Below are 1,086,958 nucleotides of genomic sequence, written 5' to 3'. Positions count from 1 at the left end.
CAACTTCTGGTGCGTTATGACTCCCAGAACTGAACCGACGCAGCAGCTCCAACTGCTCTGCCGAGTCGCCCACTGCCAGTCGTTTCAATGGTTGCGGGAAGGCGCGCCGATTTTCAGAACCTCCTCACCAGTCGACAGCATAAGGCCGAACTGCAGATAAGGCCCCTATTCCTTTCAAGACGAGCAGTTAATGCCCCATATCACGCAGCCGCTGTTCACGTCGCTTACGCTGATGCCGCGATCTGCGTGCTGTCCCTCTAGCACCGGCAGAGAAGTCTCTTCTTGATGCCCCGACTGCCAACTCACTATGAGAGCTCATACAGCCACTTCTTAAACCCACGCGAACAGCCCACTTTCCTTCTTTGCCGCAAGAGGGAGACACGAAGCCTTCAATTGTGACAAAGGAGCCACCGCCAGAAAACGGAGGACGACTGTTTCACGCTACACGCTGCGGCGCACTTTTCAAAGCTAACTTTACTACAGCTCAGATTCATTGTAATTTATTAGGAATTAAATGTGTGTGATATACTGGGATAGGTGTGAAGATCAACTTCTTTCGCAAGATCTTAAAACCATACTTAGTGATGCACTGTAAACAGTATACATAACACTTAGTATACAGAATTTTAACTGAGTCAGTAAAACTGTCCGGAATCTAGCCCTGGATCTTTACCAAACACATAATCACTAACTGAATACACTACCCCTACACCACAGCAAGCTTTACTTCACAGGTGTCAGTTTGTGTACTTATGTTTGTATTTAGCGTAGTTAGTCACGAAGTAATCATTCCTCCACATTTATTGACTCTTAGAAGTTCTTGGTCATGTAAAAAACATTTGTAATTTAATCAAATGCTCCTCTGCTTATTCACGTGTAATTGCAGAATTTGTCTGGTGGTCTTTGTAGTTTGTTTATGAAATTCTCCATGGAGATTCCTCCCTTTGTAAATTTCATGCATAGCATTCCTTTTCGCTTTATTTTCTTAAGTAAACCTAATTCTGTAGCCTTACTGTCCAGCTACAGTACTCCACTGGTTAGGGACACCGTTTTACAGAAACAGCTGCTTGGCTGTAACAAGGGAATGGTCAGACTTGTCATGCCGAAACATGTATTGCTTTTTTTACCACTGTTATTTAACTGTGCAAAAAGTCCGTATGCAAAATTGTAGCTGCTGACCTTAACTGGAAGTTAAAAAAAAACCACGAACATGGCTGTGTTTCCTGCTTGGCGCTTGCAGTGACGGCTGGCCACCCCTGGAAATGGCGAGTTGCGAGCGTTGTGCGCATGGTCGGAAGTGCGGCCGTCCTATCGTGGCATTCACTAAAGAGGAATATCGCTGCACGGTTTTGGTGGAAAGAGGAAACGAATATTCGTTTATGTGGAATGCACGTCCTTTTAATTTCTGATACGTATTTCGAAACATACCGTCCTGAAATTGGTTAGAGATGTGAAAGATGTTCTGTACATGTTCATCTATACTCCGCAAGCCACTTCATGGTGAACATTCAGTCTCCCCTCACAGGTGATGGCGAACCCTGTAAATGTTTTGCTGCTTGCCATGGAGATATACCACAGACGCCAAATGAAGCAATCAACAGAAAACACGTGTGAAGACTACGTGTTGTGCGACATGGTTGTTAAACTAAAATAGAAAGAAACTTCCACATGGGAAAAATATATTAAAAACAAAGATTCCAAGACTTACCAAGCGGGAAAGCGCCGGCAGACAGGCACATGAACAAAACACACAAACACACACACAGAATTACTAGCTTTCGCAACCGATGGTTGCTTCTTCAGGAAGGAGAGGGAAAGACGAAAGGATGTGGGTTTTAAGGGGGAGGGTAAGGAGTCATTCCAATCCCGGGAGCGGAAAGACTTCCCTTAGGGGAAAAAAAGGACAGATGTACACACACATACACACACACACACACACACACACACACACACACACACACACACACACACACACATCCATCCGCACATACACAGACACAAGCAGACATATTTAAAGGCAAAGAGTTAGGGCCCTAACTCTTTGCCTTTAAATATGTCTGCTTGTGTCTGTGTATGTGCGGATGGATATGTGTGTGTGTGTGTGTGTGTGTGTGTGTGTGTGTGTGTGTGTGTGTGTGTGTGTGTACATCTGTCCTTTTTTTCCCCTAAGGGAAGTCTTTCCGCTCCCGGGATTGGAATGACTCCTTACCCTCCCCCTTAAAACCCACATCCTTTCGTCTTTCCCTCTCCTTCCTGAAGAAGCAACCATCGGTTGCGAAAGCTAGTAATTCTGTGTGTGTGTTTGTGTGTTTTGTTCATGTGCCTGTCTGCCGGCGCTTTCCCGCTTGGTAAGTCTTGGAATCTATGGTTGTTAAACTTTTAGACAAGCATGTAAATGGCGCAGACATGTGGCTAGAAACAACTGAAACACTCGATATTGCAGATTGCGAATCTACAGACGGCGAAGACACCGACGGAAGTTGCAGTCATGAAGACTTTTCTAGTGATAGTGCCACGTACCGTCATCAATTATCTCAGAAAGTAACACCAGCAACTACAATAACCTTATCAGACAAAGAAAAAGCGATGACGTATTGGTTGAACGAAAGTGGTAAGAAACGCCTACGTGTCAGTACTGTTCAAAATAAGTATCGCTTTGTCCGTTCTGAATGTGAATTGTATAGATGGGAAAGGAAGCTGCTGGACGACGTAAGAGTCGACTGGAAATTGTGACGGAGATAAATACGCGACTTTTTGAACTATTTACGGATGCCAGACAACAGTCATTTAGTGTCAGCGATACAACTTTGCGTGATTGGGCGTTAGAGATTGCCAACACGATAGGCGCTAAAGAATTTACAGCTTCTCAAAGTTGGATTAGTCGCTTCAAAAGATCACATAAAATTGTGGCAAGAAAAATAAAATTTGTATCGAGAAACAGGTCGGAAAATGAAGTGACAAATCGAAATGATAGAAGCTTTTTTTACGAATGCAAAAAATAAGATCGCTAGTTTTAGTGAATCGTACGTGTTCAATGCAGATCAGTCAGGTTTTCAAAAAGAAATGCGTGCGAAAAGAACACTGTCATTTAAAGGGGAAAAACATAGTGACGTGATTGCACAGTCCACGAGTGCACTCACTATACTGCCCATAATTAGTCTGGATGGTTCATTGCTGCCTAAACTATATATGTGTCTTCAAGAACCAACTGGACATTTTGGACCACGTGTCAAAAGAACAATGTTCTACGCAAACAATCTTGTGGTAGATGCATCGAAGTCTGGATAAATGGGAAATGAAAACGTTACACTTTTCATCCGTCATGCTTTTCTTCCATTCTGTGGGAACAAATCTCTTCTACGTCTAGATTCGTTGTCAGGTCATAAAAGGTCTGATTCATTAAAAGCTGTATTTCGAGCCCACCCTGACAAAAAAGTAGAAATACTTCAGATTCCACCCGGCATGACGAACTAACTCATCCTTTAGACAGAGAATTTTTCTGTCAGTGGAAGGCATTTTACAGCAAACTAACAGAAAATTATTGTGTGCAGATGACTGCAGTTTCCTGTCTATCATCGAGACAATACTCTCAAGCTGCAGTCAGAAGTACATTATCAATTTTTCTGCCCACGGTTTCAGAATTTGATTAAATGTGTGTGGCACTCCTCGAAATACACTGATACTAGGCCTGATTCATTCCTAACAACAGCCCAGTTTTGTCTACGGACATCTAACAATGTCTGTGATTCACTGGGCTGTCATATGTCGTCTTTGCTTGTATGTTCTTGGTGCACAAAAAACCTATGTTTTGAACATTGTATCAATATTTCGCATTTTTGCGGTAATTACAAGAAATAAAATTTGGATGTGTTCTAAACCGTATATTTATTTGTGTGTATTTCATAGCTATATGGAAAGAATGTTGCAGGTAACATATGAGCCATATTTGTCAACGAATGTTTAATTTGTCATACGATCGCTTTCACTGGGGGAATCGGCTCTCTCACTGCTGTGGCACGAGCGCGGCGCGTAGCTAACGCCACCTTGTCCCTAGATGGCGTTGGTATAACGTAGCGAGACAGGTCAGGGTTGTACAAGAGGCAGTTACAAGCGCGGAAACCATGCGACAATAATGTCTTACTTCATAAAATGGTTTACAGACTTCCAGGTCATGTCAGCAGCTAAAATTCTGCACACAGACTTCTTGCAATGTTAACTCACAGTGGTAAAAAAAAGCAAAACAGGTTTCGACATGACAGGTCTGACCATTCCCTTGTAAGCAGCCATCTTGTAGTGCAACATGGTCACTCGCACGCAGCACACCCAAGCTTTTCGCTGAATGCTGCTGCTTGTCACTGGAGTGTCGCATATCCAGAAGTTGCTCGCTTCTGTCACTCACATACGACACGGCCCAACATTTTCATCTTCCAGTGCTGGAGATATCATCAGAAGCTTTAGTGACACAGAAAGCAGTTTCAGTCTCAAGAAAGATCAACAAGCCAAACTTTTCACAGTCCTTGCAATGGTCAGTTCCGGATATCAGACATCTGTCTAAAGCCATGTTTACACTGAGTTAACAACATTGTCTGTAGTACTGGACTACTGATGTGGTTAACACAAAAACAGTGTTCCATGGCTGTGTCAGTAAGTCAAAGATGCATTGTTCATGGGCTGTTACCATTAAATATCATTACACAACACCAGTGTTTGGATTCTATCTCAATTCTTATGTACGTGTTTTCTTTCTGTGTGTTAGATTAAGATGTGGATGAGGTGCAAAGTTCAGAACTTGTCTCAGTATATGAGGCATAGGAGTACCTCTGGAATGTTAGAAGCCAAAATTACAACAAATATTAAATTTAAACAAGACTCATTGAAAAAGAAAATGCTGTGGTGCTTTACACCAGCAGCAGCGATGTTGACAAGAAGATCAAATCTATCATTTCTCAGTACAGACATAAGGACAGCAAACTAGACAAAATTAAGAGATCTGAGAGTGGTGATAATTTGGTTATGAGTCAAAGCAGTTTCCTTTTCGATGTCTACAGTTCCTGCATGATATTAGGAACCAAACAAAACAAGTGACAACTGAAAGGGTAAACAAGGTTTTTTCCTCATGTTTATTTTTATTCAATACTGCATAACAATTTTTAGCTACAATTATTTTGTAATGGGATAACTCCATGTGGGCTTACACAGTAATTTGCAAATTCACAGATTTCTTTATATGTGACTGAAGTTTTCCATGATGTACATTTGAGGGTTCAAAAATAGATTCTGCACTTCTTGGGTTCACTTCACCTATCTACAGGCATTAAGATTTTAAACTTCCTTGTGGGTTTTAATAGCTCCTTGACTTGGCATTTTTCCTTAAAAAATTGTAGCGACATACTGTTTTCATTGTAACTCTGTACCTTCTCCGATTGCAACGAAACTTTTTTTGGGACAAACACTGATGCCATTATTCCACATGTAATTTCCACAACCATCCTTACCTTTGACAGTCGGTATTTAAAAATTCTTCATTTTGAGCCTTATTGTGCCTTCCTAGATATGGTTTCACAATGTTTTCTTGTAGTGGAAAAACATCACGTGCCATGAATGTATGAATATACATGGTAGTGGCTTTGTCCCTCCAGAGCTTGAAAGTTCAGTTTTATTTATTTTTATTAGTTCACTTATAGCATCATTCTTAAAAACAACCCCATCTGAAATTCTTCCTTGGCAGTCAACATCAGCATATAAAAATGATTTATCTGGTGTCAACAACAGCAATCAACACAATGTTAATGACCCTTTGTAACTGCAACATTAACTCCCACTAACAACTGTGTACTGTAAGACAACATGCTTCCCACAATGGGTGAAGTGGAGCACCTGGCTAAACATGCTTTCTTTTGCATGTCACTCATCTTCAGTCATTTGCACCTGAACCAAATAAAATTGACTTCATGTTTGCAAGAGATACCATGAACTGTTAAAAATGTACAAGATAAAGCTACAAACAAAGATGAAGGGGGAAGTATCCCACCTCCACAAAAACGGGCGAAGAGGGGGTTGAAGAAGTGACCCCCCCCCCTTAAACAAGATGACAAATGTTGCAGCAATGACAACAAAAATAACAAGAACAACAACAAACCCTATCAAGTTAGTTTGGACAACTTGTGGACAGCAAACTGCAGGAGTTTCCATCCTACAAAGAGGCATCTGCCACAAAAACATTCATAATACACTATATGAGGTGGAGGTGAGTATTCTTAAGAGGCACAGGAGTATATGTAGAAGTGGCAGGGAGATTGTCAACTTCAGGTTCAGTTTCAGGTTCAGTTTCAGGTTCCCCCCCCCCCCCCCCATTACATTTAGTGAAAGTCTTTCAGACACCAAGCTGAAACAATTATCTTCACTTACAATGATAAAAATCTGAAAATAATAATGTACATCATCAAATACATGGTCAGAGTTACCTGTACATAATCCTGAAATCCTTTACCCAAACTGCAGGAACTATGAGATATGGCTCAGGGTGTCCTCCTCCTCCTCCTCCTCCTCCTCCTCCTCCTCCCCCCCCCCCCCCCCCCCAAAAAAAAAACCTAGCGGCATGAGAAAAAGTTTCGTTCTTATATACTGGTGAAAAAGGCTGTTACCAAACTCTAATAGGCTATTGAGGACAAGAAAGAGAGGTGTTAGGTGTCCTTTGCTAGAGTTTTCATTATTCATTTTCATTGATGGACATAGATGTTCTTGATTTGTGTTTGCTTTATTGCTTGCCACTGGTGGGAATAGTTGAATGGGAAACAGGTGCCAGTTATAACGTAATGTTGCTTACTTATTGCCTAGTGCTGGCCGAGGCCTGTCAGTACTCTGTACCTGCAGCTGCTGTGGTCTCCCACGAGCCTGTGTGCGTTGGTTCATGTGAGCTGCAGTTCTGTAGAGCTGTTGCTGCTGACACAGACACAAGAAGTCAATACCCGCCCCCCCTCTCTTCATGGTGGTGGGTCGCTTGGCTATTTCTATCGCTTCTCTAATCTTCCTCCTGAAGGTAAGAGATTGTTTTGCAATATGTGGGCTTCATGAAGTTTTGCATTTTTGCTACACTTGTCCTAGATTCTGCCACCACTGACTTTTTATTTTTAGTTTGATATGTCTTTGATGTCTAGATACCTGTGAGTGATGGCCACCCTGTCTCACCTACATACACAAGTCAACACTAGCATCCATTTTTTTAAACTCCAACAGCACGTAGCTTGTCAACTGCATCCTTCACTGAGCCAAGAACATCTTTTATTCTGTCGCTATTTCAAAAAGTCAGCTTGATACCTGCTCGGCATACAGTTTTGCCCACACATTCAGTGACCCCTAAGGTAATGTTTTGTGCTTCCTCCTGCACTTCCCTATTGCCTTCATCCTTTGCCATCTTAGTTTTATCTATTATCTTCATCACATAACCACTGGCTCCAAATGTAGACCTGAGATTTTGTAGTTCAGCCTTCAGAAGTTCTGCATCACTGATCCTGCGCACTCTTTTGGTTAAAGTGTGCAGGGGGGATTTCTTCTGCAGTGGGCGACGGTGGGAGATGGCATATGGTGGCGGGGGCCTTGTGTATACTCTACGGCCAAGTATATCATTAGACTTTCAATAAACTTCGCCACTGAAGAAAGGCAGCAAACCATTCTTTTCTATCGCCATAGCAAATTGAATCCTACTGTGCTTCCGATTGAGGTGTTGGTGGAAATTCTGTAGCTCTTCTTCTCCGTGTTACAGATAACTAAGGAGTCATCAACAAATCTGAGCCAAAATTATGGGTGTAACAGTACAGACTGGAGTGCTGTTTCTTCCAATACTTCCATGAAGATGTCGGCTGTGACAGGTGTGAGAAACCCACAGCTACACCATCTATCTGTTCATATAATTTCCCTTTCCCCTGAAATAAGTGGTCATTAAACAGTGACACACTAGCTTCAGACATCGGGTGCCATGCACTCCTCTAACATGTTCATTGTGTTAAGACACTGGTCATTCATGAATAAAGACTTCACATCGAAGCTGACCGTCAGGTCTAGACTCAAGATACACTTATCTTTTAAAAGTACAATAAATTGGGTGGAGTCTTAACATACAAATCTACGTGGCTCACCACATATCAAAGCTCTGGAGGCAGTTCTTTTGCTATGCTGTTCGTTGGTGAATTAATTTCATTCACAATGGGCGATAAAGTAAAAGCCTTTAGGATTTCACCACACCATATATCCTTGGCGCCTGTGGAATTTATGGAATAAATCTTCTGGACATCTCCAAGTTCATTCCAGTTTGCTTTAGCAGTCTTTGCATCGATTTGATTATACTGGCCATCACATCTCCCTTAAGTTTCTTATCAATGGATTCACTCAGAAGATCCTCCATTCTTTTGTTACAATCTGCAGTGTCCAAGGTTTTCCAGATGCTGGGTGAAACTTCTTCAAAGGTTTACATAAAAGTAAATATACTATATGGTCAGAAGTATCAGGACACCCATAAAAACATGTTGCTCATATTAGGTGCATTATGCTGCCATCTACTGCCAGGTATTCCATATCAGCGACCTCAGTAGTGATTAGACATCATAAAATGGAGCACTCAGCGGAACTCGTGGACTTCGAATGTAGTCAGGTGATTGGATATCTGTACAAGAGATTTCCACACTCAACTTCCCAAGGTCCACTGTTTCCATCGTGATAGTCAAGTGGAAAAGTGAAGGGACACGTACAGCACAAAAGCAGACAGGTTGACTTCGTCTGTTGACTGATATATACCACAGACAGTTGACATGGGTTGTAATGTGTAATAGCCACACAATTATGCAGACCATCACACAGGAATTCCAAGCTGCATCAGGATCCACTGCAAGTACTATGACAATTAGGCAGGAAGAGAGAAAACTGATTTCATGGTCAAGCGGCTGATCATAAGCCACACATCACGCTGGTGAATGCCAAACGACACCTCGCTTGGTGTAAGGAGCATAAACATTGGATGATTAAACAGAGGAAAAACATTGTGTGGAATGATGAATTACGGTACACAATGTGGCGATCTCAAGGCAAGGTGTGGGTATGGTGAATGTCTGGTGAATGTCATCTACCAGTGTGTATACTGTCAACAGTAAAATTTGGAGGCGGTGGTGTTACGGTGTGGTCTTGTTATTCATAGAGGGGGCTTGCACCCCTTGTTGTTTTGCATGGCTCTATCACAGCATAGTCCTACATTGATGTTTTAAGCACCTTCTTGCTTCTCACTATTGAAGAGCAATTTGAGGATGGTGATTGCATGTTTCAGCACGATCAAGCATCTGTTCATAATGCATTGCCTGTGGCAGACTGGTTACACAACAATAACATTCATGTAGTGGACTGGCCTGCACAGAGTCCCAACCTGCATCTTACAGAACACCTTTGGGATGTTTTGGAACGCAGACTTTGTGCCAGGCCTCACCTAATGAGATTGATATCTCTCCTCAGTGCAGCACTCTGCGAAGAATGGGCTGCAATTTCCCAAGAAACCTTCCAGCACCTGACTGAATATGCCAGCGAGAGTGGAAGCTGTCATCAAGCCTAAGGGTGGGTCAACACCATATTGAATTCCAACATTACCAATAGATGGTGGTACAAACTGAAGTCATTGTCAGCCAGCTGTCCCGATACTTTTGATCATATAGTGTACATCCCAATACTCTTGTGTCAGGTTAATCAATCTTGATTTTCCATGAGTATTATTAGGGGAACTGTTCTGTTACATCCTTTCTGTATTGACCACCACCACAGTTATACACAAACTGCGGGTACAAAAGTCCACCCACGTAGTCCCAATTGCCTGGGCAAGCTTGCTCTCACAGAGGTACAACACCTGGTAAAGAGGTTGTCTGCAAATTTTATTTATTTAATGTGTCAAGTGAGCCCCAACTTAACCCCCCCCCCCTTTTTTCTCCTTGATGGGTTCAAGTAGTAATCTAGTACTTACGATTATATTACTATGAAAATGGTTATAATATAAACACTACACTAGTATAGCTTGCTAAATCACACACATGATTGTGTACAAAATTACTGTATATAATTAAAATTCTAAGAACAGTTTAATAAGAAACCTTGCATACTTACATAAAATGCAAATCTTGACCCTATAATGTGCAACTATAGTAACAACAATAATAGTGAACAATATATTTCAGTATAATTGGTGTCTCAGTTGATGGAAAATGAGTAATTTACATCTGTTACCCATACCTGCAATCATTGCAACCTTTTTGACTACCACAGTTGATGCTGGATCTTTCCTAAGCACTTTTATGGAAAAGCGGCCATTGCCAAGATACACTAAGCGACCAGACGGTCCACGCACATCAATTGTATCACCTATCTTCATGTCCTCAAGATATTGGCTCATCTTGCCACCTTCAGGAAATTTTGGATGAACATTCCTGAAGTAAACCTAAAACAATGTTAATTAACAATTTAAAAACGTAAGAATGTGGTAATGGGAAGTCCTTGCTAAAACACAGCAAGGAGTATAAAAAACACTGTATGTCTGAGAAATGGAGATGACAGGAACATCATCAAGATGAAGAATGTAGCCAAATCTACACACACACACACACACACACACACACACACACACACACACACACGGCTGAACTGTCCAATTACATCATGCCGACACTACAGCTAGATTGGGGTGACAGGAAAAAGGAAACAGGGAATGGAAATAGTTGCTGACAATTTGAAGGTCACTGTGAAAGGAGGAGAGGCAACCAGAAAGAAATTTTTATGGTCCGGCCACAGGGAAGGGGGAGGGGGGAGGTGTCCTTGGTAGACTTCCACTCTCAATCCTGTCACTGACCCCTTTCCCATCTCAAGTGTTCCTTTCCTAGGAGGTCAAGGTCCATTTTAATAATGAAAGATTTTAGAAGTACTGCCGTAGCTCGACAGCTGACTAACAGAGGACAATTGAACTAGGGATGGGAAACACCGACTTGTAAAACCTAAATCGGTACTTTTAGTTCTGAATACAGTAACAGGTATTTCTCAGTGTTTGTTTGGTCTCAGTTACAACAGGTATTTTTATTTTTTACTGATAACCAGGTACAAAAGCAAGGTATCAATCTTGCCAGTTTGGTAGCAAGTTCTGTGGGTTTTGAATATGAGTATCTTTGAAGGATAAAGTTTCTGGTGATAGAACCAATTTAATATACAACACAATACATAATGACTATTTATGAACAGACTGGACAGTAAAATCTTTGCCAATGGATTAAGTCATTATCTAAATTTTAACTACTACCATGAAATTGTTCCTAGAAGTGTTATATTTTGCCCACTATTTAAATTGTTCATTTGATTATTTCAAATATGCATTTCTTGTTTTGTCTGTAAAAATCAATTTTTTTTAAAGTCCCATTAATAAGTGAAGATACATATTTTACTTAAAAAAAAACCAACAACAAAAAAAAGGCTTTTCATTCAGATTAAAGAAAAAGAATGCTACAACTTTTACACAAAAGCTTATTATTTGTCTGTAATTTCTATGAAATAACAGAAGAGAGAGAGAGAATGTGTTATGGCAACAACAATATATTAAAAAAGTTAACTGATTCATGCTTGACAATAAAAATAAGGAGTAGCTGATCTGCTGAGAGTGTTTACATAATATGCTGTTATCTGCTTGTAACCCTTGGAAATGGGCAACTTAACACAAGAAATAGTGACCTCCAACCTCAGTTTTCACCCATTAGCACAGACTATTTGTAATGCCAAAATGGTGATGTGGTCCTTGATTACAATATGATTTTGAGCAGAGATTTAAAAAATTAGAATCATTATGAGATTATTGGTGATATTTTTTTGTTTTGTTTTATTCAACACCACAGGGTTTTTCGAGCAAAGCACCAAATTGTTGATGGATTAAGTTTTATCTTGGTTACCTATTTTATTTGATATTTAGATTCTATGTTTCTTAGATGTGATGCAAAAGACTGAGGGAGTTAAAGAATTTTTAAATCTTTGTTCAATGACTGTTTACTGCTGGAAATACTAGCAATAAAAAACAAAAATTGTTTATTTAATGAACTGGTTATTCTTATTTGTTTTAACAGTAAGGTTAAAATAGAGATAAGAGACCATTATAACCGAAGACCATTTGTTACTGAGATAACCGCCATCCTTAAACTGAGTGCAGATGTGTGCTGTCATACGTCCAGCTACATCAGTAAACCTTATTTCATGGTTGGACAACAAGCTTCAATGGTTCCAAAGTCCACACACCATGTGTTACAACTGTATACTTAAAAACTACAACTTATGGGTGCTTACCTTAATGACAAGATCCATATAACCCTTATCTTCATCACTTGAAACTGGTGTGTATGACCTAATAACAATCTGATCATCGATTTTTGCAGAAAGATGTATGTGTTGGCCAATAGGGAGACCTACAGAAGAGTAACAGTCTTTAGTGGAGTGATCTGTTCACAATGGCACATTAAATGGACTTTCAAAGATGAATAATTGAAAAGTATTATCTTAATACCAGTAGATATACTTTATACCATACCCAGAATATGTTGTTCTGATGGAAGACCAAACCGGAACTTCCTAGTATCATGGCTAATAACTTTCTTTTCGATCAGAGGTAAAGCATATTTTACAGTGGGATCTTTTAAAGTAATCAAAGGCTCTTTTGACTTCTTCCGACTAAAATATACTTTTGCCAATATTGCAGTCACAATAACAACACCAACACCCACCACCACAGGAACAGCCTGAAAACAAATTTAGTGGAGTGTTTTAAATTACATGAAAGTCCTACCACCAGTTACATATTTTGACATAGTTTATATATACACATGCAAATATTTGTTATAAACACCATTTGAAACCACTACACAGAATCATCTTTTTGGAAAAATTTCTATATCTCTCTCTTTAAATTCAGCATGCATGAACAATTTATGCGGTACAACTGCAGACACCATGACATGTTATACTAATTCATATCTATAGCATTAACAAGTGATGTGTACTATAATTTTGCGTATTTCCATACAAGCAGGAACAGCTGCCTACATTACAAGGTGCTGTGAGAATTTTTGAGGACTAAAGCAACTAGTTTTTAAGTACATGTGCTGCTACTATCCCTCCCCCAAAAATCAATTTTTATATATATGTTGTTTGCAGAGGAAATTCTGTCTGTCATATTTATAAGTGCAACACTCACCACAGGATACTTTATGTAGGTAATAATAATAATAATAATAATAATAATAATAATAATAATATGGGAGAGGATTGGAAAATCATGCACAATAATTTTTTCTCTCCTAGTGTCGCTGCTGGAATGCTGGAATTTCACAATGATACAGAAAGAAGTTTGCACTACAGCACGTATTTTGTTTTCATGTGCAGCCCTAACAAGGAAAGTGAACTACAGAACAGAAATGGTGCACATGTTATTGTTGTCAACCTGTCATGTGCAGCGAAGTGCAGTTCGATATTTGTGGGCAAAAGGGCATAAACAGTGTGAAATTCATGGTAGCATGCGTAATGTGTATGAGGATGACTGTATGGACTGTAGCAATGTCTCCAGGTGGTGTGCATTCTTCCAACAGGGTAGTGTGAACCTTAGTGATTCCTCACACTCCAGGCAGCAAGTAACAGCTGCAACCCCACAGAATGTCAGAGCCACTAGGGCAGCAATTTTCAATGACTAGCATGTGCAACTGTGAACCTTATCACAGCAGTTCAACATTTTCTACAGTTTAGTGCACGATACTGTTCATGACATATTGAAATTTTGTAATGTTAGTGCTCGCTGGGTGCCTAAGAACCTGACAACCACAAGGGCCAATGAATTATGACAAGCTTGGATCATTTAAAGTGTTACTCCAAAGAAGGGTGTGGCTTTCTGAAAGGAATTGTCACTGGCAATGAGTCACGGGCATACGACTGTAAGCCCATTACTAAGTAGGCCTCTATAGAGTGAAAACACATTGGTTGCCCAGTAAGAAAAAAATTCAAGGACTATCTGCTGGGAAAGTGCTTGTGACAGTATTCTGGAATATACACAGTGTGGCACTGGTTGACTCTACTGAACACAGAACCACTTGGACTGCTGCAACCTACATTAAAACTCTGGCTAAGTTGTGTAGTGCCCTTCGTGACAAACAAAACAACATTAATGCTGATGGTGTCAAACTACATCATGACAATGCTCACCCCCCATGTTGCTGCTATTGTTCATGAGGAAAATTGCAAACTCTGGGTGGGTGGTGCTCCAGCATCCACCATAGCATCCGGACCGTGCGTCACTTGACTTTCATCTGTTTGGTCCCATAACGAAATACCTCAAACACTTTGTGACAGGTGCAGAAGTGGAATCACCAGTCTGCAGATGGCTGCACACCAACCAAACGGACTTCTATGAACAGGGAACTGGTAACTGGTACCATACTGTGAGAAATGTGTAGAGAATGTTGGTGACTATGTAGGAAAGTAGGTAAAAGATTTAAGTTAATTTGTGTTTTTTGTACATATTAAACTTTTTGGTAATAAAATTACTGTCCATTACTTTCCACTTTTCCTTCACATTAGAGTCATCCACCAGCAAACAGGTGTAACGAGTAAAACTTCATATTCCAAGGAGTATTTAAACTGTACTGTTAAAGTTCCGACAGGTGCTATATTTGCAGACAATATTTACTTGTAAAATGTGTGTCTAAATGTTCTGGTTCTATCAGATTGTTATGCTGATATTGCATAATAGACCTATACTTATCACAACTGACGATATTTATGACAAAGAAAACCTGTCCATCACTTTCACTGTCAGCAGAAATTGGTGCGAGATCAGAATTTATTAGTGACAGTAGATGAAAGGTGTGATATGTAAGATAAGGATAACACAGGAACAGATTCAAACCTCCAAGGGATAGACCTCAATGCACTGTTTGTAAGTTCAATGTAGCATCATAGTGTCACGAAGTATTTGTGACTATATATAGTCGAGGGGGGAAAAAATGGACAGTCCAATGATTGCAACACCTGCCATATGTAATTAACATACATGACAAAACGTTAGTTTTATCTTAAGACTGGAATCAATCACTGGCACAAAAAGTATGAGAAAATTTTTTCATATTAGGATTACAGGTTGTATTATCAAAATGAAATAGCAACAATGTTGGGAAGCTCATTACAAACTCAAATACCTCGTATTCCTGTAGCTAAAATGTTACCGGGATGATCCTGCAAAAAAAAAAAAAAAAAAAAAAAAAAAAAAAGCATGCAGTTTTGTGGACGGATTTTGAATATGGCGCATGACAGAGGAACTGCCCTAGCCTAACTTTCTACTCAGACTATTCATGATTCAAGCTAAGTATGTACGTTACTTCACAAAATAACCATTACTGGAGTTCTGGAAAGACTAATACATGACGAACTCTTGCATGAGCAAAACCTTGGAATGTGGTGCACTCTTAGTTGTGAGAGGATAATAGACCATTCCCTTCCAGAAAACAGTTAACAGTGAGGGGTACATGGGAAACATTTTGATGCCTTTTTATGACCAATTGATTGAGAGAAAATATGCTTTCATGAACTTTCAGCAGGACGTTGTGATAGCACATACAAGCAAACATCTCATTACAGAAATTCATTAGATGTTTCAATATAAAATAGAATAAAAGAGAAAGTGTACAAAGCAAATCCACATGCTTTAGATGAACTTCAAAACTATCTTAACAAGAAATGCCAAGAAACTACAAAATGTAATGAGCAGTTTTCTAAGCAGGTGTCAGAAATGTTTGAACAAAGAAGGGAGGCAGTTCCAGCATCTCCTTGCTTGATATACATGAGTAATTTAGTTTTATTTTGAAGTGTATTTAATATACATTAGAAATAACTTACAAAACAAACCATACTACTGTATACGTATGGTGGACCACATGTTACCCGCATTGTGGACATAGCTCTGGCGAGGGAGTGGCCAATGAAGATCAAGGAACCACAAGAGGGTAGGGCATATCGCCCACATGCCAATTTGTGCAACTAGCAGAGGTCGACAACAAGGGAGTAAATACGTCAAGTACTGCAAACGATTGAGACAAAGTAGTGGCAAAAGTTGATATCAGAACTTCGAGGATCGGGGAGTACGATCATTTCCACAATGACACAGTACAGACACGATACATTTTTGTGAACCGGCTAGCTAGTCTCCACAAATAGGGTTGTGAGTACATCGGAAAAACATATCCACAAAGTGCTGAACTTGTGATGCATAGGTGGTGAGAAATAAGTTTCATATCACAGTATCTGACTGATCTCGCTGCTCTTCCCTGGAAGCAAATCCCTCTCAAAAGGGAGGATGAACACACCAGTGTCAAACTTTTGATTGGCAGACTTTAATGTTTATGACGCACAAAGTGGTCTCCCACCTCTTCAAGTGTTTATATAGTTCTTCATCCATTTGTAGTGTTAGGTTCCAATGAAAAATTAATCTCTGTACCAAGCTTAGGCTCTCATACAGTGTTATGGTAACAGGAACTCCAAGTTCTTGATACGAGAATAATTCCGATGACTGGGGTTTCTATCTTAACTAAGATAGAACCACGTCATAATTTGTTATGGGAAGAGAGTTCACCAAATATATTTTCAATATTCTCCAAAAAGAACAGTGGCTTAGTAGAGAGAAAGACCTATCTGTTTGGGTACATGCCAGGAACTGACTGACTGACTAATTGAGAGAGTATGGGACCAAACGGTGAGTTCATCAGTCCCACGATTCCAAAGGAATTACATAAGAAAGAGTGCTAAAAGTGAATGTATTCAATCAGAGGAGTCGAATTATAAAAAAATGAACATTAAACACGTACAGTATAAGCATAAAAGGTGAGACCAAATCTATAAAAACTAGAAAAGGAGGGGGGGGGGGGGGGTCAAGGAGTCACAGACTGAAGACTGCAAAATGAGCCCCAATCACAACCAACCCACCCCTGTTGCAAGACAATAGGAGAACCTTATATCTGGAAATAAAAACCACTTTCATGGAGGAAACCGAGGACCAGGTCTACCATCTGTGGATCATCCACAAAAATTAAATTTGAGGAAGCAGGAAGACTAGACTTAGCACAAATGATCAAAAGAAGGGGACATCCCACCAATATTGTCAGTCTGGTGCCACAACCACATTGTGAGGGTGGGTCGTTACATAGGAGGAAACGATGGGTGAGCCAATGCGAAAACCACATAAAACAGTGGACTCCTTCTGAGAGGGACAGAAAGAAGTGCCCCAACGGCAGTAGACTCCTTGATTGTGCGGAGTTTATTACTATGAGCAGTAGCACTCCAGATGGCATTCCACTGTTGGGCAAAGAGAGATCTGACATATATCCGCAGCTAGAATCTTGAAAGGAAAAGGGGTAAGTATCCGCTTCTCTTGCCAAATGGTCAGCCAATCATTCCCTGGGACTCCCACATGACTCGGGACCCAGAGAAATACTACTGAACAGGTGACATGCTCAAGGGCAGAGAGAAGGTCATGGATGGCAGGGACCAAGGGGTGACAAGAGTAGCATCGACTGATTGTTTGAAGGCTGCTCATGGAGTCTGAACAAATTAAAACACAATGGAGAGAGGCCTGAGAAACAAAAAGGAGGGCCCTTTAAATGGCTAGAAGCTCTGCTGTAAATACACTACATGATTCTGGCAACAAATGGTGCTAAAAGCTGCTAGGAGATGTGAAAGCGTATCCCACCTTATCAGTAGTCTTAGAACCATCAGTGTAAAGGACGGTGGCACCCTGGAACTCTGCAAGGATGGCAGATACAAGGCACCGGTAAACCATAGGAGCAAACCAGAGACCTTAGGACTCTGGAAGAGAGTAGTCCTAATCCGTGGTCTAGGCACCATCCAGGTGGGAAGGGAGGGGTGGTGCTGGAGGGATGGTGGGAGTGCTGGAGGGATGGTGGGAGTGCTGGAGGGATGGTGGGAGTGCTGGAGGGATGGTGGGAGTGCTGGAGGGGGGTGGGAGTGCTGGAGGGGGGTGGGAGTGCTGGAGGGGGGTGGGAGTGCTGGATGGGGGTGGGAGTGCTGGAGGGGGGTGGGAGTGCTGGAGGGGCGGTGCTGGAGGGGCGGTGCTGGAGGGGCGGTGCTGGAGGGGCGGTGCTGGAGGGGCGGTGCTGGAGGGGGGGGAGGGGATTCCGGCAGAGGGTAGTGAGATGCATGCCAACCGACAATCCCACCTGTGGGCGGGTGTTAGGAGGGAGACATCCCTCATTGGTGAAGAGCATACAAGACGGTCAGGGAATTGACGAATGGCGGCTGTGTCAGAAACAAGGAGTCCGCTCCATTGGATGTGTAGAGGGGCAATCCCTGCTTCTGTGAGGAGACTATCAACAGGACTAGTGTGAAAGGCACCAATAGCCAGGCACACCTCACAATGATGGACAGGGTCAAGAAGTTTCAAAGTGGAAGGAGCTGCTGAGTCATAAGCCTGACTACCATAATCGAGCCTGGACAAAACCAGAGTATGGTAAAGATGGAGAAGAGTGGAACGGCCTGCCCGCAAGATGTGTGGGCCAGGAAGCAGATACCATTAAGCTTCCGCAAGCCTGTAGTCTTTAGGTGACTAATGTGGGGCAGCTATGTCAGCTTGTTATCAAAAATAAGGCCCAATAAATGGGACTGTGTTACAACATCAAGGAGCTGGTTGCCTAAATAAAGTTCTGGATCAGAGTGTACTGTGGGTCGACGACAAAAATGCATAACCGTGTAATGGAGGAGGAAAACTGGAAGCCACGGACAGTGGCCCATGTAGAGGACCCGTCAGATGGTGCTCAGCAGATGCCATCGACTGGGAGCTGCACCAGATGCAAAAATCGTAAACATACAACGCCGGGGTAGCCAGAGGTCAAACAGATGTCAGAAGCCCATTTAAGGCGATGAGGAAGAGTATGACACTTAGCACAGAACCCTGTGGGATACCATTCTCTTGAATCCGAGGGGTGCTGAGTTAAGTGCCAACTCGAACCCGGAAGAGCCAGTAAGATAAAAACTCGCATAAAAAAATCTGAAAAGGACCACGGAATCCCCAGTCACGGAGGGTAACTAAAATGTGATGGCACCAAGCCATGTCATACGCCTTATGTAGGTCAAAGAACACTGTGACAAGGTGCCGGTGATGAGTGAAAGCCTGTCAGATGGCTGATTCCAATCTGAGTAAATGGTCAGTTGAATATCACCCTGCCCAGAAGCCACACTGATACGGTGACAAAAGGCCCCGAGATTCGAGTACCCAACATAATCTGGATTTGACCATCCATTCAAGCAGTTTACAAAACACATTCGTAAGGCTAATGGGGCGGTAGCTGTCGAGAGAATGTGTTTTTTCCAGGCTTGAGGACAGGGATAACTATACTGTCTTGCCACTGTGATCCAGATGTGATTGAAGGCCCTGAGGAGCTGCTGCCTCTGGGGAACGTCCAAGCATTAAATCATCTGACTGACTGGGGTCTGGCTCTGTGTGTGTCTTCAGAGCCTGCACCAATTCCCATTAAGTGAAAAGAGCATTGTAGGGCTCAATGTGGTGCAGGATGAAATAGAGGGGCGTCTGTTCAACTCTTGTGTTTTTGCTGCAAAAAGACAGGAAGATAGGAAGCAGATGACGATGCCATCACAAAGTGTGTCTCAAGGTGTTCTAAGAGGACCAATGGATCAGTGCACAGAGCTCCTTAGATATTCAGAACTTGGACAGTTGACTGCTGCTGGCGGCCCAGAACGTTATGGACCTTTGACCAAAACTGTGATAAAGAGGCATATGTCACCAGGTCGGCCGTGGCTGGAGGTTCCGATGCTGTAAGAGGACGAGCAACCACTCCTTGGCATACACGAAGAGGGAACAGCTCAGGTATCAGTAGTGTGAGCTCTGTGTTGTCAAGGGCCTCAGCCACATGGGTACATAACAGGGAGGAAACAGTGCTCTCAGCATTCCTTTTTATTTCACTTAATAATGTAATGAGCCTTAGCATGAATATGGAAGGGACGTCGCTTAAATCGCTGCAGTGCCCGTCAGCAGTTCTGGACAGCGACTGTGACATCCTTGGTCCACCACAGTACCGGCTGATGACAAGGGTGACCAGTGGGTAGGAGAACAACAGTGACAGCAGTATGAAGAAGAGTGGCAGAAATGCCTTGCATGACTACATTAATGGAATTCGAGAGGGAGGTGTCAAAGCGGACAGCAGACATGTATAAAGGCCAACTGGCCCTGCAGAATGCCCAACATGAGGGCATGTCTGCCTGGCAGCAGCAGGGGAAATATAGTGTCACTAGGAAATGGTCACTGCCACAAAGGTCATCATGCGGTGCCCAATGTAGGGAAGCCACGAAGGCAGGGGATGAGATCTCGAGATTAATAGCAGAGAAGGTGCCATGAGTAGCACTGAAGTGAGTTGGGGAACCATCGCTGAGGAGACACAAATTGAAGTCCGTGATAAGTTGGTCGATTAGGATACCCTGAGCCATCGATGTAGCACTCCCCCACAGTGGATTGTGAGCATTGAAATCACCAAAAAGGAGAAACGGGGACAGGAGTTGCTGAAGTAAGGTAGATAGTGCAATATAAGCAAGTGGCCTACCTGGAGGGAGGTAGACATTGCAAATGGTTATTGCCGGAGTCGTTTGCACTCTAACCACTATCACTTCCAAGGTGGTTCGTAGGGGGATCCAGTCACTAAGGACACCACAGAGAACCAAAGTGCAGAGCCCACCAGATGCTATTCCAGGGCCAGCCTGGTTGCGACAGAACGCCCGATAACCAAGTAAAGTGTGAGATTGGTAGTCACGGAAATGTATTTCTTGGAGAACAAGACAGAACGCAGAATAAGAGGAGACAAGATGTTGCATTTCCGGTACATGACGACAGTAGATACCATATGGCATGATCACCAGTGGCAGGAGTCCTGTTGCCCCCCAGATGGGAGGGACCTACTCATTAGCATAAGCAAATAGACTACCAGCTACCACACTGGGTATTGACAACCTTCCAAGCACATTTTGTAAAATAACTTTTAAAGGATGGGGGTCAAATCCATATGTGGGAACCAAATGTTTGTTAACCAAAACATGCGGTGTAAAATAAAGCGAAAATGTGAGTAAAGCTATAAACTAAGTCCTACAAATAAGCTAGGCTGTCAGCTGGGAATTTGTCCCAGAGAAGAAGCCTAGGAAAGATATAATCAAGAGTATAATTGCAGCACAGGCTGGAGATATGGGAAGGGGGGACAGGAATCATGCTCACCATGCACATACTCGCAAAAGAGTTGTGACCCCTGCAGGGGTAACTGCATTCAGTTGTGACCTATGTTCTGTCATGCCACCTCCTTGCCAAAATTACATGACTTATAAAATAAGAAATCTCCTGCCTATTGACATGTATCAAATGATCATATATTGCTATAGATGTTTGCCACATTGATCCAGTTGCTCACTGAAAATTTTTCATTAAATACTTACTCTACCAAAAACCAAAGATTTACTCATCCTTCCAGTAATGCCAGATTTCCTCTTATCTCTCTCATTAAATGGATACTGCAATATTAACTCTAACATCTGTCTCAAACTATTGTTTTTACATTTTTCAAATATAACATTAACTTACAAGATTAAATTAAATACATACAGTGTAAACAATTCCTGTCAAGTACTTACATATTATTCACACAGGAGAAAGTGATTAATTCAAGAATCAAAGCATCTCAAACAGATACTTATCACAAAAAACTTAGCAGCAAAATTGATTGATTAAAACTTGGCCGTCAACAGAACTGCTATTAACACTGTATATGTACACACACACACACACACACACACACACACACACACACACACACACACACGTATTATTGCATCTCTGTGTCACACAATGTTTATTTTTAAGAAAACAAAATTTTACACCACACAGTGTTTGGTGTTAACAGAGGTACATTTCCTCCAACCAGTAATGTCACGGCGGATAGATGCAAGCACATTTTTCAAATTTGTGAGCAGTCGGTGCAAAGCACTACACAGACAACATATACTGCATTCTAATCTCCCACAACCACAGAAAAAAAGACACAAACTGGCTAAACATGATTTACATAGAGAGATTATCACAATCCATACCAGGTATTTGGATGGCATCTTGCAGACTAGAAGAAACTATATTAGTAGTGACTTGTAGTTCACAAGTCAAACCAACTATGCTGAAGTGCGTGCTGATAAAGAAAGAAACAAAACACCTAGTCAGTCAAGTATAAGAGTTTTAAGTAATTGGAATTACACTGCAAGTATAAGAAACAGAACAAAATTACTATTGTTTACCATTTTAAGAACATGATATGCAAACAACCCAACACACTAATTAATTTGTCACATAAATCAGCAATTTCATTGTTTCTTGCATTTTTATCCCACTATCTAATGACAAGAGCTCACTGAGCAGACAACATCCCTCAAGTCAGCTGAGAAGGGTTATAATGTTTCTTTAGTAATGTTTTGTATCCTTCTTTTCAATGCAAATCTACAATTTCTTCCCGATCTATCTTTTGTCTAGTACTGTAAGTTTTAGTCTAATGCTTGAACTGTGAAAAAGCATTGCGTTGCAAGATAAAACCTTCTCACATCAACTAATTTTTCTTTCCGGCCATAAAATCCATAAATTTGACAAAGGTGGAAACAAAACCACAAACATTAATGCAGAAACATAAAAGAAAGGTACTCACCACCTGTATACTGTTGCTATAAACAACAACACTAAGAACATCACACACAATGGACTTTCAGTAATACTTTTTAAAATAGTGGCTAATAAACAACTGGCTATGAGACTTCGTTTGTAAAAAAGGTAACAAACGACATAGCATAAGATGACTGCTGATATAATTAGGTCTTCCATTACTCATGTACTCCTCCATATCCATCCTCACATGAGAAGATCCTTTAATTCTAAAGCAGGAGTACTAAAACTCAAATTAAACTAAAGCAATTTTTTTGAGAAACCACATGATGCAACTTTTAATGATTCGAGAGTTTCTGCGTAAGTTCTGGAACCACTCAGCCCTCTACCATCTCGAACACTTGATACTCTGGATATGAGTGTGGGATGGTAGAATCCTACCTACTGTGCGTCACGTGTGTGTGTGTGTGTGTGTGTGTGTGTGTGTGTGTTGTGGGGGGGGAGTAAAATCAGTTGCGGGAAGAAAGTAGACGTTGCGGTCTGATGGCACCAACAGTACCTGTTGGGCAATCCATAGATGTTTTAGTGAGTGTGTAAAGAAAAACCATGGTGTTTATATGCAGCTCTGTGTTTATTGTGTCACTGACTATTGTTATTAAAACAAGAACAGTTTAAAAAAGGACTCCTGTTGACTCTTGACACAACCTTGTTAAAGGCAAGATTCATTTTATGATTAATGTTAAGAAAGGTCATGGTATGCAAGCCAACTTTCTTTTAACTGTAACTCAATTTGTTTCTAACATACAACAGTATGAGATACTTACAGGAAATTACATGTTCATCTGGAAAGTGAAATTTTTATTGTGTACAGAGGTCAAATACATCATTAGCGGAAATGTAAAGTTGTATGTCTACTTTTGAAATAATTAGAAAGAGTCTAAAAATTCCTGTACCTCGCGTTATTCAACAGAAGAAGTCAAGAGGGTTTCCAGCAGCCGGCTATTCAATAAAGAAGTGTGGCTGCAAATTCCAAGTAAGTCACCTTGTAAAGAAGTGGTAGGTGTTTTGGGGGGAATAAGCCGATATAACCCAGATCCACACGCACACTTAGAAACTACAATTGAAAATATATCCTCCTCTTAAACAGAACAAAAAAAATCTGTCCGAACATTAAATACATAAATGATGAAATGAAGAAGATTCCTTTTGTTTTCAGCCTGTATATGCACGAGTGATAATTGAGTTTCTCAACTTCTAATGAGGAACTTTTCAATCAACATCTACATCTCTTGGAATATGCTAGCTGTATTTCATCTGTGGAATCATAGAATGGAAAGAAATACCAATTATTTTGCATATATATCTATACTGATAGATCGATCTGCATATTTTGTGCAGTGCAACTTTCGTGTACTTGAAAGAAGCAATACATACATGCAATATTATTTTACTTTTTCCACTATTAGTTTCAGTAATACTAACACTCAGACTTCAAGAAGAATATAATAATTCCAATCCCAAAGAAAGCAGGTGCTGACAGATGTGAAAATTACCGAACTATCAGTTTAATAAGTCACAGCTGCAAAATACTAACGCGAATTCTTTACAGACGAATGGAAAAACTGATAGATGCGGACCTCAGGGAGGATCAGTTTGGATTCCGTCGAAATGTTGGAACACATGAGGCAATACTGACCTTACGACTTATCTTAGAAGAAAGATTAAGAAAAGGCAAACCTACGTTTCTAGCATTTGTAGACTTAGAGAAAGCTTTTGACAATGTTGACTGGAATACTCTCTTTCAAATTCTGAAGGTGGCAGGGGTAAAATACAGGGAGCGAAAGGCTATTTACAATTCGTACAGAAACCAGATGCCGGTTATGAGTTGAGAGGCATGAAAGGGAAGCAGTGATTGGGAAGGGAGTGAGACAGGGTTGTAGCCTCTCCCCGATGTTATTCAATCTGTATATTGAGCAAGCAGTAAAGGAAACAACAGAAAAATTTGGAGTAGGTATTAAAATTCGTGGAGAAGAAGTAAAAACTTTGAGGTTCGCCGATGACATTGTAATTCTGTCAGAGATGGCAAAGGACTTAGAAAAGCAGTTGAACAGAATGGACAGTGTCTTGAAAGGAGGATATAAGATGAACATCAACAAAAGCAAAACGAGGATAATGGAATGTAGTCAAATTTAATCGGGCGATGCTGAGAGAATTAGATTAGGAAATGAGACGCTTAAAGTAGTAAATGAGTTTTGCTATTTGGGGAGCAAAATAACTGATGATGGTCGAAGTAGAGAGGGAATAAAATGTGGATTGGCAATGACAAGGAGAGCGTTTCTGAAGAAGAGAAATTTGTTAACATCGAATATAGATTTATGTATGAGGAAGTCGTTTCTGAAAGTATTTGTATGGAGTGTAGCCATGTATGGAAGTGAAACATGGATGATAAATAGTTTGGACAAGAAGAGAATAGAAGCTTTGTAAATGTGGTGCTACAGAAGAAGGCTGAAGATTAGATGGGTAGATCACATAACTAATGAGGAGGTATTGAATAGAATTGGGGAGAAGAGGAGTTTGTGGCACAACTTGACAAAAAGAAGGGACCGGTTGGTAGGACATGTTTTGAGACATCAAGGGATCACAAATTTAGCATTGGAGGGCAGCGTGGAGGATAAAAATCGTAGAGGGAGACCAAGAGATGAATACACTAATCAGATTCAGAAGGATGTAGGTTGCAGTAGGTACTGGGAGATGAAGAATCTTGCACAGGATGGAGTAGCATGGAGAGCTGCATCAAACCAGTCTCAGGACTGAAGACAACAACAACAACAACAACAATACTAACACCATGCGGTGTGGCTTGAAAGGGTCATACTGTGAAGTATCACACACTGTACAAACCTTTAAGAAATTTATCTGTAAAACTTCCATACTCTGATGACAATATATGAGGTTGGTGATCTTTACAACACGCACATACATCACCATATAATATGGATAAATGAATGTCACAGTGTACATTAAATGTATGTTGTTGTTGTGGTCTTCAGTCCAGAGACTGGTTTGATGCATCTCTCCATGCTACCCTATCCAGTGCAAGCTTCTTCATCTCTAAGATCCTTCTGAATCTGCTTAGTGTATTCATCTCTTGGTCTCCCTCTACTTTTTTACCCTCCACACAGCCCTCCAATACTAAATTGGTGATCCCTTGATGCCTCAGAACGTGTCCTACCAACCGATCCCTTCTTCTAGTCAAGTTGTGCCACAAACTTCTCTTCTCCCCAATCCTATTCAATACCTCCTCATTAGTTATGTGATCTACCCATCTAATCTTCAGCATTCTTCTGTAGCACCACATTTTGAAAATTTCTATTCTCTTCTTGTCTAAACTATTTATCGTCCACGTTTCACTTCCATACATGGCTACACTCCATACAAATACTTTCAGAAATGACTTCCAGACACTTAAATCTATACCCAATATTAACAAACTTCTCTTCTTCTGAAACCCATTCCTTACCATTGCCAGTCTACATTTTATATCCTCTACTTCGACCATCATCAGTTATTTTGCTCCCCAAATAGCAGAACTCCTTTACTACTTTAAGTGTCTCATTTCCTAATCTAATTCCCTCAGCACTATCTGATTTAATTCGATTACATTGCATTATCCTCATTGTGCTTTTGCTGATGCCCGTCTTATGTCCTCCTTTCAAGACACTGCCCATTCCGTTCCATTGCTCTTCCATGTCCTTTGCTGTCTCTGACAGAATTACAATGTCACCATAAAACCTCAAAGTTTTTATTTGTTCTCCGTGGATTTTAATTCCTAACCTGAATTTTTCTTTTGTTTCCTTTACTGCTTGCTCAATATACAGATTGATTATCATCGGGGATAGGCTACATCCTTGTGTCACTCCCTTCCCAATCACTGCTTCCCTTTCATGCCTCTCAACTCATAACTGGCATCTGGTTTCTGTACGAATTGTAAATAGCCTTTCGCTCCCTGTCAAAATCTCTCTCTAAGTCTACAAACGCTAGAAAAATAGGTTTGCCTTTTGTTAATCTATTTTCTAAGATAAGTTGTAGGATCAGCAATGCCTCACATGTTCCAACATTTCTACGGAATCCAAACTGATCTTCCCATGTCGGCATCTGCTAGTTTCTCCATTCATCTGTAAAGAATTTGTGTTAGTATTTTGCAGCTGTGACTTATTAAACTGATAGTTTGGTAATTTTCACACCTGTCAACACCTGCTTTCTTTGGGATTGGAATTATTATACTCTTCTTGAAGTCTGAGGGTATTCACCCTGTCTCATACATCTTGCTCACCAGACAGTAGAGTTTTGTCATGGCTGAATCTCCCAAGGCCATCAGTAGTTCTAATGGAATGTCCTCCACTCTCAGGGCCTTGTTTCGACTTAGGTCTTTCAGTGCTCTGTCAAACTCTTCACACAGTATCATATCTCCCATAATATGGCCCCGAAGTACATCGCACATGTATAGACCTTCTATACACTCCTTACACCTTTCTGCTTTCCCTACTTTGCTTGGTACGGGTTTTTATCTGAGCTCTTGATATTCGTAAGTATTTCTCTTTAATTTTCCTGTAGGCAGTATCTATCTAAACCCCTAGTGATATATGACTCTACATCCTTACATTTGTCCTCTAGCCATTTTGCACTTCCTGACGATCTCATTTTTGACACATTTGTATTCCTTTTTTCCTGTTTCATTTACTGCATTTCTAAATTTTCTCCTTGCATCAATCAAATTCAATATCTCTTCTGTTACCTAAGGATTTCAACTAGCCCTCATCTTTTTGCCTACTTGATCCTCTGCTACCTTCACTACTTCATCCCTCAAAGCTACCCATTCTTCTTCTACTGTATTTCTTTCCCCCATTCTCGTCTATTGTTGCCTAACATTCACCCTGAAGCTCTCTAGAACCTCTGGTTCTTTCAGTTTATCTAGGTCCCATCTCCTTAGATTCCCACCTTTTTGCAGTTTCTTCAGTTTTAATATACAGTTCATAACCAATAGATAGTTGTCTAGAGTCCACATCTGCCCCTGGAAACATCTTACAATTTAAAACCTGGTTCCTGAATCACTCTCTTACCATTATATAATTTATCTGACACCTTCCAGTATCTCCAGACTTCTTCCATGTATACAGCCCTCTTTCATGATTCTTGAACCAAGTGTGAGCTATTATTAAGTTATGCTCTGTACAAAATTCCACCAGGCGGCTTCCTCTATCATTCCTTACCCCCATTCCACATTCACCTACTACTTTTCCTCCTCTTCCTTTTCTTACTATCAAATTCCAGTCCCCATAACTATTAATTTTTAGTCTCCCTTCACTGTCTGAATAATTTCTTTTATCTCATCATATGTTTCTTCAATCTCTTTGTTGTCTGCATAGCTAGTTGGCATGTATACTTTTACTACTGTGGTAGGAGGGGGCTTCTTGTCTATCTTGGCTACAATAATGTGTTCACTATGGTGTTCATAGTAGCTTAACCGAGCTATTTTTTATTCATTGCTAAACCTACTCCTGCCTTACCCCTATTTGATTTTGTATTTATAACCATGTATTCACCTGACCAGAAGTGTTGTTCCTCCTGCCACCGAACTTCACTAATTCCCACCATATCTAACTTTAATCTGTCCATTTCCCTTTTTAAAATTTCTAACGTACTTGCCCAATTAAGGAATCTGACATTCCACACTTTGATCCACAGAAGGCTAGTTTTGTTTCTCCTAATAACGACATCCTCCTGAATAGTCGCTGTCCAGAGATCCGAATGGGGGACTATTTTACCTCCGTAATATTTTACCCAAGGAGGATGCCACCATCATTTAACCATATAGTAAAGCTGCATGTCCTCGGGAAAAATTACAGCTGTAGTTTACCCTTGCTATAGCCGTTCGCAGTACCAGCACAGCAAGGCCGTTTTGGTTAATATTGCAAGTCCAGATCAATCAAATCACCCAGACTGTTGCCCCTGCAACTACTGAAAAGGATGCGGCCCCTCTTCAGAAACCACACGTTTATCTGGATTCTCAACAGATACCCCTCAATTGTGGTTGCACCTATGGTACGCATATCAGTATCACTGAGACTTGCGATCCTTGCCACCTACAGCAAGGTCCATAGTTCATGGGGGTGGGGGCATTGATTGTGTCTGTGTATGTGCGGATGGATGTGTGTGTGTGTGTGTGTGTGTGCGCGAGTGTACACCTGTCCTTTTTTTTCCCCTAAGGGAAGTCTTTCCGCTCCCGGGATTGGAATGACTCCTTACCCTCTCCCTTAAAACCCACATCCTTTCATTTTTCCCTCTCCTTCCCTCTTTCCTGACGAAGCAACTGCCAGTTGCGAAAGCTCGTAATTCTGTGTGTGTGTTTGTGTGTTTTGTTCATGTGCCTGTCTGCCGGCGCTTTCCCGCTTGGTAAGTCTTGGAATCTTTGTTTTTAATATATTTTTCCCATGTGGAAGTTTCTTTCTGTTTTATATATAGTATTACCAATAGACACATAGGACAACACACTCAATCCTCATTTCCACCTCTATTAGTTCCTTCCTCAGGGAGGAGAGAGAGAAACTGGGGATGCCTGAACAATAAAAGGAAGGGCAGGTCACACAGAAAGAAAAGAACTCACCTATAGTGAGGATGAGGGCATACAATGATGATTGAATACACATCAGTAAATAAGCCACAGATGGTGCATGGGTAATTGCTGTGCCAGCCTCTAACTACAACAGATACGATCAGAGTGAGAAGAAAAGATAGATTACGAGGAAGAGAGATGAATAGTGGAATTACTAACTGCAGTACACCCTGTACAGTAATGTTAAAGTAGTGATACCTCTGGTGTCACTCTCAGCTTGGCACCCCATGCTGTGGTTCATGTATTTTTGCTTTAAACCAGCCATGCTGGGACAGTGCTTACCAACTGTACTATCTTTTATCTCTCACTCTGACATCTTACCCTTCACTTTATCTTCCCTCATCCTGACATGTGGGTTCCTCTCACCTTCCATTTCCTTTTAACCTTCTCCAACCTGTCACTCCCCTCCCTGAGAAACAGACTAAGTTCCAGAAGCAAAAATCCAGTGTGCAATGTGTCATATAGCAGCTGTTTGGTGGTATCTAACAGGGTATAGTGCAAGATGGAAATAATCCATATAGCACTTACAGCACTGAAAAATATGTTTCTTTGGAAAAAAACACACTAATCTTAATGAAGCTGGTATTATCACAGCTCAAGAACTGGTACTTCTGATGTACTCTAGACATTGTATCCCTGCACTGCAGTTATGAGTATGTAAGGGAGGGAGGGATCCGGTGCTGAGCATCAGCTATGGCAATTTTCCATATCATATTACAACTAATTAATGAGAAAAGTAGCACATTCATTTGGAAAGCCAATCCGTCTGAAGAGCATCCCCATCACTTTAGTGTTATTTGCTGTATTCCAATTTGTCTACACAATGTGGTGATCACAGTTTGGCTTGCAATGAGTGCATATTTATGTACAGCCATGGTTAAGGTGAGGTTAATCTGAAACCTCAAGCTGATGATGAACTAAAGTAGCAGCGAGCTACAATCACTGACATTAAGATAGAATTTTGGGTGTACACAGAAGTAACATTTGGATAAGAAGTCTTGACAGCTTGTAGGCACCTCTAATGCCTTCCTTATATGGAGACTAGATAGAAATATGAAGACACAACAAAATTTAAAGTAGTATGACAATATTTTAGAAAATGTGGAAGCTGTAGAAGATCAATACAATCTCTTAACTCACTGAAGGAGAAACCAGAAAAATGAGTGACATATGAGGTAATCACTGAGAGGAAACCGCAGAGCTAATCAGAAAAAAGTACAGTTAAACTTTTCGCGCAACAATGTACTAATGAGGGTCTGAAATCTAAATTCAGAGTGCCTATTTTACACACTTGCTATGGGGTTCATTACTCTCAAACTATTATTAAATAGCATTCCAATGGCAGACATAACAACATGATATATAGATGCACAGGAGCAGGAGGCTTTTTGTATTCTTCACACACCATGTGGCAAGTTGTCTCTCACCAGCCACAGCAAAAACAGGCTATCACCACTCAAATATGCCTACGACATGCAAAAGTCGCCAATTTTCCAAGGTGGGCTGCATCTAGAACTTCTCACTATGATAAGCTAGCAGTCTTATGCCACACTACAGTAAAAAATTAGAGGATCTTTAACTGTGGAAAAAAACTAGGTCTGTTTGCTCCTTATCACTGCTTCTGCCATATATCCAGTGCCTTTCATACTTTCAATTACCTTAGCAATGGCAAAACAGGTAACATTATGAAATATGAGGTGTAGAAATAACAACATCCTTCATAAAATAAACCAGTGCCTCTTATACTTCTTTATTAAAGTTAAGAGAGACACACCAGTAACAAATTTAAAAATCAATGTTCTCTGTCAACTAATTAAGTCTCTTAATCCTCCACTGTAAGTTGGAGACTGATGAACATTACTCTTGTTGGTCATTCCTCGTCGATAGCACCAATATTAGAAAGTGTTCCCACACTTCCATTTCCAAATGTAATGAGATTTGATGTGAAGGCTGTGCATGGTCTTTGACGGTTATAAACCAAATTTCAGTTCAGTATCTTCAGTGATTGAATTTTTATGGTCTTCTAAAGACAGGCTATTCACCTCCACATCACATACCAAGGTGCAAATGTGCCAAGGTTGCTAAGATGGAAATACGGAAGTGTCCGATCCTGCCCGTCTGCTTTGACCCATGACGTCACAAACATGGCGGAAACAACCATAAACCACGATTCCAATATGGCGCATATAAAGTCGTTACTTACACATTATGAGGACGAAAATACATCGAAAAAAAAAAACACACACACATGTTCCACAAACAGCCTAATGACACTAACAGGACAAGTGTGGGAAATAGGGGGTTTTTGGGTGGGGACGAACTAAATATAAACAAATTTAGACACCCACCTCCATACAAAACCACGCAAAACGGCGAAAAAAACCAACATCACAAAACTCCCCAAATACCACTAAACGCGATATCATCTGGAATCTAACACTTTCCTAAACCTATAGCTCAACAGCACCTCCCGATCTCATAAATTGGGATCCAACACTTCCCTTGACCTATATAGCTCAAAAACATCTCCCAATATCAATAGCCACACATTGGGATCTAACACTTCCCTTGACCTGTTATCCTTACATCTCCACATCCCTGGTCCAAGATGCCGGAACTTTAAGTAAGCCCCATTTCTTCACAACATACTGAACACTTCAAGACTTCATCCAAAAATCCGAATAGTTGAAGATTTTTTTTTTAGAGACAACGCACTGTCCCCCATCGTTGCCGACAACCGAAAACTGTTGATCCTGTCAGTCATAACCATACCTACCAAAGACATAGAAAAAGCAATTTACAAAAATTCACACACGACACCACACTCGCAAACTAAACCAAAAACATCACCTAACACACCACCAGAGAGCACAACCGATCACATCAAAACGACACCTACAAACACGCCACTCACACAAACTAAAATCCGCGCCGTCGTGACGTCACACACCACAACAGCGTTACGTCACGGGTCAAAGCCGACAGATGTTGGGCCCGGCCTCAAATAGCTGGACTACAGAAAGAAATGACTGAAGAATTTACTGTTTCAACTAAACTAGTGAAGAAGGCTAGGAAACTAAAGATGGAAGATGGGACTTGGGCAACATCTGAAGGGTCGACCGAAGCGTCCGATCCCACCCGTCGGCTTTGACCTGTGACGTAAGGCTGTTGTGGTGTGTGACGTAACAACGGCGCGGAATTTAGTGTGCGAGAGTGGCGTGTTTGTAGGTGTCGTTTTGATGTAATCGGTGGTGCTCTCTGGTAGTGTGTTAGGTGATGTTTTTAGTTTAGTTTGCGAGTGTGGCGTCGTCTGTGAATTTTGGTAAATTGCTTTTTTTACGTCTTTGGTAGGTATAGATATGACTGACAGGGTCAACAGTTCTCAGTTGTCGGCTATGTTGGGGGGCAGAGCATTGTCTCTAATAAAATTTCTTCAACTATTCGGATTTTTGGATGAAGTCGTGAAGTGTTCAGTATGCTGTGAAGAAATGAGGTTTACTTAAAGTTCCAGTGTCTCGGACCAGGGACGGCTGTATGTGGAGATATTGTAAGGATAACAACTCAAGGGAAGTGTTCGAGCCCAATGTGTGGCTGTGAATGTTGGTTTTGTGTATCAGATGTTTTTGAGCTATATAGGTCAAGGGAAGTGTCCAATCCCAGATGATATTGTATTGTGTTTAGTGGTATTTGGGGAGTTTTGAGATGTCTGGTTTTTTTTTTTTTTTTTTTTTTGTCGTTTTGTGTGGTTTTGTATGGGGGCGGGTGTCTAAATTTGTCTATATTTAGTTTGTCCCCACCCAAAAAACACCTATCTCCCGCACTTCTCCCGTTAGTAACGACTTTATATGCACCGTATTGGAATCATGGTTTATGGTCGTTTCCGCCATATTTGTGACATCATGGGTCAAAGCAGACGGGCGGGATCGGACGCTTCCATATTTCCCATCTGAAAACTGAAGAGGAAAAAGCTCAATGATGAAGTAAAACAAGAATAACTGAGGAAACGATTCACATACAGTAACGCCTGCTCCTTTGTAACCTGAAACAAAAGTAGATTGCTTATTGTAAACAATTTGGAAATCAAGTGAGCTTCTAAAAATTTTTTGCACTCAGTGAAAATGATTACTTCAGCTGATGTTGGTTTCAGCAACATTCATCCAAGATGACTACAAGGATTTGATGAAAAAAACTGTATGCAATTTGGAATCAAAAGATTGTATGCTGCAACATTGTGAGGAATTTCCAGGAAGAATGCAACTAGAGGCTTTTCTTGAAGACATTTTTAAAGACTACGACCCTGAAGAAACAATGAAATATAAGTAATGGATCCATACTGACAGATACATTTGGAGACATGTCAGAACCATTGAAGATTTCACAGAGGCACTGCTTTTTTAAATTAATGGTTTAAGAAGCCATCATTTTGTATAAAAATACCAAAGTTTATACCTTAAGCATCTAAACGGAAATCTTACAGAAATATATTAATTATATTGACGGATTTTGCCGAGAATTATTCATTTGTTGTTCTAGATGCTGTGCAAGAATTTCTTTGGAAGAATAGACTGGCCACATTACACCTATTTGTTCTCTATTTCGGTGGAATGTTAAATTATTAGCATCTGTATGATCAGAGACTGCCTTGACGTGATATCATTAATGTCCATGCCTTTCAAATAAAGTTAATAGCATATTTAAAGCCACATTTTGAAAATATTAAGAACATTCATTCTTTTAGTGATGGTCCTGCTGCTCAATATAAGAATTTCACAGATTTCATCCATTTATGTCTGCACGAAAAGGATTTTGGCATCACTGCTGAATGGAATATTTTTGGACGAAGCCATGGTAAATAACCTTGTGATGGCACTGGGGGAGCAGCAAAAAGATTAACAACTCGTGCATCTATAGAGGCCCTCCGATAACCAAATATTGACCCCATATAAACAAGTCAGCCTGGTCTAGAAACAAGGTTTTCCTGGGGACATACAATCACTGGAACAAGAGAAAATCATAAATTTAAGCCAATTAATTTTAAGCAGTTCAGAGTCAGCAGAATTTCCAATCATGCTATAGCATTCACAGTTAATGCCTTCAAAACAGATGGAGTTTTAGCAATCATAACTGTAAGTTTACTACAAGGAAATTATGCTGCATGTATGTATGTATGATAATTTCTGGTAGGTTGGAAACGTATGAAGTTTCACATGAACAACAAGATTTCCTAATCGACTTTATGCACCCACACGGTTCTGCTCGTTCGTTCCACTGGCCAACTGCTATAAACACCTGCTTAATTCCTGAGCAACATATTTTCATGACTACAGCATCAACATCATTATCAGAAGCCAATACAGTTATCCACAACTTGTGCTTGACAAAATTAAAAACTGTTTAACCAAAAGTGGAACAGACTGTTTAGTATACCTGTTTTGCAAATGAGTATGTTGGGTATTATGGCATGTGTTAAATTAATGTTTGAAACTGATTTATATACTTGAACAAAAAAAAAGTTAATTACCAGTAGTATCACAAGACTTAATGAGCAAAATATTTCAGTTTTCAATCTTCTCGAAGTGCTTTTGAAAGGTAATATTACGCCTCAAAATGCAGGATGCAGAAGTTAAATGGCATAGCTTTGAAAGCTTAAAGCATGCTCTTTTCAGACATGGCAAGATGATAAAAAAAAAATAATAATAATAATAAAAGGATTAAACAAGACACATTGAGATATTGCACCCCAAAAACGGCATAAAATTTGTGTGTAAGAAATTGTGGCCACAGATGCATATATTTTTGTCTAGCTGCCCAATGTTAATAAAATTTCATCAATATATAGACATCATAGGTTGGAACACCCCTCTGAAGTTCTGGTACGATTGGTGCATATGAAAAGTAGCAGTGGTTGGTGAAACCTTGTCTCTCAGAATTTCTTAGACACTTTAGAGACTACTATCTATATTTAGGTGTGGCTAAATCCCTATTTTTTGCCATGGTGTGATTCAGCCTAAAAAGTAGTCTATGTCTATAGAAGCATGTTGGCCAGAACTTTTCAAAAGGCCTAACAACTTGGCACAGCTGCACTTTCCTACATGATGCAAAGGTGACTATCCTCTCTTCAAAAGCCCACAAAAAGTCAACCTCCAAAGATACCAAATTGAAATTTGGTGAATAACCATCACACCAAATTTCATTAGATTTGGGGATGGCCAAGTGGGAGGCCTTGGTCCCCTTGATGTTGAACGACCCTTCTTGCTAAGGCAAGTCAGCCATCTGATTTAAATCTACTACTGGAAATGATCACTTGAAGGTATTGACTTAATGCAAATTGTGTTTACCCCCCTTTAGCTCAATGCTTCAAAACTTAAAAGTTTCCATTTCAACTGCAAACTATACATCCCTTTGGAAAATTATTACCAAAAATCAAAACGACTTTGTTAACTGTACAAAACTATTGCATTTCACCATTTTACGTGATTTCATTAAACATGTTTTAGGGCACACACAAGATTTTCCTCCCACACAACACAAACGTCAACACTTTTATAACGGTATTACAACGACCGAAAACGCCTCAACAATTAGACTCACGCAAATCTTACATTTTTATATATTTATTTGAACATGGGAGGAGTAACATCAAACACTAATCCATCTTTCTTAGGAAATTATTTATGGGCGGAAAAATGTCAGCAATACCGAAGGGTATAGTGTGAAACTATAGTTTGTGTTTTGCACCATTATCAGGACTCTAGCACAAACACCAAAGAAATTTTCATATCCTACTCAAACCACACAACGGTAAAATAGACCAGTAAGAAAACGTGGTCGAACAGACTTCTCTCTCTGTGTCGGTCATCACCACTTGATGCAGTCGTCGCCATAGGTTAAACAGTTTTAACGCCAGCACTTGCACTTTTCTCGTTAAATAAACATAACCGGGTATTTCTTACGGCAATTAACATATGGACTGCGGCACCACAAAATCCGTCTCAATGAAAATACAATAATATGGTAACATTTTTTTCCGATTAATACGACTACAACAGCGCAATGACAGATAAAGTGACGCCCCCTTGACAATAATACCCATGTGAAAACTTCTGCATACCAACAACTCATCTGGTACATCTGCCATTATTACTACTACTGTAGCTTATTATGCAACTTTAAACCTGGACAGTCACTACCTTACGGCAGACACTGTTTTTATCTCTTAAAAGTGAAACTCACTCCTTCTCTGAAGGTCACTTACACATACGTACTCTACCTTATCTAAGCTGTAATTTACTTTCAAGCGTCTTTTTTGGGGACTTGCGGAGATATGGAGGGGGGTGTGCTTTGCTTTCTTTGGCCAAAGGCTTACGAAGTCAGAGATAAACAGTAGATCTATGCAGAAGTTAAAGGATGCTAACTTCCCACACTGCACTGTAAAATATATGAAACTAGGGGATACACAATTATAACAACATATTTCACTAAAACTTGAAGCTCCACATTATTACTGAATTTTGTTTTTTGTGTATACATACCATTTTCCACCTACTTTTTTAGTTTCCTTCTTCAACAGTAGAGAACATTGTCGACATCTGTCCCACACTCAAGTCCCGTCCACACGCAACAATCTGTGTGCTCAAATGTCTGCGCACATCACATCTGCGCAGACAGATCGTTGCGTGTGGACAGAAGATCTGCACCAACCTGAGGTGTGTGTAAACCTGGAAGTTGGAGTTGGAGGTTTGAGCGAAACCTCTCAAATCTGTGGGTTCAAACCACATCTGCGCAGACAAGTTGAAACATGTGGACAGGAGATCGCAGCAAATCTGGCGCGAAACAGCTGTTTGCACAGTCTAGTGTTTGTATTTGTGCGCACACATTAAAATGGCTGATACTCCTCAGTGTTCTCGAGATTCGTAAGTGAATTCATTGAAATATATAGAAACCACCCATGTTTGTGGAATATTAAAAGTAAAGAAGATAGTGACCGAGACAAAAAGACAGCACCATATAATCCTCTAATTTAAAAACGGCGGGCAGTTGACGTCTCAGCAAACAGAGAAACAGTAATAAAAAATAAATTCGTTGCAAACTGTTTACCGAAAAGAGTTATCCAAAGTTCAGAAATCTAGAAGATCTGGTGTAGGAGTAGATCAAGTATAGCAGCCAACGTTATGGTATTTTGATCTGCTTGGCTTTCTTAGTGATCAAGAAACGCCAAGACCAAGCAGGAGTACAATTGAAGATGAAATTGGAGTGTCAATGTGCAAGGAAATGGAACAATATATTTCACATACGTTTATCAAATGTTATTCAAAAGAATATATTTGTGTGAAAACATAATAGAAAATTATCCGCTGTTATAAAAAGAACTCATCCTTCAAGACGACGGAAATAGCTTCACATGTATTGGGTATTATTTCATTCAACGCTTGTTTCGATATTGCAGTTGAAAATCCCAAATCCTTGTACCTCCTTCCTGTTGCTAGGAATCTTAATGTTACCGCCAGCCGTTCATGAGGAGAAATTGCCCTTCTCATACAAGTAATTTTTCTCATAATATGAGTGGTTACAAGATTTAAGAGATAATTATAAGTTTCGCCAGTCGTTAGGTTCGCCCTCAACACTCGCAGTAAATTTACGTGTGAAAACTACTTTCGCTTTAGCAGCCACTGTCTACACCATTTTGTCCGCTTTCTCTCTGTCCTGCGGTTGGCCTGAATGTTTTTTGCCACACAAGTTGCGAACACAGACTACTACAGAACTTCCTCCATTGCTGTATTTCACAATATCTGAATAAAATTTTTGACGTTTACGGGGAGCGTAGTCGCTTGCCACTGATATTTCTTTTCTACACCGACAGATGGCGGACGAGTAGTAGATTGGGATTTGTGTCGTGTGAACACACGACATTTGGAACGATCTTTTGCATGTACAGACGTCTGCGCAGACAGATCGTGGCGTGTGGACCGGGCTTAAACCACAGTTAATACACCCGTCTCTTAGGCGGGTATAAAATATCTCAATGAAGTGTTGTCAGATGTGCATTGTTACTTGGATCTGATATTACAGCTATGCTACATACGTGAATTGAACTTGCTACTGTGTGGACGTCATTGTTTCATTTCCACTGTAGTATTGTTTTACTAGCACACAAATGCCAGTCACATCGTCTCACAGGCGGAAATTACTGTATAGGTAAGATTTGTACTCCATCTGACAAACGGATATTACTCTAAGGGAGTAAGTATTTTTGTGTTATTGTCGTTACTTTTCAAATATCTCATTACTTGTAGATGGCTACAAGTGGAGGGATACCTTGTGTGTCACAAAAAAGCAAAAGAATGGTGCAGATGGCTTTAGAGCAGTTTGAACAAAGTGATGATGATCATCATTCAGATGATTCTTATGTTCCTGAGGAAGATCATGAGCAGATTCAGATCATGACAGTGATTCTGAAATAGATGTGAATTATACTCTCTGCACGTCCAAGAATGAACAATGTGGTGTTGACTCTTCATCAGAATAGGGGAAATGATGACACCGAAACTGACACAATTTATCATGGCAAGATGAACTGTTTCACTTGGAGTTCCAGAGTGCCTAATTGTGGTACTAACACATCAAATGTAATCAAAATTAGATTGGCATTGTGGTTAGGCCCTGCCAATCACTTAGATAACGAGACCCAAAAGAAATATTGCGTTTATTTTTTAACACTGAGATATTGGACAAGATAGTAGTACATTCCAATTCAAAACTGCAAGTGATAAGGAATATATTACACAATCCCTCGTCTTCTAGTTAGAAAGATACAGACAAAAATCAAATTGAGGCATTGATTGGTTTGATGGTTCTATTTTCCATTTTCAAGTCTAGACGTGAAAACGTGGAATCACTTTTCGCAAATGACTGCACAGGATGCCCCATATTTCGTGCAACCATATCTCTAAAACGATATGAAGTTTTATTGCTGGCTCTCAGATTTGACAATGCATCTACTCGCGAACGAAGGAAAAGAGATGATCCTGCAGCAGCTGTGTCAAATATTTTCAACATCTCTATTTCTAATTGTCAGAAGGTATACTCGATACGTGCTCAAGCATATATTGGTGAGAGCCTAATCACATTTAAAGGCAGATGCCGATTTAAAATATTTATACGCAAGAAACCTGTTAAATATGGCATTAAAAGTCAGGTGTCTCACAGATGCACATTCTTCATATCTGTATAATGTTTACATTTATATGGGGTAAGACAGTGATGGAGTAACACTATATGAGGAAGAGAAAAAGTTCCAAAAGCCTACATAGTCTATGATTCTTTATTCCAAAAGTATATACGGGACAAACATGAATATCACAGCAGACAATTGATTTTCCTCCATTGAATTGTTAAGGAGCTGCTGAAAAACAGGTTGTCATATGTTGGAACTCTAAATCCAACAAAAGAGAAGTTCCAAAAGAATTTATTCCCAACCCAAAGAAAGACGTGGGTTCCAGTATTTATGATTTACTAGCGATCCTACACTATTGTCTTTTGTCCCAAAAAACCTACGGCAGTTTTAAGGCTTTCTTCAACGCACTACACTGTGTATAATGATGAAAGTAGCAACAAACCAGAAATTATCGGTTTCTGTAATGCTACAAAATCTGGTGTAGACACTCTAGACATAATGTGCAGCAACTACTCTGCTAACCAGAGAGCAAAGAGATGGCCACTGGAAGTATTTTACCGTCTAATATCTGTGAGCTGCGCAAATACCTATGTCGTGTATCTTCATAAAGGTACGTTGTCAAAATCTAAGTTCATGAAGAGCATAAGAATGAACTTAATCAGATGTCATATGCAGAGAAAGCTACAGATTCAAACTTATTGGGTGACCTCAGGAAAATTATTTCGGGTGTTTTGGGTGAAAAGCAAAGAGATGGGAATCCAACAAAAAGAAAAATAAACGACAAGCTATAAAAGATAAAAGACTGTCATTATTGTCCCTACTCATTGAACATAACGACAGTATACAAGTGTGTGAAATGTGATATATCCAATTGCTTACAGTGCTCCACAAAATATATAAAATTTATGTAGAAAGTTTGTAATTTTTTCCATTTCTTTGCATGTATATCAAGATACTTGAGAAAACACATGTCAAGTTTATGAACTATTTCATTTGAGACAGTATTATTAAATTTTGTGAATTTTCCAAGGGAATAATATACTTTATAAAGTATTTCATGTAAAAACTACTAATCAGTTTTACAATTTTTTCTTATTGTATTGCAAAATGTGATTGAACGACAATAAAAACATTAATATTAATTTTTCATCAAGCTTTTAAATTGTTATTTATTTACCATATTCACTGCAGTGGAAATTATTTTGAATAATTTCGTCATCTTAGTCTTCCAGATGGATGTTGCCGTAATTGCCAATTTTTCACATGTTACCAACTAAGGGTTAAAGTTTTCACACGAGTCTCTTGGTGAGCATATGCTCAACAGGAAGCCGAGACACAAAGTTAGCTTCAATTAATCTGCTAACTGTATCCCAGATTTTTCTGTCATTACATACACAAACCACTTTCTTGCGTGTCATAGCATCAGACATCAAAGGGAACTCGGAAAATATTTTATTCAGAATCGATTCTGAAGTTAAAGCAATACCACCGCTGTTACTTTTATGTCAATTGTTTAGTGTTAAAATAAACATTGCACTGTGAACGCTGTTCACACATGGGACAAGTATTGCCACAGTCTGTGGTATTGCCTTCCATAAGCGACTAGAAATCGTTCTGACCATGTGCGACAACTTCAGATATTGAAGGACTTGGAAGCCACTTCACCCTGAGCTTCCCACATCATTTGTTTGTCACACTCTGTTTCAGGTACGGTCTAAAAGACTGTTATGTTTAAATAGTCATAAAAGCTGCATTCAGCAGTTTCAATGACAATATTCATTTTTGATGTAAAACGTTAAATTAATAACAAACAAAAGTACATTCAAATAAATTTCCAATTTTATTTTTACGAGAAAACGCTTTTAAACAATAAGCTGCAAAAAAAATGAAAACAATATTATGTGATAATGTTAATACTACGAAAACTCAAAGAATATGCACTGTAAATTTTGCTTTCTGCAATACTTTTATTGCTTACAATATATGCAATAAAATATTTAAAAAATTTTCCTTGTCGGAGGTTTTCTTTGCAATTGCTGCTAAGTTTTGTAGGGAAATCATGCTAGATTTGTTTCTTGGAGCTATGACAAACATAAGATGTCTTTCTCTTCTTTTTTGGGTCACAGGTAGTGCATATTTTGCGTTTTTCCGATCTTTCTACGATGATTTCTACACTCGGGTCTGCTACATGAAAGATGTGGTTAATGGATACACCAAATTGTTGGCTTTCTTTCTATCTGTGGTGTCATCAACGAGTTTGCAAGCTTCTTCACAAAATTAAAGCGACACATCTTTGTCAAAATTCTGAAGGAAAATGGATTCATCCCACTGAAGTCCAACATGCCTTTGGCCATCATTGGAAGAGGCTTCGATGATCAGCGATATTTGTTTCAACTAAATATATTCTTACACAACATATGGCTAAAGTTTCAGTCCCTACAATTCTGTCTTCATCACTTTGATCACTTGTTTCATTCAAAGATTTCACATGTGGGAAAAGAAATTCGTCTTTACTGTCGCACTGTTCCTTTTCTGAATTACTATCTAATCCAACGTCACTTCTGAAACTGTCCTGAAGCCACTTTAAAACACTACCCTCAAAGCCAGGTCTGTAACATGAACAGCAGCTGAAGACTTCGCTACTGAATCCTTAACGCAAACTCCCAGGTTGGTCTAGAGACAGCTACCCCGACAGAAGTGGTAATAATATAGGTTCACGTCACAATTACGTGGCTACTAACAAAATAAATCACAGTGGCTTCCTTGAAGGACAAGCAAATAACGCTACCCATATACGTTAACAACACAGTAACAATAAATGCTAGAGGTCTGTGAGATCGCACCTGGGTTGTTAAGGATAAAGTGTGTGTAGTGCACGAAATGATCAGTCATTCACCAGATATTTATTTATTTATTTATTTGTCCATCAGACTTTGTTGGTACATAGAATGTAAATAAAATTTTGGACATATTTTAATACATTATTGCTCTTATCATTTTAACATCATTAATCTCTTACGGATACACTACTTATTATTGGTACATTATTTGTATTTGTGTACTGGTTGCAATGTTACTGTGGCATTATTATTCATACTGGCACATTATTACTTAAAAATACTCTTTTGAAACTGCAGAAGCAGTGATCAGTTAGATACGACTTTACTGCAGCTTCGAACTCTGCTATGTTGTTTATTGATTGTATGTTATATGGCAGTTTCCTGAATATCTTTCCGCAAGGTGTAGAACTCCATTTTGGCAGAGCTTAGTTCTTGTGTGATGCACATGGAGATTCATTTTTTTATATTTACTGTGTGTTGTGAGTGTGCACATCTTCATTTTTGAGGGAGAGTCTGGGAGTTTCAGTCGCATACTGCTGTATAAATACTATGGTTTCTATTGGAATTTGCACAGCTGAATAAGTATTAAGGAGAAAAAAAGGACATTTTACTAATAACTATATTTGCAGATTCAAGAACAAAATAATTTACAGCGAACACAACAGAATAATTAGCGCACACAAAGAGTGTTAGGCAATGCCAAAGAGAAACCTCTTCAGCATTCCAGAATGAGATTTTCACTCTGCAGCGGAGTGTGCGCTGATATGAAACTTCCTGGCAGATTAAAACTGTGTGCCCGACCGAGACTCGAACTCGGGACGTTTGCCTTTCGTGGGCAAGTGCTCTACCATTTGAGCTACCGAAGCACGACTTACGTCCGGTACTCACAGCTTCACTTCTGCCAGTATTCTGGAAACATCCCCCAGGCTGTGGCTAAGCCATGTCTCCGCAATATCCTTTCTTTCAGGAGTGCTAGTTCTGCAAGTTTCGCAGAAGAGCTTCTGTAAAGTTTGGAAGGTAGGAGACGGATACTGGCAGAAGTGAAGCTGTGAGTACCGGACGTGAGTCGTGCTTCGGTAGCTCAGTTGGTAGAGCACTTGCTCGCGAAAGGCAAAGGTCCCGAGTTCGAGTCTCGGTCGGGCACACAGTTTTAATCTGCCAGGAAGTTTCATATCAGCGCACACTCCGCTGCAGAGTGAAAATCTCATTCTGGAATGCCAAAGAGGTCTATTGTACACAGTGCACTTTGCGCCGTCACACATGAAATATATTGTTCACACAATTCCAACACCCCTCCTTGAACTTATATTTTGTTTGTTGCTTCTACAAGATAAACCAAATAGCCCCACAATCTTCTCAAACTTCTACGTTTCCAAGGGTTTGGTCAGAAGGTCAGCTAACATGTGATCTGTGCGCAGATAGTCCATGGCAATGTTCTGTCGCTCTATGTGGTCCAGAATGAAATGGTGCCGTATATCAATATGCTTTGTCCTAGCACTACTAACATCATTTTTAGCTAGGTTTATGGCTCCCTTATTGTCACAGAAGATGGTTGTAGGTTCTAAAATTAAATTGGGTTCTATTTCACTTATTAATGTTCATAGCCATAATGTTTCCTATGTGGTGTAAGATAGTGCCATATGCTCGGCCTCTAAGGTGCTCAATGCAACAGTTTTTTGCTTTTGACGGGACCATGATGTGAGGCCCCCCATTAATTTAAAACAGCAGCCAGTGGTGGAGTATCTGTCTCCCAACTCACTCCCCCAGTCCGCATCGCTATATACCTCTAGTTTTGGGTTACCATCTCTAAGGTATTTTAACTCATACTTTGAGGTTCCTCTTAGGTATCGGAATATCCTCTTGACACCTTTCCAGTGCTTTTCCTTTGGGTCTCTGCAATATCTGCTCACTGCATTGGTGGCAAAAGCAAAGTCGGGTTGTGACGTTTGAGACAAATATAAAAGACTCCCTACTGCTTCTAAATAAGGAACATCCTTGTCACATTCCACATCAGTCTCATTTACACTTAACTTCACTCCTACTTCCATTGGAGTACTTATGGGTTTGCAATCACTCATGCCAAATTTCTTTAATATTTTTTCTGTGTATGATGATTGGCTTATGCTCAATTCTTGTCTTTCTTCATCCTTAGTAATCTGCATACCTAAATAACGTTTGACTTCTCCTAAATCATGCACCTTAAACTTGGTTTGCAGCTGTTTCTTGAAAATTCTCATTTGGTGTTCACTTTCAGTCAGGATAAAGAAATCGTCCACCCATATCGCCATTATTATTATTTCTTCTTTTCTCCTTTAATAGTAAATGCTGGGATCTGCCTTGGATTGCTTCATATTCATATTTATTAGAGTTTCATGTAGACACCGATTCCAGCAACGTCCACTTTGTTTAAGTCCATAAATACTTTTTCTCAAACGCCAAATCTTTCTACTTTCTGATCTGGTTTTTATGGCTTCCCTTGGTCTAATGACATATATCTCCTTCTCCAATTTCCCATTTAAATATTCCGTTTTAACATCCATATGATGAATTATTAAATTTCGTTTTACTGCCAAGGCTAAAAGATATCTCGTGTGATGCATACTTGACTACAGGTGAAAAAACTTCTTCGTAATCTACCCCTTGTTTTTGTGAATATCCTTTTACCACAAGACTTGCTTTTTATTTTGGTGATGAGCTTTCAGGGTTCTTCAAATTGAATACCCATCTTGCCTGCAGTGGTTTCTTATCTCCTGGCATATCTACCCATTCAAAAGTTTCGTTCTGATATAAAGATTATAATTCCCTCTTCATCGCTTCTTTCCATTCTTGAGAGTTTGGGCCACTCATTGCTTCTTCTGCTGTTCTTGGCCCATCATATACATCTCAAAATCCGGATATTCCTTTGGTTTTGGTACACGAGAAGAACGCCTTACATTGTTTTCTTCATTTTTTCATGCTCTAACTCATTGTCATCATAAATTGTATCCACTTGTCCTTGGTTGTCGTCTTCCTCTTCTTCACTTTCTATTTCCTCACACAAGGTTTCACATTCTGAACTAGGTGCAGTTGACTTAGTGGTTTTGCTCTCTTTAGAGTCCTTTCTATTTTCAAAGAATATTACATCTCTACTTGTGACAATCTTTTTAGTCAATGGATCCATTAATAGGTAGCCCTTTCAATTTTCACAATAGCCTACAAAAATATACTTTTTAGCTTTCCGATCCCATTGTCCTCATAGCTGTTTTGGACTATGTGCCATTGCATCACACCAAAAAACCCTTATATTGCTTAGATCAGGTTTCTTTCCTATCCATATCTCGTAAGGGGTTCTATTCTTTAATGCTTTTGTAGGTGATCTATAGTTCAAATATACAGCTGTAGACACTGCCTCTGCCCAAAACTCCTTGGATAATTCAGCGTCAGTCATCATGCTCCTTGCTTTCTCAACAATGGTCCTATTAGCCCTCTCAGCAACCCCATTTTGAGATGGGCTGTACCTTATGGTAGTTTGATGCCTCATTCCATTTTCTGCCAGAAGTTTCTTCAATTTCTGGTTAATATATTCTCTCCCATTATCAGACCTGATGATCTAGATCTTCTTTCCCCTCCACCTTTCAACCATATTGCAATAATCCTCAAAGATATCACTCACTTTAGAACTAAGAAAATAAACATGAGTATATCGTGAGCAATCATCAATAAACGTAAGAAAATAATTACTCCCACCTATGGATTCACACTCCATCGGGCCACATACATCTGTGTGGATTAACTGTAAGACTTCTGTGGATTTACTCTTACTAGTCTTGAAGGGTAACCTTGCTTGTTTTCCCTTTATACATGTCTCGCAAGGATCCTTGGACACACTAAAATTCTGTATTCCCTTTACCATATCCTTTATTATACACATACTCTTTCTATTTAGATGTCCAAGCCTCCGGTGACTTACAAAACCTTCTGCTGAATATACTGAATCACTAACATTTTTATGTTTCTGTCAATGGTGTCCAACTTAAAAATACCCCTTTCGTTACTTGCTGTAGCTATAACTTCACCACTTTCACTGGTTACTCTTGCACCCTGCATGTCACAAATGACTGTATTTCCTTTCTTGACAATTTCCCCTACAGGCAGCAGGTTAGTTGCCACATTTTTCACATAATGAACATTGTCTGCTGTAAACATATCTGATTCACCATTTACACTTACATGTAGATCTAGTTTCCCAGCCAGGTGACACTGGAGCTTGTTGCCATCAACAGTAGATATTCCCATATGAGTCTTATCTTTGATGTCATAAAGTGATTTATCTTTAACAATATGCACAGATGCACCTGAGTCTAAATTCCATTCCATATCACGATTACTCATCCCACCAAAAGAATAAAAACATGAGAGTGTCTTACCTTTGTTATTGGTCCTTCTATCTGGGCTATCAGTAACATACCTCTTTTGCTGAGTGTCTCTTTGCGTCCTGCAGGATTATCACCTTAACACTGTCACCTGTGATTGGTATACCCGAGCTTTCAAGTCCCATAATCATAGATGCATACCTTTCGGGCAGTCCTGCCAACAGCAATGTTCCTATCCATTCGTCAGCGATCTCGAATCTGATGTTTCTCAGTCGGTTCGACGTGGTTATTATTTTGTTAACGTATTCGTCTACACTCTTACATTTGTCCAGACGAGTGGTAATTAAACTCGCGTAATAATCTTACTTTTCTCGTAAGACCACCATCCTCGAAAGCACTTCGTAAATTGTCCCAGACTTCTTTCGCTGTAGCAGCTTTTTCAATGTGAACATAATTCACCAAATCAATCAGTAATATCAATTTTGATTTTGGTTTCCTATCCTTACTTGAATAATTCTGATCTGTTTATTTCATTGTCCCACCTACCACGTCCCATTGGTCGTCTAAACGTAAATACGCTTCTACTGCAAACTTCCAGGTTGCATAGTTTTCGCGACCTGTAAGACTTTCAGTCTGTGGAATTTGTGCCGCACTTATTCTTAATGGTAACTTGTTTTTTATTGCCGTAAAGAACACCGAAAAATAGTGCGGAAAAAAATTGCGATCGTCTTGTAAGGATAAGTCACACTTCACATAAATTGGAACTTTTCCAATACTTTCTCCCTACTATTTTATTGATATACTTATTCCAAATGCAGTCTGAGCCCATAACCTATTGGAATTGGTGCAGCTGAATAAGTATTAAGGAGAAAAAAGACATTTTACTAATAACTATATTTGCAGATTCAAGAACAAAAAAATTTACAGCGAACACAACAGAATAATTAGCGCACACAAAGAGTGTTAGACAATGCCAAAGAGGTCTATTTTACACAGTGCACTTTGCGCCATCACACACGAAATATATTGTTCACACAATTCCAACAGTTTCATGTATGTCAAGGCATGGAAGTGGGAGGATTTGCAATTTTCTGAACAGTGGCTTGCAAGATTTTCTGTGTTTGGTACTTTCTATGAGTCTCATAATTTCTTTTTCAGGATTCTAAATAGATTGATGGTGTTTGGAGAAGCTCCCCAGAAAACGACCCCATACTTCAGCACTGATTGGACAGTTGCATAGTGTTGAGATTCCGTGTATGTTTAGAACATGATAAACGTGTGCAGATTATATTATTTTACTGTAACAGTTCACATTGGTACACTTTGCTACATGTTAGGTTCCATGTACTCAAGTAAGTAAACTGGGAACGACTGGGAACAGCATGTAGGGACACAGATGTAATACATAGTCAAAGATACATATTCATAGTTAATCACATATCGGTATCATTTAAAAAGGTCTGACAAGCTTGACACCCCACTTTAAAACATTTAAATGATTTTCTTGAAAAATACCTAGCGCCATACAGTCCAAAAAATCATAATGTTTTTTTCTTTTTTCAATCCCTTTGACATTATGTCAGCTGTTTTTAAGTAAGCAGTTTTTGCAACTTTATTGGACATAGATTCCCTTATAAAATGATGTCAAACATCAATATGCTTTAACCTTTTCTGATTGGAAGTATCTACAGATAAGTTCAGTGCACTCTGATTATCATTGAGTAATGTGACATAGCTATTATGGCTTATCAGTTCACATAACAAGTTCCTTAAATAAATAGGCTCCTGATAAGCTTCTGAAAGAGCCATATATTCAGCTTCTGTGTTAGAAAGAACAACAGTTTTTTGCTTAGCACTCTGCCATGACACTACAGAACCACATTGTTTGAAAATAAAACTGGTGTATGATTTTCTGTCTAAAGGACTTTTGGGCCAATCTGCATCTACATAACCACATAATTCTGAATCTCCTTTCCTAATCTTTAGACCATAATTCTTAGTTTCCTTCAGATATTTCAATATTCACTTAGCACATATCAATGTTTTTCAGTATAACAATTATTGAACTGGCTTAAGTAGCTCACACTGAAAGAGATATTAGGTCTTGTAAGTACTGATAAATACATTAAGCTACCAATTAGGGCTCTATAAGGTACATCATTAATTTTAGTTTCTTTTTCAGTTAGAAAATCAAGCTTCGTTTCAACAGGAGTCTATACAGTTTTACAATCTATAATGTTGAACTTTTTCAAAAACTGATCAATATAGTACTCTTGACTTAAATCTAATACGCCATTTGCTTTATCATATTTGATCACCAAATACCAAATATTTTTTAGCCATTCCTTAATCTTTTACTTTGAACTCTGAACTTAAGTTATTTTTCAAAAATTCAGTCTCACTTGAAACATTAAAAAAATATACACGTCATCCACATATAAAGCTACCATAGTAACTAACCAATTATTTTCATGTTTTATAAACAAGCATGGTTCTAAAACAGACCTTTTGGAACCTAGACGGCTTAAGACATCACTTATTCTCTCGTTCAATACTCTGGATAATTGTTTTAAACCATACATAGCCCTTTTTAACTTCAAAAATTTCTTTTATCATTACAAAGATTTAACCCTCAAGTTTGTTGTAAGAAAATATCCTCTTTGAGAATACCATTTAAAACAGCAGATGTGTAATATTCAAATGTAGTTCAACGGAAAAAGCCATTAGAAGTCTATAAGTGTTGAATGTCTTACCACAGGAGAAAAGGTATCACTATAAACAACTCAAGGTTTCTTAGCGAATCCTCTAGCCACTAGTCTAGTGCGATGCTGTACTTTACTTCACTGTTGATTTTTTTTTCTTAAACACCCACTTACACTGCACAACACTTGCACTTTGTGGAACGTTTACTCCTTCTCAGGCACTGTTGTTTTCAAACGCCTGTATCTCTTCATGTAGAGCACGTTTCCATTATTGTGCATCAGATCTGCTAAGATCCTCATGCACAATTGTTGGATTCTTGAGCTGATCTGAAGTTCCAGCAGAAAAATAAACCTCTTAATTATCAAATATTCTACTTGGTTTGTGCTGCCTTTGTGATCTTCTGATATTTTTCACTTTATCCTCTCGCATAACACATTTCTTATCATCAGTTCTTTCTCTGATGTGACTGCTTCTTTTGAGACATCATTTAAGTCCTCTCTTAATACAGTATCAGACATCTCATTTTCTTCATAACCCCCCACTGAAGTGGTGATTACTTCGCAATTCTTTATTTCGGTTTCTGCATCTCTTGCATTTTCCATTACAGTCGAGTCTCGGCTTATCACAATATCATTTGCTTCAGGGTCATAGAATCTATAGCCTTTTGCAGTATTGCTGTATCCCACTAATATCATTTCCTTTGCCTTTTTATCGCGTTTTGATCCCTTGACTTTGGGAATATGCATTATGAGCTTCCTTCCAATTATTCTGAGATGACCAATGTTGAGTTCCTTCCTGGTCCATAGTTCATAGGGTGTTTTATTCCCTACACTTGAACTCGCTGACCTGTTTTGCAAGCATACTGCACTATTAACTGCTTCAGCCCAAAATCTTTTTTCAAGTTTGCCATCAAATGGTAAACTTCTTGCCTTGTCTACAATAGTTCTATTGAACCTTTCTGCCAAACAATTTTGTTCTGGTGTATAGCTGTTTGATAACTGATGTATAATACCATGTTTTTTCAACTAACTATCAAAATTCACTCAACAGAATTCTTTTCCATTATCTGTTCTTACTGTTTTGATTTTCCCTTCTTGCTGATACTCTGCCATTTTGTGAAATTCTTGAAATTTTTCTGAAGACTCATTCTTTGTCTTCAGATAATACACAAATCCCATTCTGGTGCAATCATCTTCCAAAATGAAAAAATACGTTGCACCACCTAATGACATTAACTCCATTGGTCCAACAGGTCTGCATGTACTACTTCAAGTGGTTTAGAGGTTCTAGTGTTTCCAAGTGAAAAAGGCTGTTTTGCTTGTTTGCCTTCTTTGTATACTACACAGTTTTACTTGCTAATGTTGACGTTGATGTCTTCACATTCCATTCCTTCTACAGCACCATTTTTCATTTTAATAAGATCCTTTGCATTTAGGTGACCTAATCTTTTATGCCTGTCAGATGCTGTTATCATCCCCAAAAAATCATTTCTTCTGTCAATGTTTAGGTTGTACACATCATTAATCAGATCAGCAGTTGCAACTAGTTCCTTATGCTTGTTATAAATATTGCCCTGATTACTATTAAATTTAACAAAATTTCCTTGTTTAACAAAATTTCCTTGCTCACAGAGAGCAAATTTGTGATTAGTTCTGGAGCACACATAACATTTCTTACATGATTATCAAAAAAAGTTCTCCCGACCACTGTTGTTAAATCAACTTCTCCAGAGCACAACACTGGGATTTCTGTCTGATTTGCAGCCATTATCTTTTGAATGTTAACATCATTCACTTAATTTTTTATTCATTCTTCATTTTCTGTGAAATCCACACTAGCACCTGAATCAACATACCAGCCATTTCTGTCAAAAGAGCCACTTATAAATACTGCACCGAAAAGATTTGAAGTTTTGTTTTGTCTTGCATCATTTTCACTGTTAGGTTACTTACTTTTAAAATCTCCTGGTTTCTTGCATTTATAGCAAATAATGTCAGTCCTGGTTTGGTTTCCCACTCTATTTCCATTTCAGTGAGAAAACTTTGGTTTACTTCACCAACTTTTGGCCCTAAAAGCACTACCAGTCATGGTGATGTCTTCTTCCATGTTAAGAAGCTTTTGACTGCGTCCATTGTGATTGGAATTCCTGTGTGCTCAGTTGCCATTATCATGGGAGAATATTTTTCTGGCAATCCTGCTAGCAATAACAAACCAATCCAATCATCATTAATAGCAAAACCCGTTCCATAACATTTCTGACCATTATCTACTACACGGTCTCATAGCTCGTCATTGAATCACGTTTTTTCTAGACGTGTTCATATCAGTGTTCTCAATAAATTTGTTCTTCTCGCAAAACCAGAATAATCAATCATTGATTTCAGTTTCTTCCACAAGTCCATTGTCAGTTTTTCTTCTCTGCGCTTTGGCCTTCGAATCTTCTGATGAAACTAATTCTGAGACCCACGGCGCTAATCCTTCGAGAATAAACAGATTTTCGATAGCGAACGCCAATCTCCATATTTCTCTCGTCCTTTTAGCTTCGGCACATTAATTGGATAATTCGTCGCCTTATTTGTCGACGCGAATGGTTCTTCTTTGTGAACAACAGCACACTGGACTTTGAATCACGACACATGGGTTTTAAACAGCAATTCCTGATACTTTCAATGATCAGTTATCTGTGTATCTGGGCCCCATCACCTGTTGAGGTTCCATGGATATTGAAAACATGTAAAACTTGTGCACATTATATAATTTATCGTAACGGTTCACATTGGTACACTTCGCTGCATGTTAGCTTACACATACGCAAGTCAACGAACTGGAAACGACTGGATTAATTACCTAAATAGCGATCATTAATTACAATATTCCACGTGAATATGTTACAGCAAAGGTATCTTAACAATGGAACAATGCAGCACCTCGCATCGAAAACAAAGAAAAAACTGCATAATACACAAAAAAACTCACTTAAAAATTGGAATCAGATCGCGGATAGCGACATATAAAAGTTATCAAAATGAAATCTGAACTGGCAGCAGAAAAAAGTTATTTTCTAAAGTTCCTAACGTCTCTACAGGTGCATACTTTTACCAGCCAATTCTAAATAAAAATATTATTACCTCCTCCAACGAAGTACAATTGCCTGAAATCTTTTAGAGCATCATGGAAGATGGTTTCATACACCTGACACATTTCGTTCACTAGCTAACACGCAACCAAGAACGATACAAGGTCAGTATAGAAATGAAGTGTGAAGAACACAGGCCGGCCGGAGTGGCCATGCGGTTCTAGGCGCTACAGTCTGGAACCGAGGGACCGCTACGGTCGCAGGTTCGAATCCTGCCTCAGGCATGGATGTGTGTGATGTCCTTAGGTTAGTTAGGTTTAATTAGTTCTAAGTTCTAGGTGACTGATGACCTCAGAAGTTAAGTCGCATAGTGCTCAGAGCCATTTGAACCATCTAATCTTTGAAGAACACAGGAGACGCATTTCGCGCTAACTCGATTCGACCACAGATCTTGATCAGTCGACTAGTGTGCAGCGCGTTTACGTATACGCCATTTTAACGTAACTTACGAGTGGTTCTGGACCACAACTTTGTGCATGTTAGGCTACCTGGCCTGGAAACAGCATGTAAGGACAAAGATGTAAAACACAGTCAAGGTTACATACACGAAGTTAACAACATATCGATATTTAAATAGGTTTGACCAGCTTAACACAAGTACACAAATTTTAGGCACTCTTTACTACAGCAGCTTTCAAGGATCCTAATCACATAGCACGATGTGGTCAATTTTTTGCTGAGATTGTCAATATTATGTCCCCACCTGACATTATCCTGAAACCACAGCCCAAGAAATTTTGTCAGATCAACTCTATTTACATTTTTGTTTTACAACTGGATATTGATACACATACCAAAAAAAAGTTTTGTGTCACCGTGGTTCAGAGAGTTCCGAAAACTGTACATAAAATTGGAATAGCATCAACAGAAAAAATCATTTCCACACTTTTTATTGCTCATGAAAACCACTCACTGATGTTGTACTACCAAACAACGAGACATTCAGAGGTGGTGGTCCAGATTGCTGTACACACGAGTACTTCTAATACTCAGTAGCTTGTCCTCTTGCACTGATGCTTGCTTGTATTCGTCATAACATACTATTCACAAATTCCTCAAGCCGCTGTGATTCCAGATCATCCCACTCTCAACGGCGATTCAGTATAAATCCCTTAGGGTGTTTGGTGGGTCACATTGTCCATAAACAGCCCTTTTCAATCCATTCCAGCATGTTCAATAGGGTTCAGGTCTGGAGAACATGCTGCCCCCCTAGTCGATGTGCACAATGGGGGCGCAAATTGTCGTCCATGAAGAATGCCTCGCCAATATGCTGCCGACTTGGTTGCATTATCGATCGAAGGATGGCATTCACATATTGTACTGCCGTTATGGCGCCTTCCATGACCAACAGTGGCGTACATCAGAGCCACGTAATGCCACCCTAAAACAGCAGGAAACCTCCACCTTGCTGCACTCGCTGGACAGTGTGTCTAAGGGGTGCAGCCTGACCGGGTTGCCTTCAAACACATCTCCGCCAATCCCGAGCAGTCCATTTGGCATGTTTTTAGCTCCATCTGTACTGCACTGCATGGTGTCTTGTTTGGTAAGATGAAACTCAACATGGATGTCAGGAGTGAAGTTGCGCATATTGCACCCTGTTGTACACAGTTTGAGTCATAACACGACATCCTGTGGCTGCACGTGGTTGAAGGCATATGCGACACTCATCGATAAAGACAACATGATGCCAGTCCTGTCCTGTCCATTCAGCATGTTGTTAGGCCCATCTGTACTGCGCTGTATAGTGCCATGGTTGCAAAGATGGACACCGTCATGGATGTCGGGAGTGAAGCTGCACATGATGCAGCCTATTGCACACAGTTTCAGTAATAACACTACATGCTGTGGCTGCATGTAAAGTTTTATTCAACATGGTGGCCTTGGTGTCAGGGTTCCTCCGAGTCATAATCCGTAGTAACAATGCAGAGGCGATCAAACCGCGATATTGATCATCCAGGAATGGTTGAACTACAGACGACATGACCTTGTGTGCCTCCTTCCTGGTGGAATGACTGGAACTGATGCCCCCCTCTGTCTAATAGGTGCTGCTCATGCATAGTTTTTTTCATCATTGGGTAGGTTTAGTGTCACCTCTGAACGATCAAAGGGACTGTGACTGTGATACAATGTCCAACGTCAACATCTATCTTCAGGAGTTCTGGGACTCGGATGATGCAAAACCTTTTTTATGTGTGTTGTTCATGGAATCTTTTCCTTGACTTTATGAAAGTTGATTGCTACAGTTTTTCCTTCATCAATGATTAACTTATTGTATGTGAACCATTCTGCTATGCTATCCATTCTCTTTGTTATGTTTTCTTGTAGTAGTTTTTGTGATTTTCCTTTAGTGAGATAGCTTGTGTCATCAGGAAACTGGTAAGCGTTTTGACACTATATGTTTGTTTGTAGCTGATTTACATATAGGAGGAACAGCACTCGTCCCAGTACTGATCCTTGGGGAACACCATATTTCATGTCTTTGCAGTCTGAAATGGTTTGTGATTTTGTTACAGTGAATGTTTGTTTTCATAGTGAACACAATTCAAGTAGTATCCCCACAAATGAATATTGTCTTCTCTATAGGAAGTAAGGGATCTATCACTGGTCATACATTTGATGTGGAGTGCAATGCCAATTTTTTATTTATTTATCTGCGTCCTAAAATCTTTGAAGTACCGGTACATATATTATACCATAGGTGTTGCACATTATTTCATTCATATAACCATTATTACATCAAATATTATTTGTTACAGTCATTCTTATGATGTTCATTTAAGCATTTTTTACCACAGAGAAAATTCTTCACATGTGTATTTTACATAATTTTCGTTTGTTAAGTGGGATATATTTGATTTACAATACAGTGCAGTACAATACACTTGACAATTTTGCAATTTTTAGAATATCTGCATACAAATATTTTCTGGGAGAGAGCTTCTTGGCATTAGATGTGCAGTATGTTTACAAAATTCAGTTTGGAGGATACTGTAATGCTCAGTAAAATCAGTTTTGCAGAACATATAGAACTACTGATTTTACAACAGAGAAAATTCTGAACATGACTATTTTACATAATTTTCTTTTGTGAGGTAAAATCTACATCTACATCTATACTGTGCAAAACCACAGTGAGGTGGATGTCCCATTGCACCAGTTATTAGGTTTCTTCCTGTTCATGATCCCTATGTGGACAATACACAGAGGATTGTAGTATATTCCTAGAGTAATTATTTAAAGCCAGTTCTTGGAACTTTGGTACTAGACTTTCTCGGGACAGTTTACGTCTGTCTTCAGGAATCTGCCATTTCAGTTCCTTCTGTATCTTTGCGACAATCTCCCACAGATTAAACAAACCTGCAACCATTTGTGCTGCCCTTCTCTGTATACGTTCAAAATCACCTCTTAGTCCTACCTGGTGTGGATCTCACATACTTGAGCAATATTTTATAACTGGTTGCACGAGTGATTTGTAAGCAGTCTCCTTTGTAGACTGATTGCACTTCCCCAGTGTTCTACCAATAAACCTAAGGCTACAACCTGCTTTACCCACAACTGAACCTATGTAGTCATTCCATTTCATATCCTTACACCTAGGTATTTGTATGAGTTGGCCAATACTAATAGTGACTCAGTGACATTATAGTCATAGTATACTACTATTTTTTCATTTTGTCAAGTGCAAATGTTACATTTCTGAGCATTTAGAGCAAGTTGCCAAATGATTGTCTTGATCCAAAGCTTTCAGTATGTCATGTCACAAAAGTGTGAGTTAGGTTTCATATGATCATTGTCTTCAAAATCGATGTAGGCTGCAATTGAGGAGCTCATTCTTTTCGGGATACCTCATTATATTTGAGCTCAGACTATGTTCTAAGATTCTATGGCAAATTTATGTTAACGATGTTGGGCAGTAGTTTTGTGGATCACTTGTACTAACCCTTCTTCTAGACAGGTGTGACCTGCGCTTTCTTTCCAACAATTACTTGTCCAAGGAATCTACGACAGGTTATAGTTTGAGGTATAGAATCTGACAGGGATTTCATTGGCCCCTGGAGATTTGTTCAGCAGTTTTTCAATATCACTGGCCTTAATGCTTATTCCATTCATCTTCTCAATAGTACAAGTATTAGGTTGTGGTAATTCTCCTGAGTTTTCCTTTGTAAAGGGACATTTGAAAACAGGGTCAAGCATTTCAGCTTTTGTTTTGCTATCCTCAACTCATTTGTTAGATGTTGAACACCAACTTTGGTGCCAGTTGCAGCCTTTACATGCAACCAGAATTTCTTTGTGTTCTGCAAAAAATCACTTGACAATATTTTTCTACAGTAGTAATTGAAGGCATCACGCACTGCTCTGTTGACAGCCAAATGCATTTCATTCAGCTTCTCCCTGTCTACAGCCCTAAATGTTGTTTTACACTGTGAAATTATTATTAAGAAAGCTTATAATTTTTTAGGATGTACTCATCCATTTGCTTTATATCTGCTGCTGCCACAAGCTCATGATGTTTTATTTATTTATTTATTCTTTGCCCATGAACTCCAGTTGAAATTCCAGCTTATAGTATTGGGTGTGTCATACAATAGGCTATTAACACCAAACTTGATTTCGTTATATATAAATGAAACAAATAATTAAACAGAAATAGTCTATAAGCATACAAAGGCAGTACATGTTTCACATTATATATACACACAAATCCAAACAACATACAGAAATGATAATTTTTAAAGGTACATTTCAGTAATGATATAACATATTTAAACACCATCTTGGTATTCACCGAAACTGTATATACATTTCTCTATGAGATATACTTTTAAATGATTTTTAAAACATTTTAGGTCTGAAACTTCCTGGCAGATTAAAACTGTGTGCTGGACCTAGACTCGATCTCAGGACCTTTGTCTTTTGCGGGCAAGTACTCTACCAACTGAGCTACCCAAGCACGACTCACGCCCTGTACTCACAGCTTTAATTCCACCAGTACCTCGTGTCCTACCTACCAAACTTCACAGAAGCACTCCTGCGAACCTTGCAGAACTCAGTCTGTTTCTTTTTTAATGATTTTGGGGAGTTTATTAAAAAAAATTTTGCCTGCTTGTTCAGGGAGAGTCATAGACAATTTTAGATTTCTGTTTATCATGTAGTAATTTTCGTTTCCTCTTGTACTGTGTTTGTGTACAACTTTATTTAGGAGGTGTTTATCACTTGCCCTTACCGCCATTATGCTTTGGTATATGTACAGCGAATATACTGTCATAATATTATAGTCTACAAAAGCTTGCCTACAGGTCTGTCTTGGTGGTATTTTTGCAATGGATCTCACTGCCCTTTTCTAAATTGTGAATATTGTTTTTAAGTAGCCAGCTTGGGCACTTCCCCATGTATGAACTGAATAAGACAATGGTGGGAAGACAAGTCCATAATACATTGATCTGAGGACTTCATCATCCACAGTCTTAGCTGTTTTATGCATGTTGAAGATCTGTTTGTTTATCTTTTAACACAGTGCTGCTATGAGCTCCCACCATGCCAAATGTTTGTCTATTATAGTTCCTAGAAAGTTTGTGCTTGTTACTTCTTTAATAGTCTTCCCATTTATGTTGACATTTACATTATAATTTCCACTATGCTTGGTCTGAAATACTACATTCATTGTTTTAGAGTGTTTCATAAACGGGTTGTTTTGTGTTGAATATTTATTTGCATTTTCGATATTCAGGAGTGCTTCCTTCTCAAGCTCCTCCTTTGTGTCAGTTGTGCAAATGATTGTTGTCTCATCAGCATGCATTATAAATTTCTGATTTATATATGTAGGGCATTTATTTACACAGAGTATAAATAGTATTGGCCCAAGCACTGACCCTTACGGCACACCGTGTTTGACTGTTTGCAGTTCTGATCTGTAGTTTGTTATATTTATCCCACTAGTATGTCTGATTTCCGTGCATTGCTTCCTATTTGTAATGTATGATTTAAGTATGCCATAGCAATTTCCTCTAGTTCCATACTGATATAATTTCATCATTAATTTTGAGTGGTTCACACAATTAATAGGTCCATAAAGATCCCACAAGTCTTTTGTTGCCTGCCAAGTAAATTAAGAATGTGCTCAATTATATATATGGATGCTGTTTTTGTTGACTTCCCTTCTCTGAAACCATGTTGTCATGAATGCAGTACCCTGTACTTTGTTATAAAACTTACAATTATATTCTTTATTATAATTTCATTGATTTTAGCAAATGTTGAGATCAATGATATTGGCCTGTAATTTCCTAATTCATCCCTGTTCCCTTTCTTAAATATTGGCTGCACTTTACTTACTTTCAGTGAATCTGGAAATATACCTTCTTCTATCGCAGCATTCAGCATGTGTGTCAATGGTTTTAATATACATTCTCTGCATTCCTTTATGTGATGTGATGTGACACCATCCAAGCCAGATGAATGTTTAATTTTAAGTTGTTTTATTAGGTTTGACACTTCTGTACATGTTGTAGGTATGAAAACCATAGTATAATTTGCATGTGGGGGTTTAACAATTTACTTACTGCATTTGTTTTATTTTGTCTTATTAATTCGTCTGCTACAGTAATATAATATCTGTTAAAAGTATTGGCTATTTCTAGACGGTTTGCGTTGCTTTTCCCACTCATCAGTGGGCAGATGTCCTGTGCCCGATTTGTTACTTTTCCTCTCTCTTCATTAATGAAAGACCATAAACTTTTTGAGCAGTTCTTTCCCTTATCTATTGACTTCCTTATGAGTGATGCTTTAGTTTCTCTGATAAAACTACAGTACTGTTTTTCTTTTATTTTACACAGTGTGTTGTAGGCCTCAGTATTTTTTTGTTTGCATTGGTCATAATACACTCTCAAATTATTTCTGGCATTGATTAATTCTCCAGTCACCTAGCTTATCTTTATTTGTTGCTTTTTGACAAGCCTTTTACTAACAGGACATGTAACATCATAATAATGATTGAATAAAGAAAAAAACCTGGTTCCATTTGGTGTTTGCATCTTTAGCTGCATATATTGTTTCCCAGTTTTCTGCCTCTAACATCTTTTTTAGCAGATTTATGTTATGTGAGTAGTTCTGTCTTCTCATCTCCCATATCTTCTGCACTGAATCACTAGTCTTCATATTTATGTCTACCATGATCGTAAAATGGTCTGCTAATGTGGAGTTTATTATTTGTGTGTCACAATAGCATGTAGGAATATTTGTTATTACATGATCAATTATAGTTTCACTATGATTTGTTACTCTGGTTGGTTTATCTATTTTTATTTTTAGATTGTATATGCTCAATAAGTCCAGTAGGGTCTTAGTATTGTCTGTATTATTACTTGTGTCTATGTTCAGATCTCCTATAATGATCACATAAGCATATATTTTTGAGAGGTGTTGCATTATATCTTCCAGCTGTTCAAAGAAGGTTTTAATTACACCATTTGGTGATCGATACAAACCTAATACACAACATAAATTCCCAGCAATTTTAGTTTCCAGTGCTGTAACTTCAAAGCTCAATTCTATAGTATATTTTGTTATATTTATGGCTTTAGTTGAATTATAGTTAGAAAAAATGGCAACCCCACCACCTTTATAGGAAGTACTGCAAAAACTGGCTACTTTTACATAATTCTTCAAGTTGTACATTACTATGTGATTTTTTTTTAGCCCATGTTCTGTAACTACTAGAATGTTTGGTCTATATTCCTGTAATATTACCTCTAGTTCCTTTGTTTTATTGTTTATGCATTGAACATTTTGGTGAAGTATTCTAACAGTTAGCTTTAAATTTAATAGTTCCCCTTCCTGTAATATACTAAACACATCACTTGCTCCCTTTGCTTCTGGTACTATGCAGTAATTTTTTTTCAGTTTGTGTCATTAAACCTGAGTCATATCTTTGTCCTATGTTTATATTCCTCTCACTATTGTCACACTGGCATTTAAGACAGACATTTTTACTTACATCTTTTTCCATGTTCACTACTGCTTACTCGATACCATAAAAAAACCTCACTTAGTGTAGCAGGTCTCCTACTTCTCATGCATCTGTCTTGATTGGAAGCTGCTTCAGCTGTTGATCTCCCAGCCCTCAGGTACCTCTTCTGTGTGGTTCTACATCTGCATCCATAGTCCGCAAGCCACCTGAAGGTGTGTGGCGGAGGGAACCCTGAGTACCTCTATCGGTTCTCCCTTCTATTCCAGTCTCGTATTGTTCGTGGAAAGAAGCTCCTGTGCTCTCCGACTTGATGACTGCCCTTCTTTGTTAGCTGCAGCAGCTAATGACCCTTGTGTGTTTTCCTCACAAGCCTTTTCATTGCCTTAAGATAGTACTATAGGGTCTGCTGTTCTGGATGCTGTTTCTGAAGACGACAGCTCTGTTGATGATTGTGGTGATTCTGATGCTAGTAGTTTATCTGACACTGCTGCTGAGAATACCAGAGCCTTTGTTGCTGCTACTGGTGTTTGTTGTAGTTCTCCTGCAGATAATTATGGTTCCACTGTTACAGAGGACTCTTGTTTTGGTGGAATTGGGATTGGAGACCCTTCCATTACAGATGACTTATTAATAAATTTAAGTGTTTCGGCACTAATAATCTTTTTCCCTTTTACATTCATATGGAGACCATGTCTTGTGAAGTGCTGTTTGTGAACACTGTTTATCTCTACAAAAGTCGTATTCTCAAAACCTCTACATATTTTCTCAAATAGCCTGTTTGCTGTAACAATCTCGATGTTTACACATGAGTTTTCCATCAGATCATGACTCCTGGGGATACTAACAATGTAGAAATGCACTCGAGGCATCCTTTTGATTGTTTCCTTTAGGATTCTCTATGCACGCCAAGTTTCATTACAGTAAATGTCATTTGCGCCTCGTATTATGATGCAGCTGTTACCGGTCGTCAATATGTTGTCACTGTTTTTCAAACTTCCGCATAGTGAGGCGTCTAGTTTGATGATGCCTGATACACTATGATCTGGGTGATTTCTTCTCATAATTTCTATAACTCCTCTCCCATGACTATCTGCAAAAATATGTCTGTTGCTTGTATCCTTGCTTACGCATAACGTGGTCGTTTACTTTTCTTTCTTTACGAATATTTACCTTGAGTTTTTCTCCGTTTAATCCACTTGCATCTTTTTGTGTGGCTAGATTGTTCATATTTTTATCCATAGACGCATTATTAACACTTTCTTTTCTTGCACTTAATTCACTTCTGTCTTTTTGAGTGATCAGTTCGAAGTTACAGTCGTACTGTTTACACTTTGCATATTTGGTTGTGCAGACTTACGAATTTTATGGCTAGCATTGAATTCTTGTTGCCTTGACGATTCAGACAGTTCCCATATGGTCAGTGCCACATTTTCCATTTTCCATTTTATATATATATTTTTTTATAATGTCAAGTTCTTTTTGAAGTTCGTCATATATGCTGTCTTCTAATCCCACACAGCACTTTTCACTCACAATCTCGCAGCCGTTGCACTCTGTGTCACATTTACACTGTATTTCTAAATCTTCCTGAGCAAAGCAGTGTGAATGGCACCATTTATGTTTAAACACGCATATTCTAATTCCATTTAGCACTGTTTCGCCCCATACAATACACTTGATTGAAATAAGTCATCATGTACACTTGCCGCCATCTTGCCAAATCTTTACCGATTGTTGATCGTAACATGGTTTTTACACCATGAATGATAAATACAAACATGTTAATTTAGAACCTTTATTCTAAATCATGTCATAATTATATTGACATGTTTACGACACTGACGTACACCATACTTAAGCAATTACTTGCTTCTTGCAAAATATCTTGTAAGACACTACTCCTCCATGTCAACATGGCTGCCCTTTATATATAAATCCAAACAATCCTTGCTATTGTTATAAATGGTTTTTTAAATAAAATTACAATTAAAGCTGTTGCCTTAAAATTAATGACATATTTCAACAGTTGCACTGGCTCTAATAGAGGAAATACATTTATCGATGTATTTAACATTTTAGGAGTGTGTGAATACTCAAATATGAAATATTAACAATACGTTTACTATTTTTATAAAATGTAAAAAATACGTGGTTCAGGAAATGTACCTACCAGTGAATATGTTTCCAAGTCTCCCATTTAATGTGGCAAATAGGTCTTTTATGTATTATTGATAAAACACTTGAAGAACTAACTTAAATATCACTGACTTAATTTAAAACTGTTTTAACACAAATCCATCTCAGTTTCAAAGAAATGACTCTGACCGCTGTACTCAATCATGTATTCCAGATTTCATCTAATTACGTTAATCCTAAATATTCCTAACAATTACAGGACTTATATACTTCAGGTTTATGTATACCACTGCCTTTTGTTTACACGAGTAATACCTGTTTATTTCAAATTGGATCGAAAAATAGGTGTTTCAAATGGGTTCCATGGACTGTTATGTCTCAACAACCCCCAAAAGGATTTGTGCAACTAAAAGTTGAACAAAATGTTTTGTGGTATGTCCACATAACAGTACTCACCTTTCGATCAGATGGATGGATTGGCAAATTATGTATGATATGAAATCAGATTTCTGCTTAATCTCCAAAATGAAGTGTACACATACATCACAATGAACTTTAAACTATGTTTTCAATTAAATATGTAAGTTATATAAGTTATTTTGTATCAGTTGCAATTGGATCGTACAAAATATTGATTAATAGCACAAAGAATGAACAAGTATATTCACAGAATTGTCTGTAGCTTGTATTTCAGCATGAATAGGAGGTAAATGTATTTCAGCCAGAAAAATTATCTAATGGAAGTTAGCTGAATTGGTCTTGTTTCTGGATAATTATGTCAGTCATTCGAGCCTCCAGGTCCTCGTGAGTGCAATGGAGACACTCGCTTATATAAGTCTTTCTCAATACTGTCGATGCATTGTGGAACAAGCGTTAGAATAGGATACTACTACACTCAAAATCCATATTAGACTGTACTTGACACCCTCCTATTGTAGGCAAGTGCACCAAGTTCTTCTTAGTAATGCACAGCATTAGACCATGATATACCAAAATGCTCAGTCTCCTCCATGTGTAATGAGGAGCACTAAACTGAAGCTCAATATGATTCTCTGCTTGTCAGAAGTTCTTCGTTGCTTTGAAGACAAAACGACTTTCGATTGTTTAAATGAGGAACAGGTATTCGAAAGCTGTTGCATTGAGCTGACTGAATACGGTTTACTAATCATAAGCATATATCATGTCCCAGAATATTGGGCTACTAAGGCATTTCTTGAGAAATTTGAAACTCTGCTACTTAGGTTGCAGGTAGGGAAACCATATAAAAAGATTGTATTTTGTTCTGATTTTAATATAGATATAAGAGACGAAAACAGATTTGTTACTACCCTGAAGGATTTCTTGGCTACAAACAGCTTAACACTAAATTCTGCCACAAGCATTGATAGTATAGTGTGCAGCAAAAATTATGGGATTACAAAAAAACATGTATTAGAATTAGGAATATCTGATCACTCAGCACATTTTTACGTCATTGCCATACATAGACAAAACATATAGGCCTACAGTAAAATTGGTCAGAAATATCAGCCAGCCAAATATAAACATATTTATCTTGAAATTAAAGGAAACCACTGGACCTTCAGCAACCAATGTTCAGTAAACAATAATTACAACACTTTCATATCTGAATTCAAGAACATTTTCAACTAATACTTTCCCCTCATATCAACACGTGATAAATACAATAAAAGTAAGACATGAATTACGGAAGTTATCAGGATTTCTAGTATTAGAAAGAGGAAAATGCATAAGAAGGCGAAATCCAACGATGATGCTGAATTTATTAGGTACAAAATCAAATGCAAAAAAAAATTTGATCGGGTAGGCAAACAAGCAAAACAAATGGCAAACAGTAAATATATAGCTAATGCCTGAAATAAATCAAAAGCAGTATGGCAGGTTGTCAAGAAAGAAACAAAACATTTTACCTATAAACTAGAAATTGGTAGGAATACTGTTACTAACACTCAGCACATCTGTGAAGATTTTAATATGTACTTCATAACCACAAACAAAACTCATAACTTCTTGCTTCCACAAATAAGACCTGACGCAGTACTGCAGGAATGAAGAGAGTTTAAATTTACTGCGGTTTCATGTCATGAAGTAGCTCACAACTTACAATCCTTAAAAAGTTTTAAATCTGTGGGCTGGGGTGAAATTCCAACAAATATCATAAAGGCAGGAAGTGACAGCATTGCACCTCAACTCTGTAAAATAATAAACCAATCATTTGATGAGGGCTGCTTTCCAGACAGTCTGAAATATGCTGAAGTCTGTCCAAACTACAAAAAGGGAAAACAAGATGATTTATTAAATTTCTGCCCAGTGTCTATACTCACAGTTTTCTCTCAAATAGTTGAACGAATAATATTTAATCAATTAGAAAAGTACAATAAGAAAGGTAATATTATTCTCAATAACCGATATGGGTTTAGGAAGGGACGAAACACTTTACAAGCTGCAAATGAGCTAATTTCTAAAGTAAGTAAATGTCTCGACAACAAACAAAGTGTATCTGGTATTTTTTGTGACCTCACAAATGTGTTTGACACAGTAAACCATAAGCTACTGCTCCAAAAATTGGGTACCTACGGCTTCCATAGAAAATCTTTAAGATGGTTTACATCTTATCTCAAAAACAGATACCAAAGGGTGGTGATATATCAAAACGGAGAGAAAACTTGCTCTAGCTGGAAAGAAATTCAAGCAGGCGTGCCCCTGGGCTCGATATTACGGCCACTTCTGTTCTTGTATTACATAAATTACATGTCTAGCAAAGTAAATACAGATACAATACTTTACGCAGATGACTCAACTGCTGTAGTCTGTTGCAAAACACTGATGAATTAGTAAGGACCACGAAAGAAACTCTACAATAACTTGAACAATGGATAAAAGATAATGCTATGAAATTAAATCTTGAAGAAACCCAAATCATACACTTTAGGACCAAACAATCTACTGAATGTATATCACAAATAGAATATTCAGGTAAAGATAGTCGATACTATAAAATTTCTTGGGACAACTTTAAATAAAAACTTGCAATGGATCGACCATGTGGACAGTTTACTGAAGAGATTAAATATTTTAGTTTATGCAATGAGGGTACTACACAAAGTAACGGATTTAACGATGATGAAAACTGTATACCATGTGTATTTCATAACACTTATAAGATATGGAATAATTTTTTGGGGTGCTGAAAAGACAAAGCTCCTTCGAATCTCCCTTCCATCTTCATACACAAAATACTTCTCTTTTAACAGCAAAACTCGCATCTGTTAGAAGGAAATACATTCACACATGCCTATGAAACTAGACATGAATTGAAATACATGCTACCTTGTCACCGACTCACAGTGTATGAAAATACTCCATATTACATGGCTCTGAAGATCAGAAATAAGGTAAGGTCAATATTTGGGGAATCCACATTGGAGACCATTGGTACATACCTAAAAAGCAAATGTTATTATAGTCTAGAAGAATTTCTAAATGAGTAAAAAGCAAATGTTATAGTTTAGAAGATTTTATAAATAGGAATAGGGAGTAAGGATAGAAGTACAAAAGGTATACTTTCGAAGCCATATAGATACAAAGTATACACGTTCACTGTATATTCATGTTTATATATAGATTTATAGTTTGAATGGAGGTTTGTATTCCTTCCAGTACATCCATACTTCATATAGGTGTGTGAAGGCTATGGTAATGATTCGATCAGTTACGAAAAGATTTAAAATATAGTGTTGTATTTTTTTATAATAAGCAATGTATGTATTACGTATTTCCTGTAGTACATAAAATACTGTAACAACTTAGGTTAAAGACTGACGAGTCACCAATGTTCTCAATCGAATGATTGTATAAAAACATGTTATGTGACAATAAAGTATCTTATCTTATCCTGGAATGTGGTTCATATTCCACTCTTTATGACCATCATATATCGTGTAATTGATTCTTTTTTGCAGAATTGTTAAATTCAGCAAAATTCCAACTGATCATATTTAAACACTTCCTATATTCAATCTCATTTTGCAATTTTAACTTGTTATTTGATAACATATCACAAAAAATATATTCTTATTAAGTACATGAAGTAGAATTGTGACTTTGGATTTCAAATCATATAACTAGTACAAAATTCTCTAGTGCCATTGCACTAGTCTCTGCACTTTACACTAATAATCACATATATTACTGAATAATCACACTTCCACAAATTGCCATCGGCGGCTAACTAACAGACAATTCTCCACAGAGTCCACTTGGACTACATGTAGAAATATTAATTAAGTCACAGTACAAAGTTCACAGACTGTTTCATCAGTTTTGTAATATGGTACTACACTTTATGATACAAGAAATTTCTTGAAATTTGGTTCTTCACCACTATGGGTTCCAACACACAACAAAATGAAGCATAAGTGAGTAATATATCAATTATATCAAAAATTATCAGTACATGTGATATCTTTGAAACTATTGTTATACATCTATATGGAATACATGTTTAAATCGTCCTTATCAAAAACCGCCAGTACATCAAGTTGAAAACTGTATACTTGCTCTCAGACTAGAAAAAGAGTATATACATCTATACATAATGACATCTTTGAAAGTATGGTTATTTAATAATGCAGAAACACTCACTTGTTTCCCAGATTCCCCTATACAATAGGGTGTAGTCACAAAGACACAAACTGACATGGCAAACGAGAAAGGTCTCCGCAAGAGAGACATACGCACGTGGACAGAGGGAAGGACAGCTTGGTACTCTGGCGCGAAGTAAGAAATGAAATTGAAGATTTGGAGTGTTGGAGCTGAAGAAGAAAATATGACAGACCCCAAAGACAGGTAATAGTGTATATAGTAGAGGTAAAAGAGTGTGTAAATAAACAGGTGTAAGTTTGAGAATGGGTAGACAATAAATGAGTATTGGAAATTATATTATGTATAACAGTACATCAACAGTTGCCTAAGTTAAATTGGATCATGTTAAACAGATGATGACAGCATGCATCGTATCACTCAAAGGTGGTTGCCAAGCAACATTACATGTAACATTTCATCAACAGCTGCTGAAGTTAAAATGGATCAAGTTAAACAGATGATTACAGTGTGCATCATATCACTCAAAGGTGGTTGCCAAGCAACTTGTATGAGATATTCCTAGTGAAAGAAATTAAACTTGAGGAAAAACAGAGTGCCCCAATATCATGTCCTAACCTACCTAAACATCCATAACATTCATATACACATCATCATCATCATCATCATTATCATCATCATCATCATCATCAAACCAAAATTGCAAATATCAATGTATAATCCACTTCATTGCAAATCTGCTACTACAATGACATCATCATCTCTCAGAGACTTACAGAATTTCAGTAATTTCTACAGTATCGTACATAGTTATCATGCACTTATCTCCATAAGAAAGACATCTCTAGTCGTAATCCATCAGTTCATTTCAAAAATAAATTCCCCTGTCTTACACTTCATAGGCATGTCTTCCAAAATCAGCATAAAATCTTACCATCTCTTACTACAAAAAAATTTTCTTACTCTATTACAGTTTACTGGTACACAGTGGCAAACTACTACATGTTGAATCTTAATAAGAAAAAATGGATATCATTTTTGAAAATACAGGTTACTAAAAAATGAAATTAGTGCTGTTCCCTTTTCCTGCATTGTAGGTATAGCCTTGTGTCTTACATGTTGCACACTGTATACCCTACGATAGTAGAAGAAACCTAACTGCTCTTATTATCAAGATAGGATAGTAGAAGTAGAGTGATTCCAGAAAATAAATATGAAGTCACTGGCTGGGGCAAGGCATCATATGAAACATGGTGTATATATGAAAGTACCTTAGATCCCCTACCTATTAAATTTCACCACAAAATTACTGATAAAATATTTCTGAGAGAATTTTCACCCTCAGATTTTGCCTTGACTATATAGTGCACAGAATGTAGTCTCAACTATTTCAACTCTTCAGATCACTGATTAAATCGTAATTCATGATAGGTATATGAATAAAAAAAAGTTCAAATATTCAGTGATAACAGAGATGAGAATAAATTTCTTTCTATTGGTTATTTCACTTTCACTGGGTTAAAGTACTCACTGTAGGGTTTGCTAAAGTATACAGTATGATCTTGACTGTGTAATGTAAGATGCATATCAAATAAATTTCCGATGGTGTGTCAAATATAAAAGAACAAATATCATGTTGCTAAATGTGTAATTAAGGTTGTCTGTGCAATTTTAGCTGTGTAACATTCCTTCATCCAAATAACCTTGTGGTCTTTGGATATACAAGTCTGTTTGCATTTAGATGTGGGTATTCATCAATTTCAAATGGTCCTGCAAAAATATGAAATAATTTTTAATTTCGTTGTTTACAGCTTTAGATTTGGTGTGTTTGTCATGCCATTTATTTCTTTTTTTGTAATAGTCATTCAAGGTTCTGTTAACGACTTCCTCTCTTTCAGCCGCTGCTATGCTTTTACATGCTGGAAACTCTATAAGTTCTTTAATTAAGTAAAGTGGCTTTTGATTAAACATGATTTCATAAGGAGAGTATCCTGTGGTAATATGTTGTAGGCTGTTCATAATATCTTCAAAATCATTGATATAATTTAACCAATTAGTGTGATCCTTTTGATAGTAAGTTCTACACGATCTTCCAATTTCCCTCATATAACGCTCAGTTGCGTTACAGTTTGGTGGAGAAGGTAAAATTAGGATATGTCTGATATTATATTCTTATACAAACTCCTACTAAAACTCTGAAGTAAACTAACTCCCATTGTCTGATAAAATTGCTTTTGGTTGTTGTTGTTGTTGTCTTCAGTCCTGAGACTGGTTTGATGCAGCTCTCCATGCTACTCTATCCTGTGCAAGCTGCTTCATCTCCCAGTACCTACTGCAACCTACATCCTTCTGAATCTGCTTAGTGTATTCATCTCTTGGTCTTCCACTACAATTTTTACCCTCCACGCTGCCCTCCAATGCTAAATTTGTGATCCCTTGATGCCTCAAAACATGTCCTACCAACCGATCCCTTCTTCTAGTCAAGTTGTGCCACAAACTTCTCTTCTCCCCAATCCTATTCAATACCTCCTCTTTAGTTACGTGATCTACCCATCTAATCTTCAGCATTCTTCTGTAGCACCACATTTCGAAAGCTTGTATTCTCTTCTTGTCCAAACTAGTTATTGTCCATGTTTCACTTCCATACATGGCTACACTACAAACAAATACTTTCATAAACGACTTCCTGATACATAAATCTATATTCGATGTTAACAAATTTCTCTTCTTGAGAAACGCTTTCCTTGCCATTGCCAGTCTACATTTTATATCCTCTCTACTTCGACCATCATCAGTTATTTTACTTCCTAAATAGCAAAACTCCTTTACTACTTTAAGTGTCTCATTTCCTAATCTAATTCCCCCAGCATCACCCGATTTAATTTGACTACATTCCATTATCCTCGTTTTGCTTTTGTTGATGTTCATCTTATATCCTCTTTTCAAGACACTGTCCATTCCGTTCAACTGCTCTTCCAAGTCCTTTGCCGTCTCTGACAGAATTACAATGTCATCGGCGAACCTCAAAGTTTTTATTTCTTCTCCATGAATTTTAATACCTACTCCAAATTTTTCTTTTGTTTCCTTTACTGCTTGCTCAATATACAGATTGAATAACATTGGGGAGAGGCTACAACCCTGTCTCACTCCTTTCCCAACTACTGCTTCCCTTTCATGCCCCTCGACTCTTATGACTGCCATCTGGTTTCTGTACAAATTGTAAATAGTCTTTCGCTCCCTGTATTTTACCCCTGCCACCTTCAGAATTTGACAGAGAGTATTCCAGTCAACATTGTCAAAAGCTTTCTCTAAGTCTACAGATGCTAGAAACATAGGTTTGCCTTTTCTTAATCTTTCTTCTAAGATAAGTCGTAAGGTCAGTATCGCCTCACGTGTTCCAACATTTCGACGGAATCCAAACTGACCCTCCCCGAGGTCCGCATCTACCAGTTTTTCCATTCGTCTGTAAAGAATTCGTGTTAGTATTTTGCAGCTGTGACTTATTAAACTGATAGTTCGGTAATTTTCACATCTGTCAGCACCTGCTTTCTTTGGGATTGGAATTATTATATTCTTCTTGAAGTCTGAGGGTATTTCACCTGTCTCATACATCTTGCTCACCAGGTGGTAGAGTTTTGTCATGACTGGCTCTCCCAAGGCCGTCAGTAGTTCTAATGGAATGTTGTCTACACCGGGGGCCTTGTTTCGACTCAGGTCTTTCAGTGCTCTGTCAAACTCTTCACGCAGTATCTTACCTCCCATTTCGTCTTCATCTACATCCTCTTCCATTTCCATAATATTGTCCTCAAGTACATCACCCTTGTATAAACCTTCTATATACTCCTTCCACCTTTCTGCCTTCCCTTCTTTGCTTAGAACTGGATTGCCATCTGAGCTCTTGATATTCATACACGTGGTTCTCTTCTCTCCAAAGGTCTCTTTAATTTTCCTGTAGGCAGTATCTATCTTACCCCTAGTGAGATAAGCTTCTACATCCTTACATTTGTCCTCTAGCCATCCCTGCTTAGCTATTTTGCACTTCCTGTCAATCTCATTTTTGAGATGTTTGTATTCCTTTTTGCCTGCTTCATTTACTGCATGTTTATATTTTCTCCTTTCATCAATTAAATTCAATATTTCTTCTGTTACCCAAGGATTTCTAGCAACCCTCGTCTTTTTACCTACTTTATCCTCTGCTGCCTTCACTACTTCATCCCTCAGAGCTACCCATTCTTCTTCAACTGTGTTTCTTTCCCCCATTGCTGCCAATTGTTCCCTTATGCTCTCCTTGAAACTCTGTACAACCTCTGGTTCTTTCAGCTTATCCAGATCCCATGTCCTTAAATTCCCACCTTTTTGCAGCTTCTTCAGTTTTAACCTACAGGTCATAACCAATAGATTGTGGTCAGAGTCTACATCTGCCCCTGGAAATGTCCTACAATTTAAAACCTGGTTCCTAAATCTCTGTCTTACCATTATATAATCTATCTGATACCTTTTAGTATCTCCAGGATTCTTCCATGTATACAACCTTCTTTTATGATTCTTGAACCAAGTGTTAGCTATGATTAAGTTATGCTCTGTGCAAAATTCTACCAGGCGGCTTCCTCTTTCATTTCTTTGCCCCAGTCCATATTCACCTAATACGTTTCCTTCTCTCCCTTGTCCTACTGACGAATTCCAGTCACCCATGACTATTAAATTTTCATCTCCCTTCACTACCTGAATAATTTCTTTTATCTCATCATACATTTCTTCAATTTCTTCATCATCTGCAGAGCTAGTTGGCATATAAACTTGTACTACTGTCGTAGGCATGGGCTTTTTGTCTATCTTGGCCACAATAATGCGTTCACTATGCTGTTTGTAGTAGCTTACCTGCATTCCTATTTTCCTATTCATTATTAAACCTACTCCTGCATTACCCCTATTTGATTTTGTATTTATAACCCTGTATTCACCTGACCAAAAGTCTTGTTCCTCCTGCCACCGAACTTCACTAATTCCCACTATATCTAACTTTAACCTATCCATTTCCCTTTTTAAATTTTCTAACCTACCTGCCCGATTAAGGGATCTGACATTCCACGCTCCGATCCATAGAACGCCAGTTTTCTTTCTCCTGATAACGACGTCCTCCTGAGTAGTCCCCGCCCGGAGATCCGAAAGGGGGACTATTTTACCTCCGGAATTTTTTACCCAAGAGGATGTCATCATCATTTAATCGTACAGTAAAGCTGTATGTCCTCGGGATAAATTACAGCTGTAGTTTCCCCTTGCTTTCAGCCGTTCGCAGTACCAGCACAGCTAGGCCGTTTTGGTTAATGTTGCAAGGCCAGATCAGTCAATCATCCAGACTGTTGCCCCTGCAACTACTGAAAAGGCTGCTGCCCCTCTTCAGGAACCACATGTTTGTCTGGCCTCTCAACAGATACCCCTCCGTTGTGGTTGCACCTACGGTACGGCCATCTGTATCGCTGAGGCACGCAAGCCTCCCCACCAACGGCAAGGTCCATGGTTCATGGGGGGCCTTTTGGTATACCCACTTTAATAAAGTAGTGTTTCACAAATTTGGTTGCTATTTTCTTGCTAGTTGCTTTCTTTAAAGGATAAAATTTTACATGTTTTGAAAATAAATCTACAATAACAAAAATATACTGATACCCTCCTTTAGGTCTCGGAAGTTGGATATACAAATTTATTCCCACTAAATACAACTGTTTATGAGGTATCACATTTTGTAAAAGACCTTTGTTGGATTTGTTACTAACTTTTGTTCTTTCACATCAGTCATAACTGGTAAGTAAGGTTCTAACCCTCCTAGACATGTTGTGAATATATATATATATATATATATATATATATATATATATATATATATATATATATATATATATATATATATATATATATTAAAAATAAAGATTCCAAGACTTACCAAGCGGGAAAGCGCCGGCAGACAGGCACATGAACAAAACACACAAACACACACACAGAATTACGAGCTTTCGCAACTGGCAGTTGCTTCGTCAGGAAAGAGGGAGGGAGAGGGAAAAATGAAAGGATGTGGGTTTTAAGGGAGAGGGTAAGGAGTCATTCCAATCCCGGGAGCGGAAAGACTTCCCTTAGGGGAAAAAAAGGACAGGTGTACACTCGCACACACACACACATGTGTCCATCCGCACATACACAGCTGTGTATGTGCGGATGGACATGTGTGTGTGTGTGTGCGAGTGTACACCTGTCCTTTTTTTCCCCTAAGGGAAGTCTTTCCGCTCCCGGGATTGGAATGACTCCTTACCCTCTCCCTTAAAACCCACATCCTTTCATTTCTCCCTCTCCCTCCCTCTTTCCTGACGAAGCAACTGCCAGTTGCGAAAGCTCGTAATTCTGTGTGTGTGTTTGTGTGTTTTGTTCATGTGCCTGTCTGCCGGCGCTTTCCCGCTTGGTAAGTCTTGGAATCTTTATTTTTAATATATTTTTCCCATGTGGAAGTTTCTTTCTGTTTTATATATATATATATATATATATATATATATATATATATATATATATATATATATATATATATATATATATATATTCTTGGATTTTTTTGCATACATTTCAATGTACCACAGTGTCTGAAACCTTCATGTGTGTATTTTATTAAAGTATTGATGTGAGAATCTGGTCAGCAGACTTTCCACACATCACTGTTTGGATTGTGTCTATAAAACAGAATACCTTTGAAGACTTGGTAGTACATTTGTACCTTCTCATGACCTTTCTTTCCTAAATAACTTTTAACAAGCTTCCAATGATCATCACCATTTTGGTACCTTCTCAATTGATTACAGATTTTCCTAATTTCATTTTCTTCTTTCACATCTTTAAAGTACATAATTTTGAAATTCTTTCCTTGACTATCATTTGCAATATAATTTACATTTCTCACTGGAATTCTAGACAGGGCATCAGCAATCACATTTTCTTTTCCTTTTATGAAATGAACTGTATATCTAAACTGCTGCAAGAACATTGAACACCTGTTAATTCCCTCCATGATACAATTTACATTCCTGTATGTAAGTTAATGCTTTATGATATGTATAGACTTTGACTTCATGCCCAAACAAATAATTTTTAATTTTTTTGGATCCCCATACTATTGCCGTAAGTTCCTTTTTGGTAAACATATAGTTTCTCTTATGTTTTTGTTAATTTCTACTTGCAAATGCTACAGAACGATTTTCTATTACCCCATTGATTTCCTTTTCTTGGAACAAATGTACCCCCAAACCATAATCACAATTGTCAGTCATCAAGCAAAATGGTAATGATAACTCAGGCCTAAATGGGATTTCACTTTCTATCAACTCTTTCTTAATTTCCTCAAAAGCTAATTGACATTCATCAGACCAATCCACACTGCATTTTTTGTTAACATGTTATTTAAATATGGTGCATTAAGTGCCTGCATTTTCACATATTTTCAATAAAAGTTCACTGATCCAAAATATGACTTCAAATCTTTTTTATTCCTAGGTTTTGGGAATTTTGCGATGGCCTCAATCTTTTCTCCATCAGGCAAAATCCCTTTTTCATTTATGCAATGTCCAAGAAATTTCACTTGTTTCATTGTAAATTTACATTTGTCTAATTTTAGTGTCATAACCCCCCTCCCAACTCATTTTCCCTCCAATTCCCTTTAAAATTCATATATGCTCTTCCCACTTTCTGCTTGATACTAAAATGTCATCCAAATATATGATTAATTTTTTCAAGAGCTTTTTACCCAAAGCAAAGTCTAGTCCTCTAATGAATTCTGCTACAGATACATTGAAACCAAATGGTACAACACAGTACTGAAAACATAGTGTATTCATAAAAGCATTTTCAACTTCACAAAAGGTCATGCCAGGTTTGATTGTCTGGTTAGCCCACGACAGAGCCTCACCATCTAAGAATTTTTTAATTAATTTAATTTTTAAATTGTCACTCATGCTACTTTCAAAATTGTCTTTAATTTGAAACATAAAGTTGACAGGATGTATATTCCCTTCCCCTGAGAAGGTTTTGATATTGATATTATTTCAAAATTGATTGTAGTTTCTGAAAGTTTTTATAGAAACAGTGTCCTTAATTTTCTGAATTTTTGAATTGAAATTTGAAATTCTCCGTAAACATGTACCTACGTGAAACTTCCTGACAGATTAAAACTGTGTGCCTGACCGAGACTCGAACTCGGGACCTTTGTCTTTCGCGGGCGAGTGCTCTACCATCTGAGCTACCGAAGCACGACTCACGCCCAGTACTCACAGCTTTACTTCTGCCAGTATCCGTCTCCTACCTTCCAAACTTTACAGAAGCTCTCCTGTGAAACTTGCAGAACTAGCACTCCTGAAAGAAAGGATATTGCGGAGACATGGCTTAGCCATAGCCTGGGAGATGTTTCCAGAATGAGATTTTCACTCTGCAGCGGAGTGTGCGCTGATATGAAACTTCCTGACAGATTAAAACTGTGTGCCCGACCGAGACTCGAACTCGGGACCTTTGCCTTTCGCGGGCGAGTGCTCTACCATCTGAGCAAAAAATTTTCAAACAAGTAACAAAAAATGAAATAAAATTTGTACTTACAGTACTTGTCTTCTTCTATACTTTTTTTATTACTTCAGTTTACCTCATTTTTGGCGATTATCATTACGTTCTTTGTATTGTAGTGCTGCTGATTACCATCTCGTTGTTTTCCTCGAGCGACCCTCAAATACAATATAGAATTACAAACTTTTTTTTCTGAAACAAAATATAAGATTAATATACAGAATCATGACATACCCCAGTTCCATTCACAACATGTGAAATTATTATTAACAAAGCTTATTATTTTGTAGGGTGTACTCATCCATTTGCTTTATATCTGCTGCTGCCACAAGCTCATGTTGTTGACTGTAACATGGCTTTTACACCATGAATGATCAGTACAAACATTATGTTTCAGAACAATTATTCTAAATCACGTCATAATTATACTGACATGCTCACAACACTGACGTACATCTTACTTAGGCAATTACATGCTTCTTGCAAAATATCTTGTAAGACACCACTCCTCCATGCCAAAATGGCTGCCCCTTTATATGTAAATCCAAACAATCCTTAGTATTGTTATAAAGGGCTTTTTAATAAAATTACAATTAAAACTGTTGCCTTAAAATTAATGACATATTTAAACAGTTGCACTGGCTCTAATAGAGCAAATACATTTATCGATGTATTTAACATTTTAGGAGTGCGTGAATACTTAAATATGAAATATTAACAATACTTTTACTATTTTTATAATATGTAAAAGATATATGGTTCGAAAAATGTACCTACCAGTGTATATGTTTCCAAGTCTCCAACTGAATGTGCCAAAATAGGTCTTTTACGTATTATTGACAAAACACCTAAAGAACTAACTATGTTTACACACCACTTATAACATTTTCACTAATTACATTTTAATTTTTTAATCACTTTTGATTCTCACAGTTGGTTTTTCATTTAAATACCACAGACTTAATTTAGAAACTGTTTTAACACAAATCAATCTCGGTTTCAAAGAAATGACTTTGACCACTGTACTCGATCATTTATTCCAGATTTCACCTAATTACGTTAATCCTAAATATTGCTACCAATTACAGGACTTATACACATCAGATTTATCTATACCACTGCCTTTTTTTTTTTACATCTGTGATTGCTGTTTATTTCAAATTGGATTTAAAAGTACATGTTTTAAGTGGGTTTCAATGGACTGTTACGTCTCAACACATGTATAGTAATCTCTGTTTCTTTATAAGTTTCTTTACAATGACTGTACACATCTATCCTGTTCATGGTCAAATATTCCTTTAAACTTGAGCCAGAGCTACTCTATATGCTCCTGCTCTGTGCTGAAATTTTCAAGTTCCTCATTGAGATATGACACTATGTCCTGTGTACTTTGGTAATCTTTGTTGCCACAACTAAGTCATGGTCAATGAAACCAGTTTCGATGTTGACATCTTCAAAGACATCAGGTCTGTCCACGAGTGAGGTTTGTTCTAGGTAGTTTTCAGAGAAGCCACTTAGTAATGTTTCACAGGTTGCCTTATCACACCTACTACTAACAAACTGTAATTTTCCCAATTAATTGTTGGATAAGTAAAGTCTCCACTGATGATTACAGTATGATTGGGGAACTTATTTACAAGTGAACTGGGGTTTTCTCTAAAGTTTTTGGTGACACCAGGAGATGAGTCTAGTGGTGGATAGAAGGATCCACTTACCATTTTATCCCCTGATACTCAGTTTTGCCCAAACAATCTCACATGCAGCTTCAATATCTATCTCTCTTGATTTGAGTTCCTTGTCTGCTGTGACAAATACATCACCTACATTTCCCATTTGCCTGTTTTTTCGATATGCACTTAAATTTTCACTAAGAATCTCACTGCTATCAGTTCCAGGTTTCAAACAGTTTTCTGTGCCTAGTATTATGAGAGCTTCACTGCTTTTTAAGAAACTTTGTTGTGAATGCTTTGGCAGTCGACTGTTAGGATTTTAATGCTCTCACCTATGGGAGGCTTTTATTTTGATCCTACTCTGATACTTCTGGGTTTCCTACAGCTGTCATTATCTGTATTGGATGGAGAGGCAGCTGATCTGAAAAACCCTTTTGTGCACCCCACACGCAGTCAGCTACCTGAGTAACAGCCTCTTATGTGATGTGCACACCTGAGCCATTTAGAGGGACTCTACAGTTCTCAACCCTGTGCTGCAAGACCAGTAAGTCACAGCCTAGCCTGTCACAGAACCTTCAAAGTCTCCAGTTCAGTCTTTCTACTCAACTCAGAACAAAAGGGCCATGATCAGCATTGGTGTCATGTTTAACATATAATTCAATGTAGTACAATATACTTGGCACAATGTGGCACTTTTGCACTCTCATTTTTCAATACTTTTATGTTCATTTTTTCCAGAAGGTACCTCCTTTGCATAAGATGTGCGGTAAATTTACAAATTCAGTTTCCAAGATATTGTGGTACTAAGTAAAAACAGTTTTTCAGTAGATGTAAAGTTACATATTTTTTAAAGATATGTGTTTTGTTAATGGCCTTTAAGTGATGTGGCAGCCTATTAAAAAATTGTCAGGGTGGTATAACAATGTCTTCTATGTATAGCATTCATGTAAAGTTTTATTTTGAATAAATACATTTTCCTTTTTTAGTTTGCTCTATATACTTCTCATTGCATGGATCATTTTAGATAGTTTAGAATTTAAGAATGTATGTGGGAATTTCATTTAAGATTGTCTTATAAGTAAATGCCAAGAAATTTTGTTTCAGTGACAATGTTAATTTTTTAAATTTCCTTTAGACATATGTGGTTTTAATTGGTTTTAATTTTGCTGTGTGTGGAATTGTATGGTGACTCTTTTTTGAGGGATTATTAGTAGCTTATTCCTCACAAACCACTCTGACATCTTTTCATTTGTGACTTTAGTGTACAGACTAAGAGCTTTTTCATTTTCACCTTCAGTCAATATGCTGGTGTCATTGGCAAATAGGACTGGTTCAGAGTGTCAAACATGTAGAGGGAAGTCAATTATGAAAACTAAGAAGAGAAAGAGACCTAAAACAGAGCCTTTTGGTATGCCATGGGTTAATGTGGAAGGCTCTGAGTGATAAGCTTGGAATTCATTTCTTTCCATATGTTTAATCCCTGTTACCTGAGAGCCATTATCTAAGTAGGATTTCAGCTTTTCACTTGGAAGACCTCTTACACCATAGCACTCTAATTTTCTTATAAGAATTTTATGATGTATTAGGTCAAAGACCTTGGTTAAATCTAGGAAAATCACTGAAACATTTCTGAAACTATCCACTGCATTTAAAATACAATTTATGAGAGTGAAATTGGCTGTTTCAATACTGCACTGTGGCCTGAAGCCATACTGACACCATGAGATAATATCATTTTTGTTTAAAAAAGTCAGTTAATAGTGACAAAACTAATTTTTCAATGCATTTTGAAAAGCCTAACAGGAGTGATACTGGCTCTTAGTTGACCATCTGCTGCTTATCACCCTTTTTCTAAAGGGGTAAAACTTTTGTAGTTTTTAGCTTCTGCAGAAAGGTACCACTTGACAGAGAAGAACTACAGATATCCAGCAGGGGTCTGAGTATCTGTTCTGTTAATATCTTTTTAATATAGTCAGGCACTTCATCAGCTCCAGCTGAAAATTTATTTTTTATAAAGTAATGGCATCTAACAGTTCTTCACGCCTTATTGGTTGAAGGGACATGGATATGTTGTTTACATCTATTTTAGAAATTTCCTGTAATCTTTTGTTTGATGTTTTTCCATTTGTTCCTTCACTAGCTCACCAGCAATTCATGTTGCTAGTTGCAAAATTGTAGTTCACGCTATTATGTTGTCCAAAGGTTGGCTGCAGCACAGCGTGTGGCATTTGATTGTTGCTGACCACTTGCTACTGCATCGACTGGCTGTTACCACTTACGGGTGGCAGATAACCTTGTACTGGCGGACCGTAGTTCACTTGTTGTTGTAATTGTTCCTGCTGTTCTGATAACCTCGCTTAAATCTTTTGTTCTTCCCATTTCCATTACCACATCCATTCCCTTTTTGTATGTACTGTATCGGATATGGTTGCCATGCTTGTTGTGTAGTAACATTATTATTTACATGTTGGTTTCCAAAGACGGCTTGAAGTGTTTGTTTATCTGCTGCTTTATGTTTCCATAGTGCCTCTTTATAGATCAGGTCAATGGAATCCAAAACTGACAAAAAGTACTCAGTCTCGTGTTCCAGTGTGGTTACTAATTTTTCCCTAACTTGTGACGGAAGTAAGCTTTTTAATATATTCAATACATCCACCTATGATATAAGATTGGTCCAGTATCTGGTCTTATTTAAATACCTTTTGAAATAACCCCACAATCTTTGTAATCTTACCCTCCCACACATCACTATTAAAATACTCTGTCTTTGCACAAATTTTGAAAGCTTTGAGAGGTGTAAAATATACAAAAGAAAAACTTTTTACTTATCTCCATTACCTTGTCATTGTTGTTGGCTCCAAGTCTTGTCTATGGGTGCATTCTTACAGTTGAAATTTTGATTTAATGTTCTGTGTTCCTGAAGATGAAATAACTGATGAAGGTTTGCCTGTTGCAATGAATATCTTTTTATTTTATCCCATTCTTCTAAATCACACCGACTTTACAGTTTTCACTTCTATCACACCACAAGTTACATTGCTGTTAACAAACTTAGAAAAACATCTATGGTACTTCCATTTCGGGCATGCCCACTATTAACTACATTCTGCCACACCCAAACCAAAATATTCCAAAGGGTTTACAAAGCAAAAGAGTCTACAATCTTTCTTGACAAGAAAAGAATCTTTACCATATAATATCCTTATCTTATAAATTAATCCAGAAATAAATTTAATAATTAGTGTTAGATTGTGCAATTAATAATATAAATTTTAAGTATGCCATAAATTTCATAATTTCAAATATTTTTAAAAGAAGAGTGATTGTAACTGTACTTAAATATCGATTGTAAAACATTAATTTCTTTTTATGCATTTCAGCATGAAATATAATATGTTGTGTATGAAATCATATAAAGTTCATTCAGTTAGACAGCTGATATAATGTTCACCTATACAAGAATTTATAGTATACATGGCAACATAATGTTGGAGTAAGGTGACTCATTATAATATCCCCCTCACAAAATTTGGAAACAGAATGTTTACAATATTTTGCGACAGACTATAAGGTCTGCCAAACAATGTACAATATGATGCCCAGGATATCAGATGGATGTATAGAAGTATCTGATATGTAACATAGTACAGAGAACATAAGAAAAATATCTCATATACAAGTCATAATCTATGCATATACTAGGATTTGGCATTCAGATTTTCAGATCTGTCTAACCGCAGTTTGAATGTTTATCTAACAGTAATTGGGTGATGTTAAGTAGTCACTGTAGCAAGTAGATATCTACTAATACCAGTATTGCTGGCCCCTGCTTCGATCACAAGAGAGGTAGTTTATTCCTACACATTGGTCAGGGGCCTGAAGATGGCATAATAAAGCACTGAAACTGGTTGCCTAATAAAATCTTGTTGAAAATTAATGGCTGAAAGGTGTTTAGTTTGACATCCTAGTACGAAGATACTATTCCTAATTTTTGCATTGCAAATTATGGTTATTGTCTCATGTCAAAATTGCAAAAGGATCCACTCACATAGTCTCATGGCATATATGTAACAAATTCTAAAGCACATATCTGTTACAGAATACAACTATATAGTGTATCACAGATTTTACTCTGTCAATAAATAAGACTAAACTTTAATATATTAAAAACAAAGATTCCAAGACTTACCAAGCGGGAAAGCGCCGGCAGACAGGCACATGAACAAAACACACAAACACACACACAGAATTACGAGCTTTCGCAACTGGCAGTTGCTTCGTCAGGAAGGAAGGAAGGAGAGGGAAAAATGAAAGGATGTGGGTTTTAAGGGAGAGGGTAAGGAGTCAGTCCAATCCCGGGAGCGGAAAGACTTCCCTTAGGGGAAAAAAAGGACAGGTGTACACTCGCACACACACACACGAAGTCTTTCCGCTCCCGGGATTGGAATGACTCCTTACCCTCTCCCTTAAAACCCACATCCTTTCATTTTTCCCTCTCCTTCCTTCCTTCCTGACGAAGCAACTGCCAGTTGCGAAAGCTCGTAATTCTGTGTGTGTGTTTTGTTCATGTGCCTGTCTGCCGGCGCTTTCCCGCTTGGTAAGTCTTGGAATCTTTGTTTTTAATATATTTTTCCCATGTGGAAGTTTCTGTCTGTTTTATTTAGACTAAACTTTAAAAATCACATCATTTTACATACTAAATTCCAGAAAAACAAAACACTGTTATCTTGTCTTAAACATACACAGATAGATTTAAACTCAGTCAATGGATAAGATAGAACTCTAGAAACTACATGGTCTTACATACTGCATTCATGGCAAATAAAACACAATTACATAGTCTTATAAATCGATAGACATATAGTGAATATTTTCTTGTAGACTAGGTATAATTATGCATTCATGTTCATATGTCTTGTCCTCTATACTAAATATTAACAATAGATGGCGTCTTACATACTTGCTTTGCTTACTACTAGCTCTTATCTTTGTAAGTGCAATGGACATTTCCATAAAATTCTTACTATACTGGATCTCATTTCTATATTGTTCATATATGTCACAAGTTGGGCTACATGTATCAATCAAAGAGTTCCCTTCCCACTGATCAATCTTAATTTTAATGTAAGGACACCCCAAAACTGAATCATCATCTCCACTATTAAACATTTCATATAAAAGATCACCTTCAGTTTCATCAAGTTCTACATGTACACTATTTTTGGAGGGTTTTATCGACTTTACTGGTATTGGCCACTGATGTTGTCAGGTAAACATTTAACACACTGAATGGATTCCATAGTACAACTAACATTACTTATTACAGAAGAAACACAAAATTAAATTTCCTACTTACAACTTCTTTCACTTCATTTCACCAAATTGGATACAAATTTTTACTAACCATAGCTAACTTAGTCCAGAATTCACATTTATCTATGTTACCATCAACTTGGTCCAAAACAAATTTCAAAAAGTTTTCACTTTTCTTCTCTAAGCTTACCTTTACTGTTTGGATCATTATTCTGCATGATATTAATGAAAAACTGCTTTGACTGGACTGGTATTCCATGACTCTCACTTACATCACCACAAACATCACTTCCCTTACCTGTATTCACAAATAACTCTGAAACTTCATTATTCTTAAACTCCACAAAATCCTGATACTCATCATCATCATTATCTTCATTATCATCCTCTTCCAAAATTACTTCATCAATAGCATTGTTAACAACACAATTCTCATCATTATCAAAGTCACACTCCTCACCTACATTCATTTGCAATAAGCTACCAGCTTACCAACCTGTCATTTCACAGCTCTCATTCACATCTACATCAAAAATAGTAGCTAGTAACTTTATTCATCCGTAGATCTCTTTTTACTAGGATATGGGACATGTCAAAGTATTTACAATAGACATACATTTACAGACTTCTACTTAGAGACAATCATTAGATTTACTCCTGATATACAATACATTTTTTTTACAAATAACATATTAAATTATATAATGCCACACTTGTCACTCGTATCTCACTATCAGTCACTGCACACACTATACACACATTGTTTCATAACACCTCACTCACTACACACACACACACACACACACACACACACACACACACTGGCGAGCTCTGGGCCATTTTCTGTACCACAGCTTCCCATTTGCTACCCTGAAAATCTGAGTCAGCATCCCTCTATAATGAGTGAGATGTTGAGCTCAGAAAGAGGAAGACGTGTTACTATTGTGCTAGGCATAGCTTGGGGGTAAGTTTTTCTAGAAAAGGAAAAAAGAAGGGAAAAAACATAATGTGAAGGTGTTATGGGAAATGTTGGATGTTTTATTATAATAATTAATATTTATTTGTATAACATTTTTTACCAAGCCTCTACTTTGTTTTATCTAAATAATTCTTCAATGTATAAAATGAATTGCATAACAGGTACTTAATAATAATAATAATATTTATTCAACATCGAATAATCAAATACAATCCCTTGAAATAATACAGTTTCAGGACATCATACAGATTACTTTTTAGCTGCCTTTTTAAATAAGTGTATTTTTGCAATTTCTTTAATCTCTTTTGATAAATTATTGTACAGCTTTATTCCTTGGTAGAAAATTGTGTTTTGAGTTTTATGTTTATTGTTTCTTCGTAAATGTAAATTGAGTCTAGCTCTTGTTCCATGGTCATGGACAGAGCTCTTTGTCCAGTAATCTCCCATGTTATTTTTGATGTGTACAACTATCTTGTAAATTATCCACACAGAGCAGTTAAAGTCCCCAATGTCTTGAAGAGATCTATACAATGAGCTCAACAACTATTTTTGGTTATTATTTTATTTATTTATTTACACATCAAGTTCTGTAGGACCAAACTGAGGAGCAAATCTCCAAGGTCATGGAATGTGTCAGTACATGAAATTACAACATAATCGAAATAACACAAAAATAAATGTTTATGAACCCAAAAAATGTTAGTCCACAAATGTAAGTGAATGCAACCAACAATACAATAAGAATCAGCTTAATTTTTCAAGGAACTTCGACAGAATAGAAGGCATGACCCAAAGCACGTGGATTACTTCTAAGATTTTTGAATTTGAGTGGTAGCTTATTGAAAATGGATGAACCAGTATACTGCACACCTTTCTGCACAAGAATTAAGGAAGTCCGATCCAAATGCAGGTTTGATTTATGCCGATTATTAACCGAGTGAAAGCTCCTTATTCTTGGAAATAAGCTAATATTGTTAACAAGAAATGACAGTAAGGAATACATATATTGAGAGGCCAATGTCAAAATACCCAGACTCGTGAACAGGTATCGACAAGTGGTTCATGAACTTACTTCACTTATTGCCCGAACCGCCCGTTTCCGAGCTAAAAAATCCTTTTAGAATAGAAGGAGTTACCCCAAAATACAATACCTTATGACATAAGCGAATGAAAAAAAGCAAAATAGACTAATTTTTGTGTCAAACAATCACTCACTTCTGATACCATTTGAATAGTAAAAATGGCAGTATTAAGTCTTTGAACAAGATCCTGAATGTGGGCTTTCCACGACAGCTTACAATCTATCTGAACACCTATAAATATGAACTGTTTAGTTTCACTAATCATATGCCTGTTCTGTGAAATTAAAGCGTCAGGCTTTATTGAATTGTGTGTTAGAAACTGTAAAACTGAGTCTTTCTATGATTTAGTGGTCGTTTATGTTCTACAAGCCATGAACTTAGGTCATGTACTGCACTATTTGAAACCGAGCCAATGTTCCACACAAAATCCTTTACTAACAAGCTGGTGTCATCAACAAACAAAAATATTTTAGAGTTACCCATAATACTAGAGGGCATATCATTTATATAAATAAGGAACAGGAGTGACCCCAACACTGATTCCTGGGGCACCCCCCACTTGACAGTACCCCACTCAGACCCCACATCACAGCTGTTACCAACATTGTGAATAATGACCGTTTGCTGCCTGTGGCTAAAGTAAGAGGTGAACCAATTATGAGCTACTCCCCATATTCCGTAATGGTAAAACTTCTGGAGTAATATTTTGTGATCAACACAATCAAATGCCTTAGTTAAATCAAAAAATATGCCAAGCATTCAAAACCTTTTGTTTAATCCATCCAGTAACCCCCAGAGAAAAGAAAATATAGCATTTTAAGTTGCTAAATGACTTCTAAAGCTGAACTGCACATATGATAGCAAATCATGTGATATAAAATGATCAATTATCCTTACATACACAGCCTTTTTCAATAACTTTTGCAAATACTGATGGCATAGAAATAGGTCAAAAATTACCTACATTATCCCTTTCTCCCTTTTTATAAAGTGGCTTTACTACTGAGTACTTTAATTGCTCAGGAAACTAATCATTCCTAAAGAAAAAATTACAAATGTGGATAAATACAGGGATAACATGTGCAGCACAGTACTTTAATATTCTGCTAGACACTTCATCATAACCATGAGAGTCCTTAGTCTTCAGTGATTTAATTATTGACTCAATTTCCCTCTTGTCTGTATCACAGAGGAGTATTTCAGACATCAATCTCGAAAAGGCATTTGCCAAGAAAGTTATATGATTTATGGTAGAAACTAAATTTTTATTTAATTCACCAGCATAGCTCAGAAAATCATTGTTAAATACTGTACATATATCTGATTTATCAGTAATAGAAATATTTTTACTGCAAACTGACTTTATATTGTCGACCTTGTGCTGCTGACCAGACACTTCCCTCAGAAGTGACATGGTTTTAATTTTATCCTGTGAATTAGCTGTTCTATTTGCATACCACATACTTTTTGCCTTCCTAATAACATTTTAAGCACCTTACAATAATGTTTGTAATGGGCTACTGTAGCTTGACTGTGACTACTTCTAACATTTTGATATAATTCCCGCTTTGTTCTACACTTACCCCACTAGTCATCCACCCAGGCTACCTTTTACTGCTAGTACCCCATTTACAAAGTTCTAATGGAAAACAACTCTCAAACAGCTTGAGAAATATGTTAAGGAAAGCATTGTATTTATCATCTATGTTATCAGCACTATAAACATCCTGCCACTCTTGTTCCTTGACAAGATTTAAAAAAACTCTCTATTGCTGTTGAATTAACTTACTTACATAGTTTGTAATTAAATATGACATTTGCTTGAGTACAAAAGCCTTTTAGTGTTAACATTTGTACATCATGGTCTGAAAGGCTATTCACCCTTTTACTAACAGAATGTCCATATAGTAATGAAGAATGAATAAAAATATTGTCTATGGCTGTGCACCCTAGTTGGAAAAAACACAGTCTGCACCAGATCATATGAATTTAGGAGATCTACCAACATCCTTTTTCTTGCACCACCATATACAAAATTAATATTGAAGTCACCACATATAACTAATTTCTGGTACTTCCTACAAAGTGGATCAATAACCCTCTCAAGCTTGAGCAGAAATGCTCTGAATTCGGAGTTAGGGGACCTATAAACAACAACAATTAGAGGTTTAGCTTCACTAAATTCAACTGCCTCTGGACAAACCAGGGTATCTGAACTGGGGGGAGGGGGAAAATTCATATTCTTGAGGAAAAAAAACATTGTCTCACAAAGCACCTAGCATCCAGTGCATGTCAGTCTATCGATTCTTCATAAGATTTTGAAACGCACCCCTGCTGGTTTTTGGACATTTTTGAACACATTCTAAGTTGATTTCTGAATGAATTATAAGTTGATATTTGAATGTGTGCATAGTGTACATCATGTCTTTACCAGGGGAATCCTTATCGCATCTATAAATGAACTTTCCCGCAGACAAAACGGGACGGGGCTACATGAGCTGAGCGGAATAAAGCGAAAACTGTGAATTTCAACTGCTGTTTGTTTGTGGGGATGATTTGGTTTGCAAAAGTTCAGCATTGTTATAATTACTAGTGAAATCCATAGATTCAGACTACCAGAGTAGAAATAAAAGACTAACAGGAAAACAGGTAAGAAAGATTATGTATTATCTTTTCGGTGTATCCAAGAAAGTGAAATTCTGACAGAAAATTTTTGGCCAGACCGCTACACTACACATGGCCAGTTGTAGTCCCTGGCAAGCAGCCACTTAAGTTCCATTCTGGGAGCAGCGTGGAAAATGCATTGTACAAACACATAATAACACCTAACTGGAGAATAATCGCCGGATAACTAAACCTATGATTGTGGAAGAGTTAGTAAAGTTAACCAGAGAATGAGTTTTGACAGTGGTAGGAATTGTTACAGAATTAGTGATGACAAGATTGTTTGTTAGAATGAGGAAGGGGAAGAAACGGGGACATCACACAAATTATGGAAGAATATGACAATTCCAAATTTATACAAAAATTTTGTACTACTACTTTTTGGTCTCGTGCATGAGAAACTGGAGGATATGAATGAAATGTGAAACTATTTCCTAACATAAGGCTTTTTGATTGTAGTAGGTCAGATAGATATTTCATACTAGTACTTCATGAATTATATTGTAGTACTAAAAAAATATCATCGTTGCCAAAACAGTCTCGCTTATTTGGTGTGTGTTACAATTGCTGCAATATTAGAAAGGCCTATTTTGTTTTATCCACCACACAGTGACAAAAGAGACATAATCAGATCAAGAAACCACACCAGTCTTGGGTACTATCTGTATTAACAGCTTTTTCAGTATTAGATGAAGACATTTCCATTTATCATGTAGCAAAACGTTTGATGAACTTTGATGAGGTAATAGTTCTTTCACAGAAAGGAAAGCATGCCATGTAAAGCTCTAGCAAGATAAGAGAGAAAAATCGCTAAGACCTAAGGATTGAAGAAATGTGTACTGTCTTGCCTGTCTCTTGTCTTTACTGGTTTTAGGTACCCTATATTTAATTTTGTCACACAAAAGAGCAAGTTATTAGCTAATAGGCAATAAAGAGCCCAGAGTTTCTGTTCTTGTTCTCCTGGTTACAAATAATCCCATCCAGTTTTATTTTTTAAAGTGGGGCTGGATGGCAAACCAGCTGACTGGGAGCAGGAGAGGCACTACAGGACATTTTAATTTCCACTGTCCTGAAATGGTTTGATGGCATCAATTACAAAATATACATGTTTGAGTTCCACAGAGTGAAATACTAAGACGAGCGGTATAAGACTGTTGTTTGAAGAGGTGTGACACTGCAGTTTGGCACACTTAAGGCCAAATAACATGCCTTACATCTCATTGAAGATATATGTTGTGTCTCAGACTCTTCAGGAAGATATGCACTACAAAATGAACTTATTTTTGGAAACTCTTTTTTTTTTTTTAATTTTTTATGTTCTGATGCACATTGCAGTCTGAGGTATGGGGGGGGGTCTCCACATGACCTGTGTTTACATTTAGTGATTTTTGTTTCCTCTTCATTTACTGCTCTCATGTCAAATGAAAACAAGATGGATTTCTGTGGCTGGAAGCTATCAAGTGAATTAAAATACATTCACATAATTACAGAATGTTAAAATATGTTACTAGTTTCAGATTTGATTTTATTTCCACCTTTCTAACAGTCATACACATATGAACATATGGACTTCCTACGTCACCGTAGCTGTGCAAGCATGGTGATGCCTCTTATCACTCTCTGGCAACTGCTGAAATGAATCTATTTCTTATAGGTCGCAGGAAAATTATGCGAACTGTGGTTCGAAAAGCATTATTTTCAAAGTAAATTTCCTTTTAAGCAAGATGAACTATGTGCGAGAATGTACAATGAATTTCTTAAATCACAGAGCATTTGCTCTCATTTAAAAATCAACTCTTTGATGATGAGCCATGTAGAAGAATTTAGAGCACAGAAGATCAGAGATTTATGTTGGTGTTAAAAATTTTACTGGCGTATTTGTGTGATGTATCTTAAAGTGTAACATACGCTAAATAGATCAACATTATAAATGAAAGCTTAGCTTCTCTTGTAGCTTATTAATCTTCAAGACAAATATTATATGCAAAAGCTTTTCTTTTCTTTGAGCAACATTATGTATATTAACTTAAACCATTAACTTTTCCTGTTGGCGGAATTCAAATTTATACCTTCGTAATACAAAAATATGCAGCGTACTTGTTGCTGCACATCAAAGATATTTCCAAAACGTGTTTTTCCCCCTGAGTTTCGTTTTCTAAAGTGCCAAGAAGTTCTACACTGGTGTATACAACCATTTCCATTCAAAGGATTGATAAGTTTAGCATTTCCTATGGAAAGTATACTGTCACTTAACATGGAAAAAGTGAAATTTCACCAGAGAGAAAATGTATTTTTAACCAGGAGATCCAGGAAAAATCTGCGATTTTGTTTTTCCTTGTCCCTGTGCACACCCTGTAATATATTTTTGTGGTTGACTGTGTCAAAGGCCTTAGAAAGATCCAAAATATGCCTGTGACACACTCATCTTTGTCCAGAGCATCAAGTACAACTTTTGTGAATTCTACTATGCCTGACACTGTGTTTTTGCCTCTTCGGAAACCAAACTGTGATTTGCTTAAAAGATTGTATTTATTCAGGTAATTCATTAATCTGTCTTTCATAATTGCTCCTACACACATCGAAAAAAGTTTTGCATGACCTCAGTTCTGAGAGCTCCAGAACCTCGTCAGGAAATTGGAATAGAGATCAACATAAATATCATTTCCACCCTTTTTATTTCTCATGAAAACCACACATTGCATGTTGTACCATCATGCAGCGAGACCTTCAGAGATGGTGGTCCAGATTTCTGTACACACCAGTGCCTCTAATGCCCAGTAACATGTCCTCTTGCATTGATGCATGCCTGTATTCGTCATGGCATACTATCCATAAGATCATCAAGGCACTGTTGGTCCAGATTGTCCATTCCTCAACAGTGATTCAGCATAGATCCCTAAGAGTGGTTGGTAGGTCACGTTGTCCATAAACAGCCCTTTTCAATCTATCCCAGGCATGTTTGATAGGGTTCATATGTCTGGAGAACATGTTGGCCACTCTAGTCGAACAATATCATTATCCTGAAGGAAGTCATCATAATATGTGCATGATGGTGGTGCAAATTGTCATCTATGAAGACAAATGACTCGCCAATATGCTGCTGATGTGGTTGCACTGTCGGTTGAAGGATGGAATCCACATATCGTACAGCCATTACGGCTAGAGTGTACCGGGTAGATGAGTCCGAGACATCGACCAGGTCAGAAATCAAGTCCTCCTGATCATGCAGGTGGGTGATGAGGCACAGAAACCTGGTTGACTCATCGAGTTTGTAATGGTTGAACACTGTGTCCATAATTTTGAACCAGGTTGTTGCTTTGTCGGGATTAAATGGCGGCAGCGTCGGTAAGCATTGTAGAATGTTCGGAAGAACAGGTTGAGTCAAGTTCGTCGTGGCACTGTCTGAATCGAGCTGTTGTTGCTGTAGTATTCTAGGAGAGTGTGCTTCCAGGGGATGTGGCAACAATGGCTGTTCGGGTGGCAGCATGAGGGTGACATGTTGTGGTTGAGCGCGATCCATTGCCACATGGAATGCCAATGCGGGTGAGACACCGTAATGTGTCGATTCCGGTTGTGGAAGTTCAACACGTTGCGGGTGTGTTCGGGTTGACGCGTCACAGAAGACCGACATGGATGAGGGACCGAGATGTGCCCAGAATGGTAGCGAAAGCTCAACTGGAGCCGGCGCGGGGCGACAGGTAAGAAAGAGTTCAAAGTTAAAGAACGCATGTTAGTCTGCGGTATGCGGATAAGGTGAATGTCGTGGCACAAAACACTGAGGCGTAGCAGTGGGACGGAGGTGGAGGTCAGGCACAGATAACAAGTTATTGTTCCTGTTGCAGGCTGAGGTATCTAAGTAGGAAGGCATGTGCTGATGCTAAACCATGGCTGGCGCGGGCGTTGTCAGATGCTGAGGAGGTTGACCTGTGAATAAAGCAGTTCCAGCCACATGACAGGTATCCGCATGGTACGGCACAGATTGTGGCATAGCAAATCATTGTCCTGGCTCTGGTAGGTTGTCCGACGAAGCATTTGCAGAAATTGGCATTGGTCCCACACTTCACGGAGATCCGTAAGAGGTAACTGCACAGTCGATGAGAGAGGGCACATGTGGCGGGAACAAAGGCATTTGATAGCCAGAGTCATGCGCACTCCTAACCTCACTTATTGTTGCAGGCTCGAAAATGTCCAGCGAAATCGGCGGGATTATCGAGTGAGAGGCATCGTGTCACAGTCCTGGCAGGTGTACACCGCCCACAATACGATGCATGTCGATCACAAAATCCAGCGTTAGGCACTGGGCCGAAGTCACTGTTCAAATGCTGTGTCGATGTAACACACATGAAAATAACCAATGCGGAGGTCGAGGACAGAGTAAAATGGTGAAAACGGAAGACGTTACAACTCGTGGTCTCCAGTGAGGAGGATTACCGGGTTGGTTGCACCAATAATCACACCCATTTAACAATAGTTCATTTATTAACCTTAACACATACAAGGATCACAAATAACTGACTTGAACGTGGCATAACAGCCAAAGATAATGCTTAGAGTCCAAAGATGAATGTATATCGATGTTGGTGTCGATTTCATCAGCACCACAGCCTCTTCTAACTCATCTACGTATATTTTGCATTCAGATATTATCTTCTGCACTAATTTAGTACTTTGATCTAAAGTATCTGCTTCTGCTCTTTTGGTTCTATCGTTTAAATTTTTTCCTGTCTGAGTTCTTTATCTTTTGCCAAATTCAGACTCTAATTCCAAGTTTTCTACTCTACTGCCAATGGTAAACCTTCATAGTCCTTGTGTAACTTGTCGACATCAGTGGTCACTTTCTTTGTAGTATTACACATTTGGTTTTTATTTGTTCTTATACTATTATTCATGTCTGATTTTCTTTAATTCATTTTATAAGTGTTCTTGATTGTCACTAGTTGAACCTACCTTTTTGTTCAAAACGTCAATACTTTCTTTCACATCAGAAATAACTTCATGTTTTAATTGTTGTTTCATTTCTTTTAAATTTTCAGATACCTCTGTGTGTAGATTTTCTGTCAGATCATTGATTTTTTGTGTGACATTGTTCTGCAAATCTTCCAACACCTGTTTTTGTTCTGTTTTGAAATCTAAAAACCTTGTGATAAATGATTACACTTTGTGTTCAACTTACTAAGCTGTTATGTAACTGTATTGAATTTTGTGTTCATATCATGGAATTTAGTATTCACAGTTGTCAGTAATTGCTGTAACACTGCATTGGTGCTACTATTATCGTTGTTATCAGCTATACTTTTGATGTTAATATTCAGATTCCCGATAATAATTAGTGTCTGTCATACATTGTCAAAATACATTGCTGTTTCATGTCCTGCTGTTTCATTCAGCAGCGATATATTGCTTTGGGAGATCCGTGAAACAGTCTTATCGATAGTCATCATGGTATCATCATATTTTGTCTGAGTATCTATGCTGTCATTTCTTACATCTGTGGTACCTATTCTGATTTATTTCAGCTTTCTGCTAGCTGCATGGTGGGCTCTTCATTTTCATTTATTTGTTCGTGCAAAAGACCATCATTCTGGCCAATTACACCTTCTGTATTACGATCAACAATGAGTAATTTTTGGTCATCCATTTTGGTCATGCTATCAGTTACCAAAAAATTAATAAAAAATTGAAAATAAATTTTGCATTTCAATAAAATCCTGTCAATTTGTCAAAAACTATTACAACACAAATGATTGAAGTTTTTGCAGTAATTTACACTATACTGATGAGTCAAAGTTTGGCATGATTTTTGAATCCTTTCAGTTAGTAAATTTTCTACTAGGGAAATGATAAGGAGAAAGGAACAAAAGCTAACTATGACAAGAGAGGCACTTTTAAGTGTAATCATGCAAGCTATTGTGCAAATTTTATACCTTCTTTTCGTAGTCAAGCAGCTCACCTACATCTCCCGATGGTGGATACATTGGTCTTTTTAATTCTCTGCTCCTTGTTTTTTATATTATGCTCCTCATTGTCATATAATATGCCTTTTTTGCTCTCATATTCATGCAGTAAGAAAATAGACAAATATTAGTTTTTCTTTTAGACAATAATGACAAAATTTTTGCATATGTTCATTTAACATTCACTATAAAAAAGCCTGTACATCTTTAACTATGACTTTGACCTGAAAAACTGGTCACCATTTGTGTTAGTCTGTTGGTCAGTTTTGGAATAACCATGCTGAGAGACAGTCCAACAGCTAATGCAAAGAGTATGAATTGGTGTGAAATTTACGTAATGAGAGATCATTACTACTTGCAGTACTGGAATTAAAGCATGGATTCTTGCTGAAACTAAATTGGTGCCATGAACAGTCTTCCTCGTAGCATAAGAAAAATACAGTAGAATGTACAAATACTGAAGTCACAAAAATGAATAATGTATATAAGTTTTCTTACTCTGTCCATGGACATTTTTAGAATGTCTGATTTTGCACCAAATTTGGTGCTTAACAAAACGTCAGTTGTTCAATTATTACACATATATATTTAGTTGAAGTCACTATAGGGGTTGCACTGATATCAATAATTTACCTCTAATTTTCTGTGGTTGCCGTTCATGCAGTCCATCCACTAAATCTTGATGATTAGCACATATACATAGATCAAAAAAAAGGTTTTGCATCACCTCGGTTCCTAGAGTTCCAGAGCCTGTACAGAAAATTGGAATAGAGATCAACAAAAACATCATTACCACCCTTTTTATTGCTCATGAAAACCACACATTGAATGTTTTACCACTGCCCTTCAGATGTGGTGGTCTAGATTGCTGTACACACTGGTACCTCTAATACTCAGTAGCGCATCCTCTTGCATTGATGCAGTCCTGCATTCGTCATGGCATACCATCCACAAGTTTATCAATGTGCTGTTGGTCCAGATTGTCCACTCCTCAACAGCAATTTGGTGTAGATCCCTCAGAGTGGTTGGTGGGTCATGTCGTCCACAAATAGCCCTTTTCAATCTACCCAGGCAACTTCAGTACGGTTCATGTCTGGAGAACATGCTGGCCACTCTAGTTGAGCAATGTCATTATCCTGAAGGAAGTCATTCACAAGATGTGCACGATGGGGGCGCGAATTGTCATCCATGAAGATGAATGCCTTGCTAATATGATGCCGTTATGGTCGCACTGTCAGTCAGAGGATGGCATTCATGAATTGTACAGCCAATATGGTGCCTTCCGTGACCATCCGAGCCATACGATGGCCCCATGTAATGCCACCCCAAAACAGCAGGGAACCTCCACCTTGCTGCACTCACTGAACAGCGAGTCTAAGGCATTCAGCCTGACCAGGTTGCCTCCAAATACATCTCTGATGATTGTCTGATTGAAGGCATATGCAACACTCATCGGTGAAGGGAACATGATGCTAATCCTGAGCAGTCCATTCGACATGTTGGTGGTGTTGCTGTCAGCTTTCCTGCTCAAGGTAGTTTTCAGATAAAGCACTTAAAAATATTTCACTGGATTCTTTGTCCCTGCCACCCATTATGAACGTTTGAGTCTCCCAGTCTATATCCGGCAAATTGAAATCTCCACCCAGAACTATAACATGGTAGGGAAATCTACTCGAAATATTTTCCAAATTATTCTTCAGGTGCTGAGCCACAACAGCTGCTGAGCCCGGGGGCCTATAGAGACATCCAATTACCATGTCTGAGCCTGCTTTAACCGTGACCTTCACCCAAGTCATTTCACAATTCGAATCTCCGTCAATTTCCTTTGATACTATTGCACTCCTTATCGCTATAAACATGCCTCCCCCTTCACTGTCCAGCCTGTCTCTGCAGTATACATTCCAATCTGAGTTTAGGATTTCATTACTGTTTACATGTGGTTTCAGCCAACTTTCTGTCCCTAGTACTATATGGGCGTTGTGACCATTTATTAATGAGAGCAGTTCTGGGACCTATCTTTAGACGCTCCTGCAGTTTACTATTAGCACATTAATATTGTTATTCCCTGTTGCATTTTGCCTACTCCTGCCTTGCTGCGTCTTAGGAGGCGTCTTGTCGGGCCTAGGGAGGGAATTCTCTAACCTAAAAAAACCCCATGTGCACTCCACACGTACTCCGCTACCCTCGTAGCCGCTTCTGACGTGTAGTGCATGCCTGACCTATTCAGGGGGACCCTACATTTCTCCACCCGATAGCGGAGGTCGAGAAATTTGCACCCTAGCTCTCCGCAGAATCGTCTGAGCCTCTGGTTTAAGCCTTCCACTTGGCTCCAAACCAGAGGACCGCGATCGGTTCTGGAAACGATACTACAAATAGTTAGTTCTGATACCACCCCATGAGCAAGGCTTTCCGCCTTCACCAACTCCGCCAACCGCCTGTATGAACTGAGGATGACCTCTGAACTCAGACGGCAAGTGTCATTGGTGCCGACATGAGCAACAATTTGCAGTCGGGTGCACCCAGTGCTCTCTATCGCCGCCGGTAGGGCCTCCACATCTCGGATGAGACCCCCCGGCAAGCAGACAGAGTGAACACTGGCCTTCTTCCCTGACCTTTCCGCTATTTGCCTAAGGGGCACCATCACCCGCCTAACGTTGGAGCTCCCAATAACTAATAAACCCCTCCCCCCGTGTGCCTGCTCGGACCTTGCTGAAGGAGCAGCCACATGACCACTCACAGGCAGAGCTGGCAACGCCACACGGCCAGCCTCCACATTGAGCTACCGCCTTGTGCGCCGTGAACGCCACTGAACCCGCCATCCCCCTTGGGGAGAGGGTGGCCCAACCGTGCCCGGTACCCACGAAGACGTCTCGACAGCAGGGACAGTGGGTGAAGCATGTAACACCTGGGGTGTACCTTGCGACGCACCGAGGCAGCAGCCTGAAGACGGCTGACCACGGCCATCAACACGCTTAGCTGTTCGCGAAGAGTGGCCAGCTCCTCCTGCGTCCGTACACAGCAGACACACATCCTATCCATCCTAAGGAATCAATTTACTGAAGAGACTTGATCAACTTTTAACTAGACTGCTAATTCACTAAAGGCGGCTGATTATTGACTAAACTGTGATTGCTAACCACTTCTTGTAGAAAACAATGAAAATAGCACTGCCTGTCTCTGGACTGTATTCAAAACGAACAATAGCACTACTGGCACTAGCACTATGGCTGACTAAAGGGACTCTCTCTGACTGTATTCAAAACAAACACGAAATCTATGGAACACTATTAATAGCACTCGACAATTAAAGCTTCCTAAAAGCAAAAACACACGGAAGAAGAAGTGACAAGTAAGAAAAATACTGTTAATACTTAAATTAAGGTAGCTCGCTGCACAGCAGACGTGAAGCAGACGGCGGTTAGGGCGACACTGACACTACTGGCACTATGGCTGACTAAAGGGACCCTCTCTGACTGTATTTTAAGATGTCTTCCAGTATGGAAGAAATTATTGCCTCTTCTTATGATTGCAGGCAAAAGTCATGCTTATGAACGGCTCTTGGAATATTTTTGGATAATAAATAAAAATATTCTTGTGACTATATATATTTTCTTTCATTTTTATACACACAGCACATTTACTACACACGTTGTTGATGCACAAGTAAAAATTACGCATCCTTTTTATGTGAGATCTTAAACATAAGTACTCTAAAGTGAGATTGAATCAAAAGTTAATTAAAAAAATTGAATATTCTCGAGACATTGCTCTTCTGTTACAAAGATAATTTCAAAAGCCTATCTTTGATGTCTTCTGCAGAAATGTACAAATTTCTTGTTACTAATGAAGAAAAGAAAACATTCATAAAAATTAATAATGAGAAAAAAAAGGTATGATACTGGGAGCTAGTTGTTTAGGTATTACACAGATGCTGTCTCTGCATTGCAGCCACCCACACCTTGCTCAGGGAATCAGCGATGCTCTGTCCCCAAGGGGGCAGGGGGAGGGGGGGGGGGGGGGGGGGGGGGAAGTCTGTAGTGACCCACATAGGCTCCATACCCGAGATCCGGGCACACAATTGTACGGTGCGACACGAAAATTGGCAGATGCTAGAATAGTCAGAGGCTGCCATGCATCCTCTCCCACAGTGCAGTCTACTGGGCAGCAGACAGCTTATAAAGTTGGGTCTGGCTGATAAAGCTCACTGCAGAGAGAATGTGGACGCGCCAGTGAGTGGCAGCCTCTGCAGATTATAGTATCTGCTTACTTCTGTGTTGCGCTGTGCAACTTTGCAACTGAATTAAAGGTACGGGGTCTATGTGGGTCACTGCATACACCACAGTTCTCTTGTAGATACAAGAATTGGATATGATAACACAAATTTCAGATATGTATTTGGTGTGGAAGGGCATGTTAGGCATGTTTTGTGAACAGGGGGAAGCAGACAGAAATGAAAACTATTACCTTAGTAAAGTTAAGTATGATGTGATAAAATGTTGTTGTTGTTGTTGAGGTCTTTCCTCCAGAGACTGGTTTGATGCAGCTCTCCACACTACTCTATACTGGGCAAGCTTCTTCATCTCCCAGTACTTACTGCAACCTACATCCTTGTGAATCTGCTTAGTGTATTCATCTCTTAGTCTCCCTCTATGATTTTTACCCTCCACGCTGCCCTCCAATGCTAAATTGGTGATCCCTTGATGCCTCAGAACATGTCCTACCAATCGATCCCCTCTTCTAGTCAAGTTGTGCCACGAACTTCTCTTCTCCCCAATTCTATTCAATACCTCCTCATTAGTTGTGTGATCTACCCATCTAATCTTCAGCATTCTTCTGTAGCACCACATTTCGAAAGCTTCTATTCTCTTCTTGTCTAAACTATTTATCATCCATGTTTCAAATTCATACATGGCTACTCTCCATACAAATACTTTCAGAAATGACTTCCTGACATTTAAATTTATACTCAATGTTAACAAAATTCTCTTCTTCAGAAACGCTTTACTTGCCATTGCCAGTCTATATTTTATATCCTCTCTACTTCAACCATCATCAGTTATTTTGCTCCCCAAATAGACTCCTTTACTACTTTAAGTGTCTCATTTCCTAATATCATTCCCTCAGCATCACCCTACTTAATTCGACTACATTCCATTATCCTCATTTTATCAGAATTACAATGTCATTGGCGAACCTCAAGGTTTTTATTCCTTCTACATTCCTGCTCCAAATTTTTCTTTTGTTACCTTTACTGCTTGCTCAATATACACACTGAATAACATTGGGGACAGGCTACAACCCTGTCTCACTCCCTTTCCAACCGCTGCTTCCCTTTCATGCCCCTGGACTCTTATAACTGCCACGTGGTTTCTGTACAAATTGTAAATAGCCTTCCGCTCCCTTTACTTTAGCCCTGCCACCTTCAGAATTTGAAAGAGAGCATTCCAGTCAACATTTTCAAAAGCTTTCTCTAAGTCTACAAATTCTAGAAACGTAGGTTTGCCTTTCCTTAACCTATTTTCTAAGATGAGTCGTAGGGTCAGTATTGCCTTACGTGTTCCAACATTTCTACGGAATCCAAACTGATCTTCCCCAATGTCGGCTTCTACCAGTTTTCCCATTCATCTATAAAGAATTCGCATTAGTATTTTGCAGTTGTGACTTATTACACTGATAGTTCAGTCATTTTCACATCTGTTGACACCTGCTTTCTGTGGGATTGGAATTATTATATTATTCTTGAAGTATTTCACATGTCTCATACATCATGTTCACCAGATGATAGAGTTTTGTCAGGACTGGTTCTCCCAAGGCCGTCAGTAGCTCCAATGGAATGTTGTCTACTGCCAGAGCCTTATTTTGACTCAGGTCTTTCAGTGCTCTGTCAAACTCTTCACGCAGTATCGTATCTCCCATTTCATCTTCATCTACATCCTCTTCCATTTCCATAATATTGTCCTCAAGTACATCACCCTTGTATAGACCCTCTGTATACTCCTTCCACCTTTCTGCTTTCCCTTCTTTGCTTAGAACTGGGTTTCCATCTGAGCTCTTGATATTCATACAAGTGGTTCTCTTTTCTCCAAAAGTCTCTTTAATTTTCCTGTAGGAAGTATCTATCTTACCCCTAATGCGATAAGCCTCTACATCCTTGTATTTGTCCTCTAGCCATCCCTGCTTAGCAATTTTGCACTTCCTGTTGATCTCATTTTTGAAACGTTTGTATTCCTTTTTGCCTGCTTCAGTTACTGCGTTTTTATATTTCCTCCTTTCATCAATTAAATTCAATATTTCTTCTGTTACCCAAGGATTTCTACTAGCCCTCGTCTTTTTATCTACTTCACCCTCTGCTGCCTTTACTACTTCATCCCTCAGAGCTACCCATTCCTCTTCTACTGTATTTCTTTCCCCATTGTTGTCAATTGTTCCCTTATGCTCTCCCTGAAACGCTGTACAACCTCTGTTTTAGTCAGTTTATCCACGTCCCATCTCCTTAGATTCCCACCTTTTTGCAGTTTCTTCAGTTTTAATCTACAATTCATAACCAATAGATTGTGGTCAGAGTCCACATCTACCCCTGGAAATGTCTTACAATTTAAAACCTGGTTCCTAAATCTCTGTCTTACCATTATATAATCTATCTGATACCTTATAGTATCTCCAGGATTCTTCCATGTACACAACCTTCTTTTATGATTCTTGAACCAAGTGTTAGCTATGATTAAGTTGTGCTCTGTGCAAAATTCTACCAGACGGCTTCCTCTTTCATTTCTTACCCCCAATCCATATTCACCTGCTATGTTTCCTTCTCTCCCTTTTCCTACTCTCAAATTCCAGTCACGCATGACTATTAAATTTTCGTCTCCGTTCACTACCTGAATAATTTCTTTTATCTCATCATACATTTCATCAATTTCTTAATCTGCAGAGCTAGTTGGCATATAAACTTGTACTACTGTAGTAGGCATGGGCTTTGTGTTTATCCTGGCCACAATAATGCATTCACTATGCTGTTTGTAGTAGCTTACCCACACTCCTATTTTTTTTATTCATTATTAAACCTACTCCTGCATTACCCCTATTTGATTTTGTGTTTATAACCCTGTAGTCACCTGACCAGAAGTCTTGTTCCTCCTGCCACCGAACTTCACTAATTCCCACTATATGTAACTTTAACCTATCCACTTCCCTTTTTAAATTTTCTAATCTACCTGCCCGATTAAGGGATCTGACATTCCACGCTCCGATCCGTAGAACACCAGTTTTCTTTCTCCTGATAACAACATCCTCTTGAGTAGTCCCCTCCCAGAGATCCGAAGGGGGACTATTTTACTTCTGGAATATTTTACCCAAGAGGACACCAACATCATTTAACCATACAGTAAAACTGCATGCCCTCGGGAAAAATTACGGCTGTAGTTTCCCCTTGCTTTCAGCCGTTCACAGTACCAGCACAGCAATGTCGTTTTGGTTAGTGTTACAAGGCCAGATCAGTCAATCATCCAGACTGTTGCCCCTGCAACTACTGAAAAGGCTGCTGCCCCTCTTCAGGAACCACATGTTTGTCTGGCCTCTCAACAGATACCCCTCCGTTGTGGTTGCACCTACGGTAGGGCCATCTGTATCGCTGAGGCATACAAGCCTCCCCACCAACAGTAAGGTGCATGGTTCATGGGGGTAGGGTAATAAAATATTTGCAATTTTTTGTGATAAAATATTTGCAAAAAAAAGCAGTAGTTTGGAGATTCAATTGTTTTGCCACTGTAGCTGAAACTTTTGTTATCTCTTATGAGAAAGCACTAATGTATAAATCATGAAAGAGCTAATCACTCTACTAAGTAGCTTTGTCTTATGAATATTGGAATGAGTAAACAGAGATTAAGAGTAAATATAGAATTATTCTCAATAGAACTTGGGAAGCTACATTTGAAGCAAGTATTTGTCTATGGAAATGGAAAAAAAAGTAGAATTCTCTTCGCTAAACACTTAGTACTGCACTTTTGCATGATTTTTTATATTAGCAGAATGTGACCACTTTGATAATAAAGAATAAAGATGAATTCTATAGTCTCATAGCAGTGAATAGATCCGTGAAGGACAGTCATTAACAACAAGTGTTTATGGGACGGTGAAGATTACTTGGAGAAGTGTGGTTGAATATAGGAGAAATAACATGATAAGATGATTATTATATGATGTAATATATCCAAGCTATGGCATTGCAAAAAACACAGGTAAAAAGGTATAAAAGAAGAAGTCAGGAAACATAAGTTTGGAATAACTAAGTAAACTCAGTCTCTTACAGGAAAAATTTGTCATTAGGATGTATAAAGATAGGCGTCAAAGGCTGCACATATTGGTGAATGTTTAAGATGGGATGCATCCAATTTTAGGTAAGTATTGGAGAGGAGAAGGATAGGCAAACTGGGGAAGGGATGGTCTAATCCTTGGTCAGGTGAAACCATAGATGGAAAGATCTGAACCATTTTGTAAAGGGGGATTCAAAAACAGACACTTGCATTGAAAAGATAAAAAGGTATTACACAGTATCTGTCCATAGGAGAAGGTGAGAGTGTAGTTCTTACAGAGGTAGGAAGCTGTGTACTGATGGTTAGTCGCACTGTTGCAGTGTTCTACAAAATAGTTAAAGGATAAGAGACATACATGGCCACTGTTGATTCTTTGGATTTACATTTCTGCACATGTTTAACTTACCACAGATCTTAGGTTTGAAATCGTGGAAAGAGTTGTTGATTAAACTGTTAGCATGTAACTCCTTATGATAAAGATAAACCTAATGATTTTCTTCCTCAGTAAAGAGAAACTTATGCTGATGTGATTAGTGACATGAAAGCAAAGTTAGTGAGTTAAAAGTAAGATAAAAATGATATTTCTGGATCAAACAGTGCAAACATCTGTCATTTTCTTAGCAAGAAAAAAGGAAATGATATACATATAAAACAGATGGATTATGACATGGAGCAAAATCCCATATAAACAGAGTAATAAAATGTGAAATGGGGAAATAATTTACTAGATTATAGTATGCAGACATACACCAGTATTTGGAGTGAGTGAGTTAAGTGTAATAGCAGGCTATTAAAGAGACACTCCGTCTTTTGTTTATGCAAGCTGAATTACAAGTTAGATATTTTCTAAAATGAAAATGCGCAAGTGAGAGCTAAGCTCTCATAAATGTGATTGTGATTTTCTGTAATATTTACAGATATGTAATTAAAGATAAGGTGGGTGATATGTGTAAAGTTGTCTTGGGAAACCAGTTATCCGTTAATTAAGAAAATGAGACTAGAAGAAAAGAAATGTGTTTATATATGTTTTATTGCTTAAAGAAATAAAAGCAGGTCAGTCCTAAGTAACTTAAAATGCAGATGATAATATAAGAATTGAATGAAAGTTAAAAATGTTGTTATTTGATGAACAATTTTAAATGTTATGAGATGTTTGCATTTAGTCAAGTAAGTTGAGCTTACACTACATCTCTTGCCACAGTATTGGCATCTGTGGTGTAACATGGCAATTCTGTGGAAGAATACTTAGGCTGATGAAAAATGTTAATGGAAACTGGGAATGTTGTTCAGGTAGTTGTTAACATCCCACTGTACATGCTCTGGTTTGCCATATGTGCAGATGGATATAAAATATGGCAGCTCAAAATATTGACAAGGCATGAGAAGTAATTGTCTCTCCCTACTGTGGAATCCACTTATGCATTGGCCTCATGGCCTGGCAGTTCCTTGGAAGCCATGGAGCAAAAGGTGTGGGTGAATATATCTATGTCCGAACAACTGGAGATCAAAAATGAGAAATTGCATTCTGTTCTGAAAGGTCAAATCAGTACATCAACACATGGTGTGATTTGTTTGGAGCTAGTAGTTAAACCAGATTTGTTCACCCACAATTGTAATAGAAGTTGTACACACAAACGTTGTGTGTAAAATATAGAGAAGTTACCACAAAAAGGTTTACGTCATTTAGTAGCCTCAATAGATTGGAACATCCTTACAGCGCCTGTACAACTGCTAAATGTGAAGAAGTAGCACATTGTGGTCCAGTGGCACTGCATAGCAGGTACACTACAGAAAGTAACTACAGGAGCAGTGACCACAAGATAATGTAATGTAAAAGTTGTTTCATATATCAACAGATCATGCACGGAATAGAGCACAGCATAACCTAAAGACACAATACCCATCGTAGTGCAGGATGCATATTAGAGATGCTGAAACATGAGCACTTTAATAATAATGAGAAGAATTTTTAGGAATTTTGAGGAAACTATTGGAAGAAGACATAACGTTGCCCAGACAACCCAAGATTTTAAGTGAGAGTGTATAAGTAGACACATTCAGTAGTGTTTCTGAATTGATCTGAATATTCAAGAAGAAATAAGTTTAATTTAATTGAGGCTGGGGAAGTATTAATTATTACAAAAAGTTGAACAATAGATGTTAGTTGATCACTGCAGTGGGGTCAACAGTGAAGGGTATTTGCTTGCTTAAGTAACCTTTGGCATGTGAGTAGAGAAGAATTTTTTCATTGTCATGAAAGAGTTCTGCACCATGTTTCCAAGACTACAAGTGACTGGTGATCTCCAAAGCTATCCCTGTAACAGCTGGCCAGCAGGACAGCAATGCAGCATCGATTTGCAGTGCAGTGGGCAACAATGCATTGAGCTACAAAGCGGCCCATCACTACGTCACTTTGTCCAGGCATGGTACATAGGTAGAACTGTGCAGCTAGCACTACACTTGTTTAGGTTAAACAACAACAATCTGAATTTTATTTTAGTAATATATTCTGTTAAGAGTTGTAAAGACACAGTTTGCTGGCTTTGAGTAGTTGAACAAAAGTCTAGCAACATTGTTCAAATATGAAAGAGGATACACTTATTGTCATTAAAGTTGTATGCCAAGGCAATCATTATTAAGTAGTAGTGAAATTCAAGGATAAGCATTGTTAGATTTAAAAAGACGAGGGAAGGAGGTAACTATAAAAATTGATAAAATCTCTCATATATAGAAGGTCCCTTATTAAAGTTACCTAAGGTGCGGCAGCTTTAGATAAAAAAGTATGATTTAGTCAGAAAGTAAGTTCAAGAATAGTTTACAGAGGTAACGATAAGATACAACAAACAGAGGAATTTTGAAAGTATACAAAATCAAATCTCAGATATGTGAGCCCAAGTAGGGGCATTCGAACAAAGTAGAGAACATGATGAAATAATTTGTGCCTCAAAAATGTTGATGAGCCTTTGCAAGAGTTAGCTGAATAAAAATTATGAGAGGAAGGTGAATCTACTAACACTACGACCAAATTCTTTGGGTGAGACTGTACAACACCAGAAAGAATTTCAAAGGTTTGTGGAAAAATGAAATTGGGATTACAAATATCAGAGCAATCTTAAGACATTGTGTCAGTTCAATGGAGCCTATTAAAAAGAATTTAGGTGTCTGAGTGAGCTTACTAAAGTTTATGATGATAGGAAATGCATAGGAACATAAGGAAAAGCCCAAACAAGCTATGGAAAAAATTTAAAACCAATGATAATAATTATTAGTGCAGCCACTGTAAGTGCTGATAAAGATATATTTTGCTGCGCCGGAAGGCAGATAACATACGATGAAAAATTCATTCAATTATTTTTTGTTAATAGAGAGACTCTGTCTTTAGTTTTCGAGTGGAGAAGATGTATTTTTGTAAGATGTGTGTGGTAGCCATTTGTGTTGTCTGAATAATAATTATTATTTGTGCAAAACCACAAAAGTTTCCTTTCTTCCATGCATCATCTCAATGTCTGCAGCCTGCATTGGTAGAAGGACAGAATCAAACAAGCAATATTTACACAAGAGTATGCAACAGAATGCAGAAAGACAATATACAACAAAAAGTTAAAATGAGTTACACATTTTTTCGAAGGGCAACGAGTCCTCTTGAGAACACATCCCAAATAGACAAAGATAGGTAAGTTGAACAAAAAATGACAATTACTATACTGAGGTCCCTATAATATTGCAAAAAATACCTTATCCTGGAACGTATAGATTGGTATATGAAAGAACAAAGAGAGACAAAGGTCTCCACCCTCACAAAGACTTAAAAGCTTTTCACGACTAGTGACACAATGTCACAGCTGTTTTCTTGTCATAAAATATATTTATAAGTAATGTCATAGTTTTATAAGTAAGAAATTTTATTATGTGTAGGCCTATTTTTAAATGAAATGTGTATAAACTCAAGTAATTTTCTTGTTTTGTAAGCAAGGACAAACATTTGTTTGGGAGGAAGTGAAAAAAACACAGCTTCACGCAATGCGAAATACTAACTGGAGCAGCGTACGACTCAGCTGTGCGCACTCAATGATACATGTCTGTACTAGGAAAGAGGAAAGCAGGTGTTGACAGATGTGAAAATCACAGAACTATCAGTTTAATAAGTCACAGCTGCAAAATACTAACGCGACTTCTTTACAGACGAATGGAAAAACTGGTAGAAGCTGACCTTGGGGAAGAACAGTTTGGATTCCATAAAAATATTGGAATACGTGAGGCAATACTGACCTTACAACTCCTCTTAGAAGAAAGATTAAGGAAAGGCAAACCTGTGTTTCTAGCATTTGTAGACTTAGAGAAAGCTTTTGACAATGTTGGCTGTAATACTCTCTTTCAAATTCTAAAGTTGGCAGGGGTAAAATACAGGGAGCAAAAGGCTATTTACAATTTGTACAGAAACCAGATGGCAGTTATAAGAGTCGAGGGGCACGAAAGGGAAGCAGTGGTTGGGAAGGGAGTGAGACAGGATTCTAGCCTTTCCCCGATGTTATTCAATCTGTATATTGAGCAAGCAGTAAAGGAAACAAAAGAAAAATTCGGAGTAGGAATTAAAATCCATGGAGAAGAAATAAAAACTTTGATGTTTGCCAATGACATTGTAATTCTGTCAGAGACAGCAAAGGACTTGGAAGAGCAGTTGAACGGAATGGACAGTGTTTTGAAAGGAGGATAGAAGATGATCATCAACAAAAGCAAAATGAGGATAATGGAATCTAGTCAAATTAAGTTGGGTGATGCTGAGGGAATTAGATTAGGAAATGAGACACTTAAAATAGTAAAGGAGTTTTGCTATTTGGGGAGCAAAATAACTGATGATGGTCAAAGTAGAGAGGATATAAAATGTAGACTGGCAATGGCAAGGAAAGCGTTTCTGAAGAACAGAAATTTGTTAACATCGAGTATAAATTTAAGTGTCAGGAAGGCGTTTCTGAAAGTATTTGTGTGGAGTGTAGTCATGTATGGACGTGAAACATGGACGATAAATAGTTTGGACAAGAAGAGAATAGAAGCTTTCGAAATGTGGTGCTACAGAAGAATGCTGAAGATTAGATGGGTAGATCACATAACTAATGAGGAGGTATTGAATAGAATTGGGGAGAAGAGGAGTTTGTGGCACAACTTGACAAGAAGAAGGGACCGGTTGGTAGGACATGTTCTGAGGCATCAAGGGATCACCAATTTAGCATTGGAGGGCAGTGTGGAGGGTAAAAATCGTAGAGCGAGACCAAGAGATGAATACACTAAGCAGATTCAGAAGGATGTAGGTTGCAGTAAGTACTGGGAGATGAAGAAGCTTGCACAGAATAGAGTAGCATGGAGAGCTGCATCAAACCAGTCTCAGGACTTAAGACTACAACAACAACAACAGGGAAGAAACATTGACCTTGCGTAAGCGCAACAGGCTAACTCGCCGCACAATCAAATAGAAGCGCAAAGCTGCACAAGTGTTAAGACCAATTTCAAAATAAATAATAATGCGTAACAACTATATTTACTATCATTGAATGAAGGAATATAATAATACATTTACATCAACATGCGAAGTTGCCTCAATACTAAAATATTTACTTTTTATCTAGGATTAAAAGAAATCATTCCAGCAAAACATACAGGATGTGTTAGCTAACAAAAGGATAAGATACCGTAGGAGTTGTCAAAGTAACTTTCTTTGATGGGGAAATGAATACAATGAACACAAATGCATGTAGATAAATATATAAACAACTAAGAATGAAATATGAAAAATGTCTGCAAACGAATGTGATGACTGAGTATATGCGTGGCCTATGAGCTACGAAAAACAATTAGTTTTTAAGTTAGTTATAAATTTTTTTATATTGCAGCAACCAGTGCATCGATATGGCTTGGAAGAAGAGATTTACGACAGGTCTTATAGGTACCAAATGAAAAAAAAAGGGCTGCACCTCAAAGAAATGATCTCATTATTAGTATGTCTATGTGTATATTTTGGTCATCAAGCAAATGAAGAATAAGAATATACATCGTCGCACTGCAACTACAAAACATTTACCTGTACCTACTGACTACAAAGTGCACATAAACACGGAGGCATGTGAACTCAAATGCGAAAAATCAGTCTGCCAGCTCACAGAAAGGCACAGTAACATCTTATTTCTAAACTCACGAGTAAAACAGAAAAATATGAACTTGGTTCTTTTCATCAAAATGTGCAGTCACTAACTAGTAAAATAAGAGAAATCCAAACCCTCTTAGAAAACAAATTAAAAACTGCCTTATTATTGTGTCTCACAGAACATTGGCTTGATGAGGACAAGTTACATATTGTGTCCCTGCCTAACTTTGTGTGGAAAAATTCTTAAACATGGTGCCAGTTGTGTATTTGTCAGGAATAATATAAACATTGTAAATATAAAATTTCCTGTTGAAATAATGAAGGAAAAAGATATAGAGCTATCGGGAGTTGAGGTTGTGGACACTAAACGAGCCGTTATTTGTTTATACAGAGCTACAACTGGTGACATAAATACTTTCCTAAAAAGTATAGAATATTCAATTAACAGGCTAACACAAGAAACAGGTAAGTTATTCTGTGTGGTGATTTTAATATTGACTTTGCAAAGGACACCAAAGGAAAAGAAATGAATTACTGAATCTCTTACAGACATTTAACATGAAATCCACTGTAGAAACAGCAACTCATAATACAAAGACTTCATGTACTACCATTGATCCAATATTTGTAAATGTAGAAATTAAATGTAAAATAGAAACACTAAACACAGGCTTTGAGGATCACACAGCTCAAAAATTCTCTCTGAGTATAAACACTGAACTGCAATTTAAACACTGCCTAACTACCACCAGTGGAAAATTCAGTAATGAAAATATAAATCACTTTCTCCGCTAGTTAAGCAAAGAAAACTGGAAAGAGATTTATAGCTGCAAACACACGGATGTAAAATATAATAACTTTTTTGGTAATTTTTCCTACTATTTTGAATGGTGCTTCCCTCCAACACAGAGGAAAATATTCACAAGGAAAACAAAAAATAAATGGATCACTTCTGGGTTTCTACTATCATCAAACAAAAAAAGATTGTCTAAACAGCTCACATCACCAGAATTTGATACTTATTACAAAACCTATAAAAAACAAAACTCACAAAACTAATGGTAAAAGACATACACACAAAAAAGTCCACCAATAAGATGAAAGCCATATGGAATATTGTAAGGAAGAAAACTGCAGGAGAACAGGCAGATATCTGTAATATTAACTGCCTAATGGAGAAGTCAGCTGTGATAACTGAACCTACAAAAATTGCAAATGAAGTTAATTCCTACTTTACACAGATAGCTGAACACTTTATAAATCACAATTTACAGTGTGCTCCCAGAAATCAATCCAGATGTACTATAAATAATAAAACTATTTTTCTGTACCCTAGCAATGAAAAGGAAATACTTGTTATAATCAAAGAACTGAAGCCCAAAATATCTGTTGGTACTGACAATATCCCTGATTACAACTTGAAGAAATGGGTTCTTTCATAGCCAGGCCACTTGTTGACATCTGTATCTGTTCTCTACCAGAAGGAGTGCTCCCAGAATAACTGAAGACAGCAAAAGTTAAACCTCTGTTCAAGAAAGGAATAAAAACAGTGTATAGGAACAGATGGAAAAGGCCCAACAAGCTATGACAAAAATTTAAATGTCATCAATCTCATGTTGAGGCAGTAATGCCCATTCTTCCTGCAGAGCCGTTTACAATCTTGGAGAATGGATGTTGTATGCTGACTTGGTGCAAGCCGTCTCTCTAGTGCATCCCAGACATTCTCCATGGGATTCAAAATGGGAGAGTGAGCAGGCCATGCCATGTGTGCAATATCTTCCGTTTCCAAGAAAAATTCAAAACACCCATGCTCTACGAGGTCAAGCATTATCATCCATTAGTACAAAGTCTGAGCCCACAGCACCTCATAACAACAGTAAATGAGGCCCCAAGATCTCATCACGATACCTGACAGCAGTTAAACCTTACCGATTCATGCTTACAATTTCATGAAGAGGGGTTCAAGTGGTAAACATAATCACTGCCCACACTACTACGGATCCTCCTCGATAATCAGCCTCTTTCCATGATGTTTGAATTCTGAAATCGTGTTCCAAGTTACCTCTAGATGCGAATCCATCGCGAATCTCTCCAGACTAAATCAGGACTCATCTGTAAAATTAACATTGGCCTACTCTTCAACCGTTCAGGTGGCTTATTGATGTCTCCACTCTAGACATTCCCTTCTTTGGAGATGTGTCAGAGGTAGACATACAGCAGGTCTCTTGATAATAAAAGCCACCCTACCAAAGCCTTCTGCACCCATTTGCCTCGATACAACATGCCCAGTGGATGCAAGGACACATGATAGTTGCCATGCAGTACTAAGGCAGTACTGTCATGCTTTTAGAGCCAAATAATGGTCCTCTCTTCTGAAGTCACACATGGTCAGCCCTGCCCTGGTCTTCAGGATACAGTTTCGGTCTCTATAAAATGTTGCCACATCTGGGAAACAAGAGAATGTTTCACACTAAGCCATCGGGCCAAATCAGTTTGTGACTGTCTGCTTCGTTTCTTTCTATGGCACTCTGCTGCAGATAGTCAGGTTGGCATGTTCTCGGTGTTATACAGCACTGCCTGTGACTGTGTAGACAGCAATTGTGGTTTTTGGGCTACCTAGTAAACACTATCTCGTTTCATAAGTGCCCTGATGTCACCGTTGGCATGGTTGTCCATTGACCGGAATGGCATCTTTCGTGCAGAACATAATTGTACAGAGATCTGGTTGACAGTTTGTATGATTACATCGTCAATCAGACACATGATTAGGAAATAGCAGTTTGCTACCTTAATTTTGGACACCAGTGTATATGAGCAAAATCACAGTTTAATCTCAGTTTAATAAAATAAACTTAGATTATATGAGCTAAATCACATTTCATTATATCACTCTGTTGTTACCCTACAGTAAAGACCCACTTGAAGTGCTAAACAGTATATTTGCATTAGATCCCTATAACTGCTTATTTGATTACTAATTATCTTGTAGATAACTGCCTCATTGTGAGACTGTGCTGCTAGCTCAGAGTCTGGCTCATTTTATGCATGAATTGCAGGTTTTTTCTCACCTAGCTTGCTGTTCACTAACTAGTGCTCACTTGGATGTATGACAACACAACTTCTTACAGTGTTAAGCTGAAACAACAATGAAGGAATAGGTGTGGACTCGCAATTGTAAAATAACAATGGGACAATACAAGACAATTTTATTGCTAAGTGATGCACTTTATACATAGGGGTGCATGATTGAGGGCTAATAAATAAAATGGTGACTGAGGTGGTTGCAACTGGTTTTGTTAAATAGCTTTTTGTATGCTTCTGTAGGTACATAAATCCTTGTTCATATTAGAGTGGAACACAATGCTTCTTTAACTCCAGCATTAATGAGCATTAGTTGGGATCATACATATGTGTACCCACTTTATTTACTGCTATTTTGGATGGACATTTTACTTGTCACACATTGGTTAGTTTGAGAAAGGGTGTATCCCAAAACTGGTCACCAACAAAATAAACATCCACTTAAGTTGCAACTCTAGCTGTCTCCTTTTGAATCACAATACATTTTATTAACCTTTGATCAGGCACAGAAACCCAACCACTGTGCCTTCCTCTACATATGGTCTTACGTGTTAGAGAAACATGAGGTTAGCACACCCTTCTTCTAATCATTCATGTTGTCTTTTGAATTGGAACCATTACTTTTCATTCTAACAGCTCCTCAGTTGTTCTTCCCAATATAATTGCACACTATTCAAGGCCACCCACGAAGGAAAAGTCCGTAATGTTAGTCAGAATCAAACCAGGATCTTCCATGTGGCAGTCATATGTGCTGATTTCTCAGTGACGACATTGAACTATACTTCCTTCATCCACATTAACATGGCCTTAAAACAAGAGTGGGACCACATTCAGAGAAAATGTGCCACTTTTGTAGAAGAACAGCACTAATGACTGGCTGCCAAAAGAGGAACAACTGGAGACTGGCTAATAATAAAATGGGGGAAACTTCTAGAACAGTTAGTAATTGCTGATGGGATAAAAAAAAAGTGCTGCGTTATGAAAAATAGGAAGGAAAAGGAAAGATACTACTGGCATATTGCAACAGCAAATATGTACTGGAGGATGAGTTCCTATATCTGAAGCCATAAATGGAACAACTTCTTTGTAATAAGAGGGTACAACAAACATCAATGCATGTGAACCATACAAAGGAACTGGATACGGAGTATACATGTATTTTGCAAAAGCAAACTAGCTGTACCTGGGGGTGTGGAGGCAAGGGGAACTGTCTCAAGTACACCATTCTTGAGCATCAAATCCACTGTTTCTTATGGGCTGTAGCATGAATCTGACAACCAAAAAGTTCTCTACACATCTCATTAGCAGCAGTGAAGTAGCACATACACTGTGTGCCACTCTTTTAAAACTGGAACACACCAGTTTGCTGTCTGATATGGAGGGGCTTCACAGTTGGCTTTTGGGAAATGGATAGCTTTTGCTACAAAACTTTATCAATCTTGAACACTGAATTTGTTCGTTTACATCTCTTTTAGTTTATTCAAACCTGACTGTGTATACCTCCATCCCATATTCTGCATCTATTACTGAGCATTTTGGTGCTACTTAAATTCAGTTGTTCTAATCACAATATAGGCATATGAAAATGCGAGTGCAGTGGTGAATTTGGCAATATTTCATGAAGGACTGTGGTTACATGGTTTGCAATATTTATAAAAAAGATTTAGTATCATGTAAAAAAAGTCTCTTGACCTTGGATAATGCATTAAATGAAGATATAGCCACAATTCTCTAGCAAAGACCCTACTCATCAGACTCACTCTTCTCAAGAAGAAGAAAAAGAAAGTGGTAGCATTTCTGATGCAATACTAAAGCCTATAATAAATCCCCTCTAGCATTCTGAATACAGGGTGTGATTGGAAAGTTTTAAGAATGGGTTTGTGATTGTACAATGGTGGTACTGACATGCTACTGTGGTGCATCTCCTTCGAAATAGTCCTCTTCTGACTGAACACACTGACTCCAATGGTGTTTCCACTTTTGGAAACATTCTTGGAAAGTTTTTTCCTGAAGTGTGTTAAGGACGTTCTCTGTATTTGCCTGGATGTCATCAACTTCCCTTTCCGTGAAAATTTCAGTTTAGGAAACAGGCAGAAGTCCACAGGGGCCAAATCAGGGGAATATGGCACTTGTGGTAGCACAGGAATTTTGAATTTGGTCAAAAATTCAACAATGGAGAAGGCATGATGAGTCAAAGCATTGTCATGGTGTAGCACCCAACTCCTGTCTTTCCACAATCCAGGCCTTTCCTTCCACACCTTTTTGTGCAAATGCTCGAGGACACATTTGTAGTATTGCTGGTTAATTGCCTGTTCTCCAGGGATAAATTCATGATGCACAATACTGGTAGAATCGAAAAAAATGACCAACATTATATTCACCTTCGACCAACTTTGCCATTCTTTTTTTGGCCATGGTGAACCTGGCGTCTTCCACTGGGAAGACTGCACTTTGATTTCAGGATCACATCCATATACCCACGATTCGTCACCTGTAATTACTCTATTTGACAAATCTGGGTCATTTTTAGTCCAGTTAATCAGTTCTTGGCACACATCAAGTCAGTATTGTCTCTGGTCACTTGACAACATTTTTGGAATGAATTTTGCGGACACTCGACCCATGTTAAGATCTTCAGTTACAATTGACTTAACTGCATAGAAACTTAAATTAAGTTCATCAGCCATCTCCCTAATTGTAAGTATACGATGAGAGCGCACCAAGTCATGAACTTTCAAAACATTTTCTTTTGTTTTTGAGGTGGAATAATGGCCGGACCGTGGTTCATCTTCAAACAATTCGCGGCCATTTTTAAATCTGTTGAACCAAACAAAAACATTTAACTGGCTCATTCAATTATCTCCAAAAGCTGTTTTTAATAGTCCGTAAGTCTCAGTCTTGTGGCCAAGATAGACACAAAGCTCACATCTACCACATTAGTACAAGTTTATATGTCAACTAGCTCCACAGATGCCGAAGAGATTGATGAAATGTGACAAGAAAAAAGAAATTATTCAGATTGTGAAGGGAGACGAAAATTTAATAGTCGTGGGTGACTGGAATTAGATAGTAGGAAAAGGAAGAGAAGTAAACATAGTAGATGAATTTGGAATGGGGGTAAGAAATGAAAAAGGAAGCCGCCTTGTAGAATTTTTCACAGAGCGTAACTTAATCATAGCTAATACTTGGTTCAAGAATCACGAAAGAAGGTTGTATACATGGAAGAGGCCTGGTTTCAGATAGATTACATTTCAGATAGATTATATAATGGTAAGAGAGAGATTTAGGAACCAGATTTTAAATTGTAAGACATTTCCAGGGACAGATGTGGACTCTGACAACAATCTATTGGTTATGAACTGTAGATTAAAACTGAAGAAACTGCAAAAAGGTGGGAATTTAAGGAGATAGGACCTGGATAAACTGACAGAACCAGGGGTTGTAGAGAGTTTCAGGGAGAGCATTAGGGAAAGATTGACAAGAATGAGAAAAAGAAATACAGTAGAAGAAGAATGGGTAGCTTTGAGAGATGAAATAGTGAAGGCAGCAGAGGATCAAGTACGTAAAAAAGACAAAGGGCTGCTAGAAATCCTTGGATAACAGAATATATATTGAATTTAACTGATGAAAGGAAGAATATAAAAATGTAGTAAATGAAGCAGGCATAAAGGAATACAAACATATCAAAAATGAGATTGACAGGAAGTGAAAAATGGCTAAGCAGGGATGGCTAGAGGACAAATGTGAGGACGTAGAGGCACATCTCACCAGGGATAAGATAGATACTGCCTACAGGAAAATTAAAGAGAAAAACTTTTGAATATCAAGAGCTCAGATAAAAACCAGTACTAAGCAAAGTAGGGAAAGCAGAAAGGAGTATATAGAAGGTCTATACAAGGGCGATGTACTTCGGGGCAATATTATGGAGATAGAAGAAATGGGAGATATGATACTGCGTGAAGAGTTTGACAGAGCACTGAAAGACATAAGTCGAAACAAGGCCCTGGGAGTAGACAACATTTCATTAGAACTACTGATAGCCTTGGGAGAGCCAGCCCTTACGAAACTCTACCATCTGTTGAGCAAGATGTATTGAGACAGGCAAAACACCATAAGAGTTCAAGAATAATATAGTAATTCCAATCCCAAAGAAAGCAGGTGTTGACAGATGTGAAAATTTCCAACCTATCAGTTCAATAAGTCACGGTTGCCAAATACTAACACAAATTCTTTACAGATGAATGGACAAACTGGTAGAAGCCGACCTCGGGGAAGATCAGTTTGGATTCCGTACAAATCTTGGAACATGTGAGGCACTATTGACCCTACGACTTATCTTAGAAGATAGGTTAAGGAAAGACAAACCTACATTTCTAGCACTGGTAGACTTAAGAGGAAGGTTTTGACAATTTTGACAGGAATACTCTCTTTCAAATTATGAAGATGGCAGGGGTAAAATACAGGGAGCAAAAGGCTATTTACAATTTGTACAAAAACCAGAGGGGCATGAAAGGGAAGCAGTGGTTGGGAAGGGAGTGAGACAGCGTTGTAGCCTTTCCCCGATGTTATTCAATCTGTATATTGAGCAAGCAATAAAGGAAACAAAAGAAAAGTTCAGAGTAGGTATTAAAATCCATGGAGAAGAAATAAAAACTTTGAGGTTCGCCGATGACATTGTAATTCTGTTAGAGACAGCAAAGGACCTGGAAGAGCAGCTGAACGGAATGGACAGTGTCTTGAAAGGAGGATATAAGATGAACACCAACAAAAGCAAAATGAGGATAGTGGAATGTAGTCGAATTAAGTTGGGTGATGCTGAGGGAATTAGATTAGGAAATGAGACAATTAAAAGTAGAAGATGAGTTTTGCTATTTTGGGAGAAAAATAACTGATGCTGGTCGAAGTAGAGAGGATGTAAAATGTAGACTGGTAATGGCAAGGAAAGTATTTCTGAAGAAGAGAAATTTGTTAACATCGAGTATAGATGTAAGTGTCAGGAAGTCGTTTCTGGAAGTATTTGTATGGAGTGTAGCAATGTATAAAAGTGAAACATGGACGATAAATAGATTGGACAAGAGGAGAATAGAAGCTTTTGAAATATGGTGCTACAGAATAACGCTGAAGATTAGATGAGTAGGTCACATAATTAATGAGGAGGTATTGAATAAAAATGGAGAGAAGAGAAATTTGTGGCACAACTTGACTAGAAGAATGGATCGGTTGGTAGGACATGTTCTGAGGCATCAAGGGATCACCAATTTAGTATTAGAGGGCAGCGTGGAGGGTAAAAATCGTAGAGGGAGACCAAGAGATGAATCCACTAAGCAGATTCAGAAGGCTGTTGGTTGCAGTAGGGACTGGGAGATGAAACAGCTTGCACAGGATAGAGTAGCATGGAGAGCTGCGTCAAACCAGTCTCTGGACTGAAGACCACAACAACAAGTCTCAGAATCTGATTTCCCAGTTTTAAAACAAAATTTTATACAAACTCATTGCTCTGGGAATTTTCATGCAGACAGAATCCGGCAACAAGCCCTAACGGACCCGCACTCAACCAGCTGCCACAATGAAGTGCGTATAGGAAACAGTTTCCTGCCAGAGTGCATTCAAGGACAAGGCAATGACTGACTCGCCACCCTCTGTGTACCTGCCTGCCAAACCAGTAAGCAGTAGGAGATCCATTCTTAAAAATTTCCAATCACACCTCATATATGCAAGAATGTGTATTAACACAGCAAGATTTCTGGAATCAATAAATCAATAGAAGCTAAATCTAAATCAGAAACTACAGTCAAGCACAGTTCAGAATATCCATATATTTCTCATCAATTTATGTTAGCTGGGTAAAAGCATGGCAGATGTACTATCTGGTACACTGTAAACTCAGATTTTAATACCCCAGAAAACGCTATTTAATAATGACTACAAAACATGAATTCATACTTAAAAGCTCTTGAGTTGTTCCTGCAATTAAAGCAAAAGCTTCAAAACTCAATTTATTTGAGACAATTTATCTTGCTGAAAGAGGCTTCATGTATGCTTTCACATGTTCCTGAATCCTTATTAACACTGCTGTAGCGCAGTACTTATTCATCATATTCGATTCCATGGGAATGTTTGTGCACCACGACCGTGATGTAATTAAGGACAGAAAGAAAGTCAGCATTGGATGTAATGTCATCCACCTTTTTTTACTGTACTGCAGATTTAGATATTAACGGACAGTGCAGTTATCATCAGTGCATTACAAGTAGTCATGTAAACTGAATGTAATTATAATGACACATTTTCCAATGTAAATCGTGTCCAACTAATACTTGTACATGCCTGAGTTAGGGTGGAGAGTGTGTCATTATAATTATGTAAGCCTACACAAATATTTAAAATGCACTGATGATAGTTGCACTATTAGCTGAATCTAAATGTGCAATGCAATAAACAAGACAGATGACATTACGACTAATGCTGACCTTCTTTCTGTCCTGCAGTACTTGTTAATAAAACTCTGATCAGATCCAGGGGCTCACCCACCATTGGTCAACCACTATGTTATCCTCTGCTTATGTCACTTGACATCAGTGTGGGTGTTCAGACTGCAACATTCTCTCACTTAAAGCTGTGAAAAGTGATGCATTGACTTCGAAATTGCTTCATAGATCCCTTCATTAGGTCACTTTGCTTACAACGGTGAAGCACATCGTAACCAGGTTTTTTGAGGCGTACATAGGAACTGCTAACTGCTAACTGCAGAAGGGAACAAGTTTACTTCCACTCATTTCACAGGAGAGAGAAAAAACTGATTTATACAAAAACTCTAAAGCAAAATTATTCTACATTTTTCTACAGGTATGCAGCTGCAAGGTACTTTAGATTATCTAATTTTTATGCACCTTTGTGTTAGCAGCGTAAAAAGATTGTTTTTTGGAACTAGACATGTTCCCTTGTTTACAGTTACCAATGTGAAATATAAATGAAAATCCTTATATTTGTAGAATGCAAGTTTATTATAGATGTTTCCTCACCTTTAACATATTTTAAGCATTATTACATCAAAATAAATATACAGACTTAAAAATTCTCCTCAATTTCATCTCTCTCTGTTGTTGGACATGTCAGAATTTTGTTCCAAAACAGCATCTTTTCTTCCTTAGTCCAAATTAATTTTTTTTAAATATAATCCATTTTTAAGATGTTTGTGCATAGTTTGGCTTTGTAGGCAGGTTCCTTGGGAAGTTCAAAGTTCATCCGAGTATTCCTCAAATAAAACTATCAGTTGGCTGGCTATTGATGTTGATCTTACATTGAGCTACCTGTGGTGTATCTTTGTTGAAACTAAATTCATGATACTTTAATAGGGCTAAATAAATCTTTTGCTCTTATGGAACACCTTTTCCATAAGAATCATTACTAAGGCAACTGTTTTCATAGAATTTTGGCCACCAAGTATTCTTTCTATTTTCGTAAGAACATAAATTTATCTTTCTTCTGTGAAGAATCCAATACAAGGTGTATTCAGTTTTCTCTTGATGGTGCCATGACATGTTCCCTTTTTGCAGTAAGCAGTGAGTTATAGTTGTTGCTAGAGACACTTTAATGACTTTGGATGAGTTTCATATGTGCGGTAAATGACAGGCTTCCCAAGTTGGATATCACAAGAAAATGAATTTTAAAAATTCTGGAGATGTTTACTTTCTGCTGTCAGCAACTCATATACTAACCACAGGAGACAAAATATAAAGGAGACTATAAAGTACATTTAGCACCTGCTGCCATCTGTTATATAAGAACATCCCATTTTTCCATAGTAGCATAACCAAAACCAGTGTCGTCTAGAGTATGTCTCTTTAATTGGTTGAGTATTTTTAAGTGGAATGTTCTAAATGTACAAAATATAAAATATTTCATACCTCCTGCACTGACCAGCTACAAAATACTGATCCACAATAAAACAGCATTGTTACAGTTTCCATCTCCACAGCACAAATATGAGTTTCTCCTGTGAGCAACGTCTCAATTATTCCTAGACTGTTACAGTTTTGCAAGTTCATTTTGGCACCCAAGGTCTAATCAAATTATAAAAATGGTTAACTTTTAAGCAGTCAAGACTTTGACTTGAATTTAGTCTTTCAAGTGGCATAATACTACTACATTCATGTCATTATACATTCAGGACATAAGTATGGGGGAGTTGCCTTTGTGAACATGTAACAGCGAAAACTGGGAAATACGAAGTGTCATGGGATGAAAGGCAATTAAATAATGAAGACTGATTATCAACTGTACAAAAGAGTCCACTTTATTTTTTCATAACTTTCTGTTTTGTTCTAGTTTTGCTGCCAAATACAAGTAAGGTGTAACACAAAAATAGTACAAACAGGTCTCTTACTTTCAGGGCTTGAAATAACAATTTATTTAAAGATACTAAGAGTGAAACAAAATAAAAACCCAAACCAAATAAAAAGCTGCAAATAAAGGAAGGACCCATAAAATATAACACAACACAATCTCACATGCAAAGTAAATAAAATCTGGTAGTACTAACATGCAAGTTCAACTCACAACACAAGAATCAAAAGTTTTAAGACACAAGAGTTACAACAAACTGATGCAGAATTGCATCCTGAAAATCTCTCATGTAGTCATACATGTGACATTGCACTAATACAAATGAAATGCCAATCTTTACTCAGTTTGGTTAGCTACAGCCCACTGGCTCAGAGAGAAAGTCATTTTATTCCAACTGAATACAAATGTATCACCATCAAGGAAACTGCTGTCAAATATTCAAACATATCACAACAATCATTTATATATGGCAACTTAGAAAATTAAAAACTGCTTTGTACAAAATGTGTTTAAAACACTTATTCTTCTAAGCTAAAATAAAATATAAACTATAAAAAAGCTCTCCATGTCTTAACTATAGTCACAGGATACTATGAAAAAGAATATTATTTTACAAAAAACACACTAAACAGAAGAAAATGAAGTTATCAATAGACTATCACATTATTACTCAATGCATTAAAATATTCTGTTCACTTCTACAGGGAATATTTAAAATATAACTGGTCAAGAGTGAAATTACTTTCAAATTAAATAATATCAGTAAGTTAAATTCTATTTCTAAAGTATCCATAAAACATACATTAATTAAGTTTAGAATTAATTTAGTAAAAATTTACATAAAAGCTCTGCTTTTCACATTTCTGTTTCTTAATTACAGTCACATAAATGGCACAGATTATTTTTAAACTGCTGGTATGAGGCAGCAGGGTAAATTATTTGTCATGCACATATGATGAATTGTGTACAGTGAATAGAGATTTTTTGTACAGAAGCCAGGATCTTCAGAACTTATATTTTGCTGTTTTTCCACTATGAACAAATACTGAATTACGCGTTCTATTTTCATGTCATTTTGAGCTTTGATCCCTAGTTCAGAAACCTGCAAACGATAGAAATCAATAAAGGATACAACATGACGACTCCAACAAATCACAAAACTCCTGACAAAATAATTGTGCCAAAATAAATCCTTGTAATATTTTGCAGAGAAAGCATTGGCATAGGTAAAATTCAGTCAACATGAAGAGTACAGAAAAGGCACTTACTCAAGTGCTACACCACAAAGGAATAACTAATCATAGAAATATCTTAATCTTTTTTCACACTGTAAAAGTTTACCATTGTGGCATATAGCATATTCTTCTTATTATACATATATTTATCTCATTAAGTACAAACAAGAAACCTCTACTGTGATATGGCAGTTCCAGATATGGCCAAATCCTTCTGGAAATTCAGTGTTATAAATGTTTTAGCCAAACTGCTGAATAGTTGTTTAGTCTTCTCTTGGCACAAGGAAAACATAGAATTTACTCATCCATGTAAACCTATTTACAGCAATGACTTTTTTTTTTGCTTTCAATTGTATTAGTGAAAGAGTGCCCTACATCTTCACAGAAGATATTTTTAAAATATATATAAATATGTATGTATAGTATCCACATATATACATACATAGTGATGCTGATTTCATTAACAAGCACATGTTTAAATGCCAGATTGTAGTTAAATACATATAAAAGAAAATATTCTATCCACAGTATGTTCCACTTTCATTTTTAAGTAAACGCACAGCTGCCACCGTGTAAAATACTACATAATTTTACTTCTCACCACGAAAATATTTGACTAAAACAGAGATCAAAAATTGCCACTCGATTTAATTTTCATTTACTGTTTAACTTCATTAGACTTCTTTATATTTCAAATGGTGTAGATATTAACACTAGGGATGCCATGTCGATTGTAACTATATACTTGAGTATATAACTTTTCAATCTGAAAGTGTACACGCCAACTGACAAACTCCTTCCAATAACAAATTTAACTCTCATTTGATCACAATAAAAATATAATCTAGTGGTGTAATTCGAGCTTCAATACCAACTTAGTACTATCACAAACATTCTGTCATCTGGCATCCCTGGCACCGCTGACAAGAGTCCAGAACACTTACTGTGGAGGAGCTGTTTGCCCACCCACAAGGGTCACTTATAACAAAAATAATACTTGATGAAACATTAATGTACAGATGTCAGCGGTTCTAGGCACTGTTGGAAAGTGTTTCTTTCATTTATTCAGTCCTTCACCAGCCTATAGATATGGTGTTGAGCACCATGTTCAGAAGTTGACACCTCAAACACATAAGCTGTACACAGGAGAGTTTCTTGGGTTTCACGATTTGTGACCACCTGGAAAAGAAAAATAGCACGTTGTATATATACTGAAAATCTGTAGCACTCATTCATGACAATTTTAAGCTCTATCAGACAATTATATAACTTTCAATTTTTTCTCAGAGTTTGCCTCTTTTAAGAGAAACAATGAAGCAGTTATAATTAAGCTATGTACACTCTATGTCTGTAGGTGGGACTTACCTGTAGGATAGTGAAATTCTCAAGTACACTGTTCATCATGTACTTTTCAGGCAAGTGTTTCAACTTGTGGATGAAGTTGATCATGTATTCACACATTGGTGAGCGATGAATACGGTACACAAACCGTCCATTTTCGAACCTTGCATATTCTGTTTCAACCTTTTCCACTACTTGTTTACCAAATGAACATACCTTCGTAGAACAAGTAATAGTCATATTTTCATTACTTTCATACCTGCAATAAAAATATTTTTTTCTTAGAAATAGCAATTCTTATTATAAATACAGATGAAGTAACAGCTATTGTCAAATATTTTTGATTGTCGAATGCTTGTAGTTTTGTTCACATCATTAGTAAGTCTTGTAAAGAGCATAATAATGTTTTTAGTTAGCATATATATGGGTTGCACAACAAAATTGAAACACCATGAAAAATGGCATGCTTTAAAAGAAATGCAGACACTAGCCAAACCTGTAGGTTCCACTGTTGTATTTGTCTACAAACGGCACATGCACGGCACAGTGTCTTCAACATGTTGTGAGGTGTGAAGGGTCAAAGGAAGAAGTTTTATTTTAGTTGTTATTCTGGTAGTTCCGTAGTCTTAACCTATTAGTGCAGTAGCTGAATTTACAATGATATTGGTTGAATATTCATAATTAATTATTGTAATGCTATTTAATGTGTTTGTTAAAAAATGGTGGAGAGTACCAATGTAGAAATGATGAACTGTATTCATGCTTTGAGTGGCAATGATCATACCTACATTGCTGGTGGACAGCAGTAGCAGATAAAGGTCTTACACTAGCAACAGCCTGGTGCGAGAAAAAGAATCAAAGCCATATGAAATAATGACTCAATTGGTAAAAGTAATGGTATCGCTGTACAACTGTTCATGAAACTGGTTTCAAAAGGGTTTAACATGGGTCTTATGGTTAGTTACAGTGGAGAAGCTGTACTGTACAGTCAAGTTCACACTGCGACACTCTCAGTGCAGGTGACCTGCCAACAATTACAATGAGCCGTAGTACAGGGAGTTACAGTGGTACTGTAGTTGAAGTATTTCAATGTCAGAGTAATTACTGGTTCGTGATAGTTGAATGGTTTAACTCTGCAAGTGTCACAACTGAAATACTGTCTAGTGGTTTCATTGTGTATCACTGGATGGCTAGTTAAAGAGATCTGGTTACATAATGGAAAGAGGGGCTTGATTAGTTTGTTGGATGATAAATATATTTCATGGGGGGGGGGGGGGGGGGGCTGTATGGGATCAAGGGGTAGTTGGAATGCTAAACAGGTCAGGTAATTAGAGGAGAATGAAACAAGCCACTTAAGAGCTCAAAATGATGTAACACATCAGTTAAAAAATTACATTTCTAATAAAGAGATAAGAAAACAGAAAATTTCAGACACTGAAAATCTATTTACAAAAGTATAATTCCCCCCTCCCCCCTCCCTAATTTCTTAAATCTTGACTTTGCAGCTGCCCCATCACACCACTTCTTCACCTATACTTATCTTCGTAGCTATAGTGGCTGGTTGTTGTTTCAAATATTTGAGGTCAATGATCTCTCAGGTTTTCTCAGCATGACTCATTAATAAGGAGCTTCCTAGTGTTCAGTAGAGTTATTGTTTCCATTTTCAGCACAATATTCAACAACCAGTGCATGCTCTGTAAAATTGGGAATTTACCGCTGCTTTAACTAAAGCTCAGCTACAACTAGAGGTGTGAAATCAACAATAGATCACAGTCCAGCTGGTGTCCCAGCAGCAAGTACACAAATAGCAAAACTCAAAGCATCTGAGGAAGATGGGTCAGTCATCAAAATATCGTCCAGAAAATAGACACAACAACTCAGCTGATCACCCAGAAGCTCACTATTATTTGAGGGCTGCCTCAAACATATCCTTTGCTGGAGAGTGGCTGTTCTTTTCATCTTCTTCCCTTTCTTCATCAGCCTCTTGCTCAACATTATACCTCAGCAAAGCAGGATTGATCATCTGATCATATTCAAGTTTTTCATTAGTAACAGCAGCAATATCACCTTCTGCTAGCCATTCCTCAATATCAGCAGGCTGGATATGATTTTCATGAGTTTTCAAATCAGTGACCCACAATGTCTGACTCAATATTTTATGGAAGTTCTTGCTCTTAATTTAGGCTAGGGCAAATTTATTTCCATGATTTTTGTAGACTAGTTCCCTGAAGTTCTCCCAGGCTTGAGTAGTGGTGTAAATTATTATGCTGAATCTTTTTATTGCTTCAAAAAGATCACAACACTTGTCTGTTTTCGTTAACAAAGCACTGATGCATTTCCTCCTGTAATATCATTTTAACTGACACCCTGGTCCACTGGCTGGTTCGTTGAAGTCATGTGGTGGGCTTGTGGCGTTGTCTAACAATACAACTGCATGGGTGGCAGTTTTTTTTATTTCAAGTACTTTAACCATCCAAGCACTAATTTTTACCATCATAAAGAATGGGAAGTGTTGATGTGTGTGTTTTTGAAAGGTCTTGGGTTCTTAATTTGCTGATTACAAAAAACGGCATTTTGGAGTCACCACATGCATTGCTACACATTGGAATAGTCAGCCTATCCTCTGTTAGTCTTCTTCCTGGGACTGTTTCATTGTCAGAGGCAAGGTTTTTTTTGAAGCAGCATTTTCTAATTTGGTCCTGTTTCATCCATGTTGTACAACTGGCTAACTACCAGTTGATTTTCTGAGACTATATTTCAAAATTTTCAACAAATTCCCTACTTGTACTAGTGTCATCAGAACATTTTTCACCTGAAATAGCAACTTGCCTAATGCTGTGACAATTTTTTCAAAGGTGAAGTCAACTTTCACTTGCTTGGAATACGTCATCTTCACCATCCACTTTTTGGTGCAACTGAATTGCTGTTTCTTTTATTATGGGGCCTGATCGTGGGGTCCCCTTATGTCCTTCCCGACAAAACTGAGTCCCCACAGCATCTTACATGAGCTTCAGTTTTGATTTTTTCAATGGTTTTCTAGTTTTTAAGTTTTTGGACAGAAACCACATATTGATCGTACAGTGCTGATAGCCCGTAAACTGTCAAGATCTTTCCTGTAACATTACAAAGCAACCCACTGGAAACAATTATGCAGGTACATCATTACCTTAATTTTTTTAATGACACAAGTGCCCATTAAATTAGTAAACCATAGCGGAATGTGATTTGCCAACGTATTTTCCTGTGAATTTTTTTATCACTGTACTGGGGGATAGAGAATTGCTGGCAACTGCTCACTGCCATCAAATTTAGACAGACATGAAAGAATAAAATAAAGCTTCAGCACATCAACTAAAAATAAAGAAGTTTTGAATATTATTTACAAATTAGTAAATTCTCCCCAAAAGTACATCTACATCTACATTTATACTCCGCAAGCCACCCAATGGTGTGTGGCGGAGGGCACTTTACGTGCCACTGTCATTACCTCCCTTTTCTGTTCGAGTCGCGTATGGTTCGCAGGAAGAACGACTATCTGAAAGCCTCCATGCGTGCTCGAATCTCTCTAATTTTACATTCGTGATCTCCTCGGGAGGTATAAGTAGGGGGAAGCAATATATTTGGTACCACATCCAGAAACGCACCCTCTCGAAACCTGGTGAGCAAGCTACACCGCGATGCAGACCGCCTCTCTTGCAGAGTCTGCCACTTGAGTTTGCTAAACATCTCTATCACGGTTACCAAATAACCCTGTGACAAAACGCGCTGCTCTTTTTTTGGATCTTCTCTATCTCCTCCGTCAACCGGATCTGGTACGGATCCCACACTGATGAGCAATACTCAAGTATAAGTCGAACGAGTGTTTTGTAAGCCATCTCCTTTGTTGATGGACTACATTTTCTAAGGATTCTCCCAATGAATCTCAACCTGGTACCCGCCTTACCAACAATTAATTTTATGTGATCATTCCACTTCAAATCGTTCCGCATGCATACTCCCAGATATTTTACAGAAGTAACTGCTACCAGTGTTTGTTCCGCTATCATATAATCATACAATAAAGGATCCTTCTTTCTATGTATTCGCAGTACATTACATTTGTCTATGTTAAGGGTCAGCTGCCACTCCCTGCACCAAGTGCCTATCCGCTGCAGATCTTCCTGCATTTTGCTACAATTTTCTAATGCTGCAACTTCTCTGTCTACTACAGCATCATCTGCGAAAAGCCACATGGAACTTCCGACACTATCTACTAGATCATTTATATATATTGTGAAAAGCAATGGTCCCATAACACTCCCCTGTGGCACGCCAGAGGTTACCTTAACATCTGTAGACGTCTCTCCATTGATAACAATATGCTGTGTTCTGTTTGCTAAAAACTCTTCAATCCAGCCATACAGCTGGTCTGATATTGCGTAGGCTCTTACTTTGTTTATCAGGCGAAAGTGCGGAACTGTATTGAACACCTTCCGGAAGTCAAGTAAAATAGCATCTACCTGGGAGCCTGTATCTAATATTTTCTGGGTCTCATGAACAAATAAAGCGAGTTGGGTCTCACACGATCGCTGTTTCCGGAATCCATGTTGATTCCTACAGAGTAGATTCTGGGTTTCCAAACACGACATGATACACGAGCAAAAACATGTTCTAATATTCTACAACAGATCGACGTCAGAGATATAGGTCTATAGTTTTGCGCATCTGCTCGAAGACCTTTCTTGAAGATTGGGACTACCTGTGCTCTTTTCCAATCATTTGGAACCTTCCGTTCCTCTAGGGACTTGCGGTACATGGCTGTTAGAAGGGGGCAAGTTCTTTCGCATACTCTGTGTAGAATCGAATTGGTATCCCGTCAGGTCCAGTGGACTTTCCTCTGTTGAGTGATTCCAGTTGCTTTTCTATTCCTTGGACATTTATTTTGATGTCAGCCAGTTTTTCCGTTTGTGCGAGGATTTAGAGAAGGAACTGTAGTGCGGTCTTCCTCTGTGAAACAGCTTTGGAAAAAGGTGTTTAGTATTTCAGCTTTATGCATGTCATCCTCTGTTTCAATGCCATCATCATCCCGGAGTGTCTGGATATGCTGTTTTGAGCCACTTACTGATTTAACGTAAGACCAGAACTTCCTAGGATTTTCTGTCAAGTCGGTACATAGAATTTTACTTTTGAATTCACTGAACGCTTCATGCATAGCCCTCCTTATGCTAACTTTGACATCGTTTAGCTTCTGTTTGTCCGAGAGGTTTTGGCTGCGTTAAACTTGGAGTGAAGCTCTCTTTGCTTTTGCAGTAGTTTCCTAACTTTGTTGTTGAACCACGGTGGGTTTTCTCCGTCCGTCACAGTTTTACACAGCACGTATCTGTCTAAAACGCATTTTACAATTGCCTTGAACTTTTTCCATAAACACTCAACATTGTCAGTGTCGGAACAGAAATTTTCATTTTGATCTGTTAGGTAGTCTGAAATCTGCCTTCTATTACTCTTGCTAAACAGATAAACCTTCCTCCCTTTTTTTATATTCCTATTAACTTCCATATTCAGGGATGCTGCAACGGCCTTATGATCACTGATTTCCTGTTCTGCACTTACAGAGTCGAAAAGTTCGGGTCTGTTTGTTATCAGTAGGTCCAAGATGTTACCTCCACGAGCCGGTTCTCTGTTTAATTGCTCTAGATAATTTTCAGATAGTGCACTCAGTATAATGTCACTCAATGCTCTGTCCCTACCAACCGTCCTAAACATCTGAGTGTCCCAGTCTATATCTGGTAAATTGAAATCTCCACCTAAGACTATAACATGCTGAGAAAATTTGTGTGAAATGTATTCCAAATTTTCTCTCAGTTGTCCTGCCACTGATGCTGCTGAGTCAGGAGGTAACTTTAGTCCCAATAAAAACAAAAGAAACCAGTGATGGAATTAATTTAAAGAGAGAAGACTTTTGGAAGTTTATAAAAGAGATTTAAATACAAAGATTTTATTGATTTGCTACTAGTTACCAGGATGAAAGAAACAAAGTTCTGAGATGCAATAATTTAGCATTACAGCTAGCTTGACAATATTTTCTGAGTAGACTTTCATACAAAATAAAAATAATTAAAGAAGGAAACATTATCCTTACAGGTGATTATCATCTAAAGAACCATTTCATTGCAAAATATCTGAGAAAATAAAATAAATAACAAAAAAATATTTATGTTATACTGAAACAAAAGGGAGATAAATGGTGTCAATACAAATTGCATCACTGACTTAGTGTTCAATTATCTCTCATTTGAAATGGTCAACATTAATTCACAATCTAAGGAAAAGCTGTGTCATTATGTATTATAGTGTATTGTAAGTAAAGGAAATTCCTTAAGCAGCAGGTCTTCTCAGGATTAATTAACTTTGAGAGATGGGTTGTTATCGGATATTATATTTCATTAGAAATATACCCAATTACATTTCATGAGATTGATCAAAGGTAAAGTTATAACTTCTGTTGAATTAATTTTAATCATTTGTTATTTTAAATAAAGCACATAAGCTACATGTTGTTTTTTGTTGTTGAGTAAAACTAGTTTATGGCATGCAGCCAATATATTGTGTTGTATCCTTTTATACCCATACAGATTGCTTACTGCTGTGTGTCATTTTGCAGAATACGAAAGCAGAGGTTCGACAGTACTACGTCGTTCAATAAAACATTTAACTGTAGCGAATGTTGTCTACTCATTATTGAAAAAAGTTAAACTGTGTACTTGCAACTGGCTAATGGCAGCTGGTACTAAGGCAGTTCATATTCAATGTTACACATAATTGCTCGTATTCATAAGAAATTTAAATAAATTAAATAAAAAATAAACTTGTGCAGGATCAGAGTAATATCAAATTTATGAGCAGGCTATAAATACATATTTATATTTCTCCATATACGTGCACATGTCATAAGAGTTGTTTCCTGTGGAGGTTGTGAAGCATCATTCACTACCAATATATAATTCGCGTAAAACAGTACAAGAAGTGTTGACTGCAGCCAAGATTGTATAATTAACCACAGTACAATAAGTGGGGATCCTGAGCTACCAATTCATAAAGAAATGTTTGTTTAAGATGTAATTGCGTAGGTACTCTTCCATCAGAAAAAGTCAAAACACTGTCCTGCAATGTTGAGAGAGTATTGTATCAGAGCTAAGCAAATTTGAATGTGGGAAAATTGTTGGTGCTCATATGGTGTGTGCTTCCATAAACAAGGGAGTCAGAGTGTTTGATATGGTGCCTCTTGAAACACTATAGATGTATACCACATATAGGAAAGTGGAAAATCGTCTGCTAAATCACAACATGAATGAAAGTGTGCAGAGTGATCACAATGGTCAGTCACTGAAGAGTATTGTAATAAAAAACAAGAGGGCAACAGCTAGAAAAGTCACTGTAGAACGGAATGTTGCACTCACGAACCCTGTAAGCACCACAATAATACAAAGGGAGCTCCATAAGCATGGAATGGCAGGGTGAGCTTGTAATTCTACACCAATCATCAGTGATGCAAATGCTCTTAGCAGGAAAACTGGTACAGAAGCCATAAAACATGGACTAAGGAGCTCAGGAAGAATGTCATCTAGTCAGATGAGCCTCGTTTCACCATGTTACCAATTTTAAACGAGTCTACATTCCAGCAGTGAAACATGGTGGGAGTTCGGTGACGATTTGGGTAGTCATATCATGTATTTTTTCGGCCCCACTGTTACTCTACAAGGTCATATAACTGCCAAGGATTATGCGACCATTTTGGCTGATCACATCCATCCCTTAGTACAAAGTTTGTTTTCCATAGTGGTGTTCCTGGGTTCCAAGATGATGGGGCCCCTGTTCACACAGCTTCTACTGCCCAGGACTAGTCGTGTGAGCACCAGGATGAACTGTTGCGTTTCCTTTGCCCACCACAGACACCAAATCTCAATATTGTTGGGCCTTGTGGTTGTCTTTGTAGAGAAGTGTGTGGGATCACTATCCACCTTTGTTATTGATACCAGAACTTGCCACTGTTTTGCTGAAAGAATGGTACAAAGTACCTTTGAAACCCCTACAAGACAAGTAGAAAATGTTTTGAAAGCCAACCATTTTCTCCACACTGTATTAGACATGGTACAGTGTTGCTTTTGTGGTGTTTCAATTTTTTTGTCCATCCCCTGTATATATCCAATAACTATTTCATATGGCTATAATATTTTTGCAACAGAAGTAAATTCATATTTTCAAAACTGCAATTGTAGCTCTCAAAGGAATGTCCCCAAAAGGAAGTAGGACTCACTGGCTTGTAACTCCATAGAAGGCTCCAGCTTCGTCCTGGATGTTAGTGTTCAGATCTGCCCAGAATTTGACAAGGAAAAATGCATTCTGTGGTCCTTTGTCATAAAGCTCTTTCAAGCCACCTTTCTTCTCAGGAAACTTATCATAAATCTGCCGGACATCAACTGCCTGTGGAACCAAGAAGTATGATTAGTAAGGTAATACAATATTAAATTAATAATTTAAAAAAAAGCTTTTGTCTTGAAACAAAATAATATGTCCTGCTATGCACTATGACAAAAAATTGTGTTTTAGGATGTGAACATCAGCTATTTCTAATTCAAGAATTGGACCATCACATGAAATCCTTCATCCCGCCCTGCCTCATTATTTACCACATTAGGAAGTACTAATAATATGGAAACAATAGATTGCTACTCACACACAGGGGCGACATTGAATCACAGACATGCAGAAAGAAAAGGAAGACTAGAAATGTTTAAGCTTCTGGACAAAGTGTTTCCTCAGTTGTAGAACTCTCACAGAATCACACAACAATTCACAAGCAAATGCCTACTGTCTTCTTAGCACCTGGAGAGAATAGTTAGTTTGTGTGTTTGTGTGTGTGTGTGTGTGTGTGTGTGTGTGTGTGTGTGTGGTGTTTTGTTGTTTGAATGTGCAAGAGCTCTACTTCTGAGAAAAGACATTGTACAAAAGCTTTAACATTTTTAGAATTCTTTTTCTTGGTGCCTGTGTGTGTCTCAATGCCTCCTCTACGTAGTGAGTAGCAATCAATCCTTTCCACATTGTTGTTATACCATCCTAGACTTTCCATTGTTTGATTAGTATGTCAGCACACACTATTTGGTTCAATTCTAGTGTCCGATTCCACTCGTCGGCTTAGAGCAATGACATATCCAAGGCAGAGACGCTACATAGAGGCAACGTTTGAAAGCAACGTATCATACTCGTAAACAAACGAATGTAGCATATGATAAAACTACACACACAGTTCACGTGATTAATTACTTAGCCACAAATTATACTGACAAGAATAAAAGGTAATGAAAATAAATAAGAACAGAAAAAAGAAGTATACATGTCTAAAATAAATTATTATTGTAATTTATGCGAGTAAGAAAAGCACAGAGGACCATTAAATCCAGTACAGTATAGCGCATAGTGAAGTCATAATATTATGAATCATCATTAACTTTTAATACTAATTGCTAAATCTAATGGGCGAGTACACAGGTAACAAAAATTGACAAAAAGTGGGGTCTAAAAAATACTGAAATCAGCAACTGAAACTGACCTATAGAGATTAATTCCAGTTACCGATTCCAACCATTCCACACTCCGTTATTCAGATAGTTTTAACAACAACGGTGTGCATTAAATTGTTTCAGGATTTCTACATATGGTATTACTATGTATTAGTATCTTCATTACTTACCACGAAAAAGAGAAAAATTTGGAAGCTATACCTACAGTAGTTGTTAATTTTTCATAGTAGTTCTGAGATGAATAAGAAATTTAGAAATCCTAGAAAAACATAGTCCCCAAATTTACAGCAAAAATGTCCAAAATTATGAACCATCAAAAAGTTGGAATTGGATTCCAGACATTCAATGATTCATTATTTAGATAGTGCTTTCAGCACATGTGTGTAGTAAAATGTAGGTTAATATGATTTCTGCATTCCTAATGGCTATCTGAACTACTGCAAAACAGTTACTGATATTGGAATCAGTAACTAGAATTGACCTATATAGAAGGCCAGTTCTAGTTACCGATTCCAATTTTTGTAATTCACCGCAGTAGCTTTAGAGAGCAATTACAAAGGCAGAAATGGTATTACGTTTCTGTGCATATAACAGCAAAAATAATTTACATATTAATCATGGAGCAGTTGGAATCTGTAACTGGAATTTACCCACATAGGTTAATTCTAGCTATCCGTTACAATATTTTATTTTTTGCAGATATTCATTTGTCATGTAATGGCTTTTCTTTTAGAATTTTAAGTGTCGAGTTTCTCCACATTTTATGCTACTGTTTCATGTTTGTTGTCATTAATTTAATTTTCCTCTTTTTCTGATACATGCACCTCCACTTTCCTGCACTTCTCCCGTTAGATTCAATAATTAATGTAAAATTAACGCTTTTTCATAGCATATGACTTCATCCATGCACTTTATTGTAATGCAATCTAAAGGGTCTCTGTGCTTTTCTAGTCGCAAGAATTACGAGAATATGTCTTACCAAACATGATTTTTTTTTTTAAAATTCTAGTTCTTATTTTCATTATCTTCAGTTCGTTTCGGTATAATTCATAACTAAGTAAATAATTGTGAGAATGTGACTGTAATTTTATCATATGCTACATTTGTTTGTTTATGATTGTGATCCATTGCTTTCATAGATTGCCTATACGTAGCATCTTTGCATTAGGTTTGACGTCATTGCTCAAAGCCGATGAGTGGAATCAGACACAAGAATTTATCCCAGTATTTCCCACAGATAATGTTGAAATGAGTGATCCTCCTTGTGCTGATCAGTTAGATGCATTAGAACCACTTGTTTCTTTGTCTGCTATGCGTTTAACATTATGCGGCCTTATGTTCAATGGCAACCATAATGTTTCTACTAATCTAGTCCTTTTTTTATCATTATATTAATGGGACTTCACACAAATAATGAATGTTATATTATGTAATATTTATTTTGCAGCATCTGATAAGTTCTGCATTTCTCTCTTTCTCTTTTTATGCCCATTTTTATGTTCATCACACACATGATTGCATGCTCAAGCATAATTTTTACCTGTAACCTGTAGTTAATATCCTGTACAAACAAAAAGACACGAAACTTTGTGAACTCTGCGGGCTTTTCATCTTTCCTTCTAATTGATGTTTCCCACTGGCCATCTTTTCCCCTATTTACACAGCTCTGACACTCATGGAACACACAGTACATCACCTGACTCCACAGCTTAATACATTACATACAGCTTGTCTGTTGCAAGCAATTCTATGCACCAGTTCACTTGTTGTCGTGCCCTTACATCACTAAAAACAGGGGCCTTCATAGAAATCCACACCAGAACCACTGCACGTACATTAATCAACTGTCATTCTCTATTTAAATCCTGGGGTCTAATTAACAGATCACCCTTTTGCCAACCAAGCAGCTACCTTCATTTCTTTATTTTCTCAAGTGGTTACCCATGAATTGCCTCCATTCTGAAAACTGATTATTGTTCAAGTAGCACAGCAGTTGCAATTTGTTTTGCTTTTTACCTTCCTTTGTTCATGATGTCATGATCTGCTTCTCACCACCTTTCTCTACTGCCTTTAAAATACGCCTTTCTTATTTCATTGTCCAAATTTTTCTACCCACATGCCCAGAAGAAATTTACATCAGAGATGCAATTTCTCAGGGTTATCTGAGGAATGTAATGCAGCAGTGTATAATTTTTACAGTTTCTGTCAACAGTTGTTTTCAATACTTGCTAGGTATAAAAGATTAAATGCTGCATCAAATCTGAGCAGCAGTGGTACATCCTTTACACTGAAATTATTTTCAACTTCCAAAATAAACAACTATAAAAATATTGTCAGTAATTTAGAACGGATGGGGAAAACACACACACACACACACACACACACACACACACACACAAACAAACAAACAAGGTATTATCTGCCAAGGTTTCATACTCATCACATACGTAGAACAGAAATCAGTTTTTTCTCATATGAACAATCTACTTACCTCTAACAGTGGCACAGAGTAGCTGGCTGATTCACCTATGTGCACAAACAAATGTTTGTGGTACTGAAACAAGGAAAAAAATATTTTTAAATAAAATAACTCCTTAAACATGCAGAAATAACAGTATATTCAAATAGCTTGTTCTGTCAACAATTTTGTAGTACAAAGTTTGTAGTTTGCAGTCATAAAACAGTAACTCTAAAAAAAAAAAAAAAAAAAAAAAAAAAAAAAAAAAAAAAAAAAAAAAAAACAGAAGTAAGGACCATAAATACATAAACCACAACATTTTAATAATTTAAGAAGAGAAAATAACAACAACTCACTGAGCAGTAAAGGCACTTAGTCGTCAAAAGGAACATAAACAAGATTGAAACCTTTATCCTTAAATCATTTACATCCTACTAAGTCTTCTCATTAACATATATACATCACAAAATACTCATAACTACTACCAAGACTATAAAAAAGATTCTCCATTTAAAGACAAGACAAAACACTTGATAGTAAATAAACTACGATAAAAGGTAAAGGCTGGGATACAAGACTGCTGATACAGCGCAACCTTTCTTTCCACTAGGAGACAGAGGGCTGGGACGTTCCTCAGCCCAACCACCCTTTACCCCTGGGAAAGATCCCCAGCACTCATTTTGACATGAGGCTGAGTGGACCTCGAGCCATTCCGGTGCGACTGGGAATGAGGAAAAATTCCTGTCCATATTTGGTTTGAACTCGGGATCTCCAGAGCCAGAGTGTAGTGCTTTAGCCACAAGGCTATTATGGCTCCCAAATAAACTATGAGGAAGGAAAAGTAAGATAGGCATTTGCTTCTCATTCTCTTTGCATTAAAAGTCAATCAATCAATCAAATAATGTTTTATTATTAGTTTCTAAATAACAGGGGAAAATCAGTAGCAACTAATCACTCGAGTTGAAGAAAGCTAAATTTATCTGTACATGAATTTTTTTCTGTATGAAGTTTACTGCCACAGCAACTATGCCAAAAATCTGTTCTGGAGGACTTAATGTCAGTTTCTAATTGCATATATAGAGCAGAGATTTTAGGAGAACTTCAAAAAATAGTGTCGAACTCTGATGCCAGTCTGTCTTCAATCTTCACAGTTTAGGTAAGTAAAATCCCAAACACTGTCAAAAATAACACCAGCATCTCATCACTTTTATTATATTTCCTGCATTCCTATTTACTTTTGCCTTTTAAAAGTATTTGTGGTTCCACTGGTGCATGGGACAGAAGACCAAGCTGTTTGGTCCTATGCTACAATAATATGGCATCCACGGAAGAAAACTGTGCTGAGTAACACATAAACAAACTCAGAAGCATAATTCCCTAAAAGAGAGATGGACCATCTGTGTATCCTCTAACATTACTGAAATCAAGAATTTTAATGTTAAATATCCACATAATTAAATGAAATCTGGTAACTTCCCCATTTCGTCTGAAGAGTAAGTCCCGGTGTGTCTTTCTCGCAGTTTCAGCATGAAGATGCAACAGATGTGTGTTACCAAGAATACAGCAGTATACTCTGAGCTTATCACAAAAACAATAACACAGTAATGAAAAGGTGCATTTTTCTTGGGTAATTATTTACATTCGCTTTCATTGGAAGACTGAGTAATTATGTGAATCTACAAGAACCAGTGCCACTTTCATCATTGATTAATTAAATAAACTGATTATGTATCTTTTATAAACAGACTACTACTTAATGATTGCAGTAAGAACTACATGTGCAAAAACTTACAGTATCGGCATCTTGCTGCTGTTCCATGAAGGCAGAGAATTCAACGAGACGGAGCTTATGCGTTGCAATAGCACGACCTTCCCATGGAGGTGGTGGTGGGGCCTGCAGTGTCATGTCACTGGAGGACACAGCTGTTGCTGGCTTCCCACCATAAGGAGGTTGTGCGAAAGGCTTAACACTGTAAAACAAACAACAATCCCAGCAGTTATATATAGTTTTATTATGATAATAGAACAGTCGAAATGGTCTCTTTAACATAGAAGATATTTGAACTGTATTCAAAATGCAAATTGTAATTAAAAAGAAACAGAAAAATTCTGTACACAGAGAGCAGGCAGATGCAAGCTTACAGGGAAATATTGGGCTAAAAAGAGTAAATGGCTGAAAGGACCCATATTATGGAGGCAGTCATCAAAGTTTGGGACTTTATCCACATTTGTTAAGGCAAGTTAAACAAGAATGTTTGCCCAAGATTATGGCTTTAATTAAAATAACTTACTTCACCCCAGGACAAAGGAGACACAGCCAGACAGACCAATAGAGTATAACAGTTTGGTGAAAGACAGGAAAGAGATAGAAATGATGAGACTAAGCTAGGACTAATTGAAAAAGTATTACAAACTTATACATATGATCATATCAGCTTGATAACTAGAATTTTATTCCCACCTATATTTGACTATAGTACTATAGTTTCCTACATATGAGGTGTGACCAAAAGTAATAGGATTTTTTTTTAATTTCATGTGTTTTACAGATCCTATTTTAATTTTTTTATCTTGTTGGTATATATGTTTCTCATATATGTTTGCATATTCTTGCTGTTTTGAATATTTAGTTTATTGTTGACAGTAAAAAATATTACATGTGTTTTCAAGTGCTCGGCAAATTTTTTTCTTTCGAAAACGGTGGATTTAAGAATCTGCATGAAATTTTGCTTGTGAAATGGAATAAAGTGCAGCATCACATTCAGAATGTTGCCTGTGGCTTTCAGCAAATCTACTATGTCAAAGACAAGAGTTTATGATCGGTATAAAGATGTTGACTGCCCAGGATGCCATAGCACGTAATTACTGACAACAGTGTGGAAGAACTGCTCCCCCAAAAACTGAAAAAGTAAAAACGAAACCTGCACGTTGACTTACTGAAGAACTAAAACAGCTCATAGATCTACATCTACATCTACATAAATACTCCACTAGACACCAAGCAGTGTGTGGTGGAGGACACGACTCACACCAAAGTCATATTCCCCCCTCTGTTCCACTCGCAGATTGCACAGGAAAAACGACTGTCTGAACGCCTCAGTACGAGCTCTAATTTCCCTTATCTTTGAATGGTTATCATTGTGCGATTTGAAAGTTGGTGGTAATAATATATGATCTACATCATCGGCAAAGATCAGATTTTGGAATTTAGCGAGCAGCCCCTTCTGTTTAGCACATCACCTATCTGCAAGTGTTCCCCACTTCACACTTTCTACGAGATTTGTAACACTCTTGTGACGGCTAAATGCACCAGTCATGAATCTTGCCACTCTTCTTTGGACCTTCTCCATTTCTTGAATCAGACCCAACTGGTAAGGGTCCCATAAAGACAAACAATACTCTAGATCTTGGAGACATTACACATTAGGCATATAAAGTACATCCAATGACTGTAAATCATACTGCTTATAAGCAGAAGTGAAACAATCAGTCAAGTTGTGAGAAATGCTAAACTCAGGCAAGCTGATATATTAAATGAAAACAAGAGAGCAGCTGTTCAATGGAAAAATCGGCATGGTCTTGGCATAGGCAAAGTAAAAGCTGCAGTTGATCCTATTGTTTGAGCTGAAGAACTGAACCAATACTTCACATTAACTACAGTCACAATTGCACTGCAAATGAAACAGAGTCTCACTGATTGTTCATGGGAGTAAATGACTGTAGCCACCAAAAATACTTTCCAAGCATGTTACTTGCCATATTGTCAAAAAGATATCATTTATATCAGATCAGTGTCTACTGGACAAGGTGGGATGGCATTTCAAATTATGAAGTATATTACTGACCCACTACTGCCCACTATAACAGCTATCTTCAATCACTCCTTAACCACAAGTGTTTTCCCAGAAGTCTGGAAACAGCAGTTAGTTACATCACTACCTACAACTGACATTGCCACAGACCTCTTTGATTTATGATCTATTTGCATTGTTCTTGCACAGACCAAGGCATAACAATATGTAGTCAACAACCAGCTAACGAACTATGTAATTATAAACAAGCTGGTAGATGAATACCAGACAGGTTTCCATACACAATACAGAACAACATCAGCCTTAATAAAGGTAACATATGACCTGAAGCTTGCTATGGATGACAAGAGATGACTACCATGTGCTTCTTAGTTTCAGCAAAGCCTCTGACATGCTCTACTTTGACATTTTATTTGCCAAATTTAGCAGCCTAAATTTCTTACCAAATACTGTGCAACAGGTTTGCTCACACCTACCACCTTGCTAGCAATGCATAGCACTGTGAAGTTGCAATCGGGACAGGTAGTATCAAGCATCCCCTAGGGTCCGGTATTCTGTACTATACTCTTTCCACTGTATGTCAATGACATGTCATCAGTTTTGTCCTACTACAAACACCACATATATATACTGAGAACCTCCAGTTATACCTCAGTGCAAAACCAATAAACCTGAAGATGGCTACTGTGAATCTCAAAACCGATCTGTGTGCATTGTTAAAATTGGTGCAAACCCATCCCAAACCCAAGAGGTACTGGTTGGTCATTCTAGGCTCATGAGCCCCAAATATTGGGAATCCCTACCAACTGTAATCCTAATGGCACAAAGATCAGCTTCTCTCCCTCAGCAAAGGGTCCAGGAGTAATGACAGATGAAAATTTAAATTGGACTGAGTACATAACTGCAGTGTGCAAGAAAGCATCAGTATCTCTCCACCCCCTACAAAAATATAAAAAGCTCCTACCTCTTGAACCGAAAAAAACTTGTACAAACGTTTATACTTCCAATTACTGATTACAGTGATGTTATCCTGTGAGGTCCTTATCAGGAAATCTTACACAGCTTGGAACTGGTTATGAATGCCTGTGTCTGTTATATTTGTGATGTTCAAATCTTTCATCATATGTTTTTATCATATGCACAGACAGCTATCCTGGCTGCATGCAGATCAGCAAAGAGATTTCTGTACAGTCTGTCTTCTCTACTGTCTTATCAATGTACACTGTCCCTCATATCTCTCCTCAACCTTAACACATTCGCAACAGAACAAAATTCTTTCTGTCCACACCATCATTCCACCACTTTCCCGATGTCAGATCGTCCTCATTTTCTATTATTCTTAGTTGGTGCAGTCCCCTTAAATATCCTTTCCCCAGAACCTGCTGCATCAGGAAACATATTTTGTACACTTATAAATTCTTATCATTAAATTTATTATTGTCATCATCATCGTCTTCATTTATTACTACTATCATTATTAGTGACAGCAACAGCAATATTACAAATACTGCCAGTATTAACTTTATCAGTTCACAGTTAGTATTACTTACTTACATTGCCTCTATAAACACTCAAATAATTTTAATATCATTTTTCATACTGTTATTTCTTACGTAACTATGATGTAAATGAGGTTGTGTTTGTGTGAAACTTTAGTCCAATATAAGACAGCCTGATGACCTGAATTGGATCAGGTTAAATAAATAAATAAATAAAGATAAATAAAAATGTTACGTGCATGCATCTCTGTTTGCTTATATTGCATATTCAAGGATTTTCAATAGCTTCTGATACAATAAATGTGAAATTTTTTCTATTGTTGGTAAAACATAGGAAATTGTCATTGCTCAAGTTTGCGTGAATTCATCTATACAAAGAAAAGCTTACAATTCGACATAAAGCTGATTGTTGGGGGTGTGGGGGGGGAGGGGGGGGGAGTTTGGGTCAGGTCCAGATTGAACAGTTTTATTGGCGAAATATTTGGGGTCTGGACTCATGGCAAAGAACAAATCGACTCCTTGCAACAGTTTTAACTCTTTTTCCCAACTCAAGATTCATCTGGTCCTCCACCAAAAAAAGTTGACCTCCATCTCACTAGGCTTATTTCCACAACATAGTTCAAACAAAAGAAATCAGTAAGTACACCTCCATTTCAACAGCTGTCACCCCTTACACATAAAAAGGTCCCTCCCAAGCAGACATGGCATCCATGGTGAACATATCTGCTCCAACACCCATGTCAGTAGCTTCAAATCTTTCCTCTCCCACATATCTTGTCCACACACAAATCACTCTGGCGGTCTCCCTTCACCCAAAGAGCTACCAACTATCAGTGATCAAATGAAAAATAGGTAGAGTGCTTTGTCTAAGGTGTCTTGATGAGATAGGGATGTGCACCCACACAAAGGTGAAGTGAGTTTAAACAACAAAGATGATAGTCACAAAAGCAGTACTTTATAAATGACAAACGGATCTATGATATGGTGATATGAAATAGGTTTTGAGTTGAAAATTATAATTTTTTTATTATACACTATTGTTGAATATCATTTAAATGAATACAGAATTCCAAATATGCTACTCACTCTTGTGAAGTTCCTGGCTGAAGACCTGGTTGCCAAAACTGTAGTGGGAAAAAAAAATTAAGATCATGTTAGAATGAAGTAACAAAAAAATAAAGGCAGGAAAAATAATTGCTTGGTTCAAAAGTGTAAATTTGTGTGATTAATAACAGAATATAAAAGTACAAAATATAATACTTTCTCATCTATACAGTGTTACCTGAAGAGTTGAAGAGAAAAATAACAAGGTGAAAATTATTCCATTCCATCTTTGTGTGTTGGTACAGCAACCTTAATATTGCTACTGTTTAAAAAACACTAGTAGGTTGCACAATGTTCTTCACTAACTCAAGAACAATGTGTTTCAGCCACACATGGCATTATCAGGTTATGTGAAAATATAAGGGGAGTACTGCATTAATAAATTTGGTGTGGGCCTATCCTGGATTACTATAAAAGCAAAAGAAGTCTCCAACACTGATCTAATAAAATTACATAGATAAACTTATCGTCACTCATCTTAAAAATTCAGAAATTTACTGCCAAAAAGCAGCCCCCAAAGGAGGAGATAAAAAAAATTGTGCAACCTACAACTATTTTTTGAAATAGCAATAACAAGGTAGACACAAATAATTCAGTGTGGTTATCTGAATCTAAAAAGCATTTCAGAACTGAGGGCATTGTGTCTTAGTAAGATTCTGGCCACTTCATAAATAAAACAATCCAGATATTTTCTGCAATTGAAGCATTTCATCATTTATTTGAAAGGGTGGACATTCAATTAACTTTTATTTCTTGTTTTAATTGGCATTTATTCCTTCCTTGGCTCGAGAGGGTGTGAAAGCTTGGCCAATTAATACTTTTCCAGATGCAATTTTGTCAGTATCATTGGGAGGACAATAGATTCTGTGTCATATTAGTACACCAAAACAGGGGATTATATCATTTCTTTTAATAATTTTTATCCATATACATTCCCATTTTCTCTGCCATTTTCACGCGTTTATGACCAGATAGCACACCAATTTTGACAATGTCAACATAAATATTGAAGAGTAAATGAGTCTACAAGTGACATATTATTCATACAAGCAATGAGCCTGTAGGAAGAAACAGTGTCAAGAACTTCATCTGCCAATGCACATGAACTAAATATGTAATATGAGGGTGGTGAGAGAAGTGATCAGTGTTTTGATATTACAAAGGAATTTATTTGTGCATCTGTTGGCCAATTATGTGTAGGATACGTTGTATACCATTGTTTTTATTTTGCCCAGAATTTCTATTATTGTATTAATATATTAAGAATGGTACTCACTGGTGCAGGATAAGACACTGGTGACCCGAGGCCCAGGCTTGCCAAACCAGCAGCTGCTGCCTTGTTATGAATAGCTGTCGCTGACACAATTTGTGCACTGGACATGCTGGACATCGTCTGCAGAGCTTTCTCCTTTGCTGCATGGTCCTGTGTGGGAGACTGTAAGATGTCAGGTACTGCGACTGCACGGTTTATCATAAATAATTCCACTATTCATGTAAAGAAGTTTTATGCAGTTGTTTAGCTTTTAATTTATTGCAAGACTTGGCAATCTTACACGATAAAGAGGGACAACAAATGGTAATACATGAATCCAATAAAAATTAAATAATTCACAGACTTGTTATATAATTAAAAAATAAACCATTAATAACCAACAAGGTAAAGCAAATACAGTTGTCAAAAACACCTTTCCACTATCTGAGATATTTGCCCTGTTGCATGTATTCAAGAGGAGACTTAAAGGATTAACACTTTGTTTAAATAGAATTCATTATACCCCGATGTGATGGAAGTCATGGGATAGTGATTGCATGTACACAAATGGCGATAATATTGCGTACACAAGGTATAAAAGGGCAAAAATTTTAATTGGTGAAGCTGTCATTTGCACTCATCTGATTTATGTGAAAGGGTTTCTGATGTGATCATGGCTGCACGGAGGGGAGTAAGAGACTGCCAACATGGAATAACAGCTGGAGCTACAGACATGGGACATCCTCTTCAGAAATCATTAAGGAATTCAGTATTCCAAGATACACAGTGTCAAGAGTATACCAGCATGCCAAATTCCAGTCATTACCTCTCACCATCAACAATGCACTTTATGACGGAGAGCAGCAGCATTTGTGTACAGTTGTCATTGCTAATAGACAAGCAACACTGTGCAAAATAAGTGCAATCAACATGGGATTACAACAAACATATCCAGTGCAGCAAAATTTAGCATTCATGGGCTTTGGCAGCAGATGATCAATGTGAGTGCCTTTGCGAACAGCACAACAATGCCTGCAGTGCCTCTCCTGGGCTCTTGACCGTATTTGTTGGACCTTAGACAACAGGAAAATCATGGTCTGATCAGATGAGCCCCAATTTTAGTTGGTACGAGTTGATGAAAGGGTTTGAGTGTTGTGCAGACCCCACAAAGCCATGGAACCAAGTTGTCAACAAGGCACAGTGCGAGCTGGCAGTGGTTCTACAGTGGTGTGTGCTGTGTTTACATTGAATGGACTGAATTTTCTGGTCCGACTGAACCAGTCATTGACTGGAAACTGTTATGTACAGCTACTTGGAGACCATTTGCAGCAAACAATGGTGGAATTTTTATGGATGACAATTTACCCTGGCACTGGGGCACAGTTGTTCATGACTGGTTTGAAGAACAATTGGATAATTCAAGCAAATGATCTGCCCATCCAGATTGCCCAACATGAATTCCATTGCACATTTATGGAACATAATCACAAGATCAGTTCATACACAGGATCCTGCACCAGCAACACTTTCAAAGGACGGCTACAGAGGCAGCATGGCTCAATATTTCAGTAGAGGACATCCAATGATTTGGCGAGCCCATGCCACATTGAGTTGCTGCACTGTGCTCGGCAAAACGTCTGGTATGATTTTAGGAGGCATCCCATGAATTTTGTCACCCCAGTGTAGATGCAGCACTATCAAAGTCTGAAAAGAAATCAGCTAAGGCCTTGTTAAGGAATCCATTTCAAGGTTTGCCTTCGGTAATTTAGAAAATCGACATATATATTTTTATACAGATTGTATTGATTGAGATTTGAGCCCTACTACAGCATATCAGGTAGGAGATATATATTCACTGTATGTTAAACAAGCCACAGGCAAGACTTAAATAATTAGGTACAACAGTGTGGTAGTGGGCATGTCATGATTACAGTTCTTCATGCATAATCAACCAGGGTGTAACAAACAACATCACAAACCACAATTAATTATGGTTGATAACCACCTCATTACAATCTTACATCTGTACCACATAATATGCATTATATGGTTTTCAAAATAAGCTAATTTATCTTTTCACTGATTGGTATACAAAGAAAGTATAAACTTGTAATTGTTTAAAACAGGAAATGTTTGGCAGTAATGTGCAATCCACCTCTGTACCAAAGCTGATGGCCAAAATCAATTCAGGTGTATCTGATCATGCATTCATGTTCCCCTCCCAAGATATATCTATTAAAATGGTGGCAGCTAGCAAGAGCATGTTTTTATCTAGTATGCTTAATTTATTGGCATAATTTACAGTACTTACAACTTTTAGTTTTGCTTGAATTTCTCTGAGCTTTCTTCTTGCCAGCACTTGTATATGAGAGCTGACCTGCTTGCGAGTTCTTGTCTTGCCTGTCCGAAGTTTTATGTATCTGGCTATTAGCTCGTTGCGACCTGAAAACCAATAGTACACACACATTAAAAACATAAAAAAAAACAGAAACAGGTGTTCACATTACCTGTACATCTGCAAAAGTAAAAAATAGAAAGAAGTACATAAAATGCAAGGGTTGGGACAAAATGACTTAAAGAGTTCAATTTATTCATCAGTATCATTAAATTTATTTGGAGCAAATAGTTTTGCTGTAAAAAACTGCTGGAAATTATGTATAAAACAGTGTAACTTCTGCAGCCCCATTTCGCCCCTTAATAACTACTTTGTTGTGCTTTTTACTGAGCTTTGGGTCTGTCAAAATTCTTGAAAATTGCTAGGAAATGTTACTTGATTGGTTGCTGCAAGATACAAAATTAAAACAGATGACAAATCAGATTCAGAGTTTCAAATAAAATAAAACTATAACAACACCACTGTGTATCAAAAGAATGAAAGGCTATGGTGAACAAAACGTTTTTCAAAGTCAACTGCTCTAGCAGAAAATAAGAAAAGAACACCTCTAAATTTGTGTACTGTACATGATACTTTCACTGAAGTTGGGTCGTAATTTTGTAGCAACATGTCAATAGCTTTTCTTTTGACCTGTCTGAACATTCACGTAACAAAAACAAATCTAAAATTACTTGTACTAACGCCAGAGAAATAAGACTCTTAGGAGATAATATGTGGTACACACTTAGTTCTCCTCGACAATCCAGTGGTTAAGACAAACCTACATCACATGTAATGCATGACAACCTAATGTTGAGTACAACGTCACCTAACATGCACAGAGATTATGGTCACAGCCTGGTACAGCAGAGTGAATTCCAGCAAATACAAGAAAAAGCTGTCATCGACCAGAACATTGGTTTGACCATCCCAGTGATTTACTAAGCACGGTCCTATTGGTGGTGGTACATTACTGTCAGATTCTGGCTTCTGAACTGAGTTAAACAGTCAGTTATAACTAGGTTTACCGTTTAATGTGGACTCTGGTCCACAGTGTAACTAGCTACCCATCAACAAACATTAACAGAAATAAAAGAAATGATAAGTGACACACAAAAATCCTAGAAGTAATTGGGTATCCAAGCCGAGACCTCTAGATCCATCACGACAATCACCATCATGCTCATTGTTGAGCATCATGACCACACAAATCAAGTGTCTTCATCCTGGATGGGTACCATCTTCTCTTTGAACCTGCTAAGATGTTAGAACAGAGATTATCTTGATTTGATCTATCCACCAGTTCGTTGCTTTTCCCCTCAGTCTCTTGGCCTTGATCTTCCATTCTGTGATTATTTTCTCTAGGTTTTCTCCATCTCTTTTCACAACATGACCAAAGAACTGGAGAATTTTTTGGTTGACCCAAGACGACAAAGGTGCATGTAGATCCTTAGTTGCTCAGTAATGGGCACATTTATTATTCTTTAAGCCCATTTTATGCACAGCATCTTGCACCAGCACCAAAGCTCAAATTTATCAATGCACTGACAACTTCCCTGGCAGATTAAAACTGTGTGCCAGACCAAGACTCAAACTCAGGACCTTTGCCTTTTGCGGGCAAGTGCTCTACCAACTGAGCTACCCAAGCACGACTCACGCCCCGTACTCACAACTTTACTTCTACCAGTACCTCCTCTTCTACCTTCCAAACTTACAGAAGCTCTCCTGCGAACCTTGCAGAACTAGCACTCCTGAAAGAAAGGATATTGCGGAGACATGGCTTAGCCACAGTCTGGGGGATGTTTCCAGAATGAGATTATCACTCTGCAGTGGTCCGTGTGCTGATATGAAACTTCCCTGCCAGATTAAAACTATGTGCCAGCTCGAGACTTGAACTCACGACCATTGTCAGGCAGAAAGCACTTGCCCACGAAAGGCAAAGGTCCTGAGTTTGAGTCTCGGTCTGGCACACAGTTTTAATCTGCCAGGGAAGTTTCACATCAGCGCACAGTCCACTGCAGAGTGAAAATCTCATTCTGGGGACATCAATGTACTGTTTGCCTCTTTGTTTAGGGTACAAATGGCTGACCCCAAGGTAAGTAAAATAATTCATGATATCTAGTTTCTTTAATCGACCTATGAGTTTAACCTGTACTGCTCAATCAATTATCATGAGTTTGGCCTTGCTGAGATTGTGATCCAATCCATTAGATAGACTAATGTCTTTAGATCTGTAGTACGACACTTTACCACCGAGCTACACGGTACCAATTGGCATGTCTGAAGCAAGTCCCAGGATCAACCAGGAAGCAAGTACCAAAACTTCGAAGTTGCCGTCATTACATAAAGACCCTCACCAAAAGCATACTCAGAATTTGAGCTGAAGAAGGATGGAGGCTACTCACGTTAAGTTTTGCTGTGACGGAGGAAATAGTTTTGAGATTTCATAAAATACTCTTCTTGGTACACTTGGTAACAGTAAACATCAATTACAGACTGATACTGAGCTGACATGTTCGTCTACATGGGGAGTGGGGGGGGGGGGGGGGGGGGGGAGGTAGGATGTGATTTCAGTTTGCAAAGATATTTTTTCTGGGGTGGGGGCTACTCTCTCGTACCCCTCACTCTTAGCCCTCTCCGTCCGACTGACCCGTCAACTAGACATCGTAGATCAAATAGGCAACATTTGTGAAATATAGTATTCTCCGAAAAATTCTTGGCTTTATCATGTCAAGACACGTTTGGTGGACTGCTCACATCCGATAACACCTCTGTAGGTACAGAAACGGTAGTCGACGAACATTCGCTGCTGCTCCCAACAAACACAAAGGCTGCGTCGCCAAGCAGACGTGTCTCGAAAGAAAAAAAAAATCCTGTGACTAGCGAGGCGGGCAGAAATGTGTCGGGGTAGCCGGACTAAAAGGCGGATTTTGGCGGGAAGAAAACACTGGGCTCGTTGGTCCGTTGAAGGAAGGGTCTATTAGAAGACAAACGAGGCGCACACGTATGCGGCGACAGCCTTCTGGCGCTGTCCGCTGATGCATGCTGTCGCGAACCGCTCCCCCGATAGCCGGGAAGGAAGCGCCAGCCTCAGCTCCGACATACAGCAACGCGACGGCAACTGGCTGAGTGGGAGAAGTTGGAGGACAAAGGCGAAGCGCGGCGACCAACTGGAGGGTGGGGGTTTAGCCTGCATTGACCGCTTGCACGGAAACGCTCGATTAGCGCCGTAAGCGCAAACCCAGCTGCAGAAATGCCGGTAAGTGCCCTGTTGCCACCAACCTGACGGCTCGCCAACCGATAGTCTCGGCCCGAGATATTCTACAGGCGTGACCGGTAGTCCGAAACATAGCAGCGCCCTCTTGTTGAAGGCCCTACACACGACAGAAGCATCGTAGCGATCTGTCGCATGCTACATCGCCGGCAATCGGTCGCTCGGCTTGACACACCACGCACGAGCGATTTGCCAAGCAATTTCAATCAATACTATGAATGTCACTGTGTTGAGAAGTTCTCCGATGGAAAACGATCAGCTACGTTTAGAATCAGTTGCAGCTGATTCCCGTATCCTCACGTATACTTGCAAAAAATACAAAATTAAATCAAACGTATTTATAATTTATTAAACTTCTTTTGAAACCCTTTCCTAGAGAACGGTTGGTTACTTTGTAGAATATATTACGTTTTTCACTGCTGCCAAATAGGCTGTGTACATATTTTCAGTGTACCAATACTATTCGTTTTAAGCTTATTAGTCCTTAATATCTTTATTTTTCTTTTTAGTCTTATAGTTGAACAGCAGGCATTTACAAAATTTATTCGATGTATCTAGAGAGATGTTTCAGCAGCAGCAGTACTGATCACCGCAACTTTTATTATAAATTGTATTATAGAGAGTTACATTATATGAAATGACAAGGGACTTAAGTATAACTGTATAATAAAGTTGCCATGAACATTTAAATTAAAATGTCCTTTCGACATTACAGTAGGTACGTACGTCATTCTATTTAGAAGTTAAAAACTTTAATAAAGCGTAAGACTTAATTATAAATATAAATATTAATAATAAATACGTTTGATTTAATTTTATATTTTTTGCAGGTATCCTTGAGGATACGGGAATCAGCTGCAACTGATTCTAAACATAGGATGGAGTCCATTTTACTATGAACTTCCTATCAATTCTACTTCGAAGGCACAAGATCCAAAATGTTAATCACTGCAAAATCTGAATATTTCACACACATTCTTCTGTTTGAGTTCAATAGAAGGGTGACAGCAGCGTAGACAGCCACAAACATTTGCGCTGTACGTGGGAATAATGCCACTGGACAGAGCACCGCAAGCAAATGGTCTTCTCTTTATAAGGAGGATTGTTTTGACATTAGTGACTCTCCACGTTCAGGAAGCCATTCGGGATTTGATGAACATCGTTTAATCCACATCAGTGTACCCGAGAACTGGAAAATGTGATGAACTGTGACCATTCCAGATTCGACCATCGTTCGACATTTGCACGCAATGGGCAAGGTTCAAACATCGGGTGTATGGATACCGCATGCTCTAAGACAAAATCACAAAAATCAGCAGGTGGTCATATGTGCATCTCTGCTTGCTCGTCATCAACTGCCTCGTGAACAACACCGACCATTCCTATCCTGTAATGTTGCTGGTGACGTGAAATGGTGTCTTTATGCTAACATAAGGAAAAGAAAGGAATGGAATGGCCGAGCCCAAAAAAATGCTGCAACTCACCGTACTAATGTTATGAATCTGGCGGAACAGCAATGGTGTGGAATATGTACTACGAATTGCTTCCCCAAACACTGCTGACATTCATTGTCAACAACTTAGACGTCCTGCAGACGCAGTCCAAACACAACGACTGCGTAAAGTGATGCTACACCAAGGCACGCCCGCCCGCGTTCTGCTACGCTGAGAAAAAAACGCTGTGCAAGAGTTGGGAAGTCATTCCGCAGCTACCTTATTCGTCTAATATTGCTTCCTCAGATTTTCACCTATTCTGCTTCAAGGAACTTGCTTCCCGGATGAAATTGCACTCCGAACATGGCTGACGAGTTCTTTTGCCTCAAAACCACGTGATTTCTACAGTCGCGGAATCCAAAAGTTACCCCGGCGTTAGCAGACTGTTCTAAATAGAGAGGGAGAATGTATTATTGATGACTGACGTCTCTGTTTTGTGTATCTGTTGTTTATTAACCTTACGGAAAAATGCTACTAACTTATGCACCAATCCAATACAAAGAAATAATATATACGATCTACCAAAGAGAAAATTAGGGGCGGGGCGGGGTGCACTCAAAAATATGAGAGTTGGAGCTTCAAATGGTTCAAATGGCTCTGAGCACTATGGGACTCAACTGCTGTGGTCATTAGTCCCCTAGAACTTAGAACTACTTAAACCTAACTAACCTAAGGACATCACACACATCCATGCCCGAGGCAGGATTCGAATCTGCGACCGTAGCAGTCGCACGGTTCCGGACTGCGCGCCTAGAACCGCGAGACCACCGCGGCCGGCAGTTGGAACTTCAATAGTGGTGTCGTGTAGAACCCGTTGCCAGCCATGTGGAAGGCGTAGTATACCGTTACAGAGCCTGCTCTGTTGGTGGTGCGAATGGAGCTGTCTACTGTCTGCCTGTCGAATCTCTGGAACAGTTATGAAGCGAATGCCACGAAGTGGCTCCTTCATCTTCGGAATCAAATCAAAGTCACAAGGACTTAAGTCCGGGCAGTACGGTGAATCGTACAGTATTTCCCAGTCCCATCGACCGAACAGAGCAGCCACAGCTTGCACTGTATGCGCCCGCGCATTGAGTGCAAAATGATGGCTGGGTCGCGCAGCCGCTTCCTTCGCAAAGCTGGTCGCAGGTGATGCTCCAAAAACGAACAGTAATACTGTGCATTGACGGTCTGCCGTGGAGGAACGTAATGTGTTAGGATAACACCATCTCAGTCGTACACGAGAATCACCATAACTTTAGACCGCTCCATCGCACCATCCACAGAACAGGCTCTGCTAACAGTATAATACGCCTTCCAAATCGCCAACGAGTTCTACACAACGATGGTGACTACTTTGAAGGACAGTAACAGATGCAAACATGTAACTCTTTTATATCGGTTGTGAATAAATAGTTGCTACTATTAAAGTTCCAACCCTCGTATAAGGGCGACCAAAAAGTTTCCGTTCGAAGGCCGTACTGTCCAGAATCGGTTGTCATTCAGGCAAAATCACTGTGAGCATTGAGGCAAATCATCCCACCTAAGTAACGATTGAAGATACGCGTTTGGTAAAACCCCGTGTCCTGCTGCGTCAAAGAGCCCGTAACTGGCTGCTGCACATCTTCGCACCATTCCACAACGGTGGTTTTCGGCAGGTATGTTGCCCCCGTACAATTCTTCATTATCCGATAGATTCTAGTGGTGTTTGTCCCTCGGCAGCTAAGAAAATAATAACAGCACGCTGCCCCTCTTTGGATGCTTTGGTAATAACGCAGCCATAGTTCACGTTTCCGCATTTACCACGCGCGTCGGAAAGACACGAGTGCACCACTAATCTCTTGCCTATATGCCAGTGTTTATACAGGTGGTCAGAAACAGTCCGAGAAGTCTGCAAGGACGTTGTAGGGTAGGTCGCACTGAGAAATAACTATTAAGAAAAAAATTCTATACGCTGCCCTGTTTCCGCTTTAACTAGCATTGAAGTTAGACAGTCAGGTTGTCGTGCGCGCAAATTCCAGCAGCCTACCGGAGACAGTGGCGCCAATTCCGCAAACCGAACAACAAAAAAGCTTTTGCTCACCTAGCTTAAATTTAACACTTCCAAAATAGGCACATTTTTACTGGTAACGTCCATTTGAACAAGTGGTAACTCAAGGTCCCACAAACAGCCATGCATTACCGCATTTTAGCGTGTGCGAATGCTTCAATTTGCGCGCGCAACGACAAGACTGGCTAACGTCGATGCTAATTAAATCGGAAACGGTGCAACGTATCCAACTTTTTTCTCTAGAATTATTTCTTAGTGCAATCTACAGTGCAATACACTTAACAATATCTTCTGACTGTTTCTGACGACCGTGTATACCCGCATCGGACTCGCGCTATGTTGCATACAAGCAGTAGGAACGCCCTCAAACGACGTGATACGTGACGAGCGAAGCAGACTTATTTACATCTACGTGATTACTCTGCTATTCACAATTAAGTGCCTGGCAGAGGGTTCAATGAACCACCTTCAAGCTGTCTCTCTACCGTTCCACTTTCGAGCGGCGAGCGGGAAAAACGAGCACTTGATATTTTTCTGTGCGAGCCGTGATTTCTCTTATTGTATCGTGGTGACCATTTCTCCCTATGTAGGTGGGCGCCAATGGAATCGGAGGAGAAAACTGGTGATTGAAGTTTCATGAGAAGATCCCGTCGCAACGAAAAATGCCTTTGTTTTAATGATTGCCACTGCAATGCACGTATCATGTCTGTGGCACTATCTCCCCTATTTCGCGATAATACAAAACGAGCCGCCCTTCTTTGAACTTTTTCCATGTCATCCGTCAGTCCCACCTGATGCGGATCCCACACCACACAGCAATACTCCAGAATAGGCCGGACAAGCCTAGTGTAAGCAGTCCCTTTAGTAGATCTGTTGCGCCGTCTAAGTGTTCGGCCAATGAATCGCAATCTTTGGTTTGCTCTACCCACAACATTATCTAAATGATCGTTCCAGTTTAGGTTATTTGTAACTGTAATCCCTAAGTATTTAGTTGAATTTACAGCCTTCAGATTTGTGTGCTTGATGCGTAATCGAAATTTAGAGGATTTCTTTTAGTACTCATGTGAATAACTTTACACTTTTCTATATTCAGGGTCAATTGCCACTTTTCGCACCATACAGATATCTCATCTAAATCATTTTGCAATTCGTTCTGGTCATCTGATGACTTCACAAGACGGCAAATGATAGCATCATCAGCAAATGATCCAAGAGGGCTAATCAGATTGTCTCATTTGTCGTCGACAGAGATGAGGAACAATAGAGGGCCTATGACACTTCCTTGGGGAACGCCGGATATTACTTCTGTTTTACTAGGTGACTTTCCGTCTATTACTACGAACTGTGACCTTTCTGACAGGAAACCACGAATCCAGTCTCATAACTGAGGTGATATTCCATAAACACGCTGTTTGGTTAGAAAACGTTTGTGACGAACGATGTCGAAAGCCTTCTGGAAATCTAAAAATATGGAATCAATTTGATATCCCCTGTCGATAGCACTTATTACTTCATGAGTATAAAGAGCTAGTTGTGTTTCACAAGAACGATATTTTCTGAATCCGTGCTGACTGTGTGTCAATAAATCTTTTTCTTCGAGGCAATTCATGATGTTCGAATACAGTATGGGCCTGAAATTCAGCTGATTACTCCCACTTCCCTTTTTGGGTATTGGTGTGACTTGAGCAATTTTCCAGTCTTTAGGTACGGATCTTTCTGTGAGCGAGCGATTGTATATAATTGCTAAATATGGAGCTATTTTATCAGCATACTCTGAGAGGAACCTGACTTGTATACAACCTGGACCGGAGGCCTCGCCTTTATTAAGTGATTTAAGCTGCTTTGCTACACCGAGGATATCTACTTCTATGTTTCTCATCTTGCCAGTTGTTCTTGGTCGGAATTCAGGAATATTTACTTCGTCTTCTTTAGTGAAGGAGTTTCGGAAAACAGTGTTCAATAACTCTGCTTTAGTGGCACTGTCATCAGTGGCTTAACCGTTGTTATCGCGCTTTGAAGGTATTGATTGCGTCTTGCCACTGTCGTGCTTTACATACGACTAGAATCTCTTTGGGTTTTCTGCCAGATTCCGAGACAGAGTTTCGTTGTGGAAATTATTAAAAAGCATCCCACATTGAAGCACGCGCTATATTTCGAACTTCTGCAAAACTTTGCCAATCTTGGAGATTTTGCGTTCTTTTAAATTTAGCATGCTTTTTTCATTGCTTCTGCAACAGCGATTTGACCCGTTTTGTGTGCCATGGGGGATTGGTACTATCACTTATTAATTTATGTGGTATTGTTGAGCACTCCATGAGTGGCCTACCAGGACTATCCGACCGCCGTGTCATCCTCAATGGAGGATGCGGATAGGAGGGGCGTGGGGTCAGCACACCGCTCTCCCGGTCGTTATGATGGTATTCTTGACGGAAGCCGCTACTAATCGGTCGAGTAGCTCCTCAATTGGCAACACGAGGCTGAGTGCACCCCGAAAAATGACAACATGGCACGGCGGCCTGGATGGTCACCCATTCAAGTGCCGACCACGCCCGACAGCGCTTAACTTCGGTGAACTCACGGTGACCGGTGTATGCACTGCGGCAAGGCCGTTGCCATAATTTATGTGGTATATATCTCTCAACAGCCGTCGACACTATCTCTTTGAAATCATTCCACATATTTTCTACGCTTACGTGATCAGTTCAGAAGCAGTGGAGCTAAGAGCATATTCATCAGCTTTTTTAAATAGATGTACTTTGCGTTTCTTTTTAATGGTTGTGGGTGTTACAGTATTCAGCCTAGCAGCAACTGCCTTGTGGTCGCTAATCCCTGTATTCGTCATGATGCTCCCCTATTTGTCCAGGATTATTTGTTGCTAAGAGGTCAAGAATGCTTTCGCAATCATTTACGCTTCTAGTGGGCTCATGAACTAATTGTTCAAAATAATTTTCTGAGAAAGCATTCAGTAGAATTTCGGATAACGTTTTATGCCTGCCGCCGGTTTTAAACGTGTAATTTTTCCGGCGTATCGAGGGTAGATTGAAGTCGCCAATTGTATGAGTGGGGCACCTATTTGAAATGAGACTCATGCTTTCTTTGAATTTTTCAGCAACTATATCTTCTGAGTCGGAAAGGGGGGGGGGGGGCAAAACAATCCAATTAATAGTTGAGTCCGACTGTCAAGTATAACCTCTACCCATACTATTTCGCAGGAACTATCTAATTCAATTTCCCTAAAAGGTAAACACCACCAACTGTATTTAATCTATCCTTTCTGACGCTGGTAGGTTGTTTGAAAAATTTCTTCTTAACTTATTCCCGGCTTTAGCCAGCTTTCCGTACCTACAACTATTTGAGCTTCAGTGCTTTCTATTAGGGCTTGGAGCTCTGGTTCTTTCCCAACGCAGATACGACAATTTACAACCACAATACCGATCGTTTCTACAACTACCTGACTATGCTTTACCCGCACCCTTTTAGACGGACGCCCTTTCAGTGATTTCGTGAGAACCTCTAACCTAAAAAACCGCCCAGTCCCTTCCACACAGCCCCACTACCCGTGTAGCCGCCTCCTGTGTGCAGTGGACTCCTGACCTATTAAGTGGAACCCGGAAACCCACCACCCGATGGAGCAAGTCAAGGAATCTCCAGCCTACACGGTCACAGAACCTCCTGAGCCTCTGATTCAGACCCTCCACTCGGCCTTGCACCAAAGGACCACAGTCGGTTCGGTGGACGATGCTGCAGATGGTGAGTTCTGCCTTCATCTCACAAGCAAGACTGGCAGGCTTTACCATTTCCACTAGCCGCCCAAACCAGAGAGAATCTCCTCTGATCTAAAGCGACACACGTCCTGGGCACCGACACGGGCCACCACCTGCAGTTGGCTGCACCCTGTACTCTTCACGGCATCCAGAAGCACCCTTTCCACATCCGGAATGACTCCCCCCGGTATACACACGGAGTGCACACTGGATTCCTTCCCCTCTTTGGCAGCCAAGTTCCTAAGGGGCCCCATTATGCGCTTAACATTGGAGCTCCCAACTACCAGCAAACCCACCCTCTGTGAATGCCCAGATCTTTGGGGGCCGAGAAGCTTCCTCTGGAACATGGTAGACGACCGCATCCAGCTCAGAGACATCGTCAGCCACGGATAAAGGCAGTTACCTCCTCGTCAAACGAACCGGGGAGGACGTACGATCGGCCCCTCGAAAAGTCTTTCGCTGCCTGCCAGACTTCGGAATGATCTCCCACTCGACTACGGGTGGGAGTCAACCTCAGTGCAGGCAGTACCCGGGACGGCCACAGCAGTGGATCTACCGGGAGACACGTGGGTCGTGCTCGACGTCCCCCTCGCATCCCCGTGTACGACCCCCCCCCCCCTCACCCCCCCCCCCCCCCCCCGTGTCGCCTCTTGGCAGCAGCCTCAAGCTGTGTGTGTGTGTGACGCAAGCCAACACTGCCTGAAGTTGTGAGTAAAGGGTCACCAATACAGCTCGCAACTGTACACTTCAATTTCCTCTGCAACGGCGAATCTTCAGTTTCCTACATAGTGCAGGGTACATCCTACTAATATTATCGATTTTCGTTCCTGCTCCATTCGCTTACTGAGCGAGGGAGAAAAGACTGTCTGCCCTAATTTCTCTTACCTTATTCTCACTACAACTACACGAAATACTATATACAATGGTGGCACTACAATGTTCGCACAGTCTTCCTGGAATACAGTTTATCTAAATTTACCAAACAGGGTTTCGCGAGAGTACCCGCCTTTCTATGCAGAATCCCATATAAACTCCTCGAGCATTTCCGTTACAGTTTCATACTGAAATCTTTCAATATCTGTCATCATGCGTAGTTGATAAAGATTTTTTAAAAAATTAAAAAGATCTTTAAGAATTTTGTATGTTGCCTACCACATTTAAAGATATGAATTTCTGAGTGCAACTGTAATTAAAAAATTAAAGCCAATGAATGAAACAGGAATTTAAAGTTCATCTTGACAATTATGGTTTTTGTAAATTGCTTTTCGGACGCGCAAGTATGTGAATTTAGGCAGCTTTCCGAATATTAAAAGGGACGGCAACAACCCAAACAGTCGTCTTTAGAACGTTAATTAAATTTGCTACAGCATAAAAAGCGCGATGCATGTTCGCCAGAGAAAGGTGACATTTCTGCCACTGGCCTGATGAAAACAAAAGTATCTTAATGAAGGCTCTTAACTGTACAGTTCGACTGAATTAAAATCATTAGTTGAGTTGAGTAATTAACTTGGCTTTGTTATGTTTAGGAAAATTTGATACACGCAATAATTATCGTTGCAGTCCGGAGCCTTTATTAAAAATCAGCACGGCCAGTTACTTCCTTTCAAGCCAGATGGAAAATTCAAGCCCGAAAATAATCACAATGACACGAAATGGACAAGCAAATCCGGGAACACTGTATTTGCGCAGTAAAACTACAATACTCGCAAGAGTTAGGAAACATGACGCTGTGCAGAACACCAAGAACATCAAACACATCCATGCCCGAGGCAGGATTCGAACCTGCGACCGTAGCAGTCGCGCGGTTCCGGACTGAAGCGCCTAGAACCGCTCGGCCACCGCGGCCGGCTTCTATTTATGCTGTTGAAATAAGAATGAGCGAGAAGAAGTTTAACCGTGATAGCGGGTACTATCTGAGCAGTATATGGAAACGAGGCTCGATGCAGAGAAGCAGCAGACATTCCTTCCAAGGTATACATTCTAACCGAAGCGGTGGTGGTGGTGATGATGAAGAAGACGATGATGATGATGATTATGATTGTTTTGTGCGGCGCTCAACTGCGCGGTTATCAGCGCCGGTACAAAATCCCAACCTTTGCTCAGTCCAAACTCGCCACATAAATACAGTCTGCGACAGCAGTACGTAATCCCCGACCAACCTGACGCCGTCCACGGGCTATAAAAGGCCACTTCAGCAGCAGTGAAGACAAGTCAGTTGGTGATGACGATGACGATGGAGACCATCGTGGCAAGCTTGAGATTTTATCCCGAATTGACGCGGCAAGAAAACCGAGAATGTTTTACATATGACTTTGGGGCTCTGCCATACTCCACTGACCGAGCGAGGTGGCGCAGTGGTTAGCACACTGGACTCGCATTCGGGAGGACGACGGTTCAATCCCGTCTCCGGCCATCCTGATTTAGGTTTTCCGTGATTTCCCTAAATCGTTTCAGGCAAATGCCGGGATGTTTCCTTTGAAAGGGCACGGCCGATTTCCTTCCCAATCCTTCCCTAACCCGAGCTTGCGCTCCGTCTCTAATGACCTCGTTGTCGACGGTACGTTAAACACTAACCACCACCACCACCACATACTCCATTGAGCAATAATTTAGGACGGGGTATATTACCAAATTTTACCTTTTATCTTTCACAGACTTAAGTACCCAAGAAAACGTCATAAATAAAAAGAACTGAAATGTCGAAAAATAGTAACAATTATTCATCCCGTCATCCTGGGTGGTTTTTATCGTGTATGCCCTCCGCAAACGTTTATCTCTGTCTGACACCTTCGTGACATGCTCCGTGTAAGTCTAGGGAGGTCACCCTGTGATATCCCTTCCCACTCGAAACGAGAGCTCATAAGAGTCCTTGAAGAGTATGTGGTGGAACAAAAAGACCACGAACACGTCTGTCAAGAATGTCCCACACATTCACGAATTCAGGGCCATCAACGCAAGCGGCAGCCACCACATGGGCCAGCAGAATCTATTCGATGTAATGCCTGGCAGTGAGGCGACAGTGGACCACAAGATGGCTGTCAACAATGAAGCCTCCCCACATCGCAGAATCGTGGAAATCTATGGATTTCCTGGACAAAATCTGGCTGGTCTCCATACAACCCCGAGCACGGCCATCACCTTCCGTCAGAGGATATCTGCACTCGTCTCGAATAATACGTTTCACCAATGACGAAGTTACCAGTTGGCATGGGAACAGCAGAACTGAAGGCGAGCTACAACATTTTTTCGTGTCAAGAGGGATACTCAAACAGGACGTCTGGGTCGTAAGGTTCTTTCTCGTATGCTGTTCATTACAGTATAATCGGACACAGCGGTTCCAGTGGCCCTTCTGAAATCGTCTTGCAGTGCTCTGGCGATATCTGTACGATACAGCAACGCAAAAATGGCGACCCTGTCCAAATCGCACTGTGTACTGACCTGCCACCCTGTAGCGTGTCGACAACCTATGGATGACACATGGACAGGCTTTGGCACCTGCAGCAACGCGACCGAAAGTCCATTCTTTTTGGAACAAACAGATCTTCCTTGCTACTTACACTGTATTAAGATGTGCCACTGCTTGTGCTTGGTTGAATACTACAAATGGCAACTGCCAAGTCTGTACCTCACTAGAAAACACTGGGACACCCGTAGTCACTTCTCCTCACTTCTTTCTGAGGTGCTGCCTGACACTGTAATGCATGACACAGCCAACAGATGGGAAATGATTTTAATTGTTGCCTACATTCAAAGCGAAAATCTCAAGTCATGCGATAAGACTACAGGGACTGCCTGTATCAAAATAGATCTAACATATCGGACGTTGAAATCCATGTTCCCATAATTCTTCCGAACATCGTATTATTTATTGGAAAATTATATATGTAATTCCTGAAAAGGCATGCTGACTTTAGTAACATTAAGCCAGTATTACCACCACTTTCACCGAGATGAAATAGAACGTATGAATTTATTGAGTACACAGGAAATGCTATCTGTCGTCTGTGCTCCTTTTAAACGGATCATTTATTTCATGCGCTCGTCCGCATATAAAACCACTTTCATTCATTTTCTAAATGACAACATGGTTTCCTAAGTGAATATTTGTAACCTTCATTTATGTTACTGCAGTTTCGGCTATTAAGCAATTTTCATACGCTTGAAGCCAAATTCCGTCAATGCACAGGTCTGTAAAATTACGAAGTCAGTATTATGTTGCTACCGTAAATGTCTTTGGAAAAAAAAGTTACTTGATTACTCCTTCGAAAGTCATCGTTTCTCATAGTGACTGTGTTTTTGTTTTTATTCATTTATTTATTTTGACGTTGTTTAATTCGTACAAGCCTGTGTGTCAACGAAACTTCCTTTATAATAAACGAAAAGCATTATATTGCTTTTGTTCTCCAGAATTAATTTATTCAGCTTAACCGGTTTTCGGCTTACAAGTCTATCATAAAACTTCAATCCTGAATAAACTAATCCTGTAGAACATAAGCAATATAGTGCTTGCTTCTCATTTATTATTATGTTGTCCTATCAAGAAGCAACTGAAGAATCCGTTAACACGAAATTTGCTTCACTTCAAGCGTTTTAAACGGTCTATCAGCCGAAGCTGCAGGAACGCAAATTAAGGTTACAAATTTAGCCAACCATCTGGATAACTGCGAAAATGGAACTTGGAAAAAAGAAGAAGAAAAGGAGACGTGTCACGATACAGAAAAAAAATCACAGATTAGCACTGGGAAACTGCGACTGTCAGTAAATCATTCAAGATATAGCGAAATTTAGAACTCTCATTCACAAACACGAATTTGCCGAGAAGCCTACGCGACAAAATTCGAAATGGACAGCAGAACGTAAAAATAAACGCAATGGGTGAATATATTGGGATGACAAGAAAAAAGGTGCTAAATAGTTTCAAACAATATGCTCCTAAGTTGGGCACATCGAATAATAATAATAATAATATAAAAAAAGAATGTGTATCATGGGGAAAGTATCTTAGAAGATTAGTACTCTCTGGTACAAGCCTACGAACATTATTTTCTGAAAAAATTAGACTGCCCTTTTTTGTAGGTGCAAATTAAACAATTTTAGCAGCAATTCTCCCGCGATGTGCTTTGTATCATTGTATTATCGAGTCCGACGATAGCAAAGACTATTACAGTTACATGAATGAAAACGGCTCCTTTCGTACGTGATATTTCGCAATTGTAGACAGGCATGCTCCCAGTCACAGTTGTTGTGCCGATTTTGGAAAATTAAAATGGCGAAATACATTTAGTTATCAAAACTATTAATACTACATGACCAACCGCTCCACCAAGTTTAATCATTTCAATTTAACATTGATTTACACAATTGGCTGAATAATTACACATGGCGCGTTTGGACGCGGAGACCGCTGTGCTTTAAAAACGATGTGTTCCATTGTGTTAATTAACTAATGATAGCGGATAACTGGATAAAGGCGCGTTCCGATTCGCTGTACGCCAACTGACATCTAACAAACAAAGTAATTACAAAAACGGATCGCATATCGAAATCTCACGCTTCGCTAATTCCAGGCCTCCCGACCCTGAATTCGTTTCTGAAATTTAAACAAACTCTCGGTGTTGCGTAACAGTTACGTAAAAAACTGAAGTGACCAACAAACTGTCATCTATTGTATGTTCAGGACTACAAGTAGGATTGCACTTGCTTATCTTTCTTTGTATAATTTGCTTAATGGTTGTACTCAAAAAGATTTCTGAACTCAATGTTAAGCGGAAGAAACTTCGCAAGAAGACAGAAGTTTTAACGCGATCAATTTAACTCGTCTGTGAGAGCAACACCACAAATTAAACTTCACATTTTATACTAAGACATCAGTTGGACATAAACAGAAGCTATTTAATATAAGTGACGAAGAAACAGCTTTTAACGAAGCAGTAAAGTTGTAGTTAATTGTTAATACACGGTACAGGTACACGTTCTAAGAGCACCTCACTCTTGTTAATGAATGCCTTTACTCGTTCCACCCCTCTGGAAGTGTTTGCAGATGGGATCTGCACAGCATAAATAATGACAAAATAAATACGTATAAACCCATTTGAATTCATTAGGCTGACTAGCAAGCATTGAGACATTAATTCGCCAAGGGAGGTATTAATCCTTTTTGGTTTAGATAAGACTTATGATTCTGGTGCTTAACTCTCCTTTCAATTCCAGGCACACGAACATTACTTTGCATTTCTTGGGTTTTGGATTATCTAGGGATGTGAACGGTAGCGTTTACCGTCGGGAAAGACTACTGAAAAGAATAAAAAATGAAAAGAAGACCTGATGTCACTGAAATCCGAGAAATTACAATTAAAAAAATAAGGCAAGTTCCATTGCTAGATGGTTGTGAAATGATTTAAATAAGCGCCACATTTACTTCTTAAATGAAAACTGAAATTAGTGGTACGGTCTTATGGGACTAAACTGCTGAGGCCATCGGTTCCTAACCTTACGCACTACTTAATCTAACGTACGCTGAGGACAAAACACACACACACACACACACACACACACACACACACACACACAACACACACAAAACCATCGTTCGAATGATCCTTTAATAATATTGCTTGTCAGTAATGAATCTGCACTGACAGGATTGATGGCAGGAACAGAGAAGATTCAACTAAGAGCAGCGCGTTTCGTTATAGTTCCATTTGTATATAGTAAGCAAGAAAGCGTCGCAGAGATGATCAAAAAAACTCGAATGACAGACGATGGAGGATAGTCGCGTTCTGCATCACTGGTTTACTGTTAAAAGTTCCGAGAAAGTCAACATACCTACGCATACCTCGCGAAAATGTCATGAAGATAAAATCAGAGAGATCTGAGCAGACACGCAGGCTTACCGACAATCGTTCTTGCGTGAACCATTCGTGACGAACAGAAACGGGGAAAGTGACGGCGGTACACAAAGTACCCTCCGCAACATAGCTTGCGGAGTATGGACGTAGACGTAGACGACACATGATGACGACAACAACAACAATTAAGACGAATGTGGTGACGACGACTTGAACTATCAAATTTGACGCAATTGGATCGTGGCACATAAACCCTTCAGGTGGGCGGGAAGGGACAGTGGTCTTCAAAGACCACAGTACGCATCCCACCGCCACGGGTTGTTATTCACGTATTAGCAGCAGTAATGAAATAATAGAAATAGGAGGAGAGACACGTCTTGTACTTGACGCAAGAACATTCACTGATGGAGCCGCTGCATGCGCTACTTATGTTTTCCACGTCTTATAGCATTCAGTAGCGATTACAGACGCCAGTTCACGGTTGCTGAGCTAGACGAAACAAAATTTATCGCGGTTATTCGAAAAGGTTTCACGCACTTTCCCGAGAGCACTACAGCAGTCCAAGCAAGGTCCCAATCAGTGGTAGTCGTTTCACGGGCGTTGATTCATGCGTTGCTTGCACATTTCGGCAGATCGAAGAAAGACGAGCACCAATTAACGAGAAGACAATTGGAAACAGTGCGTCTGTAGCGTCTTCAGTAAGACGAGATATGAGGACTTCTAACTTCTCAAGACTTACAAAACATGAAACAAACTTTAATACAAATAAATAATATCAGTATTTTGGGAATGCTTTCTTCGAAATGATATTTTTAAATTTCATTGCGGTTTACTGAAGCCAGGTAGAAATTAACTCCCAGAATTAAGTGCTTATGATTTAAAGCAAGCATGCTCGAACTTTGGTGGCTCGCGGGCCTGAATTTTCTTCCGTTCTACCCTACGACGATATTGCAATTCGCCTCCCATGACCGTTATCGGAAACGCGCGGTGATATTACAATGAACAAAAACCACGCCAATTTATTTGGACTGCCGTATACGCCGTGGAAGTCTGAATGGCTTCAACAGCAAGTTTCCTGGCCGTTAGAGCAGCAGAGCACATTCTGGTCGGCTTCAGGCGCACAGGTGCATTAATATTGTGCTCAACTAATGCAGTACTTATTTCAGCTCGGAGGCCGCCTTGGTATGTGAAGCGACAACAGTGCTCCTAGCGGGACAACGCATACATAGAAATTGCACTCCTTTCCCAATATGTCACGGCAGCAAATTATGCCTTAATATAAAAGTTTTTGAAAGTTTATTCATTTTATGTTCATCCCATCTTCAGATGTTTACATTTACTTACTCGTCGTGAACAGTTTCTTGACTTACGACGTTTTACGATAGACGTCTTAAAAAATTTCCTTTGCAAATTCTGCAGCATCTCCTCCTCCTCTCACGCACGGATTTCTTCCACAACGTGGACTTAAACCAATGGCGAGGCATATCAAGCCCGCGGGCCGCTGGTTGCCCACCCAGGTTGAAACTACTGTGTCACAGAGCAGGGCCGACCAAACAGGGCTCCTGAATGAGATTTTCACTCTGCAGCGGAGTGTGCTCTGATATGAAACTTCCTGGCAGATTAAAACTGGGTAGCTCGGTTGGTAGAGCACTTGCCCGCGAAAGGCAAAAGTCCCGAGTGCGAGTCTTGGTCAGGCACACAGTTTTAATCAGACATAATTTTTCGTTTAATATATCACACTTGTACCCCTAACCTGATAAGAGACATTCTGTACTAACCTGCTATGGACATGGATAGATAAATTAAAAAATAAAATGAAGTTAATACAATAATTGGGTTTCAAACAGGGGCACAAAAGTTACCATTGTGTCACCATTTCAGCCCGCTAAAAGGCATCTAAATTACGTCTATAACTCCGACTATCGTTTCCTCAGACACGGTCGAGTATCTAAGGATAAGTCGTGACACGTGTGCACTTTCACTGACAGATGTATCTGGGAAAAAGGGTTATGGCCCTTGCCCTGTTCTCCTCGTTAGTTAACCGTTAGCACGGTGGTCACAAAATGTTTTATAGTTGAAATCACCAGTTATTTGAATTCATTTAGTGTATGAATGCAAGAGGAGAATCATCTGGTAACAGATACGGCGGACAAGACTGGTGCTATTTATATAAAAAGAAAAGGGGGAGTGGAGTAATACTCTGGAAAAATCACTTCAAGTTCATCACATGGAACGTTTCCCATAAATCAAGTCAGTCATTCTGGACCAGACTTGGCTGACAACGTTCCAATATCTGAAATGTTGCATTATCGGTTCCCAAAGAGAGACAAGGGCATTGCATGACTAAATACCGATTTCAATTTGTTTGTCAGACTGCTCCCAATTTTGACTGTTGATGTACTTCATTCCTTCCAACTTAAGCTGAGAGATGCACAGGCCAGCACCCAGCTCAGCGAACTGCGTGTCCAATACAGCACTTTACAAGGCCTTTATAAAACGTTACCCCCAAGAGCTATATCTCCGATTCCACAGACAAGCAGCTACAGTTGGTTCAATAATGGTTCAACACAGTTACGGAAAAGTTTTTTTCTGTTAGGAAATTGTCGAAGACCCGCCAACGTTTTGGTTTAACAAATTTTAGCCTGGACAGCTCCAGGTGATTGACTCTTCGTGAATTATAGTTCCAGATATACAGTATGTACCAAAAAGAATCATCCGATGTGGCACCTCTGATTTCTGAACCTAATAAATATATACATTGAATTTTGTTTTTTGGTGAACGGGGAATTCAAAAAGATGTTTTTCATATCTTTTCGTAGGTGAGCAATATACCTCACCTTGAGACTTCCGGCATATGTCCAGGTGACATTCAAATTGTTCCCACACTGCAGCGAGCATGTCTTGAGTTACAGCTTCCACAGCAGCTGTTAAGCGATGTCCCAGTTCATTCATTTTTGCTGGTAACGGATGCAAAAACAGAGTCTTTTATAAACCCTTCCAAGAAATGATCACATACCGTCAGGTCCGGTGACCTCGGAGTCATGAAATATAAGGCTGAATCATTTGTTCCAGTACGACCGATCCCTCGTTTAGTAATCCTTTGACTGGCACTTCCAGATGCCAGTGCGGTGGTGCCTCATCCTGTTGGTAAATGAAGTCGTCCGAATCAGTCCCCAACTGTGGGAAAAAGTTCTCATACGTCTCGAGATATGTGCTTCTTCTAACAGTGTTCGTTCTCGGCAAGGAAAAATGGACCACTCACCTTTTACCATGAAACTGCACAAAACACATTAAATTTTGGAGAGTCCCTCATGTTGTACAACTTCGTATGGTTGTTCCGTAGCCCACGTTCTCACATTATGACGGTTCACTTTACCATTTAAATGGAATGTTGCTCGTCACTAAACACTAAGCGTGGAAGAAAACTGTCATGCTCCATGTTGCCAAGAAACAAGTTATAGAACTCCACACGTTGTTGTCTGATACCTTCACAAAGAGCTTGCAGTAGCTGAACTTCGTGTGGTTTCATGTGTGAACATCGACGCAACAAACGCCAGATGGACATTGGAGGAATATTGAGCTGTCAAGCTGCACGGCGAACGGATACCTGCGGACTCCTTGTAAAACTATGGCGGATGCGCTCGACGTCTGTCAGAAACTCGGCGTCGGCCCGCTGATTTGCCTTTACACAAATAACCTGTTTCTCGGAATTGTGCAAGCCATCTTCTGATGCTCTGTGCTGTAGGATGATACACACCATGCCACGCTGAACACCCAGAACACAAAACGTTTTCTGTTGTTCCGACACCATTTTTACTAGAACTGAAGTGGGCGCACACTGCTGCTACCTAGCAGGAATCGTGTAAAACTCGAGAGTTTGCTCTTTCCAACCGTACGTTGTTCACGCACTTGTCTCAAATAAAATAATATTTGTAATTTTTGTAAATCGAATGATTCTTTTTGATTCACCGTGTATTAAATTTTCTAAAAGCGAAATGTATGAAAACAATTGCAACCTTAGGTTCAATATCGGTTTGAAAATTTTTTGTACACTACTGGCCATTAAAATTGCTACACCAAGAAGAAATACAGATGATAAACGGGTATTCATTGGAGAAATATATTATACTAGAACTGACGTGTGATAACATTTTCACGCAATTTGGGTGCATAGATCTTGAGAAATCAGTACCAAGAAAAACCACCTCTGGCCGTAATAACGGCCTTGATACGCCTGGGCATTGAGTCAAACAGAGCTTGGAGGCCGTGGACGGATCACCAACAGCACATACAACCCCTCACGCCATGAGACACAACGCTTTGTAATTTAAGAAACGACTTTGCCGCAAAGCGCGGTGGTCAGGTGCTTGACATCACAACCCCTCCTACCTCTCCTATTGCCCAAGCCGAACACTAGCGACAAAGATTTCTTCCTCTACCAGGATTTGAAGCCAATATCTCCGGGACGATCCCCGTACGCCCTCTGCCACAGGGAAGGTACTGAACAGGGTATAGTTTACATTCCGTACTTTCATATTAGTTTATTTTTGATTCGCAATGTGTCATTCTTTCGCCAAGAGCAGCAAGCAAAGCAATTTTTATGTTTTTCTTATTTTCAATGTGAAAATGTCTACTTTTCGCCCAAGACATGACAGTAACTGGAGAAAACAAACACAGTCAAAAGTGACACAATCCTGCTGGAAGAGTGTTTGTTAGCATCTGCGGTTGTTTACATGCATCTTGAGAAATTAGAAGAATGTCAATCTCTTCCGTTCACCTCTACGAAACAGAATTAAGGTAGCGACTCATAAAGTTACAAATATTGATACACAATGTGGACGGAGTTAATGAGAACGTACGTTTAGGAGAGTATTCGCTCACTCTGGTGAGACACGGACTGCAGACACTTTGCTAGAAAGGCGGTCCACTCTACTCGGCATTCGGCGAGGTATGAAACAAGCCCCGTGCAACTGACGAGTTTTGTTTTATCAGCGAACACCGACGTACAAGAAAAGACTTCACAGTTTCCTTCAGGCGACTAACGCAATTAAAAAAACCGCTGGAAATCAAAAGAATTTTGAGAAAATTGTGTTCTCACTGTTCCTTGTCGTATGCTTGAAAAAATTTCTCTGACAATATTAACGGAGAGAAATATTCAATAGTCTCGGGCGCACTCCAGTTGAGTCCTATAGAAGCACAACTGTTCGCACTGTATATAAGTTACTAAGTGGATAACGCTGGAAGCTTCATGAAGCTGATGATGTTCTGTACAGAACGCCAGAAACTTGTCGGGAATTGCGTGCAAATATGCGGAGGTTCGAAGTTTGGTGCTGCGATTGGTAGTTGACCATCAACAACGGTAAATGGAACGTAATGGGCATAATCAGGCGTAAAGACTTGGTACTGTTTGGTTACCCATGGGGCGGAAAATCACTGAAATCAGTCAGGTCGATTAAATATTTAACAGCACGCGTACGGAGCGATTTAAAATCGAAAGACCACATAAAACTACTAGCACCAAAGACAGATGCCAGACTGAGATTCTTTGATAGACTTCTCACAAAGTATAGTTCACGCACGAAACAGATATATGAATATATGTGTGGTGACTGTACTTCCAGACACGTTCGAAAGGACAGACACCATTTTTTGCTCCAGCAGAAATTATGAATAAATACACATAGGAATTACAAACCTTGATTGCGAGCGGTCATTTATTGAATTGAAAATTTGTGCCGGACAGGGAGTGAACCCGGGTCTTTTGCTTACGAGGCACATGTTCCGACCACTGAGCCCTTCAGACGCAGTGGTCATTGCAATTGCACGGACTACTCTCGCTCGCCTCCCGTCAGACTCAAATTCTCAACTTAACCCGCCGCTCTAGAAATGTCAGAACATCTGCGAAATGCAACTAATAATGATGATAATGGAGAACGAGCACTACATTTGTAGTGTGTGGATAAGCTGAGAATTTAGGTGTGACCAGAGGCGTGCTAGGGTAGTCCGTGTAGTGTCTGGACGGAACAGTGGTCAGAGCATCTGCCTAGTAAGCAGGGGACCCGGGTTCAAATCGCGGTCTGGCACAAATTTTCAACCTTCCCCATTGATTTCAATCAATTTCCGCTTGCAGCCATTGTCTGTAATTCCTTTGTGTATTAGGTATATGAGCGTATAATTCAGCGGCCAAGGGCTCTTTCATTATTCTTCTGTGTATAAGACCGCGTCATGATATGAAAAAACTACCGTCTTTTCGGCTGCTATTACATTCAGCCTTTATCAATGTGACCACCAGAAGAATCTTATTGATAAAGAGAACTTAGTTTGCAAAAACCTCTTTCGACCAATGCTTGGTTACGTTCCCGAGTGTGGAACCCTTAATGGATGCAATTGATAAAGCTTATAGAGAAGCTCCAAAGAAAAGCAGCGCGTTTCGTCACGTGTTCACTAAGCGCAAAGCGTCCAGAGATGTTCATCCAACTCCAGTGGTAGACGCTACAGGTTGTGCACCGCGATGTGGTGTACTGTTAGAATTCCGAGAGCGTACGTTTCTGAAACAGTCAACCAACATCTTACACCCTGTACCCTCCACCACAAAATGTTATGTGATTTGCGGAATATGGACGTAGATACAATAAGAGGTACGTAAGCAAGAAGGTGTGCAGAGAAAAAACACGCCACAAGAAAAAGGAAGGGTCAGAAGCAAGAAGCGCCTCGTCTCTCCGCGGAAGAACTGTAACGGGCAATAAAGACCTCACGGCACTGGATTATTGCCCGGGGAATGGGCCGAGGAAAGCGGCGAGGAAAAGGGTAGGGAGGAGGGGGCGAGCGGAATCCGACCAGACTCCCCTCACCGGCGCGGCTACCGGATACCTCGGGCGACTGGCACGCCTCTCCCAACAGTTTCAACGACCTGTCAGCGAGAGCAGCTCAGGAGGGACGGCGTATTAACCCTCCGCAACTGTTTACGTCGCAACTGCTTCAGGTGGTGCACTGCACCGGCCGCGGCGAAATATACAGCTGGAGGTTGGCGTGGTAAGCGACGGCGGGAGGCGGGCGAGAAGCTCTGGGCGGGGCGGGGCCTCCCTCAATTTCCGAGGGGAGAGCTGGATCCTCGCCTCGCCTCAGGCTCTGGCTCGGCTCGGCTCTCTTCTTTGTGTGCCGCCGCTACTGCAGTCCTTAGCTCTCCCCCTCCCGCCAGTCTCCACTCCTCCACCTCCCCGCCCATCCTGCACCTCAGTAAAGGCCGACCCTCCTGCCCCGCTTCCTTCTTTCATTTTCTTCCGTGCGCTCACTAATTGCACATTCTTCGCATAGTTTCTGTTCAATGCGTATCACCCTACCGCCGGCGCCAGGGGGGAGGGGTTGAGGTGGGGACGGAATGGCAGGGAGAGTGGGAGAAACTTGGGAGCGCGCGCGCGCCGAGGGGTAGGAGAAGCCCACGGGGCACGGGAGAGGGGGGGTGGGGGGGGGGGGGCGCCACGCTAAGGCGAGGGAGCCCAGCTGCAGTATTAGCGGGACAAGGGGAAGGACGCAGACGGGGCCGTGGGCGTGGGCGTGCCAGCCAGCACGGACAGGACAGCGGAGGAGTGGCGAGGAGGGGGAGCGGTGGAGAGAGGGAACGGAGGCAAAGCGCGGCCAAGGATGGCGGTCGAATGGGGCACGGCGGCGTGGACGCGGCCGCCCTGTCCGTCGTCGCCGCCGACGCCGCCCCTGCAGCGCAGCAGGCGACTTATTTTCGCGAGATCGGACACGCGAGCGGAGAGAGGAAGCGCCGGCCGAGTCGAGTCGAGGTGGTCGCTCGACCGGCAAAGTGGACGCCGCCGCCAATTTAAAGGCCGGCCGCCTAACTTCGCTCCGGCCCGATCTTGCTCGTCTGCCCATCCTTCCTTCGCTCTCCCTCTGTTACCGCCGCCGCGCAGCACCCGGCTGTCCGCTGGGCGCCAGTTACGCGAAGAACGGAAGGCCGGCCGACGCAAGCGCGCGCCATACACACACACACACACACACACACACACACACACACGGGGCAGGTGGAAGGCACGATGGAGGCGCCCACCCTGACAATATATGAGGTAATCTCGCCTATTTGATGGAATAATATTGAAGCAGAGGCGAGGGGAACGCCCCCCCCCCCCTTCTCCCACCCCACTCCGTCGCCAGCGCAGGCAGTAAACTCGGCAGCTATACGGAATCAATGAAGCGGCAAAGCACCGGCGGGACCTCCTTTAATCCTGCTGGCGCGGCGCGGACCGGCGGAGCACGCGAGGACGGGTACTACTTCTGCGCCTCCTCTTTTGGACCGGCAGCCAGCGCAAAGTGATGTCTGCAATTTATTCCCGCGAGCCGCCCTCGTACCAACGGCAGAACTACCTCGGCGAAATGGTCAGCGAGATATTTCGTTATTCGTTTGCTGGAGCTGTGTTGCGGCTTGTACTGTCCACAGATAAAACGATCCAGGCGGCAGATCCAAGGGGGGTGGGATCATGACTCCCTCCCCAAACAGCATTATACTTGCTACCACTCATATGGTACTACATACGACGGCTATTCGGAAAGTAAGGAATGATCGGTCATGAAATGGAAACCACAGAGAAAATTTGATGAAGCTTTGCACAGACGGATAGGACAGTGTCTCTAGTATGCCTGTGATAGCGTCACGTCGCTCTTCCCATTTCCGAGCGCACAGTGAGGGCGTAAAATGTCTCCAAGTGATGTCTCCCGCGAAAGAACGGGTGCCTGCGGTGAGATTTCGCCTGCTTTCATACAACCCCACAAACTTCACAGTCACACATTTACTTCGTGATAGTTCTCGGGTGTGCGTCGCAGGGACAATGAGGAGGCTCCTTCAGCGTTTTCGGTGGCAAAGTGTTTGATCACCCACCATACTGCCCTGTCTTGGCTCCCTCTCATTTTCATCCCTCTTCAAATGAACTGCTGGCTATGAAGATAACATTTTGGCACACACAAGGAGATACAGAGGAGGCTGCCTGCTATGACAAAGGTATTAGGAAGTTACCAATGTCTTAGTCGGATCGGCGACTATGCCGAGAAGTAGCTGGAAGGTGTAGCTAACTGTTGCAGTTCTGATTTTCGCTGTGGTTCCACTTCGTTACTTTAAGTTTTCTTTTGTTGCAAACTGGAGGTGGCCACCAGTCTTAATTTGGAAGAGACACGGAAGATAACAGCTTGAATGGAAGTGTTTAAGTCACCTCCGACAGCAAGGAAAAACAATTCAACAATGGTTTCATAAGGATCCTCCAAGTGGTGTAACTTTGTCTACTGCAGGAGAAATGTCTGCGTACAGGGTATGTGACCAATGGTTGCAAAGGAAACAGTGAACGTCCAAAAAGAGTTCGCATGGAAGATACCATCATAAATGTTCAAGACACAGTGCTTAGGAGTTCTGTAAACTCATGTACGAGATTAGTAACTGAAAACTGGAATCTTGTGGACAAGTGTCTTACGAATTTTCAAACTCGATGTGGGACAGAAGCCGCACCACATTGGAATACAGGCCCCCATCTGACGCTGATAAAATTGCTAGTGTACGAGCTCCCAAAGTGTTATTAGAAATGACGCAACGACCCTAATGTTGAGTTCTTCATGTCGGATGAAACCGGATTTCACGTTAGCGGCAACGTGAATAAGCACAATGCTTTATTTGCGAGCGCAGGCAATTCCCGGCAAACTAAGAGAGCGTAACTCGATCCTCCCGAAAGTTAACTAATTGTGGGGTGTTTCGGAAGTTAGAGTACCTGATTTTGTGTTTTAATGATCAGACTGTTAGGGGAGATTCATACCTAGATATGTTCCAGAATTTATTTGTGATAACCTTCCCTTACGTCTTGTAACATCAGGTTACTTCCAGAAAGATGGTGCACCACCACATTATTCCATTACCTGTACGAAACATTTGCTACACGCTGGATTGGAAGAAGCAGATCTTTGGCGTGGCCACCACAGTCGCCCGATTTGACTCCGTATGTTTCTGTTCTGGCTGTGGGCAATGGTGAAAGAAAGCGTATATGTTACGAGACCTGCTCACATTGATGACTTTACAGAACGCGTAACACAATCTGCCTGCACTATACCTAAGGAGTATTTGAACAAGCTACAGCTACCTTCATTTGGAATTGTATACGTAGTGTGCGTTTTTATATCAAAGTAAATAAAATCACAAAAAATAATAAAATGAAAATCAATCTCGTGTAAGTGTAACACCTTTTCGGACAACCTGAACTACATACGTTTATATTTTCATATATACCAATTTTCAGGTTTTCCACATGACATTCCAAAAATAAAGTCGCATAAAACTAGATGTCTCGAAAACAGCTGAGAATTCTAGAAAATAATTAATGGGCTACATTTTAGTACAAGTTACTTTTCAGCTGTTCGCCCGAGACCTAGCCCACATGGATGTGCTTGCTGTAGAGCATTCCTGTCACGAAAAAAAGCCCGCCGCGTGGTTCGAGACGCCATATCACGGATTGCGCGGCCGTTCCCGCCGAAGCTACGAGTCCTTCCTCGGGCGTGTGTGTGTGTGTGTGTGTGTGTGTGTGTGTGTGTGTGTGTGTGTTTTGTTGTTCTTCTTCTTAGCATAAGTTAGTTTATGTAGTGTGTAAGCCTAAGGGCCGATGGCTTCAGCCGTTTGGTCTCTTAGGAATTCACACACATTTGAACATTTGAAAAAGCGCCCGTTCAGAGACTGATCTCACCTGCTGCCAATCACAAATCCGATTCTGTTCCTGGACCCACAGGTACAAACAACAAACACCAGAAAGTAAGACAGACAGAAAAGATACTTTCTTGAACGGAGGTGGAAAAGATTGAAAGAAACAGCATTCACTCCAGTCACACGCTCACATAGCAAAAAAAAAAAAAAAAAAAAAAGAGGCTCTGAGCACTATGGGACTCAACTGCTGTGGTTATCAGTCCCTTAGAACTACTTAAACCTAACTAACCTAAGGACATCACACACATCCATGCCCGAGGCAGGATTCGAACCTGCGACCGTAGCAGTCGCACGGTTCCGGACTGCGCGCCTAGAACCGCGAGACCACCGCGGCCGGCGCTCACATAGCCATATTCTGCAGATTTGTGTTCAATATCTTAGCGCGAAGGGATACACTGAGAAAGTTGTGTGCACATTTCTATTTTACACTTCGTTTTTAAATGAATCACAAGACGCAAGAACTACTCGAATTTTCGAGAAAATGCTTCATTCTTCTTATCTGCAATTTCTTGCAAAGTAATACAAAGCGATGTACTATGCATTGACGTACACAAACAGTTGTTCCATGGAAACTTTATGTATTTCCTCGTTAGTAGTATTAAAATACTTGGCATACTTAAAAGCAGTGACGGTGAATTCACGACGTATCTTCCTAGTACTCCCGTGTTCATCGAACGTACCACTAAAAAATCTAGCAGCACATATCTGAATTGCTTCAGTGCTTCCTTTATATCTCATCTGGTTGGGATTTCAAACACACTACTAGTACATAAGAATGGATCGCATTAATGTACTGTAAGCGGTCTCCTTCGCGGATCAGCTACACATTTCTAGAATTCTCGAAAAAATAACGCGCAAATATTTAATTGCCGTGATTGTGTCACGCACCACTGTATTTGAACATTATATGATTGTTTCTTCAATTCATCTGCATAACTTGCGTTTTTCTAGATTTAGAGCAAGCTGCGATTCGTCACACCGAAGAGAAATCACGTACCCTGCTACAGTGACACAATGGGGGCGCTTTCCCTTACACTACAGTGTCAGTCGAAGAGTGCTGCACACCTTATGTCAGAACGTCTATGTATACAGATAACAACAGCGGTGCTATCACAGTGTGAAAAACACAAAGTTTGGTGCACACAAATACTGTTTTCCGGTGGCGCATTTACACTGATAAGCCAAGAGATTGTGACCACTGCCCACCGCAATGTTGAATGCCGCCTGGTGGCCTTGCGGGCACGTGAATCGGCAACAAAAGTATGTAAGCAGAGGAGAGACGGACGGGGGATCACGCTAGAGAAGATAGGACTGCAAATGGGGAAGTTCATCAAGATAACAGACTTTGAACATGGTAGATTATTATTATTATTATTATTATTATTATTATTATTACGCAGAGCCTGTGAATGAGTATCTCGAAAACGGTGAAACTGGTCGAATGCTCACGTGCTACTGCCTCGAACGTCGACGGAAAGAAGTAGGAGGACAGTGAAACTACAACTAGGCGCTAAATGGTTGGAAGTCCACGACTGTTAACAGAATGAGGGGTTCGGAACCTTGTCTACTCTGTAAAGCTGGTCGGTTAGTTGGTTGGTTGATTTGCGGGAAGGAACCAAACAGTGAGGTCATCGGTCCCATTGGATTAGGGATGGATGGGGAAGAAAGTTGGCCGTGCTCTTTCAAAGGAACCATCCCGGCATTTGGTTGAAGCGATTTAGGGAAATCACGGAAAACCTAAATCTGGATGGCTGGACGCGCGTCTGACTCGTGATCCTCCCGAATGAGAGTCCAGTGTGCTAACGACTGCGTCACCTGTTTCAGTGCTCTGTAAAGTTAGACGGATGGTAACCTGTGGCATCTCTGCCGCTAAAGCACTATGCTCAATGTCTTCCCCGATGGCGATGTCATCTTTCAACAGTACAATTGTACGTGGCTCGGAGCCAGAATCGTGCCACAGTGGTTCGAGGAGCATTATTGTGAATTCACGTTGCTGTCTCGCCTGATGTAAATTCTATGGAAACTATCTGCGTCGCTATCGGGCACCAATACCGAGCACGCAAATCAGCGGCCCGTTATTTACGCGAATTGTTACACAACTGCGTTGACATCTAATGCCACACACGCCCCCCCCCCCCCCCCCCCCCGAACCGCGCAATCAGTGATGTATTCCGCTCCAAAGACGGACACAAAAGCTGTTAACCAATTGGTCGTAGTGTTTTGGATGATCAGTGTATTATGTAAAGTGAAGATGGATTGGCGGAAAGAAAAGGGAAGGGAAGGGAAGGGAAGGGAAGGGAAGGGAAGGGAAGGGAAGGGAAGGGAAGGGAAAGAATTAATGATGTCAGCTGCACTGGGAATTTATGCGCAATCAGCGGCGACGAATGAAAATGTGTGCCGGACCGAGTTTCGAATCCTGTATCTCCTACTTACTGGGCAGTTGCGGTAACCACTGCGCCTCCCGAGCTCACTGTTAACCGGGATTGCGTAGACTATCTCAATACGTTCCTACCTAGCGCCACCCATTTGCACGGAATGGATTCAATGTCCATCGAGGAATATCAATTACATGAATGCGTAGTGTGCGTTATGCAGCGGGAATTTAAAATTAGGAGCATGGAGGACATGGACGCAGACTGTGGACAGGTGGTACGAGGTGGGGATGGGAGACAGCTTGGGTGCGTACCGAGATAATCGCAATTGCGCGGACTAACTCTGTGTATCGTTGTCGCAGGTGTTAACACAATTGCCTACTAAGCAGGAGATCCCGGATTCGAAACCCTATCCGGCACACATTTTCGCTCGCCGCCGCGGGTGCCGCATAATGTCCCGATGCAGCTGACATTCCGTTTTTTTCTCCTCACTCCCACGTTCACTTTATATATTATCATTACCTTTTGTGATTTCTGCTCTCGAGGAAGCATGCGCTCCCGTTCATTAACTGACACTGAAACTGTCCCCGGCAGATTTCAAGTCTTATTAAGTGGAAGGTGGATACATCCCCAATCAAGTTAGTAACATACCTGCCAACTTTCAAAAACCAAAAGTCGGGAAAATCAGTTTTTAATATTGGGAGGCATGAGTGACCGAAAACCGCGGCTCATTTTCGGTAAATATATCCTGGAGACAACTGATGTGTCTTTCCCTATTAAGTCACAAAGCCGTTTAACGGCTCTAAAAATGCGAACTCTAAAACCATCCAAAACGTAAGGGAAGGGCAACCACTTACCTATACAATAACGAACTGGTACTTCGTGCACAGAAACACGTAATAGAAAACAATTACTCTAACATTTATTTTCATTGTAACACTTCGTCCTCAAATTTTCATCATCTTATTTTCAGCTTTAACTTGGTGCAACGGCCGTACTAAAACTCCCTGTTTTCGGGCGGCTACCCCGTTTCGAACACTTAATTCCATTAATTTTCACATTTTCTCCACTACCCACTCATGCTGCTTAACTTTAGTGTTTGACTATCACCTATGTTTATTTACGACCGCATTGTACGATCGCGCATGTTTCAGACTGTCGCGCCTGTCAATTTGTGAGCGAACGTATCGATTTACGAGCGCTTCTATTATCTCCTGCTTCCTTAAAAAAATTTGCTGACCTCTCTATAACTTCCTACTTACCTCCCCATACAGTACCCACCATTTATTTGCGTTATAACACTTCGATCACAAGTTTAATTTCTCACTTTCAACATTTTTTAACTTGTGCTGTTTTCTATTACAGGTTTCTGTGTGTCACGCTTTAGGTATCATTTTACATATATTTCCATCCAGGAATTTCCATAACCCTTATCTTTAGCCTTTCATGGATTCAGATAAAAAAATAGTAAAAATAATTATCTTAACCGCTCACTCTGAGGATTTATAACGCTTCTAACAACGTCGAATAATAAGTGACTTCCATTAAAGCACAACGACAACACACAAACAACAGTCCAAACATAGCACAACACTGAGCAATACGATTATACATCCTACAAAATGCGAGTACGAAGAAAAACAACAATCGATATACATGTCGCGCGCGACTTCCTCTTTGTATGAACATAGAAATGTGTAATGATTGAAAACGACTATTGAGCGAAGGAATTCCGATCACTGGCCAAAATAATTGAAATGGTGGACCCTCAAAACGAATGCATTAAGCTGCGGCCGCACTGCCAATGGAAACAAGTTTCAGTCGGACACATTGTATCCTGTAGTGTTTCGCACCTGTTTTCAACTTTGTTTCTTGTCTGTCACCCTTTCTGTCCACAATGGCAGCAAACGTGTCTCAGTATATTCGGATCGTCTGCCACGCTATTTTTAGTATTGTTTTTATATGTCCGCTATGCCATGTCGACAGAGTAGGAAACCTAATATGTTCTGCTGCATTATTAATACTCGAAGGTTCACTCAAACAATATGAAAGACTGTCGTCGTTTTTTCTTTCCTCCTTCCTTCCTTCCTTTCTTTCTTTCTTTATTTTTTGGCCTGAAGGCCATACTGCCATCTCTCAGTGTTTTCTACTTTTACAGAAGAAGGTTGTGTGTATCAAACAATTTCATAATTAGTTATTTCGATGACGTTAAGTTGGTGAAGTAGTTAGTGAAGGATTATGAATCGGATTAGTTGCTACACAGTATGAAATCGATTTGCTGGTGAAGGAAAAGATACTGCAGAACTGGTGGGAATAAATGGCTACGGGAACCAAATATGTAATACAGCTCTGGTTTCCATGGTTTCAATTGCATATCATCAACCGATTTTGAACTTCAAGCCAAGATACAAATTTCAGGAAAGCAATTAGGCCTACATGTTAGTCATAGTTTTTTTTTTCTTTTTCTTCAAAGGGATATTCACTTCACAGTCTCAGTATTTATTTCAGATTTCGAAGCAAACTACGAAAAATGGCGTGATTTTCTTTTCTACGCAGTTGTCGGTATTCTAACAGCAGTTCCCTGCAGAGCGTTTGTGTTTTATTGCTATTCTAGTGCTGCTTGCTTCATATGTTCCACAGGCAGCTCTCAGTTTGATATAACAATAACAAATCAAAAGTATGTTGCCTCGTCTACGCCATTATTTCTTTTTCGGTAAAACATAATACAGCAAGGGAAAACAAAAAGAAAACAAAAACAAAAAACAAAACTGACGACTCTACACAACATATGACACAATGCGAAATATAAATATACACTAGCGCCGTGCGGCGGTGACATGTGGTGACTGGTGTTAAATTTTGTTTTCTTTCATCTGTACCGACACTGCTTCAAATAGAAGAATCCGTATTTCGTAACAAGTTTCCAAACGGCGTCCACATCAAGGTGCCGCAAATCTATTTCAAACTCAGTATATACGCGGCTTTAGGTTTGACGATAATTCGCTAAAAAATATGGAGGCGAGTGAAAAAGTGGAAAATCAGTAGTCTCCTGCCTAAATAGGGAGAGCTGGTACGTGTTTAATAATAAATGTCCAAAAAATACTTTTGATAGTCTTCAAGTTACGGGCACTTATGAGCGTTTAAGTGTGACTGGTATTCCTGGTGTTTCCGACAAAGCCACCTTTGATAGTGTGGTGTGGTGAACAGACATAACGATCGCGTCGGAGACAAAATATATCTGCAGAGAGTAAGGAAACAATGCATAATGGTGTGTAATGGATGACAGCAGCCAGCCAGAGTGGCCGAGCGCTTCTAGGCGCTACAGTCTGGAACCGCGCGACCGCGTACGGTCGCAGGTTCGAATCCTGCCTCGGGAATGGATACGTGTGATGTCCTCAGGGTAGTTAGGTTTGAGTATTTCTAAGTTTTGGCGACTGATGATGACGAGAGAAGTTAAGTCCGATAGTGCTCAGAGCCATTTTTTTATGACAACATTGTTAAATTTTTTTTTAAAATAAATGTTTCGACTACCCTGAATTATTGCAGTTTTATGGCGTAAGCCAATAGTCGCTTTTCACCAAGATAGTGCACCATTTTTTGTGCCGAGTCTTCGAGAGATATCCGGTACCAGGCGTTTCAAGAACGTGGGGATGATATAACAGACTCGATCGCTTGGTCTCTTCGAAGTTAACACACAATTCCATTCTTGTACTTTTTCTCAGATTATCGTCAAATATTACGTTTTTCAACTGCCTGTTAAAATAAAACGGCTGGTTGACGCTGTACTCTATATCCTTGTAATTGCGCTAATCTTTCCATGTATGCGAGATTGCAACATACAGATCTCCAAGTTCTATATTCAAGACCTTCGCTACCATTGAAATTTTGCCTTGAAATTATTCCTTTGTACAAAGGTAACTGTTCCTAGATGCCTAAGCACGAGCCTGATTAATCTTTCCTTCTTTCACTTAAACGAGTTTCTCTTTTCACCAAGTTTCCTGTCCACCGAATGCAGCACGTTGCAAGTTTTACTTCCAAAACTGCTGTACGTATGATGTTAATCTCTTCATATCACACTTGGATGGGCTCTAGTAAGTTGTATTCTTTCCTAAATACAATTCCATCTATAAATGCGTATTCCTCAATTTATAAGTTCTTCACGTACGTCTACATGTGTACCCTGAATTTCAAACTCAAGTTTTTGAAAGAGTTTCACAGAACCACTATCAGATAAGACTGGAGTCCAGTTCGTTCGGAGTGGCTATGGTTATCGAGTAGTGAGTGAGCTGGTCGTGCCAGTCCGGCTGGAAAATGACGTTTAAGTCTAATGAGCCACCAAGACGCGCTATTCGGCCACGAGACTCAGAAAACCATAGACACGGGTTCCCAGGTAGATGCCGTGTTTCTTGACTTCCGCAAGGCGTTTGACACAGTTCCCCACAGTCGTTTAATGAACAAAGTAAGAGCATACGGACTATCAGACCAATTGTGTGATTGGATTGAAGAGTTCCTAGGTAATAGAACGCAGCATGTCATTCACAATGGAGAGAAGTCTTCCGAAGTAAGAGTGATTTCAGGTGTGCCGCAGGGGAGTGTCGGAGGACCGTTGCTATTCACAATATACATAAATGACCTGGTGGATGACATCGGAAGTTCACTGAGGCTTTTTGCGGACGATGCTGTGGTATATCGAGAGGTTGTAACAATGGAAAATTTTACCGAACTGCAGGAGGATCTGCAACGAATTGACGCATGGTGCAGGGAGCAGGGATTGGCAACTGAATCTCAATGTAGACAAGTGTAATGTAATGCGAATACATAGAAAGAAAGATCCTTTTATCATTTAGCTACAAAGTAGCAGGTCAGCAACTCGAAGCAGTTAATTCCATAAATTATCTGGGAGTAGGCATTAGGAGTGATTTAAAATGGAATGATCATATAAAGTTGATCGTCAGTAAAGCAGATGCCGGACTGAGATTCATTGAAAGAATCCTAAGGAAATACAATACGAAAACAAAGAAAGTAGGTTACAGTACACTTGTTCGCCCACTGTTTGAATATTGCTCACCAGTGTGGGATCCGTACCAGAGAGGGTTGATAAAAGAGATAGAGAAGATCCAACGGAGAGCAGCGCGCTTCGTTATAGAATCATTTAGTAATCGCGAAAGCGTTACGGAGATGATGGACGAACTCCAGTGGAAGACTTTGCAGGAGAGACGCTCAGTAGCTCGGTACGGGCTTCTGTTGAAGTTTACAGAACATACCTTCACTGAGGAGTCAAGCAGTATATTGCTCCCTCCTACGTATATCTCGCGAAGACACCACGAGGATAAAATAAGAGAGATTAGAGACCACACAGAGGCATACTGAGAATCCTTCTTTCCACGAACAATACGAGACTGGAATAGAAGGGAGAACCCATAGAGGTACTCAAGGTACCCTCCGCCACACACCGTCAGGTGGCTTGCGGAGCATGGACGTAGATGTAGACTCGCCGAATTATTACTCACGAAACGTCAGTGCCGAACGTGTAGCGTCATTTAGCAGCAATACCGCTCCTCCAAAAAGCGTCCACAGCCGCGTTTCAGCAAGTACTCGGCGAGTATAGGTCTACAAAAAGGGAGTGTCGCGACGGGCGGGGACTGCTCGCAGGTGGTCCAGCGGGCGCCTCGTCCAGCGTCGCGGCAGAGCAGGGGCGGGGGACGAACGTGGCAAGGCGGCGGCCGCTAAGGACGGGACGGAGGAAGGAAGCGAGGAGCGTCGTCAATACGGCAGCCGCTGCGCCGCCCGCCGCCGGCCAGGGTCCGGCTATCGACCGTGTCCGCCGGACCCTGCCCACCCCGGCCCGCTCTGCCGGACATTCGGCGCAAGGCGCCGCCCAAGACACTGCGCCACGTGCGCCAGCGCGCCGATGTTCCACTACACCGGTGTCGAGCTGCCGTCATTGTCTCTCGACAACTGCCTTCTGCCGTGGCTTAATATTAGTGGGAAGCGATGGGGGGAGGGGGAAGGGGGGGGGGTTTCACTAAACAGGCGCCAGAACAATGATGGTAGGTTCATAAGCGCGCTGCACACCTCCCCGACAAACAACACGCTAACAATGTGTAACACCGTCTTAATCATTCATTAATCAGTTCAACGAGGAAGTGTGTCCATAAGTTTCTTTGATTTAGCCATTCATTGATGATTAGGCCTATGTTCTGTAGAGCTAATAAATTGCACTTGTGTGACCCATACTTGAATACTGCTCGACTGTGTGGGCTCCGCACCAGGTCGGATTAAAGGAAGAGATCGAAGCAATGCAGAGGCGGTAGGTTCGATCAGCAAGCAGGTATTACGAAGATGCTTCGTGAACTCAAATGGGAATAAGTAAATTGAAGATGAACGGGAGGGGGAGGGGAGGCGCGGGATTAGCCGAGCGGTCTTAGACGCTGCAGTCATGGACTGTACGGCTGGTCCCGGCGGAGGTTCGAGTCCTCCCCCAGGCGTGCGTGCGTGCGTGCGTGCGTGCGTGCGTGCGTGCGTGTGTGTGTGTGTGTGTGTGTGTTTGTTCTTAGGATAATTTAGGTTAAGTAGTGTGTAACATTAGGGACTGATCACCTTAGCAGTTAAGTCCCATAAGATTACACAAACATTTGAGCATTTTTTAAGGGGGAAGGGAGGGAGGGGGAGAGGGAGGTAGAGGGAGAGAGAGGGGAGAGAGGGAGAGAGAGGGGAGAGAGAGAGAGAGAGAGAATGGAGAGGAACTAATGATATCAGCTACATCAGGACTTTCTGCAGAATCAGGGACCAGTGAAAATGCCTGACCGATACGGACTCGAACCCAGGATCTCCACATTACTATAATGTAGCGTTAACCACAGCGCGCCAACCAGGCACATTGTTTATCACAAATGTGCAGACTATCCGCAGACTCGCTCTCTGGCTGATCCACACTCTTGCCTTGTACTTCACACTGGGGGTCGAATGTGAATATGCATCCGCACTAAAGGTTGTGGATTATTGCCCATAGAGGCGAATCAGTTGTATGTGAATGCGTGCTGTCTTATCTTTCGGGCAGGTCCGAATTAACAGACAATTTGCATTTGTAAAAGAGGTTCATTGCCTGAGGCACTGTTGAAAAAAATTAGAGAATCGGCGTTAGATGCTGACTGCAGAACGATTGTACCACAGCCAACGTACATTTCGTGTAACGACCACTAAGATGAAGCAAAGTAGAGCTCATACGGAAGCCTATAGACAGTAGTTCTTACCTCTCTCTCCATTTGTGAGCGGAATATGAGAGGAAACTACTAGTAGTGGTGCAAAGTGTCCTCCGCCATGTACCATGCGTTGAGTTGTGGAGTATTTACTAGTATGTGTGTAGCTGTAGCTATAGATGTAGAGGCTGAATGCTGCGTTTCCCCTGACGTTGGAAAGAGGCCCAGACATTTTATATGGGACTAAAATCGGAGTACGTAGCGGGCCAGTCGAGCTGCGATGGGCTGCCCGAGTGTTCGTCAAACCAGGCACGTGAGCGCAGCCGGCCGCTGTGACCGAGCGGTGCTAGGCGTTTCAGTCCGGAACCGCGCTACTGCTACGGTCGCAGGTTCGAATCCTGCCTCAGGCATGGATGTGTGTGCTGTCCTTAGGTTAGTTAGGTTTAAGTAGTTCTAAGTCTAGGGGACTGATGACCTCAGATGTTAAGTCCCATAGTAAGCGCGGTCACTGCTGTCTTGAAAGCCGAAAGCGTCCACAGCACCCTCAGAAGAAAGGCCAACATCTGCTAACCGACAATGCTGAAATGAACGTCCTGGTTTATGAACACGCTGACCTGCGTGAGTGGACCCAAGTCAGGGCACTGAAAACACCCCAGAAACGTCACAGAACATCATCTGGGCTGAACTACAGGCATCGCGACTGGTCATATCCACACTACACGCCTCCTGTCAGCTTGTGTCCAGTTTCGGAGGACGTGCAGCTTTGTCTACCGCTCTGGCTAGTGGCCTTTTGCGACGTACTCGGCTGCAGATGCCCATTGTATGCAGTTCCCTTCACAATGTTAGCTCGGAGACGTTGCGATGATTTGATCGGTTGCTCTTTCCTCCGACGGAACACTTTGAGAATCCTGGTAATTTGATACAACGCCTTGTTTATTTTGAAGGCTAATAAAATTTTTAAAATGAGATAAGACATGTTTTATTCATATGATTTATATTTTAAATCATAACTAGTAATACAACTTCGTTTGAAGACCCAATCTATGGAAATGCAATTGTAGACTATGGTCACCGTCTTCAATTCAAAGTTGTTATTTCCACTACTAATATGGAAGGCCCAGGAAGACAGACTGCTCAGCAATGTTCGCCTCTGAGTTTACGTCAGTGATGGAGCGAAGTCGTGTCTAAATATATAATTATGTGCGTAGCTGCCCATATTTTTTCCCAGAATATTGTCACGGCTTCTGTAGACCAACGAATAGGAATGGGAGACCGGATTCTCTCTATCTCCAAGGTGAAATTGATTTTCAGATGAAGTCATTTAAGAAATGGATCCTGTGAAGCTGCTCTTCACTGTGTGAATATATCACAAATGTGTCAGGGGCTGTCGACCAAAATGCTCCCTCAAAGTGGCGACAATGGGGAACCAAAAGCAAAACCTTCTGATTGTCCTTAAAATCCTCCTTTATTTTTGAAAAATCTCATCGCAAACAAAATTCTATTAGGCCACATCCAGAGCAACGTTACTCACAATGATCTCCATATTATAGAAGTATGCTACCCGGATTTTTGTAAGTAAAGATTTCGCGTCCAAGTTCATCAGACTGTCAGTCGTGGATATCTTTACCGTGTGTAATATTTCTAAAACGGTCTTGAATCGTACAGAAAAATGATCAGATTAATGATCAGATTATCGACCAAATGCTTCAGTCTCTCAAGTAAATGACTTAGTAAAAAGCACGTTGGAGAGTTAACCACGTTCACTTTTACCATTAGTGGTTATCACACTGTCGAATCGCTAGTGACGGACTACTTGAAATAAAAACCAGACGCCGTTTTTTGCTACCGGTTAGTATGAAGAGAGTACACTGATGTGGCAAAAGTCATGGGATACCTCCAATATCGTGTCGGATCTTCTTTTGCCCGGCGTTGTGCAGCGGTTGGACACGGCATGGGCTCAACAAGACGTTGGAAGCCGCCTGCAGAAATATTAGACCATATTGCCCCTATAGCCCTACATAATTGCGAAAGTGTTGCAAGTCGAGGATTTGAGCACGAAGTGCGTCTCGATTATGCCCCACAAATGTTCGGAGGGATTTATGTTAGGCGATCTGGTTGGCCAAATCATTCGGTGGAATTCTCCAGACTGTTCTTCAAACCAATCGCTAACAATTTGGGCCCGATGATATGACATCGTTTTTTGGGAACAGGAAGTCCATGAATGGTTGCAAATGGTTTCCAAGTAGCCGGAAATCCAGAGGAACCCGTTCATTCCATGTAAACACAGCCCACACCATAATGGAGCCGCTATCGGCTTGCACAATGCCTTGATGACAACTTGGATCAATTGCTTCGTGGGTTCTGCGCCACAATCAAACCTTAACATCAGCTCTTATCAACTGAAATCGGGACTAATCTGATCAAGTCACGGTATTGATGTTTTCTAGGATCCACCCTGTATAGTCACAAGCACAGGAGAGGCGCTGCAGAGTTGTCGTGCTGTTAGCCCATATTTCACCGCACTATCCTAATGGATACGTTCGACGTACGTTCCACACTGATTTCTGCGCAATTTTTTCAAACATTGTTGCTTGTCTGTTAGCACTAAGAACTCTACTCAAACTCCATTGCTCTTGTTCGTTAAGTGAAACCCGTCGGCCACTGTGTTGTCCGTTGTGAAAGGGAAAATCTGAAATTTGGTATTTTCGACAAACTCTTGACACTGCGGATTTCTGAATATGGAATTCCCTAACAATTTCGGAAATGGAGTGCCCCAGACATCTAGCTTAGACTACTATTCTGCGTTCAGTGTCTGTTAATTCCCGACGTGCGGCCGTAATCACGTTGGAAACATTTTTACACGAATCACCAGAGTGCAAATGAAGGGCCGCCAATGCACTGCTGTTTTATACTTTGCGTACGCGATACTGCCGCCATCCGTACACGTACATATCGCTACCCCATGACTTTCGTCACTTCGATGTACATGACTTGGTGGAAACGAGTCGACACAAAGCGTGACTGGAATGAATTTCCGCTGGCGACTGGCATCGATTGTTCTGCGACCAGCGAGCACGTCGGCCTTGTAACGATGTGTCGTGGCTGACCTCTCTAACTTGCCTCGTTAACTACCTCGTCTCGGCGCTGCTCTCCGCGCTGTCCCATTTTGTGAGAATATTCTTTTCTCACTCCAAAATTGTTTCTTCCAGACGGTAAACGCATTATGTTTGTTCCCGCGGCTTCAAATTCTTACCGGCGTTCTGTATTAACAGTGTCATCTTAGTATCTTTTATGCTTCTCAGGCTTTTCAGAAGTTGGGTTGGGTTGTTTGGGGGAAGAGACCAAACAGCGAGGTCATCGGTCTCATTCGATTAGGGAAGGAAGTCAGCCGTGTCCTTTCAAAGGAACCATCCCAGCATTTGACTGGAGCGATTTAGGGAAATCACGGAAAACCTAAATCAGGATGGCCGGACGCGGGGTTGAACCGTCGTCCTCCCGAATGCGAGTCCAGTGTGCTACCACTGCGCCACCTCGCTCGGTTTTTCAGAAGTAATCAATCGTACATTCACAGACATTTGTTCAAGATCAAATTAGATGTGCATTTCTGCCTCCGACAACGAATAATTTTCTCACACTTTTCTATGGTGACAGTCTATTCATTCATATAAGAGATTAACACTGCATGTTTCAAATTATTATCCTTTTTATTTTAAAAATCATGAGGCACAATTGTGAAACCCACTAGTACCGGCTGCCAAATTGTATAGTATTCAATGCCTAATCGCTCTGCGCATGCAGTTTTTGACTGCCTATTCTTCGTTAGGATCAGCACGAGGGTTGACTGAAAAGTAATGCTTCCACCTTCGTAACTCTTCAACAGTTGGCAGCATTGGTATGCGGCAGTTACTGGCTTATTCTGTAGCCTCTTCTCTACAGCTCCAGTTCGCGGGAAGCCTTAGCACTGAACGGTTGTGTTGTTATAGTGTGAAGTATGGGACCCTGTGCATACGGTTGGTCAATGCGATTTAAGCAAAGTGCAGTCATTGAATTCTTGACAGCAGAAGGAGTCACCTCAAAGGATATGCTTCAGAGAATGAAAGCAGTTTATAGTGATTTTGTGGATATGAGTACTGTGCTTCGATGGGCAAGTAAATTTAAAGATGTTGAGGCGGGAACATCTTACCTGCGTGACAAACAAAGAGTTGGAAGTCCTGTGACTGCAACCACCGAGTTTCACAAGCAAAATATTGACAGACTGATTCAGGACGGTCGTCGCATCACTCAGAGAGAAACTGCAAGCACAATCGGCATTTCACAAGAACGTGTGGGTCACAGTATTGCTTTGCTTGGCTATCGGAAGATCTGTGCACGATGGGTACCCTGGATGCTGACTCCTGAAATGAAAGCGTGACGCATTTCTCCATTCAGGAGACGAAACGTGGGTACACCATTACGACCTTGAGACGAAATGTTAGTCTATGGAATATCGACAAAGACTCGCCCCAGAAAAAGAAATTCAAAACGCAGCCCTCAGCTGGAAAAATCATGGCCACAGTGTTCTGGGACGCAGATGGTGTTATCCATGTTGATTTCCTTGATCGTGGAACAACAATAAACTTGGAGCGTTACATCACAACGCTGTGAATTCTGAAACGACGGCTAACAAGGGTCCGAAAGGGAAAGGGAAACGTTTTCCTGCAGCATGACAATGCCAAACCACACACTTCACGTGCCACCACAGCAGAACGTCAGAGACTGAACTTCACCACCGTACGGCATCCTCCCATTCAGTTCAGATTTAGCACCGTCTGACTTCTATCTGTTCCCGATAATGAAAGATGATCTACGGGGACATCATTATGCTTCTGATGAAGACGTTGAGAGAACTGTGAGACTGTGGATGCGGAAACAGTGTCGACTTCTTCCGTGAAGGCTTCAGAAAACTTATTCATCGTTGGCAGAAATGTATCCAATTGGCTGCTGATTATGCGGAAAAGTAAATATTGGTAATTAAACATCACATTCAAAATAGTAGAGTATGCTGTGTTGGTACTTAACGAGATTTCATTTGGTGTGATTTTTAGATGTATTTTAGCAATTATATTTCAGGAGGAAGTCGAGCAAATATTACAACATAAAAACTATTAGTAGTTTATTAAAACTTTTAACATGGCAAATACTTAGCTTTAGAACCAATGTTTGAATGAAATTGATGCTGTCTGTGACACTCAAAACATCTAGCGCTTCATTACATAATGGTAGTTTCACATCAGAGTCTAATTGCCTTTGACATGACATAATGCTAAGTAGAGTTCTAGTCAGACGCACTATGGCGATACTATCGTCGTAAGCGATGAATAGAACTTATCGCTGACAGCTCAAAGAAAAACTTGGGACGTGTCTACGCCGACGTCTCAGATCTATTGCTGCCTTTCAAAATGGTTCAGATGGCTCTGAGCACTATGAGACTCAACATCATAGATCATCAGTCCCCTAGAACTTAGAACTACTTAAACATAACTAACCTAAGGACATCACACACATCCATGCCCGAGGCAGGAATCTAACCTGCGACCGCAGCGATGACGCGCTTCCAGACTGAACGCGCCTAGAACCGCACGGCGACACCGGCAGGCCTTGCTGCCTTTGGCAGCGACTGTCTTTACTTATGGTGCGCTCTTGAGGTACCAATTTTTGCATGAGGCCTCGTTCTGCATACCACACAACACCTGACAAATGGTAGTAAGGAGAGAACGAATGGCACTGAGGCATCTTGCGCGATTTTTGTATACTTGCTGACATCTTGCACTTTGCATTTGTTGTCTGAGCAAACCTTTTTACTGGTGGTCTGAACACGTTGTCAGCAGGAATGCAAAAGTATCCTTAAAGTATACGCTGAACACAAAGCCTCTGGAGAAAATGATGTTCATGTCGGAAGTGGAGGACTGTCATAAATGATTTATTCATTTCAGAATTCTATTTCTGCAAAGTATTACATGTACAAATATGACTGACGAATGAATACGTAAACTCACCGAATTTGCATTGTGCCCACCAGTTGGCATTAAGATTGCTGTGCCTTGACCAAATGGCGTTTTTGTGTGTTCGAATATCCAAGATGTTTATCTGTTACATCAGTGCAGTGTGAATTGGGAAGTAATCATGGAAAAGAAGCGCTATGTAAACAGAGAATTTTCGTTTTACACCGACAACTGGGGACGCTAGTTGTCTAGGTAAACAGAAAAGTTAGTACCGATCGACCAGGTGTACCAGATGCAACCGTGAATAGGGTAAGAAGATTATGACGAGTACCTCTTACCTTGATATGTTGCAATTGTAGTTGCTTCCACGACGTACTGCTGATTCCCAGAATTTCTATGTTTGAAGATCGACATATCTGACAATCATCATAAAAATTTTACCCCTGTCAGACACTGTCGTTTGTCGTATATGTGCATAGGATGCAAGTAATCTTTTTCTACTTGAGCCTATACAAAGTGCTTCTTTGTTATAGACATAGGAACGCATACATTTGTTGCTTCCTTTCTATATGAAATGGCACTGCTGAATGCTCGATTATCGGTCTCGCAAAAAAATATTTCTGTTTAGCTCATGATATACAACTTGATACTTTTATCAAAATAGTTCAATGATGTTAAGTGTTCCACGAATTTGCGACTCCCAGAGGTAAGGTTAGTAGCCACCACACCTCAGGGAAGCTGAGCGAGTGAATTGGCGCGCAACTCGCTATTCGGACAGGCGACGTTTCTACAATCTGCAATTACCTCCTCGCTGGACGGTGGGAGCAGCGCGCTTGGTGCTTAACGACCCGTTACAGGACACGGAACACTTACTGAGGAAGTGGCAGAATAAATGGACCGCATCCTACGACGACAATGAAATATACGTCCGCAATCATTTCCTGGAACTTCGGAATCACCACCTTCTCTCCTGTCTCACTGCGAACGTAGTTCTCAGGTATTGCAAGTGTTTCAACTTACCTCCCTTCAGGACAGCGCCAATGAGTTAAAACGACACTCTTGTCTTACCAATCTCAGTTCTCTTAGATTAGTCTTTATGACAGCTTAAGAAGAGCATGGGAAGGGAAGTCTACTGGAGGACTCCTAAATAGGGAATCACTGCCGTTCCTCGGAGCCACGAGCACCTCCTGAATGACAAAGCGTTTTCACATACGAATGTTTTACCTCCCGCCAAACGTTTTTAATTGCACAGTGTAAATTCCCCACCCTTCAATTCGACACCCATGTTCTCATTTACGAAAGAACAATGACATATACTACACACTATGACCACCGACCTATTATCAATATAGACCAGTCCAGGCGATAACAGCGTCACCTGGCGAGGAGTGACTGCTACACACACACACACACACACACACACACACACACACACACACACTCGGTGCATGAAGTATCAGTGACCATACTCATTTTACTAAGGTTTGAAGCTCCTCTTGATGTTCTTGCGTGTTTGCGATCTAACATTGGGTTGTTTTGAAAATCAACCTTATGCAAACATAATTTGTTTATTTTTTTCTAACCAGACATGATTCTACACCTTTGTGTGTCACATTTTTATTTCTTAAAATTACATCGCTAAATGAACTGTATTATTATACAATGGTTTTGTGCTCTTTTCCGTCGTTTTTTTTTCCCCCGCCTTGTTGCGTGTCTGGTTGGCGTCTCGATCAATGGCTATGCAATGTATTGTTTCCACACATTTTTTCACACAATTTGCGCTCAGTAGTTCACTTCACATTCTCTTACAAAAAATGTGGCAAAATGTGATCTGAGCAGACACTTCTGACACGTTCTTGGAAGAGCGTAACACCAGTGTACGCGTGCTACGGCTTCTGACCAATCACCGTGTTTGCGCTGTTTTACATCATGTGATCAAGCGATAAACAGAGTATAGACGACCCCCAGCGATATACGCAAACACAAGAAAAGCTACCAGAGGGTGCGGAAGAAGGAATGCAAACATACGAGATCTATGAACGAACACACACACACACACACACACACACACACACACACACACACACACACGAAATAGCCGCTAGGAGCGACATGTTTGGAGTGTGGTCTATTAACGGGAATCGTCAATTCACACCATGTGGGCGATATTGGGCTTACACTTGTTTTTACGAACTTGTTTTAGTGTGGGTGTTCGCCGTGTATTTTTGCCTCATTTGTCTTAATACTAGTACATAAGCACACCGAACAAAAAAATTGCCACGCCTGGAGACATCACGTTAATACCGTGGAACACCGCCATTCGCCTTCATAATGGCTTCAATTTAGCCAGGAAGGGAGTACTCAAGTTTCTTCAGGTATGTCTATCCAGCTAAAGCGATTAACTTATGAACCAATCAGTCAAATTGAGCGGATGTTGACTCCACTATTCCAACTGGGCCCCAACATATTCTACAAGATTAATATCGGTAGATTTAACACGCCAGTCGAGGTGTGATAGGATGTTTGAGGTGCCTTCAAATCAGGAACGTATACAAACATGGCTGTTGTCGTCTTTTAAGACGGATACTCATCATGAAGGTTTAGAAGGAAGGTTAATACTTGGTTGGAATAACCATTCTGGTCCATGAACATGGTGGCCTAGTGAGTAGGCCGGAGTCGTGGTACGAAAAATACCCCCACCATTCCTGAACCACATCCGGCCTGAAATATGCCCTACAAACACCGTGGATTAACATCATAATCGGCCATCGGTGAATTCGACACTTGCATGACATGGCTCGAATAGCGGAAAACGAGTGAGTGGTCGGACCACACTACACGCCTCTAGTCAGATACTGTCCATTTTGCGCGATGTTTGGTCCATTAAAGACGTGCGGCTTTAGATGCAATGGCCGTTTATGGGGTAACCGACTCCAAATATCCATTGCATTCAGGTCCCTTCGCAGTGTTCGCGCGGAAACAGGTTGAGATGAACCTACACTCACTTACAGGAGCAGTTGGGTTTGAAAATGATTCTAATTTACACGGCCTGACACTCGTCTCCAGTCCCTATTGGTGAAGATCGTTTTACGGCCGCCGTGATACATGGCTGCAAAGTGCACTCTATTTAGGGTGTAAAAAGAACCACGTAAACACACTATTAGAGTATTCAGATGAGATAAAAAGAAACACTTTTTCTATGACAATTTCACAAGTGCACCGTTTCCTCGCCAGAGGTCCACGAACGTTTTACCGATAGGGATGTACAGAGACGGTGTTCAAACTGCCATTTTTAGGGGCGTTGTTGAAAATGTCGTCCGTTTACGTTGATGCACATCTGCCCCCCCCCCCCCCCCCCCCCCATGGTAATGATTGTCTTAACGTGCTAAAAAGAACCATGTCTTTCACGGGAATCCAGCTCTTCTGGAGTGGCTGTTATGAGGTGTTTACCCTATCGGTTAGGAACATTATGCAGAAACTGTTCTGAAGCCGTGTCACACAGCTGCGAATGGTATACTATTCCGTGTAGCCACGTTAGACAGTCCGCAGTGATACACCAACAAATTGGGCAAGATCATTCACGGTGTGGGCATGAGCGCATCATTCTGTCAAGTCTCTACGTCGACCCATATTACTGTGCAACAGACTGGCACAAACACACCACTTCAGTGCAATGACCTGAATCAGCGTCGACCGGGCACATGCCCGCCTAGTGCGAGTTCTACGCCATCTACAGCACCACAGAGACCAGTGTGCTCTTTCAAGGGGGGGCTGACATTTTGTAGGATGAGCTTATACTGTTCTTCTGTGTGTTGCTGACACAAAATAAATAAATCAGATATGGGTAAAAAGGAGGACTGGGTCCAGAGAAGGCCTCTGACTACAAGAAAAATTTAATACATACGAGGAGCGTTCAGGAAGTAAAGCAACACCTTTTTCTCATGGTTCCATCGCACTATATTATATATTACCCACTATTTTGGCACATAACCCTATTTTTCAACATTATCTCCTTTCAATGCGTCGGACATATGCCACTATATTATTGGGAGCGCCTGTATACCCGCATGGTACCACGCTACCGGTTGCGCCGGAGCAAACGTCTTGCTGCATCTGAAACTTCCTGGCAGATTAAAACTGTGTACCGGACCGAGACTCGAACTCGGGACCTTTGCCTTTCGCGGGCAAGAGCTCTACCAACTCAGCTACACATGCACGAGTCACGACTGGTCCTCACAGCTTTACTTCCGCCAGTACCCCGTCTCCTACTTTCCAATCTTCACAGAAGCTCTCCTGTGAACCTTGCAGAACTAGCACTCCTGGAAGAAAGGATATTGCCGAGACATGGCTTAGCCACAGCCTGGGGAATGTTTCCAGAATGAGATTTTCACTCTACAGCGGAGTGTACGGTGATACGAAACTTCCTGGCAGATTAAAACTGTATGCCGGACCGAGACTCGAACTTGGGACCTTTGCATTTCGCGGGCAAGTGCTCTACCAACTGAGCTACCCAAGCACAACTCACGCCCCATCCTCACAGCTATACTGGGCGAAAGGCAAAGGTTCCGAGTTCGAGTCTCGGTGCGGCACACAGTTTTAATCTGCCAGGAAGTTTCATATCAACACACACTTCGCTGCAGAGTGAACATCTCATTCTGGTCTTGGTGCATCAATAACCTCCCCATCATTTATGTACTGCTTCCGCGACGTGCATCCTTCATTGGGCCAATCAGCTGGAAGTCTTGAAGTTTTGTGAGCTCCTCTAGAAAGCGCCGACTTGTGTGATTCCTTGCGTTGTCATGAAGAAGTTCGTTTGTGTTTTTGTGACGACGAACTACGGTGAAAAAGCTTCTTTAATTTCCTGAGGGTAGCACAACACACTTCAGAGCTGATCGTTGCACCATCAGGGGGACATCAAACAGAATAACCCGCCCAGAATACCAGAAGACTGGCGCCATAAGTATCAGCTGAGGGTGCGGTTTTAAACTTTTTCTTCGGAGGAGAGATGGTGTGGCGCCATTCCACGGATTGCCGTTTCGTTTTTGATTCGATGTGATGAACCCATCTTTCACCGCCTGTGGCTATGTTCGACAAAAAATTGTCACAATCAGCATCGTATCGCGCAACCAATTCCACACAGACGGGCCTTTGATGCTGTTTATGGTCTTCTGTTGGGCAACGAGGAACCCAATGTGCACAGACGTTTGTGCACTTCAACAGGTGGACGAGTGTGTCACTGCTACCAACAGAGTCGTCCAGTTTAGCAGTGAGATGTTTGATTACGACACGCCGATCGCCTGGAATGAGCGTGCCCGCACGTTCCAACATTGCAGGAGTCACAGCTGTGTGCGGCTGCCTGCATGCGGGAGATCCTACAGGTCTGAGCGACCCTTTCTAGATGATGGCAGACGACTCGTCGAAACGACTCATCGTGGTGAACGTAGGCATTCGGCAAGGGCCTGTGAATATCTGTGATTCTCTTGGTTTTCCGCTCTCTGCTGACCTCCGTTATAGAAACCGTTTTGTAAGCTACAATAGCACACCGCCACTTATCGGATCTGAGCTGAAGCGGAATGTCCGACAGCAAATTCCGCATTTTTTCAATCGAAACTAGCCGAGGAAAAAATGTGTCTCATTACTTATTGGACGGCTCTCGCACAAAGGGTTTGTCTAAAACGGTGGCACTATGGGCTGTAAGTTGAAGAAAATAAGGACAAGTGATAGGATGCGAGCAAAAGCAGGCGGTAGACTGCGACATACCGTACATCTTGCCCTCGTCGGAGAGGATGATTTTGCGGCGTCCGCAGGGCGGGTAGATGGCGAGCGCCTCCTGGAAGCTCTGCTCGATGTCGGGGCTCCAGACGCCCTCCGCGTCCGCCGCCGACAGGTCCTTGTCATCCTGCAACACCGGCAGCTCGTCACCCGCGGCACACAGCTGCAACGCTCGCAAGGACGCGCCTGCGCGGCGTTCTGTACATAGTGCGAACACTTACCGCAGTAGCGACGGACATCTTCGTGGCCACCAGCCTAATGCCACATGCAAGAAATGTGTTCACGAGTGTGTTGACCAGGAGAATATATGCAAAAAAGGTACCTTTCAGATTAACAATACGATTTTAGAACAGGACCAAGAGAAGCGAAGATTCAAAGCATTATTAAGATCAAGAGCAGATAAGTTCACGCTTTCTATGTTCGCTTAAAAAAAGCGTCCCATCGAGTACAATTTTAGCTAGAGAGAAAGGAGGCTAATTATGAACCTACACAAGGAGCAGAGAGTCAAGGTACAAATTGGAAAAAGAGATCATGAGTGAAAGCATAGTAAGCGGACGAATCCTGTCTCTTATTTTGTTTAGAATAGGGTGATGAGCCACCACATTCTGTCCACCTATTTAACAGTGTGTTGGTCCACCAGCGACTGACTATGCGTGGCATCATTTCCACCAGTCATGAGTAGGTTTCCGGAGGTATGGCGGCATCAGCTGTCTAAGTACATCTTGCGACGGAGCACAATGTTAGTGAAAACAAGAGTTTCAGAGTACACTGTTGAACACGGGGCTGCTTAACAGATGATCCCTAAGTGCTCCGATTTTGATTCGACGACATCGTCATTTAAGACTGCATTGAAGGCGGGATCATCGAGGCTGGATCGTGGATCAATTGAAATGCGTCGCCTGGTCAGATGAAACACGTTGTCACACCACGTCGATGGTCATGTGTGGATACGTCATCATCCAGGCAGGCGAAAGACTGCTTGAGACATGTCAGAGACAAGCCGGTGCGGGCAGTATGTGCTATGGGAGACATTTCACCTAGCCTTCCACGAGACCTGTGGTAGTAACTGAAGGTACCGCGACGGCTGTGGACTCTGTGGACATTATTGCACACAACCTGTATCCCTTCGTGCTTGCGAAGTCTTCTCAGATCGAGATCGTATCTTCTAGCACGATAGCTGCCCAAGGCCAGACTATTGCTAAGTGATCTGAAGAGCCTGAGAGTAAGTCATATTGATGTGTCGATCACCAAATTCATATGATATGGAATACAACTGGGACGCGAACAGGTGCCAGCAACGAGCACACATACCAATGGCAAGCGTTTCCTTTTAATCTCATAATGTTCTTACTTTGTTATTGATGTTCGTAGTGACCTATTTTAAAAGGTGTGTACAGTACCAATAAATATATCTGATAAAATGTTTTGCAATATCTCTTTATATTCGATGAATTATTCTGATACAATTCTACCCTTGAATGACGTTTACAAAATTTCTATCTTCATACTCGCAGAATCCATGCGCAAAATAGTTTCATACAATAGCTATGCCATGAGCGCATAATTATTCTTTGTAGTACTCTCTCTGGTGGTTGTTAGGAAAAAAAAAAAAAAACTTCCGAGATTGTCTTCGTGCCGATTAGCCTCGGCTTTGTTTGAAGAACTCTAATCTGATTATTGAGATTTATGACGGAAGATAACTGATACGAAATTGTATGATTAAAAGAAATATACATTCCTGGAAATTGAAATAAGAACACCGTCAATTCATTGTCCCAGGAAGGGGAAACTCTATTGACACATTCCTGGGGTCAGATACATCACATGATCACACTGACAGAACCACAGGCACATAGCACAGGCAACAGAGCATGCACAATGTTGGCACTAGTACAGTGTATATCCACCTTTCGCAGCAATGCAGGCTGCTATTCTCCCATGGAGACGATCGTAGAGATGCTGGATGTAGTCCTGTGGAACGGCTTGCCATGCCATTTCCACCTGGCGCCTCAGTTGGACCAGCGTTCGTGCTGGACGTGCAGACCGCGTGAGACGACGCTTCATCCAGTCCCAAACATGCTCAATGCGGGACAGATCCGGAGATCTTGCTGGCCAGGGTAGTTGACTTACACCTTCTAGAGCACGTTGGGTGGCACGGGATACATGCGGACGTGCATTGTCCTGTTGGAACAGCAAGTTCCCTTGCCGGTCTAGGAATGGTAGAACGATGGGTTCGATGACGGTTTGGATGTACCGTGCACTATTCAGTGTCCCCTCGACGATCACCAGAGGTGTACGGCCAGTGTAGGAGATCGCTCCCCACACCATGATGCCGGGTGTTGGCCCTGTGTGCCTCGGTCGTATGCAGTCCTGATTGTGGCGCTCACCTGCACGGCGCCAAACACGCATACGACCATCATTGGCACCAAGGCAGAAGCGACTCTCCTCGCTGAAGACGACACGTCTCCATTCGTCCCTCCACTCACGCCTGTCGCGACACCACTGGAGGCGGGCTGCACGATGTTGGGGCGTGAGCGGAAGACGGCCTAACGGTGTGAGGGATCGTAGCCCAGCTTCATGGAGACGGTTGCAAATGGTCCTCGCCCAGGAGCAACAGTGTCCCTAATTTGCTGGGAAGTGGCGGTGCGGTCCCCTACGGCACTGCGTAGGATCCTACGGTCTTGGCGTGCATCCGTGCGTCGCTGCGGTCCGGTCCCAGGTCGACGGGCACGTGCACCTTCCGCCGACCACTGGCGACAACATCGATGTACTGTGGAGACCTCACGCCCCACGTCTTGAGCAATTCGGCGGTACGTCCACCCGGCCTCCCGCATGCCCACTATACGCCCTCGCTCAAAGTCCGTCAACTGCACATACGATTCATGTCCACGCTGTCGCGGCATGCTACCAGTGTTAAAGACTGCGATGCAGCTCCGTATGCCACGGCAAACTGGCTGACACTGACGGCGGCGGTGCACAAATGCTGCGCAGCTAGCGCCATTCGGCGGCCAACACCGCGGTTCCTGGTGTGTCCGCTGTGCCGTGCGTGTGATCATTGCTTGTACAGCCCTCTCGCAGTGTCCGGAGCAAGTATGGTGGGTCTGACACACCGGTGTCAATGTGTTCTTTTTTCCATTTCCAGGAGTGTATATATATATATTGCTCCTTCACACAAAGGTGTGTATTTAACATTTGATAATTAATGATATTCATCGATGTATTGCATAGTTGTTAATCAGAAGGGAACTTCCGAGAGACTGGATACGAACCTGCATTTAATAATCCAAGAGCTCCATTACTTCTTCGGAAGGTTAAACTTCGTCTAAGCCAAATATCCGCTTGATCTGAGGTTTCCCGACTGATTACACAACGCTCCCAAAATTACGAGGCATTTTATTTGTACAGATTAGCAGACTGCCGCAAAGCACGAGCCTGCAGAGAAGAAGAATCATCGCCTGATTTCATTCTAACAAGTAAAATTTCTGAATCATTTTGAATGACTGAGCTATGACTGTGTTTCTTATCATGAAAGACTGATTGCTCGAACGAATTGAGAACTATATAGATAGGAGGAAAAATTACAGTTTCATCGCCTCTAAACCAGTGAACACTTTCGGAAAGTGACGCCGAGCAGCCTGCTCACTGGCCTGATGCATCCAATTAAAGAAAACGTACTGATGTGGATTCCACTAAGATAATGTCCGAGTTAAAGCAAGAAAACTTTCGATGGTCTGCACTGCATGGTGCTATCTAAAGAGATTGCCTCCATGTTAGGTCTGTTGAGTTATGGAAAATTACATCTCTTGTTAGCCACTAATTAATGTGGTCCCTACGAGAAACCTTCCCAGTGAATATCTCATTGATAGACAGAAGGCAACGCCATAACAGGGCAGTAATTTGCGGGGAATTCCATGGTCTACGCGTAGACATCTGGTGTCGCATATTTCTAGCAACCTACTAACAAGCGCTTGTCGATTTCATGCCACACAGGATTGCTTTGTACTGCGTTGACGCTTGGAGCAATACGCTATTAAGTTTTGGTTCATTCGTTAGACACTTGACATCCGCCGTTGGATAAAAGCCTTTTCCGTGAATTACTGTTTTCAGCTACATGTATCCCAGTTGCTCCTGCACGTTTTCTAATAGCATTTACACACGATCCATCGGGTCGTCACCTTGGTATTTTGTTACCTCTTGAAATCCGACAAAGAAATTCCTTGGTCCATCCAATATTAATTCCTGAGGTGAACGTCCCAACCTCCCCCATTTAATTTTCATTACAGTCATCATTACATACGTCTTCCGCTAAGAAAGACCTGTCGACTATGACTTCATTACAGACGGAGAATATAAGCAGATGGGGAGAAAAATTAGCTGTGTCCTTTGAAAATGAACTACCCTGACTTTTTCGTTAAGACAATTAGGCAATCCACCGAAATTCTACATCTGAATGGGCGTTTGAACCAGCGACCTCCCGAATGTACACTTATCTGCAGTCCTGTCTCTCTTAGCAATTGCCAACTTGTCACATCAAAATAGTCCCACATTCAGGTAATAAGCGTAGGGGCAGGGGCAGACGCAATACGCCTGCATCGCCGTTCTAGGCTACATTCTAGTGGACGTAGTTTGTTCTTGCCTTCCTCAGACATGTTGTGAAGTTTCGAGAGTACCTTTCTCGTGCGGCTGACCTGCCCTCACTTCATGACATAATGCGGAGAGATTTGGAATTTAATCCAGAACAATGGCGCAAAATTTAGGTGATCAAGAACCTCACGTCACCACCTCTTTTCTCCTTGTCGGCCAAATACTGGCAGTCAAAATTTTCCACAACCAGAATTCGAACAGGCTTGCCTCCGAGTCGAGCGCCACCGCACAGTCTCCGAACTTGCAAGTCTACTTAATTTATCAAAAACACTCCATGCCATTTTTACCCTTTCGTTTCTTTCGTTCGCCGTCCGTCGTGTTGGGTCTTCAACTGACATTAAAACTCGTCAACGGTTTCACTTCGTTATCGATTTATACTATTTTCTTTTCGATATGTTGGCTATAAATTATTTAAGTCTTATTGTAATCGATTTTTAGAGCTACTCTCAAACTTCGTCTATCAAGTTCTTTGACCTGTTGTTGAAGCTTTCTAAAGACAAAACCAAATTGGTTCACCCAATAAACAGTACCTTTACTTTCTCCGGTACGACTATTTGGAACAGATTGTGGGCAAACAAGTAATCGAAGTCGTGTCCAATTGAAAGAGTTACGCCGAGCCTTTGAGCCAAAATAAATTATTATTATTATTATTATTATTATTATTATTATTATTATGTTCCAATAAAACGTACTACTCCTTCGCTATCCAATATTAAGATTCTGAAAACTGTCTGTAGAACTGTTAAGAAATACTTACTGTTAATTATAACCAACTGGAGCCTCTTCCATTTCTTCATTCCTGATTTCTAAATGAACCTCTCTAAACGTTCACTTATTAATGAATTACTTAACGCACATCACTGCATCGTTACCGGCTGTACAAGCTGCCTTCAATGGTGAACACAGGGCGTTCAAAGCTAAACTGATAACTACAACTGAAACGCGGTTAAGCATCCACGTCCAAGTCCGAGTAGAGGACGCAAAAATTATGGTATTCCTCCTCTTCTTTTGTGAGAACTGCGGTAGAGGAGGGGATTGCGGTACGCCTTTAAATGAATATCGGAGATTAAAAATCAATCTTCCATTAATTTAATGGAATTTCAGATACTCACGCTTCAAAAAGTGTACCATAAAAGAACACCGTACTCTGGGACAGTGTGAAGTTTCTAAACACTTCATCCAATACTTGCTGTACCTGTGGTGTCGATAGAGATTCTATAGAATTTCTTTTTTGTTTATTCATGAACTGTTTTTAAAAATAAGTGAAGACTGAGCATTCCTTCAACTATTAGTTGATATCACGTATCTCACACGCAGGTCGTACAGATCTAGTAATTTATAGCACAAAATGCGCACTGTTTGGGACCCTGTCGTATCTAGAACCGAAGAGCAATCCCGTGAACTGCGATTGATCTTACCTGAATCATATGATTTCTTTACTATATGGGAAGCATCGGAAGAACTGCTTTTGCAAACGATTTTGATACATAAAATGTCTGAGTATTAATAACAATATGTTCAGCTTCCGAAAGACATGAGAATCTTCAAGACGCAATAATGTTCCCATTTTGTTTAAAAACAGGCACCAATACGAAGAATCAGTTTGACAATGATGGTGGTAAAGGGCTCGGAGGATCAGTTAGGCCATCCTAACATGGGATGAGAAAACATTCGTGGACGAAGGAGCTGGTAGCTGTGTGGCTTCACAGCATGGGTTTTCAGGTTCGGCACCATTCTGTAGCGTGACAGGTGGAATAACAGACGTCCAGTTTTTGCTACATGGAGAGGAGTGTGATCAATCAGATGAAAGGTCATGTTCTATGTCACAATGGAAAAGTCATTCTGGATTTCGTCGTTTTTAGGTTTTTAGGTGAAGCCCATATTTCATGGGTTTTCTATTGTAACATGCGTCCTACGAATATACGCTATTTCAAAGCTCCAGCACATTGATGACCTCTAGAAAACATGCAGTTTTTGGAATGATTTATTACAATAAAATTATTGGAAACGTCATATTGATTGTTAAAGAATTTTTGTATTTGTTTTCATGTCTAACTCGCATATTACAAAAATATGTTGTTTTAAGGCAGCAGGGCATTGAAGATTTATCACAAATGCGTCACTCTTGGTACGATCAGTTGTTATTAAATGCCAGTTAACGACCTATCAGCATTTAAAGCTTTTAGGGCGTCGTCACATAAAAGATATAGCCATATTATTTTTCTGATGGGACCATTGCATGCACTTAAGTCGGTGATGGCAGTTTTTATTTAGTATTTTTTAATGTCTGTATACATTTGTTTATTAATGTATTTTGTTTCTTACTTAGAATATACGTTATACAATCAATACAATTAATTATAGACCACATTGGAATGCAATGTTTGTGAGTTTTGGGCTATGCTCGAAAATAACTATATACAATGAAAAAGACTATGGTGAAAATGATATTTTGTAACATTAACTCTTATTTTTAAAGTGCAATCAGAAAGACTAAAATCCCAATTTTCTCGATGGTTCAAATGGCTCTGAGCACTATGGGACTTAACATCTGAGGTCATCAGTCCTCTAGCACTTAGAACTACTTAAACCTAACCAACCAAAGGATATCACATGCATCCCTGCCCGAGACAGGGTTTCGAATCTGCCATCGAAGCGGTCGGGAGGTTCCAGACTGAAGCGCCTAGAACCAGTCTGCCAATTTTCTCGATAATTGTAATCAATTCTACATTGGAAAAACGCACAGGAACTCCAACGTTAGGTTCAAACAACAACTCGAAATTATGAAAGTAATTGATCTAAATTTTTCATGCACTTACACAACCAAAACCTCGAAGCAGAACGAAAAGAAAAAACAGTTAAAATTTTACATCATCTATGCAAACTAAGGACATATCTATTAAAGTCGATAAAGAGTATATTTTCACTTCCTACTCTTAACGCCATCACTGCCCCAATAACAAAGGAAGTTCGATATTTTACAAAGGAAACAATTTCACCAGTAAGTGTCATCAGTGAAAGTACAGCCTAGAACAACTGGCATAACCATTATATGAAAAATGCTTATTAAAACTCGTATATTTATATTCTAAGAATCTTCATTATTAAAAAGGAGATATATTGCAAAGATTCTAGAATTCGTTCGATGTCTGCTACCACGTCTACCCGATAAAGACTCGACAGGTTGTAGCAATACATTAGAACCGTTGTGGGCAAAAAGCGACCCGCTAACGGTTTTTGTGCGGCCAGCCAAGACAGAATTTTAACGCAACAATTTATACCTTTATTGAAATGCAAAACTAATTAATGCATGCAGTCATTTTAAAAGTTGCGGACCTCCGCTAACCTCTGCTTCCACAAAGTGGTCCCCGAACCAAATTATTACCCGCCCTTGCTCTAGAATTTGTTGCACATGCCATGTCCTTTACGAGGTACACTGCACTCTCCCAGAACACTTCAGACAGTTACGATATTTTCCACCTGTTTTCCACTGCCACATGTAACTTTCTCATGAATTTCCGATATCATCCTTAGTAAATACAGGCTGAACCCGAACTGCGTCAACAAAATGTCGTAGAATGTTCTGGGATATTTTCTGAGTACTTTCCTATAGCAGACCAGTGATCGACGATAGCTTGTTACTTGGTAATAATGTAATTATGATACTCGATTTGTTATCCCAATTAAATTCCGTTCCTCTGAAAATACCTACACAACAGTCAAAAAACCGAAACATCACTAAAACATACACCACAAAACACAAGAGTATTACAACACCGTCATCTGTAAAAGTACTGTGATTTGCCTCCTGTCGCTTGCAGAAGCAGCTCAGCATAGTGTCTCTTTCATTCCGTTCAGTAAACCTACCAATGTAGTGCATATCGGCCAATTCAATGGGAGGTTGAGGGTGAAGAGTAAGGTGGACATTACCAAGAGCGTACCTACGACCGGAAATGGGGAGGAAGAGGGCCACTTTCTTCGAGCTGATGCTGTACCGCTACATCTGCCGGTCTGGCAGGGCAGTATGACATCCTGGTTTGTGAAAATATTTTTTCTATACTTTTTGTATGCCATGGGTATTAACGTTGTTAACTCTTCCATTCGGACCCGTAATAGCTTTTACATATTTCCACAGTATCCACGAAAGCCTAATGGTTCCTACATGACACCATTGCGTTCTAGTTTGTAAACTAGATCACTAAAAGGCAGCACCAACAGGTCCGTATGGACATATTAAAAAATGTTCCCTAATTAACAAAGTATTTGAAGTCATGCTTAATGTGTTGCTAGAAGAAAGTAAAAAATAATATTGTTTTATAACATAACATTTAGGCTGTAAAGAGTGAACAGCAAATGCTATGAGTGAACAGAACAAGTTTATTCCCAAACAAGGCACACAACAGATACCAACATTAGTACTGGATATTTTCAGTGTAATACGGGTACAAAGATAAATGGGGACAAGAAATCAAATTAAATGCAGTTTCTTTGTACGAGCTGCTGGAGACTAGGGTGTCTTATACCAAAAACACAGTGTCGGGGAAAAAATGCAACACCCTAAAGTAATGTTCAGTGACACCACGGTTTAATATGTGCATACTGAAAATTTATAGTGTTTGTGATTCATTTCTCACGGTCATCGGCGATGAGATAACGCTCAGGACACCTGTCTGTGCACCCTCTGTTTAGACTCTGCACGCAGCAACTGTGCTGAGTTGGGAGGAGGTGAACAGTTTTTGCAACAACAACAGAACTAAGATCACTCGTTACTCTGACCAGACTACCACTGACATCACATCTCTTGTCGTGAGAGAGTCGACTGCAGAGTGGAACGGCGCTCTCTTGTTTTCAGTTACGAGGGAACGTTCTCTCTGCATGCGAGTGATGGACGCGCACGTGTACGGTGTAAACCTTGTGAGCGGCCTATTCCAGAACGCAGTCGCCACGATACACGGGCTTTATGGCGTGGGGTGGCAATCAGTTCCAGTGCGCGGTTACATTTAGTGTTTCTGCAGGGTAAAGTAACCGGTGCTCACCACACTGTACAGGTTGTTATCCTTGTGTTACTGCCATTTCTACGACTGAAAGGTGAAGCGATTTTTCTGCAGGACCTTTTCGTCCATATACGGTTGCTGCGACGGATCGTGCTCTTCGCGGTGCACAACAGCTCTGGCCAGCAAGATCACCAAATCTCTTGCCAACTGAACACATGAGAGACGCGGTGAAGCACGAACTTACTCGTTCTCCACGGCCGGCAAGAACAATTGCCGGACTGCAACAAAAGGCCCAAGATGCTCGCGACAGTGCATCGCAGGATGCTATTCGTCACCTTTATGATCGTTTACATGCGGGAACACACTGATGCGTTGCCGCCAGAACGTGTCACGATTCGACTGTTTGGGTTATCTTTGCTCTGACATATGTGTTTCACTTAGTCTGAATTTGTTATCATATACTCCTACAGTGATGAACTACCAGTCACATCACTTGTCAATGAAATGACTTTGTCCTTGGAGATGTCGCATTTACTTTTTTTTTTCTCAGTGTTCGGGATATCCCTGAACAACAAACTCCGAAATTTTGTAGGTGAAGTTCGGTTCACTCTGTACGTAAACAGACTTGCAACGCTACAGGGTAACGCACTTCGACAGCACGCGGCGCACAGCAGCTCGCAGGAATATCAAACGAGGCGCTTGAGAGGGCGCAGCATGAAACACGGCAGGTGACGAGGGCCCGCGCTGTGAGTCAGCGCTCACCTTGGGACGCTTATAGCAGCTCGCGGCACACCGACACCACAATCAGTCTTGCGCAAAGTGCCGGAAGACGCCGTGCCGTGTAACATTAACCTCTGTTGCTCCCCGGAACCTTCGCAGAGCGCTGCTGCACAGAATACGTATCTAGAACTACCCTGCGAGATGGTCAGCACCAAAACCCGCACAATAACAACGTAATGTCGAGCACCATCAAGAAAATTGGGTGGTAGCTCTCTGGAAATGTGGATAAATGTAAGATAACGCTCACAAAAATGTAAAAGAACTCTATAGCATCTGATTACAAGATTTGCAGTGAACACCATGATAACGTCACATCGTGTAAGTATATAGCGGTAATACTAAGAATCAATATGAAATGCAGCCAGAATGAAATTTTCTCTCTGCAACGGAGTGTGCGCTGATTTTGAAACTTGCTGGCAAATTAAAATCGTGTGCCGGACCGAGACTCGAACTCGGGACCTTTGCCTTTTGCGGGCAAGTGCTCTACCAACTGAGCTAACCAAGTACGACTCACGACCCGTCCTCACAATTTTACTTCCGCCAGTACCTCGTCTCCTACCTTCCAAACTTCACAGAATTCTCCTGCGAACCTTGCAGGACATGTCTCCGCAATATCCTTTCCTCCGGTAGTGCTAGTCCTGCAAGGTTCGCAGGAGAATTCTGTGAATTTTAGAAGGCAGGAGACGAGGTACTGAAGGAAGTAAAATTGAGGACGGGCCGTGCGTCGTGCTAGGGTAGCTCAGTTGTTAGAGCACTTGCCCGCGAAAGGCAAAGGTCCCGAGTTCGAGTCTCGGTCCGGCACACAGTTTCAATCTGCCAGGAAGTTTCAATATGAAATGGAACCATCACGTAAAATCACTATTAGGAAGGCGTGTGGGAGCCTTTGACTTGCTCGATGGGATCTGAGGAAAGACAATGTACCTGGAAAGGATATCGCATAAGGCACCAGCGCGATCAACTCTACAGTAATTTGCCAGTGTTTACAGTCCTTACGAAGTCGGCACGACAACAAAGCCTCGAACGAATTCGGAGATCTGCTGGTAGTATCGTAACAGGTCGGTAGAGCGCACACGGTAGTGTAGCAGAAATTCAGAAGGATCGTAAATCTGAGTCTCCGGAAGAAAGGCGACGGTGTTCTCGCGAAACACTGTTAGGTAATTTTTGAGAAGCTGTATTTAAAGAAGACTCTGCGGTCATTTTATTGGAACCACTTATCTCGTGTGGGGATCATGAGGAGAAGATAAGAGAGTTTAGGACGCATACATGGACATATAGGCAGTCATTTTGCTCTCACTCAGTACGTGAATGGAATAGCAGAGAAAGTCCGTAATACTGATACGAAAGACTTACGGATTATACTAGGTGTCCCTCCTAAGAGTCGTCAAGTGCACTTTCACCGATGCTTCGGCAGATAATTGGAATATCGTTTTTGAAATGTGTAGTTGAGTCCGCTCATATAAATACTGCTCGTCACCTTTCTCATGCGAGGCTTAGCTTCGACGAAAAGCGTCGACTTGTACCCCGTTACTAACAAAATTATTTTTAAAGGGGCATTTTACGTGTCCATTGGATAGAGCGGTCCCAAATGAGTCTAGTGCGATACTGGCTTGGCCGATTTGTTTTAACTGGAACATCAGAACACGATGAACAGCAGCGTCTCGGGCGTCGCTCACTACTCAATAGAACAACATTGGCTTTCTTCCTCATCGACGGGGAAAGGCAGCTGAAATTTTGAGCAACAGAAGACAAAAGGCGTTTCCGCCGTGTTACGTTACTCCTGCTGAGCGATAAACCATACCATATTTTGCTCAGTAACTCAGCAGGCACGTGCTAGCCTACACATCCAATTTTCCATTGCTTGTCGTTTCTTTCATCTTGGGGAATGATTTGCAAATGAGAAAAATTCCTAGTTGAGCAAAGGTCGAGGTTACGTTGCTGTGAGTCCCCCTATTACTGGCTTAGAAAACCAACTCAAAAGTTGGAGGAAAGGAACGGCATATCTCCTCCAATAGGATCGCGCTTTGTAGACGAATGTGGAGTTCGAGTAATCCTTCGTGTTTATGAAAGCTTCAGCTGTTGACAAAAAATTGAAAAAGATAGACGGTTTTCGAATCCAGACGGACTACTTGAATAGCATCTGCTACCCTTCAAACCGGTATCCGCAGCCGTAAGATACTCCGCAGAACACCGAGGGTGAGAAAGTCGGTCGCGGCTTCTGTGAGACGTAAAAGAATAACAGCAGTGGTAATAAATCCTGCGTGTACTATGAATAACTTACAGAAGACTTCAGAAAACAAGTTTCCATGTTTTTATTTGATTCAACGAAGTGAGGGAAGTACGGCGGACGTGAATTTTAAGCTACTGTATTTTTAGCTTAACATGGAGCTTGAGTGAAGTTTGCGCTGTCACTCTCGTATCTTCCGTATTGGAGGTGAAAGTAGACGCAGAACTCCAAGTCAGTTACATTCCACCTACCATAGTGGAAACTTACGATACTAGAGCATGCCTGACCTATTGCCAAATTGGTAGATTCTCGCGGAGTCACGCCGTTACAGCTGCACACACCCATGCCTGAGAATGTAAGAGTGCAGCCGCCTCAAAATAGCGTCCCCACTTCTCTGATTGGCATAATGCCTTCGTCTGAAGCGAACCAGTCGACCGCTGTCCACAGTATCGATGTTGTATGTCACATGGACAGTTTCATTTCTGTGAAGGTACTCTGGTCCGTGGTTTACATGTTTCACAAATGAAAGAGGGAAGACGAACTCATTAACGACGGAACAGAAGCTCGGACGGGAAAAAGAATGCGATTTACGGAAATTACAGGAAACCTATATACAGACTTTATAAAATCGTTACAGAAAAGTAACCGCCGGCCAGTGTGGACGAGCGGTTCTAGGCGCTTTAGTCTGGAACGGCGCGACCGCATCGGTCGCAAGTTCGAATCCTGCCTCGGGCATGGATGTGTGTGATGTCCTAAGGTTAGTTAGGTTTAAGTAGTTCTACGTTATAGGGGGCTGATGACCTCAGATGTTAAGTCCCATAGCGCTCAGAGCCATTTGAACCATTTTTAACAAAAGTAACCTTTAATTGTGAAAAAGGTAAATAACTTACAGAAATGATATTTTCACTCTGCAGCGGAGTGTGCGCTGATATGAAACTTCCTGGCAGATTAAAACCGTGTGCCGGACAGAGACTCAAACTTCCGAGTTAGAGTCTCGGTCCCGCATACAGTTTTAATCTGCCAGGAAGTTTCAACTTACAGAAATGTTTGATAGAGCACTGAATGCAGTATATCTTCAAGTTTTATTTATAGATGTTCAATTTGGCTACCGTTTGTATAACGACAAATGTCCTACATGTAATCAATTTCCTGTCAAATACTATATTAAACAAGTCTTGATGAAGGTGACAACTGCTTGTTTTCTCCGTTGTAGCTGCTCCTAGACGTTTCCCAAAAGCAGAGGAACGAACTCTGTCTTTAATGTATCCCCATGCACAGACGTCCACTGGGGTTAAGTAAGATGACTGTGGTGGCCAGGATATTCTTCCATCAGGTCCAATTCAAATCGGCACGTTTCTTCGGAGATACGCGACAACTTCACTATGATAATGTGCTGCCGCGCCTGTTTCCTGTAAAATAAATTCTGTGCTCTTATCCTGGTGTGACGGGGGCATTACCATGTCCAGGTACCATGGGGCAGTTACAATTGACTCGGCAACCTTGTTATAGCTTATAGCGCAAAACGCATTTACCTTACGCGAGTCCCGCACATGTTCGTTACGTGACGTGGCTTCTGCTCAACCCATACCCGAACATCATGCCGATTCACTTTACCGCAGGTATGGAGGGTGGCTTTGTCACTGAACACAATTTCATTAAGAAAATGATCTTCAATCTGCGTTTTATTAAACATTTCCACGCATAACTCAGCTCGGTTTTCCGTGTCACTTTTTCTTAAAGTCTGTAACAGTTCCAATTTGTGGGGTTTGAATTACAGGCATTTTCCTAATAACTTTCACAATGTAACACCTGACATATTAAATTGTGTTTATTTATCCATTTATTTATTAACATTACAGAGTGATCCACGGTCTTGGTAACAATGATGGGTCGCTTGCTACTAAAATTTAGTAAGAAATTGCATAGACAAACCCTTCAACCTTTTCTACAACCTCTCTCAGTCCTGTTTACTTGTCTTTTACATAATTACATTGTTAATTAAAAACATGTGATACATAAAATACTTATTGGAAATGGAAAACAAATTTTACTGCATTCAGCTCTAAGCCGGTATGTCTCGTTGAGTTACCCGGACTACGAATGTAAGACTGCCGAACTTGTTCAATTGTTGCGACAGAGACTGCTGGCCGACGGTGACCCCGCCGGTTCTATGAAACGATTGTACCAATTCCCAACAGTTTGTCTTTTAGGTGGCGGCTTGCGATATTTTGTCCTGATTGTCTGTGAACTGTAGTAGTGGATTTGGATTCATGAAACCAAAAGCAACACTGTGCAGGCTCTGCACAGTTATACAACTCCATCATGACTGTTGGAATAACTCATTCGCGCACGCAACCTAGAGGGAACGTCGGGAGCTAACAGTGTTAGGAGAGAATAAAACTTGGAAGACATACCGCTTTTCAGTGCTGTACGAAACATTTCTGTAAGCTGTTTACTCCTTTCACAATTAAAGGTTCCTTTCACATAGCTAATTTATAAACACCCTGTATAACTGTATAGCCGGACGGAGACTGAAACCAGCGTCCTCCCCTAACAAAGGAAAGTGCTTCTATTTTCGCTTTGCCGACAATAGTTTATCGAACAAAATTTCGGAGGTTATTCAGAGATATTCACCAAGTATTTATGGAATAAAGAACCCCTGACCTCCAATGGTTCGTTACAAGTAATAACATTATTATGATTTAATCAGTTTGTTACACAACTACAAATGTTCTTGTGCGAAAATATCATCATGACAGGGAAAACGGCGTTAATATGCAATAACCAAACCACACACACCATAAAAAACAGAGTACTGCAAACGGAACCGACTGCATTACGTTCTTTATCAACTTTTTTTCTTTACTTCTTCAAGGCGAAAATCAAACATTTTTTACCGTTCCTTTTGTTCACAGTGCCTGAAATTTTAAAGGCAGTAATCTAATTTTCAACACATTCACGTATATTTACAGTGATGTTTTTAAGTTATTAATTACAAAAAACGGTTCAAATGGCTCTAAGCACTTAATTAACATCTGAGGTTATCAGTCGTCTAGACTTAGAACTACTTAAACCTAACTAAACATGCCCGAGGTAGGATTCGAACTTGCGACCGAAGCAACAGCGCGGTTCCGGACAGAAGCGCCTAGAACCGCTCGGCCACAGCGGCCGCCTATTAATTACAATATCAGTGTGCTGGTTTAATGAGTTTCAAACGAAAGTGCTAGGGAAAACAGTGCAGTTGATGTAACGATTCATCATCATTCCAAACACTTCCTAATCTAAAAGTAGCTTACATGTATTACAGAACACTTTGTTGCGTAACAAGGGCTCGGCCGATGTGACAAATATTATGAGTGAGTTAGTATCCGTTTTCTCCTGTTAGCTGTTTTCCCCGGTGTAATACGGTCGCCCCAAGCAACATTTAAAAACAGATGCAGCACGGCGTTCAAACACGCAGCCCATATTACAGCAAACAAGATTTTTCGCGTTTATTAACTAAGAGTCGATAATACGAAGTAAAAAAAAAAAGGTATATACAACGGAAGAAGACGGATACTAGACTGCTCACAATATTTGTCAGATCGGCCAAGTCCTTGTACGCAAAAAATTCTTCAACACCACATGTAAGCTACTGTCTTTTGTGATGAGGAAGTACGCTGTTACATTCAAATGCCTACGGTCGCTTCAGCGCCTTGTCTGGTATAAACGCCATGAATATGAGCGTTACAGCTAATTATTAGGCGTTTCTCGACGTTGCCGCTTTCAGAAATGAAGTGAGTGAGTGTGTGTGTGTGTGTGTGTGTGTGTGTGTGCGCACACACACACACACACACACACACACACACGAGGGCGCGCGCGCGCGAGAGAGAGAGAGAGAGAGAGAGTACGCTTGTGCGTTTTAGAAAGTTGTTCCACGGTGCAGATAAAAATAGTCACAAACAAACACGCGGGCAATATACTGTTAACAGCTTCGCCAATAAAAACCTGCGACTAATTACTTCCAAGTACAGGCGGCGCTGTTCTAAACCACTCGTACTCTTCATTTCTCACTAATGATCTGATACATTCTTCGTTACATTTACCTAAACTGAAGACAATGCAAAGATAATTGTCATTCGTTTTATCAAATGAGTCTGTTTTATTGAAGCCACATTCCAAGTTACGTCTCGAACTACATGAGGATACTAATTTAAGCTTTTACATTTGCTATTCCCAGTCCACAATTATGTGGAGAATGAGACTGAACTCCAAGTTGCGGACAACTTTCTTTATAAAATTTGCCTACTTCATATTGCACTGATGATAAAAATACTGAACTACATAAATTATATTATTATCATTATTATTATTATTATTATTATTATTTGTTACTTTTTCACTTGCTAAATCACCATTACTGAAGAAAATATTTTCCTAATTACACAGATAGAAAACTGGGCGGTAGACAAAAAAGGTTGACTACTTCTATTGTTGACGATAACAAAGACAACTAAACAGTGGAAAGGGAAGTCCGCTACAAAAGCTTTCTTCCGTGGGTTTTCAGATTTTGTAAGGCTGTTTCCTAATACGTTTTTTTGTGGACGAAGCTTTTTCCTTGATACGAGACTTTTGTGAATTTGACGCAGCTTGAGACGTGCCCCGTTGGAAACATCGGAGGACGGTTGGCAGACGCGTGCAGCGCAGCATCGCTCGCTTCCTGGTCTCGCCATCGCTGCAGACATTAACCAGATCGCGCACTCAAAACGGGTTCCAGCAGCCTATTAACAGTGTACTCGAACCCACACGTGGAGCCTGTTAGGCTGACAACAGACTTCTCAGCAATATGCGTGCTATCGGACGTTGCTGTCAAAATTCCTACCACTGACGTTTTCCGAGTGTGGGTCAATTATAGCCACCACAAGGAACCCATTAACACAAATCGAATATACTGCAACATATTGGAAAAGTCTCTGTAAGGCCATCTTTACACAGGGTTGATGCCGGACCTCGGCTGCTCAGTGTAGCGTCAAATCACAACACCTTCAGTCGTCAATACTTCCAATTATATTTTATTTTATTTTTGCTACTAGTTTCGGCGTTACAGTACGCCATCTTCAGGTCCCCTGAACGACATGTAGGAAGAATGGAATCCCACCTGTCGTACAATCAAAATAAGGGCCAGCATACCGTCACTGGTATCCGTAGACTCAATGCCGTCGATCATCGCTGTAGCTCCGAACACCATGAGATGATCGAAGGAATCGCGTTGGTTAAAAAAGAAGTCTACGGATACCAGGGACTGTATGCTGCTCCTATTTCGATTGTACAACAGGTGGGATTCTTCCTACATGTCTGTCCGGAGGCCTGCAGATGGTGTAGTGTAACGACGAAACTGGTAGCAAATATAAAATAATCTTGGGAACATATATGGCTGAAGGTGTTTTGATTTTGCATTTAAACTAGAGAAAGGCTGTAACATGACATCGGCCTTCCAATCGACTATCTACCATTAGCAATCACCCTGAAAATAATGCAGATCTGAGCAGTGAGATGCTATTCTACAAGTGGAATCCAAAAAGTGAGTTATACGAAATTATGGCAGGCCAAGTAACTTCTACTGAATGCTACACTACACTTCATAGTGACACATACAGAGCACACTATTTCTCAACATACTCATTAAGTCACTGTAAACTACGGTCGGAATGCCCTACCAATCGCTGAATTTCTCGGAAACAGGAATCCGCTCCTTACTCAGGGGGCCATTCGAGAACCGCTGTGTGAACATCAGCTCACCGAAGTCTGGAAATGGCATGGTGCAAGGTCTAGACTTCCTTATCAGCATCGCCCAATCTATTCGGCCTTTTTCAAATTGTTGGTGCCATTTCACTACAGGTGGTTATGACACTGCATTTGGTTCCTAAACCGCCACAATTTCACGGTAAATCTGTGTTCAATTTAGACGTTTTGCTCACAAGATCGTACTGTCTCGCGTACTTCTACTCTGGAGTGCGGTTCGAGTTGCCGCACCATTTAAACAGCATACTATGATGCGCCCTATTATTCGTACCGCAACAGAACTGTGTCAGCAGGAAACCCGGAACAAGTGATCTCTTCTGACAACACGCCACTCATGCTGGGCAATGGTCCTAGCGTGTACCTTACTTTCTGAACTCTCTAGGTAGCAATGTGAAATTATCTTAGCTAATAGAAACACTGCAGACATCACAATCTTTACTGAAAGTAAACAAATTTTGCCTAAACAAAGGAAATAAATAAGTAAAAATAAAATGCCAGTGACACTGTCCGAACATTCGAATTAACAAATTGAAGTTGAAAAAGAAAGTATTAAACTGGTTATTCGTTTTATAGTAACTCAATAGGTGGTTTCTCATATTAGCGAGCGTAAAAAAGTATTATTTATTCCTATATTGAGTTTTTTGGTAGGTGATCAGCGTGGATTGTGATGTACACATTTATCCACAGTGACCGCAAGAAAATATAAAAGGATCTAATGGTGGTGTTTCTCAAGACGCGAAAGTAGCAAAGGTATATTTATCACTGCGATAACTGTTCTCGTGGAATACTGCTCGACGAAAGAATCCCGCCTCTGGAATGAAAGTTTTGAAATCACGACTGCATTAATTTAAATTAAGATAGTTGGCAGAGTGTGAATCGTAAAGTTAATCAAAAAATTTTATCACCAAGGGCTTCTTCACAATCCAATAAAGGGTGTACATCAAGTCTGGGAATACTTTCAACTATTTATTGCACAAGAACCAAACATCGTACAGATATCATACATATGTCATTTTGAAGAGAGATCCTGAAAGTCGCCCCCTGTATACCGCCACTGCGTAGTTTGGTAATTTGCCGATATGCAGCGCTAGTCCCAAACATGGCGAGTTCAGGTGCGGAGCGAGCTTTCTGTGTGTTGGCGTTCGACAAAAACAAGTGTGCTACAGCTGCTCAACGGATGTTTACAACAAAGTATGGTAAGAAGCGACCAACAAGGAAGGCCATTTACCACTGGCACAACAAATTCGTTACGACGGGTTGCTTGTGCCCGGCAATGAGAAGCGGACATCTCAATGTGAGTGAAGAGAATGTGGAGCGCATACGACAGACATTCAAAAGGAGTCCAAAGAAACCGGTGCGTCGTGCATTCCGTGAGCTCGAAATGGGTCCAGTGACAGTGTGGAAAGTGCTGCGACAGAAGCTGTTTATGAAACCACTGAAATTGGAGCTAGTGCAGAAGCTCAATGACGGCGACAAAGACAAACGTTTTGAGTTCTGTTCGCAGTTGCAGCAATTGAATTAGGATGGGGATGGCAATGTTGATCGCTTAATTTTTAGTAACGAAGTCACTTTTCACACTAATGGGAAAGTAAACAGGCATAATTGTCAAATCTGGGGTAGAAAGCATCCACAAGAATGTACTGAATTTGAGCGTGCTTCCCCAAAGGTAAATGTCTTTTGTGTCTAGTCACGTCGAAAACTGTACGGGCCATTCTTCTTCGCCGAGAGCACTGTCACTGAATATTCCTACTTGGACATGTTGTAGCAGTGGCTGATGCCTCAAATGCAATCGGACTCTCCGTTCATCTTTCAGCAGGGTGGGGCTCCGCCCCATTTCCATCGTGAAGTTCGTGTGTAGCTGAACACGGAGCTGCCGCATCGATGGATCGGCCATGCTAAAGAAGGGGACAGCTGTTTCATGAAATGGCCTCCCCGGACTGTTTTCTGTGGGGACACATTAAAGATCTGGTGTATGTACCGCCTCTACCACGTGATGTGGAAGAGCTCCGGGAGAGAATACGGGAAGCGACTGCCACAGTCGACAGTGCCATGGTGTCACGGGTATGGCAATAATTCCATTACCGTATTGACGTCTGCCGGGTCAATCATGTTTCGCAAATCGAATGTTTGTAAGAAAAAAATACTTTCAGAGTTTCTCTCCAAAATGCAATATGTATGACATCTGTACAATCTTTAGTTCTTGTGCAATAAATAATTGAAAGTGTTATCGGACTTTATATGTGCACCCTGTATTTTAATGCCTAATAATTTCTTGGCGGAAAACCTGCTAGAAAGGAAACAAAATACGTGCACCAATCTCTCTTTCCCAATACCGCTTTCGGATTTCCAGTACCTAGCGACACTGTCGTTTTAGGTGCGTAAGGAAATATTGACCCTACTGATACCATCCGTCTGCCTTAACTCGTAATGTCATAAAAACGACTGACACAAACCACTCAACCAAAATCCAATATGCGTAAAACGCAGACCATAACAAGAACTACCGTTATTATTATGGCGTCACATTCGGTGAATAACTAAACTGACACCTAAACAACCAAAACTGGAGCACGTGCTTTGCTACGGTTCATCAGGTACCCACAATTAAGATTCTGTCCTCATATTCGTTGGCTTCGGCGCCTTACAAATGACTAAATTGACACCTGGCCAACCTAACCTATACATGGTGCCCCAGGAGGAATGGTCAATATTCAGGGATATGACAGAAACGTTTAGTGGAACCACAAAAGTCTATTATACAAGGGTTCTAAAACGCAACCTTAAGAGCTATGAGCACTACTTCATCTTCGATAGCGTAGAACAAAATTCTTCTATTGTAAGCTCTTTGCTTTCCATATTTTGGGAAGAGGTAGTAAGGGGAAAAACAAGATAAAAACAGCCCGATAAAAATGGCTCTAAAATGCATACCTTAAGAGCTAATGAGCACTTGTTCAGCAGAAGAGATGTTCTCACAGTAGGGAAGGGGAACAAGTGATCGTGTGTCTTAAGTCATGCATTTCAGATCCCATGTTAATTAGACTTTTGTTGTTTCGAATTATCATTTCTGTCATATACTTCAATATTGACCGTTCCTCCTGGGACATCTTGTATATCGTTTATACTTTTTTTTTTAAAGTGAAGTGGACTCAAATCGGGAAGACGGCGGTTAAAATCTCCGTGCACCCAGATTTAGATTGTTGTTTCCTCAAATGACGAGACGCTTCACTGATAACATGCAGCCGATTTCCTTCCTCAATTCCCATTTGGGCCCCGTTTCCAATGACCTCACTGTCGCCGAGACATTAAACGTAAATCTTCCTTCCTTTTCCAAAAATTAATACAGACGAAGAATGAATATTTCCAGTGTTCTGTTATCTCTCTGCGCCGGCGTATTATGTCACACGGCACAACACCATTACGTCACGCTGCAAATCCGAAGTTCGGCATCGGAAGGTTCAAACGATCACACTTACGCGCAGTGAACGTAATCATTGCTGATGTAAAGAAATGCGCACGAACGGAACTAACAGGAAGACATTCAGGACGAATCCTCACGCAGTACCAGTGAACTGTGCCTACCTGTGACAGCGTGAGTTAGGGAAGGCAGAGTCGACCAAATTTCCATCTCGACAGTGGAGGACTTATACAGATGCTAGTCAACTGCGGCTCGCGGCCCAGCGGGCGAGTCCGCAGCGGCGGGAAGTGCTCGACCGCGGCCGGCAGCACGCACCTTGCACAGGATGCTGTCGAAGACGTCGCCGAATTCGTCCAGGCTGAAGTCGTACATGGCGCGGCCGGGCGCCGAGTGCCGCAGCTCGCGGCGAAGCGCAGCGGGGCCCGTGCGCCGCGATAACGCGCAGCGCGCCCGCAAATAAGATAACATTCTTGCGAGGGTCGCGGGGCTCCGCGAGGCCGCACCGCCTCCGCCGAAATCTCAAACATCGCGTTTACACGTGGCGCAACCGACCCGACAGCAAATTCCGACACCCAGATTTTTGCTATGTTTAGATGTCAGGCGTGAAGCGAACTCGTTAGACCGATCGAATATCGATTTTCCGAGCGTCAGCTTCTTTGCACGAATGGAGCCTGTAAATCATCTGTTGTCAGCAAGATGAAGCGAGGTTATCACAACCTTCGCAACTTATTTTTAATTTTTTTTTTTTTAATAAGTAAGGTACGATTTTAGATGTCAGCGAACTCGTGCAGAGAAAGAGGAGGAGGAGGAGAAGGCAGCAATCGCACCACGGGGTTCTATTTTGGGTTCCTGTGTCTGATATACGTAAACGATCTTATTACACTTACGTTGGCAGTAGGTGCAAATGTTGTCATTTTTGCAGGTGATACAAGTACTAGGTATAGACATGTACTTTTTATTATCACGCCGAAAAAAGGTTATGTACACTACTGGCCATTAAAAGTGCTCCGCCACAAAGATGACGTGCTACAGACGCGAAATTTAACCGACAGGAAGAAGATGCTGCGATATGCAAATGATTAGCTTTTCAGAGGATTCACCCAAGGTAGGCGCCGGTGGCGATACCTACAACGTGCTGGCTTGAGGAAAGTTTCCAACCGATTTCTCATACACAAACAGCAGTTGACCGGCATTTCCTGGTGAAACGTTTGTAGTCATGCCTCGTGTAAGGAGGAGAAATGCGTACCATCACGTTTCCGACTTCGATAAACATGGGATTGTAGCCTATCGGGATTGCGGTTTATCGTACCGTGACATTGCTGCTAGCGTTGATCGAGATCTAATGACTGTTACCAGAATATGGAATCGGTGGGTTCAGGAGGGTAATATGGAACGACATGTTGGATCCCAACGACCTCGTGTCACTAGCAGTCGAGATGACAGGCATCTTATCCGCATGGCTGTAACGGATCGTGCAGCCACGTCTCGATCCCTGAGTCAACAGATGGGGACGTTTGCAGGACAACAACCATCTGCAGGAACACTTCGACGATGTTTGCACCAGCAGGGACTATAAGCTCGGAGACCATGGCTGCGGTTACCGTCGACGCTGCATCACAGGCAGGAGCGCCTGCAACGAACCTGGGTGCACGAATGGCAAAACGTCATTTCTTCGGATGAATCCAGGTTCTGTTTACAGCATCATGATGGTCGCATCCGTGTTTGGCGACATCGCGGTGAACGCACATTGGAAGCGTGTATTCGTCATCCCCATACTGGCGTATCACCCGTCATGATAGTATGGGGTACCATCGGTTACACGTCTCGGTCACCTCTTGTTCGCATTGACGGCACTTTGAACGGTGTCACGACCCGTAGCTCTACCCTTCATTCGATCCCTGCGAAACCCTACATTTCAGCAGGATAATGCACGACCGCATGTTGCAGGTCCTGGAGGGGCCTTTCTGGATACAGAAAATGTTCGACTGCTGCACTGGCCAGCACATTCTCCAGATCTCTCACCATTTGAAAACGTGTGGTCAATGGCGGCTGAGCAACTGGCTCGTCACAATACGTCAGTCACTACTCTTGATGAACTGTGGTATCGTGTTGAAGCTGCATGGGTAGCTGTACCTGTACACGCCATCCAAGCTCTGTTTGACTCAATGCCCATGCGTATCGAGGCCGTTATTACGGCCAGAGACGGTTGTTCTGAGTACTGATTTCTCAGGATCTATGCACACAAATTGCGTGAAAATGTAATCAAATGTCAGTTCTAGTATAATATATTTGTCCAATGAATACTCATTTATCATCTGCATTTCTTCTTGGTGTAGCAATTTTAATGGCCAGTGGTGTAATTACTTTTTTCTTTGTGCGTGAACATATGTCTGCAGCGCTCGTACATATAGAAATTCCCACGCCAAAATGAAACGGCGCAGGCGATTGTTATAGTTCAGTTACTTGAGGCAACGCATTTTCGACGGCACCAGAAATCCTGCAATCGTTTTCGCCCAATCTAGATGACTTGATCGATAAGTTTACATTTGAAGTAAACTTGAAGACGCGAAATAATTAAAGACATTAGCTGCCAGTGGGTACTGATTATATCAATGGGACAAGCGACCGGGGCTCGAACCGTAGTCTCTTGCCTTCTGGCAACCAATGTCTTCATTTCCTTTGCGTCTTGATTACTACCGGATCAAAATGGTGTCTGTTCTATCGGCCATCTCCGAAAGAACATACACCACATATATAAAGTGCAAAAAAATGTTCAAGTGTGTGTGAAATCTTATGGGACTTAACTGCTAAGGTCATCAGTCCCTAAGCTTACACACTACTTAACCTAAATTATCCTAAGGACAAACACACACACCCATGCCCGAGGGAGGACTCGAACCTCGGGACCAGCCGCACAGTCCTTGACTGCAGAGCCCGTGACCGCTCGGCTAATCCCGCGCGGCTAAAGTGCATTTACGTTAACTAGGACAATACTTCATACTGAAGTCAGTGGAGCCACGTAAACACTTATTCGTAATTATCTCCCAAATAGCTAGTTTGCGGACCCAAGTTTACTGGAACGTTTTTGTTTGTATTATCATACAAACCTTTACCCCTGTGCCAGTTTTCACAATTACTTATGTTGTACGCCGTAGCGTAGCAATAAAAGTACAAGTGAACACCATTCAAAGAATAGCCCACAGGCCTGTTCCGACTCGCTGACTGCTACCTAGAAACGGCTCCTTATGTGGCCTAACATGGCTGAGTTGACTCCGTTACAGGCCTACTTATCTGACGAAAAATATAAGCAGGTACCGAAAATCGAATCCGGGTCTTTCCACACTGAATATAGCGAGCCTAACCATTCGGTTACAGATGCAGGCTATTCAGTAAATATACATTACTTTATCTATCTCCTTGCACTAAATAAGCTAAGTTTCTACTCAGTCATATTGGAGATGTTGAACTTCCTGGACACCCCAATAATTCTGTTTCCTCCTTCAGTACACACAAAATCACAATGTTTGTAGCAGTGTTCACGAAAAAAGGAGATTTTGGAACCCATGCAAAGGTGGCGTCAGCCACACTACTAGGAACTTTGGCAGTCCAACGGGTAACTGCCAACTCCTAAAGAAAGTGAATATTAGTTCTCGCGGTACCTCAATTACCTTTTGTACGAAACAACGCATCAAACATGGTGGCGTAAGTGCCAGACTGTAACACACCATGGCTGTCTTCCTCCAAGCACTGTGCCGATTTCTACACTGTTTATAGCTGTATTTCTTTACTTTATTAATAACTGAGCAGGAACAGAAATACATTCTAGTGTGCGCGATGTACATTACAGTAATACAGTTTGAACAAATTTTCGCAACATATTTTAGCTTCCAAGCAATATCAACGAAGGCGTGCTGAAAAGTACTGCCTCCAAATTAATGTAAAACTCTAAAAGCTTTTTAAATAATTTTATTCTTCGTATCTACATATTTATTTCTCAACACGGTCATCCTGGTGACGAACACATTTCTCCCAACGAAAGATCAGTTTGTTGATATCGTTACTGTAGAATTTTTGACTTTGTTAACGGGGCCACAACCTTTCCTCTGCTCGCACAACTTCATCACTATCAAAGCGAGATCTTTCGTAGGCACTAAGTATTGGAAATAGATGAAAGTCGGATGGGGGCCAAGTTGGAACTGTGTGGAGAACGATCGACGACAGTGAACCGAAGGCGTTTGATTGTTGCGGATATCGCAGGGCTCATGTGTAGTCTGCAATTGGCATGCTGAAGCAGAGGGTGTTCCATGTGTCGACGAACTCTTCGAATTCGAACTTGGATCACAGCGCGTTGTTTCTCAAGCACCGGAAAGTTGCGTTACACACCGACATGTCACAGCCACAATTCGTAGCCTACTAGTGGCAGAGGACTGCAAATATGAGACACGAAGAATAAAGTTGCAGAATGTTAACGTGTCGTAACTCTGTGGGCGTTGACAGGTATAAACGAATTGTTCTCTGTTCTTGAGATTAGTCACGCCAGTGGTAACTAATTTAAAACTCCTGTATCTCTCACTGAATGGTGGGAAGAACAACTGTTTGGAAGAGGTTTCAAACCACAGATTTTCTGACGTGCAATACTTGTTTCATTTAATTAAGGAGCTTCTCGGTAAATTGCTTTTTCTTTTTTTCTCACTTTCCTAAAAAGCACAGTCATATTGACAAAAGTAGCTGTTATTGGTGAAGGTGAAGAGTATCTAGAATGCGCAGATGAAGTTTCCCCTTGTTTCACGTTACTACGCTGCATATAGAGGAAGGTGGGGCAATTTTCCTAGGACGGGAAAAACACCATTTGCGTATGTTTTCCTCTTAACAGTGCTGTTGCTTGCCGAGAAGTGGTCAAATTCGTTCTAATATACGCCATCATTGATGTCCGTGTCTGACAGAGCAAGTCTGTTCCGTTATTTTTCAATTAAAGCCTTCCTGATTTTCTGCGCAATCAAAAACTGCTTTTGCTCAATCAGAAACTGTTAAGCAATATTTTAAGGATCATTTCAACGACAGCAGCGTCAAATATAGTGACAATTTTTCCCACGACTTCAGAATGGTACTGCACAAAACAACAGCGTAATCTATAACTATTGGTTCAAATGGTTCTGAGCACTATGGGACTTAACATCTGAGGTCATCAGTCCCCTAGAACTTAGAACTACTTAAACCTAACTAACCTAAGGACGTCACACACATCCATGCCCGAGGCAGGATTCGAACCTGCGATCGTAGCGGTCGCGCGGTTCCAGACTGTAGCGCCTAGAACCGCTCGGAATCTGTGGCCGGCATATAACTATTATAACGCCTCTAGTTAGCTATTTATATATCCAGCTATTTAATCAACACGCCGGAAAACGAAATCCTGCGTTCTAAATGATATAAGGTAAGACATTTATAATATTCTTGTTACCCCGCTTTTACGTGGTGTAATACCTTTTTTACCTTACCAATGTTTCAACAACGTCTTTCGCCCTATAAACGTAGTTCCTTGTCGTTTCTTTCGGTCTGGCAGTTTCATGTCTGCACCACTGATGTCGACTTGGTGTTCTAACGGGAGAACTGGCCACGCTACTAGTCGGAAAAATTGGCCAACCTGTTTACCCCAATAATAGCTACTTCCAATATCACGCATAATACTGAAGATCAGATTGACTTCCATACAGTATATATGCAAAGCTACACGGTCCAGTTCCATTAATGTGACCACCGTTTAAGTTCGACATCGGCGTGCAATAGCCACTCACAGACGGCGAATGGCAGCATTAGCAGTCTCTCTTCCTGTGCCGGCTGCTGTGACCGAGTGGTTCTAGGTGCTTCACTGCGGAACCGCGCGACCGCTACGGTCGCAGGTTCGAATCCTGCCTCGGGCATGGATGTGTGTGATGGCCTTATGTTAGTTAGGTTTACGTAGTTCTAAGTTCTAGGGAACTGATGACCTCAGATGTTAAGTCCCATAGTGCTCAGGCCCATTTGAACCACCTCTTCCTGTACGCCTTGAGTTGCAGAAGATGGTTATTCAGGCTTTTGACAGGTGGTCATATTGATGTGACTGGAAAGTCCCTTAGTCCAGAAGTTTCAACTTAAGTAAACAGTGGCCATGAAAGCCTACTTTGTATTTGTAATAGTCCAAATGTTCAAATGCGTGTGAAATTTTATGGGACTTAACTGCTAAGGTCATCAGTCCCTAAGCTTACACACTACGTAACCTAAATTAGCCTAAGGACAAACACACATACACACACCCATGCCCGAGGGAGGCCTCGAACCTCCGCCGGGGCCAGCCGCACAGTCTATGACTGCAGCGCCATAGACCGCTCGACTAATTCCGTGCGGCTATTTGTAATAGTAGTCTGTTCAACGTCTATGTAAGAGCAACAAACAATCATTTTCTTTTTGTAAAGCCACATAATGAAAACGACAAAATGTCAATTTTTCTTGGTGCCCAAGGGGTGGAGATCCGTCTCGTAAGCCCCTTACGTCTGGCTGGGGCATTCTGGCTGCAAGAAGCTTTTTCGGAATTTCTTGCATATTAACGGCAGGTGGCGCGACTCGGCTGATAACACGCTAGTCGCGGAAGCCGCAGAGCTGCGTTGTGTAACGACGAACCTGCATTCCTGGGACGCTCTCCTCTTCTCAGAATCCTGAAACTAGTTTGCACTCCGCATTAGGTGCTGCATTTCACTGTGAAGGTTTGCCAACGTCACACATTCCACCTACGCGGCGCTCGAAGACGTACATCGGATTCCCAAGAGTTTGCCCCTACGAGATACTTGTTACCATGATTAGAAAATGGCGAGTAAATGAACTGTAATGCGATAGCAGGAACGTCCGAGTAACTTGGGTACGGTCGACAAAATAAAAACAAGCACAGAAGCAGACCTCGCATAGAAACTGTATGAGAGCCTACTTCAAGTTCTCAACTCTCCACAACCAAGAGCCCTTACCAAACTATATACGTTTCTAGGACAGATTAGTTTCAAATTCATTCATCGACACACCACCAAAAAGAAAAGAGAAAAAACACAAATTCACGCTCACGTCTCTAGAGTGACATATCTGTAACACAGCTAACTTCTCTCACCCTAAGGAAGGAAACAGATCAAGGACATAATCTAATTTCTCTAAACAGATGCTACTCTATAGTTTTAAAAAAAAAGGGGTGATGGTTTTCAAGACTTTCGGAAGAGTATTTACCATCTTGCAAGACTTTCGGAAGAGCATTTACCATCTTGCAAGACTTTAGGTAGAGCATTTACCAACATCTTCAGAATGATTATCAATCTGCAGTGGTAATTCCGCTGATCTGAAAGTCCCTGGCAGATTCAAACTGTGTGTCGGACTGGGAATCGAAACCAGAACCAGGAAACAATCCCCTGTGGTGTGGCTAAGCCATTTCTCTGAACAATCTCTTCTGCCAAGTTTAGAAAGTAGGACCGTGGTACAAGAATACGCAAAACTGCGAGGGCAGTTCAAAGGTCGTGCCTGGATAGCTCAGTCGGTAGAACATGTCCTCGCGAAAGGCAAAAGCTTCGGATTCTAGTCCCAGTCTGCCAGGGTGTGTACTTCAAAGCGGTAAGTCTTGTTCCTGCAACTGGGCGGTCATACCGCCACATTTTCAGCAGTGTCAAAGTGAAGTGGAACTACACTGAGCTGAAAAAAGTCACAGGATACCTCCTAATATCGTGTCGGCCCTCCATTTAAGCGGCGTTCTGCAAGTACTCCACATGGCATAGACTCAACAAATCGTTGGAAGTCCCCTGTACAAATACTCATCCATGTTGCCTCTATAGGTGCCCATAATCGCGAAATGTTGCCGGTGTGAGATTTTGTTCGCGAACTGATCTCCCGACTATGTCCCATACATGTTCACTGGAATTCACGTCGGGCATCTGGGGAGCCTAATTGAATTGTCCAGAATGTTGTTCTAATCAATCGCGAGCAACTGTGGCCCAGTGACACGGTGCACTGTCATCCATAAATTTCCATCTTTGCTTGAGAACATGAAGCCCATGAGTGGCTGCAGTCTCCAAGTACACCAACATAACCGTTTCCAGTCAATGACCCACTCGATTCCATGTAAACATAGACCACACCACTATGGAGCCACCGCTTGACAATTTGGGTCCATGGCTATATGAGGTCTGGCCCCCCACTCCAATCCTACCGTCAGCTCTTGCAGATGGAAATTGGGACTCAACTGACCGGGGCACCGTTTTCAATTCGTCTGGGGTCCAACCGATATGGTCACGAGCCCAGAAAAGGCGCTGCAGGCGATGTCGTGCTGTTAGCAAAGTCACTCGCGTCGGCCATCTGCTGCCACGCCCCAGTAATGGCAAATTACGTCAGACTGCCCAAACGGATACGTTCATCGTACGTCTCACTCTCATTTCTGTGGTTATTTCAAGCAGTGATGCTTTTATGTTATCACTGATAACTCTACGCAAATGCCGCTGCTCTCGGTCGTTAAGTGAAGGCCATCGACCACTGCAGTGGCCCTGGTGACAGGTAACGCCTGAAGTTTGGTATCAGCGTTCAGTGTCCGTTAACTCCCGTCGTGCGGCTGTAATAACGTTGGAAACCTTTTCACATGATCACCTGAGTAGAAATAATAGCTCCGCTAATGCACTTCCCCTTGGTGCCTTGAGCATGTGATACTACCGCCATCTGCGTATGTGCATATCGCTTTCCCATGACTTTCGTCATGTCAGTGTACAGTTAGCGTAATGAATTCACACGACAGGACTGCAACAGCCTTTAGGTACATGCCTCCTCTCAGTAAATAATCGTTTCTTGATTACATCCACGACGCTGATGAACATACTGTGGCCGCGAAGCTGCCGATATAGCAGTGGAACTATCAAAAATGATTACTAGCACTGCATTTCGATGCCAAAGTAATAACATCTGTAATGGAAGTAAGTGCGTAACGTAAGGCTGCGTCTGCGAGAAGAAACCTTGTCTTCGCAAATCGGGCTGTTTGAGCAAAATGTCAATAAAACACATGACCAGTACACGAGTCTCTGCTACTTCTTTGATCAGTCAAAAACTCTTTCGGAATATTTTAGGATCATCAACAGCAGCAGCAGCATCAAATGTAGGAACAATTTTTTCCCCGACTTCCACGACTTCAGAAGGGTACTGCACAAAACAATAGCGTAATATAAGTTACTATTATGCATCTACTTAGCTATTTATACATGCAGCTACATAATCAACAAGTCGGAAAACGAAATGCAGAACTCTAAATGCGCAGAATGAAAGATAAAAAAAAAAATTCAAATTACATCTCGTGGGGATTGTTTTAATATGATGCTTCGAAAACAAGCTACTGAAAAAACTGCACATTATTTAAAAAGTTGCGAATAGATTGGTAGGAGGTGGACCATGACTTCTTTCTTCGTGTGGATTTACGCAGAAGCTTCGAGCCGCGTATGTAGCACGAGTTCATGAGACCAAAGCACTTTCAGCACGTCACTATCCCACGGTGACCAACCGTATAATTTACAATGAACAACATATAACTTCCCGGTTCAGTCGGTTTTTCTCTTCATTAGTATTTCCCTTTGGCGGTCTTTTTTGCCTTTTTTCTGTTTCCTTCCTTTTGTTACCCCTCTTTTCCCTATAGTTTCAATTTTTTCGGTAGAATTTAACCACATGAATATTCACACACCAAAAAAAGTTTTGCATTACCTCGATTCCGAGAGTTCCGGAACCAATACAAGAAACTGGAATACAGAGAAACATTAACATCATTTCCGCCCTTTTTATTGCTCATGAAAACCACACATTGCATGTTGGGCCACCAAACAGCGAGACCTTCAGAGGTGGTGGTCCAGATTGCTGTACACACCGGTACCTCTAATACCCAGTAGCACATTCTCTTGCACTGATGCATACCTATATTCGTCGTGGCATACTATTCACAAGTATTCAAGGCACGGTTGGTCCACATTGTCCCACTCCTCAACGGCGATTCGGCGTAGATCCCCCAGTGGTTGGTGGGTCATGTCGTCCATAAACAGCCGTTTTCAATCCATCCCAGGCGTGTTCGATACGGTTCGTGACTTGAGAACATGCTGGTCACTCTAGTCGAGCGATGTCGTTATCCTGCAGGAAGTCATTCACAAGATGTGCACGATGGGGGCACGAATTGTCCATGAAAACGAATGCCTCGACAATATGCTGCCGATATGGTTGTACTATCGGTCGGAGGATGACATTCACGTATCGTACAGCCGTTACAGCGCCTTCCATGACCACCAGCGGCGTACGTAGGCCGCACATAATGCCACCCCAAAAGAGCAGAGAACCTCCACCTTGCTGCACTCTCTGGACAGTCTGTCTAAGGCGTTCATCCTGACCGGGTTGCCTCCAAACACGTCTCCGACGATTCTCTGGTTGAAGGCATATGCGAAACTCATCGGTGAAGAGAACGTGATGCCAATCTTGAGAGGTCCATTCGGCATGTTGTTGGCCCCATCTGTACCGCGCCGCATGGTGTCGTGGTTGCAAAGACGGACCTCGCCATGGACGTCGGGAGTAAAGTTGCGCATATCATGCAGCATATTGAGCACAGTTTGAGTCGTAACACGACGTCCAGTGGCTGCACGAAAAGCGTTATTCAACATGGTGGGGTTGCTATCAGGGTTCCTCCGAGCCATAATCCGTAGATAGTGGTCATCCACTGCATTAGTAGACCTTGGGCGGCCTGAGCGAGGCATGTCATCGTCAGTTCCTGTCTCTCTGTATCTCCTCCATGTCCGAACAACATCGCTTTGGTTCACTCCGAGACGCTTGGACACTTACCTTGTTGAGAGCCCTTCCTGGCACAAAGTAACAATGCGGACGCTACCGAACCGCGCTATTGACCGTCTAGGCATGGTTGAACTGCAGACAACACGAGCCGTGTACCTCCTTCCTGGTGGAATGACTGCATCTGATCGGCTGTCGGACCCCCTCCGTCAAACAGGCGCTTCTCACGCATGGTTGTTTACATCTTTGGGTTGGTTTAGTGACATTTCGGAACAGTCAAAGGGACTGTGCTGTGATACAATATCCACAGTCAACGTCTGTCATCAGGAGTTTTGGGAACAGGGGTGACGCAAAACTTTTTTGATGTGTGTAGTTGCTGCTTTCCTCTTCAAATTCATGGTTTTATCAATGGAAGGGACAGCTGATATTTCTTCGAAACGTTTTGTCTCTCTTGCCTTAGGAGTCGTCAGTTTTGAGATGGTGGGGCTAGAAATTGCAACTTTGGTTCGACTGGAGTCCCAAGTTGTAACGTTGAAGTAATCTGACTTGTGCAGATAACTCTGCTGATGTGCCTGTAATCGGCAGGATTTTTGATGTGCTCTGAAGTGGTACGTTGGCCTGTGTGTGAGATTCTGCTCTTTCATTTCTTGGCACAGGCATATCTTCCGCCAAATAAGCATAATCTGAGACTGCGTTTATCTTCATTGAGATTAGTCCATACACCTTGAAGCTACATTTAATTGTGCTCCATTCCTTTCACATTAAGACAAGTGGTACATCTCTCCCGACCGTCTGGAAGAAAGAAGTCAGTGGTCCGTCTCTTCCAGTGGTCCAATTCTACCGGAATTACCCTATATGAGTTGCAGTTCGCCTGTATATATGACTTATAGCAAACAGGTTTCAACAGTGCAGTCTGAGATGATGTAAGTATTTTGCAGATTTTCCGAGCAGCTCTAAATGTAATGACAATACGGTAGTTACATGAATAAAATCTTGTGAGCGAATGGAGTAGAAAGGAGATGAAGCCACTTATATTTCACTTGGAGTGTAAACTTTCCTCACAGTCTTTGAGATATCGTATGAATGAAGTACACTGATGTTCTTAATCGAAATTTAAGTTTTATTTATCTGGTACGCTTGAATCAAAGGGTCGCTCAAATATCGTATGTCCTACTGTACACGTCCCAATATACAAAAAGTGTATCGCTTGTATTCAGGCTTAATAACCTGTATAAAAGAAATGGGAAGATTTATGTTAGTGCTCTCTCGAGTGTTTAGTATTCACTGGCAGGAATTCTGTTCCACAGATGCTTACAAATTTCGAGAGCTGTTGCACGAACGTCGCAAGTCTTTAAGCCCAGCAGCTGTGCCAGACCGATGCCATTAATTTGGTGGCCCGTTTTCTCCATCTGAAATAAAATCTTCCAAGAATAGCCGTCTGGCGGGGCGGAAGTGACGTAAGGAGGTCTCGAGTCGTGGGGTGTCAGGTTTCACCGCGACAGCCTCCACTCTCCTCCCTGCAGTATCAGCTCTCGTCGCTGGAGACGCTCTGTCTCCACTGAACGCGTCTCCTTACTTGTACACCTGCAGCTAATGATAAGCCAGTGCGCGAATAACGCCAGGACTCTTTCTGTTCCTCTCTTCCTCCCTTCGTGGACTAGGTTTTTAAGCCGGTTCCGTCTTCACACATTTCTTCCACCTCGTTTTGCTCTTCCGAATGTTTTTGAATCAACACGGAGTAAGCTTCTTACTGTCCGTGCTTTTGCATGTGTTCATACCAGTTATTGCAGTATGGGAAAATGCCCGATTATCGACTATAGTTTTTAAATTGAAGATTAACAGAAAATTACAAGGCTAATCCCAAAAGTAAGGTTTCCTATTTTTTTTGTAAGTGCATAGACCTGTTTATTTCTACAATAGTTTTACATCAGTTTACAGCTTGAACATTTGGCTATTTTTCGACCCAATCACCATTTCTGTCGATGCATTTTTGTAGACGCTGTGGCAGTTTTTGTATGCCCATGTCATACCAGCTCGCTGCCATGCAGTTCAGAAAGTTATGAACCTCTTCTTCCACCTCGCCGTCGGAGCTGAATCGCTGGAACCACAATTAACGCTGATAGGTACTGTGAGACTCTGAAAAAACTCAAACGGGCAATTCAGAACCGGAGAAGAGGAATGTTGTGCAAGGGCGTACACATTCTCCATGACAACGCTCGCCCACACATCGCATCGGAAAACCGTTGCTCTCCTGCAACAGTCTCAGTGGAACATAATTACCCACCCACCGTATAGTCCTGACTTGGTGCCCAGCGACTATCACCTGTTCACTAGGTTAAAAGAACATTTGGCCAGAAAGCACTTCAGCTCTGATGACGAGGTGAAAGAAGGGGGTTCATAACTTTCTGAACACCATGGCGGCGAGCTGGCATGTCATTGGCATACAAAAACTGCCACAGCGTCTACAAAAATGCATCGACAGAATGGTGATTATGTCGAAAAATAGCTAAATGTTCAAGCTGTAAACTGATGAAAACCATTGTAGAAATAAACAGGTCTACGTACTTTAAACAAAAATAGGAGACCTTACTTTTGGGATTACCCTCGTAGCTATCTTTTAACCATGGAAAATGTGCTACTGGAGAATCTTTAAATACGACCCTTGCAAAAACTCTTTCAAATATTTTCTCATTCTGTAATAGCAGGACAGTGAACTAAAACGTGTAATTTTTACCTCCGGACAAGAGGTTTCCTAATTAGGAGTTTAAATAAATGCTAAAGTGTGATGAATTAGTAACATAGCCTTTATTCGTTCCATATGTTTGTTTCAGAAGTATGAAGTCCTGCTTAACTGACTGTTACTCTGCCGACCTACCAGCCGTAACAAGAAAAATGTTCAGTCTCTGTGCTTTTTGATACGGAAGTCAGATTTCAAATCTTCCGAAGAGTGGGAGGAAGATTGCGTTTAACGTCTCGTCTACATGGAGGTCATCAGAGACGGAGCGCAAGATCAGATTGTGTCACGGATGCTGATGAAATCGGCCCAGCTCTTTCAAAGGAACCATACCGGCATTTGTTCGTCCTTCCGAAAGTGAGTCCAGTGTGATAAACACTGCGCCGCGTCGCTCGGTAAAACTTTCGAGGTACCCTCGTCGACACCTGCACAATGTCGGAACACCCGCGAAAGCATCCGATGCACTTAATACAGGTCTCTTTAGAGATGTCAGTTGACCACAGTTGCTCTCAGTAAATGCACTCCTCGTCTTCTTCATATTCATATGGTGTGTCTTTCAACATGTTTTCATCAATCCTAGAATCGGAGTTTTCCTCACTATGACCGTGCTGCTTCCTGACACTCTGGTTCTTTCTTAACATGAGCTATCTTTTGTTAGCTCCATATATGAAAGGTCTATCATATGCATCACTTGAAAGTTCTAGACTTGGCTTTGGTATCCTTCCTGCAGTCCTCGTACTTGCTTCCTTCTTCCATTTAGCCAAGGACTGCCCCAAAGGCTTCTTTCAAGGCGACGACATCAATACTGCAGCTTTACCTGGTTTTGATAAGTAACTTACTTTCTAAAGTACCTTCGTATTAAGACATCGTCTGCATATAGCGAAATATTTGAGTTTTTCATTCTGATATTTCGATATCTATGCGATTTAATTGCTTCAGTTGTGGATGGCGACATTTACATAATAATGAAAAGAGTAAATGATTCTGGGCACCTTTAACATTCATCTTTGTGTATTAAAATTTCATCTGTTTTTTATTCTTCCTTGCTCTAAAATGATTCTCATTCGCTACCATATATTTAATTTATCAAACTTGTGATGTCCGGAATTAAAAAAAAAAAGGGAGGTGGTAATTTTTTTTTGTTTTCGTTTTGTTGAAAGGAAAGAAAGAAAAAAGGGTGAATAAAGGTGAAGGGAAGTGGTTCTATTTTTACTGGAATGAACTTATTGATGGACATCACAAAAATTTATTTTACCTATATTTTTTTTTTTACTCATCGAAGAAGACAACACAACACATATAAACGAAATCATCACACTAATATTATCCACAGAATGATCGTTTCACAAGACACTTTCTAGCTCGACTGACTCTTAAGACTGAACAAGACTCGACTGACTCTACTCTCTCTCTGGACCACAGAATCTTCACGTCCCTCTGGACCAGAGATTTCAACTGTGATTAGCACGCCGATTATTTAATTAATCGTACAGCCGCTGGGCGCGCGCTTGGCGCGTCATTTAAATGGGGTTAAACGCACACCGCGAGAGGCGTGGGCTAGCGGTGTCTTACAGGTATCGCCACAAACTCCAACAATCCTTACCATTGCGCATTAGGAACACTACAGCATACAGTTAAACCACAGGGCTTTTAATTCGCCTCCGCAGCAGAAGTCTAACGCCTGGTGACTGACACAGTGGTGCTCGATATGAGGGTAGTGGATTCGAATCCTAATACAGACACATTCGTAATGAAAATTTGGAAGGAAGCCAGTATGACTAACCGTATGTGTGGTGTCACCGCCAGACACCACACCTGCTAGGTGGTAGCCTTTAAATCGGCCACGGTCCAGTAGTATACGTCGGACCCGCGTGTCGCCGCTATCAGTGATTGCAGACCGAGTGTCGCCAGACGGCAGGTCTACAGAGACTTCCTAGCACTCGCCCAGTTGTACAGCCGACTTTGCTAGTGATTGTTCACTGACTTCTACGCTCTCATTTGCCCAGACGATAGTTAGCATAGCCTTCAGCCACGTTATTTGCTACGACCTAACAAGGCGCCAGTATCCGTACTATTGATATTGTGAATCATGTACGATAAAGAGCGACGTTCTCCATTAATGGATTAAAGTTAAGTATTCCACCAGATACGTCCGTTTTTCTCAATTCTAATTCCCTTGTCATGTTCCAGACCTCACTCCAGCCTGCGTGAGCTAAAACGCGTGCATTTCGGCCTCCTTTAGCAATACGGTGTTGCCTCTCCTGCCAACCACAACAGTATGTACATAGCTTTGTCGAGAATCAGTAATAAACGTCTTTACGTTATAATGAAATATACTGACAGATTTAAGCTGTACCGATTCCACAAACAGTTTCAATATGTTGATATATATAGCGTGCACTGTATTGCAAAGTGTAAGAAACATTACGTATGCTTACGATAGTCAAGCAAGGAATTGCTACACCTTTCCTTTGAAACAAACAACTAGGCGGTCAACAAATGTTGAAGGTGAACTTTCGATCTGGTAAGAGGACTGCTGCACATGCCATTATTGCAATGTTTTGGAGATGGACAGCGTTGTTACCCGTGGCCTCATGATGTGAGGAGCCATCGGGTATAGCTTCAGGCCATGGTTGGTAGTGGCACAACGGTATGTCACCGACATCCTGCGCCCTCGTGGATTACCTCTTAGGCGAGAGTACCGCGGTGCCATTTTTCAACAGGAGAACATCCGTCCGCGATAAAATCTTTGTGGAATCAGTTAGGACGTCAACCAGTGTGCAGGATATCAAAGACCAGTTACAACAGTTGCGGGCCACTTGCATTGGGATAGAATACAACAGCTTTACGACACCCTTCTCTGCATCTAGGTCAGCGGTGGGTGCGCTTGTTCTGCCAGAATCTTGGTAAACTTCACTTGATTTTGTTAGTACTGAATTAAAATCACTTATCTTTTACTGAATTAACATCACATATCCTCTCAATCGGCGAAGTTTCATGTCGTTTCCCCCTCCCCTTCTGAGCGCTTACGGAATAGTCAGGCATGTATGTAGAAGCAAACGATAACATCAAAAACATTTATGTGAAGTTGATAATATCTTAACAGCAGCCAGGTAAGGCATTTTCTCCTAGTGTAAATATCCACTAAAACGTAATAAAGATCATTGTACGGCCGCCGTCGCTAAAGAGAAAAGATAGGATACTGCTAAACCGTACGCGGCAAAAAAGAGATATGGAAGTGTTACATCTTGTAACTTTTATTATTAGATCGTGAATGTATGAACAGTATTTGTTAAAAGCAAGAGCATGCAAGTCACTATATAATGGATCAGTTTATAAGACTATACTCACAATTTAGGGAATTACAACACAGTAATAAAATAACTCAGGAATCAAAACACAATAATAAAATAACACAACAATTTATTTATGTACTTAATAGGGCACAATATATGCATATATTCCATTTATTTCCAACAGCTCAACAGTCCCATAAACTGCAGTAGTTGCACCCTGTTCAAAATGTGACGAACATGTAAATACCAATAATCTAAAAATGAGCCTCAGTGACTCGGAGCTAATTAATGGAACAATAATTAAAAAACGCAGGACAGAGAGAGACTGGTTACCGTATTAATTCAAAGCATCCACTAGGGCATGGTCTCTATTCTGTTACATACGTCACTTTTGTACTTCACGCGAACGAAATCCATGAACTTCCCTCAACAAACTTCTCACATATTTTCACAAACTTCCTAGATATTTTCTTTAATGTCGTTGGTTGTTAGCAATATTAGCCTATTCCCAAGAGTTAGCAGCTTTCACTCAGTTAATACTAGGCAGAAATCCAATCTGCATGTGGAATGCACTTCCTTGACTCTTGTGCAGAAAGGAGTGCAGTATTCTGCTGCATCCATTTTCAATAAGCTACCACAAGAACTCAAAAATCTTAGCAGTAGTCCAAACTCTTTTAAGTCCAAACTGAAGAGTTTCCTCGTGGCTCACTCCTTCTATTCTGTCGAGGAGCTCCTGGAAGAGCTAAAAAATTAAGCAAATTCCAGTGCTACATTGTTGATTTTCTTTATTTAAACTTACGACTTGTCACCTGAATGGTTTTTTTTTTTATATTTCATTTTATCTGTTTCTACTATCGTGTTATAATTTCATGTATTGACTCGTTCCACGGCCATGGAGACTTCTCCTTAATTTGGTCCCACGGAACAATAAATAAATAAATAAAATAAAATATCTATAGAGGCTGTGACCGGCATTCATTGCAAAGCCTCTCCTTCATTGTAAATAGGTAAACAGACACAAAGCAGACGCATATGTGACATATCTTTAACATACTTCACATATATCTGTACAAATGTTTCATCCGTATCTCTAACGAAATTATATCAGATTTGTAATTGTGCCAGTAACTGATTGACGTTTTGAGGAGGAGGTCCGTTGCTGGCACCATGAGACTCTATAGAAGTCGTTAAATTCATCTGTGCTATTGAGCCGCCTGGCATGATCTTTGGCCCCAGAAAACGATGTAGTCGACGGACTGAACAACGCATATGAGAGACAAGTAACATCATATAATTACAGAAAAGAAATACCAAAAGGTCGTTTCGTGCGTTTCTCAATGCCACCTCTTCTCACAACCACCCCCCCCCCCCCGCCCCACCCCACACGTAGTGGTAGTAGGGGTATCTCACTCCCACAGCATTTCTATGCAAATAATGTGCATACAAAATACACAACTGGAAATTGAAATAAGAACACCGTGAATTCATTGTCCCAGGAAGGGGAAACTTTATTGACACATTCCTGGGGTCAGATACATCACATGATCACACTGACAGAACCACAGGCACATAGACACAGGCAACAGAGCATGCACAATGTCGGCACTAGTACAGTGTATATCCACCTTTCGCAGCAATGCAGGCTGCTATTCTCCCATGGAGACGATCATAGAGATGCTGGATGTAGTCCTGTGGAACGGCTTGCCATGCCATTTCCACCTGGCGCCTCAGTTGGACCAGCGTTCGTGCTGGACGTGCAGACCGCGTGAGACGACGCTTCATCCAGTCCCAAACACGCTCAATGGGGGACAGATCCAGAGATCTTTCTGGCCAGGGTAGTTGACTTACACCTTCTAGAGCACGTTGGGTGGCACGGGATACATGAGGACGTGCATTGTCCTGTTGGAACAGCAAGTTCCCTTGCCGGTCTAGGAATAGTAGAACGATGGGTTCGATGACGGTTTGGATGTACCGTGCACTATTCAGTGTCCCCTCGACGATCACCAGAGGTGTACGGCCAGTGTAGGAGATCGCTCCCCACACCATGATGCCGGGTGTTGGCCCTGTGTGCCTCGGTCGTATGCAGTCCTGATCGTGGCGCTCACCTGCACGGCGCCAAACACGCATACGACCATCATTGGCACCAAGGCAGAAGCGACTCTCATCGCTGAAGACGACACGTCTTCATTCGTCCCTCCATTCACGCCTGTCGCGACACCACTGGAGGCGGGCTGCACGATGTTGTGGCGTGAGCGGAAGACGGCCTAACTCTGTGGGGGACCGTAGCCTAGCTTCATGGAGACGGTTGTGAATGGTCCTCGCCGATACCCCAGGAGCAACAGTGTCCCTAATTTGCTGGGAAGCGGCGGTGCGGTCGCCTACGGCACTGCGTAGGATCCTACGGTCTTGGCGTGCATCCGTGCGTCGCTGCGGTGCGGTCCCAGGTCGACGGGCACGTGCACATTCCGCCGTCCACTGGCGACAACATCGATGTACTGTGGAGACCTCACGCCCCACGTGTTGAGCAATTCGGCGGTACGTCCACCCGGCCTCCCGCATGCCCACTATACGCCCTCGCTCAAAGTCCGTCAACTGCACATACGGTTCACGTCCACGCTGTCGTGGCATGCTACCAGTGTTCAAGACTGCGATGGAGCTCCGTATGCCACGGCAAACTGGCTGACACTGACGGCGGCGGTGCACAAGTGCTGCGCAGCTAGCGCCATTCGACGGCCAACACCGCGGTTCCTGGTGTGTCCGCTGTGCCGTGCGTGTGATCATTGCTTGTACAGCCCTCTCGCAGTGTCCGGAGCAAGTATGGTGGGTCTGACACACCGGTGTTAATGTGTTCTTTTTTCTATTTCCAGGAGTGTACATTGAAATTTTTGCAGAAATTCTTCAGTTAAGCTTCTGTGTCACTCCTTTTCACCAACCCCTACAGGTGGTAGATGATTCTTACCCCCACGGAAACTTTCGCGACCTTAAGCAGAATAACTCACCAAGGTTTCATCGTAATCGGATGAATGGTAAGGAACGCATAGAAGACAATCAAAACGAACGCACAAATATTAATTTTTACATTATCGATACAGCAGTAAGTGTATTAACCCAGAGAAAGAGACTCAAATTTCCTGAGTCGCTCAAGACGAAAGCCAGCACTGGTCCTCCGACTAACGCCAGTTTCTCTTCCTACCACCTTCAAACCAATATCGATATTTGTGTCGTATGTAAAACAACCTCAATGTTTCTATCGTATGTAAAAAAAATACTGGTAGTAGGCCGTCTAATCAGAAAAAACGCACGAGACTCCGCCGATGCGTCAATGTCTACTGTGACATGTACTGGATTATCTAAAAATTGGCAGGCTGCTAGAATCCATCGCTTCGTTCACTCTGACAATGTATCGGAAGTAACAGCCTGAACCATATGACTGGAGTGCCCACTGCTATGATATATGTAATCCTTGTAAGACGTAGTATGAGCTAGCCTTGCACAGACCTTTGAAATGAGTCACATGGCCGGTAATAGCGGAACCTACAGTTTAATGTGAACTCCGAACATAAGTGTAACTTACAATTACTCATACGTACAATTCATTTCCAGATGAGAAGAAGCGACACAGTGATTACAAATTTGTGTGCATCATGATGTTTTATTATTCCCAAATTACGACCATACAATTTAAACGCCAATATCATCGCCGGTTGCTACTTACAATGTGTAGCTAACGTGTTCCGTGTAACAGGGCTGCTGTGTACTTCGCCTGCACGGCCGACGGACCCGCATTACCGCTGCGTCGAGTGTTCAGGCTATGACCACGATAGGAAGGCGGTTACCAGCCAGTTTGTTCCGCACCCACTAGTTAATAAGCGCAAAATTTCAAACCATTCCCACCCTTTGGGAGCTTAGTATTGTCACAACAGATCCCATTTTCATTTTATCTGGCCAAGCCTGTCGTTTTACATCAATTCATGTTTTATGGTGTACCTCTATCCTGTTCGTAACGCTGTGGCCGTCGCCTCTTAAATAGGTATTCTGAAACATCGCGGGGAAAATACATCAACACTAATATTCAATTTGGAAGGACAGAGATGAGGCACCGTACAGTTTAGGATCATCAAAATTTACTAACGAATTGGATTAAATTTTAAAGCTCTTCACTGCGTCCCGTGAAATGAGGATGTAAAATTGTTAATGGAATTCTGTCCGTCAAATGGCATATTAAACTCGGCGGCCTCCTAGGTGCTGTTCGAGAGTAGAGGCCTATGTGCCGGCATCGGGTTTCGCCCTCTCCCATGCCTTCATCGGTCCGTAGCTCGTGGTCTTGCGGTAGCGTTCTCGCTTCCTGCGTACGGGGCCCCGGGTTCGATTCCCGGCGGCGTCAGGGATTTTCCCTGCCTCGAGGTGACTGGCTGTTGTTGTGTTGTCTTCATCATCATCATTCATCCCCATTACGGTCGGAGGAATGCAACGGCAAACCACCTCCGATACGACCTTGTCTAGTCGGCGGCGCGGGTCTCCCGCATCGTTCCCTATGCTCATGATCATCATCATCATCATCATCATCATTATCATCATTATTCCTTCATCAATGGCGATATAAACTGTCGACAGGCCTTCATCCAGAACGTCACACAGATACACTTGACGCTTAGGTAAAAGGTTGGTAGAAGGCAACAGCAAACTACTTCCACGGTGATCTTGTCCAGGCCGGCAATGTGCAATCAATGCAACTGACCACAACGTTAGTTTCGTGAGTAAGAGACTGATTTTCCTTTGAATGCATAAATAATATACAGATAGTCCACGAGGTTTCAGAATTGCAGTGGATGTCGGCGACATCTTACCATATAGAGATGAGTTCTACGCAAGAGATTGCTTGTGCACTTTACCGGCTTTATACCTAAAATTGGTGCACAGGTGCATGCGAACAGCGATACTGCACGCGCGCCCTCTGTCGAATTGTGGGACCGCAGAGTTAAAATTCAGTGACTATGATAGTAGACTTAATTGTCGTTAGACCTGTCATTTGGGGTAAAATGTTGCCTGTGAAGATATTAGAGAAATCGTCGGGATCCGCACTTCCAAGTTGAAAGCCGTCATCATGACTAATAACATCTTCTGCCAAACGTACTTCCACGGTTGGTTACTTCAGTTCCAGAAAGATCTCGATATGACCAAGATTTCCGTGGCACAATAATCCAAATTAAGTCCTTTGGGGATACAATGCTCAGCTATCGGTAACTTACTGGGATGTGAAAGGTGAGCGTGACGATAATGTTCAATGCACTTTTCATGTCTGTACTGTGCATGTAGAATGGACAATGGACGCTTTGCCACACTGGCGAGCTATTCTGTATACACATAGTATCGAACAGGCTTGTCTTCCTCTAACAGAAGTAACAAGCTGCACACTGTAGCAAAACACAGGAGAGAGGTTCAAATCGGCACACGGCAATCGAAAGTTAGGTATTCTGTCGTTTCACTAAACTCATATAGCTAAATTTTGCAATGGTAGTTTCTTGAAGACCATGGTTAACTTCTTTCCGATTTTGTGTCGGACTCGTAAAGGCGCATCATTTCTAATGACAACTCCAACTCTGAGAGAGTTGCCAGGTGACATCATTTCACCATTTGAAAGACTGCCAATTGCCATATCACAAACATAGATTGGTCCCGGCTGTCAGTCGTCTTCTGGCGAGAATGACTCTCAACCTAAACAAATGTAACATGACCCACAACATAAACAAATATAACACACTGTGCATGAAGAAGTGGATGGGCACATTATCGTATAATCACATACTCATTGGAAGCAATCAAATCAATTGAGTATCCTAGTATGTTTACGGAGTGGATCGAACACATAAAACGAATCACAGGACAGATAGATAAGTAGACCACTCATGAGAGTAGTAGTTTACAACACCCTCACTTGACCGATACTGGAATATTTCTCGTCAGTCTGCCATTCTTACCAAATCGGACCTTATAGAGGGAATAGAGAAGGTCCAAAGAAAAGCAGTGTGTTTCCTCACACTGTCGTTTGGTAAGCGCGAAAGCGTCATGAAGATGCTCATCAAGCTCCAGTCGCAGACTGTACTAGAGGCGTTGTGCATCACGGTGTGGTTTATTCTTAAATATCCTGGAACGTGTGTTGTTAGAAGAGTTAACAAATTCATTGCTTCGCATTTCGTAAATCTCGCGAAAAGACCAAAAAATGTGCACTTCTCCTGGAGTGAATCTCTTAAGTACACTGATGAGCCGAAGAAACTGGTACACGCCCCCGTGAGCACACAGAAGTGCCGCAACACGGCGCTGAATGGACTCGACTAATGTCTGAAGTAGTGCTGGAGGGAACTGACATCATGAATCCTCCACGGCTGTCCATAAATCAGCAAGAGCTACAGGGTGTGGAAATCTTTTCTCAACAGCAAGTTGCAAGACATTCGAGTTCTGCTGAATAATGTTCATGTCTCTGGAGGCGGTGGACACCGGAAGTGTTTAAACTCCGAAAAGCGTTGCTGGAGCCACTCTGTAGCTATTCTGGACGTTTGCGGTGTCGTATTGTCCTGCTGGAATTGCCCAGGTCCGTCGGAATGCACAATGGACATGAATGGATGCAGGTGATCAGACAGGATGCTTACGTACGTGTCATCAGCCAGAGTCGAATCTAGACGTATGAGGGGTCCCATATAACTACGGCTGCACATGCCCCACACCAATACAGAGCCTCCACCAGCTCGAACAGTCCCCTGCTGACATGCAGGATCCATACCCGTGCACGTCCGTCCGCTCGATACAATTTGAAGCGAGACTCGTCTGACCAGGCAACATGTTTACTGTCATCAACAATCCAATGTCGGTGTTGACGGGCCCAGGCGAGGCGTAAAGCTTTGTGTCGTCCTGTCTTCAACGATACACGAGTGGACCTTCGACTCCGAAAGCCCGTATCGATGAGGTTCCATTGAATGGCTCGCACGTAGACGCTTGTCGATGGTCCAGCACTGAAATCTACAGCAATTTGCGGATGCGTTGCACTTCTGTAACGTTGAACGATTCTCTTCAGTCGTCGTTGGTCCTGTTCTTGCAGTATCTTTTTCCGGCCGCAGCGGTGTCGGAGATTTGATGTTTCACTGGATTCCCGATATTCACGGTTCACTCGTGAAATAGTCGTACGGAAAAATTCCCACTTCATCGCTACCTCGGAGATGCTGTGTTCCAGCGCACGTGCGCAGTGTTTAACTACTCGTTCAAACTCACTTAAATCTCGAAACCTGCCATTGTAGCAGCAGTAAACGATCTAACAATTGCGCCAGACACTTTTAGTCACATATAGGTTTGCCAAACGCAGCGCCGTATTCTACCTCTTTACATATCTCTGTATTTAAATACGCATGTCTATACCAGTTTCTAGACCATCGCATGATGCGGTTTGGCAGCTTTTAGAACACAGATGGCTACGCGAAAAACTCCGGGGATATTAGACAATCTAGTCTGGAGGATGGTCGTGTTGGCGAGACACAAGCTACGATGTGAAATAGAGGTGCGTTATGCACCTGCATGCCGTCCAGGAGTGGGCAGTGAGGATGGGAAGCGCTCGGGCCGACCGACATTCCAGGCGGGGCGCTATCTGGAGCCAGCTGAGAGCCGGATAACGCTGAGAAACGCGGCAGTGAGCGATGCGGCGGCAGCTTCAGACGCTGCACCGGTACCCGCGCTAATGGGCCCGGTCCGGCCGGTCGCCTCCCTGCCCTGGCCTGCCCCGGCCAAAGCAAAAAAACAAAACAAAACCACGACACAGCACACATCCCGCCGCCGGCGGCTGCTGCTGGAGCTACCTGCCGACACGCCTGCCAGCCAAAAACAGACGATGCTCACAGACCGCGATGCGCTACTTTGTTCTGACACACATTGTAATGGGCCTTGCCTCCTACCAACTTGCGTATGTTAATCGAAATGTCCGATTCCGTATCAATTGGAGCCTGACCTTGGTTGTTTTCGTAATTCATCTGAAGGTATCTCTGAACGTATCTGATTACAAAAACTATTTTTCTGATAATATATTTGTATCATTCATATCGATCCATTTCGTAAAATCGATCTTGTACCACGAAAATTAGTAATCATGATTCAAAACTCAAATTATATAGAAACAAATTCAAAGTAAATTTAATATTGTTAGGCATCAGTTTTCATGCAGACAAAATTTCTGTTCATTTATAATTTTTCGAATTTCATCGTCAATACTGAAACCGATTTTATAAAATAACAGGAAGCTTCTATTTCTCATATTGTGAAAATCTGTACCGCTTGTTATTAATCATTAGGGCAATGAATCTTCACGTAAATAATACTTTTCAGAAAATAGTATAAAAATTAAACCTGAAAAAATTTCAATTAAGACAGTCAAGCTAATACTAATTGGGACTATATCCTGCTCTAGAAGGTACTAGAAGCTATGGAGTAAGTTTCACGGAAAAAATACCAGTCACGCGTATCAGAAGCGCACCCTGGCCCTTTGAAGAGCTGTACATGGCACATAACTGATACCAGCCTGTCATGTGCCTCTCCACCAGGAAATCATTGCAGCGAATTACTGAATATGCGTCAGCTGCTAGTAAAACGCCACTTTTTTTCCCCCTTGGGGCACACTCCTACATGTGATCTTTTTTCCTGGATGCAAAAAAGGAAACAAATGAAGCACAAACAATACTTTTTTAAATTATGGAACGGCGATGGGAAACAGCTCTTGGGTAGGAACATCTGAACATAAACATAAGCCATGCAATAAGAGAAACGTATCACTCTTAAGCGGGAACATAAAAATTTCGCGACACACCTGACATGTTTTCGCGACACACCAATGTGCAGCGACAAAGAGGCGTGGAGTGCACCGAAGGACTAATGAGGCGTTTTCAAGCAAGACGTGGTTCTGTAACTTTTTGGAGGTGTTCTTCTTACTATGAGCTGGATTTACTCTTTAGGTTACCCTAAACACGAACCAGGAAGTTTATTTCGCCATTGCGAAATGGATTCACATTTTGTGAATCTGGATTTACGTCAACGTTCGCGACTTACGAAAATTCGTGCCGGGCTGGGATTCTACCTCGGAGCACGCCTCCAGGACCGATCGAAACTTCTACGTGTCACAAAGTCTGCGAACATTATGTTCGCACATCTCGTGATTCCTGCACAGAGAGAGAGAAACATTTTATCGTCATCTTCGAGTGTCGAGACATGGATACATCACTGATGGTTACAATGTCTCTGTCTGTATCTTCACATTACAATGCTCTTCGGACACACACACACGTACTGTGAAGATATAGGCAACGTATAAGTACACACATTGTATTCATTAATACTGTATCCATGCCTAGGGGAACTAAAATGACGATAACATATTCGTATCTGCCTCTGCAGGAATCTTGAAATGTGCAAGCGTAAGGATAATTAACTCTGTGACATACGGAGGTTTTGATCACTCCAGGAGGCGTGCCCGGATAGCCGTAGTTATCAAGGGGAATGCTAGCGATAAGCCGGAAATGCGAGTTCTAGTCCCTGCGCGGCACAAATTTTCAGGTGTCGCAAACAGCTGACATCAATCCAGATTCGGTAAACGCGAATCCGTTTCACAATATTTACCACAGGTAAAAAAGCCAGAACAGTGTTATGTCAAGATACAAACAACGTATAAACACCGGCACTGAAACCATCAATAACGTATGTCAACATTGTCGATGATCATGTGTTGCCCTTTCTTGTATATTTCCAAGATGAGTCTGCTGTGAATTCTCCTGTCTTCCATAATTGTCGAGAACCATGCATATTCCGCTGCTTCATGAAATAAATATCGATATTCAAAACAAGATCAAACGAATCTGCATTTCTCTTTCTTCATCCTTATCGTATTCCAGTTACTGCTACCTTTGTAGGGTCCTGATCGTCGATGGGACGTTAACGCCTTATCTTCCTTCCTTGAATAAGAATACGGGAGTAAAAATGTATATTCTGGTTTTAGAAGAAGAACTGCAACCCAGTAGAAAGACGGGTTCGGGGGCTGGGATGTAAAACAGCTGTGAGAACACAAAAACACACGTTGCGGCGCGGCAACAAACGCGTATCTGTTACAGCGGAGCGGCGCTTCATCGCCACGGTCGGGCGGTGTCACCTGCTGAGGAGTGCCAGCTCGTGTCTGGCACGGAGAAGCTATCGACTGCCGGCCGCCGCATAGTGGCTGCGAATCGACCACACTGCCTCACCAGGTAGTATCGCGCAACGGAGAAGCCGCTAACAAATTTTCTTCCCATATGCTGGGGACAGCTAGCAGAGGATATTAACACATTGCTGACTGCAGAATAGAGAGGAATAGCAAATCATTCTATGATGATAAGAGCTTCAAACGGGGAAATCCACCAACATAAGCGACTTATACAAACGACAGATAGTTATGGCCCGCTGTCGGCAACGAGTATCTCCGAATAATGAGGATGATCGGCTGGTAGCGTGTTTCTGACGAGGGCACCTACGGACAGTGAATTAAGGATGGCGAATCCACGAGTAGCCAAAGCCGACAGTGTGTTGGACGTGAACGGCCCATCACGAAATGTCTAGACCGGAGGCTTGCCTACTAGGTAAATCAGTATAGGCCGTGACTGTGGCAGATTTGAAGACAGAATACAATGCTGATCAGGTACAAGTGTTTCGGTGTGCGTCGTTCATCGCACACTGTCAAACATAGGATAGCGGAGCAGACACATTCCCGTTTTGACCCAACAACATCGTCAATTACGACTGCAATGGGCATAGGATGATCGAAATTGATCTGTGAATCCACGCAAACGTATATTCTGGTGGTGTGAATGGGTTTACATGGGGCCTGTGGTAGTAATCGAAGGCATCGCCACCAGCTCTGGGACACTGTGCACATTACTGCGGACGACCTGTATCCCTTAATGCTTCACCTCCCCGCCCCCAATAGTGATGCTGTTTTCCAGCACGATAGCCGTCAGTGTCACAAGACCAGAATGAATGAATTCACGTTGACAGCGGGACGGCCACGAATTCGGCACTCTCGCTTGCCTGCAAAGTTCCCTCACCACGCCATGCCCAATGCGTGTGACAAGGGGAAAGATGGAGCAACGGTGAATATGCCGCATTTACGAGTGGCACTGCTCAGGACATGGTTTTCGTATTTCAGAATTGTCAACAACACAGGACACAAAACAATTTTTTTTTTCTTCTACAACCTGTCGGCATACAGACAGACTTAGACAATTTCACAGATTTTCGCACTTAGGTTGCCACTTAACCGTAACTTACACTGATAATCCGAAACATGATGACCACTGCCCACCGCCACAATGAATGCCGCCCGGTGGCATTGTGGGTACATTTCGCAGTATGTAAGCGGAGCAGACACGGACGGGGAACACTCTAGCGAAGACTTGGGTTGCAAATGGAAAAATCGATTGAGATAAGCGACTTTGACAAAGGGTACATTATTATTATTATTATTATTATTTCTTTCTTATGTCAGACATTATGTCTGGTCAGAAGTAGAAAGTGACGCGGACCTTGATCAAGCGTGACTTCCTTTTAACTGTACGGTATATGTTATATTGCATTTAGGAACTTTCGGGTAATTGAACATGTATCAATAATTACGGATTTCTGTAGTTGTATATATAAGTTTGGATGTAGCTGTATTGCATTGATGTACTGGTGGATATTGTGTGGTATGACTCCTGTAGTTGACAGTATAATTGGTATAATGTCAACTTTATCCTGATGCCACATATCCTTGACTTCCTCAGCCAGTTGGATGTATTTTTCAATTTTTTCTCCTGTTTTCTTTTGTATATTTGTTGTATTGGGTATGGATATTTCGATCAGTTGTGTTAATTTCTTCTTTTTATTGTTGAGTATGATGTCAGGTTTGTTATGTGGTGTTGTTTTATCTGTTATAATGGTTCTGTTCCAGTATAATTTCTATTCATCATTCTCCAGTACATTTTGTGGTGCATACTTGTATGTGGGAACGTATTGTTTTATAGGTTTATGTTGTGAGGCAAGCTGTTGATGTATTATTTTTGCTACATTGTCATGTCTTCTGGGGTATTCTGTATTTGCTAGTATTGTACATCCGCTTGTGATGTGATCTACTGTTTCTATTTGTTGTTTGCTAAGTCTGCATTTATCTGTTGTGGTATTGGGATCTTTAATAATATGCTTGCTGTAATATCTGGTGTTTATTGTTTGATCCTGTATTTCATAATAATAACAATAACAATTATTATTATTATTATTATTACGCACAGCCTATAAACTTGCTTCTCTAGAGTGGCGAAGCTGGTCAGATTTTCACGTGCTACTGTCGTGAACATCTACGGAAAGAGGTAGGAAGACAGTGAAACTACCACTGGAGCTGAATTGTTGGACGTCCACTACTCTTCACAGAGCGTGGTATTCGGACGCTTGGCCGCTCTGTAAAATAGGATAAATGTTGATCTGCGACATCTCTTCCAAAAGAGCACAATGCTGGTGCACGCATACGTGCTTCGTAGCACAATGTTCGGCATACATCATTGAACAGGGAGCTTAGCCGCAGACAACACCTACTTGGTCATATGTTCACTCATCGACATCGTCTGTTGCGATTGCAGTGGGCATGGGACCATCGCAATTCCACCGTCGTTTAAGTGGAAAGTGACGGCTCTTCGGTGAACTACATTTTGGCTACACTAGGTCCATGGACGTCTCCATAAACGCCGTCTTAGAGGTAAACGGCGGTTCTAAACGTGCATTGCGCCACGCACGCAAGCTGATGGGAGCAGTATTATACTATGGAAAACATTCTCCTGCGCTTGCAAGGGACCTGTGGTAGTAACCGAAGACACGCTGACAGCTGTGAACCACCTGCATCCCTTCACGCTCGGTGTCTTCCCTGACGGCGATGTTATCTTTCGGCAGAGAATCGTGCTACAGTTGTTTCAGGAGGATTACAGTGAACTCACGTTGATGTCGCGACTACCATATCCGCCTGATGTGAATCCTATGGAACTCATCTGGGTCGCTATTGGGCGCCATCACAGCGTACGCAAACCAGCGACCCACTGACCTGTCAGTCGACAGCTAATGCCAAATACCTCCACCAACATACCAAAAAAAGCTGTCGAATCGCTGATACGCAGAATCATTGATGTATTTCGTTCCAAAGACAGGCAAAGAAGCTATTAAAGAGGTGGTCAGAATGTTTTGGCTCATCAGCGCATTTACCTTCACTAACGAAAAAAGCCTTTCACATTTATATGTTGATCGAAATATTTTATTGAGCTTGCTACCTCATTACGGAGACGTGGAAACACTTCTGGAGGAAAACAATGTAGACCTCCTGGACAGTTTTAACTTAAAATAATTTGTATTTGAAACGGAAATTTTATTGCAGATCAGACATTTTCAGCGCACTTGCACAGGGGCACTTTCAACAGCAACGGCAAACGGTCTCGAAAACAAATGTCGTCAGAACGCTTAAAAAACTATCCTTTTTATTCCTTCTAGGCCTCAATCACTTCTTACATCCAACTTCGCGTTATCTTTAACGGTAGAGAGCTTAGGGACATGGACGGTGTGTTGTCAGAGTTTGTCCCTTACACAATGTCACTTTCTTTTTAAATGCATCCAAAACCAATCATAAATAAGTTGCTATTCGCTTTGAAATGTCTCACTTTGAGCAGTATGCAATCGAACGGGAGGCAGGTCCGGGTGACGCGACCTGACCCCATCTCGCCGTGTTCTACGGCCTTCCGTCAACCACTCTGCACACATCTGTTGCACGACCGAAACACTTCGTCCCACACGAGCAGCAATTTCCCGGATGAATGCATCACATACTCTGAGGCCAATCATGCGTCCTCTTTCAAACTCACTGATTTGACGATACGGTTCGCGCGTGCGTCTGCGAGGCATCCTGCACGTCTGCTAAGTCATACTATCCATTACCTTCTGTTTATAGCGGCAACGAGAGCCGCAGGCACATTTTACCGGTATGCGGTGTTGCTCCGCGATATCGATGTTGACCTTGAACCAGCGGGCCGATATCGTTCACATGCAAAGCATTTCTGGAAACCATACTGATGTACATGCCCTGCGAATATGAAAGTCTTGCCTCTAGTCGTTCACTGTGTTCTGTTGTTCCTAAATATGAGCGTACTTTGCAGTTTATGTAAAGTCTCCACATACTTTGTACAATTCCATCGACAATTGTTGCAACTGACAGTGCAATAATGCGTGTAACTTCAGAAAATTTACCTTGATTTCATCACGTCCTCTATGTCTGCAAATTTAGGACAAATTGCCTTGACAAGTTTTTGCTCTTTATCGCCAACTAAATCTTTAAATTCTTTCTGCACGGTTTTGTGAATCGATCCACAGCAAATTTATGCAACTGTGTACAGCATAATATATACTGAGAACTCCGTTCCTTCTGTTCTGCAATTCCCATTCATTTTTAACGCTTGTGGCTATAGACCGCTAGACTGTCTTTTTGTGCAAGGCAGCCACTGAACCTGTGAACTACTCTTACGCCACGAAGAAACAGCTGAGGGTAAATAGCGCCATTGCCACGGTTCTGCCGAACTCATGAAAAGTCGTGCCAACCGAAAAATACCGCACCGTACTACTAAACGAAATGTCGCCCTGGAGCGAGTACTTTCGACAAGTATCGAGACACGCCGCGTCTCGACCTGCACATGCGGCCTGCGTGTAGTTTGGCACGCCGTGGCTGTCCGTGTTTTAGAACAACTGCAGTTATACTTGTCGAAGGACAAGAAAGGGAAGCAGCCGTTGAGAAGGATTTAGCCTATCCCTGATGAACAGGGTGATTATAATTAAAATTGCACTTCTTGAGACAGTATAGAGTGAAAATACTTACTGTATGCGTACCCAACGTTATAGAAATGATGTTCAATCCGTGTGCTGCAGAATTTGAATTGTTAGTGGCGTTAGCGTCATGACTTGCCGTTAGGCGTCGGTACTGAAACACAAGCACCAGTGCGCACACAGTCAACATGGGTCTGGACAAGGTTAGCAGGCCTTCACTCGTAAGGCTGTTTTATCAAAACAATACCAATAGTGCTCATGCTCTTGGCAAGGATAGGCGCCTTAAAGGAATACGGAAATGTCTTCTTTCCACACTGCGTTTCAAGAACATAATTCGGAAATTCACATTAACTGGTGATTTGGGAATTGCTCCTGGGAAAAGCCGACTGTGCCACAAATTGTTGAAGTTACTGTTGCCATGGCTGAGAATAACGGACGCAATGTGAGATCTTCCAACAGTTCACGAGCTGTGTCGACGATATCTGAACATGGCATGGCATGGCATGGCATGGATGGTCCCCGTTGTTTCGTGCAAAATTGGGCTGTCTTTAGTGCGGTTCCACGCTGTCGCAGACACAGATGGTCGTCACACTGAGCAAAATTTTGAACCTGGAGCGTAAATATGGTACGCAATTAGCAAGTGTTACCCTATCACGGGGATACTAAAATGTGTTTCTTTCAATGGTTTATTCACTAGTTCTTTTCTGCAAGTCCTTCACAATGTTTGCACAAAGTTTCATTGTTCTATGATCACTCGTTTTTAAAGGGGGCCCTCTGAAGTAGCGAAAATTTTGTTTTAAACGCCCTGTAATTCGATCTGTATATTGAGAAGGCCGAAGTAGAGAGGATATACAATGCTGATTGCCAACAGCAATCAAAGGAGTTATGGAAGTTACTTTATTATACATATAAACATTTAAAATTATATTCCATGTTAACAATAACATGGGCGATAAACAGTTAAGACAAAAAAAATAGAAGCTTTTGAAAATCAGTGCTACCTAAGAATGGTGAAGATTAGATGGATAAATCGCATGACTAACGCAGAGATACCGAATCTAATTGAAGAGAAAAGAAATTTTTGGTACGACTTAACTAAAAGAAGAGATAGGGTGACAGGGCACGGTCTGACGTATGAAGGAATCTTAAATTTGATACTGAATGGAAGTGTGGGAGGATAAGAATTAGAGAGGGAGACCTTGGCGTGAATAAAGTAAACAGTTTCAAATGGAAGTAAATTTCAATAGTTATGCAGAAATGAAGAGGCTTGCACAGGACAGATTTGCGAAGAGAGCTGTACCAAGCCAATCTTCGAACTAAGGATTATAACAACATTGCGTCCATCTTTGTTTTCTTTGCCATCTTTCAAGAATTACGACGTTGCCAGATAACATGCTTGTATATTGGATTATGCATATTTCCAACTGATGATGAACGATACTAATATGCATTATAATGAGTGTAATAAATAACGCGATTTATTACAACGAAATGAAAACCCTTCTCTGCTTATAGGCGTTGACATACGTCAATGGGCACAGATGAAAACGTGTGCCCCGGCCGGGACTCGAACCCGGGATCTCCTGCTTATATGGCAGACCATCTGAGCCACAGAGGGCACAGACGATAGTGCGACTGCAGGGATTTAGCTCTGGCACGCCTCCCGCGAAACCCACATTCTCAACGTATTGTCCCGCACTACATTCGTAGTACATAAGTATACATAACGCGACTTATGGTTATCATCTCCAAAGACTTTTTATCGTATGTAGTAATTACTTGATAGTTGGCGCTTCGCGTCTTGGAACTGTCAATCACTACTATCTCAACTTAAGACTGTCCGCTGTTGTCAGTTCAGTTGCAGACTTCGGGTAGTGCAATGCGCACGGCATCCGTTATCTTCGTCAATCCACTTAACTGTCAACGGCCGCAACGGTCACCTGGTTCGCTGATGTCAGAGCCTTATCCGAGACACAGCTGACAGCCAAGGCGGCAACGCTGTATCTCGGCGCGACCAACCTCCTCAAGGGACAAGTACGTAGTTTTATTCACAATGTATGAGCAGCGCCTTTCTCTCAGCCACAGCGCTGCTGTGAGCGAATAACATGACATGCGAGCAGCAGGCTGCAGCGGCAGTGGCGGCGGCGGCGGCGGCGCGCATGCGCAGAGCATCAGCGGGGAGAGCCGGTGGCGGCCAGTCATTACCTCGTCGCTTACCTCGTCGCCCACGTCGAGGTTCTTCGAGTCCGAGCCGGAGCCTGCGGTGTCGGCCGGCGGCCCGGAGCTCGTCGGTGTCCACGGCGACGAAATCTTGCCGGCTACCAGCGGACAACCTGCACATGCAAATACACACATCACTTACACAACCTCAAGACTGGTGTATTAAGCCTTTACTTTACCTTATAAGCACTCTCCGAATGTGGGCACGGTCGCCAATTAAAACAGTGATCCAGGAAGTGCAGAATAAATTTATTTCCTTCAAGGATCACAAAACGTTTGGTTTTATGGTTAAAGAAACAACAAACAAATAGTACACAAGCGCACAGTCGGCCAAGAAACAGTACATACAAAAAAAAAAAAAATTAAAAAAATGGAACCAGTTACTATGCAATTTTACGGCAATATGTGCCAGCAAATAGAGAAATGTTTCAGAAAACCTACAGTCTGACGCGATTTTCAAGTTAACAACACCCTACAACTTCGCGTAAAAAGTTATTTGAGAAGTGCACATGGCAAGTGTGACAGCTGTGGTGTATACAGGATCGAGAGTAATTATCATGGTAAGTATTATATCGGCCAAACCGGCCGCTCTTTTAATGTAAGATTTAAGGAGCATTTACAGCCAAGTAACAAAACTGCCTTTGGGTTACGCTTAACAGAAACCAACCACACTACAGAGAGCATTGAGGAAAATATGCGTATACTCCACAGACCGCAAAAAGGCAGTGCCCTCGATTTACTGGATAAGCTTGAAATTTATGAAGCCATGAAGCCAGCAAAAGTGCTATATGGGCAACGCGATTTTGTATGGAATGCCTACTTTACTTTATTAGATAATATTCTGAACTAATTATTGACTGCCTGTCTCGTGTACACTGATCAGCCAGGGCATTATAAACACCGGTCTACTACCCATACAAATCCGTCCAGGCGATAGCAGCGTCACGTGGTGAGGAATGACTGCTAGGCAGACAGGCGCGCGATGCATGTACTATCAGTGAGCGTGCTGTCCGTGTGTAGAATGGGGAAGGCGCGAGATCTGTATTAAGTCCGACCGAGGACAGATTGTGATGGCCCGAAGACTCGGCACGAGCATTTCGGAAATTCCACGTCTTGGCGGGTGTTCGAGGTTTGCTGTGGCGAGTGTCTTCACCACGTGGCGAAACCAAAGTGAAACCACATCCAGACGTCTTCGTGCTTCAAATTTGATCGTTCTTCTACGCTTATGCGAAGTTTCTAACAATTTAGGCGGATGGCAGAGTCAGAATTAACCATAAAAAATGGCACATACACAAGACACTCGTTACAAGCAACGCGCTGTAATTAAATTCTTCATTGTGCAAACGTTGGTGACCACCCACAAACGTTTGTGTGCAGTGTATGGCGTATAGTGTGCAGTAATGGTGCAGTTGACAGAAGTACTATTGGACGATGTAAAGTGGCATGAAGTGTAGAAACTGAGATCCATGATTTCGCTACGTTTGAGACGTCCTCTCACAGCTACTCCTGACATGGTGAATCGCGCGGATACTATAATTCGTGAGATCGGCGCATCACAACTCGATAACTGGCTCTACAGCTACCGCCAAATGCCTGGGCAATGTTGAACGCTGGCATATTCGGCAGTGTGCTCAAGGTGGGTTCCACGGATGCTCAAAACAGACCACAGGAAAAGCGTTTCATTTGAACTGTTGGAGCAGTTTCAGGCTACTGGTGAGGCCTTTCTATCACGAATCTTTGCAGGTATGGAAACCTGAGCCAGAAACATAAACGCTAACACTGTGTGACACCACTCGCAGTCATCAAAAAAGAAGAAATTGAAGGTAGCTCCCTCTGCTGACAAAGTCATGATGACAGGCTCTTTCGGCAGTGTTCGTGTCACTGTCGTGAATGTGTTGACAAATGGTCAACCCTTAATGCTCTGAACAAACTCAACAACTGCTCTGGTTGTGTTCGAGCTGGCAAGAATCCAAAACGACAAAGCACAGCCACAAAGGTGTCTCAGAACCCACAAAAACAACGCTAAATTGGGTTGGACATCAATGTCTAATCCACCCGATACCCCACACCTGGTGCTCTCGGCCTTCCAATCTGAGTGGGCCAATTGAGAAATCTCTACGTGGGACACCCTTTAATGATGATGAGAGTGTTATTCACGCCGTGAAAACATGACTATGAAAACATGGCACGAACTTTTACCGAAACAGAATATGTGCTCTTACACAAGGCTGACGTAATGCTATAGAAAGTGCTGGAGACTACATAGAAAAATAGTACATATAAAAGAAATATTGATTGATATTGTGGTATCGTCCCGAGATCGCGATGCTACGCCAAAGTCGGTAACGTGAATCGATACTACAACGCATTAGTGAGGGCTCACTGCAATCCTCAACGACATATCGGAGGTACTCCTGAAGATCACAGACCACACACGCAAGAGTTCAGCCCACTTTGCGACCTCATCTTCAGCACTACACATCATCCAGTACGACAGTGTTCGTCGAAGTCTCAGTGGAACATGTAGATGTGTTAATGTTGACACTGGACTTCAAAAGAACATTTTGTGGTTGTATACACTACGTGACGCTTTCATGACCAATGACTGTATGTCCGGCCATCCTGCTTTAGGTTTTCTGTGATTTCCGTACATCGCTTCAGGCAAATGCTGGGATGGTTCCTTTCAAAGGGCACAGCCGACTTCCTTCCCCATTCTTCCCTAATCCGATGGACAAAGAACTGTCTCAAGTTAAGTACATCTTTTTATTCATTCATTCATTCATGTAATAAAGTCAGGCTCTTGTAGTTGAAAATGAACCATCACCCACAGCACTCCAAGAACCCACAGTTGTGGACAATTGTAGTTTCGTCAGGTGACAAGAGATTTTGTTACAAAATTGTAACTCTTAAAAATAGATATGTTCCCAGAAAAAACTGAATTATTTAAAAGCGGCTCTTGTACAATGAAAGAAAAATAAATGTTAAACGTATCAGTAGGTAGCCTGCTCCTCTCGAAAAGTATGAACAGGGCTGCCATGGTTATATGGCTAACATCCCCATTTGACCAACTCGTCAACAATAGACTGATAATCAGAAACTGAATCTCACCATCTCTCCTCCCCCTGGAGGCCAAATGCCAGCAATAACCATTTCCCCCACCACCACGATTCCATCTGGTTACCTCCGAGTCTAGTGCCACAATCACGCATTAGCAATCTTGACTGCAGAAATGGGTAAATTGGTAACTGTACTGCGCCATTTACATTCCACGGGGTAGAATACACAGAGATTCAGTCACATGACTGTAGGAAAATCACAACTATCGACGGAGTTTCAGCCTGAAGACCGAGCGAGTTGGCGCCGTGTTTAGCCCAGTGGAGTATGTCCGGCCATCTTGCTTTAGGTTTTCTGTGATTTCCGTACATCGCTTCTGGCAAATGCTGGGATGGTTCCTTTCAAAGGGCACAGCCGACTTCCTTCCCCATTCTTCCCTAATCCGATGGAACCGATGACCTCGCTGTTTGGACCTCTTCAACCAAATCAATCAGTACCAATCAACCCTAAGGATGCCTCAGGCACCTAAATGTTGCCTGGCTGTAACAACTGTGTATACTTTCTCCGTTGCAAGCAGTGTGTATACAGTAGCAATTACACTTAAAGTAGGTAAACAGTTACTGTACTTATGTATCTTATGCCATACTCCAAAGCATAAGATTTGAGGTATTATATACGCCTAATTCTATGGATGTTGAGGGAAGCCTGGCCCACTTTAAGTGACATTAGGTGCACGACGGCCCAGGTAACTGTACCAAAAAGTAATTGTGCATTCAAAATTCATCTTGTAGACAAATTCTTGTTCTAACTCTCTCATATAAGTGTGTGTGTGTGTGTGTGTGTGTGTGTGTGTGTTTTCCACATCTCCTCATTAATCACTGGATTGGTTTTAGATCAAATTTGCTACAGATACTACTTATTGTCTGCAAAGAACTACTGTTGAGTTAGGTTAGTGTTGTTTAACGTCCCGTCGACAACGAGGTCATTAGAGACGGAACTACTGTTGAGATAAGAACAACCTAGCTCCCATAGGGATTTGGGTGGGATGGGGTGGGGGGAGTTAAAAGGGTTGGTAATGCCTGATATTTAGGCTGCCCTGCAAACTGGCATGTTGTGTAGGTACTACTGGAATGCATTTCATGGGTACAACTGCAGATGGGCACGGATGAGCAGAGTCTCAGGAGAGGAGAAGATGATAGCGGGAGGGGTGAGGATGAGATTGACAAAGAAACTGAGGAGTAAGAGATGGACAAATGGAGAAGTGAAGGAGGAGATGGACAGAGAGATGGGTGAACAAGGAGATGGACACAGAGGCAGGGGCAGGAGGAGATGAAGAGAGACAGGGGAAAGGAGGAAACAGACACAGAGAGAAAAGAAAGGATAAACACCTGGACAATGCCAGGGGTTCAGCTACTAGATAAATAAGTATAATTTGGAACACTGGTTTACGTATTGTGGTTCAGCTTGGTATAGAAAGGCGATGTCCTAGTGGTTCAATGCAAGAGTAAAACACTTTAAAAGTGTAGCATGAAAATGTTAGCTGTGCATGTACAGGTCCCCATAAGTCAGTGGTTCCCAACTTGGGGGTAATTACCCCCTGAGAGGTAAAATGAAATTTTCTAAGGGGAGAAAAACAGTAATTTGATTTTGTTACGAAACTAAGTTTTTTAAAGAGTGTTGTTATTATTATCATCGTCATCAATATTTCGTAAGACTGTAACATTGATTACTAACTTCTCAGTTCTTAACCCTGTTTTTTTCTTTTTTTCACATACGGACATTAACCTGTGACACAATCTGGTTGAGATTAAAACTTATGAAACGAATGTGTGATCATCATGTAACTCGTATAGCCACTTGCTGCACACAAACACTTTACTTTGCGCATGCATCTATGACACGAAAACTGGTTAATATGTATCACGTTTGCTTTGATATCTCATCAAAATTCCTTTTCTGAGTAGTAAGACGTTCCCTCAATGGTCCACAAATTGCTTCATTGCTCACTTGGCAACAGTTAATCCGTCTAATTGACGGCACAACTGAGTGTTGTTGTTATTAGTACCAGTGTTCAGACATAATGCACTGGCAGAATGATGTCTTCCAATTTCTACCAGTTCAGAATTAAGGAGTCCAGCAATGAAGTACGAGGATTACTCCAAAAGATATGCACACTTTTTTTTAATACATCTTTTTTTCTATATGTTTGAATGTTTTACAGTGTGTACATACATCTTTTAGGAACAATATTTTCATTTCTCAACATAATTTAAATCCCTCTCAACTGCCTTACGCCATCTTGGAACCAGCGCCTGTATATCCGTATGGTAAAATTCTGGCCAACCTGTTGGAGCCACTGTTTGGCAGTGTGCACAAGGGAGTCGTCATCTTCAAACCTTGTTCCACGAAGAGAGTCTTTCAGTTACCCACAGAGATGGTAGTCACATGGAGCCAGACCAGGACTGTAAGGAAAGTGTTTCAGTGTTGTTCATCTGAGTTTTGTGATCGCTTCCATGGTTTTTTGACTGACATGTGGCCGTGCATTGTAGTGCAACAGCAAAACATCCTGCTTTTGCCGATATGGTCGAACAAGCCTCAGTCGAACTTGAAGTTTCTTCAGTGTCGCCACATATGCATCAGAATTTATGGTGGTTCCACTTTGCATGATGTCCACAAGCAAGAGTCCTTCGGAATCGAAAAACACCGTAGCCATAACTTTTCCAGCAGAAGGTGTGGATTTGAATTTTTCTTGAGTGAATTTGCATGATGCCACTCCATTGATTGCCTCTTCGTCTCTGGTGCAAAATGATGGAGCCATGTTTTATCACCTGTCACAATTCTTCCAAGAAATTCATCTCCACCATTCTCTCACTGTTTCAAAAGTTCGCTGCATACCGTTTTTCTTGTTTCTTTGTGAGCCACTGTCAATATCCTGGAAACCCACCTGGCACAAACCTTTTTTAACGCCAACACTTTCAGTATTCTGCAAACACTTCCTTCCCCTATCCCAACGTAGCATGCCAATTCGTTCACTGTGATGCGTCTGTCAGCAGTCACCAATTCGTTAACTCTCTGTACATTGTCTGGAGTGTGTGCAGTACGAGGCTTGCCACTGTGAGGACAATCCTCAATATCGCCGTTCCCGCTTTCTTCACGTAACCTGCTTACCCACCGACTAAGTGTACTGCAATAGACAGCAGCATCTCCATACACCTTTTTCAACTTCTTGTGGATGTTTCCCACTGTCTCGTTTTCACAGCACAGGAATTCTATGACAGCACGTTGCTTCTGACAAACGTCAAGTGTAGCAGCCATCTTGAAGATATGCTGTGACGGCGCCACTCACGGGAACAGGTTGAACTAAGTTTGAAAACAAGTGGGAAGGATGTATCTACACACTGTAAAACTTTCACACACGCAGAATGAATACCGTATTTTTACAAAAATAATGTGCATTTCTTTTGGAGTGACCCTCGTAATTTAAAAATGATGGAGCCATGTTTCATCACCTGTCACAATTCTTCCAAGAAATTCATCTCCACCATTCTCGCACTGTTTCAAAAGTTCGCTGCATACCGTTTTTCTTGTTTCTTTGTGAGCCACTGTCAATATCCTGGACACCCAGAGCAGAGAGTCAGGAGAGTTGCTTTTAAATGAGGGCGTAGAGAGTGGCAGAAGCAAGAATCGCTAGGTAGGGGAGTGGGCGCAGAGGAAAATTTTTTTGTAACGATTGTCTATCCTCAATGAGTACAGTTACCTTTCTTTTCTGAGGAGTTACACGTAGTGCTAGCGATGCACTCCTGCGCTTCATTATTCTATAGCGAAATTTTGTTCCAAATAAGCAAAAATATTAGTTCATTATATAAAAGAAGATTTGCAGAAATTATCTTTCGTCATTCCAAATATAAAAGTGATCAGTTAAATTTCTTTTAATTTTAAAAGCTAGTTATGCACTAGATTAGATGGGTAGATCACGTAACTAATGAGGAGGTATTGAATAGGATTGGGGAGAAGTTTGTGGCACAACTTGACTAGAAGAAGGGATCGGTTGGTAGGACATGTTTTGAGGCATCAAGGGATCACCAATTTAGCATTGGAGGGCAGCGTGGAGGGTAAAAATCGTAGAGGGAGACCAAGAGATGAATACACTAAGCAGATTCAGAAGGATGTAGGTTGCAGTAGGTACTGGGAGATGAAGCAGCTTGCACAGGATAGAGTAGCATTGATAGCTGCATCAAACCAGTCTCAGGACTGAAGACAACAACAACAACAACAACAACAACATGCACTAATGTTGACGACACTGGAGGTGGGGAACTATCTAATATGTGACCGCACTCAGGGTAACAGCCTCTGCAAGGTTGGGAGACCCTGTCGTAAGTGAATGCGGCAGGCGCGGTCGGTGGCGCGGCGAACGCTCGCGGCAGCCGCTTGGCGGGCGCGCGCCCAGCGCCGGCCGTGGCGGGGTGGGGGCGGCGCGGGCTCGCAGCTGATTCAGCGGCTGCGCTGCGCGGCGTGGCGCCAGCAACAGGTCCTTCCCGCGCGGAAAAAAAAGTCACCACAGACCGCAGCGCCGTGGGGCGCCGCCTCTCACCTGATCTGTTACACAATACAACTGCACGCCTGCCGCCTCCTATCGCTTTCCGCGACGTCGAAACCCTGGAAGTCTTACATTAATCTCAGAGAAGTAGAGCAAGTCGCGCTCTAACTTCGTTAACCACAGTAAGTTTGAGAAGTCGCCACTGACGAAAATTCGAGTCAGACCTACATCTGAACTCCGAAAGCCACTTCACTGTGTATGGCGGAGGTACTTTGTGCACCACTGCCACTTGTCCCTTTTCCTGTTAGTCACGACTGTTTCGCGGGCGACCAATTGTTTCGATTGCGAGCCTCCGCACGGTTTTCGCGAGGCATGCTTGGGAGGAATCTATGTACTAGGTGACTCTTCAAGGAAGGAACGCTCTCGGAATTTTAACCCGCTGCCCACAAGATGGAGTGGACAACCACCAGCCTGCCGTATTTCCCTTAATGCGCATTTGCAATGTAGCTCAAGTTTTACCGCAGCTAGGGTATCCTTCTGCCCGTCACGCTCATAGCATTGGAGGTCGCTTGTTCCGTGGTACGCACTACCCGGGTGGGATTCCACCCAGTCTTGTTAACGTCACGTTCTTTCAGTCCACCTTGTGGGCAGAGGGTTAACAATAAACCACACAGATCTACAATACCACTCTTGCAGCGTCTGCCACTGCACATGGCTGGGCATATCTGTGACGCTTTAACGCTTACTAAATGAAGGAAGGCAGGCAGGCAGGAAAATTAAGATTTAACGTCCCGTAGAGCCGGCCGGAGTGGCCGTGCGGTTCTAGGCGCTACAGTCTGGAACTGAGCGACCGCAACGGTCGCAGGTTCGAATCCTGCCTCGGGCATGGATATGTGTGATGTCCGTAGGTTAGTTAAGTTAATTAGTTTTAAGTTCTAGACGACTGATGACCTCAGAAGTTAAGTCGCATAGTGCTCAGAGCCATTTCGTCCTGTAGACATTGACGTCATTAGAGACGGAGCACGCATTCCGAATGTTTCATCTTTTCGAAGGAACAATCCCGACAATTGCCTAGAGCGATTTAGGGAAATCACGGAAAACCTAAATCAGGATGGCCGAAAGCGGATTTGAACCGTCGTCATCCCAAATGAGAGTCCAGCGTGCCAATCATTTTCTTTGTATCTCGTCTAATTCCTCTCTCAATTCTGTGTGGTACGGACCTCAGACTAACGAGCAGTAGTGAACTGTCGATCGAACAGTGCCTTTGTAAGCCACCTCATCGGTTGGTCGGCTATATTAAGAGAAAGAATAGATTAGGGCAAAAGTTTTAGACAACAGAACAAAGGCGCATACAAGGGTTTCAAAAAGGACTTTACAATTTCAAAAATTCATAAAAAATTATTGAATGAAGATATAGAGCTGGGTCTAGCGTTATAAGTCAATTTCTTCCCAACTTGCATGTGTAACTTGCGCAGTGGAGGCGTAAGCTCTTGCATCAGCTTCAGGTAGAGACGCTGACAGGGCGGGTGGGGGGGGGGGGGGGGGGGGGGGCGCAAGCAATTGGCGCATCACGGCAATCCATTGGCCTGGAAAGCGGAAAGTGGTCACTGAGAAAATCCCGGACGTCAGCCAGGTAGTGGCATGGTGCACCATCTTGCATGAAGTAAACATTTCGTTCTTGGTCATCCTCATCGATCTGTGGTATCAAAAATTGTTGTAACATATCCAGGTACACTATCCCGTTGATGTTCTCTCGCGGAAAAAAGGGGCCTTACACTTCGTTCTTTCTCGATGCACAAAAAGCGTTGAGTTTAGGACTATCACGAACATGTTGCAATGTTTGATGTGGATTTTCACTACCCCAAATCCCACATTTGTTTGTGTTAACCTCGTCACTTAAGTGAAAAGTTGACCCGTCTGAAAATATGATTTTGTCCAATAAATTTTCATCCTCATGTAATCGATTTAACATATCCGCGCAGAAGTTCTTGCGAGCAATTATATAACTGTCTTTTATTGCTTGTACGATCGTCAATCTGTACGTTTTCAAATGCAAACACACGCCAAGCAGTCGTATATGGGATTTGCAGTTCGCGAGATGCGTGGCGAGTCGATTTCGTAGCGTTGTGGACAAAACGTTGTCTTACTTGCTCGACAACGTCAGATGGGCTTGGATTTCTGATGTCTCACTGCGCACCCTGTTTCTACAAAACATTTATGCCCTTTATCAATTGTAGGCCTACTAGGCGGGTATTTAGTGTTTTTGGCACGGAAATCACAATAAACTGTTGTCGCCCACTTCGATTCTTCAAACAAAACACACAGCTAGCACGCTCGCGTCCAGTGAAGGCACCTATTTTTAACGCAACTGCAGCTAGCACTCCTTACAGTGCGATTCGGCACTAGGTAACTACGCGGGACAAAAGTGGTTTATTTCCCTACAAATTGACACTACAACCACCTCTGCAGGTACTATGAATTAATTTATATGAATTTTAAACATTGTAAGTCCTTTTTGAAAAACTCTGTAAATTGTCACTGGCAAAATGAATCAGTTTATAATCAGTACAAATAAGGCACAAGGGCAAAAGTTAAGATATTGTAATATTAATTTCAAACAATCATGTTTTCTCGCCATCAGTTATATTTGTTTTCTCTAGAGTGGGAAAACCAAATAGTCCACTTATCAAATAATATGAAAAATGTAGTTCAAACAAAGTACCGTAATAGAGAAAGTTAAAGCAAGAAATAAAGTGAAAACAAAGCAGAGTTTCTTCCACTAAATACACCTTTATTTAGAATACTATGATACAGTTTAGCTTCATAGCTTATGTACTTAAGGTGTAATTTCTTTAATTCACATCTCATAGGCTGCTGGCTTTGTCAGAGCGAAGCTTGGGTGGCTCCAGAGATTGGTGGTAGAAGTTTACGATATTGTGTTTTGATGCTTCCCTTGGTTCCCTATTATACATTACAGTCGTTGTGCAGTAGCAGCCGTTGTGGACGTCAACATGTGTTCAAAAAATGGTTCAAATGGCTCTGAGCACTATGGGACTTAACAGCCATGGTCATCAGTCCCCTAGAACTTAGAACTACTTAAACCTAACTAACCTAAGGACATCACACAACACCCAGCCATCACGAGGCAGAGAAAATCCCTGACTCCGCCGGGAATCGAACCCGGGAACCCGGGCTTGGGAAGCGAGAACGCTACCGCACGACCACGAGATGCGGGCGTCAAAATGTGAGTGTCTGAAATGGTCGCTGCCACAAAATGGTGGTTACCAGGACTTCTTCCGTCTCTTTCCCATCAACATATAATAGTCTATAACCTTCTCGAGCTTTTACCAATACAATTGAATGTTGCCAAAAGTACTAAGAAGTTCCACAGCTTTCTTTTGCGGTCTCGGATATTTATGAACGTCTTGGAATATTCTCGGCGTTCTCAAAATAAAAAAAAAGACACTGTACTTTATTTCAAATTAGAGTATAATTGAATACTTAAGTGGATTTAAAAGCACTTAGTATTTTTTAGCATGAAATACTAATGTACAATGTCCTTATCTTACGGCATTCTCGTATGACCTCGAATGATCTGGAAGGTCCTCAGAAAAGAAATTAATATGTAGAACAAGCAAAGCCGGTCTTTTTGAGCCAATGAAAAACAAATTTAAAAATATATATTTCTTTGTAAGTAATACGAAGAAAATAAGTGCCAATATCAATCAGTCTGGCAAGGAGATGTGCTTAGATAGCCTAACAATTAAGGCGTCTACTTGCGACAGAGTCTATCATGAATTTTCATTAATCACGACATATTTATTACATTGGAAATCGGAATTTCTGAGCGTTGTTTCAATGATACCACTTCATGTAATTCCATCTTCGCTGACCTCGTCCCCACTACATCAACTCATTTCAGGCTATCGAAATGAATTCAGTTGAAAGCAATTTCGCTATATAACTTTGCAGGAAGACGGAATATCGTTTTTACAAAAAGAAGAAAAATTATAAAAAGCAGCTGCTCCATTTCAAGGCAATTTTCTTCAGTGAAAGACCAATTAATTCTTGGCGTGATCTATTTGCAGTGGTATTTCATTATGTAAGATAACTGGCAAGATGACGATATCTCGCTAGTGATCTTACTTGCAACTATAACACAATTCCTTTACTATTGTTTTGCTGACGATAAAACGCCGTAACCGCCAAAATGGAATCAATAATAAGTATGGCGCCAACTAGAAGCCGGAACATGAAACGAGCCTCTGAGTTTCAAAGAGAAGTTACGTCTAACGGGATTGTTGTTTTGATACAGTTCAGTCCGAATCTCTTCAAGACACTCGTACCTCCCCTTCCTATTTTAGCGCAGTACAGTCTATTCACTACTTCTTCTTCTTCTTCTTCTTCTTCTTCTTCCTCCTCCTACTTTGCCCCCCTCTGACGTTTCCTTTTCTTATTGCACCCTGTCTACCCCTTCCTTTTCTTATTGCACTCCCTCCGCGCCTTCTTACTTTTCCCTTCCCTCTTTTTCTTGCCTTTTTCTGTTTGCTTCCCTCAGTTCTGTTGATACTGCCCTACCTCAGTCCCATCCTTTTCCTTTTGTCCTTCATCTGACCTGTTCCTAGTGCTGTATCTCAGTTCCTTTTGCGCTCCCTCTGCACCTTCTTTTCTCTTTTTGCACTCACTCTGCCTCGCCCTCCTCCTCCCCCCTTTTCTTTTGCCTACCTTTTCCCTTCCCATTTCCTCTCCCTCTAACCATTCTTTCTGCCCTCTCTTCATCTTCCATTTCCCCTCGCTCTGTGCCTTCCTTCCTCCTTTCACGCTCACTTTCCGCCTCCCTTTTCCATTAGTGGTCCCTCTGCCCCTACCTTTTCATTTTGCCCCTGCCCTGTCCTGTTCCTATTGCCCTATCCCAGTCCCCTTTCTTTTGCCTTCCTCCTGTCATTTGCCCTTGTCCTCCCTCTGTCGTGCTCCTACTACCATCCTCCTGTCCCGTTTCTATTCCCCTCCGTCAATCCCACTCCTACTGCCCTTTCTCTGGTCCGTTTCTTTTGCCCTCCCTGTGGTTATTCCTTTTTCCTTGACGCTCCAACGCGCCTTTCCTTGTCTTCGCCCTGTCCCCTTCCTACTGCCCTTTCTCTTTTCTATTTTCTGTTATCGCAGACCTCCCTCTGTGGCGCGATCCCCAATTGCTATGTCTTACTTACGATACTGCATTTCCCCTGTGACTGTACTACTGCATCACCTCGGTTCATGTAAACATTCACACCCCACGCGGTTCCGACTGCGGCAGTATCCCGAAGCTACAGTTCGCGGTACTGCACGAGAGGCTAGGTGCTAAGTTGGAGGAAGAGCTGTAGCAGCAGTGGAGAGAGGACGAGACGAGACGAGGCGTCGCCGGCGGCGGCGTGGCGCGAGGGTGCTGGCCGTGGGCGGCAGAACAATGGCCGCGCGCCGCCCACCATTGTCTGCCGGAAGGGCGGCCTGGGTCAAGGACTGGCGCTGCCGCAGCCGCAGCCGCAGCCCAGCCACCAGCCGCTAACGGGAGCCCAGCCACGCGCCTGCTGCCTACTAATGCGCTACGCCTGCTGACCACCACCTCGCCTCGCGCCGTCCTACTCTTCCGCATTACGAGTAGGCAGATATTTACTACCAGTTGTAACTGAGAAAGGAGTTATGCAAGGGAACTCCCATTTCACCGAAAGTATCTTATGCACCGTTGGTAGCGGTCTTCAAATCAATTAAGTGCCACGAAGGAGGTATACGCACAAATGGGACAACACATTAAATGCCTAATGATACAGAAAATTCGTAGACATTATGTTGCTTGATATTTTATTTTTGTGTATAAGTTTATTTAGAGGTTTTATTGCCTTCGTCAGTACATCTGCAACCGATCACATTTATTTCAGTTTTACTTAATATATAATTTATAAAGTTTTTTTTTCCCTGGATATTGTAATCACGTCCTGATGTTATAGACAGACATATGTTAACTTCGACTAAACTATTACCGCTGTTCTTAGTTGTTGGATATAACATTTATTCAGTAACTTTTCAAAGTTGTTTGATGATTTGATGTTACAAGTATATAATGATAAGTTTTTTTATTATTATGATAGTCGTAGTATATCGTGGGGATAATCCTCAGTGTGTATCTATATTTCAAATTCCTCCAAAATATTCATGACTGGACCTTTTGGGATTTTGTGCAAAATTTTTAGTGCGTTTTCAATGTTCTCAACGTAGTGTTTTTCATTTTTGAGGCATGTAAAGTACACACATTGTTTGTTATTTGTTCCTCTCGTGTGTTCTCTGAATCTGACTATTGAAAATACTTTATGACGTTAATACAAAATCCAATGCAAAAAAACTTTATAAATTCCAACATATTATGTAAAATATAAATCAATGCGATTGTCTGCACATGTACTGATAAAAGCAATACAGTCGAAATACGCTTATATGCAAAAATAAAATACCAAGCAGCATACTATCTACTAATTCTCTGCATAATGTCCTACTGTGACATAAGATATGCTGCAGATAACAGAGTAAAGAGAAATAAAAACAGAATATTTAACAAGTTTGTTTGCGTGGCCATATTTAAGTACAGAAATCTTTCGCTCAAGGAACGTGTGCTTTATCTCATTAACCCATGCTGGACCGCAGTTAAGGTAACTAAGGAGTGAATTCCTACTAAAGTTTTCTCCCAGTTCAAGAAAACCGACAGAAGCCACCAAAACAACTATCGAAGAATTAGCGTCGTTAACAAAGGACATAAAAATCTACAGCAGTATCTTAAATAACAGACTGCGTCCTACTTCCGATACAATTTTATTAGAAGAACAAAGACAACAAGGATCCTGCGTCGAAGGTATTTTAAGTATAAAACAACTACTAGGGAAGGGGAAAGAATTTAACTTAATAACGCACATGGCGTTTGTGGCTTATGAAAAGCCTTTGCCAAATTCAACAGACACCTAAAGTGGCAGGTTAGGGGGCAAAAGAGGCTTACCATTATATCTCATTAACTCTTTACAAAGAGGTAAAAATTATAATCGAGCACGGAAAAAGACTGTCTATACAATTAATAACAATACGGAGAGTTGGACAAGTACTGCACTCTCCCAAACTCTATTCGGCATCTACGTAGACAAACTAGACAGGGATTGCAATTAAAATATTACCTACAGCGGCCGGCCGAGGTGGCTGAGCGGTTCTAGGCGCTATAGTCTGGAACCGCGCGACCGCTACGGTCGCAGGTTCGAATCCTGCCTCGGGCATGGATGTGTGTGATGTCCTTAGGTTAGTTAGGTTTAAGTAGTTCTAAGTTCTAGGGGACTAATGACCTCAGAGGTTAAGTCCCATAGTGCTCAGAGCCATTTGAACCATTACCTACAGCGTAAATATCAACAAAGAGAAATGTCGTAATACTCTACTATAAGCAAATGATCAAATAATAAAGAAAGTGAAGATAATCATGAAACAGCCGTTTATTATATTACTTTGTTGGCTTCTAAATATACCAGGAGCATCTCCACTAATAAAACAAAGGTCACTGCATTCAAACGAAAATCGCCTATAAAATCTACACTCCTAATAAATAATGTAATACTGGAACACGTAACCCACTTTCAGTATCTCGGCTGCGAAGTAGGACGACATTTCGACAGTGAAATTGGGAAATCGATAATGAGATCCGCTGTGGAATAACTGGAAATATCTTTTAAAAAAAAAGTTACGAAAGAGACACTGATGAAGTTTTACGGAGTCATGGCCCGGACACTCTCCGCAGCCGTCGTTCCCCCCTGTCGTTTATAGCCCGTGCTGCACCACAGTTGCCTCTGCCCCGCTTTAGAATAGCGCTATTTTGTCATGCGCTGTTAGACTTCAACAACGGCCGCAAGCGAACATCTTACAAACTCATCTGTTTTGGAAATGCGTCCGTTCTTGACCCGAAAACCACTGATCATGCACCGTTGGCCTTCACATAACTCCCTCAGCTTCCGCAATATGACAACGACTAAACTTTTTCCACTTCCGTATGACACTCTTCATATATCCTCCACTGCTAGTGCCGCCACCTGTCGCCTGTGAATGGTTATTGCACGCTGACGCCAAACACTGTCGGTGGTCAAATTAATGTGACTACTCCCACCGGCCTGCATCAGCTTGCCGCGTGGTGCCTGTGTCAAGCAGTCGTTCGCCTGTATGACGGCTTATCCGGAGAAGACCATCGGACTGCTGTAACAAGAAACTCGAGCCACGAGCAACGGCGACACATTTCCGTTGATCTTGCGTTCAATCTCCAAGACGCCGTGCCCATTCTAATCGAAATTGACCACGTCACTGGGCCATCGAGGAAACACGCAGGCGTCGCCTGCTGTGGAGCTCCATCTTCAACAATGTGCGTTGAACGGAGTGCCGTGAAAGACGGACCACAACAGCACTGTACTCTGTTTTCAGATCTGCCACCAATCGCCGCCTATCCCACTTTACGCAGTGGACAAGCTTCCTATCCCCAAATTCTGTGACAAGACACGCCTATTCGTGGGTTCAGATCCTTCAGTCACTTTTCGTAGATGTTCACGATAGTAGCAAACGCCGTTTCTGAGATGCTCAGATCTGCCCTTTGTCAAAGTCGCCGTGTCAGTCGACTTCCCCACACGAGCCCGTATCGTCGCTAGAATGATTTCCCATTCGTCTCTGCTCCGTTTACACACTATCCTCGCTGCGCCACCTGACTGTACCGCCACCAGTTGGCGTTCACTCTTGCGGCGCATAGTGTCAATGTTTTAGTTTATCAGCGTATTTACAAACCCACATCAATAAATATCTATGCTATAGTTGCGTCCCCTTCACAGCTGAGTGGGTTGGGCGTCAGTTCCAGATACTGCCACAGATATTTTCATAGAAAGGCAACAGGAACATTGTGTACTGGCACACGCGATGACAGATGAGAAGCTACGGCGGCACAGCAATTAGAGTTTACAAAGCTGAAACTAACGCCCTAGAGAGTGCTACACTACCCAAACACTCATTCTGTATTGCCACTGAACGATGTCTTCACTTGAATAGCTTATAGGTGACATTATCTAGGCTTCTGGGTATGATCGTGAAGCTATACCGAAATAAGCATAACAAGTAAATAGCCAGTGAGTTTTAAAAGAGGAGTGTAATATAGTTGCGGTTAGCAACAGCTGTACGATTCAGCGCTGATATTTTATACTTGACGAAACCAAATTCCGACTTGTCGCACTGAGATTCGAACTTGGATTTCCTGCTTTACGCGAGAGGCCGCCTTAACCGTTTCGGTTATCCAGAACGCCTACCGTCCAATCCAAATATCCATATGTCATATGTCGCACATCACGTAGTAGCTCCTCTGTCCATTACTACTCTTCGCTGCAATCCAGCTGTATTCTCGCGACATTACTGTGCATCTCCACTGAAAAATCAATACGCCGTTAGGGACATATATTATGTAGGTATAATGTCTGTTCTTTCGGACGTGCACGACCGAAAGGACAAGCACCATTCCTAGATAATACGTTCACTTCGTAGGATCGTAATAGCCATATCAGTTTACTGCGCAGTTTCATTGCTAGCTTTCCACAATACGCTGCGTAAAGTAAACATGTCTCACAGAGAACAAAAGCGTATAAGAACAAATCAGAGGCGGCCGCAGTGGCCGAATGGTTCTAGGCGCTTCAGTCTGGAAACACGCGACCGCTACGTCGCAGGTTCGAATCCTGCCTCGGGCATGGATGTGTGTGATGTCCTTAGGTTAGTCAGGTTTAAGTAGTTCCAAGTTCTACGGGACTGATGACCTCAGATGTTAAGTCGCATAGTGCTCAGAGCCATTTGAACCAACAAATCAGAACTGTTACGGCGGCTGTTGTTTCCTCCGCAGCTGACTCTTGGAAGGCAACTGGGCACAGACCAATATGACAACAGAGAACAGCAAAGTCTGCATGCTCGGTATCATTCCCTTTTGTGTTATTGTTACGGTAGCTGTACAGCAAATAAATATATGTCAATCACTATGTTATTCTCATCCAGGTATTTGTTACTTTTCTTTTAATTTTCTCCTCTTAGTTTAATACTCCACTGATTACGGTACCTTCGTAGGCGTCGGACTTGTTCACGTGAACTATCGACAAACAATTAACCTTAGCCGTAAGAAAGGTAAATATTTAGGAGATCAGGCACGAGTTTCTCGTGCGAACAACACAATATCAGATCTGGATGACTGGTCAATGGATCGAGCCAAGGTCACCCCATTTCAAGTTACCGCCGACGGGCGGTTAGGTGACTGCGATATTGGCGTTCTGTTTAAAACCCGCTGCCCGTTTGCTCTCGCGTCTGAGACGGTCGCTGAGGCTGATTCGGGAGGGCGGCAGACAGGCAGCGGCAGTGCGGGAGATTAACTCGGCCGCTTCCCGGAATGACCGGGGTCAAGGGCTGCTCACTCAAGTGGGCGACCGAATTCTCTCCTTGCCCGCTGTCGTTGTTGGGCTGACGGGGTTCACGCACGGCCAACCGGAAAATTATCTCCACATTAAATTAGGTAGTCTACGGCAAATGGAGCTCTTGTCTGTACACTGCATTTGCGCCAAGGTCAGCTTAAAAGCGGAAACGCTGATTTCAATGTCCTGCCAATAGGGTATATTAAATGCACCAGAGATGGAGCAATAAACAATCAGGAGGAGTATTGTGGAGCATCTACAAATATACTCCGCAAGTCACTGTACAGTGCATGGCCGAGGGTAATACGTGTTAATATCATCCATTTTCTGCCCCCTTCTAGAGTTATGCGAGGGAATAATGACTGCCTGTATGCCACTATATAGTATTGTATGTTAACCGGGGGCCTAGAAACGACGGAGAGGCTCCGTCCTCGCCGCAGCCGCAGTGGTCCACAACCCCACGATGACTACCGCAGCCCACTTCAGACCTCCGCCGCCCCACACCGAACCCAGGGTTATTGTGAGGTTCCTGCCCCGGTGGACCCTCCAGGGAACGTCTCATACCAGACGAGTGTAGCCCCTGTGTTTGCGTGGTAGAGGAATGGTGGTGTACGCATATGTGGAGAACTTGTTTACACAGCAATCGCCGACATTGTGTAGCTGAGAAGGAATAAGGGGAACCAGCCCGCATTCGCCAATGCAGATGGAAAACCGCCTAAAAACCATACACAGACTGGGCGGCTCACCAGACCTCGACGAAAGTCCGCCGGGCGGATTCGTGCCGGGGACCAGGCGCTCCTTCCCGTCCGGAAAGCCGTGCGTTAGACCGCACGGCCAAGCGGGCGGGCTTAAAGAATATAGTGGTCACAGCATAAACACCCTACAGTCATCTATGAATAAAGTTTCTCCAATTTACGGAAGAGGATTTTATGGGAACTACGTCGTCTTCTTTTAAGGACTCCCCTTATACTAGGGTGACACGTCACGGGATAGCTATACGCACATATACAGATGGAGAAAGTATCGCGTACAAACGATATAAAAGGGAGTGGATCACTGACTGGAAACGGTTATGTTCGACTACTTGGAGAACGTTTGGCCATTCGTGAGCTTCATGTTCCAAACAACGATGGAATTTTTATGGATGACAATGCGCCGTGTCACTGGGCCACAATTGTTCGCGACTGGCTTGAAGATCATCCTGGACAATTTAAGCGAGTGATTTAGCCATTCAGATCGTCCGACATGAACCGCCCATCGAACGTTTATGATACATAATCAGGAAGAAAATTTATGCACAAAACCTGCACCGGCAAGAACTTCGTAATTATGAACGGCTCTAGAGCTGCATGGCGCAGTGTTTCAGCCAGGTACTTCCAACGGCTTGTTGAGTCCATGCCGCGTAGATCTGCTGGATTATGCCGGACAAAAGGAGCTCCGACGCGATATTGGAAGGTATCCCACGATTTTTGTCACCTCAGTGCAAGTTCCCCGAGCATTTCTGTAACTCTTTCGAATAGGAAATACCGACATGTTACGATCTCCGCAGGGCATGTATGAATTCGTTCCATGCCTATAGATATGCCTATTGGACAAGGCTCCAAACACTGGAACAATCTTCTATACATGATCGCACTGACGTCTTGTGTATGATTTCTTTAAAAGTTCACTGTGCCTTCCTCAAACCCTTCCAACAAATATATGTCTTGCATTCGGCTTTCCTTCTACTGGTTTTGCGGGATCGTCCCAGTTGAGACCCCTTCTTTGTATTACCCTAAACAGTTACACGATCTGATGTGCCTCAGATGTTCACTATTAATCTTCTAATTGTATACTATACAGTTCTAAAGGTATTATCTTATATTTACCCATCTTCAAAGAGAGCTGCCATCCGTATCACTCGGGTGGAAATTAACCGAGGAGTTTTGAATCAAACATCCCTACAAAATCTGAAGACATTAAGGAAAACGACAGAATACCACCACCAGGGTGGCAGACAGCCTTGATCGTGGTGACCAGACAGAAATCAAATTTAGACTCACATTTTGTCCGCAGCTCGTGGTCGTGCGGTAGCGTTCTCGCTTCCCACGCCCGGGTTCCCGGGTTCGATTCCCAGCGGGGTCAGCGATTTTCTCTGCCTCGTTATGACTGGCTGTTGTGTGATGTCCTTAGGTTAGTTAGGTTTAAGTAGTTCTAAGTTCTAGGGGACTGATGACCATAGATGTTAAGTCCCATAGTTCTCAGAGCCATTTGAACCATTTATTTGAGACTCACATTTTCCTGCAGCTATTCCCTTCAGTGCGTGAAATGCTGCGCCGCAGCACTCTATCCCAAGCGGGCATTACATCCGAATAAAGTAGCGTCTTTACATAGGATGAGCACAGTATATTTAGTAATAGGATTATATAAGATCATTCCTATACGCTTAAGAAAGTATGGCGGGTCTACCGTCCAATTTAGCCCACAGTGCTACAGATTAAAATTCAAATGGCTCTGAGCACTGTGGGACTTAACTTCTGAGGTCATCAGTCCCCTAGAACTGAGATCTTCTTAAACCTAACTAACCTAAGTATATCACACACAACCATGCCCGAAGCAGGGTTTGAACCTGTGACCGTAGCGGTCGCGCGGTTCCAGACTGTAACGCCTAGAACCGCTTGGCCACCTCAGCCGGCGCTACCGATTATGCTAATCTGAAACCGTTGCATTTCTGATGGCGTCTATGGGACATTAATCTCTAAGATTCCAGCTTTGCTCTTAAGGGAGATCCCATTATTACATTGTAAAAGCATCTGAAAAAGTAAATGCGACAATTAAAATAATCCTCGTCACACTAGTCTCTCATTTACTTCACATTCGGAGGCGCGTATTTGCTCCCGCCGTTGTAAGTACAAGGGGCAGAGAAACGAGCAATCCGCATTTGGCTTGGTAAGAACACGGAGTATTAAGAGAGCGGGTGCTGTCACCGACGATGCCTAAGCGAGAGTGAACGGTCGACTCGAGGATGGTGAGAACGGGATGGAGGTGGTCCGTCTCCCGTGAAGCCTTTTGGCTACGCATGCGATCAAGTTCTAGAAACAGGACGAGCGCGAAGACTGAACGACAAACTGTTGATTTAGCCACTAATACTTATTTACTATTAGCTACCCTGTCCATCTTCCAAAGGATGGCCAATCGTCCTGTGTGTAGGGATGGGGGTTATCGCTAAAACAACCGGTTTCGGTTACACCGGTTCATTTCGTCTCCAGTTAAAACTGCCTTTTAAAACCGCTCAAAATAACCGTTTTCTGAAATAAACGATTTTCGGGCTTTTTTGTTATTACTTCCAGTAATTAACGTAGACTTCGAACAAAGATTGAAAAGTTCTAACGAAGGCGAAGGAGTAGGAGATCAAGATCCATATCGGGTTTAGGTTGAAGCAGAAATATGTCTCATTGTCTCCAGCAAAGATTATGAAGGTCAAGGAGACGGGCGTGGCAACGAACGAAGTTATATTCTCTTTCAAGGTACACTGTCGGTGTTTGTTCCTTATATGATGTCACAAGTGTTTCCTCACGTCTTTAATCTTTTAATGCAAACGGAGCATTGTTCTTTACTGCCATCACACTTCATAAAATACTTCCACAAACGAGAGACGATACGATCCTGTAATATTACTGATGCCTGAAGACGACAGTGAGAAAATACCGTATAGACCAGGTGCGGTAAAGTCTCACACAGTGCACGTAAACATGTACCGTCTAACAGATCATCCCACACAGCAATAGTTTCTATAGTAGGCCTTATTTATTTACTGACAAATTATAGACCTGTTACCTGATGTTTTACAACATGTACATCTTACAATTTTCGTTTTTCATTTTTTTTGCAGTTTTCTTTTATCTAGATCATTTTACAAAGAATAACACTTTTCAAAATAACAATTTACGGTTTAAGTATAAATAAAGTTTTGGTTTTAGGCCTTATCCAAAATTTCAAATCAATGGGAATTTTACGAACAAACATTACACGCCGTCAAAAAAAAAAATTATAAAATAGAGTTTTATTTAAGAACGGAAAATTTTAGCGCTGCTGCTATGGCAAATTGATATGCCGTTTTTTTTTAACCCAGTTATTAACAAAAATGAAAAAAAAACCTGTTATAACCGAGATCCAACAATTACCGAAAAATGCCGGTTATTTAGAACTAACATGTTGGTTTTTTCCATCCCTACTTGTGTGGCGTGCAGTGTTTCGTTTGCGGGTCTCTGCGTAGATTTATGAATAAATTTTAGAGGCCAACGCTAGGTAAATGAATATCATCGCTTCCATATAACTTACGCAATGTGAGCAGCGCACGACAGGCATTCGGAGTGGTATCTCACAACAATAATGGGAGAACATCGTGATGTAACTATAATGTTTACAGCCAATATGAATTTGCAATGAATTAAGAATGCGAACTGTGATTGCTAATCTGAGGGTAGCAGAACTTGGTAGTCGAAAAAAATGGTTGGTTAAAAGGCAGTGTAAAAAATGTGACGCACCCGGGATTGGATATCACAACCTTTCGATTTTCTGTTACACGCTCCACAGTTAGACCACCAACACTAGACACGAATTAGATACCGCTTCCTGAGTTATTGGGGCACTGCTTCTGTCACGAGTTATCGCGACTGTTCATTAGGTGCCAGTACCTTCGTTTTCACAACCTAAATTCAATTCATCATAACTCAATTTGTACGAAGTATTTGTTGATTATATACGAAAGCATTCCTCGGGGGATCATTGTCAAGACCTAATCAAAATCTCTACAGCAGTTCTTGAGATTAGCCTTGCGCATACAAACGGTTGCAAGTGACTATAGAGAGAGAAGATAGAGAAGAAAACATGATTGGGAAGCTAAATAAGTGAGACGTAAAAATGAATTTTATAAAGTAAATAACAGTTCAAGTAGCCTCTGTAACTGAGTCGTTTGATATGCGGAAGGCCCGGGTTCGATTGCAAGTACTACCAGGTTCAAATGGCTCTGAGCACTATGGGACTTAACATCTGTGGTCATCAGTCCCCTAGAACTTAGAACTACTTAAACCTAACTAACCTAAGGACATCACACACATCCATGCCCGAGGCAGCATTCGAACCTGCGACCGTAGCGGTCACGCGGTTCCAGACTGAAACGCCTAGAACCGCACGGCCACACCGGCCAGCAGTACTACCAGGACTTTCCCTTGGTGTGAGGGCCCACTATGTCTCGTGATGCCAATTGTGAAGCTACTTGGCTGGACAGAAGCGGTTCCAGGTCACTAAAATTGACAACGGGCGGAAAAGCGGTGTGCTGACCACACGCCCCTCCATACCGCATTCGACGATTACATTGGCCGAGGGTGACTCGGCGGTCGATCGTACCAACTGGCTCGCCACGGCCTGTGGACGGAGGTTACTTTTTACATTATATGGCAAGTGCAAGCGACATCTGCATACCCCTTGCGCTGTATGATATGAAATGGCGTACTTATAGCGAAAATCACGGCGCACGGATGTAACTGAATTGAACCTGCTGATAGTAAGAACGCAACTCTACGCACATTGGGTACTGAACGAACTGCAGGGCGGGTTAGTTATAAAAAAAAAACCTCACAACTGGCAGCAGGCTTGATGGTTATGTTAAAATTTACCTCACGTTCCAATCGTGATTCATGTAAAAGATATAGTCTTGTGGAATTGGATGAATCTTTTTGAAACACCATTTCACTGTGTCTGCCAGGTGATAATATTGATTCGGTTAAAAATAAATAAAAACGTCTGAATTATTGGTATATAATTTGTGTGGTTATGACACTACTGTTCTCACTCAATCGAAAATATTTCCACGAATTCTCAGATTTAGTTTTACCGGTTCATACAATCCCAGAATAAAACGTTTTGGGAAAACGAAGATATCCTCTATAAAAATCAACACTAATTCCACAAACAAAGATATTTTGAAACTCAGGTCGCTCTGTTTCTCCACGAGATTCCCAACGCTGTAGATATCGACGCTCAGGTTGATGCTGTGTTCTTTCACTTTACGAAGGCATCTGACACACTCCAGTACAGCTGTTTAGTGAAATAAGTAAGAGGTTTTCGAGAATCTGTAACTATTTGAGACTGCATCAAGACATTCTTGAGGATAGGTTGCAATGCGGCACTCTTAACGAAAAAAAATCTGACAGATGTAAAAATAATTTCAGGAGTATTCCAAGGAAGTCTGAGTAAGACCGATACTGTTTACTGTATATATAGTGATCTAGCAAATGATGTCGGAACTCCATATGTGTGTTCGCAGATAGTGCCGTTGTCTACAAGGAGGAGACAAAGCAAGGGGGCAAGGAGGAGGCAATGCCAGAAGATTGCAAGAATTTGCAGGAAGACCTGGAAAGGATTGATGAATGGTGAATGGACCCTGGACGTAAATAAGCGTAACACTGCGAGCGCGGGCACACAGAAGAAGACGTCCACTACTGTACAATTACATGACTAACTGCTGGAAACAGTAACTACCGTAAAATATTTATGAGCAAGATTCCGGGGCGACGATAAGTAGAATGACGACACAAAACAAATAGTAGGAAAAACAATTGTTCGACCGATTCTTGAGTATTGTTCATCAATCTGGGACCCTTACCATGTAGGACTGAGAGGCACCGAGCGAGGTGGCGCTGTGGTTAGACACTGGACTCGCATTCGGGAGGGCGACGGTTCAATCCCGCGTCCGGCCATCCTGATTTAGGTTTTCCGTGATTTCCCTAAATCACTCCAGGCAAATGCCGGGATGGTTCCTTTGAAAGAGCACGGCCGACTTCCTTCGCCTTCTTTGCCTAATCCAATGAGACCGATGACCTTGCTGTCTGGTCTCCTTCCCCAAACAACCCACCAACCCAGCCAACTGACAGGCGGGGAGTAAAGGAGGGAGGGAAACGGAGAGAGACCCAACGAAGAGCACCGCATCTCGTCGAGAAGCGGTGTATATCGGGGAGAGGTCTACAGTTACAGTCACGTGAATTCTGGATATAGATGTAGAAACAGAGAGTGCGTCTACTGCCGCAGCTCGTCTTGTCACCTGCGAGTAACTTTGCGTCAGAGCAATGTCCTCTGCTCCCACACTACTAACTTGCCACCGTTAGTTACAGTATTGAGTGTTAATTAACGCCACGCCTCTGAATGTGAAATAATATCGCCAGCAGCTCTTCGTTCGCTCGCCCTACCCCCTCCTCCGCCAAATCGCACGGCGCCCTCTCCTCCACAACTCTCCCGAATTTTATTAGTTCCTCTCTCTTTCCGCTGGCCGCTGGGACTTCTCAAACTTCTGCTCGCATTAATCTGTCAGGCCAAAATTCCAGTTTCATAATACGTCGCCCCGGCACGGCGGAAAAAAAAGAGGGGGCCGCACGAAAAGAAGCCGAACAGCTCGTTATTTAAATTAATTACACCATCGTGTCTTTTAGTGACATCACTTATGACACGGTAAAGGCCCTTATTAAACATCATTACGGCATAATGCCTTTGTGGATGAGGCGGCGCCGGGGTATTAGCGCATTCTTCACCGGCGGCCTCTGCGCGGCTGCTGGCCAAATTGCGAATTTCCCGGGCACCACCAGCCACGCACGGCGAAGGGCCGGGGAAGAGAGACAAAAAAAAACGAAAGGAAGGAGCGGAAGGAAGGGTGCGAAAAAAAGCGCCGCACTGATATTAAACTTCCACCACTCGCAATGCATATAGTGAAGTTCGCCGACGGAAATAGCTCCTCCTCGCGTAACCTTCTTACTCTGGTTCCGAATAATGGTCCGGAATCACAGCCTACGCAGGTCTTTTACATTTTCGAATCACTCCTCGCGAGCATAGTTGGCATATAACATCACCTCTCTCGAGCAAAACTGGGAGTGAGTGTGTCACTGCGATAATGGGCCAAGAGTCTTTGTAGCACAAAGGCAAGACTGTTCTGTGTCAACGGTCAGTTGACACTTCAGTTTCCGAAGACTCTTTCATTCTATGATGTATCCCATAAATTATTTCATATGCTTCTTTACGTTTCTGATGCCACAATACTTTCCGGAACTTCGCTCCTACAGGCGAGCGAGTGGCCGTGCGATTAGAGGCGCCATGTCACGGATTGCACGGCCCCTACTGCTGGAGGTTCGAGTCCTCACTCGTGTGTGTGTGTGTGTGTGTGTTCATGGCATAAGTTAGATTAAGTATTGTGTAAATCTAGGGGCTGATGACCTCAGCAGCTTGGTCCCTTAAGAATTCACACACATTTGAACATTTTTAAAATTCGCTAGGCTCACTGGGTGAAATTTGCAAAAGGAGTTCAAGTTCTGAGGTTTACTGATGGCATTGCATTCTGTCGGAGATGACAAATGACTAAGAAAATCTGTTGGGCGGAATGGGCGGTGGTCTGAAAACAAGTTATAAGATGACAACATGAATAAATGTGAAAAAAAGGGTGATGGAATGTAGTCGAATTAAATCAAGTGATATTGGGGGCATTAGATTAGGTTCAAATGGTTCTGAGCACTATGTGACTTACCATCCGAGGTCGTCAGTCCCCTAGAACTTGGAACTAATTAAACTTAACTAAGGACATCACACGCATCCATGTCCGAGGCAGGATTCGAACCGTAGCGGCCACGCGGTTCCAGACTGAAGCGCCTAGAACCGCTCGGCCACACCGGCCGGCATTAGATTATGAAACGAGAGATTGAAAGTAGTAAGAGAGTTTTGTTATTTGAGATACGAAATAAATGGCGACGGCCAAAGTAGACAGGATATATAAAACACAGATTTGGCTGCAGCAAGAAAAAGTTTCTGAAAAAGGGTTTTTTAAATATATAATTCCTCACTCATGTTTTTGTGTCAGTGTTGTAGCTAATCTCAGGCATTATTGTAGAGATTTAGATACGGCTTTCACTAACAGATAGACCGCGCGAAATTAGTCGATTGTAAATTTAAATGTTAGGGCGTCTTTCCTGAATGTGTTATTAAGGATTGTAAATCAAAAATAGAAAGAAATACTCAAGCTATAAGTTTTATATTCTACATATAAGAGAACAATACAACTCTCTGCTAACCCATTTATGTAGAACATTTACGAAATAAACTCTTCAAGTTACAAAATGTAGTAAACGAAGTCAGCACACTATCTAATTTCATTATAGCATACCTAATTCTATAACTCTACGAACTTTGTGATAATGTACTTAAATCCGGAATAATTTTCTTTTGCATTTTTAAAGTTCAGTTAACGCACTTTTCAATCATTTTAAGCATCGATGTCACTGTATCTAACATTTGCACAAATATTGCGTGCAAACACCGCAGCATCAGATGAATAGATGGATTAACAACTTTCATGGAACCATCGAAAAAAAAAAATTAAATCCAAGCACTTTTCTTCTTTCACAGCTGCAGCTCTACAAGTGCTGGCATACATCATCCCTTTTGTACTTTGAGTTTTGCTTCCCCTCAAACGCTGATTTCACTGAGCTGCAATGGTTAGTGGAGTATTCGAGTAACGTTCACGCTGAACCCTATTTCCTGCGATTGCATCATTAAATTAACTACGCTTAATTTCTAGTTCACTCGTAACGGTAAACGGTGTACCCATTTCGCCAATGGTCACATTGTTATCAACATGACTGTGGTCTACGTAGTCTTTCACAGTACTCCATGGAATAGAGGACCGTTTGAGAAGCTCAGTGTTATCGACTAGTTTTCTTCATAAACCTTCTGAAGTGCTTCACGAAGGTCATCAGTTAATTAGTATTACCATCTCTTGGTCATATAACCCATTATGCTTCTCTTTCTTCGTACATTTACGTAGAGATGGATCGTTTGTGTCTAAAATGGACGCAAAACTAAAGAATTCAATAGTAAGGCATTTATTTAAATACAACTATGATAACTAACATTATAAGTATGTTCCATTTTCAATACATTTCCATAGAAGCCTCTGACTAATTACTTGAACAACTTACCTTAATGAACTTATATTACAGGATCTGCGCAGCGAACAATGTATTTCCCTGCTCACAACAAACAATGAACTACCTGTTCCGCACGCAGTGTTTATTCCCGCCCATAATGTCTTTCCCGTGTTAAGACGTCAGTGCCATCAGTTAAGACGGTTGCAACAGTGTTGAGAAGGCGACCTTACTTAAGGACAAAGAATAAGTCTCCTATCACACAAAATAAATTATGGCACGGAGTTAGGTACGTTTAATCTATTTGTCCGGAATATAGTCGTGTACGGAAGTGAAATATGGACTGCAAACAGTTCAGAAAAGAGAATAGAAGCTTTTGAAATGCGGTGCTACAGTGAACTGCTGAATTTGAGAACGAATAACTGATGAAGAGGCACTGAATCGAACAATGGAAAAAATTGCTAGGAGAAAAAAGAAATTTTCGAAACAAATTGATTAAAAAGGAGGGTCGTTTGAAAGGAAATATTCTATAGCATCAAGGAATCCTCAAATTGATGCAACCATTGAGTAAGTGTAGTTTACGGTATATTAGTAATGACTAGACACTCGAAATCGATACAACTAGGTATTGCAGAAGTTATGTGAGAATTGACTGGAATAAACATCACTGCAAACAAAGCTTTCAAAAACATGAACACGCGAGGGATGAAAGGAGAGAAGGGGGGCGGGAGGGAGGGAGGGAGAGAGAGAGAGAGAGGGGGGGGGGGATACGGTAAAAGTGGGAGTACAAAGTGGCGGCGGTAGAACTTCCCTCAGTTGGCCAGAGGCGTATGAGCTATGCTATCATAATACATCCACAATGTTTTCTGTATTCAGGGTTCCTCAGAGTACGCCTGTGCCAAAAAACGTTTGAGCCTCCGTCTACATTATCAACTCGTGCGAAATTCGCCTGGCGTCGCGCGGCCCAGCGCTTTGAACTGACGGTGCTTGTTTCTAATTCCTAATCTGTTGCGAATACGCACGGGTGAAAAATGAGCGCGGGAACAGGTTTAGGGCTGAGCGAAGGCCGCCGCCTTGACATTTAGCGGTGCACGCGACTGGTTTCCCAACGCCGCGGGCGTCTTCCGCTCCCGGCTGCCCTTAATCCGGGACCGAGTTGTGCAACAAGTCCTGCGGGAAAGGTCGCTGCTTCCAGCAGCTAGCCTAGAGCAGTCCGCGGCCGCAACTAGCACAGCGCGTATTACGGAAAGTTTACACACGCTGCAATGGGCTAGGTGATCTGTATCTTTCCATAGTCTCGTATTTCAATAAGGGTTGCCTATACGCAGACGTAAATCTGTTGTAGAATGCTTCATCTCATTGATTATGTAATTTTTCGAAAGCAAAAATCTCGAAACTTTTTGGTAGGCTAAATAAAATAACTACACTTGTTTGACTTAAAGTTCTCGTGTATCCTTTCTTCATTTCCAATCTCCTTAGGAAAAAACCTGTTTTCCCTTTTTTCATGTTAAAGAAAATAGTAAATGAATGATCAAACATTGAACCTTCTCACGGTCATAACAAATCTTTGATAGAAATAAGCGGGAATTAAAAAAAAACTAACGGTAGGGAGGTTCGATCCGTTGACCTCACGCACGTGAAACTAAGTGCTTACTCACTCCGCTGCGGCTTCCGTGAAAACTACTGCCCCCTTCAAATCTTACAGCACCGGAAGATTGTATTTTCAAACTCGATTTTCTCAAAAACTGTTGAAAATTTCGTCTTGCTGTGTACATCCAATCGTGCCCTACATATCCTGCCAATGCGAATCTGACTGGCGAGGGGACGTTTGTACTGTCCCCTTATGAGTTATCCAGCCCCCCCCCCCCCCCCCCACATACACCTCCTTTCTACTTGGAAACTACTTAGCTTAGATTATTGAGCATTTGCCCGAGAAGATAAAGATTTCGGATTAGAGTCCCTATCAAAAACCGCTGCAGAGTGAAAATTCATTCGGGTAACAAAAGTCTCTTCAACAAACATCAACACTGACTTCACGTTCAACACTAATAGCTCTGTTGGTCCATGAAATTCAGAGCGCCGATGAGAAAGGCGCCCAGGTTGACGCCGTGTTCACTGACTTCCGGAAAGCATTCAGTAGATCAGCCCTGTCGTTTAGTGAACAAAATAAGAGATTATAGTATGTCGGACCATATATGTGATTGAATACAGGGCTTCCTAGCAGAGAGAACTTATAACGTTGCAATCAACGAGACGAAACTGACGGATGTAAACATAATTTCAAATTTTGACCCATTACTGTTACAGTATTTATAAATGATCTAGGGGATAACATCAGAGGCGCAATGAGTCAATGAAATAAGAAGTAAGAACTTCTGTAGATCGCTAATAATAATTATGAATTTCGGCAAATCTAAGTTGCCATCATCGGACATATGAAACTAAATCTCAATACAGTATTTGCATAAGATCTTATAATACTAGCGACCTTGGCTGCTTAAGTTTTTACTTCTGTATTTCACATTACTCAATATCGCCCCCATACTTTAACGATGTCAAGCATATATCATTCAATGTGTCTGTTCGCAGACGACGCTGTTGTCTACAGACTTTCTGTCTGTATTCCACTAAACTCCCTCTTTAATTAACCTGTGTGTGTGTGTGTGTGTGTGTGTGTGTGTGTGTGTGTGTGTGTTTTATTAATTTTCTACCAGCATTGCATTAATTTCATATCCTTGACACACAAAATAAACAAAATATATCGGTCTGGAACCCTTACCACGTTGCATTTATAGAAGTATTACAGCAGATCGAACGACAAGTGGCACGTTTCGTCGAGTGATCATTCAGTAAGCACAAGAGCGTTGCGGAGATGCTCAACAATATACAGTGAGAGGCGTTGTGTTCACTGAGAGGTTTTCTGTTGAAATACACAGGGCGTGTGTTTCAAGAAGAATCGGCCAACATGTTACTGCCCCCACATATCGCACCGCGACAAGAACAATGACACAACTCAAAAACGTACCTGAGCAAAAACCGGGTTAAAGAATTCCATACAACTTATACTGAAACAGTATAAGATTCCTTTTCACGACAAGTAAATATTTAACTCAGGTAATTCCATTTTATTCTATACAACAATAATATCGACATGTAGCTCTGTTCTCGTAGTCGATTTTTCTCAAATATCGCATTGTTCAGTTGTTTACTATTCTTGCCGGCGTGTGGTAACGTTTCGCTGCGTCACCAAAACAGTGAAATTGAGCTCATGCGAAGGTTTATCGATATTCGTTCTTCACATGCACCATTCGCAAATAGAACAGTGAAGGGGGAAATAGTACAGAAAAGGCTACACGTGAGTAAATGTTGCGCCCACAAACACAGACGATGCCGAAGAAGACTAAGTGGTATCAAATGCAAATCACGTTGAACCATACGAACTCTTATTTTGTTTATTTTTAATCCCGTGAGGTATTTGCTCTCTCCTGTTGGTCACTGACGGCGTGCGTGTAAGCCAGAGACAAATGTAATTGCTGCTGCGCATGCGTGACCAGTGTAGCAGAAGGGCCCGTGTTTGTTTTGGCGCCGCCGTCTGATGTAAGTTAGTACTGCCGCATTTCAAACGCGTCCGTCCGGACTACTCGTCCACTTTTCTCTGTTTGCATCGACTGCAACGATTACCGCGACTGAGAGCGTTTTCCTCCCAGTAAGTGTCAATACTCGCATGGCACAATAGTGGGCTGCAAACTTCGTTATTTGGAAACTTTCTTTATTGACGCAAAAATCATATTTCGGGACTATTGTATTTCGTTCCGTGAAACCATGGAAGCTGTACTGTTAGTTAACTGCAGCAGCGAGATCTCGTTTTATCAGCAGATATTCTGCTCTCTTCAGTCTTTTTTTTTATTACAATTTTCTTGCCGAGGGATTTTTCTTGTACACATTGTACAAGAGTTATCAGACTATTATGGATTCGAACTAATTTATTTGCTACTTTTAGTGTAGCGCTTTGTGAGACAGCTTCTGTGCATGCTCCTGGTAAATGTATTTACAAGATATTCTATCGGTTTTCCAGTTATTCTGCTGACTGATGCCCATGGTGCACAGAAAATTGCTCATTGCATTTGCGTCTTTGTAATGGTGGTCACCTGTAAATAGATATTTCAAGACGTGACACCAGATTTTCTGAACGGCCATACTTTCAAGCATCCAACATAAACTCCAATTTAAACAGATTTAGTTTACGAGAAAAGTAATTCGCGATAAAGAGACAGCCGCGCGTTCTCGTTTATTATGTTACACCATGAAAAATGGCGAACGAGAGCCATGTATTTAAAAAAAAAAAAAGGTGGAACATACCCATATCTCAAGGATTAGTTGATTTCATAATAAAGAGATTACAGCGCAATACTTGGAAAAAGTACTTAGGAGAGGAACTTCTTAACCGAGATCGCTATAAAAAAAAAAATTAATGTAGATAACCGGTTTCGGTGAAACTAAGTTACCACCTTCAGATCTTCATAAAGGTTATTACAAACATCTTGTGCCAGCTACACACAAAATCTTTCCATTGAATTTCCAGATACGTAAACATAGAATGAGAGACACTTTGTCACTTAAAATTACATCACAGTTCGCCAAACCATCGTTCCTTTTACGGCTTAAAGTCAAGCGCCGACGCGGCATTAATTGTTTTTACACCGTCAAGGGACCGTAGACCTTATAAGTGACAAATTTCCAACTTAATACTTCTACCCGTTCCTGAGGGGAAAAAAAGGGGGTGCCGGCAGGAGCGGCAGAGCGGTTCTAAGCGCTACGGTCACAGGTTCAAATCCTGCCTCGGGCATGGATGTGTGTGATGTCCTTAGGTTAGTTAGGTTTAAGTAGCTCTAAGTTCTAGGGGACTGATGACCTCAGCAGATAAGTCCCATAGTGCTCAGAGCCATTGGAACCATTGAGAAAAAAGGTTCTTAACTGACGGACGGACAGACAGACAGACAGACGAGGATAAATTGATATTATAAAGTTTCCGTTTTCACTGCAAAATGAGCGTATCGAATGTCGTCCGATAATGAACCCAATACGGGACATCATTATATTGGACGAGGACTGTCATTGTCTCGGTAAGATTTAAAAGCGGTCCCAGTGCAACGATATAATCCTGACAGATGAGCTAGGGCCTTGAAATTAAGTGTAGGCTGCATGCGGAAAAACCAGTGACTGATAAGCCACTCCACTAGCGTCGCGCTGTGGCACGGATGAGTGAAGGGGTGAAGGGAGGTAGACAGGCGACTGGGAGTGTTTATTAGCGCGCGTGGCGCCGCCAGTACAGTTTTAATGCGGCCGCCTTAATCAAGGGCCGCGGTGGCGACCCGCGCTGGGAAGGCTGCTGATTGCGTGCTTAATACCGGCGCCTAATCCTCCACCTGTTCCGCAGCGCTGTAATTAACGCACGCGCCTCGGGAGCGCGCTAGGGAGTCCTGCCGCGCTGCCTCTTTATTGCATCGCGTCTTCTGCGCAGATGAGCACAGTCCTCGAGACTTCTCTAGAACCAGCGTCTTAAAACAGGTCCTCACATTATACTAACAAAAATACAAGGTGAACATTGATAAAACCGACAAACCGCAAGGTCGGATTCCTGATTGTAAATAGACAAGAAGACCTATGAACATGTGTCCGGAAATGCACTGTTGCTACGTTAGACGGTGCTGACGAACGAAAGCTCATCTGACCCCTTGCTGTGATTGACGCAGCGTCAGTGGTCGTGTGCCCGATATTCCGGTATTCCGAGATTGTGTTTGTGTACGGCAAAGCAGATGGAAACAGTCGAGAGACAGCGCGGCCGTACCATAATAAGTTCTCTCACACACACTGCAAGCCCTTTCCTGGCGTCTGTGTGATCATGGATCCTTTAAGACAAACGAACATGAAGGGAGGTGGCGAACTATGCTTACACTAAATTGGGAGGATCAGATTCCACAGGATATTCAGACGAACCGTAGTACAAGTTCCAGACAAGTGGCCCGCCAACATGGTGTAAGCCAAAGGACGATTACGTGTATCTGGCAAGACAACCTCTACTATTCCCATTACATACAACGAGTGGAAGGATTATCAGCAGTGGATTTCCCTCTACGGGAAGGATTTTTGTCGATGGTTTTTGTACCAGACTATTACAATCATAGGATTACTGTCATCAGTCTTATTTACCGATGGAGCAACCTTTATCAGAATTGGTATCATCAATCTGACATCCGTGGCTACAGCTAGTCCTCGGGGAATCGTTGAGGCGACTCGTCAGCATCGGTTCACTATCAATGTGTGGGCAGGCATTCTTGGCGACCACGTACCCTGATAAGCCAAAACATTATGACCACTGCCCACCGGGACGTCTAATGCCGTCTGGTGACCTTCCAGGCACGTGTCGCGGTAACAAAAGTGTGTAAAGCGGAGCAGACACGGCCTGGGCATCACTCTAGCGAATATATGGGCTGCAAATGAGGAAGTCCACTGAGATAAGCGACTTTGTCAAAGAGCAGATTATTATTACGCAGAGCCTGTGAACGAATACCTCAAAACGACGAAGCTGGTCGAATGTTTACGTGCCACTGACGAGAGAATCTACAGAAAGAGGTAGAAGACAGTGGAACTATTGATAGGCGCCAAATGGTTGGACGACCACGACTCTTCACCGAATGTGGTGTTCGGAGAATTGTATGCTCTGTAAAGGATAGTTCTGTTATGTTGCGTCCCTGCCGAATGAGCACAATGCTGGTGGACGCAAGAGTGTTTCGGAGCACACCTTTAACCGTACATCACTGAGCATGGGGCTCCAACGCAGACCATCCCTACGTGATCCCATTTCGACCCAATGACATCGTCAGTAACGAATGTAGTGGGCACGTGACCATCGGGATTCGACCGTCGATCAATGGAAACGTGTCGGCCCTTCGGGTGAATCACATTTCGGCTACATTAGGTTGATGGTCGTCTCCACAAATGCCGTTGAGCCAGATCGCTGGTCGATCATCAGCGATCGGCTTGTTATCTTTGGCGCGTCCCCGGGCATGAACATCTTCGCGTTTTCGGCTGGGGCGCGCGCGACGGCGAAAGCACATGTGTGGTGTCGGTTACGCTGGGGCTGTTTGCTAATCGTGAAACTCCTGCGGCGGTTACTGGTTGCCTGGAAGGCATTTCATATAAACTATGCCAAGCCTCGCAGTGAGAGGGGAGTCCGGAGTTGGTGTTGGCCTAGATGTTTGTACAAATTGAGGTGCCTGCGTAAGAAGCACGGCGTGGGCCTGAAGGTTGCTTCGTCCTGCAAGCGGATGTTCGGCCAGAATGTCTACAGTTTGTGGTGAACAAGTTCTCGTAAGATGTGCTCCCAGCCTGACTCTGAACCTGTGTTATTTGTGGGTGGCGACCCCTTGTCTGTTACTGCTTCTGGGTGTCCTGTAAGATTTCACAGCAAAACTGTGTTTTTGTGGCATTCTGTGTTTCTGGCTCAGCCTCGGCCTCAAAGAGGGGGAGGGGGGTTAATGCTGTAATTCATACATATAAAAAAGTTGTTCTTTCAGAATAAGCGCCCGTTTCTTTGGGACACTGCAGTTCAAACAGGAGTGGCGTAATGTTAAAGAGTATTTGTTATTCGTCAAATGTAGTGTATTTAATGTCTTGCAGTTTTACGGGGCACGAAACTGTGTTACAGAGCTCATTTTGAAGTGTTCTATCGGGTGAATGCCTGCTCCCCACTTCAGTGTATTTTTTTGAGTAGTATTGTAGGGTTTTTTTGGATATTTGTCAGTGGGGTGTATTGATTCATTTTGTTTTCCTCTTTCTTTTGCATTACGGAGAATTGTTTAGTTTATCTGTTTATTGGGTAAACTCCCGCTTCACGCACTGAATCAGCTGATACTGATTTTTTTTTTAAATTCCTGTTTAATGTCAGACAGATTCAAATGTAACTTCATTTATGTTATTTGAAATAAATGTGTTGGATTGACCTTAATGAATTATCTGTTTCTGCGTGACAGAGCACCATTCCACTTCCACACTGCGGTTCGCCAACACCTCAACCCTTCAACAGCGTGTCCACGATACCTGTGACGCAATTCCGAGAGGGGCCGGAACGTGCGAAACAGGGGGGCAAACCATCATGCGACGTGGGAACGCGTGCATTGCACCCCGTGGAGGCCACTTTGAACGTCATCATGATGTGGATGCGATGCAGCTCTGTACTTTGTTGCGATACGATTTGCCGTCGTTGCAAGCACACCTTCCATTTTCGGCCACGTGCTCATAGGATCTTTCTTCCTCTATTTCCAGTCGGGAATCCGTCTCTGCATTTCGTCGGTTTTATAACTGTTCACCCTGTACATCGCACCACACGTGGGAAAATGAATTGGAAAGATTCTGAAGAAATGTAATTTATGCACGAAAGAGTTCACTTAAAAGACTCTCCCTGACCAGTTCTTGATTCGGAGTCGACTCTTGATTCGGAGTCGGAGCCCCTTACATAGTCTAATTAGGGGGAGAGAAAGATTCAAGGCAGGTTTCACAATTCGTCATGGGTTCTTTTATTTACCGTGAGAGGGCCACGAAAATGCTCAACAAACTGCAGTGGCAAAAGATGACAGAGGTGAGGTGCATCGCGGAGAACTTTGCTGACAAAGTGGGCGCCCACATTCCAAAAAACAATATCATCCAGCATACATCTCGCGGAATGAGCACCATTTTAGAATAATATAAATTCGGCGCATAGGGAGGCGTACCGACCGTCTTTCTTCCCGAGTACTCTTGGCGAAAGGAACAGGAAGAGCGGAAAAAGCACAATACTGATACACTATGTACCCCATCAACACAGCACACTAACACACACACACACACACACACACACACACACACACACACACACACACACACACAAGCGCGCGCGGGGGCGAGCGGTAGCGCGCGTGTCCGAAGCTGTTTTCCTGCATTGTTACCAAGTCTCTGCAAACAACGGTCGGAAAAGTTCTACGAATCTCTCAATTCGTCGACGATGGAAATCTGCGTCTTGGTAACGGAGTCGGCAACCGCTGTGTGAACGTCCACCCCGTTGGAAAACCTGCACAGCAGTTCCTTCATTGCCTGGAAATTGTCGTCCGTGGTCGATGTCAATGGCCTTCCTTCCCCGTCAGCACATCTCACACTCACGTCAGTGCAACCTCGCTCAAACTGTTGCACTCTTTTCACTAACGCTGGACGCAACACTCCATTTGGTCCATTCGTTACCAGAATTTCACGGTGGATCTGCGTCAAATGTGTACATTTTGCTCACAAGAATCTAACTGTCCCGCCTACTTCAACTTTGGGGAGTTTCCAGTTGCCGCGCCACTTCACTCCCTCATCACGACGGCCATGTTAACCGCGGCCCAACTGCCTCTGCAGGAAACCCAGAGCATGTATTCCCTTCTGACAATGCGCCACTCTTGTTGCGCAGTGGTCTTAGCGGGAGACTACATGTGTAGAACCTACCTCACTTTTTGAAATCCCCTCGTAGATACAAAATAAACAGCAAAAAGATATATGCTGTGTCATTTTTGAGTGCCCCGATGGGTTTCGAACCGTTTATTCTCGGTCAGACTGCACGATTTCCAGAAATGTTAAAAACTGTTTATTTTCCAACATCACGTTATATAGCATCCACAACAAGTTCTGTGTAGATTTGGTACGGTTCATAAACACCCAGGTAGCAGTTAACTATACTGTTTTGTAGCGTATCTCCTTCTGCCTTGCTAGGTAAGATCGTGATTATTCCAGGATTTTGCGTACTTCCTATTTCCACGTCGCTGGTATGACAGCTTTCCCCACACAATGACTGAGAACATTAATTGATCTCTCTTGTCATAGTGTGTGTGCTACAGTACAAAACATCCGAAGGTAATACGTATCTTCTGCATAGAAGCCCGGTAAGCACATTTAGTATTAATGTTTGTTTTGTGCTTTTACTGTTAAATGCAATGACACAATTTTAACGTTAAATATATTTCATAGGCATAGTCTCAGTACTACCTCTGGTATTTCCAAGTATGATTAACGTTACTGACTGATAAATAATGAGTGAAATAAAAATATTTACGCAAGTTATGTGGGAAACCTAAGTTATGAATGCATTTTATCACTTGAACGTTAACTACGCTTATGGGTGTGGCCGTGGGAACTTTCACTAACGTCGAGTTACGGAAAAAATTGCCATATAACTAATTAGCACTAAATTAGCACCAAACCTATAGTGGGGCTAACACTGAGCCAGCCACCAGTTTATAATCGTACAGTCGTTGAATTTACCAGGCTATTCTAGCATGGACACAAGAACGTGAATATTATTGATGTTAAAAGTTTTGTAAGTCTGTGGTTAAAGTATTTATTCACTATTTTTCGCAAAGCAAATATCTAACATAAACCACCCAGTAGTCTGGTGACGATTACTCGCCAACATGGGTAGTTACTTTGAGAGGGAAGTAGGTATGAGAACAGTGATCCTTAATATTTACAGCACAATCTGTCTCTCCGATGTCGGCTATACAAATTCTAACATTTTCGATTTTCATGAACTCCGTAACCTCTCTCCCCTCCCATCTATGCCGATGTTTTGGATGTCGTCTATACTTCAATACACGTAATATTTCGAATGCCTTTTACATTATTCTTTTTTAGCAAAATTCTTATTCGCTTATCAATTAATTCTTTCAATGACACAATCTTCCTTACATATTGGAGATAATGGAAGCACGTTTACAACGAGATATCCACGCGATATCTTATCGCCACATTACTCGTAATTTCAATAAGGGTCAGCCCGCATCTCGTGGTCGTGCGGTAGCGTTCTCGCTTCCCGCGCCCGGGTTCCCGGGTTCGATTCCCGGCGGGGTCAGGGATTTTCTCTGCCTCGTGATGGCTGGGTGTTGTGTGTTGTCCTTAGGTTAGTTAGGTTTAAGTAGTTCTAAGTTCTAGGGGACTGATGACCATAGATGTTAAGTCCCATAGTGCTCAGAGCCATTTGAACCATTTTTTTTTAAAATAAGGGTCAGTATTAACAGTTTTATGAATTTAAGCATTCGAGGATTTACTTTGTGTCACCATAAAACCAAACGCTGTGCCCACAGCCACGTCTGTAAGAAGCGTATTCTACATTCAAAGGGCACTGCTGTCTTTCCACCGTTCCTCACTCACTGAGGCATCTAGTTAACCGTTCAGTATTCACCATGTGTGATGCTACGGAAAGCTCTCGACGTACTGCAGTCGCTACTCTTGTTGTGTTCGTAACTTTCACTACTTCAAAGACTTTTTAAAAAGGATGCAACTATAGTATGCCAGTAAGTGACAATAGTGGTTAGACTGATTAGTCTTCAAATTTTTAGTTTTATATATATATTTATATAACAATACATTTGAATACTCGCTGTGCTGTAGATAGAAGTAGTATGTCCGAGAGCGGGGTGGCTGAGACGACGGTTCGCCTACTGTGGCACCGGCGCCCGGTGGGAAATGTGTGTGAAGGACGACCAGTACCGACCTGCACTCTGCATGCGGCTCTACACAACCAGCATCCCCTATGTAGGTGCCTGCTACCGAAAAACACACACACATTATATATATATATGAGAGAGAGAGAGAGAGAGAGAGAGAGAGAGAGAGAGAGAGAGAGAGAGAGAGAGAGAACGTTGCGCTTGCATTTTGCTCCGCCAGCAAGGAAGGGCTTCAAACGGATTAAACTGGTTGCAAAGTGACAAACCGATTAACTGGGCGTACGGCCGTACGAACAATTTTTGATTGTTTTGATGCGCCCCGCCATGCGTTACCTTTCCTCTGGCAATCACTTCACCACAGAGTAACATTTACATCCAACGTCACCGATTAGTTTTGGGTATATTCCATCTCTCCCTCCTCCAGTAGTTTTATCATATCACTCAAATCCCTGTAGTACCATAATTATTCCATGATTTCTAACAAACTTACCATCATCATTCATACAGCTTCCTCTCCTCTTGTTAGTGTTCTACATATATTTTCCTACCCTTGCCCGATCTGCCGGAGAATCAACTCATTTCTTATCTTACCAGTCCACTTAATTTTCAAAATTCTCCTTCAGATGTTAAACGCTTGAATTTTTTTCTTTACAATTACAGTCCCTAAGTTCTATGGATGCGCCTTTATTGCAATGGTTTTCATTGTCTTCTTTTTGACGCGACAGGCGATTGTTTCTTGAAAAGAACACGGTCGATTTCCTTCCCCATCTTTTCAATTACCAACCTCGTTCTCCATCCCTAATGACATCTCTGTCACGGTCGTTGACAGCAGGGAGTTGTTTTCTTACATCGGAAATATTCAGCTGATTTTATTCAGAGACAAAGTGGTTGAGATCGAACTCTGAACCTTTTGATTAGTAGTCAAAGATACTTCGCCTTTCACCATTACCCGCTTTTGGAGAATGTTATTGAAGGAGGATTAGGGTTCAACGTACCGTCGACGACGAACCACTAGTGACTGAACACAGTCTCGCATTGGAGAAGGAAGTCGGCAGTGTCCTATTCATAGATGGGAGTCGGCACTTGCCTTAATCCGTTGAGGACATCACATAAAACCTAAGTGTGGATGGCTGTATGGGATTCTGAACCGACCGTGTCTCGTTTGTCCCCACTGTTCTGACCTCTGAGCCACGTTATCAAGTAAGGTAGACAGCGAACACGCAACACAACTCGTCCACCTTTGTTCCAAGTCTCATTTCCATTCCACATGTTTAATACCTTGAGTTAATCCATTGATTTTTTTATCCGAAGACTATCTTTTACGGCAACTCGGAATGATAATGACGTTATATTTTCTTCATGTGCAGGCTCAATTTTCTTTTTAACCTTCCAGCAACTATCATCATAGCCATCCCCTATTCAATATTTCCCACGTTAATTCAGTTTGTTGTTTTACTTACATATTATCATTAAAATGTCCGGTTTATTACGCTACAATTAGAATTACACGTATTTTTTTCGCATTTGTGATCTTCTAGCGCTCATTATTCGTCTCGGACAGACAAGATCCGTATCACCCATCTCTCTCTCTCTCTCTCTCTCTCTCTCTCTCTCTCTCTCTCTCTCTCTCTCTGTGTGTGTGTGTGTGTGTGTGTGTGTGTGTGTGTGTGTGTGTGTGTGTGTGTGTGTGTGTGTTTTGGAAATTATACGTAACAGCAGTAGCCTATAAGATACAACGAAATCAATCTGATGAATTTAAACTGAGTGAAATATTTTTTTTTCCTATTTGTGCCTAATTAATCACTCGCAGCCCTCGAAAAGCAACCTTAGAAGCAGTACAGGAAAGTGTCGTAGACAATGACTGTTACATTATACTTTGAGACTATTTACTCTGATTTAATATCTTTTCTGATTTTGTTTAGTATTAATTTGATTATTTTTGCGAGTAAAATTAGTTCAGTGCCTGCGAGGCACTGGGACGATTGCAGCCGTTAAGAAACATAAAATGTGCCTCCACCCACACCGGGCAAGCAACTTTACATTACAATGCCTCTCCTATACGCGAATATGCAAAATGGACGTACGATTGCAGATCGTAGGCAAGTGGTCGATGACATATGAAAGATGGTAGTCTGGCCGTGGAGCGTGCAAGGATTAACCAAATTGCAGAACGACCGCTGACCAGAGGAAATCCGGGTTCGAGGCACAAATTCTCACTGTCGTCATTCCATTATACAACTGATGTTTGCCCACATTTGCGACTGCGAATACAGTTCATGTATTTTCGCGAGTCGTCCAATTTTGGAAACTTTTTTCAAAATCGTTAGTTGTTGAAAATAATTCTTTATAGTACCTTTTAATCATATATACTAAGAGTAAAATCTACAAGTCACATAACATTAGAGTGTCAGTATTAGATCCTTTTTAAAACTTAATTTTTTTTTTTAAATTACGAATAACAAGTAACGCAACACGTTTTTTTCTGGATTTCAGTACACCATATTATTCGCCATTCTTTTGGCTACAAAATCCTATTTTTCCGTTCCATGCGACGGCCTTGCGCCATCTTAACTGGAAGGCCTGCATATCCGCACACTAACACACTACTGGTCGACGAAGTAGCCAACGTCTTGCTGCATCAATAACATCCCCAACATCCAGGTACTGCTTCCCGCGGAGTGCATCCATAACCTGGCCAGATGCAAGTCAAAAGGGACCAGGTCTGGAGCTGTAGGGTGTGTAGGAAGAACAGTCCAATGAAGTTTTGTGGGCAAGTGTGTCAGCACTACCGACAGAGACGTCCAGTTGAGCCGCAAGGTGTTTGATTGTTATCCGTCGATCACGTGGAATGAGTGTGTCCGCACTTTCCAAGTCTGCTGGGGCACAGTTGTATGCAGGCGGTGAGCACTCGGGAGATCGGACAGATTTCTGCAGCGTTGCTGCGATGATGACAGACGCCTCGTCCCCAACGATTCTCCGTGCTTCTGTTCTGTGCCTGTCTCCGTAGACATTCTGCAAGCGCCTATGGATATCAATGATAGCTGTCTGCTTGGAACGCACCTCCGTTATCGACGCCATTTTGAAATCTACGGGTAGATCAGCCACCTACCGGAACTTCATGAAACTATAGGGGCTGAAGGGAGAATATTCCACGATGTCCCACATCTAAGTCCGCATTTTGCAGTGAAAATTGGCTGAGAAAAAAAGTGTGTTGCATAACTTATTGAACGCCCCTCGTATAAACAAAATGAGGATCCAGGTTTTCTATAAATTTCGCTAATAATACTGCACTGAGAGCGTAATGAGTGATCGCTAACACTACTGAGGTAAGTAAACATGTTAGTACGTGACGAATTGCTACATGAGTTCTCAATTTCGAGGGAACAGGTGGTCCGCCTCTCAAGCAAGAAAGCTGTGACGCTGTAAACTGGCGAGATGAGCGGAGTTACTGGCTGTAGCTGGTGCTTTACGCGCAGTCGTCAAAAATAACGACGCTGTACCCAAGCAGAGCCCCTTGTGTCGTACGTCGCCTCATTTTCCCCCTCTGCTGATGCGTTCCCGTGGGGAGAACAAGCAGCCTTCCAAAAGAACGTCCAGCTGGTCAGGTTGAATGAGCTGAATGCTTTCATTATATCTTTACGTAAGGTAATTCCACGCTTTGACGAATGTGATTTATGGATCATACATTCGTCCACTCTTACCATTCATTACAGGATGTTACTCGTATTTTCTTTCTTCCAAACTAATTCTGTGCTCGCTGTTGATGAGCGCAGTTAGCCGACTGTGGAAAGCATTGTTCGACCGATGCCACGATAAGGAATTCAAGTGTGGCGAATGCAACAACTGACGTGTTAAATAACGCTGAGAGATTAGGAGTTATGTTCAGTTTGAGCTCAAGCTGTGACAGCCAGGGGAAATCTGTAAGCCAAGCGCGAATTGTAATATGGTTTATTAATTAGTGATGACAAAAGCAGTAATTGTCAATGTGCTGGACCGAGTGTTTAGACCATTTAAAAGTGTAGTAAAGACGTTCCTTCATGAAAAAGTAGACAGTGCTACGGTCAACCGAATATAGTCTAATGACTACCGGAGGTAGGTGACAGTACTCTGCTAGCTTTGCAGTCCGACGAAGTTTCAATCTACTATGGACCATATAGGAACCAAACAAGACACGCGAAAGGAAAGAAAACTACAAACCAATAGCTATTTTAAGCTTCTTTTACGAACCGCTAACCCACTGCTGTCACAACGGTTTCATTAGAGACTGGGCATAGCTTGCTTGTCGGGCGTATAAAGGAGGGAGCGGGAACCGATATTGGCCTGATAAAGAATCCTTTATTCCTATACAATAGCCAAAACATTGCTTCCTCTGACACCGTGGTAGTTCCTCAGAGCAGCCCGGACGTACATAAGGAAGCGTGCAGGGGACTTCAGTTTATGAATGTGGAGAGACAAGATTTAGTGAAACATTTTTATTTACTTTACTAAAACCTAAGTATAATGCACATTTTATGTATGCAATGTATGTTCAAATGGTAAAAATACGTTATTTGTACGATATAATTACAATCAAATATTTCACTTTACTGGTACTGCAAAACTTTGCTTCCTGCCTAGTGTCAGACGGTTACAAGATAACCAAGAAAGTTATTTCGTCTTTTATGATCACAAATTACGAAATCTGCGAAACCCTACTTTTTGCCTAATTTCATGATTCTAAGTCAACGGGAAGCATCCTATAGGTTTCAATGAATGAGTTTTCAAATATCGATGTACGTGACATAAATGGTCGTACCTTTTGACTGACGTGACGTGTAAAAAACAGCGCCAAGAGACCACAGACCTGACGCCAAACTGTTCCAAAGACAAACGGTTCTTAACAGTCGGACAGATAGGCAGACAGGCAGACAAAAAATTGAACCTGTATTTGTTTCACTTTTAGAGACTGAAGCACGGAACCCTAAAAACCCGTGCATCTAACATGGTAGATTCCCCTATAGGGAACTGGTACTGCTAAGGATAGTGTTTTCATAATTACAACATGTCATTCAGTAAAATTTTAGTTCGGTGAATTATTCTCGTTGTCTAAGACTCGAGAGCGATGAAGTGTGTACACATGTGTCGGTCAAAATAATACGAAGGCTCACGTTGAATACAAGACATTCTGTATGCATTCGGGAATCGATGCGTCAAAATCCCGAGTGAGTGTCAGTTGGTACCACTGTCTGACAATAAACTTTTAAGTTCAGTGATAGGTTTTAGAGGATTGTATCTGGCCTTTGATTCTCAGGGCAAACCAAAATGAAGGCATAATATTAATATTAAAATATGGCGATTTTAGCGCCAGAAGCCACATTTAATTCTGTTTATAGCGCAACAGCCGATTCTGGCTGCCTTGCCTATGAATTTCAGTACGTATCTCGGATATTTTTGCAGACGGTTTCAACACCTATATTGTAGCACTGGACTCGTATTTTCAAGAGCTTTCGATTGCCGTTAAAAAGGCATAGTTCAATTTAAAGGAAACATACATAGTTCAGTATCTTAGTTGACAGAAGAGCTGAGAGCATTAACCATAACATAAAATTACGCGTCCCTGTAGTATCAACCGCAGAAAACCTAGGTCCGATATTACTGAGGCCTTCACTGACCATCAAATAGACCACCATTAGTTAGAAGAACTTCTGTCATCGGCTGTGAAGCCGTTGGACGCTATTAGCAAACGCTTCCAGTGGAGAAGCGTCAAGCACCCTTTGGATATTCGCAATGTCTGCGTGCTCAACTTCCTCGCGCAACACAAGATGACTGTTCTACAACTCACTTCTTAGTCTCCAGACATGGTACCAGCAAACTACTTTTTGTTTCCCCGCCTTAAACTTGTCCTACAAGTTTACGCTTCGGAAATGTTTCGCGTGACTTGTTCTTCGAGCGATTCCTAAAGAAGTGTCTTCTGACAGTTTCCAACAGCTCTACAGCCAAGGCCATAAGCGTGCTGTAGCTAATGCTGATTACTTTGGATGTCAGTAGAGGTATTTTGTTTGTAACGCTTGTTTCCTTCACTGTCTGACAAAACTGGCCGACTTTTCAGACGCACCTTCTACGTAATTCGCAAACCACTACTTGGTTCAAGCGGGAGGGGAGGGGGGGGGCAGTTTACTACACTGTACTACTGTCAGTTATCCCCTCCGTCATTCCACTCGCAAATGAAGCGTGCGGAGAACGTCTGACTGCATGTTTCCGTATGAGCCTCTATTTTAGAGGTCCTTACGCGAGATGTATGCTGGCGGAAGTTGGATTGTTGTGCAGTCTGTCGCCAATGCCGGTTCTCTAATTTTTCTAATTGTACTTCGCAGAAAGAATGTCTTCTTCCCTATCGGGATTCCCATTTGAGTTCATGGAGCACTGACCCAACTTATCGGTCACAAATGTAGCAACGCGCTTCTGAATTGCTTCGATGTCTTTTTTTAATCTGATCCAGTGGGTATCCCAAACACTCGGGCAGTACTCAGGATAGGGTCACACAAATGTTCTGTATGCTGTCTCCTCTAAAGAAGAGCTGCACTTTCCTAGAATTCTTCCAATAAACATAAGTTGATGATTCACCTTCCCTACAACCTTCCTTCCGTGTTCTTACCATTTCATGTCGCTTGGCAGCATTACGTCTCGTTGACGTGTGTGTCGAGAAACGCACCACTAATGCTGTACTCTAACATTACCTGATTGTTTATCCTACTCATCTTCATTAACTTTCATTGTCCCACTTTTAGCGCAAGCTCCCATTGATCACACCATATAAAAATTCTATCCGAATTGTCCTGTATTCTCCTCAACAACTACACACTACCACACAGTATAGTGTTATCACGAAAGAGTAAACATGCTTGCCTGGGCTACTCCTGGCGATACCTTTTTCTCCAATGAACACTCGCCATGCAGGATAACGTACAGGGTTTCATTACTATAAAAGTCTTTGAGACACGTGCCTGAGAAGCGGCAAAACGACATCTCTAGCATTTGTAGAGTTAGAGAAAGCTTTTGACAATGTTGACTGGAATACTCTCTTTCAAATTCTGAAGGTGGCAGGGGTAAAATACAGGGAGCGAAAGGCTATTTACAATTTGCACAGAAACCAGATGACAGCTATAAGAATCAAAGGGGCATGAAAGGGAAGCAGTGGTTGTCAAGGGAGTGAGACAGCGTTGTAGCCTATCCACGATGTTATTCAATCTGTATATTGAGCAAGCAGTAAAGGAAAAAAAAGAAATGTTCCGAGTAGGTATTAAAATCCATGGAGAAGAAATAAGAACATTGAGGTTCGCCGACGACATTGTAATTCTGTCAGAGACAGCAAAGGACCTGGAAGAGCAGCTGAACGGAATGGACAGTGTCTTGAAACGAGGATATAAGATGAACATCAACAAAAGCAAAACGAGGATAATGGAATGTAGTCGAATTAAATTGGGTGATGCTGAGGGAATTAGATTAGGAAATGAGACGCTTAAAGTAGTAAATGAGTTTTGCTATTTGGGGAGCAAAATAACTGATGATGGTCGAAGTAGAGAGGAAATAAAATGTGGACTGGCAATGACAAGGAAAGCGTTTCTGAAGAAGAGGAATTTGTTAACATCGAGTATAGATTTAAGTGTCAGGAAATCGTTTCTGAAAGTATTTGTATGGAGCGGAGCCATGTATGGAAGTGAAACGTGGACGATAAATAGTTTAGACAAGAAGAGAATAGAAGCTTTCGAAATGTGGTGCTACAGAAGAATGTTGAAGATTAGATGGGTAGATCACATAACTAATGAGGAGGTATTGAACAGAATTGGAGAGAAGAGAAATTTGTGGCACAACTTGACTAGAAGAAGGAATCGGTTGGTAGGGCATATTGTGAGGCATCAAGGGATCACCAATTTAGCATTGGAAGGCAGCGTGGAGGGTAAAAATCGTAGAGGGAGACCAAGAGATGAATACACTAAGCAGATTCAGAAGGATGTAGATTGCAGTAGATACTGATAGATGAAGAAGCTTGCACAGGATAGAGCAGCATGGAGAGCTGCATCAAACCAGTCTCTAGACTGAATACCACAACAGCAACAAACCTGAGAAGCTACTCCGTATGCTTCAACAGAATTTGGGGTGGTCATAACTAAAGTAAAGTCGTTTGTCGCTGCGGCGGGGTCTTCTCACGAGACTTCAATCACCAATTTTCTCTTGCGAATGCGAAAATATTTTGTTGACGCCGACCTACATTGGGAGAAACGATCATCATAATAAAATAAGTAAAATCAGAGCTCGCACGGAAGGGTAAAGGTGTTCATTTTTTCCGCGCGCTGTTCGAGAGTGGGAAATTTAGTTCGATGAAACGTCTGGCAGGCACGTAAGTGTGACTTGCAGAGCAGCCATATGGATGTAGATCTTATAAGAAGCTGAAACATCCACAGTGTTCCTTGGAAGAGACGGTTGTATCAAGGTAAAGAATTAATACCATCGAAAAGTGAAGATGCAGGGACGTCATCAACTTGTGATCTTTCGCTCTCAGTGTAAACGCGCCGGTCCGCTTCACATACGCAATCTTTCCTGCAGACACAGACACCGATTTCTGCTACAGCCTCAACCACATGTCGATCGTGATCTCCTACTCCTTCACCTTCATTAGAATTTTTCAATCTGTGTTTGAATTCTTACGTTTATTACCCGGCGGTATAGTAGTAAAGAACCGATTTTTTTTCCCAACATCTGCCTGCTTTGAGCAGTTAAACTGAGGACGAAACGACCCGGTGTAACTGAAAACCGGCTGTTGCCACGATAACCGCAGTCCCTACACCAGCTCCTCGTCCACGCGATTTTCACGCCCCGCGAGAGGACGCCTCTGGGTCACTTCCGCACGTGGGCGTGCTCGCATCTCAAGTTCCGCGCAGGCTACACAGAGAGCGGGAGCGAGGCAGAAGCTGCAGCTGTGCGGCGTCTTCCACAAGGCACTGCTAGCGCGCGCACACACACCAGCGGTGAAGTTTAATTGGCGCACGGCTGGGTGCGCGCAGGCGGCCGCAACTGGAGATCAACTGCTGCCGGCTGCGACTCGCGCGCCGCGCCAGATTTCAATTTCCGGAGCGCGGCGCACAAAGCGGCCAGCGCCCGCGGCCCGCTGCCCGCCGCGCAAACGTTTCCACACCAGCTTCCGCTCGCCTGCGCTCGTTATTAAGCCTTACTTCCCAAACTACACTCCGACCGCTCGCCGCTACCGCAGTCACTACTGTCTTCTGCTGCAAACCGGGGTCGTTCGTATTTACGCCGGTAACCCCCACACACATCACCCGCGATTCGTTAAACAATCGAAATCCCACGCAGGTATCTCTAACAGGATATGAAGACACAGTCTGCAAAATGAGTAACGAACAGAGTTAGTAGCAGAGAAGTAATACATTAGAACGTCGTGCTTGCCGCTGAAGTTTTACCACTTGAAAAACCAACATTTAACCCTTTCGTGGTTGACAGAACAAGTACGTTCCACTAAACGAATACGCAGTTCTGAGCGTTGGAACGTCTGCGTCTCTTTATCATTTTAATGCTACCATGTAGCGAGGTGCTTTCGGGACTTTGAGAAAGCTGCTACGGATCACTTGATGCGATATAAGGAAGATTGTCAGCGATCAAATGGGGCGCCGTGTGTTTATGGCTAGCAGAGTGCGCCTGTTTCAAGAAAATCTGGCCAGATCAACATGTTCTCCAGTCCAAGAATGAAGTAACTAATTATTTTTCTTGTAAATCATAGACATTGTTGAGAAACATTACTACACACCTCCGTAGTTCTGGTGGTTTGTAAATAACTTGGATGTAAAGGGACGTATATAACCCGGGTAACTTCATCGAATACAGAAAACACTGGTGAGTGGTACGTCAAAGCCATCTTCCAACGTTATGTTGAAAACTTGTGCGACATTTTTCGTTGCCAAGAGAATAAATGTGTTTTGGTACTGATATGTAATACTTTTTTCTGACCCGCCAGGATAGCCGAGAGCGCTAACGCTCTGCTTCCTGGACTCGGGTAGGCGCACCGGCCCCGGATCGAATCCGCCCGGCGGATTAACGACGACAGCCGGTGTGCCGGCCAGCCTGGATGTGGTTTTTAGGCGGTTTTCCACATCCTACTAGGTGAATACCGGGCGCTTCCCCACGTCCCGCCTCAGTTACACGACTCGCAGACATTTGAAACACATTCACACTATTTCACGATTTACACTAGACGCAGGCAGCTGGGGTACACTACTTCCGTCCCAGGGGGTATGGGGTGGCGGCAGGAAGGGCATCCGGTCACCCCAAAAAATTAACCACGTCAATTCCGTACTTAACCCTGTCGACCCTGCGCACAGTGCGGGATAAGGCAGTAGCAAAAGAAAGATGTAATACTTTTTTCTACAACTGCCATCTCGATCAAAAATTTAACACTGAATATCCTAGGTTCACATGAAAACATGAATTTAGTTAGTTTCGTGGGACACGGTGTCTCCCACTTCACCGATTTTTAAAATTGGAAAACTTAAAATTTTTTTGTGATGGAAGTGTACTATTTATCACAAAAGAAGACAGTTTTTGACTTTTTTTTCAAATACACGCAAAACAAATTTTAATCATGAAAGAGTTAATAAGCGATACACTATTTTCCTTTCATTATTTTGCCGGGATATAAGCGATAAAAAGTTTCAAAAATATTTGCAATGATGTGTAAAGTTCTTTGGAAGCCGCTAACTGCTCTCGTTCTCAGATATTGGATGAATATACTCTGAATAATTTGCGCGCCTAGAGTTATGCTTCCTCGAAACATTCCTGGCGTAGTGCAGGAACCCCACATTGTATGGACTCAACAAGTCGTTGGAAGCCCCTTGCAGAAATAATAGCAATGCTGCCTCTACAGCTGTCAATAATTGCGAAAGTGTTGTCCGTGTAGGATTTTGTGCACGAACTGACCTCTCGATTACGTTCGATAAATATTCGATGGGATTCACATCGTGCGATCTTGTTGGCCAAATCCTGTCGCTTGTGATGTCCAGAATGTTCTTCAAACCAGTCGCGAACAATTGTGGCCCGGTGACATGGCGCATTGTCACCTGCCTGTATAATGTTTTAACCGTCACTTGTGATTTCTAAAATTCCTAGCCATTTCCGAAACTCTGATTTCTCATGCTACTCCATTCTTTGAGAGTTAGCTGAAAAATCTGGGTAATGGTATACATAAAACTAAAAACGCTCTCACGGACAAGATTTTTTATTTCGTTAGTTTTTTTAGGGGGTGAGGAGGGGGCGGTGGAATTGGAGGCGCGAGTTTCCCAAACCCCAACTCTTGAATATGGGCGTGAATGAAGGGATTACATCCCTCATCATACATCTTACCTCGCTTCACTTCAGTGGTTGTCGACTAGTTTTTTCTTCTGGAAAGTTTCCGTTTTCTAGTAGCATCATTACGAAATGCATCTTCTTACATGTGATGGAATAATTGTTCATGTACGAGGACTAAGGACGTGCCGCTGTGCACTCCAATGTTATGAAAATTTCTGAAGTGCTTCTCGACCACTGCTCCCGGCCATTCCATCTGGCAGCCTTCCAGGCAGGCCGTCAGAAGCTGGCGTGCGGAGGACCACCGGCGCAGACACGCACGATCGCCGGTGCCAACAAGAGCCAGGCGAACTCCAGTTCGCACGGACACGGCTGCAGCCTCTCTGCGGTCAATGGCCCCCAGCCGTCGTATTAATCGAGAGTTTCCGCAACTGTCCATCTCTACAGATTCAGCACTATGTTACCTTCTAACGATGAATGGTGCAAGCAACAGTCGCCTGTATTTCTTCATTTCTCAAGCTATATCACAGCATACCTGCCAACCTCGAGAAGAGGCTGTCAGGAATCACATGGAAAACGTGAATGAGGAGTGGGAAGGGGGAAGGCGTTCGTGTGTCTTTCCCTGGTAAATTTTAAAAATTACTGAACACTTTGGTATTTCACAATATTACCTTCTGAATTTGCTACAAAGTACTTAGACTAAGTTTTAGATTACTTACTTTTTACTAAGGCCCCTTTTCACTTTGATTTGTCAACAGTTTCCGAAGGATGAAAAAAATGTAATTCCAAATGGTTCAAATGACTGTAAGCATTAAGGGACTTAACGTTTGAGGCCATCAGCCCCTTAGACATAGAACTACTTAAACCTAACTAACCTAAGGACATCACACACATCCATGCCCGAGGCAGGATTCGAACCTGCGACCGTAGCAGTCGCGCGGTTCCGGACTGAGCGCCTAGAACCGCTAGACCACCGCGGCCGACAATGTAATTCCTTGCATTATTGACCAAACAACAAAAAACTCCTTAGCCGCTGACTCTGTACACATAGTGTTTTTGAATTCTAAACAGACGAATAAAACTACCGAACACAGATAATGCGACAGGCATAACCTTCAGAGGAAGGGCACTAAATGCCCGAAAGTGGTCAAGAAATTAAATTTGTTATATTCTACTGGTTGCTTAGTATTTCGTTATACTACAGTTGCTGAGTCACGTGGAGTGGTCGCACAGTTTGAGGCGCCATGTCACGGATTGGAGTTTAAGTAGTATGTAAGTCTAGGCACCGATGTCCTCCGCAGTTTGATCCCTTAGGAATGTACACACACGCACTACAGTTGCTGAAGATGGACAGAATACTAAAGAGACAATGTCACACAATTACCGAAAATTTCATATTGGTCTATAATTTACTCACGGCATAACTTTAAAAAATGTAAAGGACACGGTCACTACCATAGCAGCCTCAGCGTTGTGTGTATTATTAAGTATGGATAAGTAGGTGAAATCCGCATTTTGTAGCGTCACCTGTTTAGAAAACGGCAATAGTTTACAGTTAAATGCGCTGACCTTCTGACGTCACATTTCGAAAGCCGTTTTAGTCCTATCCTTTAAGCTCGCTTGCGTAGGAGGAAAAATTTGCGTCGTAACTTAGCAAGCGTAGGTGACGAAATCATTCGCAGACAGGTTTACTGCATAAGTAGGAAGGACTGCACTATTTAGCAGTTTTCACAGAGTCGTCATCATCTTCAAATCTCGTTCCATGAAAAAACTCCTTCAGTTTACCTAGGAGATGCTAATGACAAGATACCGGATAAGAGGCCGGCCGGAGTGGCCCGGCGGTTCTAGGCGCTACAGTCTGGAATCACGCGACCGCTACCGTCGCAGGTTCGAATCCTGCCTCGGGCATGGATGTGTGTGATGTCCTTAGGTTAGTTAGGTTTAAGTAGTTCTAAGTTCTAGGGGACTGATGACCTCCGAAGTTAAGTCCCATAGTGCTCAGGGCCATTTTGACCCAGATACGAGATTTAGGGTCAGCGTTTCAATGTTGTGCACCTAAGTTTTGTGATGTCGGCGATGGTTTTCTCACTGGCAAGTGGTCCGCCAAAATCAAATTGTGAACAAGCTGCAAATTGTGTCTGTGCAGTGCTTGATCTGCCGCTACGCAGGTATTGGCGAGCCGACTTCCAGCAGATAATCTGCTTTTTGTACTGCGATCAACAGTGTCCCCTCCATACACATCCTTCTAATTCTGGAGAATGTTTTTCGCTCTTTCTCAACACAGAGAACTTCTTATAACAGCACGAGTTCCGGAAAAAGATTGAATTAAATTTGAATACAAGAGGGAAAAATGTTTCTACGACGTCCGTGAATAACAAAGCTCTAGAACAGAAGGTGGAGTGACCCTCGTAGTAAGGATTAGAGACACGAAGTCTTTTCTGTAATCAGCTTTTACATATCCAACAGTGCAAAAACACATCTCATTTGTGCATGCGTAACTTACTCGTTAAGGAGGTCGTGTGACGTAGCGCATTGCTAATTAATAGACGGGCAGCTGGCGTCCACATGTGTTACCTTGCTTCAAAACGATTTAAGTGAGATAACAGTTGACCCTAGAGAACGCACGTTGAAACTTATAGATGACTACGGGCGAAATAAAGCCGTATAGAGCTCCGCTTTTAAATGTTATCTGAATAAATATTTTGAGATACGTCACCCTGTGAACTTGTCTGGTAGGGTAGTAAAAATGGGAAAAAGTTTCCATCATATTACTGTAAAAATGAGGGAAGTCTCGAAGTAGGGAAACAGAGAAGCAGCACTTTAAAAATCTGTGAAATGTGTATGTGAAAACTGTTGACTAATGTTAATCTTTTGGCTAATAATTGAAGAGACTGTCATCTGTCCCATAAGTATTCCACAGTTTCAGGAATACCGGTAACCACTGAGACACTTTCCTCTGAAAAGCGAAATAAATAGCTCAACTGATATATGAGTTCCCCATTGATACATATTGAAATTTTATTTCCTATCTTATCACTGCAAAAATTGTATTACGAATAACGATCTCTTGCCTAGACACACAAGTTCTCAGTTCCCCAAGCAGAACATCAAAACCTTGCTGTGACATTCGTCTGCATCGAACTGGCAGACGGAGGAGCTCTTAGTACGAGAGGATGAACTGACCCGTTCCACCAACTTAAGCCCCATCGAGCACGTATGCGATACGTTGGACACCACCACCGACCATCCCAACAGTTGTCATCCGCGCTAGTGGAAGAATGAAACGCCCTACTACAAGAATTCCTTGCCAACCTTGTGTCCAGGATGGGAGCAGAGCATGAACTATTGACCGAAGTAATCAGACACCCTATTAAGAACCATATTCCGCCTCTTGTAATGTCCACGCGACGGTTGTAAATCGCGGTGACCTCTCTGTAATTACTGTCTTTGAATAAAAGTATCATTTCTCTTCGTCTCAGTGAGTACTACTTTGTTACCCTACTTACTACACAGAAGCAGTTCTTTCTACGCGTAGCCCACGTTTCACAGAACTTTGTTACTTGGCAGTTACACATCATGTGAAAGTTCCTTTGGTCCTAGAATTTTACACACAAATGTCTTAACATAAAGCTGAAACGTAGTAGCTAAAGCTGAATATCACCAAGTAATAAAATTGTTTTAAAATTCATTTGTGTTTGTTCGATACAAAAAGGTGCTTGCTTAAATAAAATGCCACGTATGTGTAAATCCCTTATGTACGTATTGAATCTAATTGTAGTCGCAGATAGTTTATTACGGAGACTTCCGAAAATCAAACTTCCGGGATGTATTTTGCTGACTGCAAGAACTGTCGGGAATTTCTCGTTATTGAAATGACATCATGCCGAAAAGTAAGTATCATTTGTAACACAGTCTTTCGCTTAAGCCGAGATTTGACACCTTGCCCTCATCGGAAACTAGTAGACTTCCAAACTTTGAAACAAATTACTTCAGACTCTTCTATTTCCACCAGGATTTACGGTCACATCTACATTTACTATTTGTGAATACGCTTGAATTTTGGGTTCGCACATAGTTCCCTGTGAAAGTAAACTTCCACCTAGGCGACACTACAGGGCGGCTTGGATTGCCAAGTATCGGTGTAGCACATGAATCCTTGCTGTAGAGTAGTAGTTGTCCACAAACACTTGTTCGCTGATGCCGCAAAGCCACAAGCTGCCTTGTTTGTACTTTGTGCCTCAGTCACTTCTAGTGAGAAACATTAGAATAGCGTAGAAGTGTCTGACGTAACAGGGGGGAAAAAGAAGAACACAAGGATGGTACAGAAGACAATTATTTGTTGGACGTCAACAATCTCGCAAGGATTTGTTTAGAAAACTTTCGTGATCTTGGGTACTTACTGGATAAGATCTGGACAAGAACAGAAAAACAGACAGAAGCTAACGTGGGACAACAGTCGCTAATGTCAGATTGTTAGTGACTCTGTGATATTTAGGTACAGCTGATAGTTTTCCTTCTTATATGTGAACTTTCTGGCTTTCTGAACCACGTATCTCAAGAATTATCCCAGGTGCATGCAGAGCTATACTAGTACCTGTTCAGGCTCTCCTAAAAATAATTAAGAAAATATTTACTTTCCGAAATGTTGCAAGTATAGTGTAGGTCATATGAAAACCATTTTCCTCCTTTCTTACGGGATGTAACACTTTTCTTTGACTGTTGAAAACTTTTCTACGAGCGTGATTGAATGCTATACATACATAATTGATTTCCTAATTTACTTCGAAAGCATTAACAACCGTATGACTTGGCAAGCCGCCCTAACTTTTCGTTTCCTTATTGATCATACTGCGTTAAGTGAGAGAGGAATGTTGAATAGATGGGGTCTCAGTTTGAGAACCAAACAGTCAGGAACGTTTTCACAGTGATACCATACGCAAGTAAATCTCCTCAAATATAGTTCCCTTTTACACAGACGGATGAAATGGCAAATTCATTTGGTTACAGACTCATTCATGGAACAAAGAGCTACTCAAAGGGAAAAATAATCAATAAGTTATAAAATATTGTAGAATGTAATTGTTCTTGGATGAATTTATTGCTCACATTCGGTTAGTATATGAAAGTATCCTCTTCAACGAGATAGAAATCATAGTTTGGAGAGAGTATTTATTATTTAACACACGACTCTTTTTATTAGTATTCATGGGACCTGCTCTTAATCTGTTAACTTCTTTTCTTGTGAGCGCCGAGTTAAGAAAACCGAAAATGACGTGGGATCTGCTGCGAATCGCCTAACACAATGTCCCCTTGGTCTTACGGTCTATGCCCACTATCATCGCCCATTCAGTTTTTGTTTTGTTAGCGAGCGTGTTATGAAAATCACTGTATAGTCGGAGGTTTGTAAGTGGGAAGCGCTTGCTGCTATGTGTGGCCCTGTCGAATTGTCCCGGGTAGCACGCAACAACTGCAGGTTGGCGAGATAAAATTACGCCTTTAAAGCGAGAGCACGTTCGTTGCAGAAAACTGTAGCACGTACCAGATTTGAAAGAGAGGAAATGAAAGTAGGAAGCTCAAGTATCAGCGCTGGAAGTGGAGCGCTCCAGGGGGGGGGGGGGGGGGGGGCGGGCGTGCAGAGGTAAGTGTCAGCGGGTGTGTGGCGAGGCGAGGCGTCGCCCACCGGACAAGCAGACGGGCTGGGCTGCGACTGCGGCCGTCCCGGGCTTAATTAGACGTCTCCCGGCACGACGGCCGCGCCGCGCAGCGCCGGACACGTTCGGCTCCAATTTGCGGGGGTGGAGGTGTAGGCGGAGGAGCAGGCCGGCGCCAGTTACCTGTCACCCAGCCCCCCAACAACAGGCCCGCCCTAATCACCAGCCCGCCTACCGCTCCTGCAACAACGACGACAGGTGCTCTGTGCGGGCCTCTCCTACCAGCAGCCCTCTAGCTGACGCGACTCCGTCGACGACAATGTGCTTACAGTAGCGTATCACGTCTCCCGTCAGTAGTACGACGCACTAGAAACAATTTGTCAACATTACAAGTAGGTCTGCTCGTGAAATGGTTTTTAGGCAAAATATACACTTCAATCAGAGTCAGTTAAAATACAACCGCGCGCGCGCGCGCGCGTGTGTGTGTGTGTGTGTGTGTGTGTGTGTGTGTGTGTGTGTGTGTGTGTGTGTGTGTGTTTGTTTCCTAATTTTGTTACTCTAAGGTGCAAAAACGGTGTTCTTAATACTTATGTAAGTGTTATCGTTCATGATAAAAGAATCTGAATTTTAAATTACGTAGCAATTTGTGGAAAGGCAGTCCGCTAAGTCTGAAGTGCCTGTATTCGTGTACTCAAACGTCAATGGGGGGAGGGGGGGGGGGGCGGGGGGAATAAAGAAAATAATTTTTTTCTGTTCGTAGATTCCATCCCTAGACGCTGAACTTTCTTTTAAAAAACAAAAACATTACCCGACCACTTCACCGAAAACGTTTACATCGTATAACATTCGTTCCCTTGGCTTGCTCTTTTTTGGTTCAAATGGCTCTGAGCACTATGGGACTTAACATCTGATGTCTTCAGTCCCATAGAACTTATAACTACTTAAAACTAACTAACCTATGGACATCACACACATCCCTGCCCGAGGCAGGATTCGAACCTGCGACCGTAACAGTCGCGCGGTTCCCGACGGAAGCGCCTAGAACCACTCGGCCACCGCGGCCGGCTGCTCTTTTTTGCCAATATCTTTTAATCTCCAGAAAATGACGTCGTGGTCAAGGCTGGTTAGTTGATGAAAGGGGCTAAACTGCAAGGTTATCACTCCCTTTTTCCTTAGTCACGCTGGTCTCCGATAAAAACGATACCCCAAAAGAATCCGATCACCTAAAATCCGGGGAAGGAACAAAATGCGTAAAACTGTGTGTGTAACCGCAATGAAGACGATCTCGAAAGTAGCAGGCCAGAAATTGAAAACAGTAACTAAAAGGAAAAAGCAGTATACGGTGTTAAAAAACATAGCATAGGGACTGAGCTTGCTGATCGCAAGAATAAAGAAGGATGAACCAGCCACACACTAAAATCTTCAGACTAAAAATCAAGGCAAGAGACACACAGGTGGTGAAAAGACGAACAAGTCGAACAGTCAGCACCAGAGGGAGCGAGAAAGAGTTAAAATGCAAGTCGCATGAGGACCTAGGCGCCCACCCTTAGATTGAGCGATAAAAACCCCCTCTCCATTAAAATTTAAAACTGGATCAGGCGTTCAGACGTTGTCACGTAACACCATAGATACTGCCTCAGGAAGGTTAAAAGTCCGCCTCAGGGCGGCAAGATTGGGACTGTCCTATAAGATGTGGACCACTGTCAATAGATAACCGCAGCGACACTAGAGTGGGTCCTTGCGACGGAGGAGATGACCGTGAATCAGCCAACTAAGGCTCATGCTGAGCCAGCAAAGGTTTATATGGACTCCCTGCGAGTGTCTCGCATGAATGACTTCCACACATTTGTTGTCTTCTTTATAGTGCGTAATTTATTTGTGGTAGTCAGAATGTGTCATTCGGTATTCCAAATCCTGAAAACTTCACACCGCAATACCGATCGGAGATCAGTTTCCGGTGTGCCGATCTCCAGAGTCGGTTTACTGGTAGCCTGTTTGGCCATCATGTCAGCAAGTTCATTTCAAGTTCATTTCCCTGGATTCCGCCATGACCTGGGGTCTTGATGAAGGCCACCAAACGTCAACGTTGTTCGAGGACACAAACAGACTCCTAGATATTACCAAAGGATGGCGGGGGTAGCACTGGTCGTGAGCTTGTAGGTTGCTTAAGGACTCATTACCGATGAGGAAGGACTCGAGCCATCAGTGCACACTAGCAACTCTGCCAAGAATAGAGAAAGGCTTTAGGATGAACTGATTCTTTTGGACCTATCAGTAGGTCCAGACCACGCTGTGGCCGAAGTATGGACCATGGAGGTGTACGTGAGTGAACCTGGAGGCAAGGTGGTAGAGGGAAAAACTCGAGTTCAGTAAGAAGGGACCGAAAGCAGACTGCTGTCGTAATCCCTGACCTGGGCGCCGTTGTGGGATATGGATTACCTGGTTTGGGAAGAGCAGGCGGTGAACTACGAACGTGTGCAGCATAATTAACAAGTCGTGACTGATCCGTAATGGAGGGACCCCAGCCTCCACGAGTAGACTGTTCACGGAGCTAGTTCGGGAAGTTCCTGTCGCAAACCGAACTGCAAAGTGGTATATTGGGTCCGATATCTTCAATGCAGGACGATGTCGATCTATAAGCCAGACTCCCACAATCAACACGGGACTGTATCAGAACTTAATAGAGCTGTAGAAGAGTATAGTGATCTGCGCACCATCTTGCGTTACCCACCCAGTGAAGAGTGTAAAGATGCTGCCAGCACTGATGCTTAAGTTGACGAATATGGGGGAGCCAAGTTAGCCAGGTGTCTACGATCAGTCCCAAAAGGCGACAAGTCTCTACTATGTTAAGTAGTTGGACATCGAGACAAAGTTTAAAGGCATTGAGATGCTGCAGCGATGGGTGCCTCTTACGACGTTGGAGAGCTCACCTACGACCTCTAATGGCTTCGGCGATTTCTGGCGACCTCCAAGGCACTGTCTTACGCTGGGGAATCCTGAGCAACAGGGAACTGTAAAGTCAGCAGCAGAAACAATGGTTGCAGTTGTGATTTGAACTACCACATCGATATTGCCTTGTGGTGGACATCCTACAGTGGCAGCAGAAATGCAAAAAGCCCATTCAGCCTTGTTAAGAGCCCATCTGCTCTAGCAGCCAGTGGAGTGACACTGGAGTAAAGACAGGAATATTGGAGAGTGACCACTAGCGCACAGGCAGCCATGAACTCGTCAGTGATTAAATGGTAGAAGACCAATGCAGCAGACTGAAGGATCAGTGGCCGAGTAGGTGCCACGTGCTGCACTGAAATGTGTGGGAATACCAGTATTTAAAAACCAATGATCGAGTTGTGTCAGCAGATTTTCGACACCTTTGCCATGGCCAGTGCTTATGGTAACACCCCATAGAGGGTTATAGACACTGAAATCACCCAGAATGAGGAAAGGCGGGACGAGTTGAGAAACTACTGCAGCCAATACATTTTGACGTACTTCACCATCTGGGGGAAGAGAGACATTACACTTGGTAAGATCCTGTGTTGCCCTTAGCCACAGCCTCGAAACTCCTATGGAGAGGCACAGACTCGCTATATTTAGTCATGGACATCGATAGACACTCCACGTGACACTCTCTCATAGTCAATATGGTTCTTGTAACATCCCTGATAGCCATGAAGGACGGGGATCCGCATTACTGGAAACCAAGCTTCCTGAACGGCAATGCAGAAAACAAGTGAAGTGCTTAACAGTTGTTGTAACTCAGCCAAGGTGGTGAAAAAAACTGCCACATTACCACTGGAGGGTTAAGCTTTCAATGTACTAGGGGGCAGGGGGGGGGGGGGGGGGGGACGACACCAGCATCTCTTTCTTCCTTAGAGGCTCCTTTATTTTCTTCTCTCGCTTCTTCTTATGCTTTGCTGGCCAGGAGGGCTTCTTTTAGCTGGTCTCAGGAACCGATGATGATCGTGAACCCCTGCGACCAGCAGCTTGTGGCACTTTCAGCCACTAACTGGTGTCTGGCTTCACGTCAGCAGATACCTCAGAAGGTAAAGTCTCGAGGAATCCCTTCCTGACAAGAGAAGCTGGAGAAGGCTAGTTCTTCTATGGCTGAGGGATGGGGACTGATGTCCCGATGGCTGCTGGGGCATAGCTCCTGAAGTAAGTGGGAAAGGAGCAACAGGAGAAGGAGAGCCCCCAAACATCAAGGGGAAGGCGTAGTCTGGCGACCCTAGGGCCCACTTTAAGAGGCATAGCTGACAGGGATGCTGTTTATAATAAAGGGCGACATCGTCTTAGCCATCTACATCTGCATCTACATGACTACTCTGCAATTCACATTTAAGTGCTTGGCAGAGGGTTCATCGAACCACAACCATACTATCTCTCTACCATTCCACTCCCGAACAGCGCGCGGGAAAACGAACACCTAAACCTTTCTGTTCGAGCTCTGATTTCTCTTATTTTATTTTGATGATCATTCCTACCTATGTAGGTTAGGCTCAACAAAATATTTTCGCATTCGGAAGAGAAAGTTGGTGACTGAAATTTCGTAAATAGATAATGACTTCCATCCCAACTCGCGTATCGTATCTGCCACACTATCTCCCCTATTACGTGATAATACAAAAGGAGCTTCCCTTCTGTGCACCCTTTGCACAGGATAATGACAACGTCAGGTACACAGGGTTAGCCTATCCAGGGTCTCATATTCTTTTGTCTTCTCTCTTTCTGATAAATGGTGCACTCCAGCGAACAGGGGGAATGGTGCTCTCCACAGCCGACACACGTGGGAGGAGGGGTACAAGGAATGGTCATCAGTAATGGACGTCCGAATTCCTGACATGTGGGGTTGGCGTAACATCAAGACGACATGCGCCCAAATTTCCAGCATTTGAAACGCCGCATGGGGGGAGGAACATACGGTTTAACGTCACACCGGTATACCATCAACTTGACCCTTTCAGGCAACATATCACCCTCAAAGGCCTAGATGAAGGCACTGTAGCAACCCTGTTGTCCTTAGGCTCCCTATACTATGTCTGGCGAAGTGCACATCTCGTCGCTGAAGGTTGGCACACATCTCGTCATCTAACTGCAAAAGGAGATCTCAAAGGAATATAAGTAATCCGCTGGACCATGTTTAAGATCTTACTGGGGCAGGGGTAGGGGTGGAGAAAAACGAGGTATCACCCAGATTGGCAAACGAGGTATCACCCAGATTGGCAGGCAAGCAATGCACACAGCTGGGCAGGGAATGCTGTTTTTATCAATACTGACCCGTTTTGCATTTTGGACATTCCCTCTACTTCCACGAACTTGTCCTCTAAGTTCTCGACAAAAAACAGAGTCTTGACTGTCAAAGGATTCCGTTGCTGTCCTTGTACAAACTAAATATTGTGGGAGAATACGCCTCTCCTTGATCTTTAACGCTATGTCCCTCCCATGCTACAGGTACAGCACCTTCCCTCTCTTAGAGACTGCTGGGGCCGTTCAACCACCAGCGTTGGACAACTTCATCCGCTTCATTGAGGGAGATCTGCCCAGATGCTACCCATTCTGATCAGGTGCTCTGCCCATGGGAGCCACCTGGCAGGACGGCCATTGCCGGGAGTCACAATGCCTCAGGTAGACGGACATCATCTACTTGGATATGTCGGCATTGTGCTGTGCTGTGCTGTGTAGTGCAGTGCACTGCTGTGTGCTGTGCGATTCCTATGTTATCCGTGGGCTACGACCCCCCCCCCCCCCCTTTCCCCACGACGGACTGGATACCAAGCAGGATATTCGATGCAAATGAAGAATCCATTATTATCGTGGGTCAATAGATGACAGGGCACAATAGACGTAAATTATGCACTCCGTAAGACACTCTTGCCACAAATGTATTATGGGTGCAATTACATTTCCATTAAGATAGTAAGTGCAGAAGGTCTCAGTGCACAATGGATACATGATGCACCTTGTAAGGCGTCCTTCCCCAAATGGCTCACACTGCTTTAGAATTTTGGAAGGTGAAAGCCAAACCCTAAACTTGGACCAGACTGAAAAGTAGAAGACTCATTTTAGTTGCCTCTTACGATAGGCGAGAGTACCTCGGGTCTATTCTAGCCCCCGAACCCGCAGGGGGGTGTGGCCAAGGAAAAGAGTAATTAACCGGTGTCTCTATAATTTCTATTCTGAGGTGAGTTATAGAAACAGTAAATGCGAAACATACTGTTTCACAGAAGAAGTTGGAGAAATATATGGATATACCACAAACACAGCGTGGGAAATCCGTTTGCATTCAAAACAGCTTCCAGTCTTCTCTGAATGCATAAATGAAATTTAAGTGCTCGTTTTTCCCGCGCGCCGTTCGAGAGTGGAAGGGTGGAGAGACAGCTTGAATGTGGTTCACTCAACCCTCTGCCAGACACTTTATTGTGAACAGCAGAGTAATCACGTAGATGTAGATGAAATACAGGTCCTGTGCCGTTTTCATGGATATCTTGAACCATTCCTCCCGCAAAGTAGTGGAAAGTTGAGGTAACGATGATAGAGATGGATAGCTATCACACAGCCTTCACTCCAAAGTACACCACAAAGGATAAATAATATTAAGATCTGGTGACAGAGGTGCCAAGGGAAGATGCGACAGTTCATGCTGTCAAAACCAGTACTGAACGATACGAGATATGTTAACAGGGCCCTGCACATGGAACACCACGGTATGGCTACCCAGAACATCATCGAATCCGGGCCGTTTTTCAGTCCTGGAACGAAAACTCGGCCAGAAGTTCGAAACAGAAGAAGACTCATTCAACCAAATGACTATCTTCCAAATCGATGATCTGCGAATGTGGAGGTTATGGGAGAGGGATGCCGCCTTGAGGCATGCGATAAGTTCAAAGTGGTTAAGGCAACCGCTTGTGAGAGGTGCAGTCCCGGTCCGGCACAAATTTTCAACTTTCGCCATCCCATTTCCACAATGCCCTGTGTGGCTGGCAGTCAGGAATTGCCACCAGTCCTGTCCCTTTCTTTCACCGTTCTCTGTTTCATTTAAATGTATCACCGGCCGCGTCATCACGAGTGGTGCCTGCTCTGTCGGATACGCCAGACAAGACAGGACCACTCAAATATATGTTTTCTGTACCGTCAACGCCGAAGCGAAGAGGATGCCAACACCCGCTGATGGTTCGCTAAAAGATTAACAACCAGTGGAACACGTGCGAACACAACAAGAGCGAAGGCGTAGCGAACAAGACTGAAAGCCATTCGCTCCCAGGGAAGCGTCCTGGGACCTCTGCTGTTCCTGATCTATATAAATGACCTGGGTGACAATCTGAGCAGTTCTCTTAGATTGTTCGCAGATGATGCTGTAATTTACCGTCTAGTAAGGTCATCCGAAGGCCGGTATCAGTTGCAAAGCGATTTAGAAAAGATTGCTGTATGGTGTGTCAGGTGGCAGTTGACGCTAAATAACGAAAAGTGTGAGATGATCCACATGAGTTCCAAATCAAAATCCGTTGGAATTCGATTACTCGATAAATAGTACAATTCTCAAGACTGTCAATTCAACTAAGTACCTGGGTGTTAAAATTACGAACAACTTCAGTTGGAAGGACCACATAGATAATATTGTCGGGAAGGCGAGCCAAAGGTTGCGTTTCATTGGCAGGACACTTAGAAGATGCAACAAGTCCACTAAAGAGACAGCTTACACTACACTCGTTCGTCCTCTGTTAGAATATTGCTGCGCGGTGTGGGATCCTTACCAGGTGGGATTGACGGAGGACATCGAAAGGATGCAAAAAAGGGCAGCTCGTTTTGTATTATCACGTTATAGGGGAGAGAGTGTGGCAGATATGATACACGAGTTGGGAAGGAAGTCATTACAGCATAGACGTTTTTCGTCGCGGCGAGACCTTTTTACGAAATTTCAGTCACCAACTCTTCCGAATGCGAAAATATTTTGTTGAGCCCAACCTACATAGGTAGGAATGATCATCAAAATAAAATAAGAGAAATCAGAGCTCGAACAGAAAGGTTTATGTGTTCGTTTTTCCCGCTTGCTGTTCCGGAGTGGAATAGTAGAGAGATAGTATGATTGTGGTTCAATGAACCCTCTGCCAGGCACTTAAATGTGAATTGCAGAGTAGTCATGTAGATGTAGATACACCAGGGAGAATACTCGTTCGCTGTTGCACATTCTGTTTGATGAGGGGGACTTGACAGCAACTGAAGAAGGCGACCAGTCGTCTCGCGAAGAGAACACGGCTAGTGCCATAATCGCAGAAACTTCGCTCGGTGGAAAAGGAGTCAATATATATTTTTTTTTTAAAAAAAAAAAGCTCTGAGCACTATGGGACTTAACTTCTGAGGTTATCAGTCTCCCAGACTTAGAAGTACTTAAACCTAACTAATCTAGAGGCATCACACACATCCATGCCCGAGGCAGGATTCGAACCTGCGACCGTAGCGATCGCGCGGTTCCAGACTGTTGCGCCTAGAACCGCTCGGCCACTCAGGCCGGCCGCGGTCTCTCAGTTTTGCGCCGTGTGTTCGAAACCCAATTACTGTTTTTATTTTATTTCATTTATCTACACATGTCCATAAAAAATTACTACACGAATGTTTCCTATCAAGCTAGGGAACACATGGGTGGTATATTAATTGTAAAATTACAACAACTTCTCTAAATTTATGTCATGTATTTGTTATATAATATTTGTGAGTATGGTATTTTCGGGGTTACAATCTTTTTCCAGTTCTCATATCCCTAAATTTCGTTTTTAGATCAATTATTATATTTTACTCTTGCGTTTATTCTTCCGTTTGGATGATATCGACTGAAGAAACATTCGAAACATAGTAATTTCGAACAGCACGAGCAACGTGCAAAGGCACGGTTGTCACACTGACATTTCTTCTTATTTCCTATAGGGAAGAACCGTCATTAACATTCTGAAGATTACACGCGCTGGCAATAATTTCGCAGCAAACCACGCGTAACCGATACTTTTCCCAAAAAAAAAAAAAAAAAAAAAAAAAAAAAAAAAAAAAAAAAAAACTGGCACTTGCAACTGATTATGAGTCACGATACACAACAGGCGCCGGCCAATGTGACCGAGCGGTTCTAGCCGCTTCAGTCTGGAACCGCGCGACCGCTACCGTCGCAGTTTCGAATCCTGCCTCGGGCATGGATGTGTGTGAAGGCCTTAGGTTAGTTAGGTTTAAGTAGTTCTAAGTTCTAGGGGACTGATGACCTCAGCAATTAAGTCGCATAGTGCTCAGAGCCATTTTGAACACAACAGGCGTTTCAGCAAAAACAATTTCAAATAAATGCCTTTTTTATTGATTCACCAGACACAAAAGTAGTAGACGAATACGAAAAACATTATTTCAATATACAATGAAAAACATTCATGTACTGGTCTTTTACGGACTAGAGTAGATAAAAACAAAAGCTGACACTAAAATAACTGAGATTCGAACAAGGGACCCACGACTATGATGCTAGCCATTATGCTACCGCTTCGTTTGAACTACTTATTCGCTAAATCACATAAATTACCTCAGAAACGGACGACTATCTACGGTTAATCGCAGACACGTGTTCCTTTACTTTGACGCCTCGTCCACTGAGCGAAGTTTCTGGGAAATCGGGTTACGGTATTTATCGTGTTCTCGTCATAAGTAGTGAGCGTGAAATGGAAAAAAAAATTATTAGGCTAACAACCGGAGGCAAACCGTTCTTTTGGATACGCGATCTGACATGCACACGGCCCCGAGGCAAGTACGCATTACCGACGACCGGTAAAAGGTCGATAGTGGCACGTACTGTGATGGCGCACAGCACTAGGACGGTAACAGAGCGCGCCGTGTTTGTGGGAGTAAACAAAGGGCGCGTAGGGCCTGTGGGCCAACGCCGAAGTGGACGCGGCGCGTCGTCGGCTGCAGACCGCCGTATTAGTGCGCGCTGGCCGCATTAATTAAACGCCGGGGACAATGAGCACAGCTCCCCAGCTCCCAGCCCGGCGCGCTCACCAACTACGCTGCAGCCGCCAGAATTTGCATGCGGCGTGAGCGAGGGCCGCGCCCGTGCCTGCATACACGTGCGTGTGTGTGCGCGCGCGCGTTGGCGCCGGTGCGAGTGCGTTCGCCAGTGGCGGGCGTGGGGAAGGGGGCTGCGCGTGCACGCCAGTTACCGACGCGCCCCAGGCGTACAGTTCCCGTCTGAGGGGGCGATATTAAACGCCCGCATTCCAGCTGGGATGGCACAATCATTATACACCAAATTTACAGCTTATATAAAACCGTGGCTAAAGTGGGGAGGCGGCTCGCGAGAGGTCGGTAACGGCGCGTTGCCAGGGGAGCCCAGAGAGCAAGTTGCCGAAATAAATTTCCTCGCCGCACACACGCACCCCGCCAGCTCTCCTCTCCTCTCTCGCGGAGAGCGAAAGCCGCTTCGGCAATATAATCTGCCGCTTTGCGCGCCGACTAATCTGGTGACATTACGACCCATATTCCATAAAACAGCGCTTCGCGCACGCGCCTCTGCCGCGGGTTAAACAGACTATCGGGGGAGCGGCGGCGCGGCGGCGGTGGAGGCGGCGCCGCCGCCCCTCCTCACGTCCGCCGCCCACGCCACCCCCGCCCCCGCGCGCTGTAATTTAATTTCTAATAACGCGAGCTGGGGCGCCGCGACGCCGCCGCCGCGCATTACGGCCACAGCGCCACGCCGACGCCCCACTTGTTGCGTGCGCTAACCCGTTCCCAGCTCCGAACGCGTCGCGTGGCATCTGCGACAGTTTTCGTATCGTACACGCGCGACGCCATCTCAGATCCTTTGAGCACTTCCCTCGCAGTCAATCTGAGCTTGAATGCCACTGAAATTTCCTGACAGATTAAAACTGTGATGCGGACTGGGACTCGAACCCGCAACCTTGCCTATAATGGTAGTGCCCTCATCGATTGAGCTGTCCAGTCTATTGTTTGGTTCGTATTCTACAGATCTATAGCTCCAGCCCTCGCTGAGGTGGCTAAACAACAATACATAAAAAATAATGTTCCCTTCTGGTTTTGCTACAAGCCGATGTGCAATCACTAAAATCAAGTCTTTATATGCTAGAAATTCTCCTATAGTGAATATTCACGTTCATAGCTACACTTATCATTGTTTGGGATCGATTAGCTACACTCATCATTGTTTGGCATCGATTAGCTCCACTCATCATTGTTTGGCATCGATCCGTTTTAAAATCACGTAAACACGCGTTTACTAAATGATAATCTGTGGAAATGAATTTAATCTGAAAAAAAGTTCGTCTTCTTTTACAAAATTCTAGAAGGAAAGAAGATTGGGTTTGACGTCTTGTCGACATCGAGATCGTTAGAGACGGAGCACAAGCTCGGATGGCGTCAAGGATGGGGAAAAACATCGGCCGCGCCCTTTCACAGGAACCATGCCGCATTTGCCTGGAGAAAATTAGAGAAATCACGGAAAACGTAAAACTGGGTGGCCGGACGCGAGTGTGAACCGACGTCCACCCGAATGCGAAAATGCTTCAAATGGCTCTGAGCACTATGGGACTCAACTGCTGTGGTCAACAGTCCCCTACAACTTAGAACTACTTAAACCTAACTAACCTAAGGACATCACACACATCCATGCCCGATGCAGGATTCGAACCTGCGACCGTAGCGGTCGCGCGGTTCCAGACTGTAGCGCCTAGAACTGCTCGGTCACCTCGGCCGGCTGTCCACTAATAGTTTTCATCAAAATGGCTCTGAGCACTATGGGACTCAACTGCTGTGGTCAACAGTCCCCTAGAACTTAGAACTACTTAAACCTAACTAACCTAAGGACATCACACACATCCATGCCCGATGCAGGATTCTAACCTGCGACCGTAGCGGTCGCGCGGTTCCAGACTGTAGCGCCTAGAACTGCTCGGTCACCTCGGCCGGCTGTCCACTAATAGTTTTCATCAAAATGGCTCTGAGCACTATGGGACTCAACTGCTGTGGTCAACAGTCCCCTAGAACTTAGAACTACTTAAACCTAACTAACCTAAGGACATCTCACACATCCATGCCCGATGCAGGATTCGAACCTGCTACCGTAGCGGTCGCGCGGTTCCAGACTGTAGCGCCTAGAACTGCTCGGTCACCTCGGCCGGCTGTCCACTAATAGTTTTCATCAAAATGGCTCTGAGCACTATGGGACTCAACTGCTGTGGTCAACAGTCCCCTAGAACTTAGAACTACTTAAACCTAACGAACCTAAGGACATCACACACATCCATGCCCGAGGCAGGATTCGAACCTGTGACCGTAGCAGGTGCACGGTTCCGGACCGCGCGCCTAGACCCGAATGCGAGTCCAGTGTCCTAACCACTACGCCTCCTCACTCGGTTTTTACAAAATTCTGCAGGTTCTCTCTGGAGCTACTAAGAAAATGAAATGAGGCTCAACAGTGATTTTGTTAAAATTACGAATCTATTCTGTTCATGAAAGTAGTGAGTGAACTGACAGGAAGAGTAACTTTATATCATTAACACGACAAACGTTTAAATAATTCTATTATTGTTTCAATAATACTATCAGTTACACAAAGGATGCCACCCAAAACAATACAAGAGTCTAATCGGCTCCACTATCATAATCAGGTGAAGCTCTAACACTGACAATGCGCAAGGGACCAACCAAACAACAAGCTCATCACCCGACCCATGAGTACCATAATAGCTGTGGAGTACGCGAAAGCAACTGCGAATCACCTACAGCCCTTCGTTTTGATACCTTCCCTGACAGCGATGGCATATTTGCCCGGGTCACATGGGCGAAATCACGCTACGGTAGTTTGAGGAACATGATAGTGAATTCTCGTTGACGTCTTGGTCACCACCTGAACTCGATGAAACACATCCTAGACGGTTCAGGCGCCACACCCACACCCACAAATCGCCTGTCCTTAATTTTCAGGAATTGCGACCTGTGCGTAAACACCAAGTGCCATATACCTCCCTAAGCCTTTCGAGGACTTATCGAATCCGTGCTTTGCACAATCCATGATATATTGCGTTTGGACCAACACGCTATTAAACACATGGTTACAATGTTTTGGCTCGTCAATGTACGAGTACATCGTCAGGCGTTATAGATTTCTTCGCTAGATCTAACATATGTCTCCGTTGCAACAGTATGATTGCGGATGCTAATGCGGTGTATTACTGTGAAGGCGCACGGCAACATCTGCAAATAACCGGTAATAAAATACGCAACGAGGCGGTGCAAATGGCGACTTCGCTTAGCTGGGAGGACGGGGAAGATACCGGCTGCGGCCGACTTGTCGGGACCACTCGCGGCGCGGAAGCGCCAATAAAAAGTTCCTCCACTGGCGCTGGTGCGAGCGGGCCCGCTAGCCTCCACTGCCTCTTAAAAGAAGCTGCGGCCCCGCAGCGGTTAGGCGACGACCCAACAAACAGAGGAGGACGAGAACAGCTCCACTCTTTACTCTTCCCTGCCAGTCTTGAGGGGGGGGGGGGGGGGGGGGGAGCAGGGTGACGTACGGAGAACAGTCACTGCGCATAGCCGTCAGCGTCTGCCCTTTCGCTGCTTCCGACGGAGAATTTTCTTGCCGTTGCTGTTATTTTTAAGATAAGGGCGTACCACAGCGTAGTAATTAGCGCCCGAGCTACGTAAATATGCGCTAGTAATAATTTTAAATTCAATAAAATCTTAAGATACAAGAGAACGAGAGAAAAACTGAAAAAGGATACAGCGGTAAAAAATGCTGAAGATCTTCATATGGGAAGGTTTCGTTCGTTAGAAACAGCTTCGTCGTCGAACTGGGCGTTCCCTCTCAACAGTCATTAATAGGTCATCCTTAACGAAACGAAACTGTGTAGTCAAAAGTAAGGATGGGGAGTACTAGTTCTGCAATGTTCGCAGGAGAGCTTTTGTAAAGTTTGGAAGGTAGGAGACGAGGTACTGGCAGAAGTAAAGCTGTGAGGACGGGTCGTGAGTCGCGCTTGGGTAGCTCAGTTGGTAGAGCACTTGCCCGCGAAAAGCAAAGGTCGCGAGTTCGAGTCTCGGTCCGGCACACAGTTTTAATCTGCCACGAAGTTTCACATCAGCGCACACTCCGCTGCAGAGTGAAAATCTCATTCTGAAATCCAAAGTTGTTCCAATTCTATAGACCACCCACGAACTATTTTCAGAAGATCTACGAACCATCTACAACTCACAATATAATTATTCGATACCTACAGGAACCTTCTTCCTCTCCTTTCCAGTTGTTAAAGACTGTCTTTCTGCGATCGCAAACCACTTCAGGCCTCAAGGCGACCCTATATCACAAATAAAAAAAAGCTGTTGCTGGGTTAGATTTCATTGAATAATATTCAAATTCTGAATATTACTCGCATTACAGCAATAAAAAAATATGTGTACGAACAACCAAACGGTAAGGCGGCCGCTCGCGATAAGCGGGATATCCAGGTTCGAGTCCCGGCCCGGCACAAATTTTAATTGTCATCATTCTATTCTACAGCTGATGGTAGTCATTATTCGCAAATGCTAATTCATCTAACGTGTTACAACGTTACACAGCGGTAGTCAGTAAAAATAATGCCGAGTAGATTTGACATCTCCTTTCTCACGGAAAACTTCATCTCACTCACTGAAGGGCGGGCTCATCCAAGAAATTATGGATATCTACTTACAAATAGCGTTTATAATCAAGTTATGAGTTAAATAAACATTAAAGAGAATTTTTATTGTGCATACTATGTCTTGTAATTTGGATACCGTACTTATACATTTGTACATTATGCCTATATCTTGTACGAGTGTTTCATAATTTTAAAGGTGTTCCCACTAATACAAGGAACTGGAATTATTTCTATATTACACTAATCAGTCACTTCATTTTTTGTTTTAGTTTCTAACAGAAAATTGGCGAAATGGATACGTGGGCGACGCCAGGTTTGTCAGCTAGTGAGACGCTATAAGCAGTATATGAGTTTTGCTATTTGGGCTGAGAAATAACTGACGGTGGCCAAAGTAAAGAGGCTACAAAATGCAGATCACTTCCAGAAAGAAAAGCATTAACGAAAGACAGAAAGTAGTTAATAATTTAAGTGACAGGACGTCTTTTCTGGCGTGTAGATTTGTCTGGAAGTGAAACACGGATGATAAGTATTTCAGACAAGTAGAAAACAGAAGCTTTTGAAATGTGGTGTTATAGAAGAATAGATGGGTAGGTCGGACAACTGATAGGAGACACTGAATCGAACATTGAGAGAAACGATACTTATGGTACAATGTGACTAAAAGAAGGCATGAGTCATAAGAACACATCTTGAGGCATTAAGAAATAAGTTATTTGGTAATAGAGGGACGTTTGGCGTAGAGAAAAATTTTTGATACAGTAAACACGTTTAAATGGATATAGATTGCAGTAGTTATGAAGGGATGAAGAGGCCTGCGCAGGACAGACTAGGATGGTGAGGTGCATTAAACCAAAACCACTGTCCAGACTGAAGAATACAACAAGTAAACAAACCAGTTTCAGGGTCGGAGGTAGCAAGAGCATACCAGTCCAACGTAGTAAATCATTAACGTGCTTAAACCAACCTTCGGCTTGAGGACAGCTTTGCTAAACCAATGGCAAGTACCTGAAGACGGACACGTGCACTTCCGCTGCAAGCGAAATTCAGCTTGGGATGTCGCCAGGATGTGCGCTGGGGTTTCCCCGGTGGAGAGAACCGGTCTGCTCGGCGCGTTACGTCACTCAGTGGCTGGCCCAGTTCGTCGGTCTCGGGGTTCAATAGCCGCTCCAGCAACATCACCCTCCGCCGAGCTGTCCGACTAGCCGGCTACACAGGAGACGGAGGACGAAAGGGGAGAGGCACCCAAGTTCTACTTCAGTCACTCTGCAATAGTGCCACGACTTCACACGCAAAACGGTTGAAATTCTTCTCCATTTTCGCAGAAATTCTCGCTAGTCTCATCGATAACAATGTCTTTGGAGACAGCGCCGGTTCCATACCTTAAACAAGGATGCGGAAATTTTTTCCTAGCAATTATTTCGTCATTAGCTTGAAAGATGCATTCTTACTACGGAAGATTTGAGTCAAGCAGAAGTTTCACAATTTAATGAGATGGCGTAACAACTGAGCATCAATGGCGTAACGATGGTATTGGCGTCCGAAACGTAGTTCGACTATGCCCCCCCCCCTTCCTCCCTCCTCTGCCTACGCTCCATCTCGGTCTGCCGGAAACTATGTACTTTTGGTGTAGCCCCCATTGCTGCTTGGCCTGTTTGTTAGTTAACTGGCATCAATATGACTATACGTTGAAGTAAAAGGTCTCATTTTCAATAAATGTATTTTTATGAGACACAAACTGAAAACATGGAAAATACAATCCAGAGTCGCAATTATTGCATCAATAACGCAACTTCTTTTTTTACTGTTTCACTGTCGATGATAGCAAAGGAGTAAAAATATACCAACGAAAACAAAACACGCTTTACACACTTTCAAGGCCAGATGGCGTAACGAGAGTGGCTCCAGCTAGTAGTTTTCCCACTTCGTCCTCATTCTCCTTCTACATCGCACTTCATAACTATTTTCGCCCGTTACAAACAGGCGTCTCCACGGAAACGGCGAACAGGCAGTCATACCCTGGTCACGCCTTTACTCAGTACATATTACACAACACCAGCTACAGCGGAACCGGGTGCATATAATGTTAGAAACCAATGAAGAAATCAGTTTTGCGAGGTGAGGGCTGCAAGTATCTTGCACGCTAAGCTGAACAAGCAACCTCATGCTCCTACATTCATCGCGACAGAGGACCATGAATGTAAAATCAGAAATTCCAGCCCATACGAAAACTTACCAACAATTGTTATCCCAGAGCAAAATTTCCGACTGGAACAGGAACGGGGAGCAGAAGTCGGAGTGTACCGACAGTAATACACAAGCATTTGGTGCCATTTAAGATACCGAGTAGGCACTCGGTAAATTAAAGATTGTCTGCTCAATGCTTCAGCTGGACCAATGTGAGAGCCCAAAGTACCAAGGAATCACACTCGACTGATCTCTTTGGTAAATGAAGCACTGTATGGACATCAAGCTTCACCAGGAACAATTTCCTTACTCACTCCCTCAGCAACATATGCAGACTTGTAAAAACTGTTTAAAATCTACTCCAACGACGCTGCTTTACCATCTGGCAGCAGTAGCTCCACCTTGTATTTGAAGAGAAATAGCCGCGAACAAAAAGAAAAAAAATTAGAGCAGGGGGTAACTCTACAATTATATGGACATGAAATGCACGAGCAAAGACTGAAATCCAGAATGATCATTCTCAGATCAGACGTTCTCTCCACCACCGATGAAGTAGCCACATGAGAACTGGGGAAAAATAAGTACTTCTTCAATTTGGAAAAAGAGTATCTGAACCTCTGCCACTAGGTTATGACAAGGGATGGCTGACAGAGAAGACCCGAATAGAATGGAATGAGGATTGGGCAGATCCACAGTTATAATGGCAAGATGGGGCCACGACAAAGAAGGCTATGTCAAGCGCCATTTTGGAAAGGTTTATACAGTTAAATATAAACTTCAGTGCTGACAGTATCCAAACTCCTGCACGGAAGATTACTTGTACCAGGCCTTGGGTAATGCACTAGAAATGCCCAAATTTTATACAATGTAATGTTTTTAACATTGTAAATTGTATGTTTCTAGCACTAGAATAATAAAAACATTATATAGTTGTAGGTGTAAACATAAAGTCTGATTTATAATACACCCTTGCCCTGACCATTTGCAAACCTTCACATATAGCTTGTTTACTTTCGAGCAGTAGTGAAAACCAATTGTGAGAGTCCCGTGGAACCCTCTTCTGTCATTCCTTATGGTCATCAGCTGTACATAGAACAGAAAAATACACTCTCTAGTTTCTTTCTTTCATATCGTGTACCACTGTGCCTGGTATCATAGTACCACACAAGTCCCAACATAAGTTTGGGCGGTGTCCAGATGGGAGGAATGAAGATTTAACACAATCATTTGCAATGCTCCCAGAATGAGATATTCACTCTGCGGAGGAGTGAGAGCCGATATGAAACTTCCTGGTTGATTAAAACCATGTGCAAAATCGAGGCTCTATATCGTGACCTTTGCCTTTCGCGAGCAAGTATTAAGAGTGGGTAGCTCAATTGGCAGAGCACTTGCCCCCGAAAAGCAAAGGTCCCAAGTTCGAGACTCGGTCGGGCACACAGTTTTAATCTGCCAGGAAATTTCATTTGCGATGCTTGAACTTCGTAATGTACAGGGGTTGGACAAAAATATGGAAACACCGCGACACTTATATGCTTGAACATAAATTCAGATGCTAACAAAAAAAGAATGGTTCAAATGGCTCTGAGCACTATGGGACTTAACATTTATGGTCATCAGTCCCCTAGAACTTAGAACTACTTAAACCTAACTAACCTAAGGACATCACACAACACCCAGCCATCACGAGGCAGAGAAAATCCCTGACCCCGCCGGGAATTGAACCCGGGCGTGGGAAGCGAGAACGCTACCGCACGACCACGAGATGCGGGCAGATGCTACCAAAGCCAGCAGGTCGCGCTGTTGTAATTGACCACGAATGGAAATTGCATAATGTTCTCAATATGTTGCAAGCGTCATTCGTTGTCGCAACAGTGTTCTGTGTAGTTCTGAATGTATAACGTTGGAGCGAAGTGAATTCGGATTTTGATACATTGTTGGTTGCTCGTATGGTCGATGCTTCCACAAACAAAGTAACCGAAGTGTTCGGTGTACGTAGAGCCAATGTATCAGTCCCAACGTGGAAGAAAATCTGTTTAGAGTGATCGTGACAGACCGTCAATGAAGAGTATTATGACAGCTACAAAAGTCACTGCAAAACTCAATGTCGGCCGAGTTTATGCCCCACGAGCGAAACGTAGCAGGGATACGGTGGTGGTTTGGGCAACCATAGTCTGACTTATCGCAGTATTTCATGGGCCCCATGGGTACTCTGCAAGGTCACACTACTAGCTAGGATTATGTGAACATTTTGGTTCACCAGGTCTACCCCACACTACGTTGTTTGTTTGCCAGTGGTGATGTGTTCCGAAACGACAAGGGGGAGGCCCCTGTTCACGCCGCTCACACCAGCCAGGACTCGTCTTGTGACCACGTGGATGAGTTGCCGCAATTCCCCTGGCCACCAAAGTCACCATATCTTAATATTGCTGATCCTTTGTGGTCTGCTCTGGAGAGAAGGATGCATGCCCGCTATCCACCTATATAATCATTACCTCAGCTTGCCACTACTTTGCAGAACGAATGGTATAAAATTTCCCTTAAAACCGTACAGGACCCGTCTTTATCCATTCCGAGACGACTGGAAGCTGTTTTGAATGCCAACGGATTTCCTACACCGTATTAGGCATGATAATGCGTTGTGTTTTTACTTGTTGCAGGTGGGATTCACACCATGAAAAACTTTTTAAAGGACATAATCTTTACGCCAGTGACTGTTGTAAGTTTTTATTAAACACTATTGCAATTTCGGCCTTAGGCCATTATCAAGTGCTGATATTACGGCTTAAAGCAGTCACTGGCGTAAAGACCATGTCCTTCAAATTCTTTGTGTTTTTGTTGTTTCCATTCTTTTGGCCAACCCCTTAAGTGTTGCAAAAAATGGTTCAAATGGCTCTGAGCACTATGGGACTAAACTGCTGTGGTCATCAGTCCCCTAGAACTTAGAACTAATTAAACCTAACTAATCTAAGGACATCACACACATCCATGCCCGAGGCAGGATTCGAACCTGCGACCGCAGCAGTCTCACGGTTCCGGACTGCGCGCCTAGAACCGCGAGACCACCGCGGCCGGCTAAGTGTTGCACTTTTCACACATTACCCTGGCCATGAGCTATACTTTTATGCGTCAACGATTACTTAAAGTTGTACGATTATTTTAAGTCCACGCTAGTGGCCGCGTTTTGGAATTCATAAATCTGAAATCAAATTGGAGCATAATATCTGCTGGAAATACACTTTTTTCCCATAAATGTTTTGATCGCATTTTATAGATACGTGACAGCTAAAAACGTTCTACTGCAATGAGTCTTCATCCTGTCAGGAAAGTAACACGTAAAGTCGTCATCAAGCACCCATCGTGATCATTTTAAAATTACCTGCTAGTGAAAGGCAAGGTTCCGGGTTCGAGACACAGTGCAGCACAAAGTTTTCATATAAAAGATCTTTGACAGTGCAGGTCTCAGTGTTTAAAAGCACACATTAGAACACGCCAGGCAAGTTGGAAGGTCCTGTCTATACAAGTATTTAAGCTCCAAATTTAAGAGGGCATTGAGTTGGAGCACCGTCATCTAATAGTCACATTACCGTCTGTACCCCCAAAGGGACGTTTTCCATCCTTGTAGACAAGGTCCACCCGTGGCTGCGCTGTGAGTCGTCGTGGAAGAATAACTGGCCCCACTAGACGTTCTGCCACAAACTGAGGCTAAACCGTTGCTGATGGTTTGCTGCCAACAAACCACGGGGATTCGCCGTAGCCTACAGGTGGGTGTTATGAAAGCTGACGATGTGGCTCTTCGTAAGGTAGCCTCATCTGCAAATAGGATGGATGACAAAGATCCCAGCCCTGCGGCGGCCTGTGCGAAGAACCAGCGACAACGCCGTCGCCGCGGAGGCAAGTCCGTAGCAAATAAGTCCTGCGCACATTATATGTGGTACAATGTGGCAGTTGTGGAGAACTTTCCACACGGTCGTCTGCTTTACGCCATGCTGGGTGGCCACATGCCTGGTGCTGACATCGAGAACATGTTTTACACCTTTTATCACAAACGCAAAGTTGTTGTACCTTCATATGACCTATTTTGCTATTATCGTCTCATTGATCTTTGCCTGCAATTTGATCCTATTAAGCAAAATAACTTTGTGTACGTCGCAAGCACCTTACGGTGTGTGACGAATGGTACTTCTGGTAGGACGATCGTTTTCCACCTTCTCTATTCCTTGCACGAATGGCGCGTGGGAAGAATGTTTGTCAATAAACCTCGATAAGAGCTGAAATTTATCGGAGTTTCTCGCTGTGGCCATTTCCCGAGATGCCTGCGGGAGTAAGTAATATTGCCCGATTCTTTTTGGAACTTACGTATTTCAAAAATAAATTTCACCGTGATGCACAACGTCCCTCTTGCGGCGTCTGCGACAGGAATTTGGTGAGCGTCTTCAAAACGCTCTCGCGCCAACTAGAGGATACCTTGACAAATCGGTCTATTCTTGTCTCTCTCTTCTATTAATCCAATCTTTGAAGAGCCCCAGACTGATGAGCAACATTCAGTAATCGATCGGACAAGTGTTCGCAATTCTCTTGTTTCGTGGACGAATTACATTTCCTTAATATTCTTCCAACGAATCAACCTGGCATCTATTTTCTTACAATTTATTTCATGTTGTTAGTCTACTTTAAGGCGCTCTGAAAGTTGAACGGAGCAATGAATATGACAGGAGGAGAAACTCAACTTTTTTCCATTCAACTATTTGTATAAAGCGATGCCAGATAAAGTTATGAAAGTTAATTTTATGAATACTGTAAATTGTCCCTATGTCCTCCTCCAAGAAGTTTTCTGTCGCAATTCCCCCGATGGACAGAAGCAGATGCTCAGAAAGCTTAATTGTGAGCAGAGCGAATTCCTGATGCTTCCGGTACAGATCCTTCGGAATGCGACGGTTGCGGGCAGATAGAATCTGGGCGCGCAGCTGCCTGGCGTTTGAATGCCCAACCAGCCAGCTGTCGACGTTGCCAACACCGGATTGGTCGGCGGCCACTGTAATGCGCTGAGGGGGAGAGAGGCATGTACGTAGGTGCTGCTCCATTCCACGACTCCGCCGTGCTGTCACACAGAATAATGCCAGCGAGCTAGGTGCAGAACTGCATTCGCTACACAACGCGAATCTATGCCGCAGTAAGCAGACTGCCGAGACAAGGCATTTGCTTAGTTAAAGACATTTAATCCATTATGTGAAGTTGTTGCATAAACAACATTAACATCCTACCAAACACGAAAAAAAAAGAAATAAACTGCAGGATATATCATGGGTTCTAGATTTACTCCACAAAAACATATCTCAAGTATTGCGAAAATGCAAGTATCAAAAATACTTTATGTGCAAGAAATTGAGCTAGTTACAGTTTCTGACATTTGACGGTTGAACCTACTGGTACCATACGTCGGGTTGGAGCCTCAACGTAATGATGTGACGTACGACGTCACGAACATCGCGTATGCAGTACGAAATGAGAGGGCGAGAAGCCCCAGAACATTTTACTGCAATGACATGCCGCTGCGAAAGCTTTCATTTACATAACTAAAATTCTTGTTGTACGTGCTTATTAAGCATATTGGATATCGATGAGCAGTTTATGTCCGTCATTTTCATGACTTCATGGGTCACAGTAGATAAGTGGAACCGGTAGGTCCAATATTTCTCAACGGGCACCTGGAGATTTAACTGGGTTATGTAGCCAACATGTAAATCTCACTGTCACTTCTCTGCTTAGTTTCAAGTCAGAGGTACTGATCCGCACTACCCCCGTCTGTCTCCCGAGTAATCTCCCTTTTCTTAACTTCGTATGTGCCTTACCTGTCCGCCGAACTTAGCCTCTTTTTCGCCTTTTCTTCTACAGGGTGTTTCAAAATTCCTATCACGAGCTTCTAGGGATTGTAGAGGGAACTTTGTAGATTATCTTTTGATAATGAATCCATGGCCGGAGCTGTACGGTTTGGACATAAAATAAATTTGAATACCACGTCCCTTTCAAATCTCCCGCTTTCATAGCACGCACACAGCGGAGACAATGGTCTCTGGCCTGTGCGCTCTCCAGGAGCTGCTACACATGGTGACCCTACTGTTCGTTGCACAAGGTGTATCTGTGACGCATACGTTCTTCTTCCTACGCATACTTTCTCGCAGAAGTTGTTGTAGTCGGAAGAGAATGGTACATGATGGACTGAGGGCGATCCGGAAAATGTGCTGCTCTACCATTGGGTACGTACCCGCGAGGCGGTAGATCTTAAATTCCAATTTTCAAACTTATTTTACATCCAAATAATGTATATCCGGACCCCTTGACCAAAACTCTCTCTACAAAGTCCCCTCTACAACTCCTAAGAGTCTGTAATAGGGCTTTTAAAACACAATGTATACCAAATTTTACAGCTGACCGCACGCTTTCTCATGTCTTGTTTCCGCGATACCGTATAAACAGTGGGTTGTTATTGAGTATTCTCTTACTGCCGAGCGGTAGAGAGAGTCAATTAGTTATGACACTGAGAACCTAGTCATTCCCTCGTTGGAACATCCGAGGAGATATACAGTGCGGCGTCGGTACGTAACTTAAGGCCACCCATGCACGTGAAGCGGTGTAGTGCTGTGTACCCAGGGATTGACACAATACGTCCCAAATTGAGGAGCAGCAGACAGTAAAATCTGTCACAGTGCGGAAGCAGATGCCAGCTATTACTGAAAAGCACCACACACTTAAGCGCAGAGAGGAATTTCGGTTTCTCCTGAAAAGTTTATCTCTTAGAGACACTACAGCGGACACAGTAGCACTAAGACAGCAGAGTATAAATTCCGGATTATCAACTTTTACTTGTTACCTATGGTAGTTGAAAGGTTAATCTCACTACCGCGAATAGATGCATAAAAGAATTTTTGTCTTCATAGTAGTGAAGGCTATTTTGGGGAAGAGTACTGCATCATCCGTCAGTCGGATCGATGAAGGCCAATGAAATACTGACTTTCGCATCGCCACATAAGTGCCCTGTCTAAAGAAAAAATAGACTATTTTGTTGATCAATCTGTCACTTCAGTTTCCATTCCACACCCATTTCACATTCTCTACAGCCGCTAAATGATTCACTTATCACATCGATATTTACACCACAATTCAAAATCTGTGGCTAAGGAAGGGCAAAAAAGGTAAAGAGATCATGCTTTTTTTTGGAAAAACGGGTAAAGTCTCCGGTATTGTGTGAGATAACAGATTAAACGTCATAATGAATACATAATTATACACGATGGAGAAATCAATAACTGCTCCTCTGGTAATAAAATGTAGTTATGTGTTTTTTTCCTACCTCCCTTTAATTTCTCCTCCTCTTTCCAGCAACACACACAAGACAATACATTAATTTGATCCATCCCTGTTGCGGGACTGACAGACACAATTTTTTGCGTTCTTTATTTTATATCACGCACAAAGCTAATTTTTTTTCCTTTTGATTTGGTTTTAAGTACTGCTAGTGGCAGCATGGTTAGGCTAGTGTTTCTTTGGTTGATCCCTTGTTTATGCGACTATTTATTCTTCGGTACTCTAATGGTTCAAATGGCTCTGAGCACTATGGGACTTAACATCTATGGTCATCAGTCCCCTAGAACTTAGAACTACTTAAACCTAACTAGCCTAAGGACACCACACAACACCCAGCCATCACGAGGGAGAGAAAATCCCTGACCCCGCCGGGAATCGAACCCGAGCGTGGGATACTCTACTGAGATACTGCTTACTCTGAACGTCTGTATTTCTCGAATTATTGGTTGTACCGACATAACCTGTACGTCACCAAACTGTTTCCCAACGTTATTTTGGCCCTTCCAGTGTGCGCCTTTTAAATGAGAGGCAGTGCTCCAGAGCGTCTATATTTCACTAAATGTGCCAATGCTGTACGGAATACTGAAGTAACTAACCAATGCAAGAAACGTACATCAACAGAATCTTCGTAAATCACAGCACGCTGCACTGTACTGTACTGCACTGCTACGCGGAGAACCGGTTGTTGGTGTGCCCATACAGCACGTAACGCGTTCATCCGGGAAAGGCTACCACATCCACCCGCAATGCTGCTCACTTTTCAGTTTACAGACAGATTGCAGCTGCAGCTTGCAAGTTATGAGAGATACACTTTTGTGCATAAGCTTCATCTGTCGAACTGCCACTCTCCTATACCGCAAGGTGGTCGTTCACCACCGTTGTTCCCTTTCCTATTGCGGCTCCTGCCCAGCTACGGGCCAAGTTATAAAGAAAATTCAAAAAGAGACGAACCGGAGGATGTAAAACGTAAACCGATTAAGAGATCGTAATTTCATTGAATGTATGGTCCCTGTAAGAGCGCAGAGGCTCATAACTTGCCGCTAGAGGGACACAGGCACATCCGTCCAGGGCGAGGACGTGCGCGGGTCGACTGCCCACTGAGCTCAGTAGTGCTGAAAGCAGAAATGGAGGCTTCAGAAGAAGTGCAAATGGGTCTACTGCGTTTCCTGACGACGGAAGGAGTGCGAGGAAGACAAATTCATCGAAAAGTTTACGGAGAGCACTCCACGTCAATTGTAATTCAAGCACTCAATTTGACCCGTGGAGCAACGGTTGACATTTTAGCTCGCCTTTCTTCCATAATGAGGGCATCGACCTGTTGGACAATGGCATCGGTAGTGCCGAGTGAGGTTCCAGATCTTGTGTGATTGGCCAACGACAGCCGTCTTTCCATGTATCGCTCGTGGCACGCCAGACCTTTGCAACGGACACTTGTCCCCCGCACTCCTTCCACAGTCCACAAACGCACTGCGCCCCTTTGCTCTCCTTATGAAGCCTCCATTTCACCGTTTCCAGCACGACTTACTGCAGTGAATTTTCGACGCGTGCACGTGTTCACTCTGCCGTCACATGGATGTGCGCCCATATCTTTCTAACGGTGGGTTTGGGGCCTCAGCGCTCTTCTTGCGACCACATCACCTTCCGTAGGCAGCAGCATTATAATCCCTTCAGCGGTTTTCATTTTACAGCCTCCGGCTCCTATCTTTCTGAATGCTCCTTACGGACTGTGCGCACTCTAGTATGTAGTTCTACAAGGTCCCGGCACGTTAATGTGGCCACCACCGATGTTCGACGTCAATGTGCAGTAATATCTCACAGACCACAGCACTAGCAGTGGAGGGTATATATAAAGAGTGTGCAGGGGAAAGCAGAAACCAGTGCAATCGGTGCCGTAACGCGGAAGCGGAGCGATGTACCTGACGTCCAAAAGGACATGATCGTTGGGTTTCGGGACACGGGTGGAAGTATCTTCGAAATGGCTAAGTTTGAAAACAGATCGTGTGCTGCCGAAGTTAAGGTAGCCCGTGTATGGAAAAATGGCGCTATCCAAAATCGACACCGAGGCAACTGTGGTACGCCAAGGGTCACAGAAGACAGGGTTGAACGACGGCTACGGAGTATTCAGGCGAAGACGTAGCACTGTTGACCAACTGACCACCCAGCTGACCCAAGGGGCTCCCAACAATGTCTTCAGCAAAAACTGATGAGTAGGGGTCTGAGCAGCAGGCGCCTGGTTCATGCAGACGTGACGACTGTTGTTCGGCAGCGACGAAGGCTGGAATTTGCACGCCAGTCCCGCAACCGGACGTCCATTGAGTGGCCTTTCCAGATTAATCACATTTCATGCTTCATCCGAGGCAACGGCCTTGCAGCAGTGGATACACCGGCCTCAGTCAGATCACCGAAGTTAAGCGCTGTCGGGCGTGGCGGTACTTGGATGGGTGACCATCCGGGCCGCCATGTGCTGTATTTTTTCGGGGTGCACTCAGCCTCGTGAAGCCAACTGAGGAGCTACTCGACCGAATAGTAGCCGCTCTGGTCAAAGAAAACCATCATAACGACCGGGAGAGCGGTGTGCTGACCACACGCCACTCCTATCCGCATCCTCCTTGAGGATGACACGGCGGTCGCATGGTACCGATGGGCCACTTGTGGACTAAAGACGGAGTGCTATGCTTCATTCGACAAATGGCCGTTGACACGTACGGCCCTGCAACAATCGTCGGAAGGACGGAGTGTTATGGTCTGGGGAATGTCTTCCTGACATTCCCTGGGTGATCTCGTAATTCTGTATAAACACAAGTATGAATATATCCTTGCGGACAATGTCCACCTCTCCATGAAGGTTTTTTTTTTCATACGGTGCGATGGCATCTACCAGAAAAGACAATGCAACGTGTTACGCAACTAGCAGTGCACGTGTATGGTTCGGAGGACACAACGATGAGTTAACCATGTTGCCCTGACCACCAAACTTCCCGCAATCAAATCCAATCGACAATCTGTGAGGCCATTCGGTCTGTCTGTCCGCGCCGTGGATCCTCAATTGAGAAACCTAGCTCAGATGGTCCTGACACTGGCGTCGGCACTGCTCCACGTCCCTGTCAGTACTTTCCAGCACCTCACTGGCTCTCTTCCCGCACGTCAAAACGTGTTTATTCAGGCTTTTGACAGATTGACACTGTAATGTGATCGTTAGAAGAACTGTCTACTCTATAAACTGTTGTCTTTTTGCATTTATGTTCGCGTCTTTGCATTACACATACACTACTGGCCATTAGAACTGCTACACCACGAAGATGGCGTGCTACAGACGCGAAATTTAACCGACAGGTAGAAGATGCTGTGATATGCAAATTATTATCTTTTCAGGGCATTCACACAAGGTTGGCGCCGGTGGCGACACCTGCAAGGTGTTGACACGAGGAAATATTCCAACCGATTTCTCATACACAAACAGCAGTTGACCGGCATTTCCTGGTGAAACGTTTGTAGTCATGCCTCGTGTAAGGAGGAGAAATGCGTACCATCACGTTTCCGACTTCGATAAACATCGGATTGTAGCCTATCGGGATTGCGGTTTATCGTACCGTGACATTGCTGCTAGCGTTGGTCGAGATCCAATGACTGTTTCCAGAATATGGAATCGGTGGGTTCAGGAGGGTAATATGGAACGCCATGTTGGATCCCAACGGCCTCGTATCACTAGCAGTCGAGATGACAGGCATCTTATCCACATGGCTGTAACAGATCGTGCAGCCACGTCTCGATCCCTGAGTCAACAGATGGGGACGTTTGCAAGACAACAACCACCTGCACGAACAGTTCGACGACGTTTGCAGCAGCATGGACTATCAGCTCGGAGACCATGGCTGCGGTTACCGTTGACGCTGCATCACAGACAGGAGCGCCTGCGATGGTGTACTCAACGACGAACCTGGGTGCACAAATGGCTGGTGTGTTGGGGTTTGGGTGCACGAATGGCAAAACGTCATTGTTTCGGTTGAATAAAGGTTCTGTTTACAGCATCATGATGGTCGCATTCGTGTTTGGCGACATCGCGGTGAACGCACATTGGAAGCGTGTATTCGTCGCCGCCATACTGGCGTATCACCCGGCGTGATGGTATGGTGTTCAATTGGTTACACGTCTCGGTCACCTCTTGTTCGCATTGACGGCACGTTGAACAGTGGACGTTACATTTCAGATGTGTTACGACCCGTGGCTCTACCCTTTATTCGATCCATGCGAAATAATACATTTCAGCAGGATAATGCGCGAGCGAGTGTTGCAGGCCTTTCTGGATATAGAAAATGTTCGACTGCTGCCTTGGCCAGCACATTCTCCAGGTCTCTCACCAATTTAAAACTTCTGGTCAATGGTGGCCGAGCCAATGGCTCGTCACAATACGCCAGTCACTACTCTTGATGAAATGTGGTATCGTGTTGAAGCTGCATGGGCAGCTGTACTTGTACACGCCATCCAAGATCTGTTTGACTCAATGCCCAGGCGTATCAAGGCCGTTATTACGGCAAGAGGTGGCTGTTCTAGGTTCTGATTTCTCAGGATCTATGCACCCAAATTGCGTGAAAACGTAATCACCCGTCAGTTCTAGTATAATATATTTGTCCAATGAATACCCTTTTATCATCTGCATTTCTTCTTGGTGTAGCAATTTTAATGGCCAGTAGAGTATATACAAAGAGGTTGGCGGAAGAAAGTGGTAATTCTCGGTTTCATAAGGAATAGTCTGACAACGTAACGTATTATGCATTCGAATGCACCACTAGCAGGTAATAGCTAACTACGCAAGTATCGCTGGAAAGAACCGTTTGTTACATAAACGGCTTTGTATCAAATTATTTAATCTTTGAATTTAACTGTGCATATAGAACGTAATATCTCAAAATAGACTTTTGCTATCTTCCGTCGACCTCTGCATATGTAACATGAAGTCAACGGCGACCCCTTCATTTTAACTTTTCGCAACATTGTACGGTCCCCTGACACAGATTCGCTTCTTCTTCGGGTACTGCCGTTGAGTCGGCTTTGCAGAGGGTGAATAGTGAGCAAAACCAAACAACACACGCATCACATCAGCACGTGTCGCTTGCGGGAAGGTCGATGGATGGACGGCGAACAGGTGTGTGGCTAATGGGTGGCCTTTAAGCCGCGCTGAATATTTCAGGGCCTCGGACCCGCTGCGGTAATGAAGAGCCAGCTTAGCGGCGCCAGCAGCTTATGCGGCTGCTCATCAATAGAGCAGCACCTCTCGCGCCCCGGCCCGTCTATAAAACATCAGCCCTCTGCTGACCAGCCGACACGCCGCGGTGCGGTGGACAGTCGCTCACTCGTAACGCCGGGTCCGACGGAAAAACCCGCTAGCGTAAACCCGGCTACACAACCGCATGCTGGACAGTCGTGCATTACTGAGGGTTTTGTGCAAGCGCGCACAAATCCCTCTCGTCTCCATACAGTCCAAGCATTAGTTTGTGCTTCGAATATGATGATCTCTGACAATGACTATTTGTACCGCTTTTGACCCAGTCTTCAGTTCCAGCGATCAAGAGTTCACATATATTTATACTGTGAGCAATTCGCCGGGGCTCTTCAGCACAAGAGTACCTGCAAAACTTATTCGAGTATTCAGATGATGAATTAGTAATAAGTCGAAATCGGTTTAATGCACAGTAAAAATAAAATAAAAAAACAAGACAATGATGCGAGAAAAAAGAGCAAAGAAATATGATGTGTTGTGTAAAACTGATTGACAGAATGAAAAACGTATTATGACAGTAAGTTATTCTGTCAGGCACTGAAAATAGATACAGTTATTCTGTCAGGCACTGAAAATAGATACAATCACTTTATGATCAAGGGAGAAATACATTGAACTAACGATTAATTGCGCCACCTTCAATTAGAAAGCAAGATACAATAATGCGGGGAGGTGTTAACAAGACAGGAAATCTGCACTTTCTCGCATGCCGAATACTTCAAATACGCATCAACACTCATCTGTAATGAGCTGTAGTTCTTAATCTCTTCCTGTCTCCCCCCCCCACCCCCCAACTCTCCCAGAGTAATACCTATTTTTGGTTTCTTTCTGTCTCTTGCGATTGATTCTGGGAGAATTCATCTTTTTTAAAACGATATCTAAAATTTTTAGAGAGAGACCAACGTTTCACTACAATAAGCAGGTTTAAATTGATTTATATTGTGTGTGTGTGTGTGTGTGTGTGTGTGTGTGTGTGTGTGTGTGTGTGTGGTGTCAAACGCAATAGCGCGCGCTCCTGGCTAGAATGTTCATTATCGAAATGAATTTGTCATCAATATCACGACGCAACACAATTACCATCTTAATTTCCAGGCTGCACACAGTCAAAAGGTAATGCTCTACTAACATTTGTGTCTGATGACAAGCCTATAGTTGCTCGAATACTGGTTAATGGTACAATAAATCGTATCAAATTCAAGAAGAGAATGGTAGCATACCTACATCAACCGCCAATTTAAATCGCAGTTGCAGTTTGTCATCCACATCCACGCTCATATCAAAGTCCGAATAGCGTCGAAATCGCTGTTTCCATGACCACAATTTGTCATTGCTGGACGGCTCATTTTGCACGAGGACGCAACCATCCAAAGAACATAGATTCATTTTCCGGAATAAAAGCGGAATATAGCTCTGGAGTTTGAGATCCATACCAGGTCAGCCTGCAGAATAAATATCACGTGTACAAAGGACAGTAAGAGTTGTCACACGCTTGTTTGAGAGTGTGTAACACAAATTTCCCAATGTTCTAAGGAAGACAAACTTTATCTCGCACAAACTAACATCTTCCTAGGGAGGGGTTTACGAACATCATTTTTCTACCAATCGGTCCCTTAGACAATATATTTGATTGAGCTAATAAAAACAACGCGCACAGAACTATACAGTCAATAATTCCACAACTCCGACCGTCAACGGCAAGGGGAGTAATGACGTGTGCGGTGCAATAAACTTACCCTCTTGAACACACTTTACAGGATTTCGCTGAGAACTGATGTAGAGGGCAAAGCAAATCTTCTTACAAGCTGTGAACAAATGCCAAAGACAGATGATTTTAAAGAATTTGAGAGTTGAATCTTAAATAGATATGTAGCAAACGTGTTAACCCGGTACAGACCTGGAAAAAGCGAAGGCCTCCACAAGAATATCAAGACAACTTCAAAGTCAGGTGTAAAATAAAGAGCCGAAGACGCTATATTACGGAACTTCTGGGTACCCAAACTGTACACGAACATCTAACATAGTGTTGTCCACACTTTCTCTTCATCGCGTGGGCTGAGAAGTGACGGCAAAGCACGTTAGACTTGAAGAGGTAGCACTTCCAACCTTCAATCTCTCTCTCTCTCTCTGTCGCCACGGGCAGCAGCTACCGTTACTTAACGGATTTCCTTCCGTCTGCCAATAACAGCAGGTACGGCCGGTGCTTGCTACTATAACAAAGGAGCTGTATACCCGACCGAGAGAAGACGCTTCTTTTTAGCAGTTTACATGGCTTTAGCTAACGTTAGTCATACAGCTAGCATTAATTACAGTGGAACAAGGTTTATGTGCTTGTAATGACTTTCAGTCTGAAGGAAGGCAGGAAAATTAGGGTTTAGCGTGCCGTCAACGACGATGTCGTTAGAAAGTGAGTATATGCTCAACGGGGAAAGGATATGGAAGAAAACAGGTCGTGTCCTTTTCATGAGTAGCATCCCAGCAGCTGTTTTATTAGATTTGGTAAAAAAAAAAAAAACATCAGGATAGGAGAACAGGAATTTTAATCGTCTTCCTCCCGAAGCTAGATTAGTGTGTTACCACTGTGCCACCTTTCCCCGTACTAAATTCGGAGAATGGTTTGATGAAGACAGTGGCAACTCATTTCAGTTGCAACCAACACCTACTAGATCTGAAGTATCCGGAGACTCCAATGCAACGCAGAACTGACCACTAGAGGCCACGCGAGGCGGACAGACCAGTATAAAAGTAGATGTGAAGTAATGTGTTGTCAGCACAGAAGCAGTAACAGCAGAATGGATGTCAGGAGATGGCAGTGACTTCAAATCGTGGACTAAGTCGCCTGAGCAATAAACCCATCGCGGAGATTTCGACCCTCCTACAGCTGGCGAAGGAACAACCACAGCTAAACAAAGAACAGGCAGACCTTATATATTGATGAATAGGGACCAGCGAACATTGCGGCGGGTGTCTGTAAAAAAGCTCATGTAACCGGTGGAATTAATCATTCGAGAGCTAGAAATTGCTACGAGCACTACGGCTAGCACAAAGACTGTGCGTAGGGAGTTAAAAAATGAGGTACAATGTTCGAGTAGCTCCTCATAAGCCACAGATTTCTGTTGCCAATGTTAAGCGACGCTTGAGGTGGTGTACAGAGGGAAAACAGTGAACGAATGGAAACGACTGACTTGGAGCGATGAGTCACGCTCTACCCTAAAGCAATACGATGGAAGGGTTAGGGGTTGGCAAATGCTCAAAGAACGTTACCTTCCAACATGCGTGGTGCAGCAGTGAAGTGCAAATGAGGAGGCTTTGCGATATGGGACTGTTTTTCGTGATTAGGTTGTGGTCCTCTTACGGCCATTAAGCAAACGCTAAATGCTGAAGGATGTGAACTTTTTTTTTTTTTACAGCATTGTAGATGAATCGAGACTGATAATGTTCACGATACGACAATTTCACTAGTACCTAAGTGGCTCGGAAAAGAAGTGCAGCCCCTTGGATGATGAGTCTTTAAGAAACAGTGGGTGAATACAACATTAGGCAGTAGACGCTAAATGAAGAATTGTGCAGAGAAGTTGAAGTAACATTTGGTATGATCCAGGAGAGTGTAATAGGATGAGGATGACTTGCTTTTTTGAGGATCATCAGCCTTCTGACTGTTTTGATGTCGCCGCCACGAATTCCTCTCGTGCCAGCATCGTCACCTCAGAGACGCACTTGCACCCAAAGTCCTCATTATTTATTGGATACACCTCCACCTCTGCCTTCCTCTCCACATTCTAACCTTTACCGTTCCCTCGACTAACATGGAAATTACTTTTTGGTGCCTTACCACATAACCTATCATCCTGTCCCTTCTTCGTGTTGATGTTTTCCGCGTGCTGGTCTCCCCGCTGATTTTGCGAAGAAGCCTCTTTTCTTATCAGTCTATCTAATTTTCAACATTCTTCTATAGCACCACACCTCAAACACTTCATTTCTTTTCTTCTCCGCTTCCTTCAAAGTCCATCATTAACTTCCGTTCAATGTTGTGCTACAAACATAGTCTCAGTCATTATTGTACGGCGGTCTAAGGCGCTGCAGTCAAGGTCTGTGTGGCTGGTCCCGGCGGAGGTTCGAGGCCTCCCTCGGGCATGGGTGTGTGTGTGTGTTTGTCCTTAGGATAATTTAGCTTAAGTAGTGTGTAAGCATAGGGACTGATGACCTTAGAAGTTAAATCCCATAAGATTTCACACCCATTTGAACCCATTATTGTACGTGTTGAACATAAACGAATAAGCGGATAGTTTCAGTTACAATCTGAGGCCTTTTGCAAATGATGCAGTTATCTGTGAGGCAATTCTATACGATAATTTTTTTCCAGCGACGAGGACGTTCACACACTGGTTGTCGAATGGTTCCGTGACAAAGGAACGGATTTATATCGTCGAGGAACTGAACGCTTGTCGTTTACAGAGACTTACTGTTTACGTTGACAAACAGTATCCTGTACCAGTGTCAATTTTTAATTGTTTGCAGCTTTCAATAATAGTTGCTCAATCAGCCACAATAATGTGTAACTTCCTTTCTGAAGTGCTGTTACAACATGTGACGTAGCCATCGGCCAGACATGTTTAGGTGCTTACTGCAGATTAGTGGACAGTCGACACTGGAATAGCTGCTACACAGTTTTAAATCAATGCGCTCACTGAACGTGTCCGGCCTTTACATGAGAAATATACAACAGAAATGATAAATCTGAAACGGCGGACACCTGAAGAATCCGTACATCTTGCGACAACCGTGATTCACGCCAGAAACTATAAATTTTCAGTCTCCAACGTATCTATTCTGTTGAGATTGCGCAAACAAAATTAAGCAAATCATAGCTTGAACACAGACTTATAAGTCGTGATTCTCCCTGCGCTCCATCCGCGAATGGTAAAGAAAGAAACAGTAACGTATGGTGCAATAAAAACTATTCTCTGCCACGTACTTTTCACCACTGTAAGGTTATTTCGCTACCTTGTGAGCAAGAACATCTGCTACAACACTGGATTTCTGGGGATACAGCGAGCGCACAGTGGCGGCAATTCTCCCCACAAGAGCCCATGAAGTTCGTTTCCTCCATGGCCGTCAGGCATTAACTTGTGAAGGCAGATTTACAAAGCACACAGAGTATTCTCGAGGCTGCCGCGTCGCGCCTGCGCTGAGAGCAATCCCAGTGTCTACGCAGCAGTGCTAGCTACACACACACACACACACACACACACACACACACACTTCTAGACAAAACACTGGGAAAGGCGCCGCCGCTTACCTAGGTGGTCCATGGACTCCTTGCCCACCTCCGCGTACATAGCACAACGCCCTGAAACCACGCACAACACATTTCAGTGCCTCTGCCATCATTTCTCTCTACAAAGGGTACGCTACGATACATGCGAGGGTCAAATCTCTGGGGACAGCAAACACATGCAGTCTAACGGTCACGACGCTACTACAAGGCGTCAAAAATCTACTACACATGACAATAGTGAAACGACAAATGCATGCACAAACCATTCATTTACACTGCCACAGTAATGCTAAAGGCATGTACTCGAGTGCTTTGAGACTTCCTGTAACCAACTAGGTGGCCGGAAGGAAACTTTTCTATAGCTGATATTAAAATTAAATAAAGAAAGTAAATTTTCAGATAAATTATTTCCTACCCATTCTTCAGGACATTGGCGTGTTCGTGCTTGAATTCCCTTCCTAGCCATAAATCACAAGATGTGAAAACTTGTGGAAAAAAGAAAACCACACTGTGTTTTCCTTTTGGTTAGCACTGTTAAATAAAAGGAGATTGTAAAATCGTGACAGATAATCGCATCTGCCAGCAAAAGGCAGAGTTTCCGGCATCGAGACCCGGTTTGCCACATACGTCAGATCTGACAGAGAGTTTCAAAAGAAGCACACACTCCGCTGCAGAGTGAAAATTCATTCTGTAATATGAGATCGAATGTGCAAACCAGAAATTTAATGTAAAAACTAATGTTGAAAATGTACTAACACACGGACAGAGAGGGAAAAACAATGTATCAGTACATATGAGGAGGCAGTCAAATGAAAACCGAACACTCGCCACATTGGGACCACGAAAGAGGAATGGACCGTCTTGTCTCCTAATGACTTACACGTCTTAATCCGCGTGGTGATTATCTTTTAATGGGACCATTTCATGGTCCAGCTTTCACTTGACTGCCGCTTATACCTCGTAACTTCAGACGCTTATAACTAAATAACTAATCACTTACAACGGCGCGTGCATTAACTGCACAATGAATTTTATTTTTGACAATTATCAGGTTCCATACCGCATTGTTTCTTCTGGACGTAAATTTCACGTATTACGATCACGGGAAAAGGCGAGAAATTGGTTTATAAAGAAAAAGCGCATTTATTTACAAGAAATGAATGTTCAATGAGAATAATCCGGCTCCGTTAAAATTTAGCAAACTTTTGCTTGGTTTACAACAAGTAAATGAACTGAATGATTCCGCGTGAATATTTTAGTATAAACTGACAACAGTCAGATGCAAAAGGAGGACGATACACACACACAGAGAGGGAGAGAGAGAGAGAGAGAGAGAGAGAGAGAGAGAGAGAGAGAGAGAGAGAGAGAGAGAGAGAGAGAGGGGGGGGGAGCGAGGGGGGGTGTTGTATTTAGCATCTTCGTAGTGTACGCTGAGCATGTATGATTAAGCATTTTTGCCTCCTCCTCGGTCAAAATAGATAAATAGCGACGGCACGATAGGAGAAAGGAGTTTATTGTTCCAGTTCATAGGATTTAAATCAACAGAATGTGGCCTGGATTGGGAACAGAGGCACATGATCACCAGGTTGCCAGCATGTACAGAATCACGACACAGTGTACACCGACTGAAGGGATTCTGGCGCAGATTCTACTGACCACGGCGACAACGAACAAAGGAGCGGACGAGAAATGTAATCCGGCGAAGCAATGAATAGCGACCTAACGGATACAACGCTGATGTTCCAACATGGAGTGATTTGTACCGTTAACGATGTGCTCCAGTGGCACCAGTGCCGTGACTGGAGAAGTACTGATGAGAACAGCATCATCCATGAACTATTGGATCGCCATTAGAAGTCGGCTCTTTCCTTCTTTCTTCGAACAGTTATGTGGTTGCGCCACGATGCTCGCTAACCGTTTACACAGAGCTGCTACTTCTCAAGTTACAGCGGCCGACTATCATGTACTCTTCATCGCGTCGCTAGAGCTTGCATTTGGCGGCAGGTCTATTCATCATCAGAGAGGCCATGTACCAGACTGTTTACATAACTTAGCTAAGCTTTGTTTACACAATAGTAGCTTAGCTGCTAACTGTTTTTGTGCGGAATATTATGTACGGGTTTAATACTTGTATAGAGATGAGATAGGCTACATATTTTCGAACACAAGTGGTAACGCAGATACCATCGTCACAATATCAAACTATCCGAGAATAATTAACTACACGAAGTCGACAGCATGCGGCAACAGAATCACGTCAAGCAAAAGAAAAGTAACAGTTACGGTTCAAAGAGGGTTTTCCTTCTTTACGCGCACTAATTATACGTTGAACTCATTTACACCATTCTGCTTGAGCCAAGGCAAATAGTCTACAAACTCATGGACATTACGTAACGGGACATCGTTTAGAATTCCATACTCAGAATGACTTCCTACCTTTCAGCGAAGTCGCTTTGAGCTTTACAACGGACACCGTTCGCCGACGGAAATTTTCGACGACTTTGGCTGAATCTGTTGATACAGCTTCCTTCAAATAGTATTCTGATGTGTGGTTTTGATACAGACACGACGGGTCGCCGAAGTAAGTACGTAGATCGAGGTCGAAACTAGTCTTTACTGTAAAAACAAAGAGCAACCGGGACTTAATATAAATGATGTATTAAAACTGTTTTAAACAAAAGTTTCTTCTTTTCAATCCATAGTTAATGAGCTCATTTTATTTTCTTAATAGCACATTAACATCGGTGCGTGCTATTAAGGACAGAAAAGGCAGCCACTGACGATGGTGAAACTTCCCCGAAACATGCATAGATTTGAAGGGGAAAACTGTGGCACAGTGTTCGTTTGTGAACTGTTATACGATCTTTGAACTAATGTGACATATTTCGATTTTCCTGTGTGTTTTGTACTTTAAATTCTTAAATTTTGTGTGTTGTGTATTTACTAGGCACTGTGAAGTTGTGTCGTCTCTAATATGGACAGGAACGATGATTGCTGTATTCGGATCGCTTGAAGGATCACTTTGTCTGTTTGTGTGGGTGGGTGGGTGGGTGGGGAGGAGTGGAGACGAACTTGGAAGATCCAAGATACGTCCAGCATGTCCTTCTTTCCCCTGATCAGTCCAGCATTGCCTGCATAGAGGTTGACCCCTCCCACATAGTCAAGTGGTACGTTGTCTCAGGTATGGCACGCATTGAAAGACTTTCTAGGAAGCCGCTCGAAATACCTCCCCGTTTCGTCTGACAAATAGGTTTCAGGAGCTATATGTGTCTAATAAAGTTCATGAGCCAGGTACGGTCGCTTGTCCTGTTATCGGCAGAAGTCTCTCGGTCAGCAAGATCCGGACATTTACAGAGTGGGATCACTGGTAGTTAGGAGCTCCAATATTAGACGCGTAATGCGGGCCCCTTTGGGAGTCCAGTGTGCACTTTGTGTGCATAACCGGGAGAGTCATCCCAGATGTGGAACGGGTTTTTCCGGATGCCATGAAGAGCACAGGGTGCTGGCCAACTGCACGTGGTGGCTAACGTCGGTACTAACGACACGTGTCTTTTGGATCTAAAGTGATTCCCTCTGGTTTCCGGCTGCTATCGGAAGCGGTGAAGACTATATCAGCCTTGCTTGCGAGATGAAGGCAAAGCTCACAATATGTAGCATCTTCGACAGGACCGATTGCGGATCTCTAGTACAGAGCAGAATGGAGGGTCTTAATCAGATGCTCAGGCGGCTCTGCAACTGTGTAGGCTGCAGTGTAGAGGGTCTTGAGAAAATTCAAAAAGAGCTTCAGTCTCAAAGGGTGCAGGTCAAACGGGAGCAGATGTAGGGACAATCGGTACTACAGGTACTAGAGCTCCAAGAGCTAACAGAAAACACGAAAGCTCGAGTAGTTTGTAGGGACCGAAAGCTGGCTAAGGCCGGAGGTAAGTTCATCCGAAGTTTTTATGAACACACAACGGTTTTTAGAAAGGATAGATTAAACACAGTTGGTGAAGGAGTATTTGATGCTATTAGAAGTACGTTAGTTTACACAGTAGTGGAGTTACAGTAGATAGTTCCTGGGCGTTAGAAAAGTTAAACATGACAACCAGAAGGAATTATTGGTTCCTTTTGCGACCCACAACTGAACTACAAACCCATATAAATGACATCGATTTGCAGTGGGACTTTGGAACAATTACTGTGTTCTAACATTATGAACTACCACCAAGAATACTATCTATTAAGACACAGTAGGCGTGCGTTCAGAGAATATCGTTCTTGTGAAACACAAGTAGCTCTTTATTCACACGAAGTAATGAGTGCTATCAACAGGATATCTCAAGTTGATTCCATATTTCTGCATCCAGATGGCTTTTGACATTGTTCCTCAAAAGCGACTTCCAATCACATTGCATGCCTACGATGTATCGCCTCAGCCGTGCGACTAGATCCGTAATTTCCTGTCAGAAAGTCTACAGTTTGTAGAAATTGACGGTAAGTCATCGAGTAAAACAGAAGTGATTACTGGCGTTCCCCTAGAAACTGTTGATCCCCGACTGTTCCTAGTTTACACAAACATTTAAGAGAGTGTGCCTGAGTAGCTCTCTCTGATTGTTTGCAGGCAATGCTGTCCTTTGTAAGGTCGTCAAAAGAGTAAAAACAATTGCGAAATGATTAAAATAAGAGATCCGTATGGTGCAGTAAGCGGCAACTGACTACATAATGGAGAGTGTAAAGCCATCTACAAGAGTAAGGAACACGTTAAATTTAAGTTGCATAGTAAATTACAAAAAAAAATCTGAAGGGATTACTTTACGAACGACTTAAACTGGAACGATCACACAGATAGTGTTGCGAGGAAGGCGAACCCAATATTGCACTTTACTGGCAGAATATTTAGAAGATGCGACAGGTTTACTAGAGAGAGTGCCTGCACTACGCTTGTCTGTTCTCTTGCACGGCATAGGATAATTTCCCTTACATTAGGATAGATTCGGTTCGCAGTGATAAGACAGAGAAAAAAACACGCCCCGTCCTCACAGCCTTACTTCTGCCAGTACCTCGTCTCCTATCTCCCAAACTTGCGAAACTTGCAGGAGAGCTTCTGTGAAGTTTGGAAGGTAGGAGACAAGGTAGTGGCAGAAGTAAGGCTGTGAGGACGGGGCGTGAGTCGTGCTTGGGTAGCTCAGTTGGTAGAGCACTTGCCCGCGAAAGGCAAAGGTCCCGAGTTCGAGTCTCGGACCGGCACACAGTTTTAATCTGCCAGGAAGTTTTAACATTGGGCCTAGCTAATACTTGGAAGAGGAAAAATCGGGTGCCGTTGGCTTTCAGAATACAGAAGTCGCCGAAGTGGCGTCCAACTGAAAGACATGCACAGGCTTTGGTGTCACACGACTTAAATGTAGACATCGACATTAATTCCTTGTTTATCTGTAAGTCACAACTGCTTCTTGTTACAATTTTTTGTTACTGTTGCAACGCCGATCAAAAGCAATATCCGAGTAATAAGCTGATTCTCAGGTAGTAGCTAAAAGCAACAATCTGGCAGTGTAACCACCCATGAGTTCAGCACAAGAACAAATGAAGGGTTCCCGACATTGGTTCGGAACGGGGAAAAAAACTGGAACGCCGCAAATCTCGACACGAAACGAAAACAGATGATTACAGTTGCCATGTCTGTAATGCGGAATCCGAGCTTTCGTTCTACAGACTGCACGTGTTCCACAATTGAGGGCAGAGCTATTTAGCAATCTGCATAATCCTTGAATTTGTAACTGCCCTCTCCCGAAGAATAATGGGCAACAAGCAACTAATTCTTGACTTGGGCATCGTTCCAGAAATGGCCGACGAACACGCGAAACGCATTTGCATTAAAATTTAAGAAAAAGGGACGAAGGGGGGGGGGGGGCAGAATCAAAGTGGCTGTCCCTACCTGGGGCGATGCGCTCCCGGAGGAGAAGCCGCGGGCTATCACGGAAGCCACTACCGCGGAAGCGGCATCACGTCTCCACGTCTCGGTGTCAGCGTCTGCCACCAGACACCAGCTAATAACCGAAGCCTGTTGTTCCTGTCAACGGGAACGCATTTCAAATTGACCTGTCGCTCTCTTCATTAATAATTCCGAGTCTATTTGGCTCCTCTACATCTGCCCGTGAGCCTGCGGAGGGTAGGTGGTGTACGAGTCCCTTTCCTCTCTCCCCTACTCACGAATGATACGCGGAAACAATGTCGATATTCCTCCGCGTGTGCCCGAATTTCTCTAACATTAGTGTATTGAAATATCGACGAGGAATGGCGATTTTAATGAAGAATTCTGCGAAGGATCTTTGCCTGCAATAGTAAATATTGTTACACCTCAAAAACTACTTACGAGGGCTGTTCAATAAAGAATGATCACAATTTTGTACGGTCATAATTTGTCGCGTTAAAATTTAATGTTATGATATTCTGTTAGCTTAATGTCCTACAAATACGTTGTAGTAGTTTCATTGTTGGGACTCCTGGTTACCGTCTGTGAGGGGTAGGCAAGGTCAGTATCGCCTACCGCTGCAATCGAGGTAACACGCGAGGAATAACATGCCGCTTTGAAATTCTGCTTTCGTCTCGACGAATCTTCAGCTGAGACCTATACAATGTTACAGGAGGCCTAGGGAGAGTCTGTTCCCTACAGCACAGCTCGAAGGTAGTTTAAAATGTTCAAAGAGGGGAGACAATCAATTTCAAAGGAAGGTGGACCCGGTTCTCCAGTTACTGCTCTTACGGAAGAATTCAGCAGTAGAGGGTAGGAGGAGTCGGGGTAGACCAAGGAGAATGTACCTGTATTCGGCTAAGAATGATTTTGAAGTAATAGGCTTAACATCAGAAGAGGCACCAATGTTAGCACTGAATAGGGGATCATGGAGGAATTTTATAAGGGGGACTATGCTCCAGACTGAACGCTGAAAGGCATAATCAGTCTTAAATTATGATGATGAAAACAAATGAAATTAAATGATATTATATAGAATAGACATAGTGAATGTTAATAGCACGGAAGAAGGAAATCGGGAGGGCAATGGACGTGGCGGACGCTGTTGCAAAACGAGGGGCGAGAGAAACCGCGATTCTATAGAACAGCTGTGACGCTCTGTTGTAATTTCTAGACCCGGGAAATGCGTCCGTAGTGTCCAAAAGATCGAAGACAATAAATGTCATCTGAAGAGGACATTCAGCATGAGCAGTTCAAAAGACAAATCACATAATTTACCCATTCATATTATAAGGGTGCTCATTCGATAAATTGATGTATCTGATATTAAAATTTTGAAGCATAAGTTATTTCTACGGAGGTATTTAACGTCTAGATAACGTTTATTTTAAACAGAAGGAAGGTTTGGGCTCTACGTCCACCTGACGGCAAATGGATAACACTTTTGCGCAATAAATGTGATTTTTCTACTAGAACGAGAAACAAGTTATTTACTGTCGTGGCTCCAAACGGCGAAGTCTCGTAAGAACAGTAGTGTAAACTATGTAAAATTCACGTTGAGAATACTGAGCTTCAACCATATGTTAAAAGGATCGATATACTAAACAAGAATTGTGTATATATTACTTCAACCTGTAGGGAATGTTATTTATCTACTAGAAACGGAAATAGCACAAAATCTGAGAAAGTAGGTATAGAACGCGATAGATCGGGCCGAAAAATATTACGCCGAGTAACGTAGTTAAAATAATGGAGGCTACAAAATATAGTAGTCAGAAGAGTAAAAAAATCTCCTTGTAACAACATCGGCCATTCAGGAATCGTGTGGATGGTTGACGTCACAAACTGAACGCGCGGGCACGCTAGGTAGACGCTTGGACGGAAATTAACCTCACAGTGCTGTTCATTACTACGAATGGGTCCACAGATTCAGTAAAGAAAGCATGATACAGGGTATTGGGAACTTCCCGTTACAATCTTCCAGCACTTATAGAGGGGAGAGGGTCCACAATATTTGAGTACGAACATATATATCCGTAATCGTACCGTTTCCGTTCCACGACGGTTTCGACTTAGATGTTTAACTCATCTATTTCTGCTTGAGGAATTGAATTGGGCGGAAGCAGTACAATCATTAGGTAACATTTCGAAAGGAAACGCCTCGAAACATCTATTTATCATTTAAGCACATTTGTTTGGATTAACGCTTAAACATTACGTGTTTACATTATTCCAAAGCAAAATGAACCCAGCATCTGTAGGCACAGTATAGTGATTCGATGTGGCGACCACCAAAGTTGTTACAGACATTGTGCCTATGACGCATGTTCTGGTATACACTGTCCGTTCTACCAGCTGTCTCTTGAATTTATAGTGCAGCGGCCAGGACTCGCCACAACACATCTTCCTCTTTTTACTTGCAACTCCACAAGAAGTAACTCACAGGAGTTGAAACTGGCGCTCCAATATATTTTGCAGTAAGTATGCGGGACCAGTTAGCTTGAGAGGAAGGAGGTATGAGACATATGAATTGAAACCATCACAGAACAGAAACGGAACGTCTCCGGGCGTGGGTTTCCATTCCAAATATTATTTACTTACTCCCCTCTACAAGTTCATAATAGCAACTTCTCAATATCCAGTACATTTAATTGATACATACAGGGAAGATTCGTGCTTATATCCTGCGAAACCAAACAATTATTACACCAAACATCAACGTGTTGAAGCTATGGCGAGTGTTTGGAGTGCTATGTGTGTATCGGCAGGTCATCTACACCAGCACATCTTGCGTCCTATTAAAACAACGAAATGCGTTAAGGTTTGAAGATACTTATAACTGAACAACCGAAATTGTTTCCGTCGTACGCTAAACTCAAGTTTGAAACGAGGCACAGAAAGCACGCACCACACCACCTCGTCCAAGCTCTTTGCCATGCTTTGGTGTGTGTGTGTGAGAGTTTTCCTTCATCCTCATGTAGCCTCTGTTAATTTATCGGTTGGCAACCTTTATAGGTAATGAGAGTAATTTCTTCTGAACATTGGCTCTTGAAGGACAGAGTTCCTCATCGACCGGCTGCTCTCTTTCCACCACATAACAGCGTCAGCAGGCAAACCAGCCGTCACCGGTAGCCAACAGTAATGTGAGCCATCGAGGAAGCTTCAGACTACTGTGGGAAGTGGCACTCGGTGTGCAACGCGTGACGAGTTTTCCTGTTGAACGTTCAAAAACGATACCGCTCGTTCATACGGAACGTACGTGGTGACACGATCGCATGTGATCGCGGCGAGTTCCAGCGGCACTTGACGTGCGAATTACACACATTTCGAAATAGACGACTTAAACCCGGGGTTCTCAAACTTTTCCTCTGACGGGACACTTCTGAGTATCCTGGTGCTCTAATGGTAGACCTTGTTTATTTTGGAGGTTAATAAAATTTTAAAAAATGAGAAAAACTTTTTTCATTCAATGATGACTTCAATTTCAAATAGTAACTAATGCCACAGAAATCATAATAATTTTTTTAAAAAAGCCCAAAGTTTGGGAAGCTCTGACTTTGAAACTGACCTTTCACTTTGTCTAGGACACGAGATAGAATCCACGCGTGACAATCTACAATTTTAATGTTGTAGAGGCACTGTGTTTCTTATTCGCATCCATCGACACACACAGACCATGAAGCATCCTGGCAGCCATGTTGCTCTCTCTCTCTCTCTCTCTCTCTCTCTCTCTCTCTCTCTCTCTGCACTGAAACGAGATGCGATCTGCATGTCACTTTTGGTGACTTCCTGCTTTTTCATTGTTTACTTTTTACTGCGAGTTCAAAATATACGTAACATGCTTGATATTGCCTGCACGTTCAATGAGACTCAGCAACGTACGTTTTACAGGATAGTCACGTAAAACGATGTGGGGTTTGAATTCGGCGAAGAACGCTTTAGGGCGAAACTTGGTCCTCGTGACACGGTCTTATCGCTCGGGCGGCCAGGGAACGGGACTGACCTGCGGAGACGCGCGGCACGCGCCAGCCTGCGCCCGCGCCCGCGCCGGCGACGTCACGGGTGCAGCGGGTAATTTTACGCGGCTGCGGCGCCGCCCGGCCGCGGTAACTGCAGCCACGCGGCCGCACTGAGTCAACACGCCAGGTAAGCCGTGACGTCACCGCAGCGCCACGTTGCCGCGTCGGCGGGGCGCCTGAATGGCGGCAGCAGAGGAGGCGGAGGCGCGCCTGGCAAAAATGCGATCGCTGCTCAGCCCGGCCCCGTCCGCCACCTGTTGCCCGGCGGCTGTGGCGGCCGGCCGCTAGCAGTCACCGCGTTCGGAACACAAGACCACCGAACAGAACTTGCCGTCTGCGGCCTAGTTTCCACGTTCTGGCTAATTCAGTGTTAACTGAAAGACACGTTCGAAAAATCTATAGCAGCTATCGGAGACAAAATACAGGGAGTAAGGAAAGGTACGTACAAAATGTGCAGAAACCGGACTACAGTTCTAAGACCCGATTGTATAAACGTTGGTGACTGGAGGTAAATCCTGATGTTAGTTCAGAAACTGAACTCTCCTCAGATCTCTGCTCTACTGTATAGCACTAAACTTGGATCCACCATGGGTGGTTCAGTGTTGATTCAAGTTAGCGAGGAACACGCTTGGCAACAGCGCTAAAATCGGCTATCGACACGATCAATAGCGCTTCGAACGCAGACATTAATCATACATCGTAAGTACGGAGTATTTATTATCGAAGGTATCGTATTATAAATATGAAGAACAGTAAATAGAAAAAGGACCTATCATAAAGATTCTCCTCATACAAAAACGATTTCTTGATGGAAATTTACTGGGCCAATTTACACACACAATATCACGCATAAAACCTGGTAAATTTACTACAAGGAAAATGCGTAACAGTTTTTTTTTTTTTTTTTTTTTTGTAAATAAATTCTGTAGACATTACATTGTGATTCGCGTTAGCTTCATTTTCTGTTGGTTCTGGTATTTCTTTGTAGACATATTTCCATCCCAAAGCGATGTGCGATGCTTTGAATACATTTTAATGCGTTCTAATTAGGCAAAATATCTGAGATTACTTGTAAGTTTAGCGAACACCACCTGTGAGCATGTTAAATATCTCTGAACTTTTGCCACAAGAAGATGTGATTCGGATGTGGATTTTCCTGGTGTCGTTTTATAGCAAAAGCGTTTTGATTAATTCTTTCTTCAAGTCAGGCAATGCAGGCCGATACCTTGGCTACAGCTCTGTAAGCTCTCGGTGCGTTTGTTTTAATTAAATTACCAACCATCATCTGAAACATTCCTGTACCATAAAATTATAAAACTGGTTTCTTTAATTTGGTTTCAGCAGATACGTACTCTCTCCAGCTTAATTGTAACTGCTGTACTGTTCAGTATTTTTGTCCAAGAAAAACCTCAACTTAAATGATTTATCATTTAATTTAGAAAATTCGTTCGGTCTTTGTCGTCGTCAGAAGATATATCACAATGCTCAGATAGCTGTAAAGTAAACATACGTACGTACAGAAACAAGTACACTTTTTTATTAAACGCAACAGGAGATATTACACTAAACAAATCACAATCTCTATCGGTTTAATGTAAAATAAATTGAATTTAAAATTGAATACAATACTGCTCTATTTAATAAGTTTCAGGCTCAAAAGTTTAGGAAAAGTTCAATATACTTCTGATTTTGTGTGTGCCATTTATGAAATAAAATAAGCACCACTAGTTTGAAAAGATCAAACACAAGTTCATTAACAAAATTGTTACGAAGAATTTGATGCAGTTAATTATCTTTAGCAACAGTAAAGATAGATGATATCGTCGAGGGCCTGGAATATGTCCGATTGGTATTTACCACAGATGGATTAACTGAAATTCTAAAACATTGCAAAAACGTTAATTCGGTTTTGGATTCAGCTCTATTTTTAACAATAACTATTGTTATGATGAGCAGATTCATAACTTCAGAAGCGTCGGCTACTCATCATATTTTACAGAAATGTTTAAGGCTTCTGAAGCCTTATTCTAAGAAATGCGGGCTGTGAACATTTCTTATTCCTCATTTCATATTCTGGTACCTGCTGTGAGCTGAAAACTCTTCGCAATATCATATCTCAGCAACTATTCTTCAACAGCTTAATTTCTGACAATGTCGATCCATTCGGCAATTTCTGCTGCTGAAAACGCACCCAGTTCATTAGTCGATACAGACTTTTTCATTCGCACAATTTTAGAGTAATCAGTATCGGCTGATCATCATTTCAATTGCTTTCAATCTCGGGTTCTTCGGCCAGTTTAGGTTATAGTTTTCTCTGGGCCCTGTGCAAAGTTGTAGTTTTGATAGGCCCAAGAAACTGCAGCCATGAAAATGGCGCCTTCAATGTTAAAACTGCACTTGAGCTCTGTATTCTGAGCTTGGCAGATTTTGCACAAACATTCCGCTGTACCAGCACTTTAAATTCTGCATGGCCCCTTGGTGCATAGACATAGGCCTCACAGTGGCAGGAAGATGTGTGCGAAAAGTACTACCTGAAACGAACTCAGATTCTGGAGGGTGAGTAGAGCGGGCTTTTTTTGACATCTGGAACGAAACGGCAAAAGAACCAGCATTTGAACAACTCTGCTTTCATCCTGGCATTAGTCTGTGCACTGTAAGTAAACGGCATGTGTGTGTCAATTTCTAGACGTTTAGGTTTTTGTGTTTCACAATCACAAAAAATGGCTGTTTATGATCGCCTGAAGCATTTCCATAGACAAAGACAGTTATACTGCCTTTATTCATTTTAAACTCCTTTGCCCTGAACCCGTCACCTCCCGCTAGTGTAGAATTTCGCAAACACTGCCGTAATAGGTCTATCTCATCAGCGCCCAATAAAAAATGTGGGGAAAATTTCTACGGTAATAATAGTAGCCGAGTTTTGGTATTTGGATAGCAAAATAACTGGCAGTAGCCATAGTAAATAACAAGGAAAGGGCGAAAAATAGAAATTTGTCAACACCGAAAATAAGCGTGTTAAGAACTATTCACTGAAATATTTGTCTGGAGTGCTTCCTTATGTAGATTATATGCGGTACAGGCAAGACGAGAGTAGAGGCTTTTGAACTGTGGTTGCTACAGAAGAGTGCTGAAGATTAGATGAAGCGAACGGATGACTAACTAAGACGTACTGAAAGGAATCTGGGTGAATAGAAATAGCACTGATTAAGATGTACGATACGATGGAATGTTCTTTTATGGATGTCCGAAGGATAATTGCATCGTAATGCGTAGTAAAAGAGGCACTGCGATTTCGTATTTATTCGCCAATACCTGGCCCTCGACTTTCAATAAATACATGCCTTTGGACGCGCATCCACCTCCAGAGGAACTTTTCATCGTAAATCGGAATAACACAGGCACTGCTCTATCTCATTTATCTACCGACATCGGGTAAGCGACTTTCAAGTAAAATGTCTCAACTGTACAAGGATGTACATAATGGATGTACGAGTACAGGTAGTGGAATATGGACGACGACATATGGAAATTTGGGCCAGGCTGTGATTTTTGCACGGTTACAGGAAGCGGTTTAGGCGACCGCTCGCTTAAAGCAGGAAATGCGGGTTCGAGTCCCGGTCAGGCACAAATTTTCACTGTCGTCGCTCCAATATACAGCCGATGGTGGTTCATACTCTCAATAGCAAATACATTTCCTGAGAATAGAAATGTATGGTACAACTTGAATAAGAGAACGTACAGGTTGACAAGATTAATAATTAGGCTTGCAGGAACAGTTACCATATAGTAATGGAGGGCGATTTTGGGGGAAGGTGGACACACACAAATTTCTGAGGTAGACCAAGACTTGGTTACATTAAGCACGTATAAATGGATGCAGGATGCAATTATAAAGGTCGCTGACCGAGACAGAGCAGCACGGAGAACGCAACCAGTCTTCGAACTTGAAGCAACGTCGACAACAGAAGGTGCAGCACGTCGCCACAGATTTCTGGCTGTTAGCTATCTATATACCACGCACTCTGATTCCTGTATATGCATCGTTTCAGTCGATACCAGATAAGAATTCGCTCGTCCCAATAAACGTAGCAGCAGAAGTATAATTTCATGTAAGGGCACTTAATGATCATGTCGCGCTCCCGAAACGCGGGCTGCCGATCAAGAAAGTTAATCAGTTGCTGACACAAACACCTTCATTCACTTCCATGTATAGTCGTGAACTTCACATAAACAGAAAGTGTCAGATGTCGCTAAAGGCATCTAGGCTCGGATCTCTCAGCGATATTCAGTGTAATGAAAATATTGAAATTACTGTGAAGGACGTGGAACGTAATATAAAGGCTATAGCTGATAGGGAAGTCAATAATATAAGCAAGTGTCGTTCCGGGAACACAGTAACGCTAAACTGCAGCAAAGCGCAATGCATACAGTCTGATATGCTTGTAAATTAAATTTTACTGTCCAGAGATGGTCAAAAAGTGAAGTGGCTATCTTGGAAGTAACACGATCAATATTTTGAGCGAGCGGAAACTAACCACTGCTGTCTCCACTATTAGAATGGTCTTCACGTCTCTGTCAATGAAACGGGAAGGCTTGCTTAGGTTTTTTTCTACCGCTCTTATATTTCGTATGATGTTATATTTTCAGACAACTCTGAGCGTTCAGCAACAATATTCTTAGCCCAGAAAAGGGCTGCCAGACTCATGTAAGGTGTGAGTTCGTGAACTTCGTGTAGGTTGTTGTTCACGTGTTTCGAAATTATATTTCTGCGGTCCCTGTACATTTCGTTACGGGATTTGTAATTGGCAGTATACACTCACTCAGAAGAAACTGCAACATTATTTCTGGGAACACTACACGGAAAAGCGATAAACGCTTCTTAACACTTCGTTAGTATTGTACAGAGAGGAGTGCATTTTTCAGAATATTTTTTTTGAATAGGTTTCCAGCAGGACTGAAAAAAGTTGCACCATAAACCCCAAATATTCAAAAACAAGTTGAAATGTTTCCTCGTGCCACGCGCTTTCTATTTTGTGCATGAAGTCCTTTAATTATCTGAAAGCTTTCCTGTAAAATGAGTCATTTATCCGTAAACTCCCATAATTTTTGTATATTAATTCTTTTGCTTATCAATTTTGTAATCAGTAATGCGTAAACTGTAACGACCAAGTTATTTTCGGTTAGATAGTTACTCAGATCCTAAAAATAAATTAATAACTGAAACCTTTCCATTTTATCAATCTTTTTCCTTCCTTGACACAACTTAATAATTCCGTCAATTGCATGATCGTATGACGAACTTTATAAACCAACTTCAAGAGAAATTAAATGCTCAGTAAATCGGTCGGGCGTTTGAATGAGTTAGTTACATTGCCTGCCCTGTAGATAACCCTTGTCCTTCTGCTTTAGATTCTGCGAATATATGTGGTACAAGGAGGGTTTTTTTTTTCTCGTATCATATGCTTGAATACATCTCAATACATTGTTACCCACTGATGTATGTGCGACATGGCTAACTAACTCGCGAACTAAAACCCATTTTACAATGACGTCTTTCTTGTCAAAATGGACTAATCGAAGTGTGTCTCTTTAGTGCCCGCGTGAATGTCAGCATCCAACCACGACGGGTATGTTTATGACGTGAATGATCTAGAGGCCAAGTGTGGAGCATTTCTGAGTACACTCCTCGCCGCGCATGCGCAGAAACGGAGAATTATAGCGGCGTTTGTTAACAACTTATTCTGGCCGAGCTCGCTCTTATTACAGAAATAGATTTTATGCTTTCATTTCTTCTTCATCTTTATTATGTCGTTTACTTTGTTTTTGTCACACGTTGAATAGCCAAGGTCGTGGTATTTTTTTCGTACCAGTGTTTTCCCGCAAGCGACGAAATATTTTAAGCACAGGCCTATTTACGTTTTACAGAGGAAAAACCTAGACTATGCGTAAATAAGAAAGTAAATCGACAAACGTGTTTTAATGATAATTATTTCAACAGTGAAAAACTACAATTAATCGGCGAAAAAAGTAATTTTTGTTGTTATTTCGCACTTAAGAAAAGAAGATACAAAGGATAAAGCGAAGAGGCGCTATTTACCGGTTTGAAGATACTGTTCGATGCGTTTGCAAGTGTATATTTACTCGAGAAAGTAAATATACATGTTCTGGCATGTCTGGATGACACTTTCCCTATTCTTTCAGTTCTCAAGAGCGCAGAGAACTTACCACACGACCTTTGTCAAGAATTTCCATTATGAATGCTGCTTTCCTCATTAATAAACGCTACTGTCATTGCTTGTTCCTACATTTTGTTACTGTATTTCGATGTTTTCGTAAAAAGGATAGTTTCTCATAACTTCACTTTCGCCGTTCAGTTGTAAAACCAGCTCTCACAACAGAGGCAGCTTTGCGCTAACGCGTAGACGAAAATGACCACTCGACACGGACGGGACCCCGGACATGAACAAAACGCCACGGGCGCTGCAGTGGACTCACTTGTCCGAAGTAGTCAACTGACACAAGGAAGTTGATCTGTTCAGGGGCTGACTCGCAAACTTTATGGTGGTCCTTTCGCGGAGGACGCTGAGTGCTAAAGTTTGTGATCGGCTCATGGAACATTGACTGCCGGTTGAAGCCCCGCCTCCTCCTCCCCTCTCCCTCCCCCACCCCCCTTCCCCGCAGATGGAGCCAGATTATAAACACGAACATGAAATGGTTTAATGTGTTGCACAAGTGACAAAGACGGTGGCGAGGCGCTAGAAGGACAGGTACAGCATCTTCGATCATTTTCCTCGATGATAGCAACAACAACCACTAAACACAACACCTGAATGAATTGACACTGTTTTCACAATGACTGCTTTACTAATGCAGTGTATAATATTGCTACGTAGATAACAAGGTTGACAACCATGGTCAGCATCCCGCAGCGGTCCGAAGTTCGTCGAGTATCACCGATCAGAAAAGGGACACCTCAAAATAGGCGATTAGTAGTGTAGTCCACAGTTATTACCTCGTTGCTTTTTATGGAGCCTAGAATTTTACATTTCCTGTTCATTTCCTCCAATAACCAAGGTTCCTTTATGACTCTTTACAAAGTACCCTGATTACGGCAATTTCATCAGTTTTGTACCTTCACAAAATTGTTTGACACAAGCAACATTTTTTTAACGTTGCTGTAAATGTTTAATTACAAGCACGTTACAGTTGCATCTAAATTAGCGCTTCCTTAGGAGGTACCATTACCGAAAGTCTTTCAAAAATGTATGTTTAGTGAAAGTAGACGTATGAGAATCGCGAAAAAGCTAAGCTAAAGAAGTCATCAACCGGAAGTTTGGTTTGTAGGTCTCCTTGTTTTACCGGGCGTAGTTTATTGAGATGGTATGCTCCTGCTTTTTATGACTTCTAAACTGACTTACTTAGTTAATTATAGAGGAACCTGAAGTGGACTCCAAGCCATGAGGCGATTTGTTATTTTTCACAATAACGAGTCACTGTCAGCTGTCGAAGATGTGATCCGTGACAGTAATAACCCTTGTATCGATTTGGGCCCGAACCTCTGTCGTTTAGATTTGTAGTGTGGCACCACTGAGCCACAAAGCTACACCCGTGACGCGTGAGCTGAGATACCTCGTCGACGCCTTGTTTACGCAACGTGCGACACGTTTAGAGAGAAAATAATGCTTCATTAGCAACATTCCAACGCCGCTAAGAAATCACGACTGATAAATTACAGTGCCCCGACAAGGTCGTTTTACAGGAGCGTGCCTGGTAACAAAGGAACGCGGCTGGCAACCAAGCAAATACATAGAATAAGAGAAGAGTCCTGTATTAGCATATATCATTTCTGAACTTACCATATGTTGATCCGCTGGCACCGAGGCGAGGTGCTGGGAGTAACCAGCAACACGTGTGATTACTTGGGGTGGAGTTGCAAGGAGAAGCCCTCCCTGTTCCCGTCAACAGATGTTGGTTTGAGCACTTTCAGATGCGATGCTTTTCTCCATACTATAAAACCCAACGGGAGTTCGTCGGTAGTACTTAATAGACACAACAGTCGATCTGAAGTATCCTGAGATGTCCCAACAGTGTTGCCGTCACTGCGTCTACGTCCTGACGGACGATGTCCCAAGAAGACACTGGCGGATATGCTGTCACCGAACACAACCTGATGCGCGCGCAGGTATCGAATACTTGTAGGATTTCATTGCAGATCTTCTAGACGCTGACTCGGGTCTAGGTGACATACGACTTGGCAAATCTGGGCGGCGCCTGTGTCCGGTAATAACATCAGAATAACTACGTAAATACACTACCGTTGCAGCAACTAGAAGTAAAAACCTACAGCTTTCTGCCGAATTAGTTAAGAATTCAGCTATGTTTTAAGATGCACGAACTCGAGACGTGTTTGCAATTGGAGAGTATACTAGAACCGAACGCACTGAAACGGCTATTTATTTTTTAAACATAGGTACGATGTTTCGTGTCAAAGAAGACATCTTGATTGCTTAAGATGCGTCTTCGCCCCTACGCCGGCACGAACTCACTCTCGGATCACGAAGCTGTTGAAAGACACTCTTGTATTGGCTCAACAAGTACACTGGCTCTGTTGCTTCCTAGCGTCAATTCCACCGCTGCGTTAGTCTAGTAAGGTAAGTAAGGCACACCGAGGAACAAGAGTAATTTAACGCCGCAACTTTCGGTGTCGTCCACCCACCCGCACAATACAGTCCAGGAAACGAAACGTGGGTGCAGCTGCGTAAAGCCGAGAGGTGAGGCAGTGGTTTTGAAAGCGTGACTGCCCGGCCGGGGGCGCTGAATGGCTTCCTTTGCAGATGGCGGCGGCTGTGGCGGGCGGCGGCGTTGCCGCTTCGCCAGACGACGGCCAGACTGCGTCTCGGCCAGCGGCCAGCAGAGGGTCCGTTACTGCAGGCAGGGCCGCAGGCCGCCTCCCAGCTCGCCAATGGCATACACGGCACATTCGGCGCAGCACGCCGTCCAGCGCTCACTGCTATTGCAGTGTGTATGCAAGATGGTCCAAACCATCAGGAGTCAAGATTATACAGACGGTAGAAGATACTCAACTATATTGAGATGACAACCACTTTCATTTCAAAACCACGGTCATGACGTCGGTATTGATTATGGTATTCACTTTTTTTTCCCAAGAACAATATAATAATTCCAATCCCAATGAAACCAGGCGTTGAAGATGTGAAAAGTACCGAACTATCAGCTTAATAAGTCACGGCTGCAAAATACTAACGCGAACTCTTTACAGACGAATGGAAAAACTAGTAGAAGCCGACCTCGGGGAAGATCAGTTTGGACTCCGTAGAAATACTGGAACACGTGAGGCAATACTGACCCTACGAGTTATCTTAGAAGCTAGGTTAAGGAAAGGCAAACCTACGTTTCTAGCATTTGCAGACTTAGAGAAAGCTGGATAGTGTCTTGAAAGGAGGATATAAGCTGAACATCAACAAAAGCAAAACGAGGATAATGTAATGTAGTCGAATTAAGTCGGGCGGTGCTGAGGGAATTACATTACGAAATGAGACACTTAAAGTAGTAAAGTAGTTTTGCTATTTGGGGAGCAAAATAACTGACGATTGTCGAAGTAGAGAAGATATCAAATGTACACTGGCAGTGGGAAGGAAAGCGTTTTCGAAGAAGAGAAATTTGTTAACATCGAGTATAGATTTAAGTGTCAGGAAGTCGTTTCTCAAGGTATTTTTATGGAGTGTAGCCATGTATGGAAGTGAAACGTGGACGATAAATAGTTTAGACAAGAAGACAATAGAAGCTTTCGAAATGTGGTACTACAGAAGAATGCTGAAGATTGGATGGGTAAATCACATAACTAATGAGGAGGTATTGAATAGGACTGGGGAGAAGAGAAGTTTGTGGCACAACTTGACTAGAAGAAGGGACCGGTTGATAGGACATGTTCTGAGGCATCAAGGGATCACAAATTTAGCATTGGAGGTGAGCGTGGAGCGTAAAAATCGTAAAGGGAGACCAAGAGATGAATACACTACGCAGATTCAGAAGGATGTAGGTTGCAGTAGGCACTGTCAGATGAAGAAACTTGCACAGGATAGAGCAGCATGGAGAGCTGCATCAAACCAGTCTCAGGACTGAAGACCACAACAACAACAACATTCACTTTTTAAAAAATGGTTCAAAATGGCTCTGAGCACTATGGGACTTAACATCTATGGTCATCAGTCCCCTAGAACTTAGAACTACTTAAACCTAACTAACCTAAGGACATTACACAACACCCAGCAATCACGAGGCAGAGAAAAACCATGACCCCGCCGGGAATCGAACCCGGAAACTTCACTTTTTAAATTGTTGAACTTTTTTGTGACGTACACCTGTTATATATTTCACAGACAGGTCTGTGGCATAGTGCAGAAACGTCTACTTTACTTTAAGCACTGAATGGGTGGTTACGCTTTTGTACATTTATGTGGAAAATACACCTACTGCATATCTAGGCGAATACATGGTAGTACAGAACTAAGATTCCACAACAATATATCTCCATATTTTTGAAGCAACTCTCGCCGTATAGGCAGAAATTTTGTGAAAGCAAACATCTTTGGAGTGTGAGACTTATTTTAGTTTTTTAGCACTGGAACACGCATTGTGAAAAAAATTGGAAATTTGTGGTAAGGTTATATGGGACCAAACTGCTGAGGTCATCGGTCTCTAAGCTTACGTACTACACACACACACACACACACACACACACACACACACACACACCGACGGGGTGACCCGTTTGGACCGCGACGAGGCGCCTAAACCGAGCGGCTCACGCGTTGTGACATACAGGTGAAGTTCATTATAGCAGCCCAGGTAAGTAGTAAATACTGCTTATACCTACATACAGAAAATAATGCTAACATTCTTCCACCACAACAAGACGACCCACATTCTTCTTATCAAAGTGCTGCCTGACAAACAAAGAAACTGATAGACATAAAAGTACCATACCCCACCCGATGGTGATGGCATTAGCATCGAAAAGCTTAGTGGTGGTCGAATAGATATAAAAGCTACCACAGGCTTATCCAAATTACCTTGCGCTCCTTGCAGTGAAACTCCGTTCTATTGCTAACTGTTTATGTAACACATTGATCACTGCCACTCCCATAATGCATTCAAAAGTAATCCGTTCTATTGGCCGCAGTATTTTATATTGTCATGCTGTAATTCTTTTGAAAGTGAGACAGTTCGTGTTTAGTTTTGAAACGTATGCGAATAGTGACTCGTTCAGTGTGTAAATGCATGTATCGAATCAATAAGATTACAAATATGCTTAGTTTTTTTCGGATTCCAGATTTGACAAATTGTATGTTTATTTCAAATTCAAATACAAGCTAATTACCAGTACTACAACGACACCTCTGATCTCTTCCTTTCTGAAAGTTGTGGAGTACATATATTACCAATAGATCCTTGTTTTTTTCATAGTATTCATATTTTATAAACAGAAAAGGATTTAGTAAACAAACTCAATTTTACAAACCGTTTTTTCTGCTGATTAGCGTTAACGAACTGATGCCTAGGACACTATTGTTACTTTTGAGAGACGAAGTTTATTAGTCTTCGGTCGCTATAATCATGGATAGTTACATTTATTGCTATAATTGCTACACATTAACAGTTGGATGCCACTTCTTAGTTTCTTAACACAGTCTAGTTATCCTGCATCATATCCCTTTCATTTGACGATATAAAATATGGAAGATGATTTTTCAGTTTACTCTCTTGGCCCACGAATCATTGTTTCAGGTGATACGATGTGTTGACTCTATAAATGTACTCCTAGGTTCACTTTGACACTGTACGCTTTGCTTCTTAACTGAACATGCAAGAAAACGAATACAGTACTGAGTGAAATCTAGTAGAGGATGTTTGTACCAATCGCAGATCGTCGGGGGTAGGGGGCATATTCCCCACCCCCCTCTAAAAAAAGTAAAAGCACTGCACTAACAGCTGTTGCAAACAAAATATTATCATTATAATAAAACATTTCATTCGCATTACAATTAAAATCCGAGGACTTTGTGGCACAGTAATGCGGGTGCGGCACTAGAATGTATTTGTGGTCGGGAGGTGGGGAAGAAAGGGTTGAGAAGAGGAAAGGAGATGGATAGAAAAGGGAGGGAGGGAGGGAGGGAGAGAGGGAGAGAGAGAGAGAGAGAGAGAGAGAGAGAGAGAGAGAGAGACTGTGACCTCCAGAAGCCAACAATAGATCGGCGCCTGGGTCTTGCGACGGTTTATGGCCACGCTTGTCTGTCAATATCATAGCAACACCTACTACAGATTCTTTTGACCCTAGTGCGTGTATTCTGCATCTTCCCAGCAGCAGTGTTTGATGTGTTTCGCTGTGAATACGGCGTGTGTAAATTACGTTTTAAAAACTGGCAATAATATACAGGCACCATTAGTACGCAAACTGGAAAGTGAAAGTGTGTTAAATGATTTTCTTGGTGAATCTGTCTCAGAGATGGCGCCACTGCATAAGCTGTTGATTACTGGAAGTGAGGTCTCTCGAGGAATCTTCAGACAGAAAGCACGGATGAGTGTGTCGTCTAAGAAAACACCGGGAGGGAATGTCCGAAAAGCCGAACGGATGCACGGGAGAGATTTCGCGACATGCGGTATGCTAATTAAAAAACAATGATCATTGCCGTGGACAGAAACTTGCCTTAAAATGAGCGTTCAAACAACAACAACAAAATATCTGAGGCGATGGTGTTGGAGAAGATTTATCACCAAGCGTTGCTCAACGTGCATGGGAAACACACACTTCGATAAATATGGTTTTTTTGAGCACTAGTGGGCCTGCAGTTGCACCCCCTCACATTTAGGGTATTCCGGATTTGCTTTACGTGATCTTAATCTACAAAATAATGATGCACACTGAAAGCTGCAAGGCAACTCGTCCACGTCTCTCTCACCTTCGACCGCGTGTTAACACATCAAAACCAAAGTATTAACATCAAGACAGAACTCTCTTTCGCAAACCTACAAGTACAGCGTCGTTCAATTCCTCAAACACTGATGACAACTATTCTAGCTCTCGGCTGGAGAATACGTCGAGCCCGTATGCATGCTCTTGTGAGGATGGCCGACGTTCGCGGAAAGAGAATTTGCAGATTAATCACAGGCCAGCACACGAGCTACATTCTCTTCCACGTATAGGTATGTGTATACTCGGCTCACTTGCTGATCCACGAAAATTTACCTGAATCACCTCAGCTAAAGTCCGCGAATAGTTTACAATACTAACACCACTTAATAAAGATGAAGAGATAATCATGCAGAACCATAAACGTCGTATTTTCCAACTATTCAGAATGTACAGACATTGTAAAAAGACTATCAGGTCATTAAGAATCTTAGGCTATATGGAGATTGCTGCAAAAGCTGCGAATAGACATCGGGACATCCTGAAGAAGTGAGGGATCGTGGAGAGACATGGGCAAGCAGTTTTTGATGTGGCAAGCCACAGACGATAGCGCATATAATTAAAATCAACTATGACACAAAGATTTATGTTTAGGGTTAGATGAGGAGCATAAATTTTGGGGTGACTCAGTATACCAGTTAAATATTTAAAAAAGAACCATTGCCACTATTTGAAAACTAGGCTTGCTGCATATCTCGCTGTTATTTGTTTCCACTGTATTGTAAAAATGTTCATCATTAAGCTTTTAGCCTGTGTATAATTCCCTATGGTGAACTTTGGTGTGTAATCATTTAAAATCTCTCTATTATTATAGGTCATAAAATTTAACATCAGCCACTGTCTGAAATATATGTTTCTTCTGGTGTGAGTTGTATAAGACATGATTACTATTTCTGTTACTGCTGTGACTAGCCTGATGTTCGATACTGGCACGAATAAAGAAAGATTTTCGTCTGAGAATCTGAGGAATTACTTCACACGTATCCACAACCATATTACTCAAAATTTACAGGTTCTTTTAGCGACGCGTAAGATACAGCATAATATTCAATTATTACTGGTTGGTAGTGTAATCCCGCGATTCCTTCCCACCGACTCACCCCACCACACAGTGATTTTCACAGTAAACTTGTCGACCACGTAAAAACAGAACGGGCATAGTTAGTAGAGATGAATCTTAACTTCAAATACACACGATTTTGAGCGATTCAGCTACAGATTCCACACTATCTTTCATTTCTCAACTCGCCAGTCTCAAGAAAAGATACTGTTGCTATTAATAGATCAAGAGCATGTCAAATACTAATAAAACAAGAAACTTGTTAAAATTGGTATTTTCTTCAAGAGGTGATTCTTACCTCGTTGAAGAGAACATTTTTGCTATCGCGTACTCTTAGAATATGTACAGTCATCCAAGAACCATTGCACTGTACTGTATTTTCAAAATTTTTATTTTTCTCTTTCTCTTGGTTAAAACGTATAGTTCGTTGCCAAGTGTTTCACCCGTCTTTGTAAAAGATGACTTAGAATGTTATCTATACACAATTTAGCTATGTAATACATTATGATTTACATTTTGTCATGAAATAGGACGGAAGTCCTATTTGTATCATATGCAACATCGTCGTCGTCGTCGTAGTAGTAGTAAGTAGTAGCAGCAGTAGCTTTCTCATCTGTAGATCTCTTTTCACAGGACACAGGACATGTCAAAGTATTTACAAGTTTGGACCAATTTCAATTAAGCTAATTCATATACACATACATTTACAGACTTCTAGTTAGAAACAATCATTAGATTTATCCTGGTATATAATACTTTTTTTTACGAATAACTTATTAAATAAAGTAGTGCCACAATGTTCACCCATATCTCACTATAAGTCACTGCACATACTATACACAAATTGTTTGATAACACTTTTACTCACAACAATCACCCCGCCCACACACAGGGCTATTTTCTGTACCACAACTTCCCATTTGCTATCCTGAAAAACTGAGTCAGCATCCCTCTATAATGAGTGTGATGTTGAGCTCAGAAAGAGGAAGCGGTGTTATCATTGTGCAATTCATAGCTTGGGGTAAGTTTTTTCTAGAAACCGAAAAAAGAAGAAAAAAAGCATAGTTTGAAGGTGTTATGTCGAATGTTGGATGTTTTATAATCATTATTATTATTTATTTGTATAACTTTTTTACCAAATCCCTACTCTGTTTTAGTGTTGCATAACGGTACTTTTAGCTGCCTTTTTAAACAAGTGTATTTTTGCTTTTTATTTCATCTACTTCGATCATTTATCGTACAGTTTTAATCCTTGGTAGAAAATGCTGTTTTGAGTTTCTTTATTTTTTCTTGGCAGATATAAGCTGAGTCTAGCACTTGTTCCGTGGTAATGGACACAACTGTTCGTGCAGTAATTACATGTTATTCTTGATCTGCACAATTGACTGGTAAATGTATTTACACAGAGCAGTTAAAATCCCCAGTGCTTTGAACAGATCTTTACAATGAGCTCGACTACCATTATTGATGATTCTTATGGCTCTTTTCTGTAGTTTGAAAATTATGTTCATATTTTGTGCATTTGTTCCCCAAAAAGGAATGCCATAGCTAAGAATTTAGTGTACATACGAATAGTATTTAACTGTAACACATTGCATGTTACACACTGATGACAGGATTCTAAGGGCATAACATGCTGATGACATTCTGTTTAAAAGTACGTTTGTGTATTCACACCATTTCAACAGAGAATCAATATTAATTAATTCTTAGAAATATTTAACTGTATCTGCTGAAACAGCTTTGCCTGAAACCAATTTTTTTTTTTTAAAGACTTAACAGCCAAAATAACTACTTATATTTTTTGATGAGTATACGAGGGAAAAGAACTACAGCACGTCCGTGTTACTTTTTAAAAAAATTAATGATGCGGCTATTAAGGAGGGAAAAATTGTCGGGCTCGCACTTAACTGTGGGTGTCGGCTTTGAAGCTCGTGCTGCCCAGCGGCGAGTTAAATTGCAATTTTTCGCGACGCTAAGCGTGAATGTTCACAAGCGAATTAGCCGTGGCTCCCCCAACACGAGCGCATATTGCCCGGATTCCTCCCTTAGCAAATTTTCCCCATCTCCGTCCATAATGATCGAACTTACTTAGTGTACGTGGCAGACGGAAACAGGTTAAAACCACGGAATAACAGAAAATTGTGATTTGACCTCCTGTCGACACGAAGTCATTAGAGTTGGAGCTCAAGCTCCGACTGAGCAAGGATGGGGAAGGAAATCACCCGTGTCGCTTTAAAGAAACCAACCAGGTATTCGTGTTCATCCATATTGGGAAATGCTAAATCTCGATGGCTGCACGGAAATTTGAACACCGCGCCCGGAATTCGAATCAGCATCTTAACATCTTGCTCCTTTAGATTCAAAACTAGTCTGGATACTTGCACCCTCTGCGGGAAACATGTCAACGTTTTTAATTTCCTAAATATCCTAAACGCCTCATGGCAGTGTTGTGTTGCCGTGCCTGCTGTTGCTATTCAGGCACGGATCCAGGGTTCGGTTCTTAGAGGGTATGGGGGAGCGGTAGGGATGTGCTTTTTATTACTCGGACGTGCCGTTTATTAATCCACCCCTCTCTCCCTCCCGCTCCCTCCCCCCCATACACACACACTCTCTTAGCGCATACCAGCTGCTCAACGTTTTAAAAAGGACAATATAACATATTAAATGTTTTAATACCATAATAATAATGAAAATTTGTTTAAATCAGTGTTTAGTACATCGTTTTACAGTAATTTCCAAGAAACTATAATTTATTCTGAAAAGTACAGCATCTGAAATGCGTTCTTCCGTAAATCTGAGAAGTACACGTACCATGCAATTAATTCAAGAGCTATAAGAGCTATAATAGCAACCATCACATCATTGACTGTGCCATAATTTAACAAGATATAAAACCGCAGAGTGCACTGACAATCGTCAGTATTTCACTAACCAAGACATTATGAACGCAAGTCTACGGATTATGGCTATGAGGGGAATGCGGTTTCTCTCAACGGTTTTCCGACTACGTTTAGGAAATAAGGGTTCGGCAAAATACGTAAACACTAAAAATACAACACGCTACCATGTCTAATACGGTGTAGGAACCCGTTGGCATTCGAAACAGCTTCCAGTTGTCTCTGAATGGGCGAACACAGCTGCTGTATGGTTTTTCAAGGGAATCTTATACCATTTGTTCTTCCTGAAAATAGTGGCAAGTTCTGGTTTCGATGGTGGAGCCGCACAGGGATCATAAAAGAGTTAGTGACACTGGTGGTTGCAGCAGAAGACAATTCATCCTCGTTTACAAAAAAGCAGTCCCGGACGATGTGTGAACAAGGGCACTGTCGTCTCGGAACACGGCATGCGCACTGGGAAACAAACATTTTACCATAGGGTGGACATGATCAACCAATGTGGTCACAGTGTTTTTGGTACTAATGACCATACAGAACTACCAAGGGGCGCATGGGACACCATGGAAAGCCAGACCAAATCACCACCGAACCCCCGCCATTTTTCACTATTGAAAAGCAAATTCGACCATAAGTTGTAGACTGTGTGAAGTAAGTCATCGGACCGAATTACTTTCGTCCATAGCTCCGGAGGCCAGGTTTTATGGCTTCGGCACTTGCAGGCACTTATGAGTGGTTTTAGAATTTCATCTCGCCCTGCAATTTTCTGCTTAATAGTTCCCTTCGTATTGTCTTAGTAATGACAAGGTTCGCGAGGGCGATTTTCAGTTCTGTGGGGACTTTTGCAGCTGTCTTCCTCTCATTTTTCGTCAGCCACGATCCTCTTCAATGGCCGTCCATCATGATCACTTAACACACCTGTGTCCGCATTGTGAATCAGTGGATGATCATGTTTTTCCGCTTTCCCTCCGTGTTGTATGAACGTTCGATACGGTGCCTGCTGAAACAACAAATACTTCCGTTATTTTGGTTACAGAAGCCCCACCGAGCACCAACAATCTGCCCACGTGCGAATCCACATAACCACGACATAATACACTTACCGCTAAACAGAACACTGTTCTGACCACGACAGACACTTGCAAGAATTGAAGACATTGCGCAGATGTCGTTCGTGGCGAAATATTACACAACAGCGCAGTTTGCAGGCTTGGCTAACATCTGCATTTCACGTTCAAGCACGCATTTCTTGAACTGTTCCCATATTTTTGTAGAAACTTTTTTTTTTGTCTTTCTCTCCCATATACCGCCCTTGCTCAGCTTACTAAGGTTTGCCAGTTGTACCTGTGGACTCACGAAAGTTGTCGGATTTGTAGTTGACAGCGGGTACGCTCACACTGTGAACGTACGTCTTTTACCTGGCTGAAAAGTTAGCGGTCAGGCTGGAATCTCACTCACAAGAAAATGGAAACTTCCCGTGTTAATCACAGAAAGAATTTTTTTCTAGACTACCTTGGCATTTTACAGACGCTTTAGTTCTCATGCTAGTTGATTCTCCGGTATTTAGCTGTGAAATCATTTATGTAAAAATATAAATGTTTGGCTTTGCGACTAGTTGTATTGGTTATATTGTAAATTAATCACTCCACAAATTTTTTAGGTTAGTTTGGATGCCCTTTCTAGGTGTAGACTCTGCAGTAGCATTACCACCACAGCTCGCGACCTTTTTATTGCTGTCGAGGAATTTTGACCTGTAGCGGGGTGACATAACGATGTGTCCTCTGCCTTACAGCATCAAGAGTGTATGCTGCCAATTCTTAAATTGCACTCTCTTGATACTAGTTTCCAAACAGAATTTCAGCGGTCGGAGATTTCAAGTCCAACGCAACTACATACTCATATTCTGTTCAAAACTCGACGTCAGGTACCGCGAAAAATTCGTTGCAACCGACCGCTACGTTATCCCCTGTAAAAAGGCGTTAATAGATGTGTCTGCCGAAGGGCACATTGTTAGCGTAGTACCGTTTCCAGGCTGCTAGTATTGGCTTTACCAGACGAGATAAACTACTATTTGTTCAAGTACCTGATACACTGTTCGTCTAGCGAAGAAAAAGGCTGTACCGGGAAGTGAACCCAGATCAAAGAGTCAGAACCACATGCTACGAAGATAGAACACTGGCGCCACGCACACAGTAATGTGTCACTACAGCTGTGCAAATCGCAGCGGCTAATCATCATGGGACGGATTATTATCGAAGTCTTTGCTACGTGAGCCCAGAAATGTCTTTCAGGAGATAATGAAATGGTGGCTTTTCATTTTTGAGTTGTCATTGAATTCCAAAACCGATGTATTCTAAGGAAATTTTCGGTCTCATGGCATCGTAAGGAACCTTTAACTCCTCCACAGTAAAAGGACTGGCCATTCGGTACAAATAACAAGTAATAATCACAATGAAATTTTCACTCTGCAGCGGCGTGTTCGTTGATTTCAAACAGCCTGGCAAATTAAAACTGTGTGCCGAACCTATGCCGAAGAAGTGTTCAACAAAATCACGACTCGCGACCCACCATAGCAGCTTCACTTCCGCCGGTACCTCATCTCCTAATCTCCAAACAACACAGAAGTTCCTGCGAAATTTGCAGAACCAGCGCTTCTGGAAGTAAGGATGTTGCGGAGCCTGTGGGATGTTTTCAGAATGAAATTTTCACTCTGCAGCGGAGCGTGCGCTGATGTGAAAATTCTTAGCAGATTTAAACTGTGTGCCGAGGCGGGACTCGAACTCGGGATCTTTACCTTTCGCTGACAACTGAGCTTCCCAAGAACGACTCACGACCCGTCCTCACATATTACTTCCGACAGTATCTCATCTCCTACTTTCCAAACTTCACAGAGGTTTTTCTGCAAAACTTGTAGAACTAGCGCTGCTGGGAGAACGTTGAGTGTGCCGAGTTTTTGACGTCATAGCGCGGAATAGCACGTTGGGGAGTCTTTCCGAACGTGCAGAGCAATGTCTAGCATGTCAGACATTCTGAAGGTTGAATAAGGAAGTGGCAGAACTCCATTTACGTCACATACAAGCCACCTCCCTGCAGAACCGACTAGTGTGTCGTCAAATTGGCATTCAGTTGAAGCCTATATGCCCCTTTCTGAGCACTAGCAAATTCAAAATCTCTTGAAGACCTGTCGTTAATAATATCGTTCGCTGTAATAAACGACAAGAAACGTTACAGTCGATGTAAAACAATTACTGTAAACTGCGTATTATGACAGCATATCATTTGACGGCAATGGCACGTTGACGATGCGCATCAAAAATGCATTGTCCTTTGTAGAATTCGTTATAATTACCTTTCAGTTAGCTACGGTTAAAGCTTTCAGTAGATGGTAACACGCTAGGATTGGATTTCAAACATTTGTGGCCGATTTAGAGCAGTGAGTGGCGTTACTGATTCGTAACGAGAAGTGTGATATGGTAGTGGTTCGCATCCAATTGCAACTATTTTTTTCTAACGTTCGCATTATTAATTGGTTCTGATACTTTCTTATTAGTTTAGTATAAGTATATGCTATAATATTCGACGTTATGTAATTGTAAGTGCCTTCTTTTTGAGGAGTGGGTTTGTTCGACTGGTTTAATCTACAGGATTTCTTGCACTACATACTTATAGTGAGATGTTTTGCCCCTTTTTAATTTTCGTAATTCACATTTTTTAAAAAAAGATTCTACTACTGAATAGAAACAGTCATCAAGTAAGAATGACCTTACGGTTTTATAAAACGTGAGAATGATGAAATAATTTTTATTTTATGTGGAAAACTATTGTAAATTTGTATCGCACTTTTTGTAATGGAACTTTTATAAGCCGCTGTCCTTATAGACTGGAAATGTTACTTTCCTTTTTGTCTTAAAAACATATCCATGGAAACTGAAGTTTTTATTTCTGTATACTACAGACAGAACTAGGTGATTAACATAAGAACAATGTAGGAAATCTGAGCTTCAATAGAGCTTATGTCGGAATTTTACGAGCACCCATTTCGTAAACAGTGTGATTTACAAGCTATAAACATCCCACAACTGCCGGTGGAGCACGTTGCGATGCGTATACCACGCTGGGACACACGTACCGCACGCACAGGTCGCACCGTTTCTGGGCGCTGAGCAGCTATTAGGCACGCTCAACGTTGACATTCGAAAGCACGGTCCGTGTGCCGACGCCTGGAAGATGTTTCCAAAATGAAATCTTAACTCTGCAGCGGACTGTGGAACTTCCTGGTAGATGAGAACTGCGGCACGGCTATCTTGGTCTCCTATTTTCGTGTGTTTCACAATGGATGACTCACACTGGACGACAATCAACCGTCAGAGGAGGAACGGCAATGTGAAACAGTGGAGAGTTCATATTAGATTTCAGGTCCGTACAACGTCTCATCGCTTAGCCTGCTTCTGTGAAAACGAGGTTACGGGAGATGACTCTGTTACAGAAGTTGTCACATAGTTGCAGCATTGCGGAACTAACAATGATAGTAGGGTTTATCAGTGCACAAACCAAAATTCATGAACGATGTCAAGACGAAGATAAATTTTCCACACTGCTGGGAGTAGGGAATATGTATTTGATTGGTGCACAAGTCCGTAGCGTTTTTGTTTTGCATGTTGGTATTCCGACTGCAATGGGTTTATTTATCGATTGTCGTTTTTATTCGTAGTTCACTGTTGCTATTTCAGTTTACATATTGTCATTTGGAGATAGTGAATGGAACTGTGGACGATAGAAGCTGGAGTGCCAAGTGGACAAAGCTGAACATACTCGAAATATTCCTCTCTCTGAGTTCAACAGAGGGGAGACAGCCAGAAACATTTGCGCCGTTTATGTGGATAACGCCATTCGACAGAGCGTGGCAACAAAATGGTTTTCTCGTTTTAACAAAGATAATTTTGACATAAGTGGCTTTCCACGTCCACGAAGGCCTTCGGCGTTTGATGATGAACGTTCGAGCGCATTAATCCACAATAACACACGTCATTGTAGCCAAGAACCGACAAATGTGATGAACTGTGATCATTCCACCATCGTGCGACATTCGCAAGCGATGTCGACGGTTAAAAAATCGAGTGTATGAGTAGCGTATCCTGTAAATCACAAAATCAGTGGGTGATCATATGGGCATGTCTGCTTGCTCGTAATCAATTGGCTCAAGAACAACACCGACCATTCTTATCCTGTATCATTACTAGTGACAATAAATGGTGTCTGCATGCTAACATAATGAAAACAAAGGAACGAGCGAGCCCAAACAAAGCAGCAACTGCCCGCACAAAGCCCTGCGCACATCCACAAGAGATGTTATGCACCTGGTGGAACAGCGATAGTGTGGTGTGCTGCGAATTGCTTCCCCGGGGTGTGAGCATCACTGGTGACATTTACTGTCAACAACTGACACGTCTTGCAGGCGCAATCAAAGAACAATTACTAGAAAAACTGCGTGAAATGATGCTACTGCACGATAACGCCTGTCCGTATTCTGCTAGGTTATAAAATAACACTATACTGGAGCTGGGTTGGAAAGTCATTCCGCACCCATCTTATTCATCTGATCTTGAGCCCTTTTCCGCTGTGTATCGAACAACGTTCGAAAGTGCTGAAGGAGAAATTATTATTGATGACTGAAGTCTCCGTTATGTGTATCTGCTATGTTTATATCATAGCCGGCCGGTGTGGCCGTGCGGTTCTAGAAGCTTCAGTCTGGAATCGCGTGACCGCTACGGTCGCAGGTTCGAATCCTGCCTTGGGCATGGATGTGTGTGATGTCCTTAGTTTAGTTAGGTTTAAGTAGTTCTAAGTTCTAGGGGGCTGATGACCACAGATGTTAAGTCCCATAGTGCTCAAGAGCCATTTGAACCATTTTTGTTTATATCATATACCTGCGGAGTTTATTAAACTTACGGAAAAGTGCTACGAACTCATACATCAACCTAATACATCAACCTAATACATCAAAAATCAACCTAATACATGCAAAAAAATCGAAGTATATTCAGAACGCAGTACGCAGCTCCTTTTACCTTATGCTTCGCGTCTAGTTTTCATTGCAACGGATGAAAAAGATAAAAACCTGTATTTTCCCCCTAAAAACCTGAGTATCTGCTCTGAAACAATAATCGAGATCGTCGTGGATTATTTGCACAGTGTCACGAAAACAAAGCAAAATGATGAGATAAATATTAACACGCAACAGTACGAAATCGACTACTATAACACGAGTGAGAGCGTCGAAAATTGCTGAACTTCCGATGACGACACCATTCTCCCTAAAAACGTCGACGTCAAAACTTTCTTTCCGAGAAATCTTGACTCTAATAGGACGTTCCGTTGGGTTCCGCTCCCGCAATTGTATGTGTTGCACATTCCGTTCCGTTAAGTGAAGTGTGACTGACCTAAAATCTGCAAAACGTCGTAGTTTTACAGAAACATGAAGAGATTCGCAACCTGAGCTAGGGCAAAGTCCGCAGTCAGCAGCTTATTCGTTGGACACTCGGTGGAGAAGAGAAGACTAGACAAATGGATGATGCGGCAGAATGAAATGGAGAGTGGGTGCGCTCTAGCGCGGCTGTGCGCCGGCGCAGAGGCGGCCGTAGCGGCAACACCGCCGCGCCGTCTACCTGGCCGCTGGAGGCTGGAACAGGTTCCGGCGGCCAGGTTCTCACGGCGGCAGCCAACGCCGCCACCGCCGCCGCCGCAGCCCGCGGCGCCACGCCTTCCGCGCTGTCGTCAACACGCACCGCAAACCCAAACACCTTTCCGTAAGCTCCCCCTCCACTTACCACTTACTCATTTGCCTGCAGTACAATTAATTCCACTAGTAATGCTTGCAAATTCTCCTTATTCATTATTGTATCCCCGGACTGGAAAATATAAGAAGTCCTTGCAAACCATTCTCTCCACTGCTACTTTGTCGAAAATTGATATGTTGAGACCCGTCACATTTAATTCTCATAAAAAGTAAACAGTCGCTGCCAATACTGCTGTTTAAAAAAAATGGCGACCGTGAACAGTACCATACAAGATCGTTAAGTTTTCGACGTAACTAGCACGAAATAAACTCATTTTTACATTCAAAAGTTGTTTATGCTGTTTTAACTCTCCTCCCTTGAGTCGAATACGGTCAATCACAAAACGTTTTAATTTTCTCGCTCTGGTGTTTTCGTTTCAGACTGAACATTCTTCCGTGTTTCCTCCCTATTTCTCGAATACCCTTGAAGTTTCTTCATTTTGCTTGTGAATTTTGTCTCTGTTTTGAACGTGTTCTTCAATTATGTTCAACATATCAAAGCGTTTTTGAGTATCTTTAAACCAGCCTTTTTGAGTATCTTTAAACCAGTCTTTTTGAGTACCTTTGAATAATGACTTTTATTAATTATTAATATAATGGAAATTTTCAAATGGCTCTGAGCACTATGGAACTTAATATCTATGGTCATCAGTCCCCTAGAACTTAGAACTGCTCAAACCTAACTAACCTAAGGACAGCACACAACACCCAGTCATCACGAGGCAGAGAAAATCCCTGACCCCGCCGGGAATCGAACCCGGGCGTGGGAAGCGAGAACGCTACAGCACTGGAAATATTCAGTTAACATATTTTCGTCCATTCTTTTCACATGTAAAAGGAAACTGACTGTGTCTGACAGTTTGGAAATTTTGACAGAGTTCTTTGTTGCTACCACCACGAAGAAGAAACTTTTTACCACAACCAGGTGCAGACGCCATAAATCAAACCTGAAAAGACGTCTGGTGATGAAATTGGCACCGGTGCAGCTTTACATAAAAAACATTATGAACAGTGGATGTTTGCAGTTCCCGTCTCTCTCTCTCTCTCGCTTTGTAAGAATTAGGCTGAAGTCTCTTCCAGTTTGCACATTTCCTTTTCCATTATCTTATCTGTAGTAAGGATAACAGCGTAAGTTGTATTTACTGTTTTATTCATACGCAACCAGCTTAGGTGTTACAGAATTTTACATCAACTCTCCGTCGTCGTATGATTCAACCCTAAAAGACTAGGAAAAAAAATCACTTTCTAAATTCTGAAGATTTCCGAGCACCGTTAAGTGTAACACATTTTCAACAATTAACAAGATTCACTGGTAGGTGGTGGCGTAGAATGTAAGATTCAGTCACAACTCTGTCTGGCTTCTCGCAACAAGTAGTTTGCTTGTAAATTCTATATTTATGATCAAAAGGAAAAGTTGTTTACCATATATTGAATTTTACGATGTCAATAAAAGTATCATTTTTGTAACTAATATCTAATCATATGAAAATGTGAGAATTCACAATAAATTAAAATCTGGTATAAATGTGTGAAACATCAATTTGAAAAGAATACTTTTTTACTTTTAGAGACGTATGTGTGCTTTGACGCATACAGTTTTATTATTTCGCGTGTCTGTATCATACTTCAATTTATTTTGATACTATTAGTAATTAAAACTAAAATATTTTTATTTAGTTAATTATTAAATACATTTAAAATGCTTAATCATTATTTCCGTGTTTTAATATATATATAGAACTACATAAAAGTAACAAAATTTTGATACTAATGAGTTTCGAACCGGGGACTTCGTGATGAGACTAGCAATAAGCAACCCACGAACTCTGTCAATTGACGGAAATTTTTTATACTCAGAGATATCTGAAGAGCGAGTGGAAAGTCATCACTCTGTTTACCCAACTACATAGAGCCTAGTCCGGGTAATTTGCGCTCCATTTTAAGCAAAAGCTAGTTTTTCACGGTTCTCAATATCTATGCCGTCATATCTCCTGAACTGTGTCGTACAACGACATAATTCTGCAGGTCCTTTCAGTAATTTACGTGGATACCGTCTGGAAAGTGTATTGCGAATATACGAGTAGTTAGCAGTAACAAAGTTATAAATTAAAACGTTTCGCATTTGACACTTAAGTTTTACTGTGTGAAAAGTGAATATTTGCGCACCCTTGGTTACGCAGTCTCACGACATACAGTTTCTAACGGTAGCATTTGTCGTAGTCTGTTAAGGCTTTTATATAAAATTATACCTCTTAATTATTAGATTATGATAGTATGTGAAATTTTTTAATTCGGCCGGTAAAAGTATTGAAACTCTTAATTTTCGTTGCCACTGGAAGCAAATGGTACCGTGTTTCGGGGCAGTAACTTGGTAATATATGAGGGCTATTCCCTCCCCCTCCCCCCCCGCCCCCAAGGGCTGCTCAGCCTCGAAATGGAATCCACCTGAAAATAATAATAATAATTTGCGAGATTTAGTTACATCTTCCAGCTACTTCTCTACATTGTTCCCTACGAATTTGACGTCCGTCGTAGCGTTGTAACAACATTGTCGGAAAAGGCAGCCGCCTGTGCTTTCCGCCAGTTCTCCGTTTCGTCTGCAGCTGTGCCAGAATGCTGCGCTCATGGCCAGCTTTTCCTGCGCGCAAAAGATGAAAACAGAGGGAGCCAAATCCGTTTGCGTGGTGGGTGAGTGAACACTTCCCATCCAAAACGCTGCAGGAGCGTCTTTTTTGCAGCACTGTCACGCAGGACGATACTTCACAACATTCCTTTTGGCTTGTTCTAAATTGCCCTCCGTAAACGATTTCCTCAAATCGCCTGGTCCACTCACTGAACAAAATCATCGGTTGACACTCGCTTACTTCCCTCACCCACATACATCACGAACATCTGTACGTCTTGCTCGAAGTTGCACATAACATTTATGGTATGTGGGGTTCATGAAATCAGGAAGAGCCTCTCAGCATAAAGAAACCGAATGGCAAGGTGCGCATCTCACTTCGCTGGAGATAACATTATGCTAGGCACTTTTACTTGGTCACTGTGCGCTCACAACTGAAAAGGGCGACGTGACAAGCCATCGATGCGTCCGGCCTTCCTGATTAGGTTTTCCGTGATTTCTCTAAATCATTCCAGGCAAATGCCGGGATGGTTCCTCTGAAAGGGCACGGCCGACTTCCTTCCCCATCCTTCCCTAATCCGATGAGACCGATGACCACGCTGTCTGGTCTCCTTAACCAACCAACCAACACTATCGATGGGCGTGCTGGAAACACAAATCTGCGCGAAGATTCCTCAGAATTCCGCTGTACTTAGAATTTCTCGATCGGTGAGGCCTTGGGAACTAGCCTTAGAATGTAGGTATAAAGAAAACCGAAGAGGGTCAGTCCGTGTTGTTTGCAGTGAACAGACATGTAACGACTCAATTATATGTACCGGCTTCTCGCCTTGATCCGTAGCTGCCAGACGCTCGGGACACAGCAGTTACCGCGGGCGCCGTGCTGCCTCACCGCGGCACGTGCACAAATCACAGGCTCGACTCACAACAAAGCTCCCGCCGCCACACGCCGCCCCCCTGCCACACCGGCGCACAGCGCCAGCACACCCCTCAACCGCGCTTTCTTCTGCATACTATTCGTTTACACGGCACACGACTCTTAATCCTTACTCGCTATAGCTATCTGGAGAAATGCCGGACATATGCCACGCCGGACATTTGCCACACTTGCCCCTTCGCCAGGTAGCTTGAGTAGCGATCCCTCATTTAAGGGGCACCCTTCCTCCTACTACTTCTGTCCGCTTTCAAACCGCCGTCTCCACATCTTACTCGACACAACCAGTACGTAAGGGACCTCGTTGTTCGATATCTTGGCGAAATACAGAGCTTCTTTTCCGAAACTGAACTATTTATAACTTTTGGGAAACGAAAGCAATACCGACGTTTATGTCAGTATGTAATTAGTCCTGTCAGGTATAAACATAGATCCCTCTGTCGGTACGGTAGCTTCCTTTCACGCTTATTGATTGCGATAGAAACAGTCCATCGCCATGCGAGCAACAAGAAAGGAATGATGTAAAAGATAATGCGAATGTACGCTAATCAATTTCTTTTTGATCATTGCGTTTGTGCCTATTTTAATTACTGCAACTGCATGCCCAAAAGACAACAAGGAAAGAAGAAATGGGTTTGTGAATATTTGAAAAGAAGAGCGACATACTCCATATTAATTTACTCTCTAAAATCCGATGTCCCTTGCGGCGAAACATTAGTTAATAAAGTGTAGCGGGATAATGTTCAAAACATGACTGAAAATACGTTCACTAAATAGGGATACGAACATCTATGACAGACGTGTCATCTCAAGTCGACGTACAATTTTAAAATGTTAGAAATAAGGAAATGAAATAATACAGAATGCTACGCTTGTAGCGTACGTCGTTGTTCTACATTATTTACTCTGGTATTTACAGGGTGACAGAGAAAGCATCCTAGATTTTCGAGGGAAAAGCCGTAATTGTAATGGTCTGCACTACAACGGTAACAATAAGCCCCAAGGAAAAATAAGTTAATGTGTGTTCCAGCTCACAAGCGACATTGAAGCAGACAGTTCCTGTGACTTAGTATGGGGAGAGTTTATATTCGACAACTGGAATAAATTAATAACTGGCTCCTTTTACCGATCCCCGGTCTCAGATGAAACAGTTGCTGAACAGTACAAAGAAAATTTGAGTCTCATCAGAAGTAGGTACCCTACTCATACAATTATAGTTGGCAGTGACTTCAATCTACCTTTCGTATGTTCACAAAAATACATTTTCAGACGCTACTGTAGATAGAAAACGACTTCCGTAATTGTTCTAAATGCCTTTTTTTAATTTTTTTAACAATTAGTTCACGAGGACATTTAAATTGTAAATGGTTACGAAAACACACCGACCTCTTAGCCACAAATAATTCTGAGCATTAGGACGTATACTCGGATTACAGTCGTAGCGAGGCTCAATTCCGTAACAAGAAATTCACCAAAACTAAATGCGAAATATATCTATTTATGAAAGCAGCTAAAAATTCGATTGACGTCTTTCTAAGAGACAGTCTCCAATCCTTCCAAACTACACTCCTGGAAATTGAAATAAGAACACCGTGAATTCATTGTCCCAGGAAGGGGAAACTTTATTGACACATTCCTGGGGTCAGATACATCACATGATCACACTGACAGAACCACTGGCACATAGACACAGGCAACAGAGCATGCACAATGTCGGCACTAGTACAGTGTATATCCACCTTTCGCAGCAATGCAGGCTGCTATTCTCCCATGGAGACGATCGTAGAGATGCTGGATGTAGTCCTGTGGAACGGCTTGCCATGCCATTTCCACCTGGCGCCTCAGTTGGACCAGCGTTAGTGCTGGACGTGAAGACCGCGTGAGACGACGCTTCATCCAGTCCCAAACATGCTCAATGGGGGACAGATCCGGAGATCTTGCTGGCCAGGGTAGTTGACTTACACCTTCTAGAGCACGTTGGGTGACACGGGATACATGCGGACGTGCATTGTCCTGTTGGAACAGCAAGTTCCCTTGCCGGTCTAGGAATGGTAGAACGATGGGTTCGATGACGGTTTGGATGTACCGTGCACTATTCAGTGTCCCCTCGATCACCAGAGGTGTACGGCCAGTGTAGGAGATCGCTCCCCACACCATGATGCCGGGTGTTGGCCCTGTGTACCTCGGTCGTATGCAGTCCTGATTGTGGCGCTCACCTGCACGGCGCCAAACACGCATACGACCATCATTGGCACCAAGGCAGAAGCGACTCTCATCGCTGAAGACGACACGTCTCCATTCGTCCCTCCATTCAGCCTGTCGCGACACCACTGGAGGCGGGCTGCACGATGTTGGGGCGTGAGCGGAAGACGGCCTAACGGTGTGCGGGACCGTAGCCCAGCTTCATGGAGACGGTTGCGAATGGTCCTCGCCGATACCCCAGGAGCAACAGTGTCCCTAATTTGCTGGGAAGTGGCGGTGCGGTCCCCTACGGCACTGCGTAGGATCCTACGGTATTGGCGTGCATCCGTGCGTCGCTGCGGTCCGGTCCCAGGTCGACGGGCACGTGCACCTTCCGCCGACCACTGGCGACAACATCGATGTACTGTGGAGACCTCACGCCCCACGTGTTGAGCAATTCGGCGGTACGTCCACCCGGCCTCCCGCATGCCCACTATACGCCCTCGCTCAAAGTCCGTCAACTGCACATACGGTTCACGTCCACGCTGTCGCGGCATGCTACCAGTGTTAAAGACTGCGATGGAGCTCCGTATGCCACGGCAAACTGGCTGACACTGACGGCGGCGGTGCACAAATGCTGCGCAGCTAGCGCCATTCGACGGCCAACTCCGCGGTTCCTGGTGTGTCCGCTGTGCCGTGCGTGTGATCATTGCTTGTACAGCCCTCTCGCAGTGTCCGGAGCAAGTATGGTGGGTCTGACACACCGGTGTCAATGTGTTCTTTTTTCCATTTCCAGGATTGTATGTAAGTAAACACCATACGTGGCTTACGTTCAAAGAAATAGTATCAACACCCGATGAGAGATTCATACCAAACAAATTAATAAGAGACGGAACTGATCCCCCGTGGTACGCAAAACACGACAGAAAGCTTCCGCAGGAGCACCGAAAAAGGCACGTATAATTAAGACGAACGCAAAATCTCCAAGATTGGTGAAGTTTTACTGTGGCTCGAAATTTGGTGCGGATTTGAATGCGAGATGCATTTAATAGTGTCCACAACGAAACGCGCTCTAGAAATGTGACGGAAAATCCAAAGAGATGCTGGTCCTATGTTAAGTAAACCAGCGGGAAGGCACAGTAAGTACTGTGCGACAGCAACGGTAATGTTAGTGATGACAGCGCCACTAGGGTGGAGTTACTAAATGCGGAGGAGTGGAGACAAGGGACCCAACCCTTCCGAGCAGGTAAAACCGTGGCAAATGTCCACACACCGTCTGGAGCTGTAGCCACCGAATTGTTCGGAACTATACACAGCGCATACGAAATAAGAATTTCTCAGTCACGAGAAGAGCGTTGAACCCGGAGCCGGTATGTAGCCTACTCTTATCGAACAGCGTCAAGGGGATCGAAGGACGGATCACTACCAAGTGTCGCCCTTCATGAGGGGAGAGGGCGAAGGGTTGGGCTTCCCCTAATTACTACTAATACTGCGAAATCCAAAATAAGATGCCGAACCCATGAAGACACGGATACGGCCAGGGTCAAGAAGAATTTAATTAGCTAAGAGATCTACCATCAATAAAGATAAAAGTAAAAAAGCAGTTTAATTTATTTTGCACGCTCTCGCCATGACGTGCGAAGATGTGCTACTTGTCTTGGCAGACGTATAACAAGAGTTTTCACATATCGGTTTGCTCACCGACACATTCATCCAGGCTCCGGAATCACCCCAATGTGTGTGTGTGTGTGTGTGTGTGTGTGTGTGTGTGTGTGTGTGTGTGTGTGAGGTGGGGACGCTTTCCTGTCTACTCAGTAACAGATGCTTGTCTGTCAGCCGGTAAGCTCCATTTATTCTTTGTTAGCGACCAGCGTCGGCTTCGAGTGTTACACTAAGCACCTACGGTCGACCTACTTTTTTTACAATACGTATTGACATACACAAACCTTCCCGTGAGTTAGTTTATTAGTGAACACCATGTCAAAATCCTTACAGTAATTCCTGAGATTAACCGTGACATACAGACAGAAAAACTGCGCGCTGGACTTTAATTTATAGTAGGTATACACGGAGAGAAAGATAAAAGTTTTTGAAAATGAAATACTGCGAAAAATATTTGGACCAATTTATGAGGGAGGACAGCGAAGGAGAAAGAACAGGGTGTTCAGGGAGCTGTACAATTAACCAGATGAAGTTTCAGAAGCCAAGACGACGAAAACGGGCCGGCCACGTTTATAGAAGACAGCAGGGATCTTTCCCGAGAGAAGTCTCAGAGTGTAAATCGGAAGGACGAAGACCTCTAGGCGGGCCGAAAATGAGATAGAGAGACCGGTTGTCAAGGGTCTCCAGGTACTGGAAGCAAGAAAAGATAACCGACTGCGGTTTGTGGGGCCAGGAGAGTAAGAGTAAGTAAGTATAAATATCTAATGTGCATACCGTATTGCACCGTGACTGAAATTAGCGATTTATGAATATAATACGCAAGTAGTCCCTTTTTTTAAAATTGATACGATTTATTCTGATTTCCTCGTCTTGGTCATTTTGCAAGATGTGAAAGAACGTAATTTACAGTTCGACTCTACTTGGAACCTACGCTTTAGGAATCTTAACAGTAACCACCTCGCGCTGCATACTGCCTCTCTTGCAGTGTTTTTCATTTGAATTTGTTGTTCACTCCATTAAAGATCTCGCACTTACTAAACGAATTTGCGACGTAACACGCTGCTCTTCTTTGGTGGATCTTCTCTAGTAATCTTACCTGGTAAGATCCCGGAATGACCAACAGTATTCGTGGATCAGTCGAACGAGTGCTTTGTAAGGCACCTCTTTCGAGGAGTGTTACGTTTCCTTAGGAAAAAGTATGTCGTATTTTTACACATCACGTTAAGTACACCGCTTTAACGTAGAGAGAAAGAGAAAGAGAGAGAGAGAGAGAGAGAGAGAGAGAGAGAGAGAGGCAGGCAGGCAGGAGGGAGGGGGGTGGCTTTCCTATTTATGTTATTGTCACAACAAACTCCTCTGATCGCTTTCGTACCGGAAGATTGGTAATGGGTGATGGTGTACTTTAAGCAAGCTTAGCACAAAGCATAAGGAATACGGAAATGAAGGATAAAGGATACCTGAACTATGTGGTGATTGGTGATGTAACGCAGCACACGCTTTTCTCTCTGGCGCAGGAAGCTTTTATTTTCCGCACAGGCTACGGGCGAGAACAGCCGGTTCCTGAACGGCTGTGTGTATAGCACGCGGCGCTGACTCAGTAGGCGGCTTGCGACACACGTGGCCACGGCCACCGCTGCGAACTGACCTAGCTTCACGAGTGACGCTTGTACAGACTTCCATTTCGTGGCTCTGCGTCGTTGCGGTCCACAGCCTACAAGAAACTGTACTCACCATTATGCAAAAATTGAGTGCTTTGGAAGTTTTCAAAACGGGGATAGCGATCGGTCTAACATAGTCCTCTTAAGACTGTCGCGCGTTTTTAACCACTCAGTAGCATGCAAAGAGCCGTGTCTGGAAGGGATTCGGCACGACAGGCCAGTAAGATGATGATGAACTCACACGTCAAATGTGATGCAATTATATGACGTATAGTCCAGGACAAAATGTCATTTACTCATGTTTAGTTTGTTGTCTAACTGGTCTACAGCTATACAAACCTATCACACATTATCGATGTTGAATTAAACTGGTGGGCAAAACGTAAGGACGAAACTAGCCTCCGCATTGTGTGTCACTGCCCAAGAACACAGCTCGATGGAACTTCGACCATACATGAAAAGATCTCCTACTGTACAGTACAGTAGATAACTGTAATATCCAATAAGACGAACAGAAATGACACTATTATTCAAAGACAATAATTAAACTGAAGTCACTATGCTTTATGATGGTCCTCTGGATAATAAAAGAAGGCGTGACATAGTCTTAATAGGGTGCGTGATCACGAAGGACAGCAATGCAGGCTCCGCAACGTGCTCACATGCAGGCTACAAGGTTGGTAAGGAGCTCTTGTGATGGGACCTTCCATTCCTCCAGCAGCGCGTTACACAACTACTGGATGTCGTTGGCGCATGTGAACGAGCTGCAATACGTCTTCCACACACGCCACATGGGATTAAGATGGGGCAACGAGCAAGCTAGCCCACTTGCCGAATATCTTCACGTTCCAAGAGCTTCTCCACCTGCTCTGTTCGATGAAGTCGCGGCGCGTTATCATTCATAAAAAGGAAGTCATGGTCGAATAAACCCCTGAAAAGACGCACAGGGGAAGGGTAACATGGCAGTACCGCCGATATGCGACTGTCAACAGAACACAGCGAACTGGACTGGTCGTCGGGCAAAGACACTACCTCCACATGCAGCTGACATCCCACTATGTAACATGTGCTTGCGTGTACTGCAGTCCTGTTAAATGTGGTTGCAATTGTGCCTGCTGTTTGACGTAGGTCTGTTCTCGCCTGTGAGTCGCGGTAAAAATTGCTGTTTGCTGTTTCGAAGAGGGCGCCGCAGCGCGTAGTGTGTAGCAGTCGCCCTCCGTTTCCCGCTGGTGGGAAAAGGGAAAGGCTGCTTGTTCACGTGCAGTTAAGGGACGCTATGAGCTCGCCAGTCGGTCAGTCTCTCGTCCCCAGGTTGCTATTCTGTCTCTAGTGCGCATTTGTTAGGCAGTGAGAGAAGTCACCGAGTGGTCGCCCGGTCGGGGCTTAGTTCCTGCATCGCGAGTCTGCGCGTTAGGCCGCCAGTCTGCTCGAGTTTCTTCAGGCAATGGTCATTGGCGGGTGGATCGATTGGTTGGTCGGTCGCGCACTGAGACACGAGATGACTTGTCCGTCTTGAGAGTCGGCGCATGTGAGGTCACCACGTGAGTCTAGTGGGCCGCGGCGTATAGCGAGGGGTAGTCGCTTTGCGGTCGACGAGAGCAACAGGAGTCAACGCACGACATCGGTCTGGCCGGTGCGAGCTGCGACGCCGTCAGACGGGATATCGGCGCGCTTTTCTGCGTCCGTTGAAGCGGCTGGCAGCGGACGGTTCGGGAGAGCGATTTGGGGTTGCTGCGTCAGGTCTTCTCAAGAAATCGCAGTTTATTACAAGTTAAGTGATTGGTGATATGTTGTTTGATTTACTATTGTTAAATTATATTTGTTTTCTTGGTGAGGTCACCAGCTGTTTTGCTTTGGGGTCGTCCCACCATTCGTCTCCGTTTGCCCACCCGCGGGAAAGTGGTTGTTTATAAATTGGGCGGTCCGTTTTTCCCTTGTGGAGTAGGTAGCTGACTGTCATGTTTGTCGGATTTGGTGGGTTAACAAATTTATTGCTTGGAGTGTAACGGTCTAATACCTGAAATATGTTTTGATCTTTGGAAACTTTGATACTATTGCCTATGATCTTGAGAGGCGGTATGTGTGTGCTGTAGGGCATCTTAACTATTGTTAGGCCAACCTTGTAGAATTTTATATAAGATTGCATTACATGGGCTTTTATTTAAATGATCATATTAGTATATAAAGTTGCCACCCTTTCACCGTAAGACTTTTCTTAGAAGTTAAAATAAAGTTGCACCTTCGGTGGCAAGGTTAATATTTTAATTGTTAGTGTTTTGTACCATTTCCATCCCTCCTAAGGGGGGGGGGGGGGGTGCGTAGTTTGTGTGCTCGTGTAAATTGTTAAAACTCTTAGTTTCAAGTTATCTGGTGTGTTGCAGATTTGCACCAGTGCAGTCTTTCAGAGGCTATTGTGAGCGGTCGTAACTACAGCCGTGTCAAAAGGGAGCGGCAAGGCTATCTGCCCGAAACCTCATACAGTCAAAACTTGTATCTTTCTGCCTCTGATTAAATTGTAACTTTGATATTTAGAGGGTGCTTTCTGATTCTAATTTTAAATGTTTCTTTTTAAAAAATGCTTAAAGTGAATAAAATTCCCATTTGTTAAAAGGAATTTGGTTATGATTTCATCAGTTACTCCCTGGCAACTACTTCCATGCTTACATAGTGTGATTAAATCTGTTAATGTTCTTCATGAATCGCTAGTAAATAAAATAAGTTCTTAAGAATATTCTTTGAAAATAAATCATGGTTCAGGCTGTTTCACAATAGAGCGGTCATCATCAGCTGATGTAGTTGCCCGTGCTCGACCACATACTTCCGTCGGGCAGCGGTACCTGTGGATAGGAACGCTCTCACGCATATGCTGGTAGCAAAACCAAACTCCGGCCTACACCTGTCACATGTTATCTTCATTCCAGTTTATCAATGATTCTTCCCCGATCGAAGTCATCCACTTTTGACCACTACCACGTTGCACCGCAATTGCTCGCTGATTGGCACACACAGTGTTTCCCCCTTCCTTTAACTGCCTCGTATTGCGGGGCCAGCCCCATCTGAGACTGCAGTTATGCTGTCCTCACCCCATGTGACGTCCAACTTTCTGTGCACTACTGGAAGACGTCTCGCATCGTGCTGCTGCAAATTCATTAATTTTCACCGAATACTTAGTATGTTATGCTACTGGTATATTTTTCCCATTTTCATATTATTTCTAACGTTGAAGTAATGATTCAACCACGACTATGGCGCAGACAGAAAAAGTTGCGCGATTAGTTAACGCTATACCGCGGCGCTAGCCAGATGGCCTTACAACCCACAAGACATTTGCAAAATAAAATCTGACAAACCAACAACCCCCCCTTCCCTGCCCCACTGCAATCCGAGTTTTAAGGTCGTCAGTGGTCCTGTTATTAATGCCTTTAAACTAGACCAAACTGGAATAATGTGGGTTTTGACCATGGACGTAAATGTAACTGGTCTGCGCAACGTATTTAAAAAATTGGTGGCTAGAAAGCTGAACTTTACCTTCCAACTTAATCTAAACCTCAAGCTATGCCACTTCCAACCTCTCACCGTGACCTTATATAGTACAGAACACAATTCACAACATAGTCAATGGATCGTCATCTCAAATATACCTCTGTCGGTTAAGTAAACAATATTACCTAAGCAAGATCAAGAAATAACATATTACAAACAAAACAAACCATAGTCATTTACAACTGAATCGTACAAACAAAAACATTCCATGCATCATATATATCGTCATTCTTCGCAGAATATACAGATGGCTCGCGTTGTCCTCTACATCCAAGAACTTTCTAGTTGCCCGTAAGATAAAATTTTGTCTAGTACTTGCAACAGGGCAATCGTCTATTTCAATTATCACGCGGAAGGTACGCAAATATAAGATAATGAACAGTAAACTTAAGGAAATCGCCTATCGGCAAATTTTATGCATTTTCCGAAATAACTTTTAGTTCGTCTTGTGATTATGAAACGCTGTTGGATTCTTAATGCATCGTCTCTCTCCTGAAATTTTCCATCATTCCTTACACGAGTTAACAAACTATATTTACAACTAACAGGAGGAGGAATCCTTGCTGACACGCTGACGTATTCTGAAAGACGCTTCGCAAAATGCCCCTTCAATTCAATTCTCTCATTCCTCCCCGAGGCTCCAAAAAAGCATACTTCATTTGGGTTTAAACTTTGTAATTACTGTAAACATAGGCCACGCTGATATTGACACTTTCGCGCCGTTATCTCTCGTCCCACACAACGGAAGTCATCGAACACAGCAAAGAGTTCACCCTACACAAACTGGCTATTATGACACTTTTATCTTGTCAACACACTTGTTGACAATTTTAATGAAAAACAGTATTAAGCAGGATGTACACTGCAATTCAGTACCAATAACTAGCGCCGTCGCTATTTAAATTAGTAGCTTTTATCCACAGTCAGTATGGTTACTAACAAAATGTCAGTTTGGTTTTTAGAAAGGCTTTTCAACAGAAAATGCTATATACGCTTTCACTAATCAAATATTAAATACTCTGAATAACCGGACATCACCCATTGGTATTTTTTGTGATCTCTCAAAGGCCTTTGATTGTGTAAATCATGGAATTCTTTTAGATAAGTTAAATCATTATGGTCTGAGGGGGGCAGTGCACAAATGGTTTAATTCATAGTTAACTGGAAGAATGCAGAAAGTTGAAATAAGTGGTTCATGTAATGTTAATACAACAGCTGATTCCTCAAACTGGGGAGCTGTCAAGTACGGAGTCCCACAGGGTTCGGTCTTAGGTCCTTTAATGTCCTTGATATACATTAATGACTTACCATTCCATATTGATGAAGATGCAAAATTAGTTCTTTTTGCTGATGATACAAGAATAGTAATAACATCCAAAAACCAAGAACTAAGTGATGTAATTGTAAATGATGTTTTTCACAAAATTATTAAGTGGTTCTCAGCAAACGGACTCTCTTTAAATTTTGATAAAACACAGTATATACAGTTCCATACAGTAAATGGCACAACTCCAGTAATAAATATAGACTTTGAACAGAAGTCTCTATGTAAGATAGAATTTTCAAAAATTTTAGGTGTGTCCATTGATGAGAGGTTAAACTGGAAGCAACACATTGATGGTCTGCTGAAACGTCTGAGTTAGGCTACGTATGCTATTAAGGTTATTGCAAATTTTTGTGATAAGAATCTCAGTAAATTAGCTTACTATGCCTACTTTCATTCACTGTTTTCGTATGGTATCATATTCTGGGGTAATTCATCGTTGAGTTGAAAAATATTCATTGCTCAAAAACGTGTAATCAGAATAATTGCTGGAGTCCACCCACGGTCATCCTGCAGACATCTATTTAAGGATCTAGGGATCCTCACAGTAACCTCACAGTATATATATTCACTTATGAAATTTGCTCTTAATAATCCAGCCCAGTTCAAGAGTAATAGCAGTGTGCATAGCTATAACACCAGGAGAAAGGATGATCTTCACTATGCAGGGTTAAATCTGACTTTAGCACAGAAGGGGGTAAATTATGCTGCCACAAAGGTCTTTGGTCACCTACCAAACAGCATCAAAAGCCTGACAGATAGTCAACCAACATTTAAAAATAAATTAAAAGAATTTCTAGATGACAACTCCTTCTACTCATTGGCTGAATTTTTAGATATAAATTAAGGGTGGGAAAAATAACTAACTTAAGCATTAGTGTCATGCAATATTTTGTGTAATGTAATATCTTGTAGAGACATCTTTCTTTAACCTGACACGTTCCACATCATTACGAAGTGTCGTATTCATTATCTATGGAACAAGTATTAATCTAATCTAATCTAATCTAATCTAGTCTAATCTAATCTAGTCTAATCTAATCTAGTCGGGGGAGTGAATTCTTCGCAGTAATAAGATCGTGTTTGTACAGTCATAGCCAAATGGTCTATGGTTCCTGCTGCAGTTCTAACTTCACTGTTGACAATTTTGGAGAAATGTGTAATAGTCATGTAGTTATGGCGTTTGCAGTTATTAGCTGTTTTCACAACGTCGCCAACTTAAAAACAGCGAACATGATCAATTAAGTGTTAGACTGTCGGAACTGACTAATAAGGTCCGACGATAGAATTGTTGTCAATGTCACAAGCAGGCAGCCCGACAAGCTATTCGTCAAGAATATTGGGGAGAAAGTGCTTGCAAAGCTGGCATTAACACATCGAAGAAGTAAAGAAACAATGCAGAGAGCTTCGTGCTACTTCGCAGGAACGAAGACACCTCTTTGACTATGGGACTTGTAACGTCGGCTTCGATGTCAAGGGCTGCTAGTGGTTGTTAGCAGACCGGAATCCATCCTAGGAGCAAGTTCAGTTATTGCGTAATCCGTCAGGAAGGCAATGCGGCGTCTATGTAATTTAGTAGAGCTGACGACAAGCGCTACGCTTCCTCACGGTGCTTTCTGGAGTTACGGAATTAGGCACTGTTGTTGATCCATCCGCCGCAAGCGCCTCGTGGCTGTCTTCGATGTGAAAACGCCACATACCGAACTGTTCTCATACGTAAAATTGGCGCTTTATTAATAATAACGTTCAAAGCTCAAAAATACTGTAATACTTAAAACACATACAAGTTTCGATTGAACATCAAAAGAAACTGACAACTGCCAACGCATAGAGCAACACATTTTCGGGTATTACTACATGGGATGACAATATAGTACACTGTTGCTGGCGTGTCACAATGAGCTACCTGCAAGAAACGGCAAACAACTATCGTAGGGCACAAGATGATCTTCCAGTACCGTAGCAACAATGTTTCCTCATTCGTCCCTGCTCCGCTTACACTCGTGTATTTTCCCTCTATGGCATCAGGTACCCGCAATGCTACGACGCGCGATTCTATGTGTGTCTCGGGTTGCAGACTTTCTTCGCTCGAGTACTGGGTGTTTGTGTGGTTGTAAACATTTCATCTCATCTTCACCGACGCGCAGTCGCTGAAGTGTTGTCAAAATGAAAGCTTTGCACCAGCCAGCCGTACAACCCAAGATGATGTCTCCCGCACAATAACGCCATACGATAACTTCATTTCTATATCGCAGCGGGCAATGGTCATAATGTTTCGGCTCATCAATGTATATTCCGCAAACCACTGTACGGTGCCTGGTGGAGGGAGCTTCGACCCAATATCAACATTTTCTGTGCTGCCTGATCTCACACTGAGCAACGAAAAAAATGAATGCATAAGTGCCTTTCTACGTACCCTGATCTCTCTGACCAGGAATCCTAGGCGAGATATACGGTAGCGGCAGACAAATTTTGAAATACTGTTCCTTGAACACAGCTTCTTTAAATTCATCCGACAACTTTAGAAACTGAAAACCGTCTTTTGGCTACAATTTATTTGTTTTATGATCAGTTTCGTTCTATATGATCATCAGATGCGTCTGTCTTCCTAAACTACTAGTACAGAGTGAGGTGCTGCAGCGGTTAGTGCACCGGACTCGTATTTGGCAGGACGACGGTTCAAATCCTCCTCCGGCCACCCAGATGTAGGTTTTCCTTCATTTCCCTAAATCACTCCAGGCAAATGTCTTTGGAAAGGGTTCGGCCTATTTCGCTCGCCATCCTTTCATAGTCCGAGCCTGTGCCCAGTCTTTACTGATCTCTTTGTCGATGGTACGTTAAACTCTGTCCTCCTCCCTCCCTTCTGTTCTAAACTAGCAAACAAAACATTAAAGAAGTTGTAGACAAGATAGGCACTGTCAGAAGATGTAGCGTATCTTGTCTACAAGTTTTTTTAAATGTTTTGTTTACGTTTAAGGACGACAGACGTATCTGACGACGATCTCCTAGCTCGAAATCAGTTATAAAATAAAGAAAATAAAATTGCGATCAAAGACTGTTTTCAGTTCCACAAATTTTGAACACCGAGTCGCTGTATACTTCGATGTGATGTCATACTTCATCATAATCTAATAGTTTAGCGAGAACTACTTTCTTTCCTTCTATTTATGCTCCCCGAGCATGTTTGTTCCCATTCTGTATGGATTATATCGACTTGTAATCCTAACAGCGCCGCTCTGAATTCATTGGATGTCTGCTGTGAATATTTTTTTTTTTGGGAGATGTACTGAGGTACATCGTCACACTGATACACGAGAAATTGAACGGAAGGTTTGAATTCGTTCATTGACTTGGGTTATGACTAGGACTTGCTATCACAGAGATCTGACGACAGAATCTGATTATGCTCTAGAATCGGCTACAGGCTACGTTAGCGTGGTGCGGTCGCTTTGCAGAGCCCTGGGAGCGCCCGCTCTGCTCAAGATGCTGTGCGTGGTTGGCCGACCTCAACTAAAGCAAACCGAGGCAATCTAACCAGCCAGCAAATCAGCGTCTGCTGGAACCAACGGCATTTTCGCTTAGCCTAAGTGAAAGGGAGTTACGATTGACTGTAGGGGTCAGGAACCCAAGCTCTAGGAGTACACTATTCGCTGACAAAATTTTCCCTCTCATATTAGGTTTAGACGACTTCGAAAATGACAGAATCCAGGAGGGCGACTGCTATTGAAGTGATGGCACCACAAAGGTGAACAGTAAAGGAAAGAAGTAAGATTCCTATGTAGTTACGTTATTGCACCACCAACCGAAATAACTAAATACAGCATCAGTTGAAGGGAGAATAATGAAATGTATGGAGTCAGATAAATAGTAGTAGTTATTGCAGAGTTGTCGGTTGTGGTGTTGGACACACACACACTGATCAGCCAGAACTTTATGACCACCTACATAATCGCCGGTATGACCACGTTTGGCACGGGTAGCCGAGACGACGCGTCGTCGCATGGAAGCAATGAGGCATTGGTAAGTCGCTGAAGGGAGCTGGCACCACATCTGCACACACAAGTCACTTAATTCCCATAAATTCCGGGGAGGGGAGCGATGAGCTCTGACGCTACACTTTAAAGATGTGTTAGATCGGGTTCAAATCTGGAGAGCCCGGGGGGGGGGGGGGGGGCATCACATTAACTGGAACTCGCCACTGTGTTCCTCGAACGACTCCATCACACTCCTAGCCTTGTGACATTGTCTATGATCTTGCTGAAAAATGCTACTGCCATCGGGAAACATGATCCTCATGAAGGACATGACCTGCAACCAGTGTAAAATACTTCTTGGCCACCATGGTGCCCTGTACGAGCTCCACTGGACTCAAGGATGCCAACGTGAATGTTCCCCACAGAATAATGGAGCCGCCGCCAAATTGTCTCCGGCCCGCAGAACAGGCTTCAAGCAGCTGTTCACCTGGAAGACGACAGATTAGCGCCCTCCCATTGGCATGATGAAGAAGGTAATGGGATTCATTAGACCTTGCAACGCTCTGCCACAGCCCCAACGTCCACTGCCGATGGTCACGTGCCCATTTCAGTAGCAGCTGCCGATGTCGCGGTGTTGACATTGGCACATGCATCGGTCGTCGGCTGCGAGCGCCATCGTTGGAAGTGCTCCGTGGACGGTGTGTTCAAAACAGTCTTGCACTCTGCCCAGCATTGCAGTCTGATATTAGTTCCGCCATAGATCGCCGCCTGTCCTTTTTACCAATCTGCGCAGACTACGACCGACATCTCTAATGAGGGGTGGTGGCCGCCCCGCCCCGCCCCGCCCCACCCCACGACGTCTGGACGTGGTTAGAGAGACCCGACAGGTCGTGCAGTTTCAGAAATTCTCTTCCCGTACCTCCAGGACAGCACGCTCACTGATAATATGTGCACCATGCAAGTGTCTGACTAGTAGTCATTCTTCGCCAGGTAACGATGCTACCGCCTGGACGGGTTTATGTCTATAGTACGTCGTTGATCATAATGTTCTGGCTGATCATTGAACAGAGTGCGCGTTTGAAAAGTTCGGTGAATGGTCTCAGAAAATAATGAAAACTACACACAAAATATCTATGCTGGCCTGCAAAACAATCACAATCAACTACAACACACTTCTGACATCCGTTGTAAAGCTGCTTGAGACTGTTAATAAACGCATCTTGTTGAATCGCTAGCGTCACCGTGATCACACGTCGTTGGGTATCCGCAAATGAGACTTGGTGCTACCAGTATGATCCGGAGATCAAGCGACAGCCAATGACGTGATGTTAATCGTCATCGACACCATGTGCTTGATCCATTATGAATTTCTACCCGACTGAGGCGGGGATCGCGATGGACACCATGCTGCTGACAACAATGATCTCGGGATCGTATTGGCAGCACCAGGTCTCAGGTCTCATTTCCCGTAATGATGCGGATATCCAACAACGCATGACCCGGGGGCTTCGAGCAATTCCACAAAAAATGAATAATATGAGTATGGCATTACTGGCCGGGGGTCTCCTGGAGCAAGTCGTTTCATTTGACGCCACTTCCGCGTTGGTTGTGGTGGTTGTGGTTATGAAGAAAAAAAAAAAAGAAAAAGCACAGCCAGTCCTGAGCGGAGAAAATTCGCAAACCGGGCACGAATCGAACCCCGAACCCCGTGATCGAGAGTCAGCAGCGCTGACCATAAGACCACGTAAAGCTGGCGAGTTCACAAGAAACATTTGCTGACAGTTTAAAACAGTTTTACAAGTGATGTCAAAAGTGTGTTGTAATTAATGATGGCTACTTAGGTCACTAGCGGGATTTTGTTTGTAACTCTTGTTTCCTTTTTTTTCTGTGACCATTCGCCGAATTTTTTCAGAGGATCCTTATATTTTCTTAATCAAACACATATTTTAGAAGACTATACTTTCTGCCCAGAAAGAAGCCACTCGATAGCAAGTTATAAAATGTGAAGGAAATTCAACAAAATGCTTGACGAAATAATTCCGAATAGAAAGTCTGAGACTGGAGGGTTCCGGCAAATGAAATCAAGCCTCTCAACCGACTACCAGGGACCGAGAAACGATGAAACGCTATACAGAGAGAGTGAAGGATATACGCACACGAAAATGTAAACACGGTAGCAAATCGATTCAAACGCGACCCAAGAAGTCCCTCCCCCCCTCCAAAAAAGAAAAGTTTGTGAATATTGCAACACCAAGTTGACAATATGTGATTACATTGAAATCTAAACCATCGACTACGGACATGACAATACACAAGTAATTAGAATTGCAGAACTGTGCTTCCTCTTTGACCGCGAGAAATCAGTACAGTGTGAAGCCGTGATGCGCTGCAATCATAGCTTTTAGAAGTCGTGGCATGGGATAAAGGAGGGCTTGGATGCGATGCTTTGGAACACATTGTCATGCGGTTTGTCTGCGCGCCCTCAAAGCACTGAGTGGTTGCAGGACGAAAACGAACAAGCTGCCGACCGACAATATCCCAGACATGTTCCAAGGGTGACGTTTCGGGCATTGTCCTTGTGAAATATAGCATGGGAAGCTGCCTGCAGAAGGGGCAGTGCTTTGTGTTTTAAGATGTGCTTCGCTGCTGTGCATAACAGGCTAGATCGCGTGTTACAGCCAGCGGCGTCCCAAATCATCGCACCTGGCGGTTGTCAGCTGTGTGGCTCAACAATGCTGTCTGCCCAAATGAAGTTCTTTAAACCGCGTTTACAAAAATGTTACGCAATTACTGGCCTGTAGTTTGCGATTGCGGAGTTGGTGGCCGGCATTATCCCAGATGCTCCACGTCGCGTACAGATCAGACGACTTTGGTGACCAAGATACACTACGTGATCAAAAGTACCTGGACGCCTGGCTGGCGCCCTCCATCGGTAATCCTGGATCTACCACGTACGCGCTCCACGCTGCACACCATGCTGAACGGGGATCCGTTCAAAAACACTACATATAGTCACTATGGCAACCACGTGCCCACAGCAGTGAGACTCGTTGCGACTTTATGGACCATGGAATCTGACGCAATTACATGTGTGCCACCAGTCCGGTCCTCAGTAGAAGGCGCCGAACCGTCGACGCAGACGTGCTCACAACCGTTGTAGTGCTCCAACGTACGATAGACTCGTTTGCTGGAGACCAGTCAATCTGCCCCGATCGAACTCAATCGGGTGCAGCAATTGGGTCCTTTGTCGTCGACGAGGCATCTCGGTATTTGCTTGCACGTTTACACTTCGTTTGACAGCACTGCACCGACTGAGTGTGGCGTCAAAATACCCGTCTGGGCACACAAAAGAGGAAGCTACTGGGCCTATGTGCATGCCACCACTCTGAAATGGTGATCACTTATTATAATTCCACTGTTCTCCACTTCCTCCGATTCTGAAGTGATTCGTGCCATTCCTTCTGGCTATCACAATTTTCATAAACATTAGCATATTTCTGGGGGAGTTAATTTGTCGAAGATTCGGGATAGGATGAGACGTAAGTAATTTGCCATAACGATATATCCTCAAGCAGATTTTATATTGCTGATAACACCTGTTTATGTATGTAAACGCAATCTTTTGTAGAAAATGCTGGGAAACAAAGCACGAGGGTATTTTTTTTGTCGAAGGTCGTTTTAATGTGAGTATAGGTATACGTGACGCCCCTGTGTTTAAGCGCGGGCGTGCCGCGCCGCCGCCAAGACACTACACGTCCACTCCCTAGACCCCTTTACACCGCAGCGCATCCGTAGACAATTCACCAGTGTTTACTATCATTCGCTTGTATCTGTGAACAATTGTTCACACTAGAGGGAACGAAAGAAAACACGATGTAACGAACATAGCCTATGAACGCTGCGCCTCTGCTTTTATTATTAGTAACCGGCACGCAGTGTACAACGCTGTAATCATAACTAAAGCTCCTATGAAAAACTTGATATTCAGAGAGGATTATTTTACTAGGCGAGAGCGCCGTTTTCCATAAAATAAGCAAAATGTCGTAGGGAAGGAGGAATCTAGGCGATCTGGTTTGTGAAACGCGTGGAGGTAGTACACTTCACACAGAACTGCAGTTCCAGGCTTCCTTGGCATGAAGTCCACATCTTTGCACGTACGTCAACTGACGCTTTTCGCTGGCTCCACATCACAACTGAGAACAAAATTATTTACCGACGCCAAGTGTAACCTGATAAAATGCTATTATCAACCGGAGAAATTTACGATACTGCACTTTTCGCATTTCAATAATGCGAAATATAAGTTCGTTCCTGCAGTCTGGAGCGACATATGCGAAGAACTTCTAGGATTTTTCGAAGCACATATAAGGAAGATAACATCAATAAAATATTATTAACGAAATGTGAAACACACACAGGCATACGACCTATTACTTAGGCTACTCGATAAAATCTGCTATATAGTTTGTTACAAGACAGACAGAATGATTCAAAAATGTTCAAATCTGTGTGAAATCTTATGGAACTTAACTGCTAAGATCAACAGTCCCTATGCTTACACACTACTTAACCTAAATTATCCTAAGGACAAACACACACAGCCATGCCCGAGGGAGGGCTCCGCCGGGACAGAATGATTATTTATCATCAAAAATCTGTAACGTCACACTTATATATCAGCTATGTGACTACAGATAGCTGGCCGGTGTGGCCGAGCGGTTCTAGGCGCTTCAGTTTGGAACCCCGCGACCAAAACGGTCGCAGGTTCGAATCCCGCCTCGAGCATTGATGTGTGTGATGTCCTTAGGTTAGTTCGGTTTAAGTAGTTCTAAGTTCTATAGGACTGATGACCTCAGATGTTAAGTCCCATAGCGCTCACAGGCATTTGAACCAATTGATTACAGATACCATGATCGCAAGCAACAAGAATGGCAAGGTCTTTCGTATATCTTTAATTTTTATCAGCGCACTATATCTATTTTCGCACCTCTTTACTTTCAACGAAATTTATTGTGCTGATTATTTTTAATAAAAAGTATTACAAAGCTTGTATTTATTCACTCCGTTTCCCCCTCATCCAAACATATAATGAACTGTTTCGTTTCTCTCACTTTCCCAGTAAGAACTTTGAGTGCTTCGACAATTTTCTGCCAATCATATTTCCTTTCCTTTGTCATTTGTGCTGTGGATCTATTGTATCCCATGAGAATGATTACACTCTCTTCGGGCAGCTTCATCGCTCACGCCTCATTTCAATAACAAAGAAAGAAGGCAAGATGACAGACGAAAAGTTTTTTGTACGGCTCGCGCCGAAGCGGATAGTACACCACCTTCCTTTCATGGTTCGCGGAAAGACCGACAAACTGCAGAATACGAGATACCACTACCGGATGCGAACCGAATAAAGCAGAAAGCCGTTTGCTCATGCATGAAAAATGTTTACACCGGACACAATTCTCTTTCGCGGTTGCACGTACGCTTGTGTTCGCTTCGATGTTAAGGGGGCTTAAGAGTAAGGCGCACTCGGGCACAGTTCGCCATGAGCAACTTTCTTACCATACTGTAAAGTCCTGAGGATGTGATGTTTATTTGCACAGCAGACTCTCTAGGCGTGCTTCCTTCTTGATTGTGGAAGAAGAAACGAAGTATTGCTTCAGACTCAAGATGGATGAATACAAGGATTACTCAGCAAAGCGAACTGAAGACCTGCCAGGGTGGCAGCATCTCCATGTTGATGCCTGAGACACAGAGATGGAGATAGCAATACCATACAATACAGTATTCTTACGAATAGAGCACTTTAACACGATACATGTAAATACGCCGATGTCGTACACAGCACAGCAATTAAACACTAATCGCCACTTGTTTCACATTTGTCTTCGCACACTATTAATGTGACAAAGTTTAATTACAGTGCAATGTGAATTACACCACATTTCGTATGAATAAGCAACTAGTTGGTTTAAATATGGTCTTATGAAGGTACGTTTTCTAGTTCGCGCCTGATGACTTGTTTATTCTATCATTTTTTTAACCAAATCCAATTCTCAATCTTTTTTCCGGAGTGTCCTTGCTATTCTTGTTTAAATCCACTTCTAGCCGACAAAATCTGCGAATTTTTTTGTGAATTTTATTTTGGTTTCTATTGTTCATAGCGTCAGTGAAATTGTTGTCTTATAAGCCATATTCAATATTTATTATGTGTGCTTCGCCTCGTCTTCTTCCGGTTTAGATACTTTAATGTCATTCTGCTCGGCATGTCGTCCCTCCTGCCATTGTTTGCAAACTAATAATAATTAATATTTTGCTTGAGCGTTTTATCACATTTTCCGTGAGTAGTGTCACCACTGCTTCCCTCTCATAGTCGATAAAGCTGTCACGACTACCCGCGGAAACAATTTTCCGCGACCGCTTTTCATGCTCGGACTGCGAGAAAACAACATGCACTAGTTTGAACTGGAATATGGCTGTACCTAGTCACCATGACTAATTTCGTTCGTACCACGTTGGGGTCTACGGTTCAGTTTGTCGCGTAATACACTGTTATTCATGTCATCGCGTCGTCGACGGTTTCAGTCCACTCGAGCCTGCTTACTGTTGTCTAACCTTAGTCTCCAACCCCCCCGCCAACCCCACTCCAATTTTTATCCTCAACATTTCTCTCAGTTACGACAATAACTATTCCTTAATGGGTCCTATCAAGCCGAAATTTCCCACGAAGTTCTTTTCTCACGTTCTTCTGTCGCAATACATTTTGAAAAGCATCTAATGGCAGCACTCTTGTTCATCCATGTTTCTCTATACTCGAAACAAATACCTCCAGATAAAACTTCCTAATATCTGATTTATACCAGATATGAACAATCGCGACTGCAAGGAGTCGTGCGACAAACGACAGTTGCTAGGCGTGTTTCTACATCTGAATAATGATGTTTGTTCACATTTCGCACCCGCCGCATAAAAGTGGCGCCAGCAGTGCCACTATGAGAATGCAAATCAACTTTTCTTTAAATACATGATGTAACGGTAGTGGCGTTAGTTACGTTTGAGATTGGAGGTGAAGAGCTATCAGTCAACAATGCCTTTACCGCGACGAAGAACGTTATAAACGTCTCACGAGTTTGAACGAGGTCGTGTAATGTGGCTATGAGACGCTGGATGTTCCTTCTGAAATACCGTTAAAAGAAAAGAAGGAATGTAGCCATTGTACATGACTGCTGGCAGCGGTCATTACGAGTATGTGAGGTCGCACGAAGACCTTGCTCCGGATGGCCACAAGGCGTTATCGAGAGGGAAGAACAAAAGTTTTAGGTGTTTGTCTCTGGCATATCATACTGCTTCTGCAACAGTTAGCACCACAGTGACACAAGGAAATGTTACAAACAGATTACTTCAAGGATAGCTCCAAGCAAGACGCCCTGTACCGTGCATTCCACTGATTCCAAACCACACTCATCTGCGACTTCAGCGGTGTCAAGCGAGAGCTCATTGGAGGGAAGGGTTTTTTTCTGATAGAAGCTGGTTCTGCCTCAGTGTTGGTTAGTAGGTCAGTTAAGGATTTCAACCAACCTGTCTGCGTACTAGACAAGCTGAACCTACACCCGGAGTTAAGGTCTGGGGTGCGATTTCGTATGACAGGACTAGGACTGCAAATTTGTACTTAAATCTGGTGATTCGACTTCTGTGCTGCCGTTCATGAACAGCAATCCAGGAGGTGTTTTTCAGCAGGGCAACGCTCGCTCACATATCGCTGTCACACAGTGTGTTAACTTGTTGCCTTGGCCGTCGCGAGCTCCAGATCTGTTCAAATGTCTCTGAGCACCATGGGACTTAACTTCTGAGGTCACCAGTCCCCTAGAACTTAGAACTACTTAAACCTAAATAACCTAAGGACATCACTCACACCCATGCCCGAGGCAGGATTCGAACCTGCGACCATAGCGGTCGCGCGGTTCCAGACTGTAGCGCCTAGAACCGCTCGGTCACCCCGGCCGGCCGCCAGATTTTTCGCCAGTTGAACACATATGGGACATCATCGGATGACAACTGCAGCGCCATCCACAAACAGCATTAACCGTCACTGTATTGGCCAACAAAGTGCAACAGACATAAACTCCATCCCACAAACTGACATCTAGCACATGTACAGAACAATGCACGCACGTTTGCAGCTTGCATTCAACATTCTGGCGGTTACACCGGTTATTAATGTACCATCATTTCACATTTGCAATGGCTCATCATGTGTTTACATTAGCCTGTGTTCTCGCCAAGTTAGTCACTTAAATATGTTACCGAGACACATGTATTCGCGAAATTTCATTACTTTACATTAATTATTTTTTGATGTTGCGTTTTTTTTTTCGTCAGTGAATATAACAATTTCGGGAATCTTTCAGATAACAATATGACCTTGTTTCCATTAGGTGTAGGGCAGCAGAATACTCTCCTATTGCAGTATCATTTGCCAAAAGTCTCTGTTCGACTTATCGAGCCGATGATGCGTCATGGGTGTCACAATTAATCACATACCGTGAATAAATACACGCTGCTAGTGTAGTACTCTACGTCTCGCCGCTTATCAGCAGATGTACGATAAGTGACTGGTGGATGATGTTGCACTTAACCCTTCTTCGACCATCGAACAGTGGCTTGTGTGGAGTACGTGTAGTGAATGGAGGTCCACGTCTTCTACCAGGGAGTATTCTGCACTACAATGCATCACGAGACGCACGGTACTGAGGTGGGAGGAAAAGATTGCTGACAGCGAGGGTGAGATATGTAGGGAGCACAGCGCGGTGTCCGCTAGCGGCCATGCCACGCCGTGGGGTAGCGTTGTCGTCATAGCCGGATTCCACGCATAACAGAGCGGGGCGCAGGGAAGGGTGGCGGGCTAGGGCGCGTTCTATTGATTTAGAGCAGATGTCGTGCCCCCCCCCCCCCTCACGCATACGCGGGCCGTGCACACTGCGAGCACGCCCGCGGCCGTGCTGGAGAGATGGGTGGTCGCAGCTGCGGCACCTCACCTTACTGGCCTCTTTCCTTGCGCTCGTCGTTTCCAGCTATGAGGAGCAGTCAAATGAAAGCCGAGCACCATAGAATGGTTCCATTCAAAAGTAATCACCACATTCGTTAAGACAATTATCTCAATGGGAGACGAGATGATCAATTTTGAGCTTTATGTCTTGCAATGGCCGGCCGGAGTGGCCGAGCGGTTTTAGGCGCTACAGTCTGGAACCGCGCGACCGCTACGGTCGCAAGTTCGAATCCTTTCTCGGGCATGGATGTGTGTGATGTCCTTATGATGGTTAGGTTTAAGCAGTTCTAAGTTCTAGGGGACTGATGACCTCAGAGTCATTTGAACCTTTTTGTCTTGCAATGTATGTTAATGACATAAACTCAATCACTTGAAAATGTCATAAAAGGCCGAAACCTGGGTCGTAATTAATTAAACAACAATACAGTCAAAGTGCGGTGTGTTCATATACAAAAAAAAAAAAAACACACACACACATCAATTCCTGTTTAGTAGAATGTCGTCAGCCGCTGACGGATCCACAACCGCAGCAGCTCTTACACCTTCCTCGTTCGACTGAAACCGACTTAAACCCACATCTTTCTTCAGGTCGCCAAAGATGTGAAAATCACACGGTGAAAGATCCGGGCTGTAGAAGGATGCTGCAGTTATTTGCCAACCAAATCCCTGAAGCGTAGCCTTCCGTCCGATTGGCAGTGTGGGGACGAGTTTTATCGTGCAACAGGATGATTCTGGCCGACAGCATCCCGAAGGCCCGAGAGCAAAAGACAAAGCCAATAGTGGAAACATCTCCCTCGCCAAAAAAATAAAGATAAAAAATAAAAAATAATAAAAAATAATGTATTTCTTCACAAAAATTCCGGTAGGTTCATGACGATCTGCTCCTCCGATTTCAGGGGCCCTCTGCTGTCGAGTGTTGGGCTATAATCAATGTGCAAAGTTATGGAAACACTTTGCTCAAAGTTCGACGCGGGATGAAGTCCAAGCGCATGGGAATTCTGTCTGGCGAACCACCCGGTTACACGATAAAGCACGCCCCCACAGTGCCAACAGGACGGCGGCTACGCTTCAGCGGTTTGGTTGGGAAACACTCCAACATCCTCCGTACAGCCGGTATCTTTCACCATGTGACTTCCTCATCTTTCGCGACGTGATGAAAGACATGCGCGGACGTCAGTTTCAGTCGGAGGAGGGAGTGCACAAGTGGATGTGGATACGTCAGCAGCCGACTACCTTCTACGAAACAACAATTGATCGTGTCGTCTCCCAGTGGGATAAATGTCTCAACCCGTGTGGTGATTATTTTTGAATGGGGCCATTGCATGGTGCTACTGTGGCGGGTGTTTGGTTCTCATCTGACAGCCTCCTATATGTTTAAGCAGTTGTCTCTAAGGGCTGCTTCACACCGTGCCGACGAGTGGCGAGTGACTTAATAACAGAACGTACTGGTCAGCATTGTTTGATCACTTAGTTTAGTAAAATGGTTCACAGGACCCGATCCAGTAATAAATATGGGTAGTGTTCACTTAAATAGCTAATCACCAGCTAACCTCTCCAACGGACAGATGTGAACCTCTGCTTAACAGAGCTGTCGTGCTCGTCCTGGTCCCACTTCACAACTATTTGTTTCTGGCTGGTCGGCAGTGTGATTTGCAGTAGTGACGATACGACTGAAATGTTCGAAAGTGTTTACAAGGGACAGGAGTGCTTGCGAAATGTTCCCTGTGCTCAGAAGGCCCTTTCCCTTATGTGCGTCATTTCAAATCTCTGTTACCTAACGACTACAACGGTCACCCACTTAGAGCTGCAGTTTGTCTGTCTAATGGCTCCCACGAGCATAAGAATGTTATATTCATTATTTCATATAACTGTTGACCAAATTAAAAAAATCTTAAAGTGCTGTTATACTCTGATCAATAAGCGACATAATCTTACGTTAAGCGTTTAAAATAATAAGACACGTGTTAAAGTTAGAAAGTGTGTGTGTATTTTTTGTGGCAGCGTAACTTATGGCGGTCAAAAAACCCTTGCTATATTTATCTACTCACCGACTTTCAACAAACTTTACATCCAATATCAAACCTTCCCGTCCCTTATTCTCGCTAACATTTCCCCCCCCCCCCCCCCCCTCAACGAGCAAATAATGAAAAGAATAAAATTTATCGTTTGCTACATTTTTCTGTCCTTATGGTGAAACCTCAGCATCAGGCGCGATGTTTAATTCTACCACTGAATGTACATGCAAAATTATATCACTGTCCGATCTATATTTCCGGAGACATGACGTTATAAACATTGAGCTGCGCTTTAAACATCTTTTTCTCTATACGAAGAACAGACTTCCAACCAGATTTAAACACTGTCAAACAGTCTCTAAGCTTCTTCATTAGTGTCTGGCTGAATAATTTGAAATTTATAGACTCAACATAGAGTTTTGCGTCTTCAGCCACAAAGATCTTACACATGCTTAACGTCAAATATTTATCACATTAACTATTAGTTAACTGGCAAGTGATTCAGTAACAAAATCTGTTTGGACAATTAGTTTAGTACAAATATTTGGCGGATCCGATCCAGTAAGGGACACACAGTCGATTAAACAGCTTCTCTCAACTCGACTCACACACCAGTGGACAAATGCGAGTATCATTCGTTTATAGAGCGCATTACTAGTCCGTCTTCGTTCCATTCTCTCTTTTCCGCCACGTTCTCGTGCATCGACAATAAGCAATACGGATTATTGCAGGGACGATGGTACTGTCGCATTTACACTGCTCATGTTGCTGGAAACTGAAATGTTTCGTACACTAAAATAAGACAGCCGCAATCGATGACTTGCAAACGCTGATGCGAATCCTGGGGTACCGAGTGAAGGAAACTAAACAGAAAATTAAGTATCAGGTCAGTCAGTGTACGACAAGATGCTGTAACTATATAATGGTGAGAGACATCGATGTGAATTACAGAGTTTGTAAAAGAAATTTTTATAAAGAAATTACACACTTTATAGGTGTTCTAACTGAATCCCCGGGGTCACACAGGCAACATTTAACCCGATAACCCATTTTAAGGCATACATTCTGAATGAAGTACACGTGCCGGCACTGACGCGAGAGAATTATGAATGCACATTTTCAATTTTGGAATTGTATTCGGCAAAGGTTCAAAAAAAAAAAAAAAAATGGCCCAGAGGACTATGAGACTTAACTTCTGCGGTCATCAGTCCCCTAGAAGTTAGAACTACTTAAACCTAACTAACCTAAGGATGTCACACACATCCATGTCCGAGGTAAGATTCGGCAAAGAAAACACGTACAAAGTGTCCTTCACATAAAACCATAATAAGATATCCATAGGTGTCACGTCCGGATCTTCTGAGTTACCGCACTTCCTCAAGGATCGCATTCTTTTAGTTTTCTTTTACGTCCTTTTACCGATCTATCGCTAGGAATTAAATTGTAATAGTTGTTTGTAATAGCTACAGTCATTTGGAAATAGCCCGAAATTGTATTTATTTTTAAAACTGTACTACGACGAGCTTCATAAATGAAGACAGAAACAACTGACTTCCTTAGTACAAAGAGGTGTGCCAGGGTTCTTAGACTGCACACAGGAGGAGGAATGTTAAACACACTGCCTGACTTGTTTCCGCATGAAAGGCTTCTCTTAGATTATTGCCAGTACTCTATGTTTTACATCGGGTACTTCCAATAGAAAATTGAATAGACTTCTTAATATTAGCAGTGTGCGTATGTATTCTTTCTGGTTTTCAACTGCGGTTTCTTTACGTTTCTCTATGCAAATCTAACTTGTTTACATGTTTCATTTCTTCTACGATAGTCGTTGCTGCAAGATGAACTGCTTGCTTCGCCTTTCGCTTATTTTGCAGTGAACACTCAACACCAGTCGACACTTAGACGCCCTCCCTTCCCAAACTTTCTGTAAACGCACGCCCGCCCACTTGTCGCTTTCTCGCCCAGTAGATCCGCCAAAGCACTCGTCACTCGACAATTACTCGTCTTTTGTGAAGTAGCCTTTATCCAGCTGATCCCCTTTCTGTGAACGTTCACGAAATGGGAACCAGACTACAATGACTGAGACTTGGTAAGTACTACAAGGTGAAACAATGGGAACAAGCCGTCGAGTTACCTCCTTGAGATGCTGTTTTCACTATTTAATATTCCAAACGACATATTCGTTCCTTTTCTACCTTCAGGTCCATCCGCTTTTTCGCCATGGGACACTTGTAGTAGTTATTTTTCTATTCCACGATTGGATAATTGGGATTTGGCGTTCGTGCTATGAAGGTGGGACCGTATTTCGACCTTTTGCGGTGGAACAGATTATTTCGGCCTTGTCTAGATCTGAAGGAGGGCTTGAGAGAGAGAGAGAGAAAGTTGGCGGTGTTTGCTGGACCGGCGCAGAGCAGTGAATGGCGAGCTCGCGCAGCGGGCTAGCCCGGTGAGTCAGCTCCGGCCGCCCACACACACTCGCTGCCTGCCGCTTTCTCCTGCCGCCACCGCTGCGCCGCGCTGTTGCGAAACACGGCACGCCGCGGAACCGCAGGCACTGACAAACGCCCGCCGCCGACGCCGACCGTGCTGCCATTACTTGTACTTCGCTAGCGCACACGTTCTACAAGACAGCCGAGATAACAACGACGTGAGCCAACACCATCACCTATTGTGTGATACGCTCGAGGTCAGTTCGATTCCAACAAGCGACATACAATTTGGCTTTCCTCGAGCTCTTGGTAAGACGTTTAAAAATAAATCTAAACTTAGTGATGATTTTTTAAATAATTACTACACAACAGGCATTTCTCTGTAACAGAAATAAACACGAAATCTCATTCCACCGCTAATTATTAGGAGAAGGAACAACCCTTTTCCATTTAATTTCTGAGGTCTTTAACAACCTTCAGAGAATATTGCATTATATATACAGGCAGGATCACAATTAACAGTGAAAAACCACCGTGTGAAATCATATGATAACAGAAGCAAAAACGTTCCAGTAAACACAGATCCCCAAACAAGCCATTTGTTAGATTACGGCCATAGTGTGGTTAGGATCCGCTTCCGACTTCAATATAAAATACCGTCGAATACATATGTATTTGGAAAGAAATCTTTTACATTACATACCCATATAACAGGACTTTAATGTCACACACGGCCTGTCTTACCTTGCTCAGTTCAGAGGGAAGTGGTACGGGGGCCATACTGAACGTAAGAAAACGCAGTTTTAAAAATTTTCAATGCTTGTAAAGCATCTTAATCTACATATTGTCTTCGCTGTTCAACATAATCTCCGTTTCTCTACACACATTTTTCCTATCCTTCCATAAGTTTCAAACTACCCCTACAAGTCAGGGTGTCAACGTTAAACATACAACAATATAAAGTTTAATAACTTTGAGAAGTAACTGACATATTTCTACAAGAATGGTACCTTAAAATGTTTTTTTGCACATCTAACACACCTCGATATGGGCACCATTAGTGTCTAAACAGGCATCCACTTCTCTCTTCATTCGGGAGGACGTTGGTTCAAACCCTCGTCCGGCCATCGATGTTTAGGTTTTCCGTGATTTCCCTAAATCACTTCAGGCAAATGTCAGGGTGGTTCCATTGAAAGGCCACGACCCACTTCCTTCCCCATTCCAATGGGACCGATGACCACGCTGGTTCTCCCCGCCAAATCAACCAACCAACCACTTCTCTCCAAGTGGTTTGCAGCACTGCATGTGTAAAATTTACGATAGCTGCAGGAATACGATGGCGCAGATCTGCTGAATCGGTACACTTTATTCTTGAAAAAGCCCAACAGAAAATAAAACTATATGGCGTAATGTCTAAGCTTTTCCATTTTTGTCCCAACTGACCCCGCAAATGCCTTCCGTCGCGGTCTGTCCTCAAACTTGATTTTGTGACGTGGCTGCGGTTTACACTCCCTAGACGCAACCTTTCTATGGACGACATCGTGTACTGTCGAACGAGGTAACTGTAACTGCCTACTTCCTTGTCGGATTGACTTACTAGGGCTCAGCTAGAACGACGTACAGATTAAGTCAATAGTAGACTCTGGAACGGTGTGCTTGGTGGGGTGGCCCGACAACCAAAGCAATTCCCATTTTCCCGAAGTCGCCTCTCCCATTTCTTGATTGTTACCTAAATGGGAGCATCGTCAGTTGGTCGCAATCCGTATTTCTGCTGAAAACGATGTTGTAGCAGAGTAACAGACCCAGCTCCGCGAGAGAAAGCACACAGAACACCTTCTTCTCTGGAGTCCACACGGCTACTGTCGCACGGTCACGTGAACAATGTACTTACGCGCTTGCGCACGCGGTACCAACTGCCGTAAGAGAACAGAGAAAACATTTTGAGTTACCATAACCGTGGAAACAAACCCCCAGTAAATATTTCAACAACGACTCCTATGATTACATTTTAAGCTTTTGTATGTATAGCTCGGACACCCCGTGGAACTCCGTTCCAGCTTTCAGAAGACACTGACGCACTGCTTGCCTAACATCCTCCACTGTCTCGCACTGCTGGATCGCATCTTTTACTTAACAGAACCGAAAAGATAGTAATCGTATAGTCAGAAGAGTAGGGAGGGTGTGGAAGAGTTCCTCAGCCAAGTATCTTTATCATCTCGACAGTGACTCAAGCAGAGTGAGGATGCGCTTTATCCTGCTGCAGGATGAACTTGTTACTATGACGTTTTTTCGCGACGCAATGGAGCTTCAGGAGTGTCTCGATACTGCGGGTAGCATTTATGGTTTGCCCAAGTTCAAGAAAATAATTTATAATGCAACACTATGCATCCCAAAAGACAGTGCCCATAACTCTCCCAGCAGATGGCAGTCTCCGCTTTCTTCTTCGATGGCTAATCCAAGCGGTGCCATTCCATACGACGGTCGTTTCGTTTCAGGATGGTAATGATGGAACCAGCTTTTTTGGACTTTTGCAATACTCACTACAACTCATCGCCTTCATTTCGAAATCTCCGATGGAGATTTTGGGTAACTACTCTGAAGTTTGTGGTCAACGGTCAATAAACGTGCGACCCAATGTGCACACACTGTTCGATGACCTAAGCTTCGAATCTTTTCTTGCACTGCATTGTGTCCTGGAAGTTCTGCAGCCATTTCATCCATTGTGACACCCTTTCTTCTGTAATGAACTCATCAACTCTCTCCTTGTTGTACCCCGTGGAAACAGTTCCAGGGTGACCGTTACGAGGCTTATATCGTATTTACAGCTTTGATATGTTTCATCTAAACTGCTGGTGCCCATGCAGACATCTCCACAGACACCCTGCACTCTGAGATGAATTTCAGCAGCAAAAAAATGTTCAAATGTGTGTGAAATCTTATGGGACTCAACTGCTAAGGTCATCAGTCCCCAAGCTTACACACTACTTAACCTAAATTATCCTAAGAACAAACACACACACCCATGCCCGAGGGAGGACTCGAACCTCCGCCGGGGCTAGCATTTCAGTAGCAAATTTTCGCTCTTTGGCAAGGACTTCAGTGACAGAATGCTGCCTAAACAAAACAATGACGTTGGCCGTTTTGGAATTAATGCTGTGGTCACATCACACTAATGACGCCACGGTCTGGAAACACATGGTTTGAAGTATACGGATTACGATATCCTGCAGTGGTTTTGGTTACATTGTTGCACATGGGATTTTAACGACGGATTGCTCGCCGAGTTTTAGAAGGTCCCTCATACATGCATGGTAAGGTAAAGAAACATCCATGCTCATATATAAGATGACATCTAACGCGCCACAATATGGCCCAAGACAGACGTATCGCTATCTCCGCGGTCATCTGACCACGATCCTTTCTTTTTCTTGGGTAATGTCAGAAGTGAAATGCACAACACTCCCACTGATGCGATTGTATAAATTAAGTACAGAATTGTACAGTCTAGTCCAGATGTACGAGATGATTTGACGGTGTTTGAAATAATTATTAATCACTGGAGAGAAGAATACAGTACTGCCTCCGAGTCTGAGACCAACATACGGAACACCCACCTGTAACAGGTATAAGTGTTCAGTAGATTGGTAACATGTGACGCGCAGAAGTAGTACTGTATTTCTTGTTAAGGTAGGCCTTTGGTGAAATTTGGTTCTAATTAGATGGGGACTCTACCGGAAAAATTTGCATTCTAAATACCACACTTTTATACTGAAAAGCAGAATTTGATACTGAAGTTAGAGGCGTTTCGTAACCACACAATCCCAGTTAATTCCAAACAGGCTCCCGTTTTCAGACCCGTGTTTACTGCGATGTTTCTGCTTCTATCGGATACTTTCATCCGTGTCAGTTACTAACGAGACACCTTGGACAGAAGTTATGTACTTGCTTCTCGCAGCTTGGCGCCCCAAGCGGCCACACAGCTGAAGGATCTGTGGCAACCTCACCTCCCAAGTTACTATCACTGACTCCTGTGAATGCTACTTTTCGGCAAATGAGATTCTTTGTTGCGGTTTGCCTCAGTTTAAAAAAAATGGTTCAAATGGCTCAGAGCACTTAACAGCTATGGTCATCAGTCCCCTAGAACTTAGAACTACTTAAACCTAACTAACCTAAGGACATCACACAACACCCAGTCATCACGAGGCAGAGGCCTCAGTTTAAAATCGCATTTAACGAATGACCTGTATCTCTTCGCACTCCATCAACGCTATTTTTGCGATTTACAACCGTAGATGTGGACTGCGACTCGTCGCAAGAAATAAGTAGCGACTTGGCAAGTAAATCAGATTATTTGCCAACTGCTATTCCTGTCCAAGTGAACTGTGTCAATGCAAACCAAGTAATACGTTCTCGCCTGTATGGGCTGTTACTTGTCAGGACCTAAGGTTAACGTCTCAGTAACTTAAATCGTTAATATTTGCGAACGATTCTTCCTCAGTTGTTACATAATACACGAACGTTGCGCTAATCGAAAAAATTTCATCTCAACAAAACAGTCAGTAGTAAGTATTTTTACAGTTGTTCTTCCTTTGGCATTAATTTTGTATTAATGGAAGAAATGTGAAAATATTAATTGTGTGATGTTTAAATATAAATTGCCACAGATTACAGTAAGAGTTCGTGTATAGAATATGGATTTTAACCTCTTTGTTATGTTCACAAGTATCTCCACTACATTTTCAGTCACTCGTTATAAGGCTAATTTAAAATATCATTGACAGTTAGTGTCCGACAAAAGGTCTATTTTTGGCCGAAGACAAGGGTTTAATAGCCCTATGAAATTGCGTTCAAGATTGGCAAAATCTGAATACAATACTGATTTTTTAAAAATATAACAAACAATTTAACGAGATGATTAAAATTATTGGGCAACTTGTCATAAATAGCAACACTCTGAAATAAAGCCAATTTTAATATTTATTTACTTAAAAATGTACTAGAACAATTACAATTGGAAAAACACATAATAATAGGCAAATGAATCACAAATTACCACTAGCGTTTTGATATCTATCAATGAAAAGGAATAATAATCAAAGATCAACAGTCTTATGTTGTAAGCTAAAAATAATAATTTGTCCACGTTTTCACCAATCAAGTTAGATCGCCTGTCCCCATAGATCTGTTTCGCTGCGCTGGACAATTTTTCACTAGGAACACTAGTAGGAGAAGCTAATAAATTTACAAGTGCAATTGGCGTAGATGAGTATGTGGACTAGAAGCCCAATATTCATAAATTTCAGCGTCCCTCAAAAGCAAAGGTTCTTTCAAAAAACATGTTAAATGTTCTTCAAAAGGCGGATAGTGATGTTCCAAATCCAACTCGTTACTACATGTGACAGGTAATCCAAGTTTATCATATGAATCCCATAAATCATCATTTTTTGAGGGTGGATTTTTTACATCTGCATCTGACGTTGAACAGGAAGCTCTAGGCTCATCAGCATCTACGTCCGTAAGAGCTATTTTACTTGACCAAGACATTAGAAAATACTTCGTTTTAAAAAGGAGCCTATTAGAATTGCAATCAATAAATGTGGATTATTTCTTGCGTAACAAGATCTCCTGTTAACAGACTCGCATAACTGGGTCCTGAGTGGTTTTAAGTTTTCAGGATCTTCATCTTTTGTGGTCAATTTTGAATCAAGCACGACGATCAGTGGCATTATTAAAGATACTGATACGGAGACGCTTGATGTATCAGGTGTTGCTTGATTGAAGCACTTAAGTACTGCTATACGGTAACTTAGTTCTATTCATTCTTCCGCAGTTGGGACTATTACCCAACCGCGTTTTTGCCATGTATGAATTGATAGCAGTATTTTGTTCAACGAGTCTTTCCAACATTAAATGAGTGCTGTTCCAGCGGGTTTCGACATCAAGAATCAAAATGTGTTTGGGTAAGTTGTATGTTTCTTGAAACTTGTTTAAATATCGGGTAGCTTGTTTACTCCTTTTAAAATGTCCTACAATTTTGCGACATTTTTTAGTATGTCCATTACAGCAGCGTCTTTACATATAACATCGTGAATAACTAGCTGCAGCGTATGAGCTACTCGACCCGTGTTAAGCAAATTTTCCACGACACATGGCTGCTTGAAAAGCATTGTCGCTGATAACCATGTGAATTTTATTTGTTAAATTAAATTCGGCAATAATTTGGTTAAGTTTTTCTGAAATACGCTGCCCTATGTGATCTTGTTCCAAGACGCTGGCTGCCAGTGTAACTTTTTCCCTCTTGGGGCCTTTAATGAAGTGGGCTGTGCAACTCGGCAATGAGCATTTCTTTGCTGGATTACTCCATGTGCTAGTGGTAAAGCTGGCTCATTCAGCCTTTCTAAAAGTAGTAAGACTATTCCTTTTACTTTTTCGTACGTCTCTGGCACTAAAGTTGTTCTATTTATCAGACATTTTCCTGCATCTGGATAAAATGTCAGGGGCAGTCAAATTGGGCCTACGAAATGCACCTCCTTCAACAACGTTGTATGGCAGTATGTCTACGAAAATGAGACACACAATACTTTTATCGGTTCGCAACGACAGCAGATGTTATCGGGCCACGGCGCAGCTACTTTTCTCTGAATTATATTCGGTAAAGTAGATTGTTTGACTGCCTTTTTTGTTTTTCGAAGAGCTGAATGTCTCTTGCCTTTTTTCAAACAAACACTGGTGTTTTTCATTCGTCTTAAAATAAGATTTGTGAAAGAGCGGCGACACTTTCTGCGCAAACCACCCACTATATTGCACGACAATGTGCTGGCGCACACAGCGCAGGCTATGGCTGCTCTGTTAGGCCGATGGGTCTGGGAAGCACTGTACATCTACATCTACATCTACATGACTACTCTGCAATTCACATTTAAGTGCTTGCAAGAGGGTTCATCGAACCACAATCATACTATCTCTCTACTATTCCACTCCCGAACAGCGAGCGGGAAAAACGAACACCTAAACCTTTCTGTTCGAGCTCTGATTTCTCTTATTTTATTTTGATGATCATTCCTACCTATGTAGGTTGGGCTCAACAAAATATTTTCGCATTCGGAAGAGAAAGTTGGTGACTGAAATTTTGTAAAAAGGTCTCGCCGCGACGAAAAACGTCTATGCTGTAATGACTTCCATCCCAACTCGTGTATCATATCTGCCACACTCTCTCCCCTATAACGCGATAATACAAAACGAGCTACCCTTTTTTGCACCCTTTCGATGTCCTCCGTCAATCCCACCTGGTAAGGATCCCACACCGCGCAGCAATATTCTAACAGAGGACGAACGAGTGTAGTGTAAGCTGTCTCTTTAGTGGACTTGTTGCATCTTCTAAGTGTCCTGCCAATGAAACGCAACCTTTGGCTCGCCTTCCCGACAATATTATCTATGTGGTCCTTCCACCATACTCCCTGTTGTGTACATAGTTCCGCGTAGTCAGCGCGTAAACAACTTTCCCACTGGAGCGCGCCCCACTAAGCACAACAGCGCAGGTGCAGCGCTCGTCCGTCTCCGCACTACGAGATGGCGCTGCCTAAGAGACGGACCAAATTCTGCTTCCGCCGATCCGCGTATTAACATGTACGCAGCTAATGAGATTGCTGCTAATGTAGAACCTTTTCTCCTCGCGGATCACACTCGCGCAGTGATACCTGAACGCGCGAGGTATTATAACGAGTGTACAGACCTCCGATTAGACAGTGTGCATTTGTCTGCACCTGTCTGTACCAGTCTACATTAGTCTGCATTTGTCTGTACCAGTCTATAGTCAAGTTTCAGTCTGCGCCTAATAAGATTATCATATTCCTGTACATAGCCATGAAGAGAAATGTACAGACACTATGTCAAGTATCAGAGATGTGAGAATAAGGTTAAAGTACCAAGACCCAAAGGAACTTCAGATTGTCAATTGTAAATAGCATCCAGAACCAAGTTAAATTATTTTTATGCTTGTTATTATTTTAATAAATGTGTGTGAAAATTAATCAAGTTCTGTTTAAAGTTGGTCACCGTCAATCTGCTACTCTAAGCGTGCAAGTGGTATTTCTATCGTCTCACCTAACGGCAGAAGATAAACACGCCACGATAGGACCACGAGACATATTGCTGACACTCGCCTACTTCGTCAGAGCGACTAGTCAAATAATCTGATGGTGTGTGTACCGAAGGTCTTACAGTACGCACACCACACTCCCCGACTTTGATTTGATCCCGAAGATGAAGGAACCACCTCGTGGCATTCGCTTCAGAACTGTTCTAGAGATCCGACAGGCAGCAGACCGCTCCATTCGCACCATCAACATAACAGGCTCTGCTAACGGCCACATCGCTGGCAACGGGTTCTACACAACGCTGGTGACTACCTTGAAGGATAGTAACAGGTGCAAACATGTACCTCTTCTGTATCGGTTGTGAATAAATAGTTCACTATCACATCGGAAACAGTGGACCTAGGGATGTTTAGAGTTTGGAAATCTCGCGTACAGACGTATGACACAAGTGACACCCAATCACCTGACTACGTCCGAAGTCCGTGAGTTCCACGGAGTGCCACATTCTGCTCTCTCACGATGTCTAATGACAACTGAGGTCGCTGATATGGAGAACCCTGCAGTAGGTGGCAGCTAAATGCACCTAAAATGAAAAACGTATGCTTTTGGGGGTGTCCGGCTACTTTTGATCACATAGTGTACATCGCACGCTTATAAACCTAACGAATATACCTTGCGAAGTTTTTCTATAGATCCCTGAGCTGAGGAGGAAGCGTGGTCAGGGGTAGGACGCCGTGTATCAAGAGAGTGGCTTCCTCAAAGGAGTGCCAACTTGCCAACACGCGGCCCGTTTGTCCTTCGAAGTCCTCGTTCGCTGTGGTGCAAAAACACCAAGAGGTTTCGTGAAAGCGTTAACCATACGCTGTAGTACAGATTTATATCAATGGATATGAAACATATAAAAATGTGGTCATTATAGTGTCTCTTCCTGCAAATAGCGATCGCTGGCAGCAGTGGCTATAGCTATATAACATTACGGATTCTACCGACGAACTCCGACAGAACTCGGGGAGCTCAGGGAACCAGAAAAACTTTACAAGTTACAGGGACACTTTTCTCTGAAACAGTAACATGAAGAATATACATTAAAAAATAAATAACGCTTGAAGTACTAAAGAGAAGTAAGAGAGACGAAATGAGCGTGTGGCACTGTCAGCCGGGAGGCCCCATGCGGGGAAGTTCGGCTTCCAAGTCCAAGTCTAATTTCAATCGACGCCACATTGGGCGATTTCAGTGCCGGTAAAGAGGATGAAATGATGATGAGGACAACACAACGCCCAGTCCACGAGCGGAGAAAATCTCCAACCTGGCCGGGAATCGATCCCGGGTCCGCTGAACGGGAGGCAAGCACGTTACCACCCAGTTAAGCAGGCAGACTATTGAGAAATAAATAACTTAATAAATATTGTAACAACACTTAGGTTTTTTGTTTTTTATGAGATTTTACAGAGTATCTTCTCTTCTCGTTTAGATAAAAATTTTCGAAATCTTAGGCTAAAATACAAAAGTATATATCTAGTTCGCTAACGAACTTTTATGTACCGGAGATGGCGGCCGACCGATGGAACACAGTGTACTGTAGTCCGCGCCGTATATGTGAAAGCTTCGCGGCTGCTGCAATAAATTGTCTGTGTCCACCGCGCATGCGCAGTTCTAATAGTTCAGTTTCGGCACTTCCTAGAAACCTCTGATTTCGGCCAAAACTTCGGCATATTTTGGCTGAAGCCGAAGGTGGGATTTTTTGCCGAAGGTCGCCGAAGCCGAAGCTGAATCTCCGGTAGGACACTATCGACAGCAGAACTGGAGAGGTTGCCACAGCGTCTTTGGACAGTCTTTGTCAAAAAAAAGGTTAGTTTCTAAGATCGTTTATTGCCAAATGTAAAACTTCCCCCTCTCAATGGCTTTCTATCGGAAATATTAGCAGCTGTACATTATGAATTATACTGCTAGTAATTTGTAACAGCAGAACGATTCAATTATCCTCAAGATTTTCCACACGCTTTTCCACTGGCTGCTCACATGCAGAAGAGAGAATCGTGAAGATTCAAGGTTAACCTTTAAGAACTCGCAGCTTGGAAGTTCACGTAAGTGCGCCATATGAGTATCGGAATTGGAACAGTGTATCGATACAATGCGACTTTTACAGCCAACTGCACGTGAAAGGTTTATTCAAACCTTTATCTAGGTTCCGAGAGCTATATATCTGTCTTCCTCAGAATATATATTGATCATTTTATTGCTGACTAAGCCCTATGACTTCGTTTCTCTTTTCACGCAGTATGTGAGACGTGTTATTACTTTTTTCTCAGGAAGCAGGTTTATATGTGTCGAAATTTAGGTGAAGGTTTGAATAAACTTTTGACCTGAAACTGACTGGCTGTATGATTTTCATTGTATCCATAATTCCACAGTTGCTGACAGCTGACATGTTCAAGATTCTGAACAGTGTATCACTGAATTCATTATGTGATTTGAAAGGGATGATAAATAATTGTGAAACACACTCTGAGAGAATAATGAGAATTCCATTTTCCCTTGTTTAAGCTGTCCCATACCTCATCATTTTCATCCGTGTAGTTACTGATAGAGACTTGCTAGGGTGTAATATTGGTACTACGAAATGAGTAGTGCATCCCACCCAATGGCACTCACCTCGCAACACCGGCCGATCTACCAGCATCCAGCCAAGGTGGAAACTAGTTACGGACGAAAAGAGCCTTTCCGTTTCGAGCCAGCAGACATTTCATAGCTGAAGTTCGTTAATTTTTCTTCTTTTCCTTGTTTGGTGTGTGGTGCGGCGATTTCAACTCGAACATGCCTTCACACCTATCCGTTGGCAATGACGCTAACGACCAATATCGGAAACACCGCGCTCTCCAGCAGACTTCACATAGCTGGAAGCCACGCTGAAAACCAGAGTGTGTGCATTTGTCGGACGCGCCTTAAAGAAAATAATTGGCAGAACGTTAATAGAGGCTCTGATCTTCACGTCAAGTATACCGTTTATTAAGCACGTACAGGTACATAGGTTGGAGCGACAAATCACAGGTGACTGAGTAAGCTTTGTGAGAAAGGGAAAGACCACCGCAATAAGAACAAAATAAAAGAAACACTGACTTCCATACGTATGCAGTAATGACTGAAAGCGTTCAACCCATAGACATAACCAGCATTACCGGTACTGTGTTCACAGTCATATACTAAGTGAAATACAGATAAGGGCGAATGGACTCCTCAGTTATAAACCGTGTAAATTTTGATGTGTAAGCTGTGAGAGTTTGTTGCTGTTATGGCTATGCACATGAACTGTTCAACTTTTAGATGATTGCTTTTCAAATGCAGTAGGCTGTTTTCCTGAAATTTAATTTATGAAAGTTATTCTAAAGCGACGTACTAACCACAGATGTAAACAAATTATTAATATAATCGTACGCATGTGGTGCTCATTAAAGCTGTGGACCTGAACAAATTGTGACATGCACCTCCCGGAACCAAACTCTACATCCACGCCTACCTTCCGGCTCAAACAATACAATACACCAGCAACAGTACTAGGAAAGAAAATAAAAGCCATGAGAGGGTTGTACCACAGAAAGAATTAAGACAGAGAGAACGTACGAAGTAGTAATGAAAGAAGTGGTAGAACACAAACCGAAGCCTAGAATCATATATGACTACAGCAAAGGTAGATGTCGCTTACAGGAAAATATGAGAAAAACATAGCAGGAAGAGAGAAGCGACGGTCAGACATAAAGAGCTAAAAAGACAAACCAATACCAAGGCAAAAATTGGAAGGCTGGATGGTGGAAGGAATGTTGAGGTGGAAAGAAATGAGAAGGCGCTTATGGAAAGGGAAGTGGATTAACATGAATGGGCTAAAATTTACAGACGCGCGAAATTTGGCACGTACTTCGATGCGAAATGCCTTTAATAGGTTCCACAACGAAACATTGTCTCGAAATTTGGTAGAAAATCCGAAGAAAGTCAATACCTTCGCTGCGCAGTGCCGATGGTACTGTTATCGACGACTGTGCCGCTAAAGCGGAGTTATTGAACGCAGTTTTCCGAAATTCCTTCACCAGGGAAGACGAATGGAATATTCCAGAATTTGAAACACGAACATCTGCTAGCATGAGTTTCTTAGAAGTAGATACCTTAGGGGTTGCGAAGCAACTCAGATCGCTTGATACGGGCAAGTCTTCAGGTCCAGATTGTATACCGATTAGGTTCCTTTCAGATTACGCTGATACTATAGCTCCCTACTTAGCACTCATATACAACCGCTCGCTCACTGATAGGTCTGTACCTACAGATTGGAAAATTGCGCAGGTCGCACCAGTGTTCAAGAAGGGTAGTAGGAGTAATCCATTTAACTACACACCTATATCATTGACGTCGGTTTGCAGTAGGGTTTTGGAGCATATACTCTATTCAAACATTATGAATCACTTCGAAGGGAACGATCTATTGATACGTAATCAGCATGGCTTCAGAAAACATCGCTCTTGTGCAACGCAGCTAGCTCTTTATTCGCACGAAGTAATGGCCGCTATCGACAGGGGATCTCAAGTTGATTCCGTATTTCTAGATTTCCGGAAAGCTTTTGACACCGTTCCTCACAAGCGACTTCTAATCAAGCTGCGGAGCTATGGGGTATCGTCTCAGTTGTGCGACTGGATTCGTGATTTCCTGTCAGGAAGGTCGCAGTTCGTAGTAATAGACGGCAAATCATCGAGTAAAACTGAAGTGATATCAGGTGTTTCCCAGGGAAGCGTCCTGGGACCTCTGCTGTTCCTGATCTATATAAATGACCTGGGTGACAATCTGAGCAGTTCTCTTAGATTTTTCGCAGATGATGCTGTAATTTACCGTCTAGTAAGGTCATCCGAAGACCAGTATCAGTTGCAAAGCGATTTAGAAAAGATTGCTGTATGGTGTGTCAGGTGGCAGTTGACGCTAAATAACGAAAAGTGTGAGATGATCAACATGAGTTCCAAAAGAAATCCGTTGGAATTCGATTACTCGATAAATAGTACAATTCTCAAGGCTGTCAATTCAACTAAGTACTTGGGTGTTAAAATTACGAACAACTTCAGTTGGAAGGACCACATAAATAATATTGTCGGGAAGGCGAACCAAAGGTTGCGTTTCATTGGCAGGACACTTAGAAGATGCAACAAGTCCACTAAAGAGACAGCTTACACTACACTAGTTCGTACTCTGTTAGAATATTGCTGCGCGGTGAGAGATCCTTACCAGGTGGGATTGACGGAGGACATCGAAAGGGTGCAAAAAAGAGCAGCTCGTTTTGTATTATCACGTTATAGGGGAGAGAGTGTGGCAGGTATGATACACGAGTTGGGATGGAAGTCATTACAGCATAGACGTTTTTCGTCGCGGCGAGACCTTTTTACGAAATTTCAGTCACCAACTTTCTCTTCCGAATGCGAAAATATTTTGTTGAGCCCAACCTACATAGGTAGGAATGATCATCAAAATAAAATAAGAGAAATCAGAGCTCGAACAGAAAAGTTTAGGTGTTCGTTTTTCCCGCTCGCTGTTCGGGAGTGGAATAGTAGAGAGATAGTATGATTGTGGTTCGATGAACCCTCTGCCAAGCACTTAAATGTGAATTGCAGAGTAGTCATGTAGATGTAGATGTAGATGATGTAGATGTAGATGAAATGGGTGAGATGATAAGTGAGAAGAATCTGACAGCTCACTGGAAGACCCAAGTAGAATTCGCGATCTGGAGTTGACGGCATTCCCCCAAAATTACTAAGATTCTTGGGAAAGCCAGCATAGAAAGATATTTCACTCATTATAAGCCATGCATGAGTTATGGGAAATATCCTCGGGCTTCAAGACGATTTTAACCGTTTCCAAAAAAGGTGTGAATATTACTGATCCATCAGAGTAGTAAGTAACTGTTCCAGAACACCTTCAAAAATTGTTTAGAGATGAATGGAACGACTGGTTGAGCTGACCTCCGCGGGAAGATCAGTTTGAGTCCCGGAGAAATACTTAAACGCGCGAAGCAGTACTCATTCTAGAAGACAGACTGAAGAAAAGTCCAAATTCAGACATTTGTGGAGTCAAAAAAAGGTTTTCGCAATGCTGACTGGAACATTCTCGTTGAAATACTTAAGGCAGCAGAGAGAAAACGTAGGAAGTGAGGAGTTGTCTACAACTTTTACAGAAAATAGCTTCAAGCTGTAAGAGTCGAGGACAGGAAAGGGAATGGAAGCAGTAGCTGAGAAGGAATGAGATAGGGTTGTAACTAATTCCCATGTTTTTCAATCTGTTACATGAACCAACTGTACAGCAAATCAGAAGTAAAAATTTTGAGACGACAACGGTCTTGGAAGTTTAGCTGGATAGAATGGATAATACCTTGAAAAGAAGTTATGACGTGAACATCAACAACATTTAAAGTAAGAATAATGGAGTGTAATCGAATCACAAGATGTTGATGGATTTAGATTATGAAATGAGACGCTAAAAATAGATCAGTTTTGTTATTTTGGCAGCAAGCGGGATGACAACGGAAAAAGAACAGTGGACGTCAATAGCGTTTCTGAGAACAGAGAAAAGAAGTCAACTTCGAATTAATATTAAATTTTAGCGGGAGGAAATATTTTTCTGGAAGCATTTGTGTGGAGTGAAATTTTTTAGAAAGTGATGTGTGTACAATAAGCGATAAAGACAAGAGCTTTTGAAACATGTTGCTACAGAAGAATGCCTAAGATTGTAAAGAGTACAACGGACAAATAATTAGATGGTACTGAATCGTATTTGGGAGAGCATAAATTTGTGGCCCTATTTGAATAAATATGGTCTAGATTCATAGGATTCGTCAATTTGGTAATGATGGTAAGGTGTGTAAAAGGGGGGAGGAGTAAAACTTGTTGAGGGAGACTAAGCGGTGAATAGAACAAGGAGATAAACAAGATGTAGGGCGCAGTAATGAGGCATATATGAAGAGACTTGCAGATTAGTATGAAGAATTGCTTCCAACTAGCCTTTGGACAGATGACGTCTCATTCTTTCTGCAGTCGGACGTGAAGTTTAAGCAACGTCACCGTGAAAGCAGACCGCCTCTGTTAAAGAGCCCACGTTGCAGAAAGTATATACCGTTATATTTTAATTCCAAAAGCCACACGTAGTGTCTGGCGCAGCGAATGCAGGAAGCGGCAGAAAGGGGGAGCGAGGGGCAGTTACCAGTTTTATCTGTCCGCGTCTCAATCCAAACGACAATGTTGCGTGGGAAGAGCGAATGTTGGCTCGACTCTGTATAAGCGCCAACCTAATTCTCCCAGTGAGCACAAGGGACAGTGTTGTGCAGACTACGCAAACAATCCCGTGACTGACTGCGTAACTGTTCACTAAATCAATCTCCCCCCCCCTCCCTCCCCCTCTCTCTCTCTCTCTCTCTCTCTCTCTCTCTCTCTCTGAAAACCCGTACTAACACGTGTATGACAAAGAATAAATAAGACCACTATATTTTAAACTAGTTTTCGGGGAATTACACTTTCTTAGAAAAGCTCCAATGTCTCTCAGTCTGGAACCGGCCTCCCCACTAAACTTACTGATAAAGTCGTTTGAAGAGACAGTAAGAGAAATAAAAGGATTATCTTCATGAGAGTTTTCAACACGGACAGACAATATGCTTGATAAAGTTCAGTAAGGAGAAAGCAGAAGTCGGCGGAAGTGAACAGGGATTGGAACTTAGTGAAATGGAACGCTTGCTGATGAGCATAATATGAAAGAAAGCAAACAAAGATGTAAAAATTCTATCACATTTCTGTAGAACATATTTAGATGGAAGAGGTAAAAACAATTTGTCTTAAGATCTGCGTAATGCATCATCATTGACAGCGGTGTACTAGTCAATCCTGTACAAAAAAAAAAAAAAAATGGTTCAAATGGCTCTGAGCACTATGGGGGGCTATCGGCATAGAGCATAGGCTCATGGCGTCTTGCTTGAAGCGTCTCCCAGTGAGCACAAGGGACAGTGTTGTGCTGAATAAGCAAACAATCCCGTGACTGACTGACTACTAGAACTTAGAACTACTTAAACCTAACTAACCTAAGGACATCACACGCATCCATGCCGGAGGCAGGATTCGAACCTGCGACCGTAGCGGTCGTGCGGTTCCAGACTGAAACGCCCCTAGCCGCTCGGACACATCGGCCGGCGTACTGTGAGAGCCTGGAGAAACTCCGGCCCGTGTCCTATTCCTCCACCACAATGCAAGTCCACCACATGCTTCTGACCACCTCTTTTTGATGGGAACAACTGGATCATCCACTTGACTGTGCAGACCTTTCAACTTGTGTTTCACATGTTTCGGTACTTCAAAGAGTTTCTCGATGGTCAACTGTTCAATAACGACAAAGAAATTAAAACTGCAGTCATGGGTTTGGCCTCAAAAGTACAAGATTTCTTTCACATCTGAATTCAAAAACTTGTCGTGATGTGTGACAAAAGTTTCAATAATGGAAATTACGTAGATACACAGATACACATGTGTATAACGTGGATAAAAATAAATTTTAATGGTATTTACAGTGTTTTGTTCTTCTTATAAACGGAGGTTACTTAAAAAAAATACCACTAGTGTTTGTGTCAGAAGATGGCAAGCACCCTCTTACATACTATTCTGATAAGAATCGATCTGAGAAAAGCCGCTGAAGTAAACTGAAGAGAAAAGTTTAAAACGCAGACCCTGGTGACAGCACTACAAATGGAAGTTTTGGCAGTTTTTAAGGACTGTCATCTACTAGTAACAGCCTCGGCGCCACCACAATGTCGGAATCCCCCCGCTGTACCGCAGGAGTGCGTGCTGCTTGGGTCTGCGGCCAGACTGGGTCCGGCCAGCGACGGCGCTGGAACGTCGGTAATTCCAAGAATGCGCCCACCGCCGTACGGAAATATTCGGCGCACACACGGCCAATACAATTCCGTGGTTTTCCCAAACTGCTGCAGCGGAAATTGACTGCCGAAGCGCCGCCGCAACGAGCCGGCCGGACCTGTTGCGTTTGCCTCGTGCTGCTAAGACTCGGGACGTCGCCCGTGGCGCTCCGAGCAGCCGAACTGGAGGCAGCTTCTGGAAGTGGTCAGGAGAGGGTTTGCTGCAATGCCTCCTCCCACCCTCTCTGCAAAGCAAGAATTTTAGGACTGCTAAATAATGGAAGAATAAATCCACGGCGTGCAGCTGAGAAGTGGACGGCAGCAATGCGACATGTATTCGCGTGTGCATTGTAATAACTTCTACATCAGAACAGTAGGCACAATTATAAAAACATTATTGTTAATGCAGTTATGTAGACATGTGTAACTGACTTATTTACATGAAACTAGCGTAACTATAACATCAAACCCTTCCCTGTACCGGTATTTCCGGATTAGCAACGGTCACATTCCTCACTGTTTGGATTTGGTATTGGTAACAGAAATGTTCATCAGTTAAAACAATGGAGCCTTCGCGTCTGTCTCTTGCTTGCAATGAGAATTTTATGTCTGTAGACACTTTTCACATGATTGTTCATCGGTACTGACGCAGCTAATAAAATTGGGCAATTCGTGTAAAATGTGTAAACAGGCAACACATACCTTCGTAAACGAGGAACAGATGTTAGAACAACTTTAGAGAACAGTGTGAAGTGAATAAAATGCTAAATGTACGTAGGAGAACGAAACTCAGTTTCTATAGTTGCATCCTCTGTTGACATTACGAATAAATTATTCGGAGTCTCGAGAACGCCACCATTAAACCACATTTAGAATATCATTAATTTCGAGAGCTTAACTCATTTTCAAATGCAACAACAGTCACTTATGAAACCGTCTGAAAATGAGAGTTCAACTCTCAAAACAATTTACGTCCTACACAAGTGACTTACGAGAAGCATGCAGGAGAGAAATATTTCATCTCACTAACAGAAGATTAAACCATAAACTTGTTGAGGCTAAATAAACCCGTCGACAAAGGTGATGCGGGTTATTGTGTTTATTTGCCATCATTGTGAAACGAGTTGTCCAATCGGAAATGATAAAATAAACCGAAAATCGCAGTTTTATTTTTCTCTAACTGCAGGAGATACGTAATTCTTGCAGCAGGTTAAGGAGAATGTGATACCGACCGACCTTGCCTTCGTCAACTGCCCGAGGCTGGATCTAAACGAATGTAGAAACTAAAACATGTCTTCAAGTTTTATTTGTGGCAGTTCAGATGCACCGCCTGAGTGACGCCAAGTTTATGGGTTTCACCATTCCGTAAGTGGCGGGGGTTGCCATGACTATATTCACGGAGCTGGGGAAAGACGACGCTGTTTTTCAAAATTATTTCGTTCGATGTATGTACTCACTTATGTCATTTACTGACAGTATATTTCAAAGAATGACTTTCAAATAATGAAGAACGTACGGAACCTGTAATTAGACACAGAAGCACAACGTAACTCTTCAATATGAAACGTGTCTTTATTATACGGTATCGCTTGATTAAATAAAGAGCTGACCTTTAAATTCAGCTGCGGCCAATAAGAGCTCATGTGAATTGGTAAGACACAACACTGTTGGGCCGCAAATGCCACTGGTGGTGCTGCTTCAGCTGAGACGCGTGGGAACTGATAAAAACGACTACTGATAGAACGCGAGGTAACGAGTGTGGCGTTTACCGTCTCTTTGACCCTTGTATGAAATGTTGTCGAGCGTCCTTGCAAGACTGTGTTGCTTACGGAGAAAGCGCTACTTCCCATTCAAATACGATCACAATTGTCACGAATCGGGGTGATCTCGTTACAGTCATCATTAAAAGGAAAAGTCCTCCGCAGAATGGGGGGGGGGGGGGGGGAACCAGGTTCTCCATCTTCTATCTGACTCACTTAAGACTAGCTACGGAGGTGGGTTTCATGTAAGGCTGGAACGAAGAAAAATGCAGGAGTGCTCTTTTTTAACCCTAAAATGTAACAAAACAGAAACTACAAACACAACGGAACCAGTCAATGAACTTCAACTCTTCAACTAGGATGCCTTTCGGAGGACAGTCTGAATATTAAGTTCAGCATGAAAATAACTATGTCGAAATTTCCAGAATTATTTTTAAATTTTACCATATTTAGAGCATTCGCTAAGAAGAAATACTTCTAAAAGCTATGGTGCGTAGCATCGTCTGCGTAAGCCTATTTTCTCAGGAGCGCATCATTTGAACTTTACACACTTACTGCTTACAAACTATACTACAGATTTTACCGGTATTAAGTGTCTCCTTGCTTACAGAAATAATAAATTTAGAGCACTTACAGAAATTTCGACGTCCTTGTAGTTCTGCGAGCAATGCTGCTGGGCTAAAAACCAAGAATATCACCTAATGATGTAGCAAAGTCTCCAAATTTCATGTTAATTAAGGAATTGAAGGCTTACAAGGGAAATTCTCCATCACAACCCCCTCAGATTTAGTGGTGAAATGGCCCGGTGGATAGCATGTCAAAAACTGGTCACAGATCAAGCACGAAGACAAGGAAAAGGTGTACTGAAGTGGTAAAATAGGAACAGTCAACGGTCCAAGCTCAACATGTGCAAACATCGAGCGACTTGCAATAATTATGGCGTCATGATTGTGAGATCACGGTGCAAAGCGGTTCATCTGTGTTCAAATTTCCTCGTGTCCTATTTTTTCTTCCTCACAAGTTTATGAACTTCCGTCCGGTCACTGACATGTCCGTTGTTCTATAAACTATGCATTAGTTATCCGTAATAGAATGCGAGTAATGTGGTAAGTAAATATTAACGTCGTAAGTGAATGTCATGAGTAATGAGAGCAGACGAGATGTCACGTAGACCTCTCAAAGAATAAAACGGCAAAAAAACGGGTGTGAACTATGTTACAACGAAGGAACTTTAGAGTAAAATTTCCAAAACGGAACCCAAGAGGCATAACATTGTGGTACTCCTATAGAGCAGATAGGAGTTACATACGTCTGATGGTCTCTTCGTTACACGTCGCTGTTGCAAACGGACGTTACACCACGATGCAGACACAAATCTGAATACAGCGAACAGAAACGTCTATGACTGGACGGAAAGTTCATAATGAGGAAGATTTAAAGTAGGATCTACCTCTTTGCAGTCTAACAGCGTAGCCAAAGAACCGCGACGCCACGATCATTCGACGTCGCCCGATGTTACACATGTTGATCTTGGACCGTTCACTGTTTCTATTTTGTTCCAGTTTTCCACAGTTCAGTAGATATAGTTTCCGTTTTCATGCTTGACCTGTGTTCAGATTTTGACGTGCTGTCTTATCACTAAATCGGAGGTGAGTGCGATGGGTTTACTGCACAAAAGGCCACTCTGTCCAGATTAACGGAATACTTATGACAACTAGACGTAACCTAGCACCCCAAGCACGTTTCACAAACGGTTGACCGTTTATATTGAAGCGAAAATCTTTACTGGAAGAGAGGTCCGGCAACTAGAATCGCATTTCCAGAATTGATGTTGAACTGTTTAGGTGACCAACCAGAAGCAGTATTGACAAATCGGTTTCGAAATCTAGTTTTGGGAGCCCCATGTAAATTTAGTTAATATGTGCAAGTTTATGAGAGTTTTGTGAAATGGTACTTGTACGGAACTGGAATGGGTTGACAGTTCTGCGGAGCTCAACCCACATCTGGTAGTTTTTTCCTTTCACATGTTTCGGCTTCGCCAACTCTCAACAAAACTGCCAACTCACAACCAAACTGCCACTTTCCAACCAAACCTAGACCTCGGGCTAACTAAATCTCAGTCTGTCAATCCAACCAAGCTTTTTGGTGTCACAATTCAACCTAACTTAAACCTCTGGATAACTGCTGGTCAAATTGTCACCTCAACCAAGGTTTTGCTGTCAAATTTGTGGGTTCAAGAACTCAAATGGAAAGTGTCACATTTCGATCTAACCTACACCTCAGGCTAACCACTGATCACCACAAACAGGTTGCTGTCGTATTCGCTGGCTTCGACAACTCGCATCCAAGCTATGTCACATTCCAACCTAAACTAGACCTTGAACTTTTTACAGGTCAGTTTGTCTTCACAACTAGGCTTTTAGCTGTCATATTTATTGGCTTCTACAACTCGCATCCAACCTGTCACATTCAAACGTAATCTACAGACCGGTCTGTCGCCACAACTCGGCTTATTGCTTTCACATTAGTTGGCTTTGTCAAGTCACAACCAAACGGTCTCATTCCAACCTAACCTTCACTCCGGTCTAAGCAACAGGTTAGTCTGCCATCACAACAGGCTTTTTGGCGTCATATTCGTTGGCTTCAAGAATTCACTTCTATATTGTCACATTCTAACAGAACCTAGATCTCGGCATAAGATACAGATCAGTTTTCCACCACCAGCAGCTGTTTTGTTTGTACATTCGTTAGCTTTCCAGAAAGAACCCCAGGCTTCGCAGAAATGTCTGTCCGCAGAAGTGCCACTCCACACAAGTGGTCTAACCCGAATATCTACTTTTAGTACTGAACCAATACAGACGGCACACAAATGCCAGTCTGTAGATTTTTAACCAGTAACTCCACTTGCCCGGTAGAGCGCGAGAAAATATCCTTCTTAAAGCGAACACTGCACTTCCTTTCAGTCGTCCAAGGGTAGCAATGTAATCCGAATGAATGGCAGCAGAGGTATCAAAACGTCGAGCACTGAAGCAGTTTGAAGAGGAATGTGACACCGCCTAACGACTCATATTTTATCACAATGGCAACGACTGCGAAAACCTGCGGTATGTGCTGAAACAAGTTTGTGCACTCAAGAGAACAAATGTATACTCTGTTTAACTGCTTACAACTTCAAAAATAAAAACCACTTCTGCAAATCATGGAAACCTGAATCTGGATGCCCAGACGAATATTTCAATCGTCGTCCTCACGAATGCGAGTCAAGTGTGTTAACCATTGCGCCAACCCGGTCGGTCCAACGAAGTACCGACTGCAACGTGTCCAGTTGTATATTTGCACAAGTATGTTCGACGCATTCACGAAGTTCATCTAATGTGCATGGTTTTTGTCGATGAACGACATCCTTTACTGTTATCCATTGGTAAAAGTCTAGAGGCCGTAAGTCTGGAGAATGTGGTGTATAGTAGACAACACCTCTTCAGCAGCCTATCCATCATGCGGCTAGATCTTCGTTGAGGTACTCCGGAGACAGTTACGGTTGCGGGGTGAGCACGTCCTAGTTGAAACAAAACCTTTCGTCCCGAACTCAAGGTGGCGGGAAGAATGGACGTATAAAGGTTCTCTGGCAACGTCTCACCGGTAACTTTACAGCCAAAGAACGGTCCAATCTAACTCCGATAATATATATCACTTGATAGCTCATTTCAGTCTCTTATAAGACCACCGTCAGACCATTTTTAGTATGTAAACAAAGAGCATTACATATTGTAAACTGTCGAGGAATTAATACAATCGTAGAAGTAAAACAACATAAAATAAATTTTTGGTGTACCGTTGGTGACGGGGGGAGAAGGCGGCGTGGTGTAGGTTGCTGTCAAGAGGTGTGTGGAAAATTGCTTTCGCTGGAACACTAGGAGCGACTCAAGTCGACTCAGCAGTTTTCCACACGCCTTTTCAGAGTGTCCTGCTCCTTGTCACCGGTTCCTGCTTGCACCACGGGTACACCAGCCATTTACACTCCTGGAAATGGAAAAAAGAACACATTGACACCGGTGTGTCAGACCCACCATACTTGTTCCGGACACTGCGAGAGGGCTGTACAAACAATGATCACACGCACGCCACAGCGGACACACCAGGAACCGCGGTGTTGGCCGTCGAATGGCGCTAGCTGCGCAGCATTTGTGCACCGCCGCCGTCAGTGTCAGCCAGTTTGCCGTGGCATACGGAGCTCCATCGCAGTCTTTATCACTGGTAGCATGCCGCGACAGCGTGGACGTGAACCGTATGTGCAGTTGACGGACTTTGAGCGAGGGCGTATAGTGGGCATGCGGGAGGCCGGGTGGACGTACCGCCGAATTGCTCAACACGTGGGGCGTGAGGTCTCCACAGTACATCGATGTTGTCGCCAGTGGTTGGCGGAAGGTCCACGTGCCCGTCGACCTGGGACCGGACCGCAGCGACGCACGGATGCACGCCAAGACCGTAGGATCCTACGCAGTGCCGTAGGGGACCGCACCGCCACTTCCCAGCAAATTAGGGACACTGTTGCTCCTGGGGTATCGGCGAGAACCATTCGCAACCGTCTCCATGAAGCTGGGCTACGGTCCCGCACACCGTTAGGCCGTCTTCCGCTCACGCCCCAACATCGTGCAGCCCGCCTCCAGTGGTGTCGCGACAGGCGTGAATGGAGGGACGAATGGAGACGTGTCGTCTTCAGCGATGAGAGTCGCTTCTGCCTTGGTGCCAATGATGGTCGTATGCGTGTTTGGCGCTGTGCAGGTGAGCGCCACAATCACGACTGCATACGACCGAGGCACACAGGGCCAACACCCGGCATCATGGTGTGGGGAGCGATCTCCTACACTGGCCGTACACCTCTGGTGATCGTCGAGGGGACACTGAATGGTGCACGGTACATCCAAACCGTCATCGAACCCATCGTTCTACCATTCCTAGACCGGCAAGGGAACTTGCTGTTCCAAAAGGACAATGCACGTCCGCATGTATCCCGTGCCACCCAACGTGCTCTAGAAGGTGTAAGTCAACTACCCTGGCCAGCAAGATCTCCGGATCTGTCCCCCATTGAGCATGTTTGGGACTGGATGAAGCGTCGTCTCACGCGGTCTGCACGTCCAGCACGAACGCTGGTCCAACTGAGGCGCCAGGTGGAAATGGCATGGCAAGCCGTTCCACAGGACTACATCCAGCATCTCTACGATCGTCTCCATGGGAGAATAGCAGCCTGCATTGCAGCGAAAGGTGGATATACACTGTACTAGTGCCGACATTGTGCATGCTCTGCTGCCTGTGTCTATGTGCCTGTGGTTCTGTCTGTGTGATCATGTGATGTATCTGACCCCAGGAATGTGTCAATAAAGTTTCCCCTTCCTGGGACAATGAATTCACGGTGTTCTTATTTCAATTTCCAGGAGTGTATTTTATTTTACTTCTATGCTTGCATTCACTCCTCGACACCTTAAATATATTATACTCTTGTTTAAAAAGTAAAAAAAGTTGTCTGACGACGTGCTTATAAAGAGAACGAAGTGGATCAGCAAGTGATGTTGAAGGTTAACATTAATAAAACCGACAAACTGCAGGCACGGATTCCTGACTGGAAATGGAGTAAAAAAGGTCCCATGAACAGGTGTCCGGAAATGCATCGTTGACACGTAGATGACGCTGACCACGGCCTGGCGTTCCTTGTACGATGCAGGCTGTGAGACCGACGCAGATCGGTCATGCAGAATGCACAGAATCGCATTTTCGCTTACACCGCGTTGGCGGGCTACTTGCCCGAGCTTTTACTAGGGTTCGTCTCAGTATCCTGTAGAACCCGGACCTCGAGATATGGTGCACGCACAGTCCGTCGCATTCCTGTACGTCGGTCTGTCCTAAAGGACCCATGACCACATCTGGCTCCGTAAAGGGCTTGAAATGTGTTGTCTCTGTTGTTTGTGCCTGTGAAGGTACTGGTTTTGGTATATCCGTGCAGCCTCTCGCCGTTTCCGTCTGCTTGGTCGTACACATACACCATCTCGGCTTGTTTCCGACATGAATATCGGAACATTCTACTTCTAACAGTAGCTGCGTCAGTCATACAGCCTGCAGCACACAAGGAACACACGCACTTGATCAGAGAAATGGTCATCCGTCAGCGCCATCTACCGTGACAACGATGCACTTCCGGACACATATTCACGGAATATTTTTTCTTCCATTTGCAGTCAAGGCTCCGTCCCTGCAGCTTGACGGTTTTATAAATGTTCAACCTGTCTACACAAATACATGTGATCTAGACTGTTATTTTAATACGAGGGCTATCCACAAAGTACATTACGTTTTGGAATTAAAAATAGATAAAGTATTGGATTTTTTTATTATATTCAGATGAAAGCCTCACTTAAATACTACTTTTCTACATAACTGCCATTTAAATTAAGGCACTTATCGTAGCGATGGACGAGCTTGGAAATTCCTTCGTCGTAAAATTCGGCCGCCTGCGCGAAAAAGTCGATGCCGCGGTCCGTGAAAACCGTAATTTCACAATAACGGAACACTCTGAGTTTTCCACAAATTTCACGCAGTTTATTGCACGAAATCATTACCGGAAAGCTTGGTTACCATAAGTTTTGTGCAAGATGGATACCAAAAATCTTGACAGAGGTTCACAAAAATCAGCGAATGGCCGCAGAGTTAACGTTTTTGGACGCTTACGAGAAAGATGGCGACTCATTACCCGATCGCATCGTTACTGGTGACGAAACATGGGTTAAGCATGTGAACTGCGAGACAAAATTGCAGTCAATGCAGTGAGTGTACACAAAGAAATGCATGCAGACAATGTCGGCAAGGAAGGTGATGGCGACTGTCTTTTGGGACAGAAAAGGTGTGATTTTTGTGGATTTCCTGGAAAGAGGCACTACAATAAACTCTCAAAGGTATTGCCAAACTCTGCACAACCTCAGCAGAGCAATATAAAACAAGCGCAGGGGAAAGTCGGGCTCAAAGATCTTGCTAATTCACGACAACGCCCGGGCCCACACGGCAAATGCCACTCGTGGAGTTCTCGAATCTTTTAAGTGGGAGTTGTTTCCTCATCCGCCGTACAGTCCCGGCCTGGCACCGAGCGACTTCTACTTATTCCCAGCAATGAAGGAGTGGTTGGCTATGCAGTGTTTTGATGACGACGCAGAGCTTCAAGAAGAGGTAACTACGTGGTTGAAGGCGCAGGCGGCCGAATTTTACGACGAAGGAATTTCCAAGCTCGTCCATCGCTACGATAAGTGCCTTAATTTAAAAGTCAACTATGTAGAAAAGTAGTATTTAAGTGTGGCTTTCATCTGTATATAATAAAAATTTCCAATACTTTATTTATTTTTAATTCCAAAACGTAATGTACATTGTGGATAGCTCTCGTATAATTTTATCGATCGCTATGATATCCTCAGCACACTGATCAAACAAGTTGTTAACCCCATTAAGATGACTCACAGCACACATTCACAACCAGAACTATTAAGTACTATGAAACCAAAAATTAGACGTTTCAGTCAGTCAGTTTCTAAGTTTTTGGCCACTACGTAACTATTCGAAACTGTGAGGGACGAGAATATTTAAGGGAGCGTGAACAGAGCAGAGGAGGCAGTACTTGCGAGGCTGAGTGGGAAGAGCCAGTAGCAGGGAGAGGGGTAGAGCGGCCGGTGGAGGGAGCGCGGTCCAGCACGTGCGCGCCTACTCACAGGCGCAGGTGGGGGCGGCGGCGGCGGCGGCGGCGGCGGCCGGGGCGTCGCGGCGGCAGCAGCGGTGCAGCGCGGCGCCCGCTCCCGTCATCACTGCGCCGCGCCCGGCCGCGCCACGCCGCTGGCGCCACCGCACGCACGCACGCTCGCACACGCACACACGGACACCCGCACGCGTGCGCTCCGCGCCGCTGTCGCCCTAGCGACGCGTGCGGCGCGGCGCGGCGCACTCCGAACGCCGTGCCTCACCTTCACCACGATTCGCACTGGACGTCGGGAACGGTGTTCTATTCGTGAAGCTCGTGTTTGGAAACGAAAAGGTTCGCGGAATTCTAACTTCTCACTCTGCTTTACCCCAACAGCTCGCTCTGTTCCTCCAGAGCGCTCAGATTGATACCGCGTCCTTAGACTTCAGGAAGGCATTTGACATCGACCTGCACTGCCGTTTAGTGAAAAAAAGAAAAGAAAATACGAGCGTACCGAATATCGGACCACATTTGCAAGTGAACAAAATCGACAGATGTAACGGTAATTTCCGCTGACAGCCTTGGGACAGCCAGTTCTGACAAAACTCTACCATCTGGTGAGCAAAATGTACGAGGCACTCAAAAATACCCTCAGACTTCAAGAAGAATATAATAATTCCAATCCCAAAGAAAGCAGATGTTGACAGATGTGAAAATTACCGAACTATCAGTTTAATAAGTGACGGTTGCAAAATAGTAACGCGAGTTTCTTTACAGACGGATGGAAAAACTGGACCTCGGAGAAGATCAGTTTGGATTCCGTAGAAATGTGTGAACACATGAGACAATACTGACCCTACGACTTATCCCAGAAAATAGATTAAGGAAAGGCAAACCTACGCTTCCAGCATTCGTAGAGTTAGAGAAAGCTTTTGACAATGTTGACTGCAATACTCTCTTTCAAATTCTGAAGTTGGCAGGGCTAAAATACAGGGAGCGAAAGGCTATTTACAATTTGTACAGAAACCAGATGGCAGTTATTAGAGTCGAGGGGCATGAAAGGGAAGCAGTGGTTGGGAAGGGAGTGAGACAGGGCTGTAACCTCTCCCCGATGTTATTCAATTTGTATATTGAGCAAGCTGTGAAGGAAACAGAAGAAAAGTTTGGAGTAGGTATTAAAATCCATGGAGAAGAAATAAAAACTTTGAGGTTCGCCGATGACATCGTAATTCTGTCAGAGACAGCAAAGGACTTGGAAGAGCAGTTGAACGGAATGGACAGTGTCTTGAAAGGAGGGTATAAGACGAGCACCAACAAAAGCAAAACGAGGCTAAAAGAATGTAGTCGAATTAAGTTGGGTGATGCTGAGGTAATTAGATTAGGAAATGAGACGCTTAAAGTAGTAAATGAGATATGCTATTTGGGGAGCAAAATAACTGATGATGGTCGAAATAGAGAGGATATAAAATGTACACTGGCAATGGCAAGGAAAGCGGTTCTGAAGAAGAGAAATTTGTTAACATCGAGTATATATTTAAGTGTCAGAAAGTCGATTCTGAAAGTATTTGTATGGAGTGTAGCCATGTATGGAAGTGAAACATGGACGATAAATAGCTTAGACAAGCAGAGAATAGAAGCTTTCGAAATGTGGTGCTACAGAAGAATGCTTAATATTAGATGGGTAGATCACAAACCTAATGCGGTGGTATTTAACAGAATTGGCGAGAAGCGGAGTTTGTGGCACAACTTCACTAGAAGAAGGGATTGGTTGGTAGGACATGTTCTGAGGCATCAAGGCATCACCAATGTAGTATTGGAGGGCAGGGTAGAGGGTAAAAATCATAGAGGGAGACCAAGAGATGAATACACTAAGCAGATTCAGAAGGATGTAGGCTGCAAGAGGTACTGGGAGATGATGAAGTTTGCACAGGATAGAGTAGCATGGAGAGCTCCATCAAACCAGTCTCAGGACTGAAGACCACAACAACATGATCTCCAGAATATCGGAAACCCTGTCTAGCGTCCGCTGTAGTGAACAGGACGAATCACAGGAGCTGCCAGAATACTCTTTTTACTGGTTACTCGAGCTACTATCCAATTGTGATGAGGAGGTGCAGACTAAATTCGCTGAGCACGGCTTCTAGCTCGGAGCACGCGCACTGACTTCAAGGGGTTGGAGGGCGGCGTGAAGTGTCACGGTTCCCAGTAATCAGTTCCCAGCCGGCAGCCGCCTCTGCCTGGTGCAGTTGCGATGAGGCCGACCCCGTGTTCGGCCTTGGCTGCGCTTCACAAAGTTCAATGCATTTCGTTTGTATGCCTGGCAATCTTCCGTTATTGCTTTATTGACAAAGCATAGTCAGTGAGTGTTCCGTAGAAATACCATATGTAATACGTTTCTACACTTTGATACTTAAATATTAGAAATAGTTTTTGTTTTATGAACGTGGTGTAAAATTTACTTGCGGTGTTTGTTACTACTAGTTACACATTTTGAAGTTGCCAACTTTTTCTCTCGCCGATAAACGACTTCTTGTTGAACGAAATGCTTTTGAACAACGCGAGCTGTACTTCAAACGTACTTATTTGCCAGACCCGTGTTCGGGCATACAGCCGATCAACAGTGGCATATACTGTGCACGCCTGTATCGAACTATATGTCCGTCAAGTACGAAAATAATTTATAAAGATTACAAATTATGTGGTTATCTGGGGTTCACAGACGAGTCTTACGGCAGCTGTAACATGTACTCACGATGGTCTGTGTACCGCGGAGACCCACATAATTTTCAACCATCATAAAGATATATATATATATGCATCACCTCGGTTCCGAGAGATCCGGAACCTGGTGTACATAAAATTGAAATGCAGATCATTTCCGTCCTTTTTATTGCTCATGAAAACCACACATTGCATGTTGTACCACCACACAGCGAGACCTTCAGAGGTGGTGGTCCAGATTGCTGTACACACCGGTACCTGTAATAACCAGTAGCACGTCCTCTTGAAATTGATGAATGCTTGTATTCGTCGTGGCATACTATCCACAAGTTCATCGAGATACTGTTGGTCGAGACTGTCCCATGGTCAACGGCGACTCGGCGTAGATCCCTCAGATTGGTTGGTGGGTCACGTCGTCCATTAACAGCCCTTTTCAGTCCATCCCAGGAATGTTCGATTGGGTTCATGTCTGGAGAACATGCTAGCTACTCTAGTCGAGCGATGTCGCTATCCTGAAGGATAGTCAATCACAAGATGTGCACGATGGGGGCGCAAACTGACGTCCATGAAGACGAATGCCTCGCCAATATGTTGGCGATAGGGTTGTCGGAGGATGGCATTCACGTATCGTACAGCCGTTACGGCGTCTTCTATGACCACCAGTGGCGTACGTCGGCCCCACATAATACCATCCGAAAACAGCAGGGAACCTCCACCTTGCTGCACTCGCTGGACAGTGTTCACCGTGATCGGGTTGCCTCCAAACACGTCTCCGACAATTGTCCGATTGAAGACATATGCGACACTCATCAGTGAAGAGTTGTGATGCCAACCTGAGCAGTTCAGTTCATTCGGCATGTTGTTGGGACCATCTGTACCGCGCTGCTTGGTGCCGTGGTTACAAAGATGGACTTCGCCATGGACGTCGAGGGTGAAGTTGCGCATCATGCAGCCTGTTGCGCACAGTTTGAGTCGTAACATGACGTCCTGTGACTGTACGAAAAGCATTATTCAACATGGTGGCTTCTCTGTCAGGGTTCCTCCGAGCCATAATCCGTAGGTAGCGGTCATTCACTGTAGTAGGAACCCTTGCGCGATCTGAGCGAGGCATGTCATCGACAGTTCCTGTCTCTCTGTATCTCCTCCATGTCCGAACAACATCGCTTTGGTTCACTGCGAAACGCCTGGACAATTCCCTTGTTCACAGCCCTTCCTGGCACAAAGTAACAATGCGGACGCGATCGAACCGCGGTATTGACCATCTAGGCTTGGATGAACTACAGACAACACGAGCCGTGTACCTCTTTCCTGGTGGAATGACTGCATCTGATCGGCTGTCGGACCCCCTCCGTCTAATAGGCGCTGCTTATGCATGGTGGTTTACATCTTTGGGCCGGTTTAGTGACTTCTCTGAACACTCAAAGGGACTTTGTCTGTGATACAATATCCACAGTCAATTTCAGGAGCTCTGGGAACCGGGGTGATGCAAATGATGTGTGTACTTGACGAAGAAGTAGTTTGATGTAGGCGTGGACACCTCAGACGATAGGCTATATGTCTGAATAACTGTCTGGCAAATAAATACTTTTTAAGTGCCACTCATTATGTTCAACTATGTCTTCTTCTGTTTCTTAGCATTAATCCCATGTTTAATATGGCGTCTTTGTAGTCAAGTTTTGACAGATTTTCTTTACGTTTGCAGCCTGATACCCCTCTTGTCTCTGCTCTTGTTCAACAAGTTACCGTTTATCAAATACACACAAGCTGCTGAGCACTCAACATACAAGACTTTCCCTCGTTGCTGGCAGAAGTCGTAGTTGGAAAGCCTTGGTTGCACTTTCACCCTTTGAGTTTTGGGGAGGGTCGAAGAGACAGCACCCACTTCCGTAAGGTGGCTTGCGGAGAATAGATTTAGAAGTGGATGACGTCAAAATTGGTAGTCGCAGCGTCGGACGGTACCTACTGCAGCGAACTGTTTTCACTTTCTCGAGGTTCTTTGGATACTGACACGACGCAGGAACGGTCTGCTGGATAAACAAGCCATTAGACGTGGCAGCAATGGCTTGTCCCCTCTACTTTTTTTCTCGAGACAGATGAGACTGCATCGAGGTTCATTAAGGAAGCGGGCCTTCGGAAATAGCTGTCGGTGCTCCAGAGGCAGAAATAGAGCGGACGGCTGACTGAGCACCGGAGAACATAGACCGCTAGGTCTTCGCCAACGGCGATCCTCCGAAAAAGCACTCTGCGTCAATACTGAGAACTGTCATACAAGACGTCTTTACACAAAGACGTGATGTCTGACGACCTTTATGAGGCATGTCCGGGAAGTAAGTAGCATTTAAGAACAAACTCATAAAAACATTATTTTCAGAAAAGAGCTTTTCTGAAACTATTTTCTACATACTTGCCACCATAGTTCAAACATCTGTCATAGAGGGAAACCAACTTTCAACTTTTCACCAAGTAACAGGCATCTACAAGCAACTAGTGACGAGATTAATAATCACCTATTTTGTGTGTGTGTGTGTGTGTGTGTGTGTGTGTGTGTGTGTGTGTGTGTGTGTGTGTGTGTGTGTGTGAGTGTAGGGAGGGGCCTCTGATTACAAAATAAACACAAGAATACGATGCAATTGAGTGCTGAATGCCTTCCAGGAAAACTACGATGCCGAAATTGTTATAGTCTTGTGTATATGTGTTGCATGTTCGCATATTCTCCGTAAGCGTTACGCACTTGAGATTCACAGTCCCACTGTGCCAAAGATTTATGACGTGATAATCATCTTTATGACCATCTCAATATCGCTAGTTTTCATATTTGGAGAGAGATGAACAAGACGGGAAACATAAAAACATTGACGGTAAGGTGACGGTATAAAGCGCGTTTTATTGCCACAACGCCCGATCGTGCTTTAATCGTTAACATATTCCAAACACTGTGTTTTAAGTCTCTATACATCTTGGTCACCAAGTGTGCCCCACAACTACTTATGTCTCCAACTAGACAATGAACAGCTGTTACCGACCACTACTTGTTCTTAAGATGTGTTCCTTCGCAAGCTAGCTTTTCACCACTTGACGACAGAGTTTCCTAAGACATCGTGAGTTCTGAAATAACACTGAACACCGCAAATAGTTAAAGGCAGGAGGGATCTCGCAACACCATATGCACATACAGTGCGATTGAAGAACTTGCGTACAAGTTGAAGGAGCTGACAGAGGAGTCGAAATACTACAGGTTTGGAATAAAAAATTAGGGTCTTGCGAGTGGTTCTATACCTCTGATGGCTCTGGAGTCTCAGGAACAACAAGAACACTCAATGCTCGCGCGACTTAAATGCAGAAAAGGTTGCGTAACAGTTTACATAACGTGTTGTACATTACAAAAGCTGTTCAAAATTGCGACCACCACGTTCTACACAGAGGTACACCATGCATCGCACGAACCTCACCAGACGTTGCAAGCATTCTGGCCGGAAGTGTTTCATCGTCGGGAACTGGTGATACATACACAAGGCATCTGATATGTCGCCCCCCCCCCCCCCCCAAATAAAAGACACACTCATGAGGTGTCAGTCAGACAGGGATAGAGGCGGCCATGCTAATGGACCTCTCCTTTCGATCCAACTTGTGGGGTATGTAGCGTTCTTGCAAAGAAAAGTAATCCCTTCAATATTTGTGGGCGAACTTTTGAATCATCCTGTGTATCATGTGAGCATATTGCAAATGTCGGACCTAGAGGTCTCGTAGTAGCCGCCACGTTAGCTCGGCGGAATGGATCAGCGGTCAGCGCGCTGGCCACAATCTGGAACAAAAATCCTCGTCGGTGCCATTTGAAAGATGCCGTGCGACATCGAAAAAGAAAAGCGTAAAGCGCATGCCCGGAAACCGAGTTCCGGTCGCACCGCCCAAGTTTTCAGGGTGCCTTTAATCTAGCTTTCACCTCTCAGTAATGTGAGGAGTCACCAGAAACGACACGTTGTTCGAATTTCAGTTAAATTGTAGGTCTCATTTCCCCAGTTTCATAACCAAAAAAATTGTTCAGTTTCATAAGTGGGATAGTTAGGGACACGCAAGTAGCCGAAACGGCGTCCAATTGAAAGACTTGCTCCCTGCCATTGAGCCACACGAAATTAATACGCTTCAAGTGCTCCTTAGATGGCCTGTGATCAATTCACACAGTAGCAGAGAGAGGGGACTGAGAAAACACAAGCCGACAGAATTAAATAATTCGGACTCTGTACGAGAGGGAGGGAGGGAGGGAGGAAGGGAGGGAGGGGAGGAAGGGAGGGAGGGGAGGAAGGGAGGGAGGGGAGGGAGGGAGGGAGGGAGGGAGGGAGGGAGGGAGGGAGGGAGGGAGGGAGGGAGGGAGGGAGGGGGAGGGGGAGGGGGAGGGGGAGGGGGAGGGAGAGGGAGAGAGAGAGAGAGAGAGAGAGAGTTTTGGAAAAGCATATGCCACCAGATGTGCAATTTTATGTTTATTCTCTTCCGGTTTCGATTGTTACAATCGTCTTCAAGGAGAGAAACATTGTCCATCAATGGATCAACCACACATTTCCGTCATATATGAGCCACGCAGATGTAGAACACACACAATTGCCAGTGCCTTGGCACAATTATTATGGACTAATTTAATATATGCACTGTGTTAAGACAGATTATTATGACAATTATGTGTGTTCTACATTTGTATGGCTCATAGATGACAGAAATATTTTGTTGAGGCATTGATGTACAGTGTTTCTCTCTTTAAAGGTCATTATTACAATCATAACTGGTATAGAATAACATGAGATTTTCGAAATTATTCAACAGCTGTCGACAATTAGCTAGGAAAAGCTCTGGAGACAGAAATGGCTAGAAAAATAAGTGACTACAGATCTATGGTTGAAAGGATAGTTAGGGTTTGTTGCCTCGTCAACGGCAAGGTCTTTGGAGACCTAGTGCGTCCTCGGACTGACGAAGGTTGCGGAAGGAAGTCGGTCGGGTGCTTTGCAAAGAAACCATCCTGGCATTTTCCTTAAGTGATTTTGGAAAAGCAAGGAAAACCATGTCTAGACGACGGAACGCGGATCTGAATCACCGCCTGCCCGAATGCGTCTCCAGTGTGTTATGTGCATACCTCAGATGCGAGATCTGATGTCTAGTGTTGAAGCGCGTGTGTCTAAACGGAGAGGTCCCGCGATCGACTCCCACCAAACATACTCAGCAAAACACTGTGAAGCGCACGGCAGCTGCTACTTGGCATTGTTCGGCACGTTAGGTTTTCTCACCGTTCTAACCGTGTGGAGGGCAGGAAAAATGACTGTTTAAATGGTTCTGTTCATGCGGTGATTAACCTACGGGATCGATACGTTGGGAGTTAAAGAATATCTCCGAATTCTTCACTTAATACTATTAAGTATAGTTCTTAAAATTTTGTGTGTAGCCTTTCCCGGGATTGCTGGCGTCTGTCTTCAAACGTTTGTCAGTTCAGCGTTTGCGGACAAACCTGCAACCATTCTCGTTGCCCTTCTTTGTGCATTTTCAATATCCCTTGTTAACGCTATTTGTAATGGGCCCTATGCCCTGAGCATTATCCTAGGATGGGTAGCACGAGTGCTTTGTGAGCAATCTCCTTTGTAGATCCGGTATTCTTCCAATGACCGGGAGTCTACGCCACCTGTCTTATCCACGAATGAGTCTCTGCAATCCTTACACCGACATATCTGAAAGGGTTGACTGATTCCAATTGTGACCCACTGGTGTTGTTGTCACAGGATACTACTTTCCTGCATTTAGTCAAGTGTATAGCTTTGTATTTCTGAACATTTAAAACAAGTTGCCAGTCACTGAACTACCTTGAAATCATTTCACTCGGTCTCACAGAGCCCGTCGGAACAGACACTGTATTATATATTGAGGTTAAAGTGTCATTACAAAGTCCAAGATGCTTCTACAAGTTGTTGCAGTTTCCGAAGTGAAGCTAGTGGTAATGCGAGTGACAAACTGGTTAGTTTCCACTACACAGCGAATTGCTGATAGTGAAACGATTCACATGAAAGCACATAATGATTCGTATCGCCTTCTGTTGTTGAACTATACTCCCAGCACATATTCATCATCACTTTTGAATAATTTAGATGTGACTGGTGATTAGCTTTAACATTAGATGCACTGTAATACTATCGCACGGACTGATGTAAACCGCTGTGTACGTTACTTCTGCCCCTCTATACATTTCCTGGTTAAGGTGAATGTAATTCTCCTTTCAGACGTTGTAGTCATCCATCTGGTTACCAGTAATTACGATCGCAAGGAGTATGCAGGGCGGTCAGAAACAATCTGAACAGTATTTAACAGTTAAAAAAAATCGATACATTGTGCCGATTCCAAGTTAATTAGTACCGAAGTTAGCCAGTCTGGGCATTGCGGGCGCAAGTTCAAGCGGCCCGCCAGATAAAATTAGTGTCGGTTGTTCTCATAGCGTGGATGATTGTGCAAGAGACTTCCTCAGCTCTTAGCTCGGGTTCGATCCCTACTACCGTCCAATGTCCAAGTTTTCTACAGCCGTCTTGCTCTGATTTGGCAAACCAAACGAAGAAAACATTTGTAAACAGCGTCTCTGGCGGGCCGGTTGTGTTTGCGCGCCCAACGGCCTCATTAGCTAACTTCAGTGGTAATTAACTCGTGAACGGCACTACGTACAGAATTTTTTACTTAAAAACTATTTCTCAGCACAACCTACCCAACAACATTCTTAAAAGCTTTTCAAACTGTTTCTGAACACCCTGTATAGACTGCTAGAAGTTTTATGCGTCCTTTGTGATAATAAGCGTTTGTATTTACTTCTCTAATGTAGGATATTTGAAATCCCATATTTACCTATTATTTACCTCCTTCCAGGTACTGAAACTTGAGTAATACCAGCACCAACAGCTATAATAACCAATGCGCGTACTAGATGTCACCGGTAGTCACATCGATAATAGGTTGTGCAACGTAAGACATGTGTATATCAATATTTCCAAAATTATTTCTCTTCCTCTCTTTGATAAAAGGAATTAAAATTAATGGGGAACGAATACACTGTTTCCGTTTTGCAGATGATGTAGAAGTACTTGCTAACTCGGTAAAGGAAATGGAGTTTTTGTTTCTAAAATTTGCCCAAATCCTAAGAATTTAATCTAAAAGAAGAAAACAAAAACTATGGTAGTAGGAAAGAAAAAAGAAAATGTTGAAGTTAATATTAAACTAGAAGATGATGTTCTAGAGCAGGTTGAGAACTTTTGTTATTTGGGGAGCACAATCACTGACGACAATAAATGTATCACAGATACAAAGAGAAGAATAGCGTTGGCAAAGCAAGCTTTCCAAAATAAAAGGAATTTACTAACAGACAATCATATAAGCCTACATTTGTCTGGAATGTCTTAACATACGGATGTGAAGCGTGCACTCTGGGGAGGGCAGAGAAAAAGAGACTGGAAGTCTGGAACCGAGTGACCGCTCCGGTCGCAGGTTCGAATCCTGCCTTGGGCATGTATGTGTGTGATGTCCTTAGGTTTGTTAGGTTTCAGTAGTTCTAAGTTCTAGAGGACTGATGATCTCAGCAGGTAAGTCCCATAGTGCTCACAGCCATTTGAACCATTTTGTCTCTTTATCCCTCCTTAACTATTGCGCTCTACAGTGATGAATCAAACTCCACTGACAGACTTACAGAGTTGGTAGTAAACACCAAAACAAGAAAAAAGTGTCCAGAATACATGGGCTCCAAAATGCATACCTTCAGAGCTGTGAGCATTTGTTCATATTCTTTACTGTGAAACATCTCTTCTTCTAAAAAGTGCTCATAGCTCTTATGGAATGCATTTTAGAGCCCATGTTTCCTTGATCTTTGTTTCATATTTTGGAACATACCACCTTTGAAAGTTTGTCAGAGTTATGATTCACCTTGCACATGCTTTGTGTTGCACAGGTACCTGAAGATGAGGCAATATTGTCTTGAAATCGATAGTACATAATTATATGAGAGAAAATATTGAAAACACAGTTGAAAAGCAATTGACTTTCATTAGAATAAAAAGAGGAGAGATGACAGAGAATTTTTCCCTGACGGAAAGGTATCCAACTATTGGACGCTGTCTTCATCTCCAATCCAGAAACCGCAATCTTCTAGGGGAAATAGTTTCACATTATAACAATGACGCCCCTCTGCTGCCCTGCTTTTCCAACTTATCTTTCCAAGCGTATTACACTGGCCAGTCACATTAATGTGACCAACTATCAAAAGCCACATTTTGTAGTGCGTACCGCTGCGAGACGTGCAGGGAGAGTCCACGAGGTTCTGGAAGGTACCAACAGGGATGCTGAGCCATCCCGACTCCAGTGCCGTTGCCAGCTGCGCTAGGTTTCTCGGTTGAGGATTCACTGCGAATATCCCGAACTATGTGGTCCCGCAGATTGTGCACTGGGTTGAACTCGGGACAGTTTCGTGGCCGGGAGTGTACGGTAAAGACAGCCTGGTGCTCTTCGATCCACGCGTGTACGCTGTGCGCTCCGTGCTATGTTGCATTGTTCTGCTGGTAGATGCCATCGTGCCGAGGAAAAGCAAGCTACACCCAGCGGAGGACATCGTCTCCAAGGGTAGATGCATACTTACGTTGGTCTTCCAGAATGACAAGATTACCTAAGAAAAGCTACGAAAACATTCCCCAAACCGTAACGCTCTCTCCTCTGGCATGAACCCTTCCGACGATTGTTGCAGGGTGTCTGTTTTCAAACGTTTCACGCCTTATCATACCTGCCAACCTTCAAAAACCAAAATCAGGAGAGTTAGTTTTAGAAATCAGGAGATATGAAAGATCAAAAAGCTGTGGCTCATTTTTGTATATACCTAAGACAACTGAAAAGTTTTCCTTTAAGGTGCCGCAGAACTATATAATGGCTAAAAAACATATAGAAACATTGGAAATACCCGAAATGTTGATTCCGTAACCCTTATTTGTAGTTTCGCCCAGCTAATTGCTGTTAGGTTGGGATGTTTTTTAGCATTAGAAAAAAAAAGTATGATTGCCGTAAAACAGCATCCACCATACTGTTTTGTGACAGACATGAAAACTGTAAAAATAAGCTTGCCAACTGGTTTCCTCGACTCGATAATGCACAGAAACTGTTTCGAAAATTGTTTTAAGAAGACGGAGTTATATTTTTTGGCCATATTTCAAAACAAAGTCCCTAATCAAAACACTACGACAATATGCATCAACACACGTCCAAGCAGAACACTGTGCACTACCGAGGTATTACATGTGCACTACGGGACACGGGTACATCTTCGACAAAATGCGCGGGAAAGAGGAAAAATAACTATCGATATATAAATCGCGCGCGACTTCCTGATTTCTATAAACTTCGATACGTATCGGTTAAGGTCGACTAATGAAATGAAATGTCGTGTAGCTAGGGCCTCCTGTCGGGTAGACCGTTCGCCTAGTGCAAGTCTTTCGATTTGACGCCACTTCGGCGACTTGCACGTCGATGGGGATGAAATGATGATGATGATGATGATGATGATTAGGACAACACAACACCCAGTCCCTGAGTGGAGAAAATCGCCGACCCAGCCGGGAATCGAACACGGGCCCTTTGGATTGACAGTCTGTCGCGCTGACCACTCAGCTACCGGGGCGGACAGGTCGACTAATAAGCAACGAATTCCGGCAACTGGCGAAAAGAAACTGAAATGGCGGGTTTTCATAACAAATATCGTAGTAAAAATCGGGAGAAATACTGGAACAATCGGGAGGCGGAAAAAAAGTGGAAAATCGGGAGTCTCGCGCCTAAATAAGGAGAGTTGGCAGGTATGCCTTATGGAGCATGGAGCTTGATTCATCTGAAAACGCCACCTGTCGCCACTCAGTGGTAGGCCAGTTTTGGTAGTGACGTGCAAGTTCCGGCCTTCGTCGTCAATGAACAGCAGTCAGCATGGGTTGTGAACCAGACGCCTGCTGCGGAGGCCCATACGCAGCAACGTTAAGGAGACACTGTTGGTCTCCCGTTGGTTCATCTGGATGATCAGTTGCTCTACAGCTGGGCGTCGTTTCACCCGTGCGCGTGTCCGCAGCAGTCGTTTACACCTGTTATGGAAGACCGTGGCGCACCACAGTTGCCTCGGCGCCAGTTTTGGCCATGCACAGTATACTTTAAACATAGCGGCCCGCAAACAGTTTACAGCTTTTACCATTTCAGAAATGCTTCCACCCTTGGACCGAAAGCCAATGATCTTTCCCTTTTGGACGTCAATTAAATCGCTCCGTTTCCTCATTACGACGACGACTGCACTGTGTTGAGCGTCCCCCGGCGTCCTTTATATATCTTCAACTGACAGTGCTGCCAACTGCTGGTATTACACGTTGTAGTCGAGCATAGGAGGCGGTCGCATTAATGTGACTGGACCCTGTATTCCGTCACGTGAAGCCACAGAAGTGTCGGATATGTTGAATTCGGGGATAAATAGGATTGAGGATCCGGTGCGCATTGCGTCATTTCTAGAGGGATAGGAGCGATGGTATACAGAAAAGTTCACCAACATTTCATTCCGTTGTAAATGAACCGCTTTCCCTATTGTATTCGTGAGATGACGATGTGGTCCCTCCTAATTGCTGGGGTGTTGTGAGTCGACAGCAGCAGTAGGAAGTCATATTTCATCAGTAGACTCTGCAGTCCAAGCGCCCTGACGAAATGGAGATACTGCAGGATGGCCACTATCTTTGTAAGTTATTTATGTTTGGTGTTCAATTTTTGCAGAGGATGTGGACGTTGCACAAAGCTTGTAGCCGAAAAAAGTAAATTCGAAATGCTGGTTCGTTCAGTGAACGTAGTAGGAAAGCGTTCCTTTTAACTGGCAATTACTATTCAGCAGTGCGGTTTGTATTTCATTAGACAAACGATGACTGCCCGAAGCAGTTTTTTCAGGTCCAGACGTAGGAATTCTACATACGGCTGTCAAAATGGTTCAAATGGCTGTGAGCACTATGGGACTTAACTTCTGAGGTCATCATTCCCCCAGAACTTAGAACTACTTAAACCTGACTAACCTAAGGACGTCACACACATCCACGCCCGAGGCAGGATTCGAACCTGCGACCATAGCGGTGGTGCGCAAATAATTGTGACATAAATAGTATAAACAGAAACAGTTTTAGCAGAAGAATGTTTAATTTCTGCTATGAACAGTGGAATAATAAACACAAAATTACAACAGGTACATTTAAAACCTGGGAAGCAACAACGAATAAGGGATTTTATTATGTTTTTATTTTATATAAGGACTGCTCAATTCAAAAGATACGAAACATCATTGCAATCAAAACCATTGAAATTTGCACATGTTTCCATATGCGGCCAGGGGATGATGTAGTGAGAACACCTAGGTACGTCAAAGTAGCGTCCGCCGTGGTTGTGCGCATGTGTAATCAACCCTAAAAAAACTCAAGGCTGTGCCCTCAGATCGCCGACGTCCCAGACCCGATAGTCATCGAATTCCTAGAGCTACAAACAGAGACGTGTGCTATGAGGCTCTCCGTAGTCTCCGCAAGTCCATCAACAGCAAACACCCTGGACTCCCCACGGATGGAGTAATTCTATTCTGCTCCACGATAACGCGCGCTCTCTCGTCTCCGAGGTCATGCAAGTGTAACGGTCGAGTTCCAGTAGGCGCAGCTTGAGTATGTGGCCTACAGCCCGGACATGTCGCCCTGCGGCTTCCGAGGTTTGGGCTCGCTACAAATTATCTCAACTCTAACGAAGAACGGAAGGCCACAGTGGAGATCTGATTCCTGACACAGCCACAGGAAGTCTGGGAACAGGGAATCCCTTGGCTCGAGAAGCAATGGAATAGTTGTGCTCAGTTGTCTAATGATTACTTTTGAATAAACACTCCAGTTATACCCTCAGTATTGTTTCGTACCTTTTCTTATCAACATCCCTATTATATGAGCAGAGCAGTACACTAGACATGTGCAGGCCAAGCTGAGATGGGCGCCAGACGCGCACAAGTGCAAAATATGTATACAAGATGTATCATAATTAGTAGCAAAAACTGACGCGGATTGCGGTTACGAACCGCCACTGACTTCAGTGTCCAATATTGTCCTAATTGCTATGAATGATGCTTATCTTAACAAGAAATGCTATATTACTTCAGCACATTAGATTTTATAATTCGTTTTCCACATGTCATGGTTCAAATGGCTCTGAGCACTATGCGACTTAACACGTGAGGTCATCAATCCCCTAGAACTTAGAGCTACTTAAACCTAACTAACCTAAGGACATCACACCCATCCATGCCCGAGGCAGGATTCGAACCTGCGACCGCAGCGGTCGCGCGGTACCAGACTGAAGCGGTTAGAACCGCTCGGCCACCGCGGCCGGCCCACATGTCATCGTGTCTTCACTTTATTTACAGAATATCTAGTATTTGTTTATAAATTTTCAACTACCCTTATGGCAAATTTTGTGGTGTATAACAACTTCTGGTGAATTTTTATCACATGTAACATCCAACTTAACGCAGCTAAATTATGTGTTACGTTTAACGTGACAATATAAAATCAGATTTATTTTTTGTATTCCATCCCACTTTTTCCGATGGAAAGTCGAATAAATTGTAAATTATATAATTAAAAAGTTCCATTACTAAACCAAAAAATAATTTATTCTTTCATTATCACTACTCAGTTTAATAGCTAGCAAATCTTTTATTCAAGGTACGATACTACAATAGACTACTTTTTTCTGCTTCCACGGAAAGCTTTTAGAGACTTCAGCAATTAGCTTAAACTGAAGTTGTATTTTTTCATATTTAGCACTGGAATAAGATTAAGTAGTTTATTTCTGTTGCAGAGGACTGTTTATGTGAAACTCATTTTAAAAGGGAAAAAAAATTTCAAGATCAGAAAAATCCCGATTTATTTTTAAAGGTCTTACTAAACGCCCAAGGAAAGGGAAGAGCCCGCATCTCGTGGTCGTGCGGTAGCGTTCTCGCTTCCCGCGCCCGGGTTCGATTCCCGGCGGGGTCAGGGATTTCCTCTGCCTCGTGATGGCTGGGTGTTGTGTGTTGTCCTTAGGTTAGTTAGGTTTAAGTAGTTCTAGGGGACTGATGACCATAGATGTTAAGTCCCATAGTGCTCAGAGCCATTTGAAAGGAAAGAAGGAACACAGAGTTTAATGTCCCATCGAAGTGAAGGTCATTAGAGACGAAGCACAACCTCAAAATGTTTTAAGGATGGGGAAGGACATCGATCGTGGGCTTTCAAAGGAACCATCTCGGCATTTCCTTGGAGCGATTTAGTAAAGTCCCGGGATAGCTAAATCTACGTGGCTGGTCACAGATGTGAATCCCCATTCTTCCGAATGCGAGTCCAGTGTGTTAACCACTGCGCCATCTCGCTCGGTCCAAAGAAATGCAACTAATGTCTCAGGAGGAGGGGGATGGGGTGGTTGGGGATGCCAAATGATATGTCGTTTGTGTGGAAAAATATTTTCGAACCAGGCCTGGGTGAATGAGAACTTGTCTACTATTATGATAAACGATCTGTAATGTAAGATACTGATGTTTCCGCGTATTGAACCGAGAACGAAGCGGACACTGCGATAATTTAACCTGCCTCGGCGAAACCATCCTAACTGGGCGCATGAAGCACCGCCGTGGTGAAACAGACGGTTGTTGCAGATGTGATGCACACAAACATTCATTGCCAGTACTGTCTTCACTGCTCGTAACTTGCTGGCGGTGGGCGTGTTTAGTTTGCTTGAACTATCAGTTGACACCCACGACGGCGCAACGGTTGAGAACTGGGAAGCGGCGCCGAGCGCAGGCGTCGCGTCGTTCCGGGAAGCAAAGCGATGCCGCCACCCGCTAATGAGCCGCTTCCGCCGCCGCCAGAGGCGCTGCGTGCGCTCTGCCGTCACAATGGCGCCGCGCTGCAGCTGCGTCAGACGGCGCGCGCGGCGCTGCCGGAATCGCTTGTGGTGGGCCCATTTGGAGCAATATCGCAGCTTCTTCGCCGCCTGTGAGGGAGCTGCTCGAGCGTTGGCCCTTACATTTCGCTATTATCTGATTTCTTGTAATGCCATCATTAAACCTAGTGCTTTACCACTGTTTACTACGTGCTGGCTGTTTATCTCTGCTCCGTTCCCCTTATCAACAGACGGATCTTGGCAATTGTGAAGGAAGTCGATTGTGTAGCGGGCACTAACCACCATAGTGTGAACTGTAACGAGTTAAATTAGTAAGCTCTCGTGGTAGGAGGAGAAATAATGTCGGTCGTGATCCGCAGACCGATGGGTGTCGTAACACAGTGTACTGCCACCAAAGAGCCAACGACTGGCTAACATGCGAGAAGACAATGTAATACTGTGCACGTATCTACCAGTTTACATGGCCGTTACTGTAAGCAAATGGAATATAGTCGCTTATCGCCAGGTCTTACACGGATTTTAAACTCGGCAATCACGTTCAGGTTTTACCATCACTCGTCATGTCCAGCAGAACGCTGGATTCGAAGTGCAAGGAACACTTAAAAAGCAAAATCCGTTCTTTTGGAAAAGAAGGTCATGCCACCAATCAGGAAAAACTTTTCTTTGTTCAATGACGCCATACATAATTGTACATTCAGACAGCTGTGTACTGACTTTCGACTACTACACCGTATTTAGTGAATCGAGTAATATTTTACCTTCATTGCATTGAGTTTGTACGTAAATTCGTAAAATGCATTCTACAAGCGCGTATAACCGCGAACAGTCGCCGTGCGAGACGGTCTTACCTCAGTGGTAACAGTTGTAAGACCAGATGCTATATGAAGAAGTGGTGAGATGTTTTTGCCCATTCCCTCGAACTATACAGAGCAGAAATATTACTAAAGTAAATTTTAACGATCAAAGGTCCTTTTCCATCTCGCGTCACGAAATCAATTTTACATTCAATTCAAACAAGCAAGGAATCAAATTTCTTTCTCCTTTCAGTTCAGCGGCTGAAGGTAAAAAAAATTAACCACGTAGCCGTTGACTAGCAGAAAATAAATGAAGATTGTCAAATGGGATACCGAGTTAAAGACATTCGGAAAGAGCGGTCAGTTTTCGTAACAAGACCATACATTGTAAGTATTTCGCCGGCCGCGGTGGTCTAGCGGTTCTAGGCGCTCTGTCCGGAACCGCGTTACTGCTACGGTCGCAGGTTCGAATCCTGCCTCGGTGTTGGATGTGTGTAATGTCCTTAGGTTAGTTAGGTTTAAGTAGTTCTAAGATCTATGGGACTGATGACCACAGATGTTAAGTCCCATAGTGCTCAGAGCCATTTGAACCATTTTTGTAACTATTTCGACTAGCGCTTTGCAAATTACATTACATATAACCACGACCATTTTCAAAGTAAGTATTTTTAAGCGCATCGCAATAACATTTTTCAGTTGAAAGCAAAAGGATGATCCATTTTGCTTCTTATGCCAAGATTTCGACGGAGGCAGGCGCAAAGCGCGAAATTTTCCTACATAGCAGAACAACCTAAACCTTCAATTCTATAGCACCTTGCCATGAACAGCGTCGAAATAAAGGGAAAGTATCAAAATACATTCTATGGTAACTGTGTAGGCTTGAACTTTGGATGATCCTTCCAGTTGATTTTAATCTACATTAACACGATGAGTATTCTTTGCTCCGTAAGAAAGACACTAGAATGATAAAGCAGTCTTTGCTTTTCACATTTCTTCGATATCACTTTGATTAGTATGGCTTCATACGATTACACTCTTGTACAGAACAGGTCCGAGTTTTTAAGAGACGCTTACACCAATATTCGCAATTGCACACTTAGCAGAAAGAAACGAGAGGAAGAGAACAGATAGCGTCAGCTGTTATATATACTACTGAGGTCAATAGGTCAAAACATGCCAAACAGAAAGGAACTAACGTGTCTTTAAAAAAAGAGTTATCCACAATGTGAAATAGTAAATACACATGAAAGCTCCGGTGACATGCTAATTCACGTAACGTGTTCTCCAAGAAAACGAGACCAGAATGTAATGTCTTCATTTACAGGAGTTCTAGTGCAGTGTTTTACTTACAAGTCATGCCCGTTACAACGCCTTCAAAACAGCTAGGACACTCACCTGCAACAAAAAAAAACCTTGTGTCAAATGAATATACACTTCAAAGGGGAAGGCGCTACAGAATAAAAACCTTCACTCTGCAGCGAACTGTTCAGCAACTCGTCAGTTTTAATCTTACAGGAAGTTTCAAAAGAAACCCAATTCTCATATTAACATACAGGATGCACAAGAAGTCCGGGAACACTTTCAATTATTTATTGCACAAGAACTAAACATTGTACATATGTCATACATATTGCATCTTGAAGAGAAACTCTAAATTTTTTTTAACAAACATTCGATATGCGAACCATGAGTGACCCGGCAGACGTCAATACGGTAATGGAATTATTGCCATACCCGTGACACCATGGCGCTGTCGACTGTGGCAGTCGCTTCCCGTATTCTCTCCCGGAGCTCTTCCACATCACGTGGTTGAGGCGGTACATACACCAGATCTTTAAAGTGTCCCCACAGAAAACAGTCCGGGGAGGCCATTTCATGAAACAGCTATCCCCTTCTTTAGCACGGCCGATCCATCGATGCGGCAGCTCCGTGTTCAGCTACACACGAACTTCACGATGAAAATGGGACGGAGCCCCATCCTGCTGAAAGATGAACGGAGAGTCCGATTGCATTTGAGGCATCAGCCACTGCTGCAACATGTCCAAGTAGGAACATTCAATGACAGTGCTCTCGGCGAAGAATAATGGTCCGTACAGTTTTCGACGTGACTAGGCACAAAAGACATTTACCTTTGGGGAAGCACGCTCAAATTCAGCGCATTCGTGTGGATGCTTTCTACCCCAGATTCGACAATTATGCCTGTTCACTTTCCCATTAGTGTGAAAAGTGGCTTCGTCGCTAAAAATTAAACGATCAACAATACCATCCCCATCATAATTCAATTGCTGCAACTGCGAACAAAAGTCAACACGCTTGTCTTTGTCGCCGTCATTGAGCTTCTGCAGTAGCTCCAATTTCAATGGTTTCATAGACAGCTTCTGTCGCACAGGACTATCCACACTGTCGCTGCAGCCTTTTCGAGTTCACGGGATGCACGACACACCGATTTCTTTGGACTCCTGACTGTCTCTCGTACGCACTCCACATTCACTTCACTCACAACGGGACGTCCGCTTCTCTTTGCCTGGAACAAGCAACCATTCGTAACGGATTTGTTGTGCCAGTGGTAAATGGCCTTCCTTGTTGGTGGCTTCTTACCGTACTAGGTTCTAAACACCCGATGATCAGCTGTAGCACACTTGTTTTTGTCGAACTCCAACACACAGAAAGCTCGCTCCGAGCCTGAACTAGCCGTGTTTGGGACTAGCGCTGCATATCGGCAAATTACCAAACTACGCTGTGGCGCTATACATAAAGAAAAAACAAAAACAAAACTTCTTACGATGGATGCGTTTGCCGCCTGACTGGTTGTAAGAACCATTCCGACCAGAACAAAGAGCTTATTCCCCGACTAACCGTACCTGCAGCCAACAACATATCCGACACGGTTCAGAAAAATTATATTAGGGAAGTAGGTGTGGGAGAATTTGGGAGGAAAGCAAGAAGATTCACCACATCCTCCCCTCCTCCAGAACTCAAACCTGGATCGGCGTCTGGCTTCATAAAAACTATTCCCGACTGTACGACTGCTATACGTTTGACTAGGAGAACAGTGATGCGCGCTCCGTTTTACTGCAACCACACATGCGTCTCATCACAGCACTGACCCCTGCCTCGCACTGCAGTAAGGGATTATTCATTTTCTACACTGTTTCCATGGCGATTACCCACAGCGGTGAAAAGCACTCTTTCAGCTCGCAAACAGCGGAAATCCATCACTGTACGATTACGCTATTGGCGATAAATCAATGGAAACAGTAGAAACAATATAATACTTAGGAGTAATCGTCCGGAGAGACCTAAAGTGGAAAAAATCACACAAAACTAGCAAGTGTCAGTCTGAGTTTCACTGAAAGAACCACATGAAGAAATGTATAGCGCAGTAGAATGAAAACGAGACAGATGGAAAGACTATCACACTATACGATAAGACGGTCAATGCCTTCAAACGAAAATGTTTGATGTTACGTAAGGAATCGTGATTGTACCCAGGCGACGTCCAAAGCGGCCAAGGATCGCTCACCACATATCCTAAAATATCGGAATCGCTTGGGGAGTGATCGCGAGTGTATGGAGAATTCGCAAGGACTTCCCAGTGAAACTTGTGCAGGCCACTCGAAACAATCTCGGCAATATGTGGGCGAGCAATATTTCTCCGTGAGGGGAATGACCGTCTTGTCTCACAGTGAGATAAATGTATTGACAGTTATGACGATTAATTTTTAAATAAAAAACAGTTTGCTTACTTTTTTCCATTTGTCTCTTTCATTTAATTTGCCCTTTATAATTAATTCACGAAAGAAGTGGCTTATGACGATTTTGGAGCATGTATCGTGTCCGAACATTATGAGTTACCTCGGAGAGAACGGTCTATTGACACAGAGTCAACACGGGTTTAGAAAACTTCGCTCTTGCTAAACACAACTAACTCTTTACTCACAGGAAGTGCTAAGGGCTATCGACAAGGGATTTCAAATTTATTCCATATTTCTAGATTTCCAAAAGGCTTCTGACATTATCTTACAAACGGCTTATAAATAAATTGCGTCTTTAAGGAATAGCGTCTCTGTTATGCGACGTGATTCGTGATTTCATACTTCCTAATAATTGACGGAAAGTCATGGAGTAAAACAGAAGTGATTTCTGGCGTTCCACAAGGTAGTGTTATAGGCCATCTGCTGTTCCTTATCTATATAAACGATTTACGAGACAATCTGAACAGACGTGTTAGGTTGTTTATCGCCTAGTAAAGTTGGCTCTGAGCAATATGGGACTTAACATCTATGGTCATCAGTCGCCTAGAACTTAGAACTACTTAACCCTAACTAAGCTAAGGACATCACACACATACATGCCCGAAGCAGGATTCGAACCTGCAACCGTAGCGGTCGCGCGGTTCCAGACTGCAGCGCCTAGAACCGCTCAGTCTTCTCGACTGGCCGCCTAGTAAAGTCATCAGAATATTTAGAAAAGGTATCTGCAGAGTTTTTAAATCAGCAATTGACCTTAAATAAATGAAAGTGTGAGGTCATCCGCATGAATCGAAGTTCAACGTATTTCTTTTAAGAAATACGTTGAACTTCGATTACACGCTAAATCAATCAAATCTACAAGCCGTAAATTCATCTAAATATATAGGAGAACTATTGCAAACAACCTAAAACGGAAAGAAAATGTTGTGGGGAAGGCGTACCACAGACTGCGATTTACTGGCAGAACCCTTAGAAACTTCAACAGATCTACGAAAAAGACTGCCCACACTACGCTTGTCGAACATCTTTTGGAGTACTGCTGTGCGGTGTGCTATCCTTACCAGATAGGATTAACGGAGAACATCGAGAAGGTTCCAAGAAGAGCAGCACGTTTTGTGTAATCGAGAAGTCGGGGAGAGAGTATCACGCATATGATACAGGATTTGGGCTCTGAGCACTATGGGACTTAACATCTGCGGTCATCAGTCCCCTAGAACTTAGAACTACTTAAACCTGACTAACGTAAGGACAGCACACGCATCCATGCCCGAGGCAGGATTCGAACCTGCGACCCTAGCGGTCGCGCGGTTCCAGACTGAAGCGCCTAGAACCGCTCTGTCACACCGGCCGGCACAGGATTTGGGGTGGATATCATTAAAACAAAAGCCTTTCTCGTTGCGGTGATATCTCCTCACGAAATTTCAATCACCAAAATTCTCCTCTCAATGGCAACAATATTTTGTTGACGTCGACCTACGTAGGGAGAACAGATCAGCACAGTAAAATAAGGGAAATTCGAGCTCGCAAGGGAAGATATAGATGTTCGCTTTTTTCCGCCCGCTGTTCGAGAACAGGATAATGGAGAATTATTGTGAAGGCGATTCGATTAATCTTCTGCCAGGCACTTACGTGTGATTTGTATATGTAGATACAGAACTATGGGTTCGTTTAATATGTGCGAGAGGATTACAGAGACGCTCATCAAATTCCAGCAGAAAACTCTACAGGACATGGTTTTGCCGACACGAAGTCATCCGAGACACTACTTCCTCACTCATACAGTTCGCAAAACAAGCACACGATAGTACTGAAGCCTTAGGGAGACTTGCCACCTGTCGTTCTTCCCGCACACCATTCGAGAATGTAACAGGAAAGAGAGGGGGAAGGGGGAGGAGTGTCCTGATAGCAGAGGTAAGAAGTAACTTCCACCCAACAACGCGAGATGACTTGTGACGTATAGATGCAGAGCAATTGTGAAACTTGGCCACTTCAAAAGGAACACCACTTTCCGCTAACAGCCTAAAATAAACGATAACCGATTTTAGCAATCCACATAAATCGTTCGTTCCGTTTGGCTACGATCGCCTCGGCAAAATACGTACAGCTAACTTAGGATTGCCTTAATACACTTATATAACGCAGACCAAGTAGGGTGGTTGGTCGCGAGGTTACTAGGTCACGAGGAGAAGACTAGCCGAACGTTGACTAAGAAGTTTGCTCGACGGGAAGACGACGGCTCTAAGAATTCCAAATAGTGTTAAGTGGAGGAAGACGCGCCGGGGTTTCCGGCGCTTGGCGGACAGAGGAAAGACGACTATTCTGAGGACGCCGGCGCTGGTAATTTATCGCGCACAGCCGCGAGTTACGAGATTAGCCGGCGACGCTGCCTGGCCGGAGACGAGCACTGCGTCCACGCCCCACACTGCTGCTGGGGCACCGCCCTACGAGTAGTGCAACATTTTACGATTACATGTCGTATCACACAATCTGAACGAAAGAGGCGGAAGGAAGATAAGGCTTTCACGTCGCGTCGACGAGGTCATTATTTTGGAAAGGGGAAGACGTGGTGTCCTTCGAAATAAATGGCAAGCGATTCAAAAAGACAGAACAGATTTGAACTGTTTATTGCAGACAAAATATGAATGATAGTTAACACACTGCAAATGTCACTTGATAACGTTGCGCTGTTGTTTGTAGCAACAGGAATAATTGCGTGTGCTGAAATTTGCGCGAATTCATTCCATTGGTGAAGTTCGTTCCGCTGTCGATTCAGCAAGAACCCACCTCTGCACAAGCAGACATATGATTGGCATACAAAATTCTTGCGTATGTAAAGCTAAGAACACAGGTCGGGCTCGGATGTCTGATGAAAATGCCGAGTTTATTCGAGATTCGTTCACACGGAGCCTGGCAGACCACGAACTTCAACTTCCTCAAACAACGGTGTGGCGTGTTCTGCAAGACGCCTACATGCAAAGCCTTACAAGTTGCAGTTATTGCAACATCTCCGTCCCCGTGACCGTAACAGAAGGATTTTTCATTTCAGTTCACCAGTATATGGAAAAGGATGCTTTTCCGAACGACTCATCTTTTTGGAGGAATCGACATTTTATCTATCGGCTAGAATTAACGGCCATGAGAGAGATTAACTTTAACTGAACCTTTCTCTTTTACAAAGGAAACTGTGACAGGAATGTCATACCCGAACGAGTTGGAAAATTGATTGTTTCCTTAGGTTCACGAAGATTCCAATGATTTCATTCTTAATCATGACGGCGCCCTACCTTACTTTGACTTTGAAGTGTGGCGTTATCTTAACACAACCATCCCACAACGTTAGATTTGAAGAGGTGGACAACAAGGTATTGTTCATTGTTTTTGGTATCTCAGCTCACCAAACCTCATACCTCGCGAGCGGTTTTTTTTTTTTTTTTGGGGGGGGGGGGGCACGTAAAGTGTCTTTGTCCGGCCTATGGCAACTGCTCTTCAACAGCTGAGAAATCGAATTGATGAAGCTGTCGATTCAGTAAACAGGGACCTGTTGTTGTTTGTGGAACGAAATGGACTAGTGTTTCGACTTTTCTCGAGCAACGGATGGTGCTCACCTTGTGTGTAAGGCGCAATGTCTGAGCGAACACGAAAGTTTTAACCTTCCTCTATCCAGTGACATATCTTTCATACTTCGTTTGCAATAATAGAAATTGTTTTTGTTATTGGATCTCCCTGCATACTGCTTCCTTCTACGTATAGCTTGCGAAAAGACCACGAAGATACGTTTAAAGAGATTCGTGCCCACTCGGAGGCTTACCGCAACGGTTCTTCCCGCGAACCATACGCGACATGAACAGGAAAGAGGGGGAAGTGACAATAGTAAAGTACCCTCCATGACGTAGAAAGAACTAATCCTGGCATTCGTCTTGAGTGGTTTAGGGAAATCTCGGAAAACCTAATAAGCCGTCGTCACACGAGACGCGTTGCTCAACGCGAAGCACACCTGAAGGGGTGTCCACCGTGGTTGCTGTACAGCCTGAAACGGCCTGCTGCATCTCACGGAACGTGCTTCTCAACGTTATTTGTGTTATTAGCGATTGAATAGCGAATAATGCTGTACAGCAGTCTGACATTCATACTAGTATAATTTTTCGTTAATTAAATTGAATTTTAATCCCAAATGAGGTTTTAAAGTTAATGAAGTTAAAGTATAAATTCTGTGTCAGTTTTCGCATCCATAAGGCCATATTCTCGATCGCTCTGAAATAAAGTCCTTCAACAAACAGATTTCAAGATTCTGATTCGTTTCTTAATTTCATTTGAACAGGAGAGGAGATCTTTTCTAAACTGCTCACTATCACTGAAAGAGAGATTTACGCTCAAGATACAAACATATGGCAGTTCATTAAAAACAGGAGGTATGGTGCTTATATTTAACACAAAGTTTCATAACAGCAAGAACTTTTAGTTTACTTTTTGACATAGGCTGGCTGTTACTTTAAGATTTCTGGCCACTAGGGAAACATTCCAGTCGTTCTCCTTCGCAACAACTATATTATATATAATAAAAAAATTGATTACTGCCGGTAATACTTCCATTACAGTAGTAAGAGAGACCCAAAATCTTTTAGAAAATAAAAAAATGGCAAATGGAAGTGGGTCGACGCGATGCTACCTTGCGATTCACAGCTCACGAAGCAACCAACCGTGCTACACCTTCAACATAGCACCCAGACTTCCGTGTATGAAGTACAGTATCCGAAAAATGTGTGTACAGCTGTCATTATTTGATATTGAACTATGACAGTTTGTATCGAAACGACGTGCTTTTGATGGATAATCATTGTGCTGTAGCACTGCAACGGTATATCTTCGAAGCACAACAATCATCGACTACATATATGTATGTGTCTCTCTGGTGTAACAAATCGTGGCTACAATGACGCCTTTTCGAGAGATCTTTAATTTACTGATGCTTTGAAACATCTTATATTCATACCATGCATTCAATGATAAAGAAAACCCACCAAATACGTAGTTTAACTCAATATAATATGTGGCTCCTCAGTTCTGATTGTGAGGTGAAAACGATATCACATATCACTGGCCCTGTTCCTCTCCACGAGGCAAAAACCTGACTCGGATGTCTTCATTTCGCGCCCCGCTGTGTCGTGGAACACGGAAATCCACGCTGTGACACCAACAGCTTCTCGTCCCGTAGGGGGGTCGGCTTAAATCTGAGTGGCCAGACGAGTATTTAATCCGCCGTCCTTCCGAATGCGAGTCCACCGTCTTACCAAAGCGCTACCTCGCTCGGTCACCCACTTCTAGGTACAGTGCAACGATTAGGCTAAGGAGGCGGATAGGCAACAATGATGCTCATTTTTCACACTGATCCACTTCAGTTTTCTGTTATGTTGTGTACTTTACTGCATTTTCCGTATCGATCCGGCGGCCGCCAAAATCTATAATTCGTTGGTCTTGGGACTCTTGTTAGGAACCTCTGTAAGCAGCCACGTGTAGAGAACGAGCGAGCGCGCAAGCTGGCCGGCCGCAGGGCCGGAAATTCCCCGGGGCCTGGCAGACCGATTCTTCGAAAGCAGCCAAGGCCGAATACGGCTGGGGGCCGCCTCATCGCAACTGCATCAGGCACAGGCGCCTGCCGGCTGGGAACTGATTACTGCGAACCGTGACACTTTCTCGGCGCCTTCCAGCCCCCCAACCCCCTTTAAGTCAGTGGGCGCGCTCCAAACTACAAGCCGTACTTCAGCGAATGGTTCTGGGTACCCCATAGTGTGGACTGAAGCACAAGCAAAATATTTTTGTACGTAAAATCCGGTCTAAGAAGTAAAATTAGTTTTATGTTATTTCATTTTCTTATTAGCAAACTATCAAAATTTTACCGACATTATTTTCATATGAGTGACATGCCCTGCTGTACCAGGGAAAATAGAGGGAACCAGCGGAAAAACGCTCCGACCTGACGGTAAGTATCCTGTTTAAAATACTGTGACTCAAATGTGGAGTACCGAACTGCCTTATTCTACCTTACTGGATGCAGGCCAGTTATACGTCGGGGAGCACTTGGGAGTGAGAGGAGAGTTTCATGTTAAAAAGAGCGCAAATACACTCCTGGAAATTGAAATAAGAACACCGTGAATTCATTGTCCCAGGAAGGGGAAACTTGATTGACATATTCCTGGGGTCAGATACGTCACATTATCACATTGACAGAACCACAGGCACATAGACACAGGCAACAGAGCATGCACAATGTCGGCACTAGTACAGTGTATATCCACCTTTCGCAGCAATGCAGGCTGCTATTCTCCCATGGAGACGATCGTAGAGATGCTGGATGTAGTCCTGTGGAACGGCTTGCCATGTCATTTCCATCTGGCGCCTCAGTTGGACCAGCGTTCGTGCTGGACGTGCAGACCGCGTGAGACGACGCTTCATCCAGTCCCAAACATGCTCAATGGGGGACAGATCCGGAGACCTTCCTGGCCAGGGTAGTTGACTTACACCTTCTAGAGCACGTTGGGTGGCACAGGATACATGCGGACGTGCATTGTCCTGTTGGAACAGCAAGTTCCCTTGCCGGTCTAGGAATGGTAGAACGATGGGTTCGATGAAGGTTTGGATGTACCGTGCACTATTCAGTGTCCCCTCGACGATCACCAGAGGTGTACGGCCAGTGTAGGAGATCGATCCCCACACCATGATGCCGGGTGCTGGCCCTGTGTGCCTCGGTCGTATGCAGTCATGATTGTGGCGCTCACCTTCACGGCGCCAAACACGCATACGACCATCACTGGCACCAAGGCAGAAGCGACTCTCATCGCTGAAGACGACACGTCTCCATTCGTCCCTCCATTCACGCCTGTCGCGACACCACTGGAGGCGGGCTGCACGATGTTGGAGCGTGAGCGGAAGACGGCCTAACAGTGTACGGGACCGTAGCCCAGCTTCATGGAGACGTTTGAGAATGGTCCTCGCCGATATCCCAGGAGCAACAGTGTCCCTAATTTGCTGGGAAGTGGCGGTGCGGTCCCCTACGGCACTGTGTAGGATCCTACGGTCTTGGGGTGCATCCGTGCGTCGCTGCGGTCCGGTCCCAGGTCGACGGGCACGTGCACCTTCCGCCGACCACTGGTGACAACATCGATGTACTGTGGAGACCTCACGCCCCACGTGTTGAGCAATTCGGCGGTACGTCCACCCGGCCTCCCGCATGCCCACTATACGCCCTCGCTCAAAGTCCGTCAACTGCATATACGGTTCACGTCCACGCTGTCGCGGCATGCTACCAGTGTTAAAGACTGCGATGGAGCTCCGTATGCCACGGCAAACTGGCTGACACTGACGGCGGCGGTGCACAAATGCTGCGCAACTAGCGCCATTCGACGGCCAACACCGCGGTTCCTGGTGTGTCCGCTGTGCCGTGCGTGTGATCATTGCTTGTACAGCCCTCTCGCAGTGTCCGGAGCAAGTATGGTGGGTCTGACACACCGGTGTCAATGTGTTCTTTTTTCCATTTCCAGGAGTGTATGTTCGCAAGCCATATTTTTGATAAGTTTTTTAAAGGTGCTGAAGAAAATAGAATGACCCAGTGCCCCACTCTCCAATCTGAGCTTTTTAAATAAACATTAACATATTCGCATTTTCTGTGTACCGATAAGAGCATTTTTCCGCTGGTTAACTTTGGACTGTATATCGGTTTCACTGTTGTTGAGCTTATAGGCAGAAGCTGGTAGCAGCCAGCTGGAGGTGGTATATTAGCCGCTAGCGGTGTCCTTTTTCCGGGCCAGTGGTCGGATTTCGGAGCTACAGTTTAATCACTTGCCATACTTTAGAGTAGTGAAAAGTTTCCCCAGGGAAGAATGAGGCTTGCGACCGTTACTTAGATTGATTTAATGGCGTTGCAGTGTAGAGGATTAGTCTGGGTCCGTGCATGAAAGTTGTAAAGGCAGACCAACTTTTAAATGGTTGTAGCTTGCAGCAGATATACTGATGAGCCAAAATATTATGACCACCTGCTGAATAGCTTCTTTGTCCGTCTTTGGAACGAAATACATCACTGATTCTCCGTACCTGGGATCCGACAGTTTGTTGGTAGGCTTGTGGGGGTATGTGGCATTACATGTCTTCACACAGGTCCTGTAATTTCTCATAAATAACCGGCCGCTGATTTGCGCACGCGGTGATGGTACCCCATATCGACCCAGATGCGTTCCATAGGATTTACATCAGCCGACTTTGGTCTATGAGACTGCAACATGAGTTCAATATAATGCTCCTCAAACCACTGTAGCACTGTTATGGCCCCGAGACAGGGGCAGTTATATCGCTGAGAGATGATATCGCTGAAGGTGGCGACATCAAGCATGATAGGATGCAAACGGTTCGCAGCTGTCAGTCTTACTACCACAGGTACTAGGCACGCGGAGGAGAGGGTCTCCCGTAGCATAATACCGCGTCCGTGGCGCGCGGCACGTTTCGAGCTGCCGTTCACCTCGATGACGGAGGTTGTGGAGAAGACCTGCGACCTAGAGGGGCCAAAATTAGATTCACCCGACGAGCTGACATGTTTCCACTGATTATCGGTCCCGTACCGAATGCGATCGTAACTGACGATGTCGTTGGCTGAACATGTGGACACACGTGGTCGCGACAGTAGCACACGTTCACAGGCTCCGCGTAATAATAATCTACCCTTTGTCAAAGTCGCATATCTCAACTGATTTCCCCGTTTGCAGCCTATATCTTTGCTAGGGTGATCCCCCGTCCGTGTCTGCTCCGTTTACATACCATGCTTCAGTTACCGCGTCACTCGTCCCCAACGGCAACAGGCGGCACCCAGCGTCACAGTGGACAGTGGTGATAATGTTTTGCTTCTAAGTGTATACATACGCTTGAGAGTGGCATCCAGTAATTGCACTGGAGAATACAACAACACAATACGTTGTGGGGTCGCATGGCGAACTGGTCTTCTGTATCCCTGTAAAACACCGAAAGGTGGGGTTGGGACAAATTATTCGGTTAGACAAACCACGTCACATGTGGTTTTTATCCACTGCTTCGATTATAATCACGGCTGCCCCTGTTCATCCATGCCGCATTTCTCATAGGGCTGTGGCCGGTTACTACATTAGTTGCGGATATCTATACTGTTATTAAAATAAAAGCTTATGCCTAGTAATAACTCGAACACGCATGAAATTACAAAAATAATATAGTAACTACACAGATAACTGAAAATAAGTAGCTTCTGTTTGAAGCTCGTAAAAATATGTAAGAAACGAACGGTGTACTCGCCTTATTAGCAGTAGGAACTCTAAGTGCTCGCTCGCTGACGGTCTAATTGACACTAATAGTTGATTTTGTCGCGCACTCTTTTTGTGCTTCGTTGCCCTTTCCGGTACTCGTCAACGATACTATCTCACTCTATTTGAATGCAGAGAAAATCATACTGCCTCAGGGCGCGAGAGCGAGAGAGAGAGACTCCGACCGTTGCGGTGTCTCTTGTGAAGAACTGTTGTCCATATGAATATAGCTTGTGTTGATAGTGCACAAATTAGAATGCGAGCCAATGTGTCATCTTCAGCATCCCACCTGCCATGCTTTTTGCCTCCAGGCAAACAGTTCTTCAGAATAGTTTCGCGTTAAACCTCATGGTTACATATCTACTGGTGCTTATTAAGAGCATATCGTTGAGCAGTAACGAAACTCTAGCGTACTGTTGCGTTTATTTCAGAGTAGAGCCTTGATTGGATGCGCGGAGCAGCCACAAATAACCGCAGCCCGTCACCTCCGAAATTAAAAGCACGGATTGTGCCACGAGTAAGCGCCTCTTGGAACTGACAACGACACATGTAACTCGAGCGTTCTCTGCAGACCGGAGTATTTTTGTTACTCCATTATAAGTAAGTGTCAACAGCAGAGGAAAGCACATAACAAATATACGGCTTAGTAAACCATTAAGGTCTTAAATCCTCCTAAACCAGCGTGGTAGGGAAAACAGCCGTTTCATTCTTCGCAGTAGTTTCAAATTTAAATATTGTCTGAAGAAACTTTAAGGAACGATGCCGTACAGGAGTTCGTTCATCGTTTACACGAAATTTGGAACAGTCGCTTTTTTTCCCTATCGGTCTGTTTATGGCAGCCTCAAGAATAAACCGTTCCACGACATATGATTTTATTGTACACAGGAGCTGCTGAGACAGGAGGTAAACAATAACAACACTTCTAAATTCTGCTGAAACGGCCTTTGAGACCAGAAACAAATGGATCAAAATGTTGAGGTTTTCTTTAAAGCTGCACTTTATTATCGTTGTAGTGTTCACCAAATGCTCTTGGCGTCCAACAAAAGTGTGACATGAATTCCTACCACCCTAAGTAATTAATTATGGAGATGGCTTGCTTGCACGTAGCAACTAAATGGCCTCGTCACAAGGCCAAGTAAATTGTGGCGAACTACGACAAAACTGAACACAACATAAATTTGCAACAATTTGCAATAATTTATTGATAGACAAATCACGCTACTTAAAATGAATTAAGCTGGCGCACTGGAGTGTTGTTAAATGGTGTCTTGCGCAAATCAATCTTTGAACAGTGGGCTAGTTCCGAATCCAGTGGACGATAACTAAGTTCGGAACTTCTGGGCGGCGTCTGTAGGCAGGATCATGATGCAGTGTTGCGGCACTGTTGATTCACCGAATACTGTCGCTGATCCGACAAAGGAGCCGTGTTTAAGCTTATAGTTGCGTTTGGCCGGTGAATGTCCACTTCGGAATTACTTTAGTGACGAATGGCGGAAACAAAACATAGTCCTTGTTGCGTGAACGTTCTATGGTATCAGACCAGAACTATATTGCGCCTCTTTGGAGCCTAGCCTTGCGCTGTGGTGACCCATCTGTGTATGGCTCTCTTTCGTCTCACACACAACACAATACAGGAGAGTACAAATTAAATATTAATCGCTGAAAATTACTGAAGCGGCTGGACCTTAAGAATGGAGGTCCAGGGGAGTGTATTGGGGGGGGGGGGGGGCACTGGGTGAATGTATATGTGCGTGTTTTTAGCTCCGCAATGTAAATGAATGAGGACATTGACACTATTCCAAGAAACCGTCGATGAGGTACGTTAAGCTCGGTACGTTCTTGGTACTTCTCGAAAGGATAAGGTACGCGCAGCCACTGCATTTTCACCCTGTAACTTCTTTCCCACCTTCAACAGTAACAAAAACGTGGCACTAACTAACATTGCATACTCATTACACTGTTTACCGGCCCCGCAATCGAACCCAGAGAAGTGTCTTTCGCGGGCAGTGGTAATACTGACCGAGCTAACCAGGAAAACTCCCTCAGTTCCACTTCACCTATACCACGTCTCCTAATTCCTTAACACAGCAGCTCGCTTGCAGCTACACAATGCTGGGTCAGCATGTTGCGTACATGTGGCTCAGCCACAGCCTTGCGGGTCGTTTCCAAAAAGGAAGGAAGGAAGTTTAGGGTTTAACGTACCGTCAACATCGAGGGCGATAGAGAGGGAGCGCGAGGTCGGACTGAGATCGATAGAGAATATGCCAACCCATAGTGGCACGCATCATTTGCAAGTGGATATTCTTATTTAAAAATGAGATTATCTATTGGCTTTACTGATGGTACTCACAACCGAGTGCGTGGACAGGAGCGCTCAGAACCGTACGAAAATGTGCTTTCAGTATTAATCGCTTATCCCAAAAACTACGGTACGAGCCATTCACATGCATAGCTGTGTGTCCTATCGCAAGAGACGTATTCAAGCTCCAAGAGACGAACTTTGGTAAGGTGACGAAATAAATATCGACGTAACAGAACTGAAAGCATACATATTTCAAGGTTTTAACGTACATTGTGTACTCATTTAGGCAATGTAAGCTCTACATGAGCAGGATCATTGATTTTGTAAGACAACGACGTGCAAAACCACAAGGAAAGTTACAAGATGGTCATTCCGTCATTCCATCATGAGACATCACTCTGTACTTTTCGGACCGAATTACAAGCCAATGTCAGAATGTGCTTGACAAAAGGCATGTTATTATGACACTGGCATAGCATGTCATCATTTGAAAATGTTGATACTGGACAGCATGAATGCAGAAGTGACTTTAATATGAAAAGGAGGTTTTACTCAGATACTGTTCTTCCACTTTGCTTTGACCACTTCACTGAATTTCCACACCTACACTTAAAGGCTGAATAGCTGTGAACGTTATCGGGACAGTAGACAAAGTTTCTTGTAATCATCTCAAGAAAACAGAAATATACAAGGACGATTTGGAAAGTAGGGTCCAATCGGGCGCGAAATGGTATCCATAACGGAAGTTTGATAAAGCTTCGCACAGATGAATTTGGCAATGCCTCTAGTATGACAATCGATCGCGACACATCGCTCTTTTCAATTCTGAGCGCAAAGTGAACATCTAAAGAGACTTAGAAAACATTGTCTCCCGCGAAGTATGAGAGCCTGGTGAGAGATTTCGCCTGACGTCAAGCAACCCACATAACTTAACTGTCGTGCCTTTCCTTCATGAAAATTCTCGGACGCACTCAGCAGGGGCAATGATGCTCCTGCAACGATTTCGGTGGGAAGTGTTTGGTCACCCACAGTACAGCCCGTAATTGACTGCCCCTGAATTTCACGTGGACCGCTGGCTATTATTATGAGTACAACATTTTGGCACAGACAACAAGCTATAGACCAGGGTAGAGAATTGGTGGAACGCACAGGCGGCTGCCTTGTATGACGAAGGTATTCAAAAGTTAGTACAATGATACGACAGATGTCCCGTCACCAAAGATCCTCTCTTTGACCTCGAATAGGTGATCTCAAGGGGAGGCTCGAAGTTTTTCATGAAAATGGCACGTATAATTAATTTTGGGTTGAGCAGCTTTTAATCTATGTGCAAATTCTGAGCGACGAGGTCATGTGCTTCCCTTGGTAGAATCTTAAAGTGTGTATTATCAAATGTAAGTGCTGCCTACCACAACATAATGCACTGAAATAAAGAGAAACTGGAATCAAAACATTTACGACATTCAAGATCATGCTGTAACTGGCCGAAAATGATAAAACAGGGCGTTTACAGTTTAATGTCTCGTCGATATAGAGATGGTTCACGACGGAGCTCATATGAACAAAGAGGAGATATAGTGCTGATGGTTATGGATTGAAGATTTTTGGTAGGGAGGGTACAGCATGTTGTTATGGATGTGAAAGTAACTACGGGGGTGCCACAAGGAAGTGTGTTGGAACACTTGCTGTTCGTGTTCTATATTAATTATCTTGCGTGCAATACTGACAGCAATGTCAAACTTTTTCCAGATGCAGTTATTTATATTGAAGAAGCTGCATAAATTTTCAGTCACATCTTGATACGATTTCATGTTGGTGCAAAGATTGGCAACTAGCTTTAAATATTAAGAAATTTAAAATTGTGCACTTCACAAGACGAAAAAACGTAATATCCTATGACTATAACGTCAATGAATCCCCGTCGAAATCCAACAGCTAACAAAAATACTTGGGTGCAACACTTTGCAGGGATATGAAATGGAATGGTCACATAGGCTTTTTATGGTGGGTTAAGCAGGTGGTAGATGCCGGTTTATTTGCAGAATACAAGGTAACGCAATCAACCTACAAAGCAGAATGTTCACAAGTCACCCGTGCAACTCAAGTTAGAATACTGAACATGTGCGTGGGACACGTATCACGTAGTATTAACAGGGCGTAAGATTGTATACAGAGAAAGGCAGCTCACTAATTGTCACATGTTTGTCTTGCCCGTGGAAGAGTGCCTCAGAAAGCTGAACGAACTGAAATGGCACAAACTCAAAGATAAAAGGAAACAATCTAAAAAAACCTAGTTAAAAAGTTTCAAAAACCAGCTTTACATGCTGAATTTAGAAATATACTACAATCCCCCGTGTATCACTCCGGCGGTATCCCATGAGCACTAGATCAATTAAAGAGGGCACAGAGGCGTTTAAACAGTCATTCTTTCTACTCTCCTTACGTGAATAGAACAGGAATAGGCCCTAATAACTAGTACAGTTCGAAGACTCCTCTGCCACGCACTTCCATGGATTGCAAAGTTTGGATGTCGCTGTAGATCTGTGGTAATGGGCGTCATCAGGTTCTTGAGACAAGCAATTCTGGTGTAACTTCATTATAATGATGTTGACTACAGTAGCATATCAAAAACACAAATAGACTAAGTCATCTTCGAACAAGAAGTGTCCGGAACAAAATGCTGGATCGAACGCTTATCACGGAAAATAATGGCTTTCCATCTTACGTCCCCTGTACGACCCTTCTCCTTTTGCGCGCGTTCCTGTTAGGTGATAGACGCGCTGTGAAATCAATTTCAATCAAACACTAAGCTCTAATGAAAGCCACGTGATTTATGTCAGACTTGAGTCATCGAGAAAGTAATGCCGCAGCAGAAATAGCAGGAGCGGCCTTTCACCGAGTTTGGCTGGAAATAGACTCTATTGATGTCATGTGCAGAATTAGAGATTTGAATGGCCTCCATTGAGAGTCAGCCTGAATCAGCTGTCTGTCCGTTTCTTCGTGCGACGTTGTACCTCAGTATGAACCAGTTCCTTAGTTTCACGAATGACCGGTTTGATGAAATTGCAACGGTCTCATTTGTGAATCGCAATCTTTGATCCGGTCTCTAGGAGCAAACAAAGTGAGAACACGCGATATTCACCGTCAAGCTGGAGAGGTTCGTGCCGACAATCTATTTGCAGCGAGAGCCCAAGTTTCAAGTCAAGGAGACAGAACACCCGAGATGAAAGATAAACAGGATTTCTGTGAGCCTTATCGATCAAGTTGACTGGTGTCGTCCAAATCATGGAGAACGATCAGCGCTTCTTGTTTCATCACTCATAGCTCACGAATCATATTCACGAAGTAGTTCCAGAACAGATGAATACGGGAAAACGCGGGTCTTACTCAGACTGTCTTTGGGTTTGAACCTCAATCTAGATACACTCTGACATAGTTTGAGAGCCTTACTGGACTCAACTGAATTCATTATTACAGTAAAAACTTTTACGAAACATACTACTAGTAATATGGTATTTCCACTACGTGATCAAAAGTATCCGGACACCCCCCCCCCCCCCAAAAAAACTACGTTTTTCATATTAGGTGAATTGTGCTGCGAGCTACTGCCATGTACGTAATATCAGCGACCTCAGTAGTCATTAGACGTCGTTAGAGAGCAGAATGGGGCGCTCCGCAGAACTTACGGACTTCGAACGCGGTCAGAGATGTCACTTATGCCATACGTCTGTACGCGAGATTTCCACTGCCAGTACCATGACAGTTAGTCAGAGGATGAAAAAACTTTGATGTCATGGTCGAGCGGCTGCTCATAAGCCACACATCACGCCGGTAAATGCCAAACGATGTCTCGCTCGTTGTAAGGAGCGTAAAATTTGGACGACTGAACAGTAGAAAAACGTTGTGTGGAGTGACGAATCAAGGTACACAATGTGGCGATCCGATGGCAGGGTGTGGGTATGGCGAATTTCCGGTGAACGTCATTTGCCAGCGTGTGTAGTGCCAACAGTAAAATTCGGAGGAGGAGGAGGAGGTGGTGGTGGTGGTAGTTGAGTGGTAGTTTTTTTCAGGGAGGGGGTTTGCACCTCTTGTTGTTGTGCGTGAAACTATCACAGCACAGGCCTACATTGATGTTTTAAACACCTTCTTGCTTCCCACGGTTGAAGAGCAATTCGGGAATGGCGATTGCATCTTTCAACACCATCGAGCACCTATTCATAATGCACGGCCCGTGGCGGAGTGGTTACACGACACTAAAATCCCTGTAATGGACTGGCCTGCACAGTCCTGACCTGAAACCTAAAGAACACTTCTGAGATGTTTTTGAATGCCGACTTCGTGCCAGGCCTCACCGACCGACATTGATACCTCTCCCCAGTGCAGAATGGGCTGCCATTTCCCCAGAAACCTCCCAGCGCTTGACTGAACGTATGCATGCGAGAGTGGAAGCTGTCATTAAGGCGAAGGGTGGGCCAACACCATATAGAATTCCAGGATTATCGATTGACAACACCACGAACTTTTAAGTCATTTTCAGCCAGGTGTCCTGATACTTTCGATCGCAGAATGTAGCTTAGAACTGTCTGCTTTGCAGCTTTTGCATGCAGTGTTTTTCTAATTATATAATTAAATTTTCAGTAAAATGTGACTTCCTGTACGTTGTCTGCTTAGTGTGTGCATTATGCCGACCTCTTATCTACTGGTCCCCAGAAAGAGACCCTTCTTGGTCCACAGATTTTCAATATGGCTTCAACATGTTGCGTGTTTCTCATAATGTACATTATTAAAAATTAAATAAGTAAATTCAAGTAAACCAAAAAAATCAATAATGTTGCTACTGGTAATCATGTTGGAAACCAGGAGACAGGCAGCCATGCATAGATGGGCCTCTTTACCTTTCTTCGGGTCCTGCACATAGCATCCCATGAGCCCGAAAGTTATTTTCAACATCACAGTGCTTTACTAAGCATGGTGTCACTGGAGATGGCATGCCATTTTGTTTTACAGTTGTTTATTTTTATCGACTTGAGGCAAGAGTTTTCAGACTTTACTATCATCTTGTATTACTGTATTACTGGTCTTCCTGTTCATCTACGGGCTTAGATAGAACAAGCACCCATCTTCATGTTCAGTGCAATAGTACTACCACGACAGTTTTTTCCCCACTACAGTGTATCCATCATCATACCATAGTCAGCTGTCCACAAACATTGAATGTTCTCGTGTCCACACACTGAAATAGTCACGCCATGTTTTTATCTTGTTTTACTGCAGAAAATCGCCTGAAAGTCAGCGCACGCCAGTCATAAGCAGGCCATACAGGTCTTCCAACCGCCGCTCGGGATGACCCCACAGCATGTAGCGCCTGCTCGATGTATCATTGTTCCGTCGACTGGCACAATTTTAGCATTCCATATGCACTGCTACACCTTGTCCGTCTTCTAGAGCCATAGGTCATCGACCGTCGACCGATGAGCCTAACACAGAAGAAAACGGTCGTAAAGCAGTCAAGGAATTGATCGCCTTCATTGACAAATTTTTCACTCGGAACGACGTCAAATATTTTCATAAGAATCATGATTTCTAATTCATCAAAAATGTCCATCTTCCTTTGTGCTCCATATAACGGTTATATCTTCTTCGATATTTTTGAATCGCTGTCCCGTCACATGCATTTGTTTGCACACAATGACTAGTAGCAATTCGCAAGGCGGTATGCATCTCCGTGCCCACTGTATCTTTTTAAGAATGTCTTTCCATTCTTCCGCATATATTTGGCTTCACAATCCGAAGAATTAATTGTATTTTATACATCCCAGACTTGAACAAGTAATTCCTCTTCAACCCTAGGGTCATGCCGAATTGATGTAACGGGATTGTTACTACGAAAAGCTTCTGTGACATACGAGGTGTGTGAGAAAAGTAATGAGACTGATAACACTGCGAGAGATCTGGCAGTGCTGTATTGGTCTAACTTGTGTAGACCGGTGCGTTCATCCCTTCCAGATGCTCGGCCCGAGTAACAGCTCCGTACATCCATAACGTGTCACACACACAGTTTAACGTGTATCTCCGAACTAAACTGAAATTACGCATTTTACACACAAAAAACACTGTAAGACGTGATAGGCGACAGGTGAAAACCCTAGGCTTGACCACAGACCTTTGGAACAATACTGTAGCACTTTACCACTGCGCAATCAAGCCACACTGTTTGAAAGTATCCTCCAAGAAATTGTTAAGATTTAAATATAAAGTGTTGGCCTTTTTCTTTCTCTTCAACTTAGGTTTCCCAAACATGTTAACAAGGCTGACTGTTTTCAGCTAAATCCCAGCAAATTGCGTGTGTCGCAAAAGGGTTCTCAGTTGCGAATAACTGGGATGGCGTTTCGAGATTCGGCGTTCTGCTGATAACAATGGATAATCCCTTCCAAATCTTGGGAGGAACTAGGCGATTGGATTATTTTTAATTTTTCTAAATGTGGACAAGCAGCTGGAAACGAAAAAAAATTGTCGTATGGGCACAAGGGTGAAAATGCATGGTGTGGTGTTTATGCAACAGGGTGTTTATTAATAGTACATTGCAGTACAATAGATGATATGAAGAAACAGCCGTCAGACATGAGTTCGAAATGGCTCCACTGGGCCACTAAGCACCCGCAAACACGACGCAGTAGTGACTGACCCTCACATTCAAACATGCAATCCTGCAATCGAATGGCGGCAGCAAGAACGTGTTGTTCCAATGTCTGCTCGTTCACGATGGGCTCCAAACGCATGACTTCTTTCAGCATTACTATTCTGGCGAACAGGAGCACTCCACTTCATCTGACCCATCGGCCAGTTGTCGAGATGACTCCTCACATTACTCTTCGTACCACCAAAGGCGTGTCTTCCAGCAGAGGAGACTGGATCGCCCCCCAGGAAGTGCAGATATGCCTCGCCTGTGAGGGTTGTGGAAGGGTGACTGGCCCCCTGAGGTGGTCGCCAACAATCCCCAGCCACACATTGAGGCTAAATCTGGTGCTGATGGTTCGCTGCTACCGTATGATACGAATTCTCCGAAGCCAACAATCGGGTGTTATGAGGGTTGACCGCCCCTTGTAAAGGCAGCGTCATCACTGAACAGGATGGATGCACCTTGGTGGCCTGTGTGACGAACCAGCGACAAGACCGCTGGGGCCACACCACACACATTGTCACTGATATGCAAAAGGTTAGCATCAATGGGTACAAATTAGCTGCACATGTAAGTAGAGATAATATGATGCGAGGAGGAGTTGCCATATATGTGTAAAAAATTTAGAAACTAAAAAATTTTGTGTAAGTATGTGCCACTGAACTAAAACTAAATGATGGCACTTTCATAATTGTAACAGTGTATAGGTCCCCCTCACGGAATTTCCAGCTATTTCTAGAAAACTTGGATGCTTTGTTGTGCTATCTGTCAGACAGGGGGAAGAAAATTATCATTTGTGGGGATTTCAATGTTGATTCCCTGAAAGAGTCTAATAGGAAGAATGACCTTGTAGCATTACTCAGTTCTTTCAATTTGAGCTCTGTCATTGATTTTCCTACTCGGATAACAAAGAACAGCAGGACACTGATAGATAACTTTTTTATAGACCAAGATAAATTTAAGGACATAAATGCTTATCCTGTTGAGAATGGTCTTTCAGATCATGGTGCACAGTTAGTTGCAGTACATGACATAGCTCCATGCAGTATATCAAATCAGAATTTCAAAGCAGTGCGTTCAATTAACAATATAAATATTGCAAACTTTAGGGAAAGCCTAAAGCAGCTAGACTGGGATGAAGTGTATAAGAAACCTGATGCAAACTTGAAATATAACTTATTTCACGATACATTTTTAAGGGTATTTGAAAATTTTTTTCCCAAGAAAATAGTTAAACATAATTCGAAGAAAACAAATAAAAAACCTTGGCTAACTAAAGGAATAAGAATATCTTGCAACCGTAAAACAGAACTGTATCTAACAGCAAGAGGGAGTACTGACCCCGAAATTGTACAATATTATAAAATCTATTGTGCGGTACTAAGAAAAGTTATTAAAAACTCCAGAAGCATGTGTATCATGTCTGAGATCAGTAATTTTTATAATAAAATTAAAGCAATTTGGAATATTATTGAAAGGGAAACAGGGCAACCAAGAGCACAGGAAGACTTTAGTGCCATAAAACTGAATGACAAGTGTACTAACAAACAATCAGGAATTGTAAATATTTTCAATAATCATTTTTTAAATGTCCTGGAGAAAATAGGATCTAGATCTTCACTAGAAGAGGCAAGGCTTCTAATAGAAGAGGCCATCCCTGTGCAGTTTGAAACAACTGTATTTCCACCAACTCCCTCTGAAATCAGTAAAATAATAAACTCACTGAAAAGTAAAAGCTCTTACGGAATTGATGGCATTTCCAGCAAAATACTTAAAGCTTGTTCCCCGCAGTTAAGTAGGATTCTCAGCCACGTATGTAATAGCTCCTTGGAGCACGGTGTTTTCCCCGATAGACTGAAATATGCCATTGTAAAACCATTGCATAAAAAGGAGGATACGTCAGATGTCAACAACTATCGCCCAATCTCTCTTCTGACAGCTCTATCAAAAATTTTTGAAACAGTAATGTATTCAAGAGTAGCCTCACATATTTGTAAAAATAAAGTACTAACAAAATGTCAGTTTGGTTTTCAGAAAGGCTTTTCAACAGAAAATGCTATATACGCTTTCACTGATTAAACATTAAATGCTCTGAATAACCGGACATCACCCATTGGTATTTTTTGTGATCTCTCAAAGGCCTTTGACTGTGTAAATCATGGAATTCTTTTAGATAAGCTAAATCATTATGGTTTGAGAGGAGCAGTGCACAAATGGTTTAATTCATACTTAACTGGAAGAATGCAGAAAGTTGCAATAAGTGATTTATGTAATGTTAATACAACAGCAGATTCCTCAAACTGGGGGGCTATCAAGTACAGGGTCTCACAGGGTTCGGTCTTAGGTCCTTTACTGTTCTTGATATACATTAATGACTTACCATTCCACATTGATGAAGATGCAAAGTTAGTTCTTTTTGCTTATGATACAAGTATAGTAATAAAATACAAAAACCAAGAACTAAGTGATGTAATTGTAAATGATGTTTTTCACAAAATTATTAAGTGGTTCTCACAAACGGACTCTCTTTAAATGTTGATAAAACACAGTATATACAGTTCCGTACAGTAAATGGCACAAGTCCAGTAATAAATATGGACTTTGAAGAGAAGTCTGTAGCTAAGGTAGAATTTTCAAAATTTTTAGGTGTGTCCATTGATGAGAGGTTAAACTGGAAGCAACACACTGATGGTCTGCTGAAACGTCTGAGTTCAGCTATTAGGGTTATTACAAACTTTGGTGACAAGAATCTCAGTAAATTAGCTTACTATGCCTACTTTCATTCACTCCTTTCGTATGGCATCATATTCTGGGGTAATTCATCGTTGAGTAGAAAAGTATTCATTGCTCAAAAACGTGCAATCAGAATAATTGCTGGAGCCCACCCACGGTCATCCTGCAGACATCTATTTAAGGATCTAGGGATCCTCACAGTAACCTTACAATATATATATTCACTTATGAAATTTGTTGTTAATAATCCTACCCAGTTCAAAAGTAATAGTAGTGTGCATAGCTATAACACCAGGAGAAAGGATGATCTTCACTATGCAGCGTTAATCTGAGTTTGGTACAGAAAGGGGTAAATTATGCTGCCACAAAAGTCTTTAGTCACCTACCAAACAGCATCAAAAGCCTGACAGATAGTCAACCAACATTTAAAAATAAATTAAAAGAATTTCTAAATGACAACTCCTCCTACTCACTGGCTGAATTTTTAGATATAAATTAAGGGAGGAAAAAAAAAGCAGCTTAAACATTAGAGTCATGCAATATTTTGTGTAATGCAATATCATATACAGACATCTTTTATTAACCTGACACGTTCCACATCATTACGAAGTGTCGTATTCATGATCTATGGAACAAGTATTAATCTAATCTAATCTAGTGCTCAACACTTGTTCCTCCAAACCCTGTGTATGTACCGGGCGCACCCGCATTTCGTAGTTACGTATTCCACTAAAGGAGCCTGTCTCATAAAAAATACGATACACTGGTGCAAACACGATGTAGTTGCTGTCAAAGTGGATACGTTATCCGGTAAGTCGTGGTGTTTATTTTCACCTTCCAGGGGGTGCACCCCACTTGGAACGCATCCGCGGCCATATATCCATATGAGCTTTTTCGCAGCTTATCCTAACAGGAATCGTTTACTGCAGTTTGCCCCTCTTGAGCATCATCATCCTTTGAGTGTGTGTGTGTGTGTGTGTGTGTGTGTCGGCTGTGGATCCAGAGCAATCGGAATCCCCCTTTTGTCTCCGTCTGTCTCCCTCTAAATGCTCTGCGGGAAACGCAGACGCCGATGGGCTTACGATTGCAGGTAAACTTACAAGTTTGACTCATCGCTAATTTGGAGGCGTTCCTCGGCTGCGGCGCTCTGTAATCCTCTTAAGAGCTGAGCGTAGATTTATAGCAGACTGGCCGCTGGGTTAGATATCTAACACGCGCAACTGCGGCTATCGGAAGAAGCCCTTCCCGTCTGCCTTACCGCATTAAATCACGGCTGCACAATACCATGTTTAAAGTCTGTTGGTTCCACTGAGAGTGTCTGCATATGACGACCACAAAGCAGCGTTCCTCTGAAATTAATACTGGTGATGGAGGGTGGTTTCTCGGATAGAAATGGGAATGTGAGTTTAGTGCCCTTCAACTGTTCTCATCCTACAAAAGTAAAACTGTCACTTACATCGGTACTTTACTAGTCACATGGGAGGTACTATGATACTGTTTCGAATGTAGCTGCAAACCAGTTAAACACAGCCGCCACATAAGAGTGTCCGCTGTGAGTGTAGCCTGTGATATTATCTTCCCTTTTTCAGCGAAATAAAATAAAGTTGTGGCAGTGTTATTTTCTGTTTACGTAAGGTTTGGATGTGTATACTGGCAGCACAAAGTCCGTACGTGTATATTAACTTTCAGTTTAGTTTAGTTGGAACTAGACTGTAAGCGGACAAGTTCTTATTAATAGAACACACCGCGGTGTGGACGTAGCTGTTCTCTATTTTGTTTTCGGCAACTTTTAGGAAACTACGTATAGTCATGAATATAAATGTAGACATCTTTAAAGACCGTATTACTGTCTTGAACATAATACGTTAAATATGTAGCACGTATACTGCGAAATTTTTCTATGCTTAAGGATACCTCCAGGTTTCGATCATTCTGACTAAAGGAGATTCCAACGTCTCTACTTTGTACGTGCAAAACTAGCGGCGTTCTCGCACTAAAATGTTTCATTACAGATTATAATAATATAGTACTGTGTTTGGAGACTACCACACACTACGTATAATGAATTTAATGCACAGGATGATTCCGTGATGTTGCGATCTTTCAGGGATGATGAAGGATAAATGTATCAATCTTGGTAATAGACCTTGGTGCGGAAAGACGAGTCGGAAGTTATACGCCAAAATGCTCTGTTACCTATGACAGTAGAATACCGGTACGGTTGTAACTAAGACTGTAGGGTAAACTAGGATATGTAACGAGTAGTGCAGAAGTCACTGAGGAGTGGAATACGATCAGAAATATAATGTTGAAGGGATTCGGGATGGAAACTTACGATTTAGAAAGAAAAGGAAAGAGTGCATAGCCGGAAATATGTTGGATACAATTGATGTGTGCGCGATACAGAGAGATGACAATTCGAAAGAAGGCAGAAAGAGCACAGAAAACTGAATATAGTTCAAAGCTGAGCAGAATGGAGAGGACTGGATGCAGAAACAGTGTGGGGAAAAGAAGAATTGGAAAATAAAGGAAAGAGAACAGAACAGTGAAACTCTAAACAAGAAGTAAGAAAAATAAGCAAATAAGCACTCTTCAATAAACACGAGAAGAAGACAGTACGTATAGAAGAGAAGAACTTTTGGATGGATAATATGGAAGAGTTCCGGTGCACAGAGTGGGTCTGAAAGATGAAGGGAACAGAATGGAGAAGACCGATAGCCAAGGATATTGAAATGGGAACTGAAGCAAGCAATTTATAAGTTCAGGGAAAAGAAAGCAATGCATTCTGGCAGAATATCATCTAAGGCACTGAAAATAATAAGTCCGAATTCAATAGAAAAATTGACTGAGGCAGTAAACACAATTTATGACACAGGCATTTGGTCTGCTTATATCCATTCTAGTACCTTTACCTAGAAAGCGAAATGCAAAAGAACGCGGAGACTATACGACAGTTAGTGTTATCAGTCATGTTACAAATGATACAAGGAGAGTCATAATAAAGAGAACTGAGAACAAAATTGAGAAAGATACTGGTAATGACCAGTTCGTGTTCGGAAAGGGAGATGCTGTAAGTTGTCTGAAAATGATTGGAGAAAGAATGAGAAAATAAACAAGGAAATGTGTATTTGTTTTATCGACTGAGAGAAGACGTTCGACAGAGTCAACTGGAGAATACTGCTGAGAATAATTTTGAAGGATACTGGTATAGACTAGAATGGTAAAACGTTAGTAAATCAATTGAAATGCGGACATGAAAGAGATTAGCATCGGTACGAGTGAAAGGCGACGATGCTCACTGTACCAAGCAGTTTATCATAATATATGGAGAAGAACTGATACGTAAGGCCATAGAAGAAGCAAGATGCGGTGGGATTGGAAGAAGGAAAATACTATAAAAATGCGCGGATGATCGAGCCTTGGGTGTCTTATGGAGTGTACATCAATATGGATGAGTTTACTGACGAACAGTTGCAATGCAAGAGAACAGCAGCACAACGATGCTACGCTGAGCTGTTGCCGCAGCGATGGCAACCACATCACAGTACTTTTTCAACATCTGGTGTTTTGTGTAGTATGCTTTTTTGGTCACTTATTACACATGTTTTTTTTATTGTGAACGTATTGTCACAGAAGCAGAGATAATGGATGTGCAGACGGGGGACCGAATAACCTACATTTACATTATTACACTGTGACAATCCACCGGTAACCACGGATCCGTTACATCAAATAGTCAGGAAATAAGCCCGAATGTATGCAAAAATTGTCAGTGGAGTTTTGATTCATCCCATGAATATGTAAGTATGGACAGCCCACGCTCAGGTCGACGAAAATCAAATGGTTCAAATGACTCTGAGCACTGTGGTACTTAACATCTGAGGTCATCAGTCCCCTAGAACTTAGAACTGCTTAAACCTAACTAACCTAAGGACATCACACACATCCATGCCCGAAACAGGATTCGAACCTGCGATCGTAGCGGTCGCGCGGTTCCAGACTGACGTGCCACGCGCCTACAACCGTTCGGCCACACCGGCCGGCTACGAAAATCCTCGACTGAAACTTGTGAACTCATAAGATGGAACTTTCGTTCAAAATACGCGCAGGTAAACAGAAAACTGAGATAGACACATCAAACGCTCTTTTATTCATAGAACATATGCCTATCATTGTTTGTGTGTGTCAAGTGCAACCATTGTGAACTCGTTAAAACATATTCAACTAAAAAACACCAGTGTGTGTATGCGCCCTAGAACTCTGCTGCGAATACTTTCAATCATGTGTGTGAGAATCAGTGAAGGAATGGTAGTCGATTCTTACTCAATAGCCAAAACGAGAGAAGGTAGTGCCGTTAGAAATGGTGGTTCCAACTAATTCCAAACATTTTTCGGTTCTGGTCGGCTAGTCAATATCACGAGTGCAGTTCTGTACAAACCCCTGCTTCAAATACTCCTCTGTGACAGGGTGCATTGTCATGCCGATACGAACTATAATCGCTCCGAACTACTACTATACTGCGCGCAGCAGACAATGCTGTTAAATGTGTTCATATTCTTCCGCATTAGTATTTTCTTAAGTTTATATTAAAGGGACCACAGTAAAACCACGACACGACCACACTGTCAAATCACTTGCGTGCTTGACTGATGGCAGGTAGCGTCGCACAGGCATTCCCTTGCAGCGGATTGCCACAGAGAGGCTCACCATTTCAAATCACTTGTTTCCACTTATGCGCTGTCCAGTGGCGTCATTCTGATGTTGCTCCTCACACCACCTACAGCGCCGCTTGGCACTGACTGTGGAATAGTGTGGCTTATGACGAGTTGTATCCCACTCACCTACCTACGCACAGTCATTGTACAAGCTCGACAGCTGGTAGCACCTTTGAAATCATGACGGATTCATTCCCCTGATTTCATGAGATTTTTACAACCACGCTCCGCATTCTCGTCAGCACATGAGGTCTGCCATGTCTTGGTTTACCTGTGGTGGTTCTTTGCGTTTCAACTTCACAATTGCATTACTATCTGTCGACTTGGTTAGCTTTAGAATGGTTGAAATGTTCGTGATGGATTTGTTGTTCAGTTGACATCCAATTACTAGTCCAAGTTCGAAGTTACTGAGCTCTTCTGCACCATCCAGTCTGCTGTTCCTGCTTGACGAGGTAAAACTCCCCGCCTCCTTTTATACTGGTAGCTCTGCCTCTCTTCTAGAAGTCAGTTCAGCATTACAAAGATGTGTCAGGATATTTTTCATATCATAGTGTGTTGTTTACTAACCATATGTATTAGAGGAGATCATGAAAATAATAAAACATAGCAAAATAAATTTGAGTAATACCCGCGCAGTTCATAAAACACTAGTGTACTTATCGTGTAGAAGGAAAACAGAATAAAGTAACAACCGTGAAGAGTGTAATTACGACATGGCAAAAAAGTGTATCGTCGCCAACTTCGCTTTCAACGATTGCTCCATAAATTGGAAGTGCAGAACGTACGATGCTCCCCTCAACATTTGGCGTTAAAACGCGTCGGCAGCAGAGGATGCGTAATGTGCAGCGGGAGCGAGGGCCGCAGCCCGCTATATTACAGAGGGAGCCGTAACGCGACTAATGAAAACGCCGCGCACGTCCGCCGCCCGCGGACAACCGCCTGACCGCCCCATATCACCGCCAGCAAATAAAACACCACTTCAAAGAATAGTGCGGCCGCATGCAGCGTCTAATAACTAGGACAACGGCATACGAGGTTTCCACGAATCTGTTGGCGCGATACACAGGAGCTGATGAAAATATTTATTTAGTTTTTTTCCATTTACACGGGAAAACTTTATTTACAGCATTGACGCATGTACACAAAAACTGTGATACCAATACTCCAGAATACTGACTAACAGATTTCAACTATCCCGTAAATTGTAAGCCTTATAAATTTTTTCTTCGAGCTTTGTGGTGGCTGTTTCTTTGACGAAGCACCCATACGTGCTGGAAGCCGTATTTGCAACGAATAAGACACTACTGCTTGATCACTCCCTCACAACGTTTATTAGTTTAATTACTTGTTTAGAACTGATGAACAGAACGTCTTAAGACCTAAACCAGTGTAATGAAATACCGTTTGTTCGAAACGGTGAAGCTGTAACAGTAATATCAAACTTTATGCTACTTTGTCGAAGACAGACATTTGAAGACCGCGGCTATGTACAAAATACGGGCTGACTCTTGCAAGGAAAGAAACAGCAAACAGCCACTATTGATAATGCCACTTATTTAGATAAATAGCAGCTTTATCAGTTTCGAACCAACAGATTCATCCTAGGACGGTTGTTCACGTCTAAAAACACATTTGACTGTTATTGTTGTGGTCTTCAATTCGAAGACTGGTTTGATCAGCTCTCCACCCTACTCCTATAAGAGCCGCCTCTTCTCCGAATAACTACTGCAACCTACATCCTTCTCAGTCTGCTTACTGTTTTGATCTCTGTCTCCCTCCACAATGTTTACCCCCACACTTTCCTCCAATACTAAACTGGTGGTCCCTCGATGATCCCTTCTTCTAGTCAAGTTGGGCCAAAAATTTCTTATCTCCCCAATTTCATTCAGTACCTTCTCTGCCCATCTATTTATCTAAATAAACAGTATTATCGTTACTGGCTGGTTATTATTTTCTTTCCTTGCGAGAACCAGCCTGTACAACCTTTGACTGTGCTTCAAGTTAAGTACTGTCTGAGCTCTTGGCTTCTTTCTCTAATACCCTGTAACTACATTAAAAATCGCCAAAACCCAAGTCCGTGATTTTGCACATGTCGTGTTTCTCACGTTTACTTGTAATCTCCTTTACTACGTAAGCACCAGTTTCTATTTTCTCCGTGACGGAATTTCTTCTATTTTTGATTGTTTCCATGTTAGACATCTTCACTGAGTTTCTGACGTGGGAAGCGCACAACCAACGGGTCACCGTGTTCGCTCCTCTTTCGCACGATTCTAACGCATACTTAGATAAAATAAATGCTGGTGTAGTACAATGCATTTCTCGGAAAAATTAGCTTCACACTTTTACGAGCCTGTTTAGTAACATATGACAGCGTCAGACTAGGATTCAGATCTTACTGAATTCGAATGTCGACTATTTTTTCCCTAATCTTCCAATAAACACGTGTGCCACCACGACGGATTATTTTTCTTCTGGACGGAACATAATAATCATAATCGTAATAGTAGTACATTCGGGGCAAGATATAGTACGGAATCACGACGAAATGAAGATTTATCTATTGATGCATCCATGAACGTATCGCAGTGAAATACGACTACACCTGCCTTTAATAAGGTACACAGTATTTGTACTATTTTTGGATCGCAAACGGGAAGCTGCTGCGTCCCCTATTCGTGAAATGGGCCCAGACTGCCTGCTTTCCTACCTTTGTTGCAGCTTGCTTCATTTCCACAGCAGAAGTGATGAGCTTATTAGTACTTAACTGCTCTGATCGCTCGTTTTTTTTTTCCTATGGACTCCAACGACAAATTTATTACGTTTTTGTAACACAGCCTCTACCAGGTTCATCAACGGCGACTGAAGAACAGTCACAAAAGTGAAGCTAAGGAAAAAACTAAATCACGAGGCTCCCATAAAACTTCGATCCTCGATTTCTCGGAAAAGCCAAAGAATCGCAACGTGCTACAGCATCGCCTGTTACATCTGCACTACAATCTTGTCCACTTCTCCAATGCCACTACTGCCACGTGCTACGTCAACAGATGCCGTACTACCGACGGAAGTCTTTCCTAACCTGCGAGAAAGATAAGAAAAAGTGATACCCTGTCGGTGTATGTTTTCCTTGGGAATGTAGAAACGAACTGTCATCTAAAATCGTGGTTGTGTACAAAATACAAGTTGATTCTTGAAAAGAAGAAAACAGCGACCAGCCACTGTTAATATGGCTATTAATTTACACAAATAACGCCTTTAACCCGTTTCGAAACTACAGGTTCATCTTCAAACGGCTGTTCACATTTAGATTACATTTTCTGCTGTTTTCATTATTTGTCGGCTATTTTTTTCCGTCTTGTGGCGAACGTTCCTTGGGCTGGTGATATCGTCGAATTTTCTACGTCACTACGTTGCACGGTTGACCGCTTGCGTTCACAATATAGTAACAAAAATTTTGCAAAATATTTTTTATACATGAACATGAACAGAGTGCACAGGAACACATGCACATAGTGTAGAGCAAAACACACACACACACACACACACACACACACACACACACACACACAGAGAATTGTTTGTTTTTTTTTTTTCACAAGGGAGACTGTACACTATTCTAGTCTTTGGGATCTAAACACCTGGACGTGAAGGTGTTAAGTGGTGTAGTGATTATTGCCGTGATCTGTGTGCCAGAAAAACTTCCAGCAAAAATGGTTAATTTTTTTATTTTCCACGTTCTGTGTTACATTAATTAATTAGAGCTAGGAGCATGACGAAAGATCTTAATTACAAGATATATATCCTGTAAAACTAATATCACTAATAATTTATGCTAATACAAACGTTGCATATATTATTGCAACATGACTTAGCAAATTATTGGTGACATAACATCTCAGTAATGCGGGCAGTGCTAGAAACTACCAGTGTTGAAGACAACACTTCGTTATTAAATAAACAATAACATAAAATATTGTATAACATGTATTTGTCTGCGCTGCTCTCATTTTAACTTAGCTGACAGCTTTACAGTTTAAATAAGTTCATTCCATTTATGTGGCGTCCAGTGCTGAAATTACAAACTTTGCATTATTTTACAGCATCACTTCTTCAAGGACGTAAGCGAAATTATCTAAGAACTTTTTCTAATTAAGTCTGTTTCCTGCCCTTTTCTTCATCGGAAAAGACTACCTAGTATCATAAACTTTTTGATATCTGACACTTTGTGTTTAGTTTCCATCAAATCAACTGTAAAAGTCGCCGTAACGCTATCAGTTAGCCTCGTAGTAAATGCTTGCGCGTCTGACCAACAGCACTTTTCGCATGTCTCGTAGCCATCTACTGTATGCAAACCGGAAATGGAAAACGGCGAGGCTTTGATAGTATTATGCCGACTGTTCCGTTTCTATAATATTAATAGCGAGGAAACTAATCCCTACTTTAGTTTTCTTAAAGATCCGCGAAGTATTACATGATATGGCATACTAGTGAATTTGCTTCTCTCTGGAATGCAACTCCATCTTTAATTGTCTATGCTCTATTTTGAGTTTTTGGCTATAATGTTAACTGATTCTTTCGTCGCTTCTTAATAAGAACTTCTTAAGTGTAAATGAAAAGCACAGTAGTAATTAATTTTTTAAATTTCACGGCAAATGATAACAGCCCAACAGTTGCAGGATAAAGATTTATTGAAATCCTTGACCACGGTTTCGGTATATCCAAATATGCCTTCATCAGAAGCAAAATTACACTAAAATCACATCCTGCAGTGGAGATGCATAAAACAATCATGCCAAAGGCGTCGTCAGTAGTTGATAACATGGCGTGTTCGCATCGACCATCTCTTCATAATTGTGCTGTATAGTTGGAGGTGATGTTTTAATTTTGACTAATGACGACACCTTTGGCACGATAGTTTTATGCATCTCAACTGCAGGATGTGATTTTAGAGTATTTTTTGCTTCTAATGAAGGTATATTTAGTTATACCGAAACCGTGGTCAAGGATTTAAATAAATCTTTATACTGCAACTGTTTGGCTGTTATCATTTACTGTGAGATTCTCAACAGTTGCTGCTTCAGACATGTTTAAAATTTTGATATTTTTAAATGTTTATTTTATTTATTGAATTAATACTGTAGGTCACACGGAATACTGTGTTTTTCATTTATAAATTTTGGTTACACATTTTCATCGTCATTCTTGCTTCGAGCCCATTTTAATTGCCTTATTTTGTAGGATATGTTGGATTTTAGTTTATTAATGCAGTACTTCGTCATTATAGCCTTGAGCCATTTTCTGGTAGCATTCGTTGACGGTTTGGCCATCAAAACTCTGCCAACGAGTTGTACCTGAAAACAGCGTAGGGTCGAAAAAGTGCAACGCCGCACAACTAAACTAAGTTTCAACAGTTGAAGGCGACCTGGAATTATTTAAGAAATCAATGGCAACTATAGCCATGACTCGAAATAAAACCATCCACACTCAGAGCAGATGTCCAACATCAACAGCGTTCTTTTCTATTGCTCAGATTCGTTGTGCGCTCCAAGATTAGACCATGACTCATTAGTGCAACTAGATATTAACTAGTACGCCATCCTCAACCCCTACACTCCATCAACACTAACATTAGAGCCCAAATAAACAGAAGAATGAAAAAGAATCTTCTCTGGACACTTATTTTGAGAATTACGAAAGACATCTAATTTTTGTAGGCGCCTTAATAAATCACGAGCTAATGAGTCAATGAAACAATTAATGAAAAGCCGTTCCAATTGTTAGTAAGAAGTTGAGTCCACGTCTGGCTGCCGCTTTTACATTTTCAACTGGGCCTGATATTTCCGCTATAGAGGATCAGTGTCAAATGGTCATTTGACGTTGCTTCTTAGCCCAAGTGATGTGGCTTTTCGTTAACTGCACATACAGATGCTGAATCAGCACTATCCGACCATGAAGAAACTGACGATAATGAGCCACTTAGTGCTTCCTTTTACAGAATGATGAAGTAAATCCCAGTACATAGCAAGAGCTATCTACAACTCCTCCTCCGAAAAGTAGACTAAGTACCCACACAGAAAACAGGCACTTGTTACAAGACATCAGATTCCCAATGTTTTGTGTGTGACCGCTGCCGATGATGATAATCATGATCATCATCATCATCATAATACTGTACAGACCATACACCAATGTAGTTATATAGTTACTACAGTGCTGCGTTGTCAATTAGTTTATCTGTGGTGGGGGGAAAAAATCGCCACGATAGCCGTGCATGTTAAAGCGTCTATTCTGGATCAGGGAGGTGCGCAGGTCCCGGATAGTATACGTTAGGCGGTTTAATGAGAAGGGTCTGTATGCCAGCCAGCCAGCCTGGATGTGGTTTTTAGGCGGTGTCCCACATCCAACTCGGTGAATACTGGGCTTGTACCCAAGTTCTGCTTCAGTTACACGATATGCAAACATTTCTAAAACTATCGCTCACCGTCAGATGAGTAACACTGCAAGCAGACAGTCAGTATATACATATTCCGACCCCGGGGGTAAAGGGGTGGCGACAGGAAGGTCATCCGGCCATCCCCAAAAACCAGGCGTGGGCAGCCTTTGGTGACCCGCGGGCCTGATTTACATCCTCGAATCAGCTAGCGGGCCACCACGTTACGTGACGCGACAGCAACGCTCGTAGCGCATTAAGTCGAAACTATAGCAACAATGACGTTAATATTCATTGGGTAACGGGACGATATGGACGGTAGTCCTTTGCTGACACACCACGTCAACAAATTATGCCTCAAAATATGCGTTTTTGAGAGTACACTCACTTTTTGCTCACACCATCTTTAGACGTTCATATGTATTTATGAATCATGAGCACTGCATTTTTAATTACGACGATTTACAAGAGCATTTTTAAAAAATGCCCTTGAAAAATTTTGCAAATTAGTAAAGAAACAATGTAAATGTCTGAAAATGGGATGTCAGGCGTCTCGAATTGTCACAATGGCAAAAAAGCGACTAGATAAGCAACTGTTTACAGTTAATTGTTATAACTTACCTTCAGTTTAAACAGTTGCGCCGGCCGCGGTGGCCGTGCCGTTCTAGGCGCTTCAGTCCGGAACCGCGTGACTGCTACGGTCGCAGGTTCGAATCCTAAGAACTTCACACACATCCATACCCGAGGCAGGATTCTATCCTGCGACCATAGCGGTCGCGCGGTTCCAGACTGTAGCGCCTAGATCCGCTAGGCCACTTCGACCGGCGCCTAGTCGCAATGATAAACTGTAGCCTTGAAAAACACGGTTTCACGCAGTTTCGTGTAAAGTTTATCCATAGTCGATATCGGTGATTATGATCGTCTCATGTATGACGCTGAATTGCGTCTTGTGCGGTAGTATCGAGTAGTGTTTCGTTAGTCCTGTGTATGAAACGCGGGTCTCTCATTAGCATCGTTTTACTTGTGTGTGTGTGGTTATCATGTCTGATGAAATACGAAACAAAAGTACCAGATCCAAGATTCGAGGTCCAGGCACATCAAGAAAGGATGTCTGACGAGGAGTTGAAAATTAACTGAGCAATTGTATTGGTAATTTGAGAACGGCGAACGGTTCGTGGGTGACGTTTAGCCCTCTGGTGGAAACCAGCTCCAACGTGTTAAGCGTCAACTACCGAGTAATTTAAAGCAAACTCTAGGTAGCGCAGCACCCGTTGCCGGCGTGGCAGTGACAGTGGCAGTGGAGAAGTGGGCCAGCCAGGCGGGTAAGCGTCCCGGACCCCCGCAGGCGCACAATGGCTCGGGCCCGCTGGGCGTGGCGTGGCCTGGCCGAGCCGCAGCCGAAATAGCCACAGCGTGCGGTAAGGCGGCTGCGGCGGCTCACCGGGAAACCCCAGCGTGGCGTCGCGTCACGCCCCAGGTCAGACAGCCACCGCAACAGCGCCAGCCGTGCACCACAACCACGCCGTACCTCTCTCTCACCGTCGCATTCATCTAAAGACGCGTGTTAGTATTTTCGTATCATATAAATTCCCTATCTGAGATGAATAAAAGCCTTTTCTTTTTAAATGTACTAATTGTATCCGGCCGTGCATTGCTCAGGCTCAGTCCGGTTGAATGGAAAATTACCAAACATATGTGGGAAGTGGATATACGTCCTGTCTCTGTGCATCTCCTCCTACCCCTCTTTGTCAGTCTTCTACTCATTCAACCTCTCTCTGTCGATCACATTCTGCCCTTTCGATATTCTGTAACCTGTCTCCTCCTGCACCCTCTCCCCCCTCCATCTGTCCATCGCCACCTTCCGCCTCTCTCTCTCTCTCTCTCTCTCTCTCTCTGCTCAGTTTCTCCTTCCCACACTCTCAATCTCCTCCTGGCCCCCCTCTCTCTTCCTTGAGCCATTTTTATTGTTATTCAAATTTAGGTTCTATAGCAGTATTCTAATCATAAGCCGATAAGACGCAAATACAGCTTTTCTGTTTCCTATTATATATTTTTATGAATTACATACAGGGGGTCGGGAAACGTTTGTACAGAGGAGTACATAATATTTTGAACCACAACTCATGACCGGAAACGTATCGTTTCCGTGCTACATCCGGTTGCGAACGTGTTTGCTAGATACGTCTGCAATACGGTAGTTATGGTGGGAGGCGGTTACGTCGGATCGGCTGACGTCATCTGACGTCCGTCCTACCTCTCTGCCCTGCTTCGAGCCTCATTCGTGTGTCTACGAGTGTTAGAGCGACATGGATCAGTACACGTTTGATGCACACACCCAAATAGTGGTTCTGGATCGCGAAGCTCACAGTAATGGAAGAGATACTCGTCGCCTTTATCAAGATCGTCGTCCACAACGTCGGACTCCATTCTTTACCCTTTGCGTCACTATTATACGCAACGGCTTCGGGGAAGGGGTACCTTCACTGCCACTGTAGTGCTCAAAGGAGATTCGGCACATCAGAACTGGAAGAGGCCGTATTGTAAACAACAGTGTTTGTTAGCATTGGTATGTTTCCTTTTTGTTTCATTGTTTATTAATGAGTGGGACTATGGAACAAGGTTGGCTCTGAGCACTATGGGACATAACTGCTGAGGTCATCAGTCCCCTAGAACTTAGACCTACTTAAACCTAACTAACCTAAGGACTTCACACACTTCCATGCCCGAGGCAGGATTCGAACCTGCGACCGTAGCTGTCACGCGGTTCCTGACTGTAGCGCCTAGAACCGCTCGGACACAAGGCCGGCTATGGAACAAGGGATGTACTGGGTCAAGCCTAATAAATTACTTGTAAAAGATGTTTTCAAACGGTGGACATGGGTTCCAATTCAAAATATTATCTACCCTCGCTCCTCTACAAGTCCTTGAAGTACGCAATGGGAATTTCCGAACACCATGCATATTAAATACATGTAGCCTAAGAGTGTCCAAACGTTTATCACTGTAACATGTAAAAATTTGTAGTTAATTGGGCGGGTAATTTTCAGATTTTTGGTAGCACCCCTTTATGTACTACACATATGAAAAAAATATATAGCCCAGGCCAATCTCAATGTTCACTGGAACACAGTGTAAAATTTTAAGTAAATATATCAATGTCTTGAGGTCTTTGTTAACAATGTTTCCCTTTATTAAAATGTATAGCGTATGTCCGACCGAATATTCACTAAAGTATTGTGTAAAAATTTATATTAAATCCGTCAAGATCTTTTCGAGATTTTTGGTAATAACGTTTCCCGTATGTATATAATACATTTATTTACGTATTACATATATTACTCTCCCATGAGGCACCGCCTTATCGTAGCACTGTCCGTGTGGGCGGGAGAGTTTGTGCGCTCCAAGGAAGCCGAGAGCTGTATCGGCGATAGCGTAGCTACTGGCAGGTCCAACCTAGCCGGGCAGGTCTCAGCAGATGAGCCAGACAAAGTGTTCCTCACAACGACCCGTCCTATATCCTATATATCTTATTCCCTGCCCTCTCCTCAGTTACCATTCCTTTTCTTTCTCTAATTACCTTAACCCACCACTACCTTGTGGTTGGCCTCGGGAGGAATGAAGGCTAAGGGAAAAAACCCTGAAAGAAAATCTGGAGTGGGGCACCAAAGGCGGTTGGAAGGCGTACTACGTCCCCTTGCGGCAGCTCCTGCAACCGAAGTGATACCAGACGTATTGGCTTGCCTTTCCTCTGGCTATTATCATTTAGATCGAGAGGGAGACCGTGATGATTGGGCAGCTCACGTGTCTTCATATTTATCGCTCAGGCTTGTAGCATTCTGGAGAGGACACTTCACCGACGTCAAAGGACTTCGGTACAACACTGGAAGAGGCAGTTACCGGTTGTAAGCTCTGTCTGATTGGCGCAAGACTCGAGTGCCAGGGGCCACTTCCGACGGTGGGAGAGATCATTGCATCTCATTGGACAGCTACCGCCCGCCTCAAGCTGGGCAGCCCCCAGCCAATAAGGTGCTGTCCCGCCACAATCCGCCTTCTTCACGGTGTGTGTGGAGCTTAGAAGTAATCTTCGACAAGCGAGTTGATATAGTACACTTACTAAAAATAAAAATGAAATAATAAAGAAATAGCTATTTCGTACTGCAACCTGGAATGTTAGGACCATATGTCCAAGGTACATTGACGATGCCCAAGAGGTTGATTTCATCCGAAAGACTGCCGTAATTGACAGAGAGCTCCATCGTTTGAATGTTGACATCGCGGGACTGCAGGAGACGCGGCTTCCAGACGCGGGGTCTATTAGTGAGGATAATTACACATTCTTCTGGCAGGGGAAGTCTCAAGACGAGCCAAGACATCATGATGTAGGATTTGCTGTCAAAAACACCCTCATGGACTGTACTGTGCCACCATCCGGTGGAACAGATCGAATTATTGCTTTAAAAATATGCTCCCCAAGCGGTACTGACAACATCCTAAATGTGTACGCTCCCATCTTATGTTCCAGCATGGAAGAGAAGGATCTGTTTTATGATCTACTCAACGACAGAATAGCCAAGGTACCTAGCACCGAAACACTGTCTATTCAAGGGGACTGTAATGCTACTGTAGGATCAGATAATGACATACGGCCGAACTGCCTGGGACATCATGGGGTGGGAAAAATGAATGAAAATGGCCAGAGACTGCTTGAAGTTTGCTGCTTTTATGGACTCTGCATTACAAACACATATTTCCACCTTAAGGATCAGCACAAGGTGTCCTGGAGACACCCGCGCTCTCATCACTAGCATCAACTTGACTTAGTCATAGCCAGGCATACTGGTCTCAAGAATGTGCTACTGACAGAAGTTATCATAGTGCTGATCGCAACACTGGCCACTCCCTGGAGGCGTGCACATTGAGGCTCACTCCTAAGAAATATCACCACGCTAAACCGAGAGGTCATCCCCGTATCAACACAAATCATATTCATGACATACATAGAAAGCAGGATTTTGCCAGTAATTTTGAAAGTGCTTTCCCAGGATACGTGCAAGCAGAAAGGAATGTTGATAAGAAATGGGCAAAACTCTCGGGTGCAATCTACAACTCAGTAGTATTGGCCTATGGAATAAAAGGAAAAAGAAATAAGGACTGATACGAGCAAAATTTGGAAGAAATGGAACCAGTCACTGAGGCTAAACGGAAAGCCCTGCTTGCTTACAAAAGAAACCCAAATTAAAGAACTCGAGATGACCTACGAAAACCAAAGAACAGGGCACAGCAAACATCCAGGAGATGCGAAAATAACTACTGGCTGAATTTATGTGCAGGTATACAGAAAGCGGCCGATTCTGGGGATGCTAAGGCAATGTACGATGGTATTAAGAAAGCAATTGGATCAACTGTCAGAAAAACAGCTCCTCTGAAGTCCAAGACGGGTGAAGTCATTACTGATGAAGGCAAACAAATGGCAAGCTCGGTTGAACACTACTTCGACGTCACTCTGTTGTGAAGTACAGGACATGTTTTATGCTAAGGAATTATGTTATTTTTGGAGGACGAAAATCTCTTATACAAAACTCAACATGAATTTCGCAAACAGAAATCTTGCGAGGCTTCTCGTTCCGTTCCTCAATGAGATCCATAGCGCTGTAGATAATGGCGCTCAGGCTGATGGTGTGTTCCTTGACTTGTGGAAAGCATTTGATACCGTCGCCGATTACCGTTCAGGATCAGATCTGCCATTGGATTCATGGTTTCCTTTGCAGACAGAACTCAACACGCCACTCTTAACGGAACAAAATAGGCTGATGTAATTTCCGGAGTACCTGAAGGAAATGTAATAATACCGTTAGCGTTTACAACGTATATAAAACTCTTTACGACTGTTTGCAGATGATGCGGTTGTCTGTAACAAAGTAGCAACGGCAGAAGACAACACTAATTTGCAGAATGACCTACAGGGCTGATGAATGGTGCAGGCTCTGGCAGTTGAACCTGGGGGAGGGCTCAACTAGTGGCACCAAAAGTACCCTCCGCTCCACACCGTCAGGTGGCTTGCGGAGTAGTAATGTAGATGTAGCTGTATGCTTAGGTAACAGGAGTTTTTTTTTTACTGTAGAAGCACATTCAGTGGCGACTGCGTGTACCACACGAGCGCACGAAGTCGATAGAGCTTGTAGGCATGTCAATCTAGCACCGACATTGGCCCACTTACCACATTATAAAAATGTGACGGCCGATGGTTACCTAAGACTTGGCTGCTCGTGTTGCACGTGGCCAAATGGTATTTTCCTCTTACAGTGCCCCCTGTCCCTCGCCGCTCTGACAGCGACCAACGCTAAGAGAGACAATAGTATTCCTTTTAATGTGATGCACGATGGAACTGAGCTTGGATGTTCTGCAACTACATTATTTCCTATTCTTGACATTTTTCAAGTAAATTCAATACATGTATCTTTTTAAAAAGCACACTTTTTTACTCCACCTCAGACACACAGCAAAGTTACGCTTTTAAATGCACGTAGATGAAAGCGCGAAGCATTATGTGAGAAACATGCGTAGTTGTCAAGAGTAAGGAAGGCCGGGACTAAAAAAGGCGAATATTAAGTTAGGGGACAAGCTTGAGGAGGTGAATCCCTAGAGCAAAAGGTACATAAATACACGGGGAAATTGACTGAGTTTGCAATAAAGCAATTAGCACATTGACACGATGCATTAATAATTTATTAACTATCATTGATCTATGATCCAATCTCGACCATCTCGTGCCAGCTACAGTAATAACAGATATCGCTGGGTCAACGTGGGAACACGCTGGTCAACATGGGGTCACGTAGGGGCGTCTGTAGGAGCGATTCAACAATGTACGCTGACAGTGAGCTCTAAAACATTGCGCTTGCATCAACATTGTAGCCTGTCGTTTGATAGCTGCTTGTCCTGCTTTACTGAGCAGCCAGGCCTCCGACGTTCACGTTCTATGATGAAGAGGCGCGAACGTCCAACACCTTGTCGCACAGTCGTGACTTCATCGTCCTTCAACCACTTTCCACAGATGCTCACGACAGTAGCATGCGAACAGCGGACCAGCTTCGGCGTTTCCGAGAAGTTTGCTCCCAGGCGCCGGGCCATAACGATGTGCCCTCTGTCAAAGTCAGTTATCTCAGTGAATTTTCACGGAACAATTCCCCATTTGTCTCTGCTGCGATTAAATACATTTCACATGACCGCAACGCCATTAGGCAGCATTCAATCTCTTGGCGAAATTTGAACCAGAGCTGGGAAATTAACCGAAAAGTCTAAATTTCAAATACACATACATTATGACAATATTTCATGCTGAAGTCGGTGGGGGCTTGTAACCACGAATTAGCAATTATCTTCCAAGCGGCTTTTTTGGACGCATGGTTATTCGAGACTCGTTGATCCTTTCATCGTATACTTCGTGCCAGTTAACGATTATTATTGCCGTGTATATACACCAAAATTTTTATAGATAAATAATTTAAATCTTACGTGGTCACAGTCAGTGTCAATTTAACTTGGTATTGTAACACACAATCGAACCGTGGACTACAGCATTAAAATCGTGAGCGCTACTCTTCCGCTGCGGAGGGTGATTATTATATTTACAATTTGAGGAAAATAAGTTAAAGCCCAGGAAAAGGAAAGTATTGTCTGAGAAAAGGGGAGGAGGGGGGGGGGGGGGGCAAATGATACATCGCTTGCGTGGAGAAACGTAATCGAATCGTCCCTCATCCCCTGGAACGCACGCGAGCGACTTGTCAATGTGGCCACTGCGGACGGGTGCAGCCGGCTGGGCTACCTGTTGCCGTTGCCGGCGCGACGCCTGTTATATTTGTGCGTCTGCTGGCTGGTGCTCAAAATATCGGTCTTTCCAACGGCGGACGCCCCCACTCCTTGTCCTTTCCTGTCCTGTCCGCCGTGACGCTGGCAACCTCTCGGAGAATGTGTTTCCACCCCTGAACAGCATGACTTACTGAGTGCAGATGGCAGTGCATTTTTAAACGTAACCGCTACGGCGGCCTCGCACGAAGAAATACTCTCTGCACGCCACCACACAGTGCGTAGTGGAGGGTACCTCGTACCACTTTGTAGTAATTCCCTTTCCTGTTCCATTCGCAAATGAAGAGGGTCAGAAAGACTGTCCATAGGCCTTCACACGATCCCTAATTTGTTTTTCCTTGTCCTCGGTATCATATGCGAAATGTTCGTCGGTGACAGTGGAATCGTTCTGCACTCAGCATCAGATCCAGGTCCTCTAAATTTTCTCAATAGTGTTTCGCAGAAACAATGTTCTTTTTCCTCCAGGGGTCCCCATTTGAATTCACGGAACATCCCCGTAATACTCGCGTGATGATCGAAGCTAGCGGCATCAAATCTAAAAGTACACTTTGGAATTGCTTCGATGTCTTTCTTTATCGCGATCTGACGGCGATCCCAAACACTAACAGTACTCAAGAATTTGTCGCACAAATGTTCTCTTTACATATAAGTTACACTGTTCCAGAATTCTCCCATTAAACCGAAGTTGGCCATTTGTTTTCTCTACAGCCAACTTTATGTGTCCACTCCATTTCATATCGCTTTGCAACGTTGCGCATAGGTATTTCATTAACGTGACTGTGTGAAGCAGCGCACTAATAATACTGTATTTGAACATCACAGGATTGTTTTTCCTACTAAGCTACATTAGTTTACATCTTCCCACTTTTAGTGCAAGCTGCTATTCGTCATCATAAATAGAAGTTCCGTGCAAGTCACCTGCATCCTCCACTAGTAACTTTAAGACGACACTTTCCCGTAGACTACAGCGTCGTCGGCTCACCCTATCCCACTCTTCCGTCACGTCGACACAAACTTGGCTGTGCTTAGACTCAGGTCTCTCAGCGATCTTCTTCTGGAGCAACGCTGTAGACTCGCACTTGCGAATACTTGTTTGTGTTTGTACTGTTTTATACTGTAATTCAATCCAACGGCCTCTAAAAGTCTGACGTAGCACAAGTATTGCATGATCGAACGCAAAGCGATGACAAAATTGACAAGATGACGTGCTGTGAAATTTGAAGCGTACGTGCATCCCTTGTCTGTAGCGTTCGTGTAAGTGTGAATACATTAAGATTTTATTGAAAAAGAAATAAATAATTGAAAGAAAATAGAAATAATTGAAAATATGTATATAGTTGGGTGTGTGTAAAAGGTCTAGTTTTGAGTTTTAAGAGATTTACTTCCAAAGGGAGAAAAATTAAACCTTTGAGATGTTTTCCGATGAGGTTATTATTCTGTCGGAGACAGTAAAGTCCTTGGAAGAACAGGCAACTCTGAGAGAATTAGGAAATGACACACTAAAGGCAGTACGTAAGTTTTTATCTGAGCAGCAAAATAACTTATGATGGCCGAAGTGGGCAGGGTATATAAATACCGAATATAAATTTAAATCTTCTGAAGTCTTTTGTCAAGATATTGTATGCTTGCACAGAAGTGAAACTTGGGAGATAAACATTTGAGACAAGAAGAGAATAGAATATTCAATCGTGGTGCCACATTAAGAATGCCGTGCAGATCGGATAACTTACCAGTGAGGAGGTACTGAAAAAATTCGCTCAGAAAAGAAATTTGTGGCATGACTAAAAGAAGGCAATCGTTAGATAGGACCAATATTGATGCATCAAGGAAAAGTAGATTTGGGAATTGAGGGGGCGTAGGGGGTGAGAACGCTACAAATTGTAGTGGGAGTAGCCGGCCGCGGTGGTCTCGCGGTTCTAGGCGCGCAGTCCGGAACCGTGCGACTGCTACGGTCGCAGGTTCGAATCCTGCCTCGGGCATGGATGTGTGTGATGTTCTTAGGTTAGTTAGGTTTAAGTAGTTCTAAGTTCTAGGGGACTAATGACCACAGCAGTTGAGTCCCATAGTGCTCAGAGCCATTTTTTGTAGTGGGAGCCAAGTGATGGAAACAGCGTGACAAACTGATGAGGGATGTAGTATCTATCCAGAGATGATGAGGGTTGCACAGGCTAGACTAGCGCGGAAAGCTGCACCCCAATCTTCGGACTGAACACGACGACGACGTCGAACCGTTTTGCTATGTTAAATAAAGATCGAAGCTTACAATATTTTAGTGGACATTGGACCAAGTCTAATTTCGTGCAACCGTGTTGTTTACGCGAAGGCGATATTACGGCTGAGGAAAGTTTCCTCTGCGCAACTGCGCGTATCTGTTGCGGACAGCGTTTGCCATCTTCGGTGGGGTCACGTCGGCGAAGCAACTATAAAAAAAGCGTTCGCGTTCGGGATTTGCGGCGCGTCTTGAGCATACCGGGGCGCCGTTTGCGTCCGCGGGGAATGCTGGTGAGTTTCCTTTGCGGGAACAGCCGCATTGCTGGTCCCGTCCCATCATTATACGCCGGCGGGACGGAATGTCCGTACAGGCCGGCGCGAAATCTGTTAGCTCGCTGCAGCTAAATTACCAAGCGGGTCACGCGGGACCCTTCCATTCTGCCCTCCGACAGGAATGTGGAGCATTATGCGAGTGCGCTCCGTTGTTAAGATGCCGGCAAAGAAATACGTCGGACTTCTTCGGCTGTCTTCCTTTTCGGGCAATATCAAACTGTTACCTAACACAAGATGTAGGAGATTTCCAAATATAAGGGGCAGTCAAATGAAAGCTAAACACTCGCGTCAGCGGGACCATGGCGTCGTTCCATTCTAAAATAATCTCCGCATGTGTTAAGATATTTATCCTTGTGGGAGACAAGACGATCGATTCCCACTTCGTAGAAGGCGGCCGGCCGCTGATGGATCCACGGACGCGCCCGCCTTTTGTACCGCATCGTCTGACTGAAACGGAAGTCCACTCATGTCTTCCATCAGGTCGCTAAAGACGTGAAAAATCACACTGTGAGAGATCCTGACCGTACGTTAGATGTTGCAGCGTTTCCCAACCAAATCGATGGTTCTTCAGGGCACCATTCCTGGGCGCTTCCACTTTACGGCGCGTCGCAGTTTCTGCAAAGTGTCTTCATAGCGCTGCGCATTGATTGTCGTTCCACGGTCGAGATAGTGTATCAATTTGTGTGTTAACCTACCGGATGTTCTTGTGCCTGAGCAGGGGTGCTGTGCACTTACTGCTGTCTCATGGTTTCACTTTTCAGTGTTTTCTGTTTGCTTAAGCCAGTATTATGACGCGTAGTATCTTTTCTGACATCGGCTCGTCCGCTATGGAAGTTTTTGGTTAAATAGCATGTATGACATAATAATTTGTTACAATATTTTTCCACTGTAAAGATAATCAATGACAAAACCGGTTGCGAATGCAATATATTACAACAACAGAGTGTTTACCACGCATTTCACCAAGTCCTTCATAATAGTAATTACATACAAAGCACCTTCAGGAAACTTTAACCTATTCATACAAAATATGGAAGATCTGCTGTCGCATCTCACAGCAATAACCACTAGAAAAGACTGGTTGCTGGTGATTTTATTGCTGGTTTATTGTAAAGCTCTGTCAGTGAACAATTATTGTAATCAGGAACACTGTCATTCAATTTAATTCCTACTGTACACTTTGCAACTAGGGTATGTAAATGTTCTGAAACTGCTATTGATAATATCTTTGTAAACAAATCTAGGGAAAACAAGTCATATCAGAAAACCAATAGTAAAGTCTGATCACGACATGCAGCATCATAATCATCTGGTAAATGTCAAAAATTGTCAAGATAAAAAAAATCTATTCCATCTGAATAGACGAGGGTAATAAATTAGTGAAAAATTGAGAATTTAAGGAGACTGCTCAAAGACATGAAATGGATAGTTGTTTACAATACCTTTGACTCAAATAAAAATTTAAAGCATTCATTCATAAAGTTATTTCCTCATTTGGAAACTGTTTTCCCCTAAATGTAACTCAAACCAAGTCTAAAAATGAACCATGGATTACACAACGAATAAAGTTATCATATGGACAAAAAGGAAACTGCATCTACTTTCTAGGAACAACTCTGCTGCTAGCACTGTAATGTATTAAAAGAATACTGCAAAATACTGAAGTAAGTAATACAAAAATTAAGCAGCTTTATTATGAGAAGAAGATCATTACATCGTGCAGCAAAATAAAAACTAATGGCATATAGCGAAGACAGAGACAGGTTGGGCCGGAAAGGAAAAGGAACAGATAGCTCTAAAAACAAATGTGACACTGGTAAAAAGTGCATGTAGCATTGCAAAACTCTTAAACAAGTACTTTATTTCTGTTACTGACAGCTGGGAGTTATCAGGTTCAGTAAACAGTGCAATGAAATATCTGAGATCAGTCTCTATAAATAACTTCAGTAAAATGGAAGTAACACACACTTGTCCCAAAGTAGCAGCAATCATCACAAAAACCTCAAAACCAAAGTATTCTAGTGGTTATGATAACGTATCAACGAAATTACTCAACAACAGCTCATGTGAGTTGAGTTCTATCTTAAATTATTTCTGTAATCAATCTGTAGAAGCGTAACATTTCCAGACTGGCTAAAATGTGCTGAGGTGTATAAGGAGGTACTGTCGAGTTATCATCCAATTTCACTTTTGCTGACTTTTTCCAAAATATTCGAAAATATTAAGTACAAGCGTCTTTTCAAGCATTTGACTGCAAATAATATAAAGTGCAAGTCACAATTTGGATTCCTTTAGGGCTCCGACATAGAAAAGGCTTTTTACATGCATAGTGAGATTGTATTTAATCCACTAGGTAACAAATTACGGACTAATTGGCATTATCTGTGACCAGTCAAAAGCCTTTGTGAATAGCAGGAATCTCTTAAGAATATTACGGTTGTCACTGGCAGTGCTGCCAAATGGTTCGAGTCTTACCTAACAAACAGGAAACAAAGGGTGTCGCGAAATACCTGAAGAGTACGCAATTAGTCCTCATCTAATTGTAAATTAATTACATGTGTTGATCCTCAAGGTTCCATCTTGCGTCCGTTGCTTTTTCTTGTGTACATTAACGACCTCTCGTCTGTTACATTCCCAGAAGCTAAGTTTGTTTTGTTTGCAGATGATACAAACATTGCAATAAATAGCAAGCAAAATACAGATTTAGGACTGGCTGCTAATTAAATTTTCACTTAAATGGTTTACAGCTAATTCACTGTCCTTAAACTTTGAAAAGACCCACTATATGTAGTTCAGAATCAGCAAGATATTTCCTTCCATCATGTGTTTAACATATGAGGACATGCGGAGGGAGGAGATTGACAGTGTTAAATTTCTAGGATTAAAACTCCATAATAAATTCAGTTGGGAAGGCCATACCACACAATTGCTGAAGCTCCTAAAAAAAATCTGTATTTGCAAAGCGAATGATGTCAGATACAGCAAAAGTTTTGGAGTGCAAAATCGTGTAATAAGACTCGTTTGTGGCGTTACTTCAAGAACATCGTGTAGAAACATATTCAAGGAAATGGGTATTTTAGCCACTGCTTCTCAGTATATTTTTTCCTCAATGAAATTTGTTGCACATAATATGTCTCCATTTCCAATCAATACCTCAATACATAATCATTATATCAATAAGTGGAATACGAAAATCTACATAAAGATTTAAAATCACTTATCTTGGTCCAAAACGGGATCCAATATTCAGGAACACACAATTTCAATTAATTGCCAACAATCACTACAAACTTGGTTTCAGATAAAGCACAGTTTAAACAAATTTTGAAAGACGTTTTGGTACGCAACTCCTTCTACTACATAGACGACTATTTTAACAGGGACTGTTAGACCAACTTAAGTAAAAATGTCTGTTAGATCCCAATTTTGACAGCACTTGGTCACAACAGACAAGATTAGGTATATTGTTCCATACTCTGTCAATCTCCTGACGACTGATCAGGGAAGTGAGTATTATATTCAAATGTTAATCATCTCATTTTTGGGTCTATACACCGAAAACTAAATCTAATGTATCACGAATTCCTTTGAAATAAAGGTGTTTCTACAGCACAAAAAAGAAAACTCCATACCTCATTACAAGTTCCACTACCAGTATCTCCAAAAACGTGAAAAAAAAACCTAGATTATTCTCAAGAAAATCTTTCGAGCAGAATCTCTACCACTGCCCATCATCAGAAGCGTCATTGCCATAATGTTCTTCCGCCGTTAGTACCGAGGCTGGCGATATCACTCCTACACCTGATAATACTGAGTGGGATGACGTCAACCCATCTACTTCAATTTCTACTATCAGCAAGCCAGAGGAACTACATACATTAGCAATTAACCACAACTTTGATTGAGGCGATTGCATAAACCATTTAATATCAGAGTAAGTCAGTTATTAAAAAACCTACGTGCTCTAAACTCATCTTACGATTTCAGAAATGGCACTGATGACAAAAAATTATAAAATGGCGTTTTTTTCAAAAACTTGGCTAGGAAAGAAAAATGTGATCGAACAATTCGATACTGGGATCACAAAGCTTATAAATGCCAACAGAAAACGAACTAAAATCAATTCTTCCTACTTTCATATTTTGTGGCACTCATGACATATCCACTAGAAAAAACAATTCTAGTGAACGAAATTTTTAAGATTTACTTTTTTTTTAAGACAAGGCGCGGGCGAGAAGGTTTTCGATGATCATTTACAAAATCATAGTGGAGAAATAAAATGCATCACACTGAGTTCAAAACAATTTAATAAGTACATGTGGTTCTGTGTTACAAAATTGGTTCAAATGTCTCTGAGGACTGTGGGACTTAACATCTAAGGTCATCAGTCCCCTAGAACTTAGAACTGCTTAAAACTAACTAGGTTCAGTTCCAGGTGTTCCTTTGCCCACATTCTTCAGGCACCACGTCGCTGGAAACCGTGAAGGGAGAAGCAAAGATCCTTACGGCAAACTGATCGTGTTCAGAGGGTTGTGTATTATCTGGGTCGTCACAGTTTCGACCCGGTTAGATTTATTCATACTTACAGTTGTTGAAGGCCAAAGCCCAGAGAATTTCCCAACGGAGTACGACGCAATAATAGTAATAACAGTGAAAAATCGCGTTTGAAAAATCAAGACTTACACGCGCTGTTAAGTGTAAAACATTTGTACCAGATTAATATAATCGCCAATAGTCGAGTGCGTATTCGCTGGTTCGAATCTCGCTTAGTACGAACTTCGGTATCTTATTTTTAATCTTATTATTAGATGGAAATGTTAATTAGCGAAATACGGTCATAATTTCTGAAATACTAGTAACGTTTTTAATTACTAATCACACGAAAATCATATTTTATGAAGACATACAAATGCATCAACATTAAATTAAAAAAATGTATGCACCAATAACACTGATGTCTCTAGAAAAAAATTAAATACATTGTATGCTTCAGTAATATTGTCTCCAGGACAAATTAAATGAAATAAATTGTGTAAGTAACATTACTGTCTCTAGAAACACCGGAGTGTTTTATCTTCTGTTTAATACTTCACATACATAGCGAAAATTTAAATTTATTGTGAATACTCGCATGTGCCTCCAATCAATAATTAAAAATAAAAATGTGTCTTTTTAAAAATTATTAGTTAATTATCATTTCCCTTTGATAAAAATAAACAGAATTAGATAAAAGCAAAAGAAAGATACAGATTAAATTCGAGCCTGCGACTTCTATTCCACACGTGTTTCTTCCATTCATTTATTACTCATCATCATCATTATCATTATTATTATTTTTATTGTGCCCTTCAAGAGCGCAGTTGGACTAAACTACATGGCCAGTTCCTTTTGCTGCCTTCCTCGCTGGCCAAACTTCCCTCATTCCCTCACTATGTTTCTGTTTCCGGTCCTCTGTCCATGCTTCTTGTCGGCTTTGTGTCTTCGACTTCATCTTGGTTGCCTTTTTGGTTGCCTATATTTCTTTCATCTTCCGGCTGTGATCTTGCTTGTGTTCTTCAGTCCATTTTACGCCTGTTCGTTTGCCACGGTGTATATCATGTAGTTTACTTTTCTTGATGATGTTTCTGAACTTTATTCTGTCGTTTACTGTGTCTGCTGTTATGTTGAGCTGGTTCAGGTCGTTTTTTACCTGTGCCACCCATTTGTTGTTTCTAGTGGTTACCTAGTCAAAGATCTGTTGGTCAGTCTGTGTGATGGCATTCTGTATAGGTGTCCATAGAATTGTAGCCTGCGTTTTCTGATCTTTTCTGTGATTGTCTCCGTATTTTTTATAGTTACTCTGTAGGTTTCTTGATCCATATTTCATTGTTGTTAGTTGCGCCAAATATTTTTCTAATTATTTTTCGTTCCCGCAAAATGGTCATACATCAGTACTACTCTGGTAGAGAACTTTTATAATGAATTCTAACATTGAACTGAACAGTTTAAGAAAATCCATTACAAATTGTTAACTAACCTGTGCATAATCATTTCTTCTATCCTGGCTGTTGTAGAGACCTCAATTTCACTGACGAAAACGGCCAACAACACACACTAGACCGTAACAATAATATGTTTTGCACTACATCAAACTGCATGTAGTCACCACTAAAGGGAAACCTTTAGGTGTTTTATTATATATTGCTTGCTTCAGTAGTCCGACGTGTTCTTGGTGGTAACGTCTACCTTAGAGTGTATTTTATATGAGAGTTTTATGTTGGGGTATCATTCCCTGTTTTTTTTTTTTTTTTTTTTTTTTTTTTTTTTTTTTTTTTTCGACAGCTCGAAGATGCGTTTCGAGTTATACCAAGTAATCTTTCCTACTTTTATTTTCTACTGCTAGTACGTACTGTGTCGTATGGCACCTGAGCCAGTTTGCGGCACTTTATCCGCATTAAGGTAAGGTTCAGCGTCTGGGTTTAAGAAGTCTGTCGGCGTTATCGCAGTTGGTGAAGTTCTGAAAATGCTTGTTAGCTTCCGTCGTGCAACAGCCCGTATTTGTTTGTCGGTTTCGCACATAGTTATTAGTTTTTGATATACCTCTCTCATTTTCGTTATTATTTTAACGTAACATTATTTTAATGTAACTATATTCTATTAAGCAATATTTTAGTTGCAGAATAGTTGCGGATTTTTTTTTTTACGTTGACTGGTGAATTGAAATCAAAGGGGGCTATTTAACCCAATATATGTACTGTTGAACTATTACGGTGTTTCTTTCACATTTTGTGTTGTTCAGATATAATGATTTTGATTTATTAATGACGTCCACGGGATTAAGCCCACCACTTCCTGTCTGGAGTGTCAGTGCGTCATACTTTAAGAACATGATCTCGACTCAAACGAAACCGCCTAAGGCCGACATTGTTCTTTTGCTTCGGCTATTATCAGTAAGTGGCATATGTTTTATAATTACGAGGGTCGGTCAAAAAGTAATGCCTCCCTTTTTTTTTCTACTTAAAAAAATTAAGTTAAGTGAAAAATTTGAATTTGGCGCCATTCCTCAAACCTTCTTCTGCAATCCACTGCAGTAGTAACTTTCTGTGTCAACAGGTGGCAGCACAGCAGAAGTTTGTAAGATGGCCGACATCGATGTTCGTTTGAGACAGCGTTGTGTGATTGAATTCTTGAATGCAGAAGGTGAAACGCCCATACGCATTCATGAAAGACTGAAGAAGGTGTATGGTGTTGTGACAGTGGATGTCAGCACTGTTAGACGATGGGTTCGTCGTTGTAAGGAAGCTGAAGGGCAAACACCGTTGACTGACGAAAAGCGGAGCGGAAGGCCGGTGAGTGCAGTGACTCCACACAACATTCAGCAAGTTGATGACATCATTCGTGGTGACCGTCGGGTGACTGCAGATGAAGTGTGTCGCATTATTTCTCTTAGTAAAGGCAGTGTGATCACGATTATTAAACAATTGGGGTACTCAAAAGTTTGTGCACGGTGGGTTCCAAGAATGTTAACCGATCAGAATAAAGAGGCAAGGAAAACAATAGCCTCCCAACACTTGCAGCGCTTCCGTTTGGAGTGAGATGAGTTTCTGAAAAAAATTGTGACCGGGGGCGAAACATGGGTGCATTTTTTTGAACCCGAATCAAAGAGGCAGTCAATGGAGTGGCGTCACACAAGCTCGCCGAGGAAGAAAAAATTCAAAACTGTGCGATCGGCAGGGAAAGTTATGGCAACAGTTTTCTGGGATACAGAGGGTGTGATTCTGGGTGATTTTTTGGAGCAGGGATGCACAATAAATTCTGTTCAATACGTCACAACCCTCAAAAAACTTAAAGCACGTCTTCAGCGAGTTCGCCAAACAAAATCAATGGCAGATGTTCTTCTTTTGCATGACAATGCAAGACCACACACCAGTCGTCACACCTCTGACGAGATTGTCAAAATTGGATGGGAAGTTTTGCCTCATCCCCCATACAGCCCTGACCTGGCACCATCAGACTTCCATCTGTTCAGGCCACTAAAAGAAGCTCATCGTGGGATTCATTTTGAAGATGAGGAGGCCGTCAAAACATCCGTGCGTCAATGGCTTAGGAAGCAGAGCTGTGATTTTTACCGTGCTGGGATACATGCCCTTGTTCAAAGATGGACCAAAACTGTAGAGATGGGCGGAGATTACATTGAAAAATGACAAAATGATCCTCAATGTTGTGGTTTTCAACCTATGTAATTGCATTTAAATTTCCTGACAATTAAACGTAGAAAAAAAATAGGAGGCATTACTTTTTGACTGACCCTCGTAAAAACGCTTGGAAATTCTGTGACTTACACATGTATTTTTGAGAACTGCGTCGTCCTGCTTTAGGACATTGAAGTGCTGATATCTGTATGGTTCAAATGGCTCTGAGCACTATGGGACTCAACTGCTGTGGTCATTAGTCCCCTAGAACTTAGAACTACTTAAACCTAACTAACCTAAGGACATCACACACATCCATGCCCGAGGCAGGATTCGAACCTGCGACCGTAGCAGTCGCACGGTTCCGGACTGCGCGCCTAGAACCGCGAGACCACCGCGGCCGGCTGATATCTGTAAGCGAAAAAGCTCTTCCTGGTCTGCTGTTTATGGTAACGCCGGCAAGCCTTGGGCCAGAGCTCGAAAATTAATTCATGATTCAGCTAATGCGACTTGTTATCATAGCTGCCTTATATGGGCGCTTTATCGACGTGCTAAGGCTAGGCAGTTATTTGCTGAGATGCGCCGGAGCAATCTTTCCCGCCTGCGTCGAATCTTAGAACTCGGTTGCAACGAGTTGCGTCGACAAGGCCCCGTCTCTAGTTATTTATACGAGAGACGGAAAGGGCTCACCGACGCATTTATAGAAACCGTCAGACACGGTGCAGCTTCGTGAAGATCAATACGCTCATTTACTTTGACACGTCCATCTGCACACTGGGGTGCTAAACTAAAAGAGGAAGAAGAACAACTCTCTGCACCTCCTGCCTGACCCACGTCCGCCCATGCTAGATAGGTTCATGTTGCGTTAAACGAAACATGGAAAGTAATCATCGGCTGTTTGAAAGAAAGTTGCATAGATCTAGCACATGGCTGGAATAATCGCTTCAAAGACAATTCGCCGGTAGGTAATTGCCTACAAGGAGAGAACAAAGTCCTACCAATCCGTAATACACCAACGTAATATGCCATTCGACAGGCTACGCAAAGGCTGAAATCACGGAATTGGTTCCTCCGGGCAACCGAGGACTACCAATACCAAATTCAGGCCAAAGCGGAGGTGTGGTCAACTTCAAAAGACCATCACTGGATGCTACCCGCAAAACTATCTCCTTACCGTCTCGAAAACAGCGTCTGGAAATTCTTTTAACAAAATGCGGACGGGCAAATAATTCAAACCACACCTCCTAAAATAGGGATAGCCCTACCGCCTCATGTGCGCATTTGTGGTGAGGTGCAATAAAACCACAACATCTATTCCTGGCCCGATTGCGCTACCAATGAAGCCTCGAGTTCCTCATTTCAACAACTGCGAGGGCAATTGACGTCTGCCTCTTCCAGGTTAAAGTAGCCTAATTAATCTGTCTGTCCTCTTTTCAACATCTTTACTTGCCTCTGCTGTGGGAGGGGGAGGGATCGTTGCAGTTCAACTTCCACCACCGCAAGGGAATTCGATAACACTCAAGCGCCCTTGACGCCCACTCTGATCAGGAGAGTTTTCACGTAGAATAGTTCAACTATGCTCCATGTTCCTCAACTGGCGAAACAGGGCGTCCGTCGGCAGCCAACTAATACGTGGCTAAGATGGTCTTCTACACATCAGAGCAGCAGCAGTCCGTTCTTGTAGGAGACATTTTTTTTTTTTTTTCAGTGAACGTCGTTAAAATTAAGGCGAGCCACTGTCGCATTGAACTTGGGTGGCAAGGTATGTTTGGAACAACACTGTGTGGCTAGGACGAGGGGATAAAGCTTAGTATACGACCGTGAGGTGCTCGAAATATTCCGTTTATTGCCCCCATTTACAGTCATAGAACGTTTCTCCCACACTTGCAACGTATCATTTAAAGCCCCATACGCGAGATTAAACTTACTTAGCAAGAAAAATTATAATAAAATGTTATACACGATCCATTCACATTTAAGTGATCACTGCGTATGTTCGACGTCAACATGCAATACTCTCAGCCGGCAGATGGAAGCACTACTCGTGCGTCGAAGGGACGGAGCGATTTCTTTAATGTGCAAAAGGGCATGATCAATGGCTTTCGAGCCACGGGTGAAGCATTTCAGAAACGGTTAAGTTTGTAAACTGTTCGTTTGCCGACGTGGTTAAAGTGTACTGTGCAAGGAAAAATGCGCTATCCAAAAACGGCGCTGAGGCAAATATTGTGACAGAGTTGAACGACGGCTGCGGGGATGTGTTAGGGGCAAACAGAGGTGCAACTGTTGAGCAACTGATAAAGGGGCTACCAACAGAAAACGCTGCTGCGTATGGGCCTCCGCAGAGGGAGCGAGCTAATGGACTGGAGAATGTTTTCATGGCATTCCCCGAGTTTCCTCATCATTCTGAGAGGCACAGTGGATCAACACAATGCAACTACCCTCGGGGCCCATGTCCAGCCCGACAAGCAGTTTGTTTGTTTTTCCTTGGCACGATGGCATCTGTAGCAGGAAAATGCGAAGTGCCACACAGCTTCCAGTGTACGTGCGTGGTTCGAAGAGTGCCAGGGTAAGTTTACCGTACTCCGCTGGCGATCAAAGTCCCCGGATTTAAACCCAGTCGAGAACCTGTGAGGCCACATTGATCGGGCTGCTGGTGCCATGGATACTCAACCAAGAAACCTAGAGCAGCTGGCCACGACACTGGAGTCAGCGTGTCTCCACATCCATGCCGGTACCTTCCAGAATCTCACTGACGCTCTTCCTGTACGACTTACAGCAGTCCGCGCGGCAGAAGGTGGCCATTCAGGCTTTAGACAAGTTGTCACAATGTGGTTGGACAGTGTATACTCACAGTGAATCACAATCAATAACGAAAATTGGAATGTTGTGAAAATATATGGTAAAAAAGGCAAAAAATGTTCGAACAAACATACTCCCGCAAACGTATGTTATGACTACTAGCCGCCACTGAGTTCAGCAAGAAACATTGTCGCACTTGGTACAAATGTATTTGAAATGTAAGCTTCTCCATTACGTCCCTATCTTGTGATCACATTTCGCTCCTGGCTTAAATTACCTCGCACAATGTTGGGGCAGATGCATATTTTGATGCTGATATAAGACGACGTTTAGATTACTAATATGGCCCGAAATTTGTAGGTCGAGCCGAGCCTGTACCTTGGCATTTAAGGTCACATGACCTCATTTCTCTAGATTTTTCCGTCTGGGGTCACATCAAAAGTGAAGCTTATAGAACTTGCGTTGATACCATTCAAAAGCTGGAGCAGCTGTTGTACAGTTTTGATGCGGGAGAGTTTCAAAGAATTCGTAACTCACTGATGAGATGAGTGCACTGTAGCCTCCAATTGTGAGGACGACACATGGAACACCACCCCTAACAAGCATGAGTGAATATTAACATGTAACGTGCTGTAGTAGTATTTTATGTCTTGTTAAGGTAGGCCCTGGATGATATACGTGTCCATTAAGATGGAGATTTAACCGGAAAGTTTAAATATCTAATACATTTGTAGTAATTAGAACACTATTTCATAATAAAGTCAGAGGCGGCCCACAACCACACATCCGCAACTATCTCACAAACAGCTCGTTAGCAGCTTCACGTTTAAAGTTCGATTTTGTGTCTACATCGATACTCTGCAGTCCACCTAAGGGTACCCCGTACCTCTACTAGTCATATACCTTCGTGTTCAACTCGTAAACAGAATGAGGGAAAAACGACTAGTGTCTTTATGTCTCCGTATGAGACCTGATTTCTCGTTATCTTCGTGGTCCTTACGCGCAATGCATGTTGCAGGCAACAGAATCGTTCTGCAGTGAGCTTCAAATATCGGTTCTCTAAATTCTCCCAATAGTGTTCCTCGAAAAGAACGTCGCTTTCTCTCCAGGGACTCTGATTTGAGTTCACGAAGCATTTCCGTAACACTTGAATGTTTTTCGCACCTACCAGTAACAAATCTAGCAGCCCGTCTCTGAATTGATTCGATGTCTTCCTTTAATCCTACCTGGTATGGACCCAAACACTAGCAGAATTCAAGAATAGGTCGCACTAGCGTCCTATATGCGATCTCCTTCACAAGTGAACTTCACTTTCCTAGAATTTCCCCGATAAACCGAAGCCGAATATTGCCTTTCCTACCACGATCCTACATGCAGCCGCTTGTGTTGCTCAGGCCCTAAACCGGCCCTGTTTGTTCCATAGGTTTCTTAGTTATTCCTTCAAAATCGCATCCAAGTCTAAATACGGGTCTGTCATATTCACAGCTCCCCGAAATAATCACGGCCTTTGTTATCCTGTCTCGCTTTGTTTGCCTCGAAAGGTGCAGCGGCCGTTAACCCAAATAAAATAAATTTCGTTGTTGTTCTGATGTAAACGCTCAGTCATTGGAACAGTGTTTTTCTAGACATACTTCAGAGCCGCTAGCGAGGCTGTTAATTCTGCTGTAATGATGGTTCATCGGGGGATAGTTTGTAGTATCCCCGGCCATACAGAATCGTGTCGACACTGTGCAACCGGGGTCTGGGGGGACTAGTTGGTCGGACGAATATGGTTTCAATGGACGATCAGCCTTGAAGAGTTATAAAGGAATAGAAGAGCACGGAACCAGCCGGAGTTTAAAGAACATTTTATCGTTAGGGTGAGTATCTACATCAACATACTTACTCCGCAAGCCGAGGGTACCTTGTACCGCTACCAGTCATACCCCTCCCTCGTCCATTCGAAAATGGAGAGAGGACAAAGCAACCGTCAATGATGTCTCCATACGATCTCTAATTTCTCTTCTTTTGCCCTCGGAGTCCTTACGCGAAATGTACGTTGGCGGCCGTGGGATTGTTAAAGCAGTCAGCCGCAATGTCGGTTCTCTAAATTTTCTCAAAGTGTTTCGCGAAAAGAACCTCGTCTTCCCTCCTAGGATTCCGGTGTGAGTTCACGAACCTTCTCCGTAATACTCGCGTGTTGATCGAGCCTACCGTCTGACACATCCAACACCATGCCTCTCAACTGCTTCTTATGTCTTCCTTTAAGCTGACCTGATGAGTATCCCGAACAATCGAGCAGTACTGAAGAATGGGTCGTGCTACTGTTCAATACGCATTCTCCATTTTAGATGAGCTACACTTTCCTAGAATTCCCAAAAAACGAAGCAGACTACTCCACTTCCTAATACCGACTTTATGAGTTCGTTTCGCTCGTTTCATTTCATATTGCTCTGCAACGTTGCACCTGCATATTTAATCAACGTGACTGAGCCAAGCAGCACACCATAATACTGTATTCCAACATTACAGGATTCTGTTTCCCACTCATCTGCATTAAATTGTATTTTATCGTACCAAACAGAAATTCTGCCTAGGTCATCCTGCATCCTCCAGTGCAACCAACGTTATGAAGCTTTACGTTCGCTCAATGCGCACCAGCCGTTACTCTTTGTGGATGATGTTTCAGTGGCAACCACTTTCAAGTGGACTAGTCAGTTCGCTTGCTGCTACAGCCGCACGTTCGCTGCCCGCAGGAGAAACTGCAACGTAGCTTCCGGGAGAGCGATTAGAAGGGCAACGCGCCTGCTGCACCATTTCACCATGACAGAACAACACGACCGCTCGCAAAAACGTGCTTCTGCGCTGCTTCACAGCCGCCTGGAAATCTGCACAAAAGAAACGGGGTACAGAAAATTTAACGTTCCGGCGGGTGACTAGGTTTCACGCTCTACATCAATAGGCAACCTCTCTGGTGCGCCACCATCCACGACTTTATTAATGGAAGTAATTCACTACGGAACGTCCCGTTACTACGGCTGAACACCACCCGGCATCTGGAAGTCTAGGCTCACAAAAAAGGAACGCTGGAAAGCCACTTTCGTAGCCAACTGTTAGATGAAGACAAAAGAGCAGTACAATATTAAAGAAAGACAAATGGAGAGAGGAAGAACGTAGGTTAGCCAGTGAAAGACAGGGGGGAGAGGCGGAACGCTACAGAGCCGACGACAAATGCCAGTGGTGACGCGGCCCCGTAGTTAGCTGACGCACAGCGGCCGAGTCACCTGCCACACGCGCTGACGCAAGAAGGCTGCAATCCTTTACAGCAAACAAACAGAACCTGGGGACTTACAGAGGCGCAAAAACAATAGGCGTTAGAACGCGATTAGACCTAGAGGAATCCCGCAATTGCGCTGAATATGGCAGATGTGAAATCAGACTAGATACAAGATTAGAGTAATAATGCCGACCAATCTTCAGAATCCGAATGAATCGCTGACTTTGCAGCGAAGTGTGCATTTCGTTAACAGTTCCTGACAGTTTCAAAACGTGTATAGCTTCTGGTCATTCGCGATCATTTCTCTCGCATACTAAACGATTCAGTCAGAAAACCTCTCTACGGACTTCACATAAGCTGTCCGGCACACCTTGGTAAACTACCTCTCGTTTCTTCCGGGAGTTTTAATCTGTCAAGTAGTGTCCATTTCTGACTAATCACTGCCGACGACGACGACACAGCTCTGGGACTTAATGTCCCATGCACTACGAACAAGAATCGTATACTGGACTGAATCACGGCATGCACTTCACACTGACGGCACCGCCTACATTTTCAGTACACGACAATTTATCAGATATGATCAGAAGAACTATCAGATCCTCATCGCTGATGCTGCTGTCTACATGAAAGTATCGTGAGGAAATGCAGAATGACTTCGATATATTTCCACTTGGTGTAAAGGACTGTAATCCCTTTTAAATGTGGAGATAGACGGTGTACCACGAGGAATGGTCAATATTCAGTTATATGACGGGAACGATCATTCGAAGCACAAAATTCCAGTAAACACGGGATCTAGAGTGCATGCCTTACGAGTTATAGCACTTGTTGAGCAGAAGAGATGTCTTTCACAGTTGCGAAGAAGAACACGTGCTCATGTTCGTACGGTATGCCCCTTAGGGATATGGCAGCAAAAGAGGGGAAGAAAACCAATGTGCACTCCGTGTGTATACCGGGGGGAGTCATTCCAGATGTGGAAAGGGTCCTTCCGGTTGCCATGAAGGGTACAGGGTGCACCCATCTGCAGGTGGTCGCTCATGTCGGCACCAATGATGTGTGTCGCTATGGATCGGAAGAAATCCTCTCTGGCTTCCGGCGGCTATCTGATTTGGTGAAGACTGCCAGTCTCGCTAGCAGGATGAAAGCAGAGCTCACCATCTGCAGCATCGTCGACAGGACTGACTGCGGACCTTTGGTACAGAGCCGAGTGGAGGGTCTGAATCAGAGGCTGAGACAGTTCTGCGACCGTGTGGGCTGCAGATTCCTCGACTTGCGTGTACTGGGCGGTTTTTTAGGTTAGATGACCTCGGGCAAGTGCAGAAAGGGCAACAGCTTCAAAGGGTGCGGGGCAAAGTCAGGACATGCGGGGACCAAGCAGCAATCGGTATTGTAATTGTAAACTGTCGAAGCTGCATTGGTAAAGTACCGGGACTTCAAGCGCTGATAGAAAGCACCGAAGCTGAAATCGTTATAGGTACAGAAAGCTGGCTGAAGCCAGAGATAAATTCAGCCGAAATTTTTACAAAGGCACAGACGGTGTTTAGAAAGGATAGATTGCATGCAACCGATGGTGGCGTGTTTGTCGGTGTTAGTAGTAGATTATCCTGTAGTGAAGTAGAAGTGGATAGTTTCTGCGAAATATTATGGGTGGAGGTTACACTCAACAACCGAGCTAGGTTAATAATTGGCTCCTTTTACCGGCCTCCCGACTCAGCAGCATTAGTGGCAGGACAGCTGCGAGAAAATTTGGAACACATTTCACACAAAAATTTTCTTAGCATATTATAGTCTTAGGTGGAGATTTCAATTTACCAGATATAGACTGGGATACTCAGATGTTTAGGTCGGGTGGTAGGGACAGAGCATCGAGTGACATACTGAGTGTACTATCCGAAAATTACCTCGAGCAATTAAACAGAGAACCGACTCGTGGAGATAACATCTTGGACCTACTGATAACAAACAGACCCGAACTTTTCGACTCTGTAAGTGCAGAACAGGAAATCTGTGATCATAAGGCCGTTGCAGCATCCCTGAATATGGAAGTTAATAGGAATATAAAAAAAGGGAGGAAGGTTTATCTGTTTAGCAAGAGTAACAGAAGGCAGATTTCAGACTACCTAACAGATCAAAATGAAAATTTCGGTTCCGACACTGACAATGTTGAGTGTTCATGGACAAAGTTTAAGGCAATTGTAAAATGCGTTTTAGACAGGTACGTGCCGAGTAAAACTGTGAGGGACATGAAAAACCCACCGTGGTTCAACAACAAAGTTAGGAAACTACTGCGAAATCAAAGAGAGCTTCACTCCAAGTTTAAACGTAGCCAAAACCTCTCAGACAAAACAGAACCTAAACGATGTCAAAGTTAGCGTAAGGAGGGCTATACGTGAAGCGTTCAGTGAATTCGAAAGTAAAATTCTATGTACCGACTTGACAGAAAATCCTAGGAAGTTCTGGTCTTACGTTAAATCAGTTAGTCGCTCGAAACAGCATATCCAGACACTCCGGGATGATGACGGCTTTGAAACAGAGGATGACACGCGTAAAGCTGAAATACTAAACACCTTTTTCCAAAGCTGTTTCACAAAGGAAGACCGCACTGCAGTTCCTTCTCTAAATCCTCGCACAAACGAAAAAATGGCTGACATCAAAATAAGTGTCCAAGGAATAGAAAAGCAACTGGAATCACTCAACAGAGGAAAGTCCACTGGACCTGACGGGATACCAATTCGATTCTACACAGAGTACGCGAAAGAACTTGCCCCCCTTCTAACAGCCGTGTACCGCAAGTCTCTAGAGGAACGGAAGGTTCCAAATGATTGGAAAAGAGCACAGGTAGTCCCAGTCTTCAAAAAGGGTCGTCGACAAGATGCGCAAAACTATAGACCTATATCTCTGACGTCGATCTGTTGTAGAATTTTAGAACATGTTTTTTGCTCGAGTATCATGTCGTTTTTGGAAACCCAGAATCTACTCTGTAGGAATCAACATGGATTCCGGAAACAGCGATCGAGTGAGACCCAACTCGCTTTACTTGTTCATGAGACCCAGAAATTATTAGATACAGGCTCCCAGGTAGATGCTATTTTCCTAGACTTCCGGAAGGCGTTCGATACAGTTCCGCACTGTCGCCTGATAAACAAAGTAAGAGCCTACGGAATATCAGACCAGCTGTGTGGCTGGATTGAAGAGTTTTTAGCAAACAGAACACAGCATGTTGTTATCAATGGAGAGACGTCTACAGACGTTAAAGTAACCTCTGGCGTGCCTCAGGGGAGTGTAATGGGACCATTGCTTTTCACAATATATATATAAATGACCTAGTAGATAGTGTCCCAAGTTCCATGCGGCTTTTCGCGGATGATGCTTTAGTATACAGAGAAGTTGCAGCATTAGAAAATTGAAGCGAAATGCAGGAAGATCAGCAGCAGATAGGCACTTGGTGTAGGGAGTGGCAACTGACCCTTAACATAGACAAATGTAATGTATTGCGAATACATAGAAAGAAGGATCCTTTATTGTGTGATTATATGATAGCGGAACAAACACTGGTAGCAGTTACTTCTGTTAAATATCTGGGAGTATGTGTGCGGAACGATTTTAAATGGGATGATCATATAAAATTAATTGTTGTTAAGGCGGGTACAAGGTTGAGATTCATTGGGAGAGTCCTTCGAAAATGTAGTCCATCAACAAAGGAGGTGGCTTACAAAACACTCGTTCGACCTATACTCGAGTATTGCTCGTCAGTGTGGGATCCGTACCAGATCAGGTTGATGGAGGAGTTAGAGAAGAGTCAAAGAAGAGCGGAGCGTTTCATCACAGGGTTATTTGGTAACCGTGATAGCGTTACGGAGATGTTTAGCAAACTCAAGTGGCAGACTCTGCAAGAGAGGCGCTCTGCATCGCGGTGTAGCTTGCTCACCAGGTTTCGAGAGGGTGCGTTTCTGGTTGAGGTATCGAATATACTGCTTCCCCCTACTTATACCTCCCGTGGAGATCACGAATGTAAAATTAGAGAGATTCGAACGCGCACGGAGGCTTTCAGACAGCCGTTCTTCCCGCGAACCATACGCGACTGGAACACAAACGGGAGGTAATGACAGTGACACGTAAAGTGCCCTCCGCCACACACCGTTGGGTGACTTGCGGAGTATGAATGTAGATGTAGATTTTAGAGCCCAGGTTTACTGGACTTATTTTCTTGTTTTGGTGTATACTACCACCTCTCAAAATATGGGAAGCAAAGAGCTTGTTATAGAAGAGATTTGCCTTGAACCAGTTCCAATCGAACTTTGTACACGTATCCTTGCTCCAGACAACAAACGCTGTGGAGGTAAGAACCATCTACTACCATAGTTCAGGAGATATGATGTCATAAACAATGAGATGTGTGAGAAACTGCCGCAATGTGTATGACGTTTAAATTTATTACTCCTCTGCTACCAACTCCATTAGTTACTTATTCCGGTACGTCCGTCACATAGTTGAATAGATATGCCATCCTTAATATTGAGATGTGTGAAAAATGTCGTATCATGCATAAAGTATTAACATGTATTCTTTACTACTAAGAGACTTATAGAGCCAAGTCAGCTTAGGGAATTTCCTGACAGCTGGTAGGACTCTTGACAGCTTTCAAATGCTAAGATCAAAGGGCTCTGGGCGAAAACAATTATTGTCCGTAGAGCTAAGAAAAGGCGTTGACATAGACACATTACAAAATCGAGTTGTAGACAGGCGAAGTAGCTGCGCCCAGTGTACCAAAACCGTTTCAGAATTTCGAAGTCGTTTTCGTGAATACATGGTAATGATTTTTTTTCCATATTGCACTACCAACACGGTTCATTTTTTGCTTTCGTTTCTAATAGATAAATGGCAAAATGAATATCCGGGCAATGTCGGGTTTGTAAGCAGGTTGAAGATAAAGTGCTCATAGCTTCGAAGGTATGCATTTAGAGCCCATGTTTATCAGACTTAGTTTCGAATGATGGTTCCTGTCATATCCCTGAATATTCACCCCTCCTGCTGTATATAATTCCATTCCCATACGAAGAAAAAGACAGCGATAGTATCCCGTTACAAGATAAGTGGTGATCGTCTAGAGTACATGACATTGTATATATATTTAGTGGTAACATTAACATGTGATGTTAAACGAAACGATCACGTGAAATCAGTATTACGGAATGCGAACTAGACACATTCATTTGTAGGACGGATCCTGGGAATGAACAGTGCATCTGCAAAACAAATCGCATACAAGATCCTACCGGCATCAAATACAGAGTATTGCTCCAGTGTTTGGAGTCCTTATCGAATCAGCATGACAAAAGACATCGAGGTTCGCAGTCAGGATAGTAACAGATCAGTATGTCCTATACGAGAGTGTAACAAATATCCTCGAGGAATTTAAATGGGAATTTCTGGAATAAAAGCGACTAATTACCGCGGAACACTGTCGACTAATATTACAGACCCTGTATTCGAAGAAGGCTGTGCAAAACCATTCTGCTACCATCATCGTGTAACTCGTCTGGGATTAGAAGAGGTTAAAGAGAGAATACGACGTACGCAGAATCATGCAGTCATTTTTCTCCTCAGTATATTGTGTTGGTTCAAATGGCTCTGAGCACTATGGGACTTAACTTCCGAGGTCATCAGTCCCCTAGAACTTAGAACTACTTAAACCTAACTAACCTAAGGACATCACACACATCCATGCCCGAGGCAGGATTAAAAGCTGCGACCGTAGCGGTCGCGCGATTCCAGACTGTAGTGCCTATAACCGTTCGGCCACCCCGGCCGGCTAATATATTGTGTGTAACATAATATGCACATACTTCTATACGTGGTACGTTAATATGCAAATATTTTTGGTTTCTGTTCTCTGTAACAGCCTCCCTACAAACACGTCACAAGCTTTACAGCTTGATGGTTTCTGCACCACTGAGTAGACTGCGCCTGTCAGTGTAGACTAACCGTTGTGTATCCACGCACCCACACTGCAACACATGACCTGCTACCCAGAGGAAAATAAGCATTAATGGCTTTCTCTTTCCACATGTACTTGGAGGTACTACCCAACCTAAAAGCATACGACTCATAAAAACTACAACTGTTAGTCCGCAAATGACCTAAATACTGATGTAATGTTGCTCAGTACACTGTCCTCAGTCACCAATAGAAATATCTGCAATTATACCACTTACACCCTGTACAAATGCAATAGCGTAGACAACCGCTAATACTGGTATTGAAGAATTACTCTCAGGTACGCATGATGTAGTGACTTGTGAAGAAAAGACATGCAATATCAAAAAGATAATGACATTAGGATGACTGTTTTGAGATTGGTCTGGATATCAGTCAAGAATACTCTCCCACACCAACCACGTGCCTGTACACTGTTTGTTTACATACAAAGCACCACCATCAAATTCTTTAGCTTTTGCTTAATGTGGAATTTTAGGACACTGATACTGAACCTGTACATAAAATATAAATCTAATTGAGGTTGCTGCGTTACGGTGAACTATAAGCAAAATATATTACTGATTCTTATCACAAGTATTTGACTGTCCGACGAACACACTCGGGTGACGTCTTCGACATCCGCTGACATTTCGTCCGGAAAACATCCCGTCATTTCCAGTGGGCAAGGACAATGGGAGAGCTCTGCGGAGGGAAACTTAAACCCTTAGTGGACGGTACTAAGCCGACTAAAAGTCATAATACGGCACATGCAGAAAGACAGGGCGTCCACGCAGCCCCCCCCCCCCCCCCCCCCACACACACACACATACATACACATACACCGTAAACAACTAGCACCATGACACTACCAAAGAAGACCAACATCTGATGCCATCGATGGTAAATACTAATTACCAATGAGTGAGCAAGTAGAATTCCCCCTGTCCCAAGGCTTCCAAGCGGAATATAGACTACATCTATGTCTGTATTTGTTAGGCCACTTGATAGTTTAATTGCTGTTTCCTTAATAACAATATCTCAATATGAAATGTATTCATAGTCGCGAACACGAACAACCATCAGCTGTATAACGGAATGACGACAATGAAAATTTCTGCCGGGCCGGAACTCTAACTCGGATTTCTCGTTTTACGGCAAGTTCGGGTATGGCCGTGAGTAGTGCGAAGCGGTTAAGGTGTCGCTCGCGTTAAGCGGAAAATCCGGGTTTGAGTCCTGGGCCGATACAAAATTTCATTGTCGTCATTCCCTTATACAGCTGATGGTTACTCGTATCGCAGCTGCAAATACATTTCATGACTTCGTAACGGCTGTAATCGCCCCAGTGGCCGTTCTTTGGGACGTGCCTGATGTCTGAAGCAACACTGTATCGTTCTTCTTAGCATAGGCACTGCAATATACTAATATCCGAATAATTTAAAGGGCACGCCAGAATATCTATAGCCTACTGTTATATTCCACAGGATGACTGAAAACAAGGTAAAGTTCTGCAACTGCGCTGTCATATTTTTGCCTTGAAAATGACGGCGTTTACCTTTTGAAATATCGAAGGTTGTCGAAGTAGTCTCCAGGTTGCATCTCCGTTAGATGTTTTAACATTTTATACGAGAAAGAAATTCAAATTCCACATACAACTGTACTAAAACTAAATAATAAGATCACTATGAAGTTCCAATACAACACTAACTCACAATGATAAATTAATGACCACTACAGTTAAAGTCTCAAGGTAGGAACAACTTTACATTCATTTCAACACCGGTAATCTTGCTAATCTTGCTATCCTGTGGTCGTATGTTTTCTTTTGATGGGAAGGACCAGGCTAGCAGGCTGTAGAAACCGCAGCCACTTTTTCGAATCTGTAAATCTGTTAGTGTTTTACTTACCACCGCAAGGAAATATCCGTGGACACGGATCGCAATCTCAGCTAGCCTCAAATGGAAGAAAACTAAGCCCTTAATGGAAACAGCCTAGACGTATCCCGAATTGAATTACAGAAACAAGAAGTTCATAGCGTGAACAGCAACGGTACGTTAGCTTTCTTCTCACGAAGATGACATTATTCTAAACCTTTGCGCCAAGTCCATAACTTAACGGTAACTGCGCTAGTCCTACTTTCGAGAGGTTACGAAACACTTCGTGCTATGAGTAATACTGGACATCATTCGCATGGTCGCACAGGACGCTAACAGCGCTTCTAGAAAAAGAATGGAAAATAGCGCTCCCATTCATTTTGAAAATTATTTAGACACTGAGGCGCACCCCTAATTACAGGAAACACAAGTGCAAACAAACACGACAAATGTTTACGTCAGAAGTGCCAAGGCGCAAAGCGAGATCAAACAGATGATTATTTACGTTCCGCCGACAGAGAAGCATGAGCCGAACATGCTGCAGGCAGGGAAGCACCTGCCGCCTTGTATGCTAAAGCAAGAGCGCATCCATTATTCCAAGTCCGCACAGAGCCACGCTAAATAAAATGACGGTACTTGTGGCAAAAACCAATCACAAGTATCAGCAAAGGAATACAGTAGCATCTGCGAGGAAAAACCGTCACCTACGTGTAAAATAGTTTAAGAGTGTTAATTCCTTTCAAAGGAGCAGTTGAGCGAATATACAGTGGACTGGCTAATCCTGCCATTCCCTGTACATATGGGTGCCGGATTACTGACTGTGTCTGATATTTAGTGTAAACGCATACAGATTATACTTTATAAGTCTAAAGATACCTACATTCATTTTCATAGGAAACTTAGTCCTTGAGTGAATATGAAACACGCCCCAAAAATTTTAGTTGTCGCAATGATGATACGTGACAGCACTATTCTTTATCACAAAACGGCTTTACGAGCTTACATCGGTACTGATGTTTCTGATTGTTGCAGAATGTACTTCAGGAAGATGTCTGCAGCTTCAGCACCAGCAGTGTGAGATCTCTTCATGTTCTCTCCTCGTATGTCGTCTTCGTCCTCCAACACTGTACTCATCAACAATGACTTTCTGCGAAGAACCTCAGTTCAATTATCTCTCATTACGAGTTTCAGCTTGAGATCTAGCATAACGTGCTTCCGTTTCGAAGACATGATACTGAACCGTAAAGAAAGCCACAATTTCAAACATGTGTAGCATTATTTAACATCGTAATTAACGCGTCATTTCTGCTTGAATGACTTAAGACTGGATGTGGGCCGGATAACTGAGAGGCCGGACTATCGATGGCCGGATTAGCGAGAGTTTGGCGCAGTTACTTCGTTCCGAAACTACGACTATTCGTACGCGATTATTATAAGCGTGAGTAAAGGAAGGCCAAGTCGAATTCTAAAAAGAAACAAGTGTACCCTTTTTAAAATTAAGCTTTCTAATATTTCCCTCATAAGGTTTATGCAAAAAATGAGAAACCAAAACCTAGATAGCCGGACATCGGACTGAGCCTTGGTCTTCGCGAATGCGGGTGCAGCTTCTTGATCAATGCGCCACCGTGATCGGTATTCAAACATGTGGGCGCGCGTCAGTTGGTACAGTACTTCTCTTAGCACTACGACTGTGAACAGAGGTCGGCAGACTGTGGCTGTGCGGGAGTGTAGACGAGAGAAACGCCATTTCTTTCACACGTTTCCGCCGACATCGGTAAAGTCAGTGTTTCTGTCATTTTTCCCTTAGTGGAGTGCCTTTCACTTTATGTCTTGCTCAGGTTTGCCAGTTTCTTCTGTGGACTCAAAAACCGTGACCGATCCGTTGTTCATAGCAGAATATATAATCAGCTTTTACTGGCTGGAAAGCTCACTGCAGCCGGTCAGTCTGAAAGCTCATCCATTTGGGCTAGAAACTGGAAATGGTCCTGTCTTAAAGATAGTAATTTTCTGTAATTCCTTGCCATTTTAGACTGTTTTCAGGCTACATCATTCCCCAAAAATTATTAATAAACTTGAAGTTGATATATGTAAAAATGTAAACGCCTAAGGGGGTGGGAGTAGAAACTAACCCATAAGCCCTCTCCCCCCCCCCCTTCCCGCCAAATCCCGCCTTCTGAACGGCGTCTGTCCACACGTGACACATCCACAAAGCTATCCGTGTTTCCGTCACCTGTACACATGATGTGCACGATGTAGTGCCAGATTTACTTACTGGCATGGGACGTAGTGGGCCGTGCCATTTATTCTAACGAAAAAGTGTTGGCAGCCAGTGGAGCAGCACGCTTTTGCTTCTCCCGTTTCAAACAACCCTATCGCAACAAAGGTCAAAAATTAATTATGATTGTAGTGTTGTTCACGCTGCTAAATATTGCATTTTCGGGCAACAACAAAGTTATATTAACGTGGCAGGTGTCATTAGAGTACAGTTAATAAAGTCATTTCTTGTAATAATGGATAAACTAGGCACTCATCTTTTCTTGTTTCCCACGCTGGTCTCGTTGTGAACTCATGGCTCAATCGTCGAAAATCTAGGTAGTGATGGTTCCAAGCTCGGATGCAAAGAGGTATAGGTGTTATTCTGCGATATTCAAAAGTTTTATAGTTGTGTTTCATAAACCATTCTTGAAGATTAAACTTTTGCAAGTTAGGACAATGGTGATGTAAAAAAGTAATCAACACTCCGAATTTAAGTTAAAATTGTTTTTTATTACTTTTCTTGCAATGTCACGTAACTCGTTCCAAACCATCACTTCACAATATAAAGCATAATTGATAATATCTTCCTCACTGTTAAAGTTCACATTTCATAAACTGACTACAATTTGCTTCTTTTTAACATGACAACCAAAGCTTGACTCTCTAACCGCCTACGCGCCCAAAAATCAGAGTTACAAGTACGTCAAAGATCGTAGTGACAAAAGGAAGAATGCACATAAGAATAATATCATTGCAATATATACATATCGAAGTACCTCTACATTAATGAAAACCAATCTGAATGTTGTCACAGAAATATATTAAGTATTTTACAGAAAAACAGTAGAATATTGCTGGTATCGAGAGGTTGAGGTGAGGTGCCGTAATGGTTACGGGAAGCCGGGAAGTATCATCCAAACGCGTCTCGGTGCTCTAGCTACTGCTATTTTTTAATTTGTTGATAAAACCTCCGTGCGTTTGCAAGTTGGCAACAACATGTGCGGTGTTGTGTTACCAGTGTCACCGATATAGACCACGTAGTGCGGCAAATCGATGGCAGTGTCGCGTCGCGTCGCGTGGCGTGTGGTGAAGCGGCCATTGTCAAGGTCGTCCCTTCCCACCCGCGGCATTCGGCGAAGCGGTGCGTCTCTACTCTGTCCGCTGCGCTTCCGGCCTTTGTTTCTCCGCACTCACCTACTGCGCCCACAAACTAAGCTCACTATCTGCCGTTAATGCATTTTCTAAAATATCCTCAAATCTACATCCACACACACACTCCACAAGTCACCCGAAGCTTTGTGGGGGAGAGTGTTTTATGTACCAATGCCAACCCCCTCCACCCCTTTTCCTTTTCCAGTCGTGAACGAGGCGCGGGAAGAGTGACTGTCGGTATTAGGCCGAATCACTCTAATTTTTCAGGAATGGTCTTTAGAGCCTGTATAGATGCTGTGAGGAGATGGCCACGGGATCTCTTCCCTCACACTATGCATATAGTAACTGGTGTACTGCAGTTCGCATATGAACAGACAGGTTTAACTTATATCTGTTTCAGTATGTCAACTGAAATAAAACTCCACACATGCTGTCAGATACAGTATCAGTGGTTCCCCATTCTAGTTTTTAACTGATAATTTAATAGTAGTTGAGGTACAGAAGTTACTTAAAACTCAAAATTTTTCCATACTTTATTAAAATAGCTCCCTGACTCACGGGTGTGGCACTGCATACGTATCACAGAAGCAAATTACGCAAACATTCTTGTTGTTAACGTATTGGCTGTTAAATTTAGTCTCGGGATCTTTGGACCACTTTTGTTTAATGATTTTCTTCTGACGCTTCGCCAGCACGAATGCTTGGCATTGTCCAAGATTTACCCCCTAATGACGCCACGCCGTCGACTACCTCGTTAAAAACACAAGTTAAGATTGGGGATGGACAGGGGAATAAATGGGCCGTACACTTCTCGCAGAATCCGCTCCAGCAGTTGCCCTTAATCGATTTAGGAATACGCGAATATGAGCAACAGGACTTAACCACTGAACCACATCGCTCTGTGGAACTATTGCAAAGTAGAAACAGAAGCACACAGAACGAAGAATCGAAGATTTCAGCAGAACCTTAACAATAAATCTCGTAGACCGTACGCCGTAGCACGTGGATTCTCAACAGACAACCCATTGACTAAAACAGAAAGAGTCACACCTGTAGAGCAGTACATCAGGATCAAGAAGAGTGAGAAGAAACACTATGAATGAATAGTGCAACCTCCAAGCGAGTAGAACACGGCCTTCTCCAATTTGTCGTCACGATGTAGCAGGCGGCTACCTCACATTTCCCTCTTACGGCCATCACATACTCACCTGAAACAAGAGCAAATAACTCAATCACAAACAAGGCGTGGGATCAAAAAACAGGCAATTCTTGATAATCCATAATTTACAGCGTTAAAAGAAAACCAGTTTGATAACACACTACGTGTATCATTAAGTAACGTTCGAAATGTACATTATATCATTGTACTACGCACGCCACTGTACAGTGCAAGGCGGAGGCTACATTGTGTCACCGTCATTCCCCTCCTTGGTCCATTCAAAAATAAATACTACTAAGTATGTGAAAGAATATGCTCTTCTACCAGCAGTGTACCTTGGGTCGCTGGAGAGGCGAAGCTTTCCTGACGACTGGAAGGAAGCATAGGTCATTCCTGTTTTTGATAAGGCTAGACAAAGACGCACAAAACTATAGGCCAACATCTCTCATATTGGTCAGATGTATTCAACGCTTCATTTTATTTCCTTCATGGCAATCCATCCTGGGCTTACATTTCAGCAAGATAATGCCCGCCTGCACAAGACACGAGTTTCTACTGTTTGCCTTCGTGCTTGCCAACCCCAATCTTGGCCAGCACGGTCGCCGGACGTCTCCTCGGATCAGAACGTTTAGAGCATTGTGGACAGCGCCCTCCAACCAGCTCAGCACCTTAACGATCTAAAGCGCCAATTGGACAGAGTGTGGTACGATATCCCTGAGAGATATACAACAGCTCTACCAATCTAACCGCTTGCCTACGGGCCAGAGCTAGAGCATCGTGTTATTGACTAGCTCAGTTTGTGAAGTTCTCTCTCTTGAAGAATCACCCAGTTTTTCTGGAAAAGTATTCGTTTGTTTCCCTGCACATGTACACCACATCAACCGATTTCCCTTCCATTCGGATAATTCTTTCGTGTTGCGTCTTTTTTTGTCTTAAGGTGTATTACTTCCTTCGTCATGTGCCTCGCAAAATGGCGACGACCTGAAGATCGACGAAATTACACCAGACACGGAAGTTTGTAGACATTCATTCGTTCCACGCACCATTTGCGAATGGAACAGAGATGGGGGAAAAGGCTGTGGTACATGAAGTACCCTCCGCCATACACCATACGGTGCCTTTCGGAGTATACATGTACGTGTGGAAGTACAATGTGCTAGCTCGCTCTATGAAAGAATCTGTATTAAACTGAAGTGGCCCAGGAAGATGTCTGATAGTCTCAATGCGTATCCCCGATTCTAATCTCCTCGCCTCAGCGCCTTAACAATGCGTCACGACGTCTTTCCGGAGGCGTTAGACCACGGGCGAGTAGCTGGCTGGTCCAGTGTGAGAGCTGCCGCAATCCCAAATTGTCTCTTCAGTTTGCGAGCCAGATAAAGAGACTTATTACTTAGCGCTGCGGTGCGCCGCGCGGTGAGGACTGCAGATATGGGATTAAGAGGGAGCGGCCGGCGGCCTGGCCAAGTATGCGCGGAATGCGCTCCCCCGCCACTTTGTAATTAACTTGGGAGGAGGGCACCCACCCACCCCGTCCTCTGACCCTCCAACTCCGTGTACCTGCGGCGTGCGCCACCGAAACCTGCAGTCGTCTTTCTGCTAAAACTACACTCTCTAAGGAACATGCTGCTCTACTCGCACAATACCAAGATTCAACCGTTATAGCGTTCTGAGACAAGCCGTACTTCACTCTCGAAGAAATTCAATATAGCTGAACGGCGGACACAATGTCTTTCTCCTCGCGTCATTCGAAACCTAACCTATAGGTAGATCAGTCAATAAGCGCCAGACTGTTAATCCAAAGGTCTCAGGTTCGATCACCGGTTGATTCTAGGACATTGCTTTTTGACCTCTGGGAATTACCTGTTAATGTGTGTGTGTGTGTGTGTGTGTGTGTGTGTGTGTGTGTGTGTGTGTTTGTTTGTTTGTTTATTTGTTTATTTGTTTGGGGGGGGGTGTTAGGAGCGTTCAACGACGTGGTTGTAAGTGACATTATGAAAATTAGTAGAAACGAATGTGGTAAAGATTCGGAACTGTGATAAAAGAGGAGGGAATCTCTTACAAAGCTGCACTCATTCCCGGTCTCACCCTACGGTCATCCGCACGTGCGTTAAAATGGTGAGAGGTTCTAAAACTGTCAGACGACAAAGACTAAATCAAAAATATTACACAGGGATAAGTGACTTACTGATCACTCATAAAAAACGTGGTTACACCAGCTTCGATAACACATTAAAGATTTCTCTCTAAAATTTTACGGAACGAGTTGGGCATTTCACAGAAAGTCGTACCACATTCGCGTCATTGTTAGTTAAAATAGAGGACAAATCCGTTGGTAAATTAGCTGCAGCCCTCGTGTGTGAAAATAAAACACTCAGGTAACACGTAGCTCAATGTAATCTGTCCGCCACATGCATTACACATTAGAGGGTCCCCCTGACATATCAAGAAGCCATGCGTCGTAGGGCTGTGTTGTATGCGAAGACTAGTGAAAAGAGAAGAGCCCCATTACGTCTGCGTGGCTGGAAGACCATTTATGTGTACTGGGAGCAGTAATGGCCATACAATACTTCCTTTGTGTACTCCCGAAGCTACATCTGACGATCTCGACCCGTTAAGAACGCCGTGTAGTGTTCTATCTGCTAGATAGGCTTCAGTAACAGGCATTTGGTCCTCCACTGTTTTATAAATTTGAGAGATCGGCTGATGTCACTATAAGATGATCACCCTAGCCCAAGCATATTGAAAATTCTTGTGATTTTGTGCAGTGCGATAAAGTGTCCTGTTTTCAATATTCGTATTTCTTGCTACTGGGACGTCTACTTGAAATGATTCCAAGACGTCGCGCTGATTGTGTAACGGATTCATTGGCATTCCCTTGTCTACCACATGTGTCTTTACGTTTGCGTAATAATAAGTAACTTTATTTTAGATACTTAACTCGAGATGCAGTCGACTGAGTGGCTAAACCAATTCAGTCAACGTATACAGCGGCAGAAACAACAAATTGTGGAGGTAAGTAAAGAAAAGTAATCCATTGATAACAGTTGTGACAAACTAATAGCCTTTTTTATCGTGAAAAATGAACTACAAGCTTCTACCGCAAATGAATTCCTTTCTCACTTCAAACCATGTCGTTGCAGTCTTGTTGTTTGGTTTTTCCTCGTGCTCAACTTGCCACCTGCAGATTTTGAACCTTACGATTCCATGTTTATGATCATCATCTGGATTAATTCTTGTCAATTTTAGATGAATTTTGATCTATGTGGTGTCACCGCCAGACACCACACTTGCTAGGTGGTAGCCTTTAAATCGGCCGCGGTCCGTTAGTATACGTGGGACCCGCGTGTCGCCAGTATCAGTGATTGGAGACCGAGCGCCGCCACACGGCAGGTCTAGTCTAGAGAGAATCCCTAGCACTCGCTCTAGTTGTACAGCCGACTTTGCTAGCGATAGTTCACTGACTACATACGGTCTCATTTGCAGAGGCGACAGTTTAGCCTAGCCTTCAGCTACGTCATTTGCTACGACCTAGCAGGCGCCATATTCAGTTACTACGAATGTATTCTGAACAGATAATATTGTGAATCATGTACCGTCAAGAGCAACGTTCATCATTAATGCATTAAAGTTAAGTATCAAACTAATTACGTCCGCTTTCTGAATTCTAATTCCTTGTCACGTTCCAGACCTCACGTCAGTATAGTTCTTCCCTCCTCACGCCAGCTTGCGTGAGCTAAAACGCATGCATTTCGGCCTCTTCTAGTAACACGGTGTTGACTCTTCAGCCAATACTACAATCTCACCAAATCATTCCCTCATATCTGTTTTGGCTTTGTTCCTACTGTCAAAAAGTTAGCTAGTTGTTTTGTAAATCTGTCTGGATACTTTTTTTTTAATATTTCCACGGAATCTTAACCTGCGTTTTCTAATGTCAATAAGGGATATTTATGTACTATTACTTTCCCGACTGCTTCCGAGACGGCATTCTTCTTTAAAGGTTTTGGGGCCCATAATTTTCTTACGTTTTTCCGTTCCTTTTTCTGAATGTTTTCAATGTGTATTACTATTAAAAATAGATTTTCTGACGCATGGAGAAATTCTGGCTTAGTTACTGTATTGTAGTGTCCTAGTTTTGTATACTTCGTGATATTTCTCTTGCTCTACTTATTTTGGGGAAGTCGGTATGCCCTTTCCATTTTCCTGAACAGTTGCACTTGAGACATTTAAATTATGGAACTTGTTTAATTTGCCATATTTCTTCTCGATGAATTTTGATGGGTCTTTGCTGCAGGTCATATACAACATGTCTTTTTCAAAACACAGGTGTTTCTGTAGCATCTTTCAAGAGTTCAATCTGAATTTGAGCTAATGAAATGTCGCGAGTTAATACTGCTAAATCGTCTGCAATCTGTAGGCAGTCTATAGGAAACTTGCCTGATTGACTCAGTTCGAGCAAGCCTCAGAAGGCCCAATGGTATCGACCGACCGCCGTGTAATTCTCTGCCGACCGGCCCCACTGGGTGCAGATATGGAGTGGCATGTGGTCGGCAAACCGCTCTCCCAGTCGTCCTCAGTTTTCGTGACCGGTGCCACTACTTCTCGCTCTTCAACTCTTCTCGCCCATTTGCCAACAGCGTTCGATGGATTTGGACGGACGCCCATCCAAGTGTTAGCCAAGACCAACAGCGCTTAACTTCGGTTATCTGGCGGGAACCGGTGTTACCATTGCAGCAAGGCCGTTGGCACAGATAACTTGCCACCACCTAAAATGACTGGCTGGTCAATTTTTAGGACTGATTTCTGAGTACGACGTTCTTTTATCACTTTCTCAAGGACACAGCTGAGAAGTAATGGAGACAGCACATTTCCTTGTCTTACTCCCGTTTTGATTTCGAAAGAATCTGAGAACTCTCCCAAAAATTTATCCTTGGACGTTCTATTTGTTAGTGTCCGTTTTATGATTGCAAGTGTTTTCAGTTCTAGACCCTGTTCTTTCAGTATCCGGAAAAGTGATTCGTCGTCATTTGAATTATAGACTCTTTCGAAATCAAGAAAAACGTGCACACTAAACTGGTACTACAAGTACTCTGATGTCTAAGAATTAGCTTTAGGTTCAAAATTTGCTCTGTGCATGAACGGTCTCGTCTGAATCTTTCCTGATAGCCTCCAGTTTTTGGTTCATGCTGTTTCTGTGCTCTATCGAGAAGAGACAGAAATTTATAAGCAACTGTTGTTAATGAGATTCCCTTGTAGCTATTTACATCTGTTCCCTCTTCCTTCTTGGGTAACGCGTGAATTAACCCATTTTTTCAATCTCCTGGAGTTTTGCTGTTTGCCAAATGTCTTTCATGACTTTGTCTTATAATTTTATAGTGCCTGAACGTGCTGGTTTTAGCATTTCTTCTATGATTCGATATTTATAACAGTACTTGTTATTGTTGTCGTTGGTGGTGGTGGTGGTGGTGGTGGTGGTGGTGGTTGCGGCGGCGGCGGCGGCGGCGGCGGCGGCGGCGGCGGCGGCGGCTTCAGTCCGGAAACCGGCACCTAAACTATCTTGTTCAAGTCTGTTCATCTCTACGTACCTACTACAATATACATCCATATGACCGTGCTCGCGGTATTTCCGTCTTGATGGCTCTACTATTTTTACCTTCCACATCTCCCTCCACCACCAACATAACTGTTCCTTAATATCTATCCTACATTTTATTGCAGCTGAGCGACGAACCACTTTGTCACTTACGTAAGTAGCCATAGAAGATACAATACATATAATTTTTGCTCAGTACAATGTGCAATCTTTTAGAGAAGTTTCCAAGAAACAGCACTACTTTCGAATTTTATTGCGCACAATCTGCTTCCGTACTTTTAACTCCTTCCACAAATAAACTGCCTTTCATTAAATATCCAATCTGAGGCTTTGAGTGTATGGTCCATAAAGAAACAGAAAAGAAGCTTAAATACATTTTCGAACTTTTCTTGTACTGAGGACTTTTATATACAACAGGGCAGACTTTTATTTCCTACTTCTGTAATTCTAGTACCTATTTAATTCTGCACCATCTTTATTCAGACTTTGAACTACTTTAAAGTCATCATTGAGAAGCGGAACCCATGCAGTACTGTATCGCGTGCGTGAGTAACTATGGTTGAATATTACTTGAAGCTAAAGTGTGAGGTTAACCTAAGACTGTAAGTGGCACATTTCTTACGCATGTTACTCAAACTTGGTCGGAGAAATTGAATAATGAATTGTACACTAGTATTAGTTGTAGTTTGTTTACGTTGAGAAGAGTTACTTATATTTCATATTGACCTGTCATATTGTTTCAGTGGTAGATATGGCAAGCACAGTGTGAGGAAACAACAGTCACTGCACATAAAACACAAGGAAACATTACAGTTATAGGTAGCTTTATATGGCAGATATGCTTGTTACCCTCAGGAAATTTTATGGTTCCTCGTTGATCCGTAATTGCTGTGACATGGCCTTTGCAAAAACTCGGTACACTTTTTATAAAGGTTGAGTGTGGTGTCGCTCTACGCTGTTTGTGTAATCTACGGATGTATTATTCCCTCCATTCGCGGTTGAGACAACCCGGGAAGCACATCAAGAGGATTTAAGCAGCGAGCGAGGCCATTTTCCAGTTTTCATAGCCCGCTTTATGGCTTGCTCTTATCGAAAAGATCTCGCACTGAAGTTAGTTTCTCTTCACCCTTTTCCTAGCCCTTAATCTACTACTCTGAGAGTGTGAAAGATCTGCGTCTACGCGGGAAGTAAATTACTCTGATCGGAGATACGACTGTCTTTTTACCAACTAACCGCTCAAGTCATTTATGTAAAGAGGGCTGTATCCGTGTGACAGATAATCCGGATAGTGACTCCAACGTAACAGGGTATTTCACAAGAGAATTGACGTGACAAAGTGATTTAGAAAAAAATACGCAATAAGATAGGATGGACATCGCCTTGTCATCCTAAATGTAACTACCAGTACATGTTCCCCGTTACTTTAAAGCCGCTCGATGTTATGAAACATACGGAATCATATCTCTGTTGGCTTTCGACTCCTGTTTCTTCTTTTCTTATACTCTTAACTAGTCTTGGCCCACTTTCTGTTCTGTCACATCAACTCCTCCACCCAAAAAAGACCACTATTGCACGTTAGTGATGTGGCACTTGCCCAGGAGGTAGCTGGTGGTGAAAGACATTTTCATAAGCAGGATACGAAGAAGGGTGGTGGTGGTGGTGTCAAGTTCCTAATCGCCGCACTGTTTTTCAGTGTCTTGGAACAAACCACAAACATCTCCCGTATCTTACAGCCGTCAGTGGTCTTCGAACTGCGGCCCGCCGCCAGCGACCCTGCCTTTCTGAGCCGTTTCTTATAGTAATATGCATCTAGCAACTAAAGGCCCAATCCTAAAACGTCAACTAACGTTAAGAGCTTCTTGGAAGTGTAATTTTCCTGCTCAGTAACAAAGAAAAATATTAGCAAAAACAGTAATATTGTAACATGGGGTTGATTGTCGTTGGTGAATTCGGGCGTGAGATAAGTAATGTTGACCGCTTACCTCGGGGGCAGAGGGGTAAGTTGAGTGGCCACTAAGGGGTTAAAGGATGTAACGTTTTATTGTCTGTCTTCCCAATACTGACAACTCAAGAACGTGTGCTACGCTTACCAATAAGTTGCTGTGGTGCACATTTTAACACGGATGTAACATGGACTCGTGGCTGCGCATGACTGAGGCGATCACCTTCAGATGCGGCACGTATTATTGGCGCGGAATACGAAACTGAGGTAAAGCTATTGTAATACAACGCAGTGAGTAGAAGAAAAATGACATTCGAATAATAGTAAACAATTCTGATCGGGTCTCGTATTGCATATTGAATTTAAGTTTAAGTAGAAGTATAGTTGTTAATCAATTAATCATCCGCTCACGCAGACAACACACCACCACTTCGTCAGGTAATTGCTACTGTCACATCTTTAGCGTCACTGAGGGTGGAAGAAACAGCGAACAGGCACGAAGTGCTCCGAATGGTGCCGACTTTCACCGATCAGTCCTTTGGAGATCGGCGGCAAACTTACTGCGCCCTTACTATAGCTAGTCTGTTGGGAGCTCATAACAAACCGGACTAATTTATGTAGGTTACCAGTTAATAATAAGATTGGTGCATATGGGGTCCGAGGAGGTGCCGCCCCACTGAGTCAGTACTGGCACCTGAGAAAAAAAGTTTGACGACCAGTGTCTTACAGACAAGATCGACGAATTCCTTGGTTGTTCGTGAGTAGTAACATACACTACGCGATCAAAAGTATCCGGACACCCCCCAAAACATATGTTTTCATATTAGGTGCATTGTGCTGCCACCTATTGGCAGGTACTCCATATCAGCAACCTCAATAGTCATTAGATTTCGTGAGGCAGCAGAATGGGGCGCTCCGCGGAACTCACGGACTTCGAACGTGGTCAGGTGATTGGGTGTCACTTGTGTCATATGTCTGTACGCGAGATTTCCACACTCCTACACCCAACATCCCTAGGTCCATTGTTTCCGATGAGATAGTGAAGTGGAAACGTGAAGGGACACGTACAGCACAAAAGCGTACAGGCTGACCTCGTTTGTTGACCGACAGAGACCGCCGACAGTTGAAGAGGGTCCTAATGTGTAATAGGCAGACATCTATCAAGACCACTGCACAGGAATTCCAAACTGCATCAGGATCCACTGCAATTACTATGATAGTTAAGTGGAAGGTGAGAAAACTTGAATGTCATGGTCGACCGGCTGCTCATAAGCCACACACTACGCCAGTAAATGCCACACGACGCCTCGCTTGGTGTAAGGAGCTTAAAGATTGGACGTTTGAACAGTGGAAAAACGTTGTGTGGAGTGACGAATCACGGTACACAATGTGGCGATCCAATGGAAGAGTGTGCATTTGGCGAATGCCCGGTGAGTGTCATCTGCCAGCGTATGTAGTACCAACATTAAAATTTGGAGGTGGTGATGTTTTGGCGTGGTCGTGTTTTTCACGGTGGTTGGCTTGCACCCCTTGTTTTGCGTGGCACTATCACAGCACAGGCCTACACTGATATTTTAAGCACCTTCATGCTTCCCACTATTTAAAAGTAATTCGGGGATGGCGACTGCATCCTTCAACACGATCGAGCACTTGTTCATAATGCACGGTCTGTGGCGGAATGGTTACACGATAATAACATCCCTGTAATGGACTGGCCTGCAAAGAGTCCTGACCTGAATCCTATAGAACACCTTTGGGATGTTTTGGAATGCCGACTTCGTGCCAGGCCTCACTGACCGACATCGATATCTCTCCTCAGTGCAGCACTTCGTGAAGAATGGGCTGCCATTCGCCAAAAAACCTTCCAAAGCGTGATTGAACGTATTCGCCAAGAAACCTTCCAAAGCGTGATTGAACGTATGCTTGCGGAAGTGAAACCTGTCATCAACGTTAAGGATGAGCCAACACCATATTGAATTCCAGCATTACCGATTCAGGGCGCCACCAACTTGTAAGTCATTTTCAGCCAGGTGTCCGGATACTTGTTATCATATAGTGTACGTACCAGCATCCAGTGTCATTATCTCCCTTCATTTCCGCAATCCTCTTAGATATTTCATTCGATAGAGCACTTTTCTGTGAAAGGCAAATGTGCCACGGTCGAGTGCCGATCCAGCATACAGTTTCAACCTGCCACGAAGCTTGACTAGCGCACACTCTGCTACAGAGTGAAAATTCATTTGGAAACTACCTATATAAAACAGACACACAACACGACATTGCTGTAACATCCGTTCGCACAAGTGAGATTCACACTTTCGGTGTTATCGATGGTAAGGAATGTTTGACCTCGGCCAGCATTTACGTATGTTCCACGAAAATCCAGTGTTATGTACCGTAACGTCTGAGTACGAAAAAAATGACCAGACCCACTATTCCTTCCATGGGTCTACAGTACCTCCCTATGCAGAATGGATAATCGTTACCGAGGAACTTTTACAGAGCACAGATATTGGCAATTTTTCCCCTCAGCAGGTTCATTCACCAACGAACTGTAACATTTAATTTTCATCGTTTCAGTTATGAAACGGGTATAGAAGTAGAAATACCAATTAACAATTTCCATTCCTCTTTATTTTATATAAAACAAATGGCTCACCTTTGAGTTCTTCAGACTTGTCTTTCTTTCTTCTGCTATGTTAAAAGTAAGACGTCCATTTTGTTACTCTTAAATTAATTGTAAATATTCACTATAATTGTGACATACGAATTGATATTCGTCAGATAATCCTATATCCATAATTATCTCCATAATCACATTCTAATTTACAGCAATTCATTTCCACTGTGAAGCAAACGTTCGGTGATATGATTACGCGACATCCGCGTACTAGTACATTATTATAATCAACTTCTGACTGCTGAATTCTTAAATTAGATCATTAATTACTTCATTTATTTTAGGATATGCATTCCGATTTGTTTTAAATAAGAAATCAGATATTTCTTTCTGCGCACTTCCACATATTTCAGTGTACTGTACTGTAATTTCACACGGTCGCACATCACCCAACTTATTGCTATACAACAGCGAATTATGCGCCTGCATTCACCTCATCGCAACACAAAAGGGACAGTAATACGTGCAGAACAGCTACAGTGGGATTTTTACTCGAAACATCTCATTTTAAGGTTATTCAGATTCATTTCCACTCCCGCTGCAGCTCTTGTAATATATCCCGTTGTAGAGCAGCTAATATTATATCTTGGCACCATGATTTATTTGACTGCCGGATTTATACAAAGCCCATTCTCAGCCTTCCTTATTTAGACGTAAAGGCATCGAATACCGCGCTGACAACATTTTACTGAGTGTCACTTCAACCTTAATCTCCTCGCTGCTGATAGACTGTCATTTCGTAAAAAATACATATGTAGTAGTAGCCCAAACAGAAGAAACCTTTAGTGCCACTATTACCATCTATACCTTGTAAATGTATTTCAGGCGGACATGGCTAAGAAGTTAGTATCACTTAGAATTCTTGATTGTTCGCTTCGCGTACCAGGAAATTAGTTCCGCCCAACGTTGGATCAGATCATAGTGAATAATATTGGGTAGACTAAAATATATGCAGGTTACTTCCTCCATTTTTACGTTAAATTGTACAATATGTCGTCAATTCTCGTACAAAGCAATCTGCACTTGTCTGAAAATCAATGTGTCACTCTATGATAACTTTACGAACATTTGTTTGAAGTCTGCCAGTTACAAAAATCTGTGACAGGCAACTTACGCAAAAGCAGACCACGACGAACTTCGGGTCATCATGATCCCCTACATTACATTTCAATGTAAACATCTTCATTAAACAAAACTGGTAAATAGAAACATGTACTAGCTCACATAGCATTTTGGGTTTGATCAGTTATTAGTTATAGACAGTAACCTTTGTCCTTTTGGAATTAATGTGAAATCAAATTTGCTTCTGCCTCAGCGATCGACGCCACTAAATTACAGTGACTATCAGCGCGTAATTGTACAAAATTAGAATCGCTTGTGTTTAAGTTCAAAAATGCAAGCGCAGGGTCAGCAATTCCTCGAAACGTCGGGTTGTGGATTTACCCAGCCAATAAAACAAGATTACTCAGACAATGCACTAGGATGGGGAACTCATCAAATTTAGGGTTTCTCGGGAATTACAGCTTCTATTTTAATTTCAATATCTGTACCAATTTAGAAGTTTCTAAGTACGTTCATTACAGTAATCCTTAACTGTTAGTTTCATATTTGCTATGTCCCACAACATAGTTGGATGAACGAAAGAACTTGCAGAAAATGTGGTTTGCTCACAATATCGCCAAGCTTATTGCCTGTTATTAAATTATTTTATTACACAATATCAGCTTGAATCTAATCAGCGAAACCTGTCGCATCGGTATGGAGCGAGTCGGGAAATTGAGTGGAGACTCATCTGCTGTTGCTACGAGGAACAAACAAGCCCTTTCTTTTCTTTTCTTTTCTCTTCTCTGTGTGAAAACATCACATTTAATGCCTCTGTTTCTACGGTGTCAGACACGAAACAAAAACAAAAATGTTAACAGAAGACCATTTAGTACATTATCCTCCAGGCAGTAGGTATGTTATCCTTATAAGGGGACAGGTGACGAATAATAAAACGTAGACGATTAAATTTTCACATTTTAATTACGAAATCACTGTTACAGAATCAGTATTTCTAACGTTGTTCTAGCTGAAACATTTGATTGCTGGTGAATTCTAAACGACGCTGCGTCCACTTGTCGCTTAACAATATACACGGTGGTTGTAACTAAACTTTCATATTTGAGGCACTGTGGACGGGAAACTATTTATCGTATGGGTAATCAAATTTATAGGAATGATGTTCAGACCGTGTGCTGCAGGTGTTTCCTTGTGGGTAGCTTTAGTGTCATCACATGCCGAGGATCACGTCACAATCGATTCCACCAAGTTTCATTGCCCCACGTTCACTCGTTTTGGGTGGTGAGCAATATGTCATTTGGAGGCGAGGGACTTTCTTGTTAGAACACTGTTTCGATAAAACGCTGCAAAGACTTCGCATATCTAAAAGAATTTGTAATCAACTAATACAACGCCTCAACGTACGATTCTCCAAAAGTGGAACAGTCTGTCAAGCATAATAGACGGGGTGGAATAAAAGAGCGCATACAAAATTTCAGAGTGTGTACAGTAGATAAAACGAAATTTTTATGAGATAAAAGTATAGCAGGTACACTTTTTCGCAGTTAGGAGCCCATGAAGGTTTTGATGCCAGTGATGTTCGAAGACTAAGTTCAAATCCTGTTTGATGAAAAGTGTCTGAGCGATGTTGCTGAACTAAGGACTTACCTTTGAAGAAATGTGAAGCCTTTGGTGTACGACACACTGATGAACACTCCAGAAAAGCTCGTTGCCATTTCGGCCGAAGCTCCAGCAATTATTCGTGGGACACCAGGCTTTCAGCGTGTTATAGTGAGTGCATCAAGCGCTTTATCGGCGCACTTAATATAGGCTGTGACAAATGGGAGGAGTTCGCTGAAGACCGTAGAAGATGGTGGAACAAAGTCAGGGACGACAGCAAGTTCCACGACGACATCTGCCTCAACAACTTAGCTGTTTAACGATCGTGTAGCCCCGAGACATACCGTCTCTGAACATCACTAGCATAAAACCTTCATTGATTCCTTGCAGGGAAACGGTGCATCTACGACATTTTTGTCACATAGAAAAGTGTTTCTCCTTGTCTATTTTAAAAAGTCTAAATCTGTGTGTAAGTAGTTTTTTTTACACCCGGTGTGAAAGCGTTTCCTCATGACACACCTGTTGGCCAGTACTTCCCACTAAAAAAACACAACTTACCGTGATTTCACAATTCGCGTGGTACGTGCTAACGAAATGATGTCTGGCCTAAAAGCCTGGGTCGTATTAGCATACAAAAACACAATCGTTTACGTAAGGTCAGTGTGTACTTACGAAATACTTTTCTTTCCCAATAAAATCGTTGTACATGTGCAAAACGTGATTAGCTAACTATATACTCCAAAATTCATCTTTCACTGTTCTTTGGAGTGTGCGCTGTTTGAGGCTTCCTGACAGATAACTGGGACTCGAACCGGGAACGATGCCTCGTTGGCGAGGTAGGAGTGAGGAAGTAGCAGTAGGTAAGCTGTGAGTGTGGCACTTCAGTCGGACGTGGATAGATAGTAAGTCAAGTCGTGGGGGATAAAATATGTGCTTCTGTGATTCCTACGTGATCTGACAATATTATTCAGCAGTAAACAATTCGCTTGACATGAACGGCAACTGGTAAACGTCACAAGCTAAAATCCGGAGCTAAGTTTCGTCAAATACCTCGCTGTCTAGCACTGCACACCGGAACTCCAGACAGAGTAAGGTACCGCGTGATATTCAGACAAAGTACGTACAAATTTCTTCTAATTGACTAACTAGAACTGATATTTTCATTCTTCCATGAGAAATTAAAAATGAATGGATAATAAGCTTCAGTACATTATGGTCGCACATATGAAGAGGTGCAATATTGTCAAATTTTGCAGATCAGTGCGCACTTATCATTAACATATTTTATGTATTGAGTGCTATATTTTTACCTTGTTCTAATTTTTATGCCAATAGTCTTTGGACCGGTTTCACGCTACCATCTATTTTCTTCCCCTCTTGTTCTAGTCTTTTCGTATCTACGTAGCTACTAAATCATATCCTGTGTATCAGTGACAAACCGTCGATCGCGAATTGCTAGAAGCACGCGGGGACACTTTCGGTAGATCGCGGTAAAGCTCTTGTTGGCTAATCTGGATTGCTCCACTCAAACCGCTTTCACAAGTGCTTGTTCCTCCTGTGCAGCTGTCACTGTCAGCCTCACAGGTGATTTTTTATGCGTGAGCTTGTGCACGTTATGTTTGTCGTGTGCATAACATCAGACGTCTGTTGAACTTTTGGATAGTTTGATTTACTCACTGATGCTACGTAAGGTTTGTTCTAATGACGACGTGTTCAAGCAAAAACATTTACCACTTTCATCCGGAATGGGAAACCGATTGTTTCTTTACCAGGTAAAGGACAAAAGTATGTGTTTACTGTGATATGGACGTGTATCAGTTGGGGAGAAATGGAACGTCGAACGCCACTTTAAAACAGTTCATCCGTGGATTGTAAAGTATTTTGCTTGAACACGTCGTCATTAGAACAAAACACTGAGAACACATCTTTTTCAGTATGAAAGTTATGAAAAACAATTCTAGGCAGAGACTGGCTAAAGAAAACTTGAGCAACTGCATTCGTATGGCAGACACTACCTACTTTCTCAACACTAAAAAATGTTGTTGACAAAAGAGCATGCCATCCTTGTCGTTAAAGTTAATAAATCTGATAAATAACCCAGAATGATGTCCTGGACGACTCGTGTCCCTGAGAGACAAGTGTACCGTCCGGAGCCCCCCACGGAAGTGTGAATAGGACCGAGCTGCTCTTCTCTGCGTAAATGATCTGACTGACTGTGTGAGTAGTGATTTACGACTGTTTGAAGATTACGCTGTAGTGTACGGGAAATTAGTGGTGTTGGGCGACTGTAGGAGAATGACAACAGCGTTAACTAAGTTTCTATTTGTGTGATAAATAGCAGCTTGCTCTAAACGAGGAAAAAAGTTACAGCAGATGAGTAGAAAAATCAGTCTTATAACGTTCGGTCACAGTAATACGTACACAAATGTAATGGAGACATCCTGATTTTTCTTCAGTCTGCCTTCCATTACTAAACGTAACTACAGAATTCGTTCTCTGGTACATTTTCCTTTCTTGAAACCAAACTATCCGGCCAGTAGGCCTGCAATTTTTCATTCATTTCACCTATATCTTATTTTGGTCAGCAGTTAACAATCGTGATTTGCTAGACTAATCGTCCGATAGCTTTCACATTTATCTGCACGTGCCTTCTTGGGTAACGCTATATTATAAATTTTCTGGAAGTCCGATGGTAAGATATCCGACTCATAGATAACGGACGAAAGTGGCAGTGCCCGACTACGTAACTCTGAGGAGCATACGACTGCTATGTGATAACAGCACGAGATAACAGCTTTAAAGCCCACTGATCCAGCTCAGTGTGTTCGAGCTGCAAGAGAGACGTCGGAAAACATGGATCCGGTGTTACATGGCGCCGCCCGAATTTAGAGTGTTACACGGACAAAGGAACAGTGTGTTAAACAACCACGGCACAGCAGTCGTGATACGATTTCATTTTAGGATCGTAAGCCAGAAAGCGATGTTTATGAAAGATCGAGGACTGAATAATCTTCAGCAAATACTTTCAAACACACTCATGTTATGACAATGAGATCATTAGAGATGAGCACCAATTCGAATTGGGAAAGGATATAGGCCCGTGCTCTTTCAAAAAAGATCAAGTGTATTACGGAAACAGTGGTAAATCAGGATGGGTGCAAAAGATTCGAAGCGCCATCCTCCTGAATACGAGTCGCGTCTTACGCGCGCGCGGTGTGTGTGTGTGTGTGTGTGTGTGTGTGTGTGTGTGTGTGTGTGGCCAAACTGGGGCCTTCGAGACCTCTCTCATATGAAATCAATTTGCAGTATAGACATACATCCTTCTACATAGTAATTATATGCAATATGAGAGTAAAGGCGATTTATAATATAATACGTTTTAAGTTATAACAAACACAAAATCGAAATACATAAGTAGTGAGAGTAAGGAGCATAAGAAAGGAAGTGGAATATAGGCAAGAAATTGCAACGCGACAGAGATTTTGGGTAAAAACACTGAGAACACAGACTGCAGTACAAATCCGACTGAATCTGAGTCTAAAACCACGATCCTCCTTAATACGAGGCAATACAACTCACGTGCTAGTGACCCCCACAACAAACGTACATCAGTAGAATTTTCTCATTGCTGCACTCCTTCACGAACTTAAAAAGGAAGGAAGAATAGGGTTTAATGTGAAACTTCCTGGCAGATTAAAACTGTGTGCCCGACCGAGACTCGAACTCGGGACCTTTGCCTTTCGCAGGCAAGTGCTCTACCATCTGAGCTACCGAAGCACTACTCACGCCCGGTACTCACAGCACTTGCCCGCGAAAGGCAAAGGTCCCGAGTTCGAGTCTCGGTCGGGCACAAAGTTTTAATCTGCCAGGAAGTTTCATATCAGCGCACACTCCGCTGCAGAGTGCAAATCTCATTCAGGGGTTAATGTGTCCCATCGATGACAAAGTGAATAGAGACGGGGTGTAAGCTCGGATAGGGGAAGGAATCAACGCATTAGGCGATTCGCATTTTCTGTCTATGGCAGTGGTCCCACCACTGGGGTAATTACACCTTTCTTCTTCTTCTTCCTCTTCCTGGCTCTACACCTCTTGATGATGCTTGGCCCACTGTAGAACATCAGTCCATTCGTCCCTGTCCAATGTCTTGCGTCTCCGTCCTCTGACACGAATAAGTTTTAGATCTTCTTGTACGTCATCGAAATCCTGACCACTCCTCTGTTTCTTCGTCACACTGGGTTTTATATGAGCACCAAATTTGTTCGGTTTTCATGCTCCATGGATTTTGTGTAACGTCTTTCGTTCAAAACATCCCACTAGCTCTTCACACAGCATCCAGATTTCTGAGCCACATGTTAATATTGGACGTATTAAAGTATCATTCAGTTGACACTTTATTCTCCTGGACATATTTTTGGACTTAAGTTATAAGGCAAGCCCTTAGTAGTATTTATTACCTACACGGATCCGCCGCTTTATTTCTATACTAATATAGTTCACAGATATTACTTATATTCCCAGATAGGCAATTCACTAACTGGTACGATTTGCACCTAGTCAATTTCTAGCATTGTATTTAATTCTGATCATGTTTCTCATATGTATTTGGTTTTATTGCTGTTCACTTCCAGTCGCATTTCTATTCCTGCTGCTACAATTGACCTATGTGTTTCGTCAGCAGCTAGTTCTGTTAAAATAATATCCGCATCATCTCCATAGGCCGGCACCTGCATTCTATTGCGTTTTGTGCCAGTTGCGTTGATATGAGCTGATAGTAGTACCGTCTCTAGCTGTATGTTAAGAAGCGTTCATGAGAGTGCGTCCCCTAATCTCAGTCTGCAGTTGGTTTCAAAATTTAGTGTTAAATTTCATTGTATCCGTACTTCACATACTACTTGGCATCACACAACATTTAATACGTCTCATACGTTTGTCTACGAGACGAGTTCATTCATGGCTTCAATAAGCTTATTTCTTTTTATGGTTTCATACACTGCTTTAAAATCATGGAGTACATGATGTGTTTCTATATTGCATTCAATTTTTTTCTTTTATTTTCTGCTCCAGAGTGGATACTTGGTGAACAGTTGACTTGCCAGATCTACAGCTTGCCCGATATCTCCCAACAGCTTTTCTGTAAATGGTTTTATATAGGTTCAAAGCAGAGAAGAGAATATTTTATTAGCTGTGTTCAGTATTATTATTCACCTATAGTTTGTATATTCCAGGAAGACCCTTTTTTATGTACAGCAGATATTACTCTCATATTCCAGTCAGCTTGTATGACTTTTTGCGTCCATATTTGGGATGTACGGCGTGGATGCATTTAACTCTGTCCTCACCACACTTAAAAACCTCAACTTGTCATTTCCAGGAGACTTATTGTTGGCTATTTTATCTATCGTTAACCGACAGTCTTGCATCCTATATTCCTCTTCATCCACCAGTTGGTGTTAAGTTAGTTCCCACGTAGTTACCCCCTGATGTTAAAAATTAAATTTTCTGCAGGGTGAAAACAAAAGTGTTGAATCGTGTTTCGATCATGAGAACTATATTATTTTTTTGAGAATCATTACCATTATCACTAATTCTTAAGACTAAGTTACTAACAATTTCTTTTTCAAATACACACAATCTGGTAGTGGTTACAGCTTGTGAAATACCCGCTACACACACAGTTAGTACTTAGGACCATGGATCTAAGATAGTAAAATTGAAACACATAGATCACATATGCTTTAAATATCTCTTGAAAATCCCCGCAACACAACAAAAATTGCTTAATTTTTTTTTTTACTTCACAACAACAAATGAAAACTGACAGTTCATCTCGACCGTAGGCATCTAATGCCTACTATACTACTGTAGGGTATTCACATCATCATCATTATTATTATTGTGATTGACAATGACCAGACACAAAACATTTGTAGTTTTATGTCTTTTAGTTTCTGCCAGTTCAGAAGTATAGAGTCCAGCAATCAACTGATTTGCAAATAGTAAGTATAGTGAAAGCATTTTATTCTGGTTGATTTTAAATGACGGTGGTGGGTGAAGCAAGTATTATTATGGAGAGGAGTGGTGTGGAGGAAGCATGTTCTGTAACGAGTATCAAGCTTCAATGTGGAAAGTTAGCTTTTCTGAGAAGGCGTTGACAGTATCACCCGAGATGCACTGAGAATTGCTTCATAATTCTATACAAAAACAGGTTGTTAGAAATAAGCAGTACCAACTGTATCACTGACTCATTAGCTCGTGGTTTAACGAAACTCTACAAAAACTAATCATCATTTAGTTTTCATCATTTTGATAATTTGGAAGTAGAAGTTTTCAAAGTAAAATTTCTTGTTCTTTCCTAATTTAATCGCTAATGTTGATGACTGGCGGGACGGGAACGATATTTGATTGCACTCATACGCAACAGTCTCAGAAAGGTTAGGAACCACTAATCCAAATTAGAGTGGCCGCATGGGGATTTGAGCTGCCGTTCTCCCGAATGCGCACCCAACTTATGACCACTACATAACCTCGCTCGGCACTAAAATATTTTGGCACGAACAGTGGTTATAATTTTGCCGCGCTCAATTTGTATTTGTTTATTTCAAGGTAGACAGACGCCGGATTCACATCCAACAACGACCCTAGACCACACTAGATAGAAAAAGTCGCCTTCTTTGGTCGGTGCGTGTGTGTTTTTGTTGAGCCGGCTCGATGAGAGCGCTATGGACTCGCTAACGAACACTGACTTAGGCCCGCCGCTGCCGCTCGGCGCCGCCGGAAGCGTCTATCGCCGGCGCCCGGGTGTGTCAACAAGGTCGACCTTGCCGCCTCGACTCCGCACTCCAGCAACAAAGCGTTCCAATTTCAGGAGCCTGTGTACCTATGCACTTTATTTTACAGGCCCGACTTGACCGTAAAAACTTTTACACTTCACTATTACCGGTTTCGGCTACTGCCATTTTCACATCATAAAATATTCTGATGTAGTATTAACGTCAAATTAGACATGTAGGTACATAGTAAGTAGCATATCATCTGGAGTGCCAGTAGACGAAACCGGTAGTTGTGAAGTGTAAAACTTTTTGTGTCTAAGACGGAGCTGCAAAATAAAGTGCCAAAAGATGATCACGGACTCATTTTCAGACTATATCTTCAATTGGTATGCCTATGCATTTCTACATCTACATGGATACTGTGCAAATCACATTTAAGTCCCTGGCAGAGGGTTCATCGAACCACCTTCAGAAGTCTCTATTATTCCAATCTTGTATAACGCGCGGAAAGAATGAACACCTATATCTTTTCGTACGAGCTCTGATTTACCTATTTTATCGTGGTATTGGGGGAAAGGGTGGTGATTGGAATTTTGTGAGAAGATTCCGTCGCAACGAAAAACGCCTTTCTTTTAATGATTTCCAGCCCAAACCCTATGTCATTTCTGTGACACTCTCTCCCATATTTCGCGATAATACAAAACGTGCTGCCTTTCTTTGAACTTTTTCGATGTACTCCGTCAGTCCTCCCTGGTAAGGATCTCACACCGCGCAGCAGTATTCTAAAAGTGGACGGACAAGCGTAGTGTAGGCAGTCTCCTTAGTAGGTCTGCTACATTTTCTAAGTGTCTTGCCAATAAAAAGCAGCCTTTGGTTAGCTTTCCCCACAACATTTTCTGTGTGTTCTTTCAAATTAAGTTGTTCGTAATTGTAATACCTAGGTATTTAGCTGAATTTACGGCTTTTTGATTAGACTGATTTACCGTGTAACCAAAGTTTGAGTTCCTTTTAGCAGTCATGTGGATGACCTCACACTTTTCGCACCATTCAGATATTTTTTGTAAATCGTTTTGCAGTTTGTGTTGATCTTCTAATGACTTTATTAGTCGATAAACGACAGCATCATCCGCAAACAACCGAAGACGGCTGCTCAGATTGTCTCCCAAATCGTTTATATAGATATGGAACAGCAAAGAGCCTAGAACACTACCTTGGGGAACGCCTGAAATCATTTCTGTTTTACTCGATGACTTTCCTTCAGTTACTACCAACTGTGACCTTTCTGACAGGAAATCGCTAATCCAGTCACATAACTGAGACGATATTACGTAAGCACGCAATTTTAATACGAGTCGCTTGTGTGGTACAATGTCAAAAGCCTTCCGGAAAGCCAGGAATACGGAATCGATCTGAAATCCCTTGTCAATAGCGCTCAGCACTTCATGTGAATGAAGAGCTAGTTGTGTTTCACAGGAACGATGTTTTTCTAAACCCATGTTGACTGTGTGTCAATAGACCGTTCTCTTCGAGGTAATTAATAATGTTCGAAGACAATATATGTTCTAAAATCCTGCTCCATATTGACGTTAACGATGTGGGCCTGTAATTTAGTGGATTGCTCCTACTACCTTTCTTGAATATTGGTACTGGCATTTGGTCCATGCCTCATTCTTACACGTCGACACATTGCTGGGTCGTTATGCATCGCCGGCCGCGGTGGTCTAGCGGTTCAGGCGCTCAGTCCGGAACCGCGCGACTGCTACGGTCGCACGTTCGAATCCTGCCTCGGGCATGGATGTGTGTGATGTCCTTAGGTTAGTTAGGTTTAAGTAGTTCTAAGTTCTAGGGGACTGATGACCACAGCAGTTAAGTCCCATAGTGCTCAGAGCCATTTGAAGCATTTTCGTTATGCATCTGGCTGAATGTGGAATAGACCACTGAAAGTCGCCAGTTTGCGTAGCATTTCCATTTATTTATGAAGCCCATTTTTGCACTCTTGTCTATATACTGTAAGACAGGCATTACAGTAAACTTTACTCTCAGGAGTATCAGAAATAGACTGAACATTTTCCTGTTCCCGGCTGCGACGTAATTCAGTGAAGCCGGCATCAGGGGAGTCCACCGACGACCGATAACGGATCATCTTTTGCAAATAGTAGACCACAAAGTGTACAGTGTCAGCGCAACCGATCACAAAGCCCGAAAGTATGGTATAGATGTCGGGCGACGGTCGGTGGAATTCAAACCAGTTTGTTTTCTTCGGTAGAATCGGCCGACGTTCCCAGAAGCAAAACATGGATTGTGAGAAATTTTTAAGTTACAAGAAAGGAGGAGTTTGCGGTAACATGAGAAATGAAAAAGACAAGAATAGAGATATTTATGGGAATCTATGGTCTGAAATCGTTATTACTGGAAACCCGCAAGTTTCGAACAATTTAAAAATTTAATAATAATTAATTGAACGTTAACTTATATTACGCCATGCATGTTATCTGGCTGTGTAGCTATTTCAGTCTAATGTCTGTGTTTCAAGCAACATGCCACCTGCATCAGACGAAAGTCTATCAGAAATTTTAGGCCTTGATTGGAATCTCAAAAAATTGCGTGTTCAAGTGAAAAAAGTGGCGTATGTCAGTCTTACTTTTTTGGCTAACTGTAACAGCTGGAAACAGAAAATGTGATAAAATACTTGCAATGCCTACATCTTTTTGAAATCATTTTTAAATTTTACAATTTGTCGAAGCAGCCAGCTCCGCAACACAACAGTGTAGACCGGCACCACACGTCAGAAGTGTTAAGACTAAGGTTATTGTTGCCTTACGGGCATCAGGCAGTGTTCTAAGACGTATTTCTCTGCCTAATGTTTCGCCTTCCAATGCTAGAGACCCCATCAGCCGCTCTGACGATTCAGTTAATAGTCAAAAGCTCAAACAAGCTCAGCAGGCCGAGCTTTTATGCGTCCCACACAACGGTCGATTCGTGACGTCATCAGACCACTACCAAAGATTCCCTCAAGCAGCTTCTTTAACACACGCCGGCGCAACTACGAGATCACCGAAGACGCAAATACCGGCAATAAAAGCCTGAATCGTATTACTTCTAAGGCGTAAAATAATTTATAGGTCACTGAAAATTCACTTATTAGGCACTACAGGAACTTCAGTTTTTACGACGTGTACTTCCCACCCACAGTGATTTCTCTGAAAGTTTTCAGTTGTTCACAGATGTACAATACATTCTTGAATACATAGACGCAAAAAAAAAGAAAAAAAAAGATTCCAAAAGCTGCATCACCAATGCTGAGAGAGGACATCTATTACTGAAACTATATATGTACGCAGGGCGATTATTATTAACGCTTAAAAAATCCCGAAACGACGTAAACGACGCTGAAACAAGTAATTTGAGACACATGGGGCGGCAAATAACAGGAAATACCCCAAAAGTGGATGACGGATGTTAATTATGTGACATTACCAGATGACGCCCCATCGCCGCATATATATTGACTGGACTTGTCGATCCGATCCAAGGATGTAGTGCTACACATCCCTCTGCCTGGCTATTATCTGTTGCAAATGTAAAAGTTAGACACTTCTTGTCCTTGCTGTAACCAAGTCAGTTTTTTCTCGTGTTTCTTTCCTTTTGTCCCTTTTTTTGTTCACAGACATTTAGTACAGAAAACGTAGATCATTTACTGGTGAAGATGCAGTTCGGAAGTTTATACTCATTCACTTCCGAAGCAGAACGTAAAGTTTTTGTTGTACTGTACTTTGCAATAAACAACGAGACCGAGAAACCGGTAAATAAAACAACGAACACTATCTCAGTACAAACAACCAACCGTCTAACGCAATGCAAAAAATAAAAAAAACTTCCTGCCAGACGCATGAGTCGAACCACGACCCCAGCGCGCTAAAATCGCGCACGTGGGCCCGGAGCCACAGTGACGTCACTACTTGAGTTGGGATGATCAGGTGCAACAGACCGACACGTTCCATCGCTGCACGCACGTCGATGTACATCTGATGACGTCACATTTTCTACATTTGTCATCCACTTTCGGGCTATTTCCTGACATCTGCGGCACCATACGTCTTATATTACATTATTTGTCTGAGCATCATCTACAAGTCGTTTCCGAGGTTTTTAAGCGTTAATAAGAACCACAAAAAAAAACGTTTATCTGAATAGAAATAACGTATTTGTCGTCGTCGTCGTGTTCTTGATAAGGTAGATGAGTTAAATGTTGCAAGCTGGACTGGAATACCTCGGTGCAGCACAATGGCTAGCCTTACGCGTGGTTTTCGTCAACCGCTGATGGACAGCCGGGTTTGGAGTTTCACCCAACATAACATTCACAAACTAGATTTCAATATGAAGTCAAACTCACCGGAGAGAAAACCGCAAAGTAACTGTTCCTCGAATGATGCAACAAAGCACATAAACATGTCATCTCCACGTAATTCGTTGTTATGCAGTTATTCAGCAACCTACGACCTGTTTTCCAATCTATTCCTCTTCCTTTACAAATTTACCTTTCCACTTTCCTGTCAATAAGTTGCCTGACTGATCTTTGACCCCTTACAGATATTACTGGACTTTCACTGTTCCCCTTTACTTCCCTACACAAATGTGTAGCGCATGTCGCCTTTGGAAGCCGTGTAAGTGTGTGTGTGTGTGTGTGTGTGTGTGTGTGTGTGTGTGTGTGTGTGTGTGTGGTACGTAACTGACGTGTAGCCTTGTATGGAAGAGAACGTGGCCGATAAACAGTACTGACAACAAGAGAAGCTTCGGAAATGGGGTTTTCCAAGAGGTCGCTCAGGAAATGTTTGGTTGTTAGGAAACATCCTGAGGCATTAAGAAACTTAATTTAGTAAATATAGGAAGTGTGAGGGAGGGGATGAAAACTGTGGAGGGACACCAAGGCTTGGCTACTATAAGTGCATGTATATCGAATAGCTACATAGAGACGAAGAGGCCTGCGTAGGTCAACTACCGTGAAAACTGCAGCAAACTAGTCTCCGGACGAAGACGAAGTTGTGCGACCTGCTTAGCCCTGATCAGTACGGTAGGTGCATCGAGCAGTGACATTTCGGTCACCCCAATAGCCACATCACCTGTCGAAAACAGCGCTGTATTTAGCGAAGTAAATATTACACAGACTTAAACAATAATAATAATAAAATCTGTTGGAAGTGCGATAAAGTACCGGACAGTTTCGCCGCGATGTCTGTCACATTTTAAACCGTACCTTCCTATTCTATTTCTATTTCGACTTCGTGTTTCCTGACGCCTCTCACTAACCAGGCACCAATGCTTGTCCGCATTGTGGAAAGTAGATGATCTGCGCTAATTACGTTTCCCGGTATACCTCAATTACCAGTTTTGTAGTTTGGTCAAATTTCGTAACAACGCGTCTCGTCATTCTACTCCTTTCAGTTCTAGTTTTTCCTATCAGCGGCCAGAGGTGGTAAAGTCCTCCAAAAGCTGACTCTGTTGTCAATGGGAGTTACTATCCATCCTGGAACGCGATTATGTACCTATTACTACGTCTATACTACTACTGCAATCTGTTTTATTCGTCTATACACTTCGGAGGCTTATACCTCCATAATCAAGTAGAAATAAATGTACTGGACATTAAAAAATAAAAAGACTATCATTGTCTGCTGCCAGACTGTACCACCGCCTACACAGAAAATCCCACGTAAAAATCGTCTATTTTGTTAATTTAAATAAATCGATCAAACAATGGGCTTAGAACAATACAACACATGTAATAGAAATATGAATAAAAAGAGGCGGTATGCAGTCCTTGTATGACGATACAGAATACTTAACTTATGAATTTTTAAAATGTCCACCATATGGCTGTGTTATATCGGATTTTTACTTTTTCTAAGGCAGTATCACACAAAGCAGTTACATTTAACGATTGAAGTAAAAAATGAACAGATAAATGCACTATGACGTTTCGAGGCAGCGATATTGCTATAAATAAGACTGATCTTGGCGACAGAATAACCACTGGGATACTGTGAGGATTTTCATCCTCCATTCCAAATTTTAGGGAAGTCCTCCTGGATCTCGTTCCCGACAAACGGGAGTATGAAGGTAACAGAGAATGGCTTAGCCACAACTGTAGATGAAACTGCTGACCGGTTAAAACATCTTGATACGTATTACACTACCAAGTACACGATCGCTTACGGAAAGACACTGGTTAGCACTGCCACCTACCATACGAGGGCAAAAAGTAAAGACAGAAGTACTGCCGCAACCGCACACCTTTCTTCTTTCAGCAACAGTAAAAACTAATAAAGCAGCAAGTAATTAAAATCAACATGCCTTCTCATACTCTCGGTACTTGCGATTCAGAAAGTACACTGCGGACAACGCGACGCTGTGGGTAACGCAGTGAATTCTTAAGTAAGGTGAGGTCAAACCTTCGCCGGTTACTCTAGTTAACTCTTTTGCTGTTTTTCCTGCGGGCGAATCATTTGCTTCATGAAACCCATGAGTGATTCCTCTCGTTTTCCTTATCCAGCTGAGCGCTCGCTACGTTTCCAATTGATTTACGTCGATGGGACACTCGAGTACTATCATACGCGCCAGAAATCACGGTTTCTGCCCTCACATCAACTCAATTACTAACCAATTAATTCATCTAGAGAACTGTGAATTGCTAGATTAAGTTTATTGGTCTCTTTGGCTTCCCTACATTACAGGACTCATATATAACGATATTAAATGAAGCAGCCGACACCAGATATACGCTTTGCCTCAACCCATTTGTAATACACAGATGTTTTCACCATTCCTTTTCATACACCATTCACCATGGTAAAGATGGCCTCTGTAATTTCGTACCGTAAAACACGTCTGTACGCTGTCTATGTCGGAACATAAATGTAACCGTGTCATTCCACTGCCATCATTTTCCTCTAAGCCTGACACTTTAAAGTGAATTGGGAGTAAATGAGCATCCTAATAGATTGAATAAAGAAAATAAATAGCACGTTGCTAGATTATGTGACCGTAGCCCGCGAGCCACATGCGGCCCTTTCAGTTTAGCTTCCCCAAAAATACACAGTGCAAATGAACCATCGTGGCCCGTGGACAGAGAGAGTATTTTGAAGAAGTGGCGTTAAAGGCGGTGTAGGAGACTAAGACTATGTGCATTCGCTGCCACGTGCATCGTTTTGCGATTATATCTTCGGAACTGTGCCTGGTAATAGGGCATGCGATATAATTTTTTAGGTGGCGAAGTTTACGGAAAGTGAAGCAGTTGGGATCCCTTTAAGTGTATGGAATAGTTTCTCGTGAATGGTGGAAAAAAGCGTGAAATATGGCGAAGGAGGAAGAAATTTATTTTTTAATGAACTAACAATCAGCCTGGAAGCAAATTAATATTATTTTTCAGTCGGGAATTTGTGGAAGAGACGATTTTAGCGACAAAGAAATTTTGTGCAGTAACAAATGGCGGTTCTTCTAGATGTGACTGGATTACTTATTTCAATTTTTACATAGTTAGACGGTGTGTCATTATAGGCGAGTGCTCTGAGGCCAAGATAGCGTTTGCTGTTCTTTCGTTAATTAGACGAAACGATCACTTTCAGGCATGTAGTTATCAACAGTAAATTGAAAAGTAGTCTTAATGCTCAGTACCTGACTTATCAAATCGTTCCAAGGAGATGCAAAGTTATTGTTCACATTACTTTTTGCAGTCACTGTCATTATTTCATTTCTATCAATTAAGAATATTGTTTTTATGTACTATAACACGTTGTTACCGAGCGAGGTGGCGAACTAGTTAACATAATGGGCTCGCATTCGAGAGGAAGACGGTTCAAACCCGAGTCCGGCCAGCATGATGTAGGTTTTATGTGATTTCCCTAAATCGCTTCAGGCAAATGCCGGGATGGTTCCTTTGAAAGAGCACGGCCGATTTCTTTCTCCGTCCTTCTCTAATTCGATAGGACCGATGACCGCGCTGTTTGGTCCCCTCCCCCCAAACCAACCAACCAACCAACCAACGAGGAGGTCATCTCAAGTTTAACGACTTTTTTAAGTAACTTTAGGGAGCATTGGGGAATGAAAGATGACATAGTGTCGATTACTGAAAAAGCTATGTTGAGACGGGATAAAGGAAAGGAGAGAGACGCAACAAGTATATAAGACAAGTGTTGATGGGTTAAGGGGGTCGACCTCAAACTACGTACCACATCCAGATAAAGGATGTTTTTAGCAAAGACCAGCTTGTGAGTGACCTAATTAGGTAAATAATGATTTATCTACCCTTATAGTTCAAGTTTTTTTAAAAAATTGGCTCTCTAAAGACATTCAGTCGTTGAGCTGTCGATATTTTGCAGACCACTGATTTAGTCGAAGCCATAGAAGTTGTGTCATTACACTTAGCCGTAATAACACCGAAGACAACGAAATTATCAGGACGTTTAAATTTTTCGGACAGTCTGTGTTTTAAAAACACAGGGCGTACGCCAGAACGCATTTAGGACACGTTGGGAAGGGGTTGAAAGGAGGGGGAGGGGGGGGGGGGGAGGTGAACAAATCTAGACCAAGTAAGTGAGGCGCACCGAGAAAGATAAGGCACGTGCCTTCACACGTTTCCCTCCAGCTACAGGTCTGCGCGACAAACACAGCATGCTCATCGCTACATCAAGGCTCTAAAAGTCGTCACGAGAGATTTACTGTCGATTCACAATGGATGTTACGGAACGGAATGTCAAAACATTCCAACTTACTATAGAAAATATGTTGGTGAAGCAAACATGTTTTTTGATGTTACGAACAATGAAATAATGCATTGGCAGTAAACTTCAGAAAAATACACAAAACTATTATAAATTCACAGTGAAGCGCGAAATCAAACACAGCATGAATTTTCTTGAATTTAAGATGTGTAACAGAAACCATGAACACCACTTTAGTATCTACAGGAAGCCTAGCACCATAGATGTCAGATTGATAACTCATCACATCATCCTAGTCAACACAAAATAGCACATTTCAGAGTCATGGTGCACCGCATGCAAAACATTCTTACGACCAATAATGATCAACAAAATGAAATCAATGTAATTAAAATAATCGCCTATAATAAGGGCTATGATTATGCATTTATGACAAACTCCATAACAAATTGAAAGAACCACACAAAGAGTAGTAATCTCCATAACATTCACTACAACACAGCTCAATCTTGGACAGAAAAGCCAAATCCAAATATACTGTTAGCTCACTCATGGCAAGTAGCAAGCCTATTTAAAAATATGAATATTAAGCGCCTCTCCTCTACTCATAACAAACTTTAACAAAAAGCAAAGCAATATAAATCCTTCCACTTCAGCCTAAAATCAGTCAGGAATATAAAAGCTTAAATGTGATGGATTGATTCATTCCCAAAACCCTACACTACTCAAAGAAATAAAACTTTTGAGATATGATACAAATAACACCTTGATGATGCTTTACTTCTTGGCAACACGAAGAAACGAAATGTCGATATAATATGACCACAAACACATCGAAGACAACAAAATGTACCCACTCTTGAAGTGTACTTCTGTATGGAATATAAGCTCTACATGAGAAGGAGCGTTGATTTTTTTAAGATTATAAATTGAAAAAGGCAAGTGAAGTTATACGACGTCATCTCACTACAAGACTTCACTCTGTGCTACACAATCTAGTTTCTGTTGAGAAGTGCAAGCCCATGATATGTTACATTTGGCAAAGGGCTAGTTGTGACACTGACATACCAATATCATGATCTGAAAAAGTTATTAGTGTGGCGTTTTATATTGGACTGCTTGTATACAGAAGTGATGCTGAAAGTGAAAAAGTGGGTTTAGTTAAATGTGGGTGTTCTGTTCCACTTTGCTTTAACCATTTCAGTGAAATCCCACATCTGCGCTTTGAAGACTGAAAAGCTATGCAACACTGTCACGTCATTAGGGAAAGTTTGTCGTTCACATAGCGTAATTACTTTAAGCAGAGGGAAATACATCAATGTCACAACATGGAGATTTGTTTTTGCTCTTATTAATTTCGATACTTTGTTTCTTCGCGTTACCAAAGTTCACATGCGAATGCCTCATACCATTGTTTCTGCGATGAGCGACTCATATTCTAAGCACATTTGCATAAAGTTCTAAGCGTTCGAAGTCACGCACTTCCCTTGTTAGCAGATATATGTGCCACTATGAATCTGTTAGAATAAATAGAAACAAAAAATATATCATGACCACATCCTCTAATGTATCTGTCTGAATTTAACATAGTAGTAATATATGCCTCTTTTTTCTGAAGTTCCACGTCTTTGTGCTTAATCAAATATCACGGCACCTTAGACGCTCATGAACCTTGCGAGGACTCTGTTTTCATCTGGCGAGGTATTCTATGTAGTTACCCCACGAATTTGTATATTAACAGTGAGTGTCCGCGTAAACATGAAGATCAACGTAAATATTATTCATTCGAGGACTACGATAAATACAAGTGTTCCATTGTAACTGAGCTTGTCGCACAATCATCGTCATACTTTTGAAACTACAATTCTTCGTTTATCGCACGGCAAATTGTCTTTAAATCAACTTCCACGAGTTTTTATCAAAACACTTAAGCCGTCTGAAAATGAATGTCTCAATTTGAAGCCGGAACGGTATTATTTTTTTAATATAGTAAGACAAAACTACATTACGGCTGGTTGCTGCAAGCAGTACCACGTAACAACGGCGGTCTTCTAACAATGTCGTTATTTGAAAAATAATTCCACAATGCATTTGAAATGCCACCATTCACACATACCGGCAACAGAGTAGAACGTCACCGTCAAGTAGCCAATTGTCGGGAAGAAGCTTTGACTTGGACGTTGACGCAGGCGAGATGGTAGCGGCGTCTGCAAAGTAAGCATAACGTATTCTCTTCGCGCTGCTCAATATTTTATTGTAGTGGGGTTTGTGCAGTGTGAATCTTTATTTTACTGCTTGCTTCGTTTTGACGACTCGTTGCAAAAGCTGCGAAGGAATTTCACAGTTTCCCTATGGACCTTCTCCCACAAAACGACAACTTATATAAAAACGAGGAATGTTTTATTGCAACTGACCAAAGAATACGCCTCCTCCGTGCCTAAATAAGAACGTAAATAGACATAAAATGTTTTCCCAATGAAAATTGTTTCAACAGTGAAACAGTGAGCACTACTGAAGGAGAGAAGTGTAGTTTTTTGTAGTTAGTTGATAAATATAAAGAAACAAGACGTAAAGGATACGCAAAGTGAAAACTTGCTATTCTCATGCTTCCTAAACGCTGTTTGATGTGTGTACTGTATTTTCTCGACTAAATACGTGTTTATTCTTTTAAATGTGAGGCTTAATGATACTTATGAAGAAACAAAGCATCGAACATCAGATGGCAAAAAATGTTCTGAAGGGAAACACTGATTTGCAAAATGTACATTTCCACAAACAGAATTCGTTTCGCAAGTACACAAAGAAAAAATTTTTAACATTTAATTTTATCATTAATTCATACCCTACTAACAAACTGGAAGCAATTGTTCCGCTGTATCTCTCTTTGTAATTACACTTCTACATTTAGGCATATGCACTGGCCCGCAGTTTAAAAAAATGTTCAAATGTGAAATCTTATGGAACTGCTAAGGTGATCAGTGCCTAAGCTTACACACTAAACCTAAATTATCCTAAGGACAAACACACACACACACACACACACACACACACACACACACACACACACACACACACACACACACACACACACACACATGCCCGAAGTAGGATTCGAACATCCGCCTGGACCAGCCGCACAGTCCATGACTGCAGCGCCGCAGATCGCTCGGCTAATCCAGCGCGGCCGCAGTTTAAAGACATTACTATTTTTGACGATATACGGCTATCCGTGACCAGCTGTAAACACAGAACGCTCACATTCGTCAGTCACAAACGATTGGAGACTGGCCAAATCTCTACTCAAGCAATGGTTCCGTTGTGCGCAAGCAAATGACTGCTGGAAACGGCTGCCCGAACGTGACGGGTCGGTGACAGAGCGAAAGTTCTCTGTTAAAAGCACATCCTGTTTACCTCGCGGCCTCCACGCCGTATCTCTCCTGTAACTCGAGTAGTGTATCCAGAAAAGATACCGTATCAATGTCAATAATCAAAAGATACTACACATTTGACGCAACATCTAATCGGTGCAGATCGACCTCTCACGGAATGCCAATGAAATGGGCTACGAGGCGGAGGGCGCGAACGTAGGCCTCTGACGCGAGAGCCTCAGCTCTAGGTTACAAAAGTAAATTTTTCTGCTTGTTTCAAACAGATTGTGTGTTCCTAGATTTGCTTTCCAGCGATGTTCCTAATCTCTGTCTGCAAGCGCGTTAAGGTATGCATTTAGAAATCGCAGCAGTATTAGTTGGGTGAAATTTGAAATAAAGGTCCATTGTTCTTCACTAACTAATGAAGAACGCATGTTGAAACTCTGGGGGTTGTTTCTGGGAGAGATATTGCTACTCTCACTACGTAGATCTAAACACTATATATGTAAGGCGACATAATTGTAACTAAAATAACCGTTTTTCCAAAAAATTGAACTTGCTGGCTCATGTACGGTTGAGGTTCAAATTATTCACAAAGAACTACAATCGTTTCGTATATTACAATGAATCTTCTTGTGCGCATTTTAAAAGCAGCACTGTGCAAAAATATGACTATGTACCCGCTGTAGAAGTATAAAACAGGAATTTCCCTATACATGGTGCTAGCCATGAGAGCGCGTCTGCAGCGCCATCTGCTTCCTGTAACGGCTGACGACAAATGTCAACACACAGTAATCCAAGTTCCATACATCGGTATCGGTTTCAAACCCGTAAACATGTCGAGTTTTGTGCCTACGAACTATGATTTGCGCACAGCATTGGTTTTCTGATATCATTTGAAGAAAAGTGTTGCAGAATCGCACAGAATGCTTGAAGCTTTCGGAGAACACGCTCTTGGGAAAACACAGTGTTTCAAGTGGTTCAAAAAATTCGAAAGTGGTGATTTTGACGTGAGAAACGACGAGTACGAGGAACTACCGAAAAAGTTCGAAGACAGCGAATTGGAGGCCTTATTGGATGAAGATGATACTCAAATCAACAGGAACAACTTAATGTGAGGCAGACAGGCGTTCTCTTCGGTTGAAAGCTATGAGAAAGGTGCAGAAAGTAGGAAAATGGGTTCCGCATGAGCTGAATGAAAGACAGCACGCAAATCGAAAGACCACTTGTGAAATGCCACTCGCCAAAGAAAGTCCTTTCGCCATCGATGAAAAATTGATATATTTTGAGAATTCTAAGCGCCGTAAATCATTGGTGAATCTAGGCAAACATCCACTGCAAGACCAAATCGCTTTGGAAAGAAAAAAATTCTCTGTGTTTGGTGAGATCAGGAGGGAGTCATCTATTATGAGCTGCTAAACCCTGGTGAAACCGTTAGCACTGATCGCTACCAACAGTAAACGCGTCAGTTTCAAATAACAGACGTGTAATTATTGCAACCAAATTCCGGTTTCTTACTTCTGCACCAGGTAAATAGATATGAGGCACTGAGAGCCGTAAGGGCGCAAAGCAGAGACGCGAAGTTTTGAGAAAAATTTATGTTTGTGAAAATCAAAACTTGATTTTTCACATTCTCTGGCTTAGGCTTCTGATAAAATTTTATGTTCACTTCAGCAATGAGGTGTGGTAGTTTTTGTAACTCCATGTCTTCCAAGTTTGATCTAGTGGATTTTTTTAAGTCACTGGGTTTCAAGGTTCATATTTGCCTTCCTTTGTGTTTGGGCATTGGATTTTGCAAGGCATGTACAAACTGTGGTCTCCCTTGATATGATTTGAAGAAAATGGTGGTCTCCAACGACTACAATGGAGAGTACATACTTTAAACAACAGTTAAAGGCAACCAGTTGGAAACTACATCGCTGCAAAATTTCTAAAATGTAGCCAGTAAGCGTTCGCACCGTAATGGAAATTTGCGCTTTGGTTCCGTAAGGAAGTGAATATCACGGAAATGGATGTGACAGCTCTTCGAAAATGTTCAGATACAAAGTTATAAATGGAGAGTAGTGGTCTAAAAACGTTTACAAAAACGTGGTTTACAGTGATTAACATATAACTTACGTAGATTTTACGAATGGGTATACAGGCAGAGAAGATAGGAATAATCAAAGTCGTTATTTCCTAGACGCGTCCGGGCCTGCTTCCACGACACAGGGAGACACGTCAGCCCCGGATCGAAACTGCCCGGCTGATCGATGACGAGAACCGGATGTGCCGGCCAGCCAGGATGGAGTTTCTCCTACATCCGACTAGGTGAATATCGCACTGCTACCCACGTCCCACCTCAGATAGACACTACGTGAACATTTAGAAAACCTTCTCACGCTTTCTCGTGTGTTAACACAAGACGTAAACAGATACGGTATACAAATTCCATTCCGGAGGGAAGTGGTGGCACCAGGTAGGGCGCTCGCTCACCCATTACCACTAACTCTGCCAAATCCGATATAAGACGCCGACTTCGTGGAGACAGGACAAGGATAAGAAGATTACGAGTCGAGATTTCCTTCACAATCAACTGACCTGATTTGAATACATTGATGTTTATCTTATAACTAATTTTGAAAACACTAGCCATTTGCTTCAGCTCATCCCGTCATTTGCCATCTCTGGAAGAATAACTATGTCCTCGGCACACTTCGAAGTCCTTATTTCTTCTACCTTCCCCAAGTTTCTCCTTTCTGTCGTTCACAGCTTGTTCAGTATACTGAGGGAAAGCTACAACCCTGTTTGACTGCCTTCTCAACTACTGCCTCCCTTCAGGTCATAAAACTGTAGTTTGGTTTCCCATATTTTATTCCTACTACCATCAGAATTGCACAGAGTATAGCAGAATCAACACTGTCAAAAGTTTCCTCTAAATGTACAAATGCTGTAACTGTGGCTCTGCCTATGTTTAGCCTATCTTGTAATATACGACATAACATTAGGTTGGCGGGTATGTTGGGACCGGTTTTGTTTTGCATGTTTATATTCCGGGATTGCTATGAGTTTACTTATAGACTGCCATTTTGTATTTGCAGTTTATTGTTGCTGTCTCAGTTAACATGTTGTCACCTCCTTTGCTGGTTGGTTGATCCAGGGGAGAGGGGCCAAACATGGACATAATCGGTCCCATCAGATTAGGGAAGGAAGTGGGCCGTGCACTTTTTCAGGAACCATCCCGGCACTTACCTCAAGAGGGAAATCACGGAAAACCTATATCAGCCGGATGGCCGGACGCGTGTTTGAGCCGTCGTCCTTCCGAAAGCGAGTCCAGTGTGCTATCCACCTCGCTCGGGTGGCACTTTGTCAGTTGGAAATAGTGAGTAGAGCTATGGGTGCTAGAAAATAAGCGCCACGCGGAAAAATCTGAACATTTCCGACGTATTCTTCTGTTTTGAGTTCAGTAGAGGGGCGACAGTAGCGGAGACAGTCACTAACATTTGCAACGTTTTGGGGATACTTCCACTGTACAGAGCACGGCAAGAAAACTGGTTTCTCTTCTGACACTAATAACCCTTTATTGTATGATTATATGATAGCGGAACAAACACTGGTAGCAGTTACTTCTGTAAAATATCTGGGAGTAGGCGTGCGGAACGATTTGAAGTGGAATGATTATATAAAATTAATTGCTGGTAAGTCGGGTGCCAGGTTGAGATTCATTGGGAGAGTCCTTAGAAAATGTAGTCCATCAACAAAGGAGGTGGCTTACAAAACACTCGTTTGACCTGTACTTGAGTATTGCTCATCAGTGTGGGATCCGTACCAGGTCGGGTTGACAGAGGAGGTAGTGAAGGTCCAAAGAAGAGCGCCGAGTTTCGTCACAGGGTTATTTGGTAAGCGTGATATTGTTACGGAGATGTTTAGCAAAGTGGCAGACTGCAAGACAGGCGTTCTGCATCGCGGTGTAGCTTGCTGTCCAGGTTTCGAGAGGGTGCGTTTCTGGATGAGGTATCGAATATATTGCTTCCCCCTACTTATACCTCCCGAGGAAATCACGAATGTAAAATTAGAGAGATTCGAGCGCGAATGGAGGCTTTCCGGCAGTCGTTCTTCCCGCGAACCATACGCGACTGGAACAGGAAAAGGAGGTAATGACAGTGGCGCGTAAAGTGCCCTCTGCCGCACACCGTTGGGTGACTTACGGAGTGTACATGTAGATTCAGGAAGACGTTCGAGATCTGGTGAAGATTTTTTAAACGCATTAATTCGCAGTGATCCACCTCAGTGCACTCGACAACTGGCAAATGTGATGAACTGTGATCGTTCTTCCATAATGCGACATGTGCATACGGTGGGGAAGGTTCAAAACTCGGCTGTATGGGTACTACATGCTCGAAGACAAAATTACAGAAATCAGAGGATGGTCATACGGGCATCTCTCCTTGCTCGCCGTCAACTCGCTCGTGGACAGTACAGACCTTTCCCATCCTGTATCATTACTGGTCATCTGAAATAGTATCTTTATGCTCACACAGCTCGCATACACGAATGATAATTTTATGTATCAGGTGGAACTCTGACAGTGTGGTGTACTACGAATAGTTTCCCCCAGGTGTAACATCACTGCTGACGTTTATTGTTAATAATTGGGACTTCTTGCCGACGCAGTCCACGAACAACGACCAGGAAGACTTGTGATGTTGCTCCAGGGGAGAGGGGCCAAACATGGACATAACTGACGACTGACATAACTGACAGAAAACACTAGAAAGGAGTAATGTTGGGAAGTCATTCCGCACCCGTCTTATTCACCTGATCTTGCTACCTCCGATTTTCACTTTTCCCGCTCTCTATCGAACAACCTTCAAGAAACTTGCTTTTCGAATGAAAATGCGCCCCGAACACGGATCAACGAGTTCTTCGCCTCAGAACAAGTAGGAGAATTGAGAAGTTATCCCAGCGTTGGCAGATCGTTGTAAATAGTGAATGAGAACATATTACTGATAACTGAAGTCTCTGGTATGTTGTGTTTATTCAACTTACGGAAGAAACGCTACTAACTTGTGCATTAACCCAATAGTTCAATAAGTTTGTAATGAACTGTGCAAAATTGGAAATCGCTTCGCTCATCGGCTACAAGCATGCAAGACGTGGTGGCGTGCGCTCCGAACTTCAATGGGTGGCAGCATTCGGCAAACGAATGCGCGCACACGAAGGGCCCTACGACGATGCTTTTGCACGGTGACCCCCGAGTGTGAGAAGCAGGCACAAAGGCGGCGCTACATTCACTAGACCTGTCGTGGGCGAGGGTCGGCAGTGCCGCACTGGCTTACCGCCTTGCCGGGGTCCATTCAGCGCCACGCCGCAAAAAGGCACACACCGACCTTGGCCATCTCCGCTGGCAGCTGAGAGGTCTCTCCGCCCCCCCCCCCCCCCCCAATACTCTATACTGCCATTGGACTGCGATACTGACTGCAGCAGTAAAGGATGTCATACTCCACTACTGAGGCGGGATTCATCTACGTAGACCAGACTAATCCATCCATTCAATGCTTCCTGGAGCATCTGGAACCATTCCAAAAGATTATTCCCAACAAATCAGCCGCCAGGTATTTGCAGTCTCATACAGCCACGTGAAGAGCGAGCTACTTAAGGTCCACAAGATAAAACACTAAAGGAATTTTCGATGAAGTTGACAGACATGTTCGATAATGGGCGGTGGGCCACTGAAACTCTGCCAGACATCTGAGCCACGCTAAACCTACACTACGTCACGTGGCTGGTGCAAGCTTTACCCGAACTAACGCCATTGGGACCGCTTGCGTCTCGGTGTAACTGTTTCTGTAGGTGATTCATTAACAAGAATTCTGTAAGATCCACTTACTATGCAAATAACTAATCTTTTTAGCGAGCAACAGTGAAATACAAACAAACATTAGGCAATAAATTTTTGAGTCAGCTGTCTTCTGACTGGTATGACGCGGCTCGCCGCGAATTCCTCTCCTGTGTCACTCTCTGCATCTCAGAGTAGCAATTTCAGCCTACGTCTTAAATTATTTGCCGGATGTATTGCAGTTTCTCTCTTCCTCTACAGTTTTTACCCTCTCGTGCCATGGAAGCTATTCCGTGATGTCTTAGCATCCTATCCCTTCTTCTTGTCAGTATTTTCCATATATTCCTTTCCTCATCGATTCTCCGGAAAACGTCCTCAATTCTTTACTTTATCGGTCCACCTAATTTTCAGCATTCTTCTGTAACATCATACCTCAAATACTTCGATTCTCTTCTTTTCCGGTTTTACCACAGTCGATGTTTCATTACCATACAACGCTTTGCTCCAAAGTACATTCTCAGAAATTTCTTCCTCACCATAAGGCCTTTGTTTGATATTAGCAGACATCTCTTGGCCACGAACGCCCTTTTTGGCAAGCGCTATTCTGCTTTTTAAGTCGTCCTTACTCCATCCGTCACGGCTTACTTTGCTACCTATGTAGCAGAATTCCTTAACGTCATCTACTTCGTCATCAGCAATCCTCATATTAAGTTTCTCGCTGTCCTCATTTCTGCTACTTCTTATTAATTCCGTCTTCAGATTTATTCTCAGTCCGTATTCTGTGTTCTTTAGACTGTTCACTCAATTCAGCAAGCCCTTGAACAAAAATTGGTCCTAAAAATGAGATGGGGATACTTTTCTTCTGAAAAATGTCATGAGATATTCCTATCTAAATCAGATTTTTTGGTATGACCACCAGAAAATTACACAAAAAGACTTAGCAAAGGTCTCATCGATCAACAGTTTTCTGATTTGTGGTCCGATAGAGGTATTTCTTTTAACCTAGCCTCACTGATTTTGGGGAAAACGTCTTTCAAATGATTGAAAGTCTCACCTTGTTTATAAAGAAACTTGCCATTCATGATCATACCTAACTTAATATGAAGCGGAGACTGTATGACTTTACTTGGCACAGCTAATGGTTTATTCTTGACATTTTCCTTTCTTGCAATATTCATTTGCCTTATGAGCCATTCACTGACATTGTAGATTTGTATTTCATTGTCGTGGTTTTGATGTTTCTCTCACAAAAAAGGGTATTTTGTGAAACCACCTGTAAACCTGCAGCTGGTTCAACAACTTTTAAATCACATTAGATCACATAGTCAAGATCTTTGCATCTGATCGTCTTTAGCAGCAGGACCATGCTTTCATATGCTTCCTTCTTGTCCACTGAATGAACGAAAGGTACTTACGAAAGAGTATTGGCATTATCCGACAGTGGCGCTTTTAAGCTCCGTTTAGGCGCGTTAATAATCTGTCACTAGTATTGGACATGTTGGACACACAAATCTTGTGTCAATCCATCTACACATGTGCATACAGAATTTGAATTTTTATTTTCTGAGTTTACAGACAAGCCATTAATTCCAGTCCTAAACGTTGTTCCTCGAACTGCAGGTACCATTACAGTAATCTAGAACCTGAACTTCAGCTCTTGTTATTTTAAGTTCAATCGAAAGCCGAATCATTTAATTCCCTCTGGATATGATGTGAATGAAAGTTTCTTGTCCTTCAGGGATGAAGTCGTCCTCTGGCGAAGTATCTGATTAACTTGCCTCTGACATTTCTAGGAGGTCCCATTTTGTTCGAACAAGCACGCTTTCATCAAGAGATAAAGGTTTCTGTACTGGGCATAACGGAAAACGTAATATAATGGTGTGCAAAACCTAAGGACAAAAGCAACTTTCGCACGATGGATCACTGCCAAGTAAATCTTTGAACTGCTACAGTGTAATGCAGAACGTAACATAAAGAAATACGCAATAACGGGAATACTAATGAACCTTTTATTCAAAGTTAGTAACTACACTGCAATCATCGCGATTCATGATGGTCCCCTGGACATTACAAAAGGCGGAGCATGGTTCTTAATAGCGTGTGTTATCACTACGAAGAGCAATGCATGCTCTGCATCGTACTCCCATGCTGGCCACAAAGTTCGTAAGGAGTTCTTGTGCTGGGGGCGTACCACTCCTCCCCCAGCGGGACTGACAACTGATAGACGGTCACTGGTGTATGTGGACGTGACGCAGCACACCTCCCCAATGCATCCCACTGTGCTCGATGACATTTCACTCGGGGGAATGGGGCAGGCTTGTCCATTCGCCGAATAGCCTATCACTGCGATCACTGCACGAGCTGCTCCGCCTACACTATTCGATGTGGTTGCGCATTGTCATCCACAAAAATGAAGTCCTGTCCGAATGCACCAATGGGAAGACGCACATAAGGAAGGAACACCAAAACAAGTCACATTTCACAACGTTCCAGTGTACCATATCTGGTTTTCCAAGAATGAAGTGCAATATCCATGGCCACACATTTTTTGAACAAGTAAAGAATTACTAAAATCAACTTAAAATATAACAAAAATACGTATTTTCCACCATAGCCATAACTTTCCATGATAGCACATATCTGAGAGTATATGTTGATTCTACAAACAAAAATACGCTGTAATTGTTACATTATCCGCCAGACGTTGTTGGCCAGTATAATGCAAGGACACTGTCTTGACACAGTCTTTCTTACGTCACACAGTCCACTACGGGCAATCCAACAGCAAAATGCGGTAACTGTATTTCAAAAATTACTGCAAGTTACTTACATGCCGCAGCAGCTACATTTCTATTGGGTTAGGCCAGTTACTCACCTGTAACAAAAACGAAAACTTCGTTATTAATAAAACAGAGAGAATATCTACGAAATTTATTAATCCATTGCGGCTAGAATGACGCCTTCATAGAGAATCTCTAGTTATACAGGAAGAAGTATAGGGTAGTGTTAGACATAAGGGATGTAGCGATGCATTGGAGCGTGTGCTCTTTCAGCTTAGCTGAAGGCTCACACGGTATTAGCAAAAAGAGGGCGGTACCATCTGCTGCCGACTGCGTGGTGGGTTCTTCACTGCAACGGCCCTCCTGTGCAGTACGGACAAACCACGTCTGGAATGTGTTCACTGTCGCTTGCGCCGTCTTCAGCTCCACCAATGCCAATGTGGTTAAAGAGAGGAACCCAAGGTACGTTCTGATATTGACTAACAAAAGAATCTACGGTAATCCGTAGCTTCTCAAACCCAATCTTTGCTATTATAATTATATTTATCCCCGAGACATTTAAGCCTCTTCTTTATCTACGATAATGATTGAAGCAGAAGAAATTAATTAAAATTCGTGCTGCGGCCGAGACTTCCCCATTACGTCCAACGCTGGGGTGTTATTCCAATGCCGGAGAGCCCTGGCAGTAGTGACAATATAAAGGAAAAATAAGCAAAAGATATGAAGTTTATGTTGGGGAGGGCACTAAACTTGGGTAGTTCGTACAGCAATGTTCACCATAGTGCTGTGGTGGTGTAATGGTTATCATTTCTGCGCAGCAACCAAGACGACCCGGGTTCGAGTCACAGCCGCACCACAAATTTTACTTAATTTCTTCTGCTTCAATCCCAATCCTTGCTGTTATCATCTAAAGTGATCTGCAAGGCCTTCCCAGATCTTTACTAGATCTGTTGAATCGCGATCTGAACCAAACCGTCCTGAGAGTGAGTTCACAGTTTTACGATTGCGATGTCTGTATATGCATAGTTATTCAACACAACTCTAGCAAACAGGAAAAAGGCAAATCACTACTGATTTCATTAATATTTTTGTCTATAAATCACTTTAATTCCTATTAAAGGGAAAAAGGTAGAAACAAATATAAAGGAATTTTTAAAAACGGGCAACAATATTATTCTTCCCTTAACGTGACATAAGGCAATTACGAGGAAAAAACAACGATTTTCTCAATTTTGCAATTCCACAATTTCTCAATTGGATTGTCATCACGATGGCGTTCTCAAATCTAAATGTGAAAATAGCTACGTAGCTAATTTGTATGAAAAAAGGAGATCATTAACAATTCGATACACATCTAGGCGACCTAAGCGTAAAACAATAAAATGAGCAAATCTTTTTCTCTAAAAAATCTCACTGTCATTTCACATTACGTCAAACATCACTTCTTACTTATACCTGTCATGTGTAGGCGAATGTTTAGTACAATTATTTTAACATTTGTGCTTAACAATTCCGACCTCTGATGGAGGTAGGCACTACAATGTATCTTAACGCCAAACTATGTGCGTTAGAACATTCCAATATGATCACGTTGTGTATTTCAATGTGTCATTCATTGCCACAAAATGAAAGATGCCCCAATGATGCTACCGTAACCTATCATATGACCTGAAGTAACTGTCTGAAAAGAGAATGTCAGCCGCTCTTTTTCCTTTTCGTTTTCTTCAGAGAACGCTTCCGCTCTTTGAAGAACTTATTCGCGAATCTTAACGCGCAGCGAGACATGGAGATGATTCTGACCCGTATAGAACCCGCGCGGAGGAATAACCATTGATGGTCTGGTACACCGCCCAGCCGAGTGTGGTTTTGAGGTGGTTTTTCTAGTTCACTGAAGCAAACACTCCTCCTCAGAAAATATGACACACAAACAGAACGAAGTTTACATGATTCACAGAGAGATAGGGCACGCGACTTCCCTCCCTTGGGCTGAGTGACGACTGCGGCGACATGAAGGCTGTTCATTGATCGCTAAGGAGGAGAATACGGCAAGTACCATTGACCGATTTCCCAGAAATTTTGCTCAGTGGAAGAGGGGTCAAAATAAGCGAACAAGTGTCTCGGCTCATCTGTAGATACTCAACCGTTTCTGGGAAAACGACCGTCAAAGTTTTCGAATTAGTTTAGATGTATTTTAGCGCACGTTAATCTCAGGCGAAATGGTGGCAAAGTGCGGCACCTCGCTTCTGCGTCCCGTGTTCGAACCCCGATTATTATTTTCATTTTTGTTTCTCATTCATCTACCCGTGTTTGTAGAAGTTTGCTACACGAATGTTTTCCATTGTATATTTGAATAATGTTGTCCCTATTAGTACGTTTGACGAATGAATTTAAAAAAACGAAAAAGAAACACTAAATAAATGAGGAAATTACTTTAAATGGTTTTCGATAAAATTCGTGTAGCGCATCTTGAGTCATAATGAATTGAAAGCACTAGTTTTAGGTAAAGTGACGCGTTATGCATGGTTTGCCGCGAATTATTCCCAACATGTGAAATCTTCAGCAATATTTGCGACGTTTCTTTCCCGAGTGAGATTCACAAGAAGAAACGTCACTGTAGCAAACCCGCCTTCGCGCCATGTTCTTGGTGGAATCATCCAAGAGAACAGATCAAATTTTCCTGAATAATAAACATAAGAATAAAATACAAGAATATAAGAAGGAAATACAAGAATGAGAATTTAAAGAAGATTATAGCCCTTGAAAGTACCATACAAACATGGTCGTATATCATATAATGTACAATATGTGACACTTATTGTGAAATCCAACGTAATATTACAATTCATACAACGCTCTTCTTCTCCCTAATAAGAAATGTTTGTGTAGTGACCGCCTACGAGCATCGATGGATAAATGAAAAATAATACGAAATACAATAAATAAAAACAATAATCGACTTTCGAACACTATGTGCAGAACTGAAAGGCTGCGAAGCTACCCTTGGTGCTGTTATTTCGACTGAGATTATCCCGCGCTGAAAGGCATCTAAAATACATCGAAAATTTTGACCGTTGTTTTCTCTGTAACAGTCGTCTACGGATAAGCCGAGGCACGTGTTCACTTGCTTTGATTTCTCTTACACTAAGCGAAGATTATGGGAAATTGGGTTATGACACTTGCCGTGTTCTCTTCGTAAGTGAATATAAAATACATTTGCCAGACCATGGCTTCAGCGGACCCCGTATGATGTAGCGAAAAAGAAAGAAAGAGAAAAAGAGAGCTAGGAGCGGAGGAGGGGACGACGACATCCAAGCCAGCTGCATAATGCGTAACACCATTCACGTAACTGTACAAGGACTGGGGACTGAATTTGGTTGTGCTGGTCTTGGAGTAACCACCACAGGATTTTCTACGCTGCCGTTTCGGACATTCTTAGTAGTCTTCCAATACACCTTTGGTATCATTTTTCCTCTTGACTAGATTTTTGTGACGATTCTACACACTGTCCCTCTGGGTAGATACACATAGGTACTTTAACGGCTGTAACTGATTTCAATGGCTGATCTCCGATGTGTAGCCAAAAAAAGAGCGCTTCTTTCTAATTATTTGCGTACATTACTGTTGAGGCTCAAGGATCACACTTTCATCAAGTTCTGATTATCTGAGCATCTTTCAACGTTCCATAAGAGTTTTCCAATAACGTAACTCCTCTGTATACAAGAGCGTCGTTTGCGAAAACTTCAGAGAGCTAATAATGGCGCCGGACAAGTCATTTAAACATCTCGCATTCAGTAATGGTCCTATCCCACTTCCTTGATGTACGTCGATCGCTATCACGTACGAAGAACGACTTGTGTCGTTAGAAGACAACAGCGAGCTCGTTTTATAATATTATGAACAAAGTAAAATCTACTCTTCATATCTACGATGCGCACCAGTTGTTGAAAGTGATAATGAACATCCATATTCATTTTTCAATATTTTACTCTAAGATCTTGGTTAAACCAAAGCAATAAAACTGTCATTTGTTTATGATACTTCATAAAGTCCCCACCCCCTCTCTCCTTTCAGAACGACAGACCGCGTTCCGTCATCTAAAGATGTCGTACATGTTCCGATATTCCGCATAACACTGGGCGACGGTGTATAGCAGGCTTGTCAGAAGTCAAGAAACGCGGCACAAACGTGAGCTCCGGTATTTACAGCCCCGTTATCTCTTAGGACGTAAACGGAGAGAGCAAGATTTCACACCAGCAGCACATGCTCCCAAAATACATGGTGCCCTAAGAAGATTCATCCGGTTTTACAAGACTATATCTTTCACAAGAATGAAGATAGAACCATGAGGTGCGTGTTAACTTAAGCACATAGGACTACAAAACAATTGTTTTATAAGGACCATCCTATACGTTTAGGATCCAAGATTTCATTCAACTTTCACGAATGTTCGATGTGCCTTCCATCGGACGCAAGGCCAACATCCAGATTCCATAATTTTGGAAACATATCTGATGTTACCGCATTCGCTGCTGTTGCTACACGATGTCGCAATTTACTCAGGTTACTGGAAGTGGAGGCAGAAACCCTCACCGTCCGTTCCACGTCGAGGCTCTTCATCTGTATTACTAAAAGGGCTAGGACGGTCACGCCGTCGTCCTATACCAGTTGCAGGTTGCTTCCTAATGTCTTCCTGGGGAAACAAGAAAGTGATTTTCAATATTTGATACAACACACACACACACACACACACACACACACACACACACACACACACACACAACGCGCGCGTTACAACAACTGCTAATTACATCTGTCTACTTACCATTAGTGCTACAGTTGACCATTTGAGTTTAATTAAGTATAATGTCAGCAACATCGTAAGTTAACTTTGTAACTGGAGCGATCGAGGACTGCAAGTCTTGGCGTTTTTCCAAGGCTTTCAGGCTTTTCTGTTCAGGAGGGACATTACTATTCTCATTAGTTATGTCGTTCCTATCACCTTTTCTTTAAACCTTGTGAACTACAAAATTGTGTAACCTCAATTTCCTTTTTTCAATTTATTAGTAATTTATGCTATTTTATCCTTACCAGTAACTCTAATTTCAGATGTTGTAAATATTAACAAAAAGAAGATATAGTAACCAGAAAAAAGACGGAAAATGGGTGCGCCATCAGAAAAAAAAGACGGGAAAACTTGCCCGCCTTCGCGTGGCTGAAGACGAGCAGAATCGAGGGCAGCCGGAAGCTCCCCAAACTTGCTACTGCTCACAATGACTAAGAGACCAGCAAACCGTTGGGTGTATCATAATGCAAATAGCTTTAAAAAATAAACGACCAGCCATATCGCCAAAGCCGACTGGTTTAATGATAAGACAAATAAAAAACCACAAAATTATTGATCGTATTTAATACTTTTAGACGCTATCATAAGCTATTCATTAAGGTTTAACACAATAAGACAACTATTAAAGTCAGAAAGAATGTGTGTGTGGGGGGGGGAGAGAGAGAGAGAGAGAGAGAGAGAGAGAGAGAGAGAGAGAGCAGTTAGTGTCTTTCAACCAATTTTACACACGATTTCAAACGGTTACTCGTATTTTCATCGCTTACACCCCTCACAAAATAATGAAAGGAAAAGAAGTTGATCGCTTACTACACTTTCGCTGTCCATGCACTAAAACTTCAGAATCAAGTCTGACATTTCAATATATTATTTCTTCACTACTATATTGGCAACACAATTTTCAGACGGTATCCACATATACCACTGAATGTACCTGCAAAATTTTCTCATTCTAAGACATATACTTCACGAGATATGACTTCATGAACATTGAGATGCGTGAAAAAGTAGTTTTTCTTAAATCTACCGAGACTACGCTGTCATCAAGTATTTAACAACACTGAAGACGGTGTGGGGAGTCATACCTACATTTTCAGCTCCTACCTGCTGAAAATGAAATTTTCTGCATACTCTCGAAAAGGGCAAAGTCAGATCTCTAACATATCCATGTGCCCGATTCCTTTCATTGAATTTTCTGCAAAATGAACAGGCTGCAAATCTTTTCTCAGTGAAAACACAAAACTATCACGTGCTCGACTGCGGTATGTTGTTACTGAGTCCCCTATATTCTTACGTTGTAGCGATTCACTTTTCCACCTAAATGGAACGTCGCCTCTTCATTGAACAATAAACACCGAAAGAATTTTTTCTCTTTTATCTTACACGCGGAAAATAAACTTATATAACTTTACACATTCTTGTTTACCATCCTCATGATAGGCTTGTAGCAGAGCTTAATACTTATTTATTTGAAACACAACCGTCCTCGTAAAACACGGCACACACATTCGCTGGCACGACCCGTGGACTACGTGCTGGGTCCCTGAATGCTCTCTATGTCTTTACAGAGCACCTACTGGCGACCTGCGGATTTCTCCTTTCAGAAGGAAATGTCTAGTTTGTAGAGACTGGCGACCAGGAGATACGCGATATGTTGTAATTTCATTTACATTAGGGACTGAAAACCCATGGAGTCAAGATCGCACATGGAATATTCTTTATTTGATTAATTACTAGATTCGGCTAACAATCTAGCCATCATCAGATCATAAAACATCCTTGATTAGTTTACTGCCATTACGGCTCCACACATCGTTAAAATCTTTCTTAAAACGACAACACCCATGTATCACATAATTAAAAATAGCTTTTCATCCAGTGTAATTGAACGATGGTCACAAAACAAAGGCTTTATGTAGTTACAAGTTAGTAACTACCACAATCAGTACATATATCATTTCGTAGAAGTGATCATACAGTGAAGGAAAAAAGATCGAAATACCAAGAAGTTGTGAAACATAAACGAAAGTTGGTAGATGTGTTGCTACCTCTGAAAGACGATGCCTGTCCAGATTTCGCACCGGCCGCATAGGAGTGGCGCTAGAAGCATCACTGTGAGGAAGCAAGTCTGTCTGCTTTAAATACACCCTGTAACATTTGTGACTAGACGTGGCGATTTGACGTTAGTCAAGAATGCCTTTAAGACGCCAAAGAAGCCATTATCATCTCTCTGAGTATGAACGAGTATGTGTACTAATGCTACGAGAAACAGGATGTTCCTTCTACGATACTGCCGAAAGACTCGGCAGGAATGCAGCCACTGTAATTGACTGCTGGCAGCGATGGTCACGAGAATGTACGGTCGCAAGAAGACAGTGATCTGGGCGACCACGTGGCACTACCGAAAGGGAAGACCATTTTCGGCGTTTGGCTCTGGCGCATCGTACTTCACCTGTAGCGGCAATTCGAGCTGCAGCTGGCACCACAGGGACACAAATAACTCTTACAAATCGATTACTTCAAGGACAGCTCCGAGTCAGACGCCCTGTAGCGTGTTTTCCACTGACACCAAACCACCGCCAGTTGCGACTTCAGTGGTGTCAAGCGGGAGCTGATAGGAGGGCAGGGAGAAGGTCTGTTGTATTTTCTGATCAAAGCTGGCTCTGCCCTAGTGCCAGTGTTGGTTAAGAGGAGGCCAGTGCAGGGGCTGTAAACAATCTGTCTGCGTGCTAGACATACTGGACTGGGTTACGGTGTGGGGTGATATTTCGTATGACAAAATGTGCACTCTCGTGGTTATTCCACGCAGCCTTACTGCAAATTTCTAGGTCAGCCTGGTGATTCGCCTTCTTGTGCTGCCATCATAAGCAACATTCCAGGGGGTGTTTTCCAACAGAATAACGCTCGGTCGAATACCGCTCTTGTAACATTCTCTACAGAATGTCGACATAAAAATGGCCTGTTCGATCACTGAATCAGTCTCCAATCGAGCACATATGAGACATCATCGGACGACAACTACAGCGTCATCATGAAACGGAAATTAATCGTCGATGTATCGATGCAACAGGTACGCAACTCCATGCCACAAACTGACATTGACACTTACACAACACAATGCATGCACATTTGCCTGCTTACATTCAACATTCTAATGGTTACACCAGTTATGTTCCAGCATTTCATATTTGCAATAGCTTATGTCTCTGTTACGTTAAACTGACATCTTGCAATGTTATCACTAAAATATATTACCTGTACAAATGCATTCCTGAAATTTCAGTACTCTATTTTTTGGTGTTGCGATGTTTCTTCCGTCAGTGCAGATGTGTTCTAGGCGCTTCAGTCTGAAACCGCGCGACTGCTACGATCGCCGGTTCGAATCCTGCCTCGGGCACGGATGTGTGTGATGTCCTTAGGTTAGTTAGGTTTAAGTAGTTCGAAGTTCTAGGGGACTGATGACCTCCGAAGTTAAGTCCCATAGTGCTCAGAGCCATTTGAACAATTTTTTTGCAGATGTGTTTCTGTGACGTGGTACATGTGAAATGTAATCAGCTCCCATGCTGTTCACACACACCACATCACAGCAACATATAGATGATCTCCGTTACGAAATGATGTAAAAATTGATCGTGTCAGTTACTAAGTTGTAACGACATAACGCCTTAGTTTTATGATCATGATTCCATTACACTGGTCATGAAGGACGAAAAGCATATTTTAACTGCCATACAATATATGGACGCTGTCCTGAATTCATGGATATTCATTCGTTAAAAAATTAAAGAAAATAAAAAAAATTAATGTCTTGAAATTGTTCGTACCATCGTCGAAAGCTTCAGAGCTGCAAAAGCTGCAGTGCTATACCCACGACGGAAATCACGCTGCACAACTGTAAGTGAATTGCACCTGTTGAAACGAAGACCACATAACTCCTCTTACTGTTGTGTTATCGCCGTATCGACCCTACACACAATGGGTAGTGAGCAAGCAAGCGAGCTATCCGCACAAGGCAGACGTCTACGAACCGCTAAGTTACAACTGTTGCTAATGTAAATTTTTAGTTTCGATTTGTAAGTTAAAATTTATGCCAAGTTTCTAACTTCTATCAAGTGAAAGATATAGTTTTATGAAATCGGATTAACCTTAATGATTCTGTTCTGAAACACCCTGTATGTTCTACAACCCTGCAACGAAGTGGTGTTCAGTGTACGTGCCTGACGTCGGCCCGGGCTCTTCGACAAGCGTGTAAAATAAAATCCAAATTAGCCACAGGCGCGAAGGCGACATTTCGAAATGCAGATGTGAGGCGTGGCGAGTCGAGTCGAGGCGGAGCTCATGAATACGGCCTTGCACCAGGATGGAGCGTAATCGTGTTTTGAAGTGATCACACGGCCAGTTAACCCCGGCGACGCGCTAAATGGATGATGGCAGCCACGTGCAGCTGGCCGCCGCCGCCGCCGCTGCACCTGCTGCATGGCACTGCGCCCATTATATTCACTAATACTGTCCCAACAGCCAGTGGCTCCGCAAACGTCACGTGTCAGTCGCCTCCAATCTCCCTGCGCCACTCCACAGCCAACTCCCTCATGAATGAACACGCAAAACCAATACGTTTTAACAATTCCAATTCCATACCAGTTCCTGGACAACACGTTCGTACGAGTAAAATCGAGGCTTGATTTACGAGGGCATGATAGTGTCATTAGAAGGAAAGAAGGTTAAGATTTAACGTCTCGACGGCGACCGGTGTTTAGACACTGAGCAGCGTAACTGAAGGGGCCCGCACACGTTCAATATCCACTGACATATACAGGGTGAAAAGTATTTAAACTGACAAACTCTGGGAGGTTGTAGGGGACATCAAAACAAATATTTTTCCCTAATGTCATTTTTTCCTATGAGGATTATTTAAACCGGTGGAGGCCGTATTACGATCGTCAGTTGTTAAAGGGCGTATTTACGCTCTTCAGTTGTACGTAACTGCTGTTCACCAGTGTAGTAGTGCATTGTCTTTCTTTACTAATGGAGCGATATATCTGGAGTGAGTACACTGATATCGTTGGTGCGTACTACGTAGCACACCACAACGGACGAGCTGCACAGCGGGTTTATCAACAACAATATCCTAATCGCTGTAACCCGCATCATACGACCTTTGCTGCTGTGTACCTACGTCTGCATGAGACCGGATCATTTAGCAGATTACCTGGACAGGGACGTCGTCGCACTGTAAGAACACTGCAATTTGAGGAATCTGTCTTGCAGCATATGGAGCGGGATCCTTCAATCAGCACACGTGCAATTGCACGTAACATGGGGACGAATCAAACGAATGTAAGAACAGTCCTTCGAGAGCAGTTGTTACGTCGATTTCACTTACAGCGTGTCCACAACCTGGAACCAATTGATTATCCGCCCAGATCACAGTTTTCGCAGTGGTACCTGGAACAGTATGAAATGCATTCTACATTTCCATCCTCTGTGTTGTTTACCGATGAAGCAACGTTCGGGCGTGATGGAGTCTTCAACATGCACAATTCGCATGTTTGGAGTGAGGATAACCCGCATGCCACAGTTACTAGCGCTCGTCAAGTGCGGTTCTTCGTTAATGTGTGGGTCGGTGTTGTTGGGGACTGTTTTATTGGGCAGTAACACTGCTACCAAGGCCATTAAATGGCAGGCACTATTACAATTTTCTCGCCAGAGCATTGAAATAATTGCTGGAAGACGTCCCGCTATCTACAAGACAACGCATGTCGTTCCAACATGATGGGGTGCCGGCACATTTTAGTCGTCGTGTGCGTCGTTTCCTGAACCGAAGGTTCCCAGAAACGTTTTATTGAAGACCGTTTGCAGCCGAACAATGATTGAATTCTTATGAATGACACTGCGCTAAGACACCGAGCTGCAGGTGTTCGCAACTCGTTGGAAGAACATTCTGGACAATTCTAGTGAATGATTTGACCAATCAGATCACCCCACATCAGCCCAATCGAAATTTCGATCATGTTTCGTAAAGGTGAGTTCGTGCATAAAATCCTGCACCGGCAACACATCCGCAATTATGGACGGCTATAGAGACAGTGTTGCTTAGTACTTCTGCAGGGGTCTTCCAACGAGTTGTTGAGTCCACGCCACATCGAGTTGCTGGGAGAAAGGATGTCCGACGCGATGATAGGAGGCATCCCAGACCTTTTGTCACCTCAGTGTATATTAACAACACTAGTCTATCCAACCCTCAATGTACAAGGGTTGTGAAAAAGTGTCACATTTTCCTAGAGGACGTAGTATTGTTCAAAACTGTAAGAAAATTTCTTATAATGGTATGTCCGGCAACCAATACCTTTTTGGGTCAGTCAGTCCTCTCATTCCCGTCTGACTGCTATGCAGTAGTAGACACTTCAGGCAGATACACAAACATTCTTCAATCCTCCTTCGCAATGACTCGCACAGTATTTCGAACACACCTGGCTCCATTCACATGGCGTCACTTGCACTGGTCACACGCTTCTGTGGCGTCAGCACATTCTCTATGGGGTGGGAATATACGAATGCATGTAAATGTTCCCATAACTAAAAATCCAACGGATTCAGTCTCAGTGGAGCGGGATGCCACGCTACCCGACTTTCTCGACCAATCCATTGCCATGAAATGTAACGGTCAGGCACAGTCGCACGATCCGGAGAAAATTTGGTGGGGCCCCGCCCGTTGTGCATAAATCACAGTCGAAGTCTTTCTGCAACGGTAAAATTCCTCAAAAGCCCTGGTAGTTCGTCGAACAGAAATCAGTGATACACAACACTTGTTAATTTGTCTGGTTAAGTGTACGGCACTTTGAGTCTGTCCCCAAAAATTCCTACCCTTACACATGGATACTGAAGCAATCCCGATGTCTCACTTGTCAGATTTGCCCCCAAGTGCGTATTGTGGTAATTTACTATGCTATGTCTTGTGAATCCTGTCTACACCGTTATATACTACACATTACTTGTCACAGTGAAAAACAATCATATCACAACAGGTATTGGTTTCCGAACATATCATTATAACAAATTTTCTTCTACTTTTGGCCAATACAACCTCCTGTAGAATTACTTGACACTTCTTTTATAAACATCATGTATTGAAGCGACACATACACACTACCAATATTGTCAGCTGAAGTCGCGATTTTACAAGGTCAAGGTATTGAATACCCAAAAGAAAGCGTGTGCCGCCATTATAATAGCTATAGCTGACACACACGAAAGAAAAAAACGAAAAGGAGGAAGTCAGAGAATGGCAAAAAGCGACTAGCAGCATGTCAATTTACTGACTGAAATCAGAGCCAAGGACCGGAAAGATTTCGTAAACCATTTCTGACTTATTCTTGCAGCACAGAACAAATTATTAACGTTGATACGACATAAAATAGAGAACCAAAAGACTGCCGGCCGCGGTGGTCTCGCGGTTCTAGGCGCGCAGACCGGAACCGTGCGACTGCTACGGTCGCAGGTTCGAATCCTTCCTCGGGCATGGGTGTGTGTAGTGTCCTTGGGTTGGTTGGGGACTGATGACGACAGCAGTTGAGTCCCATAGTGCTCAGAGCCATTTGAACCATTTTTGAACCAAAAGACGTTTTATATATATATATATATATATATATATATATATATATATATGTGTGTGTGTGTGTGTGTGTGTGTTGGGGCTTATGGGCGCTCAACATCGAGGTCATCAGCGCCCTGACACACATTAAAAGGAACGAATGTGGAGAGACCTAATAAAACTGAAGCACACACTCAAAGAAAGCAGGAAAATAAGGAAAATGGTACAGAAGAAAATAAAACCGAAGGAAAGGGAAAACATAGCAACAAGAATGCCACAGGAAATTGACATTGGCTGGCCACTTACATAAAATATGGGCGAGCTTGTCACACAGTTAGCAAATTAATATCCTCTCCCTAAAATCTTTGTAAAAAAAACATTTGACTCGGCACAGAACTTTAAAACTTTAACCACATTCGTCGGAGTGTTGCCTAATAGAGATGGCAGGTCCGCTGGCAAGTCAGCCGCGGCCCACTGGTCAGAAAATAAAACGCAATCCAATAAAATGTGGCGCACAGTGACCTGGACGCCGCAAGCACCACACATTGGAGGGTCCTCTCGCCGGAGCAGGAAGCCATGCGTCATAGGGCTGTGGCCTATTCGAAGCCGAGTGAGGAGAACCTCGTCACGTCGATGGGGCTGAAAGGAAGTAAACCACACACGCTTTGTTTGCTTGGCTATACGCAACTTAGTCACTTCCAGCCACTCACCCTCCCACCGACGCATGACCCGTGAGCTCGACAGCGAGGTGAGTGCGTGCAAGGGGATAGCACACTGAGATACTTGTGGATCGAGACAAGCCTCCTCGGCTGCGAGATCTGCCCTTTCATTCCCAGCAATGCCGACATGCTCCGGAACCCAGCAGAAAGCTACAACCTTCCCCAGTCGCTGTAGTCGGAGGAGGGCATCCTGGGTTGTCTGGACCATTTTGTCTGCCGGATACGAACGTTGCAATGAGCGAAGGGCACTGAGTGAATCGGAACAGACAAGAAATTTAAGAGAGGAAGAATGTCTCATCTGCTCCAGTGCCCGCAAGATCGCAGACAATTCTGCATCAAAGACAGTAAAAGTCTGAGTCTGTCGGACCTTGAGGACACGATCAGGAAAAACAACTGAACAACCAACGGAATCCCCTTGTTTCGACCCATCCGTAAAAACAGCCACACAGCCGTGGTGCTTGGATAAAATGGCAGAAAATGCTGCATGAAAAACGGTGGCAGGGATGCAATCTCTAATACATTGTGAGGGACGCAATTGAAGTCGACCAGAGGTTTAGGAATAACTTTGAGGTTTGTGGCGACAGGCAGGTCGTGCGAGTGCTTTACATGTAAGAACGAAAGCGTAACTGAAGCGGCCAGCAGAAGTTCAATATTTATTGACAATACTAGTTTGCAAATTAGCAAAATTGTCATGGAAGTTTGTGAAACAATCACACCTGCCCTGCAAGGATATATCCAGTTAATTAACTTTTTTTACGTTTTGTAATGATTTGGTGAGGCTGACATGCATTTCGCAGACCGTTCAACAGTCGCTGCGTATACGATAGTGTGCTGGAAAGTAATGCATTCCAACTTTTTGATGTGAGAAGTCTTAACGCTTGTGAAATAAATGTTATTAACGTTCTATATCTCCATTCTTAAACATAGTCATCCTGGCGACGATCATGTTTATATCAGCGAGTAACTAGTTTGTTTATACCGTTACTGTAGAATGTTTTGACTTCTGTTGACGGAGCCAGAACCTCACATCTGCTTGCACCGCTTCATCAGTATCAAAATGAAGTCCTCGTAGGTTTTTAAGTTTTGAAAACAGACCAAAATTGGATGGGACCAAGTCGGAGCTACACGGAGGATGATCGATGTCAGTGAACCCAAATCGTCGGATTGTTGCAGATGTCGCAGCGCTTTGTCAAGCTGAAGATGAGCGTTCTCCATGTGTGACGGTTTCCTGCGGTTAGGAACTCTTATTACAGCACGCTGTTTCTCACGCACCGACATAGTTACGTTACACACCACCATGTTACACATTACAACTGCGAGTCCTCTAGCGTCAGCGAAACGGCGAAGTCGACCGAGTAATAGATTATGTATGTCATGTAATACCTCAACCGATGCTGAGGACAGAATAAGAAGTTCAGAGGCATTCAGCACGCCCTCGTATACGACATATTTTTCGGACTAGAATCGCTCTTGCAGACTGATATGTAATGTGTAATTTAACAAGCTGATACAATGTTTTAAAATTAATTAAGAAGGTAATGGCATTGTGATACGTCCATTGACTGTCCTGAAGTGATACATGAAATGACTACCCCTGCATAGGCTTATTATACCTGTTTCGTGTTAGGAGGGTACTTGAGAAACTGAATCTGAGGTACTGGTGTGATATGCACAAACACGAAATGAAAACATAAACAGCAACACATGAATGCAAAACAATTCTCTACCTCCATACGTGCTGGCAATACTGAATATTGGGGTGGAGTGGGGAGGGGGCATCAGTTCTGCAGTATTACTAGCACTGACAATATTACGTCAATATGTGCCCTCAAATTGTCAATATAGTGAGGTTTTACAATATTACTGAAAATGTGCCGGCCTCTTAATGTATGCCAGCTAGAGCGCAGAGATTGCGTCGTCTTTCATCCCAACATGCGCATTCAAGTTATCCAACAATGTCTGTTACATGTTTTTTGGGCTGTATCGGGCTGTTATATCTTAGCAGCGCGTCTTTGAATTCGTTCGATATTTGCTGACAGGCCAACTTCATAAGAAATCCAAAGACGCGAACAATATTTTAGAACTGGTCGCACGAGACTTGTGCTCTATTTCCTTTGCAGGTACTCTTCCCAAGAAGAATATTGACACTTACGTAATCGTCCCATTTCATATCGCTTCTTACAGTAAAGTGCACCACCATCGATTCCAGGTTAACCGAGGTAATGCAGGCATTTAACCACATTCAACGCAAAATTCTGGTGCACCGAACTCGATGAATTTTGGACGAGGGAGTTGACCGTGGTTAAATCGATCATGGCTTACGCAGAGTTTTCGACAGACGGCTCCGTCCGAAGAGGCCTCGGTAGGCCCGACGGTACCAACCGACCGCAGTGTCATCCCCAGCCCATAGACTTCACTGGATGCGGATATAGAGGGGAATGTGGTCAAACCTACTCTTCCGGCTGATGTCAGTTTTTGTGAGCAGAGCCACTACTTTTCAATGAAATAGCTGCTGAACTGACCTCTGACCTCAGAGTGCACCCCGCTTGCCAGCAGCGCTCGACAGACTAGGTCGGTCACCTATCCAAGTGCTAGCCAAACCCGACAACGTTTAACTTCTGTCATTTGACGAGAACCGGTGTTGCCACTACGACAAGGTTCAAATGGCTCTGAGCGCTATGGGACTTAACAGCTAAGGTCATCAGTCCCCTACAACTTAGAACTACTTAAACCTAACTAACCTAAGGACATCACACACATCAATGCCCGAGGCAGGATTCGAACCTGCGACCGTAGCGGTCTCGCGGTTCCAGACTGACGCGCCTAGAACCGCACGGCCACACAGGCCGGCACTGCGACAAGGCCGTTGGGTTTCGAGAAATGACCAGATAACGATATTAAGATGGTGGCACGATTCGATCTACCGATAGTCAGCAAGGCTCAAGCCATTGTATACCGTAGCGTATACCTAACAAACACAAAGTATATTAACATATGAATGAAACTTACCAGCAGCAGCATAAATCGTGCCTCCGCATGTGACCACGTTGCCTGTTTTTCTCTAACAAGGGGGCCAGATGACAATCGGATTATTGTAATTTTTTATACTTATGTGTAGTAAATTTAAAACGCAAATATACCTCTCCCTAAGCAGTTCGATGCAACTCTCAAAAATTAAGGAGGAGAACTTTTTTCGACAAGCAGCGTGGCTATATGACAGGGTGCTTACTCGATACATGGGGGGATTGTTCTGGTTTGATTACAGGCAGATTCACATTTTTAAACGAAAGGGCATGTTCTATGAGCTTTTACGTAAATTGTAAAACAGAAGAAGACAGAAATTATTTATTTTTTAGTTTTTAAACTGTCCAATCTTGACGAAAAATCTTTGTAACAAATCGGTAACCAAGGGTTTTTTTTTTTTTTTTTTTTTTTTTTTTAAATGAAAATTGAATTTTTGCGTGCAGTATATAGTTGTAAACACTGTAGGAATAGATAAACTGCTGCATACCGTAAAGGAGACGCGTTAAATTGCAGACAGACACAATTAGCAGACACTTATACAAAGCTTTCGGCCACATCCTTCATCAGCAAAATGGAAAAACACACCATTCATACATGCGAGTAAGGACACATCCCGCACACATGACCGCCAACTCCAGCATCTACGGCAGGAATGAATGGCGTGAGTTTCTCTGTCACTGATGAAAGCGGTGGCCGAAAGCTTTATGTAAGTGTGTTGTAATCGTGCCTGTCTACACTTAAAGTACCTTTACAGTAAGTAGCAATCTATCTTTCCCTACGCTGTTGATATCCCTACCTGAAGTTTCGTTGTTTGTATATAGTTATAAATAAGAAGTGCCTTTTCACAAAAATGACTATTACATGTGCTATTTGACATATTTCGTGAGTTTGATATTTAAATGACGTAAGTTTTCGAACTGAGTGCAAAAAAATCGCAAAAAGTATAACCGAAACGAGAAACTATATTTCTTCTTGTATACTGCAGCCATCAGTCCTGAGGACGGTTTGCCGACCTCCAATTAACTTAGTGCAACGCAGAGACATTCTAAACAAGGTTTTCTTTTAACCACGATCACTGTATCTTGGTTATCTTGTTTTCCAACCAAGATTGGTGCACTTGGCCACTTCATTAGTGCCACGGTCGTGACTTGCTCAAGATACTCGCCATTAATCTTGCAATGGGATACTATACCGTTCTCCCGTTCTCTTTGTTATAGGCATGAACGAAGTACAGCACCCGGAGCTGGTCTATGTGAGTCCCGAATTCGACGCGAGGAGCGCGCTCCAGAATGGACGAACGTCCTCGGGGCATTATTTGGCGCCGGCAGATTAACCGCAGCGAAAGCCCGGCGCCTGTGAAACGCTGCCAAGCAAACCGCTCGTTTGTTTACCCTGCCGTCACTAATGGCGCAAGTGGGAAAACAAACGCAGTGCAGTGAAAGCCCGCCTCGAGTACAACAGTGTTCTCAGAATAAAACGCGCCAGCCGCGCGGCGCGTTATAAGGTCGCAAAAAAGGATTAAAATGCCCGCCCCTACTTGGAGATCGTTCCGAACGAGCGTAAATGTCAGCAGGAGTGCAGTCATTTCCGGCTTTAAAAACAAACTGCGTGTTGCCTGAGGGTAGAGGTGGGGTGGGGGTCGGCTGGAAGGGCAAGGCAAAAAGGAAAAGACGAGAGGAAGGCAGCGGCGAAAGCAAACTAGCTGGGCGCGATGAATAGAGGTTGCGGACTACTCGGCAGGTTAGCGGCTGCTTAGTGGCAAATCACGACACAGCTGGCGACTTCCAACGCAGCAGCCGCTAGCTAAAATAATTGTCCGGAATCTTCTGCTGTTCTCGGCGGAAACCGTTCTACAAATCGTAGCGACCTGAGACGACAGTTTCAAATGCAAACTTCAGATTAAGCCGTGCAACAGTGAAAATGTGAATTGTCTTTAACTAACTAATTCTCATCAATTACATTGAGCTAACAATGAATATTACAAAGAAAATGGGATTTTTGCCCTAGTTTTTGTTTTACAAAGGTTTCACCCAAAAAGCAAAATTTAACGAATTTATCACTGAATTTTCAGCTGATTCTGAAATCAGTTTTATATGACAGCTATTGCAGCCCATTCAGAAAAAACACAGCTATTTTATATTTTAGGTATGTACGAGATCTGTTCAAAAAATTCCGGAACATTCGTAATGTTGCGCCAATGGCGTGTTGGAGCGAAATGCGGTTGGTATCCCTGAACGCACCTTTGTTTAACGTATAATTGCCCGAAGTTTCATTGTTGTTAGATACTGCTCAGTGCTGTACCGAGTACAACGTTGTGTCGCACAGTTTGCGGATTTCGAGATGGCAGAATTAGAGGAGCAACGCGACTGCATTACATTTAGCGTGAAACTCAAGAAAACGTTAACAGAGACATATCAAATGATACAGGAAGCCCACGGTGTTGACCACTTAATCAATACTTTGTGTTACGACTTGCTGGCACGGTTTAAAAATAGCCGGACGGAAGTTAAAGATGACCTGGGGCTCTCCGACGCTTGCCGACGACGCTGATTTTAGGAACGTCAACGAAATTGTGTGTGCCAATCGAAGACTGACTGTCCGAGAGATTTCAGAAGAACGTAACGTTTCAGTTGGACCATGTCATGAAATCCTGACACATCAACTTCGAATGCATCGTGTTGTCGCACATTCATACCTGTTTATGCGTGACTATTGCACAAAAAACCAAATCAGTCTGCTGCCTCATCCTCCGTACTCTCCAGAAGTGGCCCCTGCATAATACTGTGAAAAACTGGAGTAACGAGCAGTCCTTCATTCTATCGGTCGAATGCCAGCGGCCTTTTCACGCAACGTTGAGCCTGGATAGTACTTGGATGGGTGACCCTTCGGGGAAAACCGGGCGCTATTGGTTTTCAGGACACGCAAGTCGCCGAAGTGACGTCCAATTCAAAGACTTTCACCAAACGACATTTATTTATTGAATTGGAGGATGATTTTGAGAGTTTTGCGGTAAATCCCGCAGCTCCTACAGTATGACAACAGTTCTTCAACGCCAACCCCTGCATAAGATGATATTAAACCCACACCGTGGGAGCTCTCACAGGCCACACTATTATGGGGCCACCACCAATTTGCACAATGCCTTCTTGACAACTGGGGTCCAGGACTTTGTGGGGGTTTGGGCAACACTCGAACCCTACCATCAGCTGTTAGGAACTGAAACAGCGACTCACCTAACCAACCATGCTTCTAACTTCAGGGCATCATTTCCCATTCAAAATCTTAATTCCGTTGCGCGGCCATAATCACATCGGAAACCTTTTCACATGGACCACCCGAGTACACATGACAGCTCCGCCAAAGCATTGCCCTTTTATATCTTGTGTACGCAGTATTAACGCCCTCTGTATATGTACATATCCCTATCCCGTGACTTATCACTTCAGTATAGTGTGGCATTTTTGTTGACATCCAGCACCATTTTTCTTAATCATTCTGACTTTTCTCCTATTTCAAATTTTCAGTTTTGGAGTTTCACCCAAAAATTATGGGAATATTAGTAAATTTTTTGTCAACGTTTTCTAACTTTATAAAATAACTTTTTGGATAGCCTGGGTTTAACCGTATGGCTTTGTAAATTTAGATCGCTGATTGAAAAAGGTAGCACTCACATTCATATTAATAACACAAAAAGATGTACTTTGCATGTACTAATTAAACATTATTATTGCTTAGGTACCAAAGTAACTACATTCGAAACACTCAGATAACTGCCAGTATCTTGAGATAAAATGTGTTTGTGTAATTCTTGTCAAGTTTAGTTCAAGACAAGTTTTTAAACTCATCGAATCAAGCTCTAATACTTCCCCCTCTTGGAAAAATTTCTGCAGGCGGCCAAAGGGTGAGGGATGCGTGCGCTGGTCCTGCGGCGTGCCCACGCACCACGTGTTGTGGAGGCTGCTATTCGTTGACGATGCGACGCGTGGGTTTCCATTGTGTGCCAGAAGAATGGGCAGCCTGTCTCCCTGCGTGTCACGTCGCCTTCCGTAGCGGAGCGCCGCTACCTGCCAGCACAGGACCAAAAGCACGCTTCCCTCTTGCAGAGTCCACAACTAAAGCGGTCCGTACGCACCGTCCCTTTCACTTATGTCCATCACTACAACGCCTAGGATACGATTTTTCTAGTCTGTAGGTAGCTTTGTCCTTGATTCGGTTAACACTCGTTTACCGCCTCGTCTTATAACCAATATAGCAACGCGGTGGGTGAAGGCCTTCACCTAAGGACAGATAGCAGCGGCGTTAGTAGAGAATTGTCATTGCTAACAGACAAGCAACATTGCCTGAAATAACGGCAGAAATCAATGTGGGACGGACGAACGAACGAACGAATCCGGTAGGACTGTGCGGCAAAATTTGGATTTAATGGGCTATGACAGCAGATGACCGACACGAGTTCCCTTGCTAACAGCACGGCATCGCCTACAGCGATTCTTCCAGGCTCGTGACCGTATCGCTTGGAGCATGCTCGACTGGGTTTCAGTTAGCAAGAGCTGATGGTAGGGTTGGAATGTGGCGCGACCCTACGAAGCCATGGACCCAGTTTGTCAACAAGGCACGGTGCAAGCTGGTGGTGGCTCCATAATGGCGTGGGCTGTGTTTATATGGAAAGGAGTCGGTCCTCTGCATTAACTGTGCCGTTCGTAACTGGAAATAGTTGTGTTCGGCTACTTGGAGACAATTTGCAGCCATTCAGGGAAATCATATTCTCAAATGACGATGGAATTTTTATGGATGATTATGTGGCAACCGGGTCACAATTGCTCTCGAATGCTTTGAAGAAAATTCTGGCTAATTCGGGAGAATGATTTGGCTATCCAGATCGCCCGACGTAAATCACATCGTACGTTTATGGGACATAATCTAGAGGTCAGTTCGTGAACAAAATCCTGGACCGGCAACATTTTCGCAATTATGGACGACTGTAGAGACAGCATGGATTAGTATTTCTGCATGGGACCTCCAGCGACTTGTTGAGTCCATGCTACGTTGACCTGCAGCATTTTGCCTGGTAAAACGAGGTCCGATACGATATTTGGAGGTATCGCGTGACTTTTGTCATCTTAGTGTATTTTGTGCAACTCTCCTCATCGCTAACTACTGCAGCCTGCTTCTATCTGACGCTTCTTACTGTGCTCAAATCTTTGTTTGCCGCTACAATTTTTGCCCACCATACTTACTTCCATCACCAAATTGAAGATTCCTTGATATCTCACAAAAAAGGTTTCATGAACTCATCCCTACTTTTAGTCAAATTGTTACAAATTTATTTTCTTCCAATCCGAATCAGTACCTCTTTACTAGTTAATCGATCGAGCCAGCTAATCTTCAGCACTCTTCTGTAGCCTCATATTTCAATAGCCTCTACTCTTTCCTTGTCTTCGCAATTTATCGGCCCCATTACACAGCAATACAGGGCTACATCTCACCCAAGTGATTTCAGAGATGGATTCCTAACACTTCAGTTACATTAGATGTCAACAAATAAATGTCAAAAATGTCAACAAATTTCTTTTCTTCAGTAAAGCATTTTTTGACATTGCCAGTCTGGATGTTATACCCTCTTGACTTCTGTAATCTTCAGTTATTTGACAACACGAATAATAAAATTCGTTTCCTACTCTCAGCGTGTTATTTCAAAATATTCTGTTCATACGAACTTCCAAGTTAAAATATGTCTAATGCAGTTACTTTTTTATTTAAAATATCTCAAATGGTCAAGTTTATCGAGGTCTTCGGCTCAATTTTTAATGTAAAATTAATTCGTTTTCATCGTATTGTTACTAGTAATACCAGTTTCGATTGATAAGAAAATTATCTTCATTTCTACAACAGACAGAAAAAAATGTTCCTAAACTGTTCTAACTACATACAGTATGTACCGCATATAGAAACTGCTGGTCAAAATACATTTATAATCTAGTTACATTATGTTCCGCCAATTTTTGTAAACGCCAGGGACTTCACGAAGAAAGTCACACATGTCGTCGTAAGCTAAGGCCATCCCTCAACAACAACAGCGCGTTGTCAGAAGAAAGTACAATTCTGCTGCGGTACTAATAACAAGTGCATCAAAGAGGGTGACTGGAATAAAGCGGTGACTGGGAACGTACTCCAAAGTTGAGATATGCAGGACAGTAAGATTTGGGTGGGCAAAACGTCTAAATTTAACGCAGGTGAATCGTGAAATTCAGGCGGTATATTGACCAAATGGAATGTCACGTCCAGTCGTAGTGAAATGGTGCCAACCATTTGACGTAGGCTGAATGAAGGTGGATGATGCCGATCGGGAAGTTCAGATCTCGCGCCATGAGGTTTCCCTCTTTTCGACAAGCCGGAAGTACTTCTGGGGGTGGGGAGATACTCTTTTAACGATAATGATGTTCACACAGCCGTTGTCTAATTTCTCAGTGGCCTATAGGTAGAACGTTTCGACCGCTGTTTAGGGACATTTGATGACTATATTGAAAAATACTGTGACATATCAGTATCAGTATGGAGTATAGTGCAGCACTCAATAACGTGCTACTTACGATAACGTGCTACTTACTGTTTGAAGTTTCTTCGTATAGTGCGTATTGTATGTAGTTACCACGAACAATTCTTTTTGCTATCTGTTGTAGAGCTGACGATGACTTCCTGGACAATCGAAACCGGTCATCTTTGCATTAATTTGCGATCGAGAAAAACTAGTTTTATTTATCACTTCTGGAGATGCTTAAAGGAAACTAGGGTTTACACGTTTGGTTTATGCCACTGATGTACGCGAGAGTTTGAGTTGCATAGGTCAGACATGTTCTCAGCAAGGAAAGGAGTCGGCTGTATTTAGGTAGGATGTGTAACAGGAACCAGTGAGCAAGCTAGCACTTTTCACATATGCAAATCACTGTCAGATATGGAATTGAATCGAACGACCTTCTTGGGAACAGCCTATAATTATGTACTTCAACTTATGTAGCTACTACTTCTCATACACTATATGGCTTAACAGCCACGGCCCTGCCAGTGAAAAAGAATACATTACAGGTATTCTGTTTCTCGGGGATATTCTTGCCCACCCATAAGCAGCTTGCTAAGAAGAAAGAGAGATTGAATATATTTTTTAAACTATTTACTACCAGAGAAACAAGGCATTGCCCAGGCATTTATTTACAGCTACGCTTCCACGCCCGTACCCACACACTATCTGGCATTGTGCTTACTGTTTACGTCGTCTTATCCCCAGAACTGTATGTTGTACAATAATATATCTTTCTTAGGTACATGCAGCAGGCTATGTACATACTGTTCGCAATATGTGCCGTGAACACAGTACTAGAGAAGTAAAAAATTATGTCATGCCTCATGCGGTACTTTAACTGGTTTAAGAGCGGAATAGTAGTAAGCGATAAACTTTTTTCCCTTCATCATTTTGTAGGGAGTTTTTAGCGAGAAAAAAAATTAGGAAAAGTTTGACATTATGGGTAAAGTTCGTTGCAAGTCGCTAAATGCTCTCATTCTCACATACTATAGGAATAAAGTCTAGGAATTGACGCGTTGCGAGACGCCTCTTTTTCACACCCACCCTTTGGATAGGTAGGTGGGTCTTACCCCCACAGCGACTGTTGCCTGACAGCAAGGTATGTATGTATGTATGTATGTATGTACAAAGTTTGGTTGAAATAGTTCCAGTGATTTAGGAGGAAGGAGGAAATGTGAAACGAACACCCCCCCCCCCCCCCCCCATACACATACGTGTTTTTACAATATGTATCTATGCCTACTCATGATTGTACTTGGAATGGGCCCGATATAACTTTGCATGCGTGGAACTGGAAGTGACGACCTTTCAATGTGGCGTGACTGCTCTGAAGTGATAAATTCTTTGAGAACTGTCGTGCGCAACCACTCTGTATAGACGGATACGAGCATGGCACAGGATGCTGCTCCAGTTGGGAACCAGCTCACGTGGGAATTCGGAGCATAACGTTACATGTGAAGTAACTGAAGAGGCCTGCAAGGAGTACGTAGTGTGTCACGTTGTGCTGAGCTTCTACATGCTCTTACATGGACACGAAGCACATGAGCTCGTGCTAGTGGTTGGAAGACAGGTCGTGCCTGAGGAACTAACAGCTGCTACTGCCAAAATCAAGGATCCGATTGCGACATTCTTTCCTTCAGTCACACACACCTGACGCAGGAACTGAACACACTTATGTACCCGTCACGGCACCGTATGCCGTTATTCCCTTTGTCGTGAGGACTTGCCATAATAAAAAAACTTCGGTAGGCTGCCTTTTAAATGAAAGTGTTTTACGGATAGATACAAACGCTACTCGACTGTGTGGTATGCTTTATTACACGAGTCGTATTTCAGCCTTAGGCAATTATTAAGTTGTCAAAAATGATCTGACTTCTGTGGAAGATATATACTTTAACGATGACTTATGTTTCATAAAAGTCTGTTTTGGTGTACTCGGGATGTTTACGTACGCAGACAAGGTTCAGTCGGAAACTGAGAGGAAGTTCGGGCACTTCCGCCTAGCGAGGGTCGTAACGTGTAGGTAAACTTTAAAAAATAATTGAAGTATGTGAATTTCATCCCGTGTGTGGTTTGCTAGTTCCTATCGGGCGCCTGCCCAGGTGGCGGATAGGGGAAAACTCTTCAGATATGGAGGGTACTGGGGAAATGAAATACCCGAGGTGGACCAAAACCAGCACGGGCAGAAAAGGCTCGCCTAGTCGTGCTGAAGGCAACTCTCCTAGGGGTAGAGCACGCCGTAATCAAGGCTCCTGATTCTCCACGTTGGGGGCTGTGCTGAGGGCTACCAACCCACTCGTGTAAAAATGCTGACCTGTCAGGATACTCAACGCATGCTTCGGAGACAGGACACAATATACTGGAACAAAAGGTGTCAAAGCTACAAGGATTTCTCTTTTCGTTCTTGGACTATCAGAAGTCTATACTCCCTGCAAGTGCCCAATTACTAATAAATGAACTACAGAAATACATGGCACAACTGGCAGCTCTCCAAAAAGTAAAATTCGCAAGGAACTGGCTAACTGAAAATAGGAGACGGGACTACGATGTACGGAGATTGCGGTCAACGCCATGAATTTGGAACTGGATTCTACATTCATAAATCAATAAATGACTCAATAAAGGAGTCCAGACATGTGGATAATGGAATATCATACATCACAGTTCAGACTCAGTGGTTAGATACTACATTTCTGAATGCACATGCATCCACAGAAGAAAGCATAATGATATGAAAGAAAAATTCTACAGTCGATCGGATCACACGTACAATTCAATAAGTAGGCATAATGTAAAAGTAGTGTTATAAGATTTTAATGCCAAAGTAGGAAAGGAGGAAATTTACAAACCAAACACGAAAAAAGTTCTGAAAATAAATGATCTCACGCTAAGCAGCACAAAATTTCAACACAAACACATCCACTTATGGACACGTATATCATCAGATGAATCAGACTGGCCATGCGGCTATCCAAAGAAGTTCCAGATCAGCATTAAAGATATATAAGACTTTTAGGGGTGCCAATTGTGACACAGATCACATGTTAAACATACCAAAAATGAAAATAAAATTAAAAAGAAAGCTAAATGGAAAAACAGCGGAAATTACTAGATATAACTTAGGAAATCTGGCTGAAGAATCTACTACAGAAAACTTTACCAAATTCTGTCCTACAGGGAACAACAAGATGTCGAACGCAGATGAAACACCCGAAAAACCAGTATTCTGGAAGTATCTTCCAAAGTTAAAGGAAAAAGAAAATGAACTAACAAAATTTGGTTTAACAAAAAGGCCAAGAAAAAGAAGAGATGAAATGCGAGAAAATTGTGGATTACAGAAAGAAACAATATGACACTGAAGGGAAGTTATTACAAAATCCGCAGGAAGCACAACGAACCATAAGACGAGAGAAAAGGGAATACTACAACAATATGATAAAAGCAGCAGAGGACGATTTTAAGCACCGCAAAGCAAGGCAGATATATCAAAATATTTAAAAAATCTTTGGGTAAATTTATTAAAGAGAACAGTTTATAAATGATCAGCATGGGAAAATACTGACCACCAAGAGTAACATACAAAAGACATGGAAGACATACTTTTCACAATTACTCAATTGCAATGATCCACAGTGCTACTTTAAATTTGAGACCCTGACATAGTTACTATTCCATCAGTAAATAAAATACAACAAGCCATAAAGAAATTAAAGAATAACAAGGCTTGTTGTGAAGGCCACATATAAGCTGAGTTATTAATGAATGGACAAACCATACCTGCATTTAAGAATGATCCCCTTCTGTGCAACAACTATAGAGGAATAGCTTTACTGGATGTTGCTTATAAAATCCTACCGACTTGCCTATTAAACAAACTGATTCCAATTACTGAAGAATTAACTGATGACTACCAATTCGGTTTCCGCAGAAGTATATCCACATTAGATCATCTTTTCACTCTAAGACATATAACTGAAAAGGCGTTGGAATTCAATGTAGATGTACACATATTATTTGTAGATGTCAAAAAGGCCTATGATAGCGTTCACCGACACACACTTCTAAATATAATGAGGGAATTTGAAATACCATCAAAGGTAATGAGATTAATTAAAATCTGTTCAGATGAAACTCTCTCATATCCAGACACCTGCAGAAGAAACAGAAAATTTTAAGGTGTTCACTGGGCTGAGACAAGGAGACGCCATTTCACCTATTTTACTTAACCTCGTCTGTAAAATTAATCCACAAGGGATCCAAATGCAGGAGATGAATATTACTAGACTTGCCTACGCAGATGACGTGGCACTAGTAAGTAGTTCCAAAACAGAATTAATCAAAATGATGCAAAATTATTACAATATTGCTGAGAAAGCAGGGTTGCATGGTAATAAAGAGAAGACTGAATATCTGGTCATAAGTAAGAAAAACCAAGGTGATGCACCTTTGCTTGTAGATGGATTCACTTTCAAAACAGTTGACCGCTTGAAAGTACTTAGGAAGTCTGTTTAGTAACAATAATAGAATGAATATAGAAATAGATGCCAGACTAGCAACAGCGAACAAAACACACTTTAGTTTTATCAAAATCTTACGGATAAGATCACTTAGTACCTTCGAAACCAGCTTGTATCAGTCCGCCATTATACCAGTAACATTATACGGATGCGAAGTACTAATATCGAGAAAGAAAGATTAAGAAAAACTGTTAATATTTGAAAGAAAAATACTAAGAAAAAATTCTGGTCCAGTATTGATGAAGATAACATGGAATGGAGGGTAAGAAAAACTGAAGTAGTAAGAGAGCTGTACTGACACCGTGACATTGTAGATGTGCTAAAGAAGAGAAGGTTGAACTGGGCAGACCATATAGCAAGAATGACAGAAAACAGACTACCTAAAATATCATTCGGAAGGACAACAGCGAAAATGAGATAAGATGAAGAACCAGAAATAGGTGGAGAGATAACATCCTGGAGGACACATCTAGGATGAACACGAATACTGAATGGACAAACACTGCACTCAACAGAAGTAAATGGAAGAGGCTTGTAGAGCAGGCATGGAAGAGGCTTGTAGAGCAGGCGTATGGTCGATTGGTCGATAAGACCCTTGCCACTCGTAAATAAAATAAAAACGTGAATTTCACTGTTCAAGCAACCACTATCGACGCTCGAACCACGTGATCTTCAGGCTTGTCGCATGAGTAACACTAAGTACCACTCGTGAATGTGTAAGACCGGGCACCAATATTCTTATCTGGTTCCGTTGTTCCGTTGGTGCCTTGCCTTATACATGCACGAGTGGCACTTGGTGTCATTCATGCGACAGGCCTGAAGACGACGTGATGCGAAAGTCGAAACCGGTTGCCTAATAAAAAAAAGAATCAAAATAACGGCTGCTTATACAGCTGAGCCCAGCATGGAGTTACATTTATTACGAGGGCGAATCAAATTAAAACCTTAAATATTTTTTTAAATATTATTTATTGTACAGAAGTGGAACAAAGCTGTATCACTTTTCAACATAATCTCCCCCACGCTCAATGCAAGTCCTCCAGCGCTTACAAAGTGCATGAATTCCTTTAGAAAAAAAGTTCTTTTGGTAGTTCGCGCAACCACTCCTGCACCGCGTGGCGTACCTCTTCATCAGAACGGAATTTCTTTCCTCCCATTGCGTCTCTGAGTGGTCCAGACATATGGAAATCACTTGGGGGCAAGGTCTGATGAGTATGGTGGATGAGGAAGACACTCAAAATCCAGGTCTGTAATTGTTGCAACTGCTGTAGGGGCAGTGTGGGGCTTTGTAGTGTCATGTCGCAGAAGGACACCTGCAGACAGCAATCCACGTCGCTTTTATTTGATTGCAGGCCGCAGATGATTTTTTAGGAGCTATGTGTATGATGCACTGGTGACAGTGATCCCTCTACGCATGTAGTGCTTCAAAATGACGCCTTTTTCGTCCCAAAAGTGAGTCACCATAACCTTCCCTGCTGATGGTTCGAAACTTCTTTAGTTTTGGTGATGAGGAACGGCGCCATTCTTTGCTCGCTCTCTTGGTTTCCAGTTAGTGGAAGTGAACCCAGGTTTCGTCCCCAGTAACGATTCTTGCAAGAAAGCCATCCATCACCTTCTCGTTCAAAGCGCCGAAGAAGTTCATCACAAGCATCAACACGTCGTTCTCTCATTTCAGGAGTCAGCTGCCGTGGCACCCATCTTGCAGACGCTTTGTGAAACGGGAGCACATCATGCACAATGTGGTGCGCTGACCCATGACTAATCTGTAAACATGCTGCAACGTCATTCAGTGTCACTCGGCGGTTTTCCTTCACTATGATTTCAACCGCTGCAGAGTTCTGTGGAGTCACAACTCGTTGTGCCCGACCTGGACGAGGAGCATCTTCCACTGAAGTCACACCATTTGGGAACTTCCAACTCCATTCGTAGACTTGCTCCTGTGACAAACATGCATGATTGTACTGAACTCGTCGATGAATTTCAATAGGTTTCACACCTTCAGTACGCAAAAACCGAATAACAGAACGCTGTGGGGCGGCCACTTTATACTGATACTGCGACGGTATGTGTGCATCTGCACTATGCTGCCACCTACAGGCCATTCTGCATACTGTTTGTAGCACGCTTACCAACTTACAGGATAACGGCGCGAAATTTCGATTTGTTATTACAAATTTAAGGTTTTCATTTGACTCGCCCTCGTGTATCTGGTTCTGTTCCTTAGGTATTGAAATTAATATGGAATGAAAAACAGAAGTCTGTATTTTGAATACGAAGATGCTTCTATCGCAAATAGAAAGATCTTGTTCCCAAGGCGACATTGTTGGCTGTTTTCTTTATGTGAAGACTACAACAAAGTTTATATTTAAGTGCCCTGGTCTGTCATTTCCGGAGGGCAAATTTAAGCATTATAATCGAGGGTAGAAAACACAAAGAAGATATAAAGTAGGTCAGTGGCTCAGGTTGCAGTGACAGCAACTGGTAGCATCGGCTATCGGTAGGTTTGGAAAGTAACCGCAGGCATCATTGCGTGACGCAAAGGGAACCCGACAGAGCCACGTCGCGTGTCGACCTGGCACGTGTCCGATGGGCAGACAGCCGATTGTGCACGTGTCGCCGGAGGTCAATAGCGCGGCGTGACAGGAACACGACAGCCCAGCCGAACACAGCGATCGAAGTCGCCGCGCTTCTTCCTTTGGGCCGCAGCCTCGGCTTTGTACTACTTCTTGTTAACGGACGCATTTATTCAATAACGAGAGCAATCTCTTACTTCTCACCTCAGCTGATGAAGGAAAAACCACCGGAAATGAAATGATCGTGTGGCACTGTTGGCCGGGAGGCCCCATCCGGGTTAAGTTCAGCCGCCGAGTGCAAGTCTTATTTCTCTCGACGCAGCATTGGGCGACTTGGGCGCCGGTGATAAGGATGAAATGATGATGAGGATAACACAACACCCAGTCCAAGAGCGCAGGAAATCTATAAACCGACCGGGAACCGAACCCGGGTGCACTGCATGGGAGGCAAGCACGTTAGCACTCAGCTAAGCAGGCGGACACCACCGGAAACAAACGAGGATGGGCTGACTAGGACTAGCAGAGTAACACTGAACAGCAGGATTACTGGTGATGGTCAAAGTAGAAGGGGGTGGGTCATGCAGGGAGGGAAGCGTTTCTGAGAAAGAGAAACAGTTTAACAGCTAATATAAATTAAATGCTTGGAAGTATTTGTATATAGTGTACCTTTATGTGGAAGTGAAACTTACGCAATAAGCTCTACAGACGAGAAGACAACAGAAGTTTTTGAAATATTAGATGGTTATATTGAAAAACTGACGAATAGGTACTGAATCGAATTGAAGAGAGGAGGGTTCTTTCGACAAAACTTGACTAAAATGAGGGATGGTTTGATACGATACATTCTGTGGTAAGGGGAGAGAGTGTGGCGAGAGAAACTGTAGAGGTGGAGGGAGACCAAGGCTTCCCTACAATGAGCAGGTTGAAGTGGAAATTGACTCCAATGGTTTGAATAGAAAAAGACAGTGAGCATAACTGAAGTTTAATGTTTCGTCGCAGACGAAGAGACTAGCACAGGATGCACTAGAGTGGAGAGTTGCATAAAACTAGTTTTAGGACTGGAGACGACGCCACTGTGCCGTGTCGATGTGCATCAACATCCTTATCGAAGTTACAAATTTTATTGTTTATATACATATATGCAGACAGAAGTGACAAATGAAAATTTGTGTGAATGAATGGATCCCCTGTTCATTAGGCAGATGCGCTAACCACTAAGCCACTGAACACAACTGCACTGGCTACCCGAGCATGCCTCCCTCCTCAGTTCCCTCTCCCGCTTCAGCCCATATTCGACAACAGCATTGCAGTGGCTCTCCAAATGTGTTGGAGTACCACCTCAGCATCGAAATCCAGGCATAGGTACTTTTAATCAAATAAAACTTCATCATTCCAGAGACGTTCTGAAGTTTCGAACACAGATGATGCATAAACGACGACTGAAGCAACAAAAGAAAATTTGTAGCCTTTCACGGCCGGAAATGTCATGTCCATTATAATTATCCGGGCTGTTATGCCGTGGTCGGTTGATGAATTCTGTGTCAATTCCCAACGTTTTGTCCCCATCTGCGGAGGACATCTTCAAGGGGGTCTGTAGCTCGACGGAAGGCCCAACACACCCACTGGCTCGATACTGACAGTCAGCAGCGAGCCAGTGGGTGTGTTGGACCTTCAGTCGAGCTACAGACCCCCTTGAAGATGTCCTCCGCAGACGGGGACGAAACGTGGGGAATTGACACAGAATTCATCAACCGACCACGGCATAACAGCCCAGATAATTATAATGGACAAACGAAAATTTCTACCAAGGCTGGGATTCAATCTCAGGTCTCCTGCTCCCTAGTCAGATGCGTTATCACTACGCCACCACGACACAGTGGCTTTGAACTGCTGAACAGCTGAGGCGCTATTTCAATATAGTTGGAGAGGCTCTGTAATGCTGTTAGAGTTTAGGGGGAATGCCAATTGGGCGGAGAATATAAATCGAGAAGGGAGGCGTGCTAGGATAGTCACTGTTGTAGCGCAAAGCCACGGTGTCAGGGTGGTGTAGCGGTTAGAGCCTCTGCCTAGAGAGCAGAAAACGCGGTTTCGATTCCCGGTCTTAGTACAAATTTTCGATTGTTACTTCAGTGCACATATATACAACACAGATGTTTGAAACTTGAAAAGGTCTTTGAAATCACATACTTTCGTTTGCTTAAAGAATTTGCTTCACTTTAACTGTTTGCAGAACTACAAAGCTCACACAGGGTTGGATGAAAATATCGAAAAACCTGAGAAAAGCATGCTTGAACATAAAAGTACATTCCAGTCAAGCCTGCAAGCAGCTCTGTTACAGATGAGTCACATTAATGTGATTACCGCCTATGTTCGAAGTCAACATGCAATAACCACTCACAGAGGGCAGGTGGCAGCACAAACAGTGGAGAGGCGTGGAAAATAGTGCAGTACTGTCGTAATGCGTAACTGAAGCAATTTATCTGACGTCTGAAAGGGCATGGTAATTGGCTTTCGGACCAAAGGTGGAAGCCTTTCCCAAACGGCTAAGTCTGCAAACTGTTCGCGAGCTGCAGTGGTTAAAGTATGCCGTGAGTGGCAAAGTGGCGCTATCCAAAACAGTTGCCGCAGCAAATGTGATGCACGGCGTGCCATAGAGGACGCGGATGAACGGAAGCAACGAAGATGTATACGAGCGAATAGACGTGCAACTGTTGAGCAACTGACCGCCCAGATGAACCGAGGGGCTACCAAATGTGTCTCCTTAATGACCGTTGAGCGAACGCTGTTGCGTATGGCCTTCGCAGTAGGCGCCTGGTTTATGCAACCATGGTGACTGCTGTTATCGGCGGCTAAGACTGGAATTTGTACGCCATTACCGCGACTGTACATCAACCGAGTGGCGGCTGGTGGCCTTTTCATAGGAATCATGTTTTATTTTCCATCAGACAGATGGTCTTTTGCGTGTATGGCTTGAAAAGTCTAAAAGCAAACGCCCTGCAACAGTCGTCGGAAGGGTCCACACCATAGCAGGGAGGGAGTGATATGGTCTGGGTGATCTCGTCATTCTGCAAGGCACAATGGATCAACACAAGCGTCCATCTGTCGTAGGGACCATGCCCATCTCTACATGCCGTTCGTTTCGGCACGATGACATCTACCAGGACGATAAAGCAAAGTATCTTACAGATCGCAGTGCACGTCCTTGGTTCGAAGAGCATCAGGATGAGTTTACTGTAACCCTCTGGTCACCAAACTTACCGGATTAAAACCCAATCGAGAATCTGTAGGACCACGCCGATCGGACTGTTCTGCCATCCTCAACCGAGAAACCTAACGCAGCTGGCCCCGGCACTGGAGTCTCTTAGCTCCAGATCCCCGTTGGTACCTTTCAAAAACTCATCGATTCTCTTCCTGCACATCTCGGGGCGGTCCGCGCTGCAAAAGGTGAGTATTCAGCCTTCTGACAGGTGGTCACACTGTTGTGACAATTGTGGAGTTGACCACGAACTGAACCAGTGGAATGTCCTTAACACGTTGCATGTATCGGCCATTGTCAGAACAGTGTTCTACGTAGTTAAAGTGCTTTACGTCGGAGCTAAGTGAACTGGAATGTGGGCAAGTTGTTGGTGCTCGTATGGTGGGTATTTCCGTAACGAAGTCGAAGTGTTCGGTTTTTCGAATATTCATACTGCATGCAGGGAAAGCGATAAAACAACATCCGCTACTGCACAACGCGGATGTGCTGAGTGATCGTAACTGACGGTCGTTACAGAAGAGTGTGACCAAAAATAGGGGACGACAGATGCGAAAGTCACTGCAGAACTGAATGTTGCACTCGCCAACCCTGTCAGCACCAAAACAACAAGAGGAGAGCTCTCCATAAGCTGGATATTACAGGGAAAGCTGGCATTCCAAAATTGCCTGCGAGTGATTCAGGTGCCCCTAACAGGAAAACGTGGAGCAGAAACCGTAAGATCTGGACTGTGGAACAATGGTAGTTATTTTGTCGGATGAGCCTTGTTGCACTCTGGTTCCAGCTTGTATCCGAGTTTACGTCCCAAGAAAGAAACATGGTGGGAACTCGATGATGATGATATGAGCGGCCATATCGTGATATTATATGGGCCCTATGATTATTCTGCAATATGGCATTACTGCCAAGCATTATTTGACCAGTTTGGCTGATAAGGTCATCCCATGGTACAATGTCTGTTCCCCAATGGTGATGCTGTATTCCAGGACGACAGGGCCACTGTTCACAGAGCGCGGATCGTGCAGGACTGGTATTGGAAGCACGAGGGTGAACTGATGCGTCTCCCCTGGCCGTCACCACATCTTAATATTACTGATCCTTTCTGGTTTATTTTGGGAGGAAATATGCCTGATCGCTATCGACCTCCATCATTGTTACCTGAGCTTGCTGCTATTTTGCACAAAGAACGGTGTAAATTCCCTTGAAAACAATACATGAGCTGTATGTATCCCTTCAAAGATGATTACATGCTATTTTGAATGTGAACGGGTCTCCTACACCGTATTAGTCATGGTAATGTGTTGTTTTTGATGATTCCATATTTTTGTCCATCGCCTGTATTTTTGGCCCTAACAGTCAAGCATTTTGTTCAATGTGAATAGTCACTCTACTGTATAATTCAGGTGCCGTATTTCGAAAAGACTGCTGCCTTCGTAGTCAAAGAACAATGACAGTCTTGTAAAGCTGGATATTCAATTTTAAACGCTCCATTAATATGTATGCTCTCTATACTTCTCTTACTGTATCACATGACGCTTCTTCTACAAGTGTGTACTTCCTTTGCTTCTTTCTTTCTTCGCTTTACTCCTTCAAGAAGTGTGTTATAAGTTTGTACTTGGCTAGATGGGTTTTCTTATCCCCCAAAATATTGTCATTAATTCACTATGTTTTTGCTTCCGTTCTACTGACCATTCCTTGTCAGTTTTCATTCAAGACTTCCCGCGGATCTGTTGTTCTGTATTAGTGTCCCTTAAACTAGAGTGTATGTTATGATTTCTTCTGTAATGTTCATGTCTTGTGAATCTTCCCTAATTTGTTCTAACCACGTGATTTTATCTCCTATAAATTAATAGCTTTTATTAGCCTTTGGGTGAGTGTTCTATGGTGCATTCTATTAATTATGAAAAAATATATGTTAAGAACTTTGTCCTATTTGAATGAACTGTTGCTCAAACATTGGAGAAATGCCCTGGACTTGAAGAAATCCATTTTACGCCAAATACCACATCTAATTACAGTTAAATGTATTATTTTGACCGCCAAACTATGTCTCCGCGGACCCGCAATTAAAAGGCGTGCATGCTGTACTGCAGTTACATGATAGAGGTCATCGCTTTCCCCGATTATCTTGCCTATACTGAACACCACCTTTATCCTATACTTCCTAGTGTTTTACCATCGAGATTTTTCTTTATTTTAAAATGGATCATCTATGGCGACTTGCTAGTAATTTGAATCAGAGAATGATACCGTTTGCGTGATCCGAGGCCAGAGTATAAATCGTTAAAATGAACTGTAAAGGTCATTTTAGTCCCTCTATTGGCGTCCACAACATATTATGCACAGATGAAATGTTGTAACTAGTCTACCGAAAACTACAGAGAAAGCCGCCAACGTAACTCGAGCGTGACTCGAGCGGCCCAGCTGGGAAGATAGAGGACAGCCGAGAAAGTGAGTGCAGCGCAGCCAGTAGCGGACGCCAATCGTTTCCCGTTAGCGGCAGCGGCAGCAGCTAAGAGAGCTGATTTACGAGCAAGCCGGAGCAACCAGTCGCGGCAGCAACAGCGGAGAAATGGAGAGGGGCAGCTTTTTGCTCTCTGCTCGCTGGCTCGCCTCAACTTGGCCTCGGCGCTCGCCGTCTGCTTCGGCAGTACGTCGAAAACCACACACACACACACACACACACACACACACACACACACACACAGTGACGCTGCAGTGTCATCACACTCTTGCCAACCAGGTCACACATCCCCTCTTCTTTACTTATTACACGGTTCAAGAAGTTTTACTTTGAGCGAAACAAGTTAACGAAACTTTCGTTGTTGTTGTTGTTGTTGTCGTCGTCGTCGTCGTCATCATCATTTGTGCGAAGACATCTGCGATGCAGCTCTCCAAGTTGGTCTGCCTTATGCATGGCTTTTCATACCTGTAATGTTACTGCAGCCCACACCCATTTGGGCCTACTTATTGTAATCAAGCCTTGGTCTTCCTCAAACTCTCTCCCCCCCTCCCCCTCCATTTACCTTCACTATCAAGTTGACAATCCCTTAATGACTCGATATATGTGCTATCAAACTATCCCTTCTTTCAGTCACATGCGATAAATTTATTTTATCACGCAATGGACTGGCAACTGTAACATTACGCATGAAGAAGCAAAGAGATCCGCTATTTTTCGGCTGCTCAGTTGGTGACAAGTCACTGAAAACTACAACTATGGCAAAATAAGTAGCGTCTTCAGCGATCTGAACTGGGAACACTACATGAAATAAATTTTGGGAAAGGCAGAGGCCAGACTGAGATCCACTGGGAGGATCTTAAGGAATGTTATTCTTCCACGACGAAATTGGCCTACTAAACACTTCTACGGCCATTCTCGAGAATTTCTCATCGAATTAATGGAAGACATAAAGAAGATCTTACGAGGAGTGGCGTATTAAATCAAGAGATCGTATTAGTCGGCGCCAGAAAGTTACGGAGACGCACAACAAACTCCAGTGGCAGACGGTACTAAAGAGGTACTGCGCATTACCTCATGTCTCGATAAATGACCATTCCGAGAAAATCGGAGAAATTAGGGCTCATAAGGAGGTTTATCAATAGTCGTTCTTACCAAGTACTATTCTTCACTGTAATAGAGAAGGAAGGACAAGATAATGGTATTTGTACATTCTGCCACACACTGAAACGTGACTTGCAATGTATATCTGGCGATTTGTGCCTCTCGATTAGGTACCACCTCATCAGTTACCTAATCTGCTGATCTAATCTTCAGTATTCTTCAGTAGCACCACAAAACACAAACAGGCCTATTATTGAGTCTGCCTTTTATCGACCACGTTTCACTTCCATACATGACTGTATTCCGAACGAATACTTTCAGTGATCTTTCTGACTGTTTTATATTCGATGTTAAATACATTGATCTGGGAAATTTAAGGACGGAAGTTACTTCGCCTGACGTGCCATCGCCAAGTAACATAGCAAGATGAAACTCTGACCCTAAACAGAAACAACAGTTCCAGTATACCACAGAAAGTAACTGAATGAAATACGCTATCAAACGAACAGCAAAGAGTGTGTTATTCAACGACAATGTTACACTGAAATCACCGCTATTTATGATGCTCTCCTGTACATTACAAATGGCTGAACTTTATTCTCAATTAAGGTGCGTTAACACCAGAGCCAGAATGCATGTTGTAGAAGTTGCTCCCATGCTGGCCACAAGGTTTGTAAGGGGTTCTCATGTAGGGCGGTCCATTCCTTCACAAGTGCGGTTGATCGTTAGTGCTCCTGGACGTGCTGCAGTAAGTCTCCTCAACGAATCCCAAACAAACTCGATGGGATTTAAGTCGGGGAAACGGGAAGGGCAGTCCATTCACCGAATATCCTCTCGTTCCGATAACACTCTCACCTCCGCTGTCCGGTCGCGCGTAGTCGTCTATAAAAACGAAGCCAGGACCGAACGCTTCCCTGAAAGGACGCACCTATGTTTCTAGATGCATTACGTGTTCTCAGCTCTCGACACATTAGGGCACGTCGAGCACTTTCAAACATGGTGGTTTTGGTGGTCCGGATGTTAGTGTGTGGCCAGGCATCGTGTTGCATGGACGTACTGACTTCTGTATCTTTGAACAGCAAACTGACAGTCAATGTCATTTTAACACTATACTCCTTACGCACAGAACGGCGCATGTGGAACAGCTCCAGCACCTAGAGGATATTCGGCGAATGAACTAGCCTGCTCGTTCCCAGACTTAAAATCCATCGAGTACAGTGGGGTCCATTGAGAAGACGTATTGAAGCACGTCCAAATGCAGCAACCATCATCCAGCAGTTATCAACCACGCTGGTGGAAGGCCCTACCCCAACTCCTAACCGATCTTGTGCGAGCACGTTGCAGAGCATACATTGCCTTCTGTGGTACCACAAAACCTATCACGAACTATGTCACGCCTTTTGTACTGTTCAGGGGACCATCATGAGTCGCGTTGATTTCAATTAATCGTTGCCTTCGAGTCAAAATGTCGTTTCTGTCTGCCTAATGAGGTATTTCTTTCGGTTGCAATCTGTAGTAAACTGTATCAATTGTTTCTATGAATGGTGCAAGTTTCATCGAGCTATGTAACTTGGCAGTGACAGATGATGTGAAAATTGATTTCGTCCTTTACATTTTGCGTACTAGCCGCCTCTCCTAATCTAATTCGCTCATCATAACCTTACTTAGCTGAAGCTGGCTGTACGTAGTCACGTGACGAATTTATTCGCCGCTATCGTCTGGTCTTCAACTCGCTTTGCCGTAGTGAGACAAAAGTGTTTAGCCATTGTGTCTGTATCTCTTCACAAGACGAATTGTAATCCAAGTCGTACAGATTTAGGCAAGCTTCAACGAATAATACTAACAGGTGGTTGTGCGACTGCAACACCCTCGAGGTCTGTCCGTGCCCACACCGTTTTGACTCTGCGGGAAGCAACTACGTTGAGTTTAGAAATGGAAAGTGTTTTGTTCTAGGGTACAACGAAGTCCCACCAACGAGTATGACCCTCTGTTGAATAGCTTCATTTGACCACTGTTGCATTGTGGGTCTGCGAGAAACTGGTTGGGCGCATTGACTGATTGCTACATATGTTGGGCACAATGTATCGGCGTGTCTGCTTTCAACAGTGGCCTGTGGAACGTTCTCACACCCGTAGACTAGGTTCTGGATGTCAATGTAGTACAGACGCACGTCTAGATCGACGCATTGTGCGAGCAGTAGTGGCAGACAGAACAACATGGAGAGACGAAACCTAGGCACAGGCTGCACCTGCTGTGTGATCAGGGACCATTAGGAACCGTTTACTTGCAGCAGGAATAAGAACGCATGTGAATCTGGCCCGACTACCAGTGATACTACGACACCGCCAAACATGGCTACTACGGTATAATGAAGAGTCGACTGGAGAATGGAATGCCGGTCTGTTGCCTTCAATGATAAGAGTAGGTTCTGTCTGTATGCGGGTGAGGGACGCATCTGCGTACGGTGTAGACCTGGTGCACTGCTTAACCGAGAGTGGACCAGCCCACAACACACAGGTCCCGTCCCAGGCCAGGCTTCTTGGTTTGAGGAGGCATCAGAACTCGCACTCAGGTTTAGTCTTTCTGCAGCATAAAGTAACCAGCGTCCATCATACTGCACAGGCTGCTATCGCTGTGCTCCTGTCATTTCTTGGACAAAAAGGTGATGTAGTTTTTCGGTAGGACAATACACATTCAGATACAGCTGACGCGACGCAGTCTGTTCTTCACGGTGGACAGCAACTGTCTCGACCAGAAAGATTACCGTGTCTCTCGCCGATTGAACACGTATGGGACACGATGATGCGGGAACTTAGTCGTTCCCCAGACCCTGTATCAACGATTGCCAAAGAGTAACAAAAGGCGCAAGATGCTTGGGACAATCCATCGCAGTATGGCATTTGGCATCTTTATGACCGTTTTCATTCGAGAATATACGCCTGCATTGGCCCAAGAGGGGTGTACACTGTGTATTGATGCGAGTGGACAGCCTTTACTGTAAAGTGTATGTTTCACTTTGAGCGAATTTATAAAATAACTATCACCTCACTTGTCAATAAAATTACTTTGAAGTTAATGCATTTTTTAGTGGTGTATGTTACAGTGCGTTGCAGCATATAACAAGTACGGGACCTCTCCATTCCACAGTGCGATCCGTATAAACCTGATCTACTTTAATGAGTCTTAACATTTGAACCTATAGTGAGAAACATTTGGAATTTTGGGAGATAACAGTACAGAACCGGGAGATTATATACACACACACACACACACACACACACACACACACACACACACACACACACCTACCTCTGAGTTGTACAGTTATTCTTATACTCTATTCTCGTACACTCCCACAAGAAAAGATCCGCGGAAGTTACGACACATGATCAGAGAGGCCACAAATTAAGATTATTCGGTCACTAAAGAAACTGATTACAAGTTGCATGGAAGCTTTAGACGTGCGGCACGTTGCTCCATGTTGTTATGAATAACCTTGTGTAAGTTCGAAGTCATCCAGCTGCTCCATAAATGTATTGAAGATGCCCGTATAAACTGTATTGTCCACTATCGTATCAAACAAAATAGGACCAACAATCCACGAAGCTGACACCGTCCGCCACACTCCAATGTTTTCATAATGCTATGGTGTTTTGTGGATGATTATTGGGTTTTTCACACCATCCCAGTATCTGCTGTTCTGTGTGTTTATGTAACCTGACGGGTGGAACTACGTAAACCATATTATGGAGAGAATGTCTGGACGTGGAATAAGAAACCTCTGAAACCATCGATAGTAACGCATTCTTTTCATGACCTGTTTCTCGCAATGCCTGCATCACGTGCGCTCGGTATAGTCGCAATGCTGATTTCTTCGCAACTCCCTGACATGTGCCATACGAAATGCCCGTCTCCTCGTTCCATCGACCTAATGATTTTCTTGGTGAGTTCTCCATGCGTCTTCGAAGGTTATCAATAAACTCTGCACTCAGTGATGCTCTATATTTACCACAGAGTCCGCCCCCGGTAACTGAGTGGTCAGCGCGACAGTGTCAATCCTAAGGGCCCGTGTCGATTCCCGGCTTGGTCGGAAATTTTCTCCGCTCAGGGACTGGGTGTTGTGCTGTCATCATCATCATCATCATCATAATTTCATCCCCATCGACTAGCAAGTCGCCAAAGTGGCGTCAAATCGAAAGACTTGCACCCGGCGAACGGTCTACCCGACGAGAGGCCCTAGTCACATATCTACATTATTTACCACCGCCATTGTTTAGTGCGCCGGTTGTCTCCAGTTTCCTTACAATCGATAAGATTTGATGGTAAATAGCGCACATTGAATCTCTCCGTTGTGTAGTGACCAAAGAGTTTGTCTTCCAGTATGCTTCCACAATAAAAGCTAGTGCTCGAAGTGTGTACTGCGTGTTTCTGCTAGCTAAAGACTGCGAACGAATCTCTAATTTTCTCGTTACTGGCCCGTGGCCCGAACTACACACTCACTGACTTCACGAACCGCAACAGACGAGGCTACGAATGAACACGATCGGAGCAAGCGCGGCATTATACCACAAGCGTAGAAACAACTTGCCAACAATGGGCGGTACTTCTTATTCTCCCACAACTACTGACTTCATTACTTTCCCGTTTCTATGAGCTTACGGAGAGACATTTTACCCATTGAAGCAATTCAGGTTTATACGGATCACCCTGTAGACTACAGGGCTGGCGGCAGCGCTAAACCAGAACCAGATGCGTCCAGCGACGAGGAGAGTTTTCCCGCTGGCAAGACAGCGCACGGACCGATGCCACGCCTGAACTGCCGCAAAGAGCAGCAGCGTCAAAGGGGACGTCCGCGGCCAGCCCGGAGTAGCCAAAAAGATGCAGGCGTACAGCCAGAAACAATTTGGCCGCTGCGCGCCGCCTCGCGTAAACAAAAGCGCCGGTCTGTTTGGCGTGGCGCGGCGCGGAGCGGCGCGTTCGTCTGCTCATTTTCCGGTCACGGGGCACAGCGCGGGGCTCGCCTCCGACTATTGTCGTGGGCGCGCCTTTTCTCAGCCGTTGCTCCGCCGGAAGAGTCTCTCTCTCTCTCTCTCTCTCTCTCTCTCTCTCTCTCTCTCAGACCGCGCTGCTTCGTGATCGCACCTGTCCTCGCACAAAGGTAAGAGTGCTCGCCGGGCTCTGCGCCACAAAGAACGGACAGGAAGAGCCTGTTACGAGCACCGTAGCGCTTTTCGTAAAAAGAAAAGCCTTATTGTTCTACAAATGGCCCGACTGCTCACTATCCGGCGCGAGCAGCGAAACTCGGCAATGGCCAAAGTGAAGACGAGGCTCAATAACACACACTTCTTGTGTGCGCGCTTGTTTTTATTGGAGGGGGTAGAGGGGGAGGTGTGTGTGTGTGTGTGTGTGTGTGTGTGTGTGTGTGTGTGTGTGTCCGGGCGCACGCGCTTAGAGAGAGAGAGAGAGAGAGAGAGAGAGAGAGAGAGAGAGAGAGAGAGAGAGAGAGAGAGAGAGAGAGCTCTACTAAGTTATTACGTCTGCTCTAACAGTGTAGCATTGAAACAATTCAAAGTTCAAAGGAAACATAATCCAAAGACGGAGAAGGTAAGCTTACAAAATCCTCGTGAACTAATAACCGGAGATCTTTGAATCCGTAATCTGGCACATCCTACTGAAAACCAGGCACACCCTTTCATATATCTCACAAAAATACCATGAAGGTAAAAATCAGAGAGACTTGGCGCTCGTATAAACAGCCGTCCTTCCGACACGAAGTACCCTCCGCTATGCTTCGTAAAGGTGTGCTTGCAGAGTATCGCCATAGAAGAAAGTCGTTAAGTCTGCATAGGAATGGGAAGGCAATCGGGTATAGTCTTATTTGAGGAAACTTCCCGGCATTCATCTCAATCTAGAACATCGTAGTACAGCAACTTAGTGACTGCTCCACCCCCGTCACTGCGTTGCTCGCCGTCAGTTAATATAACTTCACAGCAAAGCATTTGGAATAACATACAATACATACATACTACTTAAAATTAGATGTGAAAAACATGAACGGAGGCAGTCAATCTCTGATCACTAGAACTAATGGTATCTGGTAGAGCCAGTCATGTCAGCCCTGAGACTCATAAGCACATCGTCGCCTTGTTGCTTACTGATAGCCACGAGATGCAACGGGGCGAAGACAGCGATAGACATCTGAAGAATGAAGACTGCGAGTTTCCTCCGTGCTTGAAGAGGTCTAGAGGCTCGTTGACAAGAATGGCATTGTCGCAATGCTGTCATGACGCAGGAGGAAAGTCTACTGGATATACGTCAAAATAGTTCTAGTTGGAATGATTTTGAGCTAATTTAATTTTATTAAGGATTTGAGTCGTTTAATGTCTGATGAACAAGGTGCCGAGGTCAATGTTATAGAATTTTCCTGAAGTTTTCTTTTCCCACTCTTACAATAATTGGAAACTAGAGTGAATTATTTTCACATCTCTCAGTTTCAGAACGAGGGCGTGCTAAAATTATAAAAGCTGATTCATTTCTTCCGCTCGTCTTCTTATTTAAGTAGTTCCTTTCACACAAAAATTAAAAGAGTGCACTTACGGACGAAGGTTACGGAATATCATCAGTAGTCGCGTTACAAAACTGGAAACTTGAACGTAATATGAATGTTGAGTACGGATTTAATGAGTGTTCAGTTTTGATTTCATCGAAAACACTAAACAATGTTTAGTTACTGTCCACAAAGTTTCATCTTCGGACCATAATGTGGCTAATCATCGAAAACACTAAACAATGTTTATTTACTGCACACAAAGGTTCAGCTTCAGACCTTAATGTGGCTAATCATCAAAATATTTTCCTCTCTGCTTTTCTTGGCGCCCGCCCTTTGGTTCCGAAAAATTTGCTTTATTGTGTTAAAAAGGTTACACAGCGTTAGGACTCGTATTCGACAGAACGATTGTCTATTAACGCTACTCTTAATGTCAGACAGTGGCTGAAAAAGATACTTATGGTTCTGTGGGGTACATTCAAGTGCCAAAGGGAGGAATACGAAGCGCTACTCGTTTGTCGCATCTTAGGTACAGGGCCTGTTCACTATAATGAAATGTCTTCAGAAATTGACTATCGCAGACAAAAATTTTCTTCCTACGCACATGTTTAATACTACGGCTATTTTCTTAAACAACGAAGTGTAAGGAAGATCGCGAGAAAATGCTAAGACGAAAATATTAAGATGAAATAATGAATTCATTAGATATGTAAGTGACATGCATGCAGTTTTCCTTACAGGTCATTCGTTTTCACACTTCGGCCATTTCCCTTCCGATATAAACACGTTCCAGTCGCATCGATCGTGGGCGCTTGTGCTCATGCTACAAGCTCCTCGTCATCCCATTCCCCACCAGATGCAAGGTTGCGAGTAACGAGTGAGTTTGATGTGCTACTAAGTGCTGACCGCCTCTAGTGTCCCGCTCGAGCTGGATGCTGTATAGTCACGGCAACGTTTCTGTTGAGAAAATTGAGTTCTCTCTTTTGTCAGTGAGCAACAGCTGCATCCAGTGACTGCAGTGGGGTGTATTAAGTAGTTACAACCGTTTCCTACTCACAAATTTCGTAATAAAACTTCTCATTTCTCCAACACGACTTCACTACTTTGAACAGATACAACTATTTCGTATAGAACGGAAGCTAACGGTCTATTTCCACTTACGTTTCTATATCTAAGACATACGTACACTATTCGTGGAAGATATGACAGCACAGAAGGTTCTCCTGAGTCGACACTTCGATTATCTGCTTTGCGCTTTGTCAACACATTTGTTGAATAATGTGCACCTGTAAATACGAAAAAAAATGCTCATTCATTACTGGCCCTTCACGACTAAACCCAGGCACTAAAAAGGGGACAAAGAATGCTTGGAAGAGAATTTACCCAAATTTTTCATTAATTTAATGTTATTCCCTTATACCCTATTGGAGGGGTCTAGCTTTGTTTGGGAATAATGGGTGGAAACAACAATGATAGAGATTGAGTCAAATCTCTACAGCCTACTGGTCAAGATAACTGCCAGCGGTAGTCCGGGCCCGGACTCAAACCTGGGATCTTTGCCTTTCGCGAGCAATTGGTCTACCAACCGAGTTAGCCAAGCACGACTCACGACTCGCTGTCCTCACAGTTTTCCTTCCGCCAGTACATCTCCTACATTCAAAACTCCGCAGAAGTTCTTCCGCATATCTTGTGAGACTAGCACTTATGGAAGATTGATTCCAGGTTCGAAGTCCGGTAGGGCACACAGTTTTAATCCCCCGGAAGTTTCAGATCACCGTGAAAATTCTTTCTAGTTCGCTGAGGAATTGAATGGGATTCGGATCTCACTGTCAGATTCCCGTGTGAGAAGAGACGGATACAATGGCTAAACACCTTCATCTCACTTGTTCATATACAAGGCGATTCAAAATTCCTATTAAAAATTCCTAGGGCTTTTATAGGGGACTTAGTAGGTGAAGTTTTGATCAGGAACCCATGTACGGAAATGTATCATTTAGATGTAAAATAAGTTGACTTTCAAATATCCCGCTTCACGCCACGCGCACGGCGTAAACCACGAGCTCTGACCTATGAGCTGTAGAAACAAATGACATGGGCAATCTTTGGAGTACATGTCCTCGGGATCCCTTCGAAGTCGAGAGTGCGGTGCATCCGTTGAGCACCACGGCCAACCACTCAAGTTTCGAACGTACAAATTTCTCTCAGCAGTTTTCGTAGTCGGACGAAGGTGTTATGTGATGTCATAAGTACAACGAATGACGACGTCGCTCTCTTCTCGGCTTGTGTGCGAACCGTGAAGTGGGAAATTTGAAAGTAATCCAATCTTCAACTTGTTTTATATCCAAACGGTACGTTTCCAGACATAGGTTCCTTATACAAACACCATCGACTAATTCACCTCTGCAACCACTATAAGCCAGCAGAACTCTGAATCATCCTGTAAAGAAACAAGACATGACGTCATACAATGAAGTAACAGAAGTCATGGGACCTCCCAATATCGTATAGGCGTGATGCAGCAACTCGATGAAGCATCGACTCTGCAAGTTGCTGAAAGTCTTCTGCAGAAATACTGAGCCATACTACCTCTACAGTGTTGACAGTGTAGGATTTTGTACACGAACTGATCTCTCCATCATGACCCATAGATGTTCGACAGGATTCATGTTGACCGATCAGACCAAATCACCCAGTCCATCCCTCGTAAACACAGTCCACAACATTATGGAGCCACCACCAGCTTGTACGATGCCTTGTTGACTAATTGAGTCCATGGCTTCGTGGGGTCGCACCACACTCCAACTCTACCATCCCCCTTACCAACAGAAATCGGGACTCATCTGACCAGGCCACGGTTTTCCAGTCGTCGTGGGTTCAACTGATGTGGTTACGAGTCCAGGAGAGCCACTTTGGAAGTGATATGGTGCTGTTAGCAAACGCACTGACGCCAAATTTCGCCCCGGTGCCGAAACGGATACATTCGTCCTACGTCCCACATTGGCTTCTGCGGTTACAGCGTCGCTTGTCTTTTAGCACTGACAACTCTACGCTGCTCTGGGTCGTTATGTGAAGCCGTCGGCCACGGCGTGGGCCATGCTGAGACGTAATACCTGAAATTTGGTATTCTCGGCACTTTCTTGATATGATATGGGAATACTGAACTCTTCGACAACTTCAAAATTGGAATGTCTCTTGCGTCTAGCTCTAACTGCCATTCCGTCGTAAACCTTTTCACATGAACCACCAGAGTAGAAATGACAGCTCCGCCAATGCACAGCCCATTCATACCTTGTGTACGCGAATCCACGGCCATCGGTATAACCGCGTATCTTAATCCTTAACTTTTGTCACCTCCTTGTAATTATTAAAATGTGATTATTTTCGGACGCTGTCAAAGACGCCTCTGAGCATGCATAGCACTATACACATCGCTTTCCATGGATGCGTGTAATCACAATTGACTGCAAAACAGGTAGGTAATGGAAGCGAAGCAGAGCAGCTGAGGAGACGTTACGCAGCTCGCAGCCACCTAGCCACCTGCACGCTCTCGGCTGTGTTCGACACGGCTCGTCCGTCCTCGGTCGCGGGTGCTGCCAGTTCAGCTGGAACACGACGGACACGGGCCGGCGGCCTTAATTACACATTGCCCTCCTCCACTGCGTCCTCCCCTGCGCTTGCTTGTGCGCTCTCTCTCTCTCTCTCTCTCTCTCTCTCTCTCTCTCTCTCCCTCCCTCCGCACCATGGGCGCACGATAAATTACTCTACCGCCGAGATTAACCGCTCGCTCATAACGTGAACGACCGAAGCGTTTTTGCCGCCGCCTCGTAAAGAGTACAGCAAAACATCGCAACTTCCGGCAGGAACTGAAACAAGTCGCTACCTCGATATTCTTTTTTCCCCTTTTTCCCCAAGCGTTAGTGGAGTGGGGCAATTTTCTTCCCACAGTCCTCTTCCGCTGCGGTATAATGGCAATGCTGACCGAACCCCATTTCCTCACGCTGTACTACAGACTGGCTTGTATTTGCATACAGTTCAAACGCGTACCTATCAGTTTGAAGCAGTAGTCCACTGACCAAGGAGGCTGCTTACAAAAGGCTGGTTCATGTTAGATCCAAAGAATGAAGGCGCGTTAAGTCATTTGTTTGCTCAGAAAGCGTGCGGGCGCTACGAATCAACACCACCAGCACCAGGGCGCTTTACGGATGAGCTCATTACATTCCAGCTCCAGACACTACAAGAGAGGCGTTGTCAGCTTTACTAGCATAATCACGACAGCATTCACTCCGAAATGAGCCAGGTAACGTATTACTCCGTCTCACGTACATCTCTCGCGATGACCACGACAGGGATACCAGAGTAATTTAAATCTCGTATGGTTCCTTATAAACACTAGCTTGCCAACCAAACCTCGTTATTCACTCGCACTGCTCCTGAATGGGACACGGAGATGGAGGGGGCAGTAGGGGGAGGTAATAATTGTGGTATAACACGGATCGTCAAGGTGGCTTGTGGAGCACGGTTGTAGCTGTAGCAAGACAGTTCAATCATTAACTTAAGTGGGAGCCACTCTCTTCTAAGAGAGGCACGAGGTATGAACGGAAAACATTGTCGTGGATGAAGCTATTGTGACGGAAAAACCGTTGTTGTGTGAAGTAAATAGCTATATTTAATAAGGGTACTAGGAAAGTTTTGCAATACAGCTCTATTTATTTAATGTTTTCGAAGCAAAATTCCGCCACATTGAATACACCTCTCCATCCTCCGAAACCAATCCCTAAACCAGTTCTCCCAATTTTCTGTAGGGAATAAGGCACACTCGTTGTCCCAAGCTCTCTGGAGATCCTGATCCCTTGAAAACTGCACTCGTTTCGGCTTTATTCTCACTAGTGGGAACAGTGCAAAGTCACAAGGAGAAACGTCTGCACTGTAATGAGGGTGCTCTAGAAGTTTCAGTCGTGTAGCCCGAAAACATTCGGCTTTGGCGTGCTGAGCTGGAGCATTGTCGTGATGGAGGAATCAAGTGTCCATTCTTGAATTCGGTTGCAGGTTCTTCAAAGATTGGATGACCTTGAGCAGGCACTGCTCAGAGTACCGCTTAGCTGTGACTGTCTTCCGCGAGTCAGAAACTTTTGTGTTGTCTCGTTGTCACCGTAGGCTTGTACTATGGGAGGCAAGGAGAGGATATTGTTTGGTGGACGGTATGCTCTTTCTGTAACAAAAACTGCACGCATGTATTAACAGGGTTCTTTATTCATAAGAACACGAAGTTACTTAAGATAGTCCTGGTGTTGTGGTACAAGCTCTACTGTAAAAGTCCTTATTAGCCTCACAGCTGGGGAAGTACACATCCCACTATGCACACTGCTCTGGTCCCTAGGTACTGACTGACTTCGAGCTAGATGCTGAGATATCTCCAACTGCGACTTCCAATGGGCTGGCGACTCTATTCCCTGGTTGACTGACTCGGCACTCCGGTCCGTGGCGGCAACCTAAATACTGACGGCCGAGAGGCTACAATCGAAGAATGAAGTATTCTCAGAACACAGAACAATCAACCTCCTACTTATTGTTGCGTCGTATCGCAAAACCTTCCTAGCGCTCTTTGTACTAAGCTTCGGCACTCACAATATATAAAATATTACGATACGCCCTTTGAGTACCACTGGTTTCTGCCTGAAACCACTATTTCATCAATTTCTCTTTTGTATTAGCAGTGCCTTTCCCACGAAACCAACGATAGTACAGCAAGACAGAGGCGTGTATTAGCATATTGACATACTTAAGGCTGCGGTGCACTGCAGCAGACACTTGCGGCGTCCAAAGCATCAGTCGGCACGGTGTCGTGCTACGTGATTGTAAGATACTGTCAAATGGATTTTCTCCCAAGTGATCGTATTGGGGGATCAATAACAGTAAAAGTAAGTATATCTGAAGTCTTTTTCACTTAAATTTCCGTTTGTGCTACAGCGGTTGTGAGTAGTTTCGAAAAAAACCTGTGGGACACCATGTACTATTGCTATAAATTTTATTCCCAATTTTTGGCTGCTATTTAGGACTATAATCCTTTTCAACATTTTGAGTTTATGGAAGTTTCGAAAAGTGGGGCTATGGTGCTTAAAAACTCTGTGACCCGGTACTTCCAAAGTGAAACCATCCTCTTAATAGAACGACCTGTTTACTTTTGCAAATTTCTTCTTGTATTTGTTGCTTATTATGACAATAAAGGGTAATCTTGTGAAAAATTCTGAGTTTATACTCCAAAGTAAAACTCTCTCCTTCGGTGTAATATAACACCATGTGCTCATGGGCACAAAAGAGTGAATGTCTGCACATAATGGAACTGAAGTTTTTAAAGCCAGTGTTATTCTTAAAGTTGCAGGTTCTATCACCACTTCCCACAGGTGACGGTATACACATTTGTTCCATTCACTTGGGTTATCGACGGGGAGACGGAATGGATATCACAGTGAACACCACCTCTGACGAAGAGCTCGCCGGCCGGCACGAGTGGCCGAGCGGTTCTAGGCGCTACAGTCTGGAACCGCGCGACCACTACAGTCGCAGGTTCGAATCCTGCCTCGGCCATGGATGTGTGTGATGTCCTTAGGTTAGTTAGGTTTACGTAGTTCTAAGTTCTAGGGGACTGATGACCTCGGAAGTCAAGTCACATAGTGCTCAGAGCCATTTGAACCATTTTTGAAGTGCTCGTACTTGAAAACATATATTTCCCGATCCACGCCAACTACATCAATACTTGACACAATAGTGATGTCTGAACCTCATTTCTTCCATCATGATTTCGACATTCCGCTAACTTCCCAAACAGCTTCTGGTGAATGTGCGGATGTAACATCAGAAAAAACTATGGGTCTAGTGTTTTCTAAATAGCACAGTCGACGAAACTTTAAACTTGAACGCCTCTTCAAAATAACATATTTTTCACCCTTGTGAGTGAAAACTAGAGTAGCGCAACAGTGTTCAGTCGCCAAGACAAAGAGAAAATTTGTCGTTCCTGCTCATATCAGAGCTTGATACGAATGAATATTCTGTTTTCATTAGGTCGCTGGATGGCGTGATATTGAATGGGTTCGTACAAACAGATATTCTGGCTACATAACATTGTTTTATACTTTAATTGCTAACTGTCCCAGGTGATCTACACCACCATGTCCCAAAATTGCTAATCCACCTGAATTTGCCTCAGATGATCTACACGAAGACGTCCCGAAACTGCTAATCCACGGGCCTCTCTGCAGCTGCGCCAGGGAAACCACAACAATGGTCGCCGTTCTGACAGTCTCTTGCGATGCTCCAGATGTCGTCGCACTGCCCATGTGGATACATGTTTTGCTGCGAAAAAGCTCATTTACTGGCAAAAGGTATGGGACGCAGCTGTACAGTCCTGCACGACAAAGCGAACAATATCTCCAATCCTCTCGGGCGCTAGTCGCGCAGGCTCCGAGATCCTAGCGTTTTGAATGGCCTTCCTAAACCTATTGAATCCATATTGACAAGACAGTCGTGGGATACCGACCAATGCGAACAGCAGTATCGCAGAACGATAAATCGCAGTCTCGACAAATTACAATTTTACGCATGTCCATTTTTTACACGTTATGGTGAGCGATTCCCTTCTTATACGAGGTAGAATACAATCTTCTCACAAACAGCCAACACTGAATAAGAAACGCGCTGCGCAATCTTCAATTATACAAAAAGCGTAAATAGCGTTACTCCCACATACTTTTTGCTGTTGCGCTGAAATGCTAATCATTTTCATATCCAAGCGTGTAGAACCATTCACCACAATTTGACGTTTGTTATATGCCGCCTTTATGGTGTTGCAATTTCAATGACCACTAGCGTATTTAAGGATGAAAAACAAACAGAGCTGTTCCATCAATATTTGTTACCTAATGCTAGCCCAATCTCCATATATAAAAGGCAATGTACCGACAGACTGACTCATCATCGCTCCCCTAAGGGGGTGGAACAGGGTATGAAAGGTTTTTGAAAAGTGTGGCTATTAAGGCAATTTTGAAGCTAGACCTACGAAAGTTGGTATTTGGTGTTTCTCGATCAGAAATCAAGAACTTTCAGCATTTTTGGAAATTTAACCCCTATGCGATGAAATGGTGGATGAGAGCTTTTTCTCAAAATAAATCATTAAAAAAACTACTAAAGCATTTTTAAAGCTACTGCTCTCAAAATTGGTACTTGGCTTCATACTTAGAAATGAATAAAGTACATGTTTCACTGTTTGTTTGAAAATTCAACCACTAAGAGGGGAATAGTTTCTCAGTCAGAAATAAAGAAATACTTGTTTCAACATTTTTGGATATTCAACCACTAAGAGGATAAAACATTGGATGAAAGTCTTTTTTTAAAAATAAATCATTATTAAAGAACTATTTAAACCGGAAATAACTTATGCAGCTGAAACCAACTTCAAAACAACTAATACAGCAGAAACTGACAAAATACTAAAGATAGAAGAATAATTACAACATGCATAAACAAACAACATCAAGTAAATGGGCATTAGAGAATTAGCTTCAAATGAAAGAGTGCACCAGAAAAGAGAACCAGCAATGAGCACAATCAAGAAGAAGCGTATCTCATTCTTTGGACATCTAATGAGAATATCAGAAAACAGAAGTAGTAGGGGAAAAATGGAAAACCTGTGAAAGAGTAAAAACAATATTAAATGGATCACAGAAATTAGGGAAGATATAAGAGAACTCCAAATTATAGGATACAACTTACAAAAACAAACCAGAGAAAAATACTGCAATACGCACAAACCACGTTACAAAGGAAGATCAATAAAACGGCTACAGAGAGAGTGATCTCGGACGAAGAAATGAAGAAAATATCTCGAAAAATTAAGTATTGAGCAGGCAGAAGAACAAAACACACTTCATATAATAACAAATTATAACAATCCCTGTATCACTACAACATTACTGAATTTCTTAATGAATTATTATTGAACTGCACTGTATTGGCGAAAAACAACTTATATAAACCTTTGTACAACTGACTAGAGAGATCCAATGAAGGCCATAAAACAAAAAAACAAAACAAAAACAACAAAAAACAGCTACTAAAGCATTTTTAAAGCTACACCTATGAAAACTGTATTTGACTTCTCGGTTAGAAATAAAAGAATACGTGTTTGAATGTTTCTCGAAATTCAACCCTTAAGGGGTCAAATAGTTGACGAAAATTTTTAAGGAAATATTTCGTTACATTACAAAATGTTTTAAAGCTAAATCTATGAAAACTGTTACTGCACTTCTCGGTTGGATATAAGTAGCTGTGTGTTACGGAATGAAAACTTCCATGGAAATACTGTATCACCGTAACATCGCAAAAGGCGCAATTAAAAAAATCTTTTACTCCAGCTATCAGAATGGCTTTTTTGATCATAAGTGCATACGGAAAATACGATGCTTCCATGGCCTTAATTAACGTGAATGCTTTAGGAGGAGTTGAAATTCGTGAACAACATAAAAGTTCAATTAAAAAAAAAAAAAAAAAAAAAAAAAAACGCTGCAGAGCATACAGTCCACGCGAGCGAAGCAGCGGGCGCTGAGTTAGTAAACAATTATTAGTGAAACAAAACTTTATGTATATCACACTTACATGGAACTCGTTCTACCAAGAAGTGGTGGGAGATTTCATTAAGATGGATTTATCTGATGTTTGCGGGAAGCGAGACAAGCGGTCACTGACGCTTCGTGGGCAGCACGGAACTTCCCGGAAAATGCAAACCACGAATGGCTGACTGGTGCGGCAGGGTTGATAGCAGTGGGAATCGATCGTCCGCTCGCCATAATTACTGCCGGCCACCGCAGTTATGCGACAGTGCTGCATGTTGTGTTACTACTGTACTTCATACAAAACACTGTTTCTCTGAACATTTTAACCACAATGTACAAATATCTAACAGAAAAGGACACTGAATCCATATCAAACCTACGGGCGGCGTTAACCCTCCTTTGAGCTTTGAATTTCCTCCACAGCAATTTAGCTGCGTGTCGAGTTGATATCCCCCATATTCACTGCGTGCGAAAAACTTTACGAGAGTACGTTTATCAGAATACCTTTGTGCACCGCTAGATGAGCAAATGAGCTTAATGGCACAGTCAACAAATAAATTGCGATAATCCGTTTTCCGCATTTAAAGAGGTGCAACGCTTCAACAATCCATGCTCTGTTGGTGGTAGTGTACGGGAACGAAGCACATTCATATCATACAACGGTTAGGTGCCACAGAAGTTTCCACTGTGTTGAAGCAAGAGTGAATGACGAGGAACTGCTTGTAACAACATCAGCTTTTCGATATTGTTCAAGGCACTAAAACAGAATTAAATTCGACACTCATCTACATGCAGAGGAATTGAACTGGAATTTAGTGAGTAGTGTCGGTAGCCAGACAATGGCGTGGGAAGCTCCGCCAGAGAGTTGGTGCTTTGGCTGAAGTGAAGGAGCATAGCGTTTCCAGTCCAATGATCTGGAACAACTTTAGTAGTTAGTGCACTGGCAGTTCGTGTCGATAATTACAGAGTCAGCTTAATGAGAGAAACTGGGGCAAGCACAGTGCATCGCCAGTAGCTCCGCGTGGACAAAATGAGTGCCTCGACCAACAGCTGCTGTCTTCCGTATTTCTAGGTCAGCGAGCCTGAATCAAAATCGCTGTCTGGCGTCCAAGAGAAAGTGGATCACGGAAATAATGCAGCCTGCTGCGACAACCAATGTTTTTTGTGTCGCTGGCGTAGCGAAGTTCATCGTTAGTTACGGCAGTAGCTACAAAGACATTCATTTTGCCAAGATAACACATGTCCATACTTTAATGCTCTCACTCTTCTTAGATGTCAACACGTTGCCGCTGTTTCTATGAACACTGTCCCACTTGAAGCCCAGTTACACCGTGTAAGAACCTTGTCAAATTTCTTTTATAAAATACATCTTATAAAATGTTCGCTGGTGTAGTGTGGCAGTTTCATCTCATATTTTATGAAAGATAAAGAACGTAGTCCTCGCTTCTATAACAGGCTTTTCAAAGAACTTCGACAGTGTAATGTGGGTTTTACTGAGTTGGCACAGTGGTTTAGAAGCGGAATTGCATTCGTGAAGAATAGGATTAACATCTGGCCACTCATACTGAAGTTTCTCGTAATTTATTTTCCTAAATCTGTTAACGGTAAATGATAGGATAGTTCCTTTGCGACGTAAACGGCTTATTTCGTTGAAAACCCTTGGCCAATATGGGCTTCCGTTTCGTCTTTAATAATCTCCTTATCGATCAGACGATCTTTCCTAAAAATGACAAGCGGACAATTGGAAACGAAGCACAAGCTCAGTTCCACAAGGATGGGAGAGAAAGATGAACGTCACGTGTTGGAAGAAGATATCACAGCTATTGCCCGAAATGCTTTAGGAAAACTGAGGGAAAAATGAGATGGCCTGGTGGATATTTCAGTCCTATTTCTCACAGCTATAATGCGTGTATATTGTCAATGCGCTACCTTGCTGGTTAAAGCTGTTTTTCCGCTAGAGGTAATTCCAATACAGTGGTAGAATATTCGCACCCTCAGTGGTTGCATCTCGCAATAGTACCCTCGAAGTAACGGCACAGAAGGGTTTTCAAGAACGGCTTAAAAACGTTAGACATTCTCTTCCGTCACTTGTATCACCATACCACTTAACATATTCCGGTCACAACAGCAGGAATGAAGTGGCCACTTTGTACCGAATTAGCACCCCGCCGTTGTCCTCACCTCCACCGGCCACAGTCCGAGGGTCGCCTACAGTGCATATCTGGTCCCAAGTCGCCATTGCATTCCTACTCATAGCAACAAAACGTCATTTTTTTAAAAAATAAATTCGCCTGTACAGCACGAAAAGTAACAGAAATCATCAATAACTACGCCAAATTCTTTTTATCCCCACGGATAACATTTTCAAAGGCGTCAATTATTTAAATTGTTTATTATGTTTTACTGGTTTAGTGACTACGTGGTGAAGGACTAGACTATGAGTTCAAAGGTTTCTGTTCCGATTCCTGGCCAGTAAGAGGATCTTTATCCGTCACTAATATCTTCGTTCACCTCTGGTAATATTAGTTGATGCGAAAGATGTCGATCTGCACTGTGGTTTGGAGTCTACACTGATCTGTATGTTCCCCCACAACTGGCTGGGTACGGTAGTTCAATGTCGTGTGTGACCTATTACAGCTCTTAATGCAAGTTTCTTATAATAAAGTGTTTTACAAAGTATATACGGGTAACTTATTACTATCTATATACTATCACATTGATATTTTGAGACAGAAATTCAACTCTGAAAGAAATTTCCGCACCTCGCTTACAGATTTCGAGTTGTCTGCTGCACTCAAAACAGTTATGCATTTATATTTTACTCTTGGGAGGGGGGGGGGGGGGAGCTGTTTAACAAAGTTGTTAATCTCGACACAGTTGAATTTTAGTTCTGCATAACTTTCCTTCGTACGGCAGCTGAAATTTTAGAAGAAGCCCATTACACTGCAACGGAAGATAGCTGCATCGCTTATCACGTATTTAGTCTCACGTGCAATTTGAGTAGCAACGTTAATAATGGAATCGGAGAAGGAAGGAGTCATTTTACATACGCTGCTGCGCACTGGTGTCTAGCAGTCCAGAAGCTGTTTAGCCACCTCGGCGGATCGATTGCGTCGACACGCAATAGTCGAGGTCACCAGAGCAGTACCTACTCCGGCACATTAACACAGAAATGACACTCAAAATCCTTGCTGTAAAGTGATTCTACCGTTGTAGGCTCTGTGCTTCGTAGTCCTACAAATAGAAGAGCCCCTAGACCGATTCTCCCCGCCCTCGATGGAATTCGCAAGTCGAACGACGTCTAATCTTGTCCCCCCCCCCCCCCCTTTTCTTACGCAGATAACCTTCGTTGATATAAGTACGGGGAAAAATTACAGGTAGCACAATGTCTCATGTGCTTACACATCAAGTTCGTACAATTTTAGGCAGATACTGCCGTGGGCAAACCTTAACCGACACAGGTATCGAAGCAAATCTCATGCCCGATTACTTCAGTTTCCCAGTATTTCTCAACACCGTACACTCCATGGAAAATTTCCTCCATTCCTGAGTAGACTTATAACGTCAGGAGAGACGATAACACGGATAATGGTTTGGGTACAGGCTTAAGTTAGTTAGTTCCAGAATCAATCATAGCCATAGCACGGGCGCGAACAGTGCGCTGAAACATCGTTATTATTACAAGGGTGTGATGAACCGGAACTCTAGCCCACATTATTCTTTCTCCATTGTTGTGTTAGTTCAGCATGGCATGCGGAAGTCTAAACTCTGCCCGACTCTCAGTTTTAATCCAACAGGTACTTCGATTACAGCATACACACTGTCGGACAGCGATTCGTTCTGGATCACGAATTTTAACTATTGCCGTCCATAAACAAACTTATTGCGCACATCATGATAAACATTTATTATAAACTATTCATCAGAAACATAAAATTCTGCGTTATGCATCCCGCAACTTACTTTAACATTTTTGTCTTAGTCAGCCATCACATTAGGCTCCAAAAAACTGTTCCCAGAGCAGTGGAGATGCAAGTAGCATATAGATGACGAAATGTGGTGTGAGGTACCTGTGACAGATGTTAGATTCGGTACCATGCCCGTGAGAAAGACCGCCTGCATAATGCTACTGCTCTGTGATTGGCTGCTCTGTTCGGAGCAAGGGCGTCGAAACATTAAAGTATAATTATTATTATTATTAGCTGAACTACTCATTGGAATGACTATCAATCAGTCATTTTAGAATTATTAAAAAACAATTTAAATCAAAAACAAAAGACTGAAGAAATTGTAGACAAAGCACTTTGGAAGCGTTGCGAGTCACGCCTTTTCTAGTTTGGGGCTACTCGTCAGTCTGGATTAGGCAGTCGAGAAGAACATACATGTTGTCTGTGGCAGGATGTGTTTGCCAGTATTCAGTATTAAAAGATTCACTCCAGTAGTCATGAGGCACAGAAACCTGCCACAAATAGTGTAAAGATACATTTTCGTAAACATTGTGTTTGATCATGTACTTTGCTGTATCAGAAGATGTTGTATTAAGATAATGTAGTCTTCTCGTGTGGCTATCTTAAAATAAGCGAGTGGCATCCCAAAGAACCTCGCTAAAAGTCAGTTTCAGCCTCAAGATACAGAACCTACGACCTGCGTGCTGTTTTCTGCGCTGGGGATATCAACTTGAAGACAGCAGGTTAGTGAACTATAACAATACCTTCGTATTCCACACAGTGCAGTAGAAAAAACTAGGCGCTTAATGTGTACTGCATGCACAGAACAAATGTGCTCAGTGACTCGTCATCTGCAGTAATACAGAGGAGGTAAAGGAGGATGGTCGTTATTAACACCAACAATCAATTCTTTCTTCCTTTCTTGCCGTATTACCGCTTAACACTTTTTGAAAAGCTTATTTCAATTGCCCAGAAAGCATAAGAACAATGTCATCAACGAAAATTTGGATTATCATTTTACCCCCTGTAGACTGACTTTCAGTTCTCAAAATGTTTCGTCACATATTTAAGTACGATATTAGTAAAATATAACCTTAGCGTTATGCCCCTCTCAACTTAGTACCTCTCTTCGCAAAATCTTTAACAACCAAAAAGAATGAATAAAATAACTACCACCACAGGTGATGTTTAGAGCAATGTACGACCAATAAGTGAATAAGGAAAGGAAGGAAGGAAGGAAGATTATAGTTTAACATCTCGTCGGCGAAAAATTCACTGGATCATAAGCTCAGCCTAAAGAAGAATAGGCTAAGAAATTGGTAACACCTTTTCAAAGGAAATTTGAACAGAATTTATCCCGAACATCAGTACAGTGTCGCTTAAAATAGAAGGATTAAGTGGGGAACGGGTTGGCGATAGCGGTGAGTGAAGACCCTGTTCTGCCGACCGTTCGTTCGCCGTCTGACGTGGTTGGGCAGTTGGTACGCAAGCTTTTGCATAGGCTTCCATTTTTCACAAACCACTAACACGTAACACTGGAATGAGCAAATGAACACTGACGCTCGAGAAGAGTGTTCAGTGTCAAAAGGTAATTTTCCAACCAGTTATGCTCCGACTGACCACTAACACGTAACACTGGAATGAGCAAATGAACACTGACGCTCGAGAAGAGTGTTCAGTGTCAAAAGGTAATTTTCCAACCAGTTATGCTCCGACTGATGGGCGTCAGTATATTACAAGTTACTGTGACGACTTCTATCTACCAACGCGCTTTGTTGAGGGCGCAACAGGAAAAAGGTGAAGTGAAAGGCTAGTACGCCGACTCATATGGTACTCCATTTTCGACGTTGCGCATCCGCTGTAACCAGAACAGCAACTGCTGCATAAAGAAGTATTTCTCCTTATTTAGGCAACTTCAGTGGCCACATTTCAGCAGTGCAATCGTTGACCAAATGTCCATTACCTTCGAAGATTGATATGTAACACCACTTCGATGGCTTGCGCGTTCACTTGCCACTTTTAACCCACACAAAGCGAAAATGGTTGTTCGGCTATTTGTTCGGGGCATACAGAAACTTTGTTTTGCGTTATCTCCATAATCTGACTGCAGGCAACCACAATTTCCTTTTCGGTGCAAATCCCTTCATCTCAGAGTAACAAATCCTGAATTACTGGTTGTATCTTCGCCTAAAATTATTGTTCAATACAGTTCCCTTTATGTTTTTCACGCTGATTCTGCAGAGAATCTCGTCACTTTTTAACAATCAGTTCACTTGATTTTCAGTATCCCTCTCGAACAACACAACGCAATCGCTTAGATTCTCTTTTTTCCCGGTTTTCCAACAATCCATGAATCACCTTCGAACAATGGATCACTAATGTACATCCTCATCCTCAGAAGTTTCTTTCTCAGCTTAAGGCCAAAGTCTGATGTTAGGAGACTTATTTCGGCGAGGAACGCCCTCAGTGAGGACACACGAAGCATAATAGCACAGACTGTTTCCACTATCATTTGTTATTTTGCTTTCGAGACAGCTGAAGCCTTCACTTCGTCTTCCACTTGGTCGCCAACGTTGATGTTTATTTTATGGAAAATCTGGTACTACTCCTTACTTTCGCCTTTGATTTTTTCTTAGTTCATATTTTGTGTTCATCAGTCTGTTCACGCCAATGAACATGTGTGTAGCTCTTCCTCATATGCACAGAGCTGAGCAGTGTCAACAGGCAATCTTATCACTGATATCCTTTCGTACTACACATTATAATGCAACTTCCGAGTTTTATTTCATTCACTGCTTCTTCGAAACACATGCGATGATAATTTCGTGTGGCTCAATGGCTGAGCATGTCTTTCGACTTCACTCCACTTCGGCGATTTGCGTGTCCCTGGCCTACCTCAACTGTCCAAACAGGAAAATGGAATATATAGTTTAAAGTGGAATCCGAACCATGTACCGTTCCTGGCAACGCCTCATATCGACGAAAGGTGAAGGCTAGACTGAAGGTAGACTAAAAACTACCGGCAGGTATTCGATCCCGCGACCTCTTTGTTTTCAGGCACGCACTTTGCCTAAAAACCACCACGCCTGACAAACCCAGGTTAAACATAGAGAAGACTGACTTTGTTCCTGCCTTTCGTCTTAGGAGGGCGTGCAGAAAAGTAATGCCACCAAATTTTTTTATGCGAAAATCCTTAAAACTTTTTAAATGAAGCAAACGTTATTAACATTCTACATCTTTTTTGTTCGTGTCTGCATATTTATTTCTCAACGTACCCGCACTGGTGAAGAACAAATTTCTCCCAACGAGAGATCACGTTGTTGATAGTGTTGAATGTTGAGTAAACTGACGGATCCACAACCTCAACTCTGCTACCGCTTCACCACTATCAAAGTGAAGTCCTCGAAGGTATTCTTTAAGTTCTGTAAACAAATGAAAACCGAATGGTGCCAAGCGGGGGCTGTACGGAGGATAATCGATGACAGTGAAATCAAGAGGTCGGACTGCTGCAAATGTCGCAGCAGCACTCGTGTGTTGTCTGGCATTGTCATTCTGAAGAATGAGTTTTCACATAAATTCGAAGGCTTTACTTTTAACCACGACCACGACCTCACATTTAACACTCACGTCGATGTGTATCACCAGTGTCTCACGCTCGACACAACCAATTATGCTATCAGCAGCACATTACCTTGTGATTCATTATCTATAATCCACCCGCAACGAACAGTTGTGTATACAATTGTGTGTGTATTTCAACGAGAGAGCTTTCTGAACAAATGAGATATCACACAGTTTGTAATTAAGTGAAAATTATTTTATGTGATCTCTCGTTTTAGAAGACTGGACTTACGCCACTTTCAAACTAAACGTCAAAGTATTAAAGTAGCAGCCTAGGTTGTTTGAATAAGACGACCATCTCACAACGAGTAACAGAAAAAACTGCGCCGCTAGATGAAGGAAGCTATAAATAAACGCACCATACCACAGCGAAAAAATAAAAAAAAAATCACTTCGCCACCGTGAACGTATTGTTTCAAGTACTTCTCTCGTGCACTTCTCACTATTTAAACGTGAATATAAGACATCATGCAATATCCTGTAACACAGATCATTTGTGCACTGTCATGTACCCAATTTGATGTATACAATTAATCCCAGGTAAACATATTCTTCTAGGTAACACAATTTGCACTTACGGAAGGTACAACCGTCATTTGAGTTCTTATATGCTGTTTTTTTCACGTCTTAGACCATTACCAAGTTTTACAACTGGTCTAAAGGAATACACAATAAAAGTAAAAATAGCAGCAAAGTATGGCAAAAATGTACTTAATGAATAGATTACATGACATTTTCTTGCGCGCATGTCAAAAATCATTTACAATATACATCTGCGGTTATATAAAAAGTGACATTTTTGTGACATGCTAATTCGATGGCGATTTGCATGACTTATTAACATGATAAGACTGTGAAATAAAATGAATCACAAAACCAAGTGAATACACTTTGTTTCATTGTGACTAAGAAGCAACCAACATAAATATAAGTAAAATGATCGTCAAAGATAGTCACAGAGACATCACAGTTTGCACTATGTAATCTATGATAAGGCACGGAGCATGGTACCAGGTAGTGGAACTTTATGTAACGAGATAGTTACATTATCTTTTCAGTACGTACAAGATGCCAGCGTTTACATCGTATGACATGGAGAACCAACTTTACAGTGTGTATGTAAAGAACGCGCTGTACATCATCGTAATTTACAGGGTGTTTCAAAAATGACCGGTATATTTGAAACGGCAATACAAACTAAACGAACAGCGATAGAAATACACCGTTTGTTGCAATATGCTTGGGACAACAGTACATTTTCAGGCAGACAAACTTTCGAAATTACAGTAGTTACAATTGTCAACAACAGATGGCGCTGCGGTCTGGGAAACTATAGTACGATATTTTCCACATATCCACCATGCGTAGCAATAATATGGCGTAGTCTCTGAATGAAATTACCCGAAACCTTTGACAACGTGTCTGGCGGAATGGGTTCACATGCAGATGAGATATACTGCTTCAACTGTTCAATTGTTTCTGGATTCTGGCGGTACACCTGGTCTTTCAAGTGTCCCCACAGAAAGAAGTCACAGGGGTTTATGTCTGGCGAATAGGGAGGCCAATCCACGCCGCCTCCTGTATGTTTCGGATAGCTCAAAGCAATCACACGATCATCGAAATATTCATTCAGGAAATTAAAGACGTCGGCCGTGCGATGTGGCCGGGCACCATCTTGCATAAACCACGAGGTCTTCGCAGTGTCGTCTAAGGCAGTTTGTACCGCCACAAATTCCAGATAGCGTGATGCAGTAATCGTTTCGGATCTGAAAAATGGGCCAATGATTCCTTTGGAAGAAATGGCGGCCCAGACCAGTACTTTTTGAGGATGCAGGGACGATGGGACTGTAACATGGGGCTTTTCGGTTCCCCATATGCGCCAGTTCTGTTTATTGACGAAGCCGTCTAGGTAAAAATAAGCTTCGTCAGTAAACCAAATGCTGCCCACATGCATATCGCTGTCATCAATCCTGTGCACTATATCGTTAGCGAATGTCTCTCGTGCAGCAGTCGTAGCGACACTGAGGGGTTGCCGCGTTTGAATTTTGTATGGATAGAGGTGTAAACTCTGGCGCATGAGACGATACGTGGACGTTGGCGTCATTTGGACCGCAGCTGCAACACGGCGAACGGAAACCCGAGGCCGCTGTTGGATCACCTGCTGCACTAGCTGCGCGTTGCCCTCCGTGGTTGCCGTACGCGGTCGCCCTACCTTTCCAGCACGTTCATCTGTTGAAATTTTTCAAGCAGATCCTTTATTGTATCGCTTTTCGGTCCTTTGGTTACATTAAACCTCCGTTGAAAACTTCGACTTGTTGCAACAACACTGTGTTCTAGACGGTGGAATTCCAACACCAGAAAAATCCTCTTGTTCTAAGGAATAAACCATGTTGTCCACAGCACACTTGCACGTTGTGAACAGCACCCGCTTACAGCAGAAAGACGACGAACAGAATGGCGCACCCACAGACTGCGTTGTCTTCTATATCTTTCACATCACTTGCAGCGCCATCTGTTGTTGAAAATTGTAACTACTGTAATTTCGAAAGTTTGTCCGCCTGAAAATGTACTGTTGTCCCAAGCATATTGCAACAAACGGTGTATTTCTATCGCTGCTCGTTTAGTTTTTATTGCCGTTTCAAATATACCGGTCATTTTTGAAACATCCTGTAAGAGACATACAAGTTCAACCTTCAGAGATCGTTAAATATCTTATATACAGCCATTTATAAAAGTAAATTTACTAACACAGTTAAGAATTACGACCACCTTAGACAACAGTACGTTTGATACAGAGTCCATAACATGAAGCAAATAGTTATAATGAAAAACCCTGGATGGAATAATGATAATATTATGAAGGTGTGTGTGTTTGAGGTTTACGGGCGCTAAACAATATTATGGAAAGGATAGATCGACACTCATCATATAGCGCAGGTGTTGAGTCGCAGACGTGCGGAACAAACGACTACTAAACATTTAACCTTTCAGCCAGAGGGCCTTGTTCTGAAATAGACGACACACACACACACACACACACACACACACACACACACACACACACACACACACACACACATACATACACACACTTTTTTCTGTCTGCCTCAGCAGCCCATAATATTGTCACAAATTGTTACAAACATCGTTAAAGGTTACAATCTTCCTGCACACAACAGCTTTAAAGATTCTCGTAAAAGACCGAAGCATTCAATGAGGCAATAAGGAAAGAAGGGGGGTGAAGGGGGCGGGGCATAGTGGGTGAGGGTGAAGTGCAGACTGGGGTTAACAGAAATAAAGCTCAAGTAAGGTGCTCTGACAGTGAAAGGAAATGTAAAAGTGTGATTCGGCCATCCATTTTATTTCACAGTTTATTATGTTAATAAGTCACGCAAATCGTCAGCCAATTAACATACCGCAAAAATGTTCTTTCTTTTACTTAACGAAACATCAGGCTTATATAACCGAAGATGTATATTTTAGATGATTTTTTGACTTGCATGTAAGAAAACATATCATATAATCTGTACATTAATTGTCCGCAGCTCGTGATCTTGCGCTAGCGTTCTCGCTTCCCGCGCTCGGGGTCCCGGGTTCGATTCCCGGCGGGGTCAGGGATTTTCTCTGCCTCCTGACGACAGAGTGTTGTGTGTTCTCCATCATCATTGACTCGCAAGTCGCCGACGAGGAGTCATCTAAAGGACTTGCAATACGGCGGCCGAACTTCGCCGCATGGGGCGGCTCCCGGCCAACAATGCCATACGATCATTTTATTTTATTTTTGTACATTAATTATGTTTTTTGCCTTACTTAGCTGCTATTCATTTATTCCAATTGTAACACTTAGTGGCCTAAGGCTGAAATCTGGACCTATAATAAAGCATTTCATGCAGTAAAATGGCGGTTACACCTTTCCGTAAGTTTTATTTGAATATGGCTTAACACGAAAGAAAAAAAAGGAACTCGGCAATTTTCACAGTCGATGGCCCGTTTTAAATAATTCGTCACCGCACTTCGAGTGGTACTGCAGACTGGTCGAGGAAAGATTACTGTGCGCCGGGGTCCTAGCGACTGCGCCGCGCAGAGAGAGAGAGAGCAGTGATTGTTTGGTAATGGCGCCGGCGCCGGCTAATGGAGCAGAGGCGCGTATTAACGTGATCGGCAGAGCGGCAGAGGCATCGCCAGCGTTTCATAGTAATACCTTTCGCTGCTCGCCGCCGCTCTAAATGAACACCGGTCGATCGGCTATGGAAACATTGATGTTAGTTAACTGGCCTCTGTAACCGGCTCTAATTAAAATGACTATTTCACAAACAGAAGCAGTAATTATGAGCCCGATATTGGATTGTGCAGCGGAAGCGCTAGCCTTTCATGCGCCGCTCAAAGCGGCGGCTCCTCTCGGCCGGCCGGCTGCACGTCCCGCTCATTTCGCTGACCTACCCCCTCCCCCCCTCCGTCGCCCCTTCTCTCTCCCCCTGCTCCGCTCCCCGTTTTGTTTTCGCCACCGCCCCCGGCCCTGCTTTCCTCTTTATCTCCGCTTTAAAATGCACAATAGAAGAAATTAATGACGAAATTCGCTCCTCTTGAAGGAGTGTAATTAGTACTCTGTGTCCTCGCGGGCGGCGCGTCTGGTGGGGGTGTTTCGCCGTAGTTGTCCGCTCCCCTCCCCCCCCCCCCCTCTCTCTCTGTCTCTCTCTCTCTCTCTCTCTCTCTCTCTCTCTCTGAAACTCTTCCCAGCGCTTTTGAGAGGGTCGGCGCGCTAGTTCCTCTCTACGCTGCCCTTTCACAGCACTCTTGGACAGTGAGCCAGAAAACTTCCCGAAGCTCGCCCGTTCCTAATAGTCCACATGCCACCAAGCATTCGCGTCTTACACTCAGAAAGGATTTTGTATTCTTTCATCTGTTGTAACGGTCCTTTCCTCTCTTCTCCGGAGCTTCCTTAGCGCCGCTCTACGTCCCCGTCGCGGCGCAGCCAGAATCCAGTCTGTGTAAATAGTCTGATCTCTTCACGGTCCTTCTGGGAGCGATACGTAGGAGGATGAAGAATAATCTACAGGTGATTTTTTTTTAAATCGGCGTTGCCAGTGTGGATAAACCTGTTACCGTCAGATCACCGAAGTTAAGAATCCTCATGCATTGTTGGCACTCGAATGGGTGACCACGCGGGCAGCCATGCGCTGTTGTCCTACTGGGGTGCACTCACAAGGGAACGCATGAACTTCCCCTCACAGATTCGACTCATATTGACAGGCCGCCTAGGGCACGACCAGGACTTCACATTAACGTGTGTAAATAGCAAGACTCAACTCTCAACCGTTTTCGAAAAACTCTAGTTTGAACATTTTACGTGTGCTTCGCAATCACAAGATCCGTGGATCGAATCTCGAATACAGTGCTCCTTTTTTATTTCATCCCCATGTAATTCTAATAGCAGATATGCGTGGTACGCCGCGAAATTGTGTGATGACCCAACACCGCTTACGAATGTGCCCAAGTTTCTTTAGCAATGAACACACAGAAAAATCCATGCACACGTAAAGATCCGGCGTTCATTGTAAGCGCTATATGTAGCAGTAATTATTTTTCTCCATGAAACTTCCTGGCAGACTAAAACTGCGTGAAGGATCGAGACTGGAATTCGGGACCTTTGCCTTTCGCGGGCAAGTGCTCTGCCATCTGAGCTACCCAAGCACGACTCACGCCCCGTACTTCTGCCAGTACCCCGTCTCCTACCTTCCAAACTTTACGGAAGCTCTCCTGCGAACCTTGCAGAGCTAGCACTCATGAAAGAAAGGATAGCCACAGCCTCGGGGATGTTTCCAGAATGAGAATTCTGTATTGTTCTCCCTGTTTCTATGATCAGTATCATCCCGATTCGTACAGTCCTCCACAGGTTACACACGATACTTGCCTCATATATAGATAAAAGAATAGAAATGCAATGGGTATACGATTTGATTTAATGTTCTTGCAAATCCATTTTTCCCAATCTCATTAAGAACTTTTTTCTCCTTTTTTTCAGGATAAAGATTAGGGATCATTCAATAAAGAGAGCGTGCACAGTCACAACAATTACGTGGGAAGAAAAAAGTGCAAGCAGGGATATTCGATCCACGGACATCGCACTCCTGACAATAACCGCTTAACATGCTCGGCTGCGGACCTATTGAGTACTAGCGACAACACAAAACATATAAATACGTGTGAAATTTTCAAACACTATTTTCTTGGAAAAGGTTGAGAGTTATGACTTTTTGTTCACGTAAGTTGAAATTTTAGTCGTGCCCTATGTGACCTGTCAATATGAATCAAATCGGTGAACCTCTTTACGCCAAACGAGAGGCTGCTTTACCGAGTACTAATGGCTTCAGGTCGCGCAAACTGACAGCATACGGGAGAGCGGCGTGGTTACTCCAGGCCACTACATATTCGCAACCGATGACAACCCACTCACTCAGCTGAGAAGGACGCAGCGGTCGGTGTGTATCGTTGGGCCCTTCGAGGTCTGAGCGGATGGCATGATTTTCTTAAGTAAGGGCAGGAAACGATCCGAGGCACACCAACATGAAAGTGGAGAGAAAAGATTTTTGGCAGTACAGGTTTCAATTAATCAAGGCAAGCACGACAACACAGGCAACTGGAAACGTTCTGTCTGCACTAATGTTTAGTGGTATGGTAGCAGTAACCATCGGCACTGGTTCAGGCTCTAAGTCGGTACAGATGGTGTCGAGATGTCCCCGCACGGGAATGCGGAAGGAGCTGGAACGCCATTATACAGTAGCCACAGTACGCTTCAAACAACCAAAGGCATACCTTCCAGCAGGGCAGGCAGGACCACCCATAAGAAGTGCAAATATGATTCGCCTTTAAGGTCAAGTAAAAGGATGACTGCACAAGAGGGTCGCCAAAACTCCCAGGCTGAAACGGTGCTCATGGTCCACTACCACCATACCACTAAAACTAGTACAGATTGAACATTAACACTTGCCTGATGCTTTCAATCACTGAAACCTACACTGCCGAAGATCTTTTATCGCCACATTAAATTGAGTGCACCTCGCTTGGAACGCATTTCCGGCCATACGTCCGTAAGACGTTTAGCTTCTTATCCTCCCAGAGATCGTTTCCTGCACCTTGTCCCCACTTAGCAAAATTATCCTGTCGATCCCTAATTCTTGAAACTAGGTAAGTCGGCTTTCGCGACATAAACGACACGTCTTGAAATGCCTGCCAATATGGGTGCTCCAGCATTTCTTGACGCTCTCCTGTGAGACAACAAACTTAAGGTCATTCGTGCCACACTTCTTAGTAAACCTACATTATTCCCTTTTAGTCCAAGCTAGTCAGAGTGCAACATATTTAAGCAATATTCCAAGACGGGAAACGCAAGTCATTTTTTAGCAGTCTCGTTTCTAGATGGACCGCATTTTCACAGTATTCTGGCAATAAACTTGCCGTGAGCGTAAGTCATTAATCCATTCCATACCTCTACAAACTGTTACATCCAGTTATTTGAACGAGTCGACTAATTCCAATAATGACTATAGTAGGAAAAACAAACGATGGCGGTCTATTTAGGCTTGTTCTGCGCATCAACGTGCAGTTGTGTTCTCAGCCGTCTGTGGTGAATGTCGTAATCAATGAAAGTATTTAATGTGATCGTAAATAGTTATTTAGTGAATTTTTATTCCATTTGTAGCGAACTGTCCCAGCTGATGGTGGTAAGCGACAAATTGTGCACAAGCATGCGAAGGACATAACTTTCCGTATACACGTTTTTTTTCAAGCGCAGAGCCGGCGTATGCGCTTACCGCGACCGTCGCTTGGAACTGGCAACAATGCAATCCCGTCCGTGTCACGAGCTGCGCGAACCGCCATCGTTCGTGGATCAGATTATAATGTTGCAGTCATAGGATACAACTTTTCAGTGACTCGGCGACGTTGGAGAAGCTGGCTAGAAGCCTGTCCGTACTGCCTTGTAGTCTCGGCTTTTCTTCTTGTCTTTTATCAAAGATTTGTAACGTCACAGCGTATCGGCTTTCTTCGGAAAATAATGATGATGATGATGATGATAACCACAATAAATAAAGACATTCTTACGAATCAATAATGATATGAAACTGGCAGAAATCACACTAGATGCTCAAACCTGCGACATCTTCAGATAAAAAAAGTTTGCGAATGTCAAGGTGACTAGGAGAAAAAACCAAAGAAGGAGGCTGGAACAAAATACTCTGAAGAAAGAAAGGAAGCCCAGAGGGAGGAAATGAAAAAAAATGTCAGCACAAAGCAAGGCAAATGCCCAAGTTTTAAGCACTTTGAGTGGTCCTAATGAGATTATTCGCATATGACATGCCTCGCTCAGGCTGCCCAAGGGCTACTACTGCAGTGGATGACCGCTACCTATGAATTATGGCTCGGAGGAACCCTGACAGCAACGCCACCATGTTCAATAATGCTTTTCGTGCAACCACAGAACGTCGTGTTAGGACTCAGACTGTGTACAATAGGCTGCATGATGCGCAGTTTCATTCCCGACGTCCATCTTTGCACCACGACACCATGTAGCGCGGTAGAGATGGGTCCAACAACATGCCGAATCGACCGCTCAGGATTGGCATCACGTTCTCTTCACCGATGAGTGTCGCATATGCCTTCAACCAGAGAATCGTCGGAGACGTGTTAGGAGGCAACACTTTAAACACACTGTCCAGCGAGTGCATCAAGGTGGAGGTTCCATGCTGTTTTGGGGTGGCATTATGTTCGGCCGACACGCCGCTGGTGGTCGTGGAAGCCGTAACGGCTGTACGATACGTGACTGCCGTCCTCCGACCGATAGAGCAACCATATTGGCGAGATATTCGTCTTCATGGACGACAATTGGCGCTCCCCCCCCCCCCCCCCCCCCATCGTGCAAATCTCGTGAATGACTTCCTTCAGGATAACGACATCCCTCGACTAGAGTGGCCAGCATGTTCTCCAGACATGAACCCCATCGAACATGCCTGGGATAGATTGAAAAGGGCTGTTTATGGACGACGTGATCCACCGACCACTCTGAGTGATCTACGCTGAATCGCAGTTCTGGAGTGGGACAATCTGGACCAACAGGTCCTTGATGAACTTGTGGATAGTACGCCACAACTAATGTAGGTATGCATCAATGCAAGAGGACGTGCTACAGGGTAGTAGAGGTACCGGTATGTACGGCAATCTGGACTACCACCTCTGCAGGTCTCGCTGTATGGTGGTACAATATGCAATATGTCGTTTTCACGAGCAATAAAACGTGCGGAAATGATGTTTATATTGATCTCCATTCCAATTTTCTGTACAGGTTCCGGAACTCTCAGAACCGAGGTGATGCAAAACTTTTTTGATGTATATAATAATAATAACCGTTATCCTCAGAGCGGTACACAGTGAAGAAATAAACGTTTGTTTATCGATTCATTCACGTTTGCATCGTACTACACCTGTTTGAAGTAGTAATTCTTTTTCTTCTGCCATGGTTAAGAAGGGTTTTAGCATGGTTAGTTCAAGACAAGAGTTTCACACACCGCGGCTGCGGGGGGCACGCGCTCTGCCATTGATCAGATGACGACACGTCCCTTACTGTTCTTGTATTATTAATTTGTTTAATTTTCTTTCATTCCCTCCTGGAAAGGAGAGGGCGGTTGCACAACTTCGTTCTTTTGAGCCACGCCGGTCCAACTGCCGCTGGGCAGTGGTATCCCAGTTCGGAATACAACTTGTCTCACGGCACGACAATTTTTAACCTGCTCAATTGCGCAACAGCGTAGTGCCGGCAACAAGAGCTGCTCATAGGCCTTCAGGGAAGATGTCATTTAGTTGTCAGTAGTTCGTTTATTCTGCAGTACATACCTTGTATTACTGAGCTTCATCAGTCTCCGCATTAGTTGGTTGGTGCGAAGCTTCACGGACACCACTTGAAGATCTAACATTAAGCTTACATTGGGCAAGAAAGCACCGAAGAGGAAGCTCAAATTACGGGACGAGAAGTGAAAGTTTCAGAATAGACGGACCGAATTTTTTTTTTTTTTGTGCCATCACTTAATATCATTACCTTATTTGCGAAAGTGTTGTTGCTGCTGCCCCAACCCAAAGATATAAAACTTAAGGAGACACTAAAAAAGTCTGAATTTTCTGAATTTCCAGCAGAACTGCATGAACAGTAATATTTTTCCTTGAAATGAGAATTGGCAAGTCAGCAATCGATGTTAGAAAAAACACCTCGAAGACTCAATCTGCGGCAGAAATAAGTTTGATAATATTTCGTCTTACAGAAAAAGTTGCCGGCCATGTAAGGCTAGAAACTTCCCAACAAATTATGTATATGCCCTTTTCTCCCTAGCAGCCCTTACGTAGTTACAGTGTGGTACGCGACCCACAGTACTAGCATGTCGGCACACCCTTGGTTAAAGGAGTGCTCGGATGCCCTTACTGTCACCATCTGTCAACCCCAGCGATGGGATTTGTGTACCCCAACTGTCTGCATAGGGTGTAAGGGAGCGGAAGTTTTCTAAATGTTTGCGAAACGTGTAACTGAGGCGGGACTTGGGTACCAGCCTGGCATTTACCACGTGGGGTGTGGAAAACTGCCTAAAAACCACATCCAGGTGGTTGGCCGGCTCCACTCACCACAGCCGTTACTCGATACGAGGCTGGCGCACCTCTCTGTTGCGGAAGTGGCGCTTTGGCACCCTTCAAATTAATGTAATTACTTAGCTTTTGGAGCATCAATACAAATTAGCTGTGTCTCCTACTCGCAGAAAAAATTAGGTTTGCCTGCTTTCCAATCGGAGGTGTTGTCGACCTGTGATGGCTTTACCAAGTTTTCTGTACAGCTCAGAGAAATAGATGACAGTTGTGTCCGCAGTCAACTGGTACACACTGATATCAGCAGAGGGCGCCACCATCCAGCAATCTTAACGTAAGACGCCACTCTGTTCCGATCTGTCGCCATCTAGATGGTGCTAATAGACTGGAACCAATTTATGCAACCGCTGTGATACTTTCATACTGTCCGCTCCATGCGCTTGTAGTTATGTCAGCCGCCACAGAGGTCGCTGATAACTGGAACAACTTTCCACTTCCGCAAAACTGAGCGCTGATGGACATCATTCCTCCAGTCGTGGAAAATTCAGAGGCACACCACACACTCGCCAGCTCCAGTTCGCCCAGTTATGGTTGCTGTGTTCCAGATCTTATTCAGTTCTACCCGACGCATCCACTGCCGACGTTAGACTGTGATCGTCGGAGTCCTGAGTGTCTAATTGATATTCAAATCAGAGCCAGACATACGAATTGTTAGAATTGTTGGAGCCAGCACTTTAGAATGAACCTCTGCAGATTATGTAGTTCTCTTTCAGTGTCTCAGGATAGATTAGCATAAATGTCTTTAACTACAGAGTCGCGCATCACACAACAATCTGAGTGTTTCATTATATGCACTGTTAATGTTTATTATTCATTGTGTTGCCTAAATTACAAACAGGGTGAGTCAAGAGGAAAGGTTCATGCTTCGAGGGGTGATAGTAATAGTGATTATGAACAAGAAACGTTACATGAACATACGTCCTGTTCTCAACGGTTTCCAAGGAAACTAATGAAAACAACGAGGAACAGGACAAATGAAGGTGATAGTAATGAAACGTTGTAATCTAATGGTTTGTTTAACTGTGTACATTTCCTAACGAAATATATCCAAGAACTTTGTCAACAGTATTTTTCAGCTCTTACGGTAACCTGCTATGTTGCTGGTAGGGAAAGCTGTATTCCATGTATAATGGTGGTGGGGGGTGTTCTTGCGGAAAATAGAGGAGGGAGATATGAGTTACTTGTATGTACGAGGCGGGTGCGGTACAGTCCAGAAGGGAAAAGAGACACCACGATGCGAAGAAACAAAAGACGAGACGAACACCGGGAAAAAAGAAGACGAGGCCGATGGAAGGAGGAGACAAATCTGGCCGGACAGGGGACATAATGACGTGCGCGAGAGGCCACGCTTCGATTCATCGAGTAATGGTCCACGAGAATCGAAGTCGCGTGGCCCTTTGTGAAGGACGAGCCTGGGGGGGCTTGAGAAATCACCTGTCGCGCTTTGATGAAGACGGGGGACTCCCTCCGTTAATAGCGGAAGACTCGCGGCTAATGTGGCCGAAACAAGCGCACAACGCTCGCCAAAAAAGCCGGCAGACACCAGTCTTTCCAAGCAACGAACTTATTCTCTACTTTACACTTAGTTCCCTCGAGGTGTCGTTGATGTATCTTAATGCCTGGTACATTTCAGGGGCTAAAGCATGTAACTTACTGTACCTATATTACTAAACGAATAAAACGGTACACGGTGCATACCAGTTGCATTATGTCTAACAACTTTCAGGGGGGCAACAAAAATTTAATTTTCAGTATTTCTTACATTCACTGGCATAGTTTAAAGGAATAATATACTGTCCTACTCTTTAAGAAGTAATTAAAATTTTTCTGAGAGTAATGTCCGAAGCGCCGTAGCTAATCGAATGTTGCGCGAATATCCAAACGCGCATGCGAACCGATCCCCGGCATGCCTTAATCGTCAAAAGACGCCATTTGTTTTGGCACTGTCGCTGTGTACTGTTACAGTGTCAGTTAAAAATATTAGAACAACTCCCCCGATTGTGAAATACGGTCAGTGATTGGATTTTTGATAGCAAGGAACGTTGCAGCAGCGGGAATTCATCGACAGATAAGCGAAGTATACGGCCTCGATGAGGGCGGAAAAAAATGTCCATCATCAACTGCGATGAGGGCAGTCATCAGTGATCTCAAATGATTTGGTCGAAGCCCCTAGACGAAATGGTTCACAGAGACTGACGATTCACAATTCCAACTTTAACACTGGAATTTCTGAATGTGGGTGCAACAACTTTTCACAAAATTTCCTATGGGTCTTTTTACATGACCCCAAACCCTAAACGTCAGTCAATGGAATGACTGAGCATGACATGGCCAAGCAGACAATGTCAACGCGAGAGGTTATGCCAACCGTGTTTTAGAACAGACATGGAGTCTTGTTAGTGGAGATTATGGAGCAATGGATATCAAATGCAGTCGCATACTGCGCTACCCTGTCTAAACTTCGACTTGCAATGCAAAGTAAGTGAGGTCGTCTTCTGATGTCTGGAATTTTGTTGCTGTATGACAACGCCAAATCTCATACCGCCATTCACATCCAGAATATAAGTTTTTTTTTTTTTTTTTTGTGGGAATAGATTTCAAAAACACCGTACATCCAGACTTTGCACGAAGCTATTTTCACTTGTTCCGCTACCTAAATGAGTATCTCGGCGGCAAGCGTTTCGCAACAGATGAAGTGAAAGAAGCACTTTTAGACCAGATATCCTCAAAGGCAGCGGACATCTAAGACATGGGGATACAAAAGCTTGTAGAACGCTATGACAAATGGTTAAAAAAATGTAGAAACTATGTAGAAAAATAAAGGATAACAGTTTTTTGAAAAATCTGTGGTAGGTTATGTTTTCTAAGAAATCTGACCCTACTTTCCGAATAATAACCATAACCACATGTTAAAGGTTTAACACAATGAGCCAAGTAACAAAACTGGAAATTTTGTTTACTTCTTGAGGTAGCGTAACTCTGGCAGCACAGATCACACAGACTAAGTTCATCCAGTAATTTGAGAATGACAGCACTTAGCGACATCCAACGACCTTTACATGTAATTCCAACCTTTTCGGAACTTTTACTCGTTGATACCTCGCAAAATAATTAAACAACTACTACATTACTACATTTTCGCTTTTCATGCAGTACAACTTCTGCATCAGGCCTACGTTTTAACTTATTACTTCTTTACTACCAACTGTATTCGCAACCCTATTTTGCAGAGAGTATCTGCATACTCCCTAAATGTAGCTCCAAAAATTCTTTAAAAAAATGGGAGTACGAGAGGATTCACTGGTTGTTTCTATTTGCTTAGAAAACAACTAAAATCTTGTTAATACGCCACAAACGCACATCGGGCAAAAAATTAGTCACACCCAGTATACATCGCGCTCGTACTGTGTAAACACTACCTCTGGTCCTGATAATGACTCAATCCAGTGACTTCTTTCCATGAACGCCAGATCCAGACGAGGCCATTCACTGCCGATTTTATCCCGCAGAGTTACCGAACTGCTTGAGTGATGACTCTTTTGCTTCTTCCATAGTCTGATACACACCCCGAAATTTTCTGTGGGATTAAAATCGGGTGATTTAGCGGGACTATTATGGTGTGACTGGCAATCTGAGCGTTCCATCACACACGGAACGTATACTTGCGTCCTTGTGAACGAGGCTGTTATCCTGGGATATGAGAGTGTCCATAGCACGCGCATCGTGAACAAGCAGGACAAAACGTGGTCACGGAGGATATTGAAATAATCATCCTGGTTCATGTTCACGGTACTCTGAATACCTGGCTCCAAGTGATAGTATGGAAACCCCTCCAAAACATCTCAGAACCGCCTTCGACCTGAATTACACGCTTCGCACATTATCCTTAACTCCCTATCCTCGCTACTACTACTACTACTACTACTACTACTACTACTAATAGTAGTACTAATGAAAAAATTGAACAATGAGGACAAAATAGCTGTCTGCATTGACATATGTTGCTCTTGAAACATTGACATTGTTGCTCTTAAAACTACATTAAGCTTGCTTGAATAGCAAAAAGAAATATTTTTAACAAAACACACTACTGGCCATTAGAATTGCTACACCACGAAGATGACGTTCTACAGACGCGAAATTTAACCTACAGGAAGAAGATGCTGTGATACGCAAAGATTAGCTTTTCAGAGCATTCACACTAGGTTGGCGCCGGTGGCGACACCTACAACGTGCTGACATGAGGAAAGTTTCCAACCGATTTCTCATAGACAAACAGCACATGACCGGCGTTGTCTGGTGAAACGTTGTTGTGATGCCTCGTTTAAGGAGGAGAAATGTGTACCATAACGTTTCCGACTTTTATCATTGTAGCCCATCGCGATTGCGATTTCTCTTATCGCGACATTGTTGCTCGCGTTGGTCGAGATCCAATGGCTGTTACCAGAATATGGAATCGGTGGGTTCAGGGCGGTAAAAGGGAACGCCGTGCTGGATCCCAACGGCCTCGTATCCCTAGCAGTCGAGATGACAGGCATCTTATCCGCATGGCTGTAACGGATCGTGCAGCCACGTCTAGATCCTTGAGTCAACAGATGGCGACGTTTGCAAGACGAACACCATCTGCTCGAACAGTTCGACGACGTTTGCAGCAGCATGGACTGTAAGCCCGAAGACCGTGGCTGCGGTTAACCTTGATGCTGCATCACAGACAGGAGCGCCTGTGATGGTGTACTCAACGACGAACCAGGGTTCACGAATGGCAAAACGTCATTTTTTCGGATGAATCCAGGTCCTGTTTACAGCATCATGATGGTCGCATCCGTGTTTGGCGACATCGCGGTGAACGCGCAATGGAAGCGTGTATTCGTCATCGCCATACCGGCGTTATCACCCGGCGTAATGGTACGAGGTGGCATTGGTTACACGTATCGGTCACCTCTTGTTCGCACTGGCGGCACTGTGAACAGTGGACGGTACATTTCAGATGTGTTACGACCCGTGGCTCTACCCTTCATTCGATCCCTGCGAAGCCCTACATTTCAGCAGGATAATGCACGACCGCATGTTGCAGGTCCTGTACGGGCCTTTCTGGATACAGAAAATGTTCGACTGCTGCCCTGGCCAGCACATTCTCCAGATCTCTCACCAATTGAAAACGTCTGGTCAATGGTGGCCGAGTAACTGGCTCATCACAGTACGCCATCACTACTATTGATGAACTGTGGTATCGTGTTGAAGCTGCATGGGCAGCTGTACCTGTACACGCCATCCAAGCTTTGTTTGACTCAATGCCCAGGCGTATCAAGGCCATTATTACGGCCAGAGGTGGTGGTTCTAGGTACTGATTTCTCAGGATCTATGCACCCAAATTGCGTGAAAATGTTATCACACGTCAGCTCTCATATAATTTATTTGTCCAATGAATACCCGTTTATCATCTGTATTTCTTCTTGATGTAGCAATTTTAATGGCGAGTAGTGTCGTGATACAATATACAGGACACTAGTTTTATATTTTAATTCGTTTCAAAGCAACAGAAGTCAAATGTGACTCATGAGATTTTTCAAAGTGTCTTTGGAACGTGGAAACGGTGGTTAGAAATTCTCGTCCACCATTCAATAACCATTGCAAAGTTTCACTGATGAAGATAAGGAAAGATAATCCTCATGACTGATCGTTGATACAGGGGATTAAAAGAAGTTGGATTAAGCGAAATAAAGGAAAGACGATTTATGTACGCTCGTGGTTTGATGAGTTTGGTATATTTCCATGAGAGGATGGAACGTTTTTTCTCACTTTCATGATTGGTAAGCTTGGTTATTGCAAGGATCATATAAAGAATTTCAACAACGTACAGTGTACACTTCATGTTGACACCCGTTTGATTTGGCGAGTGTGGCGACTGCGATTGAAAATGGAGAAAACCGACTTTCGTGCTGTTATTAAATATTTCCATTTGAAGGGTTGGACTGCAGCACAAATTAAAATAGAACTGAGTGAAGTTCATGCGGACTCTGCATAATTACTGAAGGCCATTCACTTGTGGATTAATGAATTTAAGCGTCGTCGGTCAAGCACCAAAGATGAAGCACACTCCGGTCGGCCAACTGAGTTCACCACAAAGTGGTGACAAAACACATTATATGGTAATACAAGACCGCCGAATAAAAATTCGTAAGACTGCTGAGACTTCAGGCATCTCCACTGAGCGAGAGCATTAACTCCTGCACGGAGAATTGGCTTTGAAGAAGTTGCATGGGAGGGGGATGCCGTGATTGCTCGAAATCGACCAACAGCACATCCGGCACAACATTTCAACACAATAGCTCGCGGTGTTTAATAGCAATCCGCGGGACTTTTTGTGGTGATATGTTGCTGTTAATAAAACTTGGATCCATCATCACACAACAAAATCAATACGGCAGTCAAAAGAATGTACAAAGGCTGGTGAAGGTAAAATCCATTTTGTCAGCTGGTGAAGTGATGGTCACTGTTTTTGTGGGGTTCCCAAGAAATAATCCTCATTGATTACTTAGAAAGAGGGTGGGGGTGGGGGGCACAACCATGATTGGAACCTACTATGCTTGATTGTTGGATCGTTTGAAACTTGTGTTGGTTGAAAAACGACCAAGGTAGGCGTGTACTCTTTTACCAGGATAATACAGTATCCCCCACATCGATAATAATGGCGAAAGTGCATGAATTTGGCTTTGAATTGATTCCTCATCCACCATTTCCATCAGACATGGCCGCAAGTGACTTCTTCCTGTTCCCTAACTTGAAACTTTGATGAAAATCTCTTTCCAACAAGCCAGCAGAGGACGTGATAGTTGCAGTCAACGAGTATTTTCTGAGTCTGACAGATGAAACAGCTCGACGATCGTTGGAACAAATGTATAATCCCTCTAAGGAGACTGTCGGGAAGTAAAGTGGATTGTTAACGAAACATTTTTCTGGCTGTTTTTACCAGACTTATCAAACCACCCTTTATGTGCAAAAGATAAACAGCAGATGGGCACACATACGTCTTCCCACTGACGGACGAATCATCCTATCCGACCAAAGGTTTGGGGTCTTGTGGCGGTGATATCTGTCAGCAGCAGCGTAGCTGAATACAATAACGGGCCCATTCCGCATTTCGGCAGAGGTTAACTGTGCACCAGGAAAGAGCGATGCTGGAGAAGCAGTGACAAAGGCCGCTTCCCGGACCAAAAAGGTGCACCTGGTGTGTAGAAAGCACTCCAGCCGGAGCGTCATTTTAGAGCAGCTCAGATCGGCTTCTAGCACGCGGGTCAGCTCACACCAACAGCCGGTACGGCACGCTATTCCCGCACAGCACACCCCCAAGCAGCAGTAGTTGGCCTTCCAGTGTCGTGCAAAAAATGACATTCGGTTACGTTCTCTGTGTAGGATATGGAAGGCCTGGAGATCTGAGTGCAAGCACTCCCTTGTCATATTATAGAAGCACATAAGAACTATAGCCAAAATATATATTCTGTACCACGAAAGGTCCCGGAAAGCACCTGACACAGAGCCACACGGCTGACATAACGAAGGTCCGATCGTACATGAGTAGCTTTAAGACTTTTTAAGTAGTAAGTTTTCCCGCATGGTGACTGTTCATCGGAGATCCAATGTGTCGTCCAGGAGAGCCCCAGGCAACTATGATATTACCGCTCTTGTTATCTATATACATAATACTGTGGCCGACTAAGAGCTCACCTCTAAAGGAGACCGCGTACCAAACGCTTGTGCGATCTATTCATGAGTGCTGATAGGGTTTGGAAACCCATAAAAATGGTTCAAATGGCTCTGAACACTATCGAACTTAACATCTGAGGTCATCAGTCCCCTAGAACTTAGAACTACTTAAACCTAACTAACCACATCCGAGGTGCACTGTCTTCGACATGATAGTGAAGTGGGAATGTGATGGGACACGTACAGCACAAAAGCGTACAGGCTGACCTCGTCTGTTGGCTGACAGGCACTGCCGACAGTTAAAGAGGGTCGTAATGTGTAATAAACAGACATCTATCCAGACCATCACACACGAATTCCAAACTGCATCAGGATCCACTGCAAGTACTATGGCAGTTAGGCGGGAAGTGAGAAAATTTGGTCTGCATGGTCGAGAGGATGCTCATAAGTCACAAATCACGCCGTTAAATGCCAAACGACGCCTTAGTGTAAGGAGAGTAAACATTGGAAGATTGAAGAGTGGAAAAACGTTGTGTGGAGTGACGAATCACGGTACACAATGTGGCGATCCGATGGCAGGGTGTGGGAATAACAAATGCCCGGTGAAGGTCGTCTACCATCGTGTGTAGTGTCAGCAGTAAAACTCGGAGGCGGTAGTGTTATGGTGTGATCGGGTTTTTCATGGAGGGGTCTTGCACCCCTTGTTGTTTTTGCGTGGCACTATCACAGCACAGGCCTACATTGAAGTTTTAAGCTCCTTCTTGGTTACCACTTTTGAAGATCAATTCGGGGATGGCGATTGCATCTTTCAACACCATCTAGCACCTCTTCATAAAGCACGGCCTGTGGAGGAGTGATTACAAGACAGTAACATCCCTGCAATGGACTGGGCTGCACTTAGTCTGACCTGAATCCTATAGAACATCTATGGGATGTTTTGGAACTCCGACTTCGTGCCAGGCCTCACCGACCGACATCGATACCTCTCCTCAGTGCAGCATTATGTGAAGAATAGGCTGCCATTCCCCAAGAAATCTTCAGCACCTGATTGAACGTATGCCTGCAAGAGTGGAAGATGTAATCAAGGCTAAGGGTGGGCCAAACCATATTGAATTCCAGCATTACCTATGGAAGAAGCCATGAACTTTTTCAGCCAGATGTCACATAGTGTATGTAGATCACTCTTTATTCCTGTGGACCGATGATGAGCAACGTAGTGTCAATAAAATGAACTACTATAACCTTAATTTTTACCGCTTTTGCAAGACGGTGATGAGAGCGAAGATACATGTTTCCTATAGGTACTATTTTTTTTAACAATGCGACTGGACTTTGTGTTTTTCTGTGTTTCATGGTTCAGCAAATGATTCGACCAAGCTAAGTTCATCCGATTCAAATCGCGAACGATCCGCGGAGCTGGCCGTTGGATGAATGCGAAGGGCGACTCCTCAATCCAAAGTTGACTTCAGAAGGCTGCGATATTGTTGTATATAGAACTTAAATTGTTAATACAACTTATTTTCTCTGTAGTTAAGATCCATTATTTTCAGCAAACGTGAACTTGATATTTGCGTGTACACATATACCACAGATTGGGATACAAGAGCAGAGCGTACATGTTTTAAGTTTGAAAGAAATATCGAAGTAACACACTGGCAGAGAGAACAAAAAAGAGCGCTGCAGTTAACAAGCATGCCAAAGTTCCAAATCGATCCTGGAGAAAAGTGGAGACTGAATCTTTCAGTCAATTAGAGTGAAGAATCCATTACAGGATAACCAATGGATTACGAATAACGATTACCAAAAATCACTTCTTTGGCTGTAGAGTTACTCTTTTGAAGCGAAAAAGCCTTAATAGAACTCCTGAGGGGAAAGCAGCTGCAGTTATTTAAATATGAACTTGTATATCCAAGGGATATGAATAACAATTTTTAATGAGATCAGAGAGGACATAATGCGGATTACCGCTGAAGACAGCTCAATAATGTTATTTGATACCATAAATAGATGAGTGAGTATCAAACACTGATATCAAATGTCACTCAATCCACGACGCAAAGCAGTACGAAGCTGCGCTAGCGCCAATGCTTCATGGGACTGCTGAATTTAAATACATCACATGAGGACATCGTCCCAAAAGAAGAAGCAGTGCGCCGCAGATACAACGCACATGAGACTTCTGTAGCTTCCAGCAACAGGTAATTACTGCCGACGGGCAGCGGGTATTTCAAGGAGGGAACAGCTCCCCCCCCCCTCCCCCCCCCCCCCCCACACACACACCCACACACACACGCACACAATCAATCTGAAATATTCTCTGAGACATTGATAAACCGACTCGTATCTTCAGCATTTCATGTAATGAACAAGGTGTTTTTATCTGCAATCTCAACTCCAAAGGTTACTAGCACCAGATTACACATTTGGCCGAAGGTAGCAAGAATGTGTTACCCTCTCATATGAGATCAAGACGTAACCTGAACCGAACGAACTGTATGAAGTTCAATAATGGATTTACCAAAAGATCAGCACATATCCCAGACCAGCGAAAATCTCAAGCACAGTCTACATTAAGTATTTTTATTGTAACGGCAGAATTAGCCATCTTCGTCTAAAATTTACGTTTGGTACAAATTTACGTTTGGTACGTACAGTGTGCGAAGTTCAAATGGCCTTGTGCACCTTTCGTTGATATGCCTAATACAATAGAACTTTAATAGGGGAAGAAACAAACTCAGCGCTTTGTAAGACATGGTAAGTATTAATTTGAATATTCTCCTTAATAACTAGTTTTTATTTCGTTCCTTCGAAGTTTTAAAATCAGTCATCTTCTGAAATTGTTTTTGAACTTTGCGCGCTTTATGCTGTAAACTCAGATATATGGAGGGGATCGTGGCTATCACCGGCACCAGCTGATGCTTTTCTGAACTGACCGGACAAAAAGTTATGTCCCCAAAAGACACAACACTAACTCGAGTATCGCCGCTTCTAGCCTTCACAAATGGCCTCAATCCGACCAAGTCCCCAAGTTTCTTTAGGTGTGACATGTGCAGCTGAAGCCACTCACTGATGACTAGATCCCGTACAAATAACCAAATCGTGACTCGTCGGACCACTCCATGCCTCCAGTCAGATACTGGCAAATTTCTGCGTTGTTTGGCCTATTGCAACGTGAGGGTCTGTATGCTGCTTTAAGCAACGACCTTTTGCTAGTTACCCGACTCCAAAATCCCACTGCATGCAGTTCCCTTCGCAATATCCGCTCGAATACTGGTGGAGATGGACCCGCATTCACTGTTACCAACAATTTTTGTCGGTTTTGAAACCGATTGTCACTGACAAGATGGGGCACTCGTCTCCGTATCTGCCCGTTAGGAACTGTTCGAGGCCAGCACTTTTATGCCGTTTTTCATAGTTGCGAATGGTACACCGTTCCTTGTACACACACTGGACAACTGTCGTTCATACACCCACAAATCAGTCAGCTTCATTTGCGACGCGGTCATGAGCACGCCCGTAACACAACACTCCATTCTGTCATGAATTCGTGCCGACCCCCTCCTGCGCTGATACCGTTCACCCGACTGGTACAAACACGACACTTCACTGTCATAACTAATGTCATGGATGGAGGGTTACATGACTGCCAATTCTGTATCATCTACAGCGTTCCAAATTGACCAATGTGCAATTTTCAGCGGATGACTATTATTTTGACCAGTTGGCTTACACGACTCTAATTCCTTGCAGCACGTAACATACGTTCCATATCAACAGACTTATTGGTTGATTAGAACTGTCGACATAATGATATTAAGGAAGGCTGGGTGAAATACTGTGTAAATGGAAGTAGTATTTTTTTCACGTATGACAGACAGTTACCTTTTTCACTTATCGCAGGCAGCCACTGCGCAAAGTGCATTTTTCTCACGTGGTCATCAACTACTCACCTGAAACATAAAACAAATAACCCAATCACATACATGAAATTGAACGCAACTTAAAAAAGGCCACAGTACACTATAATTTACAATGTTAAAAACAGATCAAAATGCGTTGTCAAGAAACATTTTAATTATTTTTGTTCTAAAATATAACAAGGTTGCAGACTGGTTATTACCATCAGTTTCCTATACCATTTATGAGTCCTGTGGAGGAGACATCGATCATTCGTGAAAGACAAAAGAAGCTTTGAGCCTCAACGGAATTGTAAAAAGTATGTTAAGGCTTTATGAGCGCTGATGTAATCCATATTCCCTTGTGAAATTGGCTTGTTCTTCTGAAAATGAAGACTTTGTAGTCCTACTCGCAAATGTAAATTCACCTAAAGTTTCTACGTTCAATAATGTATGAAATACAGTCTTGTGAAACTGGATGAACCTTTCTGGAACAACCAGACTGATGATGCTTATCCTTACTGTAAAATATACCAGAGACATAGTATTGTTGGATTATGCCAATTTTAAATGTACATTCATAAAAGTTTTGCACAAAGCTTAATGCTTCACAGTATGTGATGACATTGGCACGCTTAGCTGACCAATGCGACTGTATTGAGTTTCCCGTAAAATGATAGAATTACCGAAACTTATCGTAATCAGTAAATCCGTACCTAAATGTTAAGACAAGACGAATCAGTCCCAAAAACAGACTCACCCTTATCACTGTCGGAATCACTTTAAAACACTGGCACCTTGCGCATGTCTACAGGTCTAATCTTATAACTGTCACTCGAATCCTCGCCAGAGTCATTCAACAGACACCCGGCTCTTCGTTTTCTACGAACATCTAAATAATCATCGTCAAAAAACCTTCTGAATTATTTCAGATTCGTTCACTTCCTTCTGTTTTCTGAATAGGGCCGTCTCTAAAAGCAGGAGCACCGTCAAGACGAAAATAGTACTATTTAATATATAAAATACAATAAAAATTCGAAATAAGCGAAATAGGACAATCAAGTTTGATACATTGGCTATAAGTGTGAAGACTTAAACAGACGAAGTAGTTAAAATATGTCACAGCAGATGGCATCTATAGAGAAGGCGTAGGAAACGCGAGATTTTTCGAGAAACGTCCGTAGCGGATGGCGCGAAACACGAGTAAACTCGGGATCCGTCCGCAAGGTGATAAGTATATGGAAGACAATGCGCATCACTTAAACAAAACCATATCACAACGTGAAGATTTGTAGGGGATACTGTAGTGTGTCCATATAGATGTGGTTTTCGTAAGTATGTTGATACGTCTACAGCTATAGTCTGTAAGGTACCTTACGGTGCTTGGCGAAGAGTAATTTGTGTACCACTGTCATTTCCCCCTCTCCTGTTCCAGTCGCGAGTTGTTCCCGGGACGACGATTGTCGGTAAGCCTCCATGTGAGTTCGAATCTCTAACGTTATCTTCATGGTCTTTCCGCGAGACGTACGCTGGTAGAAGCAATATATTTATACTAGCAGAAGTACAGCTGTGAGTACCGGGCGTGAGTCGTGCTTCGGTAGCTCAGATGGTAGAGCACTTGCCCGCGAAAGGCAAAGGTCCCGAGTTCGAGTCTCGGTCGGGCACACAGTTTTAATCTGCCAGGAAGTTTCATATCAGCGCACACTCCGCTGCAGAGTGAAAATCTCATTCTGGAAATATATTTGTTTGCCGATCTAGGAACATACGCTCTCGAAACTGTAACAATAATCCACACCGTGATGCAGATTGCCTCTCTTGCAGCGTCTGCCACTGGAGTTGGTTGATCATCTCTGTAATGCTTTCGTGGTTACTAAATGAACCTATAACGTAATGCTCAGCTCCTCTTTGTATTTTCTCTGTTTCCTCTATCAGTCCGATCTGGCACAGAGTCCACACTGATGAGCAACATTCACGTTTTGGTATAATAAGTGTTTTGTACGCAACTTCCTTTGTTGATAGACTAAATTTCCAGAGGACTCTCCCACTGAATGTCAGCAGCCCAAGTACACAAAAGTTCGAAAAATTGTCACAGGTCTCATGAGAGCAAACACAAATTTCCCCAAAATCGTACGCGAAAGGGAAGGTGGTGGATATTTTAAACGGGAGCAGGGGAGACACTTTTATAAACGGTAATATATTTGTAATTAATCGTCACAACAAAACACGAACAGCGAGTAAAAGGGAGCCGAATGCAAAATATGCAAATATTTGAACGGCAAAGCTGTGTATATTTCGACGCGTTATTAAAATTGAGTAACTGCAAAAAACAACGAGAAAAAAGTGCGCAAAAAGCAAGCGTTACCGTCACCGGCTGATGTTTTAATTATTCGGGACGGGTGGCCGCGGCGTGGGGCGGTGAGGGAGGGGTCGCCGAGCAGCGCCGCCGCGCCGGCGGAAACAAAAGCGCTGCGCCGGCCGGCGTCGGCTTTTTACGGCGTCTTCGGCCCGCCTTAAGTAAATTTGATTAAGAAGAGAGCTCTGCAGCCCGAAATCCCTCCGCCGGTCGGCGCGATCGGGCGGAGGCGCTTTGATGTCGAGTGTTCGTAAGAAGTGTAATTATATAAGGCCGTCTCCTTAACGGCGCGGATGCGCACGCTACCGCCAGTAACGAAATTTATGGCAAAGGCAGCGGGGGACGAGATGCGTGCCTTCACTTCTTCGGGGGCACAGAGGGCGCCTATCGGATTGTGCGGAAAGACATTCTGGTACGCTGAGAGCTTCATAGGAGGAGCCGCTGTTCAGCAAGTGGCTATGTTCCTATCTTATTCGTCAATATACTTTATGCTTCGCAATTTTCCGACGTAAGGTGCCCACAAACATTACTGCAGGCTTGACACGTATGAATATACAAGCGTACTTGACACCTTTTTTGTACATGCGTTTTAACCATTCATGAGGTTCCGCTTAAGGCTTGAACGATTTTCTATTATTCAAGCTTTCAGAGGCGTCTATGCTTTAGCGTGTGTACCAAGTATGTCGATGCTTGCATAAGCAAAGTTATTTTCGTAGCGGCAGCACGCCAAGACATCTTATACCAGTCGTAATCCATTCGACGATTATATGTCATCAGGTGCTACAGCTGTTTATGGAGCAAAACTGAAAGCACGGTTATGACAGACTTAAGTGTAATGCAGATATGATTTGCTGCTGTCATATACCCATCAGCTGACAATAAAAAGGATGGTGTCTCTAAGAAGTCTAAATCTTTCAGAAAATCAAAGCCTCAAAACAAATTGTAATAGAAAAGTGAAACAATGGAGAAGAGTTGGAAGCACGTGACGCCATTTTACATCCATTCTGTGGTGAAAAATCACAATATTGCTGTCAATCTTTATTCTTCTATTACAGCTTCTCTCACAGCTATATCTCGCCTTTCAATGCAGCAAGGAGTTACGAGTGACATAATTATACTACTCTCGTGGATTTATCTTCAATTCACTAAAGTAACGCGGGAGTTAGTTATTAGTTTCGTTAGCCACTCTTAAGATCAAATATCACGTTTCCTCTTTCGCCACTCTAACATTTTTTGTTTTGTTTTTTTGTTTTCTGCAAGTTCAAACGTGAACAAGCAAGCTTGAGTTGTGTGGGTCGAAGTCGATCGATGAAAGTTTGCGCAAAATGCTACTACAAGCGTCAAGCTTGTAGTCCTTCGAAAGGAATAATGTTATTTTTACTAGGTGTTGCATACGCAATGCACGACCAATGCGTCGTAGAGGTTATGATAAAGAAATAACTGCATGATCACGAGTTTATATCCTGCTGGGGGAAGAAACGAAGTTTAACCTGCAAGTCTGCAGATAGTGTCAGATTTCGATATAGGTAAATATAATTTAAGACTTCTCGCAGATGACGGGTTTGTGAAGACGTATCATCAGTGAAAAATTTGTCAGACATAGACAATTTTTTTCACGGTGCATAGATTAAGTAATCTGAGCTTAACAGACAGAAATGAGAAATTATATACATCGTCAAATATAAAAATGCGGTCCATTTAGACTAAAGGTTAGGTTACATTAGGGCAGTAAATGATATACTGGCTCCACTAAACGAAAAGTACATGAACATGCGTTCACACACGGTTTATTAGGTGATCAAGTGTCGACTGAGGTGGGTTGTCAATTGAAATATGGTTCGGTGACCGAAGAGCGAATCAAGCAATTCATCTTGCAGCAAAGCTTGTCCTGGATGCTGATTAAAAATGAAACGAAAATGGGTACCAAAATAAATTACTCTAAGAAAATTGCATGGGGCATATAATGGGACATTTCACACTCCACAAGCATTCTTGTTCTAAATAAAATAATGACAGAATAAACGGGAAAAAATTTTGGGTCGTGATCCATGAAAAGCAGAGAACACCTGCGTGGTGAGCAGTTGTTAAAAGCTACTGACACAAGGAGAGCCTATAAACGTTAACAAAACCAACAATTTTAACGGTTTAGTGAATACATATTTCGAGTATCACAGTTTTATCCTCTTTAACAGTTAGGTTCAAATAAGTTACTTAGTGAAGGCATGGTTCTACAGAGAACGAGATGGGTTCCTCTGAGAGAACAAGGTTAGTTAAACAGAGAAGGCTTGCAAAGGCCACTCTCGCACTCTTAGACAGTTGTTTTGCAGACTAAAGACCGTGTCAGTATTGTAAAGTGTTAAAATCAATCTGAATTCGCGTCATTTTCCTTAAGTTATCTCAAGGTCGGCTGGAAATTGAAGACGAGTCCTCGTATCATTGTAAGGGCAGCTTTGAATTAGTGAATTCAATGGAGTCGCAGGAATCCTCTATAAAGAGTTTAAAGAAGAGGCACATTCAGCTACCACAGCCTATAGAATCGAATCCATCAGCACCTGCTACCAACTTACCTAATTTCTTAAGTGGTCGTCCTACAGAAATGTCTTTGAGTTTCATTATAAATAACAAATCAACTGAAGGCTTACAAAACTTTAATTACCTCAACTGTACTTCGCGAGGCGAACAGCAAGGGATCTACTGAAACATGTGCTTGTCACATCTGGAAATCTATCAATTGCTTGGAGACTTATTATGTAGAGGTATGACAATCTAAAAATAGCTACAGCCAGACATGCAGAGGCATTGCTGGATTTAACTGCAGTCGGCCTTGGCTCAGCCACCGATTACAGGTAATTAACTAATCATGTGTGTAGCCATCTGAAGGCCTTAAGCCTTAACCATGACGTCCTAATACACGAAGTCATTCTTTCTGAAGCAATTCTGGCTGGTTTGAGTGGGAGGTAAAATGTGTGGGCCCACATTCACCACTCTGAATCATCTTATGAATTGTTTGGAAACAAAATGTCAAGCTGTCGGATTGGTTCAGTTCCGCAATAGCACGTAAGATGATCTGCAAGGCATTTATAGTGCCATAAGTTAAATGAAGCGTGTGGGAAAGGCGCTGCTGGCTTACACTGAAAGAAAAGAAAATTGAAAATTTTGTAACCTACATCACTCTCTCGCCAAATGCAAGGGATTTCAAGCCATAGGTATTAAGCGAAAGGCTCCGGCTTGCATGATCTGTAATGGAAGGCACACTACATTGCTCCACAAATCAGCTGACCCAAGGTTTAGTCAGACTGATGCCTCTAGAAGGGCACTCCTAGACATAGTGAGCCAATGATGCTTTATATCGATGGACGGCATAGAAACAAACAAAATAAGAAAACAGCCATTCCCAGTGTAGCTTTGCCACTTCTGTGCCACAAACTTATAGGGCCGAGGTGTCTTCCAAGCTTAATGATACTCGCATTATAACCACTTATGCTGTTGTGGTCGGTGTTCAAAGCGAGTTACGGAAGTACATAGGCGCAATACGTTGGAACATTCGGTTTGGTCTGCCTCTTGCAGATCCGGAATTCTGTAAGCCTGCCATAACTGATATGATTCTAACGTCAGGTATTTCCTTCTATACCGTAAGTATGGGAAGACTAGTGTCAAATCATTTCACACTGATTAGCCTAAAAATTGACTATATTTTTGTCCGGTAGAATCCCTCCACCTCCACGAAAGGCTGTGTGCAAGCAAAATAAATCTTGAGAGGCACACATTCAGCGACATACCGCTCGTTATGGAAACCTGAGACTTCTACGCCAGTTTGGTGAATCAAGACAAGGCTCTGGATGACAATACAACATCTCAAATTTAAGGGACAACCCTCTTTGTGCCTATCCTGAACCCCCTCTATCCTTGAGATTCCCGCCAATAGGTTGCACAGGTACAAAAACTGCATCACTCATTTTGGAAGAGGTGGTCCACTGAGTATCTACATTAGCTCATGGGAACGCAACAAATGGACATCGGAAGCAGCACGGTAAACAAGGATAACTTGCCTACATTGGTGTGGAGGCGAAGTGTCGTCGAGCAACTGTTTCCCGGTCCTGGTGTGTGTGTGTGTGTGTGTGTGTGTGTGTGTGTGTGTGTGTGTGTGTGTGTGTGTGTGTGTGTGTGTGATGGTATACGACAATAGCCTATCGCCAAACTATTATTTATACCCTTTACAGCAACAAGTCATAACACACAATGTCAGCTTGCGACGCTGTAAATATTTTCGTGTGGATTGACTGTTGCAGTCTTAATTCTTAACTGTCATATTGCCTGCAAGAACATTGTTTCTTACTTTTTGTGTCCCAAATGTCCGTACATTTCATGTCCCTTATGCAGTGTGACAGTGATATTTTTTATGTCTTGTATGTTAGTAGCTTTCAAGTGTCATATGCAGTGTGCCAGTAGTATCTTCTTGTTTCTGTGTATCCGAAATGTTGGAGTATTTCATTTGTATGTGCCCTGATACTTTCGCGTAGTGATATTCGGTTGTTCGATTGTTTTCTTTGTTTCTACATCTACATGACTACTCTGCAATTCACATTTAAGTGCTTGGCAGAGGGTTCATCGAACCACAATCATACTATCTTTCTACTATTCCACTCCCGAACAGCGAGCGGGAAAAACGAACACCTAAACCTTTCTGTTCGAGCTCTGATTTCTCTTATTTTATTTTGATGATCATTCCTATCTATGTAGGTTGGGCTCAACAACATATTTTCTCATTCGGAAGAGAAAGTTGGTGACTGAAATTTCGTAAAAAGGTCTCGCCGCGACGAAAAACGTCTATGCTGTAATGACTTCCATCCCAACTCGTGTATCATATCTGCCACACTCTCTATCCTATAACGCGATAATACAAAACGAGCTGCCCTTTTTTGCACCCTTTCGATGTCCTCCGTCAATCCCACCTGGTAAGGATTCCACACCGTGAAGCAATATTCTAACAGAGGACGAACGAGTGTAGTGTAAGCTGTCTCTTTAGTGGACTTGTTGCATCTTCTAAGTGTCCTGCCAATTAAACGCAACCTTTGGCTCGCCTTCCCGACAATATTATCTATGTGGTCCTTCCAACTGAAGTTGTTCGTAATTTTAACACCCAGGTACTTAGTTGAATTGACAGCCTTGAGAATTGTACTATTTATCGAGTAATCGAATTCCAACGGATTTCTTTTGGAACTCATGTGGATCATCTCACACTTTTCGTTATTTAGCGTCAACTGCCACCTGACACACCATACAGCAATCTTTTCTAAATCGCTTTGCAGCTGATACTGGTCTTCGGATGACCTTACTAGACGGTAAATTACAGCATCATCTGCGAACAGTCTAAGAGAACTGCTCAGATTGTCACCCAGGTCATTTATATAGATCAGGAACAGCAGAGGTCCCAGGACGCTTCCCTGGGGAACACCTGATATCACTTCAGTTTTACTCGATGATTTGCCGTCTATTACTACGAACTGCGACCTTCCTGACAGGAAATCACGAATCCAATCGCTCCGCAGCTTGATTAGAAGTCGCTTGTGAGGAACGGTGTCAAAAGCTTTCCGGAAATCTAGAAATACGGAATCAACTTGAGATCCCCTGTCGATAGTGGCCATTACTTCGTGTGAATAAAGAGCTAGCTGCGTTGCACAAGAGCGATGTTTTCTGAAGCCATGCTGATTACGTGTCAATAGATCGTTCCCTTCGAGGTGATTCATAATGTTTGAATACAGTATATGCTCCAAAACCCTACTGCAAACCGACGTCAATGATATAGGTCTGTAGTTAAATGGATTACTCCTACTACCCTTCTTGAACACTGGTGCGACCTGCGCAATTTTCCAATCTGTAGGTACAGATCTATCGGTGAGCGAGCGGTTGTATATGAGTGCTAAGTAGGGAGCTATTTTTAGTATCAGCGTAATCTGAAAGGAACCTAATCGGTATACAATCTGGACCTGAAGACTTGCCCGTATCAAGCGATTTGAGTTGCTTCGCAACCCCTAAGGTATCCACTTCTAAGAAACTCATGCTAGCAGATGTTCGTGTTTCAAATTCTGGAATATTCCATTCGTCTTCCCTGGTGAAGGAATTTCGGAAAACTGCGTTCAATAATTCCGCTTTAGCGGCACAGTCGTCGATAACAGTACCATCGGCACTGCGCAGCGAAGGTATTGACTGCGTCTTGCCGCTTGTGTACTTTACATACGACCAGAATTTCTTCGGATTTTCTACCAAATTTCGAGACAATGTTTCGTTGTGGAACCTATTAAAGGCATCTCGCATCGAAGTACGTGCCAAATTTCGCGCGTCTGTAAATTTTAGCCCATCTTCGAGATTTCGCGTTCTTCTGAACTTCGCATGCTTTTTCCGTTGCTTTTTCCGTACTGACATTTTGATTTGTTACTTGTCAAATTCATGTTCATGGGAAGTGGGAGTACGACCTATGTTGAGTGCCATAACTCAATTTGCCACTCCACTTCAGTGGCAGGAAAGCGAGTCCTCTCGTACTGTGTGCTCAAAACTTAAATATACTAATGCAAGATCAGAGGCCTTCGAGTGAATTGCGAACATACTTGTTACAAAGTGTGCTTCCTTTGCACCACTCCTCTCCTTAGCGTACTTCCTTCACCCACACCCTGCATCCCTATTTACTGTAAAATCAACCAAGTTGAAATTTGTGCATTATGTTTAAATCTTTGTAAATCACTGGATTGCTGCAATCCTTAATGCTGAACTGACAGAAATTTAAAGACAATGCTTTGTGTCTCACTACTACTACTACTAATAGTAATAATAGTAATAGTAATAATAATAATAATAATAATAATAGTGCATAGCCTCGACCATATAGTGTCACGCGATTTCAAAGAAAATTTAATTACCGGTAATTACACAGTTACGTAATAGTGATAGTGATAATAGCAATGATCTTATAAAGGTAATTTAGTTTCTTACCCGAAACACAATTGAATCCTTTTGTTTTTACCCTTCAGAAAATTTTATTTCACTCCCGGGTAATTACGCCTGGTTCGGGAAATACTGCATTAAATCGTCCTCTCAGTCGTTCTATTACCTATGGGAATCCCTTTCATTCGCTTAGTTATACGACCGGCTACAATCCATTTCACTGTCAAGACAGTCGTACTTACGTCCTATATTCCAATCATTCACCACTTGTTTGTTTTCTTAAGTTTCACAGTAGGCTGGTTTCCTAAAGTATCTCTCCACTGCTCTCCGAGCAACGCTCAGTTTTCGAATGGTTGTCCCATTAAAAAATCCATATCTCAGTGCTGTAAGTCGAAAATGCTAACTATTAGGTTGGTGCAATAAGTTCGTAGCATTTTTGCTTTGCACGTTGGTATTCCGGTTACTGTGTGTTTATTTACTGATTGTCTTCTTTTATGTGCAGTTTACTTTTCCAGTTTGAGTTGACATTTTGTTATTTGGAGACAGTGCCGAGTGCAGAAATCTGAACATTCCGATAATTTTTCTGTCTGACGTCAGTATTGGGGGCTGACAGCAGGGGAGACAGCCACAAACATTTGCGCTCTGTATGGTATAATGCTACTGGACAGAGAAAAAAAAAAAAGAAACAAGACAATGGTTTTCCCGTTTTTGAGGAGGATCGTTTTGAGATTAATGAGTCTCCACGCTCAGGAATACCTTCGGAGTTTGACAAAGATAGTTTAAACGCATTAGTCCACAATAATCCACGTCAGAGTACTCGAGAATTGGTAAATGTGATGAACTTATCATTCCACGATCGTGCGACATTTGCATACAACAGGGAAGGTTCAAAAATCAGGTCAATGGGTACTGCAAAAATCAGCGGGTGGCATCCATGCCTGCTCGTCATCAACTGGCTGGCGAATATACCGACCATTCCTACCCCCTATCGTTACTGATGACGAGAGATGGTGTCTTTATGCTAGCATAAGAAAAGGAAAAGAAACGAATGGTTGTGCCCACACAAAACAGAAACTTCCCAAACAAACATCTCCGCACAACCACAAAAAATGTTATGCATGTGATTGAACAGCTACGATATGATATACTACAAATTGCTTCACCGAGGTGGTTAACCACTGCTAACATTTATTGTCAACAATTGAGCCGTCTTGTAGACTCTGTCTAAGAAGAAAGACCAGGAAGATTGCCAGTCAACGATAACGCCCGCCCATATTCTGCTAGAGTGACAAAAAACACTGTACAGGAAATGAGAAGACATTCCGCACCCACCTTATTCATCTGATCTCCCGGGCTCAGATTTTCACCTTTTCTGATCTGTATTGAATATCCCCCAATGCACTTACTTTCCGCATGAAAATGCGCTCCCAACACGGCTCGACGAGGTCAAGGAACCAAAAAGTTACCCCAGCGTTGGCAGACAGTTGTAATAGTGAAGGAGAATATATTATTGACAACTAAAGTCTCTGTTATGTGTATCTGTTTTGTTTATTATTAAACTTATGGAAAAATACAACGAACTTATGCACCAACCCAATATTTACGAACTATCAAAGTGAGTACATCGAGACGGCAAGGTAGAAAATCAGTAGTGAGAAAGTAGAAACACTGTGCAAGTGCCACTTGGTAGAAACGTACAGGTGGTGGCCGCGGCCAAGTTGGGGAGATTTAGAGGGTGAGCGTACCTGCTGAAAGCTGGCGAGGCGTGGGCCGGTGCCAAGAGGCGTGGGCGGGGAGGCCGTGGCGCCAGACGCGCCCACGCGCCGCCGTAAATCAGCCGGCGTACAATGCTGTCTGCCCGCCTGACTCACCTCCCCAGAGTAATAGCCCACTGCGGCGCTAGTTTTGGCTAGCCGCGGGCGAGTACCACCCACTGGCGGCTTTCACGACAGTTACTGTATCCTGATCGCGTTAAATGTGACACCGAAGTCAACATTGCGCTGTGCATGCATCAACATCTGTTGTTATGCGACTGGATTCACCCTCCCACAAAGCGTATAACACTTCCGGCGGAACACATGAGTGGAATATTGTAGGAGCTTGACTCACATCACTGCCATCATTTTCTCAAGACGTCAATGGAAGAAAAAAAACGCTCTCTTCATCTGTATCTACACTGCACAACAGAACTAAAGGACCACTTTTTCTAAAACCCCGTAATGATTTCTCATTAGGACCTCTCCGTCGTTTCTAGGTCCCCGGTTAACTAACAATAGAAAAATAAAGATACCGATTAACATACGATTTTCTTATGAAAGAGGAAAATAGTTCAGACACACCGTCCATCAGATTCGTCACGAGAAAGACTGAGTGGGTGACAAAGTATGTAATGAAATCACTCCTTCCCTAGAGGCGTTGATTCCCATACATTACACGGTCGAAAACAACAGTTCACAGTGCAGTGATTAACAGGACGAGGTTCTCGACAATTTTTAACTGCTGACAGCCCACAGACTCTTCAACACCTCCCTACAGACATCGTGGGTCAGCAAGTCCATTGAACGTGATCGACTCCTTTGGAGTGCTGGGCGACCGAAATTTTTGCTCTGGTGTACAATGTGGAACCATAAGAGATCGTTCAAAACCATTCACCGAAATTTGAATGCAATGGTTTTTAGAGCTCTCCCATGGCGTGGGCGGGCGATATTGGCACACGCGTGAATAAAACGGCGAAAGGGTCCCTCTAAGATCTCCCAATTCGGCAATACCTTCAGGGCCACGCACCCATGTTTGCTGAGCACTTTAAAAATGTATCTGCACAGAGAAAACTCGCGAGGGAAGTCCTACGCGCCTGCAGGTAGGCAACCTCTCGACGCGCCTCTGTTCTGGCGTGCCTACTAGTACCAGCCAGGACCCTCTCTCAGCTCTTCTCCGTGCAGGTACAAATTTGAAATTCTCAAGAAATATGGGCGGGTGGCACTGACATCACCGAACTGGGGGTCTTAAGGGACCTTTTGCCGTTTTATTCACAAATAAATGTTGCATCCCTCCGCGATCACGCCACAGTAAAACGCAAAAGAGTAGGGCAGAAACAGCATAAGCACCTTCTGCTGCTTCGCATTGCGTTCAATTTTTGTCGAATGGTTTTGAATGGGCCTTAGTGATTCCCTCCTGTACACCAGAGCAAAAACAGTAGTCGCGCTTTACTCCAATAGGTGGCGATCACGTTCAGTAGGGCTGCTAGCCCACTAAGTCCTGAGAGAAGGGTTGAAGGGTCTGTGGCGTATCAGCAGTGTCCTAGATTGTCAAGAACGTCGTCCTGTTGTTCACTGCACTGAAAACTGTAGTTTTCGACTATAAATTGTATCAGAATCAACGCCTCAAGGGAAAGACCCGTTTCATTGAAGCCCTGTATGCCAGCCACTGAGGTCTTTTCGTGTCAATTCTGAGTGTTGGTGTGCCTCAAACGATTTCTTCAACCACCACAAGTAAGAAAACCACGTGGTTTCATCGCTGGACGTCGAGGTTCTTACTTACATCGAGGAGGCGTCACAAAAGCGGTAAAATGTGGGTAAGAGATGGTGCGATAACCTTACCGTCATGTGGTACGTGCACGGTAGCACTGGGCTGAATTGTGGTGAAATAAAGTCAGGGCCGCGTGCACGCCTGAAGAGACACACATGGAAATGAAGTACAGTGTCACAGTAACGCTGACCGGTGAGTGTGCCACGTTCAAACATTTGGATGAGAGTACGCCCAAGCAACATTATGCCATGGCACATCTTAACAATTCGACCATTTAAACAATCATGAGGTTTTCAACGGAACACTATTGTGTGTTTCTTTACTTACCACGTTTCACAAAAGCTGTCTTGAAAACCACCTTTGCAAAATTCTGCAACGCCATTAGAGGAGAAACAGTTTTTATGACACGTAAACAAAAGTAAACAACCGAAGATACGATGCCAGGCGTTTTGAAATGTCGTCATGGAAAAATAAATGTCAATAAAAGCAACTGGTTGTAGCAAATTCATTGTAAATTACATTCAATTTCAACAGCCACAGTGCTTTAATAGGTCCACGCTCCGCCTCCCCCTCCCCCAGTTCCTCATCAATTCATTACTCGGGCCAAATTGAAATCAATCACGGGCTAGATCCGGCACGTGGGGCGCCCAGTTGTCCACTCGTGTTCTAAGGATTCTCCTCTGGATAGAGACAGTAATCACGTACGCTTAACCTTAAAGTTTTAGTAAAAGGTGAGAACATGAAATAATTTTTATCTTAGGCGGAAAACTATTGTAAATTTGTATTGCAATATTTGTAATGGAAGTTCTGGAAGCTGATGGCCTTAATGGCTAGACGTCGAGGGTTCCTTTTTGTCTTATAACATGTTCATAGATTTTATTTACGTGCACTGTAGACAGAACAACAAGACTAGCATACGGACAACAGAGAAAATGTGTGTTCTAATAGAGCTAACGTAGGATTTTAAGCCCAGCCATTTCGTAAACAAACTGTGTGATTTGAGAGCCAGATAAAGCCGACGACTGCTCCTGGAGAGTGCTGCGATCCGTATACTACATTATAGTACACGTACGCTATGCACAAGCCGGGATGTTTGTGAGCGGTCAGCAGCGCCGTGGAGTACAGGCAGCGCGTTGCAGGTTGGATGTCACGGTCCCTTGTGCCGACGGTTTCAGCGACCTCGCCAAGGAAACGGATTACCTCCAGATGAGCAGATTTCGAGTTGGTAACTGTGGTGGGCGGCCTGTGGTTTTTGGATGGCGCGTCCGGTGAGGACGCGAGCGCTGGCTGCCATGCAAATAGCGTGCAGCGGGCGGGCAGCGCCGCGCGAGGCGCTAGCCGTACTCCCGTTGCTAACTGTACCGTGAGTCACGGCCAGTTCCGGCAGCCACTGTTTCTCAACTTGGACGCCGTGCCTCCCGGTAGCCACGCAGACGCCATCAGCGCTGCCGCCCGCCTCCTCTTCCCAGACGACACACACTGGCTGGACGGCTGTCCACTACTCGGCTGCTACTGCCGAAATCGAATCGTGCTGCATTGAGTACCGTCAGTGCCAGTGCCGGTGGAGTCTGTAGTTTTAGATATCATATCTGACAGTGAGAAGCATCGGTCAACACACACTTTACGATTCCGCGCCTCAGTCTGTAAAAATGGGACGCTTATAGAATCGCTTTGTTGCCCGTTTGTGTGTCTGTCAGACTGTTATGAACCTTTTCTCTCTCTCAGGCGCGTATCAAGTTCAAATTTATGTCACATATTAAAGCCTATGGTCCCTATGACACATATTTAGATACCCGAAAACTCACTCGCCAAAACCTATAGCGTACTTCCTGTTGACCTAGAATCATGAAATATGGCAGAAAGCAAGGTTCCACCGGACAAGTGAAGGGGGAAAAATATGTCAGGCTTTCGAAAGCACCATAGTACAGCAACTGCATTAATCAAAGTAACTGATGACATTAAACATGCTATGGACAGACGTGAAGCTACTATCCTAACACTGCTTGATTTTAGCAAGGCTTTTGACACAGTTGACTTCGATATATTACTAATTAAAATGAAACAGCTGAATTTCTCAAACAGCGCAATACACTGGTTCAACAGCTACCTCAAAAACAGAAGTCAACAAGTCATTTGTGGGTCGGAGCAGTCATCATGGAAAAGTGTGCGCTCTGGAGTTCCCCAAGGCCCCGTCCTTGGTCCACTACTCTTCTCACTGTACATTAATGATATTTCTTCAGTGATTCACTCCTGCGCCTACCATCTATATGCCGACGACATCCAACTGTACATGAGTGCAAGCCCCAAAAACATTGCTGGCGCAGTAGCGAGTATGAACGCAGATCTTTGCTCTCTTTCTCGATGGGCACAGAACCTAGGTCTGAAACTAAACCCCAAGAAATCCCAGGTCATACTTATATCTCATCCAAAGTTAATCAGCCGGTACTTTCGCGAAACAGTCCCTACAATACTCCTCAATGGTACCCAACTACCATACCAAAAAACAGTAAAAGACCTTGGAATAATCTTGAATGAACACCTAAACTGGGAAGAACAAACAGTCACAGCTTGCCGGAAATCGCTCTCCTCCCTACATGCAATTCAAAAATTTAGAAAAATATTTCCAACCCATGTTAAACAAAAATTAGTCCAAACACTAGTCTTGCCTAATCTTTCCTACTGCGATGTAGTTCAACACGGCACAAATAGTGAAAATTATAGATGCCTCGAGCTAGTGATGAATGCTTGCGTTAGATACGTGTGCAATATTCGGTTGTATGATCAAATCAGTCCTTTATACTCCCAGCTAGGTTGGATATGCCCACATAATCTCCACGCGATCTCCACACGATGTGTTTACTTCATCACTTTCTTAGCCACTGGTGCCCCCAATACTTATCTTCTCACATTAAACACCTATTATCATTCCACAATCGCAATACCAGTTCGGATACGTCTAGCATCTTGGCTGTACCTTTACATAACACAAAATCTTTCTCCGTGTCATTCTCCATCTCAGCCATACGACTATGGAACGCACTCCCTTGTGATCTGCGTCTTATCCAGAACTACTCAACATTCATGAGGGAATTCAAAACTTACATATTAGGAACGGTATAGCCACCATTGTTGTGCCCCTCCCATCTCTTTCTTTCTCCTCTCCATCACAGCTTCGAATTTTACCGTTCTATTTCTCTTCCTCTAACCTATCTACCTCTTATATATCTCTTTCACCCCATTCTATCGTCTTATGTCTCTGCTCGATGAGAATAACTCACAAGCTGCAAAAATATAACGAGAAAATTCCCAACTAACAATGGAACTGACATTCACAAAAGAAAAGTATGTTTACTTTCATATACATAGTCACTATTATTATTATTATTATTATTATTATTATTATTATTATTATTATTCTTGATTGTTATAATTATTTTTATTGTTATCATTATCATTGTACTACTTTTATAATCTCTATTTTTTTCTTTAACATCACTACTGCATAATACGTTATATGTCCTTTATGTTATGTAGAAACTGTAACTCGTTCAATCTGAGTATGCCTGGTTAGGTGTAAGAGAGGGCCTGAAGGCCCTAATCTTGCCAGGCAAAATAAATGCATAAATAAATAAATTGTTAAATTTTCTGCCTTCAGTACATACATTGCATTCATCATCCACCAAAGGCGTAACAGGTGAACATTACTGTATGCAAACATGTTTCAATACATAAATAAATAAAAAAATACAGGGTGCTTCAAAATGAGTATACGAGTTTTAAAGACTTTGTTGCATACATTCAGCTTACAATTACAAATAATATATGAAATTAAAGAGCAACTCAAACAGTTTTTCCTACGAGTGTTCTATGTGAGCACCATTTGTCACACATCGAATCAATAGGCGAGTTGTTCTCAAACTTTGATGAGTGTGTCTGGAGTAATTGTTGCGACAACGCTGTTTCTAAAGTCGGGTAGTTCAGTTGGTAGCGGAGGCACATACACGTGATTCTTTATAAACACTCAAAGGAAAAAATCGCATGGTGTCAGAGTGTGTGTGAACGCGGAGGTAATGAAGAACAAGCTCTTGACATTCAGCCCCTTGCGCCAATCCAGCGGTCGGGTACAACGTCGTTTAACCAATCGCTTATCGAGTCACGTCAGTGAGGCGGTGAAGTTCTGTGGTTCAGCTTCTTCCAGCTGAAAACGACCCATAGGTATAGCGCATCAACAGAAGAAACACCACTAACAGTTGCTTCACCGAAAAAGAAACGCCGGTAAACTTTCCGCCGGGATATGACACAAGAAAAAAATCAATTTAGGGGTCTGTCTTGCGAATGTACCATCTAGTTGGGATTTGCTGAGCCCCAGATGCGCACATTGAGTGTGCTCACATTTCTACTTAGGCGAAATCTCGATTCATCACTGAAGATGACGCTACCCAGAAAAATTTCGTCATACGGCACCATTTCGTTTGCAAAATTGGCGTGTAAACCGGAGTGTGTAGGTTTCAGAACTTGTAACAGCTGTAAACAATAAGGATGTAGTTGTAAGCGCCTCCTTAAAGGTCTCCACACCGAAGTCACTGGAACTCCTAATTCACGACTAGCCTTCCGAACTGATTTCTTGGAGCTACGCGCGAAACACTCACTAGTTCAACATGTCCTTCAGTCACTCGAATAGAAACAAAACTGTTTGGGTTGCTCTTACATTTGACGTACTGTTTATAATTGTAAGTTGAATGTAATAAATGTAATAAATGCTACAGAGCCTTAAAACACGTATGTTCATTTTGAAACACCCTGTATTTTATTACATTATCTTCATCTACGTATACAAACGAAGTCCGCTGCTCGCATTTTTGTGGTTCTGGGCTAGTCTGAGGAACTACTGTACAGATTTTGATACTGCTTTTGAAATCACGGGGACGATGACTTGCCATCTAAAAGCAAGCAAAAACCTTAGAGATATTTGATTCCCAGTAATTAAGTTTCCACGGAACCCTGAGTGCGAGAATCCTCCTCTCATTTGGCCAGTTTTTTCAAATCTACAGTCCAATTTAAAGTTGTTGGCATTTGACAGCTGACGGTTTGGACTGCTGCTGCCGCCAGCAGTAAGTTTACACCAACGACAACTTTGCACTGTCGGCTCACACTGTGTTGTCGCTTTTGCAGCGCAATGCATCGTGCCGCCCCCCCCCCCCCCCCCCCCAAGTTCTCAAGCAGTAAACTCTCACGGACTCCGTACAGACTTAAATTTGTATAGCAACAATAATAATTTCGTGTGGTTCGATGTCCTGGTGCAAGTCTTTCTACTGGACGCCGCTTCAGCAACTTGCGTAACCCTGTTGGATAACTGGGAAGAGGAGAGGAGAGCTACACTTTAACGTGGAATCTGAGCCACGTGTTGCTTCTTGCGTTATGGAGAGGTGAAGGCTAGGTCAAAACGCAGACTGAAATTTCCGTAGTACGACCCAGGTTCGACCCCCCGACCTCTCGGTTGCCATGCAGACATTTTACACCTAGACTACCAGGCCCGACATGTATGTATATAGTTCATCTATAGGTTTTGATGAGTGAGTTTGCTAGTATCAAAATATGTGACTTATATCACCGTATCTTTTGACTGCATTGACTTAGAAGCTTAATTTTTTCAAACTGTCAAGGTACGGTGTCTCTTAGTATTTGACGTAACACTCAACTTGATACTCCCACCAATTCCTGATTAAGAAAAGGATCTTAACAGTCTGACAGCCTGACAACTATGTGATCCTGCAACGATTCCTTTTTTACCGAATGATGTACTTTTGGAACAAACTCAAATAGAGAACATATCTCTGACACTCAAGAGACACTACAAAAATTTCTGTGAATTTCAGAATGTTTACGTGATCTTTGTACTGGACAGAAACTTTAAATTTCAGATTTGTTACGAGTTAAATACAGTCAAAACTATACAAAAACGCCGTTTCCCGAGGCTCTTGCGAACACATTACGATACGGAACTTAGGAAAGATATTTTGCCAGGCGAGGTAGTTTAGTAACAAAAATAAAAAACAATAATAAGGGGAGGAGAGAGAAATAAAGTATTTTACCGAGCAAAATGAGTTTCGAGGTACGACATGGTAAGTCTGAAGCTGTTTCCAGACGGAAAAAATTACACCCGTCTCCAAAGAGTGGTCAAGCCTGCCCTAACTAAATTAAGAACTGACTTTTTACTTGTTTAGAGGCACTACAGAGATTTAGGTGGTACATGAATTTTAGTAACTTTTTTAGGAGATCGGACGTTTAAAGCTATTTGCTATCGCTGCAGGGAGCGGAGCACTATGGCGGCTCACAACGCCGCAACTTCGAACCTTAAACATCAGATGACATCTAGTTTAAAATCAGACTACAGAAAGCCACTACCATCGCTCTACAATCTTCATAATGACAAATTAACTACTCCTTGGTGCGTCAGATGTGCTCTTTTATCCCACTTCCTCTTCCACCCAAGTTCTGCCACAAAGCCCTTTTCTCTGTAAGTCGATTCAGTATCTCCATTCGTTAATCGATATATCCAACTGATCTCAGTATTCGTCTGCAGCACCACATTTCAAGAGTTTCTATTCTCTCCTTACCTGTACTGTTTTTATCATCCACGTTCCCAATACCAGATTAATGCTTTCAGTAGAGGCTTCCCCGACGTTGAAAATTAAATTCGACAGTAACACAGTTCTTTCTTTCAGAAAAAGCTTTTCTTGTTACCGCCAGTCTGAATTTTATATCCTCTTTTCGTCTGCCTCTATTAGGTAATTTACTGCCAAAATAACAAAACTTGTCTGCTGTTTCCAGCGTCGCTCTTCCTGTTGACACTCAGCATCACCGAATTCAATTAAACTATAATCCATTACCCTTGGTTTACTTTTTATTATATTACTTCTTTCCAAGGCATCACTGTTCCGTTCAACTGATACAGGCAACAAGGGACTTGAAACAACAAAAATATAATTCCCTCGCCTAACACACTTTTTGTTTCTTCTCGTTTTAGAGTTAAGTTTGATTAATGTTGTAAACAAAACATTATTTTAAAAACTGCCTTTAGAAGCGCAACAGCTGACTTGAAATCCCACAGTATGGATGCGGGTACGAAGTACACTCACACCTCAGCTAACTTTACGAGTACAATCATTTGTGTGCCAAGCGTACGGTGCTCCAAGCGGCTATGCTGTACCCGTAAGAGTTTGCGATGGACAGAATCGATGATGATGATGATAATGGTTTGTGGGGGCGCTCATCTGCGCGGTCATCAGCGCCCGTACGAAATCCCTATTTTTTACACAGTCCAATTTTTAGACAGTCCAATCTAGCCACTGTCACGAATGATGATGATGATGATGATGATGATATGATGATGACAACAGAAACACCCAGTTCGCGGGCAGAGAAAATCAACAACCCGGCCGGGAATCGAACCCGAGACCCCGTGATCCAGAGGTAGCAGCACTAGCCACTAAACGAAGGGCTGCGGACATGGACAGAATCGAGAACTCTGTACACGAGAACCAAAAGGAGAGAATGTGCAGCATTAAGATAGGATATGGAAAGTAAGCAGATACAAAATATGATTTGCACTCATCATGACGAAGCATGCGAAGTGTAGGCGCAGAGAAGGTGCTGTTACCTGATGGGCTTGAGGTAATTAGGAGAGAGGTAGGCGGAGAAAGCCGGTGATTCTCACACGGGCTTCCAAGCTCTAAACGAGCTCGTTCACGCATTGCTCTGCTTCGCAGTCACATCTGCTCCGGTGTCTTCTAACTTCTTCGTCACATGCCTCCGTCGTAGAAGGAATGCCAGAAACTTGTTTCTCGAGAAACAATTAGCTTTCCTCAATCTACGCAATTCTTTCGTACCTGCTTACTGGGGTGTTTCTGGCGTGAAAAGGCCGCAGTTGTACAGAAGCTGTAGTTTAAGGAAATTTAGTCTACCAAGGAATTGACATGTATTATTACGTGGGAACGATGAGATGATCCTCTCAGATCTAAAACACCACAATTATGGGTGTACGTTCATAACTAGAATTTTTGTTGGAAGTATTCGTTCGCGCATGACTAAAGATGATATGAACTACTGACGTTTATTTTAATGCTACAGGAAGGCGATCAAACAAATTCTGTATTTTTTCTCATAGGAACCTTCTGCAACGAAACAATGGTTGTCATTTTCTGTTTACACAATAGGACAAATTCCTTGTAGTCTATTTGCTCCTTTCTGACAAAATCGAAATACACTCCTGGAAATGGAAAAAAGAACACATTGACACCGGTGTGTCAGACCCACCATACTTGCTCCGGACACTGCGAGAGGGCTGTACAAGCAATGATCACACGCACGGCACAGCGGACACACCAGGAACCGCGGTGTTGGCCGACGAATGGCGCTAGCTGCGCAGCATTTGTGCACCGCCGCCGTCAGTGTCAGCCAGTTTGCCGTGGCATACGGAGCTCCATCGCAGTCTTTAACACTGGTAGCATGCCGCGACAGCGTGGACGTGAACCGTATGTGCAGTTGACGGACTTTGAGCGAGGGCGTATAGTGGGCATGCGGGAGGCCGGGTGGACGTACCACCGAATTGCTCAACACGTGGGGCGTGAGGTCTCCACAGTACATCGATGTTGTCGCCAGTGGTCGGCGGAAGGTGCACGTGCCCGTCGACCTGGGACCGGACCGGACCGCAGCGACGCACGGATGCACGCCAAGACCGTAGGATCCTACGCAGTGCCGTAGGGGACCGCACCGCCACTTCCCAGCAAATTAGGGACACTGTTGCTCCTGGGGTATCGGCGAGGGCCATTCGCAACCGTCTCCATGAAGCTGGGCTACGGTCCCGCACACCGTTAGGCCGTCTTCCGCTCACGCCCCAACATCGTGCAGCCCGCCTCCAGTGGTGTCGCGACAGGCGTGAATGGAGGGACGAATGGAGACGTGTAGTCTTCAGCGATGAGAGTCGCTTCTGCCTTGGTGCCAATGATGGTCGTATGCGTGTTTGGCGCCGTGCAGGTGAGAGCCACAATCAGGACTACATAAGACCGAGGCACACAGGGCCAACACCAGGCATCATGGTGTGGGAAGCGATCTCCTACACTGGCCGTACACCTCTGGTGATCGTCGAGGGGACACTGAATAGTGCACGGTACATCCAAACCGTCATCGAACCCATCGTTCTACCATTCCTAGACCGGCAAGGGAACTTGCTGTTCCAACAGGACAATGCACGTCCGCATTTATCCCGTGCCACCCAACGTGCTCTAGAAGGTATAAGTCAACTACCCTGGCCAGCAAGATCTCCGGATCTGTCCCCCATTGAGCATGTTTGGGACTGGATGAAGCGTCGTCTCACGCGGTCTGCATCTCCAGCACGAACGCTAGTCCAACTGAGGCGCCAGGTGGAAATGGCATGGCAAGCCGTTCCACAGGACTACATCCAGCATCTCTACGATCGTCTCCATGGGAGAATAGCAGCCTGCATTGCTGCGAAAGGTGGATATACACTGTACTAGTGCCGACATTGTGCATGCTCTGTTGCCTGTGTCTATGTGCCTGTGGTTCTGTCAGTGTGATCATGTGATGCATCTGACCCCAGGAATGTGTCAATAAAGTTTCCCCTTCCTGGGACAATGAATTCACAATGTTCTTATTTCAATTTCCAGAGGTGTAGTACACTTCTGTCATATTCCCTAATCCGTTCTTATAATTTTTAATGACTTACGGTCTTTGGTAAACCGGCTCATTTCGACATGCACAAAAAGTTTCAAACGAGAGAATAACATGTGATTATTCAATTTCTCAAGGCGTATTTCAAGACACTCACACCAGGCTGTTCACCCGAGATTTATTTCTTCAATAAAATAACAGTATCGTCAGGAAGACTACGAATTTAAGAAAACAGTGTGCATGCACCCAGTCGGCCGTAGTGGCCGAGCGGTTCTAGGCGCTACAGTCTGGAATCGCGCGACCGCTACGGTCGCAGGTTCGAATCCTGCTTCGGGCATGGATGTGTGATGTCCTTAGGGTAGTTATGTTTAAGTAGTTTTAAGTTCTAGGGGACTGATGACCTGAGAAGTGAAGTCCCATAGTGCTCAGAGCCTTTTTTTTTTTGCATGTACTTGCTGAATCTTTTCATTATTCAAGCCACTCAAAAGACAAAGAAAGTGATAAGCAAATGTACTGTCGATTTGCAGCTGATTACAAAAAAAACATGATAGTTTAATAGCCTGTAATAGAATACAAAATGATGTCCAGTGGTTATACAGTTAGACTGGGCACACAATTTAAAACTGAATCCAAGTAATACACCTAATTGAAACGTATGCTCTTTGTTATCAGTACGCACGAAACGAAATACATCGAACCTTTTTTTATTTCATACTTTTCTAATGATATTCCCAAAGGTTAATTATCACTAACGTCACTAACCGTTACGTATTATTTACATTAGGCTATTCACAACATTCATCTTTACATTTGTTTGTGCCAAGATAACAAATGTACGCACGATTAATCAGATTTCGGTCACTACACATATTACAAAATGTTTTTTGTTTTACACTGAACAATAATAAACGTAATCCTGCATTCATATTGGATTGAAATATTCATGCTCCTCACTACTGATGCAAGAATGTGTATTGGTATTGAAATGAATTCAAAATATCTATTTTTATCACGAAAAGAAGGTTCAAAATAATTATATGAAACACCAAGGAGGAACACCTACGACGTCATCCTAAGAGTTGTTACACAAACCCACATCAATAAAGGAACAGCGTATTGCAGCTGACTAAAATTCACGACGATGTTGTTGTGGTCTTCAGTATGAAGGTTAGTTTGATGTAGCTATTTACGCTAATCGAACCTGCGCAGAACTATCTATCCCAGCAGTAGAACGATTGCAACCTATATCCTCAGCTTACTGTACTCAAACCCTCGTGTTCGTCTACAACTGTTACCATTCCTGTCTCCGTCCATAGCCCTTGGTGTCTCTGGATGATTCCTGTCAATGAATACCTTCTTTTAGTCAGGTTGTGCCCAACTGCTTTCCTCCCCTATTGGAGTCAGCACCTCCTTATTGCGACGGGTCTTCAATAAATAATGCAACACATTTTTTTTTCTACAAGCAGGTTGGTTTTAATCATGGTTCGAATAAACCGTATTATACACTACTCTTTTGCTACAAAACCCTATTTTTTAATATAATCTCTCCTGGTCCACGTCTGAACCAACGCTTCTCTGCTCCATCAATAGCCTCCCTATCATCAACGTACTGCTTCTCGCAGAGCGTATCCTACACTTGGACAAGCAGATGGAAGTCGGAGGGTGCGAGATTCGGGCTTTAGGGTGGACGAGCAAGAACAGTTCAAACAAGTTTTATGAGCTCCTCTCGGATGTGTCAGCATTACCGGCAAAGAAGTCCAGTTGTGCAGCGAGGTGTTTGTGAACCATCGGTCGCCTCGAACAAGAGTATCTGCACTTCCACGACTGCAGGAGTCACAGCTGTGTGGGGCCGTCTTGCCGGAGATAGGTTTACACGATGATTACAGACGCCTCGCCCAACGACTCGCCGTGCTTTTCTTCACTGCCAGATCTCTGTAGACATTCTGCAAGCGCCTATGAATGACAGCTCTCTGACTGCAACGCACCTGCTTTACAGACGCCATTTCGAAGGCTACGTACAGCGCCGCCACCAACAGGAACTTTATGAAACAATAGGAGCTGAAGCGGGAATATTCCACTGTGTGCCACAACGCATTCTGCATTTTTCAACCGAAACTCGCCGAGAGAGAAAAAACTGTCGCATTATTTATTGAATGCTCCTTGTAGTCCTCCAATTACCCATTTAATGTTTAAAATTTTCTTTACCGCAACATATTAAAAGCGTTTCCAAAAACAAGATCATTACTAGAGAATTAAATAAAACCCTTACTGTCTCACAGCAGCTTATTTAGTTTGCCAGTGCACATTGGTTAACTTCATGGTACATCGTACATGAAGTAAATCGTTGTGAATTTTAACGACAGAGTGCGCAAAAATAGAACGCGAAAATAAAAGGAACTTTTTAAATTCATCCTATAAATGCGAACGATGCCACTTTCTTGCAAATTACACTGAAGCGCCAAAGAAATTGGTATAGGCATGCGTATTCAAATACAGAGAGATGAACACCGGCCGGCCGCTGGTGGCCGAACTGTTCTACGTGCTTCAGTCTGGAACCGCGCGACCGCTACGGTCGCAGGTTCGAATCCTGCCTCGGGCATGGATGTGTGTGATGTTCTTAGGTTAGTTAGGTTTAAGTAGTTCCAAGTTCTACGGGACTGATGACCACATATGTTAAGTCCCATAGTGCTGAGAGTCATTTGAACATTTTTTTATGAACACCGCCCTGCGGTCGGCAACGCCTATGTAAGACAAAAAGCATCTGGCGCAGTTGTTAGATCGGTTACTGCTGCTACAATGGCAGGTTATCAAGATTTAAGTGACTTTCAACGTGGTGTTATGGTAAGCGCACGAGCAATGGGACACAGCATCTCCGAGGCAGCGATGAAGTGAGGATTTTCCCGTACAAAGCCGCAGGAAAAAATCCTGCAAGAACGGGATCAACGACGACTGAAGATTTCAAGTCTAGACCATCAACAAGTGTCAGCGTGCGAACTAGTCAACGAAACATTATCGATATGGGCTTTCAGAACCGAAGGCGCCCTCGAGTACTCTTGATGACTGCACGACAAAAAGCCTTACGCCTCGCCTGGGTCCGTCAACGCCGACATTCGACTGCTGATGACTAGAAATTTATGTTGCCCGGTCAGACGAGTCTCGTTTCAAATTGTATCTAGCGGTTGGAGATAACCTCATGAATCCATCGACCTTACGTGTCGGCAGGGGCTTTTAAAGCTGTTGCAGGCTCTGTAATGGTGTGGGCAGTGTGTAGTTGGAGCGATATGGTACCCCTATTTCGTCTAGACACGACTCTGACAGGTGACACGTACGTAAGTATCCTGCCTGATCACCTGCATCCATTCATTTCTATTGTGCATTCCGACGGACTTGGGCAATTCCAGCAGGACAACCGACACCCCACACGTCCAGAATTGCTATAGAGTAGCTCCAGGAACACCCTTCGAAGTTTAAACATATCCGTTGGCCACCAAACTCCCCAGACATGAACATTACGGAGCATATCTGGGAAGCCTTGCAACGTGTTGTTCAGCGGAAACCTCCATCCCCGTACTCTTCCGGATTTATGGACAGCCCCCAAGATTCATGGTGTCAATTCACTCCAGCACTACTTTAGACATTATTCGAGTCCATGCCAAGTCGTGTTGCAGCACTTCTGCATGTTCGCAGAGGCCCTACTGTTAGGCGGGTGCAGCAGCTTATTTGGCTCTTCATAGTACAATATGTGATCATAAGTATCTGGACAACCCCTAAAAACATACGTTTTTCATACTAGGTGCATTGTGCTGCCACCTACTCCATATCAGCGACCTCAGTAGTCACTACACATCGTGAGAGGAGAATGGGGCGCTCCGCGGAACTCACGGACTTGATTGGGTGTCACTTGAGTCATACGTCTGAACGCAAGACTTCCACACTGCCAGAAATCCCTAGGTCCACTGTTTCCGATGTGATAGTGAAGTGGAAACGTGAAGAGACAAGCACAGCACAAAAGCGTACAGGCCGACATCGACCTCGTCTGTTAACTCACAGATTCCGCCCACAGTTGAAGAGGGTCGTAATGTATAACAGGCAGACATCTATCCAGTCCATCACACGGGAATTCCAAACTGCATCAAGATCCACTGCAAGTACTATAACAGTTAGACGCGAGGTGAGAAAACTTGAATTTCATGGTCGAGCGGCTGCCCATAAAACCCACATCGCGCCGGTAAATCCCAAACGACGCATAGCTTGGTATAAGGAGCGTAAACATTGGACGAGAACAGTGAAAACACGTTGTGTAGAGTGACGAACCACGGTACACAATGTGGCGATCCGATGGCAGGGTGTGGATATGGTGAAGTCCCGTGAACGTCATCTGCCAGCGTGTGGAATGTCAACAGTAAAATTCGGAGGCGGTGAGGGTGAGGGTGTGGTGTGATTTTTTTTTTCATGGAGCGGGCTTGCACCCCTTGTTTTGCGTGGCACTACCACAGCACAAGCCTACATTGATGTTTTACGCACCTTCTTGCTTCCCACTGTTGAAAAGCAATTCGCGGTTTCAATACGATCGAGCACCTGTTCATATTGCACGGCCTGTGGCGGAGTGAGTTACATGACAATAACATCCCTGTAATGGACTGGTCTGAACCCTATAGAACACCTTTGAGATGTTTTGGAACGCCGACTTCGTGGCAGGCTTCACCGACCGACATCGATACATCTCCTCTGTGTAGCACTCCGTGAAGAATGGGATTCCCCAAGAGACCTTCCAGCACCTGACTGATCGTATTCCTGCGAGAGTGGAAGTTGTCATCAAGGCTAATGGTAGGCCAACACCATATTGAATTCCAGCTTTACCGATGGAGGGCGCCACGAAGTTGTAAGTCATTTTCAGCCAGGTGTCCGGATACTTTTGATCACATAATATACATTCGAGTGTATAGTGGAACCTGTAAATATAGGAAATAATGTTGGTTGTTTGATGCTGTAGCTTTTTACAACTCTCTGACCAACGTTTACACATATTTAACAGAAATCAAAACGAAAAGAAAGTCTCGTCCACCTTCCCTCCACACACACAAGCCCATCCTCCTCATGCAATTAATGTACACACCAAATACGTTTGTTCCTGTTACGCCCCAGGCGTTTATTTGCTTTACTGTATTTACTGTACGCTATGGCTGATTCTAAGAAAACCTGTAAAGCTAATGCTTGGACGTTCCTTCCCTTTACCACCATGTTTCAACTCCTATCCAGGCGAAGTCCGTGAATCTGCATAGTGCGTGACACGGAACTAATTCTGAATGCGAAGAAAAATGCAGGCGCTCTGTGCAGGGATTGGCAGCTGAAAATCTCGTCTGATAGATACTGCAGTACTGTTCCACAATCTGGGTCGATTAACGGATACGACTGATCGAAAAAAATAGAGAACATCCATATGGGAGCAGCGCATTTCGTCACAGGTTTGCTTACTAAGAGTGAAAACGCCAGTATATAAGGTACCATCCACCACGCACTGTCATGAGTAAAACTAAATGCAGAAACGTTGTTTCGAAGCGCACACTAGCCAATAAAACTGAGTGGGTGGGTAAAGGTCACGGAAAAGGTTGTCCCCACTTGAAGACATACTGTGAATAATCCTCGGATGTTGCGGCGAATGGCGCGAATACACACAACGATATCTGAGGGCCAGTTAATGATTGATGGGTAGTGAATAAGCTAACCTATTTTGAACGTGGAATGATAATGCTGCAAGATGCATGGGTCACAGCATATCGGAGTACTCTTGAGTACAGAAAATAATCAAACATAGCTTAGTGTGCCTGATCAACAACCGGCGCCGCCCCCCCTCCCCCCTCTCGCTCTAGTTGTACAACGTAGGATAACATTTTATCTTGTCTTCATATGCAAACAAGGCTTGAGGAGACTATATTCAATAAGACACTGCACAACACCGCCATTTTATGCTGTAAGTATGCTCATCAGTGCTTAAAGCGTCCTGTAACGGACGTGAAAACGCGTGTGGACGAGAGGCTGATGACGTTTACAGCGTGGAGTTCCACACTTCGTCACATTTTTGTCTCGACCAGAGGAACGTGGCCAATGAGATGCGACATCGTTTCACGTTACAAGCAGAACACAGGAGCCGCCACATAGTACTGCGTTAAACACCGTATTTGGTGGATTTTATTTCTCATGGAGTACGTGAAATGCATTTAAGTTGTTACAGAGCATCAGCAAATTGGGGATCTCCCAAAAACACGTCGTTTTAGCCACTTTTACTATAATCAAATGACGAAAAACCACATATCAAAAAATAAAGACTTCCTATAGTTCTTTTTTGTGTTATAATTTGTGTGCTACTGAAGTATACCGTTTCGATGCTATGGCGCAATGATGATCTATAAAAAGCGTGTCTTTCTGGCACAGTTTACATATTAAATACCAAATAATGACACACGTGAATACAGTTTTTCGACAGTTTATACCATATATGGAGGCCCAGTGGCTTTATCGAAGCAGTAGCACAGTTGGCAGGGTCGTGAGTTCAGAGTTCCGAAGAGACAAGTAGCAGGTTCGCATCCACCTTCTCTCTCTCTCTCTCTCTCTCTCTCTCTCTCTCTCTCTCACTCACTCACTCACTCACACCCCTTTCGTTTTCTAAAGGATTCAGGGTGGTATCTGTTCATTTAATAGAAATAGTATGTTATGAAAAAAAAGTAATAGATGTAATTCTTTATAAGAAAGGCCAATGACTGGAATGTTTCCCTAGTGGCCAGAAACCTTAACTAGAAGTCTACGTCTGAGAGCAAACTCAAGTTGCACACTGGAAATTTTTACTATTATGAGACTTCTCGTATAATACACGTCCACATATCTGGCTTATGGACTGACTCATACTCGTATCTTGTCAGTAAATATCTTATTCCAGGATGGTGAGCAGTTTCGAAAAAAAATCACCTCTTCCGTTCAAATGAAATTATGAAACGAATATCGATCTTGAAATCTGCGTCTTGGAGTGCGATATTTCAGAGTGTTGGTAGTCAATGCAACGTCGAGAATATGAATGATATACATGCGTAAACTGACATCAGACTCTATACCTTAACTATATCCAATTTAAAGCCAAAAGTGGGATGAATATTCAACTGAATTAACGAATAACTTCTGCTACTGTCCAATTAAGATTGCTTGATAGATGATGTCTGTCACTTGCTGCTACAGTGCTGTCACGTCAGCTGCCGCTACGTTACTGGCTACTCACAAACAACGAGGATCACTTCACAAATGCTGTTAATGTATAACGCGGAGCAATTTTGGAAGCGGCCGTCTCGAAGTATGACGGAAATGCGAGATGCTCTGTCAACAGCCAATTTTAAGTGACCAATGACTGAACTGCGGACCCATATTCATAAGAACTTTTTGTAACGTTTGATGTCAAGAATAAATCCCTAAGGTTTGTGACATGTTTCTGAATAACCTGTGTATGGCACGAAAACGTTATAACAGATTTTTTAAAAGTTTATCTGCAGTTTCTTCAGTTTGAGGAGTACTGATCAGCGGCATTTCTTGCTGGTTACTTTTTTATGTCTAGCAAGATTTTCTCTGTCGTTCCGACTCCACCTCTGTGTCAGATTATTAATTTTCAGCGTCACACTAAAAGTAATCTGAGTAGAAATATATTTTGAGAAAATTTTTCTAGTTTATTTTCTAGCTCGTTTGATCATCACTAGAAGATTTTATTTCAGAATATTAACTGAAGAAGTTGACATCTACATCAATACTCCGCAAGCCACTTGACGGTGTGTGATGGAGGGTACTCTTCTACCACTGTCTGATTCTCCCCCCCCCCCCCCCCCCCCCCCTCGCATCCTACCATCCCTGTTCCATTGGCGAATCGCGCGTGGGAAGAATGAACTCGCGAGTGGCTCGTGGGAAGAATGACTGTCGGTAAGCCTCTATACTAGCTCTAATATTTCGAAATTTTTCATCGTGGTCATTACGCGAGCCTTGTGTAGGAGAAAGTAGCATGTTCTCCGATTCTTCTTGGGAAGTACTGTCTCGAGGTTCCAACAATAAACGCCTCCGTGACGCACAATGCCTCTCTTGTAACGTCTGCCAGTGGTGTTTGATGAGCATCTCTAAAGCTCACGCGCCGTCTAAAGGGTCCCGTGACAAGACGCGCTGCTCTTCAGTCCTACCTGATAAGGGAACTAGATTGATGAACGATAGTCGTGAATGTGTCCAACACGCGCCAGTCTTTCAAGGATCAATAACAATTCCTTAAGATTCTTACTATGCATCTTAGTCTGACATCGTTTTTCCTACTACTTGCTTTATGTGGTCATTCCACGTTAAGGTCACTCTGGATAGTTATTCTTTGGTATTTTTACGGTACGTACTGCTTACAGCAGTTTGTAATCAATAGTGTAGTTGTACAGTAGTGAATTTCTTTTCCTATGTACGCGCAATATGTTAATTTATTTACGTTCAGGGTAAACTGCCAGAGCCTGCACCATTAATCAATCCTCTGATGGTCATTCTGCAAATCGTTACTGTCTTCTGGCGTTGCTACTTTCTTATAGACAACTTCTGCGAACAGCCTATGTACATTGTACACAGTAACGGCCGAATCACATTTATGAGGTGATCCGGAAACTACCTTCGCAACTGTGTATTTTGTTCCGTTAAGAGGGACTTGTTGAGGTCTATCTGCAAGTCAGTCTTCAGTCCAGTCGCAAATCTGGTCCGATATTCGGTAAGTTCCTATTTTCTTCATTATAAGGCTGTGTGAGACGGTGTCAAATACCTTACTCGAAACAAGAGGATCTACTTTGCATATACTATTAGAAAGTCCTTATCTTTTAGATACCAAAATAATTTACCTTCCAAAATATATTAAGTGGACAACTAATAATTATTTAATGTATAATAAATTTAATAACTTAGTCAAATTTAGTTCTTGAGGCACAATGTGGTTTAAATTTAGCGAATGACAAGTGGCAGTTTCAGAAAGCTGCCCCTCTTCGATAAATTCATGCGGACGTCCGCCCACGCACACGCCTGAAACAACGCACAGAACAACCACAAGCGTTTGACGGATTGATGTAACGTCGTCTTCGAAGAACCATACGGGGCGATCTGGTGCGAGTAAGATCGCCGTCCGTTTCAGTGTGGGGCTTCAGCAACCCATGTGTTCTATGACTGCACACGGTGACAAATGTACCACGTAGGCTTCGAAACTGAAGATCGTATGTCACTTTCGTTGCCTTCTCATCGCTTCTGGGCCCTCCGAATAATACCAGGAACTTCGTCATTACCAATTCTTTAAACGATGAGACTCTCGTGTAAAAACAATTTCGTTTTAAGAAAAACTAGTTTTGCACGAATCTGAATGTTTAAGCCGTCGTATCTCCTTAACTATGTGTCGTACGATGATATAACTCTGCAGTATCATTGTCGTGTATGTGAATACTATCTGCAAAATTTTTTCCTTCGACTATTTTGTGCAAGATGTCAGCGAGAAAAAGTTTCTAATAAGTTTAAAATTATGCATAAAGTTTGTTCGAAGTCCCTAAGTGTTGATATTTACTGGATGAATATGGTTTGGGTAATTTGAGCGCGTTGAGTTACGGTACCTCAAGTCATATGCACATTTTCTAACGTCAACACACGCCTTACTTTACTAAACCTTTAATCTAAGATTATATCTCTTAATTGGTAGGCTATGATAGCATTTAAAATTTTAAATTGGGTCAATAACTATATGAAACATTGAAAATTAAGTTTTTGTTCCCTTCTTAAGCATTTAAACATGCAACCTGTAACTTGGAACGTGCCCCGAGTTACTCGTTTAGTGCACTACCAGTAAACCCCTTAGTCTTGAAAGAATCTAACTCACATGTATAAAACAGCTTTAAACGTCTTATTATTTTACAAATTAATTAATATGTTCATAATTTGTCTATGAGTTGTTGTTGTTGTTGTTGTTGTTGTCTTCAGTCCTGAAACTGGTTTGATGCAGCTCTCCATGCTACTCTATCCTGTGCAAGCTTCTTCATCTCCCAGTACCTACTGCAACCTACATCCTTCTGAATCTGCTTAGTGTAGTCATCTCTTGGTCTCCCTCTACGATTTTTAGCCCTCCACGCTGCCCTCCAATACTAAATTGGTGATCCCTTGATGCCTCAGAACATGTCCTACCAACCGATCCCTTCTTCTGGTCAAGTTGTGCCACAAACTTCTCTTCTCCCCAATCCGATTCAATACTTCCTCATTAGTTACGTGATCTACCCATCTAATCTTCAGCATTCTTCTGTAGCACCACATTTCGAAAGCTTCTATTCTCTTCTTGTCCAAACTATTTATCGTCCATGATTCACTTCCATACATGGCTACATTCCATACAAATACTTTCAGAAATGACTTCCTGACACTTAAATCTATACTCGATGTTAACAAACTTCTCTTCTTCAGAAACGCTTTCCTTGCCATTGCCAGTCTACATTTTATATCCTCTCTACTTCGACCATCATATCAGCTATTTTGCTCCCCCAATAGCAAAACTCCTTTACTACTTTTGCAGAGGTCTCATTTCCTAATCCAATTCCCTCAGCATCACCCGACTTCATTCGACTACATTGCATTATCCTCGTTTTGCTTTTGTTGATGGTCATCTTATATCCTCCTTTCAAGACACTGTCCATGCCGTTCAGCTGCTCTTCCAAGTTCTTTGCTGTCTCAGACAGAATTACAATGTCATTGGCGAACCTCAAAGTTTTTATTTCTTCTCCATGGATTTTATTTCCTACTCCGAATTTTTCTTTTGTCTCCTTTACTGCTTGCTCAATATACAGATTGAATAGCATCGGGGAGAGGCTACAACCCTGTCTCACTCCCTTCCCAACCACTGCTTCCCTTTCATGTCCCTCGACTCTTCTAACTGCCATTTGGTTTCTGCACAAATTGTAAATAGCTTTTCGCTCCCTGTATTTTACCCCTGCCACCTTCAGAATTTGAAAGAGAGTATTCCAGTCAACATTGTCAAAAGCTTTCTCGAAGTCTACAAATGCTAGAAACGTAGGTTTGCCCTTCCTTACTCTAGCTTCTAAGGTAAGTCGTAGGGTCAGTATTGCCTCACGAGTTCAAACATTTCTACGGAATCCAAACTGATCTTCACCGAGGTCGGCTTCTACTAGTTTTTCCATTCGTCTGTGAAGAACTCTCGTTAGTATTTTGCAGCTGTGACTTATTAAACTGATAGTTCGGTAATTTTCACATCTGTCAACACCGCCAGCTTTCTTTGGGATTGGAATTATTATATTCTTCTTGAAGTCTGAGGGTATTTCGCCTGTTTCAAACATCTTGCTCACCAGATGGTAGAGTTTTGTCAGGACTGGCTCTCCCAAGGCCGTCAGTAGGGCCTTGTTTCGACTCAGGTCTTTCAGTGCTCTGTCAAACTCTTCACGCAGTATCGTATCTCCCATTTCATCTTCATCTACATCCTATTCCATTTCCATAATATTGTCCTGAAGTACATCGCCCTTGCATAGACCCTCTATATACTCTTTCCACCTTTCTGCTTTCCCTTCTTTGCTCAGAACTGGGTTTCCATCTGAGCTCTTGATGTTCATACAAGAGGTTCTCTTATCTCCAAAGGTCTCTTTAATTTTCCTGTACGCAGTATCTATCTTACCCCTAGTGAGATAAGCCTCTACATCCTTACATTTGTCCTCTAGCCATCCCTGCTTAGCCATTTTGCACTTCCTGTCGATGTCATTTTTGAGAAGTTTGTATTCCTTTTTGCCTGCTTCATTTACTGCATTTTTATATTTTCTCCTTTCATCAATTAAATTCAATATTTCTTCTGTTACCCAAGGATTTCTACTAGTCCTCGTCTTTTTACCTACTTGATCCTCTGCTGCCTTCACTACTTCATGCCTCAAAGCTACCCATTCTTCTTCTATTGTATTTCTTTCCCCCATTCCTGTCGGTTGTTCCCTTATGCTCTCCCTGAAACTCCGTACAACCTCTGGTTCTTTTAGTTTATCCAGGTCCCATCTCTTTAAATTCCCACCTTAAGTTTTAATCTACAGGTCGTAACCAACAGATTGTGGTCAGAGTCCACATCTTCCCCTGGAAATGTCTTACAATTTAAAATCTGGTTCCTAAATCTCTGTCTTACCATTATATAATCTATCTGAAACCTGTCAGTATCCCCAGGCTTCTTCCATGCATACAGCCTTCTTTTATGATTCTTAAACCAAGTGTTACCTACGATTAAGTTGTGCTCTGTGCAAAATTCTACCAGGCGGCTTCCTCTTCCATTCCTTACTCCCATTCCATGTTCACCTACTACGTTTCCTTCTCTCCCTTTTCCTACTACCGAATTCCAGTCACCCATGACTATTAAATTTTCGTCTCCCTTCACTATCTGAATAATTTCTTTTATTTGATCATACATTTCTTCAATGTCTTCGTCATCTGCAGAGCTAGTTGACATATAAACTTGTACTACTGTAGTAGGTGTGGGCTTCGTATCTATCTTGGCCACAATAATGCGTTCACTATGTTGTTTGTAGTAGCTTACCCGCATTCCTATTTTCCTATTCATTATTAATCCTACTCCTGCATTACCCCTATTTGATTTTGTGTTCATAACTCTGTAGTCACGTGACCAGAAGTCTTGTTCCTCCTGCCACCGAACTTCACTAATTCCCACTACATCTAACTTTAACCTATCCATTTCCCTTTTAAAATTTTCTAACCTACCTGCCCGATTAAGGGATCTGACATTCCACGCTCCGAGCCGTAGAACGCCAGTTTTCTGTCTCCTGATAACGACATCCTCTTGAGTAGTCCGCGCCCGGAGATCCGAATGGGGGACTATTTTACCTCCGGAATATTTTACCCAAGAGGACGCCATCATCATTTAATCATACAGTAAAGCTGCATGCCCTCGGGAAAGATTACGGCCGTAGTTTCCCCTTGCTTTCAGCCGTTCGCAGTACCAGCACAGCAAGGCCGTTTTGGTTAGTGTTACAAGGCCAGATCAGTCAATCATCCAGACTGTTGCCCCTGCAACTACTGAAAAGGCTGCTGCCCCTCTTCAGGAACCACACGTTTGTCTGGCCTCTCAACAGATACCCCTCCGTTGTGGTTGCACCTACGGTACGGCTATCTGTATCGCCGAGGCACGCAAGCCTCCCCACCAACGGCAAGGTCCATGGTTCATGTCTATGAGTATGTAAGTGAAAACCTGTTAAGTAAAGGTCTGAAAATATGCTTAAAGTTTCGTGGTAGTCACTAAGTGCTCTCATTATGAAACACTGGATGAATGCTGTCTGGGAAATTGCGCTATCATTTAAGCAGAAGTTACTTTTTTCATAAATCTCGATGTTTACGACAGCGTATCTCCTGAACTGAGAGTCATACAATAACAATTTTGCAGGTAAATTCATCGATACATGTGTTGCGAATAGAGTTAGTAGTAAAGAAGTGATAAATTAAAATGTAATGCCTGATGCTGAAGTTTGACAGCGTAAACGGCGAAAATGTAGTATTCATATACTGGATAAATGAAAATCGGGTATTTGCGCGCCTTCAGTTGCGTTGCCTCGAGACACAGAGTTTCTAACTGTAATACTTGCTTACTGCGTTAAACCTTTAAGGAAGTGTTTAGGCCCTCTATTGTTCCTGATCTAAATTAACGACATAGGAGACAATCTGAGTAGCGGTCTTAGATTGTTTGCAGATGATGCTGTCATTTACCGTCTTGTAAAATCATCAGATGATGAAACCTACTTGCAAAATAACTTAGATAAGATATCTGTATGGCGCTAAAAGAGGCAACTGACCCAGTATAAAGAAAAATGTGAAGTTATTCACGTGAGTACTAAAAGCAATCAACTAAATTTCGATTGCGCGATAAGTCACACAAATCTGAGGGCTGTAAATTCAACTAAATACTTAGGGATTACAATTACAAATAACCAAAATTGGAACGATCACATAGATAACATTGTGGGTAGAGCAAACCAAAGACTGCGAATCATTGGCAGAACACTTAGAAGGTGAAACAGGTCTACTAAAGAGACTGCTTACACAGCGCTTGTCCGCCCTATTCTGGAGTATTACTGTGCGGTGTGGGATCCGCATCAGGTGGGACTGACGGATGACATCGAAAAAATACCAAGAAGGGCACCTAGTTTTGTATTATCGCGAAGTAGGGGAGATGGTGTCACAGACATGATACGTGAATTGGAGTGGCAATCATTAAAACAAAGGCGCTTTTCGTTGCGACGGGATCTTTTCATGAAATTTCAATCACCAGTTTTCTCCTCCGATTACGAAAACATTCTGTTGGCACCCACCTACATAGGGAGAAATTATCATCACGATAAAGTAAGAGAAATCAGGGTTCACACAGAAAAATTTAAGTGCTCATTTTTGCCGCGTGCCGTTCGAGAGTGGAACGGTACAGAGACAGCATGAAGGTGGTTCACTGAACCCTCTGCCAGGCACGTTATTGTGAATAGCAGAGTAATCACGTAGATGTAGACGTAGATTATAAATTAAATGAGTATATTATGACAGCATTTAAAATTCTGTAAATAACCGTAAGAAGTACTGAAAATCAAATTTTTGTTCCCCCTGTAGTCCTTCAGACAGGCTACTTGCAACTGGGAACGTGCACAGGTTTAGCTGTTTAGTACAGTGTCGCCCTAACCGCCGTCTGCTTCACGTCTGCTGTGCAGCGAGCTACCTTAATTTAAGTATTATCTGTATTTTTCTTACTCGTCACTTCTTCTTCTGCGTGTTTTTGCTTTTAGGAAGCTTTAATAGTAGAGTGCTATTAAGTGTTCCATAGATCTCGTGTGTGTTTCGAATACAGTCAGAGAGTCCCTTTAGTCAGCCATAGTGCTCGTAGTGCTAGTGTTTGTTTTCAATACCGTCCAGAGACAGGTAGTGCTATTTTCCTTGTTTCTACAAGAAGTGGTTAGCAATCACAGTTTAGTCAATAATCAACCGCCTTTAGTGAATTAGCAGTCTAGTTAAAAGCTGATTAACACTCTATAGTAAATTGATTTCTTAGGATGGCTAGGATGTGTGGCTGCTGTGTACGGACGCAGGAGGAGCTGGCCACTCTTCGCGAACAGCTGAGCGTGTTGATGGCTGCGGTCAGCCGTCTTCAGGCTGCTGCCTCGGAGTGTAGCGGCAGTGGGGAGTCTGGTGCGTCGCATGGTGCACCCCAGGTGTTAGATGCTTCACCCACTGTCCCTGCTGTCGAGACATCTTCGCGGGTACCGGGCGCGGTTGGGCCACCCTCTCCCCAAGGGGAGTGGCGGGTTCAGCGGCGTTCGCGGCGCACGAGGCGGAGGGTCAATGTGGAGGCTGGCCGTGTGGCATCGCCCGCTCTGCCTGTGAGTGGACATGTGGCTGCTCCTTCAGCAAGGTCCGAGCAGGCACACGGGGGGAGGGGTTTATTAGTTATTGGGAGCTCCAACGTTAGGCGGGTGATGGAGCCCCTTAGGAAAATAGCGGAAAGGTCGGGGAAGAAGGCCAGTGTTCACTCTGTCTGCTTGCCGGGGGGTCTCATCCGAGATGTGGAGGAGGCCCTACCGGCGGCGATAGAGAGCACTGGGTGCACCCGACTGCAAATTGTTGCTCATGTCGGCACCAATGACTCTTGCCGTCTGGGTTCAGAGGTCATCCTCAGTTCGTACAGGCGGTTGGCGGAGTTGGTGAAGGTGGAAAGCCTCGCTCGCGGGGTGGAATCAGAGCTAACTATTTGTAGTATCGTTCCGAGAACCGATCGCGGTCCTCTGGTTTGGAGCCGAGTGGAAGGCTTAAACCAGAGGCTCAGACGATTCTGCGGAGAGCTGGGGTGCAAATTTCTCGACCTCCGCTATCGGGTGGAGAAATGTAGGGTCCCCCTGAATAGGTCAGGCGTGCACTACACGCCGGAAGCGGCTACGAGGGTAGCGGAGTACGTGTGGAGTGCACATGGGGTTTTTTTAGGTTAGAGAATTCCCTCCCTAGGCCCGACAAGACGCCTCCTGAGACGCGGCAAGGCAGGAGTAGGCAAAATGCAACAAGGAATAACATTATTAATGTGCTAATAGTAAACTGCAGAAGCGTCTATAGAAAGGTCCCAGAACTGCTCTCATTAATAAACGGTCACAACGCCCATATAGTACTAGGAACAGAAAGTTGGCTGAAACCAGACGTAAACAGTAATGAAATCCTAAACTCTGATTGGAATGTATACCGCAGAGATAGGCTGGACAGTGAAGGGGGAGGCGTGTTTATAGCGATAAGAAGTGCAATAGTATCGAAGGAAATTGACGGAGATTCGAATTGTGAAATGATTTGGGTGAAGGTCACGGTTAAAGCAGGCTCAGACATGGTAATTGGATGTCTCTATAGGCCCCCGGGCTCAGCAGCTGTTGTGGCTCAGCACCTGAAGAATAATTTGGAAAATATTTCGAGTAGATTTCCCCACCATGTTATAGTTCTGGGAGGAGATTTTAATTTGCCGGATATAGACTGGGAGACTCAAACGTTCATAACGGGTGGCAGGGACAAAGAATCCAGTGAAATATTTTTAAGTGCTTTATCTGAAAACTACCTTGAGCAGTTAAACAGAAAACCGACTCGTGGCGATAATATATTAGACCTTCTGGTGACAAACAGACCCGAACTATTTGAATCAGTTAATGCAGAACAGGGAATCAGCGATCATAAAGCGGTTACTGCGTCGATGATTTCAGCCGTAAATAGAAATATTAAAAAAGGTAGGAAGATTTTTCTGTTTAGCAAAAGTGACAAAAAGCAGATTACAGAGTACCTGACGGCTCAACACAAAAGTTTTGTCTCAAGTGCAGATAGTGTTGAGGATCAGTGGACAAAGTTCAAAACCATCGTACAATATGCGTTAGATGAGTATGTGCCAAGCAAGATCGTAAGAGATGGAAAAGAGCCACCGTGGTACAACAACCGAGTTAGAAAACTGCTGCGGAAGCAAAGGGAACTTCACAGCAAACATAAACATAGCCAAAGCCTTGCAGACAAACAAAAATTACGCGAAGCGAAATGTAGTGTGAGGAGGGCTATGCGAGAGGCTTTCAATGAATTCGAAAGTAACGTTCTATGTACTGACTTGGCAGAAAATCCTAAGAAATTTTGGTCCTATGTCAAAGCGGTAGGTGGATCAAAACAAAATGTCCAGACACTCTGTGACCAAAATGGTACTGAAACAGAGGATGACAGACTAAAGGCCGAATTACTAAATGTCTTCTTCCAAAGCTGTTTCACAGAGGAAGACTGCACTGTGCTTCCTTCTCTAGATTGTCGCACAGTTGACAAAATGGTAGATATCGAAGTAGACGACAGAGGGATAGAGAAACAAAATCGCTCAAAAGAGGAAAGGCCGCTGGTCCTGATGGGATACCAGTTCGATTTTACACAGAGTACGCGAAGGAACTTGCCCCCCTTCTTGCAGCGGTGTACCGTAGGTCTCTAGAAGAGCGAAGCGTTCCAAAGGATTGGAAAAGGGCACAGGTCATCCCCGTTCTCAAGAAGGGACGTCGAACAGATGTGCAGAACTATAGACCTATATCTCTAACGTCGATCAGTTGTAGAATTTTGGAACACGTATTATGTTCGAGTATAATGTCTTTTCTGGAGACTAGAAATCTACTCTGTAGGAATCAGCATGGGTTTCGAAAAAGACGATCGTGTGAAACCCAGCTCGCGCTATTCGTCCACGAGACTCAGAGGGCCTTAGACACGGGTTCACAGGTAGATGCCGTGTTTCTTGACTTCCGCAAGGCGTTTGACACAGTTCCCCATAGTCGTTTAATGAACAAAGTAAGAGCATACGGACTATCAGATCAATTGTGTGATTGGATTGAGGAGTTCCTAGATAACAGAACGCAGCACGTCATTCTCAATGGAGAGAAGTCTTCCGAAGTAAGAGTGATTTCAGGTGTGCCGCAGGGGAGTGTCATAGGACCGTTGCTATTCACAATATACATAAATGACCTGGTGGATGACATCGGAAGTTCACTGAGGCTTTTTGCAGATGATGCTGCGGTGTATCGAGAGGTTGCAACAATGGAAAATTGTACTGAAATGCAGGAGGATCTGCAGCGAATTGACGCATGGTGCACGGAATGGCAATTGAATCTCAATGTAGCGAAGTGTAATGTGATGCGAATACATAGAAAGATAGGTCCCTTATCATTTAGCTACAAAATAGCAGGTCAGCAACTGGAAGCAGTTAATTCCATAAATTATCTGGGAGTACGCATTAGGAGTGATTTAAAATGGAATGATCATATAAAGTTGATCGTCGGTAAAGCAGATGCCAGACTGAGATTCATTGGAAGAATCCTAAGGAAATGCAATCTGACAACAAAGGAAGTAGGTTACAGTACGCTTGTTCGCCCAATGCTTGAATACTGCTCAGCAGTGTGGGATCCGCACCAGGTAGGGTTGATAGAAGAGATAGAGAAGATCCAACGGAGAGCAGCGCGCTTCGTTACAGGATCATTTAGTAATTGCGAAAGCGTTACGGAGATGATAGATAAACTCCAGTGGAAGACTCTGCAGGAGAGACGCTCAGTAGCTCGGTACGGGCTTTTGTTGAAGTTTCGAGAACATACCTTCACCGAAGAGTCAAGCAGTATATTGCTCCCTCCTACGTATATCTCGCGAAGAGACCATGAGGATAAAATCAGAGAGATTAGAGCCCACACAGAAGCATACCGACAGTCCTTCTTTCCACGTACAATACGAGACTGGAATAGAAGGGAGAACCGATAGAGGTACTCAGGGTACCCTCCGCCACACACCGTCAGGTGGCTTGCGGAGTACGGATGTAGATGTAGATGTAGATGTAGAATACAGAAACGCTACTATAGAAAAGTAGACGAGTTATATTTCAATTTTAGATTCGTAGAGTTGCGTCGTTTGCCACGCGAACTGTCACAGACCCGACTGCAGCGAACTAGGCTGCGAGTGGCTCAATATTTGTGGGAAACGATGAGAGGCGGCACGTTATCTGGGGGTCCTCACGCTGACAGACGTGAGCGCGCGCAGCCGCAAATCAGAGCGGCGTCCGCAACTGCACAGCACTACGACGCGCCGCTCCCAAGACGTAATTACAAGTAAATCTCCACTGCGGACCTGCGCAACCCGCGACACAGTCCAATTATGTTAAGTCATTTGGCGCGCGCCCATTATCTGCGCCACGGTCTAATTACGCGTGGCTGGACCGCGAGGAGGGAGCTTCAGCGGGCATTCCCAGGGAAAGTGCGCCACCTAGAGTTACGTTACGTTACGTTACGCCGCGCGCGCCCAGCCACTCTCCGTTTCCGGCGCAGGCAGCCGTGGAGCCGGCGCAGCCATTGTCTGAGCTAACAGCGTTTCTCCCCGTCTTGTGAAGAAAGTGAGACGCTGGCACGGGTGCCTCCGAGGCGAGGCGCGGAGGCAGGCACAAAATATTCCGCTAGGAATGAATACGTTGTGACTAATTAAATTTTGTGCCAGACCGGGACTCGAACACGGATTTCCACTTTCGCGAGCAGTCATCTCAACAGACTTACGGAGCACGCCCCCCTACACACAAAAATTGTCATTGGTGTTTCCCTCTCTCACTTACGAACACTACTACTACTAGAGGTTCTCTTATGGAGTAGGTGGGAATAGCACAGTAGGAGAAACGAAGTCAGTAGAGGCCGGTGGAATAAATTTTCCGACAATCAGGACATTCCTTACACTGTGGGTTCAACATGTCTGACCTGCTTTCACTGTCTTATGGCATCTTCACTGATTTTTTCGCCAACTACAAGGCCTGATAAAAAATGTGAAGCACCCAGAAGACATGATCGGATGCCAATACACGTACACAAAATCAGCAGTTATGTAAATGATTACGAGTTGCAATTCTCTGTGATAGGTACAACGGCCACCAGACTGCGTTAGTGGTTTTCGTGTTTAGCAGGTCTACCAGGTCTGGTAGAGTATGTAAGGGACGTGATACCTTCAGATGTTGAGTGACCACCGTGAAAAACAAGCAGATACCACGTACTCGTCAGACTGCGTTGTCAGCACTGGACAGAATTTGGTAGTGGGGGCTTTATTGGTGGGGATGGATGGTCGAATTCTGCAATATCCATATCTGCAGGGAATGCCGATGTGACAGTGGCCCGATGATGTACTGCATGAGAACGTGTGAGCAAGCATATTGGTTGTCATGTTTTCAATCGACCACGTCTGTCCGTCACAAGAGAGAATCGCCATATTGTTCTAGTACGTAGCTATCCCTTCAGAGCCGGCCGTTAGTCGCCGATCGGTTCTAGGCGCTGCAGTGTGGAACCGGGCGACCGCTACGGTCGCAGGTTTGAATTCTGCCTCGGGCGTGGATGTGTGTGATGTCCATAGGTTAGTTAGGTTTAAGTAGTTCTATGTTCTAGGAGACTGATGACCTCAGCTGTTAAGTCCCATAGTGCTCAGAGCCATTTGAACCGTTTATCCCTCCACATATTTACCTGCCGCCCGGGACCAAGCATTGGTCTCCCAACAACGTTCTTTGAGATGCCGCACCACTGACTGGAGGCTAGAAGCAGCCGCACTAGGGAGGTATCGTTCCTTTCGTAGACTGCCGTTGGACTGCGCCGATTTGTGACTTACGAAAACTGGATCCAGACGCCCGTCAAAACAATGGACAAAGGCTGGTGAAAGTGCACCGAAAGAAGTAAAAAAGATGATGGCCCTATTTTGTTAGGATTCCCACAGAGTACTCTTCAGAGATTCCTTGGAAAAAGGAAGAACCATAACTGAACGCTATTACGCTTGATTGTAGGATCGTTTGAAACTCGAGTTGGCCGAAAAAAAGAAACCAAGGTTGGCACGCAAAAAAGGGTTCGTTCACCAGGATAACGCACCGTTCCACACATCAGCAATAACAAATGCTACAGTGCGTTAACTGGCCTCTGAACCGGTTCCTCATCCATCCCACTCACCAGACTTGACCCCCCAACTGACTTCTTCCTGTTCTCTGACTTGGAACTTTGGTTTGCTAGGAAGAAATTCTCATCAAATTAGCAAATGACATTTGCAGTCAACGTGTATTTTGCACAGAATGACAGAACCTATTTTTCGGATGGCATGAATTAGCTGAAAGATCCCTGGACTGTATATGTCCCTCAAAGGAAGCTGTTTCGGAAACACTTTTTCTCGCTTTTTTTACCGGACCTATTAAACCAGCCTCATAGTTAATCACGGTCGTTGCGGGTAGGTGAACTGCAACAGGGCGTGCAGGAAGGCTAATGCGGGGGCGCAGAAAGCCACATCGTAACATGGGCACTTTATGATAAACAGGATACCGTACGGGAAATGCGCTCAAAGTCGTCAACTCACAGTAGCCACACTCAGCCATTGTTCCCTCTGAATTAGCCGTTAACCTACATATGACTAAGCTATGTTGGTAGTGCAAACTGGTGAAAGCGAGGAGCAATTACATCCGTTATATTTCATGAAGACATGCAGCTCCACTGCATAGCTTAATGATAGCACCGTGCACGGTAAAATAATCCGGAGATAAAAGAGTTGCGCATTCAGTTCTCCATGCGGGGACTACTCAGGAAGATGTCAGGAGAAACAATACAGGCGTTCTACGGGTCGGAGCATGGGATGTTACATGCATACGCTCGCCCAGAACAGAAAGCGTGGGGAGCTGCATCAAACCAGGCTTGTCGTCAAGTGTAGTAGTTGCACAGAGAAGAAGGGGAAAAAACTACGCGATACAGAAGTGTCATAGTCACGGACACGGAGAAGAATCGATGCTTCTTGGTATCGACTTCTTTCATCTCGATATAAACGGTTTTTACTCGACGCTTTTCAAGTGATACTTTTTCTTATGCCAGTCTTTATACCATGTATCGTATCGAAAGACCCTGGTAATGATTATTACATTTTTATTATTTACACAAAATTATGGACGTGTGACTCAGTACCAACAGTTTCTACATCTCAACGCGCGAGCACCACCAGGTCAACTACTGAACGAGCGATGTGCCCGCGAGCGTCAGAGTTAGTGAGTATACGAAAACACTTCGCCAAATTTGGGCAACGTTTCACCCGCAATTTGTTCTGTTGGAATCCTCTTGTTCTCACAATTAGACTTATCTGTTTTTGTGCGGGTGTTTAAAACAGTTTACGTGTACGACTTACTGAATCAGAAGACAGAATGGCGCTTATCAAAAGTGGGCTAGTCCTTTACGGCAAAGAAAAGAAAGATTTTTACTCCCATAGTTGTATAAGCTGGTCGACGGGTGCCTGAGAATTCCTGCGACATCAGTGACCCCAAGAGAGTTTATTTCGAAAAGCAGGCAGCATGTCGTTTAAGGCACGTCACAGACCATCATCAGGGAAACGACTGGATAAAACAATGTGTTGGAGTAACTGTACGGCGGAAGAACGAAAAATTTACATAACGTTTATGAACCGGCCGCAGTCGTGCTACCGATGTTAAACTTGGTAAACGGGCCGGGCCGGGCCGGGACGGAGACTGCGACTGTCAATGCGCTCGGCCTTGTGCCTTGGTTTCAGTTTGAACGCTTTCGTTTTGTGTAGCTGAAACTGCAGAAGCACGCACAGTGGATAGATAACTGGCTCATAAAACCTATTTTTAAATGACCCACACAGCTGTATTTTCAAAACGTAATTCAGGTCCATACTGTTATAAACTCTTGTGTAACGCAGATCATAAGCGACCGTCGTTGGCGTTCAGTGACTGCCTATAGCCGGTTGCTTTTGCAACTACACACAGTCATTGTTGAATGAAGTTTTTTAATGATTCAATTTCGTGAGCTTAATTTTTAATTAATTTTGCAAAGGTTTTATGCAGCAAATTTTTGAATTCAAACTTCGCTTCCTCTGGGTGGACTGTTTAAGCACCTTACACTACAGAGCCCGAGCGTGTATTCCTGCGGTCCTTTCCTGATTAATTCTGTGTTTCTTTACATCTGCTTGCTCTCTGCATTCAGTAATTTTGCTGCGCTTTGATTAATTGAACTAAGTAAATAGTCTGAGTAGAGTAATGTAATCAAAGCACACTGTATAAGGTGCTTCTAAAGATTAAATTAAAGTGACCACAGCTTAAATTAGTTAATTTCCTTCTGGGTACTATTCAGCTGTTTTTCTGGTAAAAACATTGTAATCTGTAATGAAAACTTGCTTCATTTGCCGCTTGTGTAACACTGCTTAAAACGAGTGAAAATAGACTGTCACAGATAAATTACTAAGACAGAGATGGATCAACTGGATCCAATAGAAAGTGTGTAATCTTTTTATCAAAATAATTAGCGATGGCACAATGTATCGACAATTTTGTTTCGTTACTATTATGAATACAATACTTTTATATGGTACTACATGAGTAAAGTATCGACCCTTTTCGTTCGGTGTCGTATCTCAAGTGCGGTTAGTGTAAGGGACAGTGAAATGAAAACAAAGTGGAAAAAAGTAAACTTTACTATATCAAAAGCGATCGCCGTAACAGTTAATACGCTTATCCCACTGTGACACAAAATAGTCAACCTTCTAGAAAAAATGTTTGGAGTTGCCTTTGGAACATGATTGTACCCAGGCGTGCAGCCCTTCGTCCGAATCAGATCGACGGCCACCAATGTCTTTCTTCGGGGCTCCAAAATTACGGAGAGATTGGGACTATATGAAGAACATTGGCGATACGTGTGCACGCATTTTGTTGGCAGGTTGTTTCGATTGCGCCGCGGAAGTTTTGCTGGGAAGTCCTTACACGTTCTCCGTAGAATTCCAGTGTCTCCCCACGCCATTTCTATATTTTTGCTGCGTAGAAGAAAGGCATTTGTGACCGCCTATTAGCTTCGGACGAAGAGATGCACGCCCTGGTACAATCATGGTTCTGTAGACAACCGCAAACATTTATTCGTGAGAACACTGACGTCTCTTCCCACAAAGGGATAAATGTTGTAACAGCTATAGAGATCACTTTTGAAATAATAAACATTTTACTTAAATTTTTCCTCGCCTGTTTCGTTTCCGTTTGACTATCCCTTATATTAACAAAATTTTTAACATGTGTAAAGAACATATTCAGCCTATTTGCCACTAAGCACAAGTCGTGTGTGGTGCGTGAAAGAACGTGCAGAGCGTTCACGACACCGGCGGTTGCCGGGGCTTTGGGCACCTGAAGCCGTTCAGAGGCGAAGCAGACCAGCAAGAGCGAGGCGAGGGCGCCGGCGCAGAGTGCGACGGAAATACCGCGGCCGCCCCGCCGCTATTGCGATGGCGAAAGCAATAAAGTGACCACTGTGACAAGCCCGGGGAGCCTGCCAGCGCGGCGGCGAAGGAAGGAAGCGAGGAAGGAAGCGGCCGCCGCGTAGGAAGCGAGGGCGAGGCGGCCGGCCGAGGGGTATCGATCAGCCGGAAGGCCGCTCACAGCTCGCTCCACAGATTGCCAGCTACGGCACGATTCGCCAACGCCGCCCTATGGGCGCCACCTCATTTACAGCACGTGACATACATCCTTTACTCGCTATAAGACATTAAGTAAGTTCGCCGTGCAGCTACCAATTATGTCCTTTTTGATTAAAATACACTATCTGAGCGAAACCATCTGGACACACACCCCTCCGTAATGTGGAATTGATTACTTCATGTATCTTGCGGGCCTGGTAGCATAAAAGGCAGCGGCGAGTAAGTAAAAGAATCTAGCCCGTATGCTACAAAAGATACGCGCGAAGAAAGCATTTAAGGAGAAACTTAACACCAGACGCCACATACGACGACCGAAGCAGAGCTGGATGGACGACATGCCAAAGGACCAGGCAGCCCTGGAGGTCTAAGACACTCGGAGGATCCGAGCACAAAACCGGAAGGAATGAGGCAGTTTGTGGAAGCAGCGCGTGTTCTAGGGGGCCTTTGACCGCTGGATATGTATATAGACTCCGTCGGTCAGGAGGTCTTGTTGTGGAAGTAGGCTTCGGGTGTCAGCTGCGGAAGAGATCCATTAGCGAGCTTTCAACTTCTCTGATGCTGCTCACGTTGACTGTTGATATTGTGAAAAGGAAATGCCAAGGAGCAGCCAACCTAAACCAAGACAAGGCAGAAGTCTTGTGATGACGGATAAAACTGATGAAATAGTTCCAAAGCGCCACCAGCAGTCCGCTAATACAATGAATGTGCACAGGGGATTAAAAAGAATGAGGTAAAATGGCCGAGCAGTTCCTCGTGGGCCACACATTTCTGTAGTCGGTGGTTGGTGACGCTTGAGGTGGTGTACAGAGCGGCACCACTGCACAGTGGATGACTGGAAACGACTGATTTGGAACGATGAATCACGCTACATCCTGTGGCAATTGGATGGAACAGTATGGGTTGTCCGAATGTCTGGAGAACGTTATCTGCCATCACATGTAGTTTGATTGGTTGGTGCATTAGGGCGCAAAACTGCGAAGGTCATAAGCGCCCGTCTTATAACGCAAGAAAAAAAAACCAAGAGCTAATAAAAAAAAAAAACAGGCGAAAAACGCGCAAAAACTCAATCAAGCGACTTTAACAGAGGAGCAGCTAAGGACAAGGGTGTCCCTAGGGAAAATTTCTCAAAACATAGTGATACCGCGGAGGTCCCCGCGCGGTGGCTCAAATTTGCTTCGTCTTGCCGCTGCGGCGAATAAAAAGTAAGACGCGACTGACGAAACCCGTGTAATCGGTTAAAACATCTGACAAAGTAAACGGCAAACTTAGACGTAAACAGTTAAAAATTGGTGATCAGATCAGAAAGTGGCGAACCGCCAAGTGGTGAGAGCAGTAGGCACAGAGTGGGGCAAGGTCGCCCCCATAAATCAATATGATAGATGATGAGGACCGAGAGGACGACGACCCTGCTCCTGAAAGAGGTTTTATGTCCTGGAGTTTGTTCCCCTGGAGGAAAGACCCTTGTGCGCTCCAAAGTAATGCTACATACCTACAGAATGCATCACTCACACGAGGCCTGCCACTTCGAGGACGATCTTCAACGCTGCCTGTTTCGTTAAGCTTTGCATACCATCGATACATTGATTTAACGTCAGGAGGGCTGAGTCCACAAGAAGCCCGAAATTTACGCTGAACGCTGATGGGCGATTTCGTTACGTGAAACGAAAGCACACATTGCGCTTTCTCCTGCTTCGACGGCATTTAGCCAGCAACTAACGTGACCTAACAGACCGCGTCGGTGTTGTGGAGCACTAGCGCCATCTATTGGTCACAACAACTAGTAACACTAACCTATGCAACGGCATCAAATGTAACTTGATATGTCAAACGGTTATTCTATTATAATTTTTTATAAACAGTGCAAGACTTTGTGCTCACCCTGTATATAACAGGTCTGAAGTTACGAATAGTGCGAAACGTCATTAATATTTAGGTTCTAGCTAACCGGCGAGAGAAAAAGTGGTAATATGGGAGTTCTTTAAGGTTTTCATCAAATTCTTTTCCGCCCCTAATCATTTCGAGAGTGGCTTCGTATAGTGAAGGGCTAATAAAACTTTCCTATGCAGTAATCTTATTAAATCCATAATTTTTAAGCGTTTCGTCAAGCAGAGCGCGGTACTACTCCACGCTTTTTGTTTCATCGTTTTGCTACAATAAGCAATAAATATCGCCACAACAACAACAGAATAGCGACCATTAAGGGACATACGTCGCTTTCACAGCTATTGATCTGACTTCGAAAGGCAGACCCTGGATTTAGTACTTCGTAAATCTAAGGTGTAGTACAACAATGTCGACGCCACCGTCGTCGTATGGAGTCATGGTGAGGTACCCCTCAGAGCTTCTTAAGACATTCAACTAGTCTCCAGGTCGACATAAAATTGACTATGGAGGTAGAAAAGAATTCACAGGTAGCCTTTTGGGATGTAAAGGTGAGTACATGGGCCACGGTGTGTATCGAAAATCGCACACCGACTGATACCTGTACGAACTGTAAAATCAGCACCGGAGCTAGGAACGACGAATAATTAATGTGCTCGGAAGACATACGAACATTGTGAGATGTATCACCTTGTCTGCTTTCTAAGGACCACGGCTTTGGCGAAGTGACACGCTGGAAGAAGAAATATCGGGTACGGCGTTTCTGCCATACATTCCGACGGCAGTGGGCAGAAGCGGCCGCGTATTGTGCAAAACGGCGAATAAACTATTTAAAAACCAACCAGAAGGTCAAATAGTGTCTCCGATCGGGAAAGGACAGAAGAGACCAACTCTCAACGTCGGGTATATACCACAAGCCGTGAACATGTGGGAAGTCTATGTTGGAATGACGGGGCGATCCATCAATGAACGGTATTGTAGGATGAGACAGGTGGAAAAATACGCCATCGCGGATGACGGGCTGTGTGAATTAGACTTCATAATAAAATTTGCCGGCACGGGTGTTCTCGCAGTGGAGAAGTTATCACGTCCACTTTATCATGGAAGCTTTAGAAATTTACAAAAATGACAATAGTGTCAGCAAGAAAGAAGAAAGCCTCACTCAAGGTAAACAGATCCTCGATTTGACGCTACAGCGAACGATCGTTGCAAATAGCAAGAGGAGAACCGCGGCGGTAATGACCAGGGAAAAGCTCTTGGGCACGACAGATATATACACCGTCAAGTCACATTAATGTGACCACCTTTTGCAACGCGGACCGCTGCACGACGTAAATGAAGACAATCACTGAGGTCCTCGGTACAGAGTCCATTGCGCGTACAGCCCTAACGTGGTCGTGATAAAGATTCTCCATTGGGTTTGCATGCGAGGAGTTTGGTGGCCAGCGGAGTATGTGGTAAACTCATCTTGGTGCTCTTCGAACCACGGACGTGCATTGCAAGCTGTATGACACATTTCCCTGCTGGTTCACGTCATCGCTCAAAGGAAAAACAAGCTGCATGTAGGGATGAACATGGTCCCCACGGAAAGATGGACACTTGGGTTGAGCCAGTGTGCCTTTCAAAATGACGAGATCGCCGAAGGAATGCCACGGAAACTTTCCCAGACCGTAGCGCTCCCTCACTGTTCACTTTCATATTTTTCACGCCATACACGCCAATGGCCACCGGTCCGAGGGAGCAGAAAACGTGATTCATCTGAAAAGGACACCTCTCGCTACTGGCGCGCAAATTCCAGCCTTCGTCGTCGATGAACAGCAGTCAGTATTGGTGCATGAACCAGATGCCTGCTGCAGTGGTCCATACGCAGCAACTTTCGCTCAACGGTCGCTGAGGAGACCCTGTTGGTATTCCCTCGGTTCCTCTGCGCGGTCAACTGCTGATTTATTCGCCCGTACACACCTACGGAGCCATGGTTCATCGCTGCCAGCCATGGCCCGTGGTGCCTCGTCGCCGGTTTTGGATATCGCCGTTTTGCCATGCAGAGCATATGTTAACCAGGGCGGCACGTGAACTGTTTACAGGTTTAGCCGTTTCAGAAAAGCTTCCATCCTTGTCCCCAAAGTCTATTGTCACATCTCTTTTGGACATCAGATAAATCGCTTCGATTCCGCATCACGCCAACAACTACACTATTTTCCGCGTCCCCCCAACACGCTTTAAATACCTTCCACAGGTAGTGCTGCCACCTGCCGTCTATGACTGATTACTGCACGTTGACGCCGGACGCAGGCAGTGGTCATATTAACCTGACTGGAGCAGACCGGAGCAGTGGAGGGTGAACCTTTAACAATCTCAGCCACTCGTGGTGGCGAAACGTCAGCAAAATCTTGAAACAAATGTTGGTCGAAATACCGAGACAGAAGCCAACAGACAATACGTCTTAGTTTCATGCTACACGTTAATTCGTCGGATGTTAGTTGAAAAATTCGGAAATTGATATATGGAAAAATGTAAACACTTCTAAGTGTTTTCAAATGTTATCAATTGATTTCGTGGTGGTAGAATTTCTAAACTTCCACTTGCTCACTGCCGGTTTCAACCCGCCTACCGACTCACCATTAGATAGTATATTTCTTAGTAATTGGTCATAGCACTGTGGAAGGCGCTGCGTACAGTTCTACATCTACATGACTACTCTGCAATTCACATTTAAGTGCTTGGCAGAGGGTTCATCGAACCACAATCATACTATCTCTCTACTATTCCACTCCCGAACAGCGAGCGGGAAAAACGAACACCTAAACCTTTCTGTTCGAGCTCTGATTTCTCTTATTTTATTTTGATGATCATTCCTACCTATGTAGGTTGGGCTCAACAAAATATTTTCGCATTCGGAAGAGAAAGTTGGTGACTGAAATTTCGTAAAAAGGTCTCGCCGCGACGAAAAACGTCTATGCTGTAATGACTTCCATCCCAACTCGTGTATCATATCTGCCACACTCTCTCCCCTATAACGCGATAATACAAAACGAGCTGCCCTTCTTTGCACCCTCTCGATGTCCTCCGTCAATCCCACCTGGTAAGGATCCCACACCGCGCAGCAATATTCTAACAGAGGACGAACGAGTGTAGTGTAAGCTGTCTCTTTAGTGGACTTGTTGCATCTTCTAAGTGTCCTGCCAATGAAACGCAACCTTTGGCTCGCCTTCCCGACAATATTATCCATGTGGTCCTTCCAACTGAAGTTGTTTGTAATTTTAACACCCAGGTACTTAGTTGAATTGACAGCCTTGAGAATTGTACTATTTATCGAGTAATCGAATTTCAACGGATTTCTTTTGGAACTCATGTGGATCATCTCACACTTTTCGTTATTTAGCGTCAACTGCCACCTGACACACCATACAGCAATCTTTTCTAAATCGCTTTGCAGCTGATACTGGTCTTCGGATGACCTTACTAGACGGTAAATTACAGCATCATCTGCGAACAACCTAAGAGAACTGCTCAGATTGTCACCCAGGTCATTTATATAGATCAGGAACAGTAGAGGTCCCAGGACGCTTCCCTGGGGAACACCTGATATCACTTCAGTTTTACTCGATGATTTGCCGTCTATTACTACGAACTGCGACCTTCCTGACAGGAAATCACGAATCCAGTCGCACAACTGAGACGATACCCCATAGCTCCGCAGCTTGATTAGAAGTCGCTTGTGAGGAACGGTGTCAAAAGCTTTCCGGAAATCTAGAAATACGGAATCAACTTGAGATCCCCTGTCGATAGCGGCCATTACTTCGTGCGAATAAAGAGCTAGCTGCGTTGCACAAGAGCGATGTTTTCTGAAGCCATGCTGATTACGTGTCAATAGATCGTTCCCTTCGAGGTGATTCATAATGTTTGAATACAGTATATGCTCCAAAACCCTACTGCAAACCGACGTCAATGATATAGGTCTGTAGTTAAATGGATTACTCCTACTACCCTTCTTGAACACTGGTGCGACCTGCGCAATTTTCCAATCTGTAGGTACAGATCTATCGGTGAGCGAGCGGTTGTATATGAGTGCTAAGTAGGGAGCTATAGTATCAGCGTAATCTGAAAGGAACCTAATCGGTATACAATCTGGACCTGAAGACTTGCCCGTATCAAGCGATTTGAGTTGCTTCGCAACCCCTAAGGTATCTACTTCTAAGAAACTCATGCTAGCAGATGCTCGTGTTTCAAATTCTGGAATATTCCATTCGTCTTCCCTGGTGAAGGAATTTCGGAAAACTGCGTTCAATAACTCCGCTTTAGCGGCGCAGTCGTCGATAACAGTACCATCGGCACTGCGCAGCGAAGGTATTGACTGCGTCTTGCCGCTTGTGTACTTTACATACGACCAGAATTTCTTCGGATTTTCTACCAAATTACGAGACAATGTTTCGTTGTGGAACCTATTAAAGGCATCTCGCATCGAAGTACGTGCCAAATTTCGCGCGTCTGTAAATTTTAGCCCATCTTCAGGATTTCGCGTTCTTCTGAACTTCGCATGCTTTTTCCGTTGCCTCTGCAACAGCGTTCGGACCTTTTTTGTGTACCACGGGGGATCCGTTCCATCTCTTACCAATTTATGAGGTATGAATATCTCAATTGCTGTTGCTACTATATCTTTGAATTTGAGCCACATCTCGTCTACATTCGCATAGTCAGTTCGGAAGGAATGGAAATTGTCTTTTAGGAAGGCTTCTAGTGGTACTTTATCCGCTTTTTTAAATAAAATTATTTTGCGTTTGTTTCTGATGGATTTGGAAGAAATGGTATTGAGCCTAGCTACAATGACCTTGTGATCACTAATCCCTGTATCAGTCATGATGCTCTCTATCAGCTCTGGATTGTTTGTGGCCAAGAGGTCAAGTGTGTTTTCGCAACCATTTACAATTCGCGTGGGTTCGTGGACTAACTGCTCTAAATAATTTTCGGAGAATGCATTTAGGACAATCTCGGAAGACGTTTTGTGCCTACCACCGGTTTTGAACAAGTATTTTTGCCAACATACCGAGGGTAGGTTGAAGTCCCCACCAACTATAACCGTATGAGTGGGGTATTTATTTGTTACGAGACTCAAACTTTCTCTGAACTGTTCCGCAACTGTATCATCGGAGTCTGGGGGTCGGTAGAAGGAGCCAATTATTAACTTAATTCGGCTGTTAAGTATAACCTCCACCCACACCAATTCGCACAGAGTATCTACTTCGACTTCACTACAAGATAAACCACTACTGACAGACACCAACACTCCACCACCAATTCTGCCTAATCTATCTTTCCTGAACACCGTCTGAGACTTCGTAAAAATTTCTGCAGAACTTATTTCAGGCTTTAGCCAGCTTTCTGTACCTATAACGATATCAGCTTCTGTGCTTTCTATTAGCGCTTGAAGCTCAGGGACTTTTCCAGCGCAACTACAACAATTTACAACTATAATTCCGACTGTTCCTTGATCCAAGCACGTCCTGTAATTGCCAAGCACCCTTTGACATTGCAGCCCATCCCGCACTTTCCCGAGGCCTTCTAACCTAAAAAACCGCCCAGTCCACGCCACACAGCCTCCGCTACCCGTGTAGCCGCCAGCTGAGTGTAGTGAACTCCTGACCTATTCAGCGGAACCCGAAACCCCACCACCCTATGGCGCAAGTCAAGGAATCTGCAGCCAATACGGTCGCAAAACCGTCTGAGCCTCTGATTCAGACCCTCCACCCGGCTCTGCACCAAAGGTCCGCAGTCGGTTCTGTCAACGATGCTGCAGATGGTGAGCTCTGCCTTCATCTCGTAAGCAAGACCGGCAGCCTTCACCAAATCAGATAGCCGCTGGAATCCAGAGAGAATTTCCTCAGATCCAAAGCGACACACGTCATTAGTGCCGACATGTGCCACCACCTGCAGCTGGCTGCACCCTGTGCTCTTCATGGCATCCGGAAGGACCCTTTCGACATCAGGAATGACTCCTCCCGGAATGCACACGGAGTGCACACTGGATTTCTTCCCCTCCTTAGCCGCCATATCCCTAAGGGGCCCCATTACGCGCCTAACATTGGAGCTCCCAACTACCAGTAAGCCCAACCTCTGCGATTGCCCGGACCTTGAAGGCTGAGAATGATCCTCTGAAACAGGGCAGGCAGCTGCATCTGGCTCAGCCAGAGACAGTGCCTGAAACCGGTTTGTCAGACGCACCGGGGAGGCTTTCTGGTCAGCTTCCGGGGACGCCTTTCGCTGCCTGCCACGCCTTGGAACGACCTCCCAATCAACCACAGGCGAGGGCTCAGCCCCACTGCGGGCAGCAACCGGGGCAACCACAGCGGCAGACCGATCTGGGGACAGACGGGATGAGGTTGACATCCCTGTGATACCCGAGTCCGGCTCCCCACAGTGGTGCCCATTGGCAACAGCCTCAAGCTGCGCGACCGAAGTCAGCGCCGATTGCAGCTGTGAGCGAAGGGATGCCAAGTCAGCCCTCATCCGAACACAGCAATCGCAGTCCCTGTCCATTCTAATCGATGTTTAACAACAGTTACTGAAACACGAGTCGGTGCCTAGATAACGCAAGCGGAACACGCAAAGAATGTATCAACTAACCTGTACAAATGCCTAACGACTGCGCTACAATCTGCTGAATTTACGATTACAGTAACTAAAACTCGAAATTGCACCTCCTATACGAAACTCACACGCAATTTGAATAAGAATCTACGAAGTAAATACTAAAGCGCGATGCTACAACTGTTAAATACTATAATACGCCCGAAATATATGAATTAAACAATGCAAGTACCCAAAAACACGCAAAGAAATTAATTAAACTATGTAACAAATAAGTAAGCTAGGGTTATACGACTTGCTGCTGCAGCTGCTTATCCAACGGCGGCAGGGAGATTCCACAAGATTACATTCGGTGCACAAATCTTTTTAGAAAAGATTGTTTATATCTGACAGTTACATTAAATGAACAGCCCTACACACGCATTGCCACAGGTAACATTACCTCGTGCTTTACGAGATATGAAAAATACAAGGTGGGCAAAATGAAACTGACCCGGAAAATATTTCACGCGCCTTGAGACAGGCAATCCAATACCTAAGGCGGAAGATAAGTCGGGTTGCCCTTCTTCTTCTTCTTCTTCTTCGGCCTCTAGATATCCAGTCGTGGACATAGTCCTTTTCTACATATCTCCATGTCGATCTTTGGTGGCCGGTCTGAATCCAGTTTTGGCCCGCATGTCGCTTTATGTCGTCTCTGCGTCTCATTAGAGGACGTGCGACACTTCTCTTTGACTCCCTCTGGCGCCATTGCATCAGTGTTTGGCTATATTTGAAGTTTTTATGTCCTGTACAACGCCACCTCAGTCCGCTATCCTTACGTTACGGTCATCCATTTTTCCCTTTAACTCTTTGTTCTTGACCCTGTCTCTGCGACTCATTCGAAGCATGGCTCTTTCTGTTGCCCTTTGACAGACCCTGAGTCGGTTAGCGCTGTTTCTTGTGTCGTTCTTTCGAGCACATATTTTATCACTACCAGAATACATGTGTCAAAATTTCATTTTTATATTTATAGGGATAGTTGAATTTATAGGGATAGTCGGTTTACGGAGGATGGAAACAAATTTCCCGATGATATGCAGGTGAGACGAGTTCGCCGCGTGATCTCTGCTGTATGGTCATCTTTTCCAAGATGGATTTTATTTCCCAGGTAAATGTATTTATTATTCCAAAGCGTGGCTTATGATGACTGTAATTTTGACTGGGCATCACGGCTTTGATATTCTGAATGTTGATTTTGACGCCTTTAGCTTGGGAAGCATGTCAATCCTGCGATGATCGTTCTCAGTTCATTTGTGTCGCTGAAAGGAGGATGTTACCATCTGCAAAGCAAATATAATTGAGACATTTTCCATCTATAGTGATACATTTTCGTTCTCACGATAGCCGCCTGAATAAATCCTCCATAACCAAGCATAATAACTTGCGTAAGATTGACTCCTTGCCTGGCACCTCTTCTCACGGCAGTCTTTTATAGCTCGGAGCACTATGGGACTTAACAGCTAAGGTGATCAGTCCCCTAGACCTTAGAACTACTTAAACCTAACAAACCTCAGGACATCACACACACCCATGCCCGAGCATTCGAACCTGCGACCGTAGCGATCGCGCGGTTCCAGACTGTAGCGCTTAGAACCGCTCGGCCACTCCGGCCGGCTTTTCATTTCATTTATCCAATCTTCGTTTAGTTTCACATGTAGAGTTGGATTCCGGTACATGCATCCGATTAAATTAATGTTCTCGTCAATGCGGTCTCTGTTCACCGCCGTTAGTACTGCCTAGGTTTCGACCGTGTCGAACGCCTTCAGATAATTCTTTCTTAAGGTGAATGAAAGATTTTCCGGGCAGTTTTCTTTTGTGCATCCTGTGTAATAACTTCCTGTAAACACGTTTTCTAAAGCGAATTTTGCACTAGGAATACTTCTTTGTAATGAATTAACTGTAGAACAGCCGCAATGCTATGAACTACTACTAATAACTTTACCTTGCGATGGTGACACACAAGGTGACTTTTACTGACAATCGATAAAAATGTTCTGTAGTCATTTCTTATCACAGTCCCAGTTTTGCATGTCCATAATGGGTGCAAGTTCTACAAACGCTTTTGTCCTGATCCTTTTCTATCCTTTGTTCGATGACTATCTGTCTTTTTTTTTATTTTAGTACCCTCCAGTCCTCTCCTTCCTGCTCCTCCTCCCCGTTATTTCCCTCCTCTTTAACCCTTCGTTATCTTTTTCATCACTAAACTGCTGCCCTGCGGAAACGGCGCCAATAGCATGTGCCACGGCGGTCATTCTCTGGTTAAGCTACTGCTTGGAAGAAATCAAAAGAATCTGAAACTGAAGTGCGGTGAAACCAGCGGCGATTACGAAAGGTAAGGCGCACACTGGGACACAGTGGAGGTAGGGCGAGCATGGTCAGGGCAGCACAGCGAAGATTTTCTGTGACTCACAGGTGTAAATACAACAATGCAAATTGAGACGCACGACACAGCAGGACTCCACCACGCCTGTTTGCGCCTTCGCCGTGCAGTACCCGAAGCAGTTTACTGCGCGAGCGGCACTCGCGCTCACGTGCGGTGGTGTCTCTGGACGACGTTAGTGAAAGTTACATTTCAAACTAAGCATTCTGCATAATCTAACATTTCCTCGCCGGCCGCTGTGGCTGAACGGTTCTAGGCGCTTCAGTCCGGAACAACGCTGCTGCTACGGTCGCAGGTTCGAATCCTGCCTCGGGCGTGGATGTATGTGATGTCCTTAGGCTAGTCTAGGGGAGTGATGACTTCAGATGTTAAGTCCCATAGTGCTTAGAGCCATTTGACATTTCCTCATTAACCAAGCATCAATGCAGTACAGAAAACCCAACGGAAATGCAGAAACTTTATGTTTCCTAGCTTATACAACATTCTATTGTGCAGTGCGAATAGAGGATACAGGACATTGCGATTGAGTGCGAAAAGACTGAAGACTCAGAATCTGCTAATAACACACATTACCATTTCTTCATGTCGATCTACCAAGCAACTAAAAATACGCCAACAACAAGTCAACATTTCACCTGAGGTAAAATGTCTGAATGGATTCGCAAACTGAGGCATCGCTCCTAGGAACTAGCAATCCTCCTGCTCAAGAACTCGAACCACTTCGGAATTACAACGTAACAAGCCTTCGAATCCACGGTTCGTCTTTTGACACCTCTTCTGAACTCGACAGACATGCCTTCAAGTACAACTGCTTCATATTACGCTCAATTCATGTACAGTAACAACAATTTCCGCAATTAAGTTTCCAACGTACCTCACTGCTGCTTAGGCCTTTAATTTGTAAGAGATTTCCGTAAAAGTTACCCAAGCACTCAACGAGCTTTTCTTCAATTGCTGTTGATTTTTGGGCATTGCACCCTACAGAAAATATGGATTTCCGCACAATCTCGTGAACCTGGTGGAAATGACTCCAGTCTAAGCGGAAATAACACATGAACTGTTTACGAGAAAACGCTTGAAGTCCAAGCGAAGTCCCCACGAGTACTTCTCTTGTTCATGTATCCACAGTTCCATTCTGATTTGTTCCATTTTTCAGTGTTAGATAATAACAGATTCCGACACTGAAATACGATTCATGATTTCACCGATACCTTCACAAGGAAGGACTGCACGCTGGATCAACAAGGAAAAACCGCGCGACAATGACTAAACTGTATGTGCAAAAACACTGTGACGCAAAGTATTTCATTCGCTTCGCTGCCCTGCCCTTCGCTGGCCTACGAGACGGCTGTGGCAAAATCCCGTCCGTGCCAACCCTACGCCAGCAGCAGCAGCAGCCGCTGCCGCCACTGCAGACAGGCAACCCGCGCAGAAGCGCGACGTGGAGGCAGTGAGCCGTGCCTCTTGCACCTCAGTTTCCCCGCCGCAGAAGCGACTGTTGCCGGTAATTAGCAAACTTCTGCTCCCCCACGCTGCCACGGATCGCTCGTCGGCCGCAGAGCCAAGTGACCATTAATATCCCGAACTCTGCCGCTACCAGTCCACTGCGACGTTCGCCTGATGCGACAACATGTGTCCGGAAAACTTCGTCTCTAACTATACTCCACAAGCCAAATTACAGTGTATAGCGGACGATATTTCTGGTACCGCCGCTGCAGGCACGGGAGGAACAATTTTCGGTTAGTCTCCGCGTAAGCTGGAATCTATCAGATTTTCCCTTCGTAGTCCATTCACGATTTGTGCGTGAGAGAAAGTGACATGTTGTCAGATTTTTCTTGAAATATATGGAATTTTAATTTTAACAATTAAGCCTCTCCGTGATGCACAACGCCTATTCGGTAGCGTCCGCTACAGGAGTTTGTTGAGCATCAATGCTCTCGCGCCTATTGAGAATCTGTGACGAAATGGACCGCTCATCGCAGTACCTTCTCTGTCTCTTCGGTTAACCACAAAATATCCTCCTTTATAGCATTAGTCAACGTTCTAGCCTAACTATCTAACAAAACAATAAACGCAATTCAAACATTGCGGCCGACAACTGTAAACAAAACAGCGAAACGAATGACGGCGAATAATTTACTTGAAATGTAAATGGGCAGCAGAAACACTGTGCAAGCTGCAGCACTGAAATGACAATCAGAATTCGAAAATGAGTATGAAGAAAGTGAAGTAAACCCCGTTATATGTCTACAACACCTACTAATAGCATATCACACCTGTTTTCCTAAGCAAAAACTAGCACTTTCTGTCTATATACGTCGCTTTAAACAAAAAAACAAACAACAATTCATTTAGCATCCAAATACTGATCAAGTACATCTTGTAGCAATGGTCAGCGTCAAATCGGTCAGCCACCAGGTTTCCTGCCGGAATATAAATACAATAGAGATTTTTAAAAAATTTCAATACAGTCGTTTTAACACCGATATGTTGCAGATGACATGCTATATTCGTCTACCGGAGGTGAAGCACAAGGTAACAAAAGTTAAAGCCCAACTGACATTCCTAATCCACAAATAATTTTGAGTGTGTATTTTTCAAAAGTAGAAAAAAACATCACTGAAAATGGGACAACTGAGGTTAAATATGTTCGCGGAATAAAACGAAATTTTTTCTTGCAAGAAGGCAGTTGCTTTAAAATATTATATTAATCCCACGAGCTACGAATCCCAGACTAAGAACCGGTACTGAATATCGTTAAACCGATTTGCTTTTAAGCCACTTCCTTAATGGATGAATTAGAATTCCTTACGATTCTTCCTCTAAACCTCAACCTTTACGGAATCAGTTAGGTTCCTGCGACGAATTTTACGGATCGTGCAGTGTTCAGCACATACATAAATTGCACACATTCGCTGTAGCATCTAAGTGCTGATACTCTTCAGATTAATTCAAATCACAAGCTCTTCTTACAGACAGAAAATGGGGAGGATCAGTCAACCACACTATTAACAGACATTTCGTCGTGGGCTGATCATGACTGTGGAGTCTGACTTACGGATACTTCTATTAGTAACATCCCGTCTTTAGTTACAATACGTAACTTTTCCGTTTAGTTTAACGTGTTTCGTAGCTACAACTCCAATTATTCCAAGAGTTACACTGACTTTTTGGACGTGGCATATGCTTCAATTGATGATGTATTCAGTACTGAGTTTTACGTTTCGCTATCAAATCTTCGCATTCTGCAATGTTGAAGACCCTTCCACTTCTGCACTTGTGCCTCATACGATGTTTCCTATACGGGTCAAAAGACGCAATTTAGTTAGAAATTTGAAGTATGCATCTTAGCAACAAACGTAATATTTTGTGCTTAACTGCCACTCTTATGAGTTACTGTATATGTTTATGAAAAGGAAAATACGTTTGCTACTTTAATACACCCCTGAATGACAAATTTTATTTCAGTTTCGTAGTACTGACAAACACATTACATCATTTTAGGTGCATGTGGAAGTTTGCATCGAAGCAAAAGATGAAACTCACGGTAAATTAAGTGTAGAACGAGCGATGACGAAATACTCTCAAGTCGAAAGTGTGGCTAAAAAAGCAGACAGAGGCGCGATTCCTAATAGAAGGCTAACGCCACAGGAAGATCGCAGGATTGTTCGACGGCTTTAACGAATAGATGGATGACGTGTGAAATTTGGGCAGAAGTTACAGGATGTGTGTCACCACAAACGATGGAAACTCATTACTGGAATTACGCGTTTATATGGTAATAGATATGCAACCAGTCGCTCTTTTACGATTTATTCAAACATGAACATGTTTTCGAGTCACTGTAGGCTCAACTTCAGATGGAGGTGTTACAGAAGTGTTACCAAGTGTAGCTACATGCAGTGCTGGTGAGTGCACTGCCTTGTGGTATTCAGATCAGATTGCTTCTTATAACATGCATTATTAAAATACGTAAACTTATAAACACAGTATGTAGCTACACTTGGTTTTACACTTTGTGCATGTAGATTAATAATGCATGTTATAAGAAGCAATCTGATCTGAATACCATAAGGCAGGGCACTCATCAGCATTGCATCTAGCTACACTTGGTCGACAAGATGTTTCTGTAACACCTACATCTGAAGATGAGCCTGTATGGCTCGAAAACATGTTCATGGTTGAATAAATCGTAAAAAAGGCAACTGGTTGCATATTTATTACCAGATAAACGCCAATTTAAATCACAGTCGCAGTTCGTCATCCACAATAGATATACTGAAATAACTCTCGTTACTGGAAGTTGGGCTGAGGTCTCGCATATCCATGCGAGGTCTTGGTCGCTGACATCACAGTGAAAGGTATGGTGTAGAACCACACTCAATTGGGACGTTGAGTAGTATTCTGGTACTCCGTGCTAAATCTCGCTTCTGTTTGTGTGAGTAAGAGTGACGCCTAACGACTCCGTAGACTACTTGAAGAAAGGCCAGAGCAAGCAGTGATTGTCGCGACCCATTCCTCTCCAACTCCAGAAATCGATCACTGTTTGGGGAGATACTGGGTATGACACCAGGGCTGATGTGGTAACTGTTGGAGGGGATGCTCGCAAGTATTTGGCAATCACACTCTTCATGCCCACGTTACCAAACAGCATAATTTTGCAGGGAATAATGCTATTTCCCACACTGTAGTTCTCACTACAAACGAATGTACGAATCACTGACAGCCCCGCTTTCTCACCTACAGAATACTATTGGGACTCAATAGCAAGAAACAATTTATACCAGTCAACAGCCAGCAATGTGCTTCAGGCATGGCAAGGAATTCCTCAAAATGACATTTCGCTGAATAATACTTGTTCCCATCAGAGCAAAATCCTTGTTGTCCCACGCTCTAAAACCTTTTTCCAATAGCAGGAACCCGACTCTGCAATGATTTACCCCACTATGTGAGTGTACTGAATGACATATCCAGCTTCAAAAGAAATTTAATGACGTACCTACAAAAACTATGACAGCGGTCATCCTCTTTGTTCCTCTTATCCTATTACAATCAACCTTCTTCGTAACCAGGTCTTCTTCATTTTCTAAGGCACTCAACTGATTGAGACTACCCAAACTTTTCCCCCCAGATCTCGCTCATATTTACGCATAAAAATTTCGCATCTAATGTATTATTATTATTATTAACATTGAACACCGCAAATGAGTTGACTATGCTGGATTTCGTATTTTACCACTAGTCTTGATACATCCTAAGCGCCTAGGACTGTGCGATATTTCAACGGCTAATTTGTGCAGATCCCAATAAAGTGCCTTTTTGTAGTTGCCAAACGGATATTTCAACAATGCTACGGATTTGAAATGCCCACTCACAATTTACTGCCAGGAAACACTGGGTCCATTATTTTCACTAGTTTACGCCAGAATCGCTTTCGTTAAAATTTTCAAGTAGTCGTATCTGACAAATTTTTTAAAGTTGTTTCTCGTCTATTGTATCACCTGGCACGGCAATTTCAATGATTCCCACTTTCCTTTTCTACATGTCTGAGATGTCTGATGTACTGTGTTCCTGCACTATCTGTCTGAAGTTCCACAGTAATATGGCACGTTAGTTTCCGACAACTTTTATGCCTTGTGGTCCAATCAGTTCTTTGTCACCGGTAGGTGGTAATTTCGGTATAGGTGGATCATTCGGTCCCCATCATTGTGCCTCTGCTTGTAATTAGTCGGAGCAATCTTTTTGCAACAGTTCAGAATCTAGTGACTTGCTCATTTTACGTGGAATTATTACAACTAGGACGGTTTGAGTAGCAAGCTATATCTTCGTTAACAATATTCTCCAAGAACCAAACGAAATATTATACAGGTGTTCGGTACTGTTGCTAACAGTGGGAAGAACGGAGCTTTGGGCTCTGTAGGCTCTTCCAAGACAGTTTTCTGACAACGCCGATATTACGGTACGGACGGTACGTATAAACTTCTGTATTCACTTGTGTCATACAGCATCTGTGTCCCCATTACTACGACTATATTTTTTTTCCATCGTCATGTCCAGCCAAGGAGCACAACTGAACTTATTTCGCTGAAGTGCTTCCTTTCCTCTTCCATCAAAATCTCTTCATCGTTTTACTGCAGATTTTCTTACGTTCTGTTTAGCTTTAAACCGATGCTTTTCAGTTAAAGCTTTGAATGCAGTTAACTCTTACGGAATTTTGTAACGTCTGAAGATCTTTTACAGTTTTAAGTACTCAATTGTTTTTTTTATTTTTCATTGAGATAGCAAGGTAGAGAACCCTTTGGACAGCCAATTACTGTTCTTTCTGAGAATAAGCACATAAATTTACGATCTTTCTAGCCTGAAAATATCCGAGATTTTCTCCAGATTTTGATGTAACTCATTAGACTTCGTTCTCATCCAGACTAAAAATTTTCCTTAGTATTTTACTTTCTTCTTTTTCTACGTTTTTACTTAATTATCCATCTCCAGTCATTACAGTCTTTGATGCATATGACGTTCCGTGTTTGACTATTGTGATGTTACGCGATACTGACATTTTACTGTAATGCTTCCATGTAATTCTATAGCCTTTTTGTAAATAAACGATTCTCTCTGTTTGCTTCGCGATCTAATCCAAAAGGGTAGAACGATTTTTCCCAGATATTTAAACAAGGGTGCACGAGATATTTTGTCAAACTGTGTTAGTATCTGCTGTCCATCCAAGTATTAACACAAGTAGTTCTCAGTCATAACTTATGCGCACTGTCATTAGACCGATTCACTCCAATCTTGTTTCAAATCGTTTTAATTCTATTAACACCATTTTATTACTAGTCATCAAAATACGGAATGCGTACAACACTGGTCCGATGTACGAGAGGGCCAGTAGACCCTAATTTTAACAGGTTAAATACAACTACTGGAGTGCATTTGCTGACCGAAACTTTCGAATGCAACGAAGGCTTAAATCATTTAACACAAGCCATGTAATGAACATCCACACGACGATTGATAAATATAGGTCTGGTGCTTCATTGCGTAACACACTCCATTGCCGCCACTGTAGAGAGGCGAAAGTAAACGAACAGTAAAGTTCGCCAACAGGACAAATGCTAGGCAAAAAGAAGAAGAAATATGAGGCAGAGAGAGCGCGAATCGCGGCGCTGCCTGCCTCGTATCCTCGCGAGGTGACGAGACGGCTGGTGTCTGCGCTCGACGCGCTGGCTTCCGCGGCGCTACGCCTCCGTAAGAAGCGACATCCTGTCGCTTAAACGCTCATAAATTTCCCGCGCGCGGATATTGGAGGTTATTAGGGCGCGGCAGCATATTAAAGTTGTTTAGAGAGAGCGCAGCGTTCCTAGAAACTCGCCTGGCTCCCGGCTTCCCCCTGCGCCGCCGCCACCACCACCAGACTTAATAACTGCGCTTCGGCGCGAGGTGACGGCGATAAATTCGCCCGCGCTGGCGCGGCCCGACAGCCGGTAAACAGGCGCGCCAACTTGGCGGCCCGCAAAATTGCGCGGCCACGGCTCGACTCCCCCCCCCCTCCCCCCTCCCCCCCACGCGTGATTAATTCAGCTCCGCGGAATCAGGACGATTGCGCTCCCACTCCCTGCTGGCTTCAAGGCGGCACATTTACCCAGCTTGCAGTTACATCGCGAGATACGGAAAAGTATCGATACTTTTTGTGCTCGTGTTCTTTCGTCTCATTACCGACAATTTTTTGGCTCTATATTTTTCCACTGATATTTTTACTCATATCACTACTTTACCGGCAAACCGTGCACTACAGATCTTACCAAGAAAATTCCCGTATATTAAACAGCTTCAAATGTTTGATTACACGTGACTTAATATGTTGAACACTTGACGTTGAGCTTCATTATTTTCTTGTGCCTTTATCCCGCATCGGTGCAGGGTCGGCATGGTTATTAACGGACGTCGCATGGTGAATCGAAGGGGTGGCCGGATTCCCTTCCTGTCGCCACCCCGTTACCACCCGGGACAGATATGTACACTACCGCTCATACACACAATAAATGACATCTAGTTCTCTGTAGATAAGGTCTAATACAGTGGGTACGTTTGAGGAAGCAAAGGAATAGTACAACAGTTGTACACATTTTTTCCTGATTTTTGTTTGTGGTCATCGAGATACAATAGTATCCAACAAACAATGTTGTGTACATAAACGTTATGTACCTATATGATATGTTTGTTCACTTTATTTGCCTGTGTTGTTCCCTGTAGTTCAAATGGCTCTGAGCACTATGGGACTTAACATCTAAGGTCATCAATCCCCTAGAACTTAGAACTAATTAAACCTAACCAACCTAAAGGACATCACACACATCCACGCCCGAGGCAGGATTCGAACCTGCGACCGTAGCAGTCTCGCGGTTCCGGACTGAAGCGCCTAGAACCGCACGGCCAACACGGCCGGCGTTCCCTGTAGTGTTGTGATGTGATGTCCGTAGCGAACAGCAAGCATTACTACGATACATAACATGTGGTTCCTGCACGTCAGTTCCTTCGTGACACTGAAGTGTCTACATGGCTAGTACGGCTCCACAAATGGAGGGAAAACCTGCTGAAATCTTAACACTTAGTCAAGCAGGTTTATCTGTTCGCCAAATTGCGAAACTGTGCAGTGTATCTATAGGAGAAGTGGGACAGACACGTCACCGCCAGAAAACAACAGGTAGCAATAAGGACATACCACGACCTGGACGACCTAGTATAGCAACCAAAAGTGATGATAAATACACCAGAATTGCCAGTAAGAGAAACACCGCCCCAAATTCGTGCAGAATTGGTGGAAATAAGCACAACAGTATCTGTTGCAACAGTAACAAGGAGACTGGCTGAAGCCGGCTTGAAAGGGTGTCTCACAGCAAGAAAACCCCTTCTGAGGCCCATAAATAAACAGGAGAGACTTGAATGGGCTAGAAAACATCGTAATTGGTCATCAGAAGGGCGGACGAAGGTGTTATACAAACAATGAATCAAAATTCGAGATTTTTTGAACCAGAAGGAGAAGTTCGCCCATTTATAGGGGAACGGATAGCCCATCAGTGTGTTCTACCTACAGTTAAACACGGAAACACGGTGGAGGTTCTGTTATGGTTTGGGGATGTTTTGCCGGAGATAGAGCTGGCGACATTGTGAAAATAGAAGGATGTGTGTATCAGAAGCACTACCACTGCGTACTTCAGTATCGCGCAATACTAAGTAGATTGCGCTTAATGGGGAAAGGGTTCACCTTACAACAGGATAATGACTCAAATCATCGGTCGGCATACTGCACGAACTACATTGCATCATAGGAAAAACGAAGTACTGAATGATATGGTATGGCCATCACAAAGCCCCGATTGTAATCCTATTGAAATGGTCTGGGATGTAGTGGACAGACGTATCAGGGAAATTAATACATCCAGCAAGGAACATCTCTGGAATATTGTTAAGGATGTGTGGAATCATATGGATTCATGATACCACAAAAACTGATTGATCGCATGCCTCGAGTTTGTGAGGCAGGCAACAAATCTAAAGCCTCCTTTGATGAAAGTAAAATGTAATAATTACGATTGTATTATATATGTGGAAGTTAATATAATTATATTTTGCGTGCGTGCGAGCGACAGTGATTGCACGGAAACATTCAAGAGAAGTAAAAACCTACCTGACAAACAAAAGCTGAACGAAGCGAAAGTGAGCGTAAGGATATCAATAAGAGAAGCGTTCAATGATTTCGAAAGTAAGACGTTGTCAACCGACCTGAGTAAAAACCCTGAAAGATTTTGGTAGTATGTAAAATCAGTAAGTGGGTAAAAATCATTCTTTCCATTCTCTCAGCGACCACGCCGGCACAGAAACAGAAGATAACAAAGAGAAGGCCGAAATACTTAATTGAGTCTTCCGAAGTTGTTTCACCGCAGATCGTAACACTGTCCCTCCTTTCAATCGTCGTGCGAACGTCGAAATGGTAGATAGTGAGATAACTAATCGCGGAACTGAAAAGCAGCTACAAACGCTTAGCAGTGGAAAGGCTTCCGGACCACATTGGGATACCTGTAAGATTCTATAGAGATTATGCGAAAGAACTTGCTCCCCTTCTACCAGTAATTTATCGTAGATCGCTTGAGCAACGAAAGGTGCCTAACGACTGGAAATAAAGTGCAAGTCATTCACGTTTTTAAGAAAGGGCGTACGACAGATCCACACAATTATAGACCTATATCGTTGACGTCAATCTCTTGTAGAATTATGGAACATGTTTTACACTCAAGAATTATGACATTCTTGGAAAATGAACAGCTCCTCTATAAAAATCAACATGGATTCCGCAAACAGAGATCCTGCGAAACTCAGCTCGCTCTGTTCCTCCTTGAGATCCACAGTGCAGTGGACAACGGAGCGGCGCTCAGGCTGATGCCGTGTTCCTTGATTTCATGAAGGCATTTGACACCGTCCCGCATTGCCGTTTAATGGAAAAAAATACGAGTTTACGGAGTATCGGAGCAGACCTGCGATTGTATTCAAGTCTTTGCTGCAGATAGAACTCAACATTATACATAAATAACCTAGTAGTAAGGGTCGGGTGCTCTTTAAGGCTATTCGCAGATAATGCAGTTGTTTATACCAAAGTAGCAGCGCCAGAAGATAATTTGCAGAACGACCTGCAGAGCATTGATGAATGGTGCAGACTCTGGTAGTTGACCCTGAACGTAAATAAATGTAGCACATTGCGCATACATAAGAAAAATCCACTACTGTACAGCTACACTATTGATGACAAACAGTTGGACACAGCGTCTGCCGTAAAATATCTAGGCGTAACTATCCAGAGAGACCTTAAGTGGAATGACCATATAAAACAGATTATAGGAAAAGCAGACACAAGACTCAGATTCATAGGAAGAATCTTAAGGAAATTTAACTCATCCACGAAAGAAGTGACTTATAGGGCGCTTGTTCGCCCGATTCTTGAGTATTGTTCTTCTATCTGGGATCCCTATCAGATAGGACTGATAGAGGAGATAGAGAAGATTCAACGAAGAGCGGCGCGTTTCGTCACGGGACCGTTTAGCTGGCGAGAGAGCGTTACGGAGATGCTACACAAATTACCGCTGGCAGACGTTACATGAGAGACCCTGTGCATCACAGAGAGATATACTATTGAAATTTCGGGACAGCACTTTACAGGATGAATCAACATATTACTTCCACCATGTACATCTCGCGTATTGACCACGAGGAGAAAATTCGAGAAATTAGAGCCAATATAGAGGCTTACCGACAATCATTCTTCCTATGCACTATTAGAGTGTAGAAGAGAGTTAGAGGGATCAGACAGTGGTACCGAAAGTAGCCTCCGCCACACACCATTATGTGGCTTGCGGAGTATGATGTAGATGTAGATACGCGACGCTTAAGCAACCTTGGTAACATTTCGCTCGCACTCTGCTCACTTGGAATCCCCTGTTTTCATGATTCTGCTTGATTGATTGTTCTTGGAGTGTTATAAAATATACTTTATGTGCGTCAATTACTGGATCAGCAAATGGAATGGCACCAACCAAAAGTGAAACGTGGCAGTATTTTGATAAACTGGACAATAACGAAGTGAGGTCACACTTCTGTTTCAAAAATTTGAAGACTTCGGGAAATACTGCAGACATGAAAATGCATTTAAGAAAACACAACAACAAATTATTTACTTAACAATACGAGAGTGTATGGAACACCACATACTTACCAGTAAAAAAAACCATTCAATAAAAAAAGGGCTAGACTAAAGAGCCAGCAACCAAAATCTGTAAAAAAAATTATGCTATCCGTGGGCAGAAACAAGCCATCACGTGCACAAACGAGACAACAAAGTTTCAAAAAAAACCATTCTAAACTAGGTTTTTGTGAGAGAATGTTGTTGTTGTTGTTGTTGTTCCAGTCTTCAGTCCTGAGACTGGTTTGATGCAGCTCTCCATGTTACTCTATCTTGTGCAAGCCCCTTCATTTCCCAGTACCTACTGCAACCTACGTCCTTTTGAATCTGCTTAGTGTAGTCATCTCTTGGTCTCCCTCTACGATTTTTACCCTCCACGCTGCCCTCCAATACTAAATTGGTGATCCCTTGATGCCTCAGAACGTGTCCTACCAGCCGATCCCTTCTTCTAGTCAAGTTGTGCCACAAACTTCTCTTCTCCCCAATCCGATTCAATACTTCCTCATTAGTTATGTGATCTACCCATCTAATCTTCAGCATTCTTCTGTAGCACCACATTTCGAAAGCTTCTATTCTCTTCTTGTCCAAACTATTTATCGTCCATGTTTCACTTCCATACATGGCTACACTCCATACAAATACTTTCAGAAACGACTTCCTGACACTTAAATTTGTACTCTATGTTTACAAATTTCTCTTCTTCAGAAACGCTTTCCTTCCCGTTGCCAGTCTACATTTTATATCCTCTACTTCGACCATCAGTTATTTGGCTCCCCAAATAGCAAAACTCCTTTCTACTTTAAGTGTCTCATTTCCTAATCTAATACCCTCAACATCACCAGACACAGAGAGTACTCTATTGAATTTAATAAGTGAGCTTGCGAATATCAAAATGTGTGACACAAGTCGCCGAATCTTTTGATGGCAATGATTCAGAAGCTTACCTTGTTTTACAGTACCAAGGGACCATAGACTTTACTATGTCCCATAAATATAAATTTCATACGTTGACCGGTTCCGGAGAAAAGTAATCTCTTACCGTGATACACAGCCACAATTTTCAGATTTTTTCCTTTGCGTGTAATATGAAACCTTGCTTCTTCCCGAATTTCATGATTCTATGTTAACAGGAAGTGGGGCTCTAATGGGGTAGTGATGTGAAAAATTTCATACACGTAAAGGTCACTTAGCCTCTTCCACTCAAGTCCATCTCTCACTTCCAAATTGGCGAACCGCGGGAACCTGACCAACTTAGTGGAAGGCTGGGTACCCAACCTTCCCAGTGGGAAACTGTCAGGGCAGACGAAAGCGGGAGAAATGGTCCTTCGAAGAACAAAGGTTTGAGCTATGATAACCCATACCCGGAAGTAAATGTTATTGCGAAAGCTCAAGGAAATACAGCCGGAGGAAACCTACAGCAAAGACATAGCTAAGTAACACTGGAGTACGATTATTAATGTCAGAGGATGCAGACGAGAGACGTTGGGAGAGAGGAATGGAACGATGGCCTAGGGAAGGCCAAGACTCATAAAGGGCTGTAGAGCCAGGAAAAAGAAAATCGACTGGATGTACACAATACGTTTCGACGAGTGAGTCTGCGAATATCAGAAGATAACCGATCTTTTGATTGCACTGACTTAAAAGCTTAATTTTTTTTTTTACACCGTGAAGGGACCGTAGTCCTTAGTATGTAACAATTTCAACTTGACACATCTAATAGCACCTGAGAAAATGGGTTTTTGACGGACAGAAAATCGATCCCGTAAGGGTTAAGTTTTTAGCGACTGAGGTGCGGAACGCCGTTCAGTGTGGCCGAGCGGTTCTAGGCACTTCAGTCGCACCGCGCGACCGCTACGTTCGCAGGTTCGAATCCTGCCTCGGGCATGGATGTGTGTGATGTCCTTAGGTTAGTTAGGTTTAAGTAGTTCTAAGTTCTGGGGGACTGATGACCTCAGATGTTACGTCCCATAGTGCTCAGACCCATTTTGACCATTTTGAGGTGCGGAACCCCACAAATAGTCAACAAGTGTATCAACAGTAGCTTGTAATTTTTTCAAATATACTTTTCCTAAAAAATATAAAAATCTAGTACACTTTCTGAACATACATCGTACATTGTTTACACTGAGGTGACAAAAATCATGGCATAACGGTATGCACATATACAGATGGCAGTAGTATCGCGTACGCAAGGTGTAAAAACGGCAGTGCATTGGCGGAGCTGCCATTTAAGCTCACTCAGACGGTTCACGCGAAAAATTTTCTGACGTGGTTATTACTGCACAATAGGAATTAACGGACTCTGGACGCGGAGTGGTACATAGAGCTACAGGCATGTGACATTCTATTTCGGAATTCGTTAGGGAATTCCATATTCCATATTCCGTGATCACCAGGGACAACGCAGTGGCCGACGATTTTCACTTAAGAAATGATATCATCGGCGTTTACAGTTGTCAGTGTTAAGAGACAAGCAACACTGCATGAAATAACGGCAAATATAATTGTGGGACGTACGCCGAACGTACATATTAGAACAGTGCGGCGAAATTTGGCATTAATGGAGTATGGAAGCAGACTAAAGACGAGAGTGCCTTTGCTAACAACACGATATCGACTATAGCGCCTATCCTGCGATCGTGACCATCTCAGCTGAGCTACGGAAGACTGTAAAACCGTGGCCTGGTCAGGTGAGATGAGGTGAGTCCCGATTTCAGTTGGTAAGAGCTCATGGTAAAGTTGGAGTGTCGCGCAGACCTCACGAAGCCTTCGACCCAAGTTGTCAACAAGGCACTGTGCAACCTTGTGGTGGCTCCAGAATGGTGTGAGCTGTGTTTACATGGAACACACTGGCTCCACTCGTCCAACCGAATCGATCATAGACTGGAAATGGTTATGTTCGGCTACTTGAAACCATTTGCAGCCACTCACGGACTTCATATTCCCAAACAACGATGCCACGTCACCCGGCTACAATTACACGCGACTGGTCTGAAGACCATTAAGACCAATTCGAGCGAATGATTTCAGCACCCAGATCGCCCGATATGAATCCCATCGAACATTTATGTGTCGTAATACTGTAGTTAGTTTGTGCACAAAATCCAGCAGCGGCTACACTTTCGGAATTATGGGCGGCTACAGAGGTCTCATGGTTAAATGTTTCTGCAGGAGATTTCCAACATGTTGATTCCATGCCATGTCACGGAGCGACGAGGTGGCGCAGTGGTTAGCACACTGGACTCGTATTTGGGAGGACGACGGTTCAAATCCGTCTCCGGCCATCCTGATTTAGATTTTTCGTCATTTTCCTAAGTGCCAGGATGGTTCATTTGAAAGGGTAAGGCCGGTTTCCTTCCCCGTCCTTCCCAAATCCGAGCTGATGCTCCGTCTCTAATGACCTCGTTGTCGACGGGACGTTAAACACCAATCTCTTCCTCCTCCATGCCATGTCGAGTTGCTGCACTGCGCCGGACAAAAGAAGATCCGACACGATATTAGGAGGCATCCTGTGACTTCCGTCATCTCAGTATATGCACTGAACGGGACGGCGGTTTTGTGGAAAAATAGTCAATAAATGTATCAAAATGGTTCAAATGGCTCTGAGCACTACGGGACTTAACTTCTGATATGACCTCAGTCCCCTAGACTAACCTAAGGACATCACACACATCCATGGCCGAGGCAGGATTCGAACCTGCAACCGTAGCGATCTCGCGGTTCCAGACTGTAGCGCCTAGTACCGCTCGGCCACCTCGGCCGGCAATAAATGTATCAAGAATATCCTACAATTTTTTCAAATACATTTTTTTGCTAAACAAAATAAAGGTCTATGACAGTTACTTTCTGAGCATGCCTCGTTATGGTTTATAACCTCAAGTTCATCATACCGACCTTAGCGAAGGAACTGTATGTTGACGTTGGTTTTCGTCCGTTGTGAATCGTCGTTAATAGTAACGTAGAGCAGAATGGTGACGTTTAGTACAGAAGTGACGGGGAGAGTGCCGTGTGGCGGGGTGCATTAGCAGAGTGTATTGTTTTTAATCAGGGCGGCCGGTGCGGCCGCGGCGGCATCGCCGGTATCGGCCGTGGCGGCGGCGGCAGCAGCGGCGGCACAGTAGCGGCGTGCCTGCGGCCGCGTGTATCGCTCGGCCGCTGCCGATGGAATGTGAGGAAATTGCCGGCGGGCCGGCCGGCCGGCGCAGCGGGGGCGGGCGGTCATTCCGCAAATACCCGCGGCCGCCCCGCCCCCACACCCGCCCCCGCCGCGGCGCTTCATTAGGGGGTGCGCGCGCGCCGCCCGCTGCGCTGCGGGACGCGCCCGGCCCGCGTTTACATTGTTAAATAACAGCCGCTCACCCCCCCCCCCCCTACCCCCCCCAAAAAACCGGTAACACCGCTGGCCGCCGTGCCGGACCCGCGCAACCGCCAAATCAAATCATTGCGAGCACACAAGGACGCAAAGCGGGCGCCGACGAGCGTATACGCGATAGCACGCGCGCGCGTGTGGACAGGAGCCGTGTTAGGAGAGTAGGCGTGTCGGCAGGCCGCTACTAGCACGGCCCTTCCCGAACGCCACGTAAATCCCGAGAGAGAGAGAGAGAGAGAGAGAGAGAGAGAGAGAGAGAGAGAGAGAGAGAGAGAGAGAGAGAGAGAGAGAGAGGGGGGGGGGGTGCACAGAGAGAGCCCGCCCTGTACACAAGGCCCGAAGAGTTACAACGCGCGATTTAATTAAAATAGAGAAAACAATGGCACAGGTTTTTGAGCAGCAGTGGGCTGGGGCACGTAATGAAATACCGCGAGTGTTGGCTCCCCTGCCCCGCTTCTGCTGTGAAACTTGTTTTACAGGTCCCCGCTTTTGCGCCGGACCGCGGGACGGGGTCGAGCCGCGCTTATTTTTCCTGCCCCACTCCTGTCTCCACCCTCCCCCCCCCTCCCCATCCCACCCTCTTAACCACACACTCATCCACACGTAACAATCTTTTGTTCACAGTTAACACCGGCTATGTGGGTCAAGGAACTCGTGTGCGAATAGAGTTAATGCCCGACGGCTTGTGCCGTGGATTGTTTCTTTCGTTACCACCGTTCCAATCATCAAGTATCATTATCTATGGAATGAGTACAGTCTACTGCGCATATTATAATCAAATCGTTTTCATTCTGAAATAGTTCGCAACTGGTTGCTGTAGCACCTTGATAAAATGAAATGGAGTAATTTTTAGGTCAAAGTGGAATCTGAGCTAGAATACTGTGCCAAAAAAGCGCAATATCATTGCTCATTACATCTCTAAGCCAACTTCACTTCCAGGCATCAAATTGTTAATATGTTTGTAAAACGGGTATACATTGTTCCACGGTAGTTCTGAACGTGTTCTACTTTTTAACAGCGAAGTAATAACACTCAAAATACGCTACGCTCTATGCGGGCTAAAACGCTTCATCCCACAATCACGTGACTTGAGCTGTACGACGTGCTGAGGACAGAATGCTCGTTCAGCGCATCCGAATGCTCACTCCACAGTTCTTTATACCATATGGTTCCAACGAACGATATATGCAGAAAGGTGGCACCCAGCGCGAATCAAACTGAAGAACCATCAGTCATGTTTTACGGCGTCAAAACAAAGACCCGTGGGTATTTATTTACAGTTTAAGTAGCTGACAAACTCGGCGTTGTCCGGGTATTCATTTTGCCAATTTTCTACTAGAAAGGAAAACAAAAAATGACTTGAGTAATATCGAAAAAAATTCAGTTCCATACATTCCTTAAAACACCTCAAACTATGAAACAGTTGTACAAAGACATAATATACAAATTTAAAAGTACAGTCCAATTTAAGAAACTTGGTGTGAAAAATACAAGATCTCTATAATGTTTATTTATCTCACAACTTGGTTGTAAAAATATTTTTAGTTACATATCCAGGACCAATATGAATAAATTCTTGGTTGGTCCCTCTTGAGCAGGCGACAAAGTTGTCCATGAGATAAAAATGGAGACGTCAAATCCACCCCGCAGTATTTAATACTGTGACTTGAAAATTGTGAACGTGAGTGACGTCATGTAAAAGACATGCATGGCAGCAGTACAGAAGGAATCAATGTCGATTAGTGGTTCTCTGGTCACAGTAAGAGTGAGAAATAAATATAGAACGGGACGAGAAAAATGATTCAAATGGCCCTGAGCACTATGGAACTTAACATCTGAGGTCATCAGTCCCCTAAAACTTAGAACTACTTAAACCTTACTAACGTAAGGACATCATACACATCCATGCCCGAGGCAGGATTCGAACCTGCGACCGTAGCGGTTGAGCGGTTCTAGACTGAAGCGCCTAGAACCGCTCGGTCACAGCGGCCGGCGGACGAGAAAAGCATGCTTATTGTTAACAAAGTGGCAGATATTTGTCCTGTGTTTGACAGAAGAAAAACTGGGATATACCAAGCGGGGAAGCTGCGCCGATGGTAACAGGTTACACCGGTATCTCCTCTTGAATGTAGGGTGTGGTAGGGTGGTATTATTATTATTATTATTATTATTATTATTATTATTATTATTATTATTAGTAGTAGTAGTAGTAGTAGTAGTAGTAGTAGACAATGGACGAAGTAGAGAGACATCATACAACAGTTAATATTTAGCAATTAAATCCAAATGGCTTAGTGTAATTCTTCAGGCTTTCTCGGAAGTAGGTAGACATCTTCAGCTGTCAGGTTTTCTGCCTATTTCAGCGTCGTACACGTATATTTCCACATCATGACATCTTCATCAGGTGCTAACAATTTCAGATAGTCCCGTAGTCAACGAGACACACTGTCGAAATATTGTGCACGGACGACGCTGATATCCAGCGAAGCAGATGTCAACAGATTTAGTATTTAAATGCTAGACTACAAGTCCAAAATTTTGCGTGCTCTATCCCGAAAAGGTATCAGGGTTCTTTCTGTCAACTGTCAGTTCCCCCTCTAGCAATGATTTGGATGCATGGATTACTAAATATAAAATTCCAAACAAACAACTGAAAAAAGTTCGATCCAAAACAAGTCTCAGTACAGAGTCGACTGTTGTCACTGCTGAATAAGACATTACTCCGGCGACCAATCTGTATTATTGCATTAAGTCGTTTTTTAATGTTGTTACCAAAATATCTCAAAATGTTATTGACTGATTCACTTAATTTTTACACGATTTTTTAATAAGCGCTCAGACGGACGAAGGTAACTTTTTTATATATACGAGGGTAATCCCAAAAGTAAGGTCTATTTTTTTATAAGTACATAATCTGTTTATTTCTACAATGGTTTACATCAGTTTACAGCTTAAACATTTAGCTATTTTTCGACATAATCACCATTTCTGTCTATGCATTTTTGTAGACGCTGTGGCAGTCTCTGTATGCCCATGTCATACCAGCTCGTCGCCATGCTGTTCAGAAAGTGATGAACCTCTTCTTCCACCTCGTCGTCGAAGCTGAACGTCCGACGGAACCGACACCACGAGCTGTTACGGATGGTTGATTTGGGGGAATGTCAAACAGCGAGGTCATCAGTCCTATTGGATTAGGGAAGGATGGGAAAGGAAGTCGGCCTTCCCCTTTCAGAGGAACCATCCCGACATTTGCCAGAAGCGATCTGGGGAAATCACAGAAAACCTGAATCACGATGATTGGACGCGGGTTTGTACCGTCGTCTTCCCGAATGCGGGTCTAGTGTGCTTGCCACTGCGCCAACTGACTATATGCTTGCCAGCCAAACATGATTCCTTCAGGGCGCGTTGCACGACAGACTTCGTTTCCTCTCGCGCGAATAGAGGTCGCGCTGCGAGCGAGAGGTCCGTGTACAGGGACGCTGCATCCGCGTATGAGAAGGTGGGAATTTGGGACGGTTGGGAAGCGCGTCCGAATGGCCGACACGATTCAGGCAACCGTTGTAGAGAAGCGGCGCATTTCGGTCGGATTCCCGGGCGGCACAAGTTTTCATGTCGAATCACTGATTAATGTCAGTGCCATAATGCGATCTGGCCGCAGTCGGAAAATTTCACTGAAAATAAATTTGAGTTTTAACTAGTAGGTCACGCTACAAATCATATATTGAAAAATATTAAAAAGAAACAGTATTGACTTATCAGAAGTTCACCCGGCACAACTGCGATGTCAGTTAGGTAGTTCAGTCTACTACCTCTGGTGCTTGGTGAGCCCACGGTCCACGGATACTCACCTGTAACAAAGAGAAGGCAGTTACTACAGTGAAAGTCATTGAGGCTACCGTTCCACTTACTTTAGAAAGTGGAAGTAGCATAATAGACAACTAACCTCTAACTACCTCTACAAAATAGACACCTGATAACGTTCCCAGAATGAAATTTTCACTCTGCAGCGGAGTGTGCGCTCATATGAAACTTCCTGGCAGATTAAAACTGTGTGCCCGACCGAGACTCGAACTCGGGACCTTTGCCTTTCGCGGTCAAGTGCTCTACCATCTGAGCTACCGAAGCACGACTCACGCCCGGTACTCGCAGCTTTACTTCTGCCAGTATCTCGTCTCCTACCTTCCAATCCTTACAGAAGCTCTCCTGCGAAACTTGCAGAACTAGCACTCCTGAAAGAAATAATACTGTGGAGACATGGCTTAGCCACAGCCTGGGGGATGTTTCCGGAATGAGATTTTCACTCTGCAGCGGAGAGCTTCTGCAAGGATTGGAAGGTAGGAGACGAGATACTGGCAGAAGTAAAGCTGTGAGTACCGGGCGTGAGTCGTGCTTCGGTAGCTCAGGTGGTAGAGCACTTGCCTGGGAAAGGCAAAGGTCCCGAGTTTGAGTCTCGTTCGGGCACACAGATTTAATCTGCCAGGAAGTTTCACGCGATAACGTTATTTAAAGAACGACAGGATGCAGAGGGGCGGAGAGCAGAGGGAGGAGGAGGAGGGAAGAGGAGGGAGGAGGGAAGAGGAGGAGGGAGGAGGGAAGAGGAGGGAGGAGGGAAGAGGAGGAGGGAGGAGGAGGAGGGAGGAGGGAAGAGGAGGGAGGAGGGAAGAGGAGGGAGGAGGGAAGAGGAGGGAGGAGGGAAGAGGAGGGAGGAGGGAAGAGGAGGAGGGAGGAGGAGGAGGAGGGAGGAGGGAAGAGGAGGGAGGAGGGAAGAGGAGGGAGGAGGGAAGAGGAGGGAGGAGGAGGGAGGAGGAGGGAGGAGGGAGGAGGAGGGAGGAGGGAAGAGGAGGGAGGAGGGAGGAGGAGGGAGGAGGGAGGAGGGAGGAGGAGGGAGGAGGGAGGAGGAGGGAGGAGGAGGGAGGAGGAGGGAGGAGGGAGGAGGAGGGAGGAGGGAGGAGGAGGGAGGAGGGAGGAGGGAGGAGGGAGGGAGGAGGAGGGAAGAGGGAGGGAGGGAGGAGTAGGGAAGAGGGAGGGAGGAGGGAGTAGGGAAGAGGGAGGGAGGAGGGAGTAGGGAAGAGGGAGGGAGGAGGGAGTAGGGAAGAGGGAGGGAGGAGGGAGTAGGGAAGAGGGAGGGAGGAGGGAGTAGGGAAGAGGGAGGGAGGAGGGAGTAGGGAAGAGGGAGGGAGGAGGGAGTAGGGAAGAGGGAGGGAGGAGGGAAGAGGGAAGAGGGAAGAGGGAGGGAAGAGGGAGTAGGGAAGAGGGAAGAGGGAGGGAAGAGGGAGGAGGGAAGAGGGAAGAGGGAGTAGGGAAGAGGGAAGAGGGAGGGAAGAGGGAGGAGGGAAGAGGGAAGAGGGAGGAGGGAAGAGGGAAGAGGGAGGGAAGAGGGAGTAGGGAAGAGGGAGGGAGGAGGGAAGAGGGAAGAGGGAGGGAAGAGGGAGTAGGGAAGAGGGAGGGAGGAGGGAAGAGGGAAGAGGGAGGGAAGAGGGAAGAGGGAAGAGGGAGGGAGGAGGGAAGAGGGAAGAGGGAGGGAGGAGGGAAGAGGGAAGAGGGAGGGAGGAGGGAAGAGGGAAGAGGGAGGGAGGAGGGAAGAGGGAAGAGGGAGGGAGGAGGGAGGAGGGAAGAGGGAAGAGGGAGGGAAGAGGGAAGAGGGAAGAGGGAAGAGGGAGGGAGGAGGGAAGAGGGAAGAGGGAGGGAGGAGGGAAGAGGGAAGAGGGAGGGAGGAGGGAAGAGGGAAGAGGGAGGGAGGAGGGAAGAGGGAAGAGGGAAGAGGGAAGAGGGAGGGAGGAGGGAAGAGGGAAGAGGGAGGGAGGAGGGAAGAGGGAAGAGGGAGGGAGGAGGGAAGAGGGAAGAGGGAGGGAGGAGGGAAGAGGGAAGAGGGAAGAGGGAAGAGGGAAGAGGGAAGAGGGAAGAGGGAAGAGGGAAGAGGGAAGAGGGAAGAGGGAAGAGGGAAGAGGGAAGAGGGAAGAGGGAAGAGGGAAGAGGGAAGAGGGAAGAGGGAAGAGGGAAGAGGGAAGAGGGAAGAGGGAAGAGGGAAGAGGGAAGAGGGAAGAGGGAAGAGGGAAGAGGGAAGAGGGAAGAGGGAAGAGGGAAGAGGGAAGAGGGAAGAGGGAAGAGGGAAGAGGGAAGAGGGAAGAGGGAAGAGGGAAGAGGGAAGAGGGAAGAGGGAAGAGGGAAGAGGGAAGAGGGAAGAGGGAAGAGGGAAGAGGGAAGAGGGAAGAGGGAAGAGGGAAGAGGGAAGAGGGAAGAGGGAAGAGGGAAGAGGGAAGAGGGAAGAGGGAAGAGGGAAGAGGGAAGAGGGAAGAGGGAAGAGGGAAGAGGGAAGAGGGAAGAGGGAAGAGGGAAGAGGGAAGAGGGAAGAGGGAAGAGGGAAGAGGGAAGAGGGAAGAGGGAAGAGGGAAGAGGGAAGAGGGAAGAGGGAAGAGGGAAGAGGGAAGAGGGAAGAGGGAAGAGGGAAGAGGGAAGAGGGAAGAGGGAAGAGGGAAGAGGGAAGAGGGAAGAGGGAAGAGGGAAGAGGGAAGAGGGAAGAGGGAAGAGGGAGGGAAGAGGGAAGAGGGAGGGAAGAGGGAGGGAGGAGGGAGGGAGGAGGGAAGAGGGAGGGAGGAGGGAGGGAGGAGGGAAGAGGGAGGGAGGAGGGAGGGAGGAGGGAAGAGGGAGAGGGAGAGAGGAGGGAAGAGGGAGAGAGGAGGGAGGAGGGAAGAGGGAGAGAGGAGGGAGGAGGGAAGAGGGAGGGAGGAGGGAGGAGGGAAGAGGGAGGGAGGAGGGAAGAGGGAGGGAGGAGGGAAGAGGGAGGAGGAGGAGGAGGAGGGAAGAGGGAGGAGGAGGAGGAGGAGGAGGGAAGAGGGAGGAGGAGGAGGAGGAGGGAAGAGGGAGGAGGAGGAGGAGCAGGGGGGAGGAGGAGGAGGAGGAGGAGCAGGGGGGAGGAGGAGGAGGAGGAGGAGCAGGGAGGGAGGAGGAGGAGCAGGGGGGAGGAGGAGGAGCAGGGGGGAGGAGGAGGAGGAGGGGAGAGGAGGAGGAGGAGGGGGGAGGGAAGAGGGAGGCGGGAGGGAAGAGGGAGGCGGGAGGGAAGAGGGAGGCGGGAGGGAAGAGGGAGGCGGGAGGGAAGAGGGAGGCGGGAGGGAAGAGGGAGGCGGGAGGGAAGAGGGAGGCGGGAGGGAAGAGGGAGGCGGGAGGGAAGAGGGAGGCGGGAGGGAAGAGGGAGGCGGGAGGGAAGAGGGAGGCGGGAGGGAAGAGGGAGGCGGGAGGGAAGAGGGAGGCGGGAGGGAAGAGGGAGGCGGGAGGGAAGAGGGAGGCGGGAGGGAAGAGGGAGGCGGGAGGGAAGAGGGAGGCGGGAGGGAAGAGGGAGGCGGGAGGGAAGAGGGAGGCGGGAGGGAAGAGGGAGGCGGGAGGGAAGAGGGAGGCGGGAGGGAAGAGGGAGGCGGGAGGGAAGAGGGAGGCGGGAGGGAAGAGGGAGGCGGGAGGGAAGAGGGAGGCGGGAGGGAAGAGGGAGGCGGGAGGGAAGAGGGAGGCGGGAGGGAAGAGGGAGGCGGGAGGGAAGAGGGAGGCGGGAGGGAAGAGGGAGGCGGGAGGGAAGAGGGAGGCGGGAGGGAAGAGGGAGGCGGGAGGGAAGAGGGAGGCGGGAGGGAAGAGGGAGGCGGGAGGGAAGAGGGAGGCGGGAGGGAAGAGGGAGGCGGGAGGGAAGAGGGGAGGGAGGGAAGAGGGGAGGGAGGGGAGGAGGGGAGGGAGGGGGTGAGGGGATGGAGTGAGGGGAGGGGGGAGTGAGGGGAGGAAGGGAGGGAGGGGAGGAAGGGAGGGAGGGGAGGGAGGGAGCTATGAAGCAGATACATTTCTTAAGCACTTATTCGAAATTAGGAGCTTTATATTCTCAATGGGTTGGCGGCGGACTACTTTGAGGGTTGTCTGGACAAAATTGCTATATTATGCTACAAATGAGTAAAACTAAGTAACATCAGACCTTTGTCCAAGAGCAATGCTACCAGGGCCTTTGTGATGTTACTGTAAACAGCAGTAAGACTGTTTTATCTCCAGTGCCTTCTGACTGTTGTGCTTACTCCCTCGTAAGAAGGTACTACTACTTCATGTGCATTTTCGTGCAGCAGGGCGTTGGTGGTAACTCGATGTGTCAACCATCAAAAATACTCTTGCTTTTTTACTCACTCCATTTCCTAGTGAGACAGAGCCGCATCCTTCAAAACCGCTACTACTATAAAAACAAGCACAACTGACGTGCGAAGTGCAATTGAGGGTACATACGTTTCCGACTTAAAATGACATACAAAATCCATTAATTTCCTAACAGACAGAAAATCAGTCTCCTGAGTTCATTCCAGTTGGTTTATAAGCAGCTTGAACGACGAATATACACCAATGATGTCTTCGTAGTGAAGAACAGCCTGGTCACTTCCTAGGACATTAGAATAGTGTAGAATGAAGTGGTTTTATCATTTGAAGGTTTGTCACCCTAGTGATTGAGGTAAGAAACTTGCAGGATGGTTGTATGTCTGATGTTGGACAAATATATCCCGTATTAAGAGAGTTGCATTCCGCATGACTAATAGTTCGGAAACAATATGGCCTTAGCAATATGGCACTTTTAGGTGCAGAACCATGTAGCCATCGGAGTGTGTGTTTACGCTCTGTGATCATTTCTCTCATATCGGTATCTTACTGGTACCGACTTCGGACAGTGAAATAATACTTTAGGATTCACAATACAGTTGATTTACGTGAAATGTTTCGAACTTCATCTGGAACTCCATAATGTATCAACCACATATATCTTCTTAACTGTCTGGTATACGATGACAATACTCTTATGTTTGCTATACACCGATAAGGGCTGCTAACTTCCTCAACACGTACACATATGGAGAGGTATTGTGCACTTAGATGGGTGCTGTAAGATTCGTGTGGAAAACTTCACAGAACAGCAGTTACGGTCGCAGCTTGCTCTCTTCCTTCGCAGGTGTGAAACATAGTGGGTGTAGGACACACACACTTCTCGTGAGTTGCAGATTAAATTGGCGGTTGGGTTGTAGGGATGGCTGATAAAGGACAATGGGGACGGATCTGTCCATCTCCGACTTCATCTTATGAATGCGAGAATGCTCTGTGACTCCCATCCACAGAGGGAAAGATGGCCAGTTGTAATTGTAAACTCTGCACTATGATCTATGTGCTAGAAAGATGTAGATAACCTAACTGCATCGGTGCAGGATGATGTCTGGTATACTTTGGTGTATACTACCAAACGGGCATAATGCACAGTCATCTATCTCCATCCACAATTTAGTATACGGTACTCGCAAAGTACTGATGAGGTGATTTAGCGATGATACAAAAATTTGGAAGAATGTCATTGGCTGGTGTTGAATTTACGAAAAAACTGATAAAACTGATCATGCCATCAACTGCTAATTACAGTACACTATCCCATATCGACAGTGTTTCCCATGCCGTCCATCCACTGGAACACTATTTATTACCACATAATGATTGGTTGATACCACTTGTATGAAATGGAGGGAGCTTTGGCGCAACACTGGATATCTACTACTTATCATTTTGGAGCATGGGAATAAATGAAGAGATCATCCTTTCAGACAATTGCTTGGTAGCTTTCCTCAATGCTGCGATCCCTACACATTTATTTTTTCCACCAGTAAGGAAACAGTACCTATTTTTATTTCTACTACCCAGTGCATGTTGTGCGAGCACCTTTCGGCGATGCTCAACACTGCAACAGTAATCATGCACATGACTGCAAAATGAGAAAACAACGCTCTTCGAAATTGAACACCGAGACATCTGCTACTCTGTCACTGTGGAAAGTGACATTAACTGTCATTACCTTCGGAAAGCTGTTCTCAAATGCTTCACAATGACACAAACACTTTCAGTTTCCATATGTTGCAATGGTTTCCACATTTTTGTCAATGAGGAACATCGCCTCTGTGTTTTACTTCTACCATCCTGTGCTGTGGGTGCAGCGTAGTTCACATCATTCAGTGTTCAGCTTTCTGTGAGAGCCAATGGAGCGAAATGTTTTTATGTCACTTTGGCACCTGACACATACCTCATGTATGTACGAGTCCCGGAAAGGGCACCGCCATTTTTTATTTCCGGTCAAATCCCGGGTAGGGGGTCGAGTGAGACATCAGCACAGACAAAATTCCAAATTCCCTCCAACACGGTAGGTGAGAGTGGGGGAGACAGAGGGGACTCTCATGCCGGCTGCAGAAAACACATGACGTCAAACGGTGGTGGGGGAGGAGGTGGATGAGCGTAATTAATTGATCAATTTAATTAATTTACATATAAATTTGATTTCAAAATAGCATTCGTGCCGCCCTTATCCCACTGCTCTAGTATACTACACACCCACTGGTTCAAATGGCTCTGAACACTACGGGATTTAACTTCTGAGGTCATCAGTCCCCTAGACTTACAACTACTTAAACCTAACTAACCCAAGGACATCACACACATCCATGCCCGAGGCAGGATTCGAACCAGCGACCGTAGCAGTTGCGCGGTTCCAGACAGTAGCGCCTAGAACCTCTCGGCCATACAGCCGGCGACTTTGTACTGGTGAGTAGCGTACGTCTGCTGGTGTGGTTACGTATGCTGCGACATAAAGATAAACAAGGCTCTATCCAAACTTTCCGCGACAACCTCTACATTAAGAGCGGGAGACCTTATGCTGGCATTGAAGAAGACAGTCATAATAGCGCCGAACATGCGTTCCGCATTGACGCCAAGAACCATATGACAAACTACATCTCCTTTATCACATAGGAGAGCGGAAGGCACAACTACCTTGTCGTAATAAGATTACTGCGGCACGTGTGAATACTGTGACGTAAAAGCAATAAAACAGTCTACACACTTGCGAAGCAGACACTTCGCAGTACAAAGAAATACGAGTAGGTTCCGCATGCAGATGATATATACGGTATATGCTACTGCATGTTACATTCAAAAGTAACATTTTGGCTCTTCCCCACTTTCAGAAAGAACGACACCAAACGGAAATCGGTCCGATCATTCCATTATGGACGTGATACGATTCACGAACTTAGAAAACCATCTGTAGTACGTTGCAGCACAAAAGATAACTTATCTCCTGCGGTTGCATTACTTTCTTAATGTTCTTCTAAACTTAATACGAAGAACGAGTGCAAGTTAGTAATGTCTGAAGTGTTTACTGCAGGTGTATAGGACGTGAAGTGTATAGTGACGTGTACTTCGATGTCTAAAGTATTATCGACTGTTTGCCGTCTAATAAACGTATCATAGTTTACGAAAATAACTAAGGATGGAATGAGAAAGTGTTACCTTTCGGCTGAGTGGTCTTTCGTCAAGAAAGGGCGTGTGAGAGATTTGCAGTTGTTTCATCTTAGTAACTCAGAGATTTAAGGCAGATGTGAGGCATCACGTTTCTACGAAGAATCGTACAAATAGATTCGTGGTAGCATCGACATAAAAGCCTGTTTCTACATTCATGATTAAAGAATAAACAGACGAAAAATTGCTCGTTGCTGCTGCAGAACTAAGAAGCATCATCAGTGCTCCAGTTCTCGTAACGCTACCGTGAAATTGAGTGTCGCAATGTATCCTGAATGCAACAAGTTTCATTTTACGGCACAGGCAACGAACCATATGGCTGAAACAATATTTACTTTAGCTGTCGAATAACGAAACATCGGAGATAACGGCAAAGTCTGTCTAGACGCTTTAAGAGAACTGCCAATTCCATTAGCTAAAGTAATCGGTTTTTGTGGCGACAATACCAACTTCGCAGAGCTTCACTGATGCGGCCAGCGGAATGTATTTCATCAAATTAAACATGAACTAGGAAAAAATGTTAAAGGAATTTGATGCCCTGCCCATGTTCTCTACAACAGCATATCATGCCCTGCTAGAGCCTTAAACTGTCGACATTGAAACAACTGTCGTAAAGATATTTAATTGCTTTTCAATATAGACGGTCAAGGCACAGAACTTGAGAGAATTATGCTTATACGTTGATGTCAATCATTAGACTCTTCTATCTCACTAGAAGAAGAAAAAGAAAAAAAAAAAAAAAAAAAAAAAAAAAAAAAAAAAAAGTGGCTTCGTTAATTCCCGCAGCTGAGAGAATTCTTAAGTTTTAAATTCCATTACAACAATTTTTTGACCTAAAACAACTTTAGGTCTTTCAGTACTCCGATCAGTGAAATTTACTTCATGTTTCTGCTGTCAAATATGGCTCTGTGTGAAAAATAAATAAATAAATAAATAAAAAGCACGGAGTAGAATAAAGTCTCGATAATTGCAATAAGAAGTATCCAGATTGGATTGTGATTTTGAACACTATTGTATATGTGACTAAAATGGTGTGATGATTTCAGGTGACAACTGTTTTCAAGAATACTCGTACACTATGTGATCAAATGTATCCGGCCACCCCCAAAAACATATGTTTTTCATATTAGCCGCATGTTGCTGCCAGTTACTCCATATCAGCGCTGTCAGCAGTCATCAGACATCGTGAGAGAGCAGAATGGGGCGCTCCGCGGAACAAACGGACTTCGAAACGTGGTCAGGTGATTGGGTGTCACTTGTGCCATACGTCTGTAAGCGAGATATCCAAACTGCTAAACATCCCTAGGACCACTGTTTCCGATGTGAAAGTGAAGTGGAAACGCGAAGGGACACGTACAGCATAAAAGTGTATAGGCTGTTGACAGGGTAACAGGCAGACCTCTATCCACACCATCACACAGGAATTCTAAACTGCATCAGGATCCACTGCAAGTACTACGACAGTTACGCGGGAGGTGAGAAACCTTGGATTTCATGGTCGAGCGGCTGCTCGTAAGCCACGCATCACGCCAGTAAATGCCGAACGATGCCTCGCGTGACGTAAGGAGCTTAAACATTGGACGATTGAACAGTGGAAAGACATTGTGAGGAATGTCGAATCACGGTAAACAATGTGGCGATCTGAGGCAATCCGGTGGCAGGATGTGGGTATGATGAACGCCCGGTCAAAGTCATCTGCCAGTGTGTGTAGTGCCAATAGTAAAATTAGGAGGCGGTGGTGTTATGGTGTGGTCTGTTTTTCAAGGAGGGGCCTTGCACTCGTTATTTTGTGTGGCACTACCGCCGCACTGGCCTTCATAGATGTTTTCAGCACCTTATTGCTTCCCACTGTTGAAGAGCAATTCCCAAGAAACCTTCCAGCACCCGATTGAACGTACGCCTGCGAGAGTGGAGGCTGTTATCAAGGCTAAGCATGGGCCAACGCCATAATTAATTCCAGCATTACCGATGGAGGGTGCCACGAATTTATAAGTAATTTTCAACCAGGTGTCCGGATACTTTAGATCTCTCTCTCACAATATATCGGATTTACTTTCTTAAGGGAATGGAAAATCCCGAACGCAAATGGCAGCTGCCAAAATTACGGAAGTATTTGTTTTCTATTTTCGCATACAACGCCGCTGTGGAAAGAGTATTTTCACTGATGTCGGCCTAGTTCACTTATGAAAGAAATCGACTGCTGCAAAGAACTGTAGAATCAATGTTGCTGTGCCGGTTTAACTACAAGCTGACTTGCATGGAGTTTTATAAAAATGAAAAGGGGAAAAATAAGCTGCTGAAAAAGGTGAAATCTTACGAAAAATGTTGTGTATCGACTACTTCTGCCGCAACGAGTTCCATGTAATCCTGTTCTAAATAATATGTAATCATATTTACCCCATCTCCGAGTGTCCCGAAGACGTCCCAGCTAGATATGGCAACCCTTATCACAAGGCATATAGGTCCTGACATAACGAATTCAGTGCATACAGGCTCTCTCAAAAGGTGGCGTAAGACCATCACATTGAATGGAGATTACGCTGCAAAATAGGGTTTTGTAGCCAGAAGAGTTGGGAACAATATGGTGTATCGGAAGCCTGAATAAAACCACTTCTTTCAGAAAAAAAAATTGTTGCATTAATCATCATACGACCGTAAAGAGTAATTACCCCCAGGTTGGGAACCATTGCTGTAGACCAGCAGGCCCGACTGGCTCGGCGAGGTTCGAACCGCACTGTTGTGCTGACCGTCGTGCCGCGCAGCCAGCGCTGCGGGAGGGGAAGGCAGGGGTGGGGCAGGTAGGGGAGGGCGCGGGCTAATCACCGTAGCGCGGACACGCCGACCGCAGGGCCGCACTAATTTCCTGCGCCGCCGCTCCGGGTCGAAACCGCAGCGGCGCTGTCCGCGCCACGCCAGCGCCGGCGGGTCATCTCGCCACAGGGCGCCGCGACCCTGGCCTCGGCTCGGCTCGCCTCGCCTCGAGCTGGCGCGATTCCGCCACGCCGCGCCGCTCTCGTTCTTGTGAAGTCGCGGGTCCGGCGCAGGTCTCAGGCCGTTGGCGCGCCCCACTGCGCTCACTTTGACTCCCGCTTTCGGCGCGGCGCTCCTTTCCGCGCCCCGGCGGCCGGAACAAACGAAAAAAAGGACAAAGGTGAAACGGAGCAGCAGTCGGTGCGGTGTGGCGCGGACGAGTGATTGGCCGGGCGGGCGCCCTTTAAACCGCGCCGCGCTGCGCTTCTGGAGTAGGCGGTGCGGCGCCTTGGCTATTATTAGAGGCGGCGGCGGCCAGTGGGCACGGCCTGGCAGCGCTCCACTACTCTCATTCAAGTGTAAATGGCAGCGTAAACAAAGGGCGGCGGCTGCGAGTATAAATATCTAATCCGGCCCGGCCGCCGTCGCCTTTTATTAAGCGGCCCGTCCTCCCCGGGCTGACTCGCACCGTAGCTCCCCCGTCATTGTTACGCGCAGCCAGATTCAGCAAAGCATTATTTCACTCTCATCGCCGTCTAATTCGACTGCGCCCCCACGAGCTCTGCGAGGAACCTTGATTCAATTTACCGAATGAAGTCGCGCAGTTGAAACTCCCTTAGGACGCTCGCGAAGGTCTTTGAACTAATCTTAAATGAAAGCTTGAACCAAACACTAATACTTCAAAAAACATATGATCGCTAGTATAATGTTGACTATTTATGGAAAGTCAAATTTGGGATGTTCCTTTACAGCGTAATGCGGTCCGAAGAAATTATATCTTAACAAATAGGTATGGCCAAACTATCTGGAGACATTCCACTCACGTGGAGGAAGGAAATACACAAAAAAAAGACGACGACAGATCTTAAAGGGAAAGACTTATCCGAATGCGAAGGAAATTGGTAGATGTGATATACACGTACAAAGGAGCAAATGTTTAAGATTTCAGAAAAAAAATTGGATGATTTATTCAAAAGAAAGTGCTTTAAAAATTGAGCAAGTCAATAACTCATTGGTTCACCTCTGACTCCAATGCAAGCAGTTATTCGGCTTGGCATCTTTGACAGAGCTATTGCACGTCCTCCTACGGACTATCGTACCAATTCTGTCCACCTGGCACGTTAGATCGTCAAAATCCCTATATAGTTGGAGGGCCCTGCCCATAATGCTTCAAACATTCTCAACTGGAGAGAGATCCGCTGGCGTACTGTTGTGCTGTAACGGTATCGAGGATGACAGCCAAACGAGACCTGGTATTGAAAGAAATTGCACCACGCCTTCACAACTGGTTTTCAGGAAGTATGTTGGCCGACAGTGAGGCTCGTACCCCACCGTTGCCCGGTGCGTCTCCAGACACCATCTCGACCTTCGCATCTCATGGACTGTACTAAGATTGTCTTCAGTGAGGCGACTCACTTCGACCTCAGCATTGATGACCAGTGAAGATGTGTCTGGAGGTACTCCAGACAGCAGTGGAATACCAACCTCACTGTCGGCCACCATGTGCTCCAACCATCAGGGTCTGCAGTGCCATTTAATTTCATTTCTTAGCAGGACCCCTTTGGTTGTCATCCACTGCACCTTTACAGTACAGCAGTACGTCGACCATATTCTACACCCCGTTTTGTTTCCATTCGTGCAAGCCATCCTAGGCTTACATTTAAGCAAGATAATGCCCTCCCGCACACGTTGAGACTTTCTACTGCTTGCCTTCGTGCTTGCCGGACCCTAACTTGGCCAGCAAGGTCGCCGGATCTCCTCCCAATTGAGAACGTTTGGAGCATTATGGGCAGGGCCTTCCAGCCAGCTCGGTACGTTTACGACCTAACGTGCCAATTGGACAATTTTGCACGATATCCCTCAGGGGTACATCCATCAATGCCAAACCGAACAACTGCTTGCGTAAGGGTCAGAGGTGGACCGATGCGTTATTGAGCGCTGTATTTGTGAAACTAATACTGTTTAGCATATCATCCAATTTTTCTGAAATTGTAATCATTTGTTTGTACATGTACGTCACATCTAGCGATTTCCGCACCACTAGGGTAATTCCTTTGTAGTGTGTCGCTTTTTTCGTCTTAGAGTGTATGTTATAAGGACGTGAGTCTACAAACGTTTATTTCCTTGTTAAAGGTAAGTTCCTACAACTCTTCAACACTTTAACCATCTACTCTGAAACGAAGCCTCATCCGTGAACAGCAAATTTGCAGTGCAATGGGAGTTGACATAGCGTTGAATAAACTATCCGCAACAGTGTACTCCTGCAGGAAAACCAGCTGATGGTAGTGCCTGCAAAAGCTGTACATGGTACGGATATAAAAGATTCTCATGTAGCACTCTCCATTCGTGTGATCAACATTACTTGTGGCACCCAATTGTATTACCCTGCCAAAAGGGTTGTCGTCAACTGCACAAGAAGTTACGTGCAGTTGAGGTGTCCTCGTCCACTTAAATATCTCATGCTCTGTAAGACGTCGTTCTGTCGGAGCACAGTCGTTCTGGAAATATCTCCTGATACTACTTTGAGCGTCTCGGATATTACTCGTACCATGTGCCAATCGTACAGCGAATGGGCTATTGCCAACTCCGTATTAAGTACAGTTTCATTGCACTGCTCAGGAAATCAAGTTGGTGACCAACACTAAGCAGCTGATGCTACGTGCTCGATGATAGTAGAGCGATGATTTTAGTCGCATGTCAACAAAAGCAGTAAAGAGAGTCACTAATCAACATCGTCTTCGTACACGGGAACAACAAACACTGGCGGTGAACATAATTATAACAGTCTACCCAAATGTAACCAAGACGCTATTTTTAATATATCATGTGATGCTGGTACGTTCTGTTTTTCTGTTTCCTATGATTAAATTTATCAGTACCAGTGCTCTCAGAGCAAACAAGTAGTCCCAACAATAGCTAATATCACAGAAGACCATGACTAATTTGGAAAAGCTTTTCAACGTCACGCAACCACGTTGAATGAACTCTTGTTCGATTTGTAATAAATCGATCTTAGGAAATCACTCATGGCTGTCTCTCTGCAATATAATGGGTCTTACCACACCGAGAGAGAGGTCGTAAATCGTTGAAAGAACTAGCTCAAAATTTCGAAGTACTTTCATAACCCCCATACTGAACATCTGTTGTATCAGATCGATCAGTGTATTCGCTGCGTGAATCGCTCGCCACGCAACACTGTTGTTGTTGTTGGTGGTGGTGGTGGTGGTGGTGGTGGTGGTGGGGGTGGTGGGGGTGGTGGTGGTGGTGGTGGTGGTGGTGGTGGTGAGGGGGGGAGGGAGGGAGGGACGACCCTTGTCGCTTTAGCTGACGCAGACGATAGAAGCAAACTGACTGCTTCTTGTTCAGACACTAATTTTGCGTCTATAGACTTTGGTGCGCGTGTGCATGCGTGCATAACTTATTATTAAGGGTACTCGGTTTATGATTCTTTGTGGATAGTCGCTATTATGTGAACTGATAAATCGAAATTGTTACCTGCTTGCTAATTACTTATGTACGGCAGACATGTTTTATTCAAATACGAATACTCTATAAGAAAATTGTTATTGGAGTCTGCAATCCAGGAATCAATAACTAGCAATAATGAGAACCAAGAATGAAAACGCATTTTTTGGCAAAAAAATCGGTGAAAGCGTGAAGTACATCCATGAAATGTCAAGAAAAGGAGTCACTGAACTGTGAAGAAGAACCAACCAGTTCCACTGGGACACAAATGTTTAAAAGACAACGAGAAGTCTGAAGTGGAAAGAAAGAACTTAAAAACCTAGAGTAACTTATCGTACAAGAAACTGTTTCTAACCTAATTATGACTAAAACATACCCCGTGAAAGTGTGTTAAGAATTACTCATCATATACCCAACTTATAGAGTTAAATTCTTTACATTAGACATCTACGGGAACAGCTTTTGCTAGACACAAAATGCTCGCTGAAGTTTCCCACCCACACTGCATATCGTTTTGTATTGGTTATGCCCCTGAAAGGCGGCAAGGCGGATTACTCTACGTCATGTGCATGGCATGTGTGTTGCCTATAATCCAGCCATCTCCTACGAGTGGAAAGGGGTAAGCCGAACCAATTAAATTTCTGCTAGCTTCTAACTTATCTTCCCTACTTAGACACACCCACTTTTAAGGTGTTCTTATTGATATCACCCTACAAAAGTTTGGATGCAGCAGAAGTGGATGGCAGATGATCGTTGTTTGGTAAAAATCTCGTCGTCCCTGGGCTGGACGCCTAGAGTCCTCGCGAATCGTCAGCGAAAATTTTACCTCTAACAAATACCATTCCCTATCACGTAATCTATCAGCGCTGACATCTGACGGCAAGAATTTGAAATACATTGTACAGAAATAGTAATAAAATATCTATTACTATGTAGCCTACTGTAGATAGTTCTTAAACAAGAGACGCGGAAAGCGTCTGGTAAACAAACTAACAACCTTTTTGCAGAGACCAGATTTCAAATTCTACGAAAATACCAACAGCCAAAACTTAGTTTGTAAGAACCAGCGTTTCAACTGGTAAATCATGCTTTGTCACTCTAGGTGACAAAGTGTCTTTCCTCTGACGCCACACTGGATGTAATGCCATCATCATCAAGAATCAAACATGCGATTTAATACAGTGTTATCAGCTTAGCACGGCGATGCTTTCCTTTCACGTAATACTCATAAAGTAACTGTCCGCCTGCTTCTGGCATAGCGTTATCACGCCCGAATGACCCAGGTCTCTACTGTGAAGCGGCGTAACGCCTAAGAAGACTAAGTAACAATCAATTTACAGGTGCGCGCCGCGCACTTCCTTTCGCCGGGCAAACAAGCGCGCTTCTGGACATTACACCGAAATAAATACGTTGATATCCATAAAAATGGCGATGTGCCGCAGAGCAGCCCTTCCTGCAAAATGTATCTCTTTTTTAACACAAAAAGGTAATTTTTTCCGTCGGCAGCGCGCAAAGCAGCAGCCGAGTGGCGCGCAGCGCAGCGCGTCCGCGCTAGAGCTTATGAAGCTCATCGATTCGCGTTTTAATTCAACCCCAGACTTGCCAATTTCCAATATCACCGCATCAAACAAAAGCGCGCATTTCCCCCTCCCCCGCAACACGGGCGCCGGTCGCGAGCGCGCTTCCACTCGCAGCCGATACCTGCGCGCAAATGAGTCTTCTGTGTAAAATTGAATTTCTGTTTTCACGCTGAGCACAATTTTGTGTGACACCAAAAGATCTCCCCGCCCCTGCACATACACACACCGGCGCCGGTCGCTACACGCTAGCCAGCCAGCACGATGAAAAGCATTCCATTTACAGACGCGAGAGAGCTTTTGATACCTAATGAAGTACACTTGAATCGGAACCCTCGCTCGCGCCGAACGCTGATGCGTTTTCTTTGAAATACCACACACGCGAGGGCGACACTGAAATCCCTTCAATAGAGCGGGCCCAAACGTGGCAGCCGTATTCAGATTATAAAGCCTGAGGTTATCTCCGACAACGGTACCGCGCCACACCGCTCGCGCCATTTATTTGTCGTTCACTATCCCATCCTCCGGCTCTTACCCTTTTTTCCCTCTCCTTTTTTTTAAAAAATCATTTTTCGACGAACGTGCGAGGTGACATACAGGAACACATCAACAAACGAACTGTAAAACTCTGTGAAAGGTATTGTAGCGCTCACAAAGCACACCGGTCGCGCGCGCCCGGTAAAAATAGACTGAAAAAAAAAGAGGGGCGAGAGCCGGATTCTGGTTTAATTCGACACGTAAATAAAGGTTACAGAACAAACCGATATTTTCCGCGCGAGTCGCAACGGAGCTACGCAGATTTTGACCAATTGCGTCACGGCCGCTGATTATACGCCACTTGCCGGCGTCCCTTTTAACTCGGCCCCTGACGAGCCGACGCTGACACGGGGAAAAGGACAGAGCCACTGGAGCAAAGTCGCCAAAATTTTTACGTTTCATGCGAGCACAATGCTCGGACAGCCCTTTGACAAAGGGGCGTAAAAATTCTCCTCCACAGAATCGTAGAGGTGTGAAAAAATGGTAAGCGAACGAAGTTTTTACGACTGTTGCGCAAGGGGGAAAAATGCATGTGTCCCGCTTAGCTCCACCGAACCGTGCTGTCAGACCCGACCTCTAAGTTTCCACAAAGTAAAATATCAACTTTAGTGAAGTACAAAATACGCTGACTGCCGAAAACACACTGCTCTGTAAAACATAAGAACGAGATAGATAAAGTAACGTAACACATTAACAGCTCGGCGGAAATGCTTGGAAGCACGGGAGCACGTCGTCCGAGGTCTACTAGTCGTGCACAGAAAGCCGACCGTCACGTGGGATGAGGTCAAGCCGTGTGAGGAAAGTAATGAGACTATTTTTTTTATCTACCGAAGTTATGTTTTCAAACAACATTATTGTCTCCTTCAAAGTAGTTCCCCTCGGCAGGAATACACCGGTGGAGCTGTTGTTCCGTCTTAGTAGCAGCGCTGATGGAAAGTCTTCAACTGGTGGAGCCTTTAACACGTCGTTCAGATTCTTTTGAATGTTATCCAGAGTCCAAAAATTACGCCTTTTACGACTTTTTCAATTTTAGGAAAAGAAAAGAGTCACAAGCGCCCTGGTCAGGTGAACAGGAATGCCTTCTGAGGTCAAAAATTCCGTGATGGGGCGTAGTCATGAAGCCGCATCCACGTGTCTGCAATATCCGGTCACATGATTCACCCTTTTCCTGAGCCTTTCGATGATATATTTGTGAAGCCCATAGTTGACGGTTTGTTCTGCAGGAAGTAGTTCTTTATGCTCGATACCGTAACTGTCAAAGCAGCAAACCAGCATGCTTGGATCTCTCCCTGAGCGAGATTATCTTGAACGTATTCTCGTTCTTACAAAAATTGATTTGTGCCAATGAAAAATTGTAACATAACTTCACTGATGCCTTTCTCAAAAATCTCGTGATGGCTACGCTCACAGTGGTGTCAGTCCCATTACTTTTCCAACACACTTCGCATAGCGCCAGATGTGGCTAGCCCAGCAACACAAGACAGTTGAGGAAACGAGAGAAAGGGAGAGTGTATGTGTCAATCAGTGAGCATTTACGGTGTACTGTGCTGGTGGTGATCATTGCAGCACGGCACGAGTACGACATTTGGAGGACTTCACACGGGAAAGATTCGTTGGGAAATTGGGGAAGTTCGACGAGTGTAGCCCATGAGTTTCGTACGGCTCACAGTATTGTTCGCGTATAAGGGGGCATTCCGAATCTCAGGCACTGCTGCTCGAAGGATAGGAGGTGGTCCACTACAATAGCAGATGACTGCTACATTGTACAACAAGCAAGGATCCACGTCAACAGTGGGTGCAATTGCAAACACATTTCACTGGATTGCACGGCCAGAATCTCACGCTCCACAGTGGTACGGCGACTGCGTGGTCCTTTTACTCGACGACCAGTACGTTTTGGTCCATTGACAACCGCACATCAGCGGCACAGTTTGCGGTAGTAGTAAGAGCGCAGGGTCTGGACTAACATGGAGTGGGGTCGCGTGCTCTGCTTGGACGAGAGCAGATTCGGTCTGAGTTGTTATCCCTCATATGACGGATAATGCATCCAGCAACATCATCAAACCTGATCGTTCAGGCGGTTTCAGGTGTTATATGCTGTGTCGTGGCATAATGTTATATGGGCGTACTCACATCCAAATCTTTGAACACAGTGGACTCACCAGTCAAAGTAGTTGTGACACTGTACTCCTTCCCTCTGTGCAACTTTTTAGGGATGCATTCGGCGCTGAGTTCATTTTTATGCACGACCGCATTGAACAGTGCAGGTGGAAGAGCTCTTGGAACGAGAAGAAACTCTGCGAATGCACTGGCCTTCCTGTTCCCCCAACTTAAATCCCATGGAGCACGCGTGGGTTGCGTCGGGGAGACATACTGCAGCACGTCCACATATACCACCGACCATCCAGCAGTTAACAACAAGCACGCTGGTGCAGGGTTGTAGCGCCCTACCACAAGAGCTCTCCACCAAGCTTATGGCCGACATGGGAGCACTGCAGTCCGTTGTGATCACACACCCTATTAAGAAAAGTGACCCGACTTTTATAACGTCCAAAATACCATCACGAATCGCACTGACTTCAGTGTCATTAATGTCTGAACAATAGTGTCATTTCTGTTGGTCTGTGTATTTCTTTCAGTTACCTTCTACTGTTTCAGTTCTTTCAATGTATACTCCACGTTCCATCGAGCTATGTTACTTGGCAGTAGCACATCATCTGGTAGGTACTTTCGTCCTCAAGTTTTGCACACCAGTGTATGTATTCCAATGAAATTGTTTACTTCAATCTACATCTCTTAACGCCTAACCGAGCGAGATGGCGCAGTGGTTAGACACTGGACTCGCATTCGGGAGGACGACGGTTCAATTCCGCGTCCGGCCATCCTGATTTAGGTTTTCCATGATTTCCCTAAATCACTCCAGGCAAATGCCGGGATGGTTCCTCTGAAAGGGCACGGCCGACTTCCTTCCCTAATCCGATGAGACCGATGACCACGCTGTCTGGTCTCCTTCCCCAAACAACCAACCAATCATCTTAACGCCTAACAAGTGTCTTTATCATTCTTCGGGGTTTCTAGCAAACCTCTGCTATAGCCTTTCTCCGTTCTAGACGAAATATACACCTGCACAACGTTACCGAACTCCAACAAAATTTCGGAGGTTGTTCTGGGATATTTTTAAGTATTTTCGTACGACGCACCCGTGATCACCTATGGCTTGTAACAGAGTAATGTTGTAATTAAGATTTTTTCGATTCGTTGCTTTTGTTGCCGTTGTTTCTGTGAATATTCTTTCACAGCGGTGAAAGATCCTGTAATATGCTGTCACCAAACCGTACCAAACAAAACACACAGTAATAGAACAATGCGAAAATACTGCGATGTGATTGTTGTTGCAGCGGGATCAGCTCTTAGTGTCAACTAAGGACAGCAGAGTAGGTAAGGCGAATGATCGACTTCTGTCTATTGGAAAATTTTTAGGAAGACGTAGCTGATCTAGAAAGGAGAGCGCACATATAACAAATAGTGCGACCTATTCTTCAGTACTGCTCGAGTGTCTGGAATGCCCACCCCATCAAATGAATGATTTGTTTCCGGTAGTTTCAATTAACACAAAGCATTACGGAGATGCTTCATGAACTCAAATGGAAATCCCTGGAGGGAAGACGGCGCTCTTTTCGCGAAACACTGTTGAGAAAATTTAGATAACCTGCATTTGAAAGTGACTACAGAACTATTCTACCGCTCCCATTGAACATTTCGCGTAAGGGCAACCTCTACAAGAGAAATTGGGGCTAGTACGGGCGCATATATATAGTTTGTTTTTCCCTCGCTCTATTTGCGAGTGGAACAGGAAAGGAAATGACTCGTTGTGGTACGAGGTACCACCCACAGTGCAACATACGGTAGCTGGAGGATTGTGTATGTAGATGCAGAACCCACACACGAAGTGCAAATCTATGACTCTTCATGAGTAAACCATTTTCAGGAGATGTTAGGTTTAGATGACTGACCGGCTCAAACCGCCACGCGTCTTGGAAATCCACGTCCCCAGACATTGCCACTTCAGATAATTGCCTGTGGGAATGGTTGAAAGGCGAAGGATGTACAGAAAAAGTGGACACAAGAGGCGACTTGATCCTTCGGAATACGAATAGTGCTGATCTCATGAAAGAATGCCACGACAACCTCAGAAAAGGTACAAGTGCTGTTAAGAGAATTCGAAAGTGCATCGAGTTCCTATTTTTTCTTTGCTTGACACCTGTGAATGTTTTTCTTGTGTCAGAATGAAGGCTTTCACAATCTGATATCACTGCTGCTGGTTAACGTTTTCGGGTGTAAGGCCGTCTTCCTTGAAACTCTTCTGTTCCTAACGTTTCGTCTAGAACTACCCTGTGCATCTTCAGAGGCGTTGCTCCTCCGCCGAGTCGTGAGTCGGCAAGACTCAAAGGAGGACCACCGCCTCTGAAGATGTCCAGCGTAGTTCTGGACGAAACGTTAGCAACAGAAGTGTTTCGTGAGTCATGACCTTACACCTCGACAGGTATACAAGCAGCAATGTTTCTCTTGTGTTCTGACGGCTGTAGATCTTTTAACACTTTAATGCACGAATAATTTTCATCACCGAAGAAAAAAAAAATCAAAGATTAAATCGCTCTAGAAATACCCAAAATACTCAGGGCTCATCTTCAGATGCTCTGATAGTCTATATTAATTATTTTACCGGATTTGGGTTAATTATGGCTCTGGTAAAATTACTACGGCATACTACAAAAGTGGACACATTGTAGATATAAATTTACAAAACTAATACAAATGTGGTTCATGGTGTGGGTTCCTGTAGCCAAGTCCTAGTTCATGAACCATGGGCAACGTACGAGTGGCCAAGTAAGTGGTCCCGACAGTCGGGATACCAGTTACTCTGGAATAAGGCTGGGCATCTCGGACATATTCTGAGTCGTGGTCACCTTTGTGCTCATACGGCAAAGACTACCAAATCCACCGGTTAGTCCCTCAACCGTTAAGGGTAAAACACAATGGAACTCGGGGCAAGTAAGGCTAGCAACCTGCTTTCCCGATACTTTAAATATGATGCTGGCAACAATCAGAGCAAAATGCCTTGGACCTTTGGAGGTGACGGAGACCCATCTCTAACTGACAAACCAGGGACTCCTAAGATACGACTCGGCAAACAAATGGTAATGAGATGGGGGGCTATTAATATCAATGGGGGCTACCCTGGGAAGAAGGTAGAGCTGGCAGAGGCTGCAAGTAAGATGGACGTTTTAGCTGTTAGTGACATTCGGGTAAGGGGTGAGAAAGAAGAGGAAGTGGGAGAATACTAGGTCTACCTGTCAGGAGTCAAAGCAGGAATAGCACAAAGGGGTGTAGGGATTTATATCAGGGAAGAAGTGGAACCCAGCGTAGTTGCAGTAAGGCATGTAAACGAACGACTGATGTGGATAGATTTGACAGTGTCTAGCAAGAAAATTAGGATTGTGTCAGTATATTCGCATTGTGAAGGGACAGATCAAGATAAGATGAATAGTTTTTATGAGGCACTCACTGATGTAGTTGTTAGAGTAAAGGACAAGGACAGTGTTTTGCTCATGGGTGATTTTAATGCCAGGATTGGAAATCGAACCGAAGGGTATGAAAAGGTTATGGGTAAATTTGGAGAGGCTATGGAGGCCAACAGGAACCGGAAACAACTCTTGGATTTCTGTGCCAGTATGGGCTTAGTAATCATAAACTCCTTTTTTAAACATAAGAACATTCACCGGTATACTTGGGAAGGCAGGGGAACCAGATCTGTCATTGACAATATAATAACAGATCAGGAATTCAGGAAGGCTGTGAGGGACACACGCGTTTTCAGGGGATTCTTTGATGACACTGATCATTATTTAATCTGCAGTGAAATTGAGATTGTGAGGCCGAAAGTGCAGGTAGGGGGATAAGAGTGGAGAAACTTCAGGATAAGGAAATCAGGCACAAGTACATAACAATGATCTCAGAAAGGTACCAGTTAGTTGAATGTAGTCAATTACAGTCATTACAGTCATTGCAAAAGGAATGGACAAGGTACAGGGACACAATAATAGAAGTGGCTAAAGAATGTCTTGGAACAGTAGGGTGTAAAAGTAGGATGAAGCAAACAGCTTGGTGGAATGACACAGTCAAGGCAGCCTGTAAAAGGAAAAAGAAGGCGTATCAAAAATGGCTACATACTAGAACTCAGGTAAACAGAGAAAGTGATGTTGAAGAAAGAAACAAAGCCAAACAGATAACTGCAGCATCCAAGAAGCAATCTTCGGAAGACTTTGCTAATTACACTCCAGAATGGTTTTCCATCAGCTTGACCCGTAGTCTCCAACCTGTTTCCAGTCTTCGAAAGGGAGGTAAGAAGGAAATGACAAGTATTTTGGACAGGTCAGGAAAACTGCTGGTGAATCCTGTGGATGCCTTGGGCAGATGGAGGGAATATTTTGAAGAGTTGCTCAATGTAGGTGAAAATACTATCAGTAATGTTTCAGATTTCGATGTACAATGGGATAGGAATGAGGATGGAAATAGGACACATTTGAGGAAGTGGTGAAAATGGTCAATCGATTGCAGTGCAATAAAGCAGCTGGGGTGGATGAAATTAAGTCGGAACTCATCAAATACAGTGGAATGTCAGGTCTTAAATGGCTACACAGGATAACTGAAATGGCCTGGGAGTCAGGACAGGATCCATCAGACTGGACAAAAGCAGTAATCAAACCAATCTTTAAACATGGAAACAGAAAAGATTGTAACAACTACAGAGGTATCTCTTTAATCAGCGTTGTGGGTAAAATCTTCTCAGGTATTGTTGAAAGGAAAGTGCGAGTATTAGTTGAGGACCAATTGGATGAAAATCAGTGTGGGTTTAGGCCTTTTAGATGTTGTCAGGACCAGATCTTTAGCTTACGGCAAAAAATGGAGAAGTGTTATGAGTGGAACAGGGAACTGTATCTATGCTTTATAGATCTAGAAAAGGCATATGACCGGGTTCCTACGAGGAAGTTATTGTTTGTTCTACGAGATTATGGAATACGAGGCAAACTTTTGCAAGCAATTAAAGGTCTTTACATAGATAGTCATGCAGCAGTTAGAGTTGACGGTAAATTGAGTTCATGGTTCAGAGTAGTTTCAGGAGTAAGACAAGGCTGCAACCTGTCTCCACTGTTGTTCATATTATTTATGGATCATATGTTGAAAACAATAGACTGGCTGGGCGAGATTAAGATATGTGAGCACAAAATAAGCCGTCTTGCATATGCAGATGACTTAGTTGTGATGGCAGATTCGATTCAAAGTTTGCAAAGTATTATTTCAGAGCTAGATCAGAAATGTAAGGACTATGGTATGAAGATTAGCATTTCCAAAACGAAAGTAATGTCAGTGAGAAAGAGAGATAAAGGGATTGAGTGCCAAATAGGAGGAACTAAGTTAGTACAGGTGGACAGTTTCAAGTACTTAGGATCCATATTCTCACAGGATGGAAACATAGTGAATGAACTGGAAGCGAGGTGTAGCAAAGCTAATGCAGTGAGTGCTCAGCTACGATCTACTCTCTTCTGCAAGAAGGAAGTCAGTACCAAGACTAAGTTATCTGTGCACCGTTCAATCTTTCGACCAACTTTGTTGTATGGGAGCGAAAGCTGGGTGGATTCCAGGTACCTTATCAATAAGGCTGAGGTTACGGATATGAAAGTAGCTAGGATGACTGCAGGTACTAGTAGATGGGAACAATGGCAGGAGGGTGTCCACAATGAGGAAATCAAAGAAAAACTGGGAATGAACTCTATAGATGTAGCAGTCAGGATGAACAGGCTTAGATGGTGGGGTCATGTTACACGCATGGGAGAAGCAAGGTTACCCAAGAAACTCATGGGTTCAGCAGTAGAGGGGAGGAGGAGTCGGGGCAGACCAAGGAGAAGGTACCTGGATTCGGTTAAGAATGATTTTGAAGTAATAGGTTTAACATCAGAAGAGGCACTAATGTTAGCACTGAATAGGGGATCATGGAGGAATTTTATAAGGGGGCTATGCTCCAGACTGAACGCTGAAAGGCATAATCAGTCTTAAATGATGATGATGACTAATACAAATTGAAAGATGGCTTACTGTTTCCAGTGGTAGGTACATTGTTTTTGAAGCTCAGTATGAGTAAACATGTTTATGTACATATACACATTTTACGTTCTACAGCACATTTTTTCAATGGAAATATGCTGCATTTCCACAAATACACATACGGCGTTATTTCAAAGGAGATACGAAGTTATTATGTTATTAGTTACCACGATGTCATTTACAAAACAAATATTTATGAGTATGTCAAATGTGGATTACGTTACCAAATGGTTGCAGTATTAAATATTTATTTCTTTAGAAAACAAACTTTTAAAATTACTGAAAAAACATTGGCTGCTAAACTCCATCTGTTCATTCAGTACGTTTCCATAATATTTAACTCTGTGTAATATTATTTCGAGTTGTTCTGGTAGATCAATTTCTACCTTGGTTTCCTCTGTGAGTACAGGTGGGCTGTTCAGGATGTCACGTATGACTGAGTGTATTCAGGTACATGTGGTTCGCTATTGTGGATTTGTCAAAGTGGATAAGTGTAAAAGCATCAGTGCGTTTTCTTATATCCTATGTGGCAAGTTTTTCCTGTTTTTCCTACGCTAAATGCAGGGCAGCTGTTGAAATTAATTTATATATTCCACGTTCACATATATGCAGGACTAGTGAAGTCAAATAACCCACTAGCCACTCGGATTGACAATTGTGTGGTTGCTACGAGGTCGCCCACTCCCAAAATAAATGTTTTCGAATTACAATGATCGGTCACAATAGCTGTTATGGTGTGAGTGGCAAAACCCTTTTCTTATAGCGTTCTACAGCTGCACAAGTTTGGCTGTATAACTACGTTCAAGTGTATCGTACAACACGCGAAAAAGGCGTTTTTGGTTTATAGTCAAAACACAAGCTGACGGGTTTAACCATACCACTGTAAATATGTACAAAGGCGAACAATATAAGAGACAAAGGATATTCCGAAGTAAATGACGACAGTGTGGCACATTTTTAAAAAAGTTTCCAAAATTTGAGGACCGTCAATAATAGCTCTGACCGCTTAAGGTTAGGTTCCGGGTTGGTGTTCCGGTCGGGCAAACGTTTTTCATCGAACAGGCAGTTACATATTTACGTTACTTGCAGTTTCCAGAAACTCAGTGTTTTACATTTTTTAAACTTTTTGGGCTATTCGTTAGGCAAGGGAGCTGATATTTTCAAAATGAAAAACATAGTACAATACTTTGGCAAGAAAACACATTTGCAAAACATAAAACATAGAAGCACAATATGAAGGCTTTGGTAATATCCGCGTGCAACATCTGTAGCCGGCTGAGTGCAGAACGTGTACCGTCTACACAATCTGATCAAAAGTATCCGGACACCTATTAGTAGACATTAATACGGGGAGTGTCCGACCTTCGCCTCTATGGCGGCTTGAAGTGTTTAACAACCTTTTGAATGACGTTTCTGAATGTCAGTGGAGGAATGGTTCCCCATTCTTCCTTAGGTACCGAAAGCAGACAATGTACTGATGTTGGGCGCTGGAGTCTGGAATGAAGTCTACGTTCTAACTTACCACAAAGGTGATCCATTGAGTTTAAGTTGGGACTTTGGGCAGGTGAGTACATTTCAGAAATGTTACTGTCCACAAACCATTGACTCACCGAAGTTTTACGACAGGGGTGGACTCTCATGCTGATGCAGTCATCGTGTCCGAACTGTTCCTCTACCGTACGCAATTACCTATGCTGTAAAATGTGTTCATTCCCTTCAGCATATAGCGTTTTCTGAAGTGCAATAGGGGGACCACACTCTAACTACGAAAAACACCACCATAATCTAAAATAACCACCTACTTCTCTGTTAGTACAATACATACTGGCAGATAACGTCCTCCTGAAATTTACTAAACCTATACCATTCCATCGCAGTGTCACAGGGTACAGCCTGATTCATCACTACAAATCACTTGTTTCTAATTATCCATTGTCTAGTGGCATTGCACTTCACACTACTTCAAGCGTTGCTTACCACTGACTACAGATGTGTGTGGCCTATGAGGAGCTGCTCGATCGTTGTTCCCCACTATTTTTAACTTCCTAACTACAGTCATGGTTGCTAGCTGGACTGGCTGCAGCAAATCAAAACTGACGAATGATTCCTTACACTGATTTATACGATTTTTTACAATTACTCTTCGGAATGTCTCACGGTCCCCTGTTCGTCTGTACATGGTGTCCGCATGGTCTTGGTTTAGGTATGGTTGTTTCTATGCGTTTCCACTTCACAATCGCATCAACAACTGTCGTCATGAGAAGCTTGGGAAGCGATGAAATGTCCGTTACGGATCTGTTATTCAGGTGACATTCAGTGACTACTCCACTAAGGTCTCCTGAGCAAGCCATTCTGCCGTTATTCGTTCTCTACACAAGACTGCCTTTGCTTCCTGTCTTGTGACAAATGGTTCGAATAGCTCTGAGCACTAAGGGACTTCACATCTGAGGTCATCAGTCCCCTAGACTTAGAACTAATTAAACCACACTAACCTAAGGACATCACACACACACACCCATGCCCGAGGCAGGATTCGAACCTGTGACCGTAGCAGCAGCGCGGTTCCGGACTGAAGCGCCTAGAACCGCTCGGTCACGACGGCCGGCTCTCGTGACAACCTGTGGTCAATGCCACATAACACAGGAGTGTTCGGATACCTTTGATAAGATAGTGTTAATTTTCTATGCTTTTCGAAATCTAGTTACCTTATTTTTACAGATGTTTTGGGCTTATTGAAAAGGCAGGAAAACAGATAATTGTAAAATAAGAAACTCAGAAGTATCATGTTGGTACGTACGTTCGTAGCATTTTCCGTACGTTTAACAAACACAACAGATACACGTAACAGAGACTTTAGTCATCAATAATATATCCTCCATCATTATTTATAAAAATCTGCCAACGCTGCGATAACGTTTAGATTTCGCGACAGTAGAAATCACATGGTTTTGAGGCGAAGAACTCGTCGAGCCATGTTCGGAATGCATTCTCATCCGGAAAGAATGTTTTTGCAAGTTTGTCCGATATAGAGCGGAAAGAATGACAATGAGGGGAGCGCAAGATCAGGTTAATAAAGTGGGCGTGTCATGACTTCTCAATCCAATTCCCGTATAGCGTTTTTTTTTTTTTTTTTCTCCTTCAGTCTAGCAAAATGCGAACGGGCGTTATCGTGGAATAGCATCACTTCACGCAGTATTCCTGATCGTTGCTCTAGGATTGCGTCTGCAATACGTCTCAATTATCGACAACAAATGTCAGCAGTGATGGTTACACCTTGGGGAAGAAATTCGTAGTACACCACACCGTCGCTGTTCCACAAGCTGCACAGTATTACCTTTCGTGGATGCGTGTAGATATTCGTACAGGGAGTTGCAGCACTGTTTGAGCTCTACCATTCCTTTCTTTTGCTTGTGTTAGCATAAAGATACCATTTCTCGTCACCAGTAATGATACAGGATAGGAATAGTCGGTGTTGTCCTCTATCCAACCGATGACGAGCAAGGAGAGATGCAAATTTGACTACCCGCTGATTTCAGTGATGTTGGCTTACAGCATTCTGTACCTATATATCCGATTTTCGAACGTTAGATATCGTCTGTAAATGTAGCACGATTGAGAAATGCTCACAGTTCATCAAATTTGTCATGTTTCGAGTACAGTGACGGATCATTGTGGATTGCCGCGCGGTTTGAGGCGCCATGTCACTGACTGCGCGGCTCCTCCCGCCGGAGGTTCAAGTCCTCCCTCGGGCTTGGGTGTGTGCGAGTGTTCTTAGCACAGGTTAGTTTAAGTCAGTTTACGTAGTGTGCAAGCCTAGGGACCGATGACTTCTGCAGTTTGGCCCCTTAAGAACTCGCACACATTTGAATTTTTTTATCATCATTGTGGATTAATGCATTCAGAAGATAATCTTGAAACCCTGAAGGTTTTTCTGATTGTGGGGTGCCCCTAATGTCAGAACTAGCCTACTTGTAACGAGAAAACCGTTTTCTTGTCGAGAATTTTGTACGTCTGCATGTTCAGAGACCGTGAATAGTTACAATTAAAAGAAAAACAGCCCACCCTCGGACACTAATTTTCAACGAATTAACCGGGTTTCGACACTGCTAAGGGTGTCTTCCTCAGAATTTAAACCAAAGAATGGTCGATAACATGTCACAGAATTATCACTAAAAACGTATGATACAAATTATAAGTACGGAATTATCGTGAAAGACTGGCAGTATTTAAGTCATTTATAAAATAAATATGCCAAAAGGGCATTAGTCACAAAGAAATTAAGATAAAAAACTGATGAAGCCACTAAGGGCTGCTCGTTACTTGCGTGGTGCAGGTTGTAAACGGACTAAAGTAACGAGCAGCCCTTAGTGGCTAACCATCAGTTTTTTTATCTTAATTTCTTTGTGACTAATGCCCTTTTGGCATATTTATTTTATAAATGACATAAATACTGCCAGTCTTTCACGATAATTCCGTACTTATAATTTGTATCATACGTTTTTAGTGATAATTCTGTGACGATGTTATAGACCATTCTTTGATTTGAATTCTGAGGAAGACACTCCTAGCAGTGTCGAAACCCGGTTAATTCGTTAAAAATTAGTGACTGATGGATCTTTTTCTTTCTAATTGTTTCGTGTCGAGTTTTATCGCCACTCATGGCACAAATGTTTCTGGCCGCCTCCGCTGCTGTCACCCTTCTAACTGCAGCGGAAAAATATTTTAGGAATGTTTCGGTTTCTCCACTTGGCACTCCATTTTTTAACATTCACAGATCCACTATCTCCAAAAGACGAAATGACAATATGTGAAATCAAATAACAGTGAACTGCAAACAACAACAAAAAGAAATAATACTCGATAAATATATCCATAGGGACCGGTATAACAACATGAAAAACACAAACGCTACTAACTTACGCACCAACCTAACACAATCCGGAGCTTTCCGTACTATCTGCGTGTTCCCATTCGTACATTTGACAGTTAATCTGTTAAGTACATTACACACAATTTCCTCGTCACATCGAAAAGCCCTCAGTTTTATATCGAGGTGAATGCTACGACGACTTCTTCGAAAAGGAGACGGCTTACTTGTTTCCAATATCCTCGTGCTTCCGCTCCGTCTGTAACGACATCGCGGTCGGCGGTTCGCTAAGCCTTAACCTTCGTTTTGCTCGTGAAACAATGACAATGGGGACACGTGGTGGGACAGGTAGAGGCAGCGGGCGGGCACCTGCAGGGGACGCGATCTGTGCTCATTAGGGCGTGCGGCGCCAGCCACACGCGACGTCACACCAGACAGCGACAGACGGACGAGGCGGCGGCGGCTGGGGCGCCCACACGCTCCCGTAGCCAGCGCAGCCCGCTAATGAGCTGACGTCAGCCGCGGCGAGCCTCTATTTCTATCCTGTCGCGGCCCCCTCCCCGCCCGTCACACACACACACACACACACACACACACACACACACACACACACACACACACGACCGAGAGTACTAACGCTGGCGCGGAGACATACGGCTGTCAAGCGGTGTTTCCTCCTCTGCTGCTGCCCCCACCTATCCGCTCGGGTTAACTTTATCCTGCTTTCCAGCCAGCAGCCACTTGTGTGTCTGCCTCTTCCCCCGTCTTTCGTCGCCTTCGTTTTGCCCCAGACGAAGCGGCCGGTCCTGCCTGACAGCAGTGTCGAAACAAAACGGCCGGTGGCAGAAGTCACTGCTGGCGTTGAGACGGACCTTACCGTAATGAAGAGCGACTTCTATCAAGCATCGCAACAAACCGCATGCCAAATTACGCGACGTCTGTTTGCTAAAATCGCATGCAATATGTTTACAGTCCTGCGTGTAATACTTCCTGGGCACAACTACCGAAATAACGACCCGTGTACGAAACCTATCCATTCTTACAGGTCATAGGGAGGCGTTTCACTGTTCAACCGAACATATTTATGCAACATAAGACGGTGTTCAATAAGTAATTAAAGACTTCTTTCCTCGGATGATATCGATTGAAAAAACGCTGAATTTGTTGTGCGACTTCATGGAAAATTCCCGCTTTAGCTTCATGACGTTGCGATAAGTGGCGGCGATATACGTAACCTGCAAAGTATGCCTTCTGTAACGAAGACGTTCCAAGTAGTGTTGTCACTGAATTTCTTTTGGCTGAAATACCAGAGCATGACTTTTCTGGAGACTAGAAATCTACTCTGTAGGAATCAGCAAGGGGTTTCGAAAAAGACGATCGTGTGAAACCCAGCTCGCACTATTCGTCCACGAGACTCAGAGGGCCATAGACACGGGTTCACAGGTAGATGCCGTGTTTCTTGACTTCCGCAAGGGCGTTCGATACAGTTCCCCACAGTCGTTCAATGGACAAAGTAAGAGCATATGGACTATCAGACCAATTGTGTGATTGGATTGAAGAGTTCCTAGAGAACAGAACGCAGCATGTCATTCTCAATGGAGAGAAGTCTTCCGAAGTAAGAGTGATTTCAAGTGTGCCACAGGGGAGTGTCGTAGGACCGTTGCTATGCACAATATACATAAAAGACCTAGTGGATAACATCGGAAGTTCACTGACACTTTTTGCGGATGATGCTGTGGTATATCGAAAGGTTGTAATACTGAAAAATTGTACTGTTATACAGGAGGATCTGCAGCGAATTGACGCATGGTGCAGGGAATGGCAATTGAATCTCAATGTAGACAAGTGTAATGTGCTGCGAATACATGGAAAGATATATCCCTTATCATTTAGCTACAAAATAGCAGGTCAGCAACTGGAAGCAGTTAATTCCATAAATTATCTGGGAGTACGCATTAGGAGCGATTTAAAATGGAATGATCATATAAAGTTGATCGTCGGTAAAGCAGATGCTAGACAGATTCACTGGAAGAATCCTAAGGAAATTCAATCCGAAAACAAAGGAAGTAGGTTACAGTACCTTGTTCGCTCACTGGTTGAATACTGCTCAGCAGTGTGGCATCCGTACCAGATAGGGTTGATAGAAGAGATAGAGAAAATCCAAAGGAAAGCAGCGCGCTTCGTTACAGGATCATTTAGTAATCGCGAAAGCGTTACGGAGATGATAGATAAACTCCAGTGGAAGACTCTGCAGGAGAGACGCTCAGTAGCTCGGTACGGGCTTTTGTTGAAGTTTCGAGAACATACCTTCACCGAGGAGCCAAGCAGTACATTGCTCCCACCAACGTATATCTCGCGAAGAGACCACGAGGATAAAATCAAAGAGATTAGAGGCCACACAGTGGCATACCGACATCCTTCTTTCCACGAACAATACGAGACTGGATAGAAGGGAGAACCCTTATAGGTACTCAAGGTACCCTCCGCCACACACCGTCAGATGGCTTGCGGAGTATGGATGTAGATGTAGATATTTATAGGCTCTTGCAGAATGTCTGCGGAGATCTGGCACTGAACAAAAGCGCGGTGGATCGTTGGGCGAGGCATCTTTCACCATCGCAACAAGGTCGCATAAACCTGCCCGGTCTCTCGCATGCCGGCCGGCCGCACACAGCCGTGACTCCAGCAAAGTTGGGAAGTATCGACACATTCATTGATTTGATCCGTAGATCGTCTGCTCAACTGGATGTCTCTGTTGGTAGTGCTGACACACTCGTTCAACAGTTGGAGTACTCAAAGGTGTATGCCCGATCGATTCCTCGCCGCCTAACAGGAGACCATAAAGGGCAACGAAGTCGCATCTGCGGAGAACTGCTCAAGCGTTACGACGATGATCGTGACAATTTTGGTCTACCATCGCTACAGGCACTGAAGCATGGGTTTATCACTAGGAATCGGAAACAAAACGGCAACCCTTAGAGTGGTGCCACACCATCTTTCCTCTCAAGAAACAGTTCAAAGCTGCACCCTCAGCTGGAAAAGTCACGGCGACCGTCTTCTGGGACTCTGATGTCCATCCTCACAGTGCAGCGATCGACTCTGAAGTGTATTGTGCTACCATCAGGAGACTGAAGAAACGACTTCAACAAGTCAATTGCCAAAGAAGGCAAAAGAACTCCTCCTCCATGACAACGCAAGGCCTCTCACAATACGCCACTGGACTGTTGTTCCTCATTCACCCTATAGCTCGGACCTCCGGACTTCCACCAGTTTGTCCCAATGAAGGATGCACTCAGCGGAGAACAGTACGTGGACGATGGGGAGGTTATTGATGCACAAGACGTTGGTCTTGACATTGACCACTAGAGTGGTTCCAAGCGGGCATACAGGTCCTCCCAATAAGGTAGCGTAAGGCAAGTGTGAGGAATAATATGAGATTGGAATCCTGAAAAAATCCGACCCGCTTTCAGAAGAAAATGTGTTTGATTACTTATTGAATACCTACCCTAGATTTGTTCGAACGTATGTACGCTGATTGTTCCTACGTCTATAACGAAGAGAAATAATCCGACAGTATTCGATTACGAGATTAGAGATAAACATCTTGGCCACATGACCACCTTTTCTGCCTCCTACTCCTAATCTTCTTCTTCCTCCTCCTCCTCCAACTCCTCCTCCTCCTCCTCCTAGTATAGGCATTTACACATTACGTTCTCTTTTCAGTGATTCCGTTGCGCGTGGTTAATTACTAAGAGGCGAATTCAAAAAGTACACTACTCTCAATTAAGGCAGCGTAAGTAACCTTTTTTGAATGTTAAACCACTCTTTAAAGTGACGCAGATGCGTGACTATCTTTCGATATACTCAGCTACATGTAAAGAATGGTCGGAACGTTCTTTCAAGCGTTCGACTCCTCGACGACAGAACCCCACCATTCGGGAACTGCTGCGTAAAACCTCAGATGTTCTTTCAGCTTGCCTAAGACATGGAAATTACTTGGTGCAAGATATGGACTTCCCGATCGGCATCACCCACGTTTCTACCGCCTTGGTCAATATGTTGGCACCATTTCACCTTGGCTGGACGCGACACTGCATTTGGACCGTATACCACCTGAACTTCATGGTCAATCTATAAACAGTTTAGCCGTTTTTCCCCACTGTCGCGCGTACTTCAACTTTGGAGTGCATATCCGGCTGTCGTGCCATTTTACTCACACAGCGTGATGCATCTGTCATCTGTACCACGGTAGAACTGTGAGGGAAATCCGGAACATGCGATCTCTTCAGACAATGCGCCACTCTTGTTCCACAACTGTGTGTGTAGGCGGTCGACTCGTGCAACTTATATTTTGAAGTCCCTCCCTATTCAGTATCTCCACCTCTTTCTTGGCCTACCTATTGATCTCTTCCATTATTGTTGTTGTGGTCTTCAGTCCTGAGACTGGTTTGATGCAGCTCTCCATGTTACTCTGTCTTGTGCAAGCCCCTTCATCTCCCAGTACCTACTGCAACCTACATCCTTCCCAATCTGCTTAGTGTATTCATCTCTGGGTCTCCCTCTACGATTTTTACCCTCCACGCTGCCCTCCAATACTAAATTGGTGATCCCTTGATGCCTCAAAACATGTCCTACCAACCGATGCCTTCTTCTAGTCAAGTTGTGCCACAAACGTCTCTTCTCCCCAATCCTATTCAATACTTCCTCATTAGTTATGTGATCTACGCATCTAATCTTCAGTATTCTTCTGTAGCACCACATTTCCAAAGCTTCTATTCTCTTACCGTCCAAACTATTTATCGTCCATGTTTCACTTCCATGCATGGCTACACTCCATACAAACACTTGCAGAGACGACTTCCTGACAAATATATACTCGATGTTAACAAATTTCTCTTCTTCAGAAACGCTTTCCTTGCCATTGCCAGACTACATTTTATATCCTCTCTACTTCGACCATCATCAGTTATTTTGCTCCTCAAATAGCAAAACTCATTTACTACTTTAAGTGTGTCATTTCCTAATTCCCTCAGCATCATCCGACTTAATTATACTACATTCCATTATCCTCGTTTTGCTTTTGTTGATGTTCATCTTATATCCTCCTTTCAAGACACTGTACATTCCAATGAAGTGTTCTTCAAAGTCCTTTGCTGTTTCTGACAGAATTACAATTTCATCGGCAAACCTAAAAAGTTTTTATTTCTTCTCCATGGATGTTAATACCTACTCCGAACTTTTCTTTTTTTTTCCTGTATTGCTTGCTCAATATACAGATTGAATAACATCGGGGAGAGGCTACAACCCTATCTCACTCCCTTCCCAATCACTGCTCCCCTTTCATGCCCCTCGACTCTTATGACTGCCATCTGCTTTCTGTACAAATTGTAAATAGCCTTTCGCTCCCTGTATTTTACCCCTGCCACCTTCAGAATTTGAAAGAGAGTATTCCAGTCAACATCAAAAGCTTTCTCTAAGTCTACAAATGCTAGAAACGTAGGTTTGCCTTTCCTTAATCTAGCTTCTAATTTAAGTCGTAGGGTATTGCCTCACGTGTTCCAATATTTTTACGGAATCGAAACTGATCTTCCCCTAGGTCGGCTTCTACTAGTTTTTCCATTCGTCTAAAGAATTCGCGTTAGTATTTTGCAGACGTGACTTATTAAATTGGGATCGCTTCCACATTGGCCGATAATTCATTACTATTCCAGAAACCCTATTTTGTTGTGATATGTGCTCTCCATTTATTTCCATACTCCTCGATCTGTTCATTCACGCTTTTTAAAGTCCCAGTCCTTGTCTGATTGTTGAACTTTTAGTCTTATCAGATAATCAAAAGCCAGTTGATATCATTCAAAATCTGATTTCAGCACGTCAAATTCTAAAACGTACGTGTAACACCAGACCCGGAATGAGTTGGAACTTGGGACTACTATGAAAAATCAGTGTAGGGGACGTCGAATGGAATATTTACATTTAATACAAGAATGTATTCACAGTTGCGAATAAAAACAACCATCAACTGTACAAGAGATGACGATAATGAAAATTTGTACCGGACTGAGCCTCGAACCCAGATTTCCCGCCCTATGTGAGCGACCGCCTTAACCGTTCTGGCTATACGTGTGCGACTCACGGCCAGACCTGAGCTTCCGTATCGTATCTACCATGAGTTTACGGAGACATTGTAACAAAGTCGCTTGCCCAGTATTACACTGCGCATTAAAGAAGGAACACTGCATCGTACTTCAGAACAACAGAGGCATATAAAAGGTTTTTATCTGAGCAGCACTGGAAGTTCTGATTAACATAACCAAATAAATGGAAATGAGAATCGTCGCTCATAATGAGAACCAAGTAATCAGTTTTTATTCAAGCATTTGTTCTGAAAAAGGTATACGTTACACGCGACCGTGGCCTTTTTAGTGAAAAAACTACATTATTTTTGTAAGGGTGAAAGTGTGCGCTATGATGACGTATTCACCTTACGTGGCGATCATAGCGATGCACGGCGTAAGTGTGTTTAAGGGATGGTTCTATAAGTCCACGACCTGCCGTACTCGCTCAATGTTTTTGTTGTTTTAACTGCCTGTTGACCTTCGTCTCAAAGCGTAACCTATTTATCTGTAGTTTTTCACCCGTAACAATGTTATGTTACTGAATGGAACGTGTCGTTTTCGGCTCATGGCAAGGTGCAGGTGGATTTGACACAGTTGCAACGCAACCATGACCACTAAGGAAAATGGTTTGCACTGAAAATACACGGTGCTTATATGACATCTCCATGGCTATTTAAATAGCATAGTCCGCAGCTCGTGGTCGTGCGGTAGCGTTCTCGCTTCCCGCGCCCGGGTTCGATTCCCGGAGGGGTCATGGATTCTCTCTGCCTCGTGATGACTGGGTGTTGTGTGATGTCCTTAGGTTAGTTAGGTTTAAGTAGTTCTAAGTTCTAGGGGACTGATGACCATACATGTTGAGTCCCATAGTGCTCAGAGCCATTTGAACCATTTGAAATAGCATAGCTCAGACAACAATGCGCACCTGTGCATTAATGAGAATGCTACGTAATGTACCTAATTTGTTGTTATTAAAAACAGTCAGATACTTCGGCCGCAACCTCCTACTCGTGTTAACCAGCACAATTTACAATTTTCTCTCTCTGTTTTGGACAGATGTACATATGCAAGTTTTCTGGAGCGTGCTGCGAGTTTCTAATCATTCGTGTACTGTTTCCGAATTCGTAGATGTTCCTTTTACGTAAGCGTAGATGACTAATTACGAATCCAGCTTTACATATTAGAGCGTGACAAACGGATGGCCTGGCTAGGACGGGTATTTAGGGCTAAGCACTCAGTGTCAGGGGAAACAAATTTTCCCAGAATAACAGGAACAGCGGCGGGTCCGGGAAGCCACGTGGGCAGCTGGCTGGAATATATAGCGGCCGCGGCGGATGTCGGCTGACAACGGCGGGCGCTTCGCCAGCTACACATAAGCTGGTCCCCAGACGATGCACCCGACCAACTTCACCAGGGTGTCTGGGTGTTCAGAAGTAAAAAAAAGTCGCATTCTACCGTAAAGGAAATTGAAAATGATTAAATAGGACCCTACATCTTTTTTAATACAAAAAAAACTGGCTTTGAGCAAAAGAGAGACGCTCCCAGATAAGAAGTTTCATTTTCAACTGTACTCCATGCAAAGCAGCTTCTTCCGAAATCAATAGAGACTGCAAACGCATGGTGAATGCCTTGCGGGTTGCATTAGAAACAGGTGAATCTTCAACAGTTGCACGTTTCCTTCAGATTCTTGTAGTTAAGAAGACAACACTCGAGTCTGCCGTTGGCATGTGACACCAGCATTCAGCAACGCAACGCAATGAACCGCTCTGTGGAACCGAGCACTAACGGAAGACTCATGAAAGCAACAAAACGACGAATATATTACGTCAGCGAGCAACCTCTAACACTACCTGACCAAAAGTGTTTGGACACCTACTAGTGGACATTAATATGGCTGCCTGAACACCTTTTCCTTAAGACGGCTTCAACTCTGCTGGCGACATTTTCAATGAGGTGTCTGAATGTCTATGGGGACAGCCAGCCCATTCTTCCTGAAGAGCCGAAACCAGAGAAGGTACTGATGGTAGACGCTAGGGTCTGAAGCGAATTGGACTTCCTTCTCATTCGAAAAGGTGTTTCATTGGGTTCACGCCGAAACTCTGGCTAGGCCAGTCCATTTCACCAAAGTAACTCTTCACAAACCATTGTCTCGCCAATGCCGCTTTATGACATGGGGCATTACCATGCTGATAGAATCAATCATCATCATCATCTCTTAACTGTTCCCCTACTCTCCGCAGCACACAATGTGTAAAATTTGTTCTTACCCTTTCGCAATAAGCGTTTTTTTAAACACAGAGTATCCTACCCTAACCACGAAAGCAGCCCCATACCTTAACACCACTTCCTCTGGACTTCACTGTTGGCATAGCACATTATGACAGGTGCCGTTCTCCAGGAATTCACCAAACCAGAATCTTTCCATGGAACTGCCACAGGGTATAGCGTGATTCATCACTCGTTTCTAGTACTCCACTGTCCACTGGTACCCCTGTTTACACCATCTGAAGTGTCGCTGAACACTGACTACAGTAATGTGTGATTTATGAGCAGCAGCACCATCATTTTATCCCATTCTTTGAACTACCTACGTAGAGCCACTGTGCTAGCTCAACTGGTCGCAGCACTTCGGTACTCACGACTGATTCCTTTCGATGACCTACCACAATGTTAGACAGCCCCTGCCCGTCATTACATGAAGTCTCGCTGGTCTTGGTTTAGCTGCGGTTGTTGCTTCGCGTTTCCACTTCACGATTGTATCACCAATACTTGTCGTTGGCAGCTTGAGAAGGCCTGAAATGTCCCTTATGGCTCCCTGCCTCTTTTTATACTGGAGGGTATGTGGAGGCAATTTCCGCATTACATACGTGTTTTCAGATAATTTTGTTTAGATACTTGTTCAAACTTGTAAACAACTAAGTTACCAAAAAAATAGTGGAGCAGTCACGCTTGAGGAATTTAAGGTAAAAAATCATGGAGCACATCTTTAAGATTTAAGCTCAGTTTACACTTGTGTGAAAGATATTACAGCAATACTCTAACTTCTGTCAGCGGCTTCATACTCTCAATACACACTACACATTGTTAAAGCTGCATGTGGTCACTGTACAGCGTTTGATTACAGTTAACTACATTAGACTTTTAACTGCAACAAGAAAACTGCTTTTGGGGGAGGGGGCACGCTTAAACGGCAAATGTGAACAAGTTGCTTATGTGGTGTCTCTCAAAGCCCGCCAATGGCGCTCCCAACGGACTGCCTTAGACCTTCAGTCAATGGTTTTCCTTTCCTGCCGCACATTTTAATCTCACAGGAATTTCATCTACACAAGGTTTTCTGTGGATGACGTTGAAGAAAGAGAAAGGAGTAGGGTTCGAAGGTTATATAAACAATTAAGATCAGTGACTACCACTTGGGTGACAAATTCATCAGTGAAGCAAATGGCGGTATAAACGCAAGCCGTACACACGAACATTTATGCCATTTCATCATATTGGTCTGTGCACTTAAAGTAAATAGTATGTTTATTCAGCTTAAGCTTGAGTAGTGAAACTGATGTACACGCCGGCTTTATAATTAAAACTTTTACTACTTGAGTGGGCCCACATGAAAAAACGAGTGATCTTAACACAATGAAACGTTCTGGCAACATTTGTAAGGGCGTGCGGAAGAGAAATGACGAATAATCCATTCAGATAAACACTTTTTAAATTCTACAGGAGAGGGTAACATTTGTTAACTGACTTACCATTTTTACATCCCACGTTACAAACGTTGCTCAATATGACTATCACCTGTAACCTCCGCAGCCTGGAACAGCACTAAAGATTACGCTACTGCTGCCCAAAACGACGATGTTCAGCTGTCGTGTCACAGCTAGTGCACTGCTTGAAGATCGTGCATTGTGTCCAGCGTTCTCGGCCATAGCAACAGTGACTTCAACAACTTGTGGCGAAACTGGCGGTCGGCCTCTCCAAGGAGCAATTCCCGTATTGCCAGTTAATTCGAGCTCCCGAATCACGTCCTCCAAGCCCAATACGGAATGAGAACCGATATTTATCCCTTTAATGCGTCGACACTTGCGAATAACAGCAGCGCTATTACTTTCTGCAATTGTAACGCATAGTGATGCTTATGTTTGAACCCTACGTCTCGTAACAGTACCAGCGCCTAACGACAATCATGACAGTAACAGCAATAATAGCGCAAATCCTGCAAGCACACAGTCTAAAATCATTCCTATAAAGTTGGTTTATCCATACACTGAATAGTTTTTCGTCTTCACAGCCTCAAGTAACGAAAGTATAATTATAACCATCCCGTAGATAAATATAGTTCTCTTAAAGGATCTTTAAATTCTAACACTTATTGGCAGTACATTTACTTCTTGATGGTTCCGCATGCTGATAATGAAAATCAGTTTCAGCTGAAGCGTGATTTGCACAACCACAATACAAGACGCAAAAAAATTTCATGCTAAGTTTGCCTACTAGTTTAGAGCTCAGGATGGAATCATAGACTACGATGTGAAGGTATTCAGCAAGTTCCCTTTTAACATAAAGCAAGAAACTGGGAACCCGACCCTTTTAAAAAGAAAATATACAAACTTCATGAGCCAGTCTTTCTACAATTATCTAACTATATAGGTTCAGGGATTAAAATTCCTGTTAGCTAGGTGGTAATTACATTGTACAGCAGCACGAGAAGAAGTAGAATATTTTGAAATGTAGGGCACGACAGTATTTTTGTTCGAAAAACAACGAAGTAATCAAATATAAAGTTACTAATAGAAGACGAACAACCATTATTATAGTGTAGCTAAAGAGACAGAAGCTTATTCCTGGCAACACCTTTCCTAGAAACTTATCAGCTTCAATTTTGCTAGCTTAATGACAAACAGCTTTAAGCAGTATACTGAGTTTACTGATAACAAACACAGGTTACGGTGATTATTGGCTCCTCTGTTATTGTATAACCTGAGTACCGCCTGAGCCTGAGGATTCTCTCGGCTAATTGGATCTACGTAACGAGTTGAATGGATGTCTTGAACAGTCCATTTATTATCTTATATCCAAGCGGTGTACAGTATCTGTAAATTTCATTCAGATCTGTGATCTGAACTACATTTAGGATACCTCAACTACTCCATTTATCTACACAAGCATGCGCCAATCGATTGAATGGAAGTATCTTAACTCTGCGGTGTATAATCTGCAGAGCTTTCAGTTCGTTGGTGTTGTCGGGGCGTAGCGAGGTGGGGAGGGGAGGGGCGGGGCGCGAGAATGGAAGGCGAGCGGAGGGGTGAGGCGGGGGTCCCCAGAAGCCAGAACTGTGCTGGCCCGGTTCCAGGGCCGCCAACAATGGCTGGCTGAATCACCGCGCGACGGTACGGCTCCTCGCGCCCGTAATCCGATTTGTAAAACCATTCCGCGAATTAACGCCGGCGGCGCCGCGCAGCCGCCTGCCTGGACGACCGTGAGGGATGAGAGAGGCTCTGCTGTCGCAGCACGCGTATACAGGCAGCATCCAGCTCCCGGAGCTCTATTGTCGCACACTTACCGGTAGACAAGCAAAGCAATTCCCTTCAGTCAATACAAAGTTATGCTCAATCCCGTGAAAAAATTCATACACTCACTACACATAAATCACTTGTTTATGGGTCATCCAAGTTCTGACCGGTGTAATGTGGCGCGCCACCAGTTCCCTATCCTGTATATAATATATCTTTAAAAAAAATTCTCCATTTCTCCCACTTTTATCCAGTTCTCAGAGGCTCCTCAGCTAAATGTCCTCGAAAACATATAAACATGATTACAGGATGATAAAAAATGTAGGCAACGCTATTATGACAAACTTACGTTTATTTTGGGCGCAATAATTAACAAATGCGAGCGCGCTTTTGACTTGGCCCTTATCGATACGACTGCTACCGTGTAAGAGAGAATGAACACATTTTCTGTTCTTCGTGTTTCGTCCGTCATAAATGAAAATGACTCTGTAGCACACACACATTTTTCTCAAGGAAAAACCTGATCGATTCGCAAAAGACACGAACGAAAAAATAATAAATATACATATAACCACATAAATAATTGGGCTGCGTTGTTTCGCAACCAGAGGAGAAATGATACTACATATGCCAATCTCTTCATCTCAAAGTATAATCTACAACCAACGTTTATTTATTTATTTATTTATTTATTTATTTATTTATTTATACGCCAAGTTCCGTAGGACCAAATTGAGGTGCAAATATCCAAGGTCATGGAACGTATCAGTACATGAAATTACAACATAAAAGAAATAAAAGATAAAAATAAAATGTTTATGAACCCGAAAAAAGCCATAAGCCATAAGTTTAAGTAAACGCAATCAACAATACAACAAGAACCAGATTAATTTTTCCAGGACCTCCGCGACAGAATAGGAGTGACCCATGAGGAAACTCTTCAGTTTCGACTTGAAAGCGTGTGGATTACTACTAAGATTTTTGAATTCTATAGGTAGGGTACTGAAAATGGATGCAGCAGTATGCTGCACACCTTTCTGCACAGGAGTTACCGAAGTCCGATCCAAATGTAGGTTTGATTACTGTCGACTATTTACTGAGTGAAAGTTGCTTATTCTTGGGAATAAACTAACAGTGTTTACAAGAAATGACTGTAAGGAAGTTATATATATTGAGAGGCCAATGTGAAAATACCCAGACTAGTGAACAGATGTCGACAAGGGACCACTTATTGCCCGAACCGTCCATTTCTGGGCCAAAAATATCCTTTTAGAATTGGAAGAGGTACCCCAAAATATAATACCATACGACATAAACGAACAAAAATAAGCGAAGTAGACTAATTTTCGCGTCGAACGATCACTCACTTCAGATACCTTTCGAATAGTTAAAACGGCAGCATTATGTCTTTGAGCAAGATCTTTAACGTGGGCTTTCCACGACAGTTTACTATCTATCTGGACACCTAGAAATTTTAACTGTTCAGTTTCACTGATCATATCCCTAGTCTGCGAAATTAAAACGTCAGGTTTTGTTGAATTGTGTGTTAGAAACTGTAAAAACTAAGTCTTATTGTGTTTTAGCGTTAGTTTATTTTCTACAACCATGCACTTAAGTCATGAACTGCACTGTCTGAAACCGAGACAATGTCGCATAAAGCATCCTTTACTACCAAGCTATTGTCATCAGTAAAGAGAAATGTTTTAGAGTTACCCGTAATACTAGATGGCACATCGTTTATATAAAAAAGGAACAGGAGTGGTCCCAACACTGATCCCTGGGGAACCCCCCTACGCGCCCGTCCGCCCGCCCCCGCTCCCCCCCCCCCCTCCCCAAATCTGACAGTACCCCACTCAGACCCCACAACACAGCCATTCTTAACACTATGAATAATGATCTTTTGCTGTCTGTCGTTAAAGCAATTGTGACCTACTCCCCGTATTCCGTAGTAGTCCAACTTCTGGAGCAGTATTTTGTGATCACAATCAAGCGCCTTAGTTAAATCAAAAAATATGTCTAGCGTTTGAAACCTTTTGTTTAACCCATCCAGTACCTAACTGGAGAATATAGCATTTTCAGTTGTTGACTAGTAAGTCATCACAAAGACATTTCCACGCCTGAAAGGTGACAAAGGATATCCCAGGAGAGAAATAAAAACTCTGATACGAGGATCAGCCGACGACGACGACGACGACGGGAACTGGTCGAAGCTAATTCCGGAAAACTATGTTAATGGTGTATCAGGGGATTCCGCAACCGAAAATTAAGTTCAAGAAGAGTCACTACGGATACAAACACCGCACAGTATGCAGTTATTTTGTAGGTGTTACTATATAACTGATGTTTATTGCTACAACCATCAGACATGTACGGCCTTCAGTTTCATATTGTCATCTCGGGCATTGCACATAACAAGGCATCAACCAGACAGTGGAAATGAAATCAGAAGCACAGCATAAATACGGAACGAAGTTGTAAGCTTCCGTGGAACAATTTCAGTAAAAAAAAATAAAATAAAAAATAAAGCTGCTCATTACTGTTTTGAGCCTGTATGTATGGAGTTAAACATCTTGCCATACGTTCCGTGGGTCGAAATTCGATTTCTCAGTATGCGTCATCCTCCCCCGTTACCCCGAAGTAATCTCGGCAGAAACCATTACAAGCAGTACACTTGCCAGTCTCTCTTACGTCAACTTTACCAGCCGTCCTCGATAAGACTGGAAGCTTCTCCCGATAGCGCGATACGCTTCAAATATCTGACCAGGCCATCTTACAGTGGCATAGCGTTATCTGGAGACACAGAATTACCGCAGTTATCAAGAAAGACGACTTCCTTACACCAGTTCAACTGGATGCGGCGACCTAAGTATGCGTCAGCAAGGCTGAAAAACGATCTTCTAGTGGTATTTCCGTACCTGGCGTAGTAGATGTAACCTATCTTCCCTAAACTGATTACACTAGAAACAAAGTGAATAATTTTAAGAATTTTGTTCAGGTGGGTACATTCCCTGACCGCTATAAACTTGGCATACCATATCCAACAACGCCACTTTCTTGTTGTTAGTTCGTTATTTTATGATACACGTGACTTATTTTTCATTTTCTAACTGGCGTGAGATACACTGGTTTATTATTAATTATACATAAAAGATACAGCTTGTGTCTCAACACACCCGAGTGTGTGTTGCTTTAAAAGACAATACTGTTAGAAAAGTGTATAGCCTCCTCCGAGTAATGAATGCATCTGCAAAGAAGTGATTGCGGCTGCTTCCAGTTTCTACCATGCTAAGTGACTTTTCAGATGTCAATTTCGAAAGCGAATCATGTATTGTTAAATGGACTAAGTGGGATGTGGCAGAATGCCGGACGCGACCGGGCACATGAAATGCTGAGGGTAGACCGTCGTTACTGGTACTGTATGTATGTTAGAGAGAAATCGATGAATTTCCTTGCAGATCATAGTCACTGGCTTCTATTGAGAAGTTGGTACGTTCGCTGCCGAACCATTTCTCGCGCACTTTTGTACTTCGACTAAGGAGAAAAAATTGCAATATATCACGAAAACTGAGTTCACACTGTTGATTACATTCTTACACGAAAGTTCGCCTCCAGAACGACGGCAAAGCGTAATGTGTGCTGACTCATTTATTCCACTCTGTGACATTACTGTTCGTGTGCATGGACGTGGGAATTTTACGATGAGTGTTAATTCCCGAAACAAATTGTTCTCACGCTGGCAGAGGCACCAGTATGGAGCAACTTTTTCTTTCGTTGTTTGGTCTTCGTACAATGGCTTTAACTCTTTGGAGTATCCATTTAGAAACCTAAAAATACTGGACAATTTAACATTTTCCAAGATGTAGCATACTTTCGTAATAGACTTTTTTGGAAGTGAAAATACCCAAGTGACAGTGTTTCCCGACAGTTTTAATGAAACCTGAATGAAAGAAACTGACTGGTCAGTACAAGTCTTATTTAAAAGCACTTACAACAGAGTCTGTTGACAACCAGAGCATACTGCTTCAGAGCGAGTAGAAAACATGCTCATATACACCTGTATTGCAACTATGTGGACAGTTATAAGAGCACGTAGTGCTGAAAGCTTGGCTTGTTTCATAACGATAACAGCAGTCCTGATAAATGATTTTCTGTGCTTGCCCGATAACTAAAGACAACACGCCGTAAAATTTTTATTTATTTAAAACAATACCCTCCAAAATACTAACACGAATTACAGACGAATCGAACAACTGGTAGAAGCCGACCTCGGGGAAGATCAGTTTGGATTCCGTAGAAATGTTGGAACACGTGAGGCAATACTGACCTTACGACTTATCTTAGAAGAAAGATTAAGGAAAGATAAACCTACGTTCCTAGCATCTGTAGACTTAGAGAAATCTTTTGACAATGTTGACTGTAATACTCTTTCAAATTCTGAAGGTACAGGGCTCAAATACAGGGAGCGAAAGGCTATTTACAATTTGTACAGAAACCCGATGGCAGGTTTTACAGTCGAGGGACATGAAAGGGAAGCAGTGGTTGGGAAAGGAGTGAGACAGGGTTGTAGCCTCTCCCCGATGCTATTCAATCTGTATATCGAGCAAGCAGTAAAGGAAACAAAAGAAATATTCGGAGTATTAAAATCCATGGAAAAGAAGTAAAAACTTTGAGGTTTCCCGATGACATTGTAATTCTGTCAGAGACAGCAAAGGACTTGGAAGAGCAGCTGAACGGCATGGACAGTGTCTTGGAAGGAGGGTATAAGATGAACATCAACAAAAGCAAAACGAGGATAATAGAATGTAGTCGAATTAAGTCTGGTGATGCTGAGGGAATTAGATTAGGAAATGAGACCTCTGCAAAAGTAGTAAAGGAGTTTTGCTATCTGGGGAGCAAAATAACTGATGATGGTCGAAGTAGAGAGGATATAAAATGTAGACTGGCAATAGCAAGGAAAGCGTTTCTGAAGAAGAGGAATTTGTTTACATCGAGTAGAGAGTTAAACGTCAGGAAGTCATTTCTGAAAGTATTTGTATGGGGTGTAGCCATGTATGGAAGTGAAACATGGACGATAAATAGTTCGGACAAGAAGAGCATAGAAGCTTTCGAAATGTGGTGCTACAGAAGAATGCTGAAGATTGGATGGGTAGATCACATAACTAATGAGCAGGTATTGAATAGAATTGGGGAGAAGAGGAGTTTGTGGCACAACTTGACTAGAAGAAGGGATCGGTTGGTAGGACACGTTCTAAGGCATCAAGGGATCACCAATTTAGTACTGGAGGGCAGCGTGGAGGGTAAAAATCGTAGAGGGAGACCAAGAGATGGATACAATAAGCAGTATCAGAATGAGGCAGGTTACAGATTCAGAAGGATGTAGGTTGCACTAGGTACTGAGAGATGATGAATCTTGCACAGGATAGAGTAGCATGGACAGCTGCATCAAACAAGTCTCTGGACTGAAGACCACCACCACCACCACCACCACCACCACCACCACCACCACCACAACAACAACAACAACAACAACAACAACAACAACAACAACACGCTGTAAACTTAGTTCAGTTTCTTCTATTCGATTATACTTCCTTCAGTCTACTCTTTTTTAAGCCCTAGAATGTTAATAAGTGAATAGTATTAGGATACAGAGGACGAAAAGACGCAGAAAAATCATTTTGAAATAAATACGCATTTGTTTGAACAATTCCTCGATGCCTGAAAATTTTAAGTGCTTTTCCGTTTAATACCTATTTCATAATTCTAGGTAGTATTAGTCCTCCCGAGATTCGTACACTGATTGTCCCTTCTTCCTTTACTGTCGCATCTTATGTAGAAATGTGGCCCAACGAAAAGCGTGAAACATCGGAAACTGCTATTGCGTCGATATGAAACAGGACAAGATTCCGGCGCCATCGACCTCTGCAACTGTCCAACGAACTGTGACAGATATTCCTTGGGGACATCACGAAGAGTACGTCGAATAATGAACGAAGGTAAGTTCTGGCAAAGTTACGTCCGATGGAACCATTATTTACAAAAATTAAAAATCCGTTTTTGATAATACAAGTTTTCGTTATTTATAGAAGTTCGAAAAATTGTATTATACAAATTAACAATCGTATTACGTGAGTTTGCTATGTATCCTAAAACGTGTCACTCAGACGTGCATTTTCCGTGATACTCAGGATAATCAAGTTCTGTTCAGGAAATTTCTATCACTAACTTTCTTCTCAGAACCCCAGAATATTTTGTTGGCTGTCACCTACACAGAAAGAAATGATCACCATGATAAAATAAGAATGGTTCAAATGGCTCTGAGCACTATGGGACTTAACAGCTGAGGTCATCAGTCCCCTAGGACTTAGAACTACTCAAACCTAACTAACCTAAGGTCATCACACACATCCATGCCCGAGGCAGGATTCGGTCGCGCGGCTCCAGACTGAAGCGCCTAAAACCGCTCAGCCACACCGGCCGGCGATAAAATACAAGAAATCATTTTTACCATGTACAGAGGTACGGTAAAGCAATTGTCTGAAAACGATATTATGCAACCTTTGTCGACCACTTTGGTGTAAATTGCAGTACACCGCACAAATACTGTGCGGCAAACAGTAACACTTGCGTCAGTTTTACTTCGAGTTTGTGGGAGCTTTGCAGCGCACGTACTTGGCGCAGTCACTGGGAAAGCCACGTCTCAGCTGAGACACTGTCTACGTGTGGTTGTATCTCTTACATCGCGCTGTCTCCTGGCGCGAAGAATGCTATCCATTTACGATCAAAGGATCCGGTCAAAACCGGAATGCCCTCGGCGCAGCTAGAGGTATTTTCAGCTGCTTCCACCCGTCGTTATTTTCTAACGAGCCGTGACCGAACCTTCTTAACGTGATCAAAGACCCCTCCATTTGCGTTTCCCTCATGACTATTCCTGAGTAGTTCCTGTGTGATTTCAAAACGGGTTTGTTGTTCTCTAGATGAAGTGTTCCATTATTATATCAACTACCTCTATTTGCGGAAGTTTATTTCCCCGGTAATTTTTCCGATCTATATATTGTCCAAAATAATTTACATTATTTTAGAAATGTTAGGTGGGGAAATTTAGTTTTAGCTATGCACAGGTAATTTTCTGATTGTCAAATCCATAAGATACACTATCGTTTCAAAGCAACTCAATATCATCAGTTTTCTTCTCCAAAATTTAGTGACTTGAGTCTTCGTAACAATTATGTTTCGTTGTAAATCATTACACTTTTATTTGCGCAGACGTACCAAGCTACTTTTTCTCGCATACTTTTTGACTTAGTGTTAAAGATCTGTCCTCACAAAATAGTCGTAAACACACCTTCTCATTTACTGCTGCAGACGTTCTGTGATGCAAGTAGCTGATCACGTACTGCAGTATCTTTGTTATGCGAGATTTACTGTGCCTCGGAATTGCCTTTCGGCTTGCGTACCCCTCCGATTAACTATATTAAATTTTTATCGCTTATTCTCTCAATTCTTCACTGGCTTCAGGAAATTTTAATATATTGAGCAAGGTATTAATCACAACAGCGATCGGAAGACATCAACGTCAAACTGAATCGATAGGGTGCAATTTGAAAGTTAATAAAAGTTTCTTATTACACTTACTCCGCTCTGCTTCCATCGTCCTGATTAAGCCACGACTATCTAGGAATCGATGGGCTTAATTGTTCACATCACAGATAAAAATGGAAATGTTTTTATTTATTTCAAGTATTATACGCTTGAGTCACAACGTTTATGCAAAAAAAAAAATCTGCTGTTGTATTTAAGTTATGTAAGTTACACCTAATGAGAAACCTCTGGATGAATTCGACTTTTTCCTCTTGCGTAATTTCTCCAATTCAATCTTTCCGTCACAAACATTTTACTTCTGCGTTCGGTTCAATTAAATTGATTCTCAATAGTTTGCTGCTGTTGCACAGTACTTTCACGATTATATTAAAAAGAAAAAGTGACGCTCTGAAGAATTCATTTACTCAATTTTCTCATGATTTTCAAGTCAACCGTAAGTGAACTGTTCTTAGCTACTGCAAAGACCCTTCATTTATGACCAATTATCTTGGTCGATGAAAGAGTGTGTCCGAAACGTAGCCTTATAAGGAAACGAAAAATCGATGTCAAACAGTTCAGATGCGTAAAGAATATAAGCGTTCGACATGTCATTGGGGAATCGGATAAATTATCAAGAGGTACTGAAGGGAAATGGACAGACAAGAAATTTATGGCACAACGTAACTAAACGAAGGGACAGATGATAAATTATGTAACATCATGAAGAAAAACATAATACTCCAAGTTGGTAATGGAGGAAGAGTGTGTGAGTGTGTGCCGGCGGCAGGGGGGGGGGGGGGGGGTGAGCAAAAATTTTAAGGGAGACGAACGCTTGACTACAGTAAGCAGCCCAAATGGATGTATGTAGATCGCGTTAATTATGAAACCAACTTCTTTCCGGACTCGAAACCAAAACATCGCCTAGCTTGACAGTCAGTTTATTGTATTAACATACAGGTGATGATGTAGATCATCTCGTAATTGTAAGAGAACTTGTGCGTCAACCCACAAGTACGTCAATACAACAGAAAAGTGACAACGTCAGCTCTAAATGTTCGGCGTCAAAAAAAGCTAGAATTTCGAGATTAGTTGTCGTCGAGTGGAAGTGCTGCAAAGTATTTGACACCGATACGAGGAGATGCTGAGAACGCGAAGCTGGAACAGAACGAAGCCGTCCTTCGCTATTGGTCAGTCGGCTCATACTGGCTACTATCTCCGGCCAGAGTTACGTAATGTGCTCAGGCGAGCGCTATCTCCCCGACTGGACGTTCCAAGGTCACGGCGAAACGGCTAAGCTCACGGCTACAATGGGTGGCCCGCCATGCGACAGAGAAGCAGCGAAAATGTACAAGGAACCGACTACGTCCTGAGTTCCGGCTCCACCAGTCAAGTACTATATCCAGCAACTCGACGTTGCACGCACTCAGCTAGCCGTTGGAAGCACCGTGCACAAATATTGAGCTACGCTGCCTCTATGGCTGTCCATAATTGCAAAAGTGTTGCCTGCGCAGTATTTTGTACACGAACTGATATCTCGATTATGTCTCAAACGTTCGATGAGATTCATGTCGGGAGATGTTGGTGGCTAAATAATTAGCCCGAACTCTCTAGAATGTTCTTCAAACCAATTACTGTGACATGTTTGGGAAAATGAAATCCATGAATGGCTGCAAATGGTCTCCCAATAGCCGAACATAACGATTCCAGTCAACAATCGGTTCAGTTGGACCAGATGACCCAATCCATACCCTGTAAACAAAGCCCACCCCATTATGGAATCACTACCAGTTTGCACAGTGCCTTGTTTACAATTTGGGTCCAAGGCTTCCTGGGGTCTGCGCCACACAGTAACCTACCATCAGCACTTACCAAATGAAATCTGGACTAATTTGACCACGCCATGGTTTTTAATTCGTCTGGTATCCAACCGATATCGTCATGAGTCCAGGAGAGGCGATGTCTTGCTGTTCGGAAAGGCGGCACTCGCGTCGGTCGCCTGCATTGCCCAATACGCCAAATTTCGCCGCACTGTCCTAACGGGCACGTTCGTCGTACTACCATATTGCTTTGCGATTATTTCACGCACTGCTGCTTGTCTGTTAGCTCTGAGAAATCTATGTAAACGCCGCTGCGCTCGGTCGTTAAGTGAAGGCCTTCGCCGTCGGTTACAGCGTTGTCGGTGGTGACAGGTAATGCCTGAAACGTGGTAATCTCGGCACTCTCTTGACACTGGGGACCTTGGAATACTGAATTCTCTGAGAATCTCCGAAATGGAATGTCCCATTATAGCTCAAACTACGGTTTCGCTTACATTTGAAAACATTTCTGCCATCTTTGAAGGATTTTATGTCAATGGGTACCTTTATCTTTAACCTATTTCTGTGTCAAAGTTAGATTCGTTAAGGGGTAATGCATATTATTTTTCCTTCTAGTGTTGTAATTGGTAATACGTTTTGTTATTCTCAAACTAAGCTGAATCGTTGGTAAATTTCATAAGTGAATGAATGTATTGAGAGGCTGTGGTTCATATTCCCTACTTCTTAAAGAGATGCCTGCAAGATTTACATGTGTGAACTCCAACCACAATTATTATTACTTTCTTTTGTGCAATGAATACATTTGCCTAAGTGAGGAGTTACAACTAAATATTACAAGATACTGCGGAATGAAAATACACAAAGTTGTTTATTTACTTACTTCTACATCCCAGAATTTAACTTTTATTCTTATGACATATGTAGCCGAACCTAAACGTTTCAGCAGGCCTATTATATGGTCGTTACACTTTTTAGTTTTCAGAAATATACAAACTTTCTGCCCTGTTTGTTATTTCTTGTTTGTATACTAGGTTAAGAGGTAGCGGGATATTTCTGACACACTAAAATTGGATGACCTGTGTTTATTCAAAGTTTAAAGCTAGCCCGTTTGGGCAAACCCTTTCAGTATCTTTCACAAAAAAAATACTATTCTCTCTGTTTGCTCGACTTCGAAACACTGCTTGCTTAATCTGTAAACAGGACGAATTCTGTCTCATGATTCAAATAAAACGGCACATCATTAACATAAACCAAGAACATTAGTGAGGCAGTGATGGAACCCTGCGGGTATAGCGTTGTAATTTACCCCCGTGCTGAGGATTTTCCCTATTCTTTGTATTACATAAACATTCTGTTTCTTAAATAAGATCTAAACCACATTCGTGCCGAACTATGTATTTATTCCATAGCTCGGAAGCAAGCTAAAAGTAGCAGTGAGAAATCAGCTCTGTCTTTAGGACGTGAGATAATAAAGTTTGTTGTACTTTGATTTCGGAGCGGCACATGCGTGCGTAGTGCAAGTGTTGGGATTTCGATTATTTCGCGAGTCCTCTTCACGTCGCGACTCAGAATTATTCAGCAACTGAGTCCATACATTGCGGAATTATTAGTGTGAACATTCATTAAAGAACTGAGAGGGACACCGGGTATGCTTTTCTGAATTTGGCTACCTGCTAGAGTTTCTGACGTAAGCAGAGTCGATACGGAGATGTTTTAATGAATAAACTATTAAATTTCGAAGTCGTGCCTTGTGTCTTCTAGCTCATTTGATGTAACCAATTCCAGCTACAATCATTTATTTACACTGCAGTTAACAAGCCTGCAAAGAACTTTTATTTCTTTAAAAATACTGTAACAGTTTTGCAGCGGTGTGCGACGATTTCTGGACTACAACATGTGTGTCAAAATTCGATTCCGGTAAAACCGATCGTCCATTTATGTTCCTCTCCAAAACTACGTTTACCTAAACAGAATGGTAGCTAGCAACTTACCCTTTTCAGTCAGTTTAATAATGAAAATGTATCTCTTAACTGCCAAATTCTTTCTGTATAAAATTCTGCCTCTTGATTTAGTAACCAGTTCGTTACAGTGCCCTGTCTTTCTTCGTCGGAATCACAGCATTAGGCTTCAAGCTGCTGTTTCGTACACACAATGAGGGGATATAGCTGAGAACCAAGTCCATGTCGTGGTGTGCACGTTAAAAAATGTCCTATTTGATTTGGCGCAGCTATTCTTGAGTTTGCGAGCAGAATACAACTGAGCATTGTTGTGCTGAAGGCGATACCGGTATTCTACTGGTTCTTTTTTTATAAAAAATAAAAATGAAAAAGGGAAAACAATCTTTCTCTGACTGTAGTTCAGTAGGCTTCCTTGTTTGGCGAGACGATACTTCATACCATTGACTGCTGTTTTCTTTCTCTATTTCGCGTCAAAATGAAAGTTTTAATCCACTGAATTCTGTTGGTACCTGAGAGCAGGCGAATACCAAGAACTCGTTTTACTGCGTAACAACCAGTTTGAAGCTTAGTTTGTCTTCTCTCTGAGTTGTGTAACTGTGTCAGCAAAAACAAATTTTTAGAGGTAGGTACAAAAGGATTCCCACATCGCTCTCCCGTCCAGTCACACCGGATCTTCTGGTAACGGTGTTCATCTTAGCTAACGAGCACTATCTCGTTTACCTGAAACTAGTCGCGAAGAACCTAATCTTTGCGATTCTGTTGTTGCCTTTCTTGGAACGTTTCTCACGTATCTTTCCTTTATGAGTTCGAAAGAAAACAGTCCGCTTGAAGGTTAACTGTCGTCAGCCAAAGGGAGCACACTACATACAGCAGCACAGTGTAGTCTTCCGTGATGTTTTATTAAATACATTCTTTTCAGACTTACTTAAAGGTAGCAGGAGTTATAAAGAAATGTTTAGTAACCGGTATGATACTCGTACATATGAGTAAACGGGCTCTGTAAACCGATACCAGCGTTTTATGCGCTACAGTTGCGTCACACGAATTATAGCTTTCCTTCGAGCGCTTACTTCTTGGAAAACAAGAAAGCGATAACGTTGCGTCAGAACGCCATAACCCGAACATTCAGCTTGCCAACGTCCCACCAAAATGCCATCAATTATGATAAATGACAGTAAAGGCAGGTTCTTACATGTACGTTGCTTATCTAAAAACACAAAGATAAACAGATGCATACAACGACGGCGTTGAATGCCACAGGGAACAGTGTCACCGACATTAAAGTGCATGTTAAGTAGCTTTACGAAACTGACCTTTGTCACCTAAGTTATCACAATGCATAAATACGAACGCGAGAAAGCGCTTTTGACGGCCGCGTGCCTTCCCCACAACGACCCCCTTTCTCCCCTATCCACCACCCTCAGGAATGATTGTGTACACAAACTGTCAGCGTCAAGTGTAGATCTCATCTTCAAGCGTCTACATCTACATCCATACTCCGCAAGCCACCTGACGGTGTGTGGCGGAGGGTACCCTGAGTACCTCTATCGGTTCTCCCTTCTATTCCAGTCTCGTATCGTTCGTGGAAAGAAGGATGTCTGTATGCCACTGTGTGGCCTCTAATCTCTCTGATTTTATCCCCATGGTCACTTCGCGAGATATACACAGGAGGGAGCAATATACTGCATGACTCCTCGGTGAAAGAATGTTCTCGAAACTTCATCAAAAGCCCGTATCGAGCTACTGAGCGTCTCTCCTGCAGAGTCTTCCACTGGAGTTTATCTATCATCTCCGTAAAGCTTTCGCGATTACTAAATGATCCTGTAACGAAGCGCGCTGCTCTCCGTTGGATCTTCTCTATCTCTTCTATCAACCCTATCTGGTGCTGAGCAGTATTCAAGCAGTGGGCGAACAAGCGTACTGTAACCTACTTCCTTTGTTTTCGGATTGCATTTCCTTAGGATTCTTCCAATGAATCTCAGTCTGGCATCTGCTTTACCGACAATCAACTTTATATGATCATTCCATTTTAAATCACTCCTAATGCGTACTCCCAGATAATTTATGGAATTAACTGCTTCCAGTTGCTGACTTGCTATTTTGTAGCTGAATGATAAGGGATCTATCCTATGCATTCGCAGCACATTACAATTGTCTACATTGAGATTCAATTGCCGTTGCCTGCACCATGCGTCAATTCCCTGTAGATCCTCCTGCATTTCAGTACAATTTTTCATTGTTGCAACCTCTCGATACACCACGGCATCATCTGCAAAAAGCCTCAGTGAACTTCCGATGCCATCCACCAGGTCATTTATGTGTATTGTGAATAGCAACGGTCCTATGACACTCCCCTGCGGCACACCTGAAAGCACTCTTACTTAGGAAGACTTCTCTCCATTGAGAATGACATGCTGCGTTCTGCTATCTAGGAACTCCTCAATCCAATCACACAATTGGTCTGATAGTCCATATGCTCTTACTTTGTTCATTAAACGACTGTGGGGAACTGTGTCAAACGCCTTGCCTACCTGTGAACCCGTGTCTATGGCCTTCTGAGTCTTGTGAACGAATAGCGCGAGCTGGGTTTCACACGACCGTCTTTTTCGAAACCCATGCTGATTCCCACAGACCAGATTTCTAGATTATACTCGAACATAATACGTGTTCCAAAATTCTACAACTGAGCGACGTCAGAGATATAGCTCTATAGTTCTGCACATCTGTTCGATGTCCCTTCTTGAAAACGGGGATGACCTGTGCCCTTTTCCAATCCCTTGGAACGCTTCGCTCTTCTAGAGACCTACGGTACACCGCTGTAAGAAGGGGGGGCAAGTTCCTTCGCGTACTCTGTGTAAAATCGAACTGGTATCCCATCAGGTCCAGCGGCCTTTCCTCTTTTGAGCGATTTGAATTGTTTCTCTATCCCTCTGTCATCTATTTCGATATCTACCATTTTGTCATCTGTGCGACAATCTAGAGAAGGAACTACAGTGCAGTCTTCCTCTGTGAAACAGCTTTGGAAGAAGAGATTTAGTATTTCGGCCTTTAATCTGTCATGCTCTGTTTCAGTACCATTTTGGTCACAGAGTGTCTGGACATTTTGTTTTGATCCACCTACCGCTTTGACATAGGACCAAAATTTCTTAGGATTTTCTGCCAAGTCAGTACATAGAACTTTACTTTCGAATTCATTGAACGCCTCTCGCATAGCCCTCCTCACACCACATTTCGCTTCGCGTAATTTTTGTTTGTCTGCAAGATTCTGGCTATGTTTATGTTTGCTGTGAAGTTCCCTTTGATTCCGCAGCAGTTTTCTAACTCGGTTGTTGTACCACGGTGGCTCTTTTCCATCTCTTACGATCTTGCTTGGCACATACTCATCTCACGCATATTGTACGATGGTTTTGTACTTTTGTCCACTGATCCTAAACACTATCTGTACTTCAGACAAAACTTTTGTGTTGAGCCATCAAGTAGTCTGAAATATGCTTCTTGACACTATTGCTAAACAGAAAAATCTTCCTACCTTATTTAATATTTCTATTTACGGCTGAAATCATCGATGCAGTAACCGCTTTATGATCGCTGATTCCCTGTTCTGCATTAACTGATTCAAATAGTTCGGGTCTGTTTGTCACCAGAAGGTCTAATATGTTATTGCCTCGAATCGGTTCTCTGTTTAACTGCTCAAGGTAGTTTTCAGATAAAGCACTTTAAAAAAAATGCACTGGATTCTTTATCCCTGCCACCCGTTATGAACGTTTGAGTATCCCAGTCTATATTCGGCAAATTAAAATCTCCACCCAGAACTATAGCATGGTGGGGAAATCTACTCGAAATATTTTCCAAATTATTCTTCAGGCGCTCGGCCACAACAGCTGCTGAGCCCGGGGGCCTATAGAGACATCCAATTTCTATGTCTGAGCCTGCTTTAACCGTGGCCTTCACCCAAATCATTTCCCAATTCGGATCTCCGTGAATTTCCTTCGATACTATTGCACCTCTTATCGCTATAAACACGCCTCGCCCTTCACTGTCCAACCTGTCTCTGCGGTATACATTCCAATCTGAGTTTAGGATTTCATTACTGTTTACGTCTGGTTTCAGCGAACTTTCTGTCCCTAGTACTATATGGACGATGTGACCGTTTATTAATGAGAGCAGTTCTGGGACCTTTCTTTAGACGCTCCTGCAGTTTACTATTAGCACAGTAATATTGTTATTCCCTGTTGCATTTTGCCTAGTCCTACCTTGCCGCGTCTCATGAGGCGTCTTGTCGGGCCTAGGGAGGGAATTCTCTAACCTAAATAACCCCCATGTGCACTCCACACGTACTCCGCTACCCTTGTAGCCGCTTCCGGCGTGTAGTGCACGCCTGACCTATTCAGGGGGACCCTACATTTCTCCACCCGATAGCGGAGGTCCAGAAATTTGCACCCCAGCTCTCCGCAGAATCGTCTGAGCCTCTGGTTTAAGCCTTCCACTCGGCTCCAAACCAGAGGATCGCCATCGGTTCTGGGAACGATACTACAAATAGTTAGCTCTGATTCCACCCCGTGATCGAGGCTTTCCGCCTTCACCAATTCCGCCAACCGCCTGTACGAACTGAGGATGACCTCTGAACCCAGACGGCAGGAGTCATTGGTGCCCCCATGAGCAACAATTTGCAGTCGGGTGCACCCAGTGCCTTCTATCGCCGCCGGTAGGGCCTCCTCCACATCTCGGATGAGACCCCCCGGCAAGCAGACAGAGTGAACACTGGCCTTCTTCCCCGACCTTTTCGCTATTTCCCTAAGGGGATCCATCACCCGCATAACGTTGGAGCTCCCAATAACTAATAAACCCCTCCCCCCGTGTGCCTGCTCGGACCTTGCTGAAGGAGCAGCCACATGTCCACTCACAGGCAGAGCGGGCGATGCCACGCGGCCAGCCTCCTCATTGACCCTCCGTCTCGTGCGCCGCGAACGCCGCTGAACCCGCCACTCCCCTTGGGGAGAAGGTGGCCCAACCGCGCCCGGTAATCGCGAAGATGTCTCGACAGCAGGGACAGTGGGTGAAGCATGTAACACCTGGGGTGTACCTTGCGACGCACCAGACTCCCCACTGCCGCTACACTCCGAGGCAGCAGCCTGAAGACGGCTGACCGCGGCCATCAACACACTCAGCTGTTCGCGAACAGTGGCCAGCTCCTCCTGCGTCCGTACACAGCAGTCACACATCCTATCCATCCTAAGGAATCAATTTACTGAAGAGACTTGATCAACTTTTAACTAGACTGCTAATTCAGTAAAGGCGGCTGGTTGTTGACTAAACTGTGATTGCTAAGCACTTCTTGTAGAAAACAATGAAAATAGCACTACCTGTTACTGGACTGTATTCAAAACGAACAATAGCACTACTGGCACTAGCACTATGGCTGACTAAAGGGACTCTCTCTGACTGTATTCAAAACAAACACGAAATCTACGGAACACTATTACTAGAACTCGACAATTAAAGCTTCCTAAAAGCAAAAACACACGGAAGAATTAGTGACAAGTAAGAAAAATACAGTTAATACTTAAATTAAGGTAGCTCGCTGCACAGCAGACGTGAAGCAGACGGCGGTTAGGGCGACAGTGACTTTATATGATCATTCCATTTTAAATCACTCCTAATGCCAACTCCCAGATAATTTATGGAATTAACTGCTTCCAGTTGTTGACCTGCTATACTGTAGTTAAATGATAAGGGATCTTTCTTTCTATGTATTCGCAGCACATTACACTTGTCTACATTGAGATTCAATTGCAATTCTCTGCACCATGCGTCAATTCGCTGCAGATCCTCCTGCATTTCAGTACAATTTTCCATTGTTACTACCTCTCGATATACTACAGCATCATCCGCAAAAAGCCTTAGTGAACTTCCGATGTCATCCACAAGGTCATTTATGTATATTGTGAATAGCAACTGTCCTACGACACTCCCGTGCGGCACACCTGATATCACTCTTACTTCCGAAGACCCTGGCCCTCAGAGTCTCGTGGACGAATAGCGCGAACTGTGTTTCACACGATTGTCTTTTTCGGAACCTATGCTGATTTCTACAGAGTAGACTTCTGGTCTCCAGAATAGTCATTATACTCGAACATAATACGTGTTCCAAAATTCTGTAACTCATAGACGTTAGAGATATAGGTCTATAGTTCTGCACATCTGTTCGACGTCCCTTCTCGAAAACTGGGATGACCTGTGCCCTTTTCCAATCATTTGGAACGCTACGCTCTTCTAGGGACCTACGGTACACCGCTGCAAGAAGGGGGCGTGACAATCTTTATTTTCTAAATGTTTACGTGGCGTGTATCTGAGGCGGTCGTTGGTATCAGCGCGTATATTCCTTGCTGGATGTGGTAAACCGCCTAAAATCGCACCCAGGTTGGTCTGTTCACTAGCCGTCGTCGTTAATGCGCGAGGCGGATTCCATCCGAGTCTCTCGGCTCCTCTAACCCAGAAGCATGCACTTTAGCGCGCTCTCGGTTACGCCGGCGGGTTTGTACATCATATTCTAATTCGTTATGATCTTCTCGTGTCCTAACTAGAGGGTAAACGACTGCATCTTCTGCGAACTATCTAAAGGTGATACAATATTGTCACCTATTGATTTGATTACCTTCCTCAAACCGGTACTGAATTAATATGTTTGTCTCTATATCGAGACAGAATTGAGAGTGACCTAAAGTGGTATGACCACATAAAACAAATTGTACATAAAGCGGATGCTCAGACAGATTGACACGAAGAATTTTAAGGGAACAACTAGCTTGTAAGGCGCTTGTTCGACCGATTCTTGAGCTTTGTTCATCAATCTGTGATCCTTACCAGGTAGTTAGTATAAGAGAGAAAATCCCACGGAGAGGGGCAGGATCGTTTAGACGTCGCGAGAGCGTTACAAAAATGATCAACAAGACTACAGTGGCAGACACCACAAGAGAGGCATTGTGTATCATGGAGAAGTTTACTACAGATATTTCGAGAGAGTGCTTTGCGGGAAGATTCGCCCAACCTATTAGTTCCTGATACCTTCATCTCGTGAAATGACCTCAATGGAAAAATTGGAGATGAGTTAATATAGAGTTTTACCGACCACCCTCCTTCCCACGCATCATTCGCGAGTGGAACAGGGAAGGGGGACCACGTAGTGGTACCAAGAAGTACCCTCCGCTAGACAGAGTTAGGCGGCTTGGCTTGCGGAATAGTGATGTAGACGTACACCGAGGTGATAAAAATCATGGGATACCTCTTAACATGGTGTCGGACCTCCTCTTTCCTGGCGTAGTGTAGCAACTCGGCGTGGCACAGGCTCAGCATGTAGTTTGAGGCCCTTGCAGAAATACTGAGCCATGTTGCCTCTACAGCCGGCCATGAAGTGTTGCCCGTGCAGGATTTTGTGCACGAACTGACCTCTCGGTTATGTCCCACAAATGTTCGATGGAATTCATCTCAGACCATCTGGGTGACCAAATCATTCGCTCGAATTGTAAAGAATGTTCTTCAAACCAATTGCGAACTATTGTGATCCAGTGACACGGTGCAGTGTAATCCAGAAAAATTACATCGTTGTCTGGGAACATGAAGTGCGTGAATGGCTGCTAGTAGTCCACTTACCGAGAACAATAGGTTCACTTGGACCAGATGACGCAGTCCATCCCATGTAAAAATAGTTAAAACCATTATGGAGCCACCACCAGCGTGCACAGTGCCTTGTTGGCAACTTGGGTCCTTGGCTTCGCGGGGTCTGCGCCACACTCTAACCTTACCATCAGGTATTACCAAAGAAATCGAGATTCGTCTGATCAGGACCAGTTTACCAGTCGTCTAGGGCCCAACCGATATGTTCAAGAGCCCAGGAGATGCGCTGCAGGCGATGTCGTGCTTTAGGAAAGGCACCTGCGTAGGTCGTCCGCTGCTATGGTCCATTACGTGGAATTTCGCTTCACTCTTATAGCGAATACGTTCGACCAACGTTCCACTCTACGGTTATTTCACGCACTGCTGCTTGTCTGTTAGCACTGACAATTCTACGCAAACGCCACTGCTGTCGATCGTTAAGTGAAGGCTGTCGGTGAGAGGTAATGTCTGAAATTTGGTATTTTAGGAATACTCTTAACACTGTGGATCGCGGGATGACTGAATTTCCTGAAGATTTCATAAATGAAATGTCCCATGCTTCTAGCTCCAACTACCATTGCGCGTTCAAGGACTTGATTCCTGTCGTGCGGCCTTAATCACGTCGGAAAAGGTTTTCACGTGAATTACCGGAGTACAAATGACAGCTCCACCAAACAAATGCTCTTTTATACCTCGTATACGCGATACTAGCGGCATCTGTATATTTGCATATCGCTATCCCATGACTTATCGACTGGAGTGTAGAATGTGATGTTTGCGAAATTTTACCTTTCTTCCTGGGAGGGGTGGAAGGGAGGGAGCGCATCCTTGCCCTGACCCTGCAGCAAGAATTGGCGGAGAGACGCCTAAATACGCACAGCCAAGTAGTGGGATGCCGCGCACTTTGAACCCAGAGCCGTGGCGTGGCTGTGGCGCGCGGCGCTTATCGCATAGCACACAGCGCTGCAGCCCGCGTAATGCCCTCGCGACACGCGCCGGCCGCCGGCCATTAAGATTTACTGCAGCCAAACAATGACACGGCTAAACACGCATTGCAGCGCGCGGCGCGCATTGTCCCGCCTAATCTGAAATCAATATGATTAATGGCCCGGTCGTAAAACCCGGCCCCCTCCTCGCCTCTGCCGGTCAAGCTTATTAGAGGTCAAACAATGGACTGATGGAGATAATGACTCCAATGGTATTTTGATGCCAATTTACATTGTTGCAGGTCAGGATAATTAATTTAAGGTAATATTAGCGGCCGGCCGCGGCGGTGCCCCGTTTTCTCTGCGGACGGACAATGGCGGCGCCGGAGATTAGCGTAATGCGTCACCATTATTGGTGGCGGGCAAATGCAGCGGTCCGCTATCATTACTGCATAATAACGCTGTCACCGGCGCTGCTGCTTCCTACAACAGGTGCCACAATGCCGGCTTCTTCCAGCTCCGCAGTCGCCGCATCGCGCACCAGTGACGCTTCCTGCAAGACCGTCCAGCGCGTAACCAACGAACTAGGTACACGGGAAAGTATCGGTATTTACGAGGTACGTTCCAAAAGTTTCCAGCCTGACTACACTTTTGAAGTTGTAAAAATAAAACGGTGATGCTACTTTTCAACGTAATCACCCTTTATTTCAATACACTCTACACATCTGTGAATTAACAACTCTATGCTTTTCAAAAGTAATCTGATTCTTTATCCACAAAGTGTCTCATTAGAGCAGCTTTCACATCATCATCATCATCATCATCATATTTCCTTCCTCGAAGATCTTTCTTCAGATTTGAGAAGAGATATAATAGGTTGGGGCTAGATCTGGACCATATGGTGGGTGGGGGGTCAGTCTCTTGGAAGCCTCATTCCTTTACTCCAGCTTTCGCAACTCCCCCCCCCCCCCCCCCCCTTGGGGAACTGGCGCACTGTCGTAGAGAAGGCAAACATTTGACATTTCCCTCGCCTCCTTAGTTTGACTGAGTCGCATAGTTTATGCAGAAGTGAATCGATGTATTGTGCGTTCACATTGGTATTCCTTTCTTTTAAATCATCTAAGACACTTCCTCCGCAATCCCAGGTGATGGTTGCCACGACCTCCTTTGTGGACTTAGTGACCTTCGCCTTTTATTGTTGGAGTTTCACTTGTTTTTCGCCATTCCATTGATTCTCTTTTGGACAGAGGATCATAATAAGATTCATAGTTTCATTCCCTGTAACAATGGATTCCGGTATATTTCTTTCTGGATGCCAAGGCCCAACTCCAAAAACTTGGTGCTGCTCCTGTATTGCCGAGAGAAGTCTGGGCACTTATCTTGCACTGGCCTTTTTCACGTGCAAATGATCGTACATGATTCGGACAACGGTTGCTTTAGGTAACACTAACCTTGCTGCAATCTCCTTGAGTTTCAACCGCCTGTCACTCAGAACTTCACTTTCAACAATAACGATAGTTCCCTCAGTCACCACCTCAACTGGTCGACCAACAGGTGCATCATCTGCAATGCTCTGTCTGCCTAGACGAAACTGTTTAGACCATTCCTTCCGTGTAGAGTATGAAGGGGAAGCTTCACCATAACCACCATCAGAGCAGACTTTGATTTTAGCTGGTTCAAGCCCTCCTTTCGTCAGCAACTTTTATCACAGCATGATACTCGATTTCATCCTTTGCAGCACCGCAGTACGCAACGTCTTACTCAAACGATTGCCACCATTCGACTGACGCTGCAATTAGTGTGTCGTGTGCACATCTACTGACAATGTCGCTAGCTTCTCCCCGAAAGCATTCAACCTTTGCGCTCGTATCCAATGTCTGGCCGGAAACGTATGGAACCTATCCTATACCTTCACTCGTATCACTGCTTTATAGCACGTATCGCGTCGAAAGCTCTGTAGTACTAGCAGTGCACATCCCAGTTGGAGTTTACCAGCGACTAAACCTGCTCCTACAGCTAGCACCACAGCAGCGAACCACCAAATGGAGCAAAAAAGAAAAAAAAGAGCAGTTCCAGTGACATCAATGCCATCCTATCTTTGTGCAAGTTATGACTGGATGAAACATTCTTTTTAAGTAACCGTACAGAGGAAGAACTGGAAGTTTATGTAAGTTTTGGTTTATACACTTTTGGGCAAAACTCAGCTGTTTTTCCCAATCTGTTCCTCTAATTTAATATCTCAATTGTCACATTTAAAAAAAATAGTAACCTGTAATGAAAATAAAAACGCTGATTGATTTGACGCTTGTATTATAGTAGTTAAATCGTGTGAAAATCTGCTCTCTATCTCCCCCGCCCTTCAGTCGTGAAGTTGGTTTACAGCAGTACGCCATTCCCCTCTTCAGTCTGCCTTCCCCTTCATGCCCGCGTGCATTCATAATCTGTTGCATGAATGACACTCTTGGTCGCTGCTATTATTCCGATGATGCGGTATTTTAAAATGTGACCTACAAGTTTCTCTCTCCTTCTTTGGATGTGCGTCCACGGAGTTCTAGTGTCTTTCTCTCTTATCAGCACCTCTTAATTGGTGACTGTCTCCCCATTCGATCTTCTTCACCCTTCTGTACCACCAAATCTCCAGGGCTTCTAGCCATCTTCTTTCTTGTTTACCTGTTGTCCAACTTTCACACTAGAAACAAATGCTTTCATGAACTGGTTCCTTATTTCCATAACGAAGTTCTTGCTCGTGAGTAAGTTCTTCCTCAAATAAAATGCAATTCTGGCCCGCTGTATAATTTCTTTCCGGCCTTTATCATCCCTTGTGACCCTGCTTCCCAAATAGGCCACTTTCTCTATCGTTTTTAAGTCCTCTTCAAATTCTTATTCTTGAAGTTCATATTATTCTTAAGTACTGCATACCATCACTTTAGTCTTTCGTTTGTTTCTTCTCATACCACGCAGATTACACAATATCCTTTGTACTGTGCTGACGATCTTCCGTATATTTAGTTTCATATCCATGAGCACAGCAGTATCATCTGCGTAACGCAACATGTCTATTTTCTGCCTATTAATTCTGATGCCCACCTTAGTAGTTTCGTGAACTTGGTCTATAGCTTCCTAGCACTAAACACTGAATATAAGAGGGGAGAGAGCACATCCTTGTCTCATGCCTTTTTTCTTGACTACTGTACCCCTACGAAAACCACAGTAACAATATCCTAAGTGAAAGTTTCACAAAGCAGTATTTTACTTCGAGGACAATCTAAAAGAAAAACCTACAGGCGGCGTTTTATTCCCTTAAATACATACTTATTAATCATGCGCTTTCAAGTCACAGCTCCCTTTCAAGTGGGTTAGAGTAAGGCCTGCATCATGAACTATGAGCTAATACTCAAGAAAATATTCAGCAGCTTTGAAAATAGTCACATTCATATGATTTCTAAAGAAACATTGGACCTACGGATCTCAATCGTCTGCTTTGATCCACGACATCACCAAAATTGTGAACATAAAATATGCCTCACAACAATATTTTTCCCCCACAATATCGCCAACTCAAAACTAAATTATCACCTTTCAACCTAACCACAAGCTTTGCTCCGTATATCACTATAACTAAGATTCGTTGGCTTCACTAACAACCGAACTGTCAATTTTCAAACCAATCTAGATCTGTGGATACGCAACAAATCGATTTGTCACCACGTCCACAATTCCAGAACACAACATAGAATAAAAACAAACGTGGACAGTACCCTGGACCGGAAGGCGGATGGAGATTAGGGATTACGATAATCTATTAGAGACGGAGCAAGAGACGGACAAAAGCGGGATTGAGGAAGGAAAGCAGCCTTTTCCTTTCGAAGGAACCATCTCAGCATTCGCCTTATGCGATAAATCAAAGAAAAAAAAATCCGGAGTGATAAATATATATTTAAACCGCTGTCCTCCCGAACACAAGTGAAGTGTGTTACCACTGCGCCGTCTATCTCGTTGTTCGTGTTCTATTCTATGTCTATATATGCATGTTTTACGATATACTCCTGATCATCATTACCTTGTGCTCACAATTTTTATGTCCGGTAACCGCAGCTTCAACCGACCCGAATCTGCTATTAAACTATGTGTGTGAAATACGTGGATCGGAAGCATTACCACTACTGTAGTGTCAAAAACTTGCTCACATCTGGAAGGACAACTCCATCACGTTCAGGGCAAAGCTCACCCTCGTCCGTACTCTGATCTTCGCTATCGCGAACTACGCAGCAGAAATTTAGACGTTGAAGACGGCATATCATCGTAGAATTTAGTCTCTGGAAACGTGGTGCTATAGAAAATTGGTTGTAATACCATGGACAGCACTTCTAACTAATGAATCCGTCCTGAGGCAGCTCAGGACGGATCAGAAGAAAACTATCGACTCTTGTTAATCAAAATAAGTTGAAATATTTTGGTCACAAATCCAGAAGGCAAGAGGCAATGGATGAACAATAAGAGGGAAAAATCGACAGCCGAAGACCTAGAGGACATACACCATTGTGGTGGATGGACAAGATTAAGAGTGGATGGGCTTGCAGCAAGCAAGTCACCATGATCAAGACAGCTTCGTGGAGGCAGGTCGTCATAGGACTTACCACGTGATGCCACTACACCGTTGCGTAGGGTTTTAGAGAGAGAGAGAGAGAGAGAGAGAGAGAGAGAGAGAGAGAGAGAGTTTTTTTATGACGTGAAACTTTGCGTCAATTGTACGAAATGAAGGTGCCCTAGGAAACCACTCACTGACACACCGTGGATAAACAGGATCCGAAGAAAACGATGTTAACTCAGTACATTATGAACTATAACACTAATAAATTCAAATTCTACGACATGTGACTTATTTACTTTGTGACCTGTAAACAACAAATATAGCGTGTTAAATATCTCTTCAGACAATCGATAGTAACACATTTTCTGTGCCTCAACGTAGGCGTTTGTCCACGGTGATCTTTTGCAGGGCAGGTTACAGAGATACGCCAACAGACCGACTTCTGAGTCTTTTCTTTCTATTATGAAATTACATAATTCTTACGAAGTGACGAAATAGTATTTACCACGAAGAGGTGGAAATTCAATTGCTGCATACATTTTAAATGTATCGTCGTTCACTTTGAGAGTAGGCCGTAGAGACAAATAGTTCTCTTCGCCGCACGATGTCCTCAGCACGAACACGAAAAAGTCTCCTACACCAAAAGATGTGTGTCACGTGCGGCCATCAAGTCCTGCAGTTCGATGCAAACGTGGCAGTCCTGTATGGATCTGTTATGAACAGCGAGATATGACTAATTCCGTGTAAAGTTTCGACTTTTGCGCGAATATTATTTCTTGAGTACCGACTGTTCATTTATCTGTTCTGATTATTAGGCTCTTTTAGTCTCTACTATTCTTATTTTGTGAACTTGCAATTCACTCGCTCGCTCACTTACTCTATGTCAGAGAAAATACGTATGGACATTACAGCAGTGGCGGGACGAACTATTAGTGGACATAAAGGTATGTTCTAAAAGTGGTAACTAATTTAAGAAAACTAAGTAATTCATATAATAATTTGTATTAGTTAATGCCTCATGTGTGCCAATGCCGGCAACGGAGGGAGACGTTTTCTTAAATTCGGTAGTACAACAGAATTACTCGGCATAACCATAATTTCAAGAATCCAGGAAATATCACGGGAAGCGCAAAACGAGAAAGTCTGAAAGAACATTTAACAGGGTGTCTGGAATAAAGATGTCTAGAAACCCCTTAAAAGCTCTGTCAGTAGACGAGAGTTACGGGATTTACCAACAGTGCGACAACACTTGAAAGAATATACATACGTCGGCTGCTGATATGCGTTAACTGCCGACTAATACTTCGTTAATCATTGCTCATGCTTACGTAACGGCTATTCCCGCACTTCCTTAACCGCAGGCGCGGTGGGCGTGCTACTGCGGCGTGTTCTATCGTTTCGTTCACGGCGAAGGAAGGAGAAGAGTAGGATTTCAAGTCCCGTCGACGAGTTCTTTGGAGAAGGAACCAAGAGCTGATTGTGAAAAGATGCTGAGGAAAAAATGGCCCAATTCTTTTGAAAAGAAGCGTCCATGCATTTGCAGAAAGTGATTTATTTCGTCTCTGATGCTGCTCACCACAACTTCCTCTCCTGAGCCATCTTAGAGCAGCACATCCACAAAATATCCTCAATTATTTGTTGCATATATTCCAATCTCCGTCTTTCCCTACAGTTTTAACCACCAACTGCTCACTCAGGTTCAATGGATGTTATACCCTGGTGTTTCAATGCCCACATTACCATCGCGTCTCATCCGCTTCTTTTTGGAGAACTTCCTCATTACCTATCAGTCCATCTAACTTCCGACGTCCTTCTTTATCATCGCAACTCAAACGCTTCGATTCTTTTCTTTCCAGGTTTCTCGTTCCTTCGTCCGTCATATGTTACTTTGGCTCCAAGGCGGCAGAATTCGTTCACTTCGTTTATTTCGTGGTCCCCATTTTAATGGCTGATTTCTCAATAGCCTCTTTCTACTACTCCTCTTTGCTTTCCTATTTCTTCGGTTTACTCAGTACTCATACTCTGTGGTCACTAGATTATTAATGCCATTCAATGTGTTCTGTATTTCTTCCTCGCTTTCACTGAGGATAGCAATGAGACTCAGAGAAATGCAGTACTAGAGCGGAGATTTGAATTCCAGTCCTCTCGAATGAGTGTTCAACTTCTGACCACTGTACTACCTCGTGCGGTACGGCAAAATGAAATTTGATTGTAATGGGAACATGAAATAAACCTTTACTGTTGTCTGAGTGCAGCGTCAGACACTACTACTTTTAAGCTCGTAGTGATCTCCCCGACTGTTCGACACAGAAAGACGGCACGATCGTAATAATCACGCAGCAGCGAAATGTTATAAAACGCTGCGGTGCCTTTCGAAAATCTAAACGAAGCGTTACCCAAAGCTTCGAAGGATTTGAATATTGCAACCAAACAATCAGCAGGGCAAACTCCCGCCACTCGGCGCCTCACTACCAGTCTACCGCTTGGCACCATTGTACGTACATCAGTTTGAACGCCGTAACTGATTTCTTCACTTCATATTTTAGTATGTACGCGAATTTCAACATGGCTGACTTGAAGGAACAAATGATATGCAATAAGCTTGTGCTTTAAGTTGCGCAAAACTGCAGACGAAGCCCAGCGCATGTTAAGAGGCTTTTGGTAGGCAAGCTTTGAGCCACGGATGAACATCAGAGTAGTTTAAGCGATTTAAAGATGGTCGAGAGACTTTAAGGGATGACGACACATGGACTGACGCCCATCATGCACCAATCCGAGAACGACCGTGGAAGTACGTAAAGTAGTCTACAATGACAGTTGACAGACAATTAGTGAAGTTTGTGAAATCCCTGGAATTTCATAGGAGCCATGTCAACGCATTGTAGCTGATGAACTCGAGCTGAATTGCAGCGAAGTTCATTTGTCGTCTTTTGAACGCTGACCAAAGACACAGCATTTTTCAAGTGCGCACTGATCTGCAAGCAACGGTTCGAGAAGATCCACATTTGCAGTCCAGAGTTGGAACTGCCGATGAATCGTGAGTGTACCGTTATTACCCTGAAACAATACAGACGTCTTCGCAATGGAAAACGCCATCTCCGCGACCCAAAAAAGCGCGCTAAATTCGCAGTTGAATCGTCAACGCTAACGATTTACTTTATTTTTTTAGATTATCAGAGCTGTCCACCAGGAATTTCTTTCATGTGATCATCGGGTTAACACTGGGACATTCTACTGCAAAGTTCTGAAGAAACTGGGTGAAAATGTTAAATGTACACTGTCTGAGAGATTGGAGAACAAAGACTGGTTGCTGCATCATGACAATGCACCTGCAAACACCTCGCTCACTGTGAAGATTTCCTTGGCAAAAACTACAATGACAAGCGTAAGGGACTACTCTGAACATGACGATGGAAATTAACACTTACAGGAAGTTTTATGATTTTTTGTGTGTGCATTCTCGGAAATTTTGGATAGCGCCTCGCATATGGAATACGTAGATCTCTGTACCGTCTATGGTTAAGTGTGAACAGCACACCACAACCCTGCAGATGGTGCGCCGCAAGAGCCCGAACTCCGTAGTGTCCAATGAACCGACGCACTGTCTGTATTTATTCATTCATTCCATTCATTCATTCATTCATTCATTGGATGAAGAAAAATTTGGCGGCCCCTTTGTTCGCACTCCAGTTGCATGGGCGTTGTGAAAACACCGGGTTTCAGGTTCTTCCTTCTTTAATCATCAAAAACAAATGCGGCATTACACTGCACACACTATTAGGCACCTAAACCTCACACACACACACACACACACACACACACACACACACACACACACACACAAACTTTCACACTTCACAAAGGAAAGGTGCCATTGTCCATATAGGAAGAAACTTTTATTTATGCGGCTGGTCCTGCCCCTAGGGACCTCCTAACTAATTTCGCATTTACTCATACACTCCTGGAAATTGAAATAAGAACACCGTGAATTCGTTGTCCCAGGAAGGGGAAACTTTATTGACACATTCCTGGGGTCAGATACATCACATGATCACACTGACAGAACCACAGGCACATAGACACAGGCAACAGAGCATGCACAATGTCGGCACTAGTACAGTGTATATCCACCTTTCGCAGCAATGCAGGCTGCTATTCTCCCATGGAGACGATCGTAGAGATGCTGGGTGTAGTCCTGTGGAACGGCTTGCCATGCCATTTCCACCTGGCGCCTCAGTTGGACCAGCGTTCGTGCTGGACGTGCAGACCGCGTGAGACGACGCTTCATCCAGTCCCAAACATGCTCAATGGGGGACAGATCCGGAGATCTTGCTGGCCAGGGTAGTTGTCTTACACCTTCTAGAGCACGTTGGGTGGCACGGGATACATGCGGACGTGCATTGTCCTGTTGGAACAGCAAGTTCCCTTGCCGGTCTAGGAATGGTAGAACGATGGGTTCGATGACGGTTTGGATGTACCGTGCACTATTCAGTGTCCCCTCGACGATCACCAGAGGTGTACGGCCAGTGTAGGAGATCGCTCCCCACACCATGATGCCGGGTGTTGGCCCTGTGTGCCTCGGTCGTATGCAGTCCTGATTGTGGCGCTCACCTGCACGGCGCCAAACACGCAAACGACCATCATTGGCACCAAGGCAGAATCGACTCTCATCGCTGAAGACGACACGTCTCCATTCGTCCCTTCATTCACGCCTGTCGCGACACCACTGGAGGCGGGCTGCACGATGTTGGGGCGTGAGCGGAAGACGGCCTAACGGTGTGCGGGACCGTAGCCCAGCTTCATGGAGACGGTTGCGAATGGTCCTCGCCGATACCCCAGGAGCAACAGTGTCCCTAATTTGCTGGGAAGTGGCGGTGCGGTCCCCTACGGCACTGCGTAGGATCCTACGGTCTTGGCGTGCATCCGTGCGTCGCTGCGGTCCGGTCCCAGGTCGACGAGCACGTGCACCTTCCGCCGACCACTGGCGACAACATCGATGTACTCGCCACGTGTTGAGCAATTCGGCGGTACGTCCACCCGGCCTCCCGCATGCCCACTATACGCCCTCGCTCAAAGTCCGTCAACTGCACATACGGTTCACGTCCACGCTGTCGCGGCATGCTACCAGTGTTAAAGACTGCGATGGAGCTCCGTATGCCACGGCAAACTGGCTGACACTGACGGCGGCGGTGCACAAATGCTGCGCAGCTAGCGCCATTCGACGGCCAACACCACGGTTCCTGGTGTGTCCGCTGTGCCGTGCGTGTGATCATTGCTTGTACAGCCCTCTCGCAGTGTCAGGAGCAAGTATGGTGGGTCTGACACACCGGTGTCAATGTGTTCTTTTTTCCATTTCCAGGAGTGTATAATCAAACACTCCAGCACTGAACAACAATTTGCTCATGATGCAGTCTTATTGTAAACAATTATAATGTCTGAACCACATGAGAGAATTTATTATGTGTCGTTGCTGAACCTTTATGTATCTAACTTTCATGATAGAAGTTATGCAAACAACGAGGTAACGGATGGCGTTAATGATCACTGTATCATCCCCCCCTCCCTCTCCCTCCTACACACACACACACACACACACACACACACACACACACACACACACACACACACACACACACACACACACACCATCATATCAACTGATAAACTTCTTAAAACAACAGTGGAATTCACAGTTTTAGAATGTTTTCTCACCACTGCAACACTACTCAAGAGTGTTTCTACGCTCACCAAGGCGTCAAAAACTTATAGCAGTAGTACTTTTCCTCCAGTTTTTTACTCTTCTTTTCCCTTCCAAGGAAATTTTGAGCGAATGACGGTCACGACTCACATCATTTCTTTTTTTTTTAGGTCTTCCAATAACCCTTCGACCTACTGGCTTGTAGTTATAAACTAACTTTGTTCTTCTGTATTTCCTAACACGTACAGGAGACGCTAACAGAAAAGAGGGGGTGGGACTATGAAAGAATATGCGAATGATGAAAGAACGATGGTAATTGCCGATGGAAAGGAAATTTTCACCACACAAGTAGCCCAAAAACATTTTGATCAGTGAAATGTGGTGTTTATTTGAGTTGTATCGGCTGATACGAAACTATCTAGTTGTAATTTAGCTTACTATAGATACATCAGTTATTAGTAGCAGTATGGTAATGTCATTTACAAACAAACTGTAATGACCGCTCAAGAAATGGACAATAAAGCACAATTACAATTGCGCGTGTTTCCTATTAGATGTACAGATATAATGTGTTAAATGACAATTGGGATAGGCTGATAACATGCGTGTGTAAAATGCTTTGAAGATAATGAATGGAAGGTTTAGGGATTAGTGAATACGTCAATACCCACGGGAACAAATGACTCTGAAGATCAATAACTGACTATGTGATAAAATAGACTGTTTACATAGGGCTTGAGTCTATTACAGGACCCCGAATGTGGATCAGAGCATTACTTCCTGGTTTCAAGAATCTACTTTCCCTTCAGACGGAAAGAAGTAGCAGATTTCAAGAATCTACTTTCCCTTCAGACGGAAAGAAGTAGCAGGTGAAGAGTTGGCAAGTGTTGAGTCTTAGGAGATCCAGTATAACCAGTTAAGTTTGCAGCAGAATTCAACACGCTATGAACTGGCGGCAAAGGTATCTCGCATCAAGGATGATACTGTACAGAATATGTAACAATCAGTTAAAGCAATGATGAATGAGAAAACAAAATTGGGAAGGAGGAGGCCTGGCCTAAGTAAAAGGCTGAGTACTTACTTGGCTTGGTGAAGATCGTAAGACATATGGAGCTAAAGAAAAAGAATCACAACGAGTCATTATTAAACCTAAAAACGAGGCGAGGCAGAAAGTTGGAGTTGATACCCAAGAAACTCTGGTGGTACTAGAGCACGCACAGAATCGAAGATGCCGAAGGAGATAAGATTTGGAAACAGAGTGTTGGGATTACTCTAAGAACCACTGCATAGTAGATATAGCATTACGAAATCTTGCTCGCGGAGAACAGAAAGGAATTCATACAAAGAGCTTTAAATTTGACTGTGGAAGACAAGCATTCATGTAAACGATTGATAACCTCGCGAGAAATTAGCAAAATTGTGAAGCACATAAAAATGGGAAATCACAGGGTCTGAGTGGAACAAATATAGAATTAATAAAGGCAGCTCAAAGGTTGAGTACGATATCTTAGACCAGTTGTATAGTATGTATTTGGAAGGCGAACGGGTGCGAAAGTCTTATTACCTCCGACTGTAAGAAAGGGAATAAATAGGACTGTGAAAATTACCCGGGCGGAAGTGTGGTGCCGTCAGGAATTACAAGGGAAAATCTTAAGAGAAAGAATAGAGAGAGGGGCTATAATGTCTGAAGAACAGAATGGGTTCAGACCAGGGTGCTCGTGTACTGATGGATTATTCACATTACAGAATCTGACGGAGAAGAGAATTGCCAGAGAGAAGTCTTTGTGGACTAGCAGAAGGACTTTGATACGGTACCACAAAACACACTGCGGACTAGTACAAAAGTGGCATGTCAGCTACTTACATCAAAGTAAGTAAGATACCATAGATATAAGACGTCTAAAATTATATGGACATCTAGAAAGGATGGACGATAGGAAGTGTGGCTGGTGGACACCAGTCGAAAGAAGAAAGCGTGGGCAACCTAGGAGCAGATAGGGGGGGGGGGGGGGGGAGGGGGGGGCGAGATGTCCGGGATGCGATGGATGCCAGAGGACTACAAATAGGCCACGGGCACCATTGGAGGAAGTGGAATGCGGGAAGCGAGGGGCGACACCAGCCGTAGAATACTCGCAATATGGCGCAAAAAATTAAGAAAAAAATATGTATCGTATTATGTAGAGAATTTTCAATATACCGAATGGATGGTATGAGCTGCTTCTCCACATTGGAGTGACGGTTTTAAGACTTCAGTAAATAAAAATTTCATGTACCCTCCACTTCCACCTGTCATCTCTTATAATTTATTTTAAAACTTCCAAGTTCTTCTCCGAATTACATTCGTTTTATGTAAACAGTGCATTCTGGTAGAAGCAGCACCCAGCGGAGGGAAAGTAGAAAAAACAGACCAGAACGATTGGAATGGTTAATTTGTGCAGCGACTTCCAATTAACATCGGACGTGACCCACATTACTGGTCACTGGCTCGGCCACATTTATGTCACATCCGTGAACTAGAGTCCAGTGTCATCTTCATCAATTACAAACGCCGGACCTTGTTACTGTGCCACTTCCTGTTCAGGCTTAGCTCAATGAAATGCGCAGTTTTGGGCGCAAACACTCATTAATCACGGGCTACTACAGAATGTAAACGCAAGAGGCTACACCGCGGGTCGCGTTACTTGGTGGAAGGACAATGCACAGCAGTTACGATGAGGTGCCCCACAAATCCACAGGCACAGAACAGCTGAAGCTGGTTCTGTATCGTCGACTGCTACAGCCGAAAGCGACTTAACTTCCCAACGAGTTTCGGTTTAATCACAAGAGTTGATCTGCATGAGTTCTCTTGTTTCTGTGCCTAGTGCTTTTCTTTTATTACATTCTTTCAATTATTCTCGGCTTGTGAAAAATGATACTTCCATACCTACGATAAGAATGCTTCTATACAGAAATGTGACTCTAGGCGTTTGATGTACATCATATGCATCCATCAAGATTGCATCTAACGATCAAAAGAAATCGTGTAAGGAAACAGGAAAGTACATGACACACAAGCTCGAAATTCTTGAATATGCAGTAAATTGGTTCAATTTGTGATGCGGGGATAGTGGTGACGTTTGTGTGAAATTCATATTTTCGTTCCTTAGTCTCCAATATAAAGCTACTTATTGACTCATAGAACATACATACGCAAAGGCTATGCCATTTCAATCGTCGTCTGATTCTGAGCCGCACAAAGAGGCGCACATGCAATGTGTTCCATCTAACTTTGTGATCCGAAAGAACTACGTAAATTTTGAAGTGACTACATGGTTCAGATAGAGGTTATATTTAGCGCCAAAGGGCCTATCTGCTACGATACCGAAAATCACATGAATGACATATTCCTCAATTCAATGGTCCCTGGCGTCCTCGTAGGAAGGAGTAAGGCGTTTTTGCGTTAGACTAGCGTATCTGTGTGGGAAACTCCATTGCCTTAACTATTTTATAGGTCTGACAGGAAATTGTAGAGTAAAAATACATCAAGTATATATATATATGTTTGTGCTGTTGATACGACCGTTTAAGTGGCGCACCGACCGAAAATTCACGCCACAAACACTCCACAGAAACTAGAGCTGCCGAAGCAAGTGATGATCTCTACTCCAGAGCAGGTGGCAACTATCTTTATCACAAATGAAAGTTTATGGTCAGAGAAACGCTTTTTCTGGTGCATTGTAAAAGGGAGGGAAGGAGGAGGGGATAGATGGGGGAAACGAGAAACAGAGGGGTAAGGTAAGGAGAGAGAATGTGAATGTTAAGGTATGAGAAAATTGGGTGCAGGAAGGCGAGAAAAAATTGGCAGAAAGTGAGGGAAAGATGGGAGGAAGATAGGGAAAGACAATAAGATCGGCGGAAGCAGAGGAAACGAGAGAAAGATGGGAGGCAAAGGGGGAGGAAGCGCGCGCGCGCACGCGCGCACGCGCGCGCGCGCGCGCACACACACACACACACACACACACACACACACACACACACACACACACACACACACCGAGAGAGAGTTAAAGGATTGTGGGTGAAAGAATGACAACAATTTATGCTATAAAAGACACTGACCATAATATAGCGACGGCAAAATGAGTAATTTGCTTGCAAACAGGTAAGGCACGCAATGCTTCTCTATTCGCGCAGTAGTGAGGCCGACGAGAGGAAGGCGTGAGGCTGAGATCGCCGCCCTTTATTGATTTTCTCCCTTTAAGCACCGCGCTGCGCTAAAGGATGGCTTAAGGAGTACCGGGAAGGGCACTCTGCCAGACGTCGCGCTAGGGTTGGCAGCCCTGCCAGCCGGGTGGAGCGAGGAGCGGGCAGGGGTGGCTATGCAAATGTAACGACGCAGGGGAGGCGACGGAAAGAACGGCGCGAATCCCACCGAGATTAGCACAAATTTCATTCACGATTTACACACAAATGACTTTAGGGCGGCGGCGCGTCTGACGGGCCGCAGACAGACGCGCTGAGAGAGCTACTTGTTGCGCCAGGACTGCGGCTCGCTGGCTCCACCACTGAGCCCGCGCGATTGTTAGCACGTATTCCACAAATTACTTTGAAACCAACCTGTCGGCTCAATTTTACACTGTCACCCCGTTCCAGTACGACGCAAACAGCACTCATTCTCCTCGTTATACAATTTAACTTTTTGCTTTGTTAATTTCTTGCAATATGGGTCCGCACCCAGCATGTACTGTTTAAAAGACCTAATTATCAGCTACGGCAGTAGAAAATTTTATTCTGCAATTGGAATGTGACGTAACGTCATTATTAAAAATCTAGAAACGTATAAGACATAGGATCCGGATGGCAGCAGTAAGAATAAGACGATAGCCTAACATGCACGTTCTTATAAATATTCGACGCCTTGTCACAGCATAGGGATAAGTAACTGCAAGGTTGTGTTCTACTTTTGTACCCTGTTCACAAATCGTAGGTGCTTATGGAGCTGCAATAGTATAATAAAACTTCTATAGTAATGAGCCGTAAATGTCTTTCTTTTAGCTTTGTATTACGTCAAACACATTACTTTCCCTAGTTAATAAGAGAATACAATAACGACCCAACACAATGTGACTATCTGCTTAGTAGCCTGTTGGTCCCCCTCTGCAAGGCAATATAACAGCGATTCTGTGTGGCACAGATTCCTAAGTCCTTGGTAGCTTTGGTATGTAGTACCACATGTGCACGCTCAGGTAGTGTGCAATTGGCTCTGAGCACTATGGGACTCAACTTCTGTGGTCATCAGTCCCCTAGAACTTAGAACTACTTAAACCTAACTAACCTAAGGACATCACACACATCCATGCCCGAGGCAGGATTCGAACCTGCAACCGTAGCAGTCGCACCGTTCCGGACTGCGCGCCTAGAACCGCGAGACCACCGCGGCCGGCAGGTAGTGCAATTCCAGTGAATTGCAGTCTCGTGGTCGGGCGCAGTGTGTCCCAGATGTGTTTCATCAATTGTGTGTCAACCAAAGTTCGTAGCCAAGACATCAGCGTGAGTTCACTATCACGCTCCACATACCACGATCCTATCCTTGTGACATGGATAGTTATCCTGCAGGAAGATGCCATCGCAGTCGGGGAAAGACATCAAACACGAACGGATGCACGTCGTCCACAGTAATGTGCACAGTGTTCCACGCCGGCCGCGGTGGTCTCGCGGTTCTAGGCGCGCAGTCCGGAACCGTGCGACTGCTACGGTCGCAGGTTCGAATCCTGCCTCGGGCATGGATGTATGTGATGTCCTTAGGTTAGTTAGGTTTAAATAGTTGTAAGTTCTAGGGGACTGATGACCACAGCAGTTGAGTCCCATAGTGCTCAGAGCCATTTGAACCATTTGAACAGTGTTCCACAACTTAATGGTGCCTTCGATTACTATAACAGGGCCCGTGAAAGCCCAAGTGAATGCCTTACAGCATAATACTGTCCCGACCAGCTTGCGTCGCAGCGGGTTCCATGCTTCGTGCAACCGCTCCCCTGGATGACGGCGTATCCGTGCTTGACTGCCGACCTGGTGTAACAAGAAATTACCTCATCCGATCAGGCGACACGTTCTCATTGATCCACGACCCAGTCTCAATATCACCGGGTCAAAATGGGAACGCATAGGGGTTGTCGGTTGCGGAGCCCCATGTCCAACAATGTGCGCTGAACAGTGTGCTCCATAACACCTGTGTCGGCACCAGCTCTGTCGTCAAATTTTCCACAGATACTCATCTTTCCTGCTTTACACAACCGACAAACCTCAAATCTCAAGGTTCTGCGATGAGGCGTGGCCGTAAAAACACCTTGTCGCCTACTCGTGGTTTCATCGTGATTCAACCACTTCCATGTCTTCACCCCGGTAGCACGCAAGCAGCCGACCACCTTCTCCGTTTCCGGGATGCTCGGCTCCCAGACAACGGGCCACAGCAATCTGGTAGTCAAAATTGTTTATGTCACTGCATTTTCACAGACGCAGCACGTAACGTCACTGCAGTGATTTCGCAGTCGTGTCTGCTCCACGTATATACTTTGCTTACCGCGTTACTTTCCCAAAACGCGCAGTCCGGCGTACAGTCTTAATGTTTTGGCTCATCAGTGCGTATTGCTACAGCAGTGTAATAGTAGAATAAATACGTCCACAACCATAATAGAAAAATACCATCTTTTGTATTTCTATTATGCAAAATGTTTTTGAACAGCATGTGGGGTATCAAACAGACATTACCTATTTCATAAGAAAATATTAACACAATATGGATTAAAACGTACCCGTGCATTAAGATTCCTGTGAGATAAAATTCGCCAAAATTCCAAAAACTGTTTATTTCTAAAAAGGTAAGAATAACCCGTTTTTAGGAGCTTTGTCCCATCTTCAGTTGTATCTGCGAAGTTTTAGATCAATAGCAGCACTTATCCGCATTGATAACATAAAAAAAGATAAACAGAACCGACAGGAGTTCCTTACAAAAAGCCTATAGTACATTAAAATGTGAGTCCACAAATGATGCATAAATGAGGTTACAATAAGTGGTGACCATTGTCCTCTTACACTGGTCCTCCTCTGCGAAAGGCTTTCTGGCAGGCATATTTCATTTCATACCAAGTACCAGGAATGCACTATTTTAACATACAGTGATCAGCCAGAAACATTGTGACCACTGCCCACCGCGACGTTGGATGCCGCCTGGTGGCGTTGCGGGCACATGACGTAAAAAAAGTGTGGTATCACCGCCAGACACCACACTTGCTAGACGTGGGCCTTTAAATCAGCCGCGGTCCGTTAGTATACGTTGGACCCGCATGTCGCCACCATCAGTGATTGCAGACCGAGCGCCGCCACACGGCAGGTCTAGTCTAGAGAGACTCCCTAGCACTTGCCCAGTTGTACAGCCGACTTTGCTAGTGATGGTTCACTGTCTACATACGCTCTCATTTGCAGAAATGACAGTTCAGTTCAGCATAGCCTTCAGCAACGTCATTTGCTAAGACCTAGTAAGGCGCCATATTCAGTTACTATAAGAACTTCAAGAATGTATTCTGAACGGGTAATATTGTGAGTCAAGTACCGTCAAGAGCGACATTCATCATTAATGGATTAAAGTTAACTATCAAACTAATTATGTCCGCTTTCTGAATTCTCATTCCTAGTGATGTTCCAGACCTCAAGCCTGCGTGAGCTAAAACGCGTGCATTTCGGCCTTCACTCGTAACACGGTGTTGGCTCTTCTGCTAACACAAGTATGTAAGCGGAGCAGACACGAGCAGGGGTTACCCTGGCGAAGATATGGCCTGCAAATGGGGAAATCCATTGACATAAGCGACTTTGGCAAAGATCAGATTATTGTTACGCAGAGCTTGTAAACGAGTATCTCGAAAACGGCGAAGCTGGTCAAGTGCTCACGTGCTACTGACATCAGTATCTATGGAAAGAAAGTGATTCAAATGGCTCTGAGCACTATTGGACTTAACAGCTGAGGTCATCAGTCCCCTAGAACTTACAACTACTTAAACCTATGCTAAGGACATCACACACATCCATGCCCGAGGCAGGATTCGAACCTGCAACGTAGCGGTCGCGCGGTTCCAGACTGAAGCGCCTAGAACCGCTCGGCCACCACGGCGGGCATCTATGGAAAGAGATACGACATGAAACTACTAAATGATTGGACGTCCACGACGTCCTACGACCAACATAGGCATCTGGGAGCACTATTATGCTATGGGAGGCATTCTATTGCGCTCGCATGGGACCAGCGGTGGTAAGCGATGACATGCCCACAACTGCGAACCACCTGGATCCTTTCATGCTTGTCTTCCCAACGGCGATGTCATCTTTCAGCTTGTCCGTGTCTCGGAGCCACAACCGTGCTACAGTGTCTGAGGAACATTATATTGAACTCACGTTGATGTCTCGTCGACCAGATTCGCCAGGTGGAAATGCTATCGAACCCATCTGGGTCACTATCGGGAGCCATCACCGCGCAGGTAAATCAGCGGTCCGTTATTTACGCGAATTACAAAACCTGTGCGCAGACATCTAATGCCACGTATCTCCACAAACCTACCAACAACCCATTGCATCCCTGATACACAGAATCGGGGACCTATTTCGTTTCGAAGATGCACAAAGAAGCTATTAAGCATAATGTTTTGTCTCATCAGTGTATTTTAACCTACATTGGACACTTATTTTAATGCGCGTATAGGGTTTTTTCCTAATGAATTCCTGTTGGTTCTGGTTATGTCAAAAATGTCAAAAATGTAGATAGGTGCTGTTATTGAATTAAAGTTTTTCAGATGCGCCTGAAGATGGGACAGAGGTTCTGAAACAGAGTTTTGTTTTCCTTTTTAGAAATAAATATACAACTTAGCGGGTTTTATCACTGACGATGAGTAACAGATGTGGACTTACCGTCAAGAAAAACTTGATTCCTCAGATATTCTGTGCCAACAGAAGAAGTTGAACGAAGAGTGTCTGAACAGTCAGCCAAAACCTCGCTTTTAGGCGGCGGCGGCGGCGCAGTTGTGGCACTAGAGTTCCACTCGAAAGAACGGGAATCTAATGGGGCCGGCAGTTTTGATGCGGGCTCTCCGTTGATTTCGTACATTACTCTGCGCTATTCCTTCTCCTATCCTTGACCATCATTATTACTGCTCGTGACCTCGTTGTCGACGTTCCACATTCAAACATTTTTTTAACAACTAATTGATAAAAGCTAGTAAATATAACGCATTAGTACATAGGATAGAACAGATTTACATGTGTGGTAAACGTGCAAAATAAAGAAATGTGGAGCACACATTCGCTATGAATACGTGCGGAAGAACAATACTGCTCAACATACTGCTACAAGCCGTTACAGCTACTGTGAGGAGGTGATACTTTCATCAAAACGAGTAGACTGCAGAAGCGGCGGAACAATCGAAGAAGAAAAGTCAATGTAATCAGCTGTGTTAGAGGAATGAAGGGACCTTGCTACCGTTCACTGTCCTGTCATACTAATATGACCATCTGTCAAAAGTCGGAATAACCATTTTCTGCAGGGTGGACAGCTGCGAGACGTGCAGAAGGAGAGTCGTTCTAGAAGGTACAGACAAGGATGTATAGCATATCTACTCCAGTACCGTGGCCAGCTACGTTAAATTACTCGGTTGAGAACTCAGTGCGAACAGCCAGATCGAGATCGCCCCATAACATGTCGACTGGGACTAAATCTGGGGAGTTCATGGCCAGAGGACTACGGGAAACTCATCCACCACTGAGAGTCGTGTGAAACATTGCATTGTCCTGTTGGTACAAGTCACAGTGCCTAGGAAAAACAATCTGAATGAAGGGGTGGACATTATCCCCCAGAGATGGATCCATACTTGTGTTGATCCTTTGTGCCTTCTAACTGATAAGATCACATAGGGAATACCGAGGAAACATTCCCCAGAAGGCAACGCTTCCTCCTCCGGTCTGGCCCCTTCCGACGACTATTGCAGGGTGTTTGCTTTCACTAAGGTGGCGCATAAAACGTGATTCATCTGAAAAGGCCACCTGTCGCCACGCAGTGGATGTCCAGTTGCGGTATTGCTGTACAATTCCAGCCTTTGTCGCCCATGAAGAGCTATCAGTGACAGTGTATCAACCAGACGCTCACTGGGGGAGGACCATACGCAGCAGCGTTCGCTGAACGGTCGGTGAGCAGACACTGCTGGTTGTCCCCTGGTTCATCCGGGCGGTCAGTTGCTCAATGGTTCCACTTCTATTCGCCTGCACACATCCCCGCAGCAGTCGTCCATCCCTGTGATCTATGGTCCATGCTGCAATAAAGCTGTCTCGGCGCCAGTTTTGCATAGCGCCATATTGCCACGCGCGGTATACTTTAACGACGGTCGCACACCAAAAGCTTACAAACGTTGGCATTTCAAAAATGCTCCCACCCTGGGCCCGAAAGCTAATGATCATGCCCTTTTGGATCTAAGATAAATTGTTCCGTTTCCGTAACACAAAGACAGCACTGCTGTCTGCGTCCCTCACATATAGTTTCAATACTCCCCTAAACAAACACACACACACACACACACACACACACACACACACACACACACACACACACACTGATAGTGCTGCCACCTGTCGTCAGTGAGTGGTTATTGCACCCTGACGTCAAATATGGGTGGTGGTAACAATGTGACTGGACCGTATAAAACAAACAACAGAGCTCTTTCTGTTAACTTGCTTCACTGTTAGTCGTGCAAATTCGTTCTCGAGTCGACACTGTTCGCAAAAATGAAATGAAAAAAATACTGCACTGTTAGTACACCTGTTTACTAAAGATGAGATAGAAATGTACATGCTACGGCCTTGTTGCTCTTTGAAGACGGCCACGGCTCCGACGAGATAAACTTGCACATTCGTGCGTGCACTGTATCTTATCTCCACATAAAGCAACCAAGAATTGTATTCGCGTATCTGTACCACGTACGACGTAAAAAGTTATCACTGTGCTAACTGATAGACAAACACCTTTGCGTGATACTCTGTATCGATAAAAAAAAGCAACGTTTTCATACTTGCAAGAGTTCATCTTCAGGAAGAGTGAACATGATTAAAATGAACAGTTATTAAACAGTGAGAATTAGTATCGAAATGACTTGGCAACACAGCAACACAGATCAATGTCGCCGAAACCCGGCTTTTGCAGAATCCTACCTAATACAAATATAGGCGCAAACATGTTAAACGCTGCTAGAAGGAAAGAATCTCAAGGAATCAGCATGGGTCTAGGGAACACCACTTATTTGAAATGCAGTCGGCTTTATATGTGTCAACTGCAAAATGCTGAATAGGTCGCAGAGGTGAAAGTCGTTAAATGGAAGCAAATATTACCCGTGTCGGACATTGCTATCAGCTGACTTTCTGGAACATCACGTGGCACATGGACATAAAAGTTACGTGTTGTAGTACCAATCACAAGGAGATTGTTAATACTACAACAGGTAACTTTTATATCCATGTGCAACATGATGTTCCAGGATATCTGATTATGGCAAAGACCGAAACGCGTAATATTGGAATACTGAAGTCTGCTTCCTTCCATTTAACTATTTATTCATCATTTTACAAGTGACAATTTTTCCACATGGTCACGTAACTCCTTCGTGAATTTATGTCACAAGTAAGTGACAGCTCGCTATATTCTTACAAAATAAGTAGGAACAGTACGCGCAGGTAAACTGGCAGATATTGTCATCCTAAATTTCTGACAGGCATTCAAGTTTACCACATCGTCGACTGTTACAGTACATAAGATCATACGCTCTCTTGTCGCAGATACGCGACTGGGTTTATGAATACGGTATTTGGCTAAAAGAATCCTACGTTACGGTACAAGACGAATAAAGTACACTAAAGCACCAAAGAATCTGGTATAGACATGATTATTCAAATATAGACACATGTGAACAGTCGGAATAAGGCGCTGCGTTGGCAACGCCTACATAAGACAAGTATTTGTCGCAGTTGTTGGACCGGTTACTGCTGCTACTATGGTAGGTTATGAAGGTTAAAGTGAGTTTGAACGTGGTGCTATAGATTGCGCGCAAGCGATGGGACACAGCATCTCCGAGGTAGCGACGAAGTGGGGATTTTCCATTACGACAATTTCACGAGTGTACCGTGAATATGAGGAATCCGATGGAACATCAAATGTCCGACTTCGCTGCGGCCGGAAAAAGATCCTGCAAGAACAGGACCAACGACGACTGAAGAGAATCGCTCAACGTGACAGAAGTGCAGCCCTTCCGCAAATTGCTGTAGATTTCAATGCTAGGCCATCAGCAAGTTCAAATGGCTCTGAGCACTATGGGACTTAACATCTGTGGTCATCAGCCCCCTAGAACTTAGTACTACTTAAACCTAATTAACCTAAGGACATCATACACATCCACGCCCGAGGCAGGATTCGAACCTGCGACCGTAGCGGTCACGCGGTTCCAGACAGAAGCGCCTAGAACCGCACGGCCACACCGGCCGGCGGCCATCAGCAAGTGTCAGCGTGCAAACCATTCAACGAAACACCAAAGATATGAGCTTGCGCAGCCGAAGGCTCACTCGCGTACCTTTGGTGACCACGATGCAAGGCTTTACGCCTCGCCTGTGCCCGTCAATACCGACAATGGACTGTTGATGACTGGAAACATGTTGCCTAGTCGGACGAGTCTCGTTTCAAATTGTATCGATAGGACAGACATGTACGGTATGCAGACAATCTCTGAAATGGTGTGTGGCGTGTGCAGTTGGAGTGGGACCCCTGATACGTCTAGATACGACTCTGGCAGCATCTTGTCTGGACACCTGCATTCATTCTTGTCCATTGTGCATTCTGACGGAATGGGCAGTTCCAGTAGGACAATGCGACACCCCACATGTCCAGAATTGCTACAGAGTGGCTCCAGGAACACGCTTCTGAGCTTGAACACTTCTGCAACCACCAACTCCCCAGACATGAACATTATTGAGAATATCTGGGATGCCTTGCAACGTGCTGTTCAGAAGAGATCTCCAGCCCCTCGTACTCTTACGGATTTATGAACAGCCTTGCAGGATTCATGGCGTCAATTCCCTCCCCCAGCAGTACTTCAGACATTAGACGAGGCCAAGCATCGTCGTGTTGCGGTACTTCTGCGTGCTCGCTGGGGTCCTACACGGTATCAGTTTCTTGGACTCTTCAGTGTAAAATAGGGCGTCACCCTGGAAAGTGTTAGACAAATCTCTAATGTGGTCGATATGCAAACGATCTATATTACCAAACGGCTTACCCGATTCGTGGTTTATGAAACAAGGTTCCAGTTGTACGCTGCCTGCCTAAAGGCTTTCAAGGGCAACAAATATTTGATTTTTCGTATTTCATATGGTTATTGTTCTAATTTAAAAATTCTGAATGCGTCATAATCTACTCCTTCCGAGTGACAACCTTATGCAAAAAGTGCAACAGTACGCTAGTATTACAGTCAGTAACTGTGTATGTCTTGAGGTATCGTAATTCATGGCGCGCATATACCAGGACTTCAATCATCCAGTATTGGAGAATGAGAGCTCAGCGATTTCCGACAAACTTTAAGCATAACTTCAAACCTTCTCCAAGGTTTTTCTTGCTTACATTCTTAACGTCGAATGTTTAGCACGGTAACTTATTTGTAAAATAATCATACGTTTGTAGCCGTTTTACACATGGGACTTCGATTCTTTAAAGAATTAGTTTAACTGCTAGCGCCTAAAACAGTTTTGAGAGAGACAATAAGAAAAATTAAGAAATAATATACTAACAATAAAATTAATAACTGAATTTAAAATATTTCTGCGAAGTTTTAAATCTAATTATTTCAGAAAATTATTGTTTGGTGTGAGACACTATACACATTAAACATCGAAATGCACTTGTAGATTGCTCTCGAAGAGGTGTTGTGATCGTAAAAAACAATCTCGATAAATGGCTGGTTTCCGTGTTTTACTTGGGCTGAGTGCTTCATAAGCACTAACCTCAAAAGGAGCATCATTTTCACACAGATTTCAAGAGACAAGACGACTGACAATGACGGGACACGACCCGCATCGGGTACAAGGTAAATGTCGCTGTGGTGCCCCCGGCTAGCCGGCTGCGAGAGCCATCCATTGTGAGAAGGCGGCGGTCCACGCACGTCCGGAGTGTTTTTGTAAAGGGGCCGCACCAAGGCCAGCCTGCGCCACGGCCAACTGGCAACTGTTTCTTACCAGCCGCTCGCCCTAGTCGTTGCCGCCGCGCGTGTCATCACCTCACATAATGAGCAACACCCGCTAAAACCTATACCCCGCTTGTTTTCTACGCGAATCCAACGACGATAAGCTCTTTGAAGTTACCAAATGTCGGCACCGACTTACATGACATCTGCAACTTGCCCAAAACTGCCCTTGTCGCCAGTAAACACAACAATACCAGATCTGTGGCATTCTTTTGCCGCTCCCCGCAACGCATAGAAATGTAGGAATGTAAAGCTTTTTATTACAGAAGGCTGATGAAAAAGAGTTATTCATTGCCCGAAAAAATGCTACACCGTCAAGGACAAGATCATTTTATAGGAAAGTTCGTCACCATACGTCTGTATCATAAATTCCGACCAAATGAAACACACGTGTCACGTCACGTCAAGGGCGGCCAAACAGGTCTATCAATACAAACTGTACTCCCTTCTCCTCCCCCGCAGGCGACAACGTAGGCGTGTATTCCTGCATGCAAACGATCATTAAGGGGCCGAATGGCGTTCTGCAATCGGATGCCCCAAGAAACTTGCGCTTTAAGTTTTAATTTGGCAATGGTTCTTGCAGGTATGGGAGAACAAGTAAGTTCTCGTTTCATGATGTACGACACGTGTTCAACTGGTGAGTGATCTGGTGCGCTTGCAGTGGTTGTACACCACGAAGAGCACTTTACGTCGCAGCACCCTGGACGAGCACAGTCATGCTGAAACAGCACATCACCTTCCTGTCGAAGAATTGGCAGTAGCATGGGGATAGTAGCCTGTAGCGGGCACTGGTTAATTTGTCCTGCAGCAACATCAAATATTACGCGAATTGCAACAGTGACCACCCACACCAAGAAGCCAGGTATGGGATGTGTGTGTCGTCGGCGAATGCACTCTGTATTAGGCAGCTCACCAGTTCTACGCCGCACACGTTTACGTCTATCACTCGCATAGAGAGAGAAACCACTGAAGACAGCACAGCACAATTCCACTCTCCAGTCAACTGTTTCACGACACCAGTGCAGCCACGCTTGGTTGTCTCGCCATATCAGAATCAGTAACAACGACTTCTGCAGATGCAGTGGCGATTGGAGATAAACTTTATCGGTCTATCGTCAAAATGTGAGGGCAACACACAACTGAGTAGGCTCTCATTCATTCTGACGAAGTAGAGGAAGGCCTATCCGCGATGTTGAGGATTTTTCCGATGACGCACATGATGAGCCAGACGAAAAGAAAGCCGGATACATTGCGTTGGAGACAAAAACTAAAATAGCCAGACTGTCAAAAGAGCACACTATGGGGTATCTAAAATGTCTACAAATTTCATGCAATTCCCGTCTTCATTATTTTTTGCCTTTACCGTGTCATATGTGAAATAAAGTGACCTGTGTTAAAAATGCATAAAGAGAGACGAGCGGGGCTCGATCCAGCGACTCGCCGGTAACGGAACCTGAACGCTGATCACATAACCGCCGCCACCTGGTGCTCAGTGTCGCAAAGCACCGATATGTATTCGACGCGTAGAACTTCTCTCGCGTTTTTCTCGAAATTGAGTAAGCAGTACGCCCTACTACTAGCACATTTTGTTGTAACGGACTACTAAAAGCGCACGTTTGAATTAAGTCCGTCATCCTAACACTGAGGCCTCCCCTTGTAAGTTAATCAGCAAGAGGCACTGTTGCGTTCGCAATAAGCACGCAACGGTGTTCCAGAGCCATCCTTACTGGCTCATGGATTATCTTGCCTGGCACACGATGAAGCGCACACCTGAGTGATAAGACCACATCTGCAAATGTCCAGTTGCTCGAAGCGTGGGCCGTAAGTAAGGTCGAGAGCAAGACAGAGAGAGAGAGAGAGAGAGAGAGAGAGAGAGAGAGAGAGAGAGAGAGAGAGAGAGAGAGAGAGAGAGGGGGGGGGGTACCGTGTACTGAGTACGCACAGCTACGGTTCCGCGTCTTCTACCGCGAAATAAAAGATGACTAAAGAGGCGGCAGCATCGCAGAGTGTGGAGGAAGATGAGGGGGCGGCAACGTATGACAGATCGTAGTGTTGCTCAATCGGGAGGGGGGAGAGGGGGGGAGACTGGCGCGGCGGTAGTCGGCAAAAAACGCGACAACGGCAGCGGCGGCGGCTGCAGCCGGTCGAGCATAGCTGGCATAGCGGTGCCACGGACAATGGCGGCGATGCTTCACCGCGAGGCGCTTTGTATCTACGCCGACCCGACATCCAGTCCAGCCCCATCTCAGGCAACAGCCGGTTCCTCCTCACTTCATCCACACCTCCGGCCACAGCACATGAACGGGTAACCTCACAACGCTAAGTAGACAATAAAATGAACTAGGTCGCATGTTCGACTTTAATCAGCTTTCTACTGTCAAGTGCCAGACTGTTCCAGTTGCAGCGAACGACACTAATTTAACATCTTACTTCATGTGCAGTCCAGCTTCTCTGTCACTACCATTTCGGCCGAAAGTATGTACTGCGAGAACGTGAACAAACACTACAGTTTGCTACGAGTAAACCACTTGACGGATCGCTATTACTCTTACGTCAATGCACAAGAAAAAATTTTCTGGTTCATCATAAAGCTCGGCGAAGCAAACGCTGCAACATTATATGGCTGCGAAGACTCTTGAACTGACCGTGGCAGCCTTCGGGGAAATGAAATGGCTGATTCATCGGAAGAAGCTATTACTAGGGACTGCAGGGAGTGCGTTACCATTCCGTACCCTGGTTACATGATCTAGTGGGTTGGTGCAGAAGTTCGTAGTGTTTTCCGTAAGGCTGACAAACACAACAGATTTATATAATGGAGACTTTAGCCATCAATAATATATTCTCCTTCCCTATTTACAACAGTCTGTCAATGTTGGGGTAACTTTTCGATTCCGCGACTGCAGAAATCACCTGTCATCGGGACATGTTTGGAGCGCATTTTCGTCAGGAAATAAAGTTTCTTGAAGATTGTTCGATAGAGAGCGGAAAAGGTGAAAATTGAGGGCGTACGATCAGGTGAACAAGGCGGATGCGGAATGACTTCCCACCTCAACTCGTGTGTAGTGTTTTTTGTGTCTTGTAGAATGCAGGCGCGCGTTATCGTGGAAGTAGCATCACTTCACGCAGTCTTCTTGGCCTTCGTTCTTAGACTGCGTCTACAAGACGTCTCAGTAGTTAACAAATGTCAGCAGTGATCGTTACACCTCGGAGAATACGCGCACGTCTTTGTATGGGAAACTGCTGCGTTGTTTGGGCTCAGTTATTCCTTTCGCTTTCTGAAGTCACCATACAGACACCATTTCGGATCACCAGTAATGATACAGGATAGGAATGGTCGGTGTTGTTCACGAGCCAACTGATCACGAGCAAGCAGAGATGCACATAAGGCCAACCGCTGATATTTGTGATTTTGGCCTAGAGCAAGCGGTAATCATACACCCGATTATTGAACCTTCCCCATTGCATCCATATGTCGCAGTATGGTGGAATCATCATAGTTCATCACATTTTGCAGTTCACGAGTACAATGACGTGGATAATTGTGGATTAATACGTTTAAAAGATCTTCATCATGGTCTACATGGACACACTGCTCAAATGGTTCTAATCACTAGGGGACTTAACATCTGAGGTCATCAGTCCCCTAGAGCTTAGAACTACTTAAACCTAAACTAACCTCATAACATCACACACATCCATGCCCGAGGCAGGATTTGAACCTGCGACCGTAGCAGTCACGCGGTTCCGGACTGAAGCGCCTAGGACCGCTCGGCCACCGGGACCGGCTGATGGCATCTTCCAGCAGGATAATTGCCGGTGCCGCAAAGCCAGAATCATGATGAAGTGGTTTTAGGAGATGATAGTGAACTCAAGTTGTCTTGACCACCAAATTCGCTTGATTTAACGCAATGGAACAGATCTGGAACGCTATCTGCCGCCAGTTCCGCGCAGACAAGCTACAGCCCCTAACTAACGGAAGTCGTTTGACCTAATCGTAGACATCTGGTGTAGTATCTCCCCAGAAAACTGTGGATGACTTGTCGAATTCATGTCTCACAGAATCGCTACTGTTTCGGGTTCCAAGGTGCTCGTAATGTTTCGGCTCATCAGTGTATATAATTCTGTATAACACAAGTTCCTTCTAGAAAAAATATTTATGAACAAATGTGCCTCGCTGCTGGGCAATTTATGATTAGTCTCGTATAAATGCAACACATTTGGACTGAATTTTTACGAACATTATTTTAGTCTTCAAAATAAGCCCGTTCTAAAATTCGTTTAAGCGCACTCTGCACAAGCTGTGAATATTGAACAAAATACGGTATTAATGGTACCAGAAATCTCATTATCAATGCTGTAGCTATCCAGAGTATGGTAGCAAAGCGCCTCTGTCATTTGTGACGCATAATTTCATGTAAAACGAATACAAGGGCGGCTGTTACAGGGAGTGGGACGACATCCTGATCCACGCAAGTCAGCCGGCATCGTCGGAGGCTTCAGGAATGCTGGCAGCTGCGCTGCTGTGGAATGTCGGTGCGTTCAAAGAAGTGGCTTCCCTGTGAACAACGGACCATGAGACTTTTTTGCGAGCAGACAAATAACTTGTTGTACATGGCAAAGCCTCGGCACTGCCATTCGCCAGTTCCCTCCTTGTTTTTCTTTTTTTAAGTTTGCTGTTAACGCCGTAATAACCTAGCGTTACGGAGTCTGTTGACCCCACGTGCACATGGTGTCTAGGCTGGAAGCCTTCCCAAACACAATAGCTTTTTTTGCGGAAAACTTTCCACCCGTCTACTCTATTTTCAAAAGCGTTTCTACTGTGTACATTTTGAATTCGCAGTTTAATCATCTGGACTTCAGCTGTTACGCCAGGACCTTCACTGAGACGTCAACGCACCAGAAAGCACGTTCTTGGTTGCAGTTGCCGAAATTTTAGTGAAACGACCAGAATTACAGAAGATTTTTGTTAATATTTATACTACATCAGCGAATTTTGGTGGTGTTCTTTCTGGCGCTTGATATCGCAAGGAGGGTTCTTACACAACATCTTAAGTCCTGGCGAAGTATACATTGGCATAGTAAAAACCCAATTGAAAATGTACAAGACTTATTTTATTACTAAGCTTTAGAATTATTCCACACTCTCGTTTTTGCCAGGCAGAGCCACTAAGGCTATTATTAAATTTTATTTGGCTTTCAACTGCATCGACATTTCACGATGACGTCTGTTATTAATTTACCTTTATGCAAGAATGGGAAACTATAGAGGGAGCTGTGTGCGACAGACAAATGATGGGACTCAATGGAATCAGTCAAAAATTTGCGCAGATGAGAGTGGAAGAACTCAAGAAACAATTGTGTGGCAAGTACGTAAGTAACCTCTCTTTCGCAAGTCACTGTTTCGAATAACATTCTCAAAACGCCAATTTACTAAAAAAGTTACATTACTAGATTTTAACATCGACGCGAAGCTAAACAATGGAAGATCGAGCACATGCTATCGAATTCGTCCGAAGTTACACTTACTAGCTAAAATACTAAAATGCCCTTAGACTGAAGCTTGAGGGCAAGTTAACATGGCACCTCCATCCATTTAAAAGACGCCAAAACAGACACACTACTAGCTAGATGAACATATGGATTACGTAGTTCCCAACGCACAACACCTACAAAGATTTGATACGATCCAATCTGTCCTATGCAAAGTCGGTCTGGATTTCAGCTCCCAAATATATTATCTTGTTTATCAATTTACCTGTAAGCCCAGACGGGTGTTTTACCCGCGCCTCTGTCGAATTCGAGTCCTTTGTATTACGCACTTTCTTCTGTACGTTTCTTGGGCCACCTTTAGCTGTGTAACTACTCGTTATTTATCCTCTCTAATAAAGGGTGTCTCAAACGTTCCCAGCCAAAATTCAACAGGTTTTAAAGACCCTAAACAGAGTGCTTTCAGATAAGGAATCTGTGGTGGGAAACTGATAATTCAGTTGTTGCTGGGTGGTGTGTGTTTGTCAACTGTTAGGTTTTCTCCACAGACGTTGGTAGCGCTGCTTCGAAAACCCTTGTACGATAGTCTGTGACGTGTACAAAGTGTTTTTTTTTCCCTATGGGGTTACATGGGATCGTTAAGGGCATCCATCAGAAAGTGACTGGTAGCGAGCGACATGTTCATCTTGTCTCATTGCACAAAAGACAATGGTAGTCGTTATTTCGTGCAGCTGCTATCAACTTATGCTGTTTCTATGAAGTGCAAGTTGTTTGTGTCAGTGAGAAACTAAGAAATCCCGACCACTGTTTCTTTGTCTCAAAATACTCAACATTTCTATAATTCCTGTCGCAGGGACTGGAGCATCATCTACATGGAGTTCTGATATCCTGTAAGTGTTGCTGGTTTATACAATACATATATACATAGCTGTAGCTACTAGCTTCCATACGACGTTGTTTGTTATATATATATATATATATATATATATATATATATATATATATATATATATATATATCACGTCGTATGGAAGCTAGTAGAGGGATACATTCTGTATCATCTAATACTGACTAGATGCTTGACCACTGTTGCTGCGTTTGCGACTTTATTCAATGGTGGTATGATTTAACGGCCATAGCAGGGCTTTTACTACAAAATTATTTTACAACAATGCACTAAGGATTAACTGCTATCAAGCTAGGCTGCCACATTGCTCAGTAATGAAGGCGAAAGCATCCAAATACCTCCGAGAAGCGTCGAAATCTGAAACACTAGTTTCATTGCTACTTCCATCGTCAGTTAAAAGAGGGAAGAGATCCGCTCTGAAACGACGTCAGTACATACTTCCAGGCAGGAAAATGGACAGTCTTACAATGTTCTGGAAACAACAGATTTCACTTAGGCTACCCTGCCACTGGAGCACAAAGCCACTTGCCACTGCAATGGCATTGAGTGGCGAATATTAACTCTATCTCGACTCCACTTGCCGCAGCTTTTTATACATCGTCTGAATCCCTCTAAGGCGTATATGGAACGGACGACGATTTTAGTATGTATCAAATAATAACGAAGAATCTTAAGCTGAATTACAGAAGAAGAGGTGGAATGTTATTAAAGACAGAAAATCTATACGATTCAAATTCACATCGGTTTTCTGTACATATGTCGTGGGACTAACAAGGAGAAGTCCTGAAGGATGTGATCGATTTTTTGAAACCATCTCTACGGTTATGCAGTTTGAGATCCCAGGTATCACATACTGCAACCAACCCACTGTTGGGTCCTCATTTGCTAGTAATTGACGAAAAAAAAATATTCATGTGTAGCAATAGCGTTAAATAGCCACATCAAATAGCGTGGTTGTGTGGTGTTGTGTATAGGATGATAGCTTCTTATGCAGGAGGTTGTGAGCTCGAATCTGGTCCATTGTCGCTTTTTTAATTTGTAAGTCATTATCCAAATGACTTTGATCATCATTTTAATTCAATTAATTGATTTAAATGTAATTTTTTATTTCCATTCCTTTGTCGCACCATTTTAATCTTACTGTAACTCTTTTTCCACTTGAAATCTTAGTTCATATGTTTTAATTAATTTTATGTATTAATTTCGATTTAATTTCTTTTATTATATCACCCTTTTTTTTCTTCCACGTTATTGCATTTGTTATATCTGTTTCTAACTTTGTTTGAATTTCGTTATACTTATGTTTTAAATGTTTGTATGACGATTACCATACAAAAATGCTTATCTAATAACGAAAAACACATTTTTCGCACCACTGCACTGTTAACATACATTGATTATTTGGTCTTTTGTTTTTTCACTGACAGATCGGATTTTTCAAATAATTTAATATTACAATAATAAAAAGTAATTGAATATTATAGTAGATAAATATATTCATATTCACAAGAACTCAGACTGGGAAAATAATGATATTAAGAAAAAAGGAAGCAAATGAAAAACGTTCGTACGGTGATTAATGTGACAAAGAAATAGAAAAATTACGTTTAAACCAATTGAATAAAAGTAATGATCAAGGTCATTTCGATAAAGATTTAAATTTTTTTAAAAAAGTTGACTGTACCTGGCGTTATTCAAACACTCAACCTCCTGGGTATGAAACTATTATCCTTTCCGTTACACCTGGCAACCCGACTATGTAACTCCATAATTTCTTAAGGATGTTGAGCATCATGCAAAATTCCGAGGTTTTTTTTCGGCAATTTCTCGCAAACAAACGCCCACCAGGGTGAATGTTGCAGGGTGCAATACCTGGGATCTTAATCTACATCACCGTATATTTGGTTTCAAAACGTCGATCCCATCGCCGGGGACCTCTCCTTGTAAGGCATACTGAAGTTCCTACAATTACAGCAGTGTTCTTTACTCGCGCACGATGTTAACCTTCAATCGTTTAATATAGCTCCACGTACAGAAAACTTGTCAATTTTCCTGTGGTCATTAGCTAGCGAAGTCTTGGATAGCATTTTTGCTTAAAAGCGGCAGATGCTCACTAGAACTCAAAGGTTACGTTCAAATACAGTACCCGGTATGCATTATTTTAGAAATCTACAGACGCACCGATGTCAATGATTCCGCCAATATGCATGTATTTGACATATGCGAATCATCTCTTTCATCCTCATGTTTTACTTCCGCGGAAACTGTACGAATTAATTCACCGAGACAGAACAAAGTCAGTTCATGATCTCAGTACCAACTTTTGTCGAAGAAATGACCTCTTTCTTCGTTTCCTGAAATTTTGTGAGTGAATTATTAAACATTAGCAAACAAACACTATGATGAAATTTTTTTCCCCGTTGCGAACAGGAATACTTGACTCATTGGTTAATTTCACAGGATGACAATACCTGAGAATTTCTAAAATGTGGAATTATTGTATAGTGCATGTCATTTCCAAAGCAGCAGAGATTAGATAAAATACGCATGGCACACTAATAAAACCATTCAAGCTGCTAACGAAATAAAGTTTATTTTTGGCAGAATGTTCGTGTGCGCTTCTAACGCAGCTACAAAAGGCCGAATTCCGTAATATGACTGTGGGGAGCGTGTGTGTATTTATGTAACACTCGACCGAAGTTATGAGAACCCATCATAACAAAATACTACCTTCCCTCTTCAGGTCTACATCTACATCCATACTCCGCAAGCCACCTGACGGTGTGTGGCGGAGGGTCGTTACAGCTACTGCTATTTTTTAATAGACAAACGAAATGGGAAAGTGTGCTGGGTGTTGTGTGATGAGAGTGTACTTGGGTGCTTTGGGACAGGACTTAATCAAAACTTTGACCCAACACGGGAAAGTAAAAAAAAGTAAGGCAGCTACTCAACACTATGTAGGCAACAATCATATTCCTTTCAGAATGCGCTGAATTCCACGGTGGATTCACCAGTCTTCTTTACATTTAAAGGTGAACAGACGTAAAAGTAAACATATATGGAGAGAAATGAACACAGACAGCTTACGAGTTTCAAGCGTCGATTAGAAAGCCATCCCCCTAACTTGCCAGAAGCAAGCAATGGGGGGAGAGATGCGTGGATATTAAGGGTCGTAGGTCCTATCACTGTCTGTGCAATTAGTAACATTCTGAGGAATTTGTTTCTAGAAGGAACCCTCTCATTGCCTTAGGAATCATGATAAAAGAATGGCTGAAACTGGAATAAAATATCCATCCATCCTTGGCAATGTGATATCCGCACCTTAGTGTAGTGAAGTTATAGTACGCCAAGTGCAGGAATACTAGACCACTTCACTTTTAACTAAAAGGGAAAATAATATTACAATCGTGCTTAACGTAGAGAGACAGGGTGGCCTTCTAGAAACTCCGCGCCAACCTGTTGACATCACAGGACCTGGTAAGTCTGCATAAGCGCAGCTGGAAAGTGAAATTGATACCAGCTCTCTTTCAAAGCAGTGATGCTGTGCCCCATTAGCAGTCGCAGTGCTCGTTCCAGCTATATTCGCATTCTCGATGTGTGCAGCATGCACGGATAACTGAAGCACGGATTCGTATATACAAATGATTTTTCGCCGCTAAATAACACAAAGTCATCCAAACTTGGTATTTTTAATTGTTACATAAATTACTTTTACAATGCGTCTGAATAATAGTGTATAGGAATGACTCCTAAACGTTAGAGAAAAATCAGGGCACCTAAGTCCGGCGTTCCCGCATCATTTTTTCCTCCTCCTATCAGACACAACGTGCTTAGTAGACAAATGAACATCACATTGTTTTACTTTTGAAATATGTAATTTTCATGCGAGTGATTAACATAGATCTTTTGCTTATATTCGACTTATTTCTCATTATTGTGGGATATGGGAGAGACCTTATATAACCGTTTAAGTTCACTTTTATAGAAATAACCATCTGTGGTAACAAAGCATTTGAAATTACGTTTTTTCCTTAGGGTTTTTTACTCCTTCCTCTCGTACATCGTTTCCCATTTTTGTAAATTCATGAAACCGACAAAAGATAAATGGTTTTAATGGAAAACTTAATAATGAAGTCAGTATACTGTAATTTAGAGGGGTGACCGTCACTTTGAAAGTAGCACTGATCAAAAATCTGAGAAGATGTAAAAACTAGAACACTGTGTAAGTAAAAGACTTACAATTTTTACATACTGTACAGTAATTTCAAAAGTATACTTCATTCGCCAACATACGTTTCGAAGCGAAGCTTTATCCTTACGGTTACAGCTTAAGATAAAGCTGTGCTTCGAAAAGTACACTGGCGAAAAAATATGTTGTTGAAAAGAGTATAATTTTATTATTAAGTTTTCCATTATATTCATCTGATCGGTTCTGACGGGAATAGCCTCTATGGCTATCAAGATGGTGAAGGAAGTTACTTAATTTAAAATATTCCGATCGAGTCATTACACACGGAAACAACGATGTTTACATTTGTTATAAAGACTTTTAAGTACGACTGTTTGCCTATAATAACAGAATGGGTCAGACGCAGAGTTCAGTCACTTCGAACGCGGACACGTCATTGAAAGTCAACTGAGTAACAAATCCATGAGGGACGTCTGAACCTTTCTTAAGCTGACCAATTTGACTGTTGGTGATGTGATCGTGTAGTGGATGCATGAAGGAACAACCCCAGCTAAACAAACACCAGGCAGACGCCGTGTACTAACGAACAGGGAACCGTCAAGCATCGCTGATGGTTGTAAAAATCCCATAAAATCAGCTACATGACGACTGTGCACAGGGGTACAATGCTCGAGCAACTCCTTGTAAGCCACGCTTTTCTGTAGTCAGTGCTAAACGACGCTTGAGGCGCCGTGAAGAGTGACGGTGGATGATTGGACACTAGTGACTTGGAGTGATGAAATCACACTATACCCTGTGACAATCCGATGCAACGGTTTGGGTTTGGCGAATGCGTGGAGAACGTTACCTGCCACCATGTGTAGCGCCATCAAGGAACTACGGAGGGGGTGATGTTACGTAAGTGAATGGTGTTCGTAGTTATTGTGTAAGCCCCTTTTGTGCTTAAGTAAACGCTGAATGCTGAAGGATATGAACACACACTACACCATCGTGTGCTGCATACAATAAACGAACAGTTCGAAGACAATAATTGTTTATATCGGTATGACAATGTACGCTGTCATAAAGCTCTGTCTACGAGGCGATGGTTTGTCAAAAATACCATTCTTGAAACGAACTGACCTGCCTTAGTCCCGACCTGAACCCAATGGAACACCTTAGGGATGAGTTGAAAGGTCGAATTCGGACCACATCCCGGCGTCCAGCATCACTACCTTCTCTTGTTTCGGCTTCGGAGGAAGAACTGGCTGCTATTCTTCCGCACACATTCGAACACCTGACTAGAAGTGTCCTCAGCAGAGCTGAATACTTTTGATCAGACAACGTACGTCTCTCGTTGATGGTCCACACCTACTAAGAATTCTTCCAATGAAGACAGTAACTGCTGAAAATGGAGGTAGAACACAAACTGCGAAAATGAGGTTTTTGAGAAGAACACCTGGCTACAGACTATCTGACACGATAAGGAAAATATCACACAGGCAAGAAGTAGGAATTAAAAGCATAAATAAACAGATCACGAGTTATTAAAATAAATGGAGAGATCACGTTACAAGAATGAAAACATAACCATTAAAAATAACAATGAAATGCCAACCAGCAGGTAAACCAAGGAAGAGCTGTAGAGATCCAGCAGAAACAAACCAAAAACAAAAGAGGCAATGAACAAGATGTCGTAACGGGCAAAGCATTAAACACTTGACAGGAAAGAAGAGGAAGAAATGAAGTATCTCAGTCTGGTTTCTGCTTTACGTAATATGACTTTTATATAGTCTTTACAAGTTAAATCGCACAGAACGCAAGCTCCATTGATACTTAAAACGTAGAAAGATTTCTGTCTCATCGACGGCGAGATCATTAGACGAGACCACAGATACGGATCAGGAAAAGAAATCTGACGTGTCCTTTTCAAAAGAACCAGTCACTGATCCCTATCAGGTCGGACTGAGGGAGAACATAGAAGCAATTCAGAGACGGGCTGCTAGATTTTTTACTGGTAGGTTTGATCATCACGTGAGTGTTACGGAAATGCTTCAGGAACTTGGGTGGGTGTGTCTAGAGTAAAGGAGGCGTTCTTTTCGTGGATCGCTAGTGAGGAAATTTAGAGAACCAGCATTTGAGGCTGACTGCAGTACAATTTTACTGCCGCCAACTTACATTTCGCGGAAAGACCTCAAAGATAAGAGAGATTAGGGCTCGTACAGAGGCATATAGGCAGTCATTTTTCCCTCGTTCTGTTTGGGAGTGGAACAGGGAGAGAAGATGCTATTTGTGGTACGAGGTACCCTCTGCCACGCACCGTATGGTGGATTGCGGAGTATGTATGTAGATGTAGAACCTTAAGCGAGTTATGGAAACCAAGGAAAACCTAATTCGGGATGGCCGAACGAAGAATGGGGCCTATATCCGCCTGAAAGAAAGTCCAGTGTCTTAATACTGTGAACCACGCTCGGTTCCCGATATTTAAAAAAGATGACTATGCGACTTCTCTACATACATTATCTGATCGGAAGACACCTATTGGTGGACACTAATTTGGAGGTGTAACCACCTTTCGCCTTTATGACGGCTTGAACTCTGCTGGGAACACTTTAGTGAAATCTCTGAATGTCTGAAGGAATTTCACCCAGTTATTCTTCAAATGCGTAACCAGGAGAGGGTTGGGTTGTTGGACGCTGGGGTCTGGGCACAATTCGACCTTCCAAAACCATTGCCTCACAGTATTTATGAAAGGGTACATTTTCAAATTGATACTAACAACTATCGTCTCCGATATGTTCCTCTACTTTATTCTGTACACTGTGATGTTCATATCTTTGTGCACTTAAGTTTTCTTAACCACAAAAAGACGATCACACACGAACCACGGAAAACACTTTTATACCGTAACAGTACTGCCTCCGCACTTCACTGATGGCACTATACATGGTGCCACGTAGTTCTCCACGTATTCGCCAAACCTAAACTTTTCTATGCGATTTCCAGAGGGTATGGTGTGAGCCATCCACTGTTTAGTAGCGTCGCCCTTCACTGCCTCAAGCGTCGCTTACCACTGACTACTGAAAAGTGTAGATTATAAGGAGTTGCTGGAGTTCTGTAGCCCCATCGAACTTTCTATGCACAGACACTGAGATACCTGGCCTGGTGGTAAACACCTTGGAACCCACGAGTGGTTATTTCCGCTGATTTTACACAATTTTTTACAACGACCCTACACATGCTCCAACGATCACTGTCCGTCAGTACCCGGTGTCTATCTGATTTTGGTTTAGATGTGGTTGCTCCTTAACTTTTCTCCTTCACAGTCAAATCACCAACAGTCGACCTGGGCAACTTTAGAAGGGTTCAAATGTCCCTGATGGATTTGTTACTTAGGTGACATCCAACGAGAGGTCCACTTGGAAGTCATTGAGCTCTGCTGACCGACCCATCTTGGAGTTACTGCTTCTCTACCGGCAACACAGTACATCCCACCTTCTCTTATACTGGCATGTCTGCCTTTATTGACATCTTGTGGCCAATTCCAGATTACGTACGGTTGTCCTACTGAGACAGAATATGCTGTGAACAATAATAGTCTTATAAAACTCCCTTGGTACGAAGGTAATGGTTTAACGTCCCATCAAAGACGACGTCATTAGAGATAGACCAAACGCTCGGTTTGAGAAAGGATGTGGCCGAAATCGGCCGTGTGTTTCTCAAAGGAACAATTCCGGGATTTGCCTTAAGCGACTTAGACAAACCACAGAAATTCGAAATCTGGATGATCAGACAGCGGTGTGAATCCCCGTCCTCCCGAAAGCGAATGCAGTGTCTTACCAGTACGCCATCTCGCTCGGTAATCCTACACAGGGTACACCTGAAGCTACTGCGTGGCGCAGTAACAATTAGTCCGCCTCCCCTCTGAATGCGAACACAGTATTTCGACTTCTGAAAAAGTAAACAGCTACAACAGCTAACAATTTTATGCAATAATCGATTGTTAGCATTCTCGACAGCATTTCGGTTTATTTCTTCGATGTAGTTGGACGTTTCTCTTTGCGTTCTGTAAAATGACTCTCTCGATGGAAGAAAGAATTAAAATTATGGAAGCATATGTGAAATCAGGTACGATTCAGGAAACTCACGAAATTTCGGGGTCAAGTGTCCGGATTGAGAACTACCAGCAAAGAGCAATACAGCGAATGTATAAAAACTGGAGCACCTACGGATCTGTGCAAAATGTGAAACGAAAAAGAATTTCTTGAGTTCGCACACCAGAAGTTATTGCAGATATTCGCCGACGCATTATTCACAGCACAAAGAAGTCTACACGTAAATTGGGCCAATGGCCAGAAGTAAGTAGGAGAAGTTGCGAGCGGATATTGTAAAGTCTTAATCTGACGCTACATCGTGTGACTGTTGTACAGCAATTACGAGAGGATGACAGTCGGATACGTGTAAATTACTCCTCGTGGCTTTTGCTACACCCTTTCCGTTACATCGTGAGCGATGAAGCAGGGTTTCATGTTTCCGGTCACGTGAATTCAATGAACACGAGGTGCCAGGCAACGCAGAACCCTAATATTGTATGTCAGCAAACACTCGATGATGAAAAATTCGGCGCTTGTTGCGGCGTAACAGGGACGCGTATCATTGGACGGATATTTTTTGACACTACCCTCAACACAGCTGCATATAACGCAATTTTTTATACATTTTGTGTTCAACTCACTGAATATGAAAGCAAGATGGGGCAACAAGCCACACGTCTAAGGCAGTGGTCGACAAACTCATTAATAAACAAAGCCAAATGTCAATAGTATAACGATCGAATTTTCTTTTGGGAGCCATTCTTTCAGGCTTAAACTACGTAGTAGATACGTTGTTCTTCACTAAGCTGGCCTTTGGTCAATACGTCCTCAAACTGCGTTCATCCTTTCTGTATGTACAACAACGTCGTTCGTTAGTTCTGCATAGTGAACGCCCTCCTCAAGGATAAAAGCTTAAATTTCTGTTAATAAGAAAGCGAAACGTTAAAAATTATCTCACAAGCCTGACTTCGAAAGATTATCCGCTCTCCTCTTGAAGGCATTGTCATAAGCAGCAAAAATTGTGCGGGTGACAGAGAATGCAATTACACCTACTCCTGTCCTACGTCCTTTCTTCAAAATACAGTCGCCCAGACTGAAAACCGACTCTGCACATGAAGCACGAATTAAAACGCACGTTGTAGTTTCTGGAAGAGCCACACTCAAGTAGCCAAAGCGCCGCATGTGGCGCGCGAGCCGCGGCTTGCCGACCACTGGTCGAAGGTATCCCTGATGTCTTCACCGAGGAACGAATTGTCAGGCTGTCAGGTAAAACTTACGGATATCACCTTCGCCGGATATAACATGCAATTTGTTTTTCATGTGGGGACACTTGAAGAGCAAAGTCTATGAAACAAACCCACACACAATACGGGAACTGAAAGACATCAGCCGTGAGGTTGCCGCCATTTATACCCGAACTTTACGCCGGTTGTATCAGAATATGCTTAGACGCGCATTGATACTGCAGCGGGGGAGGGGGGGGGGGTAGCTTTCATAATCTATCATACACGTATTTTTTCACTGTAAATAAATGTTAAGTCCATGGTAAGCTCTTCGTTTCTGTAATTTCACTGCATTTCCTTTATACTTACTCGGGCTACTTTAGTCTGCCCACCCTGTACTTCGACGCCTGAAGACAGTCTCTGTTAAGAACGACATGCTGTGTTGTTTATGCTAGGAACCCTTCGATCCAGTCACAAAGCTAGTCTTATGTTCCTTACATTCGCACTGTGTTCATCAGGTGATAGTGCGGAACTGTATCTGAAGCCAAGGAACATGGCATCGATAAAAAATACATACGCAGGAGTAGTACTCTGTGGCTGCTTTGTGATTCTCCAGACTCTCCAAGTGCGCGACACCTTCCATATTTTGTTTTTCCCCGCCAGACAATGTTGTGAACCACACGTTTCCGTGGCGCCGTACGCAGACCTGCAGTGAAGCGTAAAGCTTGCTGCCGCCTCGGACCGTTAGTGCTATGGCAGAGCCTCCTGCCAGCCGAGTCGACGAACTCTGCCGCTCGCTGACCAAGCGCGCCAAGCTCGGCTTCGCTTTTCCGTTTACGCACGCTCCGCACGCACTTTCTCTTGCTGGAGGCCATTAACGTCGTCTACTTGAGGAACGGGGCATTAAAATGGGCTGCAGTGACTACCGCCGACCGAGGTCCTTACACACCGATGTTGGGAACGTGGCTGCACACATGAAACTATGTCAGGGTACTGAAGGTTCTACGAAATCTGGTGTCAACATAAACTACCTACAGATGGACGTAAAGGTAGAAACCGATCTTGGGGAAGGTCAGTTTACCTTCCAGAAAAACGTAGGAGTATGCGAGTCAATATTGAACTTCCGACTTATCTTAGAAGATAGGTTGTAAAAAGGCAATCTCAAATGCAGATATGGAAAAGGCTATTGACAATGTTGGTCGGAAGCTATTCTTCGAGATTATCGGTGGTAAAATGCATGAAGCGAAAGATTATGCATAACTTGCAGTTATAATCGTCAAAGCGTATGATGGATAGCAGTACTTGAGGCAATGATACACCGTTGTAGCGTAGGTACCTCCAATGTTATTTAATCTGAACACTGGTTAACCAGTAAAGGACAGTAAGGAGAAAACTTGGAAACGGGATTAATATTCGGGGAGAAGAAACAAAAATTTTCAGGTTTGTGGATGACATTCTAATTCTGTCAGGGACAGTAAAGGACTTGGAAGAGCAGCCGAGAAGATCATTAAAGGAGATTATAAGATGAATATCAACTGAAGTAATACATGGACATTGGAATGTAGTAGAATTACATCATGCAATTCTCAAGGAATTATTTTAGAAAATGTGACTCAAAGTATTAGATGTGTTTTGCTTTTCGTGGAGCAAAATAACTGAGAATGGCAGGAGAAAACAGGATATAATATCTAACTTGAAATAGCACGGAAATGTTTCCTGGAAAATATGTTAACCTTGAATATAAATTTAAAGATTAAGAACATTTAAAGCATTTGACTAGATTGTAGTTTTATATGGAACGATAAACAATTCAGAAAGGGGGGGGGGGGGAGGCTTATGAAACGTGCTGCTATACACGTATGCTAAAGATAATATGGATAGAGTAATGACAAGGTATTGAAGTGGATCAGAAAAAAAAAACGTGTTTCACGGCACATTTGGCTAAAAGAACAGGTAAGTCGATAGGACGCAATTTAAGGCGTCAATAGGGCACGTCCTGAGATTTCAAGGAACAGAATTTGGTAATGGTAGTAACTGTGGGTGGGAATGGAGAGGAGTAAAACAGATTCAACTGGCTGTGGAATTCAGCACTTATGAGATGAAGGCAATGCCGTAGAATTAGACAAGCATGGAGAACTGATCCATTCTTTGAACTGAAACAACAAAAACAACCATCACCACAGCCACCCACGAAACCATGTTAAATATTTGGGCAAATCAACGAACTGCATGTTACAATAATCACACAATATGAAACACATATACGTTAACCACTTCGCTTCTCAGTGGAAGATTCAAAATATTTTCTTTATCGAGCTTACAGGAAGACAGTTTCCCGTCATCAGCGAGTCACTGGTATCAGTCTGACAAGTAGAACAATCAAAGGGACATATGACAAAGAAGGTAAAACCTTAGACAAAACAAGCCAATGACACACTTGAAATAACGTAAGCAATGACGCACTTGAAATGACGTAAGCCTCTTAGGATGGCCTAACCTTCAATGTAATGGTACTGAAAGGAAGCTCGAATGAATATTTACTCCGTAACACCTATCTGGTTCTCTAATCTAGACATAATGCTAAGATATCTCAGCCTCCCATGAAGATCTCAGTAGGTGTGCTTCCGCAAAACATTTTACTTGCATTGCTGCGAAAATAAAATTTTAAAAAATTAAAAAACTAGAACCACTGCAAAACATACGTTATTTTTCCAAGACAATGTGTGCACCAAGAACAAACCAAAAGATACAAACAACTGTAAGTAATGCAACTAAATCGATGTAATAATGTGGATAATTCTCACCACATTCAGCGCTCACATGTTTCGTTTATACATACTGCCACGGCTACACGACCCCCACAATGGCGAAAATGCAACAAATATGTGTCATCTGAAGACGAGTCGCTAGGCGTTTCGAAACCGGTAATGGAAAAAAATTAAGAATAATACAAAGGCGACTGATTCCAGTAACTTGCGAAACCCTTTTTTCATCACAGTCGCAGTGCTGCACATCGATAATGGATGAAACTTTTACAGAACTGAATGTCTAGTATCGGCTGACAAGAAACAGGTCCTCCTCAATTCCGCCAAAAAACGATAATGACAATGTGATTTCATCGTATATGCATTGATGTGCGTAATGGGCGAGGCAAAAATTAAAAATTAAGATATACTTCAGGAATTCACGAAATACACATTGTTAATAGTTTCAACAGCAGCTCTCGTTATCGAGGACAATGGGTGAATTCTCACGTTGCTACGTTATACACAAATGAAAGCACATAGAACACGGGTTCTGCATTATTTTCGGATCTATTACTTAATATTTGATGACCTAATACCTCATTTTGTTGGAAATTAAATGACTTAGAAAGCTTAGGCGTACCTACAGTTTGCAATGTTCATTTGGTCCATCATCGAAGCATGTCAATATTTTATTCCTTAGTTTAATGAATCTCATATCTAACACCGCGATGTGTAATATCGAGCACACACATACCAATTGCCCCTAAATACTGGGTGTTTAGGTGTATAACAAGCTAGACTGCACATTACACTAATTTGTTGTGAACACAAAGATACAAATGATATGAGAAATAACGATGTTCTCCGTTTCGTTCAAATTTCTGTTATTTTTGCCAGCATCACGACCCTAACGGATGGCTGCACACAGGTCCATAAAGTTATGTTCCCGAAATACTTCCATCTGATGAGCCTGGAAGGGCTTGAAAACTAGTTAATGGCACGATAAATCTTAACCACATTCAAAAAGCAACTTCTTGTATATCATCCGTACAACAATCACCAAGGCATCTTAAGTTCTTGCGTCTCTCATATAAACACCAACACTGAAAACAGTAAGTCTATACGAAGTTATAAAGCTACGCCAAAGGTAATGCAACTGAAATACAGCTCGCTATATTTAAAACGATGTTTTGCATTTATGTGATTCATTCGTGACTTTTTAAGCTTTTATGCGGAGAAACAAATTTAGAAACGAATAGCACGTCCTCTGTTTGCCTGACAAAGATATTTAATGCAGAAGACAACGGAATCCGAATCGCGGTCATTTTCCGCTAGTGGTGGGCAGCAGCAAGGGAGAGAATTACTTGAAAAGGTCATAGCAGCGACTTTATTACGAGTTCATTCCAGATAGAAACAAACACACTAACAAAACGTCAGAGACATTTAATTCAAACACCCAGGAAAGCGGTATCAGGGGCTGTAAGAAATCGAAAAGGAGTATGTAACATTTCGCCATTTACAGGTTCAATCGGGATGTAATTCAACTTTAGAGCTGAGTAACTGACATGGGGCAGAACACAGAAGTAATCTACGTCAATATTTTTTTGTAGATTAAGCATTTTCTTAGTTAACATGAGGCAACAACGTACATAAAAGCATGTCTCATCACAAGTACTTCCTCCGGAATACGCAGCAGGTATCAAGCAGTGTCCTTAATTTTTAAAACGCACAAATGACAACATTTATCGAGTATTTCGTCTCCTCTTGGAGAACCTATTATCAACTGATATATAAACCATTAATGCTCCGCAATACTCATTTTATATTTCGTTGTTATCATTTTTTGGCGTTCTATGCCATCATTAGACAAGTGAAGACAGCTTCTGTCTGTACACAGATCGTTATTTCCAGAGATGTGTGACCACTTTACGACTACATGTACGAAAAACACACACTGCAATGCTTGAATTTTATTTGAGTACACAGCAAGAAATGTTCCGCAAAGTTGTCATCTGACTACCGCATGGTGGCCTGGAATATTTTAATATTAGTGGCATCCCCGCCCAAGTGTTTACGTAAATCAGAGGTTTTGGGATTTATATTTATACTTCTAACAGAGTTTAAAGCACTAAATACATCATAACGGATTATTTCTTGTTCTGCATCCATATAAAACTGAAGCATTGCAATAACTGTTTTGATTGACATAAACGTTGAAAAATTTAAGCACAAACTGTCGCGTCCTTCTGTGATCCCAGGCTCCTGCTCAGCGAACACGTGAAACTTTGAATGGAAGCTATTAATGTCCCACAGGTAGTACTATTCCCTCATATAATAAAGCTAAACAAACACGTTTTGCTTTAGTTTTTACACGTGTCGGGGACACACAAATATCTCACAGTATACATGACGAGTACTACATTTCCGCTGCGTTCAAACGCATATGAATAATAACTTTTGGAACTTCTCTCGCTATTACTGAAGGGGGCACCCATTCAGGTCTAACACGCATGGAAAAACAATTCTCTGCGAAGATGAGGCTAATCCACTCCAGTCAAAACAGTAAACCTCAGTAACCATTGATACACAGGCGAGGCTATGACTGAAGGAAGCTGTTTTTTTTATTTTTTTTAAACACTACAGGGCAGACTGGGTAGCATAATACGCTGCAAAGCAACAGTAACCCTCGCAAGTGGGGTCGTATCCGGTCGCCTTAAAGTTGCCCATGATATCGCTGCAACACGCACAGCACGAAAACACTCCGTGTCAGCCTGCAAACAAAAAATTCTCTTCTCCAGCTGCAGACGGATTTGAACATCACATTCTTTATTAGAGGAACTGGGGCGCTACGAAATATATCGAGGGGACTGGCATTACCTATAGTTTATGGTTCTTCGGATAAACGCTTATGGCCTGGGGGCAATCAACTACCAACTTAAAAACAATTTTCACGTAATGAATGGTAAACCATATAAACGTTCAAACAATTTTGCGATATCAGTTGGTGGCTTACAATTAAAGTTTTTTATTTTGTGCGTTGTGCTTCGGTGTCGTGGTTTCGTGCCACAAACCCCTTGCTACAGTTCGAACCAGTGGAGACTTCATCATTTTACTGCTATTATAATTTATCGAAACAGGCACCAACGTTTGTTTAAAAAACCGGACAAGTGCGAGTGAGGCTCGCGTTCTGTGAGTACCATCCAAAATTAATTTAGAGAATGTCTATAGTTGTTCATCTGCAGGTTCTGATGACAGTTTGCGAGTACCAAACACGTGAGACAAATGGCCACATCTTTTGACTGCACTGACTTCGAAACTTAAATTTTTTACAGCGTCAAGAGATGGTAGACCTTAGTGTTTGACACAAATTTCAAGTCGATAATTCTACTCTTTTTCTGAGATAATGGAGTAGTAGCGTATAGACACACAGACGGATAGATAGCCACCAAAGTGATCCTACGTAAGTGTTCCGTTTTTACCGGCTGAGGTTCAAAATGGCTCTGAGCACTATGCGACTTAACTTCTGTGGTCATCAGTCGCCTAGAACTTAGAACTACTTAAACCTAACTAACCTAAGAACATCACACACATCCATGCCCGAGGCAGGATTCGAACCTGCGACCGTAGCAGTCGCACCGTTCCGGACTGAGCGCCTAGAACCGCGAGACCACCGCGGCCGGCTGCCGGCTGAGGAACGGAAACCCAAAAAAAAAAAAAAAAAAAAAAAAAAGATTAGTAAATGAGAAACTTTTGGTGCAAGACAACTTGGAAACAATGCATGATCGCTGAACGTCCAAGCACATCTAAATGTTCCGAACTCCGCAGAAGTTGACCTAACCATGCGAGACACACTTATGTTCAGGGAGATTACTACTGGTAACGATTGTTACAATCGGTATTCACGCCTCAATGTATGTTTACGGTGCTATGAAAGCTGTATATCGCCGAAGATATAGCCCGACAATCTTGTCAAGCAACATGGTGTTCACACGGATAGCAGCCATATGTACATCACCGGCCACAGCTGCCCGGCAATATATTTCTGTGTCAGAAGTTTTTACACGGGGCCAAACTACTGCCACAAAATGAACGATCGGGAGCTGGTGGAGCTCAGTTCGGCTCTCCTGCTTTTATAACACACAAAGAACAACGATGCAAACAACAAGAGAAAACGAAACTGTGTCCTTTTTTTAAAATACCGGTACACAAAATACGGCAGAAAATTTAACTCGTGGTTTAATGCAAGCTACATACGTCTTCCAGACTTTTGCCAGAATGTCGAAATGCGATTCACAATATTTCGGGCAAAGAACTGGTCCAGTATTGCCGAAAAAGATATAAATACAGGAGTCCAGAAAAATATACACCCTCTTTGATAGTTAATATTTCTGGAACAAAATGACATAACGTTGCAAAGTTGCGCGGTAGCATAGTCCATTGTTTTTTCGACGGATCTTGCCGTGCGTTTTTCAGCAGATGTCAGTGCAGCTATAAATGAAGTAAGACAGTCGTTTACTGAAGTGGTAATGGAAGTACGAAAACATGGAGGTACAACGGCAGTGGCGTAATTGTGTACGGAACTCGGCCACCAAAACATGCAATAATTCATCGTATTCGGGATAAATTTGAAGCCGATGGTACTGTTCAGCACGCTTCTGCCGCTGCTGTGTTCTAACATTTTATTACGTCACTTCAAATATGTTTGAAGCAGGGTGCACTTGAAAGCGAGGTAAGCCCATCACGTGTACGACGAATTCTGAAGGCTGCAAAGTGGAAAGCATACATTCCACGCTATGAAAGTAGACGACCCGGATTGAAGGATGGAGTACGGCGAGTGGTTTGAAGGCATGCTTAGTGAGGAGGAATGGTTTGCAGGGATAGTTATCTGGTCAGAGGTGGAGCAATTTAAACTGAACGGTACTGTAAAATGTTAAAGTTGAATGTACTGAGCTCCTGAAAATCCTCAAGTTCATGTGCACAAACATGTTAATCTACCTGGTGTTAATGTGTGGCGTGATCTGTCGTTGTTGTTGTTGTTGTTTTCAGTCCTGAGACTGGTTTGATGCAGCTCTCCATGCTACTCTATCCTGTGCAAGCTTTTTCATCTCCCAGTATCTACTGCAACCTACGTCCTTCTCGATCTGCTTACTGTATTCATCTCTTGGTCTCCCTCTACGATTTTTACCCTCCACGCTGCCCTCCAATACTAAATTGGTGATCCCTTGATGCCTCAGAACATGTCCTACCAATCGATCCCTTCTTCTGGTCAAGTTGTGCCACAAACTTCTCTTCTCCCCAATCCTGAAGCAATCTGTCATCGTGAGGTTTAATTGGCCCAGTATTCTTTGAACATACCGTAAGTGGTGAGATGTATCTTCATATGTTGGAAAACATATTTTACCGCCATCGGAAAAGTGTTTGGAAGTGAAAGATTTTTCCTAAAACAAGATGGCGTTCCGCCTCACTACCACAGAGATGACAGAGTCTACTTGGATGAAAATCTACCTTGACGATTGTTAGGTCGAAGTGAAGCTCTTGAGTACCGACCACGGTCTACAGCCCTTACAACTCCTGGCTTTTACCCATGTGGGACCTTGAAAAATGAAGTTTATAAACAGAAGCCAGCAACACTGAATGAGCTACGAGAAACCAACGTTCTGTGCTGCTAAAACACCGGCAAGTCACAGCCGTAGTTCATTCAACAGTTCAGCAGCATCGACGTCGACGTTGTTTGGCTGCTAATGGAGTTCAAAGTGAACACACAAAATAACTCCCTCCCTCACTCTCCCCCCCCCCCCCCCCCCCCCGGGCAAAAACTGTAACTGTATGTCACTTAGTTGCGTTAATATTGGCTTCTACATTTTTGTGGACCCCTCTATATGAGTGTGCACCTACAACACGTTTGCAGCTACTGGTGATTCGCACAGAAGTTTAATGTATCTCTTTAAAGTGCACTATTCGTCAATAAGTCTCTAAGTACTAGAAGCATGCAATGTTTCGGCAGAAGCAATGAAGGGTTTCTTTCCGTAAGTTCGAAATAACAATATAATTTTTATTTGTATTTTATTTTTGTTCACCATCACACACCACTGTTTGCTCCGTCAATTCCTGCTTTAAGCATGTATTGAGACAGTATTGGACTCGTGGCATCAAATATAATTATGCAAACCATACAGATGAAGAACCACCTGCCCTCCCTGTTCCAATACAATTTGGAACAATCTGAAGGCGACTGCAGATTTACACATGCTTGTGAAACGTGCTCGGATCGTTTAGCAACTGAGCTTGGGTTCGGAAAGCCAGAAAATTACACTGGAGTGTCATTAATTAAGTGTAGTTTTAACTGCAAAAAAAATTGTTGCATGGTTCTTTAGACAACGGTAGTGCGTAATGCGTGACTGCCAAGTAATCGATCATTAGAGTGTTTCTCAACCTGCTGCTTTTTCTTTACTTAAAACATATTCTCAGATTCGGAAACGAGATTTTGGTTGGACGAAAATCGGCTTTTTATAATTCAAACCGAGATGCGATTTGAAATCGATCTATTACTTTAGTTCTAGGGGCATTGCTGTTCCAGCAACGCTGAAGACTGAAGCAGACCCGATGCAAAGTACGGCGATCGTGTTTAACAGCCCTATTTGAGAAACTATCTCTCTTATCAACAATAAGTAAAATTCCAGGATAAGGCTGTGGTGTGGAATATATATATTTGTAAAAATAAAACTGTAAAGAAATGAGATACTTCAGAAGTTGGGTCACTATTAATCCAGCATTTTAAAAGTTGCAAAAACATTAATTCAACGTCTTGCTTAAAAGCAGCTACTCTCGAGTAACAGCATTAAGGCAAGCGATATCATATTAACAGCGTTAATTAGTGGGGTGCGGGTAGGGAGACAATGACAAGAAATGAATAAAAAATTTTGCCGAGCGCTTCTATGCGCAACAGTCTGGAACCGCGCGACCGCTACGGTCGCAGGTTCGAATCCTGCCTCGGGCATGGATGTGTGTGATGTCCTTAGGTTAGTTAGGTTTCAGTAGTTCTAAGTTCTTGGGGACTGATGACCTCAGAAGTTAAGTCCCGTAGTGCTCAGAGCCATTTGAACCATTCTTTTAATAAAAATTTGTTGTGCCATTTTAAAAGTAAAAGAACGAATAAACCAGGTCCTTATACATCATTAGGTGTATGGCACAGATGAAGGATTTCAGTGAGTTATTAGGCTTGGAGGTTTTTCACGACGAAACTAATAAAGCTCAACTTTGCGACATAACAGACACACAGAAGCTGAGTGAAGTCCGAACAGCATATGAACTCTTTGAGTTTGTCAAGCTACGGAAGGGAGCGTTACACTTTTATGGTTTAATTTGAATTGCTGGCACATGCAGAGTACAACATTAGTGTCAATGAGGCGAACCATCTGCGAGAATTTCTACACATCAAGTTAGGGTGGCTCTAGGTATTTCGGCACCTAGACTATTACTGGTTTTTTTTTTTGCTCATCCCTACTCCCAATACTCATGTATATTCCTCACCCCCCCCCCCTCCTCCATCCAAAAAGTAAATAAAACGTTACTCTATTTGTAATAACATTTTCTTAGTATAACAATTGCAATGAACCATCAGTTGGTTTGGTAACCATATTGAAGTACAGCGGCTGCTTTTTTATCAACTTTATTCCGTCTCTATGCCACCAAACACCATTCTGGGAACGAGACGTGAACTTTGTCTTACACAATCTGAAGATAATTCAAGGTTCTTATAAGCGCTGTATCCCATGCGACATGGCGTGCAGTTGACTGTAAATCAGCCTAAAAAAAATCCAGTTTTCTGTTGGATTTGAATCCGTTAGCTTCGGCGCAAGAGTTCAACGCCCGAACGACTCGTTCACCGAAGTATGTTAATATAATACAATTACTACTTAAGCTTACAGGAACTGAAAGAATTAAAAATTTTGAGTTGAATTTGAAGCAACAAAATCACTTAATAGGCATACAACACTTCACAGATGGTTCAAATGGCTCTGAGCACTATGCGACTCAACTTCTGAGGTCATCATTCGCCTAGAACTTATAACTAATTAAACCTAACTAACCTAAGGACATCACACACATCTATGCCCGAGGCAAGATTCGAACCTGCGACCATAGCGGTCGCTCGGCTCCAGACTGTAGCGAACAGAACCGCACGGCCACTCCGGCCGACAACACTTCACATACACATGGAATTTGCATGTTTCCTAGATTTGTAACCAATGCCCTAGGTGGTTTACGTCTGCATGGTCATGAGAGTAATGCTTCTACATTCAGCTGGACAGGAGGAAAAAATCACGAATAACATCAACGAATTAAAAACACAATTTATCAAGTTTTTTTTAGATTTCCACCCAGAATTAAACCCTTCCCCCTCCAGCTTTCGGCACCCTTGACGATTGCATAGCACGTCTATACAGTGCGTATACTCCTTACTCTATTCCATGTCCACCTATCAAGAAATGAAACCTCGATCAGATCGTAAGATACCATGGCCGTGTTCAGCTGCTCCGCACACTACCGGTTCGTACCTTTTCTAACATTATCGACACGAACGACACACATCTAGTGACTATACAGATTACGTAAGAACTGCACCACACGTACATCCGCCAGTGTTACCTTGTGTCATTGTCAACAACTTTGATTTACACAGAGTACTTATTTCGCCCACGACGTAGATACTATACCAAACTCTATTTAATAATTATTATTAGCATTATTTAGTGGAAGGTAAACCTTGAATTACAGACGCATGCGACAAACCATATTAACTAAAATTATATTGTGTAACAACCTTCGCATCTTTTAAATATCTTTTACAAATCTGTTTTGTTCTATTATTTAGTGGGTTAGGACACAGTTCAAATTTTTCCACTGTACAAAATGATCCACACACACACACACACACACACACACACACACACACACGCACGCACACACAGCGCGCGCGCGCGCCGGTTAGCTCCACATGTTTTTTCTTTTGTTTTCGCGTTAAGACGTTTCTCGCAAACGACAGTTGCTACACATCAAATTACAGTGTGGTCCACACAGAAAAATGTAATGATAACTAAAACCAAAACTGTTTGCAGGCTTCATTGTTTTAGACTGGTTGACAATGTGTTCTGGAACGAAGCGAATGAAGTTTACATTCCCACCATGCAATTGTTTCTACTCTCGCGAATGACAGAAAGTGCCTTTATCACTTAAAATCACAGTACTTTGTCGGGTAAGAGGCAACTGGCATTTTCGCCCAAACGATATAGCGTCGAATGAAGTCAGCATTTGTTAATGCTCGTTTTAAGTTCATGAAATAAGTGTTGCTTCATGAGAAGCAACAGTAAAATGTTTCCTAGAACGGTACAGCATTACGCGGCTAAACGGCTACTAGTATCAGAAAGCAAACACTGGGGTTGCGAACGTGCGTCGACAAATCGAGCCACGCCTAACGTTTTGACACACAACGCGCAACCTGTGAAGTAACCGGGAGCAGAAAACAAAGCACGCTCTAAGTTGCGTGGGAGGGGAGGGGGACTCGAGCCGGCATCATGCAGCCATGCTGTTCTGTTTGTTACACTATGTTTCAGCTTTGCCCCCTCCCAAAATAACTTGTGCTGGCGCTTGCTTACATCTAAAGATAACTTGGGTGAGCAAGCGTTGTGCTGCTTGCCAAAGTCTCTCAAGCGCTGTTACACGAAAAGGCAATGCTTTCTAAAGATCATTTGACGATCTAAAACAGTAATAGCAAAGCAATACTGACAAATCTATTTTTATAATCTTTAGCAATTCTAGTCAAGAGTCCTTAAGTTGCTTTGATCCTGATAAAAGGTAAACGCATAAATTGCTCAAAGGGTTCTGAAAGCGTCAAAGAATTAAGAATATCCGCCTAATTGCTGTACGCACATACTAGTATTTGATACCGTATGGTGACAGATTTCAAAAGATTAATATTTTTGGGTAAAGAAGAAGACTGACTTAAGATTACGAAAGGTTGAATGAGAGGAAAATTCCGATAAATAATAAAAAAGGAAAATACAATTACCTGGGGTATTCGCTATAAAAAATAATAGATTTCGAAATGTCAACAAAACACATGATTTACATAAGCCATGTACAGTAGCTCGCTTATGTCAAAAATTGGAGGAAAATGCACACAAGGTAACAGTATGTACGAAAACAAGCTAGTCAATACTTCGATCACATCGCAGATCATTACATTCTTTTCAAAGCCCTCTATGATGGCTTAGAATTATCAAAAACACGGTTCCAAACAATTCTATGGACGTAAATAAACAAGCAACGAAGATGAACACAATACTGCATGTCATGTCACTGAAAATATACTCCGCTTACAACTAAAAAACTTTCACGAATCAAAGAAAAACATTTTTCATAATTTTAGTAGTAATTACTATTGTTTCAGCAAACGCCAATTCACGCATAAATGAAAACAAAGCGATCGTTGCATACTAAACGTGTATTCTAAGTATCAATATATTATATGATGTAAATGATACTTGCTTGTTTATTCGTTGGCTGAATCCAGCTGGTTTACATACACTTAGCTCGTTCCTGACACATATCATAATTCGTAAGCAAAATTAATTAACCTTGTTGAACGTTACGAGGCTCAGTATAACACCACAGTAACATGTATACTGACTACATCACATAAATACATTATAAAACGCCTGCGACGACGATCGGTGATAGAGCGCGTTTTCTTGCATCAGCAGCCGAACTGCTAGAAATTTTCTTCCTTACGTTTCTCACTTCTCTCCTATTAACCACACTTAACACTGCTTACAGTACGATCAATACACACCAAAACAGCACACGATATTTTGAGTAAGTCATCTAGTTACACCACAAATGTGCGTTTTGCCGCGGCGCACCGTACACTCTATCTCACCGTCGCCGGAAGTTTGTAGTGGCAAACATGACAAGTATGTAAAGTATTGGAGGAATCGCGATCACATTGCTAGCATTCTGGCTCGTATTTCTACATATACACTGCATGTACTGTATTAAAACGATATAAACGTATAAATTACTTACCAGAGGGAAAGTTCCACACCTCCTCGGCGAGTTTGCTTGAAATTAGGACGGTATTTGGTCCGTAAATATGAAGAGTAAGTCTGATTTTGGTATGCCAAGAATGGCACAAAGAATCCAGACAACGCACAGGACTACTGCGCAGCCAGTCTGCGCATATGGTGTCACAGGCGGCTTGTTGGAGAATCTGTAGTTTGATCCAACGCTTGCTCGCCCTCGCTCCCCACCACTTTGTGACGTAGCATTACGTCAGAGACAAAGGTGAAACGTTTGCTTTACGTATTGGTAGCCACTTCGTTGCACCGACAAGCTGCAGTAGCGCACTGGAAGAAACGCTGTGAAACTTCATAGCGTAACTGTTATCTCCTGAGCTCATATTTTACAAATAGTGCCTATAATAATTCACACACATGACTAAACGAGAATCACACACAATTTGCCTTTCTTTTAAATATCGTCTGATGACTTGTCGCAGTTCGTCAGTTTGTATTTCGTTTCACACCGCACAGCACTTTTACGATGTAACAAGTGTTAAAAACCATTGCCTTATTAGCAGACACATTGTGCGTTTCATTTTAAGTACGAGATTAACCCTAGGACACCAATGGAGGAAGATTTTGCATCGAAAGTTTACTACCCCACATTTTATTCATAGAAATCTTAATTTGTAGCTTACGCATTAGTTAATTATATTTATTAGATCTCCAGTGGTATGTTTCATATAAAATTAAGTACAAAACGTCCTGTTTTGTACCACACTGCTATCTTAAGTTTTAAGAGGGTTTATCAATCTAGAGTTAAGATTATATTCAGCGAAACAAACTTTTAAAAAAGGCAATTTGAACCTTCTCATTTCATGTATATGTTTGTCTTAATGCAGTGACTTGAGTAGATCTGAGACTTAACAGAAGAATTACTTCCGCTTCGTACAATATTTTATATGCAGAAATTCTCTGTCAACTGTGAAGTATTTCCATTACAAAAAAAGTCCTTAAAAAATAAATGTTCTGTGGAAGTGGCGAAGGACATCGGCCGTGTCCTTTTCAAAGAAACTAGCCAGGCATTTATCTTAAAGGATTTAAGGACACATTGGAATCCCTAATCTTTGTCTAATCAGAGCACGAAACAAATATTTCGAGAATCCTGCCACTTACAGCATTAGACGTCTTAATCCTCCCCTCTTATGTGTCACATGAAAATTATTGCCAGGACCCGAATTTCCAGCTTATCATGATCAGCCACGTAAACTTTATTCTTACGACTTTATTCTTACGACTTTTTTGTACATAAAAATTAAGTAAAGCACATAATGAAATTCACGAGTTCCTAAAAATTATCTGCAAATTGCATTTGCATTCAAATAAGCAACCTTCATGCACACATCACAGCGGAAAAAAGATAATGAACAGAAGTCACGCAGCACAATGTAATTCAATTCACATGGTTATTTGCCATGACATACATAATAAATATCTCGAGAGTACATGGAATCCATCAGTGTCCATATTTGTCGTTGCAGAATTTGTGTTGTAGCTTGATTCCCAGTGAAGTGTTACACACTTTCTACTGAATTGCGGTCTTCAACATATTCATCAAAATTGCATTTGTTGTATTTGTTATTTCTTTGCATGCACCACCTTAATATCGCTCTATGTCCCTCGATGGAACGCAGTAACTCTTAAGGATAAAGCAGTTACAAAATTACCGTATAGCTTCACAGTAGGTTCATTCTTTTGTTTTGGAAAGTACATCACATATGGAGGAATAAGTTAACACTGTAGTGATGCATCTTCAGTCTTTTTTCTCAGAAAGTCTGCCTTATGACATTTTCGAGTCTATATGTCGCTTTACCCTTTCCTAGTAAAACGGTGAGTTATAGTACCAGCCAATTGATGTTCGAGGCAGAAACTGATCACTCATTTCTCTGAATACTGCGTGTCATTATGTGTTACAATATTATTTACTACGCTGCAACAGCTGGTCTTTCTATCTGTTGTTAACGCTTTGTTACAAATGTTATTCCATATATTTTCCCAATATTTAGGCGCATTCCTTACTTTCATTCTATTTTTCCTCTAACTCCTTTATGTTATTTCACGACAAAATACTCTTTAGCTACACTTTTCATGTAGCTAATTTTAACCAGATAAGTTCTTAGATGTTTCAACTTTAAATTTATTGAAGATACACTTACTCTTCAAAATCTCTTGTTTCTGCTATTTAAAATAATAATACTGTCATACTTTCTGAATGGTCTTGGATATTTGCTCGAGTCTTCTTGAAGACTTCTGTAGCTTTGCGTTGAATGTCTATTAGCCTCTCACAAGAAGAGCTGACCAACTTCTTTTGCGATATTAAATGCAATTCTCAACGGTATGGGCAAATATCTTCCAAGGTAGTGTTTTTAAAGGGATAACAAATTATAAAGCTGTACTTATGGTACAGATTCCTGTTTCTATCCTCTTTCGTTACGTCTCTGCCTTGTTTTGGGCAGCCATTTCCGGTGGCCATTCATAAATCCTTTCTCCTTGTGATTTATGTTGACCTACAGACTATGTTCATTCTATAGTCTTACTTTCTGAAACATTAAAATTAAGAAATAGAGCGATGACTCAATCGCACACATACAGTGACATGGATGATGAGTGACCTTCCGGAATTCCCCTAAGAATTTCGATACCTCGTATCTAGTGTCCACTGACGATTTTTCGAGGTTTGATGTCTACTATCATACTTTCTTGAAATTTGAGGAATCGCTCACCACACCCTAGTTTTCCATTGCTTCAACAATGTAATAATTGTCATTGACTCGACAAGTGACTTAACCCATAGAACGACGCATCTTCAACTTTGGACGCTTCGAAAATGGAAGCGAATCAGTTTGCTGACAATGGTTTTGAGGATAATTCGCCTGTACAGAGCTGTTTCGTTACTTTCTGCAATACCTTTCACTACCGTGGTCAAGTGGGTTTCCATCTCTTGCGCTACGCTTCTATAATCAAGAGTTCCACAAATTTAGAGGTTGCATTTAATTCACATTCTTTGTTCCTCTTTGTTCAGGCATTAGCAATACTATTTTAGAAGTTTTTTTGGGTAGTTGTGCCAGAAGAACGAACTGAACATGGATTTCCTACTTCCATCGGCGGTCAGGTTAATCTTCCGCCTATCCATACATGCCGGTGTGTGTGTGTGTGTTTGAGGTTTACGGGCGCTAAACAGCGTGGTCATCAGCGCCCAAGCGCATAGAAACAGGAACACAGGCGGTGAAGGGACGAAGACGGACGCCGAACAAGGAGAACGGCTAAAAGACACAGGCCTGACGCAGTTCCAAATGCGCACATACAGAGGCAAAACAAGAGGAGAAGAAACACACTAAAAAAGGAAAGGAAACACAAGGAAAAGAGAACAGATACCGAAGTGAAACAAGGAGGTAATCGTGACTGGCGGACCTCTTACCTAAAAACTGGGTGAGCCAGTCACCCAGCAGCACATTAAAACCTTCTCCCTAAAATCCGAGGCAACAGATTGGACAGGACACAAAACCGTAAAACCTTAACGACAGTCGCTGCGTCGTCTTGCAAAATAGAGGGCAAATCCGGTGGCAAGGAAACCACCGCCCTCTGGTCAGAGAATAGAAGACAGTCAAGTAAAATGTGGCGGACAGTAATCTGGACGCCACAAGCACTGCAGATTGGGGGGTCCTCCCGCCGGAGTAAAAAACCATGCGTGAAGGGACTGTGTCCAATGCGGAGGCGAGTGAGGAGAACCTCATACCGCCTGTATGACTGGTAGGACGTACGCCATGGTCGCGTAGTGGCCTTTACCAGACGCAGCTTATTGTCAGAAACTGCCAACCACTCCTCTTCCCATTGATGCATAACACGAAAACGCAAAAGGGAGGTTACAGCATGGAGGGGGACGGCACATTCAACAACGTGAGGGAGGGAACATGCATCTTTGGCAGCCACATCCGCCAGTTCGTTGCCCCTAATTCCCACGTGCCCCGGCACCCAGCAGAAAGAAACCTCCTTCCCCTGCCGTTGCAGGTGGAGTAGGGCATCATGGATGTTCTGGACGACCGTATCCGCTGGGTACAAGTGTTGAATGGTCTGAAGGGCACTCAGGGAGTCAGAACAGATGAGGAACTTAATACTGGGAACACATCTCATCTGCTCCAATGCCCGCAATATTGCAAACAATTCGGCATCGAGGATGGTAAACACCGCAGGAAGCCGTAACTTGACGACTCGATCAGGGAAAACAACAGCACAACCAACAGTGTCCCCCTGTTTAGAGCCATCTGTGAATACAGGTACATGGTCCGGATGCTGGTTTAAAATATCGTAAAATAAGGAGGTAAAAACAAACGCCGGAGTGCAGTTCCTCCGGTTCTCCGACAAGTCTAAAAGGATACTGGGCCTCTGGACAGGGAGGCAGGCGAGTAAAACCTTGTCGTTGGGGGGCCACACGCTCCACACCAAGGGACTCAAGCAAATGCTTGGCACGAATCCCAAATGGTTTTGTTGCCCTGGGACGACTGGAAAAGAGACGTTCCATAGGCGGTCGGGCAACGGTAGGGTACGCAGGGGAGGTAGGACAGGCAAGGAAATGACACACCCGTCGCACCATGAGGAGTTTCCGCCGGATGGCGAGCGGCGGTTCCCCTGCCTCAGCACACAGGCTGGGGATGGGACTGGTACGGAAGGCACCAGTGGCCAGCCTGATACCCTCATGGTGTACTGCGTCAAGGATCTTCAGATACGAAGGCCTTGCTGACCCATACACGGTGCAAGCATAGTCAAGACGCGATCGGACGAAAGCCCTATAAAACTGCAGCAGACGCGCCCGATCTGCTCCCCAGGACCGATGGCTCAGACACTTCAAAATATTCAGTGCCTTCAGGGCCCGCACCTTGAGGTCTTTAAGGTGAGGCAACCACGACAACTTGGAATCAAAAGTGAGGCCCAGGAACCTCACAGTGTCTCTAAAAGGAAGAACGGTGTCCCTCAGACGCAATTCAGGGGAGGGAAAAAGACGCCGAGAACGATTAAAATGAACACACACAGATTTGTCTGCAGAAAAGGTAAAACCCGTCTTTGCAGTTCATGCCTCTAAGCGCTTTATCGTAAGCTGTAACTGCCGACTAGCACTGACAAGACTGGAGGAAGAACAGAAAACAGCAAAATCGTCCACAAACAAGGAGCATTGGGCAGGACTCCGGATAGTGGACGTGATACTGTTAATAGCAACGGCAAAGAGGGTGACACTTAAAACGCTGCCCTGAGGAACACCATTCTCCTGCACGTACAAATCCGATAGCACATTACCAACCCGATACCGAAAGAGGCGGTGAGAAAGAAAGGACCGAATGAAGATGGGGAGACGGCCACGAAAGCCCCACTCATGGAGTTGATTGAGGATAAGGCGGCGCCAAGTAGTGTCATACGCCTTATTAATGTCAAAGAAGACCCCTAGACAATGCTGGTTACGTAGAAAGGCCTGCTGGATGGCGGCCTTAAGCAGGGTCAAGTTGTCTATAGTGGAACGACATCTCCGAAAGCCACACTGAGAGGGGCTAAGGAGCTGCCTGGTCTCGAGCAGCCAAACCAGGCGGCGGTTGACCATGCGTTCCAACGTCTTCCCAACACAGCTCGTCAAGGCAATACTCCGATAACTACTGGGATGCGTTCGGTCCTTCCCTGGTTTGAGGAGGGGAATCAAAATTGCCTCCCTCCACGAGTCCATACATGTCAAATTGAAAGGCTCTCATTCTTTTGGGCCTCGAATAAATTTTCACGTGCTTCTTTCGACGCGGTTAAGTGGTGTCATTCACGGAATTCAAATTTCTAACTTTATCCAAACAAATTTATTTTTATATAAATCACGACTGTGAAATACTAATATCAGTAATCTACTCCAGAACTGAAAGATTGGTAGACACCCACGTATGGGAAGATCAGTTCGGGTTTCGGAGAAATGTGGGAACACATGAGGCCATACTAACCCTACAGCTTACCTCAGAAAATGGCCTGATGCATAATAAACTGATATTTATTGTATTTGTAACTATGCAAGAAGCCACTATGTGGATTGGAATAAATTCAAAAAGTAGCAGGTATTAAGTAATGGCAACGAAAGATTATCGACAACTTTTATAGAAACTAGATAGCAGTTATTAAGAGTCGAAGACATGAAAGGGAGGCAGTAATTGATAAGAATGAGACTGTTGTAGCTAATCCCCTTTGTTATTAATAGAAGAGGTAGAGAACATCAAAACAAATATTTTTCGATGATGAACATAAGGTCCCTAACATCAGCTTTCAATGTTAGGGAAAGTTTTGTTAGTGGTGCTGACGTTAAGCTGTAGTTTCGATGTCACTGACCCGTAATGTCTACTGACATTAGAAATTGCTCTGTGTACAGATTGTTAGCTCTCGGGTCTGCTTGGTTGCACATCGAGTTATCGGCAAGCGTCAACAGCGATTCGGTGTTAACGTTTGGGCCGGCATTCTCGGTGACAGGTTGACTGGATCGTACGTTCTTCCATTCCGCGTCTACAGACAGAGAGATCGCATCTTCGTAGAACGTATGTAGCCAGATCTGCTGGAGGCTGTACCTCTGAATGTTAGACAAAGGATGCACTTCCAGCCCACTTCAGCTGCGCTGTGAGGAATCGATGGATCGGCCGAGGTGTCCCTGTGGCCTGCCCAATTAGATCACCTGACCTCACGAGTCTGGATTTCTTCCTCTGGTGAATCAAACCGCTATGGAAACAGAAGACGATGTCGTCTCTAATTCTGCCGTTGCTGATTGTGCCATCGAACGGACACTGCAATAGATGGTCCGGCGATGTAGTGTGCGCATACGATCCAATGTCGCGCATTCGAGCAGTCCCTATGACCTCTACTGCTGTAGTTAGCAGTCTAGACTAACTTCAGTTTAAATTGTTCGTAATAATATAAATAACTGTCAGCGCTCATATGTTCAATAATGCATTTTGATGTTCTCTTCCTTTTGCATTAAACTGAACGAGCAGTTTCGGAATACCCTGTATAGAGCTAGCAGTAAAGTAGATCGAGGACTAATTCGCGAAGGAAATTAAAAAACTTAAAATTCGGCGATGACATTGTAATGGATTTCTATTTGAGAGAGATCATAAGATGAATATCGACAAAGGTGTAACAAGCGTAACACTGTGTAGCCGAAGTAGGGGCACATGTCATAAAATAGAATAATAGTAAACAAAACACACTACTAAACTTTTCAAGATATGTTTTGTTGTCTGTAAACAAAATTAGTATTTTTACACTAATTAGCACGGTGAAATACCAACTGTACTAGTAGTAAACAATTTAAAATTTCAACCCGTAGTGCAACAAAATACAATAATCACTCCAAAAGAAATGCACACTTTTTTTTAAAAAAATCCATATTTTATTCTACATGTTTGAAAGTTTTACAGTGTGTAGATATATCCTTTAGGAACAATATTTTCATTTCTCCAGATAATTTCCATCCCTCTCAACTGCCTTACGCCATCTTAGAACCAGCGCCTGTATACCCGCACAGTAAAATTCTGGACCAACCTGTTGGAGCCACTGTTTGGCAGCGTGCACAAGGGAGGCATCTTCAAACCTTGGTCCACGAAGAGTGTCTTTCAGTGTCCCAAAGAGATGATAGTCACATGGAGCAAGGTCAGGACTGTAAGGCGGGTGTTTCAGTGTTGTCCATCCGAGTTTTGTGATCGTTTTCATGGTTTTGGTGACTGACATGTGACCGTGCATTGTCGTGCAGCAACGAAACATCCTGCTTTTGCCGATGTGGTCGAATACGACTCAGTCGAGCTTGAAGTTTCTTCAGTGTCGTCAAATATTCATCAGAATTTATGGTGGTTCCACTTGGCATGATGTCCACAAGCAAGAGTCCTTCGGAATCGAAAAAACACTGTAGCCATAACTTTTCCAGCAGAAGGTTTGGTTTTGCATTTTTCTTGAGTGAATTTGCATGATGCCACTCCATTGATTGCCTCTTCGTCTCTGGTGAAAAATGATAGAGCCTTGTTTCATCACCTGTCACAAATCTTCCAAGAAATTCAACTCCACCATTCTCGTACTGTTCCAAAAGTTCGCTGTGTACCGTTTTTCTTGTTTCTTTGTGAGCCACTGTCAACATCCTGGGAACCCACCTGGCACAATCTTTTTTTAACGCCAACACTTTCAATATTCTGCAAACACTTCCTTCCCCTATCCCAATGTGGCGTGACAATTCGTTCAGTGTGATGCGTCTGTCAGCAGTCACCAATTCGTTAACTCTCTGCACATTGTCTGGAGTGTATGCAAGTACGAGGCCTGCCGCTGCGAGGACAATCCTCAATATTGCCGTGCTCGCATTCATCGCGTAACCTGCTTGCCCAGCGACTAACTGTACTCCGATCGACAGCAGTATCTCCATGCACCTTTTTCAACCTCTGTGAATGTTTCCCCACTGTCTCATTTTCACAGCACAGGAATTCTATGATAGCACGTTGCTTCTGACGGACGTCAAGTGTAGCAGCCATCTTGAAGACATGCTGTGACGGCGCCACTCACGGGAACAGGTTGAACTAAGTTTGAAAACAAGCGGGAAGGATGTATCTACACACTGTAAAACTTTCACACACGCAGATTGAAAACTGTATTTTTACAAAAATAGTGTGCAATTCTTTTGGAGTGACCCTCGTACATAGAAGCTTGAATGCTAATTAAAGGCCTATCCATCATATTATCCGAGTTGCAATTTATGCACACAGAAAATGTGTTTCTTGTGGCACAACCGACGTGAGCCCAACATATAAGCCACTGGCCCATTATTGATTTTCTTTGGATCGGTTGTATCGTTTAAAGCAACAAATACAAAGGCAATTTTCATCCTCCTCCTCCTCGTCAGACGCTTTCAATGGTACGTTCCTTGAGAAGGTAGTGGTTGCCAACAGAGTGCGCAAGGATTTTTGAGAGGAAGGAGGAGATACATGACAGCCGACATAAAGAGAAGCTGAAATCATGCGGACGTGAAGAGGATGGTAGGAGACAGAGCACGGCGAGTCACTATGTAAAAACCTATCTTTGGGCACAACGCTAATGATGACATCAAACGTAAGACTATATTTTTTCTTGTCTTTTATTTTAGCAGCTTCTTGCCCATATATGCCCCTGCTCTCGTAGAACTAATTCTTTCTGTTTGAGATTCATTAGGTACAGACAGCTTCGAAGGGGAAAGAAAAAGCGATCGAACAACCAGTAAAATTCTCCTGTTCCACACTTTGACACCAATAACCGGTCGGTGGGCACATAGCGGCTCTGAAAGTGTGGTAAATGCAAGTGTCTCCAGACGGGAACAACTAAACCTGCTACTTTCGGAAACAGTTCCAAAGTTGCAGGGATCACATGTACTTGGCGACGCGTATCCTGACAAATACCATCGATATGATCGATTTTACCAAGTAGTAATTCGTTTCATACTCTGTTTAATTTTGGTTGATATATTTTGAATTGTTGTGTGCTGGTAAGCTTTGTAAACATAATGAAAAGACAAAAATAAAATGTTTTGTTATTGTCATATATACACTTAATCTATGTAACGTGATTCAGATTATATATATAACGTGAGCACATAATCTTATTTTTCTATGTAATTAGTATCCCCATACAAGTGTACATTTTAATGAATTAATTACCTTCAAATGGAACAACTGTATAATAACGTCGCCATGGATGATGGGTGCAACACTGTTTAGGGCAAAATTTCTCAGATACGTTTCTTTTTGCATTTTTCTCCTACAGTGCAGTTGCTGCTGAAGGTATAACTAACGAGACACCGTTCCTGACATCCGCTGCTGTTTTGAGATTTTACTGTGCGTCATAACTTTTAATCGTTCGTCTAATATGTAGCTCTGTTCAGATTGTTACAGGAAGGACGTACGCTTCAAAGGGTGCTTGCTCCTGCAGGTGCTTCAGACTGAACCGTCTACGTTTATGTAAGGACCTCAACGGCGTGAATTATTTCTCTGACATTACGGTTGCTCCAGCTGTTAAAGGTTGTGGTGACTTATTTTCCTTTGTCATCGGCCTAATATAATCATTTCCACTTTTATCTCTAGAATGTGGATATGCTCTTTTTTCTCCTCGAGGGGCACACTGAATTATTTTCTCTAAACTCGGAATCTTACTGAACATTGATTTGAAATGTGCAAGGATAACTCTATTGTATCCTCAACAGTTGCCATGCTGCATGTTCCCAGATGGGCCGTGGGCGTGGCTTTTAGCTGTTTGCATTTTATTGTTGACACTCGCAAACAATGCAATAGGTGTAAGTATGTACCACTTTTTATCTTCAAAATTTTTTAACTTTCGTCCCTAGCTTTAAGGTTCTTCTCCGACTTCCTACTTATATGTGGTGTATTTTCCTGTTCAGCCTTCTGAGGAGGGCGCTAAGTGCCCGAAACCGATAAAGAAATTAAATTTGTTTTATACAACTGGTTGCTTATTATTTGATTATATTCTGCGCCAGTATGCAAATTTGCAGCATCCATCTCCTGTAAACTATTCAGACATCCAAATCTAGCACTGGCAGCATCGTATGCATGCAGTTTTTCAGTAAGAGAAATAGATAGCTGATCGATCACTGGGATGAAATCTGATGCGTTAAATATCTCTCTTGGTGACAGATAAACGTCATCTCTTACGCTTTCATATAACCGAAGTGATTCAACTTTACATTTCTTGTTCTGGTGTGTGATTTCCTCAGGTCAGTATTTGGTAATCCTTTAGCTCCTTATTTGTCAAACTCGTCTCTTTCGCATCCAACAAATGATTTCAATGATTCCAATGCACGCTTGGCAGATTCTTGAATCATTTTCGGGTCCTGCAACATCTTATTTGTAGCACAGAATCGATCCAATATGTCGTTGCAAAAAATGACAATTAGGGAGGTTTCGAGGCCACTCATCTTTTCCGGAAGATGCGTTGCTCCACTTATAATGATGCTTTTTGCTCGTTATTAGAAGATATGATTGTCAGCGTTCCTTAGATTTCGGAATAACCGTCGAAAAATGACTTTCGTAGCTTCAGCTCTGATTGTTCAAATGGCTCTAAGCACTATGAGACTTAACATCTGAGGTCATCAGTCCCCTAGACTTAGAACTACTTAGCCCGAGGCAGGACTCGAACCTGCGACCGTAGCAGCAGCGCGGTTCCGGACAAGCGCTCGGCCACAGCGGCCGGTCGCTTCAGCTCGACAAGACTACAGTATCACAAAGCTTTTGTTTTCCATTCTGCGATAATTTTACAGGTAGAATTCGGTATAGTTCTGTACTTGCTGTGAAGAACATATGTAAATTCTGAACGAAATCGAACAGATGATGGGCAAGAGTTAGCAGTTGCCTTTCCAACTAAATTAAGAAGATGATCACAGTATGGGACAAACATCGATGTAAGATTTGCTTCCAAAATCAAAGGTTACATTCCTCTGTATTTGTCACTCATGTTTGTGGCATCAGCGTATGATTGACCGCTGCAATCCAGTCCACAATACGGCTGGTGTTTGGCATCGATCCTTTAACATATCGAACAACTATCGTCAGTTGATCGATACAAGATTCGTCGGGGGTGAAGTTCACTGACTCCGAATAATACTTAATATTTTTAATTCTCGATATTATTTCACTGAGGACTTTATAGTCGTTATTATTATTATCGTTATTATTCTTGATTGTTATTATTATTCTTGATTGTTATAATTACTTTTTATTGTTATAATTATCATTGTACTACTGTTATAATCTCTATTTTTTCTTTAACATCAATACTGCATAATACGTTATATGTCCTTAATGTTCTGTAGAAACTGTAACTCGTTCAATCTGAGTATGCCTGGTTAGGTGTAAGAGAGGGCCTGAAGGCCCTTATCTTGCCAGGTAAAATAAATGCATAAATAAATAAATAAATAAATAAATAAATAAACTCACGTAACTAATCAGATCATCAGAAATCGTGGATGAAAAGTGATTGACATGGCAACTCCCTCTGTCTGCATGCCTTTCAACTGGGTTGCGAAAAGGGGGTTCATATTCCTGTAACAATTCCACAATACCGAGGAAATGTCCTATTCTGGGTGAACCAGTAATTTCGTCGTCACCTCGGAAAACGAATCCCTGTTCAGCAATGAATTTAATAGTACTAATAACAATTCTGATGATTTGTTGCAAATATTGGCTTTGTTGTACATCTTGAACCGCCATTCTTTATGGATGCGTCCTGTGATTTTTTCCCCGTCAGTCATTACTGATTCATAGTCTTTCAAATCTCATGCTCGAATAGACGATCAGATGCATGCTTCCTGTCCCAAAAGCCTTCTCCACTTAATTTCGTGTTCTGAGTGGATATTGATTTACTCGCATAGCAATATACACCAACCGCAGTTGGAGAAAAACAAAGCCAAAATCGGTTGACGGTCTCTTGGTTTTGAACTCGGCGTGCGAACATATTCTCTGAAAATTTCCGAATAATGTTTAAATTATCTCGCAACAGATCTAGTAGAACTGAACTCTGCAAAGATACTTCATCACAATTTTGAAAGTCTGTAGAACCTTTCTCCTGCCCATAGTTAATCATTTCTTCTGTAATACCGTTAGACAAAAGGCCATATCATGTTTTAATCCACTAAATCCTGTTTTATCTCAATTCTGATTACAAGTTTTCGACAATTCTGTGGTGTCGCCTGATGCAACAGCTGGATTATCTTAATAATATCCATCAAATCTCTATCTACTGTCGAATCTCCTATTTTTTAGGATGTTTCAGAACTTCTTGTTTGGTTGATGTGATAAAATAACTGGTGGATTTTGGCTGAAGTTCCTTCAGTTTTCTTCTCACATTCTGCTTCAGTTTTCTTGTCTGGGAACCACTAGTGAACACACGAGAAATTTTGTGACGATCACACACGTTTCCACTCTAAAAGATAGGTAGTCTCAATCGTTAACAAAACACGCAATTGCAAAAAGTAAGCCCTAGGCGAATAAGGAAACAGTCGTGGTCCCATCTTACATCACTCACGTTTATAACAAACTTTAAATGAAAAGTTATGGAAGCGAGTTTCATACTAATATTGTAATGGAGTAGCTGTAATATTAATGCAGTGGAGTAGGCCAAATGAACTAAGATGTCTTTTTCACGAATTTGCATATTTTGTGATTCGATAATTTATGAATTGTGGGGGCCTATCTCTTGCGGCCGTGTTCCCAAGTCATTTATTTTTAAGTGCGTCGATGTGTGGTGACCACATTTGTCGACTTTAAAAGCATCATTTGCTGAAAGTACAACGCTGCACCTTAAAATGGAGGAATGAATCATGGACTACATATGCAGCAATACTTTCATTTAAACCTAAAGAGTACAAGTTTATGCCATCAAATTACTGATCTTCTTCAAGATGTTCTTTAAGTCTTCAGGTTGTTCCTATAAACTTAGTGTTACGATATTACAATGTCAACACGAAAGAAATGGATTAGCTAATGATTCTATCGATGTGTAACAAACAATTTACACTGCCGTATAGAATTATGAGGGCGTCCCTATGTAATGCAGGACTGACAATTAGATGTCACGACAGGTGGGCCCACTAACATAAAAGGAGGCGTGGAGTAGTGCGTTGTCAGTACAGACGCAGGAGAGATCAGTCACTTCGATGGAGACCAGTCATCGGATGTCACCTGAGTAACAGACCCTTTGGGGACATTTCAACCCTTCGAGAGCTCTGTCCAAGTCGACTGTCGGTGTTGTGGAAACGCTAAGAAGCAAGGACAGCTGAAACATGGCAAGGTAAACCTCGAAAACTGCGGAGGGGTGGGTGTAAAAGAAATCGCATGAAATCAGCGGTAGGAATCACTCGAGTTCCAACGCGCTGCCAGCAGTGCAGCTAGCGCTGTGACTGTGCGTAGGGAGTTAAGACGAATGGAGTAGAACGGTTGCGCAGCTCCTCGTAAGCCACACAGTTCTGTGGTCAGTACTAAGCGACTTTTGAGGTGATGTGAAGAGCGAAGCCAATGGACAGTGGGTGACTGCAAACGAGTGATGTGGAGTCATGAATCACACTAATCCGTTGCAATTCGTCGGAAGGGACTGGTTTGACGAATGGCTGCAGAACTTTACCTACGAACAGTGCATTATGGAACCAGTTGTGTTATGGTGTGAGCGCTTTTTTTTCATGGTTAGGGTGTGCTTCCCTTATTGCGCTTAATTAAATTCCGAACGTTTAACGATACGAACGTAAAGAAACTTCCTGGCAGATTAAAACTGTGTGCCGGACCGAGACTCGAACTCGGGACCTTTGCCTTTCGCGGGCACGTGCTCTACCAACTGAGCTACCCAAGCACAACTCACGCCCTGCACTCACAGCTTTACCTCTGCCAGTACCCCGTATCCTACCTTCCAAACTTCACAGAAGCTCTCCTGCGAACCTTGCAGAACTAGCACTCCTGGAAGAAAGGATATTGCGGAGACATGGCTTAGCCACAGCCTGGGGGATGTTTCCAGAATGAGATTTTCACTCTGCAGCAGTGTGTGCGCTGGTATGGAACTTCCAGGTCCCGAGTTCGAGTCTCGGACCGGGACACAGCATGACAATGCAATCTGTCATAAAAGCAGTATCTGTGAAGCAATGGTTTATGGACAGTAGTATTTGTGAAATGGATAGGCTCTCTCAGAGTTCCGACCTGTCCCAATGGAACACGTTTGGGATGAGTTAGAATGTCGATTCCGCTCCACACCCCCAAAATTTAGAGCAATACCATCTCTGGAGTCAGCTCTTGAGAAAGCATGGTCTAGCATTGAGAAAGCATGGTCTAGCATTCCTCCACAGACTTCAGGATCACGATTCGCGGCAGAGTTGAAGCCGTCATAAAGGCTAATAGGACTCCGGATATTTTGGATGGGATAGTTTTAGTAAGAAGAACCTGATTGGTGGGTGAATTTCAATATTTCTTTGGAAATAAGTATGAGCACATTAAAAAATCAGTAATTCTTGGCAGCGACTAGAAAAACACATGAAAAGGAAAAGTAAACAGAAGGTTGAATATTGTTAACAGCTACAGTGTTTTTAATTCTTTGCATTTCTGAGAATTTATTACACCAAGTTATCTCATCACGTAGCCATATTAACGGCGGCCGCGCCAGCGAGCACTATCCAAGCAGCGTGAACATATCTGGACAAAGACAACATCACGTGCACCTCTGTTTGAAATTACTTCGTCACCAATTGGTAGTACCTCGCACCAGCCCGTTCCACTTCCTCAGGTTTTGTAGCACGTGGTTCAATTGTCAGAAAGCCTGCATTTCTACATGGCTAAGAGGACAGCTTCTCTGTAAGATCTAAAAGTCCTGGATGACTGGTAAACTCAAAGTTCCTTAATTGGTTGTAATATTGGTCTGTTCACCAACACATTGGAACTATCGCACCTGACTCTTTTTGGACAATATTTTAATCTGCGACAGGCAGCTTTATTTCCAGTCAGCAGAATTGCAATTTACACCCCAGAGAGATTTTACGTGGAAAATATCGTGACAATTGAGGAGATACGTAACAAAAAATTTCAGACTTTTTGTGCAACAATGCAGCATTTCATGCCATAGTCCGCATAGTATGTCTCCAACATTTCCGCAACATCTCTACTAATCTAAGTAACTTGCGGTTTGTGTAGATGAGGGAAACGTTAAGAAAATATTCGTTTATAAGCACGAAATTGTACGCTTGAAAATGACTACACAGTTGGAAATACCATTTTAGTGAGTGGAAATTAACTGTAAAAGGCAAAGTCTTTTCCATTTAGAAAATGCTACAAGAGTGTAAACTCATCAAGAGATAATTACTACATTAACAAAAGCAGTAAAGTTCGCGTATAACTCTGTGCGTCAATAATTGGTGGGCTTGGGCTGTGGTCACATGCTACTTGGCTAGTAGAATAAGCACGTTGAATACGAGAGAGAAAAGTTTATATCAGGTACGTCAAAGTTTTCCTAAATCAAATGTATGAACACAGTACTTGAAATTATCCTCACAACAGTAGGGGACGGGGGAAGCTGATAGGTGTCTGATTCAGGTTGATCGAAAAGTGAAGCCCAGTGCTACGTTACCTAACGTTTTGCAGTTAAGTACTTGTTCGTAACAGCATCCTACACCAGCAAACCAGTTGCGACTTTACCTAATGTTGCTCAAACTTTAGGTACCTGGGCTATGAACTGCTCTATTTAAAAAGAATAGCTCGATGTTGTCATATGGTCGAGCCGTGCACGTATTCTTTCATGCTCAGCCACTAACTAGCAGCAAATAATCTGTAGCTGTGATCCTGCAGGCAAATAGTCTAAGCATTGGCTTGAAATGCGAATTAATTAAATACACATGAATATAAAAGAAATGGATAATTTTAAAGAAAGGGTTCTATCCTAACACTCTTAATTGATACAGACGATAGAGAATATGTTGAATAATGTTTATTCAATGATTTACATCTCAAACGGAAAGTGGTCCTACTATTTCCAGTTAAAATAAAGACAGAAAATAACCTTATCAAGTGCAATAAAGTTGTATTGAGATTTTTACGAGCGTGGCAGCAGAATCCCCAAGGTAAATAGTCATCCAACATTCACTAAAATGAAGTCAATTTCATGATCACAACACACGGATTATTCACCAGCTCTGAACTATTCTGAGTTCAATATTATGATTTACAAATTAACATAAATGAGATAACAGGTAGAAACTCCTACTCTATCTATTCTCAGTTCTTGAATGCAGTCGGGAAAAGGAGTATTGTAGCGGCCGTCCACTGCCCAGAATCTATCATCCACTAGACCGAAAAACTTAATATATCACCGGCAATTTCGCCTTGTTCAAGAACCAATGCAAAAGTGTGTACAATCGCTCCTTTGAGCGCCTCACTCGAGATGTGTTCACCTCCACTCGACCCTGTGATGTCCCACCACTGTCTAGCTACCGGTGGCTGAAGGTCATCCCTACCAAAAACGCATCGTTCTTATGTTCTACATACACATTAAAATGTATTACAACAATATTTAAATAAAGTAATGTTATTAACATTTGCTCACATTCAGATCCAGTCTTGAGCCAGTGAGCTCAGTTTAAATGAAAACAGATTGTCTTTAAATGTTATTTAAGCTATTATTTAGGCCCGCCTAACAGAAGCGTCTTTTTGATTCTCTTTCCAATAGTGGTGTCAGGTAACACAGGCAACTGAGCTCTTATATATTTCCACAGTTAAGAAGGAGTGTAATCAACATTTGAATAAAGTTACTGGCAAAATAGAAAAATATTCCTTAAATAATTACAGAAGTACAACAAGACATAAGATGTTCACGATGAATTCATTTGTTATGTTACTAGGGAGAATATGATATTCTGACAAGCATTAGCAAAATGCAAAGATATGAAAAAACGTAATAAATCGAGAAATAAAATCTATACAAATTCATAGTTTTCAGGGACGATAGCTACAGTGCAATGGTTTAGATTAATGTGAAAATATTTAGTCACTATAAAATATTAACTTTTGTAGTTCTAAAGTCACTAAAAATATTGTTATGTCATTGCATACGCCTCATTTCTCCGAGATCGTTGATGTACTCAGATTTGCTTTATTATGCAAATTTGATTTAGTGTCGAATTTCTAAGAGTTGTGCCGCACGGGATTAGCCGAGCGGTCCCAAGCGCTGCAGTCATGGACTGTGCGGCTGGTCGCGGCAGAGGTTCGAGTCCTCCCTCGTGTGCGTGTGTGTGTGTCGGGCGACCACTGCCTAGTCTCCTCTTTTGAGATTTTTCTCGTTTGCGACCACACTTCGGTTTCGAGCCTGACTGCCTCGTTCCCATCGCATATCTGGACCGACCACGGCGCGCCCTCCGCCCTCAGACTTTATAGCTTCACAAGCAAGTTCACCTCACCTCGTACCAATTCTAGGCGGCCGACTACCTCGCCTACATACGCGTCACTTTACACCAATCAGTGTAGAATGGCTGGAAAAGGACGGACAATCTGGCAGATCCTGTGATCAAAGAGCGGTAAACGAATTCCAAGAAAGGAAATCAAGGATTTAACAACCTATCAACGATGAGGTCGTTACAAAACAGTCTCGGACTGGGCAAGAAATTGGTCATACCTTTTCAAAGGAACCATCCTGGCCTTACATCGTGTAAGGATATCACCCGTTCACCGACTCTGGATGACAGGAATGTGAACCCACTCCTCCCGGATCGTGTTTAGTGAATACTCAGACCACGCTCAGCAGAAGAAATTCCATATGTATGTAGATATTCACACGAACATATGAAACGCGGAAAGCATTTTGCATGCCTGTTTCATCAATGATTAGAACATATTTTATCATTCTGAGGCTGACAACACGGAAAAGCGGTATAAAAATGTTATTGATACCATAAAACACAATGACTGGCAGTAAGGTGACCTGTGTAATTTGCATGTCTATTAACCTGGTGACGGATTCTAATGAATTATGAATGCTTCTGGGGTGCATGTAAATGTGGAGAGCAGTGGACTTGAGACAGATCAACACGAAACGCTTCCGCCAAGTAGGTCGGCGACCGGTGGTTGGGATCGCGGCCTAAGTAGAGTTAAAATCTCGGAAGTGAGGTCGGCCCGGAACCCACGCGGGGCGCAAGCATTGTCCTCCCAGAAGACTGCTTGTGGCTGAGGTCTGGCCAAGGTCAGTACGGCGCCATGAGCGGGAGTCGGGGGTGCCTTCCCATGTTTCCTTACTTCTTTTGAAGATTAGCATTTGCTGCTTGTAGAAACCGCAAGCCACTGGATACAAACTCTAGCCTCGTAGCGGTCTCCTCTGACTGTCTCGAACCCAGTTTGAAAGGCTATGAACATTGGCGGGAGAACGAGCAGCTGGCGTACACACATGTGATCTCAGATCGGTGCTTTGAAAGTCAATGCTTTTGGTAATAGGGGAGAGTTTCATGTTGTCACTTGAGGCTAGAAAAGACGCGCCATTTTTTGGTGGGATTCTCCGTTGGTGGAAATCCTCTTGAACGGGTAGCAGTGTTTCGTAATTCCGCGACTGGCGACTGGCACCTTTTGGCGGCAAGAAATACGCAGAGCGAAGTGAGCGCCGCAAGAGAAGCACTTGGCAGCAGGATGCGAAAGTGTCCGGCTCGACTTGGCGGAGCAGTGCGGCAGAACCTGCCACCTCTCGGGAGTCCCGCATAGGTGCTGAGGACTCCGTCTTCGCGAAAGAGCCAGCACGCCTGCAGCGCATAGCTCGTTGTAGATCAGTCATACTTACGGTGAGCATCATTCGCAGCACCGGAGTGGTTCTATTTGCTTTCACACTTCTGGCATCCCCAACGATCAACTGTCTCATCTCCTTTTGTGCTGGTAATGAATGTGTGGATATCTGGGTTTTCGTCAGCAACTTCTAGTCACAGTTCCGATCGAGAATTAGAGGGTTAAATAGCTGTCGGGTATAGTGAACATAGAGTTAATTCTTAAGAGGGCAAGAAGAGATTTAACTTACAGGAGAGTGTCACTGCTTTCCATTTAATATTCACGTAAATTTAGATAGCTATAATTGTCACAGGTTTTTGAATATTCATTTTCCATGTAAATCCCGTAATTGTGTTCATGAGTAAATGGCAGTACTGAATTTAATCATTGTTTCCGTCCGATCCCTTCAGTTACTGTAAGAGGTAGACTTGTAATGTGTGCCCAGGAAGATATTAGCAATCAAGTCAAAATCATAACAAACGTAATACTGCAGTCTGATAACGTTAGTCAGAGTGAGACACTTGTTTTGCAATTTCCCCACATTAAGAGCCATGCATGGGGCAGTAATTTTTGCTTTATCCATTAACTTTGCGCACAAACCTTTAGAGCTTAGCTCTTAAAGAGGTGGGCTGCCCGTAGTTAGTTTTGGAGGGCTAAAGGAAATTCTAGACATTTTCGAAGGTGACTTATTGTCACGTGCGATCTGTTCTATAGTGATGTTCGAGTGTTTGGACATTAGGGCACGGATAAAACTTAGTCATTTTCCCCTCTCAATACGTCAGGGGAACAGGAAAAAAAATCCACGAAGCACCCTCTGCCAAGCAGTGTACAGTTTTGTGGAATGTATATATGAGGAGTGTGTGTCATAGTGAGTTTCCCTCTCTAGACCTATCGTTGTTTTCGCTGATGTCCGCATACGATACAAAGCTGGTCGTCGGGAACTAGTGGGAATAAGAACGTGAGAGAGTGGCAGAACTAAATCTGAAGCAGCACGTTAATCATGACTTGGCGAGATGCACAGCAGCGTCATGCAGCAACGCTGCAGTATTGTCCCCTGAAGAACAAGCTGACAAAGATATTGCGTATCAGTGCAACACGTACCTACATGACAAATGTTAGCCAAAACAGATTCTGCATGGAGGACAGAAACAACACACTTACGATGTAACTCTGTTGACTGCGTAAATCTTAGAATGTGGAGTAGATGCTAATACTATTTTATTAAAGTCAACAAAAACAACGTGTATTCAACACACTTGCATACTATTGCGTCATATCGACTGATTTAATTGTGCTCCTCTCTCTGCATCAGAATAAAGTGTGACTTAAGATCCTCGAAATGGTATCTTTTCTTTCCTGGAGACAAATGAAAATTTAAAATATTTTTAGGTTTTGCCCCTCACTGACAAACTGACAAGGCAGTTATTGCAGTGAGTAACGGATTAGTCGGGAAAGATGAGTGAAGAACTGGCTGCGTGGTCGTTGCAGAAAGCGCCCCAGCATTTTGCTAGGATAACACGTAATTAGTTTACGATATTCTAAACTTTTATCAACCCACTAGCCAGTTTTCGACCCAAGGCAGGCTCATCATCTAATAGTATAGTGTAGTGTATTAATTCCATCACCCGACGATCATTTTGCAGTGACATAGGATTTGTGTGTGCTGAAGTTTTCTGGGCGTAAGAGTGTTCAAAATTTCTGAAATACAACCTGATAACGTCGACATCGTACCTCGATATTTCGGCTGACAACCATTCAGTCAGCTTCAGGTGAATTTCACGTATTTCTGAAGAGTGCTGAATGGTTGTAGGCCGAAATATCTTTGCAAGATGTCGACGTCATCCAGCCGAAACCTCGTGGGATACAGAACTTGCAAGCTTTAATAAAAGTATGAACGTAAGTCATACACATAGTCACACAGATAAACACGGTCTTTATGAAAGGACAGCTTGTCAGAATGGCCTTGAAGGAAGTATATAGAGGCAATTGCCTGAAGTGATTTAAGGAAACTACTGTAAACCGAAATCAAATTGGCCGGACAGAGGATGAGTTTCCATTTTTCATTATTTCCTCACAATGAACTGGGCTGCTACTTTTAGCTATTTTTTCATGGCCCTTTAAAATATATATTTGGTCCTCAGAAAAGAATCACATTGCTATGAGCCGAGTGTACGTGGGAACAGTACGTAACCGCAAGACACTGGCTATTAAAAACTAATGATAGGTTCCCTAAAGACAGAACATATGGCATTTTCTGGGTCAGCTTCTTCGTGTGTTCATTGTATGTCAATTTACAACGACATTCATCGCTAAAAACTGGGTTTGGTACACAGTCTAAACATTTATTATTTGTGTTTACTGTAATAGTTTTTCCCCTTTAGGCTGAAATTATGCTATTTGTTTTCCTGATGTCCCGTGTCTGAAGAATGAAAACTGGCACTGATCACACGAATAAGAAGAAAGGAAGTAGAAGCAATCCGATGACTTGCAAATCCATATCGTTTACATCAATTTGTAGTAGGATTTTGGAACACACTGTATTCCCACGTTATGAAATACCTTGAGGAAACCTATTATCAACACACAACCAGCACGGTTTCAGAAAGTAATAGAGCTGTGAAATACAATTGGTTTTTTTATTCACACGAAATAATGGTGCTACGACAGGAAATCAAGTTGATTCTATATTTCTAGCTTTCCAGGTTTTGACACTGCCTCTCACAAGCAGCTTCTAATCCGTGGTAACAGACGGGAAATTATGTATTGAAACCGAACTTACCTCTGTGGTTCCCCGAGGAAGCATTACAGGTCTCTGTCGTTCTTAACCTGCTAAATCGAATTACAAGAGAGTCTGAACAGCCCTCTTAGATTTTATGCATAACATGCCGTTGTTTACCATCCAACAAAGTAATCATAAATCAAAACAAAATACAGAATTATTTAGACAACATATCTACAATGTGCGAAAAGAGCCAACCGACCCTAAATAATAAAAAGTGTCAGGTTTTCCAGATAAGAACTAAAAATTTCAATGGAGTTTGTTTCGTGACAAATCACAGGAAGTTAAAAGTTGTCGATTCAACTCCATACCTAGTGATTAAACTTACAACTAACTTAAATTGGAACCATCACATAGATGACAACTGTAGTGGTGGTGGTGGTGGCAAAGTGAACTGAAGACTGTTTTATTGGCATTACAGTTAGAAGTCAGCAATAAATTAGCTAAAGAAACACACTACACTGCTCCGTTCTCTGCTGGAGTGCTGCTGCGCTGTGAGAGATCCTTACCGGATACAACCGACGGAGGACATCCTAAAAGTTTAGTGTGTTTTGTATTATCGCGATTTAGGGGAGAGAGTCATGAATATGATAAGCGAGTGGAGATGGGAATCATTAAAACAAAGGCGTTCTGCGTTGCGGCGAGAGGTTTTCAGGAAAACAGACACTTTCTCCTCGAAATTCCTGAACATAGCGTGACTCAAATGTCCGTTAACATTTGAAAATTCAATACTTCACGGAATAATGTAGGTAGCGAGGTAAAAATTGACACATATGCTTGAAATGAATTTTACTGAAACCAAAAAGTGGACAAAATGACCAACAGACATATGATAGAAAAGCAATATTTAGCGCAATTGATTTTTAGCAAAGACGATGTTCTTTATAATAAATGCTCAACATGTTGGTCATCACTCTTAAACAATACCTGTAGTCGAGGAACAATATCGTGAACAGCAGCGTACTTAGCATATCAGTAGGCATGGTGAGAAATTACCGTCGGATGTTGTCTTTTAGCATTCCCAACGAAGTCGGTCGATCGCAGTAGACTTTTGACTTCAGGTAACCCCACAGCCAATAATCACACGACCTGGGGACCTGGAAGGCCAAACATGACGGACGTAGCGGCTCAGCATGCAATCGTCAACAACCGACGCGCGCAAGAGATGTTTCACAGTGTAGCAATCTGGGGTGAAGCACCATCGTGCATAAAAGTCAGTGGGGTCACAGTCGTATTTAAAGATTTCCCCCCTTTCATTAAGCATCAAGTACGTGTATTATAAATAATAGGTTTCTAATTACTGACAATTTATCGTCTGTGAAAGGCAGCGATACGTGAATTGCGTAATAAATATCCTGTGTGAATTTCAAAAATTTAGTGTCTATTAGATGATTATAAATACAATAGTCCATCCGATTAGATATCTCTTGCAACTATCTCTCTCTCCTGCAGTTAGGCCTCTCCAGGAATTACGTCTTTCTTGAGCACTGTCGCTGAGCTGTCTAATGTCTTAATTGCGACTGTCGATGGAACACTCATTAACAGTACAAAAAATATGTTTTGCGTTACGACTACGTCATTTGAAGAACCTCTTTCATTTTAGATGAAAGGAAAAGATAATTTCATCCAGTGAAAGCAATATAATTAAATAAGGAAGCACTGCATTTGGTTCGCCACTATTCCGAACGCCATTCTGTGTGTAATTAGTATTTGCGTATTACATTCATTAGAACCGGAATTCATTTTTTTCTATAAGTCAACTTTTCTGAGTGCAGTAATTAAACAAGGAAACCATCTTTCCACGGTCAGTAAAGCACCAAACGAATTTTTTTCCAAGCTCAATGTGGGCCGTAGCTATTTCGCATTTCGAAGTAAATGAAAGTTAACAATGACTTTTACGAAACTATTAAGTCAAAGATATAGCTTGACCCCAGTTTTATGTTACCAACAAAGACAGTGTTCCAATAAATAATTTCATGTAACAGTTAATACTTATGATTACCACATTCGGAGTATAAAGTCATCACAGTCGGTAATGCTGTAAGTCGTACCTTCCAGCAGATGCTAATCATTCGGGCTAGGGCTGACTAAGTCCCGCTCTCGCTACATCTCATTTTGTACACGATTCTCATGTGGCCTCACTGACGAGTTGCTGTCCAGCACCAGTTGTTGGCCAGTTATTGTACTCCTCTTTGATTTCAATAAAACCCCATACCGTTCCAGTCATGTATGTCAATTTTTACCTCTCTACATACAATATATCGTAAGTCAGTGCACTTAAAAATGTTAACGGGCGCGCGCGCGCGCGCGCGCACGCACACACACACACACACACACACACACACACACACACACACACACACACAGAGAGAGAGAGAGAGAGAGAGAGAGAGAGAGAGAGAGAGAGAGAGAATTCCACCATATAGTGACGAGGCCTCAGTGGCTCGAAAGCAACGAAGTTTTGAAGCATTGTAAAGCAACAGCAATTTTCAACAAACTACCCGCTACTTTAATAACACTCTAAGTGACCAACAGCTACAATTGATACATTTTCCCAGGGTGATTTAGTAGTGCCACGGAGAACCTCAACCAGCGTGCTCGCGACAGAGAATCAACCATTGTCTACCGAATATGTATTCAATGTCCAACCATAATAATGTTTCCCTCAGTGGCTACCACAAAAAAATAATGGTCACGAATACATGGCGTGAAGTCTTTACGCAACAATGAGAAAGAGTTGAAGCATAATTGATCGAACATTAGGCTAGGAACGCATCACTGAGTTTTCGACTAGACGACTTGATTTGTTGACAATGGAAATCCGCCTGCATTGAACTGTTTTTAAAATCAGGCATGTATTGTTCGCATGCATAACTGATTTGTGGATCGCTCGGGTGCGAAACATGGACAATAAAGGAGATTCTTATAATGACGTAGTCTTAATGCAAAACATTTTTATACTGTTAATGAATATTACATCTAGACACGCAAATACGACTCGCATTAAATAGTACGCTCAGCGACAGCAATCAAAAAAGATCTAATTCCTGGAATGACCTAACTCCAGGAGAGATCTAATCGGAAGGGATTTTTTTTACTTGGTCTATTGTATTTACAATCACTGGACAGAAATTGTGCGATAGGTGTGACATTGTTCATCAGACGGAATGACCGAGTAAGGAGCGAAGATTTCTGCTATAACTCAAGGTTTGATAAACATAAAGGAAACGAAGAAAGACTGGTATTATTAGACGAGTGATGTTGAAACCTTTAGTTGAAGAGATGGAGGAAGGAAAGCGACGGAGGAACATGTCTAGATATTAGTATATGACGCAAATTGTCATTTTGTGGGACGGAGTAGCTAACGCTAAAATCTAAACGATAGCAGACAAACGAAATGAATGAAGAGTTGCCTCAGACAAAGCCTACGGTTGATGAACGAAAGAGAGATTTTGACACGTGAATAAGGGCTTGCGCTCTGATGACAAAATTGAGACAAGAAACGGCGGGTTAAATATTAATTACATCTCAGACAAGTGAAAGGTCAGTTCACGGCCAGTCTTGCGAAAAACTGAGATCGTTCCCATCGAAAATTTCGGACTACCGAGAATTTCTGGTAACAGCTTTTAGTGTCTATTGCGCAACCACGTCATTTTAGCTCTCCAACAACGTGGATGTGTAGATGGGATCACTGTTATGACATGTGGCGCACTTTCGCACTTTACAAATCCAGTTAAGCAGGTGCTGAAGCGTCATTTCGGTACTGCTTGAATTATCAGCCGCCATTTCCCTACAGCCTGGCCGTCCGCTTACTTGATCTTAATCCGAGTGACTTCTGCTGTGGGGCTATCTGAAAGGTGTTGTGTTCAGTGTTCCTATTGCACTGAAGGCACACATTGCGCAACACAATCTGAACGTGACCCCGGACACTTCGATCAGTTGTGGAACATGCTCTTTCTCGATTTCAACTTTTTGCAGAAAACGGTTGACAGCATACTGAACATGTTTTGCATCAGTCCAGGGAAATTAATAAACCGATTAGATTTTGATTGATGTGATATGACCTTGCCGTGTTGTATGGGCTTAAGTAACGAACAGTATCACACCTGTACACCAATGCACATTGAGTAATACAGTTTGTTAACATAAAACGTACACCTTAGGCATTGTTGTATGATTCACTTGGCATTTGCAACCGACCACTATTAAATTCTGATGCTTACAGCACCATCTATTGCTACCTTTTGCAACTATATTTTTCTTCTGCCATACGTTTACCACCTCCTCCGATAATATTCCGTTGCAATGTGACATTCTGACCAGTGGTGTTATTTTTACAGCTGTTTGAAAGTTAAACTGTAATTATAAACACCCTGTAGTTTTCCGCCTGAACTCTTGATATTCATACAGCTGCTTTCTCAGAGCTACCCATTCGTCTTCTGTTTTATTCCCTTCCCGTCTTGCAGTCAATCGTTGCCTAATGCCCCCTTTGGAATAGTCAACAATCTCAAGTTCTTTCAGTTTATCTAAATCCCACCTCCTTAATTTATTACCTTTTTGAAGTTTCTTCATTTTCAGTTTACAGTCCATAACCAATAAACTGTGACCAGAGCCCACATCTGCTCCTGGTCCAGGACTGTCTTATCACTGTATAAGCATTGTGATACGTTTCAGTGTCTTGAGGTCTCTTTCTCACACACAGTCATCTTTCGTTATTCTTAAACCAAGTGTTAGCGGTGATTAAAACACACTGTACGAAATTCTACCCGGCGGAGTCCTCTTTCACTCCTTTCCCCCAATACATATTCTCCTGTTATTTCTCCTTCTATTCTTCTTCCTACTACTCAGTTCTTTTGCCATTGCAGTTCTTTTCCTTATTTCTGGTGAGCAATACATATCATCCATTATTACACTTTAAGTAATTGAAGTTATTCACTTGCTGTATTTCCTATCCCCCTATATTCGTACATTTTCTCCCCTTTCCTCCAGTTACCATGCTTTTAGTTTTCTTCTTGTTAATTTTCATTCTATATTCTTCTAATTTTGTGTTTAGATCATCTAACATTTGTTCCATCTCTCTTGCACACACTGTTATCACAACCATGTCGCCTGCAAATCTTATACACTCCACTCTCCGACCCCCCATACAAGCTCCTCTCCTTCCATCAAAACTTTGACTAATAATTTCCTCCAGATCTACCGGTATATTGAACAGTGTTGGTGAATTCAAGAGGAAACAAATTACTTTGTGGACCACTAAACCAAGATCTGAGGGAAAGACTTACCGAATGTTACATGTGGAGCGTTGCACTATATGATGCGGAGACCTGAACACTGAGGAAGGAAGATGAAAGAAGATTGGAGACACTAGAGATTTGGATATGGAGAAGAATGGAAAAAGTGAAATGGGAAGACCGAGTAAGGAATGAAGTAGTATTAAGAAGAGTTGGAGAAGAAACAGACATGGTAAAAGTTATCAGAAAGAGAAAACGGAACTGGTCATTGTTTGAGTAGGGACTGTTTATTGAAGGAAGAAATAGAAGGAATTGCGGAGGAAAAAGGGGAAGAGGAAAAAGATATCAAATGCTGGACAATATAAAAGCAGACAAATATTCAGAAATGAAAAGACTGGCTATGGTCAGACAAAGGTGGAAGAGGCTTAACCCATGAGAAGACCTGCTGTAAGGCAGAATACCATACTACTACTACTAAATTCAAGTCTCCCATCACAAATTTTCCTCTCCCTTAAATATCTGAATATTTTATATCATCATACATTCTTTCAAAGTCTTCATCTGCGAAACTAGTTAATATGTGAACTTTTATTACTGTGCTGGGTACTGGCTTCACGTCTATCTTGGCTACGACAATGCGTTCACTATGTTTACTCGCATTCTTATTTTCTGATTCACTTTTAGACCTACTCCTGAATTACCCGTACCTAGTATTGTGTTTGTAACTCTGTACTCACCGGACCAGCAGTCATGTTCATCCAGATACCGAACTTTACTAATTACTGCTGTACCTTTCTCCTACGAGTCAACTTGCCCTTTTGAATTCTGTAACTTATCGATTAAGTGATCTAAAATTCCACGCTCCGGTCTACAGAATGTCAGTTGTATTTTTGGTGATGATGACGACGTCCTCCTGAGTAATTTCCGCCTGTATATCAGACACACTATTTTACTTCGTAATATTTTATCCACGAGTATGATTAAGTAATGGCAAACAGCAAAACTGTATGCTGTAGTTTCGCCCTATTTGAGGCGTTCGTAGTACCAGCACATCAAGACCACGTTAGCTAATGTTACAAGATTAGTTAATTATCCAGACTGTTGCTCCTGCAACTACCGCAAAGGCTGTTGCCCTTCAGAAACCACATGTTTGTCTGGCGCCTACACAGATACCCCTCCATTGTGGTTGTACCAACGGTTTGGCTACCTGTATCGCTGAGGCACAGAAGCCACCCCACGGACGAAAAGGTCCAGGGTTCGTGGGGAGAGTGTACACTACTGGTGAAAAACACTGGAAGCAGTTACAGCCATAAAATACCTACGAATAGGCATTTGGAATGGCCTGAAGTACGAGAGGCGTTCAATAAGTAATGCAACACTTTTTTCTGAAAGTAGTTGTTGTTGTTGTGGTCTTCAGTCCTAAGACTGGTTTGATGCAGCTCTCCATGCTACTCTATCCTGTGCAAGCTGCTTCATCTCCCAGTACCTACTGCAACCTACATCCTTCTGAATCTGCTTAGTGTATTCATCTCTTTGTCTCCCTCTACGATTTTTACCCTCCACGCTGCCCTCCAATACTAAATTGGTGATCCCTTGATGCCTCAGAACATGTCCTACCAACCGATCCCTTCTTCTAGTCAAGTTGTGCCACAAACTTCTCTTCTCCCCAATCCTATTCAATACCTCATCATTAGTTATGTGATGTACCCATCTAATCTTCAGCATTCTTCTGTAGCACCACATTTCGAAAGCTTCTATTCTCTTCTTGTCTAAACTATTTATCGTCCACGTTTCACTTCCATACATGGCTACACTCCGTACAAATACTTTCAGAGAAGACTTCCTGACACGTAAATCTATACTCGATGTTAACAAATTTCTCTTCTTCAGAAACGCTTTCCTTGCCATTGCCAGTCTACATTTTATATCCTCTCTACTTCGACCATCATATCAGCTATTTTGCTCCCCAGATAGCAAAACTCCTTTACTACTTTTGCAGAGGTCTCATTTCCTAATCTAATTCCTCAGCATCACCCGACTTTATTCGACTACATTGCATTATCCTCGTTTTGCTTTTGTTGATGGTCATCTTATATCCTCCTTTCAAGACACTGTCCATGCCGTTCAGCTGCTCTTCCAAGTCCTTTGCTGTCTCTGACAGAATTACAATGTCATCGGCGAACCTCAAAGTTTTTACTTCGGCTCCATGAATTTTAATACCTACTCCAAATTTTTCTTTTGTTTCCTTTACTGCTTGCTCAATATACAGATTGAATAACATCGGGGAGAGGCTACAACCCTGTCTCACTCCTTTCCCAACCACTGCTTCCCTTTCATGCCCCTCGACTCTTATTACTGCCATCTGGTTTCTGTACAAATTATAAATAGCCTTTCGCTCCCTGTATTTTACCCCTGCCACCTTCAGAATTTGAAAGAGTATTCCAGTCAACATTGTCAAAAGCTTTCTCTAAGTCTACAAATGCTAGAAACGTAGGTTTTCCTTTCCTTAATCTTTCTTCTAAAATAAGTCGTAAGGTCAGTATTGCCTCACGTGTTCCAATATTTCTACGGAATCCAAACTTATCTTCCCCGAGGTCGGCTTCTACTAGTTTTTCCATTCGTCTGTAAAGAATTCGTGTTAGTATTTTGCAGCTGTGGCTTATTAAACTGATAGTTCGGTAATTTTCACATCTGTTCACACCTGCTTTCTTTGGGATTGGAATTATTATATTCTTCTTGAAGTCTGCGGGTATTTCGCCTGGTTCATACATCTTGCTCACCAGATGGTAGAGTTTTGTCAGGACTGGCTCTCCCAACGCCGTCAGTAGTTCCAATGGAATGTTGTCTACTCTGGGGTCCTTGTTTCGACTCAAGTCTTTCAGAGCTCTGTCAAACTCTTCACGCAATATCATATCTCCCATTTCATCTGAAAGTAGGTTGGTTTTATTCAAGATTCTAAGACACCACGTTAATCCCCAATTTTTTGTCTATAAAAGGCTACTTTCCAACATAATCAGCGTTCAATGCGACGGCCTTGGGCCGCCTTACTAGGAGCGCCTGTATGCCCGCATGGTAGTACACCAGTGTTCGACGCTGGGGCCAACGTCTTACTGCATCGATAAGCTCCCTATCAATTACGTACTGCTTCACACGGAGTGCATCCTTCATTGGGCCGAACAGGTAACTCTTCAGGCGGCGAGCATTCCAGCGGGTACACACCTTTGAGTGCCCCAACTGTTGGATGAGTGTGTCAACACTACCGACAGAGACGCCCAGTTGTGCAGCGAGTCCAGTTGAGCAGTGAGCTGCTTGTGATGAGTCTATCACATCGAATGAGTGTCCCCACATTCCAGCATTGCAGCAGTCAACTCTGTGCGGCACGCTGCAGATAGAAAAGGTTTACCCGACATTGTTGCGACGGTGACAGACGGCTCGCCCAACGATTTACCTTGCTTCTGTTCACTGCCAGGTCTCCGTAGAGATTCTACAGTTGCCTGTGAACATCTGGGATGCTCTGGTTTTCCGCCAAAAGGAACTCAATTACAGCTCTCTGCTTGGAACGCAGCTCCGTTACGGATGCCATTTTGAATGCTACATATGTTGCCGCCACCTAAGGGAACACCATGCAACTACAGGGACTGAAGCGGCAATATTGTACGGTGCCTCATAACAAATTCAGCGTTTTTCCAACCGAAATTGGCGAGAAAAATGTATATTGCATTACTTATTGAACGCCCCCTTGCAGAACTACTACATAAAACAAATTGAAGAAAAGCAGGTGGCAGACAGATTCAGTGGGAGAAGCTTACGGAAATATAATACACCTACGAAAGACTTAGTTTACAAAACACCTGTTAGACCGATTTTGAAAATTGCTCATAAGTTAAGGACTGCAAGTATTTTAGATTAATGAAAGACAGAAAGAGGAAATACAACGGAGCGCAGCACATTTCGCCGCGGGATGTTTAGTCGGTGCGAGAGCGTTAACGAGGATACTCGACAAACTCCAGTGGCCCCGTTGTCACATCTGCTACGTATCGCCGCCTTTCCTGCCTTACGGAGTTGACTTTTCTCAGACTTACACGCCCTGTGATGAGGCTTGGACGCCCAGTACCTTGTAGTCTACTATTTCCTTCAGCCGTTTTCCACACATGCTTACCACACTACCATGCGAACAGCTGTGCCTACACAGCTCCGCTGTTCCCGAGATGATAGTTCTTCTCAGGCGTCGATTTATATATCATATGAAGAGGAAGTATTGTCACTGACAGCTGGTTGATTATCCGTTTACATCAGCCGACTCTATAGAGTATGTTAAATGTATCTGTGTAGCATTATGCCATATAGCATGATCTAAGGAACAGAAATACTAAAACCATATTGCGAGTGCTATTTTAATTACACTGGAAAGTAAAGTAACTATTGGCATTACACGCATTACCACGTTCCGCCTTAAGTTAACTAGAAGAATGATACGTTTTCTGACCATTTGATGGATAAACAAATCAGGAGTAAATAAGAACATTTTATCAATATGATACACGCAGAGTGTCCATAATTGAAGTTCCAATTTCAAAACACTGTAGAAAGCGAGCCACTGCTCAGTATGACGTCAAATTTGAATAGTATACAGGGTGTTACAAAAAGGTACTGCCGTACTTTCAGGAAACATTCCTCACACACAAAGAAAAGATGTTATCTGGACATGCGTCCGGAAACGCTTAATTTCCATGTTAGAGCTCATTTTAGTTTCGTCAGGATGTACTGTGCTTCCTCGATTCACCGCCAGTTGGCCCAATTGAAGGAAGGTAATGTTGACTTCGGTGCTTGTGTTGACATGCGACTCATTGCTCTACAGTACTAGCATCAAGCACATCAGCAGGTAGCATCAACAGGATGGTGTACATCACGAACGTGGTTTTGCGGTCAATGCAATGTTTACAAACGCGGAGTTGGCAGATGCCCATTTGATGTATGGATTAGCACGGGGCAATAGCCGTGGCGCGGTACGTTTGTATCGAGACAGATTTCCAGAACGAAGGTGTCCCGACATGAAGACGTTCGAAGCAATAGATCGGCGTCTTAGGGAGCACGTAACATCCCAGCCTATGACTCGCGACTGGGGAAGATCTAGAAGGACGAGGACACCTGCAATGGACGAGGCAATTCTTCGTGCAGTTGACGATAACCCTAATGTCAGCGTCAGAGAAGTTGCTACTGTACAAGGTAACGTTGACCACGTCACTGTATGGAGAGTGCTACGGGAGAACCAGTTGGTTCCGTACCATGTACAGCGTGTGGAGACACTATCAGCAGCTGATTGGCCTCCACGGTTACACTTCTGCGAATGGTTAATCCAACAATGTGTCAATCCTCATTTCAGTGCAAATGTTCTCTTTACGGGTGAGGCTTTATTCCAACGTGATCAAATTATAAATTTTCACAATCAACATGTGTGGGCTGACGGGAATCCGCGCGCAATGGTGCAATCACGTCTTCAACACAGATTTTCTGTGAATGTTTGGGCAGGCATTGTTGGTGATGTCTGGATTGGGCCCCATGTTCTTCCACCTACGCTCAACGGAGCAAGTTGTTATGATTTCATACGGGATACTCTACCTGTGCTGCCAGAACATGTGCCTTTACAAGCACGACAACATGTGGTTCATGCACGATGGAGCTCCTGCCCATTTCAGTCGAAGTGTTTATACGCTTGTCAACAACAGATTCGGTGACCGATGGATTGGTAGAGGCGGACCAATTCCATGGCCTCTACGTTCTCCTGACCTCAACCCTCTTGACTTTCATTTATGTGGGCATTTGAAAGCTCTTGTCTACGCAACCCCGTTTCCAAATGTGGAGACTCTTCGTGCTCGTATTGTGGACGGCTGTGATACAATACGCCATTCTCCAGGGCTGCATCAGCGCATCAGGGATTCCATGCGACGGAAGGTGGCTGCATGTATCCTCGCTAACTGAGGACATTTTGAACATTTCCTGTAACAAAGTGTTTGAAGTCACGCTGGTACGTTCCGTTGCTGTGTGTTTCCATTCCATGATTAATGTTATTTGAAGAGAAGTAATAAAATGAGCTCTAACATGGAATGTAAGCGTTTCCAGACACATGTCCACATAACATTTTCTTTCTTTGTGTGTGAGGAATGCTTCGTGAAAGTTTGGGCGTTCCTTTTTGTAACACCCTGTATACAGATACAAGAGAAAACGTCACGGAACAAAAATAGTCTAATGAAAATTTGACCAATAGATGGCGCTGTATGCGTCAGAATATGCCTACTAACGGACATGCGGCACACGGGCGTGCGCGTGCGCGTGCGGGGGGTGGGGGGGAATCTTTTATCGCGGAACATGCTGTTTCTCCTTTTCAACTTGGGGCAGGAAACACTGAACAGCATATTGAACATGTCTTGCGCCAATATCACGAAAATTGGAAAACGACGTCGTTTTGATTTTTATGTAGGTTTTGGCCCAAGGACAACTGAAAACCATTGTCATTTTAGTCTTTTTGCGGTTTTTGGCCTCAGGGCAATCAAAACCCGATTTTTCCCATTCTCCCGTCCGATGTGGTACGACCTTGCCGATGTGGATGGGCTAACTGTTCGGCATCTGGCGAACTTTTGCGATAGTGATACGGATGGTGTAATGTACAACGCAAACCATAGTAGTCTTCTTGCTATTCATATGTTATTTGCACCCGACCGTATTTACGTAAAGACGCTTACAGCACTATCTACTTGTAAAATTTGGTCTAATTTTTTTGCTCCATTACTGCGTAAAATGAAACAAGTACTCTTTCTTTGGCCTGTGTCCATTGTTTTATTACACAACATATGGCTGTACAAGAGTCCAGTGGTAAGTGCCGTAGAAACACGGAAAACAATTTTCGTAGCATCGAGCACACCGTACAAATGCTGAAACTTTAGTTTAGCCTCTCTACCACTGCAGTAAGAACGGAACAGAACTGATCAGCAGCCAAGTAATGGGATTCGTCATGAGAAATAACACGACATCTAAGCTTTCAGATGTACTGGAACTCTTACACGAAGTTTTGTCACACGCCACTGCCGAACTCTGGCGGGATGCGGAACAATGCGACGTGACAGGAGAGAAAAGAGTGTAGAGAGGGGAAGAAAAGAGTGTAGAGAGGGGAAGAAAAGAGTGTAGAGAGGGGAAGAAAAGAGTGTAGAGAGGGGAAGAAAAGAGTGTAGAGGGGGGAAGAAAAGAGTGTAGAGGGGGGAGAAAAGAGTGTAGAGGGGGGAGAAAAGAGTGTAGAGGGGGGGAAGAAAAGAGTGTAGAGGGGGGGAAGAAAAGAGTGTAGAGGGGGGGAAGAAAAGAGTGTAGAGGGGGGGGAAGAAAAGAGTGTAGAGGGGGGGAAGAAAAGAGTGTAGAGGGGGGGGGGGAAGAAAAGAGTGTAGAGGGGGGGGGGGAAGAAAAGAGTGTAGAGGGGGGGAAGAAAAGAGTGTAGAGGGGGGGAAGAAAAGAGTGTAGAGGGGGGGAAGAAAAGAGTGTAGAGGGGGGGAAGAAAAGAGTGTAGAGGGGGGAAGAAAAGAGTGTAGAGGGGGGGAAGAAAAGAGTGTAGAGGGGGGGAAGAAAAGAGTGTAGAGGGGGGGAAGGAAAAGAGTGTAGAGGGGGGGAAGAAAAAGAGTGTAGAGGGGGGGAAGAAAAAGAGTGTAGAGGGGGGGAAGAAAAAGAGTGTAGAGGGGGGGAAGAAAAAGAGTGTAGAGGGGGGGAAGAAAAAGAGTGTAGAGGGGGGGAAGAAAAAGAGTGTAGAGGGGGGGAAGAAAAAGAGTGTAGAGGGGGGGAAGAAAAAGAGTGTAGGGGGGGGGAAAGAGTGTAGAGGGGGGGAAGAAAAGAGTGTAGAGGGGGGAAGAAAAGAGTGTAGAGGGGGGAAGAAAAGAGTGTAGAGGGGGGAAGAAAAGAGTGTAGAGGGGGGAAGAAAAGAGTGTAGAGGGGGGGAAGAAAAGAGTGTAGAGGGGGGGAAGAAAAGAGTGTAGAGGGGGGGAAGAAAAGAGTGTAGAGGGGGGAAGAAAAGAGTGTAGAGGGGGGGAAGAAAAGAGTGTAGAGGGGGGGAAGAAAAGAGTGTAGAGGGGGGGGAAGAAAAGAGTGTAGAGGGGGGGAAGAAAAGAGTGTAGAGGGGGGGAAGAAAAGAGTGTAGAGGGGGGGAAGAAAAGAGTGTAGAGGGGGGGAAGAAAAGAGTGTAGAGGGGGGGAAGAAAAGAGTGTAGAGGGGGGGAGAAAAGAGTGTAGAGAGGGGAGAAAAGAGTGTAGAGAGGGGAGAAAAGAGTGTAGAGAGGGGAGAAAAGAGTGTAGAGAGGGGAGAAAAGAGTGTAGAGAGGGGAGAAAAGAGTGTAGAGAGGGGAGAAAAGAGTGTAGAGAGGGGAGAAAAGAGTGTAGAGAGGGGAGAAAAGAGTGTAGAGAGGGGAGAAAAGAGTGTAGAGAGGGGAGAAAAGAGTGTAGAGAGGGGAGAAAAGAGTGTAGAGAGGGGAGAAAAGAGTGTAGAGAGGGAAAAAAAGAGTGTAGAGAGGGAAAAAAAGAGTGTAGAGAGGGAAAAAAAGAGTGTAGAGAGGGGGAAAAAAGAGTGTAGAGAGGGGGAAAAAAGAGTGTAGAGAGGGGAAAAAAGAGTGTAGAGAGGGGAAAAAAGAGTGTAGAGAGGGGAAAAAAGAGTGTAGAGAGGGGAAAAAAGAGTGTAGAGAGGGGAAAAAAGAGTGTAGAGAGGGGAAAAAAGAGTGTAGAGAGGGGAAAAAAGAGTGTAGAGAGGGGAAAAAAGAGTGTAGAGAGGGGAAAAAAGAGTGTAGAGAGGGGAAAAAAGAGTGTAGAGAGGGGAAAAAAGAGTGTAGAGAGGGGAAAAAAGAGTGTAGAGAGGGGAAAAAAGAGTGTAGAGAGGGGAAAAAAGAGTGTAGAGAGGGGAAAAAAGAGTGTAGAGAGGGGAAAAAAGAGTGTAGAGAGGGGAAAAAAGAGTGTAGAGAGGGGAAAAAAGAGTGTAGAGAGGGGAAAAAAGAGTGTAGAGAGGGGAAAAAAGAGTGTAGAGAGGGGAAAAAAGAGTGTAGAGAGGGGAAAAAAGAGTGTAGAGAGGGGAAAAAAGAGTGTAGAGAGGGGAAAAAAGAGTGTAGAGAGGGGAAAAAAGAGTGTAGAGAGGGGAAAAAAGAGTGTAGAGAGGGGAAAAAAGAGTGTAGAGAGGGGAAAAAAAGAGTGTAGAGAGGGGAAAAAAGAGTGTAGAGAGGGGAAAAAAGAGTGTAGAGAGGGGAAAAAAGAGTGTAGAGAGGGGAAAAAAGAGTGTAGAGAGGGGAAAAAAGAGTGTAGAGAGGGGAAAAAAGAGTGTAGAGAAAAAGTGTGTAGAGAAAAAGTGTGTAGAGAAAAAGTGTGTAGAGAAAAAGTGTGTAGAGAAAAAGTGTGTAGAGAAAAAGTGTGTAGAGAAAAAGTTTGTAGAGAAAAAGTTTGTAGAGAAAAAGTTTGTAGAGAAAAAGTGTGTAGAGAAAAAGTGTGTAGAGAAAAAGTGTGTAGAGAAAAAGTGTGTAGAGAAAAAGTGTGTAGAGAAAAAGTGTGTAGAGAAAAAGTGTGTAGAGAAAAAGTGTGTAGAGAAAAAGTGTGTAGAGAAAAAGTGTGTAGAGAAAAAGTGTGTAGAGAAAAAGTGTGTAGAGAAAAAGTGTGTAGAGAAAAAGTGTGTAGAGAAAAAGTGTGTAGAGAAAAAATGTAGAGAAAAAATGTAGAGAAAACATGTAGAGAAAAAATGTAGAGAAAAAATGTAGAGTAGCAGCGTCAAATGATAAAAAAGTGAAAGTACGTTTTAAGAGTTACGCGTGCAATGACATTGTGAGAAAAGTGAGAGTATTATGATTATCGGAACTGCAATTTTATGCATTAACAGTACTGGTATGCTTTGGCTTTAAAAACAATTATATTCTGACACGTTCGGAATTCCAAACTGCATACTTCTGTGATAAAAGTCTAGAAGTATATTTTTGGAACTAATAGAAGTGTAAATTAGTTGCTGTGGGCGGCCCTCAAAGCAGAGTGTTCAGCGACGTCCTCTGCCGTATAAAAGTTAAAATATAGTGACTGCATACGGCGCTCCGTCGAAATTTGTACGTGGTGTACAGGTGTGTAATTGTCCGAAGACTCTCCAAGTATAAAGAGATATACAGTTATTGTGAATCACAGTTAGGTAATCAATGGTGCAGATTCTGCCTCTTTTTTGGCTACGCAAAAACAAGTTTACTGGTTTCTCTGCAAATAGGTCACGCAGGAATTGTTGAATATAAATGCTTTACAACCTACAGTCAATACAGTTGTTTTTTGGGGAACTCATGATTTGTCAATGAGACGAAAATAAAAAGATGACAGTGTATTTCAAGATTTGCTTAAAGTAAACATTTATTCTGGTGATGAAATTTTGAGCAAACGCAAAAACGGATATAAAAATGCTCAATATACGTCTCCGGAAATACGAAATTAAATTTTAAATATAGCTGGAGACCTACACAGAGAAAAACTAGTCGATAATGTCAAAGCTGCAAGGGTTTTGTTGAGTCAGAAAAAAAATGGATGTCTGACGGATCGCTGCTGAAATTAATGGATTCATCAATGATGTTAACAAATGCGTGGGACAGGGATATAATGGATGTGCTAGGATGGTGAAAAAAGATGGCGCTGTCCATAAAAATACTGAAACATAGAATTTTTATTTTCACAGTGCCTGCCACAAATTGAACTTTAGAGTCAACGACATAAATAATGTTCATGAGATTCACAACTGCATTCGAACTTTGAAACATACAGTACTTTTTTTTCAGGGAATCAGTTTTGCGCCAAAAATATGCACCGAAAATAACATTCATGTGTGAAACAATGTGGTCTCATAAATACAAACGTATTTCGATGTTTAAGAAGCGTGCTGTCGAAATTGTGAAAGATTTGGATAAAATTTCTCAGGAAGAGAAGAAAACTAGCTTTCCAGTTGTTATCCGCAATGAACGAACAATATTCATAATAGCTTTATGTATTATAGACGAGTGCAATGCCCTGCTGCAAGCGATCGCAGACACATTACGATTTAAAATCCTGGACGTAATTAAGTGTGCAGAGCACATCCAAACCAAACGACTGCAGTTGCGGATCACATGCGTTCTGTCAAAGAAGAGAGTCAATAGTTATTAACATCGCTCCGAACCCAGAGCTACGTCTTCCACGGACAGCAAGCCGCTAACATTATAGGAAAAATCATCCAGATGTTCGTTACACAAGTATTTTCATCGCTCGCTACAGGGCGCTATTTAGATTCGTTTTCATCCGCATAGAAGATGAGGTTGGGAAAGACCATCACCAGCGTCTGCTCTTTCACTGTTATATTCTGGTCAGATACACATTGCACCTCCAAAATTTTAAAAATCTATCGATAAAGTATCAAAATTTTATGAACTAGAACGGGTCACATCAGAAGAGTATTGGGGCAAAGCAGTTTCTACCCCATTTTCCATTGTTGCCAGATGTATCCAAGATGGCGGCGATGACGACATACAAGATGGCGGCGAGCAGACTTGGCAACAGTGCATTACATCATCCAAGATGACAGCTCTGACGTCATCCAAGATGGCGGATTTTGTCAGAAAGAGAGGTCAATTGGGCAACCTCCACTAACCTAACCCCCTCCCCCAGAAAAATGGCAGGAAGTTCAAATGCCAACAGGATAATGCATCACACCATGGTCAATTCTACTAACCTAAAAAAATCACGGGAAGATAGGTCACTTGGGCTACATCCACTAACCTAAGTCATCCGACTGCCACCTCTTCCTAGGAACTAGAGCGAAGTTTGAATTTTGGCGGGGAGATAGGTCAGTTGGGGTATCTCTACCAACCTAGGAAAATGGCGGGAAAGAAAGGGCAGCTGGGCTACCACCACTAACCTAAGTCACCCAATCGCCACCTCTTCCTAGGCATTGGCTGGCGAGAGGACTCGATCTGTGCTTGTCTTTAATTGTTTAAATAAAATAGTGCATGCAAAATAGTAGAGGTGCTACCACCATCCTATGTGGTTGCCAAGGGGTCCAGACTCCCAACTGACCTAGTACACAGTACCAAGTACCACCACCAGAGGGTGCTGTCATCCCTCCTGTGACATAATCCATATGGTGGGGGGCGGGGGGGGGGGGGTGGGAAACAGTTTGGTCACCATGGGGTCTGGACTCCAAACGACCTTGTACACTGTACCACCGCCAGAGGGGACACTCATCCGTGACATAATCCAAGATGGCGGCGAACAGTGTGTTCACCATGAGAACCGGGTCTAATGGACAGTACTACCACCAGAGAGTGCTTCGATCCAATATGGTGGCCTGGAGGGGGAAAATGGCGCGAAAATGACTCAGCTGGAGAGAGTAAGGAAGGAGTGTACTTTATTTATTTTGGAACAATTTATTTAGGGACCGAGCGAGGTGGCGCAGTGGTTAGCACACTGGACTCGCATTCGGGAGGACGACGGTTCAATCCTGTCTCCGGCCATCCTGATTTAGGTTTTCCGTGATTTCCCTAAATCGCTTCAGGCAAATGCCGGGATGGTTCCTTTGAAAGGGCACGGCCGATTTCCTTCCCCATCCTTCCCTCACCCGAGCTTGCGCTCCGTCTCTAATGACCTCGTTGTCGACGGGACGTTAAACACTGATCTCCTCCTCCTCCTCCTACTTATTTAGGGATGGACTGTATCACACTGACAGTAAACACACGCTCTGACATACTTGGGGTTATGGCACACACCCCACAGACCTGTAATATCCTAAACAACACACTGCAGACACACAAGCAAGTCCTAAAATACTGAAATAATTTCAGGACAGACTTGCAATTCATTCCTAAATAATGCAATACATAGATGAGCAGACATGAAATCAACTCGTAAACTGTCCAAATAGCACACAGCACAGCCTACTGATCTGCTCGCAAAATAATGCAACAGACATGCAATCAACGCCCGCAAGCGCCACCCGCCACCCCCTGCCCACAAGACCACACAGGAGGCTACAGCCAACCCCCGCGAAGCGACGCGGCTGTCAGCTGTCAAACCACGCATAGGTGCCCATTCGGGTCCCACAAGAATGAAGCGGCTACATCCCTTTCATACTGGGTACCTGCGAAATTCCTCTCGAAATACGTGTTCACCAAGGCATAATTGCTGACGCGACCAGACAGGAGCGAAGATGCCGCTGCAAGCCACTGCCAGATGCAAGGCAGTGCGACCCATCACACTAACTGCTGCTGTCTACAGTGACCGGGTGAAAGTTGCTTCTATTTTCGTGTGTTATACTGAGGTCACAGAACTCCAAGGCGCGCTCACACTGGTCTCATATGTAAGACGCCTCTGGGCAGCATGTGTGTTTACCGTTGATGACAGTGTAGCACAGTGTGCATTGTTGCTAGCTGGACATGCGAGCTGCATCTAACAGAGCTTAACTGCCCAGCGTGACTGACGCAATGCCACGAAGTGCGAGCGTGTAGGTACAAACCACCGGAAACCCATATAACAAGCTTCTCACTCACATACTGATGCCATGTGGCTATGTAAACTCAGAACCAAGTCGACCTCTAAGAAATTGTATAGTGTCCCAGAAATAGTTAAAGCTCGCTTTCTTGAGATCTCTGCTTGAATGCACGTGAATTTATGTCGTAACAGAGACTGTTTACGAAAATCGCGCAGAATAACATCGAATGCAGTTTTCCTCTCAGTCCCAATGCGGTACCCCGCCCATCACGTGTAACCCTTCCTGCTTTCAACACGCACAAAAACGTTCCCTCCGCTACGTAGAGACTCCTATATCCCAGTCTCGTGAATGAATCGAGCATTATGATTGGCTCTTATCGAATTTACCCTCCAAATTACTGAAGCACCATCTGCCTATCCTTTCTTTCGGCAGACGAGACTTTCAGTGGGAAAAAAACTATTTTACACAAATAGGCATATTGTATCGGCAATTAAACCATGCAAAGTGCCCCTACATATCATCAAATACAGGAAGATCTTAATCACACTGCTCTCCCACTAAGGACAGGAGCTTTAATACTAGAGCGTGAAACCAAACTCCAACCCAGCAATATATCACCGCATACCGTATCGATGTAGTTATCATACAAAATCGCCCTTTCTACATCATTTGCATGTATACTGCGAAGACAGACACCACTGTATATACTCCTCACAGAACTAGATATCCACCCTGTGATGTTGGTGGTCATCCACCCCCGACGGGGGACCAGAGCGCTCTCAGTGGATCGAAGTCACACTCAGAACTGTTCTACAAATTCGGGCCATTCCCCTCAGCACAAACGCGTTAATGTTTCTGGCCCGGACCTACTAGCTTGCTTGTTTTTTTTCTACACATATCTCCATACTCTGGTATTACAAGAACATGTATTTTTGCATGGTTTGCACACAGCAGTAGCCTACCAATCGCTTGCGCAACATAATTCTGGAGATATAGACTGGAAATTATTTGTCTACAAACCTGAAACTTTAGTGCTTATCCCGTCTGTGAAGACCTTTACGTGATAGCTCGAAACAAATACAGGAAAATGCTTCCACTCGCAAATACCCATGTCGGTGATGTAGCAGATTTCAAATCATCCCTATAATTTACACTGTTAACTAAGGTGTTTCTAGAGAACCGGCAAACATGTCCTCCACATGCTAGCTGCACACGCCACAATCGATCTTCTCTCAACCAAATAAAGGCGCGAAATTTGCAGAAGCACTCAACCGAACAATTTACATGGGAGGGAATAACGGTCCAGCGCAAATACACCTCCATATTCAATCGCCTCAAATTTCCACGCAATCACGAAAGCTATCCAACACATACTTAGTTCGCTATTCGACAGTCTAGAGGACAACACATTAATTCATCTACATTTCTACACTCCAACAGGCTTCTCCATTCTGACAGCTCCTACCATTAACGGGAAACGTGAATCATCCCCGCACAGGCCACTGGCGCTGCAGGCCGAGCAGGCACAGGTAGAATCAATCATCCTAAGAAATCGGTCACACACACACACAATATATATATATATATATATATATATATATATATATATATATATATATATATATATATATATTATCCCTGTACTTACAACTTAATATTACAATTGCGGTCTCAGTTGAACGACATTCGACAATGAGCGAAGTATCGGAAATACACCCTGTTGATGGCTGTGGCTCTGAAAATAAGAGTATCTGTTCCATTCTTTTGACTTTACATACTCTTCCCTTTGCTATCACAGTATTAGAAGTCCATACCTTCCTTTCGAAAGCACAGTCATTTCCTTTGCGTATGTCAGAACACAAACACATACGTTGTAAGCCTGATGCTCAAGGTGAACCTATCACGCACCCCCTACTACTAAGTGTAACACTTCGTTAATAACTGATTACCAACGACACAAAATAATAATGAGAGAAAATCAGCGATGGGTGGACATGTCTCTTAAGTTTTTCTTGAGAGTGATTCCATTGTGTCTTAGAAAGAGAGCCGAAATCGTTTCACATGTTAAAAAACCCTATCGCAACAACTACTGTATGTTACTGACTTGGTTCTACAGGTACACACAAGTATCCATGTTATAAGCTATACTGGCTTTATAAATCAAGGTATGGCATTACCTACGAATGACGTGGTTTTTCAGGACACATACTGAGACGGTGATCGTGGGAGTGTAATGTCATCAGACCAGCAGTCAGGTTACACGTAACCCACGTGATGCGAACTCGTCATAAAATCGCTCAATTTTGGAAGTGTTTCGGCTAATGAACTTGGTTTGAAACCGCTATCTGCAACTCCCTCACGCTGCTAGATATTTCTCTTGTATGTGTAATGTGTTCTGTCTCGATACCATGTCAGAAGTTCTGCGCTATATCCACTGAGTTATAGGCAATGACAGGTTGAGAAGGATCACAAAAAGTAGTAGTTGGTGTTCTGATTGAGCTCATAAGAAATTTACACTAACTTTTCAGTGTTACGCTATCTGCTAGGAATGATGTCTATGATTTGGAATCAAGTTTCTTCATTCAAGCACATACCTGCATTGGATTAAAGCCACTAGTGAATCATATTTCTGGCACTCTCGTATCTCCAAACGAGACACCTTTCTCGAACCTGTCTGCTATAGTATAATTCCAATATGGTTTTAGTCAGTCCGTGCAGATCCTGCAACTGCTCCCACTTCTGCAGCTTTGCGCATGTGATCGTTCCATTTTAAGTAGGAACTGAGCAAAAGTCAGAGTAAGCCATATTCAGCACCTTCTGCAACCTGTCTAGGAACAGAACGGCCTTAGTTGGTGCAACAGGATCGTGTTTTGACCATTCTGCGGAAATGCGCGCATTTTAGTGCGTCTCCAAACTAGATACCGATAGTACAATCAGAAGCAGATCCACGTCCATACACATCTATCGCCCCACATGCTATCATCATCATTCTGTACCATCCAACTGAGAAAAACTACGAACTATAAAAGTTCCAATAACTTCATCCGATATAGAACTCGCCTAGGCGCCGGTGCTTGCGCGATGACGCATAGCTACGATCTGGGTCTGGCGCAGTGAGAAAGTTGTTGCGATGCTTCCCAGAATAGCACTCCTAACGGGACACCCCGTCCGTCATCGAATTTACCTGTCAAACTGCAGCAGCAGCAGCAGCTCTGCTTCTGCTGCTGCCGCTGCCGCCGCCGCTGCCGCCGATGCGGAACGATCGTATTAAACTAACATCTTTTAATCCATTGCAGACGTCGGTTTAAGGTTTCATCACCCGTACTGTAGGATGATGACCGTATCCCACAGACTATACTGTAAGTCGCAAGAGACTCTTCCTGTGACCTTATGTCATTGTTTGAAACGTTCTTTTCTATCACGCTTTGTACACTGCCATACATTTTGTTTTTCTGCCACGACTTTGAGGTCTGCGTCAGGTCCTAAACTGACATTAAGACGCTCTGGTCCACGGCCTCTCGCTAGACAGCACACAGTTTAAATCATATTGTCACTGTGGCTACCATAACACGCCACAAACACTGGACGAATTTAAATAAAAGAGTTTCAACATAAGTAAACTGTGGGAGTTTTGCGGCGTTCTGGATGGTTTCCAAACTACAGTCCGAAAGTGATTCACCAGCTCTACATGTAAACTCATTTGTCATAGTCATGGAATAGCTGAGGACTAAGTTCCGTTTTGACTATTCATCATATTGCAGTCATGAGCACGATCACTGTTTCAGTGCTATCAACCCCAGGAGGTGGTGTTCATCCATCAAAACTCTTTCTCCAACTCAAGCAAGTGATGTCAGTCAATCATTATGTGGTAACCAACAGCGTGCCTATGGACAGATGGGATGGAAAAGACACCATCGATGTACTGTAACAATAAGCATCATAGTTGATATAGTGCAAACAATTTTAGAAATTTTGGAGTAATTTCAACACCGGCCAATAACGCGACAGCATGTCTCCCAATTTCAGTATCATAACTAAATCACTCCTCCACTTTGCGAGTATCATTGCGAATGTGGGTAGATGACTGCAGTACGTCCATTCATTGTTAATTCTCGAACATATACACCATCAAAGTGTATCAGACAGCGCTCTAGATATTTCTAACACCAAGAGCATAGTGCTAAATTTACGATCTCTCTCTCTCTCTCTCTCTCTCTCTCTCTCTCTGTGTATTGGAGTCACAGAGCATTCTCGCTGTCTGAGGGAAAAATTAGTGCGTGAAAGACCCTCCTCGCACTAACATTGACCAAACAGCCCTGCAGCAGCGTTACCGATTTAATACGAAACCGAAAAGAAGTAGGCCACTACACGTCTCGTGGATGTAAGCAGCTTGCCGAGTCCTCACCCATTCAAGTGCACAAGATTTCTCGAGATGCGCCCATGTCGAGGTGGTTAGTACTCCTTATCGATGTATAGTATCAGGTTTCAAAGACTCGTGATGTAATAGATGTTTAAGAAGAACAAAAAACGGATGATCTTTATGCACGATGTAGCTCCAGACGCGCAGAGTTTGAAGCATTTTTACGTAAATCAAACAAACTATCAATTTTAAAATATTATTCCAGAGTCTAGGATCAGGACCTGGATGGTACTGGTAAGAGAGAAAACACACATGCAATTCTAAGGCTACAACGTTCAGCGCTTACAACGGGCTATAAAGTTAGATCCTTAAGTTTCCGACCTATCAGTCGTATGGAATGTAGCGCTGTTAATATTCTAATGTAAGAAATATATTTCAAGCGGATGACATACATCCTCCTTCCCGGTTTCTCTACGATAAACTATGTTATCGAACAGTAAAACGAAAAAACTACTTCCGTAAAATATTTGCTCTTCGTAATACGAGCACAATGTAACTTTCCAGAGACTTATAGCGTCTAATATTCATATCCGATCACGGTTCAGAAATTATACGATGCCTGCATCAGCCCTATATAAAATGGTTAGTAACGGGGGATACCTCTTACAAGGAAACAGATAAACGCACAGCAGCAGCGTCCGACATGTGAAAACTACAAGTCATTCGCCCACAAACTCTGTAAACACCACATCTGTCAGGCAAATGTGTACAAGGGGATTGCAGTACCTCACAAGCACCCAGCTTAATTGTGAAGCTGAAGTCTCGATTTTACACATTAACATGCCACAGGGGATGGAGTACATCAAATAAATAATAGTTCGTTTAGAGGAGTGTGTCACGTTTCATCACACATGAGATGGAAGCCCGAGTGCTTTACGTCACATACAGAACACGTGGCTGTATACGAGTCGAACGCAGGTTATGCCATATGACTGATGCATCCTGACAGAACAGTAGAAAAATTGACCTGTAGCAACTTCTCCATCTCTAGACTGCATCATCAGTCTGCCATTAAATCGCACCTCATTACAGCTCCATCTCAATCGATCACCCCGTCCACTCTCAGTTATCCTTTAACGCAGAGGCAAGTAAGTTTAGAGGCGAATGGCTCTGTCTTCCAGAAAAGCGTCAAAAGCAGTAGTCGACTCGCGTGTATCACTGGTACCTCACTACAGTATAATGCTGCGTCGACGCAAAAGAACTGAGTGCTTCCCTGATTCCCTTCGCTTCCATGTCGACGTTTTCTCGGGTTTCTATTGCTGCCGCATACTTGTCCCCGTGTACAAACTGTTCTGCGCGAACCGGAAGACACGCAAGTACTTCAATTTCCCCTCATTTCGGTGTATATTCGGCGATTTTATACCTATTCCCCGTCATTTTTTCGCAAGTTTATCTATTTTTTTAATGTCAGTTCTATCCATGCGATCATAAACAACTCTCGTTCTGAGTTCTAACATTTCTTGTAAATCTAGCAAAGTTGCCAAGACATAGCTCAAATGCACTGATCGGGAGGCGTAATATAGCCCTTTACTCGACTGCATCCAGTCACCTCCACACTTTGAGAACGTTTGCTCTCTTTTCTGCATGTCTGTATATACATGTGTCGCGGAAGGCTCCAGTACTCAGAAGCCGTACTGTGGCGAACTTTTTTTGACAAACAAGCGAGAGAACCTCGAAACTTTGGATATAACAGAATTAACCCAGTAAGCAGAATCGTTCTTCTGAGGTGAAAACAGCACTAGAGATTTTACCGGTAACGCCTTATTCCACAGCTACAACTGAAACGTCATTCACTACACTCAGATACGAAAAACATGGCTGAGACCAACAATGATCGAAGAAAAGTTAAATGTGCGTTGTATGCGTAGTACACACAACTTGTGAACAATATCCATGGGCGATTCTTCCACGGAAGACGTCGAAACAGTTTTTCTGAAGGTCCTCCAAAACTACTGTTAAAAATAGATGCTTAATTGAATGATTTAAATTAAAGGCATATTCATATTTATGATTATTTGATTACCTATAAAGCAGAATCTCCTGCGGGTTTTCCCCTGCACACTACGTACCCTTATAAGTTTGTAGGTGTCTTAGCAAACTGTATAGGGAAAAACAAAAGCGCAGGAGACCCATCTTAAGAAGTTATGTATTTGCCTACAAATGATAACGTTCTCTTACCAATACCAATATCCCAGTCACTAGTACCGAAGGATGAGGTGGTTTGGTTGGTTGATTCTGTGGTGGGGCGAGGTCATCGGTCCCATCGGATTAGGGAAGGAAGTCTGCCGCGCCCTCTCAAAGGAACCATGCCGGCATTAACCTGAAGCAATCTCGGGAAATCACAGGTAACAAATCTGGGTGGCCGGACGCGGGTTTGACCCGTCCTCCTCACGAATGCGAGTCCAGTGTGCTAACCACAGCGCCACCTCGCTCGATGAACGTTGGGGAATTGCAACGCAGTCAGTACAGATTTGTTGTGTCAAAGGCTGTCTTTTCATTATTTGTCCGATCACTAAGTTTCGGATTTACATGGAGGATTCCACCACTGACACCTTAATTAAATCATAAAAATGGTTCAAATGGCTCTGAGCACGATGGGACCTAACATCTGAGGTCATCAGTCCCCTAGAACTTAGAACTACTTAACCTAAGGACATCACACACATCCATGCCCGAGGCAGGATTCGAAATTGCGACCGTAGCGATCGCGCGGTATTAAATCATAAATCCAGTCAAATAACCCCGATGAATCACGATTTTGTAGGTAAAAATTTCGCAGGAAGTGAAAGAAACGACAGAAAAATTCCTAATGCTATGAATTTCTAGCCTATTTACCCACGGAGCACCGAATGCATTCGTTGGCTTCGCCAATGTACGACTCAGTTTTCACGTAACTCAACATACAGCTTGGGCTGACACAGGTCAGTCTAATCAAACCAACATACCCTAATATGCTAACAAAATAAATATTTTGTTGTTTTCTTCTTTCTGCCTCTCTGGTTGAGCACGTATGACATCACACGATGATTATTACGTCGTGGGAGACAATTACGCTTCTGGTATCGGGAACTCCAACTACCGGGTACGAATAAATTTGTGCTATGTGTCTTTATATACTAACCATTTCGTAGAACTCCATCTCCACTTGACTTGTAAAGGTTAGCCAACACCATGATCTGAGATTGCCTTGTCCACTAGACCTGTAAATATCTAGTACAAAACAGGATAAAAATGTTAAGAACCATTAAATGACCACATCAAGATCTTTTGACCGATGAGCCTATGTTTCAAAAAGCATCAAATCATCTGTAACTGTATAGATTCTCACCAGAGAAACAGTATATCGAATTATAGAATTCATGATTTCCCTCTTGCTCTGAACTTGTTCCAAATAGAATGAAATCAGCGTGACGGTTTCAAGTAATGCTACGAACTGGCTCTGCAACGACAGTAATTGCTCTAAACTAATTTTCCTCGCAATTAGATACAAATGAAACAAAACCAACCACAAAATGCTAAGATCGTCGTAACACACACACACACACACACACACACACACACACACACACACACACACACACACAAGCGCCTGTAATAATCAGATTGTCCTTTTGTCTGTTGGAAAGACCACATAGATAATATCGCGGGGAAGGCGAGCCAAAGGTTGCGTTTCACTGGCACGACACTTAGAAGATGCAACAAGTCCACTAAAGAGACAGCTTACACTACACTCGTTCGTCCTCTGTTAGAACATTGCTGAGCGATGTGGGATCCTTACCAAGTGGGGTTGACGGAGGACATCGAAAGGGTGAAGGGAAAAAAAAGGGGGGGGGGCGGCAGCTCGTTTTGTACTATCACGTAATAGGGGAGAGAGTGTGGCAGATATGATACGCGAGTTGAGATGGAAGTCATTAAAGCGAAGACGTTCTTCGTCGCGGCGAGATCTATTTACGAAGTTTCAGTCACCAATTTTCTCTTCCGAATGCGAAAATATTTTGTTGAGCCCAACCTACATAGGTAGGAATGATCACCAAAATAAAATAAGAGAAATCAGAACTCGAACAGAAAGGTTTAGGTGTTCGTTTTTCCCGCGCGCTGTTCGGGCGTGGAATGGTACAGATATAGTATGATTGTGTTCGATGAACCCTCTGCCAAGCATTTAAATGTGAATTGCAGAGTAATCATGTAGATGTAGATGCTATCTACAGACGAACGAAACTTGCTAGAAATGAATCAACCAAACTTTTTGAGCGCTACTGTCGGCTGTATTCATTAATTCTTCATCTGCAATCATTTTCATCGGCTGATATCCTGATGAAGCATTAACTTATAAAGAAATATTAAGTGATAATTTATAAATCAATAGTTTATTTTTGTTTTGTTTCGATGAAAATTACGGATATGGAAAGCCTGAATTCTTGCGTAAATATCCCTAAAACCTCGGGCTTTTTGCAAATTGTATTTGTGCTTGACAAGTGGCATGAAACACACCCAATGCACACGACACGGCCATCAAAACGTACAAGCAATAGCAGCCTTCCTATAGCTTCAAAAAGAAAAAAAGTGATATTAAACGCAATCAGATAAAATAACTGCGTAAGCATTGATAGAGAAGCGATAGGTTTTATTTGCTACCAGAACATACACGAAGGCAGAATAATCTCAATAAAGGTAGGCTTTAATTATGCTACATGAGTGTCACTGTAGCAACAGAAAGTAACAGCTCTTAGGACAGTTTTTTCTTGAAAGAGATTACATTTTCAATGTGGCTTGGGAACTTAAAACCCGACCTGCCGATTTTCACAAGCACTTGTTCCATCATTTAACTATTTGGCATACAAAACAAGCAAAATACTTTATGTTCAATATTTCTTGTAATAGAAATAAAAACTCCAAGTGATAACGTATAGCAGGTACTAATAACAGGGCATGACGTAACTGCACTAGCGTATATAGGATCTGTACGATTACAGCCAATCGCCCGACCACATTAACTGCATTCTTCGAGTAGTTCGAAATGATCTTGATATTTAAGAATTTCAGTGTTCGCCATTCTTCTACGTCTTTTCTAAACACGTGCGGACTTTCAATTCTGAAGATCGGTTATATCCCCACAACCACGGATCCCATTTCAGTTGCAGTATATTATAGCCTGAAGAGATTTAACATTTGCTTGAATTCTTACCTTATTGGACGCATGTTCCGAAGTAGTTATTTCCTAGAAGAGGAGCACAAAATCTGAAGGAAATAAGAATGAAAGCGCCGGAGTAAAGTTCCCAGAACATCGTCGTATCTTTTCAAGCATTCTTTTGTTTGTTCAGCGCCAGAGAAACAATATTTCACGTTTAACTGTGCAGTGTTATCTCTGGATGACTACGACTTGTCTAGACATCTGCTATATTACCACTCTTTGCTGTCAAAGATCTATGTCTTAAGGCGTATGAAGCTCAATACTACCTAACTGGAGGGGCTAATACGTTCAGCAAAGCCGTGACGTGTGACATCACAGTCGCCACGTTAAACCGGGGCAAGGTGACAAATTGTTCTGTGACACAGAAAAAATACAATTTCCATTTATGTACACCATATAACGCTGTGTGTTTTCAGTTTATAGTTCACTGTTAGCTGTTGCCTTGTACCTTCTAACCCTTCCCTGCGAGATTAATTTCGGAATTACTCTGCAGCGTTTACATACGTAATTTCTGTACTGCCGCTAAGGCTAATAACAAAATATGCTTCTCAAAAATCTTACCTCTGTGCAACACTGTTTTTGCTTCCACTTTTCGCATTTCCTGAACGTCGAAACTATATAGCGATACAAAATGACCAAAATATTGACATGAAAAATTTCTTATTGTAGTTATCAGATACGTCGTGAACTTTCACACAATAACATATTTGATGCAAAGTGTATTTCTCTCTACACCTAACGGAAAAAGGTCTGTAGATATCATTAGGCAACAAAACTGCTAAACCATTGCTTTGTTGCTAATTTCAGCTGCTATTAGGGGAAAATCTTTAACGTTAATATTAATCACTTTACAGGTTGTTACGTTAACAATTTACATGCCAGAATTTTGGTAAAGGAAAGAGGTGGTCAAATTAGTAACACGCAAACATAAATTATAATTTTTATTTTTTGTTTGTTCATCGAATACAGGTATATACACTATGTGATCAAAAGTATCGGAAACGCCCAAAAAAACATACGTTTTTTCATATTAGGTGCATTGTGCTCCCACCTTCTGCCAGGTACTCCAATAAGCGACGACAGTAGTCATTAGACATTGCGAGAGAGCAGACTGGGCCGCTCCGCGCAACTCACGGACTTCGAACGTGGTCAGGTGATTGGGTGTCACTTTGTCTTAAGTCTGTACGCGAGATTTCTACACTCCTAAATATCCCTAGGTCCATTGGTTCCGATGTGATAGTGAAGTGGAAAAGTGAAGGGGCACGTGCAGCACCAGTGCGTACAGGCCGACCTCGTCTGTTGAATGACAGATACCGCCGACAGTTGAAGAGGGTCGTAACGTGTAATAGGCAGACATCTATCCAGATCATCACACAGGAATTCCAAACAGCATCACGATCCACTGCAAGTATTATGAAAGTTAGGCAGGAGATGAGAAAACTTGGATTTCATGGTCGAGAGGCTGCTCATAAGCCACACATCACCGGTCGCAGGTTCGAATCCTGCCTCGGGCATGGATGTGTGTGATGTCCTTAGGTTAGTTAGGTTTAAGTAGTTCTAAGTTCTAGGGGACTGATGACCAAAGTAGTTAAGTCCCATAGTGCACAGAGCCATTTGAACCGCACATCACGCCGGTAAATTTCAAACGACGCCTCGCTTGGTGTAAGGTGCGTAAACAATGGACGATTGAACAGTGGAAAAACGTTGTGTGGAATGACAAATCACGATACACTATGTGGCGATCCGATGGCTGGGTGGGCGTATGGCCAATGCCCGGTGAACGTCATCTGCCAGCGTGTGTAGTGCCGACAGTAAAATTCGGACTCGGTGGTGTTCTGATGTGGTCGTGTTTTTTATGGAAGGGGCTTGCGCCCCTTGTTGTTTTGCGTGGCAGTATCACAGAACAGGCCTACATTGATGTTTTAAGTCCCTTCTTGCTTCCCACTGTTGAAGAGCAATTCCAGGATGGCGATTGCATCTTTAAAGACGACCGGGCACCTGTTCATAATGCACGGCCTGTGGCGGAGTGGTTACGCGACAATAACATCCCTGCAATGGAATGGCCTGCGCAGAATCCCGTCCTGAATCCTATAGAACACCTCTGGGATGTTTTGGAATGCCGACTTCGTACAAGGTCTCACCGACCGACATCGATACCTGTCCTCAGTGCAGCACTACGTGAGGAATGGGCTACCATTCCCCAAGAAACCTTCCAGCACCTGACTGAAAGTATACCAGCGAGAGTGGAAGCTGTCATCAAGACTAAGGGTGAGCCAACACCATACTGCATTCCAGCATTACCGATGGATAGCGCCACGAGCTTTTAAGTGATTTTCAGCCAGGTGTCCGAATACTTTTGATCATATAGTGCATTCACATGTAATATATTGGCAACTGTTATTAGCTTCCTCAACCTCTGCCTCTTGCTAGAATTTGTCACCCTGTGCAGCTGCTTTTTTTTTTGTATGCACCTTTAATCTAATCTGAAGATACGAAGTAGCAATACGTTATATTTACTGTGACTCGTGCATGTCTTCAGATTCAGTGTCAGAGACTAGCTTTGCCAAACACATTGGCTTGTTCACCAAAGAAACAACGAACAGAATTAGTTATGCTGGTCATAAAAATGGTTTGAATTTAAAGAAAATCTCAGTAGAGCAAAACGAAAACTTTCTTCTGTACACTGCACTATTTTAAGCCCTGAAACAATGGGTGTAGCGAACAACCTCTGTCAACGTCATAGTATGGATTTGCCACACCAGTCTGGCAGTAATTGTGATCATTTGTGCATATTTAGGGAACAGTAATAAGTTCGTTGCACTCAGCACATCTTAACATTTGCATTACCTTTCTCACAACACATCCTGATATATAATAAACATTATTATCCTGGTATTCACCGAGTAGTCTTGAATCAAGAGTCTTAAAGTAACTAGTATCTTCACTATCATCAGTAAACTATCACTTTGCTTCACTGAAAGTTCACTTTCTCAATGTCATGTACATTACTCTTGTCACTTGCAGTAGCATTGTTCTCAGGGTAGACTGGAACTGTAATGTGGTGGGATTACTGTTCGAACCAAACCTAGATACGATGCAAGCTAAAGAGAGATGATCTCGTGAGAGATTCTATGTTAAACCATACTGTAGAGGTTCAGTATCCCGAAATAGAAACAGAGAGGCTTCTAACACAGTTCATGAACATGAAAAATCCCAGCATAGATGTTTTTAGTGTGTGTACTTGTGGGCACATACCATTAATCCTTGATGACTGAAGGAAGTTTTCTGCACGACAAAGAAATTCAGTACAATAATTTACATCTTCAGTTCTTAATGGTTGTTTACACCCCTTAGCATGAACATTCATGGGGTTGCACACATGAATTATAGTGGCAGAGGCGTCCTGAAAACTTGTGCTGGGAACACACTAGAAATCAATGGCAACAGCAACACTGGATCCCATTGTCTGGGATGCTAAAGAGACAGAAATTCACATGTGGACCAGAGAGTGAATTGGCAAATTTTAAAGATTCACACTCTTGCAGATAATGTAACTTCAAAATAAAGTCTGACTTCACAGTTAATAATTTGCCTTTCAGCTTAAGCTTTGAGAACTAATTTCAGCATATGGCATGGATCAAGAATTGCATGGACATTACTGTCATTGGCAGGCTGCTTGAAGTAAAGGGTAAAATTTTTCATATTCAGTGAGTACCTAAGATTCTTCAGTGTCAATGTAGTCAGCACCACCATCAGATCCCACTGATCTCGCAATAACACCTACAGAACACAGTTTCAGTATATAAGCTCACAGTTTCAGTCATTACATCTGATGGCAGTTTATTCACAAAGAACTATGCAAATGAGCACTTAAGCTTTTTCGTACATGACACCATCTGCAAAACTAAATTTTCATTAGCCAGTTCTGCAGCTAAATCCACAAGGTTACCCAAATCAACATAGCCTGCATACACTTTTTTGTTGCTGGTGCACACAATCTGCTCCTTAATTGACATACTATAAAAAACTAGTACACCAACTTGAAGATATCGTTTGTCACTAGTATTATATTTAGACAGTTTAAAACCTCTTGTAGATAGCCAAGTTCATAATTTACTGATGACATCCAACCATGAAGAATACTGAGGTGGGGAAAAAGACACATGGAGCGTACAAATCAATATGCCCTATGGGAATAGAAATGCAGAGTGAGGGCAAAACGTTTGGTTCGTTCACTGTATCGCCTGGATTTCTTATTTGCACTGCTATTTTTCAATTGATTAACGATTAAGTCTAGTGGTAAGCCACTAAAATGTTCCCGAAGAACAATTTCCAGGTTGTCACCTCCACAGTTACTTTTAGCACTGTAATAAATTCTGCCATCGTTTTACCCTTTTTTTCACTCCGCTTCAATTTCAACTGCAATCCTCTCTCTTTTTTCCTAAGGACCACAATTCCGTGAGAGACATTGAAACATCCCCTTAGAAAAATTAATGAATTACTGTGCTGAGAAACCTCTTACATTATTTGATTTTCAAACAGCTGAGCAGAACTGAACGTACTCAGACATTTCGCTCTTTACCTATTCTGATCAACACTAACTGACACAATATTTTTAGCGCAATGCAAACTGATCTTCAATAATCCCTACAAAAGAATGGCCCTGACTAACATTAACCTATACCTTTCACAAATCACTTAGCTCACAAAAATCTTCGTTACTCGAACTACTGCTATACACCGAGCGCCACTACTGCCAGCTAAATAAAAGACTACTGAAGGCACTAACTACTGATAGGCATAGTTAGCATATGAAAGATTTTGACAGAGAACAAGCAATGTATTTACCTTAATAGTGTTCAAAAGTCATCATATATATCAGTTCATGACATCCAGTCTTACAAATTTACTGTCTCTGATGGACACACGTCCAGATCATCCGCTCTAAAAAATCCGCCATCTCACTTCCCCACAATCCACCACTGCTGGCGGCTCACCTCCAACTGCGCAACGCTAGGCGCTGTTAACAGCCAACTGCCCAACACTACAATAGCAATGCAAACCAACCACAGCATTCACACAGCACAGTCAGTGATTTTCATATAGAGCGCTACGTGGCGTTACCAACATAAAAAGCTGAACAGCGTACCACAGCATTCCCACAGCACAGTCAGTGATTTTCATATAGAGCGTTACCAACATAAAAAGCTGAACAGCCTACTTACATCATCAGTCTGAACACTTGCACCGCACTTCTCATGATTGCCTTCGCATTCACACAATGTATTTGTCGTTTGGATTTCATTCATTTCCTGAAACAAAATTAAAAGAATACATTAGCAGCAATTATGAACTACTAAATATTCAAAGATACATTAACAGCAATGTATATCCTTGTTGCTAGTTAAATACATGGTTTTACCTTAGAAACTGGTGGTTTATTCCGAACAAGTTGCCTTTTCCGATTGATTTCCACTTGCAAATGACCTGGAAAACTGAATAAACTCGGTATAGCGCCATCCTTCAACAGCCGTGTATCAGCTCGTCGTCGAAACATGTAGCTTTCTTTTGTAAAATGAGAGCTTCAAATGACGTTGTGTTTCGATGGAGTCCTGTATTCTCTTAGTATTGCATGCACCCATTTCTTTAAAATTTGTGGACGAGGGAGAAAAACTGAAAAGATTTTAGACATTTTTACAGTATTTGAATTTATCGAATACTATTTTCTTTACCATATATGAAAGTGTATGTAACAAAGGGGGAACTGAATACACTTCCTGTTGTCCATCGATTAATGCATCTGTACGCAATACAGCTCTTGACCAAGTTTGATAAAAAAAGATTCAAACACTTAAGTCACAAGCAGAAAAACAACAGGAAGCACTACTGCCCAGTTACAATAGGGCGACTCCACCAAAGATCTTCAGTTTTCTAGGCATACACTCCCTTTAATAGTCTCTCCAGTTTAGTACAGAGCTCGCTCAGGACGCTACACACGCTATCTGTTCGTAACACGAGTCACCGTGAAAAATTAAGTTGCAGGCAGAGATACCACTAAGATAAAGAAGGAATACAAATCTAACAACATTGAAGCTATTACAAAACTAGAACAAAAAAACTATGAGTACATCAGTTTGAAGTGTAGTGTGATTTGGACATCGACAGGCTCTTGGAAATTTGATTCTATTGTATTTATACTTGATGTCACGAAAAACAACACTATGAGACAACAGAAATCCATAAATTAGGAGCTATGCAATTCAAAGCTTTAAATGCGTATTTCATGAAAAGTATTTTAAACGATGCAGGCACTTCACTCAAAGTTGAAATTGTTTGCTGGAACATGTCAGCCCTGATAACAAGAAGAGTTAAGAAGGAAGTATGCACGGACTCTTTTAGCAGAAACGGATGTTAACAAGTGCAACGGTGTCTACTTCTCTGTCTAAAACTAAATAAATATTTGCGTAGCTGGTATCTCAAGTGAGGCATTACCTACAAACATCCACGTTGCCACTCATTATCGCACGACTATGTACTGTAAATGTGACACTGTTTTCCTCTCGACAGGACGTTCACTGTCGGGCTTTCAGGCAGATTCTCCATTTGGGTATTGCATTTGTTCTATTTTGACAATGTACAAAGTGACAAATAACGCATTTTGGAAATTTACATTTCCCATGGTCATTTCAGGAGCAGAGCCACAAAAAAGATTCTTTCATGAACGAAATATTTATTTTGGTTATGAAAGCGTCTTCAGACGGAGCACGTATTTCAGGATTGTGTTGATCTGATAGTTCTCTGTACAGAGATCGTTGAAGGAAATTGCGTATCGTTCACAAGCAGAATCAATCCTTTATGGCTTGCAGTCTAACGGAGACAATTTTGCCTACCTAAATTATGCCGGCCGATGCCTATGATGAGAAGTAAAATGAGTACGACACACCTGGAATTTGGCTCTCAATTAAATTACCAACTTTCACTTCGGGCCACGCTGCAGATCACCATTTCACTCCAACCAAATTAACACAATTCAGCCGAACACCAGTTGTACCATACACATTTGAAAAAGTCAACTGCGATGTTACGAATCTACAGGCACGCTGTAGCCGTATGCTCACAGTAGTATTACAATCTGCTTGTTTAGAGATCGCTGCTGGGGATCTCTAATGTTTATATATAGAGCTAAACTTATTGCACTAATTCATGGAGGTATGTTTCGTCTTTGTAACTAAGTGAAAGGCAGTTTGTTTTTGCCATATGCGTTTCGCTCCCTTTATTTACGAAGCATCGTCAGTGGCTCTTTTTCGATGTTGTTAGTTCATGTATGTCATCCTGGAGATACGTGTACTCTGTCTCCATTTTCCAGGTGACTGGTTTTCGGCGTTTTCTCACCCACATTTATTAAAACACTTCACTTGCACTTTTCACCGTGTGTTTATTTTTAGAGTGTGTATTGCATTAACATCAGAGGATTTGTAGGAGTACTTAACGAAAGACGCAAATCACACAAATCAGAAAGTTGAGATCTGGGTATAGCCTTAAAACAGTCGTTCCCAACCTTCCAGACCACTATCCATGAATGCAATGAAATATTAGCTAGTATCCTATACCCCGCCACTGTCGACTTGTTCCCCCCCCCCCCCCCCAGTTCTTCCCCCACCCCAGCATCCCCAAACTTAGTCTAATTAACGATGAAAGATGAGAGATATTTAGTTTTTGTAGGTGTTTTATTAATGAGGCACTTGATACGGCTTATGTTTAACAACCCTTTTTATATTGGAATAGTTCCCAGTCAGAGCAGGTCATAAATCAAGCTCCAAATCCATTCGGTTCCTCGTTTCTATTTTCATTGCAATCTTTATTCAAAAATCTATTTTCGCATCTACAAATCTTAAATGCCCTATTTCTTTTCATGTGTTGTGTTCGGGCAAAATATATACAGGGTGGTCGGAAAGTCAGAAAAGCTTTTAAAGGTGCCGCCAGTTAGGCTGTGCTGAGAAACAATTGTTAAGAAAAAAATCTGATACGTTGCGGCGTTTCCGAGTTAATTAACATTGAAGTTCGGCAATCAGGCCGTTGCGCGCGCAGATTCAAGCTTCCCGCGAGGTACAATTAGCGTCAGTTGTTCTTACAGCGTAGATGGTAGAATGCGAGATTGCTCGGCATTTCGCTCGGATTCAATCTTTACTACTGACCCACTAATTTTTGTTTCGCTACCTTGTTCAGTTTTAAGAAACCCAACGGATAACACGTTTGGCGACTGTCTGTGGCGGGCCGCTCAAAATAACGCGCGCAACGCCCCGATTGGCGAACTTCAATGCTGTTTCCTGGCAGATTAAAACTGTGTGCCGGACCGAGACTCGAACTCGGGACCGTGAGTAGCTCAGATGGTAGAGCACTTGCCTGCGAAAGGCAAAGATTCCGAGTTAGATTCTCGGTCCGGCACACAGTTTTAATATGCCAGGAAGTTTCATAACAGCGCACACTCCGCTGCAGAGTGAAAATCTCATTCTGGAACTTCAATGCTAATTAACTCCAACCTACACCACAAAATCCTTTCATGCTTTTTAGACTGTGTGACGTCCATTTTAACTGAATACGTTGAAATATCTCAAACTACACACCGAATAAAAAAAATGAAAAAATAAACAAAAGACTTATAATTGCAATTTCTTTGTGTCGGAGGGAACCACTGAGTAGTATGTCTTAAATTACGATTGTGTAAATATTTCTATTCCTCAGATCACAGCGCCATCTGCGAAACGATGAAAAGGCTTCAAACAAAACGTATGTTATTTTGCCGTGGAATCGTAATCTGCAATTAAAAAAAAGGGCATTCCCATTGAAGATTTCAAATTTGCCCCTCGCCACCCATGCACGGGATGGGGTGGAAGGGGGGCGGGGAGGAGGGCTTTGAGTGTGTTATCTTGGAAATTCGCCTACGAGACAAGCAGGTTGGAATAATAACTTTTTTTTGGTCCGATGTGTAGTTTTGGAGATATTTCAATTTCAGTTAAAATGAGAGAGAGAGAGCGCGCGCGCTCGCACAAATCTTCCTCAGATAAGAAAGCTAACTATATGTATTGGCGGGCAGTGCGGAAGGTGAGAAGATACTTCTCGTGAAACATGATTCCTCACTGCACTTCTCTCCCCAGCGGCACTTACTTGACGTGTACCGTAGATCCCCTCTTAAGCTCGACTTAAAACGTGCGCTACTTATTGTTTGTGATTGGTGGTCTCCTTACTTCTGAACTGGCAGACATTGCAAGACATCGGGGCTGTTTATGTTGTGTCTGACCACAATAATAATAATAATAATAATAATAATAATAATAATAATGTATCGTAGCCCATATGTAGTTACTGTCGTATCGTGCTATAACTCAGTTCGTTTATCTGTAATGTGAGTAAAGAGGGAATTTCTCGTCGATTGCAAGAACTTAACAACAACATGGAGAAGACATTTCCATGAGGTATTTAGTTTGTTACGTACGTCTTTTACTGTCACCGTTATATGGCACAAAGCACAAAATGATGCCACGCGTTTTTTTTTCTTTTAAGTTTGAGTCATCAATCTTCTGACTGGTTTGCTGCGGCAAGCCTTGTGTTTCTCTCCTGTGCCACCCTTTTCATTTCTGAGTAGCACCAGCAACTTACGTTTTCAGTTATTTGCTGGATGTATTGCAATCTCTGTCTTCCTCGACAGTTTTTATTCTCTACAGCTTCCTCTAGTACCACGGAAGTTATTCCTTAATGTCTTAACAGATGTCCTACCATCTTTTCGATCCTCCTTTTCAGTGTTTTCCACACAATCCTTTTCTCGCCTGTTCTGTGGCGAACCATCTCATTCGTTACTTTATCAGTGCACCTAATTTTCAATATTCTTCTGCAGCACCATCTCTCAAATCCTTCGATTTTCTTCTGTTCCGGTTTACCCACAGTCCACATTTCGCTACCATACAAAGCTGTGTTTCAAACGAACATTCTCAGAAATTTCTTCCTCAAATTAAGATCTACATTTGTTTCTAGTAAACTATTGGCCAGGAATGCCATTTTTGTCAGTACTACTAAATTTTTTATGTGGTCGTTGCTCTGTCCATAATCAGTTATTTTGCGGCCTAGGTAGCAAAATTCCTGAACTTCATCAACCACATTAACGCCAGCAATTGAGAAAAAAAAAAAATCTTTGATAACTGATTTAACCATTATTAGAGTCTTACAAAATTGTGATAATACCAATAATTTTAAAAAAATAATGTACTGTCATGACATCAAGGCCTTATGGGTTTTACCCCTTAGGGGTGATTACCCTAGGTTGGGAACCACTACCGTAACGCTGTAATGCGAAACACCATTCCCCGTAGTCCCAAAAATTATTTCACGAAAACCTCATATTAGTCCCTCTTTTCACTATTTCACGTGCAGTTCTAACTGTTTGACATTTTTCACCTCAAAATTTTTTTGTCACAGCGGACAATAGACAGCATAAAATACTGGATGGCAGGACGTGTTAAGATTTTAATTTATAGGCTCTCGTTCTAAAATCTACTGTATTTTCATTTTACGGAATATGATGTTTTGAAGAGTGAATACATTAATATCAACTTATTTTTAACTGCGTTTATTTATAATTATTACATGTAGTATCCTCCCCCATGAACCATGGACCTTGCCGTTGAAGGGGAGGCTTGCGTGCCTCAGCGATACAGATAGCCGTACCGTAGGTTCAACCACAACGGAGGGGTATCTGTTGAGAGGCCAGACAAACGTGTGGTTCCTGAAGAGGGGCAGCAGCCTTTTCAGTAGTTGCAGGGGCTACAGTCTGGATGATTGACCATGTATGACCATGTAACAATAACCAAAACGGCCTTGCTGTGCTGGTACTGCGAACGGCTGAAAGCAAGGGCAAACTACAGCCGTAATTTTTCCTGAGGGCATGCAGCTTTACTGTATGATTAAATGATGATGGCGTCCTCTTGGGTAAAATATTCCGGAGGTAAAATAGTCCCCCATTCGGATCTCCGGGCGGGGACTACTCAGGAGGATGTCGTTATCAGGAGAAAGAAAACTGGTGTTCTACGTATCGGAGCGTGGAATGTCAGATCCCTTAATCGGGCAGGTAGGTTAGATAATTTAAAAAGGGAAATGGGTAGGTTAAAGTTAGATGTAGTGGGAATTAGTGAAGTTCGGTGGCAGGAGGAACAAGACTTCTGGTCAGGTGACTACAGGATTATAAACACAAAATCAAATAGGGGTAATGCAGGAGTAGGTTTAATAATGAATAGGAAAATAGGAATGCGGGTAAGCTACTACAAACAGCATAGTGAACGCATTACTGTGGCCAAGATAGATACGAAGCCCACGCCTACTACAGTAGTACAAGTTTATATGCCAACTAGCTCTGCAGATGACGAAGAAATTGAAGAAATGTATGATCAAATAAAAGAAATTATTCAGATAGTGAAGGGAGATGAAAATTTAATAGTCATGGGTGACTGGAATTCGGTAGTAGGAAAAGGGAGAGAAGGAAACGTAGTAGGTGAATATGGAATGGGAGTAAGGAATGAAAGAGGAAGCCCCTGGTAGAATTTTGCACAGAGCACAACTTAATCGTAGGTAACACTTGGTTTAAGAATCATAAAAGAAGGCTGTATACATGGAAGAAGCCTGGGGATACTGACAGGTTTCAGATAGATTATATAATGGTAAGACAGATTTAGGAACCAGGTTTTAAATTGTAAGACATTTCCAGGGGCAGATGTGGACTGACCACAATCTATTGGTTATGACTTTTAGATTAAAACTGAAGAAACTACAAAAAGCTGGGATTTTAAGGAGATGGGACATGGATAAACTAAAAGAAACAGAGGTTGTACAGAGTTTCAGGACGAGCATAAGGGAGCAACTGACAGGAATAGGGGAACGAAATACAGTAGAAGAAGAATGCGTAGCTTTGAGGGATGAAATAGTGAAGGCACCAGAGGATCAAGTAGGTAAAAAGACGAGGGCTAGTAGAAATCCTTGGGTGACAGAAATATTGAATTTAATTGATGAAAGGAGAAAATATAAAAATGCAGTAATTGATGCAGGCTAAAAGGAATACAGATGTCTCAAAAATGAGATCGACAGGAAGTGCAAAATGGCTAAGCAGGGATGGCTAGAGGACAAATGTAAGGATGTAGAGGCTTATCTCACTAGGGGTAAGATAGATACTGCCTACAGGAAAATTAAAGAGACCTTTGGAGATACGAGAACCTCTTGTATGAACATCAAGAGCTCAGATGGAAACCCAGTTCTAAGCAAAGAAGGGAAAGCAGAAAGGTGGAAAGAGTATATAGAGGGTCTATGCAAGGGCGATGTACTTCAGGACAATATTATGGAAATGGAATAGGATGTAGATGAAAATGAAATGGGAGATACGATACTGCGTGAAGAGTTTGACAGAGCACTGAAATGACCTGAGTCGAAACAAGGCCCCCGGAGGAGACAACATTACATTGGAACTACTGACGGCCTTGGGAGAGCCAGTCGTGACAAAACTCTACCATCTGGCGAGCAAGATGCATGAGACAGGCGAAATACCCTCAGACTTCAAGAAGAATATAATAATTCCAATCCCAAAGAAAGCAGGTGTGGACAGATGTGAAAATGACCGAACTATCAGTTTAATAAGTCACAGCTGCAAAATACTAACACGAATTCTTTACAGACGAATGGAAAAACTAGTAGAAGCCGACCTCGGGCAGGATCAGTTTCGATTCCGTAGAGATGTTGGAACACGTGAGGCAATACCGACCCTACTACTTATCTTAGAAGCTAGATTAAGGAAAGGCAAACCTACGTTTCTAGCATTTGTAGACTTAGAGAAAGCTTTTGACAATGTTGACTGGAATACTCTCTTTCAAATTCTGAAGGTGGTAGGGGTAAAATACAGGGAGCGAAAGGCTATTTACAATTTGTACAGAAACCAGATGGCAGTTAGAAGAGTCGAGGGACATGAAAGGGAAGCAGTGGTTGGGAAGGGAGTAAGACAGGGTTGTAGCCTCTCCCCGATGTTATTCAATCTGTATATTGAGCAAGCAGTAAAGGAAACAAAAAAAAAATTTGGAGTAGGTATTAAAATCCATGGAGAAGAAATAAAAACATTTAGTTTCGCCGATGACATCGTAATTCTGTCAGGGACAGCAAAGGACTTGGAAGAGCAGTTGAACGGAATGGATAGTGTCTTGAAAGGAGGATATAAAATGAACATCAACAAAAGCAAAACGAGGATAATGGAATATAGTCGAATTAAGTCGTGTGATGCTGAAGGAATTAGATTAGGAAATGAGAAACTTAAAGTAGTAAAGGAGTTTTGCTATTTGGGGAGCAAAATAACTGATGATGGTCGAAGTATAGAGGATATAATATGTAGACTGGCAATGGCAAGGAAAGCGTTTCTGACAAGAGAAATTTGTTAACATCGAGTATAGATTTAAGTGTCAGGAAGTCATTTCTGAAAGTATTTGTATGGAGTGTAGCCATGTATGGAAGTGAAACATGGACGATAAATAGTTTGGACGATAAGAGAATAGAAGCTTTCGAAATTTGGTGCTACAGAAGAATGCTGAAGATTAGATGGGTAGATCACATAACTAATGAGGAAGTAATGAATAGGATTGGGGAGGAGAGAAGTTTGTGGCACAACTTGACTAGAAGAAGGGATCGGTTGGTAGGACATGTTCTGAGGCATCAAGGGATAACCAATTTAGTATTCGAGGGCAGCGTGGAGGGTAAATATCGTAGAGGGAGACCCAGAGATGACTACACTAAGCAGATTCAGAAGGATGTAGGTTGCCGTGGGTACTGGGAGATGAAGAGGCTTGCACAGGATAAGAGTAGCATGGAGAGCTGCATCAAACCAGTCTCAGGACTGAAGACGACCACAACAACAACAACAACATGTAGTATGATGTAAATGGCTGATTATCATCACACAACACCAAGTCACCAGATGTGTCTCACTTCCGCACAGCCTGGTTGTTGTATGCTGTAAAACAGCAGCTGAGTCACTTAGGAGTATTTCATGCAAATTTGTTAATTCCTTTTCACAATAAAATAGAAAAAAAACAAATTATTAGCCAGTCAATTAGTCATTATGTGTGAAATCATCTGAAGCAATTTATCTTAAATGCAAAAATACTTCACATTTTTCTCACAATGCCTGTGATACCATCTTGATACATATCTTATCATTCTCTTGTTTCCTTCCGCATAGGTCAATCATCTTACTTGTCCTTTTGGCAGTCTACAACTGGTAGAATTGGTGTCGCAGTCCTCTTTCTTCTTTCCTTCCTTTTATTTGTCTTTCCCTGCCAGTACTAAACCACCCGCAATTTCTGCTTGCAATGTGCGTAGTGGAGTGTGTTGTTCTTGAAGAAACTTGCAATCCTTATGATATTGACTAAAGAAATTGTAATTGTGTGCCAGAAGACGTATAAATAGAACCTCCTTGATTTTATGTGGTATTTGTATAGTTATTATAGTTTGGTCATCAGATCAATACCTCAATACAGGTGTTGTAAGCTGGGATAACATCTCGTTTTAGGACTTTCACATATTCTCTTTGTGATTTGTTCCACCTGTCTGCCTTATCCTCGGGCTCAACACCAACAAAAGATGACAGCAGAGTAACAAGTTTGTTGTCGTACCATCTCAGTACAATGAATCGTCCTGTGTGGTCTACTAGACTTGTTATTGCTCCTCGTCCTTCAGCCTTCGTGTTCGTTTTGTTGAGGTCACAATCTCCCATTGGAACAGAAACGTCAACAGGTACTACACAAGTATACCACTCGTAAAAAAGCTGTCGTCATACACCTTGAAATTGTGGTTTTGTGGCAACTTAGCTTAATTTTACGACCACTTCATACAAGAGCCCTTTCCTTGCTTTTCTCTTCCTTTCTACATTTTTTCCTGCTACGCCATGATGAATGTCAGCCATGTGAGTAGCCAGAAGCTCCTGACCTACACCACATTTTTATACCAGCCTTGTAGGTTTTTCTTTGCATAAACTGTTTCAAGGGCTTCTGCCTTTAAAAGCAATCATTACCTCATCCACACTGTGACGTTCTGGAACTTCTTTCAAACTTTTTTTTCTGAATTGATTCAGCCATGTTCCAGTTTTCCAGAGTTATCACTAGTTTTAGTTTCATCATTTACTAATATTTTCGAAGTTGAGGACGCTCAACTGTTTTTCGTATCTATTTCGTGCTGTAAAGCAACTGTGTGGGCCATGTGGGTCTCCCACTAGCAGCGAATGCTAAACATTTGAGCAAGTCCCACTCTCAGCTACATGCCTGAAATTTGTTCCAGTTCCGACTTGCTTGTGTTCACTTTTGCTCCGGTCTTTCGTACGCTGTACTGATTTCAGTGGTCTACCAAGTTATGAAGCATGTCATCCATCACCAGATTTTCGAAATGTTCCAGAGGAGCCACTAGCCCAGCAAGAACAGATACAGGAAGAGGAACGAATGGCTCACTGACTGGAGCAAGATCTCCCTTCTTCCACAGTAGTCAAACAAACTTTTCTGCAACATTGTCGTTCCGCTTTTTGGACTCATCTTCAGCTAAACGACCTTCAGGATCACTTCCAGCAGAAAAATGAATATTAGGAGATACTTGTTCACATCCTGGATAGTCTCTTGTAGTAACTGCAACTGTTCATCAGAGTCACCACCAGCATCATCTAAGTACAAATCTTCTGTTTTAGTGACACCAAGCTAGTCTCGTCCAGAATATAAAGTGTAATACGTGTATATTTCTATTGTCAAACCACAATTTATGAAAGATGTTTGTATTTTATTAATAGGATAAAGTAGGAATAATTAATATTTGTCATGTTGGGAATAATTGTGGTAGCAGGGAATGTCTGCACCAAAGTATTGTTGGCAAGAGAGACCGCACATTGATGTAATTTTAAAAAGGGCGGGAGAGACAGCTTATGGATACATTTTAAGAAAAGAGAGGGAAAGACCGCGCATTTGTAATGGTAGCAGGGATTGCCTGCACCAGAAAGCATTGTTGGCAGGAGAGACCGCACTTAAGCGTTCGTAGAAAGTCAGTAGTAAGCGAGATGTGAAGCAAGTCGGTAGCAGGTCTGAAGCGAGAGGTTGAGAGGAGCGGTGTGCCTGCCAACCACTAGCTATGATTTACAAGAGATTATAAACGGATGTACAGAGACATCAACTATTATCATAAGAGAAACTAATATTACTGAATTAATATTTGAGAAACTCAAGACTACTGAAGGTATGTTTGCGCATTGCTGGTTGTAAGATTATTGTAAAAAGTCCCATTTGAACGTTTGTAAAATTATTTCATTCATTCAGAATATAATTATTTTTTTCCAGCAATATTTCATTAATGATTATCCATCTCAAAAACCATGAACGTAAACTTCGCAAAATTTTATTGTTGCCAAGAAAAAGTTTAACTATGAATTATGTAACTTAAAGAATAACGTCAGCTTTGTCATAAAAATACAGCCACTTATTACGACAGCCCACCAGCAGCTAATAGAGTATAGTATAACAGTAAGTATTGTAAGATTGGTTGGTTTGTGGGGGTTAAAGGGACCAGACTGCTACGGTCATCGGTCCCTTTTTACAAATACTAAAAACACCCACAGCGAATAAAAACGATCAACAGAGGATAAGACAGACGACACAGAACAAGAAAAACGTAGACAAAGATCAGACAAGACGAACTAAAATCACACAGGGTGTGACGGTGGTTGGCCGACCATACAAACAAAAAGGGAAAAGCCAACCACCGAGAAACATATGAAAAAATCAGACAAATCGTAGGTCATAGGCCAGAACCAACACAAAATCTCACACACTTACATTAAGCGATAAAATCCCCTTGCCCGAATAAAACGCAGCACTATGTCCGATATGGAAGAGTCGTCAGATAAAAGCACAGAGAGCGTATCAGGCAGCGCAAAAGTCTGCCTGAGCACAGTTAAAAGGGCGCACTCCAACAGAATATGGACCATCGTCAAGGACGCCCCACAACGACAAAGAGGGGGATCCTCACGACACAGTAAATAACTGTGCGTGAGTCGAGTGTGGCCAATTCGAAGCCGACAAAGGACGACTGATTCCCTGCGGTTGGCTCGCATGGATAACCACCACACAGTAGTCGTCTCCTTGATACGGCGGAGTTAGTTTGGCACGGGCAGGTTGCGCCAATCAGTGTCCCATAAATCAAAAACTTTGCGGCGTAATAGTGCCCGCAAATCAGTCGCCGGGAGGCCAATCTCCAGAGATGGTGCACTAGTGGCCTCTTTCGCCAGGCGGTCAACAGTTTCATTTCCGGGTATCCCAACATGGCCCTGGGTCCAAACAAAGACCACAGATCTGCCGCAACGGGCAAGAGTATGCAGGGACTCCTGGATAGCCATCACCAGACGAGAACGAGGGAAACACTGGTCGAGAGCTCGTAAACCGCTCAGGGAATCGCTACAGATAACGAAGGACTCACCTGAGCAGGAGCGGATATACTCTAGGGCACGAAAGATGGCGACCAGCTCAGCAGTGTAAACACTGCAGCCAGCCAGCAACGAACGTTGTTCAGAATGGTCCCCTAGAGTTAGTGCATAACCGACACGACCAGCAACCATCGAGCCGTCGGTATAGACAACGCCAGAGCCCTGATACGTGGCCAGGATGGAATAAAACTGGCGTCGGAAGGCCACCGCAGGGACTGACTCCTTCGGGCCCTGTGCCAAGTCGAACCGAAGGCAAGGGCGAGGCACACACCATGGGGGTGTACGCAGAGGGGCCCGGAAAGGAAGTGGTACAGGGAAACACCCAAGCCCTCAGAGAAGCTGTTTGACGCGTACGGCGATCGGACAACCCGACCGGGGCCGACGTTCTGGCAGACGGACGACTGACTGCGGGAACAGGACACGATAATTTGGATGCCCGGGCAAGCTAAAAACATGGGCAGAATAAGCAGCCAGTAATTGTTGGCGTCGTAACCGCAGTGGAGGGACACCTGCCTCCACAAGTATGCTGTCCACAGGGCTGGTCCGGAAGGCACCAGTGGCAAGGCGTATCCCGCTGTGGAGGATTGGGTCCAGCAGCCGCAACGCAGATGGGGATGGTGAACCATAAGCCAGACTCCCATAGTCAGAACGGGACTGGATTAACGCCTGGTAAAGCCGTAGGAGAGTAGATCGGTCGGTGCCCCACCTGGTGTGACTCAGGCATCGCAGAGCATTTAGATGCCGCCAACACGAATGATTAAGCTGCCGAATATGAGGCAGCCAAGTCAACCGGGCATCAAAAACCATCCCCAAAAACCTATGTAACTCCACCACTGTAAGAAGCTCGCCGTCAAGATAAAGCTGCGACTCCGGGTGAACAGTGCGTCGCCGGCAGAAATGCATAACGCAGGTTTTGGCTGCCGAAAACTGAAAACCATGCGCTACAACCCAAGACTGCGCCTTGCGGATTGCGCCCTGTAGCTGACGTTCAGCAGCTGCAATGCCAATGGAGCTGTAGTAAAGGCAAAAGTCGTCAGCATACAGGGAAGCGGAGACAGAATTTCCCACGGCCGCAGCGAGCCCATTAATGGCTATTAAAAACAGACAGACACTTAGAACAGAACCCTGTGGCACACCGTTCTCCTGGACTTGGGAGGAACTATACGAGGCCGCGACGTGCACGCGGGAGGTACGATACAACAGAAAATTGCGGATATAGATCGGCAGAGGGCCCCGAAGGCCCCATCCATGAAGCGTAGAAAGGATGTGATGACGCCATGTCTTATCATACGCCTTCCGCATGTCGAAAAAGACAGCGACCAGATGCTGACGGCGGGCAAACGCAGTACGGATGGCCGACTCCTAGCTCACCAGATTGTCGGCGGCGGAGCGGCCTTTACGGAACCCACCCTGAGACGGAGCCAGAAGGCCCCGAGACTCCAGTACGCAATGCAAGCGCCGGCTCACCATCCGTTCAAGCAACTTGCAAAGAACGTTGGTGAGGCTAATGGGACGGTAGCTGTCCACCTCCAAAGGGTTCTTCCCCGGTTTCAGAATGGGGACAACAAGACTTTCCCGCCATTGCGACGGAAACTCACCCTCGACCCAAATGCGGTTGTAAAGGTCGAGGAGGCGTCGCTGGCAGTCCACTGAAAAGTGTTTCAGCATCTGAGAGTGGATGCTATCTGGGTCAGGAGCGGTATCAGGACAAGCGGCGAGGGCACTGCGGAATTCCCACTCACTGAATGGAACATTGTACAACTCAGGATGGTGGGTGCGGAAAGAAAGACTCCGACGTTCTACACGCTCTTTAATGGAGCGGAAGCCCAAGGGGTAGTCGGCAGAAGCGGAATTCAGAGCAAAGTGCTCTGCCAAGCGGTTTGCAATGACGTCGGAGTCAGTACAAACTGCTCCATTCAGTGAGAGCGCAGGGACGCTGACAGGGGTCCGATAGCCATAGAGGCGGCGAATCTTGGTCCAGACTTGAGATGGAGTGACATGGAGGCCAATGGTGGACACATACCGCTCCCAGCACTCCTGCTTGCGTTGGCGGAAAATGCGGCGGGCTCGCGCACGCAGCCGTTTGAAGGCGATACGGTGTTCGATTGAGGGATGTCGCTTGTAACGCTGGAGCGCCCGCCGGCGAGCTTTAATCGCTTCAGCGATCTCAGGCGACCACCAAGGCATAGTCCGCCGCCGAGGGGACTCAGAAGAACGGGGAATGGCAGATTCGGCGGCAGTAACGATGCCGGTGGTGACCGATTGAACCACTGCATCAATGTCATCGTTAGAGAGAGGCTTAATAGCGGCAGTGGAGGAGAACAAGTTCCATTCAGCCTTATTCAGAGCCCATCTGCTAGGGCGCCCAGAAGACTGACGCTGTGGCAGTGACAGAAAGATCGGAAAGTGGTCACTACCACAAAGGTCGTCATGCACTCTCCATTGGACAGACGGTAAGAGGCTAGGGCTACAGATCGAAAGGTCAATGGCGGAGTGTGTGCCATGCGCCACACTGAAGTGTGTGAAGGCACCATCATTTAATATTGAGAGATCGAGCTGCGCCAATAAATGCTCAACGATAGCGCCTCGACCTGTTGACACTGACCCACCCCACAGATGGTTATGGGCGTTAAATTCGCCCAGTAACAAGAAAGGTGGCGGCAATTGGGCTATCAGAGCAGCCAGGAGATGCAGCGCGACATCACCATCCGGTGGAAGGTAAAGACTGCAGACGGAAACAGCCTGTGGCGTCCACACCCGAGCAGCGACCGCGTCTAAAGGTGTTTGGAGAGGTACAGACTCGCTGTGAAGAGAGTTCAGGACAGATATGCAGACGCCACCAGACACCCTTTCATAAGCTGCCCGGTTCTTATAATAACCCCAGTAGTCACGGAGGGCGGGGGTTCGCATTGCCGGAAACCAAGTTTCCTGCAGAGCAATGCAGAGGAATGCAGAGGAAAGGGTGAAGGCTGTAAGTTGGCGGAGCTCAGCTAGATGGTGGAAGAAACCGCTGCAGTTCCACTGGAGGATGGTGTTGTCCATGCCTGAGAAAGGCGTGACGAGACTGGGAAGAGAGATTACGCCGCTGGGTCACCTGCTGCCTCCGATTTAGCACGTGTGATAGTGCTTTCCATGGCGTCTGATGGACCGGCGAGATCGAGGTCCTCAGCGGACGCCAGAATCTCCACCGCATCCTCAGACGCAGAGGTGGAAGGTTGCGGTGGGATGGCTGCCACCACGAGTTCCTTCGGCTGAGAGCTCTTCTTGAGTTTCTCACGCCGTTCCTTGGGTCGCACCGGCTGGGACGGCTTCACCGATTCAGTCTCCGGGACGGAGGAGGATCGTGAAGCCCTACGACCAGCTGATTGCGAGCACTTACGCCACTGTCGGTCGTCAGCCTTCTCGCTGGCGGAAACCTGGGAAGGGAGGGACCCAAGGGACCCCTTGCAAGCGTGAGAAGCCGAAGAAGTTGGATACTTCTCCGGCTTAGAAGTGGGGACGGACGTCCCCAATGGGTGGGATGGTGTTGCTCCTGAGGTAGGTGGCGCAGGAGCAACCTGGTGGGTATAGCCCCCCACTGGCGAGGGGGCAGGAGGAGTTGTACTACTCGTCGATCCGGCCACAATTGGAGAAACAGACGGGGCTAGCACAGGTGTTGTAGCAGCAGGAGCAACCTGGTGGGTAGAGCCCCCCACTGGCGAGGGGGCAGGAGGAGTTGTACTACTCGTCGATCCGGCCACAATTGGAGAAACAGACGGGGCTAGCACAGGTGTTGTAGCAGCAGCTTAGGAAGATGTCATTCTCACAGGATGGAGTCGGTCGTATTTCCTTTTGGCCTCAGTATAGGTTATTCGGTCCAGGGTCTTGTATTCCATGATTTTACGCTCTTTCTGGAAAATTCGGCAGTCTGGCGAGCAAGGTGAATGGTGCTCCCCGCAGTTGACACAGATGGGAGGCGGGGCACAGGGAGTATTGGGTTGTGATGGGCGTCCGCAATCTCGACATGTGAGGCTGGAAGTGCAGCGAGAAGACATATGGCCAAACTTCCAGCACTTAAAGCACCGCATCGGGGGAGGGATATAGGGCTTAACGTCACATCGGTAGACCATCACCTTGACCTTTTCCGTTAATTATCCCCTTCGAAGGCCAAGATGAAGGCACCGGTAGCAATCTGATTTTCCTTCGGACCCCGATGAACGCGCCGGACGAAATGTACACCTCGGCGCTCTAAATTGGCGCTCAACTCTTCATCAGACTGCAAAAGAAGATCCCTATGGTAAATAACTCCCTGGACCATATTTAAACTCTTATAGGGGGTGATCGTAACGGCAACATCCCCCAACTTGTCACAAGCGAGTAACCGTCGTGACTGGGCAGAGGATGTCGTTTGTATCAGTACTGACCCAGAGCGCATTTTGACGAGTCCTCCACCTCCCCAAACTTGTCCTCTAAATGCTCGACGAAGAACTGAGGCTTTGTAGAGAGAAAAGACTCCCTATCAGCCCTCGTACAAACTAAGAAGCGGGGCGAATAACTGCTACTGCCATCCTGAGACGTGCGTTCCTCCCACGGTGTGGCCAGGGAGGGGAACGTTTTCGGATCGTACTTCTGAGCGTTAAACTGAGCCCGAGAACGGTTAGAGACTGCTGGCGGCTGGCCACCAGCGAGAGACGATGCACCACGCTTCATTGCGGGTCATCCGCCCTGATGCCACCTACTCCGACCAAGGGCCCTCCCTACGGGCGCCACCCAGCCACGGCAAGAGCCACCTGGCAGGATGGCCGTTGCCGGGAGTACCGATACCCCAGGAGGATAGGCATCTACTCCTTGGCATACGTGGGGAATTAACGGCGCAGGCATCAGTAGAGTGATCCCTGTGTTGTCAGGGGGCAACAACTAACAGGGTACATGGCGGCCCCACCACAACGGACTGGCTGCCGTGCTGTATGTTAGGTAACATGTGGTCCATGGTCGCTGTCGGTGCAGAAAGAGGCACTGCATAGTGCAAGGTGTAATCTGCACGCAGAAACAGTCATGCCCAAGAGATGGAGAGCGGACAGGACCAATTCAACGGTGTATAAGCTGGCGAAAGGTCTGATCGCAAGATGGACACAATCCACCAAGTAAGGCGCCATTCCCCAATCGACTCGCTCTTCGGAAAATTTTGAGAGATGGATGTCAAGAAAAGTTTAGTTTAATATAGGAGCAGATATATATATATATGCGTTATCCGGCGACTAGACAGAGGTAAGAATTTTCAATTTATTCAGTATGATCTTTCAGGGCCATGACGCAGCACTGCTAACGTCCAAAATTTACCAGGTTAAATTGACAGTCAATTTTTGAAAGGTTATAAGTGAGCGACAATTTTATCGAGAGGTTTGTCACATTGTATTATTGGTAGTATGCTATACATATTTTCACTGTTGGGTAGTTACGCTAAATGAGAATATTATTTAGATTATTTTTTTCTGTTGGGAGGTTTCGGAAGTTATTTTGTGGGGAGGTTACAGTATATTCATGTCGCAGTTCGATGTAGCAGTCAGATGGCGATCCAGTAACAGTAAAAAAGGTAAGGAACAGTTTTGGGTTATTGCAGGTAACGACTGAGGGCCACGACGACGACACATTCTATGTTTCGTCGAAATCAGAAAATAACTTTTAATAAGCAGCATTTAAATTTGTATGCTAAGATTGAGCAAGAGAATTAATTTCAAAGGGAAGATTTCATTTGGTATTATTAAGCAAGAGGTAGAAATCCTAAGGGAAGGTTTCATAGGTTATTGTAGAAGGGAACAAAAGAGATATAGAGGAGGCGGGAAGGTTTCAAAAGTATATCTTCGATGGATACCTACAAAAACGATAGTGTCATTGTTACTTTAATTCTATCACGACTTCCATTGTTTCATGAAATGAAATAATTTTGGATTCATCCGCAACTGTATTACTCATTGCCGTACATAACATGTTTGTAACATGCATTTTCAACCCCTATTACAGCAAACTACAGAACAGTTTTTCCGTTCTCAAGCAATATTTGCTATTTGTGGAATGGAAACATAAAACAGTATATTAAAATATTCCAAAAAAACTGCAGTAATATGAAGAGAATGCAACAATGTTACCTGGCGTGACATGGCTGTTCGGAGCAGCAGTTGGTTAAAGACACTACGTTGGTGAGCTTTGCCCGCGCCAGTGATTCGTAGTAACGCCACCAGAGATTGCTAGGGATGCGTTAACTGATATGTCACGCCATGCGTTAAGCAGAAAGGAAGCAAATAGCAGTCTCTACAGCATTTCAAACCGAGTGTGACACACATTTCACGCAAGACATACAGGGTTAGAGAAAGGTCAATCGGAAAATTTTCATCAGTTGTACTTGTACCGGCAACCCGATGTCTCAGTAAGTAAAATTCACCTATTTATCTCTGGTGATAAGAGTTGTCGGTCTATCGTCAGTAAGACACACTCGTACGTTGTACACTCGCGGAAAAAGAATCTCAACTCCATGAAGCTGAGACACAAACGAAAGTTGGTAGGCGTGTTTTTACTTCTGGAAGATGTGTACTCCAATTTCGCACCACTCGCATACGAGTGGCGCTGGTAGCGCCATTATGAGGATGCAAATAAAATTTGCTTTCAACAGACGCTGTAATGGTCGTGAGCGTTACTTACCTAAAATAGACAGGACGTGTTGAGTTGCTGTGAGTCAAAAGTGTCTTTAAGGCGACCAACACGCCATTATCAACACCTCAATGAGTCTTAACGAGTTTGTGAAGTACGGCTACGAAAGTTGGATGTTCCTTCTGCGGTATTGTAGAAAGAGTTGGCAGGGATGAAGCCACATGACTGCTGGCATCAGCGGTCGCGGGGACGTAGGGTCACAAGAAGACCGGGTTCCGGACGGCCACATGGAACCAAAGAGAGGGAAGACCATCGTATTCTGCTTATGGTTCTGGTGCACCGTACTGCCATGTGCAGTAGCAATGCAAGCAGCAGGTGGCACCACAGTGGCAAAGAACTGTTACAAATCGATTACTTCGAGGACAGCTCCGAGCCAGACACCCTGTAGCGTGCATTCCACTGACCCCAAGCCACCGCCATTTACGACTTCAGTATTGTCAAAGTGAGAGCTCAGTGGAAGGCATGGTGGTCTGTTGTGTTTTCTGAAGAAAGCTGGTTCTGCCTCGGTGCCAGTGATGGCCATGTAGTGGTTAGAAGGCGGCCAGTTGAGGGCCTGCAGCCAAACTGTCTGAATGCTGGACACACTGGACCTACACCTGGAGTTATGGTCTGGAGTGAGATTTCGTATGACTGCAGGAGCACTCTCGTGGTTATCTCACGCAACCTGACTGCAAATCTGTATGCCAATCTCGTGATTCGACCTGTTGTGGTGCCATTCATGAACAGCATTCCAGTGGGTGTTTTCCAACACGATAACGTTCGCCCACTTACCGCTATTGTAACCCAATATGCTCATTGGAGTGTCGACATGTTGTTGTTGTTGTTGTTGTTGTTGCTGCTGCTGTTGCAGCAGCAAATAATAATAATAATAATAATAATAATAATAATAATTATTATTATTATTATTATTATTATTATTAAGGGTTTAAACTACTGGGTCTTCAGTCCCTCCTTATCATGAAACACGTAAAAAGGTAACAAGCAAAAAAAAATTATGGGAACTTCGCTGCTCAAACTATGTAAGCAAGTCAAAGAGTTGGAAGCGGCATAACAGCAATTGTACAATAGGAAAGAGGAAAGAGATAACCCAGACAGCATCTTGCACAAGGGGATCTAAAGGCACAAGGTGGTGAGAGGATGTAAGTAATGTGCGGTTGCTTGGTGGGTTCCCGCCACAGGGGGAGGCTCTCGTCCCCGCAACCACCCGTAACACTTGAAGTGGAGAAGTATTATAGGTTAGAGAAAATCCGCTCTCCCTTAGGAAATGCAAACTTTGGTAGTAGCTGTCACGTCATTGCAAGCATCTGAGGTAGTGAGGTAGGCAAACACTCAACAAGAAAGTGCGCCATCGTCAGTAGCCTACGCCAGCTGCAGTGAGGAGGATCCTCTCGATGCAGAAGCAACTCCTGGGTGAGTCTTGTGTGGCCGATGCGTAGTGCGCACAACACAATGGCATCTTTCCGAGAGTCCTGGAAAGATGTATGGTATGCCACACCTTAGGTCTCTTTAATCGCTCTCAACTTGTTTTGGGTAGTAGTAGCCTGCCATTCCAATTCCCAGAGCCTCAGAAAGTTGTAACCTTGTCGACAAGTCGCCTTCGGGTGCTTTATCACCAGATCTGTCTTCAATCGAGCACATATGGGACATCCACATATTTGCAATGGATTATTTCTCACTTACGTTAACGTGTAATCGTGCAATGTTAATCACTTAAATATGTAACCTAGACAAATGTATTCCCGAAATTTCATTATTGTACATTAATTATCGTTAGGTGTTGCGATTTTTTTCCCCGAAATGTAGGAACGTTGCTGGTTAGTATCAGAAACAACCTTTATTTACAGTGTTTTATTTCTTTCTCGTTTTCCGTTATCAATACCGTCAACAGAAAATGTTGAAAGCCATATGAAGGAAGCTAATGAGAAATCAAAATGTTGGCACAGAAAAAACATGTGCGCTGCTCACAGTACTCCCAGGGAAAGAAATTGCGATATGACACTTTACTGCATGCGACAGTTACAATGCGTATGTTATGACAAACGTGTCTATGCTGTGCACCGTCTCCTTAGCCGAAACTTGTTACGTCACATCTGCACAGAAGTTCTGACGAAAAATGACGAAGAAACGTATTGAGAGGACGAGGCGCAAGCTCCTGGGTTGGATTCCAAATACCACCTCGCATTTTTCTGAGGTAGTGAGGTCTGGAACGGAGTTCACTCGGCCTTCTGAAGCTGCTTGAATAAAGAAGCAGCGGCGTAATCAGGATTCATCTACTGGTAAATGTGGCTGGGGGGATTGCTAACATACTGATCTCGTGTTCCAGTACAATAGACCGCTCCTCATACTGCCCTGTGGGCAGCAGGCGGCCATTTGGAACAGGCGTGAGCTCTAAGCCGTGAGTGGCATCCAGGCCGTAGAATGTTTTAGCGAGAGAGGTACCCAACACACTTACAGCAAGACACCAACGTCAGCCTCTGCACTCATACATACACTAGGCCTTCATTTTTTATGTAGGACATATCGTCCCAGAATTAAATTAAGAATGACTCTCACCCCTCGTTCTGACGAATGTCGCATGGTATTTGGTTGCAAAGTTCCTGAGTCGACAGGGGGGTTATTAACAGAAAGGCTGTTTCTACGTGAAGAATGGAAAGTATGCAAAAGGCCGAAGAACTAAATTGAAGGCATTGACTTAATAACCAGATACGTCCACTTTTGACCGAAAACGAGACTTTACTACCATTGTATAGTTTGAAAATTACTCTTTCGTGTGATGCGAGAAGACCTGCCTTCAGAACCAATTGAAAATAACAAAGGCAATGGACTTGTCGACGTCAGGTGTTTGGACACAAGAAACAAACATGTCCAGGGCTTGCTTTGTCATTGCAGTGAAACTCTGGCATGTAAAATACAGCCAAGAAGTTCCCTGTGGTTGATGTTACGCAAGAAATATTTTTGGATTTATTATTCCTCCAAAAAACTGTTTCGGTCTAACATTAAGAATGCTGGTGATGGGAAGTTTACTGTTTCAAACTGCAGGTGTTTTGGAACTCCACTGCACACAAGCATGTAGTTTGCCATATTGCATCATTATCTTAATTTATCTATCGGATTAACCAAAGGACCAATTACGTTAGCTGCTAGTCGGCGTTGATTAAATTACAGGGGAAAGTTGAAAACTTGTGTCTGACCGAAACTCGAACCTAGATTTTTTTATTTCACCCAAATGTTCTCCTCGACTGCCACTGCTATCCAGACACGGTCCCTGACCGACCCAAATATCCAGCGTCTTTTTCTTGGCTTTGTTTTAGGGCGCAAATACAGCTGAGATCATAAGCGCCCAAGTCATAACCTTAGACCATAAAGAAGTTAAAAGCGACTATACATTAAGCCCAATCAACGTAAGGCGGGTAGGCGGGCGGGCGGGCTTAAAGGGGGGGGGGGGGGGGGGAAGGTACCAAACTGCTTTGTCATCGGTCCCTTGTACTGTCAAAACTTCCGTCCCGGTAGCTGAGTGGTCAGCGTGAAGGATTGCCGTCCTACAGGCCCGGATTCGATTCCCGGCTGGGTCGGGGATTTTCACCCCATCCGGCACGCAGGTCGCCCAATGTGGCGCCGAATGTAATGAGACCTGCCCTGTAAGGGCCCTCCCGGCCAATGACGCCAAAGGCTCATTTCCATTTTTTCAGTTAAAACAATTCCACAAGTGAAAGAATAAAACAAACGAGACTTACAGCACAATACCAAAAGGAAGCAAAAACCACAAGAACGAAAGAAAGGCAACAATAGGTACAAGTAACAAAAGAGGACAATCAAAACGACAAACGCAAGAAACAGAAGAGATTAAAACTAGAAAGCAGATTCCGTGGCTGGCCGTCCATGAGAATAAAAAGGAAATGCCAGCCACTTTGCGACACGTTAAAACCTCCAACCTAAAAGCAGTAGGGGAGATAAAACAGAGGGACAAACGACAAGCGCTAAAACTTACGTAGAAGGGTAACCCCCCCCCCCCCCCTCCTCTTAATCCATAAAACGTAAAACTAGATCAGCAGATAAGGCGTTCCCTGCTAAAATTTGCTGTAAAAAGTCCAGTAAACGAAGATCATGACGCAATGCAGCTAAAGAAGGACCGCTTAACAGTGTATGGGCCACTGTCAACCGCGCACAGCACCGTCACTGAGGTGGGTCTTCACGGCGCAGGAGGTAGCCGTTAGTCGCCCAAGCGTGGCCAATACGGAGCCGACAGAGAACCACAGAGTCCCTGCGAGAGGTCCGCATGGAGGACTTGCGCACGTTCGTAGTCTCATTAATGACAAACTGTTGGGCGTACTGAAGTTACGCCATTCCGTTTTCCAAACCCGAAAAGCCTGGCGTCGTAGTAATGAACGCAGGTCAGTACCAGAGATGCCCATCTCCAGAAGCCGTTTCCGAGTAGCCTGTTTGGCCAGCCTGTCAGCAAATTCGTTGCCTGGGATTCCAACGTGTCGCGGGGTCCAGACAAACACCACTGAACGACCGGACCGTTCCAGGGCATGGACTCCTGGAAGGTTGCTACCAAAGGATGGCGAGGGCAGCACTGGTCGATAGCTTGGAGGCTGCTCAAGGAGACAGTACACAGATGAAACGACTCCCCAGGGCATGAACGGTTGTGCTCAAGAGCACGAGATGTAGACACCAGCTCTGCAGTGAAAACACTGCAGCCACCGGGCAAGGAATTCTGTTCAATATGTCCTCCATGTACATACACAAAGTCCATGTGACTATCAGCCATCGAGCCGTCAGTGTAAACCACTTCATGGCCTCGGTACATGTCAAGGATCGAAATGAAGTGACAGCTAAGAGCTGCAGGGTTAGTTTAGTCTTTAGGCTCATGCAAAAGGTCCAAACAAAAGGCCTATGTATACACCATAGAGGTGTACGTGAATCGACCTCGAGTATAGGTGGTAAAGGCAAGGACTCCAGTTTAGATAGAAGGGGTCGGACACGAAATGCAGCTGTAAGTCCTGACCTGGGCCGGCGATGCGGGAGATGAATCGCTGTGGGTGGGAAAAGAAGACAGTAATTCGAATGCGCAGGTGAGCTATGAATGTGTGCAACATAACTGGAGAGCAGTTGCGCACACCTGACCTGTAATGGAGAAACTCCAGCGTTCACAAGAACAGTGGTCACCCGACTCGTCCTAAAAGCTCCTGTTACTAGTTGAACGCCACAGTTGTGTACTGGGTCCAGTAAACGCAAAGCTGAGGGCGCCGACGAACCATGAATCCGATTCCCATAGTCAAGGCGGGATTGAACAAGGGCTCTGTACAGCTGCAGCAGCGTCGAGCGATCTGCACCCCAGTTGGTGTTCAGGCAGCGGAGGGCATTGAGACGCTGCCAGCACTTCCGCTTAAGCTGAAGCAGGTGAGGAAGACAAGTCAATCGGGCTTCGAAAACCACTCCTAAAAATAGATACGTCTCCAGTACAGTGAGGGGATAGTCAGTAGGGTGAAGTTCTGATTCTGGACGAACGGTACGACGCAAACAGAAGTGCATAACACACGACTTTGCGGCCGAAAACAAAGCCGTGGTCTAGAGCCCACGACTGCGCCTTGTGGATGGCTCCCTGCTCGCGCCGCTCAGCAACACTAGTACTGGTGGAGCAGTACGAAATGCATATGTCTCCATATAGAGAAGGTAAGACGGACGGCCCTACAGCTGCTGCTAGACCGTTAACATCCACTAAAAACAGAGATACACTCAATAGAGAGCCCTGCAGGACCCCATTCTCCTGGATATGGAGGGAACTATGGGAGGCACCAACTTGGACATGGAAAGTACAAAGCGACAGGTAATTCTGGACAAAAATAGGGAGTGGGTCTCGGATACCTTACTTGTATAATGCGCCAAGGATATGATGTCGCCAAGTGGTGTCATACGCTTTTCGTAAATAAAAAAAGACGGCAACAAGGTGTTGGCGTCTGGAAAAGGCTGTTCGGATGGTAGACTCAAGTGGTAGAGCGACTCAGGCGGCAACCGCCTTGGCAAGAAGCCAGATGGCCACGTGACTCCAGGACCCGACCCAACCCAACCGCCAACACACCACACATTCCAGCAGCTTACAAAGAACGTTGGTGCGGCTGATGGGCCGATAGCTATCCACATCAAGCGGTTTTCTTCCGAGTTTGAGTACTGGTATGATTGTGCTCTCCCACCAGTGCGATGGAAAGACGCCATCACACCAGATCCCGTTGAAGAGCATGAGGAGATGTCGCTTGTAATCGGGCGAAAGATGTTTAATCATCTGACTGTGGATGCGACCTGGCCCAGGAGCTGTGTCGGGGCAATGAGCAAAGGCACTGAGGAGCTCCCACTCTGTAAATGGGGCGTTATAGGGTTCACTGTGGCGTGTAGTGAGCGAGAGGACGATCTCTTCCATCCGCCGTTTGAGAAGGCGAAAGGCTGGGGGGGGGGGGGGGGGAATTCTCCAATGCAGAGGCGCGGGCATAGTGCTCGGCAATCCCATTTGCGTCGGTAGATAACACGCCATTTATCTTAACACCAGGAACACCTGTTGGGGTCTGGTACCCAAAAACTAGGTTGATCTTTGTCCAGACTTGGGAAGGTGTCGTATGGCAGCCAATGATCGACACGTACCTCTCCCAACACTCCTGTTTCCGCCTTTTGATCAGCTGGCGAATGCGGGCACCGAGCCGTTTAAAGGCTATTAGGTGCTCTAGGGAAGAGTGCCACTTATGCCACTGCAGAGCTCACCGACACTCCTTAATTGCCTCAGCGACTTCCGGCGACCAAGGGACTGTCTTTGGGCGAGGGCACTCTAAAGGTCAAGCGATCGCGTTCTCCACCGCAGAAATGATCGTTTTAGTTACCTGCTCAACGACCACACCGATGTTACCATGTGGGGGGGGGGGGGTTGAAAGGGGGGAGGGGGAGGAATCAACAGTGACAGCAGAAGTGAAAGTTTCGCAGCCCGCCTTGTTTAAAGCCCACGTGGGCAGGCGTGCGTGGGCATGGCGCAGGGGCAGTGACAGGAAGATGGGGAAGTGGTCACTACTACACAGATCGTCATGTGCTCTCCAGTGGATAGATGGGGAAGGTCAGGACTGGAAACCGAGAGATCAATGGCCGAATATGTGCTATGTGCCACACTGAAATGTGTGGCGGCCCCAGTGATTTGAAAGGCAGAAGTCGGGTTGTGACAGTAAATTTTCGACATCTCTGCCTCGTCCAGTAACAACTGTGCCACCCCACAAAAGGGTATGAGCGTTAAAATGTCCCAAAAGTAGGAAATGCTTAGGGAGTTGATACATCAGTGCATCCAGTTCGTTCAGGGGTACTGCACCATCTGGAGAGAGATATATGGAGACAGGTATTTCCTGTGTCGTCATATCCTCACAGCCACAACTTCCAGAGTGGTTTGAAGGAGCGCAGGTTCACTGCATACTGAGTTCAGAACATAGACGCAAACTCCACCTGACACTATTATAGTTGATGCAGTTCCTGTAATATCCCTCATAGCCACAGAGGGCAGTCGTCCACATTGCCGGGAACCAGGTTTCCTGGAGGGCAATGCAGAAAGCATGTGTAGAGCTAACAGTTGCCGTAGCTCAGCCAGGTGGTGGGAAAAAACCGCAGCATTTCCACTGGAGGATGACGTTATCGTGAGGTTGGGAAGGCATGAAGCGCGCAATTAGGCAGGTTATGCATCAAGGGTCACCTGTTGCCTTTGAGCATTTGTAGCCATTTCTACAGTGGATGAGGCATCTGTGAGATCCACGTCTGCAGGGAATACTAAGATCTCCACTGCATCCTCATATGTAGAATTGATAGGAAATGGTGGTGTTGGGGCCACCAGAGGGTCCTGTTTCTTAGCAGAATACTTCTTACTTTGCTTGCTCTCTCGCTTCTCTGTAAGGGCTTACTGGGAAGATTTCTCCAGTGCAGCTTCAGGCACGGAGGAAGATCGTGACCAGCAAGGGATGACTTAGTCCGCTTCATTGCAGGGCATCCGCTCTGATGCCACCCACTATGATCAGGCACGGGCACCACCCAGCTACAGCAAAGACCAACTGGCTTGATGGCCATTGCTGGGAGTCCTGATGGCCCCAGAAGACAGAAAGCCCCACCATAATGGACTGGCTACTATGTCGGATATTGGGTGCAGAGAAATCCAATATTGTCATGGCGGCAAAAGAGGTCAGGAGACAAAGGAAGAAGATGACATACCCTGGAAACTGTCCTCGCCCATAAAGTTGAATCGCAGGTGGAGATGCAAAGCCATGACAAAAGATTCAGGAGAAGACACTATAGATAACTCATGCATAACGTAAGGCGACCTTCCCCCTATGGACGGCACTTCTGTAGCATTTTGAAAGTGGCAGGTCGAATGGGACTTGAACTCATAGGGCCAAAAAGTGTGCGGCTCATTTGGTGACCTCTTACAACAGGCAGGAATACCTCGAGCCTATCCTAATCCCCAGACCCGCAGGGAAATGTGGGAAGGATAGGTCGCCAGATCGTGTTGTAAGCTTTTCGTAATTAAAAAAAGAGGGTAACAAGGTGTTGGTGTCTGGAAAAGGCTGTTCAGATGGTAGACTCAACAGACACAAGATCAGGGATAGAGCCACCCTGGTGGAAACTGCTATAGCATGGAGCCAGTAGGCCACATGACTCCAGGACCAAAGGCAACCGCCAGTTCACCATACGTTCTAGCAGCTTACAATGAATGTTGGTGAGGTTGATGGGTCGATAGCTATCCAAATCAAGCGGGTTTTTACCTGGTTTGAGCAATGGAATGCTGGTGCTCTCCTGCCACTGTGATGGAAAGACGCCATCGTACCAGATCTGGATGGACGAGACATTGTCGCTTGTAGTCAGATGAGAGATGTTTCATCATCTGACTGTGGATCCGATCGGGCCCAGGAGCTGTATCGGAGTAATGTGCAAGGGCGCTGAGGAGCTCCCACTCTGTAAATGAGGCATTATAGGGTTCACTGTGACGTGTAGTGAACGAGAGGACTTGACTTTCCTTTCCACACGTCATTTGAGGATGCGAAAGGCTGCGGGGTAGTTCCCCAATGCAGAGGCGCGAGCATAGTGCTCAGCAAAGTGCTCGGCAATCGCGTTTGCGTCGGTACAGAGCACGCCATTGATGTTAATGCCAGCGACACATATTGGGTTCTGGTACCCAAAAACATGTCTGACCTTTGTCCAGACTGGGAAAAGTGTCGAGACATAACTCACCTGCTTCCATCTTTTTATGATCTGGCAAACGCGGGTGCAGAGCAATTTAAAGGCTATTAAGTGCTCTAGGGAAGGGTGCCACTTATGTCGCTGTAGAGCTCGCCGACGATCTTTAATTGCCTCAGCGACTTACGACGACCACTAAGGTTCTGACTTTCGCTGGCAGCACCCTAAAGAATGAGGGATCGCGTTTTCCGTCGCAGAAATTAGCGTTATAGTGACCTGCTCAATCACAATATCGACGACACCACGTGGGGGAGACTCAACAGTGACAGCAGAGGAGAAGGTTACCCAGTCTACCTTGTTTGAGGCCCTTCTGGGTAGGCGACTGTTGGTATGGCGCTGGGCAGTGACAGGAAGATGGGGAAGTGTTCACTACCACACAGGTCCTGATGTGTTCTCCAGGGGATGGATGGGAGAAGTCTTGGGCTGCAAATTGATAAATCAATGGCTGAGTAACTACCATGAGCGACACTGAAAATCATGGTGGCCACAGTATTTAAGAGAGAGAGGTAGAGTTGGGACAGTAAATTTAGGTATCTCTGCCATGGCCAGTAAGCATGGTGCAACCCCACAAGGGGTTTTGGGTGCTAAAATCTCCCAAAAGTAGGAAAGGTTTAGGGAGTTTATCAGTGCAACCAGTACATTCAGTGGTACCCGCACTGTCTGGAGGGAGATATACATTGCAGACAGTTACTTCCTGCGTCTTCCGTATCCTGACAGCTACAGCATCAAGAGGAGTTCACTACATACTGATTTCAGGACATGAATGCAAACCCCACCTGACACACTATTATATTCGCTACAGTTTTTTTAACATCCCCTGTAGCTGTGAAGGCAGGGGTCCGCATTGCCGGGAACCAGGTTTCATGGAAGGAAGTGCATAAAACAGATGTAAAGCTTAACAGTTCCCAAAGCTCAGCCAGATGGTGGAAAAGACCGCCGCAATTCCACTGGAGGATGACGTGATCGTCAGACTGGGAGACTGGGAAGGTATGAAACACTCAATGAGGTAGTCTACGCCTCAGGGCCACCTGCTGCCACCGACTTATTTCTTGAACAGGCTATATCCATTGTGAAACTTCTGTAAAGTATGGAAGGTAGGAGACGAGGTAGTGGCAGAAGTAAAGCTGTGGGGACAGGGTGTGAGTCATGCTTGGGTAGCTCAGATGGTAGAGGACTTGCCTAAAAAAGGGAAAGGTCCCAAGTTTGAGTCTCGGTCCGGCACACAGTTTTAATCTGCCAGGAAGTTTCATATCAGAGCATGCTCCGCTGCAGAGTGATAATTTCATTCTGGATATATCCATTGTGTCTGAACGTCTGGCGATCTCTAGGTCCTCAGCAGATGCCAGACTCTTCACCTCATCCTCAGATGCAGAGATTGTAGGCAGCAGTGGTGTGGGTGCCACCACTCTTCCTTTGGTCGTGGGTTTCTTCTTTCTGGATTTCTCTCGCTGATCCTTGGGTTTCTCTGGCTGGGAGGGCTTCACTGATTCAGTGTGCAGGACTGAGGATGATCATGAAGCCCTATGACCCGCTGCTTTTGGGCGCTTCAGCCACTGGTGGGTGTCATCTTTCCCACTATCAGATAGCTGGGAAGAGAGTGACCGAAGGAAACCCTTCCTAGCGAGAGGAGCTGAAGAATACAAAAATACTTACACTTCTCCATCTGAGAAGGCTGGTGTCACCGATGGTGGGGGGGGGGGGGCAATGCTTCCTAAAAAGTTGGTGGAGGAGCAACAGGGAGGGAACCCCCCTGTCAAGGGTGCAGGTATAGCCTTCCAGCTCTGAAAGCCGACTGGAACTCGCGGAACTGATGGGGCTACAACTGTTCTCATAGTGGTGGCATAAGATGTCATAGCCACATGATGTAGGCACTCAAATTTTCTCTTGGCCTCAGTGTAGGTCAGACAGTCCAGGGTCTTGTATTCCATCATTTTCCTTTCTCGCTGTAAAATCTTGCAGTCTGGTTAGGACGGTGAATGATGCTCTCCGCAGTTGACACAGATGGGAGGTGGGGCACATGGAGTATTGGGATGTGATGAACATCCACAATCTCAACAGGTGGAGCTGGAAGTACAGTGGGAAGACATATTGCCGAACTTCCAGAACTTAAAGCACTGTGTTGGGGGAGTGATCTACGACTTGAAATCACAGCCATAGGCCATCACCTTAACCTTCTCAGGTAATGTGTCACGCTCTAAAGCCAAGATGAAGGCAGCGGTGGAAACCTGATTATCTCTCAGTCCTCGATGGATGAAATGAACCCCTCATCGCTCTAAGTTGGCGTTCAGTTCGTCGTCAGAATGCAAAAGAAGATGTCTGTGGAATGTAATAACCTGGACCATATTTAAGCTCTTATGAGGTGTGCTGGTAATGTTAACATCTCCCAGCTTGTCACAAGCTAGTAATGCCTGTGACAAGGCAGAGGATGCCGTTTTTATCAAGACTGATCCTGACCGCATTTTGGACAAGCCCTCCACCTCCCCAAATTTGTCCTCTAAATGCTCTAAAAAAATGAGGCTTCGACGAGACGAAAGAGTCCCCATCAGCTCTCTTACATATGAGGTACTGGGACGAATAAGGTTCGCTGTCATTCTTAGCCTGGTGTTCCTCCCATGGTGTGGCCAGGGAGGGGAATGATTTAGGACCATACTTCCTTGCAATGTACTGAGACTTGGAACGCTTAGAGACTGCAGGCGTTTGGTCACCAGCAAGTGACGACATAGTACGCTTCATTGCACATCATCCACCCTGATGCCACCCACTCCGACAAGGGGCCCTCCCGACAGGTGCCACTCAGCCACAACGAAGGCCACCTGGCAGGACGGCCATTGCTGGGAGTCCTGATGCCCCAGGCTGACAGCCATCTAGTCGTTAGCATCAGTGGGGAGTTAATGGTGCAGGTATCTGCAGAGCGATCCCTGTGTAGTCAAGTGGCTACAAGCAACAGGGTACATGGTGGCCTCACCACAATTCACTGGCTACTGTACTGGATGAGGTGCAAAGAATTCCATGGTCCTCGTCGATGCAGAAAACGACACTGCATGGTGGGTAGAGGAAAACGCACCCAGGAAGGTGTCCTCGCTCAAGAGATGTAAGATGAGCAGGACTGCAATGGCACAACGTCAAAGTGGGATAAAGATCTCAATGCACGATGGACACGAAGCACCATGTAAAGTCACCATTCCCAAATTGGCTCGCTCTTCGGGAAAATTTAGAAAAATCTAGGTCAAACCCTACAGGGTACCATCACATAAAGGCCGAAAGGTGTGATATTACTTTTAGTCGCCTCTTACGACAGGCAGGAATGCCTCGAGCCTATTCTAACCCCCGGTCCTGCAGGAGTGGCGTACGAGTCAGGAAACAGATAACACGCTCAAGCACGTGTTAGAGAGAGCAGACCACTCGATACGCCGGGCAAGCTGGGCAGTGCAGAATGAATGGTCCAATTGGGAATGTGTGTGTGTGGAGTCTGCAAGGAGTGTGGGTATTTCAGTGTTAAGACAGTTGAGGTTGAATAGATTGAGAAGGTCAGCCAAAATGAAACCTCTCGGACAGGTTCTCGAAGAGCTGCGAAGGGGATGGTGGGCATTAACGTTGCTGAACATCAAAAATGGCTGAGAGAGGTGCTCTGGTGACAGTGAATGACTGAGGAATGTAGACACTGCAAAGAGAGAAGCTGAAACGAGAAAGGAAAATGCGGCCTGTAACAGCTTGCAGCTGGGTGTTCAGTGAGATGGTTTATCTAAGGACGTCATTCCGGATGAGCAGCATGACTCCCGCATGACATAGAATGTTGCCCTGGGGGGGGGGGGGGGGGGGGGGGCATCGAAGCGGACTGCATGCTTTCCGCAAGGGCACCATCGGACCTGTTAATCACGAATTTTGATGGGTCTTGGGTATGTTGTAGAGGAATGTGTCCTGAGTGCCTGGCTATCAGCTATTCATGAGCTATCCCCTAGCATCCGAGAAAACTGAAGTTTTATGCATTCCTTCTACACTCCTGGAAATTGAAATAAGAACACCGTGAATTCATTGTCCCAGGAAGGGGAAACTTTATTGACACATTCCTGGGGTCAGATACATCACATGATCACACTGACAGAACCACAGGCACATAGACACAGGCAACAGAACATGCACAATGTCGGCACTAGTACAGTGTATATCCACCTTTCGCAGCAATGCAGGCTGCTATTCTCCCATGGAGACGATCGTAGAGATGCTGGATGTAGTCCTGTGGAACGGCTTACCATGCCATTTCCACCTGGCGCCTCAGTTGGACCAGCGTTCGTGCTGGACGTGCAGACCGCGTGAGACGACGCTTCATCCAGTCCCAAACATGCTCAATGGGGGACAGAATCGGAGATCTTGCTGGCCAGGGTAGTTGACTTACACCTTCTAGAGCACTTTGGGTGGCACGGGATACATGCGGACGTGCATTGTCCTGTTGGAACAGCAAGTTCCCTTGCCGGTCTAGGAATGGTAGAACGATGGGTTCGATGACGGTTTGGATGTACCGTGCACTATTCAGTGTCCCCTCGACGATCACCAGAGGTGTAAGGCCAATGTAGGAGATCGCTTCCCACACCATGATGCCGGGTGTTGGCCCTGTGTGCCTCGGTCGTATGCAGTCCTGATTGTGGTGCTCACCTGCACGGCGCCAAACACGCATACGACCATCATTGGCACCAAGGCAGAAGCGACTCTCATCGCTGAAGACGACACGTCTCCATTCGTCCCTCCATTCACGCCTGTCGCGACACCACTGGAGGCGGGCTGCACGATGTTGGGGCGTGAGCGGAAGACGGCCTAACGGTGTGCGGGACCGTAGCCAGCTTCATGGAGACGGTTGCGAATGGTCCTCACCGATACCCCAGGAGCAACAGTGTCCCTAATTTGCTGGGAAGTGGCGGTGCGGTCCCCTACGGCACTGCGTAGGATCCTACGGTCTTGGCGTGCATCCGTGCGTCGCTGCGGTCTGGAATACTAAGTGCGATGCAAAATTAATCAAAAATTGACATTTTCGCATTACGTTTGTGGTTCGTAGTTTAAATGCCAAATACCTGGATAACGTTCGCATGGTTCGTGGATTGGGCAGACTGATCAGACGCTATACGTGATCATGTGATGTATCTGACCCCAGGAATGTGTCAATAAAGTTTCCCCTTCCTGGGACAATGAATTCACGATGTTCTTATTTCAATTTCCAGAAGTGTATTAACAGCGCACGCACGCACGTGCACGAAAGGTACAAAGTTCAATTTCTTTGAAAAAGTTTTTTCCATCGAGTACTGCAAGATAGTTCCAGTAGCAGTTCTGTTTTAGAGAGATTCATACCTCGTTTGTCATGGATTTCTACATTAGTGAAACTATTTTCAACCTAACAGTTACTAGGCTGTGGGACAGGGAAATATTCGGGAAATGTTCTTGAAAACTTGCAACTAATTCTCTCAAGTGTCCTGAAAGTGTTTTGTGCACTACAGCAAAGTTTTTCCCCTGAAGAATCTATGAAGTCCTTGAGCACTGCCACTGATGAATAGTTATTGTTTTACACGCGTACTGTCCACAGTTGCAGCTTCTTAAACTGAAAGACATTAACATTTCTTCCTAGCCGGTCTAAGTCAAGTTTGTAGAGATAGGGCACTTTACGCAATCAAAATCATACAGTTTCTCGCTTGGAAAAGAATGTTGCTTGTCTAAAAGAAACAAGCAGCTCAAAGAAACGACATAGTTCTCTCTTGATAACTGACGCACTTCAATAAGTAAGAAAAATAGTGTGTGTGTTCACTCTCAATTTCTTCACATTGAAACTGTGAAAAGACAGGAATTTAGAGAACTTGACTTGATGAAATTAGTAAGTTTTGTACCTTCATACAGAACACATTTCAAATCCTCAGGCATTTTTCTCGCTGTTAAAGCTTCGCTGTGTATGAAGCAATGGGAACACTATACATGCGGTACTGAAACTTTTACTCGATCCATTAGGCCTGTCTTCAAACTTGTAAAAGCACGTACTCTGAGTAGCGATAGCTGTACATTATACCACTTAATATCGTTGTTTATCACGAACTCGTTAAGCGCACAAAACATATCTTCTGCCGTTGTTCGAAAAATCTCCGTTCAGAACCAAAGCTCCTCACAGATTTGCTCTTTACATCAAAACGGATGAAAACCAAGAGATTTGCTTTTCCATCAATGTCTGTACTTTCATTAAGTTGTAGGGAATAAAGTCAGTTACCTTGAAGTTTTGAAATTAATTGTTCTTTCACACTGAAAGACATTGTCAATTCCTCTTTCCACTGTATCGTTGGAAAGGGTACTTGAGTTTATTTCCTTAGCAGCTGTATCACCATAGTTTCACATACAACTTTCGCAGCTGGTAGGATTAAATTCTCCGCAACTGTGTGGACTTATCCAGATTTTGCAGTTAGCAATGAAATGACGCTGTAGTCTGACATTACACTTTTACTGCGTTTGATCTTCCTGAGTTTGCTTAAAAAAATATAAAAATCTATCAACTTGCCAACGTGTACCATATTTCGTCTCCAAATGTCTTCGAAGATTAACAGGTTTCATGCTTTCATTGATCAGTACTTCATAATACAAGACACTGCGGTTGCTGGCTATCATCACTGCCCATGTATGTAAATCCATAATGAAGGTAATCGTCACAACACGTGCGTAGTTTTCTTTCCTTTACGTTCACTTTTAGTAGCTTGTGAACATGAAGGCTCCCTTTCAGAAGCATTGTTTGACCTATCACCAATTGCCTATCATTTCACTGCAGGCGTTCGCCACCATCGATCGATTACGAAGTTAACAAATATTGCGACACAAAACATGTTGAGCAAACTCGGAAAACGTATGACTGATGACAAATCAATGTATATACATCTGCTGTTTATGCCTCTCCATTTGCTCGGCATGTGTCGTGGCATGAACACGTGATATCTACCAATGTCTTTAATACCTATTTTCTCCAGCAAACTTTTTCCGTCGTCTATTGTTTGATGGAACTTTGAATAGGAAAACATGACTAAAGCCAATCGTTGAGGCTTGAGATGTGTGTGGTGTCGTCATTCATTAGAGTTAAACCGACAAAGAAAATGTGCGTGGTGAAGCTTATTATCGTACCTAGCTTCGAAAGCACTATGGGATTAAAACTGAACAGTGGCGATAATAGCTTGAAACGGTGAAGGGTAGTTAAATGGTGTTTCTCTTATCACGTGATCTTGCTACTGAAGAAAAAACAACATTGAGTGTAGTTTCTCTTTGTTGCTTAACAATATAATTCCCATTTTTTAGTTTTTTTTAAATTTTTAATTGCTCATTCATCGAAAATTGAAGAAGCAGAAAATTTTTTGCGTCAGCAATAATAAAACCGCAGTAAAATATTGTTGTTTCAGAGTTGTTCTTGCCTTTGCTGGAAAGGAAAAGGTTAAAAACCAATGTTGTGTATGTCATTTTGATATTTTTAATCTTGTCATAAAATGATTGAATCAAAGCAACTTCTTTATTTCTCTGTTGCGATCTATCTACGAAGTCAATTTTACATTAAATGCACTGAATCTGAGTGAATAGTTACGCGTTGTGGCAAATTAGGAACATATTTTGGGAGGATCTCTCATCGTCTTTTTAGAAATCCCGGAACAGAGGGCGGATGTTCGTAATCATAGGAATGAGTAACATTTACTTCTTTAAAAAATAAAACTAAAGAAGCTGGAATTAGTGGGACCTGTCCGCCACTTGATGAAATCCATGAAATTCAAAGAGATTGTGTAGTTGATGTACAAATGCTTTCGAAAAAGTACCCAAACAAATAAGTAATTTCTAATTGTAATCATAACAGTTGAACGCCTTCAGGGCAGAAATCCAGTGAACCAGGAGATCATTTAAATTTACAAGCGTAGTTATAGTTTCAAATTGGTTTATCAACTGATAAAATTACTTGTTGAATGACTGCTGTGAGTTCCATTTTATCACAATACATCGCGGTTCTAGGCGCGCAGTCCGGAACCGTGAGATTGCTACGGTCGCAGGTTCGAATCCTGCCTCGGGCATGGATGTGTGTGACGTCCTTAGGTTAGTTAGGTTTAAGTAGTTCTAAGTTCTAGGGGACTGATGACCACAGCTGTTAAGTCCCATAGTGCTCAGAGCCATTTGAACCACAATACATTTCAATTTTTAGGCGTCGCGAACCCCCCTGGTTAGGTCCCGTTGACGCGCTCTAAACATACATAAGACTCAAATCTGATGCTGGTCAGCTCACTGCAAAACAACCCATCAAAGAAGTCTGAAGTATCTCTTCTTAACTCGAACATGTTAAACTGCTGCATTGCGTAACCTACCGCAGTCTCCCTTTCCGCTGTTGTCTGCAGTCATGCTCTGAACACAGTCCACACCACATACATAATCTATTTAACGGATTCGCAATTGTGAACGCGGGCAATCAGCTGTAGAATGGAATGACAATGAAACTCTGTTCCGGGCCGGGACTCGAACCCATGTTTTCGCGCTTATAGCGAGCGGTCGCCTTACCATTTGGCTATCCGTGCACGACTGACAGCCATACCCAAACTTCCGTGTGTTGTCAACCATGTCATTACGTATATTCCCGTATAGGTGAGCCATTTTACTTTGAAGTCGCTTGTTCGGTGTAAGCGGATAAATACGATGTTGCAGTGCCTGTGAAATTCTGAATTACGATGCGAAGTTCCTTTGAACATGCATCACAGAGCCGATGGTTGTCCATATTTGCAACCGTGAATACGCTACTGGCCATTAAGAAGAAATGCAGATTATGAACGGGTATTCATTGGAGAAATATATTATACGAGTACTAGAATTGACTTGTGATTACATTTTCACGCAATTTGGGTGCATGGATCCTGAGACATGAGTACCCAGAACAACCACCTCTGGCCGTAATAACGGCCTTGATACGCCTGGGCATTGAGTCCAACAGAGCTTGGATGGTGTTTACAGGTACAACTGACCGTGCAGATTCAACACAATACCACAGTTTATCAAGAGTAGCGATTGGCGTATTGTGACGAGCCCGTTGCTAGGCCACGATTGACCGTACATTTTCAATTGGTGAGAGATCTAGAGAATGTGCTGGCCAGAGCAGCAGTCGAACATTTTCTGTATCCAGAAAGGCCCGTACAGGACCTGCAACATGTGGTCGTGCGTTATCCTGCTGAAATATAGGGTTTCGCAGGGATCGAATGAAGGGTAGAGCCACGGGTCGTAACACATCTGAAATGTACCGTCCACTGTTCAAAGTGCCGTGAATGTGAACAAGAGGTGACAGACGTGTAACCAATGGCACTCCTGGCACTCCATACCATCTCGCCGGAATACGCCAGTATGACGATGACGACTTTACGTTTCCAATGTGCGTTCACCGTGATGTCGCCAAACACGGATGCGACAATCATGATGCTGTAAACAGAACCTGGATTCAACCGAAAAAAAAAACGTTTTGCCTTTCGCGCACCCAGGTTCGTCGTTGAGTACACCATCGCAGGCGCTCCTGTCTGCGATGCAGCCTCAAGGGGAACCGCAAGCATGGTCTCCGAGCTGATAGTCCATGCTGCTGCAAACGTCGTCGAACTGTTCGTGCAGATGGTTGTTGTCTTGCAAACGTCCCCATCTGTTGCCTCAGGGATCGAGACGTGGCTGTATGATCCGTTACAGCCATGCGGATAAGATGCCTGTCACCTCGACTGCTACTAATACGAGGCCGATTGGATCCAGCACGGCGTTCCGTATTACCCTCCTGAACCCACCGATTCCATATTCTGCTAACAGTCATTGGATATCGACCAATGCGAGCAGCAATGTCGCGATACGATAAACCGCAAACGCGATAGGCTAGAATCCGACCTTTATCAAAGTCGGAAACGTGATGGTACACATTTCTCCTCCTTACACGAGGCATCACAACAACATTTCACCAGGCAACGCCGGTCTGTAGCACGTCATCTTCGTGGTGTAGCAATATTAATGGCCAGTAGCGTATATTTAATGTATCTCATAACGGCTCTGAGTGCTATGGGACTTAACATCTGAGGTTATCAGTCCCCTAGAACTTAGAACTACTTAAACCTAACTAACCTAAGGACATCACACACATCCATTTCCGAGGCAGGATTATAACCTGCGACCGTAGTGGTCGCGCGGTTCCAGATTGAAGCGCCTAGAACAGCTCGGTCACAACGGCCGGCGTCAACTTTGCATCATAATTCAGAGTGACAAAGGCACTGCAATATCTTACATACATAATCCTGCGATGAAACAGAGTGCGCCGACTTACGCCAATGAGGAAACTGTCAAAGTGTTGTCTGTTCTCCCTTCAAAGAATCGGTGTTTGAAGTTCTCTGATCAGCCAATTTCCCCCCCCCCCCCCCCCCCAGTAATTAAATTTTTCTTTTAGTCCACCAATCCGTCGCCTTGCCGCGCACAAAATTTTCAGACCATCAGCTCTTGGCCTCCCACTCTAGTATATTTAAGAGTGCCCAATGTGAACATCTTTAGAAGGAATTCCTCAAGCCTCGGGGGGCTGTCGTCTGATTGACAACTCGCTTTCGTCGGGAAACAGTACTCTGTACATGAAGCCGAGTTGCGTTTCTTCCTTCGTGAGGAGACACGATTCTGCTCAAACTGCTTCTATCTCCACCGGCCTTCAGAGAACTCACCGGCTGAGTACATGATTGTCTAAAAAAGTGTTCTCTGACCAACCTCGGCCTGGTTGTACGACGGCATTTTAATTGTTTGGAGATAGTCTCACAATTACTCATTCTTATCGTTTTAGCCGGATGCTTCGCGCATTGTCCGCCTACGGCTGATGAAAAAAAATTTGCGGCTATCAGTACACTAGCCCCCCTCCTGCCGGCAGGGTTCTTAGCTGGCAGCCCCTGTCCTTCACAAATTATCTATGCAGAGATCTCGATCTGCAGCTCCTGCTGTGACATCCACTGATTCCCCAACCAAGGCTCACAAGCGAAGCTGAATGTTCTACGTACATATATTCCCAACCAGAATAGTTCATGTTGATAGACAGAAAAAGATATCTTTACTCTTAGAATCACTGATATCATTACTGTAATGAGCAAGAAGCTTAAATCGATCGGCAGAAACAAGACTGTAATTATGACCAATGCGAATCACGGAATGAAACGAGATCGCTCGGACTGGAAACTGACTCCTCTCACAGTGTACCGTATTGACCCGAAAATAAGCTGCACTATTCATCCTCGAAAAGTCAGGATGCAGCATACATCCGATACCTTGTCTTTTTATATAAAAAAATTAAGCTTATCTGCAAAAATAAAATTAGTGCCTGTAACCGATACTGGTGAAAGACGTTTTATTACACAAAAATGCAAACTCTTACCGGTGTTTTTTGGTTTTAACATTGTGCGGGGCTGTTAGTACTGTTACATTAGCTTATAATTCTTTTTGTTGGGTACTGGTAAGAAAGCCTGATTCATGACGATATCAACGATCATTTATAGCCGAAAGCATCATCAAGCTAAGGAATTCGGTTTAGTTACGACGCTAACTTCAAACTTATAGTTGTACTTTATGCCAAAACAACAACCAACAGATGGGCCAGAAGGAAGTATGGACTGGACGAATATAATGTGCGACGTTGGGTTTCTTCAGAAGATAAATGAAATAAGGGAGTTTCAATGAGAAAATCACTCGGGGAACCGAAATGTGGCAAGTAGCCGGAACTCTAAGCTAAAGTTCTTTCCTATGTGCAAGATAAGCGGAGAAATTATCCAGCTGAAAGCCTTGGAAATCGCAAAAGTCTTAAACGTACCACAACAAGAATTTCATATGAGGATTGCTTGGTGTCCGTTTATAAGACATGGCCTTGCTCAAGAACGAAGTAGCACACAAATGCCAGCAGATTTCGAGGAGAAGCTGGTCAATTTACAGCGACACGTCATTGGTTACGAAAGTGTCACTCATACCCTTTCCATCAGACTGCCAATGTTGACGAAACGCCAGTTTTTTTTCCATGCAGAGCAATACGACAGAAGACATGAAAGGAGCAAAAAGTATCTCAATAAGGGGAATTGGGAATGGAAAAGATAGAATAACTGTGACATTGGCTGTTACAGCCGAGGGGGAGTTACTCCCTTATGTCATTCTCAAGCGAAAAATTATGCCCAATGGAAACTTTCCTGTAGGATTAGTGATTCGCTGCCAAGAAAAGGGCAGGATGACAAAGCAACCGACGGTTCACTGTTTGTGTTGGGAACATTCGTATTTTACACTTTGATGTGTTATATGTATGGTGGTGGTTGTTGTCGTCGCCTTCAGTCCTGAGACTGGTTTGATGCAGCTCTCTATGCTACTCTATCCTGTGCAAGCTTATTCGTCTCTCAGTACCTACTGCAGCCTACATCCTTCTGAATCTGCTTAGTGTATTCATCTCTTGGTCTCCCTCTACGATTTTTACCCTCCACGCTGCCCTCCAATGCTAAATTGGTGATCCCTTGATGCCTCACAATATGCCCTACCAACCGATTCCTTCTTCTAGTCAAGTTGTGACCCAAATCTATTCAATATTCGTCATTAGTTATGTGATCTACCCACCTAATCTTCAGCATTCTTATGTAGCACCACATTTCGAAAGCTTCTATTCTCTTCTTGTCTAAACTATTTATCGTCCACATTTCACTTCCATACATGGCTACACTCCGTACAAATACTTTCAGAGAAGACTTCCTGACACGTAAATCTATACTCGATGTTAACAAATCTCTCTTCTTCCAAAACGCTTTCCTTGCCATTGCCAGGCTACGTTTTATATCCTATCTACTTCGACCATCATCAGTTATCTTGCTCCCCAAACAGCAAAACTCGTTTACTACTTTAAGTGTCTCATTTCCTAATCTAATTCCCCCAGCATCACCGGATGTAATTTGACTACATTCCATTATCCTCGTTTTGCTTTTGTTGATGTTCATCTTATACTCTCCTTTCAAGACAGTGTCCATTCCGTTCAACTGCTCTTCCAAGTCCTTTGCTTTCTCTGATAGAATTACGATGTCATCGGCGAACCTCAAAGTTTTTATTTCTTCTCCATGGATTTTAATACCTACTCCGAACTTTCCTTTTGTTTTTTTATTGCTTGCTCAATATACAGATTGAATAACATCGGGGAGAGGCTACAACCCTGTCTCACTCCCTTCCCAACCACTGCTTCCCTTTCATGTCCCTCGGCTCTTATAACTGCTATCTGGTTTCTGTACAAATTGTAAATAGCCTTTCGCTCCCTGTATTTTACCCCTGCCACCTTCAGAATTTGAAAGAGAGTATTCTAGTCAACATTGTCAAAAACTTTCTCTAAGTCTACAAATGCTAGAACGTAGGTTTGCCTTTTCCTTAATCTTTCTTTAAGATAAGTCGTAGGGTCAGTATTACCTCATGTGCTCAAACATTTCTACGGAATCCAAACAGACCTTCCCCGAGGTCGGCTTCTACCATTTTTTTCCATTCGTCTGTAAAGAATTCGCGTTAGTATTTTGCAGCTGTGACGTACTAAACTGATAGTTCGGTAGTTTTCACATCTGTCAACACCTGCTTTCTTTGGGATTGGAATTATTACATTCTTCTTTAAGTCTAAGGGAATTTCGTCTGTCTCATGCATCTTGCTCGCCAGATGGTAGAGTTTTGTCAGGACTGGCTCTCCCAAGGCCGTCAGTAGTTCTAATGGAATGTTGTCTACTAACCGGGCCTTGTTTCGACTTAGGTCTTTCAGTGATCTGTCAAACTCTTCACGCAATATCGTATCTCCCATTTCATCTTCATCTTCATCCTCTTCCATTTCCATAATATTGTCCTCAAGTACATCGTCCTTGTATAGACCCTCTATATACTCCTTCCACCATTCTTTTTCTTCATTGCTTAGAACTGGGTTTCCATCTGAGATCTTGATATTCATGCAAGTAGTTCTCTTTTCTCCAAAAGTCTCTAATTTTCCTGTACGCAGTATCTATCTTACACCTAGTGAGATAAGCCTCTACATCCTTCCATTTGTCCTATAGCCATCGCTGCTTAGCCATTTTGCACTTCCTATCGATCTAATTTTTGAGACGTTTGTATTCTTTTTTGCCTGCTTCACTTACTGCATTTTTATATTTTCTCCTTTCATCAATTAAATTCAATATTTCTTCTGTTAACCATGGATTTCTACTTTTTACCTTCTTGATCCTCTGCTGCCTTCGCTACTTAATCCCTCAAAGCTACCCATTCTTTTTCTACTGTATTTCTTTCCCCCATTCCTGTCTATTGTTCCCTTATGCTCTCCCTGAAACCCTGTACAACCTCTGGTTTAATCAGTTTATCCAGGTCCCATCTACTTAAATTCACATCTTTTTGCAGTTTCTTCAGTTTTAATCTACAGTTCATAACCAATAGATTGTGGTCAGAGTCCACATCTGCCCCTGGAAATATCTTACAATTTAAAATCTGGTTCCTAAATTTCTGTCTTATCATTATATAATCTATCTGATACCTTCTAGTATCTCTAGGATGCTTCCATGTATACAACCTTCTTTTATGATTCTTTAACCAAGTGTTAACTACGGTTAAGTTATGCTCGGTGCAAAATTCTACCAGGCGGCTTCCTGTTTCATTTCTTAGCCCCAAATCCATATTCACCTACTATATTTCCTTCTCTCCCTTTTCCTTCTCTTGAATTCCAGTCACCCATGTCTATTAAATTTTCGTCTCCCTTCACTATCTGAATAACTTCTGTTATCATACATTTCATCAATTTCTTCATCTGCATAGCTAGTTGGCGTATAAACATGTACTACTGTAGTAGGCATGGGCTTCGTGTCTATCTTGGCCACAATAATGCCTTCACTATGCTGTTGGTAGTAGTTTACCCGCACTATTTTTTTTATTATTAAACCTACTCCTGCAACGCCCCTATTTGATTTTGTATTTATAACCCTGTATTCACCTGACCAAAAGTCTTGTTCCTCCTGCCACCGAACTTCACTAATTCCCACTATATCTAACTTTAACATATCCATTTCCCTTTTTAAATTTTCTAACCTACCTGCCCGATCAAGGGATTTGACATTCCACGCTCCGATACGTAGAACGCCAGTTTTCTTTCTCCTGATAACGACGTCCTCTTGAGTAATCCCCGCCCGGAGATCCGAATTGGGGACTATTTTACCTCTGGAATATTTTACCCAAGAGAATACCATCATCATTTAACCATACAGTAAAGCTGCATGCCCTCAGGAAAAATTACGGCTGTAGTTTCCCCTTGCTTTCAGCCGTTCGCAGTACCACAACAGCAAGGCCTTTTTGGTTAGTGTTGCAAGGCCAGATCCATCATCCAGACTGTTGCCCCTGCAACTACTGAAAAGGCTGCTGCCCCTCTTCAGGAACCAAACGTTTGTCTGGCCTCTTAAGAGATACCCCTCCGTTGTGGTTGCACCTACGGTACGGCTATCTGTATCGTTGAGGCACGCAAGCCTCCCCAACAACGGCAAGGTCATGGGGGGGGGGGGGGGGGGGGGGTAGGGGGGTTCGTATGGTAGTTTATGTTCACTCATTGATCTTGTTTAGGTACATCGCTGAATAAATGGTCTGGCAATATGGTGTTTTGCGTATTTGATTAAAATGTCAACTTTATTATCTCACAGAGGACTCAGAGTCAACATCTAATAGGTGATGGGCGCAGGAGAGATTAGTCAACTTTCCATACCAAAGAAATTAACTGATAAATCAAGGTTACGTAATTTTCGCGTGTGTTCAACGTGTTACTATCGTATTATTTTTTTTTTTTTTTTTCAGAGAAACTTTCAAGATTTATTTGTTTAACTATCTGAACGTATTCAAGATGGCTTTGGGTGGACAAGCACTGTTTAATTTTGAAAAGAGATCATGTCCTTGCACGACGTGATAAGCCACGAGTTACGCTTTTGTGTGCGTGGATTATTCATGGTGCCCAATATCAGAATCCATCATCAAAGATGTTAAAAATGCTGCATATTGAATGCGCTGGATGGCAGTGAGGTTGACGTACTGCGGGAAGAAAATTAAAAATGAAAAAAAAAGAATAGGAGCGATAGTGATGAAGTAAATACTGGTATTGACGTAAACACCGGTACTGATAGTGACGAGATGTGTAAGACAAAATATGTTGCCATGTTTTGTATCAAACGTTAGAACAAATGTTTACGGTACATACCTAGGTCTTACATATGAGTACAAATAAATTTTTGGTAACTTTTCTCCTCTCAATCAATGAGCGACTTATTTTCGCCCAGTTGTTTTTATTTCTTCCTCGAAATGTAGGAGTGCGGATAATATTCTGGCCAATACGGTACATATGGAAATACGTTCCCGACGAAAGTCCCTGTTTTCAAACTGTAATATTTTTAAGTTTTTAATGTATCTGATGATGTTAATAACAAGAATATCCTGACCAAAACAGCTACATACCAACGACAGTTCAAGACTCTCATAGCTGATAGTCAAAATTGGCTTTACTGTACGGTGTCATAGTCATATTCTTTTTACATTATCACTAGCCAAAGCTACTTCCAGCAAAAGCATACAATAGACTAGTAACCGACTCTATGCAGATAATACTGTAACATATAGCTCCACTCATCTTTCAATTAATGACAGACTGATTTACACAACAAAACATACAAACTGAAGCACAAGATGGCTGTTTGGATTAAAAAAGCAAAGCATCAAACAAATACGTCGGATCAATTCAGAGCGTTCCTTCTGTGCTATCGACAACTGACTAGCCACCCAAGGAGTAGATCGTTGGCCAAAGAGGGCTGCGCTATACGATAATTAGAACATCTATAGAAAGAAGATAAACAATATGTTGATATTAAATAAATGCATCGGAACAGAAAGCTTTCTATTCTGAGATGCAACAGATACATCAGGACTGTCAACATGCATACCGATTTGAGTATAGATACGGAACAGGAAGCCATCAACAAAAGTCACGACGACTCTGAAAAACAGGAAGTCCTGAGAAGAGAGTCATTTAGACAGGGTGAACATAACCACAACAATGGTACAGCTTCGATATTCCAAGATCCTTCGGATTAGGGCAGACAAGCATAACACCAAATTAAGTGAGACGCAACCATTATACAGCCCTGACAGATTTATCTCTAAAATGAAAGCATTCCTGAAACTCCACATGACAAACTGAAGTCTGAATCGCCGCAGGCGAAAAAGAAAATATTCTGTCTCTGAAGGGATAATTGCGACATAACATTTCAGCCATCAGGAAAGTTATGATACATTCGGTGCATTGGTTACAAAGCAATTCTCCAATCATGTCACTAACGTATACAGATATCGGCTTCGTTTGTGATAATGTGCATCTATATCAGTAAAGTAAAGACCGTCACGCCAACCTAGACCTAGGACTACGCTGCCCAGACTCACCACACCAATAGTGTAACTTTTTTGGCATTGTGAGTGGCATTATTGCACTGATTACTGCCAACTGATGAGTTTTTGATCAGACATGTACCTAACACAAAGAATGAAGTAAATTCCTTCCTCTTTCAGAGAGAAAAAAGATAAACTTTCATGTCACACACACAAAATGAAGTATATTAAAACTTGTCGAATTGTAAAATATGGTAACGAATTTCCCTTACGAAATGATCTGTTAGATGCCCGTGCACAGGTGAGTCACTTATATTCAACGTATTAAATAAGTTTACACTAACGGGCAACTTCAACATTCCGACATATAAACAATTAGAATTTACAGAATTTTAAATGGAAAATCTTTAATAGCATTTTGATAACAATGAATTTCGTTATCAGTTTTCAGTTGATGAAAGTACTGAAGTATACAACAAGTCAAGAGGAATGTTCGATAAGAGTCATCGGCTTTGGCCAGTGACGATGTTAATAGCTGCTGTCACGTCGTCTTTTTGTGCGTATTTTCACAGTCTGTTGATTGGCAATGAAATTGAAAACAAAGTAAATAAAGCTGGATGTGGTGTGGCACGGATCTGTTGCTTAGCCCGAGGTATAGGAGAGGTTAGGTTGGAAGGTAACAGTGAGGGTGTGGGTTGGCGAAGCCAACGAGTGTGATACTAAGGAAACTAGGTTGTGTTGACATCCTGATCTGAACCTTCCTCCGTTTGAAAAAATCGTCAACAACATAATGATATCGTCGCCATATTGTTTACGGCGTTACGTCACTGGTCAAACCCGTATCGAATGTAACTCTATACCACAACCCCTTTACCCACAGAGTCTGAACAACTACGGCGAGGTTGACGTCATTTGATATCACGCATTTTAAGTGCGCAAGTAGCGTGGTCTCCGTTCTACTAAAACAACGTACTGAACTGAAAATATCAGACCACATTGGGGAAAACAGCTGTCTCCATTGGGGGCGTAAACGTAGCTATAGAATGCGCAAAATGTAAAGATTAAAAACATGTGGTTTGACGAACCCATTCGCTGGCTTTGTCACCTTACAGCCAGACTATGGGGCCTCTCAACCTATCCTTGAAAATTTTTGACTACGCTACTGATCAGTCTGCCACCATATTCATTTGAAACAACAGCTTATCTTGTGGTACCTTCGAGTGCAATGAGCGTACTAATACTAGACGTCTGCTTCCACCCCTGACGTAATGTCAGTGCGCTATTTCGCACTTGCATAGAGGTAGAACAGAGCACTGACAATATTTGTTTCTATGTTTTTTTAATTTTTTTTGTAATCAGGATGTTGTGACAGACTAATCTGCAGCATAGCCCGAGGTTGAGATTAGGCGGCACCAACGAAGATCTGAATATTGTAAGATCCGTCGACTTTAACTGGCGATGCTACGAGCTAGTATAGAATGTATGGCGGCATTCAGTCACGTGTATGTTAAAGACCAAAGTATCAGGATCTATGCGAGAATTTGAGGGTTCAGAACTGTACCTATTTATGCCTCCCTTCAGAAATGTTATAAACTTATAATTATGTCGGGCCGCAGTGAAAAAAACACGATCTTTTTTAGAGGGCGCAAATATAATTGAGGAATTCGCAATGCTGAAAAATGGGAAACATTGCCCCATGATATTAGTTAATTAGATTCAGATTTCTTTCCATAGACTCAAAAATGAGATGATTCTCGCGGGTGTGGCAGAGTATAACAAAAGAAAAACAGTAACTTTTAATATAATGCTCACTACTCTGATCATTTGTCAGGAGATTGTCAAAACATGTGAATACATTACAGTAAACTGCTAATATTTACAGGCTACACTGTCTGAATGAAACGTAGTTATGCACTTCTAATTTATCATAGACAACATACCTAATCTTGACTGTTGTGACAAAGTGCTGTCAGAACTGAAATCGAACAGACATCTTTACTTAAACTGTTCATCTGCATAGTAAGAGTCATTGCCTATCAAAAAGTCTGTGAAACTCTGCCTGCCTTATTTGTAACCAAGTTTTTAATTGTTGGTGACAATTTATTGAAAATGTGTGCTTCTGAATGTTGGACCCCTTTTGGACCAAGGTAAGAGATTTTTAAGTCTTTATGTAGATTGTTCTTATTCCCAGTACTGGTACAATGTACTGACCTATTGGTTAGAAAGAGAGATATTACTTGCAACAAATTTCATTAAGGAATAAAAATACTGAAAAGCAGTGGTTAAAATACCAAGTTGCTTGGACAGGTTTCTACATCATGATCTTGAATTTACACCACAAATGAGTCTTTATGCGCACTTTTGCATGCTATAAGCTTTTGCTTGGTTTGGCCAGTTACTCCAGAATATGATCCCATATAATAGAATGAAAGTAAGCAAAGTATGCAAGGTTTGTTTTTCTTTTTTAAAAAAATTTATGCCTACATCTGACATTCTCACTGCAAACACAGACAGGTTTAGACGCTTCAGCAATTCTGTTGTATGCCCTTCCCAACTTAATTTATTATCGTTGTAATCCCAGAAATTTAACACTGTCGGCCTCTTCGATCTGCAATTCTTCATATATCATTTACATGCTAAAAGGAAATTCTTACAGGTTCTGAAGTGCATATAGCAGGTTTTTCTCAAAGTATGACAGTCTTCATCAACGCTAAAATAAATATTCATTTTCCAACGTAGTCTGGCAACACAACCTCAAAAAAGGTGTCATCCGTGACGTCTATGGTCAATACAAAATGAGAAACACGATCTTCAGTAATGCACCCAGCATAGGTGTTTTAGGGTGATCAGATAAGAGAAAGTTTTATATTAGAGGCGTAATACAAAATTATTAAAAACTGCCATGAAATTGTAAAATGTGAATGTATTTACCTTCCTGACTAGTCGGCAAGATATATGTGGACGCCTGGCGAGTTCCCTCATGTGTGTATAAATTCTTCCCCATCGTGAAGTCAGCTGCTCCTGAAGTTGCAGAGTAGAGTCCGTTTGAATCTCTTCAGGCTTTTAACACCTATTCATAGAAACGTTCAACTTCAACAACGCGACGTTATATAAACATAAACAATGATTTCAACACTTTTTATAAAAACGTATACAACTTTTTAATGGGAAATGCTTCTTGGCATTTCTGTAACATCGATTCTCCGCTGTACTACCATTACCTCTAGGTTACTCAAGTTTCATAAAATATAAGATTGCAGTAGCGTAGAAAACAGTGCATTTTGTACTTTCTTTTGCAACAGTCCACTGAAAATCTAGTAACTGTAAATAACTAATGCATAACCTACAAATTATGACTTTCTTTGAATAGATTTGGAGTAGTTCGATTTACGATTCTTAGGAACAATTTAACGTTGCGCCTTCTCCTTTAGTGTTCTAGGGTTAGTCTTCTCCAACAGTGAACAATTAACGAAATTTAAGAGAATATCTGGTATCAGTTATTTTGTAAATAAACAAAACACTATATGGTGATGCAACTGGATTATTTTTTCTGTAGCGTATGTAGAAATAGTCACACGGTAACAGTTCCCATAGCTGTTGTTGTTGATGATGATGATGGTAATAATAATAAATCTAAAATATGCAATATCAGTTTGGAGACTACATAATGACGTAATAAACGAGTAACCATAAGAAGTTAAACTGTGACACAAACCTGCTCAGCTCAAGCCACAACCGCCAACTGCCACGTCACGCCACATTTCGTGAACGTATCGGCAGTGATTTGTTTACACCCCTCTCTGCAGTGAGTCTAAAAGGCCCTGCACACGCACCAACCGACCGACCGACAGATGGACGGGCGGTCGTCCCTTAACAAGTTGGCCGCGTGTACCGATGTTGCACCGACCTCCCGACGGAATTTCGTATTTTGTCATTGCGCGCCGGGTTAAATACTATTCTCATATACGTGACAGAGTATGGAACTGACGAAACTTTAAGGACAGAGTTTCTGGAGAAATTTAAAGACTGCAGACGTTTGTGGGAATCGTCGTGCGAGGAGTATACCAATATAGATCCAAGAAATGGAACACTTTTTTCGTTTTCTTTTTTTAGCGATTCCGTAAAGTTTTCGTGTGTCAAATAGAGGGAATAAAGTTCGTCGCCATTCTTCATTTCTGTTGTTTGGTTTTATTTCCGATACTTGAACGGAAATGAATTCTAAAAACCAAAATATCAACCATCAGTGGGCGTTAAATCATAAAATATACGTACTACATTGTTATAAGTGTTAAGAAACTCCAGGCTATATCAAAGACCTCTACTATGAAGACAAAAGAGTGGGATTATTTATTACAGATCTAACAGTTGGTAAATGATTCATTTCTGATGTATCTGCTGTTGTATTTATTAGATGATGTGTGCCACCGGCGTGTGAAGTCTTTCTTCTTAAAATTTTAAATGAGTTTCTTAAAATGCTTTTTTTCTTTATTGTATTTCGAATTCTCCCCCCCCCCCCCCCGCCCAATGGGGTCGGGGTGGCTGGCAGCAGCGTAATACGCCGCTCTGCAGCCTATAGATAAAGTCGAAAAACGTAATGACGAGATATAACAATAAAAAGAGGTAATAAAACGGTGACTGTTTAAAACTGGTACATGGCGAAAAAGTTGCGAAGAAAACATAAAAAACAAAGAGGTCAGTGATGCTGATTTAAAATACTTAGGAAATAGACAGGCACACTTGAAAAATACAGAGAGTCTGGTTTGTGTTGCACTGTAAATAGGGGACGCACAACACTGAACACACACGGAAAACATTATAATGGTATGAGGGGGGAAGGGGGGAGGGGAAAGGGGTTAGCCGATGGAAGGAGGGGGCACAGAAAAAGGGGGGGGGCAGGGCGGACGCGAGAAAGGAGTGGGGAAGACAGTGGAGGGAAAAGAAAAAGACTCGTGGGAAGAGAATGGAGTCAAGGAGTTGGTAGGTGGAGAAAAAACAGGCTGGAAGGGGGCATGAGATTCTTAAAGTTACAGGTTGTCTTTTATGCTACATACATAATTAAAGTTTAGGTGAACGTTTGTTTTATTTATTTCCCTTTACCATGGTGTATTTCCTCAGTCAACTATAAACTACGTTGTAGGCTTCAAGAATCATTTTAGTTAATAAATGTGAGGATACACCAGCATAAAAAGTGAGGTCTTCTTAGCTTATATCAGACGTCAGAAATCAAATGTAACTAACAGTCTCTCCTCAAAGCCCACAGCCTCCTTCTTGGCTGCATTCTATTTCCGTTAAGAATGGGTTGATGATGTTCTGCAGCTCCGAAATAGGTGATTCATCCATTCTTAGATAATTACGAAAATCATCGGATTCCAATTGCTCAAACAGTTCATTAGCCACTTCTTTAATCACAGCTTTCTCTCTGCTGTTTTTGGCCTTGTTACCTCTAAACCAGCAAGGTAAATCCTTGTTTCGTGTGAAACCAAGCGAGATCTGCTAGAACAAACACAATTTTGTAGTTACAATGAAATGAACACCCTTAGCTGCTTACAGGCGTTGACATACAGACGAAAATGTGTGCCCCGACCGGGACTCGAACCCGGGACTTCCTACTTACATGGCAGACGCTCTATCCATCTGAGCCACCGAGGACACAGAGGATAGCGCGACTGCAGGGACTTATCTCTGGCACGCCTCCCACAAAACCCACATTCTCAACGTGTTGTCCCGCACTACATTCGTAGTGCCCCCGCCCACTATACTCATTACTCGCGGCGCGTTGCCGATTCCCGTAAGAGTTCGGGCACTGTTTGTGCATTCGCACAGAAGAAGATGGTCAAGTGGCCGGTGAGCCTTAACTGTAGATTTGCTAAGATGGTTTTCAGGCAGCGGTCGGCGCAGTGGAAAGAATACAGGATTGTAACCCGAGAACCGCTTGTTCGAGTTACTGGGCGGTGATTTTTTTATATTCAGTTTTTACTTTACACTGCGAATAAACTGAGACACTGCTCAGTATATTGTACTTGTTGTCCGCCCCGATAGCTGAGTGATGCCGGCACGGTAACTCAGCGTGTTCGGCCAGAGGGATTAACTACCCTCAGTAATAAAAAAAAAAGACCGGAGTGAATGGATCAACGAACAACGTGAACGAGTGTCATCGGACGTCCGCCACGAACAAATTCAACAAACAATGCAGAACAAAATGAGATTACAAAAGAAAAAAAGGTGGCCAGCGTGACGGATTACAGTCCTACGGGCACGGGTTCGATTCCCGTCTCCGTCGGAGATTCTCTCTACTCAGGGACTGGGTCGTCTTCATCATCGTTCCATCCCGATCCGGCGCGCAGGTCTCCCAACGTGGCGTTGAATGTAATAAGACCTGCACCAAGGTGGTCGGATCTGCCCCGCAAGGGGCCTCCCGGCCAATGACGAGAAACTTTCATTTCCGTTTCCACTGTACTTGTTAATATTTTCATAAGAGGCATGAAAAGGAAAGAGAAAGAAAAATTTGGGATTGCAAGAAATTTCCCGGAAGGGATTGTGAAGGGTACATGAGAAGTTTGTGTATAAAATTAGATACTTTCATTATTTTACAGTTAATGATTTACAAAGAATGGTTCAAATGGCTCTGAGCACTATGGGGCTTAACTTCTGAGGTCATCAGTCCCCTAGAACTTAGAACTACTTAAACCTAACTAACCTAAGGACATCACACACATCCATGCCCGAGGCAGGATTCGAACCTGCGACCGTAGCGATCGCGCGGTTCCAGACTGTAGCGCCTAGAACCGCTCGTCCACACAAGCCGGCTAATGATTTACACGTGCTGGGTTGATGTTCATCGTAAAAACAGGGGAAACAGTAATTTTCTCGGCGTCCTGCATGCGTTATAAACGCCACATTGTTACAATTACATTATCGTTTTAAAGTTTCCATAGGATAGCAGACTTGGTTTACATTGGTAAGAAGCTCTCGCTTATCGCAAAATTTGGCAGCAAACCATGCATAACGCATCATTTCGCCAAATATTGGTGAGCATAGCTGGCGACCTACAACGGGAAGTATAGTCATACAGTCTTCTCGGGATATGATTTCTTTTTTCCTGTCTCTCTGAGATAACAGCACTTTTGAAGTTTTTTGATCGAGTTAGCAACCTGAAGTTAAAAATAGACTTTGCTGCGTTGCGCTACAGGAGTGCAATTGGGGGAATCACTTTAACACTGCACGATGGCAAGCCTTCTTCATCTTGGAAAAATCTCATCGTATAATTTGTGGGTTTGTTTGGTCCCGCCACGAGTCAGTCAACAGAATAAATCTGCTCTGCTGCGTGCAGGGCTTCATTAAATCAGTCAATTGTTTTTTTTCTGGTATTAGACTGTTGTGAATTTCCTAGATTCTGATGAATTAATGACGACATTCCTATATTTTGCCACGAACTCGGCCTCTGTTTTTTGGACCCTTAGTTGAAAATTTTCATTTGCCTTCCTTTTCATGCCTTTTATGCAAATACTGCCTGACAAACACGGCATTGCTCGGTTACTCATTCAGCTGTCTATTGGAAACGAAAAAAAAAAAACTGTTTTTATAGTGTAATATCGAAAACATTTGATTTCCATGTACTTCTGCAAACACCTTTGAGATTATGAAACAGTTTCTGTTTCGCATGTCTACAACGCGACTTTGTATACGTCTGTATGGCACCGCCTCTTCATAGCTCCTACAACAGTTTGCGCTTCGCACTTTTGATCCGACTGTAGGAGTGCCTTAGTGGTAAAAAATACACCTAAGTGCATTAAAACTTCATGTATGATGCGGCATTTTTTCACGCGTCTCAGTGTTTGTGACGTCATATCTCTTGAGTGTGTGTCGTACAATGATACTGTATATTTGTGTTGGTACATTCAGCAGCGTATGGGGATACTCTCTTGGAAATATGTTGCGAAAAGAGTTAAGAGCAAAGAAGTAATGAACAAACGAGCACTATTTCGAATTATTTGCTCTGCAAGTAACGTAAAAATTGAAAATAAAAAAAAGCTGCTGCACATGGACCCGACACCATGACCCTCGGATTACCGTTCGATTTATTTGTTCGGGACGGACGTCCCAAGACCCTTGTTCAAGTTCATCGTCGTTCCATTAACTGAGCTTTTGTTTTACTACAGAGGGCGTGTAACCCTCTGACCGAACACGCCGTGCCGTCGTCCGGTGCGACGAAAGCTGCTTGGAAGCTGCGGTAACATAAATGGCCCATGTTCCGCCTGACAAGCGCCAAAAATACTGTTGTTGCTGTTGTGGTCTTCAGTCCTGAGACTGGTTTGATGCAGCTCTCCATGCTACTCTATCCTCTGCAAGCCTCTTCATCTCCCAGTACCTACTGCAACCTACATCCTTCTGAATCTGCTTGTGTATTCATCTCTTGGTCTCCCTCTACGATTTTTACCCTCCACGCTACTCTCCAATGCTAAATTTGTGATCCCTTGATGCCTCAAAACATGTCCTACCAACAGATCCCTTCTAGTCAAGTTGTGCCACAAACTTCTCTTCTCCCCAATTCTATTCAATACCTCCTCATTAGTTACGTGATCTATCCACCTTATCTTTAGCATTCTTCTGTAACGTCACATTTCGAAAGCTTCTATTCTCTTCTTGTCCAAACTATTTATCGTCAATGTTTCACTTCCATACATGGCCACACTCCATACAAATACTTTCAGAAACGGCTTCCTGATACATAAATCTATACTCGATGTGACAAATTTCTCTTCTTCAGAAACGCTTTCCTTGCCATTGCCAGTCTACATTTTATATCCTCTCTACTTCGACCATCATCAGTTATTTTGCTCCCCAAATAGCAAAACTCCTTTACTACTTTAAGTGTGTCATTTCCTAATCTAATTCCCTCAGAATCACCCGATTTAATTTGACTACATTCCATTATCCTCGCTTTGTTTTTGTTGATGTTCATCTTATATCCTCGTGTCAAGACACTGTCCATTCCGTTCAACTGCTCTTCCAGGTCGTTTGCTGTCTCTGACAGAATGACAATGTCATCGGCGAACCTCAATGTTTTTACTTCTTCTCCATGAATTTTAATACCTACTCCGAATTTTTCTTTTGTTTCCTGTACTGCTTGAGAAATATACAGATTGAATAACATCGGGGAGAGGCTACAACCCTGTCTCACTCCTTTCCCAACCACTGCTTCCCTTTCATGCCCCTCGACTCTAATAACTGCCATCTGGCTTCTGTACAAATTGTAAATAGCCTTTCGCTCCCTGTATTTTACCCCTGCCACCTTCAGAATTTGAAAGAGAGTATTCCAGTCAACATTATCAAAAGCTTTTTCTAAGTCTACAAATGCTAGAAACGTAGGTTTGCCTTTTCTTAATCTTTCTTCTAAGATAAGTCGTAAGGTCAGTATTGCCTCGCGTGTTCCAACATTTCTACGGAATCCAAACTGATCCTCCCCGAGGTCCGCAAAATGCTATTCTTCTCAAACGCTTCGCCATCTGGAATCCCTACTTCTGTCACTTTTATTTCTGGCCAAATGCTGCATATACCACAAATTTGGGGGATATCGGTAGTGAAGAGTAGTCGCAGTTCCCTACTAAGTAACTCTAGGACATCAGCGGAACCGGCTTCCTTCCTCTCACTGTTTCTGTGTCCGTGTAACCCATCGTTAGCTCACAATATATCGGCTCTTTGTTCATCTACATCTACATATATACTGCACAAGTCTCCACACGGTTTGTGGTAGAGGGTACTTTTTACCACTGTTACTCTTTCCCTTTGCTGTTCCGCAAATGGAGCGGAGGAAAACGACAGTCTCTATGTCTCCGTAATAGCCCTAATTTCTGTTATTAGTCTTTGCGGTCATTACGTGAGATGTACTTCGGTGGCAGTAAAATTGTCCTGCAGAGTGTCGCATATGCCGGTTCTCTAAACTTTCTCAATATATTTTCGCGAAAAGAATGTCTCTTCCGTTCAGAGATGTCCGCATAGTTCAGGGAGCGTCGCCGTTGACAAATCTAGAAGTACGCTGAAAGCCTTTTACTTACGTTTCAAATCTAGACTTTTTATAATAAAATGGGAAGGTACTGTTAATCACAACTCAGAGAGAAGATGTGATCTAAATGACAATAGATTTATTCTTCCTTAGCATCACAAAACAACAAAAATGACTACAGAAACGTTACGCAAACATTTTTGTTTGACCAGCGCTTTCACTAACATACGGTCTATGGTGGACAAAGTAATCAGCTGGGGATCGACACACGACACTAACCGGAACACTAATCGCTTTATCTCAATTCATACACGTGAATCCGGGCATGGCAAAAAAACTATGCCACCATCAAGCGTCTATACTCTACCATTCCAAAAATAAAAATATGGTTTGAAAGAACAGGATGCTGAGAAACATGTATTGTTGCCCTTCGCCGTAGCAGCGAATACCTTACACTCCTGCTGGTCAGGGCGGCACACCACGATGTGCTCGGCGAAGTCATGGACGTCCGCAATCTGCTAGTAATGGCGCGCGCCCGAAGAATGCAAGTACGCGCTCTCGCGTTTGGTTAATTCGGAACGCAGGTACTTTCCTATGAGCCTCTGAAACCCCGGTGGATTCCAGTGTGCGGGTAGACCCGTTTGCTGATCTGCCAAACCAATTTGACTCCGTCCACGACTATGCGTGACGGACTATGTCAAATGTTTAGACGGCCGACTCGAGACAAATAAGTACACCCACGCATCACTCGTTGTGTGTGTGACGCTAGAAGCAGTACCTCTGACGGTTCAGAAGGTGACTGGCACAGCCTCTAAGTGGCACGCTAGCAAAGGACACAAGTCTCACTGTTTAGGTACAGACCTGCAGTTCTTTACTAGCGAAGTGCCAGTGCAAAAGTAATCTTCTCTTTCTGTCCGCTTTCCTCCTCAGCTCGGTAGCAAAAGCCCATGTAGATCTTAGACTTCCCCATTTTAGCACAAGCCAATCACGAGCTGGGAGAGAGCCCTTTGCTCTGCATACAACGATTTGACAAATCAGAGACTTTAAAGTTAATTGGGAGAAAAGGAAAAAATATTTAGCTTCGCAGCATCTTTCCCATTCATTTACGTCGTGACTTTTGCTGACAACTTGACCAGGATGGAACCACAGTTCTCCGTAAAAAGCTTGTTATCTCTCCCTTTGCGTCCATTTCGAAGTTTCCAAAGAACAGCCATAAACTCGCTAAAAGACTCGTGCTTTCACGAATATGTTTTGTAACAGAGTCTGGACGTCTGGGCGCCAGTGACCTGTCCCACGCAAATTCGCAGAACACACACAGACGTCCCGTCGGCTTCGTGCCTAACAACGCCCCATCCTCTGCTTCATTGCCGGTCTACAATGCACTGGCCATTGCAGCGGCGACTTCTCGGCGCTAGTCATTCTACCTGGACGTGGACGCTGGCCGACTGGCCCCGACCAAATGAGACCATGGAACTCAGCCGTCTGGAAATGTTTCTATACAGGTTCTACAGAAAAAACGCGCTTCCCTCGGCCGACTGTCACCGTGCTCTTTTACTGCAGTCATTTAAATCGCACCCTATTCCTTTGAACGCAGGTAAAGCTTACCGTTATTCCTTCCCTAGAGCACGCAAGCAAGAGGATTAACTACTGCCCACCATTTCATCAAGATGTATGAAGTCAAATCGCAATAAAGATCACATTCCCTAAGAACACGAAGCCGCATAGCACCGAATCCGAAGTGAGAGTGCCCTGCAGTCTCTCAGCGTCCCTGAATTGCTTTGGTGTCTTCCTTTAATCAGGCTTGGTGCAGTTCCCCAACACTCGAGCAATACTTAAGAATGGGTGGCGCATGCGCTCTGGCTTCGGTCTCCTTTATGGATGAGCTATCTTGTCCTAGAATGTCCGCAATAAATCGAAGTCAACCATTCGCCTTCTCTACATCCGACCCTACGTGCTCGTTTTGCTTCACATCGCTATGCAGCTTTTCGATAAGGTAAGTATTCAACGTGACTGTGCCAACCACCTAATACTGAATTAGTGTATTACAAGATTGTTTTTCATACTCATCTCCATTAATGTACAATTTTCCTCATTTAGAGCAAGCCTCCTTTCATCACACCAAACAGAAATACTGTCCAAGTCGTGACCCATCAGATCGTTTACATATATATAGAAGAAGAGCGGTGTTATCACACTTCCCTTGTGGCAATCCTTGACGATAGCCTGACTCTGATGCTCCATCTGAGTACTACCCACCTCTGTGGCTGAGGTACGTACATTACTAATCTTGATTTAACTTTATTTCAACAGTTATGTATAACAAAATAATTTTATAACAATAGAGTTACCTTGTACAGATTCAGTAACAAGTTATGCGAAAAACACGCTAACACTTGCTTGTGTTAGAATCCTAGTGGAGTAAGAAATTTTCATCGTCGGTATTGCAAAGAGAAGTGATGAAGTGTAGTTCCTGATTACCAGACCCGAAGCCAAAGTTGTGGTTTGAATCTCAAACTTCTTCGCACATAGGCGTGTGAAGCTCGGCGGATGCATTCGTTTCGCGCTTCCCTTTCTATCTCTCTCACCACCATCGATAACACAGCTCTAAAACTCCTCACGTAGTCATCACAGTCACCTACATTTAACATTTACACTTACAACGCAATCAATCGGCGTTCTAGAATGGCTTCATAATCAGAATACTGCCTGCGACTAGCAGGGAATAATTCTTGGTGGGGCGCACAGTAAGTTAACATTCATAAGCCATTATCGTTCACTAATTTATTATATACTCTGGGGAACTAAAGTCAGAATGATAGATACCGTGCCAAAGGTGATTGTAGTTAGAATATCTTAGCGAACTACCACTACTGTCTTTGGTCACCTCATGGATGCTTTACATCATGCAGACAAGACTAACTTGTTGCTGTTTTTGTGGTCTTCAGTCCTGAGACTAATTTGATGCAGCTCTCCATGGTACTCTATCCTGTGCAAGCTTCTTCATCTCCCAGTGCTTACTGGAACCTACATCCTTCCGAATCTGCTTAGTGTATTCATCTCTTGGTCTCCCTCTATGATTTTTACCCTCCACGCTGCCCTCCAATGCTAAATTTATGAACCCTTGATGCCTCAGAATATGTCCTACCAAACGGTCCCTTCTTCTTGTCAAGTTGTGCCACAAACTCCTTTTCTCCCCAATTCTATTCAATACCTCCTCATTAGTTATGTGATCTACCCATCTATTCTTCAGCATTCTTCTGTAGCACCACATTTCGAAAGCTTTTATTCTCTTCTTGTCCATACTATTTATTGTCCATGTTTCACTTCCATGCATGGCTACACTCTATACACATACTTTCAGAAGCGACTTCCAGACGCTTAAATCTATACTCGATGTTAACAAATTTCTCTTCTTCAGAACGCTTTATTTGGCATTGCCAGTCTACATTTTATATCTTCTCTACTTCGGCCATCATCAGTTATTTTGCTCCCCAAATAGCAAAACTCCTTTACTACTTTAAGTGTCTCATTTCCTAATCTAATTCCTTCATCATTTCCCCATTTAATTGGACTACATTCCATTATCCTCGCTTTGCTTTTGTTGATGTTCATTTTATATCCTCCTTTCAAGACACTGTCCATTCCGTTCAACTGCTCTTCCAATTCCTTTGCTGCTCCTGACAGAATTACAATGTCATCGGGAAACCTCAAAGTTTTTACTTCTTTTCCATGGATTTTAATACCTACTCCGAATTTTTCTTCTGTTTCCTTTACTTATTGCTCAATATACAGATTGAAAAGCATCGGGGAGAGGCTACAACCCCGTCTCACTCCCTTCCCAACCACTGCTTCCCTTTCATGCCGCTCGACTCTTTTAACTGGCATCTGGTTTCTGTACAAATTGTAAATAGCCTTTTGCTTCCTGTATTTTACCCCTGCCACTTTCAGAATTCAAAAGAGAGTATTCCAGTCAACATTGTCAAAAGCTTTCTCTAAGTCTACAAATGCTAGAAACGTAGGTTTGCCATTTCCTTAATCTTTCTTCTAAGATACGTCATAAGGTTAGTATTGCCTCACGTGTTCCAACATTTCTACGGAATCCAAACTGATCTCCCCCGAGGTCGGCTTCTACTAGTTTTTCCATTCGTCTGTAAAGAATTCGCGTTAGTATTTTGCAGCTGTGACTTATTAAACTGATAGTTCGGTAATTTACACATCTGTCAACACATTATTTCTTTGGGATTGGAATTATTATATTCTTCTTGAAGTCTGAGGTATTTCGCCTCTCTCGTACATCTTCGTTACCAGATGGTAGAGTTTTAACGGCCTGGCTCTCCAAAGGCCGCCAGTACTTCTAATGGAATGTTGTCAACACCCGGGGCCTTTTTCGACTCAGGTCTTTCAGTGCTCTGTGAAACTCTTCACGCAGTATCGTATCTCCCACGTCGTCTTCATCTACATCCTCTTCCATTTCCATAATATTGTCATCAAGTACATCGCCCTTGTATAGACCCTCTATATACTCCTTCCACCTTTCTGCTTACCCTTTTTTTGCTTAGAACTGGGTTTCCATCTGAGCTCTTGATATTCTTACAAGTGGTTCTCTTTTCTCCAAAAGTCTCTTTAATTTTCCTGTAGGCAGTATCTATCTTAGCCCTAGCGAGATGAGCCTCTACATCCTTATATTTGTCCTCTAGCCATCCCTGCTTAGCCATTTTGCACTGCCTGTCGATCTCATTTTTGAGACGTTTGTATTCCTTTTTGTCTGCTGCATTTACTGTATTTTTATATTTTCTCCTTTTATCAGTTAAATTCACTATATCTTCTGCCACCCAACGATTTCTACTGGCCCTCGTCTTTTTACCTACTTGATCCTCTGCTGCTTTCACTACTTCATCTCTCAAAGCTACCCAATCTTCTTCTACTGTATTTCTTTCCCCCATTCCAGTCAATTGTTTCCTTATGCTCTACCTGAAGCTCTGTACAACCTCTGGTTCTTTCAGTTTGTCCAGGTCCCATCTCCATAAATTCCCAGCTTTTTGCAGTTTCTTCAGTTTTAATCTACAGTTCATAACCAATAGATTGTGGTCAGAGTCCACATCTGCCCCTGGAAATATCTTACAATTTAAAATCTGGTTCCTAAATTTCTGTCTTATCATTATATAATCTATCTGATACCTTCTAGTATCTCAAGGATGCTTCCATGTATACAACCTTCTTTTATGATTCTTTAACCAAGTGTTAACTACGGTTAAGTTATGCTCGGTGCAAAATTCTACCAGACGGCTACCTCTGCCATTTCTTACCCCCAATCCATATTCACCTAGTATGTTTCCTTCTCTTCCTTTTCCTACTGTTGAATCCCAGTCACCCATGACTTTTACATTTTCGTCTCTCTTCACTACCTGAATAATTTCTTTTATCTCATCATACATTTCATCAATTTCATCATCTGCAGAGCTAGTTGGCATATAAACTTGTACTACTGTAGTAGGCGTGGGCTTCGTGTCTATCTTGGCCACAATAATGCGTTCACTATGCTATTTTTAGTAGCTTACCCGCACTCAGGTTTTTTTATTCATTATTAAACCTACTCCTGCATTACCCCTATTTGATTTTGTGTTTATAACCCTGTATTCACCTGACCAAAAGTCTTGTTGCTCCTGCCACCGAACTTCACTAATTCCCACTATATCTAACTCTAACCTATCCATTTCCATTTTAAAATTTTCTAACATACCTGCCCGGTTAAGGGATCTGACATTCCACGCTCCGATCCATAGAACGCCAGTTTTCTTTCTCCTGATAACGACATCCTCTTGAGTAGTCCCCGTCCGGAGATCCGAATGGGGGACTATTTTACCTCCGAAATATTTTATCCATGAGGACGTCATTATCATTTAACCATACAGTAAAGCTGCATGCCCTCGGGAAAGATTACGGCTGTAGTTTCCCCTTGCTTTCAGCCGTTCGCAGTACCAGCACAGCAAGGCTGTTTTGGTTAGTGTTACAAGGCCAGGTCAGTCAATCATCCAGACTGTTGCCCCTGCAACTACTGAAAAGGCTGCTGCCCTTCTTCAGGAACCACACGTTTGTCTGGCCTCTCAACAGATACCCCTCCGTTGTGGTTGCACCTACGGTACGACCATCTGTATCGCTGAGGCACGCAAGCCTCCCCACCAACGGCAAGGTCCATGGTTCATGGGGGCAGGAAGACTAACTTGTCTTTTGAAACTGAACACATGTTTCACATAATCAATTTTGGCATGATCAGTTGTGTAAAAAAGAACTGAAGAAAACTGTTTTATTTTTCGGTAGTAGAGGTGGCTAATGAAGACAGTCTTCAGCAAAAAGATAACACTAAGGCTATTTACGTTATGTACACTTTATAATCGAGATACACATAATTTTTTGTAGTGTTGGTTCTCCAGTGGTACTGAGTTACATACAGTGAAGAGCCAAAGAAAATGGTACAGCTGCCTAATATCGTGTAGGTTCCCCGGCAGCACGCAGAAATGCCGCAACACGACGTGGCACGGACTTGACCAAGTCTGAAGTAGTGCTGGAGGGAATTGACACTATGAATCCTGCAGGCCTGTCCAGAAAATCCGTAATACTACGAGAGGGCGGAGATCTCTTCTGAAAAACACATTGCAAGGCGTCATAAATATGCTCAAAAATGTTCATGTCTGGGAATTTGGTTTCCAGCGGAAGTGTTTGAACTCAGAAGAGTGTTTCTGGAGCCACTATGTAGCACTTATGGACATGTGGGGTGTCGAATTCCCCTGCAGGAATTTCCCACATGAATGGATGCAGGTCATCAGACAGGATGCCCACGTACGCGTCACCTGTCTGAGTCGTATCTAGGCGTATCAGGGGTCCCATATCACTCCAACTGCAAGTGCCCCACACCATTACAGAGTCCCTTCCTGACATGCAGGGTCCATGTATTCATGACGTTGTCTCCATACCCGTACACGTCCATCCGCTCGATACAAATTGAAACGGAACTCGTCCGACCAGGCAACATGTTTGAAGTCATCAACATGTAAGTAGGCCGTTTAGGTTTCTATATTGGTAACGCCACGTAGCGCTCTGTATGAAAATCACTGACTGTGCTGTGTGCAGTGTGTGGCAGGTTTGCATTGTTGGAATTTGCTGTTGTAGTGTTGGGCAGTTGGCTGTTAACAGCGTGTAGCATTGCGCAGATGGAGGTGAGCCGGCAGCAGTGGTGGATGTGGGGAGAGAGATGGCGGAGTTTTGAGAGCGGATGATCTGGACGTGTGTCCATCAGAGACAGTAAATTTGTAATACTGGATATCATGAACTGATATATATATTATGACTTTTGAACACTTTTAAGGTAAATGCATTGTTTGTTCTCTAGCAAGATCTTTCATTTGCTAACTATACCTATCAGTAGTTAGTGCCTTCAGTAGTTAGAATATTGTGTCAGTTTAGTGATGACCAGAATAAGTAAAGAGAGAAATGTCTGAGTACGTTCAGTTTTGCTCAGCTGTTTGAAAATCAAATAAAGTAAGGGGTTTATCACCACAGTAATTCATTGATTTTTCTAACGAGACGTTTCAAACAGTCCAATGTCGGTGTTGACGGGTCCAGGCGAGGCGTAAGGCATCGTGTCTTGCAGTCATCAAGGGTACACGAGTGGGCCTTCGGCTCTGAAAGCCCATATCTATGATGTTTCGTTGAATGGTTTGCACGTCAACGTTTGTTTATGGCCCTGCATTGAAATATGCAGCAATTTGCGAAAGGGTTGCACTTCTTTCACGTTGAACGATTCTCTTTAGTCGTCGCTGGTCCCGTTCTTGCAGGATTTCTTTTACGGCCGCAGCGATGTCGGAGTTTGATATTTTAACAGATTCCTGATGTTGAGGGTATACTCGTGGAATAGTCGTACGTGAAAATCCCTCCTTCATCGCTGTCTCGGAGATCCTGTGTCCCATCGCTCGTGCACCAACTGTAACACCTCGTTCAAACTCACTTAAATCTTGATAACCTGCCGTTGTAGCACCAATAAACTGCACCAGATATTTGTTGTCTTATGTAGGCGTTGCCTACCGCAGCCCCGTCTTACAAATTTCTGCATTTGAATACGCATGCCTGTACCAGTTTCTTTAGTGCTCCAATGTATAACGGTGGAGGGCGTGTACGGTGTTCTTCGTGGTTTCATGAATCCAAATCCGCTACTAGAGTTTAGAGACAATTCAGGACTAAAACAGCAAGTTTCTTCTCTGAGAGAAACTGTTACTAATTAGTACAATATTTCACCGAAACTGGCTGTGGTCAACACAGGTCGCCGGGTCAAGGTCGGCCAGCAGTTCTGACATAGCAATTGAACAAGTCCGGCAGTCTGACATTAGTTGTCTGGGTAAGTCAACGAGATGTGTCAGCTTAGAGTTGAATATGCCTAGTGTTACAAGTATGGAAGGATTTACCGAAACGCCTGTCATCCAGACGCTACAAATTGGAACTGTTGAAGCCTTAAGATAAAGTGAAAAAGAAAAACGAGCCGAATTTTGTGTAACAAATTTTAACGAAATGCAGCTTGAAGATGATTTTTTAATGAAACTTTGTTCCATGACGAAACCACCATACACATCTGCGTAAAGGGAATCTGCATAATGTTCGGACATGGGGTGAGTAGAAACCACGTCACGTAATCAAACATGTACGCGACTCGGCTAAGATAAATGTTTTTTTTTTTTTTTTGCGTCTTTAGCTGAAAGAAGACTTACGGTCCTTTCTATTTTGCGGAGTTAGCTATAACTGGCGCATCGAGCCTGGAGATGCTTGAACAGTGTCTAATGAAGTTGTCGCCTATCTACATCCTACTCCGCAAGCCATCTAATGATGTGTGGCGGAGGGTGCTTTTTGTACCACTAACTGAGCTCACCAACCTTGTTCCACTCGCGAATAGCGCGTGCGAAAAATGATTTTCGGTGAGTCTCTGTATTGGTTCTAATTTCTCAAATTTTCTCCTCTTGGTCATTGCGCGAGACGTATGTGGGTGGATATAGTATGTTGCCCGACTCTTACCGGAAAATGGTCTTTCGAAATTTCAATAATACATCTCTCTGTGATGCACAACGCCTTTCTTTTAACGTCTGCCAGTGACGAAACGTGGCGCTCTTCGTTTATCTTCCCTATCTCTTCTACCAGCCCTATCCGTTAGGGATGCCAGAGAGATCAACAATACTCAAGAATCGATCGAACAAGCGCCTTATAAGCCACTTCCTTCGTGGATGAGTTACGTTTCCTTAAGATTGTTCCTACGAATCTGAACCTGGAATCTGCTTTTCCCGCTATTTGTTTTATGTGGTCATTCCAATTAAGGTCGCTCCGGATAGTTACTTCTAAATATCTTACGACAGATACTGTTTCCAGCGGTTTGTCACCAGTAGTGTAGCTACACAGTACCGGTTTCTTTTCCTATGTATGCGCAATAGATTACATTTATTTACGTTCAGGGTAGACTTCCAGAGTCTGCATCACTCATCAGTTCTCTGGAGGTCATTCTGCAAATCGTTACTATCTTCTGGCGTTGCTACTTTGTTACTGACAACCGCATCATCTGCGAACAGCCTCAGGGAGCATCCTACGACGTCTTTAAAATCATTTATACAGGGTGGTCGGAAATTACCGTTACAAACTTCTAGGACATGTAGAAGGTAGTGAGCACATAACATTTTGAACAGGAACGCATGCCCGGAATCGTATTGTTTCCGTTCTGCGACAGTTTCAGTTTAGATGTGTACCTCGTCAACGTCTACTTAGGGCAAGAGAAACGTCTCAGAGTTCCCTGTCCTGGTATCCAACAGGGTAGACACGATGACGTGTACTGCGTCAAACTATTCCCAAATGTCACTTATTGTCCGCTTTGCTGTGAGACCGAGACAATACCTGTGCATCACCTATAGTGGAAACACGGTGCAGTACACGTTTGCGGAAAACACAGACATGCTCCTTGAGTATGGCGAAGCTGGAGGTAACGGAAGAGCTGATAGTCGGCTGTATCACGAACGTTTTCCACACCGTCACACTCCATCTGACAAGCTGTTTGCCCAAGTTACACAACGGCTACGAGAAACGGGTACCTTCACCGTGAGGAGGCAGCACTGTGGTGCTCCACGGCGACAAAGCACTCACGAATTTGAAGAAGGTGTACTGCGTCGCACTGAAGGTAGCCTGTCAACGAGTTCGCGAACAATCGCGCGTGCAATGGCTGTTAGCCACAGTACCGCCTTGGTCGTCCTGCATGAGCAAAAATTACTTCCGTGCCACTTACAACGGGTACACGTTCTGCACATGGTTCCTGCACCGTTGCGGCGACACGCCCCTGTTTCCACGTCGAGTTCTGTTCACAGATGACTGTAGGTTCACAAGGGATTGTGTCCTGAATGCTCCAAATAGCCATGTCTGGGCGGGCGAAAACCCTCATGCCACTCATGTTCAGGGATTTCAAGACAGGTTTGGAATTAACGTGTGGGCAGGTATTCTGGACGGTCATGTGATTTGCCCATACCTCCTTCCATCCAAGCTCACGGGTCCCTCATACTTAGTCTTCCTACGACACGTAATGGACCCGTTCTTGGATGTTGTGCCATTGAATGTCCGTCAGGAAATGTGGTCTCAGCATGATGGAGCACCAGCTCACGTTTCACTAACTGTCCGGAGACATCTCAATAGACGGTATGGTGAAAGATGGATAGGCCGTGGTGGTCCAACCGCATGGCAGCCACGATCTCCGGATTTAAACCCTATGGACTACTTCTTGTGGGGTCGTATGAAGAGCCTAATTTATGAGACACCTCTAGAGACAGAGGAAGATCTGCTGGCACGAGTTCTGGCCGCTGCACAAGACACTGAAGAGACACCAGGTGGGATGGAGAGAGTCTACCAGAACATGCTTCGGAGGTACAATTGTGTGTAACAACGTTGGTGGTCGCCACATCGAGCCGCTGTTGTAATGCATCGGTACGTTGCGGATGGTGCCATAGATGCTGGTTTTTTTGTTGTTGTCGACTAATGTAAACCATAAGGTGTAAGTTGTAATGCAAATGCGTAAGAACGAGTCAGTATTCTTTTCAGATGGATTACAACAATTGTACTGGGTCACGCCTAAGTACATTCCTCACGTGGGTGTGGATGAGATAATCATCTGCATTGAAACTCTCGTAGAACGGAAACGATACGTTTCCAGACATGGGTTCCTGTTCAAAATGTTATGTACTCACTACCGTCTACATGTCCTAGAAGTTTGTAACGGGAATTTCCGACCAGTCTGTATATACTGTAAACAGTAACGGTCCTATCACACTTCTTTGGGGTACCCCGGAAATTACATTTACATCTGTCGATTTTGTTCCGTTAAGCGGAACGTGTTAACGTCCGTCTGAAAGGAAGTCTTGAATCCAGTCGCAAGCCTGCTCCGATACTCGATAAACTCGTATTTTGTTTCTCTAAACGGCGGTGCGGGACGGTGTCAAATTCCTTCCTGAAGTCAAGGAACACGGCGTCAGCCTGAGCGCCGTTGTCTACGGCACTGTGGATGTCATGGAGGAACGGAGATAACTGAGTTTCGCAGGATCTCTGTTTGCGGAATCCATGTTGATTTTTATAAAGGAGATTTTCCTTCTCCAAGAACGTCGTAATTCTTGGGCATAAATGATGTTCCATAATTCTACAACAGATTGATGCCAACTATATATGTCTATAATTGTGTGCACCTGTCCTAAGGCCCCTCTTCTAAACGGGAATGACTGCGCTTTGTTCCACCAGCTAGGTACCCTTCGTTGCTCAAGCGATCTACGATAAATTAGTGCTAGAAGGGCAGCAAGTTCGTTCGCATAATCTTCGTAGAATCCTATAGGTATCCCATTAGGTCCTGGTGCCTTTCCACTATTTAGCGGTTGTAGTTGTTTTTCTGTTCCGCGAGCGGTTATCTCAGTCTACATTCGTACGACGATTGGAAGGAAGGACCGTATTATGATCTTTCGCGGTGAAACAAATTTGGAAGACCGAATTTAGTATTTCGGCCTTTTCTCTGTTATCTTCCGTTTCGGTACCAGTATGATCACTGAGTGAGTAAGTAGATGATTTTGACCCACTTATTGTTTTTACATACGACCAAAACCTCTTAAGGTTTTCTCTTAGATCGGTTTACAAAGTTTTACTTTCAAAGTCATTGAACCCTTCTCTCACTGCTCTCCTTACTCTTATTTTCGCTTCAATCAACTTTTATTTGTCAGCTAGGTTTTTACTTCACTTGAATCTCTTTGTGTACGTAGCAATTTTGTAAGACGGCTATTAAACCATGGCGGGTCTTTCCCATCATCCCTTAACACGTTACTCGGAACGTATTTGTCTAGGGAATATTTCACGATTCCTCTGCATTTTATGCATTCGTTTCCCACATGTTCGTCACCATCACCGAATATTTGATGCTGAATGCTCAGATACTCTGAAATTTGTATTCTGTCACTCTAGCTAAGCAAAAATATTTTCCTACTTTTCTTAACATTGTTTGTCAGGCCTGTTCTTGTAGACGCTATCACAGCCTTATGATCACTGATACCTACATCCAGACATCCAGAACAATGTCACGTGAATCCCTATCTCTGGCTCCATTTTGATATGGTGACAGTCCCAATCTATACCTAACAAGTTGAAGTCGCTCTCTATTATAACGGCATTGTCGGGAAAATTACTAACGGTATTCTGCAAGTTTTGTCTGAAGCGCTCTACCACTACAGCTCCCGACCCCTGGCGGTCTACAAAAGCATCTGATTACCATTTTTGTTCGATCTTTGATACTTAACTTCGCCCATATTAATTCAGAATCGGATTGCGTGATAACCTCGCTACATTTTATAGAATTCTTTACTGCAATAAACACGCAGCTGCCAGCGGCAGCTAACCTATCCTTACAACAAATATTCCAATCTGAACTTAGAATTTCGTTGTCATTAACGTCTGGTTTCAACCAACTTTTTGTTCCTAATACTATCTATGCATTATAACTTTCAATAAGCGATGCTAATTCGGGGACCTTTCCTTGGATGCTCCTGCAGTTTACTAAAATCATATTAACCTTTTCTATCTCTGATCTGCGAGGACGAACGTTTTCTGAGGACATTGTGGCTAATTTATCATGCAAATCATCTTTTATCGCAAAGGAGGGTTCCTCTAACCTAAAAAAGCCCCACGTGCACGCCACACGTACTCCGCTACCCTAATAGGCGCTTACTGTGTGTAATGCACGCCTGACCTGTTAAGGGGAACTACAATTCTGCACCCGATAGCAGAGGTCGAGAAATTCGCATTCTATACCGTCGCAGAGTCGTCTGAGCCTCTGGTTTAGACCTTCCACTCTCCTCAAACCAAAGGACTGCGATCAATTCTAGGTACTATGCTGCGAATAGACAACTTAGCCTGCACCCCGGCTGCGAAAGCTGCTTGCGTTTATCAAATTAGCCATCCGCCGGAGGAGCGGGGGATGGCCTCAGAAGCACAGGTGTCATTCGTGCTGACATGTGCCACTATATGCAGTCGGTTGCACCCAGTGCGCGTGGCCGCCGCCGACGGGGTGTTTTCCACAAGACGGACGAGAGCTCCAGGCAAACATACAGAGTGCACAGTGCACACCGGCATTCTTTCCCGCCTTGCCTGCTATTTTCCTGAAGGGCTCCATCATCCGCCTAACATTGGAGCACCTAATGATAAGCATACTCACCCTCTTCACTTGTCCGAACTAGGCAGGAAAATTGGACGCTGACCCAACCGGAGAGCCATCTCGTGCTGGCTCAGAGTTATCATCAACAATGGGTAGCACCTCGTACGTGTGCCAAGGAGTAGGGAGCCTGCCATGCGACCTGCTTCCTCTTCCGCCTTTCGTGAAGTGACAAACCAACCCACTACTGTTTGACACCCACTTTGGAGTGAGGATGGGCCGCTCAGATGTTTCATATCAGACGATGGAGTGACACCTGGGTCGCCAGAGGATTCCAATGACACCAAACGTGTGGCGGGGCTCGTTTCCAGCGCTCCGCTGTCGCCGTAACTTTGAGCACTAGCCAGAAGCGAGTCGACGGTAGCCAACGCTTATTCCAGCTGTTTACGGACAGAAACCAATTCTCCTTGTGTCCGCTAACACGAAGCACAGTCCTTAGCCATATCGTAATGTGTGAAAATAGATATAAGATCTCAAATGGCGCTACTGAGTTTGTAATGTATCCAAAATACACTCCTGGAAATGGAAAAAAGAACACATTGACACCGGTGTGTCAGACCCACCATACTTGCTCCGGACACTGCGAGAGGGCTGTACAAGCAATGATCACACGCACGGCACAGCGGACACACCAGGAACCGCGGTGTTGGCCGTCGAATGGCGCTAGCTGCGCAGCATTTGTGCACCGCCGCCGTCAGTGTCAGCCATTTTGCCGTGGCATACGGAGCTCCATCGCAGTCTTTAACACTGGTAGCATGCCGCGACAGCGTGGACGTGAACCGTATGTGCAGTTGTCGGACTTTGAGCAAGGGCGTACAGTGGGCATGCGGGAGGCTGGGTGGACGTACCGCCGAATTGCTCAACACGTGGGGCGTGAGGTCTCCACAGTACATCGATGTTGTCGCCAGTGGTCGGCGGAAGGTGCACGTGCCCGTCGACCTGGGACCGGACCGCAGCGACGCACGGATGTACGCCAAGACCGTAGGATCCTACGCAGTGCCGTAGGGGACCGCACCGCCACTTCCCAGCAAATTAGGGACACTGTTGCTCCTGGGGTATCGGCGAGGACCATTCGCAACCGTCTCCATGAAGCTGGGCTAAGGTCCCGCACACCGTTAGGCCGTCTTCCGCTCACGCCCCAACATCGTGCAGCCCGCCTCCAGTGGTGTCGCGACAGGCGTGAATGGAGGGACGAATGGAGACGTGTCGTCTTCAGCGATGAGAGTCGCTTCTGCCTTGGTGCCAATGATGGTCGTATGCGTGTTTGGCGCCGTGCAGGTGAGCGCCTCAATCAGGACTGCATACGACCATGGCACACAGGGCCAACACCCGGCATCATGGTGTGGGGAGCGATCTCCTACACTGGCCGTACACCTCTGGTGATCGTCGAGGGGACACTGAATAGTGCACGGTACATCCAAACCGTCATCGAACCCATCGTTCTACCATTCCTAGACCGGCAAGGGAACTTGCTGTTCCAACAAGACAATGCACGTCCGCATGTATCCCGTGCCACCCAACGTGCTCTAGAAGGTGTAAGTCAACTACCCTGGCCAGCAAGATCTCCGGATCTGTCCCCCATTGAGCATGTTTGGGAATGGATGAAGCGTCGTCTCACGCGGTCTGCACGTCTAGCACGAACGCTGGTCCAACTGAGGCGCCAGGTGGAAATGGCATGGCAAGCCGTTCCACAGGACTACATCCAGCATCTCTACGATCGTCTCCATGGGAGAATAGCAGCCTGCATTGCTGCGAAAGGTGGATATACACTGTACTAGTGCCGACATTGTGCATGCTCTGTTGCCTGTGTCTATGTGCCTGTGGTTCTGTCAGTGTGATCATGTGATGTATCTGACCCCAGGAATGTGTCAATAAAGTTTCCCCTTCCTGGGACAATGAATTCACGGTGTTCTTATTTCAATTTCCAGGATTGTATATCTCACCGCATCTCGTGGTCGTGCGGTAGCGTTCTCGCGTCCCCCGTCCGGGTTCCCGGGTTCGATTCCCGGTGGGGTCAGGGATTTTCTCTGCCTCGTGTTGGCTGGGTGTTGTGTGATGTCCTTAGGTTTGTTAGGTTTAAGTAGTTCTACGTTCTAGGGGACTGATGACCTAAGACGTTAAGTCCCGTAGTGCTTAGAGCCATTTTGAACCAAAATATGTCGAGGAGAGTAACGAAGTCCTATAAACTGTTCTTCAGGTTTCTCAATATGTCCTGAGACGGTAAGCTCAAAACCGAAATAAATTTGTCTACTGAAGTGGATGTATCTACAGTTATGTCTTACTAGAAACTTTGCTGACCCGAAAGCTAGTGCGCTGATGTAAACCACACGCATCAAAAAAAGTTTTGCATCACCCCTTTTCCCAGAACTCCTGAAGATAGACGTTGACAGTTGATACTGTGTTACAGACACAGTCCCTTTGACTACTCAGAGATGTCACTAAATCCGCCCAAAGATATAAACAACGATGAATGAACAGCAACTAGTAGACGGATGGGTGTGGCAGCCGATCTGTTCCAGTCATTCCACCACGAGGGAGGAACACGGCTCGTGTTGCTGCAATTCAGCCATGCCTAGATGGTCAATACCGCGGTTCGATCGCATCCGCATGGTTATTTTGTGCCAGAAAGGGCTCTCAACAAGGAAAGTGTCCAAGCGTCTCGGAGTGAACCAAAGCGATGTTGTTCGGAGATGGAGGATATACAGAGAGACAGGAACTGTCGATGACATGCCTCGCTCAGGCCGCCCAAGGGCTACTAATACAGTGGATGACCGCTACCTACGGATTATGGCTCGGAGGAACCCTGACGGCAATATGCATTCAACCAGACAATTGTCGGAGACGTGTTTGGAGGCAACCGGTCAGGCTGAACGCCTTAGACACACTGTTCAGCGAGTGCAGCAAGGTGGAGGTTCCGTGCTGTTTTGGGGTGGCATTATGTGGGGCCGACGCTTGTCACTGGTGGTCATGGAAGGCGCCGTAGCGGCTGTACGATACGTGGATGCCATCCTCCCACCGATAGTGCAACCATATCGGCAGCATATTGGCGAGGCATTCGTCTTCATGGACGACAATTCGCTCCCCCATCGTGCACATATTGTGAATGACTTCCTTCAGGATAACGACATCGCTCGACTACAGTGGCCAGCATATTCTCCTGACATGAACCCTATCGAACATTCCCGGGATAGAGTGAAAAGGGCTGTTTATGGACGACGCGACCGACCAACCAATATGAGGGCTCTACGCCGAATCGCCGTTGAGGAGTGGGACAATCTGGACCAACAGTACCTTTGTGACCTTGTAGATAGTATGCCACGACGAATACAGGCATGCATCAATCCAAGAGGACGTGATACTGGGCATTAGAGGTACCTGTCTGTACAAAATCTGGACCACCACCTCTGAAGGTCTCGCTGTATGGTGGTACAACAGGCAATGTGTGGTTTTAAAGAGCAATAAAAAGTGTGGACAAGATGTTTATGTTGTTTTCTATTCCAATCTTCTGTACAGATTCCGGAACCCTCGGATCCGAGATAATGCAAAACTTGTTTTAATCTGTGTATAATCACCATTTTTGTCTATTGAGTGCACCCGATGCAGGGAATCCGAAAGACATACCAAAAATGGTGGTTGAGGGCGAACCATAAAATAAAAAATTAAATTTTTTATAGATATTTTTGAAACTTATATTGTAGTGTTAGAGTATGACATCAAATTATGTACTACATATTGAGTTGTTGTTGTAGTTGCGGTCTTCAGTCCTGAGACTGGTTTGATGCAGCTCTCCATGCTACTCTATCCTGTGCAAGCCTCTTCATCTCCCAGTACCTACTGCAACCTACATCCTTCCCAATCTGCTTAGTGTATTCATCTCTTGGTCTCCCTCTACGATTTTTACCCTCCACGCTGCCCTCCAATACTAAATTGGCGATCCCTCGATGTCTCAGAACATGTCCTACCAACCGATCCCTTCTTCTAGTCAAGTTGTGCCACAAGCTACTCTTCTTCCCAATCCTATTCAATACTTCATCATTAGTTATGTGATCTAACCATCTAATCTTCAGCATTCTTCTGTAGCACCACATTTCGAAAGTTTCTATTCTCTTCTGGTCCAAACTATTTATCGTCCATGTTTCACTTCCATACATGGCTACACTCCAAACAAATACTTTCAGAAATGACTTCCTGACACTTAAATCTATACTCGATGTTAACAAATTTCTCTTCTTCAGAAACGCTTTCCTTGCCATTGCCAGTCTACATTTTATATCCTCTCTACTTCGACCATCATCAGTTATTTTGCTCCCCAAATAGCAAAATTCCTTTACTACTTTAAGTGTCTCATTTCCTAATCTGATTCCCTCAGCATCACCCGACTTTATTCGACTACATTCCATTATCCTCGTTTTGCTTTTCTACATCTACATCCATACTCCGCAAGCCACCTGACGGTGTGTGGCGGAGGGTACCCTGAGTACCTCTATCGGTTCTCACTTCTATTCCAGTCTCGTATTGTTCGTGGAAAGAAGGATTGTCGGTATGCTTCTGTGTGGGCTCTAATCTCTCTGATTTTATCCTCACGGTCGCTTCGCGAGTTATACGTAGGAGGGAGCGATATACTGCTTGACTCTTCGGTGAAGGTATGTTCTTGGAACTTTAACAAAAGCCCGTACCGAGCTACTGAGCGTCTCTCCTGCAGAGTCTTCCACTGGAGTTTATCTATCATCTCCGTAACGCTTTCGCGATTACTAAATGATCCTGTAACGAAGCGCGCTGCTCTCCGTTGGATCTTCTCTATCTCTTCTATCAACCCTAGCTGGTACGGATCCCACACTGTTGAGCAGTATTCAAGCAGTGGGCGAACAAGCGTACTGTAACCTACTTCCTTTGTTTTCGGATTGCATTTCCTTAGGATTCTTCCAGTGAATCTCAGTCTGGCATCTGCTTTACCAACGATCAACTTTATATGATCATTCTATTTTAAATCACTCCTAATGCGTACTCCCATATAATTTATGGAATTAACTGCTTCCAGTTGCTGACCTATTTTGTAGCTAAATGATAAGGGACCTATCTTTCTATGTATTCGCAGCACATCATACTTGTCTACATTGAGATTCAATTGCCATTCCCTGCACCATGCGTCAATTCGCTGCAGATCCTCCTGCATTTCAGTACAATTTTACATTGTTGCAACCTCTCCATACACCACAGCATCATCTGCAAAAAGCCTCAGTGAACTTCCGATGCCATCCACCAGCTCATTTATGTATATTGGAATAGCAACGGTCCTATGACACTCCCCTGCGGCACACCTGAAATCACTCTTACTTCGGAAGACTTCTCTCCATTGAGAATGACAAACTGCGTTCTGTTATCTAGGAACTCCTCAATCCAATCACACAATTGGTCTGATAGTCCGTATGCTCTTACTTTGTTCATTAAACGACTGTGGGGAACTGTGTCAAACGCCTTGCGGAAGTCAAGAAACACGGTATCTACCTGTGAACCCGTCTATGGCCCTCTGAGTCTCGTGGACGAATAGCGCGAGCTGGGTTTCACACGACCGTCTTTTTCGAAACCCATGCTGATTCCCACAGAGTAGATTTCTAGTCTCCAGAAAAGTCATTATACTCGAACATAATGCGTGTTCCAAAATTCTACAACTGAGCGACGTCAGAGATATAGGTCTATAGTTCTGCACATCTGTTCGACGTCCCTTCTTGAAAACGGGGATGACCTGTGCCCTTTTCCAATCCTTTGGAACGCTTCGCTCTTCTAGAGACCTACGGAACACCGCTGCAAGAAGGGGGGCAAGTTCCTTCGCGTACTCAGTGTTAAATCGAACTGGTATCCCATCAGGTCCAGCGGCCTTTCCTCTTTTGAGCGATTTTAATTGTTTCTCTATCCCTCTGTCATTTATTTCGATATCTACCATTTTGTCATCTGTGCGACAATCTAGAGAAGGAACTACAGTGCAGTCTTCCTCTGTGAAACAGCTTTGGAAGAAGAGATTTAGTATTTCGGCCTTTAATCTGTCATCCTCTGTTTCAGTACCATTTTGGTCACAGAGTGTCTAGACATTTTGTTTTGATCCACCTACCGCTTTGACATAGGACCAAAATTTCTTAGGATTTTCTGCCAAGTCAATACATAGAACTTTACTTTTGAATTCATTGAACGCCTCTCGTATAGCCCTCCTCACACTACATTTCGCTTCGCGTAATTTTTGTTTGTCTGCAAGGCTTTGGCTATGTTTATGTTTGGTGTGAAGTTCCCTTTGATTCCGCAGCAGTTTTCTAACTCGTTTGTTGTACCACGGTGGCTCTTTTCCATCTCTTACGATCTTGCTTGGCACATACTCATCTAACGCATATAGTACGATGGTTTTGAACTTTGTCCACTGATCCTCAGCACTATCTGTACTTGAGACCAAACTTTTGTGTTGAGCCATCAAGTACTCTGAAATCTGCTTTTTGTCACTATTGCTAAACAGAAAAATCTTCCTACCTTTTTTAATATTTCTATTTACGGCTGAAATCATCGTTGCAGTAACCGCTTTATGATCGCTGATTCCCTGTTCTGCATTAACTGATTCAAGTAGTTCGGGTCTGTTTGTCACCAGAAGGTCTAATATGTTATCGCCACGAGTCGGTTCTCTGTTTAACTGCTTAAAGTAGTTTTCAGATAAAGCACTTAAAAAAATTTCACTGGATTCTTTTTCCCTGCCACCCGTTATGAACGTTTGAGTCTCCCAGTCTATATCCGGCAAATTAAAATCTCCACCCAGAACTATAACATGGTGGGGAAATCTACTCGAAATATTTTCCAAATTACTCTTCAGGTGCTCAGCCACAACAGCTGCTGAGCCCGGGGGCCTATAGAGACATCCAATTACCATGTCTGAGCCTGCTTTAACCGTGGCCTTCACCCAAATCATTTCACAATTCGGATCTCCGTGAATTTCCTTCGATACTATTGCACTTCTTATCGCTATAAACACGCCTCCCCCTTCACTGTGCAGCCTGTCTCTGCGGTATACATTCCAATCTGAGTTTAGAATTTCATTACTGTTTACGTCTGGTTTCAGCCAACTTTTTGTCCCTAGTACTATATGGGCGTTGTGACCGTTTATTAATGAGAGCAGTTCTGGGACCTTTCTATAGACGCTCCTGCAGTTTACTATTAGCACAGTAATATTGTTATTCCCTGTTGCATTTTGCCTAGTCCTACCTTGCCGCGTCTCAGGAGGCGTCTTGTCGGGCCTAGGGAGGGAATTCTCTAACCTAAATAACCCCCATGTGCACTCCACACGTGCTCCGCTACCCTTGTAGCCGCTTCCGGCGTGTAGTGCACGCCTGACCTATTCAGGGGGACCCTACATTTCTCCACCCGATAGCGGAGGTCCAGAAATTTGCACCCCAGCTCTCCGCAGAATCGTCTGAGCCTCTGGTTTAAGCCTTCCACTCGGCTCCAAACCAGAGGACCGCCATCGGTTCTGAGAACGATACTACAAATAGTTAGCTCTGATTCCACCCCGCGAGCGAGGCTTTCCGCCTTCACCAATTCCGCCAACCGCCTGTAGGAACTGAGGATGACCTCTAAACCCAGACGGCAGGAGTCATTGGTGCCCCCATGAGCAACAATTTGCAGTCGGGTGCACCCAGTGCCTTCTATCGCCGCCGGTAGGGCCTCCTCCACATCTAGGAAGAGACCCCCCGGCAAGCAGACAGAGTGAGCACTGGCCTTCTTCCCCGACATTTTCGCTGTTTCCCTAAGGGGCTCCATCACCCGCCTAACGTTGGAGCTCCCAGTAACTAATAAACCGCTCCCCCCGTGTGCCTGCTCGGACCTTGCTGAAGGAGCAGCCACATGTCCACTCACAGGCAGAGCGGGCGATGCCACGCGGCCAGCCTCCTCATTGAACCTCCGCCTCGTGCGCCGCGAACGCCGCTGAACCCGCCACTCCCCTTGGGGAGAAGGTGGCCCAACCGCGCCCGGTAATCGCTAAGATGTCTCGACAGCAGTGGGTGAAGCATGTAACACCTGGGGTGTACCTTGTTACGCACCAGACTCCCCACTGCCGCTACACTCCGAGGCAGCAGCCTGAAGATGGCTGACCGCGGCCATCAACACGCTCAGCTGTTCGCGAAGAGTGGCCAGCTCCTCCTGCGTTCGTACACAGCAGTCGCACATCGTATCCATCCTAAAGAATCAATTTACTGAAGAGACTTAATCAACTTTTAACTAAACTGCTAAGTCACTAAAGGCGGCTGATTGCTGACTTAACTGTGGTTGCTAGACACTTCTTGTAGAAAACAATGAAAATAGCACTACCTGTCTCTGGACTGTATTCAAAACAAACACTAGCACTACTGGCACTATGGCTGACTAAAGGGACTCTCTCTGACTGTATTCAAAACAAACACGAAATCTATGGAACACTATTAATAGCACTTGACAATTAAAGCCCCCTAAAAGCAAAAACACACGGAAGAAGAAGTGACAAGTAAGAAAAATACAGTTAATACTTAAATAAAGGTAGCTCGCTGCACAGCAGACGTGAAGCAGACGGCGGTTAGGGCGACACTTTTGTTGATGTTCATCTTATATCCTCCTTTCAAGACGCTGTCCATTCCACTCAACTGCTCTTCCAAGTCCTTTGCTGTCGAATACAAACGTCTCAAAAATGAGATGGACAGGAAGTGCAAAATGGCTAAGCAGGGATGGCTAGATGACAAATGTAAGGATGTAGAGGCTTATCTCACTAGGGGCAAGATAGATACTGCCTACAGGAAAATTAAAGAGACCTTTGGAAATAAGAGAACCACTTGTGTGAACATCAAGAGCTCAGATGGAAACCCAGTTCTAAGCAAAGAAGGGAAAGCGGAAAGGTGGAAAGAGTATATAGAGGGTCTATGCAAGGGCGATGTACTTCAGGACAATATTATGGAAATGGAATAGGATGCAGATGAAGATGAAATGGGAGATAGTCCTTACAAAACTCTACCATCTGGTGAGCAAGATGTATGAGACAGGCGAAATACCCTTAGACTTCAAGAAGAATATAATAATTCCAATTCCAAAGAAATAATGTGTTGACAGATGTGAAAATTACCGAACTATCAGTTTAATAAGTCACAGCTGCAAAATACTAACGCGAATTGTTTACAGACGAATGGAAAAACTAGTAGAAGCCGACCTCGGGGAAGATCAGTTTGGCTTCCGTAGAAATGTTGGAACACGTGAGGCAATACTGACCCTACGACTTATCTTAGAAGAAAGATTAAGGAAAGGCAAACCCCGTTTCTAACATTTGTAGACTTAGAGAAAGCTTTTGGCAATGTTGACTGGAATACTCTCCTTCAAATTCTGAAGGTGGCAGGGGTAAAATACAGGGAGCGAAAGGCTATTTACAATTTGTACAGAAACCAGATGGCAGTTATAAGAGTCGAGGGGCATGAAAGGGAAGCAGTGGTTGGGAAGGGAGTGAGACAGGGTTGTAGTCTCTCCCCGATGTTATTCAATCTGTATATTGAGCAAGCAGTAAAGGAAACAAAAGAAAAATTTGGAGTAGGTATTAAAATCCATGGAGAAGAAATAAAAACATTTAGTTTCGCCGATGACATCGTAATTCTGTCAGGGACAGCAAAGGACTTGGAAGAGCAGTTGAACGGAATGGATAGTGTCTTGAAAGGAGGATATAAAATGAACATCAACAAAAGCAAAACGAGGATAATGGAATGTAGTCGAATTAAGTCGTGTGATGCTGAAGGAATTAGATTAGGAAATGAGACACTTAAAGTAGTAAAGGAGTTTTGCTATTTGGGGAGCAAAATAACTGATGATGGTCGAAGTAGAGAGGATATAAAATGTAGACTGGCAATGGCAAGGAAAGCGTTTCTGAAGAAGAGAAATTTGTTAACATCGAGTATAGATTTAAGTGTCAGGAAGTCATTTCTGAAAGTATTTGTATGGAGTGTAGCCATGTATGGAAGTGAAACATGGACGATAAATAGTTTGGACAAGAAGAGAATAGAAGCTTTCGAAATGTGGTGCTACAGAAGAATGCTGAATATTAAATGGGTAGATCACATAACTAATGAGGAGGTATTGAATAGGATTGGGGAGCAGAGAAGTTTGTGGCACAACTTGACTAGAAGAAGGGCTCGGTTGGTAGGACATGATTTGAGACATGAAGAGATCACCAATTTAGTATTGGAGGGCACCGTGGAGGGTAAAGCTCGTAGAGGGGGACTAAGAGATGAATACAGTAAGCAGATTCAGAAGGACGCAGGTTGCAGTAGGTACTGGGAGATGAAGAAGCTTGCACAGGATTGAGTAGCATGGAGAGCTGCATCAAACCAGTCTCAGGACTGTAAACCACAACAACAACAACAAGTATTTATTAAAAAATATGCAACCTATGTCCGTTCATTTGTTTATTGGAGTAACCTATGTATGGCCTATGTCCGTCCCAACGTTCATTAGCGTTTCGTGCAAAAATTAGAAATAAATCACTCAAGAACGTTTCGACATTTTTGCTAATAATGATTCCCCTTTCTATATATAAAATATGTTACCCTCGCCGAGCGAAAGCTTATTAGAATACCGTGCAGAAATTTGAAGTAAATCAGCCAAGAACTTTTCGAGATGTTTGGTTACAGCAGTAAACTACGACTTGTCTTTGTACAGTGATGTAAATGTAGATGCCGTTAGTGAAACCTATGTCACGTTGTTGTGCTGAACTGTTGATGATTTGTATAACCAAGCATGCCGTACACTTCACGCCAATTTGATATTTGTTGCATACCGCCTTCATGCAATTAATAAAAAAATGATTCCTTAATCCCTTTTCCTCTCTACTAAAAAAAATTAGCTGAGGAGTCCCTGTTTTGTTTGTTTGATGCAGAGAAACATATATATACTGATTTGTCTGTCTTTACTGGAACATCTCCTGTAGAAGGAACGGGCAATTCCTAGACGCAAATTCCTGTTCCACTTTCTTTTGTTTGGCGAACGGTTTAGTCAATAATTAGCGTCAAAGTTTTTGGTAATCGGAAACCGTCTGCAGCCGGCACAGAGAGCCACATGTGATTCTCAGAAGGAGTACATGCATCGCTCACGTACAAGAAAAAGTATACAGCTGCTGGCCAACCTTAAGAAGGCATCATCTTCGCAGACTTACTTGTCTCTTCTGCGCGGTTTCAGTACTGAAACTATTTGTACATTTTTCGTTTAGGGGAAGAAGCTCCACGACATTTTTGTAATGGGTTCATTTTATTAATGATTAATTAGTTTTGCGTTCGTACAACATGATTGTCAACTGCAGAAAAGTAGCAATAGGTGCGTAAATATTAATTTGTATTAGGAATGGTACATAGCTGTTCGATTCCTTTCAGCGTTACCAGTAGATCTTTTGATTTACTATATACATCGGAAAGTAACAATGTACACTGATTAGCCAAATTATGATCACTGTCCAACGGAAGATTAAATATCGCTTTCTGTCATTGTACGTGCCCTAGTGGGAAAGTATACGGGATGGTGAGAAACAGTGTCAATAGCTTGTAGGGATGCTGCAGGGAAGTTGTGCTGAGAAATAATTATTGAGAAAAAAGTTCAATATATTGCATCGTTTCTGAATTATTTACACTACTGGCCATTAAAATTGCTACACCAAGAATAAATGCAAATGATAAACGTGTTTTCATTGGACAAATATATTATACTAGAACTGACATGTGATTACATTTTCACGCAATTTGCGTGCATAGATCCTGAGAAATCAGTACCCAGGACTACCAGCTCTGGCTATAATAACGGCCTTGATACGCCTGGGCATTGAGTCAAACAGAGCTTGGATGGCGTGTACACGTACAGATAGATGCCCATGCAGTTTCAACACGATACCACAATTCATCAAGAGTAGTGATTGGCGTATTGCGACGAGTCAGTTGCTCAGCCACCATTGACCAGATGTTTTCAATTGGTGAGAGATCTGGAGAATGTGCTGGACAGGGCAGCAGTCGAACATTTTCTGTATCCAGAAAGGCCCGTACAGGAACTGCAACATGCGGTCGCGCATTATCCTGCTGAAATGCAGGGTTTCACAGGGATCGAATGAAGGGTAGAGCCACGGGTCGTAACACATCTGAAATGTAACATCCACTGTTCAAAGTGCCGTCAATGCGAACAAGAGGTGAGCGAGACGTGTAACCAATAGCACCCCATACCATCACGCCATGTGATACGCCAGTATGGTGATGACGAATACACGCTTCCAATAAGCGTTCACTGCGATGTCGCCAAACACGGATGAGACCATCATGATGCTGTAAACAGAACCTGGATTCATCCGAAAAAATGACGTTTTGCCATTCGTGCACCCAGGTTCATCGTTGAGTACACCATCGCAGGCGCTTCTGTCCGTGATGCAGCGTCAAGGGTAACCGCAGCCATGGTCTCCGAGTTGATAGTCCATGCTGCTGGAAACGTCGTCGAACTGTTCGTGCAGAGGTTTGTTGTCTTGCAAACGGCCCCATCTGTTGACTCGGGGGTCGAGACGAGACTGCACTATCCGTTATAGCCATGCGGATAAGATGCCTGACATCTCGACTGCTAGTGATACGAGGCCGTTGGGATCCAGCACGGCGTTCCGTATTTCCCTCCAGAACCCACCGATTCCATATTCTGCTAACAGTCATTGGATATCGACCAACGCGATGAGCAATGTCACGATACGATAAACCGCAATCGCGATAGGCTACAATCCGACCTTTATCAAAGTCGTAAACGTGATGGTACACATTTCTCCTCCTTTCACGAGGCATCACAACAACGTTTCACAAGGCAACGCCGGTCAACTGCTGTTTGTATATGAGGAATCGGTTGGAAACTTTCCTCATGTCAACACGTTGTAAGAGTCGCCACCGGCGCCAACCTTGTGTGAATGCTCTGAAAAGCTAATGATTTGCTTATCGCAGCATCTTCTTCTTGTCGGTTAAGGGGAGCCGGAGGCGCCTATCCTGCAAATGTTAAAGTCACTAAGTTTGAGGAACATTTATGAATAAACTACCAAATAGAAAAAAAAATGAATTTTTTTTACGTATAGAGTGGTTTAGTATTGCAGTTATGACAGAGGGATTTTGGAGTATCTTTTCTAGTTTCCTTCCAATTATTTTTTTATTAATGACCCAATTTTTTTACAAATAATTGCTTTATAATTAAACTGAAATGAAACTACTGAACATATTGCCAAATGGCTGTGTTACAATGTATGTTTGACCACTAGGAGTGCTGTATAAAAATTTCATCTGCCTAGCTTGAGTGGATTTTGAGAAAATGTTCCTTATATTCGAAAAATTCTAATTTACGGGAAATGGCTATCAAAGTTTCTCAATACATTCCTGCACTATAGGATGGATTATCAGGGTCTTCTTCTTCATCCTCCTCTTCTGTCTTCTTTTCTGGCCTGTTGTTCCGTCATACTTCATATGCCTTTCTCTTCTTTCTGCTTCTCTTATCCTTTCTCTGTCAATATTTCTTAGTGCTCGTACAGTGTTCACCCCAGCTGTAAATCCTAATGCCTTCAGAACTTCACACTTCATATTGTTTCCTTGATTGTAGGTTGCTATTGCATCATAAATTCCAAAGTGCAGTGTTTTTATGCTTACAAACACCCTTTTAGGAATCACTTTCCAAATCAAATTGTTTACGCTCTCGTTAGGATTCTGCGTCTTTGCGCGTAGACATTTGTGTAATAATTCTGGCTGTGCTAAGTCATGAAAAATTGGTTTTATTGCATTTATCACAGCTGCTGGCAAACCATGTTTGTGATCATAGTCCTTTTTTGCATTATATTTGCGCCAGGAATCTTTTGGGCACAGGCCGTGTTGAGGGTATTCATTGGAAGAGGCTGTATGAAGGAACAATGCCCACACTGCATTTCGCATGTCACTAACATTACTAGTATTTTGCCTTATAGCATACCCATAGTATCTCTGTAGACGTTCAGTCACCTCATCAGTGAGCCTGCCTCTCCCTCCTATTGTCTTTCCATCACTGAGCTTAGTTGAACCCAAAGTTTGTTTGAGCCTTCGAAGCCGTGCACTCATACACCCTTAGCGCTTCATTTGTCACAGAAAACAATGTAGCCAACCCTTGCACACTCGCTGTATGCGTAACATAAGGCGCTGTATGCGTAACAGGCCGAGGAAATCCCAAGCAGTTCGCCAGGAAGCCACGAGAGGGTGTTAGATGCATTCAGCGGCCGCCCATTTCCTCTGCAGGTGTGGGGGAAAATGGTAACAACTCCACTTCTAGGGCGAGTAGAACAATAACTCAAAGTTTAAATTAAAGAGGAATGTTCCAATTAATTTTCGGTGGCAAAAAAAAATCGTAATTTTTTGCATTTGACCACCTCCGGCTCCCCTTAAATTTCGCGTCTGTAGCACGTCATCTTCGTGGTGTAGCAATTTTAATGGCCAGTAGTGTGTAACATTGGAGTTAGCCTTTCAGATCGTCACGTGCGTAATTTCAAATAGCCCGCCAGAGACAGTGTCGCCAAACTTGTTCTTTGTTTAGTTTTCTCAAACCGAAAACCCACCTTTCGTAATTTTATCATTCCGGAAAAGGCACATTAACTGGTAATGAGCATTTCCAAATGTGGTAACCCACGGACCCATAGGAGTCAGTGCGTTACCACCTTTTAGCTCGTGCTAGTGCTTGCTGAATAACTCGGAGACAGTAAAACGTTTCGAATTTTGTTCTTAACATCTGTTTCTCAGCACGACCACCAATGCAACGGCCTTACAAGCTTTGCAGACTGTTTCTGACCAACCTGTATAAGATGACCAGAGACGAACGCGGAATCGCTGTAGTGATGTTGCGGGTTACAAATGGGGAAATCCAATAGCATAAGCGATTTAACAAAGGACAACTTGTTACAGCTCGGCGCCTGGGAACAAACATTTTGGAAACGGCGGACCTAGTTGGCTCTTCGCGTGTTACGGTGTTCAGGTGGTTGAGGGTTGTGCAACCACAAGCAGGCGACAAGGTGCTGGACGTCCACCCTTCATTATACAACATACACGTTGGAGCCTTGCCTGCTCTTTAAAGTAGGATAGGAAGCGATCTGTGGTAGCCCTGAAGATAGGGTACGGTGCTGGTGAAGTCACAGATGTGGAGCACATCATTCAGAGCAGATTGTTGAAATATGGGGCGAAGCAGCAAACGATTTCTACTTGTTACCATGTCGACCGAATGACATAGTCAGCTATGATTGTAGTTGGCACGGGATCATCGATATTGAACCATGGATCGATGGAAACGTGAGCTGATACGTAATGGGTGTTTTCGGCGGACACAGTACATAACTGATGACGTTATTGTAATTTACGATCTTGTTCTTTGACCTTGATAACAACTTCAAGATCGGGTAATTGGGCTCTTGTATAATTATGCTCTCTCTCGTTGTCGATCATCCCGCTTTTCCTCCCTCTCCTCCTCAAGTAATTGGTGGCCAGTGGTTCTTGAGTATTGTGACACGGAACTGAGAGCTTTGTGGCGTTGTGACCTCTCTGTTCATACTGTCAATTATACAAGCAAAGCAAGTGAGACTTGTCCGACAACATTGCCAGCATTAGCAGCCTAAATTCGCAGTGTTGCTAATAACATTTTTATTCTACATGAGCAGCGGCCGGTAAGCATCTGCAGATATTAGTATTTGTCAAATACTGATACAGGCAAGCAGCCAGTAAGTATTTGTCAAATAGATTAAAAATTGATATTCTTGCTATTATAATGTATTCGAGAAGTTATTTTATTTTGGCTACCAGTTTCGGGTTTTCGTTATGCGATTTTGAGGCCCCATCTTTATTCAATGTGTACATTCAGATGTATCGCTATTGACGTTCTGGAGCCATCAGTGTCTGGATATCTTGAATTCATATCCACTTCATGTATACATCTGGATGCGTCCAGTATGCCAATATCGATACATGAAGTGCATATAGGGACTGAAGACAGCATACTGAAATCCCGAAACTGGTAGTCAAAATAAAATATAATAACTTCTCAAAGACCTACAGCTATTTGGCTATCTTCCTTGATAAATATTTGATTCATATCTGTTGAGCGCTGGAGCGTAGCACGTGCGCTGTCTTGTGATCGTCTTGTGACTTGATACCATACCTATTTTTGTCCCTCTTCTTGTTTTGGTCTCTTCAGATCATTTGTCAAGCGTCAGTTGCATTAAGTGATTCTGCTGATGTTTTTAGTTCTGCTGTTATTTCCTGTGGATAGTCGATTACATATTCACAAGCTAGGTGTTGTACATCTCTTTCAATGAAGCTAAACGGAGTAAAAGGTAAGTGCAATTCATCATACCCTTACATAAAGATGCCAGTCTGTCTCTGAGCGTTTGAGATTCGCTGCACAATAAAAAATCTAAATTGTTATGTTATTATAATTTTCTAACGTAATATACAGAATTATTCTACACAAAATTAAATTGTTATAATCCCTTCAGACAAACACAATATCTATGGCTCACCGGAATTCGAACATGGACTCAGTCCAGACGAATGATCAGAAACCAGTAGCTTAGGCCACTGTGCCATCTGGGCAGCTAATAAAAGTTGTACAATTCTCAAAACAAAATGCAAAAAAGTGTCATTTATTTATTTAATCGCTAGAATTTGGACGCTTAAAATATGAGATTTATTCCTCACTCTAAAAAATATTGTAATTAAATCAGAAACCAAATAACACCACAATTATCCTGTTGATCTAATTTGATGGTTCGCGGTGTCTCCCATGAGTGTAGCATAGTTTCTGAATTCAAGGCAAAATTCAGTTGCGCCAGAAAATAGTTCCATCCCTTTTTATTAGTCCATTTTCTTGCAATAAAATAAAATAAGTAATTGGTGACAAATCGGGTTGCACTGGTATGTTCAATTGAGTTCTAATTTATAATGCTCAGCATATTCTTCCTGTTTTAATTACTTTCGGGAAACATCAAAAATTAAGGACAAAAAAATAAGAAATTGAGGACGTTTGTTATCTTCAATCAGTTTTAAAGGAACTGAGAACAAGGTATGAAAATTGAGAACTGTCCTCGGAAAATGAGGGCGTCTAGTCTCCTTAGTTTAATGATTAAAAGTATAACAGGAGATCTGCAGTGTTGTGCCGTTGGTCGTTGGCGGAGGTGGAGGGGCTGGATATCGGGGAGACCTTCGGTAATAAAAAGAGAGGACGTCATTTTTCAGTTCTCGTCTAGGGCAGCAAAACAACTAGCAACGGCCATGGACCCATTATCATTACTTATCAGGCATGGAGACGAAGCAAAAGCCGGTTCAATTCTCGGAAGAAGAAGTGAGCACATCAGTTCACATACTAAACGACCGGAATCGTACTGCATAAAGAGATGCACGAAATGGAATATGCTGTCTTCAAGCAGCTGTTGATCGGGTACATTTTGAATGGTGTATACCAGAGACTTCTAAAATCATCTCTTCTGTTCTCGAATAAGAGCATAGACATTATGTATGTAGAAAATTTATCTAACAAAGCTAAAAAAATTGATGACAGGAATATCTAAATAAATGTAAATGCTTTTTTTATAATAATTTTGTTTATTGCACAAGCGTTGCAATAATATTTGCACATACACCGTGTGGCTAATATGCTGGGAATATGCTGAACGTAAAGGAGATATTCGTGTGAGGCAGTCTCCCTCCTTCCCGCGGGCATCTTGCACACAAAATACTGCAATTGGGCTAGGCGTTTTCAATTGGATTGCAATTACATTGATCGGAGATCACTTGGCCAAAAATGTAGCCATCTTGGATCTTTAGAGTTTAAAAGGAGACTTGATAGTCAACCGATGAGTTTTCTGTGGTAGGTGAAAGAGTCAACATGGATTCCTCCAAAGTCCTCACTATCCCTCAGCTATTAGCGAGGAAGACGAGATTAACTGACGATCGATTCGGTTTCTGGTTATTACTAGGGAACTTGGACAATAGTGTTACTGACGTTGGTAACATAAATTACAAAGGAAATGGCACGCTCCTTAGCAAGAAGAATTTAAATATTCTTACACCCATCACAGAAGCGTTTTGCAATAACATTATGGTAAAAAAATGTTCAAATGTAGTAAATCAGGTTACCCTCCATTCAGGGGCTGTTGCACGCAGCGACCGTTATTTTGATTTGTCAATAATACATTCCATTTATCAGTCGTCAGCCCATGAACTGTGTACAAAGCCAGACCAACAGACATAACATGCATTGACAAAAAAAAAGGATAGTGCATTAAGAATGGCTAGTTGCTAGCGGAAATCTAGATCTGGCAATAAAAATTCCAAAGGACGACTGATAGCTTGCATCTATTATTTACACGTAGTAAATTCTCGAGGTTCGACAGTGTGAGGCGTAGCATCAAGACGAAGCTATCTTTTCTCCTGGATGGGAACGACAGTGTGACAACAAGAGGAATACTGGGAAAAAATCGGCAAGGAAGCACTGGACACCATTTCGAGAACACATCCTGTGGCTGTACCATACAAGAGAATGGTTTGATTTCCTTGATACAACGCAACACTTTGTTGTGCCTGTATGGTTGCTGATCTTGAATGATTCAGGGAGCGTAGAAAGAATTTAAACAATGTACAGGGTACAGTTCATTGTTGACAGCCGTCTGAATTGGTCAGTATGTCGACTGCGATTGAAGACGGAGAAAACCCATGTGAAGGCATGGACTGCTGCACAATCAAAAATAGAATTCGATTTACACGGACTCTACACCAACGATGAAGACCATTTACTTTCGGATTAGTGGATTTAAACGCGGTCGGAGAAGCACTGAAGGGCAAGCGCGCTGCGGCTGTCCAGTTGGCGTCACGATCAAGGAAATTATCGACAAAATCTATGGTATGGTGATGCAAGTCCGTCGATTAAACATTCAGAGATTGTTGAGACTACAGGCAACTCAACTGAACGAGTGCGTAATATCCTGCTGGAGAATTAGCTATGAAGAAGTTCTGGACGAGGTAGTGTTGCGATTATTCACAGCAAACGAAAAGCTCATCCGTCACCACATTTCAACACAATGTCTGGTAACGTTTAATCGCAATCCGTAAGGCCTTTTGCGCCGATTTGTGATTGTTGTTGAAACATGGATCCATCATTGCACACCAGAGTCAAAACGACGGTCAAGACCGTGGACAAAGGCTGGTGAAAGCGCACTGGAGAAGACAAAGACTATTTTGTCAGCGGTAGGATGATGGCCACTGTTTTTTGGGATTACCAAGGAATATTCCTTAGGAATTATTTGTAAAACACAACTGTACCCTTTTACGCTTCATTGTTGTAGCTTTTGAAACTTGTGTTGGCTGACAGCTGGCCAATGTTGGTACGCAAAGAAGTCACCAGGATAATGTGCCGTCCCGCACATCAGCAATAACAATGGAAAAAATGCATTAATTAGGATTTTAATCGGTTCTTCATTCACCCTATTCATCAGATTTAAGCCCAAGGGATTTCTTCCTGTTCTCTAACTTGAAACTTTGGCTTGCAGGGAAGAAATTTTCATCAAATGAGGAAATGATAGTTGCAGTCAACGAGTATTTTGCAGAGTTTAAATATGTGTGTGAAATCGTATGGGACTTACCTGCTAAGGTCATCAGTCCCTAAGCTTACACACTACTTAAACTAAATTATCCTAAGGACAAACACACACAGCCATGCCCGAGGGAGGACTCGAACCTCAGCCAGGATCAGCTTCACAGTCCATGACTGCAGTGCCTTAGACAGCTCGGCTAATCCCTCGCAGCTTTTAGAGTTTGACAGAACCTATTTTACATATGGTGTGAAAATGGCGGAGGATCATTGAACCAAATGTACAATCCTCAAAGGAGACTTTGTTGAGAAGTAAAGAGAGCTGTTTGCGAAACAAGATTTTTTTCTCGCTTTTTTATCAGAGTTATCAAACCACCCTCGTAAAATAGAATTAGTCATGTTAAAATGGAAGTTCTAGTGGAAGACCTGCATTGAAATTCCAGCAGCTTTGTTGCAGACGACTGTTACCTTTTGGATTTGGACATAATTTAGTGTTTTGCCGGAATTTTAATAAAATGGAGATGTCTGACAACCTAATATCAAACCACAACTTCTACTTTGGAAGGAAATTACAATATACACATAATATATGTACACCAAATCAACGGGAAAATTTCCATTCAAAAACAGCATGGAGGTATCTCACAGGTCACTTACTTCAAGTACTTAGCAGAAGCCATCCAACCCACGGCACTGAAGACGATCTACAACACGGAAAGGATATTCAAACTGCAAAGGGTATACGGTTTGACATGGAATCACTACCGCAAAAGAACAGTATCTTGTAATGCAACACTGTTGTTTTACCATAATCCTTGGACGCGGCAAAAACCATGGTTATTACATGGGTGATGAAAGTTCATGACACAGATAAACAAGAACGCAAAATTCTTACAAAAATCTACAACGCTGTTCTACGAGATGGAACTTGGGCCAGACGACCTACAAAGAAACTCTACGAACACACACACAACGTCGCAGATGAATTTGGGAAAGACACCTACAGTTCTTCGGACACCTATGTAAGACCGATGAAAACAGACTCACAAAGAAAATTTTTGACATTGGTAATGTAAGAAAATTAAAGACCAATTGGAAAAAGAAACAAAGAAGACCTGCAACAATTGAAAATCAGAAAATGAAGATGAGGACAGAAAGAAATTCAGAATCAAAATCTAAAACAACAAACTTGAACAAGTCTCAACGAGAGAAACAATAGGGAAAAAATGGGCACACGAAAGGAAGAAAAAGCACAGTGAATTAGTGAAGAGGTTTTGGGAAGAAAAGAAAAGAAGAAAAGGTAGCAAAGCTGTGATTGGTTCAAGTTCACGCGCTTTCCAAAAGAAAAATAATCGAGATTAATAATAATAACATATAATTAATTTATGTGTCAAATCAGAAGCCCAATTGCGGACAAAGATACCGTAGCTGCCTTATAGATTTTGTAACATCTACGTGGAGACTCTGCCAATCACGCTTAAGTACCTGGCAGAGGGTTCATAGAACTACCTTCACAGTAATTCCCTATTATTCCAATATGGAACAGCGCATGGAAAACACAAACACCTATATCTTTCCATGCGAGCTCTGATTTCCCTCATTTTATTACTATGAAGGTCGGCGTCAACAAAATATTTTCGCATTAGTAAGAGAAAGTCTGTGATTGAAATTTCATGTGAAGATTCAGCAGCAACGAAAAACGCCTTTGTTTTAATGATACCCACACCTAATCCTGTATCATGTCAGTGACACTTTCTCCCCTATTTCGCGATATACAAAACGTGCTGCTCTTCTTTAGACTTTCTCAATGCTCTCCGTTAATCCTATCTGCCAAGTATCCCACAGAGCAGTGCTCCAAAAGAGGACGAACAAGTGTAGTGTAGTCTCTTTAGTAGACCTGTTACATTTTTTACGTGATAAAACGCAGTCTTTGGTTTGCCGCTCTCACATTTTCTGTGTGTTCTTTTCAATTTAAGTCGTTCGTAATTGTAATTCCTGGGTATCTACACACATAAAAAAGGAACAAAAGGAAAAAATGCATCACCTCGGTTCCGAGAGTTGCGGAACCTGTACAGTAAATTGGAATAGAGATCAACATAAACATCATTTCCACCCCTTTTATTGCTCATGAAGAGCTGGACGATGTGGCCAAGCGGTTCTAGGCGCTACAGTCTGGAACCGCGCGACCACTACGGTCGCAGGTTCGAATCCTGCCTCGGGCATGGATGTGTGTGATGTCCTTAGGTTAGTTAGGTTTAAGTAGTTCTATGTTCTAGGGGACTGATGACCTCAGAAGTTAAGTCCCATAGTGATCAGAGCCATTTGCACCATTTTGAAGAGCAAAAACAAGAAAACACATTAAATAGCACTGAAAATAATATCTAGTTAATTGCAAGCGCAGCTGCGAAATACTTGGTGCAAATCTACATGCGTGCCATAACTGTTTTACTGTACAACAATGAAAAACTGCAACTACAAAGGAAATTCTCTCTACAATTACGCCCTAGCAATAAACAATAGCTACACTAATTACACAAATTACAAGAAAATATCAGAAGATTCCAGAGAGGTATCCTCGGCTAAGGGTCGGCATATGAAACATCCACTTAGAAAAATTTATGAATTACTGTGCTGGTAAACCTCTTACGTTATTTAATTTTCAAACAGCTGAGCAAAACTGAACGTACTCAGACATTTCTCTTTACTTATTCAACAATCCCTACAAAAGAATAGCCGTGACTAACAATAACCTATACCTTTCATGAATCACTTACCTCATAAAAATCTTCGTTTCTCGAACTACTGCAATACAGCGAGCGCCAATACTGCCATCTAAATAAAAGATTCAAACTACTGAAGGCGCTAATACTGATAGGCATAGTTAGCAACTGAAAGATTTTGATAGAGAACAAACAATATATTTACCTTAATAGTGTTCGAAAGTCATAATACACTCCTGGAAATTGAAATAAGAACACCGTGAATTCATTGTCCCAGGAAGGGGAAACTTTATTGACACATTCCTGGGGTCAGATACATCACATGATCACACTGACAGAACCACAGGCACATAGACACAGGCAACAGAGCATGCACAATGTCGGCACTAGTACAGTGTATATCCACCTTTCGCAGCAATGCAGGCTGCTATTCTCCCATGGAGACGATCGTAGAGATGCTGGATGTAGTCCTGTGGAACGGCTTGCCATGCCATTTCCACCTGGCGCCTCAGTTGGACCAGCGATCGTGCTGGACGTGCAGACCGCGTGAGACGACGCTTCATCCAGTCCCAAACATGTTCAATGGGGGACAGATCCGGAGATCTTGCTGGCCAGGGTAGTTGACTTACACCTTCTAGAGCACATTGGGTGGCACGGGATACATGCGGACGTGCATTGTCCTGTTGGAACAGCAAGTTCCCTTGCCGGTCTAGGAATGGTAGAACGATGGGTTCGATGACGGTTTGGATGTACCGTGCACTATTCAGTGTCCCCTCGACGATCACCAGAGGTGTACGGCCAGTGTAGGAGATCGCTCCTCACACCATGATGCCGGGTGTTGGCCCTGTGTGCCTCGGTCGTATGCAGTCCTGATTGAGGCGCTCACCTGCACGGCGCCAAACACGCATACGACCATCATTGGCACCAAGGCAGAAGCGACTCTCATCGCTGAAGACGACACGTCTCCATTCGTCCCTCCATTCACGCCTGTCGCGACACCACTGGAGGCGGGCTGCACGATGTTGGGGCGTGAGCGGAAGACGGCCTAACGGTGTGCGGGACCGTAGCCCAGCTTCATGGAGACGGTTGCGAATGGTCCTCGCCGATACCCCAGGAGCAACAGTGTCCCTAATTTGCTGGGAAGTGGCGGTGCGGTCCCCTACGGCACTGCGTAGGATCCTACGGTCTTGGCGTGCATCCGTGTGTCGCTGCGGTCCGGTCCCAGGTCGACGGGCACGTGCAACTTCCGCCGACCACTGGCGACAACATCGATGTACTGTGGAGACCTCACGCCCCACGTGTTGAGCAATTCGGTGGTACGTCCACCCGGCCTCCCGCATGCCCACTATACGCCCTCGCTCAAAGTCCGTCAACTGCACATACGGTTCACGTCCACGCTGTCGCGGCATGCTACCAGTGTTAAAGACTGCGATGGAGCTCCGTATGCCACGGCAAACTGGCTGACACTGACGGCGGCGGTGCACAAATGCTGCGCAGCTAGCGCCATTCGACGGCCAACACCGCGGTTCCTGGTGTGTCCGCTGTGCCGTGCGTGTGATCATTGCTTGTACAGCCCTCTCGCAGTGTCCGGAGAAAGTATGGTGGGTCTGAGACACCGGTGTCAATGTGTTCTTTTTTCCATTTCCAGGAGTATATATATATATATATATATATCAGTTCATGACATCCAGTCGTAAAAATTTCGTTTTTCTGACGGACACACGTCCAGATCGTCCGCTCTCAAAACTCTACCATCTCTCTTCCCACATCCGACACTGCTGGCGGCTCAGCTCCAACTGCGCAACACTACGCGCTGTTCACATCCAACTGCCCAACACTACAACAATGCCACCCAGCACACAGCACAGCCAGTGATTTTCATACAGAGCGCTACATGGCGTTACCAACATATAAACCTAAACAGCCTACTTACACTTTTAGCGCTCATGTGGATGATTTCACACTTTTCATTATTTAGGGTTAATTGCCAGTTTTATGGTAATACAGATATCTTTTCTAAATTGTTTTGCAATTTGTTTTGATCTTCGGATGACTTTACGATAAACGACAGCCTTATCTGCAGACAACCTACGACGGCTGCTCTGGTTGTCTCCTAAGTCGTTTATATAGATGAGGAATAGCAGAAGGCTTGTAACTGTACCTTGGGGAACGCTATAAATCACTTCTGTATTAGTCGATGACTTTTTCTCAGTTACTACGAACTGTGACCTCTCTGACAGGAAATCAGGAATTCAATGACGTGACTGAGACGATATTCCATAAGCATTCAATTTCACTAGGAGCCGTTTGTATCGTACAGTGCCAAAAGCATCATAGGTATCTATAAATACAGAATCAATTTGAAATCCCTTGTCAATAGCACTCAACACTTCGTATGTGTGAAGAGGTAATTGTGTTTTACAAGAACGGTAGTTGATTATGTGTTAATGGACCGTTCTCTTCGAGGTAATTCATAATGGTCGAACACAATGAAAGTTCCAAAGTCCTGCTGCATATCGACGTTAATGATACTGGCCTGTAGTTTAGTAGGTTAGTCCTACTTCCTTCCTTAAATACTAGTGTGACCTGTGAGACTTTTGAGTCTTTGGGTACGGATCTTTCGTCGAGCGATTGTTAAGTATGGAGCTGTATCAGCATGCTCTGAAGTGACCCTAATTGGTATACAGTCTGAACCGAGAGACTGGCTTTTATTAACTGATTTAAGTTACTTCACTACTCCTTGGATACCTACTTCCAATTTACTCATTTTGGCAGCTGTTCTTTATTCCAGTTCTGGGATATTTACTTCGTCTTCTTTGGTGAAGAAATTTCGGAAGATTGTGTGTAGTAACTCTGCTTTGGCAACACTGTCGTTGACATTTCCATTGCTATCGCGCAGAGAAGGCATTGCTTGTGTCTTGCCACTAGCATACTTTACATACGACCAGAATCTCTTTGGATTATCTGCCAGTTTTCGAGACAAAGCTTCGTTGTGGTAACTATTTGTCGTATTGAAGACCCTGCTGAATTTCGAGATTCTGTAAAAGATCACGTATCTTGAAGATTTTGCGTTCGTTTAAATGTGACGCGCTTTTTTCGTTGTTTCTGCAGCGGTGTTGTGAACCGTTTTGTGTACCAGTGGGATAAGATGCGACGTTTGTTAATTCTTTTGGTATAAACCTCTCAATTGCTGTCAAAACCAATTTTTTTAATTCAATTCACTTCTGGTTTACACTTACATTGTTAATTTGTTAGGAGTGGAGATTGTCACTCAGGAAGGTGTCAAGTGCATTTTTATCTCCTTTTTGAATAGGTATATATTTTGTTGTTTTTGGAGAATTTGGGGTTACAATACTCAATCGCGCTACGACAACTCCGTGTTCTCTCATCTCTGTATCCGTTTTGATGCTCGTTATTAGCTCAGGATTGTTTTTTGCTAAGAGGTCAAGTGTGTTTTCACAGCCGTTTACTACTCGCATGGGTTCATGAACTAACTGCTGGAAATAATTTTCAAGGAATATGTTTAGCACAATTTCGGATGATGTTTTATGAATTTAAACATGTATTTTCGCCAACATATCGAGGGAAAATTAAACTCACCACCAACTGTAATAGTACCTAGACATCCGACTATGAGAAACTCTTACAGCCATTTTGACTAAAGAACATGGTATTACCAGACTGGAGGCTACAATATACAGCAACAGAATGGATCGTGTGTTTGACCCTATGCAAGACTGTTTAAGTGTTTTAAACTCCAACAAACGGTATTTACAATGTTTCTCACTGTACTCCACGCTGATCACATCCATGTATGTTAGCTACGAATGACTCATAGAAGAGCTGTTTTGTGGTGTTTAATAGTGTTCTGCATGTTGTATATTGGGGTAATAAGAATACCCGAAAATTTACTGATATACAAGTAAACCTTCCAGACTCTCAAGATTGAGGAAAGCTGATGAATTATTTTCTGTCTGCATGTGGTTTTAATTATTTACCTGTAAAGTAAATAGAGATTCTTAACACAGGCTCCAAAAAAGACTATGTAAGTATCAAAGAAAAGTGCTATTTTGAAGGAGGAGAAACATATTTCTAGCAAGCCAGAACATTGTTCTCCACAGTACCATGAGATCTAGATATTTGTGAGTTGGGATTGGTTCTCACAAATAAAATTATGCAACAAGTCTTCAGAAAAAGAACCAGTCTATCGAACAGATTAAAACTATTCCCCGTTAAAGAATTCACTGGTTTAGGTGCAGTTAACGTGCTGTTATGCAACAAGTCTTCAGAAAAAGAACCAGTGTGTCGAATAGACAGAAAACTGGAAATAGAATATTTCGAAGCCAAGAAACGAAAACTGGAGTATGTTGTGAAAATACGAATATACACTGCTACTGGAAAAAGAAAAGCCATTGCAGATGTACAGGCAAGACTAATATATTACTTTAAACACAGAGTATGTAGAATTCTGGATACAAGTGGAGAATATAAGGTATCAGCATTTACTGTAAATAATGGTGGTAAGTAGCCATATGGTGGAGTACTGGCGAAAAATGATGGAATCGAGAACATTTACTACATTAAAGGATACACTAAAAATCTGTTTATAAAGCTGAATTCCCATCTGGATCTGCCTAAAATGTATGATTACATTGTTTCTAAATGCTGTGGACTAGATGTTGTGCACCTAGTAAAAGAGCAACAGTTTGAGTATTTTAAAGCTGATTGAGTAACAGTATTTAATGGCAGTTTGTTTACATAAATTGTAAAGTTACAGTTCTATATCGAAATTCCACAAGAATAAACACCCAGTGCATTGCGAAGTGTTTTAGCAACAGTGTTTTCCAAGAAATGGCCATACCTTCTTTGTACTTGTCAAATTACTGGCTGGGAAAGGAAACATATGATTCAGATGTGGACTTAAATTATAGATTAAAAATTAAGCTGGATGCTATTAAAACTACACCAAACAAAAATAAAGAGTTGTTTTTTGTGTGTAAATGTACATGCAAAAATTAATAAACGTTTTGCATATGAATATTTATTTCTGTATTCTATACCCTGTCAAACATCACAAAGAAGTCTCCTATTTACAGTGATATATGTGTGTGTCTTTTGGATGGGTGAGGAGTGACCTTGAAAAGTAGTTGAAACAGGGAGAGGAGAAGGCTTTAGAAAGGATGTCACTAAATATTTTTTTATCATTCTCTTCTAAGGTGGTAAATGTAACATCTCGTTTGGAAAAGTTCTCATAATCCTTGCATGGGATAGTTTACTTTTACAGGAACTCCGGTAGGTAATTTGTTTAACGATCATACGTTTGCGATATGGACCACGAAAATAATATTCCACATATACAGGGAGAGTCACTAACTATTGCTACCAAGAATAACTCCGAAAGTATGATAGGAGCTGAAAAGTCTGTGGGAAAAAAGTTGTGTGGGACAACGGGGGCTACAATATGACGTTGGTTTTTTGTTGCTAGGTGGGGTCGCTTCAGAGATATGAAGGTCAATTTTGTTTTTTTGAATGGGATGCTATAGTTCGGTACTTATTTTCTGATAGTGGCAATCGAGAAGGATTCAATCATGTGTAGCAGTAAGGTCTTTGAAGGTCAACGAAGGCCACAAAGGTGTGTAAGGGGTCCGGTGGCCCTTTCTATGACTTTGGCCACGGCACAGGTCGATAGGGCGAACAATCGATTGTGACGTGTTGCGAGAGCGAGTGTCGAGATGCGCCAGAGTGGTTGGCGGGAATGGTGTGTGTGTGCGGAGGCCATTATTGGAATACAGGGTTTTTAACCGAGAAGAGTGTCACCATCGTCGTGGTTAGACCCCTAAATAATAAATTAATACCGGGAAAGTGATGAAGTATCTTTATAACAGTGATCAGTGACGTTACTAGTGCCGATATTTAGTTTCGCGTCGAGGCGCCGGCCTAACCTTGGATTGCAGTGTTGGATGCAGTGATGGATTAGCGTGTGACGATAGTGAAAAATGAGGAAAGCCTGTGCTGAGATTAGCCGTAATTAGATATGTATGATGAAGGCAATGGCTGTCTCCTTTTTGTGTTTTGAGAAGAATATAAATTCGTAATTAGTAAAACTGTGTTGGTGTTCCTTATTACCTGACATCCAGTATTATAGTACTGAACAGGACAAACTGGAAAGTAACAACTTCCGTGGCAGTCAATTCCGATTACCAGCCCCATTAGGTTCACGGTCATGTTAATAATAAATATTGGACTGCTATTCGATCAGATCAGGTCGGGATGAAAACGGAGGTGTTACAGATGGCATGAATGTTCATTTATAGAAGTGATCACCATTGATATCAATGCCAGTGCTGCAATCTTCTTATCGTGGTTTGAGTGGTATTCCTTATCACTTCAACACTTACCGAATCACCTGTTCTGACAATTCTCTCTCGTATATCTTCAGTTGGAACGTCTTTATAAACAATGTCTTTTACGAATCCCCACAAGAAAAAATCCAGAGGTGTCAAGTCTGGCGAACCAACCGGCCACGACACATCTCCTCCGCGTCCAGTCCAACGATTTGGGAATTGTCTCTGCAACTCATTTCTAGCCATCAGCGAAAAATGTGCCGTACACCCATCATGTTGATACCACGTTCTGTTCCTTGTTCCTAAAGGTATTTATTGCAGGAATGTTGTGTACTTCCTACAATTAAGTTTTCCTTCGATGAAATAGGAGCCTATAATTCTGTCCTCCAGAATCCCACACCATACATTCACCGACCATGGTGTTTGGTGTGCAACTTGCCACAGCTAACATGGATTTTCAGTTGCCCAATAATACATGTTATGTAAATTAACATTTCCATGGTTCGTGAATGTAGCCTTGTCAGTAAATAAAATCAAATTAATAAAAGCATTATCCCTCTGAATCTTAAGTTAACCCCATTGGTAGAATCCAATGCGACGCATACAATCCGTATCAGTTAATTCTTGGTGGAGACTGATACGGTAAGGATGATATTTATGGCGATGCAGAACACGAACAACACTACTCTGACTCATGTCAGATTCCATTGCGATTTGACGCAAACTGACACAAGAACCTCGAAGCGCACTGGTAAGAGTACCAATTTCCGTTTCCTCATTAGTAACTTTCCTTTGCGGATGTTTTCGGTGCGTTAAAGATCCAGTTTTTCTCAATTTACCATACACATATTTAAATGTACGACGAGTAGGGTGAGTACGTTAAGGATATCTTTTAGCGTATAAGTCTCTAGCTGTCACCGAATGTCGTTAGCATTCACCGTAAATGAGAAGCAAATCGACTTGTTCTTCGAAAGAATACATCATTTACATTCGCTTGATTCGACGATACTAGTTTTACCGTTCCTATTAGCGTTGCATTGCGAAACAGTCGAATGGTGTTTACATGTCAATGGAACATTAGATGGCTACGCCGTATTCGGCGAATATTTACTATCTGCACAATATACGAGAGAATTGTCAGAGCATGTGCTTCAATAAGTGCCGAAGTGATAAGAAATACCACTCAATCCATGGTAAGGAGATTGCAGCACTACATTGATACCAATGGTCATCACTTCGAACACCTTCTGTAAATTGACGTTCATGTCACTTTCTTGACCTTCGAAGACCTTTCTGTTACGCATCATTGGATTCGTCTCAATAGCCGCTATCAGAAAATAAGTACCAAACTATAGTGTACCATTAAAAAAAATTGAGTTTCATCTCTATGACATGCCTCCACCTAGCAACAAAAAACCGTCATATTATGGCCCTGTTGTCCCACAAACTTTTCAGCTATTGTCCTTCTTTCGGAGTTATTCTTGGTGGCAATAGTTAGTGACTCACCCTGTATTAACCCAAACTGGTATGGGTCTCAGACTGACGCGCAGATTCCGTAATGCGGTTTAATAAGCTTGCTGGCTGTACTTCGTCGCAGTGAATTACTCGGTAGAAGACTCCCCCCCCCCCCCTCCCCCCAAAAAAACCGACAACATAATGCAGGGCTAGGTGTCACTAGTTTCCGTCAACAATCGGGCAACCGGACAACGCCGATAGAGGTTTTCCTCTCTAGCACTGTTTCTCTGAGTGGCACAAGGTACCGTACTGAGCGTGTGTCTTATGAAGAGAGACGTCATATTCGTGTAACCCTTTTATAAGCAGCGATCTGAAGTTCGGACAACCATTTAAAAAGTCACGATGAATCTGTGACTAATATTTGTTTGGCAATATACGAGGGCTTTTCGGAAATAAGGAACGATAGGTCACGAAATGGAAACCACAGCGAAAATCAAAACTGTTTTATTTGCGACGGTTAGCTACACCTGCCAGCTACTTCTCTACACAGTCGCACCTCCGACTTAAGACATCTGTCGTAGCGTTGTACCAACTTTTCAATTCCCTCGTTATAGAAGACAGTCGCCAGTGCTTTTCGACAATTTTCTACTCTAGACTGCAGTTCGTTGTCTGTGTCAAAATATTGTCTTCATAGCCAGCGGTTCATTTGAGCAGAAATGGTGTAGAACAAACTGCATGACAGTTATGTTATGTGGATGGCATAGCTTCAGGCGAAATCTTTCGCCAGGTCTTCATATTTGGCGAGAGGCGCTAATTTGTAGCCATCTTTACGTTCTCACTGTGAGCTCAGAACTGAAAAGAGCTACATGATGCGATTGATGGGCGTACTGGACACAGTGCCCAGCACATCTGTGCAAAGCTTCATCAGATTTTTCCAGCATTTTCCATTTCGCGACCGAACGTTCCTTACTTTCCGAATAACCCTCATCATATGTAAGCACTGGACTGTCAGTCTATAGAAGTAATTCTCGCTATAATTAAGTCCATATCCATTAATAAAACCAGCCAAGTGCCTCAGACTGCTGATCAGTTCTTGAAGTTTCCAACTCCCCCCTCCCTCCCATTCTTCATGAGCTGAATCGGTGACATAGGTCAAATACTTATCTGCAACCTGGAAATGAGAGAGTGTAAAGAAATATGAAGCGGATTAATAAATACAAAGCTTCTTTTTTAAGAAAATTGTTTATTGATAACCTCACTTAACCTGACATTTTCTGAAGCAAACATGTAAGTTCTCCTGTTGTTGACACCAAACATATGCTTGATTCTTCGAATTGAGGGATGTTGAATTCCTCGAGATCGCGCATCGATGCTCTCTTTGAAGATACAAGGTGCGGCAGAACCGACTAAGCAGTTTCTATCGATTATCGCTGGGGCTGTGGTGCGATAGGCAGTTGCACGTGGTCTGCCTTTGTGCAGTCGTTGCCCCATTTCAGTAGCCAACATCGTCTGGATCGGTGCACATTGTGGTTTTGCCATTCGCGCTTATTATGAAAACAACAGATCTGTGATCGCTACGCAATGAGCTTTTCGGTAACAGTTAAACATTCCACGCAACAATGTCATTCCTAATGCAAACACAATTCGGTCCTGGGTTCGGCAGCTGGCGGAAATTGGTAGTACACTAAGAATAGATACACACGGCCGACGAAGATCCACCAGAACGCCAGAAAATTTGCAGCGGGTGAGAACAGCAGTTCAACTTTCGCCACAACGTTCTGCTCGACGGCATGCTGTTGCAGTGGGGACTTCAGACCGCAGTTTGAGGAGGATTCTGCAATGCGATTTGCAGTTCCATCCTTTCAAAATGATGATTGCTCAAGAATTACGCCCAGCAGACTGGGTCAACCGACAAAATCTGTGTGAGCAAATGCTTGCTCAGATTCCTCCTTATGCAACTTTCTTCAGTAGTGACGAGGCTCATTTTCATCTTAGTGGCTGTGTGAATAAGCAAAACTTTCGCTACTGGGCTGAAAATAATCCATGAATTATTCATGAAAGACCGCAACATTCTCCCAAAGTTACAGTGTGGTGTGCCATATCACAATTTAGCGTGATAGGCCATTACTTTTTTGAGGAGGAAGGAGTGACCGTGACTGAATTCCACATGTTATGTTTCAATGTTGCAAAATTTTCTGCAACCCATAATGGACGAGACTGTTGAAGAACATGGACTGGGGACTTTTGGTTCCAACAGGCTGGAGCTACTGCTCACACAGGTCGAATTTCATTTTATGTTTTGATAGAAATGTTTCCTGGACGCCTCATCTCTTTAAGTGGTAATGTCGGGTGGACTGCGAGGTCACCAGATTTGATCATTTGTGACTACTTTCTTTGGGGATATCTGAAGGAAAAGGTTTTCAAAAGCCACCCTCACACCCTGCCAGAGTTAAAAGAGCGGATTATTGACGAAGTGAATGCCATACCCCGCGATATGTGTGCAAGAGCTCCTCGAAACTTCAAGGATCGTCTATAACAACGTATTGACGCTTGAGGACATTATTTTCAAAACTAAATGTATGTAAAGTGGTATATTGTAGTAATTTAGAAAATATAGACGTTTTTTCACTATACATCCATATTTAATTTTTATTGCTCCTTAAAATTGCTTAGTCGGTTCTGCCGCACCCTGTATTATACAGCCAAAAAACTGTTTGACAGCTTTTGATTAAACTATGCTGACTCTAAAGTCATAGGTTGGACGTGATGTCAGTTTTCATGCGATGCTCCCACCATATCCCACAGCGTCTAAGTCACACAAAAAAAAAAAAAAATAAATAAAAATAAAAATAAAATAAAATAAATGAAAATGAAATGATCGTATTGCCTTGTTACCCGGGAGACACCTTCCGGTGAAGTTCGGCCGTCGAGTTGCAAGTCTTACTTTAGGTGACGCCACACTGGGTGACTTGTTTGTCGGTGATGACCTGCCCGGCAATCGAACCGGGGCCCGCTGCTTGGCAGGCAAACACGTTGCCACTTTTTTTTTTTCTTTTACTTCGGTTTGTTCGTTGCACTCGTTCGCGGCGGCCGTCCCATGACGCACTTTCATGTTCATCGTTGATCCGTTCACTCATTTTTTTAATTGTAGGGGCAGATAACACTCTGACCCAACATGCCAAGCTACCGTGCCAGCATTTCAGCTAAGCAGGCGGACAGTATGCAATACAATTATGCAATTATTCGACGACTCTTAGGACACTGTAATGACCGAACCATGAAAGCTGAAAGAAAACAAGAAAAATCACCCAAGTATGAATATTATCTGCAAGCCGTGTAACTTAGGTAGCGGCGCACAGTGAAAGCCGCTTTCGTCAGTCTAATAAGAGGTCATACGCCCTGAGAAACCATTCATTTCACGCTCACTGATTGCAAGTTAGAGGTAAAAGGCGACTCAGTCACGTATCATCAGTATGACTGCCAAACAGCTGTTGTTGTTGTTGTTGTTGTTGTTGTGGTCTTCAGTCCTGAGACTGGTTTGATGCAGCTCTCCATGCTACTCCATCCTGTGCAAGCTTCTTCATCTCCCTGTACCTGCTGCAACCTACATCCTTCTGAATCTGTTCAGTGTATTCATCTCTTGGTCTACCTCTACGATTTTTACCCTCCACTTTGCCCTCCAATACTAAATTGGTGATCCCTCGATGTCTCAGAACATGTCCTACCAACCGATCCCTTCTTCTAGTCAAGTTGTGCCACAAGCTCCTCTTCTCCCCAATTCTATTCAATTCCTCCTCATTAGTTATGTGATCTACTCATCTAATCTTCAGCAGTCATCTGTAGCACCATATTTCGAAAACTTCTGTTCTCTTCTTGTCTAAGCTATTTATCGTCCACGTTTCACTTCCATACATGGATACACTCCATACAAATACTTTCAGAAACGACTTCCTGACACTTACATCAATACTCGATGTCAACAAATTTCTCTTCTTAAGAAACGCTTTCCTTGCCATTGCCAGTCTACATTTTATATCCTCTCTACTTCGACCATCATCAGTTATTTTGCTCCCCAAATAGCAAAACTCCTTTACTACTTTAAGTGTCTCTTTTCCTAATCTAATTCCTTCAGCATCACCCGACTTAATTCGACTACATTCCATTATCCTCGTTTTGCTTTTGTTGATGTTCATCTTATACCCTCCTTTCAAGACACTGTCCATTCCGTTCAACTGCTCTTCCAAGTCCTTTGCTGTCTCTGACAGAATGACAATGCCATCGGCGAAGCTCAAAGTTTTTATTTCTTCTCCATTTTTAATAACTACTCCGAACTTTTCTTTTGTTTCCTTTATTGCTTGCTCAATATACAGATTGAATAACATTGGGGAGAGGCTACAACCCTGCCTCACTCCCTTCCCAACCACTGCTTCCCTTTCATACCCCTCGACTCTTATAACTGCCATCTGCTTTCTGTACAAATTGTAAATAGCCTTATGCTCTCTGTATTTTACCCCTGCCGTCTTCAGAATTTGAAGGAGAGTATTCCAATCAACATTGTCAAAAGCATTTCTCTAAGTATACAAATGCTAGAAACGTAGGTTTGCCTTTCCTTAATCTTTCTTCTAAGATAAGTCGTAGGGTCAGTATTGCTTCACGTGTTCCAACATTTCTACGGAATCCAAACTGATCTTCCCCAAGGTCGGCTTCTATCAGTTTTTCCATTCGTCTGTAAATAATTCGCGTTAGTATTCGCGCTAGTATTTTGCAGCTGTGACTTATTAAACTAATAGTTCGGTAATTTTCACATCTGTCAACACCTGCTTTCTTTGGGATTGGGATTATTATATTCTTCTTGAAGTCTAAGGATATTTCGCCTGGTTCATACATCTTGCTCACCAGGTGGTAGAGTTTTGTCAGGACTGGCTCTCCCAAGGTGTTCAGTAGTTCTAATGGAATGTTGTCTACTCCGGGGGCCTTGGTTCGACTAAGGTCTCTCAGTGCTCTGTCAAACTCTTCATGCACTATCATATCTCCCATTTAATCTTCATCTATATCCTCTTCCATTTCCGCCCTTGTATAGGCCCTCTATATACTCCTTCCACCTTTCTGCTTTCCCTTCTTTGCTTAGAACTGGGTTTCCATCTGAGTTCTTGATGTTCATACAAGTGGTTCTCTTCTCTCCAAAAGTCTCTTTAATTTTCCTGTAGGCAGTATCTATCTTACCCCTAGTGAGATAAGCCTCTACATTCTTACATCCTTACAGCTATTCTGCAAAATAAGACAGAACAGCTCATCGAAGGAGACTTTATGTAACGTTCCCTACGTCTCGGAGCTTCCGTGGCGGCGCACGAAGTAAGGATGGAAAAACCGACCGCTTAAAACCGATACCATTATTTTAATTCTCAATAACCGATATATTTCTATATACGTTTGCTCTCTGTTATAACATGTGTTTTTATTTTTTGCAAATAACCAATAAGAAACCGAAATATCAATTTGTCGTAGCAGCTCTTGTGATGCCATGACTAATAACTATATATACACTCCTGGAAATGGAAAAAAGAACACATTGACACCGGTGTGTCAGACCCACCATACTTGCTCCGGACACTGCGAGAGGGCTGTACAAGCAATTATCACAGGCACGGCACAGCGGACACACCAGGAACCGCGGTGTTGGCCGTCGAATGGCGCTAGCTGCGCAGCATTTGTGCACCGCCGCCGTCAGTGTCAGCCAGTTTGCCGTGGCATACGGAGCTCCATCGCAGTCTTTAACACTGGTAGCATGCCGCGACAGCGTGGACGTGAACCATATGTGCAGTTGACGGACTTTGCGAGGGCGTATAGTGGGCATGCGGCAGGCCAGGTGGACGTACCGCCGAATTGCTCAACACGTGGGGCGTGAGGTCTCCACAGTACATCGATGTTGTCGCCAGTGGTCGGCGGAAGGTGCACGTGCCCGTCGACCTGGGACCGGACCGCAGCGACGCACGGATGCACGCCAAGACCGTAGGTACTACGCAGTGCCGTAGGGGACCGCACCGCCACTTCCCAGCAAATTAGGGACACTGTTGCTCCTGGGGTATCGGCGAGGACCATTCGCAACCGTCTCCATGAAGCTGGGCTACGGTCCCGCACACCGTTAGGCCGTCTTCCGCTCACGCCCCAACATCGTGCAGCCCGCCTCCAGTGGTGTCGCGACAGGCGTGAATGGAGGGACGAATGGAGACGTGTCGTCTTCAGCGATGAGAGTCGCTTCTGCCCTGGTGCCAATGATGGTCGTATGCGTGTTTGGCGCCGTGCAGGTGAGCGCCACAATCAGGACTGCATACGACCGAGGCACACAGGGCCAACACCCGGCATCATGGTGTGGGGAGCGATCTCCTACACTGGCCGTACACCTCTGGTGACCGTCGATGGGACACTGAATAGTGCACGGTGCATCCAAACCGTCATCGAACCCATCGTTGTACCATTCCTAGACCGACAAGGGAACTTGCTGTTCCAACAAGACAATGCACGTCCGCATGTATCCCGTGCCACCCAACGTGCTCTAGAAGGTGTAAGTCAACTACCCTGGCCAGCAAGATCTCCGGATCTGTCCCCCATTGAGCATGTTTGGGACTGGATGAAGCGTCGTCTCACGCGGTCTGCACGTCCAGCACGAACGCTGGCCCAACTGTGGCGCCAGGTGGAAATGGCATGGCAAGCTGTTCCACAGGACTACATTCAGCATCTCTACGATCGTCTTCATGGGAGAATAGCAGCCTGCATTGCTGCGAAAGGTGGATATACACTGTACTAGTGCCGACATTGTGCATGTTCTGTTGCCTGTGTCTATGTGCCTGTGGTTCTGTCAGTGTGATCATGTGATGTATCTGACCCCAGGAATGTGTCAATAAAGTTTCCCCTTCCTGGGACAATGAATTCACGGTGTTCTTATTTCAATTTCCAGGAGTATATATATATTTCCTTTATCTTACTACTTTGTGTTTCATAAATATATTTCTGACGACGTAGAATATTTTTCATTTTGTTATATAGTCTGGAACATGAAATGTGTGTGACTATATTTACTGTGCTTGGTTAAAATGGCTCTGAGCACTATGGGACTTAGCTTCTAAGGTCATCAGTCCCCTAGAACATAGAACTACTTAAACCTAACTAACCTAAGAATATCACACAGGTCCATGCCCGAGGCAGGATTCAAACCTGCGACCGTAGCGGTCACGCGGTTCCAAACTGTAGCGCCTAGAACCGCTCGGCCACCCCGGCCGGCTGTTTACTGTGTTACTACTATACGTGTTCCTTATGTAAAGACTCGGATTTTTTTTCTCGTGATCTTTGGGATAGTTTTATTAAATGAATTGTGTGAAACGGAATGCAGTATGGGGAAGTGTTGTAAGAACCGTGGAGCGAGAGAGGTATCGATAGTTGTCGGATAGATCAGTGTGGCAGAAAGCCGCCGAGTAGCGGATGGCGCGTGAGCGTGGCAGTACGAAAGCAAGTTGCGTGTGTAGCAATGGTGTGCGTTTAAAGCGGTATTAAAACAGGGCTTTTGTGCGCTAGACACGGTTTGAAACTTGACTTTATGATGGACATTCTGAACGAACTTTGTGTGCGCGATCGCTGTTGGTTTTGCACAACGATGGTTGTGACAGTGAGAATGCACTCGTGAACAGACAGTATTGTTGTCGGTTTAGATGGAACTGCGTTACATCAACTGTGAATTTAATATTTCTTTTTTTCTTGACAACGGAATATGACGTATGCTAAAACACTAACTACCAATGTGGAAACAATGAACTGTGTTGCTACGCAGGTGCCTGTTTTCGCCGGAACAGTGTTATTGTGAATCATGAATATTAACAGCAGATGGATGGCTAACTTCGCAATTGGCGAAGTCTAACAAATGGAATGTTAATTTAAACACGACGTGTGGACTGTGCCAAACTGTCGTGTGTGAAAGTTGCAGCTGAACTAATACGACCTTCAGGTGCTACATAAACAGTTACTTTTTTCCTTCCTACGACAAACGGATGCTACGCAACTTATTACCACTGCCAGCCAAAACAGGATGTAAGGAAAAGCGGATATATTGACGCCAAGGGCACGACTGGATGAACTCAAAGGATTCATATCAACAACTTCAAACTGCTTCTACGGTCGCCACATCATGCCGACCCAGAACAGATAAGACTCAGAACCATTCCTCTCTTCGAGTAACTCACAATTTTAACCAATTTAATTTCTTTCTGATTTGTGACAGACTATCACTTCATATTTCTCTTCGTAAATAAAAGTAGAGTATTTGTAAAGACTGCTCACCTTCAGTGATTGTTGACCTCGTCACTTACAACAGTTATCGCCATCATTTTATTTGTTTTTGCTTTTCAGTGTATTTGTATCAGTCGTTGCAGGCGTTGTATGTGACTTTTGGAAGGGTGTGCTTCGACACATATATACAGTCGTTTAGGCAGGAGAATTTATGAGTTGTACTGTGGAATGTGGCCAGAAGTGTAAGTGGAAACATCCGCCACTGAAGTTATTTACACTGACCAATTACAGAGAAGTAGCTTATTCGCTATTGGTTCAAGTTAGGGTATTAGAGGGAACTTGGAATCTAACATCTGTCAATGTACGCGATCTTTGTTTACATGTCACTTAATGTAATATTTCCATCCATTTATGTTTAGACGCAAATTTATCTGGGTTTTAGTGTTATGGGAAGCAAAATTACAGTATACGGAGTGTTTTACTGTTTTCGCTATCAAAGAATTTTATTATCAGAATTTTAACAGGACTGGGAAACTCATACTGTACATAGGCTTGCTTTTGAAGTTTCCGGAAGTAAATAGGTTTTTGCGGTTTATGCATATTAATTTACTTCTTATTTTCTTTTAACATTTTCTGATTACAGCTTCACGGTCATAGTAAATCTCCAGGAACCGTTTTCTTCTTTTCTTCACACAGTGCTAAAATGTTTCATTTTTAAATAAGCCCTTTTTTTTAAGAACGAGTACTTTTCATTCTTAAAATTTACATTGCTTTGAAATACTGCGTTGGTATAGAAAGTGGGGAAACCAATCAGTGGTATTTTAATAAGAATGCCGACAGAACTTAGCAACAAAACACGTGGCACGAGCGTTGCTGAGACAATAGTGTTCCTGTTAGCACGTGGTGTGGCCTACTAGATTGTTGTGTGCAGACTTGTCCCGTCTGGCCCGTGCGGTAGTTTTTCATTGTCTTCGTCGGACATAAGTTGTATTACAGAATGGCACCATCCTTAGTCTGGAAGCTTCTACGAACTGCTCTATCAGTGAAGTACAATGCTCCATTTTCTTTCAAAGATCAGAAACAGTAGGGACGACGTTTCAAACGCATGTTTGGCCATCCAGATTTAAGTTTTCCATGATTTCCCTAAGTCGCTCCAGGCAGATGCCGGTTGGTTCCTTTTAAAGAGCACGTCCGATTTCTTTCCCTATCCTTAACACATTCTGAGCTTGTGCTCCGTCTCTAATGACCTCGATATCGAAGGGACGTTAAAACCACTCTTCGTTATTTTTAAAAACGGTAGGCGCCACAACAGACTTGTAATATAATGTAAGAAGGAAGCTTAAAACCTAACTGTTCATTCATACCTGCCAGGAAGTGTTCATTCATAGTTTGCAATAAAGATAGAAAGCAGCTCGTTTGCTGCTGTGTCTTCATGACACATCTTTATCTGCTTTTAGCCCTTAATCGGAAACATTTACTGGTGAATCAGGATTAATGCACTGCAATACTATCTTATTAAATGAGTCTAAAAAACGGTCGTCAGCCTCGCATTGGCCCCTGAAACGTTGCACTAGTACATGATCTATAGTAATCGACTTACTTTCCCCACAAGATGCTGCTAGCTGCCAAGATATTTCAAAAGTTCATTTCCATCAAGGATTTGAAAACATGTCAAGGGAAAATCACCTGCCCTTAAACCACCACAGTAGATACTGATTCCCACCCAACTAAAAGATTGAAGAAAACCAACCCATCACCTCCAGGCTGAACAATTTCCCCACCCCCCCAACCCCACCCCAGATTCCGTGATACCGGAAACTGCCAGTGGCGTCCAGAACGGCCTAGAATGCGGCACCAGACGTGGCAGGGGATGACATATTACTGTGTAATAGATTACACTGCCTCACAAACGAAGTGAAGCTCCCAGAACACATTACCGGATGTCGATGTAACTTCGTACACATATACACTATTGACAGGTATGTAAATGATTAGAGTTGCAATTATCTGTCAGAGACACGAGCAGAATGGCCACCAGAGTGTTCTCGCATAAGCGTCGTTGATGTTTAGTTTTGTTACCAGCTCTTCTAGGGTATGAAAGAGGTGTGAAGAGCGTCAGATATTGAGTGGTCAGTGTAAAGCCCACAGAGATGCCACGTATTCGCCCGAGACAGCATTATCAGCACCTTACAGAATTTGAAAGGGTCTCATTGTGGGTCTCCATTTGGGCAGTTGGTCACATGGTGCAAAATCCAGATTTGTGGGGCATTCGAATGTGACAGTGGTCCAGTGTTGGGCACCATGGGAACGTGGTGGCGACCATTCTCATTGTCAAGGTCCCGGTCGAGCGTGTCTGACCAACGTAAGTGAGGATCGCGCCGTTGTTCACCGAGCACTTCTGTGTCTCTCATCTGACAACAAGGAATGGACCGCACTATTGGTTCAAGGCTAGCAGCAGCCAGACTAGGGCGTTACTGTCCCATATGCAGACTGTTATTAACAACACAACGACTGTATGGAATGGTGCTGTGCGTGGAAAGCATGGACTGCTCGTGAACGGCATCGCATTCTGATCAGCAATGAATCCAGTACTGTACTACCCCAGATGACCGTCGTTGGCGAGTGTGGTGGTGGCTGGGAAGAGATCCCATTCTCCCAAAGTTCTGATAAGGCACAGCTGTGTCACTCCTGGCGCCATGGTTTGGGAAGTCAACGGGTAAGACTTCAGCTCACAGATGTGAGTGAGTGAGTGAACTCTGACAGAACAACAGTACCTCACGTACGTCCTGCATACTCATCTATTACCTCAAACGACAGTGAAGTGCTTCCATTTTTCAACAGGGCGTGTATCTATTAACTGTCTGCGTGCACCTGCGTCGACACTCCGCAGTCCACCATACGGCGCAAGGCGGAGATCAACCCTTACCACCACTAGTCATTTCCTTTCCTGTTCCACTCGCAAATAGAACGAGGGAAAAACGACTGTCTCTATGGCTTTGTCTCTGTGATCCTTTCACACAGAGTATGTTGGGAGAAACAGAATCATTCTGCAGTCAGCTGCAAATTCCAGTTGTCTAAATTTCATCAATAGCGTTCCTCATAAAGGACATCGCCTTTCATCCAGGAGTTCCCATTTAAGTTCCCGAAGTATTTCCGAAGTATTTCGAACCTATCAGTAACAAATCTAGCAGCCCACCTCTGAACTGCTTCGATGTCTTCCTTTAATCCGACCTGGTACTGATGCCAAACACTCGAGCAGAACTCAAGATTAGTTCGCTCCAGCGTCCTATACGCGGTCTCCTTTACAGGTGAACCACACTTCCCTAGAATTCTCCCAATAAAACTAAGTCGACAATTCGTTCTTCCTACGACAATCCTCGCATGCTCGTTCCATTTTATTTCACTTTGTAACGTTACTCCCAGGTATTTAAACGACGTGACTTTGTAAAGCAGGACACTGCTAATGCTGTATCCAAACATTATGGGTTTGTTTTTCCTACTCATCCGCATTAGCTTACATTCTTCTGCATTTAGAGTTAGCTGCAATTCAACACATGGCTCTGAGCACTATGCGACTTAACTTCTGAGGTCATCAGTCGCCTAGAACTTAGAACTAATTAAACCTAACTAACCTAAGGACATCACACACATCCATCCCCGAGGCAGGATTCGAACCTGCGACCGTAGCGGTCACTCGGTTCCAGACTGTAGCGCCTAGAACCGCACGGCCACTCCGGCCGGCAACACGCCAACTGGAAATTTTGTCTAAGTCGTCTTGTATCCTCTTACACTCAATCAATTTCGACATCTGACCGTATACCAAGACATCAGCAAACAACCGCAGATTGCTCCCAAGCCTGTCCACCAAATAATTTATGTACGTAGAGAATAACGTCGGCTCTATCAGACGTCCCTGGGGCTCTCCTGACGCTAGCTTTGTCTCTGATGAACACCGGCAGGGACAAATACTGGATTCTATAATTTAAGCAATCTTCGAGCCACTCATACAGTATGTCTGCGAACCTATGCCATATGCTCGTACCTTCTTTAACAGCTTGAAATGGTGCACCGCGTCAAAGTCCTTTCGGAAATCTAGAAATATGGTATCTACCTGTTGCTCTTCACCCATAGTTCGCAGTACATCATCTGAAAAAAGGGCAAGCTGAGTTTCGTACGAGCGATGCTTTCTAAGATCAAGCTGATTTGCGCACATAAACTTCTCAGTCTCAAGAGAATCATATTCGAACTGAGAACACGTTCAAGGAATCTGCAGCAAACCGATGTTAGGGATATTAGTCTTTAATTTTGGGGGTCCGTTCTTTTGTCCTTCTCATACACAGGAGTCCCTTGCGCTTCTTTCCAGTCGTCTGGGACCTTGCGCTGGGCGAGAGATTCACGATAAATGCGAGCTAGGTAAAGGACCAATGCCATAAAGTATCCTCTGAGAAACTAGGTTGGGATTCCTTCCGCACATGGTGATTTTTTTGTTGACTTAATTGTTTTCAAATGCTTTGATTGGTTCTCTACAACATGGATGCTTATTACTATGTCGTTCGTATGAGAGACTGTTCAATGGTCAAACGACTGTATGTTTGCACGATTCTCTTGCGTGAACGATTAAAAACTTCGGCTTTCGTTTTGCTATCTTCAACTGCCACACCAGATTGGTCAACAAGTGACTGGATGGAAGCCTTAGATCCACGTAGCCCCATTTTTATATAGTACCAGAGTTTTGTAGGGTTCTCTGTCAGATCTTTTGGTAACGTGTGAAGGTAGTATTAGTTGTACGCTTCGCGCATTGATCTTTTCACAGATTCGCGAATCTCCACTAACCTTTGCTTGTTGTCATTTCCGCGTGGTCTTTTGAACAGAAAGTGCAGCAGCCTTTGCTTCCTCAGTATTTTACGAATCTCGTCATTAAACCATGGTGGGTCTGCCGGCCGTAGTGGCCGTGCTGTTCTAGGCGCTACAGTCTGGAACCGAGCGACCGCTACGGTCGCAGGTTCGAATCCTGCCTCGGGCATGGATGTGTGTGATGTCCTTAGGTTAGTTAGGTTTAATCAGTTCTAAGTTCTAGGTGACTGATGACCTCAGAAGTTAAGTCGCATAGTGCTCAGAGCCATTTGAACCGTGGTGGGTCTTTTCCGCTGTTAATCGACTTACTAGGTACATAATTCTCCAGACCGTGACTTACAATCTGCTTAAATGTTTCCCATGATTCCCCTAAGTCCATCGAGCTGGAACTAAGTTATGTAATTCAGTGTCTAAGTGAGATGCTAACAATTGCTTATTTGCTCTTTTTAACAGAAAGAACAGGAGTTTTGGTTCTCCTGTGGATAACAAAACTTCTATATCTGTCCCCAGTAGAACACTTGTGAGACCAGTCCGGGCGTCATCTCCATCTCAGTGTCAGTATGCACGCAAGATATCAAGGACCAATTACAACTGTTGTATACCCGAAGAATCACAAGACCTGCTGAACGGAATGAATAGTCTAATGAGTACAGAGTATGGATTGAGAGTAAATGGAAGAAAGCCAAAGGCAATTTGATGTAGTAGGAATGCGAACAGCGAGAAACTTACCTTCAGGATTGATGGTCACGAAGTAAATGAAGTTAAGGAATTCAGCTACCTAGCATTAAAATAACCAGTGACGGACGGAGCAAGGAGGACATAAAAAGCAGACTAGCAATGGCAAAAGGGCATTCTCGGCCAAGAGAAGTCTACTAATATCAATTATCGGCCTTAATTTGAGGAAGAAATTTCTGAGAATATACGTCTGGAGTACAGCATTGTATGATAGTGAAGCATGGACTGTGAGAAAACCAGAACAGAAGAGAATCGAAGCATTTGAGATGTGGTGCTACAGACGAATGTTGAAAATTATGTGCACTGATAAGGTAGGAATGAGGAGGTTATGTGCGGAATTGGAGAGGAAAGGAATATGCGGAAAACACTGATAAGGAGAAAGGACAAGATGATAGGACATCTGTTAAGACATGGGGTAATGACAACCAGATACTAGAAGGGGCTGTAGTGGACAAAAACTGTAGAGGAAGACAGAGATTGGAATAAATCCAGCAAATAATTGAGCACATAGGTTGCAAGTGGAACTCTGACATGAAGAGGTTAGCACAGCTGAGGAATTCGGAGTGGGCCGCATTATACCAGTCAGAAGACTGATGAAAAAAAAATAATAATCAGCTGTCCTCAGGAGACGACAAAATGGCTTTATGGCTGCCTTTCCGACCGCATCAGCGCATGCATCCAGCCCGTGGATTCGGTGCGACGTCACACTGATAAGAGCTCATACTGCCAAGTTAATGGCATATTTTACTCGATATTGTAATCACTGAAATGGTATCACGTAACTACTCAGTTCGTGAAGTTTAATTTCATTTCCTCCTCACCTTCTGGGTGCTTCCCTTTTCTTGCTAGGTAGATTATTTCATGCTGATTTGAAAAACTGGACAAGGAACCTAGCAACCAGTCGTTTTTAATAAATTCACAGTCATTTATGGTTCAAATGGCTCTGAGCACTATGGGACTTAACTTCTGAGGTCATCAGTCCCCTAGAACTTAGAACTGCTTAAACCTAACTAACCTAAGGACATCACACACATCCATGTCTGAGGTAGGACTCGAACCTGCGACCGTAGCTGTCGCGCGGTTCCAGGCTGTAGGGCCTAGAACCGCTCGGTCACTCGGACCGTCCAGTTATTTATCAAAGGAGAGAGAATGACCAGGTAAACAAGACAAAAAAGGACTACAGGAAGAAAGAAAATGCCTCAGATGAAGGTAAACACTGATGTCCTAGGGTTACTGAGAACTCTGGGAAGTCATACACAGGGAGTTTGGGGTGGAAAGGTCAATATTTTGCACAGTGATAGTATAAGTAATTCTGAACAATAAATGTTATATGAACAGAGGTCCGCAAATGCTTCGTTACGGAAGTATGGGTATTGAAAGGAACTTTGTCTGCAAAACTGATATCCACAACGCAATACAACTGAACCATAACGTGCTTGGCCAAAGGAACGTCTTCCAATAGTTCCACAAATGAATTTTCCAAAAAATGCAGGTACCTCCCTCCCATCAATCGCTGATTGATAATAAATGGACCTATCAAAAGGTTACCGTTCACCAAACGTTTATGGCAAAACGACTTTGAAAATTGCTATCCACTGAAGGGCGTGTATTTTCCCGTGACCATCGATGATTATTGCGTGTGTTGTTTATTCCATGTTGTGAAAACTGGGCTTCGTCAGTGAATTATATGTATGGAAGCAAATGACTACTCTCAATTACCTAATGACAGAATTGAAGCCGTTGGGCATTGTCGCCAACGTGGAGATTTTGGCCAAGCTGTATGTGAAATGGACACAGGTTTTCCGCATATAATATTTCCCATATATGTGTCTGTGGGACATTCACACGCAGGGACATTCTTCGAATGTTCGGACCGGGCCTTCGCTCAACACTTGCGATAATTTCTTCCTATTCTTGCAAAGTTTGTTGACGAGCACACTCAGGCGAAAAATGTTTACTTGGAACAGAGCCTGTTGCACGCAAGGTGACTAACACTTTGGTAAATACCCTGCGATCAGGTAACTGTCGAGTCTGAAAACGCCTGTGGTATGCTTCTCTTGCAGCGATAGCAATACCGTCGCAGAAACCATAAACATACACCGTATCTTGCGTATTCCTCATTGCTGTAGACGTGTGGCATTGTTAGCAGCGCTTCTACGAATGCAGTTACACAGCTAACCGATCCGTCGCCCGTATACTACACAATGCGGTTTACACACCACAACTGCGCAAACAATGGGTGAGTTACTACGTACGTGACATGACCATAATACGTGGTAGATTGCGTAGCGTAAACATGGCATGTACCTGTGCATTGTTTGCAAGGAAATTACGTTGCAGTCCAGTTTTATTACACATACGTTCACGTTGTGCGCATCAATTTTGCAGAATTAAGGTTCCTTTCAGTACCCATACTTCCCCAACGAAGCATTTGCGGATCTATGTTCGTACAACATTTGTTGTTCAAAATTACTTATACTATCACTGTTTAAAATATTGACGTTTCCTCCCCAAACACTCTGTATATGCGTAAAAAAATTAACTTAGCCCCAGGTCACATCAATTCCTCTAGACTATTTATCAGGCTAAGAAGTCTGTTTAAGAAGCAGTTGTGATCTGAGGATGCGGAAAATCCAAATGGATGCTGACGTATGGATTGATTATGTATGACTCATGATGAAACAGTTCATATTTGTACTTAATTTATATTTCTTAAGAGTGATTCTCTTACCTACTCGTATAGCGTACCGTGCTGACTGTGAGCCAGACCAGGGGAGAATTCGGATGACCTATCACTGACTGTGCCTGATGCAATGGCAAGTCTGTGGTTCTTAGGTGGCTTCCCTCGCTCGTTTAAACAAATGTTGGGCTGGTCCCCAATTTCCACCCCTCAGAAAATACGATAAAAAATGAACACGATCATAAAAGAAGTTTGTACAAGTCACAGACAGGCACCACCCACTACTTCCCTGCTTTAATTAACTGACGGCTGCTGTTACAGGAAGGCCATCTGGCCACTAAGCTAAATCCTGTATATAGGAGATCCCGTACTAAATGGATTAAGACTAAGTAAAAGAAAAATAAGTGATTTTGTTCTGTATTGGGAATCTTTCTGTTTTTGATTTCGTAATTGTGAGGGTTATATTATTTTGAGGTGGCACTAATGTGCCGGTTCCTGTACTCGGATAGGCGCGCCAGCCCCGGATCGAATCCGCCCGGCGGATTAACGGCGGGGGCTGGTGTGCCTCCCAACCTGGATGTGGTTTTTAGGTGGTTTTCCACATCCCAGTAAGTGAATAGTGGCGTGTTCGCACGTTCGCACTCTTCCGTGTCTTACACTAGACACAGACAACTGGGGTACACTACTTCCATTCCAGGGGCTACGGGGTGGCGATAGAAAGGGCATCTGGCCACCCACTGCACTAACATTGCCAAATCCATAGTAACAGGGCCGAGCCCGTATTGAAATGGGACAAAGGCCAAAAGGAAATGATGATATATTACAATGAGGTGACAAAAGTCATGGGATACTCCCAAATATCGTGTCGATCTTCTTTTGCCGAGCGTAGTGGAGCAGCTCAACATGCTATCGACTTAACTATTCCATGGAGGTCCCCTGCAGAAATAGTGACCTATACCGCTACCGCTTCTATAGCCGCCCATAATTGTGAAAGTGTTGCCTGCGCAGAATTTTGTGCACGAACTGACCTGTCGCTAATGCCCCATAAATGTTCGATGGGATTCATGTCGGGCGGTCTGGGTGGCCAAACACTTCGCGCGATGGCCTAGCGATGTAGTGCATTGTCATCCATAAAAATTCCATCTTTTTTTGGGAGCATGAAGTCGATGGAAGAGTGTAAATAGTCTCCAAGTAGCCGAACAATACCATTTACAATCAAAGGTCAGTTCAGTTTGTCCGTAGAACCCAGTCCATTCCATGCAAACTTCTCACACCATTAGGTAACCACCACCAACTTTCACAAAGCCTTGTTGAAACCTTAGGTCCCTTCCTACATGGGGTCTGCGCAAGACTCGAACAGTACCATCAACTCTTACCACCTGAAGTATTTGATCAGACCATATTTTTCTAGTCGCACGATCCAACCGATACGGTCACGAGCCCAGGAGAGGCGCTGCAGGCGATGTCGTGCTGTTAGCAAAGGCACTCGCGTCAGTTGTTTGCTGCCGTAGCTCATTGTCGTTAAATTTCGCCGCAGTGTCCTAACAGATATGCTCCTCGTACATCCCTCATTCAATTCTTGCTTGTCTGTTAGCACTGGCAACTATCCTCAAACGTCGCTGTTCTCGGTCGTTAAGTGAAGATCGTCTGCCATTATCTTGTTCTTGGTGAGAGGTATTACCTGAAACTTGGTATTCTCGACAAAATCGTGACATTGTATATCTTGGAATATTGAGATCTCTAACGATTTCCGAAATCATACAGGAAATCTTGTCATTTGAATCACTTGAGTACAAATGACAGCTCCTTCAATTCATTGCCCTTTTATACACTCCTGGAAATGGAAAAAAGAAAACATTGACACCGGTGTGTCAGACTCACCATACTTGCTCCAGACACTGCGAGAGGGCTGTACAAGCAATGATCACACGCACGGCACAGCGGACACACCAGGAACTGTGGTGTTGGCCGTCGAATGGCGCTAGCTGCGCAGCATTTGTGCACCGCCGCCGTCAGTGTCAGCCAGTTTGCCGTGGCATACGGAGCTCCATCGCAGTCTTTAACACTGGTAGCATGCCGCGACAGCATGGACGTGAACCGTATGTGCAGTTGACAGACTTCGAGCGAGGGCGTATAGTGGGCATGCGGCAGGCCAGGTGGACGTACCGCCGAATTGCTCAACACGTGGGGCGTGAGGTCTCCACAGTACATCGATGTTGTCGCCAGTGGTCGGCGGAAGGTGCACGTGCCCGTCGACCTGGGACCGGACCGCAGCGACACACGGATGCACGCCAAGACCGTAGGATCCTACGCAGTGCAGTAGGGGACCGCACCGCCACTTCACAGCAAATTAGGGACACTGTTGCTCCTGGGGTATCGGCGAGGACCATTCGCAACCGTCTCCATGAAGCTGGGCTACGGTCCCGCACACCGTTAAGCCGTCTTCCGCTCACGCCCCAACATCGTGCAGCCCGCCTCCAGTGGTGTCGCGACAGGCGTGAATGGAGGGACGAATGGAGACGTGTCGTCTTCAGCGATGAGAGTCGCTTCTGCCTTGGTGCCAATGATGGTCGTTTGCGTGTTTGGCGCCGTGCAGGTGAGCGCCACAATCAGGACTGCATACGACCGAGGCACACAGGGCCAACACCAGGCATCATGGTGTGGGGAGCGATCTCCTACACTGGCCGTACACCTCTGGTGATCGTCGAGGGGACACTGAATAGTGCACGGTACATCCAAACCGTCATCGAACCCATCGTTCTACCATTCCTAGACCGGCAAGGGAACTTGCTGTTCCAACAGGACAATGCACGTCCGCATGTATCCCGTGCCACCCAACGTGCTCTAGAAGGTGTAAGTCAACTACCCTGGCCAGCAAGATCTCCGGATCTGTCCCCCATTGAGCATGTTTGGGACTGGATGAAGCGTCGCCTCACGCGGTCTGCACGTCCAGCACGAACGCTGGCCCAACTGTGGCGCCAGGTGGAAATGGCATGGCAAGCCGTTCCACAGGACTACATTCAGCATCTCTACGATCGTCTCCATGGGAGAATAGCAGCCTGCATTGCTGCGAAAGGTGGATATACATTGTACTAGTGCCGACATTGTGCATGCTCTGTTGCCTGTGTCTATGTGCCTGTGGTTCTGTCAGTGTGATCAGGTGATGTATCTGACCCCAGGAATGTGTCAATAAAGTTTCCCCTTCCTGGGACAATGAATTCACGTTGTTCTTATTTCAATTTCCAGGAGTGTACATAATGCGCCATATGCATATGTGCATATCGCTATCCCATGACTTTTGTCACTTCAGTGTGTTTGTATAAGTAGTGAGGGTGTATAATATATTGTTTATTGACAGTAGAAGGTAGCATGATATGAAATTTCCGTGTAATGACTAATGGGATGCAGGAGACTGGGGGTAGTGTTTGTATTCGTCACGTGAATGTTAAATTTTTTGCTACCATAAAGAACAGATTATAATTACAGTTGACATATATGTGTGTATCATTGTTGCAAATCTTTATGGTTCTGGCAGTTTTAATGAACAAACTGTGTTTATTTGTAATTAATTGTGATAAGTTACAATAGATTTCCTTTGTGCTTGTGGTCAATTGTGTGTTAGTTATTGGGCTATGCCTAAACTAAACTCCTCCCGAACAGACAATGAAGACCTACCGGTACCGCCCGGCCGCCGTGTCATCCTCAGCTCGTAGGCGCCACTGGGTGCGGATAAGGAGGGACATGTGGTCAGCACACCGCTCTCCCTGCCGTATGTCAGTTTCCGAGACCGGAATTGGGCTGTATCACCACTTGCGTTATTCTTAAGATCACAAACATTGAACTGAGCATTCCGTTTAATGAATTCGCGATTTTTATATTGTTTGGGAAGGATTCAACATTTTTTTTAATCGGTCGTTTCTTTGAACTATAGCAACTTCTTATCAATCCTGTTAATGTGAATTTGAACGATAAGTGTGATGTGTGAGTTAGCTGCAGGCTGGAAGCTAGATTGTACTGGTATCTGAAGAAAATTGGAGGTGCCTTCAGGTACAGCAATACAGGTCACTTAGGAGGTTTGGTTTTGGTGCTTTGTAATAAGGCAACAGACTATAGAATGTTATGTAGTCACACTCGCAGCTGAAGCAGTACGATGACTGAAAACTGTACTTCTGAAGATTTGTTTTTGCTATCTGAATTGGAAACTTGTATCATTGAATTACTTTTTTAAATTAAATCCTGGTTCCTGAGACACTACTTTCCAAAACTAAACAGAAGTTATCAAAATTACCCTTGCATTGGTCTCAGTCTCAGATATATGAAGGCAATTGTACAGGAACATAAGAATGCAATTTTCTGTAGGAAGCGTGCACACCTTTTTGTTTAAAAAAACAGTTTAGGTACCGTTATTATTTACGAGAGTTGTTCAATGTTTACTTTGCTGAACAGCTCACCAAAAAGGCCACATAACAAAATAGCTGGTGTGCAGTTAACATTAACCAGGTGGAATGACATATTTCAGGACTGATTTCTACATACTTGTACGATTAATTTGTAGTTTTGCTTTGAAATTTTAGCACATAAGGCCTCCAACAGATCAGTACCACAAGTGTCCCTTGTATTATCTGAACAGTTGTTCACATTTTCGCATTGTGTTTGCTGTTAACATTGTAAGTAGGCTGTATACGATTTTTTTTATTGGTAACGCCACGTAGCGATCTGTCTGAAATCACTGGCTGTGCTGTGTGCAGTCTGTGGCTGGTTTGTATTGTTGTTTGCTATTGTAGTGTTGGGCAGTTGGCTGTTAACAGCGCGTAGCGTTGCTCAGTTGGAGGTGAGCCGCCAGCAGTGGTGGATGTGCGGAGAGAGATGGCGGAGTTTTGAGGGCGGATGATCTGGACGTGTGTCCATCATAAACAGTACATTCGTAAGAAGGGATGTCATGAACTGCTCTCTCTCTCTCTCTCTCTCTCTCTCTCTCTCTCTCTCTATATATATATATATATATATATATATATATATATATATATATATTACGACTTTTGAACACCATTAAGGTAAATACAAATGGATGTCATGTACTGCTATATATATTATGACTTTTGAACACTATTAAGGTAAATACATTGTTTGTTCTCTATCAAAATCTTTCATTTGCTAACTATTCCTATCAGTAGTTAGTGCCTTCAGTAGCTTGAATCTTTTATTTAGCTGGCAGTAGTGGCGCTCGCTGTATTGCAGTAGTTCGAGAAACGAAGATTTTTGTGAGGTAAGTGATTTGTGAAAGGTATAGGTTAATGTTAGTCAGGGCCATTCTTTTGTAGGAATTATTGAAAGTCAGATTGCGTTGAGCTACAAATATTGTGTGTCAGTTTAGTGTTGATCAGGATAAGTAAAGAGAGTAATGTCTGAGTACGTTCAGTTTCGCTCAGCTTTTTCAAAAGCAAATAATGTAAGAGGTTTATCAGCACAGTCATTCATTAATTTTTCTAAGGGGACGTTTCATATGTCGACCCTTAGCCGAGGATACCTCACTGGAATCTTTTGATTTTTTCTTGTAGTTTCTGTAATTAGTGTAGCTATTGTTTGTTGCTAGAGCGTAATTATGGAGAGAATTTCCTTTGTGGATGTAGTGTTTCATTGTTGTATAGTAAAACAGTTGTGGCATGCATGTAGATTTGCACCAAGTATTTCGCAGCTGCGCTTGCAATTAACGAGATATTATTTGCAATGCTGTGTTAATGTGTTTCTTTTAATTTGTTCTTCAAATTGTGCTTTTCTGTGTTATCGTGTGAAATATTGCGACAAAACGTAATGCTAGGCTCCAAAGTAAACTGAGGAATGACAGTGAAGACGAAAGCAGTGTGTTAGCGCCACCGAGTAATGAATTAACTAATGTTCAAAGTAGTAATTTGGTAATTGTGCATAGGGAAATGGAGCGGGCGGCAAATAATGGTGTAAACAGTGAAACAACTAGTAAACATGGAAGTATTATCGATCGATCGGTCGGCAACAGCTCGCCTCAGGAATCCGAAATGGCAATCTTGCAAATACTGTGGATTCAGTTTTTGTGTCCTCACCGTTTTCTCAAATAAGTCAAGACACATTTTCTGCTTTTCAGAATGCGAATATTGCCGTTTCAAATGCACTGCCGAATAGCTCTGAGGAACATGTTTCAGACATCAGTGCATTGTTATTACAGTTAATGCAACAAATGGGACAAAGGCTACAAAAGTTAGACACAACGCTTGAACAAAATCAGAAACAAATGGGACACGCTTGAGCAAACATGTGAAGATTTAACTACTGAGTTACATAAAATCGAATCGAAATGCCAAAAAGTCTGTAATGACGTAAAACACAAATTTGTTAGCATTTCCAACCTATTTTTTCGCGTCATGAAAATGCATTACAGAATCACGAAGCAGCCATAAAGGATCTGCAAACTATTGTTCATCAAAATGACGACACCTTGCAAGCTTAAATGGACTCAGTTGCATGAACCGATTCGGTTATGCAACTTGCAAAAACTCAGGAAAACTTAAAGGCCACAGTAGATACGATTTCATCACAAATGGGCACTCTGAAACTTGGTTCAGTAAAACACACTGAGGAAATACGTACACTATCGAAGAGAGTAGCCGAACTTTCAGATCAGGTCACTAACTTATCTACAAAGGTAGATGATGATCTGAATGACAGAAGACCTGTAGCCTTCACTGACACAGAAGAGTATGAACAAATTAAGAAATTCAAACAAAATCAGAATCAAATTAATACGCAACACGAAAGAGAAAAATCGGGAAGTACAAGACCAGTTGGCACAAGTAATACAAGAATTACATATTTCAGAGGACACACGCTCTCCAACACGGGAAGAGGGACTTAGAAATACGGAAAAGCCGCAAAATAATAACACAGGGCATTTCGGAAATTATGAAAGAAATTGGCAAGGTGCAACGAATTTTGAAATGGAACCGCCGACACGACGTAACAATGACAGATATGCGACTCGCCGACACGATGATTTTGACTATAAGCTGTTTATTACTACACGTAAATTCAAAACATTTAAGAATTCTGGCAACGACATTCATCCACAACCGTGGCTCCATCAGTTCTCTCATTGTTTTCCTCCCAATTGGTCATTAGAGCACAGATTAGAATTTATGTGTGGCTACTTGGAGAATGAACCAGCTGTAAGAATGCGATTGGTTATTTACGATTGTCACAGTGAAGGAGAATTTTATCATGCCTTCCTCTCAGCATATTGGCCTCAAGCTACACAGGACCGAGTAAAACATAGCATCATAATGATGAAACATTTCGAACAATCTGAATTTTCCAATCTTGTCAAATATTTTGAAGACATGTTGCACAAGAATCAGTACCTGTCAAACCCTTACAGCCCCTCAGAACTCATCCGCATTTGTTTAATCAAATTGCCTGAACATTTACGACATATTGTTTTGGCAGGACGTTGCAAAGACGACATTGAGGCTTTTCAGGGACTGTTACAAGAATTGGAAATTGACAAACAGGAACACAACAATTACAGATCACATCCGTCACAATTCTGTGATGAAAGAAATATGGGAACCAAAATAATTACTATCAAGGGAGACAGAATAACGTTAGACGCAAGGTCCACCGCGCAGTTACGATTCCGGGAGAAATTCTCCACCACATGATCGACAAAAAAGAAACTATGTAAACTACCGGCAAAACTACAGACCTGAATTTCATCAGAACTGGCGGGATTCAAACAGGGCAGGGCCCTCTCAACAATGTGAATTTGTAGAAGTTAGGTCTCGTAATCCTAATAACGACACGCGCCAACAAAGAGACAGACAATGACTCGCACCGCAGGCAACCACGTGCCAGCTGGTTCAGAGAAAAATAACATAGACACTAACTTTGATAAAAATTCCAGTGTTCTTTACCGACGTATACCGCATGATAATTGCATTCAAGTTCAAAAATTTTACACTTCAGTTACTAGTACTCTTTATCACACTTACAAACTGTTAACATGCAACTATGTTCTAAAGTTAACTATCCCGTCAAGAACCTAGGGAACGTAATTAGGCAAGTAATTACAAGTGCATTGTTATAGTGAACGGAGGACACAGTCTTACTGTGTGTGTACATTCTTGCTTGTTAGTTGCACGATTACATAAAGACTATAACTTACTTAGAACATATATAGTTACTGCTAATGAAATTTTAATGCAACATTTTAGTTTACTTGAAAATACATTCTGGTTTTAAAGTACTTTCTGAGAGATACCAGATGACACAGTGGTTAGTTTATGGGACACCTACACGATTATACCACGACGCTACTAATATGTGACACAATTTACATTGTTGCTTTTGCGGTGTATCTGTTTTATAACTGCACAGTTTTTCTGTATTATTCTGGAAAGTAAAACATGTTTTAGTAGTAACTTTGTGGTACAGCTACAATGAGACAGCCTTTTACATAGCACAACAATATGTTACAGTGCAGTACTTCATCACGGCAATAAGCGTAATAACTACGATATTTATAGGCAAAGCATTTCACTTTTGTCTATTACGAGGTAAGTACCTTGACTTCTACATAACTTTGCTTATGGACGACGATAATAACGACACTTAGCACATTTTTTACCCTCAAGTAATGCAGAGATTATCATAGAATTAGACGCACAATTTAGAGCTACAGTACACGTATCTGAGTGATTAATTTTGTACTTAAAACATTTATTTTTAAAGATTTTTGAATTACAAAAATACTAAGGTTTTCTGTGATACATTTCATTCCATTTCTGTAATCTGTAACACCTGAGGGTATATTTACCTTAATCCTCAGGGGGGTACACGCTTAATTTGTGTACCATGTGTTTGGCAAGCACAAGGAGACCTAGCTAATATGGTATTTGCTTATACAACTTTACACATCGGTACCATATTTCTCTAACACAGAATTACAGAGCTATCTGATTATTTAACAGAGAAACAAACATTTTTTTACTACATCAGTAATAAATATTTACGTAACTACTTATGAAATTGTATTTTTTCTGTACTTTGTGAACTGTTCATATTTTTTCTGAACCATTGTGATAGTATGAGAGCTTTGAATGTCGTATTTGGTATGGGATCATGATTTTTAAAGTACGTTTGAGGTACATGAAACTATTGGAATGAGCAGAGAATTTTTTTTAGGTTTTGAAATTATTGCAGAAAGCTACGACGTTTTTGAGATTTGACTGAGGTGTTATGATGTTATTATTACGACGACGATGTGTATTATGCTGCTGAGGTATGTTTATGATCAATAAGCTGATGCTATATGAGGAATTTGATTATGCTACATATCTGTTATGATAAAATATTGAAGAAGTGTCGACGAATATGTATATGTGTAATAAGGTAAGGAATAATGAGTAGTGGTTAGGGACTCTGACTTGTGAAAAAGGATGTTGGAAATCAAGGATCGTACTTTAAGAGTTATGAAATGTGTGTAAATGTGTGAATGTGTCGCAATCCCAGCGAAAATTTTTTGGACTCGATTTTGTTTCTACAGATTTGTAACGCAAATATTTCTAGCTGTGAAATTTTATTTGTATCTAACTGTCACTGTAGCGGGAACTGATGTCGTAAATATTTCAGTAAGGAAGGTAGGTCACTTTGACGTAATGCACTGTAAGCACCCAGCTGCGTGACAGTCGCCTGGAAAAAAGCCATTAGTGTGTGCCTTTCAGAGGCACAGGTTGAGGAAAAAAGAGGCCATTATCCTCGCTATTGACATTTCTTTGTAGAAAGCATCGCAAATACGACACACCAAAACTTGAAAACATATGATTACATTGTGGAGCTCTTAATTTATGGTATTTACTGAAATGCCTAATGAAATGGTGAGAAACATTTTTACATCTATTGTCTCTCTAGATGAGAGATTTTTAACCGACTTTGCAGACGCTATTTGCCTAGTGAATGACGTTTCACACGTTGCTTTGTATCTATTTGCTCATTTCGTGTAATATCTAGTTTCTAGCTACACTGCAGCATTGGTTAAAACAAAATTTAATAGATGTACTAATACTGATATTTTACGCTTACATATCCAGTAAATAATAACTTTATGATCTACTTCCAAAACAAATGAGGAGCACAAAAAGACATTTCCACTTCACAGGAATTGCATACATAATTTTTGTCAGTGAGTTGGTAACTTGTCTGCTAGAGTAAGTTATAGTGATGCATCACTCTAGTGTTAAGATGTGACATAGGTATTAGACATGGCCATCTTAAGTGTAATATTTTTTCTGCTCGAGCTTTGTCATGTTTATATATAAGTTATTGCATTTGCTGCTGCTGTTTGCCAGGCATAGTGCTACTGAATTTCTCTTTGTATTCCTCTGTTAAGCCAGTTTTACTACTGATTTATTTTTCTTGTTTGCTGCACATTGCCATACATTAGTTGGAATGTTGCATTTGCTTTGCTAATTTAGATATACTGCTGCTTGCTTTGCCAATTTGCATTTTTTGTCATTGCTGTTTGTGTTAGTTGTTTTGTGCTGCTGCATTGCCTCGTCCCTTAGTTTATGTATCTGAGCTCAGTAGCTTTAAGTTAGCTTAAGATGGGGTAGGCTGTATAAGAGAATGAGTTGTGATGAATTGGAAGAAATGCATTGAGAAGCTATAAGAAAATCGTTTGGCCAAAATAGGATTTTGAAAGAGGATATGAACAAGAAAGTAGGGTTTAGGGACAATAGGTTTAGGTAGGATTTTCTTGGAAATAAATGATGAGGTAAGATAACGGAAAATAAATAATGAGGTAAGAAATATGTGAACATATAAATACAGAAAGCGTGCTTGGATGGGATTTTTTTGGTGGAAACAAATGTTGAAATAAGAAGAAAGGTCTATGGAATGAAGTTTTGTGTTGGACTGCAGTACCAAATATTACACTGAAAACGAACCCTGTCCTTTCCTTTTGTGTTATTCCGTTATGTGTTTGTGTACCCTTGTGTATTTGTGTTCTTCCTGTTTTTATGTATTTAGCTGATAAGTGTTATGTTGTAGAATTTTTCTAATAATGTGTCATTTACTTTGTAAAGATGTTTAGACATTATTTATTCTGTTCTGTTTCAATGCTCATGTGTGAAATTAATGCTTTGAAAACTATTCTCATTGTTTTATTTATTTATTTCATAATTCCTATAACAATGATGTACATGTTTATTTCTATTCTTTTGTAAAGCCTGTATTACAACAAATGTTATCTGTATTATTATGTTTTAAAGATGTTTTCTGTACCTTTGTGATTGTATTCTCATGTTATAAAATTGTAATTGACACCAGTTCATCAAATTAAGTTACATTCACTGCACACTTTTCTGTTGGTCATAGTATATGCACAATATATGAAATAAAGGACTGTTAGTGCTCACACATAGGTTGATAATTCAGCAAGGGACTGGTTAACAGCATTGCTGGTTCTAAGCACATACCAAAAAGTTTGTGAGTGCACAAGTGGTGGTTTATGGACTTGCTATATAGTACAAGACTCTTCGATGGAAATTGTGCACCTGCACAGTCGCAACAGATGGCTTCAAGCCATCTCTACAAGGACTACAGTAGGTCTACACCTTTGATGACTCACTAATACCATTATTTCTACGAGGACTGCAGTGGGTCTGCAACTCTGGAGGCCCACCAATACCGTAATCTCTAACAGAACTACAGTGGTCTGCTCTGTGATGACCTACCTACCAACATTCTTCAACTTTGACTGACTCTGCTGTGGGTTTGCTCTGTTGTGGCCCATTATCTGTCTGCATGTCAAGAATCAGTACTGTCTTTCCATTGGAAGGACAACACTACTTCTTCAAGACTGCATGGAAATCCACTACTTCCATGTGCATTTTCATTTACCGCTCAGACTTTGAGAAAAAAAACACTGCAGTTTTACTGTGATAGATGATCAGGACTGTCTTTATGGACTGTGAGAAAATTTTAGCTTTTGACCAATATTGTATCAATAAGTGTGTGCATTTGGTATCTTTGATATTGTAATTATGAAAAAAAATTCAAATCTGTATTGGCCACTGCCCAAAACAATTTTTTGTGGGGAGCATGAGGGCTATGTAAGTAGGCTGTATACGTTTTTTTTATTCGTAACGCCATGTAGCGCTTTGTATGAAAATCGCTGGCTGTGGCGTGTGCAGTCTGTGGCTGGTTTGCATTGTTGTTTGCTATTGTAGTGTTGGGCAGTTGGCTGTTAACAGCGCGTAGTGTTGCTCAGTTGGAGGTGAGCCGCCAGCAGTGATGGATGTGGGGAGAGAGATGGCAGAGTTTTGAGAGTGAATGATCTGGACGTGTGTGCATCAGAAACAGTACATTTGTAAGAAGGGATGCCATGAACTGCTATATATATTATGACTTTTGAACACCATTAAGGTAAATACAAATGGATGTCATGAACTGCTATATATATTATTACTTTTGAACACTATTGAGGTAAATACATTGTTTGTTCTCTATCAAAATCTTTCATTTGCTAACTATTCCTGTCAGTAGTTAGTGCCTTCAGTAGCCTGAATCTTTTATTTAGGTGGCAGTAGTGGCGCTCGCTGAATTGCAGTAGTTCGAGTAACGAAGATTTTTGTGAGGTAAGTGATTTGTGAAAGGTATAGGTTAATGCTAGTCAGGGCCATTCTTTTGTAGGGATTATTGAAAGTCAGATTGCGTTGCGCTAAAAATATTGTGTGTCAGTTTAGTGTTGATCAGAATAAGTAAAGAAAGTAATGGCTGAGTACGTTCAGTTTTGCTTAGCTTTTTGAAAAGCAAATAATGTAAGAGGTTTATCAGTACAGTAATTCAATAATTTTTCTAAGGGGACATTTCAACAGTAGTTCCCATACGTGCCACAGCAACTGTTTTTAAAATTAGCTTGTGATTTTATTTGCATTAAATTTTGGAGGATGTAAAATAACCAGTAGCTGATACACTCCAATTTAACCACGGTCATTATCTAAGTTCTAATACGAAAGTGAATGTACAATTTGTGATACACAGTGTGATGCCACAAAGTGGATGCCATCCTGTTTTTATTTTACCATGAGGGTAAAATGCCATGTAACTAAGGAAAGTGAGACTTTAGTACATTTGTAACCTCAACATATCAGTATCAAGTATTTAAAATCATTTACCTGTTGCTATGTTTGAATCAATAGTTTAACTCAATAAGTTGTAAATATGTAACAGAAATTGTCTCGAATCCAGATAGCGCGATTTGTGCGAGCAGTCGCCTTAACCATTAGGCTACCTGAGCATTCCTGTAGTCTTGCCTAAGACTTTCGCGGTTATGACGTTTCCATCTACTTCATCCTCACCAATCCATTTATTTCACTACATTTAACTGAATTAATAAACTGATAACTGTCAAATCGTGGTCACCAATCATCATAGTTTAAAAATGGTCATTAAATTAATCGTTATTACAAGAAATCATTGTAAACGATGACACTGTGAATGCTGTCAGTATCATTTCATGATTCATAGCGAAACACAATATTAACGTTTGTCTTACTCATTTTTCTTGGGCATATTACTCCGAAAACAACTGGCACATATTGAAACGATATATAGATTTGCAGCCTCCATTCGTCTTGCAATCGGTGGTGCAAGAGTGGGGCCACTTAACGCACTGGATGTGGAAGAGCAGTGTGTGGCTATTGCTAGCGTATTGCTATTGTGATCAACATCGATGCAAAAAAAAATGGAGTGTGGTTTACATTGATTGTTGCCCTTGTTTACATCGACAGAGTAAAACCCTAAAGAAATGTGGCAACCAGACTTTTTTTGGAGTTACTGCGTCATGCATGTCTTCGTTGTGTTCAATACGTTTCCATGCAACCTACCTGGCTTGTTTTATAATGTTTGATTGTACCCATTAGAAACGGTTGGTTAAAGCCTATGATAATAAAAACAATAGGTTTGTTTGTAAAATGAATTTTATTTATACTTCCCATGGTACGTTTCCACAAGTGGCTCCTATCTTCAACTGCTTTTTTCAGGTGTTTTTGGTGTTCTAAGATGGGTCATTCCATGTCAAGTCTCCCAGCTCAGCCATCTTAAATTTTGATTAAATTTGTACAGGATGTTCCTGAGGGCCCTACATGAACTTATGCAAAGTTTCAGGCTCACTTTTAATTTGATTGAAGCGCTAGGGCAATTTTCGTGAAGATCACTTTTACAGAGACCGTAAAGTCTTGAAGAATTCATCAAGTTTGTTATTCCACTGTTCCTAATGTAAAAGAGCTAGACTCTTGCCTCTGGGTAAGGTGGTACAACTTTGTGTGCTCTACACACAAATGTTGCAAGTAGAGTTCAAAAAGTTTGGCATAATCTCAGTTCAAAGTGGGCAACAAATCCTGTCGCGAGAAATTTGCCCCATAGTTTAACGAGGCATAAGTAGTGGAGAAAGTGCGCTGTGAACCTGGTCTTTTGCCAAACTACTGTCTGTCTGGGTGTTTAGTATATCATATATTTTGGCCTGACTTGTGTGTTTAATTACTGTGCTACAATCCTGTAAATTTGCTAAAAAACATAAATGTATCAAAATATACCCGTGTTCAAAGTCATGTGTCTCAAAATGGTCACCTACCACATTACATTCATTAACACCATTCAACAGAGCACATTTCATTCTATTAGAAAAACTTACTTTCATTTTGGTGTTTCTTTGGGTAAGGTGCAAAAAATTCGCCTATACTATTGACTTTTTTGCTAATTCGGAAAATCCTTGCGTTTGTCCATGGTGGCTATACCACTACCAATCTCAAGACTGGTCACCCCATCGCCAAGGAGCCACGCCCAATAGCCATGCAAGGTCAGTCACGGGTAGGTTTCTTTACTGCAGGTTCCCAAGCATGAAAGTGGGTGTGTAGCAGGTTCCCAAGCCGGAATGTGAATATCTAGCAGGTTCCCAAGTTTGAGTGTGGGTACCTAGCAGGTTCCCAAGCCTTTTTTGGGTCTCTCTGTGGTTCCCAAGCTTTAATACAGAATTCTTCAATTGTTAAATGTTTTAAATTTTTTGCTGATGGCCAAAACTATTGCTTCCGGCAAAGTGTGTTTATGCCCCATCATTGAAGCAGCTGGGATTGGTATGACTGCAGTTATCTGTTGTTCTTGGATCCAGTAGGCCAATGAAAAGATTGAGCAGCTCCATGAGAATGCATGAAATTAATCAAGGCATCTTTTTCTTCACACGAAATTTCACAGATATTTCCTAGCCACCATTTTCCGGCATAAACGCAAGCAACATACTGGCCAGGCTGTAGTTCATTAATGGCAACATGTTTAGTAGCAACTTTAGCATGTTGGTTAACATGTGTTATAAAGGACAATGTGTAATTTGATATTCTGTGAATCTTAAGTCGCTTTTCATCAAATGGCACAAAATGGTGATGGTCTCTTGTACCCGACACTGTACATCCATCCTCAGAACTTTTCTCTTGATCAATTTTTGCATCTTCAATAATTTCTTTTTTAATATGAATAAATTCAATGCCATGAACCTTTTTTTTTGCTATATTCAAACAGATCAGTTGGTGTTAAGATTTGGTTGTCAGTTGTGCATTGAAGGCTAGCTCTTGCTGCTAAACGCTTAACTGTTCCCCCAATTCCACCACATGGTGGTTTCCCATGGCTTGTTCCGAAAAAATTCCTTTGTGCATTAGTGCCAAAATCTTTTTGATAATGGCAAAGATTTAGGAAGCTCTTAAAATTTTTGTACTGTGCTGCAGAACCGTCGCTAAAATAATGATAATGCTTAATTTCTTTAAAAATGCACATAAGAAATATGATTAAGTACGTTAAAAACACATGCACTGCAACTGTGTCATGTTGGAGGCAGTCACTGATTATGCAGTAGCTGACACTCTTTAGGTCTTCATTAGCATTGTAGTAAATGACAAATGGATGTATTGTAGCTTCACTATTTTCCCAATGGAATCCCTGCACTGCCCCTTGGACAATCAAGAAGTAATTTTCTGCGAAATCCATTAATATAATCAATTCTCCTTGTTTCAGACTTTCTTTAGTGAACTGCAAATGCTTGATCTGATGCTTTGCAATGTAATGATGAGTGGAAAGGTCCAACAGTTTTGTAACTAATAGTTCAATGAATTCTTCAACTGTCATTTCTCTGGTTTCAAGTGTATCTCTGTCAGTGTTAGTCCATTGTTTGAACTTAATTGTATCCTCAGGATCAATATCTGCAAAAGCGCTTTCCGAATATTCATTTAGAGCTTCTGTTCCTGGACATACTTCACAGCGATGAAGCATGCAATCCTTTCCTTCCAAACTACAGAGAATTCTGCTCTGTAAAATTTTGTAATCTTCTTTTGTTGGGCTATGTGCCAACATTAGTTTCACATTTTGATGTATTGTGCAGACACAAACTGTATGTGAACCAGCTGTGCCTACAGTCACACACCACTTTGGCCTTAATTCACAAAATTTGGAAAATCCAATTTTCAGTCCATTTTTATTGCAGTACACAACAAACATTTTTTTTAAGTTGCTCAGTAATAAGTATTTCTGTTTTTTAACCTTTTCTCCATCTATCCGAAACGTTATACAGTCCTTTTTTCCTGGAGAAGTCCGACTAAACTCTTCATCTTAAAAATGTTCTATGACTCTTGCCTTCACATCCTCGGAAAGCTTTTCCCCACATTTACCTTTGGGCTGTGCCAATATTCTCTGTTTAGCTTTTAACTTTCTAGCCTTCCTTACCATTCTTTCTGAAACACAAAATGCTTCCATAGTCTTTGTGATAGACCAACTTTGGGGAACTAAGGTCAAAATTTGAATTTTCACGTTATTATTTTATATATGTAATTTTTCTTTCAATTCTTGGATCAGCTCAATGTAATCTGCACAAGTCAAGCATTGCTTGGTTGTGGATGGTTGCTCCAATTAACTGGGATCAAGTCCTCCCACTTGTGCAATTTCCTTACTAATTGCACCTTCAACTTGATGTATTTTGCGCTTTGCATATCCTTTTTTATCCCTTTTATTCGTAGAAATTTTAATGATGATATTCCAAAAGATGTTAAGCTTGTATTCACATTGTGACCAACATTAGCCTCATCATCTTCATCTGACTGATATGTAACGTCCATTTGTGAATATTTCAGTGCATCAAATTCTTTTCTACAGGAAGGGCACGTTTTTTTGGCCTGGTTTAATCTCAGACATGTCATCCTTTTTAGTAGGTCAGCTGTTTCTTTATTGAGTGAGCGTAAGCTTTTTCGCGCAGTGTGGTTTTTCTTGGCAAATGGGTTCCAGCGTGATCTTTGCAAAAAATCAAATCTTTTTAGGAGTAAAGCTTCATGATAGAAGTTTAGTTGAGTTTTGTCAGTAGAATGTAAACCACTCTGTCTAGTAAGTAATTCTTGTTCTTCTAAGGAAAGTTGCTTTACAGCTTTCAGTCCTTTTAAGGCACTGTATCTCGTTAAATGGCTTCGGGAATCAGTAATTCCAAAGCTGAATACATTAACTTGATGAAACTTCCTGGCAGATTAAAACTGTGTGCCCGACCGAGACTCGCACTCGTGACCTTTGCCTTTCGCGGGCAAGTGCTCTACCATCTGAGCTACCGAAGCACGACTCACGTCCGGTACTCACAGCTTTACTTCTGCCAGTACCTCGTCTCCTACCTTCCAAACTTCGTTCGCAGGAGAGCTTCTGTAAAGTTTGGAAGGTAGGAGACGAGGCACTGGCAGAAGTAAAGCTGTAAGTACCGGACGTGAGTCATGCTTCGGTAGCTCAGATGGTAGAGCACTTGCCCGCGAAAGGCAAAGGTCCTGAGTTCGAGTCTCGGTCGGGCACACAGTTTTAATCTGCCAGGAAGTTTCATATCAGCGCACACTCCGCTGCAGAGTGAAAATCTCATTCTGGAAACATCGCCCAGGCTGTGGTTAAGCCATGTCTCCGCAATATCCTTTCTTTCAGGAGTGTTAGTTCTGCAGGTTCGCAGGAGAGCTTCTGTAAAGTTTGGAAGGTAGGAGACGAGGTACTGGCAGAAGTAAAGCTGTGAGTACCGGATGTGAGTCGTGCTTCGGTAGCTTAGATGGTAGAGCACTTGCCCGCGAAAGGCAAAAGTGCCGAGTTCGAGTCTCGGTCGGGAACACAGTTTTAATCTGCCAGGAAGTTTCATATCAGCGCATACTCCGCTGCAGAGTGGAAATCTCATTCCATTAACTTGATGTTGTTCTTCCATTTTAGAAACAACTTGATATGCTGCAGACACTAAAATCAAATTTTCGAGTCCTAAATAAAAAAAAAGAAATAAAATTAATAAGCATTCAGCTTCCCAGAAATTATGTAGCCGTCTCTAATACAATTAAATGGTTAAATTTAGCAATGAACCTGTCACAAACAGGTTTAAAATCACCGAATAAACAGCAAAATGAAGTTTTAAACAATGAAGACACATTCAACAAACTTCCAAATCTTATACGACATTTTTGCACCTTACCCAAAGAGACACCAAAACGAAAATAAGTTTTTGTAATAGAATGAAATGTGCTCTGTTGAATGGTGTTAATGAATGTAATGTGGTAGGTGTCCAGTTTGAGATACATGACTTTGAACACGGGTATATTTTGATACATTTATGTTTTTTAGCATATTTACAGGATGGTAGCGCAATAATTAAACACACAAGCCAGGCCAAAATTTGTGATATACTAAACACCCAGACAGACAGTAGTTTGGCAAAAGACCAGGTCCATAGCGCACTTTCTCCACTACTTATGCCTTGTTAAACCATGGGGCAAATTTCTCGAGACATGATTTGTTACCCGCTTTAAACTGATATTATGCCAAATTCATTGCTTTCTGAACTCTACTTGCAACATTTGTGTGTAGAGCACACAAAGTTGTACCACTATACCCAGAAGCAAGAGTCTAGCTCCTTTACATTAGGAACACTGGAATGCCAAACTTGACGATTTCTTTTCGATCTCTGTAAAAGTGGTCTTCACTAAAATGGCTCTAGCACCTCAACCAAGTTACAGGTGAGCCTGAAACTTTGCATAAGTTCTTGTTGGGCCCTCAGGTACATCCTGTACAAATTTCATCAAAATTTAAGATGGTCGAGCTGGGAGCTCAAGGACACTTCTCATGGAATGACCCAGATGTTTTTGGTGTTCTAAGGTGTTTGGCTGCGAAGTATACTGACGAGGGGGTGTTACACAGTGAAGCTAGGGTGCCATATTTATGAACGTTTTTACAGGTATTCGTCATATAACAGGCATTCGAAACTGATAACCATCATCACTCTCTGTACGAGTTGTGATCCGCAAAGGCAGTGTACTCTTCCATTGTACCATGGAAGCAAACAGCCTCCGGACAACTTCGTAAGAGCTTTGTCGCCATATCAGCAACAATGCTGTATCTGTGCATAAATATTGCTGACTGAAGACCGATATGAAAATCTAGAGTGTCTCTCTTTCGTGTGACCTTTCAGTAGGTCATCTATAGACATACTGACGTATCTTACCACATCTACATCTACATCTACATCTACATGACTACTCTGCAATTCACATTTAAGTGCTTGGCAGAGGGTTCATCGAACCACAATCACACTGTCTCTCTACTATTCCACTCCCGAACAGCGCGCGGGAAAAACGAACACCTAAACCTTTCTGTTCGAGCTCTGATTTCTCTTATTTTATTTTGATGATCATTCCTACCTATGTAGGTTGGGCTCAACAAAATATTTTCGCATTCGGAAGAGAAAGTTGGTGACTGAAATTTCGTACAAAGATCTCGCCGCGACGAAAAACGTCTTTGCTGGAATGACTTCCATCCCAACTCGCTTATCATATCTGCCACACTCTCTCCCCTATTACGTGATAATACAAAACGAACTGCCTTTTTTTGCACCCTTTCGATGTCCTCCGTCAATGCCACCTGGTAAGGATCCCACGCCACGCAGCAATATTCTAACAGAGGACGAACGAGAGTAGTGTAAGCTGTCTCTTTAGTGGACTTGTTGCATCTTCTAAGTGTCCTGCCAATGAAACACAACCTTTGGCTCGCCTTCCCCACAATTTATCTATGTGGTCCTTCGAACTGAAGTTGTTCGTAATTTTAACACCCAGGTACTTAGTTGAATTGACAGCCTTGAGAATTGTACTATTTATCTAGTAATCGAATTCCAACGGATTTCTTTTGGAACTCATGTGGAGCATCTCACACTTTTCGTTATTTAGCGTCAACTGCCACCTGCCACACCATACAGCAATCTTTTCTAAATCGCTTTGCAACTGATACTGTCTTCGGATGACCTTACTAGACGGTAAATTACAGCATCACCGCAAAAGGAAGCGAGACATTGCTGAACACCACAGAATATCGCTCAGTATCTCGTTTGACTCTGGGTCCACGCCGTGCAGGTCTCTCTTGTGTAGCATGGCGTCGGCGGCAAACGGCGCATCACAAACGTTATCTCAAACCGGCTCGCTGTTGTCTGTCCCTGACTTTTTGGTGGCCTGCCTGGTAACCTCTACTTGGATTACAACTGCTGAAACCAGTAGAAACCGTGTCTGTTCTCCTTGGCACAGCGTTGTCCAACTACGTCACCACTCGTTCGGTTCGCGCTAAACCAACTTGATACGTAACTGTATGATCAGATGGGAAAACCAAGTGAAGCTTAAATGTGTATTTCTGTTTCTATTGAGAATCGCCTGTGGAAACAATGTGAATGGGAGGCAGTGTCAATCTTGAACAAAACATTCAATATAAAAAAGTAAACCCTGAGATAACTGAATTAAGACTCAAAATCATTCACGTAACATAGTTGCTCCTCAAAGCAATAACTTGTGGAATACAAGTGTTTGTGCCTCTTGTTTGAGTGTAAATATATTTGAATAAACAAGAAAATGTGACTACACTACTGGCCATTAAAATTGCTACACCACGAAGATGACGTGCTACAGACGCGAAATTTAACCGAATGGAAGAAGATGCTGTGATGTGCAAATGATTGGCTTTTCAGAGCATTCACACAAGTTTGGCGCCTGTGTTGACACCTACTACGTGCTGAGGAAAGTTTCCAACCGATTTCTCATACACAAACAGCAGTTGACCGCCGTTGCCTGGTGAAACGTTGTTGTGATGCCTCGTGTAAGGAGGAGAAATGTGTACCATCACGTTTCCGACTTTGATAAAGGTCGGATTCTAGCCTATCGCGTTTGCGGTTTATCGTATCGCGACATTGCTGCTCGCATTGGTCGAGATCCAATGACTGTTAGCAGAATATGGAATCGGTGGGTTCAGGAGCGTAATACAGAACGCCGTGCTGGATCCAATCGGCCTCGTATTACTAGCAGTCGAGGTGACAGGCATCTTATCCGCATAGCTGTAACGGATCGTGCAGCCACGTCTCGATCCCTGAGTCAACAGATGGGGACGTTTGCAAGACAACAACCATCTGCACGAACAGTTCGACGACGTTTGCAGCAGCATGGACTATCAGCTCGGAAACCATGGCTGCGGTTACCCTTGACACTGCATCACAGACAGGAGCACCTGCGATGGTGTACTCAACGAGGAAACTTGGGTGCACGAATGGCAAAACGTCCTTTTTTCGGATGAGTCCAGGTTCTGTTTGCAGCATCATGATGGTCGCATCCGTGTTTGGCGACATCGCGGTGAACGCACATTGAAGCTTGTATTCGACATCGCCTTAGTGGCGTATCACCCGGCGTGATGTTATGGTGTGCCATTCGGTTACGCGTCTCGGTCATCTCTTGTTCGCATTGACGGCACTTTGAACAGCGGAAGTTACATATCAGATGTGTTACTACCCGTGGCTCTACCCTTCGTTCGATCCCTGCGAAACCCTACATTTCAGCAGGATAATGCACGACCGCAAGTTCCAGGTCCTGTACGGGTCTTTCTGGATACAGAGAATGTTCGACTGCTGCCCTGGCCAGCACATTGTCCAGATCGCTCACCAACTGAAAACGTCTGGTCAATGGTGGCCGAGCAACTTTCTCGTCACAATACGCGTCACTACTCTTTATGAACTGTGGTATCGTGTTGAAGCTGCATGGTCAGCTGTACCTGTAAACGCCATCCAAACTCTGTTTGACTGAATGCCCAGGAGTATCAAGGCTGTTATTACGGCCAGAGGTGGTTGTTCTGGGTGTTGATTTCTCAGGATCTATGTACCCAAACTGCGTGAAAATGTGTTCACATGTCAGTAGTAGTATAATATATTTGTCCAATGAATACCCGTTTATCATCTGCATTTCTTCTTCGTGTAGCAATTTTAATGGCCGGTAGTGTATTATTGTTAAGTAGATTCAAGTTCACTGTAGACTTTATATACACAAGAACTGAAATTGGTTGCAGACCCACTTTGTGGAGCAGAGTTACCTGTAGAATGTAACTACAGTCCTATAAGATAATGTGCGTGCTGGTACTGTACACTGCGACTGGTGCTCAACAGCTCCTAAATGCAATACGATTATAACAATGGATCTTGGTTTGCGGAAGCATCGCCTGTCACAGACTTATTACACTGCACAAACACATTCACTCCTTGTAGCTGGAAGATTACACACATACAGGTAGTGGACAGAAAAAACGGAACACCAAAAACACAACATTTTACTGTGCCTAATACGGCGTAGGGAAACTGTTTCCATTGCAAACAGATTTCAGTCGTGTCCGAATGAATAAATACCGGTCCTGTGTGATTTTCAAGGAAGAATTCTGTTCTTCCTGCAAAATATATACTCCTTTTTCTCTTGCTCTATGGCCATTCACACATGAAACTACAAAAGCTATACGGAGTTGGTTGGAAATCTAAATCGCTGACTGGATGCCAACTGACTCGCAACGCAGTTTTACGAACAGAGCTCCTATGGAACGACAGAAATTGCAATAAAGGCCCTCGTGCGTGTAGAGCAGAGGGTAATGTTTGATACTACGCCTGAACATCTTTTTCTTGCACCGTATGTCGAGTGCAGAAGTGTGACCCCCCCCCCCCCCCCTGCACGCCCACCCCCAATCCACCGCATTCCCAACACCGCCCACACGTCGGCTTTCCCAGGACCTTCCCCCTCACCGCACTCCCAGTGCATTACGCCATTCATCGGCCAGTCGTCTCCCACTAGAGTAAAAAAATGAAATAAGTAAGACGGACTAAAAAATATTTCAAATGCTTTGGTAACACTAAATACAATCTTGACGATTTTTCCCATATCTACTGTATCTGTACATGAAACTGCTAATCGCCTTTGCATCATCGCATGTAACAAATGCTGCACACTACTGGAAGTACATTTTGGTGAAATACAGCTGTTTCTTATGAGACTCTGTATTTAATACGTTAAGCAATCTTTTCACGTTTATATAAAAAAATTAAAAAATAATTACAACCTTGAACAATATCACAATTGATCTAAATTCTCGTCTTACTGAAGTGATTATACAGGATTTCGGGAACGATATAAGGGTCCTTGGTGATTTTTATTTTATTTATATGTTTGAGCATTACAGTATGGCTTGAGGCATGTTTCTTCGCCTATCAATGCTGGACACTTCATCAGAGGGCATAAAGATTCCGATAGTAGTTTCAAACTCAGCAAGCCGAACTGTTAATTTATCGACCTCCCAGACAGGGTACAAAAAGTAGAGATAGCACATATGTCAGATAGGTCTAAACATTTATTAAAACACTTATCAAAACCAAAATACATTAATATAGGGGTTCTGCAAGGTAGCATATTCGGACCAATACTATTCCTGATATACATGAATGACTTTCCCTGTAGTGTTACTCATGATGAAAACATTCTCTTCGCTGATGACAGCAATATTATAGTCACTGAGAAAAGAAGAGAACTCCTTGCAGAGAAAGCAAATGAAACTCTCTAGGAAGTTTATGATTGCTCAATAAGCAATAAAGTGACGTTGAACATAAAACTAATGCCATGAGCTTCAGTTTGAAGACGAAAATTTATTTTAAATTAAATGTAGATTGCACCTCTATAGATTGTGCAACAAATGCAAAATTTCTAGGAATGAATATTGATTCTCAGTTGAAGCGATGTGAACACAAATAGGTACTTGCAAACAGAATGTCATCAGCATGTTATGCCCTTAGAATCCTATCATCAGTGTGTAACATGCAGTGTCTTTTAGTTACATATTATTCATATGTACACTTAGTTCTTAGCTACAGTATTCTTTTTTGGGGATAAACGCACAAAGTATGAACACAGTTTTCAAACTCCAGAAAAGAACCATTAGAATAATAACCAAAAATTATAGTCGAACTCACTGTAAAGATCCGTTCAAAACACTGGGGATTTTAACTGTTCATGTGAATACATTTACCAGTCAGTTGTACACATAAAAAATAACACTGGTAATTACTGCACAAACAGCTCTGTCCATGACCATGAAACAAGAGATATACTCAACTTACATTTAACACGAAAATATAAACATAAAACTCAAAACAGCATTTTCTACCAAGAAATAAAACTGTACAATAAATTACCAAAAGATTTTACAGAAATTGAAAAAATACACTTATTTAAAAAGGCAGCTAAAAGGTACCTGTTGTGCAATACATTTTATACTTTGAAGGATTACTTATATAAAACAGAGTAGGGATTTGATTAAAACATGTTATACAAATAAATAATAATAATGATTATAAAACATCCAACATTTCACATAACACCTTCACTTTATATTTATTCCTTTGTAGAAATACTTACCCCCAAGCTATGCATAGCACAATACTAACATCTCTTCCTCTTTCTGTGCTCAACATCTCACTCATTATGGAGGTGTGGTCACTCAGTTTTTCAGGATAGCAAATGGGAAATTGCGGTACAGAAAATGGGCCAGAGATCACCAGTATATATATATATATATATATATATATATATATATATATATATATATATATATATATATGTGTGTGTGTGTGTGTGTGTGTGTGTGTGTGTAGCGTGCGCAGTGACTGATAGTGATATGAGTGAACAGTGTGGCATTACATTGTTTAATAAATTATTTGTAAAAAAAGTATTGTTTACCAGGAGTAAATCTAATGATTGCCTCTAACTAGAAGTCTGTGAATATATGTGTAGCTTATTTTAAATTAGTCTAAATTTGTAAATACTTTGACATGTTTACATCCTTGTCAAAGAGATCCTCGGATGAATAAAGCTACTACTACTACTATGTATCCGTTCAAAGTTCGGGATGTGACGTCATCATACCGTTGTCCAAGGTCACGGACTCGCGCCGACGTGTGTTATAGAGGCAGGGCGGCCAGAACAGAGAGAGCACAACCAGGGAGAGATGAGATAATAAGAACAATAGTCTTCCGCACACCAGAATGCCACACGGTCAGTCGTCCTGCACAGCTGCTCCTACCTTTTGAGGTCGATCAGGGTGGGGAGGATGTTACGAAATGAGATGCGTGCTACGATCGACAGAGTATCTATTTATTCTTTGAGGGAATATCTCTGACTTAGTTCTGAGATGAGAAATACAGTAAGTGGGGAACAGCTGGCACTGTTTGCTCTAATTAGTATTAAGTCGCACAGCTTCTTTCGTTTTCATTTCAGTTCTTTTTCTTTTCTGTTTACGTTGTTTTCGTTCTTTTGAAGGATTTAGACAAGCTCGGTACCTTAGTGGGAAAGAAAGAAAAAAGGCGCCAACTATTACCGACAAGAAGCTTAGTAGCACGCGTCAGCGCGACTCCACGAGCTGAAACACTTTGGCTTGCTCAGTTTGTTTAAGTTTGAAATGCTCTCTGAGTCTTTGTCGCTTCTGATGATGGCTCCAGCATTAGGAGACGAAGCGTTAGACACGGAAACATGTCTCGGACCAAGGCTTCATTTCCATATAGCAATAATTACTTAAATGGTGAAACATCCCCATTGAAAAATTATACAAGACTGTGCTTAAACTGACACACAATAGTTTTTAGCGCAACGCAATCTGACTTTCAATAATCCCTACAAGAGAATGGCCCTGACTAACATTAACCTATATGTTTCACAAAAATCTTCGTTACTCGAACTACTGCAATACAGCGAGCGCCACTACTGCCAGCTAAATAAAAGATTCAAACTACGGAAGGCACTAACTACTGATAGGCACAGTTAGCAAATGAAAGATTTTAATAGAGAACAAACAATGTATTTACCTTAATAGTCATAATATATGTATCAGTTCATGACACCAATTCTTACAAATTTCAAAACTCCGCCATCTCTCTCCCCACGTCCACCACTGCTGGCGGCTCACCTCCAACTGCGCAACGCTACGCGCTGTTAGCATCCAGCTGCCGCTGCCCAACACTACAATGGCAGACAACAATGCAAACCAGCCACAGACTGCACACGGTACAGCCAGTGATTTTTCATACAGAGCGCTACGTGGCGTTACCAATAAGAAAACGTAAACAGCCTACTTACCATGGGGTTCTCCTCATTCTTGTCTATGCCAAATCGTCGATTATTTGCAACAAGCAATATTTCGAGCTCTTCTTTTTCACACATACATTTATCCACCTACATCTATATCTACATGATTACTCTGCAGTTATGGCCGGCAGAGTGTTCATTGAATCACCTTCAAGCTACTTCTGTACCACCCACTCTTGAACAGTGGCCGGCTGAAACGAACACTTAAATCTTGCTATGCGCTCTGATTTCTCTTATTTTATTATGATGATCATTCCTCCCTTAGTGAGCGGGCGGCAGCAAAATATTTTTAAACGCTGAGGGGCAAGTTGGTGATCAAATTTCACGACAAGATCCTGCCGCAACGGAAAGCACTTTTGTTACAATGACTGCCATTCCAAATCGGATATCATATCCGTGGCACTCTCTCCCCTCTTTCGCGATAACACTAAACGAGCTGCCCTTCTTTGCACTTTTCCGATGTCCTCCGTCAGTCCTATCTGATGCAGATCTCACACCGCACAGCAATACATCTTTATCTGTGCTCCACAAATCACTGTAAAATGCGTGGCTTATGATACTTTTTTATCATACGTCAAAATCTGTTCCTCTTTCAATCACTATTCCATGCACTACTTCTGTGCCTTTGTGTGAGCCTACGAAATGTACGCGACAGTTACATAGGAGTCTGAAGATTTGTGATTTCTGCAATAAAATGGTAGTTTTCCTAGCACGTTCTTGGCAAACGAACTGCGTCTCGCTTCGTGTTCTGCCAGTTAAGATTTTTCACCTTTTCTGTCATACACTCACCAGTCAAATAAGCCTCTGATCATTCACGCTATCCCTTTCATATTGATAATACTGTCGAACTGGACAACCATGCTTGTCGTATCGTAGAACGAAAGTACCAGAAAAAAATTTTTTAGCTTGGGAACGAAGAGCTCAGTTTTAGCAACAACCGTAGTTTCTGTTAGATATCAGGACGGCTGTACATCCGTCCCGGTAGCACTGCTGTATATCTTGTATACCAAGAATTTTTATAATATTTGCACTTAACACTGCACAACATTAGATGCGCTGGAAATGGAAGAGAAATGTCATTAGAAAATGGAAGTGAAAAATTTAAGCGCCTCATTTCTAAGATCTCGTCACAGGCTTGTCTGAACTGAAATAAGGCTGATAGGAATCGGATGCAGGCACAGATCCAGGGCTGGGTTCTGAGGTGAGGGGGGAATGTTCACAGCTTCTTATATTACCCTCCCACTCTCCCCATAATATAATTTGTGTCACTCTCACTTTTAACATACCACAGTTGCTTAGGAGTTAATAATAATAACATAAACAAATGTGAAATGTTTGAATATAATAATAATAATAAAATAGTAACTTGCTTACATTAATGATTCGTACATCGCTTTAGTACAATTTACAAGAATAATAATTTACACGATATAAAATCGAAATGTGCACTCACCAATACCGTTAGTCCACCTAGCAGTACGATTGTCGTTACAGGTCCGCAGGCTGCAGCAATGCGCGTCTGTGTATAAGAGGAATGTTGTGTCTTTCAGTCATTTTCGCTTGCAGTCAGGAAAGTCAGTGTTCTGTTGTTGTTGCTTTTACCCCAGAAATGCAAGGGTATTTCCCTGTGTATACTGCTCTACTCAATTTTCTGTGAACTGCGGTTCTAACTGTGGACTGAAGAACCGTTTTTAACGAGCTTGGCGACCCTGTGGTTGGGCGCCTCTACCAAATGGGATGTTCTCTGCTGCCTGTCATCCACGTGGGCTCATCATCAAGCGAACAATTGAAAATATGCTATGTTAAATTTTCTAGAATTCCTTGACATTAATGAACTGTTTTTCATGATACTTTATTTGCCAAAAATTATCTAAGGAAGTTGGAAATCGTTGTACATAAATATTTAAATAATTTTAGTTAATTGTTCTTGGGGTGGGGGTAGGGGTGGGGTATTTCATGACTACCATTGAACAAGGTCTAGAATGAGCTTACATGTGCTAAGAAAGAATAAACATAAAACTCAAAAGAGAATTTTCTGCAAAGAAATAAATTTGTACAATAATTTGTCCAGCAGTTGAAAAGTACCTGTGAAGCAATTTGTTCTCTACGGTGAAGGATCACCTAGAGAGCTTGGAGCAGGTGTTTGGTAAAAAATGCAACAGAAATAAATATAATAAAAATAACAAAATATCTATCAATTCACATAAAACTTTCACGCTATGTTTTTCCTTCTTTTTCGTTTTTGGGAAACCATACTCCCAAAGCTACTGAATTTAAAATACTAACACCGTATTCTCTTTCTGAGATCAGCCTCTCACTCATTATACCTGGACGCTAAATCAGGTTTCCTGGCTAGCAAATGGGAAATTGTTGCATGCAAAACGGAAAGCAAACATCGTCGCTCCATCAGCTGACAGTATATACTACTACTACTACTACTACTACGTGATCAGGCCCAGTGGACCGCACGCATCTACAAGTTTCCTCCTCCACTGTATTCTGTCCATTGCTGCTCTCCGCCATCCGTTCACATCTATTGACACTTGGTTTAAATTTTCATGGAGTCCATCCCTCCAACGATTCTTGGGTCTCCCTGGCGGTCTCTTTCCTGGAGGTGTGAAATCCAGGAGCTTCCGAGGCCATCTGTCATCCTCCATCCGGGCCACATGGCCGGATTCGTTTGGCTTTGACAGTTACTGCTATGTTGGGCTGCTGGTATATTTCCTCAAGCTCTTGGTTGTATCTGATCCTCCATTCCTTTATATCCGCATCCGGAACCGGACCGAAGATCTTCCGAAGCACATTAATGAACTGTTTTTCATGATACTTTAGTTGCCGAAAATTATCTAAGGAAGTTGGAAATTGATGTACGTAAATATATAAACAATTTTAGTTAATTGTTCTTGGGATGGGGTTGGGGTATTTCATGACTATCATTGAACAATGTCTAGAATGAACTTACATTTACTAAGAAAGAATAAACATAAAACTCAAAAGAGAATTTTCTGCAAAGAAATAAATTTGTACAATAATTTGTCCAGCAGTTGAAAAGTACCTGTGAAGCAATTTGTTCTCTACGGTGAAGGATCACGTGTTGTTGTTGTTGTGGTCTTCAGTCCTGAGACTGGTTTGATGCAGCTCTCCATTCTACTCTATCCTGTGCAAGCTTCTTCATCTCACAGTACCTACTGTAACCTACATCCTTCCGAATCTGCTTAGTGTATTCATCTCTTGGTCTCCCTCTACGATTTTTACCCTCCACACTGCCCTCCAATGCTAAATTTGTGATCCCTTGATGCCTCAAAATATGTCCTACCAACCGGTCCCTTCTTTTTGTCAAGTTGTGCGACAAGCTCCTCTTCTCCCCAATTCTATTCAATACCTCCTCATTAGTCATAGTATATGTATATGTAGTATATAATTAATACGAAACAATGTGTGTTAAGTGTGTGTACAGTGTGCAGTGAGAGTGAGAGACGAATGAACAGTGTTGCACTAGCTTTTTACATTATCAAATATCCTCTTTGCAAAACAGTACTGCACGCTAGGGATAAACCGAATGAGGTAGTACCGTTTTAAACAAACTGGCCTTGTATTAGGGAGGGTGAATGCTCCAGTCCTCATCCGACCACCCTGATTTAGATTTTCTGCGGTTTTCCTAAATTATTTCAGGCAAAAACTGCGGTGGTTGTCATTATAAGTCCACGGCCGACTGTCTGTCCTTGTCAAACTAGATCTGTAATGATGTAAATGCCTGTACATATGAATTACGTTAATTTTGTTGTTCTTGAAGTGTAACATCATAACATATCCAATATCCTTGTAAAAGTGATTAATTAGAAGAAAGGTTACAGTAACTGACGGAAAGTCATCGAGTAAAACAGAAGTAATATCCTGATTTTCCCATGTAGTGTTGTAGGCCCTCTGCTGTTCCTGACCTACATAAACGACCAACCCTCTTAAATTGTTTGCAGATGATGCTGTGATGTATTATCTTGTAAAGTGATCAGATAATCAAAATCAACTGCCAAATGTTTTAGACAATATATCTGTATGGTGCGAAAAGTGACAATTGACTCTAAATAATGAGAAGTGTGAAACCATCCACATGAGCACTGAAAGAAGTTCACTAAATTTCGGTTACATGATAAATCACACAAATCTAAAGGCTGTAAATTCAACTGAATACTTAGAGATTACAACTACGAGTAGGTTATGTTTTGGGGAAAGCAAACTAAAGACTGCGATTTATTGGCGGACCAGTTAGAAAGTGCAACAGGTCTAATAAAGAGACTGCATACACTACATTTGAAGGGCTTATTTCAATAGTGGTACAAGTCCATTACCTCCACTTTTTTGTCTATAATGCTTCTGAAATTAATGGTCCAAACAAACAGAAAGAAAGGTTCATCTCTAGTAAGAAGCCATATGCTTGAATATTTCTGGTATCTCAACTGCAGAATTTTCACCGCTCATGTAACTTTAGGACTCTGTATCTCAGAATGAACAAAAATGGACTTGTACCACTATTGAAATAAGCCCTTCATTTGTACCCTCTCTTCTGGAGTATCGCTGTGCAGTGTGGGATGCGCCTCACATCGGACTGACGGAGGACATCGAAAAAATTCAACGAGGGGCAGCTCGTTTTGTTTCATCGCGAAGCAGGTACAAGTGTGCCACGGACATGGTACGTGATTGGGATGGCCTTTTTTAAAACAAAGGCGTTTTTGTTGTGGCAAGATCTTCTCGTAATATTTAAATCACCAGCTTTCTGCTCTGATTGTGGAAATAATTTGTTCGTGCTCTCGTACATACGGAGATAATCACCATTAGTTTTCTGCCCTAGGGTAGGTCCTCACATGTAGCTCTCCAAGCACTCCTGCCATTTGCTGCACTCTTCGCTTTCTCTTAATTGTTTCATATTCTTATACTATCCACAGTCTGGTATCTTCTGCATCCTCCTCTTCTTCTGCCATTCACGGCTCCCTTGCCCGCCCCCGCTAGCTGAGTGGTTCCGGCACGATGACTCAGCGTGTTCGGTCAGAAAGCTGGTTGGCCTCTGTAATAAAAAACTGAGTCGAAGGATCAACAAACGAACTTTAAAGGATGTCATGTGACACGTTCGCAACGAAAAAAAAAGATTCGCGGCTGAGTCGGAGATTTTCTGCGCTCAGGGACTGGGTTTTGTGTTGCGCTAATATTCGTCATTTCATCCCCATCGACGCGCAAGTCGCCGAAGTGGCTTCAAATCGAAAGACTTGCACCCCGCGAACGGTCTAGTCAACGGGAGGCCCTAGTCACACGGCATTTTTTACCGCTCCGTTCTTAGCATCCATCAGTAAAAAGTCTCTTCTCATCCAGTGTCCAATCCAATTTTGTTTTCTCTTTCTGATTACCTTTAAAATTTCTCCCGTGTTCCCCAGTCTTCTCAACATCTCGTTTCTCGCTCTGTCTACCCATGTATCCCTTCCATTCTCCTCCAAATCCCCATCTCAAATGCTTCTGTTCTTCTTTCTTCCTCTTTCCTCAGTGTCCATGTTTCAGCTTCGTACAATGCCACGCTCCATATAAAGCAATTCGCTAGTCTCTTCCGCATGTCCCTGTTCATGCACCCACATAGAAGCCTGCTCTTTTTATCAGTTGCCTTGTTGGCAATTGCTATACGTGCTTTCATCTCTTTACTACATCTTACGTCATCCGTAATTATGCTGCCCAAATATTTGAAAGAGCTAACTCGTTTTATATCTACCTGTCCCAACGCTATAGTTATTACATTTGTTGCACTTATCACCGTACATTTTATCTTTTTCTTATTAATTCTCATCCAGAGTTACTCACAGGTCTTATTTAATTCTTTTAACATTCCAATCATAGTTTTTTCGCTCTCTGCCAACAAGACCATATCATCTGCAAATCGAATACAATCTGTCCTCCTACCACCAACCAGTAATCCTCTTTTTCGTTTCAAACTTTTATGAATAATCATTTTAATTGAATTAACTGTGGGTTCTTGGTGAAACATTGTAAATTAACTAAACAAACACTGTTTTTATCTTTATTTCACAATTTATTATTAATATTGTTGCACAATCTAGGTTTCAGGTCATAAACTCAGTTTCAAGTACATTACTGATTCCCAAAGATGATAATGTACAGAAAACTACGATGACAAAGCAAGGATAACCTCATCTCCTTAAGGTATCGATCAATAGCTTAACGTAAAATTACATCAATGACCATTTTTTAACAAATTACATACATTATTACACATTCACCAACTGAAATGAAATGTCGTGGGGCTAGAGCCTCCCGTCGGGTAGACCGGTCGCCTGGTGCAAGTCTTTTCAGTTGACGCCACTTCGGCGACTTGCACGTCGATGGGGACGAGACAATGATGATGAAGACAACACAATGCCCAGTCTCTGAGTGGAGCAAATCTCCGACCAAGCCCGGAATCGAACCCGGACCCCTTGGCGTGACAATCCGTCGCACTGACCACTCAGCTATCGGAGCGGACATTCACCAATTATACCACAGAGTTAGGCCTCAGCCAAGATATTTTTAACTACGATGGACTGGGGCCCAAAGTTTTGCTTCTATCCTGGGGTGCGATCTCTTCTAAAAGAGGTGAGTGATTGAATTGGGCTTGCTCGTTTAATAGTAGGCGTCCGCGTGCTTAGCTGGGTGGTGACGTGCTTGCCTCCCTTGCACTGGGCTCGGTTTCGAGCCGCGCAGTCTGGGGCGTGTTTGTCACGCACGGTCCGCGTGGGTCCCCCGTCGGAGGCTCCAGTCCTCCCTCATGCATGGGCGTGTGTGCCGTCCTTAGCGTAAGTTAGTTTAAGTTAGATTAAATGTTGTGGAAGCTTAGGGACCGATGACTTCACCAGTTTGGTCCCATAAGACCTCGCCACAAATTTCCAAAAATCTCCGGATTCGATTCCCTGCCGGGTTGGAGATTTTCTCCAGCCGTCTGCTGGGTGTTGCGTTGTCCCCATCATCATTTCATCCTCATCATCGACCGCAAGTCGCCCCGTGTGCCGACGACTGAAGTAAGACTTGCACTTGGCGGCCGAACCCGATTGGGACCTCCTGGACAACAATGCCATACGCTCATTCCATATTATAGGTGTAGCGATATACCCTTGTGTTTTTTAGTTTCTAAAATTTGTAATACGTCGAGTTTGACTCTCCTTTCCTCTGTGTGTAGGACTTTTACATCTATTGTGTATTTTTGGTTACTGTTCAGGCAATGTTCTGCAAAGGCTGAATCAGGCTTCCTCAATCTCCAGCTTCTGTGGTGTTCCTTAAGCCTGGTACAGATTGACCTCCCCGCCTGACACTCACGGCATATGATTTTAGAAACCACGCTTTTTGTGATAGCTGGTTGTTCGCCTTTCGCATTGAACAAGAAACTGCTTACTGTATGAAGGGCATAGAAAAACCCTGAGAAACCCACTGCCTTCAAGGTGTTACTTATGCTATTCGATGTTTTCCCTATAAAAGATAATCAGCACCATTTCTTTTCCTGTTTGTCTGTGTTTTTCATTGACGACAGTAGGGACCTGGTTTGCTTCTTCATCTTTTTACCTAAAATTTTATCAACGGCATAGGGATCAGATTCATTATTTATGACTATTGTTTTTATTGTGTTAAGTTCCTGGTCAAAGTCTTCTTCTGACATAGGGATAGAAAGGAAACGGCGGACCATGTGATGGAATGCTGTATGTTTGTAGGTGTAGGATACTGGGAGGAAGCCGTATGAAAGTGTCAGCGAAGGAATCTTTTCGGTAAATTTTAAATTTATGGTTACTGTCTTCTATCTTTAAGCTAATGTCCAGGAATTTATGTTGCCCCCCCCCCTCCCCCCCCCCCCTCCAACTCCATGCTGACATTTATGTTCGTGTGCCACTGGTTCATATTTTCCACAATTTTATGGAATTGTCTACTGGAACCTTTTCACACACAAAGAATATCATATACATATCTGTACCTATACACAACATGTTTTGCCAGTAGTTCTCTCTTCAGGAAATCAGTCTCCCACTTGTCCATGAGTATTTCCGATAGTAAGGGGGATAAGGGTGAGCCCATTGCCAGACCATCTGCTTGTTGACAATAGCTCCCTTAAAAGCAGAAATAATTTTCAAATGGTTCAGACGGCTCTAACCACTGTGGGACTTAACATCTGAGGTCATCAGTCCCCTAGACTTAGAACTACCTAAACCTAACTAACCTAAGGACATCACACACATCCATGCCGAGGCAGGATTCGAAACTGCGACAGTAGCAGCAGCTCGGTTCCGGAGTGAAGCGCCTAGAACCGCTCTGCCACAGCGGCCAGCGGAAATAATTTTGATTTAAACAATATTCCACTGTATTAAATAGTTATCCTCATGTTTATTTGTGCATTATCATCTTTGGGAATCATAATGTACTTGAAAATGGGCTTATAACCCGAAACCTAGGTTGTGCAATAACATTAAAAATAAATTGAGAGACAAGGTTAAAAAATAGTGTTTGTTTAGTTGATTTTATAAATAATATGCTGCAAATGTACAGGGTGACAATTATCGAACTATATGAAATAAAATCGTCATAACTTCTGTCGGTTTGCGTTAGGGCGTTCAAGCTGCACAGTTGGGAGTTAGTATGCGCATGATGGTTTGGCTTAGCGGTGAAGCCCACTTTCATTTGGATAGGTTCGTCAGTAAGCAAAATTGGCGCATTTGGGGGACTGAGAATCCACATTTCGCGATCGAGAAGCCTCTTTACCCTCAATGAGTGACTGTGTGGTGTGCAGTGTCCAGTCACGGAATAATCAGGACGATATTCCTTGATGGCACGGTGACTACCGAACGGTACCTGAACGTTTTGGAAGACGGTTTCATCCCAATATCCAAAGTAAACCTTATTTCGACAAGATGTGTTTCATGCTAGACGGAGTTCGACCCCAATATGTCTTGGAGGAGCACTTTGGGGACCGCATTTTGGATCTAGGGTACCCAGAGGCCAGTGGCATGGGCCTAGATTGGGTGCCATGTACTCCAGATCTTTTTGTGGGGCTATATTAAAGACACGGTGTACGGCAATAACCCCAATACCGTTGCTGAGCTGAAAACAGACATTCAGGAGGTCATCGACACCATCGATGTTCGGCCATTTCAGCGGGCCGTGCAGAAGTTCCTTTTCGTCTGCGGCACATCATTGCTAATGAAGGCAGGCATATCGAACACGTCGTAATCTAAATACGAATGTCTGTAGAGACATTTACATGTTGAATAAAGTGTGTGCACGCCGTAGCTTGTAACTTGGTTCAAATGGCTCTAAGCACCATGAGACTTAACATCTGAGGTCACGAGTCCCCTAGACTTATAACTACTTAAACCTAACTAACCTAAGGACATCACACACATCTAAGCCCGAGGCAGGATTCGAACCTGCAGCCGTAGCAGCAGCACAGTTCCGGACTGAAGGGCCTAGAACCGCTCGGTCACAGCGGCCGGCAGCTTGTAACTAATTTACATTTTTTTTATTTTCATATAGTTGATTAATTGTAATCCTGCACGTAAAGCAGTGTTGGGGAGAGACAGCAGCTCTCTCTCCCCTTCCAATTGTGCTTTCTTCTGTCATATATCATTCCCAATCTATAGGCTTATTTTCTGTTGCGGGTACAGGTTCTTAATCAGCCTTCTATCCCCTCAGTCGACAACATTCTTCGTTAGAATCATAATTTATTCCACTGTACTGTATCAAAGGCATTCTCCAAGTAAATGGAAACAGTACAAGCTACTCTTTCTCTTTCAATGTATCTCTCACCTATTCTTCTCAGTAGTCCAATACCATCTCTTGTACATTCCCCTATTGTAAATCTATACTGTTCCTCTGCAATACTTTTTACCAGTATTCCGTGAAGTCTTGTGTTTATCACACGTAGTGAAGCTTTTGGTGCACGAGAAATCAATCTTATAGTTGCAAACAAACTCATGCTTGGTTGTTTACATTTTTGAGCGGGTTTGGTTTGGTTCAAATGGCTCTGAGCACTATGGGACTTAACATCTGAGGCCATCAGTCCCCTAGAACTTAGAGCTACTTAAACCTAACCAACCTAAGGACATCACACACATCCATTTCCGAGGCAGGATTATAACCTGCGACCGTAGCGGTCGCGCGGTTGCAGACTGAGGCTCGTAGAACCGCTCTCCCACGCCGGCTGCCAAAGAGAGAAAAGATAATGATAATAAAATAGAAAAATCAGAGTTCGCGCAAAAAGATTTTAGTGCTCGTTTTTCCCACTCGCCGTCAGAGTGGGTAACGATAGAGAAATAGCTTGAAGGCGGTTCGCTGAACCCTCTGCCAGGCACTTGATTGTGAGCTGCAGAGTAATTATGTAGACGTAGACGTAGGATGTACTGCCACTACATGAGGCCCTTAAACTCTCCCGCACGCCGCACCCTCCCTCCGCACCCTTAGATCTGTGTTTTGTCGGACGGCGGCACCTTTAGGGAGTTGCTCTGTCGGCGGCGAAGAAACGATCGCGCGACACACAGAGAAATGAGCGAGCGTGCTGCGGGCAGAGCAACGGCCGCGAGGAATGTGCGAGGCTGGCCGTATGAGTCAGGTCAGGCCGACGCAGCGCCGCGGAAGTGGACAAAGGACGGCGACACGGACCTGCCACCCACCATCCCGCCTCCTCCACCGTCTGGAGAACGCTAATAAGGTCAGGACACACACGGTCCATCTGGCTCACGCCGCCTCTCACTGAAACAGCAAGCCGACTAGTGACAACAGCAATTACGAACAAAGTTCGGGGTTTAACCTCCTGTCTACAACAAGGTAATTAGATACAGAAAATATATTAAGAGGGACAAGCTCGGCCGTGTCGTTTCAAGGGAACCATTCAATCGCACTCATCGTAAGCGGGCCGGCCGGTGTGGCAGAGCGGTTCTAGGCGCTTCAGTCTGGAACCACGCGACCGCTACGGTCGCAGGTTCGAATCCTGTCTCGGGCATGGATGTGTGTGCTGTCCTTCGGTTTGTTAGATTTAAGTAGTTCTAAGTTCTAGGGGACTGATGACCTCAGCTGTTAAGTCTCATAGTGCTAAGAGCCAGCAATGGTAAGCGATTTAGGGAAATCGAGCAATACACGAATTTAGAAGGCGGGATCGGGATTTGAATTTCCTTTCTCGAGCAGTGGTGCCTGCGGGCCGCATTCGGTCCGAATCACGTATTCGTGCGGCCCGCGGTTCTCCAACCATATCTATGTACATAAAAATTAACTGCCGTCTATATGAAACATCGTCACCTGATAACGGACCGACCGATGTCGCTGCTTTTTTTTTTTTGTTGTTGTGTTCGTAATTGCCAGGACAAAGTTTATGTCAATGAAAATTTTTGGAAAATCTACCGGAAAAGTCGGAAATTTCGATGGGTTTTTTGAATTAAAATCGCAATGAAAGAAATGTGACGGTTCGTTTGATAGTTCTACTGTCACATGTTTCCATAACAAATAAAACTGTGACGTTTAATTTGACAGTTCTGTTGTCCCATGTTTTCACAACAACAAGTCAGAATTAAATATTGTCATACTGCGGAAGAGAATACAACTGAAAGCGATGTTCCAGTGCGTTATCGGTGGTGATCTTTGACATGTTGTAAGACCGTACTGATGGTAGCTCGACGTAATGTCGTGTGTTGCAGACGTTCAACGGATTTCATTTCGTGGTTTATGTCTTTGGGAAAAAAATGCCTCCAGTGAGGCTCGTAATACTGCACTGCGTAATCCAACTACACAATCGTCCATCAGTGAGACTTGGCGAAGGGCATAGACAGCATATGGAGGCAAATCGAATGAGAATTTCTCAAGCGCAATCCATTATGACTCCGGGTTAATAAATTCGTGGTCTTACTGACTGTTTTGTTTCAATTTACTAAAATTCACGGAAATATTCATTTGGATGAGTCCTTTGCCTACCAACTACACTACTGGCAATTAAAATTGCTTCACCAAGAAGATGACGCGCTACAGACGAAAAATTTAATCGACAGGAATAAGATGCAGTGAAATGCAAATGATTAGCTTTTCAAAGCATTCACACCTACAACGTGCTGACCTGAGGAAAGTTTCCAACCGATTTCTCATACACAAACAGCAGTTGATCGGCGTTGCCTGGTGAAAAGTTGTTGTGATGCCTCGTGTAAGGAGGAGAAATGTGTACCATCACGTTTACGACTTTGATAAAGTTCGGATTCTAGCCTATCGCGATTGCGGTTTATCGTATCGCGACATTGCTGCTTGCGTTGGCCGAGATCCAATGACTGTTAGCAGAATATGGAATCGGTGGGTTCAGGAGGGTAATACGTTACGTCGTGCTGTCTCCCAACGGCCTCGTATCACTAGCAGTCGAGATAACAGGCATCTTATCCGCATGGCTGTAACGGATAGTGCAGCCACGTCTCGATCCCTGAGTCAAAAGATGCGGATGTTTGCAAGACAACAACCATCTGTACGAACAGTTCGACGACGTTTTCAGCAGCATGGACTATCAGCTCTGAGACCATGGCTGCGGTTACCCTTGACGCTGCATCACAGACAGGAGCGCCTGCGATGGTGTACTCAACGACGAACCTGGGTGCACGAATGGAAAAACGTCATTTTTTCGGATGATTTCAGGTTCTGTTTACAGCATCATGATGGTCGCATCCGTGTTTGGCGACATCGCGGTGAACGCACATTGGAAGCATGTATTCGTCATCGCCATACTGGCGTATCACACGGCGTGATGGTATGGGGTGCCATTGGTTACATGTCTCGGTTACCTCTTGTTCGCATTGACGGCACTCTGAACATTTCCACAAAATCGAACAAGTATGATATACATAGAATAGAAATAACATTATTGAGAGCTCCTTATCATAAATGTGAAGCCACAATACGTTCTGAGCAATTAATTACAAATGATAGACGATTGTCATGTACTTATTGATAAATAGGCAGAAATGTAACCTCATATAATAAGAACAATACAATGTGAGAATGTTTAAAAGCGAACGATATACACAAACAAAATGTCTTGCACGGTTACATACAAAGTGGTAGCAGGTGTACAGTTAGGAGCCAAGGCATGGTGACCATCTGCGTGCTGGCCCAACTTCGGAACTTACTGCACGAGTGACTCTGCGTGACGTGTATTCGACAAGTCTTTGACAGGTTTTCGGAGATACATAACACCAAATATTTACTCACATGTAACGCAACCCCCCATGAGCCATAGAACTTGACGTTGGTGGGGAGGCTTGCGTGCCTCAGCGATACAAATGGCCGTACAGTAGGTGCAACCACAACGGAGGGGTATTTGTTGAGAGGCCAGACAAACGTGTGGTTCCTTTTCAGTAGTTGCAGGGGCAACAGTCTGGATGATTGAATGATCTGGCCTTGTAACACTAACCAAAACGGCCTTGCTGTGCTGGTACTGCGAACGGCTGAAAGCAAGGGGAAACTACAGCCGTAATTTTTCCCGAGGGCATGCAGCTTTACTGTATGGATAAATGATGATGGCGTCCTCTTGGGTAAAATATTCCGGAGGTAAAATAGTCCCCCATTCGGATCTCCGGGCGGGGACTACTCAAGAGGACGTCATTATCAGGAGAAAGAAAATTGGCATCCTACGGATCGGAGCTTGGAATGTCAGATCCCTTAATCGGGCAGGTAGATTAGAAAATTTAAACAGGGAAATGAAGAGGTTAAAGTTAGATATAGTGGGAATTAGCGAAGTTCGGTGGCAGGAGGAACAAGACCATTGGTCAGGTGAATACAGGGTTTGTTGTTGTTGTTGTGGTCTTCAGTCCTGAGACTGGTTTGATGCAGTTCTCCATTCTACTCTATCCTGTGCAAGCTTCTTCATCTCCTAGTACCTACTACAACCTACATCCTTCTGAATCTGCTTGGTGTATTCATCTCTTGGTCTCCCTCTACGATCTTTACCCTCTACGCTGCCCTCCAATACTAAATTGGTGATCCCTTGATGCCTCACAACATGTCCTACCAACCGATCCCTTCTTCTAGTCAAGTTGTGCCACAAGCTCCTCTTCTCCCCAACTCTATTCAATACCTCCTCATTAGTTATGTGATCTACCCATCTAATCTTCAGCATTCTTCTGAAGACCACATTACGAAAGCTTCTATTCTCTTCTTATCCATACTATTTATCGTCTATGTTTCACTTCCATACATGGCTACATTCCATACAAATGCTTTCAGAAACGACTTCCTGACACTTAAATCTATACTCGATGTTAACAAACTTCTCTTCTTCAGAAACGCTTTCCTTCCCATTGAAAGTCTCCATTTTATATCCTCCCTACTTCGACAATCATCAGTTATTTTGCTCAATACAGGGTGTTATAAATACAAAATCAAATAAGGGTAATGCAGGAGTAGATTTAATAATGAATAAAAAATAGGAGTTCGGGTAAGCTACTACTAACAACATAGTGAACGCAATAATTGTGGCCAAGATAGACACGAAGCCCACGCCCACAGTAGTACAAGTCTATATGCCAACTAGCTCTGCAGATGACGAAGAAATTGAAGAAATGCACGATGAGATAAAAAAAAATATTCAGGTAGTGAAGGGAGACGAAAATTTAATAGTCATGGGTGACTGGAATTCGATAGTAGGAAAAGGGAGAGAAGGAAACGTAGTAGGTGAATATGGATTGGGGGGGAAGAAATGAAAGAGAAATCCGCCTGATAGAATTTTGCACAGAGCACAACTTCATCATAGCTAACACTTGGTTCAAGAATCATAAAGGAAGGTTGTACACATGGAAGAATCCTGGAGATACTAGAAGGTATCAGATAGATTATATAATGGTAAGACAGAGATTTAGGAACCAGGTGTTAAATTGTAGGGCATTTCCAGGGGCAGATGTGGACGCTGACCACAATCTATTGATTATGAACTGTAGATTAAAACTGAAGAAACTGCAAAAAGGTGGGAATTTAAGGAGATGGGACCTGGATAAACTGACTAAACCAGAGGTTGTACAGGGTTTCAGGGAGAGCATAAGGGAACAATAGACAGAAATGGGGGAAAGAAATACAGTAGAAGAAGAATGGGTAGCTTTGAGGGATGAAATAGTGAAGGCAGCAGAGGACAGAGTAGGTAAAAAGACGAGGACTAGTAGAAATCCTTGGGTAACAGAAGAGATACTGAGTTTAGTTGATGAAAGAAGAAAATACAAAAATGCAGTAAGTGAAGCAGGAAAAAAGGAATACAAACGTCTCAAAAATGATATCGACAGGAAGTGCAAAATGGCTAAGCAGGGATGGCTAGATGACAAATGGAAGGATCTAGAGGCTTATCTCACTAGGAGAAAGATAGATACTGCCTACAGGAAAATTAAAGAGACCTTTGGAGATAAGAGAACCACTTGTATGAACATCATTAGCTCAGATGGAAACCCAGTTCTAAGCAAAGAAGGGTAAGCAGAAAGGTGGAAGGAGTATATAGAGGGACTATATTAGGGCGATGTACTTGAGAGCAATGTTATAGAAAGGGAAGAGAATGTAGATGAAGATGAAATGGGAGATACGATACTGCGTGAAGAGTTTGACAGAGCACTGAAAGACCTGAGCCGAAACAAGGCCCCAGGAGTAGACAACATTCCATTAGAACTACTGACGGCCTTGGGAGAGCCAGTCCTAACAAAACTCTACTGTCTGGTGAGCAAAATGTATGAGACAGGCGAAATACCCACAGACTTCAAGAAGAATATAATAATTCCAATCCCAAAGAAAGCAGGCGTTGATAGATGTGAAAATTACCGAACTATCAGTTTTATAAGTCACAGCTGCAAAATACTAACGCGAATTCTTTAGATACGAATGGAAAAACTGGTACAAGCCGACCTCGGGGAAGATCACTTTGGATTCCGTAGAAATATGGGAACACGTGAGGCAATACTGACCCTACGACTTATCTTAGAAGCTAGACTAAGAAAAGGCAAACCTACGCTTCAAGAATTTGTAGATTTGGAGAAAGCTTTTGACAATCTTGACTGGAATACTCTGTTTCAAATTCTAAAGGTGGCAGTGGTAAAATACAGGGAGCGAATGGCTATTTACAATTTGTACAGAAACCAAATAGCAGTTATACGAGTCGAGGGACATGAAAGGGAAGCAGTGGTTGGGAAGGGAGTGAGTCAGGGTTGTAGCCTCTCCCCGATACTATTCAATCTGTATATTGAGCAAGCAGTAAAGGAAACAAAAGAAAAGTTCCGAGTAGGCATTAAAATTAATGGAGAAGAAATAAAAACTTTGAGGTTCGCCGATGACATTGTAATTCTGTCAGAGACAGCAAAGGACTTAGAAGAGCAGTTGAAGGGAATGGACAGTGTCTTGAAAGGAGGATATAAGATTAACATCAACAAAAGCAAAACGAGGATAATGGAATGTAGTCAAATTAAGTCGGGTGATACTTAAAGTAGTAAAGGAGTTTTGCTATTTGGTGAGCAAAATAACTGATGATGGTCAAAGTAGAGAGGATATAAAATGTTGACTGGTAATGGCAAGGAAAGTGTTTCTGAAGAAGAGTAATTTGTTAACATCAAGTATAGATTTAAGTGTCAGGAAGTCGTTTCTGAAAGTATTTTTATGGAGTGTAGCCATTTATGGAAGTGCAACATGGACGATAAACAGTTTGGACAAGAAGAGAGTAGAAGCTTTCGAAATGTGGTGCTACAGATGAATGCTGAAGATTAGATGAGTAGATCACATAACTAACGAGAAGGTATTGAACAGGATTGGGGAGAAGAAGAGATTGTGGCACAACTTGACTAGAAGAAGGGATCTTTTGGTACGACATGTTCTGAGGCATCATGGGGTCACCAATTTAGTACTGGAGGGTAAAAATCATAGAGGGAGACCAAGAGATGAATACACTAAGCAGATTCGGAAGGATGTAGGCTGCAGTAGGTACTGGGAGATGAAGAAGCTTGCACAGGATAGAGTAGCATGGAGAGCTGCATCAAACCCGTCTCCGGACTGAAGACCACAACAACAACGTGTAACGCAACTCCCACAAATTACGGGCTAGTGGTTTGTCGGTGCGCAGCTGCACCCTGTAGCGTCACAGATGTATTCTATCGGTTTCAGATGAGGTGCGTTTGGTAACCTAAAGACGACTGTGAGTTCACTACCGCGCGCCTCAAATCACTGTAGCACTACTCTGCCATTGTCTGCCCATCGCCGCCGGAGTACACACCAAACATGAAGACATATAGATGCTAGGCAACAACGTTCCACAGCTGTCTTGATGCCTTTGACTGCTGCCAGAGGTCCCATTGAAGCCCAGGAATGTCCCCCACAGCACAATACAATCCCGCCCCCCCCCTCTCCCCCAATTCAATAGCGTAATGCATATTTCTAGCAGCCGCTCGCCTCGAAACGACATATCCGAACACGACCATTGATCTGGCATAATAAGAAAGGTGATTCATCCATCCAGATTGATCCATAGTCCTGTCTCGATGAACAGGTGGCCACTGCATTCGTAACTGACATTGTTGTTGGACGTACAGGACAACATGTAGGAGTCATTTGCTGCGGAGTTCAAATGGTTCAAATGGCTCTGAGCACTATGGGACTTCTGAGTCATCTGTCCCATAGACTTAGAGAACTACTTAAACCTAACAAACCTAAGGACATCACACACATCCATGCCCTAGGCAGGATTCGAACCTGCGACCGTAGCGGTCACGCGGTTCTAGACTGACGCACGGCCACACCGGCCGGGTCGGATGATGGATTCAAAGGAAACGGACATAGGCTATGGAACAGGAATTCGCGAGATAGAAACAAGAAACATTGCTTCACATTTGGGACATGGAACGTTCGTAGTCTTATTAAACCAGCTGCAGCAGCGGCTTTGGTATCTAAACTAAAAACATACAAGACAGATATTGTAGCTCTACAGTAAGTTAGGTGGCTTGGAGAAGGACACACGGGGAGGATAATTGTGTCATTTTTTATGGGGGAGGTGAAAAACATCATGAATTTGGTACTGGTTTTGCTTTTAATAACAGGATTGTTAAACGGGCTAAGGAATTCCATCTCATTAACAAAATAGTTTTTTACATAACAATCAAACACCTGTGGTACGATATAACAATCATAAATGTCCATCCACCGACTGGTGATTCAACTGAGGATGAGAAAGATGAGTACTATGAAGCATTAGGGAGAGTAGTCGAAAGTATTCCAACAAGAAATATGAGAATTGTCTTAGGGGACTTTGATGGAAAAGTAGGTAAAGAGGATATGTTCATCCCCACAATAGGAAAACACAGCAAGCACTCGACCACAAACAAAAATGGATTAAAAATTATCAACTTTGTTCTGTCAAAGAATATGAGAATTGTTCGACGATGTTCCCTCAAAAAGATATACACAAAGGTACTTGGTGCTCTCCAGATAGCAAAACAGTAAATCATATTGACCATATTATTACAGATCAACGTTTCGCTTCATTTATAAGAGATGTCAGAACGTATAGAGGAGCTGAAATTGGCTCGGATCATTTCCGAGTGGTAGGAAAGATGAAAGTCAAGATGATTTGGAATCAACAACTAAAAGCCACACCTATGCCTAATTTAGACATCGAATGACTGAAGGAACTGTCTGTTGAAGAAGCCTATGTGAGTGAAATAAATAACCGATTTACAGCATTGCAAGAAGCTGAGGAGGAAAATAGTGTCGAGAAGGCTTGGGAAAAAATAAAGACTGTAGTAACAGATGCAGCAGGAAAAACAGTGGGCAAGGAAAAGAAAACGAAGAAACAGAAATGGTTCAACGAAAAGTGTCAGAGAGCAGTAGAAAGGAGGAAGGAAGCCAGGATGCTATGGTTGCATAATAAGGAGATTGAGGACAGGAGGGAGACGTTCAATGCGGTTAGAAGAGAAACAGTAAAGAGTTCTGCGAACAGCGAAAAGGAAATATCTAACTGGAGTCCTAGAATCTATAGAAATGGAAAGCAGGAATGGAAACTCAAAGAAGTTGTTTCAGTATACAAAGGAAAGTAAGAGAGGTTATCAAAGTGAAAACCTATTCATAAAAGATAAAAATCAAAATATGTTAACGCATCTGGAAGGTATCCTAGAAAGATGGAAAGAGTATTTCTCAGAAATATTAAATTGCACTGATCCGCACATAACCTTCAATTACGCAACGTCTGAGAGTGACAGCACCAATAATGACGAATGCAGAATCACATAACACTAAGTGATCCACTCCATTCAAAAGCTCAAAAACAACAAGGCAGCAGGCGAGGACCAGATATCAGCAGAGATGTTAAAAGACGGCGGAAGCAAATTACACAAAGAAATTTATAACCTTATCACAATGATCTGGAAAACTGAAACGCTGCCTGAAGATTGGAAAACTACAATAATTTGTCCCATACACAAGAAAGGAAACAGAATGGAATGCGGAAATTACAGAGGAATCAGTTTGTTGAACGTAACATACTAAATCCTGTCAATGACCATTCTGGAAAAACTTAAACCTTATACGGAAAACATTATTCAACATTACCAGGCTGGATTTCGAACAAGCCGCTCCACAACTGATAATTTTTTTACTATAGGACAGATCTTTGAGAAATACTGGGAATTTAACAAAAACATCCACTGTCTCTTCATTGACTTCCAGCGAGCCTACGACAGTATCCACAGAAGTAGCCTCTACAACACCTTACGAAAATTTAGTATACCCAGTAAAATCATCACAGCTGTGTATGGGTGGCTCCCAGGCAGCAGTGAAGTTCAGAGGATCCATATGCCCTACCTTTCCAATTAAAACAGGCTTACGACAGGGAGACGCTCTTTCATGTGTCCTCTTCAACCTTGCAATAGAGAAAGCGGTTCGGGAGAGTAATTTACATCTATACAATGGTCTCCGATTCGAACACAGTGAAGTAAAACTCCTGGATTATGCAGATGATATAGTGTTGCTGAGTGAAACTGAAGAAGAACTGAAAGACATGTACAGATCTCTCAGGCACAGTGCCAGCAAAATCGGGCTTTTGATTAAACAAGAGAAACCCGAATATATGGAAATAGGTCAAGTCATAAACCCAAATCCTTACTTTGAAATTGACCAACATTCTAAATTCAGAAAAGTTCTCCAGTTCAAACACCTTGGATCACGTTTCAACAGTAAAAATATCATAACAATGGATATAAATGAAAGAATAGCCTCTGGGTCAAGATGTCTGTACTCACTAAGCAACCCACTCAAATGTAAAGCTTTGTCAATCACCACAAAGATGAAGATATACAACACTGTTATCTGCCCCATAGTACTGTACGGTTCAGAAAGCTGGACGCTTACAAACAATGAAAGAGAAAAACTGAATGTTTTTGAAAAACTAATGAGAACAATCTGGGAACCTGAGTTGGAGAATGGCGTATGGAGAATGCGAAAGAACAACGAAATTTATCAGTTTTTGAAGCAACCCACTATCATCCAGAAATTAAAAAGTAGGAGACTGCAATGGGCTGTACATGTGGCCAGAATGGAAAACAACAGAATAATCAAGAAAGCATTTGAAGGAACTCTCCAGGCAACAAGACCATTGGGCCGACATCGTACAAGGTGGAAAGATGACACAGAGAAGGACATCGCAGCATTAGGAATTTCCGCAGGATGGAGAGAGGCTGCGAGAGATAGAAGGCGATGGAAGCAGATCGTTGATGCAGCGCGTGGTCTACAGGGCCTGTGATCGCTGAGAAGAGAGAGAGAGAGAGAGAGAGAGAGAGAGAGAGAGAGAGAGAGAGCAATATCAGCCGTCAATTCCCTACAGCTTTACCGCCCAGATCACTTGATCTTAATCCGTGTGACTTCTGCCTGTGTGGTTATCTGAAAAACGCTTTGATGAGTGCTCCGATTACAGACGTAGCTGAATTGAAGGCACGCTTTGCGCAACGCATCCCTGAGTCACTCCGATCTGTTGTGGAACATGCCATGTCTCGATTTCTGCTTGAGGCAGAAAACGTTGGACAACATGGTGAACATGTCTTGTGCCAGTCTCAAGAGAGTTAAAAACCGATTACATTGTTGCTTTTTACTCCGTTTTTGGCCTCCGAACAATTAAAAACGACTTTTCCCATCCAATGCGGTACGGCCTTGCCAATGTCCGTAGGCTTACCTAATTAACAGTGCCGCAATTGGTGAATACCTGACTTGTGTGGTCAGGCATATTGCACAGTACGATTGGTTTAATGTGGAACTCACTGTATAGCCACCATAATGTGATTCATCTGTCATTTGTAGCCGAACCCATTTACTGTATGTTGCTTTCAGTGCCATCCGGTGGAAACATTTTAGTTAATTTTTTGTCTCCATAACGTTCCCCCCTTCTTCGATAACACACTCCTGGAAATTGAAATAAGAAAACCGTGAATTCATTGTCCCAGGAAGGGGAAACTTTATTGACACATTCCTGGGGTCAGATACATCACATGATCACACTGACAGAACCACAGGCACATAGACACAGGCAACAGAGCATGCACAATGTCGGCACTAGTACAGTGTATATCCACCTTTCGCAGCAATGCAGGCTGCTATTCTCCCATGGAGACGATCGTAGAGATGCTGGATGTAGTCCTGTGGAACGGCTTGCCATGCCATTTCCAACTGGCGCCTCCAGTCCCAAACATGCTCAATGGGGGACATATCCGGAGATCTTGCTGGCCAGGGTAGTTGACTTACACCTTCTAGAGCACGTTGGGTGGCACGGGATACATGCGGACGTGCATTGTCCTGTTGGAACAGCAAGTTCCCTTGCCGGTCTAGGAATGGTAGAACGATGTGTTCGATGACGGTTTGGATGTACCATGCACTATTCAGTGTCCCCTCGACGATCACCAGAGGTGTACGGCCAGTGTAGGAGATCGCTCCCCACACCATGATGCCGGGTGTTGGCCCTGTGTGCCTCGGTCGTATGCAGTCCTGATTGTGGCGCTCACCTGCACGGCGCCAAACACGCATACGACCATCATTGGCACCAAGGCAGAAGCGACTCTCATCGCTGAAGACGACACGTCTCCATTCGTCCCTCCATTCACGCCTGTCGCGACACCACTCGAGGCGGGCTGCACGATGTTGGGGCGTGAGCGGAAGACGGCCTAACGGTGTGCGGGACCGTAGCCCAGCTTCATGGAGACGGTTGCGAATGGTCCTCGCCGATACCCCAGGAGCAACAGTGTCCCTAATTTGCTGGGAAGTGGCGGTGCGGTCCCCTACGGCACTGCGTAGGATCCTACGGTCTTGCGTAGGATCCTACGGCGTGCATCCGTGCGTCGCTGCGGTCCGGTCCCAGGTCGACGGGCACGTGCACCTTCCGCCGACCACTGGCGACAACATCGATGTACTGTGGAGACCTCACGCCCCACGTGTTGAGCAATTCGGCGGTACGTCCACCCGGCCTCCCGCATGCCCACTATACGCCCTCGCTCAAAGTCCGTCAACTGCACATACGGTTCACGTCCACGCTGTCGCGGCATGCTACCAATGTTAAAGACTGCGATGGAGCTCCGTATGCCACGGCAAACTGGCTGACACTGACGGCGGAGGTGCACAAATGCTGCGCAGCTAGCGCCATTCGAAGGTCAACACCGCGGTTCCTGGTGTGTCCGCTGTGCCGTGCGTGTGATCATTCCTTGTACAGCCCTCTCGCAGTGTCCGGAGCAAGTATGGTGGGTCTGACACACCGGTGTCAATGTGTTCTTTTTTCCATTTCCAGGAGTGTATTCCGTTCAAATTTGTCACACTGAGCAGCAGTTCTTTTTTCAAATTGAAACTATAATTGTAATCACCGAGTATGTACACTAATGTTTGAAGAATTGCGTCAGAAGGTAACGTTGGATGCGCTTTCTTGTGTCCGAGAACGGGTTACTGCGTACAGCACAAGCTTCCATCATAAGGGTCTTCTTGTATTGCGGAAGCAGTGACGGTCATGAAAGCCATAAAGCACTCTTCAACTTAAAATTTTGTAAAGATTTACATTATTTTCGATCGGGAACTGGGGAAAGACAGCAGTAAATTTGTTATTGACGTGGACCCCGAATTTACGGAATATTCTCGAAGAAATCAGTATATTAACTTACTTTGGATAAAAGCCCACGCCGGCATTTTGTATGACGAATCAGTAGATCAGTTGTACAAGCAGTATGCAGAGTACACCTTGATAGTCAATGGAAATCAGGTCCCAGTGGGAAGAAGAATGGGAAATATCAAATACAAATTATGGAAAATGTTATATGCACTGCTTTCCTTGCTTTCATAGCACGATGGTACACAGCAGAGCTATCTCCATAATCACTCGGATGAGATTCAATCACGGCAACTTCCCTGCTCCTTTGCATCTCTTAAAACTAAGAAATTCAGAGACTTCTGATTGCGATAATTCAGACTTTAGGTAGGAGATATTTATCATTTAATCCTCGGCTTGTTCCATGTTCCTGGAACATAGAGCACAGTAATTTCTCTCAGAACTGAGAAAATTTAGTGTATCATTCGCTACAATCATTACTGGTCTTCTTATAAAGTATGATAACGCATTTCTTAGATGTTTGATAAGATTTATTTTGTAATTCTTCATGCTTTCCCGGCGATCTGTTGACATCTTGGATATTCGGGAATCCAGCCGGATGTTCGCGTCGTTCTCGCACAATATTTCAACAGCGTGCCTCGCTGTCTTCTTCAGGTGCTACCTGAGACTGGTCCTTGGGTCGATCGAGTCCAGTATTTATTCCCGAATATCCAAGATGTCAAGATTTATTTTAGACAACGGTTTTAGAAACTTTTCGCAGATTTATAGAGAAGGTGCAATGAACATTTTAATGGGTAGCAATAAAATTGTTTGTCTCTCAAAGTTTATCCAGAGTTTGAGATATCACGTTTTATCTAAGCCCCTGTTTGCATACTTTTCTAACAGAGACACATTTAATTGTTATTTCCGTGCTTAGACATTAAAAAGCTTTTTCTTTTACAAACCTGTTGATAAACTTTAATACAGAAAAAATTAATTATTACTCGTGTGTTTAGAAATAAGGTTCAAATTCCTCTGAGCACTATGGGATTTAACACCAGAGGTCATCAGCCCCCTAGAACTTAAAACTACTTGAACCTAACTAACCTAAGGACAGCACACACATCCATGCCCGACGCAGGATTCGAACCTGCGACCGTAGCAGTCCCGCAGTTCCGGACTGAAGCTCCTAGAACCGCTCGGCCACCACGGCCGGCTAGAAATAAGGAACTTTTCCTTTTCCTTCCTTACTAAAAGTGAAGAAATTTTCTTTAATTACTTAAAGAAATATTTTCATTTCACGTTAAAAAATACTCAATGTTCTTGTAATTGTCGATGGCTAAATAGTGTACTCATACTGAAGGCCAAATAAAAGCTGGCGATAAGACGTGACGCAACGAAAATAGAGAGTTAAAATGTGTCGTCACAGAATCTGCATAAACTTTTTTATTGTCTGGCGTCCACTGTTTCAAACAGCAATAATTCTTCGACTTTCCTGCGGTGGGTCACTTCGAAAGATCAGCGAAAAATCAATTTTTCATAATAATTTCCTTTACATTTATGAGAAACTACGTAGCTAGGAATACATGCTATCGAAAATCAGTGGTCTTTCATTTTTGAGCAAAAAGTAAAATACCGTATTATTAATAGAAATAACTTCAGAAACGAATGTAGCTGTGCGACGTTTACATTAAACAATTTTCTTTCAGTGGTCAGCTGATCACAAAAATCACGCTATGGACGCAGGAACGCTGTATACAAATCCGAAAACTAGAAACTTAATGTGTACAGCCAGCTGCGTGGCCGGCCTGTGTGGCCAAGCGATTCTAGGCGCTACAGTTTGGACCCGGCGACCGCTACGGTCGCATGTTCGAATCATGCCTCGGGCATGGATGTGTGTGATGTCCTTAGATTAGTTAGGTTTAAGTAGTTCTAAGTTCAAGGGGACTGATGACCTCAGAATGTTAAGTCCCATAGTGCTCAGAGCCAACCGGCTGCGTGGGTGAAGCGCACTGGGTAGGGCTGGGCAAACGATTCTCGCGTCTGAACGAGCTCGAGATTTTCCGAGACGCTGCTGCGTTCATTACAATATCGAGCCTGTTCGAAAAGTCACGTGACATTTGACTCGCGCGACGCGTGTGCAAGAAATACGCGAGAAACTACGAAACAGCCGCAACAATAAGCTATGGCTCTCCATAAGTTTGACAAATTCCAGTAAATAGCATTAAATCAACCACTGCACAAACTGGTATTGTCTTTGAACAAATATACCATTTCTCATACAGAACAGGTACGTATGGCTATACGTGTATAACCACTGATGCTGATTTTTAAGTAGAGGTAACAGACAAAGACGAAAATGTCATCCTCCAAACAATATTTCTTGACCGAAGCCAATATAATGTTTTATTCGTTTGTAAGAGGCTAATGGAAATGGAAATGCCCTGTGGCTAGGGCCTCCTGCGGGGTAGACCGTTCGCCTGGTGCAAGTCTATCGAGTTGACGCTACTTGTACGACTTATGTGTAGATGGGGATGAAAGGATGGTGATAGAGACAACACAACACTGAGTCCCTGAGCGGAGAAAATCTCCGCCCCAACCGGGAATCGAACCTGGGCTGTAAGGTGCGACATTCCGTCGCGCTGACCACTCAGCTACCAGGTGCGGGCAGAGGCCGTAATGATTTACAAAGCAAGCTATAAATGAGAAATTCAATCCCTGTTCAAATTAGAATAACAGATAAAATCTTTATCAGATTTCCATAGTTTTAAAAACAAGACGGTAACGTTCAGCCGAGCCAACGAAATGTATCGTAGTAAAGTGATTGTAATTTTTGTCGCTGGAATAAATTACAGCGGAATGACCTGTCTTGAAGATAGTACGTTCAGACCTCACTAGATCGCAGGACGAACGAAAGCTCGAGGATTGGACAAAATCGTGATTGAATCTTTTATTTATTTCTTAGTTGTCGTTGTTACGCGTGACCTGCACCCTAGAAGATATTTCAGCCCGTATTTCAATTATCTTTATCGTTAAAATTCACAGTGCATTACAAACACCAAGACAGGTCATTGTTATAGTACTCACCAAAGCCACTACGTAGCAGGCCGATCAAAAGATCGAACAGAACCCTGTATTCCCAAACTGTGACGTAGGCGGTTCGAATCGTTTTCAAACACAGCCATAGTACTGGGCTCCTAAAGCTAGGGAAACTTCCCGTCTCATCCCCGTCAGATTTAGTGTAAGACGTCCCAGCGGATAGCCCGTCAAAAGCTGAATACGATCAAGCGTGAAAACTGGAGGAAGGTGTACTGAACTGTGAGAAAAGAAGTAAAATAGAAACAGAGAACGGTCGTAACTAAAGATTTATAACAACGAGTGAATTCCAAAAACAATGGTGGCGTGATAATACCGTCCGCACTGGCGGAATGTACGTACTTGTAGGTATGTGACTATTACAGCGCCATCTATCACAAAGCGAAAAAAGTGGTCCAACTAAAACATTCATATTTCTTTACGTACTACACGAATACGTAATAAAAAATGGAGGTTCGTATATAAAAAAAAAACGCAGTTGATATCCGTTTGACCTATGGCAGCGCCATCTAGCGGGCCAACCATAGCGCCATTTGGTTTCCCCATTCAAGAGACATGTTTCATTCTTTGTTGTTTTTTCGTTTGGCGCTTATTTCGTGAGATATATGGCCCGGTCACGATAAATGGACCACCCTGTATATAGGACACTCTTATCAGATCAATAGTTACCACATACCACCTGGCCAACAATTTGCTAACACTTATCTCCAGACAATATATAATGACAAAAATGGAAAGATAGTTATTTAGTCTATAAGTCACGTGAATCTGAATCATACTACACTTCTGATAGTTGCTTCTGGGAGAAAATATTGTATACTTTTATACGAAACTCTGGAAGAAAACTTGAGAATGGAACAGACTGACAAGAATACACTAACAGCAAATACTAAAAGTGATTAAGAAACTATTACACTCAATTCTGCTTTTTGTTTTTATTAATGTTGAAGACAGAGATCAGAAACGAAGCGAGTACGAGGCTGGTATTGATGGTTACATACACAAGAAATCAAGGCGCTGCTGTTGTGGCAGCACTATAACGGCCGTGGCCCGTCAGAATGACATGCCGTGGAGCATATGTCACAGCATGTGACACTGAAGTTCTTATGAGTGCCAGCAGCCGTCTCCGACTCTCACCGAGTAAATATTTCAGATGAGTTTAATAATTCTTGACTACATGTTTAAAGGCATGCCAGTTCTCGATAGCACACGACGAAAAAGAACACAAAAGCTGGTGTTGATAATTCAGTTCATCTAGCGACGTAATTTTAAGGTGAGCATCTAAACAAAACAAAGCAAATTGCACATATTGTAATTCTTAGGCCTGCAACAGTTAAATTATTATAAAATCCGATATTGTACTTTACAGAAATAAAAATTTGACCCACAGAAGATAATACATACGTGTCGAAACATGTCTGGGTAGATAAATACAAGCCGACCGTTAAGGCCGAGCGGTTCTAGGCGCTTCAGTCCGGAACCGCGCTGCTGCTACGGTCGCATGTTCGAATCCTGCCTCGGGCATAGATGTGTGTGCTGTACTTAGGTTAGATAGGTTTAAGTAGTTATAAGTCTAGGAGACTGATGAACTCAGAAGTTCCACAGCGCTTACAGCCATTTGAACCATTTGAAATAAATACAAAAATAAACTAATTGTGTTTGCATAAGGCTGATTTTCAAAACAACCCAATTTTAAGACTTTTAGGGGGTACCTTTTCAATTAAATACTATTTTCTGTGGGCGTTGCACGGAGCCGAGCGTTCGCGAAGTGTGTCGGACAACGTGACGTCACAAGTTAGTTGCTGGGCCCGTGTTTCTCGTTGTCCCCGTACTACGGCTTCCTTGCTTCCTCGTGTATTATGTGTCTGAAAACGGTGGCGCTGCAGTTGCTCGTACCCGTCGGCAATTCTTCCGTACTAAAGCATACAGCAGTGTAAGGTTAGCCGTGACGTAGTATGACAGACTGTCGGTAACAGGGCCCTAACGAAGCTGAACAGAAATTAAGTATTAAAATAAATTTACAGCAGTGTTCAAAAAGTTTTATGCATATACACAACTGGCCATTAAAATTGCTACACCAAGAAGAAATGCAGATGGACAAATATATTATACTAAAACTGACATTACATTTACTGACATTACATTTTCACGCAATTTGGGTCCATAGGTCCTGAGATACCAGTACCCAGAACAACTACCTCTGGCCGTCAAAGGCCGGCCGCGGTGGTCTCGCGGTTCTAGGCGCGCAGTCTGGAACCGTACGACTGCTATGGTCGCAAGTTCGAATCCTGCCTCGGGCATGGATGTGTGTGATGTCCTTAGGTTAGTTAGGTTTAAGTAGTTCTAAGTTCTAGGGGACTGATGACCACAGCAGTTGAGTCCCATAGTGCTGGTAGCCATTTGAACCATTTTCTGGCCGTAATAACGGCCTTGATACCCTGGGCATTGAGTCAAACAGAGCTTGGATGGCGTGTACAGGTACAACTGCCCATGCAGCTTCAATACGATACCACAGTTCATCAAGAGTAGTGATGAGCCAGTTGCTCGCCCACCATTGACCAGACGTTGTCAATTGGTGAGTGACCTGGAGAATGTGCTGGCCAGGGCAGCTGTCAAACATTTTCTGTATCTAGAAAGTCCCGTACTGGACCTGCAACATGCGGTCGTGCATTATCCTGCTCAAATGTAGGGTTTCGCAGGGATCGAATGGAGGGTAGAGCCACGGGTCGTAACACATCTGAAATGTAACGTCCACTGTTCAAAGTGTCGTCAATGCGAACAAGAGGTGACCGAGACGTGTAACCAAGGCACCCCATACCATCACGCTGGGTGATACGCCACTAAGGCGATGTCGAATACAAGCTTCCAATGTGCGTTCACCGCGATGTCACCAAACACGGATGCGACCATCATGATTCTGTAAACAGAACCTGGATTCATCCGAAAAAATGACGTTTTGCCATTCGTGCACCCAGGTTCGTCGTTGAGTACACCATCGCAGGTGCTCCTGTCTGTGATGCAGCGTCAAGGGTAACCGCAGCCATGGTCTACGAGTTGATAGTCCATGCTGCTGCAAAAGTCGTCGAACTGTGCGTGCAGATGATTGTTGTCTTGCAAAGTCCTCATCTGTTGACTCAGGGATCGAAACGTGGCTGCATAATCCGTTACAGCCATGCGGATAAGATGCCTGTCATCTCGACTGCTAGTGATACGAGGCCGTTGGGATCCAGCACTTCGTTCCGTATTACCCTTCTGAACCCACCGATTCCATATTCTGCTAACAGTCATTGGGTCTTGACCAATGCGAGCAGCAATCTCGCGATACGATAAACCGCAATCGCAATAGGCAACCTTTATCAAAGTCGGAAACGTGGTGGTAAGCATTTCTCCTCCTTACACGAGGCATCACAACAACGTTTCACCAGGCAACGCAGGTCAACTGCTGTTTATGTATGAGAAATCGGTTGGGAACTTTTCTCATGTCAGCACGTTGTAGGTGTCGCCACCGGCGCCAACCTTGCGTGGATGCTCTGAAAAGCTAATTAATCATTTGCATATCACAGCATCTTCTTCCTGTCGGTTACATGTGGCGTCTGTAGTAAGTCATCTTCTTGGTGTAGCAGTTTTAATGGCCAGTAGTGTACATACACGCAAACATACGAGTGAATACATACACAAAAATACAAACACAACCACACACACAAACAATTTCTCTTTTCTCTCTCTCTCTCTCTCTCTCTCTCTCACACACACACACACACACAGCTATGCTGGCGAATACAATGCTCCTAGTAGGGTCATCCATGTCAGACTGGTCGGTCGGTGAGATTCCAGATATAGTCCCCCTAGGGGGCTCCCTTCTTGGGAGTCTGTGGGTGTAGCCACATTGACCCTTAACTAAGTCTGACATTAGTTCCACTACCTTTTGTCAGGTTCTTTGTGTTTTATCTTTGCTATCAGCCTCCTTTGGCAACTCTTTTATTTTTCGACACCAAGGTTTCGAAGTCCGAGGATGCCTTTCATTTTTTTCTTGTATCTCCAACGGCCAAACGTTGTCGAAGGATGGCAGTTACTGTTAAGGCTGCCGATACCTTTTCAGAATCTAAACTCTAAGCAACGTCCACCGCAATTTGATGATGAATCAGGTTTTGAAAAAGTCAATGCAGCTCCGCCAAAAAACTCTGCTTCCACGTAAAGATAAATAAATAAAAATCCATGAATTGCGTAACCGCTACGCAATACATGGTGTACTGTGGCTGTACGCTATGTAGCCGACGGGAGAGGATAAAAGGTGAGTTTTCCGGCGCCTTTAAAGAACAAGAACATATTAGCTGCCCTGAAAGAATATTCTAGTACTCCTAGTAAGGCGGTCAAGCGGATGGTTAATAACCAACTCCTGGAAATCGCAAACTACTTCTAGCACTCCAAGGAGCTTTGGAAACAGGATTGCCTCAAAGGTAAATGACACAGCTATGAAAAAGGGAAAACGAAAATTGATCAAAGGATGCATCAAAGTAGTCACCTAGAATGTTAGAGGAACTTTTAAAAAAGGGACAGAACTAGCGAATTATTAAAAGACATGAATAACGATGCTGCACCAATCATAGAAACGAAAAATAAAACGAGAGCAAATAAATATGTAGAAGATTCAATTATATTGTAAGCAGGCTGTTTAGGTTTTTTCATTGGTAACGCCGGCGCCACGTAGCGCTCTGTATAAAAATTACTGGCTGTGCCGTGTGCAGTCTGTGGCTGGTTTGCATTGTTGTCTGCCATTGTAGTGTTGGGCAGCGGCAGCTGGATGCTAACAGCCCGTAGCGTTGCGCAGTTGGAGGTGAGCCGCCAGCAGTGGTGGACGTGGGGAGAGAGATGGAGGAGTTTTGAAATTTGTAAGAATTGGTGTCATGAACTGATATATATATTATGACTATTAAGGTAAATACATTGCTTGTTCTCTATTAAAACCTTTCATTTGCTAACTGTGCCTCAGTAGTTAGTGACTTCCGTAGTTTGAATCTTTTATTTAGTTGGCAGTAGTGGCGCTCGCTGTATTGCAGTAGCTTGAGTAACGAAGATTTTTGTGAGGTAAGTGATTTGTGAAACGTATAGGTTAATGTTAGTCAGGGCCATTCATTCGTAGGGATTTTTGGAAGTCAGATTGCGTTGCGCTAAAAATATTGTGTGTCAGTTTAAGCACAGTCTTGTATAATTGTTCAAAGGGGACGTTTCAATATTCTGTAGTATATTTGAACAAACTGTGTAAGTGGCCGTTAATAATAACATCAACATCACGCCTTTCTCACTTGTTTATCATTTTCTGCCCACATCCCACTCCTAATCCACTACATACGGAAACATTTCTATACGTTCTTCCCCCATTCACAGGCCATAATTGGAACTGGTGACCAAAATTGGAACTAAACTTTTTCCAGCGTAGATCGGTTCCACATTAGCGCATAAGGATATGCACCAAGTTTCACTGCCACGCGATAATTACAGCCCACATGGACGTCTCTGAGTAGCTGCACGTTCATTATAACCACAAGGTAATTATACTTGGGATAGCAGAGGTCTTAGATCAAAAGTTAACTAAGGCTTGGTAAATCTGTTAAATCTCCTTATGTGTGACTTTCGTTTACTGATGGGGGGTACAAAAATTGTTGACTGCTTCGTGAGAGAAAATTAATTTAATAAGTTTGAAAATCAGATACGCCTGCAATTTGAGGATGATTCTCGATGAAATCGTTAGTCGCCACACACAAACGGGATTTTCATTAGCAAGAAAGGTACGAACTGGTTATTTCCTAATGCCTTATTCATGTTTATAGTAAATTTTACGACTTGTCGATCGGTAGGCAGGAGACAGATTATAACTTCTCTAATGAGCTGACCTGGAGGAGATGAATATGCCCGTTATGTTTTGACCGTGAAATCGGAAAATTAAAGACCGCAAGCTCTTGAAAAGGGTGAGAATTGCTCTCTTAATTTTTACGTACCAAGCAAGTGGCCATTAATTTGACACAGTCCATGCTAGGCAGTAATTAATCCGTTTTCACCTACCTCCTTTTACAGTCTCAAAGAACCGCTAAACTCCTTCACCATTTGTACAGTAAAAAGTACCATAGGACAATAATAATTTTGTACACCGATTTCTCCACTTGAATGCTTATTACTAAGTAATGAACGGATATGCTCCTATCTGCCAAAGCTCTATTCAACGCTAAAAAGCAAAGTTATCACAAGGTGACAAAACAAGATCAGCTTTAACATATCTACTGTTTTTCTACAGAGATGATTATATTCCATCCGGTACAGAAATTGTTTGTTGTAACTTTTGAAATGATAAGTTAGTGGATAAACAAAAGAGTACAAGAGTTGATAGAGGACAAGATGCAGGATCAGGTAATGTTTTAGTAATCTCCAAAATAGATATTTTTACGAAGTGGAGAAAATGACAAAACAAATAAGTAACCAACAAGGTCAAAGCGTTTATAAAGTATACTTGCTTGAAGAAGACAGCGTCAAACAACTTTATCACAGCAGTCTGGATAAAAATCATATAGAAGAAGAGTGACAAGATATAAAGAATGTGGCAGGTCCTACATAGAATAGCAGGACTAGCTCTCTGTGAAAAAATAGGAAAACAAGGGCTAAAAATTTGGATTGAGGAGATTACGAAAGCAATTAAAGTAAAACACGATACATAGTAAAATACGAAAACAATGTCACAGCTAAAAAGACAAAAGACTGTAAGGAGAGAAGAAACATCAGGAACATTAGGATAGATTTATTTCTAATATCGAGAATGATGTTCACAGGAGACAGCAAGTAGCATGTAAGGGTTTAAAAACAGTAACTTCAATAAATTTAAATAAAAAGTAATTATTCATTCAGTTAAATGTATATTTATAATGTAGCACCAAGTATTAACCTTTTAAAGCCAACCAAAAGTCCATATTTAATACCAGGAGGACCCAGAAATCGTACTCAAATAAATAGATAAATTTTGAAAATACATCTTTTTCAGAAGTATACTTTTTATTCACCTCTCCTTGAACTAAGACACGTTATTTGTCTCTACAAAAGTTGAAAACACTAGTCATGAAACATGTACAACGGTAAAGGCTGAAAAAGTATGTAAGTGAAACCACTCAAATCTACAGAGTGAATGAAAAGCATTCACATAGCTGGAGTGGCCGTGAATTTTAATTGCATTCTGTTGCGTCGTTGCCCAATCGACCATTAAAACCATTTGGTTCTCCGATCACTAGTTGAGAGAAAAAAGCGCAACTGGTAGAGCGGCAACACTTTTAATGGTGTATGGAAAAAGTCACTTGATGCTGAAAATCAACAGAAAAATAAGCTGCCATCCACCAGTTAACGAAATCAGCATCGCCACCAATGTTCTTCCATCACAGACGCCGACTTAATCTTTAGCAACATATGGAAGTTCCGTGGCTTCATGACATCTCTGTGACTTAAGTCGGCAACTAAGAAAAGAACCACAGTTAACTTCTGTGAGTTGGCAATACTCTCTTAGGATTTAAAGGTTGGCTACAGAGCGCATACATAAGCTCTGGAATCTAAGATATTGTTATTGTTGTCGCGCTTCGCAGCGCACGAATTAATTAGTTTCAGTTTGGAAGCCAGTGTAGGAGCCCGCCTGCTGTGGTGCGCACGTGTGTTGGGCGAGGGGTCGTCGCCGAGCTGCCATACTGCCGTGTCCGCCAGCAGCGACACAGGATTTGGTATTGAGTTGATATTTTTTATAATTTGCAGCGCGCTTATTAATGTAAAGAAATGGGTTTGTGTATGTGCATAGCAGCAGATTGTAATTTTGATAATGATAGGAGTTGAATTCTTAAGGGAAACCATTGTTAGATTGTAATTTTGATAATTATAGGAGTTGAATTCTTAAGGGAAACCATTGTTAGGCGAATTTTTGTCATTCATTTCTTTTGTAATTGTCAGGGAATTGCTTCACTATGTATTTAATTGAGAAGTATTTCAGTCTTTCTCAAGAGTTCGATTAATTTGTAATATTGCCTTAATGCCATTGGAGGCAGATTTACGTACGAAGCGATTGTTCAAAGAGCTTCTAATTGAATGAGAAAGAATCGCTTTCAGAATATAGCTTTTGAAAAAAGGAATTACTTGTTTGGGTTATCATTTATCGAGTTTTAGATTTGACTAAACCCTTGCTCTTGAATTATATGTAGTTGTAGTAAGCAGCAGCAGCCGCAGAAATAGCAGGAGCTGCCAAACAGAGCATGCATTGCACTCAGCATGAATAATAGGTTTTTTTATGTTTTTGTTAAATAATGGAATGCAGCAGATCAAGCTGTGGCAGTAGAAAGACCAAGTAAGTTATTTGTTGCGCACAGGACCAATAAAAAAATAATAAAGTTTAGGCGATCTCTGTAATAGTAAAGTTAACAAGAGTACAAGCACGAGATTTTCAGTAGTGTGTGTGTTTGAGGTTTACGGGCGTTAATTTTTTTTTCAGTAGTAAACACGAGATAACAAGATAGAGCTCGCGACATTCACTCCTGACAATGACAGCAGAAGAAGTCGTCTAAACATTGAATTGAATACAGACCTCATTCTGCAAGAAATCTTTGAACCATTTATTCAAGAAACTACGTTTCAAATCACCGAAGATGTATAACAGTGATCAGCATTCGGTCCACCCTTACTCTAGTTAGACAACAACATTTTCTTGAAAAATAATAACTAGCTCTGTGCAAATGCACTGCCCTTAGATTCAAATATAACGCAGTACATGAGGTTCCATTTTGCGCAAGGCTTGTATTAACGTAACTGCGCAGTGCCTGGGCATCGTTATTATCGTCGCCGTTGGCGGCGCATTCTTCCTGTGTACAAGTCTTTAAAAGCAATAGACATTGACCTTGCTGGCCAATTCAATAAGCAGCAGCTTATTGGTGGTCCAAATGTCTTTCGTGGACTGCGAATGCAGTTCACATGTGATGTGAGTGCTGTCTTTGGAGGCAGTACATGGTTGGCTGTTGTATGGGGGAACCATGCGGACTATGGTGGCCTTGAAGCCTTTCCTGATGCAAACACTTTGGCTTGGAAGACATGGAGAATAGCAGAGAGTACACGATTACTAGCTAAGGTCCCACGCAGAAGTTACATTAGCTCCTTTAACTTTGGCTTTACGGCTAATATCAAATTTTGGAGATGGAGAATATCAAAAAGGTGACTTACTTTTTCGGTATCCATTCACAAAAAAGTCTAGGGCATCATATTTTGCAGTAGATTGGTCCTTCGGTTGGTTAGGTTTAACTAGTTCTAAGTTCTAGGGGACTGATCACCTCAGCAGTTAAGTCCCCTAGTGCTCAGAGCCATTTGAACCATTTTTCATTGTATAACTTATTCCAGATAACTTTTTACACAGTTGAGTATAGTTACGACAGCCTCACTATGCATTTACGCGTTTTACAGAATTTGGAAGCAACACTAACGTTCATAAATGTAGTAACGGAAGTATAAATGATCCCTAGTATTCATCACTCAACATTAGTACGGCGCAGAATGGATTGAGGTACGGGTTCAAGGAAGTCTTTAATCACCTAGTCAGTGATGTACAGAACTTTATAGGTGATAAAATTAACGTCATACGCGAACGGAATGATATCGCTTGACAAATCCTTCTACTCCATAGAATAATGGCTGAATGTGTAGTCGTATGATTTTGTGTGTGTTTAAGGTAGGGAGAGAGAGACATTGAAAATAGTTAAGTATAAATTACTGTATGCATCCAAAAGAACCTTAAGATATCATGTAAGCGGTGAGCATGTTGCCGTATTTTCCACTGAGAACATTTACTATAATTACAAATCTGGCTCGTTACATATCATAACCAGAATTCGTAATTACACTCCTGGAAATGGAAAAAAGAACACATTGACACCGGTGTGTCAGACCCACCATACTTGCTCCGGACACTGCGAGACGGCTGTATAAGCAATGATCACACGCACAGCACAGCGGACACACCAGGAACCGCGGTGTTGGCCGTCGAATGGCGCTAGCTGCGCAGCATTTGTGCACCGCCGCCGTCAGTGTCAGCCAGTTTGCCGTGGCATACGGAGCTCCATCGCAGTCTTTAACACTGGTAGCATGCCGCGACAGCGTGGACGTGAACCGTATGTGCAGCTGACGGACTTTGAGCGAGGGCGTATAGTGGGCATGCGGGAGGCCGGGTGGACGTACCGCCGAATTGCTCAACACGTGGGGCGTGAGGTCTCCACAGTACATCGATGTTGTCGCCAGTGGTCGGCGGAAGGTGCACGTGCCCGTCGACCTGGGACCGGACCGCAGCGACGCACGGATGCACGCCAAGACCGTAGGATCCTACGCAGTGCCGTAGGGGACCGCACCGCCACTTCCCAGCAAATTAGGAACACTGTTGCTCCTGGGGTATCGGCGAGGACCATTCGCAACCGTCTCCATGAAGCTGGGCTACGGTCCCGCACACCGTTAGGCCGTCTTCCGCTCACGCCTCAACATCGTGCAGCCCACCTCCAGTGGTGTCGCGAAAGGCGTGAATGGAGGGACGAATGGAGACGTGTCGTCTTCAGCGATGAGAGTCGCTTCTGCCTTGGTGCCAATGATGGTCGTATGCGTGTTTGGCGCCGTGCAGGTGAGCGCCACAATCAGGACTGCATACGACCGAGGCACACAGGGCCAACACCCGGCATCATGGTGTGGGGAGCGATCTCCTACACTGGCCGTACACCTCTGGTGATCGTCGAGGGGACACTGAATAGTGCACGGTACATCAAAACCGTCATCGAACCCATCGTTCTACCATTCCTAGACCGGCAAGGGAACTTGCTGTTCCAACAGGACAATGCACGTCCGCATGTATCCCGTGCCACCCAACGTGCTCTAGAAGGTGTAAGTCAACTACCCTGGCCAGCAAGATCTCCGGATCTGTCCCCCATTGAGCATGTTTGGGACTGGATGAAGCGTCGTCTCACGCGGTCTGCACGTCCAGCACGAACGCTGGTCCAACTAAGGCGCCAGGTGGAAATGGCATGGCAAGTCGTTCCACAGGACTACATCCAGCATCTCTACGATCGTCTCCATGGGAGAATAGCAGCCTGCATTGCTGCGAAAGGTGGATATACACTGTACTAGTGGCGACATTGTGCATGCTCTGTTGCCTGTGTCTATGTGCCTGTGGTTCTGTCAGTGTGATCATGTGATGTATCTGACCCCAGGAATGTGTCAATAAAGTTTCCCCTTCCTGGGACAATGAATTCACGGTGTTCTTATTTCAATTTCCAGGAGTGTATGATCTATGAAACATGCAATAAACTATCTAATTAACTGCCATTACGTCGGCTTCCAGTAATCAGAAAGCACAAAAGCCACGGACTATATTTGCCAGTGATGGCCGTCGCTATCGTTCTGAATACCAAACGTATTTTTATGAGAGTCATGCAAGGCCACAGTAAAGCTACATACATGCTTGATGCTACCGTGGTGATAGCGATCACTGTTGAGTGGCACGGTGGACGAACGTCAACACTGACGATTGGTAACGCCAGCGGATACGGCACACAGTATAGACGAATGCGTGTTATGGCAGTCGAAACCTCAACATCTACAGCTGTATTACGCTGCTAATCTTACGGCGTGTAGTGGAGGGTATTTCGTTCACCACTGTCACATTTGCCCATTCCTGCAACAGAGGCGAATGATGCAAGGAAAGAATGACTGTCTGTGAGCCTCCATTTGAGAGCTCGCTTATCGCGAGATATACACTGATAAGCCAAAATATTACAACCACTGACCATCTCGGTGCTGAATGGCAGATGAGGAGGAGGAAGAGGAGATTAGTGTTTAACGTCCCGTCGACTATGCGGTCATTAGAGACGGAGCACAAGCTCGGATTAGGGAAGGATGAGGAAGGAAAATCGGCCATGCCCTTAAAAGGGAACCATCCTCACATTAGCATGAAGCGATTTAGGGAAATCATAGAAAACTTAAACCAGGAAGGCCGAACGCAGGTTTGATATGTCTTCCTCCCGAATGCGAGTCAATTGCGCTAACAACAACGCCATCTCACTCGGTGAGGTTGAATGCCTCCTGGTGGCGTTCAGGGTGGGTAGGTGAGTGCGGGAAGTAGTAAAGAAGGTACCCGGGGCTTATAATTCAACTGACAGTGTTTCGAGTGTTGCAGTGCAGGCTGTATACATCGCAGGACGCTGAAACATCGTAGGTATGTTCATTAATCGGTGTGCTCGCGGAATATGCTGAAAAAAAGAGTTCCGCTTTTTGCCGTCACGTGAAAATATGCCGCTGTAAGCAGTCAGCATGTTGTTTGTCGCTTGGCGTCGCATGTTGATTTCTGTTACGAAGTGATTGTTGGTGTAAATGGTAAAGAAGGTTGAAGTTTTCCACACGAAACGCAATGGCTGTTTAGAAGAAAGATCGAGCACTGCTAGTAAAGTTGTTTTTATCAGAACGGCAGCAATAGCAGAAATGCGCTGAAGAATATGATCAAGAAATTCGAAGAAACAACTGAATTAGTTGATGCAGGAAGGGGAGGGAGGCGGCCCATTCCGATGGCAGTTGTTGATGAAGTTGCTGTGGCCATAGCCGACCGTGCAGCACACGCCTCAAATCCTGCAGCCAGTGCTCGAGCTTCGTCACGGGAATTGTCTCTCCCCTGGTTAACAGTTCAAAAAGTTTTGCAGGTCATTTTACACTGGTATCCCCATAAGATTCACAGTGTGCGTTAAATGAAGCCCCAAGATAGGTTACAACGTCTTGCTTTCTCCTTGGTTTTTTCGTATGCATAGAAAGGAATGACATGTTGCCGGGAATATTCCTTGGGCGGGCGAGGCTCATTTTACTCTGTACGGTGCCGTGAATGCACAGAACTGTCGCATATGGGGCTTTATTCCTCCATATGTTGTGAACTAACATCCCTTGCGGTCAGCTTATGTGACTGTGTGGAGCAGTTCCACAAGCTCCTTAATTCTCAGTCTGTTTTTCTTCGAGGGGACGGCAACAAATGGCCCTGTTAGTCGTACAGTGACATCTGCACGTTATAAGGACTTCCTTGTACAACACACTATTCCAACTTTGGAAGAATGCAACTATGTCCACAACACTATTTTCACGCAAGGTGGGGCGACATCACAACCACTTTTCAGGTGAAAGAAGTGCTTCGAGAAACCTTCGGTAACAATTTCATCTGTAAACAATTTCAAGATGTGTGGCCTTCCAGATCTCCCAACCGAAATATGTGTAACTCTGGTTATGGAGATATATTAAACGTCGTGTGTATCAGAGAAATATCTGGACTCTTACTGATCCAAAGGATGGCATATGGCGACGTATCGCCCTGGTTACAAAGGATGTCTTGCGAGCAACTGTCGCCCATGCAGCATGTTGCTGAGTTCGGGGACCTTAGTGACCGTCTGTTGTAACTAGTAACCATACACTAATAAACGTGCCAAAACGACCGTTATTATGTGATTGATCGTTTATCACCTATTCTGATTGCTTACAGCGCCATAAGTTCACCTGGTGGCAGAAAAAAATGGCTCTAAGCAGTCCCCTAAAAATTAGAACTACTTAAACCTAACTAACCTAAGGACATCACACACATGCAAGCCTGAGGCAGGATTCGAACATGCGACCGTAGCGGTCGCGCAGTTCCGGACTGTAGCTCCTAGAACCACTCGGCCACTACGGCCGGCGGTGGCAGAAAGTGGAACTATTTTTTCAGCAGACACCGCGAGTGCACCGATTAATGAACTGACGTGCGAAGTATACAGCCCACACTCCAGTGTTCGGAACGCCGTCAGATTAATTATAACCACCCAGTATACTGTATAAGCGGAACAGAGACGAATGGTCAATCATTGTAGTGGCAATGCGGACCACAAATGTGGAAATCTAGTGACTTTAGCGACTTTGAAAAATCGGTAGATTGTTATGGCCTGGACTCTGAGGACGGTGATCTTGGTAACGCGAAGCTAGTTGACTGTTTACTGTCGTGATCTTCGATGGAGAATAATGTGTTAGACGTGCATGCCACGTCACAGAGCGTGAACGTTGAAGGTTCGACCCGTTCGGTAAAGCAGAACAGTGCAGTGCCAGTGCCGTCACAAGTGTTTGGCAGCACACGGCTCAGCACACGCTGTTATATTTGAGTCTCCGCAGCAGACGGCTCCTAAGTGTTCCGCTGTTGACACAGTTACGATTGCAGCGGGCAAGGGTTTCACCACCCTGCTGGAGCAAATGTAATCTCGTTGTATTGCTCACTTGCTAGCACGAAAATTCACATGTGCTGCCTGAGATATAAAATATCTTTGCACCTGTTAAAAGAGAGCTGCAATAGAGTCGCAGGTCAGAGCAGTCTCTGACGCAGTTGCAGTCGCTCGCTGCTAAGTGTAGTTGTAGTCTGTCGCTGGTACAGCGCAGTTTATAGTTAGTAGTTGTTAAAGTCACAGTGCAGAACAAATCGCAAAATTTTATTATATAGAACTGAACAATAAATGTGATCAGCCGCAGAGCTAAATGATACCATGGAATGAAATGATGATGAACAAAGGAATAATTGTTAATGTAATGAAAAATAAAGTGTAATTAAGTCAACCATCTATTGTAAGGTAAATTTTATTATTTTTATTGGTATGCGCACTTGTCTGAGATGTTAATATGAATTTGTTTCAATCTTTTCTTTTGTGATTCGTCAGCGCCAGTTGACCCAGATTTGTAACATATTTAATTTTCCTTTGTAATGGACTTTAGATCTTTATCAGTAACGTAAAATATATTCAGAATATAATTGTTTTTACCAGTCAACTATAAAAGTATAATTTCCCCTTAAGTCATTGCCAGTCCCGATCCAGTCATTTATCTAAATTAAAATATTCCAGACCTTTTAACATACCATAGTCATGTGTTCTTTAGTAATCAGATGACCAGCTGTGCAGCTGTGTCACTAAGTAAAGTCAGTTTTTCTCGTAACTCAGGTCTCAGACAAATGTTATCCATTATTAGTAGATAGGCCAGCATGGCACTAAGCTGTGCCTTTTACGAGCAGATATATAGACAGCGTTATACGGCGACACCATCGCGAGGTATGAATTTTTCAGTTTATTTCTCACGGACAGATTCAAATGGATTTCATAGGGCCATGGCGTAGTGCTTCTTACGTCAAAATTTATCAGTTTTTCATGAGTTAAGATTTATCAGTTTTCATAGTCAGAATTTCTTCTTCTTCGCAGATGGATCACTTAGGACCACGTGTAAACAACGAATGGGCTAGCTTTCGTTGCATAGACCCCGTATGTCGGTTAGTTTTTCTCTCTTCCTCCTCAAAAACCCGTGTGTTTGTGATTTTTCTGATTTCATTTCTCTCATGTAGATTTGGAGACCCTAATTCTCTCAGGTCTTTTTCCGTCTGTTTGTACCAGTTCGGTCTTGTAGTTTTGTTCTTCATAAATGTATGGATTTTGTGCGTTAACCTGAGTCCATTCTTTCTAAATGCCCCATCAATTCGATTCTTCTCATGCACATTGTGTCTGTTATTTTGGAGATCTTTTTATATATTTCTGCATTGGGTTTTGGATAATGCGTCCTAGGATTTTCCTCATTATTTTACGTTCTTTCGCTTCTAATTCATCTTTTAGTGTTCTGTATTGAAGGTTTAGTGTCTCAGATGCGTAGAGAGCTTCGGGTTTAATTACTGTTGTGTAGTGTCGTATTTTGCAGTTCCAAGAGAGACTCTTTTTGTTTTAAATGTTTTTTGTTAACTGAAACGCCGTCTCAATTTTCTGGACTCTTGATCTGACAGATTTCTTTTCATTTCAATTTTCTGCAATCCATTCACCTAAATATTTAAATTCTTTTACTCGAAAGATGTAGTAATTACCAATTTTGAGATCAGAAGGTGCATCTTTGATGTCAGTCATAAATTTTGTTTTTTCAAATGAAATTTGTAATCCTATTTTTGCTGCCTGCTCTTGTAATAATTCTAGCTGTTTCTGTGCATCGGTAATACAGAATTTAATCATCCAAATTTAAATATTTTTATTTTTTCTGTTCGAGAAGGTTTCTCATCATCGTTTAATATTTTTTTATTTATGCGGGAAGGCTAAAAGTTGGCAAGGAATCATCGAGACGGAACTGTGCAGCAGTGGAAATGTGTTACCCGGTCGGATGAATTACACAAGTCGATAGTCGTTTCCGGATACGCCGTCAGCCAGGCGAACGGCTGCTCGAAACATTCACTGTGCCACGGACGCAGGCCGTTGGGGGCAGTATTATGCTGTAGGGAACATTCAGCTGACCTTACCTGGGCCCCGTGTACATATTCGAAGGGATCATCACAGCTGCGGACTACGTGAACGTTGTTGCTGACCACCTGCTTCCCCTCATGTCTAATGTCTTCCCCAGCTGCGATCGCATCTTCCAGAAGGTTAATTGTTCTTGTCACAAGACCAGAATCATGTTACAGTGATTTGAAAAGCAGGAAAGTGAACACACGTTGATGTCTTGGCCACCAAATTCGCTTCATTTCAACGCGATGGAACATATCTGTGACGCCATCGGGCGTCATTCGACGTCCACAAACCAGCGCCCCGTAATTTACGGGAATTACATGACTTATACCTAGACATCTGGTATCACGTATCTCCTGAAACCTACCAGGGACTTGTCGAACTCATACCCAGAAGAATCTCTGCTGTATTACATTGCAAGGGTGGACCAACAAGTTGTTAAGCAGACTGTCATAGTATTTTGGCTCATCAGTATACGTAGGAGAGTGCAAAGTATTGGGTGGCACTTTTTACGAACATACGCTCCCAGAATGTGGTGAGAAACGCTTTTCTTATGGTGTGTGCCACTGGCGTTGGATAGGCATCTCCGTTATACGTTCGCGTTTAATAATTGAACCCCTAACGAAATGAGGTGTTCTTCTCTGTTTCCTCTATCAGTCCTACCTGGTAAGGTCCTAGATTGAACTGCAGTATGAACGAGGGAAGAAGGGTTTTGTAAGCTCTCTGCTACATGGGTGGCCTACACATTCTGTGGATTCGCTAACTGTACAGCGATTGCAGAAAATAAATATACGAAAATAGTGTTACTACGTTTTAAATAGTACAGTATGTACAGGGTGACACACGGGAGACGGACGGTTTTAATGAAATAATACTCAGCCAACTTTACAAATAATGCATGTTTATTTACACAAAATCAAAATTCATTATTTGCCATTTTAGTTAACAAAGTTATTTGTGAAAAATAATGTCGTCAAGGTGATGTTCATCATTTCGAATGCAGGACTCAAGTCTCTTCTCAAAATCCTCCATCACACGGACTAAAATCTCTGCAGGGATGGCAGCAATTTCTTGAAATTATCCTGCTAGGAAACATGCGTCTAAGAACTGCCATTGAAATGTTTGCGGTGTGCGATGTTGCCCCATCCTGCTGGAAGCAAACGCGTTTTAAAGGGATTCGTCATCTTCTTAGTGCTGGTTTCAAGAATATTTCAAGCATAGGAATGTAACGCACCGAATTAACAGTAACTATGGCCCAGTTCTTTTCAATGAAATATGGTCCAATAATGCCAACAGAGCCAAGAGCACACCAGACTGTTACTTTTTCTGAGTGTAGAGGACGCTGGTGGAAAAGGTGTGGATGCTCTGGAGCCCAGTAACGTAGGTTTTGCTTATTCACGGTCCCGTTTAAATGAAAATGAGCTTCATCGCTCATCAATAAATTTTCATTTTCATTCGATCCCAAAATCATTTGCATTCTGTAAGCGAAGTCTTCTGATACAGTAAAATCAGTTTCCTTAAGTTGTTGGACAATGAGCATTTTGTAGGGATGGAATTTTAATTCTTTATGCAACATTCGTCTAACCGATTCACGATTGATTCGTAACTCACTAGCATGACGTCTAGCTGATCGTCCTGGGCTTCTAACTGCCGCTTGCCTTACCCTTTCAACATTTTCTGGTGTCGTTACTCTGCATATTGGGCCAGGATGCTTCTAATCCAGTATGTTTCAAGTTGATCTAAAGTTTTCCACTCATCTGAGGATTATGTTACGGCTCAGAACAGCTCCATGTCGACCGACATTAAAGCGCGCACGAAACAATCGCTGCATACCAATAATAGACTCACCACTTTTCACGAAACTGTCATGGACAAACACTCGACGTTGCAAGTCCCACTGCTCCATACTGACAGTAAATGAAATGGCGTCTTATGTGGATCAGAATTATCCCCACCACGACCCCCTCCCACCACCACGCCCTCAGTACTACACAGTTCAAAACCATCCGTCTCCTGTGTGTCACCCTGTACCTGTATTGCAGAAACGCAAGTATATAAAGGGAATTGCAAGTATATAAAGGGCGGCCCACGGGAATTAGTACATTTTCATTTGGTTATTACGAGATTTGGTGCATATTTACACCAGGTCTCAGTCAAGAAACATGCAAAACAGAGTTAAGCACAGTGGGAGTTTAGCACAGTGATGTGTTGCTGAAGGGTAGCCGCATCTTTTAATGCTAAAAATCACTCATTCAGATGCTTGGGTATGGTAGGAAAGATGCTACAGAAGTCATGTTACGTATTAGGACTTCAGTCAGTGATTGAAGCCCTTCTGTGGTCTCAAGGGCGCCTTCCAGGAGAAATAAGAGTAGCTATATGGCAACAAACTGAAAGTCTTCTAGTAAAAGTAAGTCATTATGCATTGTGAATTATGCGTTCCGCAAAGTAAGTCATTATGCAAAGATATAAAATGTTTGGATGCCAGACTTAACATTGCCGTGATGTACTGGTTGTGTAAGGAGAAACATCCCCAGCTTAAGTTAATCTTAAGCAACATTTTTCATGGAATATTGCAGTTTGGTTTTCGGACACCCTCAAATACACTTTTGCTGTACATGAGAATGAAGAGCTCTCACCTTAACGATGTTGCAAAGGGATTTGCCACTGTAGAGTTGTAATTATTGATTATTAAAGCTCCTATTGAACGCATTTATTAAGGGAAAAAAAACAGTATCTAGTATAGGAAATCCCGACACGTGCTAAAAGGAGCTCGATAATCGTTCCAGAATGAGATTTTCACTCTGCAGCGGAGTGTGCGCTGATATGAAACTTCCTGGCAGATTAAAACTGTGTGCCCGACCGAGACCCGAACTCGGGACCTATGCCTTTCGTGGGCAAGTGCTCTATCATCTGAGCTACCGAAGCACGACTCACGCCCCGTCTCACAGCTTTACTTCTGCCAGTATCTCGTCTCCTCCCGAGTTCGAGTCTCGCTCGGGCACACAGTTTTAATCTGCCAGGAAGTTTCGGTAATCGTTGTTTAAACCATTTTAAGTGTACAATTTTTATTTTTTACAATGTGCAACGAACCCTGATATTAAGACCAATATACGCAGTACTGATAGCTTTTTCAGGAGACATGAAAGAATAGTTTTTAGCAGTTTTCTCGAAACTTTGTTGGAGTATCTAAGGCCCTTTTAGCATGAGCGATTCAATTCTAAAAAAGTAAGTAATGGCTTTGATCATTGGCGTGTGTGTGTGTGTGTGTGTGTGTGTGTGTGTGTGTGTGTTTGAGGTTTACGGGCGCTAAATTGATCATTGGTGATGCATTGCTGAAGAAATTCGCGGAAGCTCCTCAGTGCGATGACCATCATTTCTTGAGAAATGCCCTCTCTCACTTTAGCGGCTTTCAATTCATCAGTATTGTGGAGTCACTACGAAGAAACTATGCTATTGAAATTACCCCACAAAACCAGAACACTGTCTGAAAGATGAGGTGATTTTGCCGGACGTACTTTGGACCCAAGTGATATTGTAAGTTTCATTTACTTGCAGACGCATTCAGATGAATATCTACCTCTTCAGACACAAAACGATAGATTTGCCTGAAATGCCACGTCCTGGTCAAGTGTGTCTGTTAATGTTGTGCACAAATAGTAACTACTCAGTTCATTCCCCGCCCATAACTGTTGGGACACTTGCAACTTATGACCCTTTAAATCATTTTTCACAATCCTCTGCAAAGATGTGCGAGTGATTTGTGATGTTCGGAAATGGCGGCTGACAGATCGCTGTGGGTTTCTTTGCAGGACTGCACGAACTCGTTGGATACGTTCTGGAATTCGAACTGTCATTCCAGGTTCCTTAGGCTTCACTTTGCTTGCAGAGACAGCCCTCGCCATTGTTTTATACGCCTGGATCTACATCTACATCTACATCTACATCCATACTCCGCAAGCCACCTGACGGTGTGTGGCGGAGGGTACCCTGAGTACCTCTATCGGTTCTCCCTTCTATTCCAGTCTCGTATTGTACGTGGAAAGAAGGATTGTCGGTATGCTTCTGTGTGGGCTCTAATCTCTCTGATTTTATCCTCATGGTCTCTTCGCGAGATATACGTAGGAGGGAGCAATATACTGCTTGACTCTTCGGTGAAGGTATGTTCTCGAAACTTTAACAAAAGCCCGTACTGGGCTACTGAGGGTCTCTCCTGCAGAGTCTTCCACTGGAGTTTTTCTATCATCTCCGTAACGCTTTCGCGATTACTAAATGATCCTGTAACGAAGCGCGCTGCTCTCCGTTGGATCTTCTCTATCTCTTCTACCAACCCTATCTGGTGCGGATCCCACACTGCTGAGAAGTATTCAAGCAGTGGGCGAACAAGCGTACTGTAATCTACTTCCTTTGTTGTCGGATTGCATTTCCTTAGGATTCTTCCAATGAATCTCAGTCTGGCATCTGCTTTACCGACGATCAACTTTATATGATCATTCCATTTTAAATCACTCCTAATGCGTACTCCCAGTTAATTTATGGAATTAACTGCTTCCAGTTGCTGACCTCCTATTTTGTAGCTAAATGATAAGGCACCTATCTTTCTATGTATTCGCATCACATTACACTTGTCTACATGGAGATTCAATTGCCATTCCCTGCACCATGCGTCAATTCGCTGCAGATCCTCCTGCATTTCAGTACAATTTTCCATTGTTGCAACCTCTCGATACACCACAGCATCATCTGCAAAAAGCCTCAGTGAACTTCCGATGTCATCCACCAGGTCATTTATGTATATTGTGAATAGCAACGATCCTATGACACTCCCCTGCGCCACACCTGAAATCACTCTTACTTCGGAAGACTTCTCTCCATTGAGAATGACATGCTGCGTTCTGTTATCTAGGAACTCCTCAATCAAATCATACAATTGGTCTGATAGTCCGTATGCTCTTACTTTGTTCATTAAACGACTGTGGGGAACTGTGTCAAACACCTTCCGGAAGTCAAGAAACACGGCATCTACTTGTGAACCCGTGTCTAAGGCCCTCTGAGTCTCGTGGACGAAAAGCGCGAGCTGGGTTTCACACGACCGTCTTTTTCGAAACCCATGCTGATTCCTACAGAGTAGATTTCTAGTCTCCAGAAAAGACATTATACTCGAACATAATACGCGTTGCAAAATTCTACAACTGATCGACCTTAGAGATATAGGTCTATAGTTCTGCACATCTTTTCGACGTCCCTTCTTGAAAACGGGGATGACCTGTGCCCTTTTCCAATCCTTTGGAACGCTTCGCTCTTCTAGAGACCTATTCTCCTGTCTGGAACACGGACACAGCGATCTATTCCACGTCGATTTGCACTTTGGACAGCGTTTGTTTCAAATATTATTTCATGAAAAAAAGTGTCTTTTATAGACAATATACATAAGCGTTGTTTAAATGACCTTGCCATGTAATAAGTTTCGGTAGTACTTCATGTTTCATTAATTACGGTTACAAAATCGTAATGTCCACCGTAATGGAACGTTGGACTTAGTGCCACATTTCCGAACACTGGTTCCTAGGCACCAATGAAGATTATCTGCGCTAATTTGTTGTTGTGATTATTACTAAGTGGAGTTATCTGACACATTGTTATTATTTTTTGCAAGAAAACTAGGCATTATGTTAATATAATAATGTTCTGGAACAATAGTGAAGTCATGAAAGCTCAGAGCAGTCCACCTGACAGGTGGACAGTTTCTTGCAAATCAAGGGCGTGGGTATGCTGACCAGACAGTAAGATAGGACTAATTTCTGTTGTAAAATGGTATCACCAAAGACCAGCCATAGCTACACAGACCAAGACTGGGAAGCATCCTACGGATCAATGTAAAAGATGGCCTTACTGACAGGATCAGGAGCTTTTCAGGATAGCTACCAGAACCAGAAAGTGGGTCGTAAAAACTTTACTTCTCTTCATAGATCTGGGAATGATGAGTCAGAGAAGAGTATCGTGCAGCAAGTTGATTTCAATCTAAGAATCAGGCCCGTATCTAGGAGGGGGGAGGAGGGGGGGGGGGGGCAAACCGGGGTACCTGCCCCGCGCGGCAGTTTCAGAGGGCACCAAATTCGTTTTCTTGAAGAAAACAACATTGCTTCGCAAAGCGCCTAGCATCCATCGTACGTTGACCTATCGATTATTCATATGATTTTTAAACGCATTCCTTTTGGTTTTTGAACATTTTTAACACATTCTAAGTTGATTTGTTAAAGAATCGTAAGTTGATTTCTGAAAGCGTGCATAGTGCAGGTGATGTCTCTGCTAGGGGAATTTCCGTCGCATCTAGAAATAAAAAACTTCCTGGCAGACAAAAGGGGACGGATGAATGCCAATCGCTACTTGTTTATGTGGTTGACTGGGTATGCGAATGATCAGCGTTGTTATAATTATTAGCGAAATCCATAGATTTAGATTACCAGAGTGGAAATAAACGACTTGCAGGAATAACAGGTAAGAAAAGATTACATATTGTCTTCCCGGTGTATCCAAGAATATGAAATTTTGAAAAAAAAAATTTTGCCGGGAGGCTGCACTACTAAGGGCCAGTTGTAAAGTCAAACCGGCCGACTGGGAGCAGGAAAGGCACCAAAGGACATTTTAATTTCCAATGTCCTGGATATAGGTTTGATGGCTCCCATTACAAAATATACTCGTTTGTATTCTACAGAGCGAAGAAGAATGCTGTGTGAAGAGGTGTGGCACTGAACTTCGACACACTTAAAAAAAGAGCAAATAACATTATATTTCCTCAACATATATGTTTCGTATATCAAACTCTTCAGAAAGACGTGCGCTACAAAAGCATTGTGAAGGAGAAGATGGTGACGCAACTACTAGAAGGCGAAGACTGTTGTCGTCATAATCATGCTTAACTACTGTAGCCCTTTTGCCAGAAATTATTGAGTTGAAAAATAACATGAGGTGTAATAACATGGCTGCACCAAGAAAATCAAAATAGAGTGCCAAGGCAGTTCAGCTGTCCTTCAACATCAGAGAACAAGGGTTTCTCTCAATATAAGAAAAAAAATTGTCATAATTTATATACTATTTAAAAATTTATAATTCGCGTGATAGCTGCCTAATAAGTCTCTATTTTGTTAACTAAATTACCAATAAAGTACTTTTTACATTTTCACTTTCTTTCTAATGCTTACTTACTCATATACGTCACCAAGGCCCAGTGTCCATTGTAATGGGCACTACTGAAAGTCATAAATTCTTTTTTAAAAATTCTAAAATTTTTGTGAATTCTCTTTCACTATTCAGTTTAAAAGGTACAAATATTAGTTTTAAATAAATTCATGACGATTTACCTCTCGTCTCAGGAGAATATCAGTCCGACTAGATGCAGTAGCCGGCCGATGTGGCCAAGCGGTTCTAGGCGCTACAGTCGGGAACCGCGCGACCACTACGGCGCAGGTTCGAATCCTGCCACGGGCATGGATGTGTGTGATGTCCTTAGGTTAGTTAGGTTTATGTAGTTCTAAGTTCTAGGGGACTGTTGACCTTAGAAGTTAAGTCCCATAGTGCTCAGAGCCATTAGATGCAGTAGATTGCTCCAACACAACTACATGTTAGCACGGTGGCCAATTGAAAATGTACTATTCCCCGTGGGCCATCGTGTAAAATGTTTTTATGTACTTTTTAAGTACATTTTTTCTCCTAATACTACTGTTGAACGTCTGGAGGATGGCGA

At 42.9% G+C, this 1,086,958-nt stretch overlaps 2 protein-coding genes across 17 annotated transcripts in view; both read right to left on the bottom strand.

Moving 5' to 3' along the window:
- The window catches only part of LOC126281834 (NADH-cytochrome b5 reductase 2), a 49,082-nt gene extending 12,034 nt beyond the window's left edge, over nt 1-37,048 (bottom strand). The window contains exons 1-5 of one of the 7 annotated variants that reach the window (XM_049981082.1): nt 36,685-36,766; nt 22,189-22,280; nt 12,584-12,791; nt 12,343-12,461; nt 10,261-10,465 (exon numbers count right to left, since the gene is read on the bottom strand). In XM_049981082.1, the coding sequence (XP_049837039.1) occupies nt 10,261-10,465; nt 12,343-12,461; nt 12,584-12,791; nt 22,189-22,206 (550 nt within the window). In that variant the 5' untranslated portion in view covers nt 22,207-22,280; nt 36,685-36,766. Of the gene's footprint in view, nt 1-10,260; nt 10,466-12,342; nt 12,462-12,583; nt 12,792-22,188; nt 22,281-36,252; nt 36,767-36,946 lie in introns of those variants that run through there. The other 6 variants (XM_049981079.1, XM_049981080.1, XM_049981081.1 and 3 more) reach the window with 6 other exon arrangements.
- An 82,337-nt stretch (nt 37,049-119,385) lies between these two features.
- On the bottom strand, nt 119,386-943,484 carry LOC126281832 (transcriptional enhancer factor TEF-1). 10 transcript variants are annotated; one of them, XM_049981067.1, is made up of 13 exons: nt 943,439-943,484; nt 942,655-942,793; nt 340,602-340,652; nt 249,317-249,444; nt 193,549-193,687; nt 144,031-144,161; nt 141,744-141,890; nt 140,450-140,487; nt 135,845-136,022; nt 134,086-134,148; nt 130,331-130,497; nt 122,062-122,296; nt 119,386-121,875 (listed from the first exon to the last, which is right to left on the bottom strand). In XM_049981067.1, the coding sequence occupies exons 2-13, from the start codon at nt 942,725-942,727 to the stop codon at nt 121,762-121,764; spliced, it is 1,464 nt and encodes a 487-aa protein (XP_049837024.1). In that variant the 5' UTR covers nt 942,728-942,793; nt 943,439-943,484; the 3' UTR covers nt 119,386-121,761. The 10 variants fall into 10 exon arrangements, with proteins under 10 accessions (XP_049837024.1, XP_049837025.1, XP_049837026.1 ...); XM_049981068.1 differs by having other exon boundaries at nt 141,744-141,902; nt 249,329-249,444; nt 943,439-943,476; XM_049981069.1 differs by having other exon boundaries at nt 249,329-249,444; nt 943,439-943,474.
- Between the last annotated feature and the right edge of the window lie 143,474 nt (nt 943,485-1,086,958).

This window comes from Schistocerca gregaria, chromosome 7 (genome assembly GCF_023897955.1).
Source record: "Schistocerca gregaria isolate iqSchGreg1 chromosome 7, iqSchGreg1.2, whole genome shotgun sequence".
Lineage (NCBI taxonomy): Eukaryota > Metazoa > Arthropoda > Insecta > Orthoptera > Acrididae > Schistocerca > Schistocerca gregaria.
This window is presented reverse-complemented; position numbering and strand designations above follow the sequence as displayed.

What these genes read in the sequence shown, in the direction of transcription:
- LOC126281832 (XM_049981067.1), bottom strand. Translation starts at nt 942,727, where the DNA reads ATGGGGAAGAATTTATACACACATGAGGGAACTCGCCAGGCGTCCACA. An exon ending in CGACGAGGGCAAGATGTACG is followed by an intron (nt 144,162 to 193,548) that starts GTATGTCGCAGT and finishes ATTGGTTTTCAG; the next exon opens with GTCGCAACGAGCTAATAGCC. An exon ending in TTCTATGGAGTTACAAGCCA is followed by an intron (nt 122,297 to 130,330) that starts GTGAGTCCTACT and finishes TTTTTATTGCAG; the next exon opens with GTATGAAAGTAATGAAAATA.